This window comes from Lactuca sativa, chromosome 4 (assembly GCF_002870075.4).
Source record: "Lactuca sativa cultivar Salinas chromosome 4, Lsat_Salinas_v11, whole genome shotgun sequence".
In the NCBI taxonomy this organism is placed as follows: domain Eukaryota; kingdom Viridiplantae; phylum Streptophyta; class Magnoliopsida; order Asterales; family Asteraceae; genus Lactuca; species Lactuca sativa.
In genome coordinates, this window is record NC_056626.2 from 144,124,622 (window position 1) to 145,278,054 (window position 1,153,433).

At 38.7% G+C, this 1,153,433-nt stretch overlaps 7 protein-coding genes, 4 non-coding genes and 1 pseudogene across 13 annotated transcripts; 7 read left to right on the plus strand and 5 right to left on the minus strand.

The window, feature by feature from the left end:
- The first annotated feature begins 1,994 nt into the window (after positions 1–1,994).
- On the plus strand, positions 1,995–2,101 carry LOC128134014 (small nucleolar RNA R71). The gene has a single exon (XR_008232348.1). It is a non-coding gene; the product is annotated as a small nucleolar RNA R71 (small nucleolar RNA).
- A 22,751-nt stretch (positions 2,102–24,852) lies between these two features.
- LOC111895428 (transcription factor bHLH137) lies at positions 24,853–27,103 on the minus strand. Of its 3 annotated transcripts, none has more exons than XM_023891508.2 (8): positions 26,734–27,103; positions 26,469–26,639; positions 26,282–26,347; positions 26,093–26,161; positions 25,916–25,987; positions 25,613–25,807; positions 25,425–25,519; positions 24,853–25,268 (listed from the first exon to the last, which is right to left on the minus strand). In XM_023891508.2, the coding sequence occupies exons 1-7, from the start codon at positions 27,010–27,012 to the stop codon at positions 25,430–25,432; spliced, it is 942 nt and encodes a 313-aa protein (XP_023747276.1). In that variant the 5' UTR covers positions 27,013–27,103; the 3' UTR covers positions 24,853–25,268; positions 25,425–25,429. The 3 variants fall into 3 exon arrangements, with proteins under 3 accessions (XP_023747276.1, XP_023747274.1, XP_023747273.1); XM_023891506.3 differs by having other exon boundaries at positions 24,853–25,259; positions 25,916–26,002; positions 26,734–27,100; XM_023891505.2 differs by having other exon boundaries at positions 25,916–26,002; positions 26,734–27,100.
- Positions 27,104–302,763: 275,660 nt separating this feature from the next.
- LOC111895426 (60S ribosomal protein L2, mitochondrial-like) lies at positions 302,764–309,918 on the minus strand (annotated as a pseudogene).
- A 291,008-nt stretch (positions 309,919–600,926) lies between these two features.
- Positions 600,927–603,948, plus strand: LOC111895425 (uncharacterized). Its single transcript, XM_052770462.1, has 13 exons — positions 600,927–601,177; positions 601,261–601,340; positions 601,418–601,524; positions 601,598–601,779; positions 601,870–602,009; positions 602,134–602,206; positions 602,279–602,324; positions 602,415–602,524; positions 602,732–602,839; positions 602,905–602,964; positions 603,054–603,115; positions 603,246–603,561; positions 603,643–603,948. Exons 1-13 carry the CDS (start codon positions 601,097–601,099, stop codon positions 603,844–603,846), a joined length of 1,569 nt encoding a protein of 522 aa, XP_052626422.1. The 5' UTR covers positions 600,927–601,096; the 3' UTR covers positions 603,847–603,948.
- A 2,229-nt stretch (positions 603,949–606,177) lies between these two features.
- Positions 606,178–608,712, minus strand: LOC111895429 (mitochondrial phosphate carrier protein 3, mitochondrial). Its single transcript, XM_023891509.3, has 6 exons — positions 608,168–608,712; positions 607,251–607,612; positions 607,108–607,151; positions 606,809–607,023; positions 606,598–606,722; positions 606,178–606,479 (listed from the first exon to the last, which is right to left on the minus strand). The coding sequence occupies exons 1-6, from the start codon at positions 608,420–608,422 to the stop codon at positions 606,413–606,415; spliced, it is 1,068 nt and encodes a 355-aa protein (XP_023747277.1). The 5' UTR covers positions 608,423–608,712; the 3' UTR covers positions 606,178–606,412.
- A 3,931-nt stretch (positions 608,713–612,643) lies between these two features.
- On the plus strand, positions 612,644–612,717 carry TRNAV-AAC (transfer RNA valine (anticodon AAC)). Its single transcript has one exon. It is a non-coding gene; the product is annotated as a tRNA-Val (tRNA).
- Positions 612,718–612,925: 208 nt separating this feature from the next.
- Positions 612,926–615,344, plus strand: LOC111895423 (acyl carrier protein 4, chloroplastic). The gene is made up of 4 exons (XM_023891503.2): positions 612,926–613,086; positions 613,992–614,096; positions 614,223–614,345; positions 614,993–615,344. Exons 1-4 carry the CDS (start codon positions 613,027–613,029, stop codon positions 615,125–615,127), a joined length of 423 nt encoding a protein of 140 aa, XP_023747271.1. The 5' UTR covers positions 612,926–613,026; the 3' UTR covers positions 615,128–615,344.
- Positions 615,345–630,328: 14,984 nt separating this feature from the next.
- Positions 630,329–630,435, plus strand: LOC111895430 (small nucleolar RNA R71). Its single transcript, XR_002851564.1, has one exon. It is a non-coding gene; the product is annotated as a small nucleolar RNA R71 (small nucleolar RNA).
- Positions 630,436–635,826: 5,391 nt separating this feature from the next.
- On the plus strand, positions 635,827–637,710 carry LOC111895422 (uncharacterized). The gene is made up of 3 exons (XM_023891502.2): positions 635,827–635,987; positions 636,817–636,915; positions 637,331–637,710. Exons 1-3 carry the CDS (start codon positions 635,931–635,933, stop codon positions 637,619–637,621), a joined length of 447 nt encoding a protein of 148 aa, XP_023747270.1. The 5' UTR covers positions 635,827–635,930; the 3' UTR covers positions 637,622–637,710.
- A 206,533-nt stretch (positions 637,711–844,243) lies between these two features.
- On the plus strand, positions 844,244–846,391 carry LOC111892293 (uncharacterized). Its single transcript, XM_023888368.3, has 3 exons — positions 844,244–844,420; positions 845,741–845,839; positions 846,053–846,391. The coding sequence occupies exons 1-3, from the start codon at positions 844,364–844,366 to the stop codon at positions 846,335–846,337; spliced, it is 441 nt and encodes a 146-aa protein (XP_023744136.1). The 5' UTR covers positions 844,244–844,363; the 3' UTR covers positions 846,338–846,391.
- A 54,923-nt stretch (positions 846,392–901,314) lies between these two features.
- On the minus strand, positions 901,315–903,449 carry LOC128133525 (uncharacterized). Its single transcript, XM_052770997.1, has 7 exons — positions 903,420–903,449; positions 903,248–903,334; positions 902,640–902,780; positions 902,400–902,492; positions 901,728–901,865; positions 901,550–901,630; positions 901,315–901,461 (listed from the first exon to the last, which is right to left on the minus strand). Exons 1-7 carry the CDS (start codon positions 903,447–903,449, stop codon positions 901,315–901,317), a joined length of 717 nt encoding a protein of 238 aa, XP_052626957.1.
- Positions 903,450–1,080,108: 176,659 nt separating this feature from the next.
- TRNAD-GUC (transfer RNA aspartic acid (anticodon GUC)) lies at positions 1,080,109–1,080,180 on the minus strand. Its single transcript has one exon. It is a non-coding gene; the product is annotated as a tRNA-Asp (tRNA).
- Positions 1,080,181–1,153,433: the final 73,253 nt, after the last annotated feature.

Below are 1,153,433 nucleotides of genomic sequence, written 5' to 3' on the forward strand. Positions count from 1 at the left end.
CCCTTATTTCCTTTGTCTCTTCATCCTTTCCTGTGTTCAACCCACTTCAAACGGAATCGTATCAAGACATGCTACATCGGCGTATTGAACTTTTATACCCATTCCTCCTTCTGTTGTTTGTTCTTCTAAAGAATCATGAATAATATCTAAATCCAACGTATGTGAAGAACTAGTAACAAACAGATCTAAGTCGGCCAAGTTTTTGTCAAATTCGACTGGACTCGTCGAGTCCATTAAAGTGACTCGGCGAGTCTGATCGGGTTCCATCAATTCTTGGGTGTTTTCTGAGTTGGCTCCTTCCAGTAGCTTTTCTAACTCCTCCAAGTCCTTGTTAACATCCACATCTTCTTCAGAGTGTATCAAAAACTTGCTTGGATCTTCTTTTAGCATAAGTTCAAGCTCTTTTTGTAATATCTCATCATCCAATTGGATAATTGAGATTTCTTCATTCTTTTCTTCTTCTTGCTTAGCTTCTGGAATAGCTTTAAACATTATAGATTCATCACCCACCCTTAATGTCAATGTAGACTTACATATATCAATTAAAGCACACGCGGTGTTCAAGAATGATCTCCCCAAAATAATTGGAATTTCGGGGTCTTCTTTCATATCAACTACCACGAAGTCTACTGGGAAAATAAAATTGTCAACTTTTATTAGGAGATCCTCACAAACGCCTTGTGGATGAATTATCGTCTTTTCCACCAAATGGATCTTCATATTCACCGGCCTTGGTTCTGGTAAATTCAACTTCTTAAAGAATGACAAAGGCATCAAATTGATGCTTGCCCCCGAATCAGCTAATGCTCGGGTGAAAACTTCATTACCAAATTGGCACGGAATCACCATATTTCCTGGATCACCCTTCTTTTCAGGTAGCTCACTCATCAATATTTCCACGACTTCACCAAATCTTTCCTATCAGCAAAAAGGCCCTTAAGCAAGTTGAAGTACTTAGGTGTTTGTAGCATTGTTTCCACAAATGGCACATTAACTTGTAAAGCTTTAACATGCGTCATGAAGGTTCTGTATGCTTCTACTTTTTCTGCAGGCATGGCTTTGATTGGGTATGGTAGAGGAGGATTATAAGGCTTCAAAGAACTGACAGTTTTCTCATTTACGCATGGACTCGTCGAGTCCAATGGAGTGACTCGGCGAGTCGGATCGGGTTTTGCTGGATCCGATTCTTCTACCTTTTCTGCCTTCTTCTTGGAGATTCTCAGTGCTTCTGTAAATGTTTCTTCACTACTGGAGGTTATTACACTTACATTCTCCATTCTTGGATTGGGTTCGGTGTTACTTGGAAGTTGACCCGATCTTCTATCATTCACTTGATGCGCAAGCTGCCCCTGCTGTTTCTCAATGTTGAGAATTGATGCTTGCTGATTCCTAAGCATGTTTCTGGTCTCGTGTATGGCAGCATCGTGATCATTGTGTCTTTTTTCGGACGCGGCTATGAATCTAGTGAATAACTCTTCTAAATCGGCTTTCTTTTCTACCGGTTCTTCCTTTTGGTATAGTCACCTCTCCTTCTGCTTGTATTTCTCCTCCTTTGCCTTATTATACTCGTATGGTAGCCAATCCTTCTTAGGTTTCCGCCAATTTTCATCATATCGATCACCACTTGAATAGAAGACTTGAGCTTTCTTATTTCCATTCTCATCCAAATCACAATCCTTTGTGAGATGGGGCCCTCTACAATTTTCGCATCCTACCCTAATAGCATGGATTATTTGATCCATTTTTGTCATTCTTCGATCTAGACTATCAAGCTTAGCTATCACCGCCGCCATGCTATCATTTGCCGCGTTTACTACCCCCCGACTTACTTCGTTTCTCGGATTGTGGTATTTTCTAGAGTGCTTAGAGAATTCTTCAATTAATTCTTTAATTACCGGGGGCGCCTTCTTTGTGAGCGGGCCTTGAGAATCAAGCAATGCCTTGTGGTGACATTGACTCCATCATAGAAAATGGAGACCTCTTGTTGGCTATTAAGGTCATGGTGTGGGCAATTTCTAAGTAGGCTCTTGTACCTTTCCCAAGCTTCATAAAGAGATTCTCCGGGTTGTTGCTCGAAGTTGGCAATGGCTTTCTTTAGCTTGGCTATCTTGGAGGGCGGGCATAAATGGTCTATGAACTCTTCTTTCATCTTGGCCCATGTGGTGACCGATCCGGGAGGAAGTGACTTTAACCAATCTTTTGCAGCTCCTTTAAATGTGACAGGAAGCATGCGAAGAAGCTGGGTATCGCGTGGAACATTCGGGACGTTGAAGTAATCGGCCACATCATTTACTTCGTCCAAGTGCTTGTAAGCGTCTTCGTGATCCTTCCCGTAAAAAGGAATCTCCTTGAGTTGGGCGAGAATATGGCCTTTTAGTTCAAAAGTAGCGGTCGCGAGAATTGCGGGTTGCACAAGTCCCGGCCCGGTGTCATCACGCATCCTTTTCTTCCATTCCCCCATGGGGACTTCATCAATGTTAGCCATTGTGATAGCTAACTCTTCTTCGGAATCGGTTTCGTGCTCGTAAGTATGCTCTTCTTCTTCCTCGGTCTCGTACTCGATATCTTCTTGAATTGGTTCTTCAACTGTCAACGAGGCACTGGATGCTCCTGATTTGCTGCTCTTCTTCTTGCTGAAAACGGATTTTAAGTTTTTGAGTGGTGAGTTCTTTGAAGATGTGGTTTCTCCAACGGCTTTTCCTTTGCTTCTTCTTAGTGCGGATTCCGGGTCTTCCAAAGGAGGGACCAGAGGTGTATCAGATCCTCGGGTCATGAAACAACTGTAAACAAACAAAACAAAAGAAACAGAACGCGTAAAAAGAACAAAAATGAAATAATAAAATAAAGACTGAAACAGCGATGTACTCGCCGAGTCGGCACGAGTGCGCTCGGCGAGTTCAAGGCAAAAACAGAAAAGAAATTTCTAGTTATTCTATAAACGAATTTTTTAATAAACTAATTCTACCTACTGAATTACTTTGTAAATAACTTTGTGTAAGATAAATCCCACACAAAGGAACGATTAAACTAGAATTTAATATTAATTTTAGAACCGTTCCCCGACAACGGCGCCAAAAACTTGATGTGTGCAAACTCACTTAGTTTTAAACCTACTTTTAATTATCAAATAACACACAAAAGGCAGTGAACCTATCAATTGTGGTATAGCTAAATAAGCAGGGTATCGATCACAGGGTACGGAAAATTAAAATTAAAAACTAATTTTATCTAAGTTAATTAATAAGTAGGAGTTTTCTCTAGTTTTACAAGACTAGAAACTTACTAATTATGACTAATTTAAGAACTAGAAAATAACGACTTAACTAGATTCAATAATTGGAAAGGAACTTCTGTTTAGTTCAACTTGGTTAACTCTATGGTTGATATCAAGGTAATGGTGCAATGGATTAATTCTTTCGTTGGTTACCGATTCAAGTGCTTAGATTCGTATTCACTACCCTAATCCTTAGCAAATAAACTAACTTAAACAGTGGCCAATTGTCTAATTTAATTAAATTCACTAGATTAATTATTCGGGTTAAGTTAGACTTGCAATAGTTAACTAATTTATTCTTTTAATTAACTTCTTGTTTGATGGTCATGTTACAAGCTTGCACATGAATTTACTCAATTTTCTTATTAATTCTAGTTTCATATTCATTAATCCTAGACATATAGCATAGTGATCACATAGCATATGAGGTTAATAATCATTAGATGTTCATGCTAATCAATTATCTTCATATTAACAGAAAATTAATTATCATTCACACACAAGGTTCTTTAGCAAGCTAAAATAACAAAAATTCACCAACTTAGAATTAATCCTACCAATCAATCAAGCCATATTGTCAACTTTGTATCCCCAAACAGAAGTCTAAAGGTTTTAGCTCATAATTGAAGTAAATAACAGCAAACAAACAAAATCAAATTGCTTAACCATAATGATAAAACAAAAGAATAAGTGGAATGATGAAATTTTGCCTCAATTACTCTCCGGGATTGAGTTCTAGCTTCCTTCGTCGTCTTCTAGGGTTTCTCTGGCTTCTCAATCGTAGCTAAACTCTTCTGAATCGTCCCCCAACTCCCTCCTATCGATCTGTGGAATTATCTTTATATATACGAATCGACTCGTCGAGTCAAGTGGTGACTCGTCGAGTCCCTCTCACATTCCCCGTATTGTGATAACTCTCTGGGATCCCGAGTCATTATCTTCTCGATTCTTCGATTGGACTCGCCGAGTAGTCGATCTGACTCGCCGAGTAGGTGCCATTTTTAGTGTTTTTCTTCTTTATTCCATTCTCGATCTTCTAACTATTTCTCCCGCTTCCTTTCGCTTCCGAGCTTCATCTTTGGACTAAAATACATAATTTAACACTTTTAAGTACCTTTTGTCCATAATATGCAATAATTTAGCTAATAAATGAATAAAAATGTATACTTAATATGAACTAATTATGCACATATCAAAACTCAGGGTGGGAAGTACCATTTCGTTGCTTGAAGTCCCTAGTTCAATGGGTTATGGTTCTACACTAAGTTCCAAGGCTTGGTAAGGGACTAGGGTGCAATTTGCCCCACTTATAGGGGTTTACAGCCCAAGAACATGTCTTGGCCATAAACTCCTTTGATCTTGAGTTTCTTTGTGATTTCTATGCTCTAAACATGTTAAACGTAGTGTACAACGAGTTAGAACAAGAGTACTTACGATCTAGGAGCTTGAATGGTCTGTTTTGGCCAAGAACACTAGTGTGTATTCCTGGTGAGACATGAAGATCTACACAAATGGAATGATTTCACGGATGAAAATCATGTAAGATCACCAGTTCATGTAAGATAGCAACTAGTTAGGGCCAGAAGCTTACGAGTTTTGAAGATCAGCGACGAAGATTGGGATGTTACTTGAGAGGATTTCAGCCAAGGGAAAGAAAAGAATGAACTAATGGCCAATATATCAACATATAGGGGGGAGTTTATAGCCCACATGGAGTTTACGGCCGTAAACTCCCTTGTGGTGGCCGTGAACTCCTTGTCAAGGGTTTTCAGACTTGTTCTTTGAGCTATAACTTCAGCAGATAAACCCCGACACTTATCCCTTAAGTGTACAAGGCTCAGAACGCTCAAAATTTCAAGTTGTCACATCATCCCCTTGTTAGAGGGAATTTCGTCCCGAAATTAGAATTTAGGTAAAGGAACAGGTATGAATAATCGAGCAAGGAGGTGGGGATACTTCCTATTTGATTGATTCTCGCGCTTCCAAGTGAATTCTGGTCCTCAGTTGGCATTCCAGCGTACCTTCACTAATGGGAAGCGGCTCTGTTTCGTTCGCCTGACCTCTCGGTCCATGGTCACTACGGTTCTTTCACGAAGGTGAGGCTCTCGTTGCAATTGATCTCGGCGAGTGGGATTACAAGAGTCCTGACGGAAAGGTACTTTTTCAAGTTCGAGACGTGGAAGGTAGAATGTACATTACTGAGTTCGCGGGGTAGGCTTAGTCGTGGATGCTTCTATGCTGTTTCTCACTACGTGAGAAGCTAAGTAGGTCATTTATAAGGAAGATGACGAACTGATCCAAGTAAGGATGACATACCCTATTCCTTAAGTTCAAGAATACTACTGGCGCATTGGCTTTTTCCGAGGGGTATCACTACGGACTCATAGCGTCCGCATCGAGTTTGGAAGATTGCCCTCGGGACATCCTTCTCTAATACTTGCAACTGGTGATATTTAGATCTCAGGTTTATTTCAGAAAGGTAAATTGTTCCTTGCGGTTGGTCAACCGACGCATCTATGCGAGGCAAAGGTAATGATTTCTTATGGAAATCTTATCGAGGTCTCCGATAGTCGATGTACTTACGATACAATCCGTCAACCTTGTTAAAGAATAAGACCGGGGCTCTCCAGGGTGAGGAGCTTGGTCTTCCAATTCTATTGCTGAGTAGTCATTAGGCTGTCCAGACGGTTCTTGTATCTCCGTGGGTGTTATACTATAGGGTGATTTGGTTACAGGAGTCGTCTTGTGTTCTATGTTTGTTCACATGACGATGCGATTACTCGTAGTGTTGGGTAGTCTCCGTCCTGAAATTCATATTAGAAGTCATACATGGTTCATCAATCACAGTCTCGTGTATACGAGTCATATATAACTAAGATTGAAAAGGTGGTCGAATAAATGATTCTTCTTTAAGCTCACATCCCAACGAGGAAAAGAAGTTAAAGTGGAATCATCAATTCAAAACCTATAGAACCTTGATTATATACCACCTTTGTGTATACATTCTTCAGCGATAGATCCACCGTACGGGTCTTTGGATTGAACTTGATGTACTGTATGAGTGGTACTCTGGGGAGGTTTGCTGAGGTTTCTTCGGAAAGGATAAGAAACATGAGGTACTCTACGCATGAGTACTTCGGAGTTCTAAAATGACGGCTTCGCTAGAAAGACGATTTCGGAGAAAGAGATTTAGGCACGAAACTGGTATTGTGAGGATCGAATGGACTCTAGTTGTATGATAAAATCGGAATCACTTGGAAATAAAGGAACTAGATTTTATCATAAATGTGTTACAGACAAAACACAACAGTGCAACTTTTAACAGAGTTACAGTACTTTAGATTTACTACACGACTATTGTTGTGAACAAGGTATACTACAAAAGACAAGTATAAGCAGTACGAGGGTCCCTTTACTAACGGGATCTCGCAAAATATAAGTCTCTAGTTGCACTAGTTTTAAACATGCTCAAAAGCATACTTAATTACTGACGATTGGAAGTGAACCTATATTATTGTAGGGTCCTTTGCTATCTTTTGTTGTTCTGGGGTCAAACTCCTCCTGTTCCCCCGTCACCCTTATCTGTTGGGCAATCCCTTTTGAAATGTCCCATTACGCCACATAGATGACATATCCAAGAAATTTCAACATTGGTGGTCGAAGTAATGTGTTAGATCCGAGTTCTGCAGAAGCGGGTAGTGTGTCCATTCTTGTTGCAGTTCTTGCAGTGCAACAGACGACAACTACCTAGATGATGGAAGCTGCACTTATTGCACTTTGGTAGGTTTCCGACATACTGTCTGGCTGGGTTAGGGATACCCGGGATGCTAGTAGGGATGGTAGTGGGAGTTGCAGACGTCGTGGTCGCGAAAGCTGCCACCAATGATTGTTTCTTGTTCGCCCCTCGGGGTGATTTGCCTTTAGATCTAGCCCAGAACTTTCGTTTGTTACTCTTGGGTTTGATATTCGATGTGTAGTGGTTGTTTGTTACTCGTTGATGTACTTGGTTGTTACTTGGATTTGAATTATTGATAACCATCCCTCTAACATTTGCATTGTTAGCATTTAGGTGAGTCATGACAGCTGTCACGACAGCTGAGACTGCAGCTTGAAAGGTAGCTGCATCAATCTGAAGAGTTGGTGTTTGGTTGATGGGTTGATTACTTTTCTTCGGCGACATGATTCTATTATACGAAAGAAAAGAAGTTTGTGAGTGATTATGGTTGAACCTAGATGTGTTTCGATCGTTCATGTAAAGAGTAGAAGTATGTTCTCATGGGTTTGACCTACAACCCTATGATGTAGTCCTAGTACAGATTAGAAGTAAGTTTATAGAATGGTCTCAAGACATTTTTCGTCGAAACCGGGGGTACCATTGGTTGGTGAATAACATGATCCAACCTTTGAAAGAGAATTGGGAATGATCCCTGAGCTAAATTACTCTAGTCTAATAACTTGACAAGATGGGGTTTTAGATAGACTCCAACGATAGTATGATGAAAGTATTTGAACAAAGAGTGACACTAAAGTTAGTCGACTGTCAATATCATTGATGTTTAAGACGTAATAAGTTTGGGAAAATTGACCTTGTAGAAGGTCTTACATCACATCCGGAGTAGAAAAGTTTTGACAGTATAAAAGGCCTAACTAAAAGTATCTATAGTACAAGATAGTTTCATAGAAAAGTGCCACATAGGACATACACAGGAAAACGATTCCTTTTAACAGGGAAAGAAAGTAAGGCATCTACTACTGGTGACGGTCATCCCTCTGGTGAACCCTTAGTTTAGCCGGTTGACGTTCCATTTCTAGCATGTGTCTTTCGTACACCCTCTGGCGTACTCGGAGCTCTATGGCTTCAGCTCATGTTTCATCTAGTGCTTGTAGCAGGGTCTCGTGGTCTCTCTCAGATCTCTCATGAGTGTGTTCAAGGCGATTGGTGCAGATGGTATGCATTCTTGCATTGGCATCAACCTCTGTGATGCGATGGAGAGCCGTCCTGCCCTGAATCTCGTTTCAGGCAACTCTATGGACCAGCATTGGAAGAATTCTGTCTGCTGAGCTTCCTTCTCTTATGTTGTAGATGTTTCAGTCTCCATTAAACGGCATATGTTGATCTTGCTCTTCGCTCCATGTTTCCAAGCATTCTACCCAAGGAGGCGTCAGGCCATGAAAAGCCGGACGAGGGTTAGGAATTGGAATAGGAGCTACCGGGGTAGGTTCTCAACTTCGGGATCGGAGTTAGCACCGTCCGAATGATCTTCAGCATGGTGATCATTCAAAGGGATTGGATGATCGTCCTCTAGTTCTTCTCCAAACCATCCAACATTGCCTTCGTTCGAAAGGTACGGGTCGTCGTGGGGATGGAGTCCAGCCATTTTATCTACGCGAGAATTGGGGTAAGGAAATAATAATTAGTTGAACTAACTAGATAATTATTAGATAATCTTCATTAGTTACCTCACTACTTGTAAAGTGCATACCAGTTATATGTAATCAAAACATGATAGGCCTTCGAATAAGTGACCTTAACTCCAAATTCCCCAGGAACAGGGGTAAAGCAAAAATTCATAGATTCTAAGTCTATGTCATCCTAGTTACATATAACCTTATTGTACCCACTTACTAACTATTGACCTAGTAATGAAGATCTTTTTAGTTCTAAAGTAAGTAATTATAGTAACCCCAATTACTCCTATAGTATCTTAGACTTATGTTCTGTTCTAGAGTTCTCATTCTGGTAGTGTTGGTAAGTTTTTAGACTTGTTACCACATCACAACCATTCTTGGGCATGTGCTAATCACTCCTCGGAACGACATAGTTGATCAGGCTACGCTACTCCCAAGATTGACCATACATCCCCGAGCTCACCATACATCCCCGAGCTTACTTGTCATAGTGACACAGATTTTAGTATAAATGCAGGTATGTATACTTAGTTAAATATTTTATTATTTAAAAGTATATACTCTTGGTCAGAGTATTTTAATCCCATTGTATTTATAGTTAGTACATCTTTTATGGGTTGATATACTTAATTCACTATAAACAATGCTCTAATACCAATCTATTACACCCCAAAACCAAGAATGGCAAAAACGTTCTCGGGCGGAGGACGTCATGTATAGTATCACAACAATGCAAAGTAGTAAACAAGCAACAACATCATCCATTGCATTAATAGTATAATTGTAATTACAAGCTTGTTCTTTCATAGTATAAAACAACATAATGAACAATCAAAATAAAAGACGAGTCTTGACCGCTCCGTCTTCACAACACCTGGTCGTCGTACCTGTCTATTGGTTACCTAAGAATACAAGTTATTTTGAAAGCGTACATCAACATTTAAGCTGGTGAATTCAAAAGTATTTTAGGTGTCATTGCTTTGTAAAACTTTAAAGAAAACACTAGTAAATGTTTGGTGAAAAAATTTGTATTTGAACAATGTAAAATTTTTTATAAGTTTGAAAACTCCTAGAAAAACCTATATTTTCTACTAGTATAAAAAGTAGTCTTCTACCAAGACTCGATTGTTTTGTATGTTTGTCTCTTTGTAAAAATGAAAGCTTTTCCCAAGTATGACTATCATTATCAAAATATAGTTTTATATTACCCTTTATGTGAGACGATTACAATTTGAATATAATGGGAAAATGTATATGTGCGCTACAGTATTATTTGTATTAATTACTGAAGAAATAACTATTATTATTCAAATCTAGTCTACCTCATCGATTATGTGAATGTGACACAAATTAAAGGTAATAAGGAAATAATATAATTATTATAATTGTATGCTTTTGTACTAGGATATTCACGGTGTGGAAACTCGCTGAACGGTACAACCGTAGACATCCGTCAAGGTACACTTGTCATTTGTAACGTGTAAGTAATGTAGTATTGTATAAAGTGACTACTATTGTACTAATTGCCTTCAATTGAGTATTTAAGGTATAATGTGATGGATAGATCTCATACTAAACGGTCTCAATGTCAAAAGATTTTGGGAACCAAATGCAACCTCTACAATAATTGTGAGCCGTGAACATCCACATTCAAATTATATGATCATGTATACTCAATAAAACTATCACCATTTGTTTAGAACAATGCGTTAGTGATTCATTGATATAGTTAGATCCTATAATTGTTCCATGCTATAGCACCTTATTATGTTTGTTCTGTTATGGTGTATTGTATCTTCCTCCATGTTTCTCCTTATTGTGTGTTCTCTTATGTTATCGTGTATTGTATCTATGAAATAGTATCTATGTAATTTTCTCTCTTGTAACTGTATGTAATGTATTAGTAAAGACTCATCAATGAACTGAATCTTGTGTGATTTCTTGTACTTGAAATAGTAAGTAGTATCTCTAACTATACCTATTATAGTTACTAGTAATATACATGTATAACCGAAAGTATGCCTTTGCTACCCAAAGGTACTGAACTGACTGATGGAAATTTTATGTCTATATATGTATACATGATGTATAACTAATATTTAGATGACATTCAGACGAATAACCAATGCCTTAAGGCCACATCCCAACGAGGAAAAGGAAATAAAACGAGCTAGCCGTCCTAAGTCCTTTAAACATTTCTTATATAACTATACATATATAGGCATGCATTTGACAATATAAAAGTATAAAAGAAGTTTTGTAAAACCTTTGAAAAGTTTAATAACTAAGAATTGATGACTTGATGTTTGTTTATAAAACGAGTTGAAGGTAGTTTGTTTTGATAAGACAATTTTAAGTATAAGAAAACCTTTGTTTGGAACACAATTATAACAGAGTTTGAAAGGAAACCTACAGTATGTAAGACAGTTTGATCAATAGTTTTAACATGTAAAAACGTTTTAGTAAGTCATTTGGAAGTAGTATAGTGAGTACACACCTAAAAGTGTAGTAAATCCATTTGTATGCTAGTTATTAATCACATGTGATTGATGTACTAACTAGCATGATTCAACTTGTATTCCCCCCCCCCCCATAAAAGCATTTATAAACATTTAAAAGGTTAATTAAGGGGGGTATGAAGTCACCTGCAGTGAGTGGATCGGATGGAAGTGTCGGACAAGTGCTTGGTGTCAAGTGAAGACTTAAACACACACAATGATCCTAATAACATATAAAGACATATATATATATATATATATATATATATATATATATATATATATATATATATATATATATATATACACAACTAGTGATTATAACACTAATTAGACAAGTATAAACACCCTAACGTGTGGAAAACAATTTGGTCAAAGTGTTAGGAGGCCATTGGGTTGCAACAAAGGATTGCAAGACATTGTAAGTGAGTTTATGGTCAATGGACCATATTTAATGGAGTTTACAGCCCAGGGGAGTTTACTCCTGGCCGTAAACTCTCTAATGGGCTTCCATTTGAAGCTTAAAGGCAAGATGTCTTAAGTGGTTAAGTGTTTCAAGGCTAAACAAGAGGCTAGGTGAGTTTAAGGTCTTAGAATGACCTCAATTTGTGTTTACGGCCTGGGGACCACTTCCCCATGAGTTTATGACCGTAAACTCATGGTGGAAAATACCATTTCGTTGCTTGAAGTCCCTAGCTCAACGGGTTATGGTTATAGACTAAGTTCCTAGGCTTGGTAAGGCTAGGGTGCAATTTGCCCCACTTATAGGGGTTTACGGCCCAAGAACATGTCTTTGCCGTAAACTCCTTTGATCTTGAGTTTCTTTGTGATTTCTATGCTCTAAACATGTTAAAACTTGTGTACAACGAGTTAGAAGAAGAGTATTTACGATCTAGGAGCTTGAATGGTCGGTTTTGGCCAAGAACACTAGTGTGTGTTCTTGGTGTTCTTGGTGAAACATGAAGATCTACACAAATGGAATGATTTCACAGATGAAATCATGTAAGATCACTAGTTCATGTAAGATATCAACTAGTTAGGGCAAGAAACTTATGAGTTTTGAAGATCGGGGACGAAGATCGGGATGATACTTGAGAGGATTTCAGCCAAGGGAAAGAAAATAATGAACTAATGGCCAATATATCAACATATAGGGGGGAGTTTACGGCCCAAATGGAGTTTATGGCCGTAAACTCCCTTCTGGTGGCCGTGAACTCCTTGTCAAGGGTTTTTAGACTTGTTCTGTGAGCAATAACTTCAGTAGATAAACCTCGACACTTATCCCTTAAGTGTACAAGGCTTAGAACACTCAAATAAACTACAATTTGTGCTAAATGATAGCAGGAATGCGTTTGACTTTCAATGAAGTATTTGACTGTACATGATAGAAAATTTCGGGTTGTCACAATTTCCGTTGATTTCCACTGATTTCCGGCGATACCACCGATTTCCGTCGTTCTCCGGCAAGTTCCGAGTTTTCCGGCGACGCCTTTAGCGGCTATAACGTACGTTTTCTTTTTCCCTTTTTCTCTTTCTCTTGTTTTCTTACCATATTTAGCTATAATTTCATGTTTTTTTGGTGTTTTTAACTAGTCTCTGAGGCGGTCACCACCACAACACCACCGGTGCCACCATTTTCCGGCGACTGGTTACTTTTCTGGCATATGTGTAACACCGTGAATTTCAAAATAATTTTTCACAATTTATAAAAACATTTCTCATTTAAGTTCATAAAACATAAATTTAAAAATCCCAAAATCACATCATATAAATCCCAAGATCATATATATATATATATATATATATATATATATATATATATATATATATATATATATATATATATATATATATATATATATCAAAATCCCATGCGTGTGTATAGATCAAGCCGGCGCCTTCCCACGGTCATCGCTAGTACCTGAAACAACAACACTAACACTGTAAGCACAAAGCTTAGTGAGTTCCCAAAAATACCACACACATAATACATATTAGCCACTCGAGGCTATAACTCTATGGGTCCGTGCACCCAAACTCTATGAACCCTCAGGTTCTAACTCTATGAACCTTCCGGTTCCAACTCTATAAACATGCACAACATAAATCACATAGAAATAATGCAGTACGACACATCACATACATATAGCAGACAAATACTCTGATCACATAACTTTGGTTTCCTACTCAAGGTAAAGTATAGTGAGAAGACTCACCTCGCGTATCTCGATAACTCGCGAATCCTGAAATCACTCATGCTCGATCCTCCGAGCTATAATCCTCCTATAACATCATATGACTCTAATTAACACTTTTTAACACTAAGGTTGACTACCCCTAAGAAGTCAACACTAGTCAACGGTCAACGGTCAACTTTGACTGAACTCGGCGATTGCACTAGGGCGACTCAGCGAGTCTAGTCGTTTTCACCGACTCTCTAGGATTCCCTTTTTGACATGTCGAGTATTCCCTTGACTCGACGAGTTCCACCTGGTAAGAATCGCGGGGCCACCTCGACTCAACTCGCCGAGTCTCGAGAACAAGTCGGCGAGTTCCAGTTCGACTCAGACCACCTGTCAACCCTCTCTAACTCTCCCTGACTCACTGAGTTAACTCTTAACTCGGCTGGACCACTCACCGAGTGGTCAAGGACAATCTTCATGCTACTCGCCGAGTCTGTTCTTTAGACTCGGCGAGTCCATGCCATGCATCAACTCAAACTTGCTTCTGAGGTCAGATCTGTTCCAACAACTCATAGATCTGGCCCTTCTAAGTTAAATCATCACGTAAAGTCCATAACTTGGTGCTCATAACACACCCTATGACTCATAAATGGTGTTTTGTCCTTAAGCACCAAGACCCCAATCCAAAACCCTCATGGATTCATAAAAAGCTTGGGCAATGGGACACTCTAGACCTCCAAAGGTCCAGATCTATAACCTAACTCACCTAAGGGACCAAGGAAGCACTAGATCTAACCACAAAAGTGCTCAAAAAGCCCCAAATCACCCCAATCATCAAAATAACAGAGAATAGCTCGAGAGTAATACCTCAAATGTGATGTTCAGGACCTCAAATCTTCAGAAAGTGGCTCCACTTGATTTCCTTAAGCTATTGCTTCCTTTCCCTTGCAATATAACACCTCCAAGGTCAATAATGGCTCCTTGCTTTGCTCCAAACGCTCAAACTCTCTAGGGTTTCACTCAGGGGTCTGGTGAGCACAAATGACGGCCTTAAGGCCCTTTAAATAGGTCCCAAACCCGAGAAATTAGGGTTTCATTAAACAACGCAGCCTCGCCGAGTCCATACCTTGGACCCGCCGAGTCCAGGCGCGAACCCGCGTCCAGAACCGCGATCCTACTCGGCGAGTCTGAGCTCCAACTCGCCGAGTCCCCTCACAAAACACCAAAAAACATAAACATAAAAGATACCTGGAAATCCGGGCTGTTACAACTCTCCTCCGCTAGAACTAGACTTCGCCCTCGATGTATCGCTCTGAAAATAGCTCCGAATGCTGCTCACGCATCTCATGCTCCGGCTCCAAGGTCATCTCTGATCCCTTCCGATGTTCCCACTGAACTAACACCAGGGGTACCTCCTTGTTCCTCAGAACCTTGATTTTCCGATCTCTGATGGCCACTGGTCTCTCGGCATAATTCAGGCTCGCATCCACCTGAATACCCTCTAATGGAACCACTGCCGACTCATCGGCTATACACTTCCTCAACTGCGACACATGAAAAGTGTCGTGAATCTGCCCCAACTCTGCTGGCAAATCCAACCGATAGGCTACCCGGCCTACCCTCGCGATCACACGGAATGAACCAATAAACCGGGGCCCCAACTTGCCCCTCTTCCTGAATCGAATCAGTCCTTTCCAAGGAGAGACCTTCAGGACAACAAAGTCGCCGACCTGGAACTCAAGCTCGAATCGACGTCTGTCTGCATAACTCTTTTGTCGGCTCTGAGCGGTCAACAACCTCTGTCTGACCTGCTGAATCTGCTCTGTCGTTTGAAGCACAATCTCTGTACTGCCCATCACTCGCTGCCCAACCTCTCCCCAACAAATGGGGGTCCGACACCTCCTCCCATACAACAGCTCAAAGGGTGGCATACCAATGCTCGAATGATGGCTGTTGTTGTAGGAAAACTCTGCCAAGGGTAAATACGCATCCCAGCTACCCCTGAAATCCAACACACATGCCCGGAGCATGTCCTCAAGCGTCTGAATCGTCCGCTCACTCTGGCCGTCTGTCTGGGGATCATATGCGGTACTAAAATGCAGTCTATTACCCAACCCCTCATGAAATTTCTTCCAGAATCTAGAAGTGAAACGCACATCACGGTCAGAAACAATTGAGATCGGCACCCCGTGCCGAGATACCACTTCCCTCACATACACCTCCGCCAATTTCTCTGCTAAAGAACTCTCACTGATGGCAAGGAAGTGAGCGCTCTTCGTCAACCTGTCCACAATCACCCAAATTGGATCAACTCCTCTGGAAGTCCTTGGCAATTTGGTGATGAAATCCATAGTGATCTGTTCCCACTTCCACTTGGGAACCTCCAATGGCTGCAACTTGCCATGCGGCCTCTGGTGCTCGACCTTAACCTTACGGCAGGTCAAGCACCTCTCAACAAACCACGCGACGTCCCTCTTCATACAGGGCCACCAATACTCCTTCCTCAAATCCAAATACATCTTAGTGGCCCCCGGATGGATCGAAAATTTCGACCGATGAGCCTCCTCCATCAAAGTGGTACGCGTTCCTCCCACAAACGGTACCCAGATACGCCCTTGAAATGTCATAAGCCCCCGACCATCGGTCACGAATTCTGAAACCAAACCAACAACCCGTTCCCTCTTCTACATCTCAGGTTGCACAGCCTCGGCCTGTACCCCGTTAATGGCGTCCAATACCGGAGCTATCACGGTCAATCTCAAACATACATCCCGCAGTGGAGTGCTCTCCGCCCTGCGGCTCAACGCATCGGCTACCACATTAGCCTTGCCTGGGTGGTACAGGATCTCACAATCATAATCCTTGACCACATCCAACCACCTTCTCTGTCGCATATTTAGGTTGGGCTGATCCATCAAGTACCTCAAACTCTTATGGTCCGTGTATAGCGTACACAGAACCCCATACAAGTAGTGACGCCAAATCTTGAGGGCGAACACTACTGCCCCCAACTCTAGATCATGGGTGGGATATCTCGTCTCATGAGGCTTCAGCTGCCTCGATGCATATGCTATCACATGCCCTCTCTGCATCAGCACCGCTCCCAGCCCCAAAATCGATGCATCACAATATACTACAAATTCCTCCATCCCTTCCGGGAGAGCTAATATCGGGGCTTCGCACAACCTTTGGCGAAGTGTCTCAAAGGAGGCCTGCTGCTCAGGACCCCATGAGAAAGCAACACCCTTCCGGGTCAATCTGGTGAGTGGCACTGCGATCTTGGAGAAATCCTTGATAAATCTCCGATAATACCCTGCCAGCCCTAGGAAACTCCTGATCTCGGAGGGTGACTTCGGCACCTCCCAATTCATCACTGCCTCAACCTTGGCCGGATCGACCAATATCCCTTCCTGGTTAACGAGATGTCCTAAGAACTGAACCTCCTGCAACCAGAAATCACACTTGGAGAATTTGGCATAAAGCCTCTCCGATCTCAGAACTCCGAGAACCTCGTTCAGATGCTCCTCATGCTGCTCTCTAGATCTCGAATATACCAGAATGTCATCAATAAATACAATCACCGACCGATCCAGCATCGGCCTACACACTCGGTTCATGAGATCCATGAACACCGCCGGGGCATTGGTGAGCCCAAAAGGCATCACCACAAACTCATAATGCCCATAACACGTCCTGAACGCTGTCTTCGGGACGTCCTCATCCCGCACCCTCACCTGATGATATCCAGACCTCAAATCGATCTTGGAGAACCAAGATGCTCCCTGCAACTGATCGAACAAATTGTCGATCCTCGACAATGGGTAACGGTTCTTGACCGTCAGCTTGTTCAACTCCAGGTAATCAATGCACATCCGGTGTGAACCATCCTTCTTCTTGATGAACAAGATAGGCGCTCCCCACGGCGAGCTGCTCGGCCGAATAAATCCCTTCCCCAGCAGCTCCTGAAGCTGCGAGGATAACTCTTGCATCTCTGAAGGTGCAAGGCGATAAGGCACCTTAGCGATAGGCGCGGCCCCCGGTATCAAATCGATACTGAACTCCACTTGCCTCACAGGAGGCACACCTGGTAACTCCTCGGGAAAAACATCTGGGAACTCACGCACCACTGGAACCTCCTCAATTGAACTCGGCCTCTCGGAAACCACCCGTGTATCCATCACATACGCCACAAAACCCTTACAGCCCTGTTGTAGACACTGCCTCGCCCTAGCGGCCTAACAAAACGCTGATCCTGAACGTGTACCCTCGCCGTACACCGAAAGAACTCCCCCACTAGGGTCTCGTATGGTCACCAGCTGACGCTTGCAGTCGATAACCGCACCGAATCTGCTCAACCAATCCATGCCCACAATGACACAGACATCACCCATCACAATAGGAACCAGATCAATCGGGAACTCAACACCGAAAATCTCGACTACACAACCTCGGAGAACCTCCGTGGCATATATCACTCTCTCATCAGCTATGGAAACTCTCAGAGGCCGACTCAACGCCTCACGACTAACACTGATATGCTGACTAAAAGCCAAAGATACAAAAGACCGACTCGCACCCGAGTCAAATAACACCAAGGCAGGTACATAATTCACAAGAAAAGTACCTACGCATAACATAACATAAGCATAATATCTCAACATCAAAATAAATACATGAAAGAATACATACCAGCCACGATATCAGGTGTTGCGCGGACCTCCTCCGCAGTCAGCTGAAAAGCTCTCCCTCGTGCCCTCGGCGCCTCGGCCTTCACCAGCCGACTCTCTGTAGCTCTGATGGCGGTAGGGGTGGATCCCTGAGCTGATCCTCGTAACTGCGGACACTCTGCCTTCCGGTGTCCGGTCTGGTTGCAGTGAAAACACACCGCAAACCCCTTGGGGCAGTCCTTGGCCATATGCCCCTCCTTGCCACACTTGTAGCAAGATCCCGCTTGGCAGACTCCATCATGACCCTTGCCGCACTTCCCACAAGTGCGGCCCTTCTGGCTCCCTGGTTTGGGATCAGCGGGCTTGGCCCGCTTGGCTGCCGGCTGAGACTGTGCCGGTCGCCGATCCCCCCCCCTGCGACTCTGCCTCCTCCCTGGCCTGAGTCTCTAGCTCGATCTCTCTCTTTCGGGCATTTGCCTGAAGCTCAGCAAATGTCCAATACGAGGAGTTCGCCACGAACTCCCGAATATCCCATCTCAAAATGCTCAAATAACGGCTCATACGTGCCTGCTCAGTGGACACGTGCTCAGGGCAGAACATTGCCCTCTCATGGAACATCCTGGTAATTGCTGTAACTGACTCAGTACCCTGCTTGAGGGTCAGAAACTCCTGGGCCAGACGCTCCCTCTCCACCTGGGGAGCATACTCATCTCGAAACATGGCAGTAAACCTCTCCCAGGTCACTGCCGCAAGCTCAGCAGGCGTGAAATGCGCCGTCACGAATTTCCACCAGTCCTTCGCTCCCAAGCGAAGCTGGTTCAGCGCGAACCGAACCTTCAAATGCTCAGGAGATGAGCAAGTGAAGAAACACCCCTCTATATCAGATATCCATCTCATAGTTGCCACCGGATCCTGGGTCCCATCAAACTCTGGTGGTTTTGTGTTGCTGAACTCCCGGAACAACAACGCATCACCACCTTGCGGCCTCGCGGCAGCAACAGCCGCGGTGGCCGCCGCAACAGCAGCCTCAGAAAGAGCGGCATAACGCTCGTCAAAGGTCTCAATCAGCGTGGTCTTTATAGACCCAAACATCTCCGGTATCTCTGCCCTGATGGCCGCAGCCACCTCCTCATGGATGATCCGGCGGATCTCCTCATCACTGGTACCACTGCTCTCGGGCATCAAGCGTGTCCTCACCATGATCTACCTCTGAAATACAACATACGATAAATTAGAACCCATACGATTATACTCACACTCGTCAACTCTTTCCTCCTTGATCCTTGGTATTCCAAAGATTCTTACTTGGGCTGTACACCGCTCCGGTGCTTTCAGTAGTACGGGCCCAATACTACTGTCCACACCGTATCAGAATACACCCCAAGTCCTCCTCTTCGGATCCCAAATTCCAAGTACTCTATCATGCATAAATCTCCCTCTAATAGATCTCTTATAAGCCCCTCACTGCTACCTACTCACTCTCAAGCATCTCATAGCAGCTCACCTCTTCCTAGGCTAAGGCATCACAAATCAGGCCACTCTAGTCCTAATAGGAATACCTAGCCTACTCTAGCATGTGAATACATCATATCAGTATCAATATCACATAACATAAGGGTATTTTGGGAAATCACCGTTCGGGCGCGGACTGATCGTACACACAACTCTGCTCTGCATTTTCAAAATCTTTTATTCTTTTTGAAAATACTTCTCAAATCCTCAGTTTGAGTTCAAATACGCCCGAAGGTGTACTCGAATCCCTCAAACCAAGGCTCTGATACCAACTTGTAACATCGTGAATTTCAAAATAATTTTTCACAATTTATAAAAACATTTCTCATTTAAGTTCATAAAACATAAGTTTAAAAATCCCAAAATCACATCATACAAATCCCAAGATCACACACACACACACACACACATATATATATATATATATATATATATATATATATATATATATATATATATATATCAAAATCCCATGCGTGTGTACAGATCAAGCCGATGCCTTCCCACGGTCATCGCTTGTACCTGAAACAACAACACTAACACTGTAAGCACAAAGCTTAATGAGTTCCCCAAAATACCACACACATAATACATATTAGCCACTCGAGGCTATAACTCTATGGGTCCGTGCACCCAAACTCTATGAACCCTTAGGTTCTAACTCTGTGAACCTTCCGGTTCCAACTCTATAAACATGCACAACATAAATCACATAGAAATAATGCAGTATGACACATCACATACATATAGCATACAAATACTCTGATCACATAACTCTGGTTTCCTACTCAAGGTAAAGTATAGTGAGAAGACTCACCTCGCGTATCTCGATAACTCACGAATCCTGAAATCACTCGTGCTCGATCCTCCGAGCTATAATCCTCCTATAACATCATATGACTTTAATTAACACTTTTTAACACTAAGGTTGACTACCCCTAAGAAGTCAACACTGGTCAACGGTCAACGGTCAACTTTGACCGGACTCGGCGATTGCACTAGGGCGACTCGGCGAGTCTAGTCGTTTTCACCGACTCTATAGGATTCCCTTTTTGACACGTCGAGTATTCCCTTGACTCGACGAGTTCCACCTGGTAAGAATCGCGGGGCCACCCCGACTCAACTCGCCGAGTCTCGAGAACAACTCGGCGAGTTCCAGTTCGACTCGGACCACCTGTCAACCCTCTCTAACTCTCCCTGACTCACTGAGTCAACTCTTAACTCGGCTGGACCACTCACCGAGTGGTCAAGGACAATCTTCATGCTACTCGCCAAGTCTGTTCTTCAGACTCGGAGAGTCCATGCCATGCATCAACTCAAACTTGCTTCTGAGTCAGATCTGTTCCAACAACTCATAGATCTGGCCCTTCTAAGCTAAATCATCACGTAAAGTCCATAACTTGGTGCTCATAACATACCCTATGACTCATAAATGGTGTTTTGTCCTTAAGCACCAAGACCCCAATCCAAAACCCTCATGGATTCATAAAAAGCTTGGGCAATGGGACACTCTGGACCTCCAAAGGTCCAGATCTATAACCTAACTCACCTAAGGGACCAAGGAAGCACTAGATCTAACCACAAAAGGGCTCAAAAAGCCCCAAATCACCCCAATCATCAAAATAACAGAGAATAGCTCGAGAGTAATACCTCAAATGTGATGTTCTGGACCTCAAATCTTCAGAAAGTGGCTCCACTTGATTTCCTTAAGCTATTGCTTCCTTTCCCTTGCAATATAACACCTCCAAGGTCAATAATGGCTCCTTGCTTTGCTCCAAACGCTCAAACTCTCTAGGGTTTCACTCAGGGGTCTGGTGAGCACAAATGATGGCCTTAAGTCCCTTTAAATAGGTCCAAAACCCGAGAAATTAGGGTTTCATTAAACAGCGTAGACTTGCCGAGTCCATACCTTGGATTCGCCGAGTCTAGACGCGAACCCGCGTCCAGAACCGCGATCCTACTCGGCGAGTCTGAGCTCCAACCCGCCGAGTCCCCTCACAAAACACCAAAAAACATAAACATAAAAGATACCTGGAAATCCGGGCTGTTACAATATGAGTATTTGAGACGACACATAACTCTGGGAAGCGTTGCTGGAAAAACTTCGGCTGGTGGCCGGAATAACAATAGAGATGACGTCAATAGCGACGACATATGATTATTAGAGACGACACGTATTAGAGATGACGGTTTTTGCGACGCAAATGAGTATTAGCTACGAGGTAATTATGACGTCCCTTTAGCGACCGCATGTCGTCACTAAAGGTATTAGCGACGACAGGGGAAATCAATTGCGACGACTTTTGTCGCCGCTAAAGGGTACAATTTTTGTTGTGAGTACTCAAAGTTGACAAAGAACTTGCTTAATGGTTGCTAATTAATAGGGCGAAAAGCAATCTTTAATATAATTCTTTTGTCATTGAAATATTAAGCTTAATAAAAATCTAGGTTTTTTTATTTGTTTATTTGTTTATTTGTTTTGTTTTTTTTAAATGAAGTTAGGGTAGTTTTGTGTCATAGTTGGTATTTATTTTATCAATAAATACCCGTCTGAGCATCTTCGTCTTCCTGTTGGTCGATTCTAAACAAGATTTGATCCAACTGACTTGTTTTAGTGTCCTAATTTAGCATAGACAATATTAATGCATTACAAACAAAATTACATTTAGTGATATAATTTTTTTTGTGTCACTATACCCTTAAAAATTCTAGTTTTTATTATCCCGCTTCTAACTCCAGCTTAAATTAATAAAGTTCCGCCTAATTATATATTTTTACGGGTTTGAGCTTGTGGACATATCTCTGATTTATGGAAGCTATGTCAATTTATGTCATCCTCAATATACCATTGTCGATCATTCGTAATTGCTCTAATACTTCCTTTCCCATACACCCCTATGTCCCTCATCCTTGTCTTCTTCTCTCTTGGCGACTCAATCACAACATTATATGTCCCTCATCGACTGTAATAGCAAAGGCTAGAACCAATTTCTTGAACCCTAATCTTCGATTTAGTGACCAAGAAGCTGCTACCTTTAAATTTCTCAACAATATATGTCTAAGATAGGATTAAATATGAGGATTTGAATAATTATACAAGATTTGAAGGAGAATTACCCTACCACAGATGTTAGGTCGCATTTGATGGGTTTTTTCAGTTATGTAACATTTCAATTTTGTTTTTTGGTAGGTTGCGTTTTGGGTGGAGTCGCTACTTCAAACTTTTTATTTTTTGGATTTGAATAAGATTCAGTCGCGGTTTGATGGGTTTTTCAATTCTGTAACGTTTCAATTTCATTTGTTGTTAGGTCATGTTTTGGGTGGAGTCGCTACTTCAAACCTTTTTTCTGCATTTGAATAGGGGTGAGGAACATGTTTTCTTTTCCCTTTCCTCTTTCTCTTGTTTTCTTACCATATTTAGCTCTAATTTAATGTTTTTTTTTGGTTTTTTTTAACTAGTCTCCGGTGGTGGTCACCACCACAACACCATCGGTGTCACCATTTTCCGACGACTGGTTGCTTTTCCGGCGACTCAACAGGTGCTCCTTCTTTTTTCCTTTTTTTTGTTCAATAAGTATACGTGAATTGTATATATTTTGGTATGTAAAATTTATAATTTGGTTTGTGAAATGTATGTATTTTGGTATGTGAAATGTGTGTATTTTGGTATGTATATGTGAAATCTACATGTATGAATATGTAGGTAAAAATGTATATGCAAATGTGTATATGTGAATTTGTATGAAAAAATGTATGTATATGTGTGTATAAAAAAGTCTATGTGAAAATATGTATATGTGTATTTCTATGTGAAATGTATGTATATGGACATATGAAAAAATGTATGTAAAAAAATATATATGTATATGAAATGTAGACATTTTTATGTAAATATGTGAATTTTTATGAAATAATAATATTTGTTTTTTTACACATAAACAATAACATATGAATGCTTTGATGGTTTGATAGTTTGTTGAATGGTTAATGATTTAATTGTAGGATGTTGATGTGAATGTTTTTTTCAAAACCCGGCATTTGTGACGGCCATTGGAGACATTATCCGCTCCTTTAAAACCAAGTCAACAACAACGAGGAAAACAATGATGGAGAAGACGAAAGACGAATACACATATTATTTCTTGGATTTATCACATGTTATGAATGATGTTATTTTAGATTTATTAGATAGTTTATGCCTTATATATTAGATGTTTATTTGAGATTTATTAGACATGTAATATGGTATGTTTGATGTTTTATGTAATGTGATATGTATTTATTTATGTATTTTTATTAAATCTGCATTTTATGATATATATATAAACTAATATCATAAAAAATCCGTTTTTTCTAAAAAAAAAATAAAAAAATTAGTAGCGACACCTTTAGGGACGGCATATGAGTATTTGAGACGACACATAACTCCGGGAAGCATTGCCGGAAAAACTCCGGCCGGTGGCCGGAATACCAATAGAGACGGCATATAATTATTAGAGACATGTATTAGAGACGACGGTTTTTGCGACGCAAATGATTATTAGCTACGAGGTAATTACGATGTCCCTTTAGCGACCAGATGTCGTCGTTAAAGGTATTAGCGATGACAGAGGGAATTAATTGCGGCGGCAAAAAAGGCTACAATTTTTGTTGTGATTACTCAAAGTTGACAAAGAACTTGCTTAATGGTTGCTAATTAATAGGACGAAAAACAATCTTTAATATAATTCTTTTGTCATTGAAATATTAAGCTCAATAAAAATCTAGGTTTTTTTTAATCGTTTTTTTGTTTTGTTTTTTTTTTAAAATGAAGTTAGGGTAGTTTTGTGTCATAGTTAGTATTTATTTTGTCAATAAATACCCCTCTGAGCATCTTGGTCTACCTGTTGGTCGATTCTAAACAAGATTTGATCCAACTGAGTCGCTTTAGTGTCCTAATTTAGCATAGACAATGTTAATGTAAGGTGAAAAATAAACGAGTTAACTTGTATAGAAAACGCTTGAATCTATAAGGTAATGAATCACGATAGTACTATTATATATTTATGTTATGCATTTGTAAAAACAAACTGTTTGCTTTTTTTAGGACGTTTAAAACATCATGTACATGTTTGGTCAATTTAACTAGCACGTACAGTATGATATCCAGTGAATTAAACAAGCCTTCTGTTTCATAAGATTGTCAAATATTAATTTCGGCTAAATTTAAACCCGCAGACTAGTATATATGATACCCATAGCTCTATATAATCTGATGTATGCTATATAATGTAGCACATTAAATTATGAGTATAACAATGAAGAAGCCATGGAAACAAATATTTTTTCTGAACATTGCTTATGTTTTCTGACATTTCAGACCCACACAAAAAGCAAAATAAAACAGCCGAATACAATGAACCAACACAAAAGGTCGAGACCAACAGTAACTAACTGTAGAATTAATTCAATTGATAATACAAAAAAAAATTAAAATTGAAAAATTAACAAGTGTTCTTTTACAAACATTCTAAATACACATGTGTTCATAATGGATAGGGTTCCTTGTGTTCATGATCAGTTCTTGATCAATTTCTCTTCACATATCTCAAGCCTCAAGGATACTTGATAATGATCATCAAATGTGGAAGCTATTTTCTTTCGGGATATTCACATGAATTTGATTAATTTGCTTAGCCGACGATGATGAGCTGATAAATCTCAATGCATGCATAAACTACATACACTAAAACAAATTAAAGATAATAATTAGTTATCGTTTTAGTTGTTACATTGATACATCAACTTTCGTTTATTAATGTTTAATGAATATAAATTAAAATAATTAAATAAGAATAGTATTCACCATGAATTAAAATAATTAAATAAGAACAGTATTCACCATGATTAAAAAGAACTCAAGTTACTGTTGATAGCGAAACGAGTGTCAAGTTTTAGTCTTTGTTCATCCGCTTCCCACAAGTGTTGTCCATTTCCCTGGAAAATTAAATTATTTATTAATTTGTATATAAATAAAACAAAATAACAATAATTTTTTTTTTGTGTCCATTCATGAGTTCGAAAAGATACCTGGGAAAGAATATTTGGCATTTGGGATTGTTGAAACAACAGTGAATTAGGTGATGCTGAAGCATCAATCAGCAGTGGTAAGTGAGGGTAGTTATCGGTGGCCGGAGCAAAGGTGGCAGGGGAGGCTCCGCCGTGGGTACTACATTGTTGTACACTTGGCATTGGCATGATTGGCAGTACCATGCTGCTCATATTCTGGACATATAGTATACAGCACTTTTCAAATCATTATTAAATAAATAAAATAAATAATTCCACAAACCCTAAATAAATAAATAAATAAATAAATAAATAATTAATTACCTCATCAGGTTTAAGCATGAATGCCTCCATATCCACTCCGAAGTCATATAGCATGGGATTTACAGATGCAAGCTTCATGGAGAGAAACTAAAATAATTTATTTATTAATGATTAGCAAACAAGTTTTTATGTTCTTTGCGTAATAATTTATTTTTAAATATAGAAAAATAATATTACTTCAACTTGATTTTGTAGGGACTGAACATAATTGATGATTTCATCCAACATGAGGGCCTTTCCAGTAACCTGCATATCAATCAATCCCACATGAAATTGTCGGAAAAAATATTCATAATATTCCAGTTTAATTAAATTTAATTAATTATTTTCAAATTAAAAACAAAGACAGAAGCAAGAACAACTCACCTTGTCACAACCTGGAACAATGGCTTGCAACAGCTTCATCCTTTCACTTATTTTCTCTCTCCTTACCTGCAAAAAGATTAAAATAAAAATAAAAATATTAATTAATGATTCATTATATGTTAATATGCATGAAATAAGATGAGGGCATAATTGGAAATTGAGGTGTGAACATGTAGAAGAAGGGTACCCTTTCAGCAAGGCTGTGGCTATCAGTAGCTTGGCCTCTTCTTGCTCTAACATGAATGTACCCAATTGCCCCTTCTTCTTCGCAAGAACTTTGCTTCGATATAATCTTCTTCTTTTTTTCCTCTTGATAATCATTGCTTTTCTTTTGTTTCTTCAGTTTGGTGCTTGTATCCTTTAATTTTAAAAAAACGAAATACATTTTATTTGCTTCATTATCATTTTAAAGAAAATTTGATTAAATAACTTAAAAGTAATCAAGTTATTACTTTAGACTGAGCACGGTGTAGAGAACAAATTTGTTTGTCCTTCCTCTTCTTTGCGAACAACTGATCATTCACACTTGAAACTTTCTGATCATCAAGAACTATTGACATTGAAGAATCTGGGCTCTGCAACTTGTTTGCTACATAAACTTGATCATGTTGTTCGTGGAACTGAGAGAAAGAGGTGGTCGTGGTGGTGGTGGTGGTGGTAGGGAATGGAAAGAAAACAGTCTGATCAAGGACAAAAGATTGGTGTTGTTGATGGTATGAAAAGGCTGCCATATTTTAAACTTTCAATTATGATTTTTGCTGTTTATAATTTGGAACTGAAAGATGCAAGAGAGTTTGGAAAAGAAAATGTGGGTCGATAACGATCATGGAGATAGGTATATGTAAACACGAGGAGAGAGAAAATAAGAAATAATTAAATGATATGAGCCAAAATTCATTTAAATATTTAATAAATTCCAAATATATATATTTTATCTGATCTAATAAATAAATATATTTTTTCATATGTCATGTTTTTATTGTATTTTTTTACATTTTTTTTTCTACTTATCATTTTATATTTTTTTTTTATTTTATTAAATATCATATAATATTTAAATGTAATAAATATAATAATAAATGCATATCAATTTTGTTAATACATCTTTCCTTTTAATTTGTAAATTTCTAAATTGAATCAAATTATTTTATTTATTTATTTATTTAAATGAAAAAACGAAAAAAAAAACTAAAATTAACAAATTAAAATTACATTTCAATAATTCAATATATTTTTTTTTTCCTTATAAATTCAAACTTGCTAAATTTCCCTATAGATATGGGAATGATACTTTTAGAGGTTAAGAACTTTTCTCTGATTGTAATCATTTTATCTTTCCTGTTGTATTCAACTAATAAAGCAATACAACGTGCCAAACAGATTATATTTAGATCTCGTGTTCTAAGTCAATTCATACTTTGATTCTGTTTTATTACTCGATTCAATCGGAACTACAAATGGTATCAGAGCAGGAATCAAACTGTTTTGATCTGATTTTCAATTGTCTCAAAAGCTTTTTGAATCTCGCTATAGATTCAAAAGATTCCGCACTTTTGATCCTGAGAATCTTTGTAGATCTCAAGTTTTGATTTGATTGCAGTTCGATTGACTAATCGAGTGTTTGGTATTCATTTGATGTTTGATTCATTTTGTTAATCCCAAACTTCTCAAGCTTTTCTTTGAATTCGTCCGTACATCCATGACGAACTTCAACATAAATATCATGACTTCTTACTCTCATCCGCTCTGATTTTCAACAAAGATTCCAATGCTTATCCCCGAGTATTACGTTCAATGGGCAGATCATATGGAGGATTACTTGAACGAAATCGATGAAGAGCTACGAAAGTGCATTACTAATGATGTTCTTCCTCCTCCTTATGTTCTAAGCATTGGTACTTCTGCATCAACTCAAAGTATTGCTGATGAAACCGCAAGGCTGCAGAAGAACGAGAAGAAGTGCACGAGAGAGCTTCATGGTGCTCTTCCTCCTGTTGTGTATAATTATGTTCGAACCTGCAAAACCTCAAAAGAAATTTGGAATACACTAAAGGAAAAGTACAAGGATAGTGAGAAGACTAAAATCAGTTTAGTCAAGCAATGTCTGATTGAATTAAGAGAATTCAAGCAAAAAGATGGAGAATCGATCGAAATGTACTATGACCGTCTGAAAGAGCTCATCTATAAGTGTAATAGGTATGGAACTACAAGGTATGCTATGGAATACAACCTTACTTTAATTACGGGGCTTCGTAAGGAGTGGAGGAATGTGAGTTTGATGATGAAGACACAACAGACCTTCGATTTTTTAACTCTCAATGATCTTTACAACCTGCTAAAAGCTCACAAAGCTGAAGTGAATGAAATAGCTGAAGAGTCAAAGATCAATCTGCATGGTCCATTAGCATTGGTTTCAAAAGTATCGGGAAGAGTAAGGGATAAGGAAGTTATTGAGAAGGAAAGTTCCAAAGATCAAGGTCTTATCGTCAACTCTGATGACGAAGTAGTGGCTTTTTACTCTAACAATAGAGTAAAGAAGTTTTATAAGAAGTCGTTCAATGCGAAGTCAAAAGCTGGGGAAATAAAGGGAAGCAATACTAGAAAGATTATTGATGAGAATAAGTTTGAGAAGAAAGAGAATATGGGTGAAGATTCGAAACAAGAGAAAAAGGTAAAGGGTGATTCGGGAGTTGATTGTCACTACCATCATGGTGCAAATCACATGGCCAATGAATATATGTTGAAGAAGAAATAAGAAAAGAAGAATAGGTTTATGGATGAGGCATACTATTCTGAAAAGCTGGAAGAAATGAGGGCTAAATCGAAGGGGTTGTCACTGGTAGCAAGAAGAGAAGATGAGGATGAGGGAAAAATACCAAATATGGTTTTCATGCTCGGATGACGAAGAAATGAGGAATCCAACTCATGGAGCCATGTTCGCGAGGTATGAGGAGGATAAAGAAGAGAAAATCAGTGGTAGTTTCTTTGTTTTGACATCAGGAGACAATGCACCAATGACTTCGAATGTACGTTCTCTACTTCAATCCTTTAATATTCCTTCTAGTGCTTATAATTCTGTGTTAACTGAGTTTGCTGCTACTATTACTTATGTTAACAATCTGGTAATTTCTGCTAGCAACGAGGCTAAAAAGTCTAGAACTCAGTTACTCGAAACCCAGAGGATGTTGGAGGCAAAGAAGGCTAAGATAGATCATCTAGAATTACAAATAACAAACATCATGGTTGATAGAGATAGTTTGAATATAGATAATAGGATTTTGTTAAAACAAAGGAATATTTACTATAATTCTGCTAAAAGACTCTATTGTAAATTGACTGAATTGCATCACTCAAGTGACATAAGTGAAGAACAACATAGGAAGCTTGTACCATTTTTATCTTTCAAAAGGAAAAAAGTAGATACAACTTCTTATGATAGTGAGATGACTATTTCTGACTTTGATAAAGTTCCTAATAATAGATATCCCTATAGAATAGTGAAAATTAATGAACATCTAAATGCTAATGATCTTGTTGATATAGTTCATAAGACCTTGACTGTAAATGAACAAATCAAGATTTTGAAAAAGGATGAGAATTCAACTTCTGATTCCCAATATAATTTTGTTGATATCGAAGATGACAATATCAGTGAAATTGAAGCAGAGGAAGTTGTTGATTGTTCTCAGTTATCTTTCATTAATGTCAAATCATTAGCTATGGGTAAAGAAATATGTCATGATTCGAATATTAAAATTGAGAAAGACCAACCTTCTACATCGAAAGTTTTTAATCCTGACTATGTGACTGTCAAAGATAGTCAGAATGACAGTGATGATGATGAAAAAAGTTTCAAAAGAAACAACTGATCCAAGTGTTTCGAAAAAAACAAAAATTCCTCTAATCATTGAAGATCAAGTGTATGAAGAGACAAAGAAATTTGACACAATCATGAAAGAAAAAGGTTTAAATTATCTTGAACCTAATTCTGTAGTTTATCCAAACTTCAAGTATACTGATAATGTTGTCTTTCCAAACCAAGTTTTCGTCACAAAGGGTAATGGAAAAAGTGTGAATCCAGAGATAAACAAACCGGTTGAAGAGGACAAGAAGAAAGCTTCAAAAGAAGGATTTTTCTCGAATCAAAGCACCATTGAGAACAATCTTACCAAAAACTCATACACTTTTCAAAGACAAAAGCCAAGTCGTACTTGGGTGGTTAAAACTGAAACGTCAAAGGTTGAAAAACAAACAACGTTAAAGTTTCTGAAAAACCAATTGAAAAGGTTCAAAGTCAAAAAGAAAATATTCAAAAGATTTCACAAGAAAATGGAATTACAATGAATAAAGCAAGAAATAAGGCTTATTGGAATAATTATGTGTCTACAAAGAAACAACAAAATTTTTCTTCCAAAAAGTCTGAAAAGAAAAAGTCTGAATCCGTTAAGACAAAATCACAAAAATCATCTTTTGGTGACAAGAAACCGATGTCAAAACCATCACAATCACAAAATGATTTTCCAAAGACAATGAACATATTTTGAAACCAAACCAAAAGTCTAATGTTCAAACTTCTTATCATGAGAATTATGTAAAAAATCAACAATCCAAGAGTTTTATTAGGAATCCTAAAAATCAAAGGTTTTTACAAAATAATTTTCAAAGAAGTGATTTTCGATCAAATGAAAAAAAGAGTTATCATCGAGTTCCTTATCAAAATAAGTTTTAACATGAACAAAAAGTTTTTCCATGTAATAATGTTGGTTATAAAAACCCATTTCAGAATCGTTATACTCCTCATGTTTCGACAAGAAAGCCAACAAGAAACTTTAAGAAATTGAAAGTTCAAGGGAGAAGAAATGAATATTTCATGCCTGATCAACCTCATTTTCAAAACTCACCTTCGAAACAATTAGTAAAAGCTTCATTTGATAAAGGAAAAACAAATGTGAAAAATTTCAAGCATTGGTTGGAAGGAAAGGGAAAGAGATTTCAAACTGGGAACTTCTCAAAAGAACAGATTAAGGATACATATGAGAAGTATTTGAATGAATCATCAAATGCAAGTTCTTCTTCGAAAGAATCAAATCCTTCTGCTCAAAAATGGAGAGCAATCTCGAAAGAAAAAGTCAGTAAGAAAGAAACTAAGAAGAATGACGAGAAAGTTAATGTTGAATTTAAATCTTCGAATGATTACATTTCGATACCCTTAAATAATGACGTTGACTTATGTAACGTCCCGTTCCTAAAAGTATTTATGTATGAGTCCCTGAGATTTAAGATAGCCGTCCCACCTCCTTGATTGGGTGTGTTTGGTCTTGAAAAGATTGGATTAGCAAAGAAGAGCATAAAGGAAGAAAGGAGAATTTGTCAAAGAAGGAGAGGAACAGCTGGAGCTTATAGATCTGGGAAGACATCATCCTTTGGAGCCTATTTGAGGTATAAAACTTCTTGCTTGACATTCATATTGTGTAGATCTATGTGTTGTGAAGCTTTGACACCATTCTTGTCCCAAAAGTCCTCATCTTGTTGCATGTTTCGAGTTGGTCAAGATTATCTGTCCTTTCAGACCTTAGGAAAGGTCTTGAGTGAGAAAAATGAGGTCCCAAGGGCTGAGGTTGTTCTATGTGTGAGATGAGTGGGTCTTAATGGATTAAGAGCTTTATGGACGTCCCAAGTGATAAAGTTTGAGACTTTATGAATCTTAGGCATATTTGGCTTAAGGATCTATCGTTTGGGCTTAAGAGCTAAAACCATTAAGACGTTATGTGATGTTGTTGAGCAGTGAGGTTACGCCCCGCGTAACCTATGAGTACGCCCAGCGTAGCGGGCCAGTGTCCCGATCCCATGTTGCGAGCATTGTTGTACGCCCAGCGTACCAAGAAGGGTACGCCCAGCGTACCCCATCTGTGGCATTTTCAATTTGGGCCTTATAGTTTGGGCTGTTATTGGGCTGTTGGATTTATGGGCCATAACTGGAAATTATGGATAAAGTATTTTGGGCCCAATTATTATTATGGACCTTGGATCTACGCCCATTTCGTGCGGAGGGCCCAATTTGGTAAATTGGGCCAATATTAGGCTTTGTAGAAGATTTGGACTCTGGCCTTGGCCCAAATAAGTGGATGTATGTTTAGCCTAATGATTATTTTGTTATGATGGCTAGCTCGGGAGTTTCGGTGAGTCGGTGATTCGGGAATCTGCTTCTTCAGTTCAGAGTTTCGGCAGTGCGAGGTGAGTTATCCTCACTATATCAACAAGGTCTAAGGCACCAAGGCCGGCCCTTTATCGGATTGAGATCCGGGTATTTGTTGTTATGTTATTGCTTTGATATGTTTGCATCCTGGTAGCTAGGATGGTATATGTTAGAGACCTGGTTGAGGTCGGTATCCTGATATGTAGGGTGATGCTATGCTAGTTACCGGTTAGGTCGGTATCCTGGTTAGGATGATGATATTTTATGTGATCTGTTTGATCGGCTTGTTGACTGTGAATTGTTATATGATTGTATGTTTATGCGCACATGGTTGTTTGGACTAGAGTTGGGTTGAGGCGGGTCCTGCTTTGTGCTGTAGGCCAAGATACCCAGGGCGGACCGGTTGTCCCGAAGCCCCAGCGAGCGGTCCGGATAGGCTGTAGGCCCCAAGAGGGTGGACCAGACGTGCCGAGTCTCGGAGAGTGGACCAAGCCGACTGAAGGCCCGGTGCGGGCGGACCATTCATACTGTAGACTAAGGGAGTTGACCAGGTGGATTGAAGGCCCGGTGCGGGCAGACCAATCACACTGCAGACTCAATGTATATAGCTAGACTCGGAGGGTGGACCATGTGGACTGTTGGCCGGTGCAGCGGACCAGTCACACAATAGACCCGAAGTGCATGGTTGTTCTGTGATCGGATATGATGTGGCATGTTATGCGTGTATGGTATATGTGGTTGGTATTTTGGGGATATCTCACTAAGCTTTCGGGCTTACAGTTGTGGTTTAATGTTTTTCAGGTTCTTCAGGAGACCGTGGTAAGGCGAAGGCGTGATCGTACCGCTTCTCATGTTTATGTTGTGATGTGATTCTGGGAATACTCTAAATAAATTGTAATGAAAACCTTTTTGTAAAAATTTAATGGAATCGGTTGTTTTTGAAAAGTTTAAATTGGTTGGAATTTTTCGGTCGTTACAAGTTGGTATCAGAGCCTTGGTTTGAGTGAATTGGAGGAACACTCGTGTGACTCCAGTCTCAAATCGAGGAGGGTTTTCAAAAGAGAATTTAAAATGGTTTTCAAAATGAGTAAAGGAGGACGCGGAGGTACGATCAGCTGGAGCCAGTAAGTGACCCCAAAATACCATACATGATATTTGTTTTTGAGCTTTGATAGAACAACATGCTAGTGCTAGGCTAGGGATCTTCAGGATTTCATGATAATGTTGACTGATTTATGATGCCTGTTAGCCTAGAGTTTCTCTTGGGAGATTTCCAGTGTTCCTCTAGTAGTGAGGGTTGAGCGCTTGTTTTGTATGTTTTCACTAGGGTGTTGTGGTAGTACCTCATACAAATATGGGTAGGTGTGGAAGGTAGTATGGGCCCGTACTACTGAAAGCACAGGACCCATACGCATATCAGGGAAACCATGACCTCTAGGGTTGGGTTAAGAGTTGGTTCCCGGGTTAGTGGGAAGTGTCTGAGATTTTTGTGGTGTTTTTCAGTATGGAGATTCCGAGGCATGTTGGGAGTGGATTCGGGTCAGGATCGGGAGTAGGAGAGGGAGTTCCGGGCGGGTCAGTACCGCCCGAGGTTGTTGGTCAGATGAGCACGTACGAGTTGGATGCGAGGATTCGTGAGATCCTGCATGATGAGGTTGCTGCATTGTTCTGGGCTGAGTTGCCAGAACTGTTTGGGTCGATCAAGACCGCCATGGTTGAGTATTTTGATGAGTGTTATGCAGCTCTCACAGAGACGGCTGCCGCGGCGGCTACAGCGGCTGTAGCAGCGGAAGGGGGAGGAGCTGGTCGGGGTTTTCAGTATCGGGACTTCCATAATACGAAGCCTCCTACCTTTGATGGAGTTCAGGACCCGATCGTTGCTATGAGATGGTTATCGGACGTGGAGGGGTGTTTCTTCACGTGTTCATGCCCTGTTAATCAGAGGGTGAGGTGTGCTCTGAACCTGTTGAGGCTCGGGGCGAAGGATTGGTGGAGATTGACCACGGGGTCATATTCGGATGCGCAGAGGGCTGCAGTTTCATGGGATCAGTTTAGAGATATGTTCAGCACTCGTTATGTTCTGCGAGTTGAGAGGGAGAGATTGGCTCAGGAGTTCCTTGAGCTGAAGCAGGATTCGGAGTCGGTGACGGAGATCACCAGGATGTTCACTGAGAGGGCGATGTTTTGTCCTGAGTTCGCTTCGGAGCAGGCTCAGATGTCCCAATATCTGAGTATGCTCAAGAGAGATATCAGACAGTTTGTGTCTACGTAGAGGTGCGAGACTTTGTTGGAGTTGCAGGAGGCCGCCAGGCGGCGTGAGTTAGAGATTGAGTTGTAGTTGCGTGAGCTGAGGCAGGCTCCGGTGCAGTCGCAGCCGGCGCCAAAACGGTCCAAGACCGTTGATTCTAGGGTAGGAGATCAGAGCAGCCACGCTTGTGGGAAGTGTGGGAGGGGTCACACCGGAGTTTGTAGGTCCGGTAGTGCATGCCGCAAGTACGGAAAGGAGGGGCACTATGCGAGGGATTGTCGGCAGTCATCGCCGGTTCGGGATTTGAGGATTTGTTATCACTGTCATCAGGTTGGGCACTTGAGGGTCAACTATCCACAGCTTACTGCAGGACCGGTGCAGGCTCCAGCACCGGCAAATTTGAGGATCACGGGTGGAGGTCAGGGTGGAGCGGAGCCCCCAAGGGCTCAGGTTCGTGCTTTTCAGCTTACAGCAGAGGAGGTTAGGGCAGTGTTGGATGCTGTTGTGGGTATGTTTCCTTTTTGATATTTTGGTATCTTGTGATTATTGTGGAGCATTCTTTATCTGCTAGTTTCATTGTGTGGTTTTCGGTGGTATTCGTTGTTCTTTGGGGGTTATGGTATGGTTATGGGATTAGTGTTGGGAATTTTGTTGGTTATCATTCATGAGGGTTATTAGTGAAAATCTGGCATTGGTCTGAATGTCGGGTAGCATCTGCAGTCTGAGGAGTGGTTAGCTGAAGATTGAGTTTCTTTCGAGCGGGATGATCAGTGTTGAAATGTGATATTTGTGAAGGTTGCTAGTGCTAGTGGGAATTAGGCCGCGTGTAAGTGTAGGTTTTGTGTAGGGTTGTTTTGGGAGGTCGGTGATAGCGACCAGTGGTTGATAGTTCGTGCCCTAAGTGGGGGAGATGGAAATTCTCCGGAAGGTCGATGGACATGAGAGGTTGTTTAGCTGCTTGGGATTCAGTAGTGGTTTTGTCAGTCAAGAGTATAGGCTGGTATGAGTAAATGGCAAGCGTGCGGGGCGGGATACAGACCTAGGACATTTGATTGTGGAGGGCCTAGGATCAGGCCGGAATTGAATATATGATGGAAATAGATTTCGGAACCCCTAGAGGGCTAGAATAGTATGCATGGGAGGATTTCCCAAAAAGATAATTCGGAATGATGAATGCTAGTTGAGCAGCCCGGATAGACTGAAGGACGATAGGCGTACCAGTCAGGCCGAAGGCTCGGAGGACGGTCCAACCAGACTGAACGCCCTGGAGGGCGGTCCAGATTGGCTGAAGGTTCTGAGAGTGGTCCAGATTGGCTGAAGGCCTGGTAAGGCGGTCCAGTCATGCTGAAGACTCCGCAGGTATTGTTAGACCGGTTTGAGGAAATGGGTTGAGTATGTCGCGATGTGTTAGCATTAGAAGGTCTGGCCCCGGGTATTGATCTCGATTAGTGGATATAGTGCATGGACTCGAGAGTCCTTGCGAGAAGATTCAGAGCAGGTGTGTCGCTAAGATAGCGGTTATGCTATAAAGGAGTGGTGTAGCGTTGGGCTAGCACCGTGGCACTTGTCGTAGTGACAAGGCGGCCAAGTGGATTTCCTTAGTAAGGAAAGAGAGAGGAATGTAGCTTCGAGAGGGAGTGTAAATTCACGGAAGGGATAGCGGCAGTGTAGAGTTATGGTTGGAGTGATCCAATTATGGTTTTTGAGCAGCATGATTGCGGTAGTGGTATGGAATCACATCCGGATGGGATGTCTGCTGAGGTTGCGGAAGGATTTCCGCAGGGGTAGAGCCAAGAGGCTCAGAAAGGATGCTGGGATAGAGTCTTGGATTCCCAGTTTGATTCTGATTAAGGAATTGAGTATGTAGTGGTGATTCATCCTGGGGGATGTTTGGAGGTGTCGTCAGTGTAACGGGTTTTCCCATCCCGAGGGTGCTAGAGTTAGTTCAGGATGTGCATGCGATTGCAAGAGGAGAGCTCATGGGAGTGATCTGAGGCTGAGGAATGTGTCATTCTGTCAGCATGGAATGAATACGGTTGGACTCAGATCGGGAACCCGGTGGTTCAGGGTTATATCTAGCTCGTAAGAGTCAAGTGATTGTTGTGATCTGGAATGAGTGAAGTATCATGGAGTGGTACTTGGTTGATAAGTGTGGTATCTGATAAGTGTCGTTATCAGAGAATGGAGCTGGTGGCCGGCTTGAGGCGGTGGTCAGGACACCGCAGGGAAAGTTGGGTTTCGGGTTTCGTTGGTTGTGTCTTGACGAACCTGGTCCGGTGAATGCCAGGTGGTGCGTTGCGGGAGAAGTTCTGGAGTCGAGTTGCCGCAGGATTTGAGGGCGAAGCCTAATTTAAGTGGGGGAGAATTGTAACGCCCCGTTACTAAAAGTATTTATCTATGAGTCCCTGAGATTTAAGAGAAAGGGTAATGTTGGTCCTTTTATGGGAAAAGTGGAAAGGGAAGACCATGCATGAAAAAGGGATCATGCCGGGTACACCCAGCATAAGCTGGACGTACGCCCAACGTAGTGGAGGAAGAAACACGGGTGTTTGAGTGAGTACGCCCAGCGTACTAGAAGTACGCCCAGCGTACTCTCAGAATCCCCAAAACCCTAACTTTAAGGCAACCACTATATAAAGAACATAAAGGCTTCCTCCTTAGCCTCTATAATCACTCTCCTACCCTCAGAAACCCTAAGATAGCCGTCCCACCTCCTTGATTGGGTGTGTTTGGTCTTGAAAAGCTTGGATTAGCAAAGAAGAGCATAAAGGAAGAAATGAGAATTTGTCAAAGAAGGAGAGGAACAGCTGGAGCTTATAGATCTGGGAAGACATCATCCTTTGGAGCCTATTTGAGGTATAAAGCTTCTTGCTTGACATTCATATTGTGTAGATCTATGTGTTGTGAAGCTTTGACACCATTCTTGTCCTAAAAGTCCTCATCTTGTTGCATGTTTCGAGTTGGTCTAGATTATCTGTCCTTTCAAACCTTAGGAGAGGTCTTGAGTGAGAAAAATGAGGTCCCAAGGGTTGAGGTTGTTCTATGTGTGAGATGAGTGGGTCTTAATGGATTAAGACCTTGGATTAAGAGCTTTATGGACGTCCCAAGTGATAAAGTTTGAGACTTTATGAATCTTAGGCATATTTGGCCTAAGGATCTATAGTTTGGGCTTAAGAGCTTAAACCATTAAGATGTTATGTGATGTTGTTGAGCAGTGAGGTTACGCCCCGCGTAACCTATGAGTACGCCCAGCGTAGCGGGCCAGTGTCCCGATCCCATGTTGCGAGCATTGTTGTACGCCCAACGTACCAAGAAGGGTACGCCCAGCGTACCCCATCTGTGGCATTTTCAATTTGGGCCTTATAGTTTGGGCTGTTATTGGGCTGTTGGATTTATGGGCCATAACTGGAAATTATGGATAGAGTATTTTGGGCCCAATTATTATTATGGACCTTGGATCTAGGCCCATTTGGTGCGGAGGGCCCAATTTGGTAAATTGGGCCAATATTGGGCTTTGTAGAAGATTTGGACTTTGACCTTGGCCCAAATAAGTGGATGTATGTTTAGCCTAATGATTATTTTGTTATGATGGCTAGCTCGGGAGTTTCGGTGAGTCGGTGATTCGGGAATTTGCTTCTTTAGTTCAGAGTTTCGGCAGTGCGAGGTGAGTTATCCTCACTATATCAACAGGGTCTAAGGCACCAAGGCCGGCCCTTTATCGGATTGAGATCCGGGTATTTGTTGTTATGTTATTGCTTTGATATGTTTGCATCCTGGTAGCTAGGATGGTATATGTTAGAGACCTGGTTGAGGTCGGTATCCTGATATGTAGGGTGATGCTATGCTAGTGACCGGTTAGGTCGGTATCCTGGTTAGGATGATGATATTTTATGTGATCTGTTTGATCGGCTTGTTGACAATGAATTGTTATATGATTGTATGTTTATGCGCACATGGTTGTTTGGACTGGAGTTGGGTTGAGGCGGTCCTGCTTTGTGCTGTAGGCCAAGATACCCAGGGCATACCGGTTGTCCCGAAGGCCCAACGAGTGGTCCGGATAGGCTGTAGGCCCCAAGAGGGTGGACCAGACGTGCCGAGGATCGGAGAGTGGACCAGGCCGACTGAAGGCCCAGTACGGGCGGACCAGTCATACTGTAGACTCAGAAAGTTGACCAGGTGGATTGAAGGCCCAATGCGGGCGGACCAATCACACTGCAGACTCGATGTATATGGCTAGACTCGGAGGGTGGACCAGGTGGACTGTTGGCCAATGCGGCGGACCAGTCACATAGTAGACCCGAAGTGCATGGCTGTTCTGTGATCGAATATGATATGGCATGTTATGCGTGTATTGTATATGTGGTTGGTATTTTGGGGATATCTCACTAAGCTTTCGGGCTTACAGTTGTGGTTTAATGTTTTTCAGGTTCTTCAGGAGACCGTGGCAAGGCGAAGGCGTGATCGTACCGCTCCTCATGTTTATGTTGTGATGTGATTCTAGGAATACTCTAAATAAATTGTATTGAAAACCTTTTTGTAATAATTTAATGGAATCGGTTGCTTTTGAAAAGTTTAAATTGGTTGGAATTTTTCGGTCGTTACCACTTAATTGATAGTGTCAAAACAAAAGTTCGAAACTGGATAATAGGTTCATTTCACCAAGCATTTTATTCTAATAACCGAGGACCCAAACAACCTTGGGGGCGTAAATTCTTTCATTGACTGTAGGTATTGAGCGACGAGCAATATGATGACAAATGGTATATCGACAATGGTTGCTCTCGTCACATGACTAGGAAAAAGCAAAATCTAAGAGATTTTCGAAGTCTGGAAAATGCTGGTGTTGTGAAATTCAGAAATAATAACAAGTGTAAAGTCAAAGGCTATGGGAAAGTGACCAATGGGAAGTTTACAGTCAATAGAGTTGCTTATGTCGAAGGTCTTCAACACAATTTGATCAGTGTTTCGCAACTTGTTGTGGGTACTGGCAATCAAGTTGTCTTTAATGAAGAAGGAAGTGTCATTTCAAAAATCGAAACAAAAGAAGTTATTCTTAAATAAAAGAAAAAAGGGGATATGTTTATGCTTGACATCAAACCCATTGTTGGTGTTCCTTCTGTTTGTCTACTTTCAAAGGCTTCCTCTGGTATAAGTTGGCCGTGGCATCGAAGATTGCTTAAACTTTAAAAATATGAACAAATTGGTGGTAAAAGATCTTGTTCAAGGTTTGCCTGTATTAAAATTTGATAATAATACTCTATGTGCAGTTTGCAAACAAGGAAAACAACATAGACAAGGTCATCCGATTGTGATTGATTCAAAGATCATCGAACCTTTGGAACTTTTTCATATTGACCTTTGTGGTCCTTCGACAGTTGAAACACTCAACAAGAAGAGATACATTTTGGTTATTGTTGATGATTTTTCCAGGTTTACTTGGGTATATTTTCTTTGATTGAAATCAGAAACAGCTCAAGTGATGATCGATTTTATCAAACATATCGAATTAAGTTTGAAGAAAAAGTTTTGCAAAATCAAGAGTGATAATGGATATGAGTTCAAGAACAAGGTTTTAGATTATTTTTTGGCCGACAAAGGAATTTCGCACAACTTCTCCACTCCTTACACACCTCAACAGAATGGTGTTGTCAAAAGGAGAAATCATTCACTTTGTGAAGCAACAAGAACGATGTTGACTTACGCGAATCTTCCATAATATCTCTAAGCTGAAGCTATTTCTACTGCTTTCTTTACTCAAAATCGGGTCTTTTATTCATATAAGATTCGATGTCACCCCTTATGAAATAATTAACAATAGCAAACCAAATGTAAAATTTTTCCATGTTTTTGGTTGTAGGTGCTTCATTGTGAATTTTAAGGATAATCTTTCGAAATTTCAGTCTAAGGATGATGAAGGAATATTCTTAGGTTATTCTCATAATTCTGTGGCATACAGGGTGCTCAACAAGAGAACAAGGAAGATCGAAGAAACCTTTAATCTCACATTCGATGATCACTATGTCAAAAGGTCAAAAAATCTTTTGCACAACAACCAATCATTAATGAATCAAATTATGAATCTGAAAGTATTAATTCATTCGATTTTGATTATGATTTAATATCTGGTAGTCCTGATAGGGCTATTGATGCCGAAATTCATGCTGAGGATAATCGAATTCCTGAAGCATCGAAGCACTCTATAGATTCAATAGTGATACAACTAATTGCTAATTTACACTCGACAACACATTCTCCAGTTTATAACAAAAGTCTGCCAGTTTTACAAACTGATCAAGTGGAAGGGGAGCACTTGAATTCGCCCACTCATGTTGAGGGGGAACATAATTTTGAGGGGGAGAATAGGAGAATGAATACTGATGTCGAGGGGGAGCATCAAGAAGATAATTTGTTCGAGGGAGAGCAAAATGATAATCAAACAAATATTTCAAATAATCAACAAGAAAATTTTCATGATTCAACTGATAATTTGTCAATTACAGGTTTAGAGAATGATGAAACATTAGAAGATGTACATTTGGACTTTGACTCAACATATCCTCCAATGGACAGATGGATTCAAAATCATCCACATGAACAAATTCTTGGTGATCCACAAGCTGGAGTATTAACGAGGGCTCAAATTCGTGCAAAGAATGAGGTACTTAATACTCACCAGGAATTTTGCATGTTTAATGTTTTTATTTCGAAAATTGAACCAGAATCAGTTAAGGCTGCTATGGAACATCCTGATTGGGTTGTTTCTATGCAATCTGAGCTTGCTGACTTCGAAAGTAACAAGGTATGGATATTGATTCCCAAACTAAAAGAGGTTTTTATTGTGGGCTTAAAATGGATCTTTAAAAATAAAACTGATAAATATGGAAATGTTGTTCGAAACAAAGCTAGGCTTGTAGTTAAAGGTTATTTGCAACAAGAATGTATAGACTATGAGGAAACCTTCGCCTCTGTCGCAAGACTCGAGACAGTTCGAATATTTTTAGCCTATGCATCACACTAGGATTTTGATGTCTACCAGATGGATGTCAAGTGTGTGTTTCTTAATAGTGAACTTGAAGAGACGGTATATGTTGAACAACCTCTAGGTTTTGTTAACGAAGAATATTCTCACCATTGTTATATCTTAGATAAAGCTGTTTATGGATTAAAACAAGCACCAAGAGCATGCAACTCTTACCAATTTCTTAAAGAAATCGAAATTTAAACAAGGATCAGATGATCCCACTCTCTTTCGAAAGAAAGTTGGGGATCATCTCATGCTTGTTCAAATTTATGCCGATGATATTGTTTTTGGCTCTACTGAGCCTGCTTTGTCGAGAGAATTCGAAAATTTGATGAAAAGTCAATTTGAGATGAGAATGATGGGGAAGATTAACAATTTTCTGGGATTAAACATTCGTCAGAGCAAAGAAGGAATATTTATCAACCAAGAGAAGTATACAAGAAATCTGCTGGAAAAGTTTGGAATGACAAATAGTACAAAGCTAAAAGTACCAATGGCAGTTGGAACATGGCTTAATCCTTCGTTGGATAAACCAGCTGTTGATCTCACATTATATTGAAGCATGATAGGTTTGTTACTTTACCTAACAGAAAGTCGACCTGATATTATGTTTTCTGTGTGTAATTGTGCAAGGTACCAATCAAATCCCAGAGAACCTCATCTAACGGCAGTGAAGAACATATTTCGTTATCTCAAAGAAACAACTTCATTAGGACTGTGGTATCCTTCGAAGACAGGTTTTTTCAAACAAGCATTCTCATATGCTGATTTGGGAGGTTGTACTCTTGATCGAAAAAGCACAAGTGGTGGGTGTCAACTAATGGATGGGAAGCTTGTAAGCTGGGAATCGAAAAAGAAAACATGTGTTTTGATTTCCACAGTAGAAGCAAAATATGTTACTACTATAGTTTGCACTTTGCAAATTATATAGATACAAAGTCAACTACGTGATTATGCAATCAACATGAAGAAAATTATGTTGTATTGTGACTCACAAAGTGCCATTCGCATCTGCCATAACCCTGTGCAACATTCGAAAACTAAACACATAGGTCTTCGTTATCATTTTATAAAAGATCATGCTGAAAATGTAAATATAGAAGTTCATTTTGTAAAGACCACTGATCGGCTTGATGATATCTTTACAAAACCCTTAGATAAAAAAATCTTTTGTGAGAATTCTAAATGGTTTGGGAATGATCGATGCGAATTTAGTTCCAGGACTAATTTCGAATAAATGACAAAGAGGAGGAAAGATGTCGATTCAACGATTACTGTTCATGATTCAACGATTACTGTTCATAGTCAACGCTTCGACTTGCTTCGCTTTCGACATCAGGCACATTGGTTTGAAACCTTATTCGCTATTTTAGACAATTTCATAATTTCGCAACTTAGGTACATTTTTTTTTAATTTGAAAAACAAAAACAACAAAAAGATTTTTCATTTCTGTCTTTCTTTTTCAAAATTCAAAAATACCAAACACATTTTCCTATTTTTGTAATTTTTCCATTCAAAAGTCAAAAATCCAAAAATAGTTTTGTTTGTTTAACTTTTTCTTATGTAGTTTCTAGTGAAGATTTTTCATTCCTCATGTTTGCTACTTTAGGGAAAGGTAAACTTTCGAAACTTTGTACTAGTTAAGATGCCCCTAGAAGCATGTTGTTGCATGTCGACCAAAGCCTCCAAAACGCAATGTGTTTCGAAGCCTTTATGGTTTTTTTCATTCTAAGAATTCCTTCCCAATTAGGTTGTATTTACATTCGTTCCTGAGCTACGTTACTCTTCTCGAAGTTAAGAGTTAACTACTTGGTCCATATATAGTAGAGGTACTTTCGATTCTTTAAGCCAACCTTTTTCATCCTAAAGTTCTTTCACGATCACAGACAATGACATATGTTCAAGAGATTTCTGGTAAAAGCCAATCAGGATCTAGACATATCAAAACTCTATGTTTATGATCTAACATCATGAGACTGTGATGGAAGTGAAACCCAAACTTTCGACCTAATTAAGCAATTGACGGGGAACTTTGTTCCAGAATGTAACGAAACTTTTGTTTCAGTACCACTTTTCGATACTTCAAATCATATTCTTTCTTTTTGAGTGATATTGCTAAAATGGTTGAAACCCACAACATTTATACCAAACAAGATCCAGACATACTTTTGTTTTGAGGAATATAGAAAGTGTAAGTATTTATCTGATTCTTCGTCACTTCAAATATTTTTCCAAGCCATACTTGTTCCTGACTATACTGGTCAAACAAGTAATTTCGTTTACAATGTATCACTCTTATGTTTAGATGTGATATGTAACGAAAATTTTACCCACCCATAAAGCCTTATAAAAGATGCCCTTCGGTACTTCTTAACAAGCCTTCGATTATACTTCACAGGAAACTGCACACGCTGTTGATTATCTCTCTTGATAATTAGCGAATCGATCTTTGCCTGGGATCTAACTACCTTTGTGTCGAAGTTTTATTTTCCACATCACATGAATCAAATTTTTTAATTTGTTTGTTATCTTTTTATTTGGCACACATTGCACTCACAAAATCCTTGAGGTTCTGAGTAATACCAACTCATGCTGATGATTTCGCAAGTTTGGCGCATGACTTCGCTTTTCAACCCAAAAGTAAAAGAGCCCAACCTCCATGCCGAAGGTTTTGATACTTATCCACGGGGTACTCTCGAAACGACATTTGATGTGATGCATTGGTTACTGTGTGATTTTCTAGGGAAAAGTACTCATCACTTTTTCCTGACATGACGTGCGTTACGGCTACAGGTACAACTTTCAAGGAACACATGGCATGCTATTAATGTCAAATGTTTGGCATTCAAATTCTAATTACATATAAAAAGGGAATTGGGGATTTTCTTCAAAATTTACGCTCACAAAAAGATTCTTAGACGATTTGTGCTATTATACTCTCTGTTCTTCCAAGTTCTTTTCAAAACCCTAACCATGGCTACTCATCACATGCAAACTACTCATGATATCTCATCTCAACCTCTAATGAAGATTCAAAGCACAAATTACCAAGTTCAAGGCGATGAAAGTGTTTATCCAGAGGAATTATAGATGCTCATCGTGGCTCTCAAGAGGTCTTTTTTGTCTACTACCATGTTCAATTCTTTTGATATTCCTCTTTCTTGGTTATCTTTGGCTAGTTCTACAACAACATACATCAAAGCAATGCTGATTGTTACTTTCCAATTGACGAATGACAAGAAGTTTAGACCGTTAAAGAAGTTATTTGCCCAAATCTTGAATATTCCTAATTCAGAACCGTTTTACGAGGTTACGAATGAACAGGTGATACATATGTTCAATGAGATCGGTTATCAACCTATTCTCACCAAGATTAGTGAATTCAAGAAATCAGGGCTGCCGTGTATTTGGAACTTTCTCTTTAGAATCTATCTTTGATGCTTGATAGGTCGAAGTGTGGGGTTAGATAAAGCTCATTTGGAAGTATATGCAATGGTAGACGGCATCTATTATGACCTACATGTAGATTATGCTACTCAATTATGGGACGAATTTGTTAAAAGTATTGGGAATACTAATGCCACGGATGGAATTTCGTGTGCTAGGTACTAGAGTCTTATTCTTTAGGTTAGTGTATGACAAAGAGGGTATTCAAGTGCCTAATAACGAAGAAACTGATGGGCTTGCTTTGTATCACTTTCCTAAAAGAGTTGAAGATGATACCGAAGCTTTTCCAAGTGTTGCTAGAATTCCAGATGTAATGCTTCGAAATGTTGATCCTACTAATCCTGTCTTGGTGAATTACTTGACGACAATCAATCCAGATATTGAAACTGGGGTGTTGTTAACAAAGAAAACTGAAGGTCCTTCCAAGAAGCGAAGAGGATCTATGAAGGAAGCTCAGCCAAGTCCTTCGAAAGTTAGTCCGGTTGCACAAGTGGCGAAATCTTCAAAGAAGGTTACTATTAAAGAAAATATTTCAAAGAAAAGCTCCAAGCCAGTCATTGCTGAAACTGTTAAGCCTTCGAAGGTTGTGGTACCTTCGAAGACTGGTGTTTTAAAAAGACTCAAGAAAATGGCTCACAAACCTCATCATTCTCCTCAACGATCTGGAAGTTTTTCACCATCTATTGTTTGAAAGCCTCAATTGGGTAGAAAGGGTGTTGTAACTCGCGAAATACCCACACCTATTTCTCCACACAAAAAAGGAGAGCAGAGGATATGGATAAGAAGATATCAAAGAAACAAAGGAAGCAGAGGAAATTAATCCTCCAAGATGATTCAATGGATGATGAAGTTGTACCTGAATCTCCATTGAACAATGATTAGACGGGTAATTCTTCACCTGTAAGGGATTCTCCAGTTAAGTCGAATCTCGAGGAGATTAGAAATCTTGATGGCACTATGAAAACTTCTGTAGTGGACACAACCATCAATCAAGGTGAACAACCAAAGATTTTGACTCCTAAGCAGACAATTGTCATACCACCTGAAGTTTCAACTATCAAATCATTTCATGAGGAGATTCAAACTTCAGGAATCACTGCAAATGTATCTGATATGGACGCAAATGTCAACAAGGGTGATGGAGTATCGAAAAATGAAGCCCAAGGTAACCCTTCTCTTGTTGTATCATTTACTTTCGAAACCTCCATTATTGATATTTTAGTTTCGTTACCACCATACATTGTTCCACTTTCGAAACTCTTCAACTTACTACCAACGGATGCCCCACTTATTGTTACATGGGTTCAAGGGGGAGAAAGAAAAGTTGTTGGTGTAAGCAAAGGCGAAGTAGCATCTAGAAAGGCAAGTGGAGATGCAAGTGGTGATGTGAAAGTTGTGGAAAAAGTCCTGACAACTAAAATTCCTAAAACTTTGCAAAAGAAGACTGATCCAATTATTTTGACAACTACAACAACAAGACCTTTGGCAAAAGGGATTGTTATTGGTTGTTCTAGTTCATCTTCGAAGCCAACACCCACAGAAGTAGAGAAAGGAAAAGGAAAAGGTGTTGTTATTGAATTGTCAAAGGAAGAAAGAAAAGTAGCTATTGAAGCTAAAATGGAAAAACAACGCCATATTCAAAGTATTCTTGGACTTCATCAAAATGATCCTCCAACTCTGAATAAAGGTGATCCAAGGAAACTACATAGCTATGAGAACATTGAAGCTATGGCAGTACATGGAGAAATACATGATTTTCAAAGGAAGCCAAAGAAGAGTTATGCAACTGGTAATTCAGATATGAATCATTTGGACTTTCCCATCCAGAAGATGATTTTTATTACTTCGCAATGTTAGATTGTTGACAAGTTTGATGATAAGGAAGAGTACAAGAAGTTAAAACTTTGTTTTCATGCAGTACTTGGGAAAGAAGAAGAAAAAGTTTGGTCACTCATCAAGATTGCTCGAGTTTTGAGTATCACCAAATATGTTTTGTTCGAGGGTGTACGTCAAAATTTTTTATATCACGTGGTCAGAGCAAACAATACCAACTTCAACCTTACTATAGCTGACTTTCTTCTTATGAATCTGAATGAATTAATCATAGTCGCGAAGATTCTTAAGATCAAAAATGAAACAAAACTTCAGGGTACAATCAAAGAAGATTATATGTTGGGTCTTGTTCATATCAAGCTATTCATTGACAATTATTATGACTGTTTAGCTTTGATAGGTGTTCAATTAGCTTTGACTATGGGTAAAGAGATTATTGTACCACAATCATTGTTGAAGAGCAAAGCTGATTTAGAGCCTTATGATGATGGAAAAATTTGTCTAAAGCCTCATGGAATCATTTTTGTTGGTAAAAGAAATATGGGGAGAAAGACAAAGTTTTTCTTTCAAGCTTGTGATGTGGAAATATATATATGAGAACACTGTATACAAACTTGATGGTTCGTATGAATCACTATAAGAAGAACAATGAAGGAGATAAGGCTGAACTGAAGAAACTGATGAACTGGTATGCAGAAATTCGAAGTTCGATGCGTTAAGCAATCCAGATGTTAGTGACTTAGATTCGACTATTCTCACAAAGGGGGAGAAAGTTGGGGTTCGAAGGTTGTGAGATGTCGAATTTATCTTTGTTGTCAGTAATATTGAATGTTGGATTGTATTTTATTTTAAGGACTACTCTAATGTCGAAGCTTAGATGTAAAATTTCCTTATACTTTTTGTGCTTTCAGTTTTCCCTATAAATATGGGAAGGATACTTTTAGAGGTTAAGAAATTTTCTCTGATTGTAGTCATTTTATCTTTCCTCTTGTATTCAACTGATAAAGCAATATAACATGCCAAATATATTATATTTAGATCCCGTGTTCTAAATCAATCATACTCTGATTCTGTTTTATTACTCGATTTAATCGGAACTACAATAGAGATTGGTGGAAGCATAGACTGCATAGCTTGGAATGTGTTGATGGTTAGCTTTGTCTTGATTTTTGCCATATCTTGGCTTCGTCTGAGAGTATCTGCTAATGATGATGGCCATGTAACCGAGGACCATTTAAGCTTATCTGCATCTGAAAGGATCTTCACTGGCTTTTCGCTAATAACTTGCATTCCTAAAACACCATTTTCAATCAAATCTTCATCTTGTTCATCACCAAACTCAAGAGGTTCAAGAGTTTCAAGTTCGAGTATATCTTCTTTGGATGAATCATCTTGGATATAAATTCTGAGACACGCTTCCATTGGATCCTTCTTTCTCTTTGACTAGCTCATTCTCCTGATCTTGCATTTTAAGGATCAACATCCGATGCAAGTCTGGCACTACTTTGTAGTTCAGTTAAGCATTCGAGCACACTCTGAAAGCTCATATTAATATGTTTGGTGAAAGAGTCGTAGGCTTCGGTAGTGGCAGCTTTAGCTTTCAGATGGGTAAAAGTTTCATCCATGATAACGAGCATCTCGTCGAATTTATAATTCGGAACATCAACTATATTCAAGGTGTCTCGGATTAGCTTAATGAGAACCTATTGCATAATCATATTCATCTCATCCTTTTTCCGAATCTCCTTCTCCAGCCTTTGGATTTGCTTCTCATGATGAACATGAGTTTGCTTGATCAATTCGTTGGTATCACTAATCATGTTGTCCTGAATCTTGAGCATAGTGGTGGTGGTGGAGATGTGATGATCGAGTTTGTCATTGTATTTATGCTCAACTTCTTCCATAGTGTGCTTGAATCGGAGGGAAATGAGTTGGTCGAGATGATTTGCTTGATCGAGTTCCGAGGGGGCATCATCTTTGACCTCAGAGAGAGATTTAAGAATGAGTTCAAGATTGGAGTCGAGACTGGTAACCTTCTGATCAATTTTGGAATCAAGTTGTGTAATAGTCTGGTCAAAAGAGTAAACTTTGGAAACAACAGCTGCAACGTTGTCTCGTAGTTCTAACAAGGAAAAAGAATCTGCAATGTTTTCAGCCGACGATCTTGTGTCTAAGGTAGAACTCTCATACTTCTTATCATCGTCATCACCATTATCATCTTAAGGTTCAGAATACTTGGGGTTATCATTTGGATTAGCTTGATCTTCATTGCCTTGAGTGTTAGCATCAACATTAACCTCTTCATATTCTTTGGATTCTTCTGAGGAGGAGAAAAGACCGAAATAATATGATGGTTTAGAGGAGGAAGGCTTCTGAAACGTCTTGGAAGATGTGAGGATCGGAATGGCACCAACATATGTGTTGTCATCATCAAACATTTTGTCATCTGAATGTTCTTCGTCGGAGGGAGGCTTGGGAGTTTCATCTCTTGTGAACATCGGAGGATGATCATCTGAAAAAATTGTAGGATTGGGAAAATCTCCTATAGTGGCGTGCAGAGCTTCTTTGGAAGGATGGAATTCTTGATCAATCTGTTCATCAGATGGAAAAGTGAATAAAAGACGACTTTGAAGAGCTCTTGGACACATTGAAATAAGTGTATACTCCACTTGTGCTCTTGTTAGCTCCGAATGATGAGAATGAGCCCTGTCTACAAAATCAGAACAATCTTTGTCAAAAATACCTGATCATCCTTTACCTGAACCAGGTATCAAACCAGTTTCAAAGTAAGAGGGACTGCTCCAGCTTCGGAAACGTTAGAATCAGAAGTAGGGGCCCCTAATTGTACATGTGTAGAACCGAGATGGATTTTCAAAATGACTCGTGAGTGTATCCCAGGGGGCTTCAAGGGACTATGTTCAATCCCAACACCATGGGGGTAGATTATGTGTTGACTTCCCGTAAGCGTATACATGTGATATTGAAACTCCAAAGGGTACTTCGGAAGAGTGGATGGGAGGGGTAACTTATGATACAGAGTTAGATCAAATGCCAATATGTGTATCCTGTTGAGAGGATCCACTGGTTTTGGTTCTCTTTTTAGCTTTAACATTTGAGGGTGAGGCCTTTCGTTTAGCCATTTTCTTCTTACGGCAACCAGTAGAAATTTGATTGTTCACATCCGAGGTCTGATCATTCGAGACTGTGGCATATTGTGTAGGGTCATACACAACTGAAGTGTCAAGATGGTGTTTGATATATTGTGAATCAGATGGAACTACATCCAGCATATGTTCTGGCAATTGACGGAAAGGTCCGAAAGCAGATTGGTTCGGTAACCTATAAGTTTTAATAGCCTTAAAGGAAAAATATACCTCTTTGAGATCGAAATTGAGAGAAATGGCTTCTAATCTTTCATCGTACAGTTATTAGAGTGTCGAAGCCCAAAATCTTAGACTTGAAATCTCGTTAGGCTTCCTTTTGATGGAAAACTTCTGAAATTCCTGCCATAGCACCTTGGTCAGATCAACGACATTGTCTCTTCCAAAATAGATATTGTACACAATGTATAACCAGTCTTTGCTCATGGTGTCAGTGTTGGGTTTTGAGCAATCTAACACTCCTAAGTGTACATGCAACCCTAAATACCTTGAATCTACGTTTTCTATTATACATGCAATTATGAACTTTCCAAGGTATTGTTCTATTGAAGCCTACAAAACTTTGAATAACACAACTTAGAATAACATACCTTTTGTTGGTGCTTGTCTTCATGAAGCTTGAGTGCCTAGTGCCCCAAGTGTGACACCTCAAATGGTTCACACAACACCATAAACACTTGGAATAACTTAGAGAGAAATTAGAACACTTCAAGAATCAGCTTGCACTCCATGCATATCATAGTTGCCGATTTTCCTAAGAAAGAGATCATTATATAGTGTGTTACAATTAGAGTAAACCCTAATTGTCATGGCTATCCATTTCCATGGATCCATGGGTTCAAATACACCATGGAGCATCCAATGGGTTTTAGCCCAACTTGATAATCCATGGAGCATTAGCCCACTATATAAGTATCGATGATTTACACAATCAACCCATATATTTAATTAGCCTTCTTTTGATCACATAATTAATTCTAAATTAATTATTGATCAATACTAATTAAATAATCTTATTAATATATTAGAACTTATAATATATTAATAAACCTTAAGAGTTATTTCTCTCATTTTAGTCTATCCAAGTGCATGATTCCATGCAACCCAAATGGACCATGCCGGGTCGGGTCAAGTCTTACCAATTATAGTTATGGACTTAGACATTAATCCAATAGTCTCCCACTTGGATAAGTCTAAAACTATTATTGCAAGTATGACTTCAGAACCCGACTAGCAATCGTAGCTCTCAAAAGCTTCTGTTGATCTCTGACCTTGTCGATGAACTCTGACCTCTGTCAATGACTTATCCATTAGATAAGTGATCATATATTCCTCCATTCTAGATATCATATGGACTGAGACATGGATTATAATCATTCTCTCTGTCCATTTGTTGTTTCCCGATTTCTAATTTATGACGACTAACTAATTGAACAAATCAAATCAGTTCAGGCCCGGCCGAGCACTTACTTTTGCCATCACTAAGTCATCGAGGGGCCCATAGATGTCGCTTTTATCCCTTTGAGGGTAAAAGGAATGGATGAACTTCGACTCATATGCTTGTACTGACTACTTGTTGAATCATACACAAAGGCACGTTTTATAGCATCGAGTTACCAATGCGTTTTCGTACAATCAATGTATAACCAACTCATAGGCAACAACTCATATCTCTAGGTTTGAAGAATATAAGATATTATCGTCTCATGATTCACTCGTGATAAAATCCATGAAGTGAATCCAAATGAGCGTGGGTTGAATCCAATAGTCAGCCCTTATGAGTACTCATGAACGTTGTAGCAACCATTGCATTGTCTAAAGCACTTTAGATAAATCATACAAGCCAAATTCACAACAGTCTTGATTCATATCTACTTCCAACATATGACCGATTGTGGATGGTTCGAATAACTTGGTCATTCAGGAGAATGACCTAGTTATTCTGGAAGTCAAAACATGCAAAGTGAACACAAAATAATACTAGTCCTATATGGCCTCAACACTTTGAGCGTAAATAAAACACCTTTTATCTAAGCACCATATTGATCACTCATTATTCATGTTTCGATTAATCAACTTAATACTTGAATTGAAACAGTAGTGATGCCATGCTCCAAGCATGCATACTATGTTTCTCTAAACAATAGCTATGCCATACTCCAAGTATGCACACTATGCTTACATGTGGTCATCTCTTTGTGAAATGTATATCAATTGAACATGACTTCAATGATTCTCATTTCACAATCCCAATCCTTATTGTAAATGTAAGAATACCAAGTTCTTGTCATTTACCGTAATCTATGCAATGATCCTCTTGTAATGATATTCACACAAGTCACAAAGACTTGGCAACAAACATTACAAAGTATTCCAATGGAAAACAATTCCATGGAGATGAAGTCTCAAATTCAAAGTACATTCCTTTGAACATCCTTCTTTGCATTAAGTTCTTTAATCTTACACAGATTCAAAGAATAACTTCCACCTATGGAAACAATTCCATATTCCCATCTTGACCATCACTTTTGAACAAAAGTTGCCTCTTTCCAAAATATGTCAATACGATCCTTACTCTATACTTCCAATTGTCCATGAGTAACCAAACTTTGGAAAACCCCAAATTGTTCTCGACAATTGCTTAATCATCTTAGTCATATCCAGTTCTAATCCCTTTTCCCTTCTTAACGCCCTAAGCATTAGGAAAATTTAGAATGGATGAATATTATAACACATGCAATCGATCCTATATCTGAAGCATATGGGATACGATTCATGCTATAAAATTTTTATTTGCCATGTTCTCATAATTCGAACTATGAAGAGGGATGCCGTAATCATAATCGAATTTTGAGAAAGCAACATATATAGAAATTCCTTATGTTGAACCATTCCAACATAACATTCATATATATTCTTGACTAAAGTTGATTAAAATCTCAATCTAAGCTTGTAGAATTGGAATGAAGTATAAGTTTCTCTCCCTTAATTATAGTAAAACAACTTTTTCAAAGCGAGTTGAAACTTTTGTTTTCTATAATTAACATTGCTAACTTGCAACATAATCATCATGCTCCCACTAACATAATGATTATTATCTAACTAGCATAACACTTTATGCTCCCACTAGCTTTGACATGTACCTAGAAATCAGTCAGATTTCGGATACTAGATTGCCTTGATAAGACTTTATCAAATCATACACCTGGAGTCTAAACCTTTCCTTAGATAGCTCACATGTGAGTCTAAACCTTTGCCATTCTCATTAGTTAGTGTGTCGGTTAACCACGCACGCTCCACTAACGACATGAGAATGCAAACTTCACACTTGCTATCCACTTAAATCTACTTAGTGAAAGAGTTTCCTCACTATCATTTTCATGAATCGGAGAGAAACCTTATGACACTTAGATTATGATGGTGTATGTGTTCCTATCCATGTGAATTTGACATAACCATAATCACACGACAAGGTTAATGACAAATCCATATTCATATGGACTGAACTTGTGCAGTCTTAATTTCTTGCCACCTGGTAGCACAAGGGCCTGCCATTGCTTCCAAGTTGTTATGCAACCAGTTGAGAACACTCAGAACTCTAATGAAAAACCAACTTTAACTGGAATGGGCACAGAATATGTCAACACGATAGGTTACAAACCTCAAGTCGTGGTCTAGTGATTAACAAAACTCTTGATTAGTTCTTGAATCTATCTTAAGATCCTTTTAAGACTCCCAGTGACCTCTTGACATATAAGATTCTCTTTGTCAAGAACCATTCCTTGACAAAAACGAATATTCAAGAGTTAGTGCAGATTCTTATCAAGTTAAACACTTCTCACAATTGGTCTTAGTTGGTCTTTGTTTTATCCAAAACATCACAACTTACCAATTTCAAATGTACAAGAGTAAGAACACATTTTACTCCACATTTAACAAGTGTTTTAAACCTTTCTTAAGATTATGTCACTCAAGGCTTAATCTTGGAGTATGACTCTAAGATTTAATTTTAGAACGAAGTATAATTTATCTTTTGATCTAACCATTTCAACAATTCACAATTCCTCTCCTTAGCCAAACAAAATGAACTAAGGTGTCCTTAGAGGATCAATTGTGGCATGGTTTCATAATCACTAAGATAATAATAAAACAAGATACTCAAGTACTATCCCATCTCTTCAGATTAGAGAAACTTTTAACTTTCTGCCTTATTTGATCCTTCTTACTCATTATGTCTATCATTGAAACTTCTCTAATGATCCAGAACTATACTTAAACTTGTAAGTATAACCATATTTACTAAACTTTAGTAAATCATAATGAATAATCTTATCAACTTTGTGGTGGACTTGATCAGCGCACACCCAAGTGTATCCGATCCCTTTGTCCTTCAATTGATTCACATATAAATGTGAACAAGGAATTAGACTTAATTTCCCAAATATATAAAAAATTCTCATGATCATACAATACAAGTTGCATGATTCCAAGTTTCTATCCAACTGAAACTTGGGTGATGAGAATCTTTCCTTATTTGGTAAATTATGACACTTCCACTAATGAAAGACTCAAATCCATTTACCCATATTACTTATCAATGGAAACATATAATCAACAATTTTTCACAAATGCCATTGTAAGGATACTTAAAATAGATAAAATCAAAACCATTTTTCTTTTATTTTAAAACTTTGCGGAAAAATTTATCCTTACAATCCATATGGAAAACTTGTTGTTATCTATTCCTAAGCAATATATCATAACTCTTAAGTAACAACTCAAAATTCTGATCACCGAACCATGCGATCGAAATCCATCTTCGCGATCAGAATCAGCATATACTTCCTTTAAGTTTCTTCACCTTTTCTTTGATTCTTAAAACATCAACATGTGACCTCGTCACATTATGCAATAAGAATCTCAGAATAGAAACTTAATAGAGTTAGACAATGGACTTTACCTGAAGTAGAGTCAAACCTATTGACTTTACCATCCTTAAGATGTTTCAGGTAAATTTAGCAGCTTCGCAACCAATGTCTTTCCTTTGGCAACAGAATCATATGGACTCTTTGGAAACGGTACGTGGGACTATCACAGACTTAACCTTTCTCTTTACCATTTGGTCAACCGAGTTGACTATGGCCGATCCCTTTCCATTGGGAAGAGAAAGTTTTTCCTGGACCTCCAATGTCACCATTTTCAATGTCCAAATAGGTTTGGAAAGTAGATCTTCCAATCCAATTTGCTTTACTAATGCTCCAAATCATTGCTGATTTAGCATCATCAAGCAAATAGGTAAAATCATTAAGGGTCTTGTCGCAACCTATCATCAGGGAGTGACTGAAGAACCAAGTCAGCAGCCAGCTACCTCGAGACTTCGACACCCGACTCTCCCGAATTGACAATATGTGGCTTAATCCCCAAGATCTTAGCACATATAGACTTTGCTTGCCAATAGGGATTGAGTGACTTAGAACTTATCAAGTCTTAAAACTTGTGGGATAGGAAGATTTATTGGAGGAGGTGGATGAAGTGAAGTATGATTTCTAGTCCCACAAATGCCCAACAAAGGGATTGATCTTTCACCTTGATTGCCATTTGGGATATCATCTTCATTAGGAAGCTTGTTCCTAAAGATTTGGGAAGACCATAGCTGTCTAAACTAGACATCTATAATGGGAGAAATTCAAGTTAGTTGATTTAAAGTCCTTAATATGACACCCAATATGAAATATTAAGGCTAGGACCCAACAACCTATTTATAACTGGAAGAGGGATGTCGTAGTCCAAATTATAAAATAGTTGAAGGTAGGTAAATGACAATTTACCAATTTCCACCATGAAAAAGAAATATTTTATTATTAGGTTTTATTAGTTTTGAAACTCCTAGATCTTTTGAGATACATTGAACTTTTCAATTGCATGTTTGAATCTCGATTGTGCCCTGTCAAATTTGTGACTGGGATGCCGAGGATCACAAACAAGGTGTGAATAACCATACAAATTGACTTGGTACCCTTAACAATATTACCTAATCGATGTGCCGGTTAACCACACATGCTCCACCGATCTATAATAAAGCCAAGTTACCCTTTGCCACTCTTACTAGTCAATGTTAGTGTGTCGGTTAACCACACACGCTCCACTAACGACTTGGTAAGGTACAAAGTGTAATTTTATGGGCTAGCACCTTTCACATTTTCCTAAGTAACTAAGATTGGGAATTTATAAGTGTTTAGTTACTTAGTATTTTTCATTATACTTTTAATGAAGGGAGAATTATAGTCCATTCCTACCCGTTCGGCTAACGACCCTCCACCAGTCAAGGAAGCGGTGGGTGAGAGTGGACACCCATTAAACTGCCATTTTATAGGCAGTAACCTTATACCCCCCTTATAGACTAGCTTCGTGAATGAGGCCTACTAACGGTAAGATTGACTTCCTCTTATACATATCTATATAATTAAAATTATAATAATAGTATAAGGGTTAAATTTTAAACTTTTTAAAATTTCAATGTTCAATTTGGAATTAAAGTATACATGAGGAGTAACTTTTCAAATTCCAAAACTTGAGGGCAAGTTTTGAAACTATTTCAAGACTCTTTAAATCATAACTTATGAGTTTAATGGTTCATTAAAATGAAGAGTCTTCATTTTAATGTAACCCCTTATTTTTAAAAACACTTTAAAGAAGTGTCTCTTCAACATCCATAACTTGAGGACAAGTTATGGAGTCATTAAACTATTTAATGGAAAAAACTCTTACATTTTATGTAACCTACAAAACTTTTATGAGTTTTTAAGATTCATAAATATGACTTTTCACATAACTTGAAGACAAGTTACAAAAACATATTTTATGAACTTCTTTTAGACTAATATGGATTGAAAACAACTAAAACATAATTTTTTCATTATCAATCTAAACTAACTCATAAATCAAGGAAACATAAAATTCATGAAAATTCATAACTTGAGGACAAGTTATGAACTCCATACAATTTTCAACAAGCTCATGAATTATATCAACGAACAATTTGCATGCAATTCCTATGATCTAGCAAAACTCATAAGCATGATCATTCATAATCAACAAGTTTCAAGAATAACATGAACACATATAAACTTGAAACTTTTATTATAGCATTGAAATTGGTTTAACATAATCATTACCACATTCAAAACAAGTTTTATAAGCCCAAAACAGTCAAACGTAATGATTCTAGACCAATTCCAGCACCAAAACTCAAAAATATGCTGTCTGGGGGTCCAACTCGTCGAGTGCATGAACAAACTCGGCGAGTTGGATGCATTTTGCCTTGGACTCGTCGAGTCCCTTCATGGACTCGGCGAGTCTGCTGGGCAGACAGCACCAAAAGTCGATTTTTAAGCAGTTTAAGTAAGTACAACAAGAAAACAAGCCTAGGCTCTGATACTACTGTTGGGTTTTGAGCAATCTAACACTCCTAAGTGTACATGCAACCCTAAATACCTTGTATCTATGTTTTCTCTATTATACATGCAATTATGAACTTTCCAAGGTATTGTTCTATTCTAGCATACAAAACTTTGAATAACACAAGTTAGAATAACATACCTTTTGTTGGTGCTTGTCTTCATGAAGCTTGAGTGCCTAGTGCCCCAAGTGTGACACCTCAAATGGTTCACACAACACCATAAGCACTTCGAATAACTTAGAGAGAAATTAGAACACTTCAAGAATCGGCTTGCACTCCATGCATATCATAGTTGCCGATTTTCCCAAGAAAGAGATCATTATATAGTGTGTTACAATTAGAGTAAACCCTAATTGTCATGGCTATCCATTTCCATGGATCCATGGGTTCAAATACACCATGGAGCATCCAATGGGTTTTAGCCCAACTTGATAATCCATGGAGCATTAGCCCACTATATAAGTATATATGATTTACACAATCAACCCATATATTTAATTAGTCTTCTTTTGATCACATAATTAATTCTAAATTAATTATTGATCAATACTAATTAAATAATCTTATTAATATATTAGAACTTATAATATATTAATAAACCTTAAGTGTTATTTCTCTCATTTTAGTCTATCCAAGTGCATGATGCCATGCAACCCAAATGGACCATGCCGGGTCGGGTCAAGTGTTACCAATTATAGTTATGGACTTAGACATTAATCCAACAGTCAGTACCACCATGCTTGCCGGACAATCCCCTAAGGATTAGGTGCATTAGAACAGTATAAAGGCTAGGAACAGCAGACTTCTTGAACTCCTTAGTCTCGAATTCACCATTATACCCGATTTTATTGAGAAACATCTGGAACTCTTCAGTCATGGGTTCTTGAACACGAAAACCCTTGGGTTTTTCTGGAATGCCAATGGCTTTGAGAAAGGTTTTCTTATGGAGAGGAACAATTTTGTTGTCAGCGATTTTAGCTTCCAACACATCGTTTTCGATCTTGATCCGTTCAAATACTTTGTGGAGAATGCGGAGAGGAATTTTAGGGTTGGGGATTTTGGTGAGAGGAACTGCAATAGGATGATGGGACATGAAATCGATCATGATGCGAATTGGTTCATCATAATCCGTAGGATCTAGTGAGAACAGTTGAGTTGTTTCCCTAAGGATAAAATAAGTTGAGGATGATGAGGTGGAACCCTTTGAAGATTTCTTCTTTGTTTTAGGTTTCTAAACTTGAGGAACAGTCTGGGAAGAGGAAATTGACGAATCCTTGTGAGCTTTGATGTAACGACCCAAAAATCATGACTAAAAATTTCGTTTGAGAACATTACTTAAACCATGATTGTCAATCCAAAACATAAATTATAGCATAAAATCGGTGTGTTAATTCAAAACAAATTCTTATCATCAGAGTAAAACATCCCAGGCTAACTAAATATGGTGTGTGCCATGCGATCATCCCGAGCTCTTCCCTCCGCTACCGGAAGTACCTGAAACCAAAAATAAAAACTATAATCACGAAGCTTAGTGAGCTCCCCCAAACTACTACATATCATATAATAATATATAAGGCACATACTGGGCCTTGCCCACTACATCGGACCGAAACCCAAACTTACTGGGGCCATGCCCCCTGCATCAGACCAAAGTCCGGACTAACTGGGGCCTTGCCCCCTGAATCGGACCGAAGTCCGGACTAACTGGGCCTTGCCCCCTGCATCGAACCGAAGTCAAGACTAACTGGGGCCTTGCCCCAGCATCGAACCGAAGTCCGGACTAACTAAACATAGCATAACATGATCTTAGCATATAAGATAAGCACATATGCTGCATACTGCATCGAACCGAGGTCCGAACTAACTAACACATAAACATGCCTAAATCACCAAGATATCAAGCATACTGAACTACTACATCAGACCAAAGTCTGGAACTACTGCTATCTAAACGGGCCGACATTGTGGCCGTAGACCCGTTCCTACTTGAAGGAAAACTCACTTGAACTGCTGAACTCTGCTGATAATCCTTTGGCTACTAATCGACTATTCTCTGAAGCGCTGCTCTCCTAGCTCACCGAGCTACCAACACCAAATAATAGAACTTAGCCTAAACTTTCCTCCCGAGGTCAACTAAGTCAACTCTGGTTAAGGTCCTGGTCAAAGTCAACCTTCCAGTTGACTCGACTCGCCGAGTCCATGCTCCTTAAATCCTAAACAACCCCGACCCCACTCGTCGAGTCTAGCGAGAACTCGACGAGAACTCGACGAGTTCTCCTTCACCTAACACTTCGGGAATCTCTTCAATCGACTCGCTGAGTTGTTCTACAACTTGCCGAGTCCATCTTCATCAGCTAAGGAGATTGCCTTGGACTCGCCGAGCTCCTCCTTGAACACGTCGAGTACCATGATCTTCATGTCCCTCACGGGCACAGACTGGCTGAGTCTTTCTCTAACCCCACTCACTGATTCGACTCATAAACAGAAGGGTTTGGGTTTTGTGACCCGACTCGCCGAGTCCATGAGTTGACTCGTCGACTCCTCTTTGTGACAACTCTATTTTGTCGATTTCAATCTATTCCAACACTTCCAACTCATAGATCTGCACTCCTTATGCTAGCATTGAACATAAAGTTGCTAACTTTACGTGCATGCAAGGTGTTATGAGGCTAGAACACCCTATTCTAAACAACAATGGAGGTCTAAGTCATGAAAGGAAGCCATAGTTGAGTAAAGCTTCTCACTCAGAGCTTCTAGAGCCCAGAAATGCTCAAATCTAATCTCTATTCATCCTCAAAGGCTCAAAACTCAGGTTGGTCTTAGAAATGGTCCCAAAAGTGACAAGATACTAGCGTAGAAGGGGATCTAGATGATTAATAGCCAGAGTATGAGCTTCATACCTTCAAATGATCTTAGATGACACCCAAACTCTGGATCTATACTCCTTTCTTTGCTCTTTTCTCCTTCAACCTTCAAGATGCACACAAAAGGGACCTTAATCTTCTCACATAAGCTCAAGAATGAAGTTGGGTGGCTAGGGTTTCGTCTCTGGACAATGGAGGCTGCAAATGAAACCTTAGAAATGAGAATGAGATGCTTAAATAGGGTTTCATGTCCCGAAATTAGGTTTTCCCGTCCCAGACCAAACTCGCCGTGTCAGTCTCCCCGAATCGCCAAGTCGGTCACTTAATCCGCGACACCGGTCACACTCCGACTCGTCGAGTTCCTCCTTGGACTCGACGAGTTGACTCCTTTGACTTAGGGCTTTTCTTTCCTTTCCGAGTCTTCCTGATTTTGGGTGTTACAAATCTCCCCCACTTAAACTAGACTTCGTCCTCGAAGTCCGCTATGGCCAAGTGTCCTGCAATCCGCTCGCATCACCCTTGCCTGATGAATATAACTCCGGCCGACCACTTCCATGGACCTTCCGCCCGGTCACTCAGAATAAAATTAGTTCTTGTAGCAAGTCACCTTGAGTGCACTCTAATTCTCAACAATCCTGAGAAGACATCTTACCCAACTGACCATCCATCTGGTACTCCCTGAGTACTTATGATGAACATCCTAGGGGCTCACCCTCTTTTCCTTGTGCATTTTCTGGCTTCCCAAGGCAACTCCCCATGACTAATCATCCCCCCTGCTATTGCGAAGAACATACCTTTCACGCTATCCATTACTCCAGCCATTTAAATTAGATTTCATCCTCGAAATCATTCCTTACCATTCCTTACAAGCTAACTACTCCAAATTCCCACTAGAACAACAGAATTCACAGATCCACTTATCCCTGCGATCCACTTCTACTTGGCCATAACTCAGATAATCTTGCTATAAGTGACTTGACACTCGCCAAGCTATCCATGAAAATTCAAAATACCATTACCGTTGGAGACCCAACACTTTCTGAAACATTGATCTACCTGGAAACAGTGAACTGCCTGAACACTGAACTACCAGAAACACTGATTGCCTGAAACACTAAACTGCCTGAACTACCTGAAACAACATGCTGCTACATGGCTGCTTTTCCAACATCTCTCAAGACCTTCCTAGACTCAATTCATTCGTCGTCCATTTGAAATATCGGGTTGCAACCCGACTGTGGAGCCAAGGGACTCCCTATTTTAGTCGCCTTACACGACCTCCGAACAAAAACCTTCCCTGGATCTAGTTTCCACTAGTTATCATGTCACTGGGGCTTTAACAACCTCCTGGTCCAACCGATCGGGTCCGAGTGTCGAATCATGATGTTACCAACCCACGGCTAAACGTGATTGCTACATGACCAATTGTAGCCTTATATAACAAGTAACCTGAAGCAATCCATTGCTTCCTCGTTCTCAAAACTGTAGTGGCATTCCTACAGTCTTATCACTGGCTCAACTAGGTCTAATCCATCCAGATAATTCCGAAATCCACTTCGTGGATTTCCACATCCTTACTGCTACGCCCGAACTGGGGGGGCTAATGTTTCTTCCACATCCTAACAACGCGCTCATGCTGTCTACCAGCCAAGTGTAAATCACGGGTACGCCTACAGTCTCACGACACTCTAGCACTACCTAACTGCTAGTGAATGCTACAGCTACACCCACAGACTTACAACACTCTGACACTATCTGGCTGCTAGTGAATGCTACAGCTACACCCGCAGACTTACAACACTCTAACACTATCTGAATGCTAGTGAATGCTACGGCTACACCCGCAGACTTACAACACTCCAACACTATCTCATTTGCTGGTTACTGATCCGAACACATCAGATGACGAGTATGCATACGACCTATCATTCAAGACTGAACCCATGTCCTAATTGGAATCCCCAACCTGATTCACTAAGGCTTGCTGGAAAACATTACGAGAATGCAACCTCCTTACTGACAAGTTTTTTCCAAACTTCCATCTCACACTATCCTCAAACCACACAACTGCCTAGGCTGTCTTCCTTTCTGATAAGGATGCGAAACTAATCCTAATTTCAAAACTGCTCCTATTTCTGAATCCATGGATGATTCTCCCCCACGTTGATTCAACTAATGTCTTACAACACATAATGCTGGAAGGATCCTCAATCCTTCTTACCATTCTACGTCCAATCTGCTGAAAACCATGTTTGCCATTGCTAGTGTATCACTACTAACTAATCCAAAATATCACACCACTTCCAAGAATCTGAATACATCTCCGGTGATGACCTGCTAGACCCAGGAAGCTCCGAATCTCAATTGGAGACCTCGGAAACTCCCACTGCATCACGTCCTCTAACTTATCCAGAACGACTAGAATACCCTTCTGATTGACAAGGTACCCAAGAAATTTCACCTCGCACAACCAGAACTCACATTTTGAGTACCTTGCAAAAATTCTCTCCCTTCTCAAAGTCTCTAGCACCTCCCTCAGGTGCTCCTTGTGTTGGAATATAACCGATCTATACCTGAACGACACCTTCCCAAAGGTAGTGACATACTACCGAGTCTTACTCATACTTGCAATAGTTACTGCATCTGTAGTAAACTGCTCTACAGGGGACGACCTCCAACTATCATTCCAAATCCAAGATATAGAGATGGCATATGACTCACTCACAAGTAGGTAATATAATATTACAATATATGTACCTATTAAATCGGTGCTGTAACATAACAACAACATCACAAATAATAGTTGACAGGAAGGTAAAATATACGTACCTCCAACATCCCGTGCTGCTCGAACCCTTTCTGAAATCAACCGGAATGCTCTGCTCCGAGCCGTGGGCGCCCTTGCCTGAACCTAACGTCTGCTGGCGGTTCTTGAAGTCAAAGGGGCAGGAGCTGTCACCTGCCCTGCTGAACAAAAACTAGGACAATGGGCTTTCTTGTGGCCCCTTCTACTGCAATGGAAACATATTGGGTCACGTCCCCGGGCGATGGTAGCAGTACAATCTCTGCTAAAGTGACCAGTCCGGCCGCACTTGATACAACCATGATCACCACCTCTACTACTCCTACACGCACCCCGTGCGTCCTGCCACACTTACCGCATCGGCTGCGGCCCTGGAAGTCTATCATTCTTGAACTCGGCCCTTTTGTTCTTTTACCGGAACCTGTGGGCCATTGAACCTCATCCGGTTTCCTCTTCCTTTCTGACTCCCGGTCAATCTCTCGCTCCTGCGCTACACCATCAATTGTCTGAACAACTATGTCTGAACTTGGAGCTTCTTGGTCAACCTATCAGTGACCCTCTCCACGATGTCGGGTAGCTCCTCGCGAACGAATCGTGAAACCTCCACAGCAACCCAATCATGCAGAGAACTCTCCTGGGGACAGGGTGCCCCAATCACTCCCGACCCCTAATGGCAAGAGATAAAAATGGAATCCCCCTCCCTGATGGATCCTTGGGATCCATAAGATTCGGGCTCTAGATGAGCCCAAAACTACCCTGAAACTATCCTATCCCTAAAGGCCTCAAGACGACTGTCCAAAAGTTCCACGATGGCCTCCCTAACCGAACCGAATATCACAAGAGTCTAATCAATGATGTTACACATAATTTTTGCGGAAATGACATCTCTTATCTGATCATCAAGTTGTCCAGCTCTAGAGCCTAAGCCAGATTCCTCCCCGGCACCTGAACTGCCAACTGGTATCTTGCGCAACGTCACCATGCTGAAAACATATCGCAATAACTGTCAAGTATATCACTATAACTATCAAAATACACTTCACTGCTGAGGGATTACAAATGCACACTACAAGTTCCCTGGCTTTGTCTTGGCCCCTCTTGAATCGAGTACGGATCCTCTGCTTTCAGTAGTACGGGCCCATACTACCTTCCACACATATCCGTACATTCTTCAAGAACTGCCTTGACTCTACCAAGTCCGTTCTCCTGCTACTGATCTCTGCCACTCTCATCCTAGGCTTGCCCTAGGGAAAATCTATGACTTCACCCAAACCAATCCTCAGCTGCTGAAGGCCTCTTTGTAATTCCAATTAGCTCTCACCTGAATACCATCACATGTGATGAGGCTCATATAATCCTTCAAGTAAAAGACTCGCCCCTACAATAGTTAGACTAAGACAAGAGCTGTGCAATAGGGCCAAATCCAGCACTCTGAGATTATTCAACCCTGATCACATGTGACGTGACCTATTCACCTGATGGCTAACTCCCATCACTCAAAGTCCTACAAAGCACAAAGCAAGCAGCATTCGGACACAGGAAACTACTCAAGCAAATCTATTCTCATAACGAGAAACTGTACTAGCACACAATGTTAAGCTCATACTATCAGGCATAACCTAAACAAGCTATCCTGCTACTGTCTACTCAATACTAACATGCAATTCTCATAAAGCTGAAACACATATAGCAGGCACATAAGGCATCCTCCTAGATCCTTAGTCCTATTCTAGCATGTTATTCTACTGAAACTGAAACTGACAATCATAACATAATCTTGTATGGGTAATTTGGGAGTACTTACTTGAGCTCGCCTGATTACATGCACCACACCCTTTTCGCTTTTCAAAATTCTTTTCGCTTTTTCTAAAACTCTTTTCTTTATACTTTTTGTAAAATTGTTTTCTTTTCTCAAAATCCTTTTGCAAATATGGTTTTTCTCTTGAAAACTTTATACCACTTCCTTAGTTTGACTTCAGACACACCCAGAAGTGTGCCCGAATCCCTAAAACCAAGGCTCTGATGCCAACTTGTAACGACCCAAAAATCATGACTAAAAATTCCGTTTGAAAAACATTACTTAAACCATGATTATCAAAACATAACAAAATTATAGCATAAAATCAGAGTGTTAATTCAAAACGTATTCTTATCATCAGATTAAAACATCCCAGGCTGACTAACTATGGTGTGTGCCATGCGATCATCCCGAGCTCTTCCCTCCGCTACCGGAATTACCTAAAACCAAAACTGAAAACTGTAAGCACGAAGCTTAGTGAGCTCCCCCAAACTACCACATACCATATAATAACATATAAGGCACATACTAGGCCTTGCCCACTGCATCAGACCGAAGTCCAGACTAACTGGTGCCTTGCCCCCTGCATCGGACGGAAGTCCGGACCAACTGGGGCCTTGCCCCCTGCATCGGATCGAAGTCCGGACTAACTGGGGCCTTGCCCCCTGCATCGGACCGAAGTGCGGACTAACTGGGGTCTTGCCCCCTGCATCGGACCAAAGTCCGGACTAACTGGGGCCTTGACCCTGCATCAGACCGATGTCCGGACTAACTGGGGTCTTGCCCCCTGCATTGGACCGAAGTCTGGACTAACTGGGGCCTTGCCCCTGCATCGGACTGAACTCCGGACTAACTGAACATAGCATAATATGATCATAGCATATAAGATAAGCACATATACTGCATACTGCATCGAACCGAGGTCTGGACTGACTGTAACGCCCGTGTTTCTGGGCTTGCCATTTTTAGCAATGTAATAGTCTAGGTTAACCTTTGTAACCCCAATTTGAAATAATAAAATGTATTATTTGTGAATTATTTGAATTATGTGATTTATGTGTGTATTTTCTTAATTTTTATAATTTAATGAATTAAGAATAAAATAAGCGTCAAAATTACAGTGTGAGATAAGCCCGACATCTTTGCATAAAGTTGTAGTGGTTGAAACAAGGATTCCGGAGATATAAGGAATGCCAAAATCCGAGTTATAACGAAGAAGTTATGACCTGTCGAAGTTTCGAGACAGAACCGGCACGACACCGAGTGACGTAAAATATGAATTTAAGATAGAGCGATATTTAGCCTTAGCGATCTAAACAAAAGTCGTAGATTTCGTTAAACCGAGAGCGTGCATAAAAGGAACGCCCAAATCTGACTTCGTATGAGGAAGTTATGATTTATCTAAGTTTCGACTTAGCAGTATGCAGCCCGAATACTCGATTTGAGATCGAGCGGTTTTTAGCCGAAACAATCTAAATGAGAATCGAAGATCTCGTTGTTAGTAGCGAAACGATGAGAAGTTAGGCGAGAACGGACGTCAGACGAAGAAGTTATGAATTTATAACGAAGTTTTTCTGTCCCGGCCTTTTAAAAATAAACAATAAAAATAAAATTCAAAATTAGCCGACGGAGTCTAAATGAAAGTTGTAGAGTATGGTCTGACCTTTGCGTGGATATAAAGAATGTCGAAAACGGAGCTCGTATGTGAAAGTTACGCAATTTAGAAGTTCAACGAGTCAATTACGCCCCGCGTAATTTGATTACGCCCAGCGTACTCAGTCGGATGCAACTTGTCTGACCAATACTCGAGTGCCACCAGTCGACGCATCCAGTGACGTCAAAGTACGCCCCGCGTAACTCGAGTACGCCCCGCGTACTGAGTACTCCCTGCGTAATTTGATATTACGCCCCGCGTAATCCCAGACCCTCAGCCTATAAATAGAACTCGAATTCAGCCATTTTCTCTTGTTCAAACTCCTTCTTCTCTCTAGTTTTTGCCTCGTTTTGTGTACTGTTTATACCCCGAATCCCCGGTATCATTCACGAGCCCCGAAGCAAGATCCGAAGCCCCGAGGATCCCGAAGAGCGTTATTCCCGAGCCGAAGCTCTGCCCGCGAGGAGTTCGATTTTGGTGAAGATCTTCCAGATCTATCGAAGTATACTACTTCTATAAGCCGTAGTGCTGTCGGATCATCTTCTGATCAAGTGAGTGTGTAGTTATTTTCTTTCCAACGCAATATTATGAAGTATTTAATATAAAATACGTGCTACGTGTACATATTTTGTGGTTATATGTGTGAATGTATATTCACTCTCTTCTATCTCATAGATCTGATATATTCTCTATGAAATACGTGTTATGTGCGTATGCCTCATCTGTTATGTGGAAAATGTATTGATTAAAGCATGCTATACAGGTTTTTAAACAATGTATAAAAATGTATATTTTTATCTACTAATATGTTGGGTAGAACATGGGTAGATAATTGGTGTGAAATAAATAGATGAGAGGCCTCGGTGTTATTGGTGTTATTCTAGTCATTCAGCAGAATGGATGACGACCACAGACTATTCTAGACTGTCCTGTGGAACACTAGTAGGCTCATTACCTGTAGGTGTTGTGAACGACGTGTTCACCGGTGTACTCTATCCCCCACGTGGTTGCCTTTAGGATACTTATTGTTGAGGAAGCCCCTCTGCAGTAATGTCCGTCCCGATGAAAATCCTGAAATAGGTTCCTTATAATAGACGTTATTTTTAGGAACGTAAGGTGAGGATAACGGGAATGGGTAATCGGGTTTATTGTGGATTGTTGAAATTAAATATAATTATTGTGGGTTTGAAAACCCTATATGCTCACCAGGCTCCCAAGCCTGACCCACTCAGTTTATTTGTATTACAGGAAGTGGCGCAAGATCTTAAGATGGGTAAATTATCAAGTTGTTTTGTTTGCAAGTCTGTATATGTATATATTTGTTGAATGACTTGTAATGCTATCGTTTATGCTTTATGATCTGTATCGGAACATGACATCCCGACTTTTGATTATGAAATGAATTCATATTTCTTTATGAAATGTTTTGATAAATATCTATTTTATCATGTTTTGTTTTTGGGAACAAATTCCGCGTCTCTTTTAAAACTAAAAGGCTTTACTCTGAAAATGTTTAAAAAGCAAAATGAAATCGGTCTTTTCTGGCCGAGATTTTGGGGATGTCACACTAACTAACACATAAACATGCCTGAATCACCAAGACATCAAGCGTACTGAACTACTGCATCAGACCAAAGTCTGGAACTACTGCTATCTAAACGGGCCCACATTGTGGCCATAGACCTGTTCCTACTTGAAGGAAAACACACCTGAACTGCTGAACTCTGCTGATAATCCTCTAGCTGCTAATCGACTATTCTCTGAAGCGCTGCTCTCCTAACTCACCGAGCTACCAACACCAAATAATAGAACTTAGCCTAAACTTTCCTCTAGAAGTCAACTAAGTCAACTCTGGTCAAGGTCCTGGTCAAAGTCTTAAACTTAGGATGCTAAGTGGAGATTATGAGATGTGTGTCTGATAAATTTTAGACACGAGCACTAGTTTATTTTAGGAAAGTTGCCTAAAATGCTTTTATGTGCTAAATGTTATATGTTGCCATACATGATATTAATTGTTCAGATCTACGCTTTGTTGCCAACCGGATCTGAAGGTTTATGTGTTTAGGATTCTAAGCGTACGTCTACGATATTAGAACTAGCATGTAATCATTTGGAGTAATAAGGTGAAATTATTTGGTGTATAGATCAAAATGGTCAGAACAAGAAGCGGAGTTGGAAATGCTGATGAAAACAGGAATCAACCGCCTGTAAATCAACAAGTACCTGTCGTAGCTGCTGCACCTGAGCCGATAACAATGGCTGGTGTACAAATGATGATTCAAATGATGTTGGATCGTCAGATGGAAGAAACAAGACGCCTGCTAAGGCAGAATCGTGAAGAACCGTCAATTCAAGCGGAAGAGCCCGAGGAAAATGGAGGGCAGTCTGAAGGAGAAAACTTTAGTGGGATCATTGGTCAAGATGAACAACCAGTGGTTAGACGCAATAACCAGTATGGAGGAAATGATGGTCGTGGGTGCAAGTATAAGGATTTCATGGCATCCAAACCACCATGTCTATCCGGAAGCCCGACGCCGGTGCAAGTTATGGACTGGGTCTCCGAAATGGAGACTATGTTTGAAAGTTGCGAATGCAGCAACAGGCAGAAGACCGCTCTTGCGATCCCTCTGCTAAAATCTGGCGTGTTGAGTTGGTGGAAGCTGTTAGCTGACTCTATGCCCAAGGGAGAAGCAAGCAAAATGTCTTGGGAAGACTTTGTAGAACAACTAAAACTGCAATACTGCTCCGAGCAGGACCTTCTGGAAATCAGTAATGAGTTTCAGAATTTGAAGAAAGGGAAATTGAGCGTTACTGAATATGCTGCAAGTTTCACAGAAAAGATGAAGTTTATCCCATATTTGGTGCCTACAGGACTCTCTAAGGTCAACAAGTTTGCCCTTGGACTACCAGTGGACTATGGTCCAATGGTTAAGCAAGCAACCACATTGAAAGCCGCCATCTGGGCTGCTAGAAATGTTGAGACCCAGATCAGGGAAAAGGGTCTGGAAAGGTCGGAGGTTGGTGAGAAAAGGAAAATCGATGGATTTTCAGGGTCCAGCAAGAAAAGTAAATTCTCGAAATCTGGTTCGAGAGGAAGTGGAGGAAAGGTAGAGGCGAAATGGTGCGACAAGTGCAAGAAGAAGCATCATGGGAAGTGTGGCGGGGAAACCACATGCTTCAAATGTGGAAAGCCAGGGCATTATGCCAACGACTGCACCTTCACCAAGAATGTTTGTTATGGTTGTGGTGAGGAGGGGCACATCTCAAGGGATTGTCCGAAAAAGAAGGAAGCAGCAAGACCCAACATTCCGCCAAAGCCAAAGGCGAGAGCATTCCAGATGACACTGGAAGCTGCTAAAGATGAAGCTGATGTCGCTTCAGGTACCTTTCTCGTTAACAAATTGCCTGCCCAAATTTTATTTGATTCTGGAGCCAACTACTCCTTTATATCACATGAATTTGGTAGAAAACTAGCTTTGCCTGTTGTTAGACTAGATAATGCTTTATTAGTCGAAGTTGCTAGTGGCAAGTTTGTACCTGTTAGCCATCGTATGAAAAACATCTTAATTGACTTGAATGGGAATAAGTTCCACGAGGAATTATTACCTATCGAACTTAACGGTTTCGACATCGTTTTGGGAATGGATTGGCTTAGCGCCAATGATGCCGAAATTTTATGCAAGAAGAAAATAGTGAAAGTGAATTCGCCTGGAAAGGAATCGTTTATGGTGTATGGAGATAAACGCAGAGTAAATTCTGGAATCATTTATCTAATGAAAGCCAGAAAATGTTTGACCAAGGGTGTACATCATACTTAGCATTCGTGATCGATGCTAAGAAGGAAAAGAAGGTGATGCAAAATATTCCTGTTGTGTGTGATTATCCGAAAGTATTTCCCGAAGATCTTCCTGGATTACCGCCTGATCGACAAGTAGAATTCCGTATCGACTTGTTGCCCGGAACAACGCCAATTGCAAAAGCACCTTATCGATTAGCACCGACGGAGATGAAGGAGCTGATGATGCAACTTCAGGAGTTATTGGACAAGGGTTTCATTAGACCTAGTTCATCACCCTGGGGAGCTCCGGTGTTATTCGTAAAGAAGAAAGATGGAAGCATGAGGATGTGCATTGATTACCGAGAGCTGAATAAGGCAACAATAAAGAATAGATATCCGTTGCCGAGGATTGATGACCTATTCGATCAGCTACAAGGTTCAAGTTATTTTTCAAAGATTGACCTAAGGTCAGGATATCATCAGCTGAAAGTAAGGGAGCAGGATATAGAGAAGACCGCATTCAGAACCCGATATGGACACTATGAGTTTTTGGTTATGTCGTTTGGACTAACCAATGCTCCAGCAGCATTCATGGATTTAATGAACAGAGTTTGTAACCCGTTCCTTGATAAATTTGTGAAAGTGTTCATAGATGACATTCTGATTTATTCAAAAAGCCAAGAGGAGCATGGCAGACACTTGCGAGAAGTGTTAGAAGTCTTGAATAAGGAGAAGTTGTATGCGAAGTTCTCCAAATGTGATTTTTGGATTCGAGAAGTCCAATTCTTGGGTCACGTGGTCAACCAAGAAGGGATAATGGTTGATCCAGCGAGGATCGAAGCTATGATGAAGTGGGAACAACCGAAAAGTCCCACAGAGATCCGAAGCTTTTTAGGATTAGCCGGATATTACCGAAGATTTATCCAAGGCTTTTCTTCGATCGCTAGTCCATTAACAGCTTTGACCCACAAAGGAGCTACTTATGCTTGGAATGATAAGCATAAAGAAGCATTCGAGAAGCTAAAGAAGAAACTATGCGAGGCACCGATACTTTCTCTACCCGATGGAGTTGAAGACTTCGCTGTTTATAGCGATGCGTCTGGGGTTGGATTGGGTTGTGTTTTGACCCAAAGAGAAAAGGTGATAGCATATGCGTCTCGACAGCTAAAAGAGCATGAAAAGAACTACCCGACTCATGATTTGGAGTTGGCAGCGGTAGTTTTCGCTCTGAAAATATGGAGGCATTACCTCTATGGCACGAAGTGCAAACTTTTTACTGATTATAAGAGTCTCCAATATCTCTTTGGTCAGAAAGAATTGAATATGAGGCAACGACGCTGGCTGAAATTACTTAAAGACTACGACTGTGAGATACTTTACCACCCCGGTAAAGCCAATGTTGTTGCTGATGCTCTCAGTCGGAAAGTCAATCTTGAAAAGAGAAGGCCAAGAGCATTGAGAATCGAAGTTGTCTCGACTATTTTGGAAAGTATAAAGAAATCTCAAAGAGAAGCTTCTGAGAAGAATGACCGAAAGGAGGAACGTTTGGGCAAAACGTTGGTGTTCGGTGTAAACAGTCACGGACTAAAGGTATTCCAAGATCGGATTTGGATACCTAAGACAGGAGGAATCAGAGATCTTCTGATGGAAGAAGCTCACAACACCATGTACTCGATTCATCCCGGTAACACAAAAATGTATAGGGACCTGAAACCCTATTATTGGTGGCCGACGATGAAGCTCGACATTGCGAAGTATGTGGCAGAGTGTGTGACATGTGCAAGAGTCAAGGCACAACATCAGAAACCATACGGGAGTTTAGAACCTTTACCTGTGCCTATGGGTAAGTGGGAAGACATTGCTATGGACTTTGTCACTAAACTTCCCAGAACAAAAAGTGGTCACGACATGATTTGGGAGGTCGTTGATCGATTCACTAAGAGTGCGCATTTCATAGCAGCCAATGAGAAATGGTCTATGGAAAAGCTTGCGAATTCTTACGTGAAGGAAATTTTGAGGCTTCACGGTGTTCCATTAACAATTGTGTCGGATCGTGATAGCCGTTTCACCTCAAGGTTTTGGAAAAGTCTACAAGAGGAATTGGGTACCAAGTTGTGTTTAAGTACAACTTACCATCCGCAGACTGATGGTTAGAGCGAACGGACGATACAAACACCTGAAGATATGCTGAGAGCGTGTACCTTGGAATTCCTAGGTAATTGGGATGAACATTTACCTTTGGTAGAATTTTCCTATAATAATAGTTTTCACTCGAGCATAGAGATGGCACCTTATGAAGCATTGTATAGACAGAAGTGTCGTACGCCGTCTTGTTGGCTTGAGGCTGGGGAAAAGCAGTTTATGGGGCTGGAGATAGTCCATCAAACTACTGAAAAGTTGAAATAATTACGAAAAGAATGTTAGCAGCTCAGGACCGTCAAAAGAGCTACGCTGACAAAAAGCGAAGACCGATGACTTTTGAAGTTGGAGATTCGGTTTTGCTTAAAGTCTCGCCGTGGAAGGGACTTATAAGATTTGGTAAAAGGGGAAAGTTAAGTCCAAGGTTTATTGGACCGTTTAAAGTTCTTCAGAGGATTGGGAACCAAGCTTACAAGCTCGAACTACCAGAAGAACTGAATGGAATTCATAACACTTTTCATGTGTGTTATTTGAGGAAGTTCACGGGAGAAGTTCCCGACATAATTCCACTTTCGGAGTTGAGGATCGATGAGAACAAAAGGTTGATTGAAGAACCAGAGGCAATCGTTGACCGAAAGACTATGAAGTTGCGACGTAAGATGGTTGAGTTAGTGCTTGTCCGATGGAAACACGCGAATGGGCCGAATCTCACCTGGGAGACGGAGAGTGACATGATGAGTCGCTATCCGCATTTGTTTGCTGGTGTGTGATTCCGGGGACAGAATCATTCTAAGGTGGAGAGAATTGTAACGCCCGTGTTTCTGGGCTTGCCATTTTTAGTAATGTAATAGTCTAGGTTAACCTTTGTAACCCCAATTTGAAATAATAAAATCTATTATTTGTGAAGTATTTGAATTATGTGATTTATGTGTGTATTTTCTTAATTTTTATAATTTAATGAATTAAGAATAAAATAAGCGTCAAAATTAAAGTGTGAGATAAGCCCGACATCTTTGCATAAAGTTGTAGTGGTTGAAACAAGGATTCCGGAGATATAAGGAATGCCAAAATCCGAGTTATAACGAAGAAGTTATTACCTGTCGAAGTTTCGAGACAGAACCGGCACGACACCGAGTGACGTAAAATATGAATTTAAGATAGAGCGATATTTAGCCTTAGCGATCTAAACAAAAGTCGTAGATTTCGTTAAACCGAGAGCGTGCATAAAAGTAACGCCCAAATCTGACTTCGTATGAGGAAGTTATGATTTATCTAAGTTTCGACTTAGCAGTATGCAGCCCGAATACTCGATTTGAGATCGAGCGGTTTTTAGCCGAAACAATCTAAATGAGAATCGAAGATCTCGTTGTTAGTAGCGAAACGATGAGAAGTTAGGCGAGAACGGACGTCGGACGAAGAAGTTATGAATTTATAACGAAGTTTTTCTGTCCCGGCCTTCTAAAAATAAATAATAAAAATAAAATTCAAAATTAGCCGACGGAGTCTAAATGAAAGTTGTAGAGTATGGTCTGACCTTCGCGTGGATATAAAGAATGTTGAAAACGGAGCTCGTATGCGAAAGTTACGCAATTTAGAAGTTCAAAGAGTCAATTACGCCCCGCGTAATTTGAGTACGCCCAGCGTACTCAGTCGGATGCAACTTGTCTGACCAATACTCGAGTGCCACCAGTCGACGCATCCAGTGACGTCAAAGTACGCCCCGCGTAACTCGGGTACGCCCCGCGTACTGAGTACTCCCTGCGTAATTTGATATTACGCCCCGCGTAATCCCAGACCCTCAACCTATAAATAGAACTCGAATTCAACCATTTTCTCTTGTTCAAACTCTTTCTTCTCTCTAGTTTTTGCCTCGTTTTGTGTGCCGTTTATACCCTGAAGCCCCGATATCATTCCCGAGCCCCGAAGCAAGATCCGAAGCCCTGAGGATCCCGAAGAGCATTATTCCCGAGCCGAAGCTCTGCCCACGAGGAGTTTGATTTTGGTGAAGATCTTCCAGATCTATCGAAGTATCTACTTCTATAAGTCGTAGTGCTGTCGGATCATCTTCTGATCAAATGAGTGTATAGTTATTTTCTTTCCAACGCAATATTATGAAGTATTTAATATAAAATATGTGCTACGTGTAAATATTTTGTGGTTATATGTGTAAATGTATATTCACTCTCTTCTATCTCATAGATCTGATATATTCTCTATGAAATACGTGTTATGTGTGTATGCCTCATCTGTTATGTGGAATATGTATTGATTAAAGCATTCTATATAGGTTTTTAAACAATGTATAAAAATGTATATTTTTATCTACTAATATGTTGGGTAGAACATGGGTGGATAATTGGTGTGAAATAAACAGATGAGAGGCCTCGGTGTTATTGGTGTTATTCTAGTCATTCAGCAGAGTATGGATGACGACCACAGACTATTCTAGACTGTCCTGTGGAACACTAGCAGGCTCATTACCTGTAGGTGTTGTGAACGACGTGTTCACCGGTGTACTCTATCCCCCACATGGTTGCCTTTAGGATACTTATTGTTGAGGAAGCCCATCTGCAGTAATGTCCGTCCCGATGAAAATACTGAAATAGGTTCCTTATAATAGACGTTATTTTTAGGAACGTAAGGTGAGGATAACGGGAATGGGTAATCGGGTTTATTGTGGATTGTTGAAATTAAATATAATTATTGTGGGTTTGAAAACCCTATATGCTCACCAGGCTCCCAAGCCTGACCCACTCAGTTTATTTGTATTACAGGAAGTGGCGCAAGATCTTAAGATGGGCGAATTATCAAGTTGTTTTGTTTGCAAGTCTGTATATGTATATATTTGTTGAATGACTTGTAATGCTATCGTTTATGCTTTATGATATGTATCGGAACATGACATCCCGACTTTTGATTATGAAATGAGTTCATATTTCTTTATGAAATGTTTTGATAAATATCTATTTTATCATGTTTTGTTTTTGGGAACAAATTCCGCGTCTCTTTAAAAACTAAAAGGATTTACTCTGAAAATGTTTAAAAAGCATAAATGAAATCGGTCTTTTCTGGCCGAGATTTTGGGGATGTCACACTAACTAACACATAACATGCCTGAATCACCAAGACATCAAACGTACTGAACTACTACATCGGACCAAAGTCTGGAACTACTGCTATCTAAACGGGCCGACATTGTGGCCATAGACCCGTTCCTACTTGAAGGAAAACACACCTGAACTGCTGAACTCTGCTGATAATCCTCTAGCTGCTAATCGACTATTCTCTGAAGCGCTGCTCTCCTAACTCACCGAGCTACCAACACCAAATAATAGAACTTAGCCTAAACTTTCCTCCAGAGGTCAACTAAGTCAACTCTGGTCAAGGTCCTGGTCAAAGTCAACCTTCCAGTTGACTCGACTCGCCGAGTTGCTCTACCAACTCACCGAGTCCATGCTCCTTAAATCCTAAACAACCCCGACCCCACTCGTCGAGTCTAGCGAGAACTCGACGAGAACTCGACGAGTTCTCCTTCACCTAACACTTCGGGACTCTCTTCAATCGACTCGCTGAGTTGTTCTACAACTTGCCGAGTCCATCTTCATCAGCTAAGGAGATTGCCTTGGACTCGCCGAGCTCCTCCTTGAACACGTCGAGTACCATGATCTTCATGTCCCTCACGGGCACAGACTGGCTGAGTCCTTCTCTAACCCCACTCACTGATCCGACTCATAAACATAAGGGTTTGGGTTTTGCATCCCGGCTCGCCGAGTCCTCCTTGTGACAACGCTATTCTATCGATTTCAGTTTATTCCAACACTTCCAACTCATGGATCTGGACTCTTTATGCTAGCATTTCACGTAAAGTTGCTAACTTTATGTGCATGCAAGGTGTTATGAGGCTAGAACGCCCTATACTAAACTATAATGGAGGTCTAAGTCATGAAAGGAAGCCATAGCTGACTAAAGCTTCTCACTTAGAGCTTCAAGAGCTCAGAAATGATCAGATCTAATCTCTATTCTGAAATGTTCCCAAAAGTGACAAGATACTAGCGGAGAAGGGGATCTAGATGATTAATAGCCAAGGTATGAGCTTCATACCTTCAAATGATCTGAGATGACACCCAAACTCTGGATCTATACTCCTTTCCTTGCTCCTTTCTCTTTCAACCTTCAGGATGCACTCAAAAGGGACCTTAATCTTCTCCCATAAGCTCAAGAATGAAGTTAGGTGGCTAGGGTTTAGTCTCTGGACAATGGAGGCTGCAAATGAAACCCTAGAAATGAGAATGAGATGCTTAAATAGGGTGCCAAGTCCCGAAATTAGGTTCTCCCAACCCAGACCAAGCTGGTCGAGTCAGTCTCCCCGACTCGCCGAGTCGGTCACTTAATCCGCGACACCGGTCACACTCCGACTCGTCGAGTTCCTCCTTGGACTCGACGAGTTGACTCCATTGACTTAGGGCTTTTCTTTCCTTTCCTGGTCTTCCTGATTCTGGGTGTTACATTTGAAGAACATAGTACAAAGAGAAAAATGCTCTAGGAAGAAGATACCAAAAGTGAAAAGTGGGAGGAGTTAGGGTTCAAAATCCTTTTATAGGTTGTATATCTTGGGTCGGGTTGAAGAAGGTAATGATGACACCCGAACACGAAGTGAGTATAAGCAAAGTGTTAAGATACAATCTCTTGATCGTTTAGATCTTTCACAGGTAAATCAATGAAGAACAAACAACTAAATTAATCAAAACAATGAACACAAGATAGAATCAATATGATGCTTATGATTCAAACGTAGTCACGCTTCAACAGAGCTCGACTAAGAAGTTCCACTATAGAGGCGAGCTAGGGTTTACAATACTCTAATTGAGAATGACAAAAGTGTTACTAACTAAGGATGCATGCATGCACCTTAAATACTAAAACCCTGGAATTAAAATAATGCACGGTTAGATAGGCCCAAACCGGCTACAACACTGGACTAAGAGGAACGAGCCCAAGATGCAACATCATATTCCCAACAATCTCTCCCCTTTGCATCAATTGGGGAGAACCTTCACTTCTGTTGTGTGACCTTGACTTGCTTCACAACTTTGAACAACCGAGGAATAATAGCAAGAAGCGTCTGCCGAAACTGAATATAGCAAAGAAGCATATTAGTAAACAACTTCTTGTCAGCTTCACTGTTCTGATTACACCAATGGATGATCTCCAAAATATGCTCCAAGCAAGCGGTGGAGAACAAGTGTTTGTCAATAAGAGCGAATATGCATTTTTGACCTTCGCCCCTAACGAACATCACAGTATGAAACTTAGTGTGAATCTTGCCCTTGATCATCATGCTTACATTGCCAGCTCTTCCAATTGCTTTGACCATGGTACGCTTATGAATGGCAGCGGAAATCTCTTGATCCATCTTTGCTACTTCATGAATGTAACAAACAAGCATTCTTTTGATATGATCAATGATCGACTGATACTCCTGAGGATTGCATAGCAGAATATTGTTGAGGAGTATCCAGCCGTGTGGGTTTAGATTTGGAAGATTAACTAGGGAAATAGTATGGACCGAGCTATCTGAGCCTCGAGTCACTTTGAATTTGACATTGATAATTTTCCCAGCTGAAGAGGGCTTCAATAACCTGACCGTTGTAATTTTCTTCAAGCTCCAGGTCAGGTATTGTGGTTGAGCAAATTCCGGATAAAATTCCAGCAGATCCCAATCAACCTTCGGGTCTAGAGAAGGAATGACAGCAGTTGAGGCAAATCAGTGAAAGATGAATGCCTTTCGATTGATCGGCATGTCGAACTGAGCATCCTTCGAGTTCTCAAGACTGAACGATAAAACAGGTTCAATCCAATGAGTGCTTGGTTCATCAATGACTTCCCTCTGGAGCGATTCAAAAGTCCATTTGGGAAACATTGACTTCTTTTTATCAAGAAGTTCCTTCTCTTTCATTTCTTTCTCCAACCGATCCATCTTCTCCCGAAGCTCTTTCTCAGAAGGCTTGTATTTTGGATCAGGCTTGGAAGGAGCTCCTGTAACAATATCATCAATATCATCCTCTTCATTTCATCATCTTCTCCAATGATCTTTTTCTTTTGACTTTTATTGGCCGAAGCTTCATTATCCTTCGGTCCAGCAATAGCTTTCGGTTCTGGAGGAGGTGGAGGTTGAGTTTTGTTAAGTTTACCTCCTTGGGATTTCGTTTCTCCCCCTTGTTTCGGATGAACAACAGAGTCCAAAAAACCTTCAATACGACTGAGAATATCCAAGGGTGGACGTATCTTCTCAGCCAAGTGACGGAAAATGGAGATCGTTAAGATTGAGTCATGAGCGTCTAGAAGATGAAGCAGGATCGAATAGACATCACCAATAGAAGTGCGAATCACCTCTCTTTCAGATTTTAGATCATTAAGCTCTTGAGTTGTTGTTTTTTGAGCTGAGAGTTTTGCTTGTCCAAATTATCCAAGACTTTGTTTTCAACTGCTAGTTCTGCTTCAAGAGTAGTTAACCGTTCATCAACTTTGGATGAATTTGTTCGTTAGCAGCTTCAATAGCTTTACAAGCCACACCAAGTTGTGATAGTTCGGCCTCCAGTGAGCATTTAAGAGAATCAACCGAAGCAGTCACGGTAGTTGCATTCTTCTGAGCAACAGCTTGAAGGGAATCTAGAAAGATTTGAGCTTCTGAAATTAGTTTTTCAACTTTTGCGGTGGCTTCCTTACAGTCTTTAGTAGAGGATTCAACTGCGAGTGAAGCCTTTTAACATTGAGAAGTGGAGGTATCAATGGACTTTGCTGCATTGGAGATAGAGGTGTCATGGTCCTTAGCTGCAGAAGAGAAGAGGGCCTTGAGAGCAGCTTCTGAGTAAGGATTAACAGAGGAAGAGGAAAGTAACTAATCAAGCTTATCAATCACAGCCTTAAGATGTCGCTTGGTGATAGGAGCGTCATCATCATCGTCACTCTGAACACGATAAGGACTGAAGTAAGTGGAATCAAACTCCAAGTCCTCACCTCCAAGAACAGTGTTGGTTTCGGTTGAACGGGTAGGAGATGGACGTTGAGTAGTGATAGGGGTTTGGGGTGGAGAAGAACGAACCCCCGTATTAGATACTTTGGACTGAACGCCCATTGTTGTTGTGGTAGTAGTAGCTTTGACAAAAATCAGTGTAGGGATGGGAATTGTGGAAGAAGGTTGGGACGTGATAACTGAGAAGGTTGGGGGTAGGGAAATAGAAATAGAAGCAGGTGGAGGAGAAGGTGCTTTAGAGCGAACAGGTACCTTTGGAGTCGGTGAACAAGGAGGGGTATCACCACGAACCGAAACCTCCTCATCCGAGTTTTCGCTTCCAGATGCAGTAGGAGAGGGTCGTTTATGTCGAATAGGAACGTAATCAGAATCTGAATCACTCGAGGACTGAAGAATAAGCCTCCTAGCGGGTTTCTTTGTCTTTTTCGGCTTGGGCTGTGAAGGTGCTGCCTTCTTAGTCTTTCATTTCTTTAGAGTTTCCCCTTTAGCTCATTTGATTAACAATTCTTCATTCTATTTATCTTGTTTCTTTCCCCTCTTGGACGGTTTATCTGCTTCCTCAATGGAATGAACCATTACTAGTGTGAGTTCCCTTGGGCCCATAGATGGAAGTTTCTTGTATTCTTGAATAATTGCACTTTGGGCAGATACACAGGCATACATGGATGCCGGAATCGATCCAACAAACAGATACTTGGACGGATCAGTGACTAGAATCTTGGTTGTATGAAACGTGGCAATGGAAGAGAGAAGCGAATCTGCCATGATTGGGACATGGAGACGATCCAATGCCCATTTTGTAATAATTGACCAGAACCTTCGACAGGAGACTTTAGAATGTCGTGAAGAAGAGGATAAGCTTTGAACAAGTTGTTGCCATAAAACTGAGCCATAATCCAAATGTACGCCATTATACAAACCATAAAGCATCGTCATAAAGGACTTGCTTGCACCATCAGATCCAGCGCTTCGCTCAGAAAGACCTTTGAACAACAAGGTGAAGAGGTCGTTCCATTGAGGAGGAAGGCAGGATTTCATGAACTTCGTTACTGTGGTTAGGGTTTCAATGTACCCCATATTGTAGAACATAGAGAATAATTGACCAGTGGTGATGGAATCAGGGTTTACCATGGTGGGTTCATGAGCAAGAACTAGCAGGTTGCAGAAGCAATTCTTTGACATCGAGGTCTTCTCATTGTGAATGTCGAATTGTAGTCTCTCAGCAACTTTGCCGTAGTATGCAGTGGAGTAGATGTGAGAAAGGCAAGACATGGGAACAACTTCCACCTAAGAGAGAGAGCGACAACGAGTGGAGAGTATTTGAGGCACTCAACAATTTGCAGCATGTAGGGTTCATAGGCTGAAGGCATAAGGTCGATAATCAGATTCTGGTTGGGTTTGATGGCCAAAAGGTTGGAGTGAACAGAGGTATCTTGAACAGATGATGATTTCGCCATTGATGAAGGCGAAGAAGCTGATGATGAACAGTGAGAGAAATCACCTTATTCTTTTAGAAGATTTGTGAGTGGTAAAAGAGTAAAGTTGATCGTGAGAAAACCTTTTATACGTGAGAATAGGAGAGAGAAAGATCCGCCTAAAATCTCGTCCTTTTGTGAAAAGGTTCCGGATGCGATGGGGAGTAGACAGTTGGCAACCCCGATGATGACGCAGGAGAGAGAAAAGACGTTTCATTTTTGACACGCCTTTCCATAGAGAGTACCTTTTTCAAATCAACGAAACGATTGGATAATTGCTGACTCATCCACCGTGCTTTATCTGAAATGTCACCCACATAATTTACATGAACCGTTGTCATCCTTATTATATGAACTGAAAACACCAGAATGCCATTTTAGAACCCAAGCTATAAAAATTAGCTCATATATGGAGTAGAACCAAACTTTTGGAAAATCAAAGATTTTCATGAATAGATTGTGAATGAAAAAGAAATAAAGCGATATGTGTATGGGAGGTGAGTGATGTCAAATATGACATAAAGCTGAGGATCCCGAGCACGAATCTCTTCCTTCAAAGTCAAGAGAGACTTGAAGTGCTTGTGTGGTTTCCCGTGAGAATACGATCAAATGTTTGTTAAGAAACATTAAAAAGTTTTTTTTATATCATAGGCTTTAGAGTGTGGCTAAACTTCAATCGAACTTCGAATCTTAATGCAAGACCGAACGTTGGAAGAGGTACTTGTGAGACGGATGTGGTCTGTTGAACAAGTAGGTCGGATAGGTGGGAAGTAACAGAATTTAGAATGGAAATCTCTAAAACAAAAACTAAACTAGATCTTTTGGGAAGAAATGTCTTGGTGTTAGACAATTTCATAAAGACCACGCAAGAAAATAAAATGAGACTTCCTTAGGTAACAAGTTAAAGCTTGAATATAAAATTCACCGCCAATTCTATAAAGTTGTTGGATTTTGGGTTTCACTTAGCATGTAGTGGCACAAAACTAAGATTATAAACGCAGATGTTGTGTAACCATAAACTTCAGTAGTAAAGGCTGAGAGTCTCAAGGGTTACATGAATGAGATGAAGTGTAATGGAGAAAAAAAATATAGGTGGTTTAAGAAGCGAATGTACCTCTGCTACAAAAGTAGGACCTAGCAGAATACTCTAAACTCAGTATGAGAAGAGTAAGGTAGCTCTCGATTAGAGTGAAAATAACAGCCTAATTTGGAAAATATGATTTGTATATATCACATTATTAAGGCTTCACTCAAAATCTTTTGAGGCTTTGGTCAACATGCAGCAGCAGCATACATAAAAATGAATCATGAAGACGTTTTTTTTTTCTTGTGAATCATCTTACTTATCAATCATTTAGTGATTCATTTTGTTTTTTTCCCTAAAATAATATGTAGAAAATAAATTTCATACCTTCCTACCAAAATTTTCCTTCTTATTTCATCTTAACTCTCTCTCTCTCTCTCTCTCTATATATATATATATATATATATATATATATATATATATATATATATATATATATATATATATATATATATATATATGTTCATTTGAGAGTATGCTAATTTTGTGAGACCGTAAGACACAATCTAAAAATAATTTTAAAACGCAAAATAAAAGGAAAAATCAGAAAATTCTTTTTTTTTTTTTAAATTATTATTTTCGTCATTTTATTTACCTAAAAGAAGAAGAAAAATTACGGTGATTTTAAAAAAAATACGCGAAATATTCTAATAAAATATTACAGTGAAATATTCTTAAATGATTTTTAGAATGTTAGAATATTCTAATATTCTACTAAATTTGTGATATATAAAATATTCTAATATTTTTCTAAAATATTCTAATATTCTACTACAATACTTCACAGATATTTCAAAAAAACGGTAATTTTATTTATTTAATTTTAATATTTATCTAATTCTTTATTTTTTGATAAAAATGAAGAAAATAATATTTAAAAAAAATTTTCGAAAATTTTCAATTATTTTGCATTTTAAAAATGTTTTTTATCTACAAAATGAGTTGCTAGAATCGTGTCTTCCCGTCTCGCAAAATATAGTGGCTTCACAAGAACCTAACCATATATATATATATATATATATATATATATATATATATATATATATATATATATATATATATATATATATATATATATAGGTTCTATGGAAAACAAAAATCATAAAAATCATAAAAATGCATAAAAAAGATACTCGGAGATTACAAATATTTTTTTGACATTATATATACAAAATTCGCAAGTTTTTTAGAAAATTCGGTGAAAATATTTTTGGAAAAAAAATTCAAATTTTTAATTTTTTTTCAACGAAATTAAAAAAAAAAAAAAAAAAAAAAAAAAGAAAACTATGATTTTTTGTGATCTCTAAGTATTTTTTATGCATTTTATGATTTTTACGGTTTTTTTTAGGGTTTTTTTTGTTTTTCATATTACCCTTCCCTATATATATATATATATATATATATATATATATATATATATATATATATATATATATATATACATATATATATATATATATATATATATATATATATATATATATATATATATATATATATATATATAGGGTTAGGTTATAATCTGGATGACATCTATTGTGTGGATGTGGGGATGAATATAGATCAATAATTTTGGTTATTTTAAGAAATTGATTTACCAATATTATTAATTGAAATAAAATAGAATATATGTCATTTAATTAAACAAAAGGGTAATATTGTATATTTGCATTATCTTCAAATTAGGAAACATGAGTTTAATTAATGAAATTTTTAGAATTTAAGGGATATTTGATTCTTTTTATTTTGAATTCTAATTTTTTTAATTAATTCAATTTTTATCCTAACGTTATTTACAATTTTACCCGATTTTTTATTCTGCCAGAATGACTTTTTACCGGAATGACATTCTATGAGAATGTTAGAATACTAATTTTGTAGAATAACATTGCATTTGAATAACATATCATTTGGTAAAAATATTAATGTAAAAATTATATTCTTGTAGAATCTGTTTACACTTTTATTCAAATGAAAATAAAAATACATTTATAAAGTGAAATACATCAAATGAATAAAAAAATCTAAAAAAAACATTCTTGAAATTCTTGAAGGATATGCTCTTGGTTGGTTTCCAGTATTTATGTAATGTAACATGTAAAAAAGAATCATTTTTTAAATAATACCCTGTCATTGATCTGCAGACCTGCAAGCAGAATAATAGGCATTCTGTGAGAATCTGAGTATTACATAAAACACGTGTTCTTGATATAAAATTCTGTTAGAATGTAAAACAAATTCGAGGTGAAATCCAAAAGATGTTAAATGTTCAAAGACAAATACTATAAATTGAAATTTGATCAAATGTAATTTAAGATTCCATGTTCGATGGATTTGACTATTCCTAGGAGAGATGGTGTAGGGAATTCAATTCCATTTTTCTTATTCTACTAAAAGAACAAAAAACCCCAAATGAAAAATCCAAAATTATAATGAACTCTAGAACAAGACTTCGGAATTAACAAACTATCATAGGAATGTCAATTCTTGAAAAGCAATAATCTAGAAATTTCAATTTTCTCATAATTATATAACTATGAACATCTGATGATTTCAAAATCAAAATACATAAAGGAATGTAGAAAAAGAGACAATGATACATACCTCCTTGCGGTATCAATTTCCCATGAAGAACATCAATAATTTCTGATTTTCCACTCAAATATCTCCTTTATAGGTAGTAATATGATATAAATAAGGTAAGTTCACATCCTTTAAAAATGATTCTAGAATTTTGACCCAGCCCCCTAGAATCTGAAACAAGAAGCATCGCATCCTTCACATGATAAAAATTATTGTGCAAAGCAAAATATTATAGATGATTATAGATGATGGATGAATCAGATATAAGCAAACAAAAAAAATTATACCTGTGGTAAAAAAGATGATTCAACTTCTATCCTTGTTCTGTTTCATAAAAACAAATCATAAATTTGTACTGGTGGTAAAGAAGATGATGCAGACTGAATCAGATTATAACCTCAGGTGCCATGAAAACCAGTGTACCAGAAAGTTGAGATGTGGTGGCTCCGTTGTTTCCGACCATCTTTGCTCAATCCAAGTCACCGATCTTAACACCATCTTTGCACACCAACAATTTTCGGCATTTGATATCACAATGCACCAAATTATTGCAGTGAAGATGAACCAATCCAAGTAGAATTTGATGAGTATATGATCGGATCAGTGACTCATCAAGCGACCTTCCTTGTTTCTTGATAACATCGGAAATCGTTCCATCGACGACATACTCTATAACCAGATTATACATGGGTTTGTTGTCATAATAATCAACATCAAAACCCATGTACTTGATTATGTATTTGGAGCTTAATTGAGAAAGAAACTGTTGTTCTTTCTGTAAGAACACAGAGGTCGAAAGCATTGTGGACTTGACGGAAAAAATAGTCGTCGGTGGAAAATTAACTGCTACAAGCCCTAACATATTGATGCAAAATCGATACTGAAGCAGGAATTATGAAATTGAGTGGGTGATATGTGTATGTGAAAGAAGAGATTTGAATGGATGCGAGTGTTGTTTGACGAAGGTAGGGTTTAATAGGGTAATTCAAAACTGGTTCATAAAATTGGGGGATTTTAATGGTTAATTTTAGATATTAATTAATATATGTATGTAATATTACAAGTATATCCTTTTTGATTTAGATAATGATTTAAATTTTACTAATTTTTTATTGGTCCCTACAGCCACACAATAGTTAACCATCCACATATGAACCTATATATATATATATATATATATATATATATATATATATATATATATATATATATATATATATATATATATATATATATATATATATATATATATATATATATATATATATATATATTATTTGACATTTATATGAGTTTTCATGTTTTTGAGATAGTAATTATAGAATATCTTTATTTTCAACTAGAAAAGATTCCCCGGCGTTGCCGGGGTCGGAAGGTATTGCTTTGTAAAGTAAAGTAGCATGTTGAATTGCATTGAGATAATCCAGCAAAGGAAGATAAACAATGTCATCTAATTACATAAGTAAAGAAATATAAATCATTATTTCTTGCAATAAATGAGGAAAATAAAGAAATGGTCTCACAAATTGAACTTTATTGCCATGTATGGCAGCGACCGTTGTTTTTTGTCCATTAATGTGAGGGTAATTTGGTCTTTTAAGGTAGTAGAGACTGAATTTGTGACGACTGGTAAACCATATGGACCATATATGTAATTTTGGCGGTGGCGGTGGTGGTGGTGATGGCAACTGGTGGGTGGTTTTATGGTATTGGGTAAATATTTTCTAATAATAAAACATTAATTTAAAACCAAAAAGTGAAATATAAATTAATAAAAAAAAATCAGATTATGAGTAAAAGAGTTATTTCGATTTCCATCTTTCTCCTAAATGTGTTAAATCTGGTAAACCACAAGGACCAATCATGTAATTTTGTCTAATAATAATAATAATAATAATAATAATAATAATAATAATAATAATAATGAGAGATCATTTCTGCCAAAAGACTAAATACTAATAATATATAATAAAAGGCGAGGGTTATGAAAAATTCAAACGAAAGTGAAAGCGTTGTTTGTGAACAAAAGCATAAAGGTGAATGATTACACTAGTTTTTTAAACCCAATATAAGTTGGAGGACCAAAAATGACAAAAAAATTGATAAAAAAGAAGCAAACATACATAACCGTAGGGACTAATCTTGCCAAACACTTAGGAAGTTTACTATTCCTAACTTTCATATATATATATATATATATATATATATATATATATATATATATATATATATATATATATATATATATATATATATATATATATATATATATATATATATATATATATATATATATATTAATTAGTCTACTATATGGTTTTAATGCAAGAAGTTAAGATTAGATTTCACCTTTGATTTCGTGTATCATGTAAATATTACCTTATTTTAACCTCATTTTTTATTTACTTTTCAAAAGCTAAATATGGTCATATTTTAATTTACTTCGTTTTTTCTTTTCTTTTTAAAAGGAAAGTAATATGATTCGAAAAACTATATGATTTAATTAAAAAATTCAATTAACTAAATAAATAGTTAGTCATAATTTAAGTAAACATAAATTTAATAAAAATCATAAATCGGAATAATTAATCTAATGCTAAAATGATTCTATTTAGCATGGTTGAACTAGAAATAAATAAGATTCTTTTTTACTGAATTTTAGGATGGAGTTGTTGGTATTCATTTTTGTTATAAAAATGAATGAAAGTGTGAAGAAAAGGAAAAAGTGAGTGTGAATTTAATGGTTAAAATAGGTGGGTATATATATATATATATATATATATATATATATATATATATATATATATATATATATATATATATATATATATATATATATATATATATATATGAAATGTCAAAAATCATTATAGATTGATACTGATAATAACATATGATCTTATAGGGTCATACCTTATAGCAAGTTACTAATAATTGATTATTTATTAAAGTAATTTTGATTCTTAATAAATATCAACACTTGTATTTAGTTTGAAAAATATTATTTTATGAAAATAATATTTACAAATATATTGACAATTAATTTTTTAATGAAATAATAATAATAGAGAACAAAAACTAGTTTAATATCATATGGTATGATTTTAATGTTGTGTAGAAAACCTTTTAGGCACTTTCACTAATAACTTGGGTTGTTTCCAACTAGTTAGTTATGGGTTATGTATTAACCATTCTATCAGTATGATGCTTAGGATGTTTCTAACATAATACTAGGAACAGTTATTCCTAACTTTCAGGATGTCTTGGATAATTTAGATGTGTATCTAACAATATAACTGGTTATGCAAATATTTGAAAAATACAGTGATATTTTGTTTTAAGTCGTTTCTTTCACACATTTAGTTACCATGTTTAATAATCAATTTTCTTATAGTAGGAATTTTGAAAAAATAACAAATGATATTTACAAAGTAACTCAAGGCACTGATGAACCCTTGAGAGATCATGCGAACATGTAAAATATGTCCTAGATATCTTACATCTAGACGTAGCAACAGTCGTGGAAGCATTCAAGATGAGATTAAGGAAAGATTCTTCATTCTATGAGTATCTTTTCATGAACCGATGCAAGAAATTGGGCGAATTCAGAAATAGAGCCTTGAGATTTATCAGGCTATGAGAAGACTAGAAGATCCAAAGGAGGACAAACACGTCCTGTGATCATCCTAACAGGAAGAATGAATCTTCCTCCAAAAAATTCTATAGATATAAACCTTACTCGAGATCCAAAAACCATATGGTTAATACTCTAGAGGATGAAGAGGAAGATGAAAATTATCCTGAGATATCTTATTAATATTTTTTTGTTAATGTTTCAGTTCTACCTATATAATGCATAATCTTGGGGACAAGGCAAGTGATGGGTTTTAGCCATAAGAACTTTCCTATGTGCGCATGCAAAACCCTAATGCTCGGATCTAGGCTTTCTAATAAACATGCTTTGAATCCAAGACTTCTAATAACTAATTAGGCTAAATAACAACATTGAAATAGATCTAGAATCATACCTTTGAGTTCCTTGTTGATCTTGAGGTCTTGGAGCTTCTAGAGTCACAAATGTCACTCCTCTGATGGCTTACAAACACCAATAGGAAGGAGGATGATTTGGGAGAGAGGAGAGGGGAGGAATTCGACCAGAGGTTCCTTACTTTAGGTCAAGTCACGAATTTCCTATGCCATGGGGTCTATTTATACTTGTAGACTCCTTAAGGATTACAAATAAGTCCCTATCAGATAATCTTCTCTTAAGGCTATCCAAATCCATTCCTAGATAACTCTAATGGACGATTTTAGCTATCCTAATCCTCTTCGAATCCGTCCATAGTATATCCAAATGGATTTACAGTCTAAAGTTTAACTATCAAACAATTGACAGTTTATACCCCTTTATTTAATTAATCTCATTAAGTCACCAAATTAATTCTAATTAATTCTATGACTTATATTAATCAAATAACAATATATTATTCATTATATTATTCCCATAATATATTAATAATATTTACTCTCTCTTATTAAATCATCCTATCAAGTTGCTATGGTGAAGGCAACCCAAAGGGACCATGCACAACCGGATATAGTTACAGCCTTAGACACTATTCCAACAGTCTCCCACTTGGATAAGTCTAGTAACTATACAAGTACAATTCGGTTTGCAATCGTAGCTCTCAAAGACGCTGTCAAACTCTGATCTAATCAATCTTGTCCTTTAGATAAGGGATCGTACAGTCCTCTGTTAGATATCATGCTGACAATCCTATGGAATGGTTAGTCAAGCATTTAGGTTTCTCGATCTCTGATTTATTTGACATAGAACTTAATCGAGCACATCAATTCAGTTCTGACCGGGGGCGGCACATAAGTCAAATTAAATCATCGAGCGGCCGAGATATCGCTTTTACCTTCTTAGATAAAAATTACAGATAAACTTCGACTTATATGCATTTACTTATTCATTAACCAACTATACACAACAATGCGTTTTATAACACCGAGTTACTGATGCGGTTTCGCATTATCAATGTACAACCAATTAACAAATAATAAACCATATATCTAGGTTTTAAGACTATATGATATTATCGTCTTGCGATCACCCTTTTATATCTTATTACATAAGGTGATTCCAGCAAGTGCGGGTTTGTTCCAATGCTCAAAACTAGTTCATAAGCACTCATGAACGTTGCAGCAACCCTTTGCTATGTCTAACACCATTTAGACAATCTACACACCAATTCATGACAATCTTCATTCATATCTACTTCCAACATATGAACGATTGTGGATAATTTGAACAATTCTATTATTCCTAATAATTTCAATTATTCTGGAAGTCAAAACATGCAAAGTGAAACAATAGTTAAACGATTAACATAAGACAGTAACATTACTCATAAATAAAACTCCTTTATTTAATCATCAAATGTTAATTACATTTATCTATTACACGTTTCTAATACTATCTAATCTATGCTAATATCATCCTTCAGCCCAATACTCCTAGCATGCTGTAAGTGCTTAACCCTACTCAGTCCCTTCGTAAGCGGATCTGCTGGGTTATCTTCTGATGATATCCTCTTCACTACGAGTTGTCCTTCTTCTACACGATGTCTGATGAAGTGATATTTTCTGTCGATATGTCTTGATCTACCATGATCCCTCGGTTCCTTGGTCAAGGCAACCGCACCTTCGTTATCACAGAAAATCTCTATGGGCTCCTTTATGGCAGGTACGACTCCAAGATCACCGATGAAGTTCTTTAGCCATATCGCCTCCTTCGACGCTTCGCTCGCTGCAATGTACTCTGATTCGCACGTTGAATCAGCTACGGTTTCCTGCTTGGAACTCTTCCATGTCACTGCTCCTCCATTTAGGGTAAAGACCCAACCCGACTGCGAACGGTAGTTGTCCCTGTCAGTCTGAAAACTGGCATCACTATACCCTCGCACCTTCAAGTCATCACTCCCTCCGAGGACTAAGAACCATTCCTTCGTCCTCCGAAGGTACTTAAGGATATTCTTCACCGCAATCCAATGTGCTTTGCTAGGATTCCCTTGATATCTGCTAACCATGCCCAAAGCGAAGGCTACATCAGGGCGAGTACAAGTCATAGCGTACATGATTGAGCCAACTGCGGAAGCGTATGGTACTCGGCTCATTTCTGCTATCTCAGCTTCCGTACTCGGACTTTGAGTCTTACTCAACTTGGCATTACTTTGTATTGGTAATTCTCCCTTCTTTGAGTTTTCCATATTAAAACGTTTTAGTACCTTCTCCAAGTAAGTGTTCTGACTAAGTCCAATTAGTCTCTTACTTCTTTCTCTCACTATCCTTATTCCCAATATGTAAGAAGCTTCTCCGAGGTCCTTCATAGCGAAGCACGTCCCGAGCCAGGACTTAACTTCCTGCAGAGTCGGGATGTCGTTTCCTATAAGTAATATGTCATCGACATATAGAACGATAAAGCTTACTATACTCCCACTGGCTTTGACATATACACAAGACTCGTCTTCGCTTCGTACAAATCCAAACTCTTTGACTTTCTCATCGAAGCAAAGATTCCATCTGCGAGATGCTTGCTTAAGTCCATAAACGGACTTCTCAAGCTTACACACTCTATTAGGATGCTTCGGATCCACAAACCCCTCTGGCTGAGCCATGTATACATCCTCAGCCAACTTCCCATTAAGGAAAGCGGTCTTGACATCCATTTGCCAAATCTCATAATCATGAAATGCGGCAATAGCTAGCATCACTCTAATAGATTTAATCTTCGCAACTGGTGAGAAGGTCTCATCATAGTCAACTCCAGGAGTTTGAGTAAAGCCCTTCGCAACCAATCGCGCTTTATATGTGTGCACGTTTCCATCCACGTCGGTCTTCTTCTTGAAGATCCATTTGCACCTAACGGTCTTACGTCCGGGCACATAATCAACCAAATTCCAAACTTGGTTATCATACATGGATTGGATCTCGCTATCCATTGCCTCTTTCCATTTCGCAGACTCCGGGCCTGCCATGGCTTCCTTATAGCTATTAGGTTCATCAAGATTTATTAGTGTACCATCACTAATATACGTGTCCCCTTCGGTAGTAATATGAAGACCATAAAACTGGGGTAGAACTCTAACTCTATCGGAACGTCTAAGAGGTAAGGATTCGTCAATCGGTTCAACCGGAGTTTCCTCCTCGGGTTGAGTGCCAACGGTAGAGGTTCCTTCATCTATCTACTCTTGAATCTCTTCAAGCTCGATTTGCCTCCCACTGTCTCCTTGGCTTATGAGTTCTCGCTCTCGGAAAACTCCTCTCCTCGCAACGAAGACCACATTGTCCTTCGGTCTATAGAAGAGATATCCAAAGGATGTCTGCGGGTAGCCGATGAAAATACATCGCTCACTTCGAGGTTCAAGCTTGTCGTGAGTATCTCGTCTTACGAAAGCCTCACAACCCCAAACCTTGATATGTGCCAACGAGGGAGCTTTCCCTGTCCACATCTCGTGAGGTGTTTTGGCAACCTTCTTAGTAGGGACTCGGTTAAGGATATGGGCGGCAGTCTCTAAGGCATACCCCCAAAAAGAGATAGGTAGTGAAGCACGACTCATCATAGAGCGAACCATATCCAATAAGGTTCGATTACGCCTTTCTGCCACACCATTCAACTGCGGTGTCCTAGGAGGCGTCAATTGCGAAACTATTCCACACTCCTTGAGATAATCGTGGAATTCAAGACTTAGGTACTCTCCTCCTCGATCGGATCGAAGCATCTTGATTTTCCTGCCCAATTGATTCTCCACTTCATTCTTGAACTCTTTGAACTTTTTCAAAGGTTTCTGACTTTTGCTTGATTAAGTAGATATACCCATATCTACTATAGTCATCGGTAAAAGTCACGTAGAAGCGGTTCCCATCTTTCATGGTTGATCTAAACGGTCCACATACATCGGTATGTATTAGGTCCAATAGACCCTCGCCCCTTTCACATGTACTTGTGAAGGGTGATTTAGTCATCTTTCCAAGTAAACAAGATTCGCATGTGTCATCTTCCCTAAGGTCGAATGACTCCAACACTCCATCCTTTTGGAGTTGGGCTATGCGTTTCTTGTTGACATGTCCAAGACGACAATGCCACAAGGATGCTTTATCCATACTAGTGGAAGAATCAATATTCAAAACATCATTTCCTAAGTTATCAACAATCATAACGGTTTCATATATTCCATTACATGGTATAGCTTCAAAGTAAAAGACACCATTTAGATAAGCCAAAATAGAACCATTCTCATTATTAAAAGAAAATCTAAATCCTTGTCTATACAAACCATGAAATGAAATGATGTTTCTAGCCATTTCTGGCGAATAGCAACAATTGTTCAAATCTAAAACCAAACTATTCCTAAGCACTAAAGAATACACTCCAATCTTGGTCACAGGCGACGATCTTCTGTTCCCCATGATTAGATTTATCCTTCCTTGCTCCACATCCCTACTTCTTCTTAGTCCCTGCACATTAGAACAAATGTGGTAACCACAACCGGTATCAAGGACCCAAGAAATAGCATGATTAGAATCGTTAGATTTAATTGTGTATATACCTGCGAAAGATGGCTTGATCTTTCCTTCTTTGATTGCTTGCAGGTACTCTGGGCAGCTTCTCTTCCAATGTCCTATCTTGTGGCAGTGGTGGCACTCTACCTCCTTCGGGTTAGGACAGGGCTTAGCGGGATCAACTTTGGTCCCACTAGAAGAGGCACCATCTCGGGCTTTCGCCTTGCAATAGTTCTTCGATGAAGCTTTTCTCTTCTTTCCCTTTCCTTGACCAATAGCCAAGACAGGAGCAGCGGGCGGATTGGGAGTAGGTGCAACAGACTTGTCTTTGAAGTTGCTCTCAGCGACTCTCAAGAGACCTTGGAGTTTGCTTAGGGTGACCTCCTCTTTGTTCATGTGGTAGGTCATCCTAAATTGGTTGTACATCGGAGGCAAAGAGTGAAGCACCATGTCGATCGCCAAGTCTTCCCCGAGTCAACATTTAACTTGCGAAGGCGGTCGACATACCTTTGCATCTTTTGCAAGTGCACGGTAAGAGATTCTCCATGACCCATCTTCGCGGAAATCATGTTAGTAAAAATCTCATACCGCTCTTGTCTCGCGTTTTGGTGGTACCTCTCCAATAAGTCTTGGTGCATCTCGTACGGGTACATGTCCTCGTAGGACTTTTGGAATTCGGAGTTCATGGTAGCGATCATGATGCAATGTACCTTCGTTGCATCTCGCTCATGAGTTTCAAAGGCGGTGATTTCGGCTGGAGTAGCGATTTCGGTGTTGATTTTCTCGAGCTTCTCATCAAGGACATACTCTTTGTCCTCATAGCAAGCAATGGTGCGAATGTATCTTATCCATTCGCTAAAGTTCGTTCCATCGAAGGTGACCTTTTGGCAAAGGCTCATCAACGTGAAAGAACTAGCAGCAGCGTTATTTGCGTTCGACATCTATAATTAGAAAAGGACAAAGATAGATTAGAATAAGAATCCCTAATTATCACCCAATAAGAAAAATTAGGGCTAGGATCCAACAATAACATTTACATATTAGAAAAGGGATGCCGTAATCTAACATGCAGATATATTGAAGGTAAGTGAATGACGATTCACTAATTCTCCATCACAAAAACCTAAACTATTAGTCCTAAGTGTTTTGAGAATTCCTAGGTTCAGATGAGATTCATTGAAACTATTCAACAGCATGTTTAAATCTTAATATGCCCCTCTTGTTTGTGACTGGGATACCGAGGATCACAAAGCGGGTGTGAATAACCATGCAAATTCACATGGTGCCTTCATTGTAACGATCACCTATTCGATGTGCCGGTAAACCACACACGCTCCATCGAACTATGATATACAATGAATCACCCTTTGCCACCTTCGCTTAGAACCAATTAGTGTGCCGGTAAACCACACACGCTCCACTAACTTCTTAGCAAGCTGCAAACTGCAATTTCATGGGATTGCATCAATTCACTTTTCCTAAAGTAACTAAGATTGGGAAATTTTAAAATATGTGTAGTTACTTTATATTTCTTATTATACTTTTAATGAGAGGATGAGGTTGCCCTATCCTACCCGTTCGGCTAACGACCCTCCACCAATCAAGCAAGCGGTGGGTGTGAGTGTACACCCATTAAGCGCCATTTTATAGGCCGCAACCTTATACCCACCTTATAGATTGGCTTCGTGAATGAGGCCTACTAACGGTAAGACTAGCATTTAGTTATATATATATATATATATATATATATATATATATATATATATATATATATATATATATTATACTAGTAATATCATATTAGTATAGGGGTGTATTTTAAACCTTTTAAAATCTAGGGTTTTGAAATTTAAGTTGTCTAAATTAAAACTTTTAATCACAAATATAAATTTCAAAACTTGAGGGCAAGTTTTAAACATTTAAAACATGGAGGATCAAATAACAAATAATTCCAATTAACAATTAATATCCTAATTATCTATGTTTGATTTATTCAAGATTTCTTTTAAGATAATTACCAAAATAATCAAAATAATTAATTAATTATCATATAAGGAAATTAAATATTTAATTAGTTGATAATTACCTTTAACTAGATCAAGATAACAATTATATTTATCATAAAAACGAATTAATATTGATCTAATTAGTTTATGGAAAGTTTAGATAAGATAATTATAAAGAAATCCCGAATCTGGCCATTCCTGACGCCTGGACTCGCCGAGTGCACAAAGGGACTCGCCGAGTCAGGCCTACTCGCCGAGTCCACCTTGGAACTCGCCGAGTCCATGACTCAGAAACCTAAAAATCGAATTTTGCAGGTTTGTTTCAGTTAATCAAGCAACAATTTACAGAAAACCAAGCTAGGCTCTGATACCACTTATGGGTTTTAGCCATAAGAACTTTCCTATGTGCGCATGCAAAACCCTAATGCTCGGATCTAGGCTTTCTAATAAACATGCTTTGAATCCAAGACTTCTAATAACTAATTAGGCTAAATAACAACATTGAAATAGATCTAGAATCATACCTTTGAGTTCCTTGTTGATCTTGAGGTCTTGGAGCTTCTAGAGTCACAAATGTCACTCCTCTGATGGCTTACAAACACCAATAGCAAGGAGGATGATTTGGGAGAGAGGAGAGGGGAGGAATTCGACCAGAGGTTCCTTACTTTAGGTCAAGTCACGAATTCCCTATGCCATGGGGTCTATTTATACTTGTAGACTCCTTAAGGATTACAGATAAGTCCCTATCAGATAATCTTCTCTTAAGGCTATCCAAATCCATTCCTAGATAACTCTAATGGACGATTTTAGCTATCCTAATCCTCTTAGAATCCGTCCATAGTATATCCAAATGGATTTACAGTCTAAAGTTTAACTATCAAACAATTGACAGTTTATACCCCTTTATTTAATTAATCTCTTTAAGTCACCAAATTAATTCTAATTAATTCTATGACTTATATTAATCAAATAACAATATATTATTCATTATATTATTCCCATAATATATTAATAATATTTACTCTCTCTTATTAAATCTTCCTATCAAGTTGCTATGGTGAAGGCAACCCAAAAGGACCATGCACAACCGGATATAGTTACAGCCTTAGACACTATTCCAACAGCAAGATGACCCAAGAAAAGCGAAAAGACCCCAGGATGGAAAGACAAGTCCAGGTGGTGTGCTTACTATGAAGATTGTCTTTCTCTCAAAAAAAGATTAACTATCTATCGAGCAAGTGATATTAAAAGAACTCTCGAGAAGAAAAATAGACAAGACTGCCCAAATATCCCAAGATCCTGAAATTCTTCCACAGAAAATAGCATTTCCCCCCTCGGACGCCAATGTAATTAATTTTATCTCTGGTAGATCTAACATCGGTGAAACTTCCTATTCTGTAGCCAAGAGACATGCAAGAAGTTCCAAGATGGAAAAAGAAGACATGCCAACAAAGAATGCATTCTTGACTGATAATAAAGAGACCTCTTTCGACGAAGATGACAAGGAAAATGTCCTCAATCTATATCATGATGGTATAGTCACAAGTTTCGTTCGAATAATCCTAATAGATCGTGGAAGCTCTGTTAATATCATCCTATTAAAAGTACTCAACACGATGAACATCATAGATATTGAGATAGTTCGAAGATCATCATTCCTAGTAGGATTCAGTGGTGAAACCAAAAAATACTATTGGAGAAATGAAGCTACCAATATAAATAGAGGGAGTTAACTCTATCCAACATTTTTGTGTTGTTGATTTTTTTTGTCTTTCTATAATATTATCTTAGGCGTGTCCGGGATCCACGACATGAAATATATCCTCTTAACTTACCATCAATCCGTGAAGATGCCAACGCCATGGGGAATAGTCAAAATCAATAGTGACCAACAAGAAGCTAAAGACTGCTATACCACTTTGATGAAAAAATCAACCACTCCTAGGAAAGCATAGAAATTAAAGAAAAAGGCACGAGACATTCTGGAAGCCAAGGAAATTGAAGTCAAATAAATCTCAATAAATCCTAAGGATCCTGACATCAAAGTGCTAGTAGGCACAAATCATGACCAAGATCTTAGTTAGTCCCTATAAATTGTAAAAACAACCTTTGTTTGGAAAAATGAAGATATGACATGTATATCTAAGGATATAACAACCCTTGAGCTTAATATTGATCCAAGTTTCTGGCCAATTCATCCAAAAAGAAGAAAATATGCACCTGAGAGGAACTTGATCATCCAAGAAGAGGTTGAAAGATTGCTCAACGCCAAAATGGTCAATAAAGTAAAATTACGAAGATGTCTGGACAATGTAGTGGCAGTCGAAAATAAGAATGGAAAGTCAAGAGTATGTGTAGATTTTACGGATCTTAATAAAGCATTTTCTAAATATTCATTTCCTCGTCCACACATACATTATGTAATAGAGGCAACTGTAGGTCATGAAATCCTTACCTCCATGGATGCATCAGTCGAATATGAAGAAATCCAAATGGAAACTTCAGACTAAGAAGATACATTCTCCCTGACCCCAACAAGTGTATATTGTTATATATCAATGCTTTTTGATTGAAAAAATGTAGGTGCAACAAAACAAAGACTAGAGAACAAGATGTTCAAACACCGACTTGGAAAAACCATGAGAATCTGTATAGATGATGTGCTAGTAAAATCCAAGAAAGCTAAAAATCATTTGTAAGATCGGGGAATTGCATTCAACATCCTGGATCAATTCAACATAAGGCTCAACCCTTCCAAATGTCATTTTGGTGTCAAATAGTGGTAATTATTGGGCTACATGGTAACAAAGAGGGGAATTGAAGCTAGCTCAGAACAAATTATGGCTATCTTGAATTTATAATCCCCATCTTCTACCAAAGATGTCCAGAGATTAACAGGTATAGTTGAAACCTAAACATGTTTATATCTAAGGAATTTGAAAGATGCAAACCCATTCATGACGTCTTGCAGAAGAAAAAAAAAGTTCGACTGGACATCAGATCATGAAAAGGGATTCTAAGAGTTGAGAGTTATTTGTCTTTGGCTCATTTTTCTAGCTAAGCCTAAATATGGAGAACAATTGTTCTTGTACTTAGCTGTATCCAAGAATGCAACAAGCGCAATCTTGGTCAAGGAAGGAGATGGTACTCAACATCTTATGTATTACATATGTAAGAGTTTTTTGGATGTTGGGACCAGGTAAAATCATCTTTAAAAACTAATCTTATCTCTTTCCAATGCCTCAACTAAATTACAACATTATTTTGACGCCTATCCTATTTGTGTAAAAAAATAACTATCCAATTAAGAATGTGATGAGAAAACCTGAGATGTCAGGAATAATGGATAAACGATATGTACAATTAAGTACATACGACATAAGATATGAGGCAAGGTCTGCCATTAAATCACATGCATTAGTAGATGTTTTGGCTCATTTTACTATGGATCTTTAATCTGAAGTCGAGAAAGAAGTTTAATGGCTTCAAGATACAGGAGAAGTAAGGAAGTGGACCCTCTTGATAGACGAAGCTTCTAATTCTAATGGGTAAGGTATTGGAGTCGTACTAAAATCACCACAAGGGGACATTATACACATTGCAGTAAGATGTGATTTTCAAGCAACTAACAACAAGGCATAATATGAAACACTGATTTTGGTTTACAAATCGCTCAAGATCTTGCGATAAAAAAACTTCAGTTACATGTTGATTCATTATTAGTTACTAACTCATTTAATGAAGATTATGCAGTAAAAAATAAAAAAAAATAGCTTTATATTTGAAGATAGTAAAGAACATGGCATCCGAGTTCCAAGATTGCGACATAAAACAGGTACCTTGAGAGGAAAACACTGAAGTAGAGACATTAGCCAATATTGGTTCTGCTTTCAAGATTCATCCTGACATTAAGATTCCAATATATTATGTAATTACACCCATAATATAAAATATAGAAGAAGTGGTGGCACATGTGCAAGATCATGGACCCAAGGATGTCAATCCCAGTGAATCTTGGACCAAACCTATCTTTCAATATCTCCAAGATGGATACCTTCCTGAAACTGAAAATGCCCAAAAACCTTAAGAATCAAAGCATCTAGATTCGACATTATTAAGTATATCTTATTTTGAAAATCAACACCAGGACCATATATTAGGTGTTTCGATGATAATGAAGCCAAGATCGTCGTCAAAGAAACTCAACAAAGGGTATTGTAGCAACCACACAAGGGGCATGTCACTCTTCTCCATGATATTGAGGACATGATACTATTCACCAACGATGATAAAAACACAATGGAGTATACACAAGATGAGATGAATGCCAAATAGATAGCAATATCTTGCACCAATCAGCTGAAAATATATAAACACTCATATCTCCATGGTCGTTCATGAAGTGGGGCAAGGATATTGTTGGCAAACTTCTTGTGGCACCAGGTGGAAAAATCTTAATGTTATCAATGATTCATTACTTCTCTAAATGGATAGAAGTTGAAGCCATTGCGCATGTTAGAAAAATAGAAGTGATATCCTTCATCAAATGGAATATCCTGACTAGGTATAGCATCCCATCTAAAATTATATGTGATAATAGATCTCAATTTATAGGTAAAAGAACACAAAACTTATGTATAATTTGGGGAATAAAGATGGTCAATTCTACACCTGATCATCCTCAAGTAAATGGACAAGATAAAGCAAGCAACAAGAGCATAATCAATAACCTAAAGAAAAGGATCATGGAGAAAAGAGGAAGATCGGCTGAAGAATTACCCATGGTCCTTTGGTATTTGGAATTGCAACTATGATTCCACCTAGAAGCGATGATCCTTATAGCTAGCACAATGTCCTATGACTAAGAAGAAAATGACATGATCCTGACTGAAGATTTTGAAATTACGGATGAACTCAAAAATCTTGTCGAGATAAGGATAACCACATATCAACAAAGGATTTTTAAATCTTACTACAAGAATATTAGAAAAAGAATATTCTAGGTAGGAGCAAAGGATTTATAAATCTTACTACGAAAACTTGTTCGAAAATGGGAAGGTCCTTAGATTTAGAAGCTGGAAAAGAGGTGTACTAGCTATCTACATTACATGGTCAAGTGTTACCAAGTATTTTGGTCAAAATTAACAAACTAATTTTGTAACCTAATTAGTAAGTGTAGTGTGATGTGAATTTTAAAGTGTTAAAATCTAGAGTGTTTAAAATTCCCGAAATATGCCGAAGATCCTGGTCGTGCCCAAGATCATGGATAGAAAACTAAAATACTCAGAAAACAGTTTAATAAAATTAATTTATGTTTAAGTGAAAACTAATTATTTGAGATTTTTGGGTAAAAAATAGTGCTAAAATGATTGATAAATAATTTTCTAATAATAAAGTAGCAACATACTTGAAAAAGTATCAAGATACCACAAAATATCTAGATAATTTTGTAACAACCCAGATTTCCAATAAAAATTTTCATTTTTAGTAACAAAATCATTTTCATAAACTATCACATTTCAATCACATTTGTTTTCAAAAATCCATAACATCAGATAAATTATTCAAAACATTAGAGTATCCAAATTAAAATGTTAGAGAGTGTACGCCGTGCCATCATGTCTGGCCCTTGCCCTTAGATCCTGAGGTACCTGAAACAACCAACAAACGGTAAGCTAATGCTTAGTGAGTTCCTCACAACATACCCCATATAATCCACATAATAACATAACCATATAAGCCTATATATACTACATAAGCCATGCATACAAACATATAAGGATGTCGTGGACTCCCTCCAGGGTCTTACTCCAGGATGTTGTCGGCTCCCCCTAGGGTCTTATACCTATGTGTCATGGGCTCCCCCACATGGTCTTTAACTGGAATGCCATGGGCTCTGCCACATGGTCTTATATCTAGTTGCCACAGGCTCCCCGGGGGTCTTCAAACATCTAACCAATAAGGTACAAACACATTCACATACATAAATACTAGGCATATCCATAATGATTCCACAATAATCATCACAACTAACTAAGTAGGCCGACCTAGATGCCTTCGACCCATTAGTATGGTGAGGAGACTCACATCTCAAGAAAGGTTGGACTGATAAGGTCAGTCATAGGTCTTAACTTAACTGCCTACAACCATCATGTGACAAAATTCGTCAAAATCCCGAAATACCAAAGATACCCTTAAAGTCAAACTTGGTCAACCATGGTTAAAGTCAAAGTCAACAGTGTAGGTCAACAGTCTATGCTGACCCAACTCGTCGAGTGCACTTGCTGACTCGTCGAGTTCCTTCAATTCTCAGAAAACAAGGAAAAACCCTAGTCAACTCACCGAGTTGACAGGACAAATCATCGAGTTCGCATAATATCCAAAAAATTGGGGAAACCCGAGTCAACTCATCGAGTTGGCAGGGCAAGTCGTCGATTTTTCCTAGTCTTAAGACATTCAACCACTTTTCCAGCGAGTCCAAAGCCACAAACTATAAATTTGATCCCATATAGTGAATATACCACATAAAGTTGCTAACTTTACATCCATTCATGCCATTAAGGGGGCTAAAACACTCAACATAGCTTATTAAGGGATTTAAGGCAAGAAGGATGGCCAAGACTTAATAAAGATGGCAACTTTAAGTCAAAAGAGGCCATGAGATGTCCAGATCTGAAGTCATAGCTTTATGACATGCTTAAATCCAAGAATGATCCCAAAATCAGCTAAGAGGGTGTTTTTTTTATCTTTTAAAACATCTTTTAGCTTTTATGAAAAGATAAAAAGGCAAAAGATGTTTGGTAATCTTGTAAAAGCTACTTTTTTATATAAGGAAAATGTACTTTTTGAAAAAGTTAGAGAAACTTGACTTTTTGCAACTTTTCCTAAAAGGACTTTTGTCATTTCAAAAGCTTAGCCAAACACCCCCTAATAATAACCATAAACTCCCATATGAAGAGATCTAGCAAATAAATGACCAAGGTATCAACTTTATACCTCAATATGGCTACCAGAACAGAGAAGACACCGGATCTACAGCCTCTCCCTTCAACTATGCACCTCCTACTTCAACCTCTTCAAACAAACACTAAAAATGCATCCTTTAAGCGCTCACACACTCACAATGGTAAGAAAAGCACGAACTAGGGTTTCTTTGTACAAAGGGGCGATAAGGGAGGCTAACGATGAGGCTTAAGGCCTTTAAATAGGGTGCAAACCCTAATAATTAGGCTTTTGCTTTCCAGCATCTACTAGTTGAGTTGGGGCTTCCCAACTCGTCAAGTTGAGTCCTTAATCCCGCATCCAAATGAATACCTACACGACGAGTTAGAGCTCCCAACTTGTAACGCCTGTGTTTCCGGGCTTGCCACTTTTAGCAATGTAATAGTCTAGGTTAACCTTTGTAACCTGTTTTGAAATAATAAGATTGTATTATTTGAGTATTATGTGTTTTGTGCTTAATTGCTTAATTATGTGGTTTGACTAATTAAGAATAAAAATAAGCGTCAAAATTTAAGTGTAAAATAAACTTAATATCTTTGATTTATGTTGTAGTAGTTGAAACGAGGTTTCTGAATATATATAGAATGCCCAAATCTGACTTCGTATGAGGAAGTTATGATTTATCGAAGTTTCGGCTTAGCGGTATGCAGCCCGTTTTACTCGATTTGAGATCGAGGGGTTTTTAGCCGCATAAATCTAAATGAGAATCAAAGATCTCATTGTTGGTATCGAAGCGATAAAAAGTTAGGCGAGAACGGACGTCAAACGAAGAAGTTATGAATTTATAACGAACTTTTTCTGTCGTGGCCTATTAAAAATAAATAATAAAAATAAAGTCACAATTAGCCGACGGAGTCTAAACGAAAGTTGTAAAGCGTAGTCTCACCTTTCCGTGGATATAAAGAACGTCGAAAATGGAGTTCGTATGGAGAAGATATGACTTTCCGAAGTTTATTAAATAAATTGTATTTATTTTTAATCTTTAAATCCGGCATTATCCGAAGGCGAGTCAGCAGTCCGATCCGAGGTACACCCCGCGTACTCTGAAGAGTGTCGACACTTTGGATGACGCATGCCATGACGACTTCGGAGACCTGTACGCTCCGCGTACAAGCGTACGCCCTGCGTACTCCGAGGCTCCAGCCTCCTATAAATAGGATGCGAGGGTAGCCGACCCAATTGCCAATTTTCTCTCTTCTCTCTCCCGTTTTGCATCGTTTTGCGTGCCAGAAATATCCCGATGCCCCGGTATTATTCCCGAGCCCCGAGGCAAGTCCCGAGATCCCGAAGATCCCGAGAAGTGCGGTTCCCGAGCCGAAGCTCTGCCCGCGAGAAGTTCGATTTTTGTAGAGATCTTCCAGATCTGCTGAGGATTACTACTTCTGCAAGTCGTAGTGCTATCCGATCATCTTCTGATCAAGTGAGTGTGTAGTTACTTTCTTCTAACGCATAATTATGAAGTATTTTATACGGAATACGTATTATGTGTATAATTTTGTGGTTATGTGTGTGAATGTGTATTCACTTTCTTCTAACTCATAGATATGATTTATTCTCTATGAGATATGTGTTATGTGTGTGTGCCTCATCTGTTATGTGAAATATGTGTTGATTAAAGCATGCTATACAGGTTTTTTAAACTATGTATACAAATTGTATAATTTTTATCTACTAACATGTTGGGTAGAACATGGGTAGATAGTTGGTGTGTAATAAACAGATGAGAGGCCTCGCTGTTGTTTGATCTAGTCATCTAGCGGAGTTTAGATGACGACCACATAGTTTTCTAGGTAGTCTTGTGGAAACATTAGCAGGTTCGCCACCTGTAGGTGTTAATGAACTTGGGTGTTCATTCGTTGTACTCCATCCCCCTCATGGTTGCCTTATTTGACTTATAATGTTGAGGTACCCCCGAAGCATGTGTTGTCGCCCCGATGAAATATTCTTAGACTAGGTCCCTTATGTTAGTTGTCTTAGGGACATTAAAGTGAGAATAACGGGAATGGGTAATTGGGTTATTGTTGGTTGGTGAAAATTAAATATGATTATTTATTATGGGTTGAAAACCCTATATGCTCACCAGGCTCCTAAGCTTGACCCACTCAGTTTTAATTGTATTACAGGAAGTGGCGCAAGGGCATGAGATGGATGAACCATCAAGTTGTTTTATTTACAAGTCTGCATATGTTTATATTTGTTGAATGACTTGTAATGTATTCGTTTATGCTTATTGGTCTGTATCGGAACATGACACCCCGAGTTTTGATTATAATGAAAATACATTTATTTTATGAAATGCTTTGGTAAACATTGTTTTATCATGTTTTGTTTTGGGGAACAAATTCCGCAACTCTTTCAAATCAAAAGGATTTACTCTGAAAATATTTTAAAAGCATAAATGAAAATCGGTCTTTTCTGGCCGAGATTTTGGGGATGTCACAGTTGGTATCAGAGCATTAGTTTAAGCGAACTAGGAATTTGTAGGATTTCTAGACTTAAACTTAGAATGCTAAGTGGAATTTTGAGATGTGTGTCTGTTGTGTTTTAGACACGAGCACTAGTATATTTTAGGAAAGTTGCTAAAATGCTTTTATGTGCTAAATGTTATATGTTGCCATATATGATATTATTTGTTCGGATCTATGGTCTGTTGCCGACCGGATCTATAAACCTTATTTGTCTAGGATTCTAAGCGTACGTCTACGATATTAGAACTAGCATGTAAACGTTTCGGAGTGATAAGGATGATTTGAATATCTATCGTGATTGAGGATCTAATTTCACCTTATTTGGTGTGTAGATCAAAATGGTGAGAACAAGAAGTGGAGTTGGAAATGCTGACGAAAACAGGAATCAACTACCAGTGATTGAACAAATACCTGTCGTAGCAGCAGCACCTGAGCCAGTAACCATGGCTGGTGTGCAATTGATGATTCAGACGATGTTGGATCGTCAGATGGATGAAACTAGACGGTTGCTTCAACAGAATCGTGAAGAACTGTCGATTTGTGTGGAAGAGCTTGAATTAAATGAAGGGCACTCGGAAGGTGGAAACTTCAGTGGGTCTGTTGATCCAGCCAACCCACCGATAGTTAGGCAAGACAACCGTGATGGAAGGAATGATGGAATGGGATGCAAGTACAAGGAATTTTTGACTTGCAAACCATCGACCTTCAATGGAAAGGAGGATCCGATTGGAGTTATGGATTGGATCTCCGAAATGGAGCTAGCCTTCATGACTTGTGGCTGCAAAGGTAAATTGCAGACTATCTGTGTCGTGCGTCAGTTCCGAGGTGGAGCTATTCGTTGGTGGAACACTCTAGGGAAGACCTTAAGCCCTATTGAGCCACTGCAATTGTCATGGGCAGAGTTCTTGGTGCAGTTCAAGCGCAAGTTCTGCTCGGCTCAAAATCTGTTGGAGTTGGAGAATAAGTTTTTGACATTGACGAAGGGCAGCATGTCAGTTGATGAATACACCAATAACTTCACCGATAAGATGGAGTTTGCCTTGCGTATCGTTCCAGATGAGCTGACAAAGGTGGACCGGTATGCGAAGGGACTCCCATGGGAGTACGAGGTGCCAGTACGTCAGGCACTTACTCTAGAGGCAGCTATCTGGGCTGCCAAGTCTGTTGAGAACATGATCAAGGGGAGAACCACCGACAAGGTTGATGTTGGTGAGAAAAGAAAGTTTGAGGGAACATCTGGTTCCGTTAAGAAAGGAAAATTTTCAAAATCTGATTCGAAAGAGTTTGGAGGAAAAGGAGGCGAAGCAAAGTGGTGTGATAAGTGTAAGAAAAAGCACTTTGGGAAATGTAGCGAGGATGTAACCTGCTACAAGTGTGGAAAGGTTGGACATTTTGCCAATGAATGTCCGAACAACAAAAGGATGTGTTTTGGTTGCAATGAAGAGGTGCACATTTTGAAAGACTGTCCGAAGAAGAAGGAGGCAGCTAGGCCCAACATTCCACCAAAGCCGAAGACGAGAGCCTTCCAGATGACACTTGAGGCTGCTAAAGATGAAGCTGATGTCGCTTCAGGTACCTTTCTCGTAAACGAATTACCTGCTCAAATTTTGTTTGATTCTGGAGCCAACTACTCCTTTATTTCGCATGAGTTTGGTAGAAAGCTAGCTTTGCCTGTTGATAGACTAGATAATGCTTTATTAGTCGAAGTAACTAGTGGCAAGTTTGTACATGTTAGCCATCGTATGAAAAACATCTTAATCGACCTTAATGGGAATAAGTTTCACGAGGAATTATTGCCCATCGATCTTAATGGTTTCGACATCGTTTTGGGAATGGATTGGCTTAGCGCCAATGATGCCAAAATTTTATGCAAGAAGAAGATAGTTAAAGTAAACCCGCCTGGAAAAGATTCGTTTATGGTGTATGGGGACAAACGGCGAGTGAATTCTGGAATCATTTCTCTAATGAAAGCCAGAAGGTGTTTGACCAAGGGATGTACGTCATATTTAGCATTTTTGATTGATGCTAAGAAAGAAAAGAAGGTGATGCAGAGCATTCCAGTGGTGTGTGATTATCCGGAAGTATTTCCCGAGGATCTTCCTGGATTACCACCTGATAGACAAGTGGAGTTCAGAATAGACTTAATAGCAAAAGCACCTTATCGATTAGCACCGAAGGAGATGAAGGAGCTGATGATGCAACTTCAGGAGTTATTGGACAAAGGTTTCATTAGACCTAGTTCATCGCCCTGGGGAGCTCCGGTGTTATTTGTGAAGAAGAAAGATGGAAGTATGAGAATGTGCATCGATTACAGAGAGCTAAACAAGGCAACAATAAAGAACAGATATCCGTTGCCGAGGATTGATGACTTGTTTGATCAATTGCAAGGTTCGAGCTATTTCTCGAAGATCGATCTTAGGTCAGGATATCATCAGCTAAAAGTAAGAGAGCAAGACATCGAGAAGACTGCATTCAGAACTAGATATGGACACTACGAGTTCTTGGTTATGTCGTTTGGACTAACCAATGCTCCGACAGCGTTCATGGATTTGATGAATAGGGTTTGTAATCCTTTCCTTGATAAATCTGTGATAGTGTTCATAGACGACATTTTGATTTACTCGAAAAGCCAGGAGGAGCATGGCAGACACTTGCGAGAAGTGTTAGAAGTTTTGAAGAAGGAGAAGCTATATGCAAAGTTCTCCAAATGTGACTTTTGGATTCGTGAAGTCCAATTCTTGGGTCACGTGGTCAACCAAGAAGGGATAATGGTTGATCCAGCGAAGATCGAAGCTGTGATGAAGTGGGAACAACCGAAAAGTCCCATGGAGATTCGAAGCTTTTTGGGATTAGCCGGATATTACCGCAGGTTTATCCAAGGCTTTTCTTCGATCGCTACTCCATGAACAGCTTTGACCCACAAAGGAGCTACTTATGCTTGGAGTGATAAGCATAAAGAAGCATTCGAGAAGTTAAAGAAGAAGCTATGCGAGGCACCGATACTTTCTCTACCCGATGGAGTTGAAGACTTCGCTGTTTATAGCGATGCGTCTAGTGTTGGATTGGGTTGTGTTTTGACCCAAAGAGAAAAGGTGATAGCATATGTGTCTCGACAGCTGAAAGAGCATGAAAAGAATTACCCGACTCATGATTTGGAGTTGGCAGCGGTAGTTTTCGCTCTGAAAATATGGAGGTATTACCTCTATGGCACGAAGTGCAAACTTTTTACTGATCATAAGAGTCTCCAATATCTCTTTAATCAGAAGGAATTGAATATGAGGCAACGACGCTGGCTAGAACTACTTAAAGACTACGACTACGAGATACTTTACCACCCCGGTATAGCTAATGTTGTTGCTGATGCTCTCAGTCGGAAAGTCAAGCTTGAAAGGAAGAGGCCAAGAGCCTTGAGAATTGAAATTGTCTCGACCATTGTGGAAAGTATAAAGAAAGCTCAAGAGGAAGCTTCTGAGAAAAATGACCGAAAGGAGGAACGTTTGGGTAAAACGTTGGTGTTTGGTACTAACGGTCATGGACTGAAGGTATTCCAAGATCGTATTTGGGTACCTAAGTCAGGAGGAATTAGGGATCTTCTGATGGAAGAAGCTCACAAAACCATGTACTCAATTCATCCGGGTAGCACTAAAATGTATAGGGACCTGAAACCCTACTACTGGTGGCCGACGATGAAGCTTGATGTTGCAAAGTATGTGGCCGAGTGTGTGATTTGTGCGAGAGTCAAGACAAAACATCAGAAACCGTATGGGAGTTTAGAACCATTGCCTGTGCCTATGGGTAAGTGGGAAGACATTGCTATGGATTTTGTCACTAAACTGCCCAGAACAAAGAATGGTCACGACATGATTTGGGTGGTCGTTGATCGATTCACTAAGAGTGCGCATTTCATAGCGGCCAAGAAGAAATGGTCTATGGAAAAGCTTGCGAATTCTTATGTAAAGGAAATTGTGAGGCTTCACGGTGTTCCGTTAACAATTGTATCGAATCGTGATAGCCGTTTCACCTCATGGTTTTGGAAAAGTCTACAAGAGGAAATGGGTACCAAGTTATGTTTAAGCACAACTTACCATCCGCAGACTGATGGTCAAAGTGAAAGAACGATACAAACACTTGAAGATATGCTGAGAGCATGTACCTTGGAATTCCTAGGTAATTGGGATGAACATTTACCTTTGGTAGAATTTTCTTATAATAATAGTTTTCACTCGAGCATTAAGATGGCACCTTATCAAGCTTTGTATGGACAGACGTGTCGTACGCTGTCTTGTTGGCTTGAGGCTGTGGAAAAATAGTTTATGGGACCAGACATGGTTCATCAAACTGCTGAAAAGTTGAAAATAATTAGGGAAAGAATGTTAGCAGCTCAGGATCGTCAAAAGAGCTATGTTGACAAGAAGCGAAGACCGATGACTTTTGAGGTTGGAGATTCGGTTTTGCTTAAAGTCTCGCCGTGGAAGGGACTTATAAGATTTGGTAAAAGGGGAAAGTTGAGTCCAAGGTTTATTGGACCGTTTAAAGTTCTTCAGAGGATTGGGAACCAAGCTTACAAGCTCGAATTACCCGAAGAACTGAATGGAATTCACAACACTTTTCATGTGTGTTATTTGAGGAAGTTCACGGGAGAAGTTCCCGATATAATTCCAATTTCTGAATTGAGAATTGTTGAGAACAAAAGGTTGATTGAAGAACCGGAGGCAATTTTCGACCGAAAGACTAAGAAGTTGCGACGCAAAATGGTTGGGTTAGTGCTTGTCCGATGGAAACACATGAATGGGTCGAATCTCACCTGGGAGACGGAAAGTGACATGTTGAGTCGCTATCCGCATTTGTTTGTTGATGTGTGATTCCGGGGACGGAATCATTTTAAGGTGGAGAGAATTGTAACGCCTGTGTTTCCGGGCTTGCCACTTTTAGCAATGTAATAGTCTTGGTTAACCTTTGTAACCCGTTTTGAAATAATAAGATTGTATTATTTGAGTATTATGTGTTTTGTGCTTAATTGCTTAATTATATGGTTTGATTAATTAAGAATAAAAATAAGCGTCAAAATTTAAGTGTAAAATAAACTTAATATCTTTGATTTATGTTGTAGTAGTTGAAACGAGGTTTCCGAATATATATAGAACGCCCAAATCTGACTTCGTATGAGGAAGTTATGATTTATCGAAGTTTCGGCTTAGCGGTATGCAGCCTGTTTTACTCGATTTGAGATCGAGGGGTTTTTAGCCGAAGCAATCTAAATGAGAATCGAAGATCTCATTGTTGGTATCGAAGCGATAAAAAGTTAGGCGAGAACGGACGTCAAACGAAGAAGTTATGAATTTATAACGAAGTTTTTCTATCGCGGCCTATTAAAAATAAATAATAAAAATAAAGTCAAAATTAGCCGACGAAGTCTAAACGAAAGTTGTAGAGCGTAGTCTCACCTTTCCGTGGATATAAAGAACGTCGAAAACGAAGTTCGTATGGAGAAGATATGAATTTCCGAAGTTTATTAAATAAATTGTATTTATTTTTAATCTTTAAATCCGACATTATCCGAAGGCGAGTCAGCAGTCCGATTCGAGGTACGCCCCGCGTACTCCGAAGAGTGTCGACACTTCGGATGACGCATGCCATGACGACTTCGGAGACCTGTACACCCCGCGTACAGGCGTACGCCCCGCGTACTCCGAGGCTCCAGCCTCCTATAAATAGGATGCGAGGGCAGTCGACCCAATTGCCAATTTTCTCTCTTCTCTCTCCCGTTTTGCATCGTTTTGCGTGCCAGAAATATCCCGAAGCCCCGGTATTATTCCCGAGCCTTGGCAAGTCCCGAGATCCCGAAGATCCCGAGAAGTGCGGTTCCCGAGCCGAAGCTCTGCCCGCGAGAAGTTCGATTTTTGTAGAGATCTTCCAGATCTGCTGAGGATTACTACTTCTGCAAGTCGTAGTGCTCTCCGATCATCTTCTGATCAAGTGAGTGTGTAGTTACTTTCTTCTAACGCATAATTATGAAGTATTTTATACGGAATACGTATTATGTGTATAATTTTGTGGTTATGTGTGTGAATGTGTATTCACTTTCTTCTAACTCATAGATATGATTTATTCTCTATGAGATATGTGTTATGTGTGTGTGCCTCATCTGTTATGTGAAATATATGTTGATTAAAGCATGCTATACAGGTTTTTAAACTATGTATACAAATTGTATAATTTTTATCTACTAATATGTTGGGTAGAACATGCGTAGATAGTTGGTGTGTAATAAACAGATGAGAGGCCTCGTTGTTGTTTGATCTAGTCATCTAGTGGAGTTTAGATGACGACCACATACTTTTCTAGATAGTCTTGTGGAAACATTAGCAGGTTCGCCACCTATAGGTGTTAATGAACTTGGGTGTTCATTCGCTGTACTCCATCCCCCTCATGGTTGCCTTATTTGACTTATATTGCTGAGGTACCCCCGAAGCATGTGTTGTCGCCCCGATGAAATATTATTAGACTAGGTCCCTTATGTTAGTTGTCTTAGGGACATTAAAGTGAGAATAACGGGAATGGGTAATTGGGTTATTGTTGGTTGGTGAAAATTAAATATGATTATTTATTGTGGGTTGAAAACCCTATATGCTCACCAGGCTCCCAAGCCTGACCCACTCAGTTTTAATTGTATTACAGGAAGTGGCGCAAGGGCATGAGATGGATGAACCATCAAGTTGTTTTGTGTACAAGTCTGCATATGTTTATATTTGTTGAATGACTTGTAATGTATTCGTTTATGCTTATTGGTCTGTATCGGAACATGACACCCCGAGTTTTGATTATAATGAAAATACATTTCTTTTATGAAATGCTTTGGTAAACATTGTTTTATCATGTTTTGTTTTTGGGAACAAATTCCGCAACTCTTTCAAATCAAAAGGATTTACTCTGAAAATATTTTAAAAGCATAAATGAAAATCGGTCTTTTCTGGCCGAGATTTTGGGGATGTCACACAACTCGTCAAGTTCCAACCCAAAACCCTAAAATGCCGAGAAATAAATAATACATGGACCAAGCGTTACAAATTTCAATATAAAACCAAGAAGATAATCTAATAAGTTTACAATGAATGTTGTAATTTATCAAATGATATTGAATGAGTAAAATCAAATCAAGAACACAATAATGTACGAGGAAATCCCTTAATCATTTTGGATATCCGACATAAAGCCTAGGGTGGTGATAAACTCACCTGTTTTAGAACTTATATTAAATCATAAATAAATATTACAAGTGCTAGCTGATATTAGAGAGAATGTGTTTGTGCTCAAAAGTCAAAAGAATAAGAAAAGAATAAGAAGTGAGCATGTCTGTGTGAACATGATCAACTACTAGTTTATACATAACGATAATAACCAAAAGTTTGAGAATCTTGGGATTCTCCTTGGTGTTCGACTGACCCGCATTTTTCGTGGGTCTTCAATGTTCTTCAAGTATGGACCACAAATTATTGACTTAGTCTATTTCTATTCCAATAACCCTTGAGTCTCTACAAAAGATTTTGCAAGAAAAACAACGGCAGTCCAAGATGCTAAATAAATCCAAGATTTTGGGCTTGCTCAAGATGTTAGTTTAAGTTCAAGATATAAATGATAAGTCAAAATATATACTAAGAACAATTTCACCCAGAAATCTTCAACCCAAGAGACTAAATGATTGGATATTTCTAGGTGCGAAATCTTCTTAGCAAAATTTTATGTGATGTAGCTCGCTTCTCCAAGATTACACTTATCCATCCGTTACTATGTTGAATTTGAATTTTTAAAGGGCTCGAATTTTTGTAACAAACCCTCATATAAATTTGAACAACTCCTTCCATTTTTAGTTATGGTCATATGAATTTTCTTTTTTGTTTGCCCTAAGTTTCTTCATGGGGAAAAAGCCTAATTGGTCACGAGCTAGGTCTAATACTCATGTTATTGAAGACTTTACTGACTTCGGAATGTTGCCTCTAGATGAAAGTAAATGTAGTACCTTCTCCAATGATGACATTAAGCTACTTCGTCTGTTAGGTAAGTGTCCCCATGCACTATTTTAGTGTTCTTGAACCACTACTGAAATCAAACTATCTTTCCCTTATGTGGACATGCTTTTATGAATTTCCCTATGCTAGTGGGTTGTCGTTTCATTTTTCAACATTGATTTCAAAATTGTTTGAAATCACTGGGTTTGCTTATGCTCAAGTCATGCCGATTGTATGGTGTATCCTGTAATGGCCGCAAGTTAGGGCTAGATGTTTTAGTCATAGTTATACATTTTATTGAATAATAAAATACCCAAATTGGATAATTGTTAGTTTTATACATTAGAGACTATATAGACCTTTTATCATGTAGCAATAAAAATAGCCTTTTGATAAAAGGTTATTTATGATAAATAATATTGATGAAAGTTTTAGTAGACGTAATGATGGTTCCGTGGGTATAAAGAACACTCAAATACGACTTTACATAATGCAATTATGTCTGTTTAAAGTTTTGCATTCATCCCTATACGACAAAGTCTGTGACACACTATGAATCGGATATAGGTTGCTTATTAGACTAACTGATCTAAATGAAATTCACAATAATTGTAATTTCGAGAGTGTGCATATAAAGAATGCCAAAATCTGACTTCCTATGAGGAATTTATAATTTTTTCAAGTTTCTCTATACAAGTGTGCGACATAGAAATAGAAATTTAAATTGGTTGAGTGTTAGCCAAAACAATGTAAACGAGAGTATAAGATTTCTTAAATACGAATTTGTCAATATAATGACTGTCAAGAAAAAAGCTCGTATGAGAAGTTATATTTTTTTCATGAATTTTAATAATGTAAGCTCTATAAAATATGAATTTAAAATAGAGTGAGGATTAGTTGTTGAGATAGAAAGAAAAGTTGTAGTACTCGAAATTACTACGTGTAGACATAAATAACGTCAAAAAGGGAGTTCATATGTGAAAGTTATGGCTTTTCAAAAATTTACAATGAATTCCTAATCTGATAACGTGGCGGCCCGATAGCATGGCACGTGGAAAGGCGGTAAATGAGTCTTTCTAGGGAAACAAGTATGTGGCACCATGAGATTGGGACTCATGGCACCACAAGATTAGGACACATGGCACAGCCAGAAGTGGACACATGGCAATGTCAGAGATGGCAGGAGACATGGAGACGTCGCCCAATGATTCGACGACACATGGTGACATAGGAGATGTACTAGGACTCTAAGGCTTGGTGCGCCCTAGTCTGGATGTGCGGCACATCCCCTAAAAGTTCTATAAATAGCTTCCTGTTTTTATGCAATTTACACACAAATCAGTCTCCTTTATCTTTAAGTTCTTCCCAAACTTTGAGCCAAATTTTTCTGAGATTTTGACAACTTTAGCGAGCTCTGAGATATCTAGGAGCCCGATGAATAAAAGCTTTCGGTCGAAGTTTTGCCCGTGACTTCTCAATTATCGCTAGAAACTATGTTGGTTAAGCTACACTTGTTATACTCTAAGTGTAACTTATGTTTAAGTTAATTATCGTTATTAAGAATTTATAAACAAGATTTATCAGTGATTCCATGTTAAAATACTGATTGATCTACTTACGGGAGTAATGTCTAGGCTAGATCAAATGAAGTGTTTAAAATGGATTTTCCAAACAGTATACTTGTATACAAAACAGAACCTACCTCTGATACGATCTTACCTGGTTTTTCCTTATTTGATAGATCTAGATGTATTCATTGGGATTCTTAAGGAATCCAAGAAATTGTTACAAATCATGTATAGATACTAACAAATATTAAGGGATAGTGATATTCGTACTTAGGTTGTTAAAAGGTATAAACTCATATGCTAGTAGTAGAGCTAGTTTTCTTGAGGATCATCCACCTAAATCTTGTGAGTGCACATTTACTTTGATGAACATGATTTAATACAATTATTAATCAAATTATTAAATATTTGTTGAAGGTTTGTATGTGAATTATATGATTATTGATTGGAATGTGTGTTAGAGGTATATTCGATGTTATATGTTGTAGGAACCAAATATGGTTCTATATGGGTTAAGATGTAGATATAATATTATTAAATGATAATAATAATAAAATTATTATTACCGGAAAGATAAATGTATATTAATACCTAATACTCTATATATACATTAAACTAGGATAATGTTGCCTAAACCTAATTCGTATTAGAAGTTGATTATGAACATTGTAGTCTTGCCTAGTGATAAGATAAGACTAATAAGGATGCTTAATTTGAGTTGAAGAGATGTTAGATTCACCCAATATTGTAAAGATATTACATAGACATGAACTTTGGGATGATTAAGGGTATTTCAATCTTGTTTAGTTATTCACTAAGACAAAAAAGTGAAGCTTACTTCAATTAAGTTTAGATATTGGGTAGCATCTTATCATGATTATCTTGTTGGATAAGGTGTCTAAGTCCATAACTATTTTTGGTATGTACTTGACCCGACCCAGCATGGTCCATTTTGGTTGCATGACATCATGCATTTGGATAGACTAAATGAGAGAAATAACACTTGTGGTTAAATAATGTAACGTCTCGAAATCCAAGACTAAAAATTTCTTTTATAAAACATTACTTAAAACATAATTATCAATCCATAACATAATCAGAGTAAAACAACCTAGGCTGACAAATCAATGGTGTATGCCATGTGATCACCCCGAGCTCTTCCCTCTGCTACCGGAAGTACCTGAAACCAAAACTGAAAATCGTAAGCACGAAGCTTAGTGAGTTCCCCAACCTACCAAATACCATGCATAACCACATACTACACATACTGGCCCACGCCCGCTATTATAGGCCTCGCCCCTACCTCGGGCCTCGCTCGGTACAACGGTCTCGCCACTCTAGGCCCTGCCTGGCTTCGAGCCCCGCTCGGACACAGATCTGTTTCACTTAGGCCTTGCCTGTCATTGGGCCTCGCCCGCCAACAAATACTAACACATAAACATATCGCAACACATACACCAAATACATACTACCGAATTCTGTTCTAAAGGCCTCGCCCATGTCCTGCAACTGATGAGTCATCGAACCCCATCCACGCTCCTACTGATAGTGAGATACAGGCCTGACCCACACTCACTCTTTCCCTAACCTGGGCCTCGCCCTTACTCTGATGCTAATGAGATATGGAACACCGTCCATACTCTGTTGCTGGTGGGATACGGGACCTCGCCCACACTCACCTTCCTACCAGGCACATACATGTATCACACATACAACAAGTATAACTATCATGCAAACCATTCCTTGGGCACCCGCCCGCTACACTGGACCTTGTCCTGAATATCATACTAGCATACTATGCCTAGGGCTAACCCCCGGGTCTTCCTACTCGTAACCATCTAGGCCGACATTGTGGCTGTAGACCCATCCACACAAAAGGGAAACTCACCTGCACTTGCTGAACTTGCTGATAACCCCTCTAGTTGCTGCCTGACAACTCTCTGAACTCCTGCTCCACTAGCTCCCTGATCTACCAATATCAATGCAACACTTAGTCTAACTGTTCCCCGAAAGTCAACTAAGTCAACTCAGGCCAAAGTCAAAGTCCTGGTCAAAGTCAACCTTCCAGGTCAACCCTACTTGTCGAGTCTGCCTACTGACTCGCCGAGTTCATATGCTCAGAGTCCTTCCATTCGCGACTCGACTCGTCGAGTCATCCCATGACTTGTCGAGTCCACCAATTCCCGAGTCCTATCCTGTCCAACTCACTGAGTCTCCACCTGACTCACTGATTCGAGTCTCACCTCGAAGGGTTCGGGGTTTCACGACCTGAATCGCCGAGTCGAAGAACAGACTCACCCAGTCCAAGGCAAACTTCAACAGACTCCCCGAGTTGCTCATCCAACTTGTCGAGTTCTTCCTAATCTTCATGCTACTCGTCGAGTCCACTCGAAGGACTTGCCGAGTCTATTCAGTCTATCATACATTCAGAAGCTTTTGAGTCATGCAGGGACTCCAAACTATAGATCCATTCTTCCAAGGCCTATTCCTCACGTAAAGTTGCAAACCTTACATGTAGCTAAGGACATCTAGGCCCAAAACATTCCATACTCGGGTTTAAGACAACCATGCTTCAACTACACCTCAAGACTGATAATTTATGACTATCTAGGCCAGAATACACTAAGATCTGAAGTAGCAACTTCAAATCTGGACTTCTAACTCCAATTGGCTCTAGAATATGGCATAAAGCCCCAAATCTCCTGACCTAAAAGGAAATTATGAGTAAAGGAGTGAAGGTAATGACTTCTTACCTTCAAATGCTCTGAAAAGCCACACCAACTCTGGATCCAAGGCTTCCTCTTGCACCACTATGAACTTCTTTCTCTTCCAAGCTTCAAATCACAACTCCAAGGCTAGATCTTTGCTAAAAAATGGGTATGGTGGCTAGGGTTTGGTGTTCTGGGTTAGAGAGGCAGTAAAGGAACCCTAGGGAAGAGAATGAGATGTTTAAATAGGCTCCAAGTCTCGGATTTAGGGTTTTCCTCATTCAGACTAGACTCGCCGAGTCCCCTTAGCCGACTCGTCGAGTCGGTTACTTAATCGATCCCCCAGATCCTGATCTGACTCGTCGAGTTCCTCCCTGGACTCGACGAGTTGACCCTTTGACTTAGGGTTTTCTTTCCTTTCTTGGCCTTTCTGAGTTTGGGTGTTACAACTCTCCCCCACTTCAACTAAACTTCATCCTCGAAGTTTGATATGGCCAACCGCCCTACAATCTGCTTTCAATACTCTACTTATTAATCCAACACCATCTGCCTACCTTCGCCGGCCTTTCGCTCGGTCCTCCTGACGACCCTTAATCTTTTCGAATAGTATCCTCGGGTTCACCCAAACCCTGGTCATTCTGGAACACAACTTACTTAACTGACAAACCTTCTGGTACTCCCCAAGTACTCATGCTGAGCACCCTGGGGATTCACCCCTTTCATTCCTTGTGCGATTTCTGGCCTTTCCTAGGCAACGCTCCATAACCAACTACTTCCTCTGTCACTGTGAAGGTTCTATCCTTCACCAAATCCATCACCCCCGCTACTTCCAATACGGGTCATTACCACCACTATCCACTGGACACTTCTCTCTGCCATAACTTGGTGCTGAGCACCCCTCGATCAACTAACTGAATTCCACCATAGACTGCTTACCAGCACTGCTACTGACTGAAAAAAAATTTCGTCCCTTATCTGCCTTCCGGATGAACCGAGATCACCATGGTCCCTACTGATCTATCAATATCTGGATTACCGGCTCCCACCAGTCGCTAGCCCCCAACACAAACTTCTAGTTGCTCCCAATAACTTTCGAAGAAACTTAGGCTATCTAATACTGCCCCCTCTACTTTTTCACTCTGGCGCTACAAGTTATGGGATCCTCGATCCCCCAACTTGACCCTAAGGTCCTTACCAGGTCCCACCTGTACTATTTAAACTCACGGGCCTTGCCAAAGGGTCTCACCCGACTATACTACTGAGCAACCCTGCCCTCAGGTCTCACCTATACTACTACTCTCAAACGAGCCTCGCCCACGGGTCTCACCAAACTACATCCTGGAGCAGCCTCTCCCAAGGTCTCACCTCTCTAGGGCTATACAGGCAAGCTCCCTACTATCCTCAACCCCTACCCATTCCTGATCCCTACCTTGATCACTAGGAGATAAGGGCCTCGCCCCAGCTTCGCTGACGAACTACTAGGGAATGCTACGGCTTACCCGTAGTCTTACAACACCTTCCACCACTGACCGCTAGTGAATGCTACGGCTGCCCCGTAGTCTTACAACACTTCCACCACTAACTGCTAATACGAAAGCATCACATGCTATCAGTTCTCAAGGTCCTCATTCCGACTCACTCGAGTCCTATGGGCGATCCTCCTACCTGAATTATCAACCACGTACTAACCATCACAATTACACGAACTAACCGATGGGGAGTTTCTCAAACTCCCAAACCTGAACCCCTCAGCCCATCAATCGCTTTGCCACTCCCATTCCTTCTCTACGGCTGCGTACTCATTCTGGATCTGCGTGCTCACACCCTTGTATGCTCGGAGGGTTCTCCCCCACTTCGATCCTGCTTACACCTCGCTGCTCAATGCTCGAAAAGAATAATCAATCTGCTGAGGAAACCAAGCTTACCATAGCTAGGTATCTAACCAGTCCACCTCTAAAACTACACAACTCCGAACTAGCGAGACATACCAAGTCCCTCCCAGGCATGCTACAGTTACTGCATCCTAAGTAACCTTCTCTAATAGAGCACATCCCCTAAGTGCCATTCAAATATCCAAGTTATGCAGATGGCATATAACTCAATCACAAGCAAGCCACACAAAATTTAAATACTCATACCGATAATGATGTAGAACCATAACCATATAATCATGCACAATTAAACACTGAAAACGGAAGTCGCATACCTGAAATGTCCAACGTTGCTCGTGTCTCCAAGGTAGTCATGTGAAAAGCCCTGCCTCCTACCGCAGGCGCCTCTGCACGGCCCTGACGGTCGTCTGTGATCCTCAAAGTTGCAGGGGCAGGTGCCATCACCCGTCCTACCGAAAGCAAACTCGGGCACTGGGCCTTCTTGTTGCCCCGCTGATTGTAGTGAAAACATATCAAGTCTGATCCCTGTGTGGTGCTGGCAGTACAATCCCTGCTAAAATGACCAGTCCGGCCGCACTTGGGGCAGCCTGACTCACCACCGCTACCACTCCTGCACGTGCCCCTGTGCGCCCTGCCACACTTCCTACACCGGCTGCGGTCCTGATAATCCCTCGATCTCGAATCCGACCCCTTGGGCCTTTTTCCCGAACCCGTGACTGCCTGAACCTCATCCGACTTGCTCTTCCCGATCTGCTCCAAATCAATTTCCCTCTCTCTAGCCTGAGAAATCATATCTTCTAGCGTCTTATAGCCAGACCTGCTCACGAACTACCTGATGTCAGCCCTCAACATCTCGTGATATCGGGCCTTCTTCATCTCCTCATCCGCGACATACAGCGGTACAACAAGAGCCCTCTGCCATCACTTGGCGGTGATCTCCGCCACTGTCTCAATGGTCTGTGTTAAATCCTGAAACTCCCGTGCCAATTGCTACACCTCAATAATCGGTGAAAACTCAGCCCTGAACCTGGCTGAAAAATCACTCCATGTCATCGCGTCCAACGCGGCATCATCCCCCAAAGAATGACCAATCTCCTCCCACCATTCCCTCGCTCTGTCCTTCAGAAGACATGAGGCGAGTCTCACCTTGTCCCTCTTAGGACACCGGCTCGTACAAAATGCATTGGCGACATCAGCCAACCACCTGCTGCTAGATGTGGGGTCCCTAGCCCCATGATAGTCTGGTGCCTCGCAAGCCCTGAACTCTTGGAATGTCAAAGTACGTGCTCCCATCAAAGCCATCATCTCAGTACAAAAGGCTCACAGCCTCTCATCAAAGATCTCCAATATACCCTCCTTGACTGTGCCAAAGATCACAGGAGTCTGGTCTAGAATACTGCGCGTAACTTCAGCTGATATCAACTCCCTCATCTGCTCCTCAAGCTGGTCGGCTCCCAAACCCGAGCCTGATCCCTCCCCGGCGCCTGGTCTGCCCACTGGTCTCTCTCGCAATGTCACCATGCTGAAAACATATCGCAAAATTATCAGAATACTCATCACTGCTAAGGGATCATACGCACACACTACAAGTTTCCCGGTCTCATCTCGGCCTTTCCCGAATCGAGTACGGATCCTCTGCTTTCAGTAGTACGGGCTCATACTACCTTCCACATCTATCCGTACTTTCCTCAAGAACTGCTTCGACTCCACCAGGTCCTTTTTCTACCACTACTGCTCTCTGTACTATCTCATCCTAGGCTTACCCTAGGGAACCCTCTGACTCAACTCAAACAAATCCTCAGCCGCTGATGGCCTCCTTGTGATGCCAATTAGCCATCACCTGAATACCATCACATGTGATGATGCTCAGATAATCATATGAGTAAAAGACTCGTCCCTACAACGGTTGGACTCAGACAATAGCTGCACAATAGGGCCAAATCTAGCACTCTAAGATTATTCAACCCTAATCACATGTGACGTGACGTATTCACCTAATGGCTAACTCCCATCACTCATAATCCCACAATGCACAAAGCAAGCAGCATTCAGACAAGGGAAAATCTAACCGTAACATACTCAAGCAATCATATCCATATAGTAAGAATCTATACTAGCATGCAACATAAGCTCATATAATCAGGCATAACCTAAACAGGCTATCCTACTACTGTCTAACCAGCATTATCATGCAGCTCAAAGCACATATAACAGGCACATAAGGCATCCTCCCTAGATCCTTAGTCCTAATCTAGCATGTTGTTCTACTAGCTGATAAACATAAACTTGTATGGGTATTATGGGGTACTTACTCGAGCTCGACTGATTTCATGCACCACACCCTTTTCTCATATCAAAATTCTTTTCTTTCTGAATTCTTTTTGCTTTTCTAAAACTATTTCATTTCTAAAAACTCTTTTTACAAAACTGTCTTTTCATTTTGAAAACTTTTTATCCAATCCCTTAGTTTGAGTTCAGACACACCCGAGAGTATGTCCGAATCCCTCAAACCAAGGCTCTGATACCAACTTGTAACGTCCCGAAATTCAAGACTAAAAATTTCTTTTATAAAACATTACTTAAAACATAATTATCAATCCATAACATAATCAGGGTAAAACATCCCAGGCTGACAAATCAATGGTGTGTGCCATGCGATCACCCCGAGCTCTTCCCTCCGCTACCGGAAGTACCTGAAACCAAAACTGAAAATCATAAGCACGAAGCTTAGTGAGTTCCCCAACCTACCACATACGATGCATAACCACATACTGCACATACTCGGCCACGCCCGCTATTATGGGCCTCGCCCCTACCTCGGGCCTCGCCCGCTACAACGGCACCGACACTCCAGGCCCAGCCTGGCTTCGAGCCCCGCTCGGACACAGATCTGTTTCATTTAGGCGTCGCTTGTCATTGGGCCTTGCCCGCCAACAAATACTAACACATAAACATATCGCAACACATACACTAAACACATACTACCGAATCCTGTTCTAAAGGCCTCGCCTATCTTGGGCCTCGCCCATGTCCTACAACTGATGTGTCATGGAACCCCGTCCACGCTCCTACTGATAGTGAGATACGGGCCCGGCCCACACTCACTCTTTCCCTAAGCTGGGCCTCTCCCTTACTCTACTGCTAATGAGATATGGAACATCGTCCACACTCTGCTGCTGGTGAGATACGGGACCTCGCCCACACTCACCTTCTTACCAGGTACATACATGTATCACACAGACAACAAGTATAACTATCATGCAAACCATTCCTTGGGCACCCGCCCGCTACACTGGACCTCGTCCTGAATATCATACTAGCATACTGTGCCTAGGGCTAACCCCCGGGTCTTCCTACTCATAACTATATGGGTCGGCATTGTGTCCGTAGACCCATCCACACAAAAGGGAAACTCACCTGCACTTGCTGAACTTGCTGATAACCCCTCTAGCTGCTGCCCAACAACTGTGTGAACTTAACTCCTCAAAAAGCCAAACTCTTTGACTTTCTCATCGAAATAAAGATTCCATCTGCGAGGTGCTTGTTTCAATCCATAGATGGATTTCTCAAGCTTACACACTCTATTTGGGTAATCTGTACTGACAAAACCCTCCGGCTGACTCATGTAAACATCATCAGCCAACTTTCCACTAAGGAAAGTAGTTTTGACATCCATTTGCCATATTTCATATTCATGAAATGCAGCAATGGCTAACATAACCCTAATTGACTTAATCTTCGCTACTTGTGAAAAGGTCGCATCATAATCAACTCCCGGTGTTTGAGAAAAGCCCTTTGCAACCAGTCGCGCCTTATAAGTGTGTACCTTACCATCCATGCCGGTCTTCTTCTTGAAGATCCATTTACACCCAATTGTCTTACGACCTGTTACATTGTCAACCAAGTTCCAAACTTGATTGTCATACATGGATTGTATCTCGTTGTCCATAGCCTCTTTCTATTTAGCAACCTTAGGGCATGCCATGGCTTCCGTGTAGCTGTTAGGTTCATCTAGACTTACCAATGTATTATCACTGATAAGTCTATCACCTTCCGCAGTAATATGGAAACCATAGTAATGCTTAGGTGTATTCCTAACTCTCGGGGAACGCCTCAGAGGTACAGACTCATCTTTCGGATCAACAGGAGTTTCCTCCTCATGTTGATTGCTAGGGTTTGAGGTTCCTTCACCACTTGACTCTTGAATTTCTTCAAGGTCAATTTGCCTCCCACTGTTTCCTTGGCTTATGAACTCTCTCTCGCGAAAGACTCCTCTCCCAACTACAAATACCACATTATCACTGGGTCTGTTAAAGAGGTAACCAAAGGATTTTTGTGGGTAGCCGATGAAAATACACCTCTCACTTCGAGGGTCGAGCTTATCGTGAGTCTCGCGCCTCACGAAAGCCTCACAACCCCAAATCTTGATGTGGTACAAATTGGGAACTTTACCAGTCCACATCTCGTAAGGTGTTTCGGCAACCTTCTTTGTAGGGACTAGATTAAGAATATGGGCGATAGTCTCTAAGGTATACCCCCAAAATGAGATTGGTAGCGAAACTCGACTGATCATGGAATGAAAAATATCCAACAAGGTTCAATTACGCCTCTCAGCCACACCACTAAGTTGTGGTGTCATGGGAGGTGTCAATTGTGAGACAATCCCACATTCCTTAATGTTCCTGTCCAACTGATTCTCCACTTCCTGTTTAAACTCCTTGAACTTTTTCAAATGTTTCTGACTTATGCTTGATTAGGTAGACATATCCATATCTACTAAAATCATCAGTAAAAGTCATATAGAAGCGGTTAGCATCCCTTGTGGCGGTTCTGAAGGGTCCACACACATCAGTATGTATGAGATCCAACAAACCCTCACCCCTAGCACAAGAACCAATGAAGGGTAACTTCGTCATTTTCCCAAGCAAACAATATTCACAACTATCATCCGAATTTAGGTCAAATGACTCCAAGACTCCATCCTTTTGGAGTTGGCCTATGTGTTTCTTGCTTACATGTCCAAGACGACAATGCCATAATGATGCTTTATCCAAGCTAGTGGAAGAATCGATACACAACACATTATTTCCTAGGTTATCTACAACCGAAACAGTTTCATACACACCATCACAAGGTAATGCTTTAAAATAAAGAACATTATTAAAGAAAGCATTAATACCACCACATTCATTATCAAACGAAATGGTAAACCCTTGTTTATACAAACCATGAAAGGAAATAATATTTCTCGCCATTTCAGATGAGTAACAACATTTATTCAAATATAATGTAAATCCACTACTTAGCAACAAAGAGTAAACTCCAATCTTGGTGACAGGTGAAGCTTTCCTATTCCCCATGATTAAGTTTATCTTCCCATGCTCCACATTCTCACTTCTTATTAGTCCGTGCAAATCAGAACATATGTGAATACCATAACCTATATCAAGGAACCAAGAATTAGAATAGGGTGAGTTATTAGACAATATAGTGTAAATACCTGCATGGTTGGGTTTCACTTTCCCATCCTTAACATCTTGCAGGTACTTCGGGCAGTTCCGCTTCTAGTGTGACTTTTCATGGCAATAGAAGCATTCAGCCTCTTTAGGGTTGGTAGAAGGAGTGACAAAACCTTTCTTGGTTCCACTTAAAGAGGAGCCATCAAGAGACTTTCCCTTGGTACCCTTCGAAGGGCTCTTCCTCTTCTTCCCTTTACCTTGTCTGATTGCCAAGACAGGGGCCGCGGTAGGAGTAGGAGTGGTAACAACCAATTTACCCTTAAGACCACTTTCGGCGGTCTTCAAGAGTCCTTGAAGTTTGCTGAGTGTAACTTCCTCCTTTTTCATGTGGTATGTCATTCGAAATTGATCATAACACGAGGGTAAGGAGTGAAAAATGATGTCAATCGCCAACTCCTCGGGGAAGTTCACATTCAGTTTCAGCAAACGGTCTATGTACCTTTGCATTTTCTGCATGTGGCCTGTGATGGGTTCACCATCCTTCATCTAGGTTGTTATCATGGAGGAGATGATATCATACTACTCTTGATGAGCACTCTGATGGTAGCGGTCCATCAAGTCCTAGTGCATCTCAAAAGGGTAATAGTCCTCATAGGACTTTTGGAGCTCGTCTGTCATTGTGGCCAACATGATACATGCCACTTTTGTGGCATCTCTCACATGAGTCCGGTATTCAGCGATCTCCTCATAAGTTGCAGACGACTCATCAAGTTCCTTAAGCTCCTTGTCGAGTACATATTCCTTGTCCTCATACCGAGTGACCATCCTGATGTTCCTGATCCAATCCATCAAGTTATATCCATCGAAGATGACTCCCCCACAAAGGTTCTTGAGAGAGGAGTCAGTAGGGTTTGAGCCAGAAGCAGCATTATTGGAAGACATCTTAAAAAGAAGAAAGACAAGTTTAGATAAGATATAAAGGTAGTCCTTAATAAGACAACCAAATGTAATATTAAGGCTTGGACCCAACACAATATTTTATAACTTAAAAGAGGGATGCCGTAATCCAAGCTATAAAATATTTTAAGCTAAGTGAATGACGATTCATCAATTTCCACCATGAAAAACGAAATAACTTATTATGTTTTAAATGGTTTTGAAACTCCTAGATTCTTTGAGATTTGCTGAACTTTTCAATGGCATGTTTGCCCTTCAATTTTTGTGACTGGGATGCCGAGGATCACAAAAAAAGATGTAAAGTAACCATGTAAATTACTTGGTACTCTTAATGTTTATCACTCAACTGATGTGTCGGTTAACCACACGCGCTCCACCAATCTGTGATGAAACTTAAGCCACCCTTTGCCTACCTTGTTAAGTCCAGGTTAGTGTGTCGGTTAACCACACACGCTCCACTAACGACTTAAGCACAGTGCAAAGTGTAATTTCATGGGTTAGCACCTTATTCGCATTTTCCTAAAGTAACTAAGATTGGGAATTTATAAAAACATTTAGTTACTTTACAACCTTTATACTTTTAATGAGGATTAAAGTCATTGTCCTACCCGTTAGGCTAACGCCCTCCACCAGTCAAGGAAGCGGTGCGTGAGAGTGGACACCCATTAAGCTGTCATTTTATAGGCAACAACCTTATACACCCCTTATTGACCGGCTTCGTGAATGAGGGTTACTAACGGTAAAACAACTTGTTCTTTTATATATATATATATATATATATATATATATATATATATATATATATATATATATATATATATATATATATATATACCTTAAAAAGCATTTACAAGATTTTGCTGAAGTTTAAGAGGTACAAACTTTTAAGCATCATATACAATAATTTTATGCATCGGAGAATAATAAATCTTATCCGGTCAAAGACAGATTTTGAATAGGTCTTCTAAGCTTATCTTCAAATTGAATGGGTTAAATATGAAAAAGTCAAATAAGATGATGATGATGATAAGATTTTGAATGGGTCAAAGTTTGACCAAGTGTTCCTCACATCCAATTGAATCGGTAAATACTAAATCTTATCCGGTCAACATTTATGAAAAAGTCAAATAAGATGATGATTATAAGATTTTCAATGGGTCAAAGTTTGACCAAGTGTTCCTCATATCCAATTGAATCTGTAAATACTAAATCTTATCCAGTCAACATTTATGAAAAAGTCAAATAAGATGATGATGATAAGATTTTGAATGGGTCAAACTTTGACCAAGTGTTCCTCATATCCAATTGAATCGCTAAATACTGAATCTGTCAATAATAATGAAAAACTCAAATAAGATGATGATGATAAGATTTTGAATGGGTCAAAGTTTGACCAAGTGTTCCTCATATCCAATTGAATCGGTAAATACTAAATCTTATCCGGTCAACATTTATGAAAAAGTCAAATAAGATGATGATGATAAGATTTTGAATGGGTCAAAGTTTGACCAAGTGTTCCCCATATTCAATTGAATCGGTAAATACTAAATCTTATCCGGTCAACATTTATGAAAAATTCAAATAAGATGATGATGTTAAGATTTTGAATGGGTCAAACTTTGACCAAGTGTTCTTCATATCCATTTGAATCGGTCTAATACGATGTACAAGATATAAAACATTTCATATAAACTGGAAGAGGCGCATTGATCTAGCATTCGTCTATCATGAATGCCTTGCCATTGACCGCAAAACTTTGGTTCTCTCTCATGCTCGCTACCTCCTCCTTTGTTTTTCTTTCTATTAAAATCGAATAAGCCCAAAAATGTTTTACGTTTAATCCTAGCACAGGTATAAGAAATCTCTATCTGTTCATCATTTTGTTTAACAAATTTTTTATGTCATTTTGTTAATCCGCACCCGTCGCTTTGTGCGGGTAAACGGCTAGTATATATATATATATATATATATATATATATATATATATATATATATATATATATATATATATATATATATATATATATATATATATATATATATATATATATATATATATTGTTTATTATGCAAATTTGGTCAAAGACTAAAAATTAAGAGTTACAAACCATTAGTGCATCATGTACAATGACTTTATGCATTAAAAGAATACTGAATCTTATCCGGTCAACATTTATGAAAAAGTAAAATAAGATGATGATAAGATTTTGAATTGGTCAAAGTTTGACCAAGTGTTCCTCATATCCAATTGAATCAGTAAATATTAAATCTTATCCGGTCAACATTTATGAAACAGTCAAATAAAATGATGATAAGATTTTGAATGGGTCAAACTTTGACCAAGTGTTCCTCACATCCAATTGAATCGGTAAATACTGAATCTTATCCGGTCAACATTAATGAAAAAGTCAAATAAGATGATGATAAGATTTTGACTGAGTCAAAGTTTGACCAAGTGTTCTTCATATCCATTTGAATCGGTCTAATACGATGTACATGTTATAAAGCATTTCATATAAACCGGAAGAGGCACATTGATCTAGCATTTGTCTATCATGAATGCCTAGGCATTAACCGCAAAACCTTGGTTCTCTGTCATGTTCGCTATCTCCTCTTTTGGTTTTTCTTTCTACTAAAATCGAATTAGCCAAAAATGTCTTCCGTTTAATCCTAGCCCAGGTATAAAAAATCTCTATTTGTTCGTCATTTTGTTTAACAAATTTTTTATGTCATTTTGTTGATCCGCACCCGTCGCTTTGCGCAGGTAAATGGCTAGTATAAATATATATATATATATATATATATATATATATATATATATATATATATATATATATATATATTATTAACTTATAATATTATAAAGTATAAGGGTTAAATTTTAACTTTTAAAGTGCGAGGGGTTGGGACTAAAGTTTTTATAGTGACTTTACATGTTCCAAAACTTGAGGGCAACTTTTGTAACTTTCAAAACTTTTCATCTTTCATAACTTATGAGTTAATGGTTTATTAAAATGAGAGACTTTTAATTTTATGTAACCTATGTGTTTAATAATGGACTTTAAAAGAAAGACTTTTGGTAATCCATAACTTGAGGACAAATTATGGTTTTCATTAAAACACATCAAGATCAAGAATTAAACTTACAAGCAAGTTGCAGATAATTCATATATTCTTCTAAACTCATAATTTAATGAACATTCATATCAACATTTTCAAGAATCATAAATAAACCATACAAAACTTGAAATTTTGATAATAGCCATTGAAAATGGATTAGCATAACCATTACACCATCTAAAACAAGTTGTATAAGACCAAAACAGTTTACGGTAATGTTTCTAGTCCATTACTAGCAACAAAACTCAAAAAACTGCATTCAGGGGCTCCGACTCGTCGAGTGCAAGAACCTACTCGACGAGTAGGATGAATTAACTCATGGACTCGTCGAGTCCCCCCATGGACTCAGCGAGTTCATGCTGCAGAATGCAGAAAATTTAGTTATTTCATCAAGTTTGCATCAAGTATCAAGAAAACAAGCCTAGGCTCTGATACCACTGAAGGGTTTTGAGCACTCTAACACTCCTAAGGTGTACATGCAACCCTAGAAACCTTTGATCTATTTTTTACTAAGATACATGCAAATTTGATTTCCAAGGTTCTTAACCTATCTAGCATGTCATGGGGAACTTGAATCATAAAAGCTAGTAAGAAAAACATACCTTTCTTGTAGCTTGGATTCCTTGAGAACCTTGTGAGCCTAGCACCTCAAGTGTGATGCCTCAAATGTCTCACACAACACCACAACACTTGGAATAACCTTGAGAGAAGACACTTATCACTCACAATCGACTATCCCTCTAGTTCTCTTCTTAGTGCCCGGTTTTGCTTGCCTTGGAGCTTTTTATATAGTGTGCCACAAGTAGGGTTACTCCATGTAAACCCTAATGTGCATGGCTTTTCATATTCCATGATCCATGGGTTTGTAACCTCCATGGACTATCCATGGAGCACCTTATGGGTTTTAGCCCAATTCATATAAACCATGGATCATTAGCCCACTACACAAGAATAGATTATTTACACAATCAACCCTATATATTTAATTAGTCTCTTTTTGATCACTTAATTAATTCCAAATTAATTCTTGATCAATACTAATCAAATAATATTATTAATATATTAGAACTTATAATATTTTAATAAACCTTAAGTGCCATTTCTCTCATTTAGTCTATCCAAGTGTTGCAATGCCATGCAACCCAAATAGACCATGCCAACTGGGTCAAGTATATTCTAGAAATAGTTATGAACTTAGACACCTAATCCAACAATATCCTCCTTTTCTATTTTGGAGATCTTGGCATGTCTTTTAGCCTATGAATAAGAGGTAACAGTGATGTTAGATTCGCCTAAGATAATGTTAATTATCTTAGCGTCGGGGGGTGGAGATCCTGGTTTCTCTGGGATCCTGCGATCATCTTGGTTGTTCTCTTTGGATTTTTTCCCTTTTTCTCTCAAGGATCTACTTGAGGTGTCCTTTGCTAAGGAGGTAGTTGATTTATTTTTTTAAAGCTATGCAGTCCTCTGTCATGTGGCCAAACTCTTCATGGTAAGCATACCATTTGGACTTGTCTTTCCAAGCAGTGGACTTGCTGTCTCTCTTTGGCCATCTTGTTTTTATCTCTATGATCCTGCATGGCATGAATTACACCTGAAATATCCACATAAAAATAATAGTCAGTGATTTTAGGAAGTTCTTCTTCTTCTCCATCATCAAGGGAATTAACCCTGTGATGACCCAGTTTGGAGTAGGGCTTCGATTTGTAGGATCTTTGAGTCGAGGATTCGACCTTCCTGTTAGGGTTCTCGTACTTATCTGAAAGGTTGTTTCTCTTATTGATATATGTATCCTCTTTGAGCCTTATGAACCTCAATGCTCGGCACCTGACTTCATGCAATCTTTTGCATGGGGTCATCACAAGGTCTTCGTAGAAGGGTGAATCCTTTCTTAATCCCATTTTAAAAGCTTCCACAGTAGTGGCCATCTCAATGTTGGGGATGCTCAGAGCTTCCCTGCCAAACCTGTTAACTAAGTCCCTAAGTTTTTCTTTAGGATCCTAAACCACTCGGTAAAGATCACTAGTGATATTCTCGAAGGTTCTGTTGCAAGAAAATTGGTTATTAAAGATATTGACTAAGTGTGCAAACGAAGTAATAGAGTATGGGGGAATGTTTAGTAGCCATTTGAGGGCTGATCCTATAAGATTCAAACCAAAGCCTTTGCATAGGGAAGCTTCCTTCAAGTGCCCTGGGATGGGAATGATCTCCATCCTTTCTCTGTATTGGGCTATATGCTCTTTAAGATCTTTAGTCCCATTGTATAACTTCATGTTGGGAGTTTGGAAACGTTTAGGGACTTCGGTATCGGTTATCGCATGAGCAAATCTTGAGATCCTGTGGCTTATATGGGACGCTTCTGGTACTGGTTGGACCACTCCGGGTACACTGGAGATCATTTGTCTTAATTGTTGAAGTTCCCTAACCAAGTTCAGGTTTATTCCTGCAACAACATTAGTGTAGTTAATATTTGTTTAAGAAGTTACTAGAGTAAAGGTTTCTAGGAGTGTTGAAAAGTTCATTGAGATCATTGATCATCGATGCTCGGTTGTCCATAGTCGTCCCCCAGGGATATGCCACAGTGGTAGGAATTATGTCCTTCTGGTGATTTTCTGAGGATCCTGCATTATTGAAGTCCAGGATCCTGCATTGTTGAAGTCCAGGATCCTTGGTTGCACAACTATGGGTGTAGTTTCCTGGGATTTCTGAAATTCCCCCTTCATCCTCTCCATTTCTTTGAGTAGTGCTCTATTCTCCTACTACAGTTGGGTCACCTGTTGCATCATTTTCCACATTATAGCGAAAAGTTTTGCAGTAGTGACTGAGGCAATTAGATCCTGGAGCCCTGAGGATCCCAAACTTCCCGGATTAGCGATTGTGGGGGGAGCTTTTCTTAGAAGTGTCGGGCGTTTTCCTCTAAGTGGGAGGTCCACTCAGAGGATGTGGTAGGTTTTTGGTTGGAATGGAAGGAGTAGAGGACGAAGAGAGGATCGTTTGTGTAGACATGATTTTTTTGAGGATTTTGAACACCACGACCCCACGGTCGGCGCCAAATTTTTTGGTCAAAAATTACACAAGTACTAATCAACCAAATTGAATGAGAGGTTGTGATGTTCAGATTGTGTAATCGAAAGTAGTAAAACAAAAATTCCACGATGGTTTACAAGGAAAGCCCTTGATCCTTGCAAGGATCTCGGGCACAAAACCTTGGGAAGTGATAATGATCACCTGCCTTGATGATTTTATTGATATGAAGTAAAGATTACAATGAGTTCTTAGTAAGAATGAGTAGAGAATTACGTAGATTAAACTTAATCTAAAGAACAGTGTGTTGTGTGCAGATTACAAGTGTCAATTTATAGTCTATTCCAGCCAACAAGAAGTCCGATATTTCCGGGATCCTCTATGACCAGCTACATGAACGTTATTTGACGAAGTATTTCGGGTCTTTAGTTGAGATGATTCTTCGTTGAGAATTGGTCTTCCATTGACCACTTCTTCACACATGTTAGTTATAGACAAAATATGGCCGATATAAATATTAATAAAAATAATAACGGTAATTAGCCAGGATCCTGATGTTGCTGAGGATCATGGATATTTGAGGATCCTAGTCCCAACAGTAACAGAACTCCAAATTTTGGCACCTTTGTCCTTTCCTTTCAAGAATCTTTCCATTCTCATCTTCCAATGATCATATTCTTCGACAATCAATAATGGGGTTCTTGTTGGGCAACCCATACTGTTGGTGATTTAAACTAAACACGGTGATTGATTTAGGGTTACGAGCAGCCATCATTGTGTTGTTTTGAGCATAAGTGTTATATAGAAGAAATTTTATCCTAATACAAAAATGATTATGAAACCAAGGTATTCTTAATCAATGATAATCTAATGTTGTGGATTGAAAGGGCAGCCACTCAGGCTCAGATAGCAAATGATAGATCAGGAGATATCTTGAGGATATTTATGTACAAGGTTTAATTACTTAAACCTTGAGTGAACCACAACAATGAAGGCTGATAATAGATTCCATTCAAGTCTGGATAAAATTAGTAAGCCTTGAATGATGAGGAACAATAATCAAGTATTTTTGGTGTAAATAATTAATGTAAATTAAAGAGAATGGACAAATAGAAAAATGGAATGAGAGAATGTCAAATGTGATTCTTGATTGATCAAATGTGCACTTATTACATGGTTAATACTCCTATTTATACTATATATAAGCACAATGGATAAAAAGACACAATAAAGTAAAACACGGACTGTAGATCAACTGCATAACAATGCCTCGTGGTTGATCTTGTCTCCTACTACTATTACAACGAGTAAGACAAACACTACAACAAAAATGTACAATTCTTCAATTCGTCAGTCATTCTCTCTACTTTGGATGCACGTTAAACTTGAAACCTTCATTACTCTGGATAGGCCATGATCTCGGAAACTCGACAACTTCAGATAGCACAAAGGGTCACTTTTCTTGTATCAACAATTTTGGTCAACATAGTTATGATCTCGTTGTTCGAGTCTATAATTGGTATTTCTTTAGTTGCACTTCTTGAGTATTGGACTGGTGAGGATATTGGTTTTCTCCTTCTAAGGACCTTAACATTCCTTCTTTATGAGGTGGTTGTAGGAGGTGTGGGAAGGCTCTGACTAGTTGCGATTGATGTAATAGTACTAGAAGTATATATTGGTAAAGAATCCATTTTTGGTTCAAAAATGTGTAACTGGTTGAAAATCTGAAAAAAGCTTTTCGAGTAAATTTAAGGAGAAAAATGTAATAATACCACTTATCCCAATGATGGAGCCAAATTGTTTTGGTTAAAGTTTAACAAACTAATTTTATAACCAAATTAGAAAGTGTGGTGTGATGTTAGAAATGAAATGTTAAAAGCTAGTGTAACATCCCAATATTCGAGTCCTAAAATTTCGTTTGTAATTAAGTAATTTATAAATTCGTTTACTGAACACATTGTCAATATCATATCAATCCATAAACCATCATGAACATGTCTCCAAAATCAAAACATCGAACAGTAGCATAAATCAAAGTAAAATCCCAGAAACTCATTGCGGAAATCATGTGTGTGTGATACGCTGCTACGCCACCGGCTCCTTCCCCTTAGATGAAGAGGTACCTAAAACCAAAACTAAAACTGTAAGCACAAAGCTTAGTGAGTCCTCCCCCCCCCCCCCATCATACCACATACCGTACAATCATACATGCTGCCAGGAAATGCTACGGTGCCTAACCTACCCATGTCAAGCAATTCTAGGGTGCTGACTACCCGTGTCAAGCCATTCTGGGGTGTTGACTACCCATGTCAGGCCATTGTGGGGTGTCTGCCTACCCTCCGGTCTATCTCACCTGGTCACGGGGACTATTTCACCCCCACTACTATCAAATAATAACATATAATAAACGTGCTGTTAGACATATCTGAGGTGTCTGACCTACCCTTCGGTCCTAACAATCGATCGGGGACTATTCCCCTCCTACTACCACTATCACATAGAACATAGCATACTGGCACATAGAACATATCAAGTAATAACAAACTATACAATTATCACAAAGACAATCATCTCAACTATAATCAACTACTAGTGGGTCGGCCTTGGTGCCTTAGACCCACTTCTACTGGAAGGTAACTCGCCTCAATGTCGCGTAGTGTCTGAACTGTCCTCGACGTCAAAATCAACTCTCCTTGACTCCTTAATCCCTACACGATAACCCTTTTAAGTTATCAATTTGTACTTGCAACCCTTAACCAGGGTCAAATCAAATCCGGTCAAAGTCAACTTTGGTCAACATCCAGTTAACATGACTCACCGAGTTGGTCGACCAACTCGTCAAGTCCATACTCCTCCAACTCAATAATACTCCTGACTCTACTCATCGAGTCTAGCAAGAACTCGATGAGTTCTCCTTCAACCATACCATAGGGACAATCTTCAACCGACTCACCGAGTTCCCCTTGAACTCATCGAGTTCATCTCCCTCAAAAGAGTGTGTTCAGTCTATGACTCGCCGAGTTGTATAAACAACTCGTCGAGTCCATCTTCATGGTTTGGGAGATTGCCTTGGACACACCGAGTTTTTTCATACACTCGTCAAGTCCTATGATTTCCAGGTCTATAATCTCATCCAACTTAGTTGAGTCCTTCTCTAGACTCAACCAGACCCCTAAAACTGCAAAGGTTGGGGAACTACTACCCGACTGAACAACTCGCCGAGTCCACTATGGTCCATGTCTACAAACTCGATTTCTGCTAAGCTCATGTCATCCAAAAGTTAGATCTTAACTCTTAGGGTCGATATAATACGTAAAGTCACGAACTTTATGTCCATGCATAAGTCTTTAAGCCCAAAAGGACCAAAAAAGAGACCTACAAGATGCATGGGGCTCTCATGGCCATAGAGTTGGCACCTTTATGCCATGAGACCCCTCCAAAGACCAAGATCTGAAGCCATAACTCCATATTACACTCCACAACCCGAAAATGGCTTAGATTAACCTAAATATACCAAAATCCAAGCCCTAAAGATGATTAAACACATGGAAGATCAAGATAGAAGCTTTTTAACTTAAAGGAGCTGGAAATGGAACACAATCTCGGGATCTTCCAGCTTCAACTTGAACTCCCAAGCTCCTTTCCTCTTCTCAAGCTTCACAATCCACCAAAATGCACAAAAATAGCCTTAGAACACTCAAATAAGGCTAGGGTTTCAGGCTTATGTCTTTTGGAAGTATATGGGACGATGGAGGCTAAGATGAGGGAAAGATAAGTTATTTAAATATGGTGCAAACCCTTAAATGTAGGGTTTCACTCAAATAGCGTCTACTCGCCGAGTCGGTCTCCCGTCTCGTCGAGTAGATCACTTAAACTTCCCGCGGAACACGAGTGTACTCGACGAGTTGGGGCCCCAACTCGTCGAGTCCCAGAGAAAAATATAAGAATTACTTGCGTGAAATGCATACCGGGAATCAGGTGTTACAAATCTCCCTCACTTATTTTAGACTTCATCCTCGAAGTTTGCTGCTGGGTCCTAAAAAAGCTCGGGGTAATACTCCCTCATCTCATCCTCCGGCTCCCAGGTCCATTCCGAGCCCTTGCGGTGCTGCCATTGCACCTTCACTAGTTGCACCCTCTTGTTCCTCAGATCCTTCGACTTCCTGTCGAGGATAGCTACTAGCTGCTCAATGTAGTTCAGGCTGTCATCCACCTGAATACCCTCGAAAGGCTGCACTGCTGAATCGTCCACCAGACACTTCCGCAACGGGGAGGCGTGAAAAGTGCTATGAATCAGACTGAGTTCTGATGGCAGGTCCAGCCTACGTGCCACCTTTCCCACCCAGGCTACAACCCTGAAAGGTCCAATACACCTGGGGCCCAGCTCGACCCGCTTCCTGAATCGAATGACGCCCTTCCAAGGCGACACTTTCAGGGGTACCATATCCCCGACCTAGAACTCTAGGTCTGATCGACGTTTGTCGGCATAACTTTTCTGCCGACTCTGAGCAGTCTGAAGTCTGCTCTGAACCTGCTGGATCATTTCTGTAGTCTGGAGCACCACTTCGGTACTCCCCATGACCCTCTGACAAACCTTACCCCAGCATATCTCCCATACAACATCTCGAAAGGAGGACGGTCGATACTCGCCTAATAGTTGTTATTATAGGAAAACTCCGCCAGAGGAAGGTAAGTATTCCAACTACCTCCGAAGTCTAAAACGCACGCCCGCAGCATATCCTCCAGAGTCTGGATGGTCTGCTCACTCTGACCATCCGTCTACGGGTGAAAATCGGTGCTGAAGTACAGACGAGTACCCAACTCGTCGTGAAACTTCTTCTAGAATATGGAGGTGCACATCCCTATCGGAAATCACTAAGACTGGCACCCCGTTCCGTGCCACTACCTCCCTGATATAGATGTCGGCCAACTTTTCGGCCGAAATGCTCTCCTGAATCGGAATAAAATGGGCGCTCTTGGTCAATCGATCAACGATGACCCAAATCAAATCCACTCCTCGTGCGGTCCTGGGAAGTTCCGTGATAAAATCCATAGTGATGTCCTCCCATTTCCACAGTAGAATATCGAACGGCTGGATCTTGTCGTGTGGTCTCTTGTGCTCGACCTTGACCTTCCTGCAGGTTAGGCATCTCTCGACATACCAAGCTACGTCCCTCTTCATGCAGGGCCACCAATAATCAAGACGAAGATCCCTGTACATCTTCGTCGCCCCGGGATGAATAGAAAACCTAGATTTGTGTGCCTCCTCCATCAAGACCTGGCGCACACCCCCATGATATGGGACCCACACTCTACGGTGTAGCGTCAACCACCCACGACTGTCATAATCAAAGGAGGAAACCTGAACCATAATGCGCTCACTCTTACGGTGTTCCTCCTTCATGGCCTCCTGTTGGGCCTCCCGAATCCGCTCCAAAAGCAGAGTCACAACCGCCATCCTCATACAGATATCCCTGATCGGCGCTGCCTTGCGGCTAAGCGCGTCGACCATGACATTGGCCATTCCCAGGTGGTAGAGGATCTCATAATCATAATCCTTTACCACATCAAGCCACCGAAGCTGTCTCATATTCAGATTTGGTTGATCCATGAGATACCTCAGACTCTTATGGTCCGTGTAAATGGTACAACCAACCCCATAGAGGTAATGATGCCAAATCTTGAGGGCGAAAACAACATCCCCAGCTCCAGATCATGCGTCGGATAGTTCACCTCGTGAGGCTTCAACTACCTCGAAGCGTAAGCGATAATATGCCCTATTTGCGTCAATATCGCTCCCAAACCTGGGATGGACGCATCGCAACACACTACAAAATCATTCATGCCCTCCGGCAGGGCTAATATTGGCGCCTCACACAATCTCTGTCTCAACGTCTCAAATGCGGCCTGCTGCTCAGGCCCCCAGCGAAAGACCACGACTTTCCTCGTCAACCAGGTCAGGGCACGACCATCTTGGAGAAGTCCTAAATGAATCTCCGAAAATAGCCTGCCAATCCCAGAAAGCTCCGAATCTCAGATGGAGTCCTCGGAACCTCCTACCTCATCATGGCCTCTTCCTTGAATGGGTCAACTGAAATCCCGTTTTGGTTGACAAGGTACCCAAGAAACTGCACCTCGCGCAACTAGAACTCGCACTTGGAAAACTTAGTATACAAGCTCTCCCTCCTCAAAGTATCCAAAACCTCCCGCAAGTGCTCCTCATGTTGCTCCTGCGTCTTGGAATAAACCAAGATATCGTCAATAAAAACAATCACAGACCTATCCAACATTGGCCTACACACGTGGTTCATGAGATCCATGAACGCGGCAGGTGCATTGGTGAGCCCAAAAGGCATCACCACAAACTCATAGTGACCATATCGCGTCCGAAAAGAAGTCTTCTGCACATCCTCCTCTCTGACCCTCATCTGATGATGAACCGAACGCAAATTAATCTTGGAGAACCAAGATGCTCTCTGAAGTTGGTTAAAGAGATCATCAATACTCGGTAGTGGGTAACGGTTCTTCACTGTTACCATATTAAGCTCCCGATAATCTATACACATCCGATGCGACCCGTCCTTCTTTTTCACAAATAAAATCGGGGCTCCCCAGGGCGAACTGCTCAACCTAATGAATCCCTTGTTTAACAGCTCCTGTAGCTGTGTAGACAACTCCTGCAGGTGTGTAGACAACTCCTGCATCTCAGGAGGAGCCAAACGATATGGTGCCTTGGCTATCGGAGCCGCATCAGGGACTAGGTCGATCCTGAACTCTACCTGCCTCTTCAGAGGTATTCCAGGCAGCTCCTTAGGGAATACATCCGCGAACTCTCGTACCACCGGCACATCGCCCACCATCGCCTTACCCGCCACCCGAGTATCAATAACGTAGGCAACATATCCAGCACAACTTCTCTGGAGGTAGCGCCTAGCCCTCGTTGCTGAACATAAGGTCGGTCCTCGTTGTGGCCTTTCGCCCTGAATCACCAGCTCTCCCCCACTTGGGGTCCTAATCCACACCATCTGTTGCGTGCAGTTGATCACCGCCCTGTTGGGGGTTAGCCAATCCATGCCTATAATAACATTGTTCCCCCATAACGGTATGGGAACCAAGTCTACCAGGTAGCACTCCTCGGACAATCTCAAAACACAATCTCTGAAAACCTTCGATGCCCGCACTGACCGGTCATCCGCAATCTCGACCTCTAGAGGGCAATCCAACGTGCCTGAGGACTCAGGAAACCTCTTGCTGAGCGCAAGAGAGACAAATGATCTGGTGGCACCGAATCAAACAACACTTGAACTGGAATACCATTCACATGGAACGATCCAGTCACCACATCAGGTGCACGTGCCTCCTCGGCTGTCAACTGAAATGCTCGACTCCGCACCACTACAGCCTCTACCTTGACCTTCCGGCCATTCGTGACTCGCGCAGACGCTGGAGTCAGCGCCACCACTGGTGTTGCTGCTGCTGCTGTCAATCTGGGGCAGTTGGCCTTTTTATGGCCCCTCTAATTGCAATGAAAGCAAATCAGATCTGAAGTCTGAACAGTAGGGGCAGGAGTAGTACAATCCCTGCCAAAATGCCCCATCTTGCCGCACTTGTAGCAGCCTGATGATCCCGTCCTACAAGCTCCCTCATGCGGCCTATTGTGTTTCTTGCAGCAGCTCTAGCCTTGCTGGCCCTTCATCCTAGCGTCGGGTCCCTTGGGTTTCTTCCCCGAAACCCGAATACTCTGCTCTGTCTCTGCCTTCCTCTTCCTGAGGTGCTCTAAATCAATCTCTCTTTCCCTCGCCCTGGAAATCATGGACTCCAGGGTCGGGTAGGCTGAATAGCTGACATGCTCCCGAATGTCAGCCCTCAACATATCATTATAGCGAGTCTTCCGCATCTCTTCATCCCCTGCATATTGAGGTACTAACAAGGCCCTCTCCCGAAACTTAGCGGTGATCTCCACCACTGACTTCGTATTCTGTCTCATATCCAGAAACTCCCTGTCCAGCTGTTGAAGCTCCATAGCTGGTGCAAACTCAGCCATGAACCTGGTCACAAAGTCTGACCAAGTCATAGCCTCAACGGATGGGGCTCCTAGTGAGTAACCAAATGACTCCCACCAATCCCTAGCTCTGTCCCTCGAACAACCCGTAGCAAAACGGACCTTCGACCCCTCCAGGCAGAAGCTCGTCAACTGCACGAACTCGATGTCTGCGACCCATCTCCTGGCTATAATGGGGTCCTTCACCCCATGAAAGTCTGGCGCACCACTCCCTCAGAAGTCCTTGAAGGACAGTGTGCACGTAACCGACTGGTTGGACGCCAAGTCACTCCTGAATGCTCGGAAGCGATCCTCCATCAGCTCAACAATCCCCTCCTTCATCGACCCAAAAATAATCGGGGTCGCCTCAAGGATACCTCGCATGATCTTAGACTCGATGAAGTCACGTAGCCCGTCATCAACCTGCTCAAATCCCGCACTCGAGCCTGATCCAGAACTGGATACAGACCCTGAACCTCCCGCTCCATGATGCGTAACCACCATTTTGAAATAAAACATGTAAACATCAGGGTCATACATACTCTCGAGAGGTCTCGCATGCTCTCCAGGTCCTTGGTTCCATCTTAGCCTCCCTTGACTTGAGTACGGATCCTCTGCTTACAGTAGTACGGGCCTATACTACCTCCCACATCTATCCGTACTTTCCTCAAGGACTGCCTTAACTTCACCAAATTTCTTCTACCAATTCTGCTCTCCAAGCTAATCTCTTCGTAGGCTTGACCTAGAAAACTTCTCCGACCTACTCTCCGACATCAGTTGCATAAGGAGTCCCTACCCTCCTTCCCTAACTAGTTTGCGAATACTATTACATATCCACTTACTAGTTAGCAAAGGCTAGCTAGAACCCCTATAAGAACAAAGCAAGCAGCATTCGTGCATTGAGTAATCAAATCAAACATAACCCAATCAGGCTATCCTACTACTGACTAGACAGCCCTAATATACGGCTCAATAAGCTCATACATCAAGCATATAAGGCATCCATCCTAGATTCTTAGTTCTATTCTAGCATGCAGTTCTCAAAATCATATAATAGGCATACAAGGCATCCTCCTAGATCCTTAGCCCTGATCTAGCATGCATTTCTCACAATCATATCATATAACATAACATAACAAGTATGGGTATCTTGCGGAAAACTTACTCGAGCCCGGCCGGTTGCACGCATCACACACTTCGTTCTTTCTCAAAATTCTTTAACTTAGATTTTAGAAAACTATTTTCTTATAAAAATTCTTCAAGCCCTCGATTTGATTCCAGACACCCCCGAAGGTGTGTCCAAATCCCTCAAACCAAGGCTCTGATACCAACTTGTAACATCCCAAAGATCGTGTCCAAATATTTCGTTTGTAATTAAGTAATTTAAAAATTCATTTACTGAACACATTTTCAATATCATATCAATCCATAAACCATCATGAACATGTCTCCAAAATCAAAAAATCGAACAATAGTATAAATCAGAGTAAAATCCCAGAAACTCATTGCAGAAATCATGTGTGTGTATGTGATGCGCTGCTACGCCGCCGGCTCCTTCCCCTTGGATGAAGAGGTACCTGAAACCAAAACTGAAATTGTAAGCACAAAGCTTAGTGAGTCCCCCCATCATACCACATACCATACAATCATACATGCTGCCAGGCAATTCTAGGGTGCCCGACCTACCCATGTCAAGCCATTATGGGGTGCTGACTACCCGTGTCAAGCCATTCTGGGGTGCTGACTACCCATGTCAGGCCATTCTGGGGTGCTTGCCTACCCTCCGGTCTATCTCACCCGGTCATGGGGACTATTTCACCCCCTACTACTTTAACATATTAACATATCATAAACGTGTTGTCATACATATCTGGGGTGTCCGACCTACCCTTTGGTCCTAACAACTGATCGGGGGACTATTCCCCTCCTACTACCCTTATCACATAGAATATAGCATATTGGCACATAGAACATATAGAGTAATAGCAAACCACACAATTATCACAAAGACAATCATCTCAACTATAATCAACTACTAGTGGGTCAGCCTTGGTGCCTTAGACCCGCTTCTACTGGAAGGTAACTCACCTCAATGTCACGTAATGTCTGAACTCTCCTCGGCGTTAAAATCGAATCTCCTCGACTTCTTAATCCCTACACGACAACCCTACTAAGTTATCAATTTGTACTTGTAACCCTTAACCAGGGTCAACTCAAATTCGATCAAAGTTAACTTCGGCCAACATCCAGTTGACTTGACTCGCTGTGTTGGTCTACTAACTCGTCGAGTCCATACTCCTCCAACTCAATACCACTCCCGACTCTACTCGTTGAGTCTAGCAAGAACTCGACGAGTTCTCCTTCAATTATACCAAATGGACCATCTGTTGGAATAGTGTCTAAGGCTGTAACTATATTAGGCAAGTATTTGACCCGGTTGTGCATGGTCCTTTTGGGTTGCCTTCACCATAGCAACTTGATAGGATGATTTATTAAGAGAGAGTAAATATTATTAATATATTAAAGAATAATATATTGTTATTTCATTAATATAAGTCATAGAATTAATTGGAATTAATTTGGTGACTTAAAGATATTAATTAAATAAAGGGGTATAAACTGTCAATTGTTTGATAGTTAAGCTTTAGACTGTAAATCCTTATAGATTTACAAGGGACGGATTCTAGAAGCTAGGATAACTTCTAAATCGTCCAAGGGATTATCTATGGAAAGGATTTGGATAGCCTTAAGAGAAGATTATCCAATTAGGGTTTAGGTTGTAACCCTTAAGGAGTCTACAGGTATAAATAGACCCCATAGCCAAGGCAAATCGGCAATCTCACCTAAAGTAAGAGAACCCTGGCCAATTTCCTCCCCTCTCCTCTCTCCTAAATCATCTTCCTTGCCATTGGTGTTTGTAAGCCATTAGAGGAGTGACATTTGTGACTCTAGAAGCTCCAAGACAACAAGATCAACAAGGAATTCAAAGGTATGGTTCTAGATCTGTTTCAATGTTGTTATTTAACCTAATTAGTCATTAGAAGTCTTGGATTCAAAGCATGTTTAATTAGAAAGCCTAGATCCAAGCATTAGGGTTTTGCATGAGCACATAGGAAAGTTCTTATGGCTAAAACCCATCAGTGGTATCAGAGCCTAGCTTGGTTTTCATTAAATTGTTGCTTGATTAACTGAAACTAAACTGCAAAATTCGATTTTGTGTTTCTGAGTCATGGACTCGGCGAGTTCCAAAGTCGACTCGGCGAGTAGGCCTGACTCGGCGAGTCCCTTTGTGCACTCGGCGAGTCCAAGCGTCAGGAATGGCCAGATTCAGGATTTTTTTCATAATTATCTTATGGAAACTTACCTTAATCATAATAGATCAACCTAAATCCGATTTTTTGATATATATGACTATTATCTTGATCTAGTTAAAGGTATTTATCAACTAATAGAATATTTAATTTCCTTATATGATAATTAATTAATTATTTTAATTATTTTGGTAATTATCTTTCAAAGAAATCTTGAATAAAATCAAATATAGATAATTAGGATATTAATTGTTAATTGGAATTATTTGTTATTTGATCCTCTATGTTTTAAATGTTTAAAACTTGCCCTCATGTTTTGAAATTTATATTTGTGATTAAAAGTTTTAATTTAGACAACTTAAATTTCAAACCCTAGATTTTAAAAGGTTTAAAATACAACCCTATACTAATATGATATTACTAGAATAATATATATATATATATATATATATATATATATATATATATATATATATATATATATATATATATAACTAAATGCTAGTCTTACCGTTAGTAGGCCTCATTCACGAAGCCGATCTATAAGGTGGGTATAAGGTTGCAGCCTATAAAATGGCGCTTAATGGGTGTACACTCACACCCACCGCTTGCTTGATCGGTGGAGGGTCGTTAGCCGAACGGGTAGGATAGGGCAACCTCATCCTCTCATTAAAAGTATAATTTGAAATACAAAGTAACTACATGTTTTTAAAATTTCCCAATTTTAGTTACTTTAGGAAAAGTGAATTGATGCAATCCCATGAAATTACACTTTGCACCCTTGCTAAGAAGTTAATGGAGCGTGTGTGGTGTACCGGCACACTAATTGGTTCTAAGCAAAGGTGGCAAAGGGTGATTCATTGTTTATCATAGTTCGATGGAGCGTGTGTGGTTTACCGGCACATCGAATAGGTGATCGTTACAATGAAGGCACCATGTGAATTTGCATGGTAATTCACACCCGCTTTGTGATCCTCGGTATCCCAGTCACAAACAAGAGGGGCATATTGAGATTTAAACATGCCATTGAATAGTTTCAATGAATCTCATCCGAACCTAGGAATTCTCAATACATTTAGGACTTAAAGTTCTGTTTTTATGATGGAGAATTAGTGAATCGTCATTCACTTACCTTCATATTATTTCCATGTTGAATTACGGCGTCCCTTTTCTAATATGTAAATATTGTTGTTGGATCCTAGCCTTAATTTTTCTTAGTGGGTGATAATTAGGGATTCATATTCTAATCTATCTTTGTCCTTTCTATTTGTAGATGTCAAACGCAAACAACGCTGCTGCTAGTTCTTTCACATTGATGAGCCTTTGTTAAAAGGTCACTTTCGATGGAACGAACTTTAGCGAATGGATAAGATACATTCGCACCATTGCTCGCTATGAGGATAAGGAGTATGTCCTCGATGAGAAGCTCGAGAAGATTAACCCTAAAATCTCTACTCCAGCTGAAATGACCGCTTTTGAAACTCATGAGCGCGATGCAACGAAGGCACATTGCATCATGATAGCCACCAAGAACTCCGAATTCCAAAAGTCCTATGAGGACATGTACCCGTACGAGATGCATCAAGTCTTATTGGAGAGATACCACAAAAATGCGAGACAAGAGCCTTATGAGATTTTCACTAACATGATTTCCGCCAAGATGGGTCATGGAGAGTCTCTTACCGTGCACCTGCAAAAGATGCAAAGGTATGTCGACCGTCTTCGCAAGTTGAATGTTGACTTTGGGGAAGACTTGGCGATTGACATGGTGCTTCACTCTTTGCCTCCAAGCTACAATCAATTTAGGATGACCTACCACATGAACAAAGAGGAGGTCACCCTAAGCAAATTCCAAGGTCTCTTGAGGGTCACTGAGAGCAACTTCAAGGACAAGTCTGCTGCACAAACTCCCAATCCACCCGCTGCTCCTGTCTTGGCTATTGGACAAGGAAAGGGAAAGAAAAGGAAGTCTTCGTCTAAGAACTATTGTAAGGTTAAAGCCCGAGATGGTGCCTCTTCTAGTGGGACCAAAGTTGATCCTGCTAAGCCCTGCCCTAACCCAAAGGAGGCAGAGTGCCACCACTGCCACAAGATAGGACATTGGAAGAGAAGTTGCCCAGAGTACCTGTAAGCCATCAAGGAAGGAAAGATCAAGCCATCTTTTGCAGGTATATACACAATTAAATCTAACGATTCATCTCATGCTATTTCTTGGGTTCTTGATACCGGTTGTGGTTACCACATTTGTTCTAATGTGCAGAGACTAAAAAGAAATAGGGATGTGGAGGCTGGAAGAATAAATCTAATCATGGGGAACAGAAGATCGTCGCCTATGACCAAGATTGGAGTGTATTCTTTAGTGCTTAGGAATGGTTTAAGTTTAGATTTGAACAATTGTTGCTATTCGCCAGAAATGGCTAGAAACATCATTTCATTTCATGGTTTGTTTAGACAAGGTTTTAGATTTTCTTTTAATAATGAGAATGGTTCTATTTTGGCTTATCTAAATGGTGTCTTTTATTTTGAAGCTATACCATGTAATGGAATTTATGAAACTGTTATGATTGTAGATAACTTAGGAAATGAATTTTTGAACATAGATTCTTCCAATAGTATGGATAAAGCATCATTGTGGCATTGTCGTCTTGGACATGTCAACAAGAAACGCATAGCCCAACTCCAAAAGGATGGAGTGTTGGAGTCATTCGACCTTAGGGAAGATGACACATGCGAGTCTTGTTTGCATGGAAAGATGACTAAGTCACCCTTCGCTGGTTCTTGCGAAAGGGGTGAGGGTCTATTGGACCTAATACATACCGATGTATGTGGACCGTTTAGATCAACCACGAAGGATGGGAACCGCTTCTACGTGACTTTTACCGATGACTATAGTAGATATGGGTATATCTATTTAATCAAGCAAAAGTCAGAAACCTTTGAAAAGTTCAAAGAGTTCAAGAATGAAGTGGAGAATCAATTCGGCAGGAAAATCAAGATGCTTCGATCCGATCGAGGAGGAGAGTACCTAAGTCTCGAATTCCACGATTATCTCAAGGAGTGTGGAATAGTTTCACAATTGACGCCACCTAGGACACCACAATTGAATGGTGTGGCAGAAAGGTGTAATCGAACCTTGTTGGACATGGTTCGCTCTATGATGAGTCGTGCTTCACTACCTATCTCTTTTTGGGGGTATGCCTTAGAGACTACTACCCATATCCTTAACCGAGTCCCTACTAAGAAGGTTGCCAAAACACCTCACGAGATGTGGACAGGGAAGGCTCTCTCGTTAGCACATATCAAGGTTTGGGGTTGCGAGGCTTTCGTAAGACGAGATACTCACGACAAGCTCAAACCTCGTAGTGAACGATGTATTTTCATCGGCTACCCGCAGAAATCCTTTGGATATCTCTTCTATAGACCGAAGGACAATGTTGTCTTTGTTGCAAGGAGAGGAGTTTTCCAAGAGCGAGAACTCATAGGCCGAGGAGAAAGTGGGAGGCAAATCGAGCTTGTAGAGATTCAAGAATCGATAGATGAAGGAACCTCTACCGCTGACACTCAACCCGAGGAGGAAACTCCGGTTGAACTAATTGACGAATCCTTACCTCTTAGACGTTCCGAAAGAGTTAGAGTTCAACCCTAGTTTTATGGTTTTCATATTACTAATGAAGGGGACACGTATATTAGTGATGGTACACTAATAAACCTTGATGAACCTAATAGCTATAAGGAAGCCATGGCAGGCCCGGAGTCTACGAAATGAAAAGAGGCAATGGATAGCAAGATCCAATCCATGTATGATAACCAAGTATGGAATTTGGTTGATAATGTGCTCGGACGTAAGACCGTTGGGTGCAAATGGATCTTCAAGAAGAAGACCGACGTGGATGGAAAAGTACTCACATATAAAGTGCGATTGGTCACAAAGGGCTTTACTCAAACTCCCGGAGTTGACTATGATGAGACCTTCTCACCAGTTGCGAAGATAAAATTTAATAGAGTGATGCTAGCGATTGCCGCATTTCATGATTATGAGATTTGGCAAATGGATGTCAAGACCGCTTTCCTTAATGGGAAGTTGGCTGAGGATGTTTACATGGCTCATCCAAAGGGGTTTGTGGATCCGAAGCATCCGAATAGAGTGTGTAAGCTTGAGAAGTCCATTTATGGACTTAAGCAAGCATCTCGTAGATGGAATCTTTGCTTCGATGAGAAAGTCAAAGAGTTTGGATTTGTACGAAGTGAAGATGAATTGTGTGTATATGTCAAAGCCAGTGGGAGTATAGTAAGCTTCCTCGTTCTATATGTAGATGACATATTACTCATAGGAAACGACATCCCGACTCTGCAGGAGGTTAAATCCTGGCTCGGGAAGTGCTTCGCTATGAAGGTCCTCGGAGAGGCTTCTTACATTTTGGGAATAAGGATAGTAAGAGAAAGAAGTAAGAGACTGATTGGACTTAGTCAGAATACTTACTTAGAGAAGGTACCAAAACGTTTTAGTATGGAGAATTCAAAGAAGGGAGAATTACCGATACAAAGTAATGCCAAGTTGAGTAAGACTCAAAGTCCGAGTACCGAAGCTGAGATAGCAGAAATGAGCCGAGTACCATACGCTTCCACAGTTGGCTCAATCATGTACGCTATGACTTGTACTCGCCCTGATGTAGCCTTCGCTTTGAGCATGGTTAGCATATATCATGGGAATCCTGGCAAAGCCCATTGGATTGCGGTGAAGAATATACTTAAGTACCTTCGGAGGACGAAGGAATGGTTCTTAGTCCTCAGAGGGAGTGATGACTTGAAGGTGCGAGGGTATAGTGACGCCAGTTTTCAGACCGACAGGGACAACTACCGTTCGCAGTCGGGCTGGGTCTTTACCCTAAATGGAGGAGCAGTGACATGGAAGAGTTCCAAGCAGGAGACCGTAGCTGATTCAACGTGCGAATCAGAGTACATTGCAGCGAGCGAAGCGTCGAAGGAGGCAATATGGCTAAAGAACTTCATCGGTGACCTTGGAGTTGTACCTGCCATAAAGGAGCCCATGGAGATTTTCTGTGATAACGAAGGAGCGGTTGCCTTGACCAAGGAACCGAGGGATCATGGTAGGTCAAGACATATCGACAGAAAATATCACTTCATTAGACATCGTGTAGAAGAAGGACAACTCGTAGTAAAGAGGATATCATCAGAAGATAACCCAGCAGATCCGCTTACGAAGGGACTGAGTAGGGTTAAGCACTTGCAGCATGCTAGGAGTATTGGGCTGAAGGATGATATTAGCATAGATTAGATAGTATTAGAAATGTGTAATAGATAAATGTAATTAACATTTGATGATTAAATAAAGGAGTTTTATTTATGAGTAATGTTACTATCTTATGTTAATTGTTTAACTATTGTTTCACTTTGCATGTTTTGACTTCCAGAATAATTGAGTTTATTAGGAATAATCGAATTGTTCAAATTGTCCACAATCGTTCATATGTTGGAAGTAGATATGAATGAAGATTGTCATGAACTGGTGTGTAGAATGTCTAAATGCTGTTAGACATAGCAAAGAGTTGCTGCAACGTTCATGAGTGCTTATGAACTAGTTTTGAGCATTGGAACAAACCCGTGCTTGCTGGAATCACCTTATGGAATACGATATAAAAGGTGATCGCAAGACGATAATATCATATAGTCTTAAAACCTAGATATATGGTTTGTTATTTGTTAATTGATTGTACATTGATAATGCGAAAACGCATCAGTAACTCAGTGTTATAAAACGCATTGTTGTGTATAGTTGGTTAATGAATAAGTAAATGCATATAAGTCGAAGTTTATCTGTAACTTTTATCTAAGAAGGTAAAAGCGATATCTCGGCCGCTCGATGATTTGATTTGACTTATGTGTCGGGCCCGGTCAGAACTGAATTGACGTGTTCGATTAAGTTCTATGTCAAATAAATCAGAGATCGAGAAACCTAAATGCTTGACTAACCATTCCATAGGATTGTCAGCATGATATCTAACAGAGGACTGTACGTTCCCTTATCTAAAGGACAAGATTGATTAGATCAGAGTTTGACAACGTCTTTGAGAGCTACGATTGCAAACCGAATTGTACTTGTGCATATAGTTACTAGACTTATCCAAGTGGGAGACTGTTAGAATAGTGTCTAAGGTTGTAACTATATTAGGCAAGTATTTGACCCGGTTGTGCATGGTCCTTTTGGGTTGCCTTTACCATAGCAACTTGATAGGATGATTTATTAAGAGAGAGTAAATATTATTAATATATTAAAGAATAATATATTGTTATTTGATTAATATAAGTCATAGAATTAATTGGAATTAATTTGGTGACTTAAAGAGATTAATTAAATAAAGGGGTATAATTGTCAATTGTTTGATAGTTAAGCTTTAGACTGTAAATCCTTATAGATATACAAGGGACGGATTCTAGAAGCTAGGATAGCTTCAAAATCGTCCAAGGGATTATCTATGGAAAGGATTTGGATAGCCTTAAGAGAAGATTATCCAATTAGGGTTTAGGTTGTAACCCTTATGGAGTCTACAAGTATAAATAGACCCCATAGCCAAGGCAAATCGGCAATCTCACCTAAAGTAAGAGAACCCTGGCCGATTTCCTCCCCTATCCTCTTTCCTAAATCATCTTCCTTGCCATTGGTGTTTGTAAGCCATTAGAGGAGTGACATTTCTGACTCTAGAAGCTCCAAGACAACAAGATCAACAAGGAATTGAAAGGTATGGTTCTAGATCTGTTTCAATTTTGTTATTTAACCTAATTAGTCATTAGAAGTCTTGGATTCAAAGCATGTTTAATTAGAAAGCCTAGATCCAAGCATTAGGGTTTTGCATGCGCACATAGGAAAGTTCTTATGGCTAAAACCCATCACCATCTTCAACCGACTCGCCGAGTTCCCCTTGAACTCGTCGAGTTCATCTCCCTAATAAGAATATGATCAGTCTATGACTCGCCGAGTTGTATGAACAACTCGTCGAGTCCGTCTTCATGGTTTGGGAGATTTCCTTGGACTCGCCGAGTTTGTTCATACACTCGTTGAGTCCTATGATTTCCAGGTCTATAATCTCATCCAACTTTGTTGAGTCCTTCTCTAAACTCAACCAGACCCCCAAAACAGCAAAGGTTGGGGAACCACTACTCGACTCATCGAGTCCCAAGAACAACTCGCTGAGTGTACTAAGGTCCATGTCCATAAACTCGATTTTTGCTAAGCTCATCTCATCCAAAAGGTAGATCTGACCTCTTAGGGTCAATATAACTCGAAAAGTCACGAACTTTACGTCCATGCATGGGTCTTTAAGCCCAAAAGGACCAAAAATGAGACCTACAAGATGCATGGGGCTCTCATGGCCATAGAGTTGGCACCTTTATGCCATGAGACCCCTCTAAAGACCAAGATCTGAAGCCATAACTCCATATTACACTCCACAACCCGAAAATGGCTTAGAATGCCCTAAATATACCAAAATCCAAGCCCTGAAGATGATTAAACACATGGAAGATAAAGATAGAAGCTTTTTACCTTAAATGAGCTGGAAATGGAATACAATCTCTGGATCTTCCAACTTCAACTTGAACTCCCAAGCTCCTTTCCTCTTCTCAAGCTTCACAATCCACCAAAATGCACAAAAATGGCCTTAGAACACTCAAACAAGGCTAGGGTTTCAGGCTTATGTCTTTTGGAAGTATAAGGGACGATGGAGGCTGAGATGGGGAGAGATAAGTTGTTTAAATAGGGTCGGTCTCCCGACTCGTCGAGTAGATCACTTAAACTTCCTGCGGAACACGAGTCTACTGGATGAGTTGGGCCCCCAACTCGTCGAGTCCCAGAGAAAAATATAAGAATTACTTGAACTAAATGCATACCAGGAATCAGGTGTTACAACCAGAGTGCTTAAGATTCTTAAAATATGTCGAAGATCCTAGCCATGCCTAGGATCCTGGGTAGAAAACAAAAATGCGCAGAAAAGTTCTTAATGAAAATGTAATGTTTCGTAATATGAATAAGTGTAATTTTGGATCAAAATAGTGTTAAAGTGTTTAATAAATGATTGTGCGTAAGAAAGTAGCAAGATACTCGAAAAGGTATCAAGATACCACATAATATCTTGATAAGTTGATGTAAAAGTAGAAAAACAATCAAATTAATATGTAAAAAAGTGTTGTAATAGTTTAAACAATAAAAAATGAGTAAAATTAAAGCAAGAACACAATGATGTACAAAAAAAAGCCCTTAAACCTTTTGGATCTCCAGTATAAAACCTCAGGAGGTGATAAACTCACCTGCCTTATAACATATATTAAATCGTAAATAAAGGGTACAAGTGCTAGTTGATCTTAGAAATAATGTGATTGTGTTCAAGTGTTGAAAGAATCAAAGAAGAAGAAGAAGTGGAAGTATCCGTGTGTGCATTGATCAACTAGTCTTTTATACATTACAAGAATAACTAAAACTCTGAGATTCTTGGGATTCACCTTGATCTTTGCTTGACACAACTTTCTCGAATGTCTTCAACGTTGAAGAGGCATTGACCTTGTGTTATTTACTTGGTCTATTCCTTTTTTATTAATCCTTGAGTCCATGCACAAGAGTTTACAAGAAAAACGATGGCACTCCAAGATAATGAATAAATCATCTTGGGCTTGCCTGAGATGGTAGTTCGAGTTTAAGATATTAAAGTGGTAAGACAAAATTTATACCCACAAAAATACAATACTATATTTTACATAGTAAAAGATCTTAGAATCCTATCATTATTAAAAAATAGTAATCAACTACTAAAACCATTTAAGTAAGAATAGAAAAATATAGTAATTTTTATGTAATTTGCTTAAAATTGTTATTTTTTCTGTTGGACATGGTCGAACCCTTTAGGGGCCTGAAAAAACCACCCTACCCCCATGTTTCCCCCCTACTATCTGTAAATATTGTCAAAACATAGTAAAATCATTGAAAAATCTCTACAAAACGTTGGTCTTCTTGTCAATGCCTTTTTCATGAGTGGTCTACTTTAGAGAGTTGCACTGAATTTTGACACTTGTGCATTTTAGTAGGATATTCTTAACCCGATTTTCAAATTGGAAATAATTTTGCATAAGATTTTGATCTAGAAAATCTTACCTTATATGGGTTTAGTTTAATGTTTTGGCTTCAACACCTACGTTTAGTGCTCGAGGCATGCCTCTGCAACTCGAAAAATGTCTTCTAGCGACCGTCAAATCCGTCACTTCAATAGCATTGATGGAAAGTTATAAGATGAAATCATGAAGGTTATGGCATGAAATCGTTCTCACCTAATATCATGGCCCCTACCCTTTCTAATAAGGATGAATGAATAGGCTATTAATTTTTTTTTTGTTTAGATTTATCAAATTTATTAGTCATATTCAAATCTTTATAAGCCAACTTGGTTATTTTGTTTCATTCCTTTTGCACAGGAGAAAAAAATATGCTGGAATTTAATGCACATAAAGGTGGACTCTTCACTCTAAAACCCAAGTGTTGTGAATTAGAAGATCAAGCTTTTGTAAAGCCCCTTTAGAATTTCTATCGTAGTAACTCATTTTCTGATCTTTTATTCGTTCAGAATACGCAAGGCTGAAAGGTTCTATATTATGTTGTTAAATATATTTTTCTAATGGCGGATTAACTAAAGTTGAAGATTATATATAGACTTTGAATATGACATAACTTCTTTATTAGAGTGAGTAATCTTCAAGTGATCACCGGCCGGTCTCATTTTGGGTATATGTTGGATGTAGCATGTATTTTAGTTTTTATAACTAAAGAATCTTTGAATCTGCTAACGTGTAGTTTTGGGTTGTTGTTTAACCAACAAAGTAAAGGTTATGATGATCCATAGTTATCTTGGCTTGTTCAAAAAAAAAAAAAAAAAAGACAAACTAAATTGCCCATTTACTTAGTTAATGATTCGTTAAATAATTCAATGCCCAGAATCCTTTCGAAGTGCAACGGTTAAAATAGAAAAATCCTTTTTTTCTTTTTTTTTGAATGACGGAAATATTGGTAAAAAAAATGTCTAGCAGGATGCTAGAGATACATGTAAATAAGCTAAAATGAGCAATCTAACATCAATGAAATACGCTCTTGCCAATTAAGGCTATACATTTTAGTAAGGGTTTAGTACTATAAAATGACAATAAATACCATCCAATTATAATTATATTATATTATATTATAATGATATAATAAAGAACAAAGAAACAAGTCTTTCAACTATTAAATACAATTAAAAAATAAATAACTTAAAGACCTGATTATTAAAACGAATCAACCTTTTTACTAAAAAATAATATAACACGAATTAAAACGGTTCTAGTTTAAAAAATGGGAAATCTTGAAGATACCATTTGTGGGTGGTGGCCACATAAAGTAAAAGATTATAGCTAGCCAATACAATTATAGAAGCATTGATTTATTAGATGACAAGATTTATTAAATGGACTTAATTATCATTAATATAAACAGTAGACCTCTTGGGAATAACCTATTCTATATAACGACCTTCAGCCTACTAACCCGGCCCAACAAACGCAAACGTATATTTGTTGTACATGTGACACGATAGCCGAAGACATTCAATTTATCTCAAACACAACATTACACACTATATATAATTACGTAGATTTTCAAAATATTTCTAATAGAAATAAGGAAGACATGATATCATAATCATGTAGATTTTCCAAACTATAACGTCGTTGCATATAATGCAATGTACTTTCAATTATTTTGTCATAATATCAACATATAAGCATTTTCTAACTCTCACACCCCATTCCCGAGTTCTTCTTAAGGAGAGAAAAAAAAGAAAAAGGGTGGAAATGAGAAAAAAATAAAATAAATTGGTGTTCCCGAGTTTCATTATGACGAAACAATGATACAAAACTCAAGACTGAGCAGGCTATATCCATCTTTAGATGTGTTGTATATAATTTTTGTTAAAACAATACTTTTGTTGGTTAATTAAAAACTAAAAAGTAACTTTTACCAAAAGAATACAAAAATCACCCTCGTAAACTTGTTACGAGAAAAAGAATCATGAAATGAGTGATAGCCCAGATCCTAGTGAACCCTTGTTGATGGGCTTATGGAACATGGTCACATGGATTGAAGGCCGATATGCATTCCGACATTTTTGAAACTAAATTTGACTGTCATAAAAGTATAGTTGCTCTAGTGGTAAATGTTGAATAATTTATTTGCACTATTTTGCTTTACAAAAAATATTTGGCCCTAACTTAGGGTATGTTTATACCCATCTGATCGGGTCTGAGTCAGCAAATTGGGCTGACCTGGTCAGACCATAGTTGTTTGATGATCTACTTTCTCAGTAAGATGTCTGGCTCAAGTTTCTTTCCCGGTCAGCTTTGTAACATATGTTGACTGGAATAAAGACGTCTCCTACCCTTGTATTCTTTCTTACCTGGTTACCATCGTGACCTAAAAATAAAGCGCCCACACAAAAAATGTCGCCTCCTCCATTGACAGCTCCTTGTCATCTCACCGATCACCGCTTGCATCTCACCGGTCGCCGCTATCTCGCCACCAGCTAGCCCTCCAAAGAGAGCTCGCCATCTCCGAGCAGCTTCTCGCTTTCCCTGTCATTCAACCGCTACAATTCTTCAACCAACTCGTTGAGTTGTTCATCCAACTCGCCGAGTTTCTCCTCATCTTCAAGCTACTCGCCGAGCCCATTCGATGGACTCGCCGAGTCTATCCAGTCTTCAATCCATGCAGTGGCTTTTCGAGCCAAACAGAACTTCCAACTCATAGATCCATACTTCTAGGGCCTATTCCCCACGTAAAGTGGCAAACTTTACGTGTAGATTGAGAGATCTATGCTCAAAACACACTAAACTAGGGTTTATGGCAAACATGCTTCTTCAACATACCAAGGGCTGATACTTTAGGGGATTCAAGACCAAAACCAACATGGATCTGAGGTAGCAACCCCAGATCTGAACCTCCAACCCGAATTGGTTACAAAACATACCAATAATGACCAAAACTCACACATAGAATAGATCTAGATGCAAAGGGAGTCCAATCAACAGCTTATTACCTCCAATTGATCTGAAATGTCTTCTCAATCTCGGATCTACAGTCCCTTCTTGCTCTTCCAAGGCTTTTCTTCCTTCTCCAAGCTTATAGCTCTCTCTCTGATGCAAGATCTAGCTCAAAAACGGATATGGCGGCTAGGGTTGATGTTCTGGGGGTAAAGAGGCACTAAAGGAACCCTAGGAAAGAGAATGAGACGCTTAAATAGGCTCCAAGTCCCGGATTTAGGGTTTTCCTCATTCAGACCCAACTCGTCGAGTCTCCTTGGCCGACTCGCCGAGTCGGTCGCTAACACCTCACCCGGTTCCCGCTCGGACTCGCCGAGTCTCTCCTTAAAATTGGGGTCTTCTTTCTTTTATTGACTTTCCAAACTTTGGGGTGTTACAACACCTTTATGAAGTTGGCACATTTTGTATATTTGTTATTAATGTGATTATTAATAAATAATAATCATTTTTGTATTTATTTATGAAATAATTATTGTTTTGAGAAATTGATAATTATAAGAGAGTATAACTATTATTATTTCAAATTGTATGAATTAATAAGTCATGCACAACCTTTTGGACTAGTTGAATCATTTTGTTTTTTTCCTAATGAAAAAGTTTATATTTTATAAACTTTGAATTTATAAAATTTAAACAATTCTTCTTCTTTCACTAGTCATGACCGAAAGTAAGAGAAGGTATGGGAGGTTGCTTGTCAACCTCCCTCCTTTGCCCCTCATGCCTCTAAAATAAAGTTATTACTTTAGATTATAATACATGTTTGTTTTTGCTTTTGCATGAGTATATAAGAGAGTGTCTTATATGACTTTTTGGCTAGTTTTTTTTTGTTGAAATCTCCTCTTTTATTCTCCATGGTTGAAACCATATTCTCTCCCACTCTTCTTCTTATCTTTTGAAGTATGTTGAAGAAAAAGTGTTCTAAAGTGCTTCTCCTTTAATGCTTATTTGAGTTAAGCACTTAAAGGCTTAAGGAGTACTTTATTATAAGAAGGAACTAGCATTCCAAGTGTCTTATTCTTGATGATGAATACACATATAGAAATCATACTCTATAATTTTTGCTATCTACATCAACACCCCAAAACCAAGTAGGTTCAAAAGATTCAATGATTGTCATTGTAAAACAGTCTTTGGTTGTTTTTAATATCATTTTAACATCTATAAATGTAACCTAGATGGTTTGGTTTTGTTATAAACTTAAAAATAAACTTGTTATTTTTAACTCTTCCGTTGACCTTTTTTTATGAAAAGCACACTTATATTTTGTATCAAAACGCATCAGTGGTATCAGAGCCATATTTTATATATTAGAATGATTTTTTTATGTTTGATAATCTTTGGTTTTTGTAAAACATGCATGTATTTCTTTTGGTTAAGAAAAATCCATATTTGTCTTCTTTGGCAACGTCTTGATTAAAACTTTTTATTTTTGTATATAACTATTTTCATGAATTTTCATTATATAAAAGTTGTCATAGAAAAAACAAAGAGTTGTTTATTATAATATTTGATATGTTTCGTATAAACAAGTCATTTAGCCATGTGTGTTGTGTTTGGTTGATATTAATTTATTCATAAGATGTAATAAATAAATAGGTATTTTTTATTTGTTGATTTGTTGTAATAAATTAGTTAGACTAGTTGTATTTCTTTTTAAATATAACAAGATGAAGAAATGACTTCCTTGAAGATGAATTAACCACATGAGACTATAATCTCAATCATGAGCTTCTACTTTTGGTTTTGGCTTAATTACAGTCTTAATGATTTAATTGTTGCAACATTTACAACATGAAGATTTGAAGTCAATTTGCAAGCAAGAGTTGACTTGGCAAATGGTAGCTTAAAAACCTTTTGAAGACTCCCTTAAGTCCTTTATGAAAGACTTAATAATTCTTATGATGTTTATTTGATGATTGTTATATGTTATGTTTTATGTATGAAAATGGTTTTTACAAACTAAATGACATTTTATCATAAAATAATATCACTTGGAGTTTGAGTAAAAAATATTTATAAGATAGCATATGATGTTTATAAATGGATATTTATAAAATTTTTTTTACCGATTATCGGTTTGCCAGTTAAAAATCGATATTTTGTTAAAAAAAAGTTTTATTATAAAACTTATAAATAGTTAACTCTAAAATCAGTGTTGTAAAAATCGGTTTAGGCAGCCGATTAATCGGGGATTCTTCGCATCGCGGTCTTCAACCGAATAAGATTAAGGCTAATCGGTTTTGGTCAAAGGGGGTCAAAGTCGGAGCTAGACGGTTCTAATCGGTCCTAGGTGGCCTAATCGGCCAAAGTTTCAAATTTTAAATATTAAACCAAATTTTTCAAAATTTCAAAAGTTCAGAGTATTTCAATGTTCAACAAACATATAAAAAATTTTTAAAAAATTAAACTTTAAAGTTTTTCTCCAAAATTTCTATTTTTTCAAATATACAAATACCCAAATTTACTTCTTTTCGTAAGATATATTAAATTTTGAATAATTTTTTTTATTAATTGGATGATAAATTGTTGTGCTTGTAAAACTTATTATTAAACTTTTATGCTTATTTATTTACATTCATACAATTAAGCTTAGATTTATAAAATTTTGAATAATTTTCTTAATAATTAATGGTCACCGATTAATCCCTACACCCCAGTTCACCGACAAGCTAACGTCTAACGTTTTCTGCAACCTAATCTAAAATATTTATAATAGTGTAAAAGGTGTTTAATATATAAACTTCATGTCTTTATAATAAATAATGAGTTTTTATTAAAAACAATAAAATCGGTTTATAACGTTATAATGGTAAATAATAAAAGTAGTGATTATTTTTCGTCGAAACATAATATGTGATATTAGTGTTTTAAACATAATGCAACATGTTGATATTATGTTTTATGCACTCCAAATAAGATTTAAAACATAAGTATCATTACCCAAGTTATGGTTTATCAAAATATGACTTTAATCATAACATACATAAAGTTGAGTTTATAGAATAAAATGAGTTTACTCTACAAACTCATAAAGCCACAAGATTTTGATTGTTTGAAGCAGATTTAAAATAGTAATTTTAGAACTCATCCAAAACTCCAAATCTTAAAAATAAAATAAAATGTAAATAAAAACTATTAGTGGTTCTTAAAACCGCTCTACGACTAAGCTTCAAAATAGTGGATTTTGGTTTATAATTGATTACGACTAATGGTAAATAAAATTAATTTTTATTGGTACCTAATGAACCTTATAATAAGTGATATGATTTTTACAAAAGGGTACACGAATTGTTTTTGATGCATGCAATATTCACGAGACCAACCTTTTTAACTATAACCATGAATGAGCATCGGAACCGGCCTGGCCCGAACCGGCTCGAACCGGAACCGGCCTGGGAATCGAACTTGGTTGAAAATAGGAACCAAACCAATTTTATTGTTTTTAATAACAACTCATTATTTATTATAAAGACATGAAGTTTATATATTAAACACCTTTTACACTTGAAAAACCCTAATGCTTGGATCTAGGCTTTCTAATTAAACATGCTTTGAATCCAAGACTTCTAATGACTAATTAGTTATAGGAACAATACAAAATCAGATCTAGAAGTTTACCTTTGAATCTCTTTGTTTGATCTTGTTGTCTTGGAGCTATAGAGTCACAATTGTCACTCCTCTAATGGCTTACAAACACCAACTAGCAAGGAGGATGATTTGAGAGAGAGGTTAGGGAAGAAATTCGGCCAGGGTTTCTTTTCTTTAGAAGAGATGCCGAATCCCCTTGCTCTAGGGGTCTATTTATACTTGTAGACTCCTTAGGGTTTCACCTTTAAACCCTAGTTGGATAAGCTTTCCTTAAAGCAATCCATATCCTTACCATAAATAATCCTTGGACGATTTTGAGCTATCCCAAGCCCTAGAATTCGTCCAACCCTTATCACTTAAGGATTTACAGTCTAAAGTGTAACTATCAAACAATTGACAGTTTATACCATCTTATTTAATTAATCTCTTTAAGTCACCAAATTAATTCTATGACTTATATTAATCAAATAACAATATTATTATTTCATATATTATTCTCATAATATATTAATAATATTTATTCTCTCATAATAAATCATCCTATCAAGTTGCTATGGTGAAGGCAACCCAAAAGGACCATGCACAACCGGGTCAAATACTTGCCTAATATAGTTGAAGCCTTAGACACTACTCCAACAGTCTCCCACTTGGATAAGTCTAGTAACTATATGCACAAGTACAATCCAATTTGCAATCATAGCTCTCAAAGACGTTGTCAAACTCTGATCTAATCAATCTTGTCCTTTAGATAAGGGATCGTACAGTCCTCTGTTAGATATCATGCTGACAATTCTATGGAATGATTAGTTAAGCATTTAGGTTTCTCGATCTCCGATTTATTTGACATAGAACTTAATCGAGCACATCAATTCAGTTCTGACCGGGCCCGGCACATAAGTCAAATCAAATCATCGAGCGGCCGAGATATCGCTTTTACCCTCTTGGAATAAAAGTTACAGATAAACTTCGACTTATATGCATTTACTTATTCATTAACCAACTATACACGACAATGCATTTTATAACACCGAGTTACTAATGCGTTTTCGCATTATCAATGTACAATCAATTAACAAATAACAAACCATATATCTAGGTTTTAAGAGTATATGATATTATTGTCTTGCGTCACCCTTTTATATCATATTCCATATGGTGATTCCAGCAAGCATGGGTTTGTTCCAATGCTCAAAACCAGTTCATAAGCACTCATGAACGTCGCAGCAATCCTTTGCTATGTCTAATACCATTTAGACAATCTACACACCAATTCATGACAATCTTCATTCATATCTACTTCCAACATATGAACGATTGTGGACAATTTGAATAATTTGATTATTCCTAATAAACTCAATTATTTTGGAAGTCAAAACATGCAAAGTGAAACAATAGTTAAACAATTAACATAAGATAGTAACATTACTCATAAATAATACTCCTTTATTTAATCATCAAATGTTAATTACATTTATCTATTACACGTTTCTAATACTATCTAATCTATACTAATATCATCCTTCAGCCCAATACTCCTAGCATGCTGCAAGTGCTTAACCCTACTCAGTCCCTTCGTAAGCGGATCTGCTGGGTTATCTTCTGATGATATCCACTTCACTATAAGTTGTCCTTCTTCTACACGATGTCTAATAAAATGATATTTTCTGTCGATATGTCGTGATCTACCATGATCTCTTGGTTCCTTGGTCAAGGTAACCGCTCCTTCATTATCACAGAAAATCTCCATGGGCTCCTTTATGGCAGGTACAACTCCAAGATCACCCATGAAGTTCTTTAGCCATATTGCCTCCTTCAACGCTTCGCTCGCTGCAATGTACTCTGATTCGCACGTTGAATCAGCTACGGTTTCCTGCTTGGAACTTTTCCAAGTCACTACTCCTCCATTCAGGGTAAAGACCCAGCCCGACTGTGAACGGTAGTTGTCCCTGTCAGTCTGAAAACTGGCGTCACTATACCCTCGCACCTTCAAGTCATCACTCCCTCCGAGAACCAAGAACCATTCCTTCGTCCTCCGAAGGTACTTAAGGATATTCTTCACCGCAATCCAATGGGCTCTGCCAGGATTCCCTTGATATCTGCTAACCATGCTCAAAGCAAAGGCTACATCAGGGCGAGTACAAGTCATAGCGTACATGATTGAGCCAACTGCGGAAGCGTATGGTACTCGGCTCATTTCTGCTATTTCAGCTTCGGTACTCGGACTTTGAGTCTTACTCAACTTGGCATTACTTTGTATTGGTAATTCTCCCTTTTTCGAGTTTTCCATACTAAAACGTTTTAGTACCTTCTCTAAGTAAGTGTTCTGACTAAGTCCTATTAGTCTCTTACTTCTTTCTCTCACTATCCTTATTCCCAAAATATAGGAAGCCTCTCCGAGGTCCTTCATAGCGAAGCACTTCCCGAGCCAGGACTTAACTTCCTGCAGAGTCGGGATGTCGTTTCCTATGAGTAATATGTCATCGACATATAGAACGAGGAAGCTAACAATACTCCCACTGGCTTTGACATATACACACGATTCATCTTCGCTTCGTACAAATCCAAACTCTTTGACTTTCTCATCGAAGCAAAGATTCCATCTGCGAGATGCTTGCTTAAGTCCATAAATGGACTTCTCAAGCTTACACACTCTATTCGGATGCTTCGGATCGACAAACCTCTCTGGCTGAGCCATGTAAACATCCTCAGCCAACTTCCCATTAAGGAAAGCGGTCTTGACATCCATTTTCCAAATCTCATAATCATGAAATGCAGCAATCGCTAGCATCACTCTAATAGATTTTATCTTCGCAACTGGTGAAAAGGTCTCATCATAGTCAACTCCGGGAGTTTGAGTAAAGCCCTTCACGACCAATCGCGCTTTATATGTGTGTACTTTTCCATCCACGTCGGTCTTCTTCTTGAAGATCCACTTGCACCCAACGGTCTTACGTTCGGGCACATTATCAACCAAATTCCAAACTTGGTTATCATACATGGATTGGATCTCGCTATCCATTGCCTTTTTCCATTTCGCAGACTCTGGGCCTGCCATGGCTTCCTTATAGCTATTAGGTTCATCAAGGTTTATTAGTGTACCATCACTAATATACGTGTCCCCTTCATTAGTAATATGAAAACCATAAAACTAGGGTTGAACTCTAACTCTTTCGGAACGTCTAAGAGGTAAGGATTCGTCAATTAGTTCAACCGGAGTTTCCTCCTCGGGTTGAGTGTCAGCGGTAGAGGTTCCTTCATCTATCGATTCTTGAATCTCTACAAGCTCGATTTGCCTCCCACTTTCTCCTCGGCCTATGAGTTCTCGCTCTCGGAAAACTCCTCTCCTCGCAACGAAGACAACATTGTCCTTCGGTCTATAGAAGAGATATCCAAAGGATTTCTGCGGGTAGCCGATGAAAATACATCGCTCACTACGAGGTTCGAGCTTGTCGTGAGTATCTCGTCTTACGAAAGCCTCGCAACCCCAAACCTTGATATGTGCTAACGAGGGAGCCTTCCCTGTCCACATCTCGTGAGGTGTTTTGGCAACCTTCTTAGTAGGGACTCAGTTAAGGATATGGGCGGCAGTCTCTAGGGCATACCCCCAAAAAGAGATAGGTAGTGAAGCACGACTCATCATAGAGTGAACCATGTCCAACAAGGTTCGATTACGCCTTTCTGCCACACCATTCAATTGTGGTGTCCTAAGTGGCGTCAATTGTGAAACTATTCCACACTCCTTGAGATAATCGTGGAATTCAAGACTTAGGTACTCTCCTCCTCGATCGGATCGAAGCATCTTGATTTTCCTGCCCAATTGATTCTCCACTTCATTCTTGAACTCTTTGAACTTTTCAAAAGTTTCTGACTTTTTCTTGATTAAATAGATATACCCGTATCTACTATAGTCATCGGTAAAAGTCACATAGAAGCGGTTTCCATCCTTCGTGGTTGATCTAAACGGTCCACATACATCGGTATGTATTAGGTCCAATAGACCCTCACCCCTTTCACACGTACTTGTGAAGGGTGACTTAGTCATCTTTCCAAGTAAACAAGACTCGCATGTGTCATCTTCCCTAAGGTCGAATGACTCCAACACTCCATCCTTTTGGAGTTGGGCTATGCGTTTCTTGTTGACATGTCTAAGACGACAATGCCACAAGGATGCCTTATCCATACTATTGGAAGAATCTATGTTCAAAACATCATTTCCTAAGTTATCAACAATCATAAAAGTTTCATAAATTCCATTACATGGTATAGCTTCAAAATAAAAGACACCATTTAGATAAGCTAAAATAGAACCATTCTCATTATTAAAAGAAAATCTAAAACCTTGTTTAAACAAACCATGAAATGAAATAATGTTTCTAGCCATTTCTAGCGAATAGCAACAATTGTTCAAATCTAAACTTAAACCATTCCTAAGCACTAAAGAATACACTCCAATCTTGGTCACAGGCGACGATCTTCTGTTCCCCATGATTAGATTTATTCTTCCAGCCTCAACATCCCTATTTCTTCTTAGTCCCTGCTCATTAGAACAAATGTGGTAACCACAACCGGTATCAAGAACCACAGAAATAGCATGAGATGAATCGTTAGATTTAATTGTATATATACCTACGAAAGACGGCTTGATCTTTCCTTCCTTGATGGCTTGCAGGTACTCTGGGCAGCTTCTCTTCCAATGTCCTATCTTGTGGCAGTGGTGGCACTCTGCCTCCTTTGGGTTAGGGCAGGGCTTAACAGGATCAACTTTGGTCCCGCTAGAAGAGGCACCATCTCGGGCTTTAACCTTACAACAGTTCTTAGACGAAGCCTTCCTCTTCTTTCCCTTTCCTTGTCCAATGGCCAAGACAGGCGCAGCGGGTGGATTGGGAGTTGGTGCAGCAGACTTGTCCTTGAAGTTGCTCTCAACGACCCTCAAGAGACCTTGGAGTTTGCTTAGGGTGACCTCCTCTTTGTTCATGTGGTAGGTCATCCTAAATTGATTATAGCTTAGAGGCAAAGAGTGAAGCACCATGTCGATCGCCAAGTCTTCCCCAAAGTCTACATTCAACTTGCGAAGGCGGTCGACATACCTTTGCATCTTTTGCAGGTGCACGGTAAGAGACTCTCCATGACCCATCTTAGCGGAAATCATGTTAGTGAAAATCTCATAACGCTCTTGTCTCGCGTTTTGGTGGTATCTCTCCAATAAGTCTTGATGCATCTCGTACGGGTACATGTCCTCATAGGACTTTTGGAATTCGGAGTTCATAGTGGCTATCATGATGCAATGTACCTTCGTTGCATCGCGCTCATGAGTTTCAAAAGCGGTCATTTCAGCCGGAGTAGCGATTTCAGGGTTGATTTTCTCGAGCTTCTCATCAAGGACATACTCCTTATCCTCATAGCGAGCAATGGTGCGAATGTAGCTTATCCATTCGCTAAAGTTCGTCCCATCGAAAGTGACCTTTTGACAAAGGCTCATCAATGTGAAAGAACTAGCAGCAGCATTGTTTGCGTTCGACATCTACAAATAGAAAGGACAAAGATAGATTAGAATATGAATCCCTAATTATCACCCAATAAGAAAAATTAGGGCTAGGATCCAACAACAATATTTACATATTAGAAAAGGGATGTCGTAATCCAACATACAAATAATATGAAGGTAAGTGAATGATGATTCACTAATTCTCCACCATAAAAACATAACTTTAAGTCCTAAATGTATTGAGAATTCCTAGGTTCGGATGAGATTCATTGAAAATATTCAATGGCATGTTTAAATCTCGATATGCCCCTCTTGTTTTATGACTGGGATACTGAGGATCACAAAGCGGGTGTGAATTACCATGCAAATTCACATGGTGCCTTCATTGTAACGATCACCTATTCGATGTGTCAGTAAACCACACACGCTCCATCGAACTATGATAAACAATGAATCACCCTTTGCCACCTTTGCTTAGAACCAATTAGTGTGCCGGTAAACCACACACGCTCCACTAACTTCTTTGCAAGGGTGCAAAGTGTAATTTCATGTGATAATCTCTTTGTGAGAGCAGGTTTCTTTTATCAAACAAATGGCTTCATCCTCTTCTTCTTCAAACTCATCAAATCATCCTTCTGCTAAAATTCCTTCGTTTGATCAAACAAATTTTGCTATGTGGAAAATAAAGGCTCTCTATGCATTAGAGTCGGTAGATGAAGACATGTTGGCCATCATCGAAAAAGGTCCATATGTTCCGATGTATCAGCCCCTGAAAAACAACGTTCCTGATGGTGCCATGAAGAAAACACCTAGAGAAAACTGGACGGCAGATGACAAAAGAAAGAATGGTCTTGATGTTCGTGCTCGGGTTGCAATCAACTATGCTTTGCCATACAATATCTTTGGGCTGGTTCAGAATTGCATCTCAGCAAAAGAGATGATGGATACACTGACTGTATCTTTTGAAGGCACTGAAGAAGACAAGGCTACTCAAATAAATGATCTAAACAGAAGGTATGAACATTTTTTTTGCAAAGAAAGGTGAAACCCTGACTCAAACCTTTAACATGTTTAATACTCTTGTTAATGATCTGTGGAGACTAGATCAGTTGAAGCATCGAACTGTTCTAGGGCAGAAGTTTTTGGATTCTTTGGGTGCAGGTTAGGAGAACCATGTTGATGTGCTGAAAAATAGTGAGAAGATCAATACAATGGACTTACAAAGTCTCTATGGAAACCTACGATACTATGAGGAATCCAAGCTTCAGAGAAAGGAGCTGATGAAGGATTCTCAACGTGAGTCATCAGTAGCCTTATTTTCAAACAAAAAGCAAGTGTCAGAGTCAGACACTAAAAACCATTCAGACACTGATTCTTCTAAAAGTGACACTGATGATATCGAAAAGGTTGTGGCCAGTGCGGCTTTGATTGTGAAGACTTTTGAGAAATCAGGCCGAAATTTCTCAAAGTTTCAGAAGAAGATGGGTGGGAAATCTTCAAAAAAAAAATCAGATGCTGATAAAAAGCATGGTACTGATAGGAAAGGGAAAGCTCAGTGCTTTAACTGTGGGAGCACTGATCATTTTGCAAAAGAATACAAACAAAGAACCCAAAGCTCGGATAAATACTGGAAGCAGAAGTACAACAAGCTAGTTGAGAAACTAAAAGCAGAGAACTTGGAACATAAAGTTCTTGTCGCTGAAGAAGAAAAATGGAAGACTAATGAGGAGTCATCAGATGATGAAGTTAAGTGTTTGATGGTCAAGATAGAAGACACTGATGAATGTAAAATTAGCAACAGTTCATTTGATTCTGATATGTCTGATGCAGTGGAAAACTCCAGGAAGCACAACACTGATTCTCCTTCAATGTATCAGGTTCAAAACTTTGTTTCATATTCAATGAATGAAAAAATCAAAATGTTTGAGTATTTGGGTGTTCTTAATTCTAAGAAGAATCAAACCATAAGAGATATGCAAAATCAAATTGATCTTCTTAAAACTGAACTATCCTTAAAAATTAACATTATTAACACTACTCAGGAAACTCTAAGAGTTACTAGTTTATCAAATTCCTCACTATCAGCTGAAATTGATAAAGTTAAAGATCTTTTGAACAAAGAACAAAATGTTTTAAAACTTTGGGCTAAATCTCACAAAAATACTAATTATGTTATTTCTGCTCAAATACCTCACTCATGTGAGAAAATCCCTGGGGGAAATTTTGCTGAAGCAGAAAAAGTTTTTAAATCTCAAGAAAAGGAATCTGAATTTTATTCCATAAATGAATTAAAAGATAGTTTCAAAAACACATTTATCAGCAACACCTTTATTAATCAGAGTCTCGTTGATGAACATTGTGTTACTGACTCTAATGGTGTTACTGAGTGTAATATTGAAATTACTGGAATTGATCCTACTTCTTATCCTGCACATCTTGTGAGACCAATCCCTCTCATTGAAAATATTATTGCATTTCCTATCTCAAACAGAGTGTTTCATGCTGTTCATGAACAACTTGAACAATATACTTATTGCAGTGTTTCAGTACATAAGTCTAAATCTGATACTGATGTCAGCTCCTCATCCATCACTGATTGTAGTTCTTCTGACACTGAATTCTTTAGTAATTCAATGTTAAATAAAAGAACTCAAAGTTCACTTGGTGAATCTTTCAAATATAAATGTGTTAAATCTAAAAATGTGTTTACCAAGAAAAACTTTGGTACTAGAATTTGCTATAAGTGTGGTGATTCGAATCACAAAATCAGTGAATGCAAGTTTGATAAAACATCATTAAGAGCTGATAACATCAAAGTTAGAAATGAAAAATGGACTCTTAAATCAAATTCTTTAAACTGTCTTCCTAAAGAGTGCTATAATATATTGTCAAATAACTTTGTGAATGACCCATATTCCAATGGGTCAGTGTGTTCTAACTAGTTTCTCAGCACTGCAGGGTCAGGAGCATCTTTGGTACTTAGATAGTGGTTACTCAAGACATATGACTGGATCCAAGTCTCTCCTGGAAGACTATGTCAAGAAAACTGGTCCTGCAGTAACATACGAAGACAATGGAAAGGGGTTCACTAAAGGATATGGAAATATCAAGTGCAATAACGTGGTGTTTCAGAATGTTTCATATGTAAAGGGTCTCAAACACAATCTTATATCAATAAGCTAATTGTGTGATGCTGATTATGAAGTTCACTTTACAAAGAAGGAAGGAAGAGTTGTCAACACTGACAAGAACATCGTACTTTCAGCAAGTAGAAAAGATGATATACATATATATATATATATATATATATATATATATATATATATGTTCTTGATATGTTCTCAAGTGACAAGACACTGATGCAATGTTTCTTTACAAAGTCTCAAACCAATCTCAGCTGGATTTGGCACAAAAGGTTCTCTCATTTGAACTTTAAGAATCTATCCAAAATATCCAATCAAGATCTAGTTAGAGGTCTTCCAAAATTCAGCGTTGTCAAAAACAAGATGTGCTCAGCGTGTGAACAAGGAAAACAAACCAAGTTATCATTCAAACCCAAGTCATGTTCTACCATATCTGTTCCTCTTCATTTACTACACATGGACTTGTTTGGACCTATCCCTGTTCGTTCCCAAGGAGAAAACAAGTATACTCTAGTGGTTGTGGATGAGTTTACTCAATTTACATGGGTGGTTTTCTTGAAGAAGAAAAGTCATGCTGCACAGGAAATTATCTCGCTAATTCGTAAAAATGAGACACTGATTGGTCTCAAAGTTAAGCAGCTAAGAAGTGATCATGGCACTGAGTTCCGGAATTCAACTCTTGAAGAATTTTGTGATTATAAAGGCATTGGGCAAAACTTTTCAGCTCCTTGCACTCCTCAACAAAATGGAGTTGCTGAACGAAGAAATCGAACACTGATTGAGGCAGGAAGGACCTTAATGATTCATGTTGGTCTTCCTATGTCATTTTGGGATGAAGCTATTAATACAACATGCTTTACTCAAAATCGATCTCTAATTCACAGGATTCACAAGAAGACACCATATGAAATGCTGAAAGGTCGAAAGCCGGACGTATCCTTCTTTCACGTGTTTGGATGCATTTGTTATATTCTTAATCAGCATGATCCAAGATCAAAATTTGGGCCTAAGGCTGACAAAGGTATTTTTGTTGGGTACTCATCTATTTCAAAAGCTTTTCGTGTTTTTCATGTGAACAGGCAGTGCATTGAAGAATCCATTCATGTGAAGTTTGATGAGGAATCTTACACTGATTCTGTGATTCGGTGTGACAAAACACATGCTGATGAGAATCTAACAATCTTTGCCGATGGTTAGACAAAACACCAAGTTCTATCACACGCAACTATCGACTCTTACCAATCTTACACTGATTCTGTGATTCGGTGTGACAAAACACATGCTGATGAGAATCTAACAATCTTTGCCGATGGTTAGACCAAAACACCAGTGTCTATCACATGCAACAATCCTCTCTTCACCTTCTTCTCACTCAGTGTCTAATGATTCAGTAAGAAATACCACTCACTGATAAAGACTCGACACTCTGTGCCGATGGTTAGATAATTAAACCAGTATCTATCACACGCACCAATCACCTTGCTAACCCTAAAAAAGCAAGTTGTACCTTGAATTGACGATACACTATCTTTCAGCATGTAACTTTCCGTGATAGCAATCTCAGCGCTTCCGCAGTCACTGATTGTCGTTTCATCTTCGGTACAACGGCTCTATTTACCCAACAGCTATTTTTTGATTTGACAGTCAGGAAAGATACGCAGTTATTTTCGCTAAAGATAATCATTACTTTTACCGTTTCATTCCCTATTTAAACCTTTTCACCTTTTCCCCAAACCTTTTTACTTTCCTTCAATCTTCTCTCTCTCTTAATAAAAAAAACCCTAGAATCCTAAACTTCTTCAATGGCGGCATCACTGTTCACCTTCTCCTCCATTTCAAGAAGAGTCGTTCCAGCTCAAAACTCTCCTCCTCTTCCCATACACATCAAAGCCACCAACGTAGCTTTCAACCCTGATATTCCAGATGTTCATCGAGGTCTTGGACTTGATGACTTTGTTAATTTCATAGTCTCCTGCCGACTCCAATACGCAATCAGTGATGTTCCATCAGAGTTCTTTCCCGAACAAGTCTGTGAGTTCTACTACATTGCAACAATCAATGATGAAAACAACGTCATCTCCGGAACTATTGGCCGTGGAAGACACTCAGTCTTTATTACCACTGACCTTCTCAGTGCTGCGCTCAGATTACCAATCTTTGAATCCTTCTCTGAGCTTCCACCTATTGAATGATGTCGACGTCTCTTTGATCAACTGGGCTATGATCACTCAAAGGCTGGTACTCAATCAGCTCTCATTCTGCGTCAATGTATGACTCCAGGATGGAAGTTCTTCACCGGTGCTCTGTGCAAATGTGTGGGTCACAAATCTCGTAGTGGTGATCAACTGAGCACTTATGAGCAACAAGTCGTATGTTCCCTTCTTCTCAACAAACGACTTGATTATGGGGCCTTCTTCTTTGATCAACTTGTTCAACTTCTTCGTGGAAATGTACGCGCTGATCATGTCCCCTTTCCACGCTGGATTGCTCTTGTGCTAGATAAATTTTTCGCTGAAGCTTACTACTCACACCTTGGAAACCCCATCTAATGCCCACGCACGTCAGTACGAATGTATCAGGATGATCCGTTGGAAACTGACATCGGCATCTCTGATCGGATGAGAGAATGGATTGCAAATCCATATACTGTTCCTTCACTAACCGCTGATACTGATGAAAGAGCTGATGGTAACAATGAAGATCATGCTGATCAAGAAGCTGTATCACAGGATGGTGGTCATCTCTCCCCTCAACTTTCTCATCATACTCTCTCTGTCACTGAGAGAGTTCACTCAGCTCAAGAGGAGCCGCTAATTCAAGGGGGGCAACCATCCCAGGGGGAGCCATCATCTCAGGGGGAGCAACCATCTCAGGGGGAGAACCCATTCCAGGGGGATCAACCTTCTCCGGGGGCGCAACCTCACTCACAAGAAGTTCCAGGTACTTCATTCCTTCATATACCGGCCTCAACATTTAATGAGCTTCTGACACTGACTCGGGACATGAGTCAACGTCTTCTACGAATTGAGGCCGATGTACATCAGCTGAAGGAAGTTCTCTTGCCAACTTCTTCCCCTGACCCACAAAATGATGATGATCAAAAAGGGGGAGACACTAATGATGATCAAAATGGGAGAGACACTGATGATGATCCAAAAGAAGGAGACACTGAATATGTTGAGCTTGGATCTACGGACAACACTTTAGTCCAGACTGAGCCACCACAGCCGATGCACGAGTCTGATAAACTAGTTGCTAAGGAGCCTGATAGACCAGCAGATACTGAAAAGCTTGCTGAAGATAGTGAGCATGATGATGAACATGATGATGAGTGTCATATCCAACTTGGCAGCTGAATGGAACATGTCTCCTGATCAAGTTAAGCATTTTCTTGATGAAGCCAATCAAGCTCAACTTCTAAAGAATATTGCTCAAGCTGATGAATCTCTCATTCAGCATCAACTTCAGGTCAAAGGATCCTTTGAAGCTCAGATGCAAAAGTTCTTAGAATATCAGTCCAAATCTAAATCTTCCCAGCCTCCTCCCCGTAACAGCAAGTCAAGGACTGAAAATATTCTTCACAGGATTGATCGAAGGAGGTTTCAAGATGTTCATAAATGACGAGTGAGTAGTGATAAAATCATCAAAGTTAAAGCTTCTAAACCTCGTAATGAGAAAATTCTTACATTACTGATCACTCGTCAAGGTCCTCAACATCCATACACTGAAGTTGTCAAGAGGGACGAGCTGATCAGATATGGATATTCTGAATGGATGGAATTGCTTGAATTAGCATCCAAGCAAACTTCAGCTATCTCTTCTGAACTGACATGTGCTCTCCATCTACTGATCAAGAAAGTTCAATGTTTGGATCTTGTTCCTATACAGCACTCTCAGCAACAAGGCCAAAGTTCCTTAGTTCCTAGAATCCGAAGGACCAGATTTCATGTTGATGGTGAAGATGTGTTGGTTCTAAATTTTGGTGCTGAAGGGATAAACAACTCTCTTCCTATCGGTGTTGAGCCAGTTCAATATAAGTTCATCTCAGTTCCTGAACATGGAATGTTTTATCTCGATAAAAACAGAAGAATGTGCTTTCAGCGCACCACAGAAATTCCAAGAGCTCCAACAGCACATCTTGTTGGCTTAAGACAAATGTGCATGAGTCATCAAGATTTATCTGGAGAGTTTCACATACTGATTGCTATGGAACTGCTGAATAGAAGACAGGAGCTGCTGGATAGTCCTTACTGGCCTGTGAAAATAGAAGCTAAAGCTGAGTATGAAGAATTTTTGTCCAGAGGTGTTCTCGTATAGCTATTGTTTTGAACATCATCATATTGGGGGAGATTGTAAGGTCGAACCTTATAATATGATGATGTTTGAAACTGATCCATCAGCATCAGTGTCAGCATCAGCATCAGTGTCAGCATAAAAGTTGTTCAGTATATATATATATATATATATATATATATATATATATATATATATATATATATATATATATTGTCTTATATGTAACAGATTTAGTATTTATCTTGTTTCCATAGTTATCATATATTAGTTAGCTGGAACATCCCTGATTTGTAGGGATTGCCTATAATAGTTCTATATAATATCTTGTACGGGTTTGTGAAGGTGTTGTCTTTCAAAAACCCTAATAGCCGCTTTGTGTGAACAATAATCTCTTTGTGAGATTATCATTCTTAGTGAAAGCTCTTTGTGATATTTCGTTGTTCTGTTCTTATTATTAGTCATTGTTTGATAGATTGATTGATCTAAGGTCCTTTCATTGCACCAATTCACTTTTCCTAAAGTAACTAAGATTGGGAAATTTAAAAAATATGTAGTTACTTTATATTTCTTATTATACTTTTAATGAGAGGATGAGGTTGCCCTATCCTACCCGTTCGGCTAACGACCCTCCACCGATCAAGCAAGTGGTGGGTGTGAATGTACACCCATTAAGCGCCATTTTATAGGCCGCAACCTTATACCCACCTTATAGATCGGCTTCGTGAATGAGGCCTACTAACGGTAAGACTAGCATTTTAGTTATACATATATATATATATATATATATATATATATATATATATATATATATATTAATCTTGTAATAATATATTAGTATAGGGTTGTATTTTAAACTTTTAAAATCTAGGGTTTGAAATTTAATTGTCTAAACTAAAACTTTTAATCACAAAACATAAATTTCAAAACTTGAGGACAAGTTTTAAATATTTAAAACATGGAGGATCAAATAACAAATAATTTTAATTAACAATTAATTCCATAATTATCCATATTTGATTTATTCAAGATTTCTTGCAAGATAATTACCAATTTAATCAAAATAATTAATTAATTATCATATAAGGAAATTAAATATTTTATTAGTTGATAAATATCTTTAATTAGATTAAGATTATAGTCATATATATCAAAAAATCGGATTAGGGTTGATCTAATATGATTAAGGCAAGTTTCCATAAGATAATCATCAAAAAATCCCAAATCTGGCCTCTCCTGACGCTTGGACTCGCCGAGTGCACCAAGGGACTCGCCGAGTCAAGCCAACTCGCCGAGTCTACAATGGGACTCGCCGAGTCCATGACTCAGAAACATAAAAATCAAAATTTTCAAGCAAGATTCAAACAAACAAGCAACAATTTAATAGAAACCAATCTAGGCTCTGATACCATTGATGGATTTTAGCCATAAGAATTTTCCTATGTGCGCATGCAAAAGCCTAATGCTTGGATCTAGGATTTCTAATTAAACATGCTTTGAATCCAAGACTTCTAATGACTAATTAGGTATAGGAACAATACAAAATCGGATCTAGAAGTTTACCTTTGAATCTCTTTGTTTGATCTTGTTGTCTTGGAGCTCTAGAGTCACAATTATCACTCCTCTAATGGCTTACAAACACAGACTAGCAAGGAGGATGATTTGAGAGAGAGGTTAGGGAAGAAATTCAGCCAGGGTTTCTTTTCTTTAGAAGAGATGCCGAATCCCCTTGCTCTAGGGGTCTATTTATACTTGTAGACTCCTTAGGGTTTCACCTTTAAACCCTAGTTGGATAATCTTTCCTTAAAGCAATCCATATCCTTACCATAGATAAGCCTTGGATGATTTTGAGCTATCCCAAGCCCTAGAATTCGTCCAACCCTTATCACTTAAGGATTTACAGTCTAAAGTGTAACTATCAAACAATTGACAGTTTATACCCTCTTATTTAATTAATCTCTTTAAGCCACCAAGTTAATTCTAATTAATTCTATGACTTATATTAATCAAATAACAATATTATTATTTCATATATTATTCTCATAATATATTAATAATATTTATTCTCTCATAATAAATCATCCTATCAAGTTGCTATGGTGAAGGCAACCCAAAAGGACCATGCACAACCGGGTCAAATACTTGCCTAATATAGTTGCAGCCTTAGACACTACTCCAACAACCTTGTCACTGGTTAGTTGCACTACTACAAGTTGTTTCAAGTAGGATGACTTGGTCGAATTCTTGTGTGATAAAGGTCACCTAAACATTAGAGGTGCGAGGCATAGATGGGATCAAACAGACCAATATAAGCAATAGTTATTTAAAATATCATTATCTAGGAGTTACATATCTTATGCAATTAGTAATCGCTACCTATCGAGTTTGATTAAGTTAATGGGATAAAGGTCATCTAACCATTTACTTGTTTCGTTACTTGGATCCTAGACTTTAGTAAATTAATGTTGTAGAAACAATAAAAGGTATTAAATTTTAAATACTTAACATTGAAAATACTAAATGAAATTTTGTTAAATTCTATGAGTAACTATTAATACTCTTACACCCTGTAATTCTTTCTTTTATTGAGTTTCAAGAGATAGTAACATTTGATGGTTATAATTTCTATAACTAGTATAATACATTGAGGTTCTACCTTAACGATAGTTAGAGATTATATATACTAATAAATCCCATACCTGAACAACCTCAACAAACTAGTCAGTCTGATCATAATGCTTTCATGGAAGTGTTATTGTGGTGATATTGATGTGTTTCACATCATATTGGAGTAATTAACCTTGACTTGTAGAAAGTATTGGATAATTATGAAACATATCGGATGTCTCATCAAGTAAAGAAGATATTCATTATATTCATCCATTGAATAAAGGAAAATTTAAGAGATTATTTACTTAAATAGACTTGTAGTTCTGTTAAGGGAAATACATCATAAACCCATAAATCAAGAATGGATCTAAATGATTAATGTTGTTTCTATAATGGAAGAAATTGGACACTGAAATAAGAACTGTTCCTCTGATTTTACAAAGTTGAGGAAGTCTGGCATGACCAAGACTTTAGATGTCTATATGATAGAATTATTTATTTTTTCATCATTCACTTGAGTATTTTATACTTCAGGTGACACTAATAATTGATATTATGTGATAGTGATTGGAATAAATAATCAACTGATTACAAATGAATGGTATTTCGTGCTGAAGATATAACAAGTGTTGTTATAGTCTTTATTTGAAGAATTGATGTTTTGTACCTATTCTTATTGGAACATGTAACTGTTGTAATTTATGAATAAATTTAGATTTGCTTATCGTTTAGTGGATGTTCACATTCATGTTCTGAAACGATGTATTCTATGTTAAAGAATATTTTCTCATAATGTTATTTATGAAAGTAAATTTGTAAGCTTTCAATAAATTGATTGTTTTTATCATAACACCCAAATAACAAATGATATTTGATTAAAAGTTATATATATATATATATATATATATATATATATATATATATATATATATCATAATCATCATGACTATATAAATAAGAAACACATATACCAAATTCAAAATGATGGAATTTTTTAAGGCAAATGAGCTTGATTCATTTGATATATGTGAACCCTATTTATATGGGAAGATGATTCGTAAGTGTATTTATCTATTAGTATTTAAAGAACAAAAGGCTTGACAAAGAATTATACATAAGTGATGTATGTAATCTTTTCAATCCACAAATAGATTTGGTGATAGACGCTTAGTCATTTTCACCGATGACTTTTATTTGTTATTGTTGAGAACTTTGATCTGCTCAAATTGTTTCAAAGTGAAAATTGAAATACACCTTAACGAGACTGTCATTAACCTTTCATTGCTATAGAAAAATGAGTTTTTTTTTGTAAACCTAGTCTTCTTGGAACATCTTAGGAGTGTGGAATCGATTCACAACTCATTTCATCAAAAACACTTGCTCATCATTAGAATGGTTCTTGTGGTACAGGATCACCTAGTCACTTGGATCTATCTTTTGATGTTCATGGTAGCCTTCATATTCTATAGTAGGATAGGGTCACCTGGCCAATAGTTAAATGTCGATAGTACATGTTTTTGAATAGGATAAAACAAACCTTGTAGCCTGTTATATGATGTTTTTAAAAGAACTATTTACTTTATAAATTTTTTGAATTATGCTCATTGGAACAAATACACACACACATACATACACACACACGCACACACACACACACACACACATATATATATATATATATATATATATATATATATATATATATATATATATATATAACCAACCAAATAAGTAGATTAAGCACTTTCATTAGACTAAGGATGTAATGGTTTATCTTTATCTGAAAGACATTAAGTTATGGAGCTTATGTTAAACAGTAAGTTTAACCACTCTAGCATCTACTAATTGCATTTGTGTGGATTATCCTAAATGATTTTTTTGGAACATTTTCCAACTAATCCCACCAAATGTCATTCCAAAACACAAATACTTAGAAAGTTCTTTTTCTAAGTGGGAGTAATATGAAACCTTAAGAACTAAAGAACCAGAAACTAAATGCATCATAGTTTGGAACTAACAAGTTTTTTAAATGTTGTTGAAATCTGCTTAATAGTTGATTAGAAACTAATAAAACACATAGAGATGCATTCATGTATGATTATCAAGTATAGGCTTGATTAATCTTCCTTGGTATATTACGAATATAAAGAGTAAGTGAGTTTTCAAAGGAGAAAACATACATGACTAAAAATAATTTAGATTTAACTAACATCTCGAAGTAGGAATCTTATTTATTAGAAGTTAATTGCATATTGTGATTTAGTTATAAATCAATATGACTCTTGTGTTTTCTATAAAGATAGTGGGAGCACAATAAAATTATTCGTCTTATATGTAGTTGACATACACTTCGTGGAATAAAAATCTACATAGATGGATCATAGCAACTTAAAGGATTAAGTAAAATTGCATTAATTATCAAGGATCCTAAAGAGCTTAAGATAAAGGACTATGAGAGATTTATCTTGTCAAATACCACATGACATATTTTTTAGCACTCCTCAAAATCCTATTACAATGTTTTAAACTAGATAATATGATTGTATTGCATATTTTGTTGCAATTAGATTAATCATATATATCATGATTATGCATGAAGGCCAGATAAGTCATACGCTTAGAGCGTACTGAATGATACCAGTATAATCCGAGAATAAGTAAGGATGTGACTTATAGGAACATTCTAAAGTACTTGACAGAACTAGAGAAATAATCCTAAGATATGGATTATTTGAAAGAAAGCTATGTTTAAGTTGTTACACATATGGTACATGGATAGTGGTTTCATGTGGATTTTAGTTACAGTTAAACATCCGAGTTAGAGTACATTGTGGTTTGGAGAACCATATACAAAGATTCTTAATGAATAGTTCATTATGACTATAAGTAATCCGATTACGCAAGTATTGGTATCTAAGTTATATTTAATCATATAATATATTATCAATAGTTTTCTCTATATATGAGTTATACATATAAAACTGAAAATGTAGGTATTCACGAAGTTTATACAAATAAAGTTTTTCAAATCTACTTAACAAATCTCCTTCATTAGCTAAAAAATCAAATTCAAGCTGGTAATATAGGGCCTTGTTGATATAAGTAGACGTATTTGAATGAAACATAATATTTGGATATTGAAACAAGACAAGCAACGTATATTTTAATGAGTTGATATATTGAATATGAGTCTTTCATTAAATAATTGTTGTGTTATATATTAAAATGTTTAATCCTTGAATAACTAGGTTATTAAAATGTCCATAGTCGTTCATGGTTGTGGGAGTATCTATGAGGTAAGACTAATATGAGTGGACTAGTTGATTCTCATGGAGATGAGAATAACAAGAGCTGCTACCAACTTCATAGGTACTTGATTTGGAAATAAGTATTGTACATGACCAGCATCAAAATCACTTTATGGATCGTATTCATTAGTGATGTTTGGATCAAGGTTGTATCTTTGTATTCTTAAACCTGAGATACATTTTTGGGACTTGAAGTGTAGGAATTATATCATGCTTTGACATGGTTTAACGATGTTCCATAAAAGGCGGTCATAAGATCCATCGTTGGGTATGACATGAACTACGTGATAGGCATATGTAATCAAGATGGGATTTGTTCCTTCTATTCATTGAGAGTTAAACATCTAAGAACTTACCAAAAGTTAAAGACTAAATGAGATTGATGGCGATCCATATTTCATGTTCAACATGATGTATGAGACAAAGGAATAACTGATACCACACCTTTAGTAATTATTATTGCTTATAACTCCTGAAATTGGTTGTCGATGACATGACACCCTTCATATGTTGTTAGGGGTAGTAGCTTGTTGCTAGACGTCAGCTACTGTCAATGTCAGTCTATAATGAATCTTGTGCAAGTAGGAGATTATTGAATATATATGCCTAAGAATCATTATTGAGTGATATTGCTTATAATATATGATCATATATGGTCACACTTTATATATTTCTTATTAATGTGATTATTAATAAATAATATCAATTATTGTATTTATTAATAGAATAATTATTGTTTTAAGAAAATGATAATTATAAGAGAGTATAACTAGTTATTATTTCACATGATATGGATTAATAAGTAATGCATAACCTTTTGGACTAGTTGAATCCTTTTGTCTTTTACCTAAAGATAAAGTTTATATTTTATAGACTTTTAGTTTATAAAATTTAAACAATTCTTCTTCTTTCACTAGTCATGACCGAAAGTAAGAGAGGGTATGGGAAGGTGTTTGTCAAACACCTTCCCATGTACCCCATTCCTTTAAAGTAAGGTTATTACTTTAGATTATAATATGGTTTTGCGTTTGCTTTTTCATGAGTATATAAGAGAGTGTCTTGCATGAGTTTTTGGCTAGTTTTTTTTGGTTAAATCTCCTCTTTTCTTCTCCATGGCTGAAGCTATATTCTCTCCTACTATTCTTCTTGTCTTTTGAAATATCTTGAAGAAATGGTGCTCTAAAGTGGTTCTCCTTTAGTTTTTATTTGAGTTAAGCACTTAAAGGCGTAAGTAGTACTTTTTTATTTTTTCTATATTCATCAAAACCAAGTGGGTTCAAAGACTTCAAAGGTTTTCATTCTAAAACACTATTTGGTTGTGTTTAATATGATCCTAACATCTATAAATGGATCCTAGGTGGTTTGGTTTTGTTATAAATTTAAAAATACACTGGTTATTTTTAATGCTTCCATTGACCATTTTTTTTTCGAAAAACACACTTATATTTTGTATAAAAACCCATCAAAGAACCCATCCCCTATAGAATTATGAACAAGTTAAGATACAAATAGGTTTGAGATAGGAGACATTCACCAAAAATACCAATCCATATTACGAAATTTTAACCTATTTTTGATCCATTTAAATGTATTAACACTAATATCATATGTTAGTGTTAAAACAACTTTTCTCTCCTTTTTGAAGACTATCCTATTACGTCCCTTCCAAATCGCCCAAAGAGAGGAATAGACAAGAGATGCGGTCAACTTCTAGATCCTCTTACTATTTGTGATTGAATTTAATAACTCCATAAGATGCATACTATACACAGGCTGTTCACCAAGAGTGGTAGACCATGTAGTCAACCAGCTCCAGATAGCTATAACAAGGTGTAGGAAAAGAATAAATACTTTGTGCACTCTTCCATGTATCGACATAGAGGAGAAAGATTGGAAGAAACATTTACTCCCCTATTCACCAAGTTATCATAAGTTGGAATCTTGTTTAGGGATGAGCGTTTGTACCAGGGGACCTGCCGGAACCGGAACCAAATAGAACCGATCGGGCCGAGATCAGGACGATATTCTTGTGGATTTTTGGAACCAGAAACCGATATAACTAAAAAAACTGGTAGAACCGGAAAAAACCGGAACCGTATATTGCTATTTCTCGAGGACCGGTTCCAACATTGAAGACACAACAATAACCGGTAGAATCGGCGGTCTGGTTCGGTTCCTATTCTCCACCAAGTTCGATTCCTGGGCTGGTTCCGGTTCGGGCCTGTTCTAATGCTCATCCATGATCTTATTTTAGAAATCGCCATACAAAATAGTTACTTTTCAACGGAATCCGATTCACCCAATCAAATTTCAAATCCATGTTAACACGAAGATCATTAATAATATGTCTCAAAGCCTTGACTAAGAAAACTCCTTTTGAATCACCTTTCCATAGCCACCTATTATAGTCACTACTAAACTGAAAATCTACTAATATATCTGATAAAACTAAGAGTTGGATACTCCCTGCTCCTCCTTAATTGTCGAGACCAATCCCAACACCGTTGTACGTCAGAATCATTAACATTAAGTACCCTATCCCTGATCAAACCATATTTGTTTTTTTTTCAATCGCATACAAGTTTAGACATATATCTTTTAAAGGGAAAATCCTTACATCAAATATCTTTCAAAAAATGTTTTGTCCCCAGTTCTAGCCACTATTTTAAACATGTTTCAATGGACATCCCTCTAGCCACCATCTCTTCCTTGATACAACAAATGCTTAGCCAAAAGCTTTTAAATGTAATTTTAGCCAGGGTTTTTCCATCAACTAACATGAGATTATAAATTGACTTAATACAAGAAAACCAAAAAGAATTATCCTCACTTTTAAGACGCCACCTATTTGGCAAGAAGTGCTAGGTCGGCAGAAGAAAGATTACCTACACCAAGACCACCCATTTTCTTTGGTTTGGTTACAACCTCACACGATACCTAATTGATCTGATTTATGTCTCTACCACCCCATAGGAACCCCCTCCTAACACCTTCAAGTAAATTGATAATTTTCCTTGGCACACGAAATAACGAAAAATAATAAAGGGGAAAGCTATTAAATATCGAATTAACGAGTGTCAAACGACCTCCGAAAGATTAAGATTTTGCTTTCCAAACGGGAGGGTTAATAACCAACATATGATAACTACCTCAACTTTCTTCAAGATTGTCATGGCATTTTCAGTGAAAGGGGTGAATGATGTCGGGGATATGCAAAAAATATATCTAATATGCACTGAAATATGAATAAAAGAAACACAACTAATACTAACTTAGTTAGAAAATATTTAAGAAAAATTAAACACATGCAACCTTTAAATGTGTGAATGCTGACAACTACAAAGAAGATTAAGATATTTTTATATCGATATCTATTTTAGTGATTATTTAAAGAATGCACATAAAACTAAATATTAGTATGCTCTTCGAATCTGTAACAGGGAAAGAAGTTATGCTCATCGAAAGTTGTTTAGGTTTCGCAAATGAATATATTTGTCCAACAAATTGAGCATCTCCCATCATTTATGCATATCCTATGATTGAGAATACAAGAAGTTGCATAAATTGAAATCATTGGTGAAGACCTAGGTAAGGGTCCTAGATTAATACATCTTGGTGTATGAATGTTTCATCGTGTTATATATATATATATATATATATATATATATATATATATATATATATATATAAATATAATTTATAATTGTATTTTTAAACATTTGTATATATTTTTTTAAAATCTTAATAAATCTTTTAAGTATTTTTATATATCTTTTTGTCGTACTTTTATGTATATTAAGTATATAAATATATTTTTATATATTTATTTTTATTTTTTAGGAATTTTACACAAGTAAGTATGCTCTATGTATATTTTTGATGTATTTTTATGAAATATATATATATATATATATATATATATATATATATATATATATATAAATAAGCATAAAAATACATAAAAAATATATAAATAAGAAAAGAATATGTAAAAATAAGTAAATATAGTAAAAAAAATGTATATAAAAACATAAAAAAGAAGTGTTTATACATTTAAAATACGTAAAAATATAAAAAAAAATACGTAAATACGTGTGTGTATATATATATATATATATACACACACGTATTTACGTATTTTTTTTTATATTTTTATGTATTTTAAATGTATAAAAACTTCTTTTTTATGTTTTTATATACATTTTTTTTACTATATTTACTTATTTTTACATATTCTTTTCTTATTTATATATTTTTTATGCATTTTTATGCATATATATATATATATATATATATATATATATATATATATATATATATATATATATATATATATATATATATATATTCATAAAAATACATCAAAAATATACATAGAGCATAATTACTTGTGTAAAAATTCCTAAAAAATAAAAATAAATATATTAAAATATATTTATATACTTAATATACATAAAAGTACGATAAAAAGATATATAAAAATACTTAAATGATTTATTAAGATTTTAAAAAAATATATACAAATGTTTAAAAATACCATTATAAATTATATATATATATATATATATATATATATATATATATATATATATATATATATATATATATATATATATATATAACACGATGAAACATTCATACACCAAGATGTATTAATCTAGGACCCTTACCTAGGTCTTCACCAATGATTTCAATTTATGCAACTTCTTGTATTCTCAATCATAGGATATGCATAAATGATGGGAGATGTTCAATTTGTTGGACAAATATATTCATTTGCGAAACCTAAACAACTTTCGATGAGCATAACTTCTTTCCCTGTTACAGATTCGAAGAGCGTACTAATATTTAGTTTTATGTGCATTCTTTAAATAATCACTAAAATAGATATCGATATAAAAATATCTTAATCTTCTTTGTAGTTGTCAGCATTCACACATTTAAAGGTTGCATGTGTTCAATTTTTCTTAAATATTTTCTAACTAAGTTAGTATTAGTTGTGTTACTTTTATTCATATTTCAGTGCATATTAGATATATTTTTTGCATATCCCCGACATCATTCACCCCTTTCACTGAAAATGCCATGACAATCTTGAAGAAAGTTGAGGTAGTTATCATATGTTGGTTATTAACCCTCCCGTTTGGAAAGCAAAATCTTAATCTTTCGGAGGTCGTTTGACACTCGTTAATTCGATATTTAATAGCTTTCCCCTTTATTATTTTTCGTTATTTCGTGTGCCAAGGAAAATTATCAATTTACTTGAAGGTATTAGGAGGGGGTTCCTATGGGGTGGTAGAGACATAAAGCAGATCAATTAGGTATCGTGTGAGGTTGTAACCAAACCAAAGAAAATGGGTGGTCTTGGTGTAGGTAATCTTTCTTCTGCCGACCTAGCACTTCTTGCCAAATATGGTCAGGATCTTTTACGAATTCATATATTCCCACAAACTATTTTATGTGAATATTTTTAGAAAAAAATGACTTCAAACATTAAATCGGTCATATAAAAGTGTATTCGCAAAAAAAAAAAAGATTCTCGAAAAAAATGAGCACATATGAAAGTTATTTTTGACGAACATATGCATTTTCGACATTAATGCATATATGCACTTTTCGTGTGTGCTCATTTTTTTAGAACTGTTTTTGCGAATACATTTTTATATAACCGACTTAATGTCTTAAGTCACTGTTTTCTAAAAAAAATCCACATGAAAAAGTTTCTGAGTTCATGAGAGAATATGCATTCATAAAAGATCTTAACTCTCTCTCTCTCTTTCTCTCTCTCTCTCTCTCTCTCTCTCTCTATATATATATATATATATATATATATATATATATATATAAAGAGAGAGAGAGAGAGAGAAGAAGAAGAAGAAGAAGAAGAAGAAGATCGATACACAACCAAATAAAATTTATAAAACCATAAAACTATATTTATAACCATATAATTATCATATTAATGACTTCGATTAAAAAATGCACGATAAGACTATACACCCTTCTCTATAGACCAAGTATAATAGAAATTCTATGTTTTTTTAGGGATGAGTATAAAAACCGAAAAAACGAACCATTACCGATAAAACCGAACCATATTTAAAACCGTTTGATTTGGTTTTTATTTTTGATAACAGATATCTAATGGTAAGTTATGATCTTTATATGGTAACCGACCCTATATTAACCGAACCGTCTATATCATTATATACTTGAAACTCCCATGTATTTTTCGTTTCACCACATTCAGTTGAAACTCCCATGACTTTTCAATTTCTTTCTAATAAAAATTATAATTTGGTTAATTAGGTTAAATAAATATCAAACCTAAAATGTAATCATATATAAACTAAATTTCAATATTAAAATAATATCTTTACTTCTACTTATAAAGTTATTTTTTTAACTTTTAAAATATTTTAATTAAAATATTAGTTTTAATATATTGTTAGATGTAAACTATTATCATTTTAAAGATACAATTTTGGAACAATTTGTATAAAATACTTAAATTATTAATTTAAACATAATATTACAGGGTCAACTTAAATATAAATTTTAATTTAACTCAAACAACCCAAATAATATTTTATAAATAGTTAAAAGTGATAAATTGTAGCGTCTTTATAATAATGATTATAAGTTAGTTAATAAGATTAAACAAATATCAAACCTAAAGTGTAATCATAAATAAACTAAATTTTAATTTTAAAATAATATATTTACTTCTACTTATAAAGTTATGTATTTAAATTCTAAAATATTATATTTAATTTATTAGATTTAATATGTCGTTATATATAAACCATTGTCAGTTTAAAGCTACAACTTTTGAACAGTTTTGACAAAATACTTAAATTGTTAACTTAAATTTAACATTACAATGTCAACTTAAATATAAATTTTAGTTCCCTTTAAAAATCAAAGAATATTTTCTAAATAGTTAAAATTGATAAATTATAGTGATAAATGCGAAAAACTAAAATGTAATCTCGATTTAACTAAAATATTTCCTAAAGATATTTTTATAATTGTTAAAAGTTTTTAAACAAGTAGCTTAAAATAACTTACAATAACAATAATTAAAAATAACTCTATAATAAATGATTATATTGTTATCTTGAAAATTAAAAATTAATGTTTGATTTTTAAATAATTATAATGTTAGAAATTAAAACATTAAGCAAATAAATTTTAAAAAACTAATTAATAATAACAATAACTATAAATAACATTATATCATATATTATATTTAATTTTATTCATGTGTAACTCGCGGGTAAAAGTCATTCAAACGATTGAGATTATGAAATTATAATAGATGAATATATTATCATATAATTCAAAATAATGAATATATTATATCAATTTAGTATAAAAATTAGTATATCAAATTTAAAAACTATTGTTATATTTAAAAAAAGCATATATGTGTAAAGACTTCAACTATATAGGTGTTTCTGCGCAACGCGCAGACATTCGCCTAGTTATATAATATATATAGATTATGTAATACTAAATAAACTCAATAGCAAATCTCAAAATCCAACATCCAATCGTCCATAATTAAAATTACCAAAACCCAAATAAAATAAAAGCCTTTGATTATTGAAAACATTGGCGGCATCTACTGTTCTTGTCTTCTCCCTTCTTCGTTAATATTCATAGTCGAACGTCCACTTGCATATCACGTCTCTTGTTCATCCCCTTCGGATTTAGGTATTTTTTTATATCCTTCTCTTATTTGTTTTTTGTTTTTTTATATCCGTTATTTTGTTTTGTTTTTTTTTCATGTTTTACTGTAATTTCTGTCTTCATTCGTTCTATGTTTGTTTTTGAAGTTTGTTTTAGTGAATTTAAATTCCAATCTCACTGTTACGTGTAGGACTGGCAAAATTGTACCACAGAAAACCAATCAATATGTCACGACCAACCTAAAAATCTTGGTAGCCAATATATTTGGTAGCTAACATGCTTGGTTGGTAGTACCCTACCATTTGATCAATGTTGGTATAGTAATGGTATAAAAGTTTGAACACAATGGTAATACCATACCAAACAATTCATTTATATATATATATATATATATATATATATATATATATATATATATATATATATATATATATATATATATATATGAAATAGTATATTTGAGCGGTTAATTGTTTTCAGTGTTTACAATTTTAATAACATTATATTAGTCATTTGGTCGTATTAGTCAATAGTTACTACCACGTTAAAACAAAAAATTAAAATGTTACTTTAGCTTTACTTCTGTTGAATTCTTTTGTAAACTAAAAGAACTACGTAACTAATTTCTATACTAAACATCAAAATCCCGATGTCTTTGCTTATTTTTAAATCTTGCAAAATAAAATTAAAAGAAGTTGGTATATACCATTATCAATTTATATCAACCAAACTTGTTGGTAGCCAAATAAATTGGTACAATGTATACTTTGTATGATACTGGTAGCGATTTTTTTATACCAGTTATAGTTGGTACGGTATATAGTTTATAGAAATATGAATTGCTACCATACCAATTGCAACCCTACTTACGTGACCTCTTAAAATGCTAAACCCAATATCCACAAATTTTAATGAGGACATATTTTCAAGAAATATTGTAAGTACACCTAAAGTACATTAAAAAACCAAAATACAACATGTGAGTGGGATTGGAATTTAAATAGCTTTTAACTCAATCCTAAAATATTTAAGTGTCATCACTCATTCTGTTGATGACATATCATCTATAATTCATTATGAATAAAATTTTAGGAAATTCTATATGGAAGAAACGATAAAAACCAAAATAAGAGTTTTAGGGATGAATCGATTCTGGTCATTGGTGTTACTAATGAAAGCAATGAACCAATAATTGATGTTAGTAGTGTTAGGGGCAGGATTCTTAAATCATATACATGATCTTTAATATTGCTACAGGCTCAGGATCCTTAAACACATCTCAGGATCCTGATTATTATCATTAAAATTTATTAACACTTACAACGACTATATTCTACTTTCTTTTTCTCACATATGCAGAATTAGTCAACTAAGGACTTATTCTCAATAGATAATCGTCTCAACCAGGCAAAAGACCCTGAATACCAAGTCAAAAAAAGTTGATATGTTGATTCTTGGAGGATCCCAATATTATCGGACTTATTGTTATTAGCATTAGACTATAAATGACACATGTATTACACACACAAGACATGATTAGCTTATCTACGATACTTGTACTGGCATTTACACATTCATCTTTGTAATTAACATTTTACGTCAATAAAATCATCAAGGCAGGTGATCATAATCACCATCCAAGGTTTTGTGTCGGAGATCCTATCAAGGATCAAGGGCTTTCCATGTAAACCATTGTGTCACATTGTCTACCCCTTCATACTTGTTTTACCTTGAACATCATAACCTCTCATACAATTTGGTTGATTATTGATTGTTCATTTTTTTACCAAAACAATTTGGCGCCCACCATGGGGCCGTGGTGTTCGTAACCTTCGAAAAATCATTTCTACTCAACCAACCTTATCCTCATCCTCTATTCATACTATTCCAACCAAAAACCTACCACCTTCTCCGAGCTGACCCCCTAGTCAGAGGAAAGCACCCGACACTTCTAAGAGAAACACCTATTCGGTCATCAGCCAAGGAAGTTTGGGATGTGGAGGACTCCATGATCCTCCCGCCATGGTCTCTAATATTGAGCTCATTGCCATGATAAGGAAAATTACACAAAAGATGTCCCAACAACAGGAGGATAACAAGACTCTGTTTAAGGAAGTGGAGAGGATGAAAGTCAAGATCCAAAGATCCCAAGAGACAGCACCCACAGTCATGCAGCCAAAGATTCTAAACTTTGATACCATAGGATCCTCAGGGAATCAACACGGGAATACGATTCTTGCAACTGCCGCATCACCCTGGATGACAACTCCAATTAATCGAGCATCTATGATCCATGATCTCGATGAACCTTTCACTACTCCTAGAAATACTGATACTAGTAACTCCAAAAACAACAATACTTTTAATACCAACTCTATGAACCTTGATGCAGGAATGAGTCCAATCATGGCCAAGGAACTTCAACAATTAAGGAAAATTCTCTCAAATGTGTCCGGGGTAGTTCAACCTATACCGGAAGCATCTCCCACAAGCCACATGATCTCAAGATTTACTCTTGCAATAGCTGACACCGAAGTTCCAAAGCACTTCCAAACTCCCAACATGAAGCCTTATGATGGAACTAATCCTAAGGAGCATGTGGCGTAGTACCGAGAAAGGATGTAGATCATTCTCATCCCCACACACTTGAAGGAAGCTTTCCTATGCAAGGGCATTGGTTCAAACCTCACAGGATTAGCTCTTAAATGGCCGTTGAATGTTCCTCCTTATTCTATTACATTATGTGCACATTTAGTTAACATCTTTAATAATCAATTTTCTTGTAGCTGAACATTCGAGAAGATCACCATTGATCTCTATCGGGTGGTTCAGGATCCTAAAGAACGACTTAGAGACTTCGTTAACAGGTTTGGCAGGGAAGCTCTGGGTATCCCCAACATTGACATGACGACTGCAGTTGAGGCCTTTAACGTGGGCTTAAAGAAGGACTCTCCTTTCTACGAAAAACTCGTAATGACTCCATGCAAAAGGATGGAAAAACTTAGGAGCAGAGCAATAAGGTTCATAAGGCACAAAGAAGACAAGAAGATCCAAAATAAGAGCAACCCACCAAGCTCGTATGAGAATCCTAACGGGAATGCCGAATCTAAGACCCAAAGATCCTTCAAATCAAAGCCCTATTCAAGACCCGATCATCATAGGGTTAATGCCCTTGAAAATGAAGGAGAGGAACAAGAGCTTCCTAAGATCACTGACTATTGTTTTTTTATGGATGTTTCAGGTCTGATATATGCTATGCAGGATCTTTATGATAAGGCAGCATGGCTGAAGAAGTGAGATAAATCCACCAGCTGGAAGGACAAGTCTAAGTGGTGTGCGTATCACGAAGACTTTGGTCATATGAGAGAAGATTTCATATCTCTAAGGAAGAAAATCAGTTACGTCCTGAGCAAAGGACACCTTATAGAGATCCTCGGAAGAAAGAAAGAAAAATCCAAGGAGAACAGTGAAGATGGTCACAAGATCCCGGAAAAACCAGGATCCCCTCCCGCAGACGCTAAGATAATTAAAGTCATCTTAGGAGGTTATAACATTTGTGGTACCTCTTATTCTCAAGCTATGTTGGGTCAAAAATATGGTTTATACTTTGCTTTTCTAGGAAAATATATTTTTATTTAATGTTGTATGTGTTTACGGTTTGTGTGTATGGCCACACACCCTATGTACGGCTGTACACAGGGTGTGCGGTTGTACACATGTGTATGGCTGGAGGTCCATATAAATTGAGGAGTGCATATGGGAGTGTATGGTTAGAAAAGAGAGAAGGCTAGAGAAGAGAGAGAAAGTTAGAGAGAAGAAGTGTGTGTGAAAGAGAATCTATTGTATGGAGCATCATTGATATTGAATACATCATTAGATTCTTAATCTTCTTCTTCTCCTTCTCTTCTATATTGATCTGACATCATCCAATTGATTGGGATTCCGCACCATCAATTGGATCTGATTGATACACAAGCAATTTTGGGGACTTACAATTGGTATCAGAGCTTGGTTGTATCAATAAATTTTTCCAGATCTGGAGCTTATTTGATCTTATTTTGAAAAGAGAATAGCGTTTTTGGATAGATCTCGCAAAAATAAGGGGGGTTACTTCTTTGTATTTTTCATAAAAACGAGTTTTTGATCGAGTTGTAGAGCAAAAAAGGGTGAAAAACGTCGTTTTTTTTCGTGAATCTGTTGAAGGTGTGCGGCCCGGTTGAAGGAGTGTTGCTGGTTGAAGGTGTGCGGCTCAGCAGCCTCGGTGTGCGGATCAGTGTGTGCGACTCGGACGTGTGCGGTCTCGTGTACGGTCCAGCTCCTTCGCCTCGGTCTCGGCTTCGCGGCTTCGTCCTCGCTTCGCAGCCGTCCTCGCTTAGAAAAACGAAACGGGAATTGGGGCTGCCGGGATTCGAACCCGGGCCCCTTGGTCCAACATCCAAGCGGCTTACCATCTCTTCTAGCCAGAATCTTGTTATTTAACTCCCGTTTTTTTCTTCTTAAAGAATCCCATTCGGTTCCAAACTTTCACAATTTGACAAAATCAGCCCAAAAATTAAAAATTTTATTTTTTAAAATTCCATTTTCAACCAAAATTTTAGTTTTTAAATTTTAACTTTTATTTTTGACTTTTTACTTAAAATTTTGACTTTGACTTTAAATTTTGACTTTCTCGTTTGACTTTTAATTTTTCAAATTTGGCTTTGCGGTTTGACTTTTCAAGTTTGACTTTTCAAGTTTGACTTTTGAGTTTGACATTTTAAATTTGACTTTTAAGGTTGACTTTCTCGGTTTTTCAGTGAAAGGGCAATTAAAAATATATAAAAAAAATTAATTAAAAAATTAAAAAATATACAAAAAATAAAAAAAAATAAAAAATGAGTTCCACATCAATTCCGGTAAATGAAGTATCATGTACTCCATCTTGTAAAGCTACGATTAAATTTCTTCGCGAAGAAATTGATTTGCTAAAAAGAGAAAATGAGGACCTCAAATACGAAGGCTAGACTCTAAGGAAAGGTCAGAAACCTTTAAAAGCTCAATTAGAGGCCAAGACTAAGGACTTTAGGAAATTACAAGAAGAGTACAGCAATAAGTGTGAAAATTATGATCACATTAAACGCAAACTTGCTGCTGTAACTGAAGAAGTTGATGCTTTGAAAACAAAGTATGGAAAAACAGATGTTAGTTTCAAAAATTATACTGCATCAAGTAAGACAGTCGAGTCCTTAGTAGAAAATCAATTGAGTTTTAAAGATAATCAAACCAAGGGTCTAGGGTATCACAGTGTTCCACCTCCTTTTAATCACAATTATAACCCACCCTTTGAGACCAATGAGGAAGAAATGCCTGCTCAGTATGGCCAAACCCCTGCTCCAGATTCAGTTAAGACTAAACAATCAGGGCCAACTGAGGGTGCTGAGCTGACCGATACTAATGCTTCTACTTCATGTGCAGGTAAAGTAGCAAAGGATGAGAACAAGGAGAACACCTTTGAACAAACCAACATCTCCTTGAACTCTGAATCTGTTGCTTCGAATTTAGTTGCTTCTGATCAACCTGTTGTTGAGAAGTACAGGCCACCAAGTCAAGTGAAACAACCGACCTGTTGCAACTGTGCATGTGGGAAAAGCAAGAGACAAGGCAAAGACACGCCACCAGGGGTAGGAAGAAACAACTCCACAGTGAAGAAAAAGACATGCTTTCACTGTGGAACACCTGGACACATTGCCAGAAATTGTCCTAATAGAGCATACGTTCCCTACTATGCACAAGGCTGGCAAAACGCGCCAAGGGGGAGATACTTCAAAAGAAACCCCTCAAGGTCGCGTTCAGACCATGATGACTGGAATGCGCAGAAGGCCAAGAATCAATCTCACAAGGCCAAGAATCAAAACCCAAGGGCAAGAAGGGAATGTCGGCCAAGAAGCCCAATCCAAGAGATGCTCCCGTGAAGCCAAAATCAAAATCATCTCAATGACCGAAATCAACTTCAAAATCAAGTGCTGAGCCACCCATCAGATCGAAAAAGAAATGGGTTAAACCCAACTACAAATGGGTTCCAAAGGCTCACTCTCCCAAATCAACTAATGACTCTAATATTTCTTCATCTTCTATTTTTGATAAGCAGGACATGTCATGGGAGAGAGTATCGTGCAAAGATGACAAAGGTCGACCCAGTTTCAAAATGGACTGGGTTCCAAAGACCAACTGATCCCGCTCTGTGTCGGAGCAGCTATGGAGGCATATCATCAGACTTCGGTTTGTTGGTAGTGGCTGTTCCTGGCACTTGATAGGGGACGTCTCTCAACTGTACAACATTCAGACATTGTTTGAGAGTATGTGTCCTTTGCGGGAAGGGAAGAAAGGAAAGGATCACATGGGGTCTGAGATTACGCGTGCTGTTCTCAGATCTTCTGGATGCAAATTCAATCGGTGACTTACGGTTTGACTTTTCTTCTCTATACTCCTGAGTTTTTCTTAAGCTGATTCGCTTTAAAGACAAATTTTTGTTTTAGGATAGTTTAAATTTGCGCATTTACTTTCGTTTCTCTCCTATGCACAAATTTAGGGGGAGAAATAAAAACAAAACAAAAATTAGAAAATTTTAAAAAACATAAAAAATTAGAAAATCCAAAAACATTAGAAAATCAGAAAAACAAAATAATAATATGTTGGTTATGGAATGTGCTTGAGGGAGATGTTTTCGGAAGTGATATTCTAAAGTGATAACAGGCAACCAGAGTCTGTGTAACGTACCTGAAGTTGAAGGGTCTATGCTCTGGTTTGATGCGTCGGTAGGCACGGAAATTTTTTAAATGGACTTGACTAAGGAGAGTTGAACTTAGGAAATTTATAGACTTGACAAATCTTGACCTAGTTAGATCCATTTAGCCTGACAATACGACGCTCGGATAGGTTGAGCAGGGAGATATATATGGGAATCTACTCGTCACAATAATTGAACCCGTACTTGGAACCGTGGTTTAACTTTTCCTCGATGTGCGGATTCTTTCCTTAATTCCAGTTGGATGGAGCGACTAGTAAATTCCGATAAATTAGGTTTGTAGAATATCATTTTCTTTCTTTCCGTCTGTTAGTCATATGTTGTCTCCTTTGCGCGACTTCCAATCCGACCTAGTACACAACATATGCAACTCTATTTCTCTGCAGGTTATATATGTGAAAGACTTCTTATATGTTAGCCATATGCTGTCTCCTCTGCGCGACTTCTAATCCGACCTGGTACACAACATATGCAACCTTCTACTTCTCAACCCCTCTGAAGAAATAAATAATAAGCAATAGAATTCTGAATCTATCCTCTCTCTGAATGGTTGTCTGCTCACCCGGTGTAAGGAGTACTCTGGAAGTTCTTGATGGCTGGGGCATATCAGGAAGCGAAAAACACGTTCTAGTACAATTAAAATTGAACACTCAAAGATTGTCTATAGATCTCACTGGTCAATTTAGGTGGACAACAATATCCCTGGTCGTCGTCAACTACTGGTCCTTAAGATATAGTATCTAGAAACTTAGGATCAGATATAATATCTAGGAACTTAGGATCACATTGTCTTGTCACTTATAGTTCTGTTTTCATTTGTGTGCTAAGTTTTCTTTTAGTTTTTTTTTGTCTTGAAAAGTGATTTCAGGTATAGATAAGACTCATGGAGTTTGTGTTGAAGATTTCTGAGCCAAAGCCTCGTCCGTGAGCATCGAAGAATTCGCATTCGAAGGAGCAAGAAATGAAGATTATTCTTTCGACATTCAATCTGTCAACCCCAGAAGCATGGTGAAGCTGTACTAGAAGATTATGTGACGGATTGCATTGAAGCCTCCTCAATCAGTCTGCTGCTATCTTAAACCTGCTGAAGTGATCCAGTAGATTATTTCTCTCCGTTGTTCTCTCTGAAGATTCTCAAGCTGAAATCGCTATTTTTCAAGAATCTCTACAAGAAGTCTCCTCACCTAATGTGCGTTCAATGTCAAATTCTGCAGAAATCCCAACTGCTCAAGATGAAGTCATTTATTAAAGATTCATATGTTCATCTTGATGTTGTGAAGCAATTTGAAGATTAATGCTGAAGCCATGCTCCCAATGAAGATTAACAAGAAAAGCCAGCTACTTTTTAGGGGGAGCTTGTTGGGCCAATTAGAAAAGAAAGCTATAAACCAACGGGGAGATTGTTGGGTCAAAAATATGGTTTATACTTTGCTTTTCTAGGAAAATATATTTTTATGTAATGTTGTATGTGTTTGCGGTTTGTGTGTACGGCCGTACACGTGTGTACGGCTGCACACCGTATGTACGGCCGTACACAGGGTGTGCGGTTGTACACATGTGTATGGCTGGAGGTCCATATTAATTGAGGAGTGCATGTGGGAGTGTACGGTTAGAAAAGAGAGAAGGCTAGAGAAGAGAGAGAAAGTTAGAGAGAAGAAGTGTGTGTGAAAGAGAATCTATTGTATGGAGCATCATTCATATTGAATACATCATTAGATTCTTAATCTTCTTCTTCTCCTTCTCTTCTATATTGATCTGACATCATCCAATTGATTGGGATTCCACACCATCAATTGGATCTGATTGATACACAAGCAATTTTGGGGACTTACAAGCTAAAAGGCATGCCAAGGTGTCTTAAGCAGAAAAGGAAGAAAGACCACGAAAGAATACCTCAATCATAAATGAAGACATGACATGTGTATATAAAAGCATTATAATTCATGAACTTAACATTGATCCTTCTTTTAGACCAATACACTAAAAGAGAAGGAAGTTCGCACCCGAAAATTCTTGCAAAATCCAAAAAATCTTCCAGATAATCACCGAACGGGAGTCGTTCCCTTGAACTAGTCGCTTGAACTTTCAAGGTACGCCTCTTATACCAATTATTGAGAGAAGAACTTTGGGAAACACTTGAACAAACGTTAGTACAAGATTACAGTTGCGGAATAAGTTAATCTCAAAGGGTCTTGAAAGATCAACAATAATAAGTTATATTTGTTAGTTTGTTAATTGTGGAAATGTAAAGTGCTAAAATGTAAAGGAAATGTAAATGACAAGTTATATCAAGTAGACACCAGACTGATTCATAACACGGTTTGCAGTCAAACACGAGTTAGTATGTGAGATCAGTTTAAAGTGAAGAGGATCTTTGATGATGATCAATAACATAAAGATATGAAAAAGTGATCTTTTTATTTCAGTGAGAAGGATCAAAATATCGTAGTAGATAAATAGTAAGAGATGAGATGTATTTAATACAAAGCATGAGCACTGTATTTATGGACTCTCCAAAAGCTACATCAAGAATAAACAAATGATAAAACTACTAACTAGTATGGCCATGCAAGGTCCATTGGATAAACAAAGGTTATCACGCTAAATTAGTTGGACGTAAACAGTGTTGTAAAACTCGCCGAGTTGGCCGATTACTCCTCCGAGTACTCGTTACTCGGCCCCTTAATGAGGCGAGTTACAGAATCCCGAGTACTCCCCGATCGGCCCCTTTACTGAACGGAGTAGTGTTGTAAATCACGAACAACTCGGTGATTTATATGTATAATATACTTAATGATTTATTATTTAACACACACATGTGATTATTACTACGTATATATCTTAAATTTTCAGTAATTATTCACGAAGTGAGACCATTATGTATTTTTTAGCTTTTGTGTATTCACATGTATCTAATTTTGTTATATATTTCAATCAACTTATGATTTTGACATATATAATTTCCCTAAAAATATTTCCACATGAATTACCAAATCCGAGTACTCCCGGGTACTCGCTATTTGGTAGTCGGCCGAACAGATACCGAGTAACGAGTTGTGTAACCGTGGACGTAACTAAGTCTTCACTGTGGTGGACAAGTTGCGGTAGGGAGACAGATTTCGGTCGCAGAAAGGTAGTTGTGGTAAGAGAAATAGTTGCAGTAGGTAAAAGATGATTTGGGATCTCTAAGTTAAAGAGGGTCACTTCTTTGTTCTAACATTTCCCCCCTAAGTGACCTCTTAAACTTCTCCTTCATTACTTATTGAGCTTCAGAAATTTGATAAGTAGCCACCAAAACTTTATCACTTCTCCTAACCAAGTGATTCTTCTCGTAATCTCATACTTCACTTCATCAGTTGTATGCTTAGTCCTCTGAGCTGAAGCCAAGGTGACTTCAAGTTGTTTGCGGGTCAGTCGATGCATTGTGGAGATTGGGATGAAGTATTTGATATCATTGTTGGCTCTTTTATACACAACTCCAAGTTCAGGGAATTTGGTTGCTCCTAAGGACCTTTCTTGATATCCTTCATTGAATACTAGTGCAAGTTCAAGAGCTGGGAGATTGAACTTTTGGGCGAGTACGGGATGAGTGTTCGCATCAATCTTAGCAAAATCATAGACTACTGACTTGAGAAATTCATAGGCTTTCTCATACGCAATCTTCATCTTCAGATGTTTCTCAGACTTGATTTGAAAGACCCTTACAATCAGAAACACTTCCTTAGGATTTATGCAAGGAAAATCTGCTTGAGTCCTAATGTAGTCATCACCTCTTCTTGTAAGTGTATACTGAATGAAGTTTGTCTTCATGAACTTCCTTATCTTGAAACTTTTAACTGCTAAAGGTCTATCATTAGACCAAAATCTCTCAAATTCAAATCCATGCTTGGCATGGAACATGTTCAGACGTTCAAACTCGAGAGGTAGCCTTTGATTATCAGGAAGGCTGCAGTCAAAAGGTTCAAATACAAATAAATTTCTTGCGTTGGTAGAGATCGGAATATCCCAGTATCCATCCAAAGGTGGTTCAACATAGGTTAGAACTGGCCTATAATCATCATCAAGTAATCTTTGAGTGGGATTAACCCAAGAATTGATCAGGGTTTCATCCATGGTTGTGTCGAAACCATGTTCTCTCCAAATTAATTCAACGAATTTTGCTGCTTAATCTTTCTTCCTTTAACGAGTTGTAGGAGAGTCAGTGGAGTACTCAGAATACATTGTTGGTTCCAAATTCTTGAAATGAGGAGGAGTTTCTTAACGAGGATGGGATTGATCTTGAACTTCTTCTTGTGGGGAATCTTGTTGTGGTGGAGGAGAATGATGAGATTGCATCGGAGTTGATGTTTTAGGAGATGGTTGTGGTGTGGATTGTGGAGTTGAAGGCTTGTTTTGATCCGGAGTTGGAGGAGTTTGATGATCCGAAGGAGTATTGGAGTATGAAGGATCAAATTGTTGATTGAATAGACTGTGGTTATTGTTGGAATAGTGTCTAAGGCTGCAACTATATTAGGCAAGTATTTGACCTGGTTGTGCATGGTCCTTTTGGGTTGCCTTCACCATAGCAACTTGATAGGATGATTTATTAAGAGAGAGTAAATATTATTAATATATTATGAGAATAATATAAAGAATAACATATTGTTAATTTGATTAATATAAGTTATAGAATTAATTAGAATTAATTTGGTGACTTAAAGAGATTAATTAAATAAAGGGGTATAAACTGTCAATTGTTTGATAGTTAAGCTTTAGACTGTAAATCCTTATAGATATAGATGGGACGAATTCTAGAAGCTAAAGGATAGCTAAATTCGTCCAAGGCTTATCTATGGAAAGGATTTGGATAGCCTTAAGAGAAGATTATCCAATTAGGGTTTAGGTTATAACCCTTAAGGAATCTACAAGTATAAATAGACCCCTTGGCATAAGGAAATCGGCACCTCTCCTAAAGTAAGAGAACCCTGACCGATTTCCTCCCCTCTCCTCTCTCCTAAATCATCTTTCTTGCTATTGGTGTTTGTAAGCCATTAGAGGAGTGACATTTGTGACTCTAGAAGCTCCAAGACCACAAGATCAACAAGGAACTCAAAGGTATGGTTCTAGATCTGTTTCAATGTTGTTATTTAACCTAATTAGCCATTAGAAGTCTTGGATTCAAAGCATGTTTAATTAGAAAGCCTAGATCCAAGCATTAGGGTTTTGCATGCGCACATAGGAAAGTTCTTATGGCTAAAACCCATTAGTTATTTCCCCTTTTGAGGAATCTGACACTTGCTGATCCTCAAACCACTGCTACAGTCCGTCGATTTTGGATAATGTTTCGGTGAACTGTTGCTTGATCAACTTGAAGACTTGGAGATTATTGGGGATTTCGGTGTTAAACAAGATTTGGTGGATTTCTTTGGTAAGCTTGAGTATTTCATTGACATGAGATGGAGCAGAGATAGAACGTCTAGTATTGTTGATGGTGGATTGGAGGACTGCAATGGCTGACTCATAAGCATTGTGAGTCTCTTGTACCTGGTTCTTTGAATGAAAAACTTGACTTTCAAGAGTAGACTTGATTTCTTCTTTGAGTGCAGTCACCTCTTTGATGAGGTTTTCAGCAATGGATAAGAACTGTGTGTGATCCGCAGTGCAATTGTTATCAAGGGCTCTAATACCCATTTCCACTTTCAATGACATTCTCTCTGCAGCCAACTAATTCATCTACATTCATCCGTCATCACACACCAACTAATTCGTCTACCCATGTTCTACCTGACATATTTGTAGATATAACATTACATATATAGCTTAACTCATTTAAAACCTATATAAAACATCCATTCCATGCTTATCTAAAATAAACAACAATATATAAATACATAACACATATTTCGTAGCAAATACTGAATACCTATATGTTAAAGAAAGTAACTATACACTCACTCATAACATAGATATAATACATTCAACCAATACTTGTACTAAGATCGTGTTTATGAAAGGGACTATACACCCACACATATAAACAACTTTATATTATAAACATAGCACGTATTTCATAGCAAATACTTAATATTTATGTGTTAGAAAAAAGTGACCACACACTCACTTGATCATAAGATGATTGGATAGCACTACGACTCTAAGAGTAGAAGCTCTTCGGTGAAACTAGAAGGTCTTCACACACCGGGCTTCTCGCAAGCAGAGCTTCGGCTCAGAAACTCTTTTCTTCTTGGGATCTTCGGTGCTTCGGGACTCGCTTCGACTCGCAGACTTTGGTATTACTAGATATTTCCCGGTTCTATATTATTTATTATTCGGACTCCACCACAGAATGATTCTCTGTGTTTGCATCCGGTTCAGATCTTATGATTTTTTGAGTTTGGATTTTTGATATTTTGAAGACGAAGATTATTTTGGCGATGTGACATCACACTTATTTTTGATCTTTTGATCAAATTTTTGGCATTGCTAGACCATGTCTTTGGATTCATATTATTTATTATCCGTACTTCATTTGTTGGATGCTTCACATTTTTAGCAGATTATTCTTTGAAGAATTTTGGGTGTATTATGATTCGAAAACTAGAGATGTTTTTCTGACTTTTTGAAGCCGAAATGTTTCTTTTATTGGATCTTCTACTTGCTCATGGTGTTTATGACTAGTTTGAAGATTTGGATCTTATTTTTCTGCTTCATTGGTGGTGCTTTGAAGTCGAAGACCATCACTGTTTAGAGATTCATGGCCAGTTTCAGACATCACCGACACTTCAGAGTTTCAGAGACATTTCAACATTTGGTTCTCATTATGTTTCATTTTATTACCACACTTGCTAGTCGGATTAATGTATTATAGCTTTTTATCACTTATTGTATCTCTCATCATTTGCGAGCATTTAGGGAGAGATTGTTGGAGTATGGAAATGCTCTACAAATAATGAGTGATAGTTCGGTTATTTATTTCCCTTTATTGTATTGTTGGTATGTTCTCTCTCCTATATAAAGAGAGAGTTTGTCATTTAATTTGTAACTGTGCACAAAATGTAGTTTTATAGAGATAGAGCAAGTGGTGGATCTCTCCGACCAAGGGAGAGTTTTCTCTCCCACCCATGTTCTTGTATTATAATATTTTATCTCTATTTTCTAATCTTTGGAATTTCTCATCATATGTTCTTCATGTTCTTCATTTTTATATTTGTTAAATCTCAATATATTATTCTTCCGCATCCACCGATCATCAAAATGGGTCTCAACAATAGCAAACATCAACAGATTCATATCAAGATCCTCAAAAAGATGCAAACCTTTCTACGATATCTTGAAGAAGAATAAAAGATTGGAATGGACCTGGAGCACGAAGAAGCCTTCCAAGAACTTAAAAGATATTTAAGTTCAACACCACTATTGTTGAAACCTATAGATGGGGAACCAATCCTCCTCTACCTCTTAGTATCCTCAAGCAGGGTGAATGTTGTCCTAGCTAAGGATCTCAACGGAGACCTACCTCCCGTCTCCTATGAAAGTAAAAGTCTCTTAAATCCCGAGACAATGTATTCCCATATCGAAAACTTAATACTTGTATTGGTAATTGCTTCCACTAAATTAAGACATTACTTTGAAACACATACCATACATGTAAAAACTAACTATCCCATTAAGAATGTGATGAGAAAACCAGAGATGTCAGGAAGAATGACAAAGTGTTCTATGAGGCTGAGCACCTTGGACATAAAGTATGAGCCAAGATCTGCTATAAAATCTCAAAGCATTAGCGGACTTTGTGGCTGACTTCAGTGATGATCTACAAAATGAAGTTGAAGTAGAAGCTAAGGAACTCTTAGAAGAAGGAAACATGGGAAAATGGATATTATTCATGGATGGAGCATCAAGTCAAATAGGAATTAGACTGGGGATTATACTAAAGTCGCCAGAAGTGGGGCATCCTACCCCAGTCAATAAGTTATGAATTCAATGCAACCAACAATGAGGCGGAATACGAAGCACTCATCATGGGATTGCACTTGGCTAAGGATATCCAAATCAAGAATCTTCATGTATTCGTTGATTCATTATTATTGACTAATCACTTTAATGGATCCTACGCTGTAAAAGGTGGAATATTAGCACTATATCTCGACATCAAAAAACTAGCCTCCAAATTTGAAACCTTTAGCCTAGATCAAGTTCCCAGAGAAGAAAACTACCGAAGAAGATGCATTGGCTAACTCATGATCTTCTCTAAGGATTCTACCAGAAATGAGGATCCCTATAACCCACATACTAACTCCAACAATAGAAGATCCCTCTGAGAAACCAAATGACCCTGACCGAACGATGAATATAGCAACTATCGGAGATCCAAACCCACAGATCCCTCTTCAAAGGGATTACGATGAGCAAGATCCTCAAAGAAATCCAAAATCATGGATCCAACCAATTATGGAAAATCTACAGAATGACACGATCCAAAAAGAGGAAAAAAGTGACAGAGCATTTAGAACAGGGTTCTCTAGGCTTGTAATAATCCAAGGTAAATTATATAAAAATTTCATGGCAAGTCATGTGATAACCCGAAACCTCTATCTTGTACACTTAGTCAAATTCAATCAATGTTAAAATTGTTTTGTTGATTTCTTGTGTTGTTTAAGGGTTCATTTAAGTGTTCTAAGCTTGAGTATGACCAAAGCCAAGATCAGGAACGAGTCAGCAAGTCATATAGTGACGAAATCAGGCCATACACCCATTTTGGAAGAGTGTGCGGCCGTACACATGGGTGTATGGCCGTATACACCCCCATGGTGACATACCCACCCCTATATAAAGGGTAGACTCGTTTCCTTTCATTCCTTTAACACCTTGGCAGCAGACAACACCATTCCTCTCAAGTTTCCTCAACCACGAACCCTCCCAAGGCTTCAAAAACATGAGTAATCCATCCCTTAGTCGGTTGTGCTGGAAGAACCACTTAATCTATGCCTTGAATCATTAAGTCCCGTCATGTACATCATCTCTTTGAAGCAGTGTGCCCGCAAACCCACATAAGGTGGCCTCACACTCCTAAAAGACCCTCCAAAGTGAGAGTTGGACTTCCATACTCGACTTGGACATGAACCTAGCTTTGCTACACCTTAGAATTAGCATTTTTGGACATCATCATGTAGGGTGTACGGCCGCACACACCCTTGTGCAGTAGCACACTCCTTGTGTGCGGCAGCACACTCCTGTGTGCGACCACACACACACCCTAGGACCACATACTCATTTCTAAGACCTTAAACTTGTACTACAACTTAGTATGGAACTAGAACACTTCATGGATGCAAATATGGACCTTGAAAACACCTCAAAAGCACCTTCCATCACGATTGTATGGCCACACGCCCATTGGGCCGCACAACCATGGTCGTACGCACCTTTAAGGTGGCCATATACCTCCCTCATGTAATCCTTTAAGGTTCAAGCACTAAGTGTAGGTAGTCTCAAGTTCTTAGAGTGGTTCTCCATCACATTTTGTAGATAAATACCTTCATTTGACTCCTTTATGTGTCATTACATGTTAATTAGGATCAAATCGTGTTCAAGGCTTCACTTGAACATCCGGCATTCCGTATCAATTTTCTTTCGAATCGCCTGAGGTGAGTTCATTCCCCTACGCTTTTCTGAGTTTTTCATGTTTTCAGGGGGGGGGGGGGGGAGGATACAAGCAAAAGTACAAGGAAACTTGTGCTCAAAGTATATATATATATATATATATATATATATATATATATATATATATATATATATATATATATATATATATTTTAAGATAATTATATTTTCAGAATGCTTTTAACACGGAAAACAGTTTTACCAAACGATTAACAAATCAACTCGTAGAAACAGTTTTCAAAACTAGAGCAATGATCTTATGAATACTGTAGTAAAATGTATCGTTTTATAAAGGATTCATGTTAATTACAAAAGGATTTTCTATATTATTACTTGTAAATTTGTTAGTCTAAGTTGGAGACACGTCCTTGGTAACACTCACCACAAGAATCAGAGTGTAGGACTAGCACTTGTGACCATAATCTCTTGTAGGGAGAGCGTGACTGTTGTGTATAGATCTATAAGAGACTGACAACCCCGCACCTGGCTGCTAGCTACAGTCGGACCGGCAGGTCTACGGGTGACAAAGTCATAAAGGATACCGGCCGTTTCAGGCCATATCCAGTCAGTTATGGTTATAAAACTCGCAACCCAGATAGCAAAGATTTACTTTTGTGATAATGAATCAAGTGAAAAAACCTTATAGTAATAACCGATTTGATTACTAGAGGGTATTAATAGTACCTTCAGGATTTAGTTCATCACGTTTTCTTTTATTAGTTTTATTTATGTAATAGGGCTAATATATCTCACTGGGTGTAACCAAGGCTTTTAAATGAAAACTACGTTTATCGATATAAGTATTGTAGATACTTGTACACCTTAGTTTAGAATAGACAACCAACCATCAACGTTTAGGGAAAATATAGGATTTTCTCGGGATAACTCGGCTTTCAAAAACGCTTTTCATAAGAAAATATAGGATTTTCTTGAGTAACACTTTTCAAAAAGATCAAAGAAACATTTTCCCACCAAAACTAAATGCTTATGAACTCACCAGTTTTATGCTGATATTCTTTCAAAACTGCTTTTATTCTCAGGGAATTAGTAGATAGGTACTTCCAGGACTTTTGGAGAAGTCGGCACGTTAGAGTCACGTCTTTCTATTTTACTTTCGATAAGAACAAAAGTTAGTATTAAGACAGTGTAAACCTTTTTCATATATGTATTCAATGTTTGGTTGTGTTTACTATGCTTGCTATGATACAATTGTTGTGATACTACGCATGACGTCAACCACCCTCGAACGTTTCCGCCGTTCCGGTTTGGGGGTGTGATAGATTGGTATCAGAGCCCTTGTTTATAGCGAACTAAGTATACCACACCTTACATGGTATAAAAATATAAATACTAAGGGGCCTAAGTGCTCTAAACTATTAACATACTTTCCAAAAATATAAGTATTTTTATAACAAATTATATAAGTATACCCAAGTACCAAAATCCGTGTCATAAGTAGAACAAAACAAAAGTATTTGGATGTTGGATATTGCGGTTAAACCTGGGTAGTTATGTAATCATTTCTAGGGTTAATATAGCCTGATCAACTATATTCATTCGAGACATGACCAACATGTGCTTGGGAGTAATTGTGGTGTTGCAGCAAGCCTAAAACTTACCTAGATACCAAAAGAGTTCTAGAATCAAGCATAAGGGGTAAAATACTATAGGAGTATTTTAGGATGCTATAACGACCGAACTGGAAACTTACCCAAGGATCCATTCTTGAAGAATCAAGCATGTGGCTATAATACATTGGAAGTATTATTAGATTTGATGCCTATTAACTATCCCTTTACCACCATCTCGCGTAGATAACATGGCCGGATTCCATCTCCCTGGCGATCCATACTTTCCCAACCAAGGAGATGATGGATGGCTCGAACCAGCGCTAGAAGAGAACCATGAGATTACTTTGGATGATGACTTCGCCGAACCATTTCGTGGAGAGTCTGACTTAGAACCCGAAGTCAAGAACCTACCTCCAATAGCCCCGATACCAAATCCTAACCCCCTAACTGAGTTCAAAGGCCCAACGCCTATGTGGGTCAGAAGCCTGGATAGGTGGAGTCACGAACAAGGCCAACCTCGCCCGTACAATGGGGATCGCTGCTTCTGCAACGTGAACGAGGGAGGCTCTGCAGACAGAGCCCTTCCAATCATAGTCCGTCGAGTGGCTCGCAACGTTGAACTAAACGTGGTGGCCATTCAGCGAACTATGGAGCTTGAGGCAGACTCGGATGTCACAACTGTCATTTTGCTAGGAAATTCTATTCTCTTGTAAACATCATCCATTGTAAAAACTTGTACTCTTAGTGAATACTATACTCTATGCTTGATCAAATACATCTCATATGTTCAAATAATGGGCCTAAAATAAATTTGTTTAACCTTAATGGGCCATAAACCCACTCCTTTTACCATTTTGGGCCGTGAACCTTCCAAGGGCCCAAGGGGCCAAAAATTTTCTCTATGGACTTCATAATTTAGAACCAAAGAAAGAATTAGGCCAAACTAATTCATCTTCCTTTCTCTTAAGCCCAAATTCTAAGCCCATTATGCTTACTAGATAAAAAAAAAAAGAAAAAGAGGAAATAACATGCACTTGACACATCATTTTTGCATGGTGGTTCTCCATGCAACCATCACTTCAAAAACCCTCTCTCTTCTCTTATTTTCAGCCAAGAGCAAGCACAAACACATACATCTTCAATCTTTCCTTCAAACACTCTCAAAATCATCTCAAGAGCTCTCCCTTTCTCCTCAAAAATTTCTTGAGTTGTGGGTATATTTCAAAGAGCTTTCATCAAATCCTTCACACTCTTGGTAAGTTACCATCTCCTAGTAGTTGTTAACTTCCATTTTAATGATAAAAATTCTTCCTTACATAGCATCATTTCATGTTCTAACTCCCTAGAACCATCTAAGTTCGAAATCCTCCTCAAGAAGCTTCCTAGGGCCGAGATCTACTCAATTTATCACCAAGAACCAAAAACATCAAAGCAAGGTGAGTTCATACCCCCTTTTTTTGGCTTTTACTTGTTTTTGGGTAGAATACAAGTTGATTTGTGTAGATTTATGTGTATATGCATGATTATGTGTGTTTTCTTGAATCATTTGGTGATTATGTGTTGCTTACTTCATAAGTCTAAGAATATGGAGTTTACCACTTGGATCTTCGTAAGAACCTTGAGAAAAATATATGTTATCACATATAATACATGTAAACTTGTAGATCTGGGATTTATAAACTTAAAATAGCAAAAACAAGTGTTGTGAAGAAACATGAATAACTTATACTAAAAAATTAGCTTTTGACAAAAAGGTTTTATGCCAATCTCGAACTGTTTTGACCCCTTAATGGTAATATTTTTCAAAACTATTTTACATGCTCAAAGTTCAGGTTTATACCTTTAAAATGACTACTCTCATGTTTTTATACGATTTTCTACAATTTTTGGCGAATTTTACAAAACTGCCTATCATATTTGAAATAATATTGGACCAACCTGTGAAAGTGAGTAATTTCACACTAGTTTGAGGCCATCAAAAATTATGATAATAATTATGAAAAAAGTAGACAAAATTTCCAAACTTCCTGAATTTACGGATCCAAATTTCAACTTACGATGAATTTTCTACGAAATTTCCAACAACTAGGTCAGAAAAGCCCAAAACCAGAAAAAATGTGCGTTTCACAAAAATCAAGGCAAAAATGATATTTTTGATGAAAATTGGTTTAAAATGTTATTTTTACCACAAAATAGTCATCAACACAAGTTTTGAACAAAATGGAGGCTAAAGTGTTATTCTTATAAAAATTGGGCCCTAAATTGTAAATTTTGGCTTATTGGGCCAAGAACGTCATTTTTACAAAAAAGTGAACTTTTATGCTATTTTAGTGAATACTCGAACCAAAACCAACGATAAACTAACAAACGGATTAATTTGATCATTTTCTAGTTTATTGGACCTAAGTGGCCCATTTATATGTTTGATAGGTCCTATATACTATTTATATGTTTATTGGGCCTCATTGACCCATTAACATGTGTGACGGACCTTGGATACCATTTGTGTGCTATTTGGGTCTGTAAATACCTTACATATGAAATGGGCCTTAGTTATCCTTTCATATATATTTCGGGCCCATGTTATGTAATCTCGTTCCAATTAGGCCTTGGAATGATTTACATGTTTAGCGATGCCTTAGTGGTTCACTTACATGGTTCATTGGGCCTAGAATGAGTTTATACTTTTCTTCGCGTAAATTCGATTAAGGATCTAGTGAGTTTTGTCAGTTGGCACCTATTAAGTGTACGATCGTAGCCTATAGTTATAACCAGAGTCTCTTGGAGGGAGAGCAGGGATTTGTGTATAGATCTATACGGGGATGACACCCCACACCTGAGCTGTTCGCTACAGTTAGACTAACTTAGTCAGGGTGACGAAAACCTTATAATCAAAAATCAAAACTAGCATCCAACATCGCCAAGACAAGAGAAATTGCCATTATTTAGTATGGTTATGACGACTCACTTAGAGGAATTAATGTTATGAAGTTTACGGAAGACCATTCTCTTTTCTCTTGGATTACTTGGAAACATACTCGTACTGGTACTCAATCTCGGGGGTTGGTATGGCAACTTTCTCTTTTACAGACAACATCGGGTTGTCTGGGAACATTCTCTTTACATTCTCTTTTCCCTTTTAGTCAAATAAACAATAACATACATGCATTAATACAAGATCTGACACAAACATACTAAACAGTTTGCAGAAAATATAGGATTTTCTTGTGGTTTTCAAAGTTATACAAATCATTTTCACAAACATTCTTATGAACTCACCAACATTTTTATGTTGACCGTATTCAAAATAACTTGTATTCTCAGGAAACCGTTGACGCAGGATGAATGAAACAAACTAATGCATATTGTGTTATATTTTGTTTCATCACACTCTTACTATTTTTGCATGTAATATTCAAATACAATACTCGATGTAAAAAATGAATGTTGTTGTATTACATGTGTGATGATGATGATGTTATGTTTCATTTATATTCACTGTATTGATATTTCAAGATGAAGTCACGCACAAGCCCCCGGACGTTTCCGCCGTCTGGTTAGGGGGTGTGACATAGGATGCCAACACAAACTACATTCGCAATCTTCTAGTTGCTCATAGGAGAACTGTGAGGGACAATGAAGCTCTGCAACAAGAGCTAGCTACCAATCGATTTGAGGTCATAGAGCTCCGAGCATGCCAGACAGTATACGAGGGCCGCCTGCTTGAGATGGAGCGCCAACTGGCTAACTTAAGGATCCGTCCGAGGAGTGCCCGTCGCCGATAGGAGAATACTGTACTTAGCCTTCCTTTTAGTCTAAGTAATAACTTTCATATTTTTGTTCTAAGTAGCTCTTTTCTGTAAAGATCTATGTCCTTCATGTTGCCAAGATTCTTTCCCTGTTAGAATGACTTACACCTACTTTTAGGTCAAGGGTTCCGAAATATGTGTAATCTCAGTTTCAGTTATGATGGCAACAATCAAATTTCAGTTAAAGACTATCTTTGTCAAAAGTATACCTTAGATCGATAGCATGCAAATTAAGCAACTTTATCAAGGTCCTATCACTGTTTTGGCTTCAAGACATGTATCATAGGATGAACTTAGACGATCATTCCTTTTCCCCATCAATTTCATATCAGTCTCCATAAAAAGCTACGATGTCATAATCAACATGAGATGGTTGAGCCCCAAATTGCGCTGATGTCCTTTGCATTCGAAAGGGCGATTTGTCTCAATTTTTCCCCGTGACGAATCCCTCACTGGTTATAGTGACAAAATTTGTTCGAACCTTCATATCATTTCCTGCGCCAAAGCCCAGAAGTATCTGCGAAAGGGATGCCATGCATTCCTGGCTCATGTGGTTGATGAGACGCAAAAAGTTAAAGTCCCCGAGAGCATCCCCGAAGTCTGCAGCTTTCCTGATGTCTTCCCCAAAGACATTCCAGGGATTTCTTCCGAGTGTCAATTTGAATCCCATATCGACTTGATCCTCGGGACTACCTTATAGCTAAATCTCCATAGCGTCTAGAGCTGATGAAAATGTGAGAGTTATCCAGCCAGCACAATGAGCTGAACAACAAGGAGTTCGTAAGTTTATTGTATGTGAACTTTATTGCGATCAAATCTTTATCTATTCTTGCTAGGACCACATCATGGAGATGTGAGTCGAATCAATGAGAGTCAGATAGAAAAACGGGAAATCTTAATGCATAGATAAACATTTAGGATACATCCAGAGGCTTTGTTGCTCACAAGCTTCTTTTCTTAACATGTAGCAGAATCATGCCTCTGAAGAAACGTAACTAACCCACGGGTAAGACGCCAATCCTCCAGATGGACTCAGCTACATTCCAAGCTACTGTCATAACAGCGGTGGCAGTCTCCCTAGCTGTTCTTAACGCCAACAATACAAATGTGAGTGGAAGTGTTAATGGCAATCCAAATCTTGGTGTTAACCAATCTCAACAAAAAGTGCCTACTAGAAAGGACACACCTGATCTCCAACCTAACATCCTAAAATGAAAGTTCAAAGGGAGTTATTCAACCCAAAGACCTACTGAGAGGTAACGAATTGGGACAATCAGTACCCCAGTCATCCTTGCTGTTCCAACACCAACCATACCTTACTGTGGAAATCTCACACACTGCAGCAAATGCAACTACCATCATCATGGAGTCTGCCGAGTGCTGCATTGCACTAGATGCAACAGGAAGGGACACACCACCCGCACTTGTAGAACCCTAGTCAAATTCATCACTCCGACTACCAATGTTATGAAAAGTCCAACCTGTTACCTCTGTGGAAGTGTAGGACATTTCAAAAGAGACTTCCCAACAGAGAAGAACAATGAGGAAACAGGAGGAGTCTGACCTCAGAAAATGTGGAAGCATTGAAGGACCCTGCCATATTTTGGTATGTTTTCGAAGACCCCGATAATTGTTCATAATTTTGATTACTTTCTCATCCGGATTAATTCACGAAATCCTTATAAGGTTTAAAGCCGTAATGAGGAAATTATGATAGTTTAGTGAAAACGCTAAGGTCAGTTGTAGTTATACATGACTTTTATACACCAAGCGATTATAGGAAGATCTAGTAAGGATCATTTCATAAAAAGTTCATGATTTTGATGTATCAAAACCCTTGTACTTGCGATACACTACAATTTCGAATCAAACACAGCAAACACCAGAGACATTCACCCAAGGGCAGTAATGTCCTAACAAAACGATCCTTCCAAACTAACTTAACGCATAACACTACGACGTCGTCCCGCTTAGTCTGACTGAGTCTATGTATACTAAACCCTTTTGTCTTAAATCGTTCGATCGCAGAACTCCCTTCGCTCGTAACGACAAATTAGATGCGAACTTCGAAAATTCATCTCTCTTCGATACCCGAAAGTATTCATGCGAAGAGTATCACCTACAAAGAAATGGATAAAGTAAGAGAACAACCCAGACAATTATAGAAACGTCGTGAGACACTTATCTACCCTTAGGGGAACTTTCTTGCAACAATTGTGACTTTTCTGATGGGTTTTGAGCATTCTAGCACTCCTATGGTGTACATGCAACCCTAGAAACCTTGGATCTATGTTTGACTATGATACATGCAAATAATTATTTTTCCAAGGTTCTTATCCTATCTAGCATGGCATGGGGAACTTGAATCAAATAAATCTAGTAGAATTACTTACCTTATAGTTGTAGTTGATTGCTTGGAGTTTTAGAGCCTAGCACCAATAATGTGGATGCCTCAAATGGAAATCACAAACAAACTTTGGAACCTTGCGAGAATAGTCACAACTATATTGAAATTGGCCATCTTACTTTACTCACCACAACTAGTGTGATTTCAAGAACCAAAGCCTCCTTTATATAGTGTGGTGGATTAGGATTACATCCATGTAAACCCTAATACCCATGTCTCTTCATTTCCATGAGATCCATGGGTTAAAGCTCCATGGAGTATCCATGGACTTTCCAAGCAAGCCTAGCCCATTCCAAATAAGCATTAGCCCACACTATATAAATATAAGAGCCCATATTTAATTAGTAATACTTTTGATCTCTAAATTAATCCTAGATTAATTATAGATCAATACTAATTAAATAATATGATTTTATATTAATATATTATAACTTATAATATATTAATAAATCATAACTTATACTATTCTCAAGAGATTATCCATAAATTGTTCTGGTGAAGTGCAACCCAAATGGACCATGCGGGGCCGGGTCAAGTACATACCAAATATAATTATGGACTTAGACACTCTATCCAACAGTCTCCCACTTGGATAAGTCTAATAACTATAATTGCAAGTATGACTTCAGGAACCGATCAGCAATCGTAGTTCTTTAAACTCTGCTGAACTAGAACGTGCCATTTTAGATAAGTGATCATATAATCCTCTGTTCTAGATATCAGCCAAACAAATACATGGAACATGGTCTTGCTTATTGTCCAACATTTGTTTCCTGATTTCCGATTTGTTTGACATAAAACTTAACTGAACACATCAATTTAGTTCTGATAGGGCCCGGTACATAGGTCAAAACAAAATCATCGAGGGGCCCTGATATCGCTTCTAATCCTAGAAGGAACAGATAAACTTCAACTCATATGTTTGCTCTACTACTTGTTGAATTACACACAAAGGTACGTTTTATAACATTGTGTTACCAATGCATTTTCGTACAATCAATGCATAACCAACTCATAGGCAACAAATCATATCTCTAGGTTTGAAGACTTATATGATATTACCGTCTCATGATCACTCGAGATAAATTCCATGAAGTGATACAAGTGAGCGTGGGTTGAATCTAATACTCAGAACTTTTGAGCACTGAGTGTTATAGCCCCGCTTTGTCTAATATCTTAGACCTCTACAAGCCAACCCATGACAGTCTTGATTCATATCTACTTCTAACATATGACCGACTATGGAGATTTTGAATAATATGATATAAACCATAACATAATTATTTTGGAAGTCAAAACATGCAAAAAGAAATAATAGTAAATGATTGACAAGTGATAACAACACTTTACTCATAAATAACAGCTTTTATTCATCATCAAATGTCAATTAGATTTTACTAATTTCAAGATTATCTAAGTACTAGAACTAATATCATCCTTCAGCCCTATGCTCCGAGCATGCTGGAGATGCTTAGCCCGAGTCAGTCCCTTCATGAGGGGATCTGCTGGGTTCTCATCCGATGATACCCTCTTTGCCATGAGGATTCCTTCTTCTATTCGATGTCTGATAAAGTGATATTTTCTTTCAATGTGTCTGGATCTCCCATGATCTCTTGGTTCCTTGGCTAAGGCAACCGCACTATTGCTGTCACAGAAAATCTGCATTGGATCCTTTATAGCTGGTACAACTCCAAGGTCTCTGATGAAGTTCTTTAGCCATATAGCATCCTTTGCTGCCTTGCTTGCTGCTATATACTCTGATTCACAAGTGGAATCAGCCACTGTCTCATGCTTGGAACTTTTCTAAGTAATTGCCCCTCCGTTTAGGGTAAAGACCCAGCCGACTGAGAGCGGAAATTATCCCTGTCAGTCTGGAAGCTAGCATCACTGTACCCTACAACTCTTAAGTCATCACTCCTACCGAGGGTAAGGGCCCAGTCCTTAGTCCTCCGTAGGTACTTGAGGATATTCTTTACCGCAGTCCAGTGTGCCTTGCTAGGCTCCTCTAATACCTGCTAACCATGCTCAAATCAAAGGCTACATCAGGTCGAGTACACGTCATAGCATACATGATCGATCCTACCGCCGAAGCATAAGGTATTCGACTCATTTCTGCTATCTCAGCCGCAGTACTAGGGCTTTCTGTCTTACTCAATCTGGTGTTACTCTAGATAGGTAACTCACCATTCTTGGAGTTATGCATGTTGAACCTTTTCAACACTTTGTCCACATAGGTGATTTGACTAAGTCCAATTAGTGTTTTACTCCTGTTTCTCAAAATCCTTATCCCTAGGATATAGGCAGCTTCACCAAGGTCCTTCCTAGCGAAACACTTCCCAAGCCAGGACTATACTTCCTGCAGGGTTGGGATGTCATTTCCTATGAGTAGTATGTCATCCACATACAGTACCAAAAAACTGACTATGCTCCCATTAGCCTTGATATAGACACAAGATTCATCTTCACTCCTTGAAAAGCCAAATACTTTGGCTCTCTCATCAAAGCAAAGATTCCATCTGTGAGGTGCCTGTTTCAATCCATAAATGGATTTCTCGAGTTTACACACTCTATTGGGGTACTTTGAACTGACAAAACCCTCTGGCTGAACCATGTAAACATCTTCAGCCAACTTTCCATTAAGGAAAGCGGTTTTGAAATCCATTTGCCATATTTCATAGTCATGAAATGCAGCAATGGCTAACAGAACCCTAATAGACATAATCTTGGCCACTGATGAAAAGGTCTCATCATAATCAACTCCCGGAGTTTGAGAATAACCCTTTACAACCAGTCATGCGTTATAAGTGTGTACATTACCATCCATGTCGGTCTTCTTCTTGAAGATCCATTTGCACCCAACTATCTTACGATCAGGTACATTTTCAACCAAGTTCTAAACTTGATTGTCATACATGGACTGTATCTCGCTATCCATAGCCTCTTTCCATTTAGCAGCCTCAGGGTCTGCCATGGCTTCCGTGTGGCTGTTAGGCTCATCCAGGTTTACCAGTGTGTTATCATTGATAAGTGTGTCACCTTCTGCACTAATATGAAAACTATAATAATGCTCAGGTGCATTCCTAACTCTGGTGGAACGCCTCATAGGTATAGATTCTTCAGTCGGCTCAACAAGAGTTTCCTCTTCAGGTTGAGGGCTAGGGTTTGAGGTTCCTTCACCACTTGACTCTTGAATTTCCTCAAGGTCAATTTGCCTCCCATTGTCTCCTTGGCTCATGAATTCTCTCTCTTGAAAGAATCCTCTTCTTGCGACAAAGACCACATTATCACTGGGTTTGTAGAAGATGTAGCCAAAGGATTTTTGTGGATAGCCGATGAAAATACACCTTTCGCTTCGGGGTTCGAGCTTATCGTGAGTCTCGCGTCTCAATAAAGCCTCACAACCCCAACTCTTGATGTTGTCTAGATTCAGAACTTTTCCAGTCCACATCTCGTAAGGTGTTTTGGCAACTTTATTTGTAGGGACTAGATTAAGTTTATGGGTGGCAGTCTCTAAGGCATACCCCCAAAATGAGAGTGGTAGCGAAGCTCGACTCATCATGGAACGAAACATGTCTAACAAGGTCCGATTGCGCCTCTCAGCTACACCATTCAACTGTGGTGTCCTAGGAGGTTTCAATTGTGAGATAATCCCACATTCCTTAAGATAGTCAAGGAACTCAGTACTAAGATACTCACCACCACGATCGGATTGAAGCATCTTAATGTTCCTGCCTAACTGATTCTCCACTTCTTACTTAAACTCTTTGAACTTCTCAAAGGTTTCTGACTTATGCTTGATTAAGTAGACATATCCATATCTATTAAAATCATCAGTGAAAGTCACATAGAACCGATTAGCATCTCTTATGGCGGTTCTGAAGGGTCGACACACATCCATGGGTATGAGGTCCAACAAACCTTCACCCCTAGCACAAGTTCCAGTAAAAGGTGACTTTGCCATTTTACCAAGAAAACAAGATTCACAACTATCATCTGACTTTAGGTCAAATGACTCCAAGACTCCATCCTTTTGGAGTTGGCCTATGCGTTTCTTGCTTACATGTCCAAGACGACAATGCCATAAAGATGCTTTATTTCAGCCAGTGGAAGAGTCAATTCACAATACGTTATTTCCTAGAATATCTACAATAGATACAGTTTCATACATGTCATCACAAGGTAATGCTTTAAAATAAAGAACATTATTAAAGAAAGCATCAATACTACCATTATTATTATCAAAATAAAAGGTAAAACCTTGTTTATACAACGCATGAAAGGAAATAACGTTTCTTGTTATTTCTGGCGAATAATAACACTTATTCAAATCTAATGTAAACCCACAATTTAGCACTAAGGAATAAACTCCTATCTTGGTGACAGGTGAAGCTTTCCTGTTTCCCATGATCAAGTTTATATTTCCCTGCTCCACATTCTCACTTCTTTTTAGTCCCTGCAAATCACAACATATGTGAATACTATGGCGCCCACAGATCTCGGCTAGTCAAGTTAGAGGCAATAAGTGTCGAAAATGACTTTTCAACAAAAGATTATTTAGAATAAATAATTTGAACTAATTTTTATTATATGTCACAAGGTTTCCGTACATATAAAGAACACCGAAATCCGAGTTATAACGAAGAAGTTATGACCCGTCGAAGTTTCGCGACGGATGCGACACGGCACCGGGAAGCATAAATAGTGAATTTATGATAGAGCGAGTTTTAGCCTTAGCAATATAAACAAAAATCGTAGAGTATGTTAAACTAAGAACATCGATAAAAAGAACGCCCAAATCTGACTTCGTATGAAGAAGTTATGATTTTTCGAAGTTTCGGATTAGCAGTGTACAACCCGAAATTCGAATATTAGATCGAGTGATTTTTAGCCGACACGACCTAAACGAGAATCGAAGATCTAGTTAAGAGTAGTGTAACAAGGAAAAGATGGGCGAAAACGGACGTCGGATGAAGAAGTTATGAGGATTTAACGGACCAATCCTGTCCCGGCCTGTTAATAATATAAATTTTAAAATAAATTCAAAATTAGCCGATGGAGTCTAAACGAAAGTTGTAGAGTACGTTCCCTCCTTCACGTGGATATAAATAACGTCGAAAATGGAGTTCGTACGCAAAAGTTACGATTTTTTAAAGTTAAGTGTGCAACTTGTAAAACTGATGCATGAAATGATGACGTGGCCGAACTCCCAGCCGTCGGATGAACTCGCTTCGGATGGTGACACCTGGTGCGAGGGTTATGCGCAGCGTAGCGAAGGGATGTCCAATGTCTGGAGTATGCCCCACATCGGAAAGAAGTACGCCTCGCGTACATCTGTTATATTGAGTGTTATTTAACGCTTATATAATAGTAATAATAGTCAGGCTATTAATTTTCCGCGGTTATTGTTAGACTAAACCCTAGTTGTATTGATACTAGGTTTTATCGAAGGAAATTTTTTTGAGAGTATCGAAGCGCTGTCCGAGTGCTGGGTAAAACATGGGTAGATGAAATAGTTGTTGTGTGATAACACGATGGAAGACATCAATGTTGACAGTGATCTAGTCATCTAGTGGAGTATAGATGACGACCATGGACGATACTAGACAGTCCAGTGGAACGCTAGCAGGCTCGTAACCTGTAGGTGTTTTTGAACTAGGTGCTGATTAGGTATTTTTGAACTGAATGTGGTCACTAGGTATTTTGAATTGAGTGCGTTCACTAGGTATCTTTGAACTGAGTGTGTTCACTAGGTATTTTGAACTAAGTGTGTTCACTAGTTACTTTTGAACTAAGTGTTTACCAGATGTTTTGGACTATGTGTTCACCATATATAATCTATAAGCCTTGGTAACGATGGACTTCGTGCCGATTCCTTAGGATGATCCTTAGGAATAAATAAACGAGGAATAGCTGATTCGTAGGGTAGATCCTTAGGACTAAAGAAGATAATGGGGATGGGTAATTGGGTTGATTGTTTGATTGCTTAAACATAATAATTATATTATTGTGGGTTGAATACCCTATGTACTCACCAGGTTTCCCAACGTGACCCACTCAGTTTATTTATATCACAGGTGTCGATATGAAGTGACATTACACTGAAAGATTAAGGAGATATAGGTCACTAGTGTAAATGAATGTAAGTTCTGTTTATGCTTATGTTTCTTTATTGACGATGACATCCCAAACGTTTTAAAATGAATAAAATACATTTCTTCGAAAATGTTTTGATAACGTATATATCGTGTTTTCTGGGAACAAATTCCGCAACATTTTATGAAAAGAAGTACTCTAATTTTTAACAAAGCATAAACAAAATCGGTCTTTTTTGGCCATGGAAAAATGGGGATGTCACAGTTGGTATCAGAGCATTAGTTTAAGCGAACTAGGAATATGGATTTATTTCTAGACTTAAGCTTAGAGTGCTAAGCAATGATTTTGAGGTGTGAGCACTAGCTTATTTTAGGAATTATGCCTGAAATGCTTTTAATGTGCTAAATGTTTTATGCCTTATATGCTGTTATTTATTCGGATCTCTGGTCTGTTTCCGACCGGATCTGGAAACCTTACGTGTTTAGGATTCTAAACGTACGACTACGATATTAGAACTAGCATGTAAATGTTTTAGAGGGATAAGGATGATTTAAACGTCAATCCAAAATAAAGATCTAGATTCGCCTTATTCGGTGTATATATAAAGATGGAAAGGACTCGTAGCGGAAACGTAAACGCAAATGGTAATACGAACCAACCCCCTGAAACCCCAGTGGTTCAGCAAATACCTGTTGTAGAAGAAGTTGCACCCACCATGGCTGGAGTACAAGCCATGATTCGGACTATGTTAGCTGAACAAAGGGAAGAAATGAGGCGGATGTTGAATAAGGACGAACCTACTATGCCTACTGAGCAACCCGAGCTGATTCCCGAGCAATCGGAGGAAGGGAACTACAGCCGCCAAGCGAGTCAAGTGGGGACTCAAGGCGAACGAAGGGATGGTCTGGAGAAAAGAAATGACAAGGATGGGCAAATGTACAAGAATTTCTTGGGTGCGAAACCACCAAGTCTCTCAAGAAGCCCAAAGTCTGTTGAGATTATGGATTAGATCTCCGATATGGAGATGGTGTTTGAGAGCTGCGACTGTAGCGAGAAACAGAAGACCGTCTTCGCTGTAAGACAACTGAAAACTGGAGTCTGGAGCTGGTGGAAGCTATTGGCAGATACAATGCCACGAGGACAAGCCTTAAGGATGTCATGGGAAGAGTTCTTGGAACAGTTGAAAATGCAGTACTGCTCAGAAATAGATCTGATAGACTTGAACAACGAGTTTCAGAACCTGAAGAAAGGGAAGATGAGTGTTGATGAGTACACCACCGCTTTCACCGAGAGGATGAAGCTATTCCTCTAAATGGTTCCTATTGAACTCTCAAAGATCGATAGGTTTGCTAACGGACTTCCCACAGACTTTGGCCCAATGGTCAAAATGGCAACTACCTTGAAAACAGTTGTTAGGGCAGCTAAGAACGTAGAGACCCAGATAAGAGAAAAGGGTCTAGAAAAAGATAAGGCAGGAGAGAAGCGGAAGTTTGAAGGATCTTCAAGGTCCAACAAGGAGAGAAAATTCTCAAAGCCTGGAGGAGGAGGTGAAGCAAGATGGTGTGATAAATTCAAGAAGAAACACTTTGGAAAATGCGGCGAAGAGGTGACATGTTTCAAGTGTGGAAAGTCTGGGCATTACGCCAATGAGTGTACATCCAACAAGAGGTTGTGTTATGAATGTAAAGAAGGGGGCATATTTCAAAGAATTGCCCAAAGAAGAATGAAGCAGCAAGGCCAAATACGCCACCAAGGCCAAGGGCATTCTACATGATCCTCGACGAAGCAGAAAACCATGCGAGGAATCAAGGATGAGGACTTCATATCCGAAGATCAAGTTATGTAGTAGCCATAGTATCGTATGATGTAGCCTATTAGAGGCATAGTCTAGGGTGAACTTGAACACCTATGTAATAGTTTCAAGAAATAATGAAGCCTTCATTTTGTTATCTGATGTGTTAAACTGTTATGTGATTTTCCTATATGGTGACTTGGAAAACTGCGAGACAATATTGGGACGAGTATGAGTAGGTGTGAAAGGTAGTAGATGCATATACTACCGGAAGCGCAGGACTCACGCTTGGATCAAGGAAAGTCACAAGGTGACCAAGAAACTAGTAATTGATTTTGTTTTATTCAAGTGTGTTGTTACCATCGTTTCGGTAATAACTAAAAAGATTGTTGATATTCCGATCCTAGTGGTCATATCGAATCGAGTCTGACTACAATGAATATGTTACGTGGTTCAGAGAATCAAGTTCGATGTAGCATCTGACTTAAGACGGAAGATCGAAATAAAAAGCGAACAATAGAGGTATCATGAAAAGTTGCTTGTAGCTAGAAATGCTACCTTTTAACATGTGATTTTCTCACATTAGAGCATGAAGGAAGGTATAGTATGTTTTGGAATTTAACTCTAAGAGACCCAAGTCTAAACGTGCATCTCATGATGATAGGTCATAATTTGGAGTCTAACCTGAGATAGAAAGCAGGTGCACGATCGAGTACAACTTAGAGTCAATAAGTCTAAGAGATAGACTTGAAGGAATATAGAAGTTATAATTATTACCTAGGATGAAGAGATGACGTATGGAGTCATTATATGAGCCCTGTTTCATTGATGATTCCGGGATGTAATCATCCTAAGGGGGAGATAATTGTAACGCCCGCAGATCCGGGCTAGTCAAGTTAGAGGCAATAAGTGTTGAAAACGACTTTTTGACAAAAGATTATTTAGATTAAATAATTTGAACTAAGTTGTAGTATATGTCACATGGTTTCCAAACATATAAAGAATGCCGAAATCCGAGTTATAACGAAGAAGTTATGACCCGTCGAAGTTTCGCGACGGAACCGGCACCGCACCGAGAAGCGTAAATAGTGAATTTACGATAGAGCGAGTTTTAGATTTAGCGATATAAACAGAAATCGTAGAGTATGTTAAACTAAGAACATCGATAAAAAGAACGCCCAAATCCGACTTCGTATGAAGAAGTTATGATTTTTCGAAGTTTCGGATTAGCGGTGTACAGCCCGAAATTCGAATATTAGATCGAGTGATTTTTAGCCAACACGACCTAAACGAGAATCGAAGATCTCGTTAAGAGTAGCATAACAAGAAAAAGATGGACGAAAACGGATGTCGGATGAAGAAGTTATGAGGATTTAACGGACCAATCCTGTCCCGGCCTGTTAATAATATAAATTTTAAAATAAATTCAAAATTAACCGACGGAGTTTAAACTAAAGTTGTAGAGTACGTTCCTGTCTTCGCGTGGATATAAAGAACGTCGAAAACGGAGATCGTACGCAAAAGTTACGATTTTTTAAAGTTAAGTGTGCAACTTGCAAAGTTGATGCATGAAATGATGACGTGACCGAACTCCCAGCCGTCGGATGAACTCACTTCGGATGGTGACACCTGGTGCGAGGGTTACGCCCAATGTAGCGAAGGGATGCCCAGCGTCCGGAGTACGCCCCACATCAGAAAGAAGTACGCCTTGCGTATAGCTGTTCTACTTGGTCCGAGGAGTGAACGCGTAGCACCACCGAGACTGCGACATGTGGAGACCTTATCCGAACTTACGCCCAGCGTAAGGCTTCGGTACGCCCAACGTAAGTCCAAAGCTTGGGCTATAAATAGAAGGCTGAGGCTGCCATTCTTCTTCACTCCAAAACCTCTTCTTTCTCTCACTAATTTCTCTCTCTAAGGCTCCTAAACCCCTCTAAGCCCTAGGAAAAATCCCTAGCACCTAAGGGAAGCCCCGAGGCTCCCGAAGTCTCGAGAAAAAGGGTCTTTCGGTTCGGAAATGCTGCTCCGAGCAAAGCACGGTTTTTTTTAAAATCCACTGTAAGTGAGCTACGCTTGCGCGATTTTTAATATAGCTTTCAAATAATTATAGGAATGTTATTAGGTCCTTAAAATAATTATTTGGGCTATTATTATGAGTTATATTGAGTGTTATTTAATGCTTATATAATAGTAATAATAGTCAGGCTATTAATTTGCCGCAGTTATCATTAGACTAAACCCTAGTGGTATTGATACTAGGTTTTATCGAAGGAAATTGTTTTGAGAGTATCGAAGTGTCGTCCGAGTGCTGAGTCACCACCTTTCAAGTGAGTGCATAGTCCCTTTCATCTTCCACATAGATATGAAGTATTTTAATATAAATTACTTGCTATGTGTGCGTATTGTCTGAATACTTGTTGCCTATGTTGGGTGAAAGATATTTATACATGTTTTAAATGATTTAAACTGTATATATGTATTTTATATCTACAAAATGTGTTGGGTAAAACATGGGTATATGAAATAGTTGTTGTGTGATAACACGATGGAAGACATCAAGGTTGACAGTGATCCAGTCATCTAGTGGAGTATAGATGACGACCATGGACGATACAAGACAGTCCAGTGGAACGCTAGCAGGCTCGTAACCTGTAGGTGTTTTTGAACTAGGTGTTGATTAGGTATTTTTGAACTGAGTGTGTTCACTAGGTATCTTTGAACTGAGTGTGTTCACTAGGTATTTTGAACTAAGTGTGTTCACTAGTTACTTTTGAACTAAGTGTTTACCAGATGTTTTGGACTACGTGTTCACCAGATATAATCTATAAGCCTTGGTAACGATGGACTTCATGCCGATTCCTTAGGATGATCCTTAGGAATAAATAAACGAGGAATAGCTGATTCTTAGGGTAGATCCTTAAGACTAAAGAAGATAATGGGGATGGGTAATTGGGTTTATTTTTTGATTGCTTAAACATAATAATTATATTATTGTGGGTTGAAAACCCTATGTACTCACCAGGTTTCCCAACCTGACCCACTCAGTTTATTTATATCACAAGTGTCGATATGAAGTGACATTACACTGAGAGATTAAGGAGATATAGATCACTAGTGTAAATGAATGTAAGTTCTGTTTATGCTTATGTTTCTGTATTGACGATGACATCCCAAACGATTTAAAATGAATAAAATACGTTTCTTCGAAAATGTTTTGATAACGTATTTATCGTGTTTTCTGGGAACAAATTCCGCAACATTTTTACGAAAAGAAGTATTGTGATTTTTAACAAAGCATAAACAAAATCGGTCTTTACTGGCCGTGGAAAAATGGGGATGTCACAAATACCACAACCTGTGTCAAGGACCCAAGACTTAGAATGAGGTGAGTTATTAGAAAATATAGTGTATATATGTGCATGGTTGGGTTTTACTTTCCCATCCTTCAAATCTTGCTGGTACTTTGGGAAGTTTCGCTTCCAGTGCGACTTTCCATGACAATAGAAGCATTCAGCTTCATTAGGGTTAGTAGAAGGAGTGACAAAACCTTTCTTGGTTTTGCTTGAAGAGGAGCCTTCAAGGGTCTTATCCTTGGTACCCTTAGGAGGGTTCTTTCTCTTCTTCCCTTTGCCATGCTCTATTTCCAAGACATTGGCCGCAGTTGGAGTAGGAGTAGGCGTAGTAACAACCGACTTACCCTTTAGACCACTTTCGGCGGCCTTCAAGAGTCCTTGAAGTTTGCTGAGGGTGACTTTTTCCTTGTGTTGGGTTTTGAGCATTCTAACACTCTTAAGTGTACATGCAACCGTAATAAACCTTGGATCTATGTTTTCTCTAAAATACATGCAAATAATAATATCCAAGGTTTACATCCTAATTAGCATGGCATGAAGAACTAGAATCATAAAATACTAGAAGAATGACATACCTTTTAATAGTGATTGATTGCTTGGAGTTTGAGAGCCTAACACCAATAATGTGAATGCCTCAAGTGGAATCAAAAATCACCACAAACTTGGAAAAACCTTGAGAGAATAATATGCTATGTAGAAATCGGCCACCACAAAGTCTCACACAACTAGTTGCCATTTCTTGCAATATGTGCATATTTATATAGTGTGAAGGATTAGGTTAAACCCTAATAACCCATGTCTTTTCCTTTCCAAGGATCCATGGGTTAAAATCTCTATGGATCATCCATGGACCCCCATGCATGCTTAGCCCATTCCTAATGAGTTTAAGCCCACATTATATAAAATGCAATAGCCCATGTTTAATTAGTCTTCCTTTTAATCACTAAATTAATTCATAATTAATTTATGACTAAAACTAATTAAATAACATGACTTCATATTAATATATTATAACTTATAATATATTAATAAATCATAAACATACTACTCTCATAAGATTATCCATATAAATTGTTCGGGTGAAGTGCAACCCTAATGGACCATGCCGGGTCGGGTCAAGTATATACCAAATAAGTTATGGACTTAGACACCTTATCCAAAAGTCTCCCACTTGGATAAGTCTAATAACTGTATTTGCGTATGTTACTTCTGGAACCAACCAACAATCGTAGCTCTCGAAAACTCTATTGAACTATGAAGCACCATTTTAGATAAGTGATCATATAATCCTCTGTTCTCATGATATCAGCCGGACAAATACATGGAACAACCTCATACTTATTGTCCAGCAGTTTGTTTCCTGATTTCCGATTTGTTTGACAAAGAACTTAATTGAACACATCAACTTAGTTTTGACCGGGCCCGATACATAGGTCAAAACATCATCGAGGGGCCCAGATATCGCTTCTATTTCTAGAAGGAATAGATAAACTTCGACTCATATGCTTGTTCTACTACTTGTTGAATTGTACACAAAGGCACGTTTTATAACATCAAGTTACTGATGCGTTTTCGTGCAATCAATGCACAACTAACTCATAGGCAAAAACTCATATCTCTAGGTTTGAAGACTTATATGATATTACCATCTCACGATCACTCGAGATCAATTCCATGAAGTGATACAAGTGTGCGTGGGTTAATCCCAATACTCATAACTTATGTGTAACAGCCCGGAACTCCAGGTATTGTTATATTTATGATTTTGGGTGTTTTAAGAGGGGACTCGGCGAGTTGGAGCTCAGACTCGCCGAGTAGGATCGCGGATCTGGTCGCAGGTTCGCGACTGGACTCGGCGAGTCCGGATATGGACTCGGCGAGTCCGTGCTGTTTAGCGAAACCCTAACTTCCCAGGTTTGGGACATATATAAGGGGCCTTGTGGCCGTCATTGTTCACCCTAGTCCTTTGAGTGAAACCCTAATTCGATTGTGAGCATCTGGAGCAAGGTAGAAGACCATTATTGATCTTGGAAGTGTTATTTTGCAAGGAGGAGGAGGCTTGGTTAAGGGAACAACAGGAGAAGCCATATTCTGAGGGTTGGGGACACAGAGCAACGTTATTCAGGTAATATTTTCGAGTTGTTCCCTTCTATGTTGATGTGTATATGGATTTAGGGTTTATTGGACCCTTTTGTGGCTAGATCGAGTGTTTCCTTAGTCCCCCAAACGATTGGAACCCTATATTGGGACCCTTGGAAGTCCAGAGTGTCCCATGCCTGAGTTTTTCGGGAATCAATGGAGGTTTTGGATTGGAATCCTTATGCCTTAGGTCAAAACGTCAATTATGAGTCATGGGGTGTATTATGAGCACCGAAATAAGGACTTTACGTGATGAACCAGTCTAGGAAGGCCAGACCTATGAATTGCCGGAGCAGATCTGACCTTAGAAAGCAGTTTGAGCGGTTGCATGGCATGGACTCGCCGAGTCCGATGAACAGACTCGGCGAGTAGCTTGAAGATTGCCTTAGAATGGTCCTGTCCGGGTTATGGGTTGGATCGGTGAGTCAGGGCGAGTTAGAGAGGGTTAACAGGTGGTCTGAGTCGAACTGGGACTCGCCGAGTTGTTCTTCAGACTCGACGAGTTGAGTCGGGGTGGCCCCGCGATTCTTCCAGGAGGAACTCGTCGAGTCAGGGGGGATACTCGACGTGTAGAAAGGGAATCTTAGAGAATTGGTGAGAACGTTTAGACTCGCCGAGTCGCCCTAGCGCTCGCCGAGTCCGGTCAAAGTTGACCGTTGACCAGAGTGGACCTGTGTTGACTTCTTAGGGATAGTCAACATTAGAGATATAAAGTGTTAACTAGGGACATATGATGTTATAGGAGGATTAGAGCTCGGAGAATCGGGCACGAGGGATTCCCAGGGTTGTGAGATATCGAGACACGCGAGGTGAGTCTTCTCACTATACTTTACCTTGAGTAGGTAACCAGAGTTATATGATAGAGTATTTGTATGCTATGTATGTTATGTGTTGCACTACATTCTTCTATGTGATTTATGCTATGCTTGTTACAGAGTGAGAACCTGAGGGTTCATATGGGTGCACGGACCCACAGAGTTATAGCCTCGAGTGGCTAATATGTGTTATGTGGTATTTTGGGGAACTCACTAAGCTTTATGCTTACAGTGTTGGTGTTATTTGTTTCAGGTACTAGTGAGGATCGCGGGAAGGCGCCGGCCTGATCAGTGCACACACGCGGGATTTTTATATTATGTGATCTTGGGGTTTTTATATGTTATGAAATGAATTACAAACAATGATGTTTTTATGAATATTAAATGAATTTTGCCTTTATAAAATGCGAAAAATTGTTTTTAAATTCTTGGTGTTACATTATGAGCACTCATGAATGTTGTAGCAATCATTGCTATGTCTAAACACATTTATCCATCTACAACCTCGATTCATGAAAGTTTTAATTCATACCTACTTCCAACATATGAACGATTGTGGAGTGTTTAAATAACTTAGTCATTCGGAAAGAATAACCTAGCTATTCTGGAAGTCAAAACATGCAAAGTGAAACACAATAATAATTGAATCCAATATGGTCTCAGAACCCTTTTGAATATAAATAGAACCACCTTTTATTTATCACCATATTGATTACACATTATTCATTGTATAATGTTTCAAATAATCAACTTAATACTTGAATAAAACAACAGTCGTCCCATGCTCCTAGCATGTACACTTTGTTTTTTTAAACAATAGTTATGCCATACTCCAAGTATGCACACTATGTTTGTCTATGATCTTTACTTTTGTGAAATAGATCAGTCGAACATGATTTCAATGATGCTCATTTCACAATCCCAAATCCTTATTGTAAATGTAAGAATTCCTAATTCCTACCATTTACCAAAAATCTATTAGATTTTAAACTTTTATGCAATGTTCCTCTTGTAATGATTATGCACATAGTCACAAAACTTGTCAAAAATCATTACAGAGTATTCCAAAGAAGATCAAATCTATGGAAACGAAGTCTCATATTCAAAGTACATTGCTTTGAACATCCTTCTTGCATTATGTTTTCTAATCTCACGGAGATTGAACGAATAACTTCCACCTATTGAAACATTTCCATATTCCATTTTGACTATCAATTCTGAACAAGAGTTACCTCTTTTCAGAATATGTCAATATGGTCCTTTCCAACAATTTATATCCTACTTCCAACTGTCCCCGAGCAACCAATCTTTGGCGAACCTCAGATTGTCCTTAACAATTGCTTAATCACTTTAGTCATATCCAATTCTAGACTTTTCCCTTCTCAATGCCCTGAGCACTTAGAAAATTTAGAAAGGATGAATATTATAGCACATGCAATCGATCCTATATCTGAAGCATATGGGACATGATTCATGATGTCTCACATAAGGACTTGATACTAGACCAACCTTTTGCTACAATATTTTTATTTGTCATGTTTTCAAAATTTAACTATCAAGAGGGATGTTGTAGTCATAATTGAATTTTGATAACGCAATATATATAGAATTTCTTTAAGTTGAACCATCCCAACATAAAATACATATATATATATATATATATATATATATATATATATATATATATATATATATATATATATATATATCCTTGACTAAAGATGATTAAAATCTAAATCTAAGCTTTTAGAATTGAATTGAAGTATAATTTCCTCTCCCTTAATTATAACAAAACAAAATTTTCAACCCCTGCAACTTCACGAATTGAAACTTTTGTTTTTCTATAATTATCATTGCTAGCTTGCAATAACAATAATCATAATTATCATGCTCCCACTAACATGATGATTATTAGCATAACACTTATGCTCCCACTAGCTTTGACATGTATTCAGAAATCGGTTGGACTTCTAAAATTTAGATTCATACACCTTTCTGTAGGTAGCTCACATGTGTGTCTAAGCAATTTCAAGAACTATGAAAAGGGATGCCGTAATCATAATCTCAATTGTTTAGACCTTTTCCATTTCTCACAAGTCCATGTTAGTGTGCCGGTTAACCACACACGCTCCACTAACGACTTTTGAAAATGCGAATAACACAATTGCTATCTACTTAAAATCTACTCAGTGAATGCGTTTCCTCACCATCATTCTCATGAATCGGAGAGAAACCTTATGACACTTAGATTTTATGGTGTATGGGTTCCTATCCATGTGAATTTGTCAAAACCATAATCACAAGACAAGGTTAGTGACAAATTCAGCCTTACATGGATTGAACTTGTTAAATCTTAATTTCTTGTCTCCTGGTAGCACAAGGCCCACCAATGCTTCCAAGCTGTTATGCTCACAATTTAGAACTAACAGAACTCATATGCATATTCAACTTAATTGGCACAAGAATTGTGTCAACAGGATAGGTTACAAACCTCAAGTCATGTGCTAGTGATAGAACACAGGTTTTACTCTTGATTAAATCTTGAAATTCTTTCAGGATCTTTAAGGCTCCCACTGTCCTCTTGACATATAAGTTTCCCTAGTCAAGGACCATTCCTTGACAAATCAAATATTCAAGGGATAGTGCGGATTCTTATCAAGATAAACACTTCACCTAATTGGTCTTAGTTGGTCTTTGTCTTATCCAAGACATCACAACTTACCAATTTCAAATGTATAGGAGTAGAAAACATTTTACCCTACATTTGATAAGTGTTTTAATCCTTACCTTATATCACTCAATGTTACAATCCTGGAGTATAAATTGAAGAGTTGTTTTGGAATGAAGTATGATTCATCTTCTTGATTTTAACCATTCCAACAATTCATGACCCCTCTTCTTAGTCATAACAATGCACTAAGATGTGCTTAGAGTATGAATTTGTGATATGGTTTCATAATCATTAATATGATCATAAAACATGATACTAAAGTACTCTCCCATCTTTTTAGATTTGAGAAACTTTTATCTTTCTGCCTAATTTGATTCTTCTCATCCATTCTGCCATACATTGAAACTTTTCCAATGTTACATAATTATACTTAAACTTGCAAGTATAACCATACTTACTAAACTTTAGTAAATCATGACGAATCGATCTTTGTGGTGGACCATGACCAACATACACCCAGTGTACCCGATCACTTTAGTCCTATCCTTATTCACATAAGGAATTTGTCTTGATTTTCCAAAGATGAAAATTCTCATATGTCATACAATACAGCTTGTATGATTCCAAGTTTCGGTCCAATTGAAACTTGGGTGATGAGAACCTTTCCTCATTTGGTAAATTCTGACACTACCACAAACAAAAGAGTCAAATCCACTTTCCACTATTGCTATTACTGGAAACATATAAGCAATAATTTTTCATAAATTCCATTGTAAGGATATTTTAAAATAAATAAGATTAAAACCTTTTTTTTTATTTTAAAAACTTTGCGGAAAAACTTCTCCTTACAGTCCATATGAAAACCTTGTTGTTATCTATTCCTAAGTAAACTATCATAACTCTTAAGCAACAACTCAAAATCTGATCATCGAACCAAGCGATCGAAACCCATCTTCGCAATCAAAATCAACATATACTTCCTTTAAGCTTCCTATCTTTTCTTTGATTCTTAAAAACATCAACATGTGACCCATTCACATTATGTAATAAGAATCTCCAAATAGGAATTTGTGAGTTAGACAGTGGACTTTAACTGAAGTAGAGTCAAACTTCTTGACCTGATCAACCTTATGATCTTTCAGGTAAATACGGCAGCTTCGTAATCAGTGTCCCTCCCTTTAGCAATAAAACATATGGACCCTTTGGTAATGGCACATGAGACTATTTAAGACTTAGCCTTTCCCTTTACCATTTGGTCAACCGAGTTGACTATGACCGATCCCTTTCCATTGGGAAGATAAATCATTTCTAGATATCCAATGCTACCATTATCAATGTCCATTTAAGGTTTGGGAAGTTGATCTTCTAACAAAATTTGCTTTACTAGTGTTCCAAATCATTGTTGATTCTGCAGCACCAAGCAAATAGATAAGATCACTAAGGGTCATGTCATAGTCTGTCTCATAGTAGTTCCAAAGGGACTCACTATGTTACCAAGAAAGGGATTCAACATCCAACTTTCACAAGACTTTGACACCCAACTCTCCCGGCTTGTCAATATGTGACTTTATCTCCAAGATGTGAGCACACATAGATCATGCTTGCCAATAGGGCTTGAGTGACCTTAAACTTGTGGGTTAGGGAGAATAAATAGAGGAGGTGGAGGAAGTGAAGCATGATGTTGAGGGACATCATCTTCAAGAGGAAGGCTTGTTCCAAGAGATTTGGGTAGATCATAGTTGTCTGAACCAGACATCTACAATGGGAGAAAATCAAGTTAGTTGATTCAAGTCCTTAATATAACACCCAATATGAAATATTAAGGCTAAGACCCAACACAATATTTTATAACTTGGAACAGGGATGCCGTAATCCAAGCTATAAAATATTTGAAGGTAAGTGAATGACGATTCACCAATTTCCACCACGAAAACGAAATAATTTTATTAGGTTTTTCCTGGGTTTGAAATTCCTAGATCTTTTGAGATTCATTGAACTTTTCAATGACATGTTTCAATCTCGAGTGTGCCCTTCAAGTTTTGTGACTAGGATGCCGAGGATCACAAAACAAGGTGTGAATAACCATACTAATTCACTTGGTACCCTTAATATTATCACCTAATCAATGTGCCGGTTAACTACACATGCTCCATTGATCTATGACAAACATTAAGTCACCCTTCGTGATCCTTACTAGTCCAAGTTAGTGTGCCAGTTAACCACACACGCTCCACCAACAACTTGGTAAGGTACAAAGTATGAATTCCATAGGCTAGCACCATGTTCAAATTTTTCCTAAAGTAACTAATATTGGGAATTAAAAAAAATATTTAGTTACTTTATAATAATCATTATACTTTTAATGAGAATTTAAAGTCATTGTCCTACCCGTTCGGCTAAGAGATTCTAGAGCCATTAGAGGAGTGACAATTGTGACTCTAGAGCTCCAAGACAACAAGATCAAACAAGAGATTCAAAGGTAAACTTCTAGACCTGATTTTGTATTGTTCTTATACCTAATTAGTCATTAGAAGTCTTGGATTCAAAGCATGTTTAACTAGAAAAGCCTAGATCCAAGCATTAGGGTTTTGCATGCGCACATAGGAAAGTTCTTATGGCAAAAACCCATCAGTGGTATCAGAGCCTAGATTGGTTTCTATTTAATTGTTGCTTGTTTGTTTGAATCTTGCTTGAAAAAATCGATTTTTATGTTTCTGAGTCATGGACTCGGCGAGTCCCTTGGTGCACTTGGCGAGTCCAAGCGTTAGGAAAGGCCAGATTCGGGATTTTTTGATGATTATCTTATGGAAACTTGCCTTTATCATATTAGATCAACATTAATCCGATTTTTTGATATATATGACTATAATCTTGATCTAATTAAAGATATTTATCAACTAATAAGATATTTAATTTCCTTATATGATAATTAATTAATTATTTTGATTAAATTGGTAATTATCTTGCAAGAAATCTTGAATAATTCAAATATGGATAAATATGGAATTAATTGTTAATTAAAAATATTTGTTATTTGATCCTCCATGTTTTAAATGTTTAAAACTTGTCCTCAAGTTTTGAAATTTATGTTTTGTGATTAAAAGTTTTAGTTTAGACAATTTAAATTTGAAACCCTAGATTTTAAAAGTTTAAAATACAACCCTATACTAATATAATATTACAAGACTAATATATATATATATATAACTAAAATTCTAGTCTTACCGTTAGTAGGCCTCATTCACGAAGCCGATCTGTAAGGTGGGTATAAGGTTGCGGCCTATAAAATGGCGCTTAATGGGTGTACACTCACACCCACCGCTTGCTTGATCGGTGGAGGGTCGTTAGCCGAACGGGCAGGATAGGGCAACCTCATCCTCTCATTAAAAGTATAATTTGAAATACAAAGTAACTACATGTTTTTAAAATTTCCCAATCTTAGTTACTTTAGGAAAAGTGAATTGATGCAATCCCATGAAATTACACTTTGCACCCTTGCTAAGAAGTTAGTGGAGCGTGTGTGTTTTACCGGCACACTAATTGGTTCTAAGCAAAGGTGGCAAAGGGTGATTCATTGTTTATCATAGTTCGCTGGAGTTTGTGTGGTTTACCGACACATCAAATAGGTGATCGTTACAATGAAGGAACCATGTGAATTTGCATGGTAATTCACACCCGCTTTGTGATCCTCGGTATCCCAGTCACAAACAAGAGGGGCATATCGAGATTTAAACATGCCATTGAATAGTTTCAATGAATCTCATCCGAACCTAGGAATTCTCAATACATTTAGGACTTAAAGTTATGTTTTTATGGTGGAGAATTAGTGAATCATCATTCACTTACCTTCATATTATTTGCATGTTGGATTACGGCATCCCTTTTCAAATATGTAAATATTGTTGTTGGATCCTAGCCCTAATTTTTCTTATTAGGTGATAATTAAGGATTCATATTCTAATCTATCTTTGTCCTTTCTATTTGTAGATGTCAAACGCAAACAACGCTGCTGCTAGTTCTTTCACATTGATGAGCCTTTGTCAAAAGGTCACTTTCGATGGAACGAACTTTAGCGAATGGATAAGATACATTCGCACCATTGCTCGCTATGAGGATAAGGAGTATGTCCTCGATGAGAAGCTCGAGAAGATTAACCCTGAAATCGCTACTCCGGATGAAATGACCGCTTTTGAAACTCATGAGCGCGATGCAACGAAGGTACATTGCATCATGATAGCCACCATGAACTCCAAATTCCAAAAGTCCTATGAGGACATGTACCCGTACGAGATGCATCAAGACTTATTGGAGAGATACCACCAAAACGCGAGACAAGAGTGTTATGAGATTTTCACAAACATGATTTCCGCCAAGATGGGTCATGGAGAGTCTCTTACCGTGCACCTGCAAAAGATGCAAAGGTATGTCGACCGTCTTCGCAAGTTGAATGTTGACTTTGGGGAAGACTTGGCGATCGACATGGTGCTTCACTCTTTGCCTCCAAGCTACAATCAATTTAGGATGACCTACCACATGAAAAAAGAGGAGGTCACCCTAAGCAAACTCCAAGGTCTCTTGAGGGTCGTTGAGAGCAACTTTAAGGACAAGTCTGCTGCACAAACTCCCAATCCACCCGCTGCTCCTGTCTTGGCTATTGGAAAAGGAAAGGGAAAAAAGAGGAAGGCTTTGTCTAAGAACTATCGTAAGGTCAAAGCCCGAGATGGTGCCTCTTCTAGTGGGACCAAAGTTGATCCTTCTAAGCCCTGCCCTAACCCAAAGGAGGCAGAGTGCCACCACTGCCACAAGATAGGACATTGGAAGAGAAGCTGCCCAGAGTACCTGCAAGCCATCAAGGAAGGAAAGATCAAGCCTTCTTTTGCAGGTATATACACAATTAAATCTAACGATTCATCTCATGCTATTTCTTGGGTTCTTGATACCGATTGTGGTTACCACATTTGTTCTAATGTGCAGGGACTAAGAAGAAATAGGGATGTGGAGGCTGGAAGAATAAATCTAATCATGGGGAACAGAAGATCGTCGCCTGTGACCAAGATTGGAGTGTATTCTTTAGTGCTTAGGAATGGTTTAAGTTTAGATTTGAACAATTGTTGCTATTCGCCAGAAATGGCTAGAAACATCATTTCATTTCATGGTTTGTTTAGACAAGGTTTTAGATTTTCTTTTAATAATGAGAATGGTTCTATTTTTTCTTATCTAAATGGTGTCTTTTATTTTGAAGCTATACCATGTAATGGAATTTATGAAACTATTATGATTGTAGATAACTTAGGAAATGATGTTTTGAACATAGATTCTTCCAATCGTATGGATAAAGCATCCTTGTGCCATTGTCGTCTTGGACATGTCAACAAGAAACGCATAACCCAACTCCAAAAGGATGGAGTGTTGGAGTCATTCGACCTAAAGGAAGATGACAGATGCGAGTCTTGTTTGCTTGGAAAGATGACTAAGTCAGCCTTCACTGGTTCATGCGAAAGGGGTGAGGGTCTATTGGACCTAATACATACCAATGTATGTGGACCGTTTAGATCAACCACGAAGGATGGGAACCGCTTCTACGTGACTTTTACCGATGACTATAGTAGATATGGGTATATCTATTTAATCAAGCAAAAGTCAGAAACCTTTGAAAAGTTCAAAGAGTTCAAGAATGAAGTGGAGAATCAATTCGGCAGGAAAATCAAGATGCTTTGATCCGATCGAGGAGGAGAGTACCTAAGTCTTGAATTCCACGATTATCTCAAGGAGTGTGGAATAGTTTCACAATTGACGCCACGCAGGACACCCCAATTGAATGGTGTGGCAGAAAGGCATAATCGAACCTTGTTGGACATGGTTCGCTCTATGATGAGTCGTGCTTCACTACCTATCTCTTTTTGGGGGTATGCCTTAGAGACTGCCGCCCATATCCTTAACCGAGTGCCTACTAAGAAGGTTGCCAAAACACCTCATGATATGTGGACAGGGAAGGCTCCCTCGTTAGCACATATCAAGGTTTGGGGTTGCGAGGCTTTCGTAAGACGAGATACTCACGACAAGCTCGAACCTCGTAGTGAGCGATGTATTTTCATCAGCTACCCGCAGAAATCCTTTGGATATCTCTTTTATAGACCGAAGGACAATGTTGTCTTTGTTGCAAGGAGAGGAGTTTTCCGAGAGCGAGAACTCATAGGCCGAGGAGACAGTGGGAGGAAAATCGAGCTTGAAGAGATTCAAGAATCGATAGATGAAGGAACCTCTATCGCTGGCACTCAACCCGAGGAGGAAACTCCGATTGAACCAATTGACGAATCCTTTCCTCTTAGACGTTCCGAAAGAGTTAGAGTTCAGCCCCAGTTTTATGGTTTTCATATTACTACCGAAGGGGACACGTATATTAGTGATGGTACACTAATAAACCTTGATGAACCTAATAGCTATAAGGAAGCCATGGCAGGCCCGGAGTCTGCGAAATGGAAAGAGGCAATGGATAGCGAGATCCAATCCATGTATGATAACCATGTATGGAATTTGGTTGATAATGTGCTCGGACGTAAGACCATTGGGTGCAAATGGATCTTCAAGAAGAAGACCGACGTGGATGGAAAAGTACACACATATAAAGCGCGATTGGTCGCGAAGGGCTTTACTCAAACTCCTTGAGTTGACTATGATGAGACCTTCTCACCATTTGCAAAGATAAAATCTATTAGAGTGATGCTAGCGATTGCCGCATTTCATGATTATGAGATTTGGAAAATGGATGTCAAGACCGCTTTCCTTAATGGGAAGTTGGCTGAGGATGTTTACATGGCTCAGCCAGAGGGGTTTGTGGATCCGAAGCATACGAATAGAGTGTGTAAGCTTGAGAAGTCCATTTATGGACTTAAGCAAGCATCTTGCAGATGGAATCTTTGCTTCGATGAGAAAGTCAAAGAGTTTGGATTTGTACGAAGCGAATATGAATTGTGTGTATATGTCAAAGCCAGTGGGAGTATAGTAAGCTTCCTCGTTCTATATGTCGATGAGATATTACTCATAGGAAACGACATCCCGACTCTGCAGGAGGTTAAGTCCTGGCTCGGGAAGTGCTTCGCTATGAAGGACCTCGGAGAGGCTTCCTATATTTTGGGAATAAAGATCGTGAGAGAAAGAAGTAAGAGATTAATAGGAGTTAGTCAGAACACTTACTTAGAGAAGGTACTAAAACGTTTTAGTATGGAAAACTCGAAGAAGGGAGAATTACCGATACAAAGCAATGCCAAATTGAGTAAGACTCAAAGTCCGAGTACCGAAGCTGAAATAGCAAAAATCAGCCGAGTACCATACGCTTCCGCAGTTGGCTCAATCATGTACGCTATGACTTGTACTCGCCCTGATGTAGCCTTTGCTTTGAGCATGGTTAGTAGATATCAAGGGAATCCTGGCAGAGCCCATTGGATTGCGGTGAAGAATATCCTTAAGTACTTTCGGAGGACGAAGGAATGGTTTTTAGTCCTCGGAGGGAGTGATGACTTGAAGGTGCGAGGGTATAGTGACGCCAACTTTCAGACCGACAGAGACAACTACCATTCGCATTCGGGCTGGGTCTTTACCTTGAATGGAGGAGCAGTGACTTGGAAAAGTTCCAAGCAGGAAACCGTAGCTGATTCAACGTGTGAATCAGAGTACATTGCAGCGAGCGAAGCGTCGAAGGAGGCAATATGGCTGAAGAACTTCATTGGTGACCTTGGAGTTGTACCTGCCATAAAGGAGCCCATGGAGATTTTCTGTGATAATGAAGGAGCGGTTGCCTTAACCAAGGAACCAAGAGATCATGGTACATCATGACATATCGACAGAAAATATCATTTTATTAGACACCGTGTAGATGAAGGACAACTTATAGTGAATAGGATATCATCAAAAGATAACCCAGTAGATCCGCTTACGAAGGGACTGAGTAGGGTTAAGCACTTGCAGCATGCTAGGATTATTGGGCTTAAGGATGATATTAGTATAGATTAGATAGTATTAGAAACGTGGAATAGATAAATGTAATTAACATTTGATGATTAAATAAAGGAGTCTTATTTATGAGTAATGTTACTGTCTTATGTTAATTGTTTAACTATTGTTTCATTTTTGCATGTTTTGACTTCCAGAATAATTGAGTTCATCAAGAATAATCGAATTATTCAAATTGTCCACAATCGTTCATATGTTGGAAGTAATTATGAATGAAGATTGTCGTGAATTGGTGCGTAGATTGTCTAAATGGTATTAGACATAGCAAAAGATTGTTGCGACGTTCATGAGTGCTTATGAACTGGTTTTGAGCATTGGAACAAACCCGTGCTTGATGGAAACACCTTATGGAATATGATATAAAAGGGTGATCGCAAGACGATAATATCATATAGTCTTAAAACCTAGATATATGGTTTGTTATTTGTTAATTGGTTGTACATTGATAATGCGAAAACGCATCAGTAACTCGGTGTTATAAAATGCATTGTTGTGTATAGTTGGTTAATGAATAAGTAAATACATATAAGTCAAATTTTATCTGTAACTTTTATCCCAAGAGGGTAAAAGCGATATCTTGGCTGCTCGATGATTTGATTTGACTTATGTGTCGGGCCAAGTCAGAACTGAATTGATGTGTTCGATTAAGTTCTATGTCAAATAAATCGGAGATCGAGAAACCTAAATGCTTGACTAATCATTCCATAGAATTGTCAACATGATATCTAACATAGGACTGTACGATCCCTTATCTACAGGACAAGATTGATTGGATCAGAGTTTGACAACGTCTTTGAGAGCTACGATTGCGAATCAGATTATACTTGTGCATATAGTTACTAGACTTATCCAAGTGGGAGACTGTTGGAATAGTGTCTAAGGCTGCAACTATATTAGGCAAGTATATGACCCGGTTGTGCATGGTCCTTTTGGGTTGCCTTCACCATAGCAACTTGACAGGATGATTTATTATGAGAGAATAAATATTATTAATATATTATGAGAATAATATAAGGAATAATAATATTGTTATTTGATTAATATAAGTCATAAATTAATTAGTATTAATTTGGTGACTTAGAGAGATTAATTAAATAAGAGGGTATAAACTGTCAATTGTTTGAAAGTTACACTTTAGACTATAAATCCTTATTGGATAGAGGATGGACAGATTCTAGGGCTTGGGATAGCCTCAAATCGTCCAAGGCTTATCTATGGTAAGGATATGGATTGCTTTAAGGAAAGATTATCCAACTAGGGTTTAAAGGTGAAACCCTAAGGAGTCTATAAGTATAAATAGACCCCTAGAGCAAGGGGATTCGACATCTCTTCTAAAGAAAAGAAACCCTGGCCGAATCTTCCCTCTCCTCTCTCTCAAATCATCCTCCTTGCTAGTTGGTGTTTGTAAGCCATTAGAGGAGTGACAATTGTGACTCTAGAGCTCCAAGACAACAAGATCAAACAAGAGATTCAAAGGTAAACTTCTAGATCTGATTTTGTATTGTTCTTATACCTAATTAGTCATTAGAAGTCTTGGATTCAAAGCATGTTTAATTAGAAAGCCTAGATCGAAGCATTAGGGTTTTGCATGCACAGATACGAAAGTTCTTATGGCAAAAACCCATCACCTCCACCGATCAAGGAAGCGGTGGGTGAGAGTGGACACCCATTAAGCTACCATTTTATAGGCAACAACCTTATACCCCCCTTATAGACCGACTTTGTAAATGAGGCCTACTAACAGTAAAATGACTTAATCTTATACATATATATAAATATTAACCATTAATCTTATAATAGTATAAGGGTTGAATTTCAACTTTTAAAACTTCTAGGGTATGGAATTAAAGTTTGTGTGAGACTTTACAAATTCCAAAACATGAGGGAAAGTTTTGAACAATTCAAAAACTTTTGGATATTCATAACTTATGAGTTTTAATTAAGTGTTAAAAACTTTTAATGAAGAGTCTCTTGGAAATCCATAACTTGAGGACAAGTTATGGAGTCCATAAAAACATTTATTAGAAAAAAACTGTACAAAAATGTAACTTGTGACTTCTTAAAAAAAACATTTAAAAAAAACTTTTGGAATTCCATAACTTGAGGACAATTTATGGAGTTCATTCAATGTCATAAGGATCAAGAATTATTCTATCAAACAATTTGCAAACAATTCCTATGATCTATCAAAACTCATACGTTCATGAACATTCATAATCAACAACTTTCAAGAATCATATAAGCATATATAAACTTGAAACTTTGATTATAACTTTGAAATTGGTCCACCATCATCATTACCACATCAAAAACAAGTTTTATATGTTCAAAACAGTTTAAGGTAATGATTCTAGACCAATTCCAACACCAAAACTCGAAAATCTGCACTCAGGCCTGCCAACTCGTCGAGTGCATGAACTGACTCGGCCGGTTGGTTGAATATACACATGGACTCAACAAGTTCCATGAAGGACTCGGCGAGTCAGCTGTGCAAAATGCAGTTTTTCAACATTTTTCAGCAGTTTGCATCAAGTATTCAAGAAAACAAGCCTAGTCTCTGATACCACTGGTGGGTTTTGAGCATTCTAACACTCCTAAGTGTACATGCAACCCTAATAAACCTTGGATCTATGTTTTCTCTAAAATACATGCAAATAATAATTTCCAAGGTTTACATCCTAACTAGCATGGCATGAAGAACTAGAATCATAAAACACTAGAAGAATGACATACCTTTTGATAGTGATTGATTGCTTGGAGTTTGAGAGCCTAGCATCAATAATGTGAATGCCTCAAGTGGAATCACAAATCACCACAAACTTGGAAAAACCTTGAGAGAATAATATGCTATGTAGAAATCGGCTACCACAAAGTCTCACACAACTAGTTGCCATTTATTGCAATATGTGCATCTTTATATAGTGTGAAGGATTAGGTTAAACCCTAATAACCCATGTCTTTTCCTTTCCAAGGATCCATGGGTTAAAAGCTCCATGGATCATGCATGGATCCCCATGCATGCTTAGCCCATTCCTAATGAGTTTAAGCCCACATTATATAAAATGCAATAGCCCATGTTTAATTAGTCTTCCTTTTAATCACTAGATTAATTCATAATTAATTTAAGACTAAAACTAATTAAATAACATGACTTCATATTAATATATTATAACTTATAATATATTAATAAATCATAAACATACTATTCTTATAAGATTATCCATATAAATTGTTCGGGTGAAGTGCAACCCAAATGGACCATGTCGGGTCGGGTCAAGCATATACCAAATAAGCTATGGACTTAGACACTTTATCCAATACCTTTTTCATGTGATATGTCATGCAGAATTGATCATAACACGATGGTAAGGAGTGCAAAATGATGTCTATTGCTAACTCCTCGGGGAAGTTCACATTCAACTTCAGTAAACGGTCCACATACCTTTGGATTTTCTGCATGTGGCCCGTGATGGGTTCACCATCCTTCATTCGGGTTGTTATCATGGAGGAGATTATTTCATATCGCTCTTGACAAGCACTTTGATGGTAGCGGTCCATCAAGTCCTGGTGCATCTCAAAAGGATAATAGTCCTCATAGGACTTTTGGAGCTCGGCTTTCACGGTGGCCATCATGATGCATGCCACTTTTGTAGCATCTCTTTCATGTATCTCATATTTAGCAATCTCTTCAGGAGTAGCAGTTGGCTCGGGTACCTTTAACTCCTTGTCGAGAACGTATTCTTTATTCTCATATCGAGTGACCATCCTGATGTTTCTCATCCAATCAGTAAAGTTGGATCCATCAAAGATGACTCTCCCACAAAGATTCATGAGAGAGAAGGAGCTAGTAGGGTTAGAGCCAGAAGCATTGTTATTGGAAGACATCTGAAAAGAAGAGGGAATATATTATATTAGATTTAGAGATAGTCCTTAATAAAACACCCAAATGTAGTATTAAGACTAGGACACGCCATAATATTTTATAACTTAGAAGAGGGATGCCGTAATCTAAGCTATAAGATATTTGAAGGTAGGTGAATGACGATTCACCAATTTCCACCATGGAAAACGAAATTTTTAATTAGGTTTTAATTGGTTTAGAAACTCCTAGATTCTTTGAGATTCATTGAACTTTCTTCAATGACATGTTTCAATCTCGAGTGTGCCCTTCAAGTTTTGTGACTGGGATGCCGAGGATCACAAAACAAGATGTGAAGTAACCATGCAAATTACTTGGTACCCTCAATGTATTACCCCTCAATAGATGTGTCAGTTAAGCACACACGCTCCATCGATACTATGATAAGAATTAAGTCACCCTTTACCTACCTTGTTAAGTTCAAGTTAGTGTGTCGGTTAACCACACACACTCCACTAACGACTTAAACAAAGTGTAAAGTGTAATTTCATGGATTAGCACCTTATTCACATTTTCCTAAAATAACTAAGATTGGGAATTCAATAAAGTTTAGTTACTTGAGTATTATCATTATACTTTTAATGAGAATTTATAAGTCCTTGTCCTACCCGTTTGGCTAATGACCCTCCACCGATCAAGGAAGCGGTGGGTGAGAGTGCACACCCATTAAGTTTCCATTTTATAGGCAACAACCTAATATCCCCCTTATAGACCGACTGCGTGAATGAGGCGTACTAGCGGTAAGACGACTTGATCTTATACATACATACATATATATATATATATATATATATATATATATATATATATATATATATATATATATATATTATTAACTTATAATATTATAAAGTATAAGGGTTGAATTTTAACTTTTAAAATTCTAAGGGTTGGAACTAAAGTTTTAATCATGACTTTACTTGTTCCAAAACTTGAGGGCAAGTTTTGTAAAATTTCAAAACTTTTCATTTCTTATAACATATGAATTTAATTGAGTATTAAAATGAAGACTTTTCATTTTTTCTAACTCTTGTGTTCTTTTAATGGTTTCAATTCAAGTGTGACTCTTGGTTTTCCATAACTTGAGGACAAGTTGTGGACTCCATTAAAAGACATTATGATCAAGAATTAAACTACCAAGTAGGTTACAAACAATTCCTATGATCATCTAATCTTCATAAATTCTAGAACATGAATATTAACATTTCAAGAATCATGAATTACTCATAAAACTTGTAATTTTTTTATTATAGCCATTGTAAATGGATTAGCATAAACATTACACCATCTAAAACAAGTTTTATAACACCAAAACAGTTTAGGGTAATATTTCTAGTCCATTTCCAGCAGCAAAAGTCGAAAATCAGCATTCTGAGGCTCCTACTCGTTGAGTGCACGAACCTACTCGGCGAGTTAGATGAAGTTATACATGAACTCGGCGAGTCCCCCCATGGACTCGACGAGTTTAGCAGGCAGACAGCAAAAAATCAACTTTTTCCAATATTTTGCATCAAGTATCAAAACAAACAAGCCTATGCTCTGATACCACTGATGGGTTTTGAGCATTCTAACACTCCTATGGTGTACATGCAACCCTAGAAACCTTGGATCTATGTTTGACTAAGATACATGCAAATAATTGTTTTTCCAAGGTTCTTATCCTATCTAGCATGGCATGGAGAACTTGAATCAAATAAAGCTAGTAGAATTACTTACCTTGTAGTTGTAGTTGATTGCTTGGAGTTTTAGATCCTAGCACCAATAATGTGGATGCCTCAAATGGAAATCACAAATCACCACAAACTTTGGAACCTTGAGAGAATAGTCACAACTATCTTGAAATCGGCCCTTACTCACCACAACTAGTGTGATTTCAAGAACCAAAGCCTCCTTTATATAATGTGGTGGATTAGGGTTACATCCATGTAAACCCTGATATTGATGTCTCTTCATTTCCATGAGATCCATGGGTTAATGCTCCATGGAGTATGTAGCACCTAGTTCTTGGTACGTATTCTTTTGTTAAATACTTTGCATTTTGGCCTTGGGCTCGGCGAGTTGAAGGTCCAACTCGCCGAGTAGAAGCGAGAAGGGACACAGGACTTAAGCGATAGACTCGGCGAGTTGGGTCCCGGACTCGGCGAGTAGACCTTGTTTGGGCAAAAACCCTAATCCGAGGGTTTGCACCCTATTTAAACACCTTAACTCGGCCTCCTTAGTCCCATTTGCTCCCAGAAGACCCCCATAGAAAACCCTATCTGTTATTGAATCAATGTAAGGCATTTGGAGTGACTTTGGTGCTTTTGTGATCCAAGGAGGGAAGGAAAAGCTTGAAGGATCAAGAGGAGGCTAAAGGGATCCGAGTTTGTGCACCATTTTCAGCAAATTGAAGGTAAAAAGCCTGTACCTTGCTCTTCCATTTGCTAGATCCCATTTTGTGAAGTTTTAGGGCTTTTCTAAGCCATTTTGGTCACCAACCATGATTGAAAGCATGGTTTGGAGTTGATGTTTCGAATCTAGGCCCTTAGAGGGGTTACAAGGCAGAAAGGAGTGGCTCTTACACTCAAAGAAGGCCCCATGCTTTGAGAGGGCTTGTTTAAGGACATTTTAAGCTCAAAGTCCCATGCAAGCATGTAAAGGTTGTAACTTTACGTGCTACATCGATTGTAGAAGCATAGATCCATCTTTTGATCAAAGGTTGTACGTCAGAAATCGAAGATTCAGTGAGTGGTTGTGACCAACTCGACGAGTCCGTTCTTGGACTCGGCGAGTCCAAGGTTCTTTCCCATATCAGTTGAGAGTCATAAGGACCTAGTTGAGTGTGGAAAGGTTTTAAGGGGGTCCCAGGGAGTGACCCAACGTTCTGGACTAAGCCATTGTTCTGGAAATTCATGGGACTCGGCGAGTGCATGAACAGACTCGGCGAGTCCAAGGCAATCTTCTTAAGGATGAAGATAAACTCGACGAGTTGTTCATAAAACTCGACGAGTTAAGGACAGGACCTGTGTATCAGTTGATGATGAACTCGATGAGTTGTTCATACAACTCGGTGAGTTGGATGAGGATTCAGTCGATGTTCATTTAGAAGGAAAACTCATCGAGTCATCGCCTAACTCGACGAGTAGAGACGGGTATGAGGTCTAATGGAAGGACGGGGACTCGGTGAGTTGCGAGCCAACTCGGCGAGTCAGGTCAACCAGAAGTTGACTTTGACTTTGACTTGGTCAGGGGTAAAATGGTCATTTTACCCTAAGAACAGTTAGCAGTGTATGAGTAAGTGTTTTGTGGAAATTTTAGCTGGATGATTTCCGGAGCAGCAGCGGCAGCAGTCAGAGGATTCACGCACAGTTTAGCAGCTACTACGAGGTAAGTTACCTTCCAGTAGCGGTGGGTCTACGGCCACAATGTCGGCCCACCAGTAGGGATCGTATGTTAGATGTTTGTCTTTGTGATATTCATTTTTGTTGCTACTACCTGATATGTTATATGCTAGCGTGATATGATATGTGATAGTGATAGAGTTCGGTTATTAGGACCGAAGGGTAGGTTAGGCACCCCAGATATGCCTAATAGTATGTTATGATATGTTTAGCTGCTAGCATGATATGTTATATGAGATAGAGGTAGTAGGAGAGGAAAAGTCCATGAGATTCGGTTGTTAGGACCGAAGGGTAGGTCGGACACCCCAGATATGTCTGACAATAGATTATGCTATGATATATGTGATAGTAGTAGTAGGGGTGAAATAGTCCCCGAGGTTAGGGTGTTAGGACCGAAGGATAGTCAGCACCCCAGAATGGCTCGACATGGGTAGGTCAGCGCCCCAGAATAGCTTGAAAACGGGTAGGACAACACTCCAGAATGCCCGCATGGGTAGGTTGGCACCCCAGAATGGCTGTACGGGTAGGTCGGCACCCCAGAATGGTCGTACCGGGTAGGTCGGCACCCCAGAAATACCCGGCAGTATGTATGTGATGTGATTGTATGATATGTGGTACGATGGGGGAACTCACTAAGCTTTGTGCTTACAATTTTCAATTTTGGTTTCAGGTACCTCTTCAGCAAAGGGGAAGGAGCTGGCGCGGTAGCGGCGCATCATACACACGCTCTTTGTTTTCCGCACTATGAGATATTCTGGGATTTGTACTCTGACATTATTATGTTTTGCGATTCAGTTTTCAGATACGAGACATGTTTTTATTAAATGATATGATCGGATGGTATTTTGTTACAAATGTTTTGTAAATCACTTAATCAAAAATAAAATTTTTGGACGTGAAAATTGGGTCATTACAGACTATCCATGGACTTTCCAAGCAAGCCTAGCCCATTCCAAATAAGCATTAGCCCACACTATATAAATATAAGAGCCCATATTTAATTAGTATTACTTTTGATCTCTAAATTAATCCTAGATTAATTATAGATCAATACTAATTAAATAATATGATTTTATATTAATATATTAGAACTTATAATATATTAATAAATCATACCTTATACTATTCTCAAAGGATTATCCATAGATCAATACTAATTAAATAATGGACCATGCCGGGTCGGGTCAAGTACATACCAAATATAGTTATGGACTTAAACACTCTATCCAATACTTTCCAGCATCACGGTTGCATCGTTCGAAGCTCTCTATGGCCAGAAGTATAGATCCCCTCTGTGCTAGGCCGAGGTGGGCGACACGCAACTAGTCAAGAGTCAAGTCCACGATAGTATGCTCACAAGTCTTGAAATCATCCGAAAGGCGACTGAAAAGGGATCGTACGAAAGGGCTACGCAGATAAGAGACAAAAACGCTTGGAATTCCAAGTTGGTGACCCTGTCCTTTTAAAACTCTCACCCTGGAAAGGCCTGATACACCCCAGAAAGCGTAGAAAGCTAAATCTAAGAATACGTTGGACCATTTGAGATCCTTGCTAGGATCGGTCCCATAGCATACAAACTCCAGTTACCTCGAGCGCTTATCAGCATTCATCCCGTCTTCCTCATGTCAGACCAAAGAAGTGTCTGTCCGATGAGACACTTGACGATATCAAGCTAGACAAGAGTCTACGATTCATTGGACACCCGAATTGAGAAGTCAAGCGAGCGAAATAACGTCACACCTTGATAGTAAAGGTCTGCTAGAATGCCAAGCGGGAACCTGAATTCACTTGGGAGCACGAGAATCCAAGGAAACAGAAGTACCCCGATCATTTCCAAGTCCGCGAGCTACATCTTTATTCTTGAATTTCGGGACGAAATTCCCTCTAATGGGGGGATGATGTGACAACCCGAAACCTTTATCTTGTACACTTAGTCAAATGCAATCAATGTAAAAACAATTTTGTTGACATCTTGTGTTGTTTAAGGGTTCATTTAAGTGTTCTAAGCTTGAGTATGACCAAAGTCGAGATTAGGAACGAGTCAGCAAGTCATATAGTGATGAAATCGGGCCATACACCCCTTTTGGAGGAGTGTGCGGCCGTACACATGGGTGTACGGCCGTACACACCCCTGATGACCACACACCCACCCCTATATAAAGGGTAGACCACTTTCCTTTCATTCCTTTAACACCTTGGCAACACACAACACCATTTCTCTCAAGTTTCTTCAACCACGAACCCTCCCAAGGCTTCAAAAACGTGAGTAATCCATCCCTTAGCTGGTTGTGCTGGATCATTGAGTCCAATCATGTTCATCATCTCTTTGAAGGAGTGCGGCCGCACATCCACATAAGGTGGCCTAACACTCCTAAAAGACCCTCCAAAGTGAGAGTGGGACCTCCATATTCGAGTTGGACATGAACCTAGCTGTGCTACACCATAGAATTAGCATTATTGGACATGATCATGTAGGGTGTACGACCGCACACACCTGTGTACGGCTGCACACACCCTTGTGCGGTAGCACACTCCCGTGTGCGACCACACACACACCCTAGGACCACAAACTCATTTGACCCTAAACTTCTACTACAACTTAATAGGGACCTAGAACACTTCATGGATACAAGTATGGAACTTAGAAAACCTCAAAAGCACCTTCCATCATGATTGTATGGCCGCACACCCATAGCCGTACACACCTTTAAGGTGGCCACACACCTCCATCAAATTTAGTAGAGAAATACCTTCATTTGACTCCTTTATGTGTCATTACATGTTAATTAGGATCTAATCGTGTTCAAGGCTTCACTTGAACATCCGGAATTCCGTATCGATTTTCTTTTCAAAACGCCCGAGGTGAGTTCATACCCCTACGCTTTTCTGAGTTTTTCAAGTTTTCAAAAGGGGGGGGGGGAATACAAGAAAAAGTACAAGGAAACTTGTGCACAAAGTATACTATTTTGCTTAAGATAATTATATTTTCAGAATGCTTTTAACACGGAAAACAGTTTTACCAAACAATTAACAAATCAACTCGTAGAAACAGTTTTCAAAACTAGACTAATGATCTTATGAATCCTGTAGTAAAATGTATGGTTTTATAAAGGATTCATGTTAATTACAAAAGTATTTTCTATATTATTACTTGTAAATTTGTTAGTCTAAGTTGGAGACACGTCCTTGGTAACACTCACCACAAGAATCAGTGTGTAGGACTACGACTTATGACCATAATCTCTTGTAGGGAGAGCGTGACTGTTGTGTATAGATCTATACGGGACTGACAACCCCACACCTGGTTGCTAGCTACAGTCGGACCAGCAAGTCTACGGGTGACAAAGTCATAAAGGATACCGGCCGTTGTGGGCCATATGCAGTCAGTTATAGTTATAAAACTCGCAACCTAGATAGCAAAGATTTACTTTTGTAATAATGAATCAAGTCAACAAACCTTATAGTAATAACCAATTTGATTACTGGAGGGTACTAACATTACCTTGAGGATTTAGTTCATCATGTTTTCTTTTATTAGTTTTATTTACATAATAGAGTTAATATACCTCACTGGGAGTAACTAGGGCTTTTAAACGAAAACTACGTTAACGATATAAGTATTGTAGATACTTGTACACCTCAGTTTAGAACGAATAACCAACCATCAACTTTTAGGGAAAATATACGATTTTCTCGCGATAACTCAGCTTTCAAAAACTCTTTTCATAAGAAAATATAGGATTTTCTTGAGTAACACTTTTCAAAAAGATCAAAGAATCATTTTCCCACAAAAACTAAATGCTTATGAACTCACCAGCTTTATGCTGATATTCTTTCAAAACTGCTTGCATTCTCAGGGAATTAGTAGACAAGTACTTCCAGGACTTTTGGAGAAGTCGGCGCGTTAGAGTCACGTCTTTCTATTTTACTTTCGATAAGTACAAAACTTTGTATTAAGACAGTGTAAACCTTTTTCATATATGTATTCAATGTTTGGTTGTGTTTACTATGCTTGCTATGATACAACTATTGTGATACTACGCATGACGTCAACCACCCCCAAATGTTTCCACCATTCCGGTATGGGGGTGTGACAGGTCAATACCTTAGATGCTTAGTGATGAGATATGGTCCATTGGCGTGTCTTAGACTGCTCTAGCGCGCCAGCCTGGCCTGGCGCGCTCCTGCCAGCCTTGCCTGGCGCTCCCTTGCCAGCCTTGCTGGGGACTCCCTTGCTAGCCCTGCTGGGGACTCTCCTTCTGGCTCAGCCAGGCGCTCCCTCACCTGGCACTCCCTTGCCATCCTCTCCTGGTGCGCGCCCGCCAGCCCCGCCCGGCGCCTCCGGGTAGCCTTTCCCAACTCCTTGCTAGTTGGGCTTGAATTGGGCTGGCCCAAGGCCTTACCTAATTGTCCCCTATATAATGAATAGTATCTCCTCCATGGAGGAGGACCCTTCACTAGATGTTCCCCCATGGCTCGGCCGCCACTATACTCCGATCGGGTGGCTCACCCGCCACCCGCCACCGTTAGCCACCATACACCACCACCAACACCAAGATGGTTCTATCCAGCCATGGAGGACCATCTCAGATCTTCTAGCTGATCCAACTTGACCGTCGGAGCCTGCTCCCGGGGCACAGTCCCTGGGGCGGCTCTAACGGGTTTGCACTGTGATGTCCAGATCTCCGCCGCAGCAGAAGATCATTTGGCGCGATCCGTGGGACTCGAACCCATGACCACGTGGTATACATGAAGCTGCAAAAGTTCTAAACGATATACATGAAGGAGACTACTCAATTACACTGGGGGCAAATCCTTATGCTCCAAAGTGTTAACAACAGGATACTACTGGCCAACCATGAAGAAAGATTCCTTCCTATATTCTTAAAAATGTGATGCTTGTCAAAGACATAGCAACATCCTACATCAAACAGCAGAACCTCTACATCCTATAATCTTCCCTTGGCCATTCATGAAGTGGGGGATGGATATAGTAGGCAAATTGCCGGTAGCTCCTGGACGAAAAGTCTTCATGCTAGTGTTGACCGACTACTTCTCAAAGTGGATAGAAGCTGAAGCTTTTTTTAGGTAAGAGACAAAGAGGTAGTCTTATTTATTAAATGCAATATCTTGACCAAGTTCAGGATGCCTGCCGAAATCATATGAGACAAGGGATCCTAATTCATAAGCAAAAGGACATGAGACTTTTGCACGAGTTGGGGATACAAAATGATAATGTCCACTCCTGTTAAACCTCAAGCCAACGGTGAAGCAGAATCTAGCAACAAAATCATAATCAATAACTTGAAGAAAAGTTTAGATAAAAAGAAAGGAAAATGGGCAGAAGAACTTCCTTTCGTCCTATGGGCAGATAGGACCACTTCTAAAGTAACCACTGGCCAAACCCCATATTCCTTGGTGTTCGGAGCAGAAGCAATGATCCCTACTGACATAGTGATCCCGACAACAAGATACCTACTCTAAAGTCAAGAAAAATATGACATGATCCTGGCCCAGGATCCTGATACTATTGATGAACTCAGGGATCTTGCCAAGATCTGCATTAGTGCTCATGAACAGAGAATCACCAAGGCATACAATAAGAATATAAAAATTAGAAGATTCTAGATAGGAGACTTGGTATTAAGGAAAACATTCCAAAACACCAAGGATCCTAGTGCAGGTAAACTGGCACCTAAGTGGGAAGGAACAGATCTCATATATGCTGAAGTAAGAAAGGGGGCATAATGGTTAGCTACTCTCTACGGGAGTATCTTGCCAAGATCCTGGAATGCTATACATCTTAAAGCGTGTCATATGTAAGTAAGATCAGTCACTCTTCAGCAAACTCAAAGTGCATACATCTTAAAGCATGTCATATGTAAGTAAGATCAGTCACTCTTTAACAAACTCGAGGTGCATGTATTCTTTACCTTACCAATTATTTTGGTTTACTCTTCTTGAATGCATCACTAACTTAAGCATCGGAGGGGCGTTAGTATACCCCTAGCTAATTTTTGTTGTATGTGAAGATCCTGACACACAAGGATCTTGACACATGAAGATCCAAGGATCCTGACATACAAGGATCTTGACATTTGAGGACCCTGGAAATTAAGAGTCTCGTAGCTAACGATTATAATACGCAAGTATCCTAGTAACTAATAATAGAAATTGATCATCTCTCCTACGAATAAGGGTACTTAATCCCCTCTAAGGTTTAAAGAGTTAATTACCTCTTTCATACGAGTTAATGTTTATATGCATCGCTTGGACGCATGTTATCTAACTATGGGATATGAATAAGGGGATCATTTCACACTGCAGTGACTTGGCAACCCTCTTATTTCTCAACATAACTTAAGATCCTAAAGTTAAAATCTAAGGTTTATAACATTGACATGTTATCTCAAGTTGGGATCTTCCCTAGATGATTCCTAAGGTTTATAACATTGACATATTATCTCAAGCTGGGATCTTCCCCAAATAATACCTAAGGTTTATAACATTAATATGTTATCTCAATTTGGGTTCTTCCCCAGGAAATAACTATGGTTTATAACATCTTCATGTTATCACGCAATTGAGATTTTCCCCAGTAATTTACTAAAGATTATAACACTATCGTGTAATCTCAAATTGGGGTTTTCCCCTGAGATTTTCCAAGGATTATGAAAATAACGTGTTGTTTGAATTTGGGATGTTCCCCAGAAATATACAAGGGTTGTGACATTATCGTATCACCAAAGCAAGATTTTTCTCAGTTGTTTTCCAAGTTGGAATTATTTCTAAGGAATGATCCTCCTCAAAGTTTATCGAGTTGTGGCCAATCGAGGATCCTCACTTAAAACTCCTAGATCAAGGATCCTATAATATGAAAACTTCAAAGACCATACGAAGTTTAAACTTCTCATAAGTCTAAAGGCCACAAATCCTAAGGATAGTCAAGCTCTATGTATCTTTGTATCATTTCTTTATACAAAATTTTAAATTGTTTCTAAGTAAAGTTTGAGGATCCCGAAGTTTTCTAGATCCCAAAAAATGGTCATGTTTCAAAGTTACTAAAGATCCTTAAGGTTTATTGAAACTCTTTTCAACTTATTATTTTCTAAATAGTTTTTATCCTAAGATTATTGGCAGAATTTAACCTTTCAGGATCCTACTACAACCATGCGAGTCAAATCAAAGAAAAAGACATATGAAGAAAAGCACAAGCATAGATAAAAATGGTTGCACACCAACCCCAAAAAACAAAAAGTTAGAAATTGTCTTAAAAACCATTTAACTTTTTTTTTATCTACACAAGGCTAAACCGTGGATTGGTTATCATCATCCGTAAGGTTATCATCACCCGTAACCTTTTCCCCTTTACCTACCTCCTGTTGTTGCCGCATTAGGATCCTGAATTTTATTAATAGGCTCACCAGTTAGTTTGGCTAGAGCTTCACGCCATCCAGCCACATTCCAGGATCATGCGTTGGCCACGTCCTCGGCCAATTTGATCTTGGCCTCCCAAATGGCCACATTAGCACTCCTCTTCACCTTGGCGATCACCTTTTCAATCTATGCAGCATGTTCCACCCTTCTGAGAAGATCCTCATTAGGATCCTGAATTTTATTAATAGGCTCACCAGTTAGTTTGGCTAGACCTTTTCAATCTCCGCCTTCTCCTTGCTAAGAAGCTCCACCCTTCTGAGAAGATCCTCATTGGTTCACTTCTACATCTTTTTCTGCTCCCTGAAGGCTTATTCAACCCTTTTAGCCCAGATCCTTAAGTCTGTGGAAACATGATCAACGACTTGAAATAGAAATGACATCAGAAAAAGTGAAAGGCAAAGCACAAAAAAAAATTACACTAACACTTACGCCTTGAGAAAAAGAGACCAACTTCTGGATTGCTTCCTTGGCGCTGATGTTTTCCAAACTCAAACTCGTAACTTCAGTCGTTTTCCTCTTCTGGGATCCCGTCGTTTTCGTCGTCAGATCAATATGGGCCTACTTTAGGACAAGGGAGGTAGCATCATTTTCTTTCTTCATGAACAGTTGGTCAATTAACATTGTCGTATCAAGGTCAGAAAGGGAGAAATGAGCACTATCACATGTAGCTTTGGACCCTGGAAATAACAAAGAAATATTTAGGATCCTCCAGGATATAAAAAAATAAAAGCAATCAAGGATCCTTACTGGTAGTCATGGGGATAATGTCGTTGAACTCTCTTGGTGGCTAGAATGTTTAAGCTTGAATATCCTATCGACCTCGGGCAGAGTGAAGAAACTCTCAATCATCTCCTCAGAGTCTTCAGCAGGGGGAACTAGCTCGTCAAACTTGAACCTGCAAAAAATCAAACAACATAAGAAATGTGAATGTCGGGATCCTCAATATAAAAATATGATATCCTACCCTTTTTAACCCATGACTAAAGTAAGAGATTTCCATCAGGAATGTAGTCACGATTCAAGAAAAAGTATTTTCCTTTCCAAGCACCATCGGTATGCTTGGATTTCAAAATAAAGGGGGTTCATTAGTTTTGACCTTCAATAAGAAATGAGAGTTGCTAATGGTTGACAGATCATAGACACAAGCTAACCATTCAAACCGATACCAAGATCCATAGAACGATTTAGTTAGTCAATACAATATACGATCCTCCAAACCGCTGACATGGCTTGAATGTACGAAATATAAGTGATTTCAAAGAATTCGGAGACGATGCCGGGAAAAGGATAAGAAAGACCTAAACTGAAAGGATACTTTGGAAAGCAGTTCAAGGAGGAAGAAACAAAGTCCGGATGGATCCTTGGATCGAAAGCTCTAAAAATGGTACTGACAGGGAAATATCCGACTGATTTCAGAGCTTCAATGTCATCATCATCAAAGGTACAAGTATCCTCGTACGATAAGATTTTTTGATCAGTGAAATCTTCATCAGGGATGGCAATGATACTTGCATGAGAGCGAGTTGCTTTTTTTCCCATGATTTAAGATGAAAAAGGACGAGAAAAGAAAAAAGAAACAAGAAGAGTACCTTCGATGATACGTGATGAACGTCGGAAATAAGAGCTAAAAGAGTAAGATAAAACTAAAGAGCTGAACGTCCTATTTATACAAGAATCACAGAGAAGTAAAAGGGTGATTTGACCTATTCTATCGGCTAGAAACCTATCTGTTGAAATTTAAATTACCCTATACGTTAAACTTCCAAATCTTATCTCTTTTTTATTTAGTTTTAAATTATACCTTTAAATATTGGATAACTAACCTCAATATTTCTTAGGAATAATTTAGGGGCATAATCCTTAAATCATATACATGATCCTTAATATTGCTACAGGCTCAGGATCCTTAAACACATCTCAGGATCCTCATTATTATCGTTAATATTTACTAACACTTACAACGGCTATATTCTACTTTTTTTTCTCACATGTGCAAAATTAGTCAACTAAGGACTTATTCTCAATGGAGAATCGTCTCAACCAGGCAACAAACCCGGAATACCACCTCAAACAACGTTCATATGCTGGTTCTCGGAGGATCCTAGAATTATTGGACTTCTTGTTATTAGCATTAGACTATAAATAACATTTGTATTACATACACAAAACACGATTAGCTCATTTATGATACTTGTACTGACATTTACACATTCATCTTCGTAATTAACATTTTACATCAATAAAATCATCAAGACAAATGATCATTATCATCTCCAAATGTTTTGTGTCGGAGATCCTAGCGAGGATCATGGGCTTTCCTTGTAAACCATTGTGCCACCTTGTCTACCATTTCCTATTTGTTTTACCTCGATTATCACAGCCTCTCATACAATTTACTTTATTATTGATTGTTCATTTTTTTTTCGATCAAAACAAGTAGTAAAGGCATTTTCTTGGTTTTGTAGTTAATAGTTTGTAGAAAATTAGTAAAACAATCAATTTTCTAAGCAATGTACTATTTGTTGCTTTTATTTTGAGGCATTGAATTTTATTTTTCCTTAAAATAAATTTATTGTTTTTAACCTTTTTGGTTAACCAAAATTAACCGATAACCACACTTAAATTAACCACTTAACCATTAACCAAAACCGATTTTAACCACCTAGTAATTGTTAACAAAATGCATTCTAGTAATTGTTAACAAAATGCATTAACCAAATAATTTGGTTATGGTTGGGTTTTTGCTATTAACTGCTATAAACCGTCACATTCACACCCTCATGTTATTTCAACTTAGTCAAACTTTCAATAACTAAAAAGATGGAAACTAAAACGAAAGACCCTAATATAACGTTTTTTAGGCAAAATGAAGCAAAAACTCAAAAACAAGAAAAACACTACGCGTGAATGTGTGTGCTGTGTTCATGCGATCAGAAAGAAAAAGATAGGCATGTGGGTTCGTTGTGTAGTGTGGTTAGTGTGATTTATTATTATTTTTAACCTCTTTTAATTCCGTTTTTATGAAGATTTCTTGGGTTATTCATTGCAAAATTGGACATGGCACTCACTAACTAGTAACAAAAACACACCTTTACACATTTGGTTTTTGTGCTTTTTGATCCAATTTTTTTCCAATTTATATTCTTCTTAGTGTCATTGATTCCACAGGGATCCACTACTCTAACTTTGGAGGACAGAAACTTGTAGGTGGCTTAATATAAAAAATGTGACTGGAAAAGGGCAAAAATTAAAATTTGAAAAAAAAAAAAAAAAAAAAAAACAAAAACCTTGTTGTTAAGGTGTTTGATGTTATGCGTACTCGATTTTAATTTCTTTTCATTATGTTTTTCATTAGACGTTTTTGCTAGTTGTGTTTTTCATTTTGACGTACTTAAGTTTTAGACGTCACGACTATCATGGTTATGTTTATTTATATTGTAAAGAAAAAACAATATTTATATACCAATGTCATCCCACACTTATCAAAAATTGTAGTATTTGATTATTAACTCCAATTCTCATGATTTTTTTCTCTCTCGGTAAATTAACATTTTGTGAACAAAACAAAACACCTTGGTTGCAACAAGAAAACAAACATAATACCATTTGGTTACATGTCTTAAACACACCAAAACAAACCAAGAATAAAAACTAAAAAATAAATTTAAAAGGATCGTCATTTTAGTCTTCATCTTCATCTCCTCGTTGTCCCCTCCATCGGGCCCCAAAGTTACGTGATGCCCATATCTCTTCCCAAGTTGGAATGTAGGGAGCTTGCAGTGGCATGTTGGGTTGACGCTCAATTTGAAAATGTGAATAATACCATCAATTGCTTGATTTTTGTAATGCATTGCTCCTCGAATATTGTCCAAATAATAACTAACATATCTTTGGAATGGGCCTGTTCGAACTCCTCCTAGGCATGTCCTGATGTTGTGGTTGTCCTCTTTCACTCTGTCCTCTCACATTTCTTCGTCCCCTCTATCTCGGTGGCTCCTCTACAATCTTCTCTCGGTGGCTCCTCTACATTCTTCATTAGTCTCGCCTTATCGTCAACTGATATCCCTTAATATCCTCCCATTCTTACTATCACATTCATTGACTCCAAGTAGGTCAAATCAATATCACTTCCCTGAATGCATGTCAAAGTACGCGCCAACCCCAAAATAAATTGTCACACCCCCAAACCAGACGGCGGAAACGTCCGGGGGTGGAGGACTTCATTTGTAGTATCACAACACATGCATCATAGTAATCAAAGCACAAACAACCATTGTATTTAAAAGTATAATATTTACATGTTTTCAAACATTGTATATTGAAACCAAAATAGTTATACAAAAGAAGAAGATAAGACTCTTAATGGCTCCATCTTCTCAAAAAGCTCGGGGGGTACCTGTTATTATTTCCCTGATAATACAAGTAATTTGAAAAGAGAGTATCAACAATAAGTTGAGTGAGTACATAAGTCTTTATGTTTGAATGGGTGTCTTTGTATTTTAAATATGAAAACTGTTCTAGAAAATCCCATATTTTCTGTGGTATGTGAAAAGTAGTTTTATTCCCATAAAACCGTCCTATTTGTAAACCAATGTATTTGTAAAACTTGTATCTGAAAGTGTACCTGGCTTCACCAGCTGTTATTGAAAACTGTAGTATACCATTGTACTTTGTATTTTGTAAACTGGTACTTTGAAGATGTACTTACGTTTACTTGTTTATACACTAACGTGTTGTTAATATCTTTTTAATGAGTTATTATAACCATACTTAGACATGAACGCCTGAAACAAATGCCTTGTGAGCGCTTAAACTGTTGATAACAATTGCCACTCATTGGCGTGTATGCCTGACTGTAGCTAGCAGCCTGAGTGCAGGGTTGTCAATCCCGATATAGATCTACACACAAATTGTTACGATCCCTGGACTGGAGATTCTGGTTATAATGTCACAACTTTACCTTGGTTGTTTAAAATGAATTAAACAACCTGAATTGAATGTCTCATAAAAAGCATATAAACGTTACATGTATATTAGTTATGAAAACCCAATCATTCTGAAATAAATGATTGACAGTATGTTCTTGAATTAGTATCCCGAACATGTATTTGATAAGTGTAAACCCTTGATTTGTTTTGAATTAAAACCCTTATTTCATGTAAAACAGTGTATTCATGTATAATTAAATCTTGAATTATTGCTCTATGTATCATAAATTATACCTATTATAATTTATACGTACTTTACGAATTGGTAAATAACTATTTTTGCATGTAATCCTTTGCTCAACATGTTACAAAGGGTAATTAAACTGATGAAATAACTTTCATTTTTATATACATATACAATTTTATATCTAAGTAAAATTTAAACGACTTTCAGACAAATAACCGGTACTATAAGTCCACATCCAAACAAGGAAAAGGACCTAGAATGAATTATTAGTCATAAGCCTTTTAAATCTTATATATATATATATATATATATATATATATATATATATATATATATATATATATATATATATATATGTATATTTGGGAAAAATATAAGTTTATAAAAGAGTTCAATATTTGGAGTATTTTGGATGCTTTAAAATCATTTTATCGTGAATTGAAATCATTTATTTATAACACAAAGTTGTTGTGTTATACTTGTATTTCCCCCCTTAAAACAGTATAAATTATGAAAATACGGGGGTATGAACTCACTTGATAGGTGGTAATACGGGTAGCGTTTCGTTTCCCGGAAATTAGTTTGTTTTGCGAAAAACCGGCTTAAATCGAGCAGAGTTTTGACAAGATAGAGGATGAATTCTTGAGAATTTCGGGGCTTCACGGCTTACTTCGGGCTCGAGTCTTGATACCGGGGCTTTAGGGGTTGTATATGAGCTTAAGGGAGTAGAAAATGTGAAAGAGGGTTAAATTTATGGTGAAAAAGTGAAAAATATTCGGAACCCTCGCATGCCTTATATAGGCCGAAGCCTCGGATCCGAGGCTTATGCAAGGCTATGCGAGGCTGACAGTTTGTGAAGGGAAGCAACTTCGGTTCGGAGGTGGTAGGCTCGGATTGGACCAGACCTCGGTCCAATGGGAAGAGGGAACGTGCGAAGGGGGTGTCCGAGGAGCGTGCGAGGGACGTCACCGGTGTGTCTCATGCGAGGCTGTCCGGTTCTAAGTGGACCTCGGCTGCGGTCCAATCAGAAGGCGACACGCGAGGCATCGGTCCAATCAGCAGCTGACACATGGGGGCCTCGCATGCGAGGGTGACGTGGCGTTACTGTTCATGCGAAAATTCCCGATTGTTGCTATTTTTCATTATTTTTGTGCCAAAACTTGTAAAATTCATAACTTTTGCATACGAACTCCGTTTTTGACGTTCTTTATATGCACGCGTAGGTAAAATTATACTCTACGACTTTTGTTTAGACTTCGTCGACTAATTTTTACTTTATTTTTAATATTATTATTTTAAACAGACCGGGATGGGAATCCATTATAAATTCGTAACTTCTTCATACGACGTCCGTTTTTGTCTGTCTTTTTAAGGTTGTACTGCTAATGACGAGACCTTCAATTCTTGTTTAGGTTGTGTCGGCTAAAAACCACTCGATCTTTATTTCGAGTTTTTAGCTGTACACTGCTATAGGCGTTCTTTTTATGAAAGTTCTCAGTTTAAAATAAACTATAACTTTCATTTAGATTGTTAAGGCTAGAAAGCCTTTTATTAAAAATTCAGTTTTTACCCTGAACAGTGTTTTGCCGGTTTTGTTGTGGATTTTCGATTGGTCATAACTTCTTCGTTATAACTCGGATTTTAGTGTTCTTTATATTATTGGAAACCTTGTTACAATCTCTATCACTTGGTTCAACCCAATTGAGATTATTTAATAATTTATTTTTGAGGGTCAATTATGTAAATATACATAGTATGCCAAACTTTCTTTTTATTAATTTAAAACGAAGTACAAATTGACCTACACTATTACATAAGTTTGAAATAACGGTTTGTTACATTATCCCCCCGTTAGAGAGAATTTCGTCCTGAAATTTACTTTACAGATAGACTAGGGAAAAAGATGTGGATATTTTTGTTGCATTTGATCCTCCCGTTCCCAAGTGAATTCAGGTCCCCGCCTTGCATTCCAGCGAACCTTCACTATCGCGATGCGGCTTTGTTTGGTTTTCTTAATTTCCCTGTCTAGTATCTCTACGGGTTCTTCCACAAAATTGAGGCTCTCGTTTAACTCGATTTCCTCGAGTGGTATCGCAAGAGTCTCGCCGGAAAGACACTTTTTCAAGTTCGAAACGTGGAAGGTAGGATGAATGTTACTTAGTTCTTGGGGTAATCGAAGTTTGTAAGCTACAGGGCCTATTCGGGCAAGAATCTCGAATGGTCCTATATACCTTGGGTTCAGTTTGTCACGCTTTCCAAAGCATATCATGCCTTTCCAGGGTGAGACCTTTAGCAAAACTCGGTCGCCAACCCGGAATTCCAAGGGTTTTCTCCTTTTGTCTGCGTGGCTTTTCTGTCTATCTCTGGAAGCTTAAGTCGTTTCCGAATTTGTACGATCTTTTCGGTAGTTTGTCGAATAATTTATGGACCAGTGAGAGCACTGTCAGGAGTTTGACCTTTATCTAGCTGCGTTTCACCCACTTCAACCCAACACAGAGGGGATCTGCACTTGCGGCCATAGAGGGCTTCGAATGGAGCAACTTTTATGTTAGTGTGATAGATGTTGTTATAAGAGAACTCAACAAGGGGTAAATGAATATCCCATGCCTTTCCAAAGTTTATCATGCAAGCTCATAACATATCTTCTAACGTTTGAATCGTCCTCTCACTTTGTCCATCGGTTTGCGGGTGGTAGGCTGTACTCATGTCTGGCCTAGTTCCTAGAGAGTTTTGTAAAGACTGCCAAAACGAGAGGTGAATCTACTATCTCGGTCTGAAATAATAGATATTGGCACACCATGTAGTCTAACAATCTCCTTGAGGTATGTTCTTGTTAGCTTTTCCATCTTGTCCGTCTCCTGGATTGGTAAGAAGTGTACGGATTTGGTTAATCTATCGACGATTACCCAAATAGTATCATAACCACTTGAATTCTTGGGTAACTTGGTTATGAAATCCATTGTAATCCGCTCCCACTTCCATTCAGGGATTTTAGGTTATTGTAATAAGCCTGAAGGTTTCTGGTACTCTACCTTAATTTTGGCGCAAGTGAGGCACTTGCCCACAAAGGTAGCGATTTCGGCCATCATGTTAGGCCACCAATATAACTTCTTAAGGTCTAGATACATCTTGTCTGAACCTGGTGGATGGAGTATCGGGTTTTGTGTGCTTCATTCATAACCACATCTCTATAACCACCGAACATTGGTGTCCAGATCCGGTTCATGAAATAATGGACTCCATCATCCCTGACATCGAAGTTCTTATCCATTCCTCTCAGGGTTTCACCTGCTACATTTTCGGGTTTCAAGGCTTCAAGTTGAGCTTCCTTGATCTGCGTGGACAGATGCGAATGGATTGTCATGGTCAACGACTTTACCCGGCGTCCCGAGTATTCTTTTCTACTAAGTGCGTCAGCTACTACGTTTGCTTTACCAGGGTGATAAATAATTTCACACTCATAATTGTTCAGTAGCTCCACCCATCGTCGTTGTCTCATATTCAGCTCTTTTTGATCGAAGATGTGTTGGAGACTTTTATGGTCCATGAATATTGTGCATTTCGTGCCATATAAGTAATGTCTCCAGATCTTTAGAGCAAACGCCACTGCTCCTAGTTCAAGGTCATGTGTTGTATAATTGACTTCATGTGTCTTTAGTTGTCTTGAAGTATAGGATATAACCTTTCCTCATTGCATAAAACACATCCAAGCCCTTGATTAGAAGCATCACAGTATACTACAAAATCCTCTGTCCCTTCAGGGAGAAACAGGATCGGTGCACTACACAAATCTCGCTTCAGCATTTGAAATGTTGTTTCTTGCTTTTCTCCCCAGCTAAAAGTTACACCCTTTTGGGTCAGAGTAGTAAGAGGCTTAGCTATTCGAGAGAAAAATTGAATGAATCTGCGATAATAGCCAGCAAGACCTAAGAATTGCCGGATTTCTGTTGGTGTTTTGGGTGCCAACAAGTTTTCAATTGCCTTTATTTTGGAAGGGTCGACGTGTATTCTGTAATGCCTGTGTTTCCGGGCTTGCCATATTTAGTAATATAATAGTCTAGGTTAACCTTTGTAACCCGTTTTGAAATAATAAGAATGTATTATTTGAGTATTATGTGTTTTGTGCTTAATTGCTTAATTATGTGGTCTGATTAATTAAGAATAAAAATAAGCGTCAAAATTTAAGTGTAAAATAAACTTAATATCTTTGGTTAATGTTGTAGTAGTCGGAACAAGGTTTCCGAATATATATAGAACGCCCAAATCTGACTTCGTATGAGGAAGTTATGATTTATCGAAGTTCCGGCTTAGCGGTATACAGCCTGAAATACTCGAATTGAGATCGAGCGGTTGTTAGCCGAAGCAATCTAAATGAGAATCGAAGATCTCGTTGTTGGTATCGAAGCGATAAAAAGTTAGGCGAGAACGGACGTCAAACGAAGAAGTTATGAATTTATAACGAAAGTTTTTGTCGCGGCCTATTAAAAATAATTAATAAAAAATAAAGTCAAAATTAGCCGACGGAGTCTAAACGAAAGTCGTAGAGCATGGTCTCACCTTTCCGTGGATATAAAGAACGTCGAAAACGGAGTTCGTATGAAGAAGTTATGAATTTCCGAAGTTTATTAATCATTTTGTATTTAAATTTAAATCAAAATTCGGAAGCATTATCCGAAGGAGTCACCGATCTGATCCGAGGTACGCCCCGCGTACTCGAGTACGCCCCGCATACTCCGAGGGATGTCGACACTCGCACTCGAGCACTTCGGATACGTAAGCAATGACGTTTTGGGCAGTACGCCCCGCGTAACGCAGTACGCCCCGCGTACTCCGAGGCTCCAGCCTCTATATAAAGGATCCGAAGGCAGCCTCATTTGTTGTTCAATTTCTTCTCTTCTCTCTAGTCTTTTGCATCGTTTTTCGTGCCGAAGCTACCCCGAAGTCCCGGTATCATACTCTAGCCCCGAGGCAAGTCCCGAGATCCCGAAGATCCCGAGAAGCGCGGTTCCCGAGTCGAAGCTCTGCCCGCGAGAAGTTCGATTTTCGAGGAGATCTTCCAGATCTGCTGTGGATTACTACTTCTATAAGCCGTAGTGCTGTCGGATCGTCTTCTGATCAAGTGAGTGTGTAGTTATTTCTTCTAATACAATAATGCGAAGTATTTTATATAAAAATACGTGCTATGTGTATATATTTGGTTGTGTTATGTGTGAATGAGTATTCACTCTCTTCTATCTTACAGATCTGCTTATTTCTTTATGAGATATGTGTTATGTGTGTGTGTGCCTCATCTGTTATGTGATATATGTGTTGATTAAAGCATGCTATACAGGTTTTCTTTAAACTACGTATGAAAATATATATTTTATCTACTAATATGTTGGGTAGAACATGGGTAGATAGTTGGTGTGTAATAAACAGATGAGAGGCCTCGATGTTGTTGTTGTTGTTGATCTAGTTATTCAGCGGAGTATGGATAACGACCACGGACTCTTTCTAGACAGTCCAGTGGAACGCTAGCAGGTTCATAACCTGTAGGTGTTGTGAACGATGTGTTCACCGGTGTACTCTATCCCCCTCATGGTTGCCTTTAGGATATCTATTGTTGAGGAAACCCCTTCGCAGTGATGTCCGTCCCGATGAAAATCCTGGATTAGGTCCCTTGAGATAGTTGTTTTAGGGACGTAAAGTGAGGATAACGGGAATGGGTAATCGGGATAGTGTTTGGTTGGTGAAATTAAATATAACTTATTTATTGTGGGTTGAAAACCCTATATGCTCACCAGGCTCCCAAGCCTGACCCACTCAGTTTTATTTGTATTACAGGAAGTGGCACAAGGGCGTAAGATGGATGGATCATCTTGTTGTTTTGTTTACAAGTCTGTATATGTATATATTTGTTGAATGACTTGTAATGTTTATCGTTTATGCTTTATGGTCTGTATCGGAACATGACATCCCGAGTTTTGATTATGTAATGAAATGCATCTCTTGATGAAATGCTTTGATAAATATTATTTTATCATGTTTTGTTTTGGGAACAAATTCCGCAACTCTTTCAAATCAAAAGGATTTACTCTGAAAATATTTAAAAGCATAAATGAAAATCGGTCTTTTCTGGCCGAGATTTTGGGGATGTCACATATTCCTTCGGAACTGACCACGTGACCTAGGAAATCTACCTTCCTGATCCAAAATTCACACTTTGAAAACTTCTCATAGAGCTTCTCCGATCTAAGAGTTTGTAATATTTGGCGAAGATGTTGGCCATGTTCCTCTTTGCTCTTTGAGTAGATAAGGATATCGTCAATGAAGACTATAACAAATTTGTCCAGGAATGGACGAAACACTCTGTTCATTAGGTCCATGAACACTGCAGGTGCATTCGTTAATCCGAATGGCATCACTATAAACTCATAATGACCATAACGAGTACTGAACGTGGTTTTGGGAACATCTTCCTCCAAAATTCGTAACTGGTGATACCTGGATCTTAAGTCTATCTTCGATTAGTAGTTCGCCCCTTGAAGTTGGTCGAACAGATCGTCAATGCGAGGCAGAGGGTATCAATTCTTGATGGTAAGCTTATTCAGCTCGCGATAGTCTATACACATGCGGAATGATCCATCCTTCTTCTTTACGAACAAAACCGGTGCTCCCCAAGGTGAGAAGCTTGGTCTTATGAAACCTTTGCTTAGGAGTTCATTAAGTTGGCTGGATAATTCCTGCATTTCAGAAGGTGCAAGACGATAAAGGGATTTGGCTATGGGGGTAGCTCCAGGGATTAAGTCGATTCGGAATTCGACTTGTCGTTCGGGAGGCACCCCTGGAAGATCATCGGGAAATACATCGGGAAAGTTGCAGACCTCAGGAATGCTTGCGATATCTTTCGCTTCTTGGTTTTTTTCTACCACATGATCTAGGAATGCACAATACTCCTTGCGAAGGTATTTCTATGCCTTGATTCAAGAAATGATCTAAAGGTTCGTTCCGGGTTTGTCGCCATAGATAATAAGAGTTTCGTTAGTTGGCAAGTTTAAACGAATAGCTCTTTCATAGCATAGGATGTCGGCATGGTAGGGGCACAACCAATCCATACCTATTATGATGTCAAAACTTTTGATAGAGACCGGCATAAGGTCTATTGGGAAAGACAAGTCATTTAAGGTAAGGGTACATCCTATGTATATATCATTGGTGGATTTGGATTTCCCGTTAGCCATTTCTACTGTGAAGGTTTCATTTAGTGGTTGGGTGTTTTGATTTAGTAGATGTTTAAAGTTATGGCTCACGAAGCTCCTCTCAGCACCACAATCAAAAAGAATGCATGCATAAGTATTGTTGAGAAGGAACGTACCTGTGACCACTGTAGGGTCTGCCACCGCTTCTTCGTGACCTAGTGTAGAATTCTCCCAACCCCACCGGCATTTCCAGCTTTTGGACAATCTCTCTTGAAATTCCCCACATCACCGCATTGGTAGCATGCTCGACTTACTCCAGCGGCAGGTACTTGGTTAAGGGGGTTGAGGCGGTGTTCTACAGAATCGGGCAGTATGCTCTTTCCTGTTGCAGTTACGGCACTGCATTTCAGGGCAGTTTCCGGTGTGGCGAAAATTGCACTTGTTGCATTTAGGGAGGCTACCAGCATAGGGTTTAGTTGGTGCTGCGTTGTTAGGGGCAACAACAGGCGCAGTAGTAGGTATGGTAGCAGGCACAGTAGTAGCATGGATTGCCACTATTTGTTCACTTCTTTGAAGGTTCCAGAGGAGATTTTCCTTTCCTTTTGTTACAACCCTTCTTCTTGCTGTTGTTATTGTTCTCCCTCGGTTGTTCTGGGGCAGTAACCACAGAGTTTTGACGGTTTCCGTGGTCAATAAGTGACTGTGCCAGTTCCTTGGCACTGTCAAAGGTAATAGGTTTAGATGCAATGACACTTGCTTATATCTGGGGTGACAGTCCCCAAATATACCTTTCAATCTTTTTGCTCTCTGGAGCAACCATCTCCGGACACAGAATTTCCAAGTCACAGAATCGATTTGTGTAAGTCGTTATGTCGGCACCGGCCATAGTAATACCCTATAGTTCTTGTTCCAGTTTCTGAATTTCCCCTCGCGGGCAGTATTCCCTGCATCAACATGGTTTTTAGGTTCTCCCAGCTTATAGTATTAGCCACTATCAAAGTTATTGACTTAACATGGCCATTCCACCATGTTAGGGCCCTATCTAAGAAAGTAAAGGCAGCAAATTTAACTTTGCTACCCTCTGGACAGGAGCAAATTTCAAAGACTGCTTCTATCTTCTCAATCCACTGCCTTAAAACCATCACTCCTCCAGTTCCATTAAAGGTCCTGGGTTTGGCATTTGAGAACTCTTTATAAGTACACTCTATCAAGTGCTGATGACCCTCAGCAAGGTTAGAAGGACGTGGACCAGCTCCCGACCCACTAGCACCAGGAGTATTGATATGAGATAAGGCAGCCGCTACAACTGTTGTGACTGCCGCTTCGAACATGGCAACATCGAATTGAGGGGGTGGTGGTAGAGGTGGCGTCGGTGCTTCCGTTTCATTGTTACGTCGTGGATTCCTACGAGGAGGCATCTTTTTCTATAAAAGTCAATAGATAAAAAGATAGTGAGATATCAAGAATGAATATGAATTTGGTATCTCTGAACTTAAACACTTAATTCACAAGACGCTTGTAAAGAATTGGAAATAGATCTCCACTGTAAGTACAACTGGCAAATAGGATAATATAAAATGGAGTGGTTATTTTTCAAAGAGTATAAAAATACATGTCGATTGTGTTGGTATCTATGTAATCTGTATATTTGACCTTCAAGTAGGTCTATAATATACCACAATATTATGAAAGTATCAACATCAAACCGACCTACCGAAAATAAAAATTTTCGCGGTCGTATCGAAAAGTATGAAAAATAACACTGGAACATATCCATAATCCCAAAACTTTGGAATGGAATGTTTATGAAAATTGTAATAGCTCTTGTTGAAGTAAAGTGCTTATTTTTTTTATTGATACTTGATTTTGTACATATCCTGAAAGTAGTCTATACATTCAGTATATTAAACTAGAAAAGTAGTGTAAACACTACTTGCGACGGTTGCTACGACGGTTACTAGGTTCCGCTTCGTCTTGCGATTTCCAGCGCCTTTCTTGGGCAGCCTGATGCTCCCTCAGTTCTGTGATCTCTGATTCAGCAGCATTAAGTTGCCTTTAAAGGGCTTCAGTATGGTGTTGGGTATCATCTTGCATCTCGTCAAGCCGAAGGATATCGGCGGTGTTAGCCTGCGCAGCCGCATTCACTTCTAGGATGCGATTGATTGACATCCTTGATTGATCGAATTGTCGGGCAATTCGGTTCACTATAACTGGAAGAGCTCTATCGGCTATTCCTCCTTCTGAGATGTTATAGAAACCCCGTGCCATTCCATAGGGAGGGCGTTGGCCGTCTTGTCGACTCCAATGGTTTATGTATTGGCCCCACTCGGGTATGGGTATTGCTTCCTCTTCCCTCGGGGGACATAACCCTAGGTTGCAGACTTGTGGCTCTGTATCTGTACCACTTGATTCACTGTCCTTAAATGGTTCTTCATCTGAGTCTTCTTTTGGATCCTCCTCCGGATCCTCCTCGGGATCCTCCACTATCTCCGAATCCTCCTCCGGATCCTCCACTATCCATCCTTGATTGCCATGATTTGGAAAATAAAGGTCCCCTGGTAGATGCTGTCCTGCCATTGTGTCTGTACGAGAATAAGGTTATGAGAAATGCCTGAAAAGAAACTAACGCATATCGATGTTTATAATATTCTTATAGTATTTTATGTTTTGTTCTTAGAGTTTCTTCTGTAGTTGGTAAGTTTTAAACATCTCACAACACTACTATCACTCCCAAACACATGTTGGTCATGTCTGAAATAAATATAATTGATCAGGCTATATTAATTCTAGATATGATTACATAACTGCCCGGGTTTAACTGTAATGTTCAATGTGACATCCCCTAATTTCTCGGCCAGAAAAGACCGATTTAATTTATGCTTTTTAAAATAAAATCAGAGAAATCTTTTTAAAAGATGTTGCGGAATTGGTCCCCAAATAAAATATGATAAAAGTTTATCAAAATCCTTCATTAAGAAGGTATATGTTTTCCATATATATATCAAAACCTCGGGATGTCATGTTCCGATACAGATCAAAAGCATAAACAAGACATTATAAGCCTTTCAACAGTTATTTACAACTACTGGCCTATAATCCAAAAATCTCTCGTTGTCCTCCGACTATGCTCGGGGTCCACTACCTGTAACATAAAAAGCTGAGTGGGTCAAGCTTGGGAGCCTGGTGAGCATATAGGGTTTTCAACCCACAATAATAATAAACTTACTAAGTTCATCAATCAACAATAACCCTGATTACCCGTTCCCGTTATCCTCACTTTATGTCCCTAAACACTTATCACAAAGGACCTAGCCTAAAGAATATCATCGGGATGGACACTACTGCTAAGGGGTTTCCTCAGCCATACATGTCCTAAAGGCAACCATGAGGGGGATGGAGTACAGCGAATGAACACTCTTAGTTCATTAACACCTACAGGTTGCGGACCTGCTAATGTTTCCCACTGGACTGTCTAGAAAGTCTTTGGTCATCATCCAAACTCTGCTAGATGACTGGATCTCAAAACACATCGAGGCCTCTCATCAATTTTATTTTATCACACATCACAATCTACCCATGTTCTACCCAACATATTTGTAGATAAAAATAGGGATAATGTCACTGTAGCACATGGAACTTTTAACATTTGGCTAATTTGGTCCTTAAAGTTATTTTTTTGGTACATTAGACCATTAAACTCGTAAATGACCTTTTAATTACACCATTTTAGAAGGTTTCCCGGTTATAATGCTTATGTGGCATGCTGATGTGTCCAATAAGCTTACGTGGTCCAGTTGTCGATACAGGCTTATTAATTGAAACCCTCATTCGGACCTCCTTTCAATCTTTACTTACCCTTCTCTGAAAAGTCAAAGACTTCTCCCTCCCTGACTATTTCCATCCTGAAGAAGAATGTCTTCGAGCTCATCGACGTCAAGGAATCAGCTACAAGTCACTCATGTTCAGTCGCAAGAAGGGGTAAAGGTTTGTGATTGTGTCGTTCCAGCTAAAGAACGAACCTGTTGGAAGATAAAAAAAACCCTGGGAAGCGATTCTGGAAATGTCAAAACAGTATGGTAGGTCCCGATTCTCTTGATTTTGATAAGTTAGTATTTTATGGTTTCATGTGTTGTTTCTATCTGTAAAAACGACAATGGTGTATTTGTATTTTGTTTCATCTGTTAAAAACCCTAATTTTATTTCCTTCTTGACGATCACTGTGAATAAAACACATTTCGCTGGTACATTAAAGGTAGTTGATTTGTGATTGTCAGTCAAACCCTAATTTTATTGTCTTTTTATAGACTAGGTTGAGGAAATGTAGCTTCTTTGAATGGAAAGATGAAGAACAGGCAGACGGGTACTACAAAAACCTGCTATATTCTCTGAAGCAGAAACTGGATGCCAAAGATGAAATGTCTGAGATGAACAATTTGAGGAGAAGGATTGCTGAAGTGGAGTTTCTGCTGTCACAGGAGCAGTATAAGGTGGCAAAGAGTGAGAAAGAAGTTCATGATGCAGTGAAGGCTATAGGCAGGTACAGGATGATAGTTGCCCTGTTGGTTGGTTGTTTGGCCCTATGTATTTTGAAGTTAGGGGGTCAATGTAGTTAGTTTGGTTGTTTAGGGTAAGCTTTTGTTTTTTTGGGATCCCTTGTATTTTTTGTAAAGGCATACTAGAAAGTCAGTTCCATAAGGGCATTTTGTATGTATTGAAGCTGGTTTTAGTTATAAGTTGGGGTTATCAACCTTAATGTGTTGATGTTGTAAGGTGGTAAGTCCCTAATGAAAGGGCATATGATAAGTAATGTAAAAAAAATATTCAAAGTCCCAATTGTAGGGCATTTTGTATAATCAAATGATGTTTATCAAACATATGCATGGTCTATATTCCCAACAAATATATTTAATTAGGAAGTGGTCCATGTGGAAGTACACTATGTGTATGGGGACCATTTTAATAATGAAAAAATGGGACCTGTGAAGCCATTAAAAAACCAAATCCGAGGCCATATAAAACATCCCCATGCATGCACATTATTCCAATTTTTTCCATGCATAAATATTCAAAGTCAAATGTTATGATTTTACTTAAAATGGTAACATACTTTCATACTTCATGTCATACATAAATAAATGACCAACATACCCTTTTCTTGCATACATAAATAAATGACCAACATACCCTTTTCTATCATACATAATACCCTTTTTCTTTCATACATACTTAAATGACCAAAATACCCTTTAATGTCACACATACTTAAATATAAATTACCAACATCCTATTACATAAACTTTAAATATAAATTACCATCACCCTATTACATAAACTTAAAATCCAATTTATCATCATCCCATTACATAAACTTTAAACACAAATTACAATAAACACTAATCAATTACAAGAGCTTTTCCCTTCGAATTTCCTGGATCATCAACACCACCAATTGTTTTGCCTACTTTTAGCTTCAGTATTCTCTCTGACTTTCTTCTCCTTATCCTCTTCAAAATATCTGAAATTGGCCTAACACAAACCTGCTGAACTTGGTTAACAGGAGCAACCTCCTGAACATTACCATTATCCACTTGGGCATTAGGATTAACCTCATCAATCTCCTGAACATTTACATTATCAACTTGGATAACAGGATCAACCTCCTCAGCCTCCTCATCTTGAACAACTTGCTCAACCATAACAGCTTCCTCCACCACATCAGCTTCCTCACCCATAACACCCTCATCACCTTCATAACTTCTAGGTGGAGTGAATTGCACATATTGAATAAAATCCACTGCGCTACTAGATTCAACATCAGTAGGAGCAACTTGCATATCATTTTGAGTAGTATCCATCTCAATTGGAGTCATTTCAACCTCTTCATGTTGTTGTGGTTCACTTGTACTACCCTACATGGCATGATAATTATGTTAGTAACAAATTATATCTAATTAATCTTATATTTTAAATTGTTTTACCTGTCCTGCATTTTGGTTCACACATACTTTTTGTTTCTTTTGTTTCTTCACATTTAACTTTTGGGGCCTTCTCTGTGGACAAGTGGCCTTGTTGTGACCTATCTCCTTGCAAATACTACATCTGATTTTCTTTCCAGCCTTAGAAACCTTGTGTGTTCCTGTATTCTCTGTAGTGGATTTCTTCCTCTTAGTAGTTGGCCTACCAGGCATCCTTCTATTAATAGGAGGCAATGGTGGAGTATAGTTTGTCTCTGGCCACATGTCACTGCTATTCATGGGAGCAATTCTGTAATTGTATGCCTTTCTAAATGTGGTTGTGCTAAACATGTTGTCTACATAGGCTTCTACATCCCTATTAAGAAAGGATATGCTAGCTACAGAATGAGCACATCCATATCCATTCAATTGCCACAACCTACATGAGCATGTTTTTCTTTCTAAGTCGACCTCATATGCATCTATTGCTCCCCTTACCTCAAACTGGTTTAATCCACTTGGTAGTACCTGATAATGCCTTAGAGCTTTTTTAAGCAAATTCACCTTATCCCTTATCTCTGGACAAATATGATTTCCCCATTGTTGTCCCTTTAATTTCATGTTGTAGATTCTGTCCATCATGTATAATCTTATCTCCTCTAACATGGTTATTATGGTCTTCTTCCTAGCATCTACTATTATAGCATTAAAACTTTCTGAGAACCCATTTTCAACTGCATCACAACACCTTCCAGTTTGAAAAAAATCTCTAGACCATGTTTTAGGATCTTTCTCCATGAGATATTGATGGGCTTCTGGGTTCAATGTCTCAATTTCTTTCATCACAACTTTAAAAGCATGCTCAGTTGTGGCTTTAGATGCTCTCCAAAACAAGGTATGATATATGGCACCAGTAAAGCTCTTCTGCAAATTCTGGCAAATATGTCTAGCACACTGCCTGTGCTCTACATATGGCAGCAACTCTTTAACAGCCTCTATCAAACCCTGTATTAGTAAAAAGGTTAAATTCAGATAGTCTAAAATTAAAGTGTAGATCATCAATGAGAAGCTCTAGAAACCACTTCCAATTCTGCTTGTTCTCCACATTAACCACTCCCCAAGCAATAGGATATATCTTGTCATTTGCATCCCTCCCAATAGCACAAAGCAATTCTCCCCTACAAACACCTTTAAGAAAACATCCATCTAGACCAATTACCCTTCTACACCCTTCAATCCAACCTTGTTTAACTCCTTGAAAACAACAATAGAACTTGCTAAAATATTTCTTTCCATCTGGCCCATCCTCCATATGTAGTTTCACAGTTGACCCAGGATTTGTCCTTAAAATTCATGACCATATGACCATAACTTACCATAATGTTCAACAATGTTTCCTTCAACAAGTTTCAGTGCATACTTCTTTGCTCTTTTACATTGCCCCATACTAACTTGGATACCAAACTTGGCCATTACCTTTAACCTAAGCTTCCTTACACTTATTTTCTGACTTTCTACAATCTCTTTGGTATAGTGACTCCCAATCCATGCATATGTCACCAATGATCCAAACTTGAAGTTCCTAGCACAATTATGATCAGCTTTTAGTGACTTGATTTGGAAACTCTCTTCATCACTCATCCAGGAAGCCCATAATCTAAATGTGCAAGCACCATTGCTACACCTCACCAAAAGTCTTGTCCGATCATTTTTTTTCAAAACACAATTAATATCCATTAGCTACAACATAGTTACACAACATTGATTTTACTTGCCCTGGACCCTTAAATCTCATCCCTAGAATTGGTTTTTGTTTTTTCCAGTGTAATAGCTCATTAAATATGGAATGAGCTTGTATGTTAACTTCAACTTCTCTCCTATTGTCATCATCTACAATGTTGTTTGCATCATCATCATCAACACATAGCTTACTCAAGAAAGGATCATTTGATGTCCTATCCATATGCACTACATCCTCATTAAATTCAAAGGCAACATTTCTAAGTTCATCTATGTTGTCTTCATTTTCACCATCAATACAAGACTCATGTTCATCATCATCATTATCTTCATCATCATGCCACCCATCAACACCAACCCCAATATGATCCACATAAACCGAAATTACACCATCTGTTCCATAAGCATCAAAAATAAAAGCAGAATATTCCACATCATCTGAAATGGGATTAAGCCCTTCCATGAAGGACATGTCTGGTTCACAGTTGTAAAACTTTTTACACTCTTCATGCATGAAACGTTCGCAGAAGGTCACAAACTCAGAATAAGTCATAGAAGAAAAATCAACATCATTGAAGATGGTTTTAACACCACCAGTGTAAGAGAAAGGATTTCGATTAAATACCCCTTGGTAGTTGAGTTCCACCATCGCAAACAGTCCATTAGGTTCCGATTGTGCCATTGCTGCGAGTTCTTTGTTTCTTTCAGCTCGATCACAGGAATGCTTCACAAACCCTAAATCAGTTTCTTTTACAGATCAATAATGAAGAAGAAGACTAGTGAAGTTTGATAGCTGAAGACGAAAGGCTTTAAGCGTCGTATTTCATTAATTGACGTGGCATATCTCACGTGGCAACGGATTAGACAAAAAATATATATTAATTGACAAAATGGCATCGTATAACCGGGAAACCTTCTAAAAGTTGCTAAAATGGTGTAATTAAAAGGTCATTTATGAGTTTAATGGTCTAATGTACCAAAAAAAACGTTAAGGACCAAATTAGCCAAATGTTAAAAGTTCCATGTGCTATAGTGACATTATCCCTTTGGCGATCTAACATCATTTGCATCATTGCTTGTACCCCAGCCATCATCATTGGCTCAGGTGCAGCTCCTACAACAGGTACTTGTTCAACTACTTGAGGTTGAGGCTGTTGATCCCTGTTTCCGTTTGCATTTGCAGCTCCACTACGAGTTATGGCCACTACAATCTATATAAAAAATAAGGCGAATTTAGGTCTTTATCCTTGTTAGACATGTCAATTCCCTTATCACTCCAAAACGTTTACATGTTAGTTCTAATCTCGTAATCATACGCTTAGAATCTTACACACATAAGGTTTCCAGATCCGGTTGGCAACAAACCATAGATCCGAACAAATAATGGCAGTCATGGCAAACACATAGCATTTAGCACATAAGGGCATTTTAGGCATCTTCCCTAAAATAAACTAGTGCTCGTGTCTAAAATATGGTAGACACTCATCTCACAATCATCACTTAGCATTCTAAGTTCAAGTCTAGAAATTCTACAATTTCTTAGTTCGCTTAAACTAATGCTCTGATACCAACTGTGACATCCCCTAATTTCTCGGCCAGAAAAGACCGATTTAATTTATGTTTTTTGAAATAAAATCAGAGAAATCTTTTTAAAAGATTTTGCGGAATTGGTCCCCAAACAAAATATGATAAAAGTTTATCAAAATCCTTCATTAAGAAGGTATATGTTTTCCATATATATATCAAAACCTCGGGATCTCATGTTCCGATACAGATCAAAAGCATAAACAAGACATTATAAGTCTTTCAACAATTATTTACAACTACTAGCCTATAATCCAAAAATCTCTCGTTGTCCTCCGACTATGCTCGGGGTCCACTACCTGTAACATAAAAAGCTGAGTGGGTCAGGCTTGGGAGCCTGGTGAGCATATAGGGTTTTCAACCCACAATAATAATAAACTTACTAAGTTCATCAATCAACAATAACCCTGATTACCCGTTCCCGTTATCCTCACTTTATGTCCCTAAACACTTATCACAAGGGACCTAGCCTAAAGAATATCATCGGGATGGACACTACTGGTAAGGGGTTTCCTCAGCCATACATGTCCTAAAGGTAACCATGAGGGGGATGGAGTACGGCGAATGAACACTCTTAGTTCATTAACACCTACAGGTTGCGGACCTGCTAATGTTTCCCACGGGACTGTCTAGAAAGTCCGTGGTCGTCATCCAAACTCCGCTAGATGACTGGATCTCAAAACACATCGAGGCCTCTCATCAATTTTATTTTATCACACATCACAATTTACCCATGTTCTACCCAACATATTTGTAGATAAAAATACTTATACAGGTTAAAACTTGTATAAAACATCAACACAACAATCACCTCAAATAAATAATTAATATATTTACACATATCACGTATTATAAGGTAAATACTTCATATCTATGTGTAAAATGAAAGTGACTATACACTCACATGATTTGATGATAATCGGGCAGCAATTCGTTTCCTAAAACGATCGTTTCTAATAAAACCGGGTGTTTTATTGAGAAACCGGGCATTGTAAAAGTCGGGCTTTGAAACCGAAAAGATAAATTTTCCAGGCTTCTCGGGCACTTCGTGGTGTATTCCGGGCTTTACAATCGATACCGGGGCTTTGCGGGATGTGAAAATAGCCAAAACAGTGAAAAAGGGGCCAAAATTGCCAATTTCTAAATTCTAGCCGTGAGGGTTCGCACCATTCTATTTATAGAGGGAAGCTTCTGATCGGACGGTCAGGAGTCTTCTGATCCGACGGCTGAGAAGGCTTGCAGAGGGGGAGGCTCGCATGAGGGCTGCGCGTGCGAAGGAGCTGCTGGCGGCCTGTGATTGGACCGAAGTCCGGATCCGATGCGGGAAGCACGTGGCTTCTGCGAGGGCTCGGACACGAGGGAGAAGGCACGCGTCAAATCTTCACTGGACCACTTCGGATAGGGCCATGTGCTCGGATGACTCAGCAGCCTGGTGACTCAGCAGGACACGTGGCGCATGCGAGGCGAGGGTGACGTGGCAAAGTGTGACTATGCGAAATTTCTCGGTTTTCGCGCCAAAACTTCTAAAATCCATAACTTTCGCATACGAGCTCCGTTTTTGACGTTCTTTATATGAACGTGTAGCTAAAATTACGATCTACAACTTCCGTTTAGACTTCGTCGGCTAATTTTGACTTTAAATTTTATATTATTATTTTTAACAGACCGGGATAGGAAATCTGTTAAAAATTCATAACTTCTTCATCCGACGTCCGTTTTCGTCAGACTTTTTACCGTTGTGCTCCTAATGACGAGACCTTCAATTCTCGTTTAGGTTGTGTCGGCTGAAAACCACTCGATCTAAAATCGAGTTTTTAGCTGTCTACTGCTACGCTGAAACTTCGAAAAATCATAACTTCCTCATACGAAGTCAGATTTGGGCGTTATTTTTATCGAACTTCTCAGTTTAACGAATACTACGACTTTCGTTTAGATTACTAAGGCTAAAAAGTAGTTTATCAAAAACTCACTTTTTACGACATTCAACACCGTGCTGGTTTTGTCGCGAAACTTCGACAGGTCATAACTTCTTCGTTATAACTCGGATTTTGGTATTCTTTATATCCCCGAAATCCTTGTTTCAACCACTACAACTTTATGTAAAGATATCGGGCTTATCTCACACTTTAAGTTTGATGCTTATTTTTATTCTTAATTAATAAGCCCTAATAATTAAGCATAAAACACATAATTCACATAATATTCACATAAATCCTTTTCATTTATTCAAAATGAGTTACAAAGGTTAACCTAGACTATTAACTCAATATAAATGCCTAGGCTAGAAACACGAGTGTTACAATTCTCTCCCCCTTAGGATGATTCAGTCCTCGGAATCATATATCACCAAACAAATGCGGGTAGCGACTCATCATGTAACTCTCCGTTTCCCAAGTGAGATTTGGTCCATTCGTATGTTTCCAGCGCACAAGCACTAAATTGACCATCTTGCGTCGTAACTTCATAGCCTTACGGTCAACGATTGCCTCAGGTTCCTCGATCAACCTCTTGTTTTCATCCAACCTTAACTCAGAAATCAGAATTATGTCGGGCACATCTCCTGTGAACTTTCTCAAATAAAACACATGAAAGGTGTTATGAATACCCTGTAATTCTTCCGGTAACTCTAGCTTGTAAGCTTGATTCCCGATTCTCTAAAGAAATTTAAATGGTCCAATAAACCTTGGACTCAACTTCCCTCTCTTACCAAATCTTATAAGTCCCTTCCATGTCGAGACTTTAAGTAAAACCGAATCTCCAACATCGAAGGATATCGGTTGTCTTTTCTTGTCAGCATAACTCTTTTGTCGATCTTGAGCAGCTAACATCCTTTCCCTTATCACTTTCAACTTTTCAGCAGTCTCATGGACTATTTCAGGTGCCATGAACTGCTTTTCCCCAGCTTCTAGCCAACATGATGGCGTTCGACACTTTTCCCCATACAAAGCGTGATAAGGTGCCATCTTAATGCTTGAGTGGAAACTATTATTATAGGAGAATTCTACTAAAGGTAAGTGTTCATCCCAGTTACCTTGGAATTCTAGGGTGCATGCTCTCAGCATATCCTCCAATGTTTGAATCGTTCGCTCGCTCTGACCATCAGTTTGTGGATGGTAAGCTGTACTCAAACACAACTTGGTACCCAATTCCTCTTGTAGACTCCTCCAAAATCTCGAGGTAAAAAGGCTATCATGATCGAACACAATCGTTAACGGAAACACCGTGAAGCCTCACAATTTCCTTCACGTAAGAATTCGCAAGTTTATCCATAGACCACTTCTCTTTGGCTGCTATGAAATGCGCATCTTAGTGAAGCGATCAACGACCACCCAAATCATGTCGTGACCGTTCCTTGTTCTGGGTAGTTTAGTTACAAAATCCATGGTGATGTCTTCCCATTTACCCATGGGTACGGGTAAAGGTTCTAAACTCCCATACGGATTCTGATGTTGTGCCTTAACCCTAGCACAAGTTACACACTCGGTCACATACTTAGCAACATCGAGCTTCATCGTCGGCCACCAATAATAGGGTTTTAGATCCCTATACAGTTTTGTACTGCTGGGATGAATCGAGTACATGGTCTTGTGAGCTTCTTCCATCAGAAGATCCCTTATTCCGCCTGTCTTAGGTACCCAAATTCTATCTTGGAATACCTTCAACCCTTATTTGTTTGTACCGAACACAAACGTTTTGCCCAAACGTTCTTCCTTTCGGTCATTTTTCTCTAAACCTTCCTCTTGAGCTTTCTTTATACTTTCCACAATTGTCGAGACAACTTCAATTCTCAATGCTCTTGGCCTTTTCTTTTCAAGTTTTACCTTCCGACTGAGATCATCGGCAACAACATTTGCTTTACCAGGGTGGTAAAATATCTCACAGTCGTAGTCCTTGAGTAACTCTAGCCAGCGTCGTTGCCTCATGTTTAATTCCTTCTGATTAAAGAGATATTGGAGACTCTTATGATTAGTGAAAAGTTTACACTTTGTACCATAAAGATAATGCCTCCATATCTTTAAGGCAAATACTACCGCTGCCAACTCCAGATCATGAGTGGGGTAGTTCTTTTCATGTTCCTTCAATTGCCTCGATGCATACGCGATCACTTTATCCCTTTGCGTCAGAACACAACCTAACCCAACTCCAGATGCATCGCTATAAACTGCAAAGTCATCAACTCCTCCAGGTAATGAAAGAATCGGTGCTTCACACAATCTCTTCTTCAACTTCTCAAAGGCTTCCTTATGCTACTCATTCCAAGCATAAGTAGCTCCTTTGTGGGTCAAAGCTGTTAATGGAGTAGCAATCAAAGAAAAGCCTTGGATAAACCTTCGGTAATATCCAGCTAATCCTAAAAAGCTTCGAATCTCCGTAGGACTCTTTGGTTGTTCCCACTTCATTACAACTTCAATCTTTGCTGGGTCGACCATTATTCCTTCTTAGTTAACCACATGACCTAAAAATTGGACTTCTTGAATCCAAAATTCAGACTTGGAAAACTTTGCATACAAATTCTCCTTTTTCAGGCCTTCTAGCACTTCACGCAGATGCTTTTCATGCTCCTGCTTGCTTTTCGAATAAATCAAGATATCGTCTATGAATACTATCACGGATTTATCTAAGAATGGTTTACAAACCCTATTCATCAAATCCATGAAAGCTGCTGGGGCATTGGTTAGTCCGAACGACATAACCAAAAATTCATAGTGTCCATATCTCGTTCTAAAAGCAGTCTTTTCGATATCCTGCTCTCTCACCTTTAGTTGATGGTATCCCGACCTAAGATCGATCTTCGAGAAATAGCTCGAACCCTGCAACTGTTCGAACAAGTCATCGATCCTTGGCAACGGGTACTTGTTCTTTATCGTCACTTTGTTCAGCTCTCTGTAATCGATGCACATTCTCATGCTTCCGTCTTTCTTCTTTACAAATAACACAGGGGCTCCCCAGGGTGATGAACTAGGTCGAATGAAACCTTTGTCTAATAACTCCTGAAGTTGTGTCATAAGTTCTTTCATTTCGGTTGGCGCTAATCGATAAGGTGCTTTCGCTATCGGCGTCGTTCCTGGTAACAAGTCGATACGAAATTCTACTTGTCGATCAGGGGCAATCCAGGAAGATATTCGGGAAAGACTTCTGGATAATCACACACCACCGGAATATTCTGCACCTCCTTCTTTTCTATCTTGGCATCGATCACGAACGCTAGATATGACGTACATCCCTTGGACAAACACTTTCTGGCTTTCATTAGGGAAATGATTCCATAGTTTACTCTGCGTTTGTCTCCGTACACCATAAACGACTCTTTCCCTGGCGGGTTTACTTTTACTATCTTCTTTCTACATAGTATTTCTGCATCATTGGCGCTAAGCCAATCCATTCCTAAAACTATGTCGAATCCATTTAACTCGATAGGCAATAATTCCTCTTGGAACTTATTCCCATCCAAGTCAATGAGGATGTTTTTCATACGATGGTTAACAGGTACAAACTTGCCACTAGCAATCTCGACTAATAAGGCATTAACTAGCCTATCTACAGGCAAAGCTAGCTTTCTACCAAATTCATGTGATATAAAGGAGTAATTGGCCCCAGAATCAAACAAAATTTGGGCAGGAAATTCGTTTACGAGAAAGGTACCTGAAGCGACATCGACTTCTTCTTTTGCAGCTTCAAGTGTCATCTGAAAGGCTCTCGCCTTCAGCTTTGGTGGTAGATTGGGCTTTGTGGCATCCTTCCTCTTTGGACAGTCTTTAAGAACATGCCCTACTTCATGGCACTCAAAACATACCCTCTTGTCGGACGGACACACATTGGCATAATGCCCAGTCTTTCCACATTTAAAGCAAGTCACCTCCTCACTACATCTCCCAGAGTGCTTTCTCTTGCACTTCTCACACCATTTCACTTCACCTCCTCCTCCTACAAACTTCTTGGACTTAGAAAATTTGCTTTTCTTGTTGGAACCCGAAGTTCCTTCAAATTTTCTCTTTTCACCAACTTCTGTCCTCTCCAGAGCCTTCTCTTTGATCTGAACCTCGACATTCTTAGCAGCCCAGATGGCGGCTTTCAAAGTGGTTGCCTGCTTAACCATCGGACCAAAGTCCGTTGGTAACCCGAGGGCAAACTTGTTGACCTTAGAGAGTTCAGTTGGAACTAGATGAGGAAATAGCTTCATCTTTTCCACAAAACTAGCAGCGTATTTAGTAATGCTCATCTTTCCTTTCTTTAAATTCTGAAACGCATTGTTGATTTCCAGAAGATCCTGCTCAGAGCAGTACTGCAATTTCAGTTGTACCACAAATTCTTAAGACATCTTACTAGCATCACCCTTGGGCATCGAATCAGCTAGTAACTTCCACCAGCTCAACACACCAGACTTTAACAGAGGAATCTCAAGTGAGGTCTTTTGTTTGTTGCTACACCCACAACTTTCAAACATCGTCTCCATTTTGGAGATCCAATTCATGACTTCCACCGGTGTCGGACTTCCAGATAGACACGGCGGTTTAGATGCATTGAAATCTTTGTATTTGCATCCGCGTCCATCAACTCCTCCATCCTGGTTGTTTTGTCTAACTATCGGTGGGTTGGCTTGACTAAGAGTCCCACTATAGTTCCCTCCTACTGATTGCCTTTCATTCAATACGGGCTGTTCAACAGGCATCATAGTCTCTTCCCTATGTTGTTGTAGTAATCGCCTTGTCTCCTCCATTTGGCGATCTAACATCATTTGCATCATTGCTTGTACCCCAGCCATCGTCATTGGCTCAGGTGCAGCTACTACAACAGGTACTTGCTCAACTACTTGAGGTTCAGGCTGTTGATCCCTGTTTCCATTTGCATTTGCAGCTCCACTACGAGTTATGGCCATTACAATCTATATAACGAATAAGTCGAATTTAGGTCTTTATCCTTGTTAAACATGTCAATTCCCTTATCACTCCAAAACGTTTACATGTTAGTTCTAATCTCGTAATCATACGCTTAGAATCCTAAACACATAAGGTTTCCAGATCCGGTTGGCAACAGACCATAGATCCGAACAAATAATGGCAGACATGGCAAACACATATCATTTAGCACATAAGGGCATTTTAGGCATCTTCCCTAAAATAAACTAGTGCTCATGTCTAAAATATGGTAAACACTCATCTCACAATCATCACTTAGCATTCTCAGTTCAAGTCTAGAAATTCTACAATTTCTTAGTTCGCTTAAACTAATGCTCTGATACCAACTGTGACATCCCCTAATTTCTCGGCCAGAAAAGACCGATTTAATTTATGCTTTTTAAAATAAAATCAGAGAAATCTTTTTAAAAGATGTTGCAGAATTGGTCCCCAAACAAAATATGATAAAAGTTTATCAAAATCCTTCATTAAGAAGGTATATGTTTTCCATATATATATCAAAACCTCGGGATGTCATGTTCCGATACAGATCAAAAACATAAACAAGTCATTATAAGCCTTTCAACAGTTATTTCCAACTACTGTCCTATAATCCAAAAATCTCTCGTTGTCCTCCGACTATGCTCGGGGTCCACTACCTGTAACATAAAAAGCTGAGTGGGTCAGGCTTGGGAGCCTGGTGAGCATATAGGGTTTTCAATCCACAATAATAATAAACTTACTAAGTTCATCAATCAACAATAACCCTGATTACCCGTTCCCGTTATCCTCACTTTATGTCCCTAAACACTTATCACAAGGGACCTAGCCTAAAGAATATCATCGGGATGGACACTACTGCTAAGGGGTTTCCTCAACCATACATGTCCTAAAGGCAACCATGAGGGGGATGGAGTACAACGAATGAACACTCTTAGTTCATTAACACCTACAGGTTGCGGACCTGCTAATGTTTCCCACTGGACTGTCTAGAAAGTCCGTGGTCGTCATCCAAACTCCGCTAGATGACTGGATCTCAAAAAACATCGAGGCCTCTCATCAATTTTATTTTATCACACATCACAATCTACCTATGTTCTACCCAACATATTTGTAGATAAAAATACTTATACAGTTTAAAACTTGTATAAAACATCAACACAACAATCACCTCAAATAAATAATTAATATATTTACACATAGCACGTATTATAAGGTAAATACTTCATATCTATGTGTAAAATGAAAGTGACTATACACTCACATGATTTGATGATAATCGGGTAGCAATTCGTTTCCTAAAACGATCGTTTCTAATAAAACCGGGAGTTTTATTAAGAAACTGGGCTTTGTAAAAGTCGGGCTTCGAAACCGAAAAGATAAATTTTCTGGGCTTCTCGGGCACTTCGTGGTGTATTCCGGGCTTTACAATCGATACTGGGGCTTTGCGGGATGTGAAAATAGCCAAAATAGTGAAAAAGGGGCCAAAATTGCCAATTTCTAAATTCTAGCCGGGAGGGTTCGCACCCTTCTATTTATAGAGGGAAGCTTCTGATCGGACGGTCAGGAGTCTTCTGATCCGACGGCTGAGAAGGCTCGCAGAGGGGGAGGCTCGCATGAGGGCTGCGTGTGCGAAGGAGCTGTTGGCGGCCTGTGATTGGACCGAAGTCCGGATCCGATGAGGGAAGCACGTGGCTTCTGCGAGGGCTCGGACACGAGGGAGAAGGCACGCGTCGGATCTTCACTGGACACTTTGGATAGGGCCATGTGCTTGGATGACTCAGCAGCTTTGTGACTCAGCAGCCTGGTGACTCAGCAGGACACGTGGCGCATGTGAGGCGAGGGTGACGTGGCAAAGTGTGACTATGCGAAATTTCTCGGTTTTCGCGCCAAAACTTCTAAAATCCATAACTTTCGCATACGAGCTCCGTTTTTGACGTTTTTTATATCCACGCGTAGCTAAAATTACGATCTACAACTTCCGTTTAGACTTCGTCGGCTAATTTTGAATTTAAATTTTATATTATTATTTTTAACACACCGGGATAGGAAATCTGTTAAAAATTCATAACTTCTTCATCCGACGTCCGTTTTCGTCAGACTTTTTACCGTTGTACTCCTAATGACGAGACCTTCAATTCTCGTCTAGTTTGTGTCGGCTAAAAACCGCTCGATCTAAAATTCGAGTTTTTAGCTGTCTACTTCTACGCTGAAACTTCGAAAAATCATAACTTCCTCATACGAAGTCAGATTTGGGCGTTCTTTTTATCGAACTTCTCGGTTTAACGAATACTACGAATTTTGTTTAGATTAATAAGGCTAAAAAGTAGTTTATCAAAAACTCACTTTTTACGACATTCAGCACCGTGCCGGTTTTGTCGCGAAACTTCGACAGGTCATAACTTCTTCGTTATAACTCGGATTTTGGTATTCTTTATATCCCCGAAATCCTTGTTTCGACCACTACAACTTTATGTAAAGATATCGGGCTTATCTCACACTTTAATTTTGACGCTTATTTTTATTCTTAATTAATTAAGCCCTAATAATTAAGCATAAAACACATAATTCACATAATATTCACATAACTCCTTTTCATTTCTTCAAAATGGGTTACAAAGGTTAACCTAGACTATCAACTCAATATAAATTCCTAGGCTTGAAACACGATTGTTACATTCAACATCCAAATACTTTTAAGTTCTTATGACTATATACTTGTAGGTATGAGGGTTAGTATATTTCTTGTAAAAATACTTAGAATTCTTAAAAGTATACTTGTAGTCAGAGCTCTTAGATCCAATATATTTATAGTTTGTATATCTTTTATGGATTGATATACTGAGTTCACTATAAACAATGCTCTAATACCAATCTGTCATACCCCCAAACCAGACGGCGGAAACGTCCGGGGGTGGAGGACTTCATTTGTAGTATCACAATACATGCATCATAGTAATCAAAGCACAAACAACCATTGTATTTAAAAGTATAATATTTACATGTGTTCAAACATTGTATATTGAAACCAAAATAGTTATACAAAAGAAGAAGATAAGACTCTTAATGGCTCCATCTTCTCAAAAAGCTCGGGGAGTATCTGTTATTATTTCCCTGATAATACAAGTAATTTGAAAAGAGAGTATCAATAATAAGTTGAGTGAGTACATAAGTCTTTATGTTAGAATGGGTGTCTTTGTATTTTAAATATGAAAAATGTTCTAGAAAATCCCATATTTTCTGTGGTATGTGAAAAGTAGCTTTATTCCCATAAAACCGCCCTATTTGTAAACCAATGTATTTTTAAAACTTGTATCTAAGAGTGTGCCTGTCTTCACCAACTGTTATTGAAAACTGTAGTATACCATTGTACTTTGTATTTTGTAAACTGGTACTTTGAAGATGTACTTACGTTTACTTGTTTATACACTAACGTGTTGTTACTATCTTTTTAATAAGTTATTATAACCATACTTAGACATGAACGCCTGAAAAAAAAATGCCTTGTGAGCGCTTAAACTGTTGATAACAATTGCCACTCATTGGCGTGTATGCCTGACTGTAGCTAGCAGCCTGAGTGCAGGGTTGTCAATCCCGATATAGATCTACACACAAATTGTTACGATCCCTGGACTGGAGATTCTGGTTATAATGTCACAACTTTACCTTGGTTGTTTAAAATGAATTAAACAACCTGAATTGAATGTCTCATAAAAAGCATATAAACGTTACATGTATATTAGTTATGAAAACCCAATCATTCTGAAATAAATGATTGACAGTATGTTCTTGAATTAGTATCCCGATCATGTATTTGATAAGTGTAAACCCTTGATTTGTTTTTAATTAAAACCCTTATTTCATGTAAAACAGTGTATTCATGTATAATTAAATCTTGAATTATTGCTCTATGTATCATAAATTATACCTATTATAATTTATACGTACTTTACGAATTGGTAAATAACTATTTTTGCATGTAATCCTTTGCTCAACATGTTACAAAGGGTAATTAAACTGATGAAATAACTTTTATTTTTATATACATATACAATTTTATATATAAGTAAAATGTAAACGACCTTCAGACAAATAACCGGTACTATAAGTCCACATCCAAACAAGGAAAAGGACCTAGAATGAATTATTAGTCATAAGCCTTTTAAATCTTATATATATATATATATATATATATATATATATATATATATATATATATATATATATATATATATATATATATGTATATTTGGGAAAAATATAAGTTTATAAAAGAGTTCAATATTTGGAGTATTTTGGATGCTTTAAAATCGTTTTATCGTGAATTGAAATCATTTATTTATAACACAAAGTTGTTGTGTTATACTTGTATTCCCCCCTTAAAACAGTATAAATTATGAAAATACGGGGGTATGAACTCACTTGATAGGTGGTAATACGGGCAGCGTTTCGTTTCCCGGAAATTAGTTTGTTTGGCGAAAAACCGGCTTAAATCGGGCAGAGTTTTGACAGGAGAGAGGATGAATTCTTGAGAATTTTGGGGCTTCACGGCTTACTTCGGGCTCGAGTCTTGATACCGGGGCTTTAGGGGTTGTATATGAGCTTATGGGAGTGGAAAATGTGAAAGAGGGTGAAATTTAGGGTGAAAAGGTGAAAAATATTCGGAACCCTTGCATGCCTTATATAGGCCGAAGCCTCGGATCCGAGGCTTATGCGAGGCTATGCGAGCATGACAGTTTGCGAGATGAAGCAACTTTGGTTCGGAGGTGGTAGGCTCGGATTGGACCAGACCTCGGTCCAATGGGAAGAGGGCACGTGCGAAGGGGGTGTCCAAGGAGCGTGCGAGGGGCGTCTCCGGTGTGTCTCATGCGAGGCTGTCCGGTTCTAAGTGGACCTCGGCTGCGGTCCAATCAGAAGGCGACACGCGAGGCATCGGTCCAATCAGCAGCTGACACGTGGGGGCCTCGCATGCGAGGGTGACGTGGCGTTACTGTTTATGCGAAAATTCCCGATTTTTGCTATTTTTCTTTATTTTTGTGCCAAAACTTGTAAAATTCATAACTTTTGCATACGAACTCCAATTTTGACATTCTTTATATGCACGCGTAGGTAAAATTATAATCTACGACTTTCATTTAGACTTTGTCGGCTAATTTTGACTTTATTTTTAATATTATTATTTTAAACAGACCGGGACGGGAATCCGTTATAAATTCGTAACTTCTTCATACGACGTCCGTTTTTGTCTGTCTTTTTACCGTTGTACTGCTAATGACGAGACCTTCAATTCTTGTTTAGGTTGTGTGGGCTAATAACCACTCGATCTTTATTTCGAGTTTTTAGCTGTACACTGCTATACTGAAACTTAGAAAAATCATAACTTCCTCATACGAAGTCAGATTTTGGCGTTCTTTTTATGAAAGTTCTCGGTTTAACATAAACTATCACTTTCATTCAAATTGTTTAGGCTAGAAAGACTTTTATTAAAAATTCCGTTTTTACCCTGAACAGTGTTTTGCCGGTTTTGTCGTGGATTTTTGATTGGTCATAACTTCTTCGCTATAACTCGGATTTTAGTGTTCTTTATATTTTTGGAAACCTTGTTACAATCTCTATCACTTGGTTCAACCCAATTGAGATTATTTAATAATTTATTTTTGATGGTCAATTATGTAAATATACATAGTATGCCAAAATTTCTCTTTATTAATTTAAAACGAAGTACAAATTGACCTACACTATTAGATAGGTTTGAAATAACGGTTTGTTACATAAATACTCCATAAGATTTTGCCAACCGGGTAACAAAATGTCCACCCACAATTGGACTATCCGCCCTCGAACTAACTACTTTTGCCCCAGATATTAAGCAATGAAATATGGGATGTTGCAGGAAACCCCGGGTGCCATAATACTCAATAGGAAAAATAAATTTAGGGTCATAACCTTGTCTTCATGTTTCTTGTGATTGATTGAAAATATAGCGAGGCGATTGATGAGACGGTGAATAGGAGACTAGATATGACTTTCTTTAGATACTCACGAGTTAAATGCCTAATTTGCTATTGTCATCCAAAACCCATAACCATTAACCCCCACTGAGTAATCTCGTGCAACCGACCACAAAATATGTCAAATAGAGGAGACATGACTTCATGTTCCTCATACAATCTCATCCTACATGCTAACTTGGCTAAACTGCACTCTCAATAATGACTATGAAGTCGGATTACGAGTGCACCCACGAAATGTGGATCCACCATATTTGCTTCGAAAGAAACGGTAGAGAAAAATTCAAGACACCATTCCTTGTAAATGGGTTCCTTAATTGAAAGCAAGTTCTTCCAACCATTGCATGTAAAATAAACACCATTTTTTTCAAACGTCTTTGTAAGGTACATGTTTAGCCTTTCTAAGATTTCAGTCTCGTTCAATTTTGCCATGTCAATAGTTGGTGAGACTACAAATTCTCGATTATGTATCCATCCCAATTTGTTGGTGTAGTTGTTCAAAATTTCACTTGGAAGGTCGTTCGGAAACTCGTAAAATGAGTGAAGGTTGGACACATCACATTGGGACTGTGGAGTTGCCTTTCTAGGACCCATTAAATCTACAATACAATTACCAAAAAAAATACAAAGCAAAAAACTAAAGTAGATTATATCAACATAAAATGATACGGGGCTATTTTCCCGTTCTCACGTCATGAGGCATGACACTCGCGTCATGAGTTCTGTTCGAAACCAAAGATGAAATAGGTCCTTGTTATGTCCAAATCAAGGCAAATACATTCATGGGGTTTACTTTAATAGTTAATCTAAGGCAATTAAGCATACATGCAATACTAATTTCACAGGAAATTGCATCAAATTCGACATATGAAACCTAAATTGATCCCTAGGTTCACCATCTACCAAATCAGAAAAATTAAAAGGAAATAGACATATAAATCATACCTTAATTGAAGATAAAAGACAAAATACATTAATAAATAATGGAAATCGGTTGAAATTTGAAGTGGGTGACTAAAGGAGTAATGTTCTTCTGTTTCACGTCGTAAGTTGTATCTTAGGATATGAAAGTCAAATGCCTTATAAGTGTATAAAAGTACTTGTCCCCTTTGATATTCATTTCATGAGGCAGGAAGGCTCACATCGTGAGCTTTCAAACAAAAGAAATAATGAGGACTTTCTTTGTTCCCACGGTGTGGTAACCTATTCCCATGTTGTGGGCTTTAAATATTTGACAAAAACCATTTTTTTTTCTTTTAAAACTTTTACCACTTACAAATTAAATCCCACACTTGATTTTTTTTATAAAATAGAAGATGCAATAATAATTAATTCTAAATGTAAATAAAATAATGGAAATCTATTAAACTAAAAATAAAGGGAAAATAAAATGCAAATCGAGCTCGGGTTGCTTCCCGAGAAGCCGTTCTTTTGATGGAGTTGTGAGTCGGACTCCTTCCCGATCTATGTTGTTGTGGGCGGAAGTGGAATCTCACTCTTTTCCTTCTGCTCCTTCCACCTTCTTTTGTAATACTGAACTCGCCGTAGAAATGCTTTCTTTGAATTTTCTTTCTTCGTTTGGTTGTCGCAAGCATCGAGTTTTCTTTCAATTTTCTTTCTTCGTTTAGTTGTCGCAAGCATCGATTTTTCTTTTGACACCCTGAGAATATTCAGCATTTGTACTCTCCTCTTTATCTTTAGTGGGTTCTTTTTTTGTCGACCTCCATATCATCAAGCTTTGTTTCCTTACTATCTTGATTCTCCTCTTCAAGAGTCATGGGAGTTGATGCTCTTTGCTTGGTAGGCTTGATTGTTTCTCTTAGCTTGGGCTTTTCGCTTATTTGTACTTCTTCTTTCATTAATTTTTCCAACTCTTCTAGCTCATTGTCCTCATCCATAAAGAATACTTCATCTTGTGACGTAGAAGTCTTAAATCTTTCATCAACCCCGAATATAATTTTTTCTTTCCTCACTCGTAAAGTGAGCTTAGACTCTCGAATTATACCTAGGATCTTGCAGTATTTAGTAGTCAGCGTCCAACAATAATGGGTACATCTTCATCCTCTTTTAACAAATAAGTCTTCTACTATGACTCGAGGAATAATGGGCACATCTATAACCATGAAATCAATTGGAAAAACAAATTTTCCAATTTTAATCAATAAGTCTTCTACTATGACTCGAGGATAAGTTACCAAACGATTTGCCATATGGATTTCCATCCTTGTGGTTTTCAACTCTAGAAGGTCAAGCTTTTGATAAAATGAATAAAGTGAATGTATTCGTGGCATTTCCAAATTCGTAGGGAAATGTAAGGCGTCCTCGATCTCTCATCTTTGGTGGAATTCCTTTCTTTATAATCGCTAAACATTGTTCATTAAAAACAACCTTGGATGGATTTTTAGTTGTTGTCTTGTGTCAAGAAGATCTTGAAGGAATTTCACGTATTCAAGCATTTTAGCCATAATTTCAATAAATTGGATATTAATTAGGATATCCTTGACTTGATTGATAAATCTCTTATGTTCTTATTCCAATGAATGTGCCTCTTCTCGAGGAGGATACGGAAACAGAGGCTGGTACGAGTTAACAAAAGAATCATTTTTCTGATTATATTGCACCCATGACCTGAGAGGTATCTACTCACATCGTGATAACTGGACACCAGATTCTTATTTTTCTTCGATCTTCATCTTATTTAGAAGTGAATCGAGCTGCTTCGATGCGTCATTATGGATCATTAGAGGCTCTGAATGAGGGTCTTCTTTAGTGGATATTTCCATGACGTGCGGTTGCGGTTTTAGATCAGGATTTTTTGTGGTAACTGTTGTGATATGTCTTCGAGCTTAACGTCATTTGTGGGTTATGTCTCCTGGTTAAGCCTGAGAATCACAACAAATAAAGAGCCGACATTAGTCGTCGTCCGGGAGGGGGTGCTAGGATTAGATTCCGACGGTCTAATTAGTAAGTGTATGGGAGGATTAGGCTTTTGTATTAGATAGCGAGGGAGCGATCCCTTCTTCTGGAGAAGAAGGTTCTTTTTATACCTACCTCCCGGGGAGCATGTCCCCGACAACACCTTCTGCCTTGTTTGGACTGTTAGGACATGTAGGCCTCCTATTGGTGTGTCATGCACCACTAGTGGTTATCCGCTATTGGTTCCGAATTGCTAAGAAGCAGCACTATAAGTGCTATACTTGTCGTTCTGGGGAACAACTTGGTACTATTTTGGTCTGTTATGGGCTTTGGAATTAGAACGATGAGGCCTAAGTGCTAGGCCGCGAGGGCTAAGGCCCGGGTCTAGCGCTTATGTTGGGCAACGACCGTTAGCTAGATTTTCCTTTAGATAACCACTCTATTACCTTTGACATATTCCTGGAAGGATACGTTAACAAGTCCCATAGGCTAGTAAATGTTGGGTTTTATGTACTACAACATCTCTATGGTCCACATGCAACCCTAATGCTTTGGATATAATTTTTCTCTAGTTATACATGCAATAAAATATCCAAAGTATGAAATCTATAACTAGCATACAACATAGATATTTGAAACATAAAAAACTGGTTAGATAATTACCTCTTGTTGTAGCTTGTAGAATTTGGCCTTTCAAGAACTTAGCACCTCAAGTGTGATGCCTCAAATGGTTCACAAAACACCATGAAAAAAATGGAGGACATTGAGAGAGAGGTTAGGAGCACACAAAACGGCTAGGGTTCTTCTTGGAACTCTTGTGTACCGATTTTGGAGCTAAGGGATTACACTTATAGTGTGTAATTCCTAGAATTTCAACTTATAAACCCTAATCCACTCCATTGGGCCTTTAATCCAATAATCCATATGATAAGCCCTTTGGACTAAATCTTCATGGACTCCACAAACATTTAGTCCACATAATCAACATGGATCATTAGCCCAAACTATAAGTATAACTGATTTACTTAATCGGCCCCCGTTAATTTAATTAGTCTCTTTTAATCACCAAATTAATTCCAAATTAATTCTTGATCAATACTAATTAAATAATAGGATTTCTTAATTAATATATTATACTTAATATATTAATAAATCACAAATAACCTCTTTCTCAAATATCTATCCTATCAAATTGTTCTGGTGAATGGAACCCAAAATGTACCATGCTAATATCGAGTCAAGTACATACTAATTATAGTTATGAGCTTAGACACCTAGTTCAACAGTCTCTCACTTGGATAAGTCTAATAACTATTATTGCAAGTATGGCTCCAAAATCTGATTAGGAATCATAGCTCTCAAAAGCTGCTTGTCAACTCTGACCAATAATGTATCCATTAGATAAGGGATCATATATTCCTCCATTCTAGATATCGTATGGACATGAGACATAGATTATAATCATTCTCTCTGTCCATGTGTTGTTTACCGATTTCCGATTTATGATGACCAACTGACTGAACAAATTAAATCAGTCTAGGCTTGGCCAAGCGCTTAGGGTTATCATCACTAAATCATCGAAGAGCCCACATGTATCGCTTTTATCCCTCTTGGGGTAAAAGGAGTGGATAAACTTCGACTCATATGCTTGCTCTATTTACTCATCAAATCACACACAACAATATGTTTTATAACACTAAGTTATTGGTGCGTTCACATATCATCAATGTGCAACCGACTTGTAAACTGCAACTATATGTCTCCATATCAAGAATATAAGATATTATCGTCTCACAATCACTCGTGATGAAATCCATGAAGTGATTCAGATGAGCGTGGATTTAATCCAATACTCAAATTTTATTACACGAGTACTCATGTACACTGCAGCAAACTTTGTTATGCCTAAACACTTTAGACAATCTACAGACAAATTCATGACATACTTACCTCATTACCTACATCCAAAGTATGATTGATTGTGAATGTTTGAATAATCTTATTATTCGGGAAGTCAAAACAAGCAAAGTGAAACACAAGAATAATTTAATCCAATATGGTTTCAAAACTTTTGAATATAAATAAAACACTTATTATTTAATCTCCATATATTGATTACACATTACTCATCGTATAATGTTTCGATTAATCAACTTAATACTTGAATTAAAACAATAGTTATCCCATGCTCCAAGCATGCACACTATGTTTACCTATGGTCCTTACTTTATGAAATAGATCAGTTGAAAACATTTCAATGATGCTCATTTCACAATTCCAAATCCTTAGTGTAAGAACACCTAATTCTTGCCACTATCATGCAATGATCCTTTTGTAATTTCGACGTACAAAAGTCACAGAGACTTTGCCAACGATATTACAAAGTATTCCTTTGGAGATTGATAACAAAGCAATTCCAAGGAAGCAAAGTCTCAAATTCAAAGTACATTCCTTTGAACATCCTTCTTGCATAAATAGATTCTTAATATCCATCTCCCATTTTAGCAACATTTCCATATATGCCATATGACAACTCATCATAAATAGAATCATGTCTATTCATAATAATGTCAATATGGTCCATCCATTACTATACATCCAACTACAAGCGATCAATCCTTATCGAACCTTAGATCGTCCTTTGACAATAGTTTAATAACTTTAGTCATATCTGGTTCTAGTCATTTTCCCTCTTAATGCCCTAGGCATTTGGAAAATAAGAATGAGTGAATATTATAGCAAATGCAATCGATCCTATATCCAAAGCATATGGGATACGATTCATAATTCTTACTTTAAAGACATTATAGTCGACCATTCTTTTGCTAAAATATTCCCATATATAGAATTTCCTATGTTAAAACATTTTCAATCTGATATTAATATATGCTCATGACTAAGTTTAATTAAAACTTCAATCTAAACATTTAGATTTGAAGTGAAGTATAAGTATCCTCTCCCTTACTATAGCGAAACAAAATTTCAAACTTCGCAACTTTGCAAATTAGAACTTTGTTTCCTATAACCATTATTGCTAACTTGCAACACTTCACATAATAATCATGCTCCCACTATCATGATAATTATATTCTTACGAGCATAACACTTATGCTCCTAATATCTTTGGCATGCACCCAGGAATCAACTGCACTTCTAGAAGTCAATAATTATTGAATTTCTTTCCAAAGTTTAGATTTCTGATATGAGATGCTGCGATTAGCCTTTATCGAAGGTCATACACCTATTATAAGAAAGCTCATATGTGTGTCTAAACTATTTTAGAACTTACAACAATAAGTCCTAAATGTTCAAAATATTTGCTATTTCTCACAATTCGAACTATGAAGAGGGATGTCGTAATCATAATTGAATTTGAGAACGCAATTAACACAACTGCTATCTCCTCAAAATCTTCTTAGTGAATGTGTTCCCTCACCATCATTTTCATGAAGTGGAGAGAAACCTTATGTCACTTAGATTTAATGGTGTATGTGTTCCTATCCATGTGAATTTGTCAATTCCAACCATGATCATAAGATAAGGTTGTTGGATAATGTGTCTAAGTCCATAACTATTTCTGGTATGTACTTGACCCGACCCGGCATGGTCCATTTGGGTTGCATGGCACCATGCAATTGGATAGACTAAATGAGAGAATTAACACATATGGTTTAATAATATATTATAAGATCTAATATATTAATAATAATATTTAATTAGTTTGGTCAAGAATTAATTTTAGAATTAATTAAGTGATCAAAAGATAACTAATTAAATATATGGGTTGATTATGTAAATCATCCATAACTTTTATAGTGGGCTAAGAGGCTCCATGGATAATCAAGTTGGGTTAAACCCATTGGATGCTCCATGGAGGTTCCATGGGAGTTACAAACCCATGGGTCATGGAAATGAAGAGTCATGACACATTAGGGTTTACATGGTGTAACCCTAGATGTGTCAACACTATATAAAGCTCATGTGTTCTCCCAAAATCGGCACTACTAGTGAAACAAGAGGGATTGGCCGATTTTAGTGTGTTATACATTCTCTCCAAGTTTACTCCATATCTTTTGGTGTTGTGTGAAGCATTTGAGGCATCACACTTGGGGTGCTAGGCTCACAAGGTTTCAAGGAACATTTACAACAACAAGGTATGTAATTCTATCTATTATTTATGTTAAAATTGTTCCCCATGTATGCTAGATAGGATCATAGCCTTGGAAATCAACTTTGCATGACAAATAGACAAACATAGATCCAAGGTTATTAGGGTTGCATGTACACTTAAGAAGTGTTAGAATGCTCAAAACCCATCAGTGGTATCAGAGCCTAGGCTTGTTTGTTTGTTATTTGTGTTAAAAAGTTGAAAAAATTCGAAAAACTTGTTGTCTGCCTGATGAACTCGCCGAGTCCATGGGGGGACTCACCGAGTTCACTTGTATCTTCAACCTACTCGCCGAGTAGGTTCATGCACTCAGCGAGTATGAGCGACAGAGTGCAGATTTTCGACCTTTGCTGCTGGAAATGGACTAGAAACATTACCCTAAACTGTTTTGGTGTTATTAAACTTGTTTTAGATGGTGTAATGTTTGTTCTAATCCATTTACAATGGCATATATCAATTTTTCATAATTATATGTGTTCATATGGTTTTGAAATTTTGATATGGATATTCATGTTCTTGATCTTATGAATTTAGATGATCATAGGAATTACTTGTAACCTACTTGGTAGTTTAATTCTTGATCATAATGTGTTTTAATGGAGTTCATAACTTGTCCTCAAGTTATGGAAATCCAAGAGTCATCCTTGAATTAAAACCATTAAAAGAACACAAGAGTTAGAAAAATGAAGAGTCTTCATTTTTATTACTTTATTTAACTCATAAGTTACAAGAAATGAAAAGTTTTGAAAGTTTCAAAAACTTGCCCTCAAGTTTTGGAACAAGTAAAGTCATATTAAAAACTTTAGTTCCAACCCTTAGATTTTTAAAAAGTTAAAATTCTACCCTTATACTTATATTATTATGATTTAATAATTATATATATATATATATATATATATATATATATATATATATATATATATATATATATATATATATATATATATATGTATGTATAAGAACAAAGTCGTCTTACCGCTAGTACGCCTCATTCACGAAGCCGGTCTATAAGGTGGGTATAAGGTTGTTGCGTATAAAATGGCAACTTAATGGGTGTCTACTCTCACCCACTACTTGCTTGACTGGTGGAGGGTCGTTAGCCGAACGGGTAAGACAAGGACTTATAAATTCCCATTAAAAGTATAATGATTATAAAGTAACTAAATGTTTTATAAATTCCAAATCTTAGTTACTTTAGGAAAAATGTGAATAAGGTGCTAATCCATGAAATTACACTTTGCACCTTGTTTAAGTCGTTGGTGGAGCGTGTGTGGTTTACCGGCACACTAACTTGGACTTAACAAGGAAGGCAATGGGTGAATTAAGGTTTTTCATGAGGTCGGAAGGAGCGCGTGTGGTTTACCGGCACTACGATTAAGTGAAAAACATTAAGGGTACCAAGTAATTTGCATGGTTACTTCACACCTTGTTTTGTGATCCTCGGTATCCCAGTCACAAAACTTGAAGGGCACACTCGAGATTGAAACATGCCATTGAAAAGTTCAATGAATCTCAAAGAATCTAGGAATTTCTAAAAGCCAAATAAAACCTAATAATTTATATTTCGTTTTCATGGTGGAAATTGGTGAATCGTCATTCACCTACCTTTCAAATATGTTATAACTTGGATTACGACATCCCTCTTCTAGGTTATAATATATTATGATTGGATCCTAGCCTTAATACTACATTTGGGTGTTTTATTAAGGACTATCCCAATATCTAAACTAAAACTTTTCCTTCTTTTCAGATGTCTTCCAACAATGCTACTCCTGGCTCAAACCCTACAGGCTCCTTCTCTCTCATGAACCTTTGTGGGAGAGTCATCTTTAATGGATCCAACTTTACTAAAGTGGCTACCAAAGTGGCATGCATCATGATGGCCACCATGACAGCCAAGCTCCAAATGTCCTATGAGGACTACTATCCTTTTGAAATGCACCAGGATTTGATGGACTGCTACCATCAGAGTGCTCGTCAAGAGCGATATGAAATCATCTCCTCTATGATCACAACCCAAATGAAAGATGGTGAATCCATCACAAGCCACATGCAGAAAATGCAAAGGTATGTGGATCGTTTGATGAAGTTGAATGTGAACTTTTCTGAGGAGTTAGCAGTAGATATTATTTTGCACTCCTTACCTTCGTGTTATGATCAATTTCGCGTGACATACCACATGAATAAGGAGGAAGTTACACTGAGCAAACTTCAGGGACTCCTAAAGACCGCAGAATCAGCTCTTAAAGGCAAGTCGGTTGTGACCACTCCTGCTACTACTCCAAACTCAGCACCTGTCCTGGCAATCGGGAAAGGTAGAGGGAAGAAGATAAAGAAGCCTTCGAAGGGTACCAAAGGTAAGACCCTTGATGGCTCCTCTTCTAGCGGAACCAAGAAAGGTTTCGTTACACCTTCTTCTGATCCCAAAGAGGCTGAATGCTTCTACTGCCATGAAAAGGCGCACTGGAAGCGTAACTGCCTAAAGTACCAGCAAGATTTGAAGGATGGGAAAGTTAAACCCAACCATGCAGGTATTTACACTATCTCATCTATTAATTCACTCTATTCTAACTCTTGGGTCCTTGATACCGGTTGCGGTATTCATATTTGTTCTGAAATGCAGAGACTAAGAAGAGGTGAGAATGTGGAGCATGGAAAGATAAGCTTGATGATGGGGAATAGGAAAGTTTCACCTGTCACCAAGATTGGAGTTTATACTTTGTTTCTTAGTAGTGGATTTACTTTAGATTTGAATAAATGTTGTTACTCGCCAGAAATGGCAAGAAATGTTATTTCCCTTCATGCTTTGTATAAACAAGGTTTTACCTTTTCTTTTGATAATGAAACTGGTGGAATAAATGCTTTCTTTAATAATATGTTTTATTTTAAAGCATTACCTTGTGATGGTGTATATGAAGTTGTGTCTGTTGTAGATAACTTAGCAAATAATGTATTGTGTATTGATTCTTCTAATAGTAATAACTTGGATAAAGCATCATTATGGCATTGTCGTCTTGGGCATATAAGCAAGAAACGCATAGGCCAACTCCAAAAGGATCAAGTCTTGGAGTCATTTGACCTAAGGTCAGATGATAGTTGCGAATCATGCTTGCTTGGAAAAATGACAAAGTCACCCTTCACTGGTTCGTGTGAGAGGGGTGAAGGTTTGTTGGATCTTGTACACACGGATGTGTGTGGGCCCTTCAAACATGCCACAAGGGATGCTAATCGTTATTACATGACTTTTACGGATGATTATAGTAGATATGGATATGTATACTTAATCAAGCATAAGTCAGAGACTTTTGAAAGGTTTAAAGAGTTTAAACAGGAAGTCGAGAATCAATTGGGCAGGAACATTAAGATGCTTCGATCCGATCGAGGTGGTGAGTATCTTAGTACTGAGTTCCTCGATTATCTGAGGGGATGTGGGATTGTCACACAATTGACACCTCCCAGGACACCACAGTTGAATGGTGTAGCTGAGAGGCGTAATCGAACCTTGTTGGACATGGTTCGTTCCATGATGAGTCGAACTATGCTACCAATCTCATTTTGGGGGTATGCCTTAGAGACTGCCACCCATATCCTTAATCTGGTCCCTACAAAGAAGGTTGCCAAAACACCTCACGAGATGTGGACTGGAAAAGTTCCTAGTCTAGCCCACATCAAGGTTTGGGATTGCGAGGCTTTCGTGAGATGCGAGACTCATGACAAGCTCGAACCTCGGAGCGAGAAGTGTAATTTCATCGGCTACCCACAAAAATCCTTTGGTTACCTCTTCTATAGACCTAGTAAGAATGTGGTCTTTATAGCAAGGAGGGCTGTCTTTCGAGAGAGAGAGAGAGAGAGTTCATAAGCCAAGCAGACAGTGGGAGGCTAATTGACCTTGAAGAACTTCAAGAGTCAAGTGGTGAAGGAACCTCAAACCCTAGCAGTCAACTTGAGGAGGAACCTCCTGTTGATCCGATTATACCTCCAGTTGTACCTCTGAGGCGTTCCACAAGGGTTAGGAATGTACCTGAGCATTACTATGGATAGCGAGATACAATCCATGTATGACAATCAGGTCTGGAACTTGGTTGAGAATGTACTAGGTCGTAAGACTGTAGGGTGCAAATGGATCTTCAAGAAGAAGACCGACATGGATGGTAATGTACACACTTATAAGGCTCGACTAGTAGCAAAGGGCTTCTCTCAAACTCCTGGAGTGGATTATGATGAGACCTTTTCTCCAATAGCCAAGATTAAGTCTGTTAGGGTATTGCTAGCCATAGCTGCATTTCATGATTATGAAATATGGCAAATGGATGTCAAAACCGCTTTCCTTAATGGAAAGTTGGCTGAGGATGTTTACATGAATCAGCCAGAGGGTTTTGTTAGCACAGAGTTCCCTAATAGAGTGTGTAAGCTTGAGAAATCCATCTATGGATTAAAGCAAGCACCTCGCAGATGGAATCTTTGCTTTGATGAGAAAGTCAAAGAGTTTGGCTTCTCTAGGAGTGAAGATGAATCTTGTGTATATGTCAAGGCTAGTGGGAGTATAGTTAGCTTTTTGGTACTGTATGTGGATGACATACTACTCATAGGAAATGACATCCCAACTCTGCAGGAAGTTAAATCCTGGCTTGGGAAGTGTTTTGCTATGAAGGACCTAGGAGAAGCTACCTATATTCTAGGGATAAGGATCTTAATAAACCGGAGTAAAAGACTAATTGGACTTAGTCAGAGTACATACTTGGATAAGGTACTGAAGAGATTCAGCATGCAAGATTCCAAGAAAGGAGAGTTACCCATCCAGAGTAACACTAGACTGAGTAAGACTCAGAGCCCGAGTATTGAGGATGAGATAGGATAAATGAGTCGGATACCTTATGCTTCGTCAGTAGGCTCGATCATGTATGCTATGACTTGTACTCGTCCTGATGTAGCCTTTGCTTTAAGCATGGTTAGCAGGTATCAGGGGAATCCTGGTAAGGCTCACTGGACAGCGGTAAAGAACATTCTCAAGTACCTGCGGAGGACTAAGGACTGGGTCCTCACCCTCGGTGGGAGTGATGACTTGAGAGTTGTAGGGTATAGTGATGCTAGCTTCGAGACTGATAGGGATAATTTCCGCTCTCAGTCGGGCTGGGTCTTTACCTTAAATGGAGGAGCAATCTCTTGGAAAAGTTCCAAGCAGGAGACAGTGGCTGATTCAACTTGCGAATCAGAGTATATAGCAGCAAGCAAAGCGGCAAAAGAGGCTATGTGGCTAAAGAACATCATTGGAGACCTTGGAGTTGTACCAGCTATATCCGAGCCTATAGAGATTTTCTGTGACAGTGAAAGTGCAGTTGCCTTAGCAAAGGAACCAAGGGATCATGGGAGATCCAGACACGTTCATAGAAAATATCATTTCATCAGACATCGTATTGAAGAAGGACTTCTCATGGCAAAGAGAGTATCATCATATGAGAACCCGACAAATCCCCTCACGAAGGGACTAGGTAGGGTTAAGCATCTCCAGCATGCTAGGAGCATAGGGCTGAAGGATGATATTAGTTTTAGTAGTTAGATAACTTTGAAATTTGTAAAATGTAATTGACATTTGATGATGAATAAAATTTGTGTTTATTTATGAGTAAAGTGTTACTATCTTTTGTCAATCGTGTACTATATTTCTTTTGCATGTTTTGACTTCCAGAATAGTCATGTTGTTCTACATATTATTCAAATTATCCACAGTCAGTCATATGTTGGAAGTAGATATGAAGTAAGAGTGTCATGAGTTGGTTGTAGAGGTCTAAGATGTTGGACATGGCCTCAACACTCATGAGTGCTCATAAGTTCTGAGTATCGGATTCAGCCCACGCTCGCTGGTATCACTTCTTGGAATTTATCTCGAGTGATCGCGAGAGGGTAATATCATATAAGTCTTCAAACCTAGAGATATGACTTGTTAACTATGAGTTAGTTATGCATTGAACGTACGAAACCGCATTGGTAACTTGATGTTATAAAACATGCGTTTCTGTGTAATTTAACAAGTAGTAGAACAAGCATATGAGTCGAAGTTTATCTGTTCCTTCTTGGATTAGAAGCTTATATCTGGGCCCCTCGATGATTTTTTTTTGACCCACATATCGGGCCCGGTCAGAACTAAGTTGATGTGTTCAATTAAGTTCTATGTCAAACAAATCAGAAATCGGGAAACAAACTGTTGGGCAATAAGCAAGACTATGTTCCATGTATTTGTCCGGCTGATATCTAGAACAGAGGATTATATGATCCCTTATCTGAAATGGCGTACCATCATCTTCTCAGTTCCGAGAAACCTTGAAAAGAGCTACGATTGCCGATCGGTTCCTGAAGTCATACTTGCAGTTATAGTTATTATACTTATCCAAGTGGGAGACTATTGGATAAGGTGTCTAAGTCCATAACTATTTCTGGTATGTACTTGACCCGACCCGGCATGGTCCATTTGGGTTGCATGGCACCATGAAATTGGATAGACTAAATGAGAGAATTAACACATATGGTTTATTAATATATTATAAGCTCTAATATATTAATAATAATATTTAATTAGTTTGGTCAAGAATTAATTTTAGAATTAATTAAGTGATCAAAAGATAACTAATTAAATATATGGGTTGATTATGTAAATCATCCATAACTTATATAGTGGGCTAAGAGGCTCCATGGATAATCAAGTTGGGTTAAACTCATTTGATGCACCATGGAGGTTCCATGGGAGTTACAAACCCATGGATCATGGAAATGAAGAGTCATGACACATTAGGGTCTACATGGTGTAACCCTAGATGTGTCAACACTATATAAAGCTCATGTGTTCTCCCAAAATCGGCACTACTAGTGAAACAAGAGGGCTTGGCCGATTTTAGTGTGTTATACATTCTCTCCAAGTTTACTCCATAGCATTTGGTGTTGTGTGAAGCATTTGAGGCATCACACTTGGGGTGCTAGGCTCACAAGGTTTCAAGGAACATTTACAACAACAAGGTATGTAATTCTATCTATTATTTATGTTAAAATTGTTCCCCATGTATGCTAGATAGGATCATAGCCTTGGAAATCAACTTTGCATGATAAATAGACAAACATAGATCCAAGGTTATTAGGGATGCATGTACACTTAGGAAGTGTTAGAATGCTCAAAACCCATCAAAGGTCTACGACAAATTCAAACTCATATGGACTGAACTTGTTCAATCTTCATTTCTTGCCACTTAGTAGCACAAGGGCCTACCATGTCTTCCAAGTTGTTGAGCAGATCACCCTTACTCAATGAACTTTCACTTATCAAGGTGCTTTGCCTTATGCAAACAATTGAGAACTCATAGAACTCACATGCATAGTCAACTTTAACTGGAATGGGCATAGAAACAAGAATATGTCAGCACGATAGGTTACAAACCTCAAGTCTTGTGCTAGTGATAAACGATAGGTTTATTCTTGATTAGTTCTTGAACTCTTCAAGATCTTTTAAGACTCCCATTGACTTCTTGACATATAAGATTCTCTTGTCAATAAACATTCCTTGAAAAAAAAATATTCAAGAGTTAGTGTGGTTTCTTATCAAGATTAACACTTCACTCAATTGGTCTTAGTTGGTCTTTGTCTTATCTAAACATCACAACTACCAATTTCAAATGTGCAAGAGAAAGAAATTTTTTCTACTCCACATTTCATGATGTTTTACAAACTTTCTTAGGATATGTCACTTAAGACACAATCTTGGAGTATAACTCTAAGACGTGACTTTGGAACGAAGTGTGTCTCCCCTTCTTGATTTAACCATTTCAACAATTTCCAATACCTCTTCTTAGTCATGTAAATGCACTAAGGTGTACTTTGAGGATCAATTGTGATATGGTTCCATAATCATTAGGGTGATCATAAAACATGATACTAAAGTACTCTCCTTTCCTTTCAGATTGGAGAAACCTTTATCTTTCTGCCTAATTGATTCTTCTTATTCGTTTTTCTATACATTGAAACTTTTCAATGATTCAGAATTGTACTTAATCTTGTAAGCATAATCATATTCACTAAGCTTTTAGTAAATCATGACGAATAGTCTTATCGTTCTTTGTGGTGGACACAAACAGTGCACAACAATGTGTACTTGATCCCCTAGTCCTTCACTTGACTCACATCTATATGTGAACAAGGAGTTAGTCTTAATTTACCAAAGACGAAGGTTCTCATTCATCATACAATACAAGTTGCATGATTCCAAGTTTCTGTCCAGTTGAAACATGGGTGATGAGAATCTTTCCTTATTTGGTAAATTTAGACGTTGCCACAAACAAAAGAATCAAATCCATATTGCTAAAAATAGAAACATACAAACATCACTTTTCACAAATGCCATTGCAAGGAAATATAAGATAAAATCAAAAATTTTCTTTATTCATAAAATGCGGAAAACCTTTCCTTACAATGGAAGTATATATGAAAACTATGTTTCTAAATATTCCTAAGCAATCTAGCATAACTCTAAGCAACAGCTCAAAATTCTGATCATCGAATCATGCGATCGAAATCCATATCTTCACGATCAAACTCAACCTGCTCTTTCTTTAAGCTTGATTTCTCTTCTTCGATCCTACACAACACCAAAATTCAATCTTATCACATCATGTATTAAGAATCTAGAAATAGGAACTTAATAGAGTTAGATAGTGTACTTACCTAAACCAGAATCATACACTTTGACTTTACCATGCTTGTGATCCTTCAGGTAGATACGACAGCTTCGCATCCAATGCTCCTTCTCTTGGCAATAGAAGCAAATAGATTCTTTTGTAATGGCAAACGGGACAACCTCAGACTTAGTCTTTTCCTTTCCTTTAGGAAGAGAAGTCTTTTCTGTACTTCCAATGTTTCCATTGTCAATGTCCATGGACGTTTGGGAAACAAATCTTCCAATCAAATTTGCTTTACCAGTGCACCAAATCATTGTTGATTCAACAACAATTAGAAAATATGTAAGATCAATAAGGGTCACGTCATGATATGTCATATAGTAGTCTTTAACAGATTGACCATACGACTCGGGAAAACGACACCCAACATTCCCAGCCTGTCAATATGTAACTTCGTCTCCAAGACATGAGCACATACATACTTTCCATCTTTGTCTTTGCTTGCCAACAGGGTTTGAGTGACCTTGAATTTTTCAAGTCGACGAACATGTGGGTTAAGGAGAATTATTGGAGGAGGGGAGGAAGTGAAGTATGATTTCTTGGAAGATCATCTTCATGAGGAAAGCTTTTTCCAAAAGATTCGGGAAGACCATAGTTGTCCGAACTAGACATCTACAAGGGAGAAATTCAAGTTTAGTTGATTTAAGTCCTTAATATAACACCCAAATGAATTATTAAGGCTAGGACCTGACACAATAATTTACAATTCAGAAGAGGGATATCGTAATCCAATTGTAAACTATTTGTCGGTAAGTAAATGATGATTTACCAATTCCCCCATGAAAACGAAATTTTAAATGAATTAGGTTCTAAATGAATTTACTAGATCTTTTGAGATTCATGGAACTTTTTAATGGCATGTTTAATCTCGATTATGCCCTTCAAGTTTGTGACTGGGATACCAAAGATCACAAACAAGGTGTGAATAACCATGCAAATTAGCTTGGTACTCTCGATGTCATTTATCACCTAATCAATGTGCCGGTTAACCACACACGCTCCATTGATCTATGACAAACTACGAGCTACCTATTGTCATCCTTTATTAGTCCATATTAGTGTGCTCGTTAACCATACGTGCTCCACTAACTGACCAATAAGGTGCAATGTGTAATTTCATGGATTAGCAAAAAATTCACATTTTTCCTAAGTAACTAAGATTATGAATTTATAAAGCATTTAGTTACCTGGTATTTCATTATACTTTTTAATGGAAGTTTGTGTCCTATCATACATGTTCGACTAACGACCCTCCACTGGTCAAGGGTACGATGGGTAAGAGTGGATACCTAATGTCAGTCATTTTACAGTCCGCTTCCTTAAACACCCCTTATAGACCGGCTTCGTGAATAAGACTTACTAACGGTAAGACTGACCTTTTACTTATACATATAATATATTAAACTTTTAATTTAATATAGTATAAGGGTGTACTTTCACATTTAAAATACTAGATGGTTTAAACTATAAATTAGTCTTTTAATTTAATTAAACTTAAACCATATCATTATGGATTTATTAACTCTGTTTTAATTAAACACTATAATTAATTTAACAAAGTCCATAAGGTGTAATTTGAACTATTCAAAAACATCAACCTTCAAAATATAAAAATTCAAAATTAAAAATATTTAATTAATTTTTTAAGTTATGAAACCAAGAATTGCACTTTCTGAAATCTTTTCAAATTACTAGAAGTTTTAGAATTCAATTTTCTTAAAAGAGACTTTTCAAATTCCAAAACTTGAGGGCAAGTTTTGTAACTCTTCAAACCTTTTGAATCCAAAACATGATGGCAAGTTTTGTAACTCCTTTTAAAACACTTTTGAATTCCTAAACTTGAAGATAAGTTATGTAACTCTTCAAAACATTTAGATCAATTTTAAACCAATAAAATAATCATATATATATATATATATATATATATATATATATATATATATATATATATATATATATATATATATATAAAATACAAGTCTTGTAGCAATATAATTTCAAATTAAAAAGTTTACAAAGAATTAGCTTTATCATATAAACTAATAATCATCTTAAAATTTTGACAGTTATCTTTTAATTGGATAAGGTAGTCATTACCATATCAGAAAAAACAGATCTTTTGATAGACAACAGTTTGTGGTAATGATCCTAATCCAATTCTGGACAAAAAAAACCCGAAAATCTACCAACTGATGATCCAACTCGTCGAGTCGGATACTGGACTCGTCCAGTTCATTACCAAATGACCCAACTCGTCGAGTCCACTAATGGGACTCGTCGAGTCCATAGTCCAGACATTAGCTTTTTAGTTTTTTCAACTTTGAGAAATTAACCAAAGCATCAATATAATAGAAAACACCCATGGCTCCGATACCACTGTTGGGTCATATGTATTACAACATCCCTATGGTGCACATGCAACCCTAATGCTTTGGATATATGTTTTCTCTAGTTATACATGCAATAAAATTATCCAAAGCATGAAACCTATAACTAGAATACAACATAGATATTTGAAACATAAAAAACTAGTTAGATAATTACCTCTTGTTGTAGCTTGTAGAATTTGGCCTTTCAAGAACTTAGCACCTCAAGTGTGATGCCTCAAATGGTTTACAAAACACCATGAACAAATGGAGGACTTTTAGAGAGAGGTTAGGAGCACACAAAACGGCTAGGGTTCTTCTTGGAACTCTTGGGTACCGATTTTTGAGCTAAGGGGTTACACTTATAGTGTGGAATTCCTAGAGTTTCAACTTGTAAATCATAATCCACTGCCTTGGGCCTTTAATCCAATAATCCATATGATAAGCCCTTTGGACTAAATCTTCATGGACTCCACAAAGATTTAGTCCACATAATCAACATGGATCATTAGCCCAAACTATAAGTATCACTGATGTACTTAATCAGTCCCCGTTAATTTAATTAGTCTCTTTTGATCACCAAATTAATTCCAAATTAATTCTTGATCAATACTAATTAAATAATAGGATTTCTTAATTAATATATTATACTTATAATATATTAACTAGCCGTTTACCCATGTCAAGCGTCGGGTGCAGATATTTTATTCAAAAATTAAATTGTAGAGACGACTAATTCTTTTGCATAAATAGTTTACTACATACAAACAATTATCAGTATAATTAAAATAATAATATATAAATGTACACTCTTGATTACAAACCCGATTATGTCAAACTATGCAAATGTTAAAATAATAATATATAAATGTACACTCTTGATTACAAACCTGATTAAATATTTGTACTTTCAATATAATTATGATTTATGTTGTTTTTTTGTCACAACAGACAGGTAACAGATAAATCGATACTTAGGTAACAAATAAATCGACACTTAGGTAGCCAATATATAAGTCATAGGAGCTCGATCCACTCCAAATTTCCCATCTTTTTCCACCTTTTCACTTTCTCTCACCTTTGACTTTGACTTTGACTCATTAACAACCCCTAAAATCCCCCTTTGTCTCAAACTCTCCCAAGAAACAACTGCTTTTCGTTTCATCTTATGCCCTCACACAACACTATCCTTATCCCACCTTTTTACCTCATTAAGCAACATACTTTCATTCTCTTTCACATCATCTTTCATTAATGGAACAAAAAATTTCGGTTTTGCCCCTGCTACCGCCATTCTTGGAACACCCAACACGTTCACAAACGAATAAGGAGAATCATGTCTTTTTTTCCCATTTGAAGATGAAAAAGCAGACAAGAAAACATCCTTAACATTTCTCATGTGGGTCCCCGTTTGACTTTGACTTTGACTACTCAAGGTCGTACTACCTTTTGAAAGTCCAACCACTACATGATCTGTTTTAGGCCTTAAAGATTCCACCTTTTTGTCTTCTAACATTCCGGGAATTGAAGAGATTGAAAACAACCTTTGATGGAGATGGAGGGTAGGATATTGGGCGTGGGGTGAAGTTTTTTTTTTGAGGGAGTTGACTTTTTTCGGGCGGTCAACGGCTGCCCCGTCGACCCATCTGACCACTGCGATCTTTGAAGTGCAATTTGGGTCGTATTCGATTCCTTCAACTACACGTACTGATGAAGTGTTGTGTTTTAGGTCAATTGTTCTTTGTGACCGTTTTGCCCCTCCCCCTCTGTGGAAAATTGTGATACGACCCTTTGAATTTCTACCTGCTGACTTGTCTTTTGTAACGAATTGCCTAAGTGGCCTTTCAGAGCTCACATTTTGAGCACCTGTAGGAATATGATAAAGTCAGTAAAACTGTTTTTGTTTGGGTAAATCGTAGATTAATTTCAGATAACAATATAATCAGTAATGTTCAAATCCTAAGCACCACATTCTACAATCAAATTAAGAAAGTTGGAAATGACATCTCTCTAGTACTGATTATCCATGTTGAATTGAAAATATGCAACTTTAAATACCAATTTTTTTTTACTTTATCAGCATATGATTCATTCTTTCAATATATTTGCATTTTTACATGTACAAATAAGTGTTTACTGAAATGTACATGAACAAAATCAACTCTTTTTATTTAAACAAGTATTCCAGGGTCTAGGAATGCCAAAGAAAGTTTCGCTTCTGATGTCAAAAAGGTTGTTTCTTATTGTAAAATTGAAGTTAGGGTTCAACAAGAAGAGCAACAAGCAAACAAATTCAAAAAGTCACCTGTTTCATCAGCAATTCATAAAAGACGTGTTTTCGCCATTACTGTAACAACGTAAACTTCCAAAACAATTTTTCGCATTTTGTAAAACATAATTCATTTAGTATTCATAAAACATCATTGTTTGAAAACTCAATTCATAACATAAATCAATCCCAAGATCTCATAGCATAAAAATCTCGTATGTGTACTGATCAAGCCGACGCCTTTCTGCGATCCTCACTAGTACCTGAAACACATGACACAGAACACTGTAAGCACTAAGCTTAGTGAGTTCCCACAAATACCACATATAACACATATTAGCCACTCGAGGCTATAACTCTATGGGTCCGTGCACGTAAACTCTGTGAACCCTCAGGTTCTAATTCTACAAACATGCACAACATAAATCATATAGAAGAATGCAGTGCAACACATAACACGTATATATCATACAAACACTAAATCGCATAACTCAATTTACCTACTCAAGGTAAAGTATAGTGAGAAGACTCACCTCGGATATCTCAGTAAATCTCTGACTCGGTAACTCTGGTCTAGCCCCTGCCTAATCACATGAAAATACTCTAATTAATACAACCCTCAGGGCTAAGCTAATCTCTTCCTCTCAATACAACCTCTAGGAAGGGTAAAAGACTATCCTACCCTTCCGATGACTCTAAGGTCCAAACATTGACTAATCCCTAAAAGTCAACGAAGTCAACGGTCAGCCTTGACCAAACTCGTCGAGTGCGCAACTGTGACTCGGCGAGTCCACACATGCTCTACACTCTCCTAGTCCTCATTTGACTCACTGAGTCAACCTCAACTCTGCCAATCATCACTGGTCACAATCTGTGAAATGTCTCGACCCAACTCGCCGAGTCCGGCTCCTGACTCGACGAGTACAATCGTGCATTCTATCCTCTAGATTCCCTCTGACTCACCAAGTCGCTTCCCCAACTTAGCGAGTCACCAACTGTGTGATTATCGGGAAAACCTTCTCCCTAATCGTCGAGTCGGCTAAAGGACTCGGCGAGTCCATGCCATGCTTAAGTTGATCTGACCTCTTGAGGTCAGATCCGCTCCTCTAAACCATAGATCCAGCTTCCCAAAGCATTATAGTCACATAAATCTAACATCTTGGTGCACATGCAAAGGCTCAAAGGCCTTATTTGAAGATATGGCCTCTAAAATGACATCCTAAGTTCATAACCTCCATTAGTGCCCATAAAGCTCAAAAGAAAAGGGTCTTTGGACCTCTTTGGGTCCAGATCTACAGCATCAACACGAGAAGGGACCAATTACTCCACATAACCATCCTCTAATGGGGCTAAAAAGCCCTAACTCTATGATTTACACCATAAACTGAAGAAGGAGTTGAATGAATACCCCAAAATGAAGTCTCTAAGCCCTGGAATCACTAGATCAGCACCCTCTTCAGCCTCCTCTTGTCTTTGTCCTCTTCTATTTGCAAAAACACTAACAAAGATCAAGAAATAGCTTCTTTCCTCTCTCAAACGCCCTAGCTCACTTAGGGTTTCTCTCTGGGGTCTGGTAGCCGCAATTGACGGCCATAAGGCCCCTTAAGTAGGCTCCAAACCCAAGGAATTAGGGTTTCATTAAACAGCATGGACTCATCGAGTCCTTGGGGCGACTCGTCGTGTCCAGCCGTCCACCCGGATAATGATTCGCGTCTCTACTCGGCGAGTCTACGCATCAACTCGCCGAGTTCTTCCACAAAACTAGAAATTAAATCGAATAAATATAATACCTGAAATTCCGGATGTTACAATTACTATTAACAAATTAACACTCTGAGAGAACCAATATCCAAGTGAAGCTGAAACCTCAAAAATAGAACTTTGCCTTGGGTGACTACCGATACCCTTAAGCATTTTGACCTTATATAGACGTGGGTTTTGAGGCTAGAGACACACAGACGACACTCGAACATGTAATAATTTGAAAGAGCTAGGTTTGACATTAAAACTGGAATAAAGAATCTGTATTGCACATTAATTCTGACATCAAATTCAATCTTCATTGAGCCCCTTTTTCAGATTCATTTCTCTTGAACATGACAATTTCAACTTCGAATTTGCATTTAAACAAAAAAAAAAAACTTACGGCTGATAGAGTGCCTGGATCTCATCTGAAAGCTACTAATCCTCGAAGTAATCTCAAGCGAGTGGTGCAAGTGTAGTAGGGAGATAGAGAGAGAGCATGGTGGCTTCCTGTCGCCGAAAAAGTGTTGCGAGAGCAAAGAAGATGGCGGCGACGTCGATCAGATTAAGATACAGTGAGTGGTGCGAGGTTGGAGAGTGGGTGGTGATTCACTATCGATGGTGATGATGACGATGAGTTAGGCGGATGAGGTGCGATGTCGGCTTTTCAAAATAGGGTTTTTGCTATTTGTTTGAGGGAAAATGCGAGTGTAGAGGACAGAGGAGAAAAATAGTATATTTACTTTTTTGATTAAATTTATGAAACGTCAATGTTAATGTCATTAATTTGTCAAACGAAAATATGAATATTTAATGCAATTAATTTGTAAAACGGAAATGTAATAGGAGTATTAAAAGGTAGGAATAAATGGATTGTATATTATGTAGTAGGTGTAGTACCTCTTAAATTTCAAGAAATGGGTAATATCATTAATAATATAGTAAAGATAAATCACAAATAACCTCTTTCTCAAATATCTATCCTATCAAATTGTTCTAGTGAATGCAACCCAAAATGGACCATGCTACTATCGGGTCGATTACATACCAATTATAGTTATGGGCTTAGACACCTAATCCAACAGTAAATTCCAATGTTAGCCTTGGGTAGCTGAGTTTTTCTAGCTTAGATCAAGACACGTGTATGGTGGGCGAGTCCACTGGTAGCAGTCTGGGGACCATTAAATGACGCACAACTTGGATAGGTCTGTGTTTGTGGGTGATGTTGGGGCCAGAGTGGCCAATTGCGCAAGAGATGTAGTATTGATTTCTTGCGTGGTGGTTTGCCTGATGTGATTGACATTCTTGATGATGACACTTCATGCCAGTCTAAGGGAGTGGACCAAGGAACGACTGCTCCACATCAACGACTAGAAAAGGGAACAAGGGATGGATTCAATTTAGGTGATGGTGGTCTTGGTAAGAAGCCTGAGGATGGTTCTAGAATCAACTCCTATTCCTGTTCGGTTCTGCCTCCCAGCAGTCCCATCTCTGGTGTCGTGTCTACACAAATGGGAGGTGATGGTGTGTATCGCCCGAAGCGGAATCTCACTCACAGTCTCTTCTGATGCAACCTTCTAACGCTCATGAATGGTGTCGTCATACATTTGCTCTAGCCACATTGGAGTCATTGGAGCTTATTTCTCATGCCCATATGGCGAATGATCTCCAATACGTTGCGGCCCAGGTTGCTCCGTATTTTGTGGCGGCATCCGAGTGTCTTCGCTATTTGGGTGCTGACCTGGCAGACTTGGTGATGGTCAAGATAGAAAGTAATGATCTTAGAGAGAATATGGGGCTCCTTCAATATGAGAGATGCAAGTTCGAGGAGTGTTACATGGGGAGGTGGGGAGTTTGTCGCACCAAGTGCGAGATCTGGTGGCAGGGAAGGAAATGCTGAAAACACATATAATACAACAAAGCGAGCAACTGGCGGTTGAGGCCTCGACAAGGAGCGCCTTGGAGGAGGATTTGGCCTTGATCCTTCAAGATGGGGTGGTCCAGGTAGTGTATCGACTCATTGAGAGTGAAGAATATTAATTTGGGGTTCGGCGCCCAATGGTGGCATGTGTGGTCGCCAGTATTGAGACCGTTAAGAAAAGGGTGTGGAAGCAGTTGGCTACTAAAGATTTTGATCCGACGGAGCTGGACACTACGGCGCAGTCGGCCCAGGCAATGCATGCTTCCATAAAGGTATTCTTGGAGACAGATTTCATTTCATACCTCTGCCTTGGTGAGTTAGACTTGCCGGGGATCCGCCAGATCTGTTTGGATTCTCCGGTGGGAGAACGTCCGCCGACAAGCTATCCGGGGGACGTCGGACCTTCTATTAATTCTCCTAGCAGTTGAATCTTCTTTTCCTCGAACTACATCTTCTTTTTTTAGCTTGTGTTCAATTTTCATGCAAGTCCGGGGAATACCTGGTGGATACATATTTATCATTTGTTTTTATGGCATTGCTTTTGTTTAAGAGGTTGGCTTGACTTCGTTTCCGATGGTTTGTCTTGGCCACTAGTGTGTGCTTGCTTCTCTTCTTAATTAAGCAATTCTTTCCCAAGGTTTATGTTAGCCTTGGGGATTCATTGGGCTGATAATTAAGCTATCTGCTCAAACTACGACTTCGGAGCCCTTACTTACCTGAGTCCCCATGAGTCCATTCTCGGTATTCGCACTAGAGACTTGAGACATGGCTTCTTTTCGATTCGTGGGCCTGTAACAAAAGCATTTTAGTTATCTTTTAGCTTTAAGCTTTGGCTAGCTCGTAATGGTTAAAGCTTATTGACTATCCCATGGGGACCTTGCTCTAAGTCCTAGGCCTTGGGGAGTTGCACTATGACCTTAATCATGTAATTTGAGTAGAGATCATCACCTCGAGGTTTTTAGGACTTAGGTATTGTTTGCTTTAAGGGAAAGGTTATGAACCTTTGAAGCATTTATTCTTGCCATGGTCGAGGCTTGTGGCCTTTTGGACCGGACTGACATGTTTAGGGAAAAGGTTATGAACCTTTGACGCATATGGTTGCATTCTCGCAACGGTTTCTCTCAAATGATGTGGATAATCAGTCCTTGTTACCGTTTGGTAAACGTGCACAACCTCTTATGATATCAAGCATGAACTGTGAAAGAACATTCTAATAGTTTTTTTTATAATAGTCAATCTGCATCACTTTACTGATAATGTGTGTAGAACATTAATATTGTTTGATGAGAATAAAAATTGATTATATTACGATACGAACTAAGGTCTTGTTCTTAGGACAGTTACTGGGCTGTGATCATCCATTTGGACTTCGATCAGGCTACCCTTTCCTTAATTATATCTTATTTGGTTCCTTGCTCTAGGAATAGAAGTGGCGTAGGTTATGCGCGTTCGAGGTGTAGGGATCGGTCTCTCGTCTAGGGCTTCTAGGACGTAGGATCCGTTCTGTTATGCCTCAATAACTTTGTACGGTCCTTCCCAAACAATGCTTAGCTTTCCTTGGGGCTGCGTGCGGCTGGACTCTTTCTTGAGTAATACCTACACTTGCACCTTGAAGTTTTTTACTCGTACATGTCGATTGTAGTAATTTTTCAAGTGGGCCTGGTAAGCCGCTTGGTAGAGTTGGGCAGCTTTGTGTTTTTCATTGAGTACGTCTAGATCCTGACGGAGTTCGACCTCATTGGTGTTGGCATCGAACTCTGTTATTCACAAAAATTGGCTTGTGATTTCGACTGGGAGTACTGCTAATGTGTCATACGTTCAGCTGAAAGGCGTTTCTACGATGCTAGACCTTGAGGTTGTGCGATATGACTAGAGTATTGTTGGAAGATCTTCGACTAAGGCCGCTTTCGATTTTATCAAATGCTTTTTGAGACCATTGACAACGATTTTGTTGACACCTCAATCTGGTCGTTGGACTGGGGATGGGCTACTGAGGTGAACCATCGATGGATTTCCTTCTCCTCAAACCACTCTTTTAAAGGGATGCCCTTGAATTGGGTACCGTTGTCACTAATTAGGACTCTAGGGGTACCAAATCGTGTGAGGATATTCTTCCTCATGAACTTTATCATTTTCTTGAATGTGACCATGACTAATGGTTCAGCTTCAATCCATTTGGTGAAGTAATCAACAACAACTAACGGGAATTTGGATCCCATAGGGGAACTTGGAATGGTCCTACAATATATATGCCCCATTGATGGAAAAGTTAGGGGCTATTGATGCAGGTTAGAGGCATGGCAGGTTGGTTCTGAAAAGGGGAGAATACTTGCCACTTCAGACATTTTTTCGTAAGTTTGGCCACATCGTTGTATATGTTGGGCCAGTATACTACCAGGTGGAGTATTTTTCTCATGAGCGCCCATGCATCTTGGTATGCCCCGACCTCTCCCGAATGACTTTCTTCCATGATCTATTGTCCTTTAGCATGGGCAATGCATCTGAGCCACAGTGCTAGGTACCCTCTTTTGTACAATTGTTTCTCCCTTATGGAAAACTGTGGGGCGTTGATTTTGATTTTCCTTGATATCGCACGATCATCTGGGAGGACGTCGTGTAGGAGGTACTCTAGGTAGGGCTTGGTCCAGTCATGTGGCATTGCAATGGAATCGATTTTTCTATTGTCGATGTTCCTTTCCATGAGAACTTCTACCAACACTTTCTTGGTGAAGTGATCAAAAGATGTTGATGCTAATTTGCTGACAGCGTTGGCCCTCTTATTTTTTCCCTGAGAGATATGATTGATCTTGAAGCTTTTAAATGAATGTGTTAGCTTTCGCGTTGTGTCCAAGTACCTCTGCATCCTTTGGTCTTTCGCTTCATAAGTGTCGTTCACTAGGATAGTGATGAGCAGGGAGTCGCTAGAAGCAGAGAGGTCTTTTGCTCCGACCTCTCGCTCTAGGAGAAGGCCTGTGAGAATTGCTTCATATTTAGCCTCATTGTTGGAGACCTGAAAGTCGAATCTTAAAGCATACATGATCTCAGTTCTTGAGGATCAAATATGTGTTGGATCCTTCATTGCTTACAGTGCCATCGGTATGCAAGTCCCATATTTCCTTGTTCGTTTTGGTGTCGCAGTGGTCTATAGATACAGTCTTCGGCATCCCTTTGATCGTATCGGGGATTTCTACCAAGAAGTCTGCTAGAGCTTGAGATTTGATGCCAGATCGAGGTCAATAATCTATGTCATGCTCTACTAGCTCGATCGCCCACTTCGCCAGTCATCCCAACTTTTCTGGTCTTAGGAGAATTTGCTTCACTGGGAAGCTGGTCAGAACCTCAACCTTGTGAGCCTGGAAGTATCGACGGAGGCATCTGGGGGCATAAATTAGTGTGAGGACTAATTTCTCCAGAATTGGGTAATTGTGCTCTTGTCCTTGCAGTGCTCTACTCACGAAGTGTATCGATAGTTGCTTTCGGTCCCTTTCGACTGTTAGTACTAGCGATATGGCCACGAAGGATGCTTACAGGTACATCTGCATGGTTTCTCCTCGTAGGGGGATCGCCATGGTCAGAAGCTGTTGTAGGGATTCCTTCAGACGTTTTAGGGCTCTATTCGCCTCTGCTGTCCATTTGAATTTGTTTTTGTCAACACAACCCTTTAGGGTTTGGAAGAGTGGACGAGCTTTTTCGATTGACTTGGCGATGTACCTACAGAGTGTCGTTAATCTCCCATTAATCTCCTAAATGCCCTTCGAGTTGTGGGGAGCCTTGGAGTCAAGTAATTCCTGAATCTTGGCTTGGTTTGGTGTGATTCCTTTTTTGGTTATCTGGTAGCCTATGAGTTGAACCTCTTCTACTCAAAAGGTACACTTTTCTAAATTGAGTTTGATCTGTGCTTGTGCCAGGGTCCGGAAAGTTTCCTCAATGCCTCTGAGTAATATTCTTCATGACAAATTTTGTTAACCATGCCATCAACGTAAAGCTCCACGTTCCTGCCAATTTGGTCGACAAAGAATTTGCCCATCAGGCGTTGGTATGTTGCCCTAACGTTTTTGAGTCCAAACAACATTTTTTGGTAGCAGAACGTGCCACGATCAGTGTGTAGTGCTATCTTTTCCTCGTCTTCCCTGAACATTTGGACTTGGTGATAACCTTCGTAAGCATCAATAAAACACTTTCTTTACTATCACAGGGTTAGCTATCCATGTGGTAAAAAATGCTTCCTGGAGAATGCCTGAACCTACCAACTTTGTGACTTCCTCATTGATTGCATTGCTCCTGTCGCCCACTTTCCCCTCTTTTTTTGTTTGATTAGGATGCTTCCCGACAAAATGTTTAAGTTATGTTTGATGAACTTACGGTCCACCCCCGTCATGTCTGTGATTTTCTAGGTGAATACATTGTATAATTGTTTTAAGAGTGTGATTAACCGGGTTTTGATTTCTGCCGATAGGTTTGCACCCACTCGTATTGCTTGTTCTGGATGATCCGGGTGAATCATATGACTTTTTGTGCAACAGTCCTCTTCTGATTTTTTTGGGCTTGAATTAGTTCCAAGGCTGCAATAATTTGTTAACAGATATGTGGGTGTGGGGTGCTAGCGACAATTATAGTTGAACCGGTACGTGTGGTGAACTTAACGGTACCGTGGATGGTTAACAGTATGGCCTGCAATTAGAAAAGCACCGGCTTCTTGAGTAATATGTTTTGATCTGCTGGGAAACAAAGTACTGAGAACTCGATCATTTGTGTGATGCTTTCGTTCCCATCATCGCTAACCGGCGTTACTGGGAGGTGTATGGTACCCAATGATCGTAAGTTGTGTCCTGTGAAACCGACCAAAGGACCGCCTATTTGTGATTTCAGGTCTTCCTTCTAGGAACTCGGCAGCTGCCGGAAGCAATGTTTGTAGATGATGTTGGTGCTATTGTCATTATCTATGTAGACGCAGTGAATTTGCTTTTGGCGTATATAGGCAATAATTAGGAGCGGATCATTGGTGCTCCAATCGTGTGGTTTTGGGTCCTCTGATGAAAAGTTGATGTTTAATAGGATTCTAGATAGCACCTCCACATCATTGTTGACCTCACGACGCTCGTACGTCTTGCATGGTGTTTTGATTCTAAGGACCTCATTCTTGGGATCTTGGTGTTGTTTGTGTAGGATTTGAACTCCCATGGCTATTCCACAGAAAGCGTTGTGTTCGACATGGTAACCACTAGAGAGAACTGATGTTTGGACTTTAAGAATTGCACAGAAGTTGGTATGGTCCATGGGAACCAAGTGTTGACCACTTTCTTTTGCGGTAGTGGTTGCGGTTGCAACAGCTGAGTCGCTGTCAACTGGGGTGTTACAGTTATGCTTGCAACCGACCGTTCAGTTCCGACAGGTGGTGGTTGCCATAGTTCGACGATTGTTGTTGTTATTGTGGTTTCCTTTATCTGACCTTGCATCTATGTTGTTGGTGTGTGGGTGAAGGCTTGTCCATCTGAGGTAGATGGAAGTGTGCAATCGAGCGACGACATTAATCTCGTCGAGCCCGTTTCTCCCCTACCGGACGTTGTAGGTGCCTTTCCTTCATTGCTGCTGTCTAGGGTCATTTTAAGGTTATGTAACTATGAGTACACGCCTAGATGGTGCCGAATATTGTGATATTTCTTCGAGCTTAACGATGTTTTTGGGTTTCATCGTCTAGTTAAGCTTGAGAATCACAATAAAGAAAGAGCTGGCGTTAGTCGTCATCCAGGAGGGGGGTCCTTGAATGAGACTTCGATGGTCTAGTAAGTGTATGTGAGGATTAGGGTTTTGTATTATATAGAGAGGGATCAATCGCTTCTTCTGGAGAAGAAGGGTCCTTTTATATCTGTCACCTGGGGAGCATGTCCCCGACAATACCTTCCGTCTTGTTTGGACTGTTAGAACGTGGAGGCTTCATATTGGTGAGTTGTGCGCCATTAGTGGTTATCCGCTATTGGTGCAGAGTTATTGAGAAGCAACACTCTGAGCGCTACACTTATCGTTTTGGGGAACAACTTGGTACTGCTTTGGCCTGTTATGGGTCTTGGTGTTAGGACAATGAGGCCTAAGTTCTAGGTTAAGAGGGCGAGGGCCCGTGCCTAGCACTTAAGTTGGGCAACGACCGTTAGTTAGATCGTCCTTTAGATAACCACTCTATTACCTTTGACGTACTGCTGGAAGGATACGTTAACATTAACCTTTCATTAACGAATTTGGTTAGTTGTCTGAGTTGAGTGTCGATGTTCTTAATGGAAACTTGTTCATTTCTAATCATAACATCTGTAGCGTCATGAATTTTATTAGAAGCTTCCATAAACTTATTGAGCATTGAATCAAAATCTTGTTTCTTCTCCGGTTGTGGTTGTTGTTTTTGGTAGAAGCCTCGTCCAGTTTGCCAATACTTTTCTTCTTTTTTCTTCTTGTATTCTTCATAAAGAAACCATTCTTTTTTGGGCTTTCTCCAATGTTCATCAAACCAATCACCACTAGAGTATCATACTTGCGCTTTTAGATTCCCATTCTCATCTAAATCGCAATCTTTCGTTAAGTGTGGACCATTGTAATTGTCACACCCCACATATATTGCATGAATAGAAGTTGATTTAATAATTATTCAATAAACTCTTATAATTAATTGGTAATTATTTATTTCTTGAAAAGACTAAATTTTATTAGCAAGTAACAAAATATATCATATGTTATGATTTATTAAGTCATGTACATCACTGTGACTAAAAAGACTCTTTTGTCTTTTAGCTAAAAGTTAATGTTTATATATTATAAAGAGTTATAAGAATTTTATAAACTTCTCTTCTCTTTTTTTTATATATAAAAAGGATGACCTAGTTTCCAGGAAGCAAGACATGGTCTTTTGAATGTGATAAGGGAAAGTAAGCATGTCTTAAGTGGGATGTGAGACATGTGAGCTTTAGGGTATGGAGTGCTTAAAGTGTTAAGAACTCTTGGGTAAAGATTTAGCTTTATGAAGGCTTTCATTCAATTATTTTTTACCGACCAAAAAGTTCATTCCCTCAGACTCTCTCATATACTCTTTTGCAAAAAAGTGTTATAAGATTACTCTCTTGCATTTTTCTCTCTTTAATTTATATCTAGATATGGAGTTAAAGCTTAAGAGTTTGGACTAGCATCTAGATCAAGTTGGTTTCATGTTGGTGTCTCAAAGGTTCATACATTCTTCTACAACGTTGAAGCTTCCTTTGAGGATTCAAAGTCTACAAAAGGTTGTCTTTTTCTTCTTTTTCCTCATGGTTGTTTTTTTCTTTTCAAACTTTTCAAGAAGATCCATGGTTGGTTAAAATTGTTTTATGTTATTCAAATCGAAGTCTTCCTTTGCTAAATCTTATGTTTTTTGAAACTAATTTTCGAATAAAAAGCCAACAATTGGTATCAGATCCACCTTGCATGTTAGGTTAGATTTTATGATTTTTGGAAATATTAGTTTTTGGAAAATATGGATAACTTTTTTTCTGTAAGAAAGTGAGTTCATAGATATTTTCGATGACAACATTATAATTGTGATTTTTGTGACAATAGTTTCCATGCATCATTTGCCATTTAAAGTTGTCTTAGAATCACAAAGGTTATTCTATGTGTATGTTGCTATGTATGATGTGCATAAACTTGCCAAGGATCTTTGTGTTGTTGTGTTTGATGCTTTTATTATAAAAATGGTTATAACAATTTATTTATTGATATGGTATGTAGTAAATTATATAGATTAGTTTTCTTGGTTTATTTTTTGTAAGTAATAAATTAGTTTTTAGAAATAATTTATTCGTACAAAAATGTAACAAGAAATGAAGATGGAGCCATTTTTTGAAGACAAAAGGTGATTTTTGCAACTTTGAAGTGTGTAGGGGCAAAGGCAACCTTTCTGCAAACTGTTGTAAAAGGTGTTGTTGTTTGCAACTTCCTTTGGAGCTGTTGGACCTTTTCTGCAGCCTTTTCTGAAAAGTGTTGCGTGTTGCTGAATTATTACCTTTAAGAAGTCTTTTCAATCTTTTGCAATAAATGGGTGTTTTCTTAATTGGGATCTTCTACAACAACATTACAAGAAGATTTTATGGTCCCTTTAAATGTCCCTTTAGGAATGGACTTGACATAATTTGTGTTGGCTCATAAAAATGTCATTAGTTGGTTAAGTTTATGCACATCTATATTTTTGTGCGTGTTTGTGTTATTTATTTTATGCAGTTATTATGTGTGATTGACAAATTAGTTTTTCACATGTAAAAATAATTTTGGACAAAATAAACATCACGTGAAGTGTGATTTTTAAAATTTATAATGTGGACATAAGATGTAACAAGTTATTGTTTTAAAATAAAATCCGGTTTTATAAAAGTGTTAATAATGGAAAATTTTGAAATACTTAATTATTAGTTTTGAAATTGTGACTTGTGTAACTTAAAAAACTCCAAATATGTAAGTAATAAAAGGAAGTTTTATTAAAGATATAAAGGTTTAAATGCACTCAACCTTAATACTGGTTATTAAAATTGAATCGTGTAAAACTATATAAAAACTAGCTTTTATATAGAACTTTTAAAAAGTGATTTTCTTCTGAAAATTGGTACCATGGTTTATTATATACATGTAATAACCATGATATCATATGTTTTTAGAACTAGAATTATAAACCATATAAGAAAACCCCTTACAAACCTCAAATCTATGCAATTCATTTTGAAGAACATTCACACATCTTTTTTATGCACTTGTGGGGATTAAGGATACCTAACCACTTAGTTTTATCTTTTGATGGCATGGGTGTATTCACCATTTCTATAACCAAGTTATAGGCCGATTACACAAGTTTTTCAAATTGGATGATTTATCGGAAATAATTTGTGACAAAGGATACCTAAGCAAGAGAGCTTTGAGGCATATATGAGATCAAACATGTCTAATTAAATTTGTTATTAGCAATCCCATAAATATATGAATTATATAGTAATATATAATTGATAATCAGTATCCACCGAGTTGGATTCAATTGGTGGGATAAAGGATACATAACCATTTATTTGTTTTGCAACTTGGATCCTGGACATTAATAATTAATGTATTTTGAAACTAAAAGGGTATTAATTATTAAAGATTAAATATTTAATATACTAAATGAATTTTGTTAAAATTTTGTAGATATTAATAATCCATTTTCATTACCATGAATTGCCATTTTCTTTAATGACTTAATGAAACAATAACATTCAATGGATACAACTTCAATAAATGGGTTTAGGTCTTAAGAGACGATCTCGTAAGAGATATGAAATTGTATAGACTTAAAGGTCCTAGTCCTAAACAACTTGTTTTCAGCAATAAACCTGAACATGATACCTAGTAAAGGCATCATTGTTATGATAAAGATGTTTCTAACATCAAACTAAGAATAGTTATTCCTGACTTCTAGGAATGATTGGATAATTTAGTGATATATCTGATGATATAACAGATCAAACAATATACCTATAAATATATTGATATTTTGTTTTAAACTAGTTCAAATATTTGGAATAGTGAAAGGCTAAAGGAGTCACCTTATGTGATCTAAGAGACCCATATTTTATGGACCGAACACCTTTAATCTCAAGAAATCAAATAAGTCCCACATATATGGACCTTATATCCTTTGTGGAGAAATTGGAAACTGGTAGAGGAACTGCTCCTCTTATCTGGAAGAGACTAATACTTTAGGTATCTACTAGATAGAACTCTTACTTTTCATATAACACTCAAGTACTTGGTACTTCAATGTTGATCTAATATTTGTAAATGGCTTGTAGATGGGAAACCAACTGAACACAAGCAAGTTGGAACTACACTCTTGGATTTTAGTTTACTAATTATGTTAAGAACATAATGTACTTGTATTGTGAAAAAATATTTGTTTTGGAACAATGTATATTTTAATTTAGCTTGTCGAAATATATATCTCAGTTAACTTATGAATGATTGATTATTTACTTAAATTGTTTGTCATAACGATTACCTTCATATTTGGAAATGATTAAAACTATTATTATGAGACTAGATCTCTTGTCAAGAATTATAAAGTAAATATCAATGGTTTATAAATAACTAATTCTATATGCAAAGTAATTTTGACTGTTTTAAATCAAACTCATCTTTGACATTGTTATCTTTATTATATAAATGACATTCACATATTTCAAGTTCAAGAAAGGGATCTTTGAAGGTAAATAATGTAGTTTATTTGACATATTTAAATCTTATTTATATATAAAAGATTCTTAATGATATTTTCACTAAGTAGTAAAGAAAATAAATTATTAAGGAACTATACACTATGGTGTATGACTTCCTTTCTAATGAATGTCTAATATTTAGCACAAGAGACCAAATCAACTTTATTAACAACTATAGTAGTCATAATTATATTTTACATGGTAAAGTATAATTGTGAAATCTTGTTTGAAGCTTTCAAATATAAAGTTGAGATACAAACCGGTAAGAACTATCTAAAGCCTTAATTTTAATAAAGGATGAATATAGTTTTACACTATCAATTGTAACTTGAGTAAATACCAACTAATAAGTAAATAAAACATTTTCTTTATAAGATTTTCTTTGGAAAGGCACCATCCCTATCATATTTAAATGATTTATGGATTTGAATCATATGTTGGACCAAAGCTTCTAAACCCAAAATCTAAGAAATACATATTTATATAATACTCTAAATATGGATTAGATTATTATATACAAACCCGCTAAGAATAAGTTCTCTTGTTCCTATGATAGCTAAGTTAGCAGAAAGGAAGATTCTAATGACAAAGCGATTGGGAGGTAAATGGAACTTGAAGCGGCTCAAGAACCATAACCTGGTGTAGTAACGGTTGGACCTGATCCTACATCGACTTGGAAGGAGAACAAAAAATTTCCTTATAAGGGGTGTGGAAGTCAAGAAACTTTATTGGTGGCCAAACATTAAGGCATAAATCGCTACCTATGTGGCCAAGTGCCTGACTTACGCCTAATCCTACATCGGCCTGGTGTAGTAATGATTTCTACCTTTATGTTTGGCCACCATCAGCTGGGTTGCACCAGATCTTACATCAGTTTGGAAGGAGAACGGAACATTTCCTTATAAGGGATGTGGATACCTTCATTGTCACGACGTGTTTTAAAGCGGTGAGGGCAGCAGATCCTATAAGAACTCTGTAGTTAAGCGTGCCGGGGAGAGAGTAATCTAGGGATGGGTGACCCCATAGGAAGTTTTCACGTTGGGAGCCCAAATCGGACAATATTGTGATATGTGCCAAAAGGGGATATTACAAATTGTATCCGAGCTAGGGCACGGTTTGATATTTTCAATGAAGATGTTGAACCCTATAATGGGGGGTGAAGGTGGGTTGCACCTGATCCTACATCATCTTGGAAGGAGAACGAAACATTTCCTTATAAGGGGTGTGGATACCTTCCTTGTCAAAATCCGGTTTAAAGCTGTGAGAGCTACAGATCCCATAAGAAATCTACAATTATTCGTTCCCAGGCGAGAGCAATCTAGGGATGCGTGACCCCCTTGGATGTTTTCGTGTCGGGAGCCCAAAGCGGACAATATTGTGATACCTTCCAAAAGTGGATGTTACATAACCCATCTAATTGAACATATGAAGCACTTTATCATTTGAGACTTCATAGAAAGGGCTGACATTTGGAAGTTTCAGAATTTGAGCAAATGTCTTCATAGTTAATGTGACCTTCATGTGAACTTCTTCTTAGTAGATAATTGAAAGGTAACCACCTTGATTGTTTTGTTGCACACCGCAGTGGAACCAACAAGAAACAACCATTGAATAGGTACAAAAGAAGAAGCCAACATTGTTTTGGATAAAATAGAGTGGTTCAAAGCAATGATAAACATCTTCAATTCATCAGGATACTGAGTAACATTCGGTTGAACGCGGTACTGAGTACTTTGAATCTTCATTAAATGTTGATAAGTAACACCGTCTGTTGTTAGAGATGGATCAACTTGATCATGAACAACCACCATTGTTAGTGTTTTGAAAGAACTTGAGAGAACAGAACATATTGGGCAAGAAAATATTTGAGAAATTATTGATCAAGTAAAGTTGGAAAGGGGTAACCCAAAACCCTTTTATACGTAAACCCCAATTTGAATTTGAAGATGTTTAAGTGTTAAATAAAATCCACGTGTCACCTAGAAAACTAGACCAGTAGCCATAAAAGTAGCCACGTCTGAAAGGTGATGATCACTTTTTCCTTGAAAACCGCAAGGTAACCAAAACATCACATCAATCAGTCTGTTCGTTTGCCCCAATATGATAGGAACTGTCAGTAACCCATCGGCATGGAGGCAAGTCTCTTTCGGTTTTGGCATTAATCAGCCTTAGTTGGTATTAATTAGAACCTCAAGGATTTCAAGAGTGCATATATGTGCCAAAGAATTAAGATAAGAAACTAATAAAAGAAAATGTTGGTTCTGTGATGTCAAATAAAATTCGACATAAAGGCAGAAAGATCTTGGGCAAAGATCACTTCGCACAACATCAAGAGAGATCTTGAACAACTTGTGTTGTTTCCCGTGAATTACATTCGAATACTTATAGAGAAGTATCGAAGGGCTTCTTTTATAAGACATCGCGGGTGAAAAAAAATTCGTTACATATCACAACTCAATATAAGTGTGAGAAATTGCAAACGAAATTACTTGTTTGACCAGTGTAGTCAGTGACTAGTTTGGTTGGAAAAATATTTCAAGTAACGAAGTATCGAACTGATATTCAGACTAAATCATATTCCAAAAAAATAATCATGGATCTTGTTGGGTAAAAATGTCGTGGGTTTCGAACATTTTAGCAAGACCATGCAAAAAGAAAGAATATGATTTTAAATATCGAAATAAGGTACTGAAAAAATGTTTCGTTACATTCTAGAACAGAAGTTCCCCATCAATTCCTTAAACTTCATCATGGTCTCATGAATCCAGATCCTAAAAACAGACTGTTTACATACCTATAACCTGGCTAGTTTGGACCAAAGATGTCTTGGGTATGTGTCTTTGTGTGTGATCATGTAAGAATAGTTGATGAAAAAGATTGGGGAGAGAATCGAAAGTACCTCTGCTATTAGCGAACCAAGCAGGAAACTCTTAACTCATTTGAGAAGAGTAAGGTAGCTCAGGGACTAATGTGAATATAGCCTGACTGGGAAGAAATTCTCGTGATGAGAAATTCATTAAGGCTTCAAAACACATTGAGTCCTGGAGGCTTGGGTTGATATTCTGTAGCATGCTTCTAGGGACACCTAACTAGTGCAAAGTATCAAAATTTTACTTTTCCCTATAGCTACAAAACATGTTCCACTATAGATCTTCGCTAGAAAGCTGTGCAAGCATGTTATCCAAACAAAATACAAAATATTTTTGACTTTTTTTTTGAAAGAAAATTACAAAAATAAGAAAATCTTTTTGTTATTTTTTATTTTTGAATTTAAAGAACAAAAATAAGAAAATATTTTTGTGATTTATGATTTTTGAATGAAAAATAACAAAACTAAGAAAATATTTTTGATATTTTTGATTTTTGAATGAAAATAACAAAAATAAGAAAATCTTTTGGTAAGTTTTAATTTTTGACTGAAAAATAACAAGAAAAGAAAGAAAAATATACCAGACATGTGAAGTGTAAAGTGTCGACATAAGGAATGAAAGTATTGACTTTGCAGTAAGAATAAAGTAGCGAAGCGTATATTGAATCGTTCAGAGAAATGTCGAATGTGAAGCGTGTTGAAGCGTTGACTGTGAACAGTAACCTCTGAATGGATCAGCGAGAGTTCGACATCACTTGACATTATGACAAATTTAAACCAGGAAACGCATTCGCATCTAGCATGTCTAAGCCTGATAAAATCCTTAAAAAAGTTTTCTAATTCAAAGGTTTTGTGAAAATATTAGCAAATTGATTAGTAACCTTTACAAAATGAACTTCAGTGTTGCCATCTTCAACATAAGCTGTGATAAAGTAATAACGAAGTGCGATGTGTTTGGTCTTCGAATGTTGCACATGGTTATGGCAGATGTGAATAGCACTTTGTGAATCACAATACAACGAAATATTCTTCATGTTGATTGCATACTCATGTAATTGAGTTTGAATCCATATGATTTGATATGTGCAAGCTGTAGCAGCAACATAGTCTGCTTCTCCTGTGGAAATGGAAACACAAGTTTGCTTTTTCGATTGCCAACTAACAAGCTTCCCATCCAAAAGTTGACATCCATCACTTGTGCTTTTGAGATCAAGTTGACAACCTCCTAAGTCTGCATCTGAATATACTTGAATGAAAAAACCTGTTTTCGAAGGATACAAAAATTCTAACGAAATTGTGCCCTTAAGATAATAAAAAAATATTCATGTCAACAGTGAGATGAGTTTCCCTGGGATTTGATTGGTACCTAGCTCAATTGCATACAAAAAAAACATAATATCAGGTCGACTAGCCATTAGGTATAGTAACGAACCTATCATGGTTCGGTACAAAGTGGGATCAACTGCTGGTTTGTCTAACGAAGGACCAAGGATTATTCCAACTGCCATCGGTACTATCAACTTTGAATTATTCGTCTTTCCAAACTTTTCAAGCGGGGTTCGAGTGTATTTCTATTGATTAATAAAAATTCCATCTCTGCTTTGACGAATGTTTACCCCCAGAAAATTATTTAGTTTCCCCATCATGCTCATCTCAAACTGACTTTTCATCATGTTCTCAAATTCCTTCGACGTATTAGGATCAATAGATCCAAAATAATATCATCAAAATAAATTTAAACAAGCATGAGATGATGCCCAACTTTCTTTTGAAATAGAGTGGGATCAATTGATCCTTGTTTAAATTTCGATGATTTTAAAAAATTAGTAAGAGTGGCATACTAGGCTCAAGGAGCTTGTTTAAGTCCATAAATAGCCTTAACTAAAACATAACAAGGATCACGATATTGTGAATTGACAAAACCTGGAGGTTGCTTGACATACACCATTTCTTTTAGCACTCCATTAAGAAAGCCACACTTTACATCCATTTGATATACATCGAAATAGTTGTGTGCTGCATAGGCTAAAGGGATTCGAACAACCCTGTGTCATGCGATAGGGGAAAATGTTTCTTCATAATCAATACCTTCTTGTTCTAAATATCCTTTTACTACTAGCCTAGCCTTATTTCGAACAATGTTCCCTTCTTTATCAGTTTTATTTTTGAAAATCCATTTTAAACCTATGAATGATACATGTTGAGGTTTCAGAACAAGTCTCCACACTTATTTCGTTGAAACTCAACCAATTCAGATTGCATGGATACAATCCAATCAGGATCATCCATAGCAATCGTGACTGATTTTGGTTCAATTTTAGAAATAAACACATTGAACATACAAAATTCTTGATTAGCATTTAATACCTCATTCTTCGAGCAGAGCTAGGCTCTCGTCAAAACTCCAGCTTGAGGATCGCCAAGAATTTGTTCGTGTGGATGACTTCGTGTCCATCTATCCATCGGTGGATATGTATGATCAAAATCTAACGGTGCATCTTTGAATTTTTCATCTATTTCAGAGCCATCACCTACAATGGACATATTATCAGGTATGTCATGAAAAACATCAGTATGAATATGCGAAGTATTTGGTAAGAATTCATTTTGCTCCCCCTCAACAATTGGATCAATAATAGGATGCTCCCTCTCAACATTATCATTCATTTGCCTTGCTTCCCTTCGGAATTATGCTCCCCATCAACACTACTAGTTGAACTCAAGTGCTCGCCCTCTACTTGAGCATTGGGTACCATTGGTAAACTTTCGTTGTTCATTAAAGAAGTGGTTGAAGAGTTCATATCAACAACATCCTGTGTGATAGTCGAATCATCAGTGTGCTTGGTAGCTTCAGGCACTTGATTATCATCAGCATGAACTTCTACATTAATACCCATGTCAGGAGCACCAAAAATTAAATCATAATCAAAATCTAAAGAATTAAAACTTTGATTATCATCATTCGATTCATTAATGATTGGCTTTTGATCAAAGCATTTTTCAACTCTTTTAACATAATAATCATCAAAAGTGAGATTAAAAGTTTCTTCGAATTTATTGGTTCATTTGTTTAACTCCCTATATGCAAAATAATTATGAGAATATCCCACGAATATTCCTTCGTCGGCTTTTGAGTGAAACATCGAAAGGTTAACCTTGAAATTCATAATGAAGCATCTACAACCAAAAACATTGAAAAATTTAACATTTGGTTTCCTGTTGTTTGTGATTTCATAAGGAGTTATATTAAAATGATAATGAACAAAAGATCGATTCTGAGTAAAGCAGGCTGTCGAAATGGCTTCAACCCAAAGATATTGTGGAAGGTTTGCATATGTAAGCATAGTTCTTGCTGCTTCACAAAGAGACCTATTCCTCCTTTTGGCAACACCATTTTGTTGAGGTGTGTAAGGAAAGGAAAAATTATGCGAAATTCCTTTGTCAGTTAAGAACGTATCAAGAACCTTGTTCTTGAACTCTGAGTCATTGTCACTCTTGATCATACAAACCTTTTTCTTTAAACTCACTTCGATGTGTTTGATAAAATCAATCATTGCTTGAGCTTTTTCTGATTTTAATCGAAGAAAATACACCCAAGTGAACCTGGAAAAGTCATCAACAAAAACCAAGATTTACCTCTTCTTGTTGAGAGTTTCAACAGCCGAAGGACCACAAAGGTCAATATGAATAAGTTCCAAAGGTTCAACAATCTTCGAATCAATGACAATCGGATGACCTTGTCTATGTTGCTTCCCTTGTTTTCAAGCTGCATATAAAGTATCATTATCAAATTTTAGTACTGACAAACCACAAACAAGATCATTAATGACCACTTTATTCAAATTCTTGAAATTCAAGTGAGAGAGCCTTTAATGCCATAGCCAGCTGATGTTTGAGGATGCTTTCGAGAGTAAGCAAACTAAGGGAACACCTACAATAGGTTTGATGTCAAGGGTAAACATATCACCTTTTCTCTTAGATTAGAGCAAAATTTCTTTTGTTTCTATGTTCGAAATCACACTTCTTTCTTCATTAAAAACCACCTAGTTACCAGTGCCCACAACAAGTTACGAAACACTTATCAAGCTATGTTGAAGACCTTCGACATATGTTACCCTGTTAACAGTAAACTTGTCATTCGTTACTTTTCCATATCCTTTGACTTTGCATTTGTTATTATTGCCAAACTTCACCACTCCAACATTTTCCAGAATTCGAAGATCTCTAAGATTTTCCTTTTTACCAGTCATGTGACGAGAGCAACCACTATCAATGTACTATTTGTCATCATATTGTTTGTCACATAAAACCTGCAATCAATGAAAGAATTTAGGTCCCCAAGGCTGTTTGGGTCCTTGGTTATTTGAACAAAATGCATGATGAAACAAAGATTCTAAAACCCAATTACAAACATTGGATTTCAAACTATCAATTAAGTCCACTTTTTTAGACGAGGGTATAAAAATGAAATCATTATTTGGTTTAGAATCAACACTAACTTGCCCTTTAACCTTCTAAGATCGTTTCACATCAACGTTCTCTTTTGGAACAACTTTCCACTATCAAACATTTGAATTCAAATCTTTAAATGATGAACTTCCATTAGAAGACTCATTCAAGTAACTTTCATACGCAACCTTGATTTCTTCTTGTGAAAACTTCCAATTTTGATAAACTTTGCCTTTCCTTTCCAACCAGTGATTGATGTTTTTGACATTGGTTGTTCCTTTTGAAAATGAAAAATTATTTGGTTTCTTCGAATATGGATTAGGTAAATGAGGTTCTGTAGGTTTAAACGTCATATTTCTCCTTGCGTTGACATTTACCTTTTGAAAATGTTGTTTTGGAAATTCAGATTTGACTTGTGATTGAAAACGATTTTGATAACCAACATTTGATAGATGAAAAACTTGTCAACCAATCGAAAATCTTCGTTGATTAGAAAATTGAAAAGAATTCCTTTTTCATTTGGTTGAAAACCATTTCTTTGAAAATTATTTTGTGAAAATCTTTTGTTTTGAGAATAATGAACAAAATTGTTGACTGTTGATGTTCTACAATATTCTCTTTGTTTGAGTTTTGAACATTTTGTTTTGAATTGGACATCGAGACTTGTGATTGACTTTTTGACAAATCTTTTTGATTTTGAGCGGGTGTTTTCTTAACAAAAGTCTTGTGATGACAAATTGTTTGAAAAGTTTTAGACTTAATTGTTTCAGATGATTTATTAGAGAAAACACTTGTTTCTTTCGAGACTCAATATTTTTCCAATAAACCTTCTTCCTCTCTTTAGTCATTGAAATTCCTTGTTATTTTGAAGTCGTTTCAATTTGTTCTTTGAGATTTCGAACTTTTTGTTTCAACTTTTGAAAAACTGTTTCTTTTGATTGTTTTTATTCTTTTGGTTTGGCAGTTTTAACAACCCAAATTATTTGAGGCTTTTGTCTTTGAAAAGTGGACGAGTTCTTGCTGATATTATTTTCGACAGTGCTTTGATTTGAGAAAAGCCTACTTTTGAAGCTTCCTTGTAATCATCTTCAACGATTTTGTTAATTTCAGGTTTAACTGTATCACCGTTTCCTGAGGTAACAAACACCTGATTTGGGAAGATAACTTCATATGAGCATTTGAAGTTAGGATACACAACCGTATTTGATTCAAGTTAATGGGGACCCTTTTCTTTCAAGATTTTGTCGACCTTCTTAATTTCCTCATAGACTTAATCAATAACAACTCAGGGAATGGTTGTTTCTTTCTAAGCATCATCATTATCATTGTCACTGTCTGTTTGACTATCTTCGACAGTCACATATTCAGGATCATGAACTTTCAAAGTTGAGGGTTCGTCAGTTCCAACTTTAACTGAAGAATCATTAAATATTTCTTTACCCTTTGCTAGAGAAGTGACATTAATGACAGATAACAGATAAAAGTCAACAACTTGCTCTTCCTTAATTTCACTCATATCATCATAATCATCTTTGATATCAGCAAAATTGTTTTGAGAGTTAGATGTCGAATTCTCAGTTCTTTTCAAAATTTTGATTTGTTTGTTTTTGGTCAAGGTCTCATTTACAATGTCAACAAGATCATTTGAATCTAAACATTCATCAATTTTCACAACACCATATGCATAAGAATCTATTGGGACCTTATCATATTCAGAAATTTTCTTTTCATAGTAATAGGAAGTCGAATCTATTTTCTCCCTTTCGAAAGCTAAAAAGGGAAGAATTTTCCTATGATGTTCTTTGCTAATATCAGATGACTGATGTAAATCAGTTAATTTCGCATACAACCTTTTAGCAGTATTATAATAACTGTTTCGTTGTTTATGCAAATCTTTATTATCAGATCTGAAATTGTCTCGGTCACATATTACATGAGTCAATTGTAAATCTAATTGATCTATCCTAGTTTTCTTGGTCTCCAAAATCCTCTAAGTTTCTAGTTGTTGTGTATTGAATTTTTTGGCATCACTACTAGCAGAAAATAAGCATATCATTAACGTAAGTAATTGCTTCATCAAACTCAGATAATATCGAATTATATGAACTAGAGGGAATATTAAAAGATTGAAAAAAAGACCGTACCTGCAAAGTCATGGGGGACTTGTAAGTAGATGTTGAAACAAAACACTTCCCAGTGACTTTCTCCTCATCCTCTTGCTCGAAACTTGCAAACATTGCTCTATGAGTAGGATTTCACATCTCCTCGTCATCAGATCCTAATGACCAAATTTGATATGTCCCTTCTTCCTCATTCATTCCTTTTGCAACCAACGACATTCCATTAGTCTTTGATCTCACTTCCTCAAGCCTCTCCACATAGTAGGATTCGTCCTTGATTCTGCTCTTCTTCTCATCTCTCTTCTTAAGCATACAATCATTTGCCATGTGATTCACTCCATTACAGTAATGACAATCGAATCCTTAGTCACCTTTAAGCTTTTTCTCCATCTTCGCATCTGCAGCCTTGACATCCTTCTTCTCCACTTTCTTTTCCTCACTCACAGTCTTTCTATAGAAATTTGCTTTCACTTCACTTGCTCATGGCTTCGCATTAAAAGGCTTTTTTTTTAAATTTATTCACTCGATTGTTCGAGTAAGAAGCCACTGGTTCGTCATCATAGTTGACGATCAAGCCTTCATCTTCCAAATTCTCCTTCTCAACAATTTCTTTCTCAACCTCTCTTCCAGCAACCTTCAACACAAGAGCAAGAGGACCACCTAGACTGATCCTTGTTTCCTCAACAATCTAATTCACTTCAGATTCATGTGCTTTTAACACATTGTAGAGATCATTCAGTGAAAAATAGTCGAAACTTTGTTGTGTCTTTATCATATGACTAACATTTCGCCCTTCTTTGCGAAGTCCCATGATAAATTTTAGATTGAACTCCATAGTAGACCTTGTAACACCATATCTGTTACATTTGAATATGAGTTCATTCAGACGGTCATAGTAGAGCTCAATGGATTCTCCTTCCTTCTGCTTAAACTCTCCCAACTCTAACATACATTGTTTGACTGAGCTAATCTTCGTTTTCTCACTGCCTTGATACTTCTCCTTCAGTGTATCCCAAATCTCCTTTGAAGTTTTACAACTACACACATAATTGTATACTACTGGACTAAAAGCTCCACGGAGTCATGCATAGATTTCTTTTCATTTTTCTTTAATTTCTTAGCCTATTCTACAACATCTAGATAACTAGTAGTAGTTCCAACACTTTCGTAGGAGGACGAACATCACCAATGATGCATTTCCAGAGATCCTCATCTATTCCATTCAAATATTCTTCCATACGATCAGCCCATTAATCGTAGAACTCAAGAATCAACATAGGAATTTTTGTTGAAGAACCAAGAAGATGAGAGTATGAAGTCATGGTGTTCATGTTAATGTTCGCCATTGTTGTACGACTGAAATTTGAGAAAAGCTTCAGAAATTGAGATTTGATTGACAAAACATCCAGAAAACTGAGACAAAATACTCGATCTAACAAATCGTAAGCAGAATCAAATCAAAACAAATGATTTTAGAATCAAAAGAGCGAAATAATTTGAATCTAGAATGAGACTCAAAACCTTTTGAAAACTTAAGAAAATTAGATCAAAACTGAATGAATCCTGCTCCGATACCAAATGTAGTTACAATTTAATCGAGTATGTAATACAAGATCAGAGTTAAGAAAGAATTAAGAACACAAGATCTAAATATAATCGGGTTGGCAAAATTATGCTTTCTGGAAATACAGAGAAATATCAGAGAGTTCAAGTCGAATGCAAAAGCTACCCTCTAACTCTAGTATTCAACCCATATATATAAGGATAATGAAAGCGTACAAAAAATATAAGGGACTAAGGCTCTTAAGCTTCGATACAAAATGCCCTTATAATAAACAAACATACTTCGACACTAAGAAAGACCTAGATAGACTTCGACACCTCACAACATCTTTCGCCCTCAACGCTTTTGCTCCAAAAGAACCACACTAACTCACAAAATGAGAGGGAATGGTGATTAGGGTTCACTAGGGCCGGTAAAAGGGTTTGGAGGCTGATAAAGGATCAACCCTAGGGACTTAAGGAGATTAAATAGGGTGGAAGACCCTAAAATTTAGGGTTTGATAATTAGCCGCCAACACGTCGAGTTGAGGCTACCAACTCGCCGTGTTGGTCCAAGAAAATACGCGGTTTAAAGTCCTTCAACACATCGAGTTGAGACTACCAACTCACCGAGTGCAAAAGAAAATCACACCAAAGAAGATTATTCTTATACACGAAAGTCGGGATGTTACAATGTCTATCTTAGAGCAGAGAAGGGATGAGTAGAGATAGGTATGTCAAAGACTTTAGAGTCCAGATCAGCAGTGTCCGGGCGTGCAATGACAGAGATTTTGGAGATCGATGGAATACACGCTTGTGAAGATCAATGGTGGAGTGGCGGCGTCCATAGGTTTCCGGCTGCATCCGGTAGTTCCCTAGTTTAGGTTTTCTTCATTTAGTATAAGATAAGAAAAAGTGATATTAGGTTTAACGCGAGCATGTAGGGTGATGTTGAGGGTAAAAATGAATGTGGGTTGGGTTTTATTTTATTTTATTGTTTGAATAAAATATTTTTTTTAATTATTAACTATCAACAAATAGTAAATAAACTATCAAAAAATCAATAAGGGCATTATTATCTTTTCAGATAATACATAGATCAAACGCCAAATAAAAACGAACAGTATGGACCTTTGGTGTTAAAAAATAAGTTAGAGATCAAACACACAAATTGCACCAAACCACAGGGACCATTCTTCTAATTTACTTTATAACTTATTACTAAACAATATTTTTTTATTTGACCATTTATTATCATTGGAATAGATAGGTTTTTTGTTTTTATTTATTTATTTATTTGGAAAACTTAATATATATTCAATATATACTAGATGGTCAATTTACTTTCACAACTTGTACATTTAGCATCTTATATTTTAACCATATCTCAATCTATCTCTTTAATTATAACTTTGTTTTAAATATTTTTTTTATTTCTTTACTAATTAATTATTTCTATTATCTATTTAATAATATCTTATTTATAAATATAACTTTTATGACGATAATATAATATTTTCAATGTTTTGATTTTATTTTTGTAAATACAACATAATAATTTTTCATATATTAGGTAAATAAATAATGAACCGATATATTTGTATTTATATACTCATATTAAAATATTATTTGTGTTTAAAAATAGACTAATTAAAATGAGGAAGTTTTATAAAATTTTTAAAAAGATGATGATAAATTAGTTAAATTTATGAAAAAATATATGAAACATTAAAAAATGATAACGTGTAACTTGATTTAAGGGATAACACATATAACCTTAGAAGAATAAAGACACAACTTATGACTAGAATTTACTTGTAGTTTTATAGTTTTAATGTTTTATATTGTCTTACCACATTAGTTTGCGATACCGCCCCCCCTCCCTATGGTTTTGGTGTGGTACAATCCGCACTGTGGCACTCCAAGGAAGCGTTAATCTCTTCCTATTACCATTCAAATTGATCGTTGAGTGGTCACATTTTCTTAAAAAAAATGTTTTTTTCAAACCTTTTAAATTGAATGTGACATCATTTCCTGTATGTGATATTAAACTATACTTTGCTGACGTGTCATTTATATGATGACAGTGAAAATAATGCAATTTTTATGGCACCATGTCTCCAATCTAATAAACGAATGACATTATTTTTTTCCTTATTTTTTGGTTTTTGAAATAAATAATTTTTGTCGTTAGTAATCGTGTCCTATATGCTAATGCAAATTAGACTTCTGGTCTACTAGAATAGGCTTGGGTCCAAACGATTCCTTGCTAAGATTAAACCGATTTAATATTCCTTGTCAATGGATGCTAGAATCTGACCGTAGCTAACTAGCTACCGGCCTACTAAGTACTACCCTTGTGCCTTTGTGGCCATCAAGCTCACCACAACCATAATATTTTATTTTTCTTTTTGTGATGTTTAGGATTTCTAATTTAATAGGAGTTGATTTTCATCATATTATATTAGCTTTTACTAAATTAAATAATGAATTTTATGTTATTTTTGGTAAACTAATTGAAAGAAAGTTCAATTTTAGTTAACAACACTAATTCACGTTTGATAAATTAGCTGTTACTTTAATTGATAAATTAATTTCTGAACTAATAATATTTGATAAAAATTAGTTTATAATCTAAATTACAATATAAAATGATATAGACAGTTATATATATATATATATATATATATATATATATATATATATATATATATATATATATATATATATATATATATATATATATATATATATAAAAGAAAAAAATGGATAGAATAAAATCATATTTGGAATATTTATAAAAAAAGTTCATAAGTTTGCAAAGCTAACTTATAAAGTATTTCATAAGCTGAAAATAAGATAGATTTCTAGTTTATCAAATATCAAATTACATTAACCTAATTTATTTTTACAAAATATCAAATTGCAAGAGAATTTGGACTTTGTGGTTTTACTTTTATTTTTATATTTATTTTTTGAATCTTTAAATCAATATACCTAAACTATTCATAATTCTAGTTATGTCTTACTCATGATTTAAACATTTAAATCTTTCGTATGCTGTTTTCGCTAATCGTTTCGCTCACATAATTCCGACATGAGTAGAAAAGTAAAACAATTCTAGTTTTCAGTTTCCAGCACATATTTCGAGGCAAACCACTATCGTCGATTTTGTTCTTGCAAATATATACCCAAGGTAGGTTTGCTCCCTTTCTTCATGATTTATTTTATATGCTTTAGTTGTTATTATATATAATGAGTGCATTGTATACTTTAAGTGTGGGGTATGAGGACTAGAAAAATGATAACAAGCATGCTATATATATATATATATATATATATATATATATATATATATATATATATATATATATATATATATATATATATATGTGTGTGTGTGTGTGTGTGTGTGTATGTGTGTGTGTGCGCGCTAAATTGAAAAGGAAAAATTGGAAATATAAAGACTTGAAAAGTGGTCTAAATAAGAAACTCTATTTATGCTTGGAAACTTCACAAAAATACATTGAGGTTAAGAAAATTTTCTAAGGATGTATTCGGAGGGATGCAGAAATGAATGTTCTTCAAAATAAGTGGGGAACATTTATGAGTATTTAGGATTTTGGAAGTAATTAGGCTTGAGACACAAAGATACGTACTGAGGTGACAAATAATTGGTGAATTCAAATTAGGTTATTATGTGATGTTGGTGAAAAAGGTTTTAATACGGTGGTATTAAAATGAAATCATAATGAATCTAGTTTAGCTTGAGGACAAGCAAAAGAATAGTATGGGCCATTTTGATATTGTCACACCCCAAAACCGTAGAACGGCGGAAACGTTCCGGGGTGGAGGACGTCATGTACAGTATCACAACAGTGTAAAGTAGTAAACAAGCAACAACATCATCCATTGCATTAAAAGTAATATTTTAATATATGTGTGTTCTTTCAATGTAATAAGACACCAAAATATACAATCAAAATAAAAGACGAGTGTTGTCTATGCTCCATCTTCTCAAAACCTAGCTATCGTACCTATCTATTGGTAACCTAAGAATACAAGTTATTTTGAAAGCGAGTATCAGCCTAAAGCTGTAAGTGTCATTGTCTTGTTTTGGAAAGCTGTTATGAATGCCATGTAACCTTTAAATGAAACAGTTGATATAAGTATGAAAACCTTAGAAAATCCCTTATTTCCTACTTGTATAAAATGTAGTCTTCCTAGTATGAAATGTAGTCTTCTACCAAGACCTGAATGTTTTGTTATAAAAATGATGGGTTTTCCTTCCTTTTTGACTATTAGTAACAATACTTAGTCTAACTCATCGTTTATGTGAATGTATCACAAAATAAAGTAATAAGAATAATGTAATCATGTAATTGTTATCCTTTTGTTTTAGGATTAACACGACATCGCGATTTGCAAAATGTATAACCTTTGAAGATCCGTAGATTGTTCAATTTTCCTCTTTAGCTACAACAGGTTTAAGGAAGGGTTAGTCCCGTAAAGGCACTCCAAGTATAAGTATTAACCATAGGCATCAGTAGATGTTCATTTACCTCTATAGTGAACAGTAGGCCAAAGGAATGGTTAGTCTCGTAAAGGTACCCCTAATATAAGTAATAACCGTAGGCATCCGTAGATGTTCATCTACCACTGTTGCTAACAGGTGGGTTTCGGAATGGTTAGTCCCGACTAGATATCCCGTTGAACTGGGATAGGCAGGACAATTCACACAGAAGGTACTAATAAATCATCATAGTCAATCGAGGTACAAGTATCCATGTAAGTGTATATAGGTAAATGTATCTACGTAAAGGTACTCATGTAAGGTATTCATTTAAGAGTATTCATGTAAGCGTATTCATGTAACATGTAATGTATAGTATAGACTCATGAATCAACTGACCCTAATGTAATTCCTTGTAATAGGAATAATGTTTTGTATCTTCTAACTATCCCTATAATAGTTAACTGGAAGGTAATTCGTTGTCCAAGCAGGTTTATACACCCTTGCTACACAAGAGTGTGGGAAACTGAATGAAAGATGAAAACTATAACATCAATACATATATAAGAACATAAGTGTATATATATAGTTTTGTTCAAAAAGGTAAAAATGGTTTTATAAGACATATAAGAGTTTTGAACAATAATTAACAATGAATTGATGCCATTTTAATAAACATTTCAAAACTAATACTTTTGTTACCAAGGTATTTTAAGATAGAAAACCATTTCATGCATCACATTTTGAAGTACGTGAAATCTCCTAGATGAAAACACAGTTATAAAATACATATGAGTGATTTAATAACATATTGTTTTCTACCTGTATTCCCCCCCCCCCCCCCCATTAAAGCATTTAAAATCATTTAAAACATTAATTAAGTGGTATGAACTCACTTGCAGCGAGTGGGTTGGATTGAAGTGTCGGATACGGTGCTAGGTGACAAATGGGGACTTGTACATGCCCACGAGCCTAGTTATCATATAATGAACATATATATAACTAATTAGCCAATTTATAACTAATAAATTAAGTTGGAACACTCTAGAACATGAAAACACTTTGTTTTAAGTGTTAAAGATCACAAGGGTTGCATCTAAGTGTTTGTAGGGCAAAGCTAGAGTGTTTGGAGTTCAAGGGTAAACTCCTTTGGAGTTTACGGTTTTAATGACCATTACCCAAGGAGTTTATGACAGTAAACTCAAGGGTTTACGGTCGTAAACTCTACACCTTATGACCCTATGTTGTATTGAGGTTTTACAAGTCCTTTAAAGCATTTCTACTTGGTGGTTAGGCCTTAGGAAGGGGCTAGGGCAACAAAACACTCCTTTGAGGAGTTTACGGCCTCATGGTCATTTCCCTTTGGGTTTACTACCATAAACCCATATGGAAAATGGTATTGCTATGTTTTCAAGTCCTTAACTCATCAATGTAATTGTCTAGGTTAGTTTTTAGGCCTAAGGAAGGAATACGACCCAAATAAACAAATTTTAAGGTGTTTACGGTTTTTGGGAGCTCCCCAAACCATAAAAACTTAATAATTTTGGACTTTGGTGTTTTTCAAGACTTAAACACATCAAGGGAAGGTTTAAACATATCAAGGAAGGTTTAGACATATCAAGGAAGGCTTAAACATCAAACTAGGGCTTAGATTAAGGACTTAGGCACCTTTTGGGGTGTTTACGGTTTTGGGAGATCCCCAAACCGTAAACACATGAAAATGTAAGGTTTTGGTGCTTTCTGTGTGACAAACTCATCAAGGATGGATCTAGACAAGTCCCTAAGGCATGGTGAAGCATCTAGGCACCTTAAGGCACCACTTTGCACCATAATTGGTGTTTACGGTTTTGGGAGCCTCCCAAAACCGTGAACACCTTGATCTTGGTGTTCTTGGGACTTTTCTTTGATGTTAACATGTAATAGATGATTATTAAGACTCAAGGATGGAATTACTTACTATAAGGAAGCTTGAAATGAGCTAGAAGTCCAAGAACACTTAGTGTGTGTTCTTGGTGTTCTTGGTGTTTTTGCAAATCTAAACAAAATACAAATATGGATGGATGAAAAGGTGTACAATCACTAGGTTAAGTGTTATACCAACTTGAAATGTTTAGAACACTTACTAGTTTGAAGATCTTGAATAAATTATAGGATGACACTTGAGAGGTTTTTGAGTTTACTCTTTTGGTGTTTAGGGAGTAAACATAAAGTGACTATCTTGGGGAGTAAACTCATGCTTAAGGCATGAGTTTACAGTTTTTGGGTGATTTTTTGACCCAAACATAAAAGTTTGGCCGCGAACTTCTAAGAGACGAGGTGTTTGCCGTTTAGAAATTTCGAGACCCGAGACGGCCCATCCGTTCACCCATTCGTTTAAAGATTAATTATTAAAATAATCAAATGAACTTATTTTTCCCAAAAACAAGTAATAGTGAACTTGACTTATAATATGGAGTGATTGACTTTTAGGGTTTGGCCGAATGAAAATTTCGGGTTGTCACATCATCCCCCCACTAAAGGGAATTTCGTCCCGAAATTAAAGTCTAAACAAATAAAGTAGTTACAAATAACTTAAGAAAAAAGATGAGGATATTTCAGTTTCATTTGATCCTCTCGCTCCCAGGTGAATTCAGGTCCCCGCTTTGCGTTCCAGTGAACCTTCACTATCGGGATACGGCTTTGTTTCGTTTGCTTGACCTCTCGGTCCGTGATCTCTACTGGTTCCTCCACGAAGTATAGGCTCTCGTTGATCTCGATCTCGTCGAGTGGAATAACAAGAGTCTCGTCAAACAGACACTTTTTCAAGTTCGATACGTGGAAGGTAGAATGTACGTTACTGAGTTCACGCGGTAGATTGAGTTTGTAAGCTACGGGGCCGATTCTTGCGAGAATCTCGAAAGGCACAATGTACGTTGGATTTAGCTTTCCACGCAATCTGAAGCGTATCAAGCCATTCCAGGGTGAGACCTTCAGTAGAACACGGTCACCCACCTGGAATTCCAACAGTTTCCTATGCTTGTCAGCGTAGCTTTTCTGTCGGTCTCTAGAGGCTTTAAATCGTTCACGAATTTGAACGATCTTCTCTGTCATTTCCCGAATGATTTTCGGACCCGTGAGAGTGCTTTCGGGAACTCGTCTCTTAGCTAACTGGGTATCACCCACCTCAGCCCAACACAGAGGGGATCTGCACTTTCGGGCATAGAGGGCCTCGAATGGTGCTGCCTTTATGCTCGTGTGATAAATGTTGTTGTAGGAAAATTCGACTAGGGGTAAATGGGTATCCCATGCTTTCCCGAAGTCTATCACACAGGCTCACAACATATCTTCCAAGGTTTGGATAGTTCTCTCACTTTGCCCATCGGTCTGTGGATGGTAGGCTGTACTCATGTCCAGCCTAGTTCCTAGGGATATTTGTAATGACTGCCAGAACCTCGAAGTGAATCTACTATCTCTGTCCGAGATAATAGATAAGGGAACACCGTGCAGTCTTACAATCTCCATAATGTAAGTTCTTGTAAGTTTCTCCATCTTGTTTGTTTCTTTGATTGGCAAGAAGTGTGCAGACTTGGTCAGTCTATCGACGATGACCCAGATGGAATCAAGGCCACCCGTCATCTTGGGCAACTTGGTTATGAAGTCCATAGTGATCCGCTCCCACTTCTGTTCTAGTATCTCCGGTTGCTGTAGAAGACCGGAGGGTTTCTGGTATTCGACCTTGACCTTTGCGCAAGTAAGGCATTTACTCACGAAGGTAGCAATATCTGCTTTCATGTTAGGCCACCAGTATAACTTTTTAAGATCCAGATACATCTTATCTGAACCCGGGTGGACGGAATAATGAGTGTTGTGAGTTTCGGTCATGACTAAGTCTCTGAAGCCACCATGTTTCGGTGTCCAGATCCGATCCATGAGGTATAAGGCTCCGCCACCCTTGACTTCGAAGTTCTTATCCATCCCTCTAAGGGATTCACCTGCCACGTTTTCAGGTTTCAAAGCGTCGAGCTGAGCCTCCTTAATTTGCGTGGACAAGTATGAATGGATAGTTAGAGTCAAAGATTTGACTCTACGACCAACATATTCTTTCCGACTTAAGGCGTCGACTACCACATTGGCTTTACCCAGATGATAACGAATTTCGCACTCGTAATCACTGAGTAGCTCGACCCACCATCGTTGTCTCATGTCGAGCTCTTTCTGGTCGAAAATGTGTTGTAGACTCTTGTGGTCTGTAAAGATCGTGCTTTTTGTACCATACAGTTAGTGTCTCCAGATCTTCAGAGCAAACACAACTGCTCCTAGCTTAAGATCATGGGTGGTGTAGTTAACCTCATGTGTCTTCAACTGTCTCGAGGCATAGGCTATGACTTTACCTCGCTGCATCAGAACACATCCGAGTCCTTGATTTGATGCATCGCAATAGACAACGAAGTCTTCTATCCCTTCGGGGAGGGATAGTATTCGTGTGGTGTACAAGGCTCGTTTGAGCGTTTGGAACGCTCTTTCTTGTTTCTCATCCCAGTCAAAGGCCACGCCTTTCTAGGCCAGGGTTGTAAAAGGTTTCGCTATGCGGGAGAAGTTCTGAATGAACCTGCGATAGTAGCCAGCGAGACATAGAAATTGACGAATTTTTGTAGGTGTCTTCGGTGCTGACCAGTTCTCGATGGCCTTGATTTTGGAAGGGTCCACGTGTATTCCTTCTTCACTAACAACATGGCCCAAGAATTCGACTCGTCGGATCCAAAATTCGCACTTGGAGAACTTCGCATAGAGCTTCTCCGCTCGCAATGTTTCTAAGACTCTACGGAGATGTTGACCATGTTCCTCCTTACTTCGAGAGTAGATAAGTATGTCATCAATGAAAACAATGACGAACTCATCCAAGTAAGGACGACACACCCTATTCATCAGATCCATGAATACTGTGGGCGCGTTAGTTAATCCGAACGGCATCACCACAAACTTGTAGTGTCCATAACAAGTTTGGAAGGATGTCTTGGGGACATCCTCCTCTAGCACTCGTAGTTAGTGATATCCGGATCATAGATCTATCTTCGAGAAGTAGTTGGCTCCTTGAAGTTGATCAAATAAATCGTCAATGCGGGGCAAAGGATAACAATTTTTAATGGTAAGCTTGTTGAGTTCTCTATAGTCGATGCACATACGAAACGATCCATCTTTCTTCATGACGAACAAAACCGGTGCTCCCCATGGTGAGAAGCTTGGCCTAATGAATCCCTTCTTGAGAAGTTCGTTAAGCTGACTGGAAAGTTCCTGCATCTCGGACAGTGCCAGACGATAAGGAGATTTGGCTACGGGAGTAGCTCCTGGCACTAAGTCAATTCTGAACTCGACTTGGCGTTGTGGTGGTAATCCGGGAAATTCTTCTGGGAAGATGTCGGGAAAATCGCTTACTTCTGGGATGTTCTGAATGTCTTCCATTTCTTGACTCGTATCGACGATGTGTGCGAGGAATGCATGATATTCCTTTCGCAAGCACTTCTGGGCTTGAATGCACGAAATGATGCGAAGGCTCATACTAGGTTTGTCACCATAGATTACTAAGGTTTCATTGTTAGGCAGGTTAAGACGAACTGCTTTTTCAAAGGACATGATGTCGGTGCGAAGAAGACTCAACCAATCCATTCCGATGATAACGTCGAAACATTTAATTGGGCCCGACATGAGGTCTATCTTGAAAGTATGGCCATCTAAAGTTAAAGTACAACCTACGTATATGTAGTTAATACTCTCCGTTTTCCCGTTAGCCATTTCTACCGTGAATGAATTATCTAATGCACATGGTTTTTGTTTAAGCATGTGTGCAAATTTATGACTTACGAAACTTTTTCTCTGCTCCACTGTCGAAAAGTATGCAAGAATATGAGTTATCGAGGAGAAACATACCAGTAACTATCGTAGGATCAGCTACCGCTTCCTCGTGGCCTAGGGCCATAACTCTTCCTACTCCTCCAGCCATCCCCGCTTTAGGGCAGTTCCTCTTGTAGTGGCCCACTTCGCCACAACCATAGCAAGTTTGGCCCATACCGGTGTTAGGAACCTGGGTGGCCTGATCTGTTGGAGTCTTGCAGAAACGGGGTGTATGCCCCTTCCTGTTGCAGTTAGAGCACTGCATTTCCCTGCAAGGTCCGTGGTGGTGGAAGCTGCATTTGTTGCACTTCGGGAGAGTTCCAACATAAGTTTTCGATGGTAAGGGGTTCGTAGGGACAACAAGAGTTACCGTGGGATCATTGATTGCCACAAGTTGTTGTCTCTTGGACGATTCTTGCGCAACCCCTCTTTTCCTCTTGGTCCACCCCTTTTTGTTGTTGTTGACCTTTTGTGGTATGGGTGCAAGGATTTTTGGGTTCTGCGGTTTCCTGTGATTTATGAGAGATTGTGCCAGCTCCTTGGAACTATCAAAGGAGACAGGCTTGGAAGCTAACACACTTGACTGGATCTGGGGCGACAGTCCCCAGATATATCTCTCTATCTTCTTGCTCTCGAGAGCAACCATATCAGGGCATAGGATTGCAAGATCACAGAACCTTTTGTGTAGGTTGATATGTCGGATCCAACCATTTGTAGACCCCATAGTTCCTGCTCGAGTTTCTGTACTTCACCTCGAGGACAGTACTCTCTCATCAGCATGTCCTTCAAGTGTTCCCAGCTGATGGAATATGCCACCACTAGAGTCAGATACTTAACATGGCCGTTCCACCATGTTAGTGCTCTGTCAGAGAAGGTACAAGCTGCAAACTTGACCTTGTTGCCCTCCTGGCAAGCACAAATTTCAAAGACTAATTCCATCTTTTCAATCCATTGCCTTAATACCATAACCCCACCAGTTCCATTGAAGCTGCGGGGTTTGGCGTTCGTGAAGTCCTTGTAGGTGCATTCCCGGGGATGTCCATGGCTTTCGCCATGGTTTGAGGGAGGTGCACCTGTTCCAGATCCACTAAGGACATGAGCGTTGATGGCTGACACAGCAGCTGCTACTGCTGCTGTGAAGGCTGCCTGGAACATAGTGGCATCGAAAGGAAAAGGTGGTTGAGGAGGTTGAGGTGGTGGTGGAGGTGTTTCGTTGTTTGGGTTACGCCTGGGATTCCTGCGTGGCGGCATCTTTAACTATACGTTTAAAAGATGACGACATGGATAAGAATAAATGAATAATGAGTGTGTCTCATGGACTAACTCCCCATAGTCCAACAACATAATGAATAGTATAACTAAATGAAGATGATAACATTTGGATAATAATTTCCATATGATTAGATATCTGTCAATAATACTGGGATTACAGATGTAACAAGTTCGGGAAAAATGGCCTAGAAGTAGGCCTTACATGAACCAAGATAGGAAAATGTCGACAGAACTATGACTAGATCAAGATCTAACAGGTCTAAGATTTACAAAGATAGGAAATCATTCCAAAGTTTTTACATAAGCTAGGTTATATCCAAAAGATGAGTCGTCGAGATTCTATCGGCGACGAGAACTGCTAGCATGAGTTCTTGATCCCGACAGTAGACGTTCCATGTCCCTCATACGCCTGTTAGCTCTCACTTGCTGAGCTTAAAGTTCCCTAACTTCAGCTTGAGTTTCAGCAAGTTCCCTCTGCAGAGCTGCATTGCGGACCAGAGTCCTTTCATGAGCAGACTCTAGTTGGCGAATGCGGACGGTGTTAACGCCATAGTTGACGTCAATCTCCAAGACTCGATTGATAGTTGATTGACCCAGTATCGTGTTCCTAGAAATCCTACGAACCATGATGGGTAGGACCCTGTCAGCAGAACCTCCCTCAGTGAGGTTGTAGAAACTTCTGTCTCCGTTGTAGGGAATGGGTTGACCCTGTTCCTGACTCCATCTATTCAAGTTAGTGGCCTACAGAGGTGTGGGTCCTTGAAATGCGGGATGAGGGTTCAGGTTTGGGTCTTGAGCAGCTGGGGGTAGGTTGTTGACTTCAGGCTCCGAGTCAGAACTATCAGAAAAACCCTCAGCATGGTGATCATCCAAAGGGATTGGGTGATCATCTTCTGGTTCTTCCTCTAGCCATCCAGCGTTGCATTGATTTGGGAAGTACGGATCGCCATGGTGAAATCCAGCCATTTAAAATCTACGCAAGAAAAGGGATATAAGAAATAGCTAAATAGACGAACCGACTAAGATAATTACAGTAAGACTAAATACCCGTATGGTATTAATTTATGGTTGTTTTGGTAAGTTTTTAGACTTGTTGCCACATCATAACCATTCTTGGGCATATGCTAATCACTCCTTGGACCAGCATAGTTGATCAGGCAAGGCCATTCCCAAGACTGAACATATATCCCCAGGCTTACTTGTGATATTCAAAATCTTAATACTTTTGTTCTTGTCATTGTGACACTGATTTTAGTATGAATGCTGGTACGTATACTTACTTAAATATTTTATTATTTAAAAGTATAACTCTTAGACAGAATGTTTTAATCCCAATGTTTTTATAGTTAGTATATCTTTTATGGGTTGATATACTATATTCACTATAAACAATGCTCTGATACCAATCTGTCACACCCCAAAACCGTAGAACGGCGGAAACGTTCTGGGGTGGAGGACGTCATGTACAATATCACAACAGTGTAAAGTAGTAAACAAGCAATAACATCATCCATTGCATTAGAAGTAAAGTTTTAATACATGTGTTTTCTTTCAATGTAATAAGACACCAAAATATACAATCAAAATAAAAGACGAGTCTTGTCTGTGCTCCGTCTTCTAAAAACCTGGCCATCGTACATGTCTACCGGTGACCTGAGAATACAAGTTATTTTGAAAGCGAGTATCAGCCTAAAGCTGGTGACTTCATAAGTATTTAAGTGTCATTGTGTTGTTTTGGAAAGCTGTTATGAATGCCATGTAACCTTTAAATGAAACAGTTAATATAAGTTTGAAAACCCTAGAAAACCCCTTATTTCCTACTAGTATGAAATGTAGTCTTCCTAGTATGAAATGTAGTCTTCTACCAAGACCCGAACGTTCTGTTATAAAAATGATGGTTTTTCCTTCCTTTTTGACTATTACTAACAGTACTTAGTCTAACTCATCGTTTATGTGAATGTATCACAAAATAAAGTAATAGGAATAATGAAATCATGTAATTGTTATTCTTTTGTATTAGGATTAACGCGACATCGCGATTTGTGAAATGTATAACCTTTGAACATCCGTAGATTGTTCAATTTTCCTCTGTAGCTACATCAGGTTTAAGGAACGGTTAGTCCCATAAAGGTACTCCAAGTATACGTATTAACCGTAGGCATCCGTAGATGTTTATTTACCTCTGTAGCGAATAGTAGGCCAAAGGAATGGTTAGCCCGTAAAGGTACCCCTAATATAAGTAATAACCGTAGGCATCCGTAGATGTTCATCTACCACTGTTGCTAACAGGTGGGTTTCGGAATGGTTAGTCCCATCTAGATATCCCGATGAACTGGGATAGGCAGGACAATTTACACAGAAGGTACTAATAAATCATCCTAGTGAATCGAGGTACAATTATCCATGTAAGTGTATACAGGTAAATGTATGTACGTAAAGGTACTCATGTACGGTATTCATGTAAGCGTATTTATGTAAGCGTATTCATGTAACATGTAATGTATAGTATAGACTCATGAATGAACTGAATCTGATGTAATTCCTTGTAATAGGAATAATGTTTTGTATCTTCTAACTATCCTTATAATAGTTAACTAGAAGGTAATTGGTTGTCTAAGCAGGTTTATACACCCTTGCTACACAAGAGTGTGGGAAACTGAATGAAGGATAAAAACTATAACATCAATACATATATAAGAACATAAGTGTATAGATATAGTTTTGTTCAAGAAGGTAAAAATGGTTTTGTAATACATCTAAGAGTTTTGAACAATAAAATGACTTGATGTCATTTTAATAAACATTTCAAAACTAATACTTTTGTTACCAAGGTATTTTATGATAGATAACCATTTCATGCATCACATTTTGAAGTATGTGAAATCTGCTGGATGAAAACACAGTTCTAAAATACATATGAGTGATTTAATAACATGCTAGTTTCTACTTGTATTCCCCCCATTAAAGCATTTAAAATCATTTAAAACATTGATTAAGGGGTATGAACTCACTTGCAGCGAGTGGGTTGGATTGAAGTGTCGGATATGGTTCTAGGTGACAAACAGGGACTTGTACACGCGCACGAGCCTAGTTATCATATAATGAACATGTATATAACTAATCATCCAATTTATAACTAATAAATTAACTTGGAACACTCTAGAACATGAAAACACTTTGTTTCAAGTGTTAAAGATCACAAGGGTTGCATCCAAGTGTTTGTACGGCAAAGCTAGGGGTTTGGAGTTCAAGGGTAAACTCCTTTGAAGTTTACGGTTTTAATGACCATTACCCAAGTAGTTTATGGAAATAAACTCAAGGGTTTACGGTCGTAAACTCTACACCTTATGACCCTATGTTGTTTTGAGGTTTTACAAGTCCTTTGAAGCATTTCTACTTGGTGGTTAGGCCTTAGGAAAGGGCTAGGGCAACAAAACACTCCTTTGAGGAGTTTACGGCCTCATGGTCATTTCCCTTTGGTTTACTACCATAAACCCATATGGAAATTGGTATTGCTATGTTTTCAAGTCCTTAACTCATCAATGTAATTTTCTAGGTTAGGTTTTAGGCCTAAGGAAGGAATACGGCCCAAATAAACAAACTTTAAGGTGTTTACGGTTTTTGGGAGCTCCCCAAACCGTAAACACTTAATAATGTTGGACTTTGGTGTTTTTCAAGGTTTAGACACATCAAGGGAAGGTTTAAACATATCAAGGAAGGCTTAAACGTCAAACTAGGGCTTAGATTAAGGACTTAGGCACCTTTTGGGGTCTTTACGGTTTTGGGAGATCCCCAAACCATAAACACATGAAAATGTAAGGTTTTGGTGCTTTTTGTGTGATAAACTCATCACGGATGAATCTAGACAAGTCCCTAAGGCATGGTCAAGCATCTAGGCACCTTAAGGCACCACTTTGCACCATAATTGGTGTTTACGGCTTTGGGAGCCTCCCAAAACCGTGAACACCTTGATCTTGGTGTTCTTGGGACTTTTCTTTGATGTTAACATGTAATACAAGCTTATTAAGACTCAAGGATGGAAGTACTTACTATAAGGAAGCTTGAAATGAGCTAAAAGTACTCCAAAAACACTTAGTGTGTGCTCTTGGTGTTTTTGCAAATCTAAACAAAATACAAATATGGATGGATGAAAAGGTGTACAATCACTAGATTAAGTGTTATACCAACTTGAAATGGTTAGAACACTTACTAGTTTGAAGATCTTGAATAAATTCTAGGATGATACTTGAGGGGTTTTTGAGTTTACTCTTTTGGTGTTTAGGGAGTAAACATAAAGTGACTATCTTGGGGAGTAAACTCATGCTTAAGGCATGTGTTTACGGTTTTTGGGTGATTTTTCGACCCAAACATAAAAGTTTGGCCGCGAACTTCTAAGACATGAGGTGTTTGCGGTTTAGAAATTTCGAGACTCGAGACGGCCCATCCGTTCACCCGTTCGTTTAAAGATTAATTATTAAAATAATCAATTGAGCTTATTTTTCCCAAGAAAAAGTAAAAGTGAACTTGACTTATAATATAAAGTGATTGACTTTTAGGGTTTTACCGAATGAAAATTTCGGGTTGTCATAGATATGGCCTTATTGACTATGTATTTTAGACCATTATCCTAATATATTTGAGTAAAAATGTTATATTTTAAGATATAGGATACTTAATATGCTTTTAAATTGTAAGACCTGTTTTCCAGAATAGAACAGTAAAGGACTCAAAGGGATCAAAGGTAAGGTTTTTGGGATAAACCTTGTGCAAAGCTTGCGATGGTCCTCTTGTGGTTTCTAAGCTTCTGGTATTTGAGAAAGGTGTATTGGATGAAGTTACTTTGTGCCCATGTTCAAGATTTGCCCTTATTAAGGAATTATGGGATTTAAAAGTGTAGATCTTGCCTTGTAGTCGAGTCCTAATGAATAAAGTTGGAAACTTTATCCATTAAGTCACTGAAATCGACGAGATTTGAAGTTATGGGTTTAGATATGTAAGGATTAAGCACTCAATGAAGAGTATGACATTCTGACAGATCCACGACATGACAAAATGGATTTCCATGACGTGGCAAGATCTCGTATATCATCTAGTTTGTCCTGACATGCCCATGACATGGCTAAGAGGTCTCTATGTCATGTTGAGCGTTGACCTGGTTTACCGTTGAATTTTTTGACCGTTGACTCTTTCCTAATTTGACTTTGGGTCAAACTTGAAGAACTTGGGTTATTGATTAGGGATCTACTTTTTTTTTGTTGCTAGTCGGTTCATGGGTGCTACGGCGCAGGGAGTGAGGGTGTTGATTTGTTCATTGGGTTTTCGATTCAGGTGAGTTTTTCTCATAGTGTTACCTATATCATATGTTGTAATTGAGCTGTTGATAGCTTGGGGTTGCTGATAACCCAATTGTTGTATGTGAGCTGCTGATAGCTAGGGGTTGTGGATAACTGAATGTGTTGTATGTGAGTTGCTGATAGCTCGAGATGGCTGATAAATCCATATATGTTAGCGTATAGGAGTAGTGTCATGTTGATTAAAGTAACAGGTGGTCAGAGATTGTTTAGTTGAGTGCCTTAAGGGTTGTATGTAGTCATTTAGTATAGTCTAAAAACTCTTGATCCAAGCTTTCTTGCTTATTCTTTGTTTGGTTGTGGATATAGAGTGGGATCACCTGTTTGACTATCTATCTCACCTATAATTGCATATAGTTATGCATTCATTAGTGATTTGTTAGTGGATGCATAAAGTATTGTATGAGGCCTGGTATGCGGTATCGAGTCTTCTCACTATATTACCTATGTCATAATAGGGTTCATGCTAAAATGGATGAGTCATATGTGCTGATTGTTGTTGTTGTGTGTACTTATTGAGTTGCTGATAACTACATGATTGCTGATAGTCCACAAGGTTGCTAACAACCCATAGAGGTTTTGTGAGCCCATAGGAACGATGATAGTCCTCAAGACTATTAATAATCCTAGGGTTGTTGATATGTTTATTATGTTGTGTTGTATGTGATATTTTGGGGGGACTCACTAAGCTTTGGCTTACAACTGTGGGTTAAATGTTTTTTCAGGTACCATTGGTGATCGTGCGAAGGTGAATGTGTGATTGTACACACTTATCAACAATATTGGATATTTCACAGTTATTATATTACTCTGAATTTCAAACAATTATATCAAAGAATAAATGGGTTATCTTAACATGGGTTTTATGGAAATTGAGTTTTAACCTTAATTATAAATGAAAATTTTGTTTGTGAAAATGGGAGGTTACAAGTTGGTATTAGACCCTTGGTTTGAGGGCTTTGGGTGAACACTCGTGTGATTCCTGACTAAAACTAAGGGTCCGAGAATTTTCATAAAAACTTTCGAAAAAGATTAATTCTTAAGGAAGGAAGGGGAAGATGCGATGTGTATAGTCAGCTGGAGCTCAAAAAAAGTGATTTCCCAAAATGTCCACACTTGTTTTATATGTTGTAATTGACTTGTTGTTATATGAAATATTAGAGATGCATGTTAGTTGATAGGCTAAGGATACTTTTAGGAATTATATGATAAAGTTGCATGATTTTTTGATGCCTTATAGCCTAGGGATTTGTTTGATATGAGCTACTTGTATACGGTTGGGATTATATAACCTTAAAATAGTTGACTTAGCCTTATTTCATGTTCCTTGTTTGGTTGTGGGATTAGGGTAGAATCATTTATTTGACAGACTATATGATCATGTATTATGTTCAACTTGCATGCACGAAGCAACCAACGGTGTGATAACATGGTTGAGGAGAATCCTAGTAGGAGTGCGTAGGAAGTTTGTTATGGTTGTTAGGAGCATATGGGTGTGATTACACCTATGAGTGGTCTAGTGTAGTGACTTATGACCTTGAGAGAAATTCTAAGTCAAATACGGATAAGTGCGGAAGGTAGTATGGGCCCGTACTACTGGAAGAACAAGATTCATATAACAATCAGAAAGTGTCTCGAGGCTAGTAGCAAAATAGTAGGTGAAGGAATAGTATGTTTGAGTCCTATGTCTTGATGTTTAACCTTTTTCATTATGAAATTTCAGTATGGTATCTATTAGAAGACCAGGATCAGATGTTTGCTACCCAGAGAGGATGGATCCGAGTGATGAGGAGATCAACGAAATCATTGCGGTTGACGTGGACGTAGAGATCAGAGAGGCAGGAATTTCATGACGTCATGACACCGTTACGTATGCTGATGCTGCCGTTGCATGACTTCAGAGAGGTAGGACGACGCATTACCAAGAGTTCAGTGACACGAAGCCTCCAGAGTTCGGTGGGGATAAGGACTCAATTCTTTATTTAAGGTAGATCTTAGACGTGTAGGGATTTTTCTACACATGTTCATGTCTGGATGACCAGAAGGATTGGTGGAAGTTTGGGAATCAGACCTTACTGCATACACATCAAGCCGTAGTGACATGGGAGCAAGTTTTTGAGATTTTTTAGGCGGAGTATGTCCCACAGTGGAGAGAGAGCAACTAGAACATGAATACATGTTACTCAAGTAGACGACAATGTCAGTGACCAAGATCAATAGGATGTTTCATGATAAGGCCCTATTTTCCTTGAGTATGTACCCATAGAGTAGGTACACATGGCCCATTACTTGAGTATGCTTATCAATGATATTAGTGAGTTCGTGGCTAACACCCAGTACAAGACCTTGGCTGAGTTATAGTTAAATGCCAGGAAGAGAGAGATTGAGATAAATATTCAAAAGGGAGAGGACAGGTCAGTTTCAGAGCGGTTGCACCCAACGGCCAAACGGTTCAAGTCTGTAGAATCGAGATCAAGAGTAGTTAGAGCAGAGGAGTTCTTTGTGTGATAAATGTGGGAAGTTTCATGACAGGAGTTGTTGATATTTTGCATGTCTCAGGTGTCAGAATGACATTTTGGCGGGAATTGCAGACATAGTGTACTGGTTTGTTTTAATTGCAACTAGGAGGGCTACATAATAGCTCATTGTTCCCTTCTCATTTATAATGAGCTGAAGAAACCTACACCTTTAGCATGGTAGATGACATACGGACGGTAGGGGATGGTTGTGATGCCTATGATTGAAAAAAAGGCCACTAGTTTGTTGCATAGGATCCATGTGTGGTGACTATGTTGAATGCGGGTATGTTTCAAATTTATTTATTTTTCATTTTGAATTGGTTTTTTCTTTTGGAAGTTTCCCTATGGATGAGCTTTGTCTTATATATGCATTTGCGTTGGAAGTGTTACGAGGGTCTCGATGGACTGTAGTTCCGAGGTGACATAGACTCAGAACATTTAATTTGATCTCATTACCTCTTATTATTGATGAAGGTTTTTACATTGAGTTGAAATGTTCAAAGAACAATCTTACTCCATTTTGATTTATTCCTTAAGGGAAGGAATAAGTACTGCCTCAGTTAGTTCGAGTTTGAGCTCTATTTATATGTTGACCCCGTGCGGATGATTTGTATATTCCTAGTGAGGGAGAGTGGAGAATTCATAGAAGGAGAATTTTGGACCAGGTTCCAGTCTTCGGCTAGACTTCTGAAGTTAGCGACTTCTGCACGATTGTTTAATCTTCAGAGTTCTGTGGAGAGTTCATTTTCAGTTGGCGAATCTTTTCTGTATGGTCTTAGTTATAGGTTGCATAGGTGGTTCTTTATGATTTTATCATGTTTAGAGTCTGGAAATATCAGGAGGCTCAGGTCAAGGGTTGTGGTGCAGATCTCCTTGTATGTTCTTGTTTGTTTGGGACCTGGAGGTCTAGTCATGACCCAGAGGCCTGATATGGATAGTTAAGTTTACTGGTTTGATGTGCCTATGTGAGACTGATAATAGTTGTTAGTGGTTGGCAGATCGGGAGTAAGCCTGAGAGCTGTTAGTGGTTGGCGGATCGGGGTAAGCCCAAGAGTTGTTGGTGGTTTGTGGATTGGTTGTAAGACTGAGATTTGTTAGTGATCGACGGTAATCCCGAGAGTTTTTAGTGGTTGTCATATTGGGGGTAAGCCCAAGAGCTATTAGTACTTAGTGGATTAGGGATGGTAGATCCAAGTAGGTATATAAGATAGTTTGGTGTATTTGTGGTTGGGTTCTGTTTAGGATTTCACTAGTGTGTTGTATGCAAGATTAGTGGAAGAATTCGGCTATTGATTCTGTATTTTTTATGATCAGTAGGTTGGCACAAGGATTGGGAGATCTTGTTTAGATCGAATATGTGAACTTTTTCAATGTGGTTGATTATAGGATGAAATTGTTTGCCAGATTGTCGGGAACGACCTTGGAGTCTTTAAGTTATGGTTAGGGAGTTAGTTTCTCATAATGAGGTTAATTTTCATCTCTCCTCGAAGGGGGCATGTTTTCACTATAAGTTTAATCGAAAATAGTTTCAAAAATGGTTGTCTGGTTAGGGCATCAATCCAATGTTATGGTAGTTGAGAGATCAATTGTTAGGCGTCTAGTCAAATAAAAAACTATGCTTTTGTTTAGGAAGGCCTTGAGGTGGGAACTAAAAACCATAGTAAGAGAGTTTTTTGGCTAGTGCTACTGGAGTGGGACCAAAAGAACCTACATGAAGGTCGTGGTGTATATAAGAGGTGATTTGTAAGGACCAACTTCAAGGACAAAATACAATTTAAGTGAGGGAGAATTGTAACACCCATTCTCCAGAATATATTAGTTAAGCAAGCAGAAGGATCAAAGGTAAGGTTTTTGGGAAAAACCTTATGCCACGACGTGGAGAATGGAGTTCCATGAAGTGTCATTCTGATTTCTAAAATGCATTATGGTCGCCACAGTGTAACAAAAAGAAGGTCACGACATGGAAACTGTTGTAGTGAAAGCGTATATCTTTAGGGGTTTCTCCATATTTAAACACCTAATCTCAAGGATTAGTTTATCTTCTTGATTTGGAGCCTATTCTTTGGATTTTGGTGCAGCTTGAGGAAGAAGGAAGTTCACATTGGTGCAAGGTAGCATGGAGGTTGTTTGGATCCTTCACTCTCTTCTAATTTATGAGCTATTTGAGGTACAAAGTTCATATTATGGCATTTCTTATTCTATATTCAAGTTTGAGGTCAATTTGGGTGGTTTTGGTCCCATCCATGGATGTTCTTGAAATTTGTGGAACTACAGAGCTTGTTATGGTCCTCTTGTGGTCTATAAGCTTCTGGTAATTAAGAAAGGGGTCTTGGTTCGAGTTACTTTGCGTCCGTGCTCAATATTTGGCCTCATTAAGGACTTATAGGATTTAAAAGTGTAGATCTTGCTTTCTGGTGGAGTCTTGATGTATAAAGTTAGATACTTTATCCATTAAGTCATTGAATTGACTAGATCTGAAGTTATGGGTTTAAATCTATATGTATTAAGAACTTAATAAAGAGTCTGGCATTCTGCCATGATCCACGACATGGCAAAGGGATTTCCACGACGTGTTGAGGTCAAGCAATTCGACTGTTGTCCTGACATGCCCACGATGTGGCCTAGAGGTTTCCATGTCGTGGTGAGCATTGACCTGGTTAGCCATTGACTTTTATTGATCATTGAATTTTGACTAGTTTGACTTTGAGTCAAACATGAATGACTTGGGTTAATGATTAAGGATCTATCTTTGTTTGGTGCCAGTCGGTTTGTGGGTGAGGTCAGCGCAAGGAGTGAGGTTATTGATATGTTCCTTGGGTCTTCGATTCAAGTGACTTTTGCTTACATGTTACTTATATCGTATCTTGTATATGAGCTACTGATAGCTCAGGTTGCTGATAAACCAATTTGCTATATCTGAGATGTTGATATATCGGGGTTACTAATAACCCAATTTAATGTATGTGAGTTATTGATAGTTTGGGGAGTCTGATAGATCCTCATGTGTTAAGATACAAGAGTAGTGGCATGTTGATTAGTGTAACACTAGGTTGGTGATCCTTTAGTTGAGTGCGCTAGGGGTTGTATGCAGTCGTGTAGGATGGCCTGATAACTCTTGATCTAGGCTTTCTTTCCTGTTGCTTGTTTGGTTGTGGCTCTATAGTGGGATCAAGTGTTCAAATGTTTATCTCACCTCTGTTTACGTATAGCTATGCATTCGTTAGTGATCTGCTAGTAGTGGCGTAGATTATTATATGAGGCTTGGTATGTGGTATTGAGTCTTCTCACTATAATACCTATATCCTAGTAGGGTGCATGCTAGACTGACTGAGTCTTATTTGTAGATTGTTATTGTGTGCGTTGATTGGGTTGCTGATATCTCCATGACTATTGATAGTCTATAGGGTTTCCGATAACCCATAGGGCTATTATGAGCCCATGGGACTGCTTATAGTCCTCAGTATTGCTAATAGTCCCAAGGTTACTGATAACTCATAGTTATTTATTATGTTGTTTCATGTGTGATAACTTTGGGGAAACTCACTAAGGTTGGTCATACGGTTGGGGATTAAATGTTTTTCAGGTACCATTGGTGATTGTGGGAAGGTGAAGGCATGACTGTACACACTCATCAACATCATTGGAGATTCCGTAGTTACTATATTACACTAGCTTTCAAACAATTGTATCATAGAACAAATGGGTTTCCTTAACATGGGTTTTTAGAAAATGGATTTTTTTTACCTTTATTAAAAATGAAATATTTGTTTCTTAAATGGGACGTTACAAAAATTTTCAATTACATTTAAAATCAGAGTTGAGATGCAAAAGGAGGAGAATAGAGCTGAAAAGACCAAAAATGATGTTGTTGGATAGATTGACCTCTCTTCAGTGTTTTTGCCATATCTAATGAATCGTAGCTCCGATTTAGGAGATTCAAGATGTTATGAAAGCTAGACAAAATTTTGGACGACTAACGTGTTGAAGCCAAATTCGGATTACCGGTTCCGACATCATGGCAACGCTGAAACCTATAAGCAGAGCCAAAAATTATCTCTTATGACATATCTTCAAACATAATTCGTTTTCTACAAAAATAAACCCCCCTGCGATTTTGAAAGTCTAGAAGGCGGCCAGAGGGTCGTTAAGCTAGTATGGAGAGAAGATCTGAAGGATTCGAGATTTGATTCCTGACTTGAATCATTCAGTTTACCTTATTAATAAGAGTTAGTATTCCAATTATGGTCATACTAATTTTACTTTCTGAATTTAGGTGTTAAAACCTTTTGCTTTGCGTTTAATATTAGATGAAGCATGAGTGCTTGGATAAATTGCTATTATGATTGTTTATTCTTATTTAATTTATCATGTGAAGTTTGATTGAATATTCACCTGTGTTAAAGATCAATGCTTTATAACCTATTGTTGAGTCTATGTGATTAGAAGAACTATCTTGTTATACATTCTTGAATCATAGTTGTTTTATTACCATAAAATAATTATGACTAATAGTGGATCAAAACCTAGGATTAGGTTAATAAATTTATGATCTTTAATGTGTGTGCATGTTTTAGATGACCAATCTTATCATGATTTAGTTTTAAGAATATTTAGGATTAATAAAAATAGAATCTTGTATGTTATAAACTGAATAATGAAATTAGGGATAATTAATGTCATGACGATGAAATTAAAAGTCCTTAGAGTCATTAATATTCATGTATGGCCCAAATACATGAATCAATTTGTGTATGGACCAAATACATGAATCAATCTAGGAATCGATGAAGAATGAATAAATAATAATTGCACTAAAGTAATTATCAACGACTTTAAGATGTAATACAATTTGAACCAAAGTAGCTGAAGTGATTCGCTTCTAGTCGGTTTATCTAATTAGTTTAGTTATTGATTTTTTTGAGATTTTATAATAAAACCCCTAATTTTTATTGCTTTCTTCTATTAGTATAACTTATAAAGAAGTATTCTAATATTAATTCACTACTTTTCCTCTTGAGTTCGACACCCTTTCTTACCAAAACTATACTATACTAGATCAGATTCACTATCTGTAAGGTGTGGTTTAGATGCACTAGAATATGAATTATAATGAAAAACTAGTGCATTAAAAATACACATTAGAAAATCAATTATATTTTTTAGAATACTCAAGATAAAGTAACTAAAGAAGAAGGTGGCCAATCTTAATGGCTTTCGAAGTACAAAACGAGAATGACAACAAGGTAAAAGTTTGACTGATTATTATATGCATTTTGAATGCTTCATTCAAGCAGATGCTAGTATGTTATCAAGGGATTCCAATACGAAGAAGGTATTAGTCAATTAATTGTAATTATTTTTCCTATTTTCGATTAATATTCTAAATAAATTAACAATTTTTGATGTAACAATGAATAAACGTTCATATTTAATGTGGTTTATATGATGGTTTTTTTAATGTTTAATAGGACAGGAACAAACACATGATTTGAGTAATAATGTGGATTATGACTATTTAAAAGATGTGATGATTAACATTGTTGTTCCTCTCAATGATGATTTTGTGTTTGGTAAGAATAAAGGCAAAAGGATTTACATTAATCATACAAGGAAGAAGAGAATGTGTAAGATTTGTAAAAGTTATGTGGATCATGATTCCAGGAATTGTCCATGTACCATACATTAATAAGTATTGAATTTATGAGTTGAATTATGTTGCACTTTTACGTTAAGTTTCATATGATTAATAAAGTTTGTTTTACGATGATTTTTTTGTATTCATGATTTTGATAATTTCATTATGTTAATGTAGTAAATGAGAATGAATATCATATTTTTTACTCACGATGTTGATTTTTCCATTATGATATTGTAGTAAATAAGAATAAAGATCATATATCAAATGACAAAGAATTTATGATTAATGGAAATCATCGAAACTCAAGTGATTTTGAAGGAGGGGAAGATGATATAATTTGTTTAGAGGATATAAATGTAGAGAATAACACATTTGAGCATGGTGAAAGTAGAAAATGAAATGAAGGTGTTTTCCATATGTAAAGAATTCAATTTTCTATAATCCAAATTGAAAATATTCTACCAAAATAAGAGTAATGTAGAAAAGAGGTATTATAAAACTTTTATCTGATGAAATTAATTAAATTAGTTGATTTTTATTTTTGTAAAGAATTATAGTAAGAATAGAGGAGTATATCACTTTTGATTTTTAATTTTGTCATATGTTTCATTTCATTAAGATGAAATTTGATTTTAGTTTTGAAAACAATATGTTTAATTTAAAGAATATGTTTACTTATGTGTTATTCTTTTTGTATTATAGTTTCCAAATTACACAAAGTTATTTTCTTATGTTTCATTTCATACATAAGAAGGGGATTATCGGTTTACTCCCGAATAACACATACCTGAGGTGCATGATATATTAAGCAAAAAATGGGTGCTAAATTTGAATCCTATTGTAATGTAGTTATAAGGTATAGAAGATATGCATATGAAGGGGGATTTAATGTTAGACAAGTCACAACAAAGATATATTTTATTGTTTTGTTTTACAAGATTACTTTACTTATAATAGACAAGGGTACTTTAACACTTATCAAGTTGATACTTTGGATATATAAAATTAGGGAAAAAAAGAGGCGGTCAGATATACATAGGACTGAATGCAATAATCATAAAAAATGTGTCAAATTTGGTGATAGTTTGTTAAGTAATGAAAAAAAAAGAATAATATACTTGGTTATTGAAACGTTTCTTGAAAATGATTGGCAAAGCACCTGTAAGTGTTCTTTTAGATCAAAATTGTGCAATAAACATTACAGTCAAAGAATTTTCTCTAATGTCAAATAAGAGGTTATACATATGCCCTATAACATCAAATATTCTGAAAAAGGTAATTGTAATTCAGGATTATTTGTTATTATGTTCTTATTTTATTTTTAGAGAGTACATATGTGTAGTTTTTTTACATTTAAAAAAATATCAATTATTATTCTAGACAGAATAGATTTTTACATACTATTTTTTTCCAAAATTGATTTAATAATCTATCACCCAAAATTATGGTAATAATGAAATATATAATAAGATATTAAAATTTGATTTATGTATTATTATATTATTCCTATTTGAATATTTTTATATACAATCCTAATAACTCTTTCCATTTTTGGTATATCTTACATGGGATATTGCAAATAACCTTTCATTAAAGAAACAGTTCAATGGCTTGATATGAAATTCTAAAATTGACGAACAAGATTTTGAAATTAGTTAGGCATCCATATTGAACAAGTTCTCTTGATCTGACAATAAGTGGTTGCGATCCATGCATTCTATACGAAGGTCATGGATATTTACATTCTTTAAGAATGTCCCTATGTCGAGTTTGATGGAAACTACATCTCTACTTAGAATTCAAAATTGGTCTTTTCAGAAACACACTTTAACTGGGTCGACACTCGTAAACTTTCTGATCATATTTGAATCTGTAATGGATTGACAACGTCATGGGCTAACGGTTAATGATTTTAAAATTTCATCAAAGTATCCCAGTATGGTGACATGTCTCCCATATGAAGCACACATTGCAGAAGTATACACACAATATGTATTTTATGAAGTTCAATTAAAAACTGTACAATCTCAAAAATCATGTTTTCAGACGAGTGTTAATTCCAAAAGTGTGGATACGTTCCTTATATTGGAGAAACACAAACCTATTAATACAGTCCAACAGGTGAATCTTGATGAAGGTAATAATGTTGAAGAGTATCATTATGACATGATCTTGAATGATTCAAAGTGTACGGTATTATTCTTCTTTATTAAATTTTATATGTACTTGGTAATATATGAAACATCATCACATAAATTGAAAAAAAATTATTTTGACAACATTTTTATTTATTTTAGGTTACTCGTGAAAGATAAGAAAATTTCTTTTATTGTACTTGTATGAATATCAAGTATGTTGGTATACTTTGTAGACACATATTTTGTGTCTTTCAATTCTTCTCATACAACAAGATACCTGACATATATGTGTGGAAGAATTGGTGTAGAGATGTTATTCATGCAAAACTACTTAGAGGTGTTTAAATGCAAATGTTGATGTCAATGTGGTCAAAACTACAACTTGTATACTCTCAACAGCTGACCAATGAGTTTATTTTTTGTGTCACAAACATGTTAAGCTCGAAGAGTACTTAGCCAAAGCAAAAAAATGAAAAGCCAAGTTTGGTGTTGATTATCCCCTCTACCAATCTGGTAATAGGTCTTCACGATTTGAGCAAACATTAGGTGTAAGAGTTCCTAATGTCAAAAAAATTTAAAATCCAGCAAATACTAAAAATAAAGGGCCTGGAAGTCATGGAAAGGATAACAAGCAAGAGAGAGATATGTTGGTTATTAAGTTGAGAAGGCTAAAAGAAAGTGTGTCATATGCAAGGAGTTAGTTCATCACGATAAAAACACTTATACATTGAGAAAAGAAGACTAGTATGTATTTCTATTTTACAAAAAATTTGGTTTACAATAAACAAGACACATATGTTGGTTATTACTAAATTTACGTTATTCTAAAAACTATATTTTTTTGTTTGTAAGTATGACATATGTTGCTATAAATTTCATTTTAACAATTTTTTATTTTAAGTGGATTTATTAAACATATTCTTTGGTATTTACATTAAACGCATATTCGAAAAAGTCTCAGTATCACGTTTTTTCCTCCCTGTTAGACTCACATCTTACTTACCTTCTCCCTTTCCCATGTAATACTCCATGTATCTCATTAGGTACAAACCGCAATCCGGACCAGATCTTTGAGCACACCAAGGCAACCTCATAACTTGAGGTGATAGCATTTCAATTTTTTTTTCATGTTTGGATACCTTTCTGACCTCAAGTAGAATGAAAAGAACTTATGCTACAACACAATGTGGATTACCGAATACGATATTATAAATTATATAAATTATTAACTAAAGTAAAAAATGACAATTATTCTTACAATTAAATGTAGTATTTGTCCATATTTATTTGTCATGCTTCCAATAAGGTTTATATTTTCTATGATGATGTCATTAGGCACCCTCATGTCCAAACATATAAGATAATACTTAGCTTCTTCAACAAAAGGAAAAATACATGCCATTCAAGTAAAAAAGCAAATATGTTAATATTTATTGTATTCTTCATGGTATACAATTTTAAGATTTTCAATTTTTTTATTCTAAAACAAATCTTTCATACACAAATCCATAATGCATAATGTATTCTTTAATGAATTATTCAAAACTATTTTTACGTAAGTCCAAATATGAATTTCGGGTGCCATACCAAATCCATGTTTTGTAAATTTGGTTGACAATACCCATTTGCAATCATCATGATTACACAGACTGCAAATTCTTCCATGCGTGTTTTTTTCCAGCCATGCTATATAAAAACATTTTAGTGCTTGGTATGTAATTTTTTAGATATTCGTCAATATTATATTACAAAAAATTATTTAAATGTACTTACCATAACACCCTAGTCAAAGAATAATCTAGGAGGCGATTTGGCTCCCCTTTTGGGACATAAGACTTGATCTTGGGTCTAGGTTGTTCTAAGATTGACTTTCCTTTTTTGAGTAACAACTGCGGCGTTTTTTCTCTGGTCAAACTCTTGCTTTTGAGTTTTGGAGCAGTTCTTTGTCCTTTGAGTATTAGTTATCAAAGGAATAACAACTACGGTGTTGTTATTCTTCATAGATTTGTAACTATGAGCTTTTGAAGGACTAGGAGATTTGTGAGGACTTTTGAGTGTTTGGTCCTTGGTGAATTTTTGCGAAGATATTTTTGAAAAACTTTGTCTGCAATAGAGTTGTTATGAAAGGTTTTCTCTACCGCAGAGTTTGGAAAACTTTTTCCTTTTGAAGATTAGACCTCTCATTTTCTCTTCCTTTAGAAGTTAGGTCAACTTGCTTTTCTCAATACAAGATTGAATTTCAACTTTCAAGTCTTGCTATCCCTCATCCTTTAGTGACAAAAAATTTGATTTGTTCAATTTTGGTCTTTTACCTTAAAGAATATGGACTTTGGGACATGTCTTGGTGATGAGTCATCGAAACTATAACATTCATGACATTGGGAACATTGTCAAAATTCAAACTTGTCCAATCATACTCCTTATAGTAGAGTTTGAATCCTTGAGGTTGTTTTGACAAATATCGTCAATAAGGCTTTTGTCTGAGGTATTGCAGATTTGATAGAGGTCTTCTGTGAGACCTCGATACAAGGAAATATAAAGTGAGTAGTCAACTCTATAAAAAGAAACGCCAGGTCCTTCAAGTATGATCTCTTAATAAACATCTGATTTTTGGGTTACGTCTGGTCCTTCTAAGATAATTTCTTCGTCCATTTCAGATTTAGATTCGGGACATATATTCCCAATAACAGGTATCGAGTGATGATTTTTAGAAGTACCCAAAGTCTCAGGGAGGATCTCTTCTATAACACAATTGTTGCTTAAATCATGCAATTTTTTAAAGTAAAATTGTTTGTCCTCACGGTAAGTCTTTTCTTTAATTACGAAATAAAATGTCTTGTTAGGTGGTACATATGGACGATCGACATCGAATCTCGCTAGAGATTTCTCTCTGGTGAGATAGCCTTTGGACCATCCCTAATTATAGGTGTTGTCAATAGAGCCATTGTTCACAAGATTTTTGATAGCTTCACATTTGTTAAACAGTTTTTCAATTAAAAGATTAATACATACAATTTTTGATCACGCTAAATCCCGTTCATTGAAAGCAATATCCAACTAAGTTTCACTAAGCAACCCAACATCATCTTCTAGTTTTAAATATGCTTCTAACATAGTTACTTTAAGCTTCTTTTCTTCTAGTCTTCCTCTCAAGTGATATAGCTCTTGGGTCGCTACATTTTTCTTATCTAAGGCTTTTTTAAAATCTACACATGTTTCAGTAAGTTTGTCTAGGCAAGGTTCACAGTCATGCATGCTATAATTATTTGACTAAATCATAACTTTTACCTGTTCCACGATGTTGAGTGTTCCTTCCCTAGTCATGTAGCAGTAGTTCTACTTCAGATCAGTTAAGCCATCCTTAGTGTTGTCACCTTTTCTTGCAACCAGACAGATAGCCTTTGGACCATCCCTAATTATAGGTGTTGTCAGTAGAGCCATTGTTCACAAGATTTTTGATAGCTTCACATTTGTTAAACAGTTTTTCAATTAAAAGATTAATACATACAATTTTTGATCACGCTAAATCCCGTTGATTGAAAACAATATCCAACTAAGTTTCACTAAGCAACCCAACATCATCTTCTAGTTTTAAATATGCTTCTAACATAGTTACTTTAAGCTTCTTTTCTTCTAGTCTTCCTCTCAAGTGATATAGCTCTTGGGTCGCTACATTTTTCTTATCTAAGGCTTTTTTAAAATCTATAAAGACGTCAACACATGTTTCAATAAGTTTGTCTAGGCAAGGTTCACAGTCATGCATGCTATAATTATTTGACTAAATCATAACTGTTACCTATTCCACGATGTTGAGTGTTCCTTCCCTGGCCATGTAGCAGTAGTTCTGCTTCAGATCAGTTAAGCCATCCTTAGTGTTGTCGCCTTTTCTTGTAACCCGACAGATCTTTCCTCTTTTCCTCTTGTTGTCATGTTCATCATCTTCATCTCTCGAAGACAATACTTGATGATCTCTTAGCACCTATCCTACGAAGGTTTCCGCAACTTCTTTTTCCCCGTCCTCTATCTCTCGAGCCATTCTCAGATAGAATTACTTATCTTTCACCAGATTCTATTAATAATCTCTTGCAAAATGTTTTTCTTTGAGACATTTGTGATAGATGAGGACTCCATCCTTTTTGTCTTCGGTGTTACTTCTGATGTCAGTTGACTTGTCTTCCTATGATGCTTCAGTAGGATTGGTTATCATCAAAGGTGTATTCCAAGGCTGTGGTTGGTATGATGGGCTCTTAGGAAGTCTTTGAGGTGGATGATGAGAGGAGTTTTTTTGTGAGTTGTAGTTGCGGGTAAAAGGAGGTTTGGTAAACTATATACTCTTTAGATAGAATGGAGGTGGAAGTCTATTGAATTGTTGACTGACTAGAGACATGACATTTTGAAATGTTTCCTTGTTTCCAATTATGTATCCGCTTCATAAAACAATAGAATACACCTAAGTCAGGCGGCCATGTTTGCCACACCTAGATTGACAAAACTCATCTAACACACAATGTTAGAAAAGGTGAACATCATTTTTCTAACACTTCGGTACACAAAAGACAAAACATACTCTCCTTCGGGTCAACATCCTTCACTCTGGTATTCCAAGTCTTCAGTATCAAACATCACAACTCTTCATAACTAATCAATAACAAGAATACTACCACAACCAACAAACAAGTCTTCGGCCCTTTAATACACCTCATAAATGTCGAGGGTCACTTCCGTGCATCAACAATAAACCTATTCTTTAAGAATACAAAGTTAATACACCATATAAACATTCACTAATAAATGTTATTGCATTGCATTTGTATTTTCTATGATTCGTAAAGAATACCTAATACTTCTACATTATTCACAAAAAACAAAATTAAGGAAATATTCTAATTTGTTCCATAATTCTTATCAAAATAGTGTATGAAGCATTGAAGAATACATATTCATATATTTATCATGCTGTAAAATAAAAAAATTAAACCATATAAAGAAAAACTACTTAAAACTATTGTATTGCTTTAACTTATTGTTACATAAAGAATACAAACAAATGCGTTACATAAACCCTAATCACACAATTGCATAAACCTTAATCACACAATACTTAATATCATAATGTATTACATATCAAAGAATAAATATTCCTAATTTTTAATTTTTTTCAGAATTTCTATCTCACTAACATACAAACAAAAGCAACATGTGTCATTCTTGCAGTATGACCATATTCTTATATAAACAGTAAACACACTATATTTAAATTACTACTACAAAAAGAAAATCTAAGAAATTAATTTTATTTTAATTCTTTATGAAATTCCAAATTTTAAAAAATCTCAAAAAAATCATTATCGCAAATAAAGGAATAACCATCAAATTAAACAAAAGCCTTACCCAATGGAACAAAATAATCATCATCATCTACATACAGAGAAATTCGACTCTACAGGTTTGCAAGAATCGGCTATTTAACAAATGACCTCAAATTTGTTCTCGTTCTCTCCATTCTTTGAAATTCGACTCTACAGGTTTGCAAGAATCGGCTATTTAACAGATGACCTTTGATTGATTGTAATATTCAATTATTTTTGAAGAATCCCTTCCTAAATAAACATGATTTTATTACTCATTTGAACTCATGATAAATGAGAATGTTGAGTGTAAAATGAGACATTTCACATTTGAGAGATGAGAAAATCTATATTGTGCCCTTTTAAGTAATTAAGTTATTAAAAATTCATTTAATTCTTTCTATTTATTTAGCAAAATTCCATTATAATCTTAGCCACTAATTCATTCTATCTAATGGCTCACAAATAGTTACACATTTATATATTATTTGTCAAACTAGATTATAACTCGCGTTAAATGCAGAGAAACGCATAAAAAACATACAAACGTCTTTGGAATTTATTATTTAAATATTCTTTGTTTTTTTTTAGTTTTGAAGTATACTTTGTTATTTTAGGGTTATGAACAAAACCTATATAAGTTCGATTGTTATTTTATGGTTACGTCCCGAAATATATAATTTTATTGATTTCTAAAAACGATAAGAAATTTTTTAACAAAAAGTAGTAACATGAACAATTTCTGTTATTTATTGCAACATACTTTCAAAGTACTTTGTTATTTTTGCTCATTGTATTACATAGATTTTAACCAATAAATGGATCTTAACATTATATTATGTTCTATAGGGCATAAGTATATTAAATGTCCTAACATACATAACATGTATCAAATATTAAAATAAAATTATATATTAATTAAAAATAATTAGTATAATAGCCTAAAAAAACTTATATCTTATTAATATTAATGAACGCATCTGTAATTGTGAGGTTTGTCTAATGTGATATGGTAATAAATGAAAAATATGCAATGTCCATTTGTTGAACATATGGAAATAATAGTTTTGCCAACACCTCTAGCAAATAGAGTTGTTGAAACATCTATAACAGTCCTCGTGATTATACAAAGAATGGAATTAAAGAATATTGGTGAATATAATAATGATTAAAGTTAGTTAACAAATATAAAGATATAAATGGAAACATGTGTCGTGATTTTATATTAAATAAAAGTATATATCAAAAATAGATGAATTAAATCATTTTTAATAAGATTAAATTAAATGATTGTTTCTAAATTGATAAGGGTACATGATTTTAAACGATTTAAAGATAATATTTACGTATTAAACGATTTAATCATAAATGTTTGCATTCTATATATTGAAACATGATAAATATACATATAATTATTTTGGAAAGTGTTTATGATTGACAGTATAATTGGAATGATAATCTGCATAAATAAGAATATAAGATTCATAAAAGAAATTAAAATTTGTAGAGTATGTGCTTGTGTTGACAATTATACCATTGGACATAAGGAAATTGGAACAGCCCGGATTCCCAGGTATTATTTATTCTTATAATTTTGGTGTTTTGTGAGGGGACTCGGCGAGTTGGAGCTCAAACTCGCCGAGTATGATCGCGGTTTGGGCCCGGATTCGCGTTCGGACTCAGCGAGTCCAAAAGGTGGACTCGGCGAGTCCAAAAGGTGGACTCGGCGAGTCCACGCTGTTTAATGAAACCCTAATTTCCAGGGTATGAGACCTATTTAAGGGGGCTTATGGCCGTCATTTGCGGCCACCAACCCCAGAGAGAACCCTAAAGAGTCCTTAAGCGTTTTGTGAGAGAGAAGAGGAAGATCCTTGACTAATTGTGGGTGTTTTTGCACATAGAAGAGGATCAAGGCAAGAGGAGACGAAAGAAGGTGCTAATCTAGTGATTTCTGAACTCAGAGACTTCATTTGAGGTAACCATTCGTTCCTATCTCAGTCCTTGGTGTAAATCTTAGAGTTAGGGTTTCTTTGTGGAAAGATCCATGGAGTAATTGGCCTCTTCTTGTGTTGGTACTTTAGATCTGGACCCAAAGAGGTCCAGAGACCCTTTTCCCTCGAGCTTTATGAGTGTTAATGGAGGCCATGAGCTTAGAATGGCATTCTAGAGACCACATCATCAAATAAGGCCTTTGGACCTTTGCATGAGCAGCAAGATTGTAACTTTACGTGATGTATGTGCTTGGAAGGACTGGATCTATGGGTTATTGGAACAGATCTGACCTCAGGAGTGAGTTTGAGTTCATGCATGGCATAGACTCGCCGAGTCTGAAGAACAGACTCGGCGAGTAGCATGAAGATTGTCCATAACCACTCATCGAGTGGTCTTGCCGAGTTAAGGGTTGACTCAATGAGTCAGGGAGAGTCGGAGAGGGTTGACGAGTGGACTGAGTCAAGCTGGAACTCGCCGAGTTGTTCTCGAGACTCGGCGAGTTGAGTCGTGGTGGCCCCGTGATTCATGCCAGGTGGAACTCGTCGAGTCAGGGAAGTACTCGACGTGTCAAGAGAGGATCCTAGGGAGTCAGTGAGCACGTATAGACTCGCCGAGTCGCTCTAATGCACTCGCCGAGTCCGGTCAAAGTTGACCGTTGACCAGAGTTGGCCAGTGTTGACTTGATAGGGGTAGTCAATATTAGTTGTGAAAGTGTTAATTAGAGATATATTGTGTTATAGGAGTATTATAGCTCGGGGGATCGAGCGCGAGTGATTTCCGGGATTTGCGAGTTAACGAGATAAACGAGGTGAGTCTTCTCACTATACTTTACCTTGAGCAGGTAACCAGAGTTATGTGATAGAGTATTTGTATGCTATGTATGTTATATGTTGTACTGCACTATTTCTATGTGATTTATGCTATGCATGTTTATAGAGTTAGAACCAGAGGGTTCACAGAGTAGGGTCTGTGGACCCACAGAGTTATAGCCTCGAGTGGCTAATATTTGTTATGTGTGGTATTTTGGGGAACTCACTAAGCTTTGTGCTTACAGTGTTGGTGTTATTTGTTTCAGGTACTAGTGATGACCGTGGGAAGGCGCCGGCTTGATCAGTACACACACACGGGATTTTATGTTATCAGATCTTGGGAATTTTATATAGCATGGATTGAGTTTCAAACATTAATGTTTTTATGAATGTTAAATGATTTGTGTTTTTGTAAAATGCGAAAAATTGTTTTGAAATTTACGTTGTTACAAGTTGGTATCAGAGCCTTGGTTTGAGGGATTCGAGTACACCTTCGGGCGTATTTGAACTCAAACTGAGGATTTGAGAGGTATTTTCAAAAAGAGTAAAAGATTTTTGGAAAAACGCAAAGCAGAGTCGTGTGTACGATCGGTCCGCGCCCGAACGATGATTTCCCAAAATACCCTCATGTTATGTGATATTGATATTGATATGATGTATTCTCATGCTAGCGTTGGCTAGGTACTCCTATTAGGACTAGAGTGGCCTGATTTTTGATGCCTTAGCCTAGGAAGAGGTGAGCTGCTATGAGATGCTTGAGAGTGAGTAGGTTGTAGCGAGGGGATTATGAGAGATCTATTAGAGAGTGGATTATGCATGATAGAGTACTTGGAAATTGGAATCCGAAGAGGAGGGCTTGGGGTGTATTCTGACACGGAGCGGACAGTAGTATTGGGCCCGTACTACTGAAAGCACCAGGGCGGAGTACATCCCAAGTACGAACCTTTGGAATACCAAGGATCAAGGAGGAATGAGTTGTCGAGTGTGAGTATGCTCGAATGGATTCTAATTTATCGTATGTTGTATTTCAGAGGTAGATCATGGTGAGGACACGTCTTATGCCTGAGAGCAGTGGGACCAGTGATGAGGAGATCCGCCTGATCATCCATGAGGAGGTGGCTGCGGCCATCAGGGCAGAGATACCAGAGATGTTCGGGTCTATTAAGACCACGTTGATTGAGACCTTCGATGAGCGTTATGCCGCTCTTTTTGAGGCTGCTGTTGCAGCGGCCACCGCAGTTATTGCTGCCGCGAGGCCGCAAGGTGGTGATGCGTTGCTTTTCCGGGAGTTCAGCAACACAAAACCGCCGGAGTTTGATGGGACCCAGGACCCGGTGGAAGCTATGAGATGGATTTCTGATATAGAGGGGTGTTTCTTCACTTTCTCATCTCCTGAGCATTTGAGAGTACGGTTCGCGCTGAACCAGCTTCGCTTGGGAGCGAAGGACTGGTGTAAGTTTGTGACGGCACACTTTACCCCTGCTGAGCTTGCGGCGGTGATCTGGGAGAGGTTCACTGCCATGTTCCGAGATGAGTACGTTCCCCAGGTGGAGAGGGAGCGTTTGGCCCAGGAGTTTCTGACCCTCAAGCAAGGTACTGAGTCTGTTACGGTGATTACCAGGATGTTCCATGAGAGGGCGATGTTTTGCCCTGAGCACATGTCTACAGAGCAGGCACGTATGAGCCGATATCTGAGTATCTTGAGGCGAGACATTCGGGAGTTCGCGGCGAACTCCTCGTACCGGACATTTGCCGAGCTTCAGGAAAATGCCCGGAAGAGGGAGATTGAGCTAGAGACTCAGGCCAGGGAGGAGGCGGAGTCTCAGGGGAGGGATCGGCGACCAGCGTAGTTTTAGCCGGTAGCCAAGCGGGCCAAGCCCGCTGATCCCAAATCATGGAGCCAAAAGGGCCACACTTGTGGGAAGTGCGGCAAGGGTCATGAGGGATTCTGTAGAGCGGGATCTTGCTACAAGTGTGGCAAGGGGGACATATGGCCAAGGACTGCCCCAAGGGGTTTGCAGTGTGCTTCCACTACAAGCAGACCAGACACCGGAAGGTAGAGTGTCCGCAATTGCGAGGATCATCTTAGGGAGCACCTCAAGGATCTTCCCCTACCACCATCAGAGCTACCGAGAGTCGGCCAGTGAAGGCCGAGCCGCCGAGGGCACGAGGGAGGGCCTTTCAGTTGACTGCGGAGGAGGTCTGCGTTGCGCCCGATGTCGTGGCTGGTATGTATTCTTTCGTGTATTTATTTTGATGTTGAGATATTATGCTTATATTATGTTATGCGTAGGTACTTTCCTTGTGAATTTTGTACCTGCCTTAGTGTTATTTGACTCGGGTGCGAGTCGGTCTTTTGTGTCTTTGGCCTTTAGTCAGCATATCAGTGTTAGTCGTGAGGCATTGAGTCAGCCTATGAGAGTTTCCATAGCTGACGAGAGGGTGATATATGCCACGGAGGTTCTCCGGGGATGCGTGTTAGAGATTTTCGGTGTTGAGTTCCCGATTGATTTGATTCCTATATCGATGGGTGATGTCTGCGTCATTATGGGCATGGACTGGTTGACCCAATTCGGTGCGGTTATCGACTGCGAGCGACAGCTGGTGACCATACGGGACCCTAGTGGGGGAGTTCTTATGGTGTACGGCGAGGGTACACGTTCTGGATCAGCATTTTGTTCGGCCACTAGGGTGAGGCAGTGTCTACAGCAGGGCTGTAAGGGTTTTGTGGCGTATGTGATGGATACGCGGGTGGATCCCGAGAGGCCGAGGTCAGTTGAGGAGGTTCCGATAGTGCGTGAGTTCCCGGATGTATTTCCAGAGGAGTTGCCGGGTGATGCCTCCTGTGAGGCAAGTGGGGTTCAGTATCGATTTGGTTCCGGGGGCCGCGCCTATCGCTAAGGTGCCTTATCGCCTTGCACCTCCTGAGATGCAAGAGTTATCCTCGCAGCTTCAGGAGCTGCTGGGGATGGGGTTTATTCGGCCGAGCAGCTCGCTGTGGGGAGCGCCTATTATGTTTGTCAAGAAGAAGGATGGTTCACACCGGATGTACATTGATTACCGGGAGTTGAATAAGCTGACGGTCAAGAACCGTTACCCGTTGCTGAGGATCGACGATTTGTTCGATCAGTTACAGGGAGGATCTTGGTTCTCCAATATCGATTTGAGATCTGGATATCATCAGGTGAGGGTGCGAGATGAGGACATCCAGAAGACAGCTTTCAGGACGCGTTATGGGCATTACGAGTTTATGGTGATGCCTTTCGGGCTCACCAATGCCCCGACAGTGTTCATGGATCTCATGAACCGAGTGTGTAGGCCGATGCTGCATCGGTCAGTGATTGTACTCATCGATGACATTTTGGTATATTCGAGATCTAGAGAGTAGCATGAGGAGCATTTGAGGGAGATCCTCGGAGTTCTGAGGTCGGAGAGGCTTTATGCCAAATTCTCCAAGTGTGATTTCTGGTTGCGAGAGGTCCAGTTCCTGGGTCATCTCGTTAACCAGAAAGGGATATTGGTTGACCCGGCCAAAGTTGAGGCGGTGATGAGTTGGGAGGTGCCGAGGTCACCCTCCGAGATCAGGAGCTTCCTAGGGTTGGCGGGTTATTATCGGAGATTTATCAGGGACTTCTCCAAGATCGCGGTGCCGCTCACCAGGTTGACCCGGAAGGGTATCAGTTTTTCATGGGGCCCCAAGCAGCAGGCCTCCTTTGAGACGCTTCGCCAAAGGTTATGCGAAGCCCCGGTGTTAGCCCTCCCGGAAGGGATGGAGGACTTTGTGGTATACTGTGATGCATTGATCCTGGGGTTGGGAGCGGTGCTGATGCAGAGAGGGCATGTGATAGCATATGCATCGAGGCAGCTGAAGCCTCATGAGACGAGATATCCAACCCATGATCTAGATTTGGGGCCAGCGGTGTTCGCCCTCAAGATTTGGCGTCACTACCTGTATGGGGTTCGGTGTACCATATACACGGACCATAAGAGTTTGAAGTATTTGATGGATCAGCCCAACCTAAATATGCGTTAGAGAAGGTGGTTGGATGTGGTCAAGGATTATGATTGTGAGATCCTGTACCACCCAAGCAAGGCTAATGTGGTAGCCGATGCACTGAGCCGCAGGGCAGAGGGCACCCCGCTGCGGGATGTATGTTTGAGATTGACCGTGATAGCTCCAGTGTTGGACGCCATTCGTGGGGTACAGGCCGAGGCTGTGCAACCCAAGATGCAGAAGAAAGAGCGAGTTGTTGGATTAATTTCAGAGTTCGTTACCGATGGTCGGGGGCTTATGACATTCCAGGGGCGTATCTAGGTGCCGTTTGTTGGAGGAATGCGTACCATTTTGATGGAGGAGGCTCATCGGTCGAAATTTTCGATCCATCCGAGGGCCACTAAGATGCATTTGGACCTGAGGAAAGAGTATTGGTGGCCCTGTATGAAGAGGGATGTTGCGTGGTTTGTTGAGAGGTGCTTGACCTGCCGTAAGGTTAAGGCCGAGCACCAGAGACCGCATGATAAGTTGCAGCCGTTGGAGGTTCCCGAATGGAAGTGGGAACAGATCACCATGGATTTTATCACCAAATTGCCAAGGACTGCTAGGGGAGTTGATGCAATTTGGGTGATTATGGACAGGTTGACGAAGAGCGCTCACTTCCTTGCTATCAGCGAGAGTTCTTCCGCAGAGAAGTTAGTAGAGATGTACTTGAGGGAAGTGGTATCTCGGCATGGGGTGCCGATCTCGATTGTCTCAGACCGGGATGTACGTTTCACTTCCAGATTCTGGAAGAAGTTTCATGAGGAGTTGGGTACTAGGCTGCATTTTAGTACCGCATATCACCGCCAGACGGACGGGCAGAGTGAGCGGACGATTCAGACGCTCGAGGACATGCTTCGGGCATGTGTGTTGGATTTCGGGGGAAGTTGGGATACGTACTTGCCCTTAGCAGAGTTTTCCTACAACAACAACCATCATTCGAGCATTGGTATGCCGCCCTTTGAGTTGTTGTATGGGAGGAGGTGCAGGACCCCCATTTGTTAGGGAGAGGTTGGACAGCGCGTGATGGGCAGTACAAAGATCATGCTTCAGACGACAGAGCAGATCTAGCAGGTCAGGAAGAGGTTGTTGACCACTCAGAGTCGTCAAAAGAGTTATGCGGACAGACGCCGGTCCGAGCTTGAGTTCCAGGTCGGCGACTTTGTGCTCCTGAAGGTCTCTCCTTGGAAAGGAGTGATTCGATTCAGGAAGAGGGGCAAGTTGGGGCCCCGATTTATTGGTCCATTCCAAGTGATCGCGAGGGTAGGTCGGGTAGCCTATCGTTTGGAATTGCCAGCAGAGTTGGGGCAGATTCACGACACTTTCCATGTGTCGCAGCTACGGAAGTGTATAGCCGATGAGTCGGCAGTGGTTCCACATGAGGATATTCAGGTGGATGCGAGCCTGAATTATGCTGAGAGACCAGTGGCAATCAGAGATCGGAAAATCAAGGTTCTGAGGAACAAGGAGGTACCCTTGGTTTTGGTTCAGTGGCAGCATCGGAAGGGGTCCGAGATGACCTGGGAGCTGGAGCGTGAGATGCGTGAGCAGCATCCGGAGTTATTTGCAGAGCGAGACTTCGAGGGCGAAGTCTAGTTCTAGTGGGGGAGAATTGTAACAGCCCGGATTCCCAAGTATTATTTATTCTTATAATTTTGGTGTTTTGTGAGGGGACTCGGCGAGTTGGAGCTCAAACTCGCCGAGTATGATTGTGGTTTGGGCCCGGATTCGCGTCCGGACTTAGCGAGTCCAAAAGGTGGACTCGGCGAGTCCACGCTGTTTAATGAAACCCTAATTTCCAGGGTATGAGACCTATTTAAGGGGGCTTATGGCCGTCATTTGCGGCCACCAACCCCAGAGAGAACCCTAAAGAGTCCTTAAGCATTCTGTGAGAGAGAAGAGGAAGATCCTTGACTAATTGTGGGTGTTTTTGCACATAGAAGAGGATCAAGGCAAGAGGAGACGAAAGAAGGTGCTAATCTTGTGATTTCTGAGCTCAGAGACTTCATTTGAGGTAACCATTCGTTCCTATCTCAGTCCTTGGTGTAAATCTTAGAGTTAGGGTTTCTTTGTGGAAAGATCCATGGAGTAATTGGCCTCTTCTTGTGTTGGTACTTTAGATCTGGACCCAAAGAGGTCCAGAGACCCTTTTCCCTCGAGCTTTATGAGTGTTAATGGAGGCCATGAGCTTAGAATGGCATTCTAGAGACCACATCATCAAATAAGGCCTTTGGACCTTTGCATGAGCAGCAAGATTGTAACTTTACGTGATGTATGTGCTTGGAAGGACTGGATCTGTGGGTTATTGGAACAGATCTGACCTCAGGAGTGAGTTTGAGTTCATGCATGGCATAGACTCGCCGAGTCTGAAGAACAGACTCGGCGAGTAGCATGAAGATTGTCCATAACCACTCAGCGAGTGGTCTTGCCGAGTTAAGGGTTGACTCAATGAGTCAGGGAGAGTCGGAGAGGGTTGACGAGTGGACTGAGTCAAGCTGGAACTCGCCGAGTTGTTCTTGAGACTCGGTGAGTTGAGTCGTGGTGGCCCCACGATTCCTACCAGGTGGAACTCGTCGAGTCAGAGAAGTACTCGACGTGTCAAGAGAGGATCCTAGGGAGTCAGTGAGCATGTATAGACTCGCCGAGTCGCTCTAATGCACTCGCCGAGTCCGGTCAAAGTTGACCGTTGACTGTTGACCAGAGTTGGCCAGTGTTGACTTGATAGGGGTAGTCAACCTTAGTTGTGAAAGTGTTAATTAGAGATATATTGTGTTATAGGAGAATTATAGCTCGGGGGATCGAGCGCGAGTGATTTCCGGGATTTGCGAGTTAGCGAGATACACGAGGTGAGTCTTCTCATTATACTTTACCTTGAGCAGGTAACCAGAGTTATGTGACAGAGTATTTGTATGCTATGTATATTATATGTTGTACTGCATTATTTCTATGTGATTTATGCTGTGCATGTTTATAGAATTGGAACCGGAAGGTTCACAGAGTTAGAACCAGAGGGTTCACAAAGTAGGGTCCATGGACCCACAGAGTTATAGCCTCGAGTGGCTAATATGTGTTATGTGTGGTATTTTGGGGAAATCACTAAACTTTGTGCTTACAATGTTGGTGTTATTTGTTTCAGGTACTAGTGATGACCGTGGGAAGGCGTCGGCTTGATCAGTGCACACACACGGGATTTTATGTTATCAGATCTTGGGAATTTTATATAGCATGGATTGAGTTTCAAACATTATTGTTTTTATGAATGTTAAATGATTTGTGTTTTTATAAAATGCGAAAAATTGTTTTGAAATTTACGTTGTTACAGAAATTATCATTAAACTTAAAAAAAATGGACAATAATAGACTTGGTAAACATAGTTTGTTATTTAAGATTAAAACAAGTTGATAATAATAGACTTGGTCAACATAGTTTTTTAGGAACAATAAAAAAAATTATTGTTATAAAATTTTGTTTGTAGAATTACAAGCACAGTGGCGTTGATGAATTATAAGAAAGTTTGGTAGTAGAAATCAAAATTAGTACCTCCAAATCAGTAAGATTGCAATGATGGATGAATCCAGATGTATAATCATAGTATGTGTAAGTGGTAACAATGCCATCGGCTATGTTCTGACTACTGTTGTCTTCAAATTTGAAGACCACATTAGTGTTTTTTTGACTTAATACATAACATACTTAATTAATTTAGAAAGAATGAGTATTAAATATGCAGCCAACAGACAACACATCAATAGTTGTTGAATAATGAATAGCACCCAAAAGGACTTCTAGAGCTCTATACCAAAGGGTCAATATCTGAAATGATACAAGTTATTTAGTAATCTTCAAATTAACTTTTTTTTTAAGCATTTTAAGCATTTTGTCAATCAAAATGATATTTTTTAAAGAACTTTCACCCAAGAGGACTGTCATCCCTTCTTTGTTTACACCTTGCTTCACATCCAACAACCTGTTTGATTTCGTTAATCGTAGTCAAATCTAGAACGAATCAATACCATTTTGATTTGATTACGAAAAAACCATAGATAGAAACATAAATCAAATACGCATAATATAAACCTAAAACCCAAATAAGAGTGATTCAAATCAAAATTCCCGTTAGAATAATCAAAATGGAAAACTAGTTGCAGATTCATAAAAATTCAAATACTGTATGAAGAAGAAAAGTGCATTGGGAATAATCTTTGGTAGCGAATCTCAATTTCAAGTTGTTGGTGACAAACACGATGCATGATATACATTATGAAGAAGAACATGGATATAAATTGGAGAGATCATTGGCTCTTGATATTATCTTCATCAGAGAGAGAAAGAGGAAGAGAGAAATCCCTATTTTGGAGGAAAAATGGTTATAGACGGTAACAAAGGCCTATTTGTAGCTCCCTTTTGTTACGAGGACATCAGCGAAATTGATCTAGCGGTTTAAAATAATCAATGAAAAACATTGAAGTGACCAGATTGTTTTAGATGATGTAATTAGGTTTCTGCTTTAATATATATAGAGATATATAAGATCCTAACCCATATATATATATATATATATATATATATATATATATATATATATATATATATATATATATAGGGTAGTACACAAACCAAATGTTCATCAAACTACTCATGAACCATACGATGAGAAGTTCGTTTATGTTCATTTATTTAATAAATAAATGAAAATGAACACAATTTATCGTTCTTTTAGATAAACGAATGAATATGAACAATAGGCTTGTTCCTTCCGTTATGGCTATCAACATTAGTTTATGTTGCGTGTTTACATTCATTTATGGTCATTCATTTAAGTTCATTTTATGTTCATATATGTTTAATTGTATTTGATTACATTACTATATTATATGCTTATTCACGAACATAAACGAACGAACTTGAACAATGTCATTTGTTAAACGAACGGATATAAACTAGAAAACTCGTTCATTTCTTCTACTATTATTTCTTCTACTAACATAAATGAACAAACATGAATAACCATCTTTCGTGTACATTCCGTTCGTTTATAACCAAGTATATTTATTTTTACAGATAAGAATCAAACGGTTTCTTCTTACAGTGATTTAACGGATTACTAAATCTAAGGATGCATATAAATTATTATTTTACATATTAAAAGCCATTGCAACTTATGAACACATTTTGATCCGGCTCCAATACTAGGTATTTCGCAGCCGAGTGGATTTGAGATCACTGTTGTTATCTTCCAACGCATGTTTTTTACTTACTGTAATATATTTCCTCCACCTGCTCCCCACCGTCTTTTAGCCATAAATTCATTCCATCTAACTCGATTTGTGTTTTTCCTTTTTGGATTCTTGACTTGAATTTCTTGATTTCATGTGTCTGTTCCTTCTCTATTTGATTAGGGATCCTCTGGATTCATTGAAATCATTTCCTTTGAAGAGTGGAGTGAAGTGAGATGCTTGTGCGGGTTCCTACATGTGGGCTTCCTTCTCTATTCAATTTGATTTTGGATTCAGCTTCTACGCTAACACTTCCAAGATTTGGAAACTGGGTGATAGTCTTGTCGAACCTCATATCATTTGTTGTTCTCCAAAGTTTCTAGGTCACAGATTCTCAAAAAATTTGCAAACATGTCTACAAAAATTAAAGGTCAAAGAGAAGGTTTTTACCAGTAGTAGTGATTTCTATCACAATTTATAATTCCTTTTATTCCCCTTTTAAAGATTGAGCAGGAGGTTATTAGTTGAAAGGGTGATCTAATAATTGCTTTAGTTATAATTCCTTTTAATCTAATCCTAAACACCTCCTATGTCTCCTAGTGAGACTTGAACCCATGACCTCTCCTTTAGTAAGTTGAACTTGTAAATTGTAATATGATTGATGTTTTGTGTTGATATGGTTTCCTTTGTGTAAGTTTCCTTTGTGTAACAGTCAGGGTTTCGAAGAGTCTTACATATATGTCATTGCAATGTCTTCAGACCATGAATCATACGATTTTGATGTTGAATTCCTTGAAATCGACCCTCCATTCATTATGGACGGGTTAGCACGTTTCCGGAAAATAATTTTCGTATTGATTGACGTTTAATAGATATATTGGTTGTGTAAATTACAATACAAGCAAGTGTTGGGAAAGGGGGCTTGCAAAAAGGTGTATCCTTCTCACTCATTTTTTCTATCTTCCAAATAAAAGCTACATATAGGCTGCCTATTTGTCACACCCCCAAACCTGAACGGCGGAAACGTTCGGGGGCGGAGGACGTCATGTACAATATCATAACAATTGAATAGTAAAGAAAGTACACGCAACCATCATATACATAATTAAAAAGTTTACATGATTGTAGTATTACATGTTTGCAAAAGTCTATTACAATATGATGTCCAAAAGATTAAACTAACGCATGAGCATAAGTCTTCAAAAGCAGTTGCTAACCTAATTTAGCGATTCCCTGAGAGTACAAGTTATTTCAAAGAAAAAGTTTCAACATTTAAGTTGGTGAGTTCATAACCTGTTATTTGTGCAAATGAATGTCATTTGAAAAGTCCACATTAGATTCCATAAAATCCGATATTTTCTTAAGAATGATGTTGTAAAACGTTATTGTACAAAATGAATGTATTTGAACCAGGAAAATCTGATATTTTCCTAAAAGTGAGGTGTAGTCATATATGAACCAAGACTATGAATGAGTTGGGTTTTGAGCATTCTAACACTCCTATGGTGTACATGCAACCCTATAAACCTTGGATCTATGTTTTCTCTAAAATACATGCAAATAAGAATTTCCAAAGTTTACATCCTAACTAGCATGGCATGGGGAACTTGAATCATAAAAGTACTAGTAGAATGACATACCTTTTAGTAGTGGTTGATTCCTTGGAATTTGATTGCCTAGAACCAATAGTGTGGAAGCCTCAAATGGAAATCACAGATCACCACAAACTTTGGAAAACTCTTGAGAGAATAATGTGCACTCTTGAATTTGGCCACCACTCTTGTTCACACACAACTAGTGTCAAATCAAGTGCCAAGGACTCCTTTATATAGTGTGGAGGATTAGGGTTACATCCATGTAAGCCCTAACACCCATGACACTTCCTTTCCAAGGATCCATGGGTTAAAAGCTCCATGGACCATCCATGGACTCCCATGCAAGTCTAGCCCATTCGAAATGAGTATTATCCCACACTATATAAATACAAGAGCCCATATTTAATTAGTCACCTTTTTTTATCACTAAATTAATTCTAAATTAATTTATGATCAATACTAATTAAATAATATGATATCACATTAATATATTATAACTTATAATATATTAACAAATCATAAATATATTATTCTCAAAAGGTTATCCAAATTGTTTAGGTGAAGTGCAACCTAAATGGACCATGTCGGGTCGGGTCAAGTGTGTCTCAAATATTGTTATGTACTTAGACACCTTATCCAATAGTCTCCTACTTGGATAAGTCTAATAACTATATTTGCAGATATGACTTCGGGACCCAATCGAAAATTGTAGCTCTCAAAACTCTGTTGAACTATGAAGCGTCATTTTAGATAAGTGATCATATAATCCTCTGTTCTAGATATCAGTCGAACAAATACATGGAACAATGTCTTACTTATTGTCCAGCAGTTTGTTTCTCGATTTCTAATTTGTTTGACATAGAACTTAAGTGAACAGATCAACTTAGTTCTGAATGGGCCCGGTACATGGGTCAACACAAAATCATCGAGGGGGCTATATATCGCTTCTAATCAAAGAAGGAACAAATAAACTTTGACTCATATGCTTGTTCTACTACTTGTTGAATTATACACAAAGGCACGTTTTATAACATCGTGTTACCAATGCGTTTACGTACAATCAATGTATAATCAACTCATAGGCAACAAGTTATATCTCTAGGTTTGAAGACTTATATGATATTACCGTCTCACGATCACTCGAGATAAATTCCATGAACTGATGCAAGTGAGCGTGGGTTTATTCCAATACTCAAAACTTATGAGCACTCATGAATGTTGTAGCAACCATTGCTAAGGCTAAAAACCTTTAGTCATCTACAATCCCAATTCATGACAGTCTTAATTCATACCTACTTCTGACGTATGACTGACTGTGGGAGTTTGAATAACTTAGTCATTCGGAAGGAATAGCCTAGTTATTATGGAAGTCAAAACATGCAAAGTGAAACACAAGAATAATTGAATCTAATATGGTCTCATCACTTATGAATATAAATAAAACACCTTTTATTCATCACCATATTGATTACACATTATTCTGTTTCGATTTATCAACTTAACACTTGAATTAAAACAATAGTTGTCCCATGCTCCAAGTATGTACACTATGTTTTTCTAAACAACAGTTATGCCATACTCCAAGTATGAAAACTATGTTTTTCTATGATCTTTACTTTGTGAATTAGATCAATTGAACATGATTCCAATGATGTTCATTCATAATCCTAAATCCTTACCGTAAATATAAGAATATCAAATTCTTGTCATTTACGGTATCTGTTAGATTCTAAACTCATATGCATTGTTCCTCTTCCAATGACTACGCACAAAAGTTATAGAGACCTGGAAACAGATATTACAAAGTATTCCAGTGGAGATCAATTCCTTGAAAACGAAGTCTCACATTCAAAGTACATTCCTTTGAATATCCTTCTTGCATAAAAGTTTCTAACTTTCTCATAGATTCTTAAAATCCAACTCCCAATATGGAAAACATTTCCATATTCCCATTTTGACTATCACTTCTGAACATGAGCTACCTCTTTTTAGAATATGTCAATATGGCCCTTTCCAAAATTTAACATTATACTTCCAACAGTCCATGAGAAACCAATCTTAGGTAAACCTCAGTTTGTTCTCGACAATTGTTTAATCCTTTCAGTCATATCCGGTTCTATTCCTTTTTCCTCTTAATGCTCTAAGCATTTTTTGAAAAATTTAAAACGGATAGATATTGTAGCACATGTGATCAATCCTATATCCGAGGTATATGGGACAAGATTCATGATGTCTCACATAAAGACGTGATACTAGATCAGTCTTTTGCTATAATGTTTTATTTGCCATGTTTTCAAAAATCAACAATGAAGAAGGATGTCGTAATCATAATCAAAATTTGAGAACGCAATATCTATAGAGTTCCCTCATGTTGAACCATTCCAACATAAAAATCATATATATATATATATATATATATATATATATATATATATATATATATATATATATATATATATATATATTCTTGACTAAAGATGATTAAAATCTCAAACTAAACTTTTAGCATTGAAAGGAAGTATAATCTCCTCTCCTTTAATTATAGCAAAACAACCTTTTTCCAAGCGAAACTTTGTTTTCTATAATTAACAATACTTATCATTATGCTCCCACTAGAATAATAATTATTTAACATAACAATTATGCTTCCACTAGAGTTGACATATACTTAGAAATCGATTTATAGAAATCAAAATTTTATTGACTTTCATCACCAAAGTTCAGACTTCGGATACGAGATGCTTCGACAAAACTTTATCTAAGCTACTCAGACTCATACATCTTTCTTAGATAGCTCACATGTGTGTCTAAACAATTATAAAGAGGGATGCCGTAATCATAATGTTTAGACCTTTTTTGCCATTTATCACAAGTCCATATTAGTATGTCGGTTAACCACACATGCTCCACTAATGACTTTGAGAATGCAAATATCACAATTGCTATCTACTTAGTGAAAGTGTTTCCTCACCATCATTTTCATGAATCAGAAAGAAACCTTATGACACTTAGATTTTATGGTGTATGTGTTCCTATCCATGTGAATTTGTCAAAACCATAGTTACACGACAAGGTCAGTGACAAACTCAAACGCATATGGATTGAACTTGTTCAACCTTGATTTCTTGCCTCTTGGTAGCACAAGGTCCCACCATTGCTTCCAAGTTGTTATGTACACAATTGAGAACTCACAGAACTCACATACATAGTCAACTTTACCGGAATAGGAACATAAACAAGAATAATGTCAACACGATATGTTTCTCTTTGTCCAGAACCATTCCTTAATTAGCTCTTGAAACTTTCAAGACCTTTAAGACTCCCACTATCCTCTAGACATATAAGTTTCTCTTTGTCAAGAACCATTCCTTGACAACCAAACAAATATTCAAGAGTCAGTGCGGATTCTTATCAAGATAAACACTTCACACAGTTGGCCTTAGTTGGTCTTTGTTTTATCCAAAACATCACAACTTACCAATTTCAAATGTACAAGAGTAGAAAACATTTTACTCTTACATTTGACAAGTGTTATAAACCTTCTTTAAGATGTGTCACTCAAGTTACAATCTTGGAGTATGACTCTAAGACTTGTTTTGGAACAAAGTATGACTAATCTTCTCGATTTTAACCACTTCAATAATTCATGACTCCTCTTCTTAGCCATAAGAATGCACTAAGATGTACCTAGAGGATGAATTATGATATGGTCTCAAAATCATTAAGATGATCGTAAAACATGATGCTAAAGTACTCTCCCATCTTTTCTGATTTGAGAAACTTTTATCTTTCTGGCAAATTTGATTCTTCCCATTCGTTCTGCCATACATCGAAACTTTTCCAATGTTTCAGAGTTATACTTCAACTATTAAGTATAACCATATTTAATAAACTTTAGTAAACCATGACAAACAGTCATATCGATCTTTTTGTGGTGGTCTTGGCCAGCACACACCCAGTGTGCCCGATCCTTTTAGTCTTTCACCTAACTCACATATACATGTGGTCTGGGAATTAGTCTTAACTTTCCAAAAAAGAAAATTCCCATTTACCATGTGATACAAACTGCATGATTCCAAGTTTCGTCCAATTGAAACTTGGGTGATGAGAATCTTTCCTTATTTGGTAAATTTAGATACTACCACAGATGAAAGAATCAAATTCATTATTGCTAGAAACATACACACATTAACTTTCCATAAATAACATTGCAAGGAGATATAAAATGAAGTAAAACAAAAATTTTATTCATTTATTAAATGAGGAAAAACATTTTCCTTACAATGCAACTTTAAATGGAAACTATGCTATTACATATTTCCTAGCAAACTATCATAACTCCTAAGAAGTAGCTCACGAATCCGATCTTCGAACCATGCGATTGAATCCATTTTCGCGATCAGATTCAACATCCTCTTCTTTTAAGCTTCCTTCCCTTTGCTTGATCCTACATAACATCAAAATGCAACCCAGTCACATCATGTATTAAGAATCAATAATTATGAAGTTAACAGAGTTAGATAATGGACTTACCTGAAGCAGAACCATACATTTTGACTAAAGATCTCAGGTAGTTAGGGCAACTTTGATTCCAATGTCCCTTTCCTTGGCAAGAGAAACACACAGGTTCATCTGAGCCAGCACATAGAGCAGTCTCAGAAATGGCATTTCCCTTATGATCATCACTTTTAACCATGGCCAATTCCTTCCCTTTAGGAGAAGTAATCATTTCTGGGATGTCCATATCAACTTGGGAGGCAGACCTTCCAATCAAAGTTTCTCGACCATTGCGCCAAATCATTGTTGATTCAACAACAATCAACAATTAGGTAAGATATGTTAGGGTCATGTCGAGATCTGTCACATAGTAGTCTTTAACAAACTCACTATATGACTCAGGAAGTGATTGAAGAACCCAGTCAATAGCCAACTTCCTTGGGAACCCGACACCTATCATCCTTAGCCTATCAATGTGTTCTTTCATCTTCAAGACATGTGCACACTGTCTTTACATCCTTGTGTTTACTATCCAATAGGACTTAAGTGAGTTCGAACTTTTCAAGTCTTCGAGCTTGTGGGTCGGGGAGAATAATTGGATGAGGTGGAGGAAGTGAAGCATGATGTTTTGGGACATCATCTTCAAGATATTTGGGAAGATCATACTTGTCTGAACTTGACATCTACAATGGGAGAGATTCAAGTCGGTTGATTTAAAAAATCCTTAATATAACACCCAATATGAAATATTAAGGCTAGGACCCAACACAATATTTTATAAGTTGGAAGAGAGATGTCGTAATCCAAGCTAAAGAATATTTGAAGGTAGGTGAATGACGATTCACCAATTTCCACCATGAAAACGAAATAAAATTAGGTTTTAATTGGATTTGAAAACTCCTAGATCTTTTGAGATTCATTGAACTTTTCAATGGCATGTTTCAATCTCGATTGTGCCCTTCAGATTTTGTGACTGGGATGCTGAGGATCACAAAACAAGGTGTGAATAACCATGCAAATTCACTTGGTACCCTTAATATTATCACCTAATCGATGTGCCGGTTAACAACACGCGCTCCACCGATCTATGATAAACATTAAGTCACCCTTTTCCATCCTTACTAGTCCAAGTTAGTGTGCCGGTTAACCACACACGCTCCACCAACGACTTGGTAAGGTGCAAAGTGTAAATTTCATGGGTTAGCACCAAATTCACATTTTCCTAAAGTAACTAAGATTGGGATTTGTAAAAGGTTTAGTTACTTTGTTTCATCATTATACTTTTAATGAGAATTATAGTCCTTGTCCTACCCGTTCTGCTAACAACCCTCCACCAGTCAAGGAAGCGGTGGGTGAGAGTGAACACCCATTAAGTTGTCATTTTATAGGCAACAACCTTATACCCCCTTATAGATCGGCTTCGTGAATGAGGCCTACTAGCAGTAAGACTGACTTGCTCTTATACATATATATATATATATATATATATATATATATATATATATATATTATTAACCTATAATACTATAAAGTATAAGGGTTTTTAAAACTATAGGGGTTGGAACTAAAGTGTGTGTGAGACTTTAAAAATTCCAAAACTTGAGGGAAAGTTTTGAAAAATTCAAGAACTTTTGGATTTTCATAACTTACGAGTTTAATGAAGGTTTAAAAAAAACTTTTAATGAAGAGATTCTTGGTCATCCATAACTTGAGGACAAGTTATGGAGTCCACAAAACTATTTATGATGAAAAAGTCTCTTCAACTAATGTAACCTATGGTTTTTAATGGACTTTAAGAGAGAAAATTTTGGTAATCCATAAATTGAGGAAAAATTATGGATTCCATTAAAAGACATCCAGATGAAGAATTAACTAACAAACAATTTGCAAATAATTCCTACGATCTAACAAAACTCATAAGTTCATGAACATCCATATCAACAATTTCAAGAATCATATGAACACATACAAAACTTTAAATTTTGATAATAGCCTTTGAAATTAGATTAGCATAATCATTACAACATCAAAAACAGGTTTTATAAGTCCAAAACAGTTTTGTGTAATGATTCTAGTCCAATTCCAACTTAAAAACTCGAAAAACTGGACTCTGGGCCTCCTACTTGTCGAGTACATGAACCCACTCGACGAGTAGGATGAAGATATGCTTGGACTCGTCGAGTCCCCCCATGGACTCGGCGATTCCACAGTCCAGACATCAAGATTTTTCGATTTTTCAAGTGATTACATCAAGTATTCAAGAAAACAACCCTAGTTTTTGATACCACTATTGGGTTTTGAGCATTCTAACACTCCTATGGTGTACATGCAACCCTATAAACCTTGGATCTATGTTTTCTCTAAAATACATGCAAATAAGAATTTACAAGGTTTACATCCTAACTAGCATGGCATGGGGAACTTGAATCATAAAAGTGCTAGTAGAGTGACATACCTTTTAGTAGTGGTTGATTCCTTGGAGTTTGAGAGCCTAGAACCTATAGTGTGGAAGCCTCAAATGGAAATCACATATCACCACAAACTTTGGAAAACTCTTGAGAGAATATGCACACTCTTGAATTTGACCACCACTCTTGTTCACACACAACTAGTGCCAAATCAAGTGCCAAGGACTCCTTTATATAGTGTGGAGGATTAGGGTTACATCCATGTAAGCCCTAACACCCATGACACTTCCTTTCCAAGGATCCATGGGTTAAAAGCTCCATGAACCATCCATGGACTCCCATTCAAGTCTAGCCCATTCCAAATGAGTATTAGCCCACACTATATAAATACACGAGCCCATATTTAATTACTCACCTTTTTAGCACTAAATTAATTCTAAATTAATTTATGAACAATACTAATTAAATAATATGATTTCATATTAATATATTATAATTTATAATATATTAACAAATCATAAACATATTATTCTCAAAAGGTTATCCAAATTGTTTGGGTGAAGTGCAACCCAAATGGACCATGCCGGGTCGGGTCAAGTGCATCTCAAATATTGTTATGGACTTAGACACATTATCCAATAGAATGTAAGTAAATATGCCAAAGTTATAATGAATGTGTATAGTTTTATCATTTAATAAAACTATAAAAAGGTTGAAATGATATGTAAAAGCAACTGCAATATTACTTTTCCCATAAAGATGAGTTCCATAATACTTGTCTATCCTGTGAGTTTTCAGAACCATACTGAGATAAATTTCCCTGTAACGACGTTCTTCAGGCTTCAGAATGATATGATAATTGTCACCTCTTGGACTGTAGCTAACAATCAAGGTGCAGGATCATCAGTCCCGTATAGATCTATACACACTTATCACGTTCTCCGGGAGGAGATTCTGGTTATAAAAAAGGGCTTGATGTATACCTTGATTGGTACGATGAAGACGAACGACTCACATATTCTCAACTAAGTCACATATTTTGAAATGAATAATGTTATGATGAAACGGTTACCCATGTTTATGATATGTTATATGAACACATAAATGAAACATAGTTTGTTATATATATATATATATATATATATATATATATATATATATATATAAACATGTTTTATTCCTCAAGGGCAAAATGGTATCGTCAGATGTTTTGCATGCTAATGTTTTCGTATGATAGTTATAAATCACATATGATTGATTATATAATGAAAAGTATAGCAAAAGATTGATGTCTTTCACACAATTTTGACCGTGTGTTTACTTGTATTCCCCCCCCCCACCTAAAAGTATTTAAAAGTAGTTAAAAACGTATTTAAAGTGTGTTTGTAGGGGTATGAACTCACTTGGTAGTAGTGAAGATTCGGTGAAAACGATGCTTTGTTCGGGCAACACTTAGAACAAAAAGAAGTCGGTTTCTCGGAAATCTCAGGGCTTCGAACTTCCAGAAGAGCTTAGTTATGAAACCGGGATGTCGGGATAGTCTCGAGAGGGTAGAAGTATGATATTTGGGAGAGAAAGTTAAGAATTAGCAACCAAAACCCGGAGCCTTCACATCCTTTTTAGCGGGGCGTTCCCTCGTACGCAGCGCGTTCCGGAGCCTAGTCCGTCATTGCTTATGTAACCTCGGATTGGATGGCGATGGGACTCGGTTCTGATCTGCGAACGCGGGGCGTTCCCTTCGGACCAGCCTCGAGGTGTGTGCCCAGTTCTTTAAAATTCCATAACTTTTGCGTACGAGCTCTGTTTTTTATGTTTTTTATATCCACGCGTAGGTGAGATTATGCTCTACAATGTTCGTTTAGAATCCGTCGGCTAATTTTTAATTTATTTTTAATATTATATTTTTAACAGGCCGGGACTAGAAAAGTCCGTTAAAAATCCATAACTTTTTCATCCGATGTCCGTTTTTGTCTGTCTTTTTTACCGTCGTACTACTATTGTCGAGATCTTCGCTTCTTGTTTAGGTTGCGTTGGCTAAAAGTCGCTCGATCTCTATTTCGAGATCTTAGTTGTCTACTCTATATCCGAAACTTAGGAATATCATAACTTCCTCATACGAAGTCAGATTTGAAGGTTATTTTTATGTACGTTTATGGTTTTGGGATATCTACGACTTTCATTTAGATACATATTGTTAAAAAGCATTTTATTGGAATTTCCTGTTTTCTACTTAACAGTGTTTTACCGGTTTTGTTGCGGATCTTCGATTAGTCATAACTTCTTCTTTATAACTCGGATTTAGTGTTCCTTATATTTTTGGAAACCTTGTTACGATATCTACCACTTAGTACATCCCAATTATGGTTATTGAACAAATTTATTTTTGACCTTATTTTTGCTGGTGTTACATTATCCCCCCGTTAGAGAGAATTTTGTCCCAAAATTCACATTTTGACTGGGACTTCAATTTTTGAGGAAAGATGTGTGTGTACTTCCGTTCCATTTGAATTTTCTTGTTCTCTAGTAGGCCTAGATCCTAGCGTGGGTGTTCCTACGGACCTTCATTACTCCGTCTACTGCTTCGACCGGTAGAGGTCGTGTGGATTTGAGTTTGTTTGACTATGTTCATCTAAATGTTAGCATTGTTCACTCATAATGCAGGTCGTTTCGTTTTGAAGTTTATGGTTGAATTATTACCTGGTCCGATTATCACTGCCTTGTGTATACATGTTGCATACACATTTGCAGTGATAGGTTAACCGTAATCATTCCTACCCTCTGTGTTTGAACTTGACTCATCGTACGTGTGCTATTCCTAAATAGTCTGTCGGTAATAATTTGGGAAGGTTGCAAAGGATATAGTACTCCTCACATGAGTGTTATGGGATTTTGAAACTAAAAATGATTTGGTAGTTGTGTCGGGTTTGTCGTTATAAATCAATAGAGTTTCGTTAGCCAACGGTGAAAGTCGTGTACTTCTGGGGTGTGATTTGGTGTTCTTCGTTTTATGTTTAAAAACTATTGGGTAGATTAGAAGGGCATGGTACCTCTCGCATGGGTATTTCGGAAGGGTTTTATCGTGGGATTACGTCTATCTGATTTGCGAGGTAGCATTTTTCAGCTATAGGGTTAAAGAATAAAACGGTGGTAAAACTTCGACAAAGTTTCCAAGTTCAATAACATTGAACTTCCATAGATTAAGTCAACAAGGATAGTGTAGTGAGTCGCTAAAACAGTTTACGACATGAACTGTTTACATAGCCCGAATCATGGATTGATAATGATGATCTTTAAAGGAAACAAGAAGTTTGTCATAATAGTTGGTATAGAGGTTACATAGAATTCGGAAAATTCGACCATGGCTTAGATCTACAACATACCACACAGGGAAAATTTGACAGCATAGAGGTCTAGTGAAATAGAAATTTCTAGATAGGGAGGTTTACATGAAAAGAGTACTACTTGGTGTACGCACAAAGGTTATTCCACAATCCAAAAGAAAGGGCGAGTAGCATTTCTTCTTCTTGTGATGGGAACTGTTCGGATGAGCCTTTAGTTCTGCCAACTGACGCTCCATCCTGCGCATACGATTTTCATACATTGCCTGGTTTCGAATTTTCTGACTGCAGTTTGAGTTGTAGTTAGCTCTCTCTGTATAGCTTCATTGTGATTCATGGTTCTCCTATGAGCTGATTCAAATTGTCGGATGTGAACTGTATTGACTCCTATGTTTGCATCATTCTCTTCCGTTCATTGGATAGTTGCCCTTCCTTGCTCATCATTGCGAGCAATTCAGCGAATCAGTATAGGAAGGACTGTGAAATCCTGATCGAGGATTAGGATTTTGGATCGGAGTTACTGACGGTAAGTTATTGGCTTCGGGGTTGGTGTCGGAGTCTTCTTGTATTTCTCCCTTGAATCCTTCCATAATTTCCTCTGGATCCTCCTCCGGATCATCTACTACCCATCCTCTATTGCCTTGGTTCGGGTAGTAGGGGTCCCCTGGTAGATGGTATCTGACCATTGCGTCTGTGCGAGAATAAGGGTATATAAGAATTGTCTAGAACTAAGGCACATAAGGTTGAACCTCAAAGAAAAACTATTGTGTGCATAAAATACTCGTATAGTATTCTAAATATTATGTTTGATTCTAAGGTTTATAAGTTTGGTAAGTTTTAGACTTGTTGTCCACTGTAGCTATCCCCTGGCATATGCTGGTCGGCTCTCAGACAAATACAGTTAATCAGGCTATATTCATCCCAGTCCCGATTACATATTCCAAGGCATAGCTGGATTGCACAACTCATCTATAATACTTCTATATTGTTGTCATTATGATACTGACCCTGTTATATAATACATGCACGTATACTTTTGTAAAAGATTTATTTTAAAAATTATAACTCTTAGTCAGAGTGTTTTTGCCCAATTGTGTTTATAGTTGTATATAAAAAATGGTTTTGATATATTTAGTTCACTATAAACAATGCTCTGATACCAATCTGTCACACCCCCAAACCTGAACTGCAGAAACGTTCGAGGGCGGAGGACGTCATGTACAATATCATAACAATTGAATGGTAAAGAAAGTACACACAACCATCGTATACACAATTGAAAATTTTACATGATTGTAGTATTACATGTTTGCAAAAGTCAATTACAATATGATGTCCAAAAGATTAAACTAACGCCTAAGCGTAAGTCTTCAAAAGCAGTTGCTAACCTGATTTAGTGATTCCAAGTTATTTCAAAGAAAAAGTGTCAACATTTATGTTGGTGAGTTCATAAGCTGTTATTTGTGCAAAAGAATGTCATTTGAAAAGTCCGCGTTTGTTTCCAGAAAATCCAATATTTTCTTGAGAATGATGTTGTAAAATGTTATTGTACAAAATGAATGTATTTGAACCAGGAAAATCCTGTATTTTCCTAAAGTGAGGTGTAGTCTTTTATGAATCAAGACCATGAATGTAAGTAAATATGTCATACTTATAATGAATGTGTATAGTTTTATCATTTAATAAAACTATAAGAAGCTTGAAATGATACGTAAAAGCAATTGTAATATTACTTTTCCCGTAAAGATGACTACCATAATAGTTGTCTATCCTGTGAGTTTTTATAACCATACTGAGATAAATTTGCCTGTAACGACGTTCTTCAGGCGTCAGAATGATATGATAATTGTCACCTCTTGGACTGTAGCTAACAGTCAAGGTGCGGGATCATCAGTCCCGTATAGATCTATACACACTTATCACGTTTTCCGGGAGGAGATTCTGGTTATAAAATAGGGCTTGATGTATACCTTGATAGGTACGATGAAGACGAACGAGTCACATATTCTCAACTAAGTCACATATTTTGAAATGAACAATGTTATGATGAAATGGTTACCCGTGTTTATGATATGTTATATGAACATATAAATGAAACATACTTTGTTATATATATATATATATATATATATATATATATATATATATATATATATATATATATATACATTTTTTATTCCACAAGGGCAACATGGTATGGTGAGATGTTTTGCATGCTAATGTTTTCTTATGATAGTTATAAATCACATATGATTGATTATATAATGAAAAGTATAGAAAAAGATTGATGTTTTTCACACGATATTGATCGTGTGTTTACTTGTATTCCCCCTAAAAGTATTTAAAAGCAGTTAAAAATGTATTTAAAGTATGTTTGTAGGGGTATGAACTCACTTGGTAGAAGTGAAGATTCGGTGAAAACGATGCTTTGTTCGGGCAACACTTTGACCGGAAAGAAGCCGATTTCTCGGAAATCTCGGGACTTCGAACTTCTGTAAGATCTTAGATATGAAACCGGGATGTCAGGATAGTCTCAAGAGGGTAGAAGTGTGAAATTTGGGAGAGAAAGTTGAGAATTAGCAACCAAAACCCGGAGCCTTCGCATCCTTTTTATAGGGCTAGAAGAGGCCTCGAACGCGGGGCGTTCCTGCGAGGTACGCGGGGTGTTCCCTCGTATGCAGCGCGTTCTGGAGCCTAGTGTGTCACTGCTTACGAACCTCGGACTGGATGGCGATGGGACTCGGTTCTGATCTGCGAACACGGGGCGTTCCCTTCGGACCAGCCTCGAGGTGTGTGCCCGGTTCTTTGAAATTTTGTAACTTTTGCGTACGAGCTCCGTTTTTAATGTTTTTTTATATCCACGTGTAGGTGTGATTATGCTCTACAATGTTCGTTTAGACTCCGTCGGCTAATTTTGACTTTATTTTTAATATTATATTTTTAACAAGCCAGGACTAGAAAAGTCCGTTAAAAATCTATAACTTCTTCATCCGATGTCCGTTTTCGTTTGTCTTTTTTACCGTCGTACTACTATTGTCGAGATCTTCGCTTCTCATTTAGGTTGCGTTGGCTAAAAGTCGCTCGATCTCTATTTCGAGTTTTTAGTTGTCTAATGCTATATCCGAAACTTAGGAAAATCATAACTTACTCATACGAAGTCAGATTTGGACGTTAATTTTATGTACGTTTACGGTTTTGGGATATCTACGACTTTCATTTAGATACCTAAGGTTAAAAAGCATTTTATTGGAATTTCGCGTTTTCTACTTAACAATGTTTTACCGGTTTTGTTGCAGATCTTCGATTGGTCATAACTTCTTCGTTATAACTAGAATTTTAGTGTTCTTTATATTTTTTGAAAACTTGTTACGATATCCACCACTTAGTACATATCAATTATGGTTATTTAATAACTTTATTTTCGAACTAATTTTTGCTCGTGTTACACTATTGATATTGGATGTATAACTCAAACTACTTATATGTCAACTCCATAGTTGTTATGAATTTTACATCTAATTACAATAAATATTGCAATTTAGGTTGAACTATGTAAACTAGTGCAAATATAGAAATATCGTTGCAAAATTACTTCCACCAAGAAATTACTAAATTGGTTCATTCTTGCAGATTATAGTGTTACCTTTTTATGTCTACGAGAATTGTGGTTTGTTTGTCACAAATGCCGAATATGATGTTCTTTATTTTTTGAGTTGAATAGTATTTAATGGCAATAAAATAAATTATATGATATATATGATAAAATCCTTGATCATATATGCGATATTTTGATATGGTACATTTGATGAGCCGGAAGGAATCAAAGTAGCTTGGAACCAAATAAAGATTTCTGATTACTAAGAGTCCTACATCTATTTGGTTTTTAAGCAGACTAAAAAACTTTCTATTGAGTTTAATCTTGTAAGATGGCCTAAATATTTCTGATTATGGTTTATTAATAATTGATAGTTAATCATATTAAAGTGTAGGAGCTATATATATATATATATATATATATATATATATATATATATATATATATATATATATATATATATATATATATATATATATATATATATATATATATATATATATATATATATATAAACAGGATCGGACGAGGACTTTTTTTAAAGTGAGGACTCGTGAGCACACTTTAAAAAAATGAAAAAAAATAAAATCTAAATAAATATTAATCATAAAATCGAGCATAGTAACATACGGAGAGAAAAAAAAATTTGGAAGCTTGGAACCAAATAAAGATTTCTGATTACTAAGAGTCCTACATCTATTTGGTTTTTAGGCAGACTAAAAAACTTTCTATTGAGTTTAATCTTGTAAGATGGCCTAAATATTTCTGATTATGGTTTATTAATAATTGATAGTTAATCATATTAAAGTGTAGGATATATATATATATATATATATATATATATATATATATATATATATATATATATATATATATATATATATATATATATATATATATATATATATATATATATATATATATATATATATATAAACAGGATCGGACAAGGACTTTTTTTTAAAGTGAGGACTCGTGAGCACACTTTAAAAAAATGAAAAAAATAAAATCTAAATAAATATTAATCATAAAATCGAGCATAGTAACATACGGAGAGAAAAAAAAAATTTGGAAAATTTTTTTTGGATCATTAAATTTGAAGCATTGATCATTTTTAAAATTGAAGCATGGATTATTTTTATGATCCATGATTCAATTTTCAGGATGCAAAAAAAAAAATTTCAATTTTTTTCTCGAATACAGTACTATGCTCGATTTTATGATTTGTATTTTTTTAGATTTTTTTTCAATTTTTTAAGGTGTCCTCACGAAACCTCACTTTAAAAAGAGTTTTCACTGGAAGCGGACACTATATATATATATATATATATATATATATATATATATATATATATATATATATATATATATATATATATATATATATATATATATATATATATATATATATATATATATATATATATATATAGACACACACATTCACTGACGGTATATTGTGAAAATTTTACATTTTAAAGTTCACTTTAAAATGGTTGTTTTTGTTGATGAAGATGGTAATCTTTTTTGATTTAGAGATGATGAACACATGGCTACTAGTGCCAAAAATGAACCTCATTCCAGTGCTAACAAGTTTAACACTTCAATACATGAGATAAGATAATAGAAACCTTACTGAGTTAAATAAATGCTCCCCTAAGCTTGAAGTTTTTAACTTGATAAGTGTAAAAGGACTCAAATTACCAATAATGATCAACCTTATCAACCTTAAAAACATGTCATTGGAGTCTAGAAGAATCACCATCATGTTTATGTCTCTTCACCCCGAACCTCATGTCATTTCGACTATACCGTCTAAGTCCTGTTGCACTCTATTTTCGAACACCTATGTTGTGTGAATTGCATTTTCCTTTTAATAGTATGGTTGCGTTCACAACCACAAAATTTGAGAATTTGAGAACAATAAGGCGCGAGTCCTCATGCATGAACTCCTTACTTACTAAGATTACATTTACACAACATGTCTTTCTAAAGGCCATGGAAGAGACTGGCAAAATTAAGCTTTTTGGTATAAAGCCAACTTTGATTGAAACTACTCTTTGTAGAGATTGGAAGCATTTATATAAAGAAGAAAGGTATAATTCAATTATTCTTCAATCATTATTTTGCCAACATGGAATGTAATCACCCATTGCATTCTAGTACTTTTTCATATATTATTATTCAATTATTGTTTTTCCAACATGGAATGTAATCACCCATTGCATTCTAGTACTTTTTCATTCCATTCCAGTCATCAAAGATGAATGGAATTGGTTTTTTTTATAATGTTTCTATATAGGTTGCAGGCTGAACGTAACAGACTACAAAAGGAAGTTCCGTTATCATATTATTCTTAATGAGTTAAAGCATGCAAAAAAGGACACATCATGTGAAGTTGCTGTGAAATCGATGTTGAATATCACATAATGATGGGTATTGATCATCGTATTGCTAGAGATCTATTATAACTAGTTATAAGGATGCAAGAAGATCAGATTAAGTAAAGTAGTTTTTTTCAATTATAATTTACTTCAAGATGTTATTTCTTTTCGACTTAGTGGAAATAATGAGTTAATTTAATAAGCTACATATAAGTGTTTCTTTATTACTTAATGCATAATTAATGACTTACTTAAAAATTTTACAAATTTTCCCTTGGTTTGTAGCATGGGGTTCAGATTTAGTTCATCAAACAGTGAACTCCATTCAAGATCCATATGAAGTGATTGATTTCAACAGACCAGATTCTCTTGACATACACCCAATGGTTTAGCTTATTTTTAAAAGGTTAGTACATTTTAGAATCTATATATAATTTGTCATTTATTAAGCTAACAGTTAATTTCATAAGTATTTGTTTTTTATTGATTCCCTAATGCATTAAACAGAACAAATATATAACATAAAAGGAGGAAAATGATAAAATATTGGCCTTAGAGAATGGTTGAAAAAGTAAAGGTAATAAGTTAGTTTCTATTATTTATTTTTCTTTTCTTCAGTGCATTACTTTCTAACAGAAAGATGTTTGTTCATCGCTACAAATATATCAATAATTCATTTCATTGTTATTGACTTTTTATAAAAAAGGAAATCCCTGTATGATGAAGTTATGGCTAAAGTTGTTAACATCGGAGAAAAGGAGGCAATTTATTGGTGACTTTTACATTTTTATCTATTTTGGTATCCTTTTAGCGCTAATCACAACAAATACCATTGTTATAGCAATAACATCCTATTTTTTTATACAACAACTAAATATATCAGTATCCTTCCAAATATTTTATTTTTATGGAGGCAACTTCTTTGTGATGAGGATAAGGGCAATTGCGTCATTTTAATATAGAAACTTTTTTAGGAGAAGTAATATTAAGTTATCATGGGACAAGTACATTGTCCATATTATTAGCAAGACTAAAGTATGTTGCTATTTATGTAATGGTTTTAAAGAAAAATGTGTAACTGTTGTTTTTTTAGGAGGGAGGTTTTCTAGGCCAACCACAACTTGATGTTGCATTTATAGGGATGGTGTAATGTACCAAAAATTATGAGTGAAAAAATTTCTTTTAAATAAATGAAAAAACCATTCATTTAACTTGAAATCCCATCAAAGTATGAAAACATGTCATAGAATCACTCGTGTACAAAACAAATCAAATCATCCAGAACATTAGTGGATGCAGTACAATCACATCGAGCTCTTCCCATTGGAATCGGAAGTATCTAAAACCATAAACATAAAGCCGTAAGCACACAACTTAGGGAGTTTTTTTTTATTAAAATACCCCACACCATACATACATATTAGCTTGAAGTTATACGAGTCTATTTCAACAATGAAGAATCTTATTTCTTTATTTGACACAATGGAGGGCATTGTTGGGTTATTTATTGTGTTGTGTCAAATTTATTATGTGCGTATTTAGTCTTTATTAACGGATTGGGTCTGTCCATCTGTCATTATGATGTTAGGGTTGGACTATTTTTAGTGCAAGCATGTATCCTTCTATGGTTAATCAAAAGTATTGCCCTACATTGCTTCTACAGAAAAGTTCTCACTGGACTCTTCTAAAGCTTTCATTATATTAAGCATTCGAAACATCTTTCATCAATGTTCTTATTGTTTGATTCACTTTACTGTTACTGAATCTATCGATCTTTAAGTTATTGATTCATCCGAGACTTAAGCAAAGCCGCATTCCCATAGTCAAGGTATGATATAACTCTAAGCAAGGACTAGAATACACATGGGAACACGAAGATCGAATGAGGAACAAGTATCCCCATTTATTTGAAAACGCCCCAATTTCATGCTAAATTTCGGAAACAAATTTCTTTTAACGGGGGAGTATGTGACAACCTAGATAATACGTCACCAACCACCGTTAATATTTAATGATAGGACGTAGAAATGTTAAGGACATCCTTGTAATCACACAGTATATTTTAATATATTCAAAAAAAATTTCCCTAATCACGTCAACCGTTAGGCTCAAAAATAAGTGTGCAAAAAGTTGTGTCACTTTGAGAGCAGGTTAACAAATTCATACTCTATATATTACTGCAATTCCAGAAATATTGATTTCGTAATAATCCGACACAGTGTGGGTGAGATATGTCATTAATGGTAAATAAATAGCTACCGTACTTAAAAATTTATAATGACGAAAACTACAAGGATATTGGTTGACTTTTGGAGAAAGTCACCAACTAGACAATTATAGTACTACGTAAAGTAGGAATTATGAGGCAAGGACCGCCTAAAACGAACGTCATATGAGAAAGTTATGATTTTTATAAAATTATAACAGTAACAAAAAACACATCGAAAAAACAAAAGTCAAAACTAGACAAAACGACCAACATGAAAGTTGTAGCAAATGACGAGACCTACACAAATACATAAGGTCTTATGAGAACGGAGGTTGTATGCGAGAGTCATGAAATTTCAATGTTTGATTTTTACCATCGTATGCGCTCGCGCGCAGAACACGAAGCGCATTGACACATGATTACATCGACATACCGGATAACATGACATGCTGAAATCAGGACACATTGCAATAGCGTGCAGTTCACGCATATTTGCGTGGCGCGTGCTACAAAACCTGCTTTAAATAGCATGTTTTGGAAGTTGTTTCTTCACTCCTCTCTTCAATTCTCTCTATATCGTTTCCCATGCCCCCGCCCCGAGCATCTTTTGAAGTTCGAACTTGTGATTTCTACCCTACCGCAACATTATTATAACTCATAGGTGAGTTCATGGCCCCGTTTTCCAAATCTTTTCGTGGGGGTGGGGGATGGGGTGGGGAATACATGTGTAAAATGCAACTTTACATATTTAATACTAATTGTTATAAGATAATTATGCTCATAACAATAGGATGATATTATGCCCGATAGTTAATCTGACCAAACTCTGTAGCAAATATTATGTCTGTTTGTTATGCTAAACCACTATGATACATAACATCATACCTAGTTGTCACGCTAGTTAGTTGCCCGAAACGTTGAAACTCATTATTTTATCCATACTTCGGATAAGCTTAGTACCGAGTGTTACTCAACCCAAATACTCGGCTACGCAAAACATGCTAATTATATATATATATATATATATATATATATATATATATATATATATATACATATCACATAAATAATATCTATAATAAGTAAAATAGTATAAATACAATGTGAATAATAACACGACCGACTAGCAGAGGACCACACTGAATGATTCATTAACACGTTGATAGATTTCCAGCTAGTGGCCGACCTATAATCGTTAATTCTTAAGTGAGCGAGAGAGATATGTATAGGTTTATACATGATTGAAACTCCCACCTGTGGTTGCTAGCTACATCCCGACGACAAGTAGAGACAGGCGTAACTTTCTAAACACAGCAAGGTGCGCTGAAGCATCTTGGATTTTCGGCATCAACAACGATGGCTCGATTATAGGAACTCATCGTAACTTGGTTAAACTAAAACTAGCTATAATAAACTACTACTAGGATCTACCCTAATTAAGTAGTTATAGTACACACAAACTCGAGGAAGCAAGTTTAAGTCAAGCAACATCTAACTATCTTAAACTACCGCTAGAATACAACCTATAGAAGTAGCGATAGTACTCACAAACTCAAGGATGTGAGTTTAGGGTAAAAAAAACTAAAATGCCTACACATGTTTTATAGAAATAAAACATGTGGACTCACAGACATTATTCTGACCTCTCAATCTACATCCATTCTCAGGAGAATGAACCTTTCTGAAGCAAGAGATAACCTCGGCGATGCAGCCCGTAGTCTATGTGCTTTACTTTTGTGCTTTGGTTTCATAATCTACTTTTACCTTGAACAATTATGTACATATTTTATTAAATGAATATATAGCTATGTTGTTTAATACATTATGCGTATTTCTCAATCTATATATTTGGTTTAAAATCCCAACATCCGAACGTCGCACATCCTGGCATTTCCGCTGCCGGCCAGGGGTATGACAATAGCACACTACGCCGCGGTTAACCTCTTACCACGCCATGGTGATGGGGTTCCCAAAGTTCTTTTCATCTTAAGACAGTCATAACTTCTTCGTTTCAACTCCATTTTTAATGATTTATATATGCACACAAAGGTATTGACAAGCCCCACATTTCTATCAAATTACTTGTGACTTAAAACCTAATGTCCTAAAAATAAAATGTAAAATTTCATTTTTAATTCAACCAAATCTTTCATTCTTTACTTCCAAAAGGCAATCAATATCAAAAGTGCTTCAAAATAACATCAGAGTAAAAAAAATAGATGCGATGCATTCATGTTGGGACCTTCCCATTAGAACCAGAAGTACATAAAACATTTAATCATAAAACCGTAAGCACAAAGCCTAGTCAGTTCCCCAAAATAACACGTGTCATAAATATCATTGGGCCCGCCCTAAGGGTATATACTAAACCCATGTGAATCTTATGATCCAACCGTAGCCTTACAATGACTTTCATTGCTACATTCTAGCTGTAGTCTTTCCTTCCGTGATCCTACATGGGGTTTCCTTGATCCCGATATATATATATATATATATATATATATATATATATATATATATATATATATATATATATATATATGTCTTGAGATACTTGATAGATCAGAGGGACCTAAATATGAGGTAGCCTAATGGTTAAATGTTGGTGAAGGTTAATGACTGTGAGATTTTGTATCATCCTAGGAATGACAACTTAGTGGCCGATGCTTTGAGTCAGAAGGAGATCAGTACTCCTATCATATGACTAAGCTTAAGGATGGTTATCACTTCACTGATTTTGGACTTAATCAAAGAAGCATAGATGTTGGAAAATGAAAAAACAAAGATCAGGGGTTAGATTTATTCCTTTTTTTATGGATAATTGGGGCTTGTGGACCCAGTTTGGCAAAGTGTGGGTTCCCACTTCTAGTGTCATTAGGCAGACATTATTGGAATAAGTGCACAAGTCGAAATTTTCAATCCATCCAGTGGTCACAAAGATGTAAAGAGACCTGAGACTCGACTATTGGTGGCCCTATATGATAAGGGATATAGCTTGGTATGTAAAGCGCTGCTTCACTTGCTGGAAAGTCAAGGCCAAACATCAGACACCCCATTAAAGGATGTGGTCGCTACCCATTCCCATGTGGAAATGGGAGGAAGTCACTATGGATTTCATCACTAAGTTGCCAAGGAAGGCACATAGGGTTGATTATATCTGGGTTATTGTCGATATGCTGACTAAGAGTGTCAACTTCATCCCGATTTAGGAGAGTTCATCCCTTGGGAAGTTAGCCAAGATCTACATCAAGGAGGTGATTTAAATACATGGATTGTTGGTTTCAATTATCAACAATCGAGAAGTTTGTTTATTTTACAAGTTTTGAAGTAAGTTCCACGAAGAGTTCGGTACTTGGTTGCTTTTCAGTACTACATACCACCTGCAGATTGATGGTCATAGCAAGCGGACCATTCATACACTTGACGATATGTTGCATGCATGTGTGTTGGATTTTGGTGGGAAGTGGGATACATATATTCTTTTAGTAGAGTTCACCTACAATAACAGTTACCACATCTTTTGGATCTACCCACCGAGCTAAGCTAGATGCACAAAACATTTCATGTCTCTTAGGTGTAGAAGTGTTTGGTTGATGATTCCAAAGTAGTTTCCTTGGACGACATTCAAGTTGATGAGCACTTAAACTACGTGGAGAGATCAGTTGTTGTTTTAGAAAGGAAGACAAAGACATTGCTCAACAAGTTGGTGGGTTTTCTAAAGGTGCAATGGCAACACCAGAAGGAATTCAAGTGGGCATGAAAACCTGAGGAGGATATGGAGAGAATTACTCCAAGACGTTTTAGCAACAGACTTCGAGGACGAAGTCTGATTCTAGTGGGGGGGCAGTTGTAATGCCAGGTTTTAGGTATGAATTTAACTTGGTAATTTTTGAAGTATTTGATTGGCCACGACGTGGTAAAGGGATCACTACAGCATGACATCTCTGCTTGAAACACGTGTTCCATTTGGGTCACCATGATGTGGGCATGGATTTGCCAAGACATGTTAACAGATGGATAGTAAAACCCTATTTTTTGAGCTTAAGGTCTATTTAAATGAAGCGATGGCTAGGATAAAAGAGTGTTCTTTAGAAAACTCTAGCCTCTTTACAAGCTTTGAGCTCATTTTGGTGTCTTTGGTGCATGTTGAAGGAAGAAGAAGGAAGTTTTTACGCAAGGATCAAGCAAACAACTCATCTCCATGTTTGCAATCAATCTCTGGAACTTTTGTAAGACCTTAAGACTTGATATTTTTTGTTCCTTCATTGTAGATTTAGGTTTCATTTGCATTTTTTGGATCATAGTTGTGATTGAATGGTTCTATGAGATAAAGTTCGCAACTTTATATCTCATATTGGTTCCTTGGTCAGTATATCTTCTAGATCTAGAAGTTAAATGAGTTTTAAGAGCCATGCATGAGATTTAGGCCATTTATCACAATTTTTGACCTAGTTGGGTGAAGGAGGTGCATGAGTCATTCTAACATCCGTCAAATTTAGGTCATCATAAGTCAACATGGGTCAATAAAAGTCAGTTGTGCGTATATTAGGTCAAAAAGGCGACATATGATTTTCGTAACACCCCTACGATATTATTGAATATTATAATGAGAAGTATGCTATCTGAATCCACTATCAGATAAACGCTTTTATTGCGAACAATAACTACGGTAATGTAGTAATCCAATAAAATACACAAATATTACCGGAAATTAGGTAATGTTCATAAAATGAGGTTTACGTGTTCACAAATCCATAAACACGATTCAAACATCATATGACCAAGTATTTAGTTAATATCCCAGTGGTTTTTCTAGAAAAAGGTCATACATCAAGAAAACAGAAGTTGTCATGTTTTAACATCATATTTTATATAACGAGTTGGGAAAAACAATTAAATCATAAGGTTTTAATATTATTGTTAATAATATTAAATAACAATATTTTTATTAGTTATGAAACCTTACCTATTTCTTTTATTACATTATATAAAAACAATAAGAGACAAAATGTGTCTCCTGTTTCCCCACCATCTCCTAACACCCAACATACTTATGATCCTACTATATTATAAAATTGCTACAAACCATGCCATGAATATAATATCAAAAATCCATACAAAACTCTTATGAACTCACCAACTTAATTGTTGACACTTTTCCAAAGTACTTGTATTCTCAGGAAACCATTAAACAGGTAGTCACAAGGCTTTTGAGGATGGGACGTTACAGCGTCGTACTATTCAATTTTGTCATCATAATGTAATTAGTTTTGAAACATACAAGACTTGGAAAGAATGTAACATTCTAAATTATATTTATGATGGGGCTATTTGTTTCGATCATTATTATACATTATGTTGTGATATTGTTCCTGAAGCCATCCTCCCTCAAACGTTTCCGCCATCCTGGTTTGGGAGTGTGACAGATTGATATCAGAGCATTGTTTATAGTGAACTAAGTATATCATACCATGTAAGATATACAACTATAAATACAATGGGACTAAAACTCTCTGACTACCAGAACAATGTCATAACAAGAACAAGTACAAGTACATACCTACATACCAGAACAATGTCATAACAAGAACAATATAAAAGTAATAAGATAAGTTGAACATTACGAATAGGCCTAGGTAGTTATATAATCAGATCTAGGATAGATAGAGCCTGATCAAATATATTTGTCCGAGATATGACTGGCATGTGCTTGGGAATATTCGTAGTGAACAACAAGTCTAAAACATACCAACACCCCAGAAAAAGAAACTCTAGAACAAAACATAAAGTTTATACGCCTATTATACCTCTATTCTTGCACAGTTGACATGACCAAATTTTACCTACCAAGAGACCCTTACTTTCCTAATAAAGGGAATGGTGGATGGATCGAGGAGGATCCCGAGGAGTAGGTCGAGGCTGATGCATCAGCTGCTAAGGAGGACCCAGAGGAGGGTCAACATGACGATGAGGACATTGACGAGGACCTGATTGAGGAGGATTTCGATGCTGAATCTAAGTTCAACGACCCATGCTTTTTCGTCCGCAACCTGCATGATCTTATACCCGAACTGAGCTTTTAGGTATACCGCCATCGAGGTGATCCATTACGCACTCCTCGTAAGAGGATAACTCCTTTTCGTAGACCCAAAATTTTTCTGACAGGTTTACCACTCCAGGGACCGATACCCCGATGGGCAGAGGACCTTGACATATGGAGCCGCAAGCATGGCCGACAATCCCTGTACGGTACATGCCGATAGTTCTACAACCTCCATAACGGTGGTTCAACCAATAGGGCTCTCCATGTTACGATTCGCTGAATTCCGCGCCTTGATAAGCTTGCTAGGGCGTCTACCAGCCAGATCCTAGATGTTGGTGCCAGTGCTGAGGTTACCGCCGCCCGGTGTCGTTTTCTAGATGAAAACCATGATCAGACACGTAGGAATATCGATTTTCTTCAGGAGGATGTCAAGACTGCCAGAGCCGAGGTTAGGGAGCGCATTGACAGGCATGCTGACATGGAGCAAAGGATGATTGAGGTAGAGCGCCAAGCCGAGGAGGCCAGAGAGGAAGCAAGGGAGATGCGAGCATTTATAACAACACTTTGAGGGCCGAAGGATGTCACTGTCCATGAGTAGTGTTTTTGTTACTTAACTTTTGTTATAGACTAGGTTTTATGAGTAATCGTTGGTTCTACTTCCTCAGGTATGTGGGTCTGACCTTGCGAATACGTGATTACACTCTTCTAGGGGCCGTTATGCTGCCAATTTTATAGTAATTATTTTTTTTATGAAATGAATACAAGTTACAGTAAAGGTAAGTCATAACAAACATATAGTTGAGACGTTATATTTAAATAAATAAAATATCTATAACTCTTATCGAGGACTTACCACCATTCCATCTCTAATCCCAATGGCAGAAGAATGCCACCACGCAGACGTAACCGACGTGCTGACGAAACACCAACAGTTCCACCAACACCAATTCCACAGATAGAACTCGCTATGTTCCAAGCCGGTATGGCAGTTGCGGTGGTAACGGCCATGGCACAAATTAGCGCTAATGGAAAAAAGCATAAATGGAAATGGAAACGGAAATGGAAACATGAACATAAATGAGAAGGATACCAACAGTTCCAATCATGGCGAAAGCCAAGGAAACCAACGAGTATACTCCTACAAGGATTTTATGAACTGCAAGCCCAAGACTTTTCATGGAGACGACAGTGTCATCACCTTAACGAGATGTTTTGATAAAATCGACGGAATGTTTGCATCTACTAACCTAACCAGCTACGATAGTGCCAAACGTTTGGTACAAAGTCTTTTCGAGGACGGAGTCCGCCAAGGCATTACGACACCCACACCTGATCAACCAAAAAGGGGAGATAACAACAGAAAGTTCTGGAACAACAAAAAGTTCCAACCGACTCAAGACCCTGTCAAAAGAAAAAAAATTGTGTCAATCCATGGCACCATTGCCCCCACTGCCCCAACGCCAATTAAACAATATGCTGGGAACCTGCCTAAATACAACAAGTGCAACTTCCATCAGAATGGAGCTTGTCGGGAGATGCACTGCAACAACTGTAACAGGAATGGACATACCACACATTTTTGTAAGGAGCTAGCTCAATATACCACCCAAGCTACTAATATTGGAGTGAGTCAGGCATGTTACGGATGTGTGGAGATGGGGCATTTCAAAAGGGAGTGCCCAAAGGCAAAGAACAAGAATGTCGGAGACGTGGGAAGGGTCTTGACAATGGGGAATGAGGAAGTGATGAAGGACCCCGCTATGGTTACAAGTACGTTTCTCCTCACTAACTCGTATGCATCCATACTTTTCAATAGTGGTGCAGAGAGAAGTTTTGTGACCCATAAGTTTAAACACATACTCAAACAAAAACCTCAATCACTCAATAAAATATTCACAGTAGAAATCTCTAATGGAAAAACTGAAAGCACCAAAGAAATATACATATGATGCAACCTAAACCTAAACAAGCACTCTTTCCGAATCGACCTAAGGCTTGTTACAATAGGAAGCATTGATGTGATCATTGGCATGGAATTGTTAACCCTCTCCATGTCGATATCATGTGTTACGAAAGGGACATCCGACTTAACTTCTCGAATAGTGAAACCCTTGTCATCTATGGTGAAAAACCTGACACAAACCTATGAATCATCTCTTGCATCAAGGCTCAAAACACATGCGCAAGAAGTACCATGCATTCCTAGCCCACGTTGTCGATGAAAAAAGAGAAGTGAAGGATATCAAGGATATTCTAGAAGTCTGAAATTTTCTAAATGCATTCCCAAAAGTCCTTCTGGGAGTACCACCTGTGCAACAAGTCAAGTGCATAATTGACTTGATTATACGCTAAAGGAGGTACTCAGGCCCCCAAGTAAAATCATTAACAATTACTATCCATTCACATCTGTCCACCCGGATCAAGGAGGCACCTTGAAGCTTTGAAACCTGAGAATGTCGCATGTGAAGCCTTACGAGGAATGGATAAAAACCTTGAGGTCAAGGGTGACGGAGCACGTTATCTCATGAATCGAATCTAGACACCGAGATTTGGATGGTACAGAGACATTATCATGAACAAAGCTCACAATACCAAGAACTGCATTCGTCCTGGGTCACACAAGATGTATGCAGACCTCAAGAAACTATATTGGTGGCCTAAATGACGGCGGAAATCGGTACATATGTGGTCAAGTGTTTGACTTGCGTCAAGGTCAAAGTAGAGTACCAAAAGCGATCGGGTTTGCTACAATAACCGGATATACCCAAGTTGAAGTGGGAGCGAATAATCATGGACTTCATAACTAAATTTCCCAAGACAACTGTTGGGCATGACACCATATGGGTAATTCTCGATAGGTTAACCTAATCCGCGTACCAATAAATTGTAAGGTTTTGAGAACTATAACACTCCTATGGTGTACTTGCAACCCTAGAAACCTTGGATCTATGTTTTTCTATGATACACGCAACTTTGTTTTTCCAAGGTTCATAACCTATCTAGCATACATGGGGAACTTTTAAACATAAAAGTTAGTAAGAAATACATACCTTTAGTTGCTTGGATTCCTTGAGAACCTTGTGATCCTAGCACCTCAAGTGTGATTCCTCAAATGTCTCACACAACACCAAAGCACTTGTAATAAGTTAAAGAGAAATGCAAACACTCTAGAAATCGGATAGCCCTCACTTCTCTTACTTAGTGGCCGATTTTGGTCTACAACATGATGCTTATATAGTGTGTCACAATTAGGGTTACACTATGTAAACCCTAATGGACATGGCTTTTCATTTCTTGGATCCATGGGTTCAAAAACACCATGGAGCCTCCATGGAGCATCTTATGGGTTTTAGCCCAACTTGATAAACCATTGATCATTAGCCCACTATAGAATAATGAATGACTTACACAATCAACCCATATGTTAAATTAGTCTCCTTTTGATCACTTAACTAATTCCAAATTAATTCTTGATCAATACTAATTAAATAATATTATTAATATATTAGAACTTATAATATATTAATAAACCATAAGTGTCCTTTCTCTCATTTTAGTCTTCCCAAGTGCATGATGCCATGCAACCCAAATGGACCATGCCAAACCGGGTCAAGTACATACCAGAAATAGTTATGGAATTAGACACCTTATCCAACAGTCTCCCATTTGGATAAGTCTAATAACTTTAACTGAGGGTATGACTTCAGGAACCGATCAACAATTGTAGCTCTTTCAAGGTCTCTCGTAACTGAGATGATGATGATACGACATTTAAGATAATTGATCATATAATTTTATGGTCTAGATATCAGCCGGACAAATGCATGGAACAATGTTTTACTTATTGTCCAACAGTTTGTTTCCCAATTTCCGATTTGTTTGACATAGAACTTAATTAAACACATCAACTTAGTTTTGACCGGGCCCGGTACATGGGTCAACACAAAATCATCGAGGGCCCAGATATCGCTTCTAATCCAATAAGGAACAGATAAACTTCAACTTATATGCTTGTTCTACTACTTGTTGAATCATACACAAAGGCACGTTTTATAACATCGAGTTACCAATGCGTTTTCGTACAATCAATGTATAACCAACTCATAGGTTGTTGAGAGAAAAACTTTGAGACACACTTGAACAAATCGTTAGAACAAGTATATAGCGGAATAGTTAATCTCGAAGGATCTGTTAGCTCAACAATAATATTAAGTGTTAGAAGTTAATGAGTTTGATGCGGAAAAGTAAGGAATGTAAATGACAACAATTGTTATATCAAGTATACACAAAAGTAGATTCATAACTGGGAATGCATTCAAACCAAGTTAGTAAATGAGATCTAGCTTAGTGATTAAGTCACAAGTGACTTGATCTACGAAGAGAGAGATGATGAGAGTAAGAAACTTTGATAAGTAAGATAGAATGAGAACTGATGTGTATTAGAATTTGAGGAGAGATTTACACATGTACTAAATACATTGAAAATGATCTCTATTTATAGAGAAGTTTACAACTCTAAGAGTAGCCATGAAAGGCATACTGGATATTAAAGTGTATTACAGAAAAGACAAAATAAACTAAGTAAAGATATAGACAGCGGTGCTGAAAACTTCGGATAACAGTTGATGAAGAGGTTGCTTGACTGTGGTGGCTTGGGCGCTGCGGTAGGAAAAGTTCAAGAAGGTCAATTTTTTGATTCAACAATTTCCCCCTACGTGACCTCTTTAACTTTGATCAGTTATCAATTTTAAGGAACTTGATCAGTATCCACCAAAATTTCCTGACGTTCTCTAACCAGTTGATTCTTGTCAGTATTTCAAACTTGATCTCTGCGGTTGTATGCTTGTATTTCTCAACTGCGTTGCGGTAGATCTCAAGTTGTTTTCTGGTGAGACGATGCATGGCAGTCATGGGAATGAAATATTTGATGTTGTCAGTCTTCCGCTTGAAAATGACTCCCAACTCAGGATAGTTGGTTGCACCTAAGGATCTTTCTTTATAGCCTTGGGTAGGCATGGGTGCGGGGTCAAGTAGTGGCAAGTCAACAATCTTGGAGATGATGGGATGAATGTCTGCATCTATTTTTGCGAAGTCACAGACTGTTTCCTTAAGAAAGGTAATTGCCCTTTCAAGAGCGATCTTCATCTTCAGATGCTTCTCAGACTTGTGCTGAAAGACCTTGGCGATGAAAAACACTTCTTTTGGGTTCATACTTGCAAAATTAGCCTGGGTGAGGATGTAGTCATGCTCCCTTCTAGTCAGGGTGTACTGGATGAACTCAGCCTTCATGAATTTCCTGATCTTGTAATTCTTCACTGCGGATGGTCTATCGTTAGACCATATGTGTTCAACTGGAGAGGCATGCTTATCATAGAATTGGCTAAGTCTCTCGAACTCCATAGGAAGTCTTTTGTCATCCGGAAGGCTACTGTCGAACCGCTCAAATACGGTGAAGTATCTGGCTTTCGGTGAGATTAGGACATCCCAGTATCCGTCTGAGGGGGGTTCCACATATTTAAGATGAGGGAGATAGTCATCATCAAGAAGTCTTCTGTGAGGATTGATCCAAGAATTTATCAAGGATTCATCCATAACTGTATCGAATCCGCAGAGTCTCCATACTTCTTCGGCCAGCTTGGCTGCCTTCCAGTCTCTTTTTCTTTGAGCAGTGGCAAGAGAATCGTTAGAGCTCAGAGACGACATATACTCCTCCGGATTCTTGAAGTGCGGGGGAGTCTCTGGTTTTTCAGGAGTTATGTCAATTTGAGGTGGGGAGTTCTGAGGAGGGGTGTGATGAGATGGTTGCGGTGAAGGTTGCGGAGTGGGAATTTATCCAGTAGAGGTTGGGCGAGTTTGATGGTGTGAGAGGGATTGGTTGGAATGATGGACTTGTTCACTTCCCCCTCTTGAGGAGTTCAGACCTTGTGACAACCCGAAATTTCCGTTTATTTTAACTCCGTAATTAAGCACGTCAAAAATTAGCCAAATTTATCCCAAAATATTTTTGGCCAGATTTAATCCCGTCGGAATATTTTATATAATATTTGTCAAGCGAACCAAAATAAGGAAGTATAAATTTAGAGTTGCCATGTTTAGTGTAAGTCACGGAACTCCAAAATTTTGGAATTTACGGACGAAAACTCAGAGTTTTTGACCACGAACTCCGGGGAGTATAAATATGACACTTAGTCATTTACTCTCATTTTTTAACTTCCAACCTCAAGAACACCCAAGGATTCTCTTAATTATCCTAAATCCATCCCGTCAAATCCGCCAAAAACGATCATCCAAGCTCCTAGAACGTAAGTGCTCTTACCCTAGTTTCTTATGTGCCTAATAGAAACTTGTTTACACTTGAAATCATCCAAGAACACCAAGAACAAGGTGTTTACGGTCCAAGAACATTCTTGGACCGTAAACCCTTAAATGAGTGCCAAAGTGTGCCTTGGTTCATCCTATGCCTTGACAACTAGCATAGATCCCTTCCTAGATGAGTTTAGCACTCGAAAATATCATTTCCCCTTGTCCATATGAGTTTACGGTTTGGGGAGTTCATCCCAAACCGTAAACACCTCCAAAAGGTGTTTAGATGCTCCTAATGCCTTCTAATGTTTGCATAAAGGAGTAGAACCCTACATGCATGAACTAAGAACCCCAAAATCATGAAAGGAAGGGATAAAAATGAGTTTATGGTTTTAGAGCATCTCCCAAAACCGTAAACACCTTTTCAAGGTGTTTAGGTGCCCTTAACACCTTCCTATGCTTGTTTAAGTGTCTAGAAACTTGCATGCATGAGTTAGAACCACCCAAAACACAAAAGAAATGGACAAACATGGGTTTACGGCCGTAAACCCATGTGTTTATGACCGTAAACACCCAAGGGGGTGGTCCAAGGACCATAAACTCCCTAATTGTGTTCATTTTGAGCCCCAATCACTTCCTTAGCCCTTGATTCGAGTCTAGCATAATTCCTTGAGTGATATAAGACCTTCAAAAACCCAATGGCACCAAAACCATGAGTTTACGGCCGTAAACTCATGGGCAAAGTGTTATTGAAGCCGTAAACACCCCTAGGTACTACCATTTGAGGAGTAGACTCCAAAGTGAGACTATGCTCTCTTTATATGCAACCCTTGGTACTCCTAGCACTTGTAGCAAAGTGTTTCATGCATTAGGGCGTCCTAACTTGCATAATTAACTGTTAAATGACTAATTGGATACTTAAATGTATCATTACATGTTAAATAGGATTCGAGTGTGTGGTCAAGTCCTCACTTGACACTTAGCATCCTATACCGTCCATTCATCTGAATCGCCCACAACAGGTGAGTTCATACCCCTGAATTAACCTTTTAAATGATTTTAAGTGCTTTTATAGGGGGGGGGGGAATACAAGTTGAACTGTACAGTTATTAGATAAATCACATGTGATTAATAACTGTATAGTAAAATAGATTTTGCATGTTAAACTGTTTATCTAGATTAAAGGTTTCCAAATCATGTTTTTGAATCTTGTTAAATTATGAATATCCCTTTTTAGATCATTAAAGGTTATCCAAAGTTTTTCAAAGTTTGCTTACTTAAGATACATCCAGTCGTTATTTCTTATCAAAGGTTTTCTTCACTTAAACCATTTTATACAAATCATTTTTCAAAGTTGTTTATGAAAGGTTTTTCAAAGGATTTCCAAAGGTTTTCAAAGCTTGTTTTACAAAATGACATGAAGTCGTAAATTCTTATTTTTAAAGGTTTTCCAATGGTTTTACCAAAGTTTTCTTCTATGCTTCTATTTCATTAAATGCATGCCTATATTTGTATAGTTATATAAATAATGTTTAAAGGACTTAGGAAGGCTAGTTCTCCCTATTTCCTTTTCCTCGTTGGGATGTGGTCTGGTGGGTAACGGTTATCCGTCCGAAGGTCGTTTAAACATTAATTATATATCATGTATACATGTATGGACATAAAACCTCTCTCTCTCTCTCACAGCCAATTCATCGCCTAGAGTAGTACAAACATCTTTCTATTACTCATGTTTCTGGAACCCTAGTAACTATTATAGGAATAGTTAGGAGACTCTATCTCTATATCTACCTCTATCTCTATCTCTATCTTTATCTCTATCTCTATCTCTATTTCTCTCTATCTCTCTCTGTCTCTCTCTCTCTTTTACTTTAGAATGTGACACACTATTTCCCTCTACGACGCTTCATTGCACCAATGCCGTGTAACTAGAGTCTCCGAGAAGGAGAGCGAACATCATGTGTATAGATCTATACGGGACTGACACTCCCACACCCAGACTACTAGCTACAGTCCGCGCCGGTAAGGCCCATGGGTGACATTATTCCACTACCTCTACGCGTGACCTGGAGGGTCATCGGATGCTCTATCTTCGATCAGCATGGTTACATACGGGTTCACATTCACCCTTTTTGTTTTAGACTTTGCTAGCTGTATCGTTCACTTGATACTGTCTGGAGTCTGTATTTTCTTGTTTTAGACTTTGCTAGCTGTATCGTTCATTCGATACTGTCTAGAGTCTGTACTTCCTTTTGTTAGACTGAGCTAGGCGTATCATTCATTCGATACTCTCCTGGAGTCTATGTTTTCTTTTGATTTAGCCAGCAGTGTTACTGTTGAGGTATATATATTATTTTCCCCTAGTATTTTCACTTATGATTTTCTGATTACTCTTTTAAAGTCAATTCTGTATTTGGTAATGATAGTAATTTTGGGGAAAACTACTCCTTTAAACGTAAATCGGTCGGGTCTTGGTAGAAGACTGCTTTTATTTAGAAAATATAGGATTTTATGGAAAGGACGCTAATACACCGTAGATTCTAAACTACTATCTTTCATAAAGTTATTTTGAATAAAAATGCATATTTATACTAATGACACTAAATACTTATGGACTCACCAACATTATAAAATGTTGATACTCGCTTTCAAAATAACTTGTATTCTCAGGTCAGCGATAGACAGGTACATCCCGGGTGCTTTGCGAAGTCAGTCTAGAACCGAGCTGCATCTATACTATTCCTTGTATTACTTTGATGTTGCTATGAAATGTAAACTATGTAAAATTATTACTATTAATGCAATGGTTGTTGTACTTTGAGTACTATACTGCATATGTTGTGATACATGACATGACGTCATCCACCCCAGAACGTTTCCGCCGTTCCGGTTTTGGGGTGTAACAGATTGGTATCAGAGCAAATTGAGCTTAGTATATCAATTCATAAAAGATATACAGCCTATAAATACATAGGGATAAAACACTCTGACCAAGAATTATACTTAAAAATATAACCATATTTTACCGAAGTATAAGAACATCCAAAATCTAAACACTCGAACACAAGTATCACAAGAAGAACGAATAAAAGTATTTGGATGTTGACCACTACCGTCAAACTTGAGCAGTTATGTAATCGTAAGCTGAATAAATGTAACCTGATCAACTACATTTATTCGAGACGCGACCAACTTGTGCTTGGGAGTGATGGTGGTGTTGCAACGAATCTGAAACTTACCAACTAGGAATGATATAGCCAAACATAAAGTTTAAAAATACTATGGGAGTATTTTGGAATACTAAAAGAATCGCATTAATCCCATAACCATATTCAGAAGTTAAGAATCAACCAAGAAATTAAAATGCCATAGGGGTATTTTAGGATCCATAGATAACCTTGTGTGAAAAACTAAAAAGATCCTTATTGATATACCTATGATTACAGAGGGTATACTTCCAAGGTTATATATAATAAGGATCCCATAGACTAAGAATGTGTGGTTTCGCTCTACTTCCTTTTCCTCGTTGGGATGTGGATATAGAGTACTATCACATATTCAAAGGCCTATCGGATCAAAGCTATATATAATTTGTGTACCCTATGTAATTGTAGCAGGACTCGATATGGATCACCCAGTGAAATGTTCATAATCTCTTAGGATTCTCTAGACATTTCCATTCTCGCACGAACCCTGCAGAAGACCCTATCCACTTCAGTGTTCGACCGAAGAGTTGATTCAGACCCAGAAAAAGTTCATTGAGAAGATTTCCAGTTCAGAAATAAATGAACCAGGACGAGAATATAGAAACAACCAAGTGCCTATACCTTTTAGGGACACTGGTGGGAAATCCGCCTGAACTTCCGTGATTTCCAGTCATCCATCATGAAGCGATGACACTCAGAGTCAGGATCGGAAGTAAGACGGGGTAGAAATTCAATATGTCTTCACGAGAAAAGAACCCTAGGTAATTACCCAAAGAAAACCAACAACAGTCCCAGTCAAGGATAAGAGGTAGACTGAGGGAGCCAATACATGGAACCCGAGAAGTGTCCTTTCCTCGTATTCGTCGCGCTAATACACCCATAAAATAATACAATTTAGTGAGTTAGTGATTACACTACTCACACTATGTGTTAGGTAGATCGCCTTTCCCGTCGCAAGTAATACAATTAGATCGGGTTTCAAAACCTCGATTGAGAGTGTTTAGCCATAAGTATTCATGAGCCTTTCTCCCCGCAGGCTTCATTCCGAACTATCCTCAGATCTCTCTAGAGTCGGAGAGTGAATCTCTCCAGTATAAAGATAACTTAGTAGGAATGACCCCCATCTTATGGTTTTTCGATACTCATACCCCTACCTTGATACCCGGGCTACATCATAGGGATGTAGCTCAAACCTTCGAGAACATACTCCAACCCCATTGGTGAACGATTGAAATACATCTAGGTCCAAAGACAACCCTTACTAGGAATTCTAGTTCAGTTATGAAGGGTTATTAAGAAGGTTATTAGTATGATTTCCTCGCTCATACATTTCCAAGTTATATATAACGAAGACCTGGTAGACAGTAAAATGTGAGGTTGCTGACTTACTTTCTTTTCCTCATCGAGATGTGAAACTAAAATAGAATCACACATTTTACTATCCACCCAGTCTTGATTATATCATAACGTGTATAAGCTGAGCTCTCATGTATAATAACTCATCTCTTAGTCAGAATCAAATAATCTAGAGTCAAGCTTGGTCACTCAAGAACCCCTCGTCTTTCGTGTTACATAATCATGTCATCATCCAGAGATAGTCAACCAAACAACGAAGCCCCTATCCTTCATATCGACGCTCCCACTTTCCAAGCCGCGGTAACAGCCGCCGTGACAACTGTCCTTGCAAACGTCGACGCTAGCAATGCAATCACGACTGGGAAAGATTGGAAAATTCTGATCGTTGTACCGATCCAGGAAGCCAACGAATGGCAACTGTCACAGACATGCAAAGTTGTAAAACCAAGAAGAGGAAACGAAATCGCTGAGCTAGAAAGGAGCGCCAACGACTCCAAAGACTTGCCACGCAACAGCAGCAAGCGGCAGCCCCGGCCCCTTCAGCACCGGCACGACCCATTTCATAAGTCCCTGGCATCGGGACCGACCCTACCCGCAAAGGTGGTGATAAAGTCGGGCTCTTTAAAAGGAAATTTTCAAAGTGGAGTAACGAGGAGGGCACCCGTGTCCACGTAACTCTGACTAAGAACCTCACTCCCAACACCAATACTAGTACGAACCAGACATGTTACCAGTGCGGCGAGATGGGACACCTCAAAAAGGACTATCCAATAATAAAGAACTCCGGCGCAGATGGGAAGATACTAAGGATCACTGCTGCAGGAGAAACTACTCCAGACCCTCGTTAAAATATTCTAGGAGTTCGTTGTATCAGACTCGTAAACTATTTAGAACTAGTGCGACCAGAGTCTTATCTTTTCCGAGATCCCGACAGTAAAGGGACCCTCATGCTGCCTATACTTGCTTTTGGAATACACCTAGTTCACAACGTTAATCTTGTAGTAAATCTAATACTGTAACTCTGTTAAAAGTCGCAGCACTGTTGTAAAACTAAAAATTTAATAAGGTAAAGTTATAATTGCTCAGTATATACGTTAAAGCCGTGTATAATTAAGAAGGATAGACCTTGAGTAAGTGATGATGCCTCATTTGCTGTTACTTGTTTCGTTGTGGATTTAGGGCGGAGTCGCTCAGTCAACAGTCCTCCCCACCTTAATTATACATGACTAGTGTATGCTAGGCGATTATAGAAAGGCCTCGTGAGAATCTGTTCATGAAAGGTACACTATTCTGAAACACTCAGGATCCTCTATAGTTCCGTGTCGACTCTATCGGTCGAATTATCCGCGACAGTGATACACAAGACGAAACCCGAGACGCCAAGAACTTGTGTGCCCATTCAGCACATGGCCCTATCGACCCTCATTCTATGTCATGTCGATGTATGCCAACTTCGACGCCTCTATCAATCATGGTTTGACCTAGTGTAACCATGTGTAAATCCCTAGTGCTCTGTAAAAAGAACTTTCACCGTAGCCATTTCAGCAACTAAAAGTTCTTCCTAACCAAATAATAATAAAACCTAATGCGATCCGTCGGTCGTCGCTCTTATCTAAAACTTTCCGAAATACCCCTGAGTAGGGTATCGCGCGTTGTTAACCAACCCTTCTTAGATAGATAGAACCCGAAGCAAAAGACACTGCAGGTATTCCAGAAGACGATAACCACCCGAAACCTACTCCGTAGATCCCTTAGAAATACCCTTCGCACCTCACATTCAGGTTCGTGAATCAAGAGGATAAAACTCATGGGACTGACTACTATAACTAAGTATATGCATAAGGGTGGTATATAATTGAGATCAAAAAGATTTAAGATGTGTGCTTCCTCCCTACTCTCTGTTCCTCGTTGGGTTGTGGGTCTGGGGTGGAGTCGCACAACTGAACATCCTGTCGACCTCAATTATATACGGCTTGCATACACCAAGTATTAGTGATTAAGCCAAGTATGAGCTCTACCACGAACCTCATAGTAAAACCTTTCATCCTATCCCATAGAATAGAAACTAGAGTCAAGAGAACCACTACTGGTTGAGCTACTACAATGACCACAAATCTGAAATTTGTTGTCATCCCGGTTAAGCCAACATAGTAGCTAACACCCTCAGTTGGTATAGAAATCTGAGTCGTAAGAGTCAAGGACATTGACTACGAACCATCCATTCATGCTTGATCCCACGAATTAAGCATCTCAGCAAAGATCCTGAAAACCTGGAAGCTACAATAAGATAAGCTCTGAGAAGAGTGGATGAGGAAATTAGAAGTTCCGAGTAACGGAACCCTATACTTCTAGACATAATCTAAATCATGGAAACTTAGAAACACCGGAAGAGTAGTTGCCAAAGATACTCGCACTACTCAGGCACTTCGTCCATCTCGTTACCGACAAGTAGTGTCAAGGACACACCGCCTCCTCATGTGAGAATAGTCACCGTCGCTCTGTAGACGATAGACTGCATTCTCCGAAGTGAATACTAGAATGCCAAGAACCACATGATAACCCTCGCAACCAAGAAATACTTGAATAAAGTAAAATGGTATGTTGCGTTAAGCCTTATAACCCAGATTCCGAAGAAATTATAGACATGACACCAGTTTAGGTGTTAGTCAATGGGTTATACAAGAGCACGCGCTTTCTACAACTGAAATAAACCGATGCATTAGAGAATAGGGCATGTCTTAGAGATTCATTGGACTACTAGGTGTTCCAAGAATACTATATCACACAGAAATAGTAGAACCACCCCCTCGAGATAGTCCAACACTTCAGAAAATCTCTAAGGACTGAGGTAGCCCTGAGGGGGATTGCTATTCGTGAAGTAGCAAAGAAAGTAAGAGCACGATTCTTTCCTATGAGAAATCATATCGTGAAAGCGTCAACTAGGAGATGATGAAAAGTTTAAAAATTTTCTAAACGATCATCTGGTAAAACCCCATCTCACCAACTCTGAGAGTTTCCATTAGGGACGCCTCAAGAGTCAGAAGTGCAAGTCCATCTTGCACTAGGTCGAGATGGACGCCTCGTAACCAATAGATATCGGTAGTAACCATTACATCCGAGGATCTAGAAAATCTCCGAATGCTAATAAGTAGGATGTACGAATATGAAGTTAACAGGAGCCTTTTAAGAACCAACCCGGGAACTACACCCTCAGTAAGAGAGAACTTTTGGAACTTTAAAATGGCGATCACGCTGGTGATGATCTCACCATAGAAGTACTTTATGTTCTAAGTACTGAAAAAGCTCTACCTTTTCGAGAGCTTAGAACCATCCGAAATTCTTTATAAGAATAGGTACAACCCTCGTCAGACCTCGGCTACTTTAGAAATTCCATAAATTTCGTTGTAGTCGATTCGCGTCTCCAGCATGGACAAGGTGTTTGCCTGATGTGACTCTCGAAATCCCACTCGTCGAGATAAGATTCTTTGAGAACCCCGACTTTCTAAAGGAACCTGTAGGAATTATGAGCTGAGAGGTCAAACGAACGAACCGAATCCGCATCCCGTTAGTGAAGGTTCGCTGGAACGAGCGAAGGTCGGAGATCACTTGGGAGCACAAGGGAAAATCGATTAAGAAGTACCCTCATCTCGTTACTCAATCGTTCACGCCTAATTATTTGCCTAAACTCTAATTTCGGGACGAAATTCCCTCTAACGGGGGGATGATGTGACAACCCAAAATTTCCATTTGTTTTAACTCCGTAATTAAGCACGTCAAAAATTAGCCAAATTTATCCAAAAATACTTTTGGCCAGATTTAATCCCGTTGGAATATTTTATATAATATTCGTCAAGAGAACCAAAAATAAGGAAGTACAAATTTAGAGTTGTCGTGTTTAGCGTAAGTCGCGGAACTCCAAAATTTTGGAATTTACGGACGAAAACTCGGAGTTTTTGACCGCGAACTCCTGGGAGTATAAATATGACACTTAGTCATTTTCTCTCATTTTCCAACTTCCAACCTCAAGACCACCCAAGGATTCTCTCAACTATCCTAAATCAATCCCGTAAAATCCGCCAAAAATGATCATCCAAGCTCCTAGAACGTAAGTGCTCTTACCCTAGCTTCTTATGTGCTTAATAGAAACTTGTTTACACTAGAAATCATCCAAGAACACCAAGAACAAGGTGTTTACGGTCCAAGAACATTCTTGGACCGTAAACCCTTAAATGAGTGCCAAAGTGTGCGTTGGTTCATCCTAAGCCTTGACAACTAGCATAGATCCCTTCCTAGATGAGTTTAGCACTCGAAAATCATCATTTCCCCTTGTCCATATGAGTTTACGGTTTGGGGAGTTCATCCCAAAACCGTAAACACCTCCAAAACGTGTTTAGATGCTCCTAATGCCTTCTAATGTTTGTATAAAAGAGTAGAACCCTACATGCATGAACTAAGAACCCCAAAATCATGAAAGGAAGGGATAAAGATGATTTTACTATTCTAGAGCATCTCCTAAAACTATAAACACCTTTTCAAGGTGTTTAAGTGCCCTTAACACCTTCCTATGCTTGTTTAAGTGTCTAGAAACTTGCATGCATGAGTTAGAACCACCCAAAACACAAAATAAATGGACAAACATGGGTTTACGGACGTAAACCCATGTGTTTACGACCGTAAACACCCAAGGGGGTGGTCCAAGGACCGTAAACTCCATAATTGTGTTCATTTTGAGCCCCAATCACTTCCTTAGCACTTGATTCGAGTCTAGCATAATTCCTTGAGTGATATAAGACCTTCAAAAACCCAATGGCACCACAACCATGAGTTTGCAGCCGTAAACTCATGGTAAAAGTGGTATTGAAGCCTTAAACACCCCTAGACACTACCATTTGAGGAGTAAACTCCAAAGTGAGACTATGCTCTCTTTATATGCAGCCCTTGGTACTCCTAGCACTTGTAGCAAAGTGTTTCATGCATTAGGGCGTCCTAACTTGCATAATTAACTGTTAAATGACTAATTGGATACTTAAATGTATCATTACATGTTAAATAGGATTCGCGTGTGTGGTCAAGTCCTCACTTGACACTTAGCATCCTATACCGTCCATTCATCTGAATCGCCCACAACAGGTGAGTTCATACCCCTGAATTAACCTTTTAAATGATTTTAACTGCTTTTATAGGGGGAATACAAGTTGAACTGTACAGTTATTAGATAAATCACATGTGATTAATAATTGTATAGTAAAATAGATTTTGCATGTGAAACCGTTTATCTAGATTAAAGGTTTCCAAATCATGTTTTCGAATCTTGTTAACGTATGAATATCCCTTTTTAGATCATTAAAGGTTATCCAAACTTTTTCAAAGTATGTTTACTTCAGAGACATTCAGTCGTTATTTCTTATCAAAGGTTTTCTTCACTTAAACCATTTTATACAAATCATTTTTCAAAGTTGTTTATGAAAGTTTTTTCAAAGGATTTCCAAAGGTTTTCAAAGCTTGTTTTACAAAATGACATCAAGTCGTAAACTCTTATTTTTAATGGTTTTCCAAAGGTTTTACCAAAGTTTTCTTCTATGCTTCTATTTCATTAAATGCATGCCTATATTTGTATAGTTATATAAATAATGTTTAAAGGACTTAGGAAGGCTACTTCTCCCTATTTCCTTTTCCTCGTTGGGATGTGGTCTGGTGGGTATCGGTTATCCACCCGAAGGTCGTTTAAACATTGATTATACATCATGTATACATGTATGGACATAAAACCTCTCTCTCTCTCACAGCCAATTCATCGCCTTGAGTAGTTGGTGGTTGTCGAGGTCAACAGAAATAATAAACCCAAATATTACACACTAAAATAGTGTATAGTGGTAAAGGGATCGAATCCATGGAGATTGGTTCAATTTTTAACTCTATGAAAAATCTCTTTGTAAAAATACTTGTAAAATGACAATACAATTAAAATGGGGGGGGGGGGGGGGTTGGTGTTTTGAAATACTTGGAACAAACTAGAATTAACTATGATTTAAGTAGACAAATGCAACAAAAATAAGAGTTTGATGTAAAATCAATAAGAGAGAGATGGTTGACTTAAAGTTTCCTCACTTTGACTTTTGATGAACATATCATTAGAATCTAATGGTGCAATACTTTGATTTAAATCCTTAATTTGGCTATAGTAATCCAAGGAGCTTGAGATTACCTAGACTTTCTTAATTGTTGAAATGGCTAGAGAAGCTCATAACAATTTCCTTAGTCAAAGTCACTAATTCCAAATAGCATGTAATTAGTCAAAGTCAACTAGTATTAAGAACCAAAAAGTCACCAAATCCAAAACGAGTCAAATGTTTTCACCACCATGTTGGAGGAAATGTTTTTTATGATTGCGTGAAGCAAAAACAACACAAAAATCATTTGTTGCTTGCTAATTTGAGGATCATTTACTTAATCAAGAAATTAGCCAACTAATCACCACAAACACATTTAAACTCATGAATAAACACATACTAGTAGTGATAATATGATAAAACACAAAACATTTCCATAAAGATTTAAGAACAAGTTCATGGATTCTTTAACATTCAACAAAAGTTCAAAGGATTCAACAAAAAGTCAACCAAGATTAGTTTAGCCAAGCATGACTAAACTCAAAGAAACAAAGTTAGAGGAAATTGTACCAAACATTTTACAATAATCAAGAGGTGAAATCAAGATGTTCTTGAGGCGTTCTTGGCCTTCAAAAGCACTCCAAACTCCAGAGAGAACAAGTCAAACTCGGACCTTCAAGATAAGGCTTAAGAGGCACACCAACCTTCCCAATATAGAGCTCTAGATAAAATCCAGAAATTGCCCTTGTCAAGAATCCACGCGGGCCGCGGGCTTCGACGACATTTTTGGGCTTCTTCATGTTTTGGGCCCCCACAGCTAATCCATTGGCCCAGTTTGAATCCAATCAGCTCCTAGCCCATTTTTCTTCAATATTTCTTCAATTAAAGCCCAATTTTTCTTTCCACATCACTCAAAACTTCGGCAAACTCCCAAATATTGATCTTGCACACTCAAGAATTCTCCCGCGTCTTTCAAATTTAAAGTTCAATTCTTCCAAGCCTTCAAGCAGTTGACAAGTCCACTCCATGAATCACCTCCATAGCCATCAAGCACGAAATCCCCATTTCCTTTCAAGCCCAATCGCCTCCCAAGAGTGCCGCTCCGCTAGTTTCCAAGAAAATCTGCAATAATGCTCAAAAAACTAGAAAGCACCTGAAATGGTCATAAAAATAACAAAAGGGAAAATATGCATGGAAATTAACTAAAATGCGAATGGAATGTACTAAAATAAACTATAAAAAGAAGTAAATAGAACAAACTATCAGTAGTACAGGCATCCTTCTATTATTCATGTTTCTGGAACCCTAGTAACTATTATAGGAATAGTTAGGAGACTCTATCTCTATCTCTACCTCTATCTCTAACTCTATATCTATCTCTATCTCTATCTCTATTTCTCTCTCTCTCTATCTATCTCTCTCTCTCTCTCTCTCTCTCTCTTTCTCTCTCTCTCTCTCTCTTTAATTTAGAATGTGACACACTATTTCCCTCTACGACGCTTCATTGCGCCAACGCCGTGTAGCCAGAGTCTCCGGGAAGGACAGCGAACATCATGTGTATAGATCAATACGGGACTGACACTCCCACACCCAGACTACTAGCTACAGTCCACGCCGGTAAGGCGCATGGGTGACATAATGCCACTACCACTAATGCTACTACCTCTACGCTTGACCTGGAGGGTCATCTTTGTGGAGAAGAAAGGGGTTTTATAGTGGTTTATTGGAGCGTGAAACGTTTATGTTTTTGACCTAGATGAAATTTGAGTAAAAACGTTTGGGTTTAACTTAGGATAAGCATCTTTTAATCTTGACCACAAATTGACAAAAAGGGATAAAGATGGAAATTGGGATTAACCAAAAAAAGAACTCTGCACTTAATGAAATGTCAGACGTAAAATCACGTCTTGAGAACGTGTGGAAGGGGGTTGAGAAAAACCCGTTGGATAAAGCAGAAGTTGTGACGGATCGGATGGTTTGGGGTAATAGGAAAAGACATAATAGAGGATTTGATTTGGAAAATCTTTTATTTTGTCATCATACCTAAAATAGGTCTGACACGAGGTTTTGGAAGAAAAGAATGTGACAGTTTCTCAAAGGAATATTTTTATTTAATATTTTATTTAATGAAGAATCATTAAATAGCACACTATTTTTGTTTTTCAAAAATAAAATGAACCGTCTGTAAAACAATTAATGTGACTGCGTACAAACACATCATTGCGGATGGTTTCCTTGTCATTGCAGATGACTGCAGTGCGAGAAACTGAGAAGAGAACTTGTACAAAAGTTAGTAACAACAAACAAGAAAGACCCATGAAAGATAGATATAATATATGGTTGCGGTACATTGACTGCGGTACATAGAATTTAACCAAAACCATCTGTTATAAGTGTCTTTCATCTAGAACCGCAATGAAGACCAAGAAGGTCTACGGTACCTATTAATTCAAGAAGAATCGAGGGTCCGGATTCATCATCCCTAGCATTTGTAAGAAGGCATTGAGTTTGGTAGAGTCAAGTGCTTTTGTAAAGACATCAACAATCTCTTCATGAGTAGGGACAAAGATGAGTTCAATGTTACCTTTCAGAATGTGGTCTTTGATGAAATGATACCGTAGTTCAATATGTTTACTTTTGGAGTCCTGAATAGGATTAAGAGAAATCGCTATGGCACTTTCAGAATCACAGTAGATTGGTATCCACAACATTCTGTAACCGTAGTCTAATAGTTGAGTCTTCATCCATAGAACTTGAGAACAACAACTGGCCGCGGCCACATATTCTGCATCTGCGGTAGACAAAGAAACAAAACTTTGTTTTCTTGAGGACCAGCTAACAAGTCTACCTCCCAAAAATTGACATCCACCAGATGTACTTTTTCGATCAAGTTTGCATCTAGCATGATCTGCATCAGTAAACGCTTGAAGACTGAAGTCATTGTCTGCGGGGTACCAAAGACCAAGAGATTTGCTTCATTTTAGGTACCGGAGAATTTGTTTGGCTGCAGTCATGTGTGACACTTTGGGTCAGCCTAATACCTTGCACATACACCAATTGCAAAGACAATGTCTGGTCGGCTTGCGGTAAGATACATTAAAGAGCCAATGATACCTCTATAAGTCTTGTGATCCACATATTCGCCAGAAGGATCATTAGAGATCTGATATCCGAAGGCCATAGGAACCTTAGCCGAGGAACAGTTGTCCATAGAGTATTTCTTCAGAAGTTCAGTGGTGTATTTCTCTTGATGAATGAGTATCCCTTCCTGAATTTGTTTGACTTGAAGACCTAGAAAGAAGTTAATCTCTCTATTCATGCTCATTTGAAATTTGTTTGTCATGAGATTAGCAAATTCATTCACCATTACTTCATCCGACGATCCGAAGATGATATCATGCAAATATATTTGTATAAGAATACGGTGAGAACCATTTGCTTTTCTAAATAGCGTGGGATCAATCACTCCCCTTTTGTAGCCTGAAGAGACTAAGAATTCAGAAAGAGTCTCATACAAGCTCTTGGAGCTTGCTTCAGACCGTAGACTGCCTTTTGAAGCTTGTAGTAGTGGTTAGTGAATTCAATATTTTCAAAGCCGGGAGGTTGTTGCAAATAAACCTCTTCTTTCAATTCCCCATTGAGAAAGACACTTTTGACATCCAATTGGTGTACCTTGATGTTTTTGTGGGCAGCATATGCTAAAAAGATTCGAATTGCCTCCATTATTGCCACCGAAGCATATGTTTCATCGTAGTCAACACCTTCCAGTTGACTATACCCTTTTGCAACTAGTCGTGCTTTATTTCGAATAACAGCACTAGATTCATCTAACTTGTTTTTGAACATCCATCTTGTACCAACAATAGTATGGCCTTGTGTAATGGGAACAAGTTGCCATACTTTGTGTCTTTCAAATTCTTCCAGTTCTTCTTGCATTGCAGAAATCCAATCTGGTTCCAAAAATGCTTCATTGATAGATCAAGGCTCGACTGTAGACATAAATGCTGCATAGTGACAATGATCAGATAAATCTTTGGCAGATCAAGTTTGGATACCTGCGGATGGGTTGCCGATTATTTGACCTGGTGGGTGATCCTTCCTCCATACGTGTAGACGAGGCATTAGATGGTCAGCAGCTGCGATAGAAGGAATGTTTTCAATATCAGAGGTTGCTTCGGATGGGGAAGGAAGTTCCCCCTGGATTTGTGAACAGCCTACAAAATCATCTTGACTTGTTGGAGCGAGAATGACATTTTCTTGAGTAGTTTGGAGAGGTTCCCCTGGATTGCTGATGGGAGTTTCTCTGGAACCTGAGAAGGTTCCCCCTGGATTGCTGAGTTGGTTTGAGTGTCAATGGTCTCTATGATTTCATCATCCGAATCCGAAGATACGTTTGTTGGTAGTGATCTTTTAGGAAGAGGAGCTTGAGCATCATCAAATACTGGAACCTCGATGGTTGTAGCTTGATCCGGAGTAGAGCTTTCCCCCTCAACCCGAGAGGTGAAAGTATTGAGAGATCCTACTTCGGATAGAGATGGACCAGAAACATCAGCGTGTTGTTGTTGAGTAGTTGGTGACACAAGAACTTCGGATAGTATTGCAGTTTCAACAGGGTCGAAAAGATCATCATAATTGACTTCAACTAGGTTTAGAGGACCTGAAGAAGCAGGAATGTCACTTTCCATAATGGTAGTGGTTTCAATAGATGGAGGGGTGTTGCGGATGTAAGTGTCATCGAACTTCACATCGAAGCTTTCAATGATAAGCCTCGTTCGTCTGATAAGAACCCGATAAGCAACCTTGTTTGTAGAGCAGCCAAGAAATATGCCTTCATCGGACTTCGGTGCAAATTTGTTAATCTGATCTCTGTTATTGATCACAAAACATCTACACCCAAAGATGTGAAAGAAACGAACATTTGGTTTCTGGTTGTTGAGACCCTCATATGGTGTTTTATTGAGGCGTTTGCATACGATGCTTCGATTTTGAACAAAGCATGCAGTTGCTACGGCTTCAACTCAGAAGTAAAGAGGAAGATGTGCGAAGTTGAGCATGGATCTGGCTGCTTCCACTAGAGTACGGTTCCTCCTTTCTACTACACCATTTTGTTGAGGTGTATACGGAGCTGAAAAATTATGAGAGATAACTTTTGACACCAAGAAGTTGTTGACAGGATGATTAGTGAATTCAGTGCCATTGTCACTGCGGATGCGTCTTACAGGCAGCTTGATCTGAAGTTCTATCTCGTTGATGAAGTTGATGAGAATTTGTGGTGTTTCAGATTTAAGTCTGAGGAAGAATACCCATGTAAAGCGAGTGAAGTCATAAACTATAACCAGTATGTACTTTTTGTGATGAATACTGGCTACGGTTGGTGGACCACAGAGATCAATGTGTAGAAGTTCAAGTGGTTCAGATATTGAAGAATCAATCACCATGGGGTGACTTGCTTTGGACTGCTTACCACATTCACAAGCAGGACATAGAGTGTCATTCTAAACTTGAGAATGGGTAATCCTCTGACCAGCTCTCCAGTAACCAAGGTGTTGATATACTTGAAGTTGAGATGAGCGAGCTTGCGGTGCCATAACCAGCTAACTTCGGATATAGCTTTGGAGAGAAAAGACAGTTGCGGTTTTCCAACGATGAAGGAGACATCCAAGGGATACATGGTACCTTCAGATCGTGACTTTATCAAGCAGGTACTTCTGTTACTCTTCATAATGTAACATAATTGATCATCAAACTCAACTCGATGGCCTACCTTACACAGTTGGCCAACACTGAAAAGATTGTGTTTAAGGCTTTCTACATAAGCAACCTTCTGTATTGAAAAGTTCGTCGTAGTGAGTACACTGTAACCTCGGATGATCCCATTCGCATTGTTTCCGAATGTAACATTTCCACCATTGCATATAGGCCTGAAATCCCAAAGATATTCTAACCTTCCGGTCATGTGCAAGGAGCAGGCACCGTGGATCAACTATTCTTCGTCTTGTTCCTCCTTGCACAATGCCTACAAAAATTAAGTGGTTAGTTTGGGCACCCAAGCGAGTTTGGAGCCCGGAGTCACATACGAGGTATTAATCGATGCATGATGTGAGGTGACAGGGACAGGTTTTAAGTCAACTTTCAAGCCTAGTCCTGGGTGTTTGAAATTCTTTGGAGTTTTGTGAGATTGTGGATAGTTACGAGTCTTTTGAGAACGATGAGATTTTTCATGAGAGAAGATCTTTTGACATTGACATTGACACATGAACTTTTTGTCATTTCCCCTGACATTTGACTTAGTCTGAGGTTTTGAAGAGAAAGTATGCTTTTGTCCAGTCCGAGGATCGTGAGATTTGACCTTTTTGTTTGTGTGTTTTGAAAAGGTGTTTTGTGCAGGTCTTGCAGGTGTGTAGACACATGCAGACCTTTTGTGATGTGATTTCTTAAACTCTTGAGATGACCTTTTGAGTGTCGTAGTTGGCAAAATTCCTTTCCATTTTTGAGTTTTTGAAAGTGACTTTGGAAGAATTGGAGTAGGTAGAATACCTTTCCATTTCGGATTGTCTAATGAATAGACTTGAAAACCATTTGATCGAAAAGACTTATCCTTAGATTCAGCTGTTTTTTGAGCAATGTTAGAAAAAGTAAGCTCCTTCCTTTTTGTTTTCTTGGAAACAATTGATTTGAAATGATAATTTGAGAAAACCAGTTTTTCTAGACTCTTTAACTTACGATATTTCACATATTTCTTTTGTTTTGAATGAATCTCCCGTTGCTTCCCACAGGAACGAAATTCTTCTTTAAAGGCTCTTTTTGCTTTAGGAGAACCGCAGGCAGTGACATTGAATTGCGGTTTCCTTAAATCTTTTGAAGATTTTGAAAAACAGGGACTTAATTCATCCGAACTAGAGAAGTCAGGATTTTGAGAACATTGACCAAATTCAAAATTTTCGATTGGTAATTCATGATTAATTGGTTCAATAGTCACAAAACTTTTAACTAATGTATACAGTGTAGTGCTTTGAACAACCACAGAGTAAGTCTTGGAGGACACTTTAGTGGGACAATTGTTATTGGGTAATGGGACGGTTTGCAGTTCATGACTGCGGTTAGAAACACTGCGGTCAGACTGTAGAGATGGGAAGTCTAATCTGACTTCTTGACATCCTACAACAATTTCCTCATCGACTACGGATGATGTCTGAGAATCAGAGTGATTTGTGTTATGAACGTGATTAGAAAATTCAGGGAGAATTTCTTCGATAACACAATTATTACTCAGATCATGAAGTTTACCAAAATGAGCTTGGATATCCTCAGGAAATGTTTTGTCATTGACTGAAAATAAGAAGTTGTGGTCTGGAGGGACATAGGGACGTTCTGGTGTGAACCAAGGTGAGGAGTCTGTTGCAGTTGGATACCCATTGGACCAACCCCAATTAAAAGTGTTATCAACATTCCTATTATTAACAAGATTCTCAATGACCTCAGTTTCATTAAAAAGATTTTCAATTAAAATATTTAAGCGTACAATTTCATTATGTGCTATATCTCTCTAATTTATGGCTATTTCTAATTGTGTTTCGCTTAACATCCTAGCATCCTTTTCTAGCCTCAAGTCCTTCTCTAACATTTCCATTTTGAGTCTCTTATTGTCCAAACATCCTCTAACATGGAACATCTCCTGTGAAGCGATGTTCTTCTCATCTAAGGCTTTATTGTAGTCTGTAAGGACGGCAGTACATGTGTCATTAAGTGTGTCCAAGTAAGGTTGACAGTCATGCATGCTGTAATTTAAAGTTCGAATCATAATTTTTACCTATTACACAATGCTGTGAGTTCCATCTTTCGCCATATAGCAATGGTTCTTCTTTAGTTTGGTTAAGTCGTCTTCATCAGCAGTTACCATCATACAGATCTTGCCTTCTCCTTTACTGCGATTGTCTTCATCTTTGTCTCTGGATGGCCACACTTGATGGTTCCTTTTCACTTGAGCAACGTAGGCTTTTCCCTTTTCTTTGTCCTCCAGTTCTTGAGCCATTCTAAGATAGAAGGCTTTATCTTTCACTACATTTTCCTTGCAATCCTTGGCAAAATGGTATTCCTTGTTGCACTTGTGACAAATAACAATGTCACTTTTGTCTTCTAAAGAGGTATCGGAGTCAGTGGATTGAGGTTGCGGTGGTACGTCTTTAGATTGTGTTTGTCGAGGCTGCGGTGGAGGGAGAGGACTCTTGGTGGAACGAAAGTGATTATTTTGAAAGTTGCGGTTGAAAGGTGGTCGGTTGTACTATTGATTTTTATGAAATGAAGGTGGTAAGCGATTGAATTTTTGACTGAGAAGGGCAATGACATTTTGAAACTCTTCTTCATCGTCATATTCTGAGTATGCTTCATATGACTGCGGTGATGAGTCATACGAAGTGGGATAAGTTTGAGTGTGGGGTGATTGTGCTAAAAGAGCAAGTGGACCTCTGAAGTCTGAGCAGTCCTTGAGTACAGTGGACTCTTGAGCTTGCAACTCACCATAGAGCTTATAGAGGGAGAACGAGTGAATCTTCCTATCTCCTTGAACAATCATTTTGGTTGTTGTCCAATGTCTTCCCAAGCCATTAAGGAACTGTGGATTTGTTTCATGATTGATGCGGACGGTGCCCGCATTGGACAGTTTTGTGACAATCAAGTTGAATCTCTTAAAAGAGTCTTCCGAACTTTCACAGGATTGAGCTTTGAAGTTGTTGAATTCGTTGAGGGTCGTAGTGAGCTTCTTGTCTTGAGCCTGCTCTGAACCTTCGTACAAGTTTTTGAGAACATCCCAAATCTCCTTTACTGATTTGCAGTTTATGATGATGTCGAAGTTGTCAGAAGCAACTGCACAAGAGATTTCATAAAAGGCAATAACATCATTTTCCATCTTGTCGAGATTATCTTTGGTGGGACGGTTCAAAGCTGGTTGACCTCCTCTTAGTCTTGCAGTGGCTCCATCAGTTTGGATTGGTGTGAGGACTGGAACATGTGGTCCTTCCTCTATAGGTCGCCAAACATCTCTACCAAGTCGTCTGGGAAATATTTCCATCCTTTGAGACCAGTGATGGTACTCATTTGTAACCATTATTGGGGATCCATTAGAACCACCAACACTGTTGGAGACATTTAGTGATAACATTTGTGCCATTTGAAGAAATTTGTGTTTAAGAAATGAGCTTCAGTGGTATAGAAAGCTCTTCGAAAAATCAGAGTTCCGATTTTCAAAAAGCAACAACTATGGCTCTGATACCAATTGTTGAGAGAAAACCTTTGAGACACACTTGAACAAATCGTTAGAACAAGTATATATCGGAATAGTTAATCTCGAAGGATCTGTTAGCTCAACAATAATATTAAGTGTTAGAAGTTAGTGAGTTAGATGCGGAAAAGTAAAGAATGTAAATGACAACAATTGTTATATCAAGTATACACAAAAGCAGATTCATAACAAGGAATGCATTCAAACCAAGTTAGTAAATGAGATCTAGCTTAGTGATTAAGTCACAAGTGACTTGCTCTACGAAGAGAGAGATGATGAGAGTAAGAAACTTTGATAAGTAAGATAGAATGAGAACTGATGTGTATTAGAATTTGAGGAGAGATTTACACACGTACTGAATACATTGAAAATGATCTCTATTTATAGAAAAGTTTACAACTCTAAGACTAGCAATGCAAGGCATACTGGATATTAGAGTGTATTACAAAAAAGACAAAATAAACTAAGTAAAGATATAGACTGCGGTGCTCAAAACTTCAAAATAACAGTTGATGAAGAGGTTGCTTGACTGTGGTGGCTTGGGCGTTGCGGTAGCAAAAGTTCAAGAGGGTCACTTTTGTTATTCAACCTAGGCAACAAGTCATATCTCTAGGTTTGATGACTTATATGATATTACATCTTATGATCACTCGAGATAAATTCCTTGAAGAGATACCAGTGAGTGTGGGTTGAATCCAATATTCAGAACTTATGAGCACTCATGAGTGTTGTAGCACCACATTGCTATGTCCAACATTTTAGACCTCTACAAGCCAACCCATGACAGTCTTAATTCATATCTACTTCCAACATATGACCGACTGTGGAGAATTTGAATAATATGAAATAACATAACATAATTATTCTGGAAGTCTGAACATGCAAAATGAAATGATAGTAAACGATGGACCAAGGATAGCAACCCTTTAATCATAAATAAATAAATAAAACTTTTATTCATCATCTTTCAGCCCTATGCGCCTTGCATGCTGGCGACGCTTAACCCTGCCCAGTCCCTTCGTGAGGGGATCTGTCGGGTTCTCATCTGATGATATCCTCTTTGCCACGAGGAGTCCTTCTGCTATTCGATGTCTGATGAAATGGTATTTTCTGTTGATGTGTCTGGATCTCCCGTGATCCCTTGGTTCCTTAGCTAAGTGTAACATCCAAAAGAATTTATGCCAAATTTAAACATTTAATATCAACAAAAGAAAACAACTAGTAATCGTTTACAAAACATTTCCAAATTTAAACATTTAAAATCACAAGGATGAGGAGCGGTACGGTCGCCCCTTCGCCTTCCCACGGTCTCCTGAAGTACCTAAAACAATAACTGAAAACTGTAAGCCTAACGGCTTAGTGAGCTACCCCCAAAATACCAATACCATACTGACAAAAACCATATCAATAACAATCAATCAGTCAAGATGCATACTGGTCCATCGGCCTGACTAGTCTGCCCTACTGGGCCTATAGTCTATCTAGATCTATTCCGAGCCTTCGGCATGACTAGTCCACCATGTGGGCCTACAGTCTCCCCGGACCGCTCATAGGGTATGTTGGCCTTCAGCACGAAGCAGGACCGCCTCAAGCCAACCAACAAGAAGATAACCTTGTGCGCATAACTATAATTTATGACATATACAAACATCAAGCATATCTATCTTACTGATCATCAATCATGAAGTTCTCTAGAACACTGACCTAGCAGGTCACTAACATACCAATCCCTACGGATCATAAAACATAACAAACTGTCTACCCTGATTCCAATCAAGCAGATCGTAATCACATGTAGCATACCATAACTATAATAACTAAAGGGTCGGCCTTGGTGCCGCAGACCCTATCGATATAGTGAGGATAACTCACCTCGCAGATATCGACTCGGAAGGTAACCTCCAACTCTCGGATCACTCAACACAGGCTCCACCATCTATAATCATAGTTCAACATACTCATAAGTCCTTAACCTTATAAGGTACTCCATAACCCAATAGTCAACTCCTGATCAAGGTCAAAGTTCTCAATCAACGTCAACAGTCCATGTTGACCTCAACTCGTCGAGTACACCCAGCTACTTACCGAGTCCCTTGAAGTACAATCAAACTCGCCGAGTCATCGACGTGACTCGTCGAGTTCCTTTGAATCCCGATCAGACCTTAAGGCCACCCGTTGAGTTCCCTCCTTGCAATGTTCTTGGTTAAAACTCATCCGACTCGCCGAGTTGTTCTTCAACTCGTCGAGTTTATGGTAATCTCCATCGGACTCGCCGAGTTGTTCATCCAACTCGTCGAGTTCATGGACATCTTCATGCGACTTGCCGAGTTGCTCATCCAACTCGTCGAGTTCATCTAGTCCTTTTTCCATACAGGCCTATTTTAAGCCGTGCAGCGGCTCAAATTCACAGATCCAGGTTCCTAGAGCATACTTATCACGTAAAGTTGCAAACTTTACATACATGCATTACTTTAAAAGCTCTTAATGCCAAAACCAAGCTCTTAATGGGTCTTCATGGACCAAGGGAACCTCAAGCCCATAGCTTGTCATACCAACTTGATATCCTTATAAAAACCCTAAAGCTCACTCAAAAAGGGAGGTCTAGACCGAAATAAACGAGGGTAATAGCTTAATACCTTCCCAAGAGATGTCGACAGAAGTAGATTCTGATTTCCTTCCAGCTTCTTGCCTCAATCACTTGCTTTCCCGAAGCTCCCACACCAAAATCTTCTCTCAAAGATTCAACACATAATGGACACACACATATACGAGTTAGAGATGCAAAGGAGGCTGCAAAGGGACTGAAAGAGGATTGAGCTTCTTTAAATAGGGGTGCAAACCCCGAAAATTAGGGTTTTACCTTCCAGCTCCTACTCGTCGAGTCCCACAAAGGACTCGCCGTGTAGCTCACTTAATTCGCGATCCCACCTGCTGCTACTCGACGAGTGGGCCTACCAACTCGTCGAGTAGGGCCAAAAAGAAGAAATTTTTATTTAAAATAGTACCTGAGAATCGGGGCGTTACACTAAGGCAACTGCACTTTCACTATCATAGACAATCTATATAGGCTCCTTTATAGCTGGTACGACTCCAAGGTCTCCAATGAAGTTCTTTAGCCATATAGCCTCCTTTTCTGCCTTGCTTGCCGCTATATACTCTGATTCACAAGTTGAATCAGCCACCATCTCCTGCTTGGTACTTTTCCAAGAAATTGCTCCTCCGTTTAAGGTAAAGACCCAGCCTGAATGAGAGTGGAAATTATCCCTATCAGTCTGAAAGCTAGCATCACTATACCCCAATACTCTCAAGTCATCACTCCCACTGAGGGTAAGGACCCAGTCCTTAGTCCTCCGTAGGTACTTGATAATTTTCTTTACCGCAGTCTAGTGAGCATTGTCAGGGTTCCCCTGATATCTGCTGACCATGCTCAATGCAAAGCCCACATCAGGACGAGTACAAGTCATAGAATACATCTTTGAGCCTAAAGCGGAACCATACAATACTCGACTCATTTCTTCTATCTCAGCCTCTGTACTCGGACTTTGAGTCTTACTCAGTCTAGCGTTACTCTGGATCGGTAACTCTCCTTTCATGGAATTTTGCATGTTGAATCTATTCAGCACCTTCTCCAAGGAGGCACTCTGACTAAGTCCAATTAGTCTTTTACTCCTATCTCTCAAAATCCTTATCCCTAGGATATAGGTAGCTTCTCCAAGGTCCTTCATACCAACACACTTCCCAAGCCAAGACTTAGCTTCCTGCAGAGTTGGGATGTCATTTCCTATGAGTAGTATGTCATCCACATACAATACCAAAAAGCTAAATATACTCCCACTAGCCTTGACATATACACAAGATTCATCATCACTCCTTGAAAAACCAAACTCTTTCACCTTCTCATCGAAGCAAAGATTCCATTTGCGAGGTGCTTGCTTTAATCCATAGATGGATTTCTCAAGCTTACACACTCTATTAGGGTACTCGGTACTGGCAAAACCCTCTCGCTGACTCATGTAAACATCCTCAGCCAACTTTCCATCAAGAAAAGCGGTTTTGACATCCATTTGTCATATTTCATAATCATGAAATGCAGCAATGGCTAACATAACCCTACTAGACTTAATCTTCACTACTGGTGAAAAGGTCTCATCATAATCAACTCCCGGAGTTTGAGAAAAGCCCTTTGCAACAAGTTGCGCCTTATAAGTGTATACATTACCATCTATGTAGGTCCTCTTCTTGAAGATCCATTTGCACCCGACTATCTTGCGACCTGGTACATTGTCAACCAAGTTCCAAACTTGATTGTCATACATAGATTGTATCTCGCTATCAATAGCCTCTTTCGATTTAGCAGCCTCACAGCCTGCCATGGCTTCCGTGTACCTGTTAGGTTCATCCAAACTCACCAGTGTGCTATCACTGAAAAGTGTATCACCTTCCGCAGTAATATGGAAACCGTAGTAATGCTCAAGTGCATTGCTAACTCTCGTGGAACGCCTCAGAGGTACAGACTCTTCTGTCGGATCAACATGAGTTTCCTCCTCAGGTTGATTGCTAGGGTTTGAGGTTCCTTCACCACTTGACTCTTGAATTTCTTCAGGTCAATTTGCCTCCCACTGTTTCCCTGGCTCATGAATTCTCTCTTGCGAAAGACTCCTCTCCATGCTACAAAGACCATATTATCACTAGGTCTGTAAAAGAAGTAACCAAAGGATCTTTGTTGGTAGCCGATGAAAATACACCTGTTACATTGAGGTTCAAGCTTATCGTGAGACTCGCGCCTCATAAACGGCTCGTAACCCCAAATGTTGATGTGGTCTAGATTAAGAACTTTTCCGGTCCATATCTCATGAGGTGTTTTGGCAACCTTCTTTGTAGGGACTAGATTAAGAATATGGGCGGGAGTCTCTAAGGCATACTCCCAAAATGAGAGTGGTAGCAAAGCTCGACTCATCATGGAACGAACCATATCTAACAAGGTTCGATTGTGCCTTTCAGCCACACCATTTAGTTGTGGTGTCCTGGGAGGTGTCAATTGCGAGATAATCCCACACTCCTTAAGATATTCAAGGAACTTTGTACTAAGATACTCACCACCTCGATCGGATCATAGCATCTTAATGTTCTTGCCCAACTGATTCTCCACTTCCTTCTTGAACTCTTCGAATCTTTCAAAGGTCTCTGACTTACGCTTGATTAAGTAGACATATCCATATCTACTAAAATTAATTGTAAAAGTCACATAAAAGCAATTAGCATATCTTGTGGCGGTTCTGAAGGGTCCACACACATGAGTGTGTATGAGGTCCAACAAACCCTCACCGCTATCACAAGTACCAGTGAAGGGTGACTTTGTCATTTTCCCAAGCAAACAAGATTCACAACTATCATCTGACTTTAGGTCAAACGACTCCAAGACTCCATCCTTTTGGAGTTGGCCTATGTGTTTCTTGCTTACATGTCCAAGACGACAATGCCATAAAGATGCTTTAGCCAAGATAGCGGAAGAATCGATACACAATACATTATTTCCTAGGTTATAAACAACCAACACAGTTTCATATACACCATCACAAGGTAATGCTTTAAAATAAAAAAATATTATTAAAGAAAGCATTAATACCAGCACTATCATTATAAAATCAAAAGGTAAGACCTTGTTTGTACAAACAATGAAAGGAAATAATATTTCTCGCCATTTCAGATGAGTACAAACACTTATTCAAATCTAATACTAATCCACTACTTAGAAACAAATAATAAACTCCAATCTTGGTGACAGGTGAAGCATTCCTATTCCCTATGATCAAGTTTATCTTCCCATGCTCCACATTCTCACTTCTTCTTAGTCCCTGCAAATCAAAAAAGATTCCATCTGCGAGACGATTCCATCTGCAGTTGCACGCTTTATTAGGATTCTTCGGATCGACAAAACCCTCTGGCTGAGCCATGTAAACATCCTCAACCAACTTCCCATTAAGGAAAGCGGTCTTGACATCCATATGCCATATCTCATAATCATCAAATGCAGCAATGGCTAGCATCACTCTAATAGATTTTATCTTAGCAACCGGTGAGAAGGTCTCATCATAGTCAACTCCAGGAGTTTGAGTAAAGCCCTTCACCACCAAACGTGCCTTATACGTGTGCACATTCCCATCCATGTCAGTCTTTTTCTTGAAGATCCATTTGCACCCAACCGTCTTACGTCCGGGCACATTTTCATCATACATGGACTGAATCTCGTTGTCCATCGCCTCTTTCCATTTTACAGACTTTGGGCCTGCCATGGCTTCCTAATAGCTATTACGCTCATCTAGATTTATTAGTGTACCATCACTAATATACGTTTCCCCTTCGGTAGTAATATGAAAACCATAAAACTAGGGTTGAACTCTAACTCTTTCGGAACGTCTAAGAGGTAACGATTCGTCAATCGGTTCAACTGGAGTTTCCTCCTCGAGTTGAGCGCCAGCGTTAGAGGTTCCTTCATCGCACGACTCTAAAATATCATCAATATCAATTTGCCTCCCACTGTCCCCTTGGCTTATGAGTTCTCGCTCTTGGAAAACCCCTCTCCTCGCAACGAAGACAACATTGTCACTCGGTCTATAGAAGATATATCTAAAGGATTTTTGCGGGTAGCCGATGAAAATACATCGCTCACTACGAAGTCCGAGCTTGTCGTGAGTCTCTCGTCTTATGAAACCTCACAACCCCAAACCTTGATATGTGCCAAGGAGGGAGATTTCCCTATCCACATCTCGTGAGGTGTTTTGGCAACCTTCTCTGTAGGGACTCGATTAAGGATATGGGCGACAGTCTCTAGGGCATACCCCCAGAATGAAATAGGTAGTGAAGCACGACTCATCATAGAACGAACCATGTCTAACAAGGTTCGATTACGCCTTTCTGTCACACCATTCAACTGCAGTGTCCTGGGTGGCGTCAATTGCAAAAATATTTCGCATTCCTTGAGATAGTCGTGGAATTCAAGACTTAGGTACTCTCCACCTCGATCGGATCGAAGCATATTGATTTTCCTGCCCAATTGATTCTCCACTTCATGTTTGAACTCTTTGAACTTTTCAAACATTTCTGACTTGTGCTTGATTAAGTAAATATACCCATATCTACTATAATCGTAGGTTAAAGTCACATAGAAGCGATTCCCATCCTTTATGGTGGATCTAAAGGGCCCACACATGTCGGTGTGTATGAGATCCAATAAAACCTCACCCCTCTCACAAGTGCCAGTGAAGGGTGACTTGGTCATCTTTCCAAGTAGAAAAGATTCGCATGTGTCATCTTCCCTAAGGTCGAATCACTTCAACACTCCATCCTTTTGGAGTTGGGCTATGCGCTTCTTGTTGACATGTCCAAGACGACAATGCCAAAAAGATGCTCTATCCATACTATTGGAAGAATCTATACACAACACATCATTTCCTAGGTTATCTACAACCCTAACAGTTTCATAAATTTCATTACAAGGCATTGCTTCAAAATATAAAACACCATTTAGATAAGCATAAATCGAACCATTCTCATTATTAAACGAATATCTAAATCCTTGTCTAAACAAACCATGAAAAGAAATGATGTTTATTTCCATATCTGGCAAGTAGGAACAATTATTTAAATCTAAATTCAATCCATTACTAAGTACTAAAGAATACACTCCAATCTTGGTAATAGGCGACGATCTTCTGTTCCTCATGATTAGATTTATTCTTCCAAGCTCCACATCCCTATTTCTTCTTAGTCCCTGCAAATCAGAACAAATGTGGTAACCACACCCTGTGTCAAGAACCCAAGAAATAGCATGAGATGAGTCATTAGATTTAATTGTGTATAAACCTACAAAAGATGGCTTGATCTTTCCATCCTTGGTGGCTTGTAGATATTCCGAGCAGCTTCTCTTCCAATGCCCTATTTTGTGGCAATGATGGCACTCTGCCTCCTTTGGGTTAAGGTTGGGCTTAGCAGGATCAACCTTGGTCCCACTAGAAGAGGAACCATCTTGGGACTTTCCCTTGCGGTGGTTCTTCGAAGAAGCCTTCCTCTTCTTGCCCCTTCCCTGCCCAATAGCCTAAACAGGAGCAGCTGATGGATTAGGAGTTGGTGCAACAGACTTGTCCTTTAGGTTGCTCTCAGCAGTGCTTAGGAGCCCTTGGAGTTTGCTTAGGGTGACCTCTTCCTTGTTCATGTGGTAGGTCATCCTAAATTGATTGTAGCATGAGGGCAAGGAGTGAAGAACAATGTCGATAGCCAAATCTTCCCCAAAGTTGACATTCAACTTGCGAAGATGATCAACATACCTTTGCATCTTTTGCAAGTGCACGGTTAGACACTCTTCACTTCCCATTTTAGTAGTGATCATATTCGTTATGATCTCATAGCGCTCTTGCCTCGCGCTTTGGTGATATATCTCCATCAAGTCTAGATGCATCTCATAAGGATACATGTCCTCATAGGACTTTTGGAATTCAGAGTTCATTGTGGCTATCATGATGCAATGGACTTTCGTTGCATCACGCTCATGTGTCTCAAACACAGCCATTTCTTTGGGAGTAGCAGTTTCTGGATTGATCTTATCGAGCTTCTCATCGAGAACATACTCCTTGTCCTCGTAACGCACAATCGTTCGAATGTATCTTATCCATTCGCTAAAGTTCGATCCATCGAAAGTCACGTTTTGACAAAGGCTCATTAGCGTGAATGAGCTAGCAGCAGTGTTGTTTGTGTTAGACATCTACAAATAGAAAGGAACAAAGTTGATTAGAATTAAGTCCCTAATTAACACACAAACTGAAAATTTAGGGCTAGGACCCAACAACATTATTTACACATTAGAAAAGGGATACTGTGACCCAACATGCAAATAATTTGGAGGTAAGTGAATGACGATTCACTAATTCTTCACCATGAAAAACATAAGCTTTAAGTTTTAAATGCATTGAGAATTCCTAGATTCTTTGAGATTCATTGAACTTTTCAATGTCATGTTTAAATCTTGATATGCCCCTCTAGTTTGTGACTGGGATACCGAGGATCACAAAGCGGGTGTGAATAACCATGCAAATCTACATGGTGCCTTCATTGCTACAATCACCTATTCGATGCGCCGGTAAACCACACACGCTCCACTGAACTATGACAAACAATGAATCACCCTTTGCCACCTTTGCTTAGAACCAATTAGTGTGCCGGTTAACCACACACGCTCCACTAACATCTAAACAAGGGTGCAAAGTGTAATTTCATGGGATTGCATCAATTCACTTTTCCTAAAGTAACTAAGAGTGAGAATTTTATAAAACGGTTTAGTTACTGTAAATAGATTCATTATACTTATTAATGAGAAGAGGTTTGCCCTATCCTACCCATTCGGCTAACGACCCTCCACCAGTCTAGCAAGCGGTGGGTGTGAGTGTACACCCATTAAGCGCCATTTTATGCGCAACAACCTTATACCCACCTTATAGACAGGCTTTGTGAATGAGGCCTACTAATGGTAAGACTAGCATCTTTAATCATACATACATATATATATATATATATATATATATATATATATATATATATATATATATATATATATATATATATATATATATATATATATATATATATATATATATATATATATATATATATATATATATATTAAGCTTGTAATAATATATTAGTATAGTGTTGAATTTTAAACTTGTAAAATTCTAGGGTTTGAAATTTAAATTATTTAAATTAAAATTTTAATCACAAAACTTAAATTTCAAAACTTGAGGACAAGTTTTAAACTTTTTAAAACATAAGGATCAAATAGCAAATAATATAAATCAACTAATAAGATTATTTCAATTTGATCTTATTCAACATTACTTGCAAGACAATTTACCAATTCAATTCAAATAATCAATTATTATCATATAAGGAAATTATTATTCAACTAATTGGTAATTATCTTTTGTTTGGTCAAGAATATACTCATATATATGTTTAAATCGGATTTTAATGAGCCAAAACAGTTAAGGCAAGTTTCCTCAAGTAAAACAGCAAGAAATCCCGAAACTACCTCTTACTGACGCTCAAACTCGCCGAGTTCCCACTATGGACTCGCCGAGTTGGAGCTACTCGCCGAGTCCACAGTGGAACTCACCAAGTTCATCAGGCAGAATCACAAAAATCGAATTTTTTAAGCAACAAGCAATCAACCAGTGCATCAATTCAATAGAAATCAATCAAAGCTCTGATACCACTGATGGGTTTGAGCCATAAGAACTTTCCTATGTGCACATGCAAACCCTAATTGCTTGGATCTAGGTTTCTCTAATTGAACATGCATTGTATCCAAAATTTCAATACTAGATCTAATGTAAACAATTGATTCTAATCATATGAATTAGGATCTAGAACAATACCTTGGATTACTTGCTTGATACTTCTTATTCTTGGAGCTTAGAGTCACAATTGTCACTCCTCTAATGGCTTACAAACACCAACTAGCAAAAAGATGATTTTGAGAGAGAGAGAGAGAGAGAGAGGTGAGAAATCGGCTCAAGGGTTTCCTCAAAGATAGATTGGACGATTTCTCCAACCCTAAGGGTCTATTTATACTATGAGCTCCTAGGGTTTCACCTTAAACCCTAATTGGATAAGTTAGCCTCAAAGCAACCCACAGATCCTTCTAGATAAGGCGTTGGACGATTTTTAAGATATCCATATCCTTAAAATCGTCCCTTCCCATATCCATAAGGATTCATAGCCCTAAACACAACTATCACACATTTGACAGTTTATGCCCCTTTATTCAATTAATCTCCTTAAGTCACCAAATTAATTCCTAATTAATTTATAACTTATATCAATCAAATAATATTATTATTCCTTTAACATATTATTCTGATAATACATTAATAATAATATCTCTTCTCTCTATATAAATTGTAACGCTCTAAAAATTCCAACAATTTAAACTTTTCAAAAACAACCCATTTCATTAAGTTATTACAAAAAGGTTTTCAATACAATTCTCATCAGAGTCTTCCCAGAACCACATCATAAAACATAATCATGAGGAACAGCACGATCACGCCTTTGCCTTGCCACGGTCTCCGGAAGAACCTGAAAAACATTAAACCACAACTGTAAGCCCGAAAGCTTAGTGATATACCCCCAAAATACCAACCACATATACCATACACACACAACATGCCATATCATAACAGAACACAGAACAACCATGCACTTTGGGTCTACTGTGTGACTGGTCCGCCGCACCGGCCTTCAGTCAACCTGGTCCACCCTCCGAGTCTAGCCATATACATCGACTCTACAGTGTGATTGGTCCGCCCGCACCGGGCCTTCAATCCACCTGGTCCACTCTCTGAGTCTACAGTATGACTGGTCCGCCCGTATTGGGCCTTCAGTCGGCCTGGTCCACTCATCGAGCCTTGGCACGTCTGGTCCGCCCTCTTGGGGCCTACAGCCTATCCGGACCGCTCGCTGGGCCTTCGGGACAACCGGTCCGCCCTGGGTATGTTGGCCTACAGCATAAAGTAGGACCCGCCTCAACCCAACCCAGTCCAACAACCATGTTCACATAAACAATCAATCATATAACAATTCACATTCAATCAAGCCGATCTAGCAGATCACATAACATAACATCATCCTAACCAGGATACCGACCTAACCGGTCACTAGCATAGCATCATCCCATATACAAGAATAACGACCTTAACTAGGTCTCTAACATAATACCATCCTAACTACCAGGATGCAAACATAGCAAGAACAATAACATAACACCGATACCCGGATCACAATCCGATAAAGGGCCGGCCTTGGTGCCTTAGACCCTATTGATATAGTGAGGATAACCCACCTCGCAACTGCCGACTGAACAGATAAAACCAAGCTGCTCCGACCACTGATGCGATCTCCACCACTGGTCAACATCAAAACACTGAACTCAAAACAAAAAGCCAACAATTACCAAAATGCCCCTGGAAATCAACTGGTCAACCCTTGGTCAAAGTCAAGGTCAAAGTCAACCCCTGACTGACTCTACTTGCCGACTCAACCCGATGACTCACCGAGTCCCTATGCACAGAACTTCCCCAATCCGCGACTCAACTCGCCAAGTCACCCCGAGACTCGCCGAGTTCCACAACCCTGAGTCCTTTCACACTCGACTCACCGACTCATCCCTTGACTCACCGATTCACAACTCAACCAGAAGAAAGGTTAGGGCCTCACGACTAGACTCGCCGAGTCCAAGAGGAGACTCGCCGAGTCCAAGGCTATCTTCAACAGGCTCGCCGAGTTGTTCTTCCAACTCGTCGAGTCCCTGCTTATCTTCATCCAACTCGCCGAGTTGTTCTTCCAACTCGTCGAGTTCCAGCCTATCTTCAAGCAACTCGCCGAGTACACCCTTGTGACTCGCCGAGTACCCTTAGATCTGAAACCATACAGAGGCTTTCCAAGCCATGCAGAATCTCTAAACCAAAGATCTACCCTTCTACAAGCCATCCATCACGTAAAGTGGCAAACTTTACGTGAATCCAAGTAGATCTAAGCATGTTACACTCTAGGGTTTGGGTTTGGGACAAAAGAACTTCACCAACAACTCTTGAGCAAAGACTTTATGGCTTTCTGGATCATTAGCATCCTAGATCTGAGGTAGCAACCTCATATCTTACACCAAACTTGAGAAGGACCTCATTTATGCCCCAAAACCCCCCCACAAATGATAGATCTAGATGCACAAAAGCTCAGACAGAGGATTATTACCTCAAATGAAGGCTCCCACTGATGAATGAACCAATTCTCTGCAAAGCCCCTTGCTCCAATCTTCTTGCTCTTCAATTTCCTTCCAAGGTTACCTCCTCCAAGGCTCTAATCTCTCACCAAAGAAAGCTCGCACAAATTTAGCATTTCTGGAACTCAATGGAAAGGTAAAGGGGTTGGGGAAGAAGTGTTATGTTCTTTATATAGGGCTCAACCCCCGGAATTAGGGTTTTCTCCACTCAGCACCAACTCGCCGAGTCCACCCATGCTACTCGCCGAGTTGGTCACTTAACACGCGACCAGAGTCGCGACCCTACTCGCCGAGACCACTCGTGGACTCGCCGAGTTGCCCTTCAAAACTACTTCTGATACTCTGGGATGTTACAATTCTCCCCCACTTAAATTAGGCTTCGTCCTTGACGCTTGCGGCAACACAACTCTAGAACTACTCTCGCAATGCACCACCTGGCATTAACCAGTCCAGGTTCCTCAACGCACAACCACCAAAACCCAAAACCCGATTTTTCTCCCCGCGGTGTTCTGACCACCGCTTCAAGCTGGCCACCGACCCCATCCTCTGATAACAACACTTATCAACTGAGTACCACTCCATGATACTTCACTCACTCCAAAACATTACAATCACCCGACTCATACGAGCTAGAAATAAACATGAACCACCGGAATTTTCGGTCTGAGCCCAACTTTATCCACTCCATGCTGACAGGATGACACATCCTTCAGCCTCAGAGCAACTCCCATGAGTTCTCCACCACAATCTCATACCCATGCTGAACTGGCTCTAGCATCTTCGGGTTGGGAAAACCCGATACACTGAGGACACCTCCAAACATCCCCCAGGATGAATTTCCACCACATAATTCAAAATCAAACTGGAAATCCAAGATTCCATCCCTGCATTCCTTCCGAGCCTCAGCAAACATCCAATTCGTATGTGATTGCATACCACAGCCGCAGACACACTGCTCATCAATAATGATTGGAACACCCCAATCATAATTATGCACTATTGCTTTCACATCCGTGAACTTACACTCCCTCTTGGAGCTACATTCCCTTCCTTTCCCTTACCAAGGAAATCCACTTGGCAGCCTTGACACTACCACAAGTGCCACGATGCTCACCTAATACTACACCATTCTCTTATAGCATAACCGCTATCCTGTGCACCATACATGCTCTGGATCTGCTCGCAAAGACTCTCAAGTCCATGCTCTACCTTCCACCCACCACGATTAGTACCCTGGGCCAGACCTTCTGACGCTAACACATCGCGACATACTCAATCCATTTCCTCATACCGATCTATCAACACATGCGGAGTCTTCATCATGACTGGACCGCCTTACCAGGCCTTCAGCCAATATTGACCACTCTCGGAACCTTCAGCAGATCTGGACCGCCCTCTAGGGCCTTCAGCCTGGCTGGACCATTCTCCGAGCCTTCGTCCTGACTGGTACGCCTACCGGCCTTCAGTCTATCCGGACCGCTCATCTAGCATTCATCATTCCGAGTCATTCCTCCGGGAAACTCTCCCATGCTTACTGTTCTAGCGCTCTAGGGGTTCCGAACTCTATCTCCATCCTACATACTCAAAACCGGCCCGATCTCAGGCCTTCCACAATCAATCACCCTTGGTCTATATCCTGACCTGCATGCCTGCCACTTCCTCATACCAGCCTACGCTCTTGGCTGACAGAAACACTGCTGAATCCCAAGCAGCTAAACAACCTCTCATGCTCATCGATCTTCCGGAGAATTTTCCAATTCTCCCCCACTTAGAGCACTGACTATCAACCACCGAATCACCGACCTCCGTTATCAACCTTACACAACACAATCCCTTGCATGCAAACTGGTTCCCACTAGAACGAGCAACCTTCACAAAATCACATATCAACACTAATCATCTCGGCTTGAAAGAAACCCGACCTTCAGCTAACCATTCCTCAAATTGTAGATGTTGCCCGACATTCAGACCAAACGCCAGATTCCCACTAATAACCCTCGTGAATGATAACCAACGAAATTCCCAACACTAAACCCATAATCATACCATAACCCTCCAAGAACAACGAATACAATACCGAAAACCACACAAAGAGACTAGCAGATAAACAATACTCCACAATAATCACAAGATAACAAGACATCAAGAAAGAAACATACCCGCAGCTGCATCTGGCACCGCCCTGACCTCCTCTGTTGTAAGCTGAAAAGCACGACCCTGAGCCCTTGGGGGCTCCGCTCCACCCTGACCTCCACCCGTGATCCTCAATGTGGCCGGTGCTGGAGCCTTCACCAGACCTGCAGCAAGCTGTGGACAGTTGACCCTCAAGAGTCCAACCTGATGACAATGATAACAAATCCTCAAATCCCAACCCGGGGCTGCTTGCCGACAATCCATTGCATAGTGCCCCTCCTTTCCGCACTTGCGACATGCACCACCGGACCTACAAACTCCGGTGTGACCCTTCCCACAAGTGTGGCTGCTCTGATCTACCAATCTAGAATCAACGGTCTTGGACCGTTTCGGCGCCGGCTGCGACTGCACCAGAGCCTGCCTCTGCTCTCACAACTGCAAGTCAATCTCCAACTCACACCGCCTGGCGGCCTCTTGCAATTCTAACAAGGTCTCGCACCTCTGCGTAGACACAAACTGCCTGATATCCCTCTTGAGCATACTCATATATCGGGACATCTGAGCCTGCTCCGAAGCGAACTCAAGGCAAAACATCGCCCTCTCAGTGAACATCTTGGTGATCTGCGTCACCGACTCCGAATCCTGCTTCAGCTCAAGGAACTCCTGAACCAATCTCTCCCTCTCAACCCGCGGAACATAACGAGTGTTGAACATCTCCCGGAACTGATCCCATGAAACCGCAGCTCTCTACGCATCCGAAAATGACCCCGTGGTCAATCTCCACCAATCCTTCGCCCCGAGCCTCAACAGGTTCAAAGCACACCTCACCCTCTAATCAGTAGGGCATGAACACATGAAGAAACACCCCTCCACGTCCGACAACCATTTCATATCAACAATCAGGTCCTGGACCCCATCGAAGGTAGGAGGCTTCGTATTATCGAAGTCCCGATACTGAAACCTCGACCGGCTCCTCCCCCTGCCGTTGCTATAGCCGTTGTAGCTGCCGCGGCAGCCGTCTCTGTGAGAGCCGCATAGCGCTCATCAAAATACTCAATCATGGTGGTCTTGGTTGACCCGAATAGTTCCAGCAACTAGGCCCGGAACAACGCAGCAACCTCATCATGCAGGATCTCACAAATCCTAGCGTCCAACTCGCCTGTGCTCATCTGACCAATAACCTCCGGCGGTACTGACCCGCCCTGACCTCCCTCTCCTGCTCCCGATCCAGACCTGGATCCGCTCCCAGCATGCCTTGTAACCACCATACTGAAAAACACCACAAGATCTCAGATACTTCCCACAAACCCGGGGACCAACTCCCACCCAACCCTAGAGGCCATGGTTTCTTTGATACGCGTATGGGTCCTGTGCTTTCAGTAGTACGGGCCCATACTACCTTCCACACCTACCCACATTTGTATCAAGTATACCATAATACCCTAGTGAAAAACATACATAACAAGCGCTCAACCCTCACTCCTAGAGGAACACCAGAAATCTCCCACAGAGGAACCCTAGGCTAGCAAGCATCATAAATCAGGCAACATTATCATGAAATCCTGAAGATCCCTAGCCTAGTACTAGCATGTTGTTCTATCAAAGCTCAAAAACAAATAACATGTATGGTATTTTGGGGTTACATACTGGCTCCGGCTGATCGTACCTCCGCATCCTCCTTTACTCATTTTGAAAACCATTTTAAATTCTCTTTAAAAAAAAAACTCTCCCTGATTTGAGACTGGATTCACACGAATGTTCCTCCAATTCACTCAAACCAAGGCTCTAATACCAACTTGTAACGCTCTAAAAATTCCAACAATTTAAACTTTTCAAAAACAACCCCATTTCATTAAGTTATTACAAAAAGCTTTTCAGTACAATTATCATCAGAGTCTTCCCAGAACCACATCATAAAACGTAATCATGAGGAGCGGTAGGATCACGCCTTTGCCTTGCCACGTTCTCCTAAAGAACATGAAAAACATTAAACCATAATTGTAAGCCCGAAAGCTTAGTGATATACCCCCCAAAATACCAACCACATATACCATACACACACAACATGCCATATCATAACAGAACACAAAACAACCATGCACTTCAGGTCTACTGTGTGACTGGTCCGCTGCACCGGCCTTCAGTCCACCTGGTCCAACCTCCGAGTCTAGCCATATACATCGAGTCTATAGTGTGATTGGTCCACCCACACCGGGCCTTCAATCCACCTGGTCCACTCTCTAAGTCTATAGTATGACTGGTCCGCCCGCATGGGCCTTCAGTCGGCCTGGTCCACTCACCGATCCTCGGCACGCCTTGTCCGCCCTCTTGCGGCCTACAGCCTATCCGGACCGCTCGTCGGGCCTTCGGGATAACTGGTCCTCCCTAGGTATGTTGGCCTACAACACAAAGCAGGACCCGCCTCAACCCAACCCCAATCCAATAACAATGTGCACATAAACATTCAATCATATAACAATTCACATTCAATCAAGCCGATCTAGTAGATCACATAACATAACATCATCCTAACCAGGATACCGACCTAACCGGTCACTAGCATAGCATCATCCTATGTACCAGGATACCGACCTTAACCAGGTCTCCAACATAGTACCATCCTAACTACCAGGATGCAAACATAGCAAGAACAATAACATAAAAACGATACCTAGATCACAATCCGATAAAGGGTCGGCCTTGATGCCTTTGACCCTATTGATATAGTGAGGATAACTCACCTCGCAACTGCTGACTGAACAGATAGAACCAAGCTGCTCCGACCACTCATGCAATCTCCACCACTGGTCAACTCCAGAACACTGAACTCAAAACAAAAAGCCAACAATTACCAAAATGGCCCTGGAAATCAACTGGTCAACCCTTCGTCAAAGTCAAAGTCAAAGTCAACCCCTAACTGACTCTACTCGCCGAGTCAACCCGATAACTAGCCGAGTCCCTATGCACAGAACTTCCCCAATCCGCGACTCAACTCGCCGAGTTCCACAACCCTGAGTCCTTTCACACTCGACTGACCGACTAATCCCTTGACTCACCGATTCATAGCTCAACCAGAAGAAAGGTTAGGGCCTTACGACCAGACTCGCAGAGTCCAAGAACAGACTCACCGAGTCCAAGGCTATCTTCAACAGGCTCGCCGAGTTTTTCTTCCAACTCGTCGAGTCCCTGCTTATCTTCATCCAACTCGCCGATTTGTTCTTCCAACTCGTCGAGTTCCAGCCTATCTTCAAGCAACTCGCCGAGTACACCCTTGTGACTCGTCGAGTACCCTTAGATCTGAAACCATACAGAGGCTTTCCAAGCCATGCAGAAGCTCTAAACCATAGATCTACCCTTCTACAAGCCATCCATCACGTAAAGTGGCAAACTTTACGTGAATCCAAGTAGATCTAAGCATGTTACACTCTAGGGTTTGGGTTTGGGACAAAAGAACTTCACCAACAACTCTTGAGCATAGACTTTATGGCTTTCTGGATCATTAGCATCCTAGATCTGAGGTAGCAACCTCGGATCTTACACCAAACTTGAGAAGGACCTCATTTATGCCCCCAAAACCCCCCACAAATGATAGATCTAGATGCACAAAAGCTCAGACAGAGGATTATTACCTCAAATGAAGGCTCCCACTAATGAATAAACCAATTCTTTGCAAATCCCCTTGCTCCAATCTTCTTGCTTTTCAATTTCCTTCCAAGGTTACCTCCTCCAAGGCTCTAATCTCTCACCAAGGAAAGCTCACACAAATTTAGGGTTTCTGGAACTCAAAGGAAAGGTAAATAGGCCGGGGAGGAAGTGTTATGTTCTTTATATAGGGCTCAACCCCTGGAATTAGGGTTTTCTCCACTCAGCACCAACTCGCCGAGTCCACCCATGCTACTCGCCGAGTTGGTCACTTAACATGCGACCAGAGTCGCGACCCTACTCGCCGAGTCCACTCGTGGACTCGCTGAGTTGCCCTTCAACTCTACTTTTGATACTTCAGTATGTTACATAAATCACCTTGTCAAGTTGCTATGGTGAAGGCAACCCAAAAGCACCATGCACAACCGGGTCAAGTACTTACAAAATATAATTACAGCCATAGACACTAATCCAACAGTCTCCCACTTGGATAAGTCTAGTAACTATATATGCAAACACAATCCGATTAGCAATTGTAGCTCTCAAAGACACTGTCAAACTCTGATCTTATTAGTATCTTGTCCTTTAGATAAGGGATCGCACAGTCCTCTGTTTAGACATTATGCGGACAATCTTATGGAACTTATTGTCCAGCAATTGGTTTCTCGATCTCAAATTCATTTGACATACAACTTAATTGAACACATCAATTCAGTCCAGACTGGGCCCGACACATAAGTAAAATCAAATCATCGAGGGGCCCTGATATCGCTTTTACCCTCTTAGGATAAAAGTAACAGATAAACTTCGACTTATATGCATTTACTATTTACTAATCAACTATACACAACAATGCGTTTTATATCATCAATTTACTGATGTGGTTTCTTGTAACAGCTCAAATTTTCAAATAAACTTTTCATTTAAAACAAACATCATTATTCGACAAAAGAGTTTATTCCAAGTTTATTGCAAAAGTATAAATAATAAATCTCCAAGATCTTCAACAATGGCAGTGTGTACGTGTCACGCCGGCGCCTTTCCACGGTCATCACTAGTACCTGAAAAACATAAACACAACTAGTAAGCATAAATGCTTAGTGAGTTCCCCAGTATACGACTTACCCACATACACCTTCCGGCCCGGACCTTTCGGTCCACATAACATTGCCTTCCGGCCCGTAACATAATCGCCTTCCGGCCCATCACATATCGCCTTCCGGCCCGTTTTAAATTGCCTTCCGGCCCATAGTATTTTGCCTTCCGGCCCATAATAGTATAAAACATAACACATGTAACATAACGCACATAACACATAAGTCACACATCATACCGTTCTTTCTATCACATAAAGCCTCGCCTTCCGGCCCGTATAAGCATACATCACATATAAGCATACATCACATATAAAGCATCTACCTCTCTAGACATAGCATAAATATAACACATACGACCTTCCGGTCTCACAGTCAAACCCTTCCGGGTGAAGTATAGTGAGAAGACTCACCTCGTAGTATGCAAGCTATAAACCCTTTGAGCTACTCGCACTCGATCCGCTAATCCGCAGGTTCCCTATAATACCACATACCTTTATTAATGATCTTATCAAACAAGACAATTGACCCTACTAAGTTACATACAGGTCAACGGTCAATCTTGACCGGACTCGTCGAGTGAAAAGGGTAACTCGGCGAGTATAGACACCCCGACTCCACTCGCCGAGTCTAAAGGACGACTCGACGAGTTCTAGTAGATCTTCAAGCTACTCGCCGAGTCTGAAGAACAACCCGGCGAGTCCTCGCCATGCAGTCAATCCGCTGCCTCCTGTATTTCGCATGATCTCGAAGTATATAGATATGGGGCTTCCTGGACTTTCACATATACTATTACAGGGGCTTTTTAAACACTTGTAACAACACTATAATCTAACAATTCTTTAACTGGGTTTCCTAAACCCTAAATTCGCATACAACGTAAAAGCTACAGATTATGATCCGAAGATTACCTGGAAACGTGTTCCCTGTGTCCCCAACCTCCAGTACTCGACTCCTTGGACTTCCTTTGATCACCACCTTGCCTCTCCTTGTCTAACAATCTCTTCAACCTTCCTCTAGCCCTCACTCTTGCTCCAGATGCCCACAAACTCCCAAGGTATCTTCAATCGGCCAAAAGACGCGACATGACGGCCATAAGATCATTATATACGATTCAGGATCGAAACGGCTAGGGTTCAGCTGAACAGCGTCGACTCGCCGAGTCCCTTATTGGACTCGTCGAGTCCAGTCGTGTATCTGCGACCAAGACCTTGGCCCTACTCGGCGAGTCGTGCACCAACTCGCCGAGTCCCCTCCTAAATGTGCCCCAAAAATAATTTAAAGAAATACCTGAAATTCCGGGCTGTTACAACTCTCCCCCACTAGAACTAGACTTCGCCCTCGAAGTCTCATTCTGCGAATAACTCCGGATGTTGCTCCCGCATTTCTCTTTCCGGCTCCCACGTCATCTCCGATCCCTTCCGATGTTGCCACTGAACCAACACCAGACGTATCTCCTTGTTCCGTAGAACCTTGATCTTCCGATCCCTGATAGCTACTGGTCTCTCGGCGTAATTCAGACTCGCATCCACCTGAATATCTTCTAACGGAACCACTGCTGCCTCATCGGCTATACACTTCCTCAGCTGTGATACGTGGAAGGTATTGTGAATCTGACTCAGCTCCGCTGGCAACTCCAACCGATAAGCTACCCGACCTACCCTTGCAATTACCCGAAATGGACCTATGAACCGAGGCCCCAATTTGCCCCTCTTCCTGAACCGGATCACCCCTTTCCAAGGAGAAACCTTTAGGAGAACGAAGTCGCCGACCTGGAATTCGAGCTCGGACCGGCGTCTGTCCGCATAACTCTTCTGTCGGCTCTGGGCGGTCAATAACCTCTGCCTCACTCGTTGAATCTGTTCGGTCGTTTGAAGTACGATCTCTGTACTGCCCATCACTCTCTGTCCCACTTCTCCCCAGCAAATGGGAGTCCGACACCTCCTACCATACAACAACTCAAAAGGTGGCATACCAATGCTCGAATGATGGCTGTTGTTGTAGGAAAACTCAGCCAGCGGCAGATGCGCATCCCAGCTACCCCCGAAGTCTAACACACACGCTCTAAGCATATCTTCCAATGTCTGGATCGTCCGCTCGCTCTGACTGTCGGTCTGGGGATGGTATGCGGTACTAAAATGCAGTTTAGTACCCAACTCCTCATGGAATTTCTTCCAGAACCTGGAAGTGAAACGTACATCGCGGTCCGAAACAATCGAGGTCGGCAGTCCATGCCGAGATACTATCTCTCTCACGTATAACTCTGCCAACTTCTCTGCTGATGAACTTTCGCTAATGGCAAGGAAGTGTGCACTCTTTGTTAGCCTATCCACAATCACCCAAATTGCATCGACTCCCCTGGCAGTTTTCGGCAATTTGGTGATGAAATCCATCGTGATCTGATCCCACTTCCACTCAGGAATCTCCAAGGGTTGCAACTTACCATGCGGTCTCTGGTGCTCGGCCTTAACCCTACGGCAGGTCAAACACCTCTCAACGAACCAGGCAACGTCTCTCTTCATGCAAGGCCACCAGTACTCCTTTTTCAAATCCAAATACATTTTCGTAGCACCGGGATGGATCGAGAATTTCGATCTGTGTGCCTCCTCCATCAAAGTAACACGCGTACCGCCCACGAATGGTACCCAGATCCGACCCCGAAATGTCAGAAGTCCCCGCCCATCCGCAACGAACTCTGAAATCAACCCGACGACCCGCTCCTGTTTCTGCATCCCAGACTTCACGACCTCGGCCTGTGCCCCACGAATAGCATCTAATACCGGAGTCATCACCGTCAATCTCAAGCACACGTCCCGCAATGGAGTACTCTCCGCCCTACGACTCAATGCATCAGCTACCACATTAGCCTTGCCTGGGTGGTATAGGATCTCACAGTCATAATCCTTAACCACGTCTAACCATCTCCTCTGACGCATGTTTAGGTTGGGTTGATCCATCAAATACTTCAAACTCTTATGGTCCGTGTATATGGTACAACGAACCCCGTACAGGTAGTGACGCCAAATTTTGAGGGCGAACACTACTGCCCCCAACTCTAAGTCATGCGTGGGATATCTCGCTTCGTGAGGCTTCAACTGCCTCGATGCATAGGCTATCACATGGCCCCTCTGCATCAACACTGCACCCAGTCCTGAAATCGATGCGTCGCAATATACGACAAAGTCCTTCATCCCCTCCGGGAGAGCTAATACTGGTGCTTCGCACAGTCTCTGACGAAGTGTCTCGAAGGAAATCTGCTACTCGGGTCCCCATGAGAATGTAACACCCTTTCGGGTCAATTTGGTAAGTGGCACCGCGATCTTGGAGAAGTCCCTAATGAACCTTCGATAGTACCCCGCCAACCCAAGGAAACTCCTGATCTCCGAAGGTGACTTCGGTGCCTCCCAACTCATCACCGCTTCCACCTTGGCCGGATCGACCAATATCCCTGCCTGATTTACAACGTGCCCCAGAAATTGAACTTCCCGCAACCAGAAGTCACATTTGGAGAATTTTGCATATAGCTTCTCCGACCTCAGTACCTCAAGGACCTCCCTCAAATGTCCCTCATGCTGCTCCCTAGACCGCGAATACACCAGAATGTCGTCGATGAATACAATCACAGACCGATCCAGCATCGGCCTGCATACCCTGTTCATGAGATCCATAAACACTGCTGGGGCATTGGTGAGCCCAAAAGGCATCACCACGAACTCGTAATGCCCATACCGCGTCCTAAAGGCTGTCTTCTGGACGTCCTCATCCCGCACTCTTACCTGATGGTACCCTGATCTCAAATCAATCTTGGAAAACCAAGATGCCCCTTGCAACTGATCGAATAGATCATCGATCCTCGGTAACGGATAGCGGTTCTTGACTGTCACCTTGTTCAGCTCCCGGTAATCGATACACATCCGGTGTGAACCATCCTTCTTCTTGACGAACAGAATCGGTGCTCCCCACGGCGAGCTACTCGGCCGAATAAATCCCTTCCCCAACAACTCTTGAAGTTGCGAGGACAATTCTTGCATCTCTGGAGGTGCAAGACGATAAGGCACCTTCGCAATAGGCGCAGTCCCTGGAACTAGATCGATACCAAACTCCACTTGCCTCGCAGGAGGTATTCCTGGCAAATCCTCGGGAAAAACATCTGGGAACTCGCGCACCACTGGAACCTCCTTCAATGTCTTCGGTCTCTCGGAACTCTCCCGCGTATCCATCACATATGCCACAAAACCGTTACATCCCCGCTGTAGGCATTGCCTCGCCCTAGCGGCCGAACAAAAAGCTGATCCCGAACGGGTACCCTCGCCGTATACCGTAAGAACTCCCCCACTAGGGTCTCGTATAGTCACCAGCTGACGCTCGCAGTCGATAACAGCGCTGAATCGGCTCAACCAGTCCATGCCTACAATGACACAGACATCCCCCATCGCAATAGGAATGAGGTCAATCGGAAACGCGACCCCGAAGATCTCTAGCACACATCCCCGAAGAACCTCCGTAGCACAAATCACCCTCTCAGCCGCAATAGAAACGCTCAAAGGTCGACTTAACGGCTCACGACTAATGCCGATGTGCTGACTAAAAGCTAACGATACAAACGATCTACTCGCACCCGAATCAAATAACACTAGAGCAGGCATAGAGTTCACAAGGAAAGTACCTACACATACATTAACATAAGCATAACATTTCGACCTTTAATTAAATACGCGAATGATAACATACCTGCCACAACATCGGGCGCAGCGCGGACCTCCTCCGCAGTCAGCTGAAAGGCTCTACCGCGAGCCCTCGGGGCCTCGACCTTCGCCGGTCGGGTCTCAGTAGTCCGGGTAGTAGGTGTAGCTCTCTGACGAAGTTGCGGACACTCGGCCTTCCGATGGCCTGTCTGGTTGCAGTGAAAGCAAACCATAAACCCCTTACGGCAATCCCTGGCAATATGTCCTTCCTTGCCACACTTGTAGCAACCACCAGCTCGACACGCCCCCTCGTGACTCTTGCCGCACTTCGCGCAAGTGCGACCCTTCGAACCTCCCATCCTCGAATCAGCGAACTTAGTCCGCTTGGCTGCCGGCTGAGACTGGGCCGGCCGTCGATCCACCTGCCGAGACTCAGCCTCCTCCCTCGCTTGAGTCTCCAACTCGATCTCGCGCTTCCTGGCGTTCGCCTGAAGCTCAGTGAAAGTACGATAGGTGGAGTTTGACACAAACTCCCGGATCTCCCTCTTCAAAACACCCAAATAGCGGCTCATCCGCGACTGCTCCGTAGATACCAGCTCGGGGCAGAACATTGCCCTCTCATGAAACTTCCGTGTGATCACCGCCACGGAATCAATACCCTGCTTAAGGGTCAAGAACTCCTGAATCAATCGCTCCCTCTCTACCGGGGGAACGTACTCGTCCCTGAACATCTCCGTAAACCTCTCCCATGTCACCGCCGAAATCTCTGCCTGAGCGAAGTTCGCCGTCACGAACTTCCACCAATCCTTCGCTCCCAGACGGAGCTGGTTCAAGGCGAACCGTACCCTCAAGTGCTCCGGGCATGAGCAAGTATAGAAGCACCCCTCGATGTCGGCGATCCACCTCATAGCTGCAATCGGATCCTGCGTCCCATCAAATTCAGGGGGTTTCGTGTTGCTGAATTCCCTGAATATTAATGAATCACCCCCTTGCGGCCTGGCAGCAGCCACAGCTGCGGTAGCGGCAGCAACTGCAGCTTCAGTAAGTGCGGCGTACCGCTCCTCAAACTCCTCCATCAGCGTGGTCTTAATAGACCCAAACATCTCCGGGATCTCAGCCCGGACCGCCGCAGCTACCTCTTCCTGAATAATCTGACGAATCTCCTCGTCACTCGCACCGCTCGAACTCGCTCCATTGCGTGTGATAACCATGATGTCTCTGAAATACAACATAAAATCATCAGAGACTCCACCAAGTACAATTGTACTCGATACGCGCCCTACCCAGTCTCCGATTTCCAGGGATTCTTACTTGAGTCTTCCACTGATCCGGTGCCTTCGGTAGTACGGGCCCAATACTACCGACCACACCGTATCAGTATTCGTCCCAAATCTTCCTCCCCAAATCCCGAATAATGAGTACTCTACCTCTAGTATGCACTATCTACTTGCACGCTACAAAATATCTCATATAAGCAATCTCCCTAGACTAAGGCATCACAAAACAGGCAATTCTAGTCCTATCATGTATACCTAGTCTTCTAGCATGCATAACAATTCATAATTCAGTGCATAACATAACATCGTAAGGTATTCTGGGGATCTTTACCGTTCGGACGTTGGCTGCTCGTACACACTGTTCCATCCTTGTTTTACCGCCTTACCATTTATAAAATGTTGTGTCCTTATTATTTAAAAAAGGTTTTTCCTCAAATCCCCGGTTTGAGTTCAGTTGCACCCAAAGGTACACCCGAATCCCTCAAACCAAGGCTCTGATACCAATTGTAACAGCTCAAATTTTCAAATAAACTTTTCATTTAAAACAAACATCATTATTCGACAAAAGAGTTTATTCCAAGTTTATTGCAAAAGTATAAATAATAAATCTCCAAGATCTTCAACAATGGCAGTGTGTACGTGTCACGCCGGCGCCTTTCCACGGTCATCACTAGTACCTGAAAAACATAAACACAACTAGTAAGCATAAATGCTTAGTGAGTTCCCCAGTATACGACTTACCCACATACACCTTCCGGCCCGGACCTTTCGGTCCACATAACATTGCCTTCCGGCCCGTAACATAATCTCCTTCCGGCCCATCACATATCGCCTTCCGGCCCGTTTTAAATTGCCTTCCGGCCCATAGTATTTTGCCTTCCGGCCCATAATAGTATAAAACATAACACATGTAACATAACGCACATAACACATAAGTCACACATCATACCGTTCTTTCTATCACATAAAGCCTCGCCTTCCGACCCGTATAAGCATACATCACATATAAGCATACATCACATATAAAGCATCTACCTCTCTAGACATAGCATAAATATAACACATACGACCTTCCGGTCTCACAGTCAAACCCTTCCGGGTGAAGTATAGTGAGAAGACTCACCTCGTAGTATGCAAGCTATAAACCCTTTGAGCTACTCGCACTCGATCCGCTAATCCGCAGGTTCCCTATAATACCACATACCTTTATTAATGATCTTATCAAACAAGACAATTGACCCTACTAAGTTACATACAGGTCAACGGTCAATCTTGACCGGACTCGTCGAGTGAAAAGGGTAACTCGGCGAGTATAGACACCCCGACTCCACTCGCCGAGTCTAAAGGACGACTCGACGAGTTCTAGTAGATCTTCAAGCTACTCGCCGAGTCTGAAGAACAACTCGGCGAGTCCTAGTGAATCTTCAAGCTACTCGCCGAGTCTGAAGAACAACCCGGCGAGTCCTCGCCATGCAGTCAATCCGTTGCCTCCTGTATTTCGCATGATCTCGAAGTATATAGATATGGGGCTTCCTGGACTTTCACATATACTATTACAGGGGCTTTTTAAACACTTGTAACAACACTATAATCTAACAATTCTTTAACTGGGTTTCCTAAACCCTAAATTCGCATACAACGTAAAAGCTACAGATTATGATCCGAAGATTACCTGGAAACGTGTTCCCTGTGTCCCCAACCTCCAGTACTCGACTCCTTGGACTTCCTTTGATCACCACCTTGCCTCTCCTTGTCTAACAATCTCTTCAACCTTCCTCTAGCCCTCACTCTTGCTCCAGATGCCCACAAACTCCCAAGGTATCTTCAATCGGCCAAAAGACGCGACATGACGGCCATAAGATCATTATATACGATTCAGGATCGAAACGGCTAGGGTTCAGCTGAACAGCGTCGACTCGCCGAGTCCCTTATTGGACTCGTCGAGTCCAGTCGCGTATCTGCGACCAAGACCTTGGCCCTACTCGGCGAGTCGTGCACCAACTCGCCGAGTCCCCTCCTAAATGTGCCCCAAAAATAATTTAAAGAAATACCTGAAATTCCGGGCTGTTACATTTCTCATTATCAATGCACAACCAATTAATAAACAATAAACCATATATCTTGGTTTTAAGACCATATGATATTATCGTCTTGCGATCACTTGTGTCTCATTCCAAAAAGGGATTCCAGCAAGCACGGGTTTATTCCAATGCTCAAAACTTATTCATAAGCACTCATGAACGTTGCAACAAACCTTTGCTATGTGTAATACCTTTTAGACAATGTACATACCAATCCATGACAATCTTCATTCATACCTACTTCCAACATATGAACGATTGTGGACCATACGAATAATTCGATTATTCTTAATAACTCATTTATTCAGGAAGTCAAAACATGCAAAATGAAACAATAGTTAAACAATTAACATAAGACAGTAGCTTTACTTATAAATAATACTCCTTTATTTAATCATCAAATGTCAATTACATTTATCTATTACATGTTTCCAAAACTATCTAATCTAAATTAATATCGTCTTTCAGCATAATGCTCCTATCGTGCTGCAAATGCTTAACCCTGCTCAGTCCCTTCGTAAGCGGATCTGCTGGGTTATCCTCTGACGATACCCTCTTTACTACGAGGTGTCCTTCTTCTACTTGAAGTCTAATAAAGTGATATTTTCTGTCGATATGCCGAGATCTACCATGATCCCTCGGTTCATTGGTTAAGGCAACCACTCCCTCATTATCACATAAAATTTCCATAGGCTCCTTTATGGTAGGCACAACTCCAAGATCAACAATGAAGTTCTTCAACCACATCGCCTCCTTTGACGCTTCGCTCACCGCAATGTACTCTGATTCGCACGTTGAATCAGCTACGGTTTCTTGTTTGGAACATTTCCAGGTCACTGCTCCTCCATTAAGGGTAAAGACCCAACCCGACTGCAAACGGTAGTTGTCCCTATCGGTCTGGAAGCTGGCGTCACTATACCCTCGCACCTTTAAGTCATCACTCCCTCCGAGGACTACTAACCATTCCTTCGTCCTCCGAAGTTACTTAAGTGTATTCTTAACCGCAATCCAATGAGCCCTGCTAGGGTTCCCTTGATATCTACTGACTATGCTCAAAGCAAAGGCCACATCAGGGTGAGTACAAGTCATAGCGTACATGAGTGAGCCAACTCCGGAACTATCTCGGCTTTTGTACTCGGACTTTGAGTCTTACTCAGTTTGGGATTACTCTGTATCGGTAGTTCTCCCTTCTTCGAGTTTTGCATACAAAAATGTTTTAGTACTTTATCCAAGTAAGTATTCTGACTAAGTCCTGTTAGTCTCTTACTTCGTTCTCTCACTATCCTTATTCCCAAAATATAGGAAGCCTCTCCGAGGTCCTTCATAGCGAAGCACTTCCCGAGCCAGGACTTAACCTCCTGCAAAGTTAAGACGTCGTTTCCTATGAGCAGTATGTCATCGACATACAAAACGAGGATGCTAACTATAATCCCATTGGCCTTGACATATACACATGATTCATCTTCACTTCATACAAATCCAAACTCTTTGACTTTCTCATCGAAGCAAAGATTCCATCTGCGAGACGATTCCATCTGCAGTGCACACTCTATTAGGATGCTTCGGATCAACGAAACCCTCTCGCTGAGCCATGTAAACATCCTCAACCAACTTCCCATTAAGGAAAGCAGTCTTGACATCCATATGCCATATCTCATAATCATCAAATGCAGCAATGGCTAGCATCACCCTAATAGATTTTATCTTAGCAACCGGTGAGAAGGTCTCATTATAGTCAACTCCGGGAGTTTGAGTAAAGCCCTTCACCACCAATCGTTCCTTTATACGTGTGCACATTCCCATCCATGTCGGTCTTCTTCTTGAAGATCCATTTGCACCCAACCGTCTTACGTCCGGGCACATTTTCAACCAAATTCCAAACTTGGTTGTCATACATGGACTGAATCTCGTTGTCCATCGCCTCTTTCCATTTTACAAACTCTGGGCCTGCGATGGATTCCTTATAGCTATTAGGTTCATCTAGATTTATTAGTGTACCATCACTAATATACGTGTCCCCTTCTGTAGTAATATGAAAACCATAAAACTGGGGTTGAAGTCTAACTCTTTCGGAATGTCTAAGAGGTAAGGATTCGTCAATCGGTTCAATCGGAGTTTCCTCCTCGGGTTGAGCACCAGCGTTAGAGGATCCTTCATCGCACGACTCTTGAATCTCATCAAGATCGATTTGCCTCCCACTGTCCCCTTGGCTTATGAGTTCTTGCTCTTGGAAAACCCCTCTCCTCGCAATGAAGACAACATTGTCACTCGGTCTATAGAAGAGATATCCAATGGATTTCTGCGGGTAGCTGATGAAAATGCATGGCTCACTACGAGGTTCGAGCTTGTCGTGAGTTTCTCGTCTTACAAAAATCTCACAACCCCAAACCTTGATATGTTTCAATGAGGGAGATTAAGTCCATGTTAGTGTCCCGGTTAACCACACACGCTCCACTAACGACTTAATAAAAGTGCAAAGTGTAATTTCATGGGTTAGCACTTTATTCACATTTTCCTAAAGTAACTAAGATTGAGAATTTATAAAACATTTCGTTAATTTATATTCATCATACTTTTAATGAAGATTTAAAGTCCTTGTCTTACCCGTTCGGCTAACGATCCTCCACCGATCAAGGAAGCGGTGGGTGATAGTAGACACCCATTAAGCTGTCATTTTATAGGAAGCAACCTTATACCCCGCCCCCCTTGTAGACCGGCTTTGTGAATGAGGCCTACTAACGGTAAAATGACTTTTTCTTATACATATATAATTATTATTAAACTTCTAATATTATAGAGTATAAGAGTTGAATTTTAACTTTTAAAATTCTAGGGGTTGGAACTAATGTTTTTCAGGTGACTTTACATGTTCTAAAACTTGACCGCAAGTTTTGTAACTTTCAAAACTTTTCATCTTTCATAACTTATGAGTTAATGGTTTATTAAAATGAGAGACTTTTCATTTTATGTAACTTATGTGTTTATTAATGGACTTTAAAAGGGTGACTTTTGGTAATCCATAACTTGACGACAAATTATGTATTCCATTAAAACACATCAAGATCAAGAATTAAACTAACAAACTATTTGCAAATACTTCCTAAGATCTTCTAAACTCATAAGTTTATGAACTTTCATATAAACAATTTCAAGAATCATAAATAAACCATACAAAGCTTGAAATTTTGATAATAACCTTTGAAATTGGATTAGCATAATCATTACCACATCAAAAACAGGTTTTAAGGTTCAAAAAGTAGTTTAGGGTAATGATCCTCATCCAATACCAAGGAAAACCACAAAATTATGCATACAAGGGCATCAGCGCGTCGTGGTAAATACTGTCACGTCGTGGTGAGCAGCCAAATGAAAAAAAAGCAGAATTTCAACTTTTGAAAAAACATATAGCATCAAGTATCAATAAAACAAACCTAGGCTTTGATACAACTGTAAGGTTTTGAGCATTCTAACACTCCTATGATGTACATGCAACCATAGAAACCTTGGATTTATGTTTTTCTATGATACATGCAAAGTTGTTTTTCCAAGGTTCATAACCTATCTAGCATACATGGGGAACTTTTAAACATAAAAGTCAGAGAAATACATACCTTTAGTTGCTTGGCTTCCTTGAGAACATTATGAGCCTAGCACCTCAAGTGTGATGCCTCAAATGTCTCACACAACACCAAAGCACTTGGAATAAGATAGAGAGAATTGCAAAAACTCTAGAAATTGGCTATCCCTCACTTTTCTTACTTAGTGGCCGATTTTGGTCTACAACATGATGCTTATATAGTGTGTCACAATTAGGGTTACACCATGAAAATCCTAATGGACATGTCTTTTCATTTCTTGGATCCATGGGTTCAAAAACACCATGGAGCATCTTATGGGTTTTAGCCCAACTTGATAAACCATGGATCATTAGCCCACTATACAAGAATGGATTATTTACACCATCAACCCATATATTTAATTAGTCTCCTTTTGATCACTTAATTAATTCCAAATTAATTCTTGATCCGTATTAATTAAATAATATTATTAATATATTAGAACTTATAATATATTAATAAAACATAAGTGTCGTTTCTCTCATTTTAGTCGACCCAAGTGCATGATGCCATGCAACCCAAATGGACCATGCCAAACCGTGTCAAGTACATACCAGAAATAGTTATGGACTTGGACACCTTATCCAACATAAATGACACAGACAAAATGGATAAACTAACAAGGATGTACATAAAAGAGATTATATGATTACATGGTGTTCCAATATCCATTATCTGTGACACAAATAGCATGTTCACTAACAGTTTTGGCAATCACTAAAAAAGTCCTTCAGAACCAGACTCGACTTGAGTAGAGGCTATCACCCAGAAACCAACGGTAAAATCGAGAGAACTATTCAAACACAGGAAGACATATTGAGAACTTATGTGATAGGCTTCGATAAAGCTTGAGATACCCACTTACCACTCATCGAGTGCTCATACTACAACAATTACCACTGTAGCATTAAAGTTCTTCCATTTGAATCCCTCTATGTGCGCAAGTGTAGATCACCTCTGTGATGTGCTGAGGTGGGTGACACTCAGCGAGCTACTGGAAAAGTGCCTAACAACACTCTTACCATCTTGAGATCATACAAGAAACATCAGAGAAGATTGTTCAGATCCATGAACAACTAAAGGCATCTCAGGACCAACAAAAGAGGTATGTGGATAAACGACGAAAATCCTTGGAGTTCTAGGTTAGTGACCGTGTATTGTTGAAGGTCTCACCGTGGAAAGGAATGAGACATTTTGGAAAACTTAGTAAAATAAATCAAAGGTATATAGGTACATTCTATATCCTTGTCCGGATTGGCCTGGTAGCTTACAGACTTCGGCTACCGCAAGAACTCATCAACGTGCACCCCAATTTTCATATGTCCAACTTGCAGAAGTGCCTATCGAATAAGACTCTCATCATTCCACTTGACGAAATTGACGTAACTAGAGCCTCCACTACGTCGAGGAACATGTGGATATCATGGACAAGGATAAACACAGTCGCATACCAATAGTAAAGGTCCGTTGGAACGCCAAGCGAGGACCTAAATTTACCTAGGAATGTGAGGACCAAATGAAACAGAAATACCCACAGAAGTCAAAAAGGGTTAACAAAAGTCAATTGTGCGTATATTAGGTCAAAAAAGTGAAATGTGATTTTCGTAACACCCCTAAGGTATTATTAAATATTATAATGCTTCGTATGTTATTTTAAACCATTATCAAATAAACGCTTTTATTTCGAACAATGAACTACGGTAATGTAGTAATTCGATAAAATACACAAATATTACCGATAATTAGGTAATGTTCATAACACAAGGTTTACATGTTCACAAATCCATAAACACGATTCAAACATCATATGATGTAGTATTTAGTTAATATCCCGGTGGTTTTTCTGGAAAAAGGTCATACGTCAAGAAAACGGAAGTTGTCACCTTTAAACACTCGTATTTTATATAATGAGTTGGGGAAAACAATTAAATCATAAGGTTTTAATATTATTGCTAATAATATAAAATAACAATATTTTTATTAGTTATGAAACCTTACCTATTTCTTTTATTACATTATACCTTTATAAAAATACTAAGCTTTTATAAAAATGGCTAGTTTATTTAAAAACTATAAGACACAAAATGTGTCTCCTCTTTCCCCACCATCTTCTGATACCCAACATACTTATGATCCTACTATATTATAAAATTGCTAGAAACCATGCCATGAATATAATATTCCAAACTTCATGCTTGACTAAAATAATCAAAGGATCTTACTTTGATTAAAATAAGGGAGAGAGGTTACCGCCTCCATTCCACATGAACACCACCACCTCCCTCCTCTCCCTCTATATATAACATGGCCGAGAATGGCCTTCTTCCACCCTCTCTCCCTCATCAGACTCTCACACACTCTCTAGTTATTCCAAGAACATCCAAGTTGAATTCTATGCTTTTTGCAAGTCTTTTGGTGAGTCTTTCTTCCTAATTTTCGAGATTTCCACCATACATCATCATCTTTTGGTTATTTTTACTCATGATCTTGAATCAAAAAGTCTAGGCAAGACTTGGAAGTTCAAGAAGGCGTTGTCTTCCCAAAGCTTGATTCTTACCTCATCTTTCTCACCATTTCCTGCCATCTACAATGGAAACACAAAAGGTGAGTTCATACCCCTTATTTTCATCTTTATCGATGTTTTAGGTGGGGAGATACAAGTTAACTTGTATAATCGTACAAGTTGTTATACATGCTTTATTTTCATGTTGTGTAAAAATGTTATCTACATGAAATAATGTTATTACCTAGTATTATGGACATTTATGTGTGATATGTTGCTTAAAATACAAATTTATGAAGAATAAGTATAAACATGCTATATATTCTTAAGAAAAAGTCATATTAAAAAGAACAAAACTATAAAAACTGTGATTTTTATGAATATAATGACTTTTCTAGAAAAAATGATTATAACTAAGTTACTACACCATTTTTGTGGGATATAAATCAAAATATGTTATTTTTGACATATGTTATGAAACTAGTTATATATACCAAGGATTTGGTTTTACAAAAAGAAAACCTAAAAATTTATCATGTTATGTAAAAAATTGGGTTTTCTAACAAAAATTGACATAATCAGGTTATGGTACCATTTTTGTGAGATTTGATCTAAATTATGGTGTTTTACACACATAAGGTTAACTTGACTTCAATGTCACAACAAGGTAAAAACAAATTTTACAAAGTTTATAGTTCAATATTTACTGTTTGTTGACGTAAAAAAAAATAAAAATAATAAACTGAGTTTATCATATTAAAAGTTCATATACTTGTGTTAGATGTATACTATATGTTATTTGTAAACATCTAAACATGTTAAACCATATATATGTGTATATATCGGTACAACGAAAATTTATAACAAACTATAATAGGTATGGTTTATGGGTCATTCATACTATTATAACATTTTAGAACAAGACGAATAATTGTATAAAAGTAACGAATAATTGTATAAAAGTATATAATTATTATACAATATATTGATATTATGGAAAAGTGATATTTACACATACAAGCCCTTTTATTACACAAAACGTAAACTTGTTGAAATAAATATGTGAGACAATGTCTTCACTGTACCTACCAGAGTACACACTAAAGTCCTGACTTATAACCAGAATCTCAACAAGAGAGCATGATAACTGTGTATAGATCTATGCAGGAGTGACAATCTTGCACCTAAGCTGCTAGCTACAGCTAGACGGGCAAGTTTGGGGTGACAAATCTCTAACATTTCGACCGTTGAAGAGCATCACGACATGCCAACTTCGGTTTTTACCATTGTTGTAATAACTCACATGGAAAATCAACGATACATTTAGTTTATGGGGTAACAAGAGTTCAAATGGTTTTATATAAGAATAAAACTATGTAATACTATTTTATGTATTGAAATACTTACACATTTTTTGGTCTTAGGGTTTTAAGGGTGCAACTCATTTTCGAAAATATTGGATTTTCTGGGAACAAATACTCTCATTCTTTTACATGGAAAGAATTACAAATTTTTATCCATAAAAAACTCTTATGAACTCACCAACTTAATTGTTGACACTTTTCAAAAGTACTTGTATTCTCAGGAAACTGTTAAATAGGTAGTCACATGGATTTTGAGGATGGGACGTTACGGCGTCGTACTATTCATTTTTGTCATCATAATGTAATTGGTTTTGAAACATAAAATACTTAGAGACAATGTAACACTCTAAATTATATTTATGATGGTTGTGTTTGCTTTGATCGATATTGTACATTATGTTGTGATACTTTTAATGAAGTCATCCACCCCCAGATGTTTCCGCCATCCTGGTTTGGGGGTGTGACAGTCATGCATGTCTATAAAGATTGGATTTTTATAGACCATTAGGATCCTAAGAATCTTACTAGAAATTATGATGAAGGGTCTTAACCGACTAAGGACTAAATCCATTAAACTATCCAAGTGTAGTAGCTATGATTTGCCAAGATGGGTATCTGTTGGGTACAAAGTTATCAATGTATGACTTTGTAAATGGTTTGCTTTTTGTAGACCCACTTGCATGTGGTAAAGTGCCTTGTGACATAAGATATATATATATATATATATATATATATATATATATATATATATATATATATAGAGAGAGAGAGAGAGAGAGATGTAAACACCTCTACATAAGGTGGGTTCATACCACTTGGAGAGGTGTGCTTGAGAGATATAACATTGAGAGTGTTAGAGTGTGTTAATTATGTATATTTAAATCTAGATCCTTTTTTGTAAACTCCTTTCATAATCGAATGCATCTCTTAAAAACCCAAATCACCATGTTCTTTGTGTGTTCTTTAATTTCGCATGCCAAATCAATGCTCATAATTAACATCAATTGGTATCAAAACAAGTCTTCAAAGATCAACATGATTTTTTGAAGAAACGAATCTGATGTGTTTAAAATTAAAAGTAAAAACAACGGATATTTAGATATAAAAATAATGAATCTGATGTGTGATAGGAACAGTTTAAGCACAGATGTTAAACTATTGTTAAAAGAAAGAAATATATATTGTAACTCTGCCAAAGATTATATGGTAAATTGACAGCTTTGCATCATTCTTCGGATATTAGCAAAGAACAACGTAGAAAACTTATGCCCTTTTTAGCATTTGAAAAGGAGAAAATTGATTATATTTCCGATGATTGTGAACAAACAATTGTTGAATTTGATAGGGTTCCATATAATAGATATGCATATGGAATAGTGAAAATTGATGAATATCTAGATGCTAATGAATTAGTTGATATTGTAAATGAGACCTTGACCCAAAATGAACAAATTAAGATTTTGAAAAGAACTAATAATTCAAATTTTGTTGATATCAAAGATGATTCTGATGATAATTGAAGAGGAGGAAGTTATTGATTGTTCTCAATTGTCTATCATTAATTTCACTTCAATCAATTTGACACTACTCTACCCTCAACTTCGAAAGTTCATGATCTTGACCATGTGACTGTCAAAGATTGTAAAACAGACAGTGATGATGACGATGATAATGTTCCTAAAGAAAAAACAATACTAAGGGTTGTAGTTGATCGGGCTTTTGACAAAACTGAGAATTTCAACACAATTATGACGGAAAAAGGTTCTCATTACCTTGAGAAAAATACAATTGTGTATTCGAATTTCCAATGCACATATTAGGTTATTTTTACAAATCAGGTTTTTGTCACAACAGGGAATTATGATAAAATTAAACCTGAGTTTAATAAAATGATTGAAGAGGATAACAAGAAGTCATCAAAAGAAGGATTTTTCTCTAACCAAAGTACCGTCGAAAACAATCTCACACTGAAATGATATATTTTTTAAAGACAAAAACCAAAACGAGTTTGGATTGAAAAATCAGAAAAATCAAAAGATGTTTCAAAACAAGATGATAATGTTTCACAATATATCAAAATTAATTCTCAAGAGTTTAAGGAACAAAGTGATAAAATTTCTAAAGAAATTGGAGTTTCAAAGAGACAAGCAAGAAAGAAAGTTTTTTTGCAAACAATAGAGTCTCGTAAGAAATCGAATGTTTTGCTAAATAAAACATCTAAACCGGAAAAGTCTAAATCAGTTTAGACTTCTTTTCAAAAGAATGGTGACATTAAGAAAAATCCCGCTTTAACTCAAAAATATTTTTATCCAAATAAATCACAAAATGATTTTTCAAAGTTTAAAAATCAAGAGTCCAAATTAGATTTCCAAACAAAAGGTCAAACATTAAATGCAAAGAGGTTCACAAATTATCATTCAACAATGAATGTCAATTCAAATCAACAACCAAGATTTTCAAAAAAATCATTTTTCAAGACAAAATCAATTTTCGAATAAACCAAGTAATGTTCAAAAAAAATTTCTTCTCAAACTAAACCGGTGTTTTCCAATCAAAAATTTGATTCTTTTAATTCTAAAAGCAATGTGACTTTCACACCACATCAACTAAATTTTACCAATCCTACTACGAAACAAGTTTCCAAAGTTTCGTATGTCAAGGCAAGACAAATGTGAAGAACATTAACCATTGGCTTGAAGGAAAAAGGAAATCATTTCAGTCAGGAAAGTTTTCTCAACAACAAATCAAGGATGCGTATGAACAATATTTGAATGAATCTTCAAATGGAAGTTCTTCTTCCAAGGAATCGAATCCTTCTTTTAAACAATGGAGAGCCATTCTGAAAGAAAAAAGGTTACTGAGAAACGAATTGAGAAGAAAAAGGCGACAGTTAGTGAAAATTCTAAACCTGAGAATACTTACTTTTTTGTGCCTTTAACTAACGAAGTTGACGTAATTAATAGTCTCAAATCTAAAGTTTGTAATTGGAATTTAGGATCTTCTTTTCACAATGTTTTTCAATATAAAAACCAATGACCCAAACAACCTTGGGGACCTAAATTCTTTCACCAATTGCAGGTTTTGTGTGACAAGCAATATGATAAAAATGGTATATTGATAGTGGTTGCTCTCATCACATGACTGGGAAGAAGGAAAACTTGCATGATTATCAAAGTCTAGATAATGTTGTCGTGGTGAACTTTGGTAATAATAAAAAAATGTCAAGTTAAAGGATATGGAAAAGTTACAAATGGGAAATTCACAGTGAACAGGGTTACTTGTGTCGAAGGTCTTCAACATAACTTGATCAGTGTTTCGCAACTTGTTGTGGGAACTGGAAAGCAAGTGGTGTTTAATGAAGAAGGAAGTACGATTTCGAACATAAACACAAAGTAAGTATTGATCAAATCAAAACTAAAAGGCAATATGTTTACTCTCGACATCAAACCAATTGTGGGATTCCCTCAATGTGTTTACATTCGAAAGCTTCATCTGATGTTAGCTGACTCTAGCATTAACAACTTTCTCATTTGAATTTTCGAAATTTGAATAATTTAGTGGTAAATGATCTTGTAAGAGGCTTACCTGTATTAAAATTTGATAATGATACTTTGTGTGCAACTTGCAAACAAGGAAAGCAGCACAAACAAGGTCATCCGATCATTATTGATTCAAAGATCATTGAACCTCTAGAACTTCTTCATATTGATCTATGTGGACCCTCGACTATTGAGACTCGCATTAAGAAGAGATACATATTGGTCATTATGGATGACTTTTCAAGGTTTACTTGGGTATATTATCTTAGACAGAAATCCAAAATTTCTAAAGCAATAATCAACTCCATCAAGCAAATTGAACTAAGTTTGAAGAAAAAGGTTCGAAAGATCAAGAGTGACAACGGCTCTAAATTTAAGAACAATGTTGTTGATACATTTTTAACCGACAAAGGAATTTCACATAATTTCTCTTCACCTTACACTCCTCAAAAAAATGGTGTGGTTGAATGGAGAAATCATTCACTTTGTGAATCTGCAAGAACAATGCTCACATATGCGAATCTTCCTTAATATTTATGGGTCGAAGCAGTTTCTATTGTGTGTTTTACTCAAAATCGTTCTTTTATTCATCATCGTTTTAACATCACTCCTTACGAAATAATAAATAATCGAAAACCAAATGTTAAATTTTTCCATGTTTTTGGTTGCAGATGCTTTATTATGAATTTCAAGGATAATCTTTCAAAATTCAAGTCAAAAGTTGATGAAGGGATATTCTTGGGATATTCACAAAATTCAGTTGCTTACGGGGTGTTAAACAAATGAACGAGAAATATTAAAGAAACTTTTAATCTCACTTTTGATGATTATTATGTTAAACAAGTTGAAAAGACCTTTGAGCAACACCTAATAATGAATGAATCAAATAATGAATCTCAAACTATGAATTCGTTAGATTTTGATTATGATTTGATTTTTGGTGATCCAGATCGTGCTATTGATGCAGAAGTAAATGTTGATGACAATAGAGTGTCTAAAGCATCAAAACATTCTGATGATTCCACGCTCATATAGGATAACAATGATTTGCTTTCATCAACAAATTCCTCCACAGATAACGAAAGTTTGCCAGTTGAATCGAATAATCAAGTTGAGGGGGAGTACTGAATTCGTCTACTCAAGTTGAAGGGGAGCATACTTTCGAGGGGGAGAGAGAAATAACGAATGTTGATGCCGAGGGGGAGCCTCCTGATAGAAATACAATTGTTGATGGGGGAGCAAGTTGGAAATAATACTGATGTTTCAAATGATCAAAATGAAGAATGAAACGCCCATGTTTCTGGGCTTGCCATTTTTAGCAATGTAATAGTGTAGGTTAACCTTTCTATCCTATTATGTGTTATTTGTAGCCCAGCGTAATCCCAGACCCAGCAGCCTATAAATAGAAACCGAGATCATCCATTTTCATTGCAATTTTTCTTCCTTTCTCTCTAGTTTTTGCTTTGGTTTGCATGCCAATTATATCCCGAAGCCCCGGTATCATTCCCGAGTCCTGAAGCAAGTTCTGAAGTCCCAAAGATCCCGAGAAGTGAGATTCCCGAGCCAAAGCTCTTCCCGCAAGGAGCTCGGTTTTTGTGAAGATCTTCCATATCTACCGAAGAATACTACTTCTACAAGTTGTAGTGCTGTCCGATCATCTTCTGATCAAGTGAGTGTATAGTCCCTTTCAAATACACGATTTTATACAAGTAATCGTTGTATGTATTTAAGAATACGAGTTGTGTGAAGGTATTATTATTACCTTCTAACGCATAGACTTATATGACTCTCCTTGAAATTTCTTGTTATGTGTTTACGTATTACTTGCTATTTGGATGGAGTATTGAAAGAGCATGTTATATAGTTTTTCTTCAAATTATGTATAAAACATGTATATTTTTATCTACTAATATGTTGGATGGAACATGGGTAGACAGTTGGTGTGCAATGAAATAAATTGATGGAACGCTAGCAGGCTCATAACTTGTAGGTGTTGTGAACGATGTGTTCACCGGTGTACTCTATCCCCCACATGGTTGCCTTTAGGGCACTTATTGTTGAGGAAGCCCCTCTGCAATAATGTTCGTCCCAATGAAAATCCTAGATTAGGTCCCTTGAGATAGATGTTGTTTTAGGGACGTAAAGTGAGGATAACGGGAATGGGTAATCGGGTTATTGTTGATTGTTGAAGTAAATATAATTATTTATTGTGGGTTCAAAACCCTATATGTTCACCAGGCCCCCAAGCCTGACCCACTTAGTTTATTTGTATTACAGGAAGTGGCGTAAGGGCATAAGATGGATGAATAATCAAGTTGTTTTGTTTTCAACTCTTTATATGTATATATTTGTTGAATGACTTGTAATGTTATCGTTTATGCTTTATGATATGTATCGGAACATGACATCCCGAATTTTGATTATGAAATGAAATTATATTTCTTTATGAAATATTTTTATAAAAATCTATTTTATCATGTTTTCTTTTTGGGAAAAAATTCCGCAACTATTTTAAATCAAAAGAGTTTACTCTGAAAATGTTTAAAAAGCATAAATAAAATTGGCCGAGATTTTGGGGATGTCACAGTTGGTATCAGAGCATTAGTTTAAGCGAACTAGGAATTTATAGGATTTTCTAGACTTAAACTTAGAAAGCTAAGTGGAGATTGTGAGATGTGTGTCTGTGGTATTTTAGACACGAGCAGTAGTTTATTTTAGGAAGTTGCCTAAAATGCTTTTATGTGCTAAATGTAATATGTTGTCATATATGATATTATTTGTTCGAATCTATGGTCTATTGTCGACCGGATCTGGAAACCTTATGTGTGAAGGGTTCTAAGTGTATGGTTACGATATTAGAACTAACATGTAAAAGTTTCGGAGTGATAAGGATGATTTGAATATCTATCGTGAATAAGGATCTAATTTCACCTTATTCGGTGTATAGATCAGAAATGGTGTGAACGAGAAGTGGAGTTGGAAATGCTAATGAAAATAGGAATCAAGCACCAGTGATTGAGCAAATACCTGTTGTAGCTGCTGCACCTGAGCCGATAACAATGGTTGGTGTACAATTGATGATTTAGACGATGTTGGATCGTCAGATGGAAGAAACAAGATGTCTGCTCAGGCAGAATCGTGAAGAACCGTCAATTCAAGTGGAAGAGCCCGAGGAGAATGGAGGGCAGTCTAAAGGAGGAAACTTTAGTGGGATCATTGGTCAAGACGACCCACCGATGGTTAGACGCAATAACCAGCATGGAGGAAATGATGGGCGTGGGTGTAATTACAAGGATTTCATGGCATCCAAACCACCATGTCTATCCGGAAGCCCGACGCCGGTGCAAGTTATGGACTGGATCTCTGAAATTGAGACAATGTTTGAAAGTTGTGAATGCAGCAACAGGCAGAAGACCACTCTTTCGATCCCTCTGCTAAAATATGGCGTGTTGAGTTAATGGAAGCTATTACCTAACTCTATGCCCAAGGGAGAAGTGAGCAAAATGTCTTGGGAAGACTTTGTGGAACAACTGAAACTACAATATTGCTCTAAGCAGGACCTTGTGGAAATCAATAAAGAGTTTCAGAATTTGAAGAAGGGGAAATTGAGCATTACTGAATACGCTGCTAGTTTCATAGAAAATATGAAGCTTATCCCATATTTAGTACCAATAGAACTCTCTAAGGTCAACAAGTTTGCCCTCGGACTACCAGCGGACTATGGTCCAATGGTTAAGCAAGCAACCACATTGAAAGCCGCCATCTAGGCTACTAGAAATGTTGAGACCCAGATCAGGGAGAAAGGTATGGAAAGGTCAGAGGTTGGTGAAAAGAGGAAAATCGATGGACCCTCGGGGTCCAGCAAAAAGGGTAAATTCTTGAAATATGGTTCGAGAGGAAGTGGACGAAAGGTATAGGCGAAATGATGTCACAAGTGTAAGAAGATGCATCATGGGAAATGTGACGGGGAAGTGGTCACATGCTTTAAATGTGGAAAGCCAAGGCATTATGCCAACGAATGCACCCTCAGCAAGAAAGTTTGCTATGGTTGCGGTGAGGAAGGGCACATCTCAAGAGATTGTCCAAAGAAGAAGGAGGCAACAAAACCCAACGTTCCGCCAAAGCCAAAGGCGTGAGAATTCCAGATGACACTAGAAGCTGCTAAAGATGAAGCTAATGTCGCTTCAGGTACCTTTCTCATAAACAAACTGTCTGCCAAAATTTATTTGATTATGGAGCCAACTACTCCTTTATATCGCATGAACTTGGTAAAAAACTAGCTTTTCCTGTTGCTAGACTAGATGATGCTTTGTTAGTCGAAGTTCCTAGTGACAAGTTTATACCAGTTAGCCATCGTATGAAAAACATCTTAATTGACTTAAATGTGAATAAGTTCCACGAGGAATTATTGCCTATAGATCTAAACGGTTTGGACATCGTTTTGGGAATGGATTGGCTTAGCGCCAATGACGCCGAAATATTGTGCAGAAAGAAGATAGTCAAAGTAAACCCGCCAGGGAAAGAGTCATTTATGTTGTATGGGAACAAACACAGAGTAAGTTCTGGGATCATTTCTCTAATGAAAGCCAAAAAGTGTTTGGCCAAAGGATGTACATCGTATCTAGCATTTGTGATAGATGCTAAGAAGGAGAAAAAGGTGATGCAGAGCATTCCTGTCGTGTGTGATTATCCGGAAGTATTTCCCGAAGATCTTCCCGGATTACCACCTGATAGACAAGTGGAGTTTAGAATAGACTTGTTACCAGGGACGACGCCTATAGCAAAATCACCTTATCAATTAGCACCGGCAAAGATGAAAGAGCTGATGATGCAACTTCAGAAGTTATTGGACAAAGGTTTCATTAGACCTAGTTCATCACCCTGGGGAGCCCTGGTGTTATTCATGAAGAAGAAAGATGGAAGTATGAGAATGTGCATCGATTACAGAGAGCTGAACAAGGCAACAATAAAGAATAGATATCCGTTGCCGAGGATTGATGACTTATTCGATCAACTACAAGGTTCAAGTAATTTCTCAAAGATCGACCTAAGGTTAGGATATCATCAGATGAAAGTAAGAGAGCGGGATATAGAGAAGACTGCATTCAGAACATAATATGGACACTACGAGTTTTTGGTTATGTCGTTTGGACTAACCAATGCTCCAGCAGCACTCATGGATTTAATGAACAGGGTTTGTAATCCGTTCCTGGATAAATCTGTGATAGTGTTCATAGATGACATTCTGATTTACTCGAAAAGACAAGAGGAGCATGGAAGAAACTTGCGAGAAGTGTTAGAAGTCTTCAAGAAGGAGAAGCTATATGCAAAGTTCTCCAAATGTGATTCTTGGATTCGAGAAGTCCAATTCTTGGATCACGTGTTCAACCAAGAAGGTATAATGGTTGATTTAGCAACGATTGAAGCTGTGACAAAGTGGGAGCAACCGAAAAGTCCCACGGAGATCCGAAGCTTTTTGGGATTAGCCGGATATTACCAAAGGTTTATCCAGGGCTTTTCTTCGATCGCTAGTCCATTAACAGCTTTGACCCACAAAAGAGGTGTTTATGCTTGGAATGATAAGCACAGAGAAGCTTTCGAGTTGCTAAAGAAGAAGTTATGTGAGGCACCGATTTTATCTCTACCCGATGGAGTTGAAGACTTCGCAGTTTATAGCAATGTGTCTGGGGTTGGATTGGGTTGTGTTTTGACTCAAAGAGATAAGGTGATGGTGTATGCATCTCGACAGATGAAAGAGCATGAAAAGAACTACTAGACTCATGATTTGGAGTTGGCAGCGTTGGTTTTCGATCTAAAAATATGGAGGCATTACCTCTATGGCACGAAGTGCAATCTTTTCACTGATCATAAGAGTCTCCAATATCTCTTTGGTCAGAAGGAGTTAAATATGAGGCAACGACACTGGCTTGAATTACTTAAGGACTATGACTGCAAGATAATTTACCACCCTGGTAAAGCAAATGTTGTTGCTGATGCTCTCAGACGGAAAGTCAATCTTGAAAGAAAATGCCCAAGGGCGTTGAAAATAGAAGTTGTGTCGTCAATTGTGGAGAGTATAAAGAAAGCTCAAAGCGAAGCTTCTGAGAAGAATGACCGAAATGAGGAACATTTGGGCAAGACGTTGGTGTTCGGTATAAACAGTCATGGACTAAAGGTGTTCTAAGATCGGATTTGGATACCTAAGATAGGAGGAGTCAGAGATCTTATAATGGAAGAAGCTCATAAGACCATGTACCTGATTCATCCCGGTAGCACTAAAATGTATAGGGACCTGAAACCCTACTACTTGTGGCCGACGATGAAGCTTGATATTGCAAAGTATGTGTTCGAGTGTGTGACTTGTGCGAGAGTCAAGGCACAACATCAGAAACCATACAGGATTTTAGAACCTTTGCATGTGCCTATGGGAAATTGTTCTGGACATCACGATGGATTTTGTCACTAAACTGCCCAGGACAAAGAATGGTCACGACATGATTTGGGTGGTCGTTGATCGATTCACTAAGACTGCGCATTTCATAGCAGCCAAGGAGAAATGATCTACGGAAAAGCTTGTGAATTCTTACATGAAGGAAATTGTGAGGATTCACGGTGTTCCGTTAATGATTGTGTCAGATCGTGACAACGGTTTCACCTTGCGATTTTGGAAAAGTCTACAAGAGGAATTGGGTACCAAGTTGTGTTTAAGTACAGCTTACCATCCACAGACTGATGGTCAGAGCGAACAAACAATACAAACACGTGAAGATATGCTGAGAGCATGTACCCCGTAATTCTAAGGTAATTAGGATGAACATTTACCTTTGGTAGAATTTTCCTACAATAATAGTTTCCACTCGAGAATCAAGATGGCACCTTATCAAGCTTTGTACAGGCAGAAGTGTCGTATGCCGTCTTGTTGGCATGAGGCTGGGGAAAAGCAGTTTATGGGACCAGAGATAGTCCATCAAACTGCTGAAAAGTTGAAGATAATTAGGGAAAGAATGTTAACCGCTCAGGATCGTCAAAAGAGCTATGTTGACAACAAGCGAAGACCAATGACTTTTGAAGTTGGAGATTCGGTTTTGCTTAAAGTCTCGCCGTGGAAGGGACTTATAAGATTTGGTAAAAGGGGAAAATTAAGTCCAAGGTTTATTGGACCGTTTAAAGTTCTTCAGAGGATTGGGAACCAAGATTACAAGCTCGAACTACAAGAAGAACAGAATCGAATTAACAACACATTTCACGTATTTTGTTTAAAGAAGTTCATGGGAGAAGTTCCCGATATGATTCCACTTTCGGAGTTAAGAATTGATGAAAACAAGAGATTGATTGAGGAACCATAAGCAATCGTTGACCGAAAGACTAAGAAGTTGCGACGCAAAATGGTCGAGTTAGCACTTGTCCGATGGAAACACACGAATGGGCCAAATCTCAGCTGGGAGACAGAGAGTGACATGATGAGTTGCTACCCGCATTTGTTTGTTGATGTGTGATTCTGTGGACGGAATCATCCTAAGGTAGGGAGAATTGTAACGCCCGTGTTTCTGGGCTTGCCATTTTTAGTAATGTAATAGTCTAGGTTAACCTTTGTAACCCATTTGAAATAATAAGAATGTATTATTTGCGAATTATGTGTTTTATACTTATCTGCTTAATTATGTGATTTGATGTAATCAAGAATAAAAATAATCATAAAAATGAAATGTTATATAAACCCGATATCGATGCACAAAGATGCAGTGGTTGAGACGAGGTTTCCGAAAATATAAAGAATGCTGAAATCCGAGTTATAACGAAGAAGTTATGACCTGTCGAAGTTTAGCGACAAAACCGGTGTGGCACAGCATGACGTAAATAGTGAATTTACGAAGGAGTGATATTTAGCCTTAGTGATCAACACGAAAGACGTAGATAATGTTGAACCGAGAGCATGCATAAAAAGAACGCCTAAATCTGACTTCGTATGAGGAAGTTATGTTTTTTCAAACTTTCAGCTTAGCAGTAGACAATCCAAAAGTTCGAATTGAGATCGAGCGAGTTTTAGCCGAAACTATCTAAACGAGAATCGAAGATCTCGTTGATAGTAGTGCATTGGTGAAAAGACAGACGAAAACGGACGTCATACGAAGAAGTTATGAATTTCTAACAAAGTTTTTCTGTCCCGGCCTACTAAAAATAAATAATAAAAAATAAATTCAAAATTAGCCGACAGAGTCTAAATGGAAGTTGTAGAGTATGGCCTGACCTACGCATGGATAAAAAGAACATCAAAAACGGAGCTCGTATGCAAAAGTTATGCAATTTAGAAGTTTGACGAGTCAAATTACGCCGAGCGTAATTTGAGTATGCCCAGCGTACTCAGATTAGTGCAAGTTGCCTGACCAATATTCGAGTTCCACTAAGTGACGCATGCAGTGACGTCAAAGTACGCCCAGCGTAATCAAGATTATGCCCAGCATACTTTAGAGTTACGCCCAGCGTAATCCCAGACCCAACAGCCTATAAATAGAAACCAAGATCAGCCATTTTCCTTGCCATTGTTCTTCCTTTCTCTCTAGTTTTTTCCTTGGTTTGTGTGCCAATTATATCCCAAAGCCCCGGTATCATTCCCGAGTCCTGAAGCAAATTCTGATGTCCCGAAGATCCTGAGAAGTGAGATTCCCGAGCCGAAGCTCTGCCCGCGAGGAGCCCAGTTTTTGTGAAGATCTTCCAGATCTATAGAAGAATACTACTTCTACAAGTTGTAGTATTGTATGATCGTCTTCTGATCAAGTGAGTGTATAGTCCCTTTCAAATACACGATTTTATACAAGTAATCGTTGAATGTATTTAAGAATACAGGTTGTGTGAGGGTATTATTATTACCTTCTAACTCATAGACTTATATGACTCTCCTTGAAATTTCTTGTTACGTGTTTACGTATTACTTGCTATTTGGATGGAGTATTAAAAGAGCATGCTATATAGTTTTTCTTCAAATTATGTATAAAACATGTAAATTTTTATCTACTAATATGTTGGGTGAAACATGGGTAGATAGTTGGTGTGCAATGAAATAAATTGATGAGAGGCCTCATTGTTGGTGTTATTCTAGTCGTTCAGCAGAGTATGGATGACGACCACGGACTATTCTTGACAGTCATGTGGAACGCTAGCAGGCTCATAACATGCAGGTGTTGTGAACGATGTGTTCATCGGTGTACTCTATCCCCCACATGGTTTCCTTTAGGGCACTTATTTTTGAAGAAGCCCCTCTACAGTAATGTACGTCCCGATGAAAATCCTAGATTAGGTCCCTTGAGATAGATGTTGTTTTAGGGACGTAAAGTGAGGATGACGGGAATGGCTAATCGCGTTATTGTTGATTGTTGAAGTAAATATAATTATTTATTGTGGGTTCAAAACCCTATATGCTCACCAGGCCCCCAAGCCTGACCCACTCAATTTATTTGTATTACAGGAAGTGGCGCAAGGGTATAAGATGGTTGAATCATCAAGTTGTTTTGTTTTCAAGTCTGTATATGTATATATTTTTTGAATGACTTGTAATGTTATCGTTTATGCTTTTTGGTATGTATCGGAACATGACATCCCGATTTTTTATTATGAAATGAAATTATATTTCTTTATGAAATGTTTTGATAAAAATCTATTTTATCATGTTTTGTTTTTGGGAACAAATTCCACAACTCTTTTAAATCAAAAGAATTTACTCTGACAATGTTTAAAAAACATAAATGAAACCTGTCTTTTATGGCCGAGAGTTTGGGGATGCCACAATGAATTTCATGATATTAATGATAATTTGTCTAATGCATGTTAAGGATTTGAAACTGAAGAAATGTTCGAAGATGCACCTTTGGACATCGATCATCCATATCCTTCGATGGATCGATGGACTCGAAGTCATCCAAAGGAACAAGTTCTTGGTGATCCTCATGATGGAGTGTTTCCACGGGCTCAACTTCGCGCAAAGAATGAGGTACTTAATATACAATAGGAATTTTGCATATTCAATGTTTTTATTTCGAAAATTAAACCTAAATCATTCAAGGCTGCTATGGAACATCCTGATCGGGTTATTTCTATGAAATCCGAGCTTACTGAATTCGAAAGAAACAAATTTTGGAGATTAATTCCCACACCAAATGATGTTTCAATTGTGGGCTTAAAATGGATCTTTAAAAATAAAACTGATACAGATGGTAATGTTGTTCGAAACAAAGCTAGGCTTGTAGTAAAAGGTTATTCACAACAAGAAGGTATAGACTATGAGGAAATCTTCGCCCATATCACAAGACTCGAGGCAGTTCGAATATTTTCAGCCTATGCTGCACACAAGGATTATGATGTCTACCAGATGGATGTCAAATGTGTGTTTCTCAATGGTGAACTCGAACAAATGGTGTACGTTGAACAACCCCCAGGTTTTATTGACGAACAATTCTCTGATCATTGCTATATTTTAGATAAAGTTGTTTATGGTTTAAAACAAGCACCAACATCTTGGTATGCAACTCTTACCAATTTCTTAAAGCAATCGAAATTTAAACAAGGACTAGTTGATCCCACTCTCTTTCAAAAGAAAGTTGAGATTCATCTCATGTTTGTTCAAATTTATGTCGATGATATTATTTTTTGCTCTACTAACCCTGCTTTCTCAAGAGAATTTAAAATTTTAATGAAAACCAAATTTGAGATGAGCATGATGGGAAAGATAAACAATTTTCTAGAATTAAACATTTTTCAGAGCAGAGAAAGAATATTTATTAACCAAGAGAAGTATACAATAAATTTGCTTGAAATGTTTGGAATGACGAATAGTACAAAGCTAAGAGTACCAATGGCTATTCGAACAAGGCTTAGGGGCTGTTTGGTAGGATCTGAATTTTTAAGCTCTGAATTTTTAAGAGATCTGAATTTCTAAGAGGGTCTGAAATTTTAAGAGTTGAATGTTTAACATGCTGTTTGGTTGGAACCTCTGAATTGTTGTGCTGAATTATTAAAATGACCATTTTACCCTTCTGTTTTATTTTTTATTGAATTCAACTGTTTGTTTAGAAAATAACCTAATAAATTTCTTAAATATGTATTAAAAAAATATAAACTCTTATAAAATCCAAATTTAGGATAAATCAAAACTACCATAATTATACATCCTTTGGTGTCATTTATTAATAATAAACCACACAAAAAGTAGCATAAATTTCCCAGAATTGTGCAACAAACCAAACAAAAAACATCTAAAGACATTTCACAATAGAAGTTGATACATGAATACATCCTTTCAAAACTCAACTTTCATTCAACAAATATAATGAATCTATATAAATCATCTACCTACAATTACATAATATCCCCCATAATCAACAAAAGTTGATACATGAATACATACTTTCAAAACTTCAACTGCTTTTATAATCAATTCATTGATTAATCTTGCTTCTTTGTTTACTCCATTGTTTCTGGTATCAAACCACAAGTCAACCTGTATGCAAATATTATATACAACCCACAATAAACCACTATCCAGCCACCATAACCAACACAACCACCATAGTATAATAACAAGAACATATATGAGTTCACTATAACATCAAACGCAAATATGATTTCAGCAACAACATTTCAACATAATAATCGAATATAAAAACATTAAACATAAAAAATTGAGTATAAAAATCAAATATAATATCAAAACCATCAAACATTGAACAAATAACATCAAAATTGAGCAAATCAAGAACAAATAACATCAAGATGAGCATATAACATCAAGATTGAACAAATAACATCAACATTGAACAAATCAGGAACTCATGCCAGGGAAATCGATTTTTGATTTCGAATTTTGAACAAATCAAGAACAAATAACATCAAGATGATTTCGAATTTTTATTTTCAGGTTTGGGAGCAGCAAGGAAATCGATTTTTAGAATAAGGAAGAAATAGAAGAACAACAAAGAAATCCAGTTTCAGAAGAAGAAAAACTTACCTGATTGGCAGATTCTGAAAACACGTTGGAGCCGTGAGGACGTGCGGCGGCAGCGGCGGCGTTGCAGGGTGCAGCGTCATCGACAGTGAAGGTTTGAGGCCTCGTCGTCGGATCCTTGTTGGTGAAGAGAACCAGGCGCGATTGGGAGAAGATACGATTGGGAGCAGATGCGAAGGGAAGAAAACTAGTCGATCGTTTATTAGGGCAAAATAGGTACGCGTGTTTTTTTTAATCTTTCAGACCTTGTTCAATATCTGAAAAAATAAGAGGCAATTATAATTTTAAGTGGTAAAAAATAAGATGCAAACAAACGGTCTGAATCTGAATTTTTAAGAGTTTGCCTCTTAATTTTGCAATTAAGAGGTAAACAAACGGGCCCTTAGTCCTTCATTGGATAAACCAGCTATTGATCTCACATTGTATCGAAGCATGATAGGTTTGTTTATTTACATCACGGAAAGTCGACCTAATATTATGTTTTCTGTGTGCAATTATGCTAGGTACCAATCGAATCCACGGGAACCTCATCTAACTGCAGTCAAGAATATATTTAGATATCTTAAAGGAACAACATCGTTAGGATTGTCGTATCCTTCGAACACATGTTTTTTCATTCAAGCATTTTCAGATGGTGATTTGGGTGGTTGTAATCTTCATCGCAAAAGCACAAGTGGCAGATGCCAACTGTTGGATAGGAAGCTAGTAAGTTCGCAATCGAAAAAGCAACATGTGTTTCTATTTGAACAGCAGAACTGAATATGTTGCTACTATTGCTTGCACTTCTCAAATCATATGGATACAAAGTCAATTGCGTGATTATGCAATCAACATGAAGAAATTTTCGTTGTATTGTGATTCACAACGTACCATACGCATTTGTCACAATCCTATGCAACATTCGAAAACAAAGCACATATCTCTTCGTTATCATTTTATTAAGGATCACGTGGAAGAAGGCAACAATGAAGTTCATTTTGTAAAAACAACTAATCAGCTTGCTGATATCTTTAAAAAACCATTACATGAAAAATCTTTCGTAAGAATTCTAAATGGCTTAGGAATGATAGATGTGAATTCAGTTCCAGGACTGATTTCGTTAGATTGATAAGCCAAGGTGGTGGAAAGATGTCGATTCAGCGGTTATTGTACATTATTCAGCGGTTGCTATACATTATTTAGTGGTTACTGTTCAAAGTCAACGCTTCGACATGCTTCTCTTTCGATATTATGCACAATGGTTTGACAAAATCTTCTTTACTTATGTACATATCTATTTTCGTTAAAAAGGTACATTTATTTTAAATGTTTACTATCTTCTCTACAAAAATCAAAAACAACAAAAAGATTTAAAGTTTTTTTTGTTTTCCTTTTTCAAAATTCAAAAATCCAAAAATATTTTTTTGTTGTTTTGCTAATCTTTTCTTGTGTAGCTTTTAGCAACGATTTTTTGTTGGTTCATGCTTGCTGCTTGTGGGAAAGGCATATCTTTGAAACTATGTATTAGTTAAGATGTCTCTAGAAGCATGTTGTCACATGTGACCCAAGCCTCCATGACTCGATGTGTTTTCAAAAGCCTTAATGGACTTTTCATCATGAAAAATCCTTCCCGATTAGGTTGTATTCACATTAGTCTCTGAGCTACCTTACTCTTCTCATATGACTTAAGAGTTAAATGTTTGGTCTAATCATATCAGAAGTACTTTCGATATTTGAACTAATCTTTTTCATCCTAAAATTCTTTCACGATCACACACAAAGACACATACCCAAGATATCTCTAGTAAAAACCAATCAGGTTATATGTATGTAAACAACCTGTGTTTATAATATGGATTAATGAGACCGTGATGAAAGTGAAATTCAAAAGCTTCGAAACTTTAAAGGAATTGAAGGGTAACTTTGTTCCAGATTTCAACGAAAATTTTGTTTCAGTACCATTTTTCGATACTTCAAATCATATTCTTTCGTTTTATGTGGTCTTAATAAAATGTTCGACACTCACAACATTTTTAACACATCAAGATCCAAGAATCATTTCGTTTAATGGAGTATGATTTCAGTGTGAGTATCAATCTGATTCTTCGTTACTTGCTAAATTTTTCCAAACCATACTTGTCCCTGACTAAATTGGTTAAAAATATAATTTTGGTTACAATTTTCACACTTATGTTTAGTTGTGATATGTAACAAAATTTAAAGCTACCCATGAATCCTTATAAAAAGATTCCCTCTGATACTTCTCAATAAGTATTCGATTGCAATTCACGGGAAACCACATAAGTTGTTAGTTATCTCTCTTGATGAATAACGAAGTGATCTTTGCATACGATCTAACTGCTTTTGCGTCGAAATATTTTTGACATCACATAACCAACATTTTCTTATTTTGCTTCTTATCTTATTCTTTGGAACACATTGCACTCATGAAATCCTTGAGGTTCAGAGTAATACCAACTCAGGCTGATGATTTCGAAAGTATGGCACATGATTTTGCTTTTCAACCCAAAAGTGAAAGAGCCAGACCTCCATACGGAAGTTTTCTGATGGCTCTTATCCACTTGGTACTATCGAACAGACTAATGGATGTGACTATCTGGTTACTACACAGTTTTCAAGGACAATGTGATCATCACTTTTTCATACGTGGCTATCTTTACGACTTTAGCTCTGCTTTTCTAGGTAACACGTTGCTTATCATTTAATGCGCAAACCATTTGGAATTCAAAAATGGTGTAAGTATAAAAAGGGGTCTGGGGATTCTATTCCAACTTTACGCAAACCTAATCTTCTCAAACGATTTTTGTTTTTACTCTCTACAAATCTTCAAGTTCTTCAAAACCCTAACAATGGTGGCCAAGCAATCACAAACCACAGAAGATGTTTCATCCCAAACCATCATGACGATCCAAAGCACTAACTATCAAGTTCTTGGACATGTCGATGCTTATCCAGAAGGTTTATAGATGCTTATCGTTGCCCTTCAGAATTTAGTGTTGTCAACTGCAATGTTAAATTCCTTCTCAGTACCACTTTCATGGCTGTCACTTGCTAGTTCCACGACTATTTATAGCAAGACGATGAAGATCATGACTTTTCAATTAGTGAATGACAAGAAATTCAGGTTATCCAAGAAACTATTTCCTCAAATTTTGAACATCAAATGATGAACCTTTCTACAAGGTCACGAATGAGCAAGTCATTTATATGTTTAATGAGGTGGGTTATCAACCTATTCTTACCAAAGTCAGTGATTTTAAGAAATTTGGATTGCCCTGTATTTGGAACTTCTTGTTTGAAATATACCTTCGTTGTCTGACTGGTTGATGTGTGCGGTTGGATAAAGCTCGTTTAGAAGTGTATGCAATGGTAGCAAGGATCTACTATGATTTACAGGTGGATCATGCCACTCAAATCTAGAATGAGTTTGTCAAGAGTATTGGAAATACAAAGGCTGTAGATGGGATTTCTTGTGCTGGATACTAGAGTCTGATTTTACAATTTGTTTATGTGAAGGAAGGGATTATGTTTCCTGAAGGCGAACAAACTACATAATCCTCAACCTATCATTATCCCAAAACTGTCGAAGACAGTCCAGATGTGTTTCCTTCCATTACTTGTATCCCAAATGCAATGCTTAGTAAAGTTGATCCAGCAAATCCGATTTTGGTAGCCCATTTGTAGACTATCAATCCATCCATTTAGACTAGAGTGTTGTTGAAAAAGTCTGAAGAAGCTCCTTCAAAGAAACGCAGAGGATCGTAAAAGGATGATCAACCTAGTCCTATGAAACAAAGTCCTTCGAAAGCAAGTCTAGTACGATTTGAAAAGTTAGTGAAGTCTCCAAAGAAAGTTGTTAAAGGAGAAAAACTTTCGAAGAAAAATCCCAAGCCTAATGTTGAAGAAATTGCCATTCCTTCGAAGGAGGTGGTTCCTACGAAGTCAGGTGTCTTAAAATGATAGATGAAAACGGCTCATAAACCACATCATTCACCGGAAAAATCATCAATCTTTTCTCCATCTTACATTCGCAAGCCTCAACTTAACAGTAAAGGGGTTGTGATTAGAGAAATACCCACAGCAGTATCTCCAACTTTGAAGAAAAGGCATGCTGAAGATATGACCAAACATATTTTGAAGAAACAAAAGAAGCAGAGGAAGTTGATTCTCAATGAAGACTTTATGAAAGATGAGGTAGTTCCTAAGTCTCCACTTGGACGTGAAGAAATGGGAAAATCTTCACATGTGAGGGGTTCTCTAGTCAAGTCGAATCTTGAGGCGACTGGTAATCCTCATGGCAATGTGAATGCTTCTACAGTTGACACAACCATCAATCACAGTGAACAACCAAAAACTTCTACTCCTGAGCAGAATATCGTCAAACCACTCCGAGTGTCGACAACCAAATCCATTATTGAAGAAGTTCGCACTTCAGGCATCACTATTGTCACACCCCCAAACCAGAATGGCGGAAACGTTCGGGGGCGGTGGATGTCATATTCAGTATCATAATAGTTCATATTAAGGAAAGCACAAACTGATGGGTTTTGAGCATTCTAACACTTCCTAAGTGTACATGCAACCCTAATAACCTTGGATCTATATTTGTCTAATTATCATGAAAAGTTGAATTCCAAGGTTATATTCCTATCTAGCATACATGGGGAACAATTTTTAACTTGAATGAAAGATAGAATAACTTACCTTGTTGTTGCTTATGTTCCTTGAAACCTTGTGAGCCTAGCACCCCAAGTGTGATGCCTCAAATGCTTCACACAACACCAAATGCTCTTGGAAGGACTTTTGAGAGAATACACACTTCTTGAAATCGGCCTAGCCCTCTTGTTTCATATGTGTAGCCGATTTTGGTGGAGAATGGGACTCTTATATAGTGTTGACACATCTAGGGTTACACCATGTAAACCCTAATGTGTCATGACTCTTCATTTCCATGACCCATGGGTTTGTAACTCCCATGGAGCATCCTATGGGTGAAACCCAACTTGATAATCCATGGAGCCTCTTAGCCCACTATATAAGATATGAATGACTTACATAATCAACCCATATATTTAATTAGTTATCTTTTCATCACTTAATTAATTCTAAATTAATTCTTGATCAAACTAATCAAATAATATTATTAATATATTAGAACTTATAATATATTAATAATCTCCGAGTGTTATTTCTCTCATTTAGTCTATCCAATTTCATGGTGCCATGCAACCCAAATGGACCATTTCGGGTCGGGTCAAGTACTGACCCGAAATAGTTATGGACTTAGACACCTTATCCAACAGTCTCCCACTTGGATAAGTCTAATAACTATAACTCCAGTACTTCAGGAACCGACCGTCAATCGTAGCTCTTTCAAGGTCTCTCGTAACTGAGAAGATGTTGATACGTCATTTAAGATAAGTGATCATATAATCCTCTGTTCTAGATATCTGCCGGACAAATACATGGAACAATGTCTTACTTATTGTCCAGCAGTTTGTTTCCCGATTTCCGATTTGTTTGACAAAGAACTTAATCGAAGACATCAACTTAGTTCTGACCAGGCCCGGTACATAGGTCAAAACAAAATCATCGAGGGGCCCAGATATCAGCTTCTAATCCAAGAAGGAACAGATAAACTTCGACTCATATGTTTGTTCTACCACTCATTGAATTATACACAAAAGCACGTTTTATAACATCGAGTTACCAATGCGTTTTCGTATAATCAATGCATAACCAACTTGTAAGTAACAAATCATATCTCTAGGTTTGAAGACTTATATGATATTACCGTCTCACGATCACTCGAGGTAGAATTCCATGAAGTGATTCCAGTGAGCGTGGGTTGAGTCCAATGCTCAGAACTTATGAGCACTCATGATTGTTCTAGCCTTGTCCAACACCTTAGACCTCTGCAACCAATCATGACAGTCTTGATTCATACCTACTTCCGACATATGACCGAATGTGGAGGTTTGAATAATATGTTATACCAAACAAAATTATTTTGGAAGTCAAAACATGCAAAAGAAATATAGTAAATGATCAACAAGAGATAGCAACACTTTACTCATAAATAAAACACCTTTTATTCATCATCTAATGTCAATTACACTTTACAAATTTTGAGGTTATCTAACTACTAAATCTAATATCATCCTTCAGCCCTATGCTCCGAGCATGCTGGAGATGCTTAACCCGAGTCAGTCCCTTCGTGAGGGGATTTGCTGGGTTCTCATCCGATGATACCCTCTTTGCCACGAGGAGTCCTTCTTCTATTCGATGTCTGATAAAATGGAATTTTATGTTGATGTGTCTAGATCTCCCGTGATCCCTTGATTCCTTGGCTAAGGCAATAGCACTTTCACTATCACAGAAAATTTCCATTGGCTCTTTAATAGCTGGTACAACTCCAAGGTCTCCAATGAAGTTCTTCAGCCATATCGCCTCCTTTGCCGCCTCGCTAGCTGCAATATACTCTGATTCACAAGTTGAATCAGCCACTGTCTCTTGCTTGGAACTCTTCCAAGAAATTGCTCCTCCGTTTAGGGTAAAGACCCAGCCCGACTGAGAGCGGAAATTATCACTATCAGTCTGGAAGCTAGTATCACTATACCGTACAACTCTCAAGTCATCACTCCCACCGAGGGTAAGGACCCAGTCCTTAGTCCTCCGTAGGTACTTGAGGATATTCTTTACCGCGGTCCAGTGTGCCTTGCCAGGGTTCCCCTGATACCTGCTAACCATGCTCAGGGCAAAGGCTACATCAGGTCGAGTACACGTCATAGCATACATGATCGATCCTACAGCCGAAGCATAAGGTATTCGACTCATTTCTGCTATCTCAGCCTCAGTACTAGGGCTTTGTGTCTTACTCAATCTGGCGTTACTCTGGATGGGTAACTCTCTTTTCTTGGAGTCCTGCATGCTGAATCCCTTCAGCACCTTATCCAAGTAGGTACTCTGACTAAGTCCAATTAGTCTTTTACTCCGATCTCTCAAGATCCTTATCCCTAGAATATAGGCAGCTTCTCCTAGGTCCTTCATAGAGAAACACTTCCCAAGCCAGGACTTAACTTCTTGCAAAGTTGGGATGTCATTTCCTATGAGTAGTATGTCATCCACATACAATACCAAAAAGCTAACTATACTCCCACTAGCCTTGATATACACGCAAGACTCATCTTCACTCCTAGAAAAGCCAAATTCCTTGACCTTTTCATCAAAGCAAAGATTCCATCTGCGAGGTGCTTGCTTCAATCCATAAATGGATTTCTCAAGCTTACACACTCTATTAGGGTACTCGTTGCTGACAAAACCCTCTGGCTGACTCATGTAAACATCTTCAGCCAACTTTCCATTAAGGAAAGCGGTTTTGACATCCATTTGCCATATTTCATAGTCATGAAATGCAGCTATGGCTAACAGAACCCGAATAGACTTAATCTTGGCTACTGGAGAAAAGGTCTCATCGTAGTCCACTCCAGGAATTTGAGAGAAGCCCTTTGCAACCAGACTAGCCTTATAAGTGTGTACTTTATCATCCATGTCGGTCTTCTTCTTGAAGACCCATTTGCACCCAACTGTCTTACGACCTGGTACATTCTCAACCAAGTTCCAAACTTGACTGTCATACATGGACTGTATTTCGCTATCCATTGCCTCTTTCCACTTGGCTGACTTAGGGCCTGCCATGGCTTCCACGTAACTGTTAGGTTCATCCAGACCTATCAGTCTCTCATCACTGATAAGTGTATCTCCTTCTGCAGTAATATGGAATCCATAGTAATGCTCAGGAGCATTCCTAACCCTTGTGGAACGCCTCAGAGGTACAGACTTGTCAATTGGCTCAACAAGAGTTTCCTCCTCAAGTTGAGTGCTAGGGTTTGAAGTTCCTTCACCGATTGACTCTTGAATTTCTTCAAGATCAACTTGCCTCCCACTGTTTCCTTGGCTTATGAACTCTCTCTCTCTAAAGAAAGCCCTCCTAGCTACAAAGACCACATTTTCACTAGGTCTGTAGAAGAGGTAACCAAAGGATTGTTGTGGGTAGCCGATGAAAATACACCTCTCGCTTTGGGGTTCGAGCTTGTCATGAGTCTCGCGTCTCACGAAAGCCTCGCAACCCCAAATCTTGATGTGGTCTAGTTTGGGTACTTTACCAGTCCACATCTCATGAGGAGTTTTGGCAACTTTCTTTGTAGGGACTAGATTAAGGATATGGGCGGCAGTCTCTAAGGCATACCCCCAGAATGAGATTGGTAGCGAAGCTCGACTCATCATGGAACGAACCATATCCAACAAGGTTCGATTACGCCTCTCAGCCACACCATTCAACTGTGGTGTCCTGGTAGGTGTCAATTGTGAGACTATCCCACATTCCCTTAGATAGTCAAGGAACTCTAAACTAAGATACTCACCACCATGATCGGATCGAAGCATCTTAATGTTCCTGCCCAATTGATTCTCGACTTCCTGTTTAAATTCCTTAAACCTTTCGAAAGTCTCTGACTTATGCTTGATTAAGTAGACATATCCATATCTACTATAATCATCGGTAAAAGTCAAATAATAACGATTAGCATACCTTGTGGCATGTTTGAATGGTCCACACACATCCGTGTGTAAAAGGTCCAACAAACCTTCACCCCTCTCACAAGAACCTGTGAAGGGTGACTTTGTCATTTTTCCAAGTAAGCATGATTCGCAACTATCATCTGACTTTAGGTCAAATGACTCCAAGACTCCATCCTTTTGGAGTTGGCCTATGCGTTTCTTGCTTATATGTCCAAGACGACAATGCCATAATGATGCTTTATCCAAGTTATTATTAACAGAATCAATACACAATACATTATTTCCTAAGTTATCAACCACAGATACTGTTTCATACACGCCATCACAAGGTAATGCTTTAAAATAAAGAACATTATTAAAGAAAACATTAATCGAACCAACTTCATTATCAAATGAAAAGGTGAAACCTTGTTTATACAATGCATGAAAGGAAATAATATTTCTTGCCATTTCTGGCGAATAACAACACTTATTCAAATCTAAGCTAAACCCACTACTTAGCGATAAATTATAAACTCCAATCTTGGTGACAGGTAAAGCTTTCCTATTCCCCATGATTAAGTTTATTCTTCCTTGCTCCACATTCTCACTTCTTCTTAGTCCCTGCAAGTCACAACAAATATGAATACCACAACCGGTATCAAGGACCCAAGATTTAGAATGGGGTGAGTTATTAGAAATGATAGTGTAAATACCTGCATGGTTGGGTTTAACTTTCTCATCCTTCACATCTTGCTGGTATTTTGGGCAGTTCCGTTTCCAATGTGATTTTTCATGGCAATAGAAGCATTCAACCTCTTTTGGGTCAGAAGAAGGAGTGACAAAACCTTTCTTGGTTCCACTTGAAGAAGAGCCATCAAAGGTCCGAGCCTTGGTACCCTTCGAAGAGCTTTTTCTCTTCTTCCCTCGACTTTTCCTGATTGCCAAAACCGGAGTGGAGTTTGGAGTAGGAGTGTTAACAACCGACTTCCCCTTAAGACCTGATTTTGCGGTCTTGAGAAGTCCCTGAAGTTTGCTGAGTGTGACCTCTTCCTTATTCATGTGATATGTCATGCGGAATTGATCATAGCACGATGGTAAGGAGTGCAAAATGATATCTATTGCAAGCTCCTCAGAGAAGTTCACATTAAGCATCAGCAATCGATCCACATACCTTTGCATTTTCTGCATGTGGCTCGTGACGGATTCCCTGTCCTTCATCATGGTTGTTATCATGGAGCAGATGATTTCATACCTCTCTTGTCGTGCACTTTGATGGTATCTTTCCATCAGATCTTGGTGCATTTCATAAGGGTAAAAATCCTCATAAGACTTTTGGAGTTCCGCTGTCATCGTGGCCATCATGATGCATGCCACTTTCGTAGCATCCCTTTCATGTGCCTGAAAGTCAGCGATCTCCTGGGGAGTTGCAGTGGTCTCATCAATCTCCTTAAGCTCCTTGTCAAGGAAATATTCTTTGACCTCGTAGCGGGTAATCATCCTGATGTTTCTGATCCACTCATTGAAGTTGGATCCATCAAAAGTGACTTTCCCACACAAGTTCATAAGGGTAAAGGAGCCATTAGGATCGGAACCAGAAGCAGCATTGTTTGAAGACATCTGAAAGAAAAGGACAAGACTAGTTTAGATATTAAGAGAGTCCTTAATAAAACACCCAAATGTAATATTAAGGCTAGGATCCAATCACAATATATTATAACTTAGAAGAGGTATGCCGTAATCCAAGCTATAATATATTTGAAAGGTAGGTGAATGACAATTCACCAATTTCCTCCACGAAAACCGAAATATTAAATATTAGGTTTTTGATTGGTTCTTAGAAATTCCTAGATTCTTTGAGATTCAATGAACTTTTCAAAGGCATGTTTCAATCTCGAGTGTGCCCTCCAAGTTTTGTGACTGGGATACCGAGGATCACAAAACGAGGTGTGAAGTAACCATGCAAATCACTTGGTTCCCTTAAAGTTTATCACTCAATCGATGTGCCGGTAAACCACACACGCTCCACCGATACTATAATAAACCTTAAGTCACCCTTTACCTAACTTGTTAAGTCCAAGTTAGTGTGCCGGTTAACCACACATGCTCCACCAACGACATAAACAAAGTGTAAAGTGTAATTTCATGGATTAGCACCTTATTCACATTTTTTCTAAAGTAACTAAGATTGGGAATTTAATAAAACATTTAGTTACTTTATAATATTCATCATACTTATAATGAGAATTTATAAGTCCTTGTCTTACTCGTTCGGCTAACGACCCTCCACCGGTCAAGCAAGTGGTGGGTGAGAGTGGACACCCATTAAGTTGCCATTTTATAAGCAACAACCTTATACCCACCTTATAGACCGGCTTCGTGAATGAGGCGTACTAGCGGTAAGACGACTTTGTTCTTATACACACACACACACACACACACACACACACACATATATATATATATATATATATATATATATATAGTTATTAAATCATCATAATATAACTATAAGGGTTGAATTTTAACTTTTAAAATTCTATGGGTTGGAACTAAAGTTTTTAACATGACTTTACTTGTTCCAAAACTTGAGGGCAAGTTTTGTAAACTTTCAAAACTTTTCATTTCTTGTAACTTATGAGTTTAATAGAGTAATAAAATGAAGACTCTTCATTTTTCTAACTCTTGTGTTCTTTTAATGGTCTTAACTCAAGTGACTTTTTGGTTTTCCATAACTTGAGGACAAGTTATGGACTCTATTAAAACACATTATGATCAAGAATTAAACTACCACATAGGTTACAAATAATTCCTATGAACATCTAAACATCATAAGATCAAGAACATGAATATGAACACTTTCATAAATCAAAATTACACTTAAAACTTTGTAATTAATTTTGATAACTAGTTGTTGTAAATGGATTAGCAAAGACATTACACCATCTAAAACAAGTTTTCAAGTACCGAAACAGTTTAGGGTAATGTTTCTAGTCCATTTCCAGCAACTAAAGTCGAAAATCTGCACTCTGTGGCTCCTACTCGCCGAGTGCATGAACCTACTCGGCGAGTAGGTTAAAAATACAAGTGAACTCGGCGACTCTCCCCATGGACTCAGCGAGTTCATCAGGTAGACAGCAAGCTTTTCGACTTTTTTCAACTTTTAAGCACAAATAACAAACAAACAAGCCTAGGCTCTGATACCACTGATGGGTTTTGAGCATTCTAACACTTCCTAAGTGTACATGCAACCCTAATAACCTTGGATCTATGTTTGTCTAATTATCATGCAAAGTTGGATTCCAAGGTTATATTCCTATCTAGCATACATGGGGAACAATTTTTAACTTGAATGAAAGATAGAATAACTTACCTTGTTGTTGCTTATGTTCCTTGAAACCTTTTGAGCCTAGCACCCCAAGTGTGATGCCTCAAATGCTTCACACAACACCAAATGCTCTTGGAAGGACTTTTGAGAGAATACACACTTCTTGAAATCGGCCTAGTCCTCTTGTTTCATATGTGTAGCCGATTTTGGTGGAGAATGGGACTCTTATATAGTGTTGACACATCTAGGGTTACACCATGTAAACCCTAATGTGTCATGACTCTTCATTTCCATGACCCATGGGTTTGTAACTCCCATGGAGCATCCTATGGGTGAAACCCAACTTGATAATCCATGGAGCCTCTTAGCCCACTATACAAGATATGAATGACTTACATAATCAACCCATATATTTAATTAGTTATCTTTTGATCACTTAATTAATTCTAAATTAATTCTTGATCAAACTAATCAAATAATATTATTAATATATTAGAACTTATAATATATTAATAATCTCCAAGTGTTATTTCTCTCATTTAGTCTATCCAACTGCATGGTGCCATGCAACCCAAATGGACCATGCCGGGTCGGGTCAAGTACTGACCCGAAATAGTTATGGACTTAGACACCTTATCCAACACAAACCACCATACATATAAAGGTTTCAAAATGTTTACATAATTGTATTTGTTACATGTTCAAAAGATAAATACATAAACATCTTTCAAAAGAAGTAATTAACATCAGAGCTTTAATCCCCAAAAGTTGGTTTCCAAACCTGCTTAGCGGTTCCCTGAGAATACAAGTTATTTCAAAGAAAAAGTGTCAACAATTAACTTGGTGGGTTCATAAGCAATTTTGAGGAAAATGTAAGCCATTCCAAAGTTCGTACGTTTTCCAAGAAAATCCCTTATTTTCTTATAAAAGTATGAAATGCATATGGATGTTCGTTTTGTGAATTGTAAATAGTTGCACCAGGAAAATCCCTTATTTTCCTATTAGTTGATTGTTTTAGATACAGGAAAATCCCTTATTTTCCTAAAGTAACAGGTCGTCTCTAATGTCCAAGACTGAAAATCGCAAGTAACTGACATACTTAAAAGGTTGAGGCATATGAGAATGCAAATATCACAACCGCTATCTGCTTAAAATCTTCTTAGTGGAAGCGTTTCCTCACCATCATTTTCATGAATCAGAGAGAAACCTTATGACACTTAGATCTTATGGTGTAAGTGTTACTATCCATGTGCATTTGTCAAAACCATAATCATAAGACAAGGTTAGTGGCAAATCCAAACACATATGAACTGAACTTGTTCAATCTTAATTTCTTGCCACTTGGTTGCACAAGGGCCTACCATTGCTTCCAGGTTGTTATGCAAACAATTGAGAACTCATAGAACTCACAAGCACAATCCACTTTTACTGGAATAGACATAGAAATAAGAATATGTCAGCATGATAGGTTACAGACCTCAAGTCGTGGGCTAGTGATTAACAAAACTCTTGATTAGTTCTTGAAACTATCTCAAGACTCCCACTGTCCTCTTGACATATAAGATTCTCTTTTGTCAAGAACCATTCCTTGACAAAACAAATATTCAAGAGTTAGTGCGGATTCTTATCAAGTTAAACACTTCTCACAATTGGTCTTAGTTGGTCTTTGTTTTATCCAAAACATCACAACTTACCAATCTCAAATGTACAAGAAGAGGAAACATCTTACTCTACATTTGACAAGTGTTAAAAACTTTTTAAAGATTAAGTCACTCAAGTTACAATCTTGGAGTATAACTCTAGGATTTGTTTTTGGAACGAATTATGACTTATCTTTTGATTTAACCATTTCAACAATTCACAATTCCTCTCCTTAAGCAAACAAATGCACTAAGGTGTCCTTAGAGGATCAATTGTGACATAGTTACATAATCACTAAGATAATCATAAAACAAGATACACAAGTACTCTCCCATCTCTTCATATTGGAGAAACTTTTATCTTACTGCCTTATTTGATTCTTCTTATTCATTTGCCATATATTGAAACTTTTCCAATGTTTCAGAATCACACTTAAACTTGTAAGAATAACCATATTTACTAAACTTTAGTAAATCACGATGAATAGTCTTATTGATCCTTTGTAGTGGACTCTGACTAGTGCACAAGAATGTGTACTTGATCTCTTAGTCCTTCACTTGAGTCACATATACATGTGAACAAGGACTTAGTCTTAATTTCCCAAAGATGGAAAAATTCTCATTCATCACACAATACAACTTGCATAATTCCATGTTTCTATCCAACTGAAACTTGGGTGATGAGAATCTTTCCTTATTTGGTAAATTATGACACTACCACAAATGAAGAATCAAATCCATTTCCTAATATTGCTTATCAATGGAAATATATACACAACAATTTTTTCACAAATGCCATTGTAAGGATACTTAAAATAAATAAACAATTTTTTTTCTTTTATTTTAAAACTTGCGGAAAAAACTTATCCTTACAATCAATATGGAAAACTTGTTGTTACCTATTCCTAACCAATATTTCATAACTCTTTTACAGCGGCTCAAAATTCCGGTCATCGAACCATGCGATCAGCACACCATTTCTTTAAGCTTCCTTTGATTCTTCAAAAACATCAAAATGTAATTACATTACATCATGTATTAAGAATCTCCAAAAGAGACTTAATAGAGTTAAATAATGGACTTTACCTGAAGTAGAGTCAAACTTTTGACTTTACCATCCTTATGAGGTTTTAGGTAAATTCGGCAGCTTCGCAACCAATGCCCCTTCTTTTGGCAAAAGAAACATATGGACTCTTTGGAAATGGTACATGAGACTATTTCAGAATTAGCCTTTCTCTTTACCATTAGGTCAAATGACTTGACCATGGTTGATCCCTTTCCATTGGGAAGAGAAAGCTTCTTTTGAACTTCTAATGTTACCATTGTCAATGTCCATGGAAGTTTCGGAAGTAGATCTTCCAATCTAATTTGCTTTACCAATGCTCCAAATCATTGTTGATTCAGCATCATCAAGCAAATAGGTAAGATCATTAAGGGTCATGTCGTGATCTGTCATCTGTGAGTGACTGAAGAACCAAGTCAACAGCCAGCTACCTCGAGACTTCGACACCCGACTCTCCCGGCTTGTCAATATGTGATTTAATCTCCAAGACCTAAGCACATATAGACTTTGTTTGCCAACAGGGATTGAGTGACTTAGAACTTATCAAGTCTTAAAACTTGTGGGATAGGGAGAATTATTGGAGGAGGTAGAGGAAGTGAAGTATGATTTCTAGTCCCACTAATGCACAACAAAGGGATTGATCTTTCACCTTGATTGTCATTTGGGATCTCATCTTCATTAGGATAGCTTGTCCCTAAAGATTTGGGAAGACCATAGTTGTTTGAAGGAGACATCCATAAGGGAGAAATTCAAGTTAGTTGATTTAAAGTCCTTAATGTAACACCCAATATGAAATATTAAGGCTAGGACCCAATAACCTATTTATAACTGGAAGAGGGATGTCGTAATCCAAATTATAAAATAGTTATAGGTAGGTAAATGACGATTTACCAATTTCCAGCATGAAAAACGAAATATAATTAAATTTTAATTGGATTCGAAACTCCTAGATCTTTTGAGATACATTGAACTTTCAATGGCATGTTTGAATCTCGATTGTGCCCTCTCAAGTTTGTGATTGGGATGCCGAGGATCACAAACAAAGTGTGAATAACCATGCAAACTGACTTGGTACCCTTAACTTTATCACCTAATAGATGTGCCGGTTACACACGCTCCACCGATCTATAATAAAGCCAAGTTACCCTTTGCCACTCTTACTAGTCCTTATTAGTGTGTCGGTTAACCACACATGCTCCACTAACGACTTGGTAAGGTACAAAGTGTAATTTCATGGGTTAACACCTATTTCACATTTTCCTAAATAACTAAGATTGGGAATTAACAATTGTTTAGTAACTTAGTATTTATCATTATACTTTTAATGTAGGGAGAATTATAGTCATTTCCTACCCGTTCGACTAACGACCCTCCACCAGTGAAGGAAGCGGTGGGTGAGAGTGGGCACCTATTAAACTGCCATTTTATAGGCAATAACCTTATACCCCCCCTCCCTTATAGACCAGCTTCGTGAATGAGGCCTACTATTGGTAATGTTGACTTTATCTTATACATATCTATATAATTAAAATTATAATAATAGTATAAGGGTGTATTTTAAACACTTAAAATACTTGGTGGTTTAATCTATTAATTAAACTATACTATTAATTTAATTAAACTTAAACCATGTCATTATGGAATTATTAACTCTTTTCATTAAACATTTTAATTAATTTAATGAAGTCCATAAAGTTTGAATTTTAACTATTAAAATTGTAGAGTTTGGAATTAAAGCATTAATGTGTGTGAGACTTTACAAATTCCAAAACTTGAGGGCAAGTTTCGAAACTATTCAAAACATTTCATTTCATAACTTATGAGTTTAATGGTTCATTAAAATGAAGCCTCTTCATTTTTATGTAACTTCTTATTCTTAAATAACATTTTAATAAAGTGACTTTTCAACATCCATAACTTGAAGACAAGTTATGGAGTCATTAAGCAATTTAATGGAAAAACTCTTCATTTTTATGTAACCTACAACACTTTTATGAGTTTTAAGATTCATCAATATGACTTTTCACATAACTTGAAGAAGAGTTACAAAAAACATATTTTATGAACTTCTTCTAGATTAATATGGATTGAAATCAACAAAAACACAACTTTTTTTAATCAATCTAAACTAAATCATAAATCAAGGAAACATAAAACACTTGGAAATTCGTCACTTGAGGACAAGTTATGAACTCCTTACAATTTTCATCAAGACCATGAATTATACTAACAATCAATTTGCACATAATTCTTATGATCTAATAAAACTCATAAGCATGAACATTCATAATCAACAATTTTCAAGAATATCATAAACACATATAAACTTGAAACCTTGATTATAGCAGTGAAATTGGTTTAGCATAATCATTACCACATTGAAAATAGGTTTTATAAGTCCAAAACAGTTAAAGGTAATGATTCTAGAACAATTACAACACCAAAACTCGGAAATCTGCACTCTGGGCTGCCAACTCGTTGAGTGCATGAACTGACTCAACGAGTTGGTTGAAGAAAGGCATGGACTCATCGAATTCCATGATGGACCCAGCGAGTCAACTGGGTGTGAGCAAAAAATCGACTTTTTTTCAGCAATTTGCATCAAGTATAAGTGAAAACAAGCCTAGGCACTGATACTACTGTTGGGTTTTGAGCATTCTAACACTCCTAAGTGTACATGCAACCCTAAATACCTTGGATCTATGTTTTCTCTATTATACATGCAAATATGAATTTCCAAGGTATTGTTCTAACTAGCATAATATAAAGTACAAATAATATAAAATCTAGTAGAATTACATACCTCTTTGTTGGTGCTTGATTCCATGTAGCTTGAGAGCCTGGTGCCCCAATTGTGACACCTCAAATGGTTCACACAACACCCTAAGCACTTGGAATAACTTAGAAAGAAATTAGTACACTCCTAAAATCGGCTTGCCCTCCATGTAATACACTAGTGCTGATTTTCCCAAGAAAGATATCATTATATAGTGTGTTACAATTAGGGTAAACCCTAATTGTCATGCCTTTCCATTTCCTTGGATCCATGGGTTCAAATACACCATGGAACATCCATGGAGCATCTTATGGGTTTTAGCCCAACTTGACAATCCATGGAGAATTAGCCCACTATATAAGTATGGATGATTTACACAATCAGCCCATATATTTAATTAGTCTTCTTTTGATCACTTAATTAATTCTAAATTAATTCTTGATCAATACTAATTAAATAATCTTATTAGTGTATTAGAACTTATAATATGTTAATAAACCTTAAGTGTTATTTCTCTCATTTTAGTCTATCCAAGTGCATGATGCCATGCAACCCAAATGGACCATGCCGGGTCGGGTCAAGTCTTAACAATTATAGTTATGGACTTAGACATTAATCCAAGAACACTCGGTCAACTCGTTGATTAATATGTATAATATACTTCATGATTTATTATTTAACATACACACATGTGATTATTACCACATATATATCTTAAATTTTCAGTAATTATTCACGAAGTGAAACCATTATTTTGTTTTTTCGTTTTTTTGTATTCACATGTATCTAATTTTGTAATATATTTCAATCAACTTATGATTTTAACTTATGATTTTGACATATATAATTTCCCTAAAAATATTACTACATGAATTAACAAATCCGAGTACTCCTGAGTACTTCTAAGTACTCGCTACTCGGTAGTTGGCCAAGCAGGTACCGAGTAACGAGTTCTACAGCCTTGACCCTAACCCCCCTAAAGCCTAGGTGAACCCCTTAGCACCTGAAGGAAGCCCCGAGGCTCCCGGAGTCCCGAGAAAAAGGGTCTTTCGGTTTAGAAACGCTGCTCCAAACGAATCCCGGTTTTCTTTAAAACCCATTGTAAGTGAGCTACGCCTTTGAAAATTTTAGTATAGCTTTTAAATAATTATAGTAATGTTATTATGTCCTTAGAATATTTAATTAGGCTATTATTACGGGTTATATAATGTCGTTATAATATCTTTTTAACCACTCGCGGTACGGAGGATTCAGTACGGAGGGCCGCTTGGGTTGCTGGATTCAGAAGTGCTTATATGTCAAAATGATCATGCCCTCTGGTGTACCATGTCTGGCCTCATCTGTATATAGTGGGTGAAAAGTATTATGATGCGCTTATATAATAGTTATAATAGTTAGACTATTAATTAGTCGCGGTTAACGTTAGACTAAACCCTAGTGGTATTGATACTAGGTTTTGTCGAGGGAAAAATTGTTTTGAGATAACGAAGCGTTGTTCGAGTGCAGAGTCACCACCTTTCAAGTGAGTGCATAGTCTATTTCATCTTACACATAGATATGAAGTATTTATTATATAATTTATGTGTTGTGTGTGCATATTGCTTGAATACTTGCTGTCTATGTTTGATGAAAGAGTTTTATACATGTTTTAAATGTTCTAAACTGTATACGTATGTTATATCTACAAAATGTGTTGGGTAAAACATGGGTAGATGTAATAGTTGTTGTGTGACCAAATAAAACAATGAGAGGCCTCGTTATAGATGTTATTAATGATCCAGTCATCTAGCGGAGTATAGATGACGACCATGGACTATTCTAGACAGTCTAGTGGAACACTAGCAGGCTCGCAACCTGTAGGTCTTTATTTGAACTGTGCGTTTACCAGACGTACTCCATCCCCCACATGTTTGCCTTTTTGACATGTATTGGTGAGGAACCCCTAAAGCATGTATTGTCAACCCGATGAAAGTCCTTAGACTAGGTCCCTTGTGTTAGATATTTTAGGGACGTAAAGTGAGGATAACGGGCACGGGTAATCGGGTATGTTTGGTTTGATAAAGTTTATAAACTTATTTATTGTGGGTTGAAAACCCTATGTGCTCACCAGGCCCCAAAGCCAGACCCACTCAGTTTCTTGTATTACAAGAAGTGGCGCATGAGCATAGATGTTTGGATGAGAGATAAGGGATTATAGGCATGTAAATACAAAATAATGTAGTAAGGCTTATGTTTTACTGTTTATGCTTTTGATCTATATCGAACATGACATCCCGAGTCTTTTAACAAAATACACTTCTACAGAAATGCTTTGATAAATCTTTATCATATTTTGTTTTAGGAACAAATTCCGCAACTCTTTTATTTAAAATGTTACTCTGATTTTCAAACAAAACATAAACAAATTGGTCTTTTCTAGCCGTGAAAATAGGGATGTCACAAATAACTGTTCCTCAATCCATATTTAAGAGTAAGGCTAGTTTGAAAGATTACAAAGATGGAAAGATTTGGTTGAAACCACTTGGATTTGTGTTTGTTGGCAAAAACAAGAAGGGTAACAACACAATATTCATGTTCAAGTATGCGATGTTGAGAGGTACTCTACTTTTCATTATACAAATCTCATGATTCGCATAAAACAGTTGTTCCAAGAACCATGAAAAGGATAAATGTGAAATTTGGAAGGTTATCAACTGGTATGCTAAAGTTCGAAGAATTATACACCAATTTACTACTCTGCTGTCATCTTAGATTCGACACTTCTCACAAAGGAGGAGAATGTAAATGTCGAATTCTACTGTGAGGTGTCGAATGTTTTGAATAGTTTCAAATGTTTGTAATATTATTATAAGGGTGTTTTTAGTTTCAAAACTTTCATGTAATTTCCCTTATATTTTGTGTGCTCTCATGTTTCCTATAAAAAAGGAGGTGGACTAGAGATAAATAAGAACCTTACGTGTAATACGACATGGCGATGATGGACGTCGTGATTTTTCTACCTGAACGTTCCCACAATGTGGTGTCATGCCTGCCACGATGTGGTAGCGGATTTTAAATTGCGATCGGGTTGAATGGCCACGATGTGGCCATGGGTTAGCTATGATGTGGAGCCCAGCTAAAGTTGACTTTGACCGCCAACTTTTGACCTAATTTGACCTTAAGTGAAATTGCTAGTTGTAAAATGTAGACTAAAGGTTTACCTTGTATGTTTCAGTAAGAGGTGTGTAGCACCCGCTTTTCGACTGTATGAGCTTGTTAGTTGTCGACTGCGTTGTGAGGTGAGTTTTCTCACAATACTCTGTATGATGATAGACTGTCTTTGTGACTCTTGCATGAAATACTATGGTTGGATCATAACACTTGTACTAAAGACTGTGGTTGGATCATAACACTTGTATAGAAGACGATGGTTGGATCATGGCATGAAAGACTGTAGCTGGGATATGGAAACAAAGGTTATTGTAAGACTATGGTTGAGTCATAATGTCACACCCCGAAACCGATGGCAGAAACGTTCCGGGGCGGAGGACGTCCTGTAAAGTATCACAACCAATGTACATAGTAAGCATAGTAAACACAACCATTACATTACATAGGAATATTTACATTTGTTTGAAAGCAAAGTAATACATGTTTTATATATACATCAGTATATCAAAAGTAAAGACGAGACTTCTATATACTCCATCTTCTCCAAAAGAAAGCGGGTTACCTGTCTAACGTGAACTTGAGAATACAAGCAGTTTTAGAAATATCAGCATAAAGCTACTGAGTTCATAAGCAGTTTATTTATGTGAAAGAAAATGTTCCTTTAAACTTGCAAAAAGTTGTTTCCCAAGAAAATCCCATATTTTCTTATAAAAGAAGTGTGGTTATCCATTTGTTAAACAGCCTGTTTATGACAAGTCAAGTTAAGTTATCCCAGGAAAAACCCTTATTTTCCTTAAAAGTATGTGATTAGTTATTGGTCCGGAATGAAAAGTACAAGTATCTACCATACTTGCAATGTTAAGTAAAGTTTCCCTGAAAGTTTAGTTATCCTCGAAAAGTACATTAGTTTTAACACGTATATAAAACTAATAAGAAGGTTGTGAACTAATACCTAAGGGTATTATTGATACCCTCTAGCAATCAAGACAGTTATTACGTTGAGGTTAGTTTACTAGGTTCATTATTACTTCAGAGTAAATCTCCATTATCTAAGTTGCGAGTTCCATAACCATACAATAAACTAGATATGGCGCATAACGGAACCAGTATCAGTTATGACTTTTGTCACCCGTAGACCTGTCGGTCCCACTGTAGCTAGCAGCAAGGTGCGGGGTAGTCAGCCCCGTATAGATCTATACACTCAAGTCACGCTCTCCTTTTAAGAGATTCTGGTTACAGGGGCGGTCCTCCACTCGTGTATCTCTGTGGAGTGTTTCAGAGGACGTGTCTCCAATCTTAAGAATAACGAATTTACAAGTAATAATTTAGAAAAATCTAGTTTTATGAATGGCATGAAATCCTTCGTGAAATATAAAATATAACATTTTATAATAAGTTTCACAATTAGTTTGAAAACTAGCTCTACAAAGTTAAACGGTTGGTTAATACGAATTTCAGTGTAAAAAGCATACTGAAAATGTAACATTTTATACGAAATAATAAGTTTTGAGTACAAGATTCCTTGTACTTTTGCTTGTATTCTCCCCCTGAAAACATGAAAAACACGGAAAATGGTGTAGGGGTATGAACTCACCAGACGAGAAATGTGATGGGTAGGATGTTAAGTATCAGTTTAAGGCTTAAACACGAGCGAGGTTCCTATGTAACATAAGGAGATATATAATTGTATCTAATTAGACTTTGAACTACTAATTAAGTAAGAAAATACACTTTGAGGCGCGATAACACTTTATCTCAAGTGTTAGGAATGATCCGAGTTGCATCTAAGGGTGTGTAGGGCCTAGATAAGGAGTTTACTCTTCAAGAGTAGACCCTTAGGGTGTTTACGGTCCAAAGACCATATCCCCATGAGTTTACGGCCGTAAACTCATGAGTGGTGTGCTCTTGGATGATTAAAGGTCTTACAATGCACAAGGGAAGGTTCTAAGGTTGAATCAAAGGCTTAGGAAGTGATCGGGACTTGAATTGACCTTGGAAAAGGAGTTTACTGTTCTTGAAGGACCCTTGGTGAGTTTACTACCGTAAACACATGAGTTTATGGTCGTAAACTCATGCTTGGTTCATTCTTCACGCGTTTTGGTGGTTGTAGGTTAAGCATACAAAGTCCTAGACCTAAATATAATCCATTCAAGGTGTTAAGGGCACTTAAACACCCTTTGGAGGTGTTTACGGTTTTGGGACACCTTCCCAAACCGTAAACTCAAGTGTGACTCATCTTTACATGATTTGGTGCACCACATGAAGGAATACAAGGTTCTAGGCACTCATGGAAGCTTTTGGAGGTGTTTAAGGGGCAATTTAACACCTTAAAAGGTGTTTACGGTCCATGAAGGTATGTTTACGGTCCAAGAATGTTCTTGGACCATAAACTCATGTTTGATACTCAAATGACATGATTTTGGTGTTCTAAGATCGTACATGCAAGTCCTTAAGTCTTTGCTAAACACTAGAAAGGATTTGGAAGGGTTTTGGGGCTTCAAACCCCTCTTATAGGAGTTTATGGTTTTGGGAGGTGTTCCCAAACCGTAAACACAAGTTTTTGAGAGTTTTGGATGATTTAAACATAGATTTGCATGCTTAACAAGTTAAACAACAAGCTAGGACAGATTACTTACGGTTTTTGAGCTTGAAGAGGTGTTTTTGGATCAAAACTCGAGTTTTAGAGAGAGAGTAGAGAGAGAAAATTATGAGGAGGTGGGAAAAAGTTCAAATGAAGTCACTCATCCTTTATATAAGGCTTGAGTTTGTGGCCAAGTGGGAATCCACCCAATACCGATGTTAAACGGGGGTTTACAATTTTACCCGATTAAATTGTCGTAACCTGACTTAGTTGTAACTAAAACTTTTCCAAATGTATATCGAGGGTGTTTTAACGTGCTTCTAATGTGTCCCGACACTTATGAAATCAAAAATATAAGTCCCAATTTAATTAACTTAATCCAAAAGTTAACGGAAAATTTTTAATAAAATAAATTTTATTAACGGAAATGGGATACAGTGACGGAATAAATTTAGAGTTGTCACACATAGCATTCACATGGGTTGAATATATACACCAAGGGTTGGGCCTACTGATATGTATGGTATGTGGTATTTTGGGGAACTCACTAAGATTCGTGCTTACGGTTCTAAGTTTAAATGTTTCAGGTACATCTGGATCCAAATGGAAGGGTTTGACATGATTGCATCTCATCCACTGGAGTTTCCGTACTTTTGATTTTGTTACTACTCTAATGTTACTTTGAAACACTATTGATACTCTGATTGTCTTTATGAAGTAAAGAATGAATGTTTTGGTTGAATTAAAAATGAAATTTTTACCAGTTATTTTTGGGACATTACAAGTTGGTATTAGAGCCTTGGTTTGAGGGTTTCGAGCACACTTTCGGGTGTGTATGAATTTAACTGAGGAATTAATAAACTCTTTTAAAAAGGAAACAATTTTATAAAAATGTTTTTACAAAAAAAGGGGTGTGATCAGGGCCGTTACAAGACAATTTCAAGTCCGATGTAAAATAAAAGATGGGTCCTTTTTTGTAGGTCGGTGTAATGATATTTAGGGATCGGGGAAAAAGCGAAATTGATGCACTTTTCGGATTACAAAATTAGGGATGTTTTGTTTGGATGCATCGAGTTAATTTGAACCCATTAAATAAATTCAAATTTAACTTCAGTTTTCAAAACATGGATTTGAATGGTTCAAATTAAATTCAAATTTGATATGAACCAACCAAATTACAAACTGGTTGGATCGGTTTCAGAACCTATTTTTGAAGACCCGGATCAATTTAATATGTCCATTTAATTCGATTTGTATCTAAATACTAAAAATTTCTTAAAAATCCATATAACAACTAATTATTAAGTTAAATTTAATATAAAAAACACTATTTTAAATATAGGAACATATACCTACTTTATTAAGCTATAGATTAAAAAAAAATATTGTTGTATTACGTTAGTCTTTTTATCTATTAGAAATTAATTGTCATCGTATAATGAGTGAGATGGCAAACGGGCAACAAGCTGTGCCGCTAAGCCTTTTTGAATGGTAAAGCTAATTATTTTAAAGACTACATCTGAAGATCTAGGGGATATAACATAACTATGCATGATTCGTTGTACTCTTTTAAGAAGCTCTACCGCATCCGGTGCGAGGAAACCAAACGTATCAAATGCAAATGGTATGAACACATGTTGATTTTCCAGGCACGACATCTCATGTTTGGTGACTTTGCATGTGGCTACTTTTAAAGCAGCATGTCCTGCTGTGAAACCCCCAGCCCTCAGGCCCACGAAAGGGGATACCCCTGTAAGATCCACACATGCGTGTTTCCCTCCGACCCATCCAAAAATCAAAATGTCAGCCGGTCTGAGGGCTGACCTTCCTTCTGTCGGGTCAGTCAAGAAATTAACAGGTGCCCCTTTCTTAGCGGAAACCCCGACATGCTTAAATATGTCAAACAAAACATCCCTAACCATATCGTGCCTGTATTTGAACCCCGGAAGTTCTTTACGATGAATTGCATGCTCTCCAAAAGAGTCCAAACATGCCTTGCGACACACAGGACATATCTTGTCAGCTGGGAAAATGGGAATCATAAGTCAATATTTGAGAATAGTACGATACTCCACGGGAGACATGTGTTGGCCAAGCCCATCTATAGGGATAGCCAGAAGAAAATCTTGAGCATGTGGTGCACGTAAGCACTGAAAAACTGCTTTCTGTCGAGCCGTCATGTCGAAATGCACTTCCATATCATGGACATTTTTACGAAAAAAGGCACTCGCAAGTGTATTCTGGGATTTAGGGGGGGCGGTGTCTTTAGTAGTAAACTTGTTAAGGTCAAAATCTGGAAGCTTATTGCGAAGGGATGCCAAGGAACAATCATAATCAGAATCCATACCATGTATACCGCTATCCCATAAGATGTGGTCTTGTAATACACAAGATTGGACCCTTAAGGCAACAAAAGCATAGGATGTAGCCTCTACTGCCGAGTATAAACCCAAACCCCCAAACCTAATGGGTAAGGAAGCAATTCGCCATTGCATGTCACCAAAGAAAGGGCCCCCACATACCACAATGTCCTTAATCGCCCTGCACAATCCATTGTCAAAGAATATTGCCGCCTCCTCCATGTGAACGGGTTGGCACATCCTCAACCCAAAGGAAAGCTTAGCAATACCCATACAAGACCGAAGAAGAAGGAGCTCACTCTGGGGGTCGGGTAATTATGGAAGAAGGCGCATCAAATTCATAGCGTTTGCGGCTCTCTTTATGGCTAGGTTGCAAATGAAACTAGCATCTCTACTAACAGCTCCCCCAAGAAGTTTCACCCCCAAAGGCAGCCTCCCGATGTCCGCCGGAAATAGCCCCTTCTGTAAATTCCTACCATCACACGAGGGCCAAAAGAGCTTGGTTTTCTTGATATTCAACTAAAGGCCCAATTTTGGGTCAGTCACCGTAATGATGTCCAATGCTTTGGCCACCTCCTCCGAATCTCCGATAAGTGTGCCATCATCCAAGTACCATGCATGGAGAAGAAGCTTACAATTGTCTCTAATCTTATGCAAGAGCGGGTGCAACACAATGACAAAGAGAAGTGGTCCCAAGGGATCTCCTTGTTGAACCCCAGTAGAAGACCTGATATGTGTGTTGCCTAGATACAACCTTGCTGCTTGACCATATAGGAATTCTACCCACAAGGAAATAGAGGGACACCTCAATCTGACCTCATGAAGTAATGTGGATCTGTCAACAAGGTTAAGGGCATTAGAGAAGTCCACGATAAGCATGGAGAGAGATTTGTCATCGTGGCGCTCACTCAACAACCTATTAGCGCTATATAAAATGGCATTAGCGCCACCCGACACCCCGACTCTGAACTGAAAATCATTGAGATATTTGGCCATTTCTTTACCAACCCCTTTCATGGCCAACTTGGAAACCAAACGTCTCCATATAGTACCTACTACAATAGGTCGTATTCCCTTGTCAGGTTTTAAGAGCAGTGTCAGAGGAGGAGAAGCAACAAATTTCGTCAAGCTCGCAGGGCATCTTCCCCCTAGCCATAGATTAACCACAGAAGTAATAGCATGCAGGAGCTCTTTGGCTATAGCCGAACCTTCTCCACAAAGGGCATCTAAAATGTGTTGAGCTCTCAACCCATCCCTCCCACACGAGGTACCTTTAGGGAATGATTTAATTCCCCCAAGGACATTGTCAACATCCACTACTAGGGGAGGTTCTGAAAACATGGTGCTGGGGATGGAAGGCGGTGGCTTGTATGGATGATTATCCTCCAATGCCTTCGTGGTATCACCCCCAAATGGAGCAACCCCGAAGAACATAAAACTTTCACTGCTGCTGTAAAATGTTCATCGGCAACCTTACGAAGACATTGTCTGACATTGGTGCTGCCCGGTGTTCTTTTCTCCGGAATGTACACTTCTTTTTTATCTTGTTGCTCCAGTCTTACATTTTCAACTAAGTTTTTAACTAGCTTGGCGATACCGTCTTCAATCCCCCAAGTAAATTTAGGGGTGATACCACCGAACGTATTATGAAAAATAAATTTAGACATACACCGAATTCCAATTAAATTATAATTTTGAAAAGTATATATATATATATATATATATATATATATATATATATATATATATATATATATATATATATATATATATTAACATAAACTTGGATCAGTTTTAGAAGAAAAAAAAGCTCCTAGTGGTAAACTTTATAACCTTTGTGTTCAATATAAATAAAATAAAATAAAGGAAAGTTAAATTTAAAAAATAATTCATTTTTACTAAAAATGAAACATATAGGTTAAGGGTGTGGTGCATTCTTTTACTAATGATAAAAATGTGTCACGTATGTGCCACGCCAAGTTTTTCAATTTTTACATACGGACTAGGGTGTGGTAAATGGTATACATATCAGTTTTTTTTTTCTTTTTTTTTAATTATGTTCAAAAAAAATAAGAACTTTATTAAAAACTATACGAAATAAAAAATAACATAAAATTAAAAATTAAATTTTTGAAATCCTAAAAATAAAAAATTACATCAAATTAAAAATTACATTAAAAACCTAAAAAAACATGAAGTGAAAAATTATATAAAAAAAAACATAATATCGAAATTTCATTTACGATTTTGCTTATATTTTTCACGAATCAACTGCTTCACCATTTTAGCCGCCTCTTTGATCTTCGGGGTCGAGGTGTTTCACATCTTACATTAACAATGAATATCCAGTGAGTCGGACGGTTTCAGTCATATGTTTCTCCAAAGTTGAATTCAGTTGTGCTATTTGTGTCATAATTTCTTCCGATCTAGCTGAGCGCTCGATTTTGACCGAAGAATTTGAAGATGTCACTTTCCCTTTTCCTTTTTTGAGCTTTTGTTTTGTTCCTTCCCATTGGAGGAGGAGGTGGGCGTATTTCTTCGGTGTTATCGTTATCACCATTAAGATTAACGCCTATGTGACCATCCGGTCTGTCACACCCCGGCCGTCAGCAGAAACACCGGGCGGTGTAACGTCATTTCTCGTATCATAGTTATCAACTTCCTGAAAACACATGCATTTTAAAATACGTCAACATAAAGTTGGTGAGTTCACAGGTTTTGACTCCATATAAAAATAATACATTTTCCAAGTTCAACAATTATAGTTTTGAAAGTATCATTTTGACTCTCCAACGTTTAGCATATATATCCTAGGTATAAAAGTTTACTTACCAAATAAGTATATACCTATAAGTCTCATATATTATAAATATAAATGTTTGTAATTCCATACAATCTAAGTTGCTACGTATAAATCTTATTTCAATTCTATACGAGTAAAACCGCTACGTATAAATCTATTTCAATTCTATACGAGTAAATAGTATAGATATAGTGGTCTACTTAATATATATATATATATATATATATATATATATATATATATATATATATATATATATAAGTAATATACCTACTAGATTCTTATACTTAGAGTATAAGTCTTTGGGAAACTTATACTTAACATTCATACTTATATATCGACAAAGTATAATGCTTCTAAAGTTGTTCTACCATGAGTCTATAGCTGCGACTGTATGACTTAGTTTTATACCTCTTATTATTAGTACAAGGATTACACCTTGAGGTAGTATAAGGTTACACCTTGCGGTAGTACAAGGATTACACCTTGAGGTAGTACAAGGATTACACCTTGCGGTAGTACAACGATTACACCTTGAAGTAGTACAAGGATTACACCTTGCAGTAGTACAACAGCTATAATTAGAACTAATACCAGGTTTTATCTTCACATAAAACCTATCACAAGAAAATATAACATACCTGGTTTTATCTTGACATAAAACCAATAATAACAACATACTTATCAATTAACATATAGAACTTCCGAGTATAACTCTGGAACTATATCGCACACAACATATATATGTATATATATATATATATATATATATATATATATATATATATATATATATATATAATCCTAAGTATAACTCAAGATCTACATTAGTATACTACTATAACAATAACATGCTAAGAAGTTGATAATAGTTGTATATATTCAAATACGAAATAACTATATGCCGGTTATTATAACTATCTACGTTGATACTGATATACTATCATATAGACATAATAATAACGTATATATAATATTTAGCATGCGTTTTCCCCCGAAATATTAGAAAGTGGAGCCGTGAAACTCACCTTAGTAACGTGATTTTATGTAATCTAAGCAGAAACGGTCAGCGTACGAGGTCGTCGGGGCTCAGCATGCAAGAGATCTTCAACAAAGGAGGGAGGAGAAAGAAGTTCGGGTGTAAGAATGGTTGGGGTCGATCTTGCTCTATATAGTAAAATTTTTGTCCGTCACGACGTGAGAATCTCATTATTCACGTCGTGAGTTTCGAGCTTATCTCTTCGTACACTTGTCATCCATCTTTTAGCTTCCGAAGGTGGCAAAATGAGCCCTCACGACGTGAAAAATGCCTTGTTCACGTTATGAGTTTAGATCTTATCCCCTCGCAGCCTCGTCACACCTTCTATATCTGAAATATGGCGGTTTGACTCCTCACGTCGTGAGTTTTTATACTCACATCGTGAGTTCAGTCAAACTAGGGTTTCTGACAGCGACATCTTCGGAAGGCCATAACTTTTGCATACGAAATCCGTTTTTGACGTTCTTTATATCCACGCGTAGGTATTTACAAGCACTACAACTCTCTTTTAGACTCCAATAGCTAATTCTAATCCTATTTTAAATTCCTTATGTAATAGAGATTTTATAGTGTTCGGTTTATCATAACATCTTCATGCAAAGTTAGATTTAGATGTTCTCTATATTTTTGGAATCGTATAGACGTATACATTGATTTATACCATAAAGTATGTATGAAAGTTCATATTTATATTTGAATTATCATGAAATACATAGTGCGTTTACTACATTACTAGTTTAACAAAATCACGTAACATGATTGGTATAATCACATGTGATTGTTATTGACCTATTTTGACTAGTGTTACACGATGAGACTTGTTGTGAGCTCGAATATGAAGATGTTCGGCTTCTTTTTGGTGGATTAGCAATTTCTTCATGTTTTGCCAGTTCCCTCCACCTTAATGATTCTTTTGATAACTTCTCACACTTGAATAAACTTAAAAGGTTTTAGCATATAATCTTGGAATGCAGAGTGTGTTATTTTCACGTCGATCTTGCTATTTATAGTAAGATTTTTGGCCCTCACGACATGAGAATCTCATTATTCACGTCGTAGACTTGCCATCCGTCTTTTAGCTTCCGAAGGTGGCAAAATGAGCCCTCACGACGTGAAAAATGCCTTGTTCATGTTGTGAGTTTAGATCTTATCCCCTCGCAGCCTCGTCACACCTTCTATATCTGAAATATGGCGGTTTGACTCCTCACGTCGTGAGTTTTTATGCTCACGTCGTGAGTTCAGTCAAATTAGGGTTTCTGACAGCGACATCTTCGGAAGGCCATAACTTTTGCATACAAACTCCGTTTTTGATGTTCTTTATATCCACGCGTAGGTATTTACGAGCACTACAGCTCTCTTTTAGACTCCAATAGCTTATTCTAAGCCTATTTTAAATTTCTTATGTTACAGAGATTTTATAGTGTTCGGTTTATCATAACATCTTCATGCAAAGTCAGATTTAGATGTTCTCTATATTTTTGGAATCGTATGGACGTATACTTTGATTTATACCATAAAGTATTAATGAAAGCTCATATTTATATTAGAATTATCATGAAATACATAGTGAGTTTACTACATTACTAGTTTAACAAAATCACATTACATGATTGGTATAATCACATGTGATTGTTATTGACGTATTTTGACTAGTGTTACATTCTCCCCCCGTTGATAAAAATTTCCTCCTGAAATTTATTTTTAACTAGATACCACCGAAGGGTACTAGATAGCTTCCCTGCTTCCTATTACAATTCACCTACCACGACCTAACTTCTTTGACTCCTTAACTTTGGACATTCCTTCTTGATATGTCCAATTTCACCACACTTAAAACATGCTCTTCCTCCATCATAGCCGGTTCCAATGTTTGTTCCTTGATTTCATGTTGTAGTTGTTGTGCTCCTGCAGTAATTGGCAGTGTGTCCCTTCTTTTTGCACTTCATGCAAATATAACAGTCACCTACATGCTGATGGTTACATTGACTGCACCATGAACAGTTACCTAGGTGATGACAATTACATTGAGTGCACAATGGGAGTTTTCCAGCATACATCCTTAGTTGGATGGGTATTGTTGTTCTGTCTGCATAATTAGATGCCACGTCTTGTCTTTCCTCAGATGATTGTATGCGATTCTTCCTATTAAATTTGCGCTTGTTTGTTCCAGATTCGGGAGACTCAGCTATAAATCCCACTTGGATTTCTGTGCTGGTTAGCTGATGAGCTATACGCTTTGCACTGTCATATGTTGTAGGCTTCGATGCGATCACCATTCCTTTGATTTGCGATGCTAGACCCCATATATATCGCTCAATCTTCTTATATTCTGGGGTTAGAAGTGTCAGACACATCACCGCAAGATCATTGAATCTAGAGGTATAAGCATTTATCTCTGAACCCTTCATGGTTAGGGTCCACAATTCTTGTTCCAGCTTATGTATTTCCTCCCTGGGACAATACTCCTCTACTAGCATCCTCTTCAGCTCTTCCCATTGCATGGAATTGGCGGCATCAATACCCATTGTATTCACATGGCTGTTCCACCATGTAAGTGCTGCATCAGCAAAAGTACACGCAGCAAATCGTACCTTACATTCATCATGACAGAAGCTTATTTGAAATATTGATTCTGTCTTTTCAATCCATCGGGTCAAGCTAACAACCCCTTCCATTCCATGGAAGCTCTTAGTTTTTCAATTCATAAAATCCTTGTAGGTACACATTCTGGCGGTCCCTACATTACCTTCATTTCTAACTCTTCCTCTTGTAACATTAACAAGAGCTACAGCGATTCTCTGATCTATAATTTCTTCAAGTTCTACTGAACTTATTGGAGGGTTTGTTTCTGGTGGTGGTGGTTGCGGTTGTTGTTGTTCTGGCTCTGGTCGTTGGTTCAGGTTTAGACGAGCGCTACTTCTTCTAGGCATTTTGTTTAGTTCCTATACATTTTAGATCACCAAGTGTTTAGTCTATCAAATATTACTCCCAATTTAGATAGTTCATATGATTTGATCATAATAAAATATAGTGTTACACCTACACCTAGTTGTGATAAGATCTATGCACATATAAACTTTAGTTGGAATATCTAATCTAAATCCTTGAGATCAAAAACATTCCGGGTATTTAGGTGTATTCTCATCACTGGTCTTAGTCTTCATATATGACTCTATATTTATTATTTGTTGTATTCATGCTCTATTAATTATTGTTTGTTACTTCATGTCTAGCTGATAAGGCATCGGCCAGTCAGGACAGTTGGTGGGCAGGATCATTTTAGCATAAAGTTGTTCTGAAATCCAGCAACCCAAATCGACATGTCTATCCTTGTCACCGCTCCCGTAAGTAGTCCTTCAGTATTATAATTAATAATACTTTATATTGTGGGCTACGGGATATACCTAAACCTAACAGAGTAAGCTCTGTTACCAATTTGTCACACCCCGACCGTCGACGGAAACACCGAGCGGTGTAATGTCATTTCTCGTATCATAGTTACCAACTTCCTGAAAGCACATGCATTTTAAAATACGTCAACATAAAGTTGGTGAGTTCACAAGTTTTGACTCCATATAAAAATAATACATTTTCCAAGTTCAAAAATTATAGTTTTGAAAGTATCATTTTGACTCTCCAACGTTTTGCATATATATCCTAGGTATAAAAGTTTACTTACCAAATAAGTATATACCTATAAGTATCTATACGAGTAAAACCGCTACATATAAATCTATTTCAATTCTATACAAGTAAATAGTATAGATATAGTGGTCTACTTAATATATAAGTAATATACCTACTAGATTCTTATACTTAGAGTATAAGTCTTTAAGAAACTTATACTTAACATTCATACTTATATATCGACAAAGTATAATGCTTCAACAGTTGTTCTACCATGAGTCTGTAGCTGCAACTGTCTGACTTAGTTTTATACCTCTTATTATTATTACAAGGATCACACATTGCGGTAGTACAAGGATTACACCTTGAGGTAGTACAAGGATTACACCTTGCGGTAGTACAAGGATTACACCTTGAAGTAGTACAAGGATTACACCTTGCAGTAGTACAACAACTATAATTAGAATTAATACTAGGTTTTATCTTGACATAAAACCAATAACAATAACATATAACATACCTGGTTTTATCTTGACATAAAACCAATAATAACAACATACTTATCAATTAACACATAGAACTTCCGAGTATAACTCTGGAACTATATCGCACACAGCATGTATATAGAATCCTAAGTATAACTCAAGATCTACATTAGTATACTACTATAACAATAACATGCTAAGAAGTTGATAATAGTTGTATATACTCAAATACGAAATAACTATATGCCGGTTATTATAACTATCTACATTGATACTGATATACTATCATATAGACATAATAATAACGTATATATAATATTTAGCATGTGTTTTCCCCCAAAATATTAAAAAGTGGGGCCATGAAACTCACCTTAGTAATGTGATTTTATGTAATCTAAGCAGAAACGGTCAGTGTACGAGGTCGTCGGGGCTCGGAATGCAAGAGATCTTCAACAAAGGAGGGAGGAGAAAGAAGTTCAGGTGTAAGAATGGTTGGGGTCGATCTTGCTCTATATAGTAAGATTTTTGTCCGTCACGACGTGAGAATCTCATTATTCACGTCGTGAGTTTCGAGCTTATCTCTTCGTACACTTGTCATCCATCTTTTAGCTTCCGAAGGTGGCAAAATGAGCCCTCACGACGTGAAAAATGTCTTGTTCATGTTGTGAGTTTAGATCTTATCCCCTCGCAGCCTCGTCACACCTTCTATATCTGAAATATGGCGGTTTGACTCCTCACGTCGTGAGTTTTTATACTCACATCGTGAGTTCAGTCAAACTAGGGTTTCTGACAGCGACATCTTCGGAAGGCCATAACTTTTGCATACGAAATCCGTTTTTGACGTTCTTTATATCCACGCGTAGGTATTTACAAGCACTACAACTCTCTTTTAGACTCCAATAGCTAATTCTAAGCCTATTTTAAATTCCTTATGTAATAGAGATTTTATAGTGTTCGGTTTATCATAACATCTTCATGCAAAGTCAGATTTAGATGTTCTCTATATTTTTGGAATCGTATGGACGTATACATTGATTTATACCATAAAGTATGTATGAAAGTTCATATTTATATTTGAATTATCATGAAATACATAGTGCGTTTACTACATTACTAGTTTAACAAAATCACGTAACATGATTGGTATAATCACATGTGATTCTTATTGACCTATTTTGACTAGTGTTACACGATGAGACTTGTTGTGAGCTCGAATATGAAGATGTTTGGCTTCTTTTTGGTGGATTAGCAATTTCTTCATGTTTTGCCAGTTCCCTCCACCTGAATGATTCTTTTGAAAACTTCTCACACTTGAATAAACTTAAAAGGTTTTAGCATATAATCTTGGAATGCAGAGTGTGTTATTTTCAACAAACTCGCTTCACTTTCTCCGCTAGCTCATTGCTTTTCAAAGTTTGTGTAAATTCCATTCCAATGTGTGACGACTTTGTTCATAAGATTTCATTTGGAGTTACATTGGTCGGAGGTCTGATAATCTGGATTTCAACCCATTCCTTTACAAAATTAATCGGTGATATGTAACCAAAACTGATCATGATTTTGACGATTTCCCGTGCCACCGTCTTCAGATATGTCGACCCATGCCTTTGCTAACTCAACTTCTTCTTTTTGTGTCCATCTTCTTGAATCAGCCTTCCCTTTCTTTTGTTGTTGAGGTTGTTGTTGTCATTCTTCATGTCGAAATCAGAAAACAATTTGGTTGAAGGTGTGAATGGCGATTGAGATGGAAATTGGGTTTGATATGGTTGGGTTTGAGGCTGAGATTGGAAATGGAATTGTTGGGGCATTTGGAATTGTGAATAATAGCTAGGAACACCGTCCATTTGTGGTCGGTAAGGTCATGGTGATGACGAATCGTAGCCTAAAAGTACGAAAGGGTTGTTAACATTTTGGTTTGGAGCATTTTGTTTGGACGAGTTTGGATTGTTGGAAGTCATTTTCAATGAAAAAACTTTGTTGAGAGTATACAGTAGGGTTAAATTTTAGAAATTTGATTTGTATATATAGTAGATTAAAAAAATAAAAAAAGGAAAAAAAGGAAAAATGCCAAAATATGCTTTGCCGACCGTTTGACAATGTTCCCTTCCCCAAAATTCCTCAATAGGTCACACATTCAAAAGTTCACCAATGGTAGAAGGCCATCGGCGGTAAAACTACCACCACGGTGTGGTGTTTACCGACGGTATACGTGTGACACGTCGGATACTGTAGGTGACACCTTCACCATATCGTGTAGGCTTATACGACTATATGTCTCCAGTCTACTAAGGCAAGCAGGGTTTTACTTTTTAATGTCTTTATATAAACAATAGGATAGAGTTTAAATTTATGAAAAGGAAGTGCTCCCTCTGGATCAAACCTGGGGAATTAATTTAAACGCAAGCAACATCCCAAATCAATAGGAACCGATTTTGAAAATAAACTTCAATGATATACTATACATAGATTATATATATATATATATATATATATATATATATATATATATATATATATATATATATATATATATATATATATATATATAATAAACATACTTAACTTGGGGCCCCAACAATATACTATACATAGATGATATGTGCATATTTAGCTATATATTTCGTATAGAGTTTTAATACTTTTTGGCTAATTTATTGCGATTTATGGAAAAAAGGTACTTAATTATGTTTAAATTGTATTTTCAGCCTGAAAGATGTGTCCGAAAGCAAAAGGAAGCGGATTTAGCAATTGGAGCCTTGGATTTTGGATTTTGAAGAAAGAATGATGTTGATGGACAGCTTAACCCTCGTCATTGTTTTGGCCATATCTCATGAACCGTAACTCCGATTGACGAGATTCAAAATGTTCTGAAAACTAGACACAATTTCGGATGACTTTCGTGTTTTGAGAAAATGTTCATTCCAAATGGACTCGACGGGTTGGTCAGAGGTTTCACGATTATTTGCGTTGGCTTGCCGTCCATGGATTTTAAGTGATGGACTCGTCGAGTCACCTCTTTTTCAGAATATATATATATATATATATATATATATATATATATATATATATATATATATATATATATATATATATATATATATATATATATATATAGAAACGCTTCTCATTCGAACCCTAACTAATGGTGGAAGCCTTGGATGATTTTTGGAGGCCAGAAGGGTTCTTGGAGCTCTAGTTTTCGAGAATTCAACCTAAGAAGCATTTTAAAAGAGATCAAAGGAAAATAATTATTCTTCTTTTCTTAATCTTTGTTTTGAACCATGTTTGAATTATTAGAATTTGAATTTATGTTGTTATTTGTTGTAGATATGAGCTAAAACTCGTATCTTCTATTTAAGGTAGATGAATTTATGACTATGGTTTCATTTTGTGGTTTAATTAGTTTAATCTGGTGAATTTTGTTTTGTTAAGCTTGTTAAAAATCCTTATGTGTTAATAACAGCTATTTTCTGTTAATTACAAGTATATTAAGCTGCATGAACATCTCTTAATTGCTTATCTCATATGATTTATGTGAAAACATTGTTATATGCCTAGGAATAGCGAACGTGAAACTAGGGTTAACTAGAAAATAGGTAAGTTAATGTGTGAGCTTGTGTGACAAACCATCAACAAGAGGAAATTAATAATTTGATTAGCTAACTACAAGTCTTACTTAACCCGAATCAATAAAGTAGGAAATTTATTAGTTTAATCACTTGATCACTGCTTGAATTGATTTGTTTCCTAAGGATTAGTAATAGTGAACCTGAACCTAATCACACCAATCGGTAGCCAATGCCAATTAATCCATTTCACTTGTCATACAATCAACCATATGAATAAATGATTCAAACCTAAACAGAAGTCTCCTTTATTATGTTTCGAAGCATGGGGTGACGACTCCAATTTTGAAGAAAGTTATGAAGTGCGATCCATTTTATTAGTATCCAACCAGTCCCAACCCTTATCGAGATTCTTGGGTTTTATAAATTCAAGCTCGCCTGGCCAATTTTAGAAACGAAGAGCCAAATTTTACAAATTGGTCCAAAGAAAATATTCAATGCAACAGATGGATTGACATTGAGTTTATTGGAAGTTTATTAAGTTGGGAGTCCAGCTCAAGACTCGCACAAAAAGAAGCGCTTGTGGGAAGCAACCCGTCATTAGAGTTTGCTTTTCTTTTTGTTTTGTGTTTAGTTTGGTTTGTTTCTAAACTTCTAGTTTATTAGAGTAATATAGGAATGCTAATTTGATGTTTGTTTTCCTATTATTATGTAGTTTTTTTTGTCTTTGATCTTTGCAGAAGTTAGGGTGAGATTAGAGTGATTTCTTAAAGCGTGAGGGAAATAAAGTGAGGGGTCGAGTCGTTTATGAGAAGATTAGAAGGTTTGAGTGATTTGTTGAGTCCAGTGTTTATAATGGTTAAAAAGGAGTCTCGTCACTGAAGAGTATAAGGAGGTGTATTAACATAATACCCTCTTTGACCACAAAATCAGAACTAAAGCAGTAAGAAGAAAATCATGTTCAGCACCTTAAACTCGCCGAGTGCATAACACCAACTCGACAAGTTCAAGAAAATTTCGCGACTTCTGCCCATATTATTTTCCAATACGACGAGTTTTTTACCACTAACTCGATAAGTTGCTCAGTCATATTTTCTTTCAAGTTTTCGATTTGATTCCATTTAAGGCGAGCATTGGCTATATTTTTTAAGTTTTCCAAGAAGCTTTTTCCAGTATATTTAGAGTTGTCAACCACACGAGACGTTTGACACCCAAGGAATGGATGAGCTATTCCTAAGCCAAAGTCAGCTGAAATAGGAGCTTTAAAAGAAGAATATCAACCTCGCAACTACTATCCCAAGGGAGTTTGTTCCAATTCTCTCTTTACTTTTATGTTTTTAATCATGCATAACATGCAATGGGGACATTTCATGGATTAAGTGTGGGGTAGGAGGTTGGTTACATTAGTTACATTAGAATCCTAGGTTTAATTTTAAAAATTTTGCATAAAAATTGCTAGGATTAATTCTAGAAATTTATGGTAAAATCAATTAGGATTTCAAGCTAGTATCGTATTTGATGATTCCTTGAGAACCGGAATGTTTAGTTGAGCCTATATACGTTATAGTGCATTTGTGGCCCCCTTTTGTGACATCCCCATTTTCACGGCCAGAAAAGACCGATTTTGTTTATGCTTTATAGAAATCAGAGTACTTCTTTTAATAAAAATGTTGCGGAATTTGTTCCCAGAAAAACACGATAAATACGTTTTTAAAACATTTTCGAAGAAACGTATTTTGTTCATTTTAAAACATTTGGGATGTCATCGTTAATACAGAAACACAAGCATAAACAGAAGTTACATTTATTTACACTAGTGATCTACATCTCTTTAAATCTCTCAGTGTAATGTCACTTCATATCGTCACCTGATATAAATAAACTGAGTGGGTCAAGTTGGGAAACCTGGTGAGTACATAGGGTTTTCAACCCACAATAATCTAATTATTATGTTCAAACAATCAAACAATCAACCCAATTACCCATCCCCATTATCTTCTTTATTCTTAAGGATCTACCCTAAGAATCAACCATTCCTCGTTCATACATTCCTAAGGATCATCCTAAGGAATCGGCACGAAGTCCATCGTCACCGGGGTTTAGGCACCAAGTCTGCATAGTCGCCAGAATTTATACAATAGAAACTAAGTCTGCATAGTCGCCAGGGTTTTGGCATCAAGTCTACATGATCACCAAGGTTTAGAGTACACCGAGTGAACACATCGTTCACAACACCTACAGGTTGCGAGCCTGCTAGTGTTCCACTGGCTGTCTAGAATAGTCCGTGGTTGTCATCCATACTCTGCTGAATGACGGGGACATCGTTTGGGAAAAAGGCTTCTCACATCGTACACCTCTCACCCATACCTCATAGTCTATATCACCTCTCAACTCATCATCCAACTCATATTTCATCTATTATATCTACCCATGTTTTACCCCAACATTTTCGTAGATATAAAATACATATATAGTTTAAATCATTTAAAACATGTGTAAAATCTTTCACCGAGCATAGACAGCAAGTAAACAGACAATATGCACACATAGCATGTAGTAAATACTTCATATCTATGTGTAAGTTGAAGGGGACCATGCACTCACTTGAAAGGTGGTGACTTAGTACTCGAACAGCGCTTCGATACTCTCAAAACAATTTCCTTCGATAAAACCTAGTATCAATACCACTAGGGTTTAGTCTAACGATAACCGCGACAAATTAATTAGTTTGACTATTATTATTATTATATAAGCGTTAATAACACTCAATATAACTCATAATAATAGCTCAAATAATTATTTTAAGGACCTAATAACATTCCTATAATTATTTGAGAGCTATATTAAAAATTGCGTAAGCGTAGCACACTTACAGCGAATTTTATTGAAAACCGGAATTTAATTGGAGCAGCGTTTCGAAACCGAAAGACTCCTTTTTCTCAGGACTCCGGGAGCCTCGGGGCTTCCTTAGGGTGCTAGGTATTTTTCCTAGGGCTTAGGGGTGGTTTGGGAAGCTAGAGAGAGAAAGAAATTAGAGAGAGAAAGGATTTTGGTGTGAAAAACTCGGAAACCTTCGCATGCTATTTATAGCCCCAGCAGCCTCGGACTACGTTGCGCGTCCAGCAGCTACGCTGGGTGTAGTCTCGGATAGGGTCGCCAGCTCGCACCAGCTGGCTCGCACTTCGGAAGAGGATAAGGACCGAGGGTACGTTGGGCGTACTGAACTCCGACGCGGGGTGTAAGGCGAAGCGAGGCGACGTGGCGTGATCCGAAGGGTGCTCTGTTGATCGACGATGGACGGCTGCGATGAGGCCACGTCATCTATCTCGCATCAGATTTCGCAATTTGCATGCTCAACTTTAAAAATTCGTAACTTTCGCGTACGACCCCCGTTTTCGACGTTCTTTATATCCACGCGAAGGTGGGAACGTACTCTACAACTTTCGATTAGACTTCGTCGGCTAATTTTGACTCAATTTTAAATTTTATATTATTAACGGGCCGGGACAGGATTGGTCCGTCAAATCCTCATAACTTCTTCATTCGACGTCCGTTTTCACCCATCTTTTTCTCGTTACGCTACTTTTAACGAGATCTTCGATTCTCATTTAGTTCGTGTCGGCTAAAAACCGCTCAATCTAATATTCGAATTTTGGGTTGTACACTACTAGTCCGAAACTTCGAAAAATCATAACTTCTTCATACGAAGTCAGATTTGGGCGTTCTTTTTATCGATGTTCTTATTTTAACATATTCTATGACTTTTGTTTAGATCGCTAAGGCTAAATCTCGCTCTATCGTAAATTCACTATTTACGCTTCCCGGTATCATGCCGGTTTCGTCGCGAAATTTCAACGGGTCATAACTTCTTCGTTGTAACTCGGATTTCGGCGGTCTTTATATGTACGAAAACCTTGTGACATATTCTAAAACTTGTTTAAGATTATTTGTTCTAAATAATCTTTTGTCGAAAAGTCGTTTTCGACCCCTATTGCCTCTAATTGACAAGCCCGGATTTGCAGGCATTACAATTATCTCCCCCTTAGGATGATTACGTCCCGGAATCATCAACGAAACAGGGCTCACATGATGACTCCATACGTTATCTCTGCATCCTACTTAACTTCGATGTTTCTTCGAATGAGTATCTAACTCTTGGACTACTTGACTACAGGCGGTGCTCGATCCTACATCCGCTCTCTATCTCACATTAGACTCTAAATTATGACCTTCAAGCCACAATGTCAATCCTCAGTTGATACGAACTTGAGATAAGTTCTTTTATTACTTCAATGGACTAATGTGTCAATTCTAATGACCTCTCATCATATGTTGCAAAGCTTAGACTCAAGTCTCTTAGAGTCAAATTCCATAACAGACTATACCTTCCTTCATGTTCTAGATCACATCTTAAAAAGGTAGCATTTCTAACAACCGTCGTGATACCTCTATTGATTGCTTTGATTAATTCTTCTGGCTTAAGTCAGATGCTACATCAAACTTGGTTTTCTAAACCATGTAACATACTTATCGTAGTCGGACTCAATTCGATATGACCACTTGGGTCGGAATATCAAAAATACTTTTAGTCATTACCGAAACGATGGTAGCGACATACTTGAATAAAACGAAATCATTTACTAGCTTCTTGGTAACCTTGTGACTTTCCCTGATCCAAGCGTGAGTCCTGTGCTTCCGGTAGTATATGCATCTACTACCTTTCACACCTACTCATACTCGTCCCAAGTATTGTCTCGCAGTCCCTAAGTCACCATACAAGAAAATCACATAAAAGTTTAACACATCAGATAACAAAACGAAGGTTTTATTATTTCTTGAAACTATTACATAGGTGTTCAAGTTCACCCTAGACTATGCCTCTAATAGGCTACATCATACAATACTATGGCTACTGCATAACTTGATCTTCGGATATGAAGTCCTCATCCTTGATTCCTCGTATGGTTTTCTGCTTCGTCGAGGATCATGTGGAATGCTCTTGGCCTTGGTGGCGTGTTTGGCCTTGTTGCCTTGTTTTTCTTTGGGCAGTCCCTAGAGATATGCCCTTCTTTGTTACATCCATAGCACACCTTCTTGTTGGAAGTACACTTGCTGGCGTAATGCCATGTCTTTCCACATTTGTAGCAAGTCACATCCTCGCCACATTTCCCGAAGTGCTTCTTTTTACACTTCTCGCACCACTTGGATTCACCTCTTCCTCCTTCTTCCGTTTTTGAGAATTTCCTTTCTTTGTTGGGTTTTGAAGATCCTTCATGCTTCCTTTTTTCTCCTGCCTTGTCTTTTTCTAGACCCCTTTCTCTTATCTGGGTCTCTACATTCTTAGTTGCTCTAACAGCTGTTTTCAAGGTAGTTGCCATTTTGACCATTGGGCCGAAGTCTATGGGCAGTCCGTTAGCAAACCTATTGATCTTTGAGAGTTCAGTAGGAACCAAGTAGGGGAATAGCTTCATCCTCTCGGTGAATGCGGTGGCATACTCATCAACACTCATCATCCCTTTCTTCAGGTTTTGAAACTCGTTGTTTAGGTCTATCAGATCTATCTCTAAGCTGTACTGCATTTTCAACTGTTCCAAGAACTCTTCCCATGACATCCTTAGGGCTTCTCCTCGTGGCATCGTATTTGCCAATAGCTTCCACCAGCTCAAGACTCCAGTTTTCAGTTGTCTTACTGCGAAGACAGTCTTCTGTTTCTCGCTACAGCTGCAGCTCTCAAACACCATCTCCATCTCAGAGATCCAATCCATAATCTCAACCGGCTTCGGGCTTCCTGAGAGACTCGGTGGTTTCGCACCCAAGAAATTCTTGTACATTCTCCCATCCTTGTCGTTTCTCCTCTTCGGACCTTTCCTTCGTTCGCCTTGAGTCCCCACTTGACTCGCTTGGCGGCTGTAGTTTCCTTCCTCAGATTGTTCGAGAATTGGCTCGGTTGGCTCAACATGTATGGTAGGTTCGTCCCTATTTTCGTGGAACATCTGTCTCATTTCTGCCCTTTGTTCAGCTAGCATAGCCCGAATCATGGCTTGAACTCCAGCCATGGTGACTGGCTCAGGTGCAACTTCTTCTACAACAGGTATTTGCTGAACCACTGGGGGTTGAGGGGGTTGGTTCCTATTTCCATTTGCGTTTACGTTTCCGCTACGGGTCCTTGCCATCTTGATCTATACACCGAATAAGGCGAATCTAGATCTTTATTTAGGATTGAAGTTTAAATCATCCTTATCCCTCCGAAACGTTTATATGCTAGTTCTAATATCGTATTCGTACGTTTAGAATCCTAAACACATAAGGTTTCCAGATCCGGTCGGCAACAGACCATAGATCCGATCAAACTATAGCATAACAAATCGTTTAGCACATAAAAGCAATTTAGGCATCATTCCTAAAATAAGCTAGTGCTCACACCTCACAATCATCGCTTAGCATTCTAAGTTTAAATCTAGAAATAAATCCATATTCTTAGTTCGCTTAAACTAATGCTCTGATACCAACTGTGACATCCCCATTTTCACGGCCAGAAAAGACCGATTTTGTTTATGCTTTATAGAAATCAGAGTACTTCTTTTAATAAAAATGTTGCGGAATTTGTTCCAAGAAAAACACGATAAATACGTTTTTAAAACATTTTCGAAGAAACGTATTTTGTTCATTTTAAAACATTTGGGGTGTTATCGTTAATACAGAAACATAAGCATAAATAGAACTTACATTTATTTACACTAGTGATCTACATCTCTTTAGATCTCTCAGTGTAATGTCACTTCATATCGTCACCTGATATAAATAAACTGAGTGGGTCAAGTTGGGAAACCTGGTGAGTACATAGGGTTTTCAACCCACAATAATCTAATTATTATGTTCAAACAATCAAACAATCAACCCAATTACCCATCCCCATTATCTTCTTTATTCTTAAGGATCTACCCTAAGAATCAACCATTCCTCGTTCATACATTCCTAAGGATCATCCTAAGGAATCGGCACGAAGTCCATCGTCACCGGGGTTTAGGCACTAAGTCTGCATAGTCGCCAGAATTTATACAATAGGCACTAAGTCTGCATAGTCACTAGGGTTTTGGCATCAAGTCTGCATGATCACCAAGGTTTAGAGTACACCGAGTGAACACATCGTTCACAACACCTACAGGTTGCGAGCCTGCAAGTGTTCGACTGGACTATCTAGAATAGTCCGTGGTTGTCATCGACGGGGACATCGTTTGGGAAAAAGGCTTATCACATCGTACACCTCTCACCCATACCTCATAGTCTATATCACCTCTCAACTCATCATTCAACTCATATTTCATCTATTATATCTACCCATGTTTTACCCCAACATTTTCGTAGATATAAAATACATCTATAGTTTAAACCATTTAAACCGAGCATAGACAGCAAGTAAACACACAATATGCACACATAGCGTGTAGTAAATACTTCATATCTATGTGTAAGTTGAAGGGGACCATGCACTCACTTGAAAGGTGGTGACTTACTACTCGAACAGCACTTCGATACTCTCAAAACAATTTCCTTCGATAAAACCTAGTATCAATACCACTAGGGTTTAGTCTAACGATAACCGCGACAAATTAATTAGTCTGACTATTATTATTATTATATAAGCGTTAATAACACTCAATATAACTCATAATAATAGCCCAAATAATTATTTTAAGGACCTAATAACATTCCTATAATTATTTGAAAGCTATATTAAAAATTGCATAAGCGTAGCACACTTATAGTGAATTTTATCGAAAACCGGAATTTAATTGGAGCAGCGTTTCGAAACCGAAAGACTCCTTTTTCTCGGGACTCCGGGAGCCTCGGGGCTTCCTTAGGGTGCTAGGTATTTTTCCTAGGGCTTAGGGGTGGTTTGGGAAGCTAGAGAGAGAAAGAAATTAAAGAGAGAAAGGATTTTGGTGTGAAAAACTCGAAAACCTTCGCATGTTATTTATAGCCCCAGCAGCCTCGGACTACGCTGCGCGTCCAGCAGCTACGCTGGGCGTAGTCTCGGATAGGGTCGCCAGCTCGCACCAGCTGGCTCGCACTTCGGAAGAGGATAAGGACCGAGGGTACGCTGGGCATACCGAACGCCGACGCGGGGCGTAAGGCGAAGCGAGGCGACGTGGCGTGATCCGAAGGGTGCTCTGTTGATCGACGATGGACGGCTGCGATGAGGCCACGTCATCTATCTCGCATCAGATTTCGCAATTTGCATGCTCAACTGTAAAAATTCGTAACTTTCGCGTACGACCCCTGTTTTCGACGTTCTTTATATCCACGCGAAGGTGGGAACGTACTCTACAACTTTCGTTTTTCGTCGGCTAATTTTGACTCGATTTTCAATTTTATATTATTAACGGGCAGGGACAGGATTGGTCCGTCACATCCTCATAACTTCTTCATTCGACGTCCATTTTCACCCATCTTTTTCTCGTTACGCTACTTTTAACGAGATCTTCGATTCTCGTTTAGGTCGTGTTGGCTAAAAACCGCTCAATCTAATATTCGAATTTCGGGTTGTACACTACTAGTCCGAAACTTCGAAAAATCATAACTTCTTCATACGAAGTCATATTTGGGCGTTCTTTTTATCGATGTTCTTAGTTTAACATATTCTACGACTTTCATTTAGATCGCTAAGGCTAAATCTCGCTCTATCGTAAATTCACTATTTACGCTTCCCGGTATCGTGTCGGTTCCGTCGCGAAACTTCAACGGGTCATAACTTCTTCGTGGTAACTCGGATTTCGACGTTCTTTATATGTACGGAAACCTTGTGACATATTCTACAACTTTTTTAAGATTATTTGTTCTAAATAATCTTTTGTCGAAAAGTCATTTTCGACCCCTATTGCCTCTAATTGACTAGCCCGGATTTGCGGGCGTGACACCTTTATTCTAGTGAAATCATGGGACAAAAACACAACCTCGCTTAGTTTGAGGGACGCAATATGTTTAGAATTGTGTACTTCAAATGTATACAGGAAAACTAATATCTTTAACCAATAAAGGTTGAAGTTGAGTGCCCCTGCTTAAGCATGTAGGTATTGAGTGAAAAAAAAAAAAGTGAGACACATGTAAAAAAAAAAAGAAAGAGAATTACAAGAAAAGTTGTAAGAATTTTGGAGTAGTCAAAGTATGAAGATCAAAAGATCAAAATTCTAAAGAAGTTCAAAAGTTGAAGATACCAAAAATCAAAAAGGTGGTGAATTCAAAGAAGTAAAGATAAAATTATCAACGAAGTGAAGAATTCGGAAGAGCTCTATAGTGGTATCGAAAAAAAATTTAATTTTCTACATTATGTATGCTTGCGTTGCTGGACCAAAAACACCTTGATGTTAGGAAGTTTTCTGGGTATGGATTCGGAGAGATGCATAAAATGAGCATTGTTCAAAATAAGTAGGTGAGTGTTTATGAGGATTGTTAGTATTTAGAATTGAGGGGGTTCCTTAGGAAAAATTTTAGACACAAATGCATGCGTTGCGGTCTTAGCATAATGGTTGGGTTTGATTGGGATTGTTTTATTTGATGCTAGTATGTTTAAAATTTAGTTTTGCTTGGGGGCAAGCAAAAGTCAAGTGTGAGGTATTTTGATATGTGCATATTTAGCTATATATTTCGTATAGAATCTTAATACATTTTGGCTAATTTATTGCAATTTATGGAAAAAAAAAAGGTACTTAATTATGTTTAAATTGTATTTTCAGCCTAAAAGATATGCTCGGAAGCAAAAGGAAGCAGATTTAGCAATTGGAAGCTCGAATCTTGGATTTTGAAGAAAGAAGGATGTTGTTGGACAGCTTGACCCTCGTCAGTGTTTTAGCCATACCTCATCAACCGTAACTCCGATTGACGAGATCCAAATGTTCTGAAAACTAGACACAATTTCGGACGACTTTTGTGTTTTGAGAAAATGTTGATTCCAAATGGACTCGACGAGTTGGCCATCAACTCAACGGGTTGTTCAGAAGTTTCGCGATTCTTTACGCTCACTTGCCTTCCACGGATTTTAAGTGATAGACTCGTCCAATCGGTCACTGGACTCGTCAAGTCGCCCCTTTTTCAGAATATATATATATATATATATATATATATATATATATATATATATATATATATATATATATATATGTATATATATATATATATATATATATATAAACGCTTCTCATTCGAACCCTAACTAATAGGGGAATCCTTGGATGATTTTTGGAGGCCAGAAGGGTTCTTGGAGCTCTAGTTTTTGAGAATTCAACCTAAGAAGCAATTTAGAAGAGATCAAAGGCAAATAATTATTCTTCTTTTCTTAATCTTTGTTTTGAACCATGTTTGAATGATTAGAATTTGAATTTATGTTGTTATTTGTTGTAGATATGAGCTAAAAACCTGTATCTTCTGTTTAAGGTAGATGAATTTATGACTATGGTTTGAGTTTGTGGTTGGATTAATTTAATCTGGTGAATTTTGTTTTATTAATCTTGTTAAAGATCCTTACGTGTTAACAACAACTATTTTCTGTTAATTACAAGTATATTAAGCTGCATGAACATCTCTTAATTGCTTATCTCATATGATTTATGTGAAAACATTGTTATATGCCTAGGAATAGCGAACGTGAAACTAGGGTTAACTAGAAAATAGGTAAGTTAATGTGTGAGCTTGTGTGACAAACCATCAACAAGAGGTTAATTACATTAATAATTTGATTAGCTAACTACAAGTCTTACTTAACCCGAATCAATAAAGTAGGAAATTTATTAGTTTAATCACTTGATCACTGCTTGAATTGATTTGTTTCCTAAGGATTAGTAATAGCGAACGTGAACCTAATCACACTAATCGGTAGCCAATGCCAATTAATCCATTGCACTTGTCATACAATCAACCATATGAATAAATGATTCAAACCTAAACAGAAGTCTCCTTTATTATTGAATTTAGTTGATTTTGTTTGCTTTAGCTATTAGTTGTTTAGTTTGAGTGTGAGTTAAGTATTTAAGTTTCTAGTCTTGCAAAACTAGAGAAAACCTTTCTTTTACTTAGTCTGGATGGTGAGGGTTATAAACCCTAATTTATAGGAGATACCACTTAGCAGTTAAGTGAGATTTAGCTAATGGCTTACAAGTTTAAGTCATTTAGAAGTTGTACTAGGAAGTTCAATTAGTCTAGTGACAGTTGGTCATGAATTTTACCTAATAGTGAGTTGTAACTAATAGGTTCTGAAGAACTTGTTAATTGTTGAATTGGTGTTGGTATGTGGCAAGTTGAGAGGTAGTGCAAGCCAGAGACTAAAGTTGGAGTTAGTCTACTAACTAGCCATATGAGTAACTCGACTCTAGCACTTACAGTTGTTGTTGATGTATGGTGTGCACAATATATGGCTTAGATATATTGTGATATCAACATACGTATGTTTAAGGATGATATGTTGTAGTCTGGTGAAATAAGTAACAGGTGATAAATGGTGTATTTACTTTGGATGGAGTATATCCAAAGGGATGTCTGATGGTAAACAATAATTAGTTAGTGTGATTTAATTAGTATAATTTTTGTGTTGTCTGTTTTTGTTGACAAGTTGCTTTATATATGATGATATATGTTGTTGTGTTATTGTAGTTGTTATTTGCTAAGCCTTCTGGCTTTTACTTTTTCTTTGTGGATGTGTTGCATGTTAGATTGTTGTAGCGTCTAGCTCGGATCTTGTACTTGATGCCAATACGATTCCAGGTGATAACTTCTTGTATTCCAGTATGCTAGTGTACTAATAAATAAATTTAGGGGTATACTTAGTATGAAAAATATAGGCATTAAATTTATAAAGATATTAATCCCCATACCATCTTATGAACAATAATTGTTCTAAGCTGGCTATGGGTGGAGCTATCAACTTCCCTTTCAAGTTGTGTAAGTTTAGTCCTTTTGGTTTTTCCATTCATTGGTCGTCTTCACCACTTGTCTATTCCAATCATATTCTTACAACTTCTTCTAAAATCATGTTGATTTATCATGTTGGGATTTATTAGCATCAATACACATCAATAAGGTACCAGAATGAGCAGGTAGTGTTTAACACATGTCAGTCTATTTATAGGCAACTGAGGAAACCCTAAAGGATACAAACTCTTAGGGTTTCTTCTTATCTTATCTGAAAGTTTCTTTATCCCTATCAAGGATACAATCAAAACCATTCCCCCTTAGATCTCTAATAGCTTCTAGAATATTCCAATTAATATCTTAGATTAATTAATACTCAAGCCCATTAATTTTTATTTTTATTTTTAGTTGTGGGGTTAGCGGTTAGCAGTTAGTATCATGAAACCGTCAACGTCTGGAATAGAACTTGAGACCTCCAATCTAAGAGGCAAAGCCTCTATCACGTGGGCTAGTCCCACATTGGATCAAGTCCATTAATTGATTAAAACAATTTAATTAATTTCCAAAATAATTTCTAATTAATTCGTTAATTCCTTAATAAATTAACATCTTATTTTCTCCATTTCCTTAATGCTATTTGTGTAATGAGGCTAACCTAAAAGGACTATGTTAATATTAGAAATATTAAAAAACAGGGCCGGTCCTATGGATTTGTTGGGTCAAAAATATGGTTTATACTTTACTTTTCTAGGCAATTATATTTTTCAGTCATGTAATAGGTGTCTGTGGTTGTGTTTATGGTCGTGAACCCATTCACAGCCCATGTGTGATATATATAGATGTATGGCTAGAAAAGTACGGTCTAGAGGAGCTTAAGTGTGTGTATTCTAAGGTGTTCTAGAGAGAAAAAACAGAGAGAAGAACTAGTGTGTGTGTACTATGTGTATGGAGCATCATTCTATTCACTGAATACATCATAGATTCATATTATTCTTCTTCTCCTTCTCTTCTATTTTGATCTGGCATCATCCGTTTGATTGTGATTCCGCACCATCAAACAGATCTGATTGATACTCAAGCGGAATTGGGACTAACAAGTGGTATCAGATCCTGGATTGTATCAATCAATTTTTGCAGATCTGGAGCATATTTGATCTTATTTTTAAAGGATTCTTGCATTTTTGGATAGATCTTGGCAAAATAAGCGGGTTTGTTCTTTGCGCTTTTCATAAAAACAAGTTTTTGATCGAGTTTTGGAGCAAAAAAGGTGAAAACATCATTCTTTTTGGGATCTGAAGCAGGGTTCACAGCCATTGAAGGCTTTACGGCCGAAGGAGGGTTCTCGGCGGTAATCAGTTTGTGGCTAGGGTTTCTCGGACATTTACGGCTCTACGGTCTTCGGACTTCACGGTCCTCGAGTTCACGTTCGGTGGTTTGCAGTCAGAGGTTCACGGCTAGTCCTCGCATTCACGGTCTCGCACGTTCCCGATCAGCCTCGCGTTCTCGGCCAACATCCTCGCACGCACTCGTCGTCCTCACAAGCAGCAACTTCTTATAAAAAAATTGGGTGGAGGAGGATCGAACCTGGGTCCCTTGTGTCATCAACCAACGCCTCTTCCACTTGATCTAGCAAGGAACTCGTTAATCAGCTTCCGTTTTTAAATCTTAAGGCTTCACTACTTCTTCTAAATTTCGCATTTTTAACATATTTTGCCCAAAATTAAAATTTTCAAATTTTCAAACCATTTTTAACAAAAAATTTTAGTTTTTAATTTTTTGACTTTCTAAATTGTCTTTTGACCTCATATTTTGACTTTGACTTTTCAAGTTTGACCTTTGACTTTAAACTTTGACTTTCTCGTTTAACTTTCAAATTTTCAAATTTAGTTTTTCGGTTTGACTTTTTCAAGTTTGATTTTCTAAATTTGACTTTTAAGGTTGACTTTTGAGTTTTTAGTCACAGGGCATTTTTGATAAAAATGAGTTCCCTATCCCTCCCGGTCAATGACGTTTCATGTACTCCATCTTGTGAAACTACTATTAAGTTTCTTCGTGAACAAATCGATTTATTAAAAAGAGAAAATGAGGAACTAAAATATGAGGGGTATCAACTTAGGAAAGGCCTAAAACCATTAAAAGAACAACTAGAGGCCAAGACTAAGGACTTTGGGAAATTACAGGCAGAGTACAGTGACAAGTGTGTCCATTATAGATATCTTAAGAAAGATTTTGATGCTGTGACTGCCGAGCTTGACACATTGAAAAACAAATTTGAAAATGCAGATTTTAATTTCAGAAAATATGATGTGTCAAGTGAGGTAGTTGCATCCATCATTGAAAAACAATTAAAACTTAAAGATAATCAAAATGAGGGTCTAGGTACCACAGTGTTCCACCTCCCTTTAATGACAACTATAACCCACCCCTTGAGACCAATGAGGAAGAAATTCCTGCTCAGTTTGTCCCACTCCCTGAACCAGCTTCAGTTAAGTGAACAATCTGGGCCAACTAAAAATGTTGAGGTGAACGTTTGTGATGCTTCTACTTCATGTGCAGGTAAAGTAGTAAAGGATGAGGACAAGGAGAACATAATTAATTCTAGTTCTGTGAATTCTGTTGACTGTCAAACCAATGACTCCTTGAACTCTGAATATGTTGCTTCTAACTCAGTTGCTACTAATAAACCTGCTGTTGAGAAATACATGCCACCAAAACAAGCGAAACTGACGGCTTGTTGTATGTGTGCATATGCGAACAACCAGAAGCAAGGAAAGGACATGCCACCAGAGGCAAGAAGAAATGGCTTCCCATTGAAGAAAAAGACATGTTTTATTTGGAACACTTGGACACATTGCTCGAAACTGTCCAAATCGCGCATACGTTCCCTACTATGCACAAGGGTGGTAGAACGCGCCAAGAGGGAGATTTTCCAAAAGAAACCCCTCAAGGTCACGTTGACACAATGGCGACTGGAATGTCACGAAGGGCAAGAGTTCAACTCCCAAGCCCAAGAAATCAACTTCCAACAACAAGAAGGGAATGCCAACCAAGAAGCCAAATTCCTGAGATGCTCCAACGAAACCAAGACCGGCTAGGTCAAAGTCATCTCAACGATCGACATCAAGCTCAAAAGCAAGTACTGAGGCACCCATCGGATCGAACAAGAAATGGGTTAAACCCGAATACAGATGGGTACCAAAGGTTAAATATCCCAAATCATCTAATGTGTCCAATCTATCTCCATCTTCTGTTTGTGATAAAGAGGACATGTCATGGGAGAGAGTACCTTGCAAAGATGACAAAGGTCAACCCAGTTTCAAAGTGGATTGGGTTCCAAAGACCAACTGATCCCGCTGTGTGTCAGAGCAGCTATGGAGGCATATCATCAGACTTCGGTTTGTTGATAGTGGTTGTTCCAGGCACATGATAGAGGACATCTCTCAACTAGGGGTGTTCACGGTCCGATTTTTTCGGTTTTAGGTGCAACTGAAACCAAACTGTTAGTAACGGTTTTTGTCAATCGAAAACCAAAGTCGAACCGTTGAAAATTTAAATTTTAACCAAGTTGAACCGTTACTAACGGTTCGGCTTCGGTTTGGTTTCACGATTTGAGCATTTTAGGCTCATTTGAGTTGAGCCAATAAAACTAATTTTTTCAACAAAAACTATCAAAAAATCTGTTAAAAAAATAATAAAATCTTCTAAAAAAATGAAAAATATCAAATATCAAATATTTGTAATACAAACATACATGAACCGATTAAACTGCGATGCTTCCCTATATTTTGCGATGAGAAATTGGAATGAAAGTTTTTTCTCCGATTGAAAAGTGATAACTGATATGAAAAGTATAGACGTTGAATTGTGATTTAGGACCGTGTTGATCTAAAAGTTAATTTAGGGTTTTAAATTAATATAATTCATATATAAATATTAATATATAATAAAACAATACTATATATATATATATATATATATATATATCCTACGGACCGATTCGGTCCGGTTTTATACAGTTTGAAAATTTTGAAACTGCAAGCCAAATCGTTCATTAGGGTTTCAAAAGTTTGAAGTAGCAAGTCAAACCATTCAGAAAAATACAAACCACGAAACCAAATCAATGACCGGTTTGGCCGGTTTCACGGTTTCAAACCGAACCATGAACACCCCTACTCTCAACTGTGCAAAACTCAGAACTTTAAGTGAGAGTACGTGTCCTTTGCGGGAAAGGAAGAAAGAAGAGGATCACACATAGGATTTGTGCTTAACGATGTGAAGAATTTTTGAATCTGTTCTGAGATTATGTGTTGTTCTCAGACCTTCTGGATGCAAATTCAATTGATGATTTATGGTTTGAGTTTTCTTCTCGATATTCCTGAATTTTATCTTAAACTGATTCATTCTGAAGAAAATCTTTTATTTTCTTATTGTAACATCTGGATTTCCAGGTATTACATTTGATTATTTATTTTGAGTAAAAGAGAGGGACTCGACGAGTTGAGGCGTAGACTTGTCGAGTAGGATCACGTGTGCTGACTGGATTAATGAACGGATTCGACGAGTCGGAAAAGGTGGACTCGATGAGTCCGTGTTGTGGATTGAAACCCTAATTCTCGGGGTTTGTGCCCTATTTAAAGGCCTTTATGGCCTCCATTTGCAGCCATTACACCCCTGATAAACCCTAGAGAGCAGAGAGATCGTTTGTGGTGCAAGAGGAAGGCTAATTCACCATTTCTTGTGTGTTTTAGCAAGAAGGAAGGAGGTATAACAAGCTAAGCAGGTTGAGGAGCTTGGATCCACTTCTATTTGATCAGAGGAAGCTGTTTGAGGTAACAATCTGTGCTATCCTCGTGTTTATAATGATTCTAGTGGAATCTAGGGTTTTCTGTATGCCTCTTTTAGTTGAATCTGGAGTATATGAGGTCCCAAGGCGAAATGGTTCATAGATCTGGACCTTAAGAGGTCTAGAGAGTCCTTACCACTATGCTTTATGCCATACCTTTTGAGTTATGAGCCTAAGAGGCCATTTTAGAGGTTATTTCACCAAAAGAAGCTTTGGGTGTGTTGCATGTGTACCAAGATTCGACCTTTACGTCATTATCATGCTTGGGAAGGTCAGATCTATAGATTAAAGAAGCAGATCTGACCTTAGAAGGTCATTTGAGTATGGACATGGAAGCAACTCGCCGAGTTCATAAGTGGACTCGACGAGTCGAGTCCAGGTTGCCCCGCGATTCATGACAGGAGGAACCCGTCGAGTGGAAGGATGACTCAACGTGCCATGAGAGGCTAGAAGGATTCAGAGGACCCGCATGGAATAAAATAGATCATAATTCTCCAGACTATGAACAGAAAATAGAAAAATTAGAAAAAATAACTCACCGAGTCGCCCATGTGCACTCGACGAGTTGGGTCAAAGTTTGACCGTTGACTTTCGTTGACCTTAGGGTTCTGGTCAAGACTGATTCAAGAGAGTTCAGGAAGGGGTAGAATGGCCTTCTACCCAATCTTTAGACATGAGACTATGAGAGAATATTGACTGGGAATGTTATTTGAATGATAGGAGGAGGCTAGGTCGGGACGTTGAGCACGAGAGTTTATCCGACTTCATTGAGGTGAGTCTTCTCACTATACCGTACTTGGAAGGGTACCTATGTGTGACCGGAAGATGTTGTATGCTATGAGATGTATGTGCTATATGTTGTTATTGTTGGATATACTATCTAAGTCCATAACTATATTTGGTATGTACTTGACCTGACCCGGCATGGTCCATTTGGGTTGCACGGCATCATGCACTTGGATAGACTAAATGAGAGAAATAAGAAACTTATGGTTTATTAATATATTATAAGTTCTAATATATTAATAATAAGAATAATAATATTTAGTTAGTATTGATCAATAATTAATTTAGGTTTCTTTCAGTATCACGGTACGGCACCGGCTTGATTGTACACACCAGAGCAAGAGTCATATTTTGGAGGATCCTGGTTTTCTATGCAAGTGAAAATGGAGCTATGTTTTGTAATTTGATTATGAATGAGATTTTTAACAAGTGTTCTAAGAATAAAATGATTATTTAAAATGAAAATTTTGTCTTGAAATTTACGGTGTTACAAGTTGGTATCAGAGCCTTGGTTTGAGGGATTCGGATGCGCCTTCGGGTAATTCTGGACTCAAACTGAGGAAGTAAGAAAAGTTTTCAAAGAAATAATTTTCTAAAGCGAATAAGTGTTCAAAGAGAAAATGAGAAAGAGCAGTGTGTACAATCAGCCAGACCCCGAACGGTGATTTCCCAAAATACCCTTACTTTTGTGTTATGAGATATTTATGATGCACTTTATGAGATATTATTGCATGCTAGAGACAGGCTAGGTATTCCATATATTAGGACTAGAGTGGCCTGATTTGTGATGCCTTAGCCTAGGAATTGCTGTGATATGCGTCGTGCTTTTGAGTATGTGATGAGTGAGAATATTTGATTGGAATCCTTTAGGGGATTTGAGTAGAGGAGTAATCTAGGGAAGATACCTAGATGAGTACTGTAGTACTTGGAGAAAGAATAGTTAGAGCCCGCGAGGGGAAGAGTTGCAGAGTTCGGTGGTACTTCTGAGGATGAGCAGAGCAAGCGGAGTTATCACCCAGAGTGAGTCATATATATTCTTCGATGCTCGAATGCTGCTTGCTTCGTGCTTTGTGGAACTCTCGATGATGGGAGTCAGCTACCAAGCGAATATGACGATATTCAGGAGGTAGATGGCTGGAATCATTAGGAGCTCTTCAGCAGCTGATGGCAGAGAAGTGTGGGAATCTGAGAAGAGCCTAGGGAGTAACCTTAGCCAGATGAGTGCACTGGTAGGGTAGAGAATTTCGCTGGGGAGCGAGCGCGCGATGGAATTGGTGAACGAGAAGGTCGAGCAGCTACTTAGGAGCCCCGGGATAGTCCGTGTGGAAAGTATGGGTAGATGTGGCAGGTAGTATGGGCCCGTACTACTGAAAGCAGAGGACCCATACTTGATACAGGGAGTATTCTGAAGATTCTAATGAGCGTATTAAGGAGTGATGTATGGTTCGAGTACCATACATCAGAGCAGATTGAGGAGTGATGTTATGGTTCGAGTACCATACATTGGAGCGGATTGAAGAGTGATGTTATGGTTGAGTACCATACATCGGAGCAGATTGAGGAGTGATGATATGGTTGAGTACCATACATCGGAGCAGATTAAGGAGTGATGTTATGGTTCGAGTATCATATATCGGAGCAGATGGAGGAGTGATGATATGGTTCGGGTACCATACACTGGAGCATATTGAGAAGAGATGTCATGGGATGAGTACCATGGTTCGTAGTGAATGATGCTTGTGATTCTCTGGTTATCCGGTCACGATTGATGAGGTAGAGATTGGACGCTATGGGTTTTAGGCCTGTAGGCCATGATTGAATTTGGAGAGGCGTCCCTCGAGAGGGAAGTCGAGAGCCTATCAGAGTATTTTGGTAAGGAGTTAGAGGGAGAGGAGAATTTTGGTCTGAGTTGAGCAATCAGTCGATAGAGGAGAGGTCACCTTCTATGTGAGTGGTGCTATTTATGTTCGTGTGCGGAACATGAAAGGCCTGATGTTTTAGTTTTGGGTTTGGGGGTAAACCCTGCAGGTCGTTATTGATGATGATTTCTTCCAGAGTATCAGGTAGCATGTGTGCCGCGAGGCAGTGATTTGTCATGAGCAGATAGTCAGTTGGGACTGAGATAGTCGAGGACCACACTACACCTATTTGAGTATAGTAGGATGTATTATAGTGGTATCAGTGGGGAGTTCAGTCGAGTTTAGCAGTGTAGAGAGTTTTCTATCTATGTTGGGTGTTGAAAATGGGAGTGGGTCCCTGTTCTTGGGATGATCCCGTTGTTGGAGCGACGTTTGATGAGTTGAGGTGAGGGGTACGATGATTTTGTGGTTCGGTCTATGAGCCAGGGATGTTATTGAGCAGTTGAATTGTTTGGTACGAGATTTGGAACGACTAGAGGCAGTCGTGGCGAAAAGTTCTTGAGGAGTTCATCTGAGGATCAGAGTTATGAGATCGATTAATTTCCTTAAAGGGGATTATCGGGTGTTGCGTAGCACTTTCCAGGGGCAGGTGTGTTATTGCTGGTGGAAATAGTTCGTGAGGTTGTTGATGTGTCAGATAGTGATGGCTCGAACCCTAAGTGGGGGAGAACTGGGTGGTTTATTGAGAGAACCAAAGATTGGTGCAAGAGCGGTTAGGGGTTGGATGCAGAACCTGCGGCTTGAATTCATGAGATCAGGGTCATGGGTGATTAAGGAAGGTGCAGGGCGAGATAATGCATGTGATATATGTCTAAGAGAAGGATGGGTGTCTCCACGGCGGGTGGTCAATGATCAGGAATCTGATGGTGGTCAGAGTCGTCTCGATTGGAAGGCTCGTAATGATGGTATGGGCAGTTGAGAACTTCTGGGTTGAGATATGGGTAGCCGATTATCGAGTAGCCAATTCCCGGGCTAGGATGTGTATTCTTGCTTGAATTTTGAGTGGTAGTGGAAAGGGTTTCGGAGGATCATCAGTGTGTTCTGAAGGGTTAGCGCCTTCCTTGTATTCCAATTGAGTGTTTGGATGCACTGAAGTTGCGCATCGTGTGATATCAGAAATTATTATGGGATTCAAAGGAAATGTATTGTCGTGAGTGTATGGTATTGGGAGTAAGGGACTCAGTGGTTGTGGCAGGATCTTATGATGTTCTGTTGGGATATTCTAAGGTATCCGGGTATGATACCTTTATTTCGGAGTTACTCGTAAATCTTGAGTTGAAACGATTTGTGGTGTATCAGGTATCTACGGATCTAGTGGGAGCCCTTCGAGTATGGGCATCCAAGGAGATTATTAAGAGAATGGAACTTCGCAAGGGTGGGCATTTTGATATGTCGATTGCTTCCAGAGTCTGGAATGTGTATTCGAGCCGAGTATGGGTAGCTGCCTGTGATAGTCTGTGGAGCATGAGCTAGTGGAGTCAGAGGGTGTTGTGATACTGCGGGGAGCCATAGTACTCACTAGTCAGAGAGTGTTGTGATACTGCGGGGAGCCGTAGTACTCACTAGTCAGAGAGTGTTGTGATACTGCGGGGAGCCGTAGTACTCACTAGTCAGAGAGTGTTGTGATACTGCGGGGAGCCGTAGTACTCACTAGTCAGAGGGTGTTGTGATACTGCGGGGAGCCGTAGTACTCACTAGTTAGAGGGTGTTGTGATACTGCGGGGAGCCGTAGTACTCACTAGTTAGAGGGTGTTGTGATACTGCGGGGAGCCGTAGTACTCACTAGATGGCAAGAGAATGTGATGATGGAATGATCTCCGATCAGTGTATGATGTGGAAGAGTTTTGGGCTTGAGTATCCCTAGTATTGAGTTCTGGAGCCTGGGTGTTGAGCCGGGGGCGAGACTGGGGTCACCGTCTCTGTCGGGAGATGCGGCGAGATGCGCAAGGGATATGCGCAGCAGAAACCAGAGATCAGAGTTTAGGCGATCCTCGGTTGGATTGTATTTTCTTGCATGAGGAAAAGAGAATTTTGTGACTTGCACGTCCCTGGGCCGGGATAGTGGTCACGGGGAGGAAGTTAGTGGGTTATTTGGATCATGATGATGTCTGAGGACACTTCAGAGCGAACGAGTGATTCAGACGCTCGAAGACATGCTTCGGGCATGTGTATTAGATCTCGGAGGGAGTTGCGGCACGTATTTATCTTTGGTTGAGTTATCCTATATCAACAGCCATCATTAGTGCATTTGTATGCCACCCTTTGAGCTGTTGTATGGGAGGAGGTGTCGGACCCTCATTTGCTGGGGAGAGGTAGCGCAGGGACCCGAGGGCCCTTGCGAGCAGATCCAGAGCATGTGTGATACATGGAGTAGTGGCAAGGTTGGCTAGTGGTTTCCCTGGGTAAGGGAAGAGAAAGGTATGTAACCCCCCGGGGGGGAGTGTTGGTTCACGGAAGTGAAAGTAGTAGTGAGAGTGGATGATTTGGAGTATGGTGGTTGAACATTGTGTCTGTGACAGTGGTATGGAATGACATCATGTTGGGATGTCTGCTGAGGACGCGGAAGGGGTTTCGCGAGAGTAGGGCCAAGAGTCTCAGGATGAATGCAGGGAGGGAGTCGGGGACTCCCAGCTTGATTCTGATCAGGGTATTGGATATGTACTAGTGGTTCATCCTGGGGGGATGTTGGAGGATATCATCAGTGTATCGGGTTTTTCCCAACCCGAGGGTACTGGGCAAGTTCAGCATGCATATGTGATTGCAAGAGGAGAACTCGTGGGAGTTGCTCTGAGATTGAAGAGTGGGTCTTTCTGTCAGCACGGAATGGATAAAGTGGGATTAGGATCGGGGATCCGATGGTTCATGGCTTTCTAGCCCTTATGGGTCGAGCGGTTGTTGAGATTTGGATCAGTGATACATCTCGGGTAATTCTCGATTGTTGAGTGTGATTATCGGAGGGTACAGCCGGTGCCCGGTTTGAGACGGTGGTCAGGACACCGCAAGGAAAGAGGAAGTGAGTTCGAGTTTGATGGTTATGCTTTGAGGAACCTGGTCCAGTTAGGGCCAGGTGGCGCGTCGTGAGAGTATTTTGGAGTTGAGTTGCCATAGGCTTCGAGGACGAAGCCTAATTTAAGTGGGGGAGAATTGTAACATCCCGAAATATCAAGAGTAGAGTTGAAGGGCTAAAAGAGTAAGTTGTGAAAGAGTGACTCGGCGAGTCCATGGATGGACTCGGCGAGTAGAGTCGCGACTGGGTCGCGTGCTAAGTAGCCGACTCGGCGAGTCAGTGAGGAGGACTCGGCGAGTAGGCGTTGATTGGAGAAAACCCTAATTCTCGGGGTTGAGCCCTATATAAAGAACATTATGTTTTCCTCCCAGCCTCCTTATCACCCCTTGAGCCCCAGAAAACCCTAAATCGCGGAGAAGCACCATTGTTGAGTGGATTGGAGCTTGGAGAAGTAATTGTTGAAGGAATTTTGGGAGATTGAAGGCTTGGAGCAAGGGGCTTTGCTTGGATTCGAATTACATTGCAGTTGGGGCATCTCTTGGAGGTAATATCTCGTTCTTGGGCTGTTATTATGTGTTTCTTCATTTTGGGGTTTGTGGGAACTTGTCTATGGATGTAATGGGAAGTCTAGAGGTTAGATCTGAGGTTGCTACCTCAGATCTGGAAGGGAGAAGAATCAGAGAGCATGAAAGTCCCTGTGTTGGAGTGTTTAGTGAAGCTTTCATGTCCCAAACCCTAGCCCAATGTGCAAATGGCCTAGATCTCTTTGGATTCACGTAAAGTTTGCCACTTTACGTGATGGATGAGTGGTAGGAGGCTAGATCTATGTTTTGGAGCAATTGCATGGCCTGGAATGCTTCTAAATGGATTCAGACCGGTGGTACTCGGCGAGTCACATGGGTGTACTCGACGAGTTGGATGAAGATGGCCTGGAACTCGGCGAGTTGTATGAACAACTCGGCGAGTAGGTTGATGATAGTCTTGGACTCGGCGAGTCTGTTCTTGGACTCGGCGAGTCTTGTCGAAGAGTCTCGATATTCCCTAGTGGAGTCGAGAATCGGTGAGTCAAGGGATGACTCGGTGAGTTGTGTGCGAGTGGACTCAGAGTTGTTGGACTCGGCGAGTCTCGGAGTGACTCGGCGAGTTAGGTCGCGGATTGAGTGAAGTTCTGATTATAGAAACTCGGCGAGTCATAGAGTTGACTCGGCGAGTAGGGTCAGTCAGGGGTTGACTTTGACTGAGGACTTTGATTTTGACCAAGGGTTGACCGTTGACTTTTAGGGTTTGGTCAGCGATGTGGCCTTTGGGCCAAGAGAGGGGTAAAATAGTCTTTTACCCTTAAGAGGGTGCATTGAGAGGATTGATTCTAGTCTCGAGAGTTATAGTCATGAGAGTTTTGCCTTACGTGTTAGGCGGTGGCGAGTTCGAGATCCGAGTATGGAGATATTTGCTTTTTGCTTGCCAGGTGAGTCTTCTCACTATACTTTACCTTGAGTAGGTAACCAGAGTTATGTGACAGAGTATTTGTATGCTATGTATGTTATGTGTTGTACTGCATTATTTCTATGTGATTTATGCTGTGCATGTTTGTAGAGTTGGAACCGAAGGGTTCCTAGAGTTAGAACCGGAAGGTTCACAGAGTTAGAACCTGAGGGTTCACAGAGTTTGGGTGCACGGACCCATAGAGTTATAGCCTCGAGTGGCTTATATGTGTTATGTGTGTGGTATTTTGGGGAACTCACTAAGCTTCGTGCTTACAGTGTTTTGTGTTATGTTGTTTTCAGGTTTCTTTCAGTATCACAGTACGGCACCGGCTTGATTGTACACACCATAGCAAGAGTCATATTTTGGAGGATCCTGGTTTTCTATGCAAGTGAAAATGGAGCTATGTTTTGTAATTTGATTATGAATGAGATTTTTAACAAGTGTTCTAAGAATAAAATGATTATTTAAAATGAAAATTTTGACTTGAAATTTACGGTGTTACAATGACAATTAGGGTTTACATGGTGTAACCCTAATTGTAACATACTATATAAAGAAGCTATTATTCACCATTTTCGGCCACTAGAGTGAATTAAAGAGGGGTAGCCAAAATCTAAGTGTTCTTATTCTCTTAGAGTTTATTCCAAGTGTACTTGGTGTTGTGTGAAGCATTTGAGGCATCACACTTGAGGTGCTAGGATCATAAGGTTTCAAAGGAATCCAAGCTACAAAGAGGTATGTAATTCTTACTAACTATTAGAATAAAAGATCCCCATCTATGCTAGATAGGATTACGAACCTTGGAAAATCATTTTGCATGTATCTTAGTCAAACACAGATCCAAGGTTTCTAGGGTTGCATGTATATCATAGGAGTGTTAGAATGCTTAAAACCCAACAGTGGTATCAGAGCCTAGGCTTGTTTGTTTGATACTTGATGCAAAATAGCTTAAAAACGAAATTTTTTTGTTCACTGCACATATGAACTCACCGATTCCATGGCAGGACTCGACGAGTCCATGAAGAAATGCATGTTATTCGTCAAGTTTGTTCTTGCACTCGACAAGTAGAGGCTGTAGTGTCCAGATTTTCGAGTTATGCTGCTGGAAATGGACTAGAAACATTACCCTAAAGTTTTAAAACGTATTTTAGTTGGTGTAATGTTTATGCTAATCCATTTTCAATGGCTATTATAAAAAAATTACAAGGTTTATATAAGTTTGTTATGATTCTTGAAATTCTTGATAATCATGTTCTTGAAATTATGAATTTAGATGATCATAGTAATTATTTGTAACCTCCATGTTAGTTAATTCTTGATCATTATGTGTTATAATGGCGTCCATAACTTGTCCTCAAGTTATGGAAAACAGAGAGTCACACTTGAATTAAAACCATTAAAAGAACACAAGAGTTACGAAAATGAAGAGTCTTCATTTTAATACTCTAATAAAATCATAAGTTTTGAGAAATGAAAAGTTTTGAAAGTTTACAAAACTTGCCCTCAAGTTTTGGAACAAGTAAAGTCATAATTAAAACTTTAGTTCCAACCCTTGGAATTTTAAATATTAAAATTCAATCCTTGTACTTTATAATATTATAAGTGAATAATAATTATATATGTATAAGATCAAGTCGTCTTACCGCTAGTACGACTCATTCACGAAGCCGGTCTATAAAGGGGGTATAAGGTCGTTGCCTATAAAATGGCAACTTAATGGGTGTCCACTTTCACCCACCGCTTCCTTGATCAGTAGAGGGTCGTTAGCCGAACGGATAGGACAACGACTTATAAATTCTCATAATAAGTATTATGAATATACTAAAGTAACTAAACATTTATTAATTCCCAATCTTAGTTACTTTAGGAAAATGTGAATAAGGTGCTAATCCATGAAATTACACTTTGCACTTTGATTAAGTCGTTAGTGGAGCGTGTGTGGTTAACCGGCACACTAACTTGGACTTATCAAGGTAGGCAAAGGGTGACTTAATGTTTATCATAGTATTGTTGGAGCGTGGTGGTTAACCGGCACTTCGATTGAGGGGTAATACATTAAGTGTACCAAGTAATTTGCATGGTTACTTCACACCTTGTTTTGTGATCCTCGGCATCCCAGTCACAAAACTTGAAGGGCACACTCGAGATTGAAACATGCCATTGAAAAGTTCAGTGAATCTCAAAAAACCTAGGAATTTCTAAACCAATTAAAACCTAATAAGATTTATTCTGTTTTATGGTGGAAATTGGTGAATCATCATTCACCTACCTTCAAATATTTTATAGCTTGGATTACGGCATCCCTCTTCTAAGTTATAAAATATTGTGTTAGGTCTTAGACTTACTATAGCATTTGGGTGCTTTATTAAGGACTATCCTAAAATCTAATCTAAACTTATTCTTGCATTTCCGATGTCTTCCAAAACCAATGCTTCTCGCTCGAACCCTACTGGCTCCTTCTCTCTCATGAACCTTTGTGGGAGAGTCATCTTTGATGGATCCAATTTTATGGATTGGGTCAGAAACATCAGGATGGTCACTCGCTATGAGGACAAAGAATATGTCCTTGATAGGGAGCTGAAGGAGATTGATGAGTCAACTGCTACCCCAGAGGAGATTGCTGCATTTCAGTCACATGAAAGGATGCTACCAAAGTAGCATGTATCATGACTGCCACAATGATAGCTGACCTCCAAAAGTCCTATGAGGACTATTTCCCTTTTGAGATGCACATGGACTTGATGGAGCGATACCATCAAAGTGCTCGTCAAGAGAGGTATTAAATAATCTCCTCCATGATAACCACCCAAATAAAGGACAATGAGTCCCTCATGACCCACATGCAGAAAATGCAAAGACTTGTGGATCGCTTGAAGAAACTGAATGTTGACTTTCCTGAGGAGTTAGTAATAGATATCATTTTGCACTCCTTACCTTCATGTTATGATCAATTTAGAATGACATACCACATGAATAAGGAAGAAGTTACACTTAGTAAACTTCAAGGACTCTTAAAGACTGCAGAAATTAGTCTTAAGGGTAAGTCGGGTGTTACTACTCCTCCTACTCCTACTCCTACTGTGGCTAATGTCTTGGCAATCGGGCATGGAAAAGGTAAGAAGAGAAAGAACCCTTCCAAGGGTACCAAAGGGTAAGACCCTTGAGGGCTCCTCTTCAAGCAAAACCAAGAAAGGTTTTGTCACTCCTTCTGCTAACCCTAATGAGGCTGAATACTTCTATTGCCATGAAAAGTCACACTGGAAGCGAAACTGTCCTAAATACCATCAAGATCTTAAGGATGGGAAAGTAAAACCCAACCATGCAGGCATATACACTATATTGTCAAATAACTCACCTCATTCTAGGTCTTGGGTCCTTGATACAGATTGTGGAATTCACATATGTTCTGATCTACTGGGACTAAGAAAAAGTGAGGATTTGGAGCATGGAAAGATAAACTTAATCATGGCGAATAGGAAAGTTTCACCTGTCACCAAGATTGGAGTTTATTCCTTGTTACTAGAAAGTGGGTTTACATTACACTTAAATAAATGTTGTTATTTGCCAGAAATGGCAAGAAATGTTATTTCCTTTCATGCATTGTATAAACAAGGTTTCACCTTTTATTTTGATAATAAAAGTGGTGGTATTGATGCTTTCTATAATAGTGTTCTTTATTTTAAAGCATTACCTTGTGATGGTGTGTATGAAATTGTATATGTCGTAGATAACTTAGGAAATAACGTATTGTGTATCGATTCTTCCACTAGCTTAGATAAAGCATCTTTATGGCATTGTCATCTTGGACATGTAAGCAAGAAACGCATAGGACAACTCCAAAAGGATGGAATCTTGGAATCATTTGACCTAAAGTCGGATGATAGTTGTGAATCTTGTCTACATGGAAAAATGACAAGGTCACCTTTTACTGGCACTTGTGCTAGAAGTGAAGGTTTGTTGGATCTCATACACACAGATATGTGTGGACCCTTCAGAAACGCCACTAGAGATGCTAATCGCTATTATGTGACTTTTATTGATGATTTTAGTAGATGTGGATATGTCTACTTAATCAAACATAAGTCGGAAACCTTTGATAAATTCAAAGAGTTTAAGCAAGAAGTGGAAAATCAGTTGGGCAGGAACATTAAGATGCTTCGATCCGATCGAGGTGGTGAGTATCTTAGTACCGAGTTCCATGACTATCTTAAGGAATGTGGGATAGTCTCACAATTGACACCTCTTAGAACACCACAGTTGAATGGTGTAGCTGAGAGGCGCAATCGAACCTTGTTGGACATGGTTCGTTCCATGATGAGTTGAGTTTTGCTACCAATCTCATTTTAGGGGTATGCCTTAGAGACTGTCACCCATATCCTTAATCTAGTCCCTATAAAGAAGGTTGCCAAAACACCTCACGAGATATGGACTGGAAAAGTTCCAAATCTAGACCACATCAAGGTTTGGGGTTGTGAGGCTTTCGTGAGACGCGAGACTCGCGACAAGCTCGAACCTCAAAGTGAGAGGTGTATTTTCATCGGCTACCCACATAAATATTTTGGTTATATCTTCTATAGACCCAGTAACAATGTGGTCTTTGTAGCAAGAATAGGAGTCTTTCGAGAGAGAGAGAGAGAGAGAGAGAGAGAGAGAGAGAACTCATACGCCAAGGAGACAGTGGGAGGCAAGTTGACCTTGAAGAAATTCAAGAGTCAAGCGGTGAAGGAACCTCAAACCCTAGCCCTCAACCTGAGGAGGAAACTCCTGTTGAGCTGACTGAAGAGTCCATACCTATGAGGCGTTCCACCAGAGTTAGGAATGCACCTGAGCATTATTATGGTTTCCATATTATTGCAGAAGGTGATACCCTTATCAGTGATAATACACTAATAAATCTGGAAGAGCCTAACAGCTACACGGAAGCCATGGTAGGCCCTGAGTCAGCTAAATGGAAAGAGGCTATGGATAGCGAGATATAATCCATGTATGAAAATCAAGTTTCGAACTTGGTTAACAATGTACCAGGTCGTAAAACAGTAGGGTGCAAATGGATCTTCAAGAAGAAGACCGACATGGATGGTAATGTACACACTTATAAGGCACGACTGGTTGCAAAGGGTTATTCTCAAACTCCGGGAGTTTATTATGATGAGACCTTTACACCAATGGCCAAGATTAAGTCTATTAGGGTTTTGTTAGCCATTGTTGCATTTCATGATTATGAAATACGGCAAATCGATGTCAAAACCGCTTTCCTTAATGGAAAGTTGGCTGTGGATGTTTACATGGTTCAACCAGAGGGTTTTGTAAGTACAGACTACCCTAATCGGGTGTGTAAGCTTGAAAAATCCATATATGGATTGAAACAAGCACCTCGCAGATGGAATCTTTGCTTCAATGAGAAATTCAAAGAGTTTGGCTTTTCGAGATGTGAAGATGAATCTTGTATATATGTCAAGGCTAGTGGCAGTATAGTTAGCTTTTTGGTACTGTATGTGGATGACATATTGCTCATAGGAAATGACATCGCAACCTTGCATGAAGTGAAATCCTGGCTTGGGAAGTGTTTCTCTATGAAAGACCTAGGAGAAGCTGTCTATATCCTCGGGATAAAGATTTTAAGAAACAGGAGTAAAATACTAATTGGACTTAGTCAGAGTACCTACTTGGAAAAAGTGCTGAAGAGGTTCAGTATGGAAAATTCCAAGAAAGGAGATTTACCTATTCAGTGTAATGCCAGACTGAGTAAAAATCAGAGCCCGAGTATAGATGAAGAGATAGTTGAGATGAGTCGAGTCCTATATTCTTCCATTGTAGGCTCGATCATGTATGCTATGACTTGTACTCGTCCTGATGTTGCTTTTGCTTTAAGCATGGCTAGAAAATATCAGAGTAATCCTGGCAAGGCTCACTGGACTGCAGTAAAGAATATTTTGAAGTACCTGCGAAAGACTAAGGACTGGGTCCTTACCCTTGGTGGGAGTGATGACTTGAAAGTAGCAGGGTATAGTGATACTAGATTTCAGACTGATAAGGATAATTTCCGCTCTCAGTCGGGCTGGGTCTTTACCCTAAATGGAGGGGCAATTACTTGGAAAAGTTCCAAGCAAGATACAGTGGTTGATTCCACTTATGAATCAGAATATATAGCAACAAGTGAAGCAGCAAAGGAGGCTATATGGCTAAGGAACTTCATCAGATACCTTGGAGTTGTACCAGCTATTAAGGAGCCCATGGAAATTTTCTGTGATAGTGAAAGTGCAGTTTCCTTAGCAAAGGAACCAAGGGATCACGGGAGATCTAGGCACATCGACAGAAAATATCATTTCATCAGACATGGAATAGAAGAAGGAATCCTCGTGGCAAAGAGGGTATCATCATATGAGAACCCGGCAGATCCCCTCACGAAGGGACTGAGTAGGGTTAAGCATCTTCAGCATGCTAGGTGCATAGGGCTAAGAGATGATATTAGTTTTTAGAAGTTAGATAATTTTGAAATATGTAAAATGTAATTGACATTTGATGATAAATAAAAGTTGTTATTTATGAGTAAAGTGTTGCTATATCTTGTCAATCATTTACTAGTATTTCTTTTTGCATGTTTTGACTTCCAGAATAATTATGTTATGGTATATATCATATTATTCAAATTCTCCACAGTTAATCATATGTTAGAAGTACATATGAATCAAGACTGTCATGGGTTGGTTTGTAGAGGTCCAAGATGTTGGATAAAGGGGGCTACAACACTCATGAGTACTCATAAGTTCTGAGTATTGGATTCAACCCACGCTCACTGGTATCACTTCATGGAATTTATCTCGAGTGATCGTGAGATGGTAATATCATATAAGTCTTCAAACCTAGACATGTGATTTGCTACCTATGAGTTGGTTATGCATTGATTGTACGAAAACGCATTGGTAACTCGATGTTATAAAACATACCTTTGTGTGTAATTCAACAAGTAGTAGAGCAAACATATAAGTTGAAGTTTATCTGTTCCTTCTTGGATTAGAAGCGATATTTGGGCCCCTCGATGATTTTGTGTTAACCCATGTACCGGGCCCGGTCAGAACTAAATTGATGTGTTCAATTAAGTTCTATGTCAAACAAATCGGAAATCGGGAAACATCTAATAGACAATAGAAAGACACGGATCCATGTGTTTGTCTGGCTGATATCTAGAATAGAGGATTATATGATCACTTATCTAAAATGGCACACCATCATCTTCTCAGTTCCGAGAGACCTTGAAAGAGCTACGATTGCTGATCGGTTTCTGAAGTCATACTTGCAATTATAGTTATTAGACTTATCCAAGTGGGAGACTGTTGGATATAGTGTCTAAGTCCATAACTATATTTGGTATGTACTTGACTTGACCCGGCATGGTCCATTTGGGTTGCATGGCATCATGCACTTGGATAGAATAAATGAGAGAAATAAGACACTTTTGGTTTATTAATATATTATAAGTTCTAATATATTAGTAATAAGAATAATAATATTTAGTTAGTATTGATCAATAATTAATTTAAAATTAATTATGTGATCAAAAGAAGACTAATTAAATATATGGGTTGATTCTATCAATCATCCATAACTTATATAGTGGGCCAAGGCTCCATGGATTATCAAGTTGGGTTAAACCCATAAGATGCTCCATGGATGATCCATGGGGGTTACATAACCCATGGGTCATGGAAATGAAAGGTCATGACAATTAGGGTTTACATGGTGTAACCCTAATTGTAACATACTATATAAAGAAGCTATTATTCACCATTTTCGGCCACTAGAGTGAATTAAAAAGGGGTAGCCGAAAATCTAAGTGTTCTTATTCTCTTAGAGTTTATTCCAAGTGTACTTGGTGTTGTGTGAAGCATTTGAGGCATCACACTTGAGGTGCTAGGATCACAAGGTTTCAAATGAATCCAAGCTACAAAGAGGTGTGTAATTCTTACTAACTATTAGAATAAAAGATCCCCATGTATGCTAGATAGGATTATGAACCTTGGGAAATCATTTTGCATGTATCTTAGTCAAACATAGATCCAAGGTTTCTAGGGTTGCATGTACACCATAGGAGTGTGAGAATGCTCAAAACCCAACAGTTATGTGATATGTGTGTTATGTATGTTATGTATGATAAGGACCGGAAGGTCAAGATGGTATGGACCGGAAGGTCAAGATGGTATGGACCGGAAGGTCAAGATGGTATGGACTGGAAGGTCAAGATGACATGGACCAGAAGGTCAGGAGGTTACGGACTGGAAGGTCGATATGGGTAGGACCAGAAGGTCTATCGGGATTCAGGACGGAAGTCCCTTGAGACACTTGGATCGGAAGATCCTACAGAGTTATGGCCTGGAAAGGTATATGTGTTATATGTGGTGTTTTAGGGAACTCACTAAGCATTTATGCTTGCAGTTGTTGTGTTATGTGTTTCAGGTACTAGCGAGGATCGCGGGAAGGCGCCGACATGATCCGTACACACTCATAGAGATTATGTTTTGAGATTCTTGGATTTGTTTGTTACGATGACATTGGATACAGTTTGTTTGATATTGTTTTTGATGATTTAAAATATGATTTAAAAATGAAAAATTGTTTTGAAAATTTACGTCGTTACAAGTTGGTATCAGAGCCTTGGTTTGAGGGATTTGGATGCATCTTCGGGTGTATCTAAACTCAAACTGGGGATTTGGGAAAGTTTTTCATAAAATAAACAATTTTTCTAAGAGAGTAAAAGATTTTAAGAAAGGCAGAACAGAGCAGTGTGTACGATCAGCCAGCGCCCAAACGGTGATTTCCCAAAATACCCTTACATTATGTGTTATGAGATATTATGTGATATGCTATGAATGCTAGAGTAGGCTAGGTACTCATATTAGGACTAGAGTGGCCTGATTTGTGATGCCTTAGCCTAGGAAGATTTCTACTGCTATGAGATGCTTGAGAGCGAGTAGGTAGCAGTGAGGAGCTGTGAGAGGTTTACCGAGGGGTAGCCTATGCTAGAGAGATGTAGAACACTTGCAATCTGGGATCCAAGGAGGAGGACTTAGGGTGAATACTGATGCGGTGTGTACGGTAGTATAGGGCCCGTACTACTGAAGGCACCGGAGCAGTGCATTCTCTAAGTAGGAATCCTTAGGGTACTATGGAACAAGCAGGGTTGAGTTATCGAGTGCGAGTATGCTCAAGCGAGTCTCTAATATTATTATGATGTATTTCAGAAACATCATGGTTGGGACAAGCCACAGACCTGAGACGAGCGGCGTGAGTGACGAGGAGCTTCGTCAGATGATCCACAATGAGGTGGCAGCGGCGATTCGAGCCGAGATTCCGGAGATTTTTGGGTCTATCAAGACCACATTGATTGAGACTTTTGATGAGCGGTATGCAGCGGTAACTGAGGTTGCGGTTGCTGCAGCTACTGCAGCTGTGGCTGCTACCAGGCCTCAGGGAGGTGACTCGTTATTGTTTCGAGAGTTCAGCAACACGAAGCCACCAGAGTTTGACGGGACGCAGGATCCGACCATTGCGATGAGATGGATTTCTGATGTTGAGGGATGCTTCTACACGTGTTCATGTCTGGAGCATCTGAGGGTACGGTTCGCACTGAACCAGCTTCGCTTGGGAGCGAAGGACTGGTGGAAGTTCGTGACGGTGAGCTTCATTCTTGTAGAGATTTCAGAGGTGACCTGGGAGAGTTTCGCCACCATGTTCAGAGACGAGTATGTTCCCCCGGTGGAGTGGGAACGGTTGGCTCAGGAGTTCTTGTCCCTCAAGCAGGGAACTGATTCTGTTACTGTGGTTACCAGGAAGTTTCATGAGAGGGTGATGTTCTGCTCTGAACAGGTGTCTACCAAGCAAGCACACATGAGCCGGTATTTGGGCATTTTGAGGAGGGATATTCAGGAGTTCGTGTCAAACTTGACTTACCGGACATTTGCTGAGCTCCAGTAAAATGCCCGGAAGAGGGAGATTGAGTTGGAGACTCAGACCACGAAGGAGGCCGAGTCTCAGGGGATAGATCGGCGGCCGGCACAGTCTCAGCCGGCAGCCAAGCGGGCAAAGCCCGCCGATTCGAGATCCGGAAGCCAGAAGGGCTGCACTTGCGGGAAGTGCAGCAAGGAACATGACGGGGCTTGTCGATCGGGTGCTTGCTACAAATGTGGCAAGGAGGCACATATAGCCAAGGATTGCCCCAAGGGGTTCATGGGTTTCTTTCATTGCAACCAGACGGGTCATCGGAAGGCCGAGTGTTCGCAGCTATGGGGGACAACAAAGGGATTGCCGCAGGGATCTGCCCCTGCCGCCCTGCGAGCTACTGAGGTTCGTCCGGTGAAGGCCGAGGCACCAAAGGCTCGCGGGAGAGCCTTCCAGTTGACAGCGGAGGAGGTCCGTGCAGCGCCCGATGTTGTGGCTGGTATGTATTCTTTCACTTATTTATGTTGAGTTTGAGGTTTTGTGCTTATATTATGATATGCGTAGGTACTTTTCTTGTGAATTCTGTACCTGCTTTGGTGTTATTTGACTCAGGTGTGATTCGGTCATTTGTTTCCTTAGCGTTTAGTCAGCACATCAGTATCCGACGAGAGGCGTTGAGTCAACCTCTGCGAGTTTCTATAGCTGACGAGCAAGCGGTGTATGCTACGGATGTGATTTGAGGATGTGTACTCAAGATCTTCGGTGTTGAGTTCCCGATAGATCTAGTCTCAATTGCATTGGGGGACGTGTGTGTAATAGTGGGCATGGATTGGTTGAGCCGATTTGGGGCTGTTATAGACTGTGAGCGACAGTTGGTGATGATACGAGACCCCAGTGGGGGAGTACTTACGGTGTATAGCGAGGGTACCCGATGTGGGTCAGCGTTTTGTTCGGCTGCCAGAGCAAGACAGAGTTTACAGCAGGGCTGCAGCGTGTTTGTAGCCTATGTGATGGAAACACGAGTGGCCGTTGGGAGGCCAAGTTCGATTGATGATGCTTCGATAGTGCGCGAGTTCCCAGATGTTTTTCCCAAGGAGTTGTCGGTTGTGCCTCCCGAGAGGCAGGTAGAGTTCCGCATCGATTTGGTTCCGGGGGCAGCGCCTATCGCCAAGGCGCCTTATCGCCTTGCGCCGCCAGAGATGCAGGAGTTATCCTCGCAGCTTCAGGAGCTGCTGGGGAAGGGGTTTATTAGACCGAGTAGTTCCCCTTGGGGAGCGCCGATCTTTTTTGTCAAGAAAAAGGATGGTTCACACCAGATGTGCATTGTTTACCGGGAGTTGAACAAGTTGACGGTCAAGAACCGTTACCCATTACCGAGGATCAACGATTTGTTCGATCAGTTGCAGGGAGAGTCTTGGTTCTCCAAGATAGACTTGAGGTCTGGGTATCATCAGATGAGAGTGCAGGATGAAGATATCCAGAAGAAGGCGTTCAGAACTCGTTGTGGGCATTACGAGTTCATGGTGATGCCTTTCGGGCTCACCAATGCACCGGCGACGTTCATGGATCTCATGAACAGGGTGTGCAGGCCGATGTTGGATCGTTCGGTGATCGTGTTCATTGATGATATTTTGGTGTATTCGAGATCTAGATAGCAGCATGAGGAGTATCTAAGAGAGATTCTCAGGGTATTGAGGTCGGAGAGGCTTTATGCCAAATTCTCCAAGTGCGAGTTCTGGTTATATGAGGTCCAGTTCTTGGGGCATCTCGTCAACCAGAATGAGATTTTGGTCGATCCGGCCAAGATTCAGGCGGTTATGAGGTGGGAGGTGCCGAGATCACCCACCGAGATCAGGAGTTTTCTAGGATTGGCCGACAACTATCGGAGATTTATCAAGGATTTCTCCAAGATCATTGTGCCTCTCACCAGGTTTACCCGAAAGGGTGTTGCTTTTTCGTGGGGTCCAGAGCAGCAGTCCTCATTTGAGACACTTCGCTAGAGACTACGCGAGGCTCCGGTGTTAGCCCTCCCGGAAGTGATGGAGGATTTTGTGGTGTATTGTAACGCATCGATATCAGGGTTGGGTGCAATACTTATGCAGAGGTGGCATGTGATAGCGTATGCATTTAAGCAGCTAAAGCCTCATGAGACGAGGTATCCCACCCATGATCTGGAGTTGGGGGCAGTAGTGTTCGCCCTCAAGATCTGGCATCACTATTTGTATGGGGTTCGGTGTACCATATACACGGACCACAAGAGCTTGAAGTATTTGATGGATCAGTCCAACCTGAATGTGCACCAAAGGAGATGGTTGGACGTGGTAAAGCATTACGATTGTGAGATCTTGTACCACCCGGGCAAAGCTAATGTTGTAGCTGATGCCATGAGTCGTAGGGCGGAGAGTGCCCCGATTCGAGACATTTGTATGCGGTTGACAGTGATGACTCCGGTGTTGGACACCATTCGGGAGGCCCAGGCAGAGGCTGTGAGACCAGAGAACCGCAAGAGAGATCGGGTGATTGGACAGGTACCTGAGTTCGTTACCGATACCTGCGGGCTTATGAACTTCCGGGGTCGGATTTGGGTGTCGTATGCAGGCGGGGCACGTACCACTTTGATGGAGGAGGCGCACCGATTGAGGTTCTCGATCCATCCAGGGGCCACTAAGATGTATTTGGATCTAAAGAAAGATTATCGGTGGCCCTGTATAAAGAGGGATGTTGCATGGTTGGTTGAGAGGTACTTGACCTGTCGCAGGGTTAAGGCTAAGCACCAGCGTCCGCACGGAAAGTTGAATCCACTTGAGGTTCCCTAGTGGAAGTGGGAACAAATTTCCATGGATTTTATCACCAAATTGCCAAGGACCACGAGAGGTGTCGATGCAAATTGGGTGATAGTTGACTGGCTGACGAAGAGCGCTCATTTCCTTGCTATCAGTGAGAGTTCTTCTGCTGAGAGGCTGGCAGAGTTGTATGTGAGAGAGGTGGTATCGTGGCATGGAGTACCGATCTCGATCGTATCGGATCGAGATGTGTGTTTCACTTCTAGGTTCTAGAAGAAATTCCATGAGGATTCGGGAACGAGGCTGCATTTCAGTACCGCATACCACCCACAGACGGACGGCCAGAGCGAACGGACGATTCAGACGCTCGAGGACATGTTTAGGGCATGTGTGTTGGACTTCGGAGGAAGTTGGGACACGTATCTGCCGTTGGCTGAGTTTTCTTATAACAACAGTCACCATTCGAGTATCGGTATGCCCCCCTTTGAGTTGTTGTATAGGAGGAGGTGTCGGACTCCCATCTGCTGGGGAGAAGTCGGGCAACGAGTGTTGGGTAGCACAGAGGTAGTGCTTCAGACAACAGAGCAGATACAGCAGGTCAGGCAGAGGTTGTTGACAGCTCAGAGTTGCCAGAAGAGTTATGCAGATAACTGACGATCCGAGCTTGAGTTCTGGGTGGGAGACTTCGTACTCCTGAAGGTATCTCCTTGGAAGGGAGTGATCCGATTCAGTAAGAGGGGCAAGCTGGGGCCCTGGTACATTGGGTCGTTCAGAGTGATCGCGAGGGTGGGCAGGTAGCATATCGGTTGGAGCTACCTGCGGAGTTGAGCCAGATTCATGATACCTTCCACATGTCTCAGTTGAGGAAGTGTATAGCCGACGAGGTGGCAGTGATGCCGTTGGAGGATATTCAGGTGGATGCGAGCCTGAATTATGCTGAGAGACTAATCGCAATCCGGGATCGGAAGATCAAGGTTCTGAGGAACAAGGAGGTGTCCCTGGTTCAGGTCTAGTGGCAACATCGGAGAGGGTCCGAGTTGACTTGGGAGCCGGAGTTGGAGATGCGGGAACAGCATCTAGAGTTGTTTGTGGAGCAAGACTTCGAGGGCGAAGTCTGATTCTAGTGGGGGAGAATTGTAACATCCGGATTTCCAGGTATTATGTTTGATTATTTATTTTGAGTAAAAGAGAGGGACTCGACGAGTTGAGGCGTAGACTCGTCGAGTAGGATCGCGTGTGCTAACTGGATTAGTGAACGGACTCGACGAGTCGGAAAGGGTGGACTCGACGAGTCTGCGCTGTGGATTGAAACCCTAATTCTCGGGGTATGTGCCCTATTTAAAGGCCTTTATGGCCTCCATTTGCAGCCATTACACCCCTGATAAACCCTAGAGAGCAGAGAGATCGTTTGTGGTGCAAGAGGAAGGCTAATTCACCATTTCTTGTGTGTTTTAGCAAGAAGGAAGGAGGTATAACAAGCTAAGCAGGTTGAGGAGCTTGGATCCACTTCTATTTGATCAGAGGAAGCTGTTTGAGGTAACAATCTGTGTTATCCTCGTGTTTATAATGATTCTAGTGGAATCTAGGGTTTTCTGTATGCCTCTTTTAGTTGAATCTGGAGTATATGAGGTCCCAAGGCGAAATGGTTCATAGATCTGGACCTTAAGAGGTCTAGAGAGTCCTTACCACTATGCTTTATGCCATACCTTTTGAGTTATGAGCCTAAGAGGCCATTTTAGAGGTTATTTCACCAAAAGAAGCTTTGGGTGTGTTGCATGTGTACCAAGATTCGACCTTTACGTCATTATCATGCTTGGGAAGGTCAGATCTATAGATTAAAGAAGCAGATCTGACCTTAGAAGGTCATTTGAGTATGGACATGGAAGCAACTCGCCGAGTTCATAAGTGGACTCGACGAGTCGAGTCCAGGTTGCCCCGCGATTCATGACAGGAGGAACCCGTCGAGTGGAGGGATGACTCAACGTGCCATGAGAGGCTAGAAGGATTCAGAGGACCCGCATGGACTCGCCGAGTCTCCCATGTGCACTCTACGAGTCTGGCCAAAGTTTGACCGTTGACTTTCGTTGACCTTAGGGTTCTGGTCAAGACTGATTCAAGAGAGTTCAGGAAGGGGTAAAATGGCCTTCTACCCAATCTTTAGAGATGAGACTATGAGAGAGTATTGACCGGGAATGTTATTTGAATGATAGGAGGAGGCGAGGTCGGGACATTGAGCACGAGAGTTTATTCGACTTCATTGAGATGAGTCTTGTCACTATACTGTACCTGGAAGGGTACCTATGTGTGACCGAAAGGGCTTGTATGTTATGAGATGTATGTGCTATATGTTGTTATGTCATATGTATGTGTTATGTATGTTATGTATGATAAGGACCGGAAGGTCAAGATGGTATGGACCGAAAGGTCAGGAGGTTACGGACCAAAAGGTCGATACGGGTAGGACCGGAAGGTCTACCGGGATTCGGGACGGAAGTCCCCTGAGATACTTGGGTCAGAAAATCCTATAGAGTTATGGCCTGGAAAGGCGTATGTGTTGTATGTGGTATTTTGGGGAACTCACTAAGCATTTATGCTTACAGTTGTTGTGTTATGTGTTTCAGGTACTAGAGAGGATCACGGGAAGGCGTCAGCATGATCCGTACACACTCATAGAGATTATGTTTTGAGATTCTGGGATTTGTTTGTTACGATGACATTGGATATAGTTTGTTTGATATCGTTTTTGATGATTAAAAATATGATTTAAAAATGAAAAATTCTTTTGAAAATTTACGACGTTACACTTATAGTCTTTCGTTAGTAGGTATTATTGGAAAGTGATATCAAGAGAGTGATAACGGGCAGTTTAAACATATGTAAGGGACTGAATCTGAATTGTCTAGACTCTGTGTTCAGTGTGCTGGTAGGCACGAAGGATTTGACAATGTGGATTTAGATAGGATTGTTTCGACTGACCATACAACGCTCAGGTAGATTGAATAGTGAGATAAACATGGGAACCCAATGGATACACTAAATTAATAAGCAACTAGAACTATGGCTTAACTTTTCCTTGATATACGGACTTATGTCCTTAATTCTGGTTCTGATAGGGCGACTGGGGGTTCTGATAAAGTAGGTCTATAGGAAATTATTTTTTTGCTTTCTATCTATCAATCATATGTTGCCTCCTCTGCGTGATTGGATGAGATCCAACCTAGAATGCAACATATGCAACTCTATTTCTACGCACCTCCTTATCTATGAAATTATTTCTATCTGTTAGTCATATGTTGTCCCCTCTGCGTGATCGGAAGATCCGACCTGGGACACAGCATATGCAACATTCTACCTCTCAATCCCTCTATCTTTTTTAGTCATATGGTATCCCCTCTGCGTGATTGAAATAGATCCGACCTGAGATACAACATATGCATCTATCTCTAAATTTGTCTTCCTCCTTAATAATTGTTTACTCACCTAAAGTAAGGTGTCCTTAGGAAGTTCTCGATAACCAGGGTATATCGGGAAGTGGGGAACACGTTCTAGTGCAACTAAAAATGAACCATTTAAGAGATTGTCTGCAGATCTCGCTGCTTAATTTAAGTGGACAATAATACATGTGGTCGTCGTCAGCTAAATGGAATATTTAGAAAATTTTGTCAATATCCTTCGTGTTTAAGTGGACCACAATACCGACAATTGACTAGAAATATTCATTAAGGTGAAGGTACTGATAAACAAAATTAAAACTGTCTTACAACTTTGATCTCAAATATTTTTGGTTTTTTTTTTTTGTTAAATTTGTTCATAGTTTTCCTCTATGCACAAATTAAGGGGGGGATTAAAAAAAATTAAATAAATTTAAAAAAATTAAATAAATAAATAAAAATTAAAAAATCAAACAAAAATCAGAAAATTTAAAAATTAAACAAAAATCAGAAAATTAAAAATCCAAAAATAGTGTTATTTCTTTTTTATTTCTTGTTCAGAAAATATGAAAAATCCAAAAAAAAATTGTTTTAAGTTTTCTTTTAGTTTTGTTTTGTCTTGAAAAGTGAATTCAGATGTAGATGAGACTCATGGAGACTGTATCAAGATTTTCTGAGCCAAGGCTTCATTCGTGATCATCAAAGAATTTTCATTTGAAGGAGCAAGAAATGAAGATTATTCTTTCAACATTCAATTTTTCAACCACCCCAGAAGCAAGGTGAAGCTGCACTTGAAGATTATGTAACAGATTGCATTGAAGTCTCCTCAATCAATTTGCTGCTATCTTTTACCTGCTGAAGGGATCCAGAAGATTCATTCTGTCTGATATTCACTCTGAAGATTTTCAAGCTGAATGCACTATCTTTTAAGAATTAGTACAAGAAGCCTCCTCACTCAATGTGCGTTCAATGTCAAATTCTGAAGAAAAGCCCAACTGCTCGAGATGAAGTCATTTATTGAAGATTCATCAAGTTCATCTTGAAGCTGTGAAGAAATCGAAGATAAACGCTGAAGCCAAGCTCCCAATGAAGATTGACAAGAAAAGCTAGCTACAATTTAGGTGGGAGTTTTTTGGATCAATTAGAAAAGAAAGATATAAACCAAGGGGGAGATTGTTGGGTCAAAAATATGGTTTATACTTTACTTTTCTAAGCAATTATATTTTTCAGTCATGTAATAGGTGTTTGCGGTTGTGTTTACAGCCATGAACGGGTTCACGGTCGTGAACCCATTCACAGCCCATGTGTGATATATATAGATGTACGACTAGAAAAGTACGGTCTGGAGGAGCTTAAGTGTATGTATTCTAAGGTGTTCTAGAGAGAGAAGAACTAGTGTGTGTACTATGTGTATGGAGCATCATTCTATTCATTGAATACATCATAGATTCATATTATTCTTCTTCTCCTCCTTCTCTTCTATTTTGATCTTGCATCATACGTTTGATTGGGATTCCGCACCATCAAACGGATCTGATTGATACTCAAGCAGATTTGGGACGAACAGGATTTTCATGCCCGAGGCAAAAAAAAAATGTAATGATGCCCTATGTTTGTTTCTTTTGAACACAGCAAACCTATTTTTATTTCATACAATTGCTACAAAACAATGTAAAACATATTTTTTTACAAATTCAATGTTACAGAACATGTTTACTTAAGAACAGAAAAATTTACTGAAATTAGATATACTAAAACAACACTATAAAAATGTTGTAACTCCATAAGCAAGGCAACAACATAGTGGGGTATATATATTTTACGCTCATGTTCTTTAAAACTGATGATTTATGTCAATAATGTAACAATGTTAGTATACTTTGAAGTTAACTCTTGGTATAAACTTTTAACTTTATATATAGTAATTAGTAATACAACAAATATAGAACTTCAATAGCATATTTATTTTTATATAAGCTAATTAAGTCGTTGTTGAACCATATATTAGTTGGATAATACAATATGTAAATTTTGTACATGAGCAACACAAGCAAGAAATAAGTTGTTTGATAAGGAGCATTAGTTGATGTTCTAAAGATATAGATATGGTGTTAATGAAGTTCCTATGTATTCGGCTAGAAATTTTAGCGTATTTGTTGTTTTTTCTGATAATCTAATTCCTTTCAACATTCATAAAACTAGAAAACTATAATCTGATGCAACAAATCAACATTCTGATTTCTGATAAATTGATAATCTATAATCTAATTCAACATTCGGAATTTCTGAGATATGATTCAATCATAACTATAACATAACACAATCTGATAAAAGGAACAATTGAACACAAAGAAACTAGAAAAACCTGACCTTGACCAAGAGACTAGTTGTGTAAGTGTGTAACACCGCTATCTTGTTGACGCGTTGCCTTCCTCGACTGAAATTCAATGATTATCGATTAATTGACCGTCGTGCGCTTATTCCGCGTTCTGTGTGTGTGTGTGTAAAATCATGATCTCATGATTGATCAATTAGCATTTGGATTGATTCAATTTTGTGAATAATGAATACAATATAAAAAATGGGCCCCTAAAAGAATTGGGCCCTGTTCCCATGCCCCCTTTGCCCAACCCATAACCGGGCATGTTACCAAAACAGTTAATGACCTTGGACATCATTTCCAACAGTATCTAACTTGTATAAGTCATTAACTTCACATGATCTTAATATTTCACTAACAATCAACAGAGAGTATTCATCCAATGCAACTGCTAATCTATGATCGTAATCAAAATCTAGTCCTTAAACAAGTGACCAATTATTCCTTTGTTCTAGATATCTCCATGAACATGAGAAATGGATAAGTTCAATCTTAGTATTCAATATTTTGTTTTCTGATTAATGATTTCTAACAACATACTACATGACTTCTAAATCAAACACATCAATTTAGTTCGGGCTCGGCCAAGCTCTTTAAATGTCAACACCAAATCATCAAGGAGCCCATAGATATTTCTTCTCAATTACAAGAAGGAACAAATGAACTTTAACTACATAGTTTTTTCCTACTCGTATAATCACACATGAACATGCTCTTTATTACTATCAATTACGGATATTGTTAGAGCACACCAATACGCAAGAGATTTCACTAACAAAACCCATATGTTTCTAGGATTGAAGAATAAAAGATATTGTCATCTTAAAAGTACCTGTGACTAGATCAATGAAATAATCTCTAAGTGCGGGTTGTTCCAATACTTAAAATCTATATTTTCAAGTACTCATGAGTCTCAACGCAATCTCTATAGCAATGTCCAAAATAACTTGGTCAATCAACCAAAACTCATGACAGTCTTAAATCACTCACTCACTTCCTAGAGTGTGATTGACTATGGATATTTGAATATAATTAAACATTTTGGAAGTAGGTTCAAAACATTAAAAAGTGAAAACACAGTATTTGAATTAACACAATTTGGTAGCACTGAAAAAACTCTTTATTAAGTCACTAAAAAATAAATATCAAAAGGTTAAAATTCATATTGTAAAAATGTTTATAAATTAATTAAAACTAAACAACTGAACTATTACATCAAATTACCATATGGTTTCATGCCAATGGTCCTTACATCATCATCATGTTTCTCTCTTGATAATGGCTTTGTGAAAGGATTAGCAGGATTCTCATCATATGATACTCTACTCACGATGATATCCCCGTTTTCCACCTTTTGTCAAACGTAATGGTATTTCCTGAGTATGTGTCTTGAATTACCATGGTATTTGGGTTCTTTAGTCAAGGCGGTTGCAGCCTTGTTATCACAAAAGATATTCATAGGCTCATTGATGCTTGGTACAACTCTAAGATCACCAATAAAGTTCTTTAACCATGTAGCTTCCTTTTTTGCTTCATTAGCTGCAATATACTCTGACTCACACGTTGAGTCTGCCACCGTCTTTTGCTTGGAACTTTTCCACGTAACCGCTCCTCCATTTATCAGGAATACCCAACCTGACTGCAAACATGAGTTGTCCCTGTCAGTCTAGAAACTCGCATTTGTATAACCTATAACTCGCAGTTCTTCTCTACCACCATATGCTAAGAACATATCCTTAGTTCTCTTCAGATATTTGAGGATATTCTTCAATGTTGTCCAATGACTACCGCCATGATTCTCTTGATATCGACTCAATGTCGCAGTTCTTCTCTACCACCATATGCTAAGAACAACAACAACAACAACAACAACAACAAATAATCAAATCAATAAGATACAAGAAGTAATAAAATATGTACAATAAGTAAAATAAAATTTGATTTGATGGAACCTAATTAATTTGACTTAGTGTTAAAATGTACAACTGATAAATAGCAACCAGTTCGAACCCCGTTTGGAACAAGAACCACTTTAAACCAATAATGAGAAATTGAGAACTAATGACTGGACCGACCGGATAGACTACACTTGTGTCGGTGTCAATCCTTATTTCCGATCAAATACCTGGTTGGAATTGGTAGATGTTGGTACAAAATGAAGTACAAATACTAAACTCAATGTTGAAACAACATAAATTCAACTTTAATATCATATGTCACAGGACCTGTAACTCAATCAATATGTAACCAAATAAGATGTTTATATAGTATAAAATGAAGTACACACAGTTAACTAGTGTTGGAAAAAAAATATGGCATTCCAACTTCGAACAAAGGAGTTATGACTGTTTCAAGAAGATGAAAGATTCAGTAGGACCGAGCTCAAACTGAAACACCTCTTTCACGGGCCGGTAGAAATACGGTTCAATGGTCACATAGAAGAAGACCGGAATGTTAGGTCATAGGGATGTAATGTAATAGTCCAAACAAATTCATAAAGATGTAATATGAACAATCCAAAACTATATTACCTATATATAGACAAAAAAAATTAATAGACTAAATGTGAACAAAACTTAAACTATATTACCTAGATCAACATATTATAAAAATGTAATATAAAAAGTTCAAACAATTTTAATAATAATATATGAAAAAAAAAAACTAAATATAAACAAAACCTAAATTATATTACCCTTGTAAAATTAAATACCGGTCGTATAGTAGGAAAAATAAAAAAGTAGAACCCACGAAAAAAACGGGCATGTAAAAACCAGAAAATGGTGATGTATAATATAATGATATTGATATGATATCCCATGAATGACTAACCTAGTACAACTTGCTTAACACCCCCACAATATTACACTGCCGACGATTGTCAAAAGTCCTTTTTCCTTTTATTTAAATTTTTTGTAATTAATATTGGTTGGTTGGCTGGCTAGCTCCCAATTAAATCCTTAAATTTTAGAGTAAATTATACATGATTATATGTGGTTATTTGATTTTTTTAAGCCTACATTTTTAAAAGAATTGTACGAAGGATCGTTTCTATGATTTTACTTTATTTTATTTTGATTTCGACACATCTCATTAGTCTCTTCCGCCTATCTCACCCTATCCATCTTTCGTATTAAAAGAGTGTGGATTGGAGACAGTAGAAAAATTAGTATCGTTGGCAGTGTCATTATATTATATGTAGTTATCTAATATCGGACATTAGAAAACATGTTATAATCTTTTTAGTTAGGGGTATAATAACATGGAATATGTTTACAAATAATATTATATATATATATATATATATATATATATATATATATATATATATATATATATATATATAATAATTTTTTGGGGTACTATAATACCCTAACGTCCCAACTAACTCCGCCACTGATCGTTGGAATTGATGCTTTTTCTAGATGAAAAAGAATATGGATTAGGCAGCAAGGTCAATAAAAAGTTAGAAGCAGGACAAAAAAATTGTATTTTCCAATTGCTATGATACATTGGAGCCCTATCTTGCAAGGTTATTATTATGATATGTTGCATGTGGATTGGATTTGTTGCTTTGATCCTTGATGCTCTCTTATAGATATATGTTTGTTGATTTTCTTCTGTGTTTACTGAAAATATAGTGATGGTTGGTACATCCATATTATAAAACTTTAAATAGTAATTTAAATAGAAAAAATAAAAATAAAAGTTAAAGCAAATAGTCATTTTATATCGGGACCAATATTAATTCAAAATACTATGGACCATTTCCATAGTTTACTCTAAATTCTACTTTTACTAACGTTTTTCCGTGGGCCCTAATGTTTTCTTTTTGAGGTCCACAGTCTTGTTTTATTATAGGTATATTGTCATAAGATAAATCATATCACCAATTAAGAATTACAGAAATCAGGATGATCAACTGGTTTTCAATGAAAGAAAATAAAATCATATCCCTATATTTTATACAATACAATAAACCAAATACATATAAAAGAACTATAAACAAAAGTGAATAAATATTATAATTAAACAAAATTCATATTAGTACAAAAGACATAAAAATAACCCAAAATGATGTTTTGGTGCATTTTTATTTTTTAAAAAGACATCTATTATTTTATGAGTTAAACTCAATAAAATTGATTTTCGATACTTAAAATTATGACCCTTACCCTTCTACTTCTTTGGGTGAAGTGGCAACCACTACTGCGTTAAACAATCAAAACCCAACCGTCGTCTCTAATTTTCAAAACTAACTATTTGAATCAAGAGCTTGAGTTGAGTTGAATGGTAAGACTACATAAATGAAATATAATAAGTAAAAAACAAATAACGAGAAATTAATATATATATATATATATATATATATATATATATATATATATATATATATATATATATATATATATATATATATATATATAGGGGAGGGTTAATGCGAAAATGCAAATAATTTACGAAAACGTGAAAACAAGAAAAACCTATGATATTATGTCACCTCAACATTATATTTTGGAAAATAATTCATCCAAACTTTGAAATACATTATGATAATCGATGATAGATAAGAAATTGTTTCATATTAGCAAAATATGATTTTTAACATTTTTATTATGAAAACATGAATTTAAAAATGATTAAGGACGTGAAAAAAATAATTATTAAAACTATCCTTAAATCTATATTGTCATAACACCATCCAATGTAAATTTGCTATCTTTAATTTATTGCTAATAAATTTATTTTTTTTATAGTACATGTGTTTGATTTTCATAAGATAAAATTTGTTTTCGCGTTTTCACAAGATATTTATATTTTCGCATGAACCTACTTCTCTCTCTCTCTCTCTCTCTATATATATATATATATATATATATATATATATATATATATATATATATATATATATATATATATATATATATATATATATATATATATATATATATATATATATATATATATATGTTCAAACGAGAACAATTCTTATTTTGAGAACAATTCTCAGCCACTATAAATAAATAAATAAAATCCTATCCCACCTACACCCACCTTCGGCCACTCTACCAATATACAAACTAGTGACTTTCTTCATTTTGGACCACCATGGAAACCAATGAACCATCACCGGAACCGCCAATCGTCATCGAATCGCCGCCTAAAATCAGGAAATGTCGTAACCACCAGACAATCTCCTTTTCATTCCAGATCTTATACCTCCGCCAATACTCCTCCGATCGTTGAAAAATCCCTCCGACTCTCTTTCCAACCAAAAACCTTTCTCGATGTCATTTCACTAACTATTACCAAATTTGAAGCAGGAGCCACAAAATATACAATGAATGTTGATCTTAAGCAAAATACTATCTTTTCCTAATCTCGTTTCACTGAATCTGAAGAAGGCCACAAGATCTGGTTTGCCATCCATCATGGCCACCTCAATCAAGTCGGCCGACGAGTCTATTAAGTTTAAACTCTTACATGAAATCATCGTTTCACCAGCCACTAGATTTAGTTTCATCGGGCACTTCTAACCATGAGGACTGAAACATGAATGTAGCAAATAGAACAAAACCGACGTGAATCGGAGTTCGGCTCGTCTCTATCATCGAAGGAAATGATAGTGAGCGGGATTCAAGGCTGAGGTATGATGCCACCACTTTGGGGTGAAATTAAGGATATGTAAATGAAAAACAATGGAATTTAGAAAATCAAAAGTGAAGTATAATAGATATCGTCGGAGACATCATCAGAGACAGAGGCGTCGTGGATGGATCTTCACTTGAAAAGAAAAGAAGTCGTAAATCTAGAAAATATGAGGTACCTTTTTCACTTTTTAAAATTAGGTTATATGTGCAATAGAATAAAATGGATCAATATACTTAAAACGGATCATAGGCTTTTGTGGTCTAGTTGGTCTTAGTTCTCATATTACTTTTTTGTGTGTGTGTTTTTTTTTTTTAATTTCAATTCATGGGTCATAGTCTTCTGAGCTCATAGATCAAACTTTTAAATACATAGTTTCTTAATTAGATATAATATGATTCTATTAATAAATATAACATGGTATCATAATATATGTTAGTCATAAAAAATTGATCAATGGAAAGAATTTTTAACTAAAACTTTTATTTATAAAAGTGATGATATTTAAACAAAAGAAAATTGACTAACTAAATACTATAACTTATATACCATACTATTACATTTGATCCTAGTATGTTGTTTATTTAACCACATGTGATTATGCGGACAAGATTCATTTTTGTGTTCTAGATTCAATAACTGTTCTTTCGTATATTTAATCACATTTAATTATATGTATCTAATCAAATATATTTATATGAACGAAATTCGTTTTCGATTCAATAAATTTTCTTATGTATTCAATCATATATGATTAATATGGACGAAGAACAACTATTAAATCGAGAATGCGAAAATGAATCTTGTCCTCGTTAATAATATGTGATTGAGTACATATAATCGCATATGACTAAATACATGAGAAAAATTATTGAATCGAGAACGCAAAAACGAATCTTGGCCATATAAAGCATATGTGATTCGATACAAATAATCACATTTGATTAAATACACGAGAACAACTATTGAATCAAGAATGCAAAACCGAATTTTCCATGTAAATTATACGTGATTGAATACACATAATCACATGAAATTTAATCACATAAGACTTATGTGCGCAAGATTCATTTTTGCGTTCTCGATTCAATAGTGGTTCTTTGTCCACATTAATCATATGTTATAAAATATATATAATCACATGTGATTAAATAATGAGAATAGTTATTGAACTGAAACGTGAAAAAATTATGTTCATATAAATCATATATGATTATATATATATATATATATATATAATCACATGTGATTAAACACATATAATAAGAAAAATTATTAAAAAATAAAAGCATTTGTTATGTGTATATTTACATGTGGATAAAAAATTGTAATCACATATGATAAATTTAGCCATATGTGAATAACATGGTTTAATCATATATGATTAAATATATATAATCACGTGTGATTAAATACATGAGACCAATTATTGAATAAAAAACGTGTAAATAAATATTGTCCATATAAATCATATGTGATTAAATAAATATAATCACATGTGATTATATGTATCCAATTACATATGATTTATGTGGGCAATATTCATTTTCAGGTTCTCGATCCAATAATTGTTATTTGTCCACTTTAATCATATGTGATTAAATACATATAATCACATGTGATTAAATATATTAGAACAATTATTGAATCAACATAAAAATAAATATTTTCCATGTGAATCGTATGTGATTAAATACATATAATCACATGTGATTAAATACACGAGAACAACTATTGAATCAACACATGAAAACAAATATTGTCCATGTAAATCATATGTGATTAAATACATATAATCACATTAAATACATACATGTGATTAAATGTATTTAATCAAATATTATTTATGTGGAGCATATTCATTTTCACATTTTCGATTTAATAATTGGTATCGAATGTTGTCTATGTAAAACATATGTAATTAGATAAATATAATATTATGTGATTATATATATATATATATATATATATATATATATATATATATATATATATATATTTGATCAAATGTAATTTATGTGACTAGATACATATAATCACATATGATTTATATGATTATATTAATTTAATCATATATGGTGGTGGTGGTTGTAGTAGTGGGTGGTGGTGGCGGCGGAGATGAGGATGTGTAGTGGTGGTGGTGGTGGTGGTGGAGGTTGGTGGGTAGTGGTGGGTGGTGGGTGATTGGGGTGGTTGGTGATAAGTTGTTATATGGTGGTGGTTAGTGAATGATGGTGGTTGGTAGTGGCGGTGGTTGGTGGGTGGTAGGTTGTGGTGTTATTGATGGGTGGGTGATGGGTAGTGCAACGTGTAGTGTTGTTTGGTGGTGGCGGGTTGTGGTTGGTGGTGATGGGTTGTGTTTTGTGTAGGTGGTGGTGATGGGTGGTGGAGGCGAGGTAATGGTGATAGGTGGTGGTGGTGGTGTTTAGTGATGGGTGGTAGTGGTGACGAGTGGTAGGTGGTAGTTTTGATAGGCGATGGGTAGGGGTAGTGGTGGCGGGTGGTAGTGATGGGTGGTGGAGGTTGATGGCGGTAATGGGTAGTGGTGGTGGTGGTTGGTAGTGGTGGTAAGTAGTGATGGGTGGCGGTGGTTCATGGTGGCGGGTGGTACTGATGGTGATGGGTAGTGGTTTTGGTGGATGGTATGTGCGGGTGGTGGTGGTGGTGGTGGATAGTAGGATGTGGTGGTAAGTGGTGGTTATTGGTGATGGCGGGTGGTGGGTGTAGGTGGTGGTGATGGGGTGATGGAGGTGGGTGGTAGTGGTTGGGTGGTAGTAGGTGGTGGGTGGTGATGGTGGTGACGAATGGTGGTTTTAATGGATGGTGGGTGGAGGTGATGGTGGTGGGTGTTGGTGAATGGTGGTTGCTGGCAATGGCGGGCAATAATGATGGGTGATAGAGGTGGGTGGAGGTGGTGGTGGTGGTGGGTGGTGATGGGTGGTGGTTGGTGATGAGTGATAGAGGTGGGTGGGGTTGTGGTTTTGGTGGTGGTAAGTGGAGGTAGAGGTGGTTATGGTGATGCATGGTGATGGTGACGAATGGTGGTGATAGGTGATAAAGGTGGGTGGGGGTGGTGGTGGTGGCGGCGGGTGGTGGAGGTGGGTGGTGGTGTTGGTTGGGTGGTGCTATAAAAGCTAATGTATTTAATTCACAAATGAATCATGCATTTTTTTAGTGTTCTTGCATTTATCATATATTTTTTTTTAATTTTCTTGTACATTTGGAAGAATTTGTGCAAAATATTAAAGAGGTTAAGAGTGATAAACTAAAGAAAAATATGGAAATCTTGACACGAATACATAAAAACGATATGAAAATTTATAGCATTTTTTGTTCTTTTATATTTTATTTTGTATCAAATAAAATATTTGTACTTTGTCTTAATACATGTGATTTACATGTATATCCATGTAAATCACATGTAATTCACATATTAATCATATTTGATTCACATGTAAATCATATATAATTCACATGTGAATCACATATGATTCAAATATTATTCATATTTGAATCACATGTAAATCACATATGATTCATATATGAATCACATGTGATTCATATATGAATCACATGTGATTCATATAAAAATTAAATGTAATTCGCATATGATGTCATATGTAAATGTGATTCATATTTGACTCATATGCGATTCATATGTGAATCGCATGTGATTTATACGTGAATCGTCTGTGATTCATAAGTTAATCGCATTTAAATCACATATGTATTTTTGTGAGTGTTTTCGCATCAATTATTTTTTTTTAATTTTCTTGTATAAGAAATATACATATATGCATTTGAAAAATATGCATATATGCACCTAAAATTTTACTTTTTTAAAAAAATGTAGTTTTTTTTTTTTTTTTTTGAAAAAATTGCAGTTTTTTTTTTGAAAAAAATGTAACTTTCTTTAAAAAAATTGCAGCTTTTTTTTGAAAAAATTGCAATTTTTTGAAATAATTGCAGTTTCTTTTTTAAAAAAAATCAGTTTTCTTTAAAAAAATTGCATTTTTTTTTTAAAAAAACATAATTTTTTTTTCAATTTTTTTTTCAATTTTTTTTTCAAAAAATCATATTTTCTATTAAAAAAAATCTGCATTTAAAAAAAAACAAAAAATACTATTTTTTTAAAAAATTGTAAATTTGATTTATTATGTAAATTTTTAGACATTTATATTAATATATTAAATAACACAAAAAAAAATTAAACATTAAATGAGATTGGTAAGATGACAATCATGTCCTTAATGAATTACTTTTGATCAAACGGTCTACTTTTAGTTCTCGGGTTCTCGAAAAACTATGAGTTCTCAACCGATCTCACCCCTATATATATATATATATATATATATATATATATATATATATATATATATATATATATATATATATATATATATATATATATATATATATATATATATATATATATCATGTTACCTTTAATTTTTTTTTATTTTATAATGATAACCCCTATTGGTTCTTTCCTTTTTTTAGTCCCTAACCTAAATATAAAAAAAATATTGAGAATTAGCTAATAATAATAATAATAATAATAATAATAATAATAATAATAATAATAAACAAAGATAGTTTTATTTTCAGATATATTTTCATAAGTAAAATCTTTTTTCCAATGATTACACGAAAACGGGACGCTACAACACTCCCTCATTATAATTTTGTACCTGAAACTCAATACTTGAATTATCGTGATTAACTCCTACGTACTCCAAAACTCGTCATCTGTCATGTCGCAACACTCGTGAAACTGAATACAATTCATCATCTTGTTTAACTTTTGCTTTTGTGGGCATTGGAAAAATAATTTAAATCAAGTCTTCAAACCTTATTTCAAATCCTTAAACAACAATCAAATAAGAACATGCAAAGAAATCTTTTTCACAATCATCAACCCAATTACAAAACCTCTTGTTGCCAAGAAATTATTTCCTAAAATATTTCTTAAAACAATAAATATTTCTTAGAAAAATGGTCAAGGAAAAATCCTAAGTTACGCAATGTCCTAATCATAATAAGGTATTTACTGAAAACTCTACACACTTAGAATTGATATATTATTAAAACTATTGTAGGTACCGAATTAGCAACAAAAAAAATATACATGTGATATCTAGCGATGCCTCAATGTCCTTATTAATGAGTTAAAAAGCTCTGCCCAAAGCCTCTGAGGCCTACTAGTCTAATTGGGGCATTCAGATTTGATGTGCCCGAACTTGTTACAACCAAAACACAATTTTGTCGGCTACTTACAATCATTGTTTATGTGATCCAACTCCTACACTTATAACATACTCCCGAATTTGCCTAACACTCTCCTAAGTGACTCTTCCCTCACTTACAACAAGGTGGGACTCTGTTTTTGGCCCTCGTTTGGTCCCAAAATGGCTTGAACTTCTTAATAGGCTGGTTTGATGTCTTTGTCTGATTTTGCTTCTTTTTTATTTTGCACATGAATCTATAGCTGCGACTCCCGAAGGCCAACTACCTCCACCATCTTATTGAGAGTTATGCACCTGTCAATGACAACAAACTCTCAGATATCATTCCTAAGCAAGTTCACATATTATGACATCTTCATGCCCTCAATAGCCACGTACTCTGGGCAAAAAAGTGACTTCCTAAGGAATTTGTCGATGATTTGATTAACTTACCCATTCATCTGCTCCATATAGGGGTGGCAATTGATGACACGACACGACAAAAATACACGAAATGAAACGAAATTGAGACGAAACTGAAATTCGAATTTGTGTTCGTGTATTGTTCGTGTCAAGTGTAAAAAATAGGGGTGGGAATTATTGGTCCGGAACCAAAAAACCCTAAAACCAAATCGAACCGAAATCGATTTCAGACCGAACCATATTCAAATTCGGTTTTTGGTTTGGTTTGAGACCAAACCGAATTGTAAAAAATCGCGAGATCATGTCGTGTCGTGTTCGTGTTACATAAAACATTGTCGTGTTGTGTCATGTCAGATAAAAACACGACACAATGGCCCGGTTTGCCACCCCTGGCTCCATAAACAAGAACTCCTTTGTGACTCTATGACAACAAGCGAATGAGTCCAGCCCATTACCTTCTATTTAGTATAGGCTTCGATCTGAATTTTATAGTTTAACCCTCAAATTTGCCATAATTATTAAACATTGGGTAGTGAAAAACTTAATATTTACGTTTCAAAACTTACCCCTTTTAGTCTTTAATATAAACTAGTAAAGAACCCGCGGCTATGCCGCTTTTGGGGTAATATGGAAAAAATCGGCAAACAGTAAAAGATATGTGCTGAAATTGTAAATCACCATAAATAGGGAAGAAAGTCGACAACTCCTAAAATTAGATGTCAAAAGTGTACAACGAAAAAAAGGGACATTGGTGGAGAAAATCCAAAATGTTGTGGCAACAATATTAAAGTTGTTTACGTTGGGAAAATATGTTGACAAAATTTTAAAGGAGGTTTTTTGTGTTTTTTATGTCAAAATGTAAAACTTTTGACTACAAGGACAAAAAGTGTCAAATTCATTAAAGAATTGTGGAAAAAACACCAAAATGTAATACCTTTGAATATAAGGACTAAAAGTGTCAAAGTCATTAAAGATTTGTGGCAAAAACCTTAAGGCACAAAAACTTAATCAAAAGGCAAAAATGTAAAATTTTTGACTTTAGAGACTAAAAATGTCAAGTTTAGCATATATATATATATATATATATATATATATATATATATATATATATATATATATATATATATATATATATATTGAACCCTCGACCTCAAAAAGAGAAGACACCACCTGCAGAGCCGGCCCAAGGGATGTTCAGATAGTGCATGTGAACAGGGCCTACCGAAATTTAGGGCCCAAATTTTTGTATATTTTGTACTATCCTGTGTTCATATTTTGGCCCAATCATATTAGGTTAAGCCGTTAAGGAATGTATGATCAAGATGTACCAGGCGAGAGTAAAAAACGGAAGCGGGAAAAATTTCGGGAAAAGCAAACGATGCTTTGGTTCCTTCATTCTCACTGATAGTGATTATGATATTTCCATCTAGATTCTCATAAATTCTTACGATACTCTATCATAACGTAACGGAGGAAAGTTGCCAAAAAGAATGATGACAACCGAATCGATTTGAATCCTTCGCAGCAATCTAAAATATTCTTTCTCTAAGTCTACCATATTACCATCCCGATTCTCGGTGACTCCATCATTATTGGTTCATGTCTTGTGGTTCCTTACCCCTCAAACTAGTTCTTCAATCTTTCTTTGTAATTTATATTTGCTGCAGTGTTGCTTCAATTTTAGTCGACTATTTCGGTCCTATTTTCTCATCGGTAAACACCAAATACAATTTTTTTTTGTGTTTTAGTCTTTTACATCCACAATGTTATTGAAACAATATCTCTTGTCTGCACACTCTTTCCCTCATTGGTTTTGCAAATTGCTTCTTTGTTATATGTTCTTTTAATTGCAATCTAATTTTAACTTGATGCATACTGATTTTTCTTGCTAATCATATTAACTGATGATGTATAGTTAAAAAGAAATTTAATTCTTTAATGAATGGATCATCTGTGCTAATTGCTATGTTTTGAATTTATTTTGATAATATATCAACATATCTGTCTAGATTTTACTTGCGAGCTGTTGATTTCTAAGAGAAATTTGCTTCAAGCGTTTTTGCTTTTCTTTTTATGTTCTAACCATATAAGTTCATTTTGTTGGCTGTCTGCTGTTGTATCTTGGTTATTTAGCCTTTGGGCTAAGGGGGAATGGTAACATTTAAACATGACTTTTAAAATCAAAAGAACTTTTCCAATATTATTTTGGTAATTTAGCTTTTAGGCTAAGGGGAATGATAACATTTAAACATGATTTTTAAAATTAAAAGAACTTTTTTCAATATTCTTCAAGCATAACCGATGAAACTGTCATTTATGGATATAATAACAATACTTTTAGGGCCTAAATTTGATGAGTCGCACAGGGCCCTTAAAATGTTAGGGCCGGCCCTGACCACCTGATACTGCTGGGCTAAAAGCTTTTTGGTGAACATTCATTAGTGATTTCATTTTATCATATATTCATATCCATCATATCATAATCTACACTACCTTCGGATAAAGGTATACAAATCAGATTTTTTTTCCTTTTCCTGGATCGAGATCTTTCAAAATTAGATTAACATTAGTCAAAAAAGTCAAAATCGAATTGAATTCAACCGTGTTTTCAAGCAAAAAATCAAAGCATATAGGAATTAGTTAAGATCGGCTCAAACACGGTTTGAAAAACCAATGTTTTTGCCACTTTCCTATATTTTGCCGAACTTGATTTTGGTATAAAGGTTGAATGAATTTTTCACTATTAATCAAAACATGTCAACAACCAAACAACCTAACTTTGCCATATGGTGTAATGTGTTTTTAAGATATTTTGAACTTTAAAATTTTCAAAATAGATATTTCTTCAACATCCATGCTAGAACAAAGGGTAAAAACTGTTTTTGAAAAACCTGCAAAGTTTTATAATTTGTATCATCAACAAATTATAGATATAATGACTTCAAATTAAAAAAAAAAAATTGCTATATGAAAATCATAAATAATCTTTTATAGGTTTAGGAACTAATTCCTATAAAAATCGATTACAACCGTAAAATCCTCAAATCGATATAAACCGTCGATTTGAACTTCAAACCCAACATGTTTCTAATCGATCGGAATATAGACCCATTTTTATGCTACTCTATTATTCTATCTTTCGAATAAAAAGTTAGGCTAATAGGTGTGGACAACATTTTATTATATATTATTACACCCAAAATATGATACATCATCATCCTACTCATACATTGGTGTTATAACACCAAATGTGAAAATACGTAATACCAAATAGCATGTGATAACACCCTATATTTTCTATTTCTTTTTTAGTTTTTTGAGTTTTTAGATTTTTATTTTTCCAATTTGTTATTTTTTTTGTTTTTTTTATTTATGTCATAATAATTATAAAAAACATATAAATTAATAACACATAATTTAATTAAATCCTAAATTAAAAATAACATTTAAAAACCAAAATTGACATTACAAAGAAAAAAACATTGAACAAAAACATACTATATTCCTAAATTAAAAAAAAAAAAAAAACAAACAAACCCTGATACACTATTCATCGCCCAACTATCTCTGCTCGATCTTTGCTTTCATTTTTCGGAGCACTTGCACTTGTCTCGGTGGCATATTATCCTCGTTAACGCGAAGAATTGTCAAATCATTCATTATGTGATCTTCATCGGCTTGTTGATGTAGGAACTCCAAATGCTCACGTTGCAAGTCATATATTTTAATTGTGATGTCGTTGTGAACGTCAAATTTCTGTTACAGTTTCGCATGCTCTCGAAGTCTACTTTCGCTTTCCTTTGCATGTCGTTGAGCCCGCTTCACCTTGTCGCACCCTATAGGTTATCAAGGCGGGGAGATATCTTCGATGTCTTTGAGGTCGTCCGATAGCTCATTGGTGTTGGCATTGAGGTTGATGTGTGTGCATGTTTTGGAAATGACGACCGAACCCGAGCCGCAAGACCTCTTTGATTGTTGTTCTGATGATGTTGGTGTTTTAAACCATTTTAGGTCTTCCTTAACAATCTCCCAAATTTTTTCGTGCTCGAAAAATGTGACTCGTCTCGACATGATATTGCTCCTTTGCCGCTTTAGAAACATCGAAATCGGCAGCACCAATTTGCTTGTGTGTAACACTCCAAAAATCATAAAAAATTTTAAATTTTAAAAGCAACCCATTATCCATAATTGTTTATAAGAAAATTCATTGTTTCAAAAGTAAATTCATATCAGAGTGTCCTAAAATCCAATGTTATGAAAATAGGAAGATGTGCACGATCAATCCTTTGCTTTCCCACGATCCTCTAAAGTACCTGAAACTATAAGCCAAAGCTTAGTGAGTTCCTCCAAGTACCAACACACAACATAACAAACAATAACACGAAAATATGAGCCTTCAGCCTGACTATACCGTCTCGCAGGGCTTACAATCTATCTGGACCTCTCTACGGGCCTTCGACATGACTGGACCGCCTCGTAGGGCCTATAGCCTATCCGGACCGCCCCGGGTATCTTGGCATTCAGCACAAAGCAGGACTGCCTCTACCCAATCACAATATGTCGACATATGTAACAGATAAACATAAACACAGAACCAGCAAATACAGGTAATCATATAGATCTACTAATCAATCATATACTAGCATTACACCATCCTATTACTAGGATATGTATTCTAGTGAGTCGACATTGGTGCCTTCGACCCACGAGTATAGTGAGGAAAACTCATCTCTCAGCCTGAAGAAATAGCTACACAAATCACTGCTCCAAATGTTGACTTTACCAGCCACCTATATAAATACAATCACTTAAGCTCAACTACTAATCAAAATACCCAAAACGCCCCTAAGTCAAACTTGGGTTAAAGTCAACCTACAACCGAACGCCACGTCGTGATCATCCTGTCATATTGTGGTCGCAATACGACAAAACAGGCATGCTCAGCCCAACCACCATGTCGTGGTGAGGCTCTACCACGCCGTGAGGATCTGTTAGCAAGACTTAATTCCTTAAGCTAATTTTCCAGCCCATTCCAGGAGTTCCCAAGCACCAAATAGGTCCAAACCATAACCTAGATGGATAAATTTTCCAACTTTATTCTTTAAACCTAGCCAATAAGTCTAGATCCAATGTCCTAAGTTCTTAATGAAAGCATAAAGCACATTCCACTCATTAAGCATTTAATCCTTAGAGTAACTTCTCCAAAGTTTCCAGAAGGGTTTCCAAAACCTTATGGACCATATATGCATGTCCAATGTATGTTCTTTCTATTTTTAGGGCAAAACAAGGGCAAAAAGGTCCAAGATTCCATGCATGGCCTCAAAACTCAAGTCTACTTCAGATCCAAAGAGTTAAATGCTCCAAATAGTCTGAAGATTCATAAAGTTGCAAGATTTATGAGATATCATCTTCCAAAACCCACCAAACGTGAAGAAAAGGCGCCAAATCCAAGATCTAACAAACTAGCAAAGAAAATATTGAGTCTTGAACACTCACCCAAGTCCATAAGAGAAGTTAGAAGATGAATTTGCAACTTGCAAGATGATAATCCTCACCAAGGACTTCCTTCACCTTCAAAGATTCTAATAAAGTATGAAGAATGAACTTTCAAGAGTGATGGAGGCTAGGGTTAGGGTTTTAGTGCTTGAGAGGGGTGATGGAGGCTGAATAATCTCGAAACCCTAGCCACAATGTCCTTTAAATAGGGCTCAAAGCCCAAAGGATTAAGGTTTCACCAAAACTGACTGCCACATTGTGGCACTTCATGACCACGTCGTGGTGGTCCATGAAAACCTGCAACCCAAAAGATAATGCCACGCCGTGGTGAGGCTCCACCACGTCATGGCCACCCAAAATCTAATGCACATGTTTATGGGCTAAGCATTAGTATAGTGATGTAATAGTCAGGTCCACCACTGTAACCTATTTTGAAGTAATAAAGATGAATTATTTGAGTAATACGCGAATTATGTGAATTTATGTGCTTATTACTTGTTTATAATGATATAATAAATAAAGGATAAAAATAAGCATCAAAAATAAAGTATTAGATAAACCCGATATCGATGAAGAAATTTGTATTGGTCGTGACAAGGATTTCGGACATATAAAGAACGCTGAAATCCAAGTTATAACGAAGAAGTTATGACTTGTCGAAGTTTCACGACAAAACCGGCACGACGTTGTGTGACATAACTAGTGAATTTACGATAGAGGACTTTATGGACTTAGTAATCTAAACCAAAGTTGTAGTATACGTTAATCCGAGAGCGTGCATAAAAAGAACGCCCAAATCTGACTTCTTATGAGGAAGATATGAATTTTCTAAGATTTGGTTTAGCAGTGCATAGCCCAAAACTCGAATTTTAGATCGAGCAGTTTTTGGCCTATGCGACCTAAATGAGAATTGAAGATCTCATTAATAGAAACTCAACGGTAAAAAGACAGACGAAAACGGAGTCCGTATGTAGAAGTTATGAATTTTACACGAACATTTAACAGTATAATCTCCTCGTACTGTTAAATTTAAGATCAGTCAAGAATTAGCCGACGGAGTCAAAATGAAAGTTGTAGATCTTATTTTTACCTACGCGTGGATATAAAGAACGTCAAAAATGGAGCTCGTATATGAGAGTTACGGATTTTAAAAGTTGGAAGTGTGTTGTGCGAAAATGGGTGACGTGGCACAATCTTGGCCATTGCTTTCTCGTCAAGTCTTGCCACCAGATGATGGTATGTGGCACCAAGTTCAGCCATATTTCAACCTATAAATAGAACCTCTGTCATCCTCATTTTCTTCACACCTTTCCCATTCTTTCTTCTCTCTACTCTCTTTCAAAACTTCCCAAACACCCCCCCCCCCTAAGCCCTAGGGAACTCCCCTAGCGCTAGAAGAAAGCCTCAGAGTGCTCGACGACTCCGAGAAGAAGAGCTTTTCAACTCGGTAACGCTGCTCCAAGCGAAGCCCGGTTTTCGAGAAAGCCGTTGTAAGTAAGCTACACCTACACTATTTTTAATATAGCTTTTAATTAATTATAGTAACGTTATTAGGACCTTATAATAATTATTTGGGCTATTATTATGAGTTATATAAGTGTCGTTATAATATGTTTTTAGCTACCGGTGGTACGGGGAATCTGGTTTTTAAGGGCCGCATAAGGTTGTTGGATTTCAGAAGTGCTATATGCCAAAATGGTCCTGCCCTCCGGTGTTTTATGTCTGGCCCCTGTCTGTACATGGTGGTTGGAAAATATTGTTTAAACGCTTTTATAATAAAAATAATAATAATAATAATAATAATAATAATAATGATAATAATAATAATAATAATAATAATAGTAATAATAATAATAATAATAATAATAATAGTAATAATAACAATAATAATAATAATAATAATAATAATAATAATAACAACAACAACAACAACAATAATAATAATAATAATAATAATAACAACAACAACAACAACAACAACAACAACAATAAGACTAATAAGTAGCCACGGTTAATATTACACTAAAATCTAGTGGTAATAATACTAGGTTTCGTCGAAGGAAATTATTTTTAAGAAGCGAAACGCCGTCTGAGTTCGGAATCACCACCTTTTCAGATGAGTGCATAGTCACTTTCATCTTACATACAGATATGAAGTATTTTATATAAATTACGTGTTATGTGTGCATATTATATTTATACTCGCTATCTATGTTGGATGAACGATTTTTATACATGTTTTAAATGATTTAAAATGTATATGTATTTTATATCTACAAAAATGTTGGGGTAAAACATGGATAGATGTAATAGACGATGTGTGATAAAATGATGAGAGGCCTCGATGTTGTTGTTGTTGATTCTATCATCTAGCGGAGTATGGATGACGACCACAGACTCTTCTAGACATTCTAGTGAAATACTACCAGGCTCGCAACCTGTAGGTGTTTGTGAACGATGTGTTCACCGGTGTACTCCATTCCCCTCATGGTTGCCTTAAGGACATTTATTGCTGAGGAATCCCCTTAGCAGCAGTGTACATCCCGATGATGATCCTTAGGCTAGGTCCCTTATGATAGGTGTTTAGGGACGTAAAGTGAGGATAACAGGAACGGATAATCGGGTTATTGTTGGTTGATGAAATTAAATAACTTATTTATTGTGGGTTGAAAACCCTAGGTGCTCACCAGGCTCCCAAGCCTGACCCACTCAGTTTCATGTATTACAGGTAGTGGCGTTCGAGTATAGATGTGATGTTTTGGATGAGGGATTACGGATATAGGCCTGTAGATATGAATAAATGTAGTAAGGCTTATATTGTACTGTTTATGCTTTTGATCTGTATCGAACATGACATCCCGAGGTTTTAATATAGTAAAGCTTATATTGTACTGTTTATGCTTTTGATCTGTATGGAACATGACATCCCAAGGTTTTTAATGAAATACATTTCTACGAAAATGCTTTGATAAATCTTTATCATATTTTATTTTGGGAACAAATTCCGCAACAGTTTTATTTAAAATGTTACTCTTGTTTTTAAACAAAGCATAAACAAAAATCGGCCTTTTATGGCCTTGGAAATGGGGATGTCACAGTTGGTATCAGAGCATTAGTTTAAGCGAACTAGGAATTTGTAGGATTTCTAGACTTAAACTTAGAATGCTAAGCGATGATTGTGAGATGTGAGCACTAGCTTATTTAGGAAGGTATGCCTAATATGCTTTATGTGCTAAATGATTTATGCCTTATATGCTGTTATTTGTTCAGATCTATGGTCTGTTGCCGACCGGATCTAGAAACCTTATGTGTTTAGGATTCTAAACGTACGACTACGATATTAGAACTAGCATGTAAACGTTTCGGAGCGATAAGTACGATTTAAATGTCCATCCTAAATAAAGATCTAAATTCACATTATTCGGTGTATAGATCAAAATGGAAAGAACCCGCAGTGGAGCTGGGAATGCAAATGTGAATAGGAATTAACCGCCAGTGATTTAGCAAATACCTATTGTAGCAGATGCTCCTGAGCCAATCACGATGGCCGGAGTACAAGCGATGGTCCAAATGATGTTGGATAATAAAATGAGGATACCAGACGTTTGCTTCAACGGAATCGAGAAGATGCTACAATACTGGTCGAACAGCCCGAGTTGAATGATGGGCAGTCAGAAGGAGGGAACTACAGTGGGACTGTTGGTCAAGCCAACCCATCGGGAGTTAGATGAAACAACCAGGATGGAGGAAATGACGGACGTGGATGTAAGTACAAGGATTTCATGGCATCCAAACCACCGTGTCTATTTGGAAACCCGACACCGGTGGAAGTCATGAACTGGATCTCCGAGCTGGAGGCAATGTTTGAGAGTTGCGAGTGTAGCAATGGACAGAAGACCGCTCTCGCGGTTCCTCTATTAAAATCTGGAGTAATAAGATGGTGGAAGCTACTAGTTGATTCAATGCACAAGGATGAAGCAAGCAAGATGTCTTGGGAGGATTTTCTGGTGCAACTGAAGATGCAATACTGCTCGGAGCAGGATCTTTTGGAAATCAACAATGAGTTCTAGAATCTGAAGAAGGGAAGAATGAGCGTCGCTGAATATGCTGCAAGTTTTACAGAGAAAATGAAGCTTGTTCCGTACCTAGTTCCAACCGAACTCTCCAAGGTTAGAAAGTTTGCCCACGGATTACCAGCGGACTTTCGTCAGATGGTCAAGCAAGCAACCACTCTGAAAGCCGTCATCTAGGCTGCTAAGAATGTGGAGACCCAAATTCGAGATAAGGGTTTGGAGAGAGTGGAGGTTGGTGAGAAAAGGAAATTTGATGGATCCTCGAGGTCCAGCAAGAAGAGTAAATTCTCGAAGTCTGGTTCGAGAGGAGGAGGAACCGAAGCAAAATGGTGCGACAAATGCAAGAAGAAGCACCAAGGAAAATGTGACGAAGGGGTCACTTGCTCAAGTATGGAAAGCTCGGGCGCTATGCCAACGAGTGCACACTCACTAAGAAGGTTTGTTATGAGTGCAACGAGGAAGGGCACATTTCGAGGGACTGCTCGAAGAAGAAGGAGGTAGGAAGACCCAACATTCCACCAAAGTCGAAGGCAAGAGCCTTCCAGGTGACGCTCGAGGCTGCAAAGGAGGCAGCAGATGTCGCTTCTTGTAAATGGTTTGCCTGCCAATATATTGTTTGATTCCAGAGCAAACTACTCCTTTGTGTCACATAACTTTGGTGGGAAACTAGCATTGCCTGTAGAAAGACTTGATAATGCCCTAATTGTGGAAGTTGCCAGTGGCAAATTCGTACCTGTTAGTGATTGTATTAGGAACATCGTCATCGACCTAAACGGAAACGAATTCCACGAAGAGATGTTGCCCATAGAGTTGAACTGTTTCGACGTTGTTCTGGGAATGGATTGGTTTAGCGCCAACAATGTTGAGATTCTTTGCAGGAAAAAGATGGTAAGGGTGAACCCACTCGGTAAAGAGTCATTTATGGTGTACGGGGACAAACACAGAGTGAATTCTGGAATCATCTCCCTGATGAAAGCCAGGAAATCTTTGTCCAAGGGATACACAACGTATTTGGCACTTGTCATTGATGCTAAGAAGGAAAAGAAGGAGGTGCAGAATATACCAGTGGTGTGTGATTATCCGGAAGTCTTTCCCGAAGATCTTTGTAACATCCCAAAAATCATGACCAAAATTTTTGTTTTTTAATTTAATAAACAAACCACAAGTGTCAACCATTCATAAAAAACATATCACATCAGAGTATCATGTCCAAAACATTATTTTATTTTATCAGAGTAAAACATCCCAGGCTGAATAAACAATGGTGTGTGCCATGCGATCACCCCGAGCTCTTCCCTCCGCTACCGGAAGTACCTAAAACCAAAACTGAAAACCTTAAGCATGAAGCTTAATGAGTTCCCCAACCTACCACATACCATGCATAATCACATACTGCAAGCACTGGGCCACGCCCACTACATCGGGCCCCGCCTGGCTTCGAGCCCCGCTTGGTATATAGATCTGTTTTTCTTAGGCCTCACCTGTCTCTGGGCCTAGCCCGCTAAACACATACGAACATATAACCCAAGTACATAACACATAGACCGAACATACCTTACTGTATTCTTGTCCTAACGCCTCGCCTGTCTTGGGCCTCAACCCTGTCCTGCTACTGGTGAGTCATGGAACCCCGTCCAAGCTCCTACTGATAGTGAGATACGGGCCCCCGCCGACACTCACCTTCTTCCTAACTCGGGCCTCGCCCCTACTCTGCTACTATTGAGATACGAGACCTCGCCCACACTCACTCCCCCTACCAGGCACATACAAGTATCACACAGAAAGCAAGTATAGTCTAACATGCAAGCATTCCTTGGGCACCCCCCCCCCCCCCCCCCGACATCGTACCTTGATCCAGAATCACATACTAGCATACAGTGCCTAGGGCTAACCCCCAGGTCTTCCTACTCATAAACTACATGGGCTAGCATTGTGGCCTTAAACCCATTCACACAATGAGGAGACTTACCTTGCACTGCGGAACCCTTGCTGATATCCCTGCGGCTGCTATGAGACAATTCCCGAACTGCTGCACCTTCAGCTCCCCGAGCTAACAACACCAAATACTACTTAGTCCAATACATTAATCCATCTTAGGGTAAAATGACCATTCTACCCCTAGTCCAACTTGGTTCTTATCTAATGCCCAAAACCAAGGCCTAATACTAAGTAAGCTTCCTAAGCCCACTAGTAGCCCACTAATGGCCCAATTTGCCAAACTGGGCCCATTCCATTTAATGGGCCTTACCCTAAGCCCAATTATATTCCTTGGCCCAAATTATCTGATTTCTGATGGCCCGCTAAGGCCCAAATACTGAAACATGCCCCAATCCGCAACCCAATAATTCATGACCCAAACAGACAAAGTATGCAGGGCATACATCTACGTACGCTAAGCGTACAGGCAAGATGGTGCGTACGTTGGGCGTACCTGCACGTACGCTTAGCGTAATACCTCTGTTAAGACCTTTTCCCAATAAGTGCTTAATACACCGTTCCAGAGGCTACAAACTCATATCCAGGTCCTCTTCCATGTCTTAATTTGTAAAGTTGCTTACTTGATGGCTTGCAACCCATCAAATAAGCCCAAACTCAAAATGTGACAACCTACTTCCATGACAATGGTCCTATCTCTTGCATGGCTCCAAAAATACCATCAAGGTATCAACTTTCTGCTCTAGGGAGTCATTTAGCACCAAGGGTGGCAACCCCTGGCCTGGAAATCGGATTTAAGCAATAAAGCTTCCACCTTTGGACCAAAAACTACTCCATAACTAAACCAAAGTAGATCTAAGAACCCTTAAGTAAAGTTGTGAACTTTATACCTCTAAAGAGTTCCAAAAGATGATGTTATCTTAGATCTACGAGCTCCAGCTTCCAAGGTTCCTCCTTATCAATCTTCTTCCTTTCCTCTTCCAAGCTTACACCACCAAAATGAGCTTCTTGAAGTCAAAATCACTCAAGGATGAAGAAATGAGGCGTTCTAAGGCTTCTCTGGGGTTGAGGGACAGATAAGGAGGCTAGGGTTTGGGCCATTATGTTCCTTATATATTGGCATGCCCTAAAACTAGGGTTTTTGGACACTGAGCGTACATTGGGCGTACGCAAAAAAGCTCCTGCGTCTACCTCCTTTCATACGTTGGGTGTAACCGAGCTTACATTGGGCGTACCCACGCACCTCCTACTTTCCATGCATGACCCTTTTTTGCTAACTTTTCCATTGAGGGACCATAATTGTTAACAACTTCAAAACACTATAACTTCTTCTTCCTAAGTCCGTTTCCGACGAACTTTATATCCACTAAAAGGTGGCGAGAAGCCCTACACTTCTAGTGACACACCCCGGCCCAAAAATTCTTGAATAAAACTCCGAACCCTTGAAAGACCAAAACGCCCCTAGCCTTGGCCTCCGAAATCCATAAATGAATACTTTTAGAACAGCGTGTTACAACTCTCCCCCACTTAAACTAGACTTCGTCCTCGAAGTCTTTCTTTAATAACACCCATCACCCGACCATCTGATCTGCAGAACACAACCGATGATTCTACACGCGAAACAACATCCCTAAATTACTGAAAGCCGACTCGGTCTTCCATTCTGAAGAAGGCGAACTTCAAACTGTCGCAAACCCCCAAGCTACTTCGCACATAGAAACCATCACGATAGACACTTCTGCCCGAACACCATGCTGCCTTTTGTCGTCCTTCCGAAAGAACGGGGACCTCCCAGGTCCGAACTTTTCTATCCACATCCCAAAATATCGGATTCCCTCTGGTTATTGTTCCCAAGCTCAAACTCCCAGTCGCTCCCAGCGACCGTCAAAGAAACTTCGGCTAACTAAAACTGCTCTCTATAGACCTCACCACTCATAAGTCCTGGGATCCCTGATCCCTTATCTTGCCTATAAGGTCTCTACCAGGTCCCACCTGCGCGGTTAAAATCTCACGGGCCTCGCCCACGGATCTCACCCAACTATATCTTAGAGAGGTCCCTCCATCAAGTCTCACTTGTCTTGCTACTATCGCGAGGGCCTCGCCAGGGTCCCACCCAAACCATACTACGGAGTGACCCTACCCCAATCTCATTTATCTGGGGCTACGCGGGTCCTAACCCATCCTGAATCCTCAACAACTATCCTTTCTCGATCTCTATCCGACTAAATAGGAGATACGGGCGTCACACTCCACTAACTAAGAGATTTGAGCCCTCTCCCACACTCCTATGACTTAGGAGATATAGGCCTTCGCCCATACTCCTCTAACTAGATACTAATGAATGTTGCGGCTATCCCGCAGTCTTACCACACTCTTCATACTGACTATACCACTGACTACTAATCCGAAAGCATCTCAAATTTCACTTAATCCCGCTCCCGACCTCTAGAATAGTTATCCCCCATTTCGATTCAACTAGACCCCTACATTCCCAAACTTAAGAAGGATTCCCAAACCTTTTCTCTATCAAAAGAGGTCAGTCTGCTGACATCCAACACTTACCACTGCTAGCAACAACCAACACCAATACTGAACCACTCTTGAAAACTAATAAGGCACTTCCCGAACCCCAATCATACCTGCTACTGTGACTGCATCTTAAGAACCGGCTAGAAAAGAGGGTACTACTATGAACTACCAACCGAAACCCATGGTATGCAGATGGCATATAATCCGAACATAACAGGAAAATCATCACATACATTCACTTAGCATAATTGCAGTACTATAACAATATAATCAAGAATAAAACTGACATGAAATGAAAAGATACTCACCTGCAATGCCCGGTGCTGCTCGCGCCTCCACTGTAGACAACTGGAAAACCCTGCTCCCCACCGCAGGCACCTCTGCTCGGCCTTGACGGTCGTCCGTGATCCTCAAGGTTGTAGGGGAAGGTGCCTTCATCTGTCTTGCTGAAAGCAAACCCGGGCATTGGGCCTTCTTGTGGCCCCTCTGAATGCAATGAAAACATATCAAGTCTAAACCCTGAGTGGTGGTAGCAGTACAATCCCTGCTGAAATGACCAGTCCGGCCGCACTTGAAGCAGCCAGAATCACCCCCACTACCACTCATGCACGCACCCTCGTGCTTCCTGCCACACTTTCCACAATGATTGTGGCCCTGATAATCCCTCGATCTCACATCCGACCCCTTGGTTCTCTTGCCTGTACCTACGGCTACTTGCACCTCCCCCGGCTTCCTCTTTCTGATATGCTCCAGATCGATCTCCCTTTCCCTAGCCCGAGCAATCATATCCTCCAGCATCTTGTAGTTGGACCTGCTCACAAGCTCCTTGATGTCACTCCTCAGCATCTCGTGATATCGGGCCTTTTTCATTTCCTCGTCTGCGACATACTGCGGAACGAGAAGAGCCCTTTCCCTGAACTTGGCGGTGACTTCCGCCACTGTCTCTGTAGTCTGATGCAGATCCTGAAACTCCCGTGCTAACTGCTGCACCTCAATAACTGGTGTAAACTCGGCCCTGAACCTAGCCGAGAAATTAGCCCATGTCATCGCGTCCAACGCGGCATCATCTCCAATAGTATGTCCAACCTCCTCACACTAGTCCCGTGCTTGGTCCTACAGAAGACAGGAGGCCAGTTGGACCTTGTCTCCCTCGGGACACCGGATCGTACGGAAAGCGTTGGCAACATTGGCCAACCACCTGCTGCTAGAAATGGGGTCCCTGGCCCCGTGGTAATCTGGAGCTCCACAAGCCCGGAATTCTCTAAATGTCAGTGTACGCGCCCCCACCTAAGCCATCATCTTAGTGTGGAAAGCCCCCAACTTCTCATCCAGAAGCTCTAAAATACCCTCCTTGACCGAACCAAAGATCACATGAGTATGGTTTAGAATACTGCGCGTAACCTCAGCTGATATCAACTCCCTCATCCGCTCCTCGAGCTGCTCGGCTCCTGATCCTGAGCCTGATCCCTCCCCGACACCTGATCCGCCCACTGGTCTCTCGCACAACGTCACCATGTTGAAAACATAACATAACAATCATCAGAATACACATCACTACCGAGGGATCACACACGCTACAAGTTCCCTGGTTTTCTCTCAGCCCTTCTTGAATCGAGTATAGATCCTCTGCTTTCAGTAGTATGGGCCCCTACTACCTTCTACCTCTATCCGTACTTTCCTCAAGGATGGCTTCGACTCCACCAAGTCCCTTTCTACTACTACTGCTCCCAGCACTACTCTCATCCTCGGCTCGCCCTAGGGTAACCTCCAACCCGAACCTAGTCCTCAGCTACTGAAGGCATCTTCATAATGCCAATTAGCCACTACCTAAATACCATCACATGTGACGAGGCTCAGATAATCCTTCGAGTAAAGGACTCTTCCCTACAATGGTTGGACTCAGACAAGAGTTGCACAATAGGGCCAAATCCAGCACTATGAGATTATTCAACCCTGGTCACATGTAACTTGAGGCATTCACCTAATGGCTAACTCCCATCACTCAGAATCCCCACAAAGCACAAAGCAAGTAGCATTCAGACAAAGGAAAATCTAACCACACATACATCCCGCAAGCAGGTAACACCTATCGCTAACCTCATCCTAGGCTTACCCTAGGGAAATCTCCGACCCACAAACTATCATAGAACATTTGGCCCATATACCACAACCCATGTTGTCCACATCCACCCTCGCTGTCGGCTGCCTTATGCATGCAAATTATACACAGAACATGATCTAATAGACTGTCGAATAATAGACTCTACCCTAAGTCCACAAAAAATAAGGTCAAATCAGCTATTCTAAGGCTATAATATCCTAACCGTATATATTTTTTGAAGCATACACATTGCAGTTACTAATAACAATTATCATTCTCATTCCAGCATGACATCCAATATCCTCATGGCTACACGTACCACACATCAGGCCAACCTATCGCTGACTACTCAGAACTATCATGCAAGTCTACCAGCTCATACAACATATAAAGGCATCCCCCCAGCCCTAACTAGCATGTGGTTCTCATAAGCATATCATATCTAAACAAACATATATGGGTAATTTGGGAGAACTTACTTGAGCTTTGCTGATTGCATGCACCACACCCTTTTCTTCTTTTCCCAAAATTCTTATCTTTTTCTCAAAGTTCCTTTTTATAAAAATGATTTTCTTTGAAAATTTTCATACTAAGTCCTCAGTTTGAGTTCAGACACACCTAAGAGTGTATCTGAATCCCTCAAACCAAGGCTCTGGTACCAACTTGTAACATCCCAAAAATCATGACCAAAAATTTCGTTTTTAATTTAATAAACAAACCACAAGTGTCAACCATTCATACAAAACATATCACATCAGAGTATCATGTCCAAAACATTATTTTATTTTATCAGAGTAAAACATCCCAGGCTGAATAAACAATGGTGTGTGCCATGCAATCAGCTCGAGCTCTTCCCTCCGCTACCGGAAGTACCTGAAACCAAAACTGAAAACTGCAAGCACGAAGCTTAGTGAGTTCCCCAACATATCACATACCATGCATAATCTCATACTGCAAGCACTGGGCCACGCCCGCTACTTCGGCCCTCGCCCGCTACATCAGGCCCCGCCTGGCTTCGAGCCTCGCTCGGTCTATATATTTGTTTTTCTTAGGCCTCGCCTGTCTCTGGGCTCCGCCCGCTAAACACATACGAACATATAACCATAGCACATAACACATAGACTGAACATACCCGACTGTATTCTTGTCCTAAGGCCTTGCTTGTCTTGGGCCTCGCCCCTGTCCTGCTACTGGTGATCCTTGGAACCCCGTCCATGCTCCTGCTGATAGTGAGATACGGGCCCCCTCCCACACTCACCTTCCTCCTATCTCGGGCCTCGCCCCTACTCTGCTACTATTGAGATATAGAACCCCGTCCATACTCTGCTAGTGATGAGATACAGGACCTCGCCCACACTTGCCCCCTACCAGGCACATACAAGTATCACAAAGACAACAAGTATAGTCTAACTTGCAAGCATTCGTTGGGCACCCGCCCGACATCGGACCTTGATCCGGAATCACATACTAGCATACAGTACCTAGGGCTAACCCCCGGGGTCTTCCTACTTATAAACTACATGGGCCGACATTGTGTCCTTAGACCCATTCACACAGTGAGGAGACCCACCTTGCACTGCTGAACCCTTGCTGATATCCCTCTAGCTGCTATGAGACAATTCCCGAACTGTTGCTCCTTCGGCTCCCCGAGCTAACAACACCAAATATCACTTAGTCCAATATATTAATCCATCTTAGGGTAAAATGACCATTCTACCCCTAGTCCAACTTGGTCCATATCTAATGCCCAAAACCAAGGCCCAATACTAAGTAAGCTTCCCAAGCCCACTAGTAGCCCACTAATGGCCCAATTTGCCAAACTCGGCCCAATCCATTTAATGGGCCTTACCCTAAGCCCAATTATATTCCTTGGCCCAAAATATTTGATTTATGATGGCTCGCTAAGGCCCAAATACTCAAACATGCCCCAATCTGCAACCCAATAATTCATGACCCAAACAGACAAAGTACGTGGGGCGTACATCTACGTACGCTAAGCATACATGCAAGATGGTGTGTACGCTTAGCGTAATACCTCTGTTAAGACCTTTTCCCAATAAGTGCTTAATACACCGTTCCAGAGGCTACAAACTCAGATCCAAGTCCTCTTCCACGTCTTAATCTGTAAAGTTGCTTACTTGATGGCTTGAAACCCATTAAATAAGCCCAAACTCAAAATGTGACAACCTACTTCCATGACAATGGTCCTATCTCTTGCATGGCTCCAAAAATACCATCAAGGTATCAACTTTCTGCTCTAGGGAGTCATTTAGCACCAAGGGCGGCAACCCCTGGCCTGGAAATCAGATTTAAGCTATAAAGCTTCCACCTTTGGACCAAAAACTACTCCATAACTAAACCACACTAGATCTAATCACCCTTAATTAAAGTTGTGAACTTTAAACCTCCAAAGAGTTCCAAAAGATGATGCTATCTCAGATCTACGAGCTCCAGCTTCCAAGGTTCCTCCTTACCAATCTTCTTCCTTACCTCTTCCAAGCTTACACCACCAAAATGAGCTTCTTGAAGTCAAAATCACTCAAGGATGAAGAGATGAGGAATTCTAAGGCTTCTCTAGGGTTGAGGGACAGATAAGGAGGCTAGGTTTTGGGCCATTGTGTTTGTTATATAGTGACATGCCCTAAAACTAGGGTTTTTGGACACTAAGCGTACGCTGGGTGTACCTCATGTACGTTTGGCGTACGCCAAAAAGCTACCGCGTCCACCTCCTTTCATACGATGGGCGTAACCCAGCTTACGTTGGGCATACCCACGCGCCTCCTACTTTCCATGCATGGCACTTCTTTGCTAACTTTTCCATTGAGGGACCATAATTGTTAACAACTTCAAAATGCTATAACTTCTTCTTCCTAAGTGATATGTTTCCGAAGAACTTTATATCCACGAAAAGGTGGCGAGAAGCCCTACGCTTCTAGCGACACACCCTGGCCCAAAACTTCTCGAATAAAACTCCGAACCCTTGAAAGGCCAAAACGCCCCTAGCCTTCGCCTCCGTAATCCATAAATGAATACTTTCAGAATAGGGTGTTACAATCTTCCCGGATTACCACCTGATAGACAAGTAGAGTTCCGAATAGACTTGTTACCAGGGACGACACCAATAGCAAAAGCATCCTACCGATTAGCATCGACGGAGATGAAGGAGCTTATGACGCAACTTTAGGAGTTGTTGGAAAACAGATTTATTCGACCTAGTTCATCACCCTGGGAGTTCAGGTGCTATTCGTGAAGAAGAAAAATGGAAGCATGCGAATGTGCATAGCTTATAGAGAACCGAACAAGGCAACAGTGAAGAAAAAGTACCCATTGCCAAGAATTGATGGCCTATTTGATCAGCTGCAAGGTTCGAGCTATTTCTCAAAGATCGATCTTAGGTTAGGATATCATCAACTGAAGATGAGAGAGTAGGATCTTGAGAAAACTTCATTCAGGTCAAGATATGGACACTACGAGTTCTTGGTTATGTCGTTTGGACTAACCAATGCTCCAACAACATTCATGGATTTGATAAATAGGGTTTGTAAATGATTCCTCGATAAATCCGTGATAGTGTTCATAGATGACATTCAGATTTACTCGAAAAGTCAAGAGGAGCATGGCAGACATTTGCGGGAAGTGTTAGAAGTATTGAAGAAGAAGAATTTGTATGCAAATTTCTCCAAATGTAATTTTTGGATCCGAGAAGACCAATTCTTGGGTCATGTGGTTAACCAAGAAGGGATAATGGTTGACCCAACAAAGATCAAAGTTCTGATGAACTGGGAACGACCGAAAAGTCCCAAGGAGATTCGAAGCTTTTTGGGATTAGTTGGATACTACCGAAGGTTTATCCAAGGATTTTCTTCAATAGCTGCTCCATTGACAACTTTGACCTACAAAGGAGCTACTTATACATGGAGTGAGAAGTACGAAGAAGCATTCGAGAAGCTAAAGAAGAAATTATGTGAAGCACCGATTCTTTCTCTACCTGATGGAGTTGAAGACTTCGCGGTCTATAGTGACGCATCTGGAGTCGGGTTGGGTTGTGTCCTGACCTAAAGAGAGAAGGTGATAGCATATGCATCTCGACAATCGAAGGAGCATGAAAAGAACTACCCCACTCATGATCTGGAGTTAGCAGCGGTAGTTTTTGCCTTGAAGATATGGAGGCATTACCTCTATGGCATGAAGTGTAAGCTTTTCACTGATCATAAGAGTCTCTAGTATCTCTTTAATCAGAAGGAATTGAACATGAGACAACTTCGCTGTCTAGAGTTACTCAAGGATTACGACTGTGAGATACTTTACCACCCTGGTAAAGAAAATGTTGTTGCTGATGCTCTCAGTCGGAAAGTCAAAATTGAAAGGAAAAGGCCAAGAGCGTTGAGAATAGAAGTTGTCTCGACGATTGTGGAAAGTATCAGGAAAGCTCAAGAAGAAGCTTCAGGAAAGGATGACCGAAAGGAAGAACATTTGGGCAAAACGTTAGTGTTCGGTACAAACAGTCAATGACTGAAGATATTCCAAGATCGGATTTGGGTACCTAAGATGGGAGGAATAAGAGATCTTTTTATGGAAGAAGCGCACAAGACCATGTACTTAATTCATCCCGGCAGCACAAAAATGTGTGGGGACCTAAAACCCTACTACTGGTGGCCGACGATGAAGCTCGATGTTTCAAAGTATGTGGTCGAGTGTGTAACCTGTGCAAGAGTTAAGGCACAACATCAAAAACCGTATGGGAGTTTAGAACCTTTACCTGTACCCATGGGTAGATGGGGAGACATCACCATGGATTTTGTGACTAAACTGCCCAGGACGAAGAACGGTCACGACGTGATTTGGGTAGTCGTAGATCGTTTCACCAAAAGTGCACACTTCATAGCAGCCATCGAAAGGTGGTCTATGGATAAGCTCGCAAATGCTTACGTGAAGGAAGTGGTAAGACTTCACGGCGTTCCTCTATCGATTGTATCGGATCGTGATAGTCGTTTCACGTCACGGTTTTGGAGAAGTCTACAAGAAGAATTGGGTACGAAGTTGTGTTTTGAGTACAACTTACCATCTGCAGACTGATGGTCAGAGCGAAAGAACGATGCAAACACTGGAAGATATGCTGAGAGCATGTACCCTAGAGTTCCAAGGTAACAGGGATGAGTACTTACCTTTGGTAGAATTTTCCTACAACAATAGTTTCCACTCGAGCATCAAGATGGTACCTTATCAAGCTTTGTACGGACAAAAGTGTCGTACGCCGTCTTGTTGGCTTGAGGCTGGGGAAAAGCAGTTAATGCGCCCCGAGATAGTTAATGAGACTGCTGAAAAGTTGAAAGTAATCAGGGAGAGGATGTTAGCAGCTCAGGATCGTCAGAAGAGTTATGCTGATAAGAAGAGACGACCGATGACATTCGAAGTTGGGGATTCAGTTTGGCTTAAAGTCTCAACGTGGAAGGGACTTATAAGATTTAGGAAACAAGGAAAGTTGAGTCCAAGGTTTATTGGACCGTTCAAAGTTCTTCAGAGAATTGGGAACCAAGCTTACAAGCTCGAATTACCCGAAGAACTAGATGGTATTCATAATACCTTCCATGTGTTTTATATGAGAAAGTTCATGGGAGAAGTTCCCAACATAATTCCAATCTCAGAGTTAAGGATGGATGAGAATAAGAGGCTAATCGAAGAGCCCGAGATAATTGTTGACCGTAAGACTAAGAAGTTACGACGCAAGATGGTCGATTTAGTGCTAGTCCGTTAAACATTCGAATGGGCCGAATCTCACCTGGGAAACAGAGAGTGACATGATGAGTCGCTATCCGCATCTGTTTGCTGATACATGATCCCAGGACGAAATCATCCTAAAGTTGAGAGAATTTTAATGCCCATGTTTCTGGGCTAAGCATTAGTATAGTGATGTAATAGTCAGGTCAACCATTGTAACCTATTTTGAAGTAATAAAGATGAATTATTTGAGTAATACATAAATTATGTGAATTTATGTGCTTATTACTTGTTTATAATGATATAAAAATAAAGGATAAAAATGCGCGTAAAAAATAAAGTGTTAGATAAACCCAATATCTATGAAGAAAGTTGTATTGGTCGTGACAAGGATTCCGGACGTATAAAGAACGCTGAAATCCGAGTTATAACGAAGAAGTTATGACTTGTCGAAGTTTCACGACAAAACCGGCACGACGTTGTGTGACGTAAATAGTGAATTTACGATAGAGGACTTTTGGCATTAGTAATCTATACCAAAGTTGTAGTATACATTAAACCGAGAGTGTGCATAAAAAGAACGCTCAAATTTGACTTCGTATGAGGAAGTTATGAATTTTCTAAGATTTGGCTTAGCAGTACACAACCCGAAACTCGAATTTTAGATCGAACGGTTTTTGGCCTACGTGACCTAAATGAGAATTGAAGATCTTATTAATAGGAACTCAACGGTAAAAAACAGATGAAAACGGAGTCCGTATGTAGAAGTTATGAATTTTACACGGACATTTAACAATATAATCTCCCCGTGCTGTTAAATTTAAGATTAGTCGAGAACTAGCCGACGAAATAATAATGAAAGTTGTAGATCTTATTTTTACCTATGTGTGGATTTAAAGAACGTCAAAAATGGAGCTCATATGTGAAAGTTACGGATTTTAAAAGTCAGAAGTGTGTTGTACGAAAATGGGTGACGTGACACAATATTGGCCATTGCTTTCTCCCCAAGTCTTGCCACCAGGTGGTGACATTTGGCACCAAGGTCAGCCATATTTCACCTTATAAATAGAACCTCTCTCACCCTCTTTTTCTTCACACCTTTCCCATTCTTTCTTCTTTCTACTCTCTCTCTAAACCTCCCAACCCCCCCCCCCCCCTTGTCTGTACATATTAGTTGGAAAATATTGTTTAAACGTTTATATAATAATAATAATAATAATAATAATAATAATAATAATAATAATAATAATAATAAGACTAATAAATAGTCACGGTAAATATTACACTAAAATCTAGTGGTAATAATACTAGGTTTCGTCGAAGGAAATTATTTTTAAGAAGCGAAACGCCGTCTGAGTTCGGAATCACCACCTTTTCAGATGAGTGCATAGTCACTTTCATCTTACATACAGATATGAAGTATTTTATATAAATTACGTGTTATGTGTGCATATTATATTTATACTCGCTATCTATGTTGGATGAACGATTTTTATACATGTTTTAAATGATTTAAAATGTATATGTATTTTATATCTACAAAAATGTTGGGGTAAAACATGGATAGATGTAATAGACGATGTGTGATAAAATGATGAGAGGCCTCGATGTTGTTGTTGTTGATTCTATCATCTAGCGGAGTATGGATGACGACCACAGACTCTTCTAGACATTCTAGTGAAATACTACCAGGCTCGCAACCTGTAGGTGTTTGTGAACGATGTGTTCACCGGTGTACTCCATCCCCCTCATGGTTGCCTTAAGGACATTTATTGTTGAGGAATCCCCTTAGCAGTAGTGTCCATCTCGATGATGATCCTTAGGCTAGGTCTCTTATGATAGGTGTTTAGGGATGTAAAGTGAGGATAACGGGAACGGGTAATCGGGTTATTGTTGGTTGATGAAATTAAATAACTTATTTATTGTGGGTTGAAAACCCTATGTGCTCACCAGGCTTCCAGGTATGACCCACTCAGTTTCATGTATTACAGGTAGTGGCGTTCGAGCATAGATGTGATGTTTTGAATGAGGGATTACGGATATAGGCCCGTAGATATAAATAAATGTAGTAAGGCTTATATTGTATTGTTTATGCTTTTGATCTGTATCGAACATGACATACCAAGGTTTTTAATGAAATACATTTCTACGAAAATGCTTTGATAAATCTTTATCATATTTTATTTTGGGAACAAATTCCACAACACTTTTATTTAAAATGTTACTCTGATTTTTAAACAAAGCATAAACAAAAATCGGTCTTTTCTGGCCGTGGAAATGGGGATGTCACACAAAACAATAATGCAAATAATTATTTAAAGGTATAATTATTTTACACTATGTATGTACTATGGAAAGACAATATTTCCACTTACAAACGGGTTTTCATTACACTATACGTAAACCTGTTGATACAATTTTGTGAGACATAGTGTAGAGACCCATTTTTCTAACGAACGATGAATGCGGAAGAAAGATATCTCTAGATTAGTCGTGTTTTTGGAAGTATGAACACGAAGAACATAATATGAGTTCATAAAAATAAACTAAGAACAAGAGAGAATAATCATAATATTGCATGAAGAACATGATGGGAGAGAAACTCTCCCTAGGTGGGGAGAACCCACCACTTTTTCTCTCTAGAATTACATTGTGAGAAAAGTAACTCTAACTAAGAAAAGTAAGAATGGCTAGCTTACTAAGGAAATAAATGACCAACTCTCCCTTTATATAGGAGGGAGAGTATTTACACCACAAAATACAATAAAGGGAAAATATAACCTAACTATCACTCATTATTTGTGGAGCATTTACATGCCCCAACATGCTCTCCCTAAATTCTTACAAATGATGAGAGATACAATAAGTGATACAAGGCTATACTATAGTAATCCAACTAGCAAGTGTGGTAATAAAATGAAATCAAGTGCTGAAATATATCTGAAACTCTGAAGTGTCTGTGAAGTCTGAAACTGGCCATGAATATCTGAAATGAAGGTCTTCGGCTTCAAAGCACAACCAATGAAGCAGAAAAAATAAGATCCAAATCTTCAAGCCAGTCATAATCACCCGAAGAAGGAGGTCACTATGAGCAAGTAGAAGATCCAATAAAAGAAACACTTCATCTTCAAAAGTTGTAAAAACATCTCGAGTTCTCGAATCATAATACACCAAATATTCTTCAAAGAATAACCTTCTAAAAATGTGAAGCATCCATAAAATGTAGTCCGGATAAAAATAATGTGAGTCCAAAAACATGGTCCAGCGATGCCAAAAATTTGATCCAAGGATCAAAAATAAGTGCCACGTCACATCGGCAAATAATCTTCGTCTTCAACATATCACAAATCTAAACTCGTGAAACCATAAGATCTGAACTAGATGCGAACACAAAATCATCCTGTGGTAGAGTCCGAATAATAAATAATCTGAATCGGAAAACATCGAGTAATGCCAAAATTTTGATTCGTGAAGACCAAAAATAAGTGCCACATCGCATCACTAAATAAATAATCGTCTTCAAAAGTCTTCAAGAATCCAAACTCAAACAATAATAACCAAATCCGGATGATATTCTCTCCATATTTTTGATAACCAATGACCGGATATCAAAAATCAACAAATCATCGAATGGAGAGTGTCGGATACCAAGAGCTAAGAGAATCTCTCCCTAGATGTATGAAGGGTCTCGATAAGAAACGAGAAAGAGTAAAATAAATACTCTTGAGGTCATGAGAAAGCGGGTGACATAGATGCTGAAATTGTGCTGAGAAATCTGTTGTGCCAAAAATATATCCAAATATCCAAACTGCGGTGCCGGGACACTTGAAGTAGTCTTCAATAGAGAATAAAGTCCACATGCTCAAGATACATGATTCGTCAACCAAACATCAAGAGCGCCAAGTCATAATATCCCATAAAGTGAAGAATGTGAAACAACTTTGTTGATCAATTGCCGTTGCGGTGCAAGCATCACAAAAAGATAATATGAAGTCTGACTGCGGTAGGAAAATTCTTCCAATAATAATAACCGGCATGAAGTAACCAATGTGACAATCCATGGGTAGGTTGTGGCAAAATTGGTGTTAAAAAAATTGGCTAAATAAAAAAAATTGGCTGAAAAAAAAATAATTGGCTAAAAAAAAAATGGCTGAAAAAAAATAATGTAGAATAAAATAATGTAGAAAAAAATATGAATTAAAAAAAAGTCTAGAAAAAAAGGGTTTAAAAAAAGGAAGGGGAGGAGGAAGAAGAAAGAAGGAAGAAGGAGGGGGGAGGAGGAGGAAGAAGGAAGAAAATAGGGGAGGAGGGAAGGGGGGCGAAGTCTGGAGGAGGGAGGAGATGCAAAGTCAGAAGGTTGGTTGCGGGTCTGATTGCGGATTAGAGGTATTGGCGGAGGTGTGGTTGCGGATGGTGGGTGCGGTGGAAGGGGATTTTTGGGTGCGGACGGGCTAGGGTGGCTGCGGTGCGAGGGAGCTGAAGCGGCTGTGGATGCGAGACTCGCTGGCGCGTTGCGGATTGAGTTAAGTTGCACATGCGAGCTGCGGTAGGGCGAGACAGCAGTCCGAGACCGCGATCAGGGAAGGAAAGGCTGCGGTTTTTGGTTGCTGACCTCGACTGCGGATAGAAGCTGAGAGGACCTCGGATCAAGGCTAAGAAGGGGTTGCGGGGAGGCTTCTAAGGTGACTCCGGTAGGCAGTTTTTGGCTGCGGTTCGGGGGTCCGAAAGGGGCTGAATAGGTGACAAAAAATGCTTTTTTTTTTCAAGAAAAATGGTACCGCAAAGGCCATTTATTCATATTTTAATAAATGAATCTTTTTATAAAGCATTTAAGTCAACAAGTGGGTCTTGTAAAGGCAAAAGGAGGAGTGTACAGGGGGTTTTTAGGGGACAAAAGGTGATGGGATTGGACTATGTCACATGGTTTTTGTCTTTTGAGGGAGTAAATAGTGGAGTACTCTTTACCCAAAAGAGTAACAAGGACAATATGTTTTATGTAAACAATACATTACGTCCAAACAATTCAAATTGAAGATCTACAACAACTAAAAATATGAGAATCAAGAGTTTCATACCTCACAATGATAAAGTTGCTGGAAGATAAAATCTCCAAAAAAAAAATGCTTTTCTCCACTTTCTTCAAGAATAATAAGCCCATAATTTTTGTGTCTTTTCATCCAGGAAAAAAAAACTTCCTGGAACAATATCTTCAACAATATGGAGACCGCAAAAATAATTTCTTCTCCCATTTTTTGTACACTTCTTCAACAGAAAAGTAATAAGAACATGAAGAACATCAATTTTTACAGCAATAATAGAACGATCAGCAACAACAACTTTTATTTTTGCTAAGATAGAATCACCCAAAAGATAGAAATAAAAAAGAACATCATAAAAAAAATTCCGGTTTGCAACCCGAATTTTTTTCTTGCAGAAACACGGAAAAATCACAAGATAATCACCGAACGGGAGTCGTTCCCTTGAACTAATCGTGAGATCTTCAAGGTACGGCTCTGATACCAATTGTAGAGACCCATTTTTCTAACGAACGGTGAATGCGGAAGAAAGATATCTCGAGATTAGTCGTGTTTTTGGAAGTATGAACATGAAGAACATAATATGAGCTCATAAAAAAGAAGTAAGAACAAGAGAGAATAATCATAATATTGCATGAAGAACATGGTGGGAGAGAAACTCTCCCTAGGTGGGGAGAACCCACCACTTTCTCTCTCTAGAATTACATTGTGAGAAAAGTTACTCTAACTAACAAAAATGAAAATGAGCTAGCTTACTAAGGAAATAAGTGACCAACTCTCCCTTTATATAGGAGGGAGAGTATTTACACCACAAAATACAATAAAGGGAAAATATAACCTAACTATCACTCATTATTTGTGGAGCATTTACATGCCCCAACACATAGTCTTCACCATACCTACCAGAATACACACTAAAGTTCTGAATTACAACCAGAATCTCGGTAAGAAAGCGTGACACTTGTGTATAAATCTATACGGGACTGACAATCCCGCACCTAAGCCGTTAGCTACAGCTAGACTGACAGGTCTGGGGGTGACAATTGTCTAACATTACGACGTCTGAAGAACGTCGCAGCAGGCTAACTACAGGTTTATCATGGTTGTAATAATTCACATGGGGTATTAACAATACATTTGGTTTAAAGGGCTAACATACGTTCAAATGGTTTTATACAAGAATAAAACTACATAACATTATTTTCAAGTACAAGAATACTTATATATTTTTGGTCTTAGGGTTTTTAAGACCACAACTCATTTTCAGAAAATATTGGATTTTCTAGAACCATACATTATCATTTTACAAGGAAAAGTTACAAAATTTTCACATACAAAACTCTTATGAACTCACCAACTTAATTGTTAACACTTTTTAAAACTACTTGTATTCTCAGGAAATCGTTAAGCAGGTAATCACAAGATTTTGAGAATGGGACGCTACGACGTCAAACTATTTACTTTTGCCATAATGTAATTGGTATTGAAATAAACATTATTTGGATACAATGTAATTTTCCCCAATTATAATTATGATGATTGTGTTGCTTTGATCACTATTATTCAATTTGTTGTGATATTGTTCATGAAAGTCATCCACCCCCGAGACGTTACCGCCATCTTGGTTTGGGGGTGTGACACACAGCAACAAAAATACTTTAATTTATCTTCTCCAACCACAATCCAAGAACAGAAACATGAGGGAAATAAGCAAGTGACTAACTTACATGGCAAAGATAGGTTGTAGGACAAAAAAACCTCAGACCATTTACCTTCGTTCATCGCCATAAGTTCCCTCACAAAAGTCATTATCATCAACTACCAATAAAAAACTCTGTAGTTTGCCTACCTGCTATCGCATCAACCAACCAAAAGCTCACAAAACTTGGTCAAAAAATAAGAAACAATGAGACTAGTCCTTTTTTATTTTTACTTTTTTTCTCCTTTGCTTTTTCTCATTGATTAACTAACACATACACCAAAGTATAAGAAATAATTTCATACTTGAATCAACTCCTTCTCATTAGTTTTCTATTCTGCCACTCACAACCCATTATTATAATTTAATACTCTATCAAACTTTATCAAGAAATATCAAAACATGTCACAATAAATTCACATATTTTATAGATGTTTGGAAACTTGATATTGAAAACGAAACATAAGATGGTCATCCCAAACAATCAAAAAGAAAAATGAGAGAAGACATCAAATAAGTCATGATAACAGTTGTTTATTGTTTCAATGGACAATATTTCAGTATTGATAAAAACATTAAGTGGCTTCAAAGGTTCAAAATGGAGTCGGTTTTTTTAAGGCATTCCATCGAACACTTTCTATGCATCTTTAAAAAGAGTGCTAATAAAACAGTTAAACTCGGTCTTTAAACCAAAACCAAAGCATCAAGATTAAAAAAAAAAATCATGAAAGGATTTGTTCAAGGTAAAGTTATATACATTCAAACATATTTTTTCTTATATTCATATAGATAGAAGGTAAAATAAACCGAATAAATAGAAAGGTAAAAAAATCAAACCTTTTTAATTTGATTAGCAAAGAAATGACCTGCAATCAGTAGGAAGAAGAAGACATCTCAAGCAATATAGAAAATCGAAACATATAAGAACCCAAAATCGAAACGGAACTTAAAAATATATCAACATAGGGATAGAAAACGTAAGTCACTTTAGGGACCTTACCTGGTACTATCGAGTGATGTTGGTGCATGATGTGATGATTTTGGATGTGGGTATCAGTAGCAAAATTAGAAGAAAAATGGTAAAAAATAGGGGTTTATATTAAGATAGAGATGGAGATAGATGGTGAGCGGTGTAACGTTTTCCAGCAACAGATATAAACAAATATAGACAAAGAAGAGAGACCATAAGAGTTCAATAAAAACTTACTCTGGGTATTTCAGAATGAAGAATTAAACCACGAAAATTACTCTAGATTGTGTATAAAGCATCGACAATATGATGGAAGATATAGGTAAAGGTAGCCGATATACGTTCCTCAAACTTGGGATTTCAAATTTGAACTTCACTGACCGATTCAGTTGGCAGAAAGTGAGCAATACAGTTTCAAATTATCTATTAATAATCTTATCTTTTCCTCTTTGATAGCTAAGAATGTTTTCGTTCACATACATAGTACCACCTTCAAGAACGAATAAAAGAATAGATTAGTAGACATACTCCTAAAGCAATCGTAATTATTTATGTACAAAAACAGATTATGAGAAAAAAATCCAAATTCATGTTAGGAATATTGAAGAGAAAGAAAGTTTTAGTGAGAAATTTAGATTTTCAGCCATGGATTTTCATCTAGCTTTATCTTTCAGGTCTCATATTTCAATGTCTCCCATTTCAGGACCTGTAAACACACTGTTAGGATTTTCTTAGAATATATATATATATATATATATATATATATATATATATATAGAGAGAGAGAGAGAGAGACATGGACCGATCTTATATAGGGCTAGGGGGTTGTGGCCCCCCTGGTTTTTTTGGCAGAAATAGTCCCTATCTTTAATTTTATACATATTAGGCCCAAAAATCTAAAATTTTGACTATGAACCCCCCTGTTCACCAATTTTTATACCCCCCCTAAAGCAAAGATTGAAGCTCCGCTTATGGAGAAAGAGAGAGAGAGAGAGAGAGAGAGAGAGAGAGGAAGAGGAAAAAACAGGGTGGTGGTGATTCTTCACAGATCCAGATCTAAATCTACTATAATTATATATAACGTTTGTGTGCGTGTATAGCGGAGCAGTAACGAATGTTGGGGTGAAGAAGAGTAACGGCGATGACAGTGGAAGGTGCAACGACGACGATGAAGACTGCAACAGGAGAATTGTCGGCTTCTATTGTAACAACGTAAAATTTTCAATTTAATTTTTCATTTTTAAACCACAAAATGTATATCATATCAAAATCTCAAAATCATAACAACAGTGTTTTCAAACAAATCCCAAGATCTCTCTAACATAACTCCATCGGTGTGGGTGTGTACAAGTCAAGCCGTCGCCTTCCCACGGTCCTCGCTGGTACCTGAGACATCAAACATAACAACTGTAAGCATAATGCTTAGTGAGTTCCCCAAAATACCACATATCACAAGTACGCCACTCAAGGCTAAACCCGACCCTCCGGTCAAGATGTCTCAGCGGGACCCTCCAGTCCCGCAGCTCATCGGACCCTCCGGTCCAGTCATAGCTCATTGGGCCCACTGGCCCGGTCTGAATCGTTAGGCCCTCCGGCCCGGTCTACATAATCATACAACATACAAATAACACATAGCACGAAATCTCTAAGATAACACTTAATCTCATACATAGCACATAAGACCCTCTGGTCAACTCGAAATACCACTCAAGGTAATGTATAGTGAGAAGACTCACCTCGCGTATCTCGGTAACTCGTAAATCTCGTAACTACTAGTGCTCGATCTCCCAAGCTATCGTCCTCCTACAACACAAGCATAACTCTACTTAATACCACCTCGACTCTGACTGACTAACACTATAAAATCAAACTAGTCAACCCTGGTCAACGGTCAACGGTCAACGGTTGACCCGACTCGCCGAGTCTGGCGTGGGCTCGCCGAGTCCCTACAGGAACCCGATTCTCTCTGAATCTCTTCCAACTCACCGAGTCACTCACCCGACTCGGTTACTCAGTCCCTGGTCCGAAGTCTCTGAACAACCCGTACCAACTCGCCGAGTCTGGGATAGGACTCGACGAGTGCATTCCATGCACAACCTCAAACGACCTTCTAAGGTCAGATCCACTCTAGTAACTCATAGATCCAGTCCCCTTAAGCTTATTGACCACGTAAAGTCCGAGTCTTGGTGCTCATTAAGCATCAAATAGCTCATTAATGGAGGTTTAGCCTCAAATACATAGATCCCAATCTAAAACCTCCATGGATGCACATAAAGCTTGGGCAAGGAGGTGCTCTGGACCTCTATGGGTCTAGATTCAGAGCCATAACTCGCCAAGGGACCATGAGGATGCTAGATCTAGCCACAAATGGGTTCAAAAACCCTAAATCTATATGAACATCACAATAACAAAGAAGGATTCGAATGGTACCTCAGATGTGATGTCCTGGACCTTAGTTCTTCAAGAATCCACCCCTCTCTTGCTTCCTCTTGGCTAGATCTTCTCTTCCCTTGCTAGTCAATAACTCCAAGAATCAACAATGGCTCCTTCCCTCACTTGAATCACTCAAATGCTCTAGGGTTTCACTCTGGGGACTAATGAGCGCAAATGACGGCCATAAGGCCCTTTAAATAGGCCTCAAACCCGAGAAATTAGGGTTTCATTAAACAACGCAGACTCACCGAGTCCGGACATCAATCCGGGTGAAAACCCGCGTCTCAACTCGGCGAGTCTACGCACCAACTCGCCGAGTCCCTTCACAAAACTCAAAATAAGAACATTAATTAATATACCTGAAAATCCCGGATGTTACATCTATGGTGGTCCCTGATCGTGCGATTCTCTGTCCACTGTCCCAAACTCATATATGATATTCAAAACTCAAAAAGAAGTACAAAATGAAACCCAAAATCACTAAATATTAAAGGAAACATACCTGTCTTAAATGGATTTGCCCTTAAAATCTTCGAGAAGGCAACATCGGCTGTAAGGGAGAAACAAAAAACTAAGTTGGCTGTGATGGATCGTTAGATCCAGGTTTTGCGGAGAAGACTGAGATGATATATAACGTGATCTAACCAATTCAATTGGTTTTGACCAATTCAATACGCAGAATTAGAGGGAATGATGGTTTAACTTGGACATGAATTTGTGACTGATCGATGGTGATGGCTGCGGTGGTGAGTGGTGTTGATGGTGGTGACTTGAAGGAGGGATGCTAAGGTTTTCTGAATCCTACCACAGGAAGATGGGAGATATAGGCGACGGGGAGCCGATGAATGGGCTTGGGGATTTGAATGAGTCTTCATGACCAAACTTTCCATATGTTACGCAAAAAATTATGGGGATGACTATTTGAATTAGTCTTCGTGACCAGTTCTTATCATTGACTTATATTTTGTTGACCAAATAAAATTCAATGCATAAAATTATTGTAAACAGTGCAATAAGGCTTGTACGACTTAAAATTCAACATTTGACTAAAAATGCTTTATAATATATATATATATATATATATATATATATATATATATATATATATATATATATATATATATATATATATATATATATATATATATATATATATATATATATATATGCGCGCGCATGCGCACGTGTATTTATAATATAGTTAAAATGTAATTTTTTTTTTTTTTTTTTTTTTGTGACCGTTTCTCCCAAAATTCAAGCAAAAAAAAACAACTTTACCTCCAGTTGCCACGATAACGGAAAATACCTTACAGCCGTTATGGCGGTGTTTTTTGGGTATCAGATCACAATAACACGTGGACATTGCCCATACCAACCAAACAGTTTTAAAAACCATTCCAAAATCTTACGGCCCAAGTTCATTGCCAAAAAGGGCCATATGCTCTAACATAACCCAAACAAAGAAACCCACTTCAATATCTTTCAAAAAAATCTAAATGTATCTTTCCTTCACCGCCTTCATTGGCTCTGTAACTGTGACCACTATTGTTGAACTTTTAAACCCTTTCTTCTTCATCTCTAAAACCCTACTACCAGTTTCTAAATATGACTGGTTAATAACTTATTATTCTCCTTATACCATATCCAAATGGCAATTAGTCTAGCTTTCGGAACTTCGTGTCATCCCCATTTTCGCCTCAATTCATCTCTCCTTCGTCGCGTTTCCACTGTAATTTCCATATCTCCATTTACTCTGTTTTTTTTTCATTCCTTTTATTGAGTTTTGTATAAACATTACGTTTGTATGTGAAGGTTCGACTGAGTTCTATTGCAGCCATCAAAACAATTGACGAGCCAGATGGTTTCTCCACCGATTCCGTTAAAAAAGGCATGTCCAATTCTCGTCTGATATTAATCGATACGATCCTACTCTGATTCTGTGATTCATATATTTTCGAATTGAAGGTAGAAAAATGGCATCGGAGTGGAAAAGGTTGAGCTCGAAGGAACTTGGAATATCAGATTCGATGATTTCAAAGCCTACAAGGATAGTCCTAAATGGTCTCAAAAGAAAAGGTAAATCATTTCACAACTTGGAACAAATAAAAAAAATCAGTTTTGAGAATCAAAATGATTTGTTTTTGTGTAGGATTTGATGTTTACCTCGTTGGTGGTTGCGTACGCGATCTAATACTAAACCGCACACCAAAAGACTTTGATGTATTAACTACAGCAGAATTAAAAGAGGTGATGAAAACTTTTTCTAGGTGTGAGATTGTTGGGAGACGATTTCCTATTTGCCATGTGCATGTTGGTGATGATATTGTAGAGGTTTGTAGCTTTCTATTATTCATCGGATGCTCAATTTTCAAAAACATATGATAAGTAATACTATTTTGAATTTTGACTTATGTTTTATAGGTTTCTAGTTTTAGCACTTCAGCAAGAAATAGAAATCAGTCAATGGAATCTGATATAGCTTTTGAACGACATGAAGGATTTGAGGAGAAAGATTATACTCGTTGGAGGAATTGTATGCAACGGGATTTAACAATAAACGGGTTTCTTCTTTGGTTTCCATTGGTTCACTTCCATGAATCTTTTTGTTCTTTCCTTTTTTTTCAAAACTATTTTTTTTTTAAAATCCCGATAATGATATTTCTTTTTCTTGTTCCCATTTTTCAGATTGATGTTTGATCCATATGTGAATACAATTTATGACTATGTTGGAGGAATTGATGATATTAGAAAAGCTAAAGTATACTTTCTGTAAACTGTAAAGTCTCTTTAGGCTTTTTTTTTTATGGTATTAATGTAATTTTGGTTTTAGGTGCGGACTATTCATCCTGCCAGCTTCTCATTGGTGGAAGATTGTGGTTAGTTTTTGAATTTTATTTTATTTTAATTCAAGCAATAAGCTTTATTAAATCTAAATCTTAAATAATAAGTATTCCCCTTTGTTGAAGCTCGTATACTACGTGCCATTAGAATCGCTGCTCGTTTAGGGTTTGGTTTTTCTAGAGATACCGCGCGTGCAATAAAACACCTTGCACCCTCTGTTCTTCCACTCGATAAGGTACAAAAATGAGAAGGGCATTTACGTCTTTTGTCCTACTTTTTCTGTGTAGGACAAAAAACTGCCTGTCTCAGTCCCAGGTCAAACATAGTACAAGACTTTCATGTTCCGACACTCTGGTCTTTTCTGTTCTGTCCTGTTTTGTTCTATGTGATATGGATATTAATTAATTAAAAAATTATGATATGGTTGGTTTATTTGTTAAAGGGGAGGCATCTTATGGAAGTGAATTACATGTTAGCATATGGTTCTGCAGAACCTTCATTAAGGTTATTATGGAGATTTGGTCTTTTAGAATTGCTCTTACCAATTCAGGTAACATTTTTGTCACTAATTTTTAATTAATTTATATGTATTTTGACACGCTCTTGTATTTTCAGGCTGCATATTTTGTTCGTGATGGTTTTAGGAGACGTGACAAGAAGACTAACATGCTCTTGGTATTTATTTATCAAGCTTTATAAAACCTATTCATAATATAAAAATTTTAATCTTTATATTTATTTAACTACTATTATTTAAACTGTAGTCATTGTTTTCAAACATGGATAAGCTCCTTGCACCGGATCGGCCATGTCATAGTAGTTTATGGTACGATGGAATGGAATGGAATCACAATGGGAATGGAATGACCGAATGAGCATATTCCATTCCGGTGTTTCCCTTTTTTTTCAATTACTGGATGCAAATACCAAACACTACCTAATCCATATGTTTACAGGGTGGCAATCTTGGCGTTCCACATGGCGTTATTAGATAAACCAAGGGACCCTTTGGTTGTTGCTGTATTTAGTCTTGCTGTACACAATGGAGGAGATATGAACGAAGCTGTTAGCATGGCTAAAAGGATTTCCAAACCACATGCTAAAGGAATCTACCATGAATTATCAGAGCCTCAAGATCTTGACCTAAAGACACTAAAAAAACAGGTTTTGGATCTTGGGGTGTTTGTTAGTAGAGCATTGTCTAACATGACTGATTCGTATTATGTCTCACAAGCAATGAGTGGCTACCCTAAAGCACCTTATTCTGATTTGGTAAGTGGTTGATTAGCTCTTTTTTAAAAAAGAAAATATATATTGAAAGTTGGTTTGATATTTATTTTATTACTTGTGCAGGTGTTTGTGTCTTTGCATTTGTATTTAAAGGGAGTGAAGATATTTGAGTGTGTTAATAAAGGTAAGGAGGTGGGGTTTGTGGGGAAGCAAGGTGGGAAGATTGATTATGAGTTGTTAGGTATGGGGAGTTTACAGGAAGTGAGGCATGTGTTTGCTAGGGTTGTGTTTGATACTGTATACCCATTAGACATTGGTTGTGGTTAAGGTCATAGGTGTAGTGTGTGATATTATATATCAATTCATGAAATTAAAGAATCTGTGGATTACAAGAAAATAGTTTTTAGAAAAAGTTGATTTGTTATATTATGTTTATTTATTTTTTAAGAAAACCCGGCCAAGGGAGTCTATGTAACATTTGGTTGAATAACCGCGAATTTGGGTTTTTTTATGGGGATTGGTTCATTGTATTTTCATGTATTATAGTTGTTTTTAGGGTAATGACTAATGAGATTCTTAGAAATACTAATTTGACCAAGGTTGATATGAGTTGTATTTTTTGTGTTTTCGGATGAAAGGAAGAAAAGAGAAATTTACATTCCAGGCTTATATTCAAGATCCAATTTGTTCCATTAAAAAAAAACTTTGGAACATTTTTTTTTTTCCTTTCATCTTGGTACCATCCATTTTCTTCACTTCTCTGGTTAAGTGGGACTCTGAGAACTAAGCATACCAGTTAGCCGTATTAAGAATACTAGACGGGAAGATTTAAAAGGTTGACCTTTGAAAAAAATTTGGATGCTGTTAGTGAGTTTAGACACACATGGACGTCTGGGTCAAAGTCAATTTGTATGATTCTAAGGAAATGAAAATCAAAATTAGATTTTTTTTTTTTTTTTTTTTTGAAAAGGTGAGATTATGTTTATGGTAAAATGGTTTGGCAATTTGCATTTAGTTAGAAGGGGGTTAGGGATTTGAGAATAATTAATTGCAATTTGCAAATCTCGTTGTATACCCAAAACACCTTGGAAACACAAGCAAGATTGAAAAGAAAGCAAAACTGGAGAGGTTCTTTATGAGAATCAATCAATAATGATGAGGAGAACAATATTCTAAGACCAATAACGATGAGGAGAACAATATACTAAGACCAATGGATGTATTCACCATATTTTTCTTCTATCAACTCAGTCGTCGCATTATTTCCCCATTCTCTCCGCACTTAAAACCAAGGTTGTAAAACTCGCTATTCAGTACCTGCTCAACCGACTGGGGAGTAGCGAGTACTCTGGGAGTACTCGGATTCGGTAATTCATGTAGAAATAATTTAAGGAAAATTATATATGTCAAAATCATAAGTTAAAATCATAATTTGATTGAAATATATAACCAAAATTAGATATATGTGAATACATAAAAACTGAAATACACATAATTGTCTCACTACGTGGATAATTAATAAAAATTTAAGATATATATATATATATATATATATATATATATATATATATATATATATATATATATATATATATATATATATATATATATATATATAGTAATAATCATATGTTTGTGTTAAATAATAAATCATTAAGTGCATTATACATATTAATCTTGAAATTCTTGATTTTTTTCTCCTTTTATGACAATTTTGACCATTTGACCGAGTTTGACCGAGTAGGCCCGAGTTGGACCGAGTTTGTCCGATTTTTGACAGAGTTTGACCGATTTTTGGTCGATTTTGACTAAATCCGAGTTTTTTGATCGAGTTGACATACTCGCCTCGGTGGAGGGCCGTTTCCGAGTACTCGGCCGAATAGGCCGAGTTTTGCAACACTGCTTAAAACTGTGTACCCGAGTCTTTTTTACGAAGAAAAGTGAAAGGAAGTGGAAATACATGAGAAAAAGTGTTTCCCAATTTTTTAATGGAACGGAGTTGAGAGAAGGGAAAATAAGATTATTGATCATTTTTCATCTTTATTTTTCTTTAAGATTAATGAACTATTACTCTTTCAAAATAATAATAATAATAATAATAATAATAATAATAATAATAATAATGAATTGTCACGTTCGTTTTATTTTTCATACATTTCATGTAACATTTATAGTCCATTGAACTCTAAATAGCTTTGTGGACTACCATTTATATAAAATAATTCAGAATGTGGCATTTTCTTTTCCCATTCAATAGTTCAATGCACATTCATTGAATGCCAACTTGACATTCCATCTCATTCAACTTAAAAGTTGTCTAAGAAGTGGTGCAAATATGATCGACGGTTAGGGATAATTCGAGGTAATTGTTAGTTTTCATGTTATTGGTTGGTATTTGAGAAACGCTACAATTTATGTTGAATCGGAGGATCATTGTTGCAAATCATATAATAAAGTTCAAGTACTTGTTGTAGATGTTTAGTTTTGTGATTTATGGATTTATATCTTGAAAATCAGAACAATAATCATGAAAACCGAGTTCAACGACAATTATTGAGTGAGATTAACTTGAATCTAGGATTTGCTTATGTATAGAATAGGTTAGAAACATGTTATCATATGATGTTAGTATATTTGATTCTATATCGAATTCATTCATTGTGTCAAGAAGAAAACCATATAGCTTTGACAAATCAGGAAACCAGAACACCTCAGAAAAATTTGTTTACCCGATTAGTTGGACACCTCATTAGATGATGGCCAAGATGAAGGGAGGATCAGAATACACCCTGTACAAAAAGGTTTGACCAAAAACCTTGAATAGGAAAGAAAAAAAAATCCCTAAATGACTACTAATGCTATATATCCATCAAAATTCGTTGAAAATATAGAATCACTCAATTTTGTCAGTTTGTCTGGTGGTTTTCTTTCGTATAGGAGGAGCACCACCTGTAGTAGGCCTACAAAGAAAAAAAAAAAATTCTTTTTAAATACAATGTATATTGTATATTCTAATATTCCTATTGGAAATAAAGAAGAAAATTTTACTAATATAGTCTAAGGTTAGAAGAAATTTACAGGCCAACAAGAACTTTGAAAGCATCATAGATGCCCCATTGTGCTCCAGTAAGAGTTCCAATCATTAGAATACGAAGAGGAAGACCACGTGTGAAAAGACCAAACAACCCTATCTCCTTTACAGCCTGCACCAAAGTTTTAATAAATCATGTGTCTAAAAATAAATGTTTTTTTTTAAATATTGTACAAGGATATATAAATGATGACTCACATTGCCAACAGTAGCTCCTTGTGAGTTATTAAGGAAAGAAACCAAATTATCAGCAGGGTGAGAAATAATAGCACAGAATACACCAGCAACATAACCACCAACAAAGCTTACTCCAAGCTGCAAGCTTTTGCTACATTGATCTTTGGGTATGGGAATTGCATGCTTGTATATCATCTCTACAATTGTCTCAAATGATGCAAACTTCATCATTGTATCTGAACATATTTACATTTTTGCCACTGTCAATTGTCAGTCCATTCTCCTTGGATCATGAATTCTATAATATTTTATCAACTTACATGGAATTTGTCGCCCCCAAAGAGGTACCAACCCCTTGTACAACCTGTTGAAGAATTTGCAGAAAATAAAATAAAAAAGGTTAAATAGAGAGAGTTAATTGGTCTAAAATTGGTTACAGTTTATGTTTATGATATGCTCCTACCCTGCAGTGCCTTCAGCATTGATGAACTTTGGGAAGCCATCTGAGAAACCCTTGGCAAATCCTGGATTTGTTTGGACACGAACCTTAACTGCTTCAAAAGGGCAAAGGGCAATATCGGCAATAAGTTCTGCAGAAGCAGAACCAGCGAGGTAGATCAAAGTTTTATACTTGGCTGCATTTTCTGGACCAGAAATGTCTGAGTAGGCTTTCTTGAAGAACTCATAAAACCCAAATTTGCAAGCACCTTGTACACTGTAACCTAGCAATGTTGGCACCCAGCCTGTAAAAAACCCTTTGATTCCTTGCTCCTTCAGTAATGTTCCAAAACCAGAAGATATGCTCTTGAATTTTGCAGGGTTAATCTGAACATTTGGATATATGTTATATGTATGCAATTTCAGGATACAAAACTGAATTGATAACGACCTAAGTGAGATTCTGATGTCCTGTTACTATTTCATCTTCTTGTTTTAGTATCCTGTAAGTGCCTGTAGCTTTCTGATCTTGCCATTAAAGAATGGCTTATCGAGGTTATCAAGAGCTATATTTAAATACTCTAAAACTTTGTTTATAATATTTGCTGTAATGCGCCTATCAAACTCAATATATAAAGCTGGAATGTGTTAATTATTAAATATACATTCCACTAGCAGATCAGAATTTCGTATAAGGCATGGCGAAATGAAAAACAAAACCTAATAACAAATCATAAACCTCACAAGTGATTAGCTAAATTGATGCGTATCGACGACGCATATACGTGTCTACTATTCTAAATCAGATTATGATCGTATTGAGCAATGTAAAAGGCACCTTCGAATAAGATTTTTGAAATCATCACATTCATAGATTCAACTAATAGTTTCTACTCATACACTAAACATTCATATGGACAAGAGATTGAGATAGAAACCGACCTGCATATTGCATTTGATAAGATCGAGCGGAGTGACCGCCATGTGAGTAAGTCCACAGCTAAAAATGCCGCCTATGCTACACGCTGCGTAATAAGCAGGCGAAAACATCTCCATACCTAACTCACTCGGAGGCGACAAAGACGAAGACGAATTCCGTCGTTTGGCAATCAAATGCTCAAATTCGATGAGATTCTTCGAAGATGACGAAGACGAGTAGAGGAACATCGGGATCACAGATTGCAGCGAATCATCCATTAGCACAATCGCGATTGTGCGTAGTGTTGCTCCTTGCAGATAGCTATGCTACACCTCTGTGAATGAAACTGGAAGCCTGAGAATGTTAGTGCGCATTCCAAGGGTTTTTCACGGTTTGTTGGTTTCTTGCCAGGGTTTATACTTTTGGGCTGTCACATTTCGAATTCGAATCAACGTTGATTCTTGCTATGAGCCTACAAGGTTACAACAATAAATCCATATAAATAAATTAATTGATTTATAAATTGTATTTTGTTTTTGTTTTTTTATGCTAAAACAGCTAAATGGATAATGTAATGGTCAGAGACTCGGAGGAGCCAAAGGTCAGTCATATATGTATTTAAGTAAAGCCTTATTATATTTCGAACTTTTTTTTTATTATTAATCAAATCATATTTAATTACTCAATCATATTCTACTCGTTATTTTAGTTTTTTGTTTTCATTTCATTTTGTAACTTTAGAAGTTTTTTTTTCCTTTTTCATATTTCTTTTATTTAAAACTCTTTTTCGCCTTTTCTTACTTTTCGAAATTATTATTCATCGTGATATTATCATGTATCTTAATAAAAATAGATTTATAATTTAGCAATGTCATTTATTATAATTTATTTTATTAATATTTTTGAAAAATAATAAAAACTAAAAATTATCCATTCCCCACTCCGCAGGAGACGCATACAAGGTATTGTTTAAAATGTTGATCCAAATTAAAAGATTTTATGTTATGGTGCGCTTGTTATCTAATGGTATTATGTAAATTTTGTTACATGTTATTTATTTATCTGTAGGGAGAGCAAACTTGCCGCAAACGAAAGTCTATGGACAAAACCTTCAAACATGGAAATATATGAAAGTTTACGGAGTTAAAAATGTCAATGTTCAAATTTGAGGGGATAAAAGTAGACATGAAAAAACCTGACATGACATGACATGAACTTGATATGAAATTAGCGGGATTGGGTAAGAGATTTAGACACATTTATGTAAACGGGTTGACACGACACAACATGATAATCAAACAACTAGGGTTATGGTCAAAACTTTCAACTCGAACATGACCCGTTTAATTATATATAATTTGTTATAAATTTCATATTTTTATAAATATTTTAAATATTATAGACTTGTAGTGATACAAACTCAATAATTAAAAGTAAAATTCAAACTTTCAAAGTGACTTAATTTTACTCCTCCTCACTGTCTATTTTATTTGCTCCCTAAATCTAATTCGTTCATTTTGTTTTCTAAACTTACTCTGATTTTTTTTCATTCCACCTCCCAACTTTAGCATTTCACTTTTTCATTTTTCCTCCCTGTTTCTTACTTTTCAACATTTAAAACGTTTCAACCTAACATCACACAACATAGGTTTAAACCTTAACCTGAAACTCGACATAGAATCGACACGAAAATAAACATGTTGACATAACAAGACACAATAATTAAACGGGGTTAGGTTAGGGTCAAACCCTCTCAACCCGTTTAATATCTTGACACGACACGTTACGAACCCGAGACGACACGACACGACACGTTTGTCAGATCTAGATAAAAGTGATATTTTACAAAATAAATGTGTCGAAAGTGACATTCTACAAAGTATGGGTGGAAAGTGCCAACATACGAAAGTGTAAGAGTCAGTTTTATCAACAAAAGAAACTTTTGTGGCCAAAGTGTGAAACCACAAAACTATAGTCTAGGGACTAAATATGTCAAAAAATGAATTTTTGTGGCTAAATTATGAACTAGAAAATATACGTGGCCAAAATATGAAAACGTGAAATTACACTTTTGTTTTAATATATAGTATAATATAATGATTAATATTTTAATTCAATAAAATTGTATTTGTATTTTGTATATTTATAAGGACTTTTGTTTTAATATATAGTATAATATAATGGTTGATATTTTTAATATATAGTATAATATAATGGTTGATATTTTTAATTCAATAAAATTGTATTTGTATTTTATAACTAAATGCTCTAGTTCTCATCTTTGGAAAGCAATAGTAGTTGTGGATAATATGATCGACATACAAAAATACAAGAACCAACGAATATGCTGTAATCATCGACATACAAAAATACAAGACAAGTCCAAATTTTGGATAAAAAAATTAATGTTTATCATTAATATTTAAGACTTCATGTTAGAAATTTATAATTTTTTTTTGGAACCAACAAATATATTAATAAACCCCCGCCACCGACCGCCTAGCAAGTCACTAGACGGTAGAGGAAGAAACAGGACTGTAAGTACAAAATGCTTACATACATAATAAAGGAGAAATTGACCAATCAATCTATTTATAACAACATTTCAGACGTCTATGTTTGATCCAAACAAACACCTGAGACTTAATAGTATTAGCCACTTTGTTGGAGAAGCTCGTATATTTTTGAGAACTCTGTCGCACCTTGTCTTTCAATCCACCATAACGCCCCATAACAAATAGTAATTAAGTTGTTTTTTCGATCCTTATCCTTCCCAAGTGCAACCACTTAAGGATCCATGTCCAGACTGTTTTAGTTAACGGGCATGAAAGCAAAATATGGTCTGAATCCCCCTCATCTATTAGACAATAACTGCACAACACCGAGTCCATGTACATGCCTCTAATCTTAAGGGCACATAGCGATGGGATACACATCTGCATTGCTCTCCAAATAAAGCCTATAACTTTGATAGGAACCTCACAGATCCATTCCACCCGATCCACTATTATCTGGTTTGTAGGTTTATCAATTTCTCTCCCGAGGCCAGCTACCTGAAATTCACCATCATCTGTGATACCACATTTCCATCCGTCATTTAAGGTTCGTGGTTGAAAGGACTCAAGCAATGCCAAAGTATTGTGTAATTCTTCAAAGTTGATTTCAGAGGATGGTCGCGAGATCCAATCCCACGAGGGACCACCAAACTGAATTCTATCTTCAATCAGGCATCTCCTTTTCTTTTCTAGTTGATACAACCTTGGAAATGCATATTTTAGAGGTTCATCGCCCATCCAGTGGTCCACCCAGAATATAGTGTCGTCTCCTCTCCCAACATGCTTCGTAATCACACACTCCATACTAATTCTCCCATATTAGTCAAGTCATGTTGAATACTTGCAATCTTGTTCCATACACCAGAAATAGATTTGTTAGATATAATATTAGAGGGCCTAATACAAAGGTTATGGATTCCTTTAATAACACATACCCAATTTGCTGTCGGATTTGTTCTCAAACGCCGCCACCACTTGGTTAATAGGGAAATATTAAGAGCCCTAATCAATCCCACACCCAAACCTCCCATATTCTTTGGAGCAATAATTTTGTCCCACGAAACCTAATGTATTTTTTTTTCCGTCCCCAGCCCCTTCCCATATGAATTTTCTCTTGATGCCTTGCAAAGTATTTAACACCCCGATAGGTGTAGCAAACAGCAACATGAAGAATGTTGGGAGATTTCCCTGCTTTAACTCTTGATCATTTATGTTGAATATACAATATTTCTAATGAAGATTGTCTCAAAATACATTGCTTCTAGCCTTCTACACACAATTATGTCTTCCTAAACTATTGTTATGGAAAGAGTTAAAGCAACTCATCATTTGTTTAACTAATACATTTTTGTTTCTGTTTTATGTTTATCCCTATACTAAAATAATCAAAATTTGGTTGTATGTTATTTTTATATTTGTCTATTTTTGTTTCTTGTGATTCTTAATCGTTATTGGATTGTAACATTTTGTAGTTTACTAGTTGTAAGTTGTTAATATATATAAAAAGACTTTTTTACTATTAATTCACACACTCCTAAATCTATTTTTCAATCTACACGTATGTTCCACTTTAAGTCCGAAACTCTACACAATATATAAACATTATCTGTAAGAGACGAGGTCATTAATGTATTTTCTCCTTTTTTGCTAAGGTTTTATAAACTTTTGTATGACAAATTGTATGAAAATTACCACAGTTTCTTGATTTTTCAGTATAATCCTTCATGGACTTTTATATAATTCAACCCAAAATTTTTCTATTAAAACCAACCCTACGGGTGATAGAAAGTTTAACATGTAAACTTATTCAATAAAACAATAAAATGTTATATAATTTAAACTCTGTATATTATTCTTTTATAATTTAATAAATAATAAAAAAATAAAAACTTTTCATTTTGATTACAATGTATTTAAAATAAAAATAAAGATTATGATAAAAATGGTTTCGTGGTGTAGTTGGTTATCACGTCAGTCTAACACACTGAAGGTCTCCGGTTCGAACCCGGGCGAAGCCACATATTTTATTTTCAAATATTTTTTGTTTTCAAAACGAGCACGTGACTCGTGAGTCATCATCCATGACTCACCAAAGTGATCCGCCACGTCAGCCAGCTGGTAAAGTAGATTCTGTATCTGGATTGGATAGGGTGCACCCCGTGTGGGTTAATTCACGCCACTCGTACCTCAAAACGATATCCATTAACTCACTTGACTGTCCATTACGACGTCGTAAAGTCGACCAGTCCTTTCTAACGCACACCCTAATCTCATAATCTCATAATCCCCACACAAAAAAACCAACGAAAACTCCCATTCACCTCGCAATGGCTGCTGTTCCGATCACTTGTGTTAAGTTCACGACTTCTTCCATGCACACCAATCAGGTCAACTCTTTGACTTCTTCTTCCCATTTCTACTTTCTAAAATACCAAAGTTCCATGTTTTAGTTTATTCACCATTATGGTATTGATGTAGGTGATTCAATATTCCGAAAGCCTGTAAAAAGTAGTACATTAATGTGTAATATCATCAATTCAATTTATAATATGGTTAGAGGTTATTGTGCTAATTATATATGCTTACTTAATTTTGGCTTGAAGCATTACAAAATGGTAATTAGATTGGTAGGTTCTTGAGGAATAAAGATATTGGGCTACACAATATTGGCTAAAAATGTCAAGGTGTGTGCTAAATTGATTTAAAAAGAATTATTTGAACACGTATATAATAGAACTCAATAAAAGAAACGATTATATATAACCCTTTATTATTCACTACTAATGTTTATTTAGCCGCCTATATATAAATCCTAATCTTAATTCTGAGTTGCGCCTTCTATTAATGTTCTCAAGTTTATTATGTAAATAAGATAAGATGTATATGTCTGTAGTCATATGTATTTATGCCTGTATGTAAAATTGTAAATAGAGAATGTAAAATTGGTGATTTCAGCAATGGATGCAAAGATTTAAAATTTAAGACGCATGCATTGCATTGGATTGAGTCATTGAGTTGATTTTTTGTCATCATATATAACTATTTTGTTAAATATGATTATAAAACTATATTAGTGCAATAATATATATTTTAATTTAGTGATTAAGGATGTACTTCAATAACTTTTTTATCAACATGGTACATTTTGACCATTTTTAATAATATTACCAACGACCCATATTAAGTAAATATGGCTGATCAAATCGCTCATTTATTATAGATACATAAATAAGCTGAAATGAACACTTAATTGTAACCTACTCACATTAATTTAATTTGTTGCTTCTCATAGATAATAGCCAAACCTTCGATACACAAGTTAGTCTCATTGGGTCGGGTCACAAGTGGTGTCCCTTGCTTGAGACTGAGAGCATCCCGTTTTCAAATCTCTTGTGCAGTAAGTAATTCTCTTTCCTATTTTGTTTATCAAAAATCAAATATATATGCAGGTGATTATGTTTATATCGGACTATTAAATAATTAATATTGATATTGGTAAATCATACAATTTGATAATATATAGGCAAAGCCAGAGACAGTGACCAAAGTTTGTGAAATTGTTAAGACGCAATTGGCTTTGTCAGCAGACTCTGTGGTTGAACCCGACTCTAAATTCTCAGCCCTTGGTGCCGATTCCCTTGATACGGTATATTTTCGTCATTGCTTAAATTTATTATTTCTACTAACCAACTTTATGACCAAACTCTTCAAAACAACGTGTTATTGTTCCGATTATTATTAGATACGGTTTGGTGAAAGTTGGATTTTGTCCAAGTTTTGATTTCCAGGACAATCTTTGTGGTTTTATTTTCTTGCAATTATCATTTCTTGGTCATTAAATCTGACCTCAGCTATTAGGTTTATTTATTTATTTATTTATTTATTATATATAAATATGATCAATTTGGCTGCTAGTTTCTTAATTTGCAAGAAAATAAAACAATAAGAACAATCCTTGCAAGAAAATCAATTTTTACATTGGACTGAAAAGCAAATTTCTCAAACCACAAGGACCATTTTCATAACTTACGCCTACTGTTATAGCTAATGGCTATAATGTTAATGCTTTGTAATAACTAATAAGACAATATAATACGCTTAGATAAAATTTTATATATTTGTTCTTGATTTGTGTTTTGCATGAACAAGATGCACAAAAATTATGACTAGATTACAAAATATATAATCGGATTGCAATCCAAGACTATGTATATAAGTTTATGTTTTTATTACTAGGTTACCTATTATAAGAACGTGATCTAAATGGGACCATGAATATTTGGATAAATGTAGGTTGAAATAGTGATGACATTAGAAGAAGAATTTGGCATCAGTGTTGAAGAGGAGAATTCCCAAAACATAACTACGGTTCAGGAAGCTGCTGACCTTATTGAGAAACTTGTTGAGAAGAAAAACGCAACGGCTTGAATGTTATCATCATTATAATTATGATTTCTTAGGTCACCCGATATATTAAACAATTCATTCATTTCAAGATTTTGTTTGGAATCGAGAAAAAAATCATAAGTATGATCAATTATTCGCTAGATTTTTGGATTTAATGAGACGTGTTTTTGGATCTATGGGAATGTTATGTTTTATGTATATGTGTTTTTGGATCGATGGAAATGTTATATTTTATGTATATTCTTGATAACCCTTTAATGGTCCATTTTCCTAGATTGTTCACGTTAGAAACTGATATAGATTGCTTAATTAATCAGAGATAGAATGATACTTAGGGTTTGATAGTTGTTGACTGGGTTAGAAGCCGACTGAGTTAGAAGTTCTGACTGGGTTAGCTTCTGACTGAAACTTGTTGTTTGATATTGCTTCTGACTGATCGTGCAAAATGACTATATTACCCTCATACAACATTTTTTTATAATAATTCCTTTATGATTTACCATTTAATTTATAACATTTTTTTTATAAATACTACATTTAGGATATTTTTTTTATAATAAGCAAAACATTGTCATCTCTTAGTCCTAATTTGAATAGAATATTCCAAAATAGAACAAATACATTCATAAGAGCAAACACCTTCCAAGTTCCAAGTTCCATGAATCAAAAATAAAACAGAATGCAATCTCATAACAAACAAAAAATTAAATTACATACCTGAGTTCTTGCATCTTCACGTTTAACTTGACAAATTATAGATATAGTTTTATTACTTGCACATTGTAGAGTTCTATCCTTACAACAAGATCAAACACTATTATCAAAATCATGTGAAGCTCTAGCATACAAACATGAAACTGTTGTAGATGCTGCATCTTTCAAATCATTTGGATTCATGTGAAGATCCTTTAAATTGGTTGTAGGAGCTCCCATGGAAGAATAATTTTTGTCCCTCTAGGAATTGAGAAATACAAATACCATTTAGGATCATAATCAAGCTGTTCATTAGAACTCACAAGACTATATTGTCTTATAAGATCATAATCAGTTTCTCCACATTACTAGTTAGATCCCCTTAAATCCAACTCATAAGAAATCAATGATTTGTGTTCTTGTAGCTGATTCAACATTAGAACATTAATTAATAAGCAACAACCGTAAAAAATAATAATCATAATTGAAATATTAAGCAACTTGAAGCAGGAAAACGATCCAGAACACTGAAAACATATATCAAAAACCTAAGAACCGATGACAGTGATCACTGATTGGGAATTCAAATGGAAAAGTTTCTTACCTTATGCAACAACTAGGGCTTTAGTGAGAGGAACAATACTAATCAACAATTAGGTCTTTGAACAATCGATATGGAAATCGTTTTGCAAAGATAAAGTGGAGACGAGAGACGAAACTAACAATGAAGGGGAGAGACGCCGGAGGATGAGGTTGACGACATCGATTACGATGGAGGATGAGGCCGACAGTTGAGGAGGAAGCAATGAAGCTTAAGAATTTCATTCGTTCATGACATTAGCGATGAAATAGAAGATGTGTTAAAGAGCACGCATGATTTGGGATAAGGGCAAACAAGAGATTTTTCTCAGTCAGCTGTATTTTTTGGTGGACCGAATCAACCATTATTTATGGACCGAGTTAGAAATATGGATCGGTTCAGATACAAATCAAACAGTCTGGATTGTATTTGATCAGACCGAGTCAGACAAAAACGTCTGACCGGACCAGGTAAGCATCAAATCAAACAGGCTCTTAGTGGAATTGGTATTGGAATTGGTCTACTGTCTCGGTAACGATATTTGAACTTTTGCAACAATTTCTTGACTTTCTACATGACTTCCATTCTTCGAATTATGTTAATAGATGGAGTGAAACTTAGATGCTCTAGACTCTTTTTCAATAGCGGAAGTTAGAAGATGTATGGATGAAGTCACTCTTCATGAGGGTAATATATTCAATATAAGGATTAATGTGGTGTGTGGTTATCCCATTCCGATCGGTCTTATGGAAGCTATGCTACTAAGCTTTAAGTTTAGAATATGTTAACACAATTAACCAAAATAACTCTTTGATTATTATGAGAAAATCACTCAAAACTCACAATGTTTACATTGTCTCTCAATGATCATAACTCGATCTAAAAACAATGTATATATAGACCTACATTCTACCAACTTGTAGAACAAGATTAGGACTCTAAAACCGACTTGCTTAAAATCCCATTCTTACTTGGTCTCCAAGTCCTACTTGACTTAGGATTCCAACAATCACTCCTGAATCTCTAAGTCCTTCTAGAGACATCTTCGATTCTGATCAAGCTCCACATTTCCTTGAACTTGGTTCGAGCTAGTGGTTTAGTAAGAATGTCTACCTTTTTTTATTCACCGGGAATGTACTCCACCTCTACTTGTTCGTTTTCAACACAATTACGAATGAAGTGAAACCTCATGTGAATGTGTTTACTCCTTCCATGAAAAACGAGATTCTTTGTTAGTTTGATAGCCGACTTGTTATCAACTCTTAAAACCACTTTCTCTTACACTTTGTTCATGATTTCTCCGAGCAAATCTTGAAGCCATATTGCTTGACATGCGGTCGCTGTGGCCGCCATGAACTCTGCCTCGCAAGATGATAAAGTAATGGTATCTTGGTTTGCGAACATCATGTTATCGGAGATGACCCGTAGTAGAAAATGTGACCGGTTGTGCTTTTTCCGTCATCCAGGTCAACATTGTGACTACTATCATTATAACCAATGAGTCGGTTTTGTCTAATTCTCTCGTACTTGATTCCGTATCCCGTTGTTTCTCGTAAGTACCTTAGGATATGTTTGATTGCACCGCCATGTGATTCTCTTGGACTTTGCATGTATCGGCTAACGACTCCAACCACGTATGTCATATCGGGTCTTGTTTGCAAGAGATATCTAAGGCATCCTACCGCCTTTCGATACTGTGTTGGGTCGATTTTGGGTTCATCTTTGGCCTTCCACAATTTATTTAGGGTCCATGGGAATGTGGGTCAGATTGTCATGTAAACCGGCTTCTTTTAGAATGCGTTGAGCATATGCTTCTTGGTTTATAGTGATCCCCGATTCTTCATGTTTAACTTCAATGCTAAGGTAGTAAGTTAATCTTCCAAGATCCGACATCTCAAAGTTCTTTGACATTTCCATCTTGAATCTTTTAATCAAGCTCAAACTTGTACCTTTGACAAATAAATTGTGAAATTCGAGTGATGTGAATTCTCCACCTCGATCTCTTCTAAAAATTTTCAAAGTCTTTCCCATTTCATTCTCCGCCAAAGCTTTGAATTTCTTGAAGTATGAAAACGCTTCACTCTTTTCTTTCATTAGATAATTCCACATGTATCGTGAGAAGTCATCAGTTAATGTGAAAATGTACTTGTTTCCTCCTATGGTAGTTGGAGTAATTGGTCCACATAAATCACCATGTACTGGATCTAATGGATGATTTGCTTTGTATGTCGTCATAGTCAGGAATGACTTTCTTATTTGCTTTCCCACCAAGCAAGATTCACATAATTGATTCTCATGATTAAAGCGTGATAACCCTTTGACTAGACCTTTCTTTGACATCAATTTCATTGACTCGAAATTAATGTGTCCAAGTCTTGCATGCCATCTCCACGTATTCTCACTTAGCTTTGAGTGAAGGCAATAGGGATTCCAATTGTTAATTTTATCTTATAGAGACGATTTGGACTTCTTTTAACCTTCATAAGAAAACAATTGTTTTCATCATGCATCGTTAGATAATTATCTTTCATCCGAATTTTGCATCCGACTTTTGTTGCTTGTCCAAGGTTAATGATGTTAGTCTTGAGAAACGGTATGTAATAGATCTCCGTCATCAATCGTTGTTATCCTTTCTTTCCTTGAAAGAGAATTGCACATTTTCCTTTAACCTTCACACAAGAGTTGTCTCCAAATTTTACCCGCCCAATTATTCCTTCATCGAGCTCGGAAAAGAACGAACAATTTCTCGTCATATGCTTACTTGCCCCGTTGTCAAGGTACCACACATCGTTTTCTTGTGATTTGTATCGCGACAATACTACTTTTTCTTCATTTAAGAACACAGTTTCATGAAGAAATATTTTTTCATCATTATCTTCGTTATCAGTGAAATTTGCCTCTTGTAATTTTTGGATTCATTCGGGACATTGAGATGAAAAATGTCCTGGTTTGTCACATCTATAACAAATGATTTTGGAACGATCTTTCTTTTGTTTATCTTTTCCCGTCGTATCATTAGAAGAACGAGAATCATTGACACTAGAAGACCTTCCGTTTTGATATTCCTTTCCTTCGCCATTTGTTCCTTTCCATCGTCCCTTATTGTTATCTTGATTTTTCCGATTTTGTTGGTCCCTTTTAATGAACAACAATTCTGATTGCTTTCTATCTCTAGAATCATCATCATTCACTCATTCTTCATAGGCTTCAGTCTTCTAACCACATCTTCAAATCCCATGGCATTGAGATCTAATACTTGTTCAAGTGATGCAACAATATGTATGAAATTGGATCGAGGTAAGGTTTGAAGGAGTTTCTTTACAATCTTGGATTCTTCAATCGTTTCTCCTAGTGTTGCTGCTTTTGATGCTATTCCGGATAACTTTCCAATATAATCATCTATCGATTCGATGTCCAACATATTGAGCCTATCGTAATTTGACACGAGAGTTTGCAAACGGCTTCTTGAACACATGATGCTCCAACGTGCCTTGCCTTGATTGCATCCCAAAGCTTCTTGGTTGTATCTTGATCACCTATTTGAATGATCAAGCTCTCCGGAATTGATTAGTATAGCAAACCCATGGCCAAGTTTTTATCCTCAACATTTGTGGTGGTTCCCAGGTCAATTACTTCCCAAGCTTTGTGAATCCTTAGCACTACCTTCATCCTTATAGCCCAAACTGTGTAATTTGTAGCTATCAACATCGGGCAGTGAACGAAGGTTGCTCTAGTTAGTCAATATATTATTAGCCCGCTTGTTTATGGGCCCTTTTGTCTTTAGCCCAATAGGGTTTCTGTCTAGCTAGTATTTATATCTGCTTTGCTTTTTGTAGTCTTTATGCTTTTCTTCGAGAACCCTTGTAATTCCTCTTTATCATAATCATATGACAACATTATCATGGTATTAGAGCGGAGGTTCGATACGTTGTTAGAAGTCTCTATAGCAGTCATCGGTGGTGCGGATTCGTTATTGCTGTTGATTCGTTTTTTTTGATGTGTTGATTCGTTGCTGCTGTTGATTTGTTATTACTATTGATTCATTGTTGCTGTTGGTTTGTAATTACTGTTGCTTCGTTATTCAATTGATTGCTTCCGCTGGTTTGTTACTCCTTTCATTCTCAGATTGTTATATTGTCATTGTGGTTATTTATTCACTATCAACATGACTGGAAAGGATGATTCCCTTCAGTCAATCAATACTCGTTTGGATGGAAAGAATTATACGTATTGGAGTTACGTTATGAAGAACTTCCTCCGTGGGAAGAATATGTGGGGCTATGTTACTGGGACTAAAGCTAAACCCTCAGTGCCTCAAACTGAGAATTTTGATCTGTTGCTTGATGCTTGGGAGACTGATAATTCCAAGGTCATTACTTGGATTAATAACTCTGTTACTCAGTCTATTGGTATGAAGTTGGCTAAATATGACACAAAAAAAGAAGTTTGGAATCACTTGGAGAGACTGTATACTCAGTCCAATTTTGCTAAGTAATATCAGTTAGAATATGATATTCGTGCCCTTCAACAGAATGACCAGGGTATTCTAGATTTCTATGCTGCTATGTCTGATTTGTGGGATCAATTGGCTCTTACTGAATCTAAGGAATTAAAAGATTTTGAGCCTTATCTTGCTAGGTGGGAAGAACAACGCTTGGTCCAGTTCTTGATGGCCCTGCGTTCTGATTTTGAAGGCCTACGTGGAACCATTCTTCATCGCTCTCCCCTTCCCTTAGTGGATTATGTTGTCCATGAGTTAATTGCAGAAGAGACTCGTACCAAGTCTCATGTGGATAAAGGATTTAAAGCAACCTCCACTCCTACTCCCGCTCCTGCTGTGCTTGCTGTTTCCTCTAACCAATCTCGACAACCGTCAAGGGTTGCTTATGATGAGTGTGCATTTTGCAAATAGAAAAATCATTGGAAAGCTCAGTGTCCATTGTTAGTCAACAAGGGTAAATCTGGTCAATCTCAGTCGGGGCAACAAAATAGGTTTGGTCAACAGAAGTTTCAGCCACGTTCCTCTGGTACTCCTCCATGGACCCTTCTCCCTCCACAGTTTGCTGCTGCTGTTCCACCAGTTGACACAGAATCTGTTGGACACATGCCACCATCTGCATTGGATCCCAAGGTGTTTAAGAGCTTCAGACAATATTTGGCTTCTAATCCCACTGCCATGTCAGCATCTATGTCTCATTCTGTTCCTTCCTCATCTGGTACTTCAGGTATTCCCTCATCTTTGTGGATTTTAGATTCTGGTGCAACTCATCATATGACTCCTCATTTTTCATCATTGACTTCTTTGTCGCAAGTGTCATCTATTTCTGTTAAGTCTGCTAGTGATACATCTATGCTAGTTGAGGGTGTTGGGTCTGTCTCTGTTTCTCATATCACTCTTCCTGATGTTTATTACATTCCCAAACTTACTTTGAACCTTGCCTCAGTAAGTCAATTATGTAAGTCTGGTAATTGGGTGTTCTTTTCTGATTCCGTCTGTGTTATACAGGATCCACACACCCATAAGGTGATTGGGATTGGCCGTAGGGTGAGGGAACTATATGTCTTGGAGGTCCTCAAAGTATCTGATGTTGTTGCTTCCAGCATTGATTTATCTTCTTTTCGTTTGAGTCCTTTGTCGTCTGAGTTTTATCTTTGGCATTCTCGTTTGGGACATGTGTATGTATCACATTTGAATTTTTTAGCATCTAGTTGTGTTTTGGGTCATTTAAACTCTTGTGATATTTCTGATTGTAGTGGTTACAAACTAGCAAAATTCTTTGCTTTACCCTTCAATAAAAGTATGTCTTGTTCTACTGCTCCTTTTGACATTATTCATTCTGATGTGTGGGGTCCTGCACCAGTATCCACAAAGGGTGGGTCAACCTATTATGTATCTTTTATAGATGATTATACTCGATATACATGGGTTTATCTTATGAAACGCAGATCTGATTTCTTTGATATTTACAACAATTTTAGAGTTCTTGTTAAAACTCAATATTCGGCTGTGATTAAGTGCTTCAGGTGTGACTTAGGGAGTGAATATAGCTCTAATGATTTCAGTCAGTTACTTGCTTCAAATGGTACCATACACCAGTCTTCGTGTACAGACACACCTCAGCAAAACAGTGTGGCAGAACGAAAACATCATCATATTATTGAGACTGCCCGCTCATTGCTTCTGTCTGTGCAGGTCCCTAGTGCCTTTTGGGGAGAAGCAGTCCTAACCGCTGTGTATGTGATTAATCATATCCCTACTTCAATGAATTCAAGAATATCTCCTTTTGAGAAGTTATATGGTCATCTACCAGACTACTCTTCCTTACGAGTTTTTGGATGTACTTGTTTTGTTCTTTGTCCTCATGTTGAAAGGAACAAGATGGGACCGAAATCTGCTATTTGTGTATTTTTGGGGTATGGTATTGGTCAGAAAGGATATCGTTGCTATGATCCTGTGATTCAAAAGTTATATGTTTCCCGACACGTTACTTTTTTGGAACATATTCCTTTTTACTCGATTCCTACTACAACCCACAATGTAACGAAGTCCAATCTTCTGCGTATTGATCCTTTTAATGAATATATAGAGGCTCGAGATTCATCTATACCACATGATCCCTCAACTCATGACACACCCACTTCTTTAGAGGGTGCCTCGACTCCACCTGTTCCTGAGCCTGATCCTTCGATTATTGAAGTTGAGGATCCACCTCCACCACCACCCCTCAGGAGATCCTCTTGTCTTGTCGAGTCCACCAAGCTACCAGATTTTACTTACTCTACATATTCAGGACCATTTACTTAATTTATAGCAAGTGATGTGCACAAAAAGTACTCACTAATTTTAATATTTATAACCTAACAAACTTAACTAACTATGCACTTATAGACAGTGTACCTAGTCAGATTACAATATAGCTTGGGTAAGTCGGGTGTCGATCATAGGGAATGGTGTTCTAATTAATTTACTCACTATTAAATTAACCTAATTATTAACAAGTTTAAAGGGGTTTTATCTGATTTTGCAAGATCAGATGAACTTAAATTCAAATTCAATAATTAAAAACACACTCTTGTTTAGTTTGAATCCGCTTCTTCCTTATGGCTAACTAATGATTACGGATTATTAAGTTGGTTTTTAGTTGTATTAGTAATTTAGTTCTAACTTTACCAATAATTAACTAATTCATGTCAAACCATGTCTGTTCACACATAATTAAACACAGAACTAATTATGAATGTAAATATGCTATGTAATATTTGTAATATAAACGCAATTATGATCACAATACACGTTCTCTAGCACATCTAAGCTTTATTTATTCTAATTACTAACTAAGATTGGTCAATCCTAGCTCTAACAATTCAATGTTCACTAAATCATTAGGTAAACAAGTTCATGCAGTTTAATGGTCACTAAGCTACACAGAACATGCAATCAAGCAATTAGAAAAGCAAACAATAGCATGCTAGGTTATACAAATCAAACACAAGCAATTTTTACCAACTAAACTTAATCCATAAACATTGAACTATTCATAAGTTTGAAGCTTCATCTAGCTACACAAGAGTAGCTAGATTCAGCTGCTCATCATAGCAACTAAACCAACACAGCTAAAAGTAATAAAAGACATGTTCTTATTTAACTAAAATATAAACCTCTATTCTTTTTGGTGTTGAAAACCTTCTTCCAGAACCCTTCTTTCACTCTGAATCGTCTCCTGGAATTCTTTCCTTCAGCCAAAAGCTTCTTTCTTTCGTAATAATCAGAAGAACTTAAATAATCTCCAAAAACCCGCGCCACGTCGTGGCCAGCTTTGCCACGTCGTGGGCTTCAAGTAATCCGTATCCTCCAAGGAATCCTCCGCATCGCGATGTCTATCTTCTGGAAACCTCTTGCCACGTCGTGAATTCAGTATTTATCGTGGATTTATTCTTTTCTTGTCTTTCAAGCCTCCCATGTTCCACATATTGTCACTTTTGGTCCCTCCCTCCGAAAATCCTTTTAATTGACTGAAAATAACAATTTAAAGTCATAAGTACCATTATTCTAAACATATTATCAATTTATTAATAAAAATGTACTTAAATATTGCCTAAAAATAAGTATAAATATGGCAATATCAAAATACCCCACACTTAGGCTTTGCTTGCCCTAAAGCAAATTTAAACTTAACTTCTAATTACCAATACCACATAGAACAGTCCGACTCTAGCTCAGCCATTATGCCAAGACCTCAACGCATGCATTTGTGTCTAAAATTTTCCTAAAGTACCCCATACTTTAAATACTCACAATCTTCATAAACACTCGCCCACTTTTTCCGAACAATGCTCATTTTATGCAACCTTCCGAATCCATCCGCAGAAAACCTCCTTATCCTCAAGGTATTTTTAGTTGAGCAACCTAAGCATACATAATCTAAAATTATAATCATTGATACCACTATGGAGCTCTTTTGGAATTCTTCATTTCTTTGACATTTGATCTTTGATTTCTTTGAATTCACCACCTTATTTGATTTGATTTCTGGTATCTTCAACTTTTTGCATTTCTTGGAATTTTGATCTTTTGATCTTCACTTTAATTGCTCCAAAATTCTTCAAAATTTACTCGTAATTCTCTCTCTCTCTCTCTCTCTCTCTCTCTCTCTCTCTTTTTTTTTTATATTACATGTACCTCACTTTTTTCACTCAAAACCTACATGCTTAAGCAGAGGCGCTCAACCTCAACCTTTATCGGTTAATGATAATAATTTTCCTGGATACATTTCAGGTTTAGGCTGCTAAACATATTGCATCCCTCAAACCAAGCGGGGTTATGTTTTTGTTCCATGATTTCACTAAAATAAGGGAGGCCACAAATGCACTATAACGTGTATTGGCTCAACTAAACATTTGAACTTTCATCGGATCATCCCACATAACACTAGCAATTATAATTCAAATTATTATTACTAGATTCAATTATTAAAAATTTCAATTTCCAAATTTTCAATTTTTACTATCAAATTCTATGACTATCTAGCAATTTACTTTTTCTACCCCTACCCCACACTTATTTCATACAATGCCCTCATTGTATACATAAAAATAAATCAAAATTAAAGAAAAGGGAGAAAAAGGAACGGACTCCCCTGGGATAGTGGCGTGAGCATCTCCAAAATTGTGGAAAACGTGCATCCAAAATATGGACCTCCAAAAATAGAAAGTCGGTGTAGAACTGGGTGAATATGTAAATAAACCACGAACATGACTCGAAACTTCAATTCTTCAAAGTGGGTGTTAGTAAGTAGAAATGTGGGCAATGATAAACTGGGACACGTCGTGGCAGGTAGTTGGCCACGTCGTGATATGAGATGAAAGCGCGAACACCAAGCTGCTTTATTTCTTCAAATTTCATGAGCGCCACGACATGATATGAGGAGTCCACGTCATGGAAACTGGACATCAACAGAAAATGCCTTATTTCTTTTATGCACCCTAGCAACTTGACCAATGGCTAAATGGTTTAAGACGCTTCTTCGTAAATATACTTCCCAACTGTAACCTCTCTCCTACTAACGTACCCCACACTTATCTTGAATTGTGGGTTCCAACTCACGACTCTAAGCTTCCTTGACTCGACTAGACACGACTCTAGAGTTAACCTTATATGCTCCTTAGAATTCCAGTGCTAATATGAAAAATGGAACAACCCAAAAGAAATAAAAGAGTAACATCATAGATCAAGAATGTTTTACATTACACACCAAATTCAAAAAAAAAACTAAAAACCACTAAAAAACAAAACAAACTAAAAAGAAAAGGAAATAAAATCAATCATCATCTTGGTCTTGCGCTCCACTTGGCCCTGCCCCATCATTTTGCGGACGCCATAGCTCCTCCCATGTAGGAAAATAAGGATACTGTGGTGGCATAGAAGGTGGTCGGGTCACACCCAAATGCGAATAAATACCCTCAGTAAGCTGGGTATGGTAAATGGCATGCCCCTGGAGATTATCCAAATAAGTTCCCACCCGACTCTGAAAAGGGTTGGTGGGAACTCCCTGCACATACTGTGAAGTAGCACGATCTCTTTCGACTTCACCTCTAGCTCGCACATTCCGACGTCGCGGTCTGGCTGATGGTTGCTGCCTTGGCTGCACCTCCTCTTGCTCGTCATCTCTCGGCGGTATAACAAAACGATCCCCGATATTCACCACCGCTCGCATAACTCTCAAGACTTGAATGGTCAACTCTGTGTCTGGGAATCGAGTAAGATTCCTCACAAAGTCATGGGTCAAAATATGATATGACCTAGCAAGGCGAGCAACCAAATGCCCCCCCTATAATCGGGCTCCCGGGCCTAGAATTGGCCGTTTTCTTCCCGATGAACCTCACCAACATATAAGGTAAATCACAGCAAACTCCCGGGGTAATAAGAGTCCATAAATAAAACAAATTCTGAATGGGGACTTTATCACCATGATGCTTTTGATTTATTGAAAAAGTGATCAGGCGATGTAAAAATCGGAAAACAGGATTCCGAATTTGTGACTCACTAGAGTCACGAGTATTGTATTCATGGCTAGAAATGCCCCGCCAGAACTGAACATCCATAATACCGGGATTAAAATCCCGAACGCATCCAAGCAAGAACAGTATGAAAATCGGAGATTGAGTCTCCACTTCGGTATAAAGCCCCATACGCCAAGTGAATTCCCGAAGACTACACTCTCTATAAACACCACCCAAACGAAACACAAGTGCCCGCGTGTAGGTAAAATCAATAGTGCGTTCCTCGAAGCATACGGTAGAGAAAAACTCCACCGATAATTCCCGGTATACGGGTTCTTGAATGGCAAACAAATTCCTCCACCCGTGACAAGTGAAAGAAAATTGGTCCCCTTCGTATGTTTTCGACCAATAGCGTGCCAACTCAGCAACCATTCCCACTCCACCGAGCCATCCCCAATCGATAATTGGGGATATCACAAACTCCCTATTGTACAGCCATCCCAGCCGATTCTCGTAAGTAGTTAACAATGGTCGGGGAATATTTTGAGGAAACTGATATAAGGGATGTATACTTGCTACATCAATCGGGTTTTCCTCCTGTGGAATAGCTCGTCGTGGTCCCATTTCTGCATACAAAAGCAAACCAAAGCAGCAAACATCCAAAACATTAAAACAGATTAAACGTGTCTGCCAGAAGTCACGACGTGACCAGGCTACGCCACGTCGTGGGCCGCAGTCGCAAACAGCTTTTGGACCGGTCATTTTATATGCGATTTCTACCAAAATTAGTGCTTGGGGTTTGTTCCTATGGACATTTAAGGGACATGCAACCTAGAATCAACAACTAGTTTCAACCAATTTCGTGAATCACATAAACCCTAGCCATGAAAATTTAAAATTGGAAGAACTAACTACAAATAATGAGTAGAACACATACCAAGTAGATTAATTGGCAAGAACTTGCAAGGAAATTGGAAGTAGATTAAGAAATTGGCTGTGGGGTTTTGTTGTTCCCGTTCGTGCGGCAGTATCAAATGGAGAATGAGGATGTTGGTCAAAAGGTTTTAAGGAAATGGTCCTCCCTGAATTTTTAAAGGCCACGTTGTGGCTGGCTATGCCCACGTCGTGGACTTTAAATCTGTTTTCTAGTCCCGTGTTTTCATTTTTACCCACGACATGGCTGGTTATGCCCACGTCGTGGAAACTGCCTGATTGCAAAATTTTAATAAAATCTCACATTTTAACTAAATACTATGCATCTCATTCATTAATTAAAGTTCCCCACAACTAATTCTTTACTAATTATCAGTTATTGGATGATGAGTTGATATCTTTCCTAATTAAAAGCTAAAAAAATTTTAAAAAGAAAAGAAAATGCAAACCAAGCTCGGGTTGCCTCCCGAGAAGCGCTTCTTTTTCTTGGAGTCTTGAGCTGGACTCCGTGCCTTTTACGTTGAATCTTCTGAAGAGTCCACCATTAAGATCTTTTGTTCCTTGAGTCGCCTCTTGTAAGCTTGAACTCGCCTTTTATATGCCTTCTTTGAATTCTCCTTTTTAGCTTTTCCCTCTTCTTCAAGCTTGCGTTTTGTGCCCTTGGTTTGTTCCTTGCACTCTATAGCATCCTCCCCCTCTTTCACCACCGGCTTTGTCACTCTTGAAGTGACCTCCTCTTCATCACTTGTCATTTCTCATCCTCTTTGCTCACCCAAGAAGGCGGACTCTTGTAAGCTATGACTTCAATCAAATATGGAACAGATGCCCTCGGTTTTGATCTTTTGACTTGATGAACTACCTTGATCTCTTCTTCCATAAGCTTTTCCAGTTCTTCTAGTTCATTCTCTTCATTAATTGTGAACACCTCTTCTTTATCATCTTGAAAGTCATCTTGTATTCCAAAGACTTCTTGTTCATCTCCAACCCTCAAAGTGAGCTTAGACTCACGGATGTCAACAAGAGCTCCAGCAGTGTTAAGCAATGGACGACCAAGGATTATTGGAACATCGAGATCTTCCTTCATATCCAAAACTACAAAGTCTATTGGAAAAACAAAATTTCCAATTTTCACCAAAATATTCTCCACGATGCCCCGGGGTTGTGTCACCGAACGATTTGCCATGCGAATCTTCATTTTTGTAGCCTTCATCTTCTGAATCTCCAATTTTTGATAAAATAAGAAAGGCATCAAATTAATGCTAGCCCCAGAATCGGCTAAAGCATTAACCTTCATTTTATTTCTAAACTCACACGGAAGAGTGAGGCGTCCAGGATCCCCCATCTTTTCTTGTGTCTCTCCCAACACAACTTTTGAAGTTTGTTCACTTAGAATCACTTTAGACTGCTTCTTTAATTGCCTTCGAGTGTCTATCAAATCTTGCCGTAATTTCTGATTCTCGGGAGTTTCGGATAAGGACTCGACAAAGGGAGTATTAATTGGGATCCCCTTCACATGCTTTACAAACTCTAAATGCTCCTTCTCCGGTAGACTAAGTGCAACTCGGGTGGGAAATGGCAAAGGTGGCTGATAAGCTTGAACGGGCTCAAAGGATTTTTGATCAGACATGCGCCACGTCGTGGCCTGAGGAGTGCCACGTCGTGGCGAAGCTGGTTCAACAATTTTTCCACTTTCGAACTTTGACTTCTTGGGTTTTGGATCGGGCTGCTGTGGTTCTTCTTCCAATGCCTCCAGGAACTCAGAGATTGCATCTTCTTCAGTATCGATGGCCATTACGTTAGATTGGGTCTTTACTTCGGGATTCTTCGGGGACAATTTTTCATGAACTAGAGTGGCTAGTTGACCAAATTATACTTCAAGATTATGGATGGAGGCTTGCTGATTCTTTATCAAAGTTTGTTGTTCCATAATAGCAGAATCAGTGGCATCGTGTCTCTTTTCCGAAGCTTCCATAAACTTCAACAAAATGGTCTCTAGGTCGGGTTTCTTCTCGGCTGGCGGCTGCTCCTTCTGATAAAAGCCTCGACCTGTCTGCCTATACTTCTCTTCTTTTTGCTTCTTATACACTTCATATGGCAGCCACTCCTTCTTTGGTTTCCTCCAGTCCTCATCAAATTTATCCCCACTAGAGTAGCACACTTGAGCTTTTCTGTTCCCAAACTCATCTACATTGTAATCATTGGTCAAGTGTGGACCACTGCATCTCTCGCAACCCACTCTTATGGCATGTATTGACTGGTCCATTTGTGTTATCCTTCGATCTATATTATTCAGCATGGCCATTACAGCTGCTATTTCTTCAGTTTGGGCCCCTCCTCCGCCTTTGATTCCATCTTGCCTGGGGTTGTGGTATTCGCGAGAGTGATTCACGAATTCTTCAATTAGCTCCTTGACCTCCCTTGGATTTTTCTTTGTCAAAGGTCCTTGAGAATCAAGGAGTTGTCTTGTCATAACGTTGACCCCATCATAAAAGATTGACATCTCTTGCTACACATTCAGATCATGCTGAGGGCAATTTCTGAGCAAGCCCTTGTACCGCTCCCATGCTTCGTATAATGACTCCCCCGGCTGTTGCTCAAAGTTGGCTATTGCCTTCTTGAGTTTGGCTATCTTGGATGGCGGGCAAAACTGGTCCAGGAATTGCTCACGCATTTGTCTTGTCATAACTGTCCACGTCGTGGACTCTGTGGCTGACAGAAAAAAATTTTATTTTGCTGAAAAATTAACTTTTTGTGGTTTTTACGCCACAAGAAGGATCGAATAATTTAATGCAAATAAATAAGCTAAAAACTAAGCCGTTCCCCGGCAACAGCGCCAAAAACTTGATGTGCACAAAAAGTACTCACTAATTTTAATATTTATAACCTAACAAACTTAACTAACTATGCACTTATAGGCAGTGTACCTAGTCAGATTACAGTATAGCTTGGGTAAGTCGGGTGTCGATCACAGGGAACGGTGTTCTAATTAATTTACTCATTATTAAATTAACCTAATTATTAACAAGTTTAAAGGGGTTTTATCTGATTTTGCAAGATCAGATGAACTTAAATTCAAATTCAATAATTAAAAACACACTCTTGTTTAGTTTGAATCCGCTTCTTCCTTATGGCTAACTAATGATTACGGATTATTAAGTTGGTTTTTAGTTGTATTAGTAATTTAGTTCTAACTTTACCAATAATTAACTAATTCATGTCAAACCATGTCTGTTCACACATAATTAAACACATAACTAATTATGAATGTAAATATGCTATGTAATATTTGTAATATAAACGCAATTATGATCACAATACACGTTCTCTAGCACAACTAAGCTTTATTTATTCTAATTACTAACTAAGATTGGTCAATCCTAGCTCTAACAATTCAATGTTCACTAAATCATTAGGTAAACAAGTTCATGCAGTTTAATGGTCACTAAGCTACATAGAACATGCAATCAAGCAATTAGAAAAGCAAACAATAGCATGCTAGGTTATACAAATCAAACACAAGCAATTTTTACCAACTAAACTTAATCCATAAACATTGAACTATTCATAAGTTTGAAGCTTCATCTAGCTACACAAGAGTAGCTAGATTCAGCTGCTCATCATAGCAACTAAACCAACACAGCTAAAAGTAATAAAAGACATGTTCTTATTTAACTAAAATATAAACCTCTATTCTTTTTGGTGTTGAAAACCTTCTTCCAGAACCCTTCTTTCACTCTGAATCGTCTCCTGGAATTCTTTCCTTCAGCCAAAAGCATCTTTCTTTCGTAATAATCAGAAGAACTTAAATAATCTCCAAAAACCCGCGCCATGTCATGGCCAGCTTTGCCACGTCGTGGGCTTCAAGTAATCCGTATCCTCCAAGGAATCCTCCGCATCGCGATGTCTATCTTCTGGAAACCTCTTGCCACGTCGTGAATTCAGTATTTATCGTGGATTTATTCTTTTCTTGTCTTTCAAGCCTCCCATGTTCCACATATTGTCACTTTTGGTCCCTCCCTCCGAAAATCCTTTTAATTGACTGAAAATAACAATTTAAAGTCATAAGTACCATTATTTATTAATAAAAATGTACTTAAATATTGCCTAAAAATAAGTATAAATATGGCAGTATCAGCAAGCATCCATCACATGTCTGAACCTGAATCATATAGAGAAGCTGTTTCAGATCCTCTTTGGCAGAATGCTATGGCTGAAGAACTCACTGCTCTTCATCAGACTCATACATGGGATTTGGTTTCTCTTCCTCCTGGGAAACATACGATAGGTTGTCGTTGGGTGTACAAGATAAAAACAAGAGCTGATGGTTCTGTTGAACGATACAAGGCTAGACTTGTAGCAAAAGGGTATTCCCAATAGTATGGTTTTGACTACAAGGATACATTTGCCCCAGTTGCAAACATGACGACAGTTGATACTATGATTGTAGTTGCATTCGTCCGACAGTGGAAGATCTTTCAGATGGATGTCAAGAATGCTTTTTTGAATGGTGACCTTCATGAAGAGGTTTATATGACCCCTCCTCCAGGAATTCAGCATCGACCGAGTGAGGTTTGTCGGCTTCACAAAGCTTTGTATGGGCTCAAGCGATCCCCTCGTGCTTGGTTTGAGAAATTCTCCACAGTGATTACCTCTCTTGGATTTGTCCAGAGTAATCACGATTTTGCTCTTTTTGTTAGATGCTCGAGTGCAGGACGGATTCTTTTGTCCTTATATGTGGATGACATGATTATTACAGGTAATGGCCATGGTGGCATTGAGTCTTTGAAGGTTGACCTACTCGTCGATTTGCTATGAAGGATTTGGGCTTGTTGCGTTATTTCTTGGGTATTGAGGTTGCTCAGTCTAAGAAAGGGTACCTTCTTTCCCAAACTATATATATATATATATATATATATATATATATATATATATATATATATATATATATATATATATATATATATATATATATATATGTCAGACTTGTTTACACGGGCGGGACTTTCTGACAATCAGACTGTTGATACTCCTCTTGAAACCAATGCATGATATTCTCCTACTGATGTTGTTCCTTTGTCGGATCCGAATCTTTATCGCATTGTGGTGGGAAGTTTGGTTTATCTCACAGTTACGCGTCCAGATATTGCTCATGCTATTCATGTTGTCAGTCAGTTTGTTATTGCTCCTACCTCTGTTCATTGGGGAGCTGTTCTTCGTATCCTGAGATATCTTCGTGGCACTCAGTTTCAGACTCTCTTGTTTCCCTCGGCGTCTTCTCTTGAGTTACGTGCCTATAGTGATGCTGATTGGGATGGTGATCGTCATGATCGTAAGTCCACCACTGGATTTTGTGTATTTCTTGGAGAGTCTCTTATTTCATGGAAGAGCAAGAAACATGATGTTATCTCTAGATCTTCCACAGAGGCTGAATATCGTGCTATGGCTGTAACTACATGTGAGATTATTTGGTTATGGTGGCTGCTTACGGATATGGGAGTTTACATTTCTTCATTTACTCCCTTGCATTGTGATAATAAAAGTGCGATACAAATTGCGAAGAATTCTGTCTTTCATGAGCGGACGAAGCACATTGAGATTGATTGTCATTTTACCCATCATCACCTGCAGCTTGGGACCATTTCGCTTCCATTTGTTTCATCAACCTTGTAGCTTGCAAATATTTTTATGAAGGCTTTATCGGCTTCTCAGTTTCGATTCTTATGTGACAAACTCTCAATGCTAATTGTTGCGGCATTGTGAGTTTGAGGGGGGATGTTAGTGTATATATTATTAGCCCGCTTGTTTATGGGCCATTTTGTCTTTAGCTAATTAGGGTTTCTGTCTAGCTAGTATTTATATCTGCTTTGCTTTTTGTAGTCTTTATGCTTTTCTTCGAGAATCCATGTAATTCCTCTTTATCATAATCATATGACAACGTTATCAGCTCCGATTTCCTTTGATGGTGCCAAGTTTGAGGACTCACCCGACATGGTGATTGCTCAAATCAAAAGAAAAACTCGAAATCAGAGAAGGTTGATAAACTAGGAAGTTACTATTCGCGATTTTACTATTCACAGTGTGAACATTGTTCTCGTCTTGAACACAAACAAACAAACGATTAAGTATAAAGACGATTAAGAATCAATTGCAAATCAATCATGAATTGATTGTGAACTTGATGAACAAAAGCGTAGATGACTGACCCTTATCAGTCGATGATGTCGTGATCCTTATCTGTCAATGATTTTGTGATCTTTATTAGTCGATGATATCGTGATTTAATCAAGGCGAGAAGGTATTCATACCTATTTGTTGACAACAACCTTTTGACCGCTTGTTCTATCGCTTGATCTCTTTGTTTATACGTTAAAAAAACAAGCAATGATCAAAGAATAATTGTTTGATCGGCAATCTCAAATCGATTCCAACTAAAAAACCTTGATCATATATTGTTTGACCAAAATCTGATGACTGGATTCAGGTGTATCGATCTTACACCTTTTGTCGATTAAAATCAAGTGGCTGTCGACAAAAACCTTATGACTCCTTGTTGCAGTCAAATGAAGAGTTCAGTGGCGGAGCCAGGGTCAACGTTAAGGGGTATCCTGAACCAATGGGTTCGGTTTCTCGGTTTTTTAGTTTTCCAAACTCAGTTTCGGGTTTAAACCCAAACCCATTTAAATGTTTAACTTGTTGAGAATTGAGAATCTCGTGTTGCTTATATAACAAATGTATAGGGGCTATGTTTCATTTTATGGCCGATGTGAGACAATTTTAGAATTATAAGAAATAAGAAAGAAGTTGAAGGGATATATGATAGAAACTGATAAACAAAAAAATTTAACATATGTGAAGCCCAAGATTCGAACTTCCAACCTCCGGAAAAACACCAATGCTGTCATAACCAACTGAACCAACTAGAGCTTTTGTTATTTTTTCGCAAAATACATTTATATTAAGGAACGCAAAATAAACAAATTTTATCAGAAAAATTTATACTATTAATTTTTTTTTGAGGGGCATCCCGGGATACCCCGGGATCCAATGTAGATCCGCCAGTGGAAGAGTTTCACCTGATGATACATACGCTTTGATACCAATTCAAGTTCAGAATATGTAAACACAATTAACCAAAATAACTCTTTGATTATTATGAGAAAATCACTCAAAACTCACAATATTTACAACGTCTCTCAATGATCATAACTCGATCTAAAAACAATGTATATATAGATCTACATTCTACCGACTTGTAGAACAAGATTATGAATCTAAAACCGACTTGCTTAAAATCCCATTCTTTCTTGGTCTTCAAGTCCTACTTGACTTAGGATTCTAACAAAGCTTCATTGTGATATGATAAATTTGATACCGTATGATATCGTTTTGTTCTACCACATCAACCAGGGTTTTTAGTAGTTTTGGTTCACTGGTTCAGTCAGTTTTTTGAAAAACCCCACCGGTTCATTCTGAATGAAAAAATAGACAAGAAACCGGTCATATTTGACCCACTCTTTTCATTGGTTCACGCTTTCACGGTCAAACCGGTTTGACTGACTGAGTTTTAAAATATTGGAGAAGAGAAAGAGATATCAAGGGGAGGGTGGAGCCCAATTATATAATTATATAGTATGTACCTTATAAATTTATAATGACAATTAAATAATAAAAATGAAATTGATAAGGGTAAAAGAGTATTTTTCAGATTAGCAATGCGCACCAAATAAAATTTTAGGGACCAACCAAAAGGAAAAAAGAGATATGGATACCAAGACCACAAGGACCATTAATGAAGCAAAGGAAAAAAAGAGTTATGGATACGAAAACTAACCAAAACCACAAGGACCATTAATGTAATTTAACATCAGTCGACATGATTCAAATGAGTCATTGATCGACAACATGCTTTCACCAATGTACACCACTCATCCATGCAATCGACATGCATTAACCCATAGGACCATTACGACATCGTAAAGTGAATCCTTTGTAAAAGCCACCCTATTTATTAATCTCATGATTCCCCCATAAAACAACCATCGAAACTTCTCCTCCTTCAATCTTCACCCACACATACAGACACACTCCTGCTAGCTGTCCTTCACCTCTTAAATCTCAATGGCTGCTCTTCCAATGACTTGTGTTAGATTGACGACTTCCATAAACACCAATCAGGTCAGGCCTTTAACTTCTTTTTTATTATGACATTCCAGAATTATAATTTACATCTTGTTTTTATTTACCATTATTTGCATTAATAATGTACGTTTCTTATTCATATTCCAAAAAAATGTAGTAGTAAACAGATTAAATGTGACATTTTATCCAAAATACCAGTGTAGCTTAATAGTAATTCTTAAATCAACTTAAAATCATGCTTGTATAACACTAAGAATTCAATATTCTAGTTTAAAAATACAACTTGTCACAGAATTTGAGTGTTATACAACACGGTATAGATGTTGCTATTTTAGGGGCCAAATATCTAATCCTTGAGGTTGTAAGGATTTTTTTGCCATGATTTTAAACTGATTTACAGGTTATTATATATGTTAATTGATATATTACGTTGGGCTCAAGATATTACAAATAGTAATTAACCAGATAGATCGTACTTCTTTTAGATGTACTTTCTGATTACGTTTTAATAGAATTACTTGAAGACCTATACAAATTTCCATGAAAGACCACTTATACCCCATTTATGCACCACTAATGTCGTTGATTTAACATATTAAATATAAGTACCAAAACTATATTTTTGAAATAGCATTATTTTTAATACAACGATTTAAGATATATTTATTAATTTTTTTTGCGATATATATATATATATATATATATATATATATATATATATATATATATATATATATATATATATATATATATATATATATATATATATATATATATATATATATATATATATATCATTTCAATCAAAAGTAGAATAATTAGAAATTGGCACCTCTAACTTACTCATATTTTTTTTTCTTTACAGATGGCAGGGAAAGTCTCGACACCGAAGTTGGTCCATGTGGGACGGGCCACAACCGATTTCCCTTGCCTCAGAACATCCCGCTTTCAGACCTCTTGCTTAGTAAATTCCTTTTCTATTTTATTTTTTTAAATCTTCACCTATTCATATTTGTGTTTATTTATGTTTGACTAAGTAATATTTGTACATCATATAATTGGGTAGCTAGGCAAAGCCAAATACTGTGCATAAAGTTCACGAAATTGTTGAGACTCAATTGGGATATGTGTATTTTGTCATGTTTGGTTATATTTTTGAATAATAAAGGAAGCAATTAAGGTTATTAAGAAACTCAAGTTAAATAATAAACAAGTGTAAAAAAATTAGAAACTTTGTTATAAAATAAAGTTTATAAACATTATATTGGTACAATGGTACATCATATTTAATGTCAGTTGCACAAAGCATTACAAACTAACGTAATATTGATACATCATATATTTGTTTTCTAATTGGTTTACATATTTTTATTATTTAGAAAGACACGTCGATAAGTGACGCAAGTGACGCTATTGAGAAACGTGCTGAAGAGATAGGCGCAAACACAACTGATGTTATTGAGAAACTTGATGAGAAGAAAGATACTATGACATCTACAGCAAATGAAGATATTAAGAAAGTTGTTGAGAGTACAAATACAAACGCAAAAGACCTTGCTGAGAAACTTATTGAGAAGAAAGAAGAAGTAGAAGCTAATACAAGTGACGCAATTAAAGGGTTTGTTGAGAAGGCAAGCAAAGCAGCGACCGACTTTACTGAAGAAAAGTGAATCATATAGTGATTACACAATTTTTTTTTTAAAAATGCTTATATAAATGTTGTTATCTTGCGAATTATATGAAGATATATTTTCATAAAGTTATGAGTTCTAACCCTTCCAACTACAGTAAACATATTTTAAAATTGTTGTTATCTTGCAAAATTACAATTAATTACTAAGAGCAATAAAAGATATATTCTCAGGTCTCTAACGATTAATTAAGTAAATAACATATATTACAAATAAATATTTGTCAAGTATTTAAGTATTTAAACAGGATTGTTGGGACATTTTGGTAAGGAGCATAACGTTTTATTTATTTATGCATAGATCGGAGGGTTTAGATTTATGTTTGTGTTGCTGGTTAGCCAATGGTCTCAAATGGATTACAATCTACTATAATAGAAAAGATGTAACTACACTCCACTACACAAGCAATAAATACAACTTTATAAATAAAATAAAAAAATAAACATAAATGCCTCTCAGCTATGACCGAAGTAAATCAATTTTTATTTCCTGTTTTAACCCTTCTTTTATAGGAGATTTGACGGGCGGATTAGCATCTTACTTGGAGTTCCTTAAACTTTCATCTTTAGTATCTACATAAAAGCTTCTTTCCAAACTCCACCTTTCAAGTCAAATTGAATTTCTGAAGCCTAAGAAATATAAAAAAAACTGATATACATTGCAAATTTATTGAAAAAAACATAGTCAAAATTAGTATTTTTATATTACACGAAGCACAAAAGATCAAGTAAAAATTTAGTAATGTTAGAGAGAAGCAATGATAAATCTTATTCTTTTTCCTGATTTTAAAGTTTATACACACAAAATTCAACATCAAGGTTCCAATTTTGATGATTAAGTTCCAAAATTGCAACCTAATTTAATTAATTTGTTTATTATAGCATTTACCTTTGATTTTTCTGTTTACAACATTGTATTCTAAAAAAATCTATGAAATTGTAGCAATGTATGTGTAAAGACTATATATTAATAGACTTTTCAAAATATAACGTACAATGAAGAAAAAATTGATAAATATGGTTATATTTATAGAAGTACAATGTCTTGATAGCTTTCTTCCCCAATCATATTTGCCTAGAGAGACCAATCATTTTTGCTTCGGTAACTAACAAAGCATCTCACATAAAAAGGGTTTCTTAACCTTGACAACTTTAAAAACAATATCATAGATGAAGCTAGGACACAAGATAAAATGACCAATCTTGAAATGAAGGAGGTGAAAAAAATCTAATCACAAACCCATCAACATCATGAAATAGATCACCACACCTCTTATCTAAAACACGGTAGAAACGTCCAGGAAACACTGCCAAAATCCGTGAAAATATTTCAAAGATCATTTGGACACGATTATTAATTGAAATAAAACATATTGATTTGAGTAAATCACACTAGGACCTGTCTTTTCCTTGAACAACCGTTGATATTTATGATGTTAATCGCCCTAGGACCTGTACTGTATGGATTAGATATTTTTAGCTACTATTATTTCCCATAATTTCTTAATGAGATCGTAAAATCAACATACTCGAAAGACAAACCTGGCCTTTAGGATCAAAGACTCTCCATCTCAATCCTTCCAAATTGATGTGTCTTATACAAACAACTGCTTTCTACAAAAATGGACAATTTTTGAGTTGATAAACTTACTAAAAAATTTCAGGGGATCAAACTCCCAATTTAACCAAAAAACAAACTGTTTAAAAACCCTAGGTAACTAATATTATTCCCTTTCCTTTCGAATAGCTTATCTGAATCAAGTTGTGTTATGTTTCCCAATTCGCAGAATCGGCTCAGAATTGCATGTTTGAACACATTTTAGAAACAAAGAAAAGCTTAAGAATTGAGACTCTCGATAATCGCTTAAAAGACATTTGTCATACATTGGCAAAGAAGATTTTTGAACTTTTCAAAAAATATTCAGCTATAAGATGACTAAGGTCTGATTATTTCTTGTATGGTCAGAGAGGGTTTCCAAAGTTTCTATTTACTAAAAATTTTTGTAAATGATTACGTAGACATGCCGAATGCACATAATGGGAGTATAGGACTTAATACAGCCACTATAATGCATGTTAGAGACAGCGAAAAACTACAAAAAATACTTTTACTTTCATATGGATTCGGCCACTTAACTATTTTCTATAGTAATTATCTCATTATACTTTTTTTGAATTATTTCAAGAAACATCTATTGAAATTAATCTTTTGTATTTCCAAATTCAAGATTGTATAAGACTATTCTCTTCATATCAAAGTGATGATAGAATAAACGGAAGAGATGTGGAACTTATTTAACAGATCCCAAAAGATGCTTGTGACTTCATTTGGGAGGTTAAGAATTTAGTCTGGAATGTTGTTTCGTACTAAAAATTATGTTATTTCACTACTGAAGTTAATACAATTATATGCCATTAGATTGTAACTTTCTTATGTGTATTGTGGGGCAGTCTCTTGTAAATACATCTCAAACACATCTTTTGGGATCTGTTAAGCTGAACAATGGACAATTGTAGAAGAAAAAACAGGCAATTAGCAAAGATAAGACTGAGGTGGTTCTGTAGACTTCCAAGATGATTTAGCAGATCAGGCAGCGGTTGTAGACAGCTCAAAGTCAGCAGAAGAGTTATGCCGACCGGCGCTAATCTAAGTTGGAGTTTCAGGTCGATGACATGGTGTTACTGAAGGTCTCATCCTGGAAGGGTGTGATCCACTTCAGGAAGAGGGGAAAGTTGGGTTATTGGACCATTCTAGGTTATTGCCAGGGTTGGCAAGGCTGCTTAAAGATTGGATCTTCCGGAGGAGCTCAGTCAGATTCATAGCACTTTTCATGTTTCACAGTTGCGGAAGTGTGTGCTGGATGAGGATGCAGTGGTTTCATTGGATGAAATTCAAGTTGATGAGCATCTGAATTATGTTGAGAGGCATGTGGCGGTTCTGGAAAGGAAGGTAAAGAATCTACGGAACAAGGAGATACCTTTGGTAAAGGTACAATGACAGCATCAGAAGGGATCTGAGTGGACCTGGGAGTCGGAGGCTGAGATGTGGGAGCACTATCCAAATTTTTTCACCGCAACAGGCTTCGAGGACTTAGCCTAGTTCAAGTGGGGGAGATTTGTAACATCCCAACTCTCAGGTATGAGATTTATGGCATAAAAGACAAATTCTCCTTTGGAAATCGTCGAGTTGATGGCCTCAGACTCGACGTGTTGGAAGCTCTCAACTCGACGAGTTGACGGCTGCTTATGAAACCCTAATTTTTACGGTTTTTCACCCTATTTAAAGAACTTATGACTCATTGTTGGCTTCCCTTATCGTCCCCTCAGTCTAAAGAAACCCTAATTTGCGCCTCATCTCTCTTTTTGAGTGTGTGTGAGATAGGAGTGTGATGTTTGGTGCTCTTTTGGAAGGAACTTGAAGCTTGAAGTGGATTGATTTATAAGAAGGCTTTAGATATGGGATTTTTATTATTGTTGCAGTCATTCTGAGGTATAAAGTTGATACCTTGACCATCCCTTTGCTAGATCTCTTCATTTGAAAGTTTCTGGCCATTATTAACCCATTTTGGGACCATTCTGGGATTTGAGCATGTTATGAAGCTATGACTTCAGATCTAGGCATCTCATGGCCTCCATGGACTTAAAGTCGCCACCTGTATCAAGCCTTGGCCCTCCTTCATTCTGTAAGTCCCTTAATAAGCTTGATTTTAGTGTTTTAGCCTCTTGATGCCATGCATGGACGTAAAGTTAGCAACTTTACGTGGTTTTTCAGTTCTAAGGGACTAGATCTATGGTTTGTGGCACTAGATCCGCTTGGGAATTGGCTGAATGCTTTAAGACTAGGAGAAACTCGACGAGTTGCCTAGTCAACTCGTCGAGTTGAATCAGGACTTCCCGTTTTCTGGATACTGTAGAAACTCGACGAGTTGTTCTAACAACTCGACGAGTTGGTTCGGGTTTTTCTCATTTTCTAAAGTACTGAAGGAACTCGACGAGTCGATAGATACACTCGACGAGTTGGGTCAACATGGACTGTTGACCTTGGCTATTGACCTTGAATGTTGACTTTGACTTCGACCATTGTTGACCAAGTTTGACTTTGAGGGCATTTTGGATATTCAAAGGCTTTGATAGAATGGTTATATGGTGGTTGTAGGCTGTTGAGTCCACAGATGAGTCTTGGAGTTGGATTTTACCGGCTCAACACTACTTCAGATGTGAGTTTTCCTCACTATACTTGCGGGTCGAAGGCACCCATGCCGTCCCAACAGATTGATATTATGTTATGCGTGTTAATATGCTGTTATGATCTGTTAGATCAGTATTCTGGTAGATAGGATGATGCTATGTTGAGTGGCCTGTTAGATCTGTCTGATTGTCTGTAGGCTGTTATATGATTATCTGTTATATGTGCACATATTTGAGTGGTGGCTGAGGCTTCTCTGCTTTTTGTGTGAGCCTAAGGGGCATTCCAACCCGATGGTTGTGGGCTGAGGGTATTCCATCTCGAGGATGATTGGACCCATTGTATGTTGGCATTCTAACTCGATGGTTGAGAGCCGGGGGTATTCCAACCCGAATGTTAACTGGACCCATAACATGTTGGCATCCCAACCTAATGGTTGATTGGACCATAGTATGCTGTTATTATATGCGTGTTGTTATTGTATTGGTATTCTGGGGGAACTCACTAAGCTTTGGGCTTACAGTTGTGGATTTTGTTTTAGGTACTTCGGATGATCGCTGGAAGGTGAAGGCTTGATCGTGCACCTCCTCGTATTTTATGTTATGATTTCTGGGATTACTCTGTTGACAAACTATTTTGAAAATAGTTTATAATGAATGGTGGTTTTTGGATGTTTGAAAAAGTTTAAATTTTTTATAAATTTTATGGATGTTACACATTTTCTCAATACCAATGTACAACAGACTTGTAAATTACAACTTATATATATATATATATATATATATATATATATATATATCCATTTTAAGAATATAAGATATTATCGTCTCAAAATTACTCGTGACATAATCCATGAAGTAATTCTCTGAGTGCGAGTTTATCCAATACTCAAATCTCCATTTTCTAAGTACTCATGAATGTTGTAGCAACATAATTGGTATGTCTAAACTCCTTAGACAATCTACAATCCAATTCATGACAGTCTTCATTCATTACTTACTTCCTAAAGTATGAAAAACTGTAGAATTTCGAATAATCAAATTATTTTGGAAGTAAAACATGCAAAACGAAACATAAGAATGAATAAATGACAAAGGCAGTAAAACTGACTCATAAATAATCTATATTATTCAATCATCAAAACCAATTACATTTATTTTGTAACAAGTTTCAAACTAATCATCTAACTACTAAAACTAATTTCATCTCTCAAACCAATGCTCCTAGCATGTTGACCAATGCTCCTAGCATGTTGACTATGTTTGACCCTACTCAAAACCTTTGTGAGAGGATCTGCATAATTGTCTTCTGATGAAACTCTCTTCACTATGAGATGACCTTTTTCAACTCTATGTCTGATATAATGGAACTTTCTGTCGATATGTCTTGATTTACCATGATCTCTCAGTTCTTTGGTCAAAGAAACTACTCCTTCATTATCACATAAAAATTCCATTGGCTCATGAATGGTCGGAACTACTCCAATATCACCGATGAAATTCTTCAGCCAGGCCACTTACTTTGATGCTTCACTCGCTGCTATGTACTCTAATTTAAAAGTAGAATCAGCCACTGTGTCCTTCCTGGAACTTTTCCAAGTGACTGCTCCTCCAATTAACAGAAACACCCAGCCAAATTTATAAGAAGATTATCTCTATATGTTTGAAAGCTGGCATCACTATACCCATTAAACATTGTACCACCCACTATGTGTGACGTACAACTCATTCTTCGTGTTTTTCAATGATCCAAGAACATCTTCATACTAGCAACACTTTTGGGTTTTAACTTCAAATTCAATGCAACCTTTGGAGATTGTTGCTTTGGAACCCAAATTTGCTTCACGGATTTCGAATTCACAACATTTGACGATTTTTGTGAATAAAGCCGCTTGTTCTTTTGTTTAATCTTCTTCTTTTTTTCTTTCTCATCTTTTTGCATCTTGAAGATTTGATTTCAAGAACACCTTCATTCTTGACAACTTAAACTTGAAAAGTTAGAATCAAATCTTTTGGAGTTTGATACTTGTGAATTTCTTGGATTACCGGATTTTGATAATGAATCATTCCTTCAAACAAATCACAAGAACAAAAATATCATTGGTTTGAACTCCAATCGAGCAAAATTTTTTTCATCTTCATGATAATCCACTTGAATCTTCTTATCATGAACTTCAAGAACTTGAAGAACATCACATTGAACTCCATTGTCTTGAACTTCAACAAACTTAAGAGCACGAAGATCATTTGGGTTTTCAATTAGAGAAATGTATTTCTTATTAAACAAATCTCTTTCTTTTCTTTCTTTTTGATCTCTACTACAGACTAATATGGACAAAGCAATTTTATTCAACCATTCAATCTTACAAAGTGGTTGAAATACCAAGCTTCCATGATCATCCTTCAAACCTCCATAAGAAACCTTATTACTCCATGAAATCAACGCGCTTAACAATAATCCATAGAATTGGTGTTCATTGACTTTGTTTTTCACATCTTCAATAATCACAACCCGAGAATCATACTCCAAGAACACCATCTTTGATCAATCAACAAGATCTTGAATTTTTGTAGAGAGAGAAAGTGATTTGAAATGGGTTTTCTTGAGAGAGAAAGTAAAAATCACTTGAATTCTAGTGAATAAAATCGAATTATGAGTAGAATCGATGATGAATTTGATTTCTAGAATCCAAACTCTCTATAACACGAAGATCAAAGATCAAAATGAAGAATCACCAAATCTAGAATGCCACCATGGATCAATTCTTGATCAAATCAAGAACACCCACTCTGATACCAATTGTAGTGGTGTTGATTATGATGGCATGTGCGGAATAAGAAAGATCTAGTGAATCATCATACAATTCATGAACACATGGAGTAAATAAATCTTTTAATCTCTCATTAGTATGAATTAGAAAGAGTACAAAATGGATTTGCTAGTTTCTCTCTCTAAAACTAATGCTCTCCAAATGGTTCATTACATAATGGGAGTCACTCACTTCCTATTTATGTGAAAGACTCAACCCATTTACACATACATGAGGGTAAGCCTGGCACTCCATACCCAAGCATGACTTTGCACCCTAACAATCACCCACAACATTTTGGAGTATACTGCTGTGATCTTTGGTTCGGTCAAGAAAGGGATTATAGAGATTTTGGATGAATGCCTGGGCACGTTACGCATGGAGGTTTTGGCTATTGTGGAGATTTGCACTCTTTCCTTACGCACGTTTCGTGCTTGTAGAGCTCTTAAGTTCTTTGGGGAGAAGGATCCTATTGCTAGTAGGAGGTGGTTAGTAAACATGGTAAACTCTTTTCAGCCGAGCTTCTACACCAATGAGTCGAAGGTCAGATTGCTTCTTGTCTTCTGAAAGACAGAGCCCGAGCTTGGTAGGAGGGGGTAGACTTTATTTTAGGAGGCGATCCCATTAAGACGATGAATTAGGAGTTTTTGACCCGGTTTAGGGCAGAGTTTACACTAGCTATTGAGGTACAACAGTTGGAGAGGGAGTTTTAGGACCTTCTCCAGACGATTGAGACTGTCGCAGAGATCACTACCTAGTTTAGGGAGAGGGCTCTTTTGGTTTCACAATATGCCACATACGAGGAGATGAAGAAGACAAGGTATCATGATATGTTGCGAAATGGTATAAAGGAGTTTGTCAGCTTTTTAGCTTGTCGGCTTTGGAGGACATGATAGTAGGTGCAAAGAGTTGGGGGGTACTATGAAGAGACCAAGATTTTTGATCAGTGAGTGAGAAGCCAGCAGGGCTGAGGTCAGTACAACACGTGCATGAATCAACACGATGGATTTTTTCGGTTTAGGGGTTCAGGTTGCTATAAGTGTGGTAGGCGTGGTCAGATTAGCAGAGATTGTCCCCAGGGGACGAGTCTGTTATGTTTCTACTACAACCAAGTGGGCCACAAGAAGGATGAATGTCTGATGTTTTGGGGGTGGAGCAGTGTGTGTACCTGCTCCAGTTACTTTGAGGTTCACTAATAGTCACGTGGGCAGAATGGTTGTTCCCATGGTGAAGAGCCAAGCATTGCAGTCACGAGCTGAGGAGATTTGAGTTCCACCAGTTGACGTTGCATATATTTTATTTTGAGAATCTTCATATGCCATTTTGCATACCGAGAGCCGTGCTTAGAAGATATTCGGGGGAGCCGATTTCGGATGTTGATGTGGGAGGCATTAAACATAGTCAGAGCAAGCTTTAAGTGAGAGAAGACCAACAATTGATTCGATCATTGGTGGTATCAGCAAGGAACTCAAGTAATCTTCAAGGTGGGCATGTAGGGTTTAAATTCAGGAATTGTAAGGGCATTCAGAAATACGAGGCAATGAGGAATTGGTTTGATCATGGGTGTAAGATCGATAATTGTCAAGGTCATACCTTTGAAGTGTGGTCGGTTGCAGGTTCACATGGGAATTACTCTAGTGAAAGTATGTCATTGAATTGGTTGGGTACTTGTTTCGATAGTTAAGATTTTGTTCTTCGTCATCCGATAAAGTCGCTGAGGACTTATAGTGGATTTAGTGGAAAGTGCTCGGGAATATTGAGCTCATTGAGATTTCAATGAGCCATTCAATTTTGGCAGGTGTTTGTTTGCTAGGATTGGATAGTAATGGAATTCTAGTACTTGTGGGCTCAGGTTCTCGGCAGCTTCGAGTAGTTAGGTTGCAAGATAGACTGGAAATCTATCAATTTTGTGGTTGGAAAAGCGTAGTTGAATCCAAGTGGGGGAGATCCGCTTGGACTATGGGATTGCACAAGGAATGATATTTTCAGGTTACCTTGCGTATTAGTGGTGGCGTATGGAGGGTATGTAATTAGTTTTAGGTGAAGGGATTATGTTAGAGCCTCTTTATATGTTCTTTTCAAATGAAGGCTTTGGGATTCGAAGCATAACCCAAACACCTTATTAGGGTATGGCCGGATGAGGTTTCTACTCATGATGATTATGGTTCGTATGGTAGATGCACGGTAAGACCATGGGTTGGGTCCATGGTAGTGTGGAAGTGTTGTAAGACTACAGGGTGGCCGTAGCATTCACTAGGTTAGCAGGTAGTGATAGAAGTGTTGTATGACTGCAGGGTGGCCGTAGCATTCACTAGGTTGGTAGGTACTAATAGAAGTGTTGTAAGATTGCGGGGTGGCCACAGTATTTACTGGGTTGGCAGGTAGTAATAGAGGTGTTGTGAGACTGTAGGAAGGCCACAATATTTATAGGATCAAGGAAGGATGTGGGCCGTATGGGGTCGGTCATGATGTAAGACTATAGTTGGACGTGTAGGATTCATTTAAAGCAAAGTAAGTTACATTGAATCAGTGTGATGGTTGGTTATGATATCCTTGATTGGAACAAGAGGGCTGTTGAAGCCTTATATACAAGTAGGTTAGGGTAGCTTGGCCAGACAGACTCTTGGATAGAGTCTCGTGGTACAGTCGTTTGAAAGGATGTCTGTTTCAGCGACCGGTCGGGAATCCGACGGTCTAGATAATTGGTAGATCAGCTCGGAGATCAAAAGATCTTGGATAGATCGAAAATGCAAATGTTGGTCACCAGTATAATTTAGGGCTGTAAGGATTTTGTTCATAATAGATTTTGAAGTGGAGCCATATTGGTTGTGATTTAGAATGGTTATGTATGTCAGGAAGTCAGATAAGGTATTGGATTCATGGTTTTGAGCTAAGTAGTGATGGTTATCCTTTATCGGTTAAAATTAGTGGGAGCAAGGATTCATCCATCATCAGTATGTGAGTTCTGTTCAGGATGGGTTCGGTAATTGGAAGGCCATCATATGTTAGGGTCGACTTTTATTAGGGAATTGGTAGGTGGTCGGGGTGTAGATGTGATGAGTTGAAAAACTCTTTGATTGTTTAGATCTCACACAGGTTAATTAGAATAATACAAACATAATTACAAACAAGAGAATGAATCAATAATGAGCTGAATGATTCAATAGATTCAAGCCTCAACAGAGCTCGATGAAGAACTTCCACTGTAGAGGCTTTTTAGGGTTACAATCGATAAAACTATAATCGCTACGAATAATCGATTGAAACAGCTACGTACAAAGATGCATGCAAGCATCTATAAATACAAAACCCTAATAATTAAATCACGGATGGACAGGCCCAATCTGGATACAAAATTGGACTAAAGACCGAGCCCAAGACGCAACACCGAATGGACCCTACAAGATGTTTTCGGGTATCTGTAAATTTGTTCAGGTTGGATAGGTTTATTCGGTTCGAGTTGTGAAGTTGAGTCTTTGTGGGAAAATTTTTGATTGGTTTTGTCTTTCCGAGAGTCCGACATTGTTCAGGGTTTTCAATTTCAAGTATAACGGTTTGATACTCGTTGGCTTAGGGGAAAAAGTTGGGGTTCATTCTTCGTTAGGGCTTGTGATATCTGCTATTTTGGGTTCGACAACAGTAAGGGTAGGCGGTCATCAGAGCGAGGTAACTTCCCCAATTACTTTTAGGATTCAGGGAGTTCATTCGGGATCGTTTAGTTCGGTAAAGGACATAATATGGAATGATTTCGAGGATGAAATCCAATTTAAGTGGGAGAGAGTTGTAACACCCTGTTCAGGATCATTCTGTAATTCATGGCCATGGTCCAGAAGTTGATTATGTAAAGGATTTTTTCCTTAAGGAGGTGATGTTTAGACCTTTTAGAAGGAGGTAGTGATGGTTATGAGATCTAAACCTTTGAATTGTGTTTTGGAGTCAAAGGTTTAAACGGGAAAAGTCATAGGCCATTTTCTTGCATGAAATATGGATTTTTTGAGAAGTTTTTATTCCAAGATATTTAGATAATACCGTACAACTCTTCAATACCTTTCTGTGGATAAAAAGATCATCGAAAACAGAGTTGGAACGAAGAAGTTATGAACGTTTGAAGTTAGGGCGGTTTTAAGGTTGAGCCGCGTACGCTGGGCGTACTCAACGTGTACGATGGGTGTACTAGGGCATCACTAGTACGTTGGGCGTAATTTGAGTACATTGTCCATATGTGATCAGTACCCAAACCATATTTTCGTGGTTTGAGCCCTATTTAAGCTCCTTAACTCCCCCAAACCCATTCCATTCTCAGCCTCTACATCTCCAACAACATCTCTTGTAACCCTAAACTTACATTGAGCCTTATGAGCAAAAGAAGGTGTTTTTAAGTGCTTTGGAGTGTTATTGGTGCACCTTGGAGAAGAAGGAACTCATTGAAGAAGTGTTGGTTTCCTTGGAGCTTGTAGATCCAGACTTTTTTCACATTGATCTTTCTTCTAGAGGTATAAAGTTTAAATCTTGATGGTGAAATTGTTAGATCTAGCTAGTTTTGGGTGTTATGAGCTTTTGGTCACTTTAAGTGCATAAAGTTTATATCTTTAAAGTATGTGGACTTGTTATGGATAAAGTTGGAAACTTTATTCATCTAAACATCATTTTGATTCAGACCTGAAGGTTGGAGACTTGTACTTAATGGATTAAGTTGAAAAAAGATGCAATTTTGGGTCCCTTTGAGACTTAAAGACTAGATCTTGTTTGTTGGGGCATTCTAATGGATAAAGTTGGAAACTTTATCCATTATGGAGCTATTATGAACCAAAAAGATGTGATCTTGATGCTTCTACCCCTTCCATACAAGAGTTGTGGTATCTTATTGGGTTAAGAACTTAAGGTTTTGGACATTAAGCACTTTATAGACATGCAAAGTCATAAATTTGGAAACTTTATGACTTAGGACATCATTTTGGGCTTGGATCTGAGTTTTGAATGTAAGGGATTAATAGAATAAGCTCTTAATGGAGTTTTAGGAGTGGGCTGCGTAGGCTGGGCGTACCTGGTGGTACGCTGCGCATATGCGGTCAACACCCTGATTTTGGTCAACATCAGAATACGCTGGTTGTATTCTCTTAGTATGGAAGACGTACTATGCTGGGAAGAAATATTGACTTTATGACCTTGACTGTTGGCTTTGACTTTGACCAGGGTTGACCAAGTTTGACCTAAGGGCATTTAGGGTAATCTGATTTATAGTTTTAGATTTGGGTTCCTGTTAATTCTATAGGTGATCGGTAGAGATAGCTTTTAGAGCTGTGATTGGTGAAATTATTCTTTCAGACTATGAGGTGAGTTTTCTCACTATATGCATGGGTCGAAGGCACCAATGCCGACCTATTACTTGTTATGTGGAATGCTAGTTGTCTCTGTGATGCTTGCATGAAAGACCAGGATATGGCCCCTGGCAATCACACGAAAGACAAGGATTTGGCCCCTGGCAATTGTATTAAAGACCAGGATCTGGCCCCTGGCAGTTGTATAAAAAACTAGGATCTAGTCCCTGACACTTTTATGTGAGACCGGGATTTGGCCCTCGACATTGCAAGGAAAGACCACGGGGGTAGCCCATGACACTTGTATGTTTTGGAATGTGGTATTTTGGGGAAATCACTAAGCTTTGTGCTTACGGTTTAATATTTATGGTTTCATGTACTTTCGGTTTGAAAGGGAAGGGCTCGACATGACTGCACATCGTCCCCCAAAGTTTTCCGCATTGACAATGTAACACTTGAATATAGTAAGTTTCATATTTAATCTCTATTCTAAAAAGTTTGCAAAATTGGTCCTCAAGCTAGTACGCGTGGCGTACTAGGTGGTACGTTTGTCGTACTAGCTTGATTATGACCGTGAAGCTCATCCACGTAGGTTGGGCGTACGTGAGCAATTATGAAACCCTAATTTTTAGGGTTTGCACCCTATATAAACCTTATGATAGCCTCATTTGGTCAGGTTTAGACAGGCTCCACCCTCCCTTGTCAAGAAATTGAAACCCTAGTGAGTTCTTGATAGTTTTGAGCCATAAAGTGTGTTTGTTGGTGCTTTGTGAAGAGAAGAAGAAGTGGACCATTTGGAGCTGTGCTTGGAGCTTGAGGATCCGAGATTCGTTCATCATTTTCTATCCTTTTGATGTAAAAAGCTCCGATCTTGCTAATCTATGATGTTAGATCTAGTTATGTGCTATTTTGTGCTTTTTGAGTCCTTGGAGTGATTATTGAGACACTGATTCACTCCAGAAGTGATTAATGGTAGATCTATGGTTCTTTTGGTCCCTTTATCCATAAAATGCAAGATTTGAGGTGCTTATGGACTCATGCACGTATTAAGACCCTTTGTTAAGTTCTTTTGAGCTACAGAACCCCATTAAGCCATGCATGCACGTAAAGTAGCCAATTTTACGTCATAAGCCACCTTAAGGAAGCCAGATCTGAGAGTTGGGTTAAAGTCTTAATTGAATAAGAGATTAATGATGAAAGTTGGCCAACTGGGGAGTACACTGGGCGTACAAGCTGGTACACTTCGCGTACAAGCCCCAGAGCATGTATGCTAAGTGGACGAGCGGAGTACACCCCACATACCCAACAATGGGCTTTGAAGTTTTGGGCTTTTTGGTATTGGGCCCATGTTTTACCTTAGGAGTCTAGGCCTTTATTGGCCATCAAAATTATATTATTGGGTTGATGCTGTTTTATTGGACTCTTTTGGTTGAAGGCTCATGAAGGGATTTGGGCCCAATTTGGAAAATTGGGTCATATTTGGGCCTTGGGTGATCATTTTGGAATTTGTGCCTTTTAGATAGTTGGCTTGGGCCTTGTCCTTGGGCCAAGTTAGGTAAAGGGTAAAAAGGTCTTTACCCTAGTTTGGACTTTAAGTATGGGTCGGGATCCAATTATTAATTGGATGATATTTTATGTTGATAGCGTGGGGATTTTAGTAGACCAACAACCAATGGATTATCTGTGAGATTCATCGGTTTGAGGTGAGTTTCCTCACTGGGTTTAGTGGGTCGAAGGCACCCAAATGGACCATGCCAACCGATTCAAGTATATCCCAAAAATAGTTATGAACTTAGACACCTAATCCAACAATCTCCCACGTGGATAAGTCTAATAACTATATCTGCAAGAATAACTTCAGGAACCGATCAACAATCGTAGCTCTTTCAAGGTCTCATAGAACTTAGATGATGATGATACGCCATTTAAGATAAGTGATCATATAATCCTCTGTTATAGATATCAGCCGGACAAATACATTGAACAATGTCTTACTTATTGTACAATAGTTTGTTTCCCGATTTCCGATTTGTTTGACATAGAACTTAATTGAGCACATCAACTTAGTTCTGACCGGGCCCGATACATGGGTCAACATAAAATCATCGAGGCACCCATATATCGCTGCTAATCCAAGAAGGAACATATAAACTTCGAATCATATGGTTGTTCTACTAGTTGTTGAATCATACATAAAGGCAAATTTTATAACATCGAGTTACCAATGCGTTTTCGTACAATCAATGTATAACCAACTCATACGCAACAAGTCATATCTCTAGGTTTGAAGACTTATATGATATTGCTGTCTCACGATCACTCGAGATAAATTCGATGAAGTGATACCAGTGAGCGTGGGTTGAATCCAATACTTAGAACTTATGAGCACTCATGAATCTTGCAACAACTCGTGCTATGTCCCATACCTTCGACATCTACAATCCAACTTCATGACAATCTTGATTCATATCTACTTCCAACATATGACCGAATATGGATGGTTTGAATAACTTAGTCATTCGGGAGGAATGACCTAGTTATTCTGGAAGTCAAAACATGCAAAGTGAAACACAAGAGTAATCGAATCAAATATGGTCTCAGAACTTGTGAATATAAATAGAACATCTATTATTTATCACAATATTGATTACACATTTTTCATTGCATACTGTTTCAAACTATGAACTTTATACTTGAATTAAAACAATAGTTGCCCCATGCTCCAAGCATGTACACTATGGTTTTTTTCTAAACACTAGTCATGCCATACACCAAGTATGCACACTATGTTTTTCCAAACATTAGTTATGCCATACACCAAGTTTGCACAATAAGTTTTTCTATGATCTTTACTCTGTGAAATAGATCGATTGAACATAATTCCAATGATACTCATTTCACAATCCCAAATCCTTACCGCAAATGCAAGAATTCTAAATTCCTACCATTTACCTAAATCTGTTAGATTCTAAACTTATATGCAATGGTCCTCTTGTAATGATTATGCACAAAGTCACAAAGACTTGTCAACAGACATTACAGAGTATTCCAATGGAGATCAACTCCATGGAAACGAACATTCTTCTTACATTAAGTTTCCTAATCTTACACAAATTTAATGAATAACTTCCACCTATGGGAACATTTCTATATTCCCCTTTTGACTATTACTCCTGAACAAGATTTGATTCTTTTTAGAATATGTCAATATGGCCCTTCCAAAATTAACATTATACTTTCAACTGCCCCTGAGCAACTAATCTTTGGTAAACCTTAGATTGTCCTCGACAATTGCTTAATCAAATTAGTCATATCTAGTTCTAGTACTTTTTCCCTCTTAATGCTCTGGGCATTCAAAAAAATTTAGAACAGATGAATATTATAGCACATGCTATCGATCCTATATCCGAAGCATATGGGACACAATTCATAAAGACATGATACTAGACCAGTCTTTTGCTATAATATTGCTATTTCTATTTGCCAAGTTCTCATAATTCAGAATATGTAAGGGATTCTATAATCATAATCAAATTTTAGAACGCAAATAATGGACCCATATATAGAATTTCCTTATGTTGAGCCATTCCAACATAAAATTCACACACACACACACACACACACACATATATATATATATATATATATATACTTGACTAAAGATGATTAAAACCTCAATCTAAGCCTTTAGAATTGAAATGAAGTATAATTTCCTCTCCCTTAATTATAGCAAAACAACTTTTTCCCAATTGAAACCTTTTGTTTTCTATAATTAACATTGCTAACTTGCAATAGTTATTATAATTACCATGCTCCCACTTGCACGATGATTATTAGCATAACACTTATGCTCCCACTAGCTTTGACATTAACTTAGAAATCAGCTGGACTTCTAGAAATCAATACTTTATTGACCTTCTTACCAAAGTTCATATTTCTGATATGAGATGATTTGATAAAATGTTATCAAAATCATACACCTTTCCTCAGATAGCACACATGTGTGTCTAAACAATCTCAGAGCTATGAAAAGGGATGCCGTAATCATAGTCCCAATTGTTTAGACCTTTGCCATTTCTCACAAGTCCATGTTAGTGTGCCGGTTAACCACACACGCTCCACTAACGACTTTGAGAATGCAAATATCACAATTGCTATCTACTTAAAATCTACTTAGTGAAAGCGTTTCCTCACCATCATTTTCATGAATCAGAGAGAAACCTTATGACACTTAGATTTTTATGGTGTATTTGTTCCTATCCATGTGAATTTGTCAAAACCATAATCACAAGATAAGGTTAGTGACAAATCCAAACTCTTATGGATTGAACTTGTGCAGTCTTAACTTCTTGCCACATGGAAGCACAAGGGTCTGCCATTGCTTCTAAGTTGTTATGAAACTAATTGAGAACTCTCAGAACTCATATGCAAAGCCAACTTTAACTAGAATGGGCACAAAAATAGGAATATGTCTAGACGATATGTAATAAACCTCAAGTCGTGTGCTAGTGATAAACTATAGGTTTTTCTTCTTGATTAGATCTAGAAGTTTTTTCAAGATCTTTAAGACTCCCACTGTCCTCTTAACATATAAGACTCAATTTCCAAATATTCTAGAGATAGTGCAAATTCTTTATCAAGACAGACACTTCACACAATTGGCCTTAGTTGGTCTTTGTTTTATCCAAAATATCGCAACCTACCAATTTCAAATGTACAAGAGTAGGACACATTTTACTCTTACATTTGACAAGTGTTATAAACCTTTCTTTAAGATATGTCACTCAAGTTACAATCTTGGAGTATGACTCTAAGATTTGTTTTTTTTTGGAACGAAGCATGACTCATCTTCTTGATTTAACCACTTCAACAATTCACGATTCCTCTTCTTAGTCATAAGAATGCACTAAGATGTCCTTAGAGGACCAATTGTGAGATGGTTTCTTAATCATTAAGATGATCACATAACATTATACTAAAGTACTCTCCCATCTTTGTAGCACCTGGTTCCTGGTATGTATGATTTATCTGAGTATTTTACATTTTTAGCCTTGGACTCGGCGAGTCGTAGGCTAGACTTGCCGAGTAGGGATAGGATTTTGAGCACGTTTAAGTTGGCGACTCGGCGAGTCCACCAGTCTGGAAGAAACCCTAATTTCAGGGGTTTGCACCCTATTTAAACCCCCTTATGCGCCCCAAGTTAGCCTCCTTCACCCTCAGAGCATCATATACCGAACCCTAACCCTCTCCTTGTGATTTGAAGTGTTATTGTGCTTGTTCCTTGAAGATTGAAGAAGAGAAGGAAGGAAAGACAAAAAGAGAAGGTGAAGAGCAAGGATCTAGGACTTAATCTAGAGTTCATTGTGGTACAATTCGGATCTATTATGTTTCTATGCTGAAATCCACATTAGAACACCATAAAAGTTATCTTTGAACCATTTCCAAGCTTGTTAGTAGTATAGGGATCATAATGGGTTGAATAGCTGCTAGATCTGGCTATGTTCGAGTTCCAGAAGCATGCATCTAATACCTTTATGGGGCCATATTGCATGAAAGCCCTAGATATACCCCTTTTAGTGTGTTTTGAGCCTTAAAATCCCCATTGATGATTATATACACGTAAAGTTGGAAACTTTACGTGTTAAAATAGGAAGATTTGATGATTCAACAGATGACTTATCATTATTCGTGATAACTATAACTAATATACTCTAACAACCAATATACTATAAGTCATTAGACGATAATATTATACAGTTGGTTACTTTTTTATTACTATTTTTTTATTACTATTAATAATATCACTATTCTTCTTTAAAATATGAATACTATGACTGAAAAAAATACAAAGCCCCTGACCGGATTTGAACCGAGGGCTTACGCCTTACCATGTCATTACTCTACCACTGAGTTAAAAGAAAAGGGCTTGGTTCATGGAATTCCTAAATGGGTCATTTTACTATCTAGGTAAAATATATCTATATAACAAGATATATACCTACTTCTTATATAAGTATAAGAAGTCCATCTACACATAGACAGAAGCGCCTCGACAAAAGGTCCATTTATATATAATAATTTGCACTGTAGCGGGTATAGTTTAGTGGTAAAAGTGTGATTCGTTCTATTAACCCCCTTAATAGTTAAAGGGTCTTTCGGTTTGATTCATATTCCGATCAAAAACTTTATTTCATTAAAAGGATTCAATCCTTTACCTTTCAATGACACATTTAGAGCCCTAGGAACCCAGATCTATGAATGGAATGCACTGGATTCAAGCAGACTCGAGTGTATAGAGATTGCATGTATGCGACTCGGCGAGTCTAGTCGCGAGTCCCTGATTTTCCCCTTTTCGAGTATGTGAGTTGAACAGTGAGCCATAGGTGGACTCAGTGAGTCGGAAGCCAGACTCAACAATGGAGGGACTCGGTGAGTCAATGCCCCGACTCGGCAAGTCCAAGGCAATCTTCTTGCCTCAAGAACAGACTCGACGAGTTGTTCATACAACTCGGCAAGTCACAACCTATAGTGTTCATCGGATGAAGATCAACTCGACGAGTTGTTCATACAACTTGGCGAGTCGGATGAAGGACCATTGAGTATCAGTTAGGAAGTGAACTCGACGAGTCAATGCCTAACTCGATGAGTAGAGACGGGAGTAGGGACAATCGACTGGATATGGACTCGATGAGTTGGCAAGCCAACTCGGCGAGCCGGGTCAACTGGAAGTTGACTTTGACTTTGACGTGATTTTGGTTTGGAATCGGTCAGGGGTAAAATAGTCATTTTACCCTGGGAATAGTATCAATGTCTGATTAAGTGCTTTATGGAAATATAGCTGGAGAATCACCGGAGCAGCAGTCGGACATTTGCGGATCAGCTTTTCGGCAGCCAGCCTTTCGAGGTGAGTTACTTTCCAGTAGGGGTGGGTCTAAGGCCACAATGCCGGCCCACCAAGTAGGATTATTTTAGAATATGATTGTCTTTGTGATAATTATCTTGGTATGGATACGTGTTTGGTTATGAGATATATATGTATGATATGTTACGTGTATGATAGGGATAGTTTTCCCCTGGTAGTGGTCCTTAGGACTGAAGGGTAGGTCAGTACTCGGATATGCCTGATTGTATGCTTATACCTTGTTGTTGTATGCTAGTAGTAGGGGGTGGAATAGACCCCAGTTACCGGTTGAAAGATACCGATGATGATTACCGGTTGAAAGATACCGATGATGATTACCGGTTGTAAGATACCGATGATGATTACCGGTTGAAGGATACCGATAATGAGTACCGGTTGAAAGATACCGATGGTATTGTATGGTATGTGGTATGATGGGGGAACTCACTAAGCTTCGTGCTTACAGTTTTAGTTGTGGTTTCAGGTACCTCTTCGTCAAAGGGGAAAGAGCCGGCGGCGTAGTGGCGCATCACACACATGGTTTCCGCACTGGATTTTGCTGGGACCGTACTCTGATTTTCTTGTTTCCGATGATATTGTTTTGAGACATAACCTTATGTTTTATAATTAATGTAACTTTGACAATGTTTTAGTAACACGCTTTATTACATGTTAACTTCAAAAATGAAATTTTTGGCCTCGAAGTTTGGGATGTTACAATCTTTTCAGATTTGAGAAACTTTTATCTTTCTGCCTAATTTGATTCTTCTCATTCGTTCTGTCATACATCGAAACTTTTCCAATGTTTCAGAATTATACTTAAACTTATAAGTATAACCATATTTACTAAACTTTACTAAATCATGACGAATAGTCTTATATATATTTTGTGGTGGACTTGACCAGTACACAAGAATGTATACTCGATCCCTTAGTCCTTCACTCGACTCACATATACATGTGAACAAGGTATTAGTCTTAATTTTCCAAAGAAGAAAAATTATCATTCATCATACTATACATCTTGCATGATTCCAAGTTTCCATCCACCTGAAAACTTGGGTGATGAGAATCTTTCCTTATTTGGTAAATTTAGACACTACCACAAACGAAAGAATCAAAATCATATTTCCATTATTGCTAGAAATATAAAACTTCAATTTTCCATAAGTGCCATTGCAAGGACATATAAAATAAAATGAAATTTTATTTATTTATCAAATGCAGAAAAACTTTCCTTACAATGCAACTTTAAATGGAAACTATGCTATTACATATTTCCTAGCAATCTATCATAACTCTCTAAGTAGTAGCTCAAGAATCCGATCTTTGAACCATGCGATTGAAATCCATCTCCGCAATCAGATTCACCATACTCTTTCTTTAAGTTCCCTGCCCTTTGCTTGATCCTGCCATACATCAAAATGTATATAAAGAATCTTCAAATAGGAACTTAAGAGAGTTAGATAATGGACTTACCTAAAGCAGAGTCAAACTTTTGATTCGACCTTCTCTAAGATCTTTCAGGTAGTTAGGGCAGCTTTGCAACCAATTCCCCTTCCTTTGGCAATAGACACATACATACCCTTTGGGAATGGTACATGGGACTATCTCAGACTTAGCCATTCTCTTTACTATTTGGTCAACTGATTTGACTATGCCAATCCCTTTCCATTGGGAAGAGAAAGCTTTTCTGGATATTTAATGTTTCCATTGTCAATGTCCATGGAAGTCTGGGAAGTTGGTCTTCTTAATCAAATTTGCTCTACCAGTGCTCCAAATCATTTCTGATTCAGCAGCACCAAGCAAATAGAAAATATCATTAAGGTTCATATCATTGTCTTTTACATATTAGTCCCAAAGGACACTCACTATGAGACTTAGAAGGTGATTGGACAACCTACTTTCTCAAGACTTTGACACCCAACTCTCTCGGCTTGTCAATATGTGACTTCATCTCCAAGATGTGAGTGCACATAGACCATGCTTGCCAATAGGGCTTGAGTGACCTTGAACTTGTGGGTTATTGAGAATAATTGGAGGAGGTGGAGGAAGTGAAGAATGATTTCCATGATCCAACCACAAGACATCATTTTCATTAGGAAAGCTTGTTCCAAGATATTTGGGAAGATCATAGATGTCTAAACCAGACATCTAATGGGAGATATTCAAGATAGTTGATTTAAAGTCCTTAATATAACACCTAGTATGAAATATTAAGGCTAGGACCCAACATAATATTTTATAACTTGGAAGAGGGATGCCGTAATCCAAGCTATAGAATATTTAAAGGTAGGTGAATGACGATTCACCAATTTCCACCATGAAAAACGAAATAATTTATTAGGTTTTAATTGGATTTGAAACTCCTAGATCTTTTGAGATTCATTGAACTTTTCAATGGCATGTTTCAATATCAAGTGTGCCCTTCAGGTTTTGTGACTGGGATGCCGAGGATCACAAAACAAGGTGTGAAGTAACCATGCAAATTACTTGGTACCCTTAATGTTTACCCCTCAATCGATGTGCCGGTTAACCACACACGCTGCATCGATACTATGAAAAACATTAAGTTACCCTTTGCCTACCTTGTTAAGTCCAACCAATGTGCTGGTTAAGCACACGCACTCCACTAACCGACTTAAGCAAAGTGTAAAGTGTAATTTCATGGGTTAGCACCTTATTCACATTTTTCCTAAAGTAACTAAGATTGGGAATTTATAAAAGTATTTGGTTACTTTATATTCATCATACTGGTAATGAAGATTTAAAGTCCTTGTCTTACCCGGTCGACTAACGACCCTCCACCGATCAAGGAAGCGGTGGGTGAGAGTGGACACCCATTAAGATTCCATTTGATAGGCAACAACCTTATACCCCCTTATAGACCAGCTTCGTGAATGAGGCCTACTAACGGTAAAATGACTTGTTCTTATACATATATAATTATTATTAAACTTATAATATTATAAAGTCTAAGGGTTGAATTTTAACTTTTAAAATTCTAGGGGTTGGAACTAAAGTTTTTAAAGTGACTTTACATGTTCCAAAACTTGAGGGCAAGTTTTGTAACTTTCAAAACTTTTCGTCTTTCATAACTTATGAGTTAAATGGTTTATTAAAATGAGAGACTTTTCATTTTATGTAACCTATGTGATTCATAATGGACTTTAAAAGAGTGACTTTTGGTAATCCATCACTTGAGGACAAATTATGGATTCCATTAAAACACATAATGATCAAGAATTAAACTAACAAGCAAGTTAACAAGCAAGTTACAAATAATTCCTATGATCTTCTAAACTCATAAGTTCATGAACTTGTATATCAACAATTTTCAAGAATCATCATAAACCATATAAAACTTGAAATTTTGATAATAACCTTTGAAATTGGATTAACATAATCATTACCACATCAAAACCATGTTTTAAGGTTCAAAAAACAATTTAGGGTAATGATCCTCATCCAGTACCAAGGAAAAACTCGAAATTCTGCATACAGGGGCACCACCATGTCGTGGTGAGCAGTCAGATGCAAAAAATGCAGAATTTCAACTTTTGAAAAAACATGTAGCATAAGGTATCAAGAAAACCAACCTAGGCTCTGATACCACTGAAGGGTTTTGAGCATTCTAACACTCCTAAGGTGTACATGCAACCCTAGAAACCTTGGATCTATGTTTTACTATGATACATGCAAAATTTATTTTCCAAGGTTCTTAACCTATCTAGCATACCTAGGGAAAATTTTAAACATAAATGCTAGAAGAAGAACATACCTTTTTGTAGTTTGGATTCCTTAAGAACCTTGTGAGCCTAGCACCTCAAGTGTGATACCTCAAATGTCTCACACAACACTACAACTCTTGGAATAGACTTGAGAGAAGTTCACTTACACCTCAAAATCGGCTAGCCCTCTATCTTGTACAAGTAGTCCAATTTTGCAAGACTAGGGGTCTTTATATAGTTGTGGCATAAGTAGGGTTACACCATGTAAACCCTAATTGTCATGGCTTTTCATATTCCATGATCCATGGGTTTGTAACCTCCATGGATTATCCATGGAGCACCTTATGGGTTTTAGCCCAGTACATACAAACCATGGATCATTAACCCACTATTTAAGAATAGATTATTGACACAATCAACCCCATATATTTAATTAGTCTCTTTTTGATCACTTAATTAAATACAAATTAATTCTTTGATCAATACTAATTAAATAATATTATTAATATATTAGAACTTATAATATATTGATAATCCTTAAGTGTCCTTTCTCTCATTTAGTCTATCATAAGGTGTACATGCAATGCCATGCAACCCAAATGGACCATGCTGGGCCCGAGGCTGCGTGGGACTTGATATCGGGCGAGGCCCGATGTGGACAGGGGCCTAGTATGTGATTATTATGTATGGTATGTGGTAATTTGGGGAGCTCACTAAGCTCAGAGCTTACAGTTTTTAGTTTATGTTTTAGGTACTTCGGGATCGAAAGGGAAGAGCTTAGGATGATTGCAGAGAACACACCACTTTATTATGTATTTTGATATTTACTCTAATATTTGTGATGTAGTAATACACTTTGGTCTTTCTTGGTTGTATGACAATGTTTGGATTACTGTTTTATAAAATTGTAAAATGAAATTTTTGGATCATTATTTGGGACGTTACAAGTTGGTATCAGAGCCTTGGTTTTAGGGATTCAGATATACTCTCGTGTGTGTGTCTGAACTCAAACCGAGGATTTGGTAAAAAAGTTCAAAATGAAATGTCTTTAAAGAAAAGGGTTTTCTAATATGAGAAAGGGTGTGGTGCATGCAATCGATTGAACTCAAGTAAGTTTTCCAAAAATACCCATAAATTTTATCTGATATGATTTGATTTTAGAATCTGTGAATCGCATGCTAGCTAGGGATAAGGATATGCTAAGTATTTACATGATAGAATGCTAGGAGATATGCCTTTTTATGCCTATTGTATGAGCTTATAGATTTTCATGATAGTACTAATTAGTCAATGATAGGATGGCCTGATTAGGCTGTGCTTGGTTTTGATTACTTGATGCTCGAATGTTGCTTGATTTGTGCTTTTAGGAGTTCTCACAAGTTTTAGCTAACTAGTAAGTGAATATGTTAAGTTACATATTACTGAGACTAGATAATTTTAGAAGGTAAGGTTTTAACTTTATTGCTCAGCTCTTGCTTGAGTCCAACCGTTGTAGTGTGAGACCTCTCATTCGAAGAATTATATGGTTTTGGTGATATGTAATTGTATTCGTCAGCTAGTTAGAGGAAATTAGCGGGAGTTCCTTCTGCAACTGATGGAAGAGAGTGGTGTGGAGTTTGCCCTAGGAAAACCTAGGAAGAGATTTAGTGCTGGGAGTCTTATCTTGATGAGGGATAACTGTATGGATATAAAGTGACCTTGCGGATTCAAGGCAATGCTTGAGGAAAGTACAGATAGATGTGGAAGGTAGTATGGACCCATACTACTGGAAGCAGAAGATCCATACTCGATTTAAGGAGAGCTGCAATGAAACCAGGAAGTTTGTAGAGTTTGTGATTCCTTGATATATTTTGATGCATATTCTGATGGTTTATATGGTCTACTTTCAATATGGCGACTCTTCGAGGCAGACCGGTTGGTAGTTCTGGTGTTGGTGAGGGCTCGGGCTCAGGTTCTGGAGCCAGAAAGTTGGATGATCAGACACGGGTGTTCATTTCATCTGAGATTGCCCGCAATATTCTTGAGCAGACTCCTATGATTTTTGGTATGGTCAAGGAGGGCATTATGGAGATTTTGGATGAGTGTTTGAGCTACTTTCAGGGAGTTTCGCGCATATGGGGCTCCAGACTACTATGGGGAGAAGGACCCATAGCAAGCAGGCGGTGGTTAGCGGATGTTACTAACGCTTTCCGGACCAGCAGTTTCCCTGAGGGTGGGGGTGGGGGGGTGGGAAAGGTTAGACTTGCTTCCTGTCTTCTGAAGGACATGGCATGAGACAGGTGGGAGGAGGTTGGGCGTTTTGTTGGTGATGAGACTGTTGATTCGATGTCATGGGATGATTTGACGACAAGATTCATGGCTGAGTTTGCATTGGTGATTTAGGTGCAACAGTTGGCACAAGAGTTTCACGATCTTCGCCAGACTACTGAGATGGTGGCCGAGATCACTACGATGTTTCGAGAGAGGGCGCTTTTAGTTCCGGAGTATGTGGCGGACGAGGAGATAAAGAAGACGAGGTATCACGAAATATTGAGGAGCGATATTCAACAGTTTGTGAGCCGATGCAGTTACAAGAAACTGGAGGATATGATAACGAGAGATAGATAGATAGATAGATAAATAGTGAGAGAGAGATGGAGACAGAGAGATAGATAGATATATATAGAGAGAGAGGGGGAGAGATAGAGAGATAGAGATATTGATATCGAGATGGAGAGGAAGAGGAAGCCGAATCAGGCTCAGGTTTCAGGGGGATCGGGCAAGAGGCCTAAGGCTCATGTTTCAACTGGAGCCACTGTGGGAAGTGCGGCAAGATGCATGAGGGACCGTGTAGGGTGGGTTGTTCGGGCTGCTTCAAGTGCGGTCGGATGGGTCATTTTAGCAGGGATTGTACTGCCACCACCACCACCACCCCAGGATCTGATCTGATTTGCTTTCATTGCAATCAGAGGGGACACAAGAAGGCCCAATGTTCGAGTTTGGCTGCAGCAAGGCCGGTGTCAGCACCCGCTCCTGTGACTCTTCAGATCATTGACGGCCGCCTGGGTAAGGCGGATGCACCTGTGGTAAAGAGGAGGGCTTTCCATATGATGGACGAGGAGGCTCGTGCGTCACTTGATGTGGTGATAGGTATGTATCTTCTCTTTATATCCTTATTTATGTTGAATGGGTTGCTTATGTTCATATGTTTTATTTTAGGATCGTTCCTCATGAACGATATTTCTGCTTTGGTATTGTTTGATTCGTGGGCTACTCGATCCTTTGTATCGCTTGCACTTAACGAGAGGTTTGTCGGAGCTCCGGTGGAGCTGGATTTTCCTTTAGATGTCGATATTACAAATGATCTATCTGTCCGGGTAGTGAGGGTTCATCGGGGATGTACGCTTCAGATGTTCAGCGAGCAGTATCCAATTGATTTGGTTCCCATTCCTTTGTGTGGGAACAATGTTATTGTGGGTATGGATTGGCTGAGCCCTAATGGGGGCGGTGATCAATTGTGAGCAACAGTTAGTTCAGATTCAAACCCCAAATAGGGGAGAGTTAGTGGTTCAGGGAGAGAGAGCTAAGTGTGGGCCGATATTATTTTCAACAACGAGGTCCAGGCGTTATATTCAACAAGGTTGTTCCTGTTTTATCACCTATGTTTTGGATACCCAAGATAAGGGTAAGGCGACCATGGATGATGTACCAATTATGCGAGAGTATCCGGATGTGTTTCCAGAGAATTTTCTTGGGGTGCCTCTGGAGAGGCAGGTTGAGTTCAGGATTGATCTGGTTACAGGTGCGGCTCTGGTAGCCAAAGCACCGTATCAGTTGGCTCTTCCTGAGATGCAGGAGTTTTCTACATAATTGCAGGAGCTGTTATATAAGGGATTAATTCCACCGATCATTTCGCCAAGGGGAGCTTCGATCTTGTTTGTAAAGAAGAAGGATGGGTCTCATCGTATGTACATTGACTACGGAGAGCTGAATAAGGTAAATGTGAAGAACCGTTATCTACTCCCGAGGTTTGATGATCTTTTTTGACCAACTTCAGGGTGCATCTTGGTTCTCCAAGATTGATTTGCATTCGAACTATCATCGGATGAGGGTTAGGGATGAGGATGTGCAGAAGACTACTTTCCAGACTTATTATGGTCATTACGAGTTGGTGTTGATGCCTTTTGGGCTCATGAATTCCCTAACAATGTTCATGGATCTCATGAACCGTGTATGCAGGTTGATGCTAGATCAGTATGTGATTGTATTTATTGATGATATCTTGGTATATTCTAAGACCCTGGAATAGCACGAGGAGCACATGAGGGAGGTGTTGGAGACTTTGAGGAGGGAGAGAATTTTCGCAAAGTTGTCCAAGTGTTAGTTTTGGTTGCGTAAGGTGCAGTTTCGAGGCTGCGATTCGGTGGGAGGTTCTGAGGTCTCCATCTGAGATTCAGAGTTGCCTTGGTCTAGTAGGTTATTATCGGATGTTATCTAGGATTTCTCCAAGATAGTTGTTTCTTTGACTCAGTTGACAAAGAAGACAGTTACATTTCGCTGGGGGCCTGAGCAGCAGGCAACTTTTGAGACCCTGAGAAATCGTTTGTAGGAGGCACCAATTTTGACCCTGCCGGAGGGTGTTGAGGATTTTGTGGTTTATTATGATGCATCGATCACGGGTTTGGGGGCAATGTTGATGCAGAGGGGTCGCGTGATCGCTTACGCTTCTAGGCAGCTGAACCCTCATGAGGCGAATTATCCGACACATGATTTGGACTGGGGGCCATGGTTTTCTCCCTCAGTATTTGGCGAATTACCTCTATGGGGTTCGCTGTACCATTTACACAGATCACAAGAGCCTGAGGTACTTGATGGATCAGCCAAATCTGAATATGAGGCAGCGTTGATGGTTGGATGTGGTGAACGATTATGATTGTGAGATTTTTTTATCAATTGGGGAAGGACAATGTGGTAGCCGATGCTCTCAGCCGCAAGGCGGTTGCGGCTCCAATCAGGGATATATGTTCGAGGATGACCGTGATTACTTCGCTATTGGAGTGGATTCAGGAGGATCAGATCGAGGCTATGAAGGAAGAACACCGAAAGAATGAGCGTATTGTGGGTCAGGTGGCTTCCTTCGATTATGATATCCACTGGTTGTTGACTCTTCATCGGCAGGTTTGGGTTTTGTATTGGGGCGGTGTGTGTTAGGTTTTGATGGTGGATGCGTACAAGTTTAGGTTCTCCATTCATCCCGGGGTGACGAAGATGTATAGAGATCTTCGTCCTGTTTATTGGTGGCCCTGTTTGAAGCGAGATGGACCACACCTTATGATGAAACGGGAACCAACATGGCGTAAAGTGTAGATTGGGTGGAGTAGATAAAAATTCCCTTTTTGGAGTATTCCGAAGGAGTGAATTAGGAAACAAAAAAGGGCCCGATACTTCAACTAGAGGAGCGACTTGTTGGTTCACCAAACCCCGACTCAGTGTCACACGTTCTCTAAGTCCGAAGGGATCCAACGCCCAACTACAGACTCCTCCCATAATTGTGTTATCAGAGTGATCCAGGAATTACCGTTAGTGGACACCCAACTTCACTTGTTAGAGTGGCTTGGTATGTGGAGTGGTGCTTGACTTGCAGGAAAGTCAAGGCCGAGCATCAGTGACCTCACGATAAGATGCAACCGTTGGAGATTCTGGTATGGAAATGGGAGGATATTACCATGGATTTCATCATGAAGTTTCCTTGGACTGCGCGAGGGATGGATTCGACTTGGGTCATTGTGGCTCGGTTGACCAAGAGCGCGCATTTCATCCCGATTCAAGAGAGTATTTCTACATAAAAATTAGTTGAGGTATATATCATGGAGGTTGTGGCACCACATGGGGTGCTGATTTTGGTGGTTTCAGACAGAGATGTCTGGTTTACTTACAGGTTTTGGAAGAGGTTTCATGACGAGTTAGGTACTCGTCTCTATTTCAGGACATCGTTCCCTCCGCAGATCGATGGTCAGAGCGAGCAGACTATTAAGACCCTAAAGGATATGGTTCAGGCGTGTGTTTTTTGACTTTGATGGGAGTTAGGATACGCATTTTCCGTTAGCGAAATTGTCATATAACAACAACTATTACGCCAACGTCGATCAACCTCCTTTTGAGATGCTATACTGGAGGAAATGCAGGACCTTGATTTGTTGGGGTGAGGTCGGTCAACGGGTTGTGAGGAGTACCGAGGTGGTACTCAAGACTACTGAGTTGATTCAGCAGCTTCAAAGTAGGCTCTAGATAGGTCAGAGTCGGCAGACAAGTTATGTTGACAGACGCCGATCAGATCTAGAGTTCCAGGTGGGGGATATGTTTCTCCTGAATGTGTCACCTTGGAAAGGTGTCATCCGATTCAGGAAGAGGGGCAAGCTAGGCCCCAGGTATATTGGTCCTTTCAGGGGTTTAGCCTGGGTGGGGCTGGTTTCATATCGCCTGGATCTTCTAGATAAGCTCAGTTAGATTCATAGAATGTTCCATGTCTTTCAGATGCGGAAGTATTTAGCAAATGATTCCACCATGGTTTTATTGGAGGATATTCACGTGGATGACCACCTGAATTATATTGAGAGATCGGTGGCGATTCTTGTCGGAAAACGAAAACCTTGAGGAACAAGGTTGTTAAGTGGGTGAAAGTCTAGTGGCAGCATCACAAGGGTTCAGAATGGATGTGGGAGCAGGAAGATGAGACGAGGGAGCACTATCCGGAGTTATTTGTGTTGGATTAGGTATCTTAGCCCATAACCATAATTGGTATGTACTTGACCCGCGAGTAGCATGGTCCATTTGGGTTGCCTTCACTAGAACAATCTGACAAGATGGATATTTGAGAAAGATACTATTTATGATTTACTAATAAATTGTATATCACACCCCCAAACCGGAACGGAGGAAATGTTCGGGGGTGAAGGACGTCATGCGTAGTATCACAACAATTGTATCATAGCAAGCATAGTAAACACAACTAGACATTGAATACATATGTGAAAAGGTTTACATTGTTTAATACATAGTTGTTATTCCGAGTAAAAGTAAATAGACAAACGCGACTCTAACTCTTTGTCTTCTCCGAACTCCTGGAAGTACCTGTCTACTAATTCCCTGAGAATAGAAGCAGTTTTGAAAATATATCAGCATAAAGCTGGTGAGTTCATAAGTAGTATTTTGTAATGAAAACTTGTTGATGAGGTAGCAGAAATGTTTGTATTGTTTTAAGAAAATCCGATATTTTCTTTAGTGAAAATGTAGTGTTATCAGTTTTGTAGTAAACCATGAATATCTGTATGTTTCCAAGAAAATCTGATATTTTCTTTAGTGAAAATGTAGTGTTATCAGTTCTGTAGTAAACCATGAATATCTGTATGTTTCCAAGAAAATCCGATATTTTCTTTAGTGAAAATCAAGCGTTATCGATTCCGTATAAAACCATGAATGTTTGTTGCTGAAAACTGTAGTGATATGCGAAAATACTACCTCATGTCACTAGCTAAAGATAATCATGAAGTATAAGTATTTTGTATGTGAAGCCATTGCATAATTGGTTCTGTTTGAAAACCCTGGGTTTGGCCAGTATACGTAGTGTGTTTTAGTTCTATTTAGTATAAATAAAACTGTTGAAGAGTGTCAGATTGTAAACTAAAGGTGATTTATACATAATGTGAGTCTTATAACGATACTTGATATGACTAGAGACCTTTCCAACATTCTTCAGGCATCGAGTTAAATGACATTTGTCACCCTGGGCATGCCTGCCCAACTGTAGCTAGCAGTTCGGGTTTGGGATTGTCAGTCTTGAATAGATCTATTCACAAATCTCATGCTCTCCCTCCAGCAGACTCTGGTTATACTATGATAGGATTTATCCCTCTACACCTATGGGTACAGTAGTGAAGTAGCGCCCCACAATATCGTACAATCTAGTTTACATGTAGTGTAGTAGCGTTCTACCGTAGTGAAAATCCGAATGTATACCGTTCGTAGTGATAATTACAGTTATGAAAGCGTGATAAAGTAGTGAAAACTATTTCTGTCTTAGTGCGTACGTTTAGTAGTGAAAGTTTCTATACTTGTTATGTTTAGAAAATCCCAAACTATACCGATTATAGTTTGCATGTATAACGTAGTGAATAGCGAATCCGGAAAAACTATGCAATTTTAGTGAAAAAAGACCCTTATGGTCAACACAGTACAAAAGGGTCAAAGTATGAGAATTTGCATGAGTTTTGAAAATATTTATGTTTAGCTTGTATTCCCCCCCCCCTGAAAACATTAAAAAACGGAAAATGTAGGGGTATGAACTCACCTCGGGTGATTTGAATGAAGGATCGATACGGAATGCGGGATGTTCAAGTGAAGTCTTGAACACGATTTGATCCTAATCAACAAGTAATGACACATAAAGGAGTCAAATGATGATATTTCACCACTAGATGTGACGAAGAACCATTCTAAGAGCTTGGGACTACTTGCACTAAGTGTTAGGACCTCAAAGGATTGCATGAGTGAGGTGTATGGCCACTTTAAAGGTGTTTTCAAGGTCCATAATTGCATCCATGAAGTGTCCTAGGACCATATTTGGTTTTAGTACAAGTGTAGGGTCTTAAAAATGGGTTTGTAGTCCTATGGTGTGTGTGTATGGTCGCACAAATGAGTGTGCTGCCGCACACATGAGTGTGTGGTCGCACTCCTTCAACGAGATGAAGAGCATGAATGGACTTTCATGATTCAAGGCCTAGATCAAGAGGTTCTTCAAGTAAAACAAGCTATGGGATGGATTACTCACATTTTTGAAGCTTTGGAAGGTTCAAAGTTGGAGAAACTTGAGAGGAAATGATGTTGTGTGCTGCCAAGGTGTTAAAGGAATGAAAGGAAGGGGGCTACCCTTTATATAGGGGTAAAGGTGCTGCCCAAAAGTGAGTATGCTGCCAAGGGAGTGGGTGTGCGGCCGCAAACCCGTGTGTACGGCTGTACACTCCCCCAAGAGGTGTGTATGGCCCAATTTTTCACTATTCAACACTTCGAGTCATTCCTAAACTCAACCTTGGTTATATATACAAGGTTAGAAGACTTAGATGACCCCTTGAATATCATTAGAAATCAACGAAACATGTTGAATATTGATTGAATTGATTAATTGTACAAGATTGAAATTCCGGGTTGTCACATCATCCCCTCGTTAAAGGGAATTTCGTCCCGAAATTCAAGGATAAAGTACAATCATGAACTTGGAAAGAGATGGGGGGTACTTCTGCTTCATTGAATCCTCACGCTCCCAAGGGAATTCAGGACCCCACTTGGCATTCCAGCGGACCTTCACTATCGGGATGCGACTCTGTTTTGTACGCTTGACTTCCCGATCCATGATTTCGACAGGTTCTTCCACGAAGTGTAGACCCTCATCTAATTCGATCTCGTTGAGAGGAATCACAAGTGTCTCATCAGACAAACACTTCTTTAGGTTTAACACGTGGAAGATAGGATGGATGTTGTTGCTCTCGAGGTAACTGGAGTTTGTATGCTATGGGACCGATCCTAGCAAGGATCTCGAATGGTCCAACGTATCTTGGATTTAGTTTTCTACGCCTTCCGAAGCGTATCAGGATTTTCTAGGGTGAAACCTATAAGAAAGATACGTTCACCAATCTGGGACTCCAATGGTTTTTGTCCATTATCGACGTAGCCCCTTTTGTACGATATTTTCTGCCGTCCCTCGGGTGAGTTCAGGACTTACGAGAGTGCTGTCGGGGACTTGACTCTTGTCTGTTTGTGTGTTGCCCGCCTCGGCCCAACACATATGGGGTCTGTACTTATGGCTGCAGAGGGCTTCGAACGGCGCAGCCTTGCTACTGGAAAGGTCGCCGTTGTTGCAAGAAGGTTCAATTAAGGATAGATGTGGCTCCCATGACACATCTTCAATTGTCCGGATGGTTCTCTTACTTTGTCCTTCTCTTTGCGGATGATACATCTTCGTATGAATACCTTTGGATTTCGAAGAGAGATGAATTCTTTGAAGTTCGCATCTTGTTGTCATCACGAGTAACGGGAGTTTCGTGATTGAACGATTTAAGTCAAAAGGGTTTGGTATAACATAGACTCAATCGAGCTAGATAGGATGGTGTCGTAGAATCGTGCGCCAGGTTAGTCTGGGAGGATCGTTTTGCTAGCATATTCGTATCCCTAAATGAGCGTCTCTGGTATTTTCTGCGTTTGATTTGCACTTTGTGGGTACTACTAATGCGAGGGTCCAGATGTTTTGAAACTATGGGCTCTCGATGGGATGGTTCTTACAAGATTTTCCTATGATTGCTCGGCGTATTCGATTCATGTATAACTACCACTGACCCTAGCGCATTCATTTAAGCTATCATGATTTGCTTATTAGGGCTTTAAACCTTATAAGGATTACGTGATTCAATCCGGACGGGAATGTAATCACAATTATGAAAAATTATTGGGGTTTTCAAAAACATACCAAAACAAGGCAGGGTCCTTCGATGCTTCCTTCTTCACTAAGGTCAGACTCCTTCGGTTTACTCATTGTTCTTTTCTGTCGGGCAGCTTATTATGAAGTGTCCAATTTCGCCACATGTACCGCAGACTTGAACTATGCTAGCTTCGGTAGTGGAAGTGATATGTTGAGTCGGGGTTTTCGTGAAGTGAGCCTTCTGACCATCCTTAGCCCTTGGACAATTTCTTTTGAAATGTCCGGGTTCGCCACAATTGTAGCAAACCTGACCCACCTTTTCCCCAGAAATCAAAGCGTTTGACGGTGCTAGTACTCTACAGTAACGAGCGGTGTGTCCTTGCCTATTGAATTTTGATTCAAAAAATTTTCCTACGTGGTGGAAGTTGCATTCCTCACAATTTGGAAGTTTTTCAGCATATCGTTGCACTGATGTTGGCACCGGTCTGGCGGATGTTGTGGTTGTAGGAGTTATCACGGGTTGTTGTCTCTTGGCAAGTTTCTGAGACAACTTGTGCTCCTTCTTGTTCCAAAATTTTCGTTTGGTGCTCTTAGGTTTGGGAGTTGGAGTGTCCTCCTAGATAAGCCCTTGTTGGTTTCCTGATGTGTTGCTATAGTTCAAGATGTGGAAACTGTTCCCATTCCCACTTGGGTTGTTAGCGTTAAGAACATCTAGGGCGGATGCTACGGCTACTGTGATAGTAGCTTGGAACGTAGATGAGTCCATTTGAAGGACTGGTGTCTTATTGGGGGGTTGGGTACGTTCCTTCGGAGGCATGATTATGCTACATGGCAAGAAAAGAAGCTTGTGAGCAACAATGGTTGTCTCTGGTTGTATCCTAGATGTTTATCTATGCTTTGATATCTTCGGTTTTGCTATCTGACTCTCAGTGATTCGACCCACATCCCCATGATGTGGCCTTAGCTATGATATAAAAGAGTTGAGCACACAAAGTTTACATACAATAAGTTTACGAACTCCTGGTTACTTAGCTCGTCGGGCGGGCTGAGTAACTCTCACATCTCTGTCGGCTCTAAACGGTATGGAGATTTGGCTATAAGAGTAGTTCCGAGGATCAAGTCAATACGGGGTTCAACTTGGCACTCAGAAGAAATCCCTGGAATGTCTTTGGGGAAGACTTCGGGAAAGTTGTAGACTTTGGAGGCGCTCTCAAGGTCCCTAACTTCTTGCGCAGGAAATGATACGAAGGTTCAAAAAATCTAGTCACTGAGATCAGTGAGGATTTCGTCGAAGGGAAGATTGAGATAAATCGATTTCTCTAAGCAAGGATATCAACACAATTTGAGGCTTAACCATTCCGTGCCGATTAGGATATCGAAGCTGATACGAAAATGATGGGGATAAGGAATAATCATCTGAATATATCTTATGATTCATGTTTTGAGGACAAAATAGTTATGAGACCTTGATAAAGTTGCTTACTCTTTATGCCATCGATCTAAGATATACTTTTGACAATGAAAATCTTCAACTGACATATGATAGTTGCCACCATTGTCGATATCAAGATTACACAGAGTTTGGAAAAATTTGACCTAGGAGTAGGTCTACCACATACTAACAGAGGAACAATTTGACAACATAAAGAACTAGTGACTCGATACTTGCAAGACAAGAATGTCTACAGAGAAAAGAGCTACTTAGAACATAAATATGAAAGCTATCTTCCAAACCAAAAGGAAGGACAAGCAGAATATTTCCTACTGGCGATGGGCACTTCTCGGGTGGAACCTTAGGTTAGTCAACTGGCGCTCCATTTCAAGAAGGCGAATCTCGTATACTGATTGGCGTGCTTGGAGCTCTACGACCTCAGCTCAAGTTGCAACTAACTCTCGCTGTTGGGCTTCATGGTCTCTCAAAATCCTCCCATGAGCAACCTCGAGGCTGTGAATACGGTTTGTGTTGGCATCCAATTCTACCTCGAGTTCCACAGTTCGGTAAATGGCCGCCATGTTCATTTCGACATTGCGGGCCAGTCGGCGGACTATGATTGGAAGGACTCTATCTGTGGAGCCTCCTCTGTCCACATTGTAGAAGCGGCGATCCCCATTTTACGGGCGGGGTTGACCTTGTGCGTGACTACACCTATCCAGGCTTCTGACCCACATAGGCGTTGGGCCTTCGAGTAAAAGCTGAGGGTTGGGATTTGGTATTGGGGCCACTGGGGGTAAGTTCTCGACTTCTGGTTTCGAGTTAGTCTCTCCCGGAAACGGTTCGGCCATGCCATCGTCAAAAGGGATTTCATGGTTTCCTTCTGGTTCTGGTTCGATCCATCCATCATCCCCTTGGTTAGGAAAGTACGGGTCGCTAGGAAGATGGAATCCAGCCATGCTATCTATGCGAGGCGAGGGTAAAGGAATAGTTAATAAGCATCGAATCTATAATACTTCTAATGTATTATAGTTACATGATTGATTCTCCTGAGTAAAACTACGGTTCGGTTGTTGTAGCGTCCTAAAATACTACTATAGTATTTTAATCCTTATGTTTGGTTCTAGAACTCTTCTAGTATCTAGGTAAGTTTTAGGCTTGCTGCAACACCTCAGTCACTCCCAAGCACATGTTGGTCATGTCTCGAAAGAATATAGTTGATCAGGCTATATTGACCCTAGACATGATTACATAACTGCCTAGGTTTAACCGCGATGTCCAACGTCCAAATACTTTTGTTTTGTTCTACTTACGACACGTATTCTGATACTCGGGTATGCTTATATACTTTTATAAAAATACTTGTATTTTTGAAAGCATACTTTTAGTTTAGAGCACTTAGGCCCCTTAGTATTTATAGTTGTATACCATGTAAGGTTTGGTATAATTAGTTCACTAGAAACAAGGGCACTGATACCAATCTGTCACACCCCCAAACCGGAACGGCGAAAATGTTCGGGGGTGGAGGACGTCATGCGTAGTATCACAACAATTGTATCATAGCAAGAATAATAAACACAACCAGACATTGAATACATATGTGAAAAGGTTTACATTGTTTAATACATAGTTATTCCTAGTAAAAGTAAATAGGCAGGCGCGACTCTAACTCCTCGTCTTCTCCGAACTCCTGGAAGTACCTGTCTAATAATTCCCTGAGAATACAAGCAGTTTTGAAAATATATCAGCATAAAGCTGGTGAGTTCATAAGTGGTAGTTTGTAATGAAAACTTGTTGATGAGCTAGCAGAAATGTTTGTATTGTTTTAAGAAAATCCGATATTTTCTTTAGTGAAAATGCGATTGATGTGTGTGAAACCAACTAGTTTTAATCCTACTAACTTAGACACAAAATAAACACACGAAAGGCAGTGTACCTCTCAATTAGTAATATAGTTCAAGCAAGTAGGGTATCGAACACAGGGAACGGTAAACAATTAAAATAAATGCTAGTATTATCTAAATAAAACACGTAATAGAAAATGGGTTTTCTCTAGTTTTGCAAGACTAGAAACTTAAACAATTAACTAAAATTTAAACTAAGAAACTAAGAACTAGATAAACAAAGATTCAACTAAATTCAGTAACGAAGGGAACTTCTGTTTAGTTCAACTCAATTGATCCTATGGTTGATATTATGGTAATAGTGCAATGGATTAATTCTTTTATTGGCTACCGACTCAAGTGATTAGATTCGCGTTCGCTGCACTAATCCTTAGAGAACAAACTAACTCAAACAGTGGCCAGCTGTCTAATTTAATTCAATTCACTAGGTTATTTATTCGGGTTAATTTAGACTTGTAATGGTTAACTAATTTGGTCCTTTAGTTAACCTCTTGTTGATGGTCATCACACAAGCTCACACATGAATTTACCTATTTTTCTTATTAATTCTAGTTTTATGTTCATTAATCCTAGACATATGATAAAGTGGTCACATAAACATATGAGGTTAACAACTAAGAGATGTTCATTCAGCTCAATTATCTTCCTATTAACAGAAAAATAGTTATCATTCACACATAAGGTTCTTTAACAAGCTAGAATCAACAAAATCACCAATATTAAATCAATCCTACCATAAAATCAAACCATAATCACAAATTCATCTTTCCTAAACAGAAGTTATGAGTTTTTAGCTCATATCTACAGCAAATAACAAACTAAAAACATAATCTAATGATTGAAAAATGGTTTATGCAAAAGATTAAGATAAAAGTAGTGTGTTATTGCCTTTGATCTTCTTCCAAGTTGATATCTAAGTTGAAATCTCGAAAACCACAGCTTCTAAGAACCCTTCTGGCCTCCAAAAATCGTCCTAAACTTTCCCTATTCGTTAGGGTTCGAATGAGAAGCGTTTATATATATATATATATATATATATATATATATATATATATATATATATATATATATATATATATATATATATATATATATATATATATATATATATATAACCCTTCTGGCCTCCAAAAATCGTCCTAAACTTCCCCCATTCGTTAGGGTTCGAATGAGAAGCATTTCTATATATATATATATATATATATATATATATATATATATATATATATATATATATATATATATATATAATTAAAACAGGGGCTACTCGGCGAGTCCAGTGACCTCCTTGCCGAGTACATCACTTAAAATCCCGTGTATGGCAAGGCAAAGTCAAGAATCGCGAAACTTCTGACCAACTCGCCGTGTTGATGGCCTACTCGCCGATTCCATTTGGAATCAACATTATCTCAAAACACGAAAGTCGTCCGAAATTGTGTCTAGTTTTCAGAACATTTTAAATCTCGTCAATCGGAGTTACGGTTCATGAAATATGGCCAAAATGCTGACAAGGGGTCAAGCTGTCCAACAACATCCTTCTTTCTTCAAAATCCAAGATCCAAGCTTCCAATCGCTAGTTCCGCTTCCTTTTCCATCCGAGCATGTAATTGTTGCTAAAAAATGAAATTATACAATAATTAAGCACCTTTTGCTCATTAAATGAGATAAAATCAACATAAAGTATTAAGATAATGCATGAGTTTTATAACTAAATATGCCCATATCAAAATACCCCACACTTGACTTTTGCTTGCCCCCAAGCAAAACTGAATTTTAACACATTAGAATCACATAAGACAACTCCAATCGAACCCAGCCATTATGCCAAGACCGCAACGCATGCATTTGTGTCTAAAATTTTCCTAATAACCCCCATACTCTAAATACTCACAATCCTCATACACATTCGCCCACTTTTTCCGAACAATGCTCATTTTATGCATCCCTGCGAATCCATCCTCAGAAAACCTCTTAACCTCAAGGTATTTTTGGTTGAGCAACCCAAGCATACATAATCTAGAAAATTACAACTTTTCGATACCACTATGGAGCTTTTTGGAATTCTTCACTTCTTTGACATTTGATCTTTAATTTTCGGGTATCTTCAACTTTTGAATTTCTTCAGAATTTTTGATCTTTGAACTTCATACTTTAACTTTGATGCTCCAAAAATTCTTCAAACTTTTTCTTGTAATTCTCTTTTTCTTAATTTATTAATTTTTTATTTTACATATAACACACTTTTTCCACTCAAAACCCTACATGCTTAAGCAGGGGCGCTCAACTTCAACCTTTATTGGTTAACGATAATAATTTTCCTGGATACATTTCTGGTACACGATGCTAAACATATTGCATCCCTCGGGTTGACCGGGGTCGTGTTTTTGTCCCATAATTTCACTGGAATAAGGAAGCCACAAATGCACTAGAACGTATATAGGCTCAACTAGACATTTGGTTTTCATGCAATCATCAACACAATTCTAACATGGAATCCTAATTTGCTTTAACCAAAATTTTCTAATTTAGCCCTACAATTTTAATGCAAAAATTTCAAAATTTAACTAAAATTTTAACTAATTTAACCAACCCCCTACCCCACACTTAATTTATGCAATGTCCTCATTGCATATTATGCATGATAAAGAACAATGAAATAAAGAGGGAATTGGAACAAACTCCCCTAGGATAGTAGTTGCGAGGTTGATCTTCTTTATTTAAAGCTCCATCTTCAGCTGACTTTAGACATGGGAACAGCTCATCCATGTCTTGGGTGTCAAAATCTCGTGTAGTACAGTCTTTATAAAAGCTCCAAATATAAGAGAAAAACTCTTGGAAATGCTCGGAAAATGATCTCCAAAGAATAGAACCAATGCCCATATAATATGTCATCAAATCTTCAGCTCAAAAGTAAGAAGAATGAGCGACTCGTCGAGTAAGTATGTAGACTCGCCGAGTTGAAGTGTAAATGGCAGAAGAATCATGAATTTTCACATGGACTCGGCGAGTCCATAAGATGCACTCGGCGAGTAGACCGCTGTGACACAAAACTTTTATTCTGCCAAAGTCCGTTTCTGATGTATGGGGGTATATAAACTAATAATTTCCCTTATTTTTCTTTAGGTAATAAACACTCTATAACCCTTCTATCAATTAGACTCATAGCTTGACTCAAAACTTCGTTTCCTCTCTTGCCTAGACTCGATTTCTCGCTTCGTCAGCCTTGACTCTAGACCCTCACATGTAATCTTAAGCTTCAAACTGAAAAGATCAAAACAACACACAAGTAATAGAAAAAGGAAAACAAACATCAAAATTGAATTCCTAAATTACCCTGATAAACTAGAAGTTTAAAAAGAAAAAGAAAAGCAAACTCTAATGACGGGTTGCCTCCCGCAAGCGCTTCTTTTTGTGCGAGTCTTGAGCGGACTCCCAACTTAATAAACGTCCAATAAACTCAATGCCAATCCATCCGTTGCATTGAATATTTTCTTTGGACCAATTTGTAAAATTCGACTCTTTTCTTCTAAAATTGGCCAAACGAGCTTGTATTCATAAAACCCAAGAATCTTGACAAGGGTTGGAACCGGTTGGATACTAATCAAAAATGGATCGTGCCTCAGAACTTTCTCCAAATTTGGAGTCGTCACCCCACGCTTTGAAACACAAACTGGAAGACCACGGGGCCACGTCGTGGTAATGGTCAAACCACAACTTTGTTCCTGCAATTCAGGTTGTACTTGTTCTTCATCTGACCCTTCTGCTAGCAACCTTTCCAGCTCATCCAAATCTCTTTCTGGATTAAATTCTTCATCTTGTAGCTTTAGCTCTTGTGCCTCAAATTGTTCTTGATCGTTAGACAAGATGTTATCTAACCATCTATCAAATTTCGTCAAATCTTCATCCGATCCACACTCCTCATCTTCTTGCTCAATTTCATGTAATGCTTCCTCAAGAAAAGCATCAAAAGCATCGAGATTTGGAAAATACATAATAAATAAAAATTAAACTATATAAAAAAATAAAAATATATGATAACAATTAGCAAATAAAATTAACAATTTAGAACTGTTCCCCGGCAACGGCGCCAAAAACTTGATGTGTGTGAAACCAACTAGTTTTAATCCTACTAACTTAGACACAAAATAAACACACGAAAGGCAGTGTACCTATCGATTAGTAATATAGTTCAAGCAAGTAGGGTATCGAACACAGGGAACGGTAAACAATTAAAATAAATGCTAACATTATCTAAATAAAATAAGTAATAGAAAATGGGTTTTCTCTAGTTTTGCAAGACTAGAAACTTAAACAATTAACTAAAATTTAAACTAAGAAACTAAGAACTAGATAAACAAAGATTCAACTAAATTCAATAACGAAGGGAACTTCTGTTTAGTTCAACTCAATTGATCCTATGGTTGATATTAGGGTAATAGTGCAATGGATTAATTCTTTTATTGGCTACCGATTCAAGTGATTAGATTCGCGTTCGCTGCACTAATCCTTAGAGAACAAACTAACTCAAACAGTGGCCAGTTGTCTAATTTAATTCAATTCACTAGGTTATTTATTCGGGTTAATTTAGACTTGTAATGGTTAACTAATTTGGTCCTTTAGTTAACCTCTTGTTGATGGTCATCACACAAGCTCACACATGAATTTACCTATTTTTCTTATTAATTCTAGTTTCATGTTCATTAATCCTAGAGATATGATAAAGTGGTCACATAAACATATGAGGTTAACAACTAAGAGATGTTCATGCAGCTCAATTATCTTCTTATTAATAGAAAAATGGTTATCATTCACACATAAGGTTCTTTAACAAGCTAGAATCAACAAAATCACCAATATTAAATCAATCCTACCATAAAATCAAACCATAATCACAAATTCATCTTTCCTAAACAGAAGTTATGAGTTTTTAGCTCATATCTACAGCAAATAACAAACTAAAAACATAATCTAATGATTGAAAAATGGTTTATGCAAAAGATTAAGATAAAAGTAGTGTGTTATTGCCTTTGATCTTCTTCCAAGTTGATATCTAAGTTGAAATCTCGAAAACCATAGCTTCTAAGAACCCTTCTGGACTCCAAAAATCGTCCTAAACTTCCCCCATTCGTTAGGGTTCGAATGAGAAGCATTTCTCTCTCTCTCTCTCTCTCTCTCTCTCTATATATATATATATATATATATATATATATATATATATATATATATATATATATATATATATATATATATATATATATAATGAAAACATGGGCTACTCGGCGAGTCCAGTGACCTACTCGCCGAGTACATCACTTAAAGTCCCGTGTACAGCAAGGCAAAGTCAAGTATTGCGAAACTTCTGACCAACTCGCCGAGTTGATGGCCTACTCGTCGAGTCCATTTGGAATCAGCATTTTCTCAAAACACGAAATTGTTGCTAAAAAAGGAAATTATAAACTAATTAAGCACCTTTTGCTCATTAAATGAGATAAAATCAACTTAAAGTATTAAGATAATGCATGAATTTTATAACTAAATATGCCCATATCAGTGATGTTATTAGTTCTGTAGTAAACCATGAATATCTGTATGTTTCCAAGACAATCCAATATTTTCTTTAGTGAAAATTTAGTGTTATCAGTTCTGTAGTAAACCATGAATATCTGTATGTTTCCAAGAAAATCCGATATTTTCTTTAGTGAAAATCTAGCGTTATCGATTCCGTATAAAACCATGAATGTTCGTTACTGAAAACTGTAGTGATATGCGGAAATACTACCTCATGTGACTAGCTAAAGCTAATCATGAAGTATAAGTATTTTGTATGTGAAGCCATTGCATAATTGGTTTTGTTTGAAAACCCTGGCTTTGGACAGTATACGTAGTGTGTTTTAGTTCTATTTAGTATGAATAAAACCGTTGAAGAGTGTCAGATTGTAAACTAAAGGTGATTTATACATAATGTGAGTCGTATAACCATACTTGATATAACTAGAGACCTTTCCAACATTCTTCAGGCGTCGAGTTAAATGACATTTGTCACCCTGGGCATGCCTGCCCAACTGTAGCTAGCAGTTCGGGTGTGGGATTGTCAGTCCCGAATAGATCTATTCACAAATCTCACGCTCTCCCTCCAGGAGACTCTGGTTATACTATGATAGGATTTATCCCTGTACACCTAAGGGTATAGTAGTGAAATAGCGCCTCACAGTATCGTACAATCTAGTTTACATGTAGTGTAGTAGCGTTCTATCGTAGTGAAAATCCGAATGTATACCGTTCGTAGTGATAATTACAGTTATGAAAGCGTGATAAAGTAGTGAAAACTATTTCTGTCTTAGTGCGTACGTTTAGTAGTGAAAGTTTCTATACTTGTTATGTTTAGAAAATCCCAAACTATACCGATTATAGTTTGCATGTATAACGTAGTGAATAGCGAATCCGAAAAAACTATGCAATTTTAGTGAAAAAAGAACCTTATGCTCAACACAGTACAAAAGGGTCAAAGTATGAGAATTTGCATGAGTTTTGAAAACATTTATGTTTAGCTTGTATTCCCCCTGAAAACATTAAAAAAATGGAAATGTAGGGGTATGAACTCACCTCGGGTGATTTGAATGAATGATCGATACGGAATGCGGGATGTTCAAGTGAAGCCTTGAACATGATTTGATCCTAATCAACAAGTAATGACGCATAAAGGAGTCAAATGATGATATTTCACCACTAGATGTGATGAAGAACCATTCTAAGAACTTGGGACTACTTGCACTAAGTGTTAGGACCTCAAAGGATTGCATGAGTGAGGTGTATGGCCACTTTAAAGGTGTTTTCAAGGTCCATACTTGCATCCATGAAGTGTCCTAGGCCCATAATTGGTTGTAGTACAAGTTTAGGGTCTTAGAAATGGGGTTGTGGTCCTATGGTGTGTGTGTATGGTCGCACAAATGAGTGTGCTGCCTAACACATGAGTGTGCTGCCGCACACATGAGTGTGTGGCCGCACACAGGAGTGTGCTGCCACACACACGGGTGTGCTGCCGCACACACGAGTGTGTGGTCGCACTCCTTCAACGAGATGAAGAACATGATGGGACTTTCATGATTCAAGGCCTTGATCAAGAGGTTATTCAAGTATAACAAGCTAAGGGATGGATTACTCATGTTTTTGAAGCTTTAGAAGGTTCAAAGTTGGAGAAACTTGAGAGGAAATGATGTTGGTGCTGCCAAGGTGTTAAAGGAATGAAAGGAAGGGGGCTACCCTTTATATAGGGGTAAAGGTGCTGCCCAAAAGTGAGTGTGCTGCCAAGGGAGTGGGTGTGCGGACGCACACCCGTGTGTACGGCCGCACGCCCGTGTGTATAGCCGTACACTCCTCCAAGAGGTGTGTATGGCCCAATTTTTCACTATTCAACACTCCGACTCATTCCTAAACTCAAACTTGGTTATATATACAAGGTTAGAACACTTAAATGACCCCTTGAATAGCACTAGAAATCGACGAAACAAGTTGAATATTGATTAAATTGATTAATTGTACAAGATTGAAATTCCGGGTTGTCACATTACAAGTATAATATATTAACTGAGAAATCATAATATTTAATTAGTATTGATCATGAATTAATTTGGAATTAATTTAGTGATCAAAAGAGACTAATTAAATTAACGGGGACTGATTATGTAAATCAATGATATATATTGTTTGGGCTATTGATCCATGATGGGTTAAGTTTATGTAAATATCCATGAAGGTTAGATCATATGAGATATGGATCATAACCAAGTGTATGGATTAGGGTTTACCCATGACTCTTCGAATCCTACGATATGTATATATATATATATATATATATATATATATATATATATATATATATATATATATATATATATATATATATATATATGTTATCCCTTAGCTAAAATCGGCCTAAGAGAGTTCTACGAAGAGAGATAGTCGATTTTGGATTGTCTAGCCTCTCTCTCAAAGTCCTCCTTTGTTCATGGTGTTTGTGAACCATTTGAGGCATCACACTTGAGGTGCTAAGCTCTTGAAAGGCCAAAAAACTACAAGCTACAATAAAGAGGTATTATCCTAACTAGTTTTATGATTCATGTACCAAAATTGTATGCTAGTTGTAGGCTTCATGCTTTGGAAATTTTATTGCATGTATGACTAGAGAAAACTTAGATCCAAAGCTATTAGGGTTGTGTGTGCACCATAGGAGTGTTATAGTACACAAAACCCAACAATGGTATCAGAGCCACGAGTAGTTTTCTGTTATATAGTTGCATTTGGAAATTGTTCAAAGTTGAAAAAATGATAAATAGTTTTCTGCCAGGCTGAACTCGTCGAGTCCATAGATGAAATCGATGAGTTCATGATGAACTCGACGAGTCCAAAGCCTGGCTCGACAAGTTGTACAGGCAGATGGCATATTTTCGAGTTTTTTTTGGCTTGTATTGGATTAGGATCACTACCACAAACTGTTTTGTATCAAAAAATCTATTTTTTTCTGATATGGTAGTGATTATACTCATCCAATGAAAAGATAATTGTCAAAGTTTTAAGATAATTGTTGGTTACATGATAAGCAAGGTTACTTGTAAATTTTTGATATGAATTATATTGCCTTATGAGTTAAATTAGATTAATCCTAGATTATATGACCATTTTATTTGTTAAAATTGATCTAAATGTTTTTTAATGACTTCCATAACTTTTCCTCAAGTTATGGAACATGAAAAGTCTCTGTTGAATTATGAAAATGACCCTCTTGAACCTTAGTCCGAAGTTCTATTCACTACCGCAATACTGCTTCTGCTACCGCAACGAGAAGTGATCCACAACTACCTTGTCTGGAACAAAGACATAGTTTCTTTTTGCTTTTGATTTTACAATGTATTGTCCAGTGTTCCTTGCATGGACACTTCCTTTGAATTATAATCTTTGTTTAGTCTCTTGTAATATTCTCAGAACTCTATAAATAGACTGTTCCATCTCTAATGAAAATACATCTCTTATCACATACATCTCTCATCTCTTACATCTCATCTTGCTTCTCTCATTACTCTGTTATTCTCAAAGATCTTACAAAACTTAAATTCTTACCTTAAGATCTTAATGTTTCCTTCGGAGCAAGTCATTCTTGACTTAATTACTTTAAGCTGATCACACTTACTAACTAGGTTTGAATGCAATCCTTGTTAAGAATCAGCTGAGTATTTACTTGATATAATACTTGTTGTCATTTATATTTCCTTACATTTGATGGGTTTTGAGCATTCTAACACTCCTATGGTGTACATGTAACCCTAGAAACCGTGGATCTATGTTTTCTCTAATATTCATGCAAATAAGAATTTTCCAAGTTTTACATCCTAACTAGCATGGCATGGGGTACATGTAATATAAAACTACTAGAATGACATACCTTTGTAGTTTCATGGATTCCTTAAGACTTTGTGAGCCTAGCACCTCAAGTGTGATGCCTGAAATGTTTTACACAACACCACAACTCTTGGAATAACTTGAGAGAAGAACACTTTGATCAAAAAATCGGTTATCCCTCCTTGTCTTGCATTAGTGGCCGATTATGCTAGCTATGGAGCTCTTTATATAGTGTGCCATATGTAGGGTTACACCATGTAAACGCTAATGTGCATTGCTTTTCGTTTCCCCTATGATTCATGGGTTATAACCTCCACGAGGCATCCATGGAGCACCCAATGGGTCCAAGCCCAATCTAGTGAATCATGAACCATAAGGCCACTATATAAGAATGAATGATTTACATATCAATCCCCATATATTTAGTTAGTGTCTTTTTGATCACAAAATTAATTCTAAATTAATTCTTGATCAAGGCTAATTAAATAATATGATTTCATATTAATATATTAGAACTTATAATATATTAACAAATCATAAGTGTCATTTATCTCATTTTGTCTATCCAACAGTTGAGATGTTGATGCAACCCAAATGGACCATGCCAAGTTGGGTCAAGTACATACTAAATATAGTTATGGACTTAGACACCTTATCCAACAGTCTCCCACTTGAATAAGTCTAATAACTATAGTTACAGGTATGACTTCAGGAACTGAACAAAAATCATAGCTCTTTCAAGGTCTCGTGGAACTAAGATGATGATGTGCCATTTAAGATAAGTGATCATATAATCCTCTGTTCTAGATATCATCCGGACAAATACATGAAACAATGTCGTACTCATTGTCTAGCAGTTTATTTCCCGAATTCCGATTTGTTTGACATAGAACTAAACTGAACACATCAATTTGGTTCTGACCGGGCCTGATACATAGGTCAAAACAAAATCATCGAGGGGCCCAGATATCGCTTCTAATCCTCCAAGGACTAGAAGGAACGTATAAACTTCGACTCATATGCTTGTTTTACTACTTATTGTATTATACACAAAGGCATGTTTTATAACATTGAGTTGCCAATGCGTTTTAGTATAATCAATGTATAACCAACTAATATTCAACAAGTCATATCTCTCGGTTTGAAGACTTATATGATGTTACCGTGTCACGATCACTCGAGATAAATTCCATGAAGTGATACAAGTGAGCGTGGGTTGAATCCAATACTCAGAACTTATGAGCACTCATGAATGTTGTAGCAACCATTTGCTATGTCTAGCATCTTAGACATCTACAAACCCAATTCATGACAATCTTGGTTCATATATACTTCCAACATATGACTGAATGTGGAGAGTTTGAATAAAGAAATTATTCTAGAAGTCACAACATGCAAAATTGAAACAATAGTAAATAATTGACACAAGATAGCAACACCTTACTTAGAAATAAACAACAACTTTTACTCAATCATCAAATGTCAATTTACATTTTACAAGTTTTAGAAATAGCTATCTAATCTGTAAAACTAATATCATCCTTTTGCCCGATGCGCCTCGCATGCTGCAAATGCTTAACCCTACACAATCCCTTCGTGAGGGGATCTGTTGGGTTCTCATCTGATGATACCCTCTTCACCACGAGGATTCCTTCTTCTATCCGATGTCTAATGAAATGATATTTTCTATCGATGTGCCTGGATCTCCCATGATCCCTTGGTTCCTTCGCTAAGGCAAAAGCACCCTCGTTGTCACAAAAAATCTCCATAGGCACCTTAATAGCCGGTACAACTCCAATGTCTCCAATGAAGTTCTTTATCCATATAGCCTCCTTTTCCGCCTCACTTGCTGCTATATACTTTGATTCGAAAGTTGAATCAGCCACTGTTTCCTGTTTGGAACTTTTCCAAGTAATCGCTCCTCCATTTAGGGTAAAGACCCAACTCGACTGAGAGAGAAAATTATCCGTAACAGTCTCGAAGCCAACATCACTATACCCCACTACTCTCAAGTCATCACTCCCACAAAGGGTAAGGACCCAGTCCCTAGTCCTTCGTAGGTACTTGAGAATATTCTTCACCGTAGTCCAGTGAGGCTTGCTCGGATTCCCTTGATATTTGCTGACCATGCTCAAAGCAAAGGCCATATCAGGGCGAGTACAAGTTATAGCATACATAATTTAGCCTACAACGGAAGCATACGGGATTTGACTCATCTGAGTTATCTAAACCTCTATACTCGGGCTCTGAGTCTTAATCAGTTTGGCGTTAGTCTGGATCGGTAATTCACCTTTCTTGGAATTCTGCATGCTGAACCTTTTCAACACCTTATCGAAGTAGGTACTTTGACTAAGTCCAATTAGTCTTTTACCCCTTTCTCTCAATATCCTTATCCCTAGGATATAGGCAGGTTCTCCAAGGTCCTTCATAGCAAAACACTTCCCAAGCTAGGATTTAACTTCTTGCAAGATTGGGATGTCATTTCCTATAAGCAGTATTTCATCCACATACAGTCCCAAAAAGGTAACTATACTCCCACTAGCCTTAACATATACACATGACACATCTTCGCTCCTCAAAAAACCAAACTCTTTGACTTTCTCATCGAAACAAAGATTCCATTTGCGTGATGCTTGTTTCAATCCATAGATGGATTTCTCAAGCTTACACACTCTATTAGGGTGCTTTGCAATGACAAAACCCTCTGGCTGACTCATGTAAACATCCTCAGCCAACTTTCCATTAAAGAAAGCGGTTTTGACATCCATTTGCCATATTTCATAATCATGAAATGCAACTATGGCTAGAAAAACCCTAATAGACTTAATCTTTGCTACTGGTGAGAAGGTCTCATCATAGTCAACTCCTAGAGTTTGAGTAAAGCCCTTCGCAACCAGTCGTGCTTTATAAGTGTGTACATTTCCATCCTTGTCGATCTTCTTCTTGAAGATCAATTAGCACCCGACCGTCTTACAACCCGGTACATTGTCAACCAAGTTCCAAACTTGATTGTCATACATGGACTGAATCTCGCTGTCCATGGCCTCTTTCTGTTTGGCGGACTTAGGGCCTGCCATGGCTTCCTTTAATTTGTTAGGTTTATCCAGATTTACCAGTGTCCTATCACTGATAAATTCATCACCTTCCACAGTAATATGAAAACCATAGTAATGCTCAGGTGGATTCCTAAGTCTTGTGGAACGCCTCAGAGGTACAGACTCATCAACAAGAGTTTCCTCCTCAGGTTGATTGCTAGGGTTCGAGGTTCCTTCATCGCTTGACTCTTGAATTTCTTCAAGATCAATTTGCCACCCCCTGTTTCCTTGGCTTATGAATTCTCTCTCACGAAAGACCCCTCTTCTTGCCACAAAGACCACATTCTCACTGGGTCTGTAGAAGATGTAACCAAAAGAATTTTGTGGGTAACAGATGAAAATACACCGCTCACTTCGAGGTTTGAGCTTGTCCTTAGTCTCACGTCTCACGAAAGCTTCGAAACTCCAAATTTAGATGTGGTCTAAATTGGGAACTTTCCCAGTCCACATCTCGTGAGGTGTTTTGGCAACCTTCTTGGTAGGGGCTAGATTTAGGATATGGGCGACTGTCTCTAAGGCATACCCTCAGAATGAGATTGGTCATGAAGCTTGACTCATCATGGAATGAACCATGTCCAAAAAAGTCCGATTACGCCTCTCAACCACACCATTTAGTTGTAGTGTTCTGGGAGGTGTCAATTGTGAAACAATTCCACATTCCCTAAGATAGTCAAGGAACTCTGTACTAAGATACTCTCATCCTCGATTGGATCAGAGCATCTTAAATGTTCCTGCCCATTTGATTCTCCGCTTCCTGTTTAAACTCTTTGAACTTTTCAAAGGTTTCTGACTTATGATTGATTAAGTAGACATAACCTTATCTATTGTAATCATCAGTAAAAGTCACATAGAAGCGGTTAGCATCCCTAGTGGCGGTTTTGAAGGGTCCACACACATCTGTGTGTAGAAAGTCCAACAAACCTTCAACCCTAGCACAAGTACTAGTGAAGGGTGACTTTGTCATTTTTCCAAGTAAACAAGACTCACAACTATCATCTGACTTTAAGTCAAACGACTCCAAAACTCCAGCCTTCTGGAGTTGGCCTATGCGCTTCTTGTTGACATGTCCAAGACAACAATGCCACAAGGATGCTTTATCCAAACTAGTGGAAGAATCAACATGTAATACATTATTTCCTAAGTTTTCTACAACCGACACAGTTTCATATACACCATTACAAGGTAATGGTTTAAAATAAAGAACATTATTATAAGAAGCATTAATACCACCAGCTTCATTATCAAATGAAAAAGTAAATCCTTGTTTGTACAAACCATGAAAGGAAATAATATTTCTCGCCATTTTAGATGAGTAACAACACTTATTCAAATCTAAAACTAACCCACTATATAGCAACAAAGAATAAACTCTGATCTTGGTAACATGTGAAGCTTTCCTATTCCCCATGATCAAGTTTATCTTTCCATGCTCCACATCCTCACTTCTTCTTAGGCCCTGCAAATCAGAACATATATGAATACCACAACGTGTATCAATAACCCAAGAAGTAGAATGTGATGAGTTATTAGACAATATAGCATAAATACCTGCATGGGAGGTTTGACCTTCCCATCTTTAACATCTTGCAGGTACTTGGGGCAATTTCGTTTCCAATGCCCTTTTTTCTGACAATAGAAGCATTGAGCTTCCTTAGGGTTGGAAGAAGGAGTGATGGAACCATCTTTGGTTCCACTTGAAGAGGAGCCATCAAGAGACTTTCCCTTGGTACCCTTTGAAGGGGTCTTCCTCTTCTTCCCTCTACTTTTCCCGATTGCCAGAATAGGGGCGGCGGTAGGAGTAAGAGTAGTAACAACTGATTTTCCCTTAAGACCAGTTTCAGCGGTCTTCAAAAGTCCTTGAAGTTTGCAGAGTGTGACCTCTTCCTTGTTTATGTGATATATCATTCGGAACTGATCATAACAAGCAGGTAAGGAGTGTAGTATGATATTAATAGCCAACTCCTCAGGGAAGTTCACATTCAGCTTGAGTAAACAGTCCACATACCTTTGCATTTTCTACACGTGGCCCGTGATGGGTTCACTATCCTTTATTCAGGTTGTTCTCATGGAAGAGATGATTTCATACATCTCTTGACGAGCACACTGATGGTAGTGGTCCATCAGATCCATGTGCATCTCAAAAGGGTAAAAGTCCTCATAGGACTTCTGGAGTCCAACTTTCATTATGGCCAACATGATACATGCCACCTCGGTAGCATCACTCTCATGTGTCCTAAAGTCAGTGATTTCCTGTGGAGTTGCAGTAAACTAATCAATTTCCTTCAGATACTTGTCTAGGACATATTCCTTGTCCTCGTAACGTGTGACCATCCTGATGTTCCTGATCCAATCATTAAAGTTTGAACCATCAAAGATGACTCTCCCACAAAGGTTCATGAGAGAGAAGGAGCCGATAGGGTTTGAGCCAGAAGCAGCATTGTTGGAAGACATCTAAAAAGAAGAAAGACAAGTTTAGATTAGATATAAAACCCTTAATAAGACACCCAAATGTAATATTAAGGCTAGGACCCAACACAATACTTTATAGCTTAGAAGAGGGATGTCGTAATCCAAGCTATAAAATATTTGAAGGTAGGTGAATGTTGATTCGGCAATTTCCACTATGAAAAATGAAATGAATTATTAGGTTTTAATTGGATTAAAACTCCTAGATTCTTTTGAGATTCATTGAAATTTTCAATGGCATGTTTAAATCTCGATTGTGCCCTCTCAAGTTTGTGACTGGGATGCCGAGGATCACAAACAAGGTGTGAATAGCCATGCACATTTACTTGGTACCCTTAATGTTTATCACCTAATCAATGTGTCGGTTACCCACACGCGCTCCACCGATCTATGATAAATATTAAGTCACCCTTTGCCAATCTTACTAGTCCATGTCAGTGTGCTGGTTACCATACACGCTCCACCAACGACTTGGTAAGGTATAAAGTGTAATTTCATGGGTTAGCACCAATTTCACATTTTCCTAAAGTAACTAAGATTGGGAATTTATAAAAGTTTTAGTTACTTTATGTTTTTCATTATACTTTTAATGAGGATTATAGTCCTTGTCCTACCCGTTCGGCTAACGACCCTCCACCAGTCAAGGAAGCGATGGGTGAGAGTGGACACCCATTAAGCTGCCATTTTATAGGCAACAACCTTATACCCCCTTATAGACCAGCTTCGTGAATGAGGCCTACTAACGGTAAGACTGACTTGCTCTTATATATATATATATATATATATATATATATATATATATATATATATATATATATATATATATATATATATATTATTAACTTATAATACTATAAAGTATAAGGGATGGATTTAAATTTTAAAACTCTAGGGTATGGAATTAAAGTTTTCTAAAGTGACTTTACAAATTCCAAAACTTGAGGGCAAGTTTTGAAACTATTCAAAACCTTTCATATTCATAACTTTTGAGTTTGACGGTTTACTAAAATGAAGACTCTTCATTTTATGTAACCTATGGTTCTCTAATGACTTTTAAAGAAGTGACTTTTGGTAATCCATAACTTGAGGACAAATTATGGACTCCATCAGTGACATTTAGATTAAGAATTCCACTAACAAACAATTTGCAAATAATTCCTATGATCTTCTAAAACTAATAAGTATGAACATTCATATCAACAATTTAAAGAATCATATAAACACATATAAAACCTTGAAATTTTGATAATAACCATTGAAAATGGATTAGCATAGTCATTACACCATCAAAAACAAGTTTTATAAGACCAAAACAGTTTAGGGTAATGTTTCTAGTCCATTTCAGTAGCAAAACTTGAAATTCTGCACCATGGACTCATCGAGTCTCCCCATGAAGTCGGCGAGTTCTCTGTCTTGATTGCAGAATTCTCGACTTTTTCAAGCAGTTTGCATCAAATACAAAGAAAACAAGCCTAGGCTCTGATACCACTGATGGGTTTTGAGCATTCTAACACTCCTATGGTGTACATACAACCCTAGAAACCTTGAATCTATGTTTTCTCTAGTATTCATGCAAATAAGAATTTTCCAAGGTTTACATCCTAATTAGCATGGCATGGGGTACATGTAATATAAAACTAGTAGAATGACATACCTTTGTAGTTGCTTGGATTCCTTAAGACTTTGTGAGCCTAGCACCTTAAGTGTGATGTGTAACGCCCGGGTTTCAGGGCTAAACATTTTTGTCAATGTAATAGTCTAGGTCAACTCTTGTAACTCTTTTTGAAATAATAAAGATGAAATGTTTGAGTATTATGTGAATTATATGTGTTTATTATTTAATTATAAATGTATAATTAATAAAGAATAAAAATGAGCGTCAAAATTAAAGTGTGAGATAATCCCGATATCTCTACATAAAGTTGTAGAATATGTCTCAAGGTTTCCGTGCATATAAGGAACGCCGAAATCCGAGTTATAACGAAGAAGTTATGACCCATCGAAGTTTCACGACAGAACCGGCACGATACCGGGAAGCGTGAATAGTGAATTTATGATAGAGCGAGATTTAGCCTTAGTGATCTAAACGAAAGTCGTAGAATATGTTAAACTAAGAACATCGATAAAAAGAACGCCCAAATCTGACTTCGTATGAGGAAGTTATGATTTTTCTAAGATTTAGCATAGCAGTGCACAGCCCGAAATCTGAATTTTAGATCGGTCGATTTTTAGCCGACGGGATCTAAATGAAAGTTGTAGTACTCGTAAATACCAACGCGTGGATATAAAGAACGTTGATAATAGAGCTCGTATGCGAAAGATATGGACGAAGCTTAGTCCCTACTTTTCGAGCGCGGCGAATTCGATACAGTTTTGTAAATCCGAGATAGAATGAGAATTAGCTAACGAGGTCTAAATGAAAGATGAAGATCTCATTAATAGGAACTCAACGGTAAAAAGACAGACAAAAACGGAGCTCGTATGCGAAAGTTATGGACGAAGCTTAGTCTCTACTTTTCGAGCGCGGCGAATTCGATACAGTTTTGTAAATCCGAGATAGAATGAGAATTAGCCAACGAGGTCTAAATGAAAGTTGAAGATCTCATTAATAGGAACTCAACGGTAAAAAGACAGACAAAAACGGAGCTCGTATGCAAAAGTTACGGACGAAGCTTAGAGACTACTTTACTATAAAACTCCTATAAATACAAGGGTGAACTCCTCATATTTTCTTCACACCATAAGCCTCTCTTTCTCTCTCTAACTTCTCTCTAGCCTCCCTAAGCCCCTCCCAAGTCTAGGGAACCTCCCTATCACGAGAAGAAAGCCCCGGAGCGCCCGACGGCTCCGAGAAGAAAAGCTTTCGGCTCGGAAACGCTGCTCCAGCGAAGCCCGGTTTTTAATAAAAACCCATTGTAAGTGAGTTACGCCTATACTATATTTAATATAGCTCTTATTTAATTATAGTAACATTATTAGGACCTTAAAATAATTATTTGGGCTATTATTATGAGTTATATTGAGTGTTATTTAACGCCTATATAATAGTAATAATAGCTAGACTATTAATTAGTCGCGATTAACGTTAAAACTAAACTCTAGTGGTATTAATACAAGGTTTTGGTCAAGGAAAAATTGTTTTAAGAAGTAACGAAGAGCTGTCCGAGTGCCGAGTCACCACCTTACCAGGTGAGTGCATAGTTACTTTCAACTTACACATAGATATGAAGTATTTTATATAAATTACGTGCTATGTGTGCATATTATCTGAATACTTGCTATCTATGCTAGATGAACGTTGTTATACATGTTTTCAATGATTTAAACTATATATGTATTTTATATCTACGAAAATGTTGGGGTAAAACATGGGTAGATGCAATAGGTGATGTGTGATAAAATGATGAGAGGCCTCGATGTTGATGTTGTTGATTCTGTCATCTAGCGAAGTATGGATGACGACCACGGACTCTTCTAGACAGTCCAGTGGAACACTAGCAGGCTCGCAACCTGTAGGTGTTTGTGAACGATATGTTCACCGGTGTACTCCATCCCCCACATGGTTGCCTTTAGGACATTTATTGCTGAGGAATCCCCTTAGCAGTAGTGTCCGTCCCGATGATGATCCTTAGGCTAGGTCCCTTATGATAGGTGTTTAGGGACGTAAAGTGAGGATAACGGGAACGGGTAATCGGGTTATTGTTGATCGATGAAATTAATAAACTTATTTATTGTGGGTTGAAAACCCTATGTGCTCACCAGGCTCCCAAGCCTGACCCACTCAGTTTTATGTATTACAGGTAGTGGCGCATGAGCATAGGTGTGATGTTTTGGACGAGGGATTACGGATATAGGCTTGTAGATATGAAATAATGTAGTAAGGCTTATATTGTATTGTTTATGCTTTTGATCTGTACGAACATGACATCCCGAGTCTTTTAATGAAATACATTTATATGGAAATGCTTTTGATAAATCTTTATCATATTTTTGTTTTGGGACAAATTCCGCAACACTTTCATTTAAAATGTAACTCTGATTTTTAAACAAAGCATAAACAAACCGGTCTTTTCTGGCCGTGATTTTGGGGATGTCTCATGATGCCTCAAATGTTTCACATAACACCACAACTTTTGGAATAACTGGAGAGAAGAACACTTTGATCATAAAATGGGCTAGCCCTCCTTGTCTTGCATTAGTGGCCGATTTTGCAAGCTATGCAGCTCTTTATATAGTGTGCCAAATGTAGGGTTACACCATGTATCCTTTGGATGTCTCGTTGATCATTGGGAAACCCAGTTATGATTTTTGTCCAAAGCCGTATCTGAAGTTAGCTAGTTTGTGCATCTCAAGCTAGCTCATCTAAACTTTCGGTACATCAACAATCTTGTCACGGAAGAAATCGTCCGAGGCCTCCCAATTCTGAAGTACAGCAAAGAACCACTCTGCCCTGCTTGTGACACTACTAGAAAACAGCCCTTTAATGACACGCAAACAATTACACGCACTGATAGAGGATGTGCATTCATGCGTGCCCTAAAAAATAATGTCAGATTTACAAAATTTGAAGGATAGAGGGCACGCATTTGTGCGTGCCCTAAAATTAATGTCCAACAAAAAAAATTACAAACACGGAGGGCGCTTATGTTAAATCTGTGTCATCTAGAAATGTCTCTTTATAATTTTTTAATTAGACGCACGTTTTTAAGGGGGGAAAATGAAAAATCTATAAAATTCTAAAAATTTTAAGTGCCCACTTCTCCACTCTATCCTCTTGATCTCCTTCCATTCTCTACCCCTATTCTCTATGCAAACCATAAGCCATCGCCATCTTCCTTCTATCTAGGACATGCTAGGGTTTTATTTTATTTAACGCTTAACTTCTCCTGATTTACTCTCTCTCTACCCCTTACTGCTCGACAACTAGCCACCACCCTTCGTCTTCTCTCTAGTTCACCACCGTCTCCAATAAATCCCCAATATACCACCGACACAACATACCGTAAGATCACCACCCCTCTTTCGCACCAACATCGTTGGTTAATAACACCACCATTTGTATAAAAACCCTAGAACCATCAAAAATCGAAGGTTGCAAGTCAGATTTGGGATCGAATGTCAGAGGTTCAAGGTACGATCGGAAGCATCAGAATGCGGAAAACAAAAACGGAGGAGGCATCAGGTTCGAAGGTTGTTATCTACTTCTTCATGTATGTGCCCTAGATTTCTTTCTCTTACATTCAATTTTTAAAGACTCTTTTATTTTCTAAATCAGGTACGAAGTCTGTTCTCTTCTTCTCCATCTGTTTTTGTTTTTATTTCCTAAATCAGCTGAAAGTTATGTGGAAATTGGTGGAGAAACTGATGATTCCTAAGAAATCAAAAGCTCCTGTACTAGAGAAAAAACCGACTGAAGGAGTAAAATGGTCCTTTGCTGATGGGACAAACTTATTACCAAATTTTGGTGCAAAGATCGAAAGGGAATCCAAACTTCGACTCAATGATTTCTCCAAAGAACTTAGGTCATTCAGCGTTGTTGACATGTCAGTTACTAACAAAATAACACAGTATAAGATGCAATGAATGAAGCTATTTTCCATACATTTCTTATACAATACTTGTAAAGCACCACTATTCAAATCATGTATCTTTTGCAGGTCGCAACTTTGGAGATGAAGGACTATTCTTCCTTGCAGAGAGCTTAGTTTATAACCAGGTTTGACTATTTCAATGATTATGTTTACTTTTATCCTGCATAATTCATCTCATAGCTTCTTATAGAAAGGTCTTTTATTAAGAGTGGAATTCATTAACACCTGTCATATTGAATCAAAATATATGTATGGCTGTTTGTAGGGACTTATGTTTTGACAACTAGCTGCATATGAATTGTAGACTGTAGAGACATGTAAGCCCCATATTAGTTGTAGTATTTGGTTTTATAGGCAAATTTCGAAGTTAAATTTACATATGTGCCCTCTATAATATTATTGTCATTGACATTTGGCATTTGACTAGGTGATGTACCTTTTCACTCAATGTACTAAGGGGACAAGACTTAGTTAGATAGGCTATATATGGTTGTTTCTTTTTGACTTAATCCAGATTAAATTACCTGAATAGACAATCAAGTAAATGAGGCTTTCCCGATTAACTCATGACTTTTTATCGATCTGGCTTTGTATTCTTAATGTACCATTGCTTTTTCCTTTTCCAGGTTGCTGAAGAAGTAAATTTTGTTTCTAATGGAATAACTACTGAAGGAATTAAAGCTTTTGATGGTATTTTACAATCAAACATTTCTTTAAAGGTTCTTAACTTATCAGGAAACAATATTGGGGATGAAGGAGCTAAGGTGAACCAATTCTAGGATTTTAATTTGTACCATTAATTGTTTAATATTTCAGGTTTTGGATGTTTATAATTACCGAATAATATATATGTAGGTTTTTTGTGATATACTGGTGGATAATAGTGGTATTCAAAAGCTCTAGCTAAATAGTACTAATATAGGTGATGAGGTTAGCTTTTTATTTATTTATTGTTATTATTTTTTTTAAAAAAAATTCAACATGTTAATTTTATTGTGAAAGACTGATGTATTTCCATGTTGCTGGGAGCAAAGGCCATTGCTGAGTTGCTAAAGAAGAACTCAACCTTGAGGACAATTGAACTCAACAACAATTTGATTGATTGTTCTGTAATTTTTTTCTTTTTCATCTTATTTTATAAAAAAAACTAATAACATATTTCTTACTTTTTTATTGGCATTGTTTGCAGGGATTCTCAGGTCTTGCTGAAGCACTTCTTGAAAATAAATCGTTGAATAGTTTATATCTAAAGTGAGTCATCTTACAAATACATTGCTAATATTGGTACTTGGTAGTGAGAATAAAGTAAGTTGCTTGCTGTTCCCTGCAGTTAATACTATTTACTTTTATTTTTATAATTACAGAGGACCCCAACCGGATGAAGCAACCTCAGGGCCCTTTTGTCCACCTGACTAATCATTTTTAGACACTCCTCCTGTATCGACACTAGGCCATGAAAGCTGCATAAAAAAGGTCACGTGTCATTTCTTATCATCTGTATGAAAAGGGTTAGGCTTAAATTGTAAATATGTTTCTTAGTAGGCAGGAAAAAAGATTACCATTTTGCCCTTGCAAGTTTCAAACTAACTGGCATCGAGAGTTTTGTTTTTTACAATCACTTTTAATTGGGGTAGAAAATTACCATTATGCCCTTGCAAGTTTTAGCTGCCAAGAAAACTAACTGCCACTGAGTTTTTTTCTTCAATATTTAGCTTGCAATTAATTTTTTTAATATAGTTTTAATTTTTTGTTGCAGTAGCACTGTACAAACGTGGAAGAAGAAGAAGGAGGGGAGGTCCAAGGTTGGATTCAAATGAAAATTTGTGTTTTTTATGCAGTAAGTATGGTTATGATTTCTTCAGTTGATTATTCCTTGAGTTTTATTGTCATGTTAAAGTACGGATTTGAATTATGAAAAGTTGTGCATGAGAAAGCAAAAATGCAAGTAATAATGTACTTTATTTAATTAATGTCCTCTTGCTTATTATTTGTCTCTTTTAAATTCTTCTGTCGGTTGGTTATTCCTAGCAGCTGGGTATGTTTAATAATCTTTAAAATTTTAATCCGACTAAGAAACATTTGATTTGATTTGATTGTTTCAAGACATACATAGAGTTATCGAAGAAGATAAATGAATGAATCTTTCAAGAAAGTATCTCAGGTTCCATCTTTTTCTACATATCACCCAATATTTCTTCCTCATTCTCAAGGAATTGGGCCCACACAAGGTTGGAGCACTTATATAGTAAGGTTAATTGATGTAAATTTTAAGTTTTTGTTTTATGATTTTCAAGGTTCTATTCGTTACATTTTTATTTTTGATTTAAATATTGTGTCTGATATGGTGTTCGTTTGGTTTTGGGTTTTGGTCAGGGAAGTTTGAGCTCGGTAAGTTCGGGCTGCATCTATGGTGGCCCGGGCAACATCTATTTCAATATTGAGTGTGTGAAAGTCATCTACTAAAGCAAGGTTGGTGTAAGAGTTGATGATGAGAACATTGTTCCAAGAGCTTCAGCGAGTTATGATGATGTCCCTTAATAGCAATGTAGTATTAGGTTATATAGTTAGCGATGATTAGTTGTATTTGAAATTTTAGTGCAATGAATTATCTTTCTTATTTATTGTATTTTATTTTGTATTTTGTATGACAATAACTTTTGTGCAATGGATTGTATTTTTTGTATATGGTATTTTATTTTCTATTATGAGACATGAAATGCAAATTTAATTTGAAAATTAGTAAATCTATAAATAATTTAAAAAAAATTACAATACGCAAAAATGTGTGTCATCTTCATTTATGACATGGCCTTTCTTGACAGCGGCTTTAATGATACGCATTGCGTGTCATAAATGCGCATCGTCTATAGGTGACGTGCAAAAGCACGTCATCTCTCGTTATGATAGGGCCTTCCTTGACGCGCATTTGCGCGTCGTCTGAGCGTTTTACGATGCGCAATGAGCATTGTAAAAGGCCTTTTTTCTAGTAGTGTGAGTGTGGAAAAGAATCAAAGGGAAGTCACCCACTGGTCATTGATTCATCAATTTTTGAACCTCTAGAGTTGTTGCATATTGATCTCTGCGGTCCATCTACCATAACCAGTCTCCATTACAGGAAGTACATATTGGTTATAGTTGATGACTTTACTCGTTTCACATGGGTCTTCTTCTTGAGACTCAAATCAGAAAATCCGCAGGTCCTGATAAACTTCATCAATGAAATTGAACTCCAAATCAAGGTACCAGTTCGTAGAATCTGAAGTGACAATGGAACTGAGTTCACTAATCATCTCCTGGATAGTTTCTTGGTTTCGAAAGGCATCAGTCACAACTTCTCTTGTCCTTACACACCGCAAAAAAATGGAGTAGTAGAGTGAAGGAATTGTACTCTGGTAGAAGCAGCCAGATCCATGCTCAACTTTGCAAACCTTCCTCTATAATTCTGGGCCGAAGCAGTGGCAACGACATGCTTTGTTTAAAATTGAAGCATTATCTGCAAGCGTCTCAACAGAAAAACCTTATGAGGGCCTCAACAATCGAAAACCAAATGTACGATTCTTTCACATATTCGGGTGTAGATGTTTTGTGATCAACAATAAGGATCACCTTAACAAATTTTCACCGAAGTCAGATGAAGGCATATTTCTGGGCTACTTAAAAAATAGGGTGGCATACAGAGTTCTTATCAGATGTACGCGACTAATAGTTGAAAGTTTCAATGTCAAATTCGATGACTATTATGTCTGCAACACTGCTCCTTCAAGTGAAACGAAAGCAATCCTGGAAAGTGATATCCCAGCCTCTTCGGGTCCTCTTAACATAGTTGAAGTTAATTATGATGACCTTTTCTACCCCATAGAGACTTCTTAACTGTCCAAAATTCTTGTGTCACCACAAGCTCAACAACAACACACAAAAGTTTCTAGACCCTCCATATCTGATGACTTGTCTCACGGAACTTCTACCTCGCCGGTTGAGGGGGAAAGCACTACTCCGGTTCTAACAACAACCATTGAGGTTCCAGTTATCGAAGATATAGCTCCCGTTTCTATCCGCAGAGTCTCTAGTCCATCAAATGCTTCCTCATACTCTGATAAAGAAGAGAATATCAACACAAGAAATGATCCAAGGGTTATCACGCATTCTTTATTCCAAGGGGAATCATCTTCAGTTCAAGAAGGACTCCCATCCGCAATCTAGGGGGAGCCTCTTTATGATCCAAATCTTACAGTCCAAGTCCAAGAAACTTCTGCAGGCTGCTCACAAGTTGAGGGGAACTGCCTTCTCTCACCGCGTAATCCTCTAATGTTGTTGACATTCCTTCCACCACAGCTACTGATCATCAATTACCTCATTTACATGTCTGGACAAAAGAACACCCTCCAGCTCAAATCATTTGAAACCCATCCGCAGGCGTACATACTCGATCTTCGCATGATCTTACGGACCACTGCCACTATGAAACCTTTATGTCCGCAGTCGAGCCCCTATCCATCAAGGAAGCCCTTCTGGAGCCTGAATGGATCCCTGCCATGCAAGAAGTGTTAGCAGAATTTGAAAGAAACAAAGTGTGGAAACTTGTTCCGAAGCCAAAAGGTCAAAATATAGTTGGAACAAGATGGGTGTACAAAAACAAACTCGATGAATCTATTGAGTCCAAGAGATTGCGTCATTGGGCTTAGTGTTCGGTCCATTTATGTTCTTGGTCTGGGTTTGTTCAGACGTGTTTTGTTTTAGGGTTTAGCATACGTATATATAGTGCATGCATGCATTATATTAAACACGCTTCATATTTATTATTTTATAGATCTTGTATTGTAACCCTAGCCTACCTTTATAGTAGCAATTCACATTGAATTCTTCCGAGGTGGAGCATATTAATCATTAGACACACATTTGATTCATCTTTGTGTTTATCGTTTTATGTTCTTGTCATTATCCTTTTAATATCTGTTTGAATCTATCGATCTAAGAGAACATTATTCTCATCAATTGGTATCACAGTAGGAGACTGTGTAATATATACACATCTCTTTTGTAGGAAGACCAATTCTTAGGGTTTCCACTTTTGTCGAATCTGTAAGAGCTGTCATCTCTTCATTGACGTTGTTTCTTGCTTTTGATAAAACCCTAATTCAATCTTTACAAGTAAGATTCTTAGCAGATATCTAAAAAGATCATCATGTCTCTCGACGATTCACAAACCAATCCGATCAATATCTCCAACATCATTGGATCCACAACTAGAATCCCAATTCTTTACACTCAAGATTATGAAGTTTGGATGCATCACTTTGACGACTATGTCGTTGGTTCTGAAGAAAACGGTTATCTTATTTGGGAAGCAATAACATTGGGTCCTTTTGTTCATTGTAGAACGAAAAAAACTATTAAGACACAAAAGGAGTACAACAAACTCTTAACTGACGTGGAGAAGATTCCTCAAGACGAGAAAGAAAAGCTTTTGTGTAACATTAAAGCCATGAGAATGAAAAGATTCGCGTTGCATTCCGATACCTTTTATCTGGTAAGCCCATGCACCACAGCAAAAGAGATCTCGGATAGACACAGAGAGTTGTATTCAACTGATGAGGACCTGGAACATTCCATACAAACTCTATTGCTCTCTGAGTTCGATTCTTTCCAACAAAAGCTAGATGAAAAACTTATTCAGGCATTCAATCGTCTCAACCATCTTCTGAGCAAGATGATCAAGCACGACATTGGAAGAGAAGTGATCGAACATAAGGTCACATTTTTGAATGGTTTGAGACCCGAATAGATGGCTGTGGCATCAACTGTGAAGGCTCACAAGCAGTTTAAGACTTATTCATTGGCGAAGATGGTGAGAATTCTAGAGTCTCATGAATGTGTAGTGACAAAGGAAGCGAAAGTGGTGTCTGGTATGGGATCCTTGGCCCTTCTCTCTAAAGTGAAGAATGTGGCAGAAGATGAAGAAGAGTCTGAAATGTCAGAATGTGATCTGACAAGCGAAGAGTATGCAATGATGGTTTCTAACACGAAGCGGTTTGCTCGCAAAAAAGTTCCCCGTTGCCAAGAACCGAAACTGGAAGGGAAGCTACAACACAGAAAAGGCGAAAGAGGATAACAAATGCAACCCTCCGAAAGAAGAAGAGAAGAAGGAGAGCAAACTGGTGGGAGACTCCGGGTACGATTGCAACTTCTACCATGGCAAAAACCACTTTGCCAAAGATTGCATGTTAATAAAGCTATCAGAGAAGAAGGAGGGTGAAGATGATGAAACAGATCATATGTGCAAGCTGGAGGAGATAAAGTAGAAGAAAGCTATTAACAATTCTATGAATTATTTGATTGTGCATGAGAATGTCGTGGATGATGAGTTCGGTGGCGTGGAGGTTTAGTCTACAGACTCTGAAGATGAAGAGGTACGTAAACCCACGCATGGCAGGGGTTATGAGGCAAAAGAAGGTAGTACTGAGTTTGCTAGGAGATGCTTGATGGTGGAAGCTGGAGTGTCACAGATGAGGGGCTACATAACCGAAGGTGAGCTTGATAAGGCGAATCAGAATGAAGAGAAATGTTTTGCAGCCAAACCTGTGAGTGAAAGGATCAACGACTGTGATCAGTTGATCAAAAAGGTACAATCCATTCTCGAATCACTTAAATACCTGTAACAAACTATGAAAAGGAATTAAACAAATTCAAATTCAAATTCTCTAGTTTAAGTGGAAGTCTAATGCAAACACGCGTCACAAATGCTAACTTAACTGATCAACTTAGCAGGGTGACATCCAAGAGTGAGGAGCGAAGGATGTGGATCGTGAAGACGGAGTTAGATTTAGTTAGAACGAGAGATGAGTTGATTTATTTACAACGTGAAAATTTGAAGTTTTTAAAACAAAGGTATATTTTTTGTTTAATAGCGAAATGAATTTACTCTAATATTACTCAGTTGCATTTTAATTGTGATATTGGCAAAAAGGTTCAAAAAATGATTTTTCCGTTTCTTGAATTTAAGGAGGATGAAGTTGATGCAGATTGCTACAATTGTGAATCTATTGTATCATCAGATGAGGTTTCAGATGCTTACAAGATTGGTCTGGACAAAATTGAGTCCTTTATAAAGTCCAAAGACCATAAGGACATACTTAGGAATCTATTGGACGAAAATGACACATTGAAAATAATGACCGAAACCATGCAAAAAATTGACTCATTGAGTACCAAATTAAGTTCAGAAAATAAGATGAATGTGGAAAATACTTCTGAATTTGATGAGGTCAGTGAAATGAGTGAAATTTCTGAATGTGATGAGGTTGACTGATCTGAATTTCTCAAAAGCGAACACGAACTAGCAAAACCTCTCATATCTGAATATTTAATTGCTTTCGCTTGTATGTCCAAGGACAAGTCCAAAGTCCTTAAAGAAAAGGCAGTGGTATACAAAAAGGTGCAAACTGTACCGAATCAGGTCTATGCGACCACTGGAGTTACAAAGAAGCAAACAATTGAGCTAACTTCTTTGTTAGATGAAGACAATGCTGATGGGTGTGATAACTTTTTCTGGTCAGCTCCCATTGACAATGCAGACGAAATAGTAGGTCTGTTAGAGCAAACCTCATGGAGAGTCAGGGGTAGATATGTGGCTGAACCTCTCAACAAGCCTTCAAGCTTTGATAAGCCAAGTACAAGCGGTACTAAATAAATTCAAGGCGAAACGGAAAAGGCATATGGAGAATCATCTCTAGGCGAAGCTTGTGAAGATGAACCAAACCAAAGGAAAAAATTCACAGATCTCAAAAACAACTTGCTGAGCAAACACTTCAAAGGAAGAGAAGGTGCCAAAAGAATCTCAAAGAAAGAAAGCAGTTTTGGAATTCTCAAAATGCTAATCACATTCACAAGGTATCGAATCGACATAAGAAAGTATGCCCTCAGACAAACAAAGGTTCATGTACTCACTGTCAGTCTTGCAACCAAACAAACCGAAGAAACAGTTTCGGTGCTGAATCAAGCACTAATAAGAACCGAAAGAACAACTTCGGTCCTAAAGTCAATCAACAACCGAAGCCGAACCAAGTCAGGGATATCAAAGGAAAGGGAAAGCTAGTCTCGCACCCTGAAGGTCATACCAAGAAGACGTTAGCTAACGATAGGAATCAAAAGAAAAGTTTAAATGAAAATCAAAGCAAAAATAAAAAGTCAGCTTCAAATAAACCGAAACAAGAAAACAACAAAATCAAAGTTTTTACCATCAAAAGAAAAGATGAAACCACGTTAATAAAAAGAACATATTTGGTTGATCTTTCTGTTACAATTCCTTGTCCTGTAAAAGGCTCACGTGGAACCAAGAAACTTTGGGTTCCTAAATCTGCTTAATTTTTACAGGTTATTAGTGACGAGTATTTCGACGACGAATAGTACATTGAAAGTGGCTGCTCATGTCACATGACAGTAAGGAGGGAAGAGCTAAGGGAGTTTCGGTCCTTTAATGAAGGTGGATGTGTCAAATACGGGAATAATTGATATGGCAATATCAAAGGCTACAAAATGATCACAAACGGAGAATTCTCATTCCGGAAGGTAGCATATGTAGAGGGGTTACAACACAATCTCATCAGCGTTTCACAACTGGTCGTAGGAACTGGCTTGAAAGTATCATTCGATGATGAAGGATATGAGATTGTCGAAAAGAAAACGAAGACTGTCCTGTTAAAATCCAAGCAAAAAGGAGAGATTTATCCTCTAAATCTTAACCCAATTCGAGGAAAGTCAGCTGTATGCCTTTTGGCAAAAGCACACTCTGACAAAAGTTAGCTCTGGCACCGAAGGCTCTCACATCTCAACTTTAAGGATATGAATAAGTTGGTTATCGGTGATCATGTACGAGGACTTCCCCTTCTCAAATTTGATAAGGAACACTTGTGCACTGCATGCAAAATGGGAAAGAAAAGCCAAAAGAGTCACCCCACACGTGTTAACAAAAATATCATTGAACCACTTGAACTTCTACACATCGACTTGTGCGGTCCTTCAACAATTGAAAGCATCGGTGGTAGTAAGTACATCTTGGTAATTGTTGATGACTTTTCACGTTTCACTTGGGTTTTCTTTCTTAAACAGAAATCAGAGGCAAATCCAAAGCTCAAAGCATTTATAAAGCAAGTGAAACTTCAACTGCGAAAGGTGGTTAGAAACATCCAAAGTGACAACGGGCTGGAATTTAAAAATCAAGAGTTCGAAGAATTTCTTTTTGATAAGGGAGTATCTCACAATTTCTCTGCTCCCTACACTCCACAACAGAACGACATAGTTGAAAGGCGAAACTGCTCTTTGTGTGAAGCAGCCTGAACCATGCTTAACTTCGCTTCCTTACCTTTCTACTTCTGGGCTGATGCGATAGCTGCTGCTTGCTATACACAAAATCGATCCTTCCTCAATAAGCGCTTTTCCGTCACTCCATACGAAATCTTGAATAATCGCAATCCAAATGTCAAGTTCTTCCATGTGTTCGGTTCAAGGTGCTTTATTTTCAACTCTAAAGAGAACCAAAACAAGTTCGATGTTAAGGCAGATGAAGGGATTTTTCTTGGTTATTTGCTTTCTTCAAAGGCATATAGGGTTCTGAATAAGCGTTCAAAGAAAATTAAAGAAACCTATTATGTCACCTTTGATGATGATTAGGTGAAGAAACTTCAATCAAGTAAAGGTCCAATAGAGGAAATCTTTCCAGCGTCAGGTCAAGTCTCGGTCCCAATTTCCAATATATTTGAAGAATTCATGTTGCTCTTTGATGAACCAGAGAGAGAGAGAGAGAGCAATAAATTCTGAGACAAAGGCAGTTGACAACAAGAGTGACCACTTGAAGAAAGTTATAGATGAAGCAACAAAAGAAATGGAAATCGAACATCAAGAACCAACCGAACAGCCAGGTCCAAGCGAACCTCTAAAAGAAAGCTCTATATTCCAGGGGGAGGGTTCATGCACATTAGATAACCCTGATTTATCTTTCCAGGGAGAAAATCCTTCACCATCAAAGACCCTCGACGTCCCATTCGAAGGGAACATTCTGATCCTGATGTCGAAATCGTCTCATCATTCGAGGGGGAGAATCATAATACGAATGATGATTCGGATTTTCAATCAGAATTGGAAGAGGAAATCAATGCCAAATTGGTTCCCGCATATGATCCAAACTACTCTCCTCTCACAAAATGGACTAGAGATCATCCAAAAACTCAAGTAATTGGTGAATCATCCGAGGGAGTCCTTACGCGGACTCAAATAAAAGCGATGCAAACTGCTTAATTCTCTCAAGTAGAATTTTGCATGTTTAATTCATTTGTCTAAAAAATAGAACCGAAAACGGTTAATATTGCACTCGATCACTCAGATTGGGTACATGCAATGCAAAATGAACTCCATGAGTTTGAGCGAAATCGAGTTTGGAGATTAATTCCCACCCCAAAGGATGCATCTGTAGTTGGCCTAAAATGAGTTTTCAGAAACAAAATGGACAAAGAAGGAAATGTGATTCATAATAAAGAGAGGTTGGTTGTAAAGGGATATTGCTAGGAAGAAGGAATTGACTATGAAGAAACCTGCGCCCCTGTAGCAAAGTTAGAATTAGTGCGAATCTTGCTGGCATATGCTACACATAAAAACTTTGAAGTATTTCAAATGGAAGTCAAATGTGCTTTGCTGAATGGAGAACTAGAGGAGACTGTATATGTTGAGCAACCACCAAGTTTCGTGAACGAAAAGTATCCTGATCACTGCTATATTCTAGATAAAGCCGTCTATGGGTTGAAGCAAGCTCCTAGAGCCTGGTATGAAACCCTTACTCGATTCTAAAAATGTCCATGTTTAAACAAGGTTCGGTTGACCCAACCTTCTTTCGCAAGAAAGAGGGTGACCACTTAATGATCGTCTAAATTTACGCCGATGACATCATCTTCGGTTCCAAGAATCCTAGTCTACCAGCTGAATTCAGGAAGTTGATGGAGACTAAGTTTGAGATGAGTTCAGTGGGTCCAATTAACTTTTTCCTTGGCTTGAATATTAGATAGGGACCCGGAGACATATTTATCAACCAGGAGGCTTACACGAAGAATTTACTAGCTATATTTGGCATGATGGGTGATTTCAATGTAAAAGTTCCCATGGCATTTGGAACGAAGTTAACACCATCTTTGGAGAAACCGGCTGTTGATATGGCTCTCTATCGGCAGATGATAGGGTCTCTAATGTATCTAACCACTAGTCAACCAGACATAATTTTTTCTATTTGTTACTGTGCTAGGTTCCAAGATAATCCAAAAAAACCTCATATGGTGGCTGTTAAGAACATCTTCAGATATTTGAGACGAACATCTTCTCTCGGTCAGTGGTATCCTGCTAAATCAGGATTTTTTGTACAAGCATTCTCTAATGCTGATCTTGGAGTATGCGGCTTGGATCGAAAAAGCACTACAGGAGGATGCCAATTCCTAGATGGTAAACTTGTCAGCTGGCAGTCCAAGAAACAAACATGCCTTTCGCTCTCTACAGCCGAAGCTAAGTATATTGCTGCAACATCTTGCACTTCCCAGGTCATTTATATCCAAAGCCAATTAAGAGATTATGGCCTGAATATGAAGAAGATTCCTCTTTATTGCGACTTTGAAAGCGCCATCAGAATTTTTCATAATCCAGTGCAACATTCCAAGACGAAACACATAGCACTGAGATATCACTTCATCAAGGATCACGTAGAAGATGGGAATGTTGAAATTCACGTCGTTCGGTCCTCTGATCAATTGGCTGACATATTCACTAAGGCCTTACCTGAAGCATCATTTAATAAAATACTACAAGGCTTAGGAATGATGAAAGCTGAATTAGTTCCAAAACCACACTCATTTCATTAAGTATAACTTTCGCTTTCGCTTTCTTAAAACTTTCTAACAACCGATATGAGCCGAACGCTTGGTCTATTTCGACTCCTAATTTTTCAGGAACCGAAATGAACTGAAGGCTCGGTCTATTTCGCCTCTTATAATTTTTCAAAGTGAACAATTGTTTCATCTTATGGTTTGGAACTTACATATCCTTTGTATACTATGTATATCTTTTGTTTTATGTCTTTAATTCATTACCAAAATTCAAAAATATTTACTTTTATGTTTTTATTTCTTTTTCAAAAAATGCATAAAATTCAAAAATATTTTCTTTTCTATTTTTATCTCTTTTTTGGAAAAATTTCATCAAATCCAAAAAGTATTTTATTTGTATAATTTAGTATCAGATATGCATTTATGTGATGGAGCGGGGGTAGGTATAAAATTCTTTATCTATGTACTAGCTAAGTGTCCATAGAAGCATGTTGTTGCATGTTGACCGAAGCCTCCAAGACTTTGAGTGAAGCCTTACTGATTCGATATATACCAATTGTTTCTTCCCAATTAGAATGATAAAGTCACTCTAGTCATGATTTACCTTACTCTTCTCACATTGAGTTAAGAGTTATCTGCTTGGTCTATTTTAATAGCAGATGTACTTTCGCTTCTTTAACCACCTATTATTATTTCTCCATCTCATTTCAGTTCATAATCGTAACCCTTGAGACTCTAATCTTTTACCATTGAGGTTTATGGTTACACAACATCTGTGTTGATGATCTTAGTTTCGTTTCACCATGTGCTAAGTGAGACCCAAAAACCAATACCTTAAATGAATTGACGGTCTATACTTTGAAATCTTTTTATTTTTGAGAGATGTTTATGAATTGTCTAACACCAATATTTTTCTTCCCAAAAGATCATGTTTTTCTTTTTTTTAAGATTTCAACATCTTTCTCACCCAGTCACTGAATATATTATCTCACCTACTTGTTCAATAGGCCACTTTGGTCTCACAAGTACTTCATCCAACTTTCGGTCTTATGTCAAGTAATAAAGTTCGGTTGAAGCGAAGTCACCCATTATAGCTTAAATTTGAAAAGATGCCTTTCAATGTTTCTTAATAAACATTTGATCGTATTTCAATGGGAAACCACACAGACACTTCTAAGTCTCTCTTGAATTTGAGGGAAGCGATTCGTGCCTGGGATCCATAGTTTCGTGTCTATATAGACATCACTTAAATCCCACAAATAATTTGCTTTATATCTTTTCTATTGGCACACTCTTGCACAAAAATCTTTAAAATTTTTCACAAGTCTTGATCGTGGTACAAACTGGTATTTCTCAAATACAGCGCTCGGTTCAATTTGCTGTGGTGGTACACTATATTGGGAGCGAAGGGTAAATCCATATGAAGTGAAAGGATGACTCGACATTTCATAGGGAATTTGGATTGATTCAAAATTTAAAGAGAAGAAGAAAGGAAAAGTTTTTAAAGGCGCATGAATTTGAATCGTTTCCATTCTCACGCTGCCTAACACACTATTCAGGGTAACAATTGTCAAATCGTGTTTTTTCAGGCGATACATCAGCGGATTGTGCACTCATCACTCTAGATTTTTCTCTCACATTGTAATGGTATAAAGCGATTTGTCAACTTCTGTTTATACTCTTATCACTTCCAAATCCTCTCAAGAGCTATACGACGTATTTTCTCTTTACTATTCATCTTCTTCTTCAAGATCATCAATAGCGGATTCCTCTTCTGTTCATGAAAAGAGTGCCCAGTCATCTCTTCTCACAATCAAACCAAATCAGAACCTCATCATTGATCTATCACCATTCTAGTATGATCCATATATGCTGCAAGTGGTTGAATGCCTCAAATATTCACCACTTCTTGTTGCACTAACCAATGTGGAGTACGTTCCAATGTCGTTGCTTTCTCAAGTCTACTCAATTGCTGTCTACTGGAAGGTCAAGGAGAGGATCTTCTTTGAGATCTTCAATCACAAAGTGTCAATTTCCAAAACTCGATTATGCTTGTTGCTAAGGATGACTATCGATGACTCCATGATCAACCCTGATACTGTTTCGACTTCTCAACTCCTCACAATGTTCTATGATATGGGGTATACTGAGGTTCTTACTACTGTTACAAAGTTTAAGAAGTCGTGCCTTCCTCCTCAATGGAATGGACTTTTTACCCTCCTCTTCAAAGGCTTAACGAAGAGGGTTGCTGGTTCCGATGGGGCGAGCAAGGCGTTTATGACCCTTCTTTATGGTTTATACCATGGGGTTAACATGGACTTTGGATCCATCTTATGGTCACAACTATTTCAAAGTCTCAATTCTGCTTCTCTCTACTATGAAATTTCCTGTGCTAGGTTTTGGACCCTAGTTACTCACTGGGCAATAGAGAAATTTCAAGTTCCAACAATGGCTGACTTTTTAATGTCATCAATTGCTACTTTTCACACAATGAAGATCATCGTTTCTGATCCATCGAAGTTCATCTTTATTGGTTCGGTTCCGAAATAAAAGTACTGATGTGTCTCCACTAAAAGCAAATTGATGAATGAGTACAAGAAACTCCCTCCTTCAGGACCAAGGCAACTTACTCCTGAAATGCAAAGTTCGCTGGACGAAGCAGACAAACCAGCGAAACGAGGGAAGAAGCATGAAAAGAAAGTGGAAAAGGAAGGTCAATCCTCTAAAGTTTCTACTCCCAAGAAGCGAAAGCCTGAGCAAGCTGCTCCTTTGACTCCTAAGAAATGAAAGATTAAGAAGAAGGCGCACAAACCAAAGGCTCCTTCATCAAGTGACTCAGACTACGTTCCTTTTGATCCACAGCCCGAACCTGAATCTGGTGATGATGATGTCTCTCAACATGAAAGCTCATTTAGAGGTAATTCACCACCTCCCTCACCAAATCATGAAGGTTACCGAAACTCACTTCCTCCTTCTCCTTCCCACTCAGTTCCAATTACCATTGCTTCTTGTCCTCCTCCCATCTCTTCTTCCACTACAAACTCAATTCCCATTCCAATTCCTTTATTCACTGAGGTTACCACAACCAGAACTACAAACACTACCGCTACCACTTAACCTCAAGTTCGTGTCAACGTAGCTGATACGAGGGCACCTACTTCAGAATCTGGACCACCAATTACTTCAAAACCTTTATCCCCACCTCCCTCACATGAATCTGACAGTGTTCTTGGCGGAGCAGAAATAGAGTTTGATTCGGTTTATTTTAGCCGATATCGTGTTCAAAGCGATGATGATGATGATGCTCCGATCATGAAGAAGCATCTAAAGAATCTGAATGACAATCTTGATCAGATGCTCTCTTCTTTCTCCTCTCCTCCAACTCAGGCGTATTCTGAAGCTGCAATCAAGGCTCTATTGGCTACCTTTGTCAAAGAGCATGACACTACCATTTCTAATGCTATTAAAGCTATGGATGCTTCTACTTCTTCTTTCCAGAAAGCTTCTATGGCAAGTGATGAATCCACAAAAGATTGCAACCAGGCGACCACAAACGTCGAAAAACTAATTTATGATACTCATGTTTTCCTTGATTCTCTTCAGGTTGCAGCTCATAAGAATGCTCATATGGTGAATGCTTTGGTTGATACTCTTACCCATTTGCTTCTAGCTGAAAAGAAGCATTTTGAGGAAGCACGTCACCCCATCAAATCAGACTACACTGAGCTTCAATCTTCCATCAATCAGCGTCTTGATAAACTTCAAGCTGATCTAGCCATGGAGAACAAACTCCTGGATGAACTAGCTCTCAAGACCACCAAAGTCAAAAATCAAGCTCTGAAGCTCCACCAGGCTCTAAAAGAGAATTTAAGTCAGATTGAGCAGTCATCAAGAGCAGCGTTGGTGATGTGCATTCCATTCTTCTGCATCTTCTGGAAGCGCATGACTCAGTTCTCACTATCTCGGTTCGACGCCACTTGGCTGAGAAGTTGAGACATGCTCTAGACATTCTAACCAGGATTGAAGGTGTTTCGGAGTCTATTGTCCCTCTGAAACAAGGAAGAGAAGATGTTAGCCATGGCCAATCACAACAACCTCCAACAAGCAAACCCATCCCACAACCAAAAGTTACTACTGAACCAAAGGGTAATGAAGCTTCGGGCAGTAGGAAGGAAAAATGAAAGAAACAAATTGGTGATGATGATGAGGATAAAGTCGAAGATGTGATCGAAATCGAAGGAAAAGCCTCCAAAACTAAAAATCTTAAAGTCAAACAAAATGAACAAGAGATTGGGGAAAAGCTTCGTAAGGCAAATGAAGAAATTGAAAGAGAAAAGAAGAAAAAAGAAGCGAACGATGCTATTGAACGAAGGAAATCCATGTTCCCTCTATGAACGATGGAAAAAATTCTGAAGGAAGTGATTGAATCGCCAAGCACACATTGGCTCGAACCTGTCCTTTCGTTCAATCTTGAAAATTCCAAGGATTCTCAGTTTGACATGCCAATCACCCAAAAGGCATTTGTCTTTCATTGTTTTGAATCAACTATTGCCATCCTTCTTCTGACCTGAAGGTTGATCGAGTATTATCTTACATTCTCTCAACCACAATACCTAACTTGGAGTAATCAGAAGATCACAACAGTCAAGTTGTTGAAACCCACTTCGACATGGAAGTTCATCAACATCAAATTCAGAGTGACTCGAGGATCAGACAGTTTGGTCCAGATGATCTCATTTGCTGATATGCCGAATATGAATCCTCATGACTGGATTCTTTTGAACAACATATTACTGACCAATCAACAAGAATATGAGCCAATCATTGATCATATCAAGCGAATGATGGTGTGCTATATTCTTGAAGTCGCGAAGATGGATTAGGAGATCACCTCTGTCCTAAGAAAGAATCCCATTATCAAACCAATTAAGAAGGCAAGCGACATAAATGTGATGATGAAGGGAAAGATCGACCCACAGTTCCACATAGTCATGTTCACCAGGGACGAAGGTTAAAAATGCCTGTTCGCTCTTGCTGACAAACACTTGTTCTCCACCTCATGCTTAGAGCATATTCTTGAGATCATATACAGGTGCGATCAGAATAGTGATGCAGATAGGAAGCTATTTTTGGATATGCTTCAGTGGTATATCAACTTCCATCAAACTCTACTTGCCCTTATACCTAAGCTATTTAAGACCGTGAAGAAAACTACCATTACTCAACCGAAGTGATCTCTCGCCCTAATTGACGCAAAGGGGGAGATTGTTGAGTCTAAAATATTGCATCATTGGGCTTAGTGTTTGGTCCATATATGTTCTTGGTTTGGGCCTGTCCAACCGTGTTTTGTTTTAGAGTTTAACATACATATATATAGTGCATGCATGCATTATATTAAGCACGCTTCATATTTATTATTTTATAGATTTTTTATTGTAACCCTAGCACACCTCTACAGTAGCAATTCACATTGAATTCTTCTGATGTGGAGCATATTAATCATTAGACACACGTTTTGATTCATCTTTGTGTTTATCGTTTTATGTTCTTGTCATTATCCTTTTAATATCTATTTGAATCTATTGATCTAAGAGAACATTATTCTCATCAGAATCCAGTGCGGTTGTTCGAAAAAAGGCAAGATTAGTTGTCAAGTGTTATAGTCAACTAGAAGGTGTTGATTATGATGAAACATATGCCCCTGTAGCCAGTATGGAAGCAATACACATTTTCTTAGCGTATGCGGCACACAAAAATATCAAAGTACATCATATGGATGTAAAAAATGCCTTCCTGAATGGTGAATTGAAAGAAGAGGTTTACTTACAACAATCTCCAGGCTTTGAAAGTCTAGAGTTCCCAAATTACTATTTCAAGCTTGAGAAAGTAGTCTATGGTCTTAAGCTAGCAGTGAGGGCATGGTATGAGACTCTCTCTGAGTTTCTTATCATGTCAGGATACAAAAGAGGTGTGATTGATCCCACATTTTTTCGAAAGGAAAATGGAAATCACCTTATTCTTGTTCAAATTTATGTGGATGATATCATATTTGGGTCAACAGATCAAGGTATGGTGGATGAATTTGCAATGCTCGTGACCAACAAGTTCCAAATGAGCATGAATAGAGAGGTTAACTTGTTTATAGGACTCCAATTGAAACAATTCCCTCAAGGGATTTTTATTCATTACGAAAAATATACATCTGAACTGCTGAATAAATATGCAATGGATAATTGTTCCTTAGCCAAGGTTCCTATGGCCTTCAGATATAAGATTTCTGATGATCCTTCCGGAGAATCAGTAGATCACAAAACTTATAGAGGAATGATTGGTTCCTTGATGTACCTCACTGCAAGCAGACCATATATTGTCTTCACAGCAGGGTTATGTGCCTCAAGTCAACCCCAAAGTATCACAGTTAACCGCAGTTAAAAAAAATCTTTAGATACTTGAAAGGAAGCAAAGCTCTCGATCTATGGTATCCTGCAGGGAACAACTTCAGTCTTCAAGCCTTTAGAAATGCAGATCATGCTGGATGCAAATTAGATAGGAAAAGCACTTCAGGTGGTTGTGAATTTCTTGGAGGAAGACTGGTTAGCTCGTCTTCACGGAAACAAAATTGTGTTTCTTTGTCTACCGCAGAAGCCGAGTACGTGGCCGCAGCTAGCTGCTGTTCTCAACTCCTATGGATGAAAACCCAACTGATGGACTACGGATACAGAATGTTGCAGATACCGATTTCTTTTGATTCAGAGAGTGCTACAGCGATTTCTCACAATCGTATTCACCATTCGAAGATGAAACACATTGAACTTCGGTACCATTTCATCAAGGACCGCATACTCAAAGGTAACATTGATATGATTTTTCTCCCATCTCACGAAGAGATTGTGGATGTGTTTATAGAAGCACCTGATGTTACAAAACTCAACAGTTTTCTACAAATGTTAGGAATGATGAATTCGGATCCATAATTCTTTTTAAAATAATAGGTACCGCAGACTACATTTAGTCTTCGTTGCGCGCCTAGTTAAATATATCTATCATACATGGTCTCAGTATACCTCGTATACCGCAACCATATATCGTACTTATATTTTTTGGGTCCTTATTGTTTGTTATTTCTGACTCTTTTTTCAAGTGTTTCAGTTCCTTTTACTGCAGTCATGTTACCTTTCACCATAATGAAGACTTAATTCGCATTGAACAACCAATCCGCAGTTACATTGAATGATTTCTCAACAAATTTCATAAATTCTAGGACATTGTGTGCTATTTAATGATCTTCATTAAATAAAAAAAACATTCTCAAAAAATTCTTTTTGTAGCATACGACGTTTCCTTCTCTTCAATAATCAGCTTTTCGTAGCATACAACATTTGCTTCTCTTCAATAATCACCAATCCGCAGTTACATTGAATGATTTCTCAACAAACTTCATAAATTACAAGACATTGTGTGCTATTTTATGATCTTCATTAAATAAGGAAAAAATTCTCAAAAAATTCTTTTTGTAGCATACAATGTTTCCTTCTCTTCAATAATCACCTTTTTCATGCCAAACCTATTTTAGGTTAAAAGACAATTAATTTGCTTTACCTATAAAAGAAAATTTTTAAGAAATATTTTACCTTTTCTTTATCACATCACCTTCCCAAAACTGTCTAATCCGTTTCCACTTCTCCATTACCCAACGGTTTTTCAGCCTTCCCCCTCCACATGATCTTCAACGTGAGCTGACATTTCATTAAATGCCCCCATTTTAAAAAAAATCAATTTCTTTTAATTTATTTTATTTGTGGATGATAATGGTTAAAACCCAAGGGTTTTTACCATTAACAATTAAAGATAGTGTAAATTCAATAATCTTTTGAGATCCGGAACAATATAAACACTTTTTCCCTCCAAAGAAAGTTTTACGCTTTCTAAACCCTTAGACGATCTTCATTTTCTTCATCTTCTTGCACTCAAAATTTCTCCTCCAAGTTTTTCAAATATTTTCAAAATGGTGAAGTCTGGTGTATCAAAGAAGCAATCCAAGGCGTCAGGATCAGTGCAACCCATTGGTTCTGAATCCACCACAAGAAATCAATCGTAGTCAATTGCCTCAAGCAACTTTAGGGAAATATTTGAAGATCATCCATCCTACAACGATTCCATTTGCCTGATGATCAAGTTCATATCTTCTCACCCCCTGTTTGGCGCTTTTGATTCATTCACTGATGTTGTTCCACTTTCACCCCTTTTCAAATATGCATTCTCTGCGTTTCGCCCAATCAACAACTTTCAAGAAGTTCATCTGAATTTAATTGATGATTTTTTGGTCATTTTGACTAAAGAAAAGTTACTAAATGCAATTCATCTTCGTGTTCTTCCTTCCACATGCTGTTACTCTCCAAGCACGAGTGACATCATCTCTACTCTCTACCAGATGGGCTATTAGAAGAAACTGAAAGGCATTGGTGAATTCAAGAAAAACTAATTGTCTGCGGTCTGGTAATATATATGTCACTTCATCATCCGAAGTCTCTCTGGGAGAACCGGAGGCACAGTCAACATGGGTCTTAAGCTACTTGACCTGGTGTGGAGCATCTTTACTGGGAATGATGTTAACTATGGGCAAATCTTATGGGATGACTTTATTCAATACATTCCAAAGGAGAATCCAAGGACAGCCCCAACCGAGCTCACCTTCACACGTTTCTGGTCTTTGTGCATATTAGACCTCCACCAGGATGCAAGACTCATCATAAGAAATGACATCAATCTTTTCATCACCCGCGATCTTAAAGAGTACACACCCTCGAGAGATCATTCAATTTTTGGACCATTGAGACATTTACATGTACATGTCTTGATATCTGTTGGACTTGAAACCAAAGAAGTCACAGATCACATAGAGGCTACGGAAGCTATTGACCCATATCTTCTTACCCTGCCTCTACCCAGTTAGTCCATCTGAGCCGCTACAGAACCCTATGGTCTAGTGAGTACCACGGACCCTACTACTACTACACAGTCAAGTCAGTCACTTGCCCGGAGGGTAAAACTACTGGTGTCATCAAAGAAAGCCTCCTAGAGCAAATACAAGAAAGGTGAAACCTCCAAGAACGCAAAAATGTTGTGTCCTTGGATGAAGCCTGTGGCATCCCCTAATTTCTCGGCCAGAAAAGACCGATTTAATTTATGCTTTTTAAAATCAAATCAGAGAAATCTTTATAAAAGATGTTGCGGAATTGGTCCCAAAACAAATTATGATAAAAGTTTGTCAAAACCTTTCTTTAAGAAATATATCATTTCCTTTTATATCAAAACCTCGGGATGTCATGTTCCGATACAAATCAAAAGCATAAACAAGACATTATAAGCCTTACGACAGTTATTTGTAACTACTGGCCTATAATCCAAAATTCACTCATCATCATCATCCGACTATGCTCGGGATCCTCTACCTGTAATATAAACAGCTGAGTGGGTCAGGCTTGGAAGCCTGGTGAGCATATAGGGTTTTCAACCCACAATACATAAATTTATTATGTTTAAACATCAATCAATCAACCGAATTACCCCAAACCCCATTATTTTATTTATTTCTTAAGGGTTTACCCTAAGAATCAACTATCCCTCCTTCCTAAGGATTCATCCTAAGGAATAGACACAAAGTCACCTTGTGACCGGGGTTTATACAACGGGCACTAATTCCATAGCTGCCAAAGTTTATTCAACATGTGCTAAGTCCATAGCTCTCATTTATCGACAATATTATTTACAGGTATTCTCTCCTGCAATACATGTCAATGGGTTTTAGAGTACATCAAATGAACATATAGTTCATTACACCTACAGGTTGCGGGCCTGCTAGTGTTCCATAGACTGTCTAGAATAGTCCATGGTTGTCATCCATACTCTGCTGAATGACGGGGGCCAACATTTTGGGTAGGTGATTCTCTGAAATTTCACCACTCACCCTCAACTCATGATCAATATTATTGATCATCTCCTTTATCCAACTCATCTTTCATCATACCCACTATTTCATCTACCCATGTTTTACCCAACATTTTTCGTAGATAAAAATACATATATAGTTTAAATTATTTAAAAACATGTATAAATCATTCCTTCAGCACCCATCTCAAATAAACAAACAATATATATTCACACTCACTTGATTTAATGAAAACCGGGTAGCAATTCGTTTCCTAAAACGATCGTTTCTAATAAAACCAAGAGTTTTATTGAGAAACCGGGCTCTACGAGGGTCGGGCTTCGAAACCGAAAAGATAAATTTTCCGGGCTTCTCGGGCACTTCGTGGAGTATTCCGGGCTTTACAATCGATACCGGGGCTTTGGGGGATTCAAAGATGAAGAAAATATGAAAAGAGGGGTTAAATATGGCAAAACTCCAAAAGTAACCGAGAGCCTTCGCAGGTACCCTTCTATTTATAGGGTCCGAAGTCCTGATCCAACGGCTGAGAAGCTTCTGATCCGACGGCTGAGAGGCTTCGCAGGGGGTGGCTCGCACGAGGGTAGCATGTGCGAAGGGTTGCTGGCTTCTTGTGATTGGTCCGAAGTGTGTGTCTGATGCGCAGGTGGTCAGCATGTGCGAAGGTCTCGGTCGTTGATTGGACTGCGGAGTCGTATCACACATGCGAGGCTCGGAGCTAGGTGCGAGGTTCGGTCCATATGCGAGCCTCGGATTGGACCTCCCTTCGGTCAAATCAGAATCCGACACGTGGCTTCGCATGACTCAGCAGCTTCGGTGACTCAGCAGCTTGGTGACTCAGCAGGACACGTGGCACTTTTTCAGCGAGGGCGACGTGGTGTCACACCCCAAAACCAAGAACGGCGGAAACGTTCTGGGGCGGAGGACATCATGTACAGTATCACAACACAGTAAATGTAAATAAGCAAACAACATCATCCATTGCATTAAATATATAATTTTAATACAAGCGTGTTCTGTACAGTTTTAGACACGAAAAATATAATGTAAATCAAAATAATATGATGAGTCTTGAATGCGCTCCATCTTCTCAAAAGCTGGCATTGGTACCTGTCTACTGATGACCTGAGAATACAAGTTATTTTGAAAGAGTTTATCAGCATTAAGCTGGTGAGTTCATAAGTATTTTAGTGTCGATGTTTGTTATCAAAACGTTTGAACGTGTCTCAAGCATAAGTTTGTGAAATGTATGTAAGTGTTTGTAAAAGTTTGAATCTCTCAGAAAAACCTATATTTTCTATTAAAGTAGCCTTCTACCAAGGCTTAACTGTTTTTTATGCTCGTTTGTTGTAAAAGTGTGTGATTTCCCAAGTGTAACTATCATTTAACAAATATAGTTTGTACATTAATGTTTAAGTGAGGTTACACTAAAAATATGTAATGGGCAAATCATTGTAGTACTGTAGTTTTGTATTATAGGAACTACTGCTGTACTAACTACCTTAAACCGGATTTATATTAAGGTATAATGTGATAATTGCACCATACTATCGACTGGTAACAACGACATACGGATGGTCGTAATAACGAAATGACGTTTGGCACCCGCAGACCTGTAGATCCGGCTGTAGCTAGCAGCAAGGTGTAGGATAGTCTATCCAGTATAGATCTATACGCAAACTCACGCTCTCCCTCCAAGAGAATTCTGGCTACAACTCGGGCCATGACATTTAAGGCATGCTCCAATCCAGTGGATCACAATTGTTAACGTGTTCTTGTATATGTAATGTTTCTCGTTCTAGTATAGTTGTATATGTTCTCCTCCTAGTATACTTGTATATCTTCTCTTTCTAGTATAGTTATATACGTTCTCCTTCTAGTATAGTTGTATATGTTCTCATCCTAGCATAGTTGTATATGTTCTCTTTCTAGTATAGTTGTATATGTTCTCATAGTAATGTAATGTATAGACTCATGAATGAACTAACTCGTTGATCTAGAAGTTGTAGTAGTGTGATCCTGTGTTACCCCGATGGTAACTTACTAATGATGTGTATAGTACGCATGAATATGGAAGTACCTTTATGTCTATATATGTATACTTGATATATAACTAATATTGAAACGACCTTCGGATGGTCACCCGAAATCCCACCAGACCACATCTAAATCGAGAAAAAGGAAATAGGGCGGATGGCCTTCCTAAGCCCTTTAAACATTGCTTATATATCTATACATATATGGGCATGCAATTTATAAGAAGTATAACAAAGTTTAAATAAAAGTATTTGATAAGTAAAAGAGTTTGTAAAACATTTTGAAGTAAAGCAGTTTGATAAACAGTTTGAACAGTGATAAAATCATTGGTTTTCTAGTTATTAATCACATGTGATTAATGCAATCACATGTGATTAATGCAATCACATGTGATTAATGCAATCACATGTGATTAATGCAATCACATGTGATTGATTTCAATAACTATACGCATTGAACTTGTATTCCCCCCCCATAGAGTATTTAAAACATTTAAAGTATTTCAAAGGTTAATTAAAGGGGTATGAACTCACTTGTGGTGATTGGATTGGATTGTAGTGTCGGATACCGTGCTAGGTGGCAAATGGAGACTTGTTCACACGCACGAGCCTAGTTATCATATAATAAGCATATATATAACTAATTAGCCAAATAATAACTTAATGAAATAAGTTGGGACACTTAGGAACATGTAAACACTTTGTATAAGTCTTATAGGTCCTAATGGTTGCATCTAAGTTGCTACGACACAAGGCTAAAGGGGTTTAATGCCCCAAATGACCTTGTATATGAGTTTACCAGCCAACAAACCCCACCTTTGGAGTTTACAGTCGTAAACCCTTGAGTTTACGGCGGTGAACTCTTGACTTGGTGGTTTTGGGTGTTTTAAAGTGTTAATTGAATTCTAGAGTAAGCCTAGCATTAGTGGTTTAATCCTTTAGGTAGTTTAGGGCCTTAGAATGCTCCTTTGAGGAGTTTACAGCCTAAAGACCACATCCCCTAGAGTTTACGGCCGTAAACTCCTATGGGGTGGGTGTTTTAATTCAATTAAGCCTCTTGCACACAAAGGATAAATTCTAGACTTTTGTTTAAGGCTAAAGGGGACTTTAGGCACACTTTGGTGCCTTTACTTGGAGTTTACGGCCCAAGAGTATTTCTTGGCCGTAAACTCCCCTTTAGGGATGATTTTTGATGTGATTTACTCCCCATTCAAGCTACAAGTAATAGAGGGTTATTGTCTTAAAGTCTTAGGAGTGTTTAGGGCACTTTAAGCCCTTGAAATTTGGTGTTTACGGCCCAAGAAACTCTTGGGCCATAAACTCCAAAAGCTAAGTGTTCTTGATTGTGTTCTAGCCTTAAAAGATCATACATAATGTCCTTAACTAGTTACCTAACAAGGAAATGGGACTAGGTAGCTCTTAGGCTTCGTTTTGGAGTTTACTCTCCAAGAACGTTCTTGGGCGGTAAACTCCCGGATCTTACATATTTAACATGCAAACAATGTTATTAAGCATATAAAAAGCATTAAAACACAACTAGGAAAGTAGACTCACGATTTGGGATGAAAACCCGAAGATCCGTGAGAGAGAATATGGCTTTTCTCTAGTTGGAAATGTGAATAATGAATAATTTAGTTCAGAATTCTATTTATAGTCCTGAATTATTTTGGCAGAAAATATTTTATTTTGGAATTGGACTTTAACATGATGAAGTGTTGAAATGCTCAAGTTTCACAACCTCATGAGCATCCACTCTCCTGATATCTCCTTAAATGTAAACCCTAGTGTATATAAACTTATTCAGAACAGTCTGAAGTTCATTGAAAACTGGACTAGCTTCTATTCAATAGTTAATGTTCGTACAGAATGGAAATTTCGGGTTTTGTCACATCATCCCCCCGTTAGAAGGAATTTCGTCCCGAAATTAGAATTTAAGCAAACAAGAAGTTACAAACAATTAAGCGAAAAGATGAGGGTATTTCAGTTTCATCTAATCCTCGCGTTCCCAAGTGAATTCCGGTCCTCGCTTGGCGTTCCAGCGAACCTTCACGATAGGGATACGGCTTTGCTTTGTCTGCTTGACCTCACGGTCCATGATCTCTACAGGTTCTTCCACGAAGTTGAGGCTCTCGTTGATCTCGATCTCGTCGAGTGGGATTACAAGAGTCTCGTCGGATAGACACTTTTCAAGTTAGATACGTGGAATGTAGAATGTATGTTACGAAGCGCGTCGGGAAGGTCGAGTTTGTAAGCTACGATGCCGACTCTTGCAAGAATCTCGAAAGGCCCTATGTACCTCGGATTAAGCTTCCCACGCTTTCCGAAGCATATCAAGCCTTTCCAGGGTGAGACTTTGAGAAGGACTCTATCTTCCACCTGAAATTCCAAAGGTTTTCTTCGTTTATCAGCGTAGCTGTTCTGTCGGTATCTAGAGGTTTTTAATCGTTCACGGATCTGAATGATTTTCTCTGTCGTTTCCCGGATGATCTCCGGACCGGTGAGAGTACTGTCGGAAGCTTTCCCCCTGGCTAATTGGTATCACCCACCTCAGCCCAGCACAGAGGAGATCTGCACTTTCGGCTGTAGAGAGCTTCAAATGGAGCAGCCTTGATGCTCATGTGATAACTGTTATTATAGGAAAACACGACAAGGGGTAAATGAGTATCCCATGCCTTCCCAAAGTCAATCACGCAGGCTCGCAACATATCTTCCGGTGTTTGGATGGTCCTCTCACTCTGTCCGTCGGTCTGTGGATGGTAGGCTGTGCTCATGTCCAACCTTGTTCCTAAGGAATGTTGTAGTGATTGTCAGAATCTTGAGGTGAACCTACTATCTCTATCAGAGATAATGGACAGAGGTACACCATGTAGCCGTACGATTTCCCTAATGTATGTTCTCATAAGTTTCTCCATCTTGTCAGTTTCTTTGATAGGCAGGAAGTGTGCAGACTTGGTCAATCTATCGACGATGACCCATATGGTATCAAGTCCACCCGTTGTCTTGGGCAACTTGGTTATCAAATCCATAGTGATCCGCTCCCACTTCCATTCTGGAATCTCTGGTTGTTGCAATAAACCAGAGGGCTTCTGGTACTAGACCTTAACCTTTGCGCAAGTAAGGCATTTACTTACGAAGGTAGCAATCTCTGCTTTCATATTAGGCCACCAGTATAGCTTTTTAAGATCCAGATACATCTTATCTGAACCTGGGTGGACGGAATACCAAGTGTTGTGCGCCTCGGTCATGACCAAGTCTCGGAAACCACCGTGTTTCGATGTCCAAATCCGGTTCATGAAATATAAGGCCCCGTCACCATTGGCTTCTAAATTTTTGTCCATTCCTCTAAGGGATTCACCCGTCACATTTTCAGGTTTCATGGCTTCAAGTTGGGCCGCCTGAATTTGCTTAGACAAGTGTGAATGGATGGTTATTGACAATGACTTGACTTTGCGACCAGAATATTCCTTCCGACTTAGGGTGTCTGCTACTACGTTGGCTTTACCCGGATGATAACGAATATCGCATTCGTAGTCACTGAGTAGCTCGACCCACCGTCGTTGTCTCATGTTGAGCTCCTTCTGATCGAAAATGTGTTGTAAACTCTTGTGGTCGGTAAAAATAGTGCTTTTCATTCCGTACAAGTAATGTCTCCAGATCTTCAGAGCAAACACTACTGCTCCTAGTTCAAGATCGTGGGTCGTGTAGTTAACTTCGTGTGTCTTCAACTGTCTTGAGGCGTAGGCGATGACCTTACCTCGCTGCATCAGAACACACCCGAGCCCTTGATTCGATGCATTGCAATAGACTACGAAGTCTTCTATCCCTTCGGGGAGGGATAGTATTGGTGCGGTGCACAAGGCTCGTTTAAGCGTTTGAAACGCTCTCTCTTGTTTCTCTTCCCAGTCAAAGGCCACGCCTTTCTGGGTCAAGGTTGTAAGGGGTTTCGCTATTCGGGAGAAGTTCTGAATGAATCTGCGGTAGTAGCCAGTGAGGCCTAGAAATTGACGAATTTTAGTAGGCGTCTTGGGTGCTGACCAGTTCTCAATGGCTTTAATTTTGGATGGGTCCACGTGGATTCCCTCTTCGCTTACCACGTGTCCTAAGAATTCGACTCTTCGGATCCAAAATTCACATTTCGAGAACTTCGCATAAAGTTTCTCCTTTCATAATGTCCCTAGAACTTGTCGCAGGTGATCGCCATGCTCTTCCTTACTTCGGGAGTAGACCAGGATGTCGTCAATGAAAACGATGACGAACTGATGCAAGTAAGGTCGGCATACTCTATTCATCAGATCCATGAAGACTGCAGGCGCATTGGTCAATCCGAATGGCATCACCACGAACTCGTAATGTCCGTAACGAGTTCGGAAGGCTGTCTTCGGTACATCCTCCTCTAGTACTCGTAACTGGTGATATCCGGATCTTAGATCAATTTTGGAAAAATAGTTCGCCCCTTGCAGTTGGTCAAATAGATTGTCTATGCGAGGCAGAGGGTAACGATTCTTGACCGTCAGTTCGTTGAGTTCTCTATAGTCAATACATATACGGAATGATCCGTCTTTCTTCTTAACGAACAAGACCGGTGCTCCCCAAGGTGAGAAACTTGGTCTTATAAAGCCCTTGCTGAGCAGTTCGTTGAGTTGACCAGAGAGTTCCTGCATCTCTGCTGGTGCTAAGCGGTAGGGCGACTTGGCTACTGGGGTAGCTCCTGGGACTAAGTCGATTCTGAACTCGACCTGTCGTTGCGGAGGTAATCCAGGTAGTTCTTCTGGGAAAATGTCGGGGAAGTCGCTCACTACTGGGATGTTCTTTAGTTCTTTCGTTTCGAGGCTCGTGTCGACAACATGAGCAAGGAATGCATGGTATTCTTTACGTAGATACTTCTGTGCTTGAATACTTGATATAATACGAAGACTTGCATCAGGATTGTCGCCGTAGACTATAAGAGTTTCGCTAGACGGAAGGTTTAGACGGACTGCTTTCTTGTAGCACATGATGTCGGCGCGATGAAGACTTAACCAATCCATGCCGATGATAACGTCGAAACTTTTTATTGAGACCGGCATGAGGTCGATTGGGAATGAATGGTTATCTAGAGTTAGGGTACAACCTAAGTATATGCTATTCGTACTTTCAGTTTTTCCATTAGCCATTTCTACTGTGAATTGTTCTTTGAGTGCGTGTGGTGGTTGTTTAAGCATGCGAGCAAATTTATGGTTTATGAAGCTTCGCTCCACTCCACTATCGAACAGAATGCATGCATAGGAGTTATCGAGGAGGAACGTACCAGTCACCACTGTCGGGTCAAGAACTGCTTCCCCTTGGCCTATAGCTAGTACCCTCCCTGCTCCACCAACATTCTTTGCTTTGGGGCAGTCCCTCTTATAGTGGCCTGCTTCGCCACATCCATAGCAGGTCGGGCTCGCGCAAGAGCCAGGGACCTGGGTGATCGGTTGTGCCGGGAACTTACAGAAACGTATGGTGTGTCCTTTTCTATTGCAGTTAGAGCACTGCATTTCACGGCATGGGCCGTTAAGTAGGTTGTTGCATTTGTTGCACTTGGGCAAACTTCCAGCATACTGACCCATCGGAGCAGTAGTAGCAGCAACAGCAGGGGTTATTGCGGCATGCATTGCCACAATTTGCTACTTTTTGGCAGCCCGTTGCTTCTTCTTTTCATCCCAGAATTTCCGCTTAGGTTTAGCGGGTTTGGAGGGTTCCGGGATGGCTAGGGTGGTTGTGGTTGCAGGGGTTTTGACTCCATGGTCAATGAGTCGTTGTGCCAATCGCTTGGCACTGTCGAAGGTAACGGGGTTTGATGCTAGGGCATTCCCCTGATACGGAGGCACTAGCCCCCATATGTACCTATCGATCTTTTTTCCCCTCAGTGGGAACCATATTGGGGCAGAGGGCCACCAACTCGCTGAATCGGGCAGTATAAGCGATTACGTTGGTGCCCTTCATAGTCAGGTTCCAAAGTTCCTGTTCCAGTTTCTGGACTTCGCCTCTCGGGCAGTATTCCTCAACCATGAGGTCTTTCATTGTTTCCCAGCCCATGTCGTTGGCTACGACTAGGGTTAGAGCTTTAACGTGGCCGTTCCACCACGTTAGGGCTTTTCCCTCAAAGGTGCATGCGGCATATTTGACTTTGCTCGCAGCAGGGCATGAACAGATTTCGAAGACTGATTTAGTCTTCTCGAACCATTGCGAGAGGGCAATGACTCCACCGGTGCCATAGAAAGGCTTCGGTTTGCAATTCGTGAAATCCTTGTCGGAGCACTCTCTCGAGCACACAGGGGTTTCAACCGGGGTTGATTCCACAGGGGTTCTACCTCTGCTGGCATCAGTTGAGTGATACTGAGCCATGGCAGTTGCCACTGCTGCAACTACGGCAGCATTCGGGGCTGCAGTATCGTTGACCGGAGGCGGAGGAGGTGGTGGAGGTGCAAGGTTATTCCTGGGAGATTTGCGAGGAGGCATCTTTCAGCTATAAGTTTATAAAGATAAGAAAGATGGTAAGAATCAATTTGTAAGCAACGTGAGAGTGACACATGGACCAATTAACCATAGCCCAACAGTTGAATGAGTGTTTGAGATCACAACAAAGAATATTAGTAGGAAACACAAATGTACAGATTTTACCCACAGATTCGATAGATGTTGATGAGATTAAAACTTAATCTTGAAGATCGATTAGATCTCAAACAGGTAAAATAAAGATTAAACAGCAAGAACACGAAAACGATAAACAACTCAAGAATGAATCAAACGTGTCGAATGATTATAAAACAACCCTCAGAAGAGCTCGATCAAGAACATCAACTGTAGAGGGTTAAAAGGTTTACAGGAACGATGAAGAAAATCAAAGCTATCGTAATTCTCTATCTTGTATTCTAGATCGTTAACCTAATATGCATGCAAGCATATTGTTATATAGTAAACCTAACAGGCTCACGGTTGGACAGGCCCAAACCGGAGTACAAAATAATTGAACAATTAACCGAGCCCAATGATGCAATATTAAACAAATCTGCAACCCAACAATCTCCCCCTTTGCGTCAATTGGAGCGAGATCTTCACTTCTTACTTCGGCCAGCAGCAGCAGCCGGTACCTTCTTCTTTACAGACTGAAACAGACGAGAGATAAGAGCAAGTATCGTTTATCTGAATCTGATGTACCATTGAATCATATCGTTGAAGTATTTGATATCATCCGCTGCATTCTCTTTACACCGATGGATGATCTCCAGCACATGCTCTAGACAAGCAGTGGTATAAAGATGTTTATCCGCTAAGGCAAAGAGACATTTCTGTCCTTCTGCTCTAGTGAACATGACCAAATTACGCCTCGGGTCAATCTTGCCCATCTTCATCTGGTTCAGATCACTGGCTGAGCCAACAGGAGATATCTTCGGTTTCTTCTTGAAGACAGTGGCTACCTCCTGATCCATCAAGGCGACCTCCATGATATAGCATACTAACATCCTTTTGAGATGGTCTATAATCGGACCATATTCAGCTTCATTCGTCAAGAGGATGTTATGCAGAACAATCCAGTCATGGGGGTTGAGGTTCGGTAGATCTGCTAAGGATATAAGATGTTCGGTTCTTGCAGACCCTCGAATCACTCTGAACCGAACGTTGATGAATCTCCCCTCAGAATAAGGCTTCAAAACCCGAACGTTAACGATCTTCTGAGCGCTCCATGTTTGGTACTGTGGTTGAGCAGCCTTTAGATAGAAATCGATTAACTCCCGATCAACCTCAGGATTAGGATGAGGGACTTCAAAAATGTTGGAGAAGGCGTGGAAGATAAACGCCTTTCGGGTTAAGGGCATGTCGAACTGCGAGTCGACAGAGTTGTAGCAGTCGAAGGAGATCACCGGTTCGAGCCATAGGATGCTCGGAGTATCGATAGACTCCTTAATCATTCTCTCTCGAGTCCAAGCAGGGAAAAGAGTCTTCCTGCTCTCAAGGAGATCGTGGGCTTCTTTCTTCTTGCGTTCGGCTTCTTCAGCTTCTCGCGCCACACGAATGTTGTCATTATCAACATTGCGACTATTTTTGCGTTTCAGCAAGTCAGCAATGGTTTCTTTATCATCTTCATCTTCTTCCTCAGCTATCTTCTTTCCTTTATCCTTCACACCCGAACCCGAAGTTTGACCAGTAGGAGGAGGTTCGGTTGTGTGAGCAGCTTTTGAGGAAGGAGGTGGTTTCGATCCGGACTTCACTTCTCCCCCTTGTTTCGGAGTGGACACGAAACTAGGTAGCCCTTCTATTTTGCTGAGCAGGTCCAGGGCAGGAGCAAGTTTTTCTGCAAGGGTTCGCCTCACAGAGTGGTTGAGAATCAGATCGTGTGCTTCCAGGATGTTGGATATGGCAGAGTGTACATCCGAAACACATGTCTTGATGACCTCCCGTTCGGATCGAAGAGCGTCAAGTTGTTGCTGAGAGTTGGAAAGCTGAGCGCTCTTGACCTTGAGGGCAGTGGTGTTGCTTGCAAGGGCGTCCATCAACGAGTTTTCTGCAGCGAGATCCTCTTGGAGTTTAGAGAGGCGCTCGTCAATGGAGGCACGAAGGGCCGAGTTGTCGTCACTAATTGATTGGCGAAGGGTAGCGAACGACTTCAACTCCGTGGAGACGAACGTGGCCAATTGTTGAACAATCGGTTCCAGCGTTGTCTTGGTTGCAACATCACTCTCCTGTAGAGATTGTAATAAGGCAGAGGCGTCGGAGAATAGTTTATCGACTTTTTCGGTCGCCGCCTCACAAGCTTTTGTCGAAGCGTCAATTGCTGCAGTGGCAGAAGCAACAGAATCATGTTGAGCCCTGGAAAAGGCATCAACGATTTTCTGAAGAGCGGCTTCAGAGAGAGAGGATTGTGAGTTAGAGGATGAAGCAATAAGCAGATCAACCTTCTAATGCAACTCCTTAAGATGTTTCTTTGTTAATGGAGCTTCCTCATCGTCGTCGCTTTGGACCTGAAACGGACTGTAGTAGACCGAATCGAAGGTCATATTTTCCCCTCCAAGGAAAGGGTTATCTCCGTCAGAGGCATGACCAGGAGATGGGGGTAATGGTGAAGTTGGAGGTGTAGTGGTGTGAGTAGGTTCAGGTTGAGTGTGAGTTGGGGTAGGTTCGGGTGGTTGTTGAGTATGGGTAGTTTCGGTTACTGGTGGTGGTTCGGTTGCATCGGTATGAACCCCCGTATCAGATACGTTGGTTGTAACCTTTGCAGTGGTTGTTGTAGTTGTATCAGTGAAAATGGGTGGTGGTATAGGGAAAGAGGTTTTAGGAATGGTGTTAGAGGGGTTTATGGTGGGAATGGAAGTAGGGATTGTTTGAGTGGGTGAAGGAATGGGTGAGATATGGATTTCCATGTTTGGGGTAGGTGATCGGGGTGGGGTGTTGCCTCTTGGAGGGGTTTCGCCTCGTTGAGAGCCGTCCGAATCCGAACTCTCGCCTTCTGAGTCACTCGAAGAAGAAGCGATTATGAGTTTGCGCTTCGGTTGAGTCTTTCGCCTCTTCGGCTGCGGGGATTGTGCAGTTGTGGTTGGTTTCCGCTTCCTGGGAGAAGGACCTTTAGCCCCTTTGGTCACTCGCTTCCCTTTATCTGCCTTTTTGCCTCTATGAACAGGCTTGTCTGCATCATGGATGGAATTGAGCATTTCCTGTGTGAGTTCCCTTGGTCCTGACTGTTTGAACTCCTTAATAGTCCGGATGATCCGACTGTCAGATGGAACATCGCCGTACATGGTCTCCGGAATAGAGCCAATGAATGAGAACTTTGATGCATCTGAGACGATAATCTTCGTGGTATGAAAAGTACCGATCGAAGACATCGATGCACCGGCAGCAGTGGGGACATCAAATTTATCCATCGCCCATTTTGTGATGAGAGCCCAAAACCTTGCATACGACACCTCAGAATGTCGTGAAGAAGAAGAGAGGCTTTGGATGAGTTGTTGCCAGAGAACCAACCCATAATTGACGTTGATCCCGTTGTAGACACCGTACATGATCGACAGGAAGAGTCGACTAGAGCCATCGGATCCTGAGCTCCGTTCAGATAAACCTTTAAAAAGAACAGTGAACATACCGTTCCACTATGGCGGCAAGCAAGACTTTTTAAATTTCGCGACGGAGGTGAGCACCTCCGTGTACCCCATGTTGTAAAACATACTGTAGATATGGCCAATCGGAATCGTCTCCGGATTAACCCTGGAAGGGTCAGCAGCAAACCCTAGCAATGCGCCAAATCGTTGCTTTGAAATCGAGGTCTTGTGATCAGAAACCTCGAAGAAAATCCTATCGACTGCTTTATCGTAATGTGCAGTCGCATACACCTACGAGAGGAGCTCCATAGGCACAGATTCAACCTTCGAAAGTGCAGGAGCGATCGGCGAGTACTTCAGGCACTCAATAATCGGGAACATGTAGGAATCGTACGCCTGAGGGGTTAAATCGATCACCAAACACTGTTGAGGGCGAATGGGAAGGATGTGGGAAGTAGCGTGAACTGATGATGATTCTGCCATTGTTGAAGTTGGAAAGAAGAAGATGAGCAGTAAGGGTTTAAGGGAATTTTTGCTCTCTTGGGAATTCGGATGCAGTAAAGAGGTAAATGGGAGAGGAGACTGCCTTTTATAGTGGGTGTAAGGAGAGAGAAAAATTCGTTCAAATCTTCTATCGAAATACGAAAGGTTTTTCCAGAATGACAGATGCGTGACAGTTAAGGTATGCGATGATCACGCATGAAAGAGAGTGTCAGATTCCTTGTAACACGCCGCCCAACAAGCGCCATTGCAGAAGAAACCGTTTCAAATTCACACGCGCCTGTTTGTGCCAGAGAGGAACCGCTTCATCTTCGCACACGCGTCCATAACGTCAATTAAAGAATGGGCGTTTCAAATTTGCATGCGTCCCTTTTTTACCGCCGTTTGAAATTCAATCCGTTTATCTCCCGCCTGAGTCAGCAACCCTTCATCTTATCTTTTGAATGGCATCTTTTGAATAAATCTCCCACGTGGATTATTTTTGACCACCACTTGTAAATAACCTCCAATTCAGTAAAACAGCCTGTAATTATTAGCACCAGAATTTTGGAAAATCAAAGATTTTCGTGCTAAGAGTGTAAAAAGAAAAGAAATAAAGCAACTCTTTTTAGGAATAAATGTGATGTCAATAATGACACGAAACAAATGATCCCGAGCACGAATCTCTTCCTTCAAGGTCAAGAGAGACCTTAAAGTGTTGATATGGTTTCCCGTTGAATGACGATCAAACACTTATTAAGAAATGTTGAAAGGCTTATTTTAATTAAGCTACTTAAGGGTGGCTTTCGCTTTGATGCAACAATTCTAATCTTGAAATAAGAAAGAAAGTGAACAAAGTACTTGTGAGACCGGTATAGTCTGTTGAACAAGTAGGTAGGAATTAATTTTAAAGTGGCTTGGAAAATATGAAATCTCAACACAAAAAAAATAAAACTAGATTCCAAGGGAAGAAATGTTATGGGGTTTAACAATTTCATAGGAATCACACAAAATAAATTTTGAGATTTCATCAAGGTACATCCGTCAATTCTTTGGTGAAAACTTGAGCAAATTAATTGTTCACCGTCAATTCAGATTTGGTGTTGAATTTTGGGTTTCACTCAGCTCGTAGTGGCACGAACCTAAGATCATAAACACAGTTGTTGTGTAACCATAAACCTCAGTGGTAATTTCTGAGAGTCTCAAGAATTACGTTGATGAAACGAATGTAATGGAGAAATGTAATGGAGATGGTGTAAGAAATTAAAGTACCTCAGCTGCAAAAAAATAAGGACCAAGCAGAAAACTCTTATCTCATATGAGAAGAGAGTGAGGTAGCTCACGATTAGAATAAATGTGGTAGCCTAATTGGGAAGACAAGGTTTGTTTATACTAGGTCATTAAGGCTATTATTCAAAATCTTATGAGGCTTGGGACACATACAGCAGCATGCTTCTTGGGACACTTAACTAATCCAACAATTTTTATCCCCATAGACGAACGAACACACAAATAAAATAAAAAATATTTTTGGAGTTTTTGATATATATAAAAAAAAATAAATAAATAAATTAAATTAAAATAAAAAACAAGCAAGAAGAAAAAAATAAGATTTAGAAAGATTAAAAAAAACTTTGGAAAATTTGGTAACTGAACCCGAACGTTCGGTTGGTTTCGGTTGAGAAAAATTTTGAAAAAAAGAAAACCGAACCCGAGCGTTCGGTTGGTTTCGGTTTTGAAAAATTTTGAAAAACCGAACCTGAGCGTTCGGATGGTTTCGGTTTTGAAAAATTTTGGAAAATCGAACCCGAACCTTCGGTTGGTTTCGGTTTTGAAAAATTTTTAGAAACCAAGGAATTTTGACATTCAAGTAGGTAATACTTTAGACGAATAGATAAAAAACTATGTACAAGAAATTTACAACCCAGAAAACTATCTTTGAAATGATGAGCGAGTGCAGATGATGCAACTGAACCTGAACGTTCGGTCAATTTCGCTTCTTACGATTAAGGTTGAGAGGTAGTTTGGGGTACTGACTCTGATTCCATCATACCTAGCCCTTGTAATATTCTGTTGAATGATGCTTCAGGAAGAGCTTTGGTAAAGACATCAGCCAGTTGATCAGTGGTTCTAACAAAGTGTACTTCGTCGTTTCCATCTTCCACATGATCTTTTGTTGAAGTGATACCTCAGTGCTATGTGTTTGGTTTTGGAGTGTTGCACTGGATTATGACAGATCCTAATTGTGCTTTCAGAGTCACAATATAGTGGGATCTTCTTCATATTGAGTCCATAGTCTTGAAGTTGACTCTGGATCCAAATTACTTGAAAGGTGCAGGATGCAGCTGCTATGTATTCAGCTTCGGCAGTAGACAAAGACACGCACGTTTGTTTCTTTGATTGCCAGCTAACCAACTTCCCGTCAAGGAATTGGCAGCCACCAGTGGTGCTTTTCCTGTCAACTCCACAACCTCCAAGGTCTGCATCTGAGTAGGCTTGAACGAAGAAGCCTGAGTTGGAAGAATACCATAGACCTAGAGAGGTGGTTCGCTTGAGATAGTGTAGAATGTTCTTCACTGCAAGCATGTGAGGTTCGCGTGGGTTTGCCTGAAATCGAGCACAGTAACATACAGAAAACATAATGTCAGGCTTGCTAGCAGTGAGATACATCAGTGAGCCTATCATTTGTCGATAGAGCGTGATATCAACAGTCGGTTTGTCCAGGGATGGGGTGAGCTTGGTGCCGAATGCCATTGGGACTTTGACTTTGGAGTCTCCCATCATACCAAACTTTGCTAGGAGAGTCTTTGTGTAAGCTTCCTGATTGATAAAGATGCCTTCGGGTCCCTGTCTAACATTTAAGCCAAGGAAAAAGTTAATAGGACCCATTGAGCTCATTTCAAATTTAGTCTCCATCAGCTTTCTGAATTCAGCTGTTAGGCTGGGATTCGTTGAGCCAAAAATGATATCATCGACATAAATTTGAACGATCATAAGGTGGTTGCCTTCCTTTTTGCGAAAGAAGGTTGGGTCAACCGAACCTTGTTTGAATTTAGACATCTTTAAGAATTTAGTTAGCGTTTCATACCAGGCTCTCGGAGCATGTTTCAATCCGTATACAGCTTTATCCAGAATGTAGCAATGATTTGGATATTTTTCGTTCACGAACCCAGGAGGTTGCTCCACATACACTGTTTCTTCGAGTTCTCCATTAAGAAATGCACACTTTACGTCTATTTGGAAAACTTCAAAGTTTTTGTGGGAAGCATAGGCAAGGAATATTCTGACGGATTCAAGCCTAGCTACAGGAGCGAAAGTCTCTTCATAATCAATCCCTTCCTCTTGACAATATCCTTTGACTACTAGACGAGCTTTGTTCCTTATGACGTTTCCTTCCTTGTCCATTTTGTTCCTAAAGACCCATTTGAGACCAAGAACCGAGGCTCCTGGAGGAGTTGGAATGAGGCGCCAGACTTTGTTCCTTTCAAATTCGTTCAGTTCGTCTTGCATTGCTTGAACCCAATCGGAGTGATCAAGAGCAGTGTTAACTGTCTTCGGTTCAACTTTTGATACGAATGAGTTAAACATGCAAAATTCAACTTTGGAAAATAAGGATGTTTGTTTTGCCTTGAGTTGTGATCAGGTTAGAACCTTTTCAGAAACATCACCAACAACTTGAGAGATAGGATGATCTCTGGTCCATTTGGTGAGAGGAGGGTAGTTTGGATCAAAGGTTGGATCCAGTTCAGCATTGATCATTTCTTCTGGCTCGGATTGGCTTTCGTAGTCGAATGACATATCAGCTTGCTCCCCCTCGATAGATGAGCTTTCATGAATACTTTGAAAATATTGAGCTTCAGAGGTTTCTTGTGGTGCTGGTCTTTCAGGCGTTGATGCACCTTCGGATGGTGAAGCACTCTCGGTTAGCAAAGGGCTTGGCTCCCCCTCAACTTGTGAGCTTGGCAGGGATGATGATGGTGGATTCTCTCCCTCGACAGAATCATTGGGTGATGGAGGTTCGTCAGAGATTGATCCTCCTTCATTTATTCTCCTTGCAGCTTCTTCGACAATTTGCCTCATGTGATCTACTTTATTATCTGCTGCGCCTGCTTCTGAGAGAGTGGCTTTCTCTGGTTCGTCGAATAGCTCCAGAAACTTCTCGTATAGATTAGCGATCGAGACCGTAACCTGGCCAGTTAGAGGAAAGATTTCCCCTGCAGTGTTTTCACTGGCCTTTAGCTTTTTGACATAGCTATCATCGAAGGTTACGTAGTAAGTCTCTTCAATTTTCTTTGAACGCTTGTTTAAAACCCTGTACGCTTTAGAAGTGAGAGAATAGCCCAGAAAGATTCCCTCGTCGGCTTTGACATGGAACTTGTAGCGGTGTTCCTTGGAGTTAAAAATGAAACACCGTGAACCGAACACATGGAAAAATTTCACATTGGGCTTCCTGTTGTTGAGAATCTAATAAGGTGTGAGCATGAATCATTTGTTGAGATATGACCTGTTCTGTGTAAAACAAGCAGCAGAAATAGCATCAGCCCAAAAATAAAGAGGTAAGGAAGCGAAACTTATCATGGTTCGTGCAGCTTCACACAAAGATCGGTTTCGTCTTTCAACAATTCCGTTCTGTTGAGGTGTGCAGGGAGCTGAGAAGTTATGACTTATTCCCTTTTCTGTCAGGAATTCTTCAAATTCTCTATTTTTGAATTCCAGACCATTGTCGCTCCTGATGTTGCGAACAACCTTCTTCAGCTGCACTTCAATCTGCTTGATAAACACCTTTAGCTTGTGAGTCGCTTCAGATTTAAGCTTTAGAAAGAACACCCATGTAAAACGCGAAAAGTCATCAACAATAACAAGTATATACTTGCTACCACCAATGCTTTCGATAGATGATGGACCACACAAATCAACATGAAGTAATTCAAGTGGTTCAACAACTTTAGTGTTTATTATAGATGGATGACTTTGACGACTCTGCTTCCCCATTTCGCATGCAACACACAAATGATCTCTGTCATACTTGAGCAGTGGAAGACCTCGAACATGACCTCCAGTGACAAGTTTGTTGATGTCTTTAAAGTTAAGATGAGAGAGCCTTCGGTGCCACAGCCAGCTTTCGTCAGATTGCGCTTTTGATAACAAGCAGATAGCTGGGTTTCCTTTGATGGGTTTGATGTTTAGAGGAACCATTTCACCTTTGCATTCAGATTTGAGAATGACTCTTTTCGTCTTCTTCTCAATTATTTCAGAACCCTCATCATCGAACGAGACTTTGAGACCGGTACCTCCAACAAGCTGAGATACACTGATGAGGTTGTGTTGTAGCCCTTCCACGTATGCAACCTTCCTTATCGTGAAATCACAGTTAGTAATCATTCCATATCCTTTTATGGTGCCGAAGGAGTTGTTCCCGAACTTGACGTTTCCACCATTTGAAAGAGACCTGTATTCCCTTAGTTCTTCTTTCCTCCCTGTCATGTGATGCGAGCAGCCACTATCAATGTACCATTCTTCGTCAAACTGCTTGTCACTAATAACCTGCAAAATTAAGCAGATTTAGGAACCCAAAGTTTCTTGGGTCCTCGTGAGCTTTTCACAGGAACAGGAATAATAAGAGAGATGTCAACAAAATATGTTCATTTAATTAGAGTTGTTTCATCTTTCTTTTTGATGGTAAAAACTTTAATTTTATTAGGATTTGGTTCTTTTGGTTTTGACTCTGGTTCAGACGCTGAAACCTTCTGTTTTCCCTTTTGTTCTGCTGATGATTGAGATTTTTGAGAAAGAGCAGAATGGGATTTAGAATGAGGTGAAGAAGAGTTGGAAGAATTAGCAGAATTAGATGAGATAGAATGAGAGAGCTTAGATTGAGATGACTTCTTGGCTGGAGACTCTAGGTGACCTTTTTGCTTTTGATCATTGGTGGGACTTACCTTAGAGCTTTGATCTCTTTTGATTTATGAACCGAACCTTTGCTTTCGGTTGGTGTAGTTCTCTGAACCGAACTTCTGCTTTCGGTTGAAATCATTTTCTGAACCGAACCTCTGCTTTCGGTTGATGTTTGTCTCCGAACCGAACCTCTGCTTTCGGTTGTTGTGTCTCTCTTGCGATTCGATAGGATTTTTCTCAGACTTTAGGTTCTTGTCTTGATGAGAGAAATAAGCATTCTAGGATTTCCAGAACTGTTTTCTTTCAGAGAGATTCTTCCTGTATCTCTGATTCCTTTGACGTTTCTGATTTCTCATCTGCTTCGGTTGATGATGGATATTAGCTTTCGGTTTCGGTTTTTCTATGTCTGGTTCACTCTGAACTGAGGAAGTTTCACTTGAAGTTGTGACTTCTTTTGCTGGAATTCCTTTTTCTTGAGGAATGTCTTTCGTACCGCTTGTGCTTGGCACATCGAAGTTATCAGGTTTATTCAAGGGTTCTGGTACGTATCTCCCTTTTCTTTTCCATGAGGTCCTTTCAGACAAACCTACTGTTTCATCAGCATTATCGATTGGAGCTGACCAGAAGAACTCATCGCAGCCATCAGCATTGTCTTCGTTTACAATAGCTGTGAGTTCAGCAGTCTCATGTTCGGTTACGCCTGTGACCTTGTATACCTGATTTGGAGTGGTTCTAACCTTTTGATATACTACGGCCTTCTCTGCAAGAATCGGGGACTTTTGTTGGGACAAACGAGTGAACTCTACTGAATTTTCTGAAATTAGATTCTTGTGGTTTTCGGGTTCGTTTTTTACAAATTCTGAGCAGTCAACCGTGTCCTCTACAGAAATTTCACTCATATTATCGTCCTCATTAAGCTCAGATGCATTTTCAACATCAATTTTATTTTCTGAGCTCAAGTTGGCGTTTAAAGAATCAAATTTTTGTATGGTTTCGGTTCTCAGTTTCAGTTTATCATTTTCATCCAAAAGGTTTTTAAGCATGTCCTTATGGTCCTTGGATTTAATAAAAGATTCTATTTTGTCCAGTCCATACATGTACGTCGGATTAACATCCTCAGATGAAATAACACTCTCACAATTATACGCTTTAGCATCAATTTCATCCTCCTTAAATTCAAGGAAGGGTAAAATCATGCGATGAATCTTTTGTCCTATTTCACAATCCAAATGAAGCTGAGTAATATTAGTGTAAAGACGTTTGGCAATGAAACAAAAAACATTTCGCTGTTTCAACAACTTTAAATTGTCTCTCTGTAAATAAATGTTTTCATCTTTTGTTTTGATTAATTCCGACTTCTTTAGTTCGATCCACATGCGCCGTTCCTCACTCTTCGAAGACACCCTGCTTAATTGGTCAGTTAGGTTAGAATTGGTGACTCGAGTTTGAGTTAAACTACTATCTAGATAAGAGATTCTTGAATTAACACTTTTTAGTTCTTTTTCATATGAGCTTTGTGGGACTTTAAATGAGACAAAGATGGATTGTACCTTCTTGATCAGTTCATCGAGCTCGTTGAACTGCAAACTGAGCGGCTATGTTGTAAAGCGCATATCCTGTTGCTCCTTCGGTTCATTACTCCCACCATCAGTGTTGTATCCCCTCATCTGAGATACGTCAGACACCATCAAACACCTTCCTCCACTGCTTTCTTCTTTAGCCACACAGGCCTTTCCATGAGAAGGCTTCCTCACTTCATCGTCTTCAGAGTCGGTTGACCAAACTTCCACGCTACCGAACTCGTCATCAGCAACTGAACCCTGCACAATTAGAGCGTTCATATAAGGGTTAGCGGTAGATTTCTTCTTCCTTATCTCATCAAGCTTTTTCTGCAACAAAGCTTCCTCATCCTTTTCCTCATCCTTTTCAGCCATCTTTTTAAGGACACAATCCTTTACATAGTGGTTCTTTCCACCACAATAGTAACAGCTTACTCCAGAATCACCTTTTGCCTTCGGTTCCTTCTTAGACTCTTCAACCTTCGGTTCATCTTTAACCTTTTCAGAACTATAACTCCCCTGCCAGTTTCGGTTTTTGTTGGAGGGAAATCTCTTCTTGATGAACCTCTTGGGGTTAGATACCATCATAGCATAATCTTCAGACGTGAGATCATAATCCTCCAAGTTGAGGTCTTCGTCCTCCATTACAGCTTTACTTTTGGACAAGAGGGCTAACGAACCTAGGCTTGAAACCACATTCTTTTCCTGCAACACAATCTTCTCCTGAGATTTGAGAATACCCACCAGTTTCGCCAAGGAATATGATTTAAATTGCTCATGGGCTTTAACTGTAGACACCACTACTCTCCACTCTGATCTTAGACCATTTAAAAACGTAACCTTCGGCTCAATAAGTTTCCTTTCGATGTCATGTTTGATCATCTTGCTGAGAAGATGATTGAAACAATCGAACGTTTGGGTCACAGTTTCTTCGGCTCCTTGCCTGAATTCTCCAAACTCAGACAAGAGTAAGGTTTGGATAGAGTGTTCAAGATCCTTGTCTGTAGAGTACAATTCACGTAACCTGTCCCAAATCTCCTTTGCCGTCGCGCATGAACTCACCAGTCTAAAAGTGTCGGACTGAAGTGCGAATGTGATCAATCTTAACGCCTTGATATTGCACTGAAATTTATCTTTTTCATCTTGTGCAATATCTTTAACATCTTTCAGAAGATCATTATACTCTTTTTGAGTTTTAAGAATCCTTGAAGTTGCAGAATGAGAAAACGGTCCAGAAATAATTGCTTCCCAGATGAGGTATCCATTATCCTCAGATCCTATAACGTAATCTTCAAAGTGATGCGCCCAGACTTCATAATCATGGGTGTACAGGATGAGAATTTTCGTGGTAGATCCAATGCTGCTCGAAATATTGATGGGATTCGATTTCGACTCGTCCATAATGATCGAATAACCTGTTTAAAGATCAGACTTGTAATAAATCAGATTAGGGAAAAACAATAAATATCAAGATACGTCAATAATGAGATGACGGCTCAATAAATATCAGTAATTGCGGAAAACCCTAATTGAAACTTTTTTCACAGAAAAGAAGTGTATCGATTACACAGCCTCCTGCTCTGATACCAATTGATGAGATTAAAACTTAATCTTGAAGATCGATTAGATCTCAAACAGGTAAAATAAAGATTAAACAGCAAGAACACGAAAACAATAAACAACTCAAGAATGAATCAAACGTGTCGAATGATTATAAAACAACCCTCAGAAGAGCTCGATCAAGAACATCAACTGTAGAGGGTTAAAAGGTTTACAGGAACGATGAAGAAAATCAAAGCTATCGTAATTCTCTATCTTGTATTCTAGATCTTTAACCTAATATGCATGCAAGCATATTGTTATATAGTAAACCTAACAGGCTCACGGTTGGACAGGCCCAAACCGGAGTACAAAATAATTGAACAATTAACCGAGCCCAATGACGCAATATTAAACAAATCTGCAACCCAACAGATGTCAATAATACTGGTATTACTGATGTAATAAGTTCACGGAAAATCGACCTATCAGTAGGTCTTACATCATACCATACAGAAAAGTTTGACGGTTCTTAGATTCCTAATTAGAGCACTGAAAGTTAGGAATATTTTACAGGTAAGTGCTACATAGAGCACAGATGTTAAAGGCTATTCCTTAACCAAAAGACAAAGATGTACTAGACATCATCTAAAGGCGATGGGAATTTCTCGGGCGAGCCCTGAGGTCGGACACTTGACGAAACACCTCTTGAAGGTGTCGCTCCTGAGCCCTCTGACGGGCTCGAAGTTCCAAGACTTCAGCTCGTGAGGCAGCCAGCTGTTGCTGCAGGGTTTCATTGGTTCTCCGGGTCCGTTCCATGTCTTCTTCAAGACGGCGGATGCGGACTGTGTTGACACCTGATTTGGCATCAATCTCCATGACCCGGTCGATGGCTGCTCGACCTTGCTCAGCATTACGAGCTATCCTACGGATAATGACGGGCAGAGCTCGGTCAGCAGAGCCACCTTCACTGACGTTGTAAAAGCTTCGGTCCCCAAAGTATGGTAAGGGTTGACCATGTTCATCACTCCAGCGATTCAAGTTGGTTGCCGACATAGGAGTAGGACCTGGAAAAGTTAGTCGGGGGTTGTTGTTCGGAGCTTGACCTACTAGCGGTAGGTTGTTGACTTCAGGCTCGGAGTCGGATCCATCAGAAAAGCCTTCTGCGAGGTGATCATCCAAAGGGATTGGATGCTCATCTTCGATCCACCCGACATTGCCTTTATTTGGAAAGTACGGGTCGCCGTGATGGAATCCAGCCATTTAAATCTATGCGAGAAGAGAGGTATAAGAATATAGTATACATGTAACTAGTAGTACAAAATACACCTATAGTATTTTAATTTTAGGTTCTATTGATCTTCTTGTGGTATTGTTGGTAAGTTTTTAGACTAGTTAACACATCACAACTATTCTACGGCATATGCTAATCACTCCTAGGACCAACATAGTTGATCAGGCTATACCATTCCCAGGACTGACCATACATCCCCGAGCTCACTCGTGATATTTAACAATCGTAATACTTTTGTTCTTGTCATTGTGACACTGATTTTAGTATGAATGCAGACTAGTATACTTAATTAAATATTTAAATATTTAAAGTATAGACTCTGGGTCAGAGTGCTTTAATCCCTAATGGGTTTATAGTTTAGTATATCTTTTATGGGTTGATATACTTGATTCACTATAAACAATGCTCTGATAACAATCTGTCACACCCCAAAACCAAGAACGGCGGAAACGTTCTGGGGCGGAGGACGTCATGTACAGTATCACAACACAGTAAATGTAAATAAGCAAACAACATCATCCATTGCATTAAATATATAATTTTAATACAAGCGTGTTCTGTACAGTTTTAGACACCAAAAATACAATGTAAATCAAAATAATATGATGAGTCTTGAATGCGCTCCATCTTCTCAAAAGCTGCATCGGTACCTGTCTACTGATGACCTGAGAATACAAGTTATTTTGAAAGTGTTTATCAGCATTAAGCTGGTGAGTTCATAAGTATTTTAGTGTCAATGTTTGTTATCAAAATGTTTGAACGTGTCTCAAGTATAAGTTTGTAAAATGTATGTAAGTGTTTGTAAAAGTTTGAATATCTCGGAAAAACCTATATTTTCTATTAAAGTAGCCTTCTACCAAGGCTTAACTGTTTTGTATGCTCGTTTGTTGTAAAAGTGTGTAATTTCCCAAGTGTAACTATCATTTAACAAATATAGTTTGTACATTAATGTTTAAGTGAGGTTATCACTAAAAATATGTAATGGGCAAATGATTGTAGTACTGTAGTTTTGTATTATAGGAACTACTGCTGTACTAACTACCTTAAACCGGATTTATATTAAGGTATAATGTGATAATTGCACCATACTATCGACTGGTAACAACGACATACGAATGGTCATAATAATGAAATGACGTTTGGCACCCGCTGACCTGCAGATTCGGCTGTAGCTAGCAGCAAGGTGGAGGATAGTCAATCCAGTATAGATCTATACGCAAACTCACACTCTCCCTCCAAGAGAATTCTGGCTACAACTCGGGCCATGACATTTAAGGCATGCTCCGATCCAGTGGATCACAATTGTTAACGTGTTCTTGTATATGTAATGTTTCTCGTTTTAGTATAGTTGTATATGTTCTCCTCCTAGTATAGTTGTATATGTTCTCTTTCTAGTATAGTTGTATACGTTCTCCTTCTAGTATAGTTGTATATGTTCTCATCCTAGTATAGTTGTATATGTTCTCTTTCTAGTATAGTTGTATATGTTCTCATAGTAATGTAATGTATAGACTTATGAATGAACTGACTCATTGATCTAGAAGTTGTAGTAGTATGATCTTGTGTTACCCCGATGGTAACTTACTAATGATGTGTATAGTACGCATGAATATGGAAGTACCTTTATGTCTATATATGTATAATTGATATATAACTAATATTGAAACGACCTTCGGATGGTCACCCGAAATCCCACCAGACCACATCCAAATCGAGAAAAAGGAAATAGGGCGGATGGCCTTCCTAAGCCCTTTAAACATTGCTTATATATCTATACATATATGGGCATGCAATTTATAAGAAGTATAACAAAGTTTAAATAAAAGTATTTGATAAGTAAAAGATTTTGTAAAACATTTTGAAGTAAAGCAGTTTGATAAACAATTTGAACAGTGATAAAATCATTGGTTTTCTAGTTATTAATCACATGTGATTAATGCAATCACATGTGATTGATTTCAATAACTATAAGCATTGAACTTGTATTCCCCCCCATAAAGTATTTAAAACATTTAAAGTATTTCAAAGGTTAATTAAAGGGGTATGAACTCACTTGTGGTGAGTGGATTGGATTGTAGTGTCGAATACCGTGCTAGGTGGCAAACGGATACTTGTTCACACGCACGAGCCTAGTTATCATATAATAAGCATATATATAACTAATTAGCCAAATAATAACTTAATGAAATAAGTTGGGACACTTAGGAACATGTAAACACTTTGTATAAGTGTTATAGGTCCTAATGGTTGCATCTAAGTTGCTACGGGACAAGGCTAAAGGGGTTTAATGCCCCAAATGACCTTGTATATGAGTTTACCACCCAACAAACCCCACCTTTGGAGTTTACGGTCGTAAAACCTTGAGTTTACGGCTGTGAACTCTTGACTTGGTGGTTTTGGGTGTTTTAAAGTGTTAATTGAATTCTAGAGTAAGCCTAGCATTGGTGGTTTAATCTTTTAGGTAGTTTAGGGCCTTAGAATGCTCCTTTGAGGAGTTTACAGCCTAAAGACCATATCCCCTAGAGTTTACGGCCGTAAACTCCTATGGGGTGGGTATTTTAATTCATTTAATCCTCTTGCACACAAAGGATAAATTCTAGACTTTTTTTAAGGCTAAAGGGGACTTTAGGCACACTTTGGTGCCTTTACTTGGAGTTTACGGCCCAAGAGTATTTCTTGGCCGTAAACTCCCCTTTAGGGATGGTTTTTGATGTGATTTACTCCCCATTCAAGATACAAGTAATAGAGGGTTATTGTCTTAAAGTCTTAGGAGTGTTTAGGGCACTTTAAGCCCTTGAAATTTGGTGTTTACGGTCCAAGAAACTCTTGGGCTGTAAACTCCTAAAGCTAAGTGTTCTTGATTGTGTTCTAGCCTTAAAAGATCATACATAATGTCCTTAACTAGTTACCTAACAAGGAAATGGGACTAGGTAGCTCTTAGGCTTCGTTTTGGAGTTTACTCCCCAAGAACGTTCTTGGGCGGTAAACTCCCGGATCTTACATATTTAACACGCAAACAATGTTATTAAGCATATAACAAGCATTAAAACACAACTAGGAAAGTAGACTCACGATTTGGGATGAAAACCCGAAGATCCGTGAGAGAGAATATGGCTTTTCTCTAGTTGGAAATGTGAATAATGAATAATTTAGTCCATAATTCTATTTATAGTCCTGAATTATTTTGGCACAAAATATTATATTCTGGAATTGGACTTTAACATGATGAAGTGTTGAAATGCTCAAGTTTCACAACCCCATGAGCATCCACTCTCCTGATATCTCCTTAAATGTAAACCCTAGTGTATACAAACTTATTCGGAACAGTCTGAAGTTCATTGAAAACTGGACTAGCTTCTATTGAATAGTTAATGTTCGTACATAATGGAAATTTCGGGTTGTCACACGTGGCAACTCGTGACTATGCGAATTTTCTCGATTTTCGTGGCAAAACTTCTAAAATCCATAACTTTCACATACGAGCTCCGTTTTTGACGTTCTTTATATGCACGCGTAGCTAAAATTACGCTCTACAATTTCCGTTTAGACTTCGATGGCTAATTTTGACTTTAAATTTTATATTATTATTTTTAACAGACCGGGACAGGAAATCCGTTAAAAATTCATAACTTCTTCATCTGACGTCCGTTTTTGTCAGACTTTTTACCGTTGTGCTCCTAATGATGAGACCTTCAATTCTTGTTTAGGTTGTGTCGGCTAAAAATCGCTCGATCTAAAATTCGAGTTTTTAGCTGTCTACTGCTAAGCTGAAACTTCAAAAAATCATAACTTCCTCATACAAAGTCAGATTTGGGCGTTCTTTTTATCGAACTTCTCGGTTTAACGAATACTACGACTTTCGTTTAGATTACTAAGGCTAAAAAGTAGTTTATCAAAAACTCACTTTTTACGACATTCGGCACCGTGTCGGTTTTGTCGCGAAACTTCGACATGTCATAACTTCTTCGTTATAACTCAGATTTCGGCATTATTTATCTCCCCGAAATCCTTGTTTCGACCACTACAAATTCATGTAAAGATATCGGGCTTATCTCACACTTTAATTTTGATGCTTATTTTTATTCTTAATTAATTAAGCCTTAATAATTAAGCATAAAACACATAATTCACATAATATTCACATAATTCCTTTTCATTTCTTCAAAATGAGTTACAAAGGTTAACCTAGGCTATCAACACAATATAAATGCCCAGGCTAGAAACACGAGTATTACAATTCTCTCCCCCTTAGGATGATTCCGTCCCCGGAATCACATATCACCAAACAACTGCGGGTAGCGACTCATCATGTCACTCTCCGTTTCCCAATTGAGATTTGGTCCATTCGTATGTTTCCAACGCACAAGCACTAAATTGATTATCTTACGTTACACCTTCTTAGTCTTAAGGTTAACGATTGCCTCAGGTTCTCCAATTAACCTCTTGTTCTCGTCCAACCTTAATTCAGAAATAGGAATTATGTCAGGCACACCTCTCGTGAACTTTCTCAAATAACACACATGAAAGGTGTTATGAATACTCTCTAGTTCTTCCGGTAATTCTATCTTGTAAGCTTGATTCCGGATTCTCTGAAGAACTTTAAATGGTCCAATAAACTTTGGACTCAACTTTCCCCTTCTACCAAATCTTATAAGTCCCTTCCACGACGAGACTTTAAGTGAAACCGAATCTCCAACTTCGAATGATATCGGTTGTCTTTTCTTGTCAGCATAGCTCTTTTGAGAAGCTAACATCTTTTTCCCTAATCACTTACAACTTTTCAGCAATCTAATGGAGTATTTCAAGTCCCATAAACTACTTTTCCTTAGCTTCCAGCCAACATGATGGCATTCGACACTTTTTCCCATGCAAAGCATGATAAGGTACCATCTTGACACTTGAGTGGAAACTATTATTATAGGTGAATTTTACTAAAGGTAAGTGTTCATCTCAGTTACCTTGAAATTCTAGGGTACATGCTCTCAGCATATCCTTCAACGTTTGAATCGTCCATTCGCTCTGACCATCAGTTTGCAGATGGTAAGCTGTATTCAAACACAACTTGGTACCTAATTCCTCTTATAGACTCCTCCAAAACCTTGAGGTAAAACGGCTGTCAGGATTGGACACAATTGTTAACGAAACACCGTGAAGCCTCACACTTTCCTTCACATAAGAATTCGCAAGTTTATCCATAGACCATTTCTCATTGGCTGCTATGAAATGCGCACTCTTAGTGAAGCGATCAACGATCACCCAAATCATGTCGTGACCATTCCTTATTCTGGGCAGTTTATGTCACACTCCAAAACCAAGAACGGAGGAAACGTTTCGGGGTGGATGACGTCATGTATAGTATCACAACAGTGTAAAGTAGTAAATAAGCAACAACATCATCCATTGCATTATAAGTAAAATTTTAATACATGTGTGTTCTTTCATTGTAATAAGACACCAAAAATAATAATCAAAATAAAAGAAGAGACTTGTCTGTGCTCCGTCTTCTCAAAACCTGGCCATCGTACCTGTCTACTGGTGACCTGAGAATACAAGTTATATTGAAAGCGAGTATCAGCTTAAATCTGGTGAATTCATAAGTATTTAAGTGTCCTTGTCTTGTTTTGAAAAACTGTTATGAATGTCATGTAAACCTTTAAGTAAGACAATTGATATAAGTATGAAAAACCCTATGAAATCCCTTATTTCCTACCAGTATGAAATGTAGTCTTCTACCAAGACCCAGATGTTTTGTAAGTAAAATGATAGTTTTTTTTCCTTTTGATTTGACTAGTACTAAAAGTACTTATTCTAACTCCTCGTTTATGTGAATGTATCACAAAATAAAGTAAATAGGAAAATGTACTAATGTAAGTGTTATCACTAGGTACTAGGATTAACATATCACTGCTCTCAGCATATCAAAGGCCATGCCTTTCTTGGTCAGGGTTGTAAGAGGTTTCGCTATGCTGGAGAAGTTCTGAATGAACCTGCGATAGTAGCCAGCGAGATCTAGAAATTGATGAATTTTTGTAGGTGTCTTCGGTGCTGACCAGTTCTCAATGGCCTTGATTTTGGAAGGGTCCACGTGTATTCCCTCTTTGCTAACAACATGGCCCAAAAATTCGACTTGTCGAATCCAAAATTTGCACTTGGAGAACTTCGCATAGAGCTTCTCCGCTTGCAATGTTTCTAAGACTCTATGTAGATGAGTATGCCATCGATGAAGACGATGATGAACTGATCCAAGTAAGGACGACACACCCTATTCATCAGATCCATGAATACTGCGGGCGCGTTTGTTAATCCGAATGGCATCACCACAAACTCGTAGTGTCCATAACGAGTTCGGAAGGCTGTCTTAGGAACATCCTCCTCTAATACTCGCAGTTGGTGATATCCGGATCGTAGATCTATCTTCCAGAAGTAGTTGGCTCCTTGAAGTTGATCAAACAAATCGTCAATGCGGGGCAAAGGATAACGATTTTTGATGGTAAGTTTGTTGAGTTCTCTATAGTCGATGCACATGCAGAACAATCTATCTTTCTTCTTCACGAACAAGACCGGTGCTCCCCATGGTGAGAAGCTTGGCCTAATGAATCCCTTCTTGAGAAGTTCGTTAAGTTGACTGGAAAGTTCTTGCATCTCGGCCAGTGCCAGACGATATAGAGATTTGGCTATGGGGGTAGCTCCTGGCACTAAGTTGATTTTGAACTCGACTTGGTGTCACACCCCAAAACCAAGAACGGCGGAAACGTTCTGGGGCGGAGGACGTCATGTAAAGTATCACAACACAGTAAATGTAAATAAGCAAACAACATCATCCATTGCATTAAATATATATAATTTTAATACAAGCCTGTTCTGTATAACACCAAAAATATAAGGTAAATCAAAATAATAACATGATGAGTCTTGAATGTGCTCCATCTTCTCAAAATATGGCATCGGTACCTGTCTACTGATGACCTGAGAATACAAGTTATTTTGAAAGAGTTTATCAGCATTAAGCTGGTGAGTTCATAAGTAAAAAACGTTTGAACGTGTCTCAAGTATAAGTTTGTAAAATGTATGTAAGTGTTTGTAAAAGTTTGAATCTCTCAGAAAAACCTATATTTTCTATTAAAGTAGCCTTCTACCAAGGATTAACTATTTTGTATGTTCGTTTGTTGTAAAAGTGTGTAATTTCCCAAGTGCAACTATGTTCTAACAAAATATAGTTTGTACATTACAGTTCAAGTGAGGTTATCACTAAAAATATGTAATGGGTAAATCATTGTAGTACTGTAGCTTAGTTTTATAGTAACTACTGTTGTACTAACTACCTTAAAACGGATTTATATTAAGGTAAAATGTGATAATTGCACCATGCTATCGACTGGTAACGAGATACGAATGGTCGTAATAATGGAATGACGTTTGGCACCCGCAGACCTGCAGGTCCGGCTGTAGCTAGCAACAAGGTGTAGGATAGTCAATCCAGTATAGATCTATACGCAAAATCACGCTCTCCCTCCAAGAGAATTTTGGCTATAACTCGGGCCATGACATTTAAGGCATGCTCCGATACAGTGGATCACAATTGTTAACGTATTAATGTAAGGGTAATGTTTCTCGTTCTAGTATAGTTGTATATGTTCTCATAGTATAGTTGTATATGTTCTCTTCCTAGTATAGTTGTATATGTTCTCTTCCTAGTATAGTTGTATATGTTCTCTTCCTAGTATAGTTGTATATGGACTCATGAATGAACTGACTCATTGATCTAGCAGTTGTAATAGTATGATCCTGTGTTACCCCGATGGTAACTTACTAATGGTGTGTCTAGTACGTATGAATATGGAAGTATTTTTATGTCTATATATGTATATTTGATATATAATTAATATTGAAACGACTTTCAGATGGTCACCCAAAATCCCACCAGACCACATCCAAATCGAGAAAAAGGAAATAGGGTGGATGGCCTTCCTAAGCCCTTTAAACATTTTTTATACATCTATACATATATGGGCATGCAATTTATAATATAAAAGCATAAATAAGTTTTTATAAGACATTTGAAACATAAATATTAATTCAAGAAAAGATCGACTTGTTGTCAATCTATAAAACAATTTGAAGGCATAAGTTTGATGAAGCAGTTCAAGTATAAGGAACATTTGTTTGAATCACAGTTGTAAATAAGTTTGAAAAGTAAAAGGGTTTGTAAAACATTTTGAAGTAAAACAGTTTGATAGACAGTTTGAACCGTGATAAAATCACTGGTTTCCCTAGTTATTAATCACATGTGATTAATGCAATCACATGTGATTGAAGCTATAACTATAAGTATTTAACTTGTATCCCCCCCATAAGTATTTAAAACTTTTAAAATCATTTCAACGGTTGATTAAAGGGGGTATGAACTCACTTGAAAGTTTGAAGATAGCAAGATGGAAAACCGGGCAGAGTTTCGTCTTGGGAAACGGATATTTCTCGGGATTCTCGGGAATCTCGGGAGTAAAATCGACCTTCGGGACATAAGCAAAAAGACCAGAGCTTCGGGTTTGAACGGGCACGGAAATCGAGGCAAGATCGGGAGAGAAAGGAGAGAAATGAGCAATTTTTCCGGAAACCCTCGCATTCTATTTATAGGGGGGTCTGAGAAGCCTCGTACGCGGGGCGTACGCTCGTACACAGCGCGTACGCGTAGGTCATGCATGAGCGAGTCCTCGACTGCCTCGGCTTCGGATGGGACGGGTCGGATGGGGCGGGTCGGACGGGGCGGGTCGGTAGCTTCGCATAGGGGCGATGTGGACGGACCGAGACCAAGGCCTTCGGGTACGCGGGGCGTACGGGGTTACGCAGCGCGTAACTCGGATGAGTATGCTGACTCCTTCTTCGGATATTACCGGATTTTTGATTTAAATATATATAAATTATTTAATAAACTTCAAAAAATCATATCGCCTTCATACGAACTCCGTTTTCGATGGTCTTTATATCCACGCGAAGGTGAGACTACGCTCTACAACTTTCGTTTAGATTCCATTGGCAAATTCCGAAATTATTTTTATTATTTAATTATAAAATGACGTGATTAAGGAATTTTCTTTAAAAATTCATAACTTCTTTATCTAACGTCAGTTTTTGTCAGACTTTTCACCGCTGAAATACCATTGTCGAGACCTTCGATTCTCGTTTAGGTCATTCCGGCCAAAAGTTGCTCGATCTCTGATTCGAGTTTTTAGCTGTCTGTTGCTAAGCCGAACTTGGAAAAATCTTAACTTCAATAGACGAAGTCGGATTTGGGCGTTCTTTTTACGTACGATCATGGTTTAATGACATTTAAACATAGAAGGAATTTAAATAGAACTTTTTGGACATTTCATTATCAAAGTTAATTTTATTAACTCAAAAGTGGTTACAATACTTGACTTTTTAGGTCATTACAAAGAGTTGAAATATCGGGTTGTCACATCATCCCCCGTTAGAGGGAATCTCGTCCCGAAATTTAAAGTAGTAAGAATACTAGTGAACATGAAATAGATGAGGGTACTTTTCTTTCATCTGATCTTCGCGTTCCTATGTGAATTCAGGTCCCCGCTTGGCGTTCCAGCGAACCTTCACGATAGGGATACGACTTTGCTTTATCTGCTTGACCTCACGGTCCATGATCTCTACAGGTTCTTCCACGAAGTTGAGGCTCTCGTTGATCTCGATCTCGTCGAGTGGGATTACAAGAGTCTCGTCGGATAGACACTTTTTCAAGTTAGATACGTGGAATGTAGAATGTACGTTACGAAGTGCGCCTGGTAGGTCGAGTTTGTAAGCTACGGGGCCGACTCTTGCAAGAATCTCGAAAGGCCCTATGTACCTCGGATTAAGCTTCCCACGCTTGCCGAAGCGTATCAAGCCCTTCCAGGGTGAGACTTTGAGAAGGACTCGGTCTCCCACCTGAAATTTCAAAGGTTTCCTTCGTTTATCAGCGTAGCTCTTCTGTCGGTCTCTAGAGGCTTTCAATCGTTCACGGATCTGAACGATTTTCTCTGTCGTTTCCCGAATGATCTCCGGACCAGTGAGAGTACTGTCAGAAGCTTGCCCACTGGCTAATTGGGTATCACCCATCTCAGCCCAGCACAGAGGGGATCTGCACTTTCGGCCGTAGAGAGCTTCAAATGGAGCAGCCTTGATGCTCGTGTGATAACTGTTATTATAGGACAACTCGACAAGGGGTAAATGAGTATCCCATGCCTTCCCAAAGTCAATCACGCAAGCTCTCAACATATCTTCCAGTGTTTGGATGGTCCTCTCACTCTGTCCGTCGGTCTGAGGATGGTAGGTTGTGCTCATGTCCAGCCTTGTTCCTAGGGAATGTTGTAGTGATTGCCAAAATCTTGAGGTGAACCTACTATCTCTATCGGAGATAATGGACATAGGTACACCATGTAGCCGTATGATTTCCCTAATGTATGTTCTCATAAGTTTCTCCATCTTGTCGGTTTCTTTGATAGGCAGGAAGTGTGCAGACTTGGTCAATCTATCAACGATGACCCGTATGGTGTCAAGTCCACCCGTTGTCTTGGGCAACTTGGTTATGAAATCCATAGTGATCCGCTCCCACTTCCATTCTGGGATCTCTGGTTGTTGCAATAAACCAAAGGGCTTCTGGTACTCGACCTTAACCTTTGCGCAAGTAAGGCATTTACTTACAAAGGTAGCAATCTCTGCTTTCATGTTAGGCCACCAGTATAGCTTTTTAAGATCCAGATACATCTTATCTGAACCTGGGTGGATGGAATACCGAGTGTTGTGCGCCTCGGTCATGACCAAGTCTCAGAAACCACCATGTTTCGGTGTCCAGATCCGGTTCATGAAATATAAGGCTCCGTCACCCTTGGCTTCTAAATTCTTGTCCATTCCTCTAAGGGATTCATTCGTCACATTTTCAGGTTTCATGGCTTCAAGTTGAGCCTCCTGAATTTGCTTACACAAGTGTGAATGGATGGTTATTGACAATGACTTGACTTTGCGACCCGAATATTCCTTCCGACTTAGGGCGTCTGCTACTACGTTGGCTTTACCCGGATGATAACGAATATCGCATTCGTAATCACTGAGTAGCTCGACCCACCGTTGTTGTCTCATATTGAGCTCCTTTTGATCGAAAATGTGTTGTAAACTCTGGTGGTCGGTAAAGATAGTGCTCTTCGTTCCATACAAGTAATGTCTCCAGATCTTCAGAGCAAACACCACTGCTCCTAGTTCAAGATCGTGGGTCGTGTAGTTAACCTCGTGTGTCTTCAACTATCTCGAGGCGTAGGCAATGACCTTACCTCGCTGCATCAGGACACATCCGAGCCCTTGATTCGATGCATCGCAATAAACTACGAAGTCTTCTATTCCTTCGGGAAGGGATAGTATTGGTGCGGTGCACAAGGCTCGTTTGAGCGTTTGGAACGCTCTTTCTTGTTTCTCTTCCCAGTCAAAGGCCATGCCTTTCTGGGTTAGGGTTGTAAGAGGTTTCGCTATTCGAGAGAAGTTCTGAATGAATCTGCGGTAGTAGCCAGCGAGACCTAGAAATTGACGAATTTATGTAGGCGTCTTAGGTGCTGACCAGTTCTCAATGGCTTTAATTTTGGATGGGTCCACATGGATTCCCTCTTCGCTTACCACGTGTCCTAAGAATTCGACTCTCCGGATCCAAAATTCACATTTCGAGAACTTCACATAAAGCTTCTCTTTTCGTAATGTCTCTAGAATTTGTCGCAGGTGATCGCCATGCTCTTTCTTACTTCGGGAGTAGATCAGGATGTCGTCAATGAAAACGATGACGAACTGATCCAAGTAAGGTCGGCATACTCTATTCATCAGATCCATGACTGCGGGCGCATTGGTCAATCCGAATGGCATCACCACGAACTCGTAATGTCCGTAACGAGTTCGGAAGGCTGTCTTCGGCACATCCTCCTCTAGCACTCGTAACTGGTGATATCCGGATCTCAGATCAATCTTAGAAAAATAGTTCGCCCCTTGCAGTTGGTCGAATAGATCATCTATGCGAGGCAGAGGGTAACGATTCTTGACCGTCAGTTTGTTGGGTTCTCTGTAGTCAATACACATACGGAAAGATCCGTCTTTCTTCTTAACGAACAAGACCGGTGCTCCCCAAGATGAGAAACTCGGTCTTATAAAGCCCTTGCTGAGCAGTTCGTTAAGTTGACCAGAGAGTTCCTGCATCTCAGCTGGAGCTAAGCGGTAGGGCGACTTGGCTACTGGGGTAGCTCCTGGGACTAAGTCGATTCTGAACTCGACTTGTCGTTGCGGAGGTAACCCGGGTAGTTCTTCTGGGAAAATGTCGGGGAAGTCGCTCACTACAGGGATGTTCTTTAGTTCTTTCGTTTCGAGGCTCGTGTCGAAGACGTGAGCAAGGAATGCATGGTATTCCTGACGCAGATACTTCTGTGCTTGAATACTTGATATGATGCGAAGACTTGCACCGGGTTTGTCGCCGTAGACTATAAGAGTTTCGTTAGACGGAAGGTTTAGACGGACTGCTTTCTCGTAGCACATGATGTCGGCGCGATGAAGGCTTAACCAATCCATTCCAATGATAAGGTCGAAACTTTTTATTGAGACTGGCATGAGGTCGATTGGGAATGAATGGTTATCTAGAGTTAGGGTACAACCTAAGTATATGCTACTCGTACTTTCAGTCTTTCCATTAGCCATTTCTACTGTGAATAGTTCTTTGAGTGCGTGCGGTGGTTGATTAAGCATGCAAGCAAATTTATGGTTTACGAAGCTTCGCTCCGCTCCACTATCGAACAGAATGCATGCATAGGAGTTATCGAGGAGGAACGTACCAGTCACCACTGTCGGGTCAGCAACTGCTTCCCCATGGCCTATAGCTAGTACCCTTCCTGCTCCACCAGCATTCTTTGCTTTGGGGCAGTCCCTCTTATAGTGGCCTGCTTCGCCACATCCATAGCAGGTCAGGCTCGCGCCAGAGCCAGGGACTTGGTTGATAGGTTGTGCCAGGAACTTACAGAAACGGACGGTGTGTCCTTTCCTGTTGCAGTTAGAGCACTGCATTTCACGGCAGGGGCCGTTGTGGTGGTAGTTGCATTTGTTGCACTTGGGCGAACTTCCAGCATACCGACCCACCGGAGTAATAGAAGCAGCAGCAGGGGTTATTGCGGCATATATTGCCACAATTTGCTGCTTTTTGGCAGCATGTTGCTTCTTCTTTTCATCCCAAAATTTCCGCTTAGTATCAGCGGGTTTGGAGGGTTCCGGGATGGCTAGGGTGGTTGTGGTTGCAGGGGTTTTGACTCCATGGTCAATGAGTCGTTGTGCCAATCGTTTGGCACTGTCGAAGGTAGCGGGGTTTGATGCTAGAACATTCCCCTGATACGGAGGCACTAGCCCCCATATGTACCTCTCGATCTTCTTCCCCTCGGTGGGAACCATATTGGGGCAGAGGGCCACCAGCTCGCTGAATCGGGCAGTATAAGCGACCACGTTGGTGCCCTTCATCGTCAGGTTCCAAAGTTCCTGCTCCAGTTTCTGGATCTCGCCCCTCGGGCAGTATTCCTCAGTCATGAGGTCTTTCATTGTTTCCCAGCCTATGTCGTTGGCTACGACGAGAGTTAGTGCCTTAACATGGCCGTTCCACCATGTCAGGGCCTTTCCTTCAAAGGTGCATGCGGCGTACTTGACTTTGCTCGCCGCAGGGCATGAACAGATTTCGAAGACCGATTCAGTCTTCTCGATCCATTGCGAGAGGGCAATGACTCCGTCGGTACCGTAAAAGGCTTCGGCTTGCAATTGGTGAAATCCTTATAGGAGCACTCTCTCGAGCGCACAGGGGTTTCAACTGGGGTTGATTCCACAGGGGTTCCACCTCTGCTGGCATCAGAAGAGTGATACTGAGCCATGGCAGTTGCCACTGCTGCAGCTACGACAGTATTCAGGGCTATAGTATCGATGACCGGAGGCGGAGGAGGTGGTGGTGCAGGATTATTCCTGGGAGATTTGTGAGGAGGCATCTTTTAGCTATAAGTTTATAAAGATAAGAAAAATGGTAAGAATCAATTTGTAAGAAACGTGAGAGTGACACATGGAATAACTACCCATAGCCCAACAGTTGAATGAGTGTTTGAAATCAAAATAAGAAATATTAGTAGGAAAGCACAAGTGTATAGATTTTTCCCACAGATTAGATAGATTTCAATAATACTGGTATTACTGATGTAATAATTTCAGGGAAAATCGACCTAACAGTAGGTCTTACATCATACCATATAGAAAAGTTTGACAGTTCTTAGATTCCTAATTAGAGTACTGAAAGTTAGGAATATTTTACAGACAAGTGCTACTTAGAGCACAGATGTTAAAGGCTATTCTTTAATCAAAAGACAAAGATGTACTAGACATCATCTAACGGCGATGGGAATTCCCCGGGCGAGCCCTGAGGTCGGACACTTGACGAAGCACCTCTTAAAGGTGTCGATCCTGAGCCCTCTGACGAGCTCGAAGTTCCAAGATTTCAGTCCGTGAGGCAGCCAACTGCTGCTGCAGGGTTTCATTGGTTCTCCGGGTCCGTTCCATGTCTTCTTCAAGACGACAGATGCGGACTGTGTTGACACCTGAGTTGGCATCAATCTCCATGACCCGGTCGATGGCTGCTCGACCTTGCTCGACATTACGAGCTATTCTGCGGATAATGACAGGCAGAGCTCGGTCAGCAGAGCCACCATCGCTGACGTTGTAAAAGCTTCGGTCCCCAAAGTATGGTAAGGGTTGACCCTGTTCATCACTCCAGCGATTCAAGTTGTTTGCCCACAAGGGAGTAGGACCTGGAAAAGCTGGTCGAGGGTTGTTGTTCGGGGCTTGACCTACGAGCGGTAGGTTGTTGACTTCAGGCTCGGAGTCGGATCCATCAGAAAAGCCTTCTGCGAGGTGATCATCCAAAGGGATTGGATGCTCATTTTCGGGCTCTTCATCGATCCACCCGGCATTGCCTTCATTTGGAAAGTACGGGTCGCCGTGATGGAGTCCAGCCATTTAGATCTACGTGAGAAGAGAGGTATAAGAATATAGTATACGTGTAACTAGTAGTACAAAATACACCTATAGTATTTTAAGTTTAAGTTCTACTGATCTTCTTGTGGTATTGTTGGTAAGTTTTTAGACTTGTTAACCTATCACAACCATTCTAGGGCATATGCTAATCACTCCTAGGACCAGCATAGTTGATCAGGCTATGCCATTCCCAGGACTGACCATACATCCCCGACCTCACTTGTGATATTTAACAATCGTAATACTTTTGTTCTTGTCATTGTGACACTGATTTTAGTATGAATGCAGACTAGTATACTTAATTAAATATTTTAATATTTAAAGTATAGACTCTGGGTCAGAGTGCTTTAATCCCTAATGGGTTTATAGTTTAGTATATCTTTTATGGGTTGATATACTTGATTCACTATAAACAATGCTCCGATACCAATCTGTCACACCCCAAAACCAAGAACGGCGGAAACGTTCTGGGGCGGAGGACGTCATGTAAAGTATCACAACACAGTCAATGTAAATAAGCAAACAACATCATCCATTTCATTAAATATATATAATTTTAATACAAGCGTGTTTTGTACAGTTTTAGACACCAAAAATATAAGGTAAATCAAAATAATAACATGATGAGTCTTGAATGCGCTCCATCTTCTCAAAAGCTGGCATCGGTACCTGTCTACTGATGACCTGAGAATACAAGTTATTTTGAAAGAGTTTATCAGCATTAATCTAGTGAGTTCATAAGTAAAAAACGTTTGAACGTGTCTCAGGTATAAGTTTGTAAAATGTATGTAAGTGTTTGTAAAAGTTTGAATCTCTCAGAAAAAACCTATATTTTCTATTAAAGTAGCCTTCTACCAAGGCTTAACTATTTTGTATGTTCGTTTGTTGTAAAAGTGTGTAATTTCCCAAGTGCAACTATGTTCTAACAAAATATAGTTTGTACATTAAAGTTCAAGTGAGGTTATCAATAAAAATATGTAATGGGTAAATCATTGTAGTACTGTAGCATAGTTTTATAGTAACTACTGCTGTACTAACTACCTTAATCCGGATTTATATTAAGGTAAAATGTGATAATTGAACCATGCTATCGACTGGTAACAACAACATACGAATGGTCGTAATAATAGAATGACGTTTGGTACCCGCAGACTTGCAGGTCCGGCTGTAGCTAGCAGCAAGGTGTAGGATAGTCAATCCAGTATAGATCTATATGTAAACTCACGCTCTCCCTCCAAGAGAATTTTGGCTACATCTCGGGCCATGACATTTAAGGCGTGCTCCGATACAGTGGATCATAATTGTTAACATATTAATGTAAGGGTAATGTTTCTCGTTCTAGTATAGTTGTATATGTTCTCATAGTATAGTTGTATATGTTCTCTTCCTAGTATAGTTGTATATGTTCTCTTCCTAGTATAGTTGTATATGTTCTCTTCCTAGTATAGTTGTATATGGACTCATGAATGAACTGACTCATTGATCTAGCAGTTGTAATAGTATGATCCTGTGTTACCCCGATGGTAACTTACTAATGGTGTATCTAGTACATATGAATATGGAAGTACTTTTATGTCTATATATGTATATTTGATATATAATTAATATTGAAACGACCTTCGGATGGTCACCCGAAATCCCACCAGACAACATCCAAATCGAGAAAAAGGAAATAGGGCGGATGGCCTTCCTAAGCCCTTTAAACATTATTTATACATCTATACATATATGGGCATGAAATTTATAATATAAAAGCATAAATAAGTTTTTATAAGACATTTGAAACATAAATATTAATTCAAGAAAAGATCGACTTGTTGTCAATCTATAAAACAATTTGAAGGCATAAGTTTGATGAAGTAGTTCAAGTATAAGGAACATTTGTTTGAATCACAGTTGTAAATAAGTTTGAAAAGTAAATGGGTTTGTAAAACATTTTGAAGTAAAACAGTTTGATAGACAGTTTGAACCGTGATAAAATCACTGGTTTCCCTAGTTATTAATCACATGTGATTAATGCAACCACATGTGATTGAAGCTATAACTATAAGTATTTAACTTGTATCCCCCCATACGTATTTAAAACATTTAAAATCATTTCAAAGGTTGATTAAAGGGGGTATGAACTCACTTGAAAGTTTGAAGATAGCGAGATGGAAAACCGGGCAGAGTTTCGTCTTGGGAAACGGATTTTTCTCGGGATTCTCGGGAATCTCGGGAGTAAAATCGACCCTCGGGACTTGAGCAAAAAGACCAGAGCTTCGGGTTTGAACGAGCATGGAAATCGAGGCAAGATCGGGAGAGAAAGGAGAGAAATGAGAAATTTTTCCGAAAACCCTTGCATTCTATTTATAGGGGGGTCTGAGAAGCCTCGTACGCAGGGCGTACGCTCGTATGCAGCACGTACGCGTACGTCATGCATGAGCGAGTCCTCGACTGCCTCGGCTTTGGATGGGACGGATCGGATGGGACGGGTCGGATGGAGCGGGTCGGACGGGGCGGGTCGGTAGCTTCGCATAGGGGCGACGTGGACGGACCGAGACCAAGGCCTTCGGGTACGCGGGGCGTACGGGGTTACGCAACGCGTAACTCGGATGAGGATGCTGACTCCTTCTTCGAATATTACCGGATTTTTGATTTAAATATATATAAATTATTTAATAAAGTTCAAAAAATCATCTCCTTCATACGAACTCCGTTTTCGATGGTCTTTATATCCACACGAAGGTGAGACTACGCTCTACAACTTTCGTTTAGATTCCGTTGGCAAATTCCGAAATTATTTTTATTATTTAATTATAAAATGACGTGATTAAGGAATTTTCTTTAAAAATTCATAACTTCTTTATCTGACGTCGGTTTTTGTCAGACTTTTCACCACTGAAATACCATTGTCGAGACCTTCGATTCTCGTTTAGGTCATTCCGGCCAAAAGTCGCTCGATCTCCGATTCGAGTTTTTAGCTGTCTGTTGCTAAGTCGAACTTGGAAAAATCTTAACTTCAATATACGAAGTCGGATTTGGGCGTTCTTTTTACGTACGATCATGGTTTAGTGACATTTAAACATAGAAGGAATTTAAATAGAACTTTTTGGACATTTTATTATCAAAGTTAATTTTATTAACTCAAAAGTGGTTATAATACTTGACTTTTTAGGTCATTACAAAGAGTTGAAATATCGGGTTGTCACACTTGGCGTTGTGGTGGTAAACCGGGAAGTTCTTCTGGGAAGATGTCGGGAAAGTCGCGTACTTCTGGGATGTTCTGGATGTCTTTCATTTCTTGACTTGTATCGACGACGTGTGCGAGGAATGCATGATATTCCTTTCGCAAGCACTTGTGGGCTTGAATGCACGAAATGATGCGAAGGCTCGTACTAGGTTTGTCGCCATAGATAAATAAGGTTTCGTTGTTAGGAAGGTTAAGACGAACTGCTTTTTCAAAGCACATGATGTCGGCGCGAAGAAGACTCAACCAATCCATGCCGATGATAATGTCGAAACATTTAATTGGGACTGGCATGAGATCTATCTTGAAAGTATGGCCATCTAAAGTTAATGTACAACCTATGAATATGCAGTTAGTACTCTCCGTTTTCCCGTTAGCCATGTCTACCGTGAATGAATTATCTAATGCAGAGGGTTTTTGTTTAAGCAGGTGTGCAAATTTGTGACTAACGAAACTTTTCTCTGCTCCACTGTCAAAAAGTATGCAAGCATATGAGTTATCATGGAGAAACGTACCAGTAACTATCGTAGGGTCAGTTACCGCTTCCTCGTGGCCTAGGGCCATAACTCTTCCTACTCCTCCATCCATCTCTGCTTTACGGCGGATCCTCTTGTAATGGCCCACTTCGCCACAACCGTAGCAAGTTTGGCCCATACCGGCGTTAGGAACCTGGGCGGCCTGAGCTGTTGGAGTATGACAGAAACGGGTTGTGTGCCCCTTCCTGTTGCAGTTAGTGCACTGCATCTCCCTGCATGGTCCGCGGTGGTGGAAGCTGCATTAGTTGCACTTCGGGAGAGATCTAGCATAAGTTTTTGCTGGTAAGGGGTTCGTAGGTACAACGGGAGTTACCGTGGCGGCATTGATTGCCACAAGTTGTTGTCTTTTGGAGGATTCTTGCGAAGCCCCTCTTTTCCTCTTGTTCCACCCCTTCCTATTGTTGTCGGGGTTGTACTTTTGTGGTACAGGTGTAGGGATGGTTGGGTTCTGAGGTTTCTTGTGATCTATGAGAGATTGTGCCAGTTCCTTGGCACTATCAAAAGTGATAGACCTGGAGGCTAACACACTTGACTGGATATGGGGCGACAGTCCCCAGATATATCTCTATATCTACTTGCTCTCGAGAGCAACCATATCAGGGCATAGGTTTGCCAGATCACAGAATCTATTTGCGTAGGTTGTGATGTCGGATCCAACCATTTGTAGACCCCAGAATTCCTGCTCGAGTTTTTGCACTTCGCCTCGAGGACAGTACTCTTTCATCAGCATGTCCTTCAACTTTTCCCAGCAGATGGAATACACCACCACCAAAGTCAGATACTTAACATGGCCATTCCACCATGTTAGTGCTCTGTCAGAGAAGGGATGACCTGCAAACTTGACCTTGTTGCCCTCCTGGCAAGCATAGATTTCAAAGACAGATTCCATCTTTTCAGTCCATTGCCTCAACACCATAACACCCCCAGTTCCATTAAAGTTGCGGGGTTTGGCGTTCATGAAGTCCTTGTAGGAGCATTCCCGAGGGTGTCCATGGCTTTTGCCGTGGTTCGAGGGAGGTGCACCTGTTCCCGATCCACTAGGGACAGGAGCGTTGATTGCTAACACAGCAGCTACAACTGTTGTTGTGAAAGCTGACTGGAACATATTGGCATCCAAGGGGGTAGGTGGTTGAAGAGGTTGAGGTGGTGGTGGAGGTGGTTGTATCGGTGCTTCGTTGTTTGGGTTACGCCTGGGATTTCTGCGAGGCGGCATCTTTAACTATACGTTTAAAAGATGACGACATGGATAAGAATAAATGAATGATGAATGTGCCTCATGGACTAACTCCCCATAGCCCAACAACAAAATGAATAGAATGACTCAATGAAGATGACATCATTTGGATAATAATTTCCATATGATTAGATATCTGTTAATAATACTGGAATTACAGATGTAACAAGTTCGAGAAAACTGGCCTAGAAGTAGGCCTTACATCGACCAAGATAGGAAAAATTTGACTGAACTATGACTAGATCAAGACCTAACAGGTCTAAGATTTATAAGGATAGGAAATTAGACCAAAGTTTTTACATAAACTAGGTTATATCCAAAAGATGAGTCGTCGAGATTCTATCGGCGATGAGAACTGCTAGCATGAGTTCTTGATCCCGACAGAAGACGTTATATGTCCCTTATACGCATGTCAGCTCTCACTTGTTGAGCTCGAAGTTCTCCAACTTCAGCTTGAGTTTCAGCAAGTTCCCTCTGCAGATTTGCATTGCGGACCAGAGTCCTTTCATGAGCAGACTCTAGTTGGCGAATGTGGACAGTGTTAACGCCATAGTTGGCTTCAATCTCCACGACCCGGTCAATAGTTGCTTGACCCATTATCATGTTTCTGTAAATTCTACGAACCATGATGGGTAGGACCCTGTCAGCAGAACCTCCTTCAGTGAGGTTGTAGAAACTTCGGTCTCCATTGTAGGGAATGGGCTGACCTTGTTCCTGGCTCCATCTAGTCAAGTTAGTGGCCCACAGAGGTGTGGGTCCTTGATATGCGGGACGAGGGTTTAGGTTTGGGGCTTGAGCAGCTGGGGGTAGGTTTTTGACTTCAGGCTCCGAGTCAGAACCATCGGAAAAACCCTCAGCATGGTGATCATCCAAAGGGATTGGGTGATCATCTTCTGGTTCTTCCTCTAGCCATCTAGCGTTGCCTTGGTTCGGGAAGTATGGATTGCCGTGGTGAAATCCAGCCATTAAAATCTACGCGAGAAAAGGGATATAAGAAATAGCTAAATAGACGAACTGACTAAGATAATTACAGTAAGACCAAATACCCCTATGGTATTTCTTTAGGGTTGTGCTGGTAAGTTTTTAGACTTGTTGCCATATCACAACCATTCTTGGGCATATGCCAATCACTCCTTGGCCCAGCATAGTTGATCAGGCTATGCCATTCCCAAGACTGACCATATATCCCCAGGCTTACTTGTGATATTCAACAATCGTAATACTTTTGTTCTTGTCATTGTGACACTGATTTTAGTATGAATGCAGACACGTATACTTACTTAAATATTTTATTATTTAAAAGTATAACTCTTAGACAAATTTTTTAAACCCTTTGTATTTATAGTTAGTATATCTTTTATGGGTTGATATACAATATTCACTATAAACAAAGCTCTGATACCAATCTGTCACACCCCAAAACCAAGAACGGCGGAAACGTTCTGGGGTGGATGACGTCATGTACAGTATCACAACAGTGTAAAGTAGTAAATAAGCAACAACATCATCCATTGCATTATAAGTAAAATTTTAATACATGTGTGTTCTTTCATTGTAATAAGACACCAAAAATAATAATAAAAATAAAAGAAGAGACTTGTCTGTGCTCCGTCTTCTCAAAACCTGGCCATCGTACCTGTCTACTGGTGACCTGAGAATACAAGTTATATTGAAAGCGAGTATCATCTTAAAGCTGGTGAATTCATAAGTATTTAAGTGTCCTTGTCTTGTTTTGAAAAATTGTTATGATTGTCATGTAAACCTTTAAGTAACACAGTTGATATAAGTATGAAAAACCCTAAGAAATCCCTTATTTCCTACTAGTATGAAATGTAGTCTTCTACCAAGACCCAAATGTTTTGTAAGTAAAATGATAGTTTTTTCCTTTTGATTTGACTAGTACTAAAAGTACTTAGTCTAACTCCTCGTTTATGTGAATGTATCACAAAATAAAGTAAATAGGAAAATGTACTAATGTAAGTGTTATCACTGGGTACTAGGATTAACACAACATCACAATAAGCGAAAAGTATAACCTAATGAACATCCGAAGATTGTCCAGAAAAAGAACTAATGTAAGTGTTATCACTGGGTACTAGGATTAACACAACATCGCAATAAGCGAAAGGTATAACCTAATGAACATCCGAAGATTGTCCACTCATCCTCTGTAGCGGCAGCAGGGTGGAAGGAGGGTTAGTCCCGAAATTGATCTACCTAGTATAAGTATTAACCTTAGACCTCCGTAGATAGTCATCAACCACTGGTGCTAATCAGTTGGGATTCAGAATGGGTAGTCCCGCCTAGATATCCCGTTGAACTGGGATAGGAAAGATAATTTACACAGAGAGTACTAATAAATCATCCTCGCAAGCCGAGATACAAGTATTCATGTAAGCGTGTTCATGCATCATGTAAGCATATGTAAACGTACTCATGTATCAGGTAACTATATGTATATGTACTCATGTATCAGGTAATGTACTGGTATAGACTCATGAATGAACTGACTCTTGTGTTATTCCTTGTAATAGGAATAATGTTTTGTTTCTTCTAACTATCCCTATGATAATTAACTGGAAAGTAAGTGGTTGTTTCAAGTAGATTTATACACCCTCTTACACCAGGGTGTGGGAAACTGAACGAATGATGAAAACTATAACATCAATACATATATAAGAACATATGCGTATAAGTGTAGTTTTTCTCAAGAAGGTAAAAATAATGTTTTTTCAAGATATCTAAGAGTTTTGAACAATAATTAAGAGTGACTTGATGTCATTTTAATAAACATGTCAAAACTAATACTTTTGTTATCAAGGTATTTTAAGATAGAAAACCATTTCATGCATCACATTTTGTAGTATGTGAAATCTGCTGGATGAAAACACAGTTATAAAATACATATGAGTGATTTAATAACATGTTGTTTTCTATTTGTATCCCCCCCCATCAAAGCATTTAAAAACTTTTAAAATATTCATTTAGGGGTATGAACTCACCTGTAGATGGTGGTTTGGATGAACTGAACGGTGTAGGATTGTTAGGTGTCAAGTGAGGACTTGTACACACACTACGATCCTAATGAACATATAATCACACATATATGTACTCAATTAGTCTTAAATTACTAATTGATAAAGTTAAGACATCCTAGAACATAATAAACACTTTATATACGTGTTATAAGCCCTAAGGATTGCATCTAAGTTGTTTTGGGACAAGGCTAGCGAGTTTAGGGTTCCAAAGGACCCCATACATGAGTTTACTCTCCATATAACCCCACACAAGGAGTTTACGGTCGTAAACCCTTGTGTTTATGGTCGTGAACTCCTAAGCTTGGTGCCATTTTGTGTTTTGAAGTTCTAAATCATTTTGTGTTTTGAAGTTCTAAATCATTCGATACACATTCTCATGCTCCCATCTTTCTTCTTTACAAATAACATAGGGGCTCCCCAGGGCGATGAACTAGGTCGAATGAAACCTTTGTCCAATAAGTCCTGAAGTTGTGTCATAAGTTCTTTCATTTCGGTTGGCGCTAATCGATAAGGTGCTTTTGCTATCGGCGTCGTTCCTGGTAACAAGTCGATACGAAATTCTACTTGTCGATCAGGGGGCAATCCGGGAAGATCTTCAGGAAAGACTTCCAGATAATCACACACCACCAGAATATTCTGCACCTCCTTCTTTTCCATCATAACATCGATCACGAACGCTAGATATGATGTACATCCCTTGGCCAAACACTTTCTGGCTTTCATTAGGGAAATGATTCCAGAATTTACTCTGCGTTTGTCTCCATACACCATAAACGACTCTTTCCCTGGCGGGTTTACTTTTACTATCTTCTTTCTACATAGTATTTCTGCATCGTTGGCGCTAATCCAATCCATTCCTAAAACTATGTCGAATCCATTTAACTCGATAGGCAATAATTCCTCTTGGAACTTATTCCCATCCAAGTCAATGAGGATGTTTTTCATACGATGGCTAACAGGTACAAACTTGCCACTAGCAATCTCGACTATTATAGCATTAACTAGCATATTTACAGGCAAAGCTAGCTTTCTACCAAATTCATGCGATATAAAGGAGTAATTGGCTCCAGAATCAAACAAAATTTGGGCAGGCAATTCGTTTACGAGAAAGGTACCTGAAGCAACATAGGCTTCTTCTTTCGCAACTTCGAGTGTCATCTGAAAGGCTCTCGCCTTCGACTTTGGTGGTAGATTGGGTTTTGCTGTGTCCTTCTTCTTCGGGCAATCCCTCAAAATATGCCCTTCTTCATTGCACCGAAAACATACGTTCTTATTGAAGGTGCATTCATTGGCATAATGCCCTGGCTTTCCACATTTGTAACAAGTGACTTCCACGCTGCACTTCCCAGCATGTTTCTTCTTACACTTGTCACACCACTTGGCTTCGCTTCCTCCTCCAAACTTTCTCGAACCAGTCTTCGAGAATTTGGTCTTTTTATTGGAACCTGAAGTTCATTCAAACTTTCTCTTTTCGCCAACTTCAACCTTGCTGTCGGCTCTCCCTTTTATCATATCTTCAACAGACTTGGCAGCCCAGATAGCTGCCTCCAAAGTAAGCGCCTGATGTACTGGCACCGCGTACTCCCATGGAAGCCCCTTTGCGTACCTATCAATTTTTGCCAACTCATCTGGGACAATACGCAAAGCAAACTCCATTTTGTCTGTGAAGTTATTCGTATATTCGTCAACGGTCATACTCCCCTTCTGCAACGTTAGAAATTTGTTTTCTAACTCTAGTACCTTTTGGGCCGAGTAGTACTTGCGCTTGAAGTGCACCAAAAACTCTGCCCAAGTTAGTTGCAGTGGCTCATTAGGGCTTAGGGTTTTCCCCAAAGTGCTCCACCAACGAGCAGCACTACCCCTGAACAGACGTACTGCAAAGGTAGTTTGTAACTTGCCTTGGCAATCACAAGTCATGAAAGCCAACTCCATTTCCGAGATCCAATCCATTACTCTGATGGGATCTTCTTTTCCATTGAAGGTCGATGGCTTGCAAGTCATAAAGTCCTTATACTTGCACTCATCTCACAATCATCACTTAGCATTCTAAGTTCAAGTCTAGAAATTCTATAATTTCTTAGTTCACTTAAACTAATGCTCTGATACCAACTGTGACATCCCCTAATTTCTCGGCCAGAAAAGACTGATTTAATTTATGCTTTTTAAAATCAAATCAGAGAAATCTTTATAAAAGATGTTGCGGAATTGGTCCCCAAAACAAAATATGATAAAAGTTTTTCAAAACCTTTCTTTAAGAAATATATCATTTCCTTTTATATCAAAACCTCGGGATGTCATGTTCCGATACAGATCAAAAGCATAAACAAGACATTATAAGCCTTACGACAGTTATTTGTAACTACTGGCCTATAATTCAAAATTAACTCATCATCATCATCCGAATATGCTCGGGGTCCTCTACCTGTAATATAAACAGTTGAGTGGGTCAGGCTTGGAAGCCTGGTCAGCATATAGGGTTTTCAACCCACAATACATAAATTTATTATGTTTAAACATCAATCAATCATCCGAATTACCCCAAACCCCATTATTTTATTTATTTCTTAAGGGTTTACCCTAAGAATCAACTATCCCTCCTTCCTAAGGATTCATCCTAAGGAATAGACACAAAGTCACCTCGTGACTGGGGTTTATACAACGGGCACTAATTCCATAGCTGCCAAAGTTTATTCAACATGTGCTAAGTCCATAGCTCTCATTTATCGACAATATTATTTACAGGTATTCTCACCTGCAATACATGTCAATGGGTTTTAGAGTACAACAAATGAACATATAGTTCATTACACCTACAGGTTGCGGGCCTGCTAGTGTTCCATAGACTGTCTAGAATAGTCCATGGTTGTCATCCATACTCTGCTGAATGACGGGGGGCAACATTTTGGGTAAGTGATTCTCTCAAATTAATTTCACCACTCACCCTCAACTCATGATCAATATTATTGATCATCTCCTTTATCCAACTCATCTTTCATCATACCCACTATTTCATCTACCAATGTTTTACCCAATATTTTTCGTAGATAAAAATACATATATAGTTTAAATTATTTAAAAACATGTATAAATCATTCCTTCAGCACCCATCTCAAATAAACAAACAATATACATTCACACAACACGTATTTTATGTAAAATACTTCATATCTATGTGTAAGGTGAAAGTAACTACACACTCACCTAATTTAATGAAAACCGTGCAGCAATTCGTTTCCTAAAACGATCGTTTCTAATAAAACCGAGAGTTTTATTGAGAAACCGGGCTCTACGAGGGTCGGGCTTCGAAACCAAAAAGATAAATTTTTCGGGCTTCTCGGGCACTTAGTGGAGTATTCCGGGCTTTACAATCGATACCGGGGCTTTGGAGGGTTCTAAGATGAAGAAAACATGAAGAGAGGGGCTAAATATGGAAAAACTCCAAAAGTAACCGAGAGCCTTCGCAGGTACCCTACTATTTATAGGGACCGAAGTCCTGATCTAACAACTGAGAAGCTTCTGATCCGATGGCTTAGAGGCTTCGCAGGGGGTGGCTCGCACGAGGGTAGAATGTGCGAAGGGCTGCTGGCTTCTTGTGATTGGTCCGAAGCGTGTGTCCGATGCACAGGTGGTCAGCATGTGCGAGGGTCTCGGTGGCACTCGCTGATTGGACCGCGGAGTCGTATCACACATGCGAGGCTCGGAGCTAGGTGCGAGGTTCGGTCCATATGCGAGCCTTAGATTGGACCTCCCTACGGTCAAACCAGAATCCGACACGTGGCTTCGCATGTCTCAGCAGCTTTGGTGACTCAGTAGCTTGGTGACTCAGCAGGACACGTGGCACTTTTTCAGCGAGAGTGACATGCCAACTCGTGACTATGCGAATTTTCTTGATTTTCGTGCCAAAACTTCTAAAATCCATAACTTTCGCATACGAGGTCCGTTTTGACGTTCTTTATATGCACGCGTAGCTAAAATTACGCTCTACAACTTTCGTTTAGACTTCGTCGGCTAATTTTGACTTTAAATTTTATATTATTATTTTTAACAGACCGGGACAGGAAATCCGTTAAAAATTCATAACTTCTTCATCCGACGTCCGTTTTCGTCAGAATTTTTACCGTTGTGCTCCTAATGACGAGACCTTCAATTCTCGTTTAGGTTGTGTCGGCTAAAATCGATCGATCTAAAATTCGAGTTTTTAGCTGTCTACTACTAAGCTGAAACTTCGAAAAATCATAACTTCCTTACACGAACTCAGATTTGGGCATTCTTTTTATCGAACTTGTCGGTTTAACGAATACTACGACTTTCGTTTAGATTACTAATCCTAAAAAGTAGTTTATCAAAAACTCACTTTTTACAACATTCGGCACCGTGCCGGTTTTGTCGCGAAACTTCGACATGTCATAACTTCTTCCTTATAACTCGGATTTCAGCATTCTTTATCTCCCCGAAATCCTTGTTTCGACCACTACAACTTTATGTAAAGATATCGGGCTTATCTCACACTTTAATTTAGACGCTTATTTTTATTCTTAATTAATTAAGCCCTAATAATTAAGCATAAAACACATAATTCACATAATATTCACATAATTCCTTTTTATTTCTTCAAAATGAGTTACAAAGGTTAACCTAGACTATCAACTCAATATAAATGCCTAGGCTAGAAACACGAGTGTTACAAAGCCCCTGCTCATCCTCAAATCCCACCAGTCAACACTGAAGAAGAAGAGTATGATACTGACTCCAATCCACATCTTGTACACAAACACTGGAAGAGCAACCCAAGTCCTAACTATATGCATGATCAAACTAATACTGCAGTCTCGGTAGTCATTGGGGTCCTCGCAGACCTATTCGCTACAACCCTCTCTAGCTTCTCAGACACAAGAAGTGTGCCTGTTTCATTTGTTAAAGGAGACTCGACCCCAGTTGAATCCCAAGAGGATTTAATTGGTTCTACATGCCCTAAGGTCTCTAGGGCTTCCTATCTTCATTTCTTTGAAACACAGAAGTTGCACTCCATACTTCTTGTTGTCATCCAAACACTGCATACACCTTCCCAATCACAAGGCATCTCCTCAGCGCTTGCCAGACCTGAGCCGAGGCCACACTTGACTACGATTCAAGGAGACCAAGGAAGCTTAGGAAATCCTAATTTGCTTACATCACAATCAGGTGGTTTAGGCAAGGTGAACACAAATGTGCAAGGATCCATGATCCCGGGGGACACCCCAGTGCGACTTCAAGGATTTGACGGATATAACTTAGATGACTCTTGGGTTCAGTATCAACCTAATACTGAATCCGAAGTCAAAACGTATGAAGCTTTACGCAGGACATTCAAAGCCCACAAGGATCAAGAAATCAAACAACAACAGCAAAAGGAGCTGGAAATCCAAACTGATGTAAAGTATTGGGTCGACGCAATCAACAACGCCCACACTGTTGCCACCATACTCAAAGTTCAAGACTGGATGACCTCTATGGCAGAAACAATTTAGAAAGCTCAGAATCTTCAAGATGGTGCATGACCTTCGAAGCCCCCTCCAACTGCCGAAATCCACGAATACAATGAGGACGGTACAACAATTGAAGTTAGCTCCGGACCAACCTTTGGTCTGGATGATCTGGATGTGCCTGAAGTAAATCAACCAACTCAATCAGATGATTTATGATGATATTTGATGAAGAAGACTCCAGTAGTTCTCAGCACTTCACTTCCAAGCCAAATCAGAAGAAGAAAAAGAAGAAGTTGGCTGTTACTCGCAAAGAATTCTTAAGTCTTTAGGAGAAAGTTGACAAGATCTTAACCGCAGTCACAACCTCGCAACAAACGGAAGTTGCTGATCCGCAGTCCATTGCTGAGCGCCTTGAACGATTAGAGACAAGGGAACGATTAGCTGCTGAAATGATATCGCTCAAAATTGAAATGGGTATTCGAGCCCTAGATAACAATAGAACCGCAGACCACAAAGAGTTCCTTGCAACTTCTGAACGTCTTATTCAGGAAGTCACCGCAATCAAAACTGAACTTCATTCATCCATTGCTGATCAAGCTGTTAAATCTAAGAAGCTTGTTGAGGAAACTAACAATGCTTACGAATCAACAATTGTAATGCTTCAATCCACGATCAATAACCTTCGATGCTCCCTGACCGCAAGCTTTCATTGTCAAGAACTTCTGAAGCTCACTAAAGACATCCATCAACTGTTGTTCAACAAAAAGATCCCCGCCAATCAGCAACTATCTGACCTTCTCAAGTCTTAATTCAACAATGTCTTTACTAAGATTGATGGTCTCCGTCAATGGTTTCAGGAGCAACAAGTTACTTCCTCAAAAGGGGGAAGTGAATGATCAGAACCACAGCTCCAACAACTTCATACATCAATCCCCATATCAAACTACAGTCCATCTCACCTTGCACCTGATTAGTCAAGGATTGAAGTTCATCAATCCTCCCCTATTTTAACTCCAGAACAAATAAAAGTTACCACTACGGTGCCATCTCACCAGTCTCCTCTGCAACATCCTCTTTCTTCGCAACAATCTCCACCTCGTCAAGAAACCCCTCCTCACTTAAAGAATCTAGAGCCAGTTATGTCATCCGAATACTCCAATGACTCTCCCGCAACCATTCAAAGGAAAAAGGACCGGCGAGCTACGAAGTTCGCCAAACAAATTTGGAGAGACCATGGATGAATCCCTGATTAACTCCTGGGTTAATCCTACAAGAAGGTTACTCGATGAAGACTACAGGTTAGTCTTGACATATGCCGAACCTCCTTCTGATGGTTACTGGGGCATTCCCATCTCTCCAAATTCTAAATTTTTCATGGTCTTTGAACCCTTTGACCGCAGTCTCCCAAATGACAAGAGGCTTCCACTTGTGTTTGAAAGGTTAAGCAAGTTTCATGTCAAGCACGGGTCAGTTTTTGAAAACATATGGTCCAACGACAGACCTTCCAGAGTCAAGAACTACAAAATCAGGAAATTCATGAAGTAAGAGTTCATCCAGTATACTCTAACACGAAGTAGCAGTGATTGTATCATAACTCAAGCTGATTTTTCCTGTATGAATCCGGAAGAGGTATTCTTAATTGCTAGGGTGTTTTAGCTCAAGTCGGAGAAACATCCCAAAATGAAGATTGCGTTTGAAAAATCTTGTGAGTACCTGATATCCGCAGCATGTGATTTTTCCAGGATAGATGTTGATATTCATCCAACCCTTTTTCAAAAATTCAACCTTCCTCCACTTGATCCCGCACCTACTTATACTAAAGGATATCAAAAGCGATCCTTGGGTGTAACCAACTTTCTAGAATTGGGGGTTGTGTTCAAAAGAGATAATAGGGATGTGAAGTACTTCGTCCCCATCACAGCTATGCACCGCTTTACCCGCAAACAACTAGAAGTCACCCTGACTTTGGTACAGAGGTCGAAGCACACTACAGATGAAGTAAAATTCAAGACCACAAGAAGGATCACCTGGTTGGGTGAAGTGAGAAAATTTTGGTGGATGCTGATCAAATTTATGAAGCTCAACAACTAAGAAGGTTAAAGAGGTCACTTAGGGGGAAATTGTTGAATGAAGAAAGTGACCCTCTTGAACCTTAGTCTGAAGTCCTCCTCACTACCGCAATGCTGCTTCTGCTACCGCAACGAGAAGTCATCCGCGACTACCTTGTCTGGAATAAAGACTTCGATTCTTTTAACTTTTGCTTTTACAATGTATTGTCCAGTGTTACTTGCATGGACACTTCCTTCAAATTATAATCTTTGTTTATGCTCTTGTAATGTTCTCGAAACTCTATAAATAGAGTGTTCCACCTCTAATGAAAATACATCTCTTATCACATACATCTCTCATCTCTTACATCTCATCTTACTTCTCTCATTACTCTCTTATTCTCAAAGATCTTATAGAACTTAAATTCTTACCTTAAGATCTTAATGTCTCCTATGGAGCAAGTTATTCTTGACTTAATCACTTTAAGCTGATCACACTTACTAACTAGGTTTGAATGCAATCATTGTTAAGAACTAACTTAGTGTTTGCTCGATATAATACTTGTTGTCATTTATATTTCCTTACATTTTCGTCATTATATTTACGCATCTAATTATCTAACTTTCTAACACTAACTCCTGATTATTGTTGAGCTTTATGATCCTTTGAGTTAACTTATTCTGCATTATAAATTGTTCTAACTTTTGTTCAAGTGTGTTTCTCAAAAGTTTTTCTCTCAATAGTCTCATCCATTAAAATAACATTAAACTCAAAAGTTATGGAATTCAAGAGTCTTGGATGGTTACAAAACCTGTAATCAAGTTGGAATCCAAAAGATTTTGAAGAGTTTTAAAACTTGCTCTCAAGTTTTGGAATTTGAAAAGTTTAATTAAAAGGTTTTAATTTGTAATATTGAATTCTAGAAAATCTAGTAATTGAAAGGTTTCAAAAGATGCATCTGTTGGGTTCATTACTTAAAGAGTAATTAAATAGTTTTAATTTTGAATTTCTAATAACCTAGATGCCTTTAATAGTTCAATTACACCTTACGGACTTTATTAAATTAATTAAAGTGTTTAATTAAAAGAGAAGTTTAATAAATCCATAATAAAGTGGTTTAAGATTAATTAGATGAAGAGTATAATTTATTAATAGACTAAACCATCTACTATTTTAAAAGTTTAAAATACACCCTTATACTATATAAAATTAAAAGTCTAATATATTATATGTATAAGTAAAAATTCAATCTTACCGTTAGTAGGCCTTATTCATGAAGTCGGTCTATAGGGGGGGGGGGGGGGGGTAATAAGGTTACTACTTATAAAATGGTGGTTTAATGGGTGTCCACTCTCACCCACCGCTTCCTTGACTGGTGGAGGGTCGTTAGCCGAATGGGTAGGATAGGACATTAATTCTCATTAAAAGTATAATGAAAATACCAAGTAACTAAACACTTATAAATTCCCAATCTTAGTTAGTTAAGAAAAATGTGAATTTGGTGCTAACCCATGAAATTTCACTTTGCACCTTGTTAAGTCGTTAGTGGAGCATGTGTGGTTAATCGACACACTAATCTAGGATTGACAATGTGTGACAAATGATAGCTTGATGTTAATCATTGATCAATGGAGCATGTGTGGTTAACCAAAACATTCATTAGATGATTTGTAACATTAAGTGTACCAATCTAATTTGCATGGTTATTCACACCTTGTTTGTGATCCTCGGCATCCCAGTCACAAACTTGAAGGCCATAATCGAGATTAAACATGCCATTGAAAAGTTCAATGAATCTCAAAAAAATCTAGTAATTTCAATTCATTTAAAACTTAATAATCAATTTTGTTTTTAATGGTGGAAATTGGTAAATCGTCATTTACCTACCTTCAAATATTTTATAATTGGATTACGGCATCCCTCTTCCGAATTGTAGAATATTGTGTTGGGTCCTAGCCTTAATATTTCTTGTTGGGTGTTATATTAAGGACTTAAATCAACTAACTTGAATTTCTCCCATTATAGATGTCTAGGTCAGACAACTATGGTCTTCTCGAATCTTATGGAAAAAGCTTTCCTTATGAAGATGATATTCCATAAGACAATGAAGGTGAAAGATTAATCCCTTCTTCGTGCTATAGTGGAACTTCACTTCCTCCACCTCCTCCAATAGTTCTCCCTGACCCACAAGTTCAAAGACTTGAAAAGTTCAAGGTCAATCAAGCCCTATTGGCAAGCCAACACCAAGATGGAAGGTCTATGTATGCACATGTCTAGGAGATGAAGTCACACATTGACAGGTTGGGAATGTTAGGAGTCGTTGTGTCAAGGAAGTTAGCTGTTGACTTGGTTCTTTAGTCACTTCCTGAGTCGTACAGTCAGTTTGTTAACGACTACTATATGAAAAACCACGACGTTTCCCTTATCGATCTTACCTATTTTCTAATTGTTGTCGAATCAGCAATGATTTGGCACACTGGTAAAGCAAATTTGATTGGAAGATCTACTTCCCAAACTTCCATGGAGAATGACAATAGAAACGTTGGAAGTCTAGAAAAGATTTCTCTTACCAAGGGAAAGGGAAAGTCTAAGTCTGAGATTGTCCCATGTACCATTCCGAAAGAGTCTGTATGTTTCTATTGCCAAGAGAAGGGGCATTGGTTACGAAGCTACCGTATCTACCTGAAGGATCATAAGGATGATAAAGTCAAAAGGTTTGGCTCTGCTTCAGGTAAGTCAACTATCTAACTCTATTAAGTTCCTATTGGTAGCTTCTTATTACATGATGTGATAAGATTACATTTTGATGGATCAAAGGAAGCTTAAAGGAGAAGCATGTTGAGCCTGATCGCAAAGAGATGGATTTCGATCGTATGGTTCGATGATTGGATTTTTGAGATGATGCTAGGAGTTATGATAGATTGCTTAGCAATATTTAGAAACATAGTTTTCATATGTACTTGCATTGTAAGGAAAGGCTTTCCGCATTTCATAAATAAAGAGAAATTTTGATTTTATCTTATTTATATTTCCTTGCAATGGCATTTGTGAAAATTGATGTTTTTATGTTTCTATTTTTAGCAATATGGATTTGATTCTTTCGTTTGTGGTAGTGTCATAATTTACCAAATAAGGAAAGATTCTCATCACCCAAGTTTCAATTGTCCAGAAACATAGTTGTGCACTGGTTAGGTCCACCACAAAGTGAAGGACTATGGGATCGGGTACACTTGGTTGTGCACTGGTCAGGTTCACCACAAAGAACGATAAGACTATACGTCATGATTTACTAAAGTTTAGTAAATATGGTACTACTTACAAGATTAAGTGTAATTTTGAACCATTGGAAAATTTTCAATGTATAGCAGAACGAATAAGAAGAATCAATTAGGCAGAAAGATAAAAGTTTCTCCAATCTAAAAGGAAAGGAGAAGTACTTTAGTATCGTGCTTTATGATCATCTTAATGATTATAAAAACCATATCACAATTGATCCTCTAAGGACACCTTAGTGCACTTGTATGGATAAGAAGAGGAATCATGAATTGTTGAAATGGTTAAATCAATTAAGGTGAATCATACTTCGTTCCGAAAATCAAGTCTTAGAGTCATACTCTAAGATTGTGTCTTGAGCGACATGTCCTAAGTTGGTTTATAACACATCATAAAATGTGGAGTAGACAAGTTTTCTTGCTCTTGCGCACATTTGAGATTGGTAGTTGTGATGTCTTGGATAGGACAAAGACCAACTAAGACCAATTGTGTGAAGTGTTTTGTCTTGATAAGAAACCGCACTAACTCTTGAATATTTGTTTGTCAAGTAATTCTTCTTGATAAAGAAAGTCTTATCTGTCAAGAGGTCAGCGAGAGTATTAAAGATCTTGGAAAGCGTCAAGAACTTATCAACAATAAACCTATTGTTAATCATTAGCACACGACTTGAGGTTTGTAACCTATCGTGTTAACATATTCTTGTTTCTGTGCCCATTCCAGTTAAAGTTGACAATGCATGTGAGTTCTATGAGTGCTCAATTGTTTGCATAACAAACTGGAAGCAATGGTAGGCCCTTGAGCTGCCAGGTGGCAAGAAATTAAGATTGAACAATCAGTCCATATGATTTTGGGATTTGTCACTAACCCCGTCTTGTGATTATGGTTATGAAAAGGTCACATAGATAGAAACACATACACCATAAAATCTAAGTGTCATAAGGTTTCTCTCCAATTCATGAAAATGATTGTGAGGAAAATGTTTCACTAAGTAGATTTTAAGGAGTTAGCAATTGTGATATTTGCATTCTCAAATTCAATTATGACCAGGGCATCCCTCTTCATAGTTCGAATTGTGAGAAATGGAAAATAGTTTGAACATTCAGAATTTATTGTTGTAAGTTCTGAATAATTTAGCCACACATATGAGCTTTCTAATAAAGGGTGTATGAGCTTACATAAAGGCTTATCGAAGCATCGCGTATCAGAAATCCGAACTTTGGTAAGAAAGTCAATAAAGTAATAATTTCTTGAAATCCAGCTAATTTCTGAGTATATGTCAAAGCTAATGGGAGCATAAGTGTTATACCGGTAAAAATATAATTATCATGATAGTGGGAGCATGATTATTATGTGAAGTTTTGCAAGTTAGCAATGTTTATTATAGAAAACAAAGGTGTCAATTCGTAAAGTTGTAGGGTTTGAAAAGTTGTTTTGCTATAATTAAGGAGAGGAACTTATATTTCATTTCAATTCTAAAAGTTTAGATTGAGATTTTAATCAAATTTAGTCAAGGACATATATGATTGTTAAGTTGAAAAGATTCTCCATAAGAAATTCTATATATGGAAATGTTATAGCAACAGACTGGTAAAGTATCAGGTCTTTATGTAAGACATTATGAATCGTGTCCCATATGCTTCAGATATAGGATCAATTGCATGTGTTATAATATTCTCCTGTTCTAATTTCCCAAATGCCTAAGGCATTAAGAGGGAAAATGGACTAGAACTGTATATGACTAAAGTTGTTAAACAATTGCTAAGGACAATCCAAGGTTCACTAAAGATTGGTCACTTATGGGCAATTGGAAGTATAATAATGAATGGACCATATTGATATAATTCTGAATAGATAGGATTCTATTAAGAATGGATAGTCATATGGAAATTATGGAAAAGATTCCATAATGGGAGTTGGATATCAAGAATTATGAGTAAGTTAGAAACTTTTATGCAAGAAGGATGTTCAAAGGAATGAGCTTTGAATATGAGACTTCATATCTATGGAATTGTCTTGTAACAATCTCCAATGGAAAGCTTTGTAATTGGCAAAGTCACTGTGACTTGTGTGGATAGTCATTACAAAAGGATCACTATATATAAGCTTATAATCTAACGGATTACAGTAAGTGGCAAGGACTTTGTATTTTTACACTTACGATAAGGATTGAGAATTGTGAAATGAGTATCATTGGAAATGTTTACAACTGATCTATTTCACATAGTAAGGACCATAGATAAACATAGTGTGCATGCTTGGAGCATGGGATAACTATTGTTTTAATTCAAGTATTTAGTTGATAAATCAAAATATTATACAATGAATAATGTTTAGTCAATACGGTGATTAAATAAAAGGTGTTTTATTTATATTTAAAAGTTTTGAGACCATATTGGATTTGATTATTCTTGTATTTCACTTTTCATGTTTTGACTTCCCGAGTAACTAGGTTATTCAAACCATCCACAGTCGATCATACTTTGGAGGTAGGTATTGAGGCAAGACTGTCATGAATCCTTCTGTAGACTGTCTAAAGTGTTTTAGACATAGCACAAGTTTGTTGTAGTGTTCATGAGTACTTCTGGAATACGATTTGAGTATTGGATTAAACCCACACTCATCTGAATCACTTCATGGATTTTATCACGAGTGTTTGTGAGACAATAATATCTTATATTTTTGAAACCAAGACATGTGAGTTGTAGTTTACAAGTCGGTTGCCCATTGACATATGTAAATGCACCAGTAACTTGGTGTTATAAGACATATTGATGTGTGTGATTTGATGAGTAAGTACAAGCAAGAATTTGAGTCGAAGTTTATCCATTCCTTTTACCCAATGTGGGATAAAAAGCAATTTTGTGGGCCCTCGATGATTTAGTGATGACAACCCTAAGCGTGTGGCGAAGCCTGGACTGATTTGATTTGATCAAATAGTCGGTCATAATAAATTGAAAATCTGGAAACAACACATGAACAGAGAGAATGATTATTATCCATGTCTCAGTTCATACAATATCTAGAATGGAGGAATATATGATCCCTTATCTAATGGACACGTCATTTGACCAGGTCAGAGTTCGATAATGGCTTTTGAGAGCTACAATTGCTAGTCGGTATTTTGGAGTCGTACTTGCAATAATAGTTATTAGACTTATCCAAGTGAGAGATTGTTGGATTAGGTGGCTAAGCCCATAACTATAATTGGTATGTACTTGACCTGAGATTAGCATGGTCCATTTGGGTTGCCTTCACCAGAGCAATCTGACAGGATGGATATTTGAGAAAAAGGCTATTTATGATTTACTAATATATTATAAGTATAATATATGAATTGAGAAATCATAATATTTAATTATTATTGATCAAGATTTAATTTGGAATTAATTTAGTGATCAAAAGAGACTAATTAAATTAACGGGGACTGATTATGTAAATCAATGATATATATATATATATATATATATATATATATATATATATATATATATATATATATATATATATATATAGTTTGGGCTATTGATCCATGATGGGCTAAGTTTATGTAAATATCCATGAAGAGTTAGCCCATATGAGATATGGGTCATAACCCCAAGTGTATGGATTAGGGTTTACCTATGACTCTTGGAATCCTACGATATATATATATATATATATATATATATATATATATATATATATATATATATATATATATATATATATATATATATATATATATATATTTGTTATCCCTTAGCTAAAATCGACCCTAAGAGAGTTCTAGGAAGAGAGATAGCCGATTTTGGAGTGTCTAGCCTCTCTCTCAAAGTACTCCTTTGCTCATGGTGTTTGTGAACCATTTGAGGCATCACAGTTAAGGTGCTAAGCTCTTGAAAGGCCAAAAAACTACAAGCTATAACAAAGAGGTATTATTCTAACTAGTTTTATGATTCATGTACCAAAATTGTATGCTAGTTTTAGGCTTTATGATTTGGAAATTTTATTGCATGTATAACTAGAGAAAACTTAGATCCAAAGCTATTAGGGTTGTATGTGTACCATAGGATTGTTATAGTACACAAAACTCAATAATTTGTAGCAACGGACTTCGAGGACGAAGTCTAATTCTAGTGGGGGAGAACTGTAACACTTGAATTTAGTAGGTTTCAAATTTAATCTCTATTCTAAAAAAAATTAATTGGTCCTTAAGCTAGTATGTGGGGCATACTAGGTGGTATGCGTAGCGTACTAGCCTGATTATGATCGCGGAGCTCATCAACATATGTTGGGTGTCCGTGGAGTACACATGGTGTATGTAAGCAATTATGAAACCCTAATTTTTAGTGCTTTCACTCTATATAAATCTTATGATCGCATCATTTGGTCATGTTTAGACAACCTCCAACCTCCCTTGTTCTAAAATTGAGACCCTAATGAGTTCTTCAGAGTTTTAAGCCATAAAGTATGTTTGTTGGTGCTTTGTGAAGGAGAAGAAGAAGTGAACCATTTAGAGTGTTTCTTGGAGCTTGAGTATTCGGGATTAGTTTATCATTTGCTAACCTTTTAATGTAAAAAGCTCCCATGTTGATAATCTATGACGCTAGATCTAGTTATCTGCTATTTTGTGCTTTTTGATTCCTTGGAGTGATTGTTGAGCCTTTTGATTCACTACAGAAGTGATTGATGGTAGATCAAGGGTTCTTGTGGTCCCTTTGTGCATAAAAATGTGATCTTTGAGGTGTTTATGAATTGATGCATGTGTTAAGACCCTTTGTTAAGTTCTTTTGAGCTATAGAAAAGCCATGCATGCACGTAGAGTTGTCAACTTTACGTGATAAGCCACCTTAAGGAAGTCAGATCTGAGAGTTGGGATGAAGTCTTAACCAAATAAGAGCTTAATGACTAAAGTTGGCCAAATGGGTACGTTGGGCATACAAGCTACTACACCACACATACAAGCCCCAGAGCGTGTACGCTAAGTCTTAGTGGCGTTCGAAGTTTTAGGTGTTTTGGTATTGGGCCCATATTGGACCTTAGGAATTTGTTGGGCCATCATAATTCTATTTTTGGACTGATGCTATTTTATTGAACTCTTTTGGTTGAAGGCCCGTCAAAAGGCTTTGGGCCCAATTTGGAAAATCGAACCATATTTGGGCCTTGGGTGATCATTTTGGAATTTGGTCCTTTTGGATAGTTGCTTTGGGCCTTGGCCTTGGGTCAAGTTATGTAAAGGGTAAAAGGTCTTTTAGTCTAGTTTGGACTCTGAGTGTGATTCGGGATCCAATTATTATTTGGATGATATTTTATGTTGATAGCGCGGGGATTTTAGTCGGCCAAAGCCAAAGGATTGTATGTAAGATTCAACAGTCTGAGGTGAGTTTCCTCACTGGGTTTAGCGGGTCCAAGGCACCAATGTTGGCGCATGATTATTATGTTAAAATGGTAGATGTCTGCATGACTCTTGCATGTGTTATGTGTTGATATGTATACCGAGCGAGGCTAGATGTCGGGCGAGGGCCGATGACTAAATTGTAGGGCATTGACTTTGTGATTATCATACGTGTTAGCATGATTATATTTTTATATGTTTATATGTGTACCATACGGAGCCCGATGTCAGGCGGGGCCTAATGGATGACAGATCTATAACCCCAATGGGGCCCAAGGCCGAGTGGGACTCGATGTCGGGAGAGGCCCGATGCGGGGCGGCGGACCAGTATGTGATTATTATGTATGGTATGTGGTGATTTGGGGTAATAATTAAGCTATGATCTTACGTTTTTCAGTTTATGTTTTTGTTAATTCAAGATCGAAAGGGAAGAGTCTGGGGTTATTGCAGAGCACACATCACTTTATTCTGCATTTTGAGATTTACTCTGATATTTGTGATGTAGTAATACACTTTGGTCTTTCTTGATTGTATGGCAATTTTTGGATTACTGTTTTATAAATTTTAAAATGAAATTTTTGGGTCATATTTTTGGAATGTTACAAACAATTAATGATATAACTCTGATGTTAAAATGATATATTCACTTTGATCGGTTTTGAAACAACTCGTTTGTTTGGTTTATTGTTTTAAAAATGAAAAAAAATTACCTTGGATATTTGGGATGTTACAAAGCACTTGGTGGATTCATCATTGTACCAGGCTCTTAATCTTCTTAATAGGCGCAACTATTTCAAAATGTTCATATCCAATTTCTTACCAAGTCATCTTATAATTATTTCTCTATATAGCACTTCTTTAGTGTTCAAGAGGTTTTTCCATGCTACTGATACAAACAAGATGTCATGATTTTCAGATATTAGGGAATTTGTTAGTTCTTATGAAATTTCGTGATCAATCCTTTGCGAAGCTAGTTTCCCTAAATCTAAGGCTCAAGGAACTAAAATCTCTATTTTTGCAACATTAGCCAATTTGGATTTGTAGAGATTTTTTTTATTCCATGGAATGTCATTCAGGAACATCATGAACTTATGATCAATCATTTGTTAATTATTTAACTAGTTAATGTCATAAAAATAATACTTCTTGTTTTCTGATATATTGAAGAATCATGATGCGATTTAAGTATATCGCAACGTGATTTGCAACTAAAACGTTTTCTTTTTCCAAATTTCAGATTTAAATAGTTATGCTTTCATCTAGGATCATTTTTATTAAAAAGTTCAGTTTTCTACCTTAGTAAAGAAAATTTAAATCAAAGAGCTTTTTTTTTGCCTTAAAGGAAAAAAATAGTTTTTCAAGAGAAGTAGGATTATATCATTCGATACTTCATAAAGATAATGTGTAATAATCAATATTAATAAAGTGATGTAGATTTTCATACTTTGGATTAGGAGAAATAGAAAATTTTTGATTTTTTTGCTAGAATAATTTAGAGGATGGAGAAATCTAAACAATGGAAATCAGAATTTATAAATTCTTCTCGTTTCAAATCATGGCGCGACCGGCCATCATCGTTGCATGAATATCAACTAAATTAGGGTTTAATTTTGGTTTAGGAGTTCACTCTGCAAATTGTATATATCTCGATGTGTGTGTGTGTGTGTATATATATATATATATATATATATATATATATTAAATGATAGAATTTTGCATGAAAACTAGTTAAAATTGTTAGAACAAAGTTCTATCAGGATCGATTGATTCTAAGTGCACAAACAAGAAAGAGCTCGATTAAGAACTTCGACTGTAGAGGTGTTTAGGGTTACAAAACTCAATCGTAATTAATAAGACATGTTAACCATAATGCATACATGCATGCATATATATAGTCTAACCCTAAGAGATAATCACGGATGGACAGGCCCAATCCGGATATATACAAAAAGCCCTAAGACGCAACACAATAAGCCCCAACAATCTCCCCCTTTGCGTCTTTGGGACCGAGACTTCAACTTTGTTTAGGAACTGAGGGCTTCTTCACCGTCTCTAACACTCTTGGTATGATAGCTAACAGATGGTACCGAAAGGTGATATACCACCAAAGCATATCAGTAAAAATTTTCTTATCAGCATCCGAATTCTGCTTGCACCGATGTATCATATTGATGATGTGCTCCAAGCAGTCAGTAGAAAACAAATGTTTATCTACCAAAGCGAACAAGAACTTATGAGCATCATCCTTCGTAAACATCACAGTTAAATGAGTTCAGTCAATTTTCCCAATCTTCATCTTGTTCACATCACCGGGCTTTTGAGTAGGCTTAAACATCGGCTTCTTATTCATTACTCTTGCTATCTCCTGATCCATTGTTGCAACTTCATGAATATAGGATCCCAACATTCTTTTTAAATGTTCTATAATCGGTTCATACTCCTTGGAATTATTGAGCAGAATGTTGACTAGCAAAATCGAATCGTGTGGATTGAGATTGGGAAGGTTAGCCAGTGATATCAGCAAAACAGCGTTTGCAGTCCCTCGTGTAACCTTGAAATGGACGTTCACAAACTTGCCAGCTGGAGTCGGCTTCAATACCTTGACAGTTACAATCTTTTGTGCACTCCATGTCAGATATTGAGGTTGACCATATTTTAAGTACCATTCGATAAGCTCTCGGTCAACCTTTGGACTTGGAAAGGGAACCTTAACAGTTGAGTCAAAAAAGTTAAAAGTAAATGCCTTCCTTGTAATCGGCATATCAAATTGTGATTCCTTGGAATTGTCACAGTCAAACGAAGCAATCGGTTCTAACCAGTAAATACTCGGTGATTCAATTGCTTGACTGATCAACACATCCTGAGTCCATTCAGGAAATAGAGCCTTCTTACATTGTAAGATATCTTCGGTTTCTTTATTTTGTAGCTCTGTTTCCTCAGCCTCCTTTGTGATCTTCAAATTTTCATCTAACTCTTTATCCCTTTTCTTTCTTTTCAGGGCATCGACAATAGTCTCATCTGTGTCATCACTATCGCTGTCATGTACAATCTGTTTCAGCTTTTCTGTTAGGCCAGAACATGAAGCTACATTATCCTTCAGTTCTTTTGTGATAACTTCTTTCTGAGATCCCTCTCCCCTTGTTTTGGAGTAATAAAAGGCTCCGAAACACCTTTCATTTCATGAAGAATAGCAAGGGCGGGAAGCAGTTTGCTTGTGGGATGATTGCGGATGGTGAGAGTTAGAATCGGATCATGAGCACCAAGTATATTGGTCAACATGTCCTTAACATCATTGACACAACTATGAAAGACAAATCTTTCGGTCTTCAACAACGAAATTTCCTTCTCTGCCTGAGCAAGTTGGACTTGCTGAACTGCAATCGTAGAGGCTTGTCGTGCAATTTCTTCTTTTAGAGCACCCCCTTTGGCAACGTCTACATGCAGGGAATCCAGTTTGGAGGAAACCAAACTAATGAGAGAGGCATTATCAGCTTTCATTGAGGAAGGAACGTCTTCAAACTTCGTTTGTTCTTCCTTTAAGGATTGGGAAAGAGAGTCAACCGATTCACGAATTGTAGCAACATTCATATCCGCATGCCTTTTCAAAGAATCTAAAAAGGTGTGTGTGGTGCGAATAACTTCAGTAACATCAGCAGAAGCTTTCTTGCAAACTAAAGTCGATTCTTTGACAGCATCGGTTGATTTATCCATAGCTTTTGTATATTGCTCTATAGCTGTCTCCATAAAGGCTTTAAGAACAACCCCTCCATAGGCTTTAGTATCAGCAAGCAATGTATCCAAGTTTTCATAAATACTATCTAAGTGTTGGCGGTGAATATGAGCTTTAGTATCTTCATTAGATTGTAACTGATAGGGACTAAAGTATGTGGAGTCATACTCATCATTGTCGCCTCCTAGAGTAGCACATGAATCAGTTGATTGGGTTGGCGTGAGAGGTATAGTGATGACAGGTTTTTCGGATACAGTAGGTGCCCCCGCATGAGATACGTTGACCGTTGTTGTTTGTTCAGGGATTGTAGTGGTTGTGACTGGGGTAATGATGGGAGTAGAGAAAGGTGTTGTGGAAATAGAAACAAAAGAAACTGGCGGAGGTGGTAGAGAAGTTTCTGTTATAGAAGTGGGAACAACCGAAACTGGAACTTTTGGTGTCGGTGTTGGAGGTGGGTGTTTCGGAATTGTTTGTTTTGGGGTTGTTTGTTTTGGGGAAGGGTTTGGAGTAGGAATTTCAACATCTTATGGTTTAGGAGGTGATTGTTTTGGCGATGGAGGTGGAGTTGGAATCTTGACTTCTTGAGTTGGGGTAGGAGATCGAGGTGGAGTATTACCTCTTGGAGACATATGTGGAGATTCGGCTTCATCATCATCTTCATTGTCAGAATGTGGAGGAGTTGGACCCTTAGGTTTTCGTGCCATTCGTTTAATCTTCTTTGGCTTAGAAGAACTCTCTTTCTCTGAATTTCGCTTCCTGCTTTTGGAAGACTTAGAAGTTTTATGCTCGGTTATCTCCTTCTTTGTAATCACCCGTTTGCCGCAGTTACTCGGCTTGTCAAGAGCTTCTAAAGCAGCTTGTTGTTCGGTAGTGAGAACTCTCTGCTTTGTGGGATGAAGCTTGTTGTAGTCGGCCATCACCTTACGGTGCGGTGTAACACTGCGGTACATGGTCTCCGAAATGGAACCATAGTGATGAAACTTGGTTGGGTCGGAGATGATGATCTTCTTCGTATGGAAGGTTGCAATTGACGCAGTTAGAGTATCCTTCATCACAGGAACTTCCAGAGTATCAATGGCCCATCAAGTAATAATGGTCCAAAACCTTCCACAGGAGATTTCAGATTGACGAGTGGAAGTGTTCAGGCTCTGTACAACCTGAGACCATATGATTGACCCATAGTCCAGGTTTATACCAGTATACAGACCATAGAGAATAGTCAGGAACCCCATGCTAGTGCCATCTGATCCAACACTACATTCTGCCAAGCCTTTGATCAGTAAAGTGAGAAGACCATTCCACTGAGATGGTAGACAAGACTTCTTGACTTTGGCAATGGTTGTCAAGACATCAGTATAACCCATTTCATACATCATGGAGAAGATTTGTGCTGTGGTGATAAATTCAGGAGAAACCACCGAAGAATCGACTGCGAGATGAAGTAAAGAACAAAACCTCCCTTTGGAAATTGAGGCCTTCTTGTTGTGAATTTGGAAATATATTCGTTCCTTGTTCTTGTTATATGATGCAGATGAGTAAACTTGAGATTACAATGACATCAGAACCGCCTCGATGTACCATCGGAACATGAATTGCCCTTGATTCACTAGATGACAAAGATACTCAAACATATCATCAATAGAATGAGGAAAATTAAAAAAAAATCGTGCATTAGAGTGACAAAAGATAAAGTAATAAAGAAAATGTGTATGGGTTGTGAGTGATGTCTGACAATTAGACAAAAAAAACAGAGGATTTCGGGCAAGAATCACTTCCTTCGAAGTCAAGAGAGACTCAAAGTGCTTGTGTGGATTCCCGAGAATACGATCAAGTGTTTGTTAATAAATATTGAAAGGCTTCTTTTCATGACATAGGGTTATGGTGGCTTATCTTCAACCGAACATCAATACTTAAAATAAGACCGAGTGTCGGAGGAAGTACTTGTGAGACCGATGTGGTCTGTTGAACAAGTAGGCAGGTGTTAGTTTGTGATGACAAAAGAGTGTATAGAAATCCCAGAAAAAGAAATTGGATCTTTATCGGAAGAATAGTCTTAGCAATAGACAAATTTATAAAAGACCTCGCAAATAAAAGAGATTTCATTTGGTACCAAGTAAGTTCTTGAATATAGAAATTCACCGTTAATTCATTATGGGTGTTGAATTTTGGGTTTCACTCAGCACGTGGTATACATATCTAAGATCATAAACACAGATGTTGTGCAACCATAAACCTCAATAGTAAGAACCGAGAGTCTCAAGGGTTACAATTGTGAACCGATAGTAGATAGAGAATGGTTTGAGGATGGTGAAAGAAATGAAGGTACCTTCTGCTATATAGGAGGACAAAGCAGTGGAACTCTTAACTCATATGAGAAGAGTAAGGTAGCTCTAGACCGAGTAAATAAGAATTGCCTGTTTGGGAAGAAACAATAGGATTCGATCGAACCATTAAGGCCTTGCTCTAGGTCGTAGAGGCTTGAGTCAACATGCAGCAGCATGCTTCTAGGGACCCTTAACTAGTTCATAAAGTACACATTATACCTGTACCAGCTCCATTTTCTGTTCTACGTGTATCCTTGGGATTGAAATGAGGCAAGAACAAACAAATATACCACACACAAAAAAAATAAAAACAGAAAAAGAAAATATTTTTGAATTTTTCAAGTTTTCTGAAAAAGAATAAAAACAGAAAAAAAAATATTTTTGAATTTTTGAAGTTTTCTGAAAAATAATAAAAACAGAAAAAAAAAATTGAATTTTTGAAGTTTTCTGAAGAAGAATAAAAATAGAAAAAGAAAAAGGTTTAAATAAGCATTAAACAATTTAAAGACAAGAAAAGAAACAGAAACAAAATACAACTGAAACCTTATCTTAGTGGAATGAAGCGAAATAGACCGAGCGATCGGTGCATTTCGGTTCCCAAAAAAAATTTGAGGAGCCGAAATAGACCGAGCGATTGGTGCATTTCGGTTCCAAAAATTTTTTGAGGAGCCCAAATAGACCGAGCGGTCACTCCATTTCGCTTGTCTAAGTTTTAGTGATAAGATTGAGGATTCGGTACCGAGTCTGCTTCCATCATACCCAAGCCTTGTAAGATTATGTTAAAGAGTGCTTCAGTTAATGCCTTAGTGAATATATCGGCCAATTGATCAGTAGATCGGACAAAGTGTACTTCTATGTTCCCATCTTCAACATGATCTTTAATGAAGTGGTATCTAACTGCAATATGCTTAGTCTTTGAATGTTGCACCGGATTGTGACAAATCCTTATCGCACTTTCTGAGTCACAATAAAGAGGTATCTTCTTCATGCTTAGCCCATAGTCTCTCAGTTGACTTTGAATCCAGATTACTTGAGAAGTGCAATAGGTTGCAACAATATACTCAGCTTCGGCTGTGGATAATGACACGCAAGTTTGCTTCTTGGACTGCCAGCTAACAAGTTTTCCATCAAGAAATTGGCATCCACCTGTGGTGCTCTTTCTGTCCAGTCCACATCCTCCTAGATCAGCATCAGAATAAGATTGACTGAAGAATCCAGATCTTGTAGGGTACCAGAGACCGAGTGAAGGGGTTCGCTTTAGGTAACGGAATATGTTCTTCACGGCAACCATGTGATGTTCTCTTGGATTAGCTTGAAACCTGGCACAATAACACAGAAAACATAATGTCTGGTCTACTGGCCGTTAAATACATAAGTGAACCTATCATTTAACGATATTTTGTTATGTCAATAGCAGGTTTTTCCAGAGATGGTGTTAGTTTAGTTCCAAATGCCATTGGAACCTTTACTTTTGAGTCGCCCGTCATTCCGAATTTTGTCAGCAAGGTCTTAGTATAAGCCTCCTGGTTGATGAATATATGTTCTGTTCCCTGTCTAATGTTTAAACCAAGAAAGAAATTAATTGGACCCATTGCGCTCAATTCAAATTTAGTCTCCATCAACTTTCTGAATTCAGCTGTTAAGCTAGGATTCGTAGAGCCGAAGATGATATCATCAACATAAATTTGAACAATCATTAGATGTTCGCCTTCTTTCTTTCGAAAGAAGGTAGAGTCAACCGAACCTTGCTTAAATTTTGACATTTTTAGAAAACGAGTTAAGGTTTCATACCAGGCTCTTAGTGTTTGCTTTAATCCATACACTGCTTTATCTAGCACATAGCAATGATCGAGAATTCCTCGTTTACAAACCCAGGTGGTTGTTCAACATAGACTGTTTCTTCTAATTCTCCATTCAAGAAGGCACATTTGACATCCATTTGGAAAACATCGAAGATTTTATGAGTTGCATATGCCAAGAAGATCCTTACTGATTCCAACCTAGGTACCGGAGCGAAGGTTTCTTCATAATCTATCCCTTCTTCTTGACAATATCCTTTTACCATCAACTGAGCCTTGTTGCGAATGACATTTCCTTCTTTATCTAACTTATTTCTGAAAACCCACTTCAATCCAACAACAGACGCATCCTTTGGTGTAGGAATCAACCTCCAAACTCGGTTTTGTTCAAATTCATGAAGCTCGTCTTGCATTGCCTGGACCCAATCTGAATGATCAAGTGCGGCAGTTACAATTTTTGGTTTGATCTTTGAAACAAATGAATTAAACATACATAATTCAACTTTAAAGAATAACGCAGTTTGTTTCGCCTTTATTTGAGACCGTGTGAGAACATTTTCAGATGTTTCACAAATTATTTGTTCATTGGGATGGTCTCTGGTCCATGTCACTAATGGAGGATAATTCGGGTCATATACTGGATCCAATTCAGCATTCACTTCTACTTCAACTTCAGATATGTCACCTTCGCCTTCATCAGTTGTTCTGTCGGCCTCTTTCTCCCCCTCGACTGATGAAGTATAACCTATGTCCTCACTTAAGGTTGCAATCCCTGTGGGAGTAGAGTTCTCCCCCTCGTTTGTACTACCAATAGGTGAATTTTGAGCCGAACTTTCCTTTTTTTCCGAGCCTTTATGAGATGGAGACGAAACTGAATCCTCCCCCTCGAAAGATGCTTTGTTTGTTTCTATGGTTGTTGAACTTTCCCCGTGTAATGGTGGATTGCTCTTAGCAGTTGGAGGTTCATTTTCCATCTCTTTAGCAGCTTCATCTATGATTTTCTAAAGATTTTCAACTTTGTTATCTGTGGCTTTCGCTTATGAGGTTGCTACCTTTTGTGGTTCATCAAACAGGCGCATGTATTCTTCAAACAAGTTGGCTATAGGAACCGAGACTTGTCCTGATTTTGGAAAAATGACTCCCAAATCACTTTCTTTTCTTTGGAATTTCTTCATATAGTTGTCGTCGAAGGTGACATAATAAGTTTCTTCAATTCATTTTGAGCGTTTATTCATTACTCTGTACGATTTCGACGTTAGTGAGTAACCCAGAAAGATTCCTTCATCGACTTTGACATCAAACTTATTTCGGTTCTCTTTCGAGTTGAAAATGAAACACCTTGAACCGAAAATGTGGAAGAACTTGGCATTCGGCTTTCTGTTGTTCAGAATCTTATATGAAGTAATTGAGAATCTCTTGTTCAATAGGGACCGATTTTGAGTATAGCACGCAATTGCAACAAGATCATCCCAGAAGTATAATGGAAGTGAAGCAAAACTTAGCATGGTTCTGGCTGCTTCAGACAAAGAACGGTTCCGTCTTTCAACAATACCATTCTGTTGTGGTGTATAAGGTGCTGAAAAGTTATGAGTTATTCCCTTATCAGCCATAAAACTCAAAATCATTATTCTTGAATTCCAGACCATTGTCGCTTCTGATATTCCTTACTGTTTTCCTCAGTTGTACTTCTATTTGCTTAATCAATGTTTTCAGCTTGGGAGTTACATCGGATTTCTGTTTAAGAAAGAAAACCCAGGTGAAGCGCGAAAAGTCATCTACAATTACAAGAATATACTTACTTCCACCAAAGCTTTCAATAGCCGAAGGTCCACATAAGTCGATGTGCAAGAGTTCAAGAGCTTCAGCTATCTTTGTGTTGATTCGTGTAGGGTGGCTCTTTCTGCTTTGTTTTCCCATTTCACATGTTGCACACAGATGGTCCTTGTCAAATTTGAGAAGAGGAAGTCCACGAACATGATCACCAAGCACCAACTTACTAATGTCTTTAAAGTTCAGGTGCGATAGTCGTCTATGCCACAACCAGCTATCATTTGTATTTGCCTTTGTTATCAAGCATATTGTCGGTTTTCCTCGTATGGGATTGAGATTTAATGGATACATCTCTCCCTTACGTTCAGATTTCAACATAACCTTCTTGGTTTGTTTCTCGATTATCTCTGAGCCCTCATCATCGAATGATCCTTTTAAACCTGAGCCCACAACTAATTGTGACACACTAATGAGGTTGTGTTGCAAACCTTCTACGTAAGCCACTTTTCGAATCGTGTAGTCACCATATGTTATCATGCCATATCCCTTGATTGTTCCAAAAGAGTTATTCCCATATTTCACACAGCCACCGTTTTTCAGCGCACGGAATTCTCTTAGTTCTTCCTTCCTTCCTGTGATGTGACGTGAGCAGCCACTGTCTATGTACCATTCTTTGTCGAACTGCTCGTCACTCATTACCTGTAAATTTAAACAGATTTAGGAACCCAAAGTTGCTTGGGTCCTTGTGAGTTTTTCACATAAAAAGGAATTGCAGTAGAAATATCAACCAAGTATGTTCTTTTTATTAATGTGGTTTGATCTTTTCTTTTAATTGTATATACCTTAATTTTTGTTTTATCTTGTTTAAATTTGAATTCGTTGGTTAGTTTTTTTGATGGCCTTTGACTCCTAGGACTAGTTGATGATTGCTTATTATTGTTCCTGGTATCAGCAATTAGCTTTACGTTTCCTTTGAAAGTTGCTTTGCTTTGAGGTTTGTTGTAGCCGAAACTAGATTGAGGACCGAAACTGGGTTTAAAACTGTTAGGGGGACCAAAACTCGACTTAGGACTGAAACTAGATTGAGGACCAAAAGTGGATTTTCGGTTCTTAGACTTGGAATAGTAAGAACTTGGGCTGAATTCGTCTTTTACTTTTTCTTTTCCTTTGTCCTCTGAGATCTTCTTTAGAGGAACATAGTTGGAATTTTCTGAATTCCAGTAACTCTTTCGCTCATTCAAGTTCTTAGCATATCTTTGATTTCTTAAGCGTTTTTGCTCAGCCAGTTCCTTCTGTGATTTTTTCATATTGAAGCTTGCCTTTTGCTTCTCTCTTTGGGTTTCGGTTGTTTTGACTGGAGCTTTCGGTTCTTCTCTCTGTTCTATAGGAATGTCCTTGGTTCCACTCATGCTTGGTTTGTCAGAGCCCGAGGGTTTATTTAAGGGTTCAGCTACGTATCTTCCTTTAACTCTCCAGGAGGTTTGCTCAGATAAGCCTACAGTTTCGTCTGCATTATCTATGGGAGCAGACCAGAAGAAATCTACGCATCCTTCTGCATTATCTTTTTCTACCAAGACTCTTAGTTCTGCGGTTTGTCTAGGAGTAACTCCTTCAGTTGCATATACTTGATATGGCACGGTTTGAACCTTTTGATAAACCACAACTTTTTCTTTGAGCTTCTTTTCCTTATCCTTTGCTAGACGAGCAAATTCAACCGAATCTTCTGAGATTAATGGTTTCTCATTCTCAGTTTCGCTCTTCGTAAACTTAGAGCAATCAAATACGTATTCTACAGATATCTCACTCATCTCATCAATTTCAGATCCGTTATCTAAGTCTATTTTACTTTTAGAAGTTAGTTTGGCATTGGATTGATCAAATGAGTGAATAGTATCCGATTTGATTTTCAATTTATCATTTTCATCTAAATTTTTTTTTAACATGCATTTGTGTTCTTTTGAATCTATGAAGGTTTCTATTTTGTCCAGACCAATTTTGTATGACATGGACGTCTCTTCTGATGATACTATTGATTTGCATTCTACTATTACTTCATCTTCCTTGAATTCAAGAAATGGCAAGATCATCTTATGAATTTTCTTTCCTATCTCACAGCTTAAATGCAATTGAGCTATATTAGTGTATAAACGCTTAGCAATTAAACAAAAAACATTTCTCTGTTTCAAAATTTTCAAATTGTATTTTTGTAAATAAAAACTTTCGTCCCTAGCTTTAACTAATTCCGCCTCCTTCAACTCGATCCACATCCTTGTCTCCTCACTCTTTGAAGACACCCTGCTGAGTTGGTGAGTTAGATTAGAATTCGCTAAGCGAGTATGCATGAGACTACCACTTAAGTTAGAGAATTTAAATTTTAATTCATTTAATTCTTCTTCATAATTAGTTAATGGAATTTTAAGTGAATCGAGGATGGATTGTACCTTTTTGATCAACCGATCGCAGTCGTTGATCTGCTCACTGACGGGCTTTGCCACGAAGCATTTGTCTTCATTCAGGTTCGGTTCTTCATCTGCACGTTCGGTTGATGATCCAGTGGTGACCATTAAGCACTTCCCGGCTGAACTTTCTTCCTTTGCTACATAAGCCCTTCCATGAGTGGGCTTTCTTACTTCCTCATCCTCAGAGTCGGTTGACCATACTTCCACGCCACCGAATTCATCTTCATCAGCTTTTTCCTGCACAATTAAAGCATTCATCGTACCTTTTGCACCGTTAGTTGTCTTCTTGTTCTTGATCTCTTCCAGCTTGCGCATGTAATATGCCTCATCATCTTCCCTGTCTCTCTTCTCAGCCAATTTTCTTAACATACAATCCTTGGCAAAGTGGTTCTTGCCATGGCAGTAGTGATGGGTTTTGGTCCTAAGAACATCCTATGTTCTCATACAAACCCTAATGCTTGGATCTAGGTTTCTCTATTGTACATGCTTTGAATCCAAGACTATAAACCCTAATTCTAGCATATGGAAATCAATATTAACATATAATTAGGTTTATGATATTACCTTGATTGTTATGTAGCAATAACAATCCCAAATCTCCTTGAATTGACTTTGGAAGGCTTAGAGTCACAAGTGTCACTCCTCTAATGGCTTACAAACACCATAAGCAAGAGGATGAAGAGGAGAGAGGTTAGAGGCTGCCAAAACTCGTGTGAAACCCTAGCAAGAAGCTTAGCCACGTTTTTGAGCCTTAAGGGTTCTATATATGGTGAGGCTATTAGGGTTATCTAACAAGGAAACCCTAATTTGGTTGCTTAAGCCCTAAGCAACCCATAGACTCCTTTAATCAAGCCCTTGGACAATTTCCTTATGGGCTTCCCATAAGAATTGCAATTATCTTATAATTACAATTCATGGCAATCCATGGCCCAAATTGCAATTATCTTATAATTACAATTCCAGTCTCTTAAGTTTAATTAATCTCTTTTAGCCACAAAACTAATTACTAATTAATTCTTGACTAATATTAATTAAACAATATGATTTCTCCTTTAATATATTATTCCCATAATATATTAATAAATCATATTTAATCCTTTCTCTCCATAATTCATCCTATCAAGTTGCTTTGGTGAAGGCAACCCAAAAGGACCATGCACCATCGGGTCAAGTACATACCAAAATAGTTATGGACTTAGACACTAATCCAAAAGTCTCCCACTTGGATAAGTCTAACAACTATTCTGCATACGACTTCAGATCCTGATCTGCAATCGTAGCTTTCCAAAGCCGCTGTTAACTCTGATCATATCAGATACGTGTGTCCTTAGATAAGGGATCATATATTCCTCCATTCTAGATATCATATGAGACATGATTTCAAATCATTCTCTTTGTACTATATCTCGATTCCCGATTTATGACGACTGACTAATTGAACAAATCAAATTAGCCCTAGCCCGGCCGAGCATTTATGTTTGTCATCACTAAATCATCGAGGGGCCCAAAGATATCGCTTTTATCCTACCTTAGATAAAAGGAATGGATAAACTTTGATACAATGCTTGCTTGCACTCACTCACCGAATTACACACAACAATATGTTTTATAACACCAAGTTACTAGTGCATTTACATATTATCAATGTGCAACCGATTTGTAAGATACAACTCACACATCTCAGTTTTAAGAATATAAGATGTTATCATCTCACCAATCACTCGTGACACAATCCATGGAGTGATCCAAGTGAGTGTGGGTTTAATCCAATGCTCAAATCATATTCATAAGCACTCATGAATGTTGCAGCAAACATTTGCTTATGTCTAATACCTTATAGACAATCCACACACAAATTCACGATAGTCTTCATTCATATCTACTTCTAACATATGAATGACTGTGGCCCGTTCGAATAATTCGATTATTCTTAATAAATTCAATTATTCTGGAAGTCAAAACATGCAAATGTGAAACACAAGAATAATACTAATCCCATATGGCCTCAAACCTTTGAGTATAAATAAAACTCCTTTTATTTATCACCATATCGATTACTCATTATTTTTCGTTTCGGGTAATCAACTTCTTACTTGAATTATTACACTTGTCCCATGCTCTTAGCATGCACACAATGTTTACCTATGGTTCTTACTTTGTGAAATAGACCAAATTGAGCACATTTCCAATCATTCTCATTTCATAATTCCAAATCCTTTTCCATAAGTGAAAGAATATCAAATTCTTGCTACTTATAGAACATGCTAGATTCTAACATTTTATGCAATTGTCCTTTCGTAATGTCACTGCACTAAAGTCACAAAGACTATTGCCAATGATATTACAAAGTCCTCTATCAGAGATTGTTACAAGACAATTGCATAGATGTGATGTCTCTCACTCAAAGTACTATCTTTGAACATCCTTTTGCATAGAAGTTTCTAATCTAGTCATAGATTTCTCAATATTCAATTCCCAATATGGACACACTTCCATATATTCCATATGACAACTCATTCTTAATAGAATCTTTTCTATTCATGATGAAGTTGTATGGGACACGACGCACAATGTTTTATTTGCTATATTCTCAAAATTCGAATTGTGAAGAGGAATGCCGTAATCATAATTGAAATTTTAAGAACACACTAAGTACCATTGACTAAATTTAATAACATTTCTCAACCTAATCCTTTAGAATTGAAATGAAGCATAATATTCTCTCCCTTAATTATAGCAAAACAACTTTACAACCCTTACGACTTTGCAAGGTATAACTCTTGTTTTCTATAATTAATATTGCCAACTTGCAATACGTGCCTTAATAATCATACAATCATAACATTTATGCTCCCACTATCATGATGATTATTATGAACATAACACTTATGCTCCCACTAGCTTCGACAAGTATTCATAAACATCTTAACTTTCAGAAAAACAATACCTATTGAATTTCTTAAGTCCATGTTTCTAATACTTAATGCTTTAATAACCTTTTATCAAGGCTTTTTGAACTTATACACCTTTGCCTTAGATAGTTTATATGTGTGTGTAAACAATTGCCAAACCTCACAATTCAAATCATGGAAAGGGATACCGTAACCATAATTGAATTCAAGAATGCAATTTTACAATCACTATCTTCCTAAAATCTTTCTTAGTGAAAGCATTTCCTCACAATCATTTTCATGAAGGAGGAAATCTTATGACACTTAGATTTAAACGGTGTATTTGTTCCTATCCATGTGAATTTGTCAAAACCAAAGTTTACGACAAATTCAAACTCATATGGATCAAACTTTCTTAATCTCGATTTCTTGCCTTATGGTAGCACAGCTGCCCACCATGTCTTCCAAGTAGTTAAGCAGCTCACCTTTTCTTATCAATGTACTTTTCATTGATCAAGGTCCTTGCCTTTTATGCATTCAAATGAGAACTCGTAGGACTCACATGCATAATTAACTCGACTGGATTGGCACAGAAACAAAATAATGTCAGCACGATAGATTGTAAACCTCAACTCGTGTGCTAGTGATGATCGATAAGGTTTATTTGATTTTTTCTTGAAACCTTTCAAGACCATTAAGACTCCCACTGACTCCTTGACATATAAGATTCTCTTGTCAATAACCATTTCTTGACAAACAAATATTCAAGAGTTAGTGTAGCTTTTATCAAAACTCTTCATAAATTGGTCCTAGTTGGTCTTTGTCTTATCCAAGACATCCCAACTTTCCACATTTGATGAATGTTATAAACCTTCTTAATACTTTTCACTCATTGTCACAATCTTAACTTTAAGACTTGTTTTCGGAACGAAGTATGATTGACTTCTTGATTTAACCATTTCTTGAATTCCTGATTCCTCTTCTTAGACATACAATTGTACTAAGACTCACTTAGAGGATCAATTGAGATATGGTTCTTAATCATTAATACCTATCATAAAGCATAAAAGGTACTCTCCCATCTTCTTAGAATGGAGAAACTTTTATCTTTCTGCCTACTTGATTCTTCTTATTCGTTCTGCTATTGATCTAAACCCTTTAATCAATTCAGAATTACACTTAATCTTGTAAGTATAATCATATTTACTAAACCTCTAGTAAATCATGACAAATAACATTGTTACTCTTATGGTGGACTTGATCAACACGCAACATTGTGTGCTCGATCTCTTAGCCCTTCACTTGACACTTTGTCAATGAATTTGTCTAATTTCCAAATATGAAATTTCTCATTCATCGTGCAACCAAGTTGCGTGATTCCAAATTTTTGTCCAATTGAAACTTTGGGCAATGAGAAACTCTCCTTATTTGGTAAATTCTCAACTTTCCATAAATAACATAATAAGAACCAAATCCATTATTGTTAATAATAGAAACATTTTAACATCAATTTTTCATACACGCCATTGCAAGGATAAATAAATAAAATTTAAAAATCAAAATTTATTTTATTGCGGAAAAATTTGTCCTTACAACGCAATTCATTGAAAAACTTATGCTAATACATCTTTCTTAGCAATCTAACTCTAACTCTAGGTAGTAGCTTAAGAATCGAATTTTCGAGAAATACGATCGAAATCCATTCCTTCATGGTTAGATTCTGCTCACTTCTTCCTTTAAGCTCCCTTTCTTTTCTTCGATCCTACAAAACATCAATTGTAATCTTATCACATTAATTATGTATTAAGAATCTAGAATAGAAGCTTAAAAGAGTTAGTCAATGGATTTTACCTAAGGCAAAGCCATACGTTTTGACTCTCCCATCTCTTAGATCTCTTAGTTAAATAGGGCAGCTTCGTCTCCAATGCCCTTTCTCTTGGAAATAAAAGCAAATTGACTCTTTTGGAACATGACATGGAACTACTTCAGACATTGCCTTTCTCTTGTGATCAAACTTTTCGATCATAGCACATCTTTCGTTGCCATTGTCTATATCCATAGGGGTCTCGAAGGTAGATTCACCAATCAACTTTGCTTTTCTATTGCGCCAAATCATTGCTGATTCAGCAGCAATAAGCATATAGGTGAGATCTATAAGGCTCACGTCGCGGTTCATCATATAGTACTCTCTTACGAACTCACTATATGAGTTCGGAAGTGACTGAAGAACCCAATCAACAGCCATCTCCTCACAGACAACGGATCCCAACATTCTTAACCTATCAATGTGTGACTTCATCCCTAGTACGTGTGCACACACCGGCTTTCCTTCTTTATGTTTACTTGCCATGATCTTGAACTTTTCAAGCCTTTGAACTTGTGGGTTAGGGAGAATAATTTGAGGAGGAGGAGGAAGTGAAGTATGATCTCTTGTTCCTCGATCGAATCGTGGAATATCATCTTCATGTGGAATGCTTGTTCCACGGGATTTGGGAAAACCATAGTTGTCGAACTTTGACATCTACAATACGGGAGAAAACGAATTCAAGTTAGTTGATTGATTGAGTCCTTACTAAATCACCCAAATGAGATACTAAGGCTAGGACCCAACACAATATTCTACAACTCGTGAGAGGGATGCTGTAACCCTAATTGCAGAATATTTGAAGGTAAGTGAATGATGATTCACTAATTTCCACCACGAAAAACGAAAAAGAATTTAAGTTTTAAATCTATGAAAACTCCTAGATCCTTTGAGATTCATTGAACTTTCAATGGCATGTTTAAATCTCGATATGCCCCTCTTGTTTGTGACTGGGATGCTGAGGATCACAAAGCGGGTGTGAATAACCATGCAAACTTACATGGTGCCCTCACATGTTACAGTCACCTATTCGATGTGTCGGTAAACCACACACGCTCCACCGAACTATGACAAACTTTGAGTCACCCTTTGCGGTGGGTAAGAGTGGATACCCATTCAATCGCCATTTTAGAGGCAATTTCCTTAAACACCCCTCATAGACCAGCTTCTTGAATGAGGCCTACTAACGGTAAGACTGACTTTTACTCATACATATATATAATGTTAGACTTTTAATGTTATATATAGTATAGGGTGTATTTTATACTTTTAAAATATTAGGTGGTCAAATTTAACAATTATACCTTTAATTCAATTAAATTGTAAACCAAAACTTTTATGGATTTATTAAACCTCTTTTAATTATACACCTTAATTAATTAATAAAACCATAACGGTGTGATTTGAACTTTTTCAAAAGAATACTAGGGTTTTAGAATTTAACATTCCTAATTAAACTTTTAATCAACTTTTAAATTCCAAAACTTGAGGGAAAGTTTTGAAACATTTCAAACATTAGAGTTTAGAATTTAAATACACATCAAAATTAAACTATTAATCAAAATTTTAAATTCCAAAACTTGAGGGCAAGTTTTGAAACCTTTTTCAAAACATAAGGGTTTCAACTATTTAAATTTCAAAACTTTTGGGTTCAAATTTAAACTATAAAACCTAAAGGGAAAAATATGAAACTTTTCATAACACCAAGAATCAAATAAAAAAAATTTTAAATTAACATTTAATCACATAATTATCCATATTTGATTTGTTTAATGATTTCTTGCAAAACAATTTATCAATTTAGTCAAAATAATTAATCAATTATCTTATAAGGAATCAATTATCTTATTAATTGATAAATATCTTCAATTAGATCAAAATTATAGTCAAATATATCATATAATCGGATTAATATTGATCTAACATGATAAGGTAACTATCCCAATGCAAAAACAACAAGAAATCCCGAGATAACCTCCATCTGACGAGTTGACCCGTCGAGTCAAGCCTGGACTCGGCGAGTTCAGCTATGGACTCGGCGAGTCCAGCCTCCAGAAACCCACAAAACGAATTTTTTGAACATGTAATGCATCAATACAATTGAAACCAGTCTAGGCTCTGATACCACTGATGGGTTTTGGTCCTAAGAACATCCAATGTGCTCATACAAACCCTAATGCTTGGATCTAGGTTTCTCTATTGTACATGCTTTGAATCCAAGACTATAAACCCTAATTCTAGCATATGGAAATCAATATTAACATATAATTAGGTTTATGATATTACCTTGATTGTTATGTAGCAATAACAATCCCAAATCTCCTTAAATTGACTTTGGAAGGCTTAGAGTCACAAGTATCACTCCTCCAATGGCTTACAAACACCATAAGCAAGAGGTTGAAGAGGAGAGAGGTTAGAGGCTGCCAAAACTCGTGTGAAACCCTAGAAAGAAGCTTAGCCACGTTTTTGAGCCTTAAGGGTTCTATATATAGTGAGGCTATTAGGGTTATCTAACAAGGAAACCCTAATTTGGTTGCTTAAGCCCTAAGCAACCCATAGACTCCTTTAATCAAGCCCTTGGACGATTTCCTTATGGGCTTCCCATAAGAATTCGTCCACCTCTTGATTTAAGACAATCCATGGCCCAAATTGCAATTATCTTATAATTACAATTCCAGTCCCTTAAGTTTAATTAATCTCTTTTAGCCACAAAACTAATTACTAATTAATTCTTGACTAATATTAATTAAACAATATGATTTCTCCTTTAATATATTATTCCCATAATATATTAATAAATCATATTTAATCCTTTCTCTCCATAATTCATCCTATCAAGTTGCTTTGGTGAAGGCAACCCAAAAGGACCATGCACCATCGAGTCGGTTGACCATACTTCCACGCCACCGAATTCATCTTCATTAGCTTTTTCCTGCACAATTAAAGCATTCGTCGCACCATTTGCATCGTTAGTTGTCTTCTTGTTCTTGATCTCTTCCAGCTTGCGCATGTAATATGCCTCATCATCTTCCCTGTCTCTCTTCTCAGCCAATTTCTTAACATACAATCCTTGGCAAAGTGGTTCTTGCCATGGCAGTAGTTACAGTCGTATCCCGAGTCTCTTGCAAGTTTGCTCTTACTCTTGTCTTCAGTCTTTTGAGTGGGGATCTTCGCTTCATCCTTCTCCTTCTCAGAACTATAACTTCCTTGCCAGTTTCGGTTCTTATTGACAGGAAATTTTCTTCTAGCAAACTTCTTTGGATTGGTGACCATCATAGCATATTCTTCGCTTGTAAGGTCATATTCAGACATATCTGACTCTTCTTCTTCTTCTGCAACACCCTTTCCTTTTGATATAAGACCCAGTGATCCCATACCAGAGACCACTTTCGCTTCTTTGGTTACTTCACTTTCATGGGACTTAAGGATTCCTACAAGTTTTCCAAGCGAGTAAGATTTGAACTGCTCATGCGCTTTTACGGTAGAGACCACAGCCATCCATTCGGTTCTTAGTTCGTTCATGAAAGTCACCTTTTTCTCAATTAACTTTCTTTCTATTCCATGCTTGACCATTCTGCTAAGGAGATGATTGAACCGATCGAACGTCTGTACGAGTTTCTCCTCTGGTTTCTGTATGGAAATGCCAAATTCTGACAGTAACAAGGTTTGAGTTGAGTGTTCCAGATCTTCATCAGTTGAATAGAGTTCTTTCAACCTGTCCCAGGTTTGTTTAGCAGTCGTGCATGAACCAACTAACCGAAAGGTGTCAGATTGCAAGGCGAATCTTATCATTCGCATGGCTTTCACATTACATAGCAACTTGTCTTTCTCATCCTGTGGCATCTTCTGTTCATCTGCTACCAGCTTGTTGTACTCCTATTGAGTCTTGACAGTAGTGTTCGTTCCCGAATGAACAAATGGTCCAAGGGTGATGGCTTCCCAGATGAGATAGCCATGATCTTCAGAACCGATCACATAATCTTCAAAGTGAAGCGCCAATACTTCATAGTCTTGAGTATAGAGTATGGGTATCCTAGTTGTAGATCCGATGTTGTTTGAGATGTTGATGGGATTTGTTTGCGAATCATCGTGAGACATGTTGAGTTTTTAGAATCAGACTGTTAAACTCGAGATTAGGGTTTTATCTAAAACAAAGTTTCCTTCGAAACAAAGAAGACGAGTTGTTATTTATACGATAAAAGCGGAAACCCTAAGGAATTCTGGATACAGAAGGAATGTTTATTGATCACACAAACTCCTGCTCTGATACCAGTTGCTAGAACAAAGTTCTATCAGGATCGATTGATTCTAAGTGCGCAAACAAGAAAGTACGTAAAGTGAACAAGAATATGGCTTGAAGACATTGAATGATTAATGCTTCAACACCTCAGAAGAGCTCGATTAAGAACTTCGACTGTAGAGGTGTTTAGGGTTACAAAACTCAATCGTAATTAATAAGACGTGTTAACCATAATGCATACATGCATGCATATATATAGTCTAACCCTAAGAGATAATCACGGATGGACAGGCCCAATCCGGATATATACAAAAAGCCCTAAGACGCAACATAATAAGCCCCAACAAAAATAAAATGAACCTAACACAAAATTAAGGAAATGAACGAAAAACACAACTCGAAAGTCGGGTTGCCTCCCGCTAGCGATACTTTATGGAATCTTTATATGGACTCCTTTATTCTATGTTTTCTTGGGGTTTTCCTTAGTGTAGCTCGACATGGTTCCTGGAAATTGAGCTTGCAACACCTTTGATATTTGACTAGGTTGATTTTCAATGTTAAGAGTCGATGCTTGTTGGTTTCTGAATGCGGTTTTCATGCTAGCACTTATTCTTTCCACTACTTCTTTGAGCTCATTATGTCTCCTCTCTAACGTTGTTGCAAATTTTCCTACGTACTTTCTAGAACTACTTTATTTGTTGGTTGGGGTACGCTTTCTTCAAACAACTCCCTTTTGTAAAATCCACTTCTATCTTGCTTGTGCCTTATTTATTTATCTTTACTTTATTCCTCATGTGGTGTGACATCCCCAATTTCACGGCCAGAAAAGACCAATTTTGTTTATGCTTTGTTTTATAAAATCAGAGTAATCATTTAAAGAAAACGGTTGCGGAATTTGTTCCCAAAACAAGATATGATAATAAGTTATCAACACATTTCTCAAAGAGAATGTATTTTCATTTAATAATAAAACCTCGGGATGTCATGTTCCGATACAGACCAAAAGCATAAACAGTATAAAATAGATCTTACAACATTTATTTATAACTACTGATCTATATTCCAAAATCTCTCGTCAAGTCCACCAACTGATACTCTTGTGTCATTACCTGTAATGCAAAGAAAACTGAGTGGGTCAGGCTTGGATGCCTGGTGACCATATAGGGTTTTCAACCCACAATATTATATCATATATATATATATATATATATATATATATATATATATATATATATATATATATATATATATATATATATATATATTCAATCATCAAACAATCAACCCAATTACCCATCCCCATTACCTCCATTTATCTTAAGGATCTACCCTAAGAATAATCTATCCTTTATTTCTAAGGATTGACCTAAGGTATAGGCACGAAGTCACATCGTTGCCAGGGTTTACTCAATAGGCGCTAACTCCAAAGTCACCAAGGTTTATACAATAGGCGCTAACTCCATAGTCACCAATATTTATACAATAGGCTCTAACTCCATAGTCACCAAGATTCATATGATAGATGCTAACTCCATAGTCACCAAGATTATACGATGGGCGCTAACTCCATAGTCACAAGGATTTATACGATAGGCGATAACTCCATAGTCACCAAGGTTTATACAATAGGCGCTAGCTCCATAGTCACCAAGGTTTCTACAATAGGCGCTAACTCCATAGTCACCAATGTTTACTTAACACTAGGCGCTAACTCCATAGTCACCAAGGTTTATACAATAGGCGCTAACTCCATAGTCACCAACTATCCCATCTACCCATATTCTACCCAACATTTTCGTAGATATAAATATACACTTTTATACATAGTTTAAGGCCTGTATAGCATGTTCATCCAATACACATTCCAAATAATAGATGAGACATATACACATAACACGTATCTCATAGAGAATAACTCCTATCTATGAGTTAGAAGAAAGTAACTACACACTCACACAAAAAAAATATACTTAATACATTCAAACAATACTTGTATTAAAATTGTGTTTGTGAAAGGGACTATACACTCACTTGATCAGAAGATGATCAGACAGCACTACGACTTGCAGAAGTAGTATTCTTCGGTAGATCTGGAAGATCTTCACAAAAACCGGGCTCCTCGCGGGCAGAGCTTCGGCTCAGGAATTGCACTTCTCGGGATCTTCAGGCTTCCGGACTCGCTTCGGGTCTTGAGGTTGATATCGGGGCTTCGGGGTACTTCTTTGCACGTAAATCGATGCAATACAGGTGAGAGATGAGAGAATGAGAAACCAAACTCGGCTGGCCCTTCAAATCTATTTATAGGGCAAAACTGGCCCTTGCCACGTCGTGGCACCTTTTTCCACGTCGTGGGCTTGGTCGTCACTGCATGCGTCATCGCAAGTTGCATATGGGGGACTCCCGGAGGTGTCAGAAGACTGGCCACATCGTGGCACTGCTTGACACGTCGTGGTATCTGAAAGTTTTGGGGTTTCGCGCCCCGAACTTTAGAAATTCATAATTTTCGTATACGAACTCCGTTTTCGACGTTCTTTATATCGACGCGAAGGCGAGATTATGCTCTACAACTCTCGTTTAGACTCCATTGGCTAATTTTGACTTTATTTTTAATAGATTATAATTATATTACTTGTATCTTATTTTTAGTAGGTCGGGAAAGGAAAACTTCGTTATAAACTCATAACTCCTTCGTATGACGTCCGTTTTCGTCCGTCTTTCCGTCGTTGCACTACTATCGATGAGATATTCAATTCTCATTTAGATGGTTTTGGATAAATATCGCTCTAACGTAAATTCACTATTTACGTCGCGTTGTGTCGTGCTTGTTGTGTCGCAAAACTTCAACATGTCATAACTTCTTCGTTATAACTCGGATTTCGACGTTCTATATATATTCGGAAACCCCATAACATAAACTACATCTTAGTTAAGAATAATGCTTCTTAATAATTTTTCCTAAAAAAGTCATTTTTGACGCTTATCGTCTGTAAATTGACTAGCCCTGGTCTACGGGCGTTACAATTATCTCCCCCTTAGGATGATTACGTCCCGGAATCATCAACGAAATAGGATTCGTATACTGACTCCATAAGTTATCTCTCCATCCTAAGTAATAACCTTGATGCTCAATCCTGCATCTGCTCTTCGTACTATGTTGGACTTACAATGATAACCGTCGAGTTACAAAATAAATCCTTTTTGAGGATTCCTTCTTCTTCTTAGGATAAGTACATTCCCTTATCTATTGTAACAGACCGATGGGTCGAGTCTCGATGACCTCTCATCGTAGTTGGACTCAATTTGATATGACCATTAGGGTCGGAATAACCATCCTCCTACTAGCCACTACCGAAACAAGGGTAATGACATACATCAATAAAACAGAGTCAATTACTAGTTTCTTGGTAACCTTGAGACTTCCCATGATCCAAGCGTGAGTCCTATGCTTCTAGTAGTATAGATCTCTACTACTATTCACACCTACTCATACTCATCCCAAGTATTGTCTCGCAGTCCCCAAGTCCTAAAATCACCAAACAATTTAACACATATGAATGTGTCCAATTATTCATAAAAAATTTCCTAGACTCTAGTAGGACTTCTTCCATGCGTATCTTCAATCATCAATTCTACTTCAAGTCGGTTGGTGATGGAAATTCCAGACGATGGGCAACTTCAAGAATTACACCAATCGTTCCACCATCCTGCCAATCGAAGGTGTACCTTAGACATACCGTACTCCTCTAAACGTTCCGTTTATTTTACTAGACATATTCTAAAGGCAAGATATCACTCGTATGATATCTTCCGATAGGTATCATTCACTATCATAAGCCTCTCAATTCCTCCATATACTCAATTCTCTACGATTCTTCACCATAACGCTTTGTACATCCAAGAAGACATTCGGTGCACAGGGCGAGAATTTAAGATAAGAAAGCTTTATTTACGATAGATGTAAAAATCTCCTTATCACTCCGAAACGTTTACATGCTAGTTCTAATATCGTATCAAACGCTTAGAATCCTAAACACATAAGGTCTCCAAATCCGGTCGGCAACAGACCATAGATCCGAACAAATAATAGCATATATGGAAAACATATAACATTTAGCACATAAAAGCATTTTAGGCATCATTCCTAAAATATACTAGTGCCCGTGTCTTAAAATATGGTAGACACTCATCTCACAATCACCACTTAGCATTCTAAGTTTAAGTCGAGAAATTCTACAAATTCCTAGTTCGCTTAAACTAATGCTCTGATACCAACCAACTGTGACATCCCCAATTTCACGGCCAGAAAAGACCGATTTGTTTATGCTTTGTTTGATAAAATCAGAGTAATCGTTTAAAGAAAACGGTTGCGGAATTTGTTCCCAAAACAAGATATGACAATAACTTATCAAAACATTTCTCAAAGAGAATGTATTTTCATTTAATAATAAAACCTCGGGATGTCATGTTTCGATACAGAACAAATGCATAAACAGTATAAAATAGACCTTACATCAATTATTTATAACTATTGATCTCTATTCCAAAATCTGTCGTCAAGTCCACCAACTTATACTCTTGTGTCATTACCTGTAATGCAAAGAAAACTGAGTGGGTCAGGCTTGGGAGCCTGGTGATCATATAGGGTTTTCAACCCACAATATTATATCATATATATATATATATATATATATATATATATATATATATATATATATATATATATATATTCAATCATCAAACAATCAACCCAATTACCCATCCCCATTACCTCCATTTATCCTAAGGATCTTCCCTAAGAATCATCTATCCTTTATTCCTAAGGATTGACCTAAGAGATAGGCACGAAGTCACATCGTTGCCAGGGTTTACTCAGTAGGCGCTAACTCCATAGTCACCAAGGTTTATACAATAGGCGCTAACTCCATAGTCACCAATATTTATACAATAGGCTCTAACTCCATAGTCAGCAATATTTATACAATAGGCTCTAACTCCATAGTCACCAGGATCCATACGATAGATGCTAACTCCATAGTCACCAAGATTATACGATAGGCGCTAACTCCATTGTCACCAAGATTTATACGATAGGCGCTAACTCCATAGTCACCAAGGTTTATACAATAGGCGCTAACTCTATAGTCAGCAAGGTTTATACAATAGGCGCTAACTCCATAGTCACCAAGGTTTATACAATAGGCGCTAACTCCATAGTCAGCAAGGTTTATACAATAGGCGCTAACTCCATAGTCACCAAGGTTTACTTAACAATATGCGCTAACTCCATAGTCACCAAGGTTTATACAATAGGCGCTAACTCCATAGTCACCAACTATCCCATCTACCCATATTCCACCCAACATTTTCGTAGATATAAATATACACTTTTATACATAGTTTAAAACCTTTATAGTATGTTCATCCAATACACATTCCAAATAATAGATGAGACACATACACATTACACGTATCTCATAGAAAATAACTCCTATCTATGAGTTAGAAGAAAGTAACTACATAGTCACACAAAACATATACTTAATACATTCAAACAATACTTGTATTAAAATAGTGTTTGAGAAAGGGACTATACACTCACTTAATCAGATGATGATCAGACAGCACTACGACTTGCAGAAGTAGTATTCTTCGGTAGATCTTGATGATCTTCACAAAAACCGGGCTCCTCACGGGCAGCGCTTCGGCTCGGGAATTGCACCTCTCGGGATCTTCGGGCTTCGGGACTCGCTTCGGGTCTCGGGGTTGATATCGGGGCTTCGGGGGTACTTCTTTTCACGTAAATCGATGCAATACACGAGAGATGAGAGAATGAGAAACCAAACACGGCTGGCCCTTCAAATCTATTTATAGGGCAAAACTGGCCCTTGCCACGTCGTGGCACCTTTTTCCACGTCGTGGGCTTGGTCGTCACTGCATGCGTCATCGCAAGTTGCATATGGGGGACTCCCAGAGGTGTCAGAAGACTGGCCACATCGTGGCACTGCTTGACACGTCGTGGTATCTGACAGTTTTGGGGTTTCGCGCCCCGAACTTCAGAAATTCATAACTTTCGCATACGAACTCCATTTTCAACGTTCTTTATATCGGCGCGAAGGTGAGATTATGCTCTACAACTCTAGTTTAGACTCCATTGGCTAATTATGAATTTATTTTTAATATAATATAATTATATTACTTATATATTATTTTTAGTAAGCCGGGAAATGAAAACTCCGTTATAAACTCGTAACTCCTTCGTCTGACGTCCGTTTTCGTCCGTCTTTCTGTCGTTGCACTTCTATTGATGAGATCTTCAATTCTCATTTAGATGGTTTTGGATAAATATCTCTCTAACGTAAATTCACTATTTACGTCGCGCTGTGTCGTGTCGGTTCTGTTGCGAAACTTCGACAGGTCATAACTTCTTCGTTATAACTCGGATTTCGACGTGCTATATATATTCGGAAACCTCGTAACATAAACTACATCTTAGTTAAGACTAATCCTTCTAAATAATTTTTTCTAAAAAAGTCATTTTTGATGCTTATCGTCTCTAAATTGACTAGCCCTGATCTACGAGCGTTACATGTGGAATCCATCCTTTTCTTACTCGACATTCATATTTGTCTCCGGCATAACACACTTCTGTTTGTTGAACACTTTTGTACCTTGTAGACAATCTTTCGTTAGGTAGGGTCCATTGTAGTTATCATATCTGATTTGAATTGCATGCATGGATTGTGGAATTTTCTTCATTAGTCTTCTCGTCTACTCTACTTTTGACTTTAGTGCCTTCATTACTTTAGAATTACCAACTATGCTCTTTTTCCTAACCAACTAATCTCTAACTGACAAGCACTGATAGGATTTCTGATTCAACTCTTCTATAACTTCCTTTCCATCTATTGACAGTTTCTTTGGAATCAACCCTCTTATATCTGTAAATTGCATAGTTACAATATTTAGCAAATTATAAAATATTTGCACCTCCTAGTAGTACTTGCCTCTATACTTCTGCGTTTTTATGTTACTTTTATTTATCTTCTCTTTTTATCTTGGACAAAATTAGGGCTTTATTTATTCACATTTTAACCAGTTTATTTGGTGGCTTGATGAGTAAATCGTTGTTGAACTTCGTCAATTTCGTATTTATCTTTAAAATCTTTTAAATCTTCAGAATATTCTCCATGAAAATGTCCAGTTATTTTCCTTACTCATTAATCCAATTATCTTTTAAATCTTTAAAATGGAAACTTGAAATGTGAACAATAGGAGTTACACGTGAGGTTATGGAATGATGAATTCCATAAAGTTATGAAAAAAGTAGAATAGTCTGGAAAGAATGATATATGATTACGTAGTACCAACCTCTATTGTTAGTACTAATGAGGACTTGGGTATGTAGCAAGGGCATAAGATGAGAAATAGAGTAAAGAATCAAGACAAAATTTTTTATTTAGAAAAAGGAAATGGAAAGTGTGTCATGTTATGAGATGATAGGATTGAAGAGAAGGCTTTGGATGAAAAAGACAACAAGCGTTTGATTGAGTATGTCCATGAGGATATTATGGATTGCTAGAATTATGATTGTAATTGTATTGGATAATTCTCGTAAGGAGGATATAGGTGCATCATTTAAGAAATAATTTTAGTCCTATTTTGTTGGATACAACCCCATGTGCATACCAATTGTACATTGCTCATATTTGTATTGATCTAATTATTCCATAATCGTAGCCACCTTCGAGATTCTTCCTTGAATCTCAGTAATTATGTTAACAATATAAAATGTTCTTCATCTATACAATGGTCTTTAATGACTAGGGATTGAATGTTGATGAATATGTTCGAAAGATATATGAGAAACGTTCATTTAAAAAAGTATGAAGGTGAATTATGGTACTAATGGAAAGATATGAAAATGAGAGCGAAATTTTGGTTTTGATAAGAGCCAAAGTTTAGTATTAATGGTCTTAAAACAAGGCATCATATGATGAAATGTGATAGAATATGTATCAAAAGTGAAACGGTGAAAAGAGATTAGCATTTGAATATGATAACACGAGATGAATAAAGAATAATGTTACAAGAATGAAAACAGTATATAATTGAGATAAATATGCATAATAAAAGGTGAGAAGGTGATTTTGTAATTATGACGATATTTCGAGGACATAATCCTCTTTAGGGGGAGTGATTATAATGAACCTAAAAATATCATGATATGTATTATAAGATATATTTTGTCTAAATACATGTAAGATGAACCCAAGTTGGGAAATGGTAGCGTTTTTGGTATTGTGATATGCATATCCATGTACATATTGCATTATAACATACAATTTATAAGTTTTTAGAAAACAAATAGTAAAAGAAAGATATAGTTCACTATTAGGTAATCTCATGGATATAAAGTTTGCAAGAGTCCGAGTTTGTATAAGGAAGTTATCTGTCGTAGAAATTCAGGGTGAAAGTATGACGTTGTTTAAGTAAACTTGTAAGTTACACGATCGTGTTTTTCATTAACATGACCATTTATGATCGTGTTATGGATTCGAGCTGCATAAAACATGGCATAAATATAACCAAATGAACCCTTTTCTCTAGAACTTGTTTGCACATCATTTGGACAGGTTCTTAGGCTATTTTGAAGGGTTTTCTTGGTGAACTGAAGCTTGAACAAGACTCTAACAGTGTATACAAGAATTAAGTTCCTAATACTCAATAATAAGGTTAGTTTCTTGTACTTAATACTCTTGATGAAAGTTAAGATTTCATAAGCTCATGTGTTTATATGTCTAAATTAGAAAGTGAAATTGATAATAATGTTGTATTGGTGCATGGTGAACATAATTACATGGTTTGCAAGTTGATATTATAGGTTTGTGTGTAATTGATAGTGAATTCTATGAACCCTAGAATTGGTAAATCTTGAGCTATGTGAAATTAAATATATAGCTTGATGAATTGAAACTTATAAATAGCTTGTATGTGAAGATGTATTTTGGAAAAGGGTAATGAACTAATTATGCTTAAATTGGTGTTTTAGTGAATTAATACATAAGAAGAAGTTAGTTAACATTGTTACATGTATGGTATGAAGATGTATATGGATATGAAATATATTGTGAAGTTGGGCTTATAAATTTGTGTAAATGAAGTTGTATGAGATAAAAATTGGGTCTTATTGAGTTAATAAATATCACAAAATTTTCAAAGAGCTTTATTATGTAAGCTATAAATGGGAATGAAAAGCTTATAGGATCATGTAAATGATTAAGTAGATTTTGAATTAGATATTAAGCTCTTAAAGAAATAAGTTGAGATAAAGTAGATTAATTTTGTTGTTTGAATAGGCTTTGGAAAATAGGATTGTCAAGTGCATCAATTAGATATTTGAAGTCAAAATGTAGCTAGTTGTCACTAACTAACAAAGTGAGTTCTACGGAACCTTTATGTAATAAATGCACGGCTTAATATGTTAAGAATCATGCTTTGAACATACTCATTACAACATTTGGAATTGTTTTTGTTTATATGATTGTTTGATTGAGAAAACTATGATGACATATATTATTCTTTGATGTGTTATTCGATGAGTATGAAATTGTATGGTATGGCATGTATGTGGTTTTGTAAGAAGGGTTGCTTCTTACAAGGAACCTAATTATGGAGGGGTAATTTCTAATAAAGGGGTTGAAAATAAGGGTTACTTCTTGTAAATTGATGAAAGCATACTTTATGGTGCTTGATAGAGAGTGTTATGTTTTAGAAAAATGATGTGTCGTAAAGGGGTGCTTTATGACAGATTATTGCATTAGGAAGGATTACTTTCTGATGAATGGAAATGTGTAGAATATGTGTGTTTTAAGGGACTTGTTAGAGAGGGTTATTTCTAACAAGGTAATAGATCAGAAAGAGATACTTTATGACAAAGTGGTTGACAAGAAGAGTTACTTCTTCTAAATTGATAATTGTATGTTTATGATGATTTTTAGAAAGGGTTACTTTCTAACAAGGTGATGCGTCAGAAATGGGTAGTTTATGATAAATTGTTTTATTGTGAAGGGTCACTTCTTGATGAATAGATATGAGTTTTATTTGATTGCCTTGTGATAGGTTACAACCACAAGTCTATAATGGAACTCGGTTTACAGATCCTTGTAATGGAACGATGGAGGCACCACTAGGATGGTATTTCCATTGGAAAGTAGTGTCAAGGTTCTGAATTTTCCTCTGATGGCTATATTAGAATTAGCTACCCTGTGGTACGTATGTACTCGTAGTAAACCAACTTGCTTAAGGGTCCACAAGGAGATCATTGAGACTCTACTAAGAGGGTACCCCCATCATGAAATAGGAGCTTCTTGTTTTGAGACCTTGTTTGGATGTTATGTTTTCTAATAGAAGTTAGTATTCTGGATTATGGAATATGACTATGTCCATATAGGACAAGATAAGGAATCGCGATATCCAAAGAAGAGATAAGGGAATAAGATTATTTTCAGAAGGGGTAAGAGACGAATATATCTAGGACTTTACATCCCTTTTAAGGTAGAAGTCTATAGGAACCTTACTAAGTGGATTGATTCTTCTCACCAGTAAGGCTTGATATGGTAATAGTTTTGTAAGTAATCCTAAGAATTGATTGGTATGTAACAAAATGATTTAATATAGATTTCTTTTTCATACATGATAAGAGAAGACCTATAATAGGTTATTAGATTATGGTCATTGTTGTTGTAACGCCCCGTTCTTGAAATATCTATTTATAGGTTGCCGAGATCAAGAGTAAGGGTGTTTCGGTCCTTAATGTGGATATAGAGTTTGACGGGAATGGACTTATGATGGAGGGGATGTTGTAAATTAAAGATATTGGCAACAATGGTCCCTATGGGCGAAGTTTAGCAAAGGGGTCCCATACATGCCAAGCATGCATGCATGTGTTTGGCTGGGTACGCCCAGCGTCAGCTGGATGTACGCCCAGCGTAATGGAGGAAACGAACGCGGAGGTCTCTTGACGTACACCCAGCGTACTGGATGTATGCCCAGCGTACGTCTATCATCCAGAAACCCTAAATTTAGGGCCAACCACTATATAAGGAACATAATGGTTCTCACTCTAGCCTCCAAAAACACTCTCTTGTCCTCAGAAACCCTAGATAGCCGTCCCACCTCCATTTTTTGGTGTGTTTGACCTTGGAAAGCTTGTTTTGGCAAAGGAGAGTGTAGAAGGAGAAATAAGGACTTGTCAAAGAAGGAGTTTAGTGGCTGGAGCTTGTGGATCTGGAAAGACGTCATCTTCTGAGGCCCTTTTGAGGTAAAAAGTTTCTGGCTTGGCAATCATTTTGTGTAGATCTATGTGTTGTGAAGTTTTGACATCATTCTTGTCCCAAAAACCGCATCTCGATGCATGATTCGAGTTGGTTGAGATTAGTTGTCCTTTTAGACCTTAGGAGAGGTCTTGAATAAGAACAATGAGGTACCAAGGGCTTTGGTTGTCTCATATGTGATATAGATAGGTCTTAATGATTAAGACATTGGATTAAGAGCTTTATGGACATCCCAAGTAATAAAGTTTGAGACTTTATGAATCCTAGGCATATTTGGTCTATAGATCTGAAGTTTGGGCTTAAGAGCTTAAGCCATTAAGATCTTATGAGAAGTTGTAGTTCAACAGAGTTACACCATACGTAAATGGGAGTACGCCCAGCGTAGTGGGTCTGTGTCCCAATTCCAATCTGCAAGCATCGTTGTACGCCCAACGTACCAAGGAGGGTACCCCCAGCGTACTCCTTCTGATGGGTTTTCATTTTGGGCCTTAAGAGATTGGACTGTTATTGGGCTATTATAGCTTGGGTCGTGACTGGACATTATGGATGGAGTATTTTGGACTCACTAATTATTATTGACCTTGGATCTAGGCCCATTTGGTGAGTTGGGCCCAATTTAGTAAATTGGGCCAATATTGGGTTTCGCTTCGGACTTTTGGTCCTTGGGCCACTAGTGGGCTTGAGAGCTTACCTAGTGTTGAGCCTTTCATATTTTGATTATGGGCCTTAGTCATGGACCAGATTGAGTTAAGGGTAAATTGGTCAATTTACCCTTGGAAGGATATTGTGCTTGGACTAATGATTGTTTTGCTGTTTCGGATAGTTCGGGATTTTCGGTGAGGCGGTGTTTCGGGAATCTCCTTCTTCAGTTCAGAGTTTTGGCAGTTACGAGGTGAGTTATCCTCACTATATCGACAGGGTCTACGGCACCAAGGCCGGCCCTTTATCGGATGGAAATCCAGGTAGTTGTTTGTTATGTTATTTCTTTGTTATGTTTGCATCCTGGTAGTTAGGATGGTATATGTTAGAGGCCTGGTTAGGGTCGGTATTCTGGTTATAGGATGATGCTATGCTAGTGACCGGTTAGGTCGGAATCCTGGTAGGGATGTGCTACGTATGTGATCTTCTAGATTGGTTGATTTGTTGTGAATTGTTATATGATCATATGTTTATTTGCACATGGTTGTTTGATTGGGGTTGGGTTGAGGCGGGTCCTGCTTTTTGCTGTAGGCCAACATACCCAGGGCGGATCGGTTATCCCGAAGGCCCAGAGAGCGGTCCGGATAGGCTGTAGGCCCCAAGAGGTCGGACCAGACGTGCCAAGGCTCGGAGAGTGGACCAGGCCGACTGAAGGCTCGGTGCGGGTGGACCAGTCATACTGTAGATTCAGAGAGTGGACCAGGTGGATTGAAGGCCCGGTGCGGGCGGACCAATCACACTGTAGACTCAAGGTATATGGTTAGACTCGGAGGGTGGACCAGGTGGACTATAGGCCCAGTGCGGCAGACCAGTCACACAGTAGACCCGAAGTGCATGGTTGTTCTGCGTTCTGTTCTGTGTTATGATATGTTATGAATTGTGTATGGTATTTTGGTTGGTATTTTGGGGGTATCTCACTAAGCTTTCGGGCTTACAGTTGTGGTTTAAATGTTTCAGGTACTCAGGAGACCGTGGCAAGGCAAAGGCATGATCGTACTGCTCCTCATGTTTTATGTGTTTATGATGTCGTTATGGGAAATACTCTGATAATAAATGTGTTGAAAACCTTTTTGTAATAATTTCATGAAATTGGGTTGTTTTTGAAAAGTTTAAATTGGTTGGAATTTTTAGAGCGTTACAAGTTGGTATCAGAGCCTTGGTTTGAGTGAATTGGAGGAACATTTGTGTGAGCCTAGTTTCAAACCAAGGAGAGTTTTCAAAAGAGATTTTAAAATGGTTTTCAAAATTGATTAAAGGAGGACGCAGAGGTATGATCAGTCGGAGCCAGTAAGTAATCCCAAAATACAATACAAGTTATTTGTTTATGAGATATGATAGAACAACATGTTAGTACTAGGCTATGGATCTTCAGGAATTGCATGATAGAGTTGCCTGATTTATGATGCTTGCTAGCCTAGGGTATGAGATTCCCAGTGTTCCTCTATGAGTGAGTGTTGAGTGCTTGTTTTGCATGTTCTTCACTAGGGTGTTGTGGTGATACTTGATATAAATATGTGTAGGTGTGGAAGGTAGTATGGGCCCGTACTACTGAAAGCACAGGACCCATACGCGTATCAAGGAAGTCACAATCCCTAGCGTTGGGTTGAGAGTTGGTTCTCGGGTTAGTGAGAAGCATATGATGTTTTGCGGTAATTTCAGTATGGTGTTTACGAGGCATGTTGGGAGCAGATCCGGGTCGGGATCGGGAGCAGGAGGGGGCGGTCAGGGTGGGTCAGCACCACCTGAGGTTATCGTCAGATGAGAATAGACGAGTTGGATGCTAGGATTCGTGAGATCCTGCAAGATGAGGTTGCTGCTATGTTCTGGGCCGAGTTGCTGGAACTGTTTGGGTCGATCAAAACCGCCATCGTCGAGTATTTTGATGAACGCTATGCAGCTCTTACACAGACGGCTGCCGCGGTGGCTACAGCGGCTGTAGCAGCGGCAGGGGGAGGAGCCGGTAGAGGTTTTCAGTATCGGGACTTCGCTAATACGAAGCCCCCTACTTTCGATGGGGTTCAGGATCCGATTGTTGCTAAGCGATGGTTGTCAGATGTGGAGGGATGTTTCTTCACATGTTCATGCCCTGCTAATCAGAGGGTGAGATGTGCTCTAAACCAATCGAGGCTCGGGGCGAAGGATTGGTGGAGGTTGACTACGGGGTCATATTCGGATGCGCAGATGGTTGCGGTTTCGTGGGATCAGTTCCGGGAGATGTTCAGTACTCGTTATGTTCCACAGGTTGAGAGGGAGAGATTGGCTCAGGAGTTCTTGGAACTGAAGCAGGATTCGGAGTCGGTATCGGAGATCACCAGGATGTTCACTGAGAGGGCGATGTTTTTCCTGGAGTTTGCTTCGGAGCAGGCTCAGATGTCCCGATATCTGAGTATACTCAAGAGGGATATCAGGCAGTTTGTGCCTACGAAGAGGTGCGAGACCTTGTTGGAGTTGCAGGAGGCCGCCCGGCGGCGTGAGTTGGTGATTGAGTTGCAGTTGAGAGAGGGATATCAGGAAGTTTGTGCCTACGAAGAGGTGCGAGACCTTGTTGGAGTTGCAGGAGGCCGCCGAGCGGCGTGAGTTAGTGATTGAGTTGCAGTTGAAAGAGCAGAGACAGGCCCCGGTACAGTCGCAGCCAGCGCCGAAACGGTCAAAGACCGTTGATTCTAGTTTGGGAGATCAGGGCAGCCGCACTTGTGGGAAGTGCGGGAAGGGTCACACCGGAATTTGTAGGTCCGGTGGTGCGTGCCGCAACTGCGGGAGAGAGGGGCATTATGGGAGGGATTGTCGTCAGTCAGCCCCAGTTCAGGATATGAGGATATGGTATCATTGCCATCAGGTTGGTCACATGAGGGCCAACTGTCCGCAGCTTATTGCAGGACCGGTGCAAGTTCCAGCACCGGCCACTTTGAGGATTGCGGGTGGAGGTAAGGGTGGAGCAGAGCCCCCGAGGGCTGAGTGTCGTGCTTTTCAGATTATAGCAAAGAAGGTCAGGGCAGAGCTGGATTCAGCTGCGAGTATGTTTCCTGCTTGATATCTTGTTATCTTATGGTTGTTATGAAGTTTTATATTTGCTAGTCTTGTTCGCATAATTCATGGTATTGCATTCACTCGATTTTTTGGGTTTATTGTATTATTGAGGAATCGGTACTTAGGGGTTGAATTCGGTTAGTAACCAAGGGATTGATGGTCAGAATTTGGTTGTATGGTCTTATTTTCAGGTATAGCAATTGCGATTTGAGAAGTGTTCAGCGAAGAGTTGAACTCCTTTAGAGTTCGAGATGTGTGATGTCGGAAAACAGATTTTGTGGAGGTTGCTCGTTGTGATTCAGTTCAAGAAAAACAGAATTTGTTGAGTAAGAACGTTTTAAGTGATGTCGGTCGGGTCACCAGTGGTTGTTAGCCAGTGCTCTAAGTGGGGATAATTGGAAAATTCTCAGGAGGATCAGCAAGTATTAAGGTTTATTAGCCGTTGAGATTCGATAGTGTCTTAGTCATCCAAGAGTGTGGGCTGGTGTGAGTAAGTGACATACTAATGGGGGCAGGGAGCAGACCATGGGTTCAGGAAAGATAGTGGTTGATGTGAGGTTTGGGTTTAGTCCATGGAAAGGATTTCGGGATCAGAACGAGACTTCGGAACCCCTAGGGGGCTAGAACAGTATGTATGGGAAAGATTCCCCGGAAGGATAGTTGGAGTGATGTATGATAGTTTGAGCAGTCCGAGAAGACTGAAGGCCGGAAGGCGTACCAGTCAGGCCGAAGGCTCGGGGAACGGTCCAGACAAGCTGAAGGCCCGGAGAGCGGTCCAGACATGCTAAAGGTTCTGAGAGTGGTCCAGATAGGCTGAAGGCCTGGTAAGGTGGTCCAGTCATGTTGAAGACTCTGTATGTGTTAGTGGATCAATATAAGGAGAATGAGAGAATATGTCGCCAGGATATGGTAATTGATATGGTCCGACCCCAAGTATTGATCATGTTAGTGGAAGGCAGTGCATTGACCTGAGAGTCCTTGCGGGCTGAATCAGAATAGGTGAAGTTCGAGAATAGCAGTTGCTCTACATGGATAGCGTAGAGTGGAGTTTAGCTCAGTGGCACGCATAGGCGCGTAAGAGTTGTTGAGTGGACTTCCTGGAAAGGAAAAGGTATGTAGCTCCGGAAGGAGCGTGGGTTCCCCGTTAGGGGAGAAAGTGGAGTAAATAGATAACTGACGTGTCTCAGTCATTAGTAGGAGGTACTGGATTGTACCAGAGATACGGAAGCATCGTCGGGTTGGCGGTTCGATGAGGTAGTGGCAATACTGAGTGATGCTCAGGCACACTTTCAGTCTCCTTGTAAAAGGAGGCGGTTAGTGGCTCCAGATTGGAGGGTTGGATCAGAGGAAGACGTGACAGCAGATTATCAAACTCGGGAGTAGTTTGGACCGGTGCTGAGGATGGTATAAAAGATTTCGGTCGAAGGCCATGGACCTAGAGACCATGATAGAGAAGATGCAGTGGTAAGGTTGCAAGAACCTGAGTTGATTGAGTAATTGGAGTCTGCAGTGCAAGGGTTATTCTGAAGTGTATGTTGCAGTAGGCTTCGAGGACGAAGCCTAATTTAAGCGGGGGAGAATTGTAACGCCCCTTTCTTGAAATATCTATTTATGGGTTCCCAAGATCAAGAGTAAGGGCGTTTCGGTCCTTAATGTGGATATAGAGTTTGACGGGAATAGACATATGATGGAGGGGATGTTGTAAATTAAAGATATTGGCAACAATGGTCCCTAAAGGGGAAGTTTAGCAAAGGGGTCCCCATGCATGCCAAGCACGCATGCACGTGTTTCGCCTAGCATAAGTTGGATGTACGCCCAGCATAATGGAGGAAAGGAACGCGGAGGTCTCTCGATGTACGCCCAACATACGTATATCATCCAGAAACCCTAAATTTAGGGTCATCCACTATATAAGGAACATAATGGTTCTCACTCTATCCTCCATAAACACTCTCTTGTCCTCAGAAACCCTAGATAGCCGTCCCACCTCAATTGTTGGGTGTGTTTGACCTTGGAAAGCTTGTTTTGGCAAAGGAAAGTATAGAAGGAGAAAGAGGAAGTTGTCAAAGAAGGGGTTGAGTGGTTGGAGCTTGTGGATCTGGAAAGACATGATCTTCTGAGGCCCTTTTGAGGTAAAAAGTCTCTGGCTTGGCAATCATTTTGTGTAGATCTATGAGTTGTGAAGTTTTGACATCATTCTTGTCCCAAAAACCTCATCTTGATGCATGATTCGAGTTGGTTGAGATTAGTTGTCCTTTTAGACCTTAGGAGAGGTCTTGAGTAAGAAAATTGAGGTCCCAAGGGCTTTGGTTGTCTCATATGTGATATAGATTGGTCTTAATGGATTAAGAGCTTTATGGATGTCCCAAGTAATAAAGTTTGAGACTTTATGAATCCTAGGAATATTTGGTCTATGTATCTGAAGTTTGGGCTTAAGAGCTTAAGCCATTAAGATCTTATGAGAAGTTGTAGTTCAGCGGAGTTATGCCCCGCGTAAATGGGAGTATGCCCAGCATAGTGGGTCTGTGTCCCGATTCCAATCCGCGAGCATCGTTGTACGCCCACGTACCAAGGAGGGTACGCCCTGCGTACTCCCTCTGTTGGGTTTTCATTTTGGGCCTTAAGAGATTGGGCTGATATTGGGCTATTAGAGCTTGGGCCGTGACTGGACATTATGGATGGAGTATTTTGGACTCACTAATTATTATGGACCTTGGATCTAGGCCCATTTGGTGAGTTTGGCCCAATTTAGTAAATTGGGCCAATATTGGGTTTCGCTTCGGACTTTTGGTCCTTCGGCCACTAGTGGGATTGAGAGCTTACCTAGTGTTGAGCCTTTCATATTGTGATTATGGGCCTTAGTTGTGGACCAGATTGTGTTAAGGGTAAATTGGTCAATTTACCCTTGGAAAGATATTGTGCTTGGACTAATGATTGTTTTGCTGTTTCGGATAGTTCGGGATTTTCGGTGAGGCGGTGATTCGGGAATCTGCTTCTTCAGTTCAGAGTTTCGGCAGTTGCGAGGTGAGTTATCCTCACTATATCGACAGGGTCTACGGCACCAAGGCCGGTCCTTTATCGGATGGAAATCCGGGTAGTTTTTTGTTATGTTATTGCTTTGTTATGTTTGCATCCTGGTAGTTAGGATGATATATGTTAAGGGCCTGGTTAGGGTCTGTATCCTGGTTATAGGATGATGTTATGCTAGTGACCGGTTAGGTCGGAATCCTGGTAAGGATGTGCTACGTATGTGATCTTCTAGATTGGTTGATTTGTTGTGAATTGTTATATGATCATATGTTTATGTGCACATGGTTGTTTGACTGGGGTTGGGTTGAGGCGGGTCCTGCTTTGTGCTGTAGGCCAACATACCCAGGGCGGACCGGTTATCCCAAAGGCCCAGCGAGCGGTCCGGATAGGCTGTAGGCCCCAAGAGGGCGGACCAGACGTGCCGAGGCTCGGAGAGTGGACCAGGCCGACTGAAGGCTCGGTGCGGGCGGACCAGTCATACTGTAGACTCAGAGAGTGGACCAGGTGGATTGAAGGCTCGGTGCGGGCGAACCAATCACACTGTAGACTCGAGGTATATGGTTAGACTCGGAGGGTGGACCGGGTGGACTGTAGTCCCGGTGCGGCGGACCAGTCACACAGTAGACCCGAAGTGCATGGTTGTTCTGCGTTCTGTTCTGTGTTATGATATGTTATGAATTGTGTATGGTATTGTGGTTGGTATTTTGGGGGTATCTCACTAAGCTTTCGGGCTTACAGTTGTGGTTTAAATGTTTAAGGTACTCAAGAGACCGTGGCAAGGCAAATGCATCATCGTACCGCTCCTCATGTTTTATGTGTTTATGATGTGGTTCGGAGAAATATTGTGATAATAAATATATTGAAAACCTTTTTGTAATAACTTTATGAAATTTGGTTGTTTTTGAAAAGTTTAAATTGGTTGGAATTTTTAGAGCATTACAGTTATATATATATATATATATATATATATATATATATATATATATATATATATATATATATATATATATATATATATATATATATGAACAAATATATAGAATTTATAAACATTATATTGAATGTTTAAATGTGAAAATGATTGACTCATAACCGAAGGAGTTTATGTGTAACATATGTATTTATGATTATTTGAATTGTGTATATGTATGATTCATATAACTCACCAAAAAAACCAAAAAAAAAAAAAAAAAAAAAAAAAAAAAAAAAAAAAAAAAAAAAAGTCGTATGGTAGTTTTTGTTAAACATTATGTATTTTAGATTTGGGCATGATGCTTAAGTAGATTGTAGCCTTATTGAAAGCAGTGAACTTTGAAGGATAAAAGTAGGTCATAGTCTTTATGATAATGATTTATATCTTTTTACTATAGTTTTGTCTTTATCGATTATAACATAGTGTACGTATTTTAAAATGATTTTATAATGAGGAAAAAGTTAGGAGTAGTTTTTAGAAAATACGACTAAAATGTTGGAAAATGTTTTAAATCCATAATAATTTTTTTTTTAAAAAGATGGGTGTTACATTTTCTTCGACCGTATTTTTGAGTGGGGTTCTTGGGATTCATTTTTGTTGTTAAATGAATGAAATATAGAGGAAAAGAGAAAAAATGGTGTGAGTTTGGTAGTAAAAATAGATGTAACATCCCAAAAATACCGAGTAAAATTTTCATTTTAAATAAGTCAAAACCATTCATACGTTATCCCAAATGAATATCAGAGTAAAAGCATTCTCAAAATATCAGATAAAATCATAAACAATTGTTGTGGAATAAATCTTCAGGGGATGCAGTGTGATCAAGTCAGGCTCTTTTAGAAAAAAAAATGGAAGTACCTGAAAATATTTAAACCACAAAAACATAAGCACAAAGCTTAGTGAGTTATCCCCAAAATACCACATACAAAATATATATAACAACATGTAGCCGTGTCGAGTCCGTAACAACCCTCGAGTCCAGATCAACCCCGAGGGCATAATGACTCTATATAACAACATGTACTTGTATCGGGTCCATAACAACCCCAGGTCCAAATCAACCCCGAGTCCATTATGACTCCATTTAACAGCATGTAGCTGTGTCGAGTCTGTAACAACACGCGAATCTATTTCAACCCACATACATAAGCATACACGCATATCAGCAAGAGCCATAAAGATAACAAGCACATATAGGCATATCAGCAAGTGTCACAAAGACAACTATAATCGTACAAACATAATCCATTGGGCCGAAATTAGTGCACAACTATAATCGTACAAACATAATCCATTGGGCCGAAATTAGTGCCTTCGACTTACGAGTACAGTGAAAAGGCTCACCTGAACTACTCAACGGAAGCCCAACAACTATCTTAACATCAACTTAGTCAAATACTCAATTCTACCCAAGTTTAACCAAATGTCAAACTGATCAAAATGTCAGTGTTCAGCTTAGTCAAAGTCAACGTCAAGTTGTGACCATTCCTTGGTCACGTCATAAGAATGCAACGACAATGTATTCGCAATTATGGACATTGTCATGTCGTGACACATCCCATGTCATGTTGTCACTTCTGGTCAGAAGGCCAAAATCTTCATTAAGTGTTTAATCTCTACAAAATAAGACCTATAACCTCAGATCTATATCCTAATTAGATTCATAATGGATAAAGCTTCCAACTTTATCCATTAAGATGGTCCAAATAACCATGATCTAGTCTTTAAGCCTCAAAGGGACCAATAATGCATCTTTCTCAGTTAAATCCATTAATTCCAAGACTCCAACCTTCAGATCTGAATCAACATGATGTTTAGGTGGATAAAGTTTCCAACTTTATTCCAAAATAATGTCTCAAACTTTCAAGATCTAAACTTTAATACACCAAAATGGCCTAAATAACCAAAATAACTTGCATGGCTGAAAGGGAAGGCAAAATATCAAAACTTTCTTAGTCTATGAGGTCCATGAAAACATTTTAAACTGATCAAAAGGTGTTGGAGTCCAGATCAGAAACATACAATGTTCTTGGGACCTTGGAGAATAATAAAGTTGCAAACTTTATTCCCAACTCTCACTGAAAACTTTTTAAAATGGACCAAAAACCTAAATACACTTAGATGCAAAGATGAAATGCAATAAAGCTTGGAACTTTATAACTTACAAAGGTCTAGAGCGTAGATGAAAGTTGAGATCTTCAATTGACAAGCTTCAACGATCAATCTTGCAAGAAAACATTGCTCCAAAACAACCAAAAAGTTCAAAAATGGATGAGAGATGAGAGGGGAGGCTCAAATCTTGAAAATGGTGGCTAGGGTTTCTCCTAAGAGGTTCTAGATATGGTGGAGGCTAAGAAAACACGATAAAGCATGAATCCCAACCTTTAAATACCTTGAAAACCCTAAAACTTTTGTAGGCTTTAGGTTGCATAGTTCTTATGTCGCGAGAATATATTCTCACCTCATGAGGACTATCACGTCGTGATAGTTACTTATCACCCGGTGAGAATGATTTTTCACCCAATTTCTCTCCAACTTCAAAAAATCATAACTTGTTCGTTTCAACTCTGTTTTAGGCGTTCTTTATATGCACAAAAAGGTATTAACGAGCCCCATAACCCTATCTAATTATGTTTAACTTAACCAAGACTGAACTAAAATCCTTAATTCATGAAAGAAGTCTAAAACATCACTTTTCTCGTTTTACCCTTTGACTCAAAAGACACACACCAAGGCTTTAATCACTTGTTCAACATTATCACCACCAATAAGGTGTAAACCCCATTCCCTTGAAGACCAAGGAATTTACTGGATAAATTTATTGTCCACAATCCCGAAGTAAGAAACTTATCTAAGTTGGATGTTATAATAGATGTGTATTAAAGTCACAAAATCAATGAAGGATATAATCTTGTGAAAAACAATTAGCTTTAAGTTCTAAGAGTTACCAAGTCCAAAAGATAATCAAATTCTTACATTACCATTATGGAGGAAACATTTACATGGTTTGAATGAAATGAAAACAAATATATAAACCATTTGTTGCTTACTAATTTGAGGGTCCATTACTTAACCAAGAAATTAGTCAACAAAAATAATCATTCATTCATCAAAGCTCATGATCAAAGATAAATAAACACAAGAAGATATTTCAATAGAAAACATTTCCATAAATTACATAAGATAATATGAAGTCTTCAAAACAACTAATCATCCACGGGTTAGAAACTAATCAACCAATTGTGAGTCTAGCCAAGCATGGCCAAAATAATAGAAATACAATATAGTTTAGAGGTACCAAACATTGTTCTAGTTGAAAGATAAAAAGAAATTACACCAATCTTCTAAATCTTCAAATTCTTCCAAAGCCTTCTTGAGAGCAAAATGAGTGGTTCTTCAAAGTGTTAATGATGAACTCCATTCAAAATATTTAGTAAAAAGGAACTCATTTCTGGATCTAAAAGTTGGCCAAAAGCAATCCACCAACCTTCCCAAAGTAGAGACAAAAGCCAAAAATCTGGATTCTTCACAACACGATCCATGCCGACTGTGTGGATCTCGTTGATTGTGTGTCTTGGTTCGTTTAATTTAAAAACCAGCACAATCTTTCCATTAACTTCCCAGCCCATATGCATCAATTCTTAGGAGCCCAATTATGTTTTTCTAAAGCCTTCAATGATGATCCAATGCTCCTTTAGTCATCCTTAGTTCGAGTCCTCGTCGTATCGTCCAAAAATTAAGTCTAACGCACTTCTTGCTTATATAGACACCAAGCCCAATTTCACCACTTCAAGTCCATGAACAAATTGCAAGCCTCCAATAGTCCCATACTCCTTCCATACCTCTAATAACAAATAGTCTTCGATAAATCCTGCAAATAAGCTCAAAAGACTGGAAAGCACCCGGTAAAGGAGCAAAATAAAAACAAGAGAAAATATGCATGAAGATTAACTAAAATGAGATGGTTTTAACTAAAAATAAACTATGAAAAGAAGTAATAAAATGAAACTATCAAATCACCCCAAGCTTAAACCTTACTTGTCCTCAAGTAAGACAAGACTAAAATGAACATGGGATGAACAATCCTAAAAAAAAAAGAATGAACATCTTAGGCAGAAATTCACGACACACCCTCAAAATAAAAACATATAATCCACTTTAGAGATAAGAATCACTTTAAGGGATGAGCCTTTGTTACCTTCTAGCAAGGTATACATGTTGATCAAGATGCAAGATGAGCATGCATACTTCATTATTATGGTTTATGTGACATTGTTTCGTGGTCCAATCTAGCCCACAATCCATAAGAAAACATCCCTTGGTTAGAATGTTCTTCACTCCTCACAACTTCAACCCCACGCCAAGAAATAAAACCTAGAAGAAAATAACTTGGGCTAAAAATGGCAAGGAATGAGCTATATACAAAGGTTGGCAAACTACAATCATCTAGAAGAATAAGTTCTTCCACCAAAATAGGATCCATGTAGGGCGAAAAATCGAGCACACGATGAGTAAAGGGTGCCATTGTATTTGCCAACAAAAGACGAAATCTAACTAGAAAAACATCAAACTAGAAACAAATTACATGAACTAAAACACAAAAGGGATAAACATCTACAAAAGAAAACAAATGGATGTAACTCTGTGGCCCGACCTTTTTTTTAATTTTTTTTAGTTTTCGAAAATTAGTGCAAAATTTTTCGAACGGCATTTTAAAACAACTTGGTTTTGATTAACGAAACACATACAAAAAACTAGAGAAAAGGGGTAGTTGTCGCTCTCTCTCTCTCTCTCTCCCTCCCTCCCTCTCTCTTTCTCTTTCTCTCTCTCTCTCTCTCTCTCTCTCTCTCTCTCTTTTCGACTCACATTTTTGGTTTACCATAGGAGCTTTACAAATATAGTCTGAAAATAAAAATGCAAAACATAAATATATACAACTATAAGTGGAATCTAAATCTAACCCAAACAAGAGGTCAAACGAGCACAACTACACAAAGGCTAATTCGAGATCAAGTGTAAAAAATGTGTCTAAATCATAAAGTGATGATATATGATGTGAATTGTAGCAGTTAGACACTAAAGATCTCAAAATAGCAAAATCTAGTTTTTATTCCTTTCTTTGGGGTTTGATTGTGGCTTGTGAGGAAAATGCAAGTGAGGGAATAGTCGGCACGATGTTAAGTTGTCTTCATACTTATGCCACACTTGTAATGAGTCAGCTCATATGCATAACTACTTGCACTCTCTCCACATGTATATATAAGAGAAGATGCAACAACTAAAGGTCCCTAAGAGCGATTCTTATTTGTTATGTGAGTTTCCAAAAGAATTGTATTTAAGGTGTATCGAGTCTTTCAAGTAAAGATGTTCGGAGATGAGAATAAAGAGATAATAAAAATGCATGAATGCTAATGCCCTAAGCTAAATGTCATGCAAAAAATAAAAAGTGAAAAAGAAGAAATTAAAATATTTTTGGAGTTTTATAAAAATTAAAAAAAATGAATGCAAATTAAGGCTAAAATGTTATGCAACCTAAGCTAAAATGCATGAGAAATCAAAAAGAAAAGGAAATACCCCGCCCCCAAGCTTAGAAATAAGCAATGTCCTCAATGCTTGGGGCGAGGCGAAATTACCCAGACTGGGGGATCAGGAGGAGCATATGGGTATTCGGGGTAAGGGTAAGGGTAAGGTAGATGTGGATAAGGGCGAGTGGGTCAAGGGTCTAACCAATGCATTTTGAGTTAATGGTCTTCAGTTGTAGCTCATATTGGGATTTGGCTTCCAACTTGAATTTTATGCATTTTGGTAACCGGTTGGTTTATTGTGGTAATTTTCGAATTCTCTTGTGGCATTCACGGGTTCCGCTCTTCTTGGAGAATGGGACACATATCCATAGGATGTCCCATTGTTGGACATATCCCACAAACCATCACTTGTGGAGTTTGTCCCGTGGCTAACGTTTGAACAACATAAGTTAAATCTTTAAGTTGAGACTCTAGATTCGATGTGCCCACTTCATTGACTTTTTGTTGAGTTTCTCTATTCATATCTTGGCACGGGCCAAAATGTTGTGAATTTGCAGCTATGGTGTTGAAGAGTTGTCTTGTTTGTTGTGGAGTTTTGCTAAAGACGTCTCCTCTACTTAAGGCATTAACTAGTCTTCTCTTCATTGGCAATAATCCCTCATAGAAGTGTTGAATGTGGAGTTGTTCTGGAAGTTAATGTTGTGGACAACTATAGCACAAGTTGTTGAACCTCTCCTAATAATCATGGAAAGTCTCATTTTGACCTTGGCGGATTCCACAAATCTGATTTCTAAGACTTGAGACTCTTGAAGCAGGATAGAGCTTGTCAAGAAGATCTCTTGCCATGTCGGTCCATGAGTTAATTGACCCAGGGGGAAGATAGAATAACCAATCCTTTGCTCTAGCAGCCAATGAAAATAGGAATGCCCTTATTTTGATTTGATCATCGGTTGACCCTTGTGGTTTTATACTAGTGCAAATAATGTGGAACATCTTCAAGTGCTTATAAGGGTATTCATTCTCTAATCCATGAAAAGTTGGAAGGTGATGAACTAAGATTGACTTCAATTCTAAAACTCCTTCCAAAACGGGGTAATTGATATCGGTTGGAGTTTGTGTAACACCGGTTTCCATCATTTTCCTCAGGGTTCTTGCGGGAGCTTGTCCTCCTTCCCCTATTCCAATTGGGTTTATGATGGGTGGATTTTGTTGCAAGGGTAGTGTTTCAGGAATTTCTTGGCGAGGTTTGAGGCTAGAATCAAGTTCCGTTTCACTTGAAGCGATTTCAACCTCCAGATCCCCATGAGGATTTGAAGTTTGACCACCTTCTATTCTTTCTTCCTTCCTTCGCCAGACACCTTGCTTCTTTTTTAATTTCCGGGTTATAAATCAACTCACTTGTACGTTAAGATCTGGGCATATAGAAACAAATTGATTAAAAATAAACTAATCCTCAGAAACAGTGCCAAAATTTGGTAGTTGTTGAGGCCAAAAAAATAAATACCCTAAATATTACACACTAAAATAGTGTATAGCGGTAAAGGGATCATATCCATGGAGATTCGCTCAATTTAATTCTCTATGTAAATCACTTGTTCAAGTACTTATAAAACAAGAGTAAAAGTAGGGGGGTTAAATCTTTTCGATTTCTTGAGAAAATTAGAACTAAGCTAGAATGTATATATGATAAGTAAACAAGTAAATGATTTGATTAAATTCAATGAAGTGAAGTTGGTTGATTTTGGGATACACCACATGGATGACATAATTGACTTATCATTAGACTAAATGGAACAACACTTGTGAATTAGTTTAATGATAAGTCAACTATGCCATCCATGTGGTTTATCACAGAATCAACCAACTTTACTTTATTAAATTTAATCAAGTCATTTACTTGTTTACTTGTCATATTTCCATTATAGCTTAGTTCTAATTTTCTCAAGCAATCAAAAAGATTTAAACCCCCTCCTTTTACTTTTACTCTCGTTTTATAAGTACTTGAACAAGTGATTTACATAAAGATTTAAATTGATCCAATCTTCGTGGATAGGGTCTCTTTACCGCTGTACACTATTTTAATGTGTAATATTTAGGGTATTTCTTTTGTTGGCCTCGACAACCACCAATATTCATGAGGAAGCTAGTTTACATTGGTGGGAGTCCTTCAACAGTTGAGGACTGGGTTAGGTCGAGAACCTAGGAGAGCCTACGATATGCTTTAGTGGGTTAGTAGTGCGGTTTAGTGAGTTTTGGTGCATTGTTTTGAGGAAGTGACTTAGAGGATTCAGGAGGATTTCTGAGGAAAGTACAATAGGTGTGGAAGGTAGTATTAGGCTCGTACTACTAAAAGCACAGGGTTCATAATTGAATCGATGAGACTCTTGGAGCATCTAAGAAGCTTATGTGAGGAGGATTCTTGGGCATGTTTTGATTGTTCGCATGTTTTATTTCAGTTTGGAGACGAGCACTCAGGGAGGTGATTCAGGTTCTGGTTCTGGTTCAGGTTCCGGATCAGGTGTAGGTACTGAGCCGATTAGCGAGCAGTTGTGAGAGTTCATCCTATCATAGATTTCTCACAGTATTTCGAAGATCTTGGATGAGCACTTGAGCACGTTTCGTGCAAAGATTATGGCTATTGTTGGAGCTCACACTGTTTCTTTCCCGGAGTTTTGTGCTTGTGGAACTCCTACGTTCCATGGGGAGAGGGACCCCATTATCAATGGGAGGTAGTTAGCAGATATGGTTAACGTGTTCAAGATGAGTTTCTGCCCTAAGGAGGCGAAGGACATATATGCTTCCTTCCTTTTGAAGGACAGGGCACGAGATTGGTGGGAAGAGCTTGGTAGTGAGTTGGGCGATGATGATGTCAATTCTATGTCACGGGATGACTTCTCGACCAGGTTCCGATCTGAGTTTGCACCTGCGATAGAGGTGCACCAGTTGGCACGAGAGTTTCTGGATCTCTGCCAGACAACTAAGACTGTGGCAGAGATCACTGCTATGTTCCGGGAGAGGGATTTATTGGTACCGCAATATGCAACAGATGAGGAAATAAAGAAGGTGAGGTATCTTGATATGCTGCGGGATGACATCAAGGAGTTTTTAAGTATTTCAGGGTGTGAGACCCTGAATGATATGGTTTCTAAATCCCGAGAGCGGGAGATTGATTTGGAGCACCTCGAGAAGAGGGGATCATATCAGGTTCATGTAGTGTAGGGTCCCAGGAAGAGACCCAAGACTTCTGATCAGCGTTTGAGAGGCCAGCAGGGTCAGGGTTAGTGCAGCACGTGCAGGAAATTACATGATGGATTTTGTCATTCCAGGTTTTTGGGTTGCTACAAGTGTGGCAGGGTTGGTCACGTTAGCAAGGATTATCCTCAGGGGGCAAGCTCGTTATGTTTTCACTACGATCAGGTGGGCCACATGAAGGTTGCATGTCCGATGTTAAGGGGAGGAGTAGTGAGTGCGCCTGCTCTAGCTACTTTGAGGATTACCGATGGACGAGAGGGTAGGGTAGGAGCCCCATCAGAGAGGAGTCGGGCTTTGCAGTGTCAGATAGGGGAGGTCAGGACTCCAACAGGTGATCTTGCGAGTATGTATCTTTTGCTTTCTTTCCAGCTTTATCTAAATTTTGTTGTTTGGAATCTTGCATCGGTTTGAGTGAGTGTATATTTCGTTTATCTCTACGCTTATGTTTGGGTTATATCTTCAAGAAATTTTATATGCTATTTTCATGCTTTAGTGAAGGGTTGTTTCTCTTATAGCGGGTTTGGAGTGTTTAGTGTTATCTTGTTTTGTAGTCAAGATCGGTTCGTGGGCATTAAGGTTTATGGTCAGGATTCAGCGGGTTAGTTATCCAGTATCACCAGGATTCAGTGGTTTTAGCATTTGTGTGCAGATTGGCTTTTGGGTGTATTGAGGGAAGTGGTCTGTTGTTGAGGTTTGGGTAGGAGCATTTGTCCTTGGGACTTCAAGATTTGAGTGTGATATCATTTTAAGCATCTGAGGTTATTAGAGTTGTTGGGATTCGGGTAGTGTTCAGCTAGTCTTCAGGGGTTGTATGGCCTTCGGGATGGATAGTGATGGAACATTATCATTGGTAACCGCCAGGTGTCAATAGATCGATCATTGGAGGGTAAGAAAGATTAGGAATCCTTCAGTTTCCGTGTGCTGTGAGGATTTGTCGAATCAAAGTGGGGGAGAATCATTCAGGTATTCATGACTAAAGCAGGTGTGAAGCTAGGATGAGTTTTGCATCCCCATCAGAGAGGAAGGCCGCCCAAGTGGCTGTCTGGATTAAGGATTGTGTGAGTTGGGAGTTATGGAAACTTACCAACATTGGGTTCGCATCTTCTTGGTGTTTGATAGCAGGCGTTGGGGACCCAGGTTGGGGTTCCACTCATGACTTGAGTTCAACTCGGGTGTTGGGTCAATTGCGTGCTCGACTCTGGATGCATTCTAATTAATAGATTAGCGGTAAGGCTTTGGGTGGCAGTTGTGGCAAGGTGGCAGTGATGTAAGAATGCGGGTGGCCCATAGAATTCAGTAGTTATCAGTTAGTATAGAAGTGTTGTAAGACTGTGGGGTGGCCCGTAGCATTCACTAGCGGTCAATTAGTGTGGGAAGTGTTGTAGGACTGTAGGGTGGCCCATAGCATTCATCGGTTCCTATGCAGTGGTAAGATTGTGGCAAATATTTGATTTTATCACGAATTTATTCAAATGGTTTAGGCTAAGGTGGGTCTGTTCGCAAGGTTGTAGGAGGACCACAACATGTTTAGAAACAGGAATTGGTAGGTCGTAGGAGACCGGGTATGAGATAAAACTACAGTTGGTCTTATAACATCGGGTTAGTGTCGTGATGGTTATGGTAATTATTGTCAGCTGAGGTTTTCTTTCGGAAGTCACGTGGGGAGACTGTGTGAGTCTCTTTTGGCTCAGCAACCAGGCGGGAAACTGGTATTTTAGATAGTTGGCAGACATGTTGGGACAAGGGAGGTGTCTCGGCTGCTTTGGAAAGCAGCTAGCAGGCGGTGTGATGTTTCGAGTAGTAGTAGTGATTTAGGATTCTTTTGTGTGGGTAGCTTGTTGATCGGGAGATTCTAAGCCTCTTGCAGTGGAACTAAATAATCTTTGAGTAATTTTATTTGATCCCGTTGCGCAGATCTCGTTTGAGTCTAACCATTGCAGGGATGGATCTTCTACTCGAAGGATTATCTGAGCCATCCGTTAAGTATAAGTGTTCTGCATCTGGTTATGGTCAGTGAATTTGTTATGTTGGTAGCATCGAGATGATCAGAGTTGGAAGTGTTATGTTTGGTCTATTATTTATTGAGAATTTGGCATGGAGTGGTTTTAGCGTGGGCGGTCTATCGGGGAGTCGTACCAATGTAGATTCTGAGTATCGAAAAGGGTAGAAGTGGTTTCCTTCGAGGGCTCTTAGTTTGTTTTTGTTCGGGATGGAAGTTTTGGTTTGGGTTCGGTTGTCTTGGGAAGGTCGTTTTATGCACAGAATTTTCGGTTGCATTCCTTAAGTTGTTCCTTTTGATACGAGTGTTAGTAAAGAGCGATTTCGAGGAAGAAATCTAATTTATGTGGGGGAGAGTTGTAAAACTCAGTTTCGGATTAGCTTCTTTATTCTGGGCTACAACCCAATCTTTAATGGTCATGAGGCTTAGGGCCTTGGGAAAGGAAGAATTTGGCCTTTCTCGGGTGTGGGTGTTATGGTTTAAGTGATTCAAGTGTTTTGGAGGTCAAGGGTATAGTTTTAATTTGATAATTCGGTCTTTTATGGATTTTGGTTTCTGTTCGGGAGGTTTTAAGGTGAAGGTGAGTTGTTAGAAGTGTATGTCTTCTCGCCACCTTTCTGTGGATATAAAGAACGTCAAAATCGGAGTTATAACGAGGAATTATGACCATATGAAGTTATAAGGGTTTAGGTCGAACCAGGTACGCATGGTGTATAAGATATGTACGAATGGCGTACATAGGAAATGCGAATGCGAGAGGACTAGGAAAAGCAGGGAGTTCCCCAGAGGAATGCATGACGCTCGTATGATCAAATGGAAACCCTAATTTAGGGTCTTGGACCCTATTTAAACACCTTAACTCACCTCCAACCCTCATTTTCTTCAGCCACCATTCTCTATAACCTTCAGAACGAAACCCTATCCTCCGTTTAAGTGAGTCTTCAGCTTCATAGTGGTTTAAGTGTGTTTTAGTGTTTAAGGAGGAAGAAGGAGCTTCTTGAAGAGTCATTGGTTAGCTTGGAGCTTTTGGATCCAAGCTTCATTCAGATAGATCTAGCATCTAAAGGTATAAAGTTCTGTTCTTGATGCTTCTACATCATAAGATCTAAGTTAGGGCTTGAAGTATGTATGTTATGGTCCTTTGAGAGCTCTTTGTGCGTTTGAGTCACTCCAAGAGCCTAGTATTTGTAGATCTTGCCTTTTTCTGAGTTGGTTTTGATATAAAGTTGCAGTCTTAATGCATTAAGTTCCTCCATGTTTGAGTTATTGGTCATTTTGTGATGTTTGAGTGCTTGAAATCAAGATTGGACCTTTTTGAGCCATGCAAAGGCTTAAAGCCTTCGACTGTATGGGTTAAGTCAATGTTATGGGACTATTATAGGGTTCTAGACGTTAGAATTAATGTATTAAGTCCTTAGAATGAGAATTTGGAAATTAGCCGTGAACGTCGCGCATAGCCCCTGGGAACGCAACGCCTTCCGTCTTGAGTCCCCATTAATTTGTCCGATGGCGAACGTCGTGCATTCTTCAGATCAGTGGATTTTTTGGTTGTTGGGCTTGGACTTGACTTTGGATGTGGTTCTTCCTGATTTGGTCCTTTTTAGGCCTTCTGGTGTCATTTCGGTTTTGGGCTTTGTTGCTTTGGGCCTTTTGGGCCATCTGAGATCAACTGTTAGACTAAGGGAATTTTTGGGCTTTAGAATATGACCCATATGGGTTGGGCCCAATTTGAAAAATTGGTCCATTAGTGGGCCTTTGTGGAACTTTTGGTTTTGGGCCTTCATGGTTTTTAGACTTGGGCCTCAGTTTTGGTTCAAGTTGGGTTAAGGGTAAAATGGTCATTTTACCCTAAGTATGGATTATGGATCATAGTTTGGAACCCAATTGCTAATTGTGTTTTATCTTGGTATTGATAGCCCAAAGGAATCATCAGGTCAGCAGCTAAGGATTTCTTTCAGTGAACTTCAACATTCGAGATGAGTCTCTTCACTGTTCTATGGGTCGAAGGCACCAATTCCAACCCATTTGGTTTATGTATTGTAGGAAGACCCGAGGGTAACCCTTGGTAGTTTGTATGAAAGATTAGGAAGCAGCTCCTAGAAAACTGTATGCAAGACTAGAGTCTGAACTCTGGCTGTAATTAGTTAAGTAGTGTTGATTGTATGCTAGTTTTCTTTGTGTTGCTTGCATGGAAGACCCGGAGGTGGCTCCTGGAACTTGTCTATAAGACTCAGGGTTGTGCCCCCCGACCTAGCAAGGAAGACCACGAGGCGGCTCGTAACACAATGACAAGACTATGGTTGGCACATAACACTTTTATTGATTGATTGGATATGTATGATATATTTGGCTCTTGCAAATGTATGGTATGTGGTATTTTGGGGACCTCACCAATATTCCTGCTTACATTTTGCGGTTTATGGTTTCAGGTACTTTCGGTTCGAAAGGGAAGGACCGGCTTCATCGCAGTGCACACACCTATGTTTTTCCGCAACTTATGATTTTGGGAATTACATTGATAATTGTTTTAGTTTGGAATACCTTAATGTTTTCATAAATGCAAATGGATGTTTAAATCTACATATTAAAAAAATGAAATTTCTACCCTCGGTTTTTGGGATCTTACACTAATGTAACTACCGATTCTTGGTATGTCTTTAATTCAAGAATTTTATGTATTTTTTTCTCTGGGACTCGACGAGTTGGTCGCCCAACTCATCGATTAGAGACGGGTCCTGCGGGAAGTCTAAGTGGCCTACTCAACGAGTCGAGGGCTGACTCGGCGAGTAGGTGCTGTTTGAGTGAAACCCTAAATTTGAGGGTTTGCACCCTATTTAAACGCCTTATTGCAGCCTCCATTGTCCCTTATGCTCCCAGAACACCTCTTATCGAAACCCTAGCCGCTTTGACTGATCTAAGGCCATTTTTGGTGCTTTTGGGTGGTTGTGAAGCTTGAAAGGAAGGGAGTAGCTTAGAAATTCGAGTTAGGGCTTGTAGATCCAGAGATCTTATTCCATCTTTAGCTCAAATAAGGTAAATGCCCCCTGTTTTGGTCTTCCATTTGGTTGTTCATCTTTAGGGATTAGATTTTGGGTGCATTTAGGGCTTTCTAAGCCATTTTCGGATTTGTGAAGTGATTCATGGGGTTCTACTTTGAGATCTGAGTCATTGGAGGGGTCTCATGGCATAAAGGTGCCAACTCTATGGCCGTGAGAACCCCATGCACATTGTAGAGCACCTTTTATGGATTTTTGAGCCAAAAACCCCATACATGTGCACCAATTTTGGAACTTTACGTATAAAATGGACATTAGGAGGCCAGATCTATGATTTTGACATGTTAAGACCCTTTTAAATCGACTGTATAGTAAGGGTCAAGAAGGGACTCGACGAGTTGTTCTTGAAACTCGGCGAGTTGGGGTGTAATGACCACTAAATCCTTTATGTGGTTGGACCAGTGGTTCGAGAAGGAAGTCTCGTAAATGTTTAGACTCTTAAAGGGATTTGGGAATCATGGGACTCGACGAGTGTATGAACAGACTCGGCGAGTCCAAGGCAATCGCCCAACCTTTGAAGATGGACTCGACGAATTGTTCTACAAGTCGACAAGTCATAGACTGAACACGTTATAGAGGGAGATGAACTTGCCGAATTGAAAGAAGAACTCGGCGAGTCAGATGGAGATGGTCCCGATGGTTTGAATGAAGGAAAACTCGACGAGTTCTTGCTAGACTCGACGAGTGGTGACGAGGTTGTATCAGATTAGTGGAGTATGGACTCGGCGAGTTGGCAGGCCAACTCGGCGAGTCAGGTCAACTGGATATTGACTTTGACTGGTTATTCTATTGACCCTAGTTAGGGTTGCATGTTTTTTTTGAATACTTGAGGATTGTCGTGTAGGGATTGAGGAGTTGAGGAGAGTCAATCTTCGCGCAGAGGACGGTTTAGAAACTACATGACATCGAGGTGAGTTACCTGCCAATAAGGGTGGGTCTAAGGCCATAATGCCGGCGCACGATCAGGGGTATTTGGTGGATAATAATCTCTGTGATAATTATCTTGGCGTGCTTATGTGATGTGGTCAGGAGATATGCTTGCAATGTGTATGTTAGTGGTAGTAGTAGGGAATAGATTTTCTTTGACATTGGTTGTTAGGATCGAAGGGTAGGTCACTACCCATATATGCCTGACTGTATGATTATATATGATATTGTATGATAGCAGTAGGGTTTGAAATAGTCCCCAGTTACCGGTTGAAAGATAACGATGATAGATACTGGTTGAAAGATATTGATGGCGATTACCGATTGAAAGATACCGATGGCGAATACCGGTTGAAAGATATCGATGACAGTTACCGGTTGAAAGACACCGATGATATGATATTGTATGTGGTATGATGGGGGAACTCACTAAGCTTTGTGCTTACACTTTTGGTTTTGGTTTCAGATACCTCTTCGTCGAAGAGGAAGGAGCCGGCGGTATAGCAGCGCGTCACACACACACATGGTTTCCGTATTGGGTTTATGGGATTGCACTCCGATTTTCATTACTTTTGATGTCATGGGTTGAGACCCAACATTATGATTTTGTAATGTGTAGTTTTATTGACAATGTTTTGGTAAAATGTTTTATAATATATTAATTCAAAAATGAAATATTTGGTCTCGAAATTTGGGATGTTACAAGTTGGTATTACAAGTTGGTCTCGAAATTTGGACACACCCTCGGGGGTGTCTGGACTCAAACCGAGGGACTAAGAGATTTTTTTTTCAAGGAAAACAGTTTCTTAAATTTAGAGTTAAGGAGTTTTGAGAAAAGACAAGGTGTGTGATGCACGCGACCGGCCGAGATCAAGTAAGTATTCCCCAAGATACCCATACTTGTTATGTTATGTGTATGATTCATGATTATGAGAACTGCATGCTAGATTAGGGCTAGGGATCTAGAAGGCTTCCTTGAATGCCTGATATATGATTATGAGAACTATATGCTAGAGTAGGGCTAAGGATCTAGAGGATGCCTTGAATGCCTTTTGTATGAGTTGTATGCTAGGACTGTTTAGACAGCGGTAGGATAGCTGATTAGGTTATGCCTTATGCGGTTAATCGATGCATGAATACTGCTTGCTTTGTGCTTAAGGGGTCCTGGCTAACTTTAGCTAACTAGTGAACGGATATGTAACAGTATTCGCAAGCTAGTTAGGGAAGGGAAGCAGGGACTCCTAGTGCAGCTGATGGCGGAGAGTGACCTAGGAAGGCCTAGGACGAGATTAGTAGGAAAGGGTATTGGTACAGGGACTTGGTGAAGTCGAGGCAACCCTTGAGGAAAGTACGGATAGATGTGGAAGGTAGTATGGGCCTGTACTACTGGAAGCAGAGGATCCGTACTCGAGTCAAGGAGGGTCGAGATGGAACCAGGAAACCGGGAGAGTGTGTGAGAGCTATCAGGGGTATGCATGATCCTGATGTTTACGTGTTTATTTTCAGTATGGTGGTCACGCGACATGGAACAGGAGGATCAGGTTCAGGGTCAGGATCAGGATCAGGCTCGGGTGCAGGATCCGGTCAAGTTGATGATGGGCTATGCAAGTTCATCTCATTTGATATCACGAGAGGTATCCTTGATGCGACACCGGTCATTTTTGGGTCCATCAAGGAGGGGATTGTTGAGCTGATGGAGGATCGCCTCCAGGCATTTAGGAGTGATCTGGCATTTAGCCAGATGGGTACACACACTGTCCTTCAAGGACTTCCGAGGGAGTGGTGCGCCGGTCATCCATGGGGTGAAGGACCCCATCGCTGCTAGGATATGGATCGGAGACATCGAGTCTATGTAGTTGACGAGCTTCTGCCCGGAAGAGTTGAAGGTCCATTTTGATGTAGGTTGTTTGAGGGATTGAGCCAGAGATTGGTGGGAGTTAGTTGGTGATTCGTTGGGAGCCCCAACCATTGAGGCTATGACTTGGTCAGATTTTGTGACCCGATTCAGGGTTGAGTTTGTGCCAGCTGTGGAGCTTCAGCAGCTGGACAGAGAGTTTTTGGATATGAGACAGACTACAGAGACTGTGGCGGAGATCACCGCCAAGTTCCGGGAGAGGGCGTTGTTGGTACCCTAGTATGCGGGGGATGAGGAGATGCGGAAGACCCGCTATCATGATATGTTGAGAGCCGACATTCGGGAGCATGTTAGCTATTCGGCTTGCCCGACCCTGGAGTCCATGATTTCCAGGGCGCAGGAGAGGAAGATTGATTTGGAGCACCTCGGGAAGAGGAAGTTAGAGACTGTGCAGGTTGCAGGGGATTTAGGGAAGAAACCCAAGGGATTTGACGCGACGTCGAAGGGCCAGCAGGGGCGGGACCGCTATGGGAAATGCGGTCGGTCACATGAGGGAGTTTGCTGCACTGGGTCGGGTTCCAGCTGCTATAAGTGCGGCTAGATTGAACATTTTGGCAGGGATTGTATTGCCCCTGCTCCCAAGGTTCAGAGGTTCAGATCTCACACCTGATTTGCTTTCATTGCAATCAGAGGGGCCATAAAAAGGCTAACTGCCCTAGATTGACGGTAGCGACTACAACAGCGCCAACGACGGCGCCGAACCCAGCGACATCACGGGTGACGGATGGCCGGAAGGCCAAGGTAGAGGCTCCAGTGGTTCGAAGCCGAGCATTTTAGTTGACAGCCGAGGAGGCACGCACTGCACCCGATGTGGTGACGGGTATGATTTCTTATCTTTACTCTATATGTTATAACGTTGTGATTTTGATATATGTATGCTCAGTGTAGGGTCGTTCCATATGAATGGTATCCCAGTTCAGGTATTGTTGGATTCGGGTGCTACTTGATCATTTGTCTCTCTTGCGCTTAGCAAGAAGTTTCATGAGTCTCCGGGCATGCTGGATTGCCCTTTGGAGGTCGAGATTGCGGACGACCGGTCAGTACGAGCATCAGAGGTCTACCGAGATTGTGTTTTGAGGCTATTCGAGGAGCGTTACCTGGTGGACCTGGTTCCCGTACCGTTGTGGGGGAACAAGGTTATTATTGGTATGGATTGGATAAGCCCCAACGGGGCAGTGATTGACTGGGCGCAGCAGTTGGAGCGGATCAGGACCCCGAGTAGGGGAGAGCTGGTGGTTCAGGGCGAGAGGCCACAGCGAGGACCGGCTCTATATTCAGCAGCGAGAGTCAGGCGCTACCTTCAGCAGGGTTGCGCGGGATTTTTCACCTATGATATGGATACCCGGGAAGCGGGTAAGGCGATAGTGGGCGATGTGCCCGTGGTACGAGAGTATGCAGATGTATTCCCTGAGGAGTTGCCTGGGATACCTTCGGAGAGGCAGGTAGAGTTCAGGATCGACCTAGTCCCCGATGCGGCTCCAATAGCCAAGGCACCGTATCGGTTGGCTCCTCCTGAGATGTAGGAGTTGTCTATGCAGTTGCAGGAGCTGTTAGACAAGGGATTCATTAGACTGAGTAGTTCACCCTAGGGAGCCCCGATTATGTTTGTGAAGACGAAGGAGGGGTCGCATCAGATGTGTATAGACTATAGGGAGTTGAAGAAGGTAATGGTGAAGAACCATTACCTACTCCCGAGGATTGATGACCTCTTTGACCAACTACAGGGAGCATCTTGGTGCTCCAAGATTGATCTGCGTTCAGGATATCATCAGATGAGGTTCAGAGAGGAGGATGTGTAGAAGACTGCGTTCCGGATGTGCTACGGCCACTATGAGTTCGTGGTGATGCCTTTTGGGCTCACCAATTCTCCTACCGCGTTCATGGATCTCATGAACCACATGTGCAGACCGATGTTGGATCGGTCTGTGATAGTTTTCATCAATGACATCTTGGTTTATTCCAAGACGCGAGAGCAGCATGAGGAGCACTTGCGGGTGGTTCTGGGTACATTGAGGAGGGTGAAATTATATGCTAAGTTCTCTAAGTGTGAGTTCTGGTTGCACGAGGTGCAGTTTCTTGGGCACCTTGTCAACCAGAACGGGATTTTGGTTGACCCGACCAAGGTGGAGGCCTTGATGAGGTGTGAGGTTCCGAGGTCTCGATCTGAGATTCAGAGCTTTCTGGGATTGGCAGGCTACTATTGGAGATTCATTCAGGACTTCTCCAAGATAGTCGTGCCCCTGACCCGGCTGACGAGGAAGGTCATGGTCTTTCGTTGGGGGGCCGAGCAATAGGCTGCGTTTGAGACCTTGAGATAGAGATTGTGTGAGGCGCCAATCTTAGCCCCGCCGGAGGGCATGGAGGATTTTTTTGTGTATTGTGATGCATCCATATCAGGTTTGGGTATGGTATTGATACAGAGAGGGCATGTTATAGCTTACGCTTCGAGGCAGCTGAAGCCTCACGAGGCGAATTACCCGACGCATGATCTGGAGCTGGGGGCTGTTGTTTTCGCCCTCAAGATTTGGCGCCATTACCTCTATGAGGTTCGTTATACCATTTACACGGACCTCAAGAGCTTGAGGTATCTCCTGGACCACCCAAATCTGAACATGAGGCAGCGTCGGTGGCTTGATGTGGTAAAGGATTATGATTGCGAGATCCTCTACCACCCAGTGAAGGCCAATGTCGTGGCTGATGCGCTTAGCCACAAGGCAGCGCCGATCAGGGACATTTGTCTGAGGATGACATTGTGATTCTGCTGTTGGAGCAGATTCGGGAGGCCCAGAAGGAGGCCATAAAAGAGGAACATCGGAGAGCGAGCGAATTGTGGCCTAGGTTTCCTCCTTCGACTATGATAGTCGGGGATTGTTGACTTTTCACCGTAGGGTGTGGGTGCCTTATCATGGGGGTGTGCACCAGGTATTAATGGTAGAGGCGCACAAATTCAAGTTCTCTATCCATCCAGGGGTGACGAAGATGTATATGGATCTTCGTCTCGATTATTGGTGGCCCTGTATGAAGAGGGACATAGCTTGGGTTGTGGAAAGGTGCCTGACGTGTAGGAAGGTCAAGGCGGAGCACCAGAGATCTCACGGAAAGGTCCAGCTGTTGGATATCCTGCTGTGGAAGTGGGAGGATATTACTTTGGACTTCATTACGAAGCTTCCCAGGACCACGCGAGGAGTAGATTCGATTTGGGTCATCGTTGATCGATTGACCAAGAACGCCCATTTTATTCCGATTCAGGAGAGTATTTCGGCCGAAAGGTTGACCGGCATCTATATTAGGGAGGTGGTGGCGCGGCACGGGGTGCCAGTTTTAGTGATCTCAGATAGGGATGTGCGGTTCACTTCTAGGTTTTGGAAGAAGTTTCACGATGAGCTGGGTACTCGTATGCATTTTAGTACCGCCTTTCACCCGCAGACGGATGGTCAGAACGAGCGGACCATCCAGACTCTGGAGGATATGTTGCGGGCGTGTGTTTTGGACTTCGGAGGTAGTTAGGATACTTACCTTCCTTTGGCGGAGCTCTCTTATAACAACAGTTATCATGCAAGCATCGACCGTCCTCCTTTCAAAATCTTGTATGGGAGGAAGTGCAAGACCCTGATATGTTGGGGAGAGGTTGGACAGAGAGTCATGTGGAGTACCGAAGTAGTAGTCAAAACTACGGAGAGGATCCAACAGGTTCGGAGCAGGCTTCAGACCGCACAAAGTCGGTAGAAAAGTTATGCCGACAAGCGTCGATCGGACCTGGAGTTCCAGGTTGGGGATATGGTGCTCCTGAAGGTGTTGCCTTGGAAGGGCGTCCTTCGATTCAGGAAGCGGGGCAAGCTGGGCCCTAGGTAGATTGGACCCTTCAAGGTTGTAGCCCGGGAGGACAGGTGGCATATAGGCTGGATCTTCCAGCCGAACTCAATTAGATTCATAGCACATTTCATCTCTCCTAGTTGTGGAAATGCTTGGTAGACGACTCGACGGTGGTGCCTTTGGAGGATATTCAGGTTGATGACAGCCTAAACTACATTGAGCAACCAGTGGCAATCCTTGACAGGAAGTCAAGGGATCTGAGGAACAAGAGAGTGGAGCTGGTAAAGGTGCAGTGGCAGCACCGAAAGGGGTTGGAATGGACCTGGGGGCTGGAGGACGAGATAAGGGAACATTACCCTGAGCTCTTTCAGGATCGTGCAGCAGACTTCGAGGACAAAGTCTAAGATAAGTGGGGGAGATTTGTAACACCCGATTCCTAGTATGTCTTTAATTCAAGAATTTTATGTATTTTTTTCTCTGGGACTCGACGACTTGGTGGCCCAACTCGTCGAGTAGAGACGGGTCCCGCGGGAAGTTTAAGTCGCCTACTCGACGAGTCGGAGGCTGACTCGACGAGTAGGTGCTATTCGAGTGAAACCCTAAATTTGAGGGTTTGCACCTTATTTAAACACCTTATTGAAGCCTCCATTGTTCCTTATGCTCCCAGAACACCTCTTATCGAAACCCTAGCCGCTTTGAGTGATCTAAGGCCATTTTTGCTGCTTTTGGGTGGTTGTGAAGCTTGAAAGGAAGGGAGAAGCTTGGAAATTCGAGTTGGGGCTTGTAGATCCAGAGATCTTATTCCATCTTCAGGTCAACCAAGGTAAATGCCCCCTATTTTGGTCTTCCATTTGGTTGTTTATCTTTAGGGCTTAGATTTTAGGTGCATTTAGGGCTTTCTAAGCCATTTTCAGATTTGTGAAGTGATTCACGGGGGTCTACTTCATATCTGAGTCATTGGAGGGGTCTCATGGCATAAATGTGCCAACTCTATGCCCATGAGAGCCCATGCACATTGTAGAGCACCTTTTATGGATTTTTTAGCCAAAAACCCCATGCATGTGCACCAAGTTTGGAACTTTACGTATAAAATGGATATTAGGAGGCCAGATGTATGATTTTGATGTGTTAAGACCCTTTTAAATCGACTGTATAGTAAGGGTCAAGAAGGGACTCGACGAGTTGTTCTTGGAACTTAGCGAGTCGGGGTGTAATGACCACTAAATCCTTTCTGTGGTTGGACTAGTGGTTCGGGAAGGAAGTCCCGTAAATGTTTAGACTCGTAAAGGGACCTGGGAATCATGGGACTCGACGAGTGTATGAACAGACTCGGCGAGTCCAAGGTATTCTCCCAACTTTTGAAGATGGACTCGACAAGTTGTTCTACAACTCGGCGAGTCATAGACTGGACACATTCTTGAGGGATATGAACTCGCTGAGTTGAAGGAAGAACTCGACGAGTCGGATGGAGATGGTCCCGATGGTTTGAATGAAGAAAAACTCGACGAGTTCTTGCTAGACTCGACGAGTGGTGTCGAGGTTGTATTGGATTAGTGGAGTATGGACTCGGCGAGTTGGCGAGCCAACTCGGCAAGTCAGGTCAACTAGAAGTTGACTTTGACTGGTATGGTATTGACCCTGGTTAGGGTTGCATGTTATGTTTGATGACTTGAGGATTTTTATGTAGGGCTTGAGGAGTCGAGGATAGTCGATCTTTGCGCAGAGGACGGTTTAGACACTACACGACATCGAGGTTAGTTACCTTCCAGTAGGGGTGGGTCTAAGGCCACAATGCCGGCCCACCATCAGGGGCATTTGGTGGATAATTGTCTCTGTGATAATTTTCTTAGCGTGCTTATGTGATGTGGTCAGGAGATATGTCTGCAATGTGTATGTTAGTGGTAGTAGTAGGGAATAGTTTTTCCTTAACATTGGTTGTTAGGATCGAAGGGTAGATCAGTACCCAGATATGCCTGACTGTATGATTATATATGATATTGTATGATAGCAGTAGGGGGTGAAATAGTCCCCGGTTACAGGTTGAAAGATACCGATGACAGATACCAGTTGAAGATACCGATGGCGATTACCGGTTGAAAGATACCGATGGCAAATATCGGTTGAAAGATACCGATGGCAGTTACCGGTTGAACGACACCGATGATATGATATTGTATGTAGTATGATGGGGGAACTCACTAAGCTTTGTGCTTACACTTTTGGTTTTGGTTTCAGGTACGTCTTTGTCGAAGGGGAAGGAGCCGACGGTATTGCAGCGCATCACACGCACACATGGTTTCCACATTGGATTTCTAGGATTGCATTCTGATTTTCATTACTTTTGATGTCATGGGTTGAGACACAACATTATGATTTTGTAATGTGTTGTTTTATTGACAGTGTTTTGGTAAAATGTTTTATAATATATTAATTCAAAAATAAAATTTTTGGTCTCGAAATTTGGAATGTTACACTAACATAATGCATGAAGTGATCGAAAAGTTAAAGAAATAGGAAGAGTTGAAGAAATATGTTTTGATGTATAAAAAAGTGAGAATTTTATTATGGCGTTTATTGTATCAAATATATTAAGCGTATTTTAAGTTCTATGTATTCTTTTTATATGATTATGAGTGTTTAATATGTTTATGAAATACAAACTTTAAAATATATGTTTTAGCGTTTTGATGTTTCTTAAAATTATAGTATGTTTATACTATTTGTTATTATTATTATTATTATTATTATTATTATTATTATTATTATTATATATATATATATATATATATATATATATATATATATATATATATATATATATATATATATAAAATTGAATCATTTTCACTGTCAATATATATTGATTTGAAATTCAAGAATTTTAAATTTTCAACTTGTGTAACTTATTAAATATATCATTAATATATTAATGGTAGATTATTTGAATTATTAATATAGTAATATTTCTTTTTCAAATTTGAATATGATGTTAAATACAATGTCTATATTAAACTTTAAATTATCAAAATTGTATGTGTAATTTGTTATCGTAAATATGGTATTTGATTTAAAACATAAATCAAAATCTCAAATAAACTTAAAAATGATTAAAGTTTATTTTTTTGAATAGTTAAAATGTTTAAACGTGTTAAATATCAACCTCAATTGAATTGTGAAATTAATTAAAATAATATCTTAAAACTATTTTTATAGTTACATAATATTTTTCAAAGTGATTTTGTAAATTAGTTAACAATAATATTAAAAAAGTAATATAAAATTTTTATATCTATATTTATCGTTGAACTTAAAAGATAACCAAACAAGTAAAAATTTAAATTATTCGATCATAATAATTATTAAAAAAGAACACTAAATCAAGAATAATATTCAGTTTTATTTATTTATAAGCAACGGTTAGAAGTCAATGAGTAATATTGTTCAAAATAGTTGAAATTATATATAAAAACTTAGTGTGAAGTTATTATGTAAATGTTAATGTCAATAACATGATCATTTTAAACTACATATATTTTTTTTAATATTTTAATAATATTATTTTAAAACGCGCAATGCATGGACCTTCACCTAGGGATGGACATAGAATTTCAGATTAGGTGTGACTCGGGAAAAAAATAATAGTGGTATAATAGTAGAAAAAAATCAAAATTTTTTGTACTGCGTACGCGGAAGTCTGATGTAGTCGGTGCCACTGTGTGACATGGAAGACCCGCCCTTACTCAACTCGCCACCTGTTTCATCTATGTTGTTTCTACAAAGACATCGATTCGTTACTTGCTCTGGTTCTAGTATTTCTCCAACTACCATGCCAATTATTTATTCATCTACGATGGTTTGATCTCCAACAACTTTGACTTTTAGTCATCGATAATGGAATCAAAGTCTCTAACAATGGTTTGGTCGGATCTCCAACATTATGGTCTTTTTCCATTCACATATATACAAAAGAAGAGAGTTCAAAGTGTCCGATGGTAGTTGGAATATTCATCGTTAGAAAAAAAAACAAAAGACGAAGGGACTAACAAAGGGTTTTACTTTTATATATGGAGACTCCCTTCTATAAAAGCTTTGAAGCTTTTTTGCAGTCGTTTACAAACAGCAGAAAGCGAAAGAGATGAGAGAATTAGTGTTTTATTTGATTTGTTGATAATGAAGAAAGTTTAAGAAGAGTCAACAATCAACATGCATAGGGACGGAAAACATAGATAGCATGTCAGACAATTCAACAATCACCATTCTAATTAATCTGCATCCGAATAATGTACATTTGAGTATTAAGGAGAATTCTGATAATAAATGCAATTTGTGGAATATAATTAATGGCATTTGTGTATCTTGGATATAATAAAATGTTGCATAAAATAATTAGAACATAGACACCGATCATATACCACCTTCACTGTAAGACAACGTCATTGGCCCACCATTATGGACAAAACATCTTATTTGTCAACCTATAGCTTGTTGACTTGGTTTTAAAATCGCATACAATGGCTAGGGACCGTACGAGTTAAAAAAAGATTTCAGGGATCAAGTGCGTAGCTTACCCCAAAATATTGGGACCATTCTTGTAATTTACCCAAGAGAAAAAGAGTTAAGGACCAAATATGCAAACCAACAAAAACCACAAGGATCATTTATGTAGTTTAACATCCGTCGACATGATTTAAATGAGTCTCTATTGTCCACATGCTATCACCAATGTACACCACTCATCCCTCCAATCGACGTGCATTAACCCATTGGCCAAAGTGAACCCCCTGCAACAGCCACCCTATTAAATAATCTCATAATTCCCCCATAAAACAACCATCGAAACTTCTCCTTCTTCAGTATTCACCCAGACACACATACACATTCCTTAACCTCTCAAATCTAAATGGCTGCTGTTCCAGTGACTTGTGTTAGATTGACGACTTTCATGAACACCAATCAGGTCAGGCCTTTGACTTTCTTTTGAATTTGACATTCGAAAATTGTAATTTACGTCTTGTTTTATTAACCATTATTATTTGCATTAATGATGTATGTCTCTTAATAATATTCCAAAAAAAACCGTAATAAAGAGTTCTTAATCTGCTCAACATTTTTTGAAACCAAGTCTACCATAAGTCTTCAAATGTCACGTTTAGTCCATAACTAGGCTAAACAAAAAAAATAATGATTTTCTTTAAAGTATATATGAATACATGAACATTTCATATTTTCTAGTTTTTTCAAAAAATTTCAAAAATATCACAAACATGAGATATTAAGAGCAGCGCTTAAAAAAGTGCACTTTAAAAAAAACACAAATAAATGTACATGTTCAGATCTGTATACATGCACATTGATATATGCATACATATATATTTCAACAAAAAGAAAAGTTTGTCAATTTTTTTTAGCCTAGATATATTTTAAACACACAATTTCCACTGAAATAGTGGTGTTGGTTTCGAAAAAATATTAACTCGATTAAAAGTTTGAGGTTCTCACATGAATATTGGTTCTCTTTTTCTCTCTCTCTCTCTCTATATATATATATATATATATATATATATATATATATATATATATATATATATATATATATATATATATATATATATATATATATATATATATATATACACACGGTAGTTTTATCAAAATTTTTCAAAAACAACACAACTAAAGAATATAATGTCAACCTTTAAAAGAATAACAACTTAAAAACGTCAAAAAAACATAAAAAGAATGAAAACTATAAATGTGTCACGATAAGCACATTTAATTTGATTAAATGTGTATTGCATCTTTCAAAAAGAAAAAGTTTGTTTAATCTTTTTTAGCATGGAAATAACTTAGATGCAACAATAACTTAGACGCAACATATATAGAATAATGGTTTGATAAGGGCTTAATTACATTTTTTTGGTTCAAATATGCATATCTTTATACCCACTTGTCGAGGTAGTTTTTTGTTTCGAAAAATGTTATCCGGAAAAAAAAATTCTCGAGTTTAGTATATGTATGAGTTCACAAAAAAACTTTCATATATATATATATATATATATATATATATATATATATATATATATATATATATATATATATATATATATATATATATATATATATATATATATATATATATATATATATATATATATATATATATATATATATATATAATTTGACTAAATCAACTCATTTGAATATAACTCAAATAATTTAATCATCAAAACTAATTAGAAATTGGAACCTCTAACTTACTCATTTTTTTTCTTTACAGATGGTAGGGAAATTCTCGACACCGAAGTTAGTCCATGTGGGTCAGGCAACAACCGATTTCCCTTGCCTCAGAACATCCCGCTTTCAGACCTCTTGCTTAGTAAGACTCGAATTAGAAACTTTATGAAATAAAGTTAGTAAACATATATTAGTACAACTGTATCTAACGTTAGTTTATAATGTTTCACAGTCGAGTCTTACATCATATCTAATGTTAGTTTATAATGTTTCACTGCCGAGTCTTACAAACTGACATAATATTGGTACATCATAGATTCGTTTTCTAATTTGTTTACACTTTTTTATTATTTAGAAAGACACATCAATAAACGATGCAACAGACGCTATTGGGAAACGTGCTGAAGAGATAGGTGCAAACACAAGTGACGTTATTGAGAAACTTGTTGAGAAGAAAGATACTTTGACAGCTACAGCAAATGATGATATTAAGAAAATTGTTGAGAATACAAATACAACCGCAAGTGATCTTGTTGAGAAACTTGTTGAGAAGAAAGAAGAAGTAGAAACTGCAACAAATGATGCAATTAAGAATCTTGTTGAGAAGGCAAATAAGGTGGCAACTGACCTTACTGAATAGTGAATCATGTACCGATTAAACAAATTTTAGAAAATGTTGTTATTTTGGGAATTATATGAGGATTTCAACTCTCAGAGATTTAATATATATATATATATATATATATATATATATATATATATATATATATATATATATATATATATATATATATATATATATATATATATATATATATATATAGGTTATTGTGTTTTTACTAAGTATTGTGTGCTTTAAAATTGATTCTGAACCAATCATTTAGGATGATTTAAGTAAGGGTTTTATATTTATTAACAAATTAAAAATAATCGATTTAATCACACAAATTTCAGCATAAAGGTATTTTGAACAATTAACTATATTTTAACAAAGGAAATTTTTGGAAATTTAGAGATAATTAATTTCCTACTTTTAAAAATCTGATTTTTTTAAAGTAATTCAATATTAATTCTAACGTATTTTTATAATAACCGAATTTATTCTGTGAGCATGATATTTTTGTAGAATGCTATATTCTATGAGAATATCAGATCATATCATTCTTCAAACGAAATAACAATATTTTTTGATTGAATGAACTTTCTAAGATTAACAAATTTTTTGATGCAAGTTCAATTTTTGTCATCACATTCTTAAAAAATAAAAATCTTAATATACTATTCTATCAATAATGAAACACTCTTTAATAACAAAACAAACACAATTTGTAGATTATTCTAACTAAATATTCTACCAGAATATACTTTAACGTATAGTCTTATCATTATATTGTAAATTATTCTGTCAGTGCTTCTTTTGTGAATATCATTGACCATTGTTCATCTTCATCCCACATGTCGTCATCAAACCTTTAAGCACTTGATCATCATGTTCCTTTCACACATTCTTTGAGAATAACTTCCTTAAAATTGAGCATTCCATGAGAACAACTGCCATGAAATCATTATCATCATTTCATTTATACTTATAAAGCTTGCATTTTTTCTTGAACCACATTCATTTGAAACTTCCATGACTTTTCAATTTCTTTCTAATAATTATTATAAGTTGGTTAATAAGGTTAAATAAATATCAAATCTAAAGTGTAATCATCTATAAACTAAATTTCAATATTAAAAAAAATATATTTTCTTCTACTTATAAAGTTTGTTTTTAACTTTTAACATATTATACTTAATTTATTAGGCCTAACATGTTGTAGGTAAACCATTATCATTTTAAAGCTACAACTTTTGATCAATTTGTATAAAATACGTAAATTGTTAATTTAAATATAACCTTACAAGATCAACTTAAATATAAAATTTAGTTCAACTTAAACAACTCAAAAAATATTTTGTAAATAGTTAAAAGTGATAAATTGTAGTGTCTTTCTAATAATGATTATAAATTAGTTAATAAGGTTAAATAAGTATCAAACCTAAAGTGTAATAAAAAATAAACTAAATTTCAATATTAAATAATATTTTTACTTCTACTTATAAAGTTATGTCTTTAACTTTTAACATATTATACTTAATTTATTAGATTTAATATGTTGTTGTATGTAAACCATTATCAGTTTAAAGCTACAGCTTTTGAATAGTATGGACAAAATACTTAAATTGTTAATTTAAATATAACATTACAGGATCAACTTCAATATAAATTTCAGTTCCACTTAAAAACACCCAAAGAATATTTTGTGAATAGTGAAATGTGATAAATTGTAATGTTAAATACAAAAACTAAAATGTAATATTAATTCACTAAAATATCTCCTAAAGATATTTTTGTAATCGTTAAAAGTTTTGAAATAAGTAGATTAAATAACTTACAATAACAATAGTTAAAAATAACTTTTTATAAATGATTATATTGTTACCTTTAAAATAAAAAAAAATTGTTTGATGTTTTAAATAATTACACTGATAGAAATTAAAATGTTAAACAAATAAATTTTAAAAATGAATTAACAATAACAACATCTATAAATAATATTAAACCATATATTATATTTAATTTTATTCATGACTAACACGCAGGTAGATGTCATTCAAAAGGTTGAGTTTATGCAGTTTTAATAGATGTATATGTTATCATATAATTCAAAATAATCGATATACTATATCAATTTAGTATACAAATTATTATATCAAATTTAACAATGACATTATTGTTATATTTAAAAAAACATATATTTGTAAAGACTTCAACTATATAGATGCTTCTGCGCAACGCGCGGACATTCGCCTAGTTGAATATGTAAGACTAACATTCTATACATTCACCATGAGCATTCTAAATTATATGCATTATAAAAGAATAAAACTATAAATTCTGATAGAATATGTTAGACAATAAAGAAGTGTAGTTTATTCTTAAGTACAAAATACAACCATTCTGATAGAATGTGATAGATACTGAACCTTTGTATGTAAATTTGATCAGAATAAAACTATACACTTAGATGCAATTACTCAATTTACTTTTTAATGTCAAATAATCAACTATTTTATGTACACACTCAAACATTCATCCATTCGATTTCCTAAACAACTCTGGAACGAAAACAATTGAGTAGGAAGAGTCAATTTTAATGATTTATCACACATGTTATTCTATACTGAGTTTCTTATATGAAAGCTAAGGACTCTTCATTATGAGAATAAATATTACGTAAAATATATGTTACTAGTAATTCTGATAGATACATGTTATATGACAAAATACATTCTCATAAAATATGGCATAATACATAGAATATAACAGAATACATAGAATATATTTTATAATACATAGAATACACAGAATACATAGAATATGACAGAATACATAGAATATGACAGAATCTATGTCTAAGATTACTAGAAACATTATTTTAAATATGGAATTAGTTAATTACCGAGAATTTGGCTTGAAACATCTCTTACACATTCTATCAAACATGTTCTATATATTATCCATTCGTCCTAGCTTTACCTGGAAATATATTGTCAAACACCTTCAACAAGTTTTATTAAACACCAAACACCTTCACAACACCAAAAATTACACCGGAAGCAGGAGAAAGATTCATGAAATCATGGGAAATCGATAGAAATCAATTACATATGTTGAGATAATCAGAAATCAAATGCAACTATACCGAACTTGAATTAAGAAAATGCATATCCGATTCCACTAGTGATTTTTCAGAACTGGGAGATCTAAATCTAAAAGAATTTACCAGCTTGGTTCAAATAAAATGCAAAGAAATACATCCAAACAGATTGGAGAAGAAATGACATTCACAAAATCATTTATCCAAAACCAAATACATAAAATCGATTAAATAAAAAAACAAGTACATTAAAAGAAAAAGAAACTTACAGGCTGATTGGAGAAGAAATTTATCCGTGGTCATGGGTCTGGAAACTTGATGATTGATAGTGGAGAGTTTATGGCTCAAACCGTAGAGAGTTTAGGGCTCAATGTGAATTGGAATTCGGCACCATTAAGGTTCATGTTTGTATTTTGCATCACATTGATGATGGTCGACATGCTGAGTTTCTTCTCCTTGGTATCATGAAGGAGTCGATGGTGAAGATTGAAGAAGCAGTTTAAGGATGAATGGTGAGTGTTTTTTTAGGGTTAACAAACTAATTCCCCTAATTTAAAGGACATTAAATGTTTTAAATATTTACCAAAATTAAATGTAGCCAAGATTACAATTATACCCTTTTCTGATTTATTATTGAATTTATTTTTGTTTAATTGTGATTGGTTGTTAGAGGCATACAATATTTGTTGAAACATTTGAACCTATATATATATATATATATATATATATATATATATATATATATATATATATATATATATATATATATATATATATATACACACATACATACTTGCTCGTTGCATGAGACTAGTATAACATGATCAGATAGACAATTTGCATTTTAAGAGAAACTTACAGAAAAAATATAACACATCCATGACTTTAAATTAACTACACAAAATAAACAATAATATATAACATAATTAATTAAATATTATCCGCATCACAATATATAAAATGTAATCGATAACATATATTTCATATGATCTAATACATGTTATCGATTATATTTTATACATAGTAGTGGACAATATTTAATGAAATATGTTATATAAGATTGTTTGTTTTGTGTTGCTTCAAGGAACTAGTTAATTAAAAGTGATGAATATGTCCTACGGGATAATTTCATCTATATCCTTATAAATTTTCATAATCATGTTTACATTCCTGTAAAACTTCGAATTACATGTATATCTTTCTATATATATATATATATATATATATATATATATATATATATATATATATATATATATATCAAAATACTTAATTGAATGATACTTAATATATTCAAAAGTTAAAAATATTATCATTAAACTAGATTATAACTAAATTACTAAAATACATATTTTCAATAATTCTTGTAATCAATCTTCTTGTTCATGATATAGTTATTTACGATCTTATTATTTGCCACATCATATTTTTCATTATCAATTAGCAAAACCCAATGATTGCATATTCCTAATCGATTGTTAAATAATATATTTCATCTCCTACAATCGATTCAGGAGACATGTGTATATTCTCTTCTAAACAATTTTGTTCTTCATCTAGTTCTTCAATTACTGGTAAAATCATAGAAAAACAAATTTCAATATGACTGTTGATATTTTGTAAGGATTCATGAAGTAAATAGGTCCAAAATAGCAAATGTGGCTAATGAGGTATGTCACCATTGCAATGATGGACTCGGAAAAGCCGAGGCCCAGGTCCGAATGAAAGGACGATGCACTCAAGCTGGTGTGTCATGTAACCATATCGACCGAATTTGTGTGCTTTTGACAGAACCACTCAAGTGATAAAATACATCATGAACAAGTATCCAAAGGTTTCAGATCAGAGAACCATGAGAAATTACATACAGTAGTCTGAAATGGACCAACGTTTTGTGACAGCTCATGCACGTAGAGTGACAAGACTCTAGACACATCCCAAGTACCGCTTTTATACCTTGGGCCTTAGGCGCATTAATTACGATGAGACAGGAACCTGCTCGACCTCCCTCTATCGCCATTACCCCATGCAAACAAGGTATAAACGTAGATCAAATCAACCACAAAAGTGTATGATTCTCTCACCCTTTTCACACAATTCGCTCCAAAATCTCCACAATTTGGTTTTGACTTTGGCATCAAAGCGTTCTCTCGGGTCATCTACCTTGTGAACGCCTTCCGTTTTGTTTTGTTTCTTAGGTACAAATTGATTTGAGATGTGACCAACCGAGAAGCTATCCTACTCTCGATACATTAGAAATCTGATATTCAACAAGTGGTTCCATCCGTTGGACACCGAAACAAATGGTTACCACTGACAACACTACCCATAACCCAACTGTCGAAGCAAGCCCAATACCAAGATTCCAAGATTTGGAAGCGCAAGTAGAGACACCCCAGATGACTACTATTGTTAAAAAATGCAACACATTAGGTAATTCGAGGGATCATGAAGATGAAAACGAGGAGATGGAGGAGTTTGAGGCCTTTAAAAGGTACAAAGAAATGAAGAAACAATGTGAAGTGAAGGAAAACCAGAAGAGTAAAAGAAGTGAGAAGGATTGGGATCACATATATGCTTACTCGGATCAATCCAGTGGTTCTAGCGGTAGATACAATAAGGGAAAAGATGAAGATAAAAGAGCGGGTGATGAGCGAGGGAAGAAAGTCTTGTAGAGGGCAGAAAATGCAAAGGAATACCATAAAGCGTTCGGATGACTGAACATTCGGTCCTTGTTTACTGATGAAATAAACAATACCTCAATTCTGTTTGGCTTAAAGGGAAATTGGGTGATGCCTCACGATGGCTCTGGAGACCCGGACGACCACGTATCACATTTTTGTTGAGTTTTTGAGATATTGAAATTGATTTGGCATGTTTGGTTATTTAGGGAAGCTTTTTTAGGGTTAATCATTTTATGATTCCCTACGGTGCCTTTATAGTAGAAGTCTTCATCGAGCTCTTCAAAGGCATTAGTTTTATATTTTAGTTAAATATTTTATGTTCCCTATAAATAATCAATAGGTTAGCTTTTTCAGGTAAGCTTTTTCTTGATTAGGGTTTCCTTTTATTAAGAACTTCATAAGGGGTGATGGAAAATCTTTTGTTTAGGAGAGATCGATTTTGTGTATAGCTGGTTGTGCTGATAGATTCTGCCCAGTAATAAAGTGGCAAATTCGCAAACGATAGCATGGTTCTCGCAGCTTCGTACAGAGACCGATTTCACCTTTCAACGACCCTGTTTTGTTGAGGAGTGTAAGGAACTGAGAGGTTGTGAGCTACTCCTTTTTCAGTTAGAAATTCTTCAAACTCTTTATTTTTTTAGCTCCAAACCATTGTCACTTCGAATGTTACGAACCAACTTTCGTAGTTGAAGCTCGATCCACTTTATAAAGTCCTTGAGCTTAGGAGTGGCTTCTAAAATCTGTTTAAGAAAATACATACAGGTAAATCTAGAAAAATCATCATCAATAACTAAAATAAATTTGTAACAACTAATGCTCTCGATGGCAGATGGACCACAAAGATCTATATGTAAAAGCTCAAGTGGCTCGATCACTTTGGTGTTTATAATTGTTGAATGACTCTTCCTGTTCTACTTTCCAACTTCGCAGGCAGCACAAAGATGTCCTTCTCAAACTTCAGTAGTGGAAGTCCTCTCACATGATCATCAAGTACAAGTTTTTTTTATGTCTTTGAAGTTGAGATGCGAGAGCCTTCGATGCCAAAGCCAATTATCATCCGAAGGTGCTTTCGTAAGAAGGTATATGTCCGACTTTCCTTTGATAGGATTTAGATTTAATGCATACATCTTGCTTTTTCGCTTGGAATTCAGAAGCACTATTTTGGTCTCCTTTTCGATAATTTTCAATCCCTCATCATCAAACGATACTTTTATCCCGGTACCTACAACCAATTGAGAAACACTAATCAGGTTGTGTTGTGGGCCTTCCACGTAAGCTCCTTTTCGAATGGAAAATTCCCCATTTGTGATCATTCTGTGACAACCCGAAAAACTTATCGCATGCACTCTTCAATTCTTTCCAATATTAGACTTATTTTACTATATAGTAGTACCCTTTAGAGTCTAATGAAGCGTTTTAAATGTGATCTAATCAAGGTAGGCGTGTTAAAAAGGGTTAACTCGAAGTGTAGGAATCAAAACCGGGCCAAACATTCCAACACATGGAGTGTGCGGCCATACACTTGAGTGTGCGGCCACACACTCTTGTTTGCAGCCTCACACCTTCCCAACCGCACACCCTACCTATATATGCCACCCTTAGATCATTCTTGAACACTTCCTTCACTTCTTCAAGCATAGAACACGAAAATCCTCTCAAGTATCATCCATTCTCCTTGAAGATCTTCATAAAAGGTACCAAGAACACCAAGAACACCAAGATCTTCATCTGGCCGCACACATGGCAGCACACACCACCTGGCAGCACACATGGCCGCACACAGGGCCGCACACATGTGCTGGCAGCACACTAGGCCGCACACCAGGCCGCACACACACATGTAGTGTGTATTTTGGCCATACACCCTCTTGTATAGCCTTATAAACCCTCATACAATCATATATGATTATAACACTTCATAATAAGTGTTTACTAGTCCCTAAGGTGGTCCCAAAATCATCAATTAGTTGTTCATAACACTAACTAAATCCATATATGTGCCAATATATGCTAAATAGGATTCGCGCGTGTACTCAAGTCACCACTTGACACCTAGCAACTAATCCAACATTGTCATCAGAACCACTCAGTACAGGTGAGTTCATACCCCTTTAATTAACCTTTGAAATACTTTTAAATGTTTTAAATGCTTTTATGGGGGGGGGGAATACAAGTTGAATACTTATAGTTATTACATCAATCACATGTGATTAATAACTAGAAAACCAATGATTTCATCACTGTTTCAAAATGTTTATCAATCTGTTTTACTTCAAAATGTTTTACAAACTCTTTTACTTATCAAATACTTTTATTTAAACTTTATTATACTTCTTATAAATTGCGTGTCCATATATGCATAGATATATAAGAAATGTTTAAAAGGCTTAGGAAGGCCATCCGCCCTATTTCCTTTTCCTCGATTTGGATGTGGTCTGGTGGGATGTCGGGTAGCCGTCCGAGGGTCGTTTCAATATTAATTATATATCATATGTGCATATATAGACATAAAAGTACTTTCATTATTCATGCGTTTCAGTTACATCATTAGTAAGTTACCATCGGGGTAACATAGGATTTCATTTATACTATTACTAGATCAATGAGTCAGTTCATTCATGAGTCATATACATTACATTACTATGAGAACATATACATTACATTACTATGAGAACATATACAACTATACTAGAGAAGAACATATACAACTATACTAAGAAGAGAACATATACAACGATACCAGAACAAGTAACATTACCTTACATATACATGAATACGTTTACAATTGTGAATCACTGTATCGGAGCATGCCTTAAATGTCATGGCTCGAGTTGTTACCATAATTCTCTTGGAGGGAGAGCGTGATTTTGCGTATAGATCTATACTGGATTGACTATCCTACACCTTGCTGCTAGCTACAGCCGGACCTGCAGGTCTGCGGGTGCCAAACATCATTCCGTGTTACGACCATTCATTATGTTGTTGTTACCAGTCGATAGTATGGTGCAATTAAATCACATAATACCTTAATATAAACCCGATTTAAGGTAGTTAGTACAGCAGTAGTTCCTATAATACAACGCTACAGTACTACATTAATTTACCCATTACATACATTTAGTGATTATTTCACTTAAACATTAATGTACAAGCTATATTTTGTTAATGATAGTTACACTTGGGAAATTACACACTTTTACAACAAACGAACATACAAAACAGTTAAGCCTTGGTAGACGGCTACTTTAAAAGAAATTATAGGTTTTTCTAAGAGATTCAAACTTTTACAAACACTTACAAACATTTACATACATTTTACAAACTTACACTTGAGACATGTTCAAACGTTTTGATAACAAACACTGACACTAAAATACTTATGAACTCACCAGCTTAATGCTGATACTCGCTTTCAAAATAACTTGTATTCTCAGGTCATCAGTAGACAGGTACCGAGACCAGCTTTTGAGAAGATGGAGCGCATCCAAGACTCATCTTATTATTTTGATTTACATTATATTTTTGGTGTCTAAAACTGTACAGAACACGCTTGTATTAAAATTATATATTTAATGCAATGGATGATGTTGTTTGCTTGTTTACTACTACCGTGTTGTGATACATTACATGACGTCCTCCGCCCCAGAACGTTTCCGCCGTTCTCGGTTTTGGGGTGCGACAGATTGGTATCAGAGCATTGTTTATAGTGAATTAAGTATATCAACCCATAAAAGATATACTAAACTATAAACCCATTAGGGATTAAAGCACTCTGACCAGGAGTCTATACATTAAATATTAAAATATTTAATTAAGTATACTAGGCTGCATTCATACTAAAATCAGTGTCACAACGACAAGAACAAAAGTATTACGATTGTTAAATATCACAGGTAAGCTCGGGGATGTATGGTCAGTCTTGGGAATGGCATAGCCTGATCAACTATGCTGGTCCGAGGAGTGATTAGCATATGCCCTAGAATGGTTGTGATGTGTTAACAAGTCTAAAAACTTACCAACAATACCACAAGAAGATCAGTAGAACTTAAACTTAAAATACTATAGGTGTATTTTGTACTACTAGCTACATGTATACTATATTCTTATACCTCTCTTCTCGCGTAGATTTAAATGGTTGGATTCCATCACGGCGACCCGTACTTTCCAAATGAAGGCAATGTCGGGTGGATCGAAGAAGAGCCCGAAGATGAGCATCCAATCCCTTTGGATGATCACCTCGCAGAAGGCTTTTCTGATGGATCCGACTCCGAGCCTGAAGTCAACAACCTACCGCTAGTAGGTCAAGCCCCGAACAACGATCCCCGACCAACATTTCCAGGTCCCACTCCTTTGTGGGTAAACAACTTGAATCGCTAGAGCGAAGAACAGGGTCAACCCTTACCTTACTTTGGGGACCGAAGCTTTTACAACGTTAGCGAAGGTGGTTCTGCGGATAGAGCTCTGCCCGTCATGGTCCGTGGAATTGCTCGAAACGTTGAACAAGGTTGAGCAGCCATCGACCGAGTCACGGAAATTGATGCCAACTCAGGCGTTAATACCATCCGCATTTGGCATCTGGAAGAAGCACTCGAAAGGACGAGGATATCCAATGACGCACTGCGACATCAATTGACCACCGAAATCGCAGAACTTCGAGTTCGCCAAAGAGCTCACGAACGACACCTCCGAGAAGTGGTTCACCAACTGGCAGATATGAGGATTCGCCCTAGGAGTTCCCATCGTCGTTAGAAGATGTCTAGTACATCTTTGTCTTTTGATTAAGGAATAGCCTTTAGTATCCGGGCTTTTGGTAACGTTTGTCTGTAAAATATTCCTAACTCTCAGTACGCTAACTAGGAATCTACTAACTGTCAAACTTTTCCGTATGGTATGATGTAAGACCTACTGTTAGGTCGATTTTTCCCCTGAACACATTACATCAATAATACCAGTAATATTGACAGCTAGCTAATCTGTGAGAAAATCGTTATACTTACATTTTCCTACTATTCTTCCCTATTATGACTTCAATTCGTACACTCATTCAACTGTTGGACTATGGCTACTTAGTCCATGTGCCACTCTCAACTTGCTTACAATTGATTCTTACCATTGTATCTGTCTTTATAAACTTATAGCTGAAAGATGCCTCCTCGCAAATCTCCCCGGAATAACCCTACACCTCCTCCTCCTCCGGTCATCGATACCGCGGCTCTAAATGCTGCAGTAGCTGCGGCAGTGGCAACTGCCATGGCCCAATACCACTCAACTAACAATAGCCAAGGTGGAACCCTTGTTGAATCCACTCATGCTGAGATCCATGTGCGTACGAAAGAATGCTCCTACAAGGATTTCACCAACTATAAGCCGAAGTCCTTTTATGGAACCGGTGGAGTCATTGCCCTCTCGCAATGGTTCGAGAAGACGGAATCAGTCTTCGAAATTTGTTCATACCCTGCTGCGTGCAAAGTCAAATATGCCGCGTGCACCTTTGAAGGAAAAGCCCTAACGTGTGGAACGGCCACGTTAAAGCTCTAACTCTCGTTGTAGCCAACTACATGGGCTGGGAAACAATGAAAGACCTCATGATTGAGGAGTATTTCCCGAGAGGCGAAATCCAGAAATTGGAGCAAGAACTGTGGGGCCTAATCATGAAGGGCTCCAACATAGTCGCTTATACTTCCAGGTTCAGTGAACTGGTGGCTCTCTGCCCCAATATGGTTCCCACTGAAGGGAAAAAGATCGAAAGGTACATATGGGGGCTGGTGCCTCCGTACCAAGGAAATGTTCTATCATCAAACCCTACTACTTTCGACAGTGCCAAGCGGCTAGCACAGCGACTCATCGACCATGGAATCCAATCCCCAACAGCAACAACAACTCAAACCGTCTCAGAACCCTCCAAACCCGCTGACTCCAAGCGGAAGTTCTGGGATGACAAGAAGAAGCAGCGAGCTGCCAAAAAGCAGCAAATTGTGGCTGTACATGCTGCAATAACCCCTACTGCTACTACTTCGGTGAAACAGTATGCTGGAAGTTTGCCTAAGTGCAACAAATGCAACTTCCACCCCAACGGCCCCTGCCGTGAAATGCAGTGTTCTAACTGCGACAAGAAAGGACACACTGTCCATTTTTGTAGGTCTCCGGCAAGACCGATCACTCAAGTCCCTGGCTCAGGCGCGAGCCCAACCTGCTATGAATGTGGTGAAGCAGGCCACTACAAGAGGGACTGCCCCAAAGCAAAGAATGCAGGTGGATCGGGGAGAGTACTGGTAATAAGCCATGGGGAAGCAGTTGCTGACCCGACGGTGGTGACTAGTACGTTCCTTCTCGATAACTCCTATGCATGCATTCTGTTCGATAGTGGAGCGGGGCGAAGCTTCGTGAACCATAAATTTGCTCACATACTTAAACATCAACCACACGCACTTAAAGAACAATTCACGGTAGAAATGGCAAATGGGAAAACTGAAAGCACCAAGAGCATATACTTAGGTTGTACCTTAACTCTAGATAACCATTCATTTCCAATCGACCTCATGCCGGTCTCCATTAAAAGTTTCGACGTTATCATCAGCATGGATTGGTTGAGCCTTCATCGTGCCGACATCATGTGCTTCGAGAAAGCAATCCGTCTAAACCTCCCGTCTAACGAAACTCTTATAGTCTACGACGACAAACCCAGTACAAGTCTTCGTATTATTTCAAGTATCCAAGCACAGAAATACCTACGTAAGGAATATCGCGCATTCCTTGCTCACGTCGTCGATACGAGCCTCGAAACAAAAGAACTAAAGAACATTCCAGTAGTGAGCGACTTCCCCGACATTTTCCCAGAAGAACTACCAGGTTTACCTCCGCAAAGACAGGTCGAGTTCAGAATCGACTTCATTCCAGGAGCTACCCCTGTAGCTAAGTCGCCATACTGATTAGCACCAACTGAGATGCAGGAACTATCTGGTCAACTTAACGAATTGCTCAGCAAGGGCTTCATAAGACCAAGCTTCTCGCCTTGGGGAGCACCAGTCTTGTTTGTTAAGAAGAAAGACGGATCATTCCGTATGTGTATCGACTACAGGGAACTCAACAAACTGACGGTCAAAAATCGTTACCCTCTGCCTCGCATAGAGGATCTATTTGACCAACTGCAAGGGGCGAGCTATTTCTCCAAAATTGATCTGAGATCCGGATATCACCAGTTACGAGTACTAGAGGAAAATGTTCCAAAGACAACCTTCCAGACTCGTTATGGACACTACGAGTTCGTGGTGATGCCATTCGGACTGACCAATGCACCCGCAGTTTTCATGGATCTGATGAATCGAGTATGTCGACCTTACTTGGATCAGTTCATCATCGTTTTCATTGACGATATCCTGATCTACTCCCGAAGTAAGGAAGAGCATGGCGATCACCTACGACAAGTTTTAAGAACGTTACGAACCGAGAAGCTCTATGCGAAGTTCTCGAAATGCGAATTTTGGATCCGAAGAGTCGAATTCTTAGGACATGTGGTAAGCGAAGAGGGAATCCACGTGGACCCATCCAAAATTAAAGCCATTAAGAACTGGTCAGCACCGAAGACGCCTACAGAAATTCGTCAATTTCTAGGTCTCGTTGGCTACTACCGCAGGTTCATACAAAACTTCTTTAGTATTGCGAAACCTCTTACAACACTGACCCAGAAGGGCGTGGCCTTTGACTGGGAAGAGAAACAGGAGAGAGCATTTCAAACGCTCAAACGAGCCTTGTGCACCGCACCAATACTATCCCTACCCGAAGGGATAGAAGACTTTGTGGTCTATTGCGATGCGTCAAACCAAGGGCTCGGCTGTGTCCTAATGCAACGGGGTAAGGTCATCGCCTACGCCTCGAGATAGCTGAAGACACACAAAGTCAACTACACCACTCATGATCTTGAGTTGGGGGCAGTTGTGTTTGCCCTGAAGATCTGGAGACATTACTTGTATGGCACTAAAAGCACTATTTTTACCGACCACAAGAGTTTACAACACATATTCAATCAGACGGAGCTCAACATGAGACAACGACGGTGGGTCGAGCTACTCAATGACTACGAATGCGACATTCGTTATCATCCGGGTAAAGCCAACGTAGTAGCAGACGCCCTAAGTCGGAAGGAATATTCTGGTCGAAGAGTTAAGTCGTTGACAATGACTAACCATTCGCACTTGTCTAAACAAATTCAGGCGGCTCAACTTGAAGCTATGAAACCTGAACATGTGGCGAGTGAATCCCTCAGAGGAATGGATAAGAACTTAGAAGCCAAGGGTGGCGGAGCCCTATATTTCATGAACTGGATCTGGACCCCGAAGCGCGGTGGTTTTCGAGACTTGGTCATGACCGAGGCGCACAACACTCGGTATTCCATCCACCCAGGTTCAGATAAGATGTATCTGGATCTTAAAAAGCTATACTGGTGGCCTAATATGAAAGCAGAGATTGCTACCTTCGTAAGTAAATGCCTTACTTGCGCAAAGGTCAAGGTCGAGTACCAGAAAACCTCTGGTTTACTGCAACAACCAGAGATCCCAGAATGGAAGTGGGAGCGGATCACTATGGATTTCATAACCAAGTTGCCTAAGACAACGGGTGGACTTGATACCATATGGGTCATCGTCGATAGATTGACCAAGTCTGCACACTTCCTACCTATCAAGGAAACCGATAAAATGGAGAAACTTACGAGAACATACATTAGGGAAATCGTGCGACTACATGGTGTTGCTATATCCATTATCTCCGATAGAGATAGTAGGTTCACCTCAAGATTCTGGCAATTGTTGCAACATTCCCTAGGAACAAGACTAGACATGAGCACAGCCTACCATCCTCAGACCGACGGACAAAGTGAGAGGACCATCCAAACACTGGAAGATATGTTGAGAGCCTGTGTGACTGACTTCGAAAAGGCATGGGATACTCATTTACCCCTTGTCGAGTTTTCCTATAATAATAGTTATCACACGAGCATCAAGGCTGCTCCATTTGAAGCCCTCTACGGCCGAAAGTGCAGATCCCCTCTGTGCTGGGCTGAGGTGGGTGATACCCAATTAGCTAAGGGTCAAGCTTCTGACAGTACTCTCACCGGCCCAGAAATCATTCGGGAAACGACGGAGAAGATCAGTCAGATCCGCGAACGATTGAAAGCCTCTAGAGACCGACAAAAAAGCTACGCCGATAAACGTAGAAAACCGTTGGAATTCCAGGTGGGCGACCACGTTTTATTGAAGGTATCACCCTGGAAGGGCCTTATACGCTTCGGAAAGCGTGGAAATCTAAATCCAAGGTACATTGGGCCTTTCGAGATTCTCGCAAGAATCGGCCCAGTGGCTTACAAACTCAATCTACCGAACGAACTTCGTAACGTACATTCTACATTCCACGTTTCCAATTTGAAAAAGTGACTATCCGACAAGACACTTGTAATCCCACTCGACGAGATCGAGATCAATGAGAGCCTCAAATTCGTGGAAGAACCCGTAGAAGTCATGGACCGTGAGGTCAAGCAGACGAAGCAAAGCCGTATCCTGATTGTGAAGGTTCGCTGGAACGCCAAGCGCGGGCCGGAATTCACTTAGGAACGCGAGGATCAGATGAAACTGAAATATCCTCATCTTTTTACTTAGTTATTTGTAATAATCTAGTAACTTAAAACTCAAATTTCGGGACGAAATTCCCTTAACAGGGGGATGATGTGACAACCCGAAAAACTTCTCGCATGCACTCTTCAATTCTTTTCAATATTAGACTTATTTTACTATATAGTAGTACCCTTTAGAGTCTAATGAAGCGTTTTAAATGTGATATAATCAAGGTAGGTGTGTTTAAAAGGGTGAACTCAAAGTGTAGGAATCAAAACTGGGCCAAACATTCCAACACATGGAGTGTGCGGCCACACACTCTTGTTTGCGGCCTCACACCTTCCCAACCGCACACCCTACCTATATATGCCACCCTTAGATCATTCTTGAACACTTACTTCACTTCTTCAAGCATAGAACACGAAAATCCTCTCAAGTATCATCCATTCTCCTTGAAGATCTTCATAAAAGGTACCAAGAACACCAAAAACACCAAGATCTTCATCTGGCCGCACACATGGCAGCACACACCACCTGGCAGCACACATGGCCGCACACAGGGCTGTACACATGTGCTGGCAGCACACTAGGCCGCACACCAGGCCGCACACACATGTAGTGTGTATTTTGGCCATACACCCTCTTGTATAGCCTTATAAACCCTCATACAATCATATATGATTATAACACTTCATAATAAGTGTTTACTAGTCCCTACGGTGGTTCCAAGATCATCAATTAGTTGTTCATAACACAAATTAAATCCATATATGTGCCAATATATGCTAAATAGGATTCGCGCGTGTACTCAAGTTACCACTTGACACCTAACAACTAATCAAACATTGTCATCAGAACCACTCACTACAGGTGAGTTCATACCCCTTTAATTAACCTTTGAAATACTTTTAAATGTTTTAAATGCTTTTATGGGGGGGGGGGGGGGAATACAAGTTGAATACTTATAGTTATTACATCAATCACATGTGATTAATAACTAGAAAACCAATGATTTCATCACTGTTTCAAAATTTTTATCAATCTGTTTTACTTCAAAATGTTTTACAAACTCTTTTAATTATCAAATACTTTTATTTAAACTTTATTATACTTCTTATAAATTGCGTGTCCATATATGCATAGATATATAAGAAATGTTTAAAAGGCTTAGGAAGGCCATCCGCCTTATTTCCTTTTCCTCGATTTGGATGTGGTCTGGTGGGATGTCGGGTAGCCGTCCGAGGGTCGTTTCAATATTAATTATATATCATATGTGCATATATAGACATAAAAGTACTTTCATTATTCATGCGTTTTAGTTACATCATTAGTAAGTTACCATCGGGGTAACATAGGATTTCATTTATACTATTACTAGATCAATGAGTCAATTCATTCATGAGTCATATACATTACATTACTATGAGAACATATACATTACATTACTATGAGAACATATAAAAACTATACTAGAGAAGAACATATACAACTATACTAAGAAGAGAACATATAAAACGATACCAGAACAAGTAACATTACATTACATATACATGAATACGTTTACAATTGTGAATCACTGTATCGGAGCATGCCTTAAATGTCATGGCCCGAGTTGTTACCAGAATTCTCTTGGAGGGAGAGCGTGAGTTTGCGTATAGATCTATACTGGATTGACTATCCTACACCTTGCTGCTAGCTACAGCCGGACCTGCAGGTCTGCGGGTGCCAAACATCATTCCGTGTTACGACCATTCATTATGTCGTTGTTACCAGTCGATAGTATGGTGCAATTAAATCACATAATACCTTAATATAAACCCGGTTTAAGGTAGTTAGTACAGCAGTAGTTCCTATAATACAACGCTACAGTACTACATTAATTTACCCATTATATACATTTAGTGATTATTTCACTTAAACATTAATGTACAAGCTTTATTTTGTTAATGATAGTTACACTTGGGAAATTACACACTTTTACAACAAACGAACATACAAAACAGTTAAGCCTTGGTAGACGGCTACTTTAAAAGAAATTATAGGTTTTTCTAAGAGATTCAAACTTTTACAAACACTTACAAACATTTACATACATTTTACAAACTTACACTTGAGACATGTTCAAACGTTTTGATAACAAACACTGACACTAAAATACTTATGAACTCACTAGCTTAATGCTGATACTCGCTTTCAAAATAACTTGTATTCTCAGGTCATCAGTAGACAGGTACCGAGACCAGCTTTTGAGAAGATGGAGCGCATCCAAGACTCATCTTATTATTTTGATTTACATTATATTTTTCGTGTCTAAAACTATACAGAACACGCTTGTATTAAAATTATATATTTAATGCAATGGATGATGTTGTTTGCTTGTTTACTACTACCGTGTTGTGATACATTACATGACGTCCTCCGCCCTAGAACGTTTCCGCCGTTCTCGGTTTTGGGGTGCGACACATTCCATATCCCTTGATTTCTCCGAGTAAGTTGTTTCCATATTTAACTCTCCCTCCATCCTCAATGATCTATATTCCTTCAATTCTTCCTTCCTTCCCCTCATGTGACGCGAGTAGCCACTATCAATGTACCATTCAGAGTTAAACTACCAATCATGAATCACCTACAAAAATTAAAGAGATTTAGGAACCCAAAGTTGTTTGGGTCCACGTGTGGCTTTCACAAAAACAGGAAATGTTAATGCTTCATCAACCACGTAAGATCGTTTAATCAAAGTGGAATTGTCTCTCTTAGTGATTTTAAAAACAACGATCCTGTCATCTTTAGGATTCCTTTGAAAAGAAGTTTTTCTATGCTTATCTTTGATTTATTGCTTGACAATCTTTTTCTCAACCTTCTTTTCTTATTTTTTTCAAGTTTGATTCGTAGTTCTTGAAAGGAACTTTTGACTCCAAAACAACCTTTCCTTTGCCCTTTATATCTTTCGATATTTTGGCAGATTGGGAAACATTAGATTTTTTAGAGTAATTAGGCTTTGTTTGCTCAAAAGATTTTGCTTGTTTTGAAAATAGGGGTTTTTGAGAAACTTTTGTTTTTGAAATCGGTGAGGAAGTTGACTAGGATTTTGAAAAACTTTTAGGATTCGGATTTGAAGAGACTTTCGCACTCAAATTTGTTGATCTTTCTTGATGAACAAAGTTAGGATTTCTAGATCTCCAAAAATGCTTTCTTTCTTTTAGATTTTTATTGTTTCTAGCATTTCTTTTACATTTCTGTGATGCAAATTGTTCAACAGACTTATGATAACTAGCCCTAGGTTTCGACTTTCTAATGGGGATTTAGCCTGTGTGGTGTCCCGTTGAATTACGATCATCTTTTTGTTGAGAAACAGTAAAATGCGTCTTTTTAATAAGGAGAAAGGGTGGCTTCATCTTCAACTAAATTCTGAAACTCAATTTAAGTTTGAACGTTCGTATGAAGCACTTTTCTGACCAGTGTAGCCATAAGAACGAGTATGCTTTGGAAAAATTTTGAGTGGCTGGATAATTGATAAATCTCAAGAAAAAAGCTGGATCTTACGGTAAGAAATTTCTTAGGTCTAGAACATTTCATTAAGATCTCGAAAAAATAAAATAATGAGATTTTAAGGTATGAACCATAAATATGGGTTCACATCAATTCCTTAGTGAAAAACTAGAACGTTTCAATTGTTCACCGTGAATTCTAATATATGTGTTGGATTGTGGGTTTCACTCAATTCGTAGTGATAACAAATTTAAGATAAAAAACACAGAAGTTGTGTAACCATAAACCTCAGTGGTATTATCTGAGAGTCTCAAGGGTTACGAATGTGAAAACGAATGTGATGGAGAAGTAGTGGAGATGGTTCTGAAGAGAAATGTACCTCTGCTATACGAAGGTGACCAAGTAGTCAACTCTTAACTCAATATGAGAAGAGTAAGGTAGCTCAATGACTTATGTGAACGTTAGCCTGAGTGGGAAGAAACGATTGGTACTATCGATTCATTAAGGCTCTGAACATAGAGTCTCAGAGTCTTCGGACTACATGCAACAACATGCTTCCAGGGACACTTAACTAGTGTAATGATTAGAAATTCAATATCTGCCCTATCATTCGTAATTGAGAGTATCATGATATGTTTTGTCAATCCTTCTCAATTATCTATTATTTTGATGTTATAATAGAATGTTTTTGGAATTTTGATTTTTGTGAAAAAGAAATAAAAACAGAAAAAAATTAAATATTTTTGGATTTTTGAATTTTCTGAAAAAGAAATAAAAACAGAAAAGTTAAATAAGTAGTAACAAAAAAAATATACAAAAGCATATAGGAAACTACGAACCTACGAATGAATAGTAGAATGTGAGTCACTTTGAGAGTTCGGACCAATTTGCAGTTGAACAGTAGGTTGCGAACCACTACTAGCGTTCGCACCCATTCGCAATTGAACAGTTGACTGCGAATCATCACGAGCGTTTGCCCCCATTCGCAGTTCAATCAATACTTTCCTGGTGCAAAGGTGGTTTCGGAACTGATTCAGCTTCAATCATTCCTAAGCCTTGAAGAATGCAATTAAATGTTTGTTCTGGTAAGGCTTTTATAAAGATGTCGGCTAGCTGATCAGCGGATCTAAAAAAGTGGATTTCGACATTTCCATCTTCCACATGATCTTTATTGAAGTGATACCTCAGTGCGATGTGTTTCGGTTTAGAATGCTACATTGGGTTGTGACAGATGCGAATGACACTTTTGGAATCATAGTATAAGGGGATTCGCTTCATATTAATCCCATAGTCACGAAGCTAAATTTGTATCCAAATTACTTGTGAGGTACAAGAGGCTGTTGCAATGTACTCAGCCTCAGCAGTAGAAATGGAGACACAAGTTTGCTTTTTTGATTGGGAACATACAAATTTGCCATCAAGAAATTGACATCCTCCCATTGTATGTTTTCGATCTAGATCGCAACCTCCGAGATCAGCGTCAGAGAATGCTTGCACAAAGAACTCTAAGCTTGAAGGTTACCAAATTCTGCGCGAGGTTGTTTGTTTAAGATATCTAAAGATGTTCTTAACAACAATCATGTGAGGTTCGCGAGGATTTTCTTGAAACCTAGCACAATAGCAAACAGAATACATAATGTATGGACGACTATCAGTTAAATACATCAATGAACCTATCATTTGGCGATAGAGTGTCATATCCGCAGCTGGTTTGTCCAAAGACGGTGTTAGCTTTATTCCGAGTGTCATTGGAACCTTCACCTTCGAGTCTCCCACCATTCCAAACTTCGCAAGTAAGGTCTTCGTATAAGCCTCATGGTTGATAAAGATTCCCTCCTAACTCTGTCTTATATTCAAAGCAAGGAAAAGGTTAATAGGACCCATTAAGCTCATCTCAAACTTAGTTTCAATCAACTTTCGGAACTGACCAGTTAATTTAGGATTAATAGATCCGAAAATGATGTCATCAACGTAGATTTGGACGATCATCAAATGGTCACAATCTTTCTTACGAAAGAAGGTTGGGTCGAGAGAGCCTTGTTTAAACTTAGATTGTTTTAAGAATCTAGTAAGAGTTTCATACCATGCTCGTGGAGCTTGCTTCAGACCATGGACTGCTTTATGCATAATGTAACAGTGGTTGGGATACTTTTCGTTTACGAACCCTAGTGGTTGTTCCACCTACGCTGTCTCTGCTAGTTCCCCGTTTAGAAAGGCACATTTGACATCCATTAGGTATACTTCAAAGTTCTTGTGAGTAGCATATGCCAGGAAGATGCGAACAAACTCTAGTCTCGCAACTGGTGCAAAAATTTCCTCTTAGTCTATGACTTCCTCTTGGTTGTACCCTTTAACGACTAATCGAGCCTTGTTTCATATCACATTGCCTAATTTGTAAAGTTTATTACTGAACGCCCATTTGAGACCAACAATAGAAGCATCCTTCGGAGTTGGAATTAGCCTCCAAACCTTGTTACGTTCAAACTCAATGAGCTCCTCCTGCTTTTCTTGCACCCAATCAGAATGATTAAGAGCAATCTTAATGTTTTTGGGCTCAATTTTGGAGATGAACGAATTGAATATGCAAAATTCCATTTTGGAAAATAATACACTGCGATTCGCCTTTTGTTGTGCTCTCGTAAGAACTTCTGCAGAGGCTTCTCTGATTACATGTATTTTGGGATAATCTTTGGTCCATTTTGTTAGAGGAGGGTGAAGGGTTTTGAGCATTCTAATACTCCTAAGGTGTACATGCAACCCTAGAAACCTTGGATCTATGTTTTATTAAGATACATGCAAATTTGATTTTCCAAGGTTCTTCAACTATCTAGCATAACATGGGTACTTGAATCATAAAGCTAGTACGAAAAACATACCTTTCTTGTTGCTTGGATTCCTAGAGAACCTTGTGAGCCTAGCACCTCAAGTGTGATGCCTCAAATGTCTCACACAACACCACGACACTTGGAATAACCTTGAGAGAAATTTACTTATCACTCAAATCGGCTAGCCCTCTAATTCTCTTCTAAGTGTGCCGATTTTGTTAGTTATGGGGTTCTTATATAGTTGTGTCACAAGTAGGGTTAATCCATGTAAACCCTAATGTGCACGGCTTTCCATATTCCATGATCCTTGGGTTTGTAACCTCCATAGACTATCCATGGAGCACCTTATGGGTTTAACCCAATTCATATAAACCATGGACCATTAGCCCACGATAAAAGTATAGAATATTTACACAATCAACCCCATATATTTAATTAGTCTCTTTTTGATCACTAAAATAATTCCAAATTAATTCTTTGATCAATACTAATTAAATAATATTATTAATATATTAGAACTTATAATGTATTAATAAACCTTAAGTGTCATTTCTCCCATTTAGTCTATCCAAGTGTTGCAATGCCATGCAACCCAAATGGACCATGCCAACCGGGTCAAAGTACATTCCAGGAATAGTTATGAACTTAGACACCTAATCCAACAGAGGGTAGTTTAGATCATAAGATGGATCCAGTTCAACATTTACTTCTTCAAATTCAGATTAGGCATTTGAATCATCATGTGTATTCACATTCTCCCCCTCAAAGCCAACAATTTTACCCAAGGAAGCTCCAGAAGATTTTGACAAGATGAAGCTGGGTAGAATATGAAAGGATGATTGGTGTATGGCATTCCAGATTTATGAAAGGTGTGATGCTGAATTTTATAGAGTTTGCTTTTCTTTGGCTGATAAGCAGCTCTACCCCACATCTTGCCTACAATACATTTGGGTGTTAATGAATCAATGCAAATTGAATTGTGTAGGGGATAAGAAATATTTCTCAGATATGATTAACTGGTATATCCAGGTTCGCAAGACCTTGTTGGGTACAATACTGAAACTTATTGCAGTTCAGAAGTGCCAACAGCAATGAAGATCTACCTTCCTTATTGACACAAAGGGGAGGTTGTTGGGTTATTTAGTGTTGTGTCAATAATTGTATTGTATTATTTTAATTGATCTTTTGTAACGGGCTAGGTCTGTCCACCCGATAGTAAGGTGCTAGGGTTAGACTATTTATAGTGAATGCATGCACCGTGATTAATATCGATTGTACTAAACCCTAAACTGGCTTTGCAATAGAAGTTCTTCGTCGAGCTCTTATAAGGCAATGACTTTATCATTCAACACATATTCGATCATTGTGTTCCTGTCTTGATTCATATACCTGTGTAGATTCTATTGATCTACTCATTATTATTCTAACAATTTTCACTGGTCTATCAAGATGATCCCTATGGACCATAAGTTATGGATTAACATGGTATAGGTTGGCTAGTCTTCCTTCAAGAAGCATCAATAGTTCTGAAGAGCTTTACACGAAGCTCTGTAATAGCTTTACCGAACAAAAAAGGTTCCAACAACAAGCTCATGCTATATTTTCTTGCAGACATAGAGAGGGCGAATCAAACGAAGACTATTTTAGGAAGTTCAATGAAATAATCCGTAAAATGCCAACTAGAGATGACCCTATGATCATCGGGGCATTTACGTATACACTACTAAAAGGAGAGCTACTTAGGAAGTTAGTGGGAAGAGAATGGTTTAACGCTGAGGAACTTATGAGAAAGATTAATAGGTTCTTCAGGCAGGAGGACGAGAGTGCTTAAAAACTATGTATAGAGAAAGGCGACTCAGTTGCAACCGAACGAAAAGTTAGGTACGTCCCAACCCAAATAAGCCACGTTTAAAGACAATGAAATAACAATCGAAGTGACTGAGGAAGATATAACAAATTCACATCACATAGGAAAGAGGCGTATGATGTGCAACCCCTTCAAGAACAACAAGGGAAGCAACAAGAATAGGTCGTAAAAGATACCCTTGAGACCCAAACAAATATTGTGAATTTCACAAGAAAATGGGTCATGCCACCGTGGATTGTGAAAGCTAAAAAAAGAGAAGGAGAAGGGGAAAATTGTTCGGCTGAAAGAAACACAAGGTGGAAAAAAGGAAAATGTGGTATACGACGCTGAAGCACTTATGTTACGATCGAATGACAAGATGATGCCCGTGAGAAAAGAGAAGGTGGATGAATTTGGAGTTTTCGTATAAGAATTAAGTTCCCCCCAATCACAAAGGAACAAAGCCACTTATAATCAAGGTGTCGGTGGGAAAATCATTAATCCATAGCGTGTATGTTAACAATGGGAGCTCAATGAACATATTGTACACACATTTCTTGGAAATACTGCTCGAGGAAGTAAAATGCTTTATACAACCGATCACCTCATCGATGGTAGGATTCGCGGGTCAGGAGGTATGGCCAGTAGGGCTGATATTTATCCCTTTCATGTTGGAAAATTATGAAAATAGCCTAAACAAAACCATCCTGGCAGATTTTATCATTATAAAAGCCCCTTACCCCTACAATATGCTCCATGGAAAAACAATGTTGGGGAAAATGCAAGCGTTACCCACTATTGTTCACGACCTGCTCAAGTTCCCATCGGATCCTGACATAATTACCATAAGAAGCATACCCATACGGCCTTTCGACCAAATTCGTACAACGAAACAAGATCGGAGCATGGTAAATCCTATTATGGAGGGAACCGCATCGATCGAAGAAAAGATGTTGGTAATCAATTTAGAACATAAGGACCAGATGGTAAGGATAGGCTCAAATCTAGCAAGAGACCTAAAAGAAGGGGTGGGAAGACTTATACAAACATATGTTAATGTATTTTTCTAGAACCTGAAAGACATGGCAGGCATCCTGGGGACGATTATAGAGCATAGGCTAAACATTAAACCTGAATTTTCTCCCGCTAAACAGAAGAAGCGGTTAATGGCGAAAGAGAAAAATAAGATAATAAATAAGAAAGTGGAAGATTTAGTACAAGCCGGAGTGGTACGAGAAACAAAATTTCCGAAATGGATAGACAACCCGGTACTGGTGAGGAAGGGGGAATGAACCATGAGGATGTGTAAGGATTTCATCAACTTAAACAAGGATTTCCCAAAAGATAGATACTCCCACATGAAATAGAATAGAAGGTGGAATCACTTGGAGGATATTAGTGGAAGTCTTTCTTGGACGCCTACAAAGTGCTGAAACATCAAAGTGACCCTCTTAAACTTAAAAGAGATCTGAAGCAGCTTTCAGCAAACGCAGCCAATCTCTACACCGCAATCAAAGATCAGCAACCACAGTCAGCTACTCTTAGTTTAGTATTTTATCTGTTTTTGTATGAGTACTCTTCTTTATCCATTGTGCCCTACGTGGCAACTCTTTAACAGATTAGACTATTTGTAATCCTTGAGACTCTATAAATAGAGCTCTCACTTTTCTATGAAATAACTTCTCTTACGCATCTTGAATACTTTTACTCATCTTACTCACTTCTCACTTATCACTTAAATTGAATAGTAACTGGTTGAAATCTCTCTTCGAAGCAAGTCTATCTAGACTTAATCACTATGTTTGATCTCACTTACTAACTTGGTCTAACTTGGTCTAAATGCATTCCTTTTTATGAATAACTTTAGTGTATACTTGATATAATACTTGTTGTCTTTTTATTTCCTTACATTTCCACATCTAACTATCTAACCATCTAACTCTAACTTATTATTATTGTTGAGCTTTAATGATCCTTTAAGTTAAACTTTATTCCGTATTATCACTTGTTCTAATGTTTGTTCAAGTGTGACTCAAGTTTTTCTCTCAACAATTGGTATCAGAGCCAAAGTGGTTGCTTTTTGAAGCAAAACTCTGATTTTCAAAAGGCCTTCTATACCACTAAAGCTCATTTCTTAAAATTAAAAAAATTTCAAAACAAGGAAATATGGCACAAACATTATCTCTCAATGTGTCCAACAGTGTTGGTGGTTCTAATAGAGTCCTAATACTAGTGGGAAACGAATGTCATCACTGGTCTCAGAGGATGGAAAGATACTTAAGGAGACTTGGAAGAGATGTATGGAGATCTATAGAAGAAGGGCCACATGTCCCTATTCTTACACCTGTTCAAACCGACGGTGCCACTGCCAGACTCGGAAGAGGTCAACCAGTCATGAATCATCCCATAAAATACAATCTCGATAAAATGAAAAATGATGTTGTTGCTTTTTATGAAATCTCTTGTGGAGTTGCTCCTGACAACTTCAACATTATCATAAACTACAAATCAGAAAAAGATATCTGGGATGTCCTCAAAAACTTATATGAGGGAACTAAACAAGCTCAAGATAAGAATCTCACAACCACACTCAACGAGTTTAACAATTTCAAAGCTCATACTAGTGAAAGCTTGGAAGACTCCTTCAAAAGGTTCAACCCAATTGTTACTAAGTTATCTAATGCTGGCACGGTCCGAAGCAACCATGAGACAAATCTCTAGTTTCTCAATGGTTTGGGAAGACACTGGACGATTGCAAAGATGATAGTCCAAGGAGATAGAAAGATCCACTCGTGATCTCTCTACGAGCTCAAGAATCCATTGTAATAAAAGAATGTGTTGACTTTGGAGGACCACTAGCCCTTATAACACAAGCTCCACATACTCAATCTTACTCTCCCTCATATGACAACCCTCTGAAATCATACGAAGCTGACTCAGAGTAAGATGACAAAGAAGAATTTCAGAATGCTATAGCTCTTGTTAGCCAATAGTTCAACCGGCTACCACCACCCACTTTTCGTAAGAATCAGCAGTTCAGCGAACCTCCATTCAACCGCAACTTCAATAATCACTCTCAATATCCCAAAAATCCTCACCCTCCACCGCAACCTCAGACCACTCAACCCAAAGAGGCACCGAAGCCTATCTATCCAACAGACTTCGGTAACTTATCAGAGGTTGAAAATGATGTTATAATCTGTCACAAGTGCAACAAGGAGAATCACTTCACAAAAGACTGCAAAGCCAATGTAGTGAAAGATAGAGCATTCTACCTTAGAATGGCTCAAGAATTGGAAGAAAAGGAAAAAATCAAGGGAATATGTAGCCCATGTAAAGAGGGGCCATCAAGTTTTGTCATCCGGAGATGAAGATGAAATCGTCAGCAACGTCAAGGGTAAAGGCACGATTTGCATGCTGGCAATTGCGGATGATGATGGGTCTAAAAAGATAGAAAATATTTATTGCTACATGGCAAAGGATGGGATTGTAAGCATTGTAGAACAGGTAAAAATCATGATCCAAACTCTAAATTATAGCATGCATGACTGTCAACTATTCATAGACAATCTTAATGACACATGTGTTGTCGTCCTTACAGACTATAACAAAGCTCTAGATGAGAAGAACATAGCATCCCAAGAGATGTTTCAAGTTAGAGGACGACTGGATAGCAAAGGACTCAAAGTAGCTATGTTAGAAAAGTAATTAGAGTTAGAGAAAGATGCAAGAATGTTAAGTGAAACACAATTAGAAATAGATTTGAACCAAAGAGATCTAGCTCAGAATGAAATTGTACATTTAAATCTTTTAATAGAAAAACTGTTCAATTAAAGTGAAACTATTGAAAATCTTGTGAACAATGGAACAATAGTATAACACCTATAATTGGGGTTGGTCCAATGGGTACAATACCGCAAGGGACGCATCGCCTCGGTTTAACAAGGATCGTCCCTATGTCCCTCCAGACTGAGAGTTCCATTATCCTGTCAATAATAAAACCTTCCCTGAGGACATCAAAGTGCACTTCGATAGCCTTCATGACCTCAGCAATAATTGTGTCATAGGGGAAATTCTTCTAGAATCCTCATATCACACTTGTGATAAAAAAACCTATCATTGACACAACTCATAATGACTCTCAAGTGTCATCTGTTTGTGATGAAGAAATTCTTATAAGAGACTCAATAGATTTCACAAACTTTCCTTCACTGACTTCAGATCATAGTATTGCCAACTACAGTCCTACACCACAGTTTGAACAACCCTCCATCATAAAGTGTCCCACAACTAAGTCTTACTCTGTGGTAGTCCAATCATCTTTACTGCAATCCCCAATCAAAAGTTTCGTCACTCTTCAGCCAGTTCATCACAAAATGCTCATAGAAAATTTCGAATATGGTCAATGTTCTTAGAATCCTAAACCATCCAACTTAGATGAGTCAAGTCCTCATTTTCAAAATAATCTAAGGATTCAAAGAACCCTTAGTTAAATCTAACTAATTGTGGTACACCAATAACTTTAGCAAAAATGGCTTTCAAAAAGGAACTCTAGTTTTGTAACAAAAGGAAGAATAACTTTTTGAAAACACAAGTCAAATTTTCACATTCCATGAGTCCAGAAAAACCAGTGTTTTTTTAAACTATCTCTCAAAAATCTCGACTGTCAGAAAATCAAGCAAAAAGGAATTAACAGTTCCTCAAACCTTTTCAAAGAAATCTGACTCAAGCCAAAAGCAATCCAAGTCATTTCGAAGGAATGGTTTTATAATCTACTCCTTAGACAGGTCAAAATGGAAAGGAATCTTGCCTACACCAACCCATCTCAAATCACTTCAGTCTCGTGTAATGACACATCCTAGGAAACAGTCTCGGACACACACTATATCTTGGCATTCTGCCTCACAAAGAAAAGATAAAAATGTCATATCTCATCCTTAGACCGGTCCCAAACATAATCCCACTTCCTTTGGACCGTTGACTAAAACCAATGTCAAGACTAGTGCTGAAAAATGTTCATCTGTTTTTCATCAAAAGGGGTTTCCTCGAGCCCAACCTCATATTTTTCAAAAGACCTTCAGTGTCCAAAGAACCTGTAATTGTCAAAACTCACACACTTTTCAGAAACCTCGTACCCATCTTAGATCTCATAACTTTTCAAGATCACACATGACCCCAAAAACTCACAAGTACCCAGGTCTAGGACTCAAAGTTGACACCAAACCTGTGCCTGCAACCTCGGCTCATGCATTCATAAAAAAATCATTTGTAGCCCCGGGCTCCAAACTTGTTTGGATGCCCAAACTAACTGTGTAATTTTCAGGCTTTGTGCAAGGAGGAACAAGAAGAGGAATGGTTAATTGATAGTGCCTGCTCCTTGCACATGACCAGAAGGATAGAATACCTTCGGGACTTCAGGCCAATCAGCAATGGTGGAAATGTCACCTTCGGTAACAACGCAAGTGGAATAATCCGAGGTTATGGTGTTCTTACTACGGGAAACTTCTCTATCCAAAAGGTCGCTTATGTAGAAAGCCTTAAACACAATCTCATCAGTGTAGGCCAACTATGTAAAGCAGGCCACATAGTTGAATATGACAATGAGTACTACTACATAATGACAAGTGATAAAAGCACATGTTTAATCAAATCCAAGTCAAAAGGAACTATGTATTCTATGGACGTGTCTCTGATCATTGGCAAACCGCAGCTATGTTTTCTATCCAAAGCAGTATCTGAAGTTAGCTGGCTATGGCACTGCAAGCTAGCTCATCTTAATTTCAAATATATCAACAATCTGGTCACCGGAGAAATCGTCCGAGGTCTCCCAATTCTCAAATTCAGCAATGATACACTCTGTCCTGCATGTGAATGTGGCAAACAATCCAAAGCAAGTCACCTAATGGTGATTGATTCTTCAATTTCTGAACCACTGGAGCTCCTGCACATTGATCTCTGCGGTCCAACTACCATAGCCAGTCTTCATCACAAAAGATACATGATTGTTATAGTTGATGACTTCACTCGTTTCACTTGGGTCTTCTTCTTGAGACTCAAATATGAAACTCCCCAGATATTGATCAATTTTATCAAAGAAATTAAACTTCAGATCAAATTGCCAGTACGCCGCATCCGAAGTGATAATGGAACTGAATTTACCAATCACATGTTAAATAGTTGCTTAGTTTCAAAGGGTATCAGTCACAACTTCTCAGCTCCCTACACACCGCAGCAGAATGGAGTAGTAGAGCGAAGGAATCGAACTCTAGTAGAAGGAGCCAGATCTATGCTTAACTTCACACTCTTTCCTCTCTACTTCTAGGCCGAAGTAGTGGCCACAACATGCTTTGTTCAAAATCGAAGAATTGTTTGCATGCGTCTTAGTAAAAATACTTATGAGGGCCTTAACAACCGCAAACCAAATGTCTGTTTCTTCCACATATTTGGGTGTAGATGTTTTGTGATCAACAACAGAGATCATCTTAACAAATTCACACCGAAGTCTGATGAAGGCATTTTCCTTGGCTACTCAACAAAAAAAGTGGCTTATAGGGTTCTCATCAAACGCACAAGACTAATAATCGAAAGCGTCGACGTCAAATTCGATGATTATTACGTCCGTAACATCACTCCATCAACTGAAACCAAAGCAATTTTGGAAAGTGATATTCCTGCATCCCGAGGTCCATTAAACATAGTTGAAGTAATCTATGATGATCTCTTTGACCCTGTAGAGACCGCTCAACTATTCGAAGTTCTTATGTCCCCGGAAGCTCAACAACAGCATGCCGATGTATCTGGTCCGTCTCTATCCGATGAAGTATCACTCAATACTTCCACCTCGCCGGTTGAGGGGGAAAACTCCACTTCGGATCAAGAAACAACAATCGAGGTTCTAGCACTTGATGATGTAGCTCCAGTTTCTATCCGTAGAGGATCTCTACCATCAGATGTTTCTTCTGACTCAGATGCTGAGAATATAGAAAACATTGATACAAGAACTGACCCAAGGGTTATTATACTTCCAACAATCCAGGGGGAACCTTCTCAGGTTCAAGAGGAAATTCCGTCCGCAATCCAGGGGGGACTTCAATCAAAAGAAAACTCTAATCCCACATTCCTTAATCAAGACAATTCAACCGGCTGTTCAAAAGTCCAGGGGGAACTACCATCCCTAACTGCAGAATCTTTAGATATTGAAGACATCCCATCCACCGCAGCCGCTGATCACCTTCAACCTCGTCTACACGTATAGACGAAGGATCACCCACCATGACAAATCATTGGAAACCCATCAACAGGCGTCCAAACTCGATCCTCACAAGACTTATCTAATCTGTGACAACCCGAAATTTATTCCGTCATTTTTAACCCCTCCTTCCGTTAATAAGTCTCGCTTTATTAAACTGTCCATTAACCTTTTGGATTGCTTAATTAATTTGGGACTTTTATAATGACTTAGTAAGGGTTGAAACAAATTAGAAATACCCTCATTAATCCCTTGAAAAGTTTTAGTTTCAACCAAGTCAAAATACGACCATTTAATCGTGTGCGACCAAAATCCCCGTTTAACGTTAGTATCGGGTAGATTTCCACTGAGCCCCAACTCAAACCCCTATATAAGGATGAGTGGAGTCCATTTGAGACTTTCCACTCTCTCTCTACAACTTGTTTTCGATCCAAAAACGCCCATTCCGAGCCCCAAACTAGTAAGTAATCTATCCTAACTTGTTGTGTAGCTTAGTTAACATGCAAATTCGTGTTTAAGACATCAAATAGGGGCCAAATTATGTGTTTACGGCCCAAGAACACTCTTGGACCGTGAACACCCTAAAGTGGGGTTTTGAAGCCCCAAAACCCTTCCAAATCACTCCTAGGGCTTAGATATGACTTATGGACTTACACCTTCGAGCTTAGAAGATCGAAACCTTGCATTTTGGAGAGTAAACATGATTTTATGGCCCAAGAACAGTCTTGGACTGTAAACCCCTCTTCAAGGGCCGTGAACACCTATAAAGGTGTTAGAATTGCCCTCAAACACCCCCTATGGCCTGGAAAAATGTCTAGAATCAACCACAAGTGAAGTAGGGGCTTTAAACATTAAAGAAACTCTGGAAATAGGAGTTTACGGCCGTAAACCCCCCAAGAATTGGTCCATGGGCCGTAAACTCCCCTAAAGAGGCCAAATGATGCCCTAACTTCCCCATTTGGCTTGGAAAAATGCATACAACATTATTTTCTACCATTTAAGACCTTAATACACCAAAGGAATGAACATATAAGAGCTTACGGCAGTGAAATCCTTGTTTAGGGTTGTAAACTCCCTAAAATGGTACATTTGAGGCCTTAAACCCCTCATAAGCCCTAGATTTGAGCCTAGCATAATTTCACAAGTGATATAAGACCTTTTAGCATCCAAGAGCACACCACCCATGAGTTTACGGCAGTAAACTCATGGGGATATGGTCTTAGGGCCATAAACTCTATAAAGAGTTTACTCTTGAAGAGTAAAATCCCTATCTAGGCGATACACTCCCTTATTTGCAACCCAAAAGCCTCCTAGCACTTGACCAAAGTGTTTTCGGCACCTTAGGAGGCGTTTACGTGTTTAAAGTAGTATTATAATTTCTAATTGTATGTAAACATATGTCATCATATGTTATTAGGTCACTAAGTGTGTTCAAGTCTTCACTTGACACCGAGCACCCAACCGGCACCTCCGCCCGATCCACTTACAACAGGTGAGTTCATACCCCTACATTAACCTTTTAAATGTTTTTAGATGGTTTTATGGGGGGGGGGGGGAATACAAGTTAAAACATGCCAGTTATCATATCAATCATATGTGATTAATAACCCGCATGCATAAGGATTTATCACAATTTTAGTTGTTTTCCAAGTATAATACCATAGATGGTTTTCCAAAACGTTTTTACTTGTTTAAATCTTTTCTCAAATTATCTCTCGTGTTGTATGTTTTACTTCTAAACCAGTTACAATAGTGTTTTAAACAAAGGTTTTCTTTACTTATATTGTGTTATCAAATTCTATTCAAAACGGGTTTATGAATGGTTTTTCAAAGCTTGTTTTACATAACTATATCAAGTCGTAAATTCTTATTTTTAAAGGTTTTCCAAAAGGTTTTACGAAAGTTTTCTTCTATACTTGTATACTTCTGTTTCGTTAAATGCATGCCTATACTTGTATAGTTATATAAATAATGTTTAAAAGACTTAGGAAGGCTAGTTCGCCTTATTTCCTTTTCCTCGTTGGGATGTGGTCTGGTGGGTATCGGATATCCGTTCGAAGGTCGTTTAAACATTAATTATATATCATGTATACACGTATAGACATAAAGGTTTACATCATCCAGTTCATTTCCCTTGGGTAGCAAGGGCGTCCTTCCATTCATCATTCATAGATCAGAGACACTAGTAATTATTATCGGAATACTTAGGAGGTTCTATTCACTCTTTCTAGTACGATAATTCCACAGTAGTCAGTTCATACGCGAGTCTCTATATCATTTCTCCAGCGCCTCTAATATAATTCAGATTACGAGATGCATCTTCAAGACACGGATCTCCCCGTCGTCGAGTTGGTAACCAGAGTCTCCTGTAGGGAGAGCGGGCATTGTGTGTATAGATCTATATGGGACTGACACTCCCGCACCTTGACTGCTATCTACAGTCCATGGCCTACCAAGCCAAGGGGTGACAAATGTCTTATTCATTCCGACGCTTGCAGGGCGTCAAGCACTCTAGTGTCAATCAGTATGGTTACGAGTATCTCCATGTTTACCTTATAATTCATGGCCTTAAGGTAACGAGAATCTAACATTGTATTCTTGAAACAACCCACTTAGGATTTTCTATTGGTTTTAGACCTTGCTAGCTGTATCTTTTAATTGATACTGTCTGGGGTCTGTGTTTCTTTGTTTTAGACCTTCCTAGCTGTATCTTTCTTTTGATACTGTCTGAGGTCTGTGTTTCTTTGTTTTAGACCTTGCTAGCCGTATCGTACATTGGATACCGTCTGGGGTCTGTGTTTCTTTTTGTTAGACTAAGCCAGGCATATCATTCTTTCGATACTCTCCCGAGGTCTATGATTTCTTTTGCCTTAGTCAGTAGTATTTTCTGCTAAGGCATATGTTATTTTCCCTAATGTTTTTACTAGTGATATTCTTCTACTTTCTTTAAAGTCAAATACCGTATTTTGGTACTGATAGTATTTCAGGGAAAGCTTCTCTTTAAAACATAACACTGTCAAGTCTTGGTAGAAGACTACTTTTAATTAGAAAATATAGGATTTTCTGAAAAAGGCACTAATACACCATAGATTCTAAACTACTACTTTTCATAAAGTTATTTTGAATAAAATAATTACTTACACAAATGACACTAAATTACTTATGAACTCACTAGCATTTATAAAAATGTTGATACTCGCTTTCAAAATAACTTGTATTCTCAGGTCAGCAATAGACAGGTACATCCAAGAGCTTTTGGTGAAGACAGTTTAGTACCGAGCTGCAACTATATTAATTTCTGTATTACTTTGATGTCTCTTCTAAATGTAACTTATGTAAAACTATTACTATTAATGCAATGGTTGTTGTACTTTGATTATTATACTGCATATGTTATGATACATGACATGATGTCATCCACCCCAAAACGTTTCTGCCGTTGCGGTTTTGGGGTGTGACAGATTGGTATCAGAGTATTGTTTATAGTGAGCTAAGTATATCAAATAATAAAAGATATACAGCCTATAAATACATAGGGATAAAACACTCTGACCAAGAATTATACTTTAAAATATAATCATATTTTACCAAAGTATAAGAACATCCAGAATCTAAACACTCGAACAAAGTATCACAAGAAGAACAAGAATAAAAGTCTTCGGATGTTGAGCATTACTGTCAAAACTGGGCAGTTATGTAATCATAAGCTGGAATAATTGTAACCTAATCAACTACATTTATTCGAGATGCGATGAACGTGTGCTTGGGAGTGATGGTGTTGTTGTGACAGGTGTGAAACTTACCAACTAGGAATGCTAGAGCCAAACATAAAGTTTAAAATACTATGGGAGTATTTTGGAATACTAAAAGAGTCACATTAATCCCAGAATAATATTCAGAAGATAAGAAACAAACAAGAAATTAAAATACCATAGGGGTATTTTAGGATCCATTGATAACCTTGTGTGAAGAACTAAAAAGATCCTTATTGATATACCTACATTTACAGAGGATATACTCCCAAGGTCATATATAATAAGGATCCCATAGACTAAGAATGGGTGGTTTCGCTCTACTTCCTTTTCCTTGTTGGGATGTGGATATAGAGTAGTATCACATATTCGAAGGCCTATCGGATCTAAGCTATATATGATTTCTGTACCCTATGTAATTGTAGCAGGACTCGATATGGATCACCCAGTGAAATGTTAATAATCTCTTAGGATTCTTTAGACATTTCCATTCTCGCACGAACCCTGTAGAAAACCCTATCCACTTCAATACTCGGCAGAAGAATTGCTTCAGATCCAGAAGAGGTTCATTGAGAAGATTTCCAGTTTGGAAATAAATGAACCAAGACGAGACTATTGAAACCACCGAGTGCCTATACCTTTTTAGGGACATGGTGGGAAATTCGCCTAAACTTCCGAGATTTCTAGTCATCCATCATGAAGTGATGACACCCAGAGTCGGAATCGGAAGTAAGACGGAGTAAAAATTCAATATGTCTATAGGAGAAGAGAACCCTAGGTAACTACCCGTAGGAAACCAACGCCAGTCCCAGTCAAAGATACGAGGTAGACAGAGGGAGCCAGTATATGGAACCCGAGAAGTGTCTTTTCCTCGTGTTCATCACGCTAATACATCTATAAAATAATACAATTTAGTGAGTTAGTGATCACACTACTCACGCTATGTGTTAGGTAAATCTCCTTTTCCCGTTGCAAGTAATACGATTGGAGCGGATCCTCACACCTATAATGAGAGTGTTTAGCCATAAGTCTTCATGAGACTTTCTTCCCGCGGTCTTCATTCCGAACTATTCTCAGATCTTTCCATGCCGGAGAGTGAACCTTTCCCAGTATAAAGGTAACTTAGTAGGAACGACTCCTATCTTATGGATTTTCCGATACTCATACTCCTACCTTGAATACCCGGACTACATCATAGGGATGTAGGTCGACACTCAGACAACCAATATCCGAGGCACGGGAAAAATTTATGCCTAATGTAGTAAGGGTTGATACGTCTAAGGGTTAACCATCGTCTCTCATAGAAAAACCATGCCTCCAAAGAAGTGTAACCCAATCCACTAGCAAGAAACCTACTCTCCTATTCGATAAAGCTACGTTCCAAGCTGCAGTCTCGGCAGCTGTAGCAGCTGTCATGGCTCATCTGAATGCTAACAATGCCAATGTTAGCAAGAGCCCTATCGGAATTTCCGATCCTAGCAATGGACAGCAGCAACCAACACCTGCATACCCAACCACCCAAGAACCTCAGCCAACTCCACTAAAGAGAAAGCTCAAGAACGAGGGAGGAAGTACCTCGGCTCAAGGACCTTTCGAAGGCCAACGAGCTGAGACAGTCAATACCCCTGCCAACCCTTCCATCCCTAAACCTAGGAGACCATACCGAGGAAACCTCCCCCGTTGCAGAAAACGCAGCTACCATCATCATGGTATATACCGGGAACTCTGTTGTACTAGGTGCAACATGAAAGGGCATACTGCTCGCGTCTGTAGAAACCCCGGTTGAGTTTATTACATCAATCACCAATGTGACGATCAATCCAGTATCCCACCTATGTGGTGAGATTGGGCACCTAAAGCGAGATTGCCCAACGGAAAGAAAAGACAAGGACACAGGAGGAGTCTGACTCTAATGCTTAGGGAGAAGCATCAAGGAACCCGATAGATTTTTGGTACGTCTCTCGATCCTAGATAACTAACCAAAAACATTAAAAGGCTAACTCTAAATGTGATTACTTCCCCGTTAAGGCGAAAGTCGCAGCACGGTTATAAAATTTAAAATTTCATCAGGTAAAACTATAATGGCTAGATATATACGTTACAGCCATGTATAATTGAGATGGATAGACCTAGAGTGAGTGATGCCGCCTCATTTCCTGTTCCTTGTTTGGTTGTGGATTTAAGGCGGGGTCGCTCAGTCAACAGTCCTTCCTACCTTAATTCTACATGACTAGTATATGTTAGGTGATTATAGAAAGGCCTCGTGAGAATCCATACATGAAAGGTACCCTACTCAGAAACACTCAGGACCCTCTATAGTTTTGCGTCGACTCTATCAGTCCAACTATCCACGATAGTGATACACGGGACAAAACCCGAGACGCCTAGGACTTGTGTGCCCATTCCACACACGGCTCTATAAACCCTCATTCTATATCATGTCGATGTATGCCAACTTCGACGCCTCTATCAATCATGGTTTGACTTAGTGCAACCGTGTGTAACTCCCTAGTGCTGTGTAAAAAGAACATTCACCGTAGCCATCTCGGCAAATAAAGGTTCTTCCGAACCTAAACATAATAAAAATAATAAAGACTAATGCGATCCGTCATTCGTCACTCTTATTTACAACCTTCCGAAGTACCCAGGAGAAAGGTACCGCGCCCTATTAACCGACCCTTCTTAGAGAGATAGAAACCGAAGCGAAAGACACTGCAGGTATTCCAAAAGACGATAACCACCTGAAGCAGACCCCATAGGAACCCAGAAAGACCCTTCGCACATCACAGTCGGGTTCGTGAATGAAGAGAATAGAATTCATGGGACTGACTACTATAACTGAGTATATGCATAAGGGTGGTATATAATTGAGATAAAAAAGATTTAAGATGTGTGCTTCCTCCCTACTCCCTGTTCCTCGTTGGCTTGTGGGTATGGGGTGGAGTCGCACAACTGAACATCCTGTCGACCTTAATTATATATGGCTTGCATACATAAAGTATTAGTGGTTAAGCCAAGTATGAGCTCTACCATGAACCTCATAGTAAAACCCTTCATCCTATTCCATAGAATATGAGCTAGAGTCAAGAGAACCACGGCAGGTTGAGCTACTATAATGACCATAAATCCGAAATTTGTTGTCGTCCTGGTTAAGCCAACATAGTAGCTAACACCCTCAGTTGGTAAGGAAATCTGAGTCGTAAGATGTCAAGTACATTGACTACGACCATCCACTCACGCTTAATCCCCCAAATTAAGCATCTCAGTGTATATCCCGGAAATCCAAAAGTTGCGATACGTTAACTCTTGAGAAGAGTGGATGAAGAGATTAAAAGTTCCGAGAGACGGAACCCTATACTCACTAGATTTGACCTAGATCGAGAAAACTCAGAACCACCGGAAGAGTAGTTGTAGAAGATGTTCTCACTACTCAGGCACTTCGTCCACCCCATTACCGACGAGTAGTGCCTAGGACACTCCGCCCCCTCACGTGGAAGAAGTCACCGTCGCCCTGTAGATGATAGACTGCATTCTCCGAAGTGAACACTAGAATGCCAAGAACCATAGGATAACCTCCGCAGCCAAGAATACTTGATTTAAGTGCGAAAGTAGGTTGCGTTAAGCCTTATAACCCAGATCCCGAAGAGATTATAGACTTAACACCAGTCTAGGTGTTAGTCGATGGGTTATACAAGAGCACGCGCTTTTTGCAACTGGAATAAACCGTCGCCTTAGAGAATAGGGCATGTCTTAGAGATTCAATGGACTAATAGGTGTTCCAAGAATACTATCTCACACAGAAATAGTAGAACCACCTCCCGAGATAGTCCAACACTTCAGAAAATCTCTAAGGATTGAGTTAGCCCTGAGCAGAGCCTACTGTTCATGAAACAACAAGGCAAGTAAGAGCATGATCCTTTACCGGTAAGGATCATATTGTAAAAGCGCTAACTATACGATAATGTAAAGTTTAAAAACTTTCTAAGCAATCGTCTGGTTGAAACCCTATCTCACCAACCCTGAGAGTTTCCGTTAGAGACATCTCAAGGACCAGGAGTGCAAGTTCATTTCGCACTAGGTTGAGATAGACCCCTGCAGCAAACTGATACCCGTAGGCATCCAATTCATCTGACAGCCCAGAAAACCTCTAAAAGCCAATCAACAGGGAACACAAATCCAAGGACAACCCGAGCTTTCTAAGAACCAACCTGAAGGGACTACACTCCCAGTATGAGAGAACGTTTGAAACTTCCAAATGGCGATCACGCCAGTGATGATCTCGCCATAGAAGTACACTATGTTCTAAGTACTAAAAAGCTCTACCCTTCCGAGAGCTTAGGACCATCCGAGATTCTTTACAAGAATTGGTCCAACCCTCATCAGACCACTACTACTTTCGGATATTCCACAAGTTTCACACCAAATCAATCCATTTCTTAGACCTGATAAGTGGTTGCCCGACGTCACTCTTTGTATCCCACTCATCTTGGTAGAAACCATTGGGAACCCTAACTTCGTAGACGAACCTGTAGGAAGCGCTAACTGCACTAGACGGAAACCGCATCCCGTAAGTGAAGGTTTGTTAGAATGACAAGCAAAGGCCAGAGTTCACTTGGGAGTGCGAGGACCAACCGAATAGGAAGTGCCCTCATACCTCTACCCGATTGTTCATGATTATGTCCTTTCCTAAACCAGAATTTCGGGACGAAATTCCCTCTAACGGGCGGATGATGTGACAACCCGAAATTTATTCCGTCATTTTTAACCCCTCCTTCCGTTAATAAGCCTCGCTTTATTAAACTATCCGTTAACCTTTTGGATTGGTTAATTAATTTGGGACTTTTATAATGATTTAGTAAGGTTTGAAACAAATTAGAAACACCCTCATTAATCCCTTGAAAAATTTTAGTTTCAACCAAGTCAAAATACGACCATTTAATCGGGTGTGACCAAAATCCCCGTGTAACGTCAGTATCGGGTAGATTTCCACTGAGCCCCAACTCAAACCCCTATATAAGGGTGAGTGGAGTCCATCTGATACTTTCCACTCTATCTCTACACTCTCTCTCTACAACTTGTTTTCGATCCAAAAACACCCATTCCGAGCCCCAAACTAGTAAGTAATCTATCCTAACTTGTTGTGTATCTTAGTTAACATGCAAATTTGTGTTTAAGACATCAAATAGGGGTCAAATTATGTGTTTACGGCCCAAGAACACTCTTGGACCGTGAACACCCTTAAGTGGGGTTTTGAAGCCCCAAAACCCTTCCAAATCACTCCTAGGGCTTAGATATGGCTCGTGGACTTACACCTTCGAGCTTAGAACACCAAAAACTTTCATTTTGGAGAGTAAACATGAGTTTACGGCCTAAGAACACTCTTGGACCGTAAACCCCTCTTCAAGGGCCGTGAACACTTATAAAGGTGTTAGAATTGCCCTCAAACACCCCCTATGGCCTGGAAAAATGTCTAGAATCAACCACAAGTGAAGTAGGGGCTTTCAACATTAAAGAAACTATGGAAATAGGAGTTTACGGCCATAAACCCCACAAGAATTGGTCCATGGGTCGTAAACTCCCCTAAAGAGGCCAAATGATGCCCTAACTACCCCATTTGGCTTGGAAAAATGCATAGAACATTATTCTCTACCATTTAAGACCTTAATACACCAAAGGAATGAACATATAAGAGATTACGACCGTAAATCCCTTTTTAGGGCCGTAAACTCCCTAAAATCGTACATTTAAGGCCTTAAACCCTTCATAAGCTCTAGATTTGAGCCTAGCATAATTCCACAAGTGATATAAGACCTTTTAGCATCCAAGAGCACACCACCCATGAGTTTACGGCCGTAAACTCATGTGGATATGGTCTTAGGGCCGTAAACTCTATAAAGAGTTTACTCTTGAAGAGTAAAATCCCTATCTAGGCCATACACTCCCTTATTTGCAACCCAAAAGCCTCCTAGCACTTGACCAAAGTGTTTTCCGCACATTAGGAGGCGTTTACGTGTTTAAATTAGTATTATAATTTCTAATTGTATGTAAACATATGTCATCATATGTTATTAGGTCACTAAGTGTGTTCAAGTCTTCACTTGACACCGAGCACCCAACCGGCACCTCCGCACGATCCACTTACAACAGGTGAGTTCATACCCCTGAATTAACCTTTTAAATGTTTTTACATGGTTTTATGGGGGGGATACAAGTTAAAACATGCCAGTTATCATATCAATCATATGTGATTAATAACCCGCATGCATAAGGATTTATCACATTTTCAGTTGTTTTCCAAGTATAATACCACAGATGGTTTTCCAAAACGTTTTTACTTGTTTAAATATTTTTCTCAAATTATCTCTCGTTCTGTATGTTTTACTTCTAAACCAGTTACAACAGTGTTTTAAACAAAGGTTTTCTTTACTTATATTGTGTTATCAAATTATATTCAAAACGGGTTTATGAACGGTTTTTCAAAGCTTGTTTTACATAACTATATCAAGTCGTAAATTCTTATTTTTAAAGGTTTTCCAAAAGGTTTTACCAAAGTTTTTTTCTATACTTCTATACTTCTATTTCGTTAAATGCATGCCTGTACTTGTATAGTTATATAAATAATGTTTAAAAGACTTAGGAAGGCTAGTTCGCCCTATTTCCATTTCCTCGATGGGATATGGTCTGGTGGGTATCGGATATCCGTCCGAAGGTAGTTTAAACATTAATTATGTATCATGTATACACCTATAGACATAAAGGTTTACATCGGCCAGTTCATTTCCCTTGGGTAGCAAGGGCATCCTTCCATTCATCATTCATAGATCAGGGACACTAGTAACTATTATATGAATAGTTAGGAGGTTCTATTCATTCTATCTAGTACGAGAATTCCACAGTAGTCAGTTCATACGCGAGTTTGTATATCATTTCTCCAGCGCCTCTAATAGAATTCAGATTACGAGATGCATCTTCAAGACACGGATCTCCCCGTCGTCGAGTTGGTAACCAGAGTCTTCTGTAGGGAGAGCGGGCATTGTGTGTATAGATCTATACGAGACTGACACTTCTGTACCGTGACTGCTAGCTACAGTCCACGGCCTACCAAGCCAAGGGGTGACAAATGTCATATTTATTCCGACGCTTGCAGGGCGTCAAGCACTCTAGTGTCAATCAGTATGGTTACGAGTATCTCCATGTTTACCTTATAATTCATGGCCTTAAGGTAACGAGAATCTAACATTGTATTCTTGAAACAACCCACTTAGGATTTTCTATTGGTTTTAGACCTTGCTAGCTGTATCTTTTAATTGATACTGTCTGGGGTCTGTGTTTCTTTGTTTTAGACCTTGTTAGTTGTATCTTTCATTTGATACTGTCTGGGGTCTATGTTTCTTTGTTTTAGACCTTGCTAGCTGTATCTTTCATTTGATACTGTCTAGGGTCTGTGTTTCTTTGTTTTAAACCTTGCTAGCCGTGTCGTACATTGGATACCGTCTGGGGTCTGTGTTTCTTTTTGTTAGCAATAGACAGGTACATCCCAGGAGCTTTTGGTGAAGACAGTTTAGTACCGAGCTGCAACTATATTAGTTATTGTATTGCTTTGATGTCTTTATTAAATGTAACTTATGTAAAACTATTACTATTAATGCAATGGTTGTTGTACTTTGATTACTATACTCCATATGTTGTGATACTTGACATGACGTCATCCACCCCAGAATGTTTCCTCCGTTCCGGTTTTGGGGTGTGACATAATCACTGTCACTTTGTTGCATTTATGTCTTCATTCGAGCCTCGAACCATCATAGAAGCATTAATGGAGCCCGATTGGATTATAGCAATGCAAGAAGAACTAGAAGAGTTTAAAAGAAACAAAGTGTGGCAACTCGTTCCGAAGCCAAAAGGTCACACTATTGTTGGTACCAAATGGGTGCATAAGAACAAATTGGATGAATCCGGTACGGTAGTAAGAAACAAAGCAAGACTAGTCGCCAAGGGGTATAGTCAACTTTAAGGTATTAACTATGATGAAACATATGCCCCTGTAGCACGAATGGAAGCCATCCGCATCTTCTTAGAATAGGCAGCTCACAAGAACATTAAAGTACATCAAATGGATGTGAGGAGTGCTTTTCTCAACGATGAATTGAAAGAGGAGGTCTATCTTCAGCAACCTCCTGGCTTTGAAAACATTGAATTTCCAGACTAATGTTATAAGCTTGAGAAAGCGGTTTATGGTCTAAAGCAAGCTCCAAGAGCATGGTACGAGACTCTCTCTGAATTTCTTGTTTCGTTCGGATACAAAAGAGGAGTGATTGATCCCACTTTATTTAAAAAGGCAAATGGTAATCACCTTAAGCTTGTACAAATATATGTGGATGATATCATCTTCGGATCAACGGATCAGGGGATGGTGGATGAATTTGCAAAGCTCATGACCAACAAATTCCAAATGAGCATGAATAGAGAGATTAATTTCTTTCTAGGACTTCAAGTGAAACAAGTCCCTCAAGGGATATTCATCCATCAGGAGATATGCACCACTGAACTACTGAAGAAATACACAATGGACAATTGTTCCTATGCCAAAGTCCCAATGGCCTTCAGATTCAAGATTTCTGCTAATCCTTCCAGAGAATCAGTGGATCACAAAACATATAGAGGAATAATTGGCTCACTGATGTACCTCATCGCAAGCCGACTAGACATTGTCTTTGCAACAGGAGTATGTGCGAGATACCAAGCCGATCCAAAAGTGTCTCATATGACCGCAGCCAAGCAGATTCTCATATACTTAAAAGGCAGCAAGTCTCTAGGTCTCTGGTATCCCGCAGAAAATGACTTCAACTTACAAGCATTCAATGATGTGGATCATGTTGAATGTAGATTAGATAGAAAAAGCACTTCTGGTGGATGTCAATTTCTCAGTGGAAGACTCGTCAGCTGGTCATCAAGGAAACAAAGCTATGTCTCATTGTCTACCGCATAAGCTGAATATGCGGCAGCAGGTAGCTGTTGCTCACAAGTCTTATGGATGAAAATGCAACTTTTGGACTACGAATATAGGATGCTGCGGATACCAATTTATTGTGATTCTGAGAGTGCCATAGCAATTTCTCATAAACCTATTCACCACTCTAAGACGAAGCATATTGAACTATGGTACCCCTTCATTAAAGATCACGTTCTGAAAGCTAACATTGAACTAATTTTTTTTCATACTCATGAAGAGATTGTTGATGTGTTCACAAAGGCACTTGACTCTACAAAACTCAGCAGTTTCTTACAAATGTTAGGAATGATGAATCCAGACCCGCAATTCTTCTTGAATTGATAGTTTCCTTAACCGCAGTCATCTAATCTGTCATCCACAATGAAGTATCAATCCACAATGAAGTCTCAATCCGCAATGAAGTCTCAATTTTCAATGAAGTCTCAATCAGCAATAAAGTCTTAATCTGCAATAAAGAATCAAACCGTAATCTCGATTATGGAACTCTCATCTACTTCATAAATTCTTGAAACATCGTGTGATATTTAATGAGTCTTCATTAAATAAGAAAAACATTCACAAAATATTCGTTTTGTAGCATATGATCATTTCAGTTCTGCTTTTCAAATAAACCTTTTGTCAAACCTATTTTAGGTGTGATGCCAAAATAAAACAGTTTCCAATAATAGAAATCTTTTTAGAAAATCTTTTCCTTAAACTATCTTTTCCTCTTACCCCCAAAATGTCAAATTCGTTACAAATTCCACCTTTATACAACGGATTATCGCCCCTCACCACACGTTCTTCATACATGGGGTATTGGGCCTGACATTTCATTAAATACCTTTTTTGAAAAATAACAAAAAAAACTTTTCGTTAAATGTTTTTCTTTTTTGTGGCTGATAATAATTTCCTCAAAGAAAAAAAATCAAAGGTTTTTTTATCCTTAACAACATTTTCTTAAGGGTAAAAACAATAACTATTTGAAATCCGGCACTATAAAAACCCTCTTTTTCTCTCCAAGAAAGCTTTATGCTTTTTGATCTATCAAAGACTTCAAGTTTTCTTGCAAGTTCACTTCAATCATTTCAAAATGGTGAAATCAGGAATCTCAAAGAAACCATCCAAAGCATCTGCCTCTACCCATCCAACTTGTTCCGATTCAACTACACGGAACCAATCGCCTTCGATTGCATCTAGCAATTTTAGGGCAATTTTCGATGATCATCCAACTTACAATGACTCGATTCGCCTCATGATCAAGTTCATCTCCAATCACCCTCTCTTTGGAACGTTCGACACATTCACTAATGTGGTTCCCATCTCCACATTGTTCAAATGTGCCTTTTCTACACATCTTCCCCTCGACAATCTCCAAGAAGTTCATCTGAACTTAGTGGACGACTCCTTGGTCATCTTGACCAAAGACAAGTTTCTTGCTGTAATCAACTTACTCGTGCACCCCTCAACAAAGTTCTTCTCACCTAGTGTTATAGACATCACCTCTACCTGTATCAAATGGGATATCAGAAGCAGATCAAAGGAATAGGAGAGTTCAAGAAGTACCAACTGCCTGCGGTATGGCAATTTGTATGCCATTTCGTGATCCGTAGTTTATCTGGTAGAACCGGAGGCACATACAACATGGGCCTCAAACTACTTGAACTCGTATGGAGCATCTTCACAGGCCATGATGTTAACTACGGTCAGATTATTTGGGATGACTTTCTCTAGTACATCCTATGGAGAATCCAAAGGAAAATCAGACCAAGCTTACCTTTGCAAGGTTTTGGGCGCTCTGCATTTCAGATCTTCATTTAGATGCCAAGATCAGTATGGGCAATGACATCAACTTCTTTTTCACTCGTGATCTCAAAAGGTACACTCCTTCTAAAGATCAATCTATCTTTGGACCAATCAGACGTCTACCCATTCACATCTTGAGTACGGTTGGACTTGAGACCCAATTAGTCACAGACCATATTGTGGCTATGGAAGGTATTGACCCATACATTTCTACCCCGCCTCTCCCCAACCAAAACATTTTAACCTCTACCACACCCACTCAACCAGAGCAATACGCAATTCCTTCCTCTACTACCTTATCTCATATTCCCTTAGCTCAAAGGAAAAAGAAGCTAGCCTCAGCCAAGCAAGGCCCCCGCAACAAGGGAAGAACTCAGGCCACAGGTGAAACACCCAATAAATGTAAAGCACCCAAGAAAATCAAACCTTCCAATGAAGCAGAACCCTCTAAGAAACGTAAAGTGCAACAGATTGTTTCATCAGATTATGACTCAGATCAATCTTCTGATGATTCTGATCTAGACTTTGCTCCAATCGCTATTCTCAAGAAAAAGAAAACCAAATCCACTGGCCATATGTGTGACTGGACTCATACCCTAGCCTCTCAAAAGGCTCCGGTAGTCCTTGGGGTACCCGCAAACCCATTCGCTACTACCCTATCCAGCTACTCGAGCACAACAAGTGTGCACGATTCATCTTAATGTGGAAACTCACCCCCAACTAGATCCCAAGAGGATCTAATTGGTTCTTCTCTCCCTAAGGACTCCAGGGCTTCCAGACTTCACTTCTTTCAAGAACCGGAGTTGCGCTCCATTCTAGACTCTGTAATCCAAACAATCAATACACCTACCCAACCGCAGGGCGATTCTTCAGCCCATGCCAGAACGGAGCCGAGGCCAAACTTGACCACGGGTCAAGGAGACCAAGGACGATTTGGAAATCCTACTCTGCTTTCATCTTTTTCAGGTGGTTTAGGCACATCAAGCACAAATGTGCAAGGATCTGTGAACCCACCAAGCCCACACAACTTGCATAATTAAACATTTTGATAAATGATGAAATAGTTAAATAATACATTGGAACCATCGGGCGTTACACAACAGAAGGCTTAAAATTTCAAACACAATAACATTTTACAACCCACCAAGGATCTGTTGGATTAGTGTCTAAGTCCATAATTATTTTGGTATGTACTTGACCCGATGGTGCATGGTCCTTTTGGGTTGCTTTCACTAAAGCAACTTGATAGGATGAATTATGGAGAGAAAGGATTAAATATGATTTATTAATATATTATGAGAATAATATATTAAAGGCGAAATCATATTGTTTAATTAATATTAGTCAATAATTAATTGGTAATTAGTTTTGTGACTAAAAGAGATTAATTAAACTTAAGGGACTGGAATTGTAATTATAAGATAATTGAAATTTGGGCTATGGATTGTCTTAAATTAAGGAGTGGAAGAATTCTATGGGGAAACCCATAAGGAAATCGTCCAAGGCCTTAATTAAAGGAGTCCATGGGTTGCTTAGGGCTTAAGCATCCAAATTAGGGTTTCCTTGTTAGAAACCCTAATAGCCTCCTATATATAGATCCCTTAAGGACCAAAAACGTGGCTAAGACTTGTTCTAGGGTTTCACACATTTTTTGGGCAGCCTCCATCCTCTCTCCTCTTCATCCTCTTGCTTATGGTGTTTGTGAACCATTAGAGGAGTGACATTTGTGACTCTAAGCTTTCTAAAGTCATTACAAGGAGATTTGGGATTGTTATTGCTACATAACAATCAAGGTAATATCTTAAACCCATTCTTATGTTAATATGATTAATTTTATGATAGAATTAGGGTTTATAGTCTTGGATAACTTGCATGTACAATAGAGAAACCTAGATCCAAGCATTAGGGTTTGTATGAGCACATAGGATGTTCTTATGACCAAAACCCATCAGTGGTATCAAAGCCTTGATTGGTTTCTATTCTATTGATGCCTTGTGTGTTTATTCAAGTTGCAAAATCGATTTTTGGGCTCCCTGGCTGATGAAATCGGCGAGTACCACAGTGTACTCGGCGAGTAGGCCTCAACTCGGCGAGTACAGTGTGGTACTCGGCGAGTTCGAGCGTCAGATGGAGCTATTTTCGGGATTTCTTGCTGTTTATCTTTGAAATACTTGCCTTTATCGTATTAGATCAATATAAATCCGATTTTATGATATATATATATATATATATATATATATATATATATATATATATGACTATATTCTTGATCTAATTGAAGATATTTATCAATTAATAAAATATTTGTTTCCTTATGTGATAATTGACTAAGTATTTTGATTAAATTGGTAAATTGTTTTGCAAGAAATCATTAAATAAATCAAATATGGATAATTATGTGATTAAATGTTAATTTAGGTTATTTGTTATTTGAACCTTGTGTTATGAAATGTTTCATATTTTCACCCCTTAGGTTTTATAGTTTAAATTTGAACCCAAAAGTTTTGTTGTTTTGAAATTTAAATAGTTGAAACCCTAATGTTTTGAAAAGGTTTCAAAACTTGCCCTCAAGTTTTGGAATTTAAATTTTGATTAATAGTTTAATTTTGATGTATATTTAAATTCTAAACCCTAATGTTTTGAAATGTTTCAAAACTTGCCCTCAAGTTTTGGAATTTAAAAGTTGATTAAAAGTTTAATTAGGAATGTTAAATTCTAAAACCCTAGTATTGTTTTGAAAAAGTTCAAATCACACCCTTATGGTTTTATTAATTAATTAAGGTGTATAATTAAAATAGGTTTAATAAATCCATAAAAGTTTTGGTTTACAATTTAATTGAATTAAAGGTATAATTATTAAATTTGACCACCTAGTATTTTAAAAGTGTAAAATATACCCTATACTATATATAACATTAAAAGTCTAACATTATATATATGTATGAGTAAAAGTCAGTCTTACCGTTAGTAGGCCTCATTCACGAAGCTAGTCTATAAGGGGTGTTTAAGGAAATTGCCTATAAAATGGCGATTGAATGGGTATCCACTCTTACCCACCGCACTCTTGACTAGTGGAGGGTCGTTAGCCGAACGGGTAGGATAGGATGAAACCTTCCATTATAAGTATAATGAAGTACAAAAGTAACTAAATGTTTTTCAAATTCCCAATCTTAGTTACTTAGGCAAAAGTGAATTGATGCAATTCCATGAAATTACACTTTCTGCCCTTGCAAAGAAGTTAGTGGAGCGTGTGTGGTTTACCGGCACACTAAATGGTTCTAAGCAAAGGTAGCAAAGGGTGACTCAATGTTTGTCATAGTTCGGTGGAGCGTGTGTGGTTTACCGGCACATCGAATAGGTGACTGTAACATGTGAGGGCACCGTGTAAGTTTGCATGGTTATTCACATCCGCTTTGTGATCCTCGGCATCTCAGTCATAAACAAGAGGGGCATATCGAGATTTAAACATGCCATTGACATGATTCAATGAATCTCATAGGATCTAGGAGTTTTCATAGATTTAAAACTTAATTTTCTTTTTCGTTTTTCATGGTGGAAATTAGTGAATCGTCATTCACTTACCTTCAAATGTTCTGCAATTTGGGTTACGACATCCCTCTCCCGAGTTCTAGAATATTGTGTTGGGTCTTAGCCTTAGTATCTCATTTGGGTGATTTACTAAGGACTCAATCAATCAACTAACTTGAATTCATTTTCTCCCATTTTGTAGATGTCAAAGTTTGACAACTATGGTCTTCCCAAATCCCGTGGAACAAGCTTTCCACATGAAGATGATATTCCACGATTCGATCGACGAACAAGAAATCATGCTTCACTTCCTCCACCTCCTCCAATTATTCTCCCTAACCCACAAGTTCAAAGGCTTGAAAAGTTCAAGATCACTCAAGCCCTATTGGCAAGTAAACAAAAGAAGGAAAGTCGGTGTGTGCACACGTCCTAGGGATGAAGTCACACATCGATAGGTTAAGAATGTTGGGATCCGTTGTCTGTAAGGAAATGGCTGTTGATTGGGTTCTGCAGTCACTTCCTAACTCATATAGTGAGTTCGTAAGAGAGTAATATATAATGAACCGCGACGTGACCCTTATAGATCTCACCTATATGCTTATTGCTGCTGAATCAGCAATGGTTTGGCGCAATAGAAAAGCAAAGTTGATTGGTGAATCTGCCTTCAAGACCTCTATGACAATGGCAACGAAAGACATGCTATGATCAAAAGGTTTGATCATAAGAGAAAGGTAATGTCTAAAGTAGTTGCATGTCATGTTCCAAAAGAGTCTATTTGTCTTTATTGCCAAGAGAAGGGGCATTGGAGACGAAGTTGCCCCATTTACCTAAGAGATCTAAGAGATGGGAGAGTCGAAACGTATGGCTCTAATATAGGTAAAATCCATTAAATAACTCTTTTAAGCTTCTATTCTAGATTCTTAATACATAATGTGATAAGATTACAATTGATGTTTTGAAGAATCGAAGAAAAGAAAGGAAGCTTAAGGGAAGAAGTGAGCAGAATCTAACCGTGAAGGAATGGATTTCGATCGCATTTCTCGAAGATTATATTCTTGAGCTACTACTTAGAGTTAGAATTAGATTGCTAAGAAAGACGTATTAGCATAGTTTTTCAATGAATTGCATTGTAAGGACAAATTTTTTCCGCAATAAAATAAATTTTGATTTTATATTATTTATCCTTGCAATGGCATATATGAAAAATTGATGTTTGAATGTTTCTCTTATTAACAATAATGGATTTGGTTCTTATTATGTTATTTGAGGAAATGTCGAAGAATTTACCGAATAAGGAAAGTTTCTCATCACCCAAGTTTCAATTGGACAAAAACTTGGAATCATGCAACTTGGTTGCACGATGAATGAGAAATTTCATATTTGGAAATTAGACTAATTCATTGACAAAGTATCAAGTGAAGGACTAGGAGATCGAGCACACAAAGTTGCGTGTTGATCAAGTCCACCATAAGAGTAACAATGATATTCGTCATGATTTACTAAAGGTTTAGTAAATATGATTATACTTACAAGATTAAGTGTAATTATGAATTGATTGAAAAAGTTTAAATCAATAGCAGAATGAATAAGAAGAATCAAGTAGGCAGAAAGATAAAAGTTTCTCCATTCTAAGAAGAAGGGAGAGTACCTTTTATGCTTTATGATAGGTCTTAATGATTAAGAACCATATCTCAATTGATCCTCTAAGTGAGTCTTGGTACAAGTGTATGTTTAAGAAGAGGAATCAAGGATTGGAGAAATGGTTAAATCAAGAGGTCAATCATACTTCGTTCCAGTATAAGTCTTAGAGTTAAGATTGCGACATTGAGTGAAAAGTATTAAGAAGGTTTATAGCATTCATCAAATATGGAAAAGTTGTGATGTCTTGGATAAGACAAAGACCAACTAGGACCAATTTATGAAGTGTTTTGATAAAAGCTACACTAACTCTTGAATATTTGTTTGTCAAGAAATGGTTATTGACAAGAGAATCTTATATGTCAAGGAGTCAGTGGGAGTCTTAATGGTCTTGAAAGGTTTCAAGAACAAATCAAAATAGACCTTATCGATCATCACTAGCACACGAGTTGAGGTTTACAACCTATAGTGTTGACATTATTTTGTTTCTGTGCCAATCCAATCGAGTTAATTATGCATGTGAGTCCTATGAGTTCTCATTTGAATGCATAAAAGGCAAGGACCTTGATCAATGGAAAGTACATTGATAAGAAAAGGTGAGCTGCTTAACTACTTGGAAGACATGGTGGGCAGCTGTGCTACCATAAGGCAAGAAATCGAGATTAAGAAAGTTCGATCCATATGAGTTTGAATTTGTCGTAAACTTTGGTTTTGATAAATTCACATGGATAGGAACAAGTACATCGTTTAAATCTAAGTGTCATAAGATTTCCTCCTTCATGAAAATGATTGTGAGGAAATACTTTCACTAAGAAAGATTTTAAGAAGATACTGATTGTAAAATTGCATTCTCGAATTCAATTATGGTTACGGTATCCCTTTCCATAATTTGAATTGTGAGGTTTGGCAATTGTTTAGACACACATATGAACTATCTAAGGAAAAGGGGTATAAGTTCAAGAAGCCTTGATAAAAGATTATCAAAGCATTAAGTATTAGAAACATGAACTAAAGAAGTTCAATAAGTATTGTTTGTCTGAAAGTTAAGATGTTTCTACAGACATGTCAAAGCTAGTGGGAGCATAAGTGTTATGTTTATAATAATCATCATGATAGTGGGAACATAAATGTTATGATTGTATGATTATTAAGGAAAGTATTGCAAGTTGGCAATATTAATTATAGAAAAACAATAGTTATACCTTGCAAAGTCGTAAGTGTTGTAAAGTTGTTTTGCTATAATTAAGGGAGAGAATATTATGCTTCATTTCAAATCTAAAGGCTTAGCTTGTGGAATGTTAATAAATTTAGTCAAAGGTATATAGTGTGTTCTTAAAATTTCGATTATGATTACGACATTCCTCTTCACAATTCGAATTTTGAGAACATAGAAAATGAAATATTATGGCGGAAGATTGATGAAGTATCAAATCTTTATGTAAGACATTGTGCACTGTGTCCCATACGCTTCAACTATAGGATCAATTGCAAATGCTATAATATTTGACCATTCTAAAATTTTCCAAATGTCTAGCGCATTTAGAGGGAAAAAGGACAAGAATCGGTTTTGACTAAGATAATTAAACAACTATCAAAGGAGAATCCAAAGTTTGCCGAGGATTAGTTGCTTGTGAGTAGTTAGAAGTATAGTATTGAAAGATATGGAAATGTTTCCATATTGGATGGACCATATCAACATTATTATGAATAGATAAGATTCTATTAAGAATGAGTTGTCATATGGAAAATATGGAAACGTGTCCATATTGGGAATTGAATATTGAAAATCTATGACTAGATTAGAAACTTTTATGCAATAGGATGTTCAAAGGAATGTACTTTGAGTGAGAGACATCATATCTAAGGAATAGTATTGTAACAATCTCCGATAGAGGTTTTTGTAATATCATTGGCAATAGTCTTTGTGACTTTGGTGCAGTGACATTACGGAAGGATCATTGCATAAAATGTTAGAATCTAATATATTCTATAAGTGGCAAGAATTTGATATTATTTTATTTATGGAAAGGAATTAGGAGTTGTGAAATGAGTATGATTGGAAATGTGTTCAATGTGATCTATTTCACAAAGTAAGAACCATAGGTAAACATTGTGTGCATGCTAGGAGCATGGGATAAGTGTTGTAATTCGAGTAAGAAGTTGATTAACCGAAACGACAAATAATGAGTAATCGATATGGTGATAAATAAAAGGTGTTTTATTTATGCTCAAAGGGTTGAGGCCATATGGGATTAGTATTATTCTTGTGTTTCACTTTGCATGTTTTGACTTCCTGAATAATTTAATTGGTTAAGAACAGTCAAATTATTCGAGCGGGCCACAGTCGTTCATACGTTGGAAGTAGGTATGAATAAAGATTGTCGTGAATTGGTGTGTGGATTGTCTAAAAGAGTATTAAACATAAGCAAATGTTTGCTGCAACGTTCATGAGTGCTTATGAATATGATTTGAGCATTGGATTAAACCCACGTTCACTTGGATCACTCCATGGATTGTATCACGAGTGATTGGTGAGACGATAACATCTTATATTCTTGAAACCGAGATGTGTGAGTTGTATCTTGCGAATCGGTTGCACATTGATAATATGTAAACGCACTAGTAACTTGGTGTTATAAAACATATTGTTGTGTGTGATTCGGTGCGTGAGTGCAAGCGAGCATTGAATCAAAGTTTATCCGTTCCTTTTATCCAAAGTAGGATAAAAGCGATATCTTTGGGCCCCTCGATGATTTAGTGATGACAAACGTAAATGCTCGGCCGGGCTAGGGCTAATTTGATTTGTTCAATTAGTCAGTCGTCATAAATCGGGAATCGAGAAATAGTACAAAGAAAATGATTGGAAATCGTGTCTCATACGATATCTAGAATGGAGGAATATATGATCCCTTATCTAAGGACACGCGTATCTGATAAGATCAGAGTTGACAGCGGCTTTGGAAAGCTACGATTGCAGATCAGGATCTGAAGTCATACGCATAATAGTCATTTGACTTATCCAAGTGGGAGACTGTTGGATTAGTGTCTAAGTCCATAACTATTTTGGTATGTACTTGACTCGATGGTGCATGGTCCTTTTGGGTTGCCTTCACCAAAGCAACTTGATAGGATGAATTATGGAGAGAAAGGATTAAATATGATTTATTAATATATTATGAGAATAATATATTAAAGGCGAAATCATATTGTTTAACTAATATTAGTCAATAATTAATTGGTGATTAGTTTTGTGACTAAAAGAGATTAATTAAAATTAAGGGACTGGAATTGTAATTATAAGATAATTGAAATTTGGGCTATGGATTGTCTTAAATTAAGGAGTGGAAGAATTCTATGGGGAAACCCATAAGGAAATCGTCCAAGGCCTTAATTAAAGGAGTCCATGGGTTGCTTAGGGCTTAAGCATCCAAATTAGGGTTTCCTTGTTAGATAACCCTAATAGCCTCCTATATATAGATCCCTTAAGGACCAAAAACGTGGCTAAGACTTGTTCTAGGGTTTCACACGTTTTTTGGGCAGCCTCCATCCTCTCTCCTCTTCATCCTCTTGCTTATGGTGTTTGTGAACCATTAGAGGAGTGACATTTGTGACTCTAAGCTTTCTAAAGTCATTACAAGGAGATTTGGGATTGTTATTGCTACATAACAATCAAGGTAATATCTTAAACCCATTCTTATGTTAATATGATTAATTGTATGATAGAATTAGGGTTTATAGTCTTGGATAACTTGCATGTACAATAGAGAAATCTAGATCCAAGCATTAGGGTTTGTATGAGCACATAGGATGTTCTTATGACCAAAACCCATCAGGATCTTCTTGCAAGAAATGGAAAGATAAAAACACAACCATAGAAGGAAGAACTAACAACAACCTTTGATGAACCTTAGGTCCTCTCACTACTAGAAAAACAACATTTTACGACGCGCAATGCATGTCATAAAACGCTCAGACGACGCGCAAATGCGTGTCAAGGAAGGCCCTGTCATAACAAGAAACGACACGCTTTTGCGCGTCGTCTGTTTACGACGCGCATTTACGACGCGCGTTTATGACACGCATTTACAACGTGTAACTATGACACGCAATGCGTATCAAGGAAGGCCCTTTCATAAAGGAAGACACCACGCATTTGCGTGTCGTAACCTTACGAAGCGCACGTTTATGACACGCAATGCGTATAAAGGAAGCCCCTGTCATAAAGGAAGACGACACGCATTTTTGTGTGTCATAGTTTTAAATGTTTTTAAATTTATATATTTTTGATAGATTTACTAATTTTCAAATTAAATAACACACGTTAAAAGTCTCATAATACAAAATAAAATACCATAAACAATAAAGATAATTCATTGCATTAATATGTCAAATACAAATAATCATTCCAATAGTAAGTAAATGTTGGATAACATCAAGTGAGCAAAAGTAATTACATTGACTGACTATGCAGTAAAAAAATATGTATTGCTTAAATTATGTTATACTAAATCAATATGAACCTTTTGCTGATGAGAATGCTTTTGGCAAAAAGACTTCAGTCTTGGAGGTCTTGCTTTTCCTTTCTTAACAGATAACACCTTCATCTCAGCTTCAAAGCTATCGATTTGAGATTCCAGCTCAGACACCTAACCAATAATAAGCATTTTCATATATGATGTCTAAATGAGGATCCACATATGTAAATAATAAAACAAAGGGAGGCCTTTAAAGTACTAGTATAATGCTATAAAGGCAGTAGCATAGTGTATTGTTTAACCAATCTCTAGTCTCTGATTTGGCTTTCTCCTTTGGATCCTACAAAATATCATCAACAAAGAAACTTCACTATATAATGACTGAAGGTTATTTCCATGTATCATACGCAAAAAAAAAAAAGAAACTCAATAGATACCGTTTTAGGCTGTTGTCCTAGGCCTTCTTTAGAGAAAGCTTTTTTCTTTTTCTCCTTTTCACAAATCTTAAAACGTTCCATTTCTCGCTCAATAAGCTTGCGAGCATCCATCAGAGCCTGCTCATAAGAGGCACTAACCTACGTCAACATGTATCAGAAAGAATAACCAGATGTCAATAAGGCAGTAAATGAAACAAGATATAGGAATCTAATTCTTAGCATAGAAGCTAAAACTAGATTAAATTTGAGATAGTGTGGCAGCAATAACAGAAATTGTAAGTGCCAACAAATAATGACCAATGGAAGATAGCATATGTATGTGAACCAGAGAACACAACAAGCAAGTAAGCAAATTGTTTTTCTTCAGACCATGCTCTTAGTGAGAAACACTATGTCAACTCCTCATGGCCTTTTTGTTTAAGCAGAGCATAGAACTAGTCACCAGACAAAACTAGATGGTATGTGATGCTAATCAAATGCATACGTATATGTACTTCAAATTATCATTTGTCAAACAAAATCTAAAGTAGGCATTAAGCAACTTTAGATGATTCTTCATTGTTGGTTAGCAGAATTTGTTTCATAAGGCAACTAGACTGGGTAACCAGCAACTGAGACATGCTTTCAAGGGAAGAGTGAGAAGAATGGAATACAAATGGAAACATAAATGACCTTCTTATCCTTGATCTTGATGGACTGTATCCATGTCTTAATCTGGTCTCTGTACCTCTGAAGTTTCTTAATCTCCTTTAAGTCGGCCTTAAACTACTAACCTCAAGTATAATAATCTTCTTCCCTGTGTAGCATATAACATAAACGTAATAAAAATAAATAAACAGAACACAATACATTGAAAATTAAAAACAACAAATTGTTTATAACTTACCTATTTTGTAACTGTTTACCGTATACACCATGCTCTTCACCAGTCAAGGGCTCTGGTTCACATGTTTCAAGAAGCTTTACTATGAAATTTTTAAGATATGTCATATCCACTCCTTCCCTCTTTTGTGATCTTTCCATGTTTTGCAGCTCTTCCTTTAACATAGCTTCCTGTGGGTTAAGTTGTTAATTTTTATTATAATAAAAATAAATAAAAACTCAAATTTAAAATACTTGTTGGCTGTGAAGACGATATTCGCATTCAATCTCTTCAAGTTCCTCTTGGAAGATCAAGAAAGTGCATAACATAACAAACATAAATAAGTTTCTTAAATCATATAAAAATATATTTTACATGAATTTTAAAGAATAATTTACTAACCCAAAAAAAATGATCTTTGCATTATTTCTACGAGTAGTACAGTACAACACAGCAAAGTATACAAAGTTTTTTTTTTACTATTTTGCCCTTGAGGCCTTGACAGTTCAATGTTGTTGTCGTGTTCATCGTTTATGATTGGTGAATGTTGATGTACCTGGTCTTAACGACTTATTGGACAATTTGTTTTACCAAATTTCCCCTTGTTACATATTACTATTAATATTGTCGGTAATGAAATTTTTTTTGACCAAATTGCCCCTTGTTCATATGCATGCCAAGGTGGAAGCATGCTTAAAAATCTATCCCCGGGCCCCGCAGGGACAATGTCCCACAAATTATTAACCTAAGAAAGCATAAAAACATAATAATATCTTAAAAAACATGAAAATCTGATCAACTGAAAGGGGAAAAAGAGACATTTGTAGTACCTGATGCAAAAGATTACTATGTGTAAGCATTACTCCTTTTGGATTCCCAGTGTATATAAGAGCATCCACATCATCAGACTTGATGGGTTCATAAACATACTTTTCACCTAAAGATTCATATAGTCAGTCTAGATATATGCACCAAAACATGCTATGTAGTATGGAATTGAATCTCGGATTCCAATTCCACTGGAACTAGTAACACCCTAAAACATTACATTCTATCTAACAGATGCCTTTGAATTAAATCCCGTTGCAATCTGGTGATATAATTCAGGATTATCCACAACAAGTGCAACACTGTTATCCAAAGAATGCAAATTGTTGACATGAGGAGATTTGAGTCTATTTATAATTTTATAAGCTTTCTTTCAGCTTTGATATTGAAAGTAATGTAACTTTTATGCTAACATTTTAGAATGAGTGTAGATGTGTAAGAGCTCTTCTACAGATGATTTGGATCCTCTCACAATGTTTATTGCTCCTGTAGCCATAATATCTACACCTAAACTTGTTACCTTTACTATATAATTTTAAATTAGAATTAAACATAATCATATGTATCGTTTGTAGTCTCATGAATTCAATGTATTGAACTACATTTCATTTCCTGATTAGAGTTTTTATTATTGAATTACATTTCATTTCCTGCCAGTTAAATGTGTGAAATTTTTTAATTTTTAAAGATTAAAAGCGAAGACCTGGTTGTATGTCATATTTGTAGGTGGGTCATGATGTGGACCCACCAATGCAACCCGATCACCAAATCTTTCTACTGAAGATCTCCAAATATCAGGAATTGCCTTCAATTCTGCAGTTGATACATTCTTCTTAGATAGCAACTTAGCAACTGACTGTCAAGGATAACATACCGGAATCAGATGTGGAAAGAATGCTCTTAATTTCTCATATGTCAATGAAGCTTCACAATATGCACACGTGCCAATTTAAGATTTTAGAAGGGTACTAGAGAAAAGATAAGATGTAAAATAGAAAATACTTCCTTATCTAAGATACGATCAAAATCTTGTGAAATTAACTTAAGTAATCTAAATCGTCGGCTCTAGAGCAGGAAGTAAGTTTTTATTTATTTTGTTTTTTAAAAAACAAAAGCCTGATAATGTTTTTCAAGTTAAATTAAATACTGTAGTCCAGACAACAACTTTAGAGGCAATCAAATTTGTGGGAGGTTTAGGGTATATTGTGATTCTGTTGATTCACCAAACATCGTGTCTCCCATTATAGCCACTGCAGCATAAAGAACAGCACAACTCCTAAAGCTGCCTATAAAAATTTAATAAACTTGTGTTTTAGCATGTAAAAGAAAAAGTAGCTAAGAGTGATAAAATTAGCATACCTTGCTAAGAGTACCATAGGAAATTGACTTCTTTTTTCCATTGATGTATATATATTTGGAAACACTGCATGTCCTAAATAACAGTACCCATAAAGGCCTATGGCAACAAGGAATATTCGACTCCTGAAGAATATTCAACTCCTTAAGATCAAGAAACGTGTTGTGAACCTGAATAATTTTGGTTTAGTTCATTTAATGTTACTTTTAGAAAGACTTTATAAAAAATAACAAGAGTTAACAAAAGAAAATCTACCTTGGATTCATATGCAGATAAGGTATTTTGTATCATTCCTCAGTTTTATTGACTTTGGAAGACTGTAAAAGAGAAAAATAGGGAAGTTGAAAAAGAAAGCAATCATGATTAAAATATACAGCAAAATAACAAACCTTCAAAAAAATTTGAACAACTTCACGTAATTCCTCTGTGGATACTGGTATAGGCTGGAAAATTTTGTTTATTACTGCTGGAAGCCTCAGCTTTGTTTCAACCTGTGTAACATAAAAAAAAAAGTCAAACATTAACTAATTTGATATGTTGCAGATTGAATAAGGATATTAAGAACATACTAAGTTGGTGCCAAACTTGTATGAGAGGTTAAGAACTACAACATCCCTACTTGGACCAAGATTTACCACTTCAACTGGGCATTGAACCTAAATCATTAAAAACCAATTTTTTAAATATTTATTTTTTTAAATAAAAAATAAAAAAACATACGAGTCAATACCTGTGCTCATGGAGGTATAACTTCAGGTACTGATGAGACTTCCAATTTTAGATGAGATGGAAGCAGAACCACTGCTTGAACTGAAGTAAGCGAAGAAGTTGTTTTGTTCCCTAAAAAGATGACTAGGAGACCTTGATGACCTCGATACCAATCTGGAATAATAATAATTAATCATAAAAAAATTAATGTAATATATTGATATATGATAGATATATAAAACTTGAGTTTTTAGTACCTGAACATAAGGATCTTCATATAGAACTCCACTATCTTTAAGACACAAGGAGTGAAATCTTTCTGCAATTCTCCTATTGGCTGTGTGAGGTTGTCATTTGTCAACAAACAGTTAAATTAATATAAATAAATGATATTTATAGCCAATGAGAATAGGACATGTGGCAGGTAGTAGTACCTTTACAAGATTATCTTGCTCTTCAACAGGTGCAAGAGCTAATGCATCATCTTCACTTACAGCAGGAGGTGCTTCAATAGCCAGTGGGCTTAAAAGATCTCCAAGAATATCAGGTTGAGGGTGGTCAACTTCATGTGAAATTCCATTAGCTTGAGTCAACTCTTGGTCAACACTCACAGAGTTATGGTCAACGGTGGGGATTGTGACCATACCAAGCTGTGGAGTATCAATGAGGACTTAGCTCTGTAGTATCAGCTTAGCTCAGCAGTATCAACTTCAGTGTCTTCTGCTTTCTTAATCAACAAGGACTTCAAATAGATAATCAAAGTCAACATCGATTATCTAAGATGTGGTCAACTATTAAACCAATAGATCAATTAAAACCCTAAACTAAATATACCTCACGTTCAGGGAACTTTGGCATTTCTACTAATATATCAATCAGGGCTGCACCTTTCCTACTCAATGCAAAATACTCCACAGCCATTCTCATTTTTCTGTAGCATTAATCACTATTTGGTATTAAAATTCTGGGGATTTGATCATGATCAGAAAAGTCGATCTTGTTAAGCCTAACACAACATAAAACTTGCTCGGGTAGTTCTTCAGGATGTTGTGCCTAAAAATTGAGAATCCAATCAAATACATATATTCAGTTTATGAATCACAACACAAAATCCAATTCCATATTCAAAAACCAGAAACCCAATTTACCTGAATCGTTAAACTAATATCAAGAATCCTATATTTCAATCGTCCTTGGAATGCATCAAGTGCTTTCCATGAAATGTAGCTGAATCGATGTATATCTAGGTCAATTTTGAAGTAGTTATGTCCATGCATAAAAAGAATATGCACAATTTCAATTTCGTAACTCCGAATTGAAGATTGAGATTTAAAGATTAAAACCCAAGATTTGGAAAGGAATTACGAACCCGATAGAATGTTTGTTGAAGGCATGAAAAAATCGGTTTTTATCGTTTATCCACATTTTGAGTGTCCGAAATATCACCGAACCCACCGTATTTAAAGATCTTAGCAGCTTCAACATGTTCGTCTTTTAATCCGCTCAGGAATCGCGAATCTAGAGACACCGCGATTGTGGGGGCAGAAGTTGATAGATCCGCTGCTTGTTAGACGGTCCATTTTCCGGTCTCTTTCATGCCTGTTTTATCCAACACTTTGTCGACTAGATATCTGTCTCCCTTGTCGTCCTTGATTCCGAAGATGTCTGTGGTGATTTCAATCAAGAGGATTTGAAGCTCCCCTTGATTCCATTCCGAGAACACTTTGTGTAGTTCCTCGTTCGAGAGTTTCCCAACGAATTTCAACACGTCGTATGCTTCAGAAATCAACTACATGTCGCCATACTAGATTTTGTTATGGACCATTTTGACGAAATTGCCGGAACCGCCTTCGCCGATGTATATGACACATGGATCACTATCGGGTACTTGAGCGACTACTTTGAGCACGATGTGGAGAAGTGAAGCGGTGGATGTTTGAGAATCGAGAGGGAAGAAAGAAAGAAAGAAAGCGGGTTTTTGATAGGGACGAGCTAGGGTTTTCAGCCGGTGGAAACAAAGCAGGGTTTTTAATTTTTTTGCATTTTATTTGCCTCCTTGAGATGCAACACGCGTTTCATTAAAATTTATAAAACGACATGGTTAGACGACGCACATTTTATTTAAGGTGCCCTCCATGTTTTTTGTTTTTTTATAATTAGACACTAATTTAAGGGAACTCAAAAATATGTGTCCTCTATGCTTCATATTTTGGAAAATTGACATCAATCTTTAGGGCACGTACAAATGCGTGTCCTCTATCAGCGCGTGTCATTGATTGCGTGTCGTAAAAGGCTGTTTTTCTAGTAGTGTCTAGGGGAGGCTAGAAAGTTGAAGAAGATGGATGAACTTTGAGACACCAACAATTGATTAAGTTGATGTAATGCTAGTTACAAATCTTAAGCTTTAAGTCCAAATAGAAGTATAACTTAAAGAGAGAATGCAAACAACTTCTAACTCTTCAATACTTTGCAAGAAGGTAAGAGAATGAGAGAGAGAGAGAGAGAGAGAGAGAGGAAGGTGATTTTAGGCAATTACAAGAGTATATATTCATACATAATGAAAGCCTCATCTCTTGTAGTAAAGTAGAACCACTACCTTAAGGTCTTTAGCCATTTAGCTCTTTAGAAAAGCATGCCCCCCATGCATGCACCATACCCATTTATTTTGATTAAAAAAATCAAAAGCCCTCACCCCTTATCCTCTTAGGCACTCTTGGCCTAAGGAAGAAAAAAGAAAGAGGATAGTTTAAATTTTATTAACTCCTATTTTATAAAATATAAACTTTGTTTTTAGGTAATAGACAAAAAGGATTCAACTAGTCCAAAAGGTTGTGCATGTCTTATTAATTAATACCATATGAAATAATGTGTTACTTGTAATTGTAAAATAAATATTTCATGAAATAAATATTTTCCTAATTTATTTAAGAGTTTATGAATATTTATTAAAATCAATATATAATAAATAATCAATTGTATCAAGTTGTTGTTACTGTGACACTTAGTATCATATAATTAGCAATATCATTCTAATATGATTCTTGAGCATATTAGATCTTTCATGATCCTCACTTACTAACCATATGCAGTGACCCCATAAGATTTATCAAAAAGGATTATTGTGAACAACAAGTTGCTTTGGGGATTCCTTGGCAGTAGACAAGGATCAAAAGACAATAAATGAGAAAAATGGGAATACGCGAATGAACATATGATCAAGTGTCCCCAGATCAGTATAATTCATTAACACCACAAGACAGTAAAATTAGGGGTGACCGTCAATATTCTACTAGATGAATTAGACATGCCTAGCAGTGGTCCTCTCACACACCATATCCAGTAATCAAAAAGTTAACTCAAACATATGTAGTAGTGGCTTGAATCACGAAGCTCATTTGATCATCACGAAAACACTAACATACAAAGCTTATCAAAAGAAGAGGAGGGGAATACTAATATAGCACTCATGTATACTCATATACCCCACCAATCATCAATATCCTAGAACATAGTTCTAATCTCCATTCCCATCTCTCACATACCTATAATATGATGTTACCCAATATTCAAACTTAATTAAACTAAACATCCTCATTTCGGTCTTAGGGTATAACTAAACAAGATTACAATATATGTAATCAATACAAATCTCCAGCCTATATAATATCTTTACAATATAGGTTATAATTAATACTTTTCCCACTTAACTCGAACTAAAAATTATTTATAGGTCTTATTTCATCACTAGACAAGACTATAATGCTTATAATCAACTTTCAAAATCTGTTTTCCTATTTTCTACATTACTATCACAATACAGTATGGGACTACACGTTTATCCAACTTAACATGATTTAAAATCATTTATATGTCTTATTTTAAAACTAGACGAGACTATAATCCCTGAAATCAAATTCTGATATTAATCATATTCAAATAACACTGTTATAATTTAGTGTATATATCTTAACATAAATCATCAGGTATTTAATACACATTAGTCTTTTTAAGTAATAACACTTTTCTTAAGATTATCATGTAAAAATACCATATATTCACTTAACATGTAATTAACTATATCAAGTTCACACAATATATGTTATCAAATATACATTAAACAAATATTCCATAAAATATGCAATTAGTTCAACAATAAACTTTCAACAGGTAATTAATACTTCTGAATAAATACTTTGTATTAAAATCATGTTCTTTAAAGTAACTATGCACTCATCTGATATAGGTTGAAAACTCGCAGGAAAGTCGGCTCTTTGGCTGATACTTCATATTTCCATTTAAAACGACCTAAATACGATTATTACTATGCCTTAGTATTTCATTCTTATTTATAAGTTAAATCGTTAGAATGTTTTATCAAATTTATCAATAATCCCAAAAGAAATACGGACGTATAGCTGATAAGAAACAACTAGGTAAGATTGTATCGGAGGTAGTATCCGTTTGGTATATAAAGATATATTGTTTTGAAAATCCACTTGAAACACCTCACTGATCTAGCCTTGTCATCATTCCTGTAAGTAGATCGGTCAGTATAGCGACTAGTATTATTGATAGATCTTATTTATAAGTTCATAATAAAGATTATAAACATAAATATAAGTTATACTTAAATCACGGTAAGCATAACTCAACTTACAGGTTGTTTGACGAAAAATCGAACATTACACTGACAGAACTTCATAACTGAAAGCTCTATTTCTTAGAGCTATTCGGCGCTCCAGAGCTTCACTACTAGCACCTAAGAACTACTATAATTGGTACTCATAGTCTTGTGAATGTTTGAGAGAGATTTGAAGAGTTTTGAGCAACAAATAATCAAGAAAACTGAAGTATTTATAGCCAATCAGGAGGGACGCACCATGCTTGGTGATGTAGCAGCCTCTCCTTAGGCCATGTGGCATTCATCTAGTGGAAGGCATGGGGATAAGGGTTCAACTATATCGTGTCACGTGTCACTCATCTGTGGTGCTACATGTCGTGATGTCTTCGGTTCGAATTTATTATTTTCGAAAATTCATAACCTTCGCATACGATCTCCGTTTTCGATGGACTTTATATCCATATGTAGCTATCAAAGTATAACTTTCATTTAGACTACATTGGCTAATTCCCATTTTATTTTTCGTGTTTCAGTTCAAGGAGGCTTATACCATAAATAACGCTACGAAATTCATATCTTCTTCATATGAACTCCATTTTTGAAGTTCTTTATATCCTTGATTTTTATCGACTATTACTACAACGTTACTTTAGACTCCATCGGCTAAATCTCATAATGTTCCAATTTTACAAATCCAAATAGTTTCGCTTGCGTTTCGAAACATGAGGACCCAGTTTGGCTTATATCCTTCATAAACGAGCTTCGTTCTCGACTGTATTTATATCAACAAATTTGTATTTATGAGATCTTCAACTCTCGTTTACATTGTTTTCGCTAACAATCAACTGATTTTAATTTCGATTTCTGCGTCTCTCTCAAAATTTTGATAAATCATAACTTCCTAATACGAAGTCAGATTTTGGCGTTTATTATATCGACGCGTTCCTATGGATGAGCACTTCGACTTTCATTACATCACTTTTGCTAAAAATCAACCAATCTCGGGTTCACTTTTTATGACGCACCTTGTTGTATCAGTTTGAATGTGAAACTTAGATAAATCATAACTTATTCATACAAAGTCATATTTAGGCGTTTTTTTATATCCACGAGATCATCATCACGACTACTACAACTTTCATTAAGACTATTTATCCTAAATAAATTTTTATTCTTGAACGTTATTTTATCACAATTTCGTAAATTTTATAATAATATTTTATACAAATAATATAAGCCCATAATATTTACCTATAAAACATGTACGTAATATATAAATATCATTTATATAATTCGCATTGTGTACGAATGTTTCTTATATATGTATGATTATCCTATTCGATAAGCTGAATATTGATAATCTATAATCCTTAAAATGTATAACCCGAATTCGCGGATGCTTACACATGATTAGGGCAAAAAATATTGGAACCACTGGAAACGTGAAAAAAAGCATCACAGACACACAAATGGTCCCAATAGTTTTAGATAATTTGCATTTTGGTCCCTAATTTCTTTTTTTACTTGGACACTCCTTTAGAAAGATTTTTGTTGAGTTTTTAGTCCCCATCAGATACAAAAATACTATTATACCCTTATTTATTTTTTTAAACTTTTTTTTGTCATTAAATTTTATTTTTTTATATCGAACCTTCTTTGACACACACCACCATCTATAGCATATTTTATGCTTAGTGAATATTGAATGTAACATATATAACACCCGTGAATTCAGGCTAGACATTTTAAGTGATTTTAGCTATAATTATTCAATTAATTGAATAACTCAAAATCCTCAAATAAGATAATTATTTGTTATTCATGTTATGGGTTATATAAATATCCATTTAATCTATGCATATTATGTAGAAAATATTATTATAAACTTTATCGTTGAAGAGATAAAACAAACTGTAAAAATAAAATATTATTTAGGATAATTAATCATAATGAAAGTTGTAGTAGTCGTGATGACGATTCTGTGAGTATAAAGAACACTCAAAACTGACTTCGTATGAGGAAGTTATGATTTTTTGAAGTTTCACGTTCAACCCTACACATTAATGTGTGTCATAAAAAGTAAAATGGAGAATGATTGCTTTTTAGCGAAAGAGATGTAAAGAAGAATCAAAGTCTCGTAAATACGAATCCATTGATATATAGAACGTCAAAAACGGAGTTCATATGAAAAAGTTATGAATTTTCGCAAGTGTTTTAACAGTGTAAGCATTTATAAAATAAAAAGTAAAAATAAAATAAGAATTAGCTGTTGAGACCTAAATGAATGTTGTAGTACTCGTCAAGACGAATCCGCGGATATAAAGAACATCAAAAAACAGAGCTTGTATGCGAGAGATATGATTTTTTTAGGATTCAAAGATTTACCTATGCACGGTGCCACATGTCAATACCAGAGTTGTTGCTTGTTGCCTACGAAAGACCACGCCGTGGCATGCTATAAGCCATGATTTGGCGCGATCCTAGACAACCTATAAATAGCAACCGAACTTTGCTCATTCCTCACAACAATCTACTTCAATACTCTCCCTTCCTTCTAGGAGAAACTCTCCTTTTCTAAGCCTAATCTTCCAATGATTTCGACTACTTTAGCAATGCTCTAAAGCATCAGAGAACACGATGAAAATAAGTTTTTAGAGTCGAAGTTCTGCCTAGAAACTTCCCGAACTTTTATCAAAAAACTCTATAAATTAAGTTGCACTTACTACGCTTTACGTGTAACTTATATTTATATTCATAATCATTATTATGAATTTATAAATAAGATTTATCAGTGATTTCAAGTCAAAATACTATTTGATCTACTTACGGAAGTGATGTCTAGGCTAGATCTAGTGATGCGTTTAAAGTGGATTTTCCAAATAGTATATTATGTATACCAAACGGATCCTACCTACCTCTGACATGATCTTACCTAGTTATTCCTTATCAGCTAGTACTTGAAGTATTCATTGGGATTATTGAGAAATCTAGAAATAGTTAATATAACCTTATACGAACGAATACAGATACATAGTTATATTTGTATTTAGGTTGTTTAAAAGGGAAAACTAAAGTATTATCCGTAGAGCTAGCTTTCCCGTGGATCCTCAACCTCAATCAAGTAAGTGCATAGTTACTTTCATGAACATGATTTTAATACAAGTATTTATTGAAACTATTAACTACATGTTAAACGTATATTTGATAACATACAATGTGCGAACCAGATATGGTTATATATGTGTTAAGTGTATATATGGTATATTACATTACAATCTTAACAGAACTATTATTACTTAAAAGATTAGTATATACTTGATACTTTATGTTAAATATATACATTAAATTATGATAGTGTTACATAAATAGGGATTGGTATATAAATTTGATTACAATGATTATAGTCTCGTTTAGTTTGAACTAAGACATACGAAGGATGATTAGCTCCAATTAAGTTGGATAAAGGTGTAGTCATATATCGTATTGCAATAGTATGGTATAAATAGGAAAATGGTTTTGGAAGTTGGTTACAATCATTATAGTCTTTCCTAGTGATGAAATGAGACTTATAAAGGATGAATAGTTCGAATTAAGTAGAAAGAGTGTTTAGTCATATCATGTAATGTAAAGACATTACATAGGCAAGAAATTTGTGTTGATTATTGATAGAACATGAAAAGTAATCCTTGTGCAATCTGAAGTGGAGAAGAGTCTGAGATGATGAGTTCTAAAGTACAAACTATTCTGATGAAGAAGATCATTTCGTGATGCATCCATGTGATAGAATGTTTCTAAGTCTGTAATGGGCATTTATTTTTTCAAGTACTATTTTGTTTTGTTCTTATTGTTTGATAGTATAGTACATGAGATAGGATCAACATAAGCGGTTGTGGCAATCTGTTGATCTTCAGATGTTTGTTAGTCCATTCTTACCTAGTTCAGTTTGTCTTTCAGTTACTCCTTGGCTATTTAAGGAGTAGTTACCTTTGTATTATAGTGTGGAACATACACCTTTCTCACATCGATCAAGAATTATCCAGTTAATCATTATCTCTTACATTCTTATTCTCCTTGTATTGCTTTACATTGTTATACTTAATCTTTTATACTTTTGAGCACTTTGTTGAATCATGTAATTCCAAGACAAAACTGGTTTACCAGATTTGACTAGATCCTTATTATTAGCAGACATTGATCTTAATTTAATTCATGGTTTGAGTTTTCAAACCTTTTCCGTGCACTCAATTTTGCATTCACAATTGGTATGTAACATCCATAAATTTTACGCAAAATTTAAACTTTTTCAATCATAAATGAAAATCAATAGCATTGTTTACAAAAATGTTTTCAAATCATTATCCATCAGATTGTCCCAAAATCATAACATAAGGATGAGGAGCGGTACGGTCACGCCTTCGCCTTGCCATAATCTCCTGAAGTACCTGAAACAATAAGCTGGAAATTGTAAGCCCGAGGGATTAGTGAGCTACCCCCAAAATACCAATACCACATTGACAATACCATATCAGTAACAATATATCAATCAATCAAGATACATACTGGCCATCGGCCTGACTGGACAGCCCTACTGGGCCTACAGTCTATCTAAATCTATCCCGAGCCTTCGGCATGACTGGTCCGCCTCGTAGGCCTGCAGTCTCCCCGGATCGCTCATAGGGTATGTTGGCCTTCAGCACAAAGCAGGACCGCCTCAACCCAACCAACAAGCAAATAACCATGTGCGCATAACTAACATATACTGGCATATACAAACATCAAACATATCTATCACGCTGATCATCAATAATAGAATTCTCTCATAACTAGAGTACCGACCTCGCAGATCACTAACATACCAATCCTTACGGATCATAAGAGCATAACATACTGTCTACCCTGATTCCGATCGAACAGATCATAACCACATGTAGCATACCATATCATTAACAACTAAAGGGCAGACCTTGGTGCCGTAGACCCTATCGATAAAGTGAGGATAACTCACCTTGCAAATGTCGACTCGGAAGATACACTCCAACTATTGGATCATCCGACACCGGCTCCACCACCTATGATCATAGTACAATATACTTATAAGTCCTTAACCTTATAAGGTACCCCATAACCCACTAGTCAACCCCTGATCAAGGTCAAAGTCCTTAGTCAAGGTCAACTATCCATGTTGACCTCGACTCGCCAAGTACCCTCGTCTACTCGTCGAGTTCCCTAAAGTACATTCCAACTCGCCGAGTCATCAGAGTGACTCGTCGAGTTCCTTTGATTCTCGATCAAACTTTAAGGCCACCCGTCGAGTTCCCTCCTTGCAACTCGACGGATACACACTCATACATGTCCAAGAGAAAACTCATCCGACTCGCCGAGTTGTTCTTCAACTCGTCGAGTGTTATGACGATCTTCATCGGACTCGCCGAGTTGTTCATCCAACTTGTCGAGTTCATGGCCATCTTCATGTGACTCGCCGAGTCAACTTTGCGACTCACCGAGTCCATTCAGTCCTCTTTCCATACAGACTTGTTTTGAGCCATGCAGCGGCTCCAAATCACAGATCCTAGCTTCCAGGGCATGCTTATCACATAAAGTTGCAAACTTTACGTGCATGCATGGCCTTAAAGGCTCCAAATGCCAAATCTAAGTTCTTAATGGGGCTTCATGCCCAAGAGGGACCTCAATCACAACCAAAACTGTGACTTTATGCTTCTAGAATCCAAAGAGGGTCCAGATTTGAAGTTACAACTTTAGATCTATCCCATAGCTCATCATACCAACTTGAAAATCCATAAAAGCCCTAGAAACTCAACAAAAGGGAGAAAGGGAAGTAAGGATGCACTTTGATACCTCCAAAGGATGCTAACTGAGGTTAATCCTGCTTCCCACGCCTTCCTTGCTTCAATTCCTTTGCACTCTTAGCTTTCTTCCTCCAAGATTCTCTTTCCAAGCTTCAAACACCACACCAAGGCACCCACACACGAAAAAGGACTCTCTAGAACTGTAAAGAGACCCAAGGGAGGCTAAGGTCCCTTTAAATAGGGGTGCAAACCCCGGGATTTAGGGTTTCATCTGCCAGCTCCTACTCGTCGAGTCCCAATATGGACCCGTTCAGTAGCTCACTTAACACGCGATCCCACCCCGCTGCTACTCGACGAGTAGGTCAACCAACTCGTCGAGTAGAGCTTAACCCAAGAAATCTTATTTAAGCAATACCTGAGAATTAGGGCATTACATGGTATCAGAGCTTAAGTGGTTATCCTTTGAATTCATAAGAATTGATTATGGTTGGTTGAAGATTACCTTCGTATCTCAATCATTTTTCTGTCCAAGATCAAATTTCTTCTGTATACCACTTCAGCTCTAATATCTTAACTTCAATGGCTGCTCAATCTTAACAAATGTACTCAATGCAAATAGCAAATCACGTGGGTTGCTCAACGCGTGACCCATTGCTAGTTGTTGAAGAGTATGATCACTGGAAAGTTAGAATGTATATATTTTCCTTGGTAAAGAAAAAGGGGAAGAAATATGGAGATCGGTGAAAGAAGGTTATCATGTTACAGTAAGACAAGTTGTTAGAGATTATGTTTTGACTCTAGGCCAAGAGGAGACTCAACAAGCACCACTAACTACAACAGACATCGAGAAGCTTTCTGCAGATCAAATCACCTTCTTTGAAATGGATTTTGGTGTACCCCCATCTCTCTTTGAGCACATTAAGTTGTGCAGATCTACTAAATAAATTTGGGATACAGTACAAGATTTGTTTGAAGTTTTAGAGAAAATAAAGAATAAGCATTTAACATCTGTTGTAAACGGCTTACACACCTTCACTACAACTCCTGGTGAATCTGTAGCCTCTGTATGCAATTGGTATAGGATCGTGGTGAACAACATGACGGCGCATGGAGTATTCTGAACTCCACTCGAGTACAACCCCATGTTCATCACCAACCTAATAAAAGAATGGGGAAATGTCAAGTCATGTCTTCAGAGTAATGGATCTCTGAATAAACTGAAGCTTTATCAATTTTGTGACGAACTACAAGGTCATGAATCAAACATTGCTCAAACATATATAGAACTTTCAGGAGGTCCTCTCACTTTAGTCAGTTCAGTCAATCCACTGATTCTAAACCCATCTGTTTTGGATCCTTTTGGAGTCATCCTACCTATTCAACCTACACCACCTGTTGCACCAACCTCTCCGGTTTTGAACTATTCATTCGAAGAAAACCTTAATCTAGATTCTACTGATTTCGAACTTCATTTCCAACATGAATATTGCACTTCTATCTATGAAGTACAGACACCCATGGAATCCCAGTCAAAAACCTCCTCAAAACCGTTTTCAAGCTCCTTGTCAGAGCAATCCTCAACGCTACCCTAAACCCACAGAAAATCCACCTGCATACCGACCCAACATTCTTAATCGCTCTTTGGAATCTCAGGAAGCTCCAAACTCAGTCAAACCTAAGGTTGTGTGTCAAAAATGTGGTCTCGGAAACTAATATGCTAATGACTGTTTGGCTGAAATTCCTCAAAAACCAAAAGCGAAAGATTCTGCCTATTATGGTCGTTGAGCACACGAACATACAAAAAGTGAAAAGGCATTTGTCACTACGGTTTCAAAAATGTTGATGTAACAATTGGTAAAAAAAATGGTGAGAGTTCGTGTAACAACGGAAATTTTTAAACAATTTTTTTTTTATTTCAAAAGAAAGTATTTTCATCCAAAACAAGGCATAAACATTCAACGTGTCATATCATAATACAAATCATATGAATCCCAAGATCATAAATCATCTATCAGTGTGTACAGATCACGCCGGCGCCTTCCCACGGTCCTCGCTAGTACCTGAAACACATACACAACAACTGTAAGCATAATCGCTTAGTGAGTTCCCCAAAATACAACTTACGCAAATACGCCTTTCCAGGCCCTGACCTTCCGGTCCATGTGTCTCAGGGGACTCCCGTCCCTGCTGGGTAAACCTTCCGGTCCTACCCACGCCAACCCTTCGGTCCACACTACAATGCCTTCCGGCCCATAACATAATGCCTTCCGGCCCGCATTAAACATATCATACATAGCACATATAACAATTAACTTATCACATATAACACATATGTCTCATATCATATCCGACCTTCCGGTCACACAATCAAACCCTTCCGGGTACAGTATAGTGAGAAGATTCACCTCGTGAATATCGATAGCTAGCAAATCCCAAAATCACTCGTGCTCGATCCTCCGAGCTACAATCTCCCTATAACATCATACATCTCTTATTAACACTTTTTATCTCTAAGGTTGACTATCCCTAAGAAGTCAACACAGGTCAACTCTGGTCAACAGTCAACGGTCAGCTTTGACCGGACTCGGCGAGTGCACAAGGGCAACTCGGCGAGTCTAGACGTTTTCACCAACTCTCTAGGATTCCCTTCTTACACGTCGAGTACTCCCCCTGACTCGACGAGTTCCACCTGGAAGAATCGCGGGGCCACCCCGACTCAACTCGCCGAGTCTCAAGAACAACTCGGCGAGTCCCAGCTCGACTCAGTCTACCTGTCAACCCTCTCTAACTCACCCTGACTCACTGAGTCAACCTATGACTCGACTGAACCACTCACTGAGCGAACTCAAGGCAATCTTCAAGCTACTCGCCGAGTCTGCTCATCGGACTCGGCGAGTCCATACCATGCAATCACTCAAACTCACTTCTAAGGTCAGATCTGCTCCAACAATTCATAGATCTGGCCTTCCTAGACTGATTCATCACGTAAAGCCCCTAACTTGGTGTCCATAACACACCCCATGGCTCATAAGTAGCATTTTGACCTAAGGCATAAGGATTCCAATCCAAAACCTCCATTGATTCCCAAAAAGCTTGGGCAAAGGGACACTCTGGACCTCCAAGGGTCCAGATCTATGGTCTAAATCGCTTAAGGGACCAAAGGAGCACAAGATCTAGCCACAAAAGGGTTCAATAAACCCTAAATCAATGTAAACATCAACATAGAAGAGGATAGCTCGAAGGTATTACCACAATAGTGATGCTCTGGACTCCAAACCCTCAGAAGATGGCTCCTCTTGCTTTCCCCTTAGCTGATTTTCCCTTTCCTTGTAAGATGACACCTCCAAGATCAATAATGGCCTCCTACTTTGCTCCAAACGCTCACACTCGATTAGGGTTTCACTCAAGGGACTGGTGAGCACAAATGACGGCCATAAGGCCCTTTAAATAGGTCCCAAACCCGAGAAATTAGGGTTTCATTAAACAGCGCGGACTCGCCGAGTCTATATCCTGGACTCGCCGAGTCCAGGCGAATCCCGCGTCTAGAATCGCGACCCTACTCGGCGAGTCTGAGCTCCAACTCGCCGAGTCCCCTCACAAAACACCAAAATCATAAACAATAAAGATACCTGGAAATCGGGCTATTACAATTCTCCCCCACTAGAACTAGACTTCGCCCTCGAAGTCTCGCTCTGAAAATAGCTCCGGATGCTGCTCCCGCATCTCGCGCTCCGGCTCCCAGGTCATCTCCGATCCCTTCCGGTGTTGCCACTGAACCAACACCAGAGGTACCTCCTTGTTCCTCAAAACCTTGATCTTCCGATCTCTGATGGCCACTGGTCTCTCGGCATAATTCAGGCTCGCATCCACCTGAATATCCTCTAATGGAACCACTGCCGACTCATCGGCTATACACTTCCTCAATTGTGACACATGAAAAGTGTCGTGGATCTGCCCCAACTCTGCTGGCAACTCCAAACGATAGGCTACCCGGCCTACCCTCGCAATCACACGAAATGGCCCAATATACCGGGGCCCCAACTTGCCCCTCTTCCTGAATCGAATCACTCCTTTCCAAGGAGAGACCTTCAGGAGAACGAAGTCGCCGACTTGAAACTCAAGCTCGGACCGGCGTCTGTCTGCATAACTCTTCTGTCGGCTCTGGGCGGTCAATAACCTCTGTCTGACCTGCTGAATCTGCTCTGTCGTCTGAAGCACGATCTCTGTACTTCCCATCACTCTCTACCCAACCTCTCCCCAACAAATGGGGGTCCGACACCTCCTACCATACAACAGCTCAAAGGGGTGGCATACCAATGCTCGAATGATGGCTGTTGTTGTAGGAAAACTCTGCCAAGGGTAAATACGCATCCCAGCTACCCCCGAAATCTAATACACACGCTCGAAGCATGTCCTCAAGCGTCTGAATCGTCCGCTCGCTATGGCCGTCTGTCTGGGGATGATACGCGGTACTAAAATGCAATCTAGTACCCAACTCCTCATGAAATTTCTTCCAGAATTTGGAAATGAAACGCACATCACGGTCCGAAACAATCGAGACCGGCACCCCATGTCGAGATACCACTTCCCTCACATATATCTCCGCCAACTTCTCCGCTGAAGAACTCTCACTGATGGCAAGGAAGTGAGCGCTCTTCGTCAACCTATCCACAATCACCCAAATTGCATCAACTCCTCTGGCAGTCCTCGGCAATTTGGTGATGAAATCCATGGTGATCTGTTCCCACTTCCACTCGGGAACCTCCAATGGCTGCAACTTGCCATGCGGTCTCTGGTGCTCGGCCTTGACCCTACGGCAGGTCAAGCACCTCTCAACAAACCAGGCGACGTCCCTCTTCATACAGGGCCACCAATACTCTTTCCTCAAATCCAAATACATCTTCGTGGCCCCCGGATGGATCGAAAATTTCGACCGATGAGCCTCTTCCATCAAAGTAGTACGCGTACCGCTCACAAACGGTACCCAAATCCGACCCTGAAAAGTCATAATCCCTCGACCATCCGTAATGAACTCTGAAACCAAACCAACGACCCGTTCCCTCTTCTACATCTCCGGTTGCACAGCCTCGCCCTGTGCCCCACGAATGGCATCGAGTACCGGTGCTATCACGGTCGATCTCAAACATACATCTCGCAGTGGAGTGCTCTCCGCCCTGCGACTCAACGCATCGGCTACCACATTAGCCTTGCTTGGGTGGTACAGGATCTCACAATCATAATCCTTGACCACATCCAACCACCTCCTCTGACGCATATTTAGGTTGGGCTGATCCATCAAGTACTTCAAACTCTTATGGTCCGTGTATATCGTACACCAAACCCCGTACAAGTAGTGACGCTAAATCTTGAGGGTGAACACTACTGCCCCCAACTCTAGATCATGCGTGGGATATCTCATCTCATGAGGCTTCAGCTGCCTCGATGCATATGCTATCACATGTCCCCTCTGCATCAACACCGCACCCAGCCCCAAAATCGATGCCTCACAATATACTACAAAATCATCCATCCCTTCCGGGAGAGCTAATACCGGGGCTTCGCACAACCTTTGGCGAAGTGTCTCAAAGGAGGTCTGCTGCTCGGGACCCCATGAGAAGGCAACACCCTTCCGGGTCAATCTGGTGAGCGGCACTGCGATCTTGGAGAAATCCTTGATAAATCTCCAATAATACCCTGCCAACCCAAGGAAGCTCCTGATCTCAGATGGTGACTTCGGCACCTCCCAATTCATCACTGCCTCAACCTTGGCCGGATCGACCAGAATCCCTTCCTGGTTAACGAGATGTCCTAGGAACTGAACCTCCCGCAACCAGAAATCACACTTGGAGAACTTTGCATAAAGCTTCTCCGATCTCAAAACCCCAAGGACCTCCCTCAAATGCTCCTCATGCTGCTCTCTAGATCTCGAATACACCAGAATATCATCGATAAATACAATCACCGACCGATCCAACATTGGCCTGCATACCCTGTTCATGAGGTCCATGAACACAGCCGGGGCATTGGTGAGCCCAAAAGGCATCACCACAAACTCATAATGCCCATATCGCGTCCTGAACGCTATCTTTTGGACGTCCTCATCTCGCACTCTCACCTGATGATATCCCGACCTCAAATCGATCTTGGAAAACCAAGATGCTCCCTGCAACTGATCGAATAAATCGTCGATCCTCGGTAACGGGTAACGGTTCTTGACCGTCAGCTTGTTCAACTCCCGGTAATCAATGCACATCCGGTGTGAACCATCCTTCTTTTTGACGAACAGAATAGGTGCTCCCCACGGCGAGCTGCTCGGCCGAATGAATCCCTTCCCCAGCAACTCCTGAAGCTGCGAGGATAACTCTTGCATCTCTGGAGGTGCAAGACGATAAGGCACCTTAGCGATAGGCGTGGCCCCCGGAACCAAATCAATACCAAACTCCACTTGCCTCACAGGAGGTACACCCGGCAACTCCTCGGGAAAAACATCTGGAAATTCACGCACCACCGGAACCTCCTCAACTGAACTCGGTCTCTCGGAAGCCACCCGCGTATCCATCACATACACCACAAAACCCTTACAGCCCTGTTGTAGACACTGCCTCGCCCTAGCGGCCGAACAAAAAGCTGATCCAGAACGTGTACCCTCGCCGTACACTGAAAGAACTCCCCCACTAGGGTCTCGTATGGTCACCAGCTGACGCTCACAGTCGATGACTGCACCAAATCGGCTCAACCAGTCCATGCCCACAATGACACAGACATCACCCATCGCAATAGGAATCAGGTCAATCGGAAACTCAACCCCGAAAATCTCTAACACACATCTCTGGAGAACCTCCGTGGCACAAATCACTCTCTCATCTGCTATAGAAACTCTCAGAGGCCGACTCAACGGCTCACGACTAACACCGATCTGCTGACTAAAGGCCAAAGATACGAAAGACCGACTCGCACCCGAGTCAAATAACACTAAAGCAGGTACAGAGTTCACAAGGAAAGTACCTACGCATATCATAACATAAGCATAATATCTCAACATCAAAATAAATAAATGAAATAAAGCATACCTGCCACAACATCGGGCGCAGCGCGGACCTCCTCCGCAGTCAGCTGAAAGGCTCTCCCACGAGCCCTCGGGGCCTCGGCCTTCACTGGTCGAGTCTCAGTAGCCCTGGCAGCAGGTGCAGATCCCTGAAGAAGCTGAGGGCACTCGACCTTCCGATGGCCGGTCTGGTTGCAATGAAAGCAAACCATAAACCCCTTGGGGCAATCCCTAGCGATGTGCCCCTCCTTGCCACACTTGTAGCAAGCACCAGACCGAGATGTCCCCTCGTGACCCTTGCCGCACTTTCCGCAAGTGCGGCCCTTCGGACCTCTCGTCCTCGAATCGGCGGACTTAGTCCGCTTGGCTGTCGGCTGAGACTGAGCCGACCGCCGATCCACCCGTTGAGACTCGGCCTCCTCCCTAGCCTGGGTCTCCAACTCGATCTCGCGCTTCCTGGCATTCGCCTGAAGCTCAGCAAAGGTATGATATGTGGAGTTCGACACGAACTCCCGGATATCCCTCCTCAACACACCCAAATACCGGCTCATCCGAGCCTGCTCTGTGGACACCTGCTCGGGGCAGAACATCGCCCTCTCATGAAACTTCCGCGTGATCACCGTAACCGAATCAGTACCCTGCTTGAGGGTCAAGAACTCCTGAACCAACCGTTCCCTCTCCACCGGCGGAACGTACTCGTCTCTGAACATAGAGGTAAACCTCTCCCACGTCACAGCTGAAATCTCTGCCAAAGTAAAGTTCGCCGTCACGAACTTCCACCAATCCTTCTCTCCCAGACGGAGCTGGTTCAAGGCGAACCGTACCCTCAGATGCTCCGGACATGAACAAGTGTAGAAGCATCCCTCGATATCAGCAATCCACCTCATCGCAGTGATCGGATCCTGCGTCCCGTCAAACTTAGGTGGCTTCGTGTTGCTGAACTCCCGAAACAGCAACGAGTCACCTCCCTGTGGCCTGGCAGCGGCCACATCTGCGGTAGCTGCAGCAGCTGCAGCCTCAGTCAACGCGGCGTACCGCTCATCAAAGGTCGCCATCAAAGTGGTCTTAATAGACCCAAACATCTCCGAAATCTCGGCCCGGATCGCCGCAGCCACCTCCTCATGAATCATCTGACGAATCTCCTCGTCACTCACACTGCTCGTACTCGGTCTGTGGCGTGGTCCAACCATGATGCCTCTGAAATACAACATAGAACTTATCAGAGACTCTATTGAGCATAATCGTACTCGATAACGCAACCCTACTCAGTCTCCGATACCTAGGGATTCCTACTTGGGTTGCCCACTGACCTGGTGTCTTCGGTAGTACGGGCCCAATACTACCGACCACACCGCATCAGCATTCATCCCAAGTTCTCCTCCCCAAACCCCGGATCGTGAGTACTCTACTCTTGTTATGCACTAACTACCCACTCGCTATCACAGCATCTCATAGCAACAGACTTCCCTAGACTAAGGCATCACAAATTAGGCCACTCTAGTCCTATCATGAATACCTAGTCTTCTAGCATGCATAACAATTCATATCATATCATATCTCTTAACACAACATTGTAAGGGTATTTTGGGGATCTTTACCGTTCGGGCGCTGGCTGATCGTACACACTGCTTCATTCTTGTTTACCACAAATACTTTATAAAGATTTTATGCTTTTATTTTAAAAGTTTTCCTCAAGTCCTCGGTTTGAGTTCAGTTACGCCCGTAGGTGTACCCGAATCCCTCAAACCAAGGCTCTGATACCAATTTGTAACAACGGAAATTTTTAAACATTTTTTTTTATTTCAAAAGAAAGTATTTTCATCCAAAACAAGGCATAAACATTCAACGTGTCATATCATAATACAAATCATATGAATCCCAAGATCATAAATCATCTATCAGTGTGTACAGATCACACCGGCGCCTTCCCACGGTCCTCGCTAGTACCTGAAACACATACACAACAACTGTAAGCATAATCGCTTAGTGAGTTCCCCAAAATACAACTTACGCACATACGCCTTTCCAGGCCCTGACCTTCCGGTCCATGTGTCTCAGGGGACTTCCGTCCCTGCTGGGTAAACCTTCCGGTCCTACCCACGCCAACCCTTCGGTCCACACTACAATGCCTTTCGGCCCATAACATAATGCCTTCCGGCCCGCATTAAACATATCATACATAGCACATATAACAATTAACTTATCACATATAACACATATGTCTCATATCATATCCGACCTTCCGGTCACACAATCAAACCCTTCCGGGTACAGTATAGTGAGAAGACTCACCTCGTGAATATCGATAGCTAGCAAATCCCGAAATCACTTGTGCTTGATCCTCCGAGCTACAATCTCCCTATAACATCATACATCTCTTATTAACACTTTTTATCTCTAAGGTTGACTATCCCTAAGAAGTCAACACAGGTCAACTCTGGTCAACAGTCAACGGTCAACTTTGACCGGACTCGGCGAGTGCACAAGGGCAACTCGGCGAGTCTAGACGTTTTCACCAACTCTCTAGGATTCCCTTCTTACACGTCGAGTACTCCCCCTGACTCGACGAGTTCCACCTGGAAGAATCGCGGGGCCACCCCGACTCAACTCGCCGAGTCTCAAGAACAACTCGGCGAGTCCCAGCTCGACTCAGTCCACCTGTCAACCCTCTCTAACTCACCCTGACTCACTGAGTCAACCTATGACTCGACTGGACCACTCACTGAGCGAACTCAAGGCAATCTTCAAGCTACTCGCCGAGTCTGCTCATCGGACTCGGCGAGTCCATACCATGCAATCACTCAAACTCGCTTCTAAGGTCAGATCTGCTCCAACAATTCATAGATCTGGCCTTCCTAGACTGATTCATCACGTAAAGCCCCTAACTTGGTGTCCATAACACACCCCATGGCTCATAAGTAGCATTTTGACCTAAGGCATAAGGATTCCAATCCAAAACCTCCATTGATTCCCAAAAAGCTTGGGCAAAGGGACACTCTGGACCTCCAAGGGTCCAGATCTATGGTCTAAATCGCTTAAGGGACCAAAGGAGCACAAGATCTAGCCACAAAAGGGTTCAATAAACCCTAAATCAATGTAAACATCAACATAGAAGAGGATAGCTCGAAGGTATTACCACAATAGTGATGCTCTGGACTCCAAACCCTCAGAAGATGGCTCCTCTTGCTTTCCCCTTAGCCGATTTTCCATTTCCTTGCAAGATGACACCTCCAAGATCAATAATGGCCTCCTACTTTGCTCCAAACGCTCACACTCGATTAGGGTTTCACTCAAGGGACTGGTGAGCACAAATGACGGCCATAAGGCCCTTTAAATAGGTCCCAAACCCGAGAAATTAGGGTTTCATTAAACAGCGCGGACTCGCCGAGTCCATATCCTAGACTCGCCGAGTCCAGGCGAATCCCGCGTCCAGAATCGCGACCCTACTCGGCGAGTCTGAGCTCCAACTCGCCGAGTCCCCTCTCAAAACACCAAAATCATAAACAATAAAGATACCTGGAAATCCGGGCTGTTACAGTTCGGAGGTCAAACCACCGCAAACCGCTATGTGTTATGAACAATTATGTGTAATTTTATATTTATAATGTATATTAAATATATTATATTTATAATTTCTTTATAACATCTCAAAGCATCTATTGTTGAATATCGAATCGAAAACCGCCAAAAATTAAACTTATTTGTGGCGTTAAAAATAATTTTTTTCAGGGATATATTTGAAAGTTACGGATAAGAAATTTACATAGATTACGTTATTCTAATCTTCGTGGATATAAAGAACATCCAAAACAGAGGCCGTATGAGAAAGTTACGACTCTTTAAATTTACAAAAATCAGTATTTATCTGATTTTTCGTTAAACAAACCGTGTATTGCTTCGTTTGGAATAGCTACGAACCTCGAAAATCATTTTTGAGCACGTTTTCGAATTCAGACTACGGTCTATTATTTTATTATATTTTTATAATATTTTTAACCTCGACTAAAATCAAATTAATAAAATCGGTCGAATCTGATCCTATTAATCGCAAAACTTTAAACGTTAATTGACGGAGTTTGGCATATCAGAATTGAATTTCGTCTGCATTTTTTGAATCATCACGACCAAAACAATAAACAGACAATTTCAGAAAATTTTGACAAGACGAAATGATGGCACGGAAATCCAGAAATGAAGTAACATCATATAAAAAAAATTTTTACCCATGATATATTGTCAAAATATCTCTCATGTCTTAATTCAAAATCTGTGCTACATGAAAATCACATTTGTACAAACCAATCAAATCGAGAAATGAAGTAATATCATATAAAAAAAAAATTACACATGATATATTGTCAAAATATCTCTCATATCTGAATTCAAAATCTGCTGCATGAAAATCACATTTGTACAAACCAATTAAATGAAGATCAGTCAATATCTCTACCCCTCACTCACTATCTTCCTCACCCTCTCAAAACCTCCCGCTCTCTCGTCTCTTGTTCACCGGAAAGGACAAGAAAGAAAGTAAGGGTTGCTTCCCTTCGGTTTGTAGCCACCATGGCAGCCCCCTTCCCCCGTGAACTCAAGCAATCACCAAATACCACTCCACCATTGCTGCTCGGATTTCCTTCCCAAATTCCTGCTACCGACGACAAGAAAGGAGCCATGAGGGCTCGCCGGAGATCTGTTTCAGTCCCACCCTCCACCTTGTGAGTCGAATACAAAGCCAAACACCCCTACTAGCTGCTGATCTGCCCTGTTTCTCCGATCATCCCCCTCTTCTTTGTGTTTTCTGCCTGATGGGAGAACGACGACTGAGAGCCGTCGGAGAATCCCCTCGCCACCACTGCAATCGATAACAGCCAACACCGGCTGCCTTCACCTCCTCCTACCCCCAAATGTCGACTGATGTTGTTTCGTTCCTTCCTTCCGATTTACTTCCGTTGGTGACGAAGATTAGACCCACAAAGGGGTTGCCGATGACCGAGTTTCCCCATTCCTTTTGAAATTTCTCAGCCACCATCGATCCAACCTGCCACTACCTTCAATCGACCTCCTTCCTCAACTGCCGATCGCCTCATCGCTGCCCCACCGAGACCGCAGCAGCTTGGCTGCTTCTCCGTCTCTTCGGCCTTGTCAAACCCACAAAACAATCGCCCACGTCGCAGACCGATTCGTCTCCTTCGCACCTAGCAGTCGACCGAGAAGAACGCATCCATTGCTTCTCCCTTCGTTCTTCGGTCTAGTCGAACCCCGGAGATGAACCTTCTCGCGGTCGATCGACGAAGTCGTGCCTGCGAGCCTTCGGGGTGTTTGGCTTAGCTTTTCAAACCAAAAGTCCTTTTCTAAAAAGGACTTTTCGTTCTTCGTCTCCTTCGCACCTAGCAGTCGACGCCTCTTTTTGTAGTTGGAGCCTTTTGATCGACTGGAAGGAACTTCAACCTAAATCGTGTTCCTGATTTTGATCAAGTCAAAGGTCAATGCATAAATCAAATTTTCATTTAAATTAAACAAAACTAACCCTCACGTGACACAACTTTATCAAATCAGTCCCAACCCATAAATAATGATTCAATTTATCCACAAACAGCCCCTCATTTGGTTATTTTTAACAAAATAAATACCAATCTTCAAACTTTGAATAAAAATAACCACTTTAGCCCCTCCTTTGAAACTATTTTTACCAAATCAGTCCCACTTCGGTTAATAAAATTACCCCATAGCCTCCAATAGTTTGATTCATTACAAAACAGTCCCGAGAGTACTTCAAAGTTCAAGAATGGTGGATTTGCGATTCATACAACAAGTTCTCAAAAGAAAACGAATTCGAACAAATGGAACTCACGCTTCAAGGGTGAGTTTCTACGATCCTTCTTTACTGTTTTAATATTTGGGGGAGAATACATGCGTGTCTAATTAAGTTTTGATGATTTGCAGATTTTTATACGTTAAAATAGCATCGTACTTTATATTTGGTCGAAAGCTTATGAATTAGTAATCTATATTATATAAATCATATAATTTAAAGTAGAATGTTATAAATGATGTAAATACACCTTGATGTGATATATTAATTAATATTAATAAAAATCACAATAATATATGTAGATTGCTATAATAACACGGGTTGGTATTGTAAATCACAAAAATGACGATTTTATATGTATAAGTTAAAGTATTGACTGGAAATATTAAAAGCTATACAAATTACCAAATATATTATTCGAGTATAATACGAAAGTACATTTTCATATTTGCTGAAAGACCCAAGATTTATGATATATAATTAATAGTTAAAATTATTGAAAACTAACTTTTAATATATATAAGTTGTGTAGAAATGATTGTAAAAAAATTTATTAATATATTTTTATATTAAATATAAAAATATAACTCATTCTACTAAGTTATGAATTTCATTGCAATAAATAATATAATCGACTTCAGAACCTAAGAGTCGTTATTTGCGACATATTTACATTGGATTAATCACGTGAATTATAAATATTATGGAATTGTTGGTTTCACATTGGTTGAAACCTGAAAAATATTATATAAGCAGTCGTTATGCTACTCAAATTTCGTCACGAAAAATAATAAAAGTTTGGAAATGTGTTAAGTCTTACGAATCTCAAATACCATAAGACTTCAATCAATAATTTATCATAAACATCAAAGAATTATTGGTGTCCAATATACTTATATTGGAAAGTTTAGGATTATGATGTCTAGACTCATTGTTAGGATCCATCACACCCACGGGACGTTCTGTATGAACTACGTTTATTCTAAAAGCTTTATGAGTCAATTATTTCCTAAGTTGCATGGGCTATGTTTGTCACAATTCTAAGACCATACATCTTAGTGGAAATTCCTCTGTGTCATAACCGTTAATTCGTATGGAACGAGAAACCTCGAGTATAAGTTCAGGATCACATACTTACATGGGTTGATATCCTGCCACCGATTGCTAACTACAACCATTGGCTGACGAGTCGAGTTTGGGCGTTGGCGTTTCCTTCATTAATTTTTTATCACGTTATTAAATACGTGGTATGGGCTTTCAACGCAGTCTTCCAGTGTTGGTGCAGAGGCGTTCATCCCAGTTCGGTTAGACCCCGAAAGTACTGCTATTACTGTATAGGATTGAAATAGGATATATACAGAGATTTTTTTGTTCACTTATACTAGTTGAAAGAGTCTATATGAAATGGGATAACTTGTGAATCATAATGATAACTGTCAATATCCAAAATTAAGTCATATAATACTTAATTAATATCATGACACGACTGAACAAGGTTTATTAACTTCCAATTAATAAGTTATTTATATAAACCCTTTGTTTTTACACGAAAACACAATATGTATGTGGGAAGAGTTTGTCTCACTGGTTAAGTGTCGATTGCCAAATTAAGTAAGATAATACTTAATTAATACCACGACACAAATTTACTAAGGTGTTGTTTGTTTTTTCAAAGAGAAAATGTGTGAAGTCTGCATACCACCTCTGCAATCCTCTATAGTAGAAGAGGTCGAACAAACGGCTGCAGCATGTAATAAAAAGTATGTTTGTTTTTAACGTCTCCAGACTGCTGCAGTAAGTTAAAATAAGGCGTGAAGAGGTTTGAAGCAGTTAGTTTAGTGTTGCGCCATGCAGCACACGCACATCAGTTTTTAAGTCAGGATTCTTCTGAAAAACAAACTGTTGCGAAGGGCCAAGTGATGCGCGTGTGCTGCGATGCGCAACAAAGTAGTGGTCTAAATTGGTTTTTTTTAAAAAAACAAACACCTAAGTTTTTAAATTCAAAACTTATGAGTTTTACATATAAACTATATGAATGCTTGTACAAGGTTTCAAGGGTAAATTTAGCTATTTTATGTTTTCACAAAGAGTGATATGACTTTATTTTATATAAATTGGTATTCAAAATCCATATATAAAAAGCATTTTGGTCATGAGAACCGTAAAAATTTGTTATAAGTTTGATTTACTTATATATTCAACAGTGGCGTATTTTTAGATTTGAGCAAAAGATATTTTTAAATGAGTACAAATACACTTTTAAAACTCATTTATTTTTATACTTTTGATCGACAGATACATATTTATAAAAGCTAGTTAAGCAGAGAATTGTTACAAAAACACTTTATAAATCTGACATTTATTTCACTAAGAGTAATGTCACATTTGTCATTAAAAATGATACAACCATCCTTAGCCATTACAAGTTCTCTCTCTAATGATTCAATCTTAAGCTCGCGGTCTTCAAAACGTAGTCCAAGTCTAGTGAATTCACTATCCAACTTCTTATTAACTTCTATGGTAGATTCATAAGATTTAAATATAACTGTCATATTTGATTGAATTTGAGATAGATAAGGTTCACAAACAGATAAATCCAAATTATTATATGTAATAATAGATTTTACTTGATGAATGATGCTACGGCCAGATGGATCATTTATAGCCATGTAGCAATAGTTTGGCTCAACATCGTCATCATCAACTTCCAAACCAGAAGACCAGTAACCCTCTTCACACTCAATTGATTGTCTAGCTATAACACACAAGTTCCCTATAGAATTATCATTACCTTCATCGCAAGATGACCAATACCCATCAACTGTCACACCCCCAGCCGCCGGCAGAAACGTCGGGGTGCGCGACGTAAATCAGTAATCACAGTTATTGAACATACATTGAACAATACCAATATAATCTCCTATTATTACCAAAATAGAAATTACATTGAAAATAACTATCGGTAAGTCGTGACACACGCCTAAAAATCTGACGTTTACAAAGGTATAATAAAATAACAAAGAGCCTTCTAAACGAGCACTTCTGACCTGCTAAATAACCTGAAAATATATGCATTATACCTTTGTAAACGTCAGATTTTTAGGCGTGTGTCACGACTTACCGATAGTTATTTTCAATGTAATTTCTATTTCGGTAATAATAGGAGATTATATTGGTATTGTTCAATGTATGTTCAATAACTGTGATTACTGATTTACGTCGCACACCCCGACGTTTCTGCCGGCGGCTGGGGGTGTGACAGTTGATGGGTATTGGTCATCTTGCGATGAAGGTAATGATAATTCTATAGGGAACTTGTGTGTTATAGCTAGACAATCAATTGAGTGTGAAGAGGGTTACTGGTCTTCTGGTTTGGAAGTTGATGATGATGATGTTGAGCCAAACTATTGCTACATGGCTATAAATGATCCATCTGGCCGTAGCATCATTCAGCAAGTAAAATCTATTATTACATATAATAATTTGGATTTATCTGTTTGTGAACCTTATCTAACTCAAATTCAATCAAATATGACAGTTATATTTAAATCTTATGAATCTACCATAGAAGTTAATAAGAAGTTGGATAGTGAATTCACTAGACTTGGACTACGTTTTGAAGACCACGAGCTTAAGATTGAATCATTAGAGAGAGAACTTGTAATGGCTAAGGATGGTTGTATCATTTTTAATGACAAATGTGACATTACTCTTAGTGAAAGAAACATATTGGTTACTATTAATAAACATCTTCATGCTAAAATTGATGCTTTGCATAATTCGATTCATGTTCTTCAAGCTAATGAAAGAAGGACTCACAACTTTTTTCATCCCTGGTCCAAAACACATGGTCTCGGAAGCGAGTTTTCGAAGCCATTTGCTCGTCCCCTGAAGGAACTTCAAAACCTAATATTCATGGGAGATATTCTGAAACACACTTATTCAGATACCCCTGTCTCACCATTGTTGTCCCTTCATGAGACCTCTGGAAAATATCAATATTTGAATCCAAAGTTCAAACCAATCACTATTAAATGTCCTTTTTCCACACAACTTCTGCCTCTGATATTCGAGGACCTTAATCAATCTTCAAAATCCTTACGTAACATAGGCAATACTAGTACTCGAGTTTGTGCTCTGAACTCTGGCCCTCTGAAGAATTCTGTTATCGAGGAAATCATTCATGAGACAAATGGAAATGAATCAGACCCATTCAACTCTTTTTGGGCTTCCTTTGATAGTGATGTAAGACTTAAGACTAATAACGACGCTTCGTCCGACTCCAGTGTCTCCAACTCTAATATGGTCTCAAAATTGACTCTAGTTCTAGTTAAGCCTCATTTCAATGATCCATCAGTTGGACAAACTTCCAAGTTATCATATGACTCTCGAAATAAATCTTAGTTGAACAAGAAGGATATTGTTCATCCAAAAACCAAAGCTAGGAAAGCTCTTGAAAAAGAAACCATGTCTAGGAAATGCTCTAGGTTCCTTGAAAAATCTGAAAAAGAAAATGTCTCAACCAATTAGTCCAGCTACTAGGAATCACAACACCTTCATGCATTTTAAGATTCTTAAAAGTGTTAGGGTGCAAAGTCACTCTTGGATGTAATGTTTTAGGCTTACCTTCTTGTATGTGTAAATGGGTTGAGTCTTTCCTATGAATAGGAAGTGAGTGACTCCCATTATGTAAGGAACGATTTGGAGTGTTAGTCTAGAGAGAGAATGTGTACAAGAACCATTTGTATACTCTTTCAAGATATAATATGAGCTTACACAGATTTATTTACTCCTTGTGTTTTTGAGTTTACATGATGATTCACTAGATCTTTTCTAATTCCGAACACACCATCATAATCAACACCACTACAATTGGTATCAGAGCGGGTGTTCTTGATTTAATCAAGAATTGATCCATGGTGGCAATCTTGATTTGATGATTCTTCATTGTGTTTTGATATTCGTGATTTAGAGAGTTTTTCGATTCTAGAAATCGAATTAATCATTGGTTCTATTCATAATTTGATTTTCTTCACTAGAATTCAAGTGATTTTTACTTTCTCTTTCTAGAATACCCATTCAAAATCACATTCTCTCTCTAGAAATATTCAAGTTTTTGTGATCATGGTGCGTTTGGAGTATGATTCTTGGGTTGTGATTGTTAAAGATTTGAAATACAAAGTCAACAAATATCAATTTTATGGATTAGTGTTAAGTGGGTTGATTTTGCAAGAAACTTCAATTTCTTACGGAGGTTTGAAGGATGATCACGGAAGATTGATATTTCAACCACTTTTGAAGATTGAATGTTTGTATGATCTTTTCATTATGAAGTTAGTTGCAAGAGATAACCGAAAAGAAGGAGAAGAAATAGATTTGTATAACAAAAGATACATTTCTCTTGTTGAAAACCCAAGTGATCTTCAAGCTCTTATGTTTGTTGAACATGTTCTTGATGATCATCATGTTCTTGATGTTCTTGATGTTCAAGAAAAAGGAGTTCAAGTTGATTCTCATGATGAAAAAGTTTTTGCTCAATTGGAGTTCAAACCGATGATATTTTGTGTTCTTTGTGATTTGTTTGAAGGAATGATTCCTTATCGGAAGCCGGTGATCCAAGAAAATCACAAGTATCAAACTCCAAAAGATTTGATTCAAACTCACAAAGTTGAAGTTGTGGAAAGTGGGTTTGTTCATGGAGTCAAGTCTTTAAGATGCAAAAAGATGAGAAAGAAAAAGAAGAAGATCAATCGCAAAAACAAGCGGGTTTACTCACAAAAATCTTCAAATGTTGTGAAGCCGAAATCCGTGAAACAAATTTGGGTTCCAAAGCAACAATCTCCAAAGGTTGCATTGAATTTGAAGTCAAAACCCAAAAGTGTTGGTGGTTCTTTTGAAGATGCTCTTAGATCGTTGAAGAACACGAAGAACGAGTTGTACATCTCGCATAATGGGTGGTACAATGTTCAAATTGGAGATTTTCTCGTTCCAACAAAAGTTTCAAGATCTTCTAAATTTTATTTGTTCGTTGAAAATGTAAATCGATTCGTCAAAAAGGTATCTCAAATTCTCAAATAGATTCCAAAACGTCCATGATTTCGATTCGTATTTTTCGTTTTTCATTTTTGATCGATTTGCCTCATTGGATCTAATTTGTTTCAACCTTATTGTTGATCCAGTTATTATTTATTAGATCAAGCCCAATATAAACATGATTTTTGTTTTGATTAAATCGTGAGCCCAAAATCCAACTTGTTACTGTTCATCTGATCTATTTTTTTTTCAATCGATATAGATCTCGTTACTGTTCATTGGATTCAATTTGAGTCCAATGTTATTATTCACTATTCATTTTTTGTATCACTTAGCCCAAGTAACTATCGTTGAATATTCCAATTCATGATTTTTGATTTCACCATCTCAATTTTCTTTCATTGATTCCAATTGTTGATTTCCACTATCAATATCATTATAATCGATTGATATTTGGATAAAATGAACATCGAAGTGGATACTGAATTGAAGGTTCTACATTGAGATGCGAGCTGGAATTGAAATTGATTTGAAAATTGCTTTGTTCAGTTACTGGATACTGAATTGAGATCGAATGGTGGATTTCGGTGTGTTGGTCAATGCCAATGTTGATTTTAATCGATGTGTGACAACCCGAAATTTTCATTTGTATAATTTTCCACATTCAAACACTTCAATTAATAGTCAAAAACATTTCAGTACATTTTTGGCCGGATTTAAGTCCATTTGGGTGTTTTATTTTATTTTCGTCAAAACAATTTAATAAAAGGAAGTGTCGTTATGAGTGAGGTGTAACAAAAAAAACAAGCAACACCTTAGCAAGGTGTTTACGGTCAAACAAGTGTTGTTTGGGCCGTAAACACCATTTTCCCAAGACTCATGCTTATAGCATGAGTCTACACACCCTTTTCCTCATTTTCCACTTCCCACCTCAAGAACACAGAACTTTTCTCTCAAGTATCATAGATTCATCTCTCCAAATGCGCCAAAATGTAAGTATTTCCTCCCTAGATTCTTTCATACAACACTTAATCTAGTGTTTATACATCATTTCATCCATGGATTCTTGGTTTTTACATAGATCTTCAAGTGTTCTTCAAAACACCAAGAACACACACTAGTGTTCTTGGGTCCTAAACACTCTTACAAGCTTCATATAAGTAAGTATACTCCTCCCTAGCTAGTTATTTGCTTAGTATACTTGCAAAACCATGAAATGAACACCAAAAATCCCCAAGAACATGTGTTTATGGTTTGGGGATCTCCCAAAACCGTAAACACCCCAAAGGGTGTTTTGATGCCCCTAACACCTTCTAATGCTTAGACAAGAGGGTAGAACCTTGCATGCATGAACTAGAAACACCAAAACACGAAATAGTTGGAGTAACCCTGATTTTACGGCCGTAAACTCATGGGTTTACGACAATAAACTCTCAAGGGTGGTCCAAGGACCATAAACTCCAAAAAGTGTGCCATTTCGAGCCCTAACCACTTCCTAAGCCTTTGATTCAACTCTAGGACACTTCTTTGTGAAGTATAAGACCTTAAAACACACAAATGCACCATTACCATGAGTTTAAGGTCGTAAACTCATGGGGGAAATGGTCCATCAACCATATACACACATGGGGGCTACCATTTGAGGTGTAAACTCCATAGTGAGGCCATACTCTCCTTAGGTGCAACCCTTAGTACTCCTAGCACTTGAAGTAAAGTGTTTTCATGCATTAGAATGTCTTTAATTACTTACTTAGTGATTTAATAACTAATTGTATACATTTATGTATCACTGCATGTTACATAGGATCAGTGTGTGTGTTCAAGTCCTCACTTGACGCCTAGCATCCTACCCGACACTTCCATCCACTTCACTCACTGCAGGTGAGTTCATACCCCTTAATCAACCTTTTAAATGTTTTTAAATGCTTTTATGGAGGGAAATGAAAGTCGAATCAAACAAGTTGTAGTATCAATCACATGTGATTTATAACTTGCAACCAAAAGGATTTTCTATATTTTTTAACCGCTTTGCCTACAACACTGCTTTAAATGTTTATCAAACTCATTTTCATGTTAAATTATATTAAAATTATTTCCAAACTCTTTTAAACTTCCCGTGTTCCTAAACCATATCTACACCAATATATTTATATAAGTAAGACTTGAAGGACCTAGGACTGATAGCTCACCTTATTTCTTGTTCCTCGTTTGGTTGTGGACTTAGGGTATTCTATTATTTGTCCGACTGTCGTTGAATTCTTAGTTATATATCATATATATTTGTGAGGGATATAAAAGTCTTCACTTCAGTTCAGTACCTTTGTGTAACAAAGGCATGCGACCAACATTACTATTTAACTATAATAGGTATAGTTAAGGATTACTGCTCATTACTACTATAACAATGACACCTACGAGAGTCAGTACAGTTATGAGTCAATACATGTTAAACACTATACAAAGAGAACACTAAATAAGAGAACACGATGTATATTATACCAGAAGATACATTATACAATATACAAGAGATTATACTATAATTAGAATGTGACATACTACTTCTCGATACAACACTTCATTGTGCTATCACAGTGTAACTAGAATCTCCTGGAGAGAGAGTGGGCATTATTGTATAGATCTATACAAGACAGACACTCCCAGATCCCGACTGCTAGCTACAGTCCGAGCCGACTAGGCCTAGGGGTGACAAAATGTCACCATTCCACATATGACTCGGAGGGTCATTAGTTATTCGATCGTCAATCAGTATGGTCACATACGAGTTCACATTCAGACCTTTAATTAATACATTACGAATTAAAGGCAAAACAGGTTTCCCCGAGGTGTATTGTACATTTAATACCACATGGAGTCTGCATTTTATTACACTTAGTCGGCAGTGGCACTGCTGGGGTAAAACACTAATTTCCCATTACTTTACATAAATGAAGTCTAAAACTATATTTTCATACTGATAGTTTCACTGGGGGAAACTTTTACATATCAAAGGAACAAATATACAAACAAACAGGTCTTTGTAGAAGACTGTTTTCTACTGGAAAATATAGGATTTCCTAGGGAGTATACTATTTCAAACATTGAAACCAGTTACCACACTACCTTGTTGTAAACATTTTTACACAAGCAATGACACGAAATACTTATGAACTCACCAGCTTTATGCTGATAAAATCTTTCAAAATAACTTGTATTCTCAGGTCAGCAGTAGACAGGTACAGATGCAACTTTTGAGAAGATGGAGCATATACAAGACTCCTATTTATTTTGATTATACTTTTGGTGCCTAAGAAACTGTACAAAACACGCTTGTATTACAATTATTATATTAATGCAATGGATGTTGTTGTTTGTCTTTACTATTATGCATTGTTATGATATTGTACATGACGTCCTCCACCCCAGAATGTATTCCACCGTTCTCGGTTTTGGGGTGTGATAGATTGGTATCAGAGCACTATTTATAGTGAATCAAGTATACCAACCCATAAAAGATATACGAACTATAAACACACCGGGATTAAAACACTCTAACCGAGAATATATACTTTTAAATAATAAAATATTTAACTAAGTATATATATATATATATATATATATATATATATATATATATATATATATCCATACCAGTCTCAGTATCATACTAGAACAGAACAAAAGTATTACGATTGTTGAACAACACAATTAGTCTTAGAGACATATGGTCAAACCTAAGGGGATATAGCCTGATCAACTATATTTTCTGAGGAGTGACTAGCATGTGCCTAACAATGATTGTGGTGTTGCAACAAGTCTAAAAACTTACCAACACTACCACAAGAACATTAGAACAAGAATACTATATGAGTATTCTGCATTTCTATAATTTATATATGTGAGAACTAAAAAAAAGGTCTTTACTAGTAGAGCGATAGTTGCTAAGTGGATACGCTAAGGTTACATGCAACTAAGGCGCTATAGACTCAGAATCCGTGACCTTTGCTTTAATTCCTGTTCCTTGTTTTGTTGTGGATATAGAGTTAGGGTCACTTATTCGAAGGTCTATCTTGTCTTGGTTACATGTAATTAGTTTGAACTATGCAAGTATCGAAGTAACTGGTAAATATCATCTTATAAGTATCTTAGGTTGGAACGTCTATTAACTATTCTTTCCCCATTCTCGTGTAGATAGCATGGATGGCTTCCACCTTCCTAGCGATCTATACTATCCGAACCAAGGCATTGGAGGATGGATCGATGAGGAGCCAGAAGATGATCACCCGATCCCTTTGGATGATCACCATGCAGAAGGCTTTTCGGATAGCTCTGACTCCGAAACAGAAGTCAACAACCTACCCCCAGTAGCTCCAAACCCCAACCCCCATCCAACATTTCACGGTCCCACTCCCATGTGGGCAACAACCTTCAATCGATGGAGTGATGAACAAGGTCAGCCTTTACCTTTCTACGAAGACCGAAGCTTTTACAACATAAGCGAGGGAGGTTCAGCTGACCGAGTCTTGCCCATCATGGTCCATAGGATTGCTAGGAACGTCGAACAAAGTCATGCAGCCATCGATAGAGTTGTGGAAATTGACGCCAACTCTAACCTTAACACTGTCCGTATCCACCAACTTGAAGAGGTTATGGATAGGACTTGGAGGACCAATGAGGCTCTGCAGCAACAGCTAGCTGCATCTCGAGCCGAAGTCATGGAACTTTGAGTGCGTCATAGGGCTCATGAATGACATCTTCAGGAAGTTGTACACCAAATGGCTGACCTTAGGGTTCGCCCAAAGGATACTCGTCGCCAGTAGAAGATGTCAACTCGTCTTTCTCTTTTGTTTAAGGAATAGCCTTTTCATTTCTATGCTCGGTAGAGCACTTTTCTGTAAACATTCCTAACCTTGAAAGTACTCTATCTAGACTTCTAAGTTGTCCACATTTTCCTGATGGTTTGATGTAAGACCTACTGTTAGGTCAACTTTTCTGAACTCATTTTACATCAGTAATACCATTAATATTGGCAGCTATCTAATCTATGGGAAAGTTTTACTCTTGTGTTTCACGAATCTATTAGTATATTTCTAACTAATGGTTGGACTATGTCAATTTAGTCCATGAAACGCCCCATCATGCTTACAATTGTTTCTCACTATTGTCATCATCTTTATAATTTTTCAGTAAAAGATGCCTCCTCGCGAGCATCCAACCAGAAACCCGCCTGTGAATCAAACTCCACCCCCACCACCTCCTCCTCCTCCGCAGTTCGATGCAGTGATGTTCCAGGCAGCTGTAACCGCAGCTGTGACCGTAGCTATGGCCCAAATAAATTCCGTTGATGCAAGTGGAGCTGGAATGGGCACCAACTCTAGACATGGTGAAATCCACCCACGCACACAGGGGTGTACCTATAAGGATTTCATGAACTGCAAACCAACATTCTTCAATGGGACCGGAGGGATCATTGCACCGTCCCAATGGATCGAAAGAACTGAAGCCATCTTTGAGATGTGCTCATGCCGCAAGGAAAGCAAGATTAAGTTCGCTGCTTGCACCTTCACTGAAAGGGCTCTGACATGGTGGAGTGGCCATGTCAAATCACTCTCTTTAGTAACAGCCAATGCCATGGATGGGACACACAGAAGGACCTTCTGACAAGGGAGTATTGCCCTAGGGGTGAAATACAGAAACTCGAGGAGGAACTCTGGAACCTCAAAATGAAGGGGACCGACATAATGGCTTATACAGCCAGGTTCTGCGACATGGTAACTCTATGTCCTAACATGGTCCTTACCGAGGGCAAGAAAATTGAACGATTCATCTGGGGTTTAGTGCCCCCGTATCGAGGGAACATTCTAGCATCACACCCTACGACCTTTGACAGTGCCAAGGAATTGACCCAAAGGTTGATTGATCATAAAGTTCCTTCCACTCCATCAACGACAACAAAGGTTGCCACTGCACCAATCAAGACATCCGATAACAAAAGGAAACGGTGGGACCGAAAGAAGGGAAAATCAACCCAATCCTCTTCGAAGAACCAACAAACGGTGGCTGTCCGTGCTGCCACTACTCCTGATGCCCCTGTACCAGCCAAAACATAGGCTGGAAACCTACCCAAGTGCACCAAGTGCTCCTTCCATCATAACGGCCCCTGCCGTGAAATGCACTGCACTAACTGCGACCGGAAGGGCCATACCGCCCGGTTTTGCAGATCTCAACCCAAGCCCATCACTCAGGTTCTCAATACCGGAGTGAGTCAAGCCTGCTACGGGTGTGTCGAGACAGGGCACTTCAAAAGAAACTATCCGAAAGCTGGGAATACGGGAGGAATAGGAAGACTACTTGCTATTGGCCACAATGAAGCAGTAGCAGACCCCACGGTAGTCACGGGTACGTTCCTTCTTGATAACTCTTATGCTTGTATCCAATTCGATAGTGGGGAAAAAAGAAGCTTCGTAAAACAAAACTTTAAACACTTACTTAAACAATCACCGCAACCATTAAAAGAAATCTTCGTCGTAGAAATGGCTAACGGAAAGACAGAGAGTTCTAACAAGATCTACATAGGTTGTACCCTCACGCTAGATAATCATTCGGTCCCAATCGACCTCATACCAGTATCGATCAAGAGTTTCGATGTCATCATGGGCATGGACTGGTTGAGTCTCCATCGTACTGATATCCTGTGTTTCGACAAAGCAATCCGTCTAAATCTACCGAATAACGAAACCTTGTTAATCTACGGAGACAAACCCAGTACGAGTCTTCGTATCATCTCAAGTATTCAAGCCCAGAAGTACTTGCGTAAGGAATATCATGCATTCCTTGCACACGTCATCGATACAAGCCAGGAAACAAAAGACCTAAAAGACTTCCCCATAGTACGCGACTTCCCTAACGTCTTTCCGGAAGAGCTACCAGGTTTACCTCCCCAACCTCAGGTCGAGTTCAGGATCGACTTAATTCTAGGAGCTACCCCCGTAGCCAAATTGCCCTATCGTCTAGTGCCTGCTGAGATGCAAGAACTGTCTGGTCAATTTAACGAGCTGCTCAGCAAGGGATTTATAAGACCAAGCTTCTCACCCTGGGGAGCACCAGTCTTGTTCGTAAAGAAGAAAGACGGATCGTTCCGTATGTGCATCGATTACAGAGAACTCAACAAACTGACGGTCAAAAATCGCTGCCCTCTTCCTCGTATAGACGATTTATTCAACCAACTGCAAGGGGCGAGTTACTTTTCCAAGATTGATATGAGGTCCGAGTATCACCAGTTACGAGTGCTTGAGGAGGATGTCCCGAAAACAGTCTTCCGAACTCGTTACGGACACTACGAGTTCGTAGTGATGCCGTTCGGACTGACCAACGCGCCCACAGTATTCATGGACTTAATGAATAAGGTGTGTCGTCCTTACTTGGATCGGTTCGTCATTGTCTTCATTGATGAAATACTTATCTACTCTTAAAGTGTGAAACCCTACGATCGGAGAAGCTATATGCGAAGTTCTTAAAGTGCGAATTTTAGATCCGAAGAGTTGAATTTTTAGGACACGTGGTTAGCGAAGAAGGAATCCACATGGACACATCCAAGATTAAAGCTATTGAGAACTGGTCAGCACCGAAGACGCCTACAGAAATTCGCCAATTTCTAGGCCTCGCTGGCTACTACCGCAGGTTCATACAGAATTTCTCTCGAATCGCGAAACCCCTGACTGCATTGACCCAGAAAGGCGTGGCCTTTGACTGGGAAGAGAGGCAAGAGAAGGCATTCCAAACCCTGAAGCGAGCCTTATGCACCACACCGATACCGTCCCTCCCCGAAGGAACAGAAGACTTCGTGGTCTATTGCGATGCATCAAATCAAGGGCTCGGTTGTGTTCTGATGCAATGGGCTAAAGTCATCGCCTGTGCCTCAAGACAGCTGAAGACACACGAGGTCAACTACACCACGTACGACCTCAAACTAGGAGTGGTTGTGTTCGCCCTGAAGATCTGTAGACACTACCTGTATGGTACGAAGAGCACTATCTTCACAGACCATAAAAGCCTACAACACATATTCAACCAGACGGAGCTTAGTATGAGACAATGACGGTGGGTCGAGCTACTCAATGACTACGAATGCGAAATTCGTTATCGTCCAGGTAAAGCCAATGTACTAGTAGACGCCCTAGGTCGGAAATAATATTTTGGTCGAAGGGTCAAGTCATTAACAATGACTATCCATTCACATCTATCCGCACAGATTAAGGAGGCTCAGCTCGAAGCCTTGAAACCTGAAAACTTGACGGGAGAATCCCTGTGAGGAATGGATAAGAATTTGGAAGTCAAGGGTGATGGAGCCTTATATCTCGTGGACCGAATCTAGACACCGCGACACGGTGGCTTCAAAGAATTGGTCATGAAGGAAGCCCACAACACTCGATATTCCGTTCACCCAGGTTCAGATAAGATGTATCTGGATCTTAAAAAGTCATACTGGTGGCCTAACATGAAAGCAGAGATTGCTACCTTCGTGAGTAAATGCCTTACTTGTGCAAAGGTTAAGGTCGAATACCAGAAACCGTCAGGTCTACTCCAGCAACCGGAGATAACTGAATGGAAGTGGGAGCGGATCACTATGGATTTCATAACCAAGCGACCCAAGACAACGGGTGGACTTGATACCATATGGGTCATCGTCGACAGATTGACCAAGTCCGCACACTTCCTGCCCATCAAAGAAACAGACAAGATGGAAAAACTAACAAGAACATACATAAGGGAAATCGTACGACTGCATGGTGTTGCTATATCTATTATCTCCGATAGAGATAGTAGGTTGACTTCGAGGTTCTGGCAGTCATTACAAAGCTCCTTAGGAACGAGGCTGGACATGAGTATAGCCTACCATCCGCAGACCGACGGACAAAGTGAGAGAACTATCCAAACCTTAGAAGATATGTTGCGAGCCTCTGTGATTGAATTTTAGAAGGTGTGGGATACTCACTTACCCCTCGTCGAATTCTCTTACAACAACAGTTATCACACGAGCATCAAGGCTGCTCCCTTTGAAGTCCTCTACGGCCGGAAGTGCAGATCCCCTCTGTGCTAGGATGAAGTGGGTGACACTCAGTTAGCTAAAGGACGAGTTCCTGATAGCACTCTCACGGGTCCGGAGATCATTCGAGAAACGACAGAGAAGATCGTTCACATTCGTGAACGATTGAAAGCCTCTAGAGACCGACAGAAAAGCTACGCAGACAAACGAAGAAAACCAATGGAGTTCCAGGTGGGAGATCGAGTCCTTTTGAAAGTCTCACCTTGGAAAGGCTTGATACGCTACGGGAAGCGTGGAAAGCTGAATCCAAGACACATAGGGCCTTTCGAGATTATCACTAGAATCGGCCCTGTTGCTTAGAAACTCAATCTACCCTGCGAGCTAAGTAACATACATCCTACCTTCCACGTCTTGAACTTGAAAAAGTGCCTATCCGACGAGACTCTTGTAATCCCACTCGACAAGATCGAGATCAACGAGAGTCTCAACTTCTTGGAAGAACCTGTGGAGATTATGAACCGAGAGGTCAAAAAACGAAACAAAGCCGCATCCCAATTGTGAAGGTTCGCTGGAATGCCAAGCGAGGACCGGAGTTCACTTGGGAGCACGAGGATCAGATGAAACTTAAATATCCTCATCTATTTACCTAGGGGTGACAAAATGTCACCATTCCACATATGACTCGGAGGGTCATCAATTATTCGATCGTCAATCAGTATGGTTACATACGAGTTCACATTCACAACTTTAATTAATACATTAAGAATTAAAGGCAAAACATGTTTCCCCGAGGTGTATTGTACATTTAATACCACCTGGAGTCTGCATTTTATTACACTTAGCCGATAGTGGCACTGCTAGGGTAAAACACTAATTCCCCATTACTTTACATAAATGAAGTCTAAAACTATATTTTCATACTGATAGTTTCACTGGGGAAAACTTTTACATATCAAAGGAACAAATATACAAACAAACAGGTCTTTGTAGAAGACTATTTTCTACTGGAAAATATAGGATTTCCTAGGGAGTATACTATTTCAAACATTGAAACCAGTTACCACACTACCTTGTTGTAAACATTTTTATACAAGCAATGACACGAAATACTTATGAACTCACCAGCTTTATGCTGATAAACTCTTTCAAAATAACTTTTATTCTCAGGTCAGCAGTAGACAGGTATGGATGCAACTTTTGAGAAGATGGAGCATATACAAGACTCCTATTTATTTTGATTATACTTTTGGTGCCTAACAAACTGTACAGAACATGCTTGTATTACGATTATTATATTAATGCAATGGATGTTGTTGCTTGTCTTTACTATTATGCATTGTTATGATACTGTAGATGACGTCCTCCACCCCAGAACGTATTCCGCCGTTGTCGGTTTTGGGGTGTGACATGATGGTACTCCGATCGATAGCAAAATCTTGTTGTGTGATGTTCTAAGGATATTCGATTTTGGGTCGACTGTAATTCTTTTGATTGCGTTTGGTTTAATAGTCGAATCTGTTTTGGATTGATGATGTGGTATTGAGAGTCGATGATTATTGTAAGATCGTTCCTGAACATCGAAGCCTAGGAGTCAAAATCGTGTTCCAATTGTCAATGGCTTGTTTGATTTGGAATTAAGGAGTCGGTTTGTACGTTGATTGTATTTGGAATCGATGGCTGAAAATGAAATGTGGAATCAGTCGATGTTCGCTATCATGATTTCGAAGGCTTGGTGTTATCAGTGTGACAAATTGTTGGGTTAATTTGATTTGGAATCGATAGTATAATGTCGATGGGTCTAAGTTGATAACAAGAATGGACGATAGATGAAGGGTGAGTCTTGGAGGTTAATTGACAACGAAAGGGACGATGGTAGCAGTTGAATTTCGAAGAATATCTTATTGATTTGGGATTCGATGTTGGAGTTAATAATTGTGATGGTGTTGTTATTTTGGGGTTCCTATTGCTTAAAAGCGAAGCCTCGCTTTTGGCATCAGATTTTTCGACTTGGGAATGGTTGATTGGTCAAATGGGTTTGCCTCAATTTTGATTTTGGTTGAGTGACTGAATTCGATTTTGGTGAATGAAAAGAGAAGGACGAATTCGTGTAATCAATTAACGAAGGGTGTGGATTCACGAAGGGTGTGGATTAACGAAGGGTATGCTTGTTATCTTACTAAAAAGCGAAGAGTGAGACGATATCTCTAGTTAACGAAGTGAAGAAGAAGGATAACTACATGTTTCAAATTTTATCCCTCAACATTTAACGAAGTGGCAAAATTAGCCTAGTTTTGAAAGTTTGAAGAAAGTACAGAATTTTCGAAATGAGTCTATGCAGTTTCGAAATGTTGGCAACAAATTCCCAACTTCGAAATTGGACCTACCTTTCTGAGAAATTGAAGAATGTTCATTTCTGGTCCCTGCAGTTTGTACAAATTTACACATTCTACCCAATTTCGCAAACGGGGGTGTGTGTTGCATATTTGGCAGTTTTTGGCGCAACGGGTCCCTGCAGAATTCAGAAAGTGACACTTTTTACTTGGATTTTGGAAAATGTTGCAACTTTCATCCAAAAAGTAAAAAAAATCACAAATTGGAAACTTTTTGAGGTTATTTTGTGTTTGTTTTTCTATGCAAGATTTTTGGTGATTCATTTTTGGTACACATCAAGGGGGAGTATTGTGAAGTTTATTCCTTAGGCACTTCTCACCCTTAATGGGTTTTATAATCATTTTTTGATTATAAAAGGGGGAGAATGATGGGTATTCGAAGCTTCTCAGGTTTGTCGGATATTCATTAGTGGATTTGAAGACCGGTGTTACTTCGAGGGGGAGTTTGGTCTTGATCGCGCGAGCTCGTTGGATATTGAAGTCGGGACATCCAATCCTAACTTTGAGGAGGAGAATGTTCGGGTGCAAAGTCACTCTTGGATGTAATGTTTTAGGCTTACCTTCTTGTATGTGTAAATGGGTTGAGTCTTTCCTATGAATAGGACGTGCGTGACTCCCATTATGTAAGGAACGATTTGGAGTGTTAGTCTAGAGAGAGAATTTGTACAAAACCCATTTGTATACTCTTTCAAGCTCTAATATTAGCTTACACAGATTTATTTACTCCTTGTGTTTTTGAGTTTACATGATGATTCACTATATCTTTTCTAATTCCGCACACGCCATCATAATCAACACCACTACAAAAAGACCATCTATCCATGTTAGCTTGAACATTCGCAATACATCTATCAAAAATGTGAAAAACATTATTGTTGAGACCTTATCCAAGAAAACTGAATCTCCTCGGAAAACATCCTCTTTTGTTTTTTATTTTTACCTTGGATGGAAATTTTTTAAGTAACAAAAATTTCTAAATTTAAATGTGCCTACGAATGTAATGAACAAAGAAAAAGATGTTCGGAACACTGGTGTTCAAAAACCTTCTAAGGGTTCAAAACAAAAGTTTGAATGGAAAGTGAAAAAGTATGAAAACTCAAGTGAAACACCTTTTAACATAGTTCTTCTAGCAACATCTCAGACAAATGTTCTTCTAAAGAAAGTTGTGCCCAAACAACTAATGGTTGAATGACTTTTGGATAAACGAAAGGACTTTGACATTTTTCATCTTTCTAGCAGAATCTCAGAAAAAGCATTCTGAGATACCTGTTGAGAGAAAAACTTGGAGACACACTTGAACAAACGTTAGTACAAGTATATTTCAGAATAGAGTTAATCTCAAAGGATTAAAAGCTCAATAATAATATAGTTAGATAGTTAGATAGTTAGTTGCGGAAAGTAAAGAAATGTAAATGACAACAGTTGTTATATCAAGAATACACTTAAACTGATTCATAACAAGGAATGCATTCACTCCAAGTTAGTAAGTGAGATCAAGTTTAGTGATTAAGTCTAGAAGACTTGCTCCGAAGAGAGGTTATGTTCCAGTAGCAGTTTCAGTGTGAAGAGTAATAAGATAGAGAAATGAAGAAGATAACTTAGAGAAATATATTCAGAGTAAGTTCATAAGTTAACAGTAAGGAGTAAGAAGTGAGAGGTAAGGAGTTGTAGTAAGAAGTATTTGATACAAGAGAATGAGTCTCTATTTATAGAGATTTAGAAATAAAATACTCTATAAGTAGCCATGCAAGGCATGCTGGACAATAGAGTACATTACATAAGATAAGTAAAAGAAATAACTAAGACTGTGGATGCTGAAGACTTGATGACTCCTGATGCTGAGATGATTGCTGAAGGAGAAAGATTGTGGTTTGTAGAAATGACTTCGGATGCTGGATTGGTTGTGGGAGCTGAACCGTTGCGGTAGTAAAGAGATGGTTGTGGTAGTTGAGTTCAAGAGGGTCACTTTTATGATTCAACAATTTCCCCCTAAGTGACCTCTTTAACTCCGGTTTAGTTATCAAGTTTGAGGAACTTAATCAAAAGCCACCAAAATTTTCTAACATTTTCCAGCCAATTGATTCTTCTTGTGATCTCAAACTTGACTTCAGCAGTAGTGTGCTTTGATCTTTCTATTGCGGTCTTGCAGATGTCAAGTTGCTTCTTGGGCAGGCGGTGCATGGCATACATCGGAATGAAGTATTTGACATTGTCTGTCTTCCGTTTGAATATGATGCCAAGTTCTAGGAAGTTGGTTGCGCCTAGAGATCTCTCTTCATAGCCTTCGCTAAGCATTGTCACTGGTTCAAGTGGTGGAAGGTCAAATTTCTTGATGATGGTAGGATGGATGTCCGCATCTATTTTGGCAAAGTCACAAACAATGTCCTTAAGAAAGGATTTGGCTTTGTCAAGAGCAATCTACATCTTAGGATGCTTCTCTGTCTTGTTCTGAAAGACTCTGGCAATGAGAAATATTTCTTCAGGGTTCATGCAGGGGAAGTCCGCCTGGGTGCGTATGTAGTCATGCTCTCTTCTGGTAAGAGGGAATTGAGCAAAGTCTGCTTTCATGAACTTCCACATCTTGTAGTTTTTCACTGCGGATTGTCTATCGTTAGACCATATATTATCCACTGAAGAGCCATGCTTCGCATAGAAGCGAGTGAGTCTTTCAAATTCCATCGGCAGTCGCTTGTGATCAGGGAGACTGCGGTCGAAGGATTCAAAAACAGCAAAATACTTGGCACTAGGAGAAATTGGAATATCCCAATAACCATCGGATGGTGGTTCAACATAAGTGAGATGGGGGGTGTAGTCTTCATCTAGCAGCTTGCGGTGTGGATTGACCCATGAGTTGATCAACGACTAATCGATCATAGTATCGAATCCCCACTCTCTCCAGATGAGTTCAGCTAACTTGGCTGCTTTCCAGTCTTGTTTTCTTTGAGCTGTAGCAGGGGAGTCTGTGGAGCTTTCTGAAGACATATGTTCCTCAAGGTTTTTGAAATGAGGAGGAGTCTCAGGTCTGTTGAGGTTATTTTTGGGTGATGAATGGGGAGATGGAATATTTTGAGATGGTGGAGGTGAAGGCTGCGGGGTGGGAATTTTTGTTGTGGTGATTGGAGGTCTCTGAAGGATGGTTGTATTTGAGCGATGGCCTTCTTCATCACTTCCACCTCTCGAGGAACGCAACCCCGGTGCTTCCTCAAGCCATTTTTTGAGGCCATCCACTTTGGCATAGACTTCTGCAAAGTGGGTTTTCATAGTTTCAGCTAGTCGGGAGTTGTCTGGAATGGCAGAGTTGAAGAGCAGCTTGTGTATGTCTTTGGTGAGCTGAAGTATCTCAGGGCTATGGAAATTGGAGGTAATGGATTTCTGCATCCGGTTGATTGTCACATGAAGAACGGAGATGGTGGACTCATAGGCAATGTGAGTCTCATCTATCACCCTTTGAGATAAAGCAGCTTGGTCCGCAATGGCTGTTTATAAGCCTTGTTTGATTGCGGTCACCTCAGCAATGAGGCGTTCCGCTGCGGCCATAAAATCTTGATGATCTGCCCTGCAGGTGGTGTCAAGCGATCGAATCCCCATTTCGACCTTGAGAGAGATGCGCTCAGCAGCCATACGCTCTCTTGTCTCATGTCGTTCAATGCATTCAATGAGGGACTGCGGTCCTGGAATATCTTCAGGTGGAGGTTGAGTAGGCTTGACCGCAACTAAAATCTGATCGACTTTAGCTTGGAGATTGAGGAACTCTTTTCTTGTGACAGCAGCTTTCTTCTTTTTCTTTTTCTTCTCCTTGGGCTTGGAAGTTGAGTGCTGTGAACCGCTGGACTCTTCTTCTTCTTCGAACATCATTAGGTCATCATCAGAAGTATTTGGTTTGTTGACCTCTTGGATGTCTTCATCATCAAAACCAAAGGTGGGGGTTGAGCTGAGTTCAATAGCTGGCCCATCGTCTTGAGATGGATTGACTGCGGTAGGTGGAACAGGAGTTGAAGTAGGAGGAACATGAGACGTACCTGCGGCTGCGGTTGAGTTTTGAGCTTTCAGTACAGTTTTGGCCATTTGATCCATCCAAGTTTGAACCTTTTGTATTGTGTCAGCAGTATGGGCATTGCTGATGGCATTTGCCTAGTACTTGGCCACAAACAGGATTTCTAGTTCCTTCTGTTGTTGTTGTTGTTTGACCTGTTGCTCCTTGCAGGCTTGGAATGCTCTTTTGAAAGCAGCATATTTCTTGATTTCAGCATCAGTAGTCGGCTGATACCAACTCCAAGAATCACTAGAATCTTCGCCGTCAATTCCTTGTGTTCGCACCAAGGTGTCCCTTGGGTTCACGGATCCTTGCACATTAGTGCTCACCATGCCTAAACCACTTGATAAAGATGTAAGCAGAGTAGGATTTCCTGGGCTTCCTCGGTCTCCTTGACCCGTGGTCAAGTCTGGCCTCGGCCCAGTTCTGGCATGGGCGAAAGAGATGCCCTGCGGATGGAGTGGTGTTTGAAGTGTTTGGAATACTCGCAAGAGGATGGAGTGTAACTCATCAGAAGAAAAAATATGCAGTCTTGAAGCCCTGGAGACCTTAGGGCGATTTCCAGATTTATCTACTTGAGATAAAACTGGGGGGCTGTCTCCACGTTCGGATGAGGATGAGGATGAAACAATCTCACATGATGAGGTTGAGTGTTATTCGAGTGTGGTATTGAATGGATGTGCGGCCATCCCAAGCACTACCAGAGCCTATTAAGAGGCTTCAGTATCAGTCTGGTCACGCATTTGGCCAGTGGTTGTGGTTGTCTTTCTTTTCTTGAGGATAACAATGGGTTGTCTATCTTCCTTAGAATCACTGCTCGATACAGTGGTGGTTTTGGTTTTTCGTTTCTTAGAAGGTGCAGTTGGTTTGGGGCTTTCTTCTTGGGTGTGGTAGCTTTCTTTTTAGAATCCACAGATTTTCTCCGTTGAGCAATGTTAGAAAGTGTAGTAGCAAAGGGGGCTACGGTAGCCTCAGGAAGAATGGTAGTAGAAGGAAGAGGTGGGGTAGAAGGGTATGGGGTAATACCCTTCGTAGCCTCTATGTGATCTGAGACATCAGCAGTCTCGAGACCAAGCAAGGTAAGGATGTGAATGGGGAGCCTGCGGATAGGTCCAAAAAGAGTTTGATCAAAAGAGGGATTGTACCTTTTGAGATCCTTGGTGACAAAAAAGTTGATGTCACTGCCCATGTCGAGACCAGCATCCGCATGTAGATCAGAAATGCATAGAGACCAGAATCGAGCAAAGGTGAGCTCGGTTGGGTTCTCTCTGGGGTGCTCTTTGGGAATGTACTGTAGGAAATCATCCCAAAGAATTTGGTTGTAGTTGACATCGTGGCCTGTGAAGATGCTCCATACCAATTCTAACAGTTTTAAGCCCATGTTGTCGATGCCTCCGGTCCTGCCAGACAAACAGTGGATGACAAAGTGGCATACGAACTGCCAAACCACAGGCAGTTGGTTCTTCTTGAATTCACCAATTCCTCGGATCGGTTTCTGGTAACCCATTTGGTAGAGTGCGGTGGTGATTTCAGATAATGCTGGTGTGAAGAACTTGATGGAGGGATGAATAAGAAGGTTTATGGCATCAAGAACTTCTCTTTGGTCAAGATGACCAAGGAATCATTGATGAGGTTGAGATGCACTTCTTGAGGGTTTTTTCCAGTGGTCTGTATGCAGAAAGAGCACACTTGAATAGTGTAGAAACGGGAACAACATCAGTGAATGCATCGAATGGGCCAAATAAGATGTGGTTCTTGAGATGCTTGATCATCAGTTTTGTTGGAGCATTATATGATTGATGATCTTCAAACACTGCATAGAAGTTGCCTGAAGCGATTGATGGTGTTGTGGAACCAGTCTGAGTCATGGAACCTGAAGCCTTGGATTGCTTCTTGGATGCACCAGATTTCGCCATTGATAGAAGTGAGATTGGAGTTCTTGAGAGCTTTTGGGAGTTTTGAGAAAATAATCGATTAACAGAGAGCGTAAACGATTTTAGTGAAGAAGATGGGTTTATAAAGGGGGTAAAAGGATTTTAACCCTGGGTAAAAATAGAAGAAGGTAAGAAGTTGAATAGGGTTTTTGGGGGGAATCAATGATTCTGGGATTGAATCTCAGCCACACGAATATGAAACGGTTTTTGGAGAGATTTTGAGAAATCATAAAAGGGGGTTTGCATTTAATGGCGAATTAGACGCATGGTAATACGTCAGGTAAACGTGGGGTGAGGAGAGAGAAAGTTGTAGTTGATGGGACGTGTTTGGGAGAGGAAAGGACAAGTTGAGAATGGATTGATTTGGGAATCGTTCTTTTTGTCATCATCCCTAAAATAGGTCTGATCCTGAAGTTTCTAAAGGGAATGTTTGTATTTTATTTAATAAAGGATCATTAAATAGCACACAAGGATTCGAGAGTTAATGAACTGTTGGAATTTATCTTAGATGATGAAAACATCATTGCGGTTGAGAAACTTCATTGCGGATGAGCAAAAGAAAGATTTCAGAGAGATTCTGTGAGAAAACACGTGTACAAAGAGTTAGAAATGAAAGAACATTAAAACCCATGAGAGATACGTATGATATATGGTTGTGGTACCTAGATTGCGGTATCAAAACCATCTATCATATGTAATTCTCAATTAGAACCGCAATGGAGACCAATGATGGTCTGCGGTAGCTAACACTTCATAAAGAATTGTGGGTCTAGATTCATCATTCCCAACATTTGTAAGAATGCATTGAGTTTTGTAGAGTCAAGAGCTTTTGTGAAAACATCCGCAATCTCTTCATAAGTAGGAACAAAGATGAGTTCAATATTACCTTTTAGAATATGATCTTTGATGAAATGATACCGTAACTCAATATGTTTTGTCTTGGAGTGCTGAATAGGATTATGTGAGATTGCAATAGCACTTTCATAGTCACAGTAAATTGGTATCCGCAGCATTCTGTACCCATAGTCTAGCAATTGTGTCTTCATCCAAAGAACTTGGGAACAGCAGCTGGCCGCGGCCACATATTCTGCTTCTGCAGTAGATAGAGAAACACACGTTTGTTTTCTTGAGGACCAGCTTACAAGTCTTCCGCCTACGAATTGACATCCACCTGACGTACTTTTTCTATCGAGCTTACAACCTGCATGATCCGCATCGGCAAAGGCTTGAAGACTGAAGTCGTTGCCTGCGGGATACCATAAGCCCATCGATTTGCTTCCCTTAAGATACCGATGAATTTGTTTGGCTGCGGTCATGTGAGACACTTTTGGATCAGCCTGGTATCTTGCACATACACCAGTTGCAAAGACAATGTCAAGTCTGCTTGGGGTGAGGTACATCAGTGAACCAATGATACCTCTATAAGTCTTGCGATCCATAGATTCACCCGAGGGATCAGCAGAGATCTTATAACCGAAGGCCATAGGGACCTTAGAAGAAGAGCAGTTGTCCATTGAATATTTCTTCAGAAGTTTGGCGGTGTATTTCTCTTGGTGAATGAAAATTCCTTGCTGAATTTGTTTGACTTCAAGACCTAGAAAGAAATTAATCTCTCTATTCATACTCATTTTTGAATTTGTTGGTCATGAGCTTTTTAAATTCATCTACCATGCCTTGATCAGTCGATCTGAAGATGATATCATCCACATAAATTTGTACCAACATAAGATGGTCACCATTTGCTTTTCTGAATAATGTTGGATCAATCACTCCTCTTTTGTACCCGGATGAGACAAGAAATTCAGAGAGGGTCTCATACCAAGCTCTTGGGGCTTGTTTCAGACCGTAGAATGCTTTTTCAAGCTTATAGCAGTGGTTAGGGAATTCAACATTTTCAAAGCCTGGAGGTTGCTGAAGATAAACCTCTTCTTTTAGTTCACCATTGAGGAAGGCACTCTTAACGTCCATTTGTTGTACCTTGACATTTTTGTGTGTTGCGTACGCTAGAAAGATCTGGATGGCTTCCATGCATGCTACCAGAGCATACGTTTCATCATAGTTAATGCCTTCTAGTTGATTGTAGCCATTGGCAACAAGTCTTGCCTTCTTTCGGATGACTGAGCCTGATTCATCTAACTTGTTATTGCAAACCCATCTTATACCAACAATAGTATGACCTTGTGGAAGAGGAACAAGTTGCCATACTTTGTTTCTTTCAAATTCTTCAAATTCTTCTTGCATTTCATCTATCCAGTTTGGTTCAAGTAAGGCCTCTTTGATCGTTCAAGGTTCAATCAAAGACATAAATGCTGCATAATGGCAGTGGTCAAATAAATCTTTGGAAGATCGAGTCTGGATAACTGCGGATGGGTTGCCGATAATTTGACCTGGTGGGTGGTCTCTTGTCCATACATGAAGACGTGGCATCAGATGATCAACAGTTGCAGTAGAAGGAATATCTTGGATGTCAGAAGAATCTGCGGTTGGGGAAGGCAGTTCCCCCTGGACTTGAGAACATCCTGTTGAATCATCTTGATCTATTGAAGCAGAATTTACTTGAGGAGTTGGCAGAGATTGAGGTTCCCCCTGAACCGCGGATGGGAGTTCCTCTGGAACCTGAGAAGGTTCCCCTTGGAATACGGATGGGAGAGTGTCAATTCTAGGATCGGATCTAGTGTCAATATTCTCTATGAGTTCGTCATCTGAGTCCTCCGAAGGTTTGTTTGATAGAGAAGCTTGACTTCGGGCAGGAATGTAAGCAGCATCAGGTACTGAAACCTCAACGGTTGCAAAATGATCCAGAGTAGAGCTTTTCCCCTCAACCGGAGAGGTGGAAGTATTGAGCGATACTATTTCAGATAGAGATGGTCCAGATACGTCAGCATGTTATTGTTGAGTTGTGGGTGACACTAGGACTTCGGATAGTTTCACCGTTTCTATGGGATCAAACAGATCATCATAATTGATTTCAACTAGATTCAGAGGACTAGAAGTGGCTGGAATGTCACTTTCCATGATTGCAGTTGTTTCGGTGGATGGAGGTGCACTGCGGATGTGAGAGTCATCAAATTTCACATCGAAGGTTTCGATGATAAACCTTGTTCTTCTGATGAGCACTCGATATGAAACCTTGTTAGTAGAATAACCAAGGAAGATACCTTCGTCTGACTTTGGTGCAAACTTGTTGAGTTGGTCTCTGTTGTTGATCATGAAGCATCTACATCCAAAGATATGAAAGAAGCGAACATTGGGTTTGCGATTATTGAGACCTTCATATAGTGTTTTATTGAGACGCTTGCAAATAATACTTCGGTTTTGGACAAAACATGCTATTGCTGCGGCTTCGGCCCAGAAGTAGAGAGGAAGTTGGGCGAAGTTAAGCATGGATCTGGCTACTTCAACGAGAGTGCGGTTCCTTCTTTCTACTACACCATTTTGTTGCGGTGTATAGGGTGCTGAGAAGTTGTGAGAGATGTCTTTGGAAACTAGGAAACTGTTCAGAAGATGATTAGTGAAATCAGTTCCATTGTCACTGCGGATGCGTCTGACTCGAAGCTTGATTTGAAGTTCGATTTCTTTGATGAAGTTAATGAAGATCTGCGGTGTCTCTGATTTGAGTCTGAGAAAGAAGACCCAAGTGAAGCGTGTGTATTCATCTACAATAACCAGTATATATTTTTATGGTGAAGACTGGCTACGGTTGACGGACCGCAGAGATCAATGTGTAACAGCTCCAGTGGTTCAGAGATAGAAGAATCTATTATCAGAGGATGACTTGCTTTTGCTTGTTTGCCGCATTCACACGCTAGACAAAGAGTATCATTGCTGAATTTGAGAATGGGAAGACCACGGACTAGTTCTCCTGTGACGAGATTGTTGATGTAGCGAAAGTTGAGATGAGCTAGCTTGCGGTGCCATAGCCAGCAGACTTCGGATACATCTTTGGACAGAAAACACAGCTGCGGTTTGCCAATGATGAGAGAAACATCAAGAGGGTACATCGTGCCCTCGCAGCGTGATTTGATTAAGCAAGTGTTGCGGTCACTCGTCATTATGTAACATAATTGATTGTCAAATTCAACACGATGTCCTGCTTTACATAGTTGGCCAACACTGATGAGATTGTGTTTAAGACCTTCTACATAAGCAACCTTCTGAATGGAAAAGTTCCCCGTAGTGAGAACACCGTAACCTTGGATGACACCGTTTGCATTGTTGCCAAACGTGACATTTCCACCATTGCATATAGGCCTGAAATCCCGAAGGTACTCTAACCTCCCGGTCATGTGCAAGGAGCAGGCACTGTCAATTAACCATTCTTCTTCTTGTTCCTCCTTGCACAAAGCCTGAGAATTATATGGTTAGTTTAGGCATCCAAAAAAGTTTGGAGCCAGGGACGATTGATGCATTCTTAAATGATGCATGGTCCGAGGTTGCATGGACAGGTCTTTTGTCAACTTTTAGACCTAATCCTGGGTGTTTGTTCAGTTTTGGATTATCACGAGGTTTCTGAAAAGTACGAGATTTCTGATTTTTATTTGACTTTTCATGAGATAAAAACTTCTGACAGCTGCACTGACATTTACAATAAAAGGGTTTTTCACTGAATCTGACATTGTGCTTGGTCAGCGGTTTATGGAGTGAATTGGACTTGAAATTGGTCCGAGGTGGGTAACTTTTGAAAGATTTGACATTTGATTTCTGAAAAGTTTGTTTTGAACGAGGTTTCGCACGTGGAAATCTTTGAGTTCCTCTAGATGGATTTGGTAGAATCCCTTTCCACTTGTTTTGATGTGATTTTAACAGTGTTGGAGTGGGTAAAATTCCTTGCCACTTTGGGTCATTTTGGGAATAGACCTGAAAAACATAGTTCCTTACAAGTTTAACACCTTTTTGGGTTGTGTCAGAAGTAGCATGAGTGGCTTTTGAAACTGAACTTTCCTTTTTGTTTGTTTTCATGAAAGAAGAATTTTTTTAAATGTAATTTGTGAAAACAAATTTTTCTAGACTCCTGGATTTAGGAATTCTCACATGTTTCTCTTTTTTTGAAAAACATTGTCTGCTTTTGTTTTGAGATCTAATTTCTTCTTTGAAAGCTCTTTTTGCCAAAAATTTTGGTGAATCGCAGTCATTGTTATTCAACTGCGGTTTTCTGAGATTTTTTGAACAATTTTGAAAACGCGGACTAGAATCATCAGAACTTGAGGACTCTGGAATTTGAGAGCATTGACCTACTTCAAAATTTTCTATAGGTAATTCGTGAAAAATCGGTTGAAGAGTTGTAGTTCCTTGAACTAAAGAGTTGCATTCATTGTTGTTCAACTGCGGTGAAGATGATTTGACTACCGTAAAGTAAGTTCTTGACGAGATTGCAGTGGGACATTTCTGGGACAATTGACTATAGTGTGGAATACTATGGTCTAAGGACAAAGATGGAAAGTCTTTTGAGACTTCGAGGTTTTCAACAACAATTTCTTCATCAACTTCGGATGAAGTTTGAGAATTTAAATGAGTGGTGCCACCGATGGGAGTTTGATCACATGTGTGACTAGAATCCTCGGGCACAATTTCTTCAATGACACAATTATTGCTCAAATTGTGCAATCTACCGAAGTGAGTTTTGATATCTTCGGGAAATGTCTTGTCATTGACAGGGAAATGAAATTCTCTATCAGGAGGGACATACACTCTGTCTTTGTTGAACCGGGGTGAGGAATCCATTGCGGTAGGATATCCATTTGACCAATCCCAATTAAATGTATTGTCCATGGTTCCATTATTTACCAAATTTTTAATAGCCCCACTTTGATTAAACAATTTTTCAATTAAGAGATTCAATCGTACAATTTCTCTCTGAGCTAAATCTCTTTGATTCAAGGCTATCTCTAACTGGATTTCACTTAACATTCTAGCATCTTTCTCTAACTCTAGATCCTTCTCTAACATTGCCATCTTAAGTCTCTTGTTATCTAGTCTTCCTCTCACATGGAACATCTCTTGGGACGCAATATTCTTCTCATCTAGGGCTTTGTTATAGTCTGTAAGGACGGCAACACAAGTGTCATTAAGATCATCTATGTAGGGTTGACAGTCATGCATGTTATAATTTAAAGTTTGGATCATGAGTTTTACCTGTTCAACAATGATTAGAGTCCCATCTTTTGCCATGTAGCAGTAGTTATTGTTCAACATTGCTGACCCATCATCATCCGTAGTGGCCAGCATGCAAATTTTCCCTTTTTCCTTAACACTGCTGATGGTCTCTTCTTCATCCTCTGTTGACCAAACTTGATGATCTCTTTTTAACTTGAGCCACATATTCCCTTGCCTTTTCTTTTTCTTCTAACTCTTGAGCCATTCTAAGATAGAATGCTCTGTCCTTGACTATGTTGGCTTTACAATCTTTTGCGAAGTGATTTTCTTTGTTGCATTTGTGACAAATCACAACATCAGTCTTGTCTTCTGATTAAGTACCGGAGTCATTGTTCTGAGGAGACTACGGTATCTCCTTGGGTTGATTGTTTTGAGAGGCTTTAGGATACCGAGAGTGGTTGTTCTGAGAACCGAAGTTACGGTTGAATGGAGGTTTGTTGAATTGTTGATTCTTGTAAAAAGAAGAAGGTGGTATGCGGTTGAACTGTTGGCTAACTAAAGCAATAGCCTTCTTAAATTCTTCTTCATCATCATACTCAAAATCTGCTTCGTATGACTGTGGTGTGGTGTCATACGATGAAGAGTAAGGTGAATGCGGTGGAGCTTGTGCTATGAGGTCAAGTGGTCCTTCGAATTCAGCACAGTCTTTGAGCACAGTGGATTCTTGTGCTTGAAGTTCACCATAGAGTTTGTAGAGTGATAAAGAGTGAATCTTCCTATCACCTTGGACTATCATTTTGGTCGTAGTCCAATGCCGTCCTAAGCCATTAAGGAACTGGAGATTGGTTTCATGGTTGCTGCGGATAGTACCAGCATTTGATAACTTTGTCACTATCAGGTTGAATCTCTTGAAGGAGTCTTCCAAACTTTCACCAGCATGAGCTTTGAAGTTGTTGAAGTCGTTGAGTGCGGTAGTGAGCTTCTTACCTTGTGCTTGTTCTGAGCCTTCATACTGGTTTTTGAGTACATCCCAGATCTCTTTTGCTGACTTGCAGTTTATGATAATATCAAAGTTTTCAGGAGCGACACCACAAGAAATTTCATAAAAAGCAATAGCATCATTTTCCATTTTATTGAGATCATCCTTGGTAGGACGGCTCATGGTTGGTTGACCTCCACCTAGCCTGGTTGTTGCGCCGTCAGTTTGAACTGGTGTAAGGACTGGAACATGTGGTCCTTCTTCCATGGATCGCCATACATCTCTACCCAGTCTTCTTAAGTACCTCTCCATTCTTTGTGACCAATGATGATATTCATTTGCTACCAATATTGGAGCTCGGTTGGAACCACCAACACTATTGGAGACGATCAAGGATAACGATTGTGCCATTTTGTTTTTTTGTTTTTTTTTGTTTATTTTTTTTGAGGAATGAGCTTTAGTGGTATAGAGGGCTTAATGAGAAAATCAGAGTTCCGATATCCAAAAATCAACCACTTTGGCTCTGATACCAATTGTTGAAAGAAAAACTTGGAGACACACTTGAACACATGTTAGTACAAGTATATTGTGGAATAGAGTTAATCTCAAAGGATCAAAAGCTCAACAATAATATAGTTAGATAGTTAGATAGTTAGTTGCGGAAAGTAAAGAAATGTAAATGACAATAGTTGTTATATCAAGAATACACTTAAACTGATTCATAACAAGGAATGCATTCACTCCAAGTTAGTAAGTGAGATCAAGTTTAGTGATTAAGTCTAGAAGACTTGCTCCGAAGAGAGGTTATGTTCCAGTAGTAGTTTGAGTGTGAAGAGTAATAAGATAGAGAAATGAAGAAGATAACTTAGAGAAATATATTTAGAGTAAGTTCATAAGTTAACAGTAAGGAGTACGAACTGAGAGGTAAGGAGTTGTAGTAAGAAGTATTTGATACAAGAGAATGAGTCTCTATTTATAGAGATTCAGAAATAAACTACTCTATAAGCAGCCGTGCAAGGCATGCTGGACAATAGAGTACATTACATAAGATAAGTAAAAGAAATAACTAAGCCTGCGGATGCTGAAGACTTGATGACTCCGGATGCTGAGATGATTGTTGAAGGAGAAAGATTGCGGTTTGTAGAAATGACTTCGGATGTTCGATTGGTTATGGGAGCTGAACCGTTGCGGTAGTAAAGAGATGGTTGCGGTAGTTGAGTTCAAGAAAGTCACTTTTATGATTCAACAATACCACCTATTCAGAAATCTCAAACCAAGTCCAAAGACCTTGCTAAAGTCCCTAAATATAACTAAGAGCCTAAAAACTCCAAAACTCATTGATTTTATAGGCTTTCTGTGCTTCGGAACAAGATACAATATGGTATATTGATAGTGCTTGTTCCATGCACATGACCGGGCAGAAAGATTTTCTGTGTGATCTCAAACCGTCTCCAAATGCTGGTTAAGTTACTTTTGGAAATAATTCAAACTCTCAAATTCGAGTTAATGGCATCCTGACCAACGACAATTTTTCTGTCTCCAATGTCGCTTAGGTTTCCCACCTCCAGCATAATCTAATCAGTGTGGCTCAATTTACTGATGCAAATCGAAGAGTTGAATTCTTCAAGAAGCATAGCTACGTTATGATAGAAGATCGAAAAGAATATCTCATCAAGTATAATCACATTAAAAGCATGTATCCTTTGGACATCAATATGATCATCGGAAAACCTCAACTTTGTCTTCTATCAAAAGTTGTTCCCGACGTTAGTTGACTATGTCATCGGAGGCTTGCTCATCTTTGATACATGAATGATCTGGTGTTTAGTAAAATGGTTTAAGTTCTGCCTCTCCTCAAATTTGAAAACGATCATCTATACGTTGTGTGTGAATATGAGAAGCAAACAAAGAATGGTCATCCTGTAATAATTGAAAATTCTATCTCAGAACCACTTGAACTTCTTCATATCGATCTTTGTGGACCATCTATCGTAGAAATTCTGCATCATAAAAAGTACATTCTTGTGATTGTTGATGACTACACAAGGATTACATGGGTCTTATTCCTAAGGTTAAAGTCAGAAACTGCCTCCGAACTCATAAATTTCATCAAAGGAATTGGGGTTATGGTTAAACTTCATGTCCCAATAATCTGAAGTGACAATGGGTCCGAATTCACAAATTCCATAATTGAGAAGTTCCTCATTGAAAAAGGTAGTGAAAACAATTTCACTAATCCCTATGCTTGTAACACACCAGTATTCAGGTACTTTCAAATTCATCCTTTGGTTTTAATTTATGACATTTTGGTCCCTGTAATAGAAGGAAGTAGCTCTAAGAAGCCCTAGTGGCAATTTTTTAATTTTGGGACTGGAGGAGTATGTTAAGCGTACATGAGGGTACGCTTAGCATATTAGGGCGTGCCCTAGTACGTTGGGCATACTCATGTCTGGAGGAAACCCTAAGTTTTAGGGTTTGAGGGGTATTAAAGCATCCTTATGGCTCATTTATCAACACCTTTTTAGCCTCCAAAGTCTTAGAGTCGTTCTTGCAAAGTGTTATTTTAGCCTTAAACTGTGTTCTTGGTGTATTAGAGGAATGAGGAGTTGCATCAAGAAGCTTTAAAGTGGAAGCAAGCTTGTGGATCTAGGATCTTTACCCCTTTGTGAAGCTCCATAAGGTATATAGTCTATACTTTTATGTTTTGGATTTTTAGATCCCATCTTTGGAAGTTTTATGTTTATTTTCTTGTCCTAAAGGTACCATTTTATGCATGTTTGGTTATTGACGTTTTGAGTTGTCCTTTCAGACCCTAGGAGGGGTCCTAAGCTATAAAAATGAGGCCCCAATGGCTAGAATTCTCTCTTGCATCTTATAGAGGGTCTTAATGGATTAAGACCTTGTATTGAGGACTTTATGTACGTGCAAAGTCATAAAGTTGGAGACTTTATGACTTTTGAGTGCATTTGGACCGCAAATCTGAAGTATGGGCTTAAGTGCTTAAGCCATTAAGCACTTAATGAGGATTTGAAGTCTGCGAGGTTACGCCCTTCGTAGGTGGGAGTATGCCCCGCGTACTCGGTCAGCCACCCCGTAAGTTGGTCAATGCGAGGCTTCGTGTACACTTAGCGTACCTCTGGGTTACACCCCGCATACTCGCATGAGTCAGCCCTTGTTGAGTTGACTTAGTTGGGTTGACTCGGTTGGTTTAGTGGGTTTGACCATTTGACTTTGACCAGTTGACTTTGAGTTTGACCATGTTTGACCACGTTTGAACAAGTTTGACTTTGAGGGCATTTTGGGTATTTTGGGATTTTGATGGAATTCGTCACTTGGTGGATGTAGATATTGAGTAGAGAGCTGAGATTCGGAGTCGGGCCTTATCAGTTCTGTCTAGTTTGTGAGGCGAGTTTTCCTCATTGTACTTACGGATCGAAGGCACCAAGGTTGGCCCATTGGTTTGATAACTTGATATCCGTTCATATGTTGAGTATGGAATAAATATGCATGCTAGTTTTGATATGCTAGTCTGGTAGATCTGTAGGACTACCTCTGATACTGTCTGTTTACCTATGTATGTTATTATCTGTTATATGTCGACATATTGTGTGGGTTGGGTTGAGGTTATACTGCTCTGTGTTGTATCCAACAAACCCCGGAGCAAGCCAGATATGAGCTAAGGGTCGAGAAGGGCATGCCAGACTCATACTAAGGGCTCTTGAACATTACAGATACAAGCTAAGGGTCGGGAAGGGCATGTCAGACTCGTATTAAGGGCATAGTAGTATTTAGTCTAAGGACTGATCAGGATGGGGAGCAAGCCAGACATAAGTTGTGGGCCAAGGGCAAGCCAGACTTATGCTGTGGGCTTATCCAGTCTATTAGCTGTGGACCCATTGCATGCGGTTGTTGTATATGTGCCCTTTATTGTGTATTGGTATTTTGGGGAAACTTACTAAGCTTTGGACTTACAGTTTTGGATTATGTTTCAGGTACCTCAAAGGACCGCAGGAAGGCGAAGGCGTGATCGTACACCTCCTCATGTTTTGTTTTATGAATTTTTGAGAAACCTCATATAAAACCTGTTTTGAAAACTAGTTGTAAACAATGATGATTTATGGGTTGTTTTTAAAAGTTTAAATTTTTCATGATCTTTATGGATGTTACAACACTCCTCGGCAAAATGGTGTTGTTGAAAGAAGAAATCGAACTCTTGTTCAAGCCGCTCGGTCGATGTTGAACTTTTCAAATCATCTTCTATATCTTTGGGTCGAAGCCATCTCTATAGCCTACTTCACTCAAAATAGAAGCATCATCATTCGTTATCTCAACATGACACCATATGAAGCAATGAATGGTCGAAAGCCTTGTATCTCATTATTACACATATTTGGATGTAGATGATTCGAAACCATATTTTTGGGATACTCAGTCTAGTATAAAGCTTACAGATTTCTAAATTATCGGTCTCATGTAATCGAAGAAAGCTTCGATATTACTTTTTATGATAATTTTGTTGGGAACTCAGAGCCCACTCATGTTACAACACATATCATGGAGTCCGATGCTCCACCTCCTGGGTCTCTGAATCATCAAATTATCTTTGAAGTTGACTTCCAAATCTTGTTCGGACTAATAGAAACTGCTCGTGATTCGGAATCCCAATCAGGACCATCCTCATCTACCGCTCTAGTTTCTCAAAATGTTTTTGATCCGACTCCAACATTTCGTCCATTTGATTTCGATACGTTTCAACCTTCTCATGTTTGGGGAGAGAATAGCCACCAAGCCCTTGAATCAAATATGGATGGAATTCAACATGCAATTGATCAATTACGCGATCCATGTCCGAACGACCGAACATCAATGAAGATGATGTTAATTTCTTTGACTTTCCAGACGCTGACGATGCTCATATATCCAGTTCATAAGTTTAGGGGGGGGGGGCACCATCCTCACATTCAAGTTGTTCAAGGGGAGCAACAAAAATCCATCGTTGACATCAAATCATTTTTCGATCAAGAACTTCTGATATTGCATATCTGGACAAAGGATCATCCTCTGAAACAAGTCATTAGAAATATTAATGCTGGAGTTCAAACTCGCTCTACTACTAAAAATCAAAATGAGTGTCAATTTTCGGAATTCATATCAATGGTTGAACCCAAATCCATCAAAGAAGCTTTAGAACAATCCAATTAGATTACACCCATGCAAGAAGAGTTAGCAGATTTTGACAAAAATCAAGTGTAAACTCCTGTCCCTCCTCCTTAGAATCACCCTATTTGTAGGTACGATATGGGTATTCTAAAACAAACTCGACGATGCTAGATTCACTATCCAAAACAAATCAAGATTGGTGGCTAAAGGATTTACTCAGTTCAAAGGACTTGACTATGATGAGAACTTTGCTCCTCTTTCTCGTCTTGAAGCTATCCAAGTCTTCCCCGCTTATGGTGCTCACAAAAGATTTCAAGTTTACCATATGGATGTCAAGAGTGCTTTTCTCAATGTTGAAATCGATAGTGAATTATATATTCAAAAACCTCCAGAGTTTTTAAATCATGTCCGAATTACTACTACAAACTGCAAAAAGTTGTTTATGGCCTCAAGCAAGTTCCACACGTTTGGTACGAGACTATCATTGATTTTTTGAAGCATTCCGGTTTTCAAATAGGAGTTCTCGATCCCACATTATTTCGAAGAACAAATGGGAATCATCTCATGCTAGTTCAAATCTATGTCTACGATATCATCTTTGGGTCAACTGATCCAATGATGGTTGCAGACTTTGCAAAACTGATGGTTAGTCAATTCCACATAAGTATGAATCATGAATTAAGCTTCTTCCTCGGACTGCAAGTCAAACAGACCAACAGAGGAATCTTTAATCATCAAGGAAAATACATTTATGAACTTCTAAAGAAATATTCTATGGACACATGTGTATTTGAAAAAGTTCCAATGGGTTTCAGACACAAAATAATACTCTTGGCCTCATCAGGTGTTTCTATAGATGAGAAGAAGTATACAGGAATAATTGGATTTGTTGAGTATTTGAGATATTGAAACTGATATGGCATATTTGGTTATTTAGGGAAGCCTTTTTAGGGTTAATCATTCTATGATTCCCTACGGTGCCTTTACAGTAGAAGTTCTTAATCGAGTTCTGCTAAGGCATTGGTTTTATACTAGGCATTGATTTTATATTTATGACAGATATTTATTGTTTCCTATAAATAATCATTAGGTTTACTTTTGGTGTGAGCTTTTTACCAGATTAGGGTTTTCTCTATACGTTGATCTCATAATCAATACAAGAAAAACCTTTATCAGATTACTTGGATATGTTGGTGATTGATTCTTGATTGTTCTTGATATTCCGCATTCGTCATCTAGGGATTTATTCTCAACAAGTGGTATCAGAGCGGGTTCTTGTAGATCTCAGTGATTTTTTGTAAGAATCGATCTTTTTTATGGCGATATTGAATCATGAATCTCACCTTGTTCTTCAAGTTTTGTAAGTTTTTTTGAAAAGAAAAAGCCTATACCTTGTTTTTATTGAAAAATCTTTTTCAAGATCTGTTATCTTCTACTTAATATCTCATCTGATTTGTTCTTGAATCGTGTTCTGGAAGAGAATTAGAAGAAAATTTTCGTGTTTATTCGAATTTTTGTGTTCAGATCTACTTTATCTCTCTAAAAATTGTTTCAGATCTGTTTTCTCTCTCTAGAAACCATCTCATATTTGTTTTCTCTCTCTCTAGAATTCTCATCAGATCTACTGTCTCTCTCTTCAAGTTTTCTTTCTTGTTGAAAATTAAATGGCGGACTATAAGGTGTTAAAAGAAATTAAGAGATTAGGATTAAAAGTTACAGATCCAAAGTTTCGTCTTAAAGAAGGATATTTTTTTTGGGATGTTCCTGAACAATCTATGTTGAAGAATGCCATTGAGATGTATAATCTCTATGTTGATGAGAAGATTGGTGATTTTACACAGATCTCTAGTGGTGGATTTAAAAGTAATTGTGTAGAGCAAGATAAAGATTTGTTAAAACAATTTATCATTATCAAAGAATACTTACTTTTGAAGCATATAAAACAGAAGTCAGAGAAAGAAAGAAAAGAAATAGAAGATGTTCTTGATGTTCTTAAAGAAGTTCATGATGTTCTACAAGTTTCGAAAGAAAAAATTGACTCCAGATGTTCTTGTTGATGGGGAGTCAAGTGTTTCAAGTTTTTCAGAAGCTTCACAATCTGAATCTAGTTGTTCTGAAGAAGAATCTCAAAGTATATCTCTTGAAATCATGAAATTGGAGGAGTTTTGCTCTATTGGAACAACTACAGATGATTAGATTCAGAAAGATGAAAAGGTTGTTCAGATCAAAAATTTGTTTCTGAAGCCTAGAAATAAGAAGAGAAAGAACAAGAGTAAAATGAAGAAAATTTGGATACCCAAGGTACAAGTACCCAATGCTTGTGAAAAAGTTGAGAAAGTTGAAGTCAAGCATGTTCAAAGAATCTATGATTCTCATTTTTCTTCAGTTAAAAATGTTAGAAGTTGGAAGGAAAAGAAAAGAGTATTTGGTTGGTTCAATGAAGTTTTTGGAAATTTTTGTTTTCCAACTAAGAAGTGGGTATTATTTTCAGAGGATGATAGATTTTCTTCAAATAAGTGGGTATGCAAGAAACCAACTTTTATGTTGAACCTTAAATGGGTACCAAAAGTCCCATAAAAATTGTTGACTTTTATTCTAAAAAAAAACAATGTCTGGTGAAATCTTCTGAATATTTGGTCAAAGATATGAAATTATGTTGATGAAATCAACTTTATTGACTTTTTATGTGTTAGAGTTGACAAAAGGTTGAAAAAGTTAAAAAGATGGGGTGAAAAGGGACTTTTTCTGAAAAAGGGGTAATTTTCTGACATGTTGTAGTGAACAGTGGATGCAAGCTGTCATATGTACTTTTAGAAGGGGCTGGTTCAGAACTTTGAAGAAATACAACCTTAAATTCAAAAGATGAAGTTTGATCGGTATATTGGGCTGCATTTGATTCTTCACTGATTCTCTAAGGGTCAATTCTGTAACTATGATGAAATATGATTCACATTCTTTGCAAATCATGGTATTGAAAGAACGATCATAGGAAACTTGCATTGGCACAATAGGATTCGTATATGGAATTTGATGTTTGTCTCCTAATCAGTGCAGTAGTTCTTAATTTGTTCATTGAATCGGAGATGTACCAAAAGAGAAACTGAAGATCAAGAAGCCAAAGTCTCATTCTTTGCAGTGAAATCGTTAAAAAGTGGAAGAGAAAGTGAAGAAGCTAACTTGCAAAAATTGGAACCAAAATAGACCGAACGTTCGGTCTATTTCGCTTTGGGTATGCATTTGAAGCGAGCCCCTGATGATTAAGAACCGAACCCGAACCTACTGTTCACAGCCGAGCGTTCGGTTGATTTCACTTTCCGTTGTGTGATCAAGGGAACGAACCTGCAATTGGAATTGAAATGAACTAGCAATTCACTTTCGGTCCTTGATTAGATCTCAGTCCTTGATTAGCTTTCGGTTCATGAACAATTGATTGGGAGCGATAGGAACGAATCTGGATTCACAGTTGGTACCGAATGCCACAAGAGGCGAAGGTTGGTTCGTCAAGAACCGAACTCACCAGAAATTGCACGTCAAGAAGCGAAAGTCGGGGGAATATGTTTCGCTCTGTAACACTTTTGTTCGTGTTCAAGCTTTATATTCTGATTTTGTTTGTTGATAACGATTTGCTCTTGGAATCAAATTCGCACATTTGGAACGATGTGTAATCTTTAGATTCACAGCTCTTGGCTCGATATCGAAATCGAATTCTCTACAAACGAAGGTTAGAATTTAGAAATAATCGGATGATTTCCAGTTGCTCGTAATTGAATGAATAATTGATTGGTTCGCTACTCATCCTTTCGTTCGGCGTTTTATATGTGGGATCGGAAATCGGTCGTACGAATTGAAATCGATATATATATATATATATATATATATATATATATATATATATATATATATATATATATATATATATATATATATATATATATATATATATATATATATATATTGGATTCAAAACGAAAATAGAATCTGGAAACGGTAATCATTGGGACGAATCTGCAATGAAGTCAACTAAAATCGCGGCTTCTTCTCGTTATCACAATGTCAATTGGTCCTCAGCTGTTAAAATTGGATTTATTAGGAATTGAAAATAAAAAATCCTATTTCAATCGAAACTTAAAATCAAATCGGAATTCGATCTTCGAGTTATATCATGAGTTTTCTGGTCTTCATATATCATTGTTATTATTTAAGATGATCGGATACTACGACATTGGAGATTGGTTTTGTTTTGCAAGGTTTTCTGGATCGGAAATTTTCTCTCACATTTCTAATTTTGACTTTTCAAATTCAAAGAACATCGTTCTCTGAATGAACGGAGAAGATGACTCATGTTACACTATCGGTCCCTGAAACTTCAGCCTTTTTATAGTTTTGGTCTCTTGAGTTTGAACCAATTGGCAGTTTCCATTTACCTTCACAAGTCAAAAGTGTGTTATTCTGATTCAATGAAGCTAATGGGTAACTTTTCATTTCCTGTCCTCGAAGTTTGTGTGGCTTGACAGATTTCCAATATTTCATAATACTTTTAGGATTTTGCCACCTTTTCCCCTTCTTTCCAAAATATTTTAGTTTCTAATCTTTTCTTTGGTCTTATTCTTTTTAAACCCTTCTAAATAATTGCTTCTTTTCTATTCTTTTATCTAAATTTAAGCATCAAAAAATACAAAAAAAATTGTTATTTTTCCGATTTTAATTTTTGAAGATTGGGTTTTTGCTAAAGGGATTTATTTCATCTAATTTGACGGGTTTTGAAGATTGTTGGTGCTTCTTCTTAACATTCCGGATTCTCTCCATGGTATTTGTTGAAGATTCAAGGGGGAGTGATGATTATTCAAGGGGGAGTTCGTATTTGGAAGATTATTTCTATTTCTCTCGCTTTGAAGACCCCATGTACTGATGATTCTCACAATTTAGGGGGAGAAATGCCAAGAAGATCGGAAATCGTGATCTTCATCAGTTTCAACATCTAGGGGAGATTGTTGAGTATTTGAGATATTGAAACTGATATGGCATATTTGGTTATTTAGGGAAGCCTTTTTAGGGTTAATCATTCTATGATTCCCTACGGTGCCTTACAGTAAAAGTTCTTAATTGAGCTCTGCTAAGGCATTGGTTTTATATTAGGCATTGATTTTATATTTATGATAGATATTTATTGTTCCCTATAAATAATCATTAGGTTTACTTTTGGTGTGAGCTTTTTACCAGATTAGGGTTTTCTCTGTACATTCATCTCATAATCAATACAAGAAAAACCTTTATCAGATTACTTGCATATGTTGGTGATTGATTCTTTATTGTTCTTGATATTCTGCATTCTTCATCTTGGGATTTATTCTCAACAGGATCGCTATTGTACATCACTACAAGTTTTACCGACATCATGTTCTCAACGTGCTTGTATGCTAGATTCCAAGTTAATCTGAAGATGTCTCATCTTTTGGAAGTTTAGAAAATCTTCTGATATCTCAAAGGAACAAAGAACCTCGGAATTTGGTATCCTATAAACGATAGTTTCCATCTTCAACCTTATTCCGACTCAAACTCTAGAGGACTTCAACTTGATATAAAATGTACATCTGGTGGTTGTGAATTTTTAGGTGGAAGATTGGTTTGTTGGTCATCCATGAAATATAACTACATTGCTCTTTCATCAGCCGAAGCAGAGTACATTGCTATCGCAAGCGACACCTCACAAGTTCTATGAATGAAATCTTAGGCTTTGGACTATGGTTACTGATTTCAACAAATTCCCATCAATTGTGACTCTCAAAGTGCAATTGCGATCTCTTACAATCCAATTCAACACTCCATGACTAAGAACATTGATATTCAGTACCACTTTACTAAGGATCATGTTCTAAAATGTAACATTAAGCTCATTTTTGTTCCATCTGATGATGAAATTGATGATGTCTTTACTAAGGCATTAAACGAAACCAAATTCAGTGGGTTTCTGAACACAATGAGAATGATGATGCTTGATCCTCACTTCTTCCAAGAATTTTGTACTCTATAATGGAAACATTAGAAAGTCAAATAATTTCGAACTAAAACTCTTCTTCCTCAGAATTGTTTCTTCTTGGAAAATAAAGGACCGTTATATGTTTTTTTGTCTAACCTTTTATTCTAGCCTTAAGATTCACAAGATACTTCCTTCCTTGAAGTTTCGTCTGATATAGTCACATCGGATGACTTGAACGACTTGCCTCATAATTTTTTTCTTTGAAGTACACCTCGAAAGTCAAATCCAACATGGTAATGTGATTTTTTTACTTATCTCTCTCCGAGCTATGTTCCTTCCGTTCTCAAAATTTCAAATCTCTCTCCCCCCCAAAAAAAACATGTCCTCTAAGATCTTCATGCATTGCTACCTCTTATATTTGTTTAGAGATTATGCCATCTCCAAATCTATATCATGTACCAATGATGAGTTTCATTTCTTTTCGAAGCGTCTTATGACACTACATCTTGAGATCCGATTGTTCCAAAATTCTCAGCAATAAATGAATTTTAAGGTTATCATCAAAGTTTTGACTCTGAAAAGTTTTCTCATGATTATCCTAACAATAGTTTTTTTTGATGATTATCCTCTTAATTCTCAATAACCATTTCATGGGCACATGTTCCAATAAATTAATGAATTTCTGAACTGAGTTGACGGTTTTCCTAAATTGAACAAACAAACGTCTAATCCTTTGGAAATTAACTATCATATAGGAAGCCCTTTTGGACTGTGCATTAAATGCAACCTGTTTTGGTTTTTGGGTGTCATCATTCTACTCTCCGAACCAACTCGGAACTTCCAACATCTATAATGATTTTGAATCCTAATTGTTCCCACTTTCACTTTGGCTATTTTCTTCTTAGAGCATTTCTCTTATGTACTCTGTTCTTCAAGCTTTCTCTCATCTCCTATAATGGCTTCGAAATCATCTTTTATGCCTCCTAAATCTTCAAAAATTGCAACCAAGAAGAAACCCTCTAAAGGGTCTGCTTCATCTTCCTCCACTGATATCATTCTAATAGAAACAACCTAGTTGTTCTCTCTTGACACAGTGGATTATGATGAGTATGTGAGAATCATCGCTGAGTTTATCTCCCACCATCCCATTGATGTTCCTCTCACCAAAATCCCTAACCCTGATTTCCCTCTCAGACTTTTTCTCAAAACCTTCGAAAGAGTGAAGATTGAAAATGGTGTTCTTGAAGTGAAGATTATTGATGATAGGATTATGCATGTTCACAAGTCTATATTTCTCAAAGTAATTGGAATTACATAAAACCCTAAAGTTTTTGGAGAGCAAGAACTGACATCTGAAGAGTTCTAGTTGTTCTTAACCCAAATCGGATATAATGGTGAGTTTAAGGCTAAGGAGTTCAAGAAGTTTGTTGTTCTTGGTTTATGGACTATCTCAATGCATTTCTTTCTTAAGGGCTTGTCATGCAATCATGGTGGTACATACACCATGAGCAAAGACTGGCTTTATGTGGTGTACAACATCTTCACTGGAAAATCCAACATCATTGATCTACTAGAAGTGTTGTGGCAATATCTCAGAAAGTTTGTTGTCAAGAGGAAACCGAACAAGATCCTAATTCTGAGATTGTGCTCTGACTTTGTAAAAACTTTACTTTGAGAGACATGAAGCCATTCCACTCAACTCTGATATCCGAGAGGTATATTGCTCTTTCAAGACTATCAAAACTTATAGGTTGCCTAGTCAAAATGCATTTGGACCTTTAATATGCTAACCTGAGCACTTGTTATGCACTATTACTTCCGACTCACCTCGTCTAAAAAACCATCTTGAGACCTCAGTTGTGTTCGACCCAACACAACTTGCCCTAGTCTCATAAGATACGACCTCGGAAGAGAATAGACATGTTGCCTCAGAAGGCAGAGTGAAACAAATTGTCAAGTGAAAGGCATCCCCCTCCAAAGTCAAGGCCATAAAGAGAACCAAAGCTAGTGAATCCTCTCAAAAGGATTCGAAAATCGGCATTCGACCTGACTCTAGGTCTCAACCTTCCCCACCAGGCCACACTTGTGAAGTACACTTTAGGGTTTCCAAATCAACTACACACACATGGAGTCTACACATAATCTACCCCTATCTTCTAAAAAAGTTGGTGTTGGTATTGAAAAAAGTCCCTTGGAGCCCCCTAGGATACACTCACAAGTCAATTTGAACATCCCTTTCTATCAAACACAAGCACAATCATTGACCCCTTTCATTGATTCCAAGCTTTCTGAAGCAGGAGCTGTCCCTCCTATTATGAAAGCCAGAATCGGTCTGATACCTAGTTCAGGTAAAGGATGATCAGTTATGTTTAAAAGTTTTGGGAAGATTTTGTTAACATGGCTCATACAATGCATCCGGAGCTCTCAAGAGAACAAGTAGAATACATGTTCATCTTAATGCGCTAACAAGAAATCAATAGCCGCATCCCGTTCATGTATCCATCAAATGAAGAAACTCATCAAGAGCTTCAACCTTCTATTGATGCAATCAAGGCGATACAGAGTTCCGAAGTTCTTATTCCTGACGTTTCTCCACAAGCCAATGATGATGTCGTAAGAGACGTTCTGGAGCAAACCAATGTCTCGGGTGATCCTCCTCCAATGGTTGTAGGTGTTGAAGATGTTTTGCTCCTGATAACGAAGATGAAGTCTCAAAAGAAATTCTTTTTGAAGATGAGAGTACATCTGTTGGTGTTCTTCCTGTTCGCACCGCGCTCGACATTTTTTAGAAGTCATCCTCCTCCAAAGCTCATTTCCATTTCGAACTCACTTCCTCCTCAGAGGCTTCGAATTGCAACATCCATAAAAATCACAAGAAATTTAAACTTTTTAAAATAACCCCAAATAATAGAATGTTTACAAAATTATTGTTTTCAAAGTATTGTTCCATATCAGAGTGTCCCAAAAATCAAAAGTACATAAACTGAGGATGTGTACGATCCCACCTTCACCTTCCTGCGATCATCCGAAGTACATGAAACCATAACTAAAAACCGTAAGCCAAAGCTTAGTAAGTTCCCCCAAAGTACCAACACATAAACATATAACATATACAATAGCACGTCGGGTCCAATTAACCATTGGGTTGGAATTCCAATATACTATGGGTCCAGTCAACCATCAGGTTGGAATACCCTAGGTCTAATCAACCTCCAGGTCCATTCATTCTCGGGATGGAATACCCTAGGTTGGAATGCCAATATACAACGGGTCCAATCATCTTTAGGATGGAATACCTTTGGGCCCAATGAACCATCTGGTTGGAATGCCCCCAGTCTATTAGCTCACGCACAAAGAATTAAAGCCTCAACCACCAACCAAATATGTGCATATATAATAGATAAACATATAATCAGTCATCAGACTATCAGACATATCTACAGATCACTAAGCATAGCATGATCCTATATACCAGGATACTGATCTAACAGATCACTATGGCTTGATAACATACTATCACATAACGGGATATCTAGTCCAATGCGCTGGCCTTGGTGCCTTCGACCCATAAGTACAGTGAGGAAACACTCACCTCACGGATTGGACAAAAGCTAATGAGGTCTCGACTTCGAATCTCAGCTCTAATCGTCACCTATGAAACCAAATGACCAATCTCAATCAAAATCCAAAAATAACCTTAAGTATAACTTGGTCAAAGTCAAAGTCAAACATGTCAAATCAACTGAGTCAACCCATTTGAGTTAACTCAGTCGATTCAACACAGAGTGTGTACGCGGGGGCGTACTCCAAATGTACGTTGGGCATACTGGAGCGTTGACCACCATCAGGGTGGCTGACCTCAGACGTGATATGTACTCTAGGTACGTGGGGCGTACTCCCAGATTCCCAAATTCTCATTAAGAGCTTAATGGCTTAAACTCTCACGTCCATCTTTCAGATCTATGACTAAAATACCCTCAAGAGTCATAAAGTTTCCTGATTTATCACTCTGCATGTCCATTAAGTACTTAACTCAACTTCTTAATCCATTAATACCTTCTAAATGATGCATGGAGCAAAACCAACCATTTGTAACCCATTTTTATGACTCAAGACCCTTACAAAGGTCTGAAAGGAAAACTTAATGGGTGAAGAACATGTTATGTTCATGAATCTCCACATTTTGAACAAAAAGGACCAAAAATCATTCCAACACAAGATCTAAATGAAACTTCACCATGTCCAGAACTTTATACCTTTATATAGTGCCAAAAGCTAGTGTAATCCTGCAACTAAAGAGCTTCACCCCTCCAAGGTGGTCTCTCCTTCCTTCCTTCTTCAAAAGCACAAAACACACACACTTGATGTGAATTATAGGCTTTGATTTGGGATGCAGAATTAAACGAACACAAAGAACACGGTGATTTGGGTGCTAAAAGATGTATTCAATCATAGTAAATGTGTACAAAAATGGTACAAGACTAGATCTTAATAAATACCTCACTCACTAGTCACTATGAACTACATATCTCAAGCACACCTCTACAAGTGGTATGAAACCCACTTTATATAGAGGTCTTACATTTCTCTCTCTCTCTCTCTCTATATATATATATATATATATATATATATATATATATATATCATGTCACATGGCTACACTACCACATGCAAGTGGTTTTACAAGAGTCAAACCATTACAAAGTCATACATGCATAACTTTGCACCCCAACAACACTCAAACTTTGAAATGCTTCACAAGATGGATTAGGGTTGAAAAAATGTTCTAAAAGGATGGAGGTTGATGAAGTAAGGGAAATAAGGCTATAATGGGGTTTAAATATGAGCCAAACCCAGAAAATTATGGTTTGCATGCTTTGTATGTATGCCGTGCATACATATGTACGTCCAACGTACTAGGGAGTGTCGTAGTACGCTCAAAGTACACACGTACGCATGGCGTAATCCCCCAACACCAAAACTACGAAAATACCACTAGGGCCTTCATTGCACTCTTTCTTTTACTTAGGGTCCAAATTGCAATATAATAAAATTATAGGGTCGAAACTAGGAGTACCTTATCATCGAGATATTACAATTCTCCCCAACTTGATCTAGACTTCGTCCTCGAAGTCGGATGTGGCGAATAACTCAGGATAATTCTCCCGTATCTTAGCCTCCGGATCCCAAGTCCACTCGAAACCTCTCTGATGCTGCCATTATACCTTTACAAAAGGTATCTCCTTGTTTCACAGGACCTTAATCTTTTTTCCAAAATAGCCACCGGTTTCTCAACATAGTTCAGGCGCTCATCGACCTGAATATCATCTAACGGAACCATTACCTCGTTGTCCAACATACACTTCCGCAACTGAGAGACATGGAAAGTATTGTGGATCTGACTTAACTTGCTTGGCAAATACAACTTGTAAGCTATCTTGCAAACTCGGGCAATCAACTAAAAAGGTCCAATACACCTGGGACCCAATTTTCCCCTCTTCCTGAAGCATATCACACCCTTCCAGGGCGAGACCTTCAGGAACACTATATCACCAACCTGAAACTCTAACTCTGATCGTCGGCGGTCTGCATAGCTTTTTTGCCGACTCTGAGCGGTCTGCAGTCTCTGCCTGATTTGTAGAATAAGCTATGTGTTCATAAGGAATGCTTTGGTCCTTCCTATGACCCTATGACCAATCTCTCTCCAACAAACCACGGTACGACATCTGCAACCATACAAGAGCTCAAATGGTGGGGCGCTAATGTTGGAGTGATAATTTGTGTTGTAAGAGAACTCCGCAAGAGGTAGGTAGGAATCCCAACTCCGACTGCAATCAATAACATAGTCTCGCAACATATCCTCAAGGGTATGAATACTCAGCTCACTGTGGTCGTCAATTTGCGGATGATATGCAGTGCTAAAATGTAACCTCATGCCTAGTTCCTCGTGGAACTTCTGCTAGAAATGGGAAGTGAACCGAACATCTCGGTCTGAAACAATAGAGTCCAGAACCCCATGACGAGCAAAAATCTCCTGGACACACACATCGGCCAATTTTTCGGCTGAACTGCTCTCCCAGATGGCCAAATAGTGGGCACCCTTGGTCAATCGATCCACGATGACTTATATAACATCAAAAACCTTGGATTTCATTGGAAACTTGGTGATAAAATCCTTGGTGATCTGTTCCCATTTCCACAAGGGAACCTCCAGAGGCTATAACTTGCCATGCAGCCTATGATGCTCAGCCTTGACCATAGTGTAGGTTAAGCACCTCTCGACATACCAAACTATCTACATCTTCATACACGGCCACCAGTAACTCAATCTCCAATCTCGATACATCTTGGTGGCTCCCAAGTGTATAGAAAAACGAGACTTATGGACCTCCTCCAGCACAATCTGCCTGATTCCACCAGAAACTGGAACCTAAACCCGACCACATCAGGTCAATAACTCTCGACTATCCGTGAGATACTTGTCGATCTCACCCCTAATCCTCTCATGTTTCCATGTCTCCTTATAAAATTGCTCTGCATGTGCCTATTTTATCAATCCAAAAAGCAGAGAATCAACAGATATCCACATACACATCTCTCTAGCTAAAGATCCAGCCGACTTGCGACACAATGCGTCTGCTACGACATTCGCCTCACCCGGATGGAAAAGGATTTCGCAGTCATAATCCTTGACTACGTCCAACCATCTACGTTGCCTCATGTTTAGGTTCAGCTGATCCATAAGATATCTCAAACTCTTATGATCTGTGTAGATAATACTACGAACCCATAAAGATAATGTCTCCAAATCTTGAGGGCAAACACCGACCCATCAAGTCCATAAACACGGCAGGTGCATTGGTGAGCCCAAATGGCATCACCACGAACTCGTAATGCCCATATCGACTCCGGAACGCGGTCTTCTCAGTGCCCTCCTCTCTCACTCTCACCTAATGATACCCAAACCTCATAACAATCTTGGAGAACCAAGATGCACCTTTCAACTTATCAAAGACATCATCAATCCGCAGAAAGGGATAACGGTTATTTGTCGTTAACTTGTTCAACTCCCATTAATCAATGCACATCTGGTGTGAACCATCCTTCATCTTGACGAATAGTATTGGCATACCCCACAGAGAAATGCTCGGTCTGATGCACTACTTGCCTAATAGCTCCTAAATATGAGAGGACAACTCTTGCATCTCAGGCGGTGCCAAGCGGTACGATGCTTTGGCAATCGGAGCCGCACCTGGCACAAAATCAATCCTAAACTCAACCTGCCTCTCGGGAGACACATCAGGTAACTCCTATGAGAAAACATCAGCAAATTCCCTGACTATTGGCACCTCTGAAACTGAAGTTTTCTCCCAATCCCGAGTATCAACCATGTAAGCCAGATAACCTACACACCCATCTTGAAGAGACTGTCGAGCCTTAGCTGCCGAAAAAAACCCTGAACCAACCTTGGTGTGCTCTCCATAGATAACCTGTTCTTCCCTACTTGGGGTTCGAACTACTACTCGTTGGCCCTCGTAATCGATCATGGTACCAACCTTGCTCAACCAATCCATACCCACTATCACTCATACATACCCCATGGGGATAGGGATCATATTAATCAAATATGGCACCCTGAAGATCTACAATACACAACCTTGATACACTATGGATGCCGAAATCCCATGTTCGTTGGCGATAGAAACACGCAACGGACACTCTAAATCCCCAATAGACATATCGAACTCCCTACTAAAAGATTGAGACACAAAATACCGACTCGTGCCCGAGTGAAATAACACAAGAGCAAGCAAAGAAATCACTAAGAACATACCTATTAGGAGCATAAACATGAGCATACCATAAAATATAATTAACAAAATAATAAATAGAAACATACCATTCATGACATCTGGTGCCGCCTTGGCCTCCTCTTCAGTGAGCTAGAAAGCACAACCTCGAGCCCTCGGGGGATTTGCCCTACCTTGACTCCCATCAGTGATCCTCAGTGTAGCTGACACAGAAGCATACGCTGACTTAGCAGGAAGCAAGGGGATTTAGCCCTTTATATGGCCCACCTCATCACAATTATAACAAATCATGATGTCAGATGTTGGATCTTGTTGCCGACAATCCCTCACAATGTGGCCTTTCTTTCCACATTTATGGCATCTAGATGAAGATCGACAAGCTCAATCATGAACCTTGTCGCACTTCCCGCAAGTGCGGCTGTAACATCCACAAAATTCATGAAAATTAAAAACTTTTTCAAGCATCCAAAAACCATTATTTATTACAAAATGTTTTCAAAATAGTTTCATATCAGAGTATCCTAGAAACCAAAATCATAAAATGTAAGGAGGTTCACGATCAAGCCTTTGCCTTCCCGCGATCATCCGAAGTACCTAAAACAAAATCTGAAACTGTAAGCCCGAAGATTAGTGAGTTCCCCCAAAATACCAATGCATACAAAGCACAACCATATCATAACAAACAACATGCATATAGAGTCTACAGTATTACTAGACTGCCCTACCGGGCCTTCAGTCTATCTGGCCCACTCTCAGAACCTTCAGCATGTCTGGTCCACCCTACCGGGCCTTCAGCCTATCTAGACCATTCTCCGGGCCTTCGGCCTAACTGGTACGCCCCATTGGGCCTTCAGTCTATCCGGGCCGTCCTCGGTATGTTGTCCTACAGCACAAATCAGGACCACCTCAACCCACCCCCAAGCATACAATCAACACATAGATAACAAATGCTAGCTTGTACAAACAGTCAGACCGATCAAACAGATCCCTAATTGATATCGACCTAACATGTCACTAAACATAGCACCATCCTATATACCAAGATACAAATCTAACAAATCACTAAGCATATCATCATGTGATAACCACGATAACAATCCAAAAAGGGCCGACATTGGTGCCTTCGACCCTGTTGGTATAGTGAGGAAAACTCACCTCACAAGTAGTGATGAATCAAGAAGATCAAACCCCAACTATTAGATCCAAACTCAATTACATGTAATCCCCATATAACAGATTTCCTTAGAATCCCAAATTACCAAATTAACCCTAGAAGTCAAACTTGGTCAACCATGGAAAATTCAAAGTCAACGGTCAATGTCAACAGTCCATGTTAACCCAACTCGTCGGGTGCAACTTACTGACTCGTCGAGTTCCTTCAAAACTCAAAGACCATGAAAACCCGAGTCAACTCGCTAAGTTGCCAAACAACTCGTTGATTCCATGTAGTGTCCAGAAGATCGGGAAAACCTTAATCAACTCGTCGAGTTATCTCACTAGCTCACCGAACTCACTCAAAATCCAAAAAACGGGAAAACCCTTATCCAAATTATCGAGTTGGCTAAGCAACTCGTCGATTTTTCCTTTCTTAACGTGTTCAACCCTTTCCAGTCAACTCCAAGACCCCAAACTACAGATCTAGCCTCTTAGGACTAAGATACCACATAAATTTGCTAACTTTACGTACATGCAAGGCCTAATAGGGATCAAAACACCAATACTAAGCTTAATAAGAGGTTTATGGCATGGAAGTTGGCCAAAGCTTGACAAAGCTTGAGTCTTTAGGCCTAAGGACGCCTAAAGGGGGTTAGATCTAAATCCATATCCTCATAACAAGCCCAAATTCGAGAATGACTCCAAGATGTACCAAAAAGGATCGTTTTCTTTCATGAGAGGAAATCTAAGCAATGAAAGGTCAAGGTAGCAACTATATATGTGAAGATGGCTAATACAACAATGTAGAAGCCGGATTTACAGACCCTTCCTTCAGTTATGCACTCACCACTTCAAGCTTCTTCAAGAAATGGACCAAACACACACTCCTTAGCCTCACTCTCAAAATGGAAGGTTAGCCTTATTTGGGTTTCTCTGGACTGTAAAGTGATAAAGGAGGCTGGTGAGGGGGACTTAAGGTCCTTTAAATAGTGTGCAAGCCCTAAAAATTAGGGTTTTCATGCACAACCTCAACTCGTCGAGTTGGGGTCCTCCAACTCATCGAGTAGGTTCCATAAACCACATGGCCAGATCAGTTTCTACACGATGAGTTGGGGCCTCCAACTCGTCGAGTAGGTCTTAAATGATGTATAAAAATTCTAGAAATTCATACCTGGGTGTTGGCATGTTACAATTCTCCCCCACTTGAACTAGACTTCATCATCGAAGTCTGCTGCAGTGAACAACTCCGGATAATACTCCTGCATCTCGGCCTCCAGCTCCCAATCCACTCGGATCCCCTTCGATGCTCCCATTATACCTTTACCAAAGGTACCTCCTTGTTCTGTAGAACCTTCACTTTCCTCTTTAGAATGGCAACTGGTTTCTCCATTTAATTTAGGCACTCATTGACCTAAATATCATATAGTGACACCATACCCTCGTCATTTAGTATGCACTTCCGCAATTGCAAGATGTGAAAAGTGTTGTGAATCTGACTAAGCTCCTCCGGGAGATCAATTCTATACGCCACCTTGCCAACCCTGGAAATAACCCGAAAGGGTCTAATGTATCAGGGACCTAACTTCCCCCTCTTCCTGAAATGACTCATACCCTTCCAGGGTGAGACCTTTAGTAGGACCATGTCACCAACCTGAAACTCCAACTCAGATCGGCATCGGTCGGTGTAACTCTTCTGCTGACTCTGAGCAGTCTGCAACTGCTGTCTGATTTGTTGAATCTTCTCATTAGTCTACAGAACTACCTCGGTCCGATTCATCACCCTATGACCGACCTCACCCCAACAGACCGGGGTACGACATCTTCGTCCATACAACAACTCAAATGGTGGAGCACCAATACTGGAATGAAAGTTGTTGTTGTAGGAGAACTTTACAAGTGGTAGGTGGGAGTCCCAACTCCCACCAAAGTCAATAACGCAGTCCCGCAACATATCCTCGAGGGTCTATACGGTCCGCTCACTCTGACCGTCTGTCAGCGGATGATAAGCTGTATTGAAATGCAGCCGCATGCCCAGTTCCTTGTGGAACTTCTGCCATAAACGGGAGGTGAATCGAACATCATGGTATGAGAGAATGGAGACTGATACCCCGTGGCGAGCAACAATCTCGCAGATATACATATTGGATAGCTTCTCGGCCGATGAGCTCTCCTAAATGGGCATAAAATAGGCACTCTTGGTCAATCGATCCACAATGACCCATATAGCATTATATCCCTTCGTCGTGATCGGTAGCTTGGTGATAAAATCCATCGTGATCCGCTCCTATTTCCAAATGGGAACCTCTAGAGGTTGTAGCTTGCCATGCGGCCTCTGATGCTCGACCTTGACCATCCTGCAACTCAAGCACCTCTCGACATACCATGCGATCTCTCTCTTCATCCATGACCACCAATAACTCAGTCTCAGGTGTCGGTACATCTTGGTGGCCTCCGAGTGAACAGAGAAGCGAGCCTTATGAGCCTCCTCCAATACAATATGTCTAACCCACACCAGACGTCAGAACCCATACCCGACCACAATGAGTCAAAAATCCCCGACTATCATGCACGGATCCGGTGATCTCTCCCCAAATCCTCTCCAAATTTCAGTTCTCCTGTCGCACACCCTCGACCTAAGCTTCCCTGATCAAACACACAAGCGGAGAGTCAACGGATATCCTCACACATGTCGCTGGAACAGAATATCCAGCCGATCTGCAGCTTACAGCGTCTACAACCACATTCGCTTTACCCGGATGGAAAAGGATATCGCAGTCATAATCCTTGACTACGTCCAGCCCCATGCATTGTGTCAGACTCTTGTAGTCTATGTATATGGTACAGTGGGACCCGTAGAGATCATGTCTATAAATCTTGAGAGTGAATACCACCGCTCCCAACTCCAAATCATGTGTGGGATATCTCGCCTCATGCGGCTTCAGCAGCCGTGATGCATAGGCTATCACCTGTCCTCTCTGCATAAGGACTGCTCCCAATCCGGTGATCGATGCATCACAGAACACCACGAAATCCTCAATGCCCTTAGGGAGTGTCAAAATTGGTGACTTAGAGAGTCGCTTTCGTAGAGTCTCAAATATAGTCTGCTGCTTTGGGCCCCACCGGAAATCCCCCCTTCCTCGTCAGATGAGTGAGGGTTACCGCAATGTTGGAGAAATCCTGTATGAATCTCCGGTAGTACCCTACCAATCCAAAAAAGCTCCTGATATCCGAGGGAGATTTCGGAACCTCCCACTGCATAACCGCCTCGATCTTGGCCAGATCGACCCAAATCCTCTCCTACTTAACGGGATGTCCAAGAAACGGAACCTATCACAACCGAAACTCACATATCGAGAACTTGGCATAAATCCACTCTCCCCACAAAACTCCCAGGAGCTCATGGAGATGCTCCTCATGCTGCTCTTTGGTCTTGGAGTATACCAAGATGTCATCTATAAACACAATGGCCTAGCGATTGAGCATCGGTCTACATACCCGATTCATCAGGTCCATAAACACTGCCGACGCATTGGTGAGCCCAAACGGCATCACCACAAACACGTAATGTCCAGAACGAGTCCGGAACACAGTCTTCTCCACGTCCTCCTCCCTAACCCTGACATGATGGTATCCGGACCTCAAGTCTATCTTGGAGAACCAATATGCTCCGTGCAACTAATCGAATATATCTTCTATCCTCGGGAGTAAATAACGGTTCTTCACCGTTAACTTGTTCAACTCCCGGTAATCAATGCACATCCGGTGTGAACCATCCTTATTCTTGACAAAGAGAATTGGTGCTCCCCACGGAGAACTGCTCATACGGATGAACTGCTTGCCCAGCAATTCCTACAGCTGAGGTTACAGCTCCTGCATCTCGGGTGGTGCCAATCGGTACAATGCCTTGGCGATAGGGGCCACGCATGGCACTAGGTCGATCCTGAACTCGACCTACCTCTTTGAAGGCACTCCGCCTAACTCCTCCGGAAACACATCAACGAACTCTCTGACAACCAGCACATTCGAAACCGAAACCTAATTCCTAACCCGTGTATCCACCACATATGCCAAATAACCCGCACACCTGTGCTGAATGTACTGCTGAGCCATGGCAGCTGAGCAAAACCCTGAACCTAATCTGGTGCCCTCGCAGTAGATAACCAGTTCTCCCACACTTAGGATTCGAACTACCACCCGTTAACCCTCGGAGTCAGTCATGGCAACGAAACAACTAAGCCAGTCAATACCCACAATCACACATACATCCCGCATGGGAATCAGAATCAAGTCTATCGGGAAGCAACCCCGATAGACTGAAGAAGAAGAAATATTATGTTCGTTGGAGATAGAGACTCGCAACGGACACTCTAGCTCTCCTATAGGCAAACTGAACTCCCTACTGAACGATCAAGATACAAATGACTGACTTGCCCCATAGTCAAATAATACCAACACATGCAAGGAGTTCATTAAGCACGTACCTAACGTAGGTACAAACACATAAGCATAAAACATATATAATTAATAAGATAAAGGATAGAAACATACCAGCCACCACGTCCGGTGTTGTCCTAACCTCCTCGGCTGTAAGCTGAAAGGCACGGCCCCGAGCCCTCGGGGGCTCTGCTCTACCCCGACTCCCATCAGTAATCCTCAGAGTCGTTGGCACTAGATCCTGGGCCGGATGGGTAGCGAGCAATGGACAGTTGGTCTTCACGTGACCAACCTGATCGCAGTGGTAACATATCCTCATATCCTGAACTGGGGCTGACTGGCGGCAATCCATCACATAATGGCCCTCCTTGCTGCATTTGCAGCATGCACTACCAGATCTACAAACTCTAGAATGACCCTTCCTGCACTTTCCACAAGTACGGCCACACTGGCCCCCAAACCTAGAATCAGCGGTCTTGAACCGATTTGGCGCAGGCTGTGACTGTGTCGGGGCTTGCCTCTGCTCTCGCAATTGTAACTCAATCTCAAGATCACGCCACCTAGCGGCCTCCTGTAACTCCAATAATGTATCACAATATTGAGTAGCAAAAAACTTTCGGATGTCGGTCTTGAGCATGCTCAGATAACCTGTCATCTAAGCCTGATCGGAAGCAAACTCCAAGCAAAACATCACCCTCTCAGTGAACATATGGGTGATCTCCGTCACCAACTCCGTACCATGTCTCAACTTCGAAAAATCTTGTGACAGTCGCTCCCACTCAACCCATGGAATGTAGCGAGCGTGGAACATCTCCCTGACTGATCCCAAGTAACCACAACTCTCTGACCATTAGAATACGACCCTGTCATCAATCTCCACCAGTCCTTTGCTCCGGACCTCAGCAGGTTCAGAGCACACCTGACCTTCTGGTTAGTAGGACTTGAGCAAGTGAAAAAGAATCCCTCAATGTCAAATAGCTACCTCATGGCTATGATCGGGTCCTAAATCCCATCAAAAGTCAGTGGCTTCATGTTACCAAAGTCTCGATACTGAAAAATCCTGAATGGTCCCACCACCAGCGACTGCTACAGCTACGGAGGCTGCAGCAGCAGCCGTCTCAGCAATGGCTGCATAGCGCTCATCAAAGCACTCAACCATGGCGGTCTTGATAGACCCAAACATCTCCGACAACTAAGCCCGGAACAGTGTAGCAACCTCATCATGCAGGATCTCACGAATCCTGGCGTCCAAATCATCTGGCCAATAGTCTTGGGCACTGTTGGTCTACCCTGAATTCCATCTACTGATCATGATCCGGATCCGGTCACAAATAGCTCATAACAACCATGCTGAAAATATACCAAGAAGATATCAGACATTCCATATAATAATCGGGTACCAACTCCCAACAAATACCTAGCGGTTGTGCCTTTCTTGCTTGTGTATGGCTCCTGTGCTTTCAATAGTACGGGCCAATACTACCTTCCACAACTACCCATATTTGTCTCAAGTATCATCACAACGCCCTAGCAATATACATAAGTATAGGCGAGCACTCAATCCTCACTCCTAGAGGAAGGCTAAATATCTCATAACTGGCCGACTTACCCCCCGCAACTCATCCATGATACTTCTACCAACCCTGTAACACTTATGTATGCAAGTCAAACATAATGTTCAACCCTATAGACATTCAAATATCTAACCCTACCCTAAGCCCTTCAGCAAACAAGAACAGGAAATAAGGCCAAGACAAACATTCTCAGACTATAAGAACTTAATTATGTACAGCTATGATGCATACACTAAGCAACTACAATAATGATGTCAATTTCATATAAGGAAAACCCTAGGCTTCAGGCATCATACAATCAGGCAATTCTATCATGCAATCCCTGAAGATCCCTAGCCTATCACTAGCATGTTGTTCTAACATATCACAATATCAAATAGTCGTATGGTATTTTGGGGTCGACTTACTACCTCCAGCTGAACATACACTCTGCATCCTCCTTTAATATTTTGAAAACCATTTGAAAATCTTTTCTTAGTTTGAGACTAGATTCACACGAGTGTTCCTCCAATTCGCTCAAACCAAGGCTCTGATACCAACTTGTAACATCCATAAAATTCATGAAACATTAAAACTTTTTCAAGCATCCAAAAACCATTATTTATTACAAAATGTTTTCAAAATAGTTTCATATTAGAGTATCCTAGAAATCAAAATCATACAATGTGAGGAGGTGCACGATCAAGCCTTTGCCTTCCCGCGATCATCCGAAGTACCTAATGCAAAATCCAAAAATGTAAGCCCAATGCTTGGTGAGTTCCCCCAAAATACCAACACCATATAAACCATAACCATATTATAACAAACAACATGCATATAGAGTCTACAGTATGACTGGACCGCCCTCACCAGGCCTTCAGTATATCTGGCCCACTCTCAGAACCTTCAGCATGTCTGGTCCGCCCTACCGAGCCTTCAGCCTATCTGGACCATTCTCCGGGCCTTCGACCTGACTGGTATGCCCCATTGGGCCTTCAGTCTATCCGGGCCACCATGGGTATGTTGGCCTACAACACAAATCAGGACCACCTAAACCCACCCCCAATCATACAATCAACACATAGATAACAAATGCTAGCATGTACAAATAGTAGACCGATCTAACAGATAATTAATTATAGCATCATCCTATATACCAGGATACCGACCTAACATGTCACTAAACATAGAATCATCATATATACCAGGATACAGATCTAACATATCACTAAGCATATCATCATGTGATAGCCAGGATAACAATAAAAAAAGGGTCGACATTTGTGCCTTCGACCCTATTAGTATAGTGAGGAACACTCACCTTACAAGTAGTGCTTAATCAAGAAGATCAACCCCAACTCTATGCTCCAAACTCAACTACCTGGAATCCCCATATGACTGATTCCATTAGAATCCCAAATTACCAAAATACCTCCAGAAGTCAAGCTTGGTCAACCATGGTCAAACCCAAAGTCAACGGTCAAGGTCAACAGTCTGTGTTGACCCAACTCGTCGAGTGCAGCTTACTGAATCATTGAGTTCCTTTAGAACTCAGAGACCATGAAAACTCGATTTAACCTGCCGAGTTGCCAAACAACTTGTCGAGTCTGTGTAGTGTCCAGAAGATCGGGAAAACCTTAATCAACTCATCGAGTTATCTCACGAACTCGCCAAGTTCACTAAAAATCCAGAAAGCAGGAAAACCCTTATCCAACTCGTCAAGTTCGCTAAGAAACGCATCAAGTTTTCCTGTTTTAATGTGTTCAGCCCTTTCCAATCGACTCCAAGGCCCCAAACTATAGATTTTGCCTCTTATGACTAAGATACCACATACAATTGCTAACTTTACGTGCATGCAAGGCATAAAAGGGATCAAAACACCAATACTAAGCTAAATAAGAGGTTTAGGGCATGGAAGTTGGCCAAAGCTTGAGTCTTTAGGCCTAAAGAGTCCTAAAGGGGTTTAGATCTAAAGCCATGTCCTCATGACAAGCCCAAATCCGAGAATGACTTTAAGACATACCAAAATGGATCATTTTCTTTCATGAGAGGAGATCTAAGTAATGAAATGTCAAGGTAGCAGCTTTATACCTCAAGATGGTTGCTACAACAATGTAGATGCCAGATCTACAACCCTTTCCTTCAGTTATGCACTCACCACTACAAGCTTCTTCAAGAAATGGACCAAACACACACTCCTTAGCATTACACACTCTCAAAATGGAAGGTTAACTCGATTAGGGTTTCTCTGGACTGTATAGTAATAAGGGAGGCTGGTAAGGGGGCTTAAGTTCCTTTAAATAGGGTGTAAACCCTAAAAATTAGGCTTTTCATGCACATCCTCAACTCGTCGAGTTGGGGTCCTCCAACTCATTGAGTAGGTTCCATAAACCACGCGGTCTGATCAGTTTCTACACAACGAGTTGGGGACTCCAACTCGTCGAGTAAGTCATGAATGTGATGGGTTATGAGCATTCTAACACTCCTAAGTGTACATGCAACCCTAGAAAACCTTGTATCTATGTTTGTCTAAAAATACATACAAAATATGATTTCCAAGGTTCATAATCCTATCTAGCATACATGAGCAACTTTCAATCTAAAAGATGGCTAGAATTACATACCTTGTAGTTGATTTGATTCCTTGAAAACCTTGAGAGCCTAGCACCCCAAGTGTGATGCCTCAAATGCTCCACACAATACCAAATGCTTTGGAATAACTTTAGAGTATGTATAACACTTGTATAAATCGGCTTGCCCTCTCTTGTTCTTAGTGTCTAGCCGATTTTGGTGAGTATTATGTCCTTTATATAGTGTATCACATCTAGGGTTACACCATGTAAACCCTAATGTGACATGACTCTTCATTTCCATGACCCATGGGTTTGTAACTCCCATGTAGCATCCTACGAGTTTAACCCAACTTGATAATCCATGGAGCCTTTTAGCCCACTATACAAGTTATGGAAGATTTATATAATCAACCCATATATTTAATTAGTTATCTTTTGATCACTTAATTAATTCTAAATTAAATTTTGATCAATACTAATTAAATAATACTATTAATATATTAGAACTTATAATATATTAATAAACCACAAGTGTTATTTCTCTCATTTAGTCTATCCAAATGCATGATGCCATGCAACCCAAATGGACCATTCCGGGTCGGGTCAAGTACATACCAAATATAGTTATGGACTTACACACCTTATCCAACAGTCTCTCACTTGGATAAGTCTAATAACTATATCTGTAAGTATGACTTCAGGAACCGATCAACAATCGTAGCTCTTTCAATGTCTCTCGTAACTGAGAAGATGAAGATATGTCATTTAAGATAAGCGATCATATAATCCTATATTCTAGATATCATCCAGACAAATACATGGAACATTGTCTTACTTATTGTCCAACAGTTTCTTTCCCGATTTTCGATTTGTTTGACATAGAACTAAATTGAACACATCAATTCGGTTCTGACCGGGCCCGGTACATAGGTCAAAAAAAAATCATCGAGGGGCCCAGATATCGCTTCTAATCCAAGAATGAACAGATAAACTTCGAATCATATTCTGAAGATGCTTAAACCTACTCAGTCCCTTCATAATGGGGTCTGCTGGGTTCTCATTCGATGATACCCTCTTTGCTACGAGGAGTCCTTCTTCTATTCGATGTCTGATGAAATGGTATTTTCTGTCGATGTGTTTGGATCTCCCATGATCCTTTGGTTCCTTGGCTAAGGCAACTGCACTTTCATTATCACAAAAAATTTCCATTGGCTCCTTTATAGCTGGTACAACTCCAAGGTCTCCAATGAAGTTCTTCAGCCAAATCACCTCCTTTGCTGCCTCGCTTGCTGCTATATACTCTGATTCGCAAGTTGAATCAGCTACTATCTCTTGCTTGGAACTCTTCCAATTAATTGCTCCTCCGTTTAAGGTAAAGACCCAGCCTGACTGAGAGCGGAAATTATCCCTATCAGTCTGAAAGCTAGCATCACTATACCCTTCAACTCTCAAGTCATCACTCCCACCGAGGGTAAGGACCCAGTCCTTAGTCCTCCGCAGGTACTTGAGGATATTCTTTACCGTAGTCCAGTGAGAATTTCCAGGGTTCCCCTGATATCTGCTAACCATGCTCAAAGCAAAGGCTACATCAGGTCGATTTTAGGTCGTAGCATACATAATCGAACCTACTGCAGAAGCATAAGGTACTCGACTCATCTCTGCTATCTCGGCCTCAATACTCGAGCTCTGAGTTTTACTCAGTTTGGCGTTACTCTGGATGGGTAACTCTCTTTCTTGGAGTCCTGCATGCTGAACCTCTTCAGCACCTTCTCCAAGTATGTACTCTGACTAAGTCCAATTAGTCTTTTACTCCGGTCTCTCAGAATCCTTATCCCTAGAATATAGGCAACTTCTCCTAGGTCTTTCATAGAGAAACACTTCCCAAGCCAGGAATTCCCTTCCTGCAGGGTTGGGATGTCATTTCCTAGGAGCAGTATGTCATCCACATACAGTACCAAAAAGTTGAATATACTCCCACTAGCCTTGACATAGGCACAAGATTCATCTTCACTCCTTGAAAAGCCAGATTCTTTGAATTTCTCATCAAAGCAAAGATTCCATCTCTGAGGTGCATGTTTCAATCCATAAATGGATTTCTCGAGCTTACACACTCTATTAGGCTATTTTTGTACTGACAAAACCCTCCGGCTGACTCATGTGAACATCTTCAGCCAAACTTCCATTAAGGGAGGCGGTTTTGACATCCCTTTGCCATATTTCATAATCATGAAATGCAGTGATGGCTAACAGAACCCTAATGGACTTAATCTTTGCAACTGGTGAAAAGGTCTGATCATAATCAACTCCCGAAGTTTGAGAAAAGCCCTTTGCAACCAGTCGCGCCTTATATGTGTGTACATTACCATCCATGTCAGTCTTCTTCCTGAAGATCCATTTGCACCCAACTGTCTTACGACCTGGTACATTGTCAACCAAGTTCCAAACTTGATTGTCATACATGGACTGTATCTCGATGTCCATTGCCTCCTTCCACTTGGCAGACTCGGGGCCTGACATGGCTTCCGCGTAACTGTTAGGTTCATCCAAACTTACCAATGTCTCATCACTGATAAGTGTCTCACCTTCCGCAGTAATATGGAAACCATAATAATGCTCAGGTGCATTCCTAACCCTTGTGGAACGCCTCAGAGGTACAGACTTGTCAATTGGCTCAACATGAGTTTCCTCCTCAGGTTGAGTGCTAGGCTTTGAAGTTCCTTCACCACTTGACTCTTGAATTTCTTCAAGGTCAATTTGCCTCCCACTGTTTTCTTGGCTTATGAACTCTCTTTCTCAAAAGACACCCCTCCTTGCTACAAAGACCACATTGTCACAAGGTCTATAGAAGAGGTAACCAAAGGATTTTTATGGGTAGCCGATGAAAATACACCTCTCACTTCAAGGTTCGAGATTATCATGAGTCTCGCGTCTCACGAAACCCTCGCAAACCCAAATCTTGATGTGATCTAGTTTAGGAACTTTACCAGTCCATATCTCATGAGGAGTTTTGGCAAATTTCTTTGTAGCGACCAGATTAAGGAAATGGGCGGCAGTTTCTAAGGCATACCCCCAAAATGAGATTGGTAGTGAAGCTTGACTCATCATGGAATGAACCATATCCAACAAGGTTCTATTGCGCCTCTCACCAGACCATTAAGTTGTGGTGTCCTGGGAGGTGTCAATTGTGAGATAATCCCACATTCCTTAAGATAGTCGAGCAACTTTATACTATCTTAATTACCTCTACGATCGGATCGAAGCATCTTAATTTTCCTGCCCAATTGATTCTCGACTTCCTGTTTAAACTCTTTAAAACTTTCAAAAGTATCTGACTTATGCTTGATTAAATATACATATCCATATCTACTATAATCATCAGTAAAAGTGAAATAATAACGATTAGCATCCCTTGTGGCAGATGTGAAGGGTCCACACATATCCGTGTGTACCAGATCCAACAAACCTTCACCCCTAGCACAAGAACTAGTGAAGGGTGACTTTTTCATTTTTCCAAGTAAGCATGATTCACAACTATCATCTGACTTTAGGTCAAATGACTCCAAGACTCCATCCTTTTGGAGTTGGCCTATGCGGTTCTTGCTCACATGTCCAAGACAACAATGCCATAATGATGCTTTATCGAAGTTATTATTACTCGAAGAATCAATACACAACACTTTATTTCCTAGATTATATACAACAAATACTGCTTCATACACACCATCACAAGATAATGCTTTAAAATAAAAAAAACATTATTAAAGAAAGCATTTATTCCACCATTTTCATTATCAAAAAGAAAATGTATACCCTTGTTTGTACAAAGCATGAAAGGAAATAATATTTCTTGCTATTTCGGGCGAATAACAACATTTATTCAAATCTAAAGTAAACCCACTACTTAGCAACAAAGAATATACTCCAATCTTGGTGACAGGTGAAGCCTTCCTATTCCCCATGATCAAGTTTATCTTTCCATGCTCCACATTCTCACTTCTTCTTAGTCCTTGCAAATCAGAACAAATATGAGTACCACAACCGGTATCAAGGACCCAAGAGTTAGAAAAGGGTGAGTTATTAGATAGAATAGTGTAAATACCTGCATGGTTGGGTTTAACTTTCCCATCCTTCACATGTTGCTGGTACTTTTGGTAGTTCCGCTTCCAATGTGACTTTTCATGGCAATAGAAGCATTCAGCCTCTTTTGGGTTAGAAGAAGGAGTGACGAAACCTTTCTTGGTTCCACTTGAAGAAGATCCATCAAGGTTCCTAGCCTTGGTACCCTTCGAAGAGCTCTTCCTCTTCTTCCCTCTACCTTTCCCGATTGCCAAGACGAGGGCGAAGTTTGGAGTAGGAGTAGGAGTGTTAACAACCGGCTTACCTTTAAGACATGTTTCTGCAGTCTTTAGGAGTCCTTAAAGTTTGTTGAGTGTAACTTCTTCCTTATTCATGTGGTATTTCATGCGGAATTGATCATAACACGAGGGTAAGGAGTGCAAAATAATATCTATTGCAAGCTCCTCGAGGAAGTTCACGTTAAGCTTCAACAAACGATCCACATACCTTTGCATTTTCTGCATGTGGCTAGTGACGGATTCTTCGTCCTTCATCCTGGTTGTTATCTTGGAGGAGATTATTTCATACCGCTCTTGACGAGCACTCGGATGGTATCTTTCCATCATATATTGGTGCATCTCAAAAGGGTAGTAGTCCTCATAGGACTTCTGGAGTTCAGCTGTCATGGTGGCCATCATGATGCATGCCACTTTGGTGGCATCTATTTCATGAGTCCGGAAGTTAGCGATCTCCTGGGGAGTAGCAGTGGACTCATCAATCTCTTTTAACTCCTTGTCGAGGACATATTCCCTGTCCTCGTAACGAGTGACCTTCCATATGTTCCGGATCGAATCCATAAAGATGGAACCATCGAATATGACCCTCCCACATAGGTTCATGAGGGAGAAGGAGCCAATAGGGTTTGAGCCATAAGCAGTGTTGTTGGAAGACATCTGAAAAAGAAGAGAACAAGTTTAGTTTAGATATCAATATAATCCTTAATAAAAACACCCAAATTTAATAATAAGGCTAGGATCCAATCACAATATGTCATAACTTAGAAGAGGTATGTCGTAATCTAAGCTATAACATATTTTAAAGGTAGGTGAATGACGATTCACCAATTTCCGCCAAAAACGAAATATAAACTATTAGGTTTTTAATTGGTTCTTAGAAATTCCTAGATTCTTTTGAGATTCAATGAACTTTTCAAAGGCATGTTTCAATCTTGAGTGTGCCCTCCAACTTTTGTGACTGGGATACCGAGGATCACAAAACGAGGTGTGAAGTAACCATGCATATCACTTGGTACCCTTAAAGTATCACTCAATCGATGTGTCGGTTAACCAAATGCGCTCCATCGACCTATAATACACTTTCAGCCACCCTTTACCTACCTTGTTAAGTCCAGGTTAGTGTATCGGTTAACCACACATGCTCCACTAACGACTTAATCAAAGTGTAAAGTGTAATTTCATGGATTAGCACCTTATTCACATAAGATCATAAAAAATTGATATTATCCATTGTCAATGGATTAGAACAACCATTACTCCATCTAAAACAAGTTTTACAACACCAAAACATTATAGGGTAATGTTTCTAGTCCATTTCCAGCATCAAAAATCGAAATTCTGCACCCTGCCTGGCCAACTCATCGAGTACACAAACTGACTCGGCGAGTTGGTTGCATTTTCACTTGGACTGGTTGAGTCCCCCCATGGACTCGTCCCCTGTGCAGACAGCTCAAAAATATATTTTTTCCACTATTTTGCATCAAGTATTTAACAAACAAGCCTAGGTTCTGATACCACTGATGGGTTATGAGCATTCTAACACTCCTAAGTGTACATGCAACCCTAGAAAACCTTGGATCTATGTTTGTCTAAAAATACATACAAAATATGATTTCCAAGGTTAATAATCCTATCTAGCATACATGGGGAACTTTTAATCTAAAAGATGGCAAGAATTACATACCTTGTAGTTGATTTTATTCCTTGAAAACCTTGAGAGCCTAACACCCCAAGTGTGATGCCTCAAATGCTTCACACAACACCAAATGTTTTGGAATAACTTTAGAATAAGTATAACACTTGTATAAATCGGCTTGCCCTCTCTTGTTCTTAGTGTCTAGCCGATTTTGGTGAGTATTATGTCCTTTATATAGTGTGTCACATCTAGGGTTACACCGTGTAAACCCTAATGTGACATGAGTCTTCATCTCCATAACCCATGGGTTTATAACTCCCATGGAGCATCCAACGGGTTTAGCCCAACTTGATAATCCATGGAGCCTTTTAGCCCACTATACAAGTTATGGATGATTTACATAATCAACCCATAAATTTAATTAGTTATCTTTCGATCACTTAATTCAAAATTAATTCTTGATCAACACTATATAAATAATACTATTAATATACTAGAACTTATAATATATTAATAAACCACAAGTGTTATTTCTCTCATTTAGTCTATCCTAATGCATGATGCCTTGAACCCCGAATGGACCATGCCGGGTCGGGTCAAGTACATACCAAATATAGTTATGGACTTAGACACCTTATCCAACAGAATGATGTATAAAAATTATTGAAATTCATACCTAGGATTCGGGATGTTACAGCGGCCCCAATGAATCCCATATCTACCATCATTGACCTTGAACCACTTCGACGCAGGCTGTGACTGTGTCGGGGCCTACCTCTGCTCCCTCGTTTGGAGCTCCAACTTAATCTCCCACCGCCTAGCGGCCTCTTTAAATCTACCAATGAACCATAGATTTGCGTGAACGCAAACTGTCGGATGTCCGTCTAGAGCATGCTCAAGTACCGAGTCATCTAAGATTGCTCAGAAGCAAAAAACACAGGGCAAAACATGCATCTCTCCGTAAACATCTCGGTGATCTTCGTCATCGAGTCTGTCCCCTGTCTCAAATCCAAGTACTCATGGGCTAACCTCTCCTGCTCCACCAGTGGATCGTATTTAGAACGAAATGTCTTAGAGCACACTTGACCTTCTGGTCAGTTGGGTAAGAGCAAGTAAAGAAGCATCCCTCAATGACAGATTGTCACCTCATGGCTATGATCAGACCCTGAACTCTGTCAAATGTCGGGGGCTTTGTATTGTCGAAGTCCCGATACTGGAAGGCTCTCCCAGCGCTAATCCTGTTAGCAATAACGGTTGCAGTGGTTGTAGTAGTAGCGGTCTCAGAAAGTGCAGCATATTGGTTGTCAAAGTACTCCACCATAACAGAGTTAATAGACCCACACATCTCCGGTAACTCTGTCCGGAAGAGGGAAACAACCTCATCTTGAATGATTTCCTTAACATGGTCCTCAGTTACTGATGGCCCATTTGGGCCACCTATCCTTGATCCTGGTCCAGATCCTGCCTCAAATCATATTGTAATCGCCTTACTCAAAATAAACCAGGTAGATATCAAATAAAACGTATATAACACCACGGGGGACTGATTCCCAACAAAACCCTAGTGGTTGTGACTTTCCTGCTACACGTACGGGTCCTGTGCTTCCAGTAGTACAGTCCCATACAACCTTCCACACCGACCCATATTTGTCTCAGAGGATCATCACAACAACACTAACAATACACACTAACATATACATTCTATCCTCACTTCCTAGAGGAAGGCTAAACATTACGCAACTAGTCGGCTGACCCCACACAACTCATCCATGAAACTTCCACCAACCCTGCAACATTCATGTATGCTAATCATACAAAACACTGGATCCTATAGACAGTCGAATACTTGATTCTACCCTAAGTCCTTCATCAAACAAGAATAGTAAATAAGAATAAACTAAACATTCTCAAGCTATATAATCTTAGTTATGTATAACTATGTTACATACACTAAGCAACTATAGTTATGATGTCAATTCCATATAAGAAGGAAACCCTAGGCTACTAGGCATCATATTATCAGGCAATTCTATCATGCAATTCCTAATGATCCCAAGCCTGTCACTAGCATGTTGTTCTAACATAGCACAATATCAAATAACAATGTGGTAATTTGGGGTCAACTTATTGGCTCCGACTGATCGTACACATAGCATCCTCTTTTGATTATTTTGAAAACAATTTGAAAATCGTTTTTAAAACCTTTTCCTTAGTTTAAGACTGGATTCACACGGGTATTCCTCCATTTCACTCCAACTGTAACAACGTAAAAATTAAAACAATTTTTCGCATTTTATAAATCATATAATTTCATTCACATCCACATTTTAAAACATTGTATCATCATTATCTTAATACAGCACCCCAAGATCAAATCATACAAACTCCAGTGTGCGTGTGTACGAGTCATGCCGACGCCTTCTCGCGATCATCGCTGGTACCTGAAACACCACACATAACACTGTAAGCATATTTGGTTAGTGAGTTCCCCAAAATACCACATAAACACATATCAGCCACTCAAGGTTGTAACTCTATTGACCCTTCGGTCGAATATCTCCGTAGGACCCTCTTGGTCCTATAACTCTGTGGACCCACTGGTCCTAACTCTATAAACTCTGAATCATGCATATCACATATCACAATAAATCACAACACATAATAACATGCAAATACCTTGGCATATCACTCTAAAATACTATGTCACATAATTCTGTTACCACACTAAGTAAAGTATAGTGAGAAGACTCAGCTCAGATGTCTCGGTAAATCTCTGACTCGGTAGAAATATTATCTAGCCTCCGCCTAATCACATAAAGTAAATATTCTCATAAATATAACTCTCGGGACTAGACTCAACCCTCTCTAGGCACTCTTAGCAGGCAAAATACCATTTTACCCCTCTTTTAGCTCAAAGGCCACATTGTTGGCCAAACCCTAAAAGTCAACAAAAGTCAATGGTCAAACTTTGACCCGACTCGTCGAGTGCACTCGGGTGACTCGGCGAGTCTACACGTGTCCACTAACTATTTAGTCTCGCTTGGCACGTCGAGTTCCTCCCCTTGCTCGACGAGTCACACTTGGCATGAATCGCGGGGCCACCCCGACTCAACTCACTGAGTCTCAAGAACAACTCGGCGAGTTCCGCCTTAAACTCCAGTCCCCTAATCCCCTCTGACTCACTGAGTTATTTCCCTAACTAGGCAAGTCTACTCACTGAGTGAGTTACGGAAAACCCTAACCCTACTCGCCGAGTCAGATCTTTGGACTCGGCGAGTTCATGCCATGCACAAACTCCGTAGACCTCCTGAGGTCAGATCTGTTCCTTTAATCCATAGATCTGACCTTCCCAAGCATGCTAATCACGTAAAGTTTAGACCTTGACACACATATAACATCTAGATGGTCTCACTTGGTGATTTAGCCCCAAAAATAACATCCTAAGTTCATGGCTCCCAAAATAACTCATAAAGCTCCAAGGGTTAAGGTCTCTGGACCTCTTTGAATCCAGATCCAACGCATAAACTCGAGAGGGGACCAATTGCTCCACATATCCATCCTCTAAAGGGGGTTAGAAAACCCTAACTCTAAGAATCAACACCAATCTGAAGAAGGTCCGAATAAATACCTCAAGATGAATTCTCTGAACTCTCAAGTCACCAAAATCGCACCAAAATCGCACCTCCAACAAAATGATCAAGAATGGCCTCTCCTTCCTAACAAATGCTCTAGATCTCTTAGGGTTTCTCTTTGGGGTTTGGTAGCCGCAAATGATGTCCCTAAGGGCCTTTAAATAGGTCCCAAACCCAGGAAATTAGGGTTTCATAAAACAGCGTGGACTCGCCAAGTCCACTCATGAACTCATCGAGTCCAGCTGTGAACTCGGATACGAATCCGCGACCATACTCGGCGAGTCTAAACACCAACTCACTGAGTCCCCTCCCAACCTCCAAAAATAAAGGAATAAAATAATATGCCTGGGAATCCGGGTGTTGCAATTCTCCCCCACTAGAATTAGACTTCGCCCTCGAAGTCTCACTCTGTAATCAACTGTGGATGCTGCTCCCGCATCTCACGCTCCGGCTCCCAAGTCAACTCTGACCCTTTCCGATGCTGCCACTGGACCTGCACCAGAGGTACCTCCTTGCTCCTCAGAACCTTGATCTTCCGATCCCTAATCGCCACTGGCCTCTCAATATAGTTCAGGCTCGCATCCACCTGAATATCTTCTAATGGCACCACTGCCGACCCGTCGGCTATACACTTTCTCAGCTGCTACATGTGGAAAGTGTCATGTATCTGACCCAACTCTGGAGGTAACTCCAAACGGTAGGCTACCCTGCCTACCCTCACGATCACCCTGAAAGGACCAATATATCGGGGCCCCAACTTGACCCTCTTCCTGAATCAAATCACTCCTTTCCAAGGAGAGACCTTCAAGAACACGAAGTTGCCAACCTGAAACTCGATCTCGGACCGGCGCCTGTCCGCATAACTCTTTTGATGACTTTGAGCGGTCAACAACCTCTTCCTGACCTGCTGAATCTGCTCTGTCGTCTGAAGCACGATCTCAGTACTACCCATCACACGCTGCCCTACCTCTCCCCAGCAAATGGGGGTCCGACACCTCCTCCCATACAACAGCTCAAAGGGTGGCATACCAATGCTCGAATGATGCCTGTTGTTTTATGAAAACTCTGCCAAGGGACAGTACGTGTCCCAACTCCCACCGAAATCCAACACACATGCTCGGAGCAGGTCCTCGAGCGTCCGAATCATCCGCTCACTCTGCCCGTCAGTCTGTAGGCGGTATGTGGTACAAAAATGCAGTCTCGTACCCAATTCCTCATGAAACTTCTTCCAGAATCTGGAAGTGAAACGTACATCTCGATCTCAAACAATCGAGATCGGCACTCCATGCCGCGATACCACCTATCTCATGTACATCTCTGCCAACCACTCCACGGAAGAGCCCCCACTGATAGCAAGGAAATGAGCGCTATTCATCAACCTGTCCAGAATCACCCAAATTGCATCGACACCTCTCACAGTCGTTGGCAATTTGGTGATGAAATCCATGGTAAATTGTTCCCATTTCCACTCGGGAATCTCTAACGGCTACTGCTTACCATGTGGACGCTGGTGCTCGGCCTTAACCCTGCGACAAGTCAAGCATCTTTCTACAAACCATGCGACATCCCTCTTCATACAGGGCCACCAATACTCCCTCTTCAGGTCCAAATACATCTTAGTGACCCCGGGATGGATTGAGAACTTCGATCTATGAGCCTCTTCCATCACAATGGTATGCGTCCCGCCCACAAATGGTACCCATATCCGACCCTGAAATGTCATAAGCCCCCGACCATCGGTAACGAACTCCGATATCAGCCCGACAACTCGGTCTTTCTTCTAGCTTTCTGGCCTCACGGCCTCAGCCTGGGCCCCATGAATAGTGTCCAACACCGGAGTCATCACTGTCAATCTCAAACAAACATCTCGCATCGGGGCGCCCTCCGCCCTTCGGCTCAGCGCATCGGCTACAACATTAGCCTTGCCCGGGTGGTACAGGATCTCACAATCGTAATCCTTCACCACATCCAACCATCTCCTCTGGCGCATATTCAGGTTGGGCTGATCCATTAGATACTTCAGGCTCTTGTGGTCTGTGTATATGGTACACCGAACCCCATACAGATAGTGACACCAGATCTTGAGGGCGAACACCACCGCCCCCAACTCCAGATCGTGGGTGGGATACCTCATCTCATGAGGCTTCAGCTGCCTCGATGTGTATGCTATGACATGACCCTTCTTCATAAGCACCGCTCCCATCCCAGATATCGCCGCGTCACAATACACTACGAAGTCCTCCATCCCCTCGGGAACGGCTAACACCGGAGCTTCACATAGTCTCTGGCAAAGTGTCTTGAAGGAGGCCTGCTGCTCTGAACCCCATGAAAAAGCAACACCCTTCCGGGTCAACTTAGTGAGTGGCACGACGATCTTGGAGAAATCCCTGATAAATATCCGATAATAACCAGCCAACCCTAGGAAACTCCTGATCAAGCTAGGTGACCTCGGCACCTCCCAACTCATCACTGCCTTAATCTTGGTCGGGTCGACCAATATCCCTTTCTCGTTCACGAGGTGCCCTAGGAACTGGACCTCTCGCAACCAAAAATCACACTTGGATAATTTGGCATAAAGCCTCTCCGATCTCAGAACTCCAAGGATTTCCCTCAAATGCTCCTCATGCTTCTCTCTGGATCTTGAATACACAAATATGTCGTTGATGAACACGATAACCGAGCGATCCAACATCGGTCTGCACACTCTGTTCATGAGATCCATGAACACTGTCGGTGCGTTGGTGAGTCCGAAAGGCATCACCACGAACTCGTAATGCCCATAACGAGTCGTGAATGCTGTCTTCTGGATGTCCTCATCTCGCACCCACACCTGATGATATCCAGACCTCAAATCAATCTTGGAGAACCAAGATGCCCCCTGCAACTGATCGAACAAATCGTCGATCCTCGGCAACGAGTAACGGTTCTTGACCGTTAGCTTGTTCAACTCCCGGTAATCAATGCACATCCGATGTGAACCATCCTTCTTCTTGACAAAAAGGATAGGCGCCCCCCTTGGCGAACTGCTCATCCGAATAAACCCCTTCCCCACCAGCTCCTGCAGCTGCGAGGATAACTCCTGTATCTCTGGAGGCACAAGACGATAAGGTGCCTTGGTGATAGGCGCAGCCCCTGGAACCAAATTGATACTGAACTCTATCTGCCTCTCCGGAGGCACACCCGACAACTCTTCTAGAAATACATCCGAAAACTCACGCACTATCGGGACCTCATCAACTGACCTCGGTCTCTCTGAATCAACCCTCGCATCCATCACATATGCTACAAATCCCCTACAGCCCTGTTATAGACTCTGTCTCGCTCTGGCGGCCGAACGAAATGCTGCCCCAGAACGTGTACTCTCGCCTTACACCGTAAGAACTCCCCCGCTTAGGTCTCGTATGGTCACCAGCTGTCTCTCGAAGTTGATAACCACTCCCACTTTGCTCAACCAGTCCATGCCCACGATGACACAGACATTTCCCATCGCAATAGGAACCAAATCAATCTGAAACTCGATGCCGAAAATCTCGAGTACACATCCTTGGACCACTTCGGCGGTATACACCATCCTCTCATCAGCTATGGAAACTCTCAGAGGTCGACTCAATGCCTCTCGACTAATGCTGATGTGCTGACTAAAAGCCAAAGATACAAAAGACCGACTCGCACCCAAGTCAAATAACACCAAGGTAGGTACAAAATTCACAAGAAAAGTACCTACGCATAACATAAAATAAACACTATATCCCAACATCAAAATAAATACAAGATAGGATACATACCAGCCACGACGTCGGGCGCAACGCGAACCTCCTCCGCAGTCAACTAAAAGGCTCTCCCCCATGCCTTTGGTACCTCGGCCTTCACTGGCCGGCTCTCAGCAACTCTGATAGCAACGTGGGTAGATCCTTGAGGTGCTCCATGGGCTGTCCCTCGCAACTGTCGACACTCTGCTTTGCGGTGTCCGGTCTGGTTGCAGTGAAAGCATACTGCAAACCCCTTGGGGAAATCCTTGGCCATATGCCCCTCCTTGCCAAATTTGTAGCAAGACCCCGCTCTACACACCCCATTGTGGCTCTTGCCGCACTTGCCACAAGTACCACCCTTCTAACTCCCAGATCTCGAATTAGTGGGCTTAGCCTGCTTGGCTGTCGACTGAGACTGCGCCGGTCGCCGATCCCTCCCTTGAGACTCAGCCTCCTCCCTAGCCTGAGTCTCCAGCTCTTTCTCCCTCTTTCGGGCATTTTCCTGAAGCTCAGCAAATGTACGGTACGTTGAGTTCGCCATGAACTCCCGTATATCCCTCCTCAAAATGCTCAGATATCGACTCATACGTGCCTGCTCGGAGGACACGTGCTCTGGGCAGAACATCGCCCGCTCATGGAACATCCTTGTAATCACTGTGACAGACTCAGTATCCTGCTTGAGGGTCAAAAACTCCTGGGCCAAATGCTCCCTCTCCACCTGGGGAACGTACTCATCTCGAAACATAGCAGTGAACCTCTCCCAGGTCAATGCATCAAGCTCAGCAGGCGTATAGTGCGCCGTCATAAACTTCCACCAGTCCTTCGCTCCTAAGCGAAGCTGGTTCAGCGCGAACCGGACTCTCAAATTCTCAGGAGATGAGAAAGTAAAGAAACACCCCTCAATGTCTGAAATCCACCTCATCGCTGCAATCAGGTCCTTGGTCCCATCAAACTCTGGTGGTTTTGTGTTGCTGAACTCCCGGAATAGCAACGCATCACCACCCTGCGGTCTAGCCGCAGCTACAGCTGTAGTGGCTGCAGCAACGCAGCATCAGAAAGAGCAGCGTATCTCTCGTCAAATGTCTCTATCAGGGTGTCTTGATAGACCCGAACATCTCTGGAATCTCAGCGCGGATGGCAGCAGCCACCTCATCATGAATCATCTGGTGGAGCTCCTCGTCGCTCACACCCCCTCCACTAGTCCCTGTTCTGTGGCGCGTTCTCACCATGATACCTCTCTGAAATACAACACAAGATATCAAGGACTCGCTCGAGCGTGCACACACTCGATACCCCCAATCCTACATGGTTTTTGGTACCCTAAAGATTCTTTCTTGGGTTGCGCATAGACCCGGTTCCTTCGGTAGTACGGGCTTAATACTACCGACCACACCGACTCGGCACTCATTCCATGTCCTCCTCCCAGAGTCCCAAATTCCAAGCACTCTACTCTCTTAAATCATGTGCTACTCACAAGCAGATATCTCATAAGCACCTCGCTCCTATCTAAACACTCTCAAACATTTCTAGCAGCAAAAGCCCCTAGACTAAGGCATCATATATCAGGCCACTCTAGTCCTAATAAGAATACCTAGTGTACACTAGCATGCATATCTTAATTTGTCATATGGCATAACATAACATATCTGATAGCACTTATTGTAAGGGTATTTAGGGAAATCACCGTTCAGGCGTTGGCTGATCGTACACACGGCTCGGCTCTGTTTGTCTCAAAACTCTTTTTACTCTTTTCAAAAATTTTACTTTATTATCAAAATTTTCCTCAAATCCTCAGTTTGAGTTCAGATACGCCCGAAAATGTATCCGAATCCCTCAAACCAAGTCTCTGATACCAACTTGTAACACCGTAAAAATTTAAACAATTTTTCGCATTTTAAAAATCATATAATTTCATTCACATCCACATTTTAAAACATTGTATCATCATTATCTTAATACATGACCCCAAGATCAAATCATATAAACTCCAGTGTGCGTGTTTACGAGTCATGTCGGCGCCTTCCCGCGATACATAACACTGTAAGCATATTTTCTTAGTGAGTTCCCCAAAATACCACATAAACACATATCAGCCACTCAAGGCTGTAACTCTGTTGACCCTCCGGTCAAATATCTCCGTGGGACCCTCTTGGTCCCATAACTCTGTGGACCCACTGGTCCTAACTCTGTAAACTCTGAATCATGCATATCACATATCACAATAAATCACAACACATAATAACATGAAAATACCCTGGCATTTAACTCTAAAATACTCTGTCATATAATTTTGTTACCATACTAGGAAAAGTATAGTGAGAAGACTCACCTCAGATGTCTCAGTAAATCTCTGACTCGGTAGAAATATGATCTAGCCTCCGCCTAATCACATAAAGTAAATATTCTCATAAATATAACTCTCGGGACTAGACTCAACCCTCTCTAGGCACTCTCAGCAGGCAAAAGACCATTTTACCCCTCTTTTAGCTCAAAGGCCACATTGTTGACCAAACCCTAAAAGTCAACAAAAGTCAATGGTCAAACTTTGACCCGACTCGTCGAGTGCACTTGGGCTACTCGATGAGTCTACAGGTGTCCACTAACTCTTTAGTCCCGCTTGGCACGTCGAGTTGCTCGCCTTGCTAGACGAGTCACACTTGGCATGAATTGCGGGGCCACCCCGACTCAACTTGCCGAGTCTCAAGAACAACTCGACGAGTTCTGCCTTGAACTCTAGTCCCCTAATCCCCCTCTGACTCACTGAGTTATTTCCCCAAATCGGCAAGTCTACTCACTGAGTGATTTACGGGAAACCCTAACCCTACTCACCGAGTCTGATCTTTGGACTCGGCGAGTTCATGCCATGGACAAACTCCATAGACCTCCTGAGGTCAGATCTGTTCCTTTAATCCATAGATCTGACCTTCCCAAGCATGCTAATCACGTAAAGTTCAGACCTTGACACACATATAACATCTAGATGGTCTCACTTGGTGATCTATCCCCAAAAATAACATCCTAAGTTCATGGCTCCCAAAATAACTCATAAAGCTCCAAGGGTTAAGGTCTCTGGACCTCTTTGAGTCCAGATCCAAAGCATAAACTCGAGAGGGGACCAATTGCTCTACATATCCGAATAAATACTTCAAGATGAAGTCTATGAACTCTGAAGTCACCAGAATCGCACCTCCTTCAACCTCCTCTTGACTTGGTCACCTCCTTCTTGCAATTACACCAACAAAATGATCAAGAATGGTCTCTCCTTCCTCACAAATGCTCTAGCTCTCTTAGGTTTTCTCTCTGGGGTTTGGTAGCCGCATATGACATCCCTAAGGGCCTTTAAATAGGTCCCAAACCCAGGAAATTAGGGTTTCATTAAACAGCATGGACTCGCCGAGTCCACTCATGAACTCGTCGAGTCCAGCTGTGAACCCGGATACGAATCCGCGACCATACTCGGCGAGTCTAAACACCAACTCATCGAGTCCCCTCCCAAACTCCAAAAATAAAGGAATTAAATAATATACCTGCGAATCTGGGTGTTACACCAACCAAGGCTATGATACCAACTTGTAACATCCATAAAAATCACAAGGAATTTAAACTTTTTAAAACAACCCCAAATCATATAATTTTTACAAAACCATTGTTTTCAAAGTATTGTTCCATATCAGAGTATCCCGTAGATCAAAAGTACATAAAAAATAGGATGTGTACGGTCATGCCTTCACTTTCCCGCGATCATCCGTAGTACCTGAAATCACAACTAAAAACAATAAGCAAAAGCTTAGTGAGTTCCCCTAAAGTACCAACACATAAACAAATAATATATACAACAACATGTCGGGTCTAATCAACCATCGGTTTGCAATAACCCAAACCCAATGAACCTCCGGGTCCAGTCATCCTTAGGATGGAATACCCTAGGTTGGAATGCCAATATACAATAGGTCCAGTCATCCTCGGGATGAAATACCCTCGGTCCCAATCAACCATCGGGTTGGAATGCCCCCGTTCTGTTGGCTCACGCACAAAGCAGTAAAGCCTCAACCACCAACCAAATATGTGCACATATAACAGATAAACATATGATCAGACAACAGACTATCAGGCAAATCTATAGATCACTAAGCATAACATCATCCTATATATCAGGATACCGATCTAATGATGAGTTTTAGTATACTACAACATCCTATGGTGCACATACAACCCTAAATGCTTTGGATCTATGTTTTCTCTAATTATACATGCAATATTGTTTCCAAAGCATTAAGCCTACAACTAGCATTTAAATGACATAATTAACATGAAATTGAGTTATATAATTACCTCTTTGTTGTAGCTTGTAGAACTTCTCGAGTTTGGCCTTTAAGAACTTAGTGCCCCAAGTGTTGCACCTCAAATGGAATCACACAACACCACCAACAATGGAGGACTTGAGATAGAATACTAGCACTCTAAAATCGGCTATAGCTATTCCAAGAATACTAGGGTGCCAATTTTAGGAGCTAATGGGTTTCTTATATAGTGCGACAAAACTAGGGTTACACCATGTAAAGCCTAATGTGCATGACCTTCCATATTTCTTTGGCTCCATGGGTTTAAACCTCCATGGATCATCCATAGGTTGTCACATGGGTTTAGCCCAACCTAAGGAATCATGGATCATTGGCCCACACCATAAGAATGAATGATTTTACAAAATCAACCCCTTATATTTAATTAGTCTCTTTTGATCACAAAATTAATTCCAAATTAATTCTTGATCAATACTAATTAAATAATATGATTTCATATTAATATATTAGAACATATAATATATTAATAATTCATGAATATCCTCTTCTCAGAAGTCCATCCTTAGAAATTGTTCTGGTGCCATGCAACCCAAATGGACCATGCTACTCGCGGGTCAAGTACATACCAATAATAGTTATGGGCTTAGACACCTAATCCAATAGTCTCCCACTTGGATAAGTCTAATAACTATTATTGCAAGTACGACTCCACAACCCGACTAGCAATCGTAGCTATTAAAATTCGTTGTTGAACTCGAACCTAGTCAATGACGCGTCCATTAGATAAGGGATCATGTATTCCTCCATTCTAGATATCATATGATCTGAGAAGTGGATTTTAATCATTCTCTCTATCCATCTGTTGTTTCCCGATTTCCAATTTATGACGACCGACTAATTGAACAAATCAAATTAGTCCAGGCTTGGCCAAGCAGTTAGGGGTGTCATCACTAATTCATCGAGGGGCCCACAGATATCGCTTTTATCCACATGGGATAAAAGGAATAGATAAACTTCGACCCAAATGCTTGCTTGTACTTACTCATCAAATTACACACAACAATATGTTTTATAACATCCAAGTTACTCGTGCATTTACATATGTCAATGTGCAACCAAATCGCAACTACAACTCACATGTCTCCGTTTCAATACTATAAGATATTATCGACTCACAATCACTCGTGATAAAATCCATGAAGTGATTCAGATGGGCATGGGTTGAATCCAGTATTCGAATCTTATTCCAGGAGTACTCATGAACACTGTAGCAAACTTGTGCTATGACTAAAACACCTCTAAAGACCCATTGATGACATTCTTGCCTCAACACCTACTTCCAAAGTATGATTGCATGTGGATGGTTTGAATAACCTATTTATATGGGAAGTCAAAACATGCAAAGTGAAACACAAGAATATACTAATCCTATATGGCCCCAAAACTTTTGAGTGCCATATTGATTACTTATTATTCATTTTATAATGTTTCGATTTATCAACTTAGCACTTGAATTAAAAAAATAGCTATTCCATGCTCCAAGCATGCACACTATGTTTGTCTATGGTCCTAACTTTGTGAAATATATCAATTGAAAACATTTCAATGATGCTCATTTCACAATTCCAAATCTTTATTGCAAGTGTAAGAATTCTAAATTCTTGTCACTGCTAGAAAGTGTTAGATTCTAAACTATCATGTAATGATTCTTTTGTAATGTCTAGGTACCAAAAGTCAAAGAGACTTGACCAACAATATTACAAAATATTCCTTTGGAGATTTTTAAAAGACAATTCCATAGAAATGAAGTCTCAAATTCAAAGTACATTCCTTTGAAGATCCTTCTTGCATAAAAAGTTTCTAACATTCACATCTATTCTTCAACCCCCAATATGGAAACATTCCATATTTTCCATACGACAACTCATTATTAATAGACTCCTATCTATTCATAATAATGTCAATATGGTCCATCCTTTACTATATTTCCCACTGTCCTTAAGCGACCAATCCTTGGCGAACCTTAGATTATCCTTAACAGTTGTTTAACCACTTTAGTCATATCCGGTTCTATTCCTTTTTCCCACTTAATGCCCCCGAAGCATATGGGATGCGATTCATAATGTCTAACATAAAGACATGATACTTGACCAATCTTTTGCTACAATATTTCTATTTGTGTTAAGAGAAAAACTTGGAGACACACTTGAACAAACGTTAGAACAAGTATATTGCGGAATAATTAATCTCAAGGATCTAAAAGCTCAACAATAATATAGTTAGATAGTTAGATTGTTAGTTGCGGAAAGTAAAGAAATATAAATTACAACAATTGTCATATCAAGAATACACTTAAACTAATTCATAACAAGGAATGCATTCACTTCGAGTTAGTAAGGAAGATCACGTTTAGTTATTAAGTCTAAAAGACTTGCTCTGAAGAGAGATTAAGTTTCAGTAGTAGTTTAGAGTGTGTAGAGTAGTAAGATTGAGAAGTGAAGAAAATAACTTGGAGAAATATATTCAGAATAATTCACAAGTCATAGGGAGATGGTTGAAGAAGAGATCTTGTGTATTACGAAGTTAAGAGTTGTTTTCAATACATTAGAAAGAGTCTTTACTTATAGAGTCTCGGAATAAACTACTCTATAAGCAGTCGTGCAAGGCATGCCGGATAATAGAGTACATTACATAAAAATAAGTAAAGGAAATAACAAAGACTGCGGATGCTGAAGACGTGTTGACTCCGGATGTTGAGATGATTGCTGATGGTGAGCACTTGTGGTTGATAGATGATTGCGGTACCTTAGTTCAAGAGGGTCACTTTTATGTTTCAACAATTTCCCCCTAAGTGACCTCTTTAACTTCGGTTCATGTGTCAAGTTTGAGGAACTTGATCAAAATCCACCAGAATTTTTTGACATTTTCAAGCCAAGTGATTCTTCTAGAAATTTCAAACTTGACTTCAGCAGTAGTGTGCTTTGATCTTTCTACTGCGGTCTTGCAGATGTCAAGTTGTTTCTTGGGCAGGTGGTGCATAGCATTCATTGGAATGAAGTATTTGACGTTGTCCGCCTTTCGTTTGAAAATGATTCCAAGTTCAGGAAAGTTTGTTGCACCTATTGATCTTTCTTCAAAGCCTTCGGTGGGCATTGGCATAGGTTCAAGTGGTGGGAGATCAAACTTCCTGATGATGGTGGGGTGGATATCCGCATCGATCTTGGCGAAATCACAAACTGTGTCCCTTAGAAAGGATTTGGCTTTGTCGAGCACCATTTGCATCTTCGGATGCTTCTCTGCCTTGTTTTGGAATAATCTGGCAATGAGGAATATTTCTTCCGGATTCATGCTTGGAAAATCTACCTGAGTTCGTATGTTGTCATGCTCTCTTCTGGTAAGAGTGTACTGAACAAAGTCAGCCTTCAAGAATTTCCGCATCTTGTAATTTTTAACTGCGGATGGTCTATCGTTAGACCATATGTTTTCCACAGAGGAGCCATGCTTTGCATAAAAGCGATTGAGTCTTTCAAATTGCATAGCCAGTCGTTTGTGATCACGGAGACTGCAGTCAAAGGACTCAAAAACTGCAAAATACTTGGCATTGGGAGAAATTGGAATATCCCAATAACCATCGGAGGGAGGTTCAGCATACATGAGATGTGGAGTGTAGTCTTCATCTAGCAGCCTGCGGAGTGGATTGACCCATGAGTTAATCAGCGACTCATCTATCATTGTATCATATCCGCATTCTCTCCAAATGAGTTCAGCAAGCTTGGCCGCTTTCCAATCGTGTTTGCTTTGGGCTGTGGCAGGAGAGTCTGTGGAACTTGTTGATGACATATTTCCCTCGAGATTTTTGAGGTGAGGAGGAGTTTCAGGCCTATTGAGGATGTTGTTTTTAGGTGAAGAGTGAGGAGATGGAATATTTTGGGATGGTAGAGGTGAGGGCTGCAGTGTGAAAATTTTCTTTGTGGAGATGGGAGGAATCTGATGGATGGAGGTATCTGAGCGGTGGACTTCTTCATCACTTCCCCCTCTTGAGGGATGCAAAGGAGGTGCTTCCTCAAGCCATTGTTTAAGGTCATCCACTTTGGCATAGACTTCTGCAAAGTGAGCTTTCATTGTTTCGGCCAGTTGTGAGTTGTTTGGAGTGGAGGAGTTGAAGAGAAGCTTCTGTATATCCATGGTAAGCTGGAGGATCTCAGGTCCATGAAAGTTAGAAGACAGTGATTTATGCATTCTGTTGATTGTGGCATGAAGAACAGAGATGGTGGACTCATAGGCAGTATGAGTCTCATCTATCACCTTTTGAGATAGAGAAGCTTGGTCCGCAATGGCTGTTTGTAGATCTTGTTTGATTGCGGTCACCTTAGTAATGAGGCGTTCCGCTACAGCCATAAATTCTTGATGATCGGCCCTGCAGTTGTTATACAGAGATTAGATCCCTATTTCGACTTTGAGAGAGATGCGCTCAGCAGCCATACGCTCTCTCGTCTCAAGTCTTTCAACTCGTTCAATTAAGGACTGCGGTCCTGGAATATCTTTAGATGGAGGTTGGGTGGGTTTAACCGCAGCCAAAATCTGATCAACTTGGACTTGGAGATTGAGGAATTCCTTCCTAGTGACCGCATCCTTCTTTTTCTTCTTTTTCTTTTCCTTGGGCTTAGAAGTAGAGTGTTGAGAACCGCTGGACTCTTCTTTTTCTTCGAACATCATAAGGTCGTCATCTGAAGTATTTGGTTTGTTGACCTCTTGGATGTCTTCATCATCAAAACCGAAGGTTAGGGCTGAGCTGAGTTCAATGGCTGGCTCTTCGTCTTGAGACGAGTTGACTGCGGGAGATGGAACTGGAGTTGGAGTAGCAAGAACCTTTGAGGTAGTTGCGGCTATGGTTGAAGCTTGAGCTTTCAACATGGTGTCTGCCATTTGATCCATCCAGGTTTGAACCTTTTGGGTTGTGGCAGCAGTATGGGCATTTCTGATGGCATTTGCCCAGTACTTGGCCACAGACAGTATTTCTTGTTCCTTCTGTTGTTGTTGTTTAACCTGTTGCTCTTTGCGGGCTTGGAATGCTCTTTTACAAGAAGCATATTTCTTGATTTCGGCATCAATAGTTGGTTGATACCGACTCCAAGAGTCACCTGAATCTTCGTCGTCAATTCGTTGTGTTTGCACCAAGGTGTCCCTTGGGTTCACGGATCCTTGTGTTGGAATAGTGTCTAAGGCTGTAACTATATTAGGCAAGTATTTGATCCGGTTGTGCATAGTCATTTTGGGTTGCCTTCACCATAGCAACTTGATAGGATGATTTAATAAGAGAGAGTAAATATTATTAATATATTATGGGAATAATATAATGAATAATACATTGTTATTTGATTAATATAAGTCATAGAATTAATTAGAATTAATTTGGTGACTTAAAGAAGTTAATTAAATAAAGGGGTATAAACTGTCAATTGTTTGATAGTTAAACTTTAGACTGTAAATCCATTTGGATATGCTATGGACGAATTCTATAAGATATAGGATAGCTAAAATCGTCCAAAGGCTTATCTTAGGAATGGATTTGGATAGCCTTAAGAGAAGATTATCTGATAGGGACTTATCTGTAATCCTTAAGGAGTCTACAAGTATAAATAGACCCTATGGCTGATGGAATTTGACACTTAACCTAAAGTAAGGAACCTCTGTTCGAATTCCTCCCCTCTCCTCTCTCCTAAATCATCTTCCTTGCTATTGGTGTTTGTAAGCCATTAGAGGAGTGACATTTGTGACTCTAGAAGCTCCAAGACAACAAGGTCAACAACGAATTCAAAGGTATGATTCTAGATCTGTTTCAATGTTGTTATTTAACCTAATTAGTAATCAGAAGTCTTGGATTCAAAGCATGTTTATTAGAAAGCCTAGATCCGAGCATTAGGGTTTTGCATGCGCACATAGGAAAGATCTTATGGCTAAAACCCATCAGTGGTATCAGAGCCTAGCTTGGTTTTCTTTAAATTGTTGCTTGATTAACTGAAACAAACCTGCAAAATTCGATTTTTTGGTTTCTGAGTCATGGACTCGGCGAGTCTCAAAGTGGACTCGGCGAGTAGGCCTGACTCGGCGAGTCCCTTTGTGCACTCGGCGAGTCCAGGCGTCAGGAATGGCCAGATTCGGGATTTCTTTGTAATTATCTTATCTAAACTTTCCATAAACTAATTAGATCAATGTTAATTCGTTTTTCTGATAAATATAACTGCAATCTTGATCTAATTAAAGATATTTATCATATAATAAAATATTTAATTTCCTTATATGATAATTAATTAATTATTTTGATTATTTTGATAATTATCTTAAAAGAAATCTTGAATAAATCAAATATAGATAATTAGGATATTAATTGTTAATTGGAATTATTTGTTATTTGATCCTCCATGTTTTAAATGTTTAAAACTTGCCCTCAAGTTTTGAAATTTATATTTATGATTAAAAGTTTTAATTTAGACAACTTAAATTTCAAAACCCTAGATTTTAAAACGTTTAAAATACAACCCTATACTAATATGATATTACTAGTATAATATATATATATGTATAACTAAATGCTAGTCTTACCGTTAGTAGGCCTCATTCACGAAGCCGATCTATAAGGTGGGTATAAGGTTGCGGCCTATAAAATGGCGCTTAATGGGTGTACACTCACACCCACCGCTTGCTTGATTGGTGGAGGGTCGTTAGCCGAACGGGTAGGATAGGGCAACCTCATCCTCTCATTAAAAGTATAATAAGAAATATAAAGTAACTACACATATTTTAAAATTTCCCAATCTTAGTTACTTTAGGAAAAGTGAATTGATGCAATCCCATGAAATTACACTTTGCACCTTGCTAAGAAGTTAGTGGAGCGTGTGTGGTTTACCGGCACACTAATTGGTTCTAAGCGAAGGTGGCAAAGGGTGATTCATTGTTTATCATAGTTCGAAGGAGCGTGTGTGGTTTACCGGCACGTCGAATAGGTGATCGTTACAATGAAGGCACCATGTGAATTTGCATGGTAATTCACACCCGCTTTGTGATCCTCGGCATCCCAGTCACAAACTAGAGGGGCATATCGAGATTTAAACATGCCATTGAATAGTTTCAATGAATCTCATCCGAACCTAGGAATTCTCAAAAACACTTAGGGCTACTAGTTTAGGTTTTTGTGATGGAGAATTAGTGAATCGTCATTCACTTACCTTCAATTTATTTGCATGTTAGATTACGGCATCCCTTGTCTAATATGTAAATGTCATTGTTGGATCCTAGCCCTAATTTTTCTTATTGGGTGATAATTAGGGATTCATATTCTAATCTATCTTTGTCCTTTTCTAATTATAGATGTCGAACGCAAACAACGTTGCTGCTAGTTCTTTCACGTTGATGAGCCTTTGCCAAAAGGTCACCTTCGATGGAACGAACTTTAGCGAATGGATAAGATACATTCGCACCATTGCTCGCTATGAGGACAAGGAGTATGTCCTTGATGAGAAGCTCGAGAAAATCAACACCGAAATCGCTACTCCAGCCGAAATCACCGCCTTTGAAACTCATGAGCGAGATGCAACGAAGGTACATTGCATCATGATTGCTACCATGAACTCCGAATTCCAAAAGTCCTACGAGGACATGTACCCGTACGAGATGCACCAAGACTTATTGGAGAGGTACCACCAAAACGCGAGACAAGAGCGGTATGAGATTTTCACTAACATGATTTCCGCGAAGATGGGTCATGGAGAATCTCTTACCGTGCACTTGCAAAAGATGCAAAGGTATGTCGACCGCCTTCACAAGTTAAATGTTGACTTCGGGGAAGACTTGGCGATCGACATGGTGCTTCACTCTTTGCCTCCGATGTACAACCAGTTCAGGATGACCTATCACATGAACAAAGAGGAGGTCACCCTAAGCAAACTCCAAGGTCTCTTGAGAGTCGCTGAGAGCAACTTCAAGGACAAGTCTATTGCACCTACTCCCAATCTGACCGCTGCTCCTGTCTTGGCTATTGGTCAAGGAAAGGGAAAGAAGAGGAAAGCTTCATCGAAGAACCATCGCAAGGTGAAGGCCCGAGATGGTACCTCTTCTAGTGGGACCAAAGTTGATCCCGCTAAGCCCTGTCCTAACCCGAAGGAGGCAGAGTGCCACCACTGCCACAAGATAGGACATTGGAAGAGAAGCTGCCCAGAGTACCTGCAAGCAATCAAAGAAGGAAAGATCAAGCCATCTTTCGTAGGTATATACGCAATTAAATCTAACGATTCTAATCATGCTATTTCTTGGGTCCTTGATACCGGTTGTGGTTATCACATTTGTTCTAATGTGCAGGGACTAAGAAGAAGTAGGGATGTGGAGCAAGGAATGATCAATCTAATCATGGGGAACAGAAGATCGTCGCCTGTAACCAAGATTGGAGTGTATTCTTTAGTGCTTAGGAATAGTTTGGTTTTAGATTTGAACAATTGTTGCTATTCGCCAGAAATGGCAAGAAACATCATTTCATTTCATGGTTTATATAGACAAGGATTTAGATTTTCTTTTAATAATGAGAATGGTTCTATTTTGGCTTCTCTAAATGGTGTCTTTTACTTTGAAGCTATACCATGCAATGGAATATATGAAACTGTTATGATTGTTGATAACTTAGGAAATGATGTTTTGAATATTGATTCTTCCACTAGTATGGATAAAGCATCCTTGTGGCATTGTCGTCTTGGACATGTCAACAAGAAACGCATAGCCCAACTCCAAAAGGATGGAGTGTTGGAATCATTCGACCTTAGGGAAGATGACACATGCGAGTCTTGTTTACTTGGGAAGATGACTAAATCACCCTTCACGAGTACATGTGATAGGGGCGAAGGTCTATTGGACCTAATACATACCGATGTATGTGGACCGTTTAGATCAACCACGAAGGATGGGAACCGCTTCTACGTGACTTTTACCGATGACTATAGTAGATATGGGTATATCTACTTAATCAAGCAAAAGTCAGATACCTTTGAAAAGTTCAAAGAGTTCAAGAATGAAGTGGAGAATCAATTGGGCAGGAAAATCAAGATGCTTCGATCCGATCGAGGAGGAGAGTACCTAAGTCTTGAATTCCATGATTATCTCAAGGAGTGTGGAATAGTTTCACAATTGACGCCTCCTAGGACACCGCAGTTGAATGGTGTGGCAGAAAGGCGTAATCGAACCTTATTGGATATGGTTCGCTCTATGATGAGTCATGCTTCACTACCTATCTCTTTTTGGGGGTATGCCTTAGAGACTGCCGCCCATATCCTTAACCGAGAACCTACCAAGAAGGTTGCCAAAACACCTCACGAGATGTGGACACGGAAAGGTCCCTCGTTGGCACATATCAAGGTTTGGGGTTGCGAGGCTTTCGTAAGACGAGATACTCACGACAAGCTTGAACCTAGAAGTGAGCGATGTATTTTCATCGGCTACCCGCAGACATTCTTTGGATATCTCTTCTATAGACCGAAGGACAATGTGGTCTTCGTTGCGAGGAAAGGAGTTTTCCGAGAGCGAGAACTCATAAGCCAAGGAGACAGTGGGAGGCAAATCGAGCTTGAAGAGATTCAAGAGTCGATAGATGAAGGAACCTCTACCGCTGGCACTCAACCCGAGGAGGAAAACTCCGGTTGAACCGATTGACGAATCCTTACCTCTTAGACGTTCCGATAGAGTTAGAGTTCTACCCCAGTTTTATGGTTTTCATATTACTACCGAAGGGGACACGTATATTAGTGATGGTACACTAATAAATCTTGATGAACCTAATAGCTATAAGGAAGCCATGGTAGGCCCGGAGTCTGCAAAATGGAAAGAGGCAATGGATAGCGAGATCCAATCCATGTATGATAACCAAGTTTGGAATTTGGTTGATTATGTGCCCGGACGTAAGACCGTTGGGTGCAAATGGATCTTCAAGAAGAAGACCGACGTGGATGGAAACGTGCACACATATAAAGCGCGATTGGTTGCGAAGGGCTTTACTCAAACTCCTAGAGTTGACTATGATGAGACCTTCTCACCAGTTGCGAAGATTAAATCTATTAGAGTGATGCTAGCTATTGCCGCATTTCATGATTATGAGATTTGGCAAATGGATGTCAAGACCGCTTTCCTTAACGGGAAGTTGGCTGAGGATGTTTACATGGCTCAGCCCGAGGGGTTTGTGGATCTGAAGCATCCGAATAGAGTGTGTAAGCTTGAGAAGTCCATTTATGGACTTAAGCAAGCATCTCGCAGATGGAATCTTTGCTTCGATGAGAAAGTCAAAGAGTTTGGATTTGTACGAAGCGAAGACGAGTCTTGTGTATATGTTAAAGCCAGTGGGAGTATAGTAAGCTTCCTCGTTCTATATGCCGATGACATACTACTTATAGGAAACGACATCCCGACTCTGCAGGAAGTTAAGTCCTGGCTCGGGAAGTGCTTCGCTATGAAGGACCTCGGAGAAGCTCCTTACATTTTGGGAATAAGGATAGTGAGAGAAAGAAGTAAGAGACTAACTGGACTTAGTTAGAACACTTACTTAGAGAAGGTACTAAAACGTTTTAGTATGGAAAATTCAAAGAAGGGAGAATTACTGATACAAAGCAATGCCAAGTTGAGTAAGACTCAAAGTCCGAGTACCGAAGTTGAGATAGCAGAAATGAGCCGAGTACCATACGCTTCCGCAGTTGGCTCAATCATGTAAGCTATGACTTGTACTCGCCCTGATGTAGCCTTTGCTTTGAGCATGGTTAGCAGATATCAAGGGAATCCTGGCAAAGCACATTGGATTGCGGTGAAGAATATCCTTAAGTACCTTCGGAGGACGAAGGAATGGTTCTTAGTCCTCGGAGGGAGTGATGACTTGAAGGTGCGAGGGTATAGTGACGCCAGTTTTCAGACCGACAGGGACAACTACCGTTCGCAGTCGGGCTGGGTCTTTACCCTAAATGGAGGAGCAGTGACATGGAAGAGTTCCAAGCAGGAAACCGTAGCTGATTCAATGTGCGAATCAGAGTACATTGCAGCGAGCGAAGCGTCGAACGAGGCGATATGGCTAAAGAACTTCATAGGTGATCTTGGAGTCGTACCTGCCATAAAGGAGCCAATGGAGATTTTCTGTGATAACGAAGGTGCGGTTGCCTTTACCAAGGAACCGAGGGATCATAGTAGATGAAGACATATCGACAGAAAATATCACTTCATCAGACATCGTGTAGAAGAAGGACAACTCGTAGTGAAGAGGATATCATCAGAAGATAACCCAGCAGATCCGCTTACGAAGGGACTGAGTAGGGTTAAGCACTTACAGCATGCTAGGAGTATTGGGCTGAAGGATGATATTAGCATAGATTAGATAGTATTAGAAACGTGTAATAGATAAATGTAATTAACATTTGATGATTAAATAAAGGAGTTTTATTTATAAGTAATGTTACTGTCTTATGTTAATTGTTTAACTATTGTTTCACTTTGCATGTTTTGACTTCCAGAATAATTGAAATTATTAGGAATAATAGAATTGTTCAAATTGTCCATAATCGTTCATATGTTGGAAGTAGATATGAATGAAGATTGTCATGAATTGGTGTGTAGATTGTCTAAATGGTGTTAGACATAGCAAAGGGTTGCTGCAACGTTCATGAGTGCTTATGAACTAGTTTTGAGCATTGGAACAAACCCGCGCTTGCTGGAATCACCTTATGGAATAAGATATAAAAGGGTGATCGCAAGACGATAATATCATATAGTCTTAAAACCTAGATATATGGTTTGTTATTTGTTAATTGGTTGTACATTGATAATGCGAAAACGCATCAGTAACTCGGTGTTATAAAACACATTGTTGTGTATAGTTGATTAATGAATAAGTAAATGCATATAAGTCGAAGTTTATTTGTAACTTTTATCTAAGAAGGTAAAAGCGATATCTTGGCCGCTCGATGATTTGATTTGACTTATGTGTCGGGCCCGGTCAGAACTGAATTGATGTGTTCGATTAAGTTCTATGTCAAATAAATTAGAGATCGAGAAACCTAAATGCTTGACTAACCATTCCATAGGATTGTCAGCATGATATCTAACAGAGGACTGTACGTTCCCTTATCTAAAGGACAAGATTGATTAGATCAGAGTTTGACAGCGTCTTTTGAGAGCTACAATTGCAAACCGAATTGTACTTGTATAGTTACTAGACTTATCCAAGTGGGAGACTGTTGGAATAGTGTCTAAGGCTGTAACTATATTAGTCAAGTATTTGATCCGGTTGTGCATAGTCCTTTTGGGTTGCCTTCACCATAGCAACTTGATAGGATGATTTAATAAGAGAGAGTAAATATTATTAATATATTATGGGAATAATATAATGAATAATATATTGTTATTTGATTAATATAAGTCATAGAATTAATTTGGTGACTTAAAGAAGTTAATTAAATAAAGGGGTATAAACTGTCAATTGTTTGATAGTTAAACTTTAGACTGTAAATCCATTTGGATATGCTATGGACGAATTCTATAACATATAGGATAGCTAAAATCGTCCAAAGGCTTATCTTAGGAATGGATTTGGATAGCCTTAAGAGAAGATTATCTGATAGGGACTTATCTGTAATCCTTAAGGAGTCTACAAGTGTAAATAGACCCTATGGCTGATGGAATTCGACACTTGACCTAAAGTAAGGAACCTCTGGTCGAATTCCTCCCCTCTCCTCTCTCCTAAATCATCTTCTTGCTATTGGTGTTTGTAAGCCATTAGAGGAGTGACATTTGTGACTCTAGAAGCTCCAAGACAACAAGGTCAACAAGGAATTCAAAGGTATGATTCTGGATCTGTTTCAATGTTGTTATTTAACCTAATTAGTAATTAGAAGTCTTGGATTCAAAGCATGTTTATTAGAAAGCCTAGATCCGAGCATTAGGGTTTTGCATGCGCACATAGGAAAGTTCTTATGGCTAAAACCCATCAAAAACCACCTGAAAGAAATGGAAGCAGATTAGGATTTCCTGGGCTTCCTTGGTCTCCTTGACCCGTGGTCAAGTGTGGCCTCGGCCTAGTTCTGGCATGGGCGAAAGAGATGCCCTGTGGATGGAGTGGTGTTTGAAGTGTTTGGGATACATGCAAAAGGATGGAGTCTAACTCCTTAGAAGAAAAAGTATGTAGCCGGGAAGCCCTAGAGACCTTAGGGCGATGTCCAGATTTATCTACTTGATATATAACTGGGGGGATGTCTCCACATTCGGATGATGAAAAGGATGAAACAATCTCACATGATGAGGTTGAGTGGTATTCGAGAGTGGTATTAAATGGATGCGCGGCCATCCCAAGGACTACCGGAGCCTATTGAAAGGCTACAGTATCTGTCCGGTCACGCATTTGGCCAGTGTTTTCTGTTGTTGTTCTTTTCTTGAGGATAGATATTGGTTGTCTATCTTCCTCAGAGTCACTGCTCGATACAGCGGTGGGTTTGGTTTTTCGTTTCTTTGATGGTGCGGTTTGTTTTGGGGCATTCTTCTTAGGTGTGCTAGTTTTCTTTTTAGATGCCACCGTTTTTCTCCGTTGAGAAAGGTTAGATAGTGTAGTGGCAGAGAAGTCTCATGACCAAGCAAGGTAAGAATGTGAAAGGGGAGCATGCGGATAGGTCCAAATAGAGTTTGATCAGAAGAGGGATTGTACCTTTTGAGATCCATAGTGACAAAGAAGTTGATGTCACTGCCCATGTTGATTCCAGCGTCCGCATGCAGATCAAAAATGCACAAAGACCAAAATCGAGCAAAGGTGAGCTCGGTTGGGTTCTCCCTGGGGTGCTCTTTGGGGATGTATTGGAGGAAATCATCCCAAAGAATATGTCCATAATTAACATCGTGGCCCGTGTAGATGCTCCATACTAGTTCAAGGAGCTTCAAACCCATGTTGTCGATGCCTCCGGTCCTACCAGACAGACAGCGGATGACGAAGTGGCATAAGAACTGCCAAACCGCAGGCAGTTGATTCTTCTTAAACTCACCAATCCCACGGATCGGCTTCTGATAACCCATTTGGTAGAGTGAGGTGGTGATATCAGATAATGATGGTGTGAAGATCTTGATGGAGGGATGAATCAGAAGGTTTATGGCAGTCAAGAACTTCTCTTTGGTCAAGATGACCAAAGAATCATTGATGAGGTTAAGATGCACTTCTTGTGGGTTTTCCAGTGGTCTGTATGCAGAAAGAGCACACTTGAAGAGTGTATAAACAGGAACAACGTCAGTGAATGCGTCAAATGGGCCAAACAAGATATGGTTCTTGAGATACTTGATCATCAGTTTGGTTGGAGCATTGTACGACTGATGATCTTCAAACACTGCTCTAAAGTTGCTTGACGCTATCGTTGGAGATGTGGAACCAGTTGGATTCATGGAGCCTGAAGCCTTGGATTGCTTCTTTGATGCACCTGATTTCGCCATTGAGAGATGAGAAATTGGAGTTCTTGAGAGCTTATGGGAGTTTTGGAGAGTTGAGAGAGAACAAACGATTAAACAGAGAGCGTAAACGATTTTAGAGAAGAAGATGGGTTTATAAAGGATGTAAAAGGATTTTAACCCTAGGTAAAAGATAGAAGGGGTAAGAAGTTGAATGGGGTTTTTGGGGGGAATCAATGATTCTGGAATTGAATCTCAGCCACACGAAGATGAAACAGATTTTGGAGAGATTTTGAGAGATCTTAAAAAGGGGTTTGCATTTAATAGTGGATTAGACGCATGGTAAAACGTCAGATAAACATGGGGTGATGAGAGAGAAAGTTGTAACTGATGGGACGTGGTTGGGAGAGGAAAGGACAAGTTAAGGATGGATTTATTAGGGAATCGTTCTTTTTGTCATCATCCCTAAAATAGGTCTGATACAGGGTTTATTCAGAAAGGGAATGTGACAGTTTCTAAAGGGAATGTTTGTATTTTATTTAATGAAGGATCATTAAATAGCACAAAAAGATTCGAGAGTTAATAAATCGGTTGGAATTTATTTAAGACGATTGCGGATGAAATCATTATTGCAGATGAGAAACTTCATCGCGGATGAGCAAAGAAACATTTCAGAGAGAATCTGTGAGAAAACACTTGTACAAAGGTTAGAAATAAAAGATCATTAAAACCCATGAGAGATACGTATGACATATGGTTGCGGTACCTAGATTGCGGTACCAAAACCATCTATCATAGGTAATTCTTAGTTAGAACCACAATGGATACCAATGATGGTCTGCGGTAGCTAACACTTCATAAAGAATTGCGGGTCCGGATTCATCATTCCCAACATTTGTAAGAATGCATTGAGTTTTGTACAGTCAAGAGCTTTTGTAAAAACATCAACAATCTCTTCATGAGTAGGAACAAATATGAGTTCAATATTACCTTTCAGAATATGATCTTTGATGAAATGATACCTTAACTCAATATGTTTTGTTTTGGAGTGCTGAATAGGATTATGAGAAATAGCTATAGCACTTTCAGAGTCACAGTAAATTGGTATCCGCAGCATTCTGTACCCATAGTCTAGCAATTGTGTCTTCATCCAAAGAACTTGGGAACAGCAGCTGGTTGCGGCCACATATTCTGTTTCTGCAGTAGATTGGGATACACACGTTTGTTTTCTTGAAGACCTGCTTACAAGTCTTCCTCCTAGGAATTCGCATCCACCTGATGTACTTTTTCTATCGAGCTTGCAACCTGCAAGATCCGCATCAATGAAGGCTTGAAGACTGAATTCATTGCCTGTGGGATACCATAAACCCATTGATTTGCTTCCTTTAAGATACCGAAGAATTTTTTTGGCTGTGGTCATGTGAGATACTTTTGGATCAGCCTGGTATCTTGCACATACACCAGTTGTGAAGACAATGTCAGGTCTGCTTGCGGTGAGGTACATCAGTGAACCAATGATATCTCTATAAGTCTTGTGATCCACAGATTCTCCTAAGGGATCAGCAGAGATCTTATAACCGGAGGCCATAGGGACCTTAGCAGAAGAGAAGTTGTCCATTGAATATTTCTTTAGAAGTTCGGTGGTGTATTTTTCTTGATGAATGAAAATTCCTTGCTGAATTTGTTTGACTTGAAGACCTAGAAAGAAATTAATCACTCTATTCATGCTCATTTTGAATTTGTTGGTCATGAGCTTAGCAAATTCATCTACCATGCCTTGAACAGTAGACCCGAAAAGGATATCATCCACATATATTTGTACCATCATAAGGTGGTCACCATTTGCTTTTCTGAATAATGTGGGATCAATCACTCCTCTTTTGTACCCGGATGAGACAAGAAATTCAGAGAGTGTCTCATACCAAGCTCTTGGGGCTTGTTTCAGGCCATAGACTGCTTTTTCAAGTTTGTAGCAGTGGTCTGGAAATTCAATATTTTCAAATCCTGGAGGTTGCTGAAGATAAACCTCTTCTTTTAGTTCACCATCGAGAAAAGTACTCTTAACGTCCATTTGGTGTACCTTGACATTTTTGTGGGTTGCGTATGCTAGAAAGATCCGGATGGCTTCCATGCGTGCTACCGGAGCATACGTTTCATCGTAGTCAATGCCTTCTAGTTGACTGTAGCCCTTGGCAACAAGTCTTGCCTTTTTTCTGATGACAGAGCCAGATTCGTCTAGCTTGTTCTTGAAAACCCATCTTGTACCAACAATAGTATGACCTTGTGGAAGAGGAACAAGTTGCCATACTTTGTTTCTTTCAAATTCTTCTAATTCTTCTTGCATTGTGGCTATCCAGTCTGGTTCAAGCAGAGCTTCTTTGATCGTTCTAGGTTCAACCGAAGACATAAATGCTGCATAATGGCAGTGATCAGATAAGTCCTTGGAAGACCGAGTCTAGATACCTGCGGATGGGTTGCCAATAATTTGACCTGGTGGGTGGTCTTTTGTCCATACATGAAGACGTGGCATCAGATGATCAGCAGTTGCGGTAGAAGGGATATCTTGGATGTAAGAGTAATCTACGGTTGGGGATGGCAGTTATCCCTGGACTTGAGAACATCCCGCTGAATCATCTTGATCTATTAGAGCAGAATTTACTTGAGGAATCGGCAGAGGTTGAGGTTCTGTAACAACCCGAAATTTTCCATCGCCGAAAAACCCATTCTAACCGTAAAAAAATTCGCCGATTACCAATTCGTTCCGATTTCGTTTTTGGGCTAAATTATTTAAAATTATATGTTTATTTAATGCTAATGAGTGTCCAAACCCCTTAGGAACTCATGAGATTAGCCCAAAAAGTTTATTTCAAAAATTTTAGAAACGTCCCCGCCGAGTTACGGTAACTTAATCGGGTGCGACCAAAAGCCCCGTTTAATGCCGGTATCGGGTAGAATTCCTCCGTGTCCAAGTTTTGGGACATATATAAACGTGTTCAAGCTTTCATTTGAATCTTTTGCTTCATCTCTCTACTCTCTCTCTAACCCCTTTCCTCAACCAAGTTTAAGGGTCCAAAACCTCAAATTTAAGGCTTCTAATCACCAAGGTATCTTCCCTAACTTGTTATACACCCCCTCTAGCCTTCAAATTCGAGTTTAAACCATGGATTAGGACCATTATCATGAGGTTACGGCCATAGAACAGTCCTAGGCCGTGAACTCATATAAATGGGGTTTTTGGAGCAACAAAACCCTTCCAAACCACAATTAGACCTTAGATATGGCTAGATGACTTTATGGAATGGACCTAGAATGCCTTGAACCATGATTTAGAGCCTTGTTCATGTTTTTACTGCCCTGTAGAATGCTTGGGCCGTAAACACATATAAAAGGGGTTTTTATGCCCTTAAACCCTACCAAAACACCAATAAGGCTTAGATACGACTTGTAGAGTTATCGAATTGGCCTTGGAACACCTTAAACATCAATTTAAAGGAGTAAACTTGAGTTTACTGCCCAAGAACATGCTTGGGCCGTAAACTCATATTCTTGGGGAGTAAACTCCTCTAAATGTGTTAAGATGCCACTTAAACACACCTTAAGCCTTGGGATAAATTCTAGAAATGACCACAAACAAGAATTGAACCTTAAAACATAATAAAACATCCATCTAAGGAGTTCACTGCCATGAGGGGGTTCATGGGCCATAAACTCCAAGAATCATGCCAAAAGTCCCCTAAAATCCATACAAGGCTTGGGAAAAAATCATTGGAATCACATGTGATTGTTTAAGGACCAAAACATTAAGGATTGGATGTGAGGGGGGTGTTTACGGCCATAAACTCCATGTTTACTGCCATAAACTCCAATAAATGGTATTTAAGTAAGTCTAAATTCATCCTAATGCCCTAGATAAATTCCTAGCTAAACTATCCATGTATTTTGAAGGCATTTTGCATCCAAAAGCACCCTCCGTGAGTTCACGGCCGTGAACTCATGTGGATGAGGTATTTAGCGCAGTAAACTCCTTAAGGAGTTTACTCTTGAAGAGTAAACTCCATTCCCTAGTCATACAAGTCCTTAAATGCCACCTGGGTCCTTCCAAACTCTTGTAATGGGGTGTTTCTGCAACTAGAAGTGTATGTCCCTATCAAATAAATTAATGATGTCCAAATTAGATACAAATGTATATCATTTCATAATCCATAGGAATCTTGTGCGTTCGCGAACCCAGAATTGACGTTTAGGATCCAAACTGACGCGTTTCTCAACCGGTGAGTTCATACCCCTACCCTTTTTCAAATGTTTTTCAAATGTTTTCAGGGGGAAATACAAGCAAAAGTACAAGGAAATCTTGTACTTAAACGTATTTTCAATTCAAATATTTTATGTCATGTATGTTTCTAATATCGAAAATCGTGATAACTAATGATTCGAATTTGCAGGGTAAACAGTTAGAATAAAGTCAGATTTCTTTAAAAAGTGTTTTAAACTAAATTACTTTTTCTAAAAGAAATCATACTAATCATAACTAAGATTAATACTAAATGAATATGTAACAACGGAAATTTTAAACAAAATTTTCATTTCTAAAAATGTATTTTCATCCAAAACAAGGCATAAATATCCAACGTATCATGTCATAATACAATCATATAAATCCCAAGATCATAAATCATCCATCAGTGTGTACAGATCACGCCGCCGCCTTCCCACGGTCCTCGCTAGTACCTGAAACACATACACAACAACTGTAAGCATAAATGCTTAGTGAGTTCCCCAAAATACAACTTACGCACATACGCCTTTCCAGGCCCTGACCTTCCGGTCCATGTGTCTCAGGGGACTTTCGTCCCTGCTGAGTAAACCTTCCGGTCCTACCCACACCAACCTTACGGTCCACATTACAACGCCTTCCGGCCCATAACATAATGCCTTCCGGCCCATATCAAGCATATCATACATAGCACATATAACAATTAACTTATCACATATAGCACATATGTCTCATACCATATCTGACCTTCCGGTCACACAGTCAAAACCCTTCCGGGTATAGTATAGTGAGAAGACTCACCTCGTGAATATCGATAGCTAGCAAATCCCGAAATCACACGTGCTCGATCCTCCGAGCTACAATCTCCCTATATCATCATACGTCTCTTATTAACATTTTTACCACTAAGGTTGACTACCCTTTTTAAGTCAACACTAGTCAACTCTTGGTCAACGGTCAACTTTGACCGGACTCGGCGAGTGCACTAGGGCGACTCGGCGAGTCTAGACGTTTTCACCAATCTCTCTAGGATTCCCTTTTGACACGTCGAGTACTCCCCCTGACTCGACGAGTTCCGCCTGGAAGAATCGCGCGGCCACCCCGACTCAACTCGCCGAGTCTTAAGAACAACTCGGCGAGTCCCAGTTCAACTCAGACCACCTATCAACCCTCTTTGACTCGCCCTGACTCACTGAGTCAACCTATGACTCGACTGGACCACTCACTGGGCGATCTGAGGGCAATCTTCAAGCTACTCGCCGAGTCTGATCGTCGGACTCGGCGAGTCCATGCCATGCAATCACTCAAACTTGCTTCTAAGGTCAGATCTGCTCCAACAATTCATAGATCTGGCCTTCCTAGACTGATTCAACACGTAAAGTCCTTATCTTGGTGTTCATAACACACCCCATGGCTCATAAATGGCATTTTGACCTAAGGCATAAGGATTCCAATCCAAAACCTCCATTGATTCACAAAAAGCTTGGGCAAAGGGACACTCTGGACCTCCAAGGGTCCAGATCTATGGTCTAAATCGCTTAAGGGACCAAGGGAGCACTAGATCTAGCCACAAAAGGGCACAACAAGCCCTAAATCAATGAAAACATCAACATAACAGAGGATAGCTCGAAGATATTACCTCAAATGTGATGCTCTGGACCCCAAACTCTTAGGAAGTGGCTCCTCTTGCCTTTCCTTAGCTGATCCTCCCTTTTCCTTGCAATATGACACCTCCAAGATCAATAATGGCCTCCTTCTATGCTCCAAACGCTCACACTCGATTAGGGTTTCACTCAAGGGTCTAGAACCGCGATCCTACTCGGCGAGTCTGAGCTCCAACTCGCCGAGTCCCCTCTCAAAACACCAAAAACATAAACATAAAAGATACCTGGAAATCCGGGCTGTTACAACTCTCCCCCACTAGAACTAGACTTCGCCCTCGAAGTCTCGCTCTGAAAATAGCTCCGGATGCTGCTCACGCATCTCACGCTCCGGCTCCCAGGTCATCTCCGATCCCTTCCGATGTTACCACTAAACCAACACCAGAGGTACCTCCTTGTTCCTCAGAACCTTGATCTTCTGATCTCTGATGGCCACTGGTCTCTCGGCATAATTCAGGCTCGCATCCACCCGAATATCCTCTAATGGAACCACTGCCGACTCATCGGCTATACACTTCCTCAACTGCGACACATGAAAAGTGTCGTGAATCTTCCCCAACTCTGCTGGCAACTCCAAACGATAGGCTATCCGGCCTACCCTCGCAATCACACGAAATGGTCCAATATACCGGGGCCCCAACTTGCCCCTCTTCCTGAATCGGATCACTCCTTTCCAAGGAGAGACCTTTAGGAGAACGAGATCGCCGACCTGAAACTCAAGCTCGGATCGATGTCTGTCCGCATAACTCTTCTGTCGGCTTTGGCTGGTCAACAACCTCTGTATGACCTGATGAATCTGCTCTGTCGTCTGAAGCACGATCTCTGTACTGCCCATCACTCTCTGCCCAACCTCTCCCCAACAAATGGGGGTCCGACACCTCCTCCCGTACAACATCTCAAAGGGCGGCATACCAATGCTCGAATGATGGCTGTTGTTGTAGGAAAACTCTGCCAAGGGTAAATACGCATCCCAGCTACCCCTAAAATCCAACACACATGCTCGGAGCATGTCCTCAAGCGTCTGAATCGTCCGCTCACTCTGACCGTCTGTCTGGGGATGATATGCAGTACTAAAATGCAGTCTAGTACCCAATTCCTCATGAAATTTCTTCCAGAATCTGGAAGTGAAACGCACATCACGGTCCGAAACAATCGAGATCGGAACCCCATGCCGAGATACCACTTTCCTCACATACACCTCTGCCAACTTTTCTGCTGAAGAACTCTCACTGATGGCAAGGAAGTGAGCGCTCTTCGTCAACCTGTCCACAATCACCCAAATTGCATCAACTCCTCTGGCAGTCCTCGGCAATTTGGTGATGAAATCCATGGTGATTTGTTACCACTTCCACTCGGGAACCTCCAATGGCTGCAACTTGCCATGAGGCCTCTGGTGCTCGGCCTTAACCCTACGGCTTCTCAACAAACCATGCGATGTCCCTCTTCATACAGGGCCACCAATACTCTTTCCTCAAATCCAAATACATCTTTGTAGCCCCCGGATGGATCGAAAATTTCGATCGATGAGCCTCTTCCATCAAATTAATACGCGTACCGCCCACAAACGGTACCCAAATCCGACCCTGAAAAGTCATAAGCCCTCATCCATCCGTAACGAACTCCGAAACTAACCCAACGACTCGCTCCTTCTTATGCATCTCCGATTGCACAGCCTCGGCCTGTGCCCCACGAATGGCATCCAGTACCGGAGCTATCACGGTCAATCTCAAACATATATCCCGCAGTGGAGTGCTCTCCGCCCTGCGGCTCAACGCATCGGCTACCACATTAGCCTTGCCTGGGTGGTACAAGATCTCACAATCATAATCCTTGACCACATCCAACCACCTCCTCTGCCGCATATTTAGGTTGGGTTGATCCATCAAGTACCTAAAACTCTTATGGTCCATGTATATCGTACACCGAACCCCATACAAGCAGTGACGCCAAATCTTGAGGGCGAACACTACTGCCCCCAACTCTAGATCATGAGTGGGATATCTCGTCTCATGAGGCTTCAGCTACCTCGATGCATATGCTATCACATGCCCCTTCTGCATCAGTACCGCTCCCAGCCCCAAAATCGATGCATCACAATATACTACAAAACCCTCCATCCCTTCCGGGAGAGCTAATACTGGGGCTTCGCACAACCTTTGGCGAAGTGTCTCAAAGGAGGTCTGCCGCTCGGGACCCCATGAAAAAGCAACACCCTTCCGAGTCAATCTGGTGAGTGGCACTACGATCTTGGAGAAATCCTTGATAAATCTCCGATAATACCCTGCCAACCAAAGGAAACTCCTGATCTCAGAGGGTGACTTTGGCACCTCCCAATTCATCACCGCCTCAACCTTGGCCGGATCGACCAGTATCCCTTCCTGGTTAACAAGATGTCCTAAGAACTGGACCTCCCGTAACCAGAAATCACACTTGGAGAACTTTGCATAAAGCTTCTCCGATCTCAGGACCTCAAGGACCTCCCTTAAATGCTCCTCATGCTGCTCTCTAGATCTCGAATATACCAGAATATCATCGATAAATACAATCACCGATCGATCCAACATCGGCCTACATACTCTGTTCATGAGATCCATGAACACCGCCGAGGCATTGGTAAGCCCAAAAGGCATCACCACAAACTCATAATGTCCATAATGCGTCCTAAACGCTGTCTTCTGGACGTCCTCATCCCGCACTCTCACCTGATGATATCCAGACCTCAAATCGATCTTGGAGAACCAAGATGCTCCCTGCAACTGATCGAACAAATCGTCGATCCTCGGTAATGGGTAACGGTTCTTGACCGTCAGCTTGTTCAACTCCCGGTAATCAATGCACATCCGGTGTGAACCATCCTTCTTCCTGACGAACAAAATAGGTGCTCCCCACGGCGAGCTGCTCGGCCTAATAAATCCCTTCCCCAGCAGCTCCTGAAGCTGCGAGGATAACTCTTGCATCTCTGGAGGTGCAAGACGATAAGACACCTTAGCGATAGGCGCGCCCCCCGCGACCAAGTCGATACTGAACTCCACTTGCCTCACAGGACGCACACCCGGTAACTCGTCGGGAAAGACATCAGGAAACTCACGCACCACCGGAACCTCCTCAACTGAACTCGGCCTCTCGAAAGTCACTCGTGTATCCATCACATACGCCACAAAACCCTTACAGCCCTGCTGTAGACACTGCCTCGCCCTAGCGGCCGAACAAAAAGCTGATCCCGAACGTGTACCCTCGCCGTACACCGAAAGAACTCCCCCACTAGGGTCTCGTACAGTCACCAACTGACGCTCGCAGTCGATAACCGCGCCAAATCTGCTCAACCAGTCCATGCCCACAATGACACAGACATCACCCATCGCAATAGGAACCAGATCAATCGGAAACTCAACCCCGAAAATCTCTAACACACATCCACGGAGAACCTCCGTGGCACAAATCACTCTCTCGTCAGCTATAGAAACTCTCAGAGGCCGACTCAATGGCTCACGGCTAACCCTGATATGCTGACTAAAGGCCAAAGATACAAAAGACCGACTCGCACCCGAGTCAAATAACACTAAAGCAGGTACAGAGTTCACAAGGAAAGTACCTACACATAACATATCATAAGCATAATATCTCAACCTCAAAATAAATACATGAAATAAAGCATACCTACCACAACATCAGGCGCAGCGCGGACCTCCTCCGCAGTCAACTGGAAAGCTCTCCTATGAGCCCTCGGGGCCTCGACCTTCACTGGTCGAATCTCAGTAGCCCTGGCAGCAGGTGCAGATCCCTGATGAAGCTGAGGGCACTCGGCCTTCCGATGGCCGGTCTGGTTGCAATGAAAGCAAACCATAAACCCCTTGGGGCAATCCCTAGCGATGTGCCCCTCCTTGCCACACTTGTAGCAAGCACCTGATCGACATGTCCCCTCGTGACCCTTGCCGCACTTTCCGCAAGTGCGGCCCTTCGGACCTCCCGTCCTCGAATCGGTGGACTTAGTCCGCTTGGCTGCCGGCTGAGACTGAGCCGGCCGCCGATCCACCCGTTGAGACTCGGCCTCCTCCCTGGCCTGGGTCTCCAACTCGATCTCGCGCTTCCTGGCATTCGCCTGAAGCTCAGCAAAGGTATGATATGTTGAGTTCGATACGAACTCCCGGATATCCCTCCTCAACACACCCAAATACCGGGTCATCCGAGCCTGCTCTGTGGACACCTGCTCGGGGCAGAACATCGCCCTCTCATGAAACTTCCGCGTGATCACCGTAACTGAATCAGTACCCTGCTTGAGGGTCAAGAACTCCTGAACCAACCATTCCCTCTCCACCGGGGGAACGTACTCGTCTCTGAACATAGAGGTAAACCTCTCCCACGTCACAGCTGAAATCTCTACCAAAGTTAAGTTCGCAGTCACGAACTTCCACCAATCCTTTGCTCCCAGACGGAGCTGGTTCAAGGCGAACCGTACTCTCAGATGCTCCGGACATGAACAAGTGTAGAAGCATCCCTTGATATCAGCAATCCATCTCATCGCAGCGATCGGATCCTGCGTCCCGTCAAACTCAGGTGGCTTCGTGTTGCTGAACTCCCGAAACAGCAACGAGTCACCTCCCTGTGGTCTGGCAGCGGCCACAGCTGCGGTAGCTGCAGCGGTTGCAGCCTCAGTCAACGCGGCGTACCGCTCATCAAAGGTCTCCATCAAAGTGGTCTTAATAGACCCAAACATCTCCGGAATCTCAGCCCGGATCGCTGCAGCCACCTCCTCATGAATCATCTGACGAATCTCCTCGTCACTCACACTGCTCGTACTCGGTCTGTGGCGTGGTCCAACCATGATGCCTCTGAAATACAACATAGAACTATCAGAGACTCTATCGAGCATAATCTTACTCGATAACGCAACCCTACTCAGTCTCCGATACCCAGGGATTCTTACTTGGGTCGCCCACTGACCCAGTGTCTTCGGTAGTACGGGCCCAATACTACCGACCACACCGCATCAGCATTCATCCCAAGTCCTCCTCCCCAAACCCCGGATCCTGAGTACTCTACTCTTGTTATGCACTAACTACCCGCTCGCTCTCAAAGCATCTCATAGCAACAGACTTCCCTAGACTAAGGCGTCACAAATCAGGCCACTCTAGTGCTATCATGAATACCTAGTCTTCTAGCATGCATAACAATTCATATCATATCATATCTCTTAACACAACATTGTAAGGGTATTTTGGGGATCTTTACCGTTCGGGTGCTGGCTGATCGTACACACTGCTTCATTTTTGTTTACCACAAAATCCTTTATAAAAATTTTATGCCTTTGTTCTTAAAAGTTTTCCTCAAATCCTCGGTTTAAGTTCAGTTACGCCCGAAGGTGTACCCGAATCCCTCAAACCAAGGCTCTGATACCAAATTGTAACAACGGAAATTTTAAACAAATTTTTCATTTCTAAAAATATATTTTCATCCAAAACAAGGCATAAATATCCAACGTATCATGTCATAATACAATCATATAAATCCCAAGATCATAAATCATCCATCAGTGTGTACAGATCACGCCGCCGCCTTCCTACGGTCCTCGCTAGTACCTGAAACACATACACAACAACTGTAAGCATAAATGCTTAGTGAGTTCCCCAAAATACAACTTACGCACATACGCCTTTCCAGGCCCTGACCTTCCGGTCCATGTGTCTCAGGGGACTTCCGTCCCTGCTGGGTAAACCTTCCGGTCCTACCCACACCAACCTTACGGTCCACATTACAACGCCTTCCGGCCCATATCAAGCATATCATACATAGCACATATAACAATTAACTTATCACATATAGCACATATGTCTCATACCATATCCGACCTTCCGGTCACACAGTCAAAACCCTTCCGGGTATAGTATAGTGAGAAGACTCACCTCGTGAATATCGATAGCTAGCAAATCCCGAAATCACACGTGCTCGATCCTCCGAGCTACAATCTCCCTATATCATCATATGTCTCTTATGAACATTTTTACCACTAAGGTTGACTACCCTTTTTAAGTCAACACTAGTCAACTCTTGGTCAACGGTCAACGGTCAACTTTGACCGGACTCGGCGAGTGCACTAGGGCGACTCGGCGAGTCTAGACATTTTCACCAATCTCTCTAGGATTCCCTTTTGACACGTCGAGTACTCCCCCTGACTCGACGAGTTCCGCCTGGAAGAATCGCGGGGCCACCCCGACTCAACTCGCCGAGTCTTAAGAACAACTCGGCAAGTCCCAGTTCAACTCAGACCACCTGTCAACCCTCTCTGACTCGCCCTGACTCACTGAGTCAACCTATGACTCGACTGGACCACTCACTGGGCGATCTGAGGGCAATCTTCAAGCTACTCGCCGAGTCTGATCATCGGACTCGACGAGTCCATGCCATGCAATCACTCAAACTTGCTTCTAAGGTCAGATCTGCTCCAACAATTCATAGATCTGGCCTTCCTAGACTGATTCAACACGTAAAGTCCTTATCTTGGTGTTCATAACACACCCTATGGCTCATAAATGGCATTTTGACCTAAGGCATAAGGATTCCAATCCAAAACCTCCATTGATTCACAAAAAGCTTGGGCAAAGGGACACTCTGGACCTCCAAGGGTCCAGATCTATGGTCTAAATCGCTTAAATTACCAAGGGAGCACTAGATCTAGCCACAAAAGGGCTCAACAAGCCCTAAATCAATGAAAACATCAACATAGCAGAGGATAGCTCGAAGATATTACCTCAAATGTGATGCTCTGGACCCCAAACTCTCAGGAAGTGGCTCCTGTTGCCTTTCCTTAGCTGATCCTCCCTTTTCCTTGCAAGATGACACCTCCAAGATCAATAATGGCCTCCTTCTATGCTCCAAACGCTCACACTCGATTAGGGTTTCACTCAAGGGACTGGTGAGCACAAATGACGGCCATAAGGCCCTTTAAATAGGTCCCAAACCCGAGAAATTAGGGTTTCATTAAACAGCGCGGACTCGCCGAGTCCAGGCGAGAACCCGCGTCCAGAACCGCGATCCTACTCGGCGAGTCTGAGCTCCAACTCGCCGAGTCCCCTCTCAAAACACCAAAAACATAAACATAAAAGATACCTGGAAATCCGGGCTATTACAGAATACGAATACGAATATAACCAATAGTATAGTACGAATACGAATACGAATATAACTATTAGGTTAGTACGAATACGAATGCGAATACGAATATAACCAATAGTATAGTACAAATACGAATACGAATATAACTATTAGGTTAGTACGAATACGAATGCGAATACGAATATAACTAATAGGATAGAACGAATACGAATACGAATAGAAATAGGACTACGAATGCGAAATAATGCCTTTGGATGACACCAAGACTTCGAATATACAGTTAGTGTACGCCTTGAATGTCACCAGAGTTTTGAATTTAATACGAAAGTACGCCTCTGGACCTCTACTGAGTTTCGAATACATCCGCCTTAGAATGTCGCCAGAGATACGAAAATACAACTAATGTACTCTTTTGGAAATCATCAGAATAATCAAAAATACTGTAATGTAAGTTTCTGGTGAATCCAAATATTCGAAAATACAACTAAGTTAGTAGATGATAGACATTCGAATGTAGGATAACTAAGAGTTTAGAATACTTAACTAATACTGCAAGTATGGTAATCATTAGTACTTCGAAATCAAACTTCAGAACCAACCCCAACACATCACATAGGAAAATATGGGATTTTCCTGAAGTAACATAACAACTAGTAATGAAATTAGAAACGAATAGACAACACATCACATAGGAAAATATGGGATTTTCCTTGGGTAGCATAACTACTCATATACGAATAAAGTAACAAACGAATAACTAAACTATTAGGAAAATATGGGATTTTCCTGGAATGACATAACAAACCGTTTTCGAATTTGTAACAAAAGATAACTAAATTGTTTTCATAAGAAAATATGGGATTTTCTTGAACAGCAACTTTTTCAGAAAGCAAAGGAAACTCGTTCTTTTCAAAACTAAACCGCTTATGAACTCACCAGCTTTATGCTGATTTTCAAACTACTTGTATTCTCAGGTAAGCGTTAGACAGGTACACCACCATCTTTTGGAGAAGACGGAGCGTTCCGAAGACTCATCTTTGCTTTGTTCATAGGATATATGTATATAACACTTGTATAACCTTTCTTTCAAACAGATGTAAACAATATTATGTAATGTAATGTTTTGTGTTTACTGTTTTACTATGTGCATTGGATTTGATACTCAACATGGAGTCAACCCCGGAAATGTTTCCGCCTTTGGTTTTCGGGGTGTGACAGGTTCCCCCTAGATTGCGGATGGGAGTTCCTCTGGAACCTGAGAAGGTTCCCCCTGGAATGCAGATGGGAGAGTGACAATTCTAAGATCGGTTCTTGTGTCAATATTCTCTATGAATTCATCATCTGACTCCTATGAAGGATCATTTGATGGTGAAGCTTCACTTCGGGTAGGAATGTAAGCAATATCAGGTACTGGAACCTCAACGGTTGCAACAAGATCCGAAGTAGAGCTTTCCCCCTCAACCGGAGAGGTAGAAGTATTTAGCGATACTACTTCAGATAGAGATGGTCCAGATACGTCGGCATGTTGTTGTTGAGCTGCAGGTGACACTAGAACTTCGGATAGTTTCGCCGTTTCAATAGGATCAAAAAGATCATCATAGTTTATTTCAACTAGATTCAGAGGTCCGGAAGCGGCTGGAATGTCACTTTCCATGATTGTAGTGGTTTCGGTGGACGGAGGTGCAATGCGGATGTGAGAGTCATCAAATTTCACATCAAAGCTTTCAATGATCAACCTTGTTCTTCTGATGAGCACTCGATATGCAACCTTGTTAGTGGAATAACCAAGGATGATACCTTCGTCAGATTTTGGTGCAAACTTGTTGAGTTTGTCTTGACTGTTGATCACGAAGCATCTACATCCAAAGATATGAAAGAAATGAACATTGGGTTTGCGGTTGTTGAGACCTTCATATGGTGTTTTATTGAGACGCTTGCACATGATACTTCGGTTCTGAACAAAGCATGCGGTTGCTACTGCTTCAGCCTAGAAGTATAGAGGAAGTTGGGCGAAGTTAAGCATGGATCTAGCTGCTTCAACGAGTGTGCGGTTCCTTCTTTCTACTACACCATTTTGTTGCGGTGTATAGGGCACTGAAAAGTTGTGAGAGATGCCTTTGGAAACCAGGAAGTTGTTGAGAAGGTGATTAGTGAACTCAGTTCGATTATCACTGCAGATGTGTCTGACTGGAAGCTTGATTTGAAGCTCGATTTCTTTGATGAAGTTAATGAAGATTTGCGGTGTCTCTGATTTGAGTCTGAGAAAGAAGACCCATGTGAAGTGTGTATAGTCATCAACAATAACCAGTATATACTTTTTGTGGTGAAGACTGGCTACAGTTGAGGGACCGCAGAGATCAATGTGTAATAGCTCCAGTGGTTCAGAGATAGAAGAATCCATTATCAGAGGATGACTTGATTTTGATTGTTTACCGCATTCACACGCTGGACAAAGGGTATCGTTGCTGAATTTGAGAATGGGGAGACCTCGGACTAGTTCTCTAGTGACGAGGTTGTTGATGTACCGAAAGTTGAGATGAGCTAGCTTGCGATGCCATAGCCAACAGACTTCGGATACAACTTTGGACAGAAAACACAACTGCGGTTTACCAATGATGAGAGAAACATCCAGAGGATACATCGTGCCTTCGGAGCGAGATTTGATTAAGCAAGTGCTTCGATCACTCGTCATTATGTAACAGAATTGATCGTCAAATTCAATGCGATGTCCTGCTTTACATAGTTGGCCAACACTGATAAGATTGTGTTTAAGGCTTTCTACATAAGCAAACTTCTGAATAGAAAAGTTCCCCGTAGTGAGAACATTGTAACCTTGGATGACACCGTTTGCATTGTTGCCAAACGTGACATTTCCACCATTGCATATAGGCCTGAAATCCCGAAGGTACTCTAACCTTCCGGTCATGTGCAAGGAGCAGGCACTGTCAATTAACCATTCTTCTTCTTGTTCCTCCTTGCACAAAGCCTGAGAATTACACGGTTAGTTAGGCATCCAAACAAGTTTGGATCCAGGGACGATTGATGTATTCTTAAATGATGCATGGTCCGAGGTTGCGTGGACAGGTCTTTTGTCAACTTTTAGACCTAGTCCTGGGTGTTTGTTCAGATTTGGATTATTACGAAGTTTCTGAAAAGTATGAGGTTTCTGACTTTGATTTGACTTGACATGAGATAAAAACTTTTGACAGCTGCACTGACATTTAACAAAAAGAGGGTTTGTCATTGAATCTGACAATATGCTTGGTCAGCGGTTTATAGGGTGAATTGGACTTGGTATTGGTCCGAGGTGGGTAACTTCTGAAAGATTTGACCTTTGATTTCTGAAAAGTTTGTTTTGAACGAGGTTTAGCACGTGTAAATCTTTGAGTCCCTTTAGGTGGATTTGGTAAGATTCCTTTCCACTTGTTTTGATGTGATTTTAAAAGTGTTGGAGTGGGTAAAATTCCTTTCCAATTACGGTCATTTGAGGAATAGACCTGAAAAACGTAGTTTCTTACAAGTTTGACACCTTTTTGGATTATGTCAGAAGTAGCAGGAATGACTTTTGAAACTAAACTTCCCTTTTTGCTTGTTTTCATGAAAGAAGAGTTTTTTGAAATGTAATTTGTGAAAACAAATTTTTCTAGACTCTTGGATTTTGGAATTCTCATATATTTCTTATTTTTTGAAAAACTTTCTCTGCTTGTGTTTCGAGATCTAATTTCTTCTTCGAAAGCTCTTTTTGCCAAAGATTTTGGTGAACCGCAGTCATTGTTATTCAACTGCGGTTTCCTGATACCTTTTAAACGATTTTGAAAACTTGGGCTAGAATCATCAAAACTTGAGAATTTTGGAATTTGAGAGCATTGGCCTACTTCAAAATTTTCTATAGGTAACTCATGAAAAATCGGCTGAAGAGTTGTAGTTCCTTGAACTGATGGTTTTGGCAAAGATAATTTGAATACCGTAGAGTAGGTTTTAGATGAGACTGCGGTGGGACACTTCTGGGTCATTTGACTACAATGTGAAACACTGTGGTCTGAGGACAAGGATAGAAAGTCCTTTGAGATTTTGGGGCCTTCAACAACAAGTTCTTCATCAACTATGGATGAAGTTTGAGAATTTGAATGAGTGGTGCCACTGATGGGAGTTTGATCACATGTGTGACTAGAATCCTCTGGCACAATTTCCTCAATGACACAATTATTGCTCAAAATGTGTAATCTTCCGAAGTGAGTTTTGATATCTTCAGGAAAAGTCTTGTCATCGACAGGGAAATGAAATTCTCTATCAGGTGGGACATACATTCTTTCTTTGTTGAACTGGGGTGAGGAATCCATTGCGGTAGGATACCCATTTGACCAACCCCAATTATATATATTGTCGACGATTCCATTGTTTACCAAATTTTCAATAGCCTCACTTTCATTAAACAATTTTTCAATTAAGAGATTTAAGCGTACAATTTCTCTCTGAGCTAAATCTCTCTGGTTCAAAGCTATCTCTAATTCGGTTTCACTTAACATTCTGGCATCTTTCTATAACTCTAGATTCTTCTCTAACATTTCCATCTTAAGTCTCTTGTTATCCAATCTTCCTCTCACATGGAACAGTTCTTGGGACGCAATGTTCTTCTCATCTAGGGCTTTGTTATAGTCTGTAAGGACGGTAGCACAAGTGTCATTAAGATCATCTATGTAGGGTTGACAGTCACGCATGCTATAATTTAAAGTTTGGATCATGAGTTTTACCTGTTCAACGATGCTTAGAGTCACATCCTTTGCCATGTAGCAGTAGTTTTTGTTCAACATTTTTGACCCATCATCATCTGCAATGGCCAGCATGCAGATTTTCCCTTTTCCTTTAATACTGCTAATGGTCTCTTCTTCATCCCCTGATGACCAAACTTGATGGTTTCTTTTAAATTGAGCCACATATTCCCTTTCCTTTTCTTTTTTCTTCCAACTCTTGAGCCATTCTAAGATAGAATGCTCTGTCCTAGACTACATTGGCCTTACAGTCTTTTGCGAAGTGATTTTCTTTATTGCATTTGTGACAAATCACAACATCAGTCTTCTCTTCTAATTGAGTACTGGAGTCATTGTTCTGAGAAGACTGTGGTACCTCCTTTGGTTGATTATTCTGAGAGCCTTTAGGATATCGAGGGTAGTTGTTCTGAGGACCGAAGTTACGGTTGAATGGAGGTTTGTTGAATTGTTGATTCTTGTTGAAAGAAGAAGGTGGTATGCGGTTGAACTGTTGGCTAACCAGAGCAATAGCCTTCTGAAATTCTTCTTCATCATCATACTCAGAATCCGCTTCGTATGACTGTGGTGCGGTATCATACGATGAAGAGTAGTGTGACTGCGGTGGAGCTTGTGCTATAAGAGCAAGTGGTCCTCCAAAGTTAGCACATTCTTTGAGTACAGTGGATTCTTGTGCTTGGAGCTCTCCATAGTTTGTGCTATGAGAGCAAGTGGTCCTCCAAAGCCATAGTCCAGTGTCGTCCTAAGCCATTAAGGAACTGGAGATTGGTTTCATGGTTGCTGTGGATGCTACCAGCATTTGATAACTTTGTGACTATCAGGTTGAATCTCTTAAAGGAGTCTTCCAAACTTTCACCCGCATGAGCTTTGAAGTTGTTGAAGTCGTTGAGTGCGGTAGTGAGCTTCTTATCTTGTGCTTGTTCTAGGCCTTCGTACAGGTTTTTGAGTACATCCAAGATCTCTTTTGCTGACTTGCAGTTTATGATAATATCAAAGTCGTCAGGAGCAACACCACAAGAAATTTCATAAAAAGCAACAACATCATTTTCCATTTTATCGAGATCATTCTTGGTGGGACGGCTCATGGTTGGTTGACCTCCTCCTAGCCTGGTTGCCGCGCCGTCAGTTTGCACTGGTGTGAGGACTGGAATGTATGGTCCTTCTTCCACGGATCGCCATACATCTCTACCCAGTCTTCTTAAGTACCTCTCCATTCTTTGTGACCAGTGATGATATTCATTTGCTACTAGTATTGGAGCTCTGTTAGAACCACCAACACTATTGGAGACATTCAGAGATAACGATTGTGCCATTTTGTTTTTTTGTTTTTTTTTTTTGTTTTTGTTTTTTTTTTTTTTTTTGAGAAATGAGCTTTAGTGGTGTAGAAGGCTTAATGAGAAAATCAGAGTTCCGATATTCAAAAAGCAACCACTTTGGCTCTAATACCAATTGTTGAGAGAAAAACTTGGAGACACACTTGAACAACGTTAGAACAAGTATATTGCGGAATAGTTAATCTCAAGGATCTAAAAGCTCAACAATAATATAGTTAGATAGTTAGATTGTTAGTTGCGGAAAGTAAAGAAATATAAATGACAACAATTGTTATATCAAGAATACACTTAAACTGATTCATAACAAAGAATGCATTCACTCTGAGTTAGTAAGAAGATCAAGTTTAGTGATTAAGTCTAGAAGACTTGCTCCGAAGAGAGATTAAGTTTCAGTAGCAATTTAGAGTGTGTAGAGTAGTAAGATTGAGAAGTGAAGAAAATAAGTTGGAGAAATATATTCAGAATAATTCACAAGTCATAGGGAGATGGTTGAAGAAGAGATCTTGTGTATTACGAAGTTAAGAGTTGTTTTCAATACATTAGAAAGAGTCTCTATTTATAGAGTCTCGGAATAAACTACTTTATAAGCAGCCGTGCAAGGCATGTTGGATAATAGAGTACATTACATAAAAATAAGTAAAGGAAATAACAAAGACTGCGGATGCTGAAGACGTGTTGACTCCGGATGCTGAGATGATTGTTGAAGGTGAGCAATTGCGGTTGATAGATGATTGCGGTACCTTAGTTCAAGAGGGTCACTTTTATGTTTCAACAATTTGCCATGTTCTCATAATTCGAATTATGAAGAGGGATGTCGTAATCATAATCAAATTTTGAGAACGCAATTATCATTTCCATATATAGAATTTCCTTATGTTGAACCATTCCAACATAGCATTCATATATATTTGACTAAATGTGATTAAAAACTCAATCTAAGCTTATAGATTTGAAATGAAGTATGAATTCCTCTCCTTTAATTATAGCAAAACAAGTTTTCAAACCCTGCATCTTTGCAAATTGAAACTTTTTTTTTCTATAATTAACATTGCTAACTTGCAATACTTTCCATAATAATTATGCTCCCACTAGCCTAATAATTATTATCTTACTAGCATAACACTTATCCTCCCACTAGCTTTGACATGTACTCAAAAATCAACTGGACTTCTAGAAATCAATACTTATTGACTTTCTTACAAAAGTTCAAATTTCTTATACGAGATGCTTCGACAAGACTTTATCTAGGCTTATCAAAATCATACACCTTTCCTTAGATAGCTCACATGTGTGTCTAAACAATTTTTAGAACTTACAACCATAATTCCGAAATGCTTTAGACCTTTTCCATATCTCACAATTCGAATTATGAAGAGGGATGTCATAATCATAATCAAATTTGAGAATGCAAATAACACAATTGCTGTCTCCTTAAAATCTATTTAGTGAAAGCACTTCCTCACGATCATTTTCATGAATTGGAGAGAAACCTTATGACACTTAGATATTATGGTGTATGTGTTCCTATCCATGTGAATTTGTCACAACCATAATCAGAAGACAAGGTTAGTGACAAATCCAAACCCATATGGACTGAACTTGTTCAATCTTAATTTCTTGTCACTTGGCAGCTCAAGGGCCTACCATTACTTCTAATTTGTTATGCAAACAACTAAAAACTCATAGAACTTACATGCACAGTCAACTTAACTGGAATGGGCACAAAAACAAGAACATGTCAACACGATAGGTTATAAACCTCAAGTCGTGTGCTAGTGATTAATAATAGGTTTATTCTTGATTAGTTCTTGAAACATGTGAATATCTTTAAGACTCCCACTAACCTCTTGAAATATAAGATTCTCTTGTCATGAACCATTCCTTGACAAACAAATATTGAAGAGTTAGTGCGGATTCTAATAAAGACTAACACTTCACACCATTGGCCTTAGTTGGTCAAGAGTACAAGAGTAAGAAACATTTTACTCTACATTTGATGAGTGTTTTAAACCTTCCTTAAGATTATGTCACTCAAGGCACAATCTTGGAGTATGACTCTAAGACTTTTTCTTGGAACGAAGTATGACTCATCCTCTTGATTTAACCATTTCAAAATTCATGATTCCTCTTCTTAGCCACATAAATGAACTAGGGTATCCTTAGAGGATCAATTGTGATATGGTTTTCCATAATCATTAAGATGATCATAAAACACGATACTAAAGTACTCTCCCATCTTTTCAGATTGGAGAAAATTCTATCTTTCTGCCTAATTTGATTTTTCTTATCGTTCTGCCATACATTGAAACTTTTCCATTGTTCAGAATTATACTTAAACTTGCAAGCATAACCATATTTACCAAACTTTCGTAAATCATGACGAATAGTCTTATCGTTCTTTGAGGTGGACCTAACCAGCGCACACCCAGTGTACTCGATCCCCTATTCCCTCACTTGAATCACATATTCATGTGAACAAGGAATTAGTCTTAATTTCCTAAAGATAAAGGTTCTCATTCATCACACCATACAAGTTGCTTGATTCCAGGTTTCTATCCAATTGAAACTTGGGTGATGAGAATCTTTCCATATCTGGTAAATTATGACACTACCACAAACGAAAGAATCAAATCCATATTGAACATTGCTAGAATATACATAAACATCAATTTTCACAAATGCCATTGCTAGAAGATATAATACAATAAAAACAAAATTTTATTTATTTGTAAAACGTGGAAAACTTTTCCTTACAATGCAATTACAAATGAAAACTATGTTTCTAAATATTTCTAAGCAATCTATCATAACTCTTAAGCAGCTCAAGAATCTAATCATCGAACCATGCGACCGAAATCCATTTCTTCGTGATCAGACTCGGCCTACTCTTCTTTTAAGCTTCCTTTGATTCTACAAAACATCAAAATGTAATTGCATTACATCATGTAATAATAATCTCCAAATAGGAACTTAACAGAGTTATATAGTGGATTTTACTTGAAGTAGAGTCAATTTTTTTTGACTTTACCATCTTTGCAATCTTTCAGGTAAATATGGCAGCATCGCAACCAATGCCCCTTCTCTTGGCAATAAAAACATATGTACTCTTTGGGAATGGTACACAGGACTATCTTAAACTTAGCCTTTCTCTTTACCATTTGGTCAAATGACTTAACTATGGCTGATCCCTTTCCATTGGGAAGAGAAAGCTTTTCTGGACTTCCAATGTTCCCATTTTCAATGTCCATGGACGTTTGGGGAGTAGATCTTCCAATAATATTTGTTTTACCAGTGTGCCAAATCATTATTGATTCAACAGCAACAAGCAAATATGTTAAATCAATAAAGGGTCATGTCGTGATCTCCCATATAGTAGTCCTTAAAGAACCCACTATATGACTTAGGTAGTGATTGAAGAACCCAGTCAATAGCCAACTTCCTCGAGACTTCGACACCCAACTCTCCCAGCTTGTCAATATGTAACTTCATCTCCAAGATGTGAGTACATACAGACTTTCCATCCTCCCAATAGGGCTTTGAGTGACCTTGAACTTGTGGGTTAAGGAGAATTATTGTAGGAGTTGGAGGAAGTGAAGTTCCACTATAGCACGAAGAATGAATTAATCTTTCACCTTGATCACCTTGTGGAAAATCATCTTTATAAAGAAAGCTTTTTCCAAAAGATTCGAGAAGACCATAATTGTCTGAACTAGACATCTATAATGGGAGAAATTCAAGTTTACTTGATTTAAGCCCTTAATATAACACCCAAATGAAATATTAAGTCTAGGACCCAACATAATATTTTACAATTCAGAAGAGGGATGCCGTAATCCAAATGCAAAATATTTGAAGGTAAGTAATGACGATTTACCAATTTCCACCATGAAAAACGAAATTGATAATTATGTCTTAATGGATTGAAATTCCTAGATCATTTGAGATTCATTGAACTTTTCAATGGCATGTTTAAATCTCAATTGTGTCCTTCAAGTTTGTGACTGGCATGTCGAGGATCACAAACAAGGTGTGAATAACCATGCAAATTAGCTTGGTACACCCAATGTTACAACCACCTAATCAATGTGTCTATTAACCACACACGCTCCATTGATCTATGACTAACATCAAGCTACCCTTTGACACGCACTGTTAGTCCCAGATTAGTGTACCAGATAACCACACACGCTCCACTAACGAGTTAACAAGGTGCAAAGTGTAATTTCATGGGTTAGCACCAAATTCACATTTTCTTAAGTAGCTAATATTGAGAATTTATAAGTGTTTAGTTACTTAGTATTTCATTATACTTTTAATGAGAATTTAAATGTCCTGTCAAAACCGTTCAACTAACGACTCTCCACCAGTCAAGTAAGCAGTGGGTGACAGTGGACACCCATTAAACTACCATTTTATAGACAGTAACCCTATACCCCCCCTTATAGACTGGCTTCGTGAATGAGGCCTACTAATGGTAAGACTGACTTTACTCTGATATATATATATATATATATATATATATATATATATATATATATATATATATATATATATATATATATATATTAAACCTATAATATTTTAATAGTATAAGGGTTGAATTTTAAACTTTTAAAATTCTAGGGTTTGGAACTAAATGTTTCAAAGTGAGACTTTGCATTTACAAATTCCAAAACTTGAGGGAAAGTTTTGAACTATTGAAAAACTTTTGGTATCCATAACTTATGAGTTTAATATAGGTTATATGAAAAGACTCTTGATATTCCATAACTTAAGGACAAGTTATGGAGTTCATAAAAATATTTATGTAAAAGACTCTTCAAGTTCCATAACTTGAGGACAAGTTATGGAAGACCTAAAACCATTTTATGATGACATTTAAAAATGAGACTTTCCACTTTCCATAACTTGAGTACAAGTTATGGATTTCATCAAAAACATTTAGATCAAAAATTGTAACTAACAAAACCACACAATATGTCTATGATCTAATTAAACTCATAAGTTAAGATAATTTATATCAAACAAGTTTCAAGATATTAGCCTAATCATAAACTAATACAAATCATGAAACTTTGACAATTATCTTTTATTTGGATGAGAATCATCATTACCATATCAACAAAATCAAATTTTATGAACTAAAACATTTTATGGTAATGATTCTAATCCAAAATTGGCAAAAAAAAAAAATCGAAAAACTGCCCACTGGAGCACCAACTCGGCGAGTACATGAAATGGACTCATTGAGTTAGACCTTTTTTGAGTGGACTCGGCGAGTCCCCCAGTGGACTCGGCGAGTTCGCTATCCAGAATGCAGAAAATTCGATTTTTTTGCTTTGAAAACCAATAAAACATCAAGTATAGTGGAAAGCAATCCTAGACTCTGATACCACTGATCGGTTTTAGTATACTACAACATCCTATGGTGCACATACAACCCTAAATGCTTTGGATCTATCTTTTCTCTAATTATACATGTAATATTGTTTCCAAAGCATTAAGCCTACAACTAGCATTTAAATGACATAATTAGCATGACATTGAGTTATAGAATTACCTCTTTGTTGTAGCTTGTAGAACTTCTTGAGTTTGGCCTTTAAGAGCTTAGTGCCCCAAGTGTTGCACCTCAAATGGAATCACACAACACCACCAACAATGGAGGAATTGAGATAGAATACTAGCACTCTAAAATCGGCTATAGCTATTCCAAGAATACTAGGGTGCCAATTTTAGGAGCTAACGGGTTTCTTATATAGTGCGACAAAACTAGGGTTACACGATGTAAACCCTAATGTGCATGAACTTCCATATTTCATTGGCTCCATGGGTTTAAACCTCCATGGATCATCCATAAGTTGTCACATGGGTTTAGCCCAACCTAAGGAATCATGGATCATTGGCCCACACCATAAGAATGAATGATTTTACCAAATCAACCCCTTATATTTAATTAGTCTCTTTTGATCACAAAATCAATTCCAAATTAATTCTTGAAAAATACTAATTAAATAATCTGATTTCATATTAATATATTAGAACTTATAATATATTAATAAATCATGAATATCCTCTTCTCAAAAGTCCATCCTTACAAATTGTTCCGGGGTCATGCAACCCAAATGGACCATGCTACTCTCGGGTCAACTACATACCAATTATTGTTATGGGCCTAGACACCTAATCCAACATCTAATAGATCATTGCGGCATGATAACATACTAACACATAACAGGATATCTAATCCAATGGGTCTGACTTGGTGCCTTCGACCCGTAAGTACAGTAAGGAAAGACTCACCTCATAGACTGTACAAAAGTTGATGAGGTCTCATGTAACATCCCGATGATGAGTTACTTCTAAATTTGGCCATATAAAGGAATTATATTGCATTTTGGTCCCTAAGTGTTAGAAAGTTTGAAAAGGGATCCATAGTGGCAATTTGGTTAAAGTTGGGAATTGTTGAGTACGCTATGTATACGTGTGTGTATGCTAAGCGTACTAAGGAACGCCTTAGTATGTTGGGCATACATTTTTACGTAGGGCGTATGTGGATTTCATGCAAACACTACTTTTAAGCCTTTGACTCAAATTTAAGCAACCTCATGGACTCATATCCTCTTCTTATCTAGCCTCCTTCTGTGATTTCGACCCTCAAGCAACCTTAGAGAAAGATTGAGCAAAAGTTGAGCCTTTCAGAGAGTTTTGGAGTGGTTTGGAAGAGAGAATAAGGCGGTGAGAAGATATTGGAGTTGAGAGCACTTTGGATCTAGGATTTCTTCTTGGTTTGCAACATCTTGAAGGTGTCTATTAGAGTTGAGATTTAGAGTCGAGCCTCATCAGATTTTGTCCAGTTTGTGAGGTGACTTTTCCCTCATTATACCTACGGGTCAAAGGCACCAAGGCGGACCCACTGGATTGATATCATGTTATGTGATAGTATGTTTTCATGATCTGTATACTGGTAGATAGGATGATGTGTAACACCGTAAAAATTCAAACAATTTTTCGCATTTTAAAAACCATCTATTTTCATTTACATCCACATTTTAAAATATTGTATCATCACTATCTCAATACAAAACCCCCAAGATCAAAACATATGAACTCCAGTGTGCGTGTGTACGAGTCATGCTGGCACCTTCCCGTGATCATCACTGGTACCTGAAACACCACACATAACACTATAAGCATAAATGCTTAGTGAGTTCCCCAAAATACCACATAAACACATATCAGCCACTCAAGGTTGTAACTCTGTTGACCCTCTGGTCGAATATCTCTATGGGACCCTCTTGGTCCCATAACTCTGTGGACCCACTGGTCCTGACTCTGTAAACTATGAATCATGCATATCACATATCACAATAAATCACAACACATAATATCATACAAACATACTGGCATATAACTCTAGAATACTCTGTCACATAACTCTGTTACCACACTAGGTAAAGTATAGTGAGAAGACTCAGCTCAGATGTCTCGGTATATCTCTGACTCGGTAGAAATATGATCTAGCCTCCGCCTAATCACACAAGGTAAATATTCTCATAAATATAACTCTCGAGACTAGACTCAACCCTCTCCAGGTGAAAGACCATTTTACCCCTCTATCAACTCAAAGGCCACATTGTTGACCAAACCCTAGAAGTCAACAAAAGTCAACGGTCAAACTTTGACCCGACTCGTCGAGTGCACTTGGGCGACTCGGCGAGTCTACACGTGTCTACTGACTCTCTTAGTCCCTCTTGGCATGTCGAGTCCTTCCCCTTACTCGACGAGTCACACCTGGCATGAATCGTGGGGCCACCCCGACTCAACTCGCCGAGTCTCAAGAACAACTCGGTGAGTTCCGCCTTGAACTTCAGTCCCCTAAATCTCCTTGACTCACCGAGTTATTTCCCCAACTCGGCAAGTCTACTCACTGAGTGATTTACGGGAAACCCTCACCCTACTCGCCGAGTCTGATCTTCGGACTCGGCGAGTTCATGCCATGCACAAACTCCATAGACCTCCTGAGGTCATATCTGTTCCTTTAATCCATAGATCTGACCTTCCCTAGCATGATAATCACGTAAAGTTCAGACCTTGACATTCATATAACATCTAAATGGTCTAACTTGGTGATTTAGCCCCAAAAATGACATCCTAAGCTCATGACTCCCAAAATAACTCATAAAGCCCCAATGGTTAAGGTCTCTGGACCTCTTTAGGTCCAGATCCAAAGCATAGACTCGAGAAGGGACCAATTGCTCCACTTATCCATCCTCTAAAGGGGTTAGAAAACCCTAACTCTAAGAATCAACAGCAAAACTGAAGAAGGTCCGAATGAATACCTCAATAAGAACTCTATGAATTCTAAAGTCACCAAAATCGCACCTACTTCAGCATCCTCTTGCCTTGGCCACCTCTTTCTTGCAAATACACCAACAAAAAGATCAAGAATGGCCTCTCCTTCCTCACAAACGCTCTAGATCTCTTAGGATTTCTCTATGGGGTTTGGTAGCCGCAAATGACGGCCCTAAGGGCCTTTAAATAGGTCCCAAACCCAGGAAATTAGGGTTTCATTAAACAGCGTGGACTCGCCGATTCCACTCATGAACTCGCCGAGTTCGGCTGTAAACTCGGATACTAATCCGCGACCATACTCGGCGAGTCTAAACACCAACTCGACGAGTCCCCTCTCAATCTCCAAAAATAAAAGGAATAATTAATATACCTGGGAATCCGGGTGTTACATGATGTTATGCTTAGTGATCTATGGAACTTCCTAAATGTCTATAACTGGTTATATTTCTATCTATTATATGTGTACATGTTTGGTTAGTGGTTGAGGCTTTACTGCTTTGTGTGTGAGCCAACTGGTCGGGGGCATTCCAAGCCAATGGTTGACTGGCCCGAATTCCATCCCCATGATGACTGGACACGTAGTATATTGGCATTCCAACCCAATGGCCGATTGGGCCTGGGGTATTCCAACCCGATGGTTGATTGGACCCATAGTATATGGGCATTCCAACTCAATGGTTGATTGAGCTTAGGGTATTCCGACAACGGGTTGATTGGGCCCGACATGTTTTTAGTGTATATGTTATATGTTAATGTGTTGGTACTTTGGGGGAACTCACTGAGCGTTGGCTTACAGTTTTGGGTTATGTTTCAGGTACTTCGGATGACCGCAGGAAGGCGAAGGCATGACCGTACAAATCCTCTTGTTATGGCTTATGATTTTGGTAGACTATGATGTTGGAAAATGTTTTAAAAACTATGATTTGTAAACATTTTATGAACTTCAGTTGATTTATAAAGTTTAAATTTATTGTGATATTTATGGGTGTTACATCTCGACTCCGAATCTCATCTCTAACTGTCACCTATCCAACCAAATGACCAATCTCAATCAAAATCCTAAAATACCCAAAATACCCTTAAGTCAAACTTGGTTAAACTTGGTCAAAGTCAAAGTCAAAGTGGTCAAATCAACTGAGTCAACCGAGTCAATACAGAGTGTGTACATGGGGTGTACTCCAAATGTACTCTGGGCGTACTCGAACGTTGACCACCATCGAGGTGGTTTACTTCGTATGTGATGTGTACTCCAGGTACGCGGGTCGTACTCCCAGATTCCCAAATTCTAATTAAGAGCTTAATGGCTTAAGCTCTCACGTCCATCTTTCAGATACATGTCTAAAATACTCTCAAGAGTCATAAAGTTTCCAACTTTATGACTTTTCATGTCCATTAAGTGCATAACTCAACTTCTCCCCATTAAGACCTTCTAAATAATGCATGGAGCAAAACCGACCATTTGGAACCCATTTTTATGTCTCAAGACCCTTCCAAAGGTCTGAAAGGATAGCTTAATGGGTCAAGAACATGCTATGTTCATGAATCTCCACATTTAGGACAAAAAGGACCAAATATCATTCCAACACAAGATCTAGATGAAACTTCACCAAGTCCAGAACTTATACCACCAAATGGTGCCAAAAGGTGGTGTGATCCTGGATCTAAAGAGCTTCACTCCTCCAAGGCGATCTCTACTTCTTTCCTTCTTCTTCAAAAGCTCAAAACACACACACTCAAGCTTAGAAATGCTTCACAAGATGGATTAGGATTGCAAAAATATTCTAAAAGGATGGACGCTAATGAAGTGAGGGGAAATGAGGCTATAATGGGGTTTAAATATGAGCCAACCCCTAAAAATTAGGGTTTGCATGCATGGAACGTACACCCTACATACATATGTACACCCAACATACTAGGGCCCACCCTAGTACGCTTCGAGTACACGTATATACATGGCATACTCCCCCAACACCCAAATTACAAAAATGCCACTAGGGCCTTCATTGCGCTCTTTATTTTACTTAGGGTCCAAATTACAATGTAATAAAATTATAGGGATACAATTAGAAGAACCTTATCATCGGGATGTTATACCGATGAAAATGATGCATTTGAGCACAATGATGTGTTTCCTCCCCCCAGAAATCACCACCTGAAGGTCATAAAGATTCTCTAATAAAGAAGCTCTACATGATGATGACAAGAGCAAAGACAATATTGATCACAAGTCAAAAAGTTCCACCTCGGCAACCGGTTCCTCTGACGAAAATATTGTAGGTCCATTTGCATTGTTGGAACTCTGAGATAATGTTGCTACAGCAAAAGCCAAGGTCGACAAGGTCACTCAACAAGTTTTACCCCTTAAGTGAAAACTTGACCAAGTTTTAGGCCTTCCGACCTTGACCGTGCAAATCAATTGGATCAGCTTATCTCACTTCGTCTAAGTCGCACTCTTGAAGATTTCGAAGCACGTTATAAGGAAAAAATGGATTATGACATCTCCACAATCACTACTATGCTCAAAGTTCATGATGATATGTTTTCTGCCACTAACACTTTAATCAAGCAAACTCACGTCCGACATGAAAAACAAATTCAGAGGTTGGAGAATGAAATTGATCACAAAGAAGCCATGAAGATGGTCATGCAAGAAATACTTATCATGGTCATTCGTGCAGCTCAACATCACCTAGATGTTTCAAACTACAAGTTCGATGGAATGCTTCACATCATTGATGAAACATTCAATCACCTCAAAGCTCAAGCTCCCACTACCGAAGCCTAGGACTCGCTTTCCAATAAAATCAACACAAGCTTTCAATGAGTTTTTGAACACCTAAGTGAGCTCAAGTATGATCAATTGCTTGCATCGGGGGTAGGTTTCTCCCATGAAAGAGGGGAGAAAATCAGGGAAATGAACAATGCTTAGGAGAATAACGGACAATACAATGGAGATGAATCTCGAAAATTGTTTACCGAGACGAAGACTCTAAAAAAGAAGTTGTGGAAGTAAATACTTTTGGAGGTGATGATGATGATGATGATGATGTAGATGATCTTGTTGATGATGTAGTTCTCGGATTACAAGCCATCATAGAACCTCCAACCAAAGTCCTTTCCGAAGTAGAGAATATGAAATGGTCCTTGGTCTCCTGACCATCATCCGTTTCTGAACAAATTAAAGTAGCTAATACATGGCGAAGGTTAAAACCAAACTAACAATTGATGCCTTCAGAGCCACTTAATCAATGCCTCCTCCGATTCCATATCTAAAGATTATCCAAATTGACCAAGGTTCTCCAATCATAAAACCGGATGAGATTCCTGATGATTCTTTGCTTCCTCCTCCATTCGAGTTCTTCGTTACTGAATTGGGAAAACAAATCATTTCCTCCATCTCATCTCAAATTAATCTATCAACAGACAAAGGCAAACTGATATTCATTGATTCTGAAAGTCCAATGATGGCATTCAAAAAGTCTGAGGGCTTGTCAAAGGAACAATTAAAGTGGAAGAACCATTTTTCTAGGATGAATCGAATTAGGGTTTCGAGAAGTAGAAAGGTTGGATTTTTGGAATAAAAGAAGCCTCACGATGCGAGGTTGGAGGCTCACGGCGTGAGATCGGTTGCATGAAAACTTTTGTTCAAGACTAATCTCACGACGTGAGACATGGAACTCACGAAGTAAGAGCTGATACAGCCTAAGCCTGTGATCATTTTAGGGTTTTCTTCGTATTTAAGTATCTCTAAACTCATTTTAGGGTTTCTTATCAGCCCCAAACCCTCTTTCACCTCAGAAAAACCCTATTCTTCATGTTTGCTTGATCTTTGGTCATTTTGGAGCTTGTCTAGGTTTAGGGAAAAGGAGAAAAGAAGAAGAAGAAGAATGTGATCTTGAGTTGAGGCTTGTAAGGAATCTTCATCATCATCTTACATTGTTTCTAGATCATTGTAAGTATCAAAGATTCCTCCTTTATTGTTCTATGAGGCTAGATCTAGATTTTTGTCCCACTTTTCCTCATGAATGTGCAAGTTCGATGAATGGAAACCATAAAGTTGGTACCTTTATGTGGTATTAGGGTCTTAAGGGTGTTATGGAGTTCAAATCTAGGGAATGGTTGAGCTTCAGAACCTTGCATGAAATTTGGATCTCTTTTCTTCAACTTTTGACCTAAATGAGATCTAGACATGTATTAGACATACATGCCAAAAAATCATCGACTTTCCAGTGCATTATGGAGTTATAAGACCTTCTAGAAAGTTAGAGTTCAAGGATTAATGGATTAAGGATTTAAAAGTCGGACTTTGTCTTCAGACTGTTCTCACGACATGAGACATGGAGCTCACGATGTGAGGATTGAATGACCCTATTTTTGGTTACCTTCTTGGACCTCACGATATGCGAGGAGGCTCTCACGACGTGAGGTCAGCTCTGGTGACTTTTCATTTCCGAATTGACTGAGTTGAGTAGGGATGATTTGGAATCGGATCGAGTGAGATCTCACGATGTGACCAAGGATTGGTCACGATGTGAGGATGGATAGTTTACATTTTGGGATTCTAGTTGGGCCTTTATGGAATTGGTCCTCTATTGGGCCTTGGGTGTTTTTTGGATTTGGGTCGGTTATTGGGCTTTTAGTTCAATTGAGTTTGGGCCTTGGTCTTTAGGATACTTGAGGGGAAGGGTAAAATAGTCTTTTACCCTAGGAGTCGGGATTATTGAATTAAGTCCCAATTATGGTTATGAGCTAATTATTGATCACGATTGTATTTGATTGGATAGCGTGAGGATTCTCCGGTCCGGTGGCCCGAGCATCAGTTGGATTGATAGTGGACTGAGGTGAGTTTCCTTCACTATAATCGTGGGTCAAAGGCACCAATTTCGGCCCACCGAATAATGTTTAGAGGTTGATAGTTGTATTTGTGACAATTTCCTGTTATGCTTGTGTTGGGTCGTATTTTGTGTTGCGTCTATTGGGCTCGTTAGTTAGTCTAACATGTATCTCCGGTATGGGCCTGTCCATCCGTGAGTTTAGTAGGGTTTTGTATATATAGGTGCTTGCATTCATCTTAGAACAAGAGGACGATCAGTTACGATTAGAGGTTTATTTGTTTAGCAAAGTTATCGTTCTTGTTTTGTAACCCTAAGTATCCTCTACAGCGGAAGTCCTTAGTCGAGCTCTGCTGAGGATTGAGTAATCTAATCATTCGACACATCTTGATTCATACTTGGGTTATTTACTGTTTATATATTTATCGCTTACCTGTTACATAGATCTAATCGATCACCAAGTTAATTAATAACCTATCAATTAGTATCAGAGCAGGAGGCTGTGTAATTCATACACATCTTTTCTGTGAAAAAGTTTGCGATTAGGGTTATTCCGCATTAAGTAATATTTATTGAGTCGTCATTCCATAATTGACATAACTCATCATTTATTTGTTTTGCCCTAATATTATTCATTACAAGTCTGATCTTTCAAACAGGTTAAACGATCAAGCATGGACGAGTCACAATCAAATCCCATCAATATCTCAAACAGCATCGGATCAACGACGAAGATTCCTATTCTCTACACCCAGGATTATGAAGTCTGGGCACATCATTTCGAAGATTATGTCATTGGATCGGAAGACAATGGATACCTTATTTGGGAAGCAATAGTTTCTGGACCATTTGCTCATTCTGCAACGTCAAAAATCATTAAAACTCAGAAAGAGTACAATGATCTGTTAAAAGACGTAAAGGATGTTGCTCAAGACGAAAAGGAAAAGTTTCAGTGCAACATTAAAGCATTGAGACTGATTCGATTCGCTCTTCAATCCGATACGTTCAGGCTAGTGAGTTCATGCAGCACTGCTAAAGAGATCTGGGATAGGCTGCGAGAGTTATATTCCACAGATGAAGATCTGGAGCATTCCTTTCAGACTTTACTCTTATCAGAGTTTGGCGAGTTTAAGCAGAATCCCGATGAAACTGTTACTCAGACATTCGATCGCTTCAATCATCTTCTTAGTAAGATAATCAAACACGATATAGAAAGGAAGTTGATTGAACAAAAGGTTACCTTTTTGAATGGTCTTAGATCTGAGTGGAGAGCAATTGTGTCCACTGTTAAAGCTCATGAGCAATTCAAATCTTATTCTTTGGCAAAGCTAGTAGGGATTCTGAAATCCCAAGAAAAGATAGTCTTACACGAGAAAAGTGTGGTTTCAAGCTTGGGATCCTTGGCTCTTCTGTCCAAAAGCAAAAGTGTAGTAGAGGATGAAGATCTCAACTTAGAAGATTATGATCTTTCATCTGAAGATTATGCAATGATGGTGTCAAATCCAAAGAGGTTCATTAAGAAAAGATTCCCCACAAATAAGAATCGGAATTGGCAGGGAAGCTATAGTTCTGAAAAGGTGAGGGAGGAACCGAAGGCAGAAGAACCAAAGAAAGAGTCGAAAGCTGAAGGAGATTCTGGTGTGAACTGCTACTACTGTGGAGGAAAGAACCACTATACCAAAGACTGTGTCTTGAAGAAAATGGCAGAGAAGGACGAGGAAAATGATGAAGAGGTTGTGCTGATGAAAAAGCTGGAAGATATCAAGAGAAAGAAAGCTACTGCTAACCCTTTAATGAATGCTTTAATTGTGCAGGGTTCGGCAGCGGACGATGAGTTCGGTGGTGTGCAGGTCTGGTCAACCGACTCAGAGGATGATGAGGTCAGGAAGCCATCTCATGGAAAGGCGTATGTTGCTAGAGGTAAAGAAAGCAGTGGGAAGTGCTTGATGGTGACGGATGTATCTCAAATGAGGGGATACAATACAGACGGTGGGAATGAAGAAACGAAGGAGCGAGAGGACTTATGCTTCACAACAAAACCTCTCAGCGTGCAATTCAATGAGCTTGATGAATTAATCAAGAAGGTACAATCCGTTTTTATTTCATATAAAGTCCCACAAAACTCATATGAAAAAGAATTGAAAAGCTTAAACTCAAGAATCTCAAATCTAGATAGCAGTTTAACTCAAACACGGGTCACCAATTCTAACCTAACTGACCAAATAAGCAGGGTATCATCAAAGAGTGAGGAACGGAGGATGTGGATAGAGCTGAAGGAGTCGGAGCTGATTAAATCCAAAGATGAAAACATTTATTTACAAAGAGACAATTTGAAACTTTTGAAACAAAGAAATGTGTTTTGTTTAATTGCTAAGCGTCTTTATTCTAACATCACTCAACTTCATTTGAACTGTGAAATAGGATAGAAAATTCATCGCATGATTTTGCCCTTCCTTGAATTCAAGGAGGATGAAATCGACGCTGAAGCATATAATTGCGAAAGTGTAGTTTCGTCTGATGATGTGAATCCAACCTACATGTATGGTCTAGACAAAATTGAATCTTTCATAAAATCCAAGGACCATAAGGACATGCTGAAAAACCTTTTGGATGAAAATGATAAACTGAAACTAAGGACTGAAACCATACAAAAATTTGACTCATTGAATGCCAACTTGAGCTCAGAAAATAAAATAGATGTTGAAAACGCGTCTGAGCTTAATGAGGATGATGATATGAGTGAAATTTTTGTAGAGGATGAAGTTGACTGTTCTGAGTTTATCAAGAGCGAACCAGAAAACCACAAAAATCTTATTTCTAAAAATTCTGTGGAGTTTGCTCGTTTGTCTCAAAATAAGTCCCCGATTCTAGAAGAAAAGGCTGTTGTGTACCAAAAGGTGAGAGCAACACCAAATCAGGTATATAAGGTCACAGGAGTAACCGAACATCAGATAGCTGAACTCACAGCCATTGTAAACGAAGATAATGTAGATGGTTGTGATGAATTCTTCTGGTCTGCTCCTATAGATAATGCAGACGAAACTGTTGGCCTGTCAGAACGGACTTCCTGGAAAACCAAAGGCAGATATGTGTCGGAGCCACTAAACAAGCCTGATAACTTCGACGTGCCAAGTACTAATGGTACAAAAGAAGTTCCTGTATAAGAAGTCACTCCTTCGAGCGAAACATCATCAGTTCAAAGTGAACCGGCTCACAAAAAGCAAAAGCAAAAAGCCAACATCCACCGACAGCCGAAGCAAGTAAAGGATTAGAAGCAACAAAGGAATCTGAGATACAAGAAGAATCTCTCAGAACGAAAACAGTTTTGGCGATCTCAAAACGCCCATTTCTCTTATCATGACAGAAATTCCAAGCCAGAGAAAAGTACTATCAGGACGCAAGAAAGTAGTTACAACCGAAAGGACAGGTTCGGTTCTGAAAGGAATAACAACCGAAGGGAAAGGTTCGGTTCAGAGAACACCAGCTACCGAAAGCATAGGTTCGGTTCCGAGAGCAAAAGCAATCAAGGTTCAAGGTTCTGTCCCACTAATGACCAAAAACAAAAGGGGCACCTAGAACCTCAAGTCAAGAAAACTTCTCAGTCTAACTTCTCTCATTCTAATTCTTCTCAACCCCATTCTAAATCCAATTCTGTTCAAACTCAAAATCCAAAACATTCAGCAGATTTGAAAGAAAATCGAAGGTTTCCTCAGTCAAGAATGTTCAAAAGCATTCCAAGGCCCAAACGTCAAATGCTGAACCCAAACCGTCTGTAACAAATCCCAACAAAATTAAAGTTTTCACCATTAAAAGGAAAGATGATACAACTTTAATAAAAAGAACATATCTTGTTGACATCTCTCTTACTATTCCTGTTCCTGTGAAAGGCTCACGTGGACCCAAGAAACTTTGGGTTCCTAAATCTGCTTGATTTTTGCAGGTTATCAGTGACGAGCAGTTCGACGAAGAATGGTATATTGACAGTGGCTGCTCACGTCACATGACAGGGAGGAAGGAAGAACTGAGGGAATTTCGATCTCTTCCAAATGGCGGGAATGTCAAATTCGGGAACAACTCATACGGCAAAATAAAAGGTTATGGGATGATTACAAATGGAGACTTCACGATTAGAAAAGTTGCATATGTTGAAGGACTACAGCATAACCTCATCAGTGTATCTCAGCTTGTTGGAGATACCGGTCTTAAAGTTTCGTTTGATGATGAGGGTTCGGAAATAATAGAGAAGAAAACAAAAAGAGTGATTCTCAAATCGGAGCGCAAAGGCGAAATGTTTCCTCTTAATCTCAAACCTATCAAAGGAAATCCAGCTATTTGTCTGTTATCCAAAGCACACTCTGACGAAAGCTGGTTGTGGCACCGAAGGCTCTCCCATCTCAACTTTAAGGATATCAAGAAACTTGTCACCGGAGGTCATGTTAGGGGTCTTCCATTGCTCAAGTTTGATCGAGAACATATGTGTGATGCGTGTGAAATGGGGAAGCAGAGTCGTCAAAGTCACCCATCCATCATAAACACTAAAGTCGTTGAACCACTTGAGTTGATTCACATTGACTTGTGTGGTCCATCGTCTATGGAAAGCATTGGTGGTAGCAAGTATATTCTTGTTATTGTTGATGACTTTTCACATTTTACATGGGTCTTCTTTCTGAAGCACAAATCTGAAGCAACTCTCAAGCTAAAGATGTTCATCAAGCAGGTTGAAGTGCAGCTGAGGAAAGTCGTTCGCAACATCAGAAGTGACAATGGGCTGGAGTTCAAGAATAAAGAATTTGAAGACTTTTTAGCAGAAAAAGGGACCAGCCACAACTTCTCAGCTCCTTACACCCCTCAACAAAACGGGATTGTCGAAAGACGAAACCGTTCTTTGTGTGAGGCTGCACGAACCATGCTAAGTTTCGCTTCTCTACCTCTATATTTCTGGGCTGATGCTATTGCTGCAGCATGTTTTACGCAGAACATGTCCTATCTCAATAAGCTTTTCACTCTTACTCCTTATGAGATCATCAACAACAGAAAGCCAAATGTCAAATTCTTCCACGTATTCGGCTCACGATGCTTTATCTTCAATTCTAAAGAACATCATAACAAGTTCTACGTAAAAGCCGATGAAGGGATTTTTCTGGGATATTCTCTCACTTCGAAAGCATACAGGGTTTTAAACAAGCGTTCGAGGAAGATTGAAGAAACGTATTACGTGACTTTCGATGAAAGCTATGTCAAGAAGCTGAAGGCCACGGAAGAAATAGTTGGAGAAATATTCTCTCAAACAGGCCAAGTCACCGCCTCGATTGCAAATTTGTTTGAGCAGTTTATGGAGTTGTTCGATGAACCGGAGAAGGCTACTCTCTCAGAAGCTAATGCAGCGGACAACAAAGTTGATCATCTGAAGCAAATCGTCAATGACGCTGCCAAACGACTGGGTGAAGGAGAATCAGTTTCAACTGAACCTTCTCAGCACGGTGCTTCAGTTGAGGGGGAGAATCCATCTTCTTCAAAACAGCCAAGTTCACAAGTTGAGGGGGAGAACTCTTCTCTAGCTGCACCCGAAAGCTCTACTGCACCCGAAGGTACTGTAGCTCCCAAAAGCTCTACTGCACCCGAAGGTACTGCAACACTTGAAAGCTCGACACCACCCGAAACTCCTGTAGCTCCGGAAAGTCAAGATTTACCTGAAAGCTCATCAGTCGAGGGGGAGAATCCCGACATGTTTTATGAAGATGACAGTCAATCCGAACTAGAAGAGATGGTAAATGCTGAATTAGATCCATCATATGATCCAAATTACCCTCCTCTTGTCAAATGGACTAGAGATCATCCTGTTTCACAGGTTGTGGGTAATGTCTCTGAAAAGGTCCTGACCCGATCTCAACTGAAGGCAAAGCAAACTTCTCTATTCTCAAAAGTAGAGTTTTGCATGTTTAATTCTTTCGTCTCAAAAGTTGAACCAAAGACAGTTAACACTACTCTTGATCACTCCGATTGGGTTCAAGCTATGCAAGACGAACTTAATGAGTTCGAAAGAAATAAAGTTTGGCGCCTCATTCCAACTCCTCAAGATGCATCGGTTGTTGGTCTCAAATGGGTCTTTAGGAACAAAATAGACAAGGAAGGAAATGTTATAAGGAACAAAGCTCGACTAGTGGTGAAAGGATACTGCCAGGAGGAAGGAATCGACTATGAGGAAACTTTTGCTCATGTAGCTAGGCTGGAATCTGTTTGAATATTTCTTGCCTACGCTACACACAAGAACTTTGAGGTCTACCAAATGGACGTAAAGTGTGCATTTCTAAATGGAGAACTCGAAGAAACGGTGTACGTGGAGCAACCTCCGGGATTTGTCAATGAAAAATATCCCAATCACTGCTATATTCTGGACAAAGCAGTTTATGGACTGAAACAAGCACCTAGGGCCTGGTATGAAACGCTAACCAAATTTTTAAAGATGTCCAAATTCAAACAAGGTTCGGTTGACCCAACCTTCTTTCGTAAGAAGGAAGGTAACCACCTTATGATTGTTCAAATTTATGTCGATGATATCATCTTCGGCTTAACGAATCCTAGCTTAACGGCTGAATTCAGAAAGCTGATGGAGACTAAATTTGAAATGAGCTCAATGGGTCCTATTAACTTTTTCCTTGGTTTAAATATTAGATAGGGACCCGAAGGCATCTTTATTAACCAGGAAGCTCACACCAAGACTCTCCTTGCTAAATTCGGCATGATGGGAGACTCAAAGGTTAAAGTTCCAATGGCATTCGGCACTAAGCTCACTCCAGCCTTGGATAAGCCAGCAGTCGATATTACGCTATATCGCCAGATGATCGGTTCTCTAATGTATCTTACTGCTAACAGGCCTGATATAATGTTTTCTGTTTGTTATTGTGCTAGATTTCAGGCGAATCCTCGTGAACCTCATATGCTTGCAGTGAAGAACATACTCTGGTATCTCAAACGAACTACCTCTCTCGGTTTATGGTATCCATCAAACTCAGGTTTTTTTGTTCAAGCCTACTCAGATGCAGACCTTAGAGGTTGTGGACTAGACAGGAAAAGCACCACTAGAGGCTGCCAATTCCTTGACGGGAAGTTGGTTAGCTGGCAATCAAAGAAACAGACCTGTGTATCTTTGTCTACCGCTGAAGCAGAATACATCGCAGCTGCCTCCTGTACATCTCAAGTGATTTGGATCCAAAGCCAACTCCGGGACTATGGACTCAATATGAAAAAGATCCCACTATATTGCGACTCTGAAAGTGCAATTAGGATTTGTCATAACCCAGTGCAACATTCCAAGACTAAGCACATCGCACTGAGGTATCACTTCATTAAGGATCATGTGGAAGATGGGAACGTCGAAATTCATTTTGTTCGAACCACTGATCAACTGGCTAACATCTTCACCAAAGCTCTTCCTGAAGCATCTTTTAACAAAACTCTACAAGGGCTTGAAATGATGGAATCGGAGTCAGTACCAAAAATTACCTCTCAAGATCAAAAGTAAGAAGTGAAATAGACCGAACGTTCGGGTTCGGGTCTTGATCTGGTGTGCCGAAATAGACCGAACGCTCAGGTTCGGTTGTATCATCTGATTTTCGCCTATCAACTCAAAGGTAGTTTCTATGGTTGTAAATATTTTGTATCATTTTTCTTAATTCCTTTATCTTATTGTCAAAGTTCTTCTCCTTTTCAATCTAATTTTTTTTGGCAACCGAAATAGACCGAACGCTCGGGTTCGGTTCCAAAGTTTTCTCAACCGAAATAAACCGAACGCTCGGGTTCGGTTCCCACATTTTTTTTGTATAATTTTTTTTCTATGTCTTATTTTTTTTTTTTTTATCAAAAATTCCAAAAACCAATTTTTTTTTTTTTAAATTTTTTTCTCCTATTCAATTTTTTTTATAAAATCAAAAACTCCAAAACAATTTTTTTTATTGGCTCTTATTTTTTTTATTTTTATGTCTTGTTTTGGGTAACTTATTTCACTAACTAAGTGTCCCTAGAAGCATGCTGCTGTATGTGACCAAAGCCTCATCTGATTCTGAATAAAAGCCTTACTCACTTGGTACAAACAAACCTTGTCTTCCCAATTAGGCTCTCATATTTATTCTAATCATGAGCTACCTAACTCTCTTCTCACATGAGATAAGAGTTTTCTGCTTAGTCCTATTTTTCATAGCAGAGGTACTTTGGGTTTCTTTACACCATCTACATCATTTTTCTCCATCTCACTCGTTTCACAAACGTAACCCTTGAGACTCTCAGACATTACCACTGAGGTTTATGGTTGCACAATTTATGTGTTCATGATCTTAGCTTCGTGTCACTACGGGCTAAGTGAACCCCACAATTCAATACCTACTTTGCATTGACGGTGAACAATTCACTTGCTCTAGCTTTCACTAATGAATTGACGAACTTATCCATGGGAGTACAACATGAAATCTCTATTTTTCTTTTGAGTGATTCCTATGAAATTGTTAAGTCCAATAACATTTCTTCCCTTGGGATCCAATTTTATTTTTTTTGAGATTTCACACATATATTAGTTTACCTTGCCAATTAAATTATCTCCAACCTACTTGTTCAACAGACTACATTGGTCTCACAAGTACTTCATTCGATTTCTATCTTATATCAAGATCAGGAATTCTGAATCGAAGCGAAAGGCACTTCATAAGCCTAATTAAAAGAAGCCTTTCAACACTTCTTAATAAGTGTCTGATCGTTATTCAACGGGAAACCACACAAACACTTTAAAGTCTCTCTTGACTTTGAAGGAAGAGATTCGTGCCCGGGATCCACTGTTTCGTGTCTTTATTGACATCACATAATCCCTCAAAAATGTTGCTTTATTTCTTTTTCTTTTACACACTCAGCACGAAAATCTTTTTGATTTTCCAAAATTCTAGTTTCATTAATTCTAAGGAATTTTAATTGGGTTGGCTGTTATCAAAAGTTGTAGTTAATATTGATCCACGTGGCGATTTAATTTTAAAGATGTTGTTTCATTCTAAAGGGATAAGATGACGAAATGATTTCAAATGGCGGGAGTCCAATCGATTTGATTTCAAACGTCGCAACAGGGAACCGCGTGCAAATAAGAATCGTTTCATATCCAAACGGCGCCTGATGGGAAGGCGTGTAATTAGGGTCTGGCATTCTCTCTCATGTGTGATCATCGGCTACACCAACTGTCACGCGTTAGTCACCTCCGAAAAACCCTTCGTTTTTCAATCAAAGATTTGGGAAGATTTTTCTCTCTCCTTTACCCACAGTATAAAAGGCAACGTGATCCACTGTTTACCTCTTTACTGCCCTAAATTCTCAGAAAGCAAGAAATTCCTCTAAACCTCTACTGTTCATCATCTCTCCCACTTTCATCTCAACAATGGCGGATTCTTCATCAGTTCACGCAACGTCTCACATCCTGCCCATTCGCCCACAGCAGAGTTTGATCATCGATCTCACTCCTCAGGTGTACGATGCGTTCATGTTTCCTATCATCGAATGCTTAAAGTGCTCATCCATCGCTCCTGCTCTTACCAGGGCTGAAGTTGTTCCAATGGAGTTCCTGTCTCAAATCGTTGCCACAGCACACTACGACAGGGTCGTTGACAGGATTTTCTTCGATGTCTTTGAGCACAAGGCGTCGATTTCAAAGCAGAGGTTTTGCTCGTTGTTAGGGTTTGACGTTGATTCTTCGAGGGTTAATCCGGAAACCATTCCCATAGGTCATCTGTTCAACATGTTCTACAACATGGGGTACACTGAGGTGCTTACTACGGTGACGAAATTCAAGAAGTCGTGCCTACCTCCACAGTGGAATGGAATGTTCATTGTTCTTTTCAAGGGCTTATCAGAACAAAGTGTTGGATCCGATGGGGCAAGTCGTTTATTTTTCTCCATCATGTACGGGATCTACAATGGCATCAACATGGACTACGGGTCAATCCTGTGGCAACAACTTATCCAGAGTCTCTCTTCGACCTCTCGGCACTCAGAGATCTCATATGCCCGGTTCTGGACTCTCGTCACGAAATGGGTGATGGACAAGTACCACGTCCCCATTGTCGCTGGTGCTCCAATGTCTTCGATTGGTACTTTCCATACCACGAAGATCATTGTGTCGGATGCTTCTAAGTTTCCATTCAATGGGTCTATCCCAGATGCGATGTATGGTGATGTTTCGGCTGACAGCAGGATCATTCAAACGTATAAGGAGTTCAGACGTTCTGGTCCGAGGGATCTTACTCCAGAGATATTGAAATCAATCCATGATGCTAACAAGCCTGCTGCTAGAGGCAAGAAGGCTGACAAGGGAAAACAGGTGGCAAAGGGAGCGAAAGGCCCATCTCCCAAGAAGAGGAAAACTACCAGAGTTGCTCAATCTCCACCGCAGAAGAGGAGAAAAACCCAACCGCGACGAAAGTTGATTATCGCTTCACCCTCAAGCGAATCTGAGAACGAGGGTTTTGATTCGGATGGATCTCAACGTGGCAACACTCCACCACGATCTCCAACCCCTGAAGTTTATGTTTTTCCTTCTCCTGTCTCCTCTCCACCGGTCACAATACCTTTTTCTATTCCGCCCATAACTTCCACCACTCAAATACCACCTACTTCTATCCCAATACCACCACCAATCTTTACCGAAGCAACAACCACCACCACTGCAGATGTTAGAACCAACGTATCTGATACGGGGGTTCATACTGATGCACCAAAATCTACCCCAGCACCCGAACCCACACCAACAACCGAACATCCCACCCAACCCGAAACTACTACTACTACCGAACCTACAGTTTCACCACCACCATCTTCTCCTGCTCACGCATCAGAGGATGAAGAACCACTCCTTGGCGGGGAAAATATGACTTTTAACTCAGTCTATTATAGTCCGTTTCAAGTACAGAGTTATGACGATGACGACGCTCCTGTCACCCGAAGGCATCTCAAGGAGCTACATGACAAAATCGACTCGCTCATCGCCTCCTCTTCTACTTCTCAGTAATCCATCTCTGAAGCTGCAATTCAGAAAATTGTTGAGGCTTTTTCCAAAGCTCATCAAGTTTCCCTTGATTCCGCCACTGCCGCCATCGATGCCTCAACCAAAGCCTGTCAGGCTGCGACCGAAAAAGTCGATAAAGTATTTACTGATGCCTCTTCCCTGTTGAAATCTTTACAGGAAAGTGCTGAAGCCACCAAGACTACGCTGGAACCCATCATCAACCAGTTGGCTACATCAGTCGCTTCTGAGCTAAAGTCGTTCGCTTCGCTTCGTCAAACCATATCTGACAACAACTCAACTTTCAGAACCACCATTGAGGAGCGTCTCTCAAAGCTTCAAGAAGACTTAGCTGTCGAGAACTCTCTCATGGATGCTCTCGCAAGGAAGACTACCGCTCTGAAGGTCAGGAGTACTCAACTCTCCAACTGTCAACAGGAGATTGACTCTCTTCGATCTGAAAGAGAGGTGGTTAAATCGTGTGTTTCGGATGTCCACTCTGCTATCTCCAACATCCTTGAAGCACATGACCCCATCATCAATTATTCAGTACGCCGTACCCTTGCAGAGAAGCTCGCTCCCACCCTCGCTCTACTCAGCAAAATCGAAGGGCTACTTGATTTCGTGTCCATTCCGAAACAAGGGGGAGAAAAAGAACAAGTGTCTCAACCACCTCCTACTTCAGCAACTCACACAACCGAACCTCCTCCAGTAGGCTAAGCCTTTGGTTCTGGTGTGAAAGACAAAGGCAAAAACATTGCTGAGGAGAGTGAAGATGATGATAAAGAGACAATTGCCGACATTCTGAAGCGGCAAAGTCGAAACAACGAGGATGACATCAGTGCTCGTGTGGCTAGAGAGGCTGAAGAAGCCGAAAGGAAACAGAAAGAAGCCCACGACCTTCTTGAGAGCAGGAAAACTCTTTTTCCTTCCTGGACTCTTGAGAGGCTGATTAAGGAAGCCATTGACACACCAAGTATCTTGTGGCTGGAACCTATGATCTCTTTAGATCGCTCCAATACTGTCGACTCACAGTTCGACATGCCACTGACCCGAAAGACGTTTGTGTTTCATGCCTTTGAAAACATTGCAGAGTTCCCTCATCCTCATCCACAGGTTGATCGGGACTTAATCGATTTTTATCTGAAGGCTGCTCAACCCCAATACCAGACTTGGAGCGCTCAGAAAATCGTCAATGTTCGGGTTCTGAAGCCGTACAGGGAAGGAAACTTCACCAATGTTCGCTTCAAGGTACTAAGGGGATCTGCCAAGGCCGAACATGCCATCTCACTTGCAGATCTTCCCAACCTTAATCCCCATGATTGGATTATCTTGCACAACATCCTTCTGACAAACGAAGCTAAATATGGTCCGATCATTGACCATTTTAAGAGGATTCTTGTATGCTACATCATGGAAGTTGCTTTGATGGATCAGGAGATTGCGAGCGTATTTAAGAAGAAGCCTACCATATCTCCTGTTGGCTCTGCCAGTGATCTCAACATGATGCAGATGGGGAAGATTGACCCGAAGAGAAACTCTGTCATGTTTACCAGGAACGAAGGACAGAAATGTCTTTTCGCCTTGGCAGACAAACATCTCTATACCACTGCATGTTTGGAACACGTTTTAGGGATCATCCATCGATGCAAGCAGAATACAGCGGATGATATCAAGTACTTTGATGATATGATTCAATGGTACATTCGGTTCAGACAGACTATCCTTGCTCTTATCACACGTCTATTTGATACTGTAAAGAAGGCTCCCGCTGCTGGCCCAAGCAAGAGGAAGAAGTAGTCTCGCTCCAATTTGACGCAAAGGGGGAGATTGTTGGGTCGTATTTTGTGTTGCGTCTATTGGGCTCGTTAGTTAGTCTAATATGTATCTCCGGTATGGTCCTGTCCATCTGTGACTTTAGTAGGGTTTTGTATATATAGGTGCTTGCATGCATCTTAGAACAAGAGGACGATCATTTACGATTAGAGGTTTATTTGTTTAGCAAAGTTATCGTTCTTGTTTTGTAACCCTAAGTATCCTCTACAGCGGAAGTTCTTAGTCGAGCTCTGTTGAGGATTGAGTAATCTAATCATTCGACACATCTTGATTCATACTTGGGTTATTTACTGTTTATATATTCATCGCTTACCTGTTACATAGATTTAATCGATCATCAAGTTAATTAATAACCTATCAGCTTGTATGTGCTTGTTGTGTACGTGACTCTTACTGTTATGATTATATGCTAGCGTTAGGGGTGAAATAGACCCGATACCGGCTGAAAGATACCGAAAGAGGTGAAATAGACCCAGTACCGATTGAAAGATATTGAAGGGGGTGAAATAGACCCAGTACCGGTTGAAAGATACCAAAGGAGGTTAAATAGACCCAATATTTTATTTATGTTATGTATGTATGGTATGGTGTATTTTGGGGTAGCTCACTAAACTTTTACGGTTTTTAGTTTATGTTTCAGGCACTTCTAGCTCGAAAGGGAAGGGTCCGGCTTAATCTCAGCGTATTCGCCCATGTTTTCCGTGTTATGTGATTTTGTGTAACATCGTGATTTTTCACCCAATTTTTTTCAAAACATTTATTTAACATAATACGTTGGCGGAAGTCTTATTTAAAGTTTAAAGGAAACATCACCCATGTTACGTTTATTTTCAAAAACATCATTCATCAAAATATAGTTCACAAACCAAATAAAAAACAAGTGTTAAGTAAACTCCATGACATGTCCAAACGGTATCAATACTAAGACATAAATTGGAATGTAACTACCTAAATTCCTCATCCTCACCAAGCCGTCAAGCATTGCTACCGGTACCAATGCAAGGCAAAAACAAGCAAAGAAACAAGTGTCATTAAATGCTAAGTGAGTCAACCATAAGTACATTGTTAGGAAAACACACACAACATATCATCACATACTCCCATGCATCACATCTGACATATGCATCATATACATCACACATACCATACACATCACATACATCGCATGTTCTTCACTACAGTATCATTAGGGTCTATCGTTATTATTTATCTTTATATATTATATAATTAATAATTACTCCTAGCCCTAGGTCCCTCACTAACCCGCAAGGAAGATTCCCCACACATGGGTCCATCACTAACCCATAAGAAAATTACCCTCTTGAATCAAGGTATCAATAACATAAGTTTTATCAATCACCAAAGAATACAATGTTCTCAAAAACTTGGAGTATTTTAAGAACATGAAGCATAGCATTCTTTGGAGAGTTCATACTTGAAATTGATAGCAATAAAACATCAAAATACACTTAACAAAACTAGAATTCAACCCTATGAATATTCGAAGATTGTAAGGAGGAAGTAGAGATGATCAATAACATCCAAAAGGGAGAAATTGACAATGTTATTAACCAATTATCATCAATTGGTGAATGAAATTCACAAGATGGAGATCAATTACTTACCAAGAATGATTTCTAGCCCATCCTTCCTCACTTTTGGCTGGTTCCTGCTTGCTCCCCCTCACATCCGTTTTTTTTTTGTATCCTAGCATAAACCGAATGCAACTTCAGGCCCAAGGAAATAAGATCAGCGTCACTCCTCTTCTTTACTAATCGATGCAATTACACATTAATGACCTCAAGAACTGATTTAATTTAGTTCGCTTCCTCTATTCCATTCATGACAAAAAACAGATATTCCCTTAAAGCTCATAAATCTCGTCGCTCCAAGCCCTTGGAGGTTGTATGCTTTTTTTTTCAAAATTGCCCCCACACTCTTATGTTTTAATTCCAAACACTCCTAACCCTAATCAAAATAAAAAATTAAGTTTATTTTATGACATTTTAGTCCGTTAACACCATTTACACCTATTAAATGAATTATATTCGATCTAAAATCCCATAAATCCATGTAATTAAATTATTTACCTCAATTTCCCACAAAACCATTTAAATAAAACATATACCCATCAAATATAAATTACCTCTTTTATATTTTTAATTCACATTTTTTTTAATTTATTTCAATTTGTATGCTTAGAATCGAAATAAGTTTACAACCACTAATACTCGAGTAACAGGAGGTTAATATCGTTTACAGAAAGATTTTCAGGTTGTTACAATTAAGGTGGGAAGGTTAGCTGCACATGATCCCACATCGGCTGGGAAAGAGAACTACGCATTCCTTAAAAGTAGTGTGGATACCTTCTCTAGTATAACGCGTTTTAAAGATGTAAGGACATCAGATCTCACAAGAACTCTGTAGTTAAGCATGCCCGGATGAGAACAATTTGCACCTAATCCCACATCGGTTGAGAAGGAGAACTAAGCATTCCTTAAAAGGGATGTGGATACCTTCTCTATCATAACACGTTTTAAAGTCATGAGGACAGCAGATCATATATGAAATCTATAGTTAAACGTGCCCGGGCGAGAACAGTTCAGGGATGGGTACACCCCTAGGAAGTTTTAATGCCGGGAGCCCAAAGCGAACAATATTATAATACATGCCGAAGGGGGATATTACATTTTGGGATTTTATACTCTGATAACTATTTTAGGCTGATATACTTTTGAATGATTGAAATGAATAAATGGTGTTTATGATTGAGCGAAAAATGAAATTTTTACCTTGTAATTTTTGGGACGTTACAAGTTGGTTTCAGAGCCTTGGTTTGAGGGATTTAGGCATACTCTCGGGTGTGTCTGAACTCAAACTGAGGGTTTGGTTGATTTTCCATAAAAAGAAATGTTTTATCAAAGATTTCTAATAAAATAAAAGGTTGTGATGCGTGTAATCAATCGAGCTCAAGTAAGTGATTCCTATGATACCCATACATGTTTGTTATGTTATATGTTATGAGATATGTATGCTAGGTTAGGGCTAAGGATCTGCTCATGATTTCATGTTAGGAGAGATGCCTTTTTATGCCTATTATTCAGCTTTAGAATTGCATGCTACTATGGTTTTCAGATAATTGGATAGAATGGTTTGATTAGTTGGTACAATGGTTAGACTTTCCAATACCCGAATGTTGCTTGCTTTGTGCTTTATGGGACTCACAGTGATGTGAGCTAATCATTTCATGAATATGTTAAGTTGCATGTTTCATAGGTTAAATAATCTCAGACTGATTGATTTGGCCTTATCGTGCAGTTTCCGTATCAGTCTAACCGTTGTGGGGTTGAGTATTTTAGTCGAAGGATTATCTAAGCTTTGTTTCATGCAATTCTATTCATGAAGTAGTTAACTGACATTAGTATGGGATCTTTAGCAACTGATGGTAGGTTATGGTAAGGAATCCTCGGAGAACCTAGGGAATATGCTAGTACATCGAAGTCGTTGGTAGCCAATGAGCTTGAGAAGTCCTTTGATTGGTCTGTGGCTTGGAGTGTTACTACACGAATGCTGCTTGCTTTGTGCCTTGTGGGACTCTTGATTGTATGAGTTAACTATTGGGTGAATATGTTAATTTACATGTTGCATATTTAATCATATAGTGATTGATTTGGCCCTATTGTGCAACTCTCGTATTAGTCTAACCGTTGTAGGGCTGAAAGTTTTACTTAAAATATTATGTAAGCTTTGTTGCATGTGATTGTATTCATGAAATATTTAGCTGACATTAATGAGAGTTCTTCAACAGTTGATGGTAAGGCGAGGTCGGGAACTTAGGAGAGCCTAGGAAGTGCTTAGTGGGCTAATTGCATTATTTAGCAGTATTTAGAGTATCAGTTTGAGAAGGTGACTTGTAGGATTCAGAATGATTCTTGAGGAAAGTATGGATAGGTGTGGCATGTAGTTTTGGGCCCTTACTACTGAAACAGGATCCATACTCAAATCAGGGAGCATCACGAGGAATCTAAGAAACTGGTAAAGGGTTGATGTGCATATTTTTTTGATTAATGGTTAAAGCATGATGGATTAATGATAACATTTTGGTTATGAGATAACAATTTGGTCTTGATGTATAGGATGTCAATGTCTGGATGGGAAGCGGATTCCTTTAAGATGCGTACGGACAACGCAGGATTTCATTACTGGATTGCCACTAAGGTTTCACAGATCTTACTGGAAGAGTTGCCCAGTATCATTGGTCAGATCACTGACATAATGATTGTCAAGTTCAAGGAGAGGACCATAATCTTGCGTGCTGCAAGAAAAGTTGATGAAGCTACTAATGAAGGAAATTTGGATGTGGAGACACATCAAGGAACGAGATGGCAGATACGCGAATCAGGACGATTGGAGGGAGGTAGAGAGTTTGATACAGATGACTCGGGTACTGGAGGTTAAGAGAACTATGAGATATGTGGCAAGTGTGGGGGACTCATGGGTTTGCTTGTCCACAAGTTTAGGTGTTTCAAGTGTGGGGAAAGAGGGCATGTGCACCGAGATTGTAAGAAGGATTAGATATGTTTTCATTGTCACCAGCCAGGTCATTTCAACTCCAACTGTTCTGCATGGATGGTGGCCCGAGAATAAGTTGGATTGACAGCAAATTGAGGTTAGTTTCCTTCACTATACTCGTGGGTCAAAGGCACCAATGTAGGCCCACCAAATTATGTTTAGAGATTGATGGTTATCTTTGTGACAATTTCATGTTATGCTTGTATGTGCTTGTTGTCTCTATGAATCTTACTGTTATGATTATATGCTAGCTATAGGGGTGAAATAGACTCGATAATGGTTGAAAGATACCAAAGGGGGTGAAATAGACTGAGTACCGGTTGAAAGATACCGAAGGGGGGTGAAATAGACCCAGTATCGGTTGAAAGATACTGAAGGGGGTGAAATAGTCCCAATACCAGTTGAAAGATACCGAAGGGGGTGAAATAAACCCAATATGTTTTTTTTACTATTATGTATGTATGATATGGGGTATTTTAGGGGAGCTCACTAAGCTTTGTGCTTACGGTTTTCAGTTTACGTTTCGAGTACTTCCAACTTGAAAGGGAAGGGCCCGACTTGATTGCACCATATATGCCCATGTTTTCCGCATTATGTGATTTTGGGATTTTGTACTCTAATAACTATTTTAACATGATATACTTTTGAATGATTGAAATGATTAAATAGTGTTTATGGTTGAGCTAAAATTGAATTTTTTTACCTTATAATTTTTTGGACGTAATATACAACAAGCATTGGAAGAAAGCATTCAGATTCAAGCTTTGAAGGACAATCCAAATCCGATGTTGGGCATTTTCCTCTCTTCCAAGAAGGGATTCTTCATTGTATAGATTTGTTCCCTTCATGTATTTCAATCTTCCAACTCAAGACGTTGATCAACTAAACCTACAAATCTCTCCACATGAACATTATTATATCAAGTTCACACCCCTGCATCCATCTGATGATCCATAAATCATCATCTGAACTGAACGTGAGAGATTGAGAACCTTTTACTCTACCAGTGCACGTCCTCAAAAGGAAGTGTGGTCTCGGAAGTGAATTACCAATATATTCGATCATGGTAGAAAGGTCCAAAGCAAGTTCGATCTTGACTGTCTTCTATATAGGTACTACATATCTCGAAACAAAGAATCCACCATCACCATTACTAACCCAGACTTCCCTTCAATAAATCTAAATGACATTCTTATCATATCTGCTCACCTCCGAGATTGTCAAACAAATGAATCGAGCATCAAAGCTTACAACTCTACTATCTGCTTTCTAAAGGACTATATCGTTGAATTTTGTCGATCCAATGTGGAGTTCGATCATCTCTTCAAAACTGAAAACTTTTTGGCCAAGATCACTACCGAACTACCTGAAGCCCAGATCTTAGCTAAATGTCCAATTGAAGAACCTGACCTTGGTTATGTCTATCTCAAGAAGAAGCCAAATCAAAAAGAAGTTTCCAAAGTTAAGGACAAACACCTCATTCCCACCAAGATTCTTCAAAAGTTCATTTCAAATGCTACCAAAAGTGATTCCTCTGAGCACATCAAGAGGAAATTCATTTAGCATCTCCAATGGTACATCGAAGTCATAAGCTGGCTCAAGAGTGCTTACCTGTTTGTGTTTGACGAAGTGAAGTGATAGATTGGTTGATTTCAAAGGTCACTTAGGGGGAGATTAATAGAACATGAAAGTGATCTTGTGCAATCTGAAGTGGAGAAGAGTCTGAGATGATGAGTTCCGAAGTACATATTATTCCGATGAAGAAGACCCATTCGATATGCATCCATGTGATAGAATATTTCTAGGTATGTAATGACCATTTATTGTTCCAAGTATTATTTTGTTTTGTTCTTATTGTTTGATAGTATATTACATGAGACAAGATCAACATAAGCGGTCGTGTCAGCCTGTTGATCTTCATATGTTTGTTAGTCCATGCATACCTTTTTAGTTTGTCTTTTAGTTACTCCTTGGCTATTTTAGGAGCAATCACATTTGTATTAAAGTGTGCAACATACACCCTTCTCACATCAATAAAGAATTATTCAGTCAATCATTCTCTCTTACATTCTTATTGTTCTTGTATTGCTTTACATTGTTCATACTTCATTTTTTTATACTCTTAAGCGCTTTGTTGAGTCACGTAATTCCGAGACAAGATTGTTTTACCAGAATTGATTGGATCCTTATTAGCAGCAGACATTGATCTTCAATTAATTCAAGGTTTGAGTTTCCAAACCTTGTCTGCACACTCAATTTAGCATTCACAATTATGGGCATTGTAATATTGTCCACTTATACGCTAAGACCTAAAGGGGATGCTTATTTCATTAAGTTTGAATATTAGGTAGCATCATATTAAGGGTGTGCGAGAGAGATTGGAACAGAGGGTATAACTTTATACGATGACATTGGTGATTTGGTGGGGTACATGTGCATACAAGAGTACTATATTTAATATATCCCTTCTTTTTATGTTGACAACCAGATAGGGTGCGTCTGTATCAGACCACTACCAAGGTATGTCTGAGTCATCTAGAGGGTTATAGATGGCCACCCCTGAATCATCCCAGTCTTGTGGTGTTAATCAATCATATTGATCCAGTGAAAAAGGATCTTCTATTCATCTGTGTACTATATCCCCCAACATGGTTGCCTTTTATTGACTAACGTCGGCTACCAAGGACTTCCCGAAGCAGTATAGTCTACTTGTTTCTTATAGTTATCCATCAAGGTAGATCTTATAAGATCACTATTATAGGAGCAATATGTAAGGATCGACATGATGGGTAACTAAGGGTAAAGTGTCTTATAGATGCTTATGATGTGTTATTGGATAATAGTTGGTTTTACAAATTTACAGATTATGGATTATCATCCTAATAACATTATGGGATTGAAAACCCTATGCGTCAGGTTTCCTAACCTGACTCACTCAATTTATATGCATTATAGGTAGCGGTGTTAAAACTACTTGAGACTTGAATAAGATGATGAGTGATTAAGAGAAGACTTAAAATAATGTTCATGACAATTAGGTCTTTAAGGTGTAACTATGTTGTGTGTTGATTATGACATCCTTAGATTTTATTACTTTGAAACAAACATCTGTACTAATTTTTTTTAATATACTAGTATTTTCTGCAAACAAAGATGTTATAGTTTTTCAAGCGTAAAGAAAAAGTTTTTTTCGGCTCTGGAAATAGAGGATGTCACAACATTTATTTTGCAATAACTAGATGTATTATCAAAATTAATTAGGAATACCAAATCTGACTTTGAAGCACAGTATTATGTTCCGATTTCTACAATCAATTTATTTTCTGCATTCAAACACATCAACATCTGATTACTCAACCCACTTATACTCATGTTCACCATATCTTTCTTTCCGTTTCGATACCCATCAATATTGAAATTCAATTTGTAAATCTTAACCATGGAAATAAGTTTACCATCTTAATTTCTTGTTAATTATAAAGATCACAACGTAATCATAGAACACCAAATTTCACTCTTTATCTTTGAATTACAATGAAGTGCTTGTTTGACCGTCCATTGTCAACATATTTCGATACTAATGGAAATCAAGTTCTTACTTCGATTATTTTCCTTTTATGTTCGATTCCCATCTCACACAAATCAATCCAGGTAATAAGATTTCAAAGCTTTGATACCAAATTCTTAAACTTTATTCGGTAAGCACCAATTCATCATTTAAAAATCTCTTTTTCAAATCTAACACCAATTTCATTTAAATTTATCTACATATTAATCTGTTCTTCATCAAATTCTTCAAATGCTCATCACTCGAAATCATTGAATAATCATTTTCTTCAATTTCTCACCAAATCAATTCAAATACAAAATTGATGACAAATTCAATCCCAAACAAGCAAAAGAATACAAGATAATCGAATGAATTTTAAAGAATTTCACGAGTTTGAAGAAAAATTAAATTCAAAATTTTATCGATCAACACTTAATAAACTCGATCAAAAACGAGAAGACAAGAATCATAAACGAAAAAATGTTGATGAGTAGAAATAGAAACATATTTTTTATTCAAAGTTAAAAATGTTCGCTTAATACAAAACAAATAAAACATGAATCACTTTGACGCAAGAACACAAACAAGCTGATATGAATAATTTTTAAAGAAAAATCAAAAAAATACATCCATTGGATGTAGATGTTAAGTTTTGGACACAAAATTAGTTTAATAGATGTGATATTTTAGATTAGAGATAAAAAAAATTTAGGAGAGAGAGTGTGTAAACAATGATGTTCATGGATAAGGATTTCTGAGGGTGATGATTAAAGGAAGACAGTTACATAGACGTAAACAAGAATACAAAGGAGAAGGAAAAATGTAGGGTATTAGGTCTTGGTGGGGTAGGCATATGGCATATGGGGTAGTTTATTTAATAAATTTAAGGGTTAAATGCACAATTTTAACCAAATCATATGGATTTTTATAATTTCAATAACTTTTAGATTACATATAAAAAAGGACATTTGTAAGAAATGGACATTTATCATTTTATGATTGGTAGTCATCAATTCACCCTAATTATGTATTTTTTATTGAACTCCTACTATATATATATATATATATATATATATATATATATATATATATATATATATATATATATATATATATATATAGATAGATATTCATAATTTTTATCCTCCATCTATTAATATAATATTTGATAAAAAAATTGTTCAGATTCACACTATGAATTTGTTCAGATTCACATTGTGAATCTGTAAATATTCACCCTGTGAAATCTGTGCAGATTCACACTGTGAATATTTGCAGATTAATATACTGAATTTACACAAAATTAATGATTTACAGTGCAGATTCACAATGAGAATATGAACAGATAAAAAAAGTAAAAAAAAAATATATCAAATTTGATATCAATGGAAAGAAGATACAAAGTTATGAATTTCTATATTTTTATAATTTTTTCGACAAATAATAAGATCTAAAACTTGAAAAAATAATGGTTCCTTGGGTCTATGGTTTAAAATGGTTCCTTGTTGAACTTTAGCATATATATATATATATATATATATATATATATATATATATATATATATATATATATATATATATTCTAACTAATTATTGTGTGGATGTAGGAATGAGTGTGGACCAATCATTTTAGTTCATTTCCATTACTTTCAAATTAGGAAACACAAATTTAAAAAGGAAATTTTTGGATTGTAAGAGATTTTTTATTATCTTAATTTTGAATAATTTTTTAGTTAATTCAATTTTAATTCTATTAGAATGTTATTCTGTTAGGATGATGTTTTATGATATTGTTTTGTTAGAATGTTATTCCATTAGAATATTAATAAAAAATAATAAAATCCTTGAACCTGAAATTGAATAATAACAAAATTTTAATATATTTATATACATCCGAACTTCAATACAAATTTATTAATATTCTTACAGACTGATAAGTTTTAATTTAATTGTACATATTCTAACAGAATGTCATCAAAATGAATAAAATTCTTAAGAATAATAGTCTCAAATATACAATTATTGAACAAATACACTTACTTTCTTCAATGGTCCAAATAATCGACTTATTTACACTTAATATTTTTCAATATAACTTTTTATTGAACTCAATTCCAAGTCTTTCTCTTGTATGATCAATCATTTTTTCATTTTTCAAGCCATTCTGAAAGAATAATTCATTTCCAAATGAAAAAAAAAAAAAAAAAAAAAAAAAAAAAAAACTAAATTCCTTTGTACAAATATCCAGACTTGTGAATTGCACCAAAACTTATAACCAAGAATCGTAGAAAATGCACAAATCATAAATGAAATATTGAGATTCCATTATGACAAAATCGGAATTCGAGATTCCATTCCGACAGAATTGGAATTTGAGATTCTATTCCGACATAATTAAAATTCAAAATTCAATTCTGATAGAATTACTCTCATTATTATTATTTATAAATGCAGCACACCTACAAGTTGCAAATGACCATTAGAAAATATAACCATTATCTACTTCATAAGAAAAAAAAAAAAATTAAAGGCAAAGAGTCAAATGATCATTACAAACCCAATTTGGATGAATTAGCATCTAACTACATATCATATACTAAATTCAACATTTCAAATAATAACGATGGTTAACAGAGCATTAACAAGGTGGAAACAAGAATGTTATTTGACTACATATTAATTTGACTATATACAAATGTTATTGGAATTTACATCCACCGATTCATTCAAACTTCAAAAAATATTTAAGTTATTCTTTAAAAGCAAAACCTAAATCAAAACTTAAAAACACCTAAATATGCATATCTCAATTAAAAAATAGAATAAACTATAAGTTGATTTGAATGTCCTTCCACCGTTGTAGTCTTTAACTTTGCAAATATCTATATCTTATTTTTCAAATAAAATAAAGAAAACCATTAAAACATGATGGGTAAAACGGCAAACACATTATCGATGCATATTTAAAATAGCCATTGGCTTTACCTAACATGGACTTTTTGATTTGCAAAACAGCAAACACATTATCGATGCATATTTAAAGTGATGGAGGCATAAGGGGAAATTATAATCGATGGAAGGGTGAAAATTAAAATCGCTAATAGGATTAGTCGACGGCTTAAAGGATCCACACAATTCAATTTATGAAGATAGAAATTACTTACTTGTGGTCAGGAATAGGATTTAGAATTATCGGCATATTCGTATCAACATGAACATCTATTTTCAGATTTTAGTTCACCAGGTGTTGGTTTTGGAGGCGGTTTTTTATAGGATTAATAAGAAATTGATCCCTGAAATAAAGGGTTATCACAAGTTAATATCGGAAATTAATTAATATATTTGTAGTATTCCTAATTTATCGTTATTTATTAATTTAATTATTTTTTTTTTGAAATTTTGATTGACCGACAATCAATCCTACATTTACACAATATTTATCAGGTATGAGACTCATGTATTACACGTGTTTATTTAAAAGAAAAAAACTAAATATAAAATTCTAAATATTTGAGAAGTTTGAATTTATAAGAAAAATGAGAAAAATATTGAATTATAAAAATTAAAGTGTTTTTTTTTTTCTAGAAATTTAAACAAACAATTTAGATAAATAAATAAAGGAAATTAATGAAACATTTATTAGTAATTTTTAAATTAAAAGGAAAGTTTATTAAGGAAATTAATATGCATTTATTATTGCATCTAAATACTATGTGAAATTAATAAAATAGAAAAACTATAAAATGACATGAAATAAAAATTAATTCAAAATAACCATAAAATAACATTTGACAAATTGAATGAGTGTGTGACAAGTGGCAAAAAAACTTTCATTTATTATAATAGATTTAGAATACTTGGACCGAGGTTAGACATGTGGAGTTGGGTTCTTTCCAACTCAAGTATATTTGCAGACCCATTCGATTAAAACTAGATGTTTTTTTATCTTTGGATAATGTCGAAACTAAATGGAAAAGTTTGATCGGATTAAAAAACAAGATTTTCCATTGGAGACTCGAACTTGATAGACGCCCGATTAACTTTGAATAACAATGGTACCGGGTTGAATTTGATTTCATGAACATTTTGTGACCAAGAAGTAGAGGCTCAACGTCATATACATACATACATACATACATACATACATATATATATATATATATATATATATATATATATATATATATATATATATATATATATATAGCTAGGTTCAAATGTTTCTAACAAATATTGTGTGCATAAATTGACCAATCAGAATTTAGAAAAAAGAGAAATCATTAATTAAATAATAAAGGGTAGTTTAGTCATTATATATGTACAATTAATTATATTCCAAAATTATAATCCCTAGAATAACGGGTCAATTTCCTTTAATAGCATTTAATCAAGATAATTAGTTTATAAATCCTTAAAAAACCATTGTTCGTTTCATCATCATCACCATAAAAATGTCGACTTCCACCCAAGCCATAAATCCTTCATCCTAAGGTTTTGTGTTCTTCCTTTCTCGATCCTGGTAAACACCTGCACCAGTCTATAGTCAATCCATGGTATGAAATTTTTGATTTCTTTTGTTGAAATCGATAGGAATCACGAGCTGGTAGACATGGCGAGAGAGAAGAGATATCAAGTCTTTAAAATACATCGATTTCTTTTGATGTTGCTGAAATCAGCCAAGGGTTGTTCGTGATAAAGGTTAGTAACAATCACATATTAAGCTCTATTATTTTATCTACTCATCCATTTTGGAATCCAAATAAGAGTCAAGAAGTATTTTATCTTTTTAGCATCAATTGCACTCAATTTTTCTATCTATTAGTTGTGATTTTCGAAGTGAACGAGAATCAAGAATCAATTTTTTTTTGTTATCAATGCTTTTGAATGTTGCTTGTATTGTTGCATTTTTTCAATGTTGGTAATAAAACATGTCATCCAAGTGTTTGATATAATGTCAAAAGGAGAATGTTTTTGTTTAAATGCTTGTACTGTTGCATTTTTTCAATGTTCTAAATTTGGCTTGTTTGATGATAATGTCTAACAAGTGTTTGTTGAAATGTCTGAAAGAGAATCTAATGAATTTAAGCTTGTGGTATGCATTCTGTCAGAATTACTAGCAACACATGTTTTATGTAATTGTTTAAAAAGATAATTAATTTGTCTGTGTTTTATTTTGGTTCAATTTGTGATTTTGAATTCCAATTTCATTTGTCCCTCGTTATTATATATTTGGAATCTAAAATTATATTAACAGTATATACGATAGTTTTAAAAAGGTAATCAATTTGTCTATGTATTCTGCCAGAATTTATTATATGTATTCTGTCATATTCTATGTATTCTACCAGAATATATAAAGTGAAAGTTAATTGCAAACAACATGTTTTTAACCATTATTAGTTTTTGTTTTATTTGTGATAGGAATGGCTGGAAGAATGCGTTGAAGACCTAATATAAATAACTTGAAGAATGAATAAAGTTTGATCATACTCACAATTTAATAATGTTGTTATTTTTTAGGAATTTTATTCATTTTTGTTGATATTCTTTTAGAATGTGTATAATTATATTAAAATGTATAAGACTTTTAGTCTGTAAGAATATGTATGAATTTGTATTTAAGTTTGGATGTATACAAATACATTAGAATGTTATATCTTTCAACCTCAGCTTGAAGAATTTTGTTATTCTTCAGTAATATTCTAACAGAATAAAATTCTGAAAAAACATCATTCTAACAAAAAAATATTCTGACAGAATAAAATTGGTAATTTTACAAATTACGTTAGAATTAAAATTGGATTAATTAAAAAAAATCATATTTTTAAAATTAGGAGAATTAATTATCTCTAAAAATTCGAAATTTTTCTTTTATAAATGTAGTTAATTGTCCAAAATACATTTTTGCTAAAATTTGTGTGATTATATGGTATGTGTTATCCCATTATAATATCATATATTTTCAAACCATGTTCATTGATTAATTCTATCCGTTGGTGCAGATCTGTATATTTTTAAGATCATAGTATAGCTGCCTCTTATTCTTTGTTGGTTTCTGAAGGTTCATGGGTTGACTAGTTAAGAAACCTTCAACTGATTTCTTGTAATTTTTGATAGGAAACTTGCTTCTTGTTAATCTTGGGCCTATTGCTTGATAAAATCCAATGGACTATGAGAAAAAAATTATAGTAGAAATTGATATTTGCCCCTTGAGTGGAGTCCCTTATCAGTAATGGGGTATCTTATTTACAATAAATCCGTAAACCGTAACATATGCATTTAATCTTTAATTTTAGAACTATATTTTATCAAATACAGACTTTGATAAAATCAATTGTTTTACATATAATTTACCTAAAAAGGTTATCAAAAGTTATTATAACTTTTGGGAATAAATGAAACAAAATTTAACTTTTGATAAGTTAATTTTTATTTGCAAATATAAAAAATAAATTGTTAGATCGAATTCAACCATGCGACTATTATAATAACAAACATTTAGAAAATGGAAATAAAGTTTTATATTTAATTTTCTTAAATTCAACAACATTACTACTCATTAAACTTTTGATAAGTTAATTATTATTTGCAAACATCAAAAAAGTTGTAAGATCGAATTCAACCACGAGAATATTTAATTTCTCCTTAGAAAATGATAATAAAGTTTTGTATATAATTTAAGTTAAAAAAATTCAACAGCATACAAACAACCTCATGTGAATCAGGTTTTCCCAAAATAAAACAAAAGAAATCGCCGTTGCCGGGGATCGAACCCGGGTCACCCGCGTGACAGGCGGGAATACTTACCACTATACTACAACGACATTTTTGTATGAAATAACTTATTAAAGAATTTAACTGAACAGAATTAAGATGTGCAGCATTTCGTTTGGTATCCTTTAGTAAGATACGATTATTCAGTTTCGTTGTATTTGATTCGACATTTTTTTTCATGTTTATATCGTATTTTTAGCATTCGTGTTGGTATCTATTAGTATGCATATATAATTCAAGTGTTTAGAGAATGGGAATCGATAGATGTATCAGATCTGAGTTAAGTTCAAAACTGTAATGTGATTCTTTCACAGGTTTCACTTCTTAATCTACGAATTTCGAGTTCTTAGCCATGTCACAAGTGTTGTTTCAAGTAACTCAGTGATATAAGCTTCAAATACTGATCTACAAACCTTCATGATCATTTGTAAGACTTATAACGTCTTCATAGATATACGTACAATTAGTAATATAGTAAATGTATACTTTATATATGTTGTTGATTTGATGTTTATTTTGAAGATAAAGATAGGGTAAAAAGTAAAAACCCATCATATTCCCCTTGGTTTATGCTTACTACGATCCAAACTTTGCAGAATATCGTATCTGACATCATTGGAAGCAAGCAAATATAATAATATATGCATAGAAAATAGATCAGTCTTCTCCATATCCCATTGATAGTTCCAAACACACTGCAGTAGCAGACAGGCTGTTGATGACAAATTAAGAAATTGCAATTGCATGGGCCATAGCAGCTTTCATATATTCCTTTCCATTTAAGTTAAAGTTTTCACCTATCATACGTTCTTGTTCAGGGTATGCATTGCATTGCATGCCTTTTGCTGATAGTCCTTTGCCTGTTCAGTGTTGACCGTCTTTATTAGCATCAACCATGGTGGGTTTTTTTTTGTAATTTTTCTTGGAAGAATAGGTTTATTAATTAGTTTATAATGGTATTGGTTGTTATTTAGAAAAATGTTAGGCCAAATTTCATAACAAACCACTATATATAGTTGGTTTAACCTTTGAATGTTTTTTCTGATTTAACCAATGAGAGTTTTTTTTTTTTTTTTTCTTTAAAACCACTCTAAATGTAAAGGATTTCAGGCAATGAATTGCAAGAAGAAACCCATTGGAATAATACTTTTCTAGTTAAAGTTGTTTTTTTTCTCTTTCTAGATATTAAAGTCTTGGTGGTTAAATCATAAATGAATTCGGGTGGTTAAACTGAAAATTTCAACTAGTTGTTTTTATAGATTCGATGTTTTATGTGTGGCATTTTATAAATTCAAAAAAAAACCTCAATGGTTAAGTAGGAAAAAAAATTGGATAAAAAACATCTCATTTTACCATATAGAACCTTAATTTAATTTTGAAATGTTTTTATTGGTTTAAATTATATTGTTTTCCGAAAATGCTGATTATAAATAGTTAATTATAGATTGACTTTTTAAAAAATAGTCAATAGGGTGTCCAAGGGGTGTGTTACTAACAACACAAAGAAAAAATTATCCGGTGGCTTAAGCGAAAAATTCAAAATTAGTGTAACGTTTATGGCATTTGGTTTTATTTATACAACGATGTTTATATAAGTTTATCAATTTATGTAACAAAATTCATTTTTTTGGTAATTTATGTTTCATTTGTTACTAGGTTATGCACTATTTTACACAATTGGTTGCATAAACCGGTAAAAACTAAAACATGATGGAATAAATTGATAAACTTTATAAAGTTATTGTATATATAAGTAATCAGACTTTATAAAAACAGTTGAAAGTGAAGGAATTCACATCTACTTTAGCAAAACCAAATATAATAAGCAGGCTAAAGATATTCATGTCTTGAGTCTGCACTGCACTTGTTGCTGTTGATGGTTGAGAAAAAATGGCATTTTATTGTGTGTGGCAGTGAAAATACAAGTGTTAAAATAAAAAACAAATAAAATAAGTTAAAATACAAGCTTTTGTAAAGAGGTTTCCTAAAATATTTGAGTAGTGAGTGGGTGTGGGGCAATGTGTTTTAAAAAAAAGCCTAGAGAAATGGGGATTGTGTGTGTCTCTGTTTGTGAATGAAAGTTTATAAAATTACAATTTATAATGATGGTGGTGTCAAGGTGGTGGTTGTGGTGGGTAACTCCCCTTATCTCATTTTTATAACATAAATCTTATTTATGACATCTTTTGTATAAGAAACAGATAAGATTACACAGAAATAAAATTATGTAATTAAGATATCTATAAGTATATGTTAAAAAATATAACCAATTTATTAAAAAATAATAATTTTTCTATGAAACTAAAAAATTGATATATTTTTGTTTCGATCTTGAATCACTACAAAAAAGAGAGACGTCTAATAAGCTGAAGATTAAAGAGTTATATGGATTTTAGTTATAAAAAGCTAAATTCTAACCAACATTAATTTAAACTTAGTTATATTAGTTTGAAAATTGAAAAATTGTAGCGATTAAAATGATTGAAGACAGATATTTGAACTGTTTTTTCGTTGCTTGTTGTCTCTCGAAAATTGAAGTGTTACAAAATTACTTTAGTTTTAAAGATTAAAATCGTATTATTAGAAGCCTAAATTACTTTAGCTTTGGAGATTAAAGTTTTATTAGTAGAAATCTTTTATTATGAGTGTTGCTATTAAGACATCTTTAGACCCTTGTAAATATATTTATTAAAAGTCAACCTATAAGTAACTACTTATAATGATCTTTTTCAGAAAACAATACAATTTCAACGAATAAAAATATCTTTAAAACTATATATATGATGTCTAAAATCTAAATGATAAAATAAAGTTTATTTTTAGCGAAGTCCTTTATTATTAAGTTCATGTATGAAATTAAATGAAAAAGCCTTGAGAAAAGGTTATCTAATACCTATGCTAGTCTCTTAGGTTTTAGAAGGGTTTAACATTTGAAAAGAATATACACAAAAGAAGCAAACCTTCCATGATACACATAAAACTCAACGAAAACTATGTGGAATTGGATTAGCATCATTAAGGAATTATTTATTATTAGAACGTAATGATTTATATATCGGTGATTTTAGTGTTATTAATATATTTTGATGTAATTCTTATTAATAATGAGACAGGTCAAACTCTATTTACTAACCGAGTTAGGAGGTGCGGGATACACACTTGGAGTGATAAATATGAACTCGGGAATACGGGGGTCCGGGGGCAGCGTCCCTGTGTGCAGGGTTCCAAGAGGTTGCAGCCCATTGGCGGAGTCTAGGGGTAGCGCCCCTAGCAAGATCCAAGGGGCAGAGCCCCTAGTGGTGCCTTTTCCTAAACGGATTTTGTATCAAGTGAGACTCCAACCACACTTTTTTCCACCAAAAACCCACTGACGACGTCATGATAATGTAGGTATCGGTTGTGTCCAATAATTACCATGTTTTGGCGTCAATTTTGGTTAACCGATTTTAACCACTTTTCCCTCAAGTATAAATCAGATGTGAATGTTCCAAAAAAGGGGTTGAACATTCATATACTCGAAATTACATCATAATTTATCTATATCTCAAGATCACATCAAACAAGGTATTATGTGTTTTCAATTCGAATTAGACATGTAATTTGAATTGGTTTATTCTTGGATTATCCCACTTCTAAGTTCGTGTACCTCAGGAAAAAGGGACGAATTAGGCTAAACGGTATCATAAAGGGGACACCGGCGGTGTCCGACGTGGCCCCTTTCACCGCCGGTGAACACCACGTCGTGAAGGTGATTTCACTGCCAGTGAAGTACCGCCGATGGTCCTTTACCGATGGCGAATGTTTGATTTTTGTGGGGACAGATTCCGGACTACTCTTCACTTCGAAACTTATGTTGGCTTCAGAATTATCACTTGGACTGAGGATTGCTATAGGTTCACTTTCAGGTTCCAACAATCTACCTTAAGTGAACTTAGCAGTCCATTCAGTTTATATAGCTTCATCCTTGATGAAAGTGTAAGCACAGAATAACCATTCTCTGACTTCGATGTACCAGGATAGTTGACTTTCAAACTTCGCTTTGATCTATTCCGGAGCTTCAGACTTGGATTCTCAAGAAATGAACTTCTTGAGAGATTTGGTAGGAACTGGGTGTTTGTCAAGGACTAGGGAAAAGTCCTTCTTGTTAGCCTTTTTGGTTGTGTAGACAAAACCTAGAACCGGGTCATCAATTGGGCCATTTGCAAGTAGTTCAGCTTCGGTAAGAACAAAATCGATTTTCGCAACGAAGTCCTCAGTTTCGTATAGGTGTGCTAGCTCATAGTCGCATCTGAAAAACTCCGCGACATAATCCTTGAGGAAGCTCAGAGCAGCATGGTAAGCACCCATACTGATATCATCGTTTTGAATTCCTCAGAAGTAAGCAGCCAATGTGAGAATGTCATTAGGATTCATCGAGGGGAAATCAACAACAGTGATGTTCCGGGGTGTTGGTTTGTTCCGGAGGATGTGAAATCGAAACAATGGGCAATTGAGTTCGAACTTCACTAGAATTTTTCTTCCAAATCCCTCAACTTTGGTAATTCTCTTCCCCGTGCACACTTCCTTAAGAGGTTGTGCATTCTTGGAATAGAATGTTTGAAGCCTTTCTCGCTCTGTCCGGAGAGTCACTTCCAGATCGTCAGAGGGGTGAAAATGAGCAAACTTGATGTAGTATTTGTTGTAAGGGAAGAGAGGAAGATCGAGCTGTTCAGATTCATTTGAAGGAACATTGTTATACATGATCATAATGATTTCATGATTACGGAGAATGCCTTCTCGGCATAGAGGAGATATTCCACGCATTGGATTAGGATTGTCCTTGAAAACTTGGATCCGGATGTTGTCCTCTAGTGCCTGGTTGATTTCCTCCTGAGACCATCCATATTTTTGCTTTGGAGGAGGTCCGGAGTGGAAGGCTTGTTGTTCGGCTATCATAGGCTTTTTGCCTTTGTCATTCTTCAGTGCAGACATGATGAGCTTCATGTTTTCATCAACAGCAAATACCGAAATAGGATTCGGAAGAGATTCTTCTGGAATGTCATTAGGGATCCAGAGTGGAGAACCCTAGTCTTTAGCAGAAATCTTTGGGGACGAAGTAGGAGGAAGCATTGAAGGAGTGGCTCGGAAGGCTTGAGCTGTAAGTAGGGACTTCGCCTTTGCCATTTGAATTCCCATCCGAAGAGCATCGGGTAGAGAAGATGGCCAGGAGACAGCAGACCAAATTCTTTTTTCTTTATCTGTCATAACTTTCGGAAAAAGCTTCTTCAGAGCCTTGAGACCAAGAACTCCATTTGTAACATACTTCTCTTCATTACTGTCTTCATCATTATCAGAGTTGTTTCCTAGAAGTTCGGAAACAACATGGACTTCATCATCAGAACTAAGATCTTCATATTGGAGTTGAAAAACCGAGGCAGACTTCCATGGTTGGCTGGGACCTTCTTGACTAGGACCCTCTCCCCCTCTTGCTTCGGTGAACCGAGGAACCGATGCAAGCAATAAAGAATCTTGTAACCTATCAAAATTCTCAAACACCTTTTGAAGATCGGTGTTGAGTTGACGGGTAAGCGCATCATATGCTTCAGAAGTGGGAGCTTGAGCAGCAAGATGATCGAACAAGTGTACAAGGAAGGCTAACATCTCATCAAACTTTCGATTCGGAACATCAACAGTGTTCTAAGTTGATCGAAGAAGCTTGATGAGGACTTGTTTAATAATCAGATTCATCTCGTCCTTTTGCTTGATTTCCTTCTCCAATCGCTAAATTTGTTTCTCATGACGAACATGGGTCTGCTTAATAAGATCGTTGGTAGCAGACACCAAGTCATCATGTACCTTTAGCATTGAGGTGATCGTGTTGAGATAATGCTCAAACGAAGCATCATACTTACCTTCAACCTCTTATATGGAGTGCTTGATCTGAAGAGAGATGAGCTCATCTAACTGAGCTTCTCTTTCCGCAATTGAAGGTTCGAAGTGATTGGAAAATGATTGAATGATAGCATCGAGCTTGGAATCTAATCCAGAAACCTTTTGATCTAATTTGGTGTTGATCTCTATTACGGAGGTTTCTATTGAAGAGACTTTCTTCATGGTATCGGACACGTTGGTTTGAATTTCAAGGAAAGATAATGGATCTATATAATCACCAACTGAGGATTCGGAGTCTGAATTGGAGTTTTGTGGCTTTTCTTGATGCGATGAGGGATTTGTAGATGGACCAGGTTGAGTGGTGGCATCATCTTCATGTAGCCAGATGTTGGAGTTTGATTCATTATTAGGAGTGGTTGAGGAGGATGATCCAAAGTCAAAAGCGATTTTGGAGGATGATGGCTTAGATTGAAATCGGACAGAAGACATGAAGTTGGGATCCGAAATTGTTTTCCCTTCATCAGTTAGCATTATTTCTTCATAGAGTTCTTCATTCGGATTGGTTTGGATGAAGTTGTTGTGAGGATTGATTGGTGGTTGTTCTAAAGCAAGCTCATTTTCGGCATCAGCATCAGTGGGAGGAATGTATGGAAGATTGGTTTGAATGGATCTGTTACGCATTGAAATAAGTGTAGCTTCCACCTGAGCTCTTGTAAGATCTGAACGCCTGGATACAGCCCTGTTCACATAATCTTCCTATTTGGGATCGTTAGCTCCTGGTCATCGTATACATCGTTCGGGTATCAGACCAGTTGTGGCATCTGAAGTTGGAGGGACTACTCTAGCTTCGGAATGCTTAGGGTCCGGAACAGGGGTTCCAAAGTGTGTGCGTGAAGAAGAAACAATAGGAATATCAAAAATGAATCATGGGTGTGTTCCAGGGGGTGCAAGGAACTATGTTCAACACCGACAACACCTTTTGGAGAAGGTGAGGAAGGATTATGTGGAGACTCCCCGTGAGTGTGTGCTTGTGATTTTCAATCATCGAGGGTTCCATTGGATGAGTGGGCAGGAGGGGTGTTCGGATGGCCAGAATCAGCCTGAATGTCATGTGTTCCTTCCTGTTGAGAGGAGGAACTGACTTTGGATTTATTTTTAGGCTTTGACTTAGTAGGGGAAGTTTTCCTCTTGGCGGACTTCTTGGTCTTCCTTGGTTCAGATATAGAAGGATTAGCCTCTTTCGAAGTGGGCTCAACTAAGACTGGGGAATGTTGTGTTGGGTCAAACACAACCGAAGTCTCTAGATGTTGTTTCAAATGAATAGAATCGGAAGGGATAAAGGCCAACATATGGTCCGAAAGTCATCTAACCGGACCAAAAGAGGATTGGTTCAGAATCCTATATGCCTTGACAACTTTGAAAGAAACACATACCTACGGATGAATCACAGATATAGGAAGTGGTTCGAAAAGCTCTTTGAAGAGTTGTTGAATAGTCAGAGCCAGAAACCTAGAACTTGAAATCTCATTGTCCTTTCTCTTGATGGCAAACTTGTAGAATTCTTGCCATAGCACTTCCGAAAGATCAACCTCATTGATGCATATGGAAAAGATGTTGTATACCACATAGGACATGTCCTTGCTGAGAGTATCCGTACCGCCGTGCTTTCCGGAAAGTCCTCGAATGATAAGATGCATCAGCACGGTCCAGAGTCTGGAAATGGTTGATTTCTTGAAGTCTTTTGCCTTGTAGTCCTAGTTGTATCCAATGTGATTCAAGAACAATTGGAACTCTTCTGGAGTGGGTTCTTGAACTTTGAAACCTCTGGGGTTTTCTTTAACTCCAATTGCTTTGAGGAATGTCGACTTGTAGATGGGTACGATTCTGTCGCCAATGATTTTGGTTTCCAATACACCATCTTCTTCTTTGATCCTTGTGAAAGCCATGTGGAGATGATGAAGTGGAAGAGGTGGTTCAGGGACTTTAGTGAGAGGGATGGAGATGGGATGGTTTGCAATGAACTCGATCATAACTCTAATGGATTCATCGTAATCCATAGGGTTTAGTGAAAACAACTGAGTTGTATCCCTGAGAAAGGGTTCACGCGATGTAAACGACGATGATCCTTTGGAAGGTTTCTTCTTCTTTGCGATCGATTTCTTGGGAGTGGAGGCAGTTGGTGCATTTTTCTGTGGAGAAGATTGGGAGGTCATGGTTGTAGACAAATGAGTGCTTGAAGAACACGATGAACACTGAGAGGGTTTAAAGGTTTAGAGGGTTTGAGCGCGTAAAGAGGTAAAAGGGGGTTTATGATGGGTATATATAGGTAAGGGAAACGGGTCGGGTCAAGGATGGTAATGATGAGGGTCTAAATTTGAACCGGGTTGCATTAATGAGAAACGGATTTTGGAGGTTGAGTTGACTTGGGAAGGGAAAGGTTGGGTTGTTTCAAGCTTGAAATAGAAAATCCAAACTACGATTGGATGGTTGCTTTTGAAGACGTGCAGTCGTGGCATGAAAATCAAGGAAGATTGGATAAGGATCCTTACAAAGTAACCGTTGTAGCAGAAAATGTTTCGCCTTATAAAAATTTGGTATTCCGGATGAGCGGTTTCAAACAGTGTGAGATTCGGAGGATAAAGGGTTGAACTCCGGAACATGGTCTTTTGAAAAATGGTCTGGAATGAGAAATAATACGGATGAGAGTTTCAGTTTGAAAGATGGTCTGAAATAAAAAAGTTTATGATTCCAGAGCAAAAATTCTGAAATAATGATTTTGAAGAATTTCAGGAAGGGATTTGAAGAAGTTTCTGGAACTATGATTTGCAAAACATTCCAGAACAAGATTTGAGAAAACTTCCGGAATGAATTTTGAAATTTCTGAAGTGCGGAATGCAATACCTTTCCGGAGTGGAATTCCGGGATGCCATTATGAAGTATATTCCGAGATGAAAATTTGATCACTATGACTATGTGGACTTTAATCAACAAATAATTAAGATGAACTGTACAACTTAAAACTCAAGTGATGGTCAGAGATAAAGACAAGTAAAGTGATCCTATGTATTCCGAGAGAAAATAGTTTCGAGACAAAAAATGCTTTTTAAGATCGAAACTAATTTTCTTTTGAATACTTACATCAAAGAGAACAAGTCTCTTGATGTAACGCCCCGATTCTCAGGTATGGATTTAAATAAAAGGTTCTTTGGTTTAAAGTCCTACTCGACGAGTTGGTTGCCCTACTCGTCGAGTAGCAGCGGGGTGGGATCGCATGTTTAGTGACCTACTCGCTGAGACCAAGGAGGGACTCGACGAGTAGGAGCTGGCAGAGGAAACCCTAAATCTTGGGGTTTTGCACCCTATTTAAGGAGGCCTAAGCACCCTTTGGCCTCTTTACAGTCTTTGAGAGCTCAGTGAAACCCTAATTCGTGTCACACTCTCTTTTTGGTGTGTTTTCAGCCTTGGAAAGAAGGTTGGCTAGGAGGGAAAAGCTCGAAGAACAAAGGAGTTGAAGCAAGGAAGGTGTGGGAAACAAAACTTACCTCAGCTAGCATCTTTTGGAGGTATCAAGTTGCAATATTTACTCCCCTTTTCTTCTAGATCTCTTTGTGGTTGAGTTTTAGGGTTTTATGGATTTTTGGAGTCAATTGGTGAGCTATGGGCTAGATCTGAAGTTGTAACTTCAAATCTGGACCCTTCTCAAGTCCTAGAATCATAAAGTTTCTGTTTTGGTCGTGGATGAGTCCCTCCTTGTGCATGAAACCTCATTAGAAGCTTGAATTTGGCATTAAGAGCCATTTTAGTCATGCATGCATGTAAAGTCTGCAACTTTACGTGAAAAGCATGCCCTAAAAGCTTGGATCTGTAATTTAGAGCCATTGCTTGGCTTAAATGAGTCTGTATGGATGAAGGACTGAAGGAACTCGGTGAGTCGCAAGGTTGACTCGGTGAGTCATATGAAGATGGCCATGAACTCGACGAGTTGGATGAACAACTCGGCAAGTCCAATGAAGATTGGCATAGACTCGACGAGTTGCATGAACAACTCGGCGAGTCGGGTGAGTTTTCTCCAATTTATGAATGCGTGTGTATCCTTCGTGTTGCAAGAAGGAAACTCGACGGGTGGCCTTCGGGTTTCGATCGAAAATCATAGGAACTCGACGAGTCACCCCGGTGACTCGGCAAGTGGGAAAGAACTTCAAGGAACTCGACGAGTAGCTAAGGGTACTCGGCGAGTTAAGGTCAACATGGACTGTTGACCTTGACTGAGGACTTTGACTTTGACAGGGGTTGAGTAGTTGGTTTATGAACTACCTTGTGAGGTTGATGACTTATGGGTATTCGAACTATGGTAATAGGTGGTGGAGTCTTTGGCAAGTGATCCGAGAGATTTGGATTTATCTACCGATTCGACATCTGCGAGGTGAGTTATCCTCACTATATCAAAAGGGTCTAAGGCACCAAGGCCGACCCTTTTAGTTGTTATCGTTATGATATATATGGTTATGATATGATATATCGGAATCAGGATAGACAATATGTTATGAGTTTATGATCCTTAGGGATCAGTATGTTAGTGGCCTGCTAGGTCGATGCTTTAGCTATGAGAGATTGCTATGATTTATGATCATGAGATAGATATGTTTGATGCTTATGTATGCCAATATATGTTAGTTATGTGCACATGATTAGTTGCTCATTGATTTGGGTTGAGGCGGTCCTGCTTTGTGTTGAAGGCCAACATACCCTTTGAGCGGTCCGGGGAGACTGTAGGCCCATGGGGCGGTCCCATCATGCCGAAAGCTCGTTATAGATTCAGTTAGACTGTAGACCCTGTAGTGCGGTCCAGTCAGGCTGATGGCCCAGTATAGATGTGGTTGATTGATTGTTATCGTTTTGGTATTTCAGTGTGGTATTGGTATTTTGGGGGTAGCTCACTAAGCCCTTGAGCTTACAGTTTTCAGTTATTGTTTCAGGTATTTCATGACATCGTCGCAAGGCGAAGGTGTGATCGTACCGCTCCTCATCCTTATGATATGTTGTTGGGACACTCTGATGATTAATGATTTGAAAAAAAATTGTAAACAAACACTATTTGGGTTTTAATTATGATTGGAAAAGTTTAAATTTGCCGTAAAATTTATGGATGTTACAAGTTGGTATGAGAGCCTTGGGTTGAGTGAATTGGAGTAACACTCGTGTGAATCCAGTCTCAAATCAAGGAGATTTTCGGAAAGTAAATTTTTTTTTAAAATGCTTTTCAAAATAAAGGATGGAGGATGCAGAGGGTACGATCTGCCAGAGCCTGTAAGTAAACCCCAAAATACCATACAGTTATTTGATATTGTGATATGTCCGAACAGCATGCTAGTACTAGGCTAGGGATCTTCAGGAATTGCATGATAGACTTGCCTGATCATATGATGCCTACTAGCTTAGGGTTTCTTGTTTATGGAATTGACATCATTACTGTACTTGTTAGTGTATGCATCATAGTTGTGCGTAATCAAGATCTTATAGCCTGAGAATGTTGGATTCAGTCTTCGGACAGGATTGAATATTCGAAAGTCTATTGGTCCAATGTTACGTGCAACTAGCATGCACTAACGCTGCAGGGGTTGATGGAAGTTTCATGGATGTGTGAATTGTGGGAGTAGTGAGGTCAGTTGCGAGGTAGGCAATGCTCCCCTAGGAGCGAGGGTTGAGCGCATATTATGTTGATGATAGTATTAGGGTGTTGTGGTGATACTTGAGACAAATATGGGTAGGTGTGGAAGGTAGTATGGGCCCGTACTACTAAAAGCATAGGACCCATAAGCGTAGCAAGGACTTCACAACCCCTAGGGTTTGTGGGTTTTGGTCTCCCGGCATTATGTTGTTTATTTGATGTCTTGAGTGTATCTTTCAGTATGGTGGTGACGAGACGTTTTGCTGCTGGGTCCGGATTACGATCAGGATCCGGATTTGGGTCAGGGTTGGGAGACAGAGGGTCAGAGGTGCCGGTAGCACATGAGCCCGTGGTTCAGATAGGGACAGAGGAGTTGCATGCCAGGATCCGGGAGATTCTGCACGATGAGGTCGCTGCGGCCTTTCGAGCGCAGCTGCCGGAGATGTTTGGGTCGATTAAGGCCGTGATGGTTGAGTATGGTGATATGTCCGAACAACATGCTAGTGAGATCCTTTACCATCCTGGTAAAGTAAATGTGGTTGCGGATGCTTTGAGCTGCAAGTCAGCTGGGTCTTCTACCCCAACAAAGTGTATGAGGATAACGGTGGATTCCCCGCTTGTGGGCTTGATTAGGGATGCTCTATATATACGGATCACAAGAGTTTGAGACACATCATGGATCAGACGAACCAAAACATAAGGCAGTGTAGGTGGCTGGATGTGGTCAAGGACTATGATTGTGAGATCCTTTACCATCGTGGTAAAGCGAATGCGGTTGCGGATGCTTTGAGCCACAAGTCAGCTGGGTCTTCTACCCCAGCAAAGTGTATGAGGATAGCCGTGGATTCCCCGCTTGTGGGCTTGATTAGGGATGCTCCGGTTGAGGGTATGAGACCGGAGAACTGGAAGTTGGAGAGAACTAAGGGAGAGAGCGCACGATTTGTTCAGGATAGTCGCGAGTTGTTGACCCGATACGGTCGGGTTTGGGTTCCGATGTCTGGAGGAGTTTAGCAGACAGTTATGGAAGAGGCTCATAAGTCTCAATTTTCTATTCATCCGGGGGCCACCAAGAAGTATCGTGATTTGAGTTTGAGTTATTGGTGGCCCAGAATGAAGCGAGAAATCGCTGGGTATGTTGAGAGGTGCTTGACTTGTAGGATGGTGTCACACCCCATAACCGAGAACGGCGGAAACGTTCTGGGGCGGAGGACGTCATGTAATGTATCACAACAAATGTAAAGTAGTAAACAAGCAACAACATCATCCATTGCATTAATAGTACAAATTTTAATTACAAGTGTGTTATTTCACAATATAAGACAACATAATGAATCATCAAAATAAAAGACGAGTCTGAATTGCTCCATCTTCACAAAACCTAGTTGTCGTACCTGTCTATTTGTGACCTGAGAATACAAGTTATTTTGAAAGCGAGTATCAGCCAAAAAGCTGGTGAATTCATAAGTATTAAGGTGTCTTTGATTTGTAAAACTTGCAATGAAAGTCTTGACAATGTTTTGAAAGAAAGTTCGTATAAGTATGTAAATGTTTGTAAGAAATGGAAAGCGTTTGAATGACCTTAGAAATCCCTATGATCCCTATAAAAGAAGTCTTCTACCAAGACCCAACTGTTTTGAAAGTAAGTGTCACACCCCGAAAACCAAAGGCGGAAACGTTCCCGGGGTTGACTCCATGTTGTGTATCAAATCCAATGTACATGGTAATCACAGTAAACAACCATTACATTACATATATATGAAAGTTTACATTTGGTTCAAAAGTAAATTGTACAAAAGTTATACATATATCATATGAACAAAAGAGACGAGTCTTCGGAGCACTCCATCTTCACCAAAAGATATCGCCGGGTACCTGTCTAACTTGGACCTGAGAATACAAGCAGTTTGAAAATCAGCATAAAGCTGGTGAGTTCATAAGCGGTTTTGTTTTGTGAAAATGTATCGATTTCCTTTAGTTTTCTGAAAAGATTTGATATCCAAGAAAATCCCATATTTTCTTATGTAAAGATTGATTAGATAACACATAGTATAGTTTAATTCACAAAACTATAATTTAGACGAACTGTAAATAGAAAGTATTTTGAAAACCTTGGGACTACATCCCGAACCAGTTATAAGATAATTCGATAAAAACCATGGGATTACTAACCCGAAACTAGATATAAGATAACTTGATAAACCATGGGATCACTATCCCAAAACTAGATATAAGATAAATTGATAAACCATGGGATCACTATCCCGAAACTAGATATAAGATAGCTTGATAAAATCATGGGATTATCATCCCGTAAGATTTAGTTTCAAAACCATGGGATTGCCATCCCGAACGAAATATAGACACGAGATCATGGGATTATAATCCCGAACGAGATATAGACATAAAACCATGGGATTACCATCCCGAACGAGATATAGATTGCAAGACCATGGGATTATCATCCCGAACAAGATATAGATTCTAAACGAAATCCTAGCTGTGAATAAGTTTATATTAATACGTATTGTGAGTCGGGTAACCATACTGATACGACAACGAGACCTCCTTGACGTTAGTCAGACGTCGAATGATATACAGAATTTGTTACCCTAGGCGTGCCTGCCTAACTGTAGCTAGCAGTTAAGGTGTGGGATTGTCAGTCCCGAATAGATCTATTCACAAACTCTTCGCTCTCCCTCCAGGAGACTCTGGTTACACTTCCGGAGAGGATTTACTTGATCATCCATAAAGGGTAGTGACTATCTCACAAGCTAGTATTAAACTATTCACAGGATTCTCATACGATAACAACATACAAAGATTTTAAGACATGATACAGTTGAAAAATAGATACATACAATGAAGTTATCTGGCAAAAACATTCGAATGATACGGAGATAAACTGAATCAGACATAGTTTATCTAATAACTTAATACAGATATCAGTACATGATATAAAGAGAAACATAGAACCCCAAATTATTCCCATAATAATTTGATATGTTTGGTTATTTTCTTAACTAAAATCCCTTTAGTTGTAATTGATAAATCATCCCTTATGCTCAACATAATACGTAAGGAGTAAAAGAGTTTATAAGATTGCCAGATATTATTTGAAACACATAAATGTTATGATTTGAAAACAGTTTTGGTTTGCTTGTATTCCCTCCCTGAAAACAGTTAAAAACAGTGAAAAAAGGCGTAGGGGTATGAACTCACCGGACGAGAAGTATGACGATTTGGATGCTAAGAGTTGATATGGGGCTTGTAAATACACGAGGTTCCTAATTATAATGTAAAGATACACATTTGTATCTAATTAGGACTTAGATTGATTGTTGGATAGGGACAATTGCTTCTAGTCGCGAAAACACTCCGATACGAGTGTTTGGAAGGACCCGGGTGGCGTTTAGGGATGTGAAATGACACTAGGGACTTGGGACTTGAGTTTACTCCCCATGAGTAAACTTATACAAGAGTGTTAGGTCCAAAACACCCATTCCCCATGAGTTTACGGCCGTAAACTCATGGTAGGGTGGTTTATGGTGCAAATTTGGGTTATAAATGGATATGGACACTTGGAAATGCTTGGATTAATTTTTCTTAAGGCTTGGATTGAATTAAAAACATCATTTACACTACATAAGGGAGTTTACAGCCTAGGCATGGGTTCTTTGGCCGTAAACTCTCATTTCTTCAAGATTTAGTGTTTTTAAAGTGTTAAAATCAATCACATGTGATTCTAAAAATTCCCACAAGCCTAGAAATGAGTTTATATGGGACATATGAGGGACTTATGGAGTTTACGGCCCATGAAACCCCCTTCATGGCCGTAAACTCTAATATATGAAGCTACAATGTGTTTCAAGGTCTAAAACTTGCATAGAATGGCTTCTAAAATTCATCTAAAGGCTTTAGGGGTGTTTAGTTTGCATTCTAACACCAAAAATTTTGGAGTTTACGGCCTAAGAACAGGTCTTGGCCGTAAACTCTTAGAAATCCCTAATGATGTGTTTAAGGCCCCTAAAGTATTTTTGGTTGTTCCCTGGATTTATTCCAAAGCTTTTGGTGGTGTTGGATGGCTTTCTAACACCCTAGAATTGGATTTATGCCAAGTTTTGGGGATTTTACGGCCCAAGCATATGCCTTGGCCGTAAACTCATCTAAATCCCTCAAAATTCATGTTTCAAGTGTCCAAATGCTAATACCAAGGTCCTATAATTCATAACTAATCCATAGAGGTGATTTGGAAGGGTTTAAGGGCATGAAAAACCCCATTTACATGAGTTTACGGCCTAAGCTTATGCCTTGGCCGTAAAATCCTTCAAATGGCTCAAAATCAAGGTTTTAAATGTTCTAAGTCCATATCTTGAAGTCCCTTAGCCATATCTAAAGTCCAAATGAGTCAAGGAAGGAGTTTAAGGGCTAAAAACTCTCTAAAATGGTGTTTCCGGCCTAAGCAGCCTCCTGGGCCGTAAACTCACATATATTGTCAAATTTTATGATTAAGTGTCTAATTTGGAAGCTAAACATGCTATAGATTAAGGCTAGGAAGGTACCTTAAGGATTTGAAGCCTTAAATTTGAGTTTTGGACACTTAATTCTTGGATTTAGGAGAGAGGTTAGAGAGAGAGTAGAGAGAGAAGGAAAAAGCTTCAAATGAGTGCTTAAACATGTTTATATAGTCCCTAAAACTTGGACACGGTGGAATTCTACCCGATACCGACCTTAAACGATGCTTTGGGTCGCACCCGATTGAGTTTTCGTCACCCGACGAGAATATTTCTAAAACTTATAAAATAAATGTTTTGGGCTAATTTCATGAGTTCCTAAATGATTTGGACCCTCATTGAATGAAAATAAACATATAATTTTAGATAATTAAACCCAAAAACGATAACAGGACATTTCGATTTCCGACGAGTTATTCGGGTAGAACGGGTTTTCGGCGATGAACAACTTCGGGTTGTTACAGTAAGCATCTCTGTAAATGTGATGGTTTTCCCCTGGTTAACTATTAGTATAAAACTATAGTATACCTCATCGTTTATGTGTATGATTCACAATATAACGGTAATAAGGAAAATAGTTATCTTATATCAAATATATCCTACCTCGTCGATCCTGTAAATGTGTCACAAAGTAAAGGAAGAAATATTATAATGACCTAAGTATTATCCTTTTGTACTAGGATAACTAACAGTGTTAACTTAAGACATCCGTAGATGTACATTTACCTCTGTAGCTAACAGCTGGGTGTAGGAATAGTTAGTCCCTTAAAGTATAACTATAATGGTATCAACCGAAGACATCCGTAAATGTGCATTTACCTCTGTAGCTAACAGTGGTGGTAGGAATGGTTAGTCCCGCAAAGTATCCTTTAGAACGAGGATATAAAGTCCAATCTATCTCGTCGATTATGTGGTTGTTATCACAAAGTAAAGATAAGAAGGAGAATTATATATAACAGTATCTACACATATAATATGTAATAGTAACTCGCCATATAATATCTACGTAAAAGTATTCATGTAGACGTACTCATGTAAGCGTATCTATGTAAACGTACTCATGTATCATGTGATGTACTCATGTATCATGTAATGTACTCTTGTATCATGTAATGTACTCGTATAGACTCATGAATGAACTGACTCTTGTGTGATTCCCTGTACTTGGAATAGTAACTGGTATCACCTAACTATACCTATAATAATTACTAACCATGTACGTGTATAATCTGAAGTATGCCTTTGCTACCCAAAGGTACTGAACAGACTGAGGAAAACTTTTATGTCTCTATATGTATACATGATATATAACTAATAGTTAAACGACCTTCAGATGGATACCCGATACCCCACCAGACCACATCCCAACGGGGAAAAGGAAATAAAGCGGGTTAGCCTTCCTAAGTCTTTTAAACATTATTTATATAGCTATACATATACAGGCATGCAATTGACAATATAAAAGCATATAAGGAGTTTTATAAAACCTCTGAAAAAGATTAATACCTAAGAAAAGATCGACTTGATGTCAGTTTATAAAACGGTTTTTGAAAGTATTTGTTTGAAGAAAACAGTTTAAGTATAAAGGAACCTTTGTTGGAAGCACAACTATAACAGATTCAAAAAGGAAACATACGGTTTGTAAGACACTTTCTAAAAGTGTTTTAACATGTAAAAAAAACGTTTGAGAAAACTATTTGAAGTACATATGAAATGTTCGTTTGTTCTTGTATATGAATGTATCTCCTTGAAATAGTATTTCTAGTATGTAAAAGTTCGTGATGTTCTCTTAAAACTATACCTATTATAGTTTTCTAAAAGTGCGTCTCGTTTGTATAGTAATCCCTAGTGAAATGCTCACTTGTTATGAAAAGTATAATTTTTGTAGTGCCTAAGATGGACACATATACATATAGTATAAGCAGAGTGTTTGATTTATACATATATAACAACATTTTTCATTTCAAAAGATATGATGTTATCGTGATATATTTTGCATACGAAAGTTTCCATATAATAGTTATAAATCACATATAATTCCGTTGATAAAAAGTGTATAATGAAACATTATATAACACACGATAATAATCGTGTGTTTTACTTGTATTACCCCCCCCCCCCCCCTTAAAAGCATATAAAAGCATTTATAAAACATTTAAAATGTAGGGGTATGAACTCACATAATTGATTGAAGAAAGCGAGACGAAAACCGAGCAGAACTTCTACTCGAGAAAGCGGATTACTCGGGTTTCTCGGGGATCTCGGGAGCGTAAAACTTCCTTCCCAACTTGGACATGAAAACCGGAACTTCGAGATGGCTCCGAGGGTTGAAACGCAGAGTTTCGAAGCGAGAAAGGGAGGAAATGAGAAAAAATGGCCGGCACCCTTGCATTTTATTTATGGTGGCTGGAGGACCTTGGTACGCTGGTCGTACGAGAGTACGCGGGGCGTAATCTTGCGTCATGCATGACCGCATCCTTGATCGAAGCATCGGAGCGACGTGGACGAGCCGGAGCCTAGCATCTGAGTACGCTGGGCGTAACTTGGATTGGTCCGATGACTCCTCCTTCGGATAATACCGGATTTTGAATTAAATTTATATTTTAATTATTTAGTAAACTTCAAAAATTCATATCTTCCTCATAAGAACTTTGTTTTCGACGTTCTTTATATCCACGCGCAGGTAAGATTACGATCTACAACTTTCGTTTAGACTCCGTCGGCTAATTTTGAATTTATTTTTAATATTATATTTTTAATTGGCCAAGGCAGGAAAAGTACGTTAAAATTCCATAACTCCTTCATCCGATGTGTGTTTTCGCCAGACTTTTTACCCTTGTAATACCATTGATGAGATCTTCGATTCTCGTTTAGGTCATGTTGTCAAAAAGCCGTTCGATCTCGATTTCGAGTTTTTAGCTGTCTACTGCTATGTCTGAAACTTCGAAAAATCATAACTTCCTCATATGAAGTCAGATTTGGGCATTCTTTTTATGTACGTTTACGGTTTAATGATATCTAAAACCTTCATTTAGATACCTAAAGCTAAAAATTATTGTATTGAAACTTCGCGTTTTACGTCTATCAGTGTTGTCGGTTTTGCCGAGAATCTTCGGTTGGTCATAACTTCTTCGTTATAACTCGGATTTTAGGGTTCTTTATATGTACGAAAACCTTGATACGATTCCTACTACTTTATTTAACCCAAATAAGATTTTAGGAAAGTTAAATTTTGACCTAAATTTGACTTGTGTTCCATCATATTGTCTCGAAATATCGGGTTGTCACATCATCCCCCCGTTAGAGGGAATTTTGTCCCGAAATTAGAGTTTAAATAGAATTGATAATCATGCTACGGATAGAAGTTTTATTTGCTTCATGCGTTCTTAAGTGAACTCGGTTCCTCGCTTGGCATTCCAGCGAACCTTTCACTATCGGGATACGACTTTGCTTCTTTTGTTTGACTTCACTGGCATGATAACTACTCTTGGTAGAATGTATGTTGAATGTTTTTCACTTCCAGGCTCGTAGTGACGATGTGTGCAAGGAATGTGTGATATTCCTTTCGTAAGCGCTTTTAAGCTTGGATACACGAAATGATGTGAAGGTTCGTACTTGATTTGTCTCCGCAAATAACAAGAGGTTCTTTGATAGGGAGGTTAATATGAACTGCTTTCCCAAAGCGTTTGGTATCGGCTTGATGTAGACTCAACCAATTCATACTGATTAAGACGTCAAAACCTTGTGGTTGATTAGATGTCATGAAGATCTAAAAGAAAGTATGATTACTCCTGAATTAAGGAAAAAGGATAGGTATTTCTAAGTTTATTCACACGGAAGCACGATCACTCGCAGTCTTGGGCTGTCTCCATCTTGAAGTTCATATTAGAACTCATACTTGGTTCATCAATTACAGTTTCGCGTATACGAGTCGTATATAATTAAGATTGAAAAGGTAGTCGAATAAATGATTCTTCTTTAAGCCCACGTCCCAACGAGGAAAAGAAGTTAAAGTGGAATCATCAATTCTAAACTTGTAGAGCCTTGATTATATACCACCGCCATGTATACATTCTTCAGCGATAGATCAACCGTATGGGTCCTTGGATTGAACTTGACGTACTGTACGAGTGGTACTTCGGAGAGGTTTGATGATTTTTTCTTCGGAAAGGATAAGAAACATGAGGTGCTCTATGCACGAGTACTTCGGTGTTCTGGAATGATGGCTTCGCTAGAAAGACGATTTCGGAAGAAGAGATGTACGCACGAAACTGGTATTGCGCGGATCGAATTGACTCAAGTCGTATGATAATATCGGCCTCACTTAGAAATAAAGACACTAGATTTTATCATAAGGGCTTTACAGACAAAACACAACAACGCAACTTTTAACATAGTTACAGTACTTTAGCTTAACTACAAGACTATTGCTGCGAACAAGGTATACTACAAAAGGCAAGTATACGCAGCACGAGGGTCCCTTAACTTTCGGGATCTCTCAAAAGATAAGACTCGAGTTGCACTAGTTTTAAACAGTTTATAAGTCGGTTACATTGAACGCCCTAATTACTTTTACGTGGGTCCGGAGTAGTCTCTCCTTCAGCTGTGATCCTTAGTATTTTCCCGTCTGCACCGGAGTTCTTTGTTATAGAACAATCCTTCTTGAAGTGCCCTATCTCACCGCATTGGTGGCATGACTAGCTAGTACTAGCATTGGTGGTGGGAGTGAGGTGTTTAGTCAGAGTTACGTGGACACGGGTGCCTTCCTCATTCATCCACTTTGAAAGTTTCCTTTTAAAGAGTCCGACTTTATCACTACTTTTGTGTGTAGGGTTGGTCCCGATGCCAGGGACTGGAGGAATGGGTCGTGTCGGTGCTAAAGGGGCAGGAGTTGCCACTTGCTGCTGTTGTATGGCAAGTCTTTGGAATCGCTTTCGCTCACTTCTGGCTTGGCGATATCGTCTCCTCTTTTTGGTCTTACGGCTTCGCAAGTCCATGACTGTTGTCGTTTGTTGACTTCCCGGATTGGTACTACAATTGGAACTCTCGACTCCTTTGTCAGTCTTGTTTGTGTTGCTGGAGTTGATGTGTGTAAGGAAGGTTGACACAGCAGCTGCTACTGCAGCTTGTAACGTAGCAGCGTCGATATAGAGGATAGAGGTTTCGTTGCTCGACTAATTGTTTTCGGATGACGACATGATTCTGTAACACGAAAGATAAGGATTTTGTGAGCGATTTTGGTTGACCCTAAATGTACTTCGATCGCTTAAGTAACAAGTAAGAGTATGTTCTCAAAAGTTTGACCTACATCCCTATGATGCAGTCCTAGTACGGATTGAAAGTATGTTCATGATGGTTTGACCTGCATCCCTATGATGCGGTCCTAGTACAGAGTAGACGTATGCTTGTAGAATGGTTTTAAGACGTTTGTCGTTCAAGCCGAGGTATCGTTGGTTGGTGAATAACATGATCCAACCACTAAAAGGGACATAGAAATGTCTCCGGAGTTAATTTACTATAGTCCAATGACTTGACTAAAGCATGTTTTAGATAGACTCCAATGAAAGTATGATGAGAGTATTTGAACAAGGAGTGACACGGAAGTTAGCCGGCCGTCAGTATCATCGATGTTTAAGATGTAATAAGTCTAGGATTTTTTTTTACCTTATAGAAGGTCTTACATCATATCCTTAGTGGCAAAGTTTTGGCCGCATGAAGGCCTAACTAAAAGTACCTACAGTACAAGGCAGTTCCATAGAAAATGCCACATAGGACATAGACAGGAACACGGTTCTTTAAAACCAAAAAGTAAAGTATCTCCTACTGGTGACGATCATCCCTCTGGTGAACTCTCAGTTCAGCCAGTTGGAGTTCCACATCAAGTAGGTGTCTTCCGTACACCCTCTGGTGTACTCGGAGCTCTATGACTTCGGCTCGGGTTTTAGCTAGTGCTTGCAGTAGGGTCTCATGGTTTCTCTCAGAGCTCTCACGAGCATCTTCCAGACGAATGGTGCGGAGGGTATGCATTATCGCATTGGTATTAACCTCTTCGATACGCTGGAGAGCCGTTCTGCCCTGAATTTCGTTTCGGGCAACTCTACGGATTAGGATTGGTAGAACTTTGTCTGCTGAGCTCCCTTCATTTACGTCGTAGAAGCTTCGGTCTCCATTAAACGGCATAGGTTGATCTTGCTCTTCACTCCATGTTTCCATGCATTCTACCCAAGGAGGCGTCGGGCCATAAAAGCGGGACGAGGGTTAGTATTTGAAACAAGAGCCATCGGGGTAGGTTCTCTACTTCAGGTTCGGAGTCAGACCCTTCAGCAAAGCATTCAGCTTGGTGACCATCCATAGGGATTTGGTGATCAATCACTGGCTCCTCTACGAGCCATCCAACATTGCCGTGGTTAGGGTAGTACGTGCTGCCGTGGGGATGGAGTCCGGCCATGTTATCTACGCGAGAATTGGGGTGAGGAAATAATTATTAGACGAACTATATAGATAATTATTAGAAAATCTTCATTAGTTACATCGCTATTTGTAAAGTGCATACCAGTCATATGTAATCAACACAAGATAGGCTTTCGAATAAGTGACCTTAACTCCAAATTCACAAGGAATAAGGGTAAAGCAAAAATTTCACCGATTCTAAGTCTATAACATCCTAGTTACATATAGCCTTAGTGTATCCACTTAGCAACTATAAACTTAGTAATGAAGAACCTTTTTAGTTCTCAAGTAAGTAATTATGGTAACCCAAAACACCCCTATGGTGTTTTAGACTTAGGTTCTGTTATAATGTCTCATTGTGGTAATGTTGGTAAGTTTTTAGAATTGTTGCCATATCACAACCATTCTTGGGCATATGCTAATCACTCCTCGGACCAGCATAGTTGATCAGGCTATGCCACTCCAAAGACTAACTATACATCCCCAAGCTTACTTGTGATATTCAACAATCGTAATACTTTTGTTCTTGTCGTTGTGACACCGATTTTAATATGAATGCAGGCACGTATACTTACTTAAATATTTTATTATTTAAAAGTATAAACTCTAAATCAGAGTATTTTAATCCCAATGTATTTATAGTTATTATATCTTTTATGGGTTGATATACTATATTCACTATAAACAATGCTCTGATACCAATCTGTCACAAGGGGTGTAAGTGAGTCGAGCTACTCGTGAGCTACTCGGGATCAACTCGTTAAAAGCTCGACTCGAGATCGAATTAAACGAGCCTGAGCCGAGCTCGAGCCTAAATATGAGGCTCGTTTATTAAACGAGCTCGAGCCGAGCTTCAGTTAGTGGGCTCGCGAGCCTAAACGAGCTTAAACAAGCCTATATATATATATACACACACATACATACATACATTCACACACACACACACATACACACACACACACACACACATATATATATATATATATATATATATACATGGAGGCTCGTTTAGGCTCGATTAGGCTCGCAAGCCCACTGAATTGTTCACGAGCCGAGCCCGAGCTTCATTTTAAGCCTCGAATCGAGCTCGAGCTTCCTCAAAGTTAAACGAGCCGAGCTCGAGCTTGGTCAATCTCGGGCTCGGCTCGGCTCGTTTACACCCCTATCTGTCACACCCCATAACCGAGAACAGCGAACACGTTCTGGGGCGGAGGACGTCATGTAATGTATCACAACAAATGTAAAGTAGTAAACAAGCAACAAAATCATCCATTGCATTAATAGTACAAATTTTAATTACAAGTGTGTTGTTTCACAATATAAGACAACATAATGAATCATAAAAATAAAAGACGAGTCTGAACTGCTCCGTCTTCACAAAACCTGGTTGTCGTATCTGTCTATTTGTGACCTGAGAATACAAGTTATTTTGAAAGCGAGTATCAGCGAAAAAGCTGGTGAATTCGTAAGTATTAAGGTGTCTTTGATTTGTAAAACTTGCAATGAAAGTCTTGACATTGTTTTGAAAGAAAGTTCGTATAAGTATGTAAATGTTTGTAAGAAATGGAAAGCATTTGAATGACCCTAGAAATCCCTATGATCCCTATAAAAGAAGTCTTCTACCAAGACCCTACTGTTTTGAAAGTAAGCATCTCTGTAAATGTGATGGTTTTCCCCTGGTTAACTATTAGTATAAAACTATAGTATACCTCATCGTTTATGTGTATGAGTCACAATATAAAGGTAATAAGGAAAATAGTTATCTTATATCAAATATATCCAACCTCGTCGATCATGTAAATGTGTCACAAAGTAAAGGAAGAAATATTATAATGACCTAAGTATTATCCTTTTGTACTAGGATAACTAACAGTGTTAACTTAAGACATCCATAGATGTACATTTACCTCTGTAGCTAACAGCTGGGTGTAGGAATAGTTAGTCCCTTAAAGTATAACTATAATGGTATCAACCGAAGACATCCGTAAATGTGCATTTACCTCTGTAGCTAACAGTGGTGATAGGAATGGTTAGTCCTGCAAAGTATCCTTTAGAACGAGGATATAAAGTCCAATCTATCTCGTCGATTATGTGGTTGTTATCACAAAGTAAAGATAAGAAGGAGAATTATATATAACAGTATCTACACATATAATATGTAATAGTAACTCGCCATATAATATCTACGTAAAAGTATTCATGTAGACGTACTCATGTAAGCGTATCTATGTAAACGTACTCATGTATCATGTGATGTACTCATGTATCATGTAATGTACTCTTGTATCATGTAATGTACTCGTATAGACTCATGAATGAACTGACTCTTGTGTGATTCCCTGTACTTGGAATAGTAAGTGGTATCACCTAACTATACCTATAATAATTACTAACCATGTACGTGTATAATCTGAAGTATGCCTTTGCTACCCAAACGTACTGAACAGACTGAGGAAAACTTTTATGTCTCTATATGTATACATGATATATAACTGATAGTTAAATATCCTTCGGACGGATACCCGATACCCTACCAGACCACATCCCAACGGGGAAAAGGAAATAAAGCGGGTTAGCCTTCCTAAGTCTTTTAAACATTATTTATATAGCTATACATATACAGGCATGCAATTGACAATATAAAAGCATATAAGGAGTTTTATAAAACCTCTGAAAAAGATTAATACCTAAGAAAAGACCGACTTGATGTCAGTTTATAAAACGGTTTTTGAAAGTATTTGTTTGAAGAAAACAGTTTAAGTATAAAGGAACCTTTGTTGGAAGCACAACTATAATAGATTCAAAAAGGAAACATACGGTTTGTAAGACACTTTCTAAAAGTGTTTTAACATGTAAAAAAAACGTTTGAGAAAACTATTTGAAGTACATATGAAATGTTCGTTTGTTCTTGTATATGAATGTATCTCCTTGAAATAGTATTTCTAGTATGTAAAAGTTCATGATGTTCTCTTAAAACTATACCTATTATAGTTTTCTAAAAGTGCGTCTCGTTTGTATAGTAATCCCTAGTGAAATGCTCACTTGTTATGAAAAGTATAATTTTTGTAGTGCCTAAGATGGACACATATACATACAGTATAAGCAGAGTGTTTGATTTATACATATATAACAACATTTTTCATTTCAAAAGATATGATGTTATCGTGATATATTTTGCATACGAAAGTTTCCCTATAATAGTTATAAATCACATATAATTCCGTTGATAAAAAGTGTATAATGAAACATTATATAACACACGATAATAATCGTGTGTTTTAATTGTATTACCCCCCCCCTTTAAAAGCATATAAAAGCATTTATAAAACATTTAAAATGTAGGGGTATGAACTCACATAATTGATTGAAGAAAGCGAGACGAAAACCGAGCAGAACTTCTACTCGAGAAAGCGGATTACTCGGGTTTCTCGGGGATCTCGGGAGCGTAAAACTTCCTTCCCAACTTAGACATGAAAATCGGAACTTCGAGATGGCTCCGAGGGTTGAAACGCAGAGTTTCGAAGCGAGAAAGGGAGGAAATGAGAAAAAATGGCCGGCACCCTCGCATTTTATTTATAGTGGCTGGAGGACCTCGGTACGCTGGTCGTACGAGAGTACGCGGGGCGTACTCATGCGTCATGCATGACCGCATCCTTGGTCGATGCATCGGAGCGACGTGGACGAGCCGGAGCCTAGCATCCGAGTACGCTGGGCATACGAGGGTACGATGGGCGTAACTTGGATTGGTCCGATGACTCCTCCTTCGGATAATACCAGATTTTGAATTAAATTTATATTTTAATTATTTAGTAAACTTCAAAAATTCATATCTTCCTCATACGAACTTTGTTTTCGACGTTCTTTATATCCACGCGTAGGTGAGACTACGATCTACAGCTTTCGTTTAGACTCCGTCGGCTAACTTTGATTTTATTTTTAATAGGCCAGGGCAGGAAAAGTCCGTTAAAATTTCATAACTCCTTCATCCGATGTCTGTTTTCGCCAGACTTTTTACCGTTGTAATACCATTGATGAGATCTTCGATTCTCGTTTAGGTCATGTTGGCAAAAAGCCGTTCGATCTCGATTTCGAGTTTTTAACTGTCTACTGCTATGTTTGAAACTTCGAAAAATCAAAACTTCGTCATATGAATTCAGATTTGGGCATTCTTTTTATGTACGTTTACGGTTTAATGATATCTAAAACCTTCATTTAGATACCTAAAGCTAAAAATTATTGTATTGAAACTTTGCGTTTTACGTCTATCAGTGTTACCGGTTTTGCCGAGAATCTTCGGTTGGTCATAACTTCTTCGTTATAACTCGGATTTTAGGGTTCTTTATATGTACGAAAACCTTGATACGATTCCTACTACTTTATTTAACCCAAATAAGATTTTAATAAAGTTAAATTTTGACGTAAATTTGACTTGTGTTCTATCATATTGTCTCGAAATATCGGGTTGTCACAAATGGTCAAGGCCGAGCATCAGGGGTTGCATGGTAAGCTACAGCCTCTAGAGATTCCCATGTGGAAATGGGAGCAGATCATGATGGATATCATTACGAAGTTTCTAAGGACGGCGAAGGGGTTCGATGCTATATGGGTCATCGTGGATCGGTTGACCAAGAGTGCCCATTTCTTGGCCATACGAGAGAGTTCGTCGGCTGAGAAATTAGCCGACATGTATGTCAGCGAAATTGTCTCTCGCCATGGGGTTCGACTTTCTATCTTTTCCGATTGGGATGGCAGGTTTACTTCCCGTTTTTGGCAGAAGTTCCATGAGGAACTGGGTACGCGATTGCATTTTAGTACAACATTCCGTCCGCAGACCGATGGGCAGAGTGAGCGGATCATCCAGACCCTTAAGGATATGTTGAGGGGCATGCGTCATTGACTTTAGTGGGAGTTGGGATTCCTACCTACCGCTTGCAGAGTTCGAATACAACAACAACTATCATTCCAGTATTGGTGCCCCGCCTTTTGAGCTGTTGTATGGTCAAAAGTGTAGAACCCCAGTCTGCTGGGGTGAGATTGGGCACAGGGTGATGGGGCGGACAAAGTTAGTTCTGCAAACTACCAAAAAGATAAAGCAGATTAGACAACGTTTGCAGACCACTCAGAGTTAGCAGAAGAGTAATGCCGACAGACGCCGATCTGAGTTGGAATTTCAGGTGGGTGACATGGTACTTCTGAAGGTCTCACCTTGGAAGGGTGTGATTCGCTTCAGGAAGAGGGGAAAATTGGGTCCCCGTTATATTTGGTCATTCAGGATCATTGCCAGGGTTGGCAAGGTGGCTTATAAGCTCGAGTTCCTAGAGGAGCTTAGCCGGATCCACAGCACGTTCCATGTTTCGCAGTTGCGAAAGTGCATTATGGATCAGGAGGCAGTAGTATCATTAGACGACATTTAGGTCGATGAACACTTTAATTATGTGGAGAGGACGGTGACCATTCTGGAAAGGAAGAAGAAGATTCTTCAGAATAGGGAAATACCTTTAGTAAAGGTGCAGTGGGAACATCGGAGTGGATCCGAGTGGACATGGGATCCAGAGACGGAGATGCGGGAGCATTACCCGACATTGTTTATTTTAAGGGACTTCGAGGGAGAAGTCTAGTTCAAGTGGGGGAGAATTGTAACACCCCGAATCTCAGGTATGGATTTAAATAAAAGGTTCTTTGGTATTAAGTCCTACTCGACGAGTTGGTTGCCCTACTTGTCGAGTAGCAGTGGGGTGGGATCGTGTGTTTAACGACCTACTCGCCGAGTCCAGGGAGGGACTCGACGAGTAGGAGCTGGCAGAGGAAACCCTAAATCTCAGGGTTTTGCACCCTATTTAAGGAGTTCTAAGCCCCCTTGGCCCTCTTTACAGCCTTTAAGAGCTCAGTGAAACTTTAATTCGTGTGGTACTCTCTTTTTGGTGTGTTTTAAGCCTTGGAAAGAAGGTTGGCTAGGAAGGAAAATCTTGAATAATAAAGGAGTTGAAGCAAGGAAGGTGTCAGAAACAGAACTTGCCACATGTAGCATCTTTTGGAGGTATGAAGTTGCAATCTTTACTCCCTTTTTCTTCTAGATCACTTTCTGGTTGATTTTTATGATTTTATGGATTTTTGGAATCAATTGGTGAGCTATGGGCTAGATCTGAAGTTGTAAATTCAGATATGGACTCTTATCAAGTCCTAGAATCATAAAGTTTCTTTTTTGGTCATGGATGAGGCCCTCCTTGTGCATGAAACCCCATTAAGAGCTTGGATTTGGCATTAAGAGCCTTTTTAGTCATGCACGCACGTAAAGTATGCAACTTTACGTGAAAAGCATGCCTTAGAAGCTTGGATCTATAATTTGGAGCCATTTCATGGCTTAAATGAGTATGTATGGCTTAAGGACTGAAGGAACTCGGTGAGTCGCAAGGTTGACTCAAAGAGTCATATGAAGATGGCCATGAACTCGACGAGTTGGATGAACAACTCGGCGAGTCCGATAAAGATTGCCATAGACTCGACGAGTTGCATGAACAACTCGGCGAGTCGGGTGAGTTTTCCCCAAGTTATGAATGCGTGTGTATCCTTCGTGTTGCAAGAAGGAACCTCGACGGGTGGCCTTCGGGTTTCGATCGAGAATCGTAGGAACTCGACTCATCACCCTGGTGACTCGTCGAGTGGGAAAGAACTTCAAGGAACTCGGCGAGTAGCTGAGGGTACTCGGCGGGTTAAGGTTAACATGGACTGTTGACCTTTACTGAGGACTTTGACTTTGACAGGGGTTGACTAGTTAGTTTATGGAGTACCTTGTGAGGTTGATGACTTATGTGTATATTCGAACTATGGTAATAGGTGGTGGAGTCTTTGGCAAGTGATCCGAGAGATTGGGATTTATCTACCGAGTTCACATCTGCGTGGTGAGTTATCCTCACTATATCAAAAGGGTCTAAGGCACCAAGGTCGACCCTTTTAGTTGTTATCGTTATGATATATATGGTTATGATCTGATGGATCAAAATCAGGGTAGACAGTATGTTATGATTCTATGATCCTTAGGGATCGGTATGTTAGTGGCCTGCTAGGTCGATGCTTTAGCTATGATAGATTGCTATGATTTATGATCATGAGATAGATATGTTTGATGCTTATGTATGCCAATATATGTTAGTTATGTGCACATGATTAGTTGCTCGTTGATTTGGGTTGAGGCGGCCCTGCTTTGTGCTGAAGGCCAACATACCCTATGAGCGGTCCGGGGAGACTATAGGCCCATGGGGCGGTCCCATCATGCCGAAGGCTCATTATAGATTCAGTTAGACTATAGGCCTTGTAGGGTGGTCTAGTCAGGCCGATGGCCCAGTATGAATGTGGTCGATTGATTGTTACCGTTTTGGTATTTTAGTGTTTGATTGGTATTTTAGGGGTAGCTCACAAAGCCCTTGGGCTTATAGTTTTCAGTTATTGTTTCAAGTACTTCAGGAGATCATGGCAAGGCGAAGGCGTGACCGTACCGCACCTCATCCTTATGATCTGTTGTTGGGACACTCTGATGATTAATGATTTCAAAATAATTTGTAAACAAACACTATTTGGGTTTTAATCATGATTGGAAAAGTTTAAATTTGGCGTAAAATTTATGGATGTTACACTTGAAAGAATTGAGGATCTGTCATCATCATACCCATCTTGTTCAGAAAACCATTGAATTTGGTTTCCTCTAATTCCTTAGTAAATACATCAGCAATATCATCGTCAGATAGAATGAAAATGAGTTCAATGTTACCATTTAGAACATGATCTTTTATAAAATGGTACCTTATATCAATGTTCTTAGTCATTGAGTGTTTAATTGGATTGTGTGGAATTGCAATGGCGCTTTGAGAATCACAATAGATAGGAATGAGTTGAAAGCGGTAACAATAATCCAAAAGTTGAGATTTCATCCATAGAACTTGAGATGTACAGCTGGCAGCAGCAATGTATTCAGCTTCGGCTGTTGAGAGTGCAATGCGGTTCTGTTTCTTGGATGACCAACTAACCAAACGACCACCTAAGAACTGACGGCCATCTGATGTGCTTTTTCTATCAAGTTGAAGACCACCATAGTTTGAATTTGAATATGCTTGAATAAGGAAGCTCTCGTTTACTGGGCACCAGATTTCGAGACTCTTTGTAACTTTGAGGTATCGGAAAATTTGTTTCATAGCCAAGAGATAAGACATCTTTGGTTTGAATTGAAATCTGGCACACAGACATGTGGAAAATATGATATCCGGACGACTTGTTGTGAGATAGAGCAAAGATCCAATCCGAATGGTACTTCTTTTCATCAAATGATACACCTAAAGGGTCGGCAAAGATCTTGTGTCCAAAGCCGAATGGTACCTTGGCTGAGGAACAGGTGTCCATTGAGTATTTCTTGAGGAGTTCCAAAATGTACTTCTCTTGGTGAATGAAGATTCCTCTATTAGTCTGTTTGACTTGGAGACCAAGGAAAAAGTGTAACTCCTAATACATGCTCATTTGGAAACGATTGATCATAAGTTTAGCAAAGTCAGCAACCATAGATGAATCCGTAGATCCAAAAATGATGTCATCCACTTAAATTTGAACCAGCATGAGATGTTACGATTTGATCTTCGGAACATGGTAGAATATAGAATTCATCTTTGGAAACCGAAGCGCTTGATAAAGTCAGTGAGGGTCTCGTACCATGCCCGAGGAGCCTGCATGAGGCCATAGAGTGCCTTCCGGAGTTTGTAACAGTAGTTTGGAAAGGAGAGATTAATAAAACCGGGGGGCTGTTGAAGATATACTTCAGTGTCAAGTTCACCATTAAGAAAAGCACTCTTAACATCCATTTGGTAAACTTTGAAGCCTTTGTAAGCAGCATAAGCAAGAAAGATTTTGATGGCTTCAAGACGTGTAACAGGAGCAAAGGTCTCATCGTAGTCGATCCCTTCAATTTGTGTAAATCCTTTTGCCACCAAGATTTCTTTATTTCAAATAATAACTCTTGCTTTATCTGGCTTGTTGCGAAATACCCATCTTGTACCGACTATGGGATGATTTTGAGGAGGAGGCACAAGAGCCCATACTTCATTTCTGTCGAATTCTGTCAATTCTTCTTGCATAGCTGTAATCCATTCAACATGCTCTAATGCTTCCTTGATGGATTTGGGTTCAACCATGGATATAAATGTCGAGAAATGGCATTCATTTTTAATACATGTAGCAGAACGATCCTGTACACCAGCGTTAGGGTTTCCGATTACTTGGTTCGGAGGATGATCCTTTGTCCCAACGTGTAACCTTGGGAGTTCATGTGTAGCAGTCAATCCAATATCAACAGTAGGATTGAGTTGCTCCCCCTAAATGGTTTGAATATGAGGATGGTGCTCCCCCTGAACTTCTGAACCGGAGAGATTGACATAATCATCAGAAGGGAACTCAAATAAATCTTCATTTTCATCAATGTTGATAGGATTGGATTCATCGAAATCAGCAACTTCATCTAGGAAGCCATCCACATTTGATTCAAGAGAGAGATCAATATTCTCCCCCTCAACCTGAGAAGTTTGAAATGGTTTAGAATCAAATGGAGGGAGGCTTGGGATTGGACCGGAGACATTTTGAGAGATAGGAACTTCCGAAGGAGAGATGGGAGTGGGGATTGGTCTTGTTCAAGATTCTGAATCAAGGGTGGTTTCGGAAGGTCCAAAGAGAGTTTCAAAGTCAACTTCAAAAATTGTTTGTGGATTCGGACATCTTGGCGGTGGAGCATCGGACTCAATAATATGAGTTGTAACATGGGTTGGGCCAAAATTCCGAACAAAGTTGTCATCGAAAGTAACATCAAAGCTGTCTTCCAGCACACGAGTTCTCCGATTAAGAACTATGTAAGCTTTTGATTTAGAAGAGTACCCAAGGAAGATGGCTTCATGAGCTTTAGGTTGGAACTTAGTAAGTTGATCTCGGTTGTTCTTGATGAAGCATCTACATCCGAAAATATGAAGAAACTATATTGTTGGCTTCCGACCATTCATTGCTTCGTACGGTGTCATGTTGAGGCGTCGACTGATGGTACTCCAATTTTGAGTGAAGCAGGCAGTTGATACGACTTCAGCCCAGAGGTAGAGTGGTAGATTTGCGATGTTTAGCATGGACCGGGCAGCTTCAACAAGAGTTCTATTGCGTCTTTCGACTACACTGTTCTATTGTGGAGTGTAAGGAGCTGAGAAGTTGTGGTCAATTCCTTTCTCGATGAGGAATTTCTCAATGGTGGAATTAGTGAATTCCGAGCCATTGTCACTTCGAATTCTCCTAACTGGGAGTTTGATAAGAACTTCTATTCCTTTGAGAAAATTGGTGAGTTTTGAGGCTGTTTCGGATTTCAGTCTTAGGAAGAAGACCCAAGTGAAACTTGTTAAGTCATCAACAATCACATGAATGTATTTCTTATGATGAATACTTTCTATAGTGGATGGTCCACAAAGATCGATGTGTAGAAGCTCCAATGGTTCCGAGATAGATTTTTCGGTAATAATAGGATGACCCTTCTTCGATTGCTTTCCACACTCACAAGTAGCACACAAATGATCATTTTCAAATTTGATGAGAGGTAAACCTCTCACCATTTCACCAGATACGAGATCATTCATGTACCAAAAGTTCAGATGAGCGAGCCTTCGGTGCCATAACCAACTAACGTCAGGAACGACTTTGGAAAGAAGGCAGAGTTGCGGTTTACCAATAATCATGTTGATGTCGAGCGGGTACATGTTCTTGTTGTGAAGCGACTTGATTAAACATTCTTTCCGGTCTTCAGTCAGTACATATCTGTACTTGAAAAATTCTACACGTCGATTTGAATCAGTGAGCTGAGCTACACTTATCAAATTATGTTTCAGATCAGCTACATAAGCAACATTTGAGATAGAGAAGTTTCCATTGGTGAGAATTTCGTAACAATGAATTTGAGAGTTGGAGTTGTTGCCATATGTCACGTAACCAGCGTTTAGAGAAAGCTTCAGATCTCGCAGAAAGTTTTTCTGCCCGGTCATGTGTATGGACCAAGAACTATCAATATACCATATTGTTTCTTGCTCTAAAGCACAAAGTGCCTACGGAATTAGTGAGTGATGGAGATTTTAGGCTCCAAGTTAGACTTTGGGACATAGGCACGGGCTTTAGACTTGGATTGTGACATCGGAACAACTTTGTGTTTCCTGGTGGTACTTTTTGAGTTCTTTGGAAACAGACAGAAGGTTAATGTCTTTTCATCTATCCACTAATCATATTCAATGACTTGAGGGTTGCAAATGGTCTTCTTCGGACCATAGACTTCCGGAGCGTTGGAAACAGTTGTAACCTCCGGAACTGTTGTTTCATCAATGTGAGATTTGACTTTCCACACAAGAGTTTTCTTTGAAGATTTTGAAAATTTTGTTTTCTTAGCAGTTGTTGATTTGCTTGATGACACATTGTTTTTCTAAAAATTAGGTTTAAAAATTGTGCCATCAGATTTAGCAATAAACAGATGAAACAATCTGAGGAGAAGTGTTTTGGACAGTCATGACATTCATATGAGGTTTAGGCGGAGTAGTACTGACTAGTTTCTTGGGTTCTATAGGACTGAGAGAATCAAAAGGTATCTTGAGGATCTTAGTAGGTGTGAAGGAGCTTTAACTATGGGTTGATGAATGGGAATTCCGAGATACACTCTTTTTGGAGTTGTCAAGGAACCTGGAATTTTGTCTAGTATTAACTTCCTTTTTGTGTGCATTTCGAGTTTCCACTTTGGGATCTACAATATCCTTCCTTTTCAACCTTGGTTTTCTCTTACGGTGAAACGAGGATTTTGAAGTTTTTCCTATGGATGGATTACTAAACTCAGGGTTAGTGGGAACCAATTTTGTTTTCGAGACAACTAAGGAATCCGATTCGCAAGAATCAAAGGAGGCACAACTTCAATTTTCAACTTTGTCATCAAAGGATGCCCATACAAACTCATAGGTAATAGTTTCAGTTGTCACCGAAATGATTTCTTCAACAACACAGTTGTTCGGATGATTAAGCTTAGGAACGTATTCTACGCAATTTGAAACGCTGTGATGAAATTTTGTGGTCTGATTTTGGTCCAGGTTCATTAGAGGCGGAAGAGGCATGTTATCGGGACACTTGACAAAAATTGGTTGGAACTCAGGTATTAAGGACTCAAAGTGGAATGTGGTCTCATGAAGAGATGACAAGGGAGAAATAGGGGTGTCCGAATGTTTGGTGTTCGGAACCTCTCCCATGAATGTCAAATTTTGTAGTTCCTTCAAAGGACAAGTAGTTGGTTTCGGAAATTCGCTTCCGAGACCAGGTGCTTTAGACCATGGATGACGAAAATTATGAGTCATTCATTCGTTCGCTTCAAGCATGTCTATAGAATTATGCAAAACATATATCTTAGCATTGAGACGTTTGTTATCAGAAATCAAGACATTTCTTTCAGAATAGGTGATTTCACATTTGTCTTTTAAAATGATACATTCATCTTTTGACATTACACGCTCACGCTCTAAAGACTCGATTTTCAATTTTTTATCCTCAAAACGTAACCTAAGACGATTTAATTCACATTCCTTCTTCTCACTGGCTTCTATGGAAAACTCATAAGCTTTATTTATGGTGTTCATATCTGTTTGGATCTGGGTTAGATAAGGTTCACAGAGAGACAAATCAAAATTATTATCAGCAATCACAGATTTTACTTGTTGAACGATGCTTCGACCAGGTAGATCGTTGGTGGCCATGTAGCAGTAGTGAGGTTTAGCATCGTCTTCTTCATCTTCTGACCCAGATGACCAATATCCTTCATCACATTCAACATTTTGTCTTGCCATCAAGCACATATTTCGTCCATTTACCATGTCATCATCATCTCCGGATGACCAATATCCTTCAACATCCCTTGAAATCGTTGTTACAAAGGCTTTTTCACTTCCATCCATCTCTTGAGCTTTTCGAACGTAGTAAGGAGACTCCTTGATCTTTGGTTTTTTGCGGAGCATTAGCCAGGCAATCTTTAGCAAAGTCGTTTGCATGTCCACACTTATGACACACAATTTTCGGTTTGTCAGATTTAGGATTCTGAGAAGATTCCGGAGTAGAGTTTGGCTTAGTGATGTTTAGTTTGTATGTAGGAGGATTCTCCGAAGTTGGTTGAGGTTTCGGAGCTGAATATGGTTGAGGATTGTTTTGGTGAGGAGCATGGAATCGGTTTCGTTATGCTTTGTAAGAGGGAATGAAAGGATGTTTGTATTTCATGGAGAGTAGAGCAAACTCCTATTGGAAATGGAGTTCGGATTTCATGGCTTTAGAATCATCAACATGATAGTTTTGTGTGGGTAAGACGGGTGCGGAGGGTTAAACAGACGGAACATTGGGTTTGAAAGGGTCTGAAGTAGACGAGTTCAGAATGATTGGTTCGAAAGAACTAACAAGAGCAAGAGGGCCTCCGGAGAGTTCCCTTATGGTTTGAGCAACATTAGACTCGTGTCCTTGAAGTTCATCAAAAAGTTGATAGAGCTTTAACTTTATCAAAGAACCATTACTTTGGAGACAAGATTTCACATTTCCCCATCCTTTGCTGAGACTGTTTTTGAATTTGAGATTGTATTCTAAAGGAGTTCGGACAATCCCATGAGCAGTCATGTTGTTGACCACGATTCGGTAACGGTTGGAGGCTGAGGCCACTGATTCACCAGGAGTGGTAATGAAGGTATCGAATTCATTGACAAATGAGGTAAGACGCTTGTCTTTCATATTTTCCGAGCCTTCAATCAGGCCCTGAAGAGTGTCCCAAATCTCTTTTGCTGATTTACACAACTTGATGTGCTCAAAGAGTGAAGGAGGAACTCCAAACACCATTTCTGAGAAAGAAACTTGATCAGTATGCAACTTCTCAATATCATCTGCAGACTGCAGTTAGATGAGTTGGACGAGTTTCATCTTAACCAAACTAAGCAGCAACATCTCTCACAACTGTTCTTATTGGAACATGAGGAACTTCTTTGACAGATCTCCAAATTTCTTCACCTTTCTCTTCGGCTAGTAAAAATCTTTTCATTCTAACTTTCCAGTGATCATATTCTTCCACAACTAGCAATGGGGCACGTGGAGGGCCACCCACACTATTTGTGATTTGCATTGAAATCATTTGTTGAGAATTAGAAGCAGCCATTGAAGTTAAGATATCTTCAAGAAAAACTGGTATATAGAAGAACTTTTATCCTTAACACAGAAATGGTTGAAATACCAAGGTAATTTCAAACCAACTATAATATGATCTTATGGATTCAAAGGAAAACCACTCAAGCTCTGATACCAGTTGAGAGAACAAATAGATCTGATGCGCAGGGACAAGGTTTGAAATCTCAAACCTTGAGTGAATGCTTAAGATCAATGTCTGCTTGATAATAAATGTTCTAGTCAAGTCTGGATAGACCAGTCCAATATGTGTTTATATATTCAACAAATGTGTCACACCCCAAAACCGGAACGACGGAAACATTCTGGGGTGGATGACGTCATGTCAAGTATCACAACATATGCAGTATAGTAATCAAAGTACAACAACCATTGCATTAATAGTAATAATTTTACATCGGTTACATGTCATAGTAATATCAAAGTAATTACAGAACGTAACATAGATGCAGCTCGGTACTAGGCTGTCTCAGCAAAAGCTTCTGAGATGTACCTGTCTATCACTGACCTGAGAATACAAGTTATTTTGAAAGCGAGTATCAACATTTTTATAATGCTGGTGAGTCCATAAGTATTTAGTGTCATTTGTATAAATACAAATTTTTATTCAAAATAACTTTATGAAAGGTAATAGTTTAGAATCTACCGTGTATTAGCATCCTTTCCAGAAAATCCTATGTTTTCTAAATAAAAGCAGTCTTCTACCAAGACCCGACAGAGTTATGTTTTAAAGAGTAATTTTCCCCGAAATACTATCATTACCAAAATATGGTATTGACTTTAAAGAAAATATGAGAATATCACTAGTAAAAATACTAGGGGAAAAATAACATATTCCTCAACAGTAATATTGCTGACTAAGGAAAAAGAAATCATAGACTCTAGGAGAGTATCGAATGAATGATACGCCTGGCCCAGTCTAACAAAAGGAAGCACAAACTCCAGACAATATCGAACGAACGACACAGCTAGCAAAGTCTAAAACAGGGAAATACAGACTCCAGACAATATCGAATGAACGACACAACTAGCAAAGTCTAAAAAAAGGAAATACAGACTCTAGACAGTGTCGAATGAACGACACAGCTAGCAAAGTCTAAAACATCCAGTAATCCTAAGTGGGTTGTTTCAAAAATACTGTGTTAATTCGTGTTACCTTAAGGCCATGAATTATAAGGTAAACATGGAGATACTCGTAACCATACTGATTGACAATAGAGTACTTGACGCCCTGCAAGCCTCGAAATAAATGTGATATATGTCACCCCTTGGCTTGGTAGGCCAGGCACTGTAGCTAGCAGTCAGGGTGTGGGATTGTCGGTCCCGTATGGATCTATACACACAATGCCCGCTCTCCCTCCAGGAGACTCTGGTTACCAACTTGACAACGGGGAAATCCGTGTCCTGAAGATGCATCTCGTATTTTGAATTCTATTATAAGTACTGGAATAATGATATAGACTCACGAATGAACTGAATCCTTTGGAATTCTCTGTACTAGAAAGAGTAAATAGAATCTCCTAACTATTCCTAGAATAGTTACTAATGTTTCTAGTATATGAATGATGAATGGAAGGATGCCCTTGCTATCCAAGGGAAATGAACTGGTCGATGTAAACCTTTATGTCTATACATGTATACATGATATATAACTAATGTTTAAACGAATTATGGACGGGTAACCGATACCCACCAGACCACATCCAAACGAGGAAAAGGAAATAGGGCGAACTAACCTTCCTAAGTCCTTTAAACATTATTTATATAACTATACAAATACAGGCATGCATTTAACGAAATAAAAGCATAGAAGGAAACTTTGGTGAAACCTTTGGAAAACTTTCATACATAAGAAATTTACGACTCGATGTCATTTTGTAAAACAAGTTTTGAAAATCTTTGGAATCCTTTGAAAAACCTTTCATAAACGGCCTTGAAAATGATTTTTAATAAACAGTTTAAGTGAAGAAAACCTTTGATAAGAAATTACGACTGGATGTCTCTTAAGTAAACAAAATTTTGAAAACTTTGGATAACCTTTAATGATCTAAAAAGGGATATTCATACTTTAGCAATATTCGAAAACATGATTTGAAAATCTTTAAGCTGGATAAACAGTTTAATATGAAAAATCTATTTTGCTATAAAGTTATCAATCACATGTGATTTATCTAATAACTGTACAGTTCAACTTGTATTGCTCCCCTATAAAGGCAGTTAAAATCATTTAAAAGGTTAATTCAGGGGTATGAACTCACCTGACGTTGGCGATTCGGATGAATGGACGGTACAGGATGCTAAGTGTCAAGTGAGGACTTGACCACACACGCGAATCCTATTTAACATGTAATGATACATTTAAGTATCTAATTAGTCATTTAATAACTAATTAAGCAAGTAAGGATGTCCTCCCACATGAAAACACTTTGCTGCAAGTGCTAGGAGTACCAAGGGTTGCATATAAGGTGAGTATGGACTCACATTGGAGTTTACTCCTCAAATAGTAGTGTCTAGGGATGTTTACGGTTTTGGAACCATATCCCCCCATGAGTTTATGGCCGTAAACTCACGGGAATGGTGCATTTGTGTGCTTTAAGGCTTCATGCTTGACAAATAAGGGTTCTAGAGTTGATTCAAGGGTTATGGAAGTGATTAAGGCTCAAAAATGGACACTTTAGGCAGTTTATGGTTTCTGAACCACTCCTTGGGGAGTTTACGGCCGTAAACACATGCGTTTACAGTCTTAAACTCATTTTATTCCATTTCTTTTGTGCTTTGGTGGTTCTAGGCTATGCACAAGTGATTCTAGTCCAATGTACAAGCCATGGAAGGAAGTTTGGGCACCATTCGACCACTTTAAGGGAGTTTACGGCCCATGGACCAATCCTTGGGGGGTTTACGGCCGTAAACTCCTAGATTCATGGTTTCCTTCACGTTTAAGGTCCCTAATGCAATGGTGGTTGGTTCTAGACATTATTCCAAGCCATAGGAGGTGTTTAAGGGCAAATTTAACACCTTAAAAGGTGTTCACGACCCATGAAGAGGGGTTTATGGTCCAAGACTGTTCTTGGGCCATAAACTCATGTTTACTCCTCAAAATCCAAGGTTTTGGTGTTCTAAGCTCATATGTGCAAGTCCCCAAGTCATAACTAAGCATTGAAAAGGTTTTGGGAGGGTTTTTGGGCATCAAAACCCTCTTTCAAGGTGTTTACGGTTTTGGGATGTTCCCAAACCATAAACTCTTGTTCTTGGGGTTTTTGGATGTTTAAGCCACGAATTTGCAAGTGTGATAAGCTAAACAACAAGCTAGGAAGGTTAAATTACTCTTTTGAAGCTCGAAGGGGCGATTTTTGACCAAAACCCGATTTGTAGAGAGAGAAAGTAGATGGAGGAGGTGTCTAAGGTGTGAAAAAGGTTGGGATGAAACCCACTGAACCCTTATATAGGCTTGAGTTTACAGCTTGGGTGGGGGTCCACCCAACACCAACTGCAAACGGGGTTTTTTCGTGACTTCCGTTAAACACGACAAATTTTAAATTATACCTCCTTATTTTTGGTTCGCTTGACGTATATTATTAAAAATATTCCAACAGGTTTAAATCCGGTCAAAAAATATTTTGGGATAAATTTGGCTAATTTTTGACGTACTTAATTACGATGTTAAAACAAACGGAAATTTCGGGCTGTTACAAAATGATGAAGTCATAAATGAAGAATGAGAATGAAAGATCAATGTAAAATTAATAAATGAAGAACAAGAAGAATGTTTGAAAGAGAATTAAAGTAACTTAGTAAATGCCAAGAGTAAGTGAATGATCCATCTTTTGACTTTGCATTAAAAGCTCCTTTAAATAGGAGTGAGTGAAACATATTACAAACCAATAAACATACATAGGACCGGATAAAAGGAATAATTCTTACATATTGATTGTCCAAGTTGACAAACAAACTAAGTCCTATGAAATGTCTAATCATACAAAGAGACAAAGTAATTAATACACAAAGAGACAAAAAGCGACTCCTAAACAACATACATTCCGGACATAATGTCCATTCCGGAATGTCTTCACTACTAAACTCCTCATCTTCTTCACTTCACGTTTGGACAGATTCCGGAATACTCTTCACTTCGGAACTCATGCTGACTTCGGAATTATCACTTGGACTTTGGATTGCTAGAGGTTCACCTTCAGGTTCCAAGAAACTGAAAATTCGGTGCTTTTTTTTTCTAGGTTTTTAAATTTTAACGTCATGTTTTATTTTTATTTTATAGGTTTTCAATGTAATTTTAGTTTTCATGTTTTTTTTTAATTTTTAGGATTTTTAAATTGTAATTTTTAATTTTATGTTATTTTAAATTTTAGTATGGTTTTAAAAAAATTAATATTTTTCTAAAAAAAAAACTCATAGTCACCGCACCACACTTCGTAGGTAAAAAATGTGAAAAATTGTAAAAGTCTGTGTGGCTCCCATTTACTGTTTGTAAAAAAGTATGACACCCTTTAGATTTAGATTTTTTAAAACCAAAGAATATGGTTTGGATTTAGTTTGGACTTTTAAAACCGAACCACAAAACCGAAACCGAGTCATAAACCTACCCAAGGAACCAAAATATGACCAATACATTATATAATTTATTTAATACATTTGATAAATTTGGTTTGTTTTTATGTCTAGGAGGTCGATACCTTAACGCCTAAGGCGACACGTCTCCTTATACTTATGGAAAAACATAAATAAAGAAATAATTATCATTATGGTATTTATCGACCTATAAAATACATATAAGAGTGTTCAACATGAGGGTAATTTGGAGGACTTATGAAGCTATAAGGGTTTTTGGTAGATATACCATGACTAATTATGATATGTATTGCCAGTCCATGACATATGTTGATGTTTCAAACAATTATTTCCCATAAAAACTAGTGTATGAGCTTTTCATTCACTATATATGCATAATACACAAAATGTGGTATAAACAAATACATTGGGCTAACAACGCATTGGACTAACAATAAATACAAAAACAATATACAAAGACTATATAAAACAATCCCCCACAGCCTGAACGGGATGTATGGAACGAACGTTCAGACTGAATCTGAAATTAAGAAAAGTGAAGATGGAAACCCTTTTATGAAGACATAAGCATACTGCAATGAAGGCAGAAATGAAGCACTCGAATCTGTCCCAGAGCAACTTTGTCGCGAACAAATTGAATATCAATCTCGATGTGTTTGGATTGTTGATGTTGAACATGAATGTTGGACAAGTAGACTGCACTGGCATTGTCACAGTAAACAAGAATGGTTGTGTGTAATGAATAAAGAATCTCTCGCAAGAGGTTGAGTAGCCAACTAGTCTCAACAAAGATATTTGCAACATCGTGATACTCAACTTAGGCACTCAATTTGGAAATCGTACCATGTCTTTTGAAAGACCAGTATAGAAGGTTGAATCCAAGGAAAACACAATATTTCGAAGTGGAGCGGCGAGTAGAAGGGCATCCAACAGTCGGTATCAGAATAAACAAGCAGCCCCCAAGAAGGGGAGGCATAGAATTGAAGGCCATGATCTAGGGTACCATAAATGTATTGAAGAACACATTTGAGAGCACCAAAGTGTGACTCTCTAGGGCCATGCATGTGGAGACTGACCTGATGCACAACACATGTAATGTCCGTTTGAGTGAAAGTTAAATACTGAAGAGCGCCGACAAGGCTTAAAGATTCTGATCGAAAACAGGTGGTCTGGTGTCGTCAAATTTTGCAGACGTGTCACAAAGAGTGTGGATTGGTTTGCAATTAGATATCTTGGAACGTTCAAGAATTTCGATTGCATACTTCTACTAGGATAGGAACATGCCATGACAATCTCTAGAGACAGGAATTTGTGGGTTTTGATACAAAAATATAAGAGAGCTTTTCCCTAAAAAACGCAATGGAAACTTTAAAAATAACAACATTATTTTTGAGTATTTTACAGAACAAAAACCACCAAGTATCCATTTATAGAGGTTAGAATGATATAAAAACCAATCATAAGGTGTTTTAGAATGATAATCTTTGAAGCCTTTGAACCCACTTGGTTTTGGGGTGTTGAAAAAGATGTAAAGATCAAAGAGTATGATCTTCTGTATAAGTATCCGTCATCAAGATTAAGGCACCAAGAAATGCAATTTTCCTCTTATAATACTTTGTTCTTTAAGCCTTTAAGTGTTATCAAAATAAGCACTAAAGGAAGATATAAATGAATTCTCCAAATCAAGAAACTAACTTCAATACGGTAGAGAGGAAGAAGCCACGACTTCTTTGAGAGAAAATGCAAGTCCAAAAAGCTAGCAAATTTTGTCCATAAGACCTTCTTATATATCCCATGCATGCAAAAAGGTTATACCTTATTATAATCTAAAATAATCTACTAGATGAGAGGCATGGGGAACAAGGTATGGAGGTTGATAAGCAACCTCCATAATCTTCAAAAACTTGCGGCAATATGGAGGGGGAAGAAGACAAAATGTTTCTTTAAGTGATTTTAACTAAGAACCAAATAACTAGTTAATCATGATTAGTCAGAGTGTTCAAAACATTTATACATGACTTATAAATCATACCATATGATATAATAACTAGTTTGTCTTCTATTTTATTATTATTTCCGTAAAACAATAATTTTTATCTAATTAAGTACAAGAGTTGAATTTGTTTATTAATAATCAAATACTTCATAAATATTAAATAAGTGCCAACTTGATAAATGTGTGACCCTATAGGATCATATGTTAGTAGCAATATCATCCAATATTGATTCTTAAGAATATAGATTCAACAATCTCCCACTTGCACAAGATTCATTACAAGCTAAAATAGACAGTAGTTGACATCTACCAATGGGCTACTGGCCTTAACAACACACGAAGGGTGACATCTTATCAACATCCAATTCCAGGAGATCAAAGCTACACTTGTTACTAAATATGTCGTATCATTTATTCCTTTGTCTTAGACATCATGTTGAACATGAGATATGGATCACAATCAATATCATTTAGTATTCAAATTTTAGTAAGGCCTTCGATGTCTAACTCTCAAAGCATAAAAGGAAAAAAAATCTCATCTTGAGTACATGCGCCTACCATGTGGTTCATGCTATACCCAACGATGGCATTTATAACTGCCTTATACGGAACAACGTTAAACCATATCAAAGCACAACGATTCCTACACTCAAGTCCCAAATATGTGTCTCAGGTCGAAGAATATAATGATACAACCTTTTATCAAACCCCACATATGACTAAGATCCACAAAGTGATTTTGATGCAAGTCAGGTCCAATACTTATTCTCCTAATCAAGTGTCACACCCCCAACCGAGGCGGTTGAACACGTCGGGCTGTGTGACTAAGTCTATGGATCACAAACAATTAGATATATAACACAAGTACAACAATAAACAAAAAAGCATTTACATTCCATCTTGATGTTTGAATACATGGTTCTTACAGATAATAGTATAATACATAAATTGCCTTAAACAAGTAGGAAGGTATAGCCAAATAAAATAAGATAATTAGGTCACCTGAAAATCCATGACTAAACATATGTCTGAAAACTTGTTTGATGATATCCTGATAATACATCTAGTTTAGAGGGTTAACACAAGTTTGGTGAGATTTATAGGTTTTCTACGAACAACAGTAATACTTTTAAAAGTCTAAAAAGTATTTTCTTTGTAAGTGTAACAATGCTTAAAACTGTGTTTGTAAAGAGTCTTTGAATAAACTTTGAAATCCAAAATGTATCTTTGCATTAGTAAATACATACATAAAATAGTTTTGAAAGCAATCAAACCCATGGTTTTGTAGTATGAGAGAGGGATTCTAGTTAATTTTTATAGTGAATCCTATAACCAAACTATGGGACGAGATGTAACCCTTACAATGCTTCATTGGACATGATAGGTAAAGGTTTAAGATATTTATATGGATAAAGTAGTACGATTGAAGTTATACAAATAAAGATAAATTCATCTGCCATGGTTGCAGTTAGCAACTGCAGATACAAATAAAGATAAAGTCACCTTTTAAGTGGCATTCATTGCTCTCCACCCTCATTGCTTTCTTGTTTGAAGTGGAGTTACCTAAAGAGTTGATAAGAGAATTGTGCAAAGTTAAAAGTATTAACTCTATAAGTAATAAAACAAAAGACCATTATATATATATATATATATATATATATATATATATATATATATATATATATATATTAGTTTTTATGTTTTTTTATGTTTTTAATTTATTGTTATGTATTTTTTAACCTCAAGTAAATCTTATTTTCTATTAATCGCATATAGATTGAGATTGACAATAGATAGATTCAAGGTCATGCAATCAATTCTAGGTTGCAAGCAACATGAGAATGGTTTTGTGAGTGCCCACATATTAAAAATAAAAGAGTACTTTCAAAGAATTAATCATCTTGGCTTTCTATTTGCTCAAGAACTGGTTAGTGATGTCATTCTTAACTCTCTGAATAGTTCATACAAGCAGTTCACTATAAACTACTATATTAATGGGTTAGAGAAGAGTATCATGGAGCTACATGGGTTGCTCAACAAAACCGAAGAAAGCAGTGTTCCACCTAGGAACACAAGTTCAACTACTCTTGTGCTGGCTATTAGGGAAGGTGGTGTCAAAAGAAAGAGGCCTTATCATCCCAATGTTAAGGGAAACGGGAATGGAAAGTTGGTAATCCCAATTCCAACCCTAAGAAGGATGTTCCATACATAGCACCTGTGAATGATCCTAAAAAGGCCATATGATAAAACTGCCAAAAAAGGGTCATTGGAAACGTAGTTGCCCTAAGTATATGGAGGGTCTTAAGAAGAATAAAGCCAAGGGTGATGGCACTTCAGGTATGTTTACAATTGAATTACATTTGAATTCTACTTCTAATAATTGGATACTTGAAATGAGATGTGGAAGCCATATTTTTTCTAAAGTGCAAGGACTAAGACAAAGTAGGAAGCTAAGGCATGGAGATCATGACTTGATCATCGGGAACAAGAGCAAAGTGGCTGTTACCAAGGCTGGAGATTACAAGCTTTCATTACCTTCTATATTTTTAGTTATTTTAAGATATTGTTGCTATTCGCCTTACACGGCAACAAATGTTATTTCATATTATGCATTGTGGATGGATGGTTTTACTTTTGGATTTAACAATAATGATGCTTCTATTTTAGTTTACAAAGATAATGCTTTTTATTTTAAAGCGGGTCCTTACAATGGAATATATGAATCTGTTATTGGTGTAAGTAGCAACAATATCTTAATCTTAAATGTTAGTTAAACTTCTTTGGATAAATCATGTGTAAGGCATTGTCGCCTTGGCCACATAAACAAGAAGAGAATTTCCAAGCTCCAATCGGATGAAATCTTGGAACCATTTAACTTAGAGCTTAATGGAGATTATGAATCTCGTCTACTTGGAAAGTTGACAAAGTCTCCTTTCACAGGTAACTATGATAGAGGTGCCGATCTATTGGACATCATGCACTTAGTTGTATGTGGTCCATTTAGAAACATCACAAGACATGGTAAAAGATACTTTGTTACATTTACTGATGATTTCAGCAGATATGGATATGTTTATTTGACTAAACATAAGTCTTAGACATTCAAAGTATTTAAGAAATTCCAAAGTGAAGTGGAGAACCAATTGGACAAGAAAATCAAGATACTTCGTTCTGATAGGAGGAGAGTCTCATAACTAGCTCCACCAAGAACACCACAACATAATGGTGTGTATGAAAGGAGAAATAAAACATTTCTTGACATGTTTCGTTCTAAGATGACTCATAGTATACTTTAAGTTAGTTTTTGGGGTTATGCTCTAGAAACCACCGCTTATATTCTAAACCTCGTACCAATTAAAAAGGTTGAGAAAATACCATTCGGAATTTGGAAAGGTACTCGTCCCTCTTTTTCACGCATCAAGGTATGGGGTTGTGAGACTTTTGTTCATCGAGAAGCGCTAGAAAAACTTGGACCCAAATTCGAAAGGTGTTACTCAATTGATTATCCCAATGACTCTTTTGGTTACTTGTTTTACAAGCCTACTGAGAACAAGATATTTGTTGCTCGTAGGGAAATCTTTCGTGAAAGAGAGCCGATATATCAAGAAACTAGTATGAGCCAAATGGATCTTGATGAGATTCAAGATTTTACCAATGAAGAACCTGAAGTTGATACTACATCTCAACAAGAGGTTGAACAATTTGTTGAGGAATCTAATGTACATCCACTTCCACCATGTAGATCTGATACAGAACACCGTCAATCAGGGTTTTATGGATTTCATATTACTACAGAGGATCACAACATGTTAGGTATAAAAGGAGTTATGAAACTATCAGGAAGCCATGGAAAGCCTAAAGGCTACAAAATGGAAAGAGGTGATGGACAATGAGATTCAGTCCATGTATGATAACCAAGTATTGAACCTGGTTCATCCTAAACTTAGTATTAAAACCATTTGATGTAGACATATCTTCGAGAAGAAGAATGACATGGATGGGAACATACGGACTTATAAAGCTCACCTAGTCGTGAAAGGTTATCCTCAAACTCAAGGATTTGATTATGATGAAACCTTCTCACTAGTAGCTATGATTAAGTCTATTAGGATACTACTTGCCATAGCTACATTTCATGATTATGAAATATGGAAAATGGTAGTAAAAACTGCTTTCCTTAATGGGAAATTGGCAGAGGATGTTTACATGGCTCATCCTGTAACATCCCAAAATTCAAGACTAAAAATTTCTTTTAATAAAACATCACTTTAAGCAAATTCATCTTTTCAAAACATAAACAGAGTAATAGTTTCCAAAATACATGATCGTTAACAGAGTAAACATTGCCAGGCTGACTAATTTATGGTGTGTGCCATGCGATCACCCCGAGCTCCATCATCCGCTACCGGAAGTACCTGAAACCAAAACTGAAAACCGTAAGCACAAAGCTTAGTGAGTTCCCCACCCTACCACATACCATGCATAACCACATACTGTACATACTAGGCCACACCCGCTATCCTGGGCCACGCCCACCCTACCTCGGGCCTCACCCGCTACAACGGCCCCGCCGCTCCAGGCCCCGCCTGGCTTCGAGCCCTGCTCGGATACAGATCTGTTTCATTTAGGCCTCGCCTATCACAGGGCCTCGCCCACTAACATATAATAGCACATAAATATATGACATCACATTACATAAGCTTAACACATTCTAATGGATCTTGTCCTAAGGCCTCGCCTATCTCTGGGCCCCGCCCTTATCTCGTTGCTGATGAGTCATGGAACCCCGTCCATACTCCTGCTGATAGTGAGGTACGGGCCCAGCCCACCCTCACTCCTACCTTGACTTGGGCCTCGTCCCTGATCTGCTGCTACTGAGATATGGAACACCATCCACACTCTACTATTGGTGAGATACGGGACCTCGCCCACACTCACCTCCCTGCCAGGCACATACAAGTATCACACAGACAACAAGTATAAACTATCACATAAACCATTCCTTGGGCACCCGCCCTCTATCATTGGACCTCGTCCCGAATATCATACTAGCATACTGTGCCTAGGGCTAACCCCTGGGTCTTCTACTCATAACTACATGGGCCGGCATTGTGGCCGTAGACCCATTCATACAAATGGAAACTCACCTGCACTGGCTGAACTCGCTGATGATCCCACTGGCTGCTGACCGGTAACTCTCTGAACTCTTGCTCCACTAGCTTCCCGAGCTACCAAAATCAATGCAACACTTAGTCTAGCTGACCCCCGACAATCAACCAAGTCAACTCCGGTCAAAGTCAAAGTCCTGGTCAAAGTCAACCTTCCAGGTCAACCCTACTCGCTGAGTCACCCTATTGACTCGCCAAGTTCATATGTTCAGAGTTCTTCCATTCGCGTCTCAACTCGCCGAGTCTACCGATTTCCGAGTCCTGACCTGTCTAACTCACCGAGTCTCCACTCGACTCACTGATTCGAGTCTCAACTCGAAGGGTTTGGGGTTTCGCGACCTGACTTGCCTAGTCCAAGAACAGACTCGCCGAGTTGTTCATCCAACTCGCCGAGTTCCTACCCAACTTCATCTGACTCGATGAGCTGTTCATCCCACTCGTCGAGTTCCTCCTCATCTTCATGCTACTGGCCAAGTCCACTCAAAGGAATCGCCGAGTCCATTCAGATCTCTATACATGCAGAGGACTTTTGAGTCATGCATGGACTCCAAACCGTAGATCTACCCTTCCCAAGCCTATTCCTCACGTAAAGTTGCAAACTTTATGTGTAGAGAAGGAGATCTAGGCAAAATACACCATAAACTATGGTTTAAGGCAAAGAGGCTCCATAATCAACTCAAGGGATGAAACTTTATGCTTCTCAAGACCATAATATGCTTGGATCTGAAGTAGCAACTCCAGATCCGACTTCTAACTCAAATGGATGACTATCCATTGCTTAAAAATCCCCAGATCTCACAACCAAAGAAGATCTAAAGGAAAGAAACGACTTATTACCTTTAATAACTTAGAAAGGTTCCACAAACTCCAGATCTAAGGCCAATCCTTGAGACTTCAATGATTTCCCTCTTTCTTCTTCCTTCAATTCACCCAAAAATGACTTGGAAGCTTGAATGCACAACAATGGGGGCTTAGGGTTCGTTTTCTGTATGGGGGAGGCCTAAGGAACCCTAATGGAGGGAATAAGGAGTTTAAATAGCGCCCAAAGTCCCAGATTTAGGGTTTTCCTCGAAAAGACCTGACTCGCCGAGTCTCCTTGGCCGACTCGCCGAGTCGGTCACTAACTCCTCGACCCGGATCCCCCGCTTGGACTCACCGAGTTCTTCCTTGGACTCGCCGAGTCCCCCCCCCCCTTAAAGTTAGGGTTTTCTTTCCTTTCTTGGCCTTCAAAACTTTGGGTGTTACAACTCTCCCCCACTTAAACTAAACTTCGTCCTCGAAGTTAGCCATGGTCCACCGCCTGCGATCTGCTTCCAAAACCCACCAATTATCCCAACACCAGCTGCCTACCTTCGTTGGTCTTCCACTTCTTTTCCTTCTCGGAGGTCGCGCGCTCATTCTGGGTCAGCATGCTCCTACCTTTGCACACTCGGAGGATTCTCCCCCACTTCGATCCTGCTTACCCTTTGTTGCTCAATACTCAAAAGAAATCCTTGCTACCATTCCATAATCGATCTGCTGAGGAACCCAAGCTTACCATAGCTAGGGATCTAACCAATCCATTTCTAACACTATACAACTCCGATCTAGCGTGACATACCAAGTCCCTCCCCAGCATGCTACAGTTACTGCATCCTATGTAACCTTCTCCAATAGGGCATATCCCCTCACTACCATTCGAATATCCAAGGTATGCAGATGGCATATAACTCGATCACAATCAACCGCTCAAAAATAAAACCTCGGGTCAAACCTGACCCTGAACAACTTAGAAACACAACTTACTCAACCGACAATCCTTCTGGTATTCTCCGAGTACTGCACTTGAACTCATAGGGGTTGACCCCTTCTTTCCTTACACGATTCCCTTGCCTTCCTAAGGCAATGCTCCATATCCAACTATTTCCTCTGTCACTGTGAAGGTCCTATCCTCCACCAACTCCATCACCCCCGGTATTTCCAGTATGGGTCATCACCGTCAGTAACCACTGACACTCTTCTCTGTCAAAACTTGGTGCTGAGCACCCCTCGATTCAACTAACTAAATTCCACCATACATTGCTTACCCGCAGTACTACTGACTGAAAATTATGCTATTCCTTGTCTGCCTTCCGTATGAACTGAGACCACCCTGGTCCCTACCAACCTATCAATGTCTGGATTACCGGCTCCCACCGGTAGCTAGTCCCAACACCACCACTAGTCGCTCCCAGCGACTTCCGAAGAAACTTCGACCACCTATAACTCCTCAATCTATTCTGCCATTCAGGAACTACAATCCTGGGATCCCCGATCCCCTAACTTGACACTAAGGTCCCTACCAGGTCCCACATGTGCTGCTAAAACTCATGGGCCTCGCCCACGAGTCCCACCCGCCTCTATCCTTCTAGTCCCACTAGTCTAATCACTCTCACTCGGGCCTCGCCCATGGGTCTCACCCAACCATATCCTGAAGCGGCCTCTCCCAAGGTCTCACCTCTCTAGGGCTATATAGGCAAACTCCCTATCATTCTCATCCACTACCCATTCCTGATCCCTGACCGATCACTAGGAGGTAAGGGACTCGCCCCAACTCCGCTATCGAAGCTACTAAGGAATGCTACGGCTTACCCGTAGTCTTACATCACCATCCATTTCTGACTGCTAGTGAATGCTACGGCTGCCCCATAGTCTTACATCACTTTCTACCATTGACTGCTAGTGAATGCTACGGCTACCCCATAGTCTTAGATCACTTTCTACCACTGAATTCTACTACGAAAGCACCCATGTGCCATTAGCTCTCAAGATCCTCATTCCGACTCCCTCAAGTCCTATGGGAGATCCACAACATGTATTCCCAACCACGTACTAACCATTACCATCACACACACTAGCTGATGGGGAGTTTCTCAAACTCCCAACCCTGAAATCCTTAATCCATCAAACGCTAAACCACTTCTTTTCCTTCTCGGAGGTCGCGCGCTCATTCTGGGTCAGCATGCTCCTACCTTTGCACACTCGGAGGATTCTCCCCCACTTCGATCCTACTTACCCTTTGTTGCTCAATACTCAAAAGAAATCCTTGCTACCATTCCATAATCGATCTGCTGAGGAACCCAAGCTTACCATAGCTAGGGATCTAACCAATCCATTTCTAACACTATACAACTCCGATCTAGCGTGACATACCAAGTCCCTCCCCAGCATGCTACAGTTACTGCATCCTATGTAACCTTCTCCAATAGGGCATATCCCCTCACTACCATTCGAATATCCAAGGTATGCAGATGGCATATAACTCGATCACAATCAACCGCTCAAAAATAAAACCTCGGGTCAAACCTGACCCTGAACAACTTAGAAACACAACTTACTCAACCGACAATCCTTCTGGTATTCTCCGAGTACTGCACTTGAACTCATAGGGGTTGACCCCTTCTTTCCTTACACGATTCCCTTGCCTTCCTAAGGCAATGCTCCATATCCAACTATTTCCTCTGTCACTGTGAAGGTCCTATCCTCCACCAACTCCATCACCCCCGGTATTTCCAGTATGGGTCATCACCGTCAGTAACCACTGACACTCTTCTCTGTCAAAACTTGGTGCTGAGCACCCCTCGATTCAACTAACTAAATTCCACCATACATTGCTTACCCGCAGTACTACTGACTGAAAATTATGCTATTCCTTGTCTGCCTTCCGTATGAACTGAGACCACCCTGGTCCCTACCAACCTATCAATGTCTGGATTACCGGCTCCCACCGGTAGCTAGTCCCAACACCACCACTAGTCGCTCCCAGCGACTTCCGAAGAAACTTCGACCACCTATAACTCCTCAATCTATTCTGCCATTCAGGAACTACAATCCTGGGATCCCCGATCCCCTAACTTGACACTAAGGTCCCTACCAGGTCCCACATGTGCTGCTAAAACTCATGGGCCTCGCCCACGAGTCCCACCCGCCTCTATCCTTCTAGTCCCACTAGTCTAATCACTCTCACTCGGGCCTCGCCCATGGGTCTCACCCAACCATATCCTGAAGCGGCCTCTCCCAAGGTCTCACCTCTCTAGGGCTATATAGGCAAACTCCCTATCATTCTCATCCACTACCCATTCCTGATCCCTGACCGATCACTAGGAGGTAAGGGACTCGCCCCAACTCCGCTATCGAAGCTACTAAGGAATGCTACGGCTTACCCGTAGTCTTACATCACCATCCATTTCTGACTGCTAGTGAATGCTACGGCTGCCCCATAGTCTTACATCACTTTCTACCATTGACTGCTAGTGAATGCTACGGCTACCCCATAGTCTTAGATCACTTTCTACCACTGAATTCTACTACGAAAGCACCCATGTGCCATTAGCTCTCAAGATCCTCATTCCGACTCCCTCAAGTCCTATGGGAGATCCACAACATGTATTCCCAACCACGTACTAACCATTACCATCACACACACTAGCTGATGGGGAGTTTCTCAAACTCCCAACCCTGAAATCCTCAATCCATCAAACGCTAAACCACTTCTTTTCCTTCTCGGAGGTCGCGCGCTCATTCTGGGTCAGCATGCTCCTACCTTTGCACACTCGGAGGATTCTCCCCCACTTCGATCCTGCTTACCCTTTGTTGCTCAATACTCAAAAGAAATCCTTGCTACCATTCCATAATCGATCTGCTGAGGAACCCAAGCTTACCATAGCTAGGGATCTAACCAATCCATTTCTAACACTATACAACTCCGATCTAGCGTGACATACCAAGTCCCTCCCCAGCATGCTACAGTTACTGCATCCTATGTAACCTTCTCCAATAGGGCACATCCCCTCACTACCATTCGAATATCCAAGGTATGCAGATGGCATATAACTCGATCACAATCAACCGCTCAAAAATAAAACCTCGGGTCAAACCTGACCCTGAACAACTTAGAAACACAACTTACTCAACCGACAATCCTTCTGGTATTCTCCGAGTACTGCACTTGAACTCATAGGGGTTGACCCCTTCTTTCCTTACACGATTCCCTTGCCTTCCTAAGGCAATGCTCCATATCCAACTATTTCCTCTGTCACTGTGAAGGTCCTATCCTCCACCAACTCCATCACCCCCGGTATTTCCAGTATGGGTCATCACCGTCAGTAACCACTGACACTCTTCTCTGTCAAAACTTGGTGCTGAGCACCCCTCGATTCAACTAACTAAATTCCACCATACATTGCTTACCCGCAGTACTACTGACTGAAAATTATGCTATTCCTTGTCTGCCTTCCGTATGAACTGAGACCACCCTGGTCCCTACCAACCTATCAATGTCTGGATTACCGGCTCCCACCGGTAGCTAGTCCCAACACCACCACTAGTCGCTCCCAGCGACTTCCGAAGAAACTTCGACCACCTATAACTCCTCAATCTATTCTGCCATTCAGGAACTACAATCCTGGGATCCCCGATCCCCTAACTTGACACTAAGGTCCCTACCAGGTCCCACATGTGCTGCTAAAACTCATGGGCCTCGCCCACGAGTCCCACCCGCCTCTATCCTTCTAGTCCCACTAGTCTAATCACTCTCACTCGGGCCTCGCCCATGGGTCTCACCCAACCATATCCTGAAGCGGCCTCTCCCAAGGTCTCACCTCTCTAGGGCTATATAGGCAAACTCCCTATCATTCTCATCCACTACCCATTCCTGATCCCTGACCGATCACTAGGAGGTAAGGGACTCGCCCCAACTCCGCTATCGAAGCTACTAAGGAATGCTACGGCTTACCCGTAGTCTTACATCACCATCCATTTCTGACTGCTAGTGAATGCTACGGCTGCCCCATAGTCTTACATCACTTTCTACCATTGACTGCTAGTGAATGCTACGGCTACCCCATAGTCTTAGATCACTTTCTACCACTGAATTCTACTACGAAAGCACCCATGTGCCATTAGCTCTCAAGATCCTCATTCCGACTCCCTCAAGTCCTATGGGAGATCCACAACATGTATTCCCAACCACGTACTAACCATTACCATCACACACACTAGCTGATGGGGAGTTTCTCAAACTCCCAACCCTGAAATCCTCAATCCATCAAACGCTAAACCACTTCTTTTCCTTCTCGGAGGTCGCGCGCTCATTCTGGGTCAGCATGCTCCTACCTTTGCACACTCGGAGGATTCTCCCCCACTTCGATCCTGCTTACCCTTTGTTGCTCAATACTCAAAAGAAATCCTTGCTACCATTCCATAATCGATCTGCTGAGGAACCCAAGCTTACCATAGCTAGGGATCTAACCAATCCATTTCTAACACTATACAACTCCGATCTAGCGTGACATACCAAGTCCCTCCCCAGCATGCTACAGTTACTGCATCCTATGTAACCTTCTCCAATAGGGCACATCCCCTCACTACCATTCGAATATCCAAGGTATGCAGATGGCATATAACTCGATCACAATCAACCGCTCAAAAATAAAACCTCGGGTCAAACCTGACCCTGAACAACTTAGAAACACAACTTACTCAACCGACAATCCTTCTGGTATTCTCCGAGTACTGCACTTGAACTCATAGGGGTTGACCCCTTCTTTCCTTACACGATTCCCTTGCCTTCCTAAGGCAATGCTCCATATCCAACTATTTCCTCTGTCACTGTGAAGGTCCTATCCTCCACCAACTCCATCACCCCCGGTATTTCCAGTATGGGTCATCACCGTCAGTAACCACTGACACTCTTCTCTGTCAAAACTTGGTGCTGAGCACCCCTCGATTCAACTAACTAAATTCCACCATACATTGCTTACCCGCAGTACTACTGACTGAAAATTATGCTATTCCTTGTCTGCCTTCCGTATGAACTGAGACCACCCTGGTCCCTACCAACCTATCAATGTCTGGATTACCGGCTCCCACCGGTAGCTAGTCCCAACACCACCACTAGTCGCTCCCAGCGACTTCCGAAGAAACTTCGACCACCTATAACTCCTCAATCTATTCTGCCATTCAGGAACTACAATCCTGGGATCCCCGATCCCCTAACTTGACACTAAGGTCCCTACCAGGTCCCACATGTGCTGCTAAAACTCATGGGCCTCGCCCACGAGTCCCACCCGCCTCTATCCTTCTAGTCCCACTAGTCTAATCACTCTCACTCGGGCCTTGCCCATGGGTCTCACCCAACCATATCCTGAAGCGGCCTCTCCCAAGGTCTCACCTCTCTAGGGCTATATAGGCAAACTCCCTATCATTCTCATCCACTACCCATTCCTGATCCCTGACCGATCACTAGGAGGTAAGGGACTCGCCCCAACTCCGCTATCGAAGCTACTAAGGAATGCTACGGCTTACCCGTAGTCTTACATCACCATCCATTTCTGACTGCTAGTGAATGCTACGGCTGCCCCATAGTCTTACATCACTTTCTACCATTGACTGCTAGTGAATGCTACGGCTACCCCATAGTCTTAGATCACTTTCTACCACTGAATTCTACTACGAAAGCACCCATGTGCCATTAGCTCTCAAGATCCTCATTCCGACTCCCTCAAGTCCTATGGGAGATCCACAACATGTATTCCCAACCACGTACTAACCATTACCATCACACACACTAGCTGATGGGGAGTTTCTCAAACTCCCAACCCTGAAATCCTCAATCCATCAAACGCTAAACCACTTCTTTTCCTTCTCGGAGGTCGCGCGCTCATTCTGGGTCAGTATGCTCCTACCTTTGCACACTCGGAGGATTCTCCCCCACTTCGATCCTGCTTACCCTTTGTTGCTCAATACTCAAAAGAAATCCTTGCTACCATTCCATAATCGATCTGCTGAGGAACCCAAGCTTACCATAGCTAGGGATCTAACCAATCCATTTCTAACACTATACAACTCCGATCTAGCGTGACATACCAAGTCCCTCCCCAGCATGCTACAGTTACTGCATCCTATGTAACCTTCTCCAATAGGGCACATCCCCTCACTACCATTCGAATATCCAAGGTATGCAGATGGCATATAACTCGATCACAATCAACCGCTCAAAAATAAAATACTCATACCGATAATGATGTAGAACCATAACAATATAATCATGCACAATTAAAAGAACTGAAAACAGAAATCGCATACCTGCAACGTCCGGTGCTGATCGCGCCTCTAAGGTAGTCATCTAAAGAGCTCTGCCTCCCACCGCAGCTAAATAAGTAGTGTGGCTTAAGAAGTTCATCAATGATTTGGGTGTTGTTCCAAGTATAGTTGAACCGATTGAGATCTTCTCTTATAATGAGGGTACAGTTGATGTAAATAAATAACCTCGAGATGGTGACATTATCATGAGTTAGGTTCCATATCAAGACAATCTAGCAAATCTGCTCACCATACCATTGTCACACATTAAGCATGATGTGTATACTATGTTTATTGGCATTTGGTTTTCTAGTGAATTGGTTTGATAACACAATTTTTAGTTTGATATCTTCGGGAATTTTTTGGATAGTTTGATCTGGTAATTATTAATAATAAGTTACTATGATTGTTCATATTATCCATGTTCCTACTTTTTACATGTTTAGAACCCCTTCAAGAATAATTTATTACTTGAACATTCCATAAACAATCCTACTCTTGGAAGATAGTAGTGAATTAAGATTGTCATAGTATTAGATCCTACAAAGAGTTTAGATCAAACTTGTTTATCATTTTTGCTGCCCTATATTTGATCTAATGAGACTCGAAAGCCATCAGTGTAACCACTTCCTTTATGTAAATCTTGACTAACTTCTTAGAGGATGAAATCTCCTAAATCAGGATGAAGTGGGCACTTTTTGTCAAACTATCGACAATAAACCAGAGAGAATCAACCCCGTACGACGTCCTTGGAAACTTCTTGATGAAATCGATAGTGATCTCCTCCTATTTCCACATGGGAACAGGTAACAGCTGCAACTTGTCGTGGAGTCTTTGATGTTTGGCCTTGACTTTTCGACAAGTCAAGCACCACTCTACGTACCATACAATTTCCCTCTACATATAGGGTCACTAATAGCTCATTCTCAAGTTTTTATACATATTTGTAGCCCTGTATGGATCAAAAACTTCGAATTGTGTGATGCCTCCAACAAAGTCTGCATAACCACGCCAGATGCTAAAACCCATACTTTGCCGCATCGAGTCAATAAACCTTGACTGTCTCAAACAAATAAAGGAATATGACCCGTTATCCTCTTTTCCTTCCAGTTATCCTTCTTTAATCCCTCAACTTGTGCCTCCTTGATCAAATATAACATTGGTGAAGTGATATTCATCCTCACACATAGGTCTCAAATAGGAGCATTGGTCGCTTTATGGTTACGGCTCAAGGCGTCAGCCACTATATTAGCCTTCAATACATCCAAGCATCTACACTACCTCATATTCAGATTCGGTTGATCCATCAAGTATCTCAAACTCTTGTGATATATGTAAATGGTACACTGGACCCCATACAAATAATGCTTCCAATTCTTGAGGGCAAAAACTAAAGTCGCCAACTCCCGACATGTGTAGGATAATTCGCCTCATGAGGCTTTAATGGCCTTGAAGCGTAAGCGATCATGTGACTCCTATGCATAAGTATTGCCCCCAAACCTATGATACAAGCATTGTAATAAACCACAAAATTGTCCACACCCTCGAGAAGGGTCAATATCTAATCCTTGCATAATCTCTGCCTCATGGTCTCAAATGATACATGTTGCTCAGCTCCCCATCGAAAGGTGACATTCTTCTTCGAGTAACAGGTTATGGGCACCGACGCATACATAAAGCAGGCCGACAAAATGCTATGATCTAAAGAAAGGTTATAGCCCATGAACGACGTTGTTCATTATTCAACCCACCAAGATATACCAAGCACATATACTTTATAAAATAAATATTATGTATAAAATTTATAAAGCAACATCCCAGGAAACACGAAAAAAGGCAATTTTATTTTATTAATAATTCCTACCTGTAACACCCAGAACCCAGGAGGCCAAGTTGGGGAAGAAAAATCCCTAAGTTAATGAGTCAACTCGTCGAGTCCAAGGAAGAAATCGACGAGTCGGAGCAAGTCTCGTGTCGCGGATTAAGTGGCTGACTCGGCGAGTCGGGGGACTGACTCGGCGAGTCTGGTCTGGGTTGGGAAACCCTAATTTTGGGACTTGGTGCCCTATTTAAGCATCGTATTCTCATTCACTCAGCCTCATCTTCAGCCCCCAGACCCCAAACCGTCACCCACGAAACCCTAGTGCATCTTGTGAGTGTTTGAGCCACCTTGGTGTATTTTGTGTGCTCTTGAAGAGGAAGAAGAAGAAGAAGGAAGTTGGACATTCAAGAAGGAGGAAGTAGATCCAGAAGATACACTCCTTTTTGCTGCATTTCTTTGTAATCAAGTCTTCACCTTGGCTTTTGGTTTATTAGATCTCATTATAGTCCCTTTTTGGAAGGTCTTTGGTCCAAGAATGGTTGCCCTTGGGTTTTGGACGTCCCCCAAGCATGATTATTTCAGATCTGGAAGTATTTGGGGGTGGTTAAGGCATAAAGGTGCAAGCTTTATGCCATTAGGAAGTCCTATGCAAGCTTAAGGAGGTTATTATGGCCTTTTGGAGACCTAAAGGCCATGCAAGGAAGTAAAGTCCAGGACTTCATGTGGTTATTAGATGTCTAGAGTCTTGATCATGTTTTCCATGTCTTAGTTTGGTGTAATAAGGATTTTTGGACCATGGGATTACGTCTTAATGAGTTAGGGTTTTGTCTCAACCCACTAAGAAGGACCTAGGATGGGTAAAGCTAGAAACTTGACCCTGAATAAGTCATTTCCAGAGTGTTATTGAAGTTTGGATTTCAGATCTGAAGTATAGGGGCTTAATCCTTTAAGATAGTCCAATAGACCGAGGAACTCGGCGAGTCTAGGGAGGGACTCGACGAGTTTAAGTGTGTTGTCTCGTTTTCTGGTTATGGGTGAACTCGGCGAGTCAGGGGAATGACTCGGAGAGTTGACTCGGTTTTTCACGAGTCTGGTTAGCCAGGGAACTCGACGAGTCAAGGACTGACTCAACGAGTTGGTTCGTGATTGCAGGATTTTGACCCTTTGAACTCGACGAGTTGATGGAGCAACTCGGAAAGTCAAGTCAACCTGGAAGTGTTGACTTTGACCATGGGACTTTGACTTTGACCAGAGTTGACTTAGTTTGACTTCTGGAGGACTTTTGGAACTAAGTGTTATGTTGGTATTGGTAGCTCGGGGAGCTAAGGGAGCAGTAGTTTAGGGAATTGACGGATAGCAGCTGGAGGTTTCACCTAGTCTTCAGCAGTGCAAGGTGAGTTTTCTCTAGTAGAAACATGTCACACCCCAAAACTGGAACGGCGGAAACGTTCTAGGGCGGAGGACGTCATGTTCAGTATCACAACAATGCAAAGTAGTAAACAAGCAACAACATCATCCATTGCATTAATAATATGATTTCATAAAAGTGTGTTCTGTTAATTTATATAGACACCAAAAATACATATCAAAATAAAATATGAGTCTTGAACGAGCTCCATCTTCTCAAAAACCTGGCACCGGTACCTGTCTACTGGTGACCTGAGAATACAAGTTATTTTGAAAGAGTTTATCAGCTTTAAACCTGGTGAGATCATAAGTATTTTAGTGTTTGTATTTGTAAAAATGTATTTGTAAGTATGTGAAGTATAAGTATGTAAATGTTCTGAACCTCCTAGAAAACCCTATGTTTTCTACTAAAAGTAGCCTTCTTCCATGGCATCTAGTATTTGTGTGTGTCTCTTGTAAGAGTGTGTATTTTCCCAAATCTGACTATCATTTATTCAAGTGTGTAGTTTTCACATTTTTGTATATTGTGTGAAACTCAGAAGGTGAATGCAATGGGAAAATGAAATAGTATTGTAGTATTGTAATAGGTAGCCACTATTGTACTAACTACCTTAAATTAATTATAATTTAAAGTACGATGTGATCAGCCTATATCCTGCTACCGACTATAGTACGCGACAATGTAAGATGTCGGAGAAAAATGACATTTGGCACCCATAGACTTGTAAGTCTTACTGTAGCTAGCAGCGAGGTGTAGGATAGTCAATCCAGTATAGCTATACGAAAACTCATACGCTCCCCAATTAAGGAGATTTTGGATACATGAACGGCCATGGTAGGTAGTGCCATGCCCCGGAATGTGGCTCACGTAACTGCAAAACTATATATGTAATGAATGTGCTAGCTGTAATGTATGTTCTCCCTCTGTCTAGCCTGTATTGTAATGTACTGCGTGTGCTAGCTGTGTTGTGTGTTCTCTTCCTGTCTAGCAAGTATTGTAATGTGCTGTGTGTACTAGCTGTATTGTGTGTTCTCTTCCTATCTAGCGAGTATTGACTCATGTATGAACTGACTCATTGTATGATTCATTGTTCTAACATTAGTAACTCTCTAAGCTACACCTATAGTAGCTTACTAGTAATATGATTTGAATGTATAAACATGTATGTATGCCTTTGCTACCTAAAGGTAATGAACTGAATGAAATTAGGAACTTTTATGTCTATATAGGTATACATGATATATAACTGATATTTAGACGACATTCGGACGAATAACCGATACCCTAAGGCCACATCCCAAAGAGGAAAAGGAAATAAGGCGAGCTAGTCGTTCTAAGTCCTTTAAACATTACTTATATAACTATACGTATATAGGCATTGAATTTAACAATATAAAAGTGTAAAATAGTTTAATAAAAGTATTTGACAAGCAAAAGAGTTTGTAAAATAGTTTGAAGCAAAACAATTTGATAACACAGTTTGAAAAGTAAGAAAACCACTTGTTTGGTAGTTATTAATCACATGTGATTGATATAATAACTATAATTGTTCAACTTGTATCCCCCCATAACAGTATTTAAAAACATTTAAAAGGTCAAATAAGGGGTATGAACTCACCTGTAGTGAGTGGTATGGATGAACTGATGAAACAGGATTGCTAGGTGTCAAGTGAAGACTTGAGCACACACAAGGATCCTAGTTAACATATAATGACACATATATGTATCCAATTAGTCTTTAAACAACTAAATTACAAATTTAAGACATCCTATGGCATGTTAAACACCTTGCATAATTGCTATAGGTCCTAAGGATTGCATCTAAGTGTTGTAGGACATTGTTATTGAGTTTAGGGTTCAAGGGAACCCCTTATTTGAGTTTATGGTTTTATGACCGTCACCCATTGAGTTTATGGTTGTATACTCATGAGTTTACGGTCGTAAACACATGCTTCTTTGACCATGTGTTGTTTTGAAGCACTACAAGTCCTTAGAAGCATTTCTACTTGAAGTATAAGCCTATGGAAGTGATTAGGGCACCATTTCACTCCTAAATGGAGTTTACGGTCCTTAGACCATTTTTGATTGGGTTTACGACCGTAAACCCATATTGTTATGGTATTTTGATGTTTTCAAGCCCTTAACTCGTCAAGGAAGGGATCTATGCAAGTTTCCAAGGCTTAGGAGGGACTAGGGCACACTTTGGCACCCTTTTTAGGGTTTCCGGTTAAAGAACATCTTGGGCCGTAAACACCTTGATCTTGGTGTTTTTTGGGTGATTTCTTGATATATGGAAGTGTAAAAAGCCTTAAGATACTCTATGATAGAAGGACTTACACTATAGAGGCTTGAAAAGACGCTAAAAGTCCAAGAGCACTAGTGTGTGTTCTTGGTGTTCTTGGTGAAACTTGAAGATCTAACCTTTTGGAATGATTTCACAGATGGAAGTGTGTTAAAACACTAGATTAAGTAATACCTCCACTTAAAAAGGTTAGAAAAACATACAATGTTGAAGATCAAGAAGAAAAGTCGAAGATACATGAGAGAGAATTGGGTTTTGGATCTTGAAAAGTGAAAAAGTGGTAAATAATGACTAAGTGTCACTTATATTCCCCCAATTTAGGGTTTACGACCGTAAACACCTTTGTTTAGGCCGTAAACTGCAAACTCTTGGGTCTTTGGGGTATTATTGTTGCACAATAAACCCTAGAGCATCCTCTCTCCTAATATCTCCTAAAGTTCTAATCCTAAAATACTCTAACTTATTCCAAAAAGCTTGAAAATTAGCAGTAACAGTTCTGACTTCTATTGAATTGAAATATTGTACATAATAGAAATTTCGGGTTGTCACATCATCCCCCTGTTAGAAGGAATTTCGTCTTGAAATTAGAGTTTAAGCAAATAAGTAGTTACAAATAACTAAGTAAGAAAGACGAGGATATTTCAGTTTCATCCGATCCTCACGCTCCCAACTGAATTCCGCTCCTCGGTTGGCATTCCAGCGAACCTTCACTATCGGGATACGGATTTGCTTCGTTTGCTTGACCTCTCGGTCCATGATCTCTACAGGTTCTTCCACGAAATTGAGGCTCTCGTTGATCTCGATCTCGTCGAGTGGGATTACAAGAGTCTCGTCGGATAGACAGTTTTTCATGTTCGAGACGTGGAAGGTAGAATGTACGTTACTGAGTTCGTGTGGTAAGTTAAGTTTGTAAGCTACAGGGCCAATTATTGCGAGAATCTCGAAAGGCCCTATGTACCTTGGGTTTAGCTTTCCACGCTTTCCAAAGCGTATCAAGCCCTTCCAGGGTGAGACCGTCAATAGAATGCGGTCGCCCACCTGGAATTCCAACGATTTTCTTCATTTATCAGCGTAGCTTTTCTGTCGGTCTCTAGAGGCTTTCAATCGTTCACGAATCTGAACGATCTTCTCTGTCGTTTCCCATATGATCTCCGGACCTGTTAAAGTGTTGTCAGGAACTCGTCCTTTAGCTAACTGGGTATCACCCACCTCAGCCCAGCATAGAGGGGATCTGCACTTTCGGCCATAGAGGGCCTCGAGTGGAGCATCCTTTAAGCTCGTGTGATAACTATTGTTGTAGGAAAATTCGACAAGGGGTAAATGAGTATCCCATGCTTTCCCAAATTCGATCACACAGGCTCGCAACACATCTTCAAAGGTTTGGTTAGTTCTCTCACTTTTTCCAACGGTCTGTGGATGGTAGGTTGTACTCATGTCCAACCTAGTTCCTAACGAACTTTGTAGCGACTGCCAGAACCTCGAAGTGAACCTACTATCTCTGTCCGAGATAATGGATATGCTAACACCGTGCAGTCGTACAATCTCCCGTATGTAAGTTCTTGTAAGCTTCTCTATCTTGTCTGTTTCCTTGATCGGCAGGAAGTGTGCAGAATTGGTCAATCTATCGACGATGACCCATATGGTATCAAGTCCACCCGTCGTCTTGGGAAACTTGGTTATAAAGTCCATAGTGATCCGCTCCCACTTCCATTCCGGTATTTTCGATTGTTGTAGTGAACCGGAGGGTTTCTGGTATTCGACCTCAAGTAACGCATTTACTCACGAAGGTAGCAATCTCTGCTTTCATGTTAGGCCACCAGTATATCTTTTTAAGATCCAGATACATCTTATCTGAACCTGGGTGCATGGAATAACGAGTGTTGTGTGCCTCTGTCATGACCAAGTCTCTGAAGCCACCATGTTTCGGTGTCCAGATCGGATCCATGAGGTATAAGGCTCCGCCACCCTTGACTTCCAAATTCTTTTCCATCCCTCTCAGGGATTCACCCGCCACGTTTTCAGGTTTCAAAGCGTTGAGCTGAGCGTCCTTAATTTGCATGGATAAGTGTGAATTGATAGTCATAGTCAATGATTTAACTTTACGACCAGAATATTCCTTCCGACTGAGGGCGTCAGCTACTACATTGGCTTTACCCGGATGATAACGAATTTCGCATTCGTAATCACTGAGTAGCGCGACCCACCGTCGTTGTCTCATGTTGAGCTCCTTCTGGTCGAATATGTGTTGTAGGCTTTTGTGGTCTGTAAAGATAATGCTTTTCGTACCATACAAGTAGTGTCTCCAGATCTTCAGAGCAAACACAACTGCTCCCAGTTCAAGATCGTGGGTCGTGTATTTGACCTCATGTGTCTTCAGCTGTCTCGAGGCATAGGCGATGACCTTACCTCGCTGCATCAGAACACATCCGAGCCCTTGATTTGACGCATCGCAATAGACAACTAAGTCTTCTATCCCTTTGGGGAGGGATAGTATTGGTGCGGTGCACAAGGCTCGTTTGAGCGTTTGGAATGCTCTCTCCTACTTCTCTTCCCAGTCAAAGGCCATGCCCTTTTGGGTCAGTGTTGTAAGAGGTTTCACAATGCGAGAGAAGTTCTGAATGAACCTGCGATAGTAGACAGCGAGGCCTAGAAATTGACGAATTTTTGTAGGCGTCTTCGGTGCTGACCAGTTCTCAATAGCTTTGATTTTGGAAGGGTCCACGTGTATTCCCTCTTCGCTAACCACGTGGCCTAAGAATTTGAGTCTTGGATCCACAATTTGCATTTTGAGAACTTTGCATAGAGCTTCTCCGAACGTAATGTTTCTAGGACTTGTCGCAGATGTTGGCTATGCTTTTCCTTACTACGAGAGTAGATAAGTATGTCATTGATGAAGATGATGAGGAACTGATCCAAGTAAGGACGACACACCCTATTCATTAAGTCCATGAATACAGCAGGCACGTTTGTTTATCCGAACGGCATCACTACAAATTCGTTGTGCCCATACCGAGCTCGGAAGGCTGTCTTCGGAACATCCTCTCCTGGCACTCGTAGTTTGTGATATCCGGATCTCAAGTTGATTTTTGAAAAGAAGCTCGCCCCTTGAAGTTGGTCAAATAAATTGTCGATACGAGGCAATAGATAACGATTTTTGACTGTCAGTTTGTTGAGCTCCCTGTAGTCGATGCACATACGAAACGATCCATCTTTTTTCCTGACGAACAAGACTGGAGCTCCCCACGGTGAGAAGGTTGGTCTTATAAAGCCCTTGCTGAGCAGTTCGTTAAGTTGACAAGATAGTTCTTGCATCTCTGCAGGTGTTAGACGATAGGGTGATTTGGCTACGGGAATAGCCCCTGGAACTAAGTCGATTCGGAACTCGACTTAACGTTGCGGAGGTAATCCTAGGAGTTCTTCTGGAAAGATGTCGGGAAAGTCGCGTACTACTGGAAAGTTCTGAATGTCCTTCGTTTCTTGGCTCACATCGACCACATGAGCAAGGAATGTGTGACATTCCTTTCGCAAGAATTTATGAGCTTGAATGCTCGAGATGATACGAAGGTTCGTGTCGGGTTTGTCGCCATAAACTACTAGAGTTTCGCCAGATGATAGATTAAGGCGAACAGCCTTTTCATAACACATGATGTCGACACGATGGAGACTCAACCAATCCATGCCGATAATGACATCGAAACTTTTAATTGAGACCGGCATAAGGTTGATCGAAAATGATTGGCTATCTATTGTTAAGGTACACCCTATGTATATACTGCTAATGCTCTCTGTTCTTCCGTTAGCCATTTCTACAGTGAACGGTTCCTTAAGTGCTCGTGATTTTTGCTTAAATAAATGAGCAAACTTTTGGTTCACGAAAATCCTCTCCGCTCCACTATCAAATAGTATGCATGCATAAGAGTTATCAAGGAGAAATGTACCAGTGACCACTATGGGGTTGGCAACAGCTTCCTCGTGGCCAATGGCTAGAACTCTTCCCACTCTATCAACATTTCCTGCCTTAGGGCAGTCCCTCTTGTAGTGGCCTACCTCGCCACGACCGTAGCAAGCTTGGCCCACACTAGCGTCGGGGACTTGGGTGATTGGTTTTGCTGGAGCCTTGTAGAAACGGGTAGTGTGCCCCTTCCTGCTGCAGTTAGAGCACTGCATTTTACGACAGGCTCCCACGTGGTGGAAGTTGTACTGGTTGCACTTTGGCAAACTTCCGGAGTACTGCTTTATCGAAGCAGCGGCAGCAGTGGCAGGTGCTATCGCAGCATGAACTGCCACGACCCGCTGCTTTTTGGAAGCCTTCTTCCTTTTCTTGTCTACCCAGACCTTCCGCTTGGAATCAGTGGTTCAGGCGGGTTCTAAGATGGCCAGGGTTGTTGTAGCGGCCGGGGTACGAACCCCATGAACTATGAGCCGCTATGCCAATCACTTGGCACTATCAACTGTAATGGGGTTTGAAGCCAACACATTTCCCTGGAATGGAGGCACCAGCCCCCATATGTATCTTTTGATCTTATTTCCCTCGGTATGAACCATGTTGGGACAGAGGGCCACTAGCTCACGGTATCTGGTGGTATAAGATACAATGTCGGAGCCCTTCATGGTTAGGCTCTATAGTTCCTCCTCCAGCTTTTGGATCTCGCCCCTCGGGCAGTACTATTCAATCATTAAATCTCTCAGAGTCTCCCAGCCCATAACATAAGCCACCACAAGAGATAGTGACTTGACATGGCTATTCCACCATGTCAGGGCTTTGCCTTCAAAGGTACAAGCGGCAAACTTGACCTTGCTCCCCTCTGGATAGGATCAAATTTCGAAAACTAAATCGGTTTTCTCGAAGCATTGTGAAAGGGAAATGACTTCGCCAGTCCCTTTGAAGGAACATGGCTTGCAGTTGATGAAGTCCTTGTAGGAGCACTCTTTCAAGCGCACAGAGATTTTACCATGAGTAGATAGGACAGGGGTTCCTCCTCCAGTGGAACCCGATGAATGATATTGAGCAATGGTTGTAGCCACAGATGCAGCTACAACAGCATTTAGGGCTACCGCGTCGAACTGAGGAGTAGGTGGTGTTGGTGCGGGAAGATTGCGTCTTGGTGATTTACGTGGAGGCATCTTTGAACTATAAGTTTATGAAAATGAAGACATTGATAAGAATTTAATAGAAGAATTGATGAGAATGACTAATGGACTAACTCTCCATAGTCCAACAGTACAAATGAATAACACAATTAATTGTAAATGAAAGCATTTGGACATAATTTCCATGAGATTTAGATATCTGTCGATAATACTGGAATTACAGATGTAACGAGTTCGAGAAAAATGACCTAGAAGTAGGTCTTACATCAACCAAGATGGGAAAATTTTGACATAAATACGACCTAATCAAGACCTTAACAGGTCTAAGATTTACAAGGATAGGAAATTAGTCTAGAGTTTTTACACTCACTAAGTTATATCCAAAAGAGAAGTTGATGAGAATCTATCGGCGACGAGAACTACCAGAGTGAGTTCTTGACCCCGATAGAAGACGTTCTATGTCCCTCACGCGCCCATCAGATCTTGCTTGCTGAGCTCGAAATTCCCTGACTTCAGCTTGGGTTTCAGTGAGTTCCCTCTGAAGAGCTGCATTATGGACCAGAGTCCTTTCATGAGCAGACTCTAGCTGGAAAATGCGGACTATGTTAATGCTTGAGTTGGCGTCAATCTCCATGACTCAGTTGATAGCTGCTCGACTCTGCTCTGTGTTCCGAGAAATCCTACGAACTATGATGGGTAGGACTCTGTCAGCGGAACCTCCCTCAGTAAGGTTGTAGAAGCTTCTGTCTCCATTGTAGGTAATGGGTTGACCTTGTTCCTGACTCCATCTATTCAAGTTTGTGGCCTACAGGGGTGTGGGTCCTTGAAATGCTGGACGAGGGTTTGGGTTTTGAACAGCTGGGGGTAGGTTGTTGACTTCTGGCTCTGAGTCAGAACCATTAGAAAAGCCTTCGGCTTCATGATCATCCAAAGGGATTGGGTGATCATCTTCTGCTTCTTCTTCCATCCATCCTGCATTACCGTGGTTGGGGTAGTACGGGTCTCCGGGAAGATGGAATCCAGCCATTATATCTATGCGATAAGAGATATATAAGAATATAGCACATAAGCAACTTATAGTAACACAAAATACTCCTATAGTATTTTAGGTTTTGGTTCTATTGTTTTCGTTGGGGGATTGTGCGTAAGCTTTTAGACTTGTTGCAACCACACCACCACACTTAGGCACATGCTAGTCAACCCCCGAATAATATAGTTGATCAGGCTATATCTTCCCAATTTTGACTATATGTCTCTAAGTCTACTTGTGCTGCCCAACAATCGTAATACTTTTGTACTATCATAGTGACACTAATTTTAGTATGAATGCAGGCACGTATACTTAATTAAATATTTTATTATTTAAAGTATAAGCTCTTGGTCAATGTATGTTAATCCAATTGTATATATATATATAGTCTGTATATCTTTTATGGATTGATATACTCAATTCACTATAAACAATGCTCTAATACCAATCTGTCACACCCCAAAACCGGAACGACGGAAACGTTTTGGGGCGGAGGACGTCATGTTCAGTATCACAACAACGCAAAGTAGTAAACAAGCAACAACATCATCCATTGCATTAATAATATAATTTCATACAAGTGTGCTCTGTCAAGTTATATAGACACCAAAAATACATATCAAAATAAAAGATGAGTCTTGAACGAGCTCCATCTTCTCAAAAAGCTGGCGCCGGTACCTGTCTACTGGTGACCTGAGAATACAAGTTATTTTGAAAGAGTTTATCAGCTTTAAAGCTGGTGAGATCATAAGCATTTTAGTGTCTGTATTTGTAAGTATGTGAAGTATAAGTATGTAAAAGTTTTGAACCTCCTAGAAAACCCTATGTTTCCTACTAAAAGTAGCCTTCTCCCATGGCATCTAGTATTTGTGTGTGTCTCTTGTAAGAGTGTGTATTTTCCCTAATCTGACTATCATTTATTCAAGTGTGTAGTTTTCACATTTTTCTATATTGTGTGAAACTCAGAAGGTGAATGCAATGGGAAAATGAAATAGTACTGTAGTATTGTAATAGGTAGCCACTATTGTACTAACTACCTTAAATTAATTATAATTTAAAGTACGATGTGATCAGCCTATATCCTGCTACCGACTATAGTACGCGACAATGTAAGATGTCGGAGAAAAATGACATTTGGCACCCATAGACTTGTAAGTCTTACTGTAGCTAGCAGCAAGGTGTAGGATAGTAAATCCAGTATAGCTATACGCAAACTCATACGCTCCCCAATTAAGGAGATTCTGGATACATGAACGGCCATGGCAGGTAGTGCCATGCCCCGGAACGTGGCTCATGTAACTGCAAAACTATATATGTAATGAATGTGCTAGCTGTAATGTATGTTCTCCCTCTGTCTAGCCTGTATTGTAATGTATTGCGTGTGCTAGCTGTGTTGTGTGTTCTCTTCCTGTCTAGCAAGTATTGTAATGTGCTGTGTGTACTAGCTGTATTGTGTGTTCTCTTCCTATCTAGCGAGTATTGACTCATGTATGAACTGACTCATTGTATGATTCATTGTTCTAACATTAGTAACTCTCTAAGCTACACCTATAGTAGCTTACTAGTAATATGATTTGAATGTATAAACATGTATGTATGCCTTTGCTACCTAAAGGTAATGAACTGAATGAAATTAGGAACTTTTATGTCTATATAGGTATACATGATATATAACTGATATTTAGACGACATTCGGACGAATAACCGATACCCTAAGGCCACATCCCAAAGAGGAAAAGGAAATAAGGCGAGCTAGCCGTTCTAAGTCCTTTAAACATTACTTATATAACTATACATATATAGGCATTGAATTTAACAATAGAAAAGTGTAAAAGAGTTTAATAAAAGTATTTGACAAGCAAAAGAGTTTGTAAAATAGTTTGAAGCAAAACAATTTGATAACATAGTTTGAAAAGTAAGAAAACCACTTGTTTGGTAGTTATTAATCACATGTGATTGATATAATAACTATAATTGTTCAACTTGTATCCCCCCATAACAGTATTTAAAAACATTTAAAAGGTCAAATAAGGGGTATGAACTCACCTGTAGTGAGTGGTATGGATGAACTGATGAAATAGGATTGCTAGGTGTCAAGTGAAGACTTAAGCACACACAAGGATCCTAGTTAACATATAATGACACATATATGTATCCAATTAGTCTTTAAACAACTAATTAACAAATTTAAGACATCCTAGGGCATGTTAAACACCTTGCATAAGTGCTATAGGTCCTAAGGATTGCATCTAAGTGTTGTAGGACATTGCTATTGAGTTTAGGGTTCAAGGGAACCCCTTATTTGAGTTTACGGTTTTATGACCATCACCCGTTGAGTTTAAGGTCGTAAACTCATGAGTTTACAGTCGTAAACTCACGCTTCTTTGATCATGTGTTGTTTTGAAGCACTACAAGTCCTTAGAAGCATTTCTACTTGAAGTATAAGCCTATGGAAGTGATTAGGGCACCATTTCACTCCTAAATGGAGTTTACGGTCGTTAGACCATTTTCCTTTGGGTTTACGACCATAAACCCATATGGTTTATGATCTTTTTATGTTTTCAACCCCTTAACTCATCAAGGAAGGGATCTATGCAAGTTTCCAAGGCTTAGGAGGGACTAGGGCACACTTTGGAACCCTTTTTAGGGTTTACAGTTCAAGAACATCTTGGACCGTAAACACCTTGATCTTGGTGTTTCTTGGGTGATTTCTTGATATATGGAAGTGTAAAATCCTTAAGATACTCTAGGATAGAAGTACATACAAGATAGAGGCTTGAAAAGGTGCTAGAAGTCCAAGAACACTAGTGTGTGTTCTTGGTGTTCTTGGTGAAACTTGAAGATCAAACCTTTTGGAATGATTTCATGGATGAAAGTATGTTAAAACACTAGATTAATTAATATCTCAACTTAAAAGGGTTAGACACACTTACAATGTTAAAGATCAAGAAGAAAAGTCGAAGATACTTGAGAGAGAATTGGGTTTTGGATCTTGAAAAGTGAAAAAGTGGTAAATAATGACTAAGTGTCACTTATATACCCCCAATTTAGGGTTTATGACCGTAAACACCTTTGTTTAGGCCGTAAACTCCAAACTCTTGGATCTTTGGGGTATTATTGTTGCACAATAAACCCTAGAGCATCCTCTCTCCTGATATCTCCTAAAGTTCTAATCCTAAAATACTCAAACTTATTCCAAAAAGCTTGAAAATTAGCAGTAACAGTTCTGACTTCTATTGAATTGAAATGTTATACATAATAGAAATTTCGGGTTGTCACAGAACAAGTCTAAGGCACCAATGTCAGCCAATATATGTATGTTAGTGTATACCGGATTTAGATCCAATGTCGGGGTTAGCCCGATGCAATTTATATGTTTTGGATTGTAGTCAGATAGCAGGCGAGGCCCGAAGGAGGATCATATGTATATTTTCCGAGCTACGGTTCGATGTCGGGTGGTACATGAGGCAGTAGTCTATGTTGGTTATACTTGTTGTCTTTGTGATACTTGTATGTGCTGGGTAGGAAGATGAGTGTGGGCGGGGGCCCGTATCTCATCACAAGCTAAGTATGGATGGGGTTCTATATATTCTTAGTAGCAGAACAGGGGCGGGGCCCAAGATAGGCAGGGCCTCGAGAATAGCAGTTATAGCTTAGTGATTGTTGTTTACATATTAGCATGTTTATATGTTATTGTTATATGTGTGTAGCGGGCGGGGCCCGGTGATAGGCCGGGCCTAGTGGATACATATATGTATACCGAGCGGGGCTCGATGCCAGGCGGGGCTTGATGTCGGCTCGTCCGATGCGGGGCGAGGCCCAATGCAGCGGGCTAGGCCCAGTGTTTGCAGTATGTGATTATGTATGGTATGCGGTAGATTGGGGACACTCACTAAGCTTCGTGCTTACAATTTTCAATTTTGGTTTCAGGTACTTCCGATAGCGGAGGGAGGAGCTCGGGATAATCGCATGAGACACACCAAGAAGTTTTAGCGTGGTATGTTTTTACTCTGATGATTAGAACATGTTTTGAAATGATACTCTGATTTGATACATCAATATTTGTTGATGAATGAAATGGTTGATAATTATGGCTTCTATTAATAATTAAAATGAAACTTTCAGACCGTATTTTTGGGATGTTACACTACCCTTGCGACCTCATAAACGAAGCAAGGCCCAAATGGAAAGATTATGAAGTAGACAAAATCTAAGCTATGAAAAGAAGCTTCGTCCTTCCTAAAGGGGAAGTAGCTCCTTGCAATTTCATTATATAGTTTCAAAATGACATCTAACTTTGGCATCAAAGAGCAATACCAGGGTCCATCCCTTGGTACTGCTTTCTAACCTAGTGTTTATCTATTCATTGCAGCATGATATCTTGAGTGCTTATTGGACAATGCCTTATGGTGACCGCTAACATCATCAATATTTGTATGTAGCAACATTAACGTCATCCGTCTATAATCATGCAAGAAAAGGAAAACACCTCACGCCCTCATTCTGATTAGCCCTTTAGCTCAATCAATTTGATTCCGAATTTTACACCAATAACCATAACAACACCTGCCATAGGGCCCGTGACAGGATCTTCGTCACAACAACATATGCTACTTACTACTCAACCGAATGATCAACCTGAAGCAAAGGAGAACGACTAAATGGCAGAAAAAACCAAAAAGGCTAGGCTGGCAATCTTGGTCTTGGTGGAAACAACTAGTAGTTTGAGTACAGTAGGGCAAAACACATCTAGTGGACCAACTCGATTAACCTCTAAAGGCAACGATCTTACACTACAAGCATTACCACCATTGTTACAACACCACCTTACACATACTGTGATCACCCATCCAAACACAATATCATACATACTACTACCACCACAATTCCCATGCACACATTACCAAGCATATTGGCCCTCTCAGCATCATCCAACCTATGCTCTACAAACCACGCTATAGGGACAGCCAATGACATACCCCCATCAAACAACATAATCAGTAAGTAACATTGGAAAAAACAACCTGGATGGAAACATTAACAACGGGCAGGTTTTAAGATCAG

Excerpts from the sequence above, each read along its gene's own strand:
- LOC128133525 (XM_052770997.1), bottom strand. The coding sequence starts at position 903,449 with ATGCTTACACATAGTAATCTTTTGCATCAG. Across the intron at positions 902,781-903,247 it reads GGCATGCATATGAACAAGGG|GAAGCTATGTTAAAGGAAGA; the intron begins GCAATTTGGTCA and ends CTTAACCCACAG. Across the intron at positions 901,462-901,549 it reads GCCTTTATAGCATTATACTA|GTGTCTGAGCTGGAATCTCA; the intron begins GTACTTTAAAGG and ends ATTATTGGTTAG.
- LOC111895428 (XM_023891506.3), bottom strand. The coding sequence starts at position 27,012 with ATGGCAGCCTTTTCATACCATCAACAACACCAATCTTTTGTCCTTGAT. Across the intron at positions 26,162-26,281 it reads TTGTTCCAGGTTGTGACAAG|GTTACTGGAAAGGCCCTCAT; the intron begins GTGAGTTGTTCT and ends ATTGATATGCAG. Across the intron at positions 26,003-26,092 it reads CCCTACAAAATCAAGTTGAA|TTTCTCTCCATGAAGCTTGC; the intron begins GTAATATTATTT and ends AAATTATTTTAG.
- LOC111895425 (XM_052770462.1), top strand. The coding sequence starts at position 601,097 with ATGGCAATTAGTCTAGCTTTCGGAACTTCGTGTCATCCCCATTTTCGC. Across the intron at positions 601,780-601,869 it reads TTGGTGATGATATTGTAGAG|GTTTCTAGTTTTAGCACTTC; the intron begins GTTTGTAGCTTT and ends TATGTTTTATAG. Across the intron at positions 602,965-603,053 it reads AGAAGACTAACATGCTCTTG|TCATTGTTTTCAAACATGGA; the intron begins GTATTTATTTAT and ends TTTAAACTGTAG.
- LOC111895423 (XM_023891503.2), top strand. The coding sequence starts at position 613,027 with ATGGCTGCTGTTCCGATCACTTGTGTTAAGTTCACGACTTCTTCCATG. Across the intron at positions 613,087-613,991 it reads CTTCCATGCACACCAATCAG|ATAATAGCCAAACCTTCGAT; the intron begins GTCAACTCTTTG and ends TGCTTCTCATAG. Across the intron at positions 614,346-614,992 it reads GTGCCGATTCCCTTGATACG|GTTGAAATAGTGATGACATT; the intron begins GTATATTTTCGT and ends GGATAAATGTAG.
- LOC111895429 (XM_023891509.3), bottom strand. The coding sequence starts at position 608,422 with ATGGATGATTCGCTGCAATCTGTGATCCCGATGTTCCTCTACTCGTCT. Across the intron at positions 607,152-607,250 it reads AATGCTGAAGGCACTGCAGG|GTTGTACAAGGGGTTGGTAC; the intron begins GTAGGAGCATAT and ends ATTCTTCAACAG. Across the intron at positions 606,480-606,597 it reads TTCAAAGTTCTTGTTGGCCT|GCCTACTACAGGTGGTGCTC; the intron begins GTAAATTTCTTC and ends TTTTCTTTGTAG.
- LOC111895422 (XM_023891502.2), top strand. The coding sequence starts at position 635,931 with ATGGCTGCTCTTCCAATGACTTGTGTTAGATTGACGACTTCCATAAAC. Across the intron at positions 635,988-636,816 it reads CTTCCATAAACACCAATCAG|ATGGCAGGGAAAGTCTCGAC; the intron begins GTCAGGCCTTTA and ends TTTTCTTTACAG. Across the intron at positions 636,916-637,330 it reads GCTTTCAGACCTCTTGCTTA|AAAGACACGTCGATAAGTGA; the intron begins GTAAATTCCTTT and ends TTTATTATTTAG.
- LOC111892293 (XM_023888368.3), top strand. The coding sequence starts at position 844,364 with ATGGCTGCTGTTCCAGTGACTTGTGTTAGATTGACGACTTTCATGAAC. Across the intron at positions 844,421-845,740 it reads CTTTCATGAACACCAATCAG|ATGGTAGGGAAATTCTCGAC; the intron begins GTCAGGCCTTTG and ends TTTTCTTTACAG. Across the intron at positions 845,840-846,052 it reads GCTTTCAGACCTCTTGCTTA|AAAGACACATCAATAAACGA; the intron begins GTAAGACTCGAA and ends TTTATTATTTAG.